The sequence below is a fragment of the Dermacentor andersoni genome, chromosome 7, assembly GCF_023375885.2.
Source record: "Dermacentor andersoni chromosome 7, qqDerAnde1_hic_scaffold, whole genome shotgun sequence".
Lineage (NCBI taxonomy): Eukaryota > Metazoa > Arthropoda > Arachnida > Ixodida > Ixodidae > Dermacentor > Dermacentor andersoni.
In genome coordinates, this window is record NC_092820.1 from 162838088 (window position 1) to 163991520 (window position 1153433).

At 47.1% G+C, this 1153433-nt stretch overlaps 21 protein-coding genes, 4 long non-coding RNA genes and 3 other non-coding genes across 51 annotated transcripts in view; 14 read left to right on the top strand and 14 right to left on the bottom strand.

Moving 5' to 3' along the window:
• The first annotated feature begins 2596 nt into the window (after positions 1-2596).
• On the top strand, positions 2597-46614 carry Sym (symplekin scaffold protein). Of its 6 annotated transcripts, none has more exons than XM_055071859.2 (36): positions 2597-2853; positions 3373-3501; positions 4465-4538; positions 4626-4740; positions 5320-5438; positions 6614-6671; positions 7455-7606; positions 8433-8530; positions 9014-9072; positions 9330-9425; positions 10502-10624; positions 11540-11686; positions 13218-13382; positions 13768-13846; positions 15950-16017; positions 16136-16259; positions 16357-16382; positions 18096-18153; positions 19278-19488; positions 20133-20214; positions 20917-21099; positions 21179-21251; positions 22509-22587; positions 23549-23618; positions 25876-25984; positions 27225-27325; positions 28728-28815; positions 29041-29145; positions 29684-29871; positions 32130-32306; positions 35029-35094; positions 36653-36676; positions 40651-40668; positions 43841-43858; positions 43966-44133; positions 46462-46614. In XM_055071859.2, the coding sequence occupies exons 1-35, from the start codon at positions 2755-2757 to the stop codon at positions 44125-44127; spliced, it is 3543 nt and encodes a 1180-aa protein (XP_054927834.1). In that variant the 5' UTR covers positions 2597-2754; the 3' UTR covers positions 44128-44133; positions 46462-46614. The 6 variants fall into 6 exon arrangements, with proteins under 6 accessions (XP_054927834.1, XP_050036363.1, XP_054927837.1 ...); XM_050180406.2 differs by lacking the exon at positions 46462-46614 and adding an exon at positions 46336-46408; XM_055071861.2 differs by lacking the exons at positions 40651-40668; positions 46462-46614 and adding an exon at positions 46336-46408 and having other exon boundaries at positions 2598-2853.
• Positions 46485-61205, bottom strand: mIF2 (mitochondrial translation initiation factor 2). Its single transcript, XM_050180409.2, has 17 exons — positions 61110-61205; positions 60767-60917; positions 60112-60205; positions 59963-60025; positions 59679-59796; positions 58805-58965; positions 57539-57715; positions 57093-57142; positions 56922-57011; positions 56589-56713; positions 54484-54562; positions 54267-54392; positions 52618-52846; positions 51997-52137; positions 50323-50487; positions 49889-50029; positions 46485-47204 (listed from the first exon to the last, which is right to left on the bottom strand). Exons 1-17 carry the CDS (start codon positions 61157-61159, stop codon positions 47032-47034), a joined length of 2133 nt encoding a protein of 710 aa, XP_050036366.1. The 5' UTR covers positions 61160-61205; the 3' UTR covers positions 46485-47031.
• Positions 61206-61586: 381 nt separating this feature from the next.
• Positions 61587-108589, top strand: LOC126533312 (tRNA (32-2'-O)-methyltransferase regulator THADA). 2 transcript variants are annotated; one of them, XM_055071856.2, is made up of 30 exons: positions 61587-61827; positions 61922-62020; positions 62698-63468; positions 64167-64273; positions 64537-64617; positions 65777-65957; positions 66849-66942; positions 67631-67846; positions 69917-70069; positions 73431-73540; positions 74708-74874; positions 77444-77565; positions 79086-79274; positions 82347-82519; positions 83973-84107; positions 86558-86662; positions 88519-88629; positions 89497-89743; positions 91406-91622; positions 93757-93984; positions 95496-95697; positions 96592-96795; positions 98538-98782; positions 99688-99885; positions 102056-102152; positions 104017-104049; positions 104231-104358; positions 105193-105277; positions 106475-106613; positions 108324-108589. In XM_055071856.2, the coding sequence occupies exons 1-30, from the start codon at positions 61732-61734 to the stop codon at positions 108572-108574; spliced, it is 5184 nt and encodes a 1727-aa protein (XP_054927831.1). In that variant the 5' UTR covers positions 61587-61731; the 3' UTR covers positions 108575-108589. The 2 variants fall into 2 exon arrangements, with proteins under 2 accessions (XP_054927831.1, XP_054927832.1); XM_055071857.2 differs by lacking the exon at positions 62698-63468 and having other exon boundaries at positions 61602-61827.
• Positions 108590-109494: 905 nt separating this feature from the next.
• On the bottom strand, positions 109495-128502 carry LOC126533138 (BRO1 domain-containing protein BROX-like). Its single transcript, XM_050180412.3, has 11 exons — positions 128118-128502; positions 127173-127376; positions 120883-120978; positions 120664-120736; positions 119938-120043; positions 118843-118932; positions 116492-116577; positions 116134-116215; positions 114812-114962; positions 112861-113029; positions 109495-112180 (listed from the first exon to the last, which is right to left on the bottom strand). Exons 1-11 carry the CDS (start codon positions 128216-128218, stop codon positions 112076-112078), a joined length of 1263 nt encoding a protein of 420 aa, XP_050036369.1. The 5' UTR covers positions 128219-128502; the 3' UTR covers positions 109495-112075.
• Positions 128503-129202: 700 nt separating this feature from the next.
• Positions 129203-162123, top strand: LOC126533131 (serine/threonine-protein phosphatase 4 regulatory subunit 3-like). Of its 3 annotated transcripts, XM_050180404.3 has the most exons (18): positions 129203-129248; positions 129649-129879; positions 130573-130628; positions 132810-132908; positions 135714-135980; positions 136860-137030; positions 139478-139666; positions 141386-141535; positions 142896-142940; positions 143430-143546; positions 145444-145498; positions 145586-145662; positions 147406-147499; positions 151562-151700; positions 153789-153978; positions 155416-155833; positions 156186-156352; positions 159946-162123. In XM_050180404.3, the coding sequence occupies exons 2-18, from the start codon at positions 129738-129740 to the stop codon at positions 160060-160062; spliced, it is 2493 nt and encodes an 830-aa protein (XP_050036361.1). In that variant the 5' UTR covers positions 129203-129248; positions 129649-129737; the 3' UTR covers positions 160063-162123. The 3 variants fall into 3 exon arrangements, with proteins under 3 accessions (XP_050036361.1, XP_050036360.1, XP_050036362.1); XM_050180403.2 differs by having other exon boundaries at positions 129204-129879; XM_050180405.2 differs by having other exon boundaries at positions 129204-129879; positions 147409-147499.
• A 3989-nt stretch (positions 162124-166112) lies between these two features.
• On the bottom strand, positions 166113-171775 carry LOC126533130 (cilia- and flagella-associated protein 36-like). 3 transcript variants are annotated; one of them, XM_055071853.2, is made up of 10 exons: positions 171508-171775; positions 171336-171454; positions 171186-171247; positions 170997-171104; positions 170672-170901; positions 168697-168838; positions 167408-167524; positions 167054-167339; positions 166300-166385; positions 166113-166230 (listed from the first exon to the last, which is right to left on the bottom strand). In XM_055071853.2, exons 1-9 carry the CDS (start codon positions 171675-171677, stop codon positions 166378-166380), a joined length of 1242 nt encoding a protein of 413 aa, XP_054927828.1. In that variant the 5' UTR covers positions 171678-171775; the 3' UTR covers positions 166113-166230; positions 166300-166377. The 3 variants fall into 3 exon arrangements, with proteins under 3 accessions (XP_054927828.1, XP_054927829.1, XP_054927830.1); XM_055071854.2 differs by having other exon boundaries at positions 171632-171762; XM_055071855.2 differs by having other exon boundaries at positions 171576-171633.
• A 200-nt stretch (positions 171776-171975) lies between these two features.
• On the top strand, positions 171976-186115 carry PIG-H (Phosphatidylinositol glycan anchor biosynthesis class H). Its single transcript, XM_050180400.3, has 5 exons — positions 171976-172341; positions 172557-172635; positions 172710-172837; positions 174326-174403; positions 179853-186115. The coding sequence occupies exons 1-5, from the start codon at positions 172081-172083 to the stop codon at positions 179928-179930; spliced, it is 624 nt and encodes a 207-aa protein (XP_050036357.1). The 5' UTR covers positions 171976-172080; the 3' UTR covers positions 179931-186115.
• On the bottom strand, positions 181735-187511 carry LOC126533126 (uncharacterized). Its single transcript, XM_050180399.3, has 7 exons — positions 187428-187511; positions 187297-187333; positions 187149-187233; positions 186912-187064; positions 186629-186825; positions 186333-186562; positions 181735-183739 (listed from the first exon to the last, which is right to left on the bottom strand). Exons 1-7 carry the CDS (start codon positions 187487-187489, stop codon positions 183694-183696), a joined length of 810 nt encoding a protein of 269 aa, XP_050036356.1. The 5' UTR covers positions 187490-187511; the 3' UTR covers positions 181735-183693.
• A 59-nt stretch (positions 187512-187570) lies between these two features.
• LOC126533128 (uncharacterized) lies at positions 187571-189342 on the top strand. Its single transcript, XM_050180401.3, has 2 exons — positions 187571-187873; positions 187947-189342. Exons 1-2 carry the CDS (start codon positions 187665-187667, stop codon positions 188281-188283), a joined length of 546 nt encoding a protein of 181 aa, XP_050036358.1. The 5' UTR covers positions 187571-187664; the 3' UTR covers positions 188284-189342.
• Positions 189343-189692: 350 nt separating this feature from the next.
• LOC126533123 (uncharacterized) lies at positions 189693-199433 on the bottom strand. Its single transcript, XM_050180395.2, has 8 exons — positions 199325-199433; positions 198723-198804; positions 197746-197883; positions 195217-195351; positions 193769-193880; positions 192746-192828; positions 191665-191756; positions 189693-191309 (listed from the first exon to the last, which is right to left on the bottom strand). Exons 2-8 carry the CDS (start codon positions 198796-198798, stop codon positions 191232-191234), a joined length of 714 nt encoding a protein of 237 aa, XP_050036352.1. The 5' UTR covers positions 198799-198804; positions 199325-199433; the 3' UTR covers positions 189693-191231.
• Positions 199434-200076: 643 nt separating this feature from the next.
• LOC126533120 (ral GTPase-activating protein subunit alpha-2) lies at positions 200077-280590 on the top strand. Of its 2 annotated transcripts, XM_055071849.2 has the most exons (45): positions 200077-200421; positions 202565-202675; positions 202765-202814; positions 204446-204547; positions 206032-206196; positions 208893-209045; positions 210963-211107; positions 214844-215021; positions 217079-217298; positions 220414-220563; positions 220907-220984; positions 221353-221502; positions 222078-222151; positions 223710-223821; positions 225175-225297; positions 227887-228274; positions 230964-231101; positions 232069-232137; positions 232525-232608; positions 234913-235065; positions 235171-235197; positions 237690-237880; positions 239646-239744; positions 240866-241021; positions 241772-241903; positions 244016-244144; positions 245368-245426; positions 245842-245950; positions 246978-247088; positions 247960-248028; positions 250571-250681; positions 252009-252272; positions 253535-253738; positions 256083-256230; positions 258185-258372; positions 259603-259784; positions 260627-260734; positions 261506-261577; positions 264113-264236; positions 264635-264790; positions 265602-265760; positions 270431-270558; positions 271712-271842; positions 274470-274637; positions 275399-280590. In XM_055071849.2, exons 1-45 carry the CDS (start codon positions 200316-200318, stop codon positions 275452-275454), a joined length of 6030 nt encoding a protein of 2009 aa, XP_054927824.1. In that variant the 5' UTR covers positions 200077-200315; the 3' UTR covers positions 275455-280590. The 2 variants fall into 2 exon arrangements, with proteins under 2 accessions (XP_054927824.1, XP_050036348.1); XM_050180391.3 differs by lacking the exon at positions 235171-235197 and having other exon boundaries at positions 214808-215021.
• Positions 280591-280831: 241 nt separating this feature from the next.
• Positions 280832-289948, bottom strand: LOC126533124 (cytochrome c oxidase assembly factor 6 homolog). 3 transcript variants are annotated; one of them, XM_050180397.3, is made up of 4 exons: positions 289737-289948; positions 289394-289553; positions 288326-288387; positions 280832-281455 (listed from the first exon to the last, which is right to left on the bottom strand). In XM_050180397.3, the coding sequence occupies exons 2-4, from the start codon at positions 289535-289537 to the stop codon at positions 281380-281382; spliced, it is 282 nt and encodes a 93-aa protein (XP_050036354.2). In that variant the 5' UTR covers positions 289538-289553; positions 289737-289948; the 3' UTR covers positions 280832-281379. The 3 variants fall into 3 exon arrangements, with proteins under 3 accessions (XP_050036354.2, XP_054927826.1, XP_054927825.1); XM_055071851.2 differs by lacking the exon at positions 280832-281455 and adding an exon at positions 284826-284888; XM_055071850.2 differs by lacking the exon at positions 280832-281455 and adding an exon at positions 286111-286382.
• A 123-nt stretch (positions 289949-290071) lies between these two features.
• Positions 290072-308299, top strand: LOC126533121 (N-alpha-acetyltransferase 30-like). The gene is made up of 4 exons (XM_050180394.3): positions 290072-291030; positions 301651-301774; positions 304857-304912; positions 306190-308299. Exons 1-4 carry the CDS (start codon positions 290476-290478, stop codon positions 306325-306327), a joined length of 873 nt encoding a protein of 290 aa, XP_050036351.1. The 5' UTR covers positions 290072-290475; the 3' UTR covers positions 306328-308299.
• Positions 308300-322962: 14663 nt separating this feature from the next.
• LOC126533119 (ankyrin repeat and SOCS box protein 3-like) lies at positions 322963-352435 on the bottom strand. Of its 2 annotated transcripts, XM_055071848.2 has the most exons (10): positions 351740-351785; positions 351553-351608; positions 350693-350857; positions 349894-350160; positions 348543-348720; positions 347319-347471; positions 339612-339838; positions 329863-330067; positions 326412-326587; positions 322963-323234 (listed from the first exon to the last, which is right to left on the bottom strand). In XM_055071848.2, exons 2-10 carry the CDS (start codon positions 351566-351568, stop codon positions 323077-323079), a joined length of 1545 nt encoding a protein of 514 aa, XP_054927823.1. In that variant the 5' UTR covers positions 351569-351608; positions 351740-351785; the 3' UTR covers positions 322963-323076. The 2 variants fall into 2 exon arrangements, with proteins under 2 accessions (XP_054927823.1, XP_050036346.1); XM_050180389.3 differs by lacking the exon at positions 351553-351608 and having other exon boundaries at positions 351740-352435.
• A 4144-nt stretch (positions 352436-356579) lies between these two features.
• On the bottom strand, positions 356580-445554 carry LOC126533116 (uncharacterized). 4 transcript variants are annotated; one of them, XM_050180386.3, is made up of 5 exons: positions 445221-445554; positions 363083-363289; positions 362299-362511; positions 361045-361152; positions 356580-360378 (listed from the first exon to the last, which is right to left on the bottom strand). In XM_050180386.3, the coding sequence occupies exons 1-5, from the start codon at positions 445320-445322 to the stop codon at positions 359797-359799; spliced, it is 1212 nt and encodes a 403-aa protein (XP_050036343.1). In that variant the 5' UTR covers positions 445323-445554; the 3' UTR covers positions 356580-359796. The 4 variants fall into 4 exon arrangements, with proteins under 4 accessions (XP_050036343.1, XP_050036342.1, XP_054927822.1 ...); XM_050180385.3 differs by lacking the exon at positions 445221-445554 and adding an exon at positions 371319-371570 and having other exon boundaries at positions 362299-362487; XM_055071847.2 differs by lacking the exon at positions 445221-445554 and adding an exon at positions 371319-371570 and having other exon boundaries at positions 362299-362490.
• Positions 437858-465220, top strand: LOC129385301 (uncharacterized). Of its 2 annotated transcripts, XR_011895858.1 has the most exons (5): positions 437858-438165; positions 438292-438477; positions 451657-451769; positions 464493-464546; positions 465068-465220. It is a non-coding gene; the product is annotated as an uncharacterized lncRNA (long non-coding RNA). The 2 variants fall into 2 exon arrangements; XR_008612878.1 differs by lacking the exons at positions 437858-438165; positions 438292-438477; positions 451657-451769 and adding an exon at positions 451780-453132.
• On the bottom strand, positions 446205-478531 carry LOC126533118 (uncharacterized). The gene is made up of 6 exons (XM_050180388.2): positions 478423-478531; positions 472861-472913; positions 470471-470693; positions 466064-466200; positions 460597-460824; positions 446205-447531 (listed from the first exon to the last, which is right to left on the bottom strand). The coding sequence occupies exons 1-6, from the start codon at positions 478460-478462 to the stop codon at positions 447454-447456; spliced, it is 759 nt and encodes a 252-aa protein (XP_050036345.1). The 5' UTR covers positions 478463-478531; the 3' UTR covers positions 446205-447453.
• On the bottom strand, positions 448774-450186 carry LOC129385300 (uncharacterized). Its single transcript, XR_008612877.2, has 2 exons — positions 449937-450186; positions 448774-448901 (listed from the first exon to the last, which is right to left on the bottom strand). It is a non-coding gene; the product is annotated as an uncharacterized lncRNA (long non-coding RNA).
• Positions 478532-478962: 431 nt separating the features above from the next.
• Positions 478963-507725, top strand: pall (F-box protein pallbearer). Of its 2 annotated transcripts, XM_050180382.3 has the most exons (6): positions 478963-479376; positions 481026-481274; positions 485139-485397; positions 495492-495587; positions 504431-504570; positions 505490-507725. In XM_050180382.3, the coding sequence occupies exons 1-6, from the start codon at positions 479260-479262 to the stop codon at positions 505979-505981; spliced, it is 1353 nt and encodes a 450-aa protein (XP_050036339.1). In that variant the 5' UTR covers positions 478963-479259; the 3' UTR covers positions 505982-507725. The 2 variants fall into 2 exon arrangements, with proteins under 2 accessions (XP_050036339.1, XP_050036340.1); XM_050180383.3 differs by lacking the exon at positions 495492-495587 and having other exon boundaries at positions 478966-479376.
• Positions 507726-517986: 10261 nt separating this feature from the next.
• On the bottom strand, positions 517987-774051 carry LOC126533113 (inositol-trisphosphate 3-kinase B-like). Its single transcript, XM_050180380.3, has 8 exons — positions 771283-774051; positions 526379-526481; positions 525651-525797; positions 524341-524468; positions 523439-523588; positions 522537-522638; positions 521948-522019; positions 517987-521043 (listed from the first exon to the last, which is right to left on the bottom strand). Exons 1-8 carry the CDS (start codon positions 772303-772305, stop codon positions 520798-520800), a joined length of 1971 nt encoding a protein of 656 aa, XP_050036337.1. The 5' UTR covers positions 772306-774051; the 3' UTR covers positions 517987-520797.
• Positions 580006-580080, bottom strand: TRNAS-GGA (transfer RNA serine (anticodon GGA)). The gene has a single exon. It is a non-coding gene; the product is annotated as a tRNA-Ser (tRNA).
• LOC129385297 (uncharacterized) lies at positions 655309-657836 on the top strand. The gene is made up of 2 exons (XR_008612875.1): positions 655309-655412; positions 655662-657836. It is a non-coding gene; the product is annotated as an uncharacterized lncRNA (long non-coding RNA).
• LOC129385298 (uncharacterized) lies at positions 701202-908502 on the top strand. Its single transcript, XR_008612876.1, has 3 exons — positions 701202-702350; positions 887445-887501; positions 908393-908502. It is a non-coding gene; the product is annotated as an uncharacterized lncRNA (long non-coding RNA).
• Positions 778347-884487, bottom strand: LOC126533114 (open rectifier potassium channel protein 1-like). The gene is made up of 7 exons (XM_050180381.2): positions 882000-884487; positions 841284-841434; positions 823112-823288; positions 816601-816933; positions 787856-788085; positions 786264-786719; positions 778347-785652 (listed from the first exon to the last, which is right to left on the bottom strand). Exons 1-7 carry the CDS (start codon positions 882012-882014, stop codon positions 785449-785451), a joined length of 1566 nt encoding a protein of 521 aa, XP_050036338.1. The 5' UTR covers positions 882015-884487; the 3' UTR covers positions 778347-785448.
• On the top strand, positions 907943-908015 carry TRNAR-ACG (transfer RNA arginine (anticodon ACG)). The gene has a single exon. It is a non-coding gene; the product is annotated as a tRNA-Arg (tRNA).
• Positions 908503-918527: 10025 nt separating the features above from the next.
• TRNAR-ACG (transfer RNA arginine (anticodon ACG)) lies at positions 918528-918600 on the top strand. The gene has a single exon. It is a non-coding gene; the product is annotated as a tRNA-Arg (tRNA).
• Positions 918601-944256: 25656 nt separating this feature from the next.
• LOC126533111 (zinc finger FYVE domain-containing protein 1-like) lies at positions 944257-1011818 on the bottom strand. 3 transcript variants are annotated; one of them, XM_050180378.2, is made up of 16 exons: positions 1011461-1011818; positions 1006152-1006345; positions 1002345-1002398; positions 996847-997102; positions 974968-975216; positions 970982-971263; positions 970002-970227; positions 968556-968767; positions 963340-963437; positions 961912-962011; positions 961681-961781; positions 957329-957446; positions 956647-956814; positions 954847-955012; positions 952409-952534; positions 944257-950437 (listed from the first exon to the last, which is right to left on the bottom strand). In XM_050180378.2, the coding sequence occupies exons 2-16, from the start codon at positions 1006274-1006276 to the stop codon at positions 950208-950210; spliced, it is 2511 nt and encodes an 836-aa protein (XP_050036335.1). In that variant the 5' UTR covers positions 1006277-1006345; positions 1011461-1011818; the 3' UTR covers positions 944257-950207. The 3 variants fall into 3 exon arrangements, with proteins under 3 accessions (XP_050036335.1, XP_050036334.1, XP_050036336.1); XM_050180377.2 differs by having other exon boundaries at positions 944257-950449; XM_050180379.2 differs by lacking the exon at positions 1002345-1002398 and having other exon boundaries at positions 944257-950449.
• Positions 1011819-1013593: 1775 nt separating this feature from the next.
• The window catches only part of sm (heterogeneous nuclear ribonucleoprotein L), a 183859-nt gene continuing 44019 nt past the window's right edge, over positions 1013594-1153433 (top strand). For 2 of the 3 annotated variants that reach the window (XM_050180373.2, XM_050180374.2), the window contains exons 1-5: positions 1013594-1013802; positions 1023559-1023629; positions 1027730-1027799; positions 1031791-1031876; positions 1136712-1136808. In XM_050180373.2, coding sequence (XP_050036330.1) covers positions 1013737-1013802; positions 1023559-1023629; positions 1027730-1027799; positions 1031791-1031876; positions 1136712-1136808 — 390 coding nt within the window. In that variant the 5' untranslated portion in view covers positions 1013594-1013736. The remainder of the gene's footprint in view (positions 1013803-1023558; positions 1023630-1027729; positions 1027800-1031790; positions 1031877-1136711; positions 1136809-1153433) is intronic. The other variant, XM_050180376.2, reaches the window with a different exon arrangement.

Consider the following 1153433-nt stretch of genomic DNA (forward strand, 5'->3'; position numbering starts at 1 on the left):
GTGTAACAAAGACTTTGTCATAGGTGTTTTCACTCTGAATGTAAATGGAGATCGAAAGGAAACGACGGTTGACCGCAAAGGCTGTTGTTTTGTCCGAATTGGACACGAATGGTCCAAGCAGCGATGAAGCTGTTTCAGAAAGATCCCAAAGCCGCGCTTGTTACCAGACTGTAGAGCATGCTAGGCTAAATCCGCAGCATTCGACCCCTAAAATCCGGATGCGAAAAATAGCTCGGCATTTTCCGTCCGTGGGGGTCGCGGACGACGCGCGGACGGCACAAATCCGTGACGCGTAGTCACGTGATGCGCAGTCCGTCGCGAAAAATACGGATTTCGTCCGTCGTGTGGATCCACCATTAGTGGCTATGGTGTTGGGCTGCCAAGCGTTTTGATGGGGGCGAAATACGAAAACACCCATGTATTGAGATGTACACTCAGGTACAACCTAGGTGGTCCAAATTTACGGAGTCCCACGGCGTGCCTCATAATCAGATCGTGGTTTTGGCACATAAAACCCCATGATTTTTTTTTACTGAGAAAGCGCATGCCGTTCGTGACCTGGAAGTACCGGTTACTGTAGAAAGAAAAAGCATGCATGAACACTTGTATGTAGTGTTCATAGTGCACAGTTGCTGATATTGTACCGTGTGAGTGCTATTGTGTCATCAATATATGCCCCACAGTGTTCGTATTGTAATTTGCTGGAATAACTTTTTTCTCCTAAACAGATAGATGACGATTATTGTTTGGGGACAACATAAGCTGCAAAGGTTGTAAACTTTTCTTAGAGTGCTATCGTCGTTTTTTTTTTTTTTTTTCGCTCTGCATCTTTTCGCTACTTTCCTGTCGGGAACACTATGTCACGCTCATACGCGCATGCAGCTAGTGATTTGAAAGTACCGGCGCGCAGCGTTAAAGGAAAAACGGTGTTTTTTTGTTTTTTTTGTTTTGCCATTGTGCACCAACATACTTATCAAGCTATTTGTAGATACCGCCTATCGCACGTAGCATATATTTATGTTACTGAGAACTTCGGGAGTGTGACGCAGGCGACGCAAGTTTCCCTAAATGTTGGACAGAGCCCGAGAACGCCCTCAACAATTACTACTTAAAACTAAAACACTCGCACGGATTTCGTCTATTTTAACAATCTATGCAGCAAAGTGAAACGTCAGGCTCATTGCACTCTTTGTCCTTATCTCCTCTGGCAGGAGTGAACTTGACACCGCCACTCTGGCCGCCACTACATTTAGCTAAAAGGATGCAGTTGAAATTTTACATAGACGAGACCTGCTGCTAACCAAGGAGGTTTTATAAAAAATTCTGGAGTGGCAACTCCCGCAGATTCTTACCAGCAGAGGTGAAGCCAGCGTTTTCCCTTACTTCATCGTTAAAAGCGTGCTGAACTAGGCGGAGAATAGGGGCAGTGCAGCTGCTCTTGCTCTGTGACAATAAATTCTGGAGTGATTGAAAAATAAAAGCTTGTTGTATCGGGCTAGAATATTGCCATTGGCTTAGTCGTCATATCGCGATCTCCCATAACAAGCTATCGAGAGGTTCAGTTTTGATCCTAAAACGAGTGACACAGACAGACACATCAAGAATAATCTGCATGGCAAAACTGGCCGTTTCAAAACCGCTGAAAGCGAAAAGAAAACGCTTCCTCTACACCGCCACAATCAAACGTTAATCGATTCCCTTAGTAAGATGGCGGCGGCCGGCTTCAATTTGAGGGCACCATCTCCACTCCAGAATTATATTTTGAAACTTCCTCACTGCTAACACGTGTCGTGGTGTGGAAAAAAATAAAGTTTGTAGTCTCAAGAGAACCTTTCAACTCTGTACTCTTTCTCCCGTAATAGAGTGAGAAACTCTATGAGTTTCATAAAGTTTCTCACTACATAACTCTATGATGAGTTTTATGTTGGGTGGGTGGATAGATGGATAAAGCTAAACCCTTGAAATCGAGCGGCGGCACTTGCCACCTAGCTGTGACTAATAATTTAGTTTGTATACTTAGTGGAGGGTGAAAGTTCACTCTTGCCTTGATTTTATTCACCAATTATAAAACCTCCGTTTGGTTATTTCTACTCGCTTGCGTTATGTCGCTTGCGTTGGCAGCGCCGGCTTCGCTCAGATGTATTTCTACAAATTTATTATTTATTTTTATTTTTATTATATTTATAATAAATATTGAAGTATAAAAAAGCATCAATAAGAATATTGTGCTTAAATACGTAGTGTCTTTAACATGTGTTAGCTTATTTAACACTTGCAAAAGTGGCGCAGCAAGCGCGTGTTTGTTTTTACGGAAGTGACGTTTTTTGTTGCACGCTGGTTGTTTCAAAGGAACGTACTCCTGCACCGTTCTGCACTTAGGGCACACTGGAGTAACTAATGTCCACTCAAAATCTGTCTATAATAAAAAAATTAATTTTGGTTTTTAGAGTCAGTTTCTGACAATAACTTTATTAAAAAACACACACACTTTGGTTGCACTAGTAAGTGATTCCGCAAGAAGTGGTGTAAATAAGTGCGAAATCAAAGTGCGCTCGTGTGCTCTAAGAGCATTCTGGTGCGGGGAGCCGGGCTTGTTCAACCAACTTCCGCTAGCCGTCATGGCGCTCCGCTCTCTTGTTTATAGTGACCAGCGTCTGTTGATTGTTCGTAGAATGTAGACTTGCTTGCGCGTAGTCGGTTCCGTTGCTTTGCATCGTTTTCACCTTGCTTAGCCGACACTTCTCATAGCTCACCATGGCGACCAAGAAAAAGGCGCTTGAAATGCGCCGCAGCACCGCGGCGCAGTTTTTTATGGACGAAGAGCAAGTTGAACAGAAGTCCACCAGCGAACGGGTTATTACATTTCTTGATCACTTACACCCTCATGTGCTATTAAAGATTGAACCTTGGGCTAAGGGAGGCTTGCTTTAGCAGCTGGTGTGCGATCTACGTTACATTTGGCAGATACTTTCACCGGCGCTGTCAAAAAGTTGTCGCATACATGGCCGCGTTTCGCAATATTGCCGCACTCGACATCGATCGCGGTCACACATTGCTGTTGACAGGAAGAGTCATGGCCGGGGTTTCGCTACAAAACACCCTTAACTTGCAAAATTGCCTGCATTTAGTAACAAGCCATACCAGCGTGCGCTTTATGAATGCACTTGCGTTCAGTTTAGAAATGACTGACGTTAGAGCGTGTTTGTTCTAATTTCTATGTTAATATGTTTACTTTGAATTGTCTTATCGGCTAACTGTGACTGAAAACGCCACTAAAAGCTCAAATGTTGCTAAGAAAACAAAGATGTTGAGCCGCTATCACAACTTCCCGCCACTTATGACAACTTGTGGTGTCCTCTCGTCTCCTTTCAGGTTGTCGAACTCATCAACTTTGCTGCATTAAATCAAAGTATTAAGGACCATCATAAAGTAAACAACCTTCGTCAGGTCCAGGAGCTCATCGTCTACAAGGAGCCGGACCTACTTGACAACTTCCTCGATGTGAGTTTCGTCACATTTCTGTCAACGTTAGACGAGATATCGCAAATGTTTTGCTGAATATTCCGAGCTAATCATGCCTCAAATTTGCACCCATCCGTGTGAAATGTGTGTGCAAGTATACTGCAATCACTATTGCACTGAATAGAGCTATTAGGTTTACTTAGAAAGAAATGGCACATGAGAAATGAAGCAGTAATTGACTTTGTATGCAATGTCGTATTGCCATCTCTTACGATACCCAAATGCTATATACACGTTGGCCTATGCACCATCATTTTGAAAGAACAGATGTGTATTTTAATGGAGAGTAATTTGTTGTGATGGAGGGATTCACTGCAGAGCGCAGAAAAAGCGTAACAGCAGAGCAGCTACTAGGTTCAAGGTATCAGGCTGAATACTGTGTTGTTCGCGCATCATTGTGGCTTCCTCTTTTCTCAACCGTTGTATCTCGGACAGTTTGTACAGATTACTTAGCTCATTGCGAACATTCTGGAAAGTAATATGTACCACTGGTACACCAACAGGCCCAAACAACCAACTTAATCTCAAACAAACCAGGAACCAATAGTTGTCGATTTCTTTGCATCACAGTGCACTTAAACAGAATAACGGAGCAATGATTCTCATCTTTGTCAGTCTCGTCATCCAGTGTTCTTTTACTTTACACAATCGCTTTCCAATGTAAACAGAAGTGTAGACAACTGTGCATAACCTTTGATGTTGTCATATCAGTACTAAGGCATTTCAGACCTAGGGATATCATCGTTATAAGCTCATAATGGCATAGTAAACAATACGTCACACGGAATTCCGGTAGATAAGTTTCAGAAGAAAGAAAAGCTAATTCAATACTTAGATTCACACATTTCAGTCTTTCCTAAATTTTGCATGTACTGAAAGTTTGCGTTAGAAGTGAATACAGAAATTGTCTGAAGTCTGGATTTCATTTTCTGACTTCTCCAGGAAATGCTTGCGTTCCAAAATGATAGATCATCAGAGGTCCGAAAGTTTGTCGTGGGATTCATAGAGGAGGCATGGTAAGAGGCACTGGTGGTACCCATGTCAAATATGCACGAAAAAGTGGTAAAACCTGTTGCATGTGCTCATGTCTAACGCTTCTTCAGCAAACAAGATCCAGACATCTTCCCAAAGGTCTTGGCCAATCTGCGCATGATGTTTCGGGATGAAGCAGTTGCTGTGCAGAAGAGGGTAATTCAGGCCACCACACAACTGTACAAAGTAAGTTGCACAGCTGTCATGACATGCAGTATGTTACTGCATTGTGCCATAATGGAACTTTCTGCATTTCAGTTGTACTTAGTGCTGAAATAACTCCAGCGTTGACTAAAAGGGAAATTATTTAATTGACTAGGTGAAACTTCATCACTCACAAGAGCATTTTATTCACTGGAATGATCTTGAAGCAATGTACAATGCATCAATTTTTTTCATGATACAGCAGAAGCTTGATAAGACGAGTCTTTAGAGATCACAAAGAACACTTGTGTAGCCCAAAGACAAATTACGTCAGTTGACCTGTACAAGGGCTTAAAAACATTTGCTTTATCCTGATATTCATGTTAACTACTACCGTTTCATCAGGATTCTGCTTTCTGACGATATTAAATGTATTAAAAACTGTTAATTATATTCTTGCAGTGGGAATTGTGACAGTCAAGCTAAATTCCTGGAATGTCACTTGTGTTCATTAAAATTTTGCTTTTGAGTTTTTCAATGTTAACAAGTTTAAAGAGGATGTGGTGGCTGTGTATTCCTATGATGCCCCCCCAAAAAAGAAATTCTGTTATGTCTTGTTAGGTAGCATTGCGATGGATATGCCAGGCCAAGAAAGTCGATGACCTCATGGAAACATCTTGGGAATACATCAGAAGCCTCAAGAACGACATTGTCTCTCTTCTGGATTGTGATAATGACGGGCAAGTGATTTTTCCGTGTTATTTGATCGCCGTCTGTTTAGTCAATCACTTAACTGCAGTGTGATAAGATCACATCACAGCCTGATTTATTGAAATGCATTTCCTGAAATGTAGAACCTGATTTTAACAATTTCACCGCCTGTGATGGGCAGCACTGTTGACATTCAAATAAAGCCCGAACCCCATTTGACCAATTTTGTTCCCGACGGCGATGAGCGACGAAACAGGCCATCATGCAAACAGATCGCTCATTCTTGTCTCTCGATCGCTCGGTCCTGGAAATCTAGAAATCGTCACTCGTCGCCTGGGAGTGCTATGAGCGACTAGCCAATAGCGCGAAGCCAAAACTGGATGTACATCAGTCAAGTACTATCAATTCTTGCATGGAACAAGCAAACGATTAAATTTTGATACATGCAAGAATAAGAACCTACTGCAAGACCTTCAGAAATATTTTATGCTGCTCTTTACAGTAAAGCACATCACCTTTATTTAATAAAGCATGCATCATGCCAGTTTCAGCACATATTTTCTGCCCTCATACAGGCAACACCGGGCACACGTTGCTCAAAGTTGTCGCTCGCGTGAGGTACGACCTGTAGGTGACAAGCAAATGCGACAGCCATCTTCATTGCGTCGCTTGTGACTGTTGCGCACAAGATTGCTTGCATAGGGTTTATACTTATCTACCTTTGTTGTAGAGGCGTCAATTATGCTAAATTCACTTAGACTATTTACAGCGTATTGCTTGTTGAATTGAAATTAAGAAAGCAAACGGGAAATGCTTTATTATGATGTATAACACAGGAAAGACAATTGGCAACTTTAATGATGATTCATTGAGTTATTATTCGCATCATTTGGTTCAGTTTTCCAGAGCCTAGTTCATAAAATTGATCCCCATTGCGCTTCTTGATTACATTTATAAAACCACCTGCAATTCCTTAACAATGCACAAACATCATAGGAAAACAATTACTCTTGCGTTTCACCTCGCCAAATTAAAGCTTTCATTACTGAGAAATTAATTTATTATACTTTGCTCAGTAGCAGGATGTCATAGTTGCTGTGCTTTTTGGACCGATCCTACAGCACAGGATCTAAAGATCATGACACGCAAATATTTGCATGCGTGCAAAGGAGTCATTTCTTGTCGTTTCTTTTTTCTGTTGTAGTATCCGGACTCATACTATCAAGTTTATGGAAATGCTAGTCATACTACAAACTTACCCGGTGAGTTATTTTTGTTGCAATGTTAATGCTTAAAGGGGCACTATAGAGAAAAGTTATTTGACCTGTGTTTGTAAATTACCTTTCCACAATTCCAAAAAAATTCCACGTTTAGCCTGAAAAGAGGCTTTGTAAACCAGAAAGGGCACTAAAACAAAAGATCGATAGCAGCGACATCTTGACGTTTCCGCACCAGCCCGCCGTGACGTCATGGATTTTGGCTGTGTCTGCTCGGGTCTCTAATTTTTTATTGGCAAACATGGGCTACATTTTATTCTAAGGAATGCCAATGACTGAATTTAACAAGTGTCAAGAACTTTTACTGAACCCACGGTTGGAGGCCAAGCACTAATATATACATTCAAATCCTTGACATCACAGTGATAGACCAGGACTGGTATTTTGCCAAGAAATTTAAAGAAAAAATTTATTTCGTCTTTAAAAATCAACCTATTACCACAGAATTTAGGAAAATAAAGTTATGCAATAATATCTAAACAGAATAAACTTATTTTGTGTTTATCCTTAGTGTGCTCTTAAAGGGAATTATGACATGTTTTTCCCAATTAAACTGTTTTCCTCTAGTTTTTCAGCATGCAAACAAGTATTTTGGCCTTGACAAATCTGTCCATAGCACGATTAGCACAGTGAAGCAATATTGAGGCTGTTAATCCCCCCATAATCTTTCTTTTACTAAATATGTTGGCCCCTCATCACGAAAGGTGGCTTTTTATCTTCCTGATAATTGATAATGCTTCATTTTTGCATGCAACGTCTTTAATGCAGGATGGTGACAGTCCAAAGAAAGCAGCAAATGATTTTGCTCTTGACGATGTTCCGTTGACACTGAAGATCATCAAGCCTCGAAAGCTAGAAGAAGAAGCAAAGCAAGTTTTTGATGCACTTGTTGTGTTTCATGGGACACCACACATCTCAAGGTACTCCCTATACTAAATAAAGCCAGCTTTGGTAACAGTCGTAGAAGATGAGTGTTACATTTGGTTTAAAGATGTATTTAACTGTGGCAGCTGTTAGAAATCTAGCTTGGCCTTTTTCATTGGCAGTACCCACTGCCAAAAAATTATCAGTTTCGCATGTTGTGCACTTTAACATGTGCACACATTAACATGCTTGCGGCCACAACCTTTGGGCTGTGGTATTGCTAAGCTAAGATTCAGTCTCAATTATAGGCTGAGATACGCTTTCTCCAGCTCGACTCGGCAGGAGAGCACAAATTGATTGAATTATTCATATAGGCAGCAAAGGCAAAGAAAGTTTATATCATTTGCTGGTATTCTTTTGCATGACTACATTGATCACATGAGTTGAATTAACTGAAAGCGTGTGAAAAGTGTTACTTCATCAAAAAAATAAAATTTGTATTGGACTTTGTGTCAATATGCGTGGTCATTTTGTACAGTGATCACATCAGGAATGGAACTTCACTATAAAAGCAGTTCACACTTTTAATCATGTACCTTTTTTTTTATATAAGACAAGTTATTTTAGAGCTGTGTGCATTGGGAGGCCCATTTCTTTATTCGGTCTGCTAATGTCACAAAAGTTTATATAGTACATCAGTGATATGTAATCATGCACAATCATTGTTATGCTAAGAGTAATCAATATCATCTGTAAGCTGGTGATTTTGCTGTGTAAGATGTCGTTTTTGCATAGATATAACACCAGAAAGAAAGAGAGGGAGAGATCGGCACATTTATAAGCACCATTTACTATATATTTTTTTTCTCCCTGATACTTCAGCATCAACTTAATGACCTGTATGCAAGCTCTTGTGCTCATTGCAAAGCACAGGTCAGAGTTCATGTCAAGAGTCATCCAGGCGCTAGAATCACTTCACGGTAAGTGTTTCATGCCTGATGTTATTAAAGCCCGTTATTTTAGCCATGGCTTCCGCTGGTGATATGTGGGGCATATAGTACAGGCTAACAAAGTTGGAACTTCGCTAGTGCATGTGGTGATGAGTTTTAAAAAAGTTGCTTGTGAAACATTAGCTTAGTCAACAACACCAAAAATGCTGAATCCAAGGGGACATTCCAGTCCAATGTTTCATGCTAAACTGCAGCTTGAGCAGGTTTGTAATGAAATGGTCCGCCTGTATTTGCAGAAATTAATGTTAGTAGCTAATACATTTGTCAGCTCCAGTAGGATGGGCATGCCAAAATCATGATATCTGTGGTGCTTGCTTTTAGCTTGATCAAACACATCACAGCGAAACCAAGACACAACATGTTGATGTCTAGAATACTCCTCTTTTCGTTTTGTCATCTTGCAGCTTAACCTATGCGCACTCTGTGCTGACATGTTTATTTACTGGCTTTCAGCTAACCTGCCACCGACATTGGCCAAGTCTCAAGTGAGCAGTGTACGAAAGCATCTCAAGGTAATGAAAGAACGCTCACTGTTCCTCTCGCATTGAACTTCCTGTCATTTCTCTCATAATGTTGTTCTAAATTTTCAGTAAGCAAAAATGCTTTTAAGTATGGCAGGTTTTTGTTGGTATACTTTCTTATGTTGTCTTTGGTGACTAGAACCAGGCTGTCGTAGTCATTATAGTGTTGTAGTAATGCTGCATGTTCAGCACTGAGTAAAAGCAAACTATGGCTGAGGCTAACCTTCACGTATGTTATTTCTTTCCAGCTTCAATTACTGATCCTCATGAAGCACCCTGCTGCCGTTGACTATCATGGCCAAGTTAGCACACTGCTAACCGACCTTGGAGCAACACCTCAGGAGGTATGGCATCCATTTCTATGTTAAAGACATATCTTACTGAAATAAGCATGGTCTACACCGTGGTCTACTTCTCCGCGATGAAGTTTTGATACACAAAGAATATTAGCTAGACCATTTGTAAGCACTTGTGTTTCTCAAGTAATTTGTTGTGTGCACAGGGGGATGTTCCAGTCACAGTAGGTCACTTTGAAATGCCTTGTATAATTGTTTTAGTTGCAGAAGCGGTACACATAATATTTTGTTCAAAATTTCAGTCATCCATTTACCAGGACACAAGTTATGCAGTATTTGTCATTAACAACAAATTGTAAAAATTCTTGGAGTAGAGCCATGGTGCTAACACATGAAATGTTCTCGACTAAGCCAAAACATGTTTGAATAGAGCTGGAAAAAATTGGCACAACAGTACGACAGATCTCTGCAATTACATTCAGTACTAATTGGTAGAGAGACCTCAAAGTCTGCTGTCTAAGTCAGTTCCTGATGAAGGGCTGTCCCTTCTCTTTGGGCACATTCGTCTCATTTTTCACCAGTGGAGTGTTCGACAAAAGGTGTAGGTGTACACTGGATAGGATCGCACATTCAGTTGATTTTACCCCAAGTTCTGAATTTGCTGTGAGCTCTTTGGCTTAATATTTGGTCATGATGTCCGCAACATTGCCTTAAATAAGTTAGCCCATTCTGCTCTTACAACTGCTGACTAGTGGCACATCGATTCTGAAGAAGCCCGCAAGGAGGAGGAAAGTTCATGAGAGAGAAAATTGTCATCCTTCCTACTGTAGCAAGAATTCATATGGATGATGATTTTCTCTTTCAAGCCTTGATTAGCGTGTCTTGCTAATGCCTTTACTTGTTCAGTCTTGCTAAGAGCTTTTTTTTTTTTTTTTCCCGTTTATAATGACAAGGGCATCAACTGTTCTAGGTAAACAGGAACAGGTAGTTTCATGACAGGAGCCAATGAAACTGATGACTGCATTCTCAGCAAATATTATTCTGTTTCCAATTTTCCATCTTGAGTGATGGCCACTGCTTTGGAAAGCTGTTCAACCATGCCTGGTGCCTCTGCACTGTTTCAGATCTCAAAGAGCATGCCCAAACCAGAAGAAATCAAGAAGCGAGCACGCCTCATCGAGGAGGGCATAACGGCCGCACCTGGAAGTGCCACGGCACCACCAAGTGTCAAGCGAATAAAACTTGAGGTGAGCATTGTTATTTTAAAGTGGAGCTGTTAGGAGGATTTTCACAGCCCTTTCCTTGCAGTGAAAGCCGGCGTGTGGCAGCTTACTCGGTATCAAGCTGGCAACATAACTAGTGTCAGAGGCCCGAATTGTTGCTTTGAAACGGAATTATGATTAATTATACAGTAAATGTTAGCTTGCGTATACCTCACATGCATGGGCAACAGCTTCTTTGCTGTCTGTGTGTATTTTTGTTTTTTTTTTCAGCCAGTAATCTGCCATTTTTGTTTCTCGCGTCTTGTTTCAATGGCTAGGAGTTTGTACGACCGCCCTGGTGGGACAACGTGGTCAGCAGTGTAACCTGTGTGGGAGGGCTCCGTATGCGTATGACCAGGGCATCGGTCATGAATCGTCACTAAAAACAGTCAGAAAACAGACCCCTAGTACTACATAGCACTCTCTTATACGACTTTGCTGTTTTACCGTATCAGTTGCTCAGGTTGGCATCAACCTGCAAGTTTTTTCTTCTTTTCTTTCTTTGCGGTAATGAGGGCCTGTGGGACAGATTAATTTGTCTAGACTGTGCATTGCTGGGCCCAGTCCTGCAACTGAAGTTTGCGTAAAGCTGTTTTATCAGTGTTCTATTGGGGACAAAAGTTCATAGGCCTGGGGGTGCCAAAAATAGCAACAAAGTATTGTCACAACCTAATGACACAGCTTGAAGTTGAGAGGCCTGTACTTCTCCACAAGTGTCTTAGAGGGCGCACCTCCCTATTTGGGACAGAGCAGCTACACACAGCACCAATATATTTAATTTTTATCACACAATCATTGTCTGTAAACTTTTGTCCTCTGTGGCACATTTGACAAGTATAAGCAGCTTTAAGTCTTCCCCAGCAGTATTTCTGCATTTTAAGTTCTCTTTCCTCATTAAAGGCTGAAGAAGAGGAAGAAGAAAAGGAGGAGGAAGACACCTCAACAATATCGAAGGCAGCCACCAACACAGCCATTGACATCACTGCTGAAGATTTGGTGCCGCGGCTGACAACCGTGAACGTCACCGATATCGTCCTTGTGAGCATGGTGAGTGTTTTCCATCTGGCCCTTTTGCAGGGAGTTTATTTTCTCCTTTTTTGCAACAAGCTTTCATATTGTGTGAAATGAGCAAGAAGGGTGAGGGGATCCAAGGGGCTCAATTTTATTCGAGAAAGTGTAGGTTAAACTGCATTTTATGTCTAGTTTAAATGTAGAAAGCGAAATGAAAGTGGGTGAAAAGGTAACATGCCGCAGGTGAGAGCCAAACCCACATCTTGAACATTGCGTGTGCAGCGCTTCACCAGTTAAGCTACCACAGCGACCATCCTTCTTCGACCATTTTCCCGGATATTTGTGTACACATACAAAATTAGCTGAGGTCCTCAATCACATGTTGCAATTCATCTCCAGCATTGCTAAACAAAGTGTGAGTAGGGCTGAAGATTAATATGCAGGAAACAAAGGTAATGTTTAAATAGCCAGTGCTGCTGCTTGCCGCTAAGGTGATGCAGTTGGAATATTCTTTGTAATGGTCCGATCACATAGTTTGGGTGCTTAGGAATTGGCCTCTCTTATGCTCCCTCATGACATCAAGGGTGCCAAAATCAAGGTCCTTCCTATGCAGCACATTTTACATTCTTTTGTGGTTGATTAGTTCTGCGCTGCTTGTTTAGTTGGTGCAATGATTGCTCTGTTGATGCAGTGTCTTAAGGCAAAAGCCTTTCTAGGCTCATGGTGAAGTTTGTGTCAGCAGACCTGACTGCTGGAGCGTCCGCTGAAGCGTCATCACGCTATATGAAGACAGATTAAAGAATGAAAAGTGATTGATAGTGACAGTTAGTGAATGATAACATTATAATAGATTGGTAGAGGTTAATAATGACTAGTAATGACTGATAATGACTACTAATGGCTCTGAAATGACCAATGTCTAACGACAGCTTGTAATGACGACAATTGATTAGAAATGTCTAGTAATGAGTAGTAATGACTAAAATGACTACTAATGACTTGTAATGACTACAAAATTACCAATATGTCTAACTACAGCTTGTAATGACCACAATTGATTACAAATGACTGAAAATTCTTAATAGGGAGCAGTAATGACTAATAGTGGCTGAAATGACTTGTAATGACTATGAAATGAGCAGTATGTCTAGCGACAACTTGTAACAACTACAATTGATTAGAAATTACTAAAAATGCTTAGTAATGACAAGTAATAACTAATAATGACTGACATGACTTGTAATGACTACTAATAACTACAAGATGACCAATATGTCTAACGACAACTTGTAATGACTACGATTCACTAGAAGTGATTAAAAATGCCTAGTAATGACTACTAATGACTATGATATGACCAACATGTCTAACTATGACTTGTAATGACCACAATTGATTACAAATGACTAAAACTGCTTTGTAGTGAGCAGTAATGACTAAAAGAAAGAAGAGAAAGAGAAGAGGCAAAGAGAAAGAGGCGAATGATAAAAGAAGAGTAGGCTTTCGCTGTTCACCTCCTTAAGAGAGATCTTAAGAGACTGTGTAATTTTTTTCTTGCCTCCATTAGCTTTCACTGCCAGAGACGATGCCTGCACACTTCCAAGCATCCTACACTCCCATTGCTGTAGCGGGCACAGAGACCCAGATCAAGCACTTGGCAAGGCTCATCTCGACCCAGATGACTGCCGCGGGCTTGGGCAAGGGAGTTGAGGAGATGATCGCCAAAGCCAAGGTGAGAATGTTGGCACAAACAGTGCTCACTTAAGTTGGACTCTCTGTACAGGGCAGAGAACGTTATACAATGACAGTTTCTTTAATGAACGAGAGCATGAACATAACACGGAAAGTGCAGAGGAGCTCATCTGAAATGCATTTCTGTGCAGGAATCTTAGATGTGATCTCCAGGTATTTAAGCAGCAGACAATTTTCTGCCATGGCATTAGGGCATACTTTTCTCCCCAATAACAATCTATATCTGTTGATGGGGAAGGCAAGATGCTGCCTCAGGCCATGTATTGCAGTTTGTTACTCAAGTGTGTCACACCTGTTGCATTATGCTCATGCTTTCCTTCTTTTTTTCTTTCCGTCTTTTTTTTGCATCTTCTGTCACATCACAGGAGCAGCAGCTGCAAGAGGAAGAGGCCATGCAAACGGATGAAGCAGCGCAGCCAAAACAGACAATTCAGACACTCCTAGGTAGGCCATGTTTGCTACGCTGGCTAGAGATATTTCCAAGATCCTAAATCTCTACATACTCACCATGAGGAAGATGAACCTAGCACAGAAAGAAAAGGCAGTGGCTTCACTTGACCTCCATAATTTTTTTGCATTTGTGGACGATCTGGCTTTGGTTGTGTTTGATTTGTGATTGTGGTTGTTTTCATGGTTGGTATTTGGAAGATTGTGAGCCGTAGGTATTGTCTCACAGAAATTTGGTAAGCAGGAAAATAATGTTAATTTGAGAAATGGGTAGCAGCGCTACTTTCGACATCTCACAGCAACTTCCTGCTATTCATAAATTGTGACAGTGTTTGAACAAGACCACTCAATTGTTTATTAACTTTTCAGGGTCAGTGACGTAAACATATGGCACTGCGAACAAGTCCAAAATGGTCTATGCCATATATTTGCGGCGCCATCTGTACGTTTAAAAAGCGCGCCACTTTCCTCATTTTTTCTTTCCTGGCGTGTGCTGCCACATTTTTTTTTTTTATTTACAGCTACTGCTGTCTCCATACAAGACATAGCAAGGAGTGGGTCAATATTTCAAACATACAAGAACACGTTTGCAGAATATAACAGGTTAAATGATCACACAAAAGAGGCAAAACAGGTCTCCAGAATGCAGATCAAAGTTTAGAGTGCTAACAAATACTTACAGGATATATATTTATCACTTCTGTAGAAAATTGTTCCATGGGTAGTCGTCTGATGGATCCATCAAGCCTGTTCCACAATTCGATTGTTGACGGAAGGAAAGAAAATTTAAAGCAGTTCAGTTACGACCTGAGCAGGACCATGTTCATCGAATCAGTGCGCCTGGTGCTGCGCACAGAGCTGGTGACGAAAGATATAGGCACAGAGACATGAACAGAAGAACTGACCATTTTGTGAAGCATGATAAGGCACACGACTATGCAAGAATACAGAGAATTTTTTTCTCGCGCCTCCCTCTCTCAGTTTTCATTGCATGGTTTGTTTGCACTCCGGTGCGTCTATATACTACCGCTCACGCATTGGAGCGCGTGCGGGTGCGCGGCGGTTAGTTTGGGTTTTGTTCTGCAGGCGGTTTCGGCTTCTTGCGCTTGCAAAATTGATGGCTATCTCGTTACTAATCGCTCAAAGGGTGACTCCCTGTTACTCGCTTGTTCTTTGCTCACAGGGGTGTGCATACGCAAAGGATGCCACTGTGCATGCGTTTCCTTTCTTTCTTTCTTTCTTTTTTTTTTTTTTTGAGACTCGTGAAAATTAATTGCCTCTGGTTAATGATAAGATGAAGATTAGTGGAAGTTCGTCACAAGTTTTGCTTTTTTGACGGGCACACAACCACACAGTTTTACAGCGTTTTACTGCTTAAAGTTCTGATATTTAAGTTCCAAAACAGTACTGCACCTGTCTAGTCCGCAATATTTCATACAGGCCAAAAAGAAAGCTGGCACTCTGATTGTTCAGTCTCTGAATGGCAGGAAGCACAAGTTTCATATTGGCATTACTTGATTTGTGTGATATGCTCCAAGTTTGGTTCTCTGGCCCTGCAAGTTCCAGTTCCTTTGGTTCAGCCCACTTTCCCTTTCTTTTCCAGAAAAGCTTGCCCTGCAGCTTAGATGCTTAGTTAAATAAAAGCATGGAGACCCTCCTCATGAAGAAATTGCACTAGTGTCTAAGTGAACTTGTCCATGAGCCAACACCTATAAGTGTCTCTCTGATCTGTTCGCATCTTGACAGCTCTTGGTGTCCTATCTCAAGTATCCTTCACTCCTTGGCAGTGCCGCAACGGGGAGTGAATGTCCGCTGTAGAAACTGGAGCAAAACGCTTTGGACAGTTTGCTAGTTCTTTAAGTGTTGGACCCCACGATCAAGTGACGGAAGGTGAAAGGGCCAGCCCGGCCCGTGTTCTCCAAATAGAGACACATAAAGGGATTAAGGTGCATGTGTCCTGATGGTAAAGTGACTTTAAGCCTTATAGGATAAAGAGGGTGTCTGTTCACGTCTCCGTGTTAAACTGTTAAAACGGCGCCAAAATTCTGTTTCTCATCTCGGCATCTTTTTTTTTTTTTTTTTTTCGCTGCATCTTTTTAGGTGGAACCACAGCAGATGCCAAGAAAAAAGAGGCCAAGAATACAGTTCTTGTTCCCACAGGCTTTGAGGTAGCTCACTATATTTCTATTCACTGTTTTATGTCTCAGTATGTAATTTTGTTTTAGAAGTGAAACTATTTTCACCCATCATTTTTTTTTCTCTCTCTCTCTCTTTTCATCTTGCCAGGGAAAAAGCCGAAGACTCCGGCAACTCAACTTGGCAGACATCACACGACCCCTTTCTGAAGAGGAAATGACCCAGATGCTCGTTTCCACAGTTCGGAGGATTCTTGATGCTGGCCGTGAATCAAGTATGGGTTGTGCTTGCTGGTCACTGTGTCTCGGTCATTATTTCGTCATGTTTCTTGCGTATCTTACTTTAAGGACAATTTTTGATTCTTATTACAGAGGCACTCAACACCAGCATATCACCAGTAAGATTTTTCATTATTCTTCCTCTTTCATACTTGCATGATTGTGATTCCTGCTGTGACTCGTAATATTTACAGGGTTTAAAATGTTCCTGCAAATCCGGGATGCAGTTTTGCCAAGTTCATGTAGGGCTGATTAGATATTACACCAGTCTTCATTTCAGACATGTTCATCTTTTTCGTGGCTATATCTTTGTACAGATTATTCTTACTTAGTGCCAGATTAAAAAGCCATTTTTCTAAATAGGTTCGAAAGCACTGGTCCAAAGCTGCATATCGCAAAGCAGTCTGTAGCATAAATGTTTGCATATCTTCAACTTTACCATAAGGAAATTTGTTGGGGGGGTGGGGATCTGAGAAACTTCCTGTGGCTACATCTCACAGCTAGTGAACAGCCGTCACTGTCGCATACCTTCCTTCACTTTGTTGCTAGTTTGAGTGGATCATGCATGTTGGTGGCAGGGTGAAGAGTGAAAGCAGTAATTTATTTATTTATCTATTTCTTTATTTGAGTCCTGTGTATTCCTTGTTTTCCGTAACTTTGTGTGTCACTGTGCCTGCCACGGCTACAGTGAAGCTACACCAACTACGTCCTTTCCAAGCACTGCTTACTTACATTTACAACAAATGGACTGCACCTCTCCTTCACTTTCAATAAGGAAAGCACCTAGTAAGATGTGAGGTTCGGTTAGGGAGAGTTTTTGGGGTACATGCAGAAGGCGTATGGCATCGGCATCAGGTGTGGCAAAGACGTGTTTACTGTTAAAGGTATTGATGAGTGACTGTGTGTGAAAACTCAGTCAATTGAATCAAATGGACCTTCTCAATTCCTAGGCTTCACAAGAACGTGTCCGTATAGTAAGTTGACTTGCTGTTCTTCTAGTGTTAGGTTGTACATCCTGTTAGGCCTGTACGCTGTACTCAAGGTTGGAAGTGCTGCTGTTTTGTAATGGCCATGTAGGGCTTTGAAACACAAAGGAAGCTGAGCACTTCAAGAAAAGGGTCGAGATTCATGTGTCGTTTCTCGACTAGAACTGCTAAACCTGACATTGTTGCCAACAACAAAGTTTATAATACCCGACTCATTGTTAAAAAATGGATGTGTTAAGGGTTGCCAAGATTATTCGTGTAAAGCAGTGTAAGCAAAAATGTGTGAATAGAGAGTAAACAAACAAAAAAAAAGCTGCGTTGTCGAGGAGGTGGTTGCTGGAACACTACAACAGCATAGCTCGTGAGTTTTCATAGCTTCCCAGGCCTACTTTTGAGGAATATTTTCTGTACACAACAATGGCGGTTGTCATTCTAATGGGGCTGAGTGGTGCAGCACAGAGCGGGACAAGGGACACAGAAAAACGAGGACAAGCACTTGTCCTCGTTCTCTTGCGTTTCTTGTCCTGCTTCGCACTGCACCACTCGGCCTCATGGAAAACCAACTAGCCCAAACCATCACCCCTTTAAGTCATTCTAATGTGTGCTTCGCTTAGCCAGCCCTCTGGGCGACTAATCATTGTTGGGCGGTGGAGTGCTGTGCTAAGTTGTAGTAATGATGAGCATTAAGAGTCAAGGGTTGTGGCAGCTTCACTAAAGGAAAGGAACAGCTTACTTTGTCTTTTTCTTTTTTTATGCAGTCAGCAGCTCTTCTCAGCACTCCCCCGCTCTTTTTTTTTAGGTTGTGTTCACAAGCACTGGTTCTAACTTTCTTATTCACTGCTGTAGGTCCAAGTCAAGATTCTTGCTGGATTGGCAACCCAGTTTGGAGGAGAAATCAGTGCAAGTACGTGTTTCTTTTGTGTGTGTGAATGCTTATGTAAACTTATGCTAAGTAAGCATGTGCATGTATTCAAACCACTGAAATGTTCTCCAGAGTGGTATTTGGTTATAAAATGATTATCCAGCAATTTTTCACCAGGAAAAAAAAGAAAGCTTTACACTTGTAGTATGTTCGGTATGTTCCTAGTGTGTTCCAACTTGGATTGCAATGTTGCGGAGTTCTCTTTTGATCAGAGCCAGAGAAAGCGTGCCCAAGCTGGACGTACCACCACTTGCCAATGCAGTTGGGGGCTACAAACGGAAACACATAAGCATCTCTTCTGTTGTAAACAAACACAGTGGACCAGTAGCGTGCACCTGTCACTGCAGATGTCACACCAAGATTGGAAATTGGTGTGGGCCACACACATTAAACTCTGCTGTGGCCTTCCCTGGCACCTCAGGCATTTCTGAGGAAATGTGTATGTTTTGACATGTGGTTAGAAAGGAAACCCATAAGGCTTCTGAAGTATGAGACAGCGCAGCACAAGACAGACAAATCGGAAGAAGACAACACAATTGCTGTGTTGCTTTCTTGCTTTCTGTCTTCATCATGCCGTACTGTTTTTGCACTGCTGCATTTCAAATCTTTAAGGGTTCCTCACAAAGAGAGTTCTGCAGTTGAAGAAAACTTAGATCTGATTCTCTGCCTCCGCTGTCCTTCCACCATACATATTTCGGCACAACTTATTTGCTTACTTGAACTTAGACAAAGCCGCATGAAGCTCATCAACAATAAAGCGAAGGAAAGCATGTGGGAAATTACCTGCGATTTTTAATTGTTACGTAGAAACAATAAGGTAAAGGGAACTGAAAGTGAATAACAACACAGCTCGCTACCAATTGGAGCTGAATCCACACGCTCTGCAATGCTCTTTTAATTGAGCTGCAGTGACAGCTGTCCTCCCATACACTTTCTTGGATAATTGGGTATGTCTGCAAGATCTGACCCTGGGAGTCGTTGGCTTCATGCAGTTGTGTTTAACTAAAAAATAGAGCCCTTTCGGTTCCCCTTGTTCTCGTTCATTGCTAATTTTTAAGTGATTGATGTTTGGTAGAGCAACGGCAGTGCTCCTTTTTACTGTGCAGTGCTGAAGGAGTACATCTTGGAGGACCTTCGCTCGCACGTCGACATCGCCCTAGCTTGGCTGTACGAGGAGTATGCGCAGTTGCAGGGGTTCCTGCAGGGCGGCACTGTTAATCCCATGGAAAAGTGCACCAGCAGTGACTCGTATGTCCACTGCCTCACCAACTTGCTCATGGATATCCTGCAGAAGTGCGAGACACGAGACCGGGATGCGTGAGTTGTGTGAACATTTCTCTTTGCAACTAGCGCCCAACAGAGTAATGTCTTGTGAGAACGAGAAGTCAAAGCAGGTGGAGTCTGAGCTTACTGCTAATGTTGTTACGGCCGGCCCAGTCATTATCAGAGACAATACTGACGAACCCACTTACGAAAAACTGCTAGGGGCATGAAAATTTTATGTGTCCAGTATCTTTAGTGTTCTTTAATTAACATACAACTCTTAAAAACCGGTGACTCTTTAGAAATGGGACACACAGGAAAAATTTTGGCCTGCCATTGTGGCTTAGCGGCTATAGTGTTGCGCTGCTAAGCACAAGGTCACGGGATCAAATCCCGGTCAGTGCGACTGCATTTTGATGGGGGTGAAATGCAGAAACGCCTGTGCCCCCATGCATTGGGGGCACAATAAAGATTGCCTGGTAATCAAAATTATTCCGGAGTCCCTCACTATGGCATGCCTGAGAATCAAATCGTGGTTTTGGCACGTAAAAACCCAGAATACCATACAACCGGAGAAATTTGTTTTATAACACTAATGAAAGTTGTTGCATGTGGTGCTCAAAATAAATGAGTGGGCAGGTGGGCAAAAAAGTGTATTCTCATCTGATTCCAATCGTCGACATTTTTCTCTCAATCAGGTTGTTCAGCCGCTTCTTTCTGGAGATACCATCCATCACATCAGAAGCACTCATAATTCTGAAGCAGTACTGCCAAAATGAGGTAAGCTGGGATGCTTTTAATTCACCTGTTTTAATACCACATGTATTTGTATTTTTTAGACAATACAGAAATGTTTTAACTTGCCTGTGGCAAATAGCACAATTCTACTCCTTGAGCTGGGTTAGTGCTCGAAGATGTGAACAATACTTGCACGAGAAATCAATATGCATAATTGATTATTTTAAGTTTAACTAATTGAGGTTTCAACTGATTACTTTAGGGCAAATTTGCTATGTACAAATTGTAGCCCATGAGTTTGCAAGGTACTAAACTACCACACATGAGTAGTGAAATGTGGAACATTAGTACTATAGTAATGTAGTATAGCATTACATACTGTAATATTGCACTATAGCTTTATTATAGTATTTTTACTATAGTAAAGTAGTGCGGTATTGCATACTGTGATACTACACTCTAGTTTCTTTTTTTAGATCTTTCTGTCTCCTCTTACCCCTTCCCCAGTGCAGGGTAGCAGACTGGATACCTATCCTCTGATTAACTTCCTTGCCTTTCTCATCTCCTCTCTCTCTCTCTTCACTATAGTTTTGCTATAGTTCTTGCAAATAACTACTGCACTGAAATGTAAACATAGCTACTATAGTGAGACATAGACGTACACCTAAGTACCAGAGAGAAGTATATACTAAATATGTAGTGAAACACACCTCTGACATACCATTTCTGCCATTGCATGCCCAGTCTACAGTGGCCAATGGGCTGTCGATCCTGAGATCACTGGTGGACTACCGGCCTCCAGGACAGATTGAGTACCTGCAGAAACTGCTTGAGCTGACCGTCTCTCAGAATCAAGAAGTGCGGCTACAGGCAGCAAAGCATGCCAAGCAGCTGCACGAACGAGGCAATTTCAGGCCAATCATTGAGGTAAACATTCATTTTTCATCTCTCAGACATGACCCGTGTCCAGTACAGCAAGCAAACCTGTTGTTTGAATCTCTGGCAGGACTTTGCATTGATGTACCTGAGGTACCTCCTGGAACCTTCACCTCCACAGCACTTGTTCCACGGCTCTCCGAGTGAGTTGCCAGGCTTACGTACCTACTAGTTGGACAGGGCAGTGCTGGCTCTTCTGACAACTGCATGTTGACAGTTTATTTTGATGCGACTGACATTATTTAAAAGTAATGTAGATTTACCACAAGCAATTGAGGACTGGTATAAATTGCCAGAGCATGTCGTACTTGCCAAAGATTTTCCTAACACGTTGGATTCTGTATACTGATAAGAATTGGGATTGAATCTTCTATTCTTTATACAGTTGTCATACACAAGTGTTTTTACATAATATCCACCTTTTAGCTTTCTCTGTATTTGTAATCATTATATTTGAAGTTCCCTTTTATGTTCTCCTTCCTGCTTGGAATTTTTGAAGTCTGCAATATTTTTATTTTTCAAATTAAAAAAAGTAAGTACGGATATGTTGCCATTAGTCTTACGTCTTGAGGGCCTTGATAAACTATTTTTTGTTAGTATACCTTTGCTTTCCTCAAGAGTGGTGTGTTGAGAAAAGCTTTAATGTTGCAACATTAGGTCGTTAAGATGAGATTGTTGAACAGCCTCGTGCACGCAAAAATTGTTTGCGCTGTTCACGGTTGCAGTTATGGAATAATATGATAGTACTTATTTTTCAATGTTCATTCATCTTGGTATTGTGAAATTCAAGATCATAATATATAAGTCTGCTTTGTCTACTTCGTTTCTCAAGTATCACAGTGAACAAGAAATAAAAAAATAAATATGAAATGAACCTGTTGCAGTGGGGACCATTGAGAGGTTCCTCTTTTTTAAATCTTTTTCTCTTATTGAACACACTATAGCTATGCTTTATGTTCACATTAGCTGACTCGTATTCCCCGCTGGACTTTCCAGCTTTGGCAAGCTAGTTCCTTCATTACTCCCTAATGACATGCTTTAAATGTGATCCTGTTCTGTATTCTGCCATTGTACACCAGTGTGATGTGACTGGGTAGGTAGCTGGTTCACTTGTCATGGGCCAAGATTTTGTAGTGATTCCTTCTGCTCAATTCTTTGCCACTCTTATAATCCACCGTTCATGGCTGTCTGATCCCTTTGATAAGGTGCACGGAGTAATGCTCTGACCACTAGGGATAGCATCAAAAGGAATAGAAAAAAGGCATCACTATACAATTTCGACCGTGTTTGCGTGGTCTGAATGGTCTCGGTTCAACAGGAACACTTGTCTAATACTGTTTCACTTTGGCCATTTGACATTTACACTGTTGGTCTGAGCGTTTTGGTTTGGATTTCTGCAGTTTGGACAGAAGACAACACCAAGATCTGCATGCAGCTGTACATAAACCTTCTGCCTGTCAATCACAAGCTGATCCATGAGTGAGTCTGTCCATATGTGTGGCCATGCATGAATTTGTCTGTTTGAACACATATTGTTCTAGAATGTGTGAAAACCCATAGGCTTTCAGTGGCTGTGCAAAAGGCCAAAGCAGTTGTACCTCTCTTGTCTGTGTTCATTCTGGAGTGAAGTCATGACTTCCTAAAGCACAGTTGGTTGGCTACAGTCTGTGTATCTTATGGATTCGAACCTCGTTTGAACAGTCACATCCAACAGAAACAACTTGGTTATATGTGCAAATATGCAAATATACTCAACATTTGCACAAGCCTAGTTATACCCATATTCGTTATGTTGGGGTTCAACTGCACTTGTAACGAGCTTTGCTGTATGGATAGCCACAGTGACACCCACAAGCCACATTCTAAGTTAACAGTGGTAGCCTTCACTTTTGCTGCTGCTGCTGCCAATGGAATTTTTATTAGAAAACATGCTAGACTATAACTAAAGCTTCTTCATCTTTGAGAGACCGAATTTTCAGACATATTTTCAGTTCATAATCTTCCTTAGGTAGGTCAAAAATAGGCGTTCTTAAAGGAAGCTGACATGTGTATGTATGGGCACCGACCGGGAGCTTTGCTCGGGATCGAATTGACCAAAAAATCTAATTCACCAGAGTCAGATTACTTGCAGTCTGCTGCATAGGCCTTCAGGGTGGGCAATAAAACAAATACAAAAGCACTTCCTCTTGTTATGAAATGCAAGAGCAGTGTTCAGTGTCATTTGGTGGCACACCACACATTGGCTGTCACACTGGTTACTTCGCAGCTCCAAAACTTCATAGTGTGTTGGCACAAGCCATTGTCATTTTCTTGTCAGCTTCATGGGTATGATACTTCAGCATGAAGACGAGGGTTTGCACTTAGGTCTTTGTTGTAGTATTGTACGTTTTGTGCTGTTCTCTTCTAAACTGGTTGACCACATTTTTCATCTGTTATGCAGCCTTGCTGTTGTGTACGTGGGTGCCATTGCTGAAATCAAGAGGACCATTCTCCGTGGCCTTGAAGGACCCGTACGTGCTTTTATGTTTTCCTTCCCTTTAACAAGGTTTACATCGTGCACACGTGAATGAATTTAAGAGTATTCATTCCTTAGGCTGGCTGTTATAGCCTGGAGACAGCCATAGGCCCTGTGTCCTCTTTTCAACCTCAAGAGGACTCTGTCACCAGCCCTTTGTGTTTTTTTTTTTTTTCACTTTTTATTAGTTGTGGGCTGTTTTCTGGTATTCCAGACTTGTGCTCTTTGTGAAACTTTGCATATTTGCATTTCAGAAGTCCAATTTGCCCATCTAGCTCAACCTACTCCTGTTTTAATGTATTATTTTTTATCTTTGTAACCTCTTTGACACTGTTGGTAACGTAGGGAGAAATTCACTATATTTAGCGAGTTTTTAGCCACCTTAACAACAGCTTTCCCTTTTTGGAGCCTCAGCTGCTTTTTAAGTGACGTAAATACCCAACACATTGCCCTAGTAAAATTCCTCAGGAGACTTTGGCTAAGGTAATTTCCTTGCCCCCATTTTATTCCAAGGAGGATACATGAGCCTACATTTGTCACTACTTCTAAAGACGTACTGAATAGCTTATTAGCAAGCCATCTGGGAGCATCAAAGCTGCTTTTTCTAAGCAAAGCACAACCTTGAGTCCGATAGTGTTGTAGAAAAACGTAGTTATTTTCCTTTTCACATTTCAGGTGTTAACTCACCACCGCAAGAGATGATTTAAGATATAGTTTAAAGAATATAATAAGTAAAACATTTAGAGGACAACTAAATGATTAAAAAGACAGAACTCCAAGAAAGTCGTCGTCATCACTAAGCAACGTTTAGCTCAAAGTGGAGTGCCTTGGGCAGAGTGTCGAACCGGAACTTTTTTCGTTCCGGATTTCAATTCAGTTCACTGAAAATGATTCAGTTGCGGTTCAACTCCGAAGCAGAAAAAATAACTGTTAGGACCAGTTCAAACCTGTTCAAGTTCATTTGCATAACTGAAGAATAATTACAGGAAAGTAGCTCAAATTTATGTTCTACAAAAGCTCAACGTTGCTGCTAAGTGTACTGAAGGATTACACCTGTTGTTTGTTCTTCAGGCCACACGTAGTTGCAAAATAATTGTTGTAGATCCAACACCAATGCTGGATTCTATGTGAATTGAAACTTTATTGAGGGAGAGAGGGAGGGGGGGAGAATATATTGAGGAAACACAGAGTCCTCCAGCGTGCCACTCTGCTCAGGGGGAGAGGGAAGAGGATAAAGATAGGGAACTCAGGAGTGATGATGAGGACAGGCAGTGGGACGCGATTAAATACACGGTCGTATTCGAAGGACCCATTCACAGCCTTGAATTTAGGCCTCTGTTAAATAAATATTCTAAGAGAGCCTTGATGGCTTGCTTTGTTGGTACATCCGGTCAACAGCCTAGTAACGCTATTTGCCTGAGCAACCTGTTGTTAAGTGGCACTAACGAAGAGATCAATGCCTGCCGTTCACAGTCATACTTAGGACAAGAACAAGTATATGTGCTCTACTGTCTCGAGTACTTTGCACTCATTTCAGCCTGACGAGTCCATGCATCGGATGGGATGCAAATATTGTTGCGTTAACACAACGCCTAGTCTTCCCCCTGATGTAATGCACTGAAAACCGTACTAACAGTGCTGCTACCTTTAAAATCACAGTAACATGGAGTGTATTTACAAATTGGGTATAGTAGCATAGTTGAGCCAGAAGTGTAAGCAATGCATGTATGAAAAGCTCCAGAGGAGGTGGCCAACTTGAACCGAAAACTGTTATTTTTTTCTGTTCGATAGCCTGGTTTTGGGTGGCAGCCTGGTGACTTCCTCCCCTACTTAAGAAAGAAAAGGTTACCAACAAAAAGGAATGCAATGCAGTCTGTCTTTACCAATGAAAAATTAACTAAGCTCGATCAGACACCCTCAAAACAGTGACGTCATAGCCTAGTCGTTGTGGAACTTCTAGGTGGTGTAGCAAACTGTTTTTCGCTGCTTGCACACGAAATCTTCAGTTGCAAATCAGCACTGTGTTTGCCTCTCTTTTATGTCCCATTAGTTTGAGCTGTTTTCACTCTGTAAACTATGTACCAACTAGTCCAACAGCATGACCACATTAGTATAAAGTTGGTATGTTACTGTGCAGGCCAGAAGTAACATGGTACTCTATGTTTGTTCGTTTCTTTTTTCTCTGCCCATTCTTGTCATTCTGCAGTCATAATGCTTTCATTAGTGTAGTGACTTGGTGTCTGTGAACGCAGGTCAAAGGCATGGGCATGTCCTCCCCAGAGCTGCTGCTACTGGTGGAAAACTGCCCAAAAGGGGCGGAGACGCTCGTCACTCGCATCATCCACATTCTCACCGACAAAAGTGAGTGATCCCTTGGGCAATGCGCCCAAGCAGCATGCAAATATTCTAAACTTTCAAATAACAAATCTAATGGTAATTATTCGTAAAGATGAACATTTTTCAAATACTTCAAATCACAAACTGTGCGATAAGTTCCACCTTAAATTCCATAGTAGTAGTCATAAAGCATGAGAAGTTACATAATGGAGCGTTATGCGTCACTCAGGGAGCCACATTTTTTTAAAGACTAAACCGCTGTCATTCGCACTCACTGATAAGTCCAGAGTATGCAAATAAATTTGCTCTTAGTTCTGCATTTGTGCTGTTAAAAACCAGCTGTAACGTGCACTGTAATGACTAGAACCTGCTAACATTGTGAATGCACTAGTATGTGAAGGTCGATGGTGAGAACAGCTGTTCGGTATTCGCAAACCAGTCGAAAACCATTTGATAACTATTTGTATTCAATTCCGTTTGTTTCTCTCACTATTCGATTGATATTCGATTCGGTCTTGAAGATGACTGCTCTCACACACTTAGTATACATGCATCTTATTCTTATCGAGCAAGTGCTTAGCAATGAAAGACTAATGAGGCAGAGATATTGTTTAAGCTGTATGGCTGAACATCCTGTTTTATGTAAGCGCTTATAAAATGTATGCGAAACAGTGTATCAGCCAAATTTATTTGAACGGACCAGAATTGGGAATTATGTAATTGTGTATGTAAGTGGAAATTTTACCCTCCCCTTATTCAAGCTCACAAAATTTACGTGACAGTAAGGAAGAAACGTTTTATCGCAGTAAATATTTGTACAGGATAATCTGTTTTCAGCATGTTCACTTAGTTCAGAGTCATTAATTTGTTGCTACCCATGATCTGTGCTCGCTCATACCATTTCTTCTTCATCTTTCTTTTCACTTGTGGAAATTCTTTTGCTTGTTTTTAGTAAAGCCTGTTTATTATGCCATCTTTTCTGTTTACACTATATGTAACTTCTAAAAATCCATGAATATGTGAGCTTGAAGCAATGTAATCTGCAAAACTGCCTTACTGTACTTCTTAAAGCTATGCATACCTCAGATAAATTGTGGTGGTGTGATGGTTTGGTCTTAGTAATGCTTTGCTTCAGCTTTCTTATTAGCAGAATTTCATTTCACAGTAACAGGCACAGCAGAAATGCTAAAACATTCCAGTAACAGCTTCTTCTTAAAGGTGTTCTTGCATATGCAAGTTTATGCACTTCTTTTTTTTGTTTCAGCTCCACCATCATCAGAATTAGTGGCCAGGGTCAGAGACCTTTACCACAAGCGTGTGTCTGACGTGCGGTTCTTGATACCAGTGCTGAACGGCCTTTCAAAGGTACACTTGGCTTTGTCTCAGTTTGATTGCAACCATGGTGCACAGAAAGGGCTCTCTAGTGCATCTTTCTCGAACTGGCCAGCACTAGGCAGCCAGCAGATGCGCTTCATTGCCATGCTTCATCATCGTCATCAACAGCAGCAGCAGCAGCCTATGTTTATGTCCACTGCAGAACAAAGGCCTCTCCCAACAATCTTGAATTACCCCTGTCTTGCACTAGCTGATTCCAACTTGCGCCTGCAAATTTCCTATACATGCTGCTTATGTCAAAGCAACTATTCTCAAGAATTCTTGAACAATCTTAATTGAAATTTTTCGTTTCTATGGTTAGCACTTTGACCTGATGTCCTTAAGCTTCTCTGAAAAGTAAAGTAACAGCTATACTGTACGCTTCAAGAATGTCCAGCATGTTATTTTTATTGTTCCTCAGAAAAAACTAAATTATGTATTCCTCTTCCTGTGAATCCTTTTTAGTCATATTCGCTATCAGGCCTTATCAGGAAGCTTTAGCTCAGAGCCAAGTCCGATTTCCCAATTCAAATACATATAAAATGCATAAATGCTTTCATAACACAACTGATGAACCGATTTGAATGAAATTTGTTGCATTTGAGAGAAAAAGTTATATTCTAGTGAATCTAGAAAGCAGAATTCTTATGTATGGCCTGGAATTATTTTTGAAACTTCAAGCTGGAAAATTAATAAAAGAAATTGACGCACTAAGTTTATAAATCTGTAACTCTGTACCAAAAGTAGATGTTGCAGTTCTAATGCGAACAAATGCATCTAAAGCGGACAAATTTGGTATGTATATAAATTTGCAACTTAAGTGAACTTGTTACAATGTCTATCAGGATTTTGCAAAACTCTTACTCAAAAATTAGTGGTATATTTCAGAACGGTATACAATACATCAGTTTTGTTTGCTTTAATATTATTATTAGGTGGAGTTCACAAAATTGTGATGGCCTCTTTCATTACTGCGTTATGGAGTTGTAAACTTGATGTATTAGCTCTATTCTTTAATTTAGGAATTTTCAAAATAAATGTAATTGATGACCTTAATAAAAATCTGCTTCTACCATCACTAGATTTTAACTTTTTGTTTTAAATGCAACAAACCTCATCAAAATCTAAGCAGTGGTTGACGAGAAAAAGGTCCTCCTTTCTTACATATTTAGACAGGCACTCCTGAGCTAAAACTTCCTCTTATTGCTATGCTGTCATTCACTAGCACTGTTAAAGGGGAGACAGTTGTGGCATTTTATGTCCCGAAACAGGTTTTGAAAACACATTTGGGCATGGATTGGCTATTCTATCGCATTTAACATCATGCTTGAGTTGAAATTCACCTTGCATTCGTTTATGGACAGCAACTGATTTAAGCTTCCCATTCTTGCAGAAAGAAGTGATAGCAGCACTCCCCAAGCTGATCAAGCTGAATCCCATTGTTGTAAAAGAAGTTTTTAATCGGCTACTTGGTAGTCATGGTAAGAAGCATTTCTTTCTTTCTTTTCTTGTGCATTTGCAAGATCGGAGGCCGTGTTTATGCGCCGGCCTCATAGAGCTGACATAACTTTTCATATTGGTTCTCTGCAGCCCGACATGCAAAATACCGTAAGGAAACGCTGTCATTTGACAGCTGGTTTGCTGTGCAAATGAAACAGGGATATTGCAAATACTTGACCGTGCCGTTTCGCCTGCTTTCTTTCCAGTTGAATCAACAGCAACCTTCACAAGTCCAGTGTCTCCTGCTGAACTGCTGGTGGCCCTACATAACATCGATCCTTCCAAGTGTGATGTCAAAACAGTCATCAAAGGTTAGCATCGCATATCCTGTGTTTCACCGTTACTGCCAAGTCATTAAATATACTGTTGTGGACTAATGAAACGGGAATGGGACTGTTTAAACTGGAACAATAAATGCTGCCAGAACTCTGTTGACAGATATTGTATAAGGGTGCAATTAATTCTATTCTACTCATACTGCTAAGCATGCTTCTAATTATCAATCATACTAATGGCATCTCATATGGCCGTTTTAAAGCACTCTAAAGCGGTACCAAAAGACCAATCTCGTTTACCGTCAGTATGCATTTTTTGGCATTATTTAGGTCTTCATCTTTCACAATGTTTTCGACATACGGGTAGCAACAGGAGGATGGCAGAAATGCAATCTTGTCAGTGTAGATTATTCCATTATTCTTTACCTGCCTTATCACATATGTACGTTGCAGAATTTCGGGCATTACTTGTTTTCGATGTGGGCATTACTTGTTTACGATGTACTTGCATTACGATGTGGGCATTACATGTGGGAATTTGGGGCATTACTTGTTTGCGATATTTGAATTCCAGCGACATCCCTGTGCTTTGCGGAGAAGCACATCTACACGCAAGAGGTTCTGGCAGTGGTCATGCAGCAGCTGATGGAGCAGAGCCCCCTGCCCACCTTGCTTATGCGCACTGTCATCCAGTCTCTCAGCTTGTACCCAAGGCTGTTGGGCTTCATCATGAACATCTTGCAACGACTGATTATCAAGCAGGTGCGTTCGTGATGGCATCCCATGCACGAAGGGTTCAACTTCAGTGGTTACGCTATTTACTTCTATTGTGACGCACACTTTATTTATGCATTGAAAGCTAATACGCCCATTAGGTTCCAGTGCGAAACCAAAACTACAATAGATGATTTGTACTGACGGCATCATGGCCACCATCTTGTGGTACTGGCACCTCGAGATGCGGCACAAACAAGAAACGTGACAGCACAACAGGCACGTTTTGTGCCAAGTGACAAATTTATAGCAGTGATAATGTGGTGAAAAAGTGGTCACTGTCAAAAAGTAAAACAATGTACGCATGGTAACACGAGGCACCAATGTCATCATGACTGCCATCACGGCTGCCAGTAGCATAGTGACAAAGCTGTGTCTGTGACATCTAATAAAAGCGATTCATAGTGACAAGCTATCATCATGGGCATTAAAGATTTATATATAATTCAATCAAACCTGCATGCTGCTGCAGCTGTGGACCTGCCGTAGCATTGTCTACGTTCCATAAGTTAATTTGGCTGCCATAGTCTGCAAGGTATTTAAGAAATGCGATATCACAAATCTCGTGGACGGCACCAAAGATGGCATGCTCTGAGCTGCTGATATTGATAACGAGGCCTCTGAGAGTGATGCCCTGTGCACTGTAGCTCCGATGCAATAAATTTTATTTTTTCACATGAGGGCGAATTGCCATTACTCTCTCTCTCTCTCCCCGAAATCTGTTGAGTGAACAATCAAGCTACTCATCTTTATCACAGTCACATTTATAATTTCTTGAGGTATAAAAAAATTGAGGTGTTTGCTACAATTGGTGCGATGTTTTGATATCTGGCTGTGAAGATCAAATGCATTTTACAATGAAGACCATGTTAGAATTGAGCAAATGCAATATTTTTTTTTCAAGTTCAGTGTGCTTTTTTGTGTGAAAGAGGGGAGAGTGATAACTATTTTAATCCTGTTTCTAACCATTTTAATCCTGCTTTCAAGTTCCTTCCGTAATGTGTGTTTCTGCTAGTTTAGGCCGGTTTAGTGAATTGAGGCACATCGAAACTGCTGTTCCTTAAAGTACTGACTGTTTTGATTCGCTGTGCTGCATAGGCGAAATGAAGCACAACACAAGAAGTAATAATGTCAGTAGTTCTTTCAGCTAAGCTGCACAGTAAACAAAGCCACTGTCTTGCCAACTAGCCCTCACTGAAGCCCCAAAACAAATGTGAGAGTGTGCGAGATTAACCTTAAAGTTGCGAGCGAATCTGGGGGACGTCCAGTAGACCATTGCAACCAGTGTGGATGTGCCTCGTGCTTTGATAAGACTACCTTTCTAAGACATGCAGAAACAAAAATAGATAGAGAGGTATAGCTGAAGACGCCCACATTAGGAAAGCTGGCAATATCTGCGTGAGTGTCTCTAGCATTAAATACAGCAGATTCTGGTTAATTCAAACCCACTTGATCCAAACTTTCGATTTAATCAAACTGGCGCTGTGTCCTGTCAAAATTGTGTGTATTTAGGCGCAAGAACGGTCAGTAATTCAAACACACTGCGCAACTGACCGTGCTCTCAGCAGCGTGGCAACTCACACGGCAGCACATCTGAGCATCCGACCCGGCAGTGAGGCCACACACCAGCTCCTCCTCTCATCTCTTGTTTCAACAACCGTATCTTTGCACATATAACCTGCACAAAAACTTCAAAGAATTTAGCGTTCAAGTAGGGGTGCAGGTTATATGCAAATTTTGCTTTGAAATGCAGATTTGCAGCAGTGAAAATTTGCCTAGAAGTGCGCCTTCACGGTAGTGCATGCTGTGAAGCCACACTTTTGTGACTCGTCACTCGTGTGTCAGCTTGGTGAACACATGCCACATAACGCAGCACTGCTTAAAGGCCCTCCATTTAATGAGCTTCCTTTAATTCGAACTCCGTTTAATTCGAACAAATTATTGAGCCCCTTCGAGTTCGAATTATTGAGATTTGACTGTATTAGCGATAAAGAAATGCAGTTTCTGACTGACCAACTCTAATTGTTGTGTGATCTCATGTCTGCATGTTAAAAAGTTGTTTTGGTAATTCCAAAGCAAAAAAAAATGAGAAGTCACCAACTGTGCATCATTTGTGTTTCTGTCCTTTTCACGCTGCACCAGTTCAGATCTTAAGAACTTGCAGAAGCCTTGATGAAGAAAGTGCAGTATCCAGAGTGGCATGTTTTCGTTCAGATCAACCCTGAGCATCTGATTTTACCTTGCAGGTGTGGAAGCAGAAGAAAGTATGGGAGGGCTTCATCAAGTGCTGCCAACGGACCAAGCCACAGTCACTGCAGGTGCTTCTGCAGCTGCCCGCTGAGCAGCTGCGAAACGTGTTCCAGGTCAGCCCTGACCTTCAGCAGCCACTGGTTCAGCACGTCAGTGCCTTCACCGACCACCAGGTACCTGAGTGCATACACTGCTCTTGTTGGGTAAACAAGACAGTGCCTTAAAGGCACCGTCTCATTTCGCTTTGGCCAAATTGGTTATAAATGAGTTGTATATACTACTGAAGCAATTTTGGCAAAGCTGCAGAGCTGCTAATTGTCTCATTTTTCTTTATTAGCAGCCTTTAAATAGCACGTAAGCAGATGATGTGTTTACCTTGTGATTAGCAAATATGAAATTAAGTCCCGGCATGTCACTTCCAGGATTTCTCATCATGCCATGGGCAGCACCTGACCTTAGAGATTATGCCAATGACTTGCACATAATCACGTGTCAGTGGTGGCAAGCAGTATCGGCAGCGTCTTTTTTCTTTTTTTTTTCAGTTTCAATATCAAAAACATTTCCTCTTGCAAACTTTTTATTACATATCGACTCATATTCCAGAAAAGACCTAAAGCTGTGCGTGGAGGCTGCTCTATATGTCTGTTCGATTTGCCTACGCCCCAAACCATTTCACGAGGTGCTGTACTCTGTCATTTGTTTCTGCGACACAGCAATGGCACCTATGAGCCACGCCATTCATTTCAAAAGGTGCAGGGCTCGTTCACGATTTTTCTGCACCCTTGCTGCTGAACGTACTGACTTGGTGCAGACATGCAGGTGCGAAGCGGCATAGCAGACGACCACATAGACGTCAACGCTATTGAAACCCTGCTTACGTGTGTCTGCTGTGTCTGCACAATGTAGAGTGTGTTGTTTACACATCGAAAACCAACTGTAACTGTGCTTCGGGACCTCACAATCTTATGTGAACGGCACTCATTACATGGACAGAACATAAGGCCTGCATCGTGTCGGCAACTTGGCACCTCGGCATTTGCTGTGAATGTCAAATTGTGCCTGAACCACTGAAGTCGAGTTGAACAATTTCTGAACATCTCATGCCCCACCATGAACTGGTTCACAGTGGTGCAGGCGAATCAAGCGCACCTTCTATCAACACTGTCTGAAACTAGGCTTTTTACACAGCCCAAAATTTTGTTGCAGTTGACCCTTTAACGACAGACGAGAGCTGCCTTCTGTTCCAATATGATGGTCCTTTGTTTCCACTTTCCACTCGGCTCGTCCATATTGTCATGAAATCAGGAAAATGGCAGCGCAGTTGAGAACAGCTAGCATGCTGCAATGCAAATAAAGTCCATTGTGGTCGTGCAGCATGTGGCACACAACACGGAGCTCCGACTACACATCTGAACAAGGCCGGTCCACCGCTTTTACGTGGCTCCACTGTGTGAATGTTGAGGCCAGCGAACCCTGATCTCCACAACCTTGACTTGGCCACATCTTGGCCTCTTGAGACTCTGCACAGGTGCTAACACACCCTCAGAAGGCTATGCCTAGTTGCAGCAGCTTGCACGGTGTGCCGCAGTAATAGACAAGTGGATGGGTTGGTCTTCCACACCGCTGCATGTAGAAGCACTGGCCACATACAAGCAGCAACCCGCTGTCGCAATCGTACTTACCTCTCCCTCTCACTGTGCCCAACCTGCGCTATGCACCGCAGTGGGGGAGAGAGAAGTGCAGTGGCAGCAGTCGTGGATGAAGGAAATTGATGGCAATAGTGAGACACTGCTTGCATACTACTATGCACGACGGTGAGAACTATTCCCGTTACTCGATGCAAGAACACAGGAGTTCGAACTGCTGCACCGAACCTCGCAGAAAGCGATATGCTTGGCATGCAACGGTCAGGTATTTTTTGGTTTCGGAGAGGAATTCAATTTGTTCTGTCTGTTGGCAAGACAAATTTACTTAGTTAAAATGAGGTCTTAAGTATGTTGATATCTATGGGGATTTCAAAGGGAACTTCATTTACTTTGTTATATTCATTATTTCATTATATCCAGTATCACATATCTCTGTAACGAGGTTCAAGTGTATAGAATTTTTGGCCAGTGTTTTTTGTGATGGCCACCATGTTGTTTTAGTTGTCATGCATTCTTGCTTTGTGGCATTCTCTGAACTCAATCATTTCTGCTTAGAGCTTTGAACTTTTGTACCACCTGGCAAAGTGGCATTGTAGTTTCAGCTGTGATAGTAACTTGGCAAGAAAGATTTCTTAGTCGCCTTAACGACAACTTTGCCTTTATGGAATTTTAGTGACATAAATAGCCCATACATTGATAAAGTTTACCAGCTAAACCCTGGTGTAATTTTTCAAAAGACATTGACTAAATTCATTGCCCCACCCCTATGTTATCCCAAGGAGGATATGTGCCTTCATTTATAGCTTGATCTAAAGACATACCAGAGACGTTATTAGTGAGGCTTCTGTGTTGCATCACAGCTGCTTTTTTAGGCAAATTGCATTCGTGAGAGTTGATGTTGGGGTTGTTTAGCCTTCTCACATTCTGACCGTTGCCTCACCTTCACAGAAGGTAATTTAAAGCTATAGTTAAAAAAATCATAAGGAAGATATCGAGAAACACTATAACATAAAAAAAAAGACAACATTTCATTGAAGTTGCCATCATAACCTAGCGACATTTCTGTAAAAATTTAGTGTCTTGTGCGGCGACCTGACAATTTTGTCCTAAAAAATGTTACCAACGACAATGTAGATTTGCACCTGTGTAAATGGGTGCTTGGTTGCAACGCATGAAAAGATTTACGGAACGCTAACTGATTTCCATCTAATGCCTTCTTTTTTTTCTTAACTTGATTTTCCCCTCACAGAAAGCACACATACCGGAATCCATTTTGGAGGTGCTCAACCTGAGCAGGCCCAAGGCGGAGAGTGATGTAAGTGACCTGCTGATTTGTAGTTTCAGAGCGAAAGGCAAAGTCATTTATTCAGAAAGCAATTAGGGTATAATTGCCTGGACCTTTGTCGGGAAAGATCCTCTCGGAAATAGTAATTATACTTTAATTATAATCTCTCCAACGTAGTAATCAAAAGGTGATTTACCTTGAGGGGCTCCTTAAACCTAACATGGGAAAGCAGAAGTCATTTTGCTGGACTAATTCAGCCAATTTTAATTAGATTTGTAGCATTTTAAAACTTACTCAGTCAAGGAGCATTTAATTATAGTCTTCAACAAATTGAAGTCTTCAGACGAATATTGCCAAAAGTAAAAAAAGTTTTAATGAAGCAACCCTGTACAATCTCTTTTAATTCTATAGTGAGAAAGCATTTCACAGTACTGTGAACTGCTCAATTAAGACGTTAAAAGTGGTTGAAATTGACACTGTGTTTTTCTGGAATGTGCAGCTAACTTGTGGATAGGACTTATGCAAAACACATGAACACAACATAACAGTTTCTCATAAACTGTAAGCTATTTATCAGATTTGTTTGCCTTGGACACTCCTTAAGTCTTCCCACAACTTTCTGCATACACTTGTCGAGTCATTGGAGGCATTGCGCAGAAATGGTATCAAGATTATTGGTCTCTCGAAAACAAGAAGTTTTTGAGGCTTTCATACCATTAAACAGGACAATTCATGTATCAGAGGAGCATCCATAAGCCTCAGTGATAAAGAGCTGCAATACCTGAATGATGCCATTTAGCTCCTTATCATGCATTATATTGTGGAACGTTGTCTGTCATATGTCTCTCACCCTGTTCATTATTATTATTTGTTTTTTTTTCTCATTTTTCTGTTTTTGTTTTCTTGTTAACCTTATGGTGGGTGCGTGGTTTTCACGTTTGTCGAAGTTCTTGATGGAGTTTTTGACGGAGTTTTGACAGAGATTTGTGTGTTATCTCTTTGCACTGAAGATTTTAGTTGAAAGTTCCAGCCCTGTACTGTCCTCTTTTTATAGTTCTTCTTGTGCATTGTATTACACAGGATTCCTCCCAAATAGCTGTGTTGGAAGCTGACCAACCCGCCCAACAGTAACTTTTTTTTTTTTTTTCATATCAGCATTGCACAAACTTTTGCACCGTTATAATTGATTATATTTGTCTTCATTGGGTGAAGTAACTATACCTAGCATATTGGTACTGTAAAGCTGTCCCGTTTTTCTAGAATGTATCAATTTCCTTTAAACTAATGGCCTTGATGTTCAGATAACCACATAGTATACCGACTGCCACCTTCACACTAAAACTCTTGGTGATGTAATTAACCAGCATGCATATCTGAATCGTACGTAAACATGTATCTGTGCCTTGGGTTGTGTCTCAGAATAGCTTGCATGCATCATTTTGCATGTTACATGGACGCATGGTAAGTTCTGTCATTTTTGTTTGTTCTAGAAACACTGTCATTTGCTACTTTCTTCCTTTCATGTGTTTTTGAAGCTGCATGATGAAATATTAGAGCATGCTTTTGTGGTTTTTGTTTTCTTTCTTAGAAGTCAAAGTCAGCAGAAAAAGATGTAAGTATGAACAACGCATTGCTTATTTATACATCAAGTTCATTTTCCGATGCTTTTTTCATAAGCATTTGCTGCAATGAACTTTGTTAAAGTAAAGTAAACTTTAAAGATAGAGGCCTCCTTCTTTAGCTTCTTGCTTCACTATTAACAATATACGGTCTTCTAAAGCAATCTAGAATATAGACTCATTGTTTGCATTTTCATGAAAGAAAAGGTTGGAATCCACGTGAAAGCAGCATAAAGCTGCAAAAGAATAGTTAAACAAAGCTTCGCATTTGAAGAAAACTCATTCTGGTTCAAGGATTGTGCCCAGCATCACCGCTTTTCTGTGACAACTGAACGGTTTTTTTTTTGCCAGCATTCAAAGAGATGCCAACTTACCTGTCATGAATCTCCCTTTACCTTGCAAGTTCCCACAGAAATTATTTTGTTTATTTCATACAGCAATCAACACTCTGTGTATCTGGCTTAAATCGGATGGTTGTAATTAACAAAAAAATAGCTGTAATAAATGCGTTGTTGAGGATTCATGTACAGTGCTCAGCGATTGAAACAGGATACTCGGCATGTATTGCTGCCAGAACTTCCTGCCCCACCTGTGGGTGTAGGGGGACACTGAGCTAGTGCATTTTTGTATACGGTGAAAGTGAACGCGTTATGACTGCATTTAGTCCCCCAGCAATCACACAGTACTCTTCAGTGGCACAGAAAGTACAGGCAACCATGGGCACTGAGTACCGCATTTCAATCGCCGAGCACTGCACCTTGTGTAATTCAGTAAAACCTCATTATACCGAAGTTGAAAAGCGAGCCAGAATTACTTTGTTGTAATCATAGTGCAGTACATGCAACAAAGTTGTATGCACTATGGATCTCAGTGAGGATTTCAAGGGGAATTCCACTTACATTGTTATATCCATTATTTAGTTATATCCCATTTCATTATGGTTTGACTAACAGCATGCCACGAGAGGTAACTTGAATCTGGCATGTCATTGTAGATTCGTCCTCAGTTCCCTTAATGCTATTATACTTTGTGTTGCTTGCCCGTACATTCTAATAACACTATAGTTTAGCGACATCAGCTTTATTATTCTCTTTATTTCATTTTGCTAAAACTTTGTGCTCTTATACATTTGTGCCAGACCATGTGCACCGAGCATGCAGTGTGCATTGTTATTTTTAATCCTAGACACGTGGTGCTGTCATGTGTCGCATGTAGGTGAGAAGTCCACTAGGTGTTTCTTCATACTGCATGTTTTTTGCCCTCTTCATAGCTCGTAAGAAAATCTTTGCTGCATCGATAGTAATACTGTTAGCGTCACGTTACTTGCCTTGCTGTGGTTATTGCCTAGCTGTAATAGATGGCTGCATGCATGTTTCAGTATCATCACATTGGGAACTGTTGCTGCAATCAATACTGCAGCCTGAATGCTTTTGCCACATGAAAGCTTACAGCATAGGTGTAGGAGCTGTCACTCTGTGACATTTCAGTGCAGTCCTAGGCAATTTTTACATAGTACTAATATTGTATTGCAGTTACCATACATAATTTGGGTAATTATAGTGATTTACATAATACATGCTGTCACGTATCATATGCTTCTTAACCCTTTGAGCGTAAACTTCTTTTCTCCAAATGTGACCTCGCAGGTTCGATATATTTTATTGCAGATTTAAAGTCTTCAGTGGCCTAGTTTGAAAAGAATTTACCACAATTTTTTTATAGTGACCATAAAGTGACAAAAAAATTTTGTGAGGTATAGTACATGCATTATTTATTCGTGAATACAGATAGGCTTGCATAAAAACTTGTACTAATAAGAATTAAAAAGTAGATACACTGGAATAAATATGTTTCACAGATGTAGAAAAATGCACGCAACATACTATTACTGTCATCGAAAATGTTCATGCTCCATAGCGTAATCGAACTGTTTATATGAGCACACGCAAGAAAGCTTGTTGGTTCAGTGCCCGCCAGAAAAATCAATGAAACTTGCAGTAATCCTTCATCTCATTGCCAGCAAGGGCCAAGCAGTTTTCACAAGTCCCATGAAAGGAAACATAGGCAAGGCAACATTGTTTGTATATCAGGCAAGTCAACTGTAAACACATCTAATCACACCCCTGCGAGCAACAGATGAGCCAGCATCTAGTGGTGACCCCTTGAGAGATTAGAAGACAGATAAACATAAGTTTTGTGAGTGCAACAAACGGAAACAACTTCCAAAACAAAACCAAAGCTAACCACCATGCACGCTCCTATTGCGTGGTGTTTTAAGAGGGCGACGGGAAAGCGAAACGAAATCGAGCTGGTGGGCGACGCCTGATGCCACTGAAGCGAAACGTGATGCCCACATCATGCCTCCTATGGCAGGGAATGGTGGCGTCTTTGGATTATCGCCTACTAAAAGCATGCAGTACGCTACCAATGGCACTACGAGCCACGCGCTGCTAGGCAGATAGACCAAGATGCTTATCGCAATATGTTTGGCGGCGATAACTGTGAATGCAACGTGCCACGACCGGGGCGTAGATTTGCTGGAAGCAGAATAAGAAAGTGCGCCATCGTTTTCACGAGAGACGGGGGCGGCTATATACTAGCTGTTCTCGATCGCACGTGCCTCGCACCTTTGCTTGTTCACATGGGATCTAGCGGCCGGGAAAAGTAAACAATCGCAGTCTGCAGCAGGGAATGGCGGCAGGTTTCAGTTATATCGCCTATTAAAAGCGTGCGCTGCACTTCCGATGGCACCACGCTCTGTCAAACAGATAGGCGAAGATGCTTATTGCAGTAGGATTGGCGGTGGCTGCTGTGAATGCCTTGTGCAACGACCCTGTGGAAGATTTGCTGGTACTGAAATGAGAAACTGAGTGTGTGCCGGCCTTTCCACGTGAGACGGGTGGGCAAGTATTGCGGCGAAGCTGCTGCAGCGGGCAGCTATATATTGTTCTCGATTGCATGTGTCTCGTGCATTTTCTCGTTTACACGGGATCTAGAAGCTGGAAAACATATCATAGGATCGCAGTTTGGAGACGTACTGAATGTTGGTGCCGAAAAATTGTGTTTTCCGGGACCGTATGAACCAGTAAAAGATGAGCGTAACTCTGTTGGGTCATTTTTTTGTGTTCTCAATTGCGAACATTGGCGCCCAGAAAACATACATAATGGGAACGTATCAACAAGGTTCTACTGTATAGTACATCACCTATATTTGCTGCGCTCACTCGGTCCCCATGAAGTGATTCACACTTTGGCCAAAAAGCAAATCACCATTGCAATTTTCAGCAAGAAATCCCAAGGTACTCATGGCAAAATGCCTTAGTCTGACAGCAACCATCTCCAATACAGGTTAAGTCGCTCGTTGAATTGAAATGCATGAAATTATGCATAGCATTACGATGTAAGCTCGATCGCTACGTATGTGCTACATTCCAATGCTTTTGTACCATCTCCAATGCTTCGAGAAGCAAGGGAATGGTTAAGCCTGATGTGTTGACTTTTCTTTGCTGTGTAAATACTGGCTGCAAAGTGATTCGATGTATGTCACATGTCACATGGCTGATTTATCCACGATCACGTCCGTTGTATGCATTCTCAAGTAGCTCATGAGAAGTTCTGGTATCATGCTATGAGGTTAGGTTTGATGGACATCTTGCTTTTGCTATAAATAAAGAATAATTTTGTTTAGTGCTAATTCGTTACTCATGATTGCATGTGATGGTCCTCAGGAACTGTTTATCTCCCTGCATTCTAACCTTCTAGAGAAAATCAGAGAAGCCATGCCTATCCAAGTACTTTCGCTTACTGATTTACCTTGTCAGTGCTTTCCATATGATATAACAAAAAGAAATAAGTACCATGTTGAAGCAACATAAAGTTATGCTTACTGCACCACATCAAGGTACTACAGTTGCTTGTTCTCACAGATATGGTAACATTCTTCTTTTTCTTTTGTTTCCTAACACAGAAAGAATCTAGCAAGTCTGTAAGTATGCATGCTGACAGAAAGATGAAATTGTTTGGTTAGGTATTCTTTTGCAAGGGGTTTTGGATGACTTTTCAAAGACGGTCTAGCTGTACTTAGTTCTCGTCCACATTTAAGGTTTCACAAGGGAAAAGTTAGCTTCTTTCTTGTACTTATGCGGCTCTTTGTGAATGAACTTCAGTATCTTGGATCAAAAACAAGAACACTTCTAAGAAAAATTTTGCCTGTATCTTCTGATTATAGCTTCCAATTTTTATGTTCTTCTCGTATCGATGCCAGTAATATCACAAATTTTTCATTTGTGTGCAGTTTAGCACAGAATTGATTTCAAAAGAATTACAAATACATTTGCTGGCTAATTCTCGGAGCTTGACTTTTCTAGACTTGCTCGACTATTCAAACCTACCCACAGCAGCACGACTCACTCACAGAATTATGGCAGCTGAAATTTTAACCACTGTTATGTGAATGTTTTGCTTATGAACTTAACCAGCACTTACATTTGTTTGTGGCACTGATCATTCTTGCTGCATCTGTAGAGAAAAGTGCCTGTTGACAGCTTTCATACAGAACGAAGTCTACGACTTTTTTTGTAATAAGCTGTCAACATTTGAGTAAGAAAACACTTTTTAGTATATTGCACTATATTTTCAGGGCTGGTATGTCCGTGTGATATTAGAAACTGAGGTCGCTTGTTTGAGGCGTTTTACTCGGGGGGTGAATTCGTCCTCATTAAAAAGGCTCCACACATGAGGAAGTAAATTGTAAATTACAAAGGTTTCATGCCTTGTTTCATTGTTGCTCGACAACTTACTGCGCTGCAGCTTACTGCCAGTTGTGGACAGGTTTTTAACCATGAGTAAGTTCGCTCACTGCTGATATGCTTCATGCAAGGAGTCCCACCAATGTGTAACCAATCAAAGGCTCAATGTCCATGCAGAATACTAGCAAAATATTAATAATTGAAACTTTCAAGCTTTTACTAGTAGGCATATTGCAAATACTTTCAGTGCTTCTGGTGGGCCATGAATTGGAATGTTGCGTAGAGCTTGAATGCAGACAAATATGGAAGGTGGAAGCAATAACCAGTTCCTTTTGCATGCATTCTACTCCCATTATTTGTTACCAGCACTAATGATTTGCGCAGTGAAACAGTCTTGACAAAATTTCGTACACAAATTGTCCTTGTGAATTCATATCCCTGATTTTGGCTTAACATCACACTGCTAGCACCCACCATATATCTGAATGATATTACTGCTTAAAAGACCGTAATTTGGCCAGCCAGCTTCCTGAGGATGCACTTATGTACATGATTATGTGAAGTTGCTCAGAAAACAATGCGGTCACGTTTCACGCATTTTCAATTTCAAGCATTCAAGTTGGGACACCATATATTTTCCCATATGCTTTTGAGCAGCAAGACATGAGTAGCATGCATATCAGACTAAATGAGTTGAAGCAAGAATTGGTCTTAAATAAGATCAAGCAGGTGGGAATCAAATACAGTGATGGCAAAAACAATCACAAACAATATAAGTTTCTCACTGCCCAAGCACATCAAAAACAAAACAGCACCTGCCTAGAAGAAAGATACATGAAGACATTATTATAACAAGGTATAACAGACATGACACCATATTTGAAGGGTGGACACAGCATGTTCAAATGCGGTGACCATATCTGATAAGACGACTCTTGTCAGGCAAGGCATTCCACTCCTGGATTGTGCGTGAAAGAAATGAAGGCTTAAAAATGTTTGTGTGAGACTAATAGCGCAGTAAGTTGCGAGAATACTAGTTGAAGCAAGAATTTCAGCAGCAAATAACTCGATAGCAGAACCCTCATAAAGCCCAATGTATCATTTTTAATGCAATGAGTTTGATACCTCTAGTTCAAGAATGGGACACAGCACAAAGCCCACAGTAGCGTTTTCTATATACTGCAGCAAAGTTTAAGTAGTGAGTAGCTCAGACAACCAATTACGAAAAAATTACACAATACTTAATTCCTAACTAAAATAATATTTAATGGCTTTTCTTTGTATGAATGTACTCTCTATGGCCAGAAATAAAGGCAAACAAGCTTTTCTAATTTTCCTTGGTAAAGCCACTGTAGCACAAAAACAAATAAAATTAAGGAACAAAAGACCAGATACTACGAGCACTACACTTACAACTGATTTATTACAGTCCACCAGAAGAAAAAGTACAATAAAATATACACGTTCCATGACTGCAAAGAAAAAATTGCTTAAAAACAGTATCCCGCTTTCAAATAGACACACAAGTATCACTAATGCAATCTGCTGCACACAAACTTTTGGAAGCCTTTCACATGGGCTTCCATGGCGGCGACAAGTGGCACTCCACCATCTGTGCACCAGTATGGCAGTCATGCCTGCATTCAGAGCCCAATACCTGGACAAGTCGCTTGACCCAACCTGTGGAACTTGCGACACGGGTAAGCCAGGCACAGCACACCGTCTGCTATGGACATGTCCTGGCATATCCTCACTGCGAAGAATCTGCCTCGCTGAGCTACAGAGCTCAGTCGTCACGCTAAACAACTGGATCCTTCCAAGACCCCTGGACCCCTGAACACCACAGTGCTATATACAACAGCTTGCTGCCCTATCTATTAAGGAGCGAAACAGTTCACCTTATCTAGGCACCTTGCCGGAAAAACCACTGGGGTTGCCTTTTAATATATGTAGATTTTTCCTTTTTTGTTCAATTAATAAGCATCTTTCTCTCATATAAAAAAAAATAGGTGTGGATTCTGTCAGTGATAGTTCTATCTGCCTGTATCGAAGCGAGATGCATATTTTTACTTTTTTTATTTGTCATAATAAACCTGTGTACACGCACATCTTACTGTACATTTTCTTCTAGCCTTTTGAGGGACTGCAATAAATCAGTTGTAAATGTAGATGTGTCTGTTTTATTTGCACTGCAAAGGCTTTGCCTAGTACCAACCAACTAGCCTATGAACAAGTTATTTCGAGTTTCACTAATTTTTCTTCGTGTGGAATGGCATTTAGGCTTTTTGACGTCAAGCAAAGTTTTCCACAGCACACCATCCTTTTCCTGCACTTTGTGACCACTCCATGCATTACTAACACAGATGCATTTTCTCTTCTGCTTCTTTTCCTCTGCCTTTCTCTTTACAGATCGCCCTAAAGATGAAAGTTAGTATGCTTGCTTACTAAACTGTGACCTTAACATTCTATGTCCACTACTTTTCCCTGGACGTCTGAACCGTTTTTGTTTTCTCTGTTTGTCCACCCCTTAATAGAGGGAGTCATCTCGAGAATCCAGAGATTCTAGAGAAGCCAGAGATTCAAGGGATTACGGCAGCAGCCGCTCAGAAAGAGACAGTTGGCGACCTTCAAGCAACACCAAGATCAGGCTGGCAACATCAGAAGATGGAGGGGGATCCCAAGAACTTGACTCGTAAATCTGGGTGAGCTAGTGGCCTGGCATAATTCCGGCTGGCTTTTCATTGCTCTTGCACATGCTTGTATTTAGTCTGCATTGGATTGCCAGCTTCAGTGGCCAACTGTGACGACAATTAGTTTCAGCTATATTTGTTTCATACGGATAGTGTGCTTATATCATCACAGTTATTGTTCAAAAGGCGTAGGGTTGGTAAGAGACAGATTTCACCATGCGCATGCGTAGTGGAACCATTGGCACAGTGATGACAATAGTGAGAGTTAGTAATAGTATAGTATAGTAGAGGTAGTAATAGTATAGGGGGCCGGGCTTAGTCAAGCTGCAGTAATGCAGCTTTTTCCTGCCACCCCCTTTCTCTCTTTGTTGAGAGATGAAATAAAACTTTGATTTGATTTGATTTGAAAAGTTTACAGCATGAAAGCAAAACTAGGAAGTAGGAAGATCAAGGACAGGCGCTGTCACAGTATACCTGATGATAGCGCTTATTACGGTAGTCCTCCACACTTCCCCGCTGTACATGGGTTCAAAATAACAGTCAAGGGAATGTAAGGACAATGCAGTTGTGGATTTTCCCAGTGAACTTTAGGGGGAAGTTAGAGGGTACATCTGCTCAGTCCCACTACTGTTTTAAACTGTGTGTGTTCTTATTTCACCTCTCTGCCTTTTTATCTCAATGGGTAAGCAGGTTTGGCATGATACAAACACAACATGCTTCTTACCACAGTTGTCCTCCAGCCTGCTAAGCACTACTTCTGCTACGTAAGCAGCAGTGGCATTGTGAAGTCGGTCTATTACTTTTTTTTGTATTTGCAGCCTTTTATTAGCAGACAGCTTAAATGCCTGTATGTGTCATGATGCAGATGCAAAGAAATTCCCAGTCTCGCAACATTGCATTTCACAGATCTTCCTGCATGGTCAGAAGAGCAGCTTGCACTGCTGCGAGTGCCATATTTATCTGCTAAAAAGGTAGTCAACACTGATGCTGAAAAACTTGGTTTCTTTATAGTATACAAGTGTCATTCTTGCTACCGAAAATGTGGACAAGTGAGCCCACATTGTTTTCAATGATGCATGTTCGGAAGGTTGATATTTACATGGCCTGTTTATGTTACTGTTATGTTTTATTTCCACTGCAATGTGAACAACATCGCAGACAGGCATCAGTGAGCCATGCTTTGCGTGTAACAATAAGCAAGCACACTTTACAGGGTTTGAGTGGTTCTGGGTTCCGATAGTTCCCTACAGTGCTTATGGGGGTGAAAATCACCCCTGTCACCTTCTCCATTCATAGCATTGGAAACATAATTTTTTTGAGAGAATTTCGTTATGAATTCATTTGCATTCCCGACGTAAAACTTTGCGTTAAGCATTCTCCATAGTTAACCATTAGAAACAAGGCATTTTTACATGGTGCAAAATTGTGTAGCATGTACTTTTATAGCCACAAACAACGCTAATGGCCACTGAAGCCACGGAATGAGAGTGCAAAGTCTGACATCAGTAAGACCTGAATTTACAGGCTTCTCGGCATGTGTTTGGTTTCCACTAGTCGCATGGAGTATATAGTATAATAATATACAATATCTATTGAGCTCTTAATTAATCGCATTAGGGCAGATATTTCAATCGTGATATCATTGCCATGTCTGGCAGAAATCCTAAGACTAGCAATATTTTCTACATATCTGTCTAAAAAATCTGCTAAAGAATGCATTGGCATTCAGTTAAGTTCGTCCCAAACTGCTTGATGCACCTTTTTGGTAAACCATCAACTGGAACGCCTGTCTTCAATTTCGCAATCACATGTGCCCTAAATTGGATAATTAAAATTTAATTGCCAAATATTTTGAATTAGTTGCCTCAACATTGCCATTTCTCATGCAAGTAATGTCCGCTTCTTCAGGTTGACCATTGTATTGCCTGAAGGATACCTACTTCTGAACAGGCCTTATAGCACTGTATTCTCCATGCACTTTTCTAAAAATCAGTTCAAAAGGGAAACTGGTGGTATACAATGCACTGTGGGACACCATCTTGTTTAGGTCTTCTCTGGAATACAGATAATTACAAGAAGCACTAATATTGAGTTGTTATTACTTTCTTTAGTAAATGATTTAGCTGCATTAGGTTGTACTTTGCCATTTGACAGCCTAGAGAGAGTAGCTAATAGATCTTCACACTCATCTTTTTTTCTCTCTCTCTCTTTCAGGGATGACACACGTCGTAGTTGTGACTGTGAAATAGTCAAGAATAAATATGTTGGTGTTACAACATGACAAGTAGCCATAATGTCCAACTGATGATTGTATTGTTTCTTTTTTTTTTTTTTTTGCAGTTGCTGCAATGAAAAGAAAAGGCTGATGACATATATTTTATTCATTTTTCTTCCAACAAGCATATCTTACACAAGCCTCTTCAGCTACTGTACAGAAAAGCCACATTAGCCCCACAGAATTCTACAAGAAAAATACAACTGTACAATCACTCATTTTTTGTTTATACTCTTGCAGTGTCCTTTTAACTTACCATTCTTTCACTAATAGCATAAATATTGAGACATTCCAGATGCCTATAGTGTGCCTTTGGATTAATGTCGATCACCAATTAGCTAAAATCTCATTACGGTAAAGTCGCATACATTTTTTTATATCCCACAATTGTTATAAGAACATGTGCTGATATTGGCAGAAGAAATATGCTAATTTTGGTTAATATTATTATGCTGAGGTGTGAGTGTGTAATTTAACACATCTGCTGCAATCCTCCTGACCTGGCTTGTGAATAGATCGACAGACACCTTGTCAGACTACCTTATTTCTCACTAATTCAAGAGAAAGCTGCTAATACTTTGCATGTTATGTAATTATGTGTTTTTGTAGTCCTAAAGCACATGACGCTCTGTTGATCAGAAACCAGGGTCCCAGTCTGTCTCTTGAGGCACCTGCTTGATGCTGTAACATACGAGAATGTCACCATGCTTAAACCGAACATTGGGATCCTGAAACATGAGTCCACATTCAACATCCTTCTTTATAGATTCCACTTCATTCTTGAGATGCCTCATGGATATTAATGGCCCTGCGGAAAATGTGAAAGCAAAGTGTTAGGCTTCTGCAACGAGCTTATGCAGCAGTCACATCTGACATAGAAAAATCGAATGTTCAGGGTGTCTACCAACCGGGAAAACCGGGAAAACCGGGAATTCTCAGGGATTTTGAGTACTCTGGAAAAAGTCAGGGAAAACTCAGGGAATTTGGGCCTCTATCAGGGAAAATTAGCGGCAATTTTATTGAAAGGGTCGAAAGTCGGGGTAATGCTGGATCGAGTAACAGACAGAAATCGTAATGAATCGTCTTTGATGCCCTGTCGTTGGCAGGGGGAGTTGCCAGTGTACAGTCAACGAGCGACTTTCCGGATTCCCGATAATTTGGACGGCTTCGCGGCCCCGCCACGTACCCCATATAGTCAACGTATAATAACGTGTGAAATTTCCGACGCAAGAACTCTTCACCGTCTGAATTTTCGGACGTTTTGCCGTTACCGCAGGTCAGAAGCGGCAATAATCAAAGGCACCACCACTGCCGTTATGATTACTTCGCAACCTCGAACCGGCACTCTCGCACGCAGATCCGCTGGCAGCCGTTGCCACCACTGCGCCAACGCTAGGCCTAGCTGCTTCGACGTTCGCTATGAAGCTTGTTGCCGTTGAGTGCCGAGTTTTTTATTGAAAGAATTAGCTGCTGTCAGCAATGGCACGGACTCCGCCTTTGTGGTCCTCGCGATTGGCTTAAAAACTTGGAAAACACTGCGCGTTGCATAATGCTGGTTCCTGAAAGTCAGCTCCGCGTCTGTACAGAAATGTTACTTGGTGAAGCTTACGAAAAAGTATTGCAATGAAGCATAACAAGCGTGGGAAGGGGCCACGGAACACAGTATGTATTTCTTAATTATACACCCAGGCACCCGGTATTTCCTGTCAGTGCGAGCACCGATATGCCTAATATGTGTACCGACAGGCCTTCAGAGTGTTTTCGAACGTGCCTGTGGTGGTTTGAGCCCCTAAGGGCAGTAAATGACACGGATTTATTTTTTTCCAACTGGCCGATTTTTCGGACGTTTTCGCGGCCCCTACAGAGAGTTCAAAAAATCAGTCGTGGGCTGTGCAACTGACCAAGATGCTTCAAATGGTCCTTGGGGCGAACGAGTGGCGGAAGGCAGACAAGAACAGAAATTACCTACGCATTGAGGAATAAACGGGAATGGAAGCTTGCTGCCGCCGTTTTGTAGGAGCTTGAGCTCAAAAAATAAAGTTTTGGCTGATGGCGAGATGCAGGTGTCCCTCATCCAAACCAAAATAAATTCTTTAAAGCAGTGAAACACAACACTCGGGCGTCGTGCGCGGGCTGAGAGTATGTCAGGACAGTTGAGGTTTACTTACGTGCTGTTGAGAGAGAATCTCAATTGTGACAGATTTCGGGCCTCATCCCACTAAGGTTGCTATCAGTTGATAGAAATAGCTTATATTTGAAAATATTTGCTTCTATATGCAGCTCCTTTTTATTCGTATTTGATAATGTCCGACCCCACTTGCAGTTTTTTTCGAAGACACTTTATTTGCTGTGCATTTTACTAACCCATGCCTTCTATTCTCTTTTTGAATAACATAAACACTGCTGCTTAGTATTCAAATTGGATTAAGTCACGTTTTTATTTTTTTCATGCGCTTACTAGAGAGTGACAGCATCAGGCGATATGGTTTCAGTCCATCTTGACATAAAACATAGTTCTGCATCACTCCGGGAAATTTGCAATGGCACTCGGGGAAAACCTGGAAAACTCAGGGAATTTGAAAATGTCAACTTGGTAGACACCCTGATGTTCGTGACAAGCATACATACCAGCATCACTGAACACGGAAACACACAAAAGAAAGCATGATTGGGTTTATGCGAAAGAAACCCAAACATGATGCCTCCAATGGGGGGCCACCAAAGAGTGCCCTGCAGATTTCGGTGGCCTGTTGGCAGCTTGAGGTGCCAATACAGGGCACGTAAACAGCTTGAAACTACAAATGCTCTTTGCACCGTCTTTAATTGCAACCGTGCGATCAGTATGATCACACTGAATTGGCACGTTGACTTGTGGACCAGCCAAGCCAAACCAAGCCAAGATGCATGCACATCCAGTATGTGCAGTTTCAAGTTACTCTTGCTGGACTTCGCTACTAGGATACATATCAACAGCTGCCAAGTGAACTACTAATACAGTTGAAACTCAATATAATGAGGCAAGTCTAAATCTGTCTTTTCGATGTCAGCATGTAAAAAATATATGGTTACAGTATATCAGATAAACAAGCATACCCACTTTTTTGACAGTTGAGACTACACTATAAAAAGGTTTGACTGTACTCACTTCACTGTAACCGATGTCCTGGATTGCATTTTCATTTTTGTCATAGCAGTGAAACACTCAGTAAAATAAAGCATGGCCAACAAAATTTTAGGCTTCCTTCATTGTATCTGTCTTTGTCCTATTGAGGTTCAACTGTATCTATTTTAAAATCAAGATGAAAGGCAAAATGTTAGCCTTTTCTACTGACAAACTCAGCTGTTATGCTAACAAAACTGCCACCATGGAGCTATCAAAGCAAAGAGTTCTCATAACTCTGTAGAAGAGCTGTGCAGTTTGCTTTCCGTTGCGTTTTACACCTGGGTATAAAAAGTAAGTACGGCTGAATGAATAATTAGCCAGCTACTTACCACTATGAATTGTTTCAGAATCTCGCACCACTTTGTAGAGTGCATTCTTGCGCAATGTTCCTTTTGTACATTTGCACCCTGCTACGGGGATCTTCTTTCGTCCTTCGTTGATCAGAAATTCTTGCTGCACAAGTGCTTCCCCTGAGGAAGTTTTCAAAACAAGAAAAACAACTGAAGCAAACCAACGTTTACACAACTTCAATCTACACCTACATGAAAAGCTTCTGTTAGCCAATCGGGAACAAGACTGATTTTTCGGAAAACCCATCGCATGCAACTAATCCTTGCACAGAGTGGGATTAGCTGCGGACAATGGACAAATCCTTCTTTGGTTCCCATTCCTGGCTGGCTAATGAGACCCGTAGCTCTTCCCCCTCGTTACATGACGTCAGCTATTGAACTCTAGGCTGAAGGTGGATGGCAAAGCGACTAACCGTGAACCTCGTCCTCATCAAGGAGAGGCAGCCGCTTGCCAAGTTCCTTCTTGATGTCGTCAATGAGATGGTAGATGACATTGTAACTGCGAATGTCAACGTTTCCCTCCTCTGCTGCTGACCCCGCTGCACCCAAGACAGGAACGTGAAAGGCGTAGACAATGCCTGCAAGAGAATTTTCATCTTTTTGCAAATCTCTAAGCTGCACAGTTCATTTGTTTGTATATTGTCAGGTATTCAGTGCCAAAAGTGCCCATGTACCATCAGTTGGGTGCACTTTAAAGAATGCCAGGTGGTCAAAATTGATCCAGAGTACCCCGTTATGGTGTGCCTCACAATCATATCATGGCTTTAGCACGTACAACCCAGAATTTAGTTCTTGAATTCAGTACTTAAATTTGAGCTGCAGTCAATATTAATTTCAGGAAAACCAGCACAGGCAGTCAAAAAATGAGAAATGCTCCTGTTTGTGTGTCTGGCTGTAAAGTTATTACAAAAGCGAAATCTTACTCACTTTATTAAACAATAATAGAACAGCATTGTAGCTAAAAGCATAAGATGTGGTTGTGGCTTACAGAAGGATTGCAAGTTGGTAATATTATGTAAGATGTGCACAACAGAAAGTTTATGTACCATATAGGCATTAAAGGGACACTAAAGGCAAATATTAAGTCAAGCTAAAGTGATAGATTAGTGCTCAAGAATCTTTAAGGCGTCAATATGATCGTGAACAGAGCCTTAATAATAAAGAAATTGTGGTAAATGCAGGACATGATTAGAGACTCCTCCAGGACATTCAAGTGCTTGCCCGATGATGAAAGCACTCCTCAGTTAAATTCAGTGACTAGTACTCAACCATTTGTTGTAAACAACATGCTTCTATTGTATTATAAGATGAAATAAAATGCTACTTGTCCAGTTCTATTTCCTATATAGAAAAAACTCATTGAAATTACCCTTGACAACGACGCGGGCGGTTGAGGTTTCATTTTTGCTCGACTCTGCGGCACCCACGCTATCGCGTTTCAGTGGTTTCATTATCACATAGTGCTGTGCTGGTTTTGCTGGCTCGCGGAACTCGCACAAACTGCAAGTAGCAGAGAATTCAACTTGCATGTCATGTCACGGGATGCACAAACAGTCTATGCCACTTGACAAAAAACCAGCTGCTGCGGTGAATCCACCGCTCTGTCTTGGCTTGGTACCCCCATCTGTCGGGTGCCGTTTTACTTACCAACGGCAGCAAAGGGTGGTGACGGCGTATGGCGTACACAACATCACCGCTCCTGCGGTTGTGTGGCGGGAGATTTGAATTGCGATAAAGGTATTCAGACTCTTCAGATGCAATTTTTTCATAAACTAAGTCTTTCCTTGGCATGAAACAAGTGTTGCAACTTTTCTGGAATGGTATTTAAACAGTCAACGTTGACTTGGCATCAGCCTTGAGTGTCCCTTTAACACAGACAAGGGATGAAGGTGTGACAATATGGAGTGTTAGGTTAACTGTGAGCAACCCACAAACACAACACTTTGTTTTCATGCTATGCTGAAGTAGCAAAGCACATTTAAGTTACAAGGAGATTTTTTTAAATAAAGAAATCATCCGTTTAGTTGTAGTTTTGTAAGCTGTTAAATGATTCATTTGTATTTGACATGGAATTCACGCGCCATTACCATTGAATGGTTGTGCCAACTCCACATCAGATTCCGAGACTGGTCCTACTCCATAGTGAATGATGTCCAGACGACATTTCTGATGTGAGTGATAAGTATCCAAGAGATCCAGTACAGCTTCCACAGAACCATCAACATCAGCTGAAAATGAAGTGAAGTGAAGGAACAAAATGAATCTGTAGCCAGTTGGACACAATAATTGAATTTACCACATCTTCGCACATGAAATCTGCAGCAGGGATTGAAATGGGGGTGCGCAAAGTTTGCCTTCGTGTGTGGCTTTACTGCAGTATTGTCAACATCGCAGTGAAGCTGCATTGCACATCAATAGAAATCATCAGTGAAGCCTGTTATGATTGAGTGTGCAAGAAGTCATTTTAACAATTTCCTTCATGGCAACAACTGTGCCTGGCTCCCTTTATATATATTATGAGTGTTCTAAGCACTTGTTTGAGTAGCTTAGTAATGCGGTCTTTTCTGAGCATTGTAGTTGGAGATACAGGTTGCAAGAGGCAGGCATAATATGTAAAAATAGGGCATACGATTTATAGGCATACACTGGTAGCAGCTGTAGCAAAAAGCTTGCAAATGATGATACGCTGGTTGGTAGTCACTACACACCTTTGACAACAATGGGCAGGCAAGGAGTGTCATCAACAGTGAACTCCTTCTCGCGGTTGGTGAGGCGCTTTCGCTTTTTCCGAAGACCCATGGCACGCCGCTGCTCAAGTTCGGCCTTGTACTGCACCAAGTGCCGCTGCACCTTTTCCTGGATTGCTTTGTACTCTTCAATGTCCTTCTCTGCTTGCATCTGGGACTCTCGCCAATGGACCACCTGCTGCGCACGCTTCTGCAACAAGCATCATTGCTTGAGGTCAATAATGTGTGCTTTGTGGTAGTTTATTCAGAACTGGCCGTGAAATAGTGATGCTGTGTCACTCTGATAGATGGCATTCCTAAATGGACCCAACATTACAGTCAACCAACAAAAACTGCTAGTGTCCAATGGTATTTATTTTGCATTTTACAAATGGCTGATTTAAGCCAGCATGGTTCACTATGTACTGCCGACTACTATGACCACGTGACCAGAATGGCTCACTTCCTGCACAGATAATAAAATCTTGGAGCGCTAAAAACACAAAGGGCGCAGAAAAACAAACACACCACACGAGCTCATGCGGTGTGTGTGTGTATTTTTCTACGTCCTTTGTGTTTTTAGCACTCCAAGTTTTTATTATAAATTTATAATGCATTAGAGCGTGTATGGAGTGCGTTTCTTTTTCTACAGCCATTGTGTTTTTAGCGCTCTAAGTTTTTATTATAATGTGTTACCAACTGGCCCACTTATCCATCCTTACTGCGCAGATTTCTCGTCTCACAGAAACATAGCCTGCATGCCCTCTGAGTTGTCATCTAGCTGTATATAAGCCCAGTTAGTAAATACATTTTAAAGCAATAGCTTCTTCAGGTAGTTCCAAACAAGGAAAAGGAAAACACTGCACCTGCTTTGGCAGTAACGTGGATAAGTATTCGTGGTTCTGATCCAACCACTTGTCGGCGGTGTGTACTCGGCACCGAATGCGGGTGCGCTGTTGCATCTTTCCAGTTTGCGTACGGAAAGAAAATACTTCCTGCTTTTGCACTTTTCTTCTGTTACTTTGTTTGCTTCGTATAAATATTATCTGAGAAGGATGGTCCTCGTGCATTAACCTTTCATTGTTTGTAAACTTAAAAGGATGCAATAACCCTGGTCGCATGCTTTGATTGCCAAATGCACATGACTGCTTGGTCTACATGTTTTGGAGGTGCGCAGGCTTTGAAAATCACTCTTTAAGTATGGATATCTGCAACTCTGATGACTTACACTACAGCAGACTCTTTAAATCGAACCTAAAGGGAGCAGGGAAATTGGTTCCGTTTATCAGGAGTTCCATTTACTGAGAGGCAAAGCTGAATACAATTGCGTGAATACAAAACCAACCAACCATGAGGATGATGTTCCCTTTAAAATGCAGTTCAGTTTAAGCGATTTCCATTTATCGAGATTCCACTGCATAAGCAGTCTACACTGTCATATATTTTTCTTTTTTTCATTTCGGACAGATCCATGTTGAAAAGCTGCACTTTTTAACACTCAGATCACTTCACACAGCCTGATGAAAAGAATCTTAAGTGTTTATTTCTAAGCATCCCTGATACTAGCAACATTGCAACGGCACTAAACCAAAAAGGTACTTTCAGGCCATAGCGAGAAACAAAGTAGCCACCTCCGATTCAACTTCAATGATGACATCTCCAGCCGATGGAAGCGACCTCCAGCCGATAACTTGAACTGGTGTTCCAGGCAGTGCAGTTTGTACCGGCTTCCCCCACTCGTCAAACATGCCACGAACCTTGGAGAAGAGAGAATGGAAATGCTACTGAGGTGCTGTGCACCAACCAGAAAGCCATCTGTTCACTCTGCAATCACATCTGGCAGTTTACCTTTGCCCATGCCAGCCCAGCAACTAGGTACGCTCCTTTCCTCAGTGTGCCACGCTGCACTAAAGCGGTGGACAGCTTCCTGCAAACATAGGTCGAAATACTCACTCATGAGTACACTTGATGCAAACTCGCTACACACTCATTTCACAGGCTTGAGATAGAGCGTTAGTGATGATGAAAGGGGCAAGTGGATCTCATCATGAACGGGAGTGAGTGGCGGTTAATGTGAGGCCGAACGAAAGCCACTGACGGTGACTTTGAATGGGCGCAAGTATGAACATGAGCAACTTGGTGAGTGTGAGTGGATACGAGTACGTGTGTGAGTGTCAGTGAGTGGGAGAAGACAAGAGTGAGCGTTATGTATACGCCTATAAATGTGAATAGAAGTGACTATGAAAGCGAATGAGTCTTGGCGAGTATGAGCAGATGTGAGCAGGAACGCGAGTGAGTGGCAGTAACATTCAACCACTATACCAGCCGTTTTCTTTCTTTTTTCTAATGTCAGCAGAATCTTTAAATAATATCACCTGTGGCATACAGCGCAAGTCTACTTACAGAGCTGGATTACTCAAGGAGGCAGGCATAGGTTGCACAGAAAATTAACGGGACTGTCTACCACTCAGAAGACATCTTAGGATTGTGGTGGGAGTAAGAAGATTGTATGTCATGTTGACAGAAACAAGCATGCTCGTATCCCATAAACAGGGAAATATATTTTTAATTCAGCTCTGAAAGTAGTGTAAGAATGACATGCGGCACCGCTCGATGATGAAGCAGTGCAACCAATCTGTGTACCCTCGCGTAAAACAAAAAAGCTGCGCAGGAAGAGTTACTTTGCTTAATATACAGTATTATACTGCCTGAAATATTTTGCTTAATATACAGTATTATACTGCCTGAAATTGTATTTTATGCTCTTGTGCTAACTTTTATTTGTGCGGTACAGTAATTTCCTTCGTTTTTCAGCTAGGCCGTGTTGAAAAGTAGCACCGCCTTGTGCAAACGAACAGAGTCACGGCGAACGGAGTGGTGCGCTGATGCATGGCCTCCGAGATTGCCGCTGTGTTGAGTAATCGGTGTTGTCAGCATCCGTACACAGTTTTAAGAAAAGACTACAGATCAAAAAAAAAAAAATTTGCTTTAAAAATTTCTCCTCACTTTCCAGAGAAACCACTGCACGTTAAGACATTTCCAATGGTAGACATTCTATTGCACAAAAATGAAGGTCCTTGAAAAATGGTCAACAGTCCCTATAAAGTACTTCACTGGCTAATTAACAAAACTTCACTAATTTTTTTATTAATTAGTACTTAAAGGCACATATTGCAATTTACGAATTGAAAAGCCAGTGAGTACGCGAGGTACATCTGCCTGGAATGAACTGTGAAACTAGCACCAGTTTTGAGATAAGTGCTGCGAAACTTGTGTTGAAGATGCACACTGCTCCAGTTTTTAACGAAATGCCTTTTTATGCACTGAAGCTCAAACATAATTGGAACACCAATGTATTTCATTGCACATTTTAGATACGCATACCTTAAAACTGGTGGCATCCTCAGAATTTGTTCCTAGTGGATACGCCTTGCAAACTAACCGGCTACAATCTGTTGATTTCGGTACATACAATAAAGTATCTAACATTAAAGTTAATTAGTTGATTTGGTAATTAATATATTATGCATTTTCTCTTCTTGTGCAAATGATGTCTGCCCTCTTAGAGTGGTCCACCTAAAGTAGAATTCTGCAACATGCCACAAGCGTTATTTTTTTTTTCCTTCCTTAATCAGCTGACTAAACAATATCATACCTTGTATAACAAATGCCATAGGAATGCTATGTTAAGCCACACGATAGTAGATCGACAGTTAAATAATGAACATAACAGACAGCACACAAACACCAAACATTTTTGATGTAACTTTTACTTCAGTGGTGCTTCTTAATCAGCTGGTGTAGCAGCTCATAAGGATCATCATTAAAATAGTTTAACTTAATGCATAAAATTAACACAAAATCAACTTCATGGAGAAACTAGTATTCACTGACATGGCCACTGTGCACTCAAAACAACATTCCCTTTGTGGAATTTCTCATTCTTGCCTTACCCTCTGTGTTGGTCGCTCATTGACTCGATGATGACACCTTCAACAGGGCCCTTTGGGTCCGCTTTGATTTCCATCAGCTCAGCTTGGGTCAGAACAGTTTCTGTCAACTTGTCCAAATTTGTACCCTGTTAATTGAACATAACATGATCGACAGAAATTGCCACGACTCAGACTTTCAGCATGGCTATGAAGACAAAATGTGACTGTTGCAGAGCAATTTGCATGTATTTAAGTGCTGCGAAAGTGTTCTTTGATGTGCATTTCACCTTCAACTGGATGGAATTTCAACAAGGACAGGCAAACATTTTTTTTAATCCTCAGTGAGCTACGAACCTTCAGTGCTGAGATGCAGACATATTGTGTGTCCCCGCCTTCATCGTCCATCTGTATTCCATGAACAATAAGACCCCTCTTGACATGTTCCTGTGAAAAAAAGAACAGTCATGTTCACTTACATACTTCCTGAACTGCATACCAAGATGTCCATCTCGGTGTGTCACTCACAATATCAGCAGTAGGCTTGTCCATCTTGTTTATTGCAACAATTATTGGCACTGAAATACGAAAACAAAGGATGCTGTAAGTGCAGTGGCATTGGATATTTTTTCAGCAAATTATCATTACTGGCCCTATATTAGTGCATAGAATTGACATGGCTCACATTCAACATAACACACTACTGAAGGTAAAGCACTTTCTTGAGTTGTGTTTACTTTTTGAAGTAGACTTAGTCTTTAGGTACAAAGCAGCAATGTTAGCACAAGAAATAAAATGATGGCATTAAAAGCTAGGCAATAAGTGTTGCCAGAGCTGTGTACTTGTCATGCAGTACCATATCAAAATATGATTACTATCAACAAAGCATCACTGGTTTAGTGCTCCTAAAAAAGCTGTTACTAGCATCTTCATTGAAATGCAGAGTAAATCAACAGGTTTCCCAGGACTACTACCATTGGCTTCACGTGCATATCGAATGGATTCAACAGTTTGTTCCATCACTCCATCGTCTGCAGCCACAACCAAGATGACAATGTCTGTAGCCATGGCTCCCCTCTCACGCATTGCCGAAAAAGCTGCGTGCCCAGGTGTGTCCAAAAATGTGATGCGGTCTTTGCCAGGAAGCTTCACTGAAAGTGCAAAGGACATTTTCCAGTTACTTGGAGGGTCAATCACATTTTGATCAAAATGGTGGAAATGACAGAACACAAATAATGAATCGGGAACTCTGCATATTTTGTTTTGTACGCAGATTTATATTCAATAAGTCATGCTGCCTTGTAGGTCACGGGTCGGTGTTGTCAAGTTTGAACACAGCAGCATGGCAACATGTAAGGGTGCAAAATGGCCCTTCAAGACACAAACAGACCCTAATAACTGTTTCATGAAAATGAAGAAGCCATTTCATATTGATCCTTAGCTGCCTACGGAATGTTGTGTTGATAAAAGAACCCGGTTTAAATCAATCTTCCAACTAAATCACTCGCTCACTTTTACTTGGTCTTCTCAAAAAGTAGTATTTCACAGTGGGTTAGATTCACTACTTGCTTCTTTTATCTGGGGTAAACCGTAAGTAAATGCCATCTGCAGTGATGTCAGACTGCAAAAGGTAGATTCCCTCAGCAGAAGGAACAGCAGTACCGTATCAAACCCCAAAAACAAGGACAATTTTCGTACTGTCATTTCACAGAGGGTGTTTTCGTTTTCTAAGGACAGACAGTACCACCACATTTTTTACTTGGAAAATTAAGCCCAGCATGGCTGCAGATGATATGTAAAGTCTCAAACAAAAATTTACAGACCACAACATGCACGGACATGTTGACTTTCGGACGGGTGGCGGAGCATTTGAAGATTTTTTTAGGCTTGGAAGCTGCGGATGGTGAGAAACAGTGTCCATCCCTCTCTTGAGAACCTTGGAGCTCTTAGAATCAAATGCAAGCTCTGCTACAGAGCACGACGTCGCCACACTCACGCACACCAAGTTCTGTGAGCTTTTGACAGGGGGCTCACTCGACAGATATCTGTCAGGTCAGGAATAGCTGAATTTGCAGGGACTCGGTACTGTACTTCTGATTATCCTCGCCGGAAGAGGCAAATACTACATCTAAGCATGGCATTCAAAAAAACCTCTCACAAAATCCCCCAAACCTTCTGCAGATGAATTAAGCACCTTTCACTAATCTACGCAGCGTGCACTCACACATTGCAAAGCTTACCAGTGAAGGCACCAATGTGTTGCGTAATGCCACCGAACTCCTCGTCGACTACATTGGTATTACGAAGCGAGTCCAAGAGCGTTGTCTTCCCATGGTCAACATGTCCCATGATTGTAATGACTGGTGGCCGTGGGACAAGCACACTAGGGTCAGCAGGTGGCCTGGACAATAACAGTAAAGCATCAAAGATTGTGAAGGGATCCTCACATAACTTTCCTGGTGTCTTTTTTCTTTAGTGGACGCCAGTTTATGCAGTAAATCTCGATGCTTGATGCATGTTGCCCAAGGAGATTTTCCCCTAACATATCCAACATTATTTGCTGTGATCTGTTCTAGTTTCAACTGTTAAGATACTGAAGCTTAAAAACTGATGTCACGTGAGTTCCCCAACAATGCTGTCACACAGATAATTACTAGACTATCAACACATCTATGGCCAGCAGTGTGTAGCCTTTTTTCATCCTACCAGTGTGCATGAAGTGTCACAAAAGCTAGCACACTTTCACATGCTACCGTATCAAATTATAAATTTTTGTGCTAGCCAAAATTGAAGCACAATAAATGGGAAACTCTATAAGATTAAACTTGCTTCAGGAAACAGCTGACTGATATTCTGTAGAATACACATCTGGATTGGAGGAAATTAAACTGTCAGGAAAGAGAGACACTGGAACTGTTAGCCTGGTGTATGTAACCACAATGATTGAGAGAGCTCAGCTTTAAAATATTGCTAAGTGGTTCCTATAACAAATTTTTCTTCTTCTGTTATATTTATAACTGAATGTTAATTTACATGTGTAAATAAAGCAAAATGAATAAGGTACATTCTGAGGTGAAGATAAGAATGTGCTAGACGTGGCAACTATTGTCGAACCTTCTAACTGCATCTTGAAACTCTTTCTTTGGTGATGGCTGTTCTGGAGGAGCCACCAACTGACCACGAAGGCCTAGTCTTTTGAGGATCAGGAAGAGAATGTCAGCATCATCAATTTCTGAAAAAAAGAAATAAAGCATGCCAAAGAATGCACAAGCATTGTTAGCAGGGTGCCTCAATAGTACTGTGGCACTGCTATCCAGGCATCGCAGTAAACAAGAACACAGGGTGCCACGCACAAAAGGCCTGAGCACTGTTATAGCAACTGCCTGTCTGACACTAACCACAATTGTCATGGTCGTACTGGCCAGCGTTCTCAACAAAGACGATTGCCTCGTAAATGTCATCTGGAATGAAGCAGACATGAGGACCAAAAGTTATATGACGTTATTATTATTATCGTACGACTTGTTAGATTGTTCCCTCATCTCACCTATTGGGCGTTCTACTACTTTGGCAAGTTCAGCAAGAGTGATATTTCTCCAGACCTTGACAACAGGGTTCTTGGGCTTTGTCCTCGACGGAACCTGAAACAAACATAGATGTCAAACAGCAGAAGCATCTGATGCGAAGTTTTGGGAGACCTGTTTTAAGGTAATGGTTTGCTAACTTCGAAAAACTGGCAGCACCCGTATCATCGTGTTCCTTTTCACTTGTACCGCCCAAAAAACGTTGCCCTGCGTTTGATGTTTAAGATGAAGTAGTTCGTTCTTATTATTTCTTTTTCTGCATTGTTAAACGAAAATATTGAATGACAAGGCTGGTAGCGGAGAGCGCTACGGCAGCTTGAATCTCTCCTCACACAGCGACGTTTCCGGCAAATATGATCTCAGAATTCCAGCAATGTTCTGCAAAACATTGCGAGTACTTTGTGCGTAGCAAAGCGAGAAAAGCTAAACTTCTGCAGGTCGGCACAACATCGACATGGGAGCGTCTGACTCGCCAACTTCGCTGTGTGCGCACTTGCGTCTGTGCGGGTGAGCTTGAGCACTAACACGCAACTGCGGGTCGTTATATTGTGAGCCCGACCAACCTCTGCGCAATGTTTCATGAATTCTGAAAGCGCCACAAAATTCTAAACAGCATACAAACGGTTTCTCCATCTTCCTCGCCCACCGCCAGTAGGAGGTGCTGAACAAACGCGATCCGCAGAGAGAACACCCATGGCTTGTTCCGCGATGGTCGGGATAACCAAGAGCCAACGTGCGAACTGTGTCGCTAAGGCTTGATGACCGTAATCTGCAAGCGAACCCATTCAAAGTTTAGCGCACTGCGAAGGTTACAACGCCAACTGGAAATCGCGGGGAACGAAACGTCCGTAACAACGGCCATGCACTAAAAGAGTGTATGTATGACTTCGCAGTATTCCAAGTTTGCCTTGCAGCAAAGTAAATGGGACGCAAAACTTTCTCATCGCGCCAAATTACATACCGAAACCTGCGGAGTTGCCGCACGGCAGTAACTCTTACGGACGCCGCCATTTATTTTTGCCATGCGTGTAAATTTAGCGGAGAATCTGGTTTCGTATTAAAAAACCTTGCTTATCACGGTACTTGGATTCTGCGTGTATTATCGAAATAAATGCTATTTAATATTGTAATATTTACTCCTAAATGCTGTCATAAAATAGAGCAATATTGCTAACGAAGCCGTTCTCTCTCTCTTTCTCTCTCTCTTCTTTTTTAAGTGCGTGTTTTATAAAAATTTGTTCGTACTAAATTCTAAGCTTTACAGAGCGTTCAAGTCCTCGCGGAGCATAGGGTTTCTCACTATATTGTCGCGGAGGACGCCCCTACCCATAGAGCTACGGTCTTTTTAATAGGAGATGGCAGCGGCCGCCTAAAGTCATCAAGTCATGCCTAAAGTAGGCGCTGTAGGCGCGTCTCCGTTGCTAAGCGACACTCAGCTCCGCTGAGCATGCGCGGATTGCCATGTGGTTTGTGTTGTCGCAATGTGGAAACTGGAGGTTGTGGTTGTGCCATGTGCCGAGCTCGGCGCATCTTAAGAACTTTTGTAATGTAAATCTTGTGTATAGGTGGAGCCCACGTTTACTATGGAGACAAATGAGGTCAAAGTTTGTTTTGATTTCCTGTACAACATCTTCAGCGGTCCAGCAAGTGGTGTGGAAAGCCTTCAGACAAAAATCCGAGTAACGTGCTTAAAGCAGGCGCTTCTTCTTACGCATGCATTTTATCATAATTTGCTTGTGGTCATTTTGTTATTGTTGCCACGCGTTTTTACAGTCTGTCATCAATGAAACAGTGAAGCAGCCGAAGCTCGGTCTGTCGTCATTACCGTTGTCATCGCTCCTTGTGGACCTTTTAGAGCACATCACTGACCAGGTGTGTTGGCGTGCTCACGCGAAAATATCGTGATGTGTAGCGCGTATGCGGCGGCAGTGTTTGCTTTACGTCTTTAAGAACAGCCTGTTAATAACAAGCCTAAACGACGATTCTGTTTAACGTTTGCATAAGAAGGATATGTTATGTGCAGTGCACGCACAACAGATATTTTCATGTTTCATAGCAGCCGATAGTGGGAGCTGTCGTAGTCCTCGTTGTTACTCACAGTTTATGCCCTACTTGGGCTCTGTAAGCTATATTTAAATAAGATAGAGATAGAGAGAAAGAAGTTTATTAATTAAAAAGGAAAACTCTATATTGAAAGGCAACCCCAGTGGTTTTTAAGTGTGTGTGTGTGTGCGTGTGTGCGCGCGCGTGCGTGTGCGTGTGTGTGGCAGCTATATAAACAGAAGGTGACGCTTCAGATGGCGGAAAATTGTATGCCACGTTAGCTCAGAGGCTGCACAGAAATACGTCTCTCTCTCTCTCTCTTTCTTACTGAATGACCAGAGTACAGTTTGGAATGCACTACTTCACTTTGACATCGACATAAAGAGGGGGGGGGGGGGGAGAAAAAAAGCTCGAGAGGGGACTAGGCCAAAGGGGTCTGGCTTTGCATTGTGTAATTTTCATGTACGGAGAATCAGTGTGCTCACTAATTAGCATTTTTGACGCAGGGTGCGAAACAGGACACTCTGCTACTTGCTGGGACATGCGTCGTGCGCATCCTGTGCCGATTTCTGACACTCGAGGCTGCTTGTGATGCTGTGCGGGAACTTCTCATCGTACCTTCACATGCTTCGGCACTGAAGTCATACAATGACAGATTCCTGCCATCACTGAGGTCACCTCCACATACTGTAGACACCTTGAGTTGTCCTACGTTTTACCACCTTTGCCTCATTCATGGTGTTCTGAGTGCTGGTCCAGATGCACATTCCCTTCTAACATGCCAAAGGGATGGAGCCAAGGTTCCCTTGATTCTAGAGGTCTTACGCCCTCTCATCATTCTTGTGCACAATGACAGGATCTCGCGCTATCACAGCGTGAGCACATTACAACTGTGGTTCAAAACCCTGGAACACCTGCTGAGGAAGTCGGAGGCAGGAGACAAGGATGGAGCAATTGCTGTCAAGTCTTTGATGAAGAGCTTATTCACTCCTGAATCGGATGCTGCAGCACTTGTTCTGTCTGCAGTCGATGCCAACTGGGAGTCGTCCGTGAATGGAGTGTCTGACCTTATTAAAAGAATCTATCAGTCTTTTCTTAATGTGACACACTATGAGGACCTGACTGAAATGGAAAAAACAATGCTTGGGACCAGTTCGCATGACATCATACCTAGGTTTCACAAGTTCTTGCTTGAAAGAACAATGCAGCTGGACTGGAAGGAAAAGCCCAAGTACCTAAGCCTTGCTTGCCTCTTGCAGTTTGTGTCATTTGAATCGGTGAGTGTAGTCTTTCCCCATTGAAGCACTTCTGAGAAGGCGATGTGGCATATTTTGTTTGATCATTGTGTACCATAGGCGGGCTTGGCCAACTTTGTATAACTAATGCCACTTGCTTATCTTTCCATTCGTTGTTCTCTATCATTGTATAGCAGTGCTAAACTAGGTTAATTTTGAATGAGCTCACACATGCACATTGTGATCCGCTAAGAGATGCAGCATGCAAGAACGGGGCTCCTTCTCGAAGCAGAGAGATTGTGCGAGAGAGAGAAAGAAGTGTCGCAGGATGTTTTTGCACAAGCAAAAGCACTGACATTATTGCCTGAAGTGTGTCATCTGGAAGGATGCCTTTCTAAGCATGTTGCTTTATCTGTCTCCAGATGCAACCAGCCTTACTTTTGCGCTTGCAAGACTGCTCCTGGTGCCACCTATTCTTGGCTATCTAAATAAAATATGAGTTTGGTTGTACTGCTTAAAAAAGAGCACCCTATTAATTAAAAAAAGAAAAATAGTATTTATTGAACCACGCGTGTCTTAACAAGTTATTCCAGTTCACACCAGCAAAAGATATGTGGTCGTATACGTTAGCCAGAGCAGTGTGTGCCATTGTAGAACACACAGTGATGGACTTCTCAAAGTGACAGTGTGTTCTGCATATTCATATTAAACTTCCTTCCTTCATCTCAATTTCCTTGCAGTGTCTGAAAATTGATGCTGATTTTCCTATACACTCCATCCGTGGACTGCTGGCTAATCACCTTGTGTCAGCAACAGTGGATGTTTATAGAGCATCTCTGACATTTGGGTACTGTTTGTTTTATCACTTATATTTATTAATGTCTCGTTAAGTTCAACACTCTGAATTTCCTAATGTCACTATGTATAATTCATAATGTATTCGTATTTTTACTTTCATTACAACTCTGCATCTAACTTCCAAGTACAGAAATGTTTTTTGTTTTATTTTTTAGAGGAAGGCTTCACTTTCTGTTGTTTTTCTGAATGTCAAAAAATTTTCGCACCTGATTTTCTTCTCTCGGTCTCTCTCCCGCTGCGGCTCTCGTTTAGTTCGACTCAAATGGCAAGCAAGGAAATGTGGTCTGTCTATTGGAAAGCACCAATTGTTGACATCATCAGGTGTGACGATGGGTGAGTGCGTTTCCAATTTCCAAGTGTGTCAGATATTCCTTTTCTGTCAGCTACACTCCATTTCCAGACAGCATCTTTGTGTCTAGTGAGTTTCTCCCAGTTCACCATATTATGTGCATTTGTGTTTAGTATCGGCTACAACATGGCTCCCGTGGTTGGTGGGGCCCTAAGACAGCACGGAGGTGCCGACGTACAAAAAATTGGAGAACCAAACACCGTTCCAATTACTGGTATTTATAGAACAAATTTTTCATAGGTTGCTGCCACCAAAGCCACACTGTGTTGGAGCCTCATCAATCACGGGCACCATGTTGCGCGGCTCATATTGAACACAACTCTGCCGACTCCTTTTTCAGTTAATTGCTATTGTACTTTCCCTCACTAGTGCTTTGCCTTTTCTTTCGAGGCCAATATCATTTTTGCTTGTCTCCAGAATAAGTTGTAATTGCCTTCTTACTCATGTTGCATTTGTCTCTCTTCATTACATGGCAACCACCATGGTAGATCAATGGGTATGGCATTCTGCTGCTGAGAGTAAGGTCATGGCGGTTTTATTCCCTACCAAGGTGGCCAGATTCTTATGGGGCAAAATGCGATAATGATGAACATGTATTAATCATTGGGTGCACATTAAAGAATGTCTGGCAGCCAAGATTCATCAAGAAATCTCCACTACAGCACCTGTGTTTGTTTGGGACAGTCCCGATTGATCAATCAGTTAGCCATTGCATGGCAAAAACAGCTTTATCTTTCCTCAGTGGTGATAGTGACACAGCAATGACAATCACGTGATGGAAAAGATGGATAGGTGAATGGACAAACAGAACAAACCCAGTTTCACATTTTCAGCTGCTGTTGCAGGTAAAGAATGTGTCTCAATGCATTGCAAACTGTGCATTTACAAATAATTTAGTCATGTTAATGCTAAAAAGAACAGAAGCAAGCAAGATTTTTAGCAGAATATGACAACAATGGCAAAGATCCAAAGTGTCTACGAATGTGAAAGTTGGAATTTACCAGAAATCATATGGATGAAAGTTTTGCCCTCTTATGAGTGACTTCACCTTATGGGATTTCACACCCACTATTCGGTGTGTCTTTATATCCTTGAATGGGGAGCTGTTGTGTGAACCTTGTCTATGAACTGTTCCTTCTGCAGAACGTGTCTTCAGAACATGACCACTCACTTACTTCCTTGGACTCTGAAGAACATACCAGGCAGCCTAGAAGAGCTTGCAGAAAGTTTCGAGACATATGGGAGGGATGATATGTCACTTTCTTTTCTTGCGACTCTAGGTCGTATTGCTGTACAGACGGGGCTTACATCCGTGGTGCTAGAGGCAAGTTCATAATTTGGCACTAGCTTTTACATCTTGTTTGCCACATTCACCATTCTTTTGTGGCTGCTTTGTAACTGCTGTTGACCAACTTTCCATGTAAATTAGAGTGCCTCTGTTGTGATTGTAAATAACATCATTTGTCTTTTTGTCTTGTTTACTTTTACTGCATCTTTGTTTTCATTTTTTCTTTTATTTGCTTGTCTGCTTGTTACTTGCTTTTTATGACTCTTGCTTGTTACTTGTGTGGCGCCTCCTGCATGACCACACAATGTTCCACAGTATAATAAATGTTTAAAATTTGAGACACGTTCGTCGAAAACTTGGCTGTTTTCAGTATTTTTCTTAACAGCCTGCTGGAGTTTTATAAGTAGTAACCTGGTTTGACTGTGAACATAGGCGAAATGCTTACTGATACAGACATAAAGTTGTATTGTATGTGTAGTGGTTGTCCTATGTTACTAATTTCAGTACAGTAACGTGGACTATACAAAACACTAGTGCAACATTTGGGTATGCCTGGTCGAACCACCTCGCACTGTTCAACATGATTGTGAAAAAATTTATGTAAGAACTCATTTTCAACAAAAACTTCATGGATTATTTTCTCCACACTGTAAGCTGTCTCGTCATCTTGCTTTACGCTCTCAAAATTTAATCTCTGTGGAAACTTACGTGCTAAACCCTTAGAAAGTCCAAACTATGAAGATCGTCATTCCACAACCTGTACCATACTATATATTTTCAATGCAATTCCAGTGTATTACTTGCAGAAGCTTAAGAAAGCATTGGTGATTTCTTTATCTCACACAACAATATATCCTTAAAAGCTTACAGTGCATAGTGCCTTTTTTTTTCCTATTATTTATATCAATTTATATCACATTTTTGCAGAAGTCACTGATGGCACAGTGTCTTGTACACCAATCCAATGCAATACGGATAGAAGCGTTCAGCCTCTGTTGCTCGTCGTACATACTTCGTGCAGGTATGACTTTGGTTTCTATGCATAATTGTATTACTTACATTCAAAATGGCACACTTTGCTTGCATAATCTTTGGTCCTTATAGACTTATTTGTTAGAACATCAGTATTGATTGCAGCTGCTTGCTTGCTGCAGAATATTTTCACTTTTTTTGCAGTAGTATGATCCCACAAGGTATGGAACCCGCTTTAAGCTTCTGTAGATATGAAGTGTGAAAGTTCTTGATAGTCCGATGTGTTAATGGAGCCCTGCAACAGTCATGGAGAAAGTTCTGGGATTCTGATTGTATAATAGCTTCTTTTATTTCTGTAAGAAACAATAAAGATTGATTGATTTATTATTTGATACATACATTAATGGTGTTTGCTGCATTGATAAGTTTATTGTTAGTGCTAAAGACTGGTTGGTGCCATAGCTTGTGTAACCATTTTGATGTGTTTAAAAATGTACTAGTTGCTAACAGAATTTCCTTGGATTACTTCGCAAGGTATCAAATTTTTCTGTTGAACCCCTGTGATATAGGAGATGAGCCGTTCTATATTTATTTTGAAAGCAACTTGAGGCCTTGATAATTTAATTTTGTACACATTGTATATTACAGCTGTTCATAAGTAACAATACATATGAGCCCTCAGTAAATATTACAAACATGTAACGAATGCAAAACTTTTTTTTTTTTTGCACTTTCAGGAAGACCAGAGGCCGACCTGTTAGATATACTTCAATTTGTGAAGGCCAACTTAAATGTCGACGACTCTTGGTTCCGGTCAAGGCTTGTTGTGCAGCTTGAAAATGTCTTTGTGGCTCTGCGAGAGAGTGTTGTATCTGAGTTCAACAAAGCATCACGGCAAAAACAGAGACACTCTCAGACTGTCACACTGGAAAAGCATTACACATCAGCCTTCTGTAGGTATCACCTTGCAAGACCATTAGATAGGGGTCACAAACTATGCTGAAAAAATCCTGTGTGATTTTCAAGAAAAGCTGCGCAGGAACAGGAACAACGAAAGACAGAACAACACAGGCACTGACTGTCAACTGTTGATTAGTTGCAGAAAGGACTTGTGTGCGTGCATACTTTTACACACTTACATGCATACTATATACGGTTGACTTTTGTTAATTGGACTCCGACGGAACCGATGAAATTTCTCGAAATATTTAGCAGGTTGAATTAAACAAGATGATGAAAAAAAAAAGTGCGAAAACAGACCGTTGCTTCATTTGGCAGTATTTTCCCAAACCTAACACGCGCCTGATTTCTGGGTGACCAAAGTGAGACAACATAGAAATGACATTAAAACTCCGAAACAAAGTCTAAATCCAATGCACGCCCTATTTTCTCGCAAGAAAAATGGGCAATGATTTAATATGTGCGGCACAATTGCCGCACGGTTTCTTGGAGTCAGTTTCGCTTCGCTGCAATACAGTTGTTTTATGTGGTAAAGCATGCAGATGCAGTTGTGGTTTTGTGTTGGATAGCACCACAGAGGCAATTTTTGGTCCAGTATAATTGGGAAAAAATGCATGCGTAAGAATCTGGTAAATACCGTAAATGGACATTGTGAGCTACCATTATTTTTTGTCTAGGGCAGGCCGAAAATGAGTGTTTTCGATGGGGGATGGCGTGTGTTCAATATATTTGCTGTCCACTAAGCTCTGCCAAGGCATGCTGCCACTAAAGGTGTCGCTATTGGGGTCACTGCAGGGGCATGTGCATGCATGCTGATTTGTCAAGTTCGAATTATCCGGCAAAGGCCAATTTTAGGATCAAAATAATGAAAGTTTGGGCCCATAGAAATGCATGGGCACTGGCTGGGATCTTCAGTCCTGATCAAATTAACTTGAGTCGAATTAATGGACGTCTGCTGTACGCACTTTTGTTGCTGTTGCTTTTTTATTAGATGGCTGTTTATGATTGTTTTCTGTCTTTCTTGATTTCTTTTTATTTTGTTCTCAAACAGTGTCTAATTCATCCGCTTGATAAAGTGCACTTTGCTTCGCCACTCAGCAAGTTGCCCCCATGTTTCCATATCAGGTAACTGATAGCTGGCTGTCTTTTGCCTCTGGAATGGTGGCATACCTCTTGCCTCTGAGCACAAAAACTTCTCGCTTTTGTACGCTCCTGAGCAACCTTGTCGCCTTGCTGCCTCATTTCGCATGTTGTTCTCGTGGTGCAGGTTTCTCACCTCTGCATCATTGTTGCTGCACCCTTATTGTCGTTCGTGGTGCTGCACTAAATTAAAGCTGAACTAGAGACATTGTGCAGTTCTGGGTTGCTGGACCAGGGCACGCCAAGGTAATCGAAGTTCGTGAGCATGGAACATGTAGGCAACCATGGAGTGCAAACTCCCACTACATAGGTGCTTTGGGCTCTTACCAGCGAGGGTTTACATCAGTGGGTGAGAGAAATGGGGACAAATAACTGCTCTTGAGTTGAGGGCAGGCACTCTTCTTGTTTCTTGGCATTTCTTGACTGAATAGCTTTGGACTGCGTATGCCTGTCACGGCGATTCTTGTTGCATTTATCTCTCCAACAGTCAATCCACACAATCTGTAAGCACAAGACGGTGGCTTGAAAAGTGTTCAAAAGGTCCCTTAAGCTAGGCAGGACTAGTTAATGCCAACTACGGAAGCAACTGAATGCAAAATGGTTTGAGTACCCAGGAAACACGTAGTGCCACTGTTTTTTCTGCTAATAAAGATCCACGTTTTCTGCCTAACATCACCACAGATAATGTGTACTTAATTATTCTGAGAAAAGTGGGTAAGTACTGTATCCAAGCATGGTAATAAACACAAAACCCACTGCAAAGTTCAGCTTGTGTGTGAAATTCCAACACAGATGAGTCAACAGTTAAGCAAGAAGAGCCATTTACATTGAGATTCTTTATAAATGCTACATTTTTGTAGAACATTCTGTAGGTGACCAATGTAGGTGACACCTTGCCTTGTACATATTTCATGTACCCTTAGGCTTCGTCAGAAAAATCATCGCAGTGGCTGTGCAGAACCTGTTTCCAGGTGCCAATTACCAAAGAGCCATAACTTCACTGTTGGTCCTTGAGTCTCTTGGAAAGACTTTTCGTGCGGACCCATCTGGGAAACAAAGATCAACGCACAAGGCAGGCAAGTGCATTTGTAATCTGTACTTTTATTTTTCTCACTTCCTATTGTTTCCTCTGTTCTTAGAGCACAAGACTGTGCAATTTGGGCCAGAGCACTGCCCAGTCCCGCTCAAAAGCATCATTGCTTTGGCGAGCTGACAAAATATTTGTATGTTTTATGTTCTAATAAAGAAAGAAAAAATTACCTGAAATGTGTCTCCTTGTACAGCTTGGCACTATAGATGGTGGCTTGCTGTTAGGCTGTGGAAACATTCTGTAGGATTAATCTTGATAATACATTTGGAAGACGGATAGCTTAGTGAGTCCAGTGGTTGTTTATAGTCATGGTAGTGGTTACCGTATATGTGGCTCGCATGCGTCTGTTGATCAATTATTTTGATCTACGGTATTAAGGTAAAGGTTTGGCTTGTAATCTGCCAATTCAGATATATATCCTCTTCAGTCACGGCGTACACATTTGTGGACGCGACTTATTTTTGCCATTACTGTGCCGTGGTTGCAAGGAATAGACAACGAACATTAAGCATTGAGTAAATTGAACATTATGCTTTCCTCAAGTGCACCCCCTTCACTTCTGAGAGAAATTTATCGCTTTAGACGACTGCTTTGGTGAAGGCAATACCGTGTTTCACGGGACGTTTGAAGTGGGGTGTTTCGGTAGTATTTTCGAAAGGTGTTTTTCCCTTGTTGCAATGCTTGTGCCAAATAATTAACCTGTGCATGTAATTTGAGCGGGTGATTCAGTTTTTTTAATAAAGAGAATTAGTATTGCTGACTGTACAATAAATGAATATATAATTACCAAGTAATTATAGTAGCTCTCTATAAAATGCACCATCATTCTCGTCCCGCCTTGACTTGGTTTCTATGGAGCCTCGAGCCCCTTGGCATAAAATTATGTACATTTTACATGTTTATCGACAGTCGAACATAATTCGTGACTTAAGGGGATATATATATGTGAAACAGAAATGCTGTTCTTGTGCAACTGGTGAACTTATTTGGATAATATTTGCTGCATTTAATGGGAAAAGTCAAGCTCTAGTGACTGCTGAGAGCAGATTTTCATTAAAGAAAATCGCATGATTTACAAAAATTTGTGAAAAATGTTAAATTAAATAAAGACTTAGTATAATGAGTATAATGCTTATAGCTTCATAACCCTGTAGCAAAAACAAATCTTAATTCTGTTAGTTGCACCTGATATAGTTAAATCTCGTTATATACCATATTCTTTATAACCACATGCTCTGATATGGGGAAAAAAATGCGATCACATATACACGAAAGAACGCAAGCATAATGCTTCTCATGGGCCAGCAAAGGGTCTCCAAGAGTTCTGATGGCACATTTTTGACTTATTAAAGCCTTAAGTGGATCATTGCGCGATGGCCTTGAAAAAAAATGTGGCATCTGGTCAGGTGGTACAAAAAAAACATTGTGACCTCCGAGCGAGTGGCAGGTCAAGAGGGAAATGAATGGCGAGTACAGGCAGAAAAACAGGTGTTTTGTTGCTGACGTCATGCGGTGACAGTTGTGGCAACATTCGACTGCGAAGCGAGAGAGACGCCGATGGAAGATGCTCACCCGGGGTCCGGCACATTGTGCGATACACCTTGGAAGTGCACTACGGCAGAGGATGCTCTCCAAGCGAGAAACAAGGTGCGACATGCGAAGCAGCGAGTGCAAGGCATTCGGCTGCAAGTGCTGTTTTCCCCTGCCGAAAGGATGCCGCGTCGTTATGTTGGGCTTGTGTTACACATTTGTAACACTTACTGGCGCCAAGCATGCTACAACTTTAGGTAGTGCATAAAGCGCTCGCATGTGTCGTTGAAAGGGCCGACCTAAAGCGCCACATGTGTACTTCACACTGCGGCTCGTTATGTCTTGCAAGAGGTCTGGCCCCTCCGATCGTATAGCTTAATGCATTACCAAGTGTGCAGCAGGCTTGCGCCCTCACGTTTTACAGGGGTGTAACATGCTGCCAAACTTTTCTGATATGGGCATGGGAACAGCAGTAAATTACATGCACGCACTTTGCAGCGTCGCTAATACACAATGCAATCGGTGGGATCACAAGAGATCGCCATGCTAGCTTGTTGGTTGTGGTCCAATCAAGACCAACCAATCAAGTGAAAAACCAAATTCTTTATTTACTTTGTTATATCTGATAATTTGTTATATCCATGTTCGTTATATCAAAGTTCAAATGGTGTAGAGGTTAAAGCAAACACAGCTAGCGTGGTAGTTCTCAATCTATGTAAAGCTGCTAGTTTGACTTCATGGAATTCACAAAAGTCCTCTCCACGAAATACTAGTCGTATTTTCTGAAGTCCAATGTAATTATAGTATTGTGGCATTGCCATAACTTTGTTGACGACAAGGCTGAAGTTCGCCCGAGAAGATAACACTCGGGGCGTGACTGGGTGATTTCCATGGCCAGACTGGCTTCCACAGTAAATGTGACAGCCAAGGGCTCCTCGGTACCCTGCAGTGTGCCAATTTTATCTGCTGTAGACCTTCAGTCAGATGCAGTTTACAGGATTGTGATGGCTATTTTTGTCGCAGATTTGTAAGAGTTGTAAACATTATGTATAAATTCTTTTTGTGTCTTTCTTTTTCACTTTTACGCCAGAAATATGAGCAACAAAATTTGTTCGTCTAGCCGGTAGTTGCATGTCTTTGGCATCGATCCGCTTGACAGGTAACGAGCTGGCATTCATCTCATGTTCATGAGTGAGATGGGGTTCGTGATGTTGATTCTTCATCACATGCTACCACATGCATTCTTTTTATTTTATTTCTTTTCATCTGTTGATTAGATAAGGCAATAAATGTTGATATGTGTCTGTGCATATGTGAAAATAAAATAAGTTGGAAGACACTGCTCTGTCTATATTCTATACCGTTCTTTTTTTCTTTGTTTTTTTACTGTGTGTGTTGTGTATAGTTCATTGAAAGTACCATGGAATTGCAATTATGACTTGCACAGATCGGCGAATCTGCCATAAATAGTCACAGAACTTAGATTATTGTTTTTTAAATGTTTCATTTCATTTAACTTGGTACAGTGTTTCCATAAGAAGGGCATTTCTCCATCTCGCATGTTGTTTGCATAGGGACTATAAGAGCTAAAGCCCCCCTCCTATAATGTGTTCCCGAGTATGCACTTTTGTATTTGACACACCCATGCACACACATACACACACACAAAAAAACAAGAGTTCCATTGTATAATACAAACAGATATGTTATTAGCTATGCAAGCTGATTTTTGCTTTTTCTTTATTTTTTGAACATGGAAGAGAATGTGCCTTGTAATGCTTTTGCAATTGATTTCATGTGCTATTTCTTTCTTTTAGACACCTTGGAAAAGTTCTTTGCTTCTGAGATGGGCCGCTTTGAACTGGAACCGATGCATAAGAGCATAAAGGCAGCCTTTCTCAAAGCTCTTTTTCATAATGTACTAGAGGTAAAAAGAACAACACATTTTTTAGCTAAGCATTTATATACACATTTATCAAAGTGCAAGTTACAGTTGTTTGTGCACTGACTTTGCTCTAGGTAGCCGCTGTATTGTAGTACTACTTTTGTGGCAGCGTTACACTCATTTATTTTAGTTCTAACAGCAAGCACAGTTGAGGTGAGCTAAGTGTTGAGTGGGCTGCGAGTAGACCTTGTCTGCGTGTTGTGGATCAGAGGCAACCAGGTATGCACATGTGTGCAGAAGAACTGCAGCACAATTAGAGACCATTGCAATGGAGATCTTCTATCATTTTATTTTGTCGCTGAAGTATAGATAGCTACTAAGTACATCTTTTGGCTTAGCAGTTCCTGAGTAGGTCGTTTGTCTTCCAACATTGTTTTGTACTTTCCATAAAAAGATTTATGGAAAGATTTATGGATTTATGAAATTGAGCCCAGTGCGAAATGACAGTTTGGCTGCTGCCAGTGCACTGCAGAGCAGTGCCAGATTAAATTAATGTTTATCCAGGAGTGCAGATTTTTGGGCCAGTTGTTTCATTGCATCAACTGAAGTCATAGTGCTGGATTGATGCAGAGAAGAAAGACGACAGGACGTGCGCTACTACTATGTAGCACACGTCCCGTCATCTTTCTTGTCCATGTCAATCCAGCGCTATGACTTCAATTAATGTATATTCTCTTCGTATTGGTGATGAGCCTATTAATGCTACCACATGCACAAAATTTCACCACAAGAGCTCTCGTGATGTGAAAAAAATGGAAGTTCCATTTTTACAATTTAATTTGATTTGTTATGCTGATATTAGAACTGAAATCAGTTTTGAGTTATCTATTATAGTTCTTGAGTTAGAACACTTGACATCCTCTAATGGTCATCCCCCAAATTAATTAATTAATTACACATAAGTTTGTCAAGATTTTCATGCCAGCATGTTCAACAAATCTTAAGTTGTGTTATGTCTGCTGCAGCACAGTGCTCAAAAAAGTAATGGGAAATACCGAAGTTCCCCTTTTCAGAAAGTAAGATATTGCAAATTATGCTGAGTAACAACTGCAAAGAGCTGTCAGACAGCCTGTGTACTTGCAGAGTAGTGAACAGAGCTGAAGCACCACCATTTTCTCTATTGCAAGCTGAGGCTCTCATTTCATTCAGGTTCGTCTCTGTGCATTCCGGCTCCTGACAACCGACGGTTGCCCAATGTTTCAACGCGGCAGCAATCTTCAGGATGCACTGCAGGATGCTGCACACAAATACCTTGCTAGTCCTAGGCCCCAAGACAATGCTATTGGTGCCCTATTCCTCCGGCTTTACCTCACCAAGTAAGCATGCTACCCTGACCTACCATGACAAGTACTGTCATGGGCCTACTTTAAAGACAGTAAGAAAAATGTTGCAGTAGAAAATAAGTATTTCTGAGCTCTAGTGTAGGCTGGTGGCCAGATGAAATCACTTTAGGAGTGGGGAGGGGTGCAAGTGCTTAGCCAGTAATTGGTGCAGAACTCTACTTTCAAGTTCCCTGTTTTGTTGTTATCATTATATAAAAAACAGGTCAGCTATTGTGATGTTCCTTTTCTTTCAGTTATCTTCTTTCTCTTTATCTCTATTGCGCCGAGTGGCCAATACTAGCTTAAATGGTGTGCAAATGGCATCTGTAAAGCTACGATGATTGGCAAAGTGACCGATCTTGGCAAAAGACAGCACACAGTAGCACTCACGTGCCAGTTATTTAAGCCGAAAAGAATTCATGAGGAAAACAGTTAATGCACCTTGCTTCATTCAGACCGCTGGATGTGCAAATGCTTGTTTCGGTGCTTCTTGATAAGAACTGAATTTTTTTAAGTGCATGGTGTCTAATCTAAAACGATAAGTAGCGATGCATTATTGGCCTGTTTGATAATAGTTTTTTAAAATTGAAAGCATGTTTGATGAGGACAACTCAAGTTTGCACAACAAAAGTTGATGAGGAAGTTGTGGATTGATTGCTTTGATATTTGTCTTCCTGGCTGCCACCTGTCGTCGGCATGCAAACACACTCTTGGAGCATTTGTAACATTGCATTGTCACACTAAAAAGTAAAAGTTATCCTTTATATTTCCTGCTACTCGACTGAGGCAGATTAAACTCTACTTTATAATTAAGAAGTCTCGTTTATATGTATAGTACTTCATTCCGATTTTCTTATCTGAGCACAGTCATAATATAGTTTGGAACCTCAAATCTTCCTCCGAAAATTGCCAGAAATCACAAAGTGCAACGTTTTTAAAATAATGAAGGTAACTCTCTACCTCCGTGTTGAGGACAAACAAGGTTTGGAAAAAATACCCCTTTTTAGGTCATTTCATTTAGACAAAACTGACATTGTAAATTAGAACATTTGAGAGCTCATTACATTTGTCGTAGCACCTCAGCAACCTTTTTACAAAGTAGCAGTATGGTATAAATTTTGCAGTGACACTTTCCCGTGCTTTAATTGCCTTGACAGCCTTCCTAGCAGGTCATAAATGTCTGTCTGTCTTCATTCCAACGGTACAGCGTTTAATTCGGCATATAAAAGTTTTCAGGTTTAGTGATCTTGTAATTCTTATTGGAATTTGGTGGTCAGAGCCAAAAACCTGCTTTTAATGGTTTCTGATATTTGCATGTTTCTTTTATGCACAATAAATTTCATGTAATTGATGCAGAGGTTGCCTACAGGAGTCATTTCTGTATTCCTATTTATGTAAAAAAAATGGGCATGTTGTGCTAGAGCTTTCATTTGGCAGTGTAAGCATGTTGGTGTATCAGTTTGAAATTAAAGTTCTAATTTTAGGTCAGTGCTTCCTTCTCTTAATCATTCTACGTGCGTGCGTAAGGGGCCCGCTGGTAAAGTCAGTGATGCAATGCTTGAAGCTGCGAAGAAAGCGAGCGCCGGAGGAGGAAGGCGCCTGGAGGTGGAGAAGGGAATTGCACGCTGGGGAAAGTATGAAGGAGCACGCTGAACGTGTGGCAAAGCAACGCCACCTAGAGGAAAACCTAGGTGGCATTAAGCAAAGCAGGGAAGGAGAAAAGAGGCGAAGTGTTGCAAAGGAGGGTAGGCAGAGGCGCGCTGGGTTGACCGCCTCTCAGAATGCACAGGCAAGCATGAACACATCACACTCTGACTGCAGACACTCGCTGTCAAAACGCCGTGAGTAAGAGCGGCAGCAGCAGCGAGTGAAGTGACTTTCGTGCTGTCTATTGCTTCAATGCAAACTGAGCAGCCAGAATGCAGCACGCACAAAGGTATAAGCCATCTGCAGATTGCTTTCACTGATCCTAACACGCAGTTATTATTTGCTAAATAGGGTAGTCAGAGTGGCCTGATCGGGATGGTTTAGGGGTACTGATAAACCAATCTTGACTGCACACAGCCTCAGCACAAGTGACTATCACTCAATTGACTGGAAAGCCTAACTAACCATGTGAGTGACTTTGTAGTCTGGAAATGCCCCGTCCATACCCACAGAGGACCTGTGCCTCCCCATTATCTAATAAAGGACTTTCAGTCAATCAAGATAGGGTGCGTGCGGTCACACAAAGTATGCTGTTGTTGCCAAAGTGCAAGTTACCTACCCCCCCCCCCTCACCTCCCTCTCCTGCGCTGCCTCCCTGCTTTCCTCCCTTGCATGTGATTCGGCTCACTGTCACATGCTTTCACTTGCACATACAGCATATGGCGCGCGGGGACGATGTGATTGCCCTTGAACTTCATACAGAACATTGCAGCGGAAGATGCATGGCAGAAGATGCATCTGGAGTGTCCATATCATTGCTATCGCAATTATATAGGAATGCCGCCCATACTCTTGTGTGTAACCCGCATTCATGAAATGAAACATCACTATTTATTTTTTATTTATTTTTTACCAGCCTGAAAAAGGAGCCAAAGCAGCTTGCCACAAAGCTAGAAGAAATCTGCAGCTTGGGTGAAAAAGCTTTCTCAGCATTCCAGCATGATCCAGTGTCCGCATCGGCAAGCTTCCCACTTCATGGTAGACAATTTTTTTCTTTATTATTTTTGCATGTATCTGAAGTTATAATTATTATGTATAAATTATGAACTTGTCTTTAATCCCTTCAGATGCCAATTATTTCCCTTCCATTCAAAATTTAGTTTGATCATATTTCTTCACTATCATGAAAAGCATACAACTGCATAATATATTAAGGATTTTCAATTCTTCAGGGAATTTTGTCAAGTTTACAGAATGTGGACTTCATGTGAGAACTCTTTACAGTAACGTCAGATGAGAACATTATCATTTCCATGTCTAAAGCACATATCCAGCCACTTGAGAAATATGCCTGATGTAAAGAAATTGTGACAAAATAAAAATAAAAGAAGGGAAGCCCGCTACATGACGACATACTGACACCGAGAGCAAGCAAGGAGCCATCTGCATTCTAACCCTTACATATTAATCAAACTTGCAGCACATGTCCAGTCAGAAGTGTTTCAAAATTATGCGACACATTTGAAATGTCCTTTTATTTTTGATGCACTGTCTTGGCACGCACAATGGTGCGCATAGCGCTTGAAGAGGTTGGGAGTAGGAATAGCGTGCGAGTAGGGCTTGTCGATTTTTAATCGCTAAGGGCAGTCCGTGAAGGAATAGAACAAAAACAGAAGCTCAAGCACAAGATACACAGCGGCTTTTGTGTGTCTTTTTCATGAACGAGCTTCCATCCTCATTTGATTACTGTGCTGTTTTTCCTAATTGATGTGTTGAAAGTGTTGAAGTGTTGGAAGGCTTTGTCCTTTGTCCAGCCTTCATGTTCTGCTTGTCATGCTGTCTTACTGCAAAAATTACTGGCATTGTTGCGTCATAATGCAGGTTTTGAGAAATGTGTGTGATCATTGCCTCATGTAATGTTACATTGTGATAGTGTACTGATGCCTTTGTTGCTCACCACCTACACGATTGCCAATAAATGTAACACATAGAGCGAATTTACAGATGTTTACAGAAGGTGGCATTAATGATTTTGCTTTTAACCAAATCACTTGGGTAGGAGAATGTACTATGTATCATTAATATTAGTAATTTCCTGCTACAGGCAGGAGAGGTAATGCAGCCAATAAATTGGTTGTTTCGTGTGAAGCTGATTTTGTCCTTTTGCATAAACTCTGATTTTTAAGATGAGAAATACAGTTGGCCCTCAGTATAACTAAATAATTAGATATGACAAAGTAAACCTAAAATATTTCTCACCATTATTATCATGTAGCAAATACATGCTTGCACTGAACATTGGATACGAAAAAGATATTTTGTCATTGTGACTTCATAGGTTTGAGAGCTAAATTGCTTATCACAGTCAGCACAAGTTCATCGGTCGTCTTTCGCAAGCATATCTGAATGTGGGACCATTTCATTTTGTACTGGATTGTGCCCGACTTTGCAAGCTGTCTTTTGTAGACAACACATAGTATTACTGAACAAGACAGAGAATGCAAATCATGCATGTGTGGTACTCATGTCATGCATCATAGCTGCATTCTTCATTACAGGTGTGCTGTTTTCTCTGGTTACCTGCCTGAGTGATGTCAAGTGCATACTGGCCGCTGTGCAGGGTTGCAGTACGGATGGGAACAACAGCCCCATTTGCAGCATTCTCAACAGGGCATTGTGTCTTGCTAAGAGCTCCCTCTTACGCTCACTCCTTGTCATGGTGCCAAAGAGCAAGCAGCACATTCTTGGTTGGTACTTGCAGCTAGCTCTCAGCATGCATTGTAGAGCAGCTCCTTTGTAATGGCTGCAATCTCCCCAAGGGCTGTTCACTTTGCCTGTAGTACTTACATTTTTTTGCCTACACATACCCTATTTTAAGCAGCGCAGGCTCCTAATCAACGGTCGCATGTAATCCTGGCCAATGTCACTACTGGTCATAACTACAAAATAGCGTGCTACCGCTGACAATCTTGAGCAAATTTGTTGCTGCAATTCATATAAACGTAGCCAAAACAAAGCAGGTTTAGAATTGGTAAAATAACTGCAACTGGTTGCCTGCAGTTTTTATGTTTTGTTTCTGGTATCCTGCAAAACTGGTTGAATTTCTGTGGATCACCTTGTATCAGATGCTGTGCTTTTCGTCTGTTACAACATGCTTTGAACAAGAAATGTGACTAGTTTGCATGTGTGTATTTGAGTTTTCGTATGTAACTACATGATGTTAGTTAACACCGTCTTGAATTGCTGTCCGTACATTATACTGTACAGAATTGTCCATACACACCTATCTCTTTCAGTGAATAACTGGTAAATATAGCCAGATCTTTACGTAATCGTCACTGCACGCGTGGTGCATAACATGTGTTGCAGTACTCTCAAAATCTGTGCTTTGTGATTTAATTTGCACTTATGGGAGACCTTGACCTATATTTTTAGGTCACGAGTTGTTTTGTCAACTCTTGTCTTGTCACCTGATTACTGGCAGCCACAAAGGAGACAATTATTTGGTCTTCAATAGTTTGGAAAAAAAACATAGTAAAAGCAATGACACACCAAGCAATAAAAAAAATAAAGAATGCAATTTGCCAGTAATTTTACAGTTCTGGTGCTAGAGTTTCATTAATATGTGTCAGTGATAAAACAGCATTAGTGATTTACCACTGTCATGAAGTGTGTTTCTTGCCTTTCTCCCTCTGTTATCATGTGCTGCAAGTGATCTGGAATCTAATGATAGCCCGTGCAGTGTGTTTTGCCCACAAATTGCACATTTTCTATCATTCCTTTTGTACAATCAAGCTAGTTGTGAACCAACTTAGATTTGTAAGCTTTCTTCTTTGGTTCTTGATGTACTTGAGTTTTCGTATGTAATTACGTGATCTTAGTTAACACAGTCTTGAATTGCTGTCCGTACATTACAGTCAAACCCGGCTATATCGAACTCGCAAAAAAACGCCTATCAGTTCGATATAGAGCATAATTCGATATAAGCCTGCTAAATAATTGGATGTCATAAAAGCACATACCATTTATAAAATCACTTTATTAACGAAACTAGCTTAGTTTGGCATAAATTAGTCCTGCATTTTCTTCTGCTTGGGCAATTTCGCTGCCTGCGACGCACGCACTTCACCACGTTGTCTAAGGAGTCGGAGTAGCTGAGGCCGCAACCTTCCGCATTCGCGCAGAAGCGCCGGACTAATGCGAGTGCACCAATCACTTCGGAGGATATGGGCAAAGGACCGTAGTTGCTTTCCTCAATGTGCCTACTGTCATTTGTGCTCGGTACGATGTCGGCGATGTAGTCTTCGTTTCCGGGCTCTACCGTGGTCGCGACACCATCATCTGCACTCATAAACTCGTCCACCGTTGATTCGAATGTCCCGGAAATTTTGTCAGCTAGCCCCAAACTTCGGCAACACCGGCAACGGCTTCGTCGCATTCATCAGAATTTACAGTCCTCACCGAGCACGCGGAAACCGGCACGTATGAAGAACCCCTCGTACACGGCCGTGCGTATGCGTCGGGCGCCATGGGCACCGGGTTGCGAGCCTGGCCACTTTAGCCCTAATCGTGCCGAGAGTGCTCCTCGGAATCTTGCACGCTGCGGGGACATCCAACTTCTCATCGCGTTCGACGCGATTTACGATTTCGAGCTTCACGACGAAAGGCGAATTCTGCCGCTTCATCACGGCAACACTGCGGGAGAAGGCCCACAAGGCGCAAACACGATAAACCAGAGAAGCAGCCAGACAACTCGCACTTTCGCCATCTTGCTCGAAGAGAGCACAAGAGCTTCTGATTGGCTGTCTGAGCAAGCGCTGTAGGCGGGCCAGGATCATCTTTTGCTGGGGAGTGTCGCTAGATAGTGATCTAGAAGGACGCTTGATTCTGCAACCCGTGTGGGAGCACGGCGAAGCGTCGTCAGGGGAGAGGGGTGGCAAGTGAAAGATGATAGAAAAAGAGGGAGGACGGTGGCCTAATAGACTCCACTATGCGCGATACGGGGAGTGTCGACGGCTCGCCCGAACAGCCCGAGATAGCGCGGTCACGGTAGGGAGAGCGGTTGGATGGAGCCGCGCCGCCGGGTTTCCCCGCTACCACGAGGGAAAGCCAACCTCTGGGGGCACTTTTCCGCCGCCTGACGTTCGATATATCGGGAGTCACTGCAATATTTGTTCGATGTAAGCGTAATTTTTGCTATATATACTCATTGTAACTATACCGTGACCAGAAATTGTTCGATATATAGAATAATTCGATGTAAACGGGTTCGATATAGTCGGGTTCGACTGTATACTGTTCATAATTGTCCGTATGTAGTTGCTGTCCGTACATTATATTTTTCTTTTGGGGGATCCATAACTAGCCTTCATTTATAAATCCTGCTTTCTCTTTTTGTGTGTGTTAAAATGTATCAGTATACGTATGCAACAATAGAATAAAATAAGAACGGCTGCTTTGTAAAGGGCTTTTTTGCAAAGTTATGTTCAACTTATAGTTTGCACATTCTTTGGAAAACCTTTAAGAAACTCTCCAGGTCTCTGCTTCTATTGCAGTACAGTAAAAAAACTTCATGTACTTGTGCCTTTACAGAACTGTGTTTGCAAATATATGTTATAGTACTTGTAAAAGGCAAATATCACCAGGGTATTTTCTGCCATGGTTTACCGATATTGCCTTTATTTGTGCAAACATATTTAACTGTTAATGTCTGACTTCCTTACATTTTAAATTTCTTCATTGTATTAGCCAAACATCGTTTCTAATGGCAAGTCTGCCAATATAGATATATAAAATGTTTGCTGGTTTGTATTTTTCAGGTGCAACAACTACTAGTTCAGCAAACAGAGCAGCACCTTCCTTCGAAGACACAAACCTAGCATTTGCAGAACTCATCAGAGACTACGAAATAGCCACAGGGATCAGATTTACACCAGAAGAGCTGCACCAAATTGAAGAGAGACTGGCATCATTCTGTTGGAACTGTATCAAGGTAAATAAAATGCACGAAAACACCTCAGATATATTGGATATAAGCCCCTATTCTTTTCATGCTGATATCGATGAGAAGGGTATTGTGTTTACTTCATCATATTCTATAATTTATTATATCCATGTTCACTACATTTTCACGTTGTAGAAATGGTGAAGGAGCAGACAGTAGTGAAACGTTTTAGCAATCAAAACTAACTGTTTACTGGGCGAACCTCTGGCCAGAGAGGCAAGTAACACAAATGCACAAGAGCGGCAAGCATACTCGGCAATTGGCAAAAATCTGCTCTGCAAGTTGAGCGCGCCGGCTTTTATACAAGACTCTGCAAACGTTCCAGCATAGTCACTGCTGCCCGCATGCCTTCCAGCAAGCACTGCACAATTTGCGTCATGTGTACGATCAGATTACACGAGGTTTGGTGACAACATACGATCGATAGAACCATCAATAACATTCGAGAGACTTCCGATACATGCAGGCCTATCCTGCGCTGAACGATTGGTATGTTTAACATTTGTTAGCCAGTGCGAAGCGGTCACCGAAGGAAGATGAACAAGTACACATGTCAATATTGAGGTTTTACTGTACATTCGACGCACTTATAACAATATTCAAGTGCCACAAAAATTCCCTTTGATAACTGGATTGCATGAAAAAAATCTAAATGGGGGATGGCTGAGCTGCTGTGAGAAAACTATAATGGCGGGGAGGCCAGTACCCCTTCCCGCCTCCTTCCTCCATCCAACTGATGATTGTATTCACTCATTTAACTGCTTCCTGGGCGCTTGCCAGAAGCAAACCACACACATCTGGTCATTTTAGCACGTGCAGTTGTGCTTGTGTACTCGTGAATGTTAATTGAGGTTTACATTCCTATGGGTTCAATCAGTAACATTTCGAATTTACATGTATATTGAAAATCTCCTTCTGAGTATGGGTTTTTTTAATGTATTATGGGCAAGGTAAAACACATAAACAATAAATATAATTTTCAAACGAATGTCTTGTTTGCAAGGACATAGCATAGTGAAAAAAAAGGGGGGGGGGAATATTATGCATTATTTGCGATAAGAACTGAGGAGTTGAAAGGTAAGCATGCAGTAAGCTTTAGTTTTGTACTAGGCAACATGTTCGATTTACGGTTTTGTCAGCTTTTTCTACAGAAATGTATCTAGAGGAGCAGTACCTCCATTATCCATCAAGTGCTGATACAGTCAAACTTTGATATATTGCCACCTATTCACTGCATTCTTTTTTCATTGTGTTAGCTTCCAAATTTCATTGTGTATGACATTTGGAAGCTTGATCATTTCTCATGTGGAATTCTTGGAATGACTTTAGTGGAGCACTTGACGCTTTTGGCAGCTCATATACTGTGTCCCACCAGTTGTACTCTATCCGTGCTGACTGATCTTTTAGAAGGCATGTTCTTCATTTTTGCTGTCCCATGCAGAACTCATGTTTACTATTGGACCTTGTGGCAAATGTTTCTCTAAGGGACAATGGAATATCTTACCCACTGGATAGCAGGTCCCTGCATGACATTGCGGATGCTCTGGTTGCTGTCATGACTGGATGCCGGCATCGTGTGAGTTAGTCGTTGACACATTGGCATTGCTTTTGATTAATCAGCTCAATGTTTTTTGAGCAGTCCTTTTTTGGGTGCAGAAGTACACATACACAGAAAGGACACAGAACACACTCAACATTGTGCCGCATTTATGTCATGATGTTGAGCTTTCATGTGTTTGTTATTCAGCGTCTCTCGAAGCACGTGTGGTCACTTAAAGTGCTGGGTACTTTTGCACTAATCACATGAAAATTTATTGCTGCATACTTATTTTGCATAAATTATGTCTAGATAGGGTTACTGAAAAATTGGTAAAATTCTTATCACAGTTTTGCATCGGCACCTGCAGACAGATGCAGATATCCACCACAGTGCCATACATGGCAGAAGGTCAAGAAAACAAATGTGGTTTGGATACCCATCTAACCATAAACAAACGCAGGACAAAAAGGACACTTTCTTGTTAGGATATGGAGGTTGCACTCGCTCTAGTACATATTTAATGACATTAACTGGTTGATTTATATATTGTTTCCTACTCATTATACTGATGCTCATTATATCACAGTTCTCTCCAACGAAAATGCATGCTCACTCATGCAGCTAAATGCCATTGCATTAATTAGCCAGCATGTGTGCCACGTGTTCTTGTTTGCTTCCTTTGGTTTTGCTAGAACTACTACCATAGACAGGATGCACTGAGTTGTAATATCTTACTTGCTGATATCTGTTATTTTTAGAAGTTGCAAGATCAGCGTATTTGGCATCCACTCCCTTCCTAAGTTGCCACCTATTGCACTGTTCTTTGTTGTAATAAACATGCACTAACTTTCCCGGCATTCATTCTGAATAAGCCGTCATGATGAAATCGCTTTATTTGATATGTTTTTTTATGGTCCCATGTTATTGCAAATCTCTTATAGCTCCTCCACTTCCAACAAAATGTCACTTTAAAGGAACACTAAAGGCAAATACTAAGTTGGTGTGGACTGCTTAAATACCATTCCAGAAACCTCGCAACACTTGTTTCATGCCAAGAAAAGACTTAGTTTAAGAGAAAATTGCTTATGAAGGGTCCGAATGCTTTTATCGCAATACAAATCTCCCGCCACCTAACCAGGGAATGGTGACATTGCATACGCCATCACTGCCCTTTGCTGTTGTCGGTGCGTAAAACAGTGCCCGACAGACGGCAGTACGTTTTTTTTTTTTTTTTTTTAATTAACAAAACGCAAATGCGCTCGGAGAAACCGAGCCAAGACGAAGCAGTGGATTCACCGCTGCAGCTGCTTTTAGTTAACTGGTGTGGACCATTTGGGCATCCCGCAATGTCACATGAAAGTGAAATTCTCTGCTACTTGCAGTTTGTGCGAGTTTTGCAAGCCAACAAAACAAGCGTAGCACTACACGATAACAGAACTACTGAAATGTGAAAGCGCACGCGGCGTTGAGTCGAGTGCAATCGCAACCTTTTGACTGCCCGCATTGTCAAGTAAAATTCCGCAGTGGGCTAGTTGGTTCGACATAATTAACACTGTTGTGCAAAGCGACGAGGGGACAAGACTTAAGCAAGAAAAGCAACACACAACACTAGGCGTTGTGTGTTGTTTTTCTCGCTTAAGTCTTGTCCCTTCGTTGTTTTGCGCAACACTGTTAATTACATTGTCAAAGGTAAAGCCAATGAGTTCTTCTTTCTAAAAATGAATTAGAACTGGGCAAGTAGCATTTTCTTTCGTCTTATAATGCAATACAATTATGTTTTTATAACAAGTGGTTGAGTACTACTAGTGACAGAATATAAATGAAGAGTGTCTTCGTCGTCGGGCAAGTACTTGAATGTCCTGGGGCAGCCTCTAATCGTGTCCTGCGTTTACTTAATTTCTCGATTACTAAGGCTCTGTTCATGATAATATTGATGCCTTAGAAATTCTCGAGCACCAATCTATCACTTTAGCTTGACTTGCTATTTGCCTTTAGTGTCCCTTTAACAAAGCCGATTTCCAGTCCCAATGACTTGGTAGCAACGGGGGTTTACTGTACTTCTGCAGGCTATGCGCCGTTGTGTTGCATTATTTTGTATGACCACATGTCTTCACATCAATCGCATGCAGTTTGATCAGAGCAGGATGCATTTATTAATTCTACCACAGAGTACATAAATACGAAAATAAAGAAGGGGCTTGGGGGGGGGGGGAAGTGGATCGAAAAAAAAAGAGACAGAGTATGATATGCATACACCACCAACAGTTACGAGGCAACGTGACGTTGGTGACATTGCTAACAAGATGTTGGAGTAGCAGCTTAATGCACTGCTATTACTTGTAGAGCTGTGAACTAAGTGTAACATAGGCTGTGAAGGAAAGAACAGAAGAAATGATTGCCTGTACTTTACTACTGTATTTGAGGACCCTACCATAAAAAAACTGTTTTGCTGTTTGACTTTATCTTTGACTGCTTTGGGTCCTTAGGGAGCCATCGAAAGCTGCTGTGAATCCCTGAAAAGCCTCTGCCAAGTTCTTTCCAGCAGTACAACCACAGAAATATCTGATATTCCATTCGATCTTGTTAGAAAGGTATGTCTTGATCTGTAAGCATGTGGTGCTTGTGCATGTTCCTTTTATCTGACCTCTTGTCCTTTCTTTCTTTGTCATTGAAATCTCAATAAAACACTCCATACTGTTCATTCCCTGATATCCTTATTAGATGAAATGATATTGCAGTGGTATTTCGAGGCTTACTGATCATGGTAACTTGAACAGTGTTTCACGCCTTTGGTGCTTGCTTTGGCTATGGTGTTAGGCTGCTGAGCACTAGGTCGCGGGATCGAATCTCGGCCACGGCGGCCGCATTTCGATGGGGGCGAAATGCGAAAACACCCGTGTACTTAGATTTAGGTGCACGTTAAAGAACCCCAGGTGGTCGAAATTTCCGGAGCCCTCCACTACGGCGTGCCTCATAATCAGAAAGTGGTTTTGGCACGTAAAACCCCATAATTTCATTTTTTTTTTTTTTTTTTTTGGTGCTTGCTTGCCATCCTCATAGTCATCAGCGAGGGTAATAGTATTTAGTTTTCTAGGTTCTATATCCTTGCCTGATTTTATGAGTTATGTTTAAATTCAGCTTTCTAAGCTACCGTAGACGAGCTCATGGCTGAGTTTCAAGACATCACGGCAACAGAGCAAGAAAACAAGATAGACAAAAACAGCGCCATCAATCGTCAACTGCATTTTTTTTATTACTGTTTCCTCCACGTTCCAGTAATGTACTAACCAGCCTAATTCATTACGCTTTTGAAATCAAGGTCTGTTATTGTTAGCTGTAGTCTGTGAAAATTTATTTATTTACTTATTTATTTATTTATTTATTTATTTATTTGTTTGTTTATTTATTTATTTATTTATTTATTTATTCGTTACCTACATCTTGCTTGAGGGCATTACAATAGAGGGATTACAACAACGATAACAACATTCTGTCTGCGCCAAGTGAGACAGTGCTTTGCATCGGAGTGGTACAGATTGAAACACATCGTTTGTGGAACATAATACACAGTCTGGATATTACGGGCCACTGTAAAAAAATATGTTTGACTATGCTAGTTCTTCGCAGTAGTGTGAATGCTAGCTTCCTTACATGCACACACAATCTTACACACCTGCATGTCTCTATTCTCCCTTTATATGAATAGGCTGCCTTTCCTGCTCAGTTACCTGCAACGGTATGTCAGTGGATACGGCGCTGTGTTGCTGAGCTCATTGTTATGCGTTCAATCTCTGCTACATTCTGATGGGGCGGAATCCAAAAATTATCATGTACTGTGCATTGGATGCACGTTAAAGAACACCAGATGGTCAAAATTAATCCGGAGTCCTCTACTGCAGCATGCCTCATAACTAGATTGTGGTTTTGGCAAATAAAACTCCAGCATGGCTTATGTGTGTGTCTTGTTCATGAGCAAGCTTCCATACTCATCGGATTGCTGTGCTGTTCTCCCTCATTAATTCTACCTGTAAATTACAAGTGTTAAAGATTTTTTTATTTGAAAAATACCCCTAAAGACCCTCAGAGAGGGCATTACATATTACATTAATAAATTCAGCCTCCTTTGCTCAGCCTTCACATTCTGCATTTCAACCCCACTATTTAGTTGATTTAATTAATTCTTTCATTCACAGCTTAGTCATGTGCTTGTCTTGCATTGTATTCATGAAACGCGGTGTGTATCCTTTAGCTTTAGCAGTGATCAAAGGTAGGCTTGAAAGAGGTTGGACATTTTGTCAGCAATCTAAATAGCTCTAAACTTTAGTACTCAACTTTCATTGGCCATAACCATTGTTAAGTATATGCTAGATGAATTGTAATTTTTTGTATGCTGTTAATTATGTTAATGTTAAGCTCAGTTACTTATCCCTCATTGGACAAATTTCAGGCTCTGTCGTCGTTAACATCGAGATCAAAATCCTCCTCCGTCACAAGGCGGTCAGCAGGTCTCCCATTGCTCATCAGGGCTCTTCTTGAAGGAGAAGCAAGAAATGTGAAGGTAAATCTGGTTGCAAGCAAATATGCAAACAGCTTTTCTTTTCATAAATTTTCACTGTGTTCAAACGTTGCAAATTTATTCTGCAGAAGCCCGCAAGTGTAGTAAGATTGATGAAAAGAAAAATTCTCATCCACCCGACTGTAGCATATGCTACAGGCGAGTGGATGACAATTCTCCTATTCCTGTTCAAATGTAGAACAAATGATGAGTTTCTTTGTCATTTTTCTGGCATATAAGTTCGAACATAAGCATATACTGACAAGTTATTGCTAATGATGTTTATAAAAAAACATCAGGTTTAGCAAATACTCCGTAATTGGCTACATTATTATTTACTTTATTATTGACTATTTAGCTGCTTTATTATTATTTGTTATTATTATTACTTTATTGTTTGCTTTATTATTGACTATTTAGCTGCTTAACTAGCAGATCGTAATGGCCTATACTAGGAGTAGACAACCACAGTTTGAAATCTTGCAAACACTTTCTTTGAAGCCGAAATGAGGCATCTGCACTTTCAAGACCAGTCACCTTCGCATAAACAGTATTCGCACTTGAATTTTGATAACATCAGTACTGGGACAGATAAGTGCTGCAAAGGGCATTCAGTCCATTGAAGTCACCTTTATGCTTAGACAAGTAAATAGCCTACAGGAAGTAGCCTGCTTTCGATGCTGCCATCTAGTGGCTTCCTCTATTAATAGCTTCCTCTATTAATAGCTTTCTCTATTGCCATCTTGACACCTCCGTCTCAGTATCATCATTATGCAGTTAAGCCTTTGCCAGCACTTTTGAGCACGTCACTTACTGCTGGGCATGGAAGCACATTTTTGTTGCCTCTGTCTTCTCTCTCTCTATCTCCAGCGTAGCATGTCGTGGACCGTGGACTACTTGAGCTGCGTCATCGGAGAGTGCACTGAGCAGTGCGACATTTCTGCGTCCACAGTGGATCTGCCCCAAGCAGAAGCGCTGCATGTCCTCTGTGCCGTTGTTGGCTCCGCATCATTGACAGCTGCAGTGATGATGCACCTTGGACGCATTCTGTGGTTTTGCTTTGAAGGCTTGGCATCGCCTTTCTGGGTAGTGAGAAATGCAGCACAACAGCTCTATGGTATATTTCTTTGCAACTCTTTTTCTAATTTGTGGCTGGATGCCATCAAAACTGAGGTGTTAAAAGGAGATAAAAATTAGGTGAAGATATGTAGGGGCAAGTTGATGGTGTTGGGTAAGAGCTGCCACCATTGATGTGACCTTGGCTTTATTTATATATTAGAAGAATTGCAGAGATTGGCCCAACATGCTGTTTGGCCTAGCCTGTGACTTCAGATGTCATGAAACTCTAGTGATGCCCGATTTGTGCTACATTCTTTGCTTGAACCGCATGCTATAACTTTCTGCAATAAAGCATCAGCAGGAATGTTTCTCCTACAAAACAGCAGTTTACTGAAGCTGAATGTGCTTCTTATCTCTACTTGCTACTTTGCTTAGAACACCAGTGTCATTATGGGCAATGGTTGGTATGTATGATATGAAGAACTTTACTTAGGTCCTGAGGGATCAGTCTGGGACTGATGCGGGCCGCTCCCACGTAGGTACAGAGAGGCCAAGCCCCTCTGCTGCCACACGGGCCGTCTGCCCTGCACTAGAAGAATAAACTCTAGTCTTGTTGTATGAATGTTACTCATGTATATTTTATTAACCTACTCATATGTGTGTGTGTGTGTGTGTGTGTGTGTGTGTGTGTGTGTGTGTGTGTGTGTGTGTGTGTGTGTGTGTGTGTGTGTGTGTGTGTGTGTGTGTGTGTGTGTGTGTTTTAGCAGCTGTCCTGTAATTGTGCCTAATATCTCAAATTTACACTCTGTTCTTTCTTCTCTTACTCAACAACATACTGATGATGCTTGACTAATTGTATTAACCTAAGCAGCGACATGGTAAACATTTGTGCTTGGTCTTATTGCAGTAGCAATTAATACGGATGCTTGAGGCACAATAATGCCACCAACACCGCCACTGCTGTTACCCTGCTGTCCCACTGATGGCGCACCCGTGGCTGGCGTGTGGAGGGTTAGAGGGTTGTAGAGTCACAGAGTGCTTTTGGCTTCAGAAGCAACGGAAGTGAAGTGGATGTACCATCAATGCTACGCTCAGTCACCTCAGTGGTGGAGCAAGGGCAGCGTTCCACCTTCTGCTGCTGGCATGAGCATTGCGCACATGCACACTAACATTCCTGCTGACCTTCTGTGCGTGCTATGTCAAGCTAACGTTATGAGGTACTTCATTAGGCGCTAACGCCAATGGTTTCCTGTAGGCCTCACCTCGTGCATCTCATCTCATCACACACTTCAGTGAAGTGTGATGAGATGAGATGCACAAGATGAATAATGGTGTCTCACCTCATCATTGAAGGCGTCACACCTCATCAAGTGTGACACCTTCAACGCAACTGGCGGCACTCATAATGCCAGCATTGTGAGACGTGTGGTAGCTGCCAGGGTGCTGTTCCTGCTGCCTCGCAGCAGTTGCCTTGCATGCTGCATTGCACCAACATCTCATACCCACATATGTTAGAACATCGTTCGAGAAGTTCAAGCGAAACACTAACCTTGCTATCACTGTCAAAGCTTTGCCCTTCAGGTGAAACTAACAATTCTTTTTTTTCAATATACCTAATTTTCTGTTTAGAAAAGCAGAAGCAGCTTTGTTGATTGATTATATTATGTTCAAAATAATTTCCCCCTCCTACTCTTTCTTTCTTTCTTTTTTCAAATGTCAGGTGTGACAGCACCACGTGTGCTGGGACTAAAAAAGACGCGAGAAGAATTTGTTGGCCACGATGCCCTGAGTGCATTGGACTTGTTTGCAAAGTTTCCAGATCTGCGGGTGTTGTTTCTGAACAAACTTGATGGCTCCAACGTAAATAACCACGACTTGTACTTTGTCCTCGACTTCCTCTCAAGACTTAAGCCACTTGCCATTGGCCAACAAGGACTGTAAGTAGCAGTAGCTTTTTCTGCTGCTGCGTATGTTTTGCACATATCACCATATTTGGCATGAATATAGCAGGGCCACGAATATAATACAGACAAGCCTTGATATAATCAATAAAGACATAACAAATTATTTTATATAACAGAGTAAATTTTCAATGTTTCTTGCTGATGTTAATGTGTAACGCATGTAAATGCTTATGATGAATATTGCATACAACAAAGGTACTAGTTGCCATATTGGGCATGGATATAGTATGACCGCGAACAGTCATACCTCAATATAACAAACACATAAGTAACGAATTATCACACATATCAAAATAAATACAGTCACCGACCGATAATTCAGACTTGCCAGGAACAGCCAAAAGGTCGGAATAGTCTGGAGTTTGAAATATTGGGCTTGCCACAAAATGAGTGACTGTTTCACAAGTGCCGAAAGTACAGTTAGTGCATGCACGAAAACTCTCTCCCCTGGTAATGTAACAGAAATCAGCTGTGCTGCTAGAGCTAAACGAACGTTAGTTCCTTTGCAACAGCCTCTTTGGCACAGACATTGTGGGTGGAATTGTTGCCATTTGAAGCTACTTGATGATACTGACTGACAAAAATTCACAGTAGCAATCAAAGAAGTCGCCCAGGATCGTGTCACTGTTACAAATAAACGTAGATGCGGCCTTTAGAACTTAGCAGCTTGGCCTGACTTGTCACATATTTTGGGCGCAGTTGGTAACTACTGAATCGACTAGGATTCACTATATGACGACATCCATCCATGATGGGGGGAAGTAGGTCGAAGACTCAGTGTGTGTGTGCTGTGGGTGCGAGCGGTCATTGGAGTTTAGGCCTAATAAAACTGACAACTAGTTTTGGTATCAAGAAAGTGCTGTCTACATGGCTGGCATCCAAGCTGGTGACTTATCTAAGCAATAGTATTGCCCTCTCTGCCTGACTCAGTGCCAAAATTAGCATTCAGACGTGCGAGTGGAGTTTGAATTATTGAACAGCATGTTGTAAGGTGTCTGAAGTTTCGGTCATCCTTATGCATTAAATCTACGGGACCAGTGGCACTGCCGCGAAGCTGTCTGAATAATTATGTGTGTCCAAATTATTCGTCGGCAACTGTATAGAATGTTTTTTTGATGATATCAGCGTGTAACAAATATATGCTTATAATAGATCTAGGGTATAATGAACATATTCTTGTGTCCAACTCTATGTGTACCAAGTCTTTGAGGTCTTCCTAGAAGCATGTTTTAGGACTTACTTACATTGTGACCGACATCATGTGCAGCAGCTACTGGCAAGGGCTCAAAGAAATAGATCTAATAGGCACAAATAAATGTAGTATCAATGCTTGTAAGCTGTTTATTAAATGTTGGTCACCTCCCTTTAGCTAATTTAAATTGTCTGAGAACACTGTGACGTAACAAATTTAGTGCTGTCTCCACCAAATTCATCCTCATTGCTGCTTCATGATACAGCACTTTGCATCCTTATGTGTCTATGAGAGACATGTCAGGAATTTGCTGAAAAAGACTTTGAAAATAAGTACCTACTACGTGTTAAGCTAGTGTGGTTGATACCATACATGGAATAACAAACTAGGCCTCATGATTAACAGGGGAAACATGTTGATGGCATTTTTACCAAAGCATTTCGAAAGCTACCATGTTTCCGTGCTCCTTTTTTCTTTCTTTCTTGCAAACGAACACTCTGGGAAGTGTCAATTTGCAAGCAAGCCTTTTGCACTTTTGTTCACCACACTTTGGTACCTCTTCTCAATATACTTTTTCCAATGTCAAAAATGTGTTCTTTGCAAGTTGTACAAATAGCAACAAACTAAACCTAATGTTTACAATTTTAACGATCGAAACCTAAGAACTTTCCAGTGCTTTCAGTGGTAATCTCTGTACTTGCAGCAACACCCTAACGTTGTTGAATACGTAGATCAACTGCTGGTTGCAAATGAAATTTTGATAACTGTGCATGCTTTGCTCAACATAATTTGTCAAAGTAGAGTTTGTTCACCTGCAAGTAGACTCCTTTCTCTTTTTGTATTTTTTAATTGTGGCAAATTGCACTTTGTTTATAATTGCAATGAGCAAAACTTTAATGAATTTTATTATTACAGGAAATCTCTGGAGCCATTTCGACAACGCATACGCAACCACCTGGGCTGTCGTTCATGGAAGCTGCGCCTGCTTGCCGCGAAGTGCATCTCCTCTTTTTGCCAATCGACCCATGAGGAGGTCATGCTCTTACTCGCAAATGTTGTAGCCCTCGAAGGTGTTAATTCCTGCAACAGTGTCCACGCACACCTTTATGCCGTCAATCGTCTCCTGAGAAACAACCCACTTTGGTTGGTACTGAATTTTATTTATTCTCATGATAATACATGGAAAGGGACGTCGGAATGAAAAGCCACAAAAAGTGGTTTGTTGTGAATCGTGGGGCCAAACATACGTAACTTACCTAACACCATTACTCCATCTACAAAAGCGGACTATGCGCATCGTTACTTTCTCCCTGGTGCACTATCCCAATAGCACACTCTTTGAAGGACTATGTGTGCTTTCGTTTACTACTTTATGAAACTATAAGATCTCCTGCCTTAATAAGTAAGATAATAACAACTAACGCACCTCTGCCTCGTAAGATTTTCATTTTCCCATCACTAAACACGCAGCACACAAGCAGCGGCAATCTGAATATCTCTGTATGCTTCACTGTATGCAGTGAAAGGTTAATTAAATTTTCTGGTGCTAAGGAGTGGAATGACTTACCCCTTGAAGTTTCTACATAATATGTAGTGCCACTTCCTTTCTAATTAAGCATTGCCTTGACCTTTTCCTTTTCACTTTTCAATTTGTGTACTGCCCTTAGTTCATCTATTTTTGAGCGAGAGAAGTGGATGCACTGGTCTTTTACACTACCGCGAGCGAGCAGTGGCTCACCATCACACTTATCTCTCTGCTGCTGAGTGTCGCATAGACTGGCGCATGTTGGGCACAGCTAGGCATGGCCTCTGAGGTTGCTCCGATGCAGTATTGGAGACCACGCCCAGGCCGCGCCTAGCTGGAACAGGCACCACAGTGAGAGAAAAAAGTGTGGTGGCAGTGAATACGGAGGAAGGCAGTGAGCCGCCGTTTGAGCGCAGCTACTTGCAGTGGTGGGAAAGACCAGTGTTGCTCGATGGCACGTCAGACACAGAAGCGTGGCAGTTTTGAACTGCTGTACCAAATGAGTGCTGTACCTCGCAGAAAGTGATGTGCTCGGCACGCGACGGTCTAGTATCTTTTGATTTTTTAAGACAAATATAGTTTGCTGTATCCATCGATAGGACACTTTTACTCGGTTAAAAAGAAAGTATTGAATACATGAATCTCTATGGAGAGTTCAAGAGAAATTTCATTTACTTTCTTATATCCATTATTTTGTTATATTCTGTTTTATTATAATGAGTTTCAAGTGCATACAGAAAAAATAAATAAATGCACATCCTTAGTTGTCAGTAATTATTGCTGCATTTAGACATTGAGAAAAATGCACAGTATATTTTGTTTTATTAACGTCAAGCTTTTTAATGTCGAAACAATGCCACCAAGTGGGCGTATGAAAGCATTTACCATCGCTAGAATGTGCTGGGGCTCTTTAGCTTTAGTTGCCCTTATACTACTTAACATAAATGCTAATCAGCAACATCACCACCTGAATGTCAGTTTCTTTGAAAGTTTTTTTTTTTTGCTGTCACCGAATTAGCTAGATGAGCACATTAACTTATTTGGTTCATGCATTGTTGTCAAGTTGAATTTTGGGTTGTATATGACTTGGCACACAATGCATTTAAATGTGCTTTCCCCTTCTATGCAGTGTCCTGGGCATAGCCAAATGGTTTCAGGAAAGTGATGGTTTCAGTAAGTTGTCGTGGACCCTGTCATCAAACTTTTTTGTGAGAATTGAGTTTTTGGACTTGCTTGACCTGCTGTCCAACAATGGTGATTGCACCGAGTGCCAAGAGAAGTTGCAAAAGTCATTTATGTTGGATATAGCAGACACACCGAGCCGTAAGAAGGTAAGATTTCACATTTCGTTTGTACATTTCGTGACTTTTTGTAGTCTGCTGGATGGTGTTCAGTGAAAAGTAGCATTGTGCTAGCAAATTGCTGGAAAATATTAACATCCACGCTGATATTGGGTGGTGTCTTTTTTTTTTTTTTATCTAGTGACCCCGAAAGTAAAATTGCAATACAGTCAGGGCCTTCCCTCTTTACGAAGGAATGTAATTGATCTCTTCACTTATCGAACAGCCAGTCATTAATGTGTTGTCCTAAATTATAGTGTTTCATCACAGTCGGAGCACTGTCTGAAGTGCATAGCAAACTTTCCTTGTAGTGTTATGCATTAAAATGAGCCATATGAAATATCTGGGAAGTGGAAAGTAGGGATTAGAATATAAAAGTAAGTGGCAACATTGCTTAGGTGTAGCAGGTACCAGAGTAATTGTCGCCCTGGAGATGTTGTTTGAGTTCTCATTGTGCTTGGTTGTGTATTATCAGTCTTGTGGTCTTATTATTATGTGCATCAAGAGTAGAGCCTAGAAGCAATTAGTACTTTGTATGCACTGACAGCAGTGTGTGTGCACACACACAGTGCAGCTGCTGGGACTAGGTAATGTAACAACTCCGTTGTGTTCCAGTTGTTTTTGTTTTTGTCATTGAATTGAGCACATTGCCATTACTGCCAACACTAGTCCAGGCTTAGCCACCCGGTGCCACAAGTGACAGGGACTGACTGTAGAACAGAATTAAATGAAAAAAGTGCCTGTATTACAGGTCCCCATTCTCTTTTCACCATTAACGTTTTTGCCTGTGGCAACGCCTTAACGCTGTTTTCTGTATGCTCATGTCGTGGCATTTTCTATGACCGAGGCGTAAACCTCCAGTGTCTCAATCTAATCCAATTTCAGCTGCCTGGGTATGCAATGTGGAAACAAAGACAAACAAAATGGTTCCTGAGAAGAGCAGCACACCTGTGCCCACCTGAAATAGTAACTGTGCTTCGAAGGGGAATGACATGTGATGTTATCATGGAAAGCACTCTTGAATTTCTCTTTCGTCAAGCACAGCAACCAGACTCTAGGATCACATCAAACTTATGGTGTGAAGTGGCAGTAAGTTCTTTTGTGTTTTAAGCTTGTATTCCCGTTAAATTGTACTTCCTCTGATGACTTGTTTATGAGCTGTCTGTAATGCATCACAGTAGTCTGGCAGGCTGTCATGTAAAAGTTGATAGCAAAAGCATTTGAAGCAGTTCCAACAATTTAGAGCTGCTTTGAATGAGGAACTTGGCTGTAAACATGCCTGCCTTGAGACTGTTACAAGACATAGCAAGTTTCAGTTTCAGTTTCTTTCATAAATGGAATACGTGCTTACATAAGTATACAGAAGGAGGTCCCAGAGCATGAGGCTGAAAGGGGACCTCATATCAGAAAATATATGCCTTTGTGCAAATATACAGCATGAAACAGCAATGTAGTAGTCACTAAGCGGAATATCATGCAAAGTAAATGTAGTAAAAACTGTAAATAATATAAATTTAATAACTAGTAGTAGAATTAAAGCAGTAGTTAAGGCATTTGCAACAGTACAAACCTAAAATGTTTATAAAGTCTACATTTTAAAAAACCAGAAAAAAGGAATAACTAAAAAGAAGTGAGCAGTAGTGAAGTGAATAGCTTAGATATGTGGATAATTTTGGTTATGTAGTAGGAAAGTGAATAATGTTTTCTTGAAGAGACCTAAAGAAGAAGAGTGCTTGACATGTAGTGGGAGGCTGTTCCAAGTAGATAATGCAGTAAAATATCCAGATTGCTTTTCATAATTAGTATGTATTAATGGCAGTAAGAAATTTTTGTTAGCTGTGAATCTTGTGCAGCTTAAGTTAACCAAACTAGCCTCAGAAAGTGCATCTACTGGGGGAGAATTATGTCTTGTCTTAAATAACATTACGGCTAATTTATATTTAACAAAATTATTTACTGAAAGTATTCTGTGGTTGTGAAGCATATCAGTAGCACTGCAGTAGAATAAGCTGAACGGTAATGCAAATGTAATTCAATGCAAACAGTAATTCTGCAAATGCTATAGTGGTGCTATATGTGCTTAATATGTGTTACCCTATGCTGTAATACAATAATTGAGATGGCTGTGGATAAAAGAATAAAAACAAGGTTAGCAATGTTGGTTTGCTAAAATAGCACCTAGCCTTAAGTAAAATTTTAATGCCAGGAGCAAGTTTGCACTTCAAATAGACAATATGCCTAGTAAATTTTAATTTTGAGTCTAGAAGTACACCAAGAAATGAGCATTCATTAACTGCACTGATTACAATAGAGTTTAGGTTGACAGTGGGAATGAGTTCTGGTTTCCTATGATTCGAATGAAAAAGCATAAAAGCTGTTTTGGTAGGATTTATTCTTAGCGAGTTAAGGTAGCACCATGTTAAAATATTTTTCAGAGCAGTGTTTAGCTTAGTAGTCAGAGAAGTTAGTGAACGATTGGTTGCAAGTAGTGTGGTGTCGTCAGCATAAAGGAAGGTCTCAGTTTCTGATAAACAACTGGGTAAATCATTTATATAAAGCAGGAATAGTAGTGGGCCAAGTATAGGCCTCTGCAGGACTCCTTTATTGGTTATCCTGAAATGAGAAGATTTTATATTATGTTACTGTCAAAGCATTTATTACACACCTTTACTAGTGTTGACTGACTACGCAGTTATATTGAAACATGCCATGCTATCTCATAGAGAAATTGGGATGGTAGTGTTGTGAAGCTTCTTTTTTATTGTAAAAAGACAGTTTGTACATGTTAGTCACAGTTGCTCGTCTGATACTGCCTTCTGGTTACATTACAGGTAGCCCTTGTGACATACTTGAATGGTGCCCCAGGTCTGCCCACCCACTCTGCAGATGTTTTCGATTTGCTCGAAGTGCTCTTGCATAAGCAAGAAGTGACTAACAGATGTGTTAATCTCACTTGGCTGACAACATTTCAACGCATCGCTGTTGAGACATCATCTGTAGCTGGCACAACAGTGAGAGCACTATCTCTAACGATGTGGTCACACTGCTTAAAACACTGTTTAGAAAACCTTGACCGGTGAGTACTAGATGCTCATATTATAAACAATCATAAAGAATGTCAGAATGGAACTGTGTCCAGTCATGTTCTTGTTGTTACTACTACTACTACTACTACTACTACTACTACTACTACTACTACTACTACTACTACTACTACTACTACTACTACTACTACTTTTAATACAAGATCTATGCTAAATATAAAAACAAAAAAACAAAGCGATGTTTCACTTGCATTCAGAAGTATTCATTCATGACATAACCTTGCCCTAGAATCGATGAGTTAAAGGCAGGAAGTTAAACCAGTGTTGTTGATCTTTCTTTTCTTTTCAATTGGTTGCATTTTTTTAGAAACATTTTATAGTCTGCTGAAAATCTTGACTAAACATATAGCGTAGCATGGATGACATTTCTATCTTGCTAAATTGTACCTAGAGTTGGTTATATGCTTTGGGCTTTTTGCTACAGGCAGAAAAACGAAGAAAAGGTTTATCAAAGTGAACAGGAAGAAATACTAGGTGTAGACACAATGCTGAACCCCTTCCCCCCTTTTTTATGCACGTAATGAATTGTTACTGTCTTCTTCAATGGTGATGGCAATAGTGCCACAGTTTTAGTCTGCACAAATATTGCTTGTTGTTTTGAAGGGATGCATTTATAATGAAAAGGTAGCTAACTGTAAGTGTATACTATATCCCAACCAGTCATTTTTGTCGTTTTTTCATAGTTTTTCTTTTTCTGTTTGAAAAGTATGCTTCTTCAGTTTGCTCTTATTACTACTGGTAAACACTACTGACAAATGATTTTTTCCTTTCCTTTCGTGCCTGTGCTTTTTGGCTAGAAAAGCAAGCAAGATGCGAAGCACTTGTTTTGTGCATACAGTATGTAACTGGAGCTTGAGACTTGTTTTCATGTGTCCAGCTGCTCACTCGATATTGAAAGGAGTGTCGAGTCATGGATTTCAGCCATTGCATCTGCTGTGAGCAACCAAGCAAGGCTGGCAGCTACGGCGGACATCTGTCGGATGCACGCAGCGCACTCTCTTCACATTGCCGGTGATGCAGTGTTCACTTGGGCTGCTTACAAGTGTAGGCCACGCAAGGCAAAGCATCTTCAAAGGTAGTTATGCAGATTATATTCTGTTTGTGCTCCTTCACTCTCTGCAGGCTATCTAGGTCAGCAACCTCACACCCCACTGGGCCCAAATATATCCTTCATTTGTCTCCCCCATTTTTCTCACGGGGACACAACAGGAAAAGATTAAGTCGAGCTATATTGAAAGGTTATTCGTCCATAGAAGTCTAGCATCACTTTTAAGTGTGCCAATATATATCTTTGTTACATAGAAAATCGCCACCGAAGGTCCTACTGCTGCTCCTAAATTTGAACCACCCGCTCCAAAACGGACGAGTAGACGTAATCTCCACGCGACATTGCCCTATGTTGCTCCGACTGAATCGGCCTATATTGACATCACCTGAGAGGCACTGTCGTAGCACAAGCATGCCATAACAGCCATCGTGTTTGTCTACTAAGTTGTAAGTTGCACACGGCCACGGTGCGGTGTCATACCTTGGAATGTATGAGAACATGCCTTTTCTGGTAAAAATAAACAGTCTTTGCATCTTACCGTCAACAACAGCCCGCGCCACTGCAATTTTCCATTTTCTCATTACAAAAGCGCTGTTCTTGGTATGAATGGAGAATTTGTTATTACAGAAGCCCAATGTTTCAATATAGTTCAGCTTAATATTTTATTTTGGCGTCACCTGAAACAGAAGTGTACAATCCCTGCATTATACCATTGCTGTCACATGTGGCCGAAACTTGGAGCTCAAAGGGCCCCTCACGAGGCCACATGGAAAATTTCGGTTATACTCTGGAACTTGTTTTATACCCTCTAGGGATCACTCTACCGCAATAATTTTTCAAATTGGTTCATTAATAGCCGAGATAGAAATATTGTAGTGCCGTGAACCATTGATTTCGGGAGGCAAGCGTCATCGCCAACATAACACTCTTTCCACCTGCCCCGTCTAGTGTTTGCGAGTGAAATTTCTTCCCTGCATTATCCCATACCGGAGCTCGAGGATCACTTGATGCATACGCCACTGGCCCCACCTTCTTTTTTTTTTTCCCTTCCTTTTTTGTTGTAAGGCGCACTTCCGCTGACGGTGCTGCATGCTAGCTGTTACGTTTGTCTCGTTTTGTGCAGTGCACAATTTTGCACACTGTGCATAAGAACACCTGACTTTTAGTATGTCAGTGCTACACGAACAGTGAGGCAGACACAAGCAGATCACAGAGCATGATTGCGCGCTGGAACACGGTAGAAAATGACATAGTTTCAGTGTCTGCATGCGCGACTGCACGACGTGGGAACAAGCAGACAAAACGGAACTACATCTCTCTTCTACAGTACAAAGTAGAACAAAAACACGCGGACATCAGGTTTGTGTGTTTTATTATTTCTCTAAACTTTAATTTGTCTAGTTAAGCAACAGATTGCACAAATAACAGATGTTGCCTTGAATAATTCTCGAAGTCACGTGTCTCTGTAAGCAACGTCACAGCATATACATGCACGTAGGTCACCTGCACTTGCGTATATATGTCACCTCTCCAGCTGGGAGCGTGCGATACCTGCTAGGAGAAGGGCAAACAGCATTTTGTTTGAAATTTCAGCTCTTTCCGTGGTGCGTAGCGTTGTAATACTTAGCAGACACGATGGTTAGCGCGCATGGTATGCACTGCGCTACTCGGCTCAAAATAGCCAGACCTGGTGAGGGGCTCTTTAACACACAAGTTTGGGAAGAAGCTGAAGACTGCATAATAAACGATGCAACGAAAAAATTATATGCCTAACATTAAGAAATGGGACAAAGTTAGCGGTGTTGATTAGAGCACAAGCAAGGGCAACCAACTTTTCTAATTAAGCTTAGGAGAAAGAAACGGAGTTGGGAAGGCAAGGTAATGTGTAGAGCAAGTAATGTGTGGTCTGTAAGAGTTGCATAATGGGCGCCCAGGGAAGGGAAGAGCAGTCGAGGATGGCAGCAAACTAGGTAGCACGATGAAATGAGGAAATACGCAGGCACAGGATAGAATCAGCTGACACGAGACAGGGTGGGCAATTGGAGATCGCTGGAAGAGGAGGCCTTTGTACTGCGTGCACATAGCTTAATCTAGGCCAATGATGATATCAAATAAGAGTGCGTGCATGTGTTGAAGTTAATGTGCAGATTACTGTGTGGAGGACTGTGTGACTATAACATTTGTTATCGATTTTTAGCTTGTTTAGCACAACACTCGAGCTTCTTCAAGATGAAGACCCCCAGGTTCGCTCTGAAGCTGCTGGTGCGCTGCCACTTCCAAGTGTTCAACCACAGGTATGTAACCTCGAGCAGCAGACTCCCGTTAAGGCAGATCTGGTTAAACTGAATATTCGGGTATGAGGAACATTTGGTCGGTTTCCCGTGGACTCATCGGGAAAAAATGTCTGCTAAACACAAACTGCAATGTTGGTTAAGCCCAACTTCCATCACGGTCACCTATGGGTGCTACTCATTCCAGTAAGGGGCTTGGATCGGCAGTCTTCAAGGAGATGATTTAGCTAGCTACAGGAGAAGCAAATGGCCTTTCTAGGCTCATAATGATGGTGAGAACACTGTCCAGGAGCCACAAGAACCTGTAGCACTAAAAATATCCTGAATATCTTGGTGCATTCTTGCGACATGAATGCAGTGAAGAATTATTGGGCAAGCTAGGCAAGATGTCCACCTTTTGTGAAAGGGCAAAGGTTTGCACAGGGCTTGCAGTGAGTATGCAGATCGAACAACTTTCTTTTTTTACACCTGCCTTTTGGTTCTAATACCGTTTAAGTTAATTGTTTTATGTTGCCCTGGTAATACATGGTATATTTTGAGTCTTTGGGATCACTTCTGTTAAAACGAACTTCCCAAATAGACAAATAGATTTTTACAATACCTATAAGTCCATCTTAACAGTAGGCTTTTGTAAAACCATTCGATGCTAATGTAATGAAAGCATAAGGGAAATGAACTTCGTTAAACTTTGTTTTAATTGAAGCATCCATCTATCCGTGCTGTGCTCCTTCAATTTGTCTATGGAGATGTTTGGGAGCACGGAAGCAAAAAAGGTGTGATCTTCTGCAAGCTGACAACAACAGCTATGTCTCTTGGCTTTGTGTAACAATGACATTCATTTTGAACAGTGAAGATATGCCGATACCAAAGATACCTTGCTTCAAAATGATTTCTTGAGAAGGTGTCAATCAGTTTGACTCTTGTATTGACTGTTACAAGAACACGTGAAGTTATGTTATTGCTAAGTTATGGTAGTATTGATTTAATAGTTTTCAGCTTTAAAAACATAATTTAATCAAGTTTTGTTGTACTACCAACCATTGCATGAGTGGTACCTTCATAAAGAATGAAAAAGGAGGGGTAGGGGGAACTGAGGAATACTTCATATTTCAAAGTTCTTAACAGTAATATGCATACTTATTATGTAAGATAAACAACAAATAGGCCAGATTTGGCTGCACGATTTTGGTGTACATACTCACTGGAACAAAGCCAGAAATATACATTCACAGTACTGATCCTAGACCTCATCCCATTGTTTGCATTGTTCGCTTGCTTTTGCATCTAATTAATGTACCTACCGACTCCATGCAGTATGCTTTGGCATAGAGTTTGGCCTTAATATCCTTTTCTGGGGTATTTAGGCACAATCTCATCAAAGCAGTTGACAACAGACAGAGACCAGGGGTGGTATCCTGTAGGAGTCCATTTCGGCCGCTGCTGATTGGCTGGGGCCACTCGTCTCCTCCTCGCTCGTGCAGCTGCATCCAATCAGCAGCGGCCGAAATGGACAGTCCACTAGGTGGACTCTTACAGAATACTCCCCCCCCCCCCCCCCTGGCCAAGAAAGAGCAGCACAGCATGCCCTTAGTAATACCTAGATTTAGATAATGCTCTGGAACCCCAGACAGTGTGTCCAAATAAAGTTGTTCTTCCTCTTTAGGGTTTCCTGAAGCTTTAGTACACACTTCACCTTATTTGAAGTGTTGTAACTTGAAAATGAACTCGTTTTGATGCTTTGTACTGGTCAGCTGCTTCGAATACTTATGCGTTGCAGCACAAGCTGCTGAAACTTTTATTGCTTGGCTGCCCAGTGTGAGCTTTATGGTCTGTACATCTCATTGGTGTCTTTCTTGGTGTTTTGCAGTCACTTCCTGTCCAGCCTAATGTAGCAGCAAATGTGAGTAGGACAGTTCTTGTCACCCATGACTGCACTTCACGAATGCAGACTTCTTTTTTCTTTTTGCCAGTGAGCATGTTCCTTCTATAAAGAAAAGGAAAACCGTTCTATTTATGGCCTTCTATGAGTGGCAGTGATGGTGCTTAACTTGTGTATAAAATGACTTTTTTGTTCACTGCAGAACCTGTTCAGGAAGTTGGTGCTGGCCTTAGAGGGTGACGCACCAGAATTGGTCAAGTTCTTGTGGTGCGAACTTTGCCGAAGCGGCCCATCTGCACTCAGCGAATTCCAGCAACTTGTAAATCCCACGTAAGTCCTCTGACTTGTGCCTTTGGTCTACGCTTTCTCCCCTTGACCCCCCCCTCTCTCCCTCTCTCTCTTTGCAATGCACTTGCTACTATTGTGCACCTGTGTTCCTGTTGATGCAAATCACTTTATGTGAATAATTTTGATCACAACGTTCATTGCGTTTGCTGGCAGTTTATTCCGCAAGGTTGGCCGGTATAGTTCCGTGTTGGAAATAGTTGCTTTTGTGTAAGTCTACTCAAGAATAATTAAAATTTCCAGTTTTCAATATGGGTGTGGGAGCATTTTTTACATTCCATGCCTAGGGGAAGCAGCTGCTGTGGCTTGCCTTGGACCACAGATTTTATACTCTTCCCTTTTGTTTCGTTGAAGGCTCCTCATGTGGTGGTATAGCCGAAGACCGCTGTAACAAAGTCACGTACAACGTGAAGATGTCTTTGTTATATCCAGTATTCACTATAAGCATATATTGATGTCGGCAAGAAATATTTTAGATTTGCTTTGCTTTATCTGATAACTCGTTATATTGAGGTTCGACTTGTATTGCACAAGGAGCTACTCATGAGCAGAATGGCTCTGCTACTGTCTTGGCTTGCCATATGTATTGCATGTACCAATGGTTGTTGTGCTCTGCAGTGTCTTTTGTACGGCAAGTGTGACTTCCTTTTAACACACATTGCCAATAACATTTGTGAAATTCAAGTCGTCATCAGTAGTTTTCAAAATAATGCATGTAAATGTTGCAGTTATAGCAGAGACCACGTAACTGAAATGGACTAAGGTGACCAAGTCCCTAGATAATCCTAAATGCCAAATGATTTTTAATTTTTTTTTCAGTGTTGCAAGTCTCTTCGAGCAGGATGAAAGTGGTGTTTTTATAGAGCCAATGGTTGTTTCTCAGATGTTGCATCAAGGCACTCGGGTGAGAAGGCAGCGTTTTAAGTTACTTCAGGAACGTGGGATGAACCTAGTTTATGTGCTAAGTTTGTAGGTGTGTGAAAATCTAGTTCTCTTTAATTGCTTTTACATGTCTGATGTAATCAGCACGAGAACATGTGATCGTGTACTTAAAAAAAAGCAATCATTGAGAATGGGCTAGTTTGGACTGTAGACTTGAAGCGCAAAATAAGAAATGGGGACAAAAGGACAGCTATGGATTAAAAATAGCCACGCAAAATTGTACCATGCCAATAAAAAAGCTCTAATCCAAGGATGAAATCAGTGCAGATAAATTTCAGTGTTTGGGCTTTTAATACAGTGTCTAGCCACATGCAAGGCATGATTCATGCACTGCGTTATCTGGTGTTAAGAGAGCCTAACAGACTTTTACAACATAGAGTCAGTGGGCAATATTGCTGGCAAATAGCATGCATTTGAAGTCAGTCTACTTTGTGTCACTAAATTAAGCTAGGTGTCACCTTAACCTTTGTCAATCACTGTGGCACTTTAAGTCCATGCAACAATTATGTTTGCAACTGTAAACAAGAAAGGTGGCAGTGGGAGCTGAGCGAGGCAACTGTTCCAGCAAAGGCAGCAAATAGTGCCTCATTCCACGGGTGCCTCTCTTCAACTTCGCTTCCATTGCATTAATTTTTTTTATTTTCGCCTCCCTGTCTTTTTTTATCTTTGGGGCTGTGTTTCTCATGGCACAAACATAACGTTCTTCTTACCATAGTTTCCCTTCAGCCTGCAACTACCAAAGTACTACTACTATACTGACGTGCTTTGCAGCAGCGGTAGCACAGTAAAATGATTGTGCACTAAATTGGTATTTAATTACTTTGTAATTAAGAGTATTGACTAGGAAACGTATAAAGCATCATCCTATTGCCTTTTCTCCAGTGGAACCTGCAGTTCCTTGTTATAAAATTATGTTACTTTGACAGATTTATCGGCACTCCGTCAGAATTCTTGACCGAAGGGACTGTTTCATTCCTGTATAGGGTATAGGGTAGTATAGGCACACACTACTGCTATCTTGATGCAAAAAAATGCTTGTGTTCTAAGCCTTAGGTGCATATTGTAGAACTCCAGGTGGTCAAAATTAACCTAGAACCCTCCACTATGGCATGAATCAGTCAGTCAATCAATCAATCAGCCAATCAATCTCTTGTTGCAGATGGCACTGGAGGCAGCACTTCAATGCGGTGCAGATGTGACAAGCTTTCTTTTAGATGAAACTACGAGACTGGTAGATGAGCTAAAAGCTACGTCCCAAGCCCTTGACGAATTCGCCCTGCACACAGACAAACCCCTTGGTAAGTTATTACCACTCAAACAGTTGTGTTAGGTCAACTTGTAGGCTTCTGGAACCTTCAGCATCTTTTGTAAAACCAAAGTATCACTGCCTGCCCTCCTATCGTGCAGTAACAGATATCAAAATGCACAGAACCTCAGTGAAACTTCTGCACACAGTCAAGTGGCTGTGCAAGGTATAGTGCAGAGTGTAAGGTTTATTGTAAAGTGCACAAAAGTGCAAAAGACATAATCTGCTTTGTGTTCAAAGTTAGGAAGAAATTCAATTTTAGATTCCCTTTCTCGGATAAAGGCTAATAAGACGGGTGGGAACCAAGAGTTGTTTTTCCTTGTATAAAGTAGTCATTGCCTTCAGAAATTCTAGCTGCGCAGTTTCCCGTGTGTACTTTCTAACTTACCTACAATACACCACAGAAAATGTTTTCCTGACAAGGCTGGGTGCTTGTGTGAGTTAGTAATTCGTGACAAAATTGAGTGCAGCGACATAAGGACATAGACAAGGACGTAAAAAGACACCGACTTCCAACGTTTATTGGTCGTGCATGGAACACACATACAGAGGCATGTGCCTAAAGAAAAAAAATAAAAGAACTCAAAGGTGTCAAAGGTGACATGTGGAATGAAATTTCAATGTTCCACAGTGCCCACATTTTGATGGGGGCAAAATGTGAAAACATCTGTGTACTTAGATTTAGGTGCATGTTAAAGAAGGCCTGGTGGTCCAAATTATTCTGGAGTCTCCCATTACAGCGTGCCTCATAAACAAATTGTGATTTTTGCACATAAAACCCTATAACTTATTTTTTTTTTATTTCACTGTTCACAAAGCATGTGTAAACAATTTGCACGGCACATCAAAGAATTTCCGAAGCTTTAGCCCCATCTATCTTGTTATCATCAAGCGAGATTACGTGCCTGAATCTGCCCTGAAGATTTTCTGATGCACCTCACAAATTGTTAGCATATGGTCGTTAAACAATGAAATTTTCTTCTGTTTGTTCAGTACGATCCTTTGATCGCCTCTCTCGCTTCATCTGCTTTTTTATCTGTGCATGCCTTATTGTATGTTCTGTGCATCACCAATAAGCACTGTTGGAAATCAACGACGTGTGTGTCTTTCTGTGTCTCCATCTTCTGCACTATGCTTAGTTTTGCCAACAGTTTTTCATATTTTATGGCTTCTGAAGTGTGAGACAGCCAAGCAAGACGAGGACAGATAAAGAGAAAAGTAGTGCTTAAACTTACACCGCAAACACCTAAGACGAACCACAAAAGGAAGACACGACACATACTGGCACTGTCTTCGTTGTCTTCGTGTCTTCCTTTTGTGGTTCGTCTTAGGTGTTTGCGCTGTAAGTTTAAGTTCAGAATTATGTACCAATTAGCCCAAATGAAGTTTTACAGAAAAGTAATGGTTTCCAAGCGCTGCAGCCAAATCATCTGCACAAGGATGGCCAAGGCAGAGGATGCATTAGCTGCTAATAAATAACACCTTAGCGCTTGTGTCTCACTTCCCATCTGCCCTTGTCTTGGTAAGCTGTATCGCACTTCAGCAGCTACACAGCACCAAACTAACCCAACATTGATGCACCATTGTATTTTGTCATTAGGAAAGGGTTGTCCAAGTGCACACATTTTGCTAGACTAGAAGCGAGTTACTGTGGTAGCACATCAATAGGCTGTGTACGCTTCATTTGAATCTACATCTACAGGCTCAAACCTTGAAATTCTGGGAAGGCCAAAGCTGCACCATGCCATTGCAGTGTTACAAGCACGTGCGGATCTGCTTGAATGGGCTTGCGTGCAATTCAGCACTGAGCAGAGTCCTGGTGCATTCGCTGAAATGGTGCTGCCAGGTAAGGAGGGCAGGGAGCAGTCACTGCTGCCAAGGGCAGCTTTGCAGCTTTCGCACACAAAAGCGCACCTTGTAGATATGTGGACTCGGCTGACCTTTACAAAATAAAGTTGCGTACTGTAACATCTTTCTGCAAACGTTCTTTTTTCTTTTATTAGCAAATACGATTGTGAAAATTAAGTGCAAAAAGCTGCAATATTCTGGCCTACTCTGCAGGGTGCAATGCTTCATGTCCACAAAGTGTATGCACGCACGAGTTACAACAGCGGTTCCAAAGCAGTGACAGTTGTGTTGAGAAATCGTTGTGCACTGCTGAAGCGATTACGCAGTTAAGCTGTAGTGCCCTGGCATGTCTGGAATATACTCCGAATGCTTTATGGAAGGGTCCTTTTCTTTCATTTTTTTTTTTCAGGTTACATGAAATTCAATTTCTAAGTAGTACATTAGCAAACCTTAAATTAAAATTGCATTTGCTGGCAACATGTTGAACATTTTACACATTTTCTTGTTCTTAATATTCTAATGAAAACTTATGGTTGTGCTATATCTTTTAATTAAGGTAAATGGTATCTTATTAAGAAATGTGTACTTTTAGGAAAAAAAGAAATTTGTACCAAAGGAATGTTCCAGCAATTCCTGCTAGATTAACAGCTTCAAACCTGTGCCTTTGAAACTGTAGTTTTTAACAGCATACCTTTACCATTCTACTATACTAAGTAGAAATCTGCTTGCTTGGAGATCTTTGTGGAGGGAAGTCGGTTTATAAAGTGTTATGAAAGTTGCATAAAGCATAAAGACAGGGAAAAGGCACAAGCTGCTGTCAGGCTGTAGAAGACAGCTTTTAACCCAGAACCTTTCATAAATGCTTTGAAAACAAAAGCAAATGAACTGAATGAAACAACAAAATGAAGATGCACCCTGTCTTGTTATTTTATGTGTAATTTACATCTTTGTGCATTCGTGCAGCAACCTGCCTACTTGAAACAGATGCAAATATCAAGAGAGTAAACAAACATTACTTCCAGACATTCTATGGTACAAGCGGTAAAGCACCTTTTATTGCCTGCTAGAATGTACAAAAATAGCGTCTGCATAGCATGCACATTTACACAAAACATATGCTGCAAACGGCTCTTAAGCCCAGTGCGATAGCAGCCCTCAGTGGCTCTTCAGAAGCGCTCAGAATTTCTTTATCCAAACATGAAGGGAACCCTCCTTAGATAAAAAGAAGTCTTGATGTCTCCTACCACTAACTTTTCTAACAGTGGATTAAAACCCAACAAAGTAGTGCGCTTCACTAAGTTAAGATGTGATGGTTCGAACAGGCGTATCTCACAGCCTAAAAGCACACATGAAAAGTTGTCAACTCTGAAAGCCGAGACATGCACAATTTTTCACAACACCACAACTTTTCACAACACGAAAAGGCAAGTTGCAGAACAGGTAGTGCATAAAATACGGCATATAGTCGGATTGGCAGGGCATATTTACAGTATGGATCACTTCCATCTGCTGCAACACAACCAGGCAAAGTAAAATATGTATCATCATTGGTCATGAAAGCACATGTTAGCTTTTATCTGGCAACCTAATCAGCATTACAGGTTAATTTGGCTGAAAATATTTCCAAGCCACTAATAGTGTAATAGGGTTAATCGTGCTTTACAGTACATATTTATTCTATGCAAAAAAGCCAGCATATTTTGCCAAACTGCAAACATTATGCCCGTCTGAACGCACATACATCCTTTGGGCCCATAATTATACAGTGCACACACCGGGACATTAAACAAGGCACAAGGACGAGGAAGAAAAAAAACTCTTGAGTAATCTTGTAGAAATAGTATGAAGATTCTGCATGATCATGTTTAATCACAGCCTAACAGTAAGAGCAAAAGTGTAAAAAAAGAAGTAAAAATCTCAACTGCATACAAGCTTGGGAAAATGTCTCATATACCCTGCTGTCAGCACACCCAGCTTTTCACATGCTCCTGGTAATTGGAGCTCTTTTTATGTTAAATAATGAATTAGTTGGCTCTGCATCAATCCCATATCAAAAGCTGTTGCCCTCCTATGTGAGCTACAAATTCTGAATTGTGGTATTCATTGCACCAACTTAGATATACAGCAAAAATTTACATTAAATGAAGCAATAATTTCCCTTAAAGGGGCCATGACTTGGCCGTCCAACTGTCCCTAGTTTGTCATTGTGACTGAGAGTAAAGGGGGCCAGTATGGTTATACAAAAAAAAAAAAAAACGGGCTCTTCTCAGCACGCATTTTAACCAAAAATTTCAATTTGAAATAGCTGCCTCTAAGCCCCTCTGATTGACAGTGACTGCAATTTGTTAGGAGCATGTACGCCCATTACCTCTTGCGTACTCATATCAACGAAACTGCACATTGCGGACGCATCGAGACCCAGTGGGCCGGCACAGGAAAGGCACAGTACGCCTTCTCCCACTTTCCCTGTCACACTCACTATGCACGCTTCCCCGACTCGTGGGAAGGGTATCCAACATGTGAGGAGGACAATCCCCTCACAAAGCTAATAACGTTAAACGAGTGTCCCCAGTGGAGACGTTCTCTCTCTGCATCCCCAACCTTGGACGTGAACCTTACTGTCACACGTAGTGAGGCAAACCTATTTATTATCCTTTAACAGAGTGGACCTTTCCTCTGCAAGTGCTGCTTATAGCTCGCAGCAATAAATATTGTTAGAGCTGACACCGTTGGTTGCCTTATTCACCCCGACGCAACGTAGCTGCGGTTAGCCTCTCTACAGGTTGGAAAGTGCTAGAGAATGGCTGTAAGTGGCTAGACCCCGAGTGCTCCTTCAGCCCTAGCCACAAGCAGAGAGTACCCTCCCACATTCTTGCATTGCTTGTGCGACGTCAAGAAGTGTGGGGTGACCGCTACGTCTGCTCTGAAGCATTCCGAAACCCTGTGTGCACCATGCCAGACTTGGTCCACATGCTTCGACACCTGCTGGCACAGCAAGCACGTCACTGTCGCATTGTGCTCGCAATTATTTAACTCGCTTGATAAAGATATGTAGTACCAACTGGAGAACGCCTGCAGAAACTATCTTGGGCTTACTGGCATGACATACATTCAAAAACAAAACCATGCATATACCACGCACATTGCCCATGCAAAACATTGTTCGTTTTGTTAGCTGTCAGTGTTGCTAGGCAGCCGTATAGTTCAAATGCTATGTAAAAACTTGCTGTGGGACTTACTTGGATTAACGTGCAATGCATAATTCAAGCGTGGTGATTTGGTGTCATGGCCCCTTTAAGTAAAGTTAGATTGAGGTCCTTATATATTTGCTCTACCTAGCGTTTCATCTTGCATGATTTCTCAGAAATCACTCATATTAAAGGAAGAAGTTTGTGAACAGGTAAGAAAAAAATGCCAAAGTGCTCTAAATGCACCACACCAATTACGCCGATTGAGCTGTCCAGGAGGATAGTGTATATGCTTGCACTTAATAGGACATCTGCTTAAGTGCCCATTTACAGAAATGTGCATATATTAAAGATCTCCATTTTATATGTACAAAGCCAAGCAATGCACTGCTGGGCATTGGGACCCAGGAAGCCGGCTTCACTGCAAGACACACCCGCTTTCTGTTTTTGGGTCCGCAGTGGAGTGGGACGCAGTCTTCTCTTGCACTGCTGGGAGATCACCTTCGGCCTTGACAGCTGCCTTCTGTAGTTAACATCAGTGGAAAAGGAGAGGGCTGTTCATTAACGGCTTTCAAACGGCCATCACACGACTTGCATGCACATAACACTTCTGGGTGTCACGTCTGCAGTTGTAATAACCAATGCAGTACATGCATCTTGAAGCACTTCTTATTGTAGCTGTGACGAAAAATTGGGCGTCATGTGCAAAAGAGCATAAGAACGTAGATGTCTGAATTATTATCGATGGTGTAAGTAGGTGGTTTTCCTTTGTTTTTTTAGCAGTAATTACTAATTACATACACCAGGAGAATCAGCATCCTAGGTGTCATCTATTAAAAACAGATGGTTGTGTTGCTGTTTTTGAAGTACTTTTAAACAATTTGCAAAACTAACCAAACATTTTTTGCCACATTACTGCTGTAAAAAAAAAAATAAAAGCTACAAAGTATGTCTTAACAATGAAAGCTGCTTATATGTAAAGAAAGGTCTGCCGGCAACAGCAGTTAAATGCGACTTGCCCCTGCAGTGTTGCTATATTAAGCATATCTGCCTGCATAATCATACCGGACAGCTACAGCAGCAGCGTCTGTTCTACTGTATGTTTACTAGATAGCTAAGTTCCAAGCAATGCACGTAATTATGGAGGCCAAGGAGTCTTTTCTTGCACATATAGGGTATCATAGAGTGAACTGAGAGACTTGCCGAGTTCGCAGGGTCGGAAGCGCTGCTGGGCTGTACATAAAAAGCAGCGTAGACAACTGGAGTCCAGGCCTTGTCATGAGCGGGCATCTGGAACTCCTCGGGGCTCACGAGGCCATACGTGGCCCGCAACTCCAGTTCTGGTGCATCCTTGGGCACCTTTTGGTGGAATCTACAGAAACATTTGTACAGCAACACATCTTATTCCACTGCCTGGCTAATTCAGAGGCCAGGTGCCGTGCAATAGTTATACGCAGTATTGTAGTATACAATCTTTTTTTCTAACCTGCATGCTAACTGACCAAGATGGGAGCTATGTGCTGAACTCATGTCAAATTTCCAATAATGTTTTGGTGCTGGGTCAGTCATCGTTCATGTGATTGAGGGTTTACCATCACAAAGCAACATTACCCAGGATTTACTTTTTACAATCTGAGATACATTAATGCACACTTGAATCAAAGTGCATGGACATTCTAGAATTCTATCCCTGCTAGAGTGTGGCTCCCTCTAGCACCTCCGTGACTCCAGGGATAGTGAATGCGGGTCGGTGGCCAAACGGGCACTGTGGGTACAATCCCTGTGCCCCTCTCCTCTTTGCAAATGCACCAGCAACCTTGCACTTAGCAGCAGAATGCTACAGCCACTCGGCTAACGATGAGTTTCACTCTTATCTGGATGAAATAAGCTGGAATGCTTGTGGCTGCAGATGCATTTTTCTTGACCGGATGTGAGTGTTTGTATATTGTGCAAGTAGCTGCTTAACATGAACAACTATTGATCACTGCATAGGGATACTTCAGGCAAACAAGAGAAACTGCTTAGTAAGGTGACTGACACATTACTTTGCTCTCCCATATCTTCAAACTGGCAGTAAAATAAATGTCTTGCTACCCTGTCAACAAAGTGGGAACCAAGACGAAGAAATTAATTAAAGCACTGTTCATTTCACTCAAGGCCAATTCTGCCTAAGAAAGAAACAAAACTGAAGGTGGGTCAAAAAGGAAAATGGCAAGACACGTAGTTGACTTCCTTTTGATTCCATATAACATTTTGTTTTTTAACCATGTCACTGTTTACTCTTTTAGCTATTCCAAACAGCCAATAAGAATGTCTTTTTTTTTAAAGATGCAGATGGTGTTAAGAGCAAACAAAACAATTTTGGCATAATTTATTAAAGAACTCTAATGTAGAACTTCTTATACAGGGTGTTTTTTCTAGCTGCACCAAATTGTTAAGAATTGCCTGCGGCAGATAACGCAATTCTAATCGTTGATCTAAATTATTCGAGGAGGCGACCGTTACTTCTGCAACAAGTCAAAATGCCTAACTGATAATGAACATAATTACCCTAATTAACCTTATTATTAATTATTTTACTGCACTTATTTCAATCTATGAATTGTAGCCAGTGAAGTCGCAAGGTGTATCCACTTTCCTAAAAAAATAACTGGAATGTCAATGCATTTTGTTGGACACTTTGAAAATTAATACTTGAAACTGGTGCAGTCGTGAGAATTCGTTCCAAGTGGACACACCTTGCTAACCATTCGTAGATTGAAATATGTGCTGTAATGTATCTAATTACAAAGTGAATTAGTACAATATTAATTAGTACAATGTTAATTATTAAATTAAGTGTTTTGATCTCTCATAGAAGTAATGGCCGCCTCATCGAGTAATTTAAATCAGGGGTTAGAATTGTGCTATCTGCCACAGGCAATTTTTAAAAATTTGGTGCAGCTGAAGAAATAACACACCCTTATATATGGGCAACATTGTCTCAACACAACATCGCTTTGAATGAAGCATGGAAGAGGATAATAAAGACAAGCTTTCTGTAATGATAAGCCTGATTAGTACTCCGCCTGTCATGACACACACAGAGACACGTCCTAGGCTCCTGAGCCACAAGATAACAGTTTGAAAAGAATCTAGATGACTGGATGCTCACATGAAGCCATTTTCTCGCTCGCATTTCTCAAGGGTCCGCTTCACCAGGGGCGCAAGCTTGCGAAAGAAGAGGTGCTGGTCGATCTTTGCTGCAGAGCCAGGCCCCTTCATGGTACTGTACTGTCTGCAGATCTGCAGGGCATCCTGGTAGCCTGTGTAGTGGCATTCAGAGCAGAGCCATGAGTTTTGACAGCTATGGCCCTGCTATCACTCCTGCTCAGTGCATAATTCTTGCTATGGTACTGCGTTAGACGTTAACATTGTGCTACAGAAGTGAAACATCACATCGTGATGTCTTACTTTTGTAGTGTAATGTTAATGTTCGACACAAAATTTGCTATTTTACTTTTGGGGCACAATGTAAATGTCCAACACGGGATGACAGCAAGCTGGGCCAGTTGGATGCTATCCGTGGTGGCTGCGTAACCCAGTACACAGTAGATGTGCACATGTTGTTATTTCCTCTCTAAATCTGCCATGAGTTACACAAACCAGGAAGCCAGGTATAATTGGTTCTTCCAGTTAAACCACCCACTCTGTTATGCTAAAATTTTTCACACATTTGTAACCTTGCAATGCATTCAATTTAATTGCTTTTTAATTTATATACATATATTTCATATTGTTGTCCCTCTTCTTTTGCACTAAATACTCTCAAGTGCATATATTGTACCAAGAAGTCTGAACCGGAGCCCTCGACAAAAATAATCGAGCTGCCCTGTAAAAATTTTCACATCTTTCTAAATTTCTTATGCAACGCTGTTGGTCTGTTACTACTGCAGGATGGCATGTGCATTGTAAGCCTTAGGACTAGGTGTGGTGCAAGATTATAACATAAAGTTATAAAATACTATATTTTGTGTGCATAAAGAAACTTTAAAAAGCCCCAGGGAATTAAAATTAATCTGCAGCACTCTACTATGGTGCCTCTCTCATGGCACCCAGGTGTTGCTTTAGAACATTAAACCCCACCAGTCAATGAGGATGTGCTAGGTACAAACATGGCAGCAACAACTGACAGAGTTAAATTAGGCCTACAGCAACATTAAATAAAAGCAAACTATGCCGCCTGAAGCCTAAAGTCTAATAGAAGACAGACCCAAAAGGCATTTGCATAGACATTAATCACATTACGTATGTGACAATGAATAAATATGAATGGATTGTACCAATATATAGAAAGCAGTAAACTCCAGGAGAAACTGGAGGGAAGAGAAAGGGGTAGCTTTTCTGTCTCACTGGACTGCAGGCACCTGAAGAGGCATAAAGCAGAGAGAGAGAGAGGGAGTGGCACGGTTAGTGCAATAAATCTCAGCTTCTTACACTTGTGGCTTTCCTGCAAGGCTCTGATTGCATCTCCGCACTTCTCCTGTGCCAACAAGTTTTCTCCTGCGTAGCAGTAGGCCTGCGAGACGAAAGCATTCAATGCATGCACCTTTTAGTCTATAACAAGAAACACGTCCCCTGCTGCAGGCTTCACAGAAAGTTGCTCGGTACATTTAACACACAAGACTACTTGTACCAGATAACAAAACAGAGATGGGTGGAAAATCACAGCAGAAGAAATTAGCAAGACAAAATAAAAACATATAAAACATAAACCTGTATCGTATGTTTGAATCATGAATATATTTTTTCTGTGCCCATCCACGAGTGATGAGATTAGACATTTGCAACTTACATAGGAGAGATAAAAGACGGCCTTGAGAATGAGAAATTTCCTCCAACGTCCAAACTTGGATGCTTCAAGACTGGCAAGGGAATCCGCTGCATGAAAAGCAAGACTACCGTGTCATGGTAGAAGAAACAGTGATTGCGTCTTTTTAAACTCTCCAAGCTCCAATGGAGAGTGAATTAATGATGTTGACAGCACAGTTCCTTGACGCTGTACTAACATACAGCTAGTAATTATTTACTGCCCTTTACAATGAACACCACTGGAGCTTGTGTGTCACCAAGAAGCAAGTCACCAGCAAAATCAGCATCACTACCATTAACTGCACAACACTTGTCACACTGAAGTCCTCTGACAGTGCTTGCTTGTCAGTTTACAGGTGCATTAATGCACAGGAACTGCCAGTCACGTGACTTCTAGGAATAGCCATCAGCCTCAGGAATCTTTTATTTAAGTGTAGCAATTACAATGCAGCATAAGCAAAGTACCTTTCCAATCATTTCATAGCAGTACATCAATGCCGATCAGCCAATCACTTGGCACCATACAATGGAGCTATGTGTCAAATTGTGTGAGAACACGCCTGTGTGCACAACGCCGAGGTACAAGCGCCACAACTTTTAACATTACTATCAGTTCACTAACAAAGATGAGCAGCTATCATGAACGGAACAGGGGCCGTATTCTCACCTGATCACTTCTAGAGATATCCCTTTCAACGGACACTGATTGGCTAAGCCAGCGGGACAGATCTCCAGAAAATGATCCATAGAGTTGGGATTTTGCTCATCGCGTTCAACAACAGGTAACATTTAGCCTGGCAAGGAGCAATAGTGGTTTCCTCTGTGCCACAGCATCCAAATCACTTGTGCTGTCATCTGTCTATCATTTCTTCAAATTTGCAACAACTGTGAAAGCACCACTTTTATTTCATATGCATCATGTGTAACTGAAAGACTGACCTTATCGCAACTAGATAGTTTCATTTTCATTCCAGGCACTCGCCTACATCGGAGTGCGGAAGAGCTTTACCGTAAAACTATCAGACTATTGTATTTTGGCACACAATGCTTTGTGCATACTGCATACTGTAGTGTATGCTGCGCGAAGCCCTGCTATACGAGGGTGTGAAGTCATTCAAGAGCGATCAATGGGGCTGGCTATCGAATCCTGCAAGGTTGCATACAGTGAGCCCATGTGAGAAACAAAAGCAGCGTCTGTTTGGGTTGCTTACACACTTTTTGGCTCCTTCCCTCAGAGCATGATATGCGCTTGACATGTGCAGGGACACTTGTGTGACTCCGAGAACCATTGATAAATATGGATTTACACCGAGTTCAACTGCGAGGCTGGAAACAGCAGGGTATTGACGTAAAGGCAGAGCTTGAAACCTTATATTCTGTGGCAGAAAAGTTGGATGGTTCTGCTTAGGAAAAACATGCGAGGACGTGCTACAATGGGTGGCTGAATTTGTCAAACAGTAAATGGTGACTGCCACATAAATGTAAAATGAGCACTGCAGGTTTTTACTTTTTGTCTGTGAATAAGTGGACCTCTAGTCACCGTGCCAACTTTAAGAATACCTTAAAGGAGAAAAGACAATTTGACCGAGCAGCCGCTTGAGATGTTCTTGACAAATTTTTTTTCAATGGTAAAGAATAAAGCAACATGTGTTTTGGTGGGCTAAGCATGATAAACAGTCCAATGCTAATAAAAACAACAAACTGAACTTATTTTGGTGCTGCATACACTGTCCCTGAACGTGTCCAGATTTATTTTTTGTCTTGTCTGTCCAGATTTTAGTAATGTTCCTGCCCAGGTTTTCTGAACACTAGTGATCAACAAGCAATATGGCCCCAGAATGAAAGCAAACCAATCGCAATACATCACCGTTATGGCACAGTCTATGTCATCTCTGTGCATCAGTGCACACGCCTTCCGACTGATGGGCCCAAAGCACTGAGACTTGATGAGCCAGTACTGCAGTGCTGTGTACCTTGCATACTTATCACAGCCTCATTCCGCACCATATGCCACAGTTTTTGATCATCTCAACTGTTTTTAACACAGCAGCCAATTTTGGGCATTGGATGTTACAGCAGTAGTCTAAAATTTCTAATAATCTTAGTGCACTACTGCAGCTTTCGCATGTACGAGCACTACCAATAGTAATACTTATGATAATGCACCTTGTATGCTCGCACATGTTATCACAGAGTTCTGTCAACTTGACCAACTAATCGGTGCTTAACCAGGGCCATTAAACAAAATTGATTGGCCGTACAGCCCGAGCAAAACAAACAAGCCTGCCGGCAGCACTTTCAACAGGATAGTATTTATTACGGCTTCAGCCTCACCTGCTGAAGTGTACATCTTTGATGTCTCATGGGCAAGAGCAGAGATGAGTCCTGGGGCATGCTTCATCTCAATGGCTCGGCCAATGGTCACTGCAATAGTAGAATTATAAAGGTGTCATAACTAGTCCTAATACCAAACTGAAGATCCAGCACTATTCATGCTAGGAACTAAGGTTGATAACAGCAAACACGGTTAGCTCTAAACAAGCACACTGCCCATATCACTGTATGTACACATTATACACTAGGAAGGAAACAAACCTACTGCTTTCCAAGACGAAGTTCCCCACAAAACTAGCTCAGAACATTTTATAGAACTCATATCCAACTATGACATTCAGAGCACCACAAGCAAGAAGTACTAATGATAGTAAACAGTTGCTACTTGCATTGTTAAAAACTACTACAATCACTCCTGCACGTATTCATTTTTAAAATATAAATGATTAAGGAACAGTAAGTGTATAATAATAATTCTAGAACAGTGTCTGTCTGTGGAAAAAGTTGCAGCCTCATCCAAAAGGCCAAGCATTGATAGTGTTAGCAAAGTATTAGACAGTAACACAAAGTAAGGCTCGTAGTTTTATGGGCCATATAAATTGCATTAAACATTCGCTTACTAACTACACAAGCATAGAGTGCAGTAATTGGTCACATTGGCTTTCATAATTATTCTTATACTGCCAATGTTGAAGCATGCTTGTGCAGAAAGAAAAAGAGAAGGAGAAGACTACAGAAATGTTTATATAACACGAGTAGCCCGAGCTCAGGGGTGGTTTTTCTGAAACACCCAAGCCTACTAGCATATTAATTTGTCGTCTGTAGTTATTCAACTGAAAATTGACATTCAACACTCTCTGCGCTCGCTTTGATTATCTATATTGCCTTTCTGTCGCTCTGTAGTTAATAATGAATCGACATGACAGCCTGACCTTTAGTTCTTCTGGGAGTGAAATGTACTGATGTGCATCCTTATTTGTACTCCTTTAATCATTCACAGTATCACGGTGCATTGGAAGCAAAGTAACTGCAAATAAAAGTGAGTCCAAAAACCATTCACAAATAAATACTTGTGGAACATGCACACGACGATACCTTCCTGTGCTTCAGCGGTGCACTGGTTGATGTAGGCAGTTGAAACTCGCGAGTCCAGGTCTGATCCTGACACTGGTTGCTCCCTCAGTTGTCCTACGTACTTGTCCTGGTCCAAATAATAATGGCACGTATTCAAGCAAAGGCCACTACTCAAGCAGACTTTGTATAGCTATCTCCACAGTTTCTTTTTTTCACACTTTGTATTTTGAAATTTTTCACAAAATGTTTGCAAGTGCTATAATATTAAAAAATGCTAAATGCTTCTGCCAGTCAGCAGATTTGTAAGAGACAAGCAGCTTCAAGGACGGGCAGCTTCAGCTATATTTTACATGCTTCTGATATGATTGGCTGAGGTTGCTGTTCAGAAATACTATTGTTTTAACCACAGCTTATGGAGTTGTTCAATGAAAGTTGCTCTGCTCAGTTGGCTGTGTAATATGAAACTTCAAGAACCGAGAAAAAAACAGATCTGTACAGATCTGTACATCAAGACGTCAAGTCATAGGATTTTCTATATGGCTCAATGTTACATAACCTAGAGTCCTTTGTGCAAGCAGCGGAAGAGAAATGCAGCAAATGCTGATGGCATATGACACACTTTTACACCATACTTTACAATGAATAGTAAGTGCACGAAAGCCTGGAACGACGACTTACACCTTGTCTGGAGTTATACTCGAGCAGAAATGAACCTCTGTAATAGCTTAGAAGCAAAGCTGCAGTCACCTTCATTGCACTGAAGTAGCCAGCAGCTTTCCTGAGACACTTGTGGACATCCTTTGCTTCATCCATGTTGATGCTGGAACAAGTGCATCTGATGTCTCAGCTTGTCAACACCAGAAAATTCTATTATGACTCCTGCATCTGAACTAGGTAAATATTTATGCAGCAGCTGAATATTCAGCTTGTGACACTCGGAGATTGGTACTGGAAAGGCAGGCTTACTCCTCCTTGGCGGCAATGGACGACGCATGCTTCATGTGCCAAATCCCCACATTCTGACAGATTGAGACCAGCTCAAAGACTGCATCCGACTGCACACTGCACAGGAAGGAGACAACACGAACATACAGCACACCGAAATTGCATCAAACATATTCACTTATTTACTCATTCATTTCAATTATCCTCTTAGTCCTGAGACCATTACAGAGGGGTGTAGTTGTCACACAAGAAAAGAATGAGAAAAATTAATTACAACTACATGCACAAACCAACAATCAAGACAGAGGAAGCACAGGGGAAACTACTTTTACATTTAATTGAAATTTATAAATACTACGAAAAAGGAAAATGAAAGTATTTGAAAGTCGTTGTAACTAACGAGAAATCGAGCCTCTCAAATCCACTTTATCAGAGGTACTTTTACTCATAAAATACAAAAAGGGCTTCAACTAGTCTGACAAAGATGTTAAATACAAGTGTTGTACACATAAGAAGCAAATACACAACCCAAAGAGAAACGCACACGTATTCACTGGCATGCGTGCACCAAAAGTGTACACTAAGCGTGGCCATAGCTAATGTAACAAGACATTCACTACATTGCACATCCCTAATAAGAGTAACTTGTGTACTCTGTGGTATTAACTATGTGCCTTTTTCTGAGTTCAGTCAGGAATATTGTTCTGCTAACTTGTTGAAGCTTATAAACATAAAAAAAAAAACTTTTTGCCATTCAACCTTTCAAAGTAAAATGTCCATAATAATGCTTTCTGGACAACAGTAACTGTCATGTCTGGCATCCAAGAACTGGGCGGCGTAGACGTAGCGTCGAAAGAACGTTTATTCCTGTTACTTGACAGGCAGCCAACAGGTTACATACTGCGCGCGGTGGGCCCGTGCGAGCGGTCTTTTAAAACCAGCACGGGCTACCCGATAAGAGATAGCCGGGCAGAGAGCATGCGCAGACAGCACGCGATAACACGCGTGCTTGGTTTCGCGCGCACACAACATCTCCTTCCTCCTAATGAGCACAAAGTCCTTTTGCCACATTATACAATGCAACTAATGCTATGGCTGATATCTGTCAGGAGGTCGCCGGTCCCTCTGTGGATAGCGTCGCTCCCCTGGAGGGTCGGTCGTTGTCGCAGGGGCCGCAGCTGGAAATGGCTCGTTGGCGCTCTCAGGATCCCTGAAGTCTGGAATAAAATCTTCCGTAATGCTCTGCTTTGAGCTGTCGATGCTGAGCAGTAGCTGGTCTTGATGACGACGCCAAATGAGCACCCCATGATTCGTTCTAACGCGAACCTTGTATGAAACGGGGCCAGACTGCTGAATGATAGTGCCAGGGACCCATTTCTCAGGACCTCTGTAATTCCTCACGAGGACCTCATCATTGATGTTGAAAAGTCGCTCACGTGCCTTGCGTCGCACCATATCGGAGAGCTGTTGCTGAGCCACTCTTCCCCCGACAGAAGGCTTGACTGCGTCGAGTCTCGTGCGCAGTCGTCTACCTATGAAAAGGTTTGCTGGAGTTTCTCTTGTAGTCGCATGCGGCGTGTTGCGGTACGTCACCAGGAACGTCTGTAAGGTTGCCTGCAAGGAGTCTTGGGGTCGTCCTTTCCGCAACGCAGATTTCATTGTCTGTACAAATCTCTCCGCAAGGCCATTCGTGCTTGGATGGTACGCTGCACTCACGATATGACGACCACCGAAGCCTTTGACGAAGCTCTTGAATTCTTCGGAAACGAACTGTGGTCCGTTGTCGGTCACGATGGTCTCGGGTACGCCAAAACGCGAGAACAGGTCTTGGAGACACTGAATTGTGTGGTACGCCGTAGTCCTCTGCATGACATAAACTTCCGGCCATTTTGAGTGTGCGTCCACAGCAACAAGGAACATTTTGTCTTTCATGGGTCCAGCAAAATCCAAGTGAACTCTTTGCCACGGCGAAGTCGGCCATGACCATGGATGAAGCGGAGCCGGTGCTGGTTCGTTCCGTTGCTGTTGACACTCTGCACATTTCTTCACGTGTTGCTCTAGGTCCGCGTCGATACCAGGCCACCAGACGTAGCTCCTCGCGAGTTCTTTGCATCTTACGATACCGGGATGACCCTGATGAAGTTCCTCAAGCAAGAAGGCTCGGTGTTTTGAAGGCACAACTACTCTCATGCCGTACATTAAACACCCTTGATGAACTGTGAGCTCCAAACGCTTGTCGAAGAAATGTTTCAACTCCTTCTCAGCGACATGCGACGGCCAGCCAGCACTTGTGAAGTTCAGTACCTTGCTTAGTAATGGATCACGCCTCGTTTCACGAGCGATGTCTTGGCCTGTGACAGGCAGCGTTTCCAAACGAAGCGAATAAAAAATTTCGCTTTCTTCTTCTGATTGCTTTTCGCTGCTGTCGAGCGGCAAGCGCGATAAACAGTCTGCTTCCGCATTATCGGAAGATTTCTTGAATTCAAGAGCATAGTTGTAGGCTGACAGCGTCAGCGCCCAACGCTGCATGCGGGCAGCTGCCATCGCGGGAATGCCTGTTTTCGGGCCGAGAATTGTTTGCAGTGGTTTATGGTCAGTCACAAGCGTGAAGAACCTACCGTAGACGTAGAAGTGAAACTTCTTTACGCCGAATACGAGGGCAAGGGCTTCTTTCTCGATCTGACTGTAGTTCTTTTCGGCACTTGACAAGGTGCGGGATGCGTAGGCAACCGGTCGAACTGATCCATTTATCATTTTCTGCGAAAGAACTGCGCCTATACCGTACTGAGATGCGTCGCAGGCAAGTTGAAGCGGTCGCTTCGGATCATAATGGGCAAGAACTGGAGGGGAAGCCATAGCTGCTTTTATCTCCGTGAAAGCAAGCTGGCATGACGCATCCCACGTCCACTCCGTTGTTTGCTTTAGCAGCCTGTACAACGGCTGTGCCAAAGTCGAGAGACGCTGAACAAACTTGCCGTAATAATTGACCATCCCAAGGAATGACTGCAGTTGCTGCTTGTCTTTTGGAGCAGGCGCATTTAGTAGTGCCAGTACCTTTTCGGGCGATGCGCAAACACCCTCGGCGTTGATGACGTGGCCCAGATAACGGAGCTCTCGTTGAAAGAACGAGCACTTATCGCGCCGGATGCGCACACCGCGTTCCTGCAATCTTGACAAGACGGCTTCCAAGTTACGGAAGTGCTCTAGCTTGGTCTTGCCTGTGACCAGGATGTCGTCAAGGTAGCAACTGACTCCTTCCAACCCTTTCAGCATGTTGTCCATAATTCTTTGAAATATGCTTGGGGCGGACGAAATGCCGAAAGCCAGACGGTTCATAGTATACAAGCCCTTATGCGTGTTTATCGTCAGTAGTTTCCGGGAGCCTTCCGCCATAACTACCTGCTGGTAGGCCCTACTCAGGTCAATCTTCGAAAATTCCTCCCCTCCTGCAAGCGCTGCGAGAAGGTCATCTATCCGAGGTAGCGGGTAGCGGTCTACTTCTAGACAGGGATTGACGGTGGTTTTATAATCGCCACACAGTCGGAGGCTTCCATCCCTCTTCATTACCGGTACCAAGGGCGTTGCGTATTCGCTTGTAGCAACAGGCGTTATGATGCCAAGCTTCTCCATTTTCACAAGTTCCGCTTCTACTGCACGTTGCAGAGCAAAGGGAACGCTTCTTGCCTTTACAAACTTCGGCTGTGACCCTTCGCGAAGGACAAGCTCGGCCTGCTCTTCCGTGATGGTACCTAGCTCATCCTTGAAAAGTTCGGAATGGCTTTCTAGCATGGCTTCCAGCTTTTCTTGCCAGTGCTTTGATATTTCTCGAGAGAGACCAAGGTGATTAAAAAAAACTAGGTTCTTCCAATCCAAACGAATATCTTGCAACCATTCTCTGCCGAGGAGTGCCGGTCCTGTAGAGTCCACGACGTACAGGGGAAGCTCCACGCACTGGTCGTTGTGGCGCACGACGACTTTCGCCAGACCCTTCGGTTTTACTATGGCCCCAGTATACGTGCGCAGCTTTAACGATGCTGGCTGAAGTCGCTTACGTGGAAACAACCTCTGGAATTCGCGCCATGATATGACGGATACGGCTGCGCCGGTGTCAAGCTCCATCGTCAGTAGGACACCGTCAACGTTCACGGGTACAGTAAATGGGTCTGCGTTGAATGATTTAAGTGAGACAGACGACTCGTTTCGGACGGACGTGAGCATCTTCACACGTTTCCGGAGCTTTGCCTCCCTAGCTTTCTTTCCTTTCCTGCAGGCGCGTTGAATATGCCCTTTTCGGTTACAATTGTAACATGTATCGCCGATATGAGGGCATGCTTCGCTAGAGTGATTGGGTGACCCGCAACGGAAGCAGCTTGCCGACATCACAGACTGCTTTTCGCCTCGAACCTTATTCACTTCGTACGCCGGGGATGCGCTGTTATGCGTGAACGCCGCGCTAACCGTTGCAGTTTCCATGGCAAGAGCTCTATCTACGGCCTTTTGGAAGGTTAGCTTTTTGTCTTCCGTGAACAACACACGCTGAATGTCCTCGCGGAGCAGGCCGCAAACGAAACAGTCCCGGAGCGCTTCATCCAAGAAACTTCCAAATTCGCAACTCTGCACCAGCCTTCGAAGTTCCGTGACAAATTCGGTAATGGACTCACCGCTTCGCTGTGACCGCTTGTAAAATTTAGCACGCTCTGCGATGACAGACGACTGCGGTGCCAGGTGATCGCTCAGGAGTTTCAGGAGACTGTCAAACTCTCGTGACGACGGTGCGTCCGGTGCCGTCAGCGACTTGAGCAGCGCGTAGGTCTTCGCGCCGATGAGACTCAGGAACGCAGGAACCTTCTTTGCTGCTGGAACATCGTTGACCAAAAGATAGGCTTTCAACCTTTCCTCGTACGAGCGCCAGTCACTCGTGGTCTCGTCGAAAGGTTCAATGTGGCCGATGTGACTCATGACTCACTTGGAAGTTTCGGCTGCCGTGATGCCAGTTTCAGGAATTTCACCGCAGGGAAATCTTCGTGGCGGGAAGCTTTTACACAGAGGCCAGGTTCTTCACACTGCGAATTCCGTACGGCGGTCGTCCCACCCTCGTCGCCAATATGTCATGTCTGGCATCCAAGAACTGGGCGGCGTAGACGTAGCGTCGAAAGAACGTTTATTCCTGTTACTTGACAGGCAGCCAACAGGTTACATACTGCGCGCGGTGGGCCCGTGCGAGCGGTCTTTTAAAACCAGCACGGGCTACCCGATAAGAGATAGCCGGGCAGAGAGCATGCGCAGACAGCACGCGATAACACGCGTGCTTGGTTTCGCGCGCACACAACAGTAACTACTCAACATGACTTGGGTGCAATACAAACAGTACTGAATAGCAATGACATAACATGAACATTAGTGCAAAGCTCATACATAACACCCGATTCATAAAGGACATGTGAACGATATTTGTTACTGTGGTTATCACTTCTTTTAATCCATTTTTTTAAACCCAAATTCAGTCATTAATTCATTTGACCCACCTCTTAATTCAACTATGTTCAAACATTGCAAATCGTACCCATACATGTCAGACATCTTTAAATTTGGACGTTGTAGAACTCAACACAATTTTTAATGCCTCCGTATAGTCCAGTTATGCCAACTGTATAATAGATATATACAGGACAAAATTTCCGCAGAAGCCATCTCAGGATGACTGTCAACATTAATGCAATTAGCATTGAAGCAACGTAGCAACACCGCGTATTGACACAGCATATTGACACCGCCGAAACGCAACATGCATGAGGCATGTACTGCAGCCGGACTCCTTTCTTGCGCTTCCTTCCGGACATGCTGCGCCATCTAGTGGTGCCGTTACGAAACACGTGCGTGGCGCGTGTCGGAATATATGAGATGCCAGTTCGATTCCACCCAGCACCAAAGAAATTCCAAAGGTATTTTTTTTTTTTGTCATTGGAGACTGACCCAGTGGCCCAAGTGGCACCCAGTGACCCAAGTTGGTCTGACAGTTGGTTTTGAGCCCTGTTCCCTCAGCACAGCAGTTCGATGCTCTACCCATTAGACCATGAACTACCCAATGACCAAAGTTGGCGTGAGAGGGGTTAGACACAAATGAGTGGATGGACACACTGCAAACTGAGTAAAGTTCCCAAAGAATACTAACTGCATTAAAATACACGAAGGAACAGCGACAATTTATGTGATGCCCAACATCAGACAGTTTCTTACTCAAAGTAAAAAGCAGATAGCGTAAGTAAAGGAAATTATGCAATATGATACTTGAGTGACATATCAAAACTCACAGTGGTGTTTGTCCCAGCATGGTCTGGGTCCAGCGAAACCTTGTGGTGTTTCTCAGCTTGCTCTCCCCTCCCTTTTCGTCAGGGGCCAGGATCATGCCAGCAAAAAGTGCCAGGTAAGTGTTCAGGGCCGTTTCAATTGTGCCGATGTCATTCATAGGGTCTGTCAGCAAGTCGAGGAGGTGGTTTCTCGCCAGACGCAGGTCACTGTAATCGGTCAGCAATGCACAATTGCCAGTCAAGCATTAAATGGTAAGGTGGGATCATGCTAACAAAGTACTTCTTCAGCTGGCTAGCAGTGCAAACTGAATTTTAAAGACTTCTCACCTCAAAATGCTAAGGTTTTCGGAAAAGCAATATGACTGTTTCTCCAAACACTGCCATGCTGCTCATCATCTTCAAACAGAATGCTGTTTTGCCAGATAACTCGCGAACAAGCGAAAGTAGCGATATGTGCAAAACTACACAGCAAATTATGTAATTGCCAATCGATTACCTAGACAGTCGCGTAAGATCGAAGATATGTTAATCAGACACTGACGGCGATAACAAGCTGGGCATAGAAAACAACATGCGGGTTTTCACGGTTGAGAAGTTGACCGAGCCGTTGTCAATGCAAGCGAGTTCCGCGATCGGGAGTTCATTTTTACTTTACTGCTAATATCGGCTCTTTCTAAGCTGAAAAATGAGCAGTATCTCTCGCTAATTCAGGATCGCGAAATGCTAGTTTACGCAGCATCAAGACTACCGCGCTTGCGTCATTTGTCGATACTGAGGTACCGAAGTGCTTGCTTCGTGCAGCTATGGCATTGCAATTCGTGTTATTTCGCCTCCATGACAATATTTTCCAGAATTAAAGCATGTGTATTTCAAGCTCATTTGCGATATCGGTGTTTCGATTACGGTTGAGCGCTGTAAAGCACCGGATGCACAGCTGGGCGAGCTAACCTGCAGAGTTTCAGTGCTTGGCTGTCCATGGCAAGCATTTTGAGGTCAAAGTTGACAATGCCGGTGGCTTTTAAAGGGTTTCGGTGAAACCAGAAGGCCATGGTGGCTCCAGAAAATGTGCTGGGCGCTAAAGATATGAGATTTACACTATTCACACGCACGGAGTATCACCAGCCCACAACTGCACTGTGCACAGCACAAACCAAAACAACCCGACCGACAAGCGCGTCATGGCTCGTCTGTCGTAAGAAAAAAAAAGTAAATCTTCTAATTTATCATTTTTATAAAAACTACTAATTTTATAATTATCAGCAAATAAATAACCCCTCTGCAGAAGCTTTTTAACCGTACTGCGAAAACGTTAAAAAAATAATAGTACATTGACGCTCCCTAGCGGCGGTGCTTGCGTGCTGCGGAATCTTTCCGTCCTTCCATTTCCATTCAATGCTTTTACCATGCTTTTACGGTCAGCTGTAGTGCTTGACCTAGTGCGACGCTATAGAATTTCACGCTCGCGTGTGATGGGACCTCAAAAATGAATTGAATTTAATCGGCAGTAAAAACTATACACTTATTTTCTTCCTGTTTGAAAAAGAAACACCATCAAACGCGAAACTTCTTTTGGCGCAGTTTGTCTCGCAAACGTTCGCTGTCTACCTGCATAGTACTTTTGAGCTTAGCGTTTACGTTTACTATTGTACGGTAGCAGTTTTCGACACACCGTGCAACAAACAATTCTTGAAATAAATTATTGATTTCACCTTATTTGGCGGACATTTGACGTAGCCTCTCTTCGCTGGATACATTAGGGAGCACCATTTTGCCACTCTCATCTTGTAGTCTTTTATCGTAAGACTCTTCAAACTTTTCCAAAAACCTCACAATCCAAAATTTGTACCTAAGGGTGAGCAAAATTGTCACCGAGTTCAGTTTCAAGGCGTATGCGAAGTATGTAAACAACAAAACGTGCGTGTGAACCTCGGAAGAAATGAATCAGCTGTTGCGGCGCTTGCGTGACGTCAACGACTTTAAATTTCGCGCCGCGCCCTGGCTTCACAACAGAAGACCCCGTAGTGGTTTGGCAATTTCAAAATGGCGTTGTATTCACCCAGTAGGTGAGGTGAGCGATTGGTAAGTTTTTTCCTCGTCACCGGACTCTGTGGACGCATTCATCAGCAATTGTTTGGCTTCGTGAACTTTATCCGGATCGCGTGCGCCGACGTGTGTCTCGGAAAAGCCGTCAGCCGCGCCGTGCAATATTTCGATGCATTTTTCGCCGTGGTTTTGTTACTCTTTCGAAGCCTAAATCCAGGCTAGCACAGTGGCATCTTTCCGAGATACGTGTTAAGCCTAAAAGCTGTGCCTACTTAACCCTAAAACAATTTAAATTTTCGCCTGGCGGCCTGCATCCCCGTCGGCGGAGCGGCCGGACGGACCGGCGGGCATTGTGCTTCCGCGACGTGTCGTGCAAAAGTGGCGAGACCCAGAGGCCTGCGTCGGGCTGTGTGCTGAGCCGTGGTCGGTCCCGCAGGAGCTCAGCGACCGGGATGTGATCGGCGGCGCGACAGTCAAGCGAAGAGCGGAGAAGCAGCGCCCGACGTCGTTCGACCGACGACGAGTATGGCGGATACGAGAAGACGCGTCAAATTGTACGCCTTGAACGCCGATCGCCAGTGGGATGACCGCGGCACGGGCCATGTGTCGTCCTCGTACGTTGAGCGGCTCAAGGCTATGTCCCTTCTCGTGCGGGCCGAGTCGGACGGTGAGTAAACCCCCCCTTCCCTTGCTTTCTCCATGACCCCGCGGTGTGCTTCGGCCAAACGTCACTCGCGCGTCGACCTGTATGTTTGAACCGTGTTTCCGCGATGCTCGTCGCAAACCTTGTCCAGACCTGTCGCATCGAGACGTCAACGGCGGTCGAGTCCGAGACCGCCTAAAAATGAGGCTTCCCTATTGTTTACATTCTTGGAGATGGTGTGCAGCCTCTCTCTCCGCAGCAGCAATGTTTGCGTTCCGGAGAGGATTAAAATAACGTCGTTGAAGGCCTCTTTCTTAAAGTTTTTTTTTATTAATATTGTGCGCGGCTACCTGCCAGCCGTGTCTTGTTTGTGTCCTGTGTCCCCCTGCTCTGTTCTGCACGATGGAACTGGACGACCGCGCTTTCAATTTTTCTTTTTGTGCTCTTGAGTGCCCCATCTTCCCCGTTTTTACTTATCGATTCGTCCAGCCCTTGGAGCATGCCAAATCAGCGCTGGTACGATTTTCGAACTACTTGCGTCTTGGTGCGTCAGGGGTGTTGAAATTCTGACTTTCAGCCAATGCCTATGGTTCAGCAAAAAAAATCTGCCTTCCCCTACCGCGTCGCTTGACAGCCGCAATATGTCGTGTGCGATGCTTCTCTTAGATGCTTAATTCGCTCTCTGTTCTCTTTCTTTCTTTCTTTTTTTCTTTGAAGGCTCGTTACTCTTGGAATCAAAAATACAGCAGGACACCGCCTACCAGAAGCAACAGGTAAGACCTTGCATGACGCAACTTGTTGGGATACGACTCCTACACAAAAGAGAGCTCCATATTTAAACATACACACGTAATTACGCTTTTTATATCTGGGCAAAAACACCACGGTAACCTCTTCATGCATTAACTTTGCTCTTCGCCCATTGTAGTCGAACTCTGTGAGTAACGTCCTAGTCCTTTGCACCTAGCACATTGGTCTGTGTCGCCATTTTTTTTTTTCTTGTGTTGACGTTCTTGTTGACCCTTCATGTGTATCTGCAAACTTATCAGCTAATAGTAATCACATTAAACACCTACATTGATTGAGCTATATGATTTTGTCGTATCATCGCTATCACTTGGAGGCTTTCAATAACAGGCAGATATATTTGGCATCATTTGACCTGCATTAATGACAACTCCGTAGCTGTGGAATACATGTTGGTAAACTGAATTTGATGCCTATTATTGTTATGTTTAGTGCTCTGGTTTGTAATTTCCCAATGTGTTAATCACAAGCGACGTATCTATGGGCTCGAATTTGTGTGTCCGTCAACTCTGCTGTACACTTAGTTCAGCTGTGTTGTTCATTGCATAAGTGACTAAATAGCTTTATGCCCTGAACTAAGCACTTTCGTTGCAATCTAGGAACATGTCTGAACTACTGTGGCAAGTATATGTAATGTCCATAACAGTGTGCAGTGCAGAGTCATTTTGTTTTTTTCTGCTCCTCGCCGTGGTTTGATGCCAGACAGCTTGACGCCGCTGCCTTCCTTTTCGTTGATGAAGGCTTTTGTGATGTAGTCCGCCTCTCATGCTGATAACTACCATGGCCACCGTTGTGCTCGCACTGTGAGCCGCGATAGTTGTGTCTGCTGTCTGAGTAGATAACAGGGGTGGGGCTTTCCAAACCTATGCTGCTCGTTTTTGCAGGTCTGTTATCTCATGGTGAGAAGTCCTTTGCTTATTACCTGCTGCTCTGTTGTCATTGCATTTTTGTGGTCTGGAAATGGCTGCAGACTGTCTTCGTTACTTTACGACAGCTGCAAGTTGCAGAGCTTGCTCAGCTGCGAACATAAACAGGTCACAGCTTATACAGTATGTGCAGTTTGCTATTCCACAGAAGTGCTTACTTCTGTCCATTGTTCCCCCACATCTAATTTGTTTGCTAGGAAACTCATGAAAGGGCACAAGATGTTCTTCGTACTGTCACTCAATTCGTCAGTAAACGGTCCTGAATTATTGGCTTTCAACTTGTTTAGGTGCCCAAAACGAAAAGGTGCTGCCTTTTCAGACTCATTTTTGTAACTTGGGCATAGCTTGAAAGATGCATTGTAATTTTTTTTAATGAAATTCCTCAAGTATGTTTGTTAGTGGTATGAAAGTATGGTCTTGGCCAACCAGTGTGTTTTGGTTGTGTAGGCACTGTGCTTGAGGTGCAAGAAACATCATCCAACTGATTTGCATTTGCTGTGGTAGGATTTCTTCATAAATCTAAAGTTCTGCTGTCAAGATTATTTTACACTAGTTTCTGGCAGCCAAGCGGAAGACTACGGTTTCCTGACAGAGCTGACAGTGAGGCTAACATAAAAGCTTTTGAAGAAAAGGTGTGAAATTCAGATGCTTTCGTTATGACTGAATTCTTAACATGAGTGTATGTAAGCATCAGAAGGCATCTTTTTCTTTTCAGCCTTGTAATTTGCATCCAGTGACTCTATTTAAAATGAACCTTAAGGGTATTGCTTTCCACACATAAAAGGACAGCCTCTTCTATTCGGGCAAGAAATGAGAAAAAGGAAACAAAGAAACTTGTGAGAAATGGTTCTCAGTACGTCGCATCTATAGATCCAGTAGGGTTAGCAATGAAGCAATAAAAGCTGTTAGTTGAAATGGCCATTTATAAGCATTTTCACACCTTCCTCTGTGCAATTGAGCTGAGCGAGTTTGGAGTCCAAACGAACGTTTGCTGGGCTGCTTAAATAAAAGAAGTGGCTTATGGCAGTTTCTACTTGTAGTGTCTACATTTTTAACAAAAAATATTGGTGGGGAGGGGTTTGTGTGTTGTGTGTGTGTTCAGCTCAGAATCCCTGTTTGATGGGACAAGTTTTCATGGACAGTCTGGGTGCATTTTGCTATCAGCTATGTAATCTTGAGTGGATTTTGTGTTGATGGATATTTATGTGTCATGTGTTGCAGGAGACGTTGATCGTGTGGTCAGAAGGTGACAACTATGACCTAGCATTGAGCTTTCAGGAAAAGGCAGGATGTGACGAGATATGGGAAAAAATCTGCCAGGTATGCTTATCAGCTGTCTTTCTGCTCTTTTGGTAATAGTAATAAGATATTTTGTGAAACAGACAATAATCTGTGGGTCTGTTAGTGAGAAAGTGCTAAATATTCATGTTTCAGTTGCTACCCAGTCCATTGAGATGGATCTCTAATGTTTCTGGTGTACTTTGTTAATGCATTTACAAACTTCTGCCCTGGCTGGAGAACCTTGCCACAATGGGAAGCATAGTCAGGAACGACTCACTGTTGTTGTAGGCAGCAGCGCTTCGGGCACGGAAAAGCTTCTAAATCTAAAAACCCTCAATGTTTCAAGGGAAAAAACTCTTTGCCTGTGTGGTACGAAGCAAATAGTAAAGCGTAGATCACCCAAAACCTGTTTGAGGGATACATACGCAAGTATGACTGAAAGTTTGAGTAGAAGAAGCGCGAAGTGCTTCTGTTTGTGGACAGCTGCAGTGTCCATGCCTCGATCAGGAGTTTGAAAGCGATTGAGATGGAATACCTGCCGCCGAACAGAACTAGCGTTCTCCAGCCTATGGATCAAGGCAGTATCAAGAATTTAAAAGTGCTCTATCGTTCCCCCCTGCTGCACCACGTGATACTGCGCTTAGACAGTCAGAAGTAGTAATTCTTGCTGATGCCTGGAAGTCGTGTCAGCAGACACACTCAGCAACTGCTTCTGTCACGCTGGATTTACCTTAGGTAATGAGCCTGACTCCATCAATGAAGAGCTTGGGCTGCCGCCTACCACACCGAGCTTAGCCACACTTAGCCAGCCGTACACAGAAGATGAAGTCTGGTGCTACTTCGCACAACACAAACTGTTGTGCGCGTAGATTGTTTGCTGGCATGGATTTTATGCATGCATGTCTTTTGGATCCGTACTCAGCAAAACTATGATTTTGTTAAGCTACTGCACGGTCCCACCAGTTCTTTTCTTTTTTTTTTTTTTTTTTTTTCCTACTCTGTAGTTGCGTGCGGCAAATGTAAACAAATGCCCGTGCATATGTGTCTGTGGTGCAAGGATTTTATGTGATGTACACTTTGGCTGAATGTTTACTTGAACTTGCTCTGTTGCAACCAATATCAGTAAAATATATATATATATATATATATATATATATATATATATATATATATATATATATATATATATATATATATATATATATATATATATATATAGCAAGGCTGACATTTTGCCCGGGCACTGCCTGCCAAGTGGGTCAGTGCATGAACCCAGTCAGCATCGAGTCTGGCCGCAGCCTCAGCTTTATTACGGGTATCCCAAACTCGGCAAGCAGGCGCAAATCATCATTGTAGCTGTCTGGCGGGAAGTGTTCCGAGAACAAAACAAAAGCGTCAGATGAGCGCCATTCCTTCCTGCTCACATTCATCTCCCAAACCTTCCGCTTGGCGGGCTCCTTGGGGAACCTGAAGAACAATTCGGCGCACTCTTTGCTCCGTTTGCTCGGGTACCCCTCAGCTCTACATAGGCGCCACGGTGGCATGGTTTCAGCTGCTGCAAGTTGAACAATTCCAATTTCAAGCTGAACAAAGCAGAAGCTTCCCACATGAGCGTACAGTTGAGGCACGGATTCTTCACCGGGATACACATGCTCCCTCGGCAAGCATGCCGCTTGTGACGTCACAGCTTGCTAGCGTGCCAGTGTTGCTTGACTGTTATGTCGTTCAAGTGTAATATAAAAAATTCAATTACAGATTGCATGCTGGCTCAAATGTGCAAAAATTTTGCCAACATGTTCTTGAACGCGCAAGGATTACCTCACACAATACAGATTATGATAGAAAATTGATCTCATGCTCCCTTTAAGTGTGGTGCACACACTAAGCTGTACAAAGCATTCCTTTTGTTCACACAAATGAATAGTTCCACATGCCGATAACAGTAAAAGCAGCCTCTTTTGTGTACATACATGATACATGCGTGCAAACATTCAGATACCAATAATCATCACTGTCAAATGTCCTAACAGAGACAATAAATACAAACTAATAAGTGGAGCTAAAGGGATAGATTAGTTCACCAAGGTGTCCAAACACAGTTTAGGCTAAGAACAGATCTTTTATAGGTGAGGAAATGATGTAAACATATGGGGGGAAAAAAGATATTGGCACTGTCACTTTCCTGGTACTGGCTCCCATGACCTAATGTGCTTGTTATGATTAGTACATTGTAGTTGATCACTGATGATTAAAAAGCTGTGTTGCACTTCAGCGTGATATAATATACAGTTTGGCATGTCTTGTTAAATTTACCTGCAGAACTCACTGTTATCGCTATTTGCTTTAGTGTGGGGCCGTCTCTCTGCAGTCCTCCAACCTTGGTTTCCAGCTGTCTGTCGAGTGCACAAAACTCAGGGCAGTTTACTTGTATGTGAAACACAAATAATTACTAACGCAGTAGAACGACATACTGCACGTTGTCTTCAATGGTGAAGACTAATAACTTGATGTGTTCTGAGCTGCTGGTTCAATTCCTTTTACGAAAAAAACAGGACGTTACTGTATAATAAATCAATGTTTAATTACTCTAATTATGAGGGCTCACTGGAAATGTACGTATGCATCATCATCCTACCACCTCCACTTTCGTTCAGTGGAGTGTGCAGTGCCTTGGGATAAGCTTATGTAAATTGGACAAACTTATTGACAGGCCGTCATAATGTGTGACTGAAGGGGATATGTTCTGTTTGCTTCTGCATGCGCAAGTCGGTTCAGTCGAGCATCTTCCCATTAGGTGACGCCCTGTGAGTTGACAGGATGGCGCCTGCTGTGCCCTCTTTTCAGGTGCAGGGCAAGGACCCCTCGGTGGACATCACACAAGACGTGGTCGAGTCTGAGGACGAGCACTTGGAAGAGGCCAGTGATGGCCTGCCGCCCGTGGAGCTTCCCCCTTGCGAGACCCAACGGCTTGGAGAGCTGGCTGCCCTGGTCCAGAGTTGCCTGCCTTCGCCCGTGCGACGAGACAAACTGGCCACCGCCCTCGAGGAGCAGGACTACATACGGCGCCTGCTGCCCGTCTTCCACACCTGCGAGGACCTGGACTATCGGGAGGTGTGTGTCGTTTCTTCTCTCTCTTTCTCTCTCTCTCTCTCTTTCTGCTGGTTTGACGATAGCCTCCTATAGACCTTCCCGACGGGAGGCTGGACTGTTGCACGGGGGTACAGAGGCAGCTCCGGCAGTGGTTCTGAGGGGTGCTCGGGCATGTTTACAGTTCTCCAGAGGGCATAATGCGATGCCCAGGAAGCGTTCATTGGAAAGGTCTATATAGGCTGTTCTGCATTTGCCTAATTACATCATCCTTGAAAGCAACTTAGGTAGAGCAGTCTGCCTGTTGAGTGTGATAACAGCCTCCGTCACCATTGCCATCAAGCGAAAGCAGTGGCAAATGACACCAAGTTGTGGGCACTCCTGCATAAGCTGGTTGGTAATGAAATGTGGTGCTGACTCGTGTCTTTTCCCCAGAAAGTAGCATTATAATCAAAAGTTTTGCTAGTTCTAATAATGTGCCGTGCTTGGTGGTTTCGGCCAGCAGCTGCAAAGTGTAGCTCAAGCAGCCGCATTTTGTTTTCTTAGTAACAGATGTGTACAAAGGAGGGCTGTCTATGGCTTGGCCCGTGCCTGCTACCCAGCTTTCCTCATAGCAGCTGGGGTTCTTTGTCTTGCCACATGCAGGCATGGTGCTGCAATGTTTCCTTATGGTGCCTGTCCTTCTAGTGGAATGGCACTCATTGCCATCTGCTTATTCTGGCTGTCTTCCAGCGAGGTTGTGTGGCTCCAAGATCACCTTTCTCACAATCACATGGGATGAGATTGATGGGGGATATCATTGGTGAAACGAGATCTTGTTATAAATTTTACTGCTCCTGCTGCGTGTGCAGCGAGGTTAATTTATGGATTTGCTTCTTTTTTTTTTTCCGTCTTACCTTGCAGGGTTTGTACCAACTATACGACATCTTCAAGGGCATCTTCTTATTAAACAAGAATGCACTGTTTGATGCCATGTTTGCCGAGGACGCCATCTTGGATGTTGTCGGCATTCTGGAGTATGAACCAGGCTGTCCAGCAGGCCAGCGGCGGCGGCATAGGGACTACCTTCGGCAGGTAGGTCTATCTAGACCACTGGCAGCAGGGTCTCCTCGCGGTTACAGTGGTCGCGTAACTGTGAGGAGACCACAGAGGGAGAGTCAGTCATTCCAATGAGGAAGGAGTGTGAATTTGTTATGAATTTGCCTACCCAGCCGTAGGCAGCACGGCAGTTTAGTGTCACGTAGGGAGAGGTTTGTTGGTAATCACAGCTGCGGTGATGGATCAGGCATCTACATACAGTGGTTGCAGCATTTCACAGGGTCTTCCAAAAGACCAGCAGTGAGCTGTAGTTACTGCTCATTGAAAAGCACATAGTGGGCAAGGGATAGGATCAAGAACAAGGAATAGATGTTAGCTTTCAAATGTCAACACTGCATGTGGGTCAACTATAGGTAATTGACCCTTTCTGTACTTTCTGAACTTGGTTTTTGTAATGGACTATAGACAAGAACGGCACCGCCGAGCGACGCTGCCACGCCGGTGTGGGAGCGCCGCATGCAGGGAAAAATTTAACTAGCGAGTGTACACCTCTGCCATCTCTCGTTCACACTGCCTTGATTGCCTCTTGCACTGTGCGTGTTAGGGCACGCTTCGTACCGCGCTGTGTCTGCCTACGTGCGTGTGCGTGGTCGTTTTATTCGAAGGACGATGTGCATGCTTCTATTCGTCTTTAAGAAGATCTGTACGTTTGACAATTGTTTTCATGGCTGCAATGCGGCGAAAGGGCAGTGTCTGCTTATCCATGTAAGTGACACTGAGCAGGTAATTGGAAACGACATCGTATGTGTCGCCGGAGAGATTGTTGGCACATACGATGCATGTTACCTAAAGTGATTTTTTTCAGTTTCCCACAAAATGCTACAAGTTCATATTGTCTCTGATGGTGACAACGGACTTCCATCTACACTGTGTGGCAATAAACAAAATATATTGCCGCATAGCACAAGTACGACATGCACACCCAACTTTAACTAGTACATCCCCTACAGTATAGAATAGAGGCAGCAATGTATATAGCTTGGCCATTTTTTAACAGTGCTCAAGAGACGGAAGTTGAAAGTATTAGTACTCATTTCTGCTTCAGCAATGCTGGCGCGACCAAGACGCAAGCGTGTATCGTCCAGTAACCCGATCGATCAGTGCAGTGATGATGCAAGAATGAACTCCGGTCATGTTTGATGCACCGTGCACATACTCAATTTCTAGGCACACGTCAACTTCGGCCACTGCTAGCGCATGCAACAGAAGTGGTTTCCATTCTTGGGTTGCGCACACACAAACGAAACACGAGAAAGAAGACGGGACAAGCGCTGGTCGACCAACTGAAAGCTTTTATTTGAATAAAAAGACTATATACCCAGTAATCATGAAATTCATGTGGATCACATGTAAAAACCTTCATGCACTCACGAGTGATCAATGAACGAGTTCGCTTCATTTGCCAGTTGTTTACTTTGTATGACGCATCGCAGTAATCCATATCTGCTGTCTGCTTTTCCGTACCATTTTCTTGTGAATCAGCAGAATTTCACTTGTGGCATCAAGCCTTTCGTGTTTACATTGCTGTTGTGACAGTTAACAACCCAATAATAATATCCAGTCATCCGAAGAGATGCCGTCGCAAACAAGAGGCGTTTCGCACGCAGCGCGAACTGAACGCGGGCGCAACCCTGAAGGGAAGCGGCAGAAACGTACACCCGTTGGAGGTGAAATCGTTCCGCCAGGGAACAAGCGAGTGCTGGCGTCTAGGATGAAACTTGCTGTGCGGACATCTATAGTCAAAGCTAGGCAGCAAAGAGAAGTTTGACTACCTGTAAAAAAAAATGCCTGTAGTTTAATGGACACTCTGCAAAGCGAAAAAGGCACATTCACCTAGAGGTGACTAGGACAACTTATAACTGATAATGGTTATCAGTAATAAATAAGCAAGCTCATTTGTTTAGAAGGTTTTTGCATTGTTTTTGGCTCCTCAGATGTAATGGTGTTGCACTAGAGGCAACATGATGAGTCATGCAGCCCCTTTTCATTATTTCACTTAATGATTACAAACTGTGGTGAATGCAATTTTCAGAAAATCTTGTCTTCTCTAATGGCATACAGAAACAGGCCTGTCAACTCAGCACAATGTAGCAGTGCGCATCCATTTTCTTGCCTCCGGAAATTTATTACCACTGAATTTGTCTGAAAGTTTGGGATGAAAAGACTTACCCGTGTATTCAGAAATGCACCTTAGCCTGTCGTCCATAGCTGACTTGGTCAAAGTAACTGATGGAGTGAACCCTCCCAAGGAAAGGCAATGTCCCCAAGGAAAGGCGTGTTCTTTCCGGGCAGCTTCTAGAGCAAGTCAAGCATGGACTTCATGTTAAAGTGCATTTCTGAATAGGGGGGTTAAACGAATGGGCTGTTCTTTTGTGTTGTGCGCTGACCTAGCAACCCTTGCATTTGGGCTGCATGTGGTGCAGGTGTCGAAATTTCGGGAAGTGATCCCCCTGGGGAATCCCGAGCTGCTTGCCAAGATCCACCAGACGTACCGGGTGCAGTACATCCAGGATGTGGTGCTGCCCACACCCTCAGTCTTTGAGGAGAACATGCTCTCCACCCTCTCATCATTCATCTTCTTCAACAAGGCCGACATTGTCTCTATGCTTCAGGTGGGTGGGGCCCTTTATTTGGTGACGTGACCAAACTTTCTTTTACAGGTTTTTTTTACAGGCATCTTATTGCAGTGATGCATTATCTTTTGTTGAGACCAGGGGGGGGGGGTGGCAGTAAACTGGATTCAAATGTCATTATGCTGAAATGGGATATAATGAAGTAAATGCAAGTTTTAAGTTACCATAAAAATTAATGTATGTCAAATTTCATTTTGTTGAAATAATGCTCACATAATACATGACACCTGCAGTTAGAAGGGCGTTCCACTTAAGCCGCTTTGGCTGTGAGCAGCACTGGCTAACACTTAAAGGGCTAATCGTATGCACAAACACACAAGAAAGTGGCCAGAGGAATGGCGCTACGGCAGCTTAATACAATGAAACCTTGTTAACCGGTAGTTTGCCGGAGCTCGGAAAAAGTATGTACTAAATGGTAGTCGTGCTTAACCGAAATAGCATGAGATCACCCACGCACCTGTCAAAAGCGGAACTCTGAGAGAATGCAATGAAAGGGCAAAAACATGCAGTATTTATTCACTTCGAGTGACAGGTGTCTGTTATTTTTGTTTGATGCCGCGGCAGCCCAGCAGCGACGACAGCGGCCTCATACTTACTGAAGCTGCGAGCCAGCTTTTCAGCCAGCCTCCTCTTCTCGGCAAATACTTGCATGGCAGATTCCTCGTTGGCGTCGCAGAAGTCACAGGGCGCCTTTTTCATTGCAGGGTGCTGTTCTTGTAGCGTTAATTTCATTCATGAGGCTCGCGTAACTCGCAGCTTCTGCCACTGTTGAGCCTGAATCGCCCATGTTGTCCTTTTCCGTGTCGTCCTTATCAGTGTTGTTAGGTGACCCTTTGGCAGCAACAGAGGCAACAATGTCAAAACGTCAAACCTCGTAGCCGGCATCTACTCGCATTCGCAGCAGTGCTACCAAGCAACTTCATATTCCAAATGCTACACTCCATAGTCAAGGGTAGATCCTTGTCGCATGCAAGCGCAGACTTCTTCGTGCCATGTTCAATAGCACGAACAATGTCCAATTTTTCTTCTACACTGAGCATTTGAGTGTTTTTTACCTGAGCTTCAGCATGATGCGAGTCCTAGCTCACATAATGTCGCACCGCTCTGGCACGGCACCAAAAAGATGTTGATGTTGATGTGGCTTCATGTTCGAATGCACAGGGCTCTTGGAGTCCCTTGTGCTGATCTCTGAGGCTTATGCCGGGTCGCCCGATGGGGACGACGCACCGCCATGATTGCGTGACGAAAAGCAGAAGCGCCATGTGTTAACCGATACGTACACAATAAGCCGTTAACGTTTATGCGGATACAAAACGCATGATGTTGAATGGCCACTGAGTCGAGGATTTTACTTTACTACTTTTAAAACAAAACTACTGTTTAACTGGGTACGGTTTTACAAGGTTTTACTGTACTAGGTAAAGCACTGCATGTGTGTGGGATCAGCCCCATCTCCAGCAAGTGATCTCGCCCACTTTCATTTCTGATTACATTATTGTTTATACATGGCAGTTTAACACAACTTTCACTGTGCCTTCTCTGGCTGCATTGTCTGTCACTACGTATGGTTCTGACTAACAAAAGTTGAGCCCGTCGTTTCCCTCTACTGTTCTTGTTCTCAACTGCCACGTGGCTGCTTTGTAGACCTGTTTTGCTACAGCATTGATGTTCGCTTTCATGTTGGTTACATGGTTGCAGGAGGACGAAAAGTTCCTGAGTGAACTTTTTGCCCAGCTGACAGATGAGGCAACAGACGATGACAAGCGACGGGACCTTGTGCTTTTCCTCAAGGAGTTTTGTACATTTTCACAAACGCTACAGCCACAGTGTAGAGAATCATTTTTTAAGGTACGTCTCTCTCCCTCTCAGTTTGTTCTTGCGAAAAATGCAGAGTGGACATTTGTTGCCTGCAGAGAATACTTTTGTGGGAGTCATGCGACTCCTTAAGATAAGTGTGCAGCATGCCTGTGGAGTTATAATGCCGTGTGAGCGTACTTGCACTTCAGTCTGCTTGAGCAAGGAGAAGCAGTAAGATACTAATAACTGCTGTTCTCTCTTTGCCCTCTTTGCAAAAAAGTTGTTGCCTACCGTTCTCATATTTCCCGGTGCTGCTTTCTTGACAACCAGTGAATGGCGTGCATTTGATATGTGGAGGTGTGTCCGTAAGTGCCGCTGTTGCAATGCAGGTTAAAATATGGAGGCCATAGCAGTGGGCTGGAGGACTAGTCATCTCTCCACCCCTAAATTGAAAGCGAAGCTTTCTAGGCAAACCCTTCCAGACTTTCCTGACTGCTGCTGCTGCTGCTGTCTTATTGAGTAGCTCACACACATAGAACATCAGATAGCCCCAAATATCGAACCTGCTTATACGTTGCCCCACCTGTACTAACCTTACAGATGTGCTGATGAATGGCTTTAGCTCACTAAGGAATGATGGATGCTACCTCCAGGGCTAGTTCCCTAAATGTTGTTACTGCAACAAATACAGTAGAACCTTGCTGTTACGATCCCATTTCGTACACTTCCTGTGGCAACGTTCGCGATCGAGAACACAAGAAATGACCTAATACAGCTAGGCCACTATACCACCAAACTACATTCGTATGAAATTTTCCGGCTGCTGAATACCATGTAAACAAGAAAAGATTCAAGGCATGTGCAATCGAAAGCCATAGGCACCTGCTACGCACTCGGGTTTTCTACTTCAGTACCAGCAGATCTCCTCGCGGGTTCTCACACGTCGCCATTCACAGTTATTGCCACCAACCCATCATGATGAGCACTTTCACCTATCGGTTGTTCATAGCACGTGTAATGCAGAAAGCGTACTGTAGTCTTAATTAGCCACCTGCCAAAAGCTTCAAACGCAGTAGATTCCAAAGTATGTTTTGGATCTGCTTTTCTTTTTCTAATTAGCTTTGCTGATCACAATCAGCTTCACTGATCACAACCTTCACAATCAATCTGAACTAGGCACTTAAATTGGCTTGAATTATCTGGCACTTGAGCTTGGAGAAATTGCAGGGACAACTTTTGAAACTTTTAGGCGCTGTTGAATTCGGATTAGAAGGCGGGTCTAATTAATGAAGGTAGGCTTTATTGGCTTTTGTTTTTATATACTTTAGCCTCTGGGAATGTAGTAAAAATGATGCGTCACTTTGAGTGTGATCACTGATTATGCCTTTTTGCTCTTCCCCTCTCACTATAGACACTATCAAGTTTAGGTATTCTACAAGCATTGGAAATTACTTTGGTGAGTAAAGATTTCCAGCCAATTTTTTACTCTTGTAGTACCCGGAGTTCCCTAAGCCTAGGTGGAGGTACGGAATGGCTTTATATTAGAGGTGTGCAAATATTCGAAAATAAAAAATATTATCGAATATTATATTTTTAATATTTGTGTTCGATTCGAAAACTAGGTGTATTTTTGAATATTCAGTTGAATATGAATATTTGAAACAAATCTAATATATTGCTTGCGGTGTGGGAGAAATAGTCATTCTTGCACTTCCAAAAAAATGATGATGCGGGCAAATCTAAATTGGCACTGCTTACAATGATTACTTTTGTAGCTGTAACAACTTTTGGGGTCTACATTATTGCCTGAAAAGGTTAGGAAATTCGAAACCGACAGTGAAAGACGTTACACAACCATGGCCAGACAGACCATGATGTAAATTGGCAGCCTGTTTGGTGCGACATTCTCTCACAAACCTGCACCCTCTTTCTCTCGTGTACACAGGGCATGGAGGACACAGTGATCAAGACGGCCTCCATCGACATCCTCTCCTACTTAGTGGACTACAGTCCGTCCATGGTGCGCGAGTACGCATTCCAGCAGTCCAACGTGCAGGACGACGTGAGTGGCGTTCCCCCATTGTCACGCACGCATGTTTCCAAAGAGTTTGGCACGTCTTCAATTTCCACGACTGTTTGACAACTAAAGTGCTTGTGCAATGTCTTCGGCCGTGTCTCTGCATCTGTAAAATGTACATTGCATTAATGGTAGTCAACATGGGCAACAAATAAAATAAACACAGTACGTCTTGTTGAATGCATAAAGAAGCCTTGGGAAGATTGCAGTGTACCTCTCATTGAGAAAGTGTTGGCTGGGGTTGTTCCGGACGAAGAACATGATATGTACGAAAGCATGAGTGTGATCACATATTTGCTGTATATTCTGTTGATCTTGAAGGTCACTTAATTTTCAAGTGTGGAACATTGCATTCAAGCACCCACTGTGTGTCCTTCCTTGATAAGCCAAATTTGATGGACTTGACAGATTCTCTGTGCTGCCTTCATAGAACGCCATGTAAAAGATGGGAAAATCTAAAGGTGCAATATCTTGCCCGGCCTAGCCAGGCATGACATTTGCAGACTGCGTGTGGGCAGTAGGATCCCTTTCACGTTTTCTCTACACTGCTGGGATCGAAATCTTCTGCCACCTCTTATCCTGCTTGCACCAGCACGCATGGTGTGTGGACATTATCCACATTTACAAAAATACAGTGGAACGTCAATAATAAACTCTCAGTGCTTACAGTTTCTCTCTGTCTATCCCAAACGATGTAGACAAACTCACACTGTCCACTAAACTGCAAAAGTTCACTCACCTCGGAAGTCGTGAGAAACTATCACTTTCTCATAATATTGCTATTCTTGGGTGTACAAAGAAGCCTACACTGCTGCTTTTAATTCTAGTGTAGGTTTGTTACTGGTCACGGTACTCCTATCACAAAAGTATTTGAAACTGTTCTTACTGTACCCACTGCAGTAGGGCAGTGGCATTGCACTGTGCTACTGAGCTCGAAATAACATGTTCGAATCCAGCGGCGGCGGTTGCGTTTCAATGAGGGCGAAATGCTTTGAAAAACACTCATGTGTACAGTCACCTTACGTTAATTCGACCTTGATGAGACTGATGAATTGGTTGAGTTGTCCAGTGGGTCAAGTTACACAAGATGGAGTAAAAATGCCAAAAAACGTAGCTGATTTGTTTGGCGCTGTTTTCCTCGCTGTAACACACCTCTGAATCAAATGCGTGCCCACTTTCTATGTGCCCAAAGTAGGAGTCTAATGTGCACCTGATTTTTTAGCAAGAATTGTCTCAATATATGTTGTACAACGGAAACCAGTTTCCTAAAGTCAGCTTCGCCATGGTTTCGGTATTAGTGTTTGACTGCATCGCGCAGGTATATTTTGGCCCAATTTTCTTGAAGAGGGGGGGGAGGTAAAATTATGTAAATACCTTAATCAGGCATTGTTAGCTACGTTTATTGTTTGAAGATTGTCCTAGGGAGAAGCCGGAAATTGGCGTTTTTGATGAAATATGTGTGCTTAAGGCACGTAATTCAATGCAGGCTCTGCCGAGAAAGACGATGCCACTAAATGGGTTATTATTAGGATCATCATTAAGGGTCCGGTCCGGCAGAGGCCAATTTTAGGATCGTAGCAATAAAATTTTGGGCCCATAGAAATGCATGGGCAGGGGCTGGGGACCTTCATCCGGGATCGAGTTAACCAAAAAATTGAATTAACTGGAGTCGAATTGATGAAAGTCTACTGTTCTTATATTTAGGTGCACATTAGAGAACCCCAGGTTGTCAAAATTTATTCAGAGTCCCTTACTACAGCGTGCCTCATAATCAGATCGCGATTTTTGCACGTAATAACCCCGGAATTGAAGTTTTGAATTAATTCTTACTATAGGTATTTTTAGTTGTGGTGTCCTTATGTTAGTCATGTCTTTCGTGCAGGATCAACTGCTGATCAACATCATCATTGAACAGATGATCTGTGATCCTGACCCAGGTTCGTACAAAAGCTCGTCAACACTTCAATGCTGCACCTAATACAGCGAACTTGACTTACAAGATAATTATCTTTTAATTCTTCCAGACCTTGGTGGGGCGGTACAGCTTTCAGGCATCTTGCGGTTATTGCTTGACCCTGAGAACATGCTTTCCCTCGACACTGTGAGTTCTTCCTTTTCATTAAATTATTTTTTTTTTTCTTCTTTAGTCCACTTGTGCACCTAGCCATACCTTCGCTTATAAAAATATGCTTAACCCTGTAATGCCCAACAGGTCATATATGCTCTGTTGTTTCGATACTCAGAATTCTCATTTAAAGCACGGGTAACCTAATGAAAAGGCTATAGACCAGAATGTGTTACTCTCACACTCCTGTTTAGAGCAAGCACACAGTGTTTGTGCAGCCCATTCTGGGCTGCTAATTTGATGGCGGGTCACTCAATGACAAAACTACGACGAGCGAACACAGGCGGCAAGCATGCGATAAGAACAGGCCGAGCACTATCAAGTTCACAGTCGAACGCCTCTATGACGAACGCCCCTTACAACGGAATTACCTGTATGACGAAGGGTTTTATGTGACCTAGCCAAATTCTTGTCTTTCATGTGTTATGAATGTCTTTAAGCAAAGACAAGTATAATGAATTCGCCTCTACAACGAAGGAATGTCGATATCCCCATAATTTGTTGCTTTACAACGAATGCATCTAGCTGTGCCACCACTGCCCTCGGCAGTTGCCGTTGAGCTGAGGTCAGTGCTAACTAAGGACGAGTTTGACGTCAATTGCTTTGTACTTACGACCAAGGATGTCATCGAAGGAAACAGTGGTAAAGCGCCTGGAGCCAAACAAAAAGTTTTCTTGCACAATGGTGGCAGTAGCAGCGTTCAGTGGTCTGCAGCCCTACCTTATAATGCTCTCTGGTATTGCCGAGGAGCATACGTGAACCTCAATGGCATAAGGTTGGGAGGGGTACTGTGCCTGATCTTTACAACTAAGTGACATGCATAATGAAGTTTCGGAGGTCCTGAGCGCTTCATTAAAAAGGCGTTTGACTGCAGTGATCTGTGCCAATTTTTCAACCAGGCTAATGAGGGCTGCCTCCCCCCTATAGGCACCGAATATTCTTGTCGAAAGTGGTAGTTCTGATACACTGGAGCAAGTGTTTAGTTGTGAATAGTTAAGCAAAGAAATTACTGATCAGGTGCTTTAGTAATTAGCTTAATTATCATAATAATTTCAGTGTGCATTCTTTAACAAAATTACTCTACATGATGAGGAACAAAGTCAAAGAAGTTCTCTCTCTCTCTCTTTGATGTGGAACTATGGGCATTACAGGGTTAGAAGCCACCCTGTAGTTGGATCTGGTTAGCCAATGGGTGTCTGTAGTGTTGGGCCAGCGAGAAGCTTCCAGAAATATTTATGGATGGACAGTTTGTCGACACCTGTGGCTGTCAAAGCAGCATATCTCTTTTTGTGTATGTTTGCTTTTGACTGAGATGTTGAGTGTGTCTGGGATTGTGCTACATGATGTATATTTGAAGTTTTGTTAGGGACAAGTGGGCATTCTTTTTTGTTTTCTGATACAGCATGGAAAGATGTAAGCTACCCTTTCTTGCCTACAGTTAACACCTTCTATTACGCACACACACAGAAAAATAAATATTTTTTTCCTTTGTTTCTTGCTCGTTTTTGTTTTGCTTTTTCCTCTGTTTACTTCAGTGGTGCATCTATGCGGCTCTAAAATTACGGCTGTCTACGTACGGCGACAACTGCATGAACATAGTGAAAGAGCCGTGTGCACTTACATGTACGGAATTTCGATTACATTATTTTCTTTTGGGGGTGTGTTCCTTGTAAAAATGGCAACATCTTTTTCTCTCCGTTCTTACCCCATCCCTTCCAGAAGTCTGAATTTCTCAACTTCTTCTACAAGCACTGTATGCATGTGCTTATAGCTCCAGTACTTGCCAATACCACCGGCGATGCCCCCAGCAAAGGTACCCATCTCTATGACTCTGTGCTTGATTTTCATTCTGAAGGAAGCCAGCTAAATTCATGTTAACCATCCCATTAGCTATTGTCGTTACAGTATAACCCTGTTGATACGTTTCTCAAGGGACCGTGGAAAAAAAAAAGTGTAGCAGTTGGGAAGGCCCCAAATTGCCACAGCAATGTCAGAAACGGGTCTGAATGGCTGTCAGTAGTTATCAGATGTCTCGGCACTTGTACTGTGACTGGAGACTGTTGCACACATAATTAAGGGACACTTACTATGTTAAGTGACAGTAACCCCTTTCTGCTGTTAATACAATTCACCGCAATGTTTTGCATATGCTTCACTGCATAATGTGGCTCTATTGCTGTGAAGCTGACTTTAGGGGACCAGCCATTATTCAATGCACAGTAGACCCTTGCTGGCCCTAAAATAAATGGTGGATTTGGCCCAGAATGTGCGGTTTGCCATATATTTATACAAATAAACACTTAACCAATGAGTGCAATCGGCTGCTTCACCAGCTGCTCTGTGCAAGTTTTTCTTGGTACGCTTGTGCAACTTTGGTTGCTTACGGCAAAATTTAGCCGCTTTTAGAACACCATTTCTTTTTATTATTATTGCAACGTAACGGTGATTTGTTGCAACGTGTGCATTTATCAGCTTCATAGCAGCGTGTGAGAGCAAATTTGCCTCTGCCCTGCTAAATTTACTTGATTGCGACGTTCAGATGCAACGTAATATGCAGGAGCATTAAAAAATAGCAATATACAAAATGGGAACATAATACGTGGGCATCGATGGGATTTAGGTTGCGACCATGAAAGCGTGACATAGCAGCCGGGAAAACGTAACTCTGGGGAACGTATCAACAGGGTCCCACCTCTCTCCCCCGACTTAAAAGCCTGATCCCCTCGCCCCCATGAAAGAATTATGGGTTATTGTTCACTATGCTATTAAGAACTGGTGTCATTAGGTGTTTATTTCTGTGCAGTGAACTTTATCGAAGGAGCACTTCAGCCCAAATAAATACCCCAGGCAGCAATTGCGCACAGCGCATTTTTGGGGCAGTTTGCCCCCGCATGGGCTAGCATTGGTGCTTGTGTGTGCATGCGTGTGTTACACCATACCTGCCTAACAGCTGAAATGTGTTTGCATTGTTTCACATGTAGCTAGAGGTGTTTGAATATTAGGAAATTTCAGATACCTGGCAAATAATTTACTACCAATATTTGTATTCGATTAAATTACAAAGTATTCAAAAGAAATCTTGTATGTTGCTCGCCGTCCAGGAAAATGTGCAGTTCTTTCTGTTAATTTCTATATAACCGGCAAATCTGCGCTCAGCTTTGTGTTACATGCTCCTGTGAAGGTGGATTTTTGGTGCGTAAGATAAGCTCAGCTGCTGGACGATGAAATTTTCTGGGAAAGCAGCAGGGAGCGCAGGTTTGTCGACAGTGGGGGCACAACGAAAGGACATGGGGGCAGTCGGGAAATGTCTGTGCAGTCAACGTTTCGACAAAGAGCCTTGTCTTTGTCAGGGCAGTAACCAGCTACTCTTGTCAAAATGTCTCCAGCGCCATACGTTGTTCTATCGCAGTTACACCCCCTGTCACACGGCCAAAACGAAAGTGCACTTTGAGGAAGGGCACTTCAGCACACTGTCATTTTGGCAGAGTGCTACTACACGAGAAAGAAAACTGTTCTTTCACAATGGTGGGGATGGTGATCGGGAGTCAGAAGGCAAAGCATATATTTGTTAACTTAAAAATGTGCGCACAAATACAGTTTCTTATTAATAGAAACAGCATTTACAAACACACGACGGCAGTGATGGCAAGTTCACCAGTCCCAGTCCAAACGACACGCTCCACCAAACTGCATGGTCATTACCTGACAAAGCCGTAAACAGCCTAATTGCTAGAGTTCTTGCCCCCCCCCCCCCCCTTTTTTTTCTTGAAGTGTTATCTTGTAAAGTAAGCAATTTTTTTTAATGTTATTAAAAATTACTACTGACTCTGCTTTCAGTATTACTTTTACTCATTACTAATGAGGCTGCAGGCTCACCGATGAGTGCACTCTGCAGTAAGTGTTACTAAGCATTCCCCTATAGCAGCCTGTGAATGACACTAGCAGCGAATCATAAGAAGCCAACAAACACTGACACCAAGGACAACATAGGGCGAAGGGCACTTAAGTTTGCCCATGTGACAGGGGCATTAATCCCTTACTGGCTATATACCATATTTTTCTACTTATAACCAACACCCCCAATTACAACAGCTGGGAAATAAAAAAAAAAGAGATGTCCGTGTGTATAGCCTATGAAAATAACTGCATGCAGCAACGCTCAAATCTTTGCAAACACAGTCCATTCACGGATGCACGACTCATCCACTTCGTATCTTCGGCTAGCGTCTCTGTTCTACCCCTCTTCGGCAATGCTGATAAAGCTGGATTCACATGACGGATGTGATCGCAGACGAGTCAGTCAGGTGACATCTGATGTGAATCAGAACAGTTCGCAGGTGCAGCTAACATTCACGCGACAGAGGATGACAATATGGCTGGAGCAGCCCTCGCATGGGCAACGGTGATATCGCTCTCCACCGTATCGCGAAGCACTTTGCGTCGAGCGAGGGAGCACCGTAAGAACAAGTGACGTACAAGGTCACCGGCACCATATGCACTATTCACTATGCACAATATGCCCACCCGTAAGGAGGAGGAGAATGGACAACCATGAAGGAGGGGAGCTTCAACATGCAATGGTGGGGAGAGGGTCTGGTTCTCTAGGAGATTACGAAACTAAATAGCGAAAAAGATGGCCTCGAGGTGTGGCAATACGGCAGCGCGAATTGCGCTGCCGGGAAGCCACACCTTCAGGTGAAATTGAGATACAATCCACACTCCAACTTTACTGTTAACTTTGTTAAATTTTGGTGCCAGTTGTAAGCACAAAAATACAGTACATTTTTTGATACAATGCTTCACGGTGGGGAGTCCCATCTGTGCCGTGGCTTCATTCTGAAGCAGGTGCAATGCAAAAGCACTCGCATATAACGATTTACACTAGGCGCACTGTAAGGAAACCCAAGGGATTCAATTTTAATCTAAAGCCTCGTGCTTCCCGCACTCAATCTTGATGCATATACCAAGCATGCTATTCAAGGTAGCGTTTATATGCTGAAAGCATCCTGTACAGTCACTGACCAATTTTTTGGTTGCCTGATTATCCAGACCTCCTATTGGCACTGCTACAATCGTTATGGAATTAGTGTAAATATCAACAGAAATTTCGAGTGCATTATGGTGTTCAATTTATCAGGCAAGACCTATGTGCCCAATTTCGCAAGTGTGACTGCCATGCACAAACTGCGATTACTCAGTTTGTTGCCTGTACCTTTGCTCTCGCTCGTGATGCAATTACTCGGATTTCCAAGTGCTGCATGGTTGTTACAAAGAGGTTGTTGACCTGGCGACAAACCACAACTTCTTGCCGACTCATGACAAAAGAGAAACGACAGAAATTTAGCGCCTGCCAGCCTTATCTGTGTGCACACTGGCAAAAGTACAAATTAGGCAGAAACCTACAAACGGAATTCGGGCAGCATGGCCAAGACCTCTAACCATGGCATCTGTACTATATCACAGAATTTCAAGGAGCTGTTTTTCCACGGTAGCACAACATTGAACGAAAGCCTTCTAGCCAGATTTTTTTTATACTGCTGGCTTTCTTTCCCCTCAATACATTTTTTTTCAAGCTCCCTATTATCCCTATTATTTTTTCTGTCTCGCCCACCATGGTGTAGCCTACTGGCGCTGCTGAGATTGGGGTTCGATCCCGTTGGCGGCTGCCGCATTTTGATGAGGGCGGTCAGAATCTGGAGACCCCCACCACTGCAGCATTCCGCAGAATCAGATCGTTACTTTGGCACGTAATGTCTGAGAATGAATTTTTGTTTTAATTTTTGCAATCTCCTCCGTTTCTGAAAAATCGGTCGGCCACTGTAAAGTTGTCATTGTGGCATCTGTGATTGAGCACCGTGTGTCGTTGTTGCTGCAGAGACTAGCCAGACGGCGCAACTGCTGAGCCTGATTGTGGAGCTGCTGTCGTTCTGCGTGGAGCACCACTCGTACCACATAAAGAACTACGTGCTGCACAAGGACCTGCTTCGGAGGGTGCTCGTCCTCATGCGCTCCAAGTGAGTTCCCTCGCTGGTGTGTTGGCATGATCAGGCCTGTGCAGACAGCTGTCATACAGTGCTAGGACAACATTCCGGTGGAGTTTTAATTGCTGCGCAATGGCGTTAACCTCTTGTACTCTTATAGCCTGAGCTTCTCTTGCGCGAAGATATAAAAAAAAAATTCTCAGAATGAATACCTGTATCTTTTTCCACTTTTGTTTTTAATTTGAGGGCGCCGTCTGATGACAGCTGCGGACACTAAGCATGGTCAGCCATGGCGTCCAAGATTTGCAGTGCTGTGAGCCACGCCGCTGCATTGTTCTCGGTGTCATATGCACCACGTGCACTGGCGCTTATTATACACTATTATGGCCCGACTTTCTTGCGATTTGTTCAGAAGTGGTTACTGACAGGACACTGTACACCAGGAATGTTTTCTGAAATGTTTTTTACTGCTGAAAATTTAAAACCCCGCATCAACGGAATTTGCGAACTAACAAAGTTTATTTGTTGAAAAAATTCAGTCTCGGCAGGTGTATTCATATGGTAATCTATAATACGGCATATGGTAATCTGTAAAACAGTCAGGATTGTAGACATCGCAAAACTGGTGCTACAGTGAAACCTCGTTCAACCGTAGTTGGCCGAAGCTCAGAAAGAGTATCTAGTAAACGATAGTACCGTATTTACACGATTGTAAGTCGACCCATTTTTCTAATTTTGAAAATCTGAAGTGGGGGGGGTCGACTTGCAATCGAAACCAATGTGAGCTACAACGTAGTTACAATTTTATGCTTGCTCTATGGCCCTACTCGTAGCTTTTCGCTATCCCACATATTTTTTTCGCTTTTCGGTAGGGTTTTTCAACATTTTTGAGAGTTTTAAAGTGCGCACAACACTCATGAGTGGGGGGTGTCGATAGCTGATGGAAGCGTCGCTGTTCCATTCGCAGCAGCACCCTCAGAATGGCGATGCTTGCGGGGAGTATTGGTAGTTCATGGAAGAGCAGACACCGCTCACGGGTTTTTTTTTTATAGTTTGACCAAAGGCATTGGTTTGACACGTTTGACCTGACTGCCGGCTACGTGCTACTTCTATGCTTCCTCAGTCATGAGTGCTCCAGGCCCACTAATCATTCGGCACTCATTCACAGCAGCGTTCAAGAGGGCTGCCATCCTTTACGCCGAAGAAACAAATCACTGCGCAGTGGGCCGCAAGTTCGATGTTTCTGAACGGGTGGTGCAAGAGTGGCGACTGCAGCGAAATCAAATTTTCACCTGTGACGGCAAGGGAGAAATTTCCCACGTGCCGAAGTCTGGACGCTTTCCGGAGCTGTAGGCTAAGCTTGCGATGTACGTCACTGAAATGAGTTATCGGTCCCTGCCAGTGAAGTGCAACATGGTCATGAAACAAGCCCGCACCTTCACCTTTTAAGGACCTGCTCCGCCGTGAGTACGAGTGGCTGGCGGCAGAAGACCGTGAAATTATGCCAACCGGATCTGTCAAAAGAGCCTCCCTGATGGCTGCGTGTGGTTGGGTGCATTCGGCGTAGGCTCCTGTTCCACAAAATGTCGTGATGCGGTCGTTTGCCAAATGTGAAATTTCGCTGGACGACGATGCGATGTGGGACCGTAGCAGCGATGACGATGGCAGCACTAGTGAAGATGAGTATTCCAGTGACCATATCAGTTACTAATAAATTTTCGTTATTGAATGCACCCTCGGGTATGCTCTCTCTCTTTTTTCTGTCACGCGATATGGGGGGGGGGGGGGGGGTCGACTTATATTCAAGTCGACTTACAATCATGTAAATACGGTACTAGTATCATTGAGAGCGAACACTCAGCCACCTGCTTTCCAACTCGTTTTACAAGTGTATCAAGGGGTAACACATTTTAAATAGTATTTTTGTCGGTGCTCTTGCTTTTGAGGCACTCTCTTGGCTCGCACACTTATGCAAACAGCTTCTGAAGTGGATATGATTTCAGAGTCTGTTGCTTTAGGTCCCATGCTGTCTCTGGAGTGGTGCAGCAGAGATGTGCTCTTGGATAAACAATGCAGTGAGTCTCTCGTACTAGCGGTCTTGGTGCTTGTCCTTGCACGCAGGTTCACCTTCCTCGTGCTGTGTGCACTGCGCTTCATGCGGCGCATTGTGGGCCTCAAGGACGAGTTCTACAACCGCTACATCGTCAACGGGAACCTGTTCGGGCCTGTGGTGGATGCCTTTCGGGAAAACAATGGCCGCTACAACCTCCTTGACTCGGCTGTGCTGGAGCTGTTTGAGTTCATCCGAGTGGTGAGTGCGGACCCCTTTGCATTTCTAGGAGTGAATGTGCTCTGGCATATAGCACAGATTGAGTGAGGATACCGGACAATGATGCAAGCTCACGCTGACGACAATATGTTTGTGTGTGTGCGACTGCAGCAGAAACGAACAGCGTGAAACAGATGACGGACAAAAGTTGAGACATGACCGCTTGCATTGTCTGAATCTTTGTCCGCCATCTGTTTGGCGCCGTTTATTTTCAAAGATGTTGACCTACCAAACCGTCCAGCTTGCCGTATTGATTTAGCTAGATTATGTCCTCCCTTTGGCGTTCAGTTTTCACTATGTTAAGATGCTTTCACAGTAAAGTTTGCCTCGTCAATTATTAAAAGAGCAAAATGTGATATCACAAATTTTCATTTAACACTTTAATAATTTGGGGAGGGGGTTTGTGGCTCAGTAAAATTTCCTTAAACTTGCTATGTTCAGCTTTTGGCTATTTTTGCATAACCATGGTGGGAATTTGTGCACAGGCATGTGCAGGCACACATGACTGATTACTTCTGTTAGTGATGGATGTCCTGTATAAATTGTAAACATGTGTGAATAAGTCTTCTGGAACTTCCCATTCATGCACAGGCAGCACTGCAGGTAAGTCCTACGTTCAGTTAGCTTCCGTTAATTGTTTTAATTCAAACAAATTAGTGGGCCCCTTCGAGTTTGAATTATTGAGATTCGGCTGTACAATGCAGTCAATCTTAACGTACAAAAAATTTACTAGGCCTGAGCCGACCCTCTCAAAATCCATGTTGTCATGGCACTTCATAGCAGAATCACCACCCATGTTTAATTTTTGTGTCTTTTCTGGCTTGGCAAGCCTCTTCTGATGGTGAGAGTGGCTTCTCGTTGTTCTTGTAGAAGAGTACCGTAAAAACTGGAATATAGGTTGACCCTTGGTTTTAAGGTGAATAAAATCTGTGGAAATAAAAAAAAGCACAGTTCCACTTTCTGTTCATGGAAACCAAACATGCTGCCATGCTCCCTGTTCACTTGCGCATATTCTATTGTGTCACTTTCTAATGCAGCAGCAAAGACAAGCTCAGGCCTAATTTTGTGTCCCGAGACAGTAGTAACTCACATTTGCACATTGTCTATGAAGTTCTCGCCTCAGCAATAGCAACAGCGAAAATGGTGACTTTCTTCGTTTTTCTTTCCCCATAGTGGCCAGACGACATGTGAAATTGTGCCAAAGACGGCTATATAAGATGAAGGGGCACTTTTATGCTAATTCTTGGATGAAAAAAACTCTACCAGCATTGCAGTTTCTGCTATAATTTACCAATACTACAGCCAAAAATACTTTTATTGTTAACATCCCTTAAAGAAAAAGGTAGCATGCACTTTGGTGTTGTACTCTGCAAGCAAAGGAAAAAGTAGCTGCAATTGCTTTCTTGTTCTCTCGTGCAGGACGACGTGAAGTCCTTGTGCCTACATGTGGTTGAGCGTTACGGCAAGGTCCTCGACAAGGTGGACTACGTGCAGACATTCAAATCTCTCCGGCTCCGCTACGAGCAGCACCAAGAGCGACTCCGCGAGCGGCCTTCCCTGGAAGGCAGCATCCTTCGTGGGGCAGGTGGCGGGGGTGGGGGCATGCCCGGAGCAGCCCTGGGTCCCGCTGTGGTAGGAGGAGGCGCCCTTGGGGCGGCAGCACGGTTCCGGCGTGACCCGCGGCAGCTCGAGGAAGACGAGGAGATGTGGTTCAACGAGGAAGAAGAGGAGGAAGAGGAGCTGGAAGGGCCACCGGGAACCGTGGCACCAGCTGACAGTTTTAGCCGGCGCCTGGACGCCGAGTTCGACCAACTGGGAAAGATCCTGGACAAGAAAGGTAGCATCTCAGTGTTGATCCAACAAAATCAAACCAAGCTTTTTCTTATCTTCAAAATAAATGGGCATGGCATGAACTTGAAACATGCACTCTGCAAAGTGCAGTGAGCCCTTTATGTAACAAAGCGTGTTACTTCTTATAATCTTCATGGAAACCGCTGTACATTTAGCTGCAATATAATGGAGCGTCTGTTGTCACTGCTCCTTTAATATGCTGCATGGCATGCTTACCTCCATGACAGAGCAGTCGGCAAGGGTTTCCTATTAGATGTATCAAGAATTAGTTGGAAGATGTTGCACATGTTTGCAGCATAGACAACAAACACATCGTTCCTCTCTCTTTCTGTCTGCAGCCCAAGAGAGAGAGGGCAAGGAAAATGTGCGCACCTTAAACCGGTCAGGGTCGCCAGTTTTGAACAACAGTGCTGGACGGCGGAGCCCCTCTAATCCAGCAGGACCTCTGAGCCCCACGACAGTGGTGGAGGTCAAATCCCCCACGGGACCCCTTCAACAGCGAAAGGTCTGTCATTGTTCTCTTAGTATTTCGTTTACACCATAGCTTACACAAGGCCTTGTTCGCATTGCCCCACCCTGTCGCCACCACGTAACTGATTGCTGTCAGAAATGAGAATATGCATTCCATTTCCCCAGTATAGACTGGGTGTTTAGACACTAAAAAATGTTGTTTTAGGCACCTGTAGCAACTGAAGCTGCAATTTAAGGTATATCTAGGTGCCAAATACTGTCCTTTAGGCATGTATAGGCTCAATAAGAACTTCCACTAAGAATTTGAGGTTAAATTATGATTTTTTCTATAGGATACAGACTAAACCATGTTTTGTGAAATACTTCTTATTTTCTCAATAAATCAGATTAGGTATGTTGTACAGCCTACAAGATTTATCTGAAGTTTACTATGAGTAGGCACAACGAGAAAAGTTACAAAAGCAGCGGCATACAAGCACCCATAAATATTTCCGGGTTTAATGTTGCGCCTTCTTTTTTTTACTCAGTATTAGTTTTGAATCCAGTAAACAAACGATCAGCATTCACCTAAGTTAGGAGCACATGTTCGATGATCCTATTTGTCCAACATTCAATGATCCAATGCCCTTTCAGTTGCAGAATGTTTGCCTGTCAGAACCTTTGTCAGTTCTTTCAGTATGGAAAACCTGGTATTTTCGTCCAACACAGGTTAAAGTTTTGAACTAACTCAGCAACTTGTTCATTGAGATTGGCTGCGAACCTTTTCTGAACATCCCACTAAAACACTTGTAAGTGCACAGTTTGTACTTATATGATAAATAGGTGTGATAAGGGCGTAAGTAAAGAATAGACACTTTGCCTAATGTTCCGGTCTCTACTTACGATACAAAAAAAAAAAGGGCAGTGGTGCAAGCACTAGATAGTTTAGCTTGTCCGTATATATCATTACCATTAGCAGATTGCTGTGTTAACGAGGGCATAAATGTGAGCAGCCGGATTGGTGGCACCACCATCTAACAAGGACAGAGAGCCAACCAGTAACCAACCATTTTCTGCTTAAAGGGCCCCTCACCAAGCCCGGTAGCAAATTTCGGGTATACGCTGGAAGTTGTTACGTGTCCTCCAGGGAGCATTCTGCTGCAAAAAAAATTTTTTTGAAATCGGCTCATTATTAGCCCAGATAAAAATATTTCAGTGCCACGAACCCATGATTTTAGAAGGTGAGCTCCACTGCATAGTGAGACACTCTTCACTCGCCCCGTCTAGCCTTCGCAAGCGAAATTAATTCCCTGCGTTTTCCCATACTGGACCTTGAGGATCGCGTGACGCTTTCGTCACGGGCCCCGCCCCCTCTTTTTTTTTCTTTTTTTTTCTAACTTTTTTTCATCGTTGCGCACTTCCACTAATCGCGTTGCATGCGAGCTATTGTGATGTCTCATTTCGCGCAGCACACTATTTTGCGCGCTGTGCACAAGGAAACCGGACTAGTGGTGTAATTCAGTGCTACACGAATACTGAGGCAGAACAAGCGGATCGCAGAGCATGATCACGCGCTGGAACACGGTAGAAAATGGCATAGTTTTGGTACTTGCACACGTGACTGCACAATCATGGGAACAAGCAGAAGAAGCGGAAGTACATCTCTCTTGCTTCGGTGTGAAGTAAAACAAAAAAACACGCAGACATTCTGTTTGTGTGCTTTATTATTTCTCTAAACTTTAATTCGTCAATTCAAGCAACAGATCACACAAATAACAGATGTTGCCTAACAAATGAGAGCGTTCGTGTAACACAGGAGCCTTTCACGCAGTGTTGTTCGCAAAGCAGCACATGTCGCTACGAACATTTTGCTATCCATGTTTACCGTAGCTTGGTATTTCTGTGAAAAGTAATTCGTACAGTAAACCCTCGTTAACTCGAACTCTGACAGCTCGAAATATCAAATTTTTTTCCCGGCTCCGTGTCAACTCGATAAAATTTTCACCTCTTATGTCAAAATGCTTTTGCACTGCCCTATGAATACCTAAAAATCTCGACTGCAAAAATGTTGGTAGAAGGTCGCTACCCAAAGGTTTTCATACCTTCTGCAATGCTGCAATGTTGCCAAGAAGTGACAGGACCACATGTTTGTAGCGAATTCCACTTGATTCTAAGCCGCTCTTGTCATCTGCAATGCTTAGCCAGCTGCAATCTCATTGGTAATAGACAGTTTTAGTTCAGTGCCGCTTACGTTCAGCTCCACTGAGATTTTGCCCGCTGAAAGGTTGCAGAGAAGTGCGTAGATTTCGCATTGCATAAGCCAGCCCGTCTTGCCGAGAGGCGAGCTAAACACTATCCGTTCGGCTGCAAAATGACCGAGAAGACGAGTATAGAAGCGAAGAGGAACCCGCTAATGCTCCACGCAATCAGCTTTGTAATGCTGGCATGAGCCTTGTGCACCAATGCCAAAGGTTGTGGGGAAATTTCTAGCGTATGCCACTCTGAATGAAGCGGATTGGTCTGTGCACGGCCAGGGGCCTATATTTTCATGAGTTCGCTCATCTCAAAACTCCACTTACTCAGAATTTTTTCACCATTTTTAACGGGCTTTTACTGTACATGGACAAGCTAGAATTTTCTGCGAACACATGTATAATGAGGAGGATAATGTGTCCTTCCCATTGTGTTTTACTTATCATTCTACTTATGTCCATGTTTGTATGCCTGTCATTCTGTACCATAAATACCTAACTTGCTCAACTTTCAGTTCTGAATATAGCGCACATGTGCTCGTATAACTTGTACCCCCAATTAAAGCATCAGAGGAGTGGTTGGACATATGTGCATAAACAGTTATCAAAGCAACATGGCATCATTGTGGGTTCAAAGCAGAGTTTTAGAAATGATTCTTTTTGTGTGTCCATCCAGCCACGATTGCTTTCATAGCTGCTCTCTGTGGGGTTGTCTAGGCAGTGTAAAGGTCATTCACGGGAGAAGTTTGTTTTTGGGCAGTGCTTGACGGCAATACAGGGCACTTCCATCAAGCCATACATATAAGGCAAACAATTGCAGCACCCAAACTTTGCACTTTGATTTCTTGAGACTTAGGTGCTGGTTACATGTTCACTGGTATAGTACAGCACTACTGGAAAGGTGTATAAATTTCCTTATTTAATCAATGTAAATTTTTTATTGTTTCTTGCACAGTTCTGTTTTGACTGGACCAATGAGGCTGGTTGAACTTTTTGGCAGATTTGACAAAAAAAGGACGGGAGAGAGTACAAACTTTTTTATTAGAACAATCCATTATTGCTGCTAGCAGCTAGAATGCTATTGAAGTACGGTCTATCCTATGTGTGCATAAAAGAAGAGCTGTGAACTATCATTGACTGGGTAGGTGAACACAAGTGCATGTACTCTGGACTGACCAGTGGGGCCACTTAACCTAACCCATTGCCAAGAAATTAAGAAAAGTATAGTTTTGAAAGAATACTTTATCAGTCATAACTGATTTAGCATTTCTCTTTTAGTGTTCTTTTTAAAAGGTGTATTGTATTGGATCAGTTTTTGGTAAATGTGAGAGACACTGTGAAAGAGAACAGGCTTGCCTTTAGGAAAGGGAAAAGAAAACTCTTGGATTGTTTGCAGGGTGGCCTTGTCGACTACCCCGATGAAGACTCTGACGAGGAAGAAGAGGAGGAGGAGGACGGCAGTATGACAACAGGCGGTCTTCCCTCTGCGAAACGGCCGCGACTTTCATCTTAGCGCCCACCGAGAGTGCTCCCCCGCCCCTCCCCAACACTGCTGTGCGTGTGCGTGTGCACCACCGTCGTCTTCTCGTCCATCCATCCCTCACCATGAAGAGCCCCCATCCTGCTGTGTGCCGGCAGCAAGATTCCCTCGACGCAGTGGACAGCATTGCCATCGTCTTCGTCACCTGGGCAGTGATAACGCGCTCTTCACCACAACTAAGGCCATGGGCCTCTCTCTCATCACTGCTTGCTGCCATGGGTGGATACGAGAAACCAGGCAGCAGCGAAACGCTGTCACGACGACGGCTGATGTGCCAGTCATGACAACTAAAAACTTCAACATGGCGATAGCCCCTTCCCCCATCCCGTTTCGTTTTTCATTGTTCAGTATCAGCTGCTGTGACGTCACCTTTTTCTATAGACTTCGCACAACAGGGATGTGCTTCTAGGGGAGAAAAGTATGTGAAGGACAGATAGTAGCGCCACTACCTTATTTTGCCATGTTGTGCTATGCCTCTGCGTTTGAAGATCTCTTCTTCTGTCTTCTTCCAGTTTCCATCCTTTTTTTTTCATTCAAGTTATTTCTCCCCTCCTCACCAGAGAGACGTTCGCATCACCACCGTTGCCCTTTCTCAAGACCATCTCCCGGCACCTGCCATCTTGCATCCTACCTTCTCTGTACATAGTTATACATAAACAATAGATATATATATATATATGTGTACACATACGCACCGTACATGCATATATATATGTGTGTGTATACATACACAAATTTATATATATATTATAAATATATATAAAGGGTATGTATCAAGCATCAACTGAACGTTAAACTTTGGAAACTGTAAAAAAAAATGCAACGACCGCAGTATGCGCTGGCAGCCTGGAACAAAGTGGTGAAAACGAATGTTTGTAGCTGTAAACTTTTCGAGTTCTCAGTATGCTGTGGCGTGAAGCCAGAGCTCTGGGAGTCATTGGCGACCATCATTTCACGCTATGCTATTCTCACAAGTCTCTTGGTTGTAACTCGCGCTTCCGTCCGGGATTCCTCCTGGATAACACATCATCTAGTGTCATCATCTGCTTCGATTTCGCAATATTTGCAACCCCGCGCAGTAGCGGTACATTTACTTTTGTGGCCCTCTCACGAGCCACGTTTAATTAGTTCACACCTTGCATCTCGTTCCTTCCCATACTTCACCATAGTTCATTTTGCGTAGACTCCTTCCTTGTTTCCTGTACATCTATCTATTCATGGGCCTCCACCGTGCCTAGTTCTGTCAAGAATGCATTTTTCTTTCTAAAAAAAAGAAAAATAATCATAATTCAAGCAAGTCTGTCTTTGTTTTGTTCACTTCCATCCCAATGTGGGATGGGGAAGAAATGGATTACGTGGCTTTGGTTGCTTTCGGGGAAGAAGGAAGTGTTGTCATCTTTGCCTAAAGGACCAGTTCTGAGTTTTTTTTTTTTTTTTTCTGTTTTTGGCAAAGAATGTGTTGCGTGAACAAGTGTCTGCAAGAAGAGTGAGCAAGTTGTGCAGGTGCACTTGACAACACAGTCGAACTTTACCTTTGCCCTTCGTCGGGGGATGTGTGCAAACAGCTAGGGCAGAGAGAAAGAGACAGACATTGCATCATTGTGAAGAAAACAAAGAGATAAAAGTGAAACTACAAAGCATCTACCAAGGCAAGGAATGCGTCACCTCACTGTGGTGCATGTGCGAAAGGCCGTTGTTTTCACAATGTCGCTGCAAGACAGGTCTTTTTTTTATTATTATTATTATTATTTGTGACAGATTTGACTGCCAAGTGACTGCCACAGCTGGCAACTCGTCGACCAACTTGACATTGGTGCGTTTTTTTTTTTTTCTTCCTCCTAGTGCCCCTCCTTCCTTTGTAATTTTTTTTTCTTCTTCTTTCGAGCCCATAAATGACGCCACTTCCTGCCATGCAGAGGCGGACAGAGAAGTTGTGTCTCTGTAGAGTATATTCCTCCCCTGGTGTTGATTTTCTTTATTATAATAAAAACCAGTTGTTTCAGCTGTGACTGCATCAAAAGCAGCAGTGTGTGATCCTCTCGAGTTAGCCTGTTCTATGCCTCATGGCAAGCTTGGCCAAGGCGTAACCACTCGTCATCCAACAGCTAACAGGTGCTAATGTTAACAGGTGCACTAGTTGTGTAGTTATTATCAGGTGGGTTTAAGGCTTGGGCCAAACAGCCCAAGGGACATGGCAGCAGTCGAGTGTGGCCACTATTTTGCAATGGCAGAGGTTTGGTTCACCTTGTAGAAACAAGTCAACGGGACGAAACACACAACCACACGAGTTCGAAGGAAACAATTCTCTCACTGATCATTTTCTAATTTTCTGTTGCCAATAGAACCTAGCCTGCATGAGTTCACTGCGACACTGCCAAAGTGTTTTGCACTGTTAGCCAGGCTTCTTTGGTTTACCCTTTAAAACATGCCAGCTTATCTGTTGACCTGCTGTCAGACAGCAGACTCTAGAGTATGCACTTGCAATTTCGTGTTCCAAGTTGGCGTTTCCCAATCTGGCCCATCCACTGAAGGTCATACACTTATGGTGAATGTTTGTTGGATGGCTGTGCACTCCTAAGAGTATTTTTAAAAATTTCGGCATCTTTTAAACCAAGCATGCTTTAAAGTGAAATTTCTTAGCCCCTCCTGTGCAGTAAAATTTAAGTGCGTGGGAAGCCACAGCATCAAGTTTAGGGGGCAAGCAAGCCCTTGCAAGCAACTGATGCTTGCAAGGGCGCGCACGCAAATATTTTTTTTTGGTTTCTTACTGGCCAACACTCTCCTTCCACATTAGTTTAAAAAAAAATTATCCGCACTTGCAACACTCAGCCATTTTCTTATCAGAGTAAGCGTGAAATTGTGTTTTCTTCCTTTGCCCCGATTCTTGGCTTCTCCCAGCACGTAATTTTTCTTGGACTCTAAGGAAAATAACCTAGCTGTGTATAATATAGTCCTTGAATATGAAATGTGTAATTTTTTTCCAGGAATTAGGGACTGTGTACCAAAAAAAAAAAATTACATTGAAGCAAGACTGGTGTTGATGCCGCCTTTAACACACCCCAGAGAATGTATGTCATGGCAACGTTTGGTCAACATTAGCTGATAGTCTGTGAACAGAAGCAAGATGCATTGCATTCATAAGTGAACAAAACTCGATTTGGCCAAGTTCCGTGTTCATTTCTTCCATGAGAGAGTTCTGCAAAAATACTACGAAATCCATGACTTGATGCTGATTGTGCTGATGTGAGTCCTGTAGCCTGATTGCAAAACTGAGGAGAGAGGTTTGACCTTTCTTCCTTTTGCTAATAAGCTATATTTTTTTCTTACTGGAAACTGCAAATTAAACAAATAAAGCATAAAAAATGGGATTCGGAAGTAAAAGATGCTTCCCCTCATAAAATTAGCAAGTGCAGGCAGTTTTGATGGACATAATTTAAGCCTGCCTCAAAGCTTTCCTTTTGTCCCTTAAAATAATCTCGATCTGTTAACTTTAGTTTTCATATGATGACGAGCTTGCAGAATATCTCTAATCTGGTGGCGCAAGTGCAAAAAAAATGTATTTTGTTCAAATAGGCTTGCTTTTCTTGAAAGTGCTTTAGTTAATTTAGGACATCAGTTGACTACCTCTTGACACTCGCACCGATCATGTGCTCTGCTGGTGGACCAAGTATTAGTATACCAATACGTGCAGCGAACACAGCTGACAATTCCAACACGTGCCTACGTGCCATTCTCGGGAAAACTATGCCAATTCCCAGCCCTGCGGCTTTGCCTAGGTTGCTTTAGTGGTACACAGTAGGCTTCCGTTAATTTGACTCCAGGTTATTCGATCCCAGCCGGCACCCATGCATCTCTATTAGCCCAAATTTCCGTTATTTCAATCCTAAAAGTGCCCTTTGCCGGATGATTTGAATTTGATTGGTCAGCACGCACACGCCCAACCCCTATGGTGGCAGCATCTGTCCCGGCGGAGCTTAGAGGACAATGAATGACTTAAAACATATGTTCCAATGCACGCCTTTCTTCTTTCTTTCTTTTCTCTTTTTTTTTTTTCATTCAGAAAATTGGGTCGGAAATTGCCTGCCCAGTGTAGTCAGGCACAAAACCAAACCAGTCTTCACAATAGTGGTATGCTTTACTGCATAACACAGGTAAATAGCGGCGGTGCTGACATTTTAAAAAAAAGCGTGGTGAAGCTGACTTTAGGAAACCAGCCACCTTTATGCAACAATTTTTGCTGAAAAATCGGGTGCGTGTTAGATTTTTACTATGTTTAGGAGCTTTAATATCGTTGCTACCTTAGTTTCCTATTTTGGACACACAGGAAGTGGGCGTGCATTTGGTTTGGGGGCGTTTTAAAATAGAGCAAATACTTCCACATGGATCAGCAGTGTGTGTGTGTCCTGCATTTTCCCTTTGTTCTACCCACCTGATAATTCAATCAATTTCGCCGTTCCAGTCAGTGCTGAATTAACGGAAGCCGACTGCATACTATACTAAGTTATAAAAAATTTAGCCAAAGTGAAATTTGTTGCAGTCGGCTTTTATCTGTCTTGGGATAGCTGACTCTAATGTAACCTACCTTTCCGTTAATCAGCAGTTATTAATAAAAAAGTGGGGGAGTTGGGAATTTTACAGATGTCATGTTGGCCCTTGACTCCCATATGGGAGATGGGAAAAGAAAGTTGCGTGCGAGTGCCAGTCAAGGCAATGCAATAGAGTCTTCCCCCCCCCTACAGGGTGGCTCACCTCGTATCATGGCCTTGAACATTTTGCTTCCATCCTAGTTACTAGACAATATTTAATTATTCTTGCAGTAGAATGATCCCTGAGTGGTGTTTTACAGCTTCTAGTGTATAACCTAAATATTCTATAACACCTGCTGCCATAGGGGGGAGGGGCCTCATGGTTTAAAGGAGTACCAGCATGGCACTTTCAACTTTTCATTTTTTTTTTTTTTTTGCATTAAATGAAGGTCTTCAACCTCAAAATTGTTGACAAATTGCTGGCAATTCTCAGGCTTACCTAAATAATTTACTAAAATAGCTTTTCCATGAACCAGTTTTGGCTCTGTTTCCCAAGAGTTATTGTTTGTCATGACATCCTGATGCAGAAGGTAGTCATGTTGGAGCACAACATTGTGACATTTTAGAATTTGCTCCAACTTGCTTGGTTGTCTGGTAGGCTGCAACACCGAGCTGTACATTGCAGCATGGCAGACGAGCGAGTGATTGTCAAAACATCATAATCTTCTGCGTAATGAAATGTGCATGTACCTGTTGAAATCCTGGGGACAAAACGCCGGAATAGGGCAAGTAGAGAGAAAGGCACTGAGCACACACCTTTTGCGGGATACATGCGCACTTGCACAGAACAATGAGGTACCTTTAGGCACAGCACACAAGTAGGAGCAAACTTGCAACATAGGAAACTGATGAGCAACACAGTTTATAAATCACTGTGGCTTTTGCAGCAACTTTGCTGCTGTTTGCTTTACGTGCTTCAAGAATGTGTCTAAATAAACTTGCTGAAATCATGCATATACCCCTCTAGTGTGCTTTCACAATCGGAATGTTTCCATGGCATGTATGCGTGCAGGAGGTATGCATACATACACGAAACGTATTCATAGAACAGCTATTGTAGTAGGTGATTATTAATAGTAAATTAGACAAACTTTTATACAAGAAACAACTTCTGTGATGTTCTCAATTTCTGGCCCCCCATATTGCTGAAACACTTGCTTCCCACATTTTCTCCATCCACTGCCTCAAAAACAACCATGAGCACAAAAGTAACTTGTTCTAAGTATTCATTTAGCTCTCTTGCAAAGTGTGTCAGTGGAGTTCCATGCAATTATGCTAATTATTGTGCCTAGGCCATCCGCACAATGCATATAGGCATTCTTCTGCATACATTGGTGCCACTGCATATTTGCAGTGATGTGTGTATTGGCACCATTTCTATATCATGCAGCTAAACATTTAATATGGCTTCATCACTAAAATAAAGAATCCACACTGTTTGTTGGAACAATGACAACATACATGTTTATTAGGCTTCTTGCTCAGGATATGAGTTTAACAATAAGCAACACCATTGTTCGCTGCGGTCCTTTAAGCTGGGCTGCTTGCTTGTGCTCTGCAAAAAGGCAATAGTAATGGTGATTAGAAACCCCTCAGCATAAGGAAAATGCTGCAAGCCACTTACAGTAGCGTTGGAAGCTTCATAGTCGGCATGCTTTTTCACAGATTTGTAGTCGCCACGGGCAAAGGCAGGACAAGGACTCTATGAATCTGAAAAGAATGAAATCAAGTCATCTCTGTCATTTTTATGTACTAAGGACAAAGGGAATTAGTAGAACTTGTAGAAAATACCATCTATATTGGCACGCAGTGATTGCTTGAAAGGCCAGGAACAGCTGATGATAATTATGTATAGTCTTTAATGGTGCAAGGGCCAGGTATGGCCAAAAGGAAAGTCAGAGCAAACATATGAGACTGTGAGCAGTGTTTGCCTACAGGTGGAAACACTTTAGCTCCTACACACGGGAATGACATTTGGAAGCCAATGTTCGAAATTTAAGCCAAAGGGTATGTACTTCCAGAGTGACATGCCTTGCAGCACAATGTATAGCAAAGTAGTGCTAACTATTCAGTGCGGTTTTCAGAATTGTGGAAAGAGTTGCAGCAAGGGCTACTCAAAAAAGCAGCACAGCTAACGGCTGTTTGTGAGCCACTACGATGACGAGCACAATGAAGTTTGCAGCATATCCCAAATCCCACTGGTCGTTCCTTGTTGCCTCGCTGAAGAAATGGAAGAATTCAGCGACATTAAAAAGGAAGAAAGGAACAACAGATATACATCCCAGTCCCCCATTGCATTGTTAGTGTAACAAATGGCGCAAGGACTACCCATTTTTCCAAGAGGTGACCGCCTTGAAAGCCTATGAAAAATGCCATACCTATGACTTCGGCTTTAAGCCGAGCTGCCAGTGACTTGCGGAAGGCAAGGTTCCCCTGATCGGCCATGTTGGGCGCCTCGAGCGTCACGGTGCCCCCAAGAGCAGCCCTGGCAGCCCTGGCAGAGCGTGGGCGTTGTGGCTCGTCTCGCTCGAGCGTGCTGTTGAGCTGTTTCTCACGCTCTGCACGTTTCAGTGCCACCAGCTTGTCCCGCTGGTTGCGAAGGTATTCTCTGCGCTGGTTAACTTCCTCAGCACTTGCTCGGTGCCGCCATGCCAGTTCATCATCCTGAGTGAAAGTCGTCACAAAAGTTATATGAAACGACCCACAAATAGTGTCTGCAAGGTTTGTACTACCTCCACGGCAGCATTCTGCTGTTCACTCCCTGCTTCAGTGCTCGGTTTTTCCTTGGGCACAGTTTCCTCACTCTCGGTGGGAGGTTGTGGTGACTCTACAAGGGACAATTTGAGAGCCTGCACAGTTCCAAGTTTGAAGTTAATTTTCTGTACATAGTGACCTTGCTACTGCAGTGTCGTTAATACAAGTGGAGGTCTTGAGGAATCGCAATCACAACAATGATGTTGACAGACATGCATCACAATCACTCTTGATGTGGGCACATAAGCATGTTGGCTTTTTCGCTAAGATCAAAGTGTAGACGATACAATGAATGAGCTACTTCGTTAAAGCATGAGACAAAAAATGGAAATGAGAGTTGTGTATACAGTTGCAAAGGGCATCTACTGAGGTAAAAAATAGACTTGAAGAGGTTTCAAAGCAATTAAATTAAAATGATGTATCATAACCAATCAAACTATTTTAAAAGAAAAAGCTGCTAAGCAGAACTAAACAACAATTACTAGAGATGGCATGTGGGTAACTATGATTAAGTCTATATTTCAAATGGCTGTATATTCCATGCTTTACTGCAAATGGTTCATGATTCAGCAGGCAGGCAAGTATATTTTGCTGAGACTTGTTATATCATGCATGTTTTGTTTCTGCTAATGAAATGAGGAATGGCAGATAAATTTTAGAGCCCTAAAATACAGACTAAGTGTTCCAGAAATTTATTTATTTATTTATTTCAAAATACTGCAGGCCAATGTGGTGGCCCAAGCAGGTGTGGGTTACATCCAACATGAATGTACAAAACAAAAGACAACAAAAAGCAAGCAAGATGGACTCCATGACACCATGTGTACATGAATCTTCCAGTCAATCCACTGGCCTATTGCCATTGAAATTTCACAGAGGCAACATGTTGCAGTGGGTCCAATTAAATATCAGGTTTGTAAGCAAACCTTACCTGTTTCATTTACAATAAAGCCAAAGTGTGTGTCATCTGCAGTGACGCCGCTCAAAAAATTTTTAATTTGCAGCAACAGGATGACTGTGCCATCTATCACAGCCACGATAAAAGCTCCTTTCACTGTAGCGGCAACAGATGTTGGCACCATTCTATTGCATTTGCAAGAAAATAATTTATTGACGTCCCCACAGATGATGCGCACTTCACCTTTGTTGTGAACGAAACAGGCAAGTAAGGCTTGCAATTATGTAGTATTAAACCTGGTCCTTCTATTTATGCGACATTAAGTACTTTTTTTTTTTCATGCTAGACTGCATATTTGTCAGTTTGTACCTTGTCCAAGAGTTCTTTCTCTTTTGTTTTTTCTGCTTCAAGCCGTTGTTTCTCCAAAAGAGTGGCCTGAATAGCATCCTGAATGAGCTTTTCTTCCATGGTCTCTTGTTCTTTCACTGTTGCCTCTTCTTCCAATGACTTCCTGCAAAAAAGTACCACAATATTATGTCCGCTACCTTGAAACATGCTTTTGCTTTAAAATCCCAATCTTTAGTAGCAGCAGTTTATTGTATTAAGGACCAAAATTAGAAAGAAAAGTAAGGGCTGCAGGCATCGTAACTGTCTTGCTTCCCAGTCGACACCTGAACCGTCTTGCAGCCGTGAAAAAGATACAGGCTAAGAGAAAAGTTGGGAGAAAATAAAGTTACAATAGATGTAAAGAAAACAGGAGGACATAAGTGAAAAGAGGGCATAACTGTATATATAAAAAAATAAGTTGAACATTATAGTGCAGTTATACATACTACATTCACAGTAGCACTGGATAGCACTTTGCTACAAGCAAAATCATTTAAGAGTACTTGTAAACCCAACTATAGATGTTTTCGAAGTGGCATAGGAAAGTTACATTTTTATCGCAGCTTAGTAATTTATTTTACCAAAGTGCTGGTTGCATAAAGCAGGACAGACTGCACCTTTTAGTTGTAAGGTGGACGCTCAATCTATATTTGGGCGAAAATGTTTGATTTTTTTCACAAAGATCCCGCCTTGCGAAACCTTTTCTACTAAGGTGTACATTCACCAGTTGTTACACTGTTCAGAGTATTATATTGACTGCATACTAGTGTGAAAAAGAGCAGAAGCAAAATTGAGCGTGTTAGTTAATCAAAGGGTCACATTAATCATAGCTGGCAGTGTTGCAGATTGATATGCAATGCTCGTCATTCATGGGAATAAACACAGGGCCTTAAGTTGTGGCATGTTTTCCTATAATCCACTGTATGTTGCAAGGTCTTTAAGAAATAGTGCTATAGGTGCATAAAATATGTGAATGAGTAATATGAAGTAATTGATAAACAGCAAGATAAGCAGCGCACCTTGTGTGGTGTTCTGGCAAGAGAATTTGTGTCTCTGGCACAGGCTGTTTGCTAGGCATAAGAATGGCTCTAGCAAAGTTTATATGCGGCTATGGATAAGAGAGACCAACTGGTCAAAAAATAACTGTTTACATTATTGAGGCCCAGGTGTCGATTAAAAATTGTAACCCAATTAATTGGTACATTTTAATCAATTAATTATGTAGTTTGTGAATATACATACATAAGCAAAAAATATCAAAGCTGGTAATTTCTCGCAATGCATACACTTTTAAGAAAAAAGAATGCCATTTGAATCGGCAGTTGCCTTTATTATTGCTTGAATGACACTCTATGCAAAGGAACATTCAAGCATGTCCAACTCATTTAAACACAATTACAGGTCCAGCTGTGGAGGCGAGGAAGCTTGCTAGCATTTTCTGGCGGTGGAGTAGCCAGCTGCAGAGAAGACACGTTTGCATGGCATTGATGTTGGCAGGACTAACATCACCAGTTTTATAATCCGCTTTTCCGGTTAATCCAGTATAATCCAGTTTTTGTTTCGCACTCACCACCACTGCAAGGGGTTCAAGTCGCCGTCAGTTACTTCCATCATCAAGCAATATAACAACACATGGCTTGGTGCTGTGCTGTTTCCTCATTGTTTTCTGCTGAAAACGAGTGCTTTCATCTTTTGATCAAGGTAGATGGGATCTCTTTGAACGATGATTTATTGCCTAGCCTTAAAAGCCGTTCCATGGAATCTGTATTTAGTTTCCTTCCTTGCTGTTGCACAGGAGAAGCGGACGTGTCAATGCCAGCGCTTGCCTAATTTGGTCATGTGAGCTTAATCAATTAATTGTGATTCAAAAAAATGTGGCATGCTTAAAGCCTTAATCGAATAACCGCAAGGTTAGTCATTAGTCGCCAAGCCATGTAAAAAAAAAATAAAGTCATACTTCATGACATGAGCCATGAGAACTTCTTCGTCATCTTTGCTGTTCTTCTCATCCGCCTTCTCAGCATCTTCTGTCACACCCTGTGGTTCACCCTGGAATGAGTCTGGCACGAGACCGTAACGTTGAGCCATGATCTCCAGTGCCTGAAGTTGAAGATCAATGTTCTTTTGAGTCATCATACGCTTGAAGATTTCATAATCATCTGCTGCCCAGACTTGCTCGAAGAGACCCTGAAAAATTAACACGCATGTCATGTGTTTTGCTATATACTGTGCTCTATCAATGCAAGGAATAATGACAATAACCTCAGAGACTGGATGCATACCTGATGAAATTTGGCAGCTATGCCCCTGTTCGGTTTACCACAAACTTTTTCGAACTGTTCAGGCGTTATTCCCATGTCTTCCATATGACTTCCCAGCATAAAGTCAACCTGAAACATTTGGCAACGTTTACCTTGAGGTTTTCCTGCAAAGCAGTAGAGTCAGCAGCACGTAGCAAACTTTTCCCTCACCAGGTTCTTGTATTCGTTGTGTATCTTGCGGTACTCCTCGTTGTCGCATCCTGGTTCGAAGACTGCAAAGTCGCGGCGACGGCATTGGCACATATTGAAGGTAACATCGGCGGGAAAAATCGACGTACGGAAAGCAGATATCAGCCTTACCGATCGATTTCTGTTCGATGAAAGTTATAATCGGAATGTTCCACGCGGGACCCCGCAGGTAGCCGACCAGGGACTCAAATACCCAGGACGATTCGTCGTCGTCCGAGGACATCGTATTGCTGCACGAGATAATTTACCACATTGTGTAGAAACGGTACAAACATTGTGTTACCATGACAACTGCAGTTTGCCATGGCCACTCTCTCCGCGGTGATCAATGGTCGGAGGAAGGAACAAAACTTTTTCCTTCATCCATGGATCAATGGAACAGGGTGTTAGAGTACGGCACAGATTACGTTGATTCCAAAGCTTTGGCAACAACTGCATGGGCTCGGAGGTCATGGTCTTATTGTTGGCTTCCGCTTAAATCTGAAAACGTCGTCGACATTTAATCTCAATATAAAAGGTGCCGTGGTCCATCTGAAGGCTACTCAGACTAAAAAACCGAAACCGAAAGCAGGGTCACAGCATAATTTATGTATAAAACTAAAGAAAGCAATTCTCTTGTAAATTAATCATAAACTTTATAAATATTTTATTTGGTGAGAAAATTATGATATTGGACAGGAATTAAAACGATAAAAGCTGATACGACAATGGAACTGGTGTACTAGCCTCACCGCATTCAGCGTAGCAAAGATGGCGGCGTCCTGTAGCAGCCCGGACTGCTTTGCTGTTTAAATGGTTTGATCACCTTATGATGATTTGCTCGCCGCGTTCGCACACCTTAATGTAATCTGCAAGGATGACTCACAGCATAAGAGACACGGCCGGCAGAAAATCTGCGACGGCAAAACCGACCGTCAACGGCAATGCAGTCGGGTCATCGTCGATATTCCCGTGCGAAAATGTCAGGGGCGAGCCGCTGGACTTTTGTGCCATTAATTACGGCAAAAACTTAGTCCAGGAATATATATTTCGACACCAAACCTTCAACACTAAACGATGGCTTGTCTTAACGCCTGTTTTTCTCCTATGTTTTCTCCACTTCGGGCTCCATACGAGAGTAAGTTCAAGTTGCATCTTGACCATAACTGGCATGGCATAATACATACATGGACAGAGGAAGCGCATTACTTCTTGCGTTCTTTACTGATGCACGACTGCTAACAAGCAACAGTTGCGTGTCTCGCAGAACGTTCACTGTTAACGTCAGTTCTCCGCAGCCTTGCGTTTTAGGCCGTTACCTTCACCTAATTTGATGTATCACCTCTTCGCTAGGGAGTCGACATTCTCGGTCTGTCTCTCATCGTGTTGTGTCTACTCCTGGTTGTGAAGCTTCGGCGCCGTGTGAAAGAAGGTAAATTCTGCCAGATTGTACCTCCTATCCGTGGGACATTGAGGAATCCGTTTGCCTGCTTGTCTTCCCCGCAGAATCGCTCCTGGTGATGAGGTCGCTAGGTCTGCAGACCACGACGACATTCGTGACCGGCAGGCAAGAGTCGCGGTTTATCAACAGCGAAAGCATTGAAGACGTCGTGATTTCGGAAGCAATATCCATGGTACTACCACATTCAAGCACACATTTCATGCTATGTGCCCATGTCTTTGTGCCTAATTGGATTGAGCGCGTTGAAATCAGGATGTAGTAATCGTATCCTCAGAGCAAGACGACATTCACCTTCCGGAGAAGGTGCCAACAGACAAAGTATGCATTGTCCGTTGGTGCCTTGTTCTTAACATTAATGCATGCCAACTAGCCCAGATTTTGGTAATTCATTAGTAATTTCATACAGCAACAAACATAATGCCAGCTAAGCAGGCTTCGCTAGAAATTTGCGCATGCGCACTCTTTCCTGTCAGCACTGCACAGTTATTTTTTTACGGAAGCAAAGGAGAACAGATACCAGGCTAGGGTCATAAATATAAATATGCTTTATTTATAGCTGCTGTTCTAGGCGACTAGCTTGCAATGCTCAATTACAGCAATGCATGCAGAAATGTGAGCAACCTTTGCTTCCATTTGTAATCTTCACATTGAACAAAACATTGTCGTCGGTGTTGCATTAGAAAGTTTCACATGTTTCTGTTGACATTAAGCATTTGCTATGCGAGCGTCGGCTGAGAAAGGACCTCTCCCACTACAGTGCACTACATCACCTAAGAAGCAAGCAGTGTATGTGTCCTGATGTCTCTACACGATGCTGAGCTGTCGCACACCTTTGGGAGCAGTTCTTGCATAATTATATGAACTCTTTAGAACCTTTAGGAGTCTAACTCCCATATTAAGAACTGCGTCTTGACTTGGTCAAAATAACGCCTGACGTGAACGTGCTGAAGGAAACGCAATGAGCATCCTGGGCACGTTCATGCCAGGTGTCATCATTCATGAATACAGGGGCAAGAACTAAAACCATACAGCACTCGTCCTGTGTACTTCCCTTTTTGTGTTGCCATCATTTTACGCGCTGGTCCAAAGAATGCATCAATTACAATTCGCCCAGCTTTCCACCTTACTGCAAGAACCATAAAGCAAGAAACACTGTCATACAACATGCAAAAACTCTTGAGAAACACACCAGGCTATTGCTGGCGTATTGTGCCAAAACGCTGAAGAATACATGTAGAGATAAGATGAAAGTAGCTTCAGTTTGCAAAAAGTGCTACACAAGCTTTGTTGAAGCTACTTGCAGTCATTCCAATCAGCATCATACAGCATGTTGAGCAGTTGTTCAGAGCAGTGCATGAAAAAATGTTTTATAATTGCTTGTTCTGCGTCGCAGAGTTGCGCAATCTTGCAACAGACTTTCCCTTAACTAAGCCGAATTACAACCATTTCAGAGGTAGCACTTTGTTTTTTACTCTCCTTTTTTTAACTGGTGAGCTGCCTGTAGTATTGATGCTGCATAATGCAATTTCTGGTCTTCGCAGAAAGTTGTCAGTGATGAAGCTAGATTTACCTTCACTGCTGAGGCAGTGCTAGTAGGTGTTCGCATTTGTACTTTTTTAAGAAAGCAGCTTGCTGAAGCCTTGCTCTTGTATCCACACAGCACAGCGTCATCTTTTACTTGGTTATATTGCTCCACAACGTAGATTCCAAGGTTCCCAGCCTGGTGCCTTTATTTCAAGTAAGTGTTGAAGCATTGTCTTTGGAATGACCTCCACAGCATTGCGTGTCTGCTTGCACAGGCCACATACAGGGTGTTCTTTTTTTTTTATCCTAGACAGAATTTTTTAAAATCACCTACATCATATAGCACAAATATACTCATTGAGCTGGATTACTCAAAAAGGTGTGCGTTACTTACACTTGAAATCAAAATGCATAATAGACTAATTAACAAAATGTCATTACTCAGCTTATTAACCAATTACCTTAGCACACAAATTGCAATATATGAATTTGAGCCAGTGACTTCACAAGACAAGTCCACTTAATATGAATTTTGAAACTAGCACTAATTTTGAGATAAGCGCTGTCAAACTTGCTGTAAGAACTCACCATTGTTTTGCTTACTCTTTAACAAAAAACCTTTTTGTGCATTAAAGCTGTGATATAGCTGTGTTAAAGATAGGTTCGACAAATATGTATGTGAATGATATGTCATGCTGCCTTGAACTGTAGGGGCGCAGAGGCTCTGTCAGGCATTTTGCCTTTACCTCTGCCCCCTACACGGAGAGAATCCGTGAAACAAACAATAAAGAAAGAAAGAAAGATATTACTGAAATGCCAGTGCATTTCGCCACAATTTTTGGTAACGCATATCTCAAAGCTGGTGTCATCCCCATAGTTCTTTCAAAGTGAATATGACTTTCGAAGTCGTCAGCTACAATCCATAAACTGCTATATCTGTATTAATGCAATTAGTCTAAAGGTTGATTATGAAATCTTGTTAATTAGTCAAATATTCATTTTAATTTCTCACACAAATAATGTCCACTTCTGAGAGTGATCCAGCTCAAGAAGTTGGAATTGTGCTACATGCCCAAGGGAATTTCAAAAATGAAGTGTTGAAAGCTACATTCGGATGTGCGCACAAACAATCCAGTTTGTCGCCTTAAAGCTATGGTGGAAGGTAAGATCTACAAGGAAAACGCTCGTCTGAAACCACATTCCACGGAGCTTCAAACTACCTTGGGAATACAGTGGTTAAATTTGTACAGAGCTGCTTTATCACACATGCATACCTTCCTGTAGTCCCATGTGTGAGCTAGGAACCTGAACAAACGAGAGGGAGGAGTACGTGCCGTAATGCATTTTGATGGCTATCAGTGCTTGTGCAGTGAAAGGCTCGCTGTTCTAACAAAAGAGACATTTAAAAGTGGCTGTAGGCATTAAATACATTATAAAATAAGAGGCTATAGTAGAATGCGCATAAATTGCACAAGAGGCGGTGGCATTGCGGTAACATCTCTTCCTGCTATGCTGCAGTCCAGGGTTCGATTCCCATTTGGAACTTTCTTTCTTTGGCTGGTTATCTTCTTTTCTTTCTCTTTCTTTTTTTCCTTCAAGTTTCTGACATAGCGAAAGCATGTTTGCCCCTTAGATCTGATAATGGCAAATGACAGCAAGCAGCGCATCATACATATAATTATGTTTATTGTGCTGTTTCTATAAAACGTTCATCTTGCTGTTTTTGCATGCACTCTGTAGCGCATGTGAATTGAGACCCAGCGAAGCAGTTGGAGATATTACTGCAACACTAACAAATCGACTGACTTGTGATAGTTTCTTTACTTGCAATAATAACCACCGACTGTGAACATACTGCTGCATAATTTTTGTTGATTTCAGCGTTTCTAAAAACCAATTCTTGTGCACTCTACGTACAGTCTATTCTAATATACAGTGTATCGAACACAAACAGCCACTGTATGTTTTGTTAGAAAAGCCAGCCCTCAGCCACATTGGCACTCATTACTATTGAGGTGAGCTACTGTCTGTGTATTCTGGAGCACGTTTGCGCAGAGCTCCATCTATACAGCATTCGCTGCTTTAAGTGGACGAAACAGTGTCAAAGTAGAAATGTGCATATTCTACTGACATGGTTAAAATATGCTTTTAGGCATAGGCGGTATGTCTCATAAAGCACTGGAACTCGCTCTGTCAATTTTTAAGCTTTTGTTAGTGGTCTGCCTGGCTGTATAAATAAAGCACTCCCCTGAAAAAGTGTCAAGAAAAAACTGCTTTCAGTGACACAGCAAATGGTATGACAAGGGTCACTCGCGCAAGTTCGAGGATGAAAACTGAAGGCGACTTGAGAAGTGGTTAGCGGAGCTAACTGTATGGAAAAGAGTTGGGCTTCTCTGCTTTCATTAGTTGAAGTATTCTGTCAATTTGTGGATTGCCGTTTTGACTTCAACATCTTCATAATTGTGAAATGCTGCAACACGAACGGATTTCCACGAATCACTTAGTGGAAGGCGGTGGCGAAGCGTAATTGCAGCATTGCTCTATTGGTGATGAGCGCATGTTGTTGTAGCATCGCGTCAAGGAGCGCCAAATGGAATGCAATCATGAAAGCGCTCACCAACACTATAGAAGCAGATGCGGGAGTTGTTACAGCAATGATGAGCATGCCGATCTGCCTGGGTTGTGCCGAAACAGGCATGCTGCACCACAACTCGCTGGCGTAAGGGCTGGCGCAAGGGTAATATTTATTTAGCTTTTCTGCATGCTTACGCTTGATGTATCCTAACTTGAAACATGGCAAAAACTGCAAGAAACTAAGAATGCACTTCCATCAAAACACAGCGCGATCCATCTAACGTACCTTCAGTTACAGCTTTTTGAAAATTCTGCTAAAAAAAAGAAAGATAAAGAAAAGCACCTCGTATATGTACGTACACATTTGATTGCTGCTAGCATGAACAGGATGAGCTCAAGGAACCCGCTGTGGTAGCATACTGGCTTTGGCATTGCACTGCTAAGCCCGAGGGTGCGGGATTGAGCCCTGGCTGCGGCGGCCGCATTTCAATGGGAGCAAAATGCAAAAACGCCTGCGTACCACACATTGGTTGCACATTAGAGAACCCCAAGTGGTCAAAATTAATCCAGAGTCCTCCGCTCCGGCATGCCTCATAATCATATCGTGATTTTGGCGCGTAAAACCTCAAAAATCAGGTATTAGTATAGGGCCTTTCTTGCAGGAAAGTGACTGAAGTCCGTATAATACTAACAAAATTATTGCTGGCATATAGTCAAAGCTTTGATGAGAGTTTGCAGTGTCAGGCACGGATGGAAAAACAGCTGTGGTCATTCTCCACATTTATGCGCAGATCCAAGTTCATTTTGGACAATTGCTTTCTAAGAATTGTATATAACATGCAAGAATTCTTCTTCACAGCCTGTGTCTAATACGGGTGTCGCACAGAGCTCTATTGATCATGATCAAGCCCGATCCAGATCGAATTTCTCGGTCGCGATTGGCTTTGTTGCTCAATCTGCGGGAGGGAGCCAATTGCAGTTGAGAATCTAGATCCAGATAGGGCTCAATCGCGATCAAAGGTGGCTGTGTGTCACTGGTATAACACAGAAACATGTACACAGTCCTGAAACATTATATGGCTTATCAGGACTTGGTCAAATGACTACACTTGTTTACTTCTTCTATTGATGCCACAGTTTGGTCAAGAGAAAGTTTGTTCAAGTCAAGAAATGAAACTAAAGGCCTTTGCTTGTGATTTTGTTCTTTGATAGGTTGCTTCTTTACACTGAGCAAATCATGTGATTCTTACGGCTAACATTGGTACCAGTCTAGTCTGAATGAGTATTTGCTTAAAGATTTTTAGCTTGTACCTGTAAATGTGTATTACTGGGTCACTGGAGACATGAACAGCAGGAACAACACTGGTAGTGACATCTTGTGGCGCTTTGTTCAGCCACAACACATACGAAACGGTTTTATGTTAAATAGGTGTTCTTGTCAAAAAAAAAAGCCTGCATACTAGTAATTATGTTATTGTCAACACTTTACACCAGCACTTAAGTAGAATATGGTTGTTTGCTGTAATAGTAATGAATGAATGAATAAAACTTTATTTGGCTACGTACAACATGCTCTTGCTTGTTGGCTTCAGCATTCCGTAACAAAAGGTGTTTTCCTTTATGCCAGGTTCATTTGCAAGACAAGTTACTGCTGGGCAGGGGATAGTCGTGCGCAAGACTTTGTGCCAGATATTCTGTATGGCTCTGATGAGTGAATCTTTGAGTATCCAATGAGCAGCTTCTTCCATCTCTTGTTGGAGGTCGGTTAGTGTATGTTGGGTTCTCCTTATAAAAGCAGCTCGGCTTAATTCGTGAATTGGGCATACCCAGAGGATATGCACTGTGGTTGCTGGAGTTTGGCGGTGGATGCATTTGGTGTCACGGTACTTGGTCGGGCACATCTTGTGACATGCTAAAATCATTGTGAAGCTGCATGTTTGTAATCTTCTTAGTATGACTTCATAGAGGCAGGTGGATCTTGGCGGTGGGCCATCGTGTTTTGTGGCTTCTTTCAAATTAGTTTTTAGTTTTCTCCTGCGCTGCAGTTTGGTTCGATAGTTGGCTTCAGAGGTGTCGCCTGGATGGATAAACTTTGCAGTCTGCTTCGAACTGCTGTCTCCAAGTTCTTCCTTGATTTGATGTGTGAGGCTCTCTGTGCCCCCTCTGGTTAAGATCGGCCCCACCAGGTGGCACCACCGAACGGGCTGCTTGTGTTTGCGTCTCAGGTAACTTTGTATTCCGGAAATGCAATACATTTGCAGATAATCTGAAACTCTTTAAAGGGCCTTCACAACAGGGCTGGCCATTCTGAGCTGACAAGTCCGCTAATGATCATGTGTGCTAAGTATTGCATCCCTACGCGATAGGAAAGAGCTTAAATTTCAAACGAAATGCTGTTTGCCCTTCTCCTCGCGGGTGCCATGCTCGCAGTCTAAGAGTCGATATCAATCACACAAGTGTGCCTACGGTCATGACAGTGCTGTGATGTCAGTCACAGTGACATCTGACTTCGATAAATATTTAAGGCAACATTGGTTATTTTTGTTGCTTCAGTGGACCAATGAAAGTTTAGAGAAATAATAAAGCATACAAAAAAGCATGTGTGGTTTTGTATTCGCATCATAGCGAGAGAGACATACTTCCATTTCGTCTACTTGTTCTCACATTGTGCAGTTGCTCATGTAGAGAATGAAACTATGTCATTTTCTACAGTGTTCCAGCACTGTGATCGTGCTCTTTTATCCTCTCAAGTCTGCCTCAGTGCTCATGACTGTAGCACTGGCTTGTACTACTAATCAGCTGTTCTCTTGCAGAGCACGCAAAATCGTTTGCTGTGCGAAAGGAGACAAACGTGTCTATGTTGGCTCTTCAAACCATGGGTTATAGGCACTTCAGATATTTCTGTCTCTGCTATTAATGAATTAATTTGAAAAATGCTTGTGGTAGAACACTCCTTAGAGGGCATGTAACAACTTCCAGCGTATAACCAAAATTTGCTATTTGGCCTGGTGAGGGGCCCTTTAATCTCTAAGGGCTCGTGAGATATTCAGTCCTTGTGGTTTGCCTTCTTTAACTTTTGTTTATCACAGAACACCATGCCAAGGCTCGACGCCCTGAAGATGGTTTACCGTGGCATCCATGACTCATCTTGGAGCCTGCAACAGTGATGCCGCATATGCATGCAGTAATCGGAACTGCCGCCATCACCTTTTGCTGGCAACCTGCTGTTGACCAAGTCTGTCAGCGCCTTGCAACCACTTGCCATATTGACTTATGTGTTGATCGTTTTACCATTTTGGGGGCACTTTTCACCGTAGCCGCTTTAGATGCCGCTCGTGATCAGTGACGTCCCACCCTTCTTATTTACTTATTTATAAAAAGCCCATCCTTTTAAAGTTGTGAAATTGCCAAGTTCTTAATCTAGCTTTTCGTGTAATCAACTGGAAATATTTACATGCTTTTCATGTCTAGTACAAACTTGGAACATATCGCTTGTGTGTGTACTGTCCACCTTGTAGCGGAAGGGGCTGCTTCATTGTGCCACTTAAAAAGTAGGAAGCTTGAATGGTCACTCAGCTATCGAAAGCTTAGCCTTACCTTAAACAGGTACTGACGTCGAAATTTTAGCTTTGCTGCCTGATAACTCATTGCATTAACATATCATGAACCACACTCTAAAATTATCAAGCATCAGTTTCACTTCTTGCTTTCTTTCTCTCTCTTTCTTTTTCTTCATCATCATCATCATCATCTTTTTTTTTTTTTTTTTTTTTAACTGAATGGTTCTATTTCCTGAACACATTATTTTGCAACCCTGTGTAGACATTTGTGATAGTAGATTGTGCAGTCTTTGATAATGGGGACACCTCACTTCTCATTCTGTACAGCTCTTGAGACCACAGCTTGGACATTTGTGTCTTGTACACAGCATGGTAACCACACTGCACTTCATAGCCTGTCATGTGATGCTGCTGTGTGTCTCCTTAGGTTCACCATTTTGAAGAACTGAAAGCACATTGTAAAGGTTCATGTTATAAGCTAACTGTTGTGAATTGGTAAACTGAGCCTCTTAATTCATGGTAATAATTATGAATTATCATAATTATCATAATAATGATAATAAATGGAGGCATGCCATAGCAGGGGGCTCTGGATCCATCATAACCACTTGGAGATCTTTAATGTGCACATAAGTCTAAATACACAAATATTCTTCCATTCTTCCTTCAGCCATTGCAGCCAAGATTTGAACCTGCAGTCTTGCGTTCATGGCTGAACGTCACATCCGCCATAGCGGAACCACAGTGGTGGGTATGACAAATGATTGTAAGCAAGGCAACCCAAAGAATGAAAAAATCGCTACTGTATTAAAGTTTTCAAGTGGTCACTACAGGCAAACACTTAAGTCTGGATAGGGTGGTAGATACCATATTTACTTAATAATAATGTGCGCTCGATCTTTAATGGCCAGAAATGGGAAGTGCAATGCTCTTGATTGTAACTACACACTGATTTTCATATTTACAAAAAATGTGAAATGCAATATGCTTGATTTCACCCTAGTTTCATCCTAAGAGAGAGGAATACCAACTTGTTCTCATTTCAAAAAAAATAAAATTTAGAGCTCAACTCTGAAGTCATACGATGTGCTATTCAGACATCAGCTGCGGATGGTGTCCATTGATGATGCACAAACTTCCAGCACTCGCACCTTCCTTTGAAATTGGAAGGTTGGATCCGAGATTTGAGGGTGTTGCTTTGACCCCACTAAATGCAGTTTTGGTTTCTCAATTCTAACATACATGTCATACTGTAGTGAATTTTTTTATTAAAGAAACATCACGTTCAAATTGAGCCAATGTGGTAATTCTCCTGAAAATCAATTATGCACTTGTTCTATGCCAAGAGATGACTCAAGTCATAGAATTGTTATGGACCCGTTGCAGTAGCTGGTTATGACATGCTGATGAGCTCATCGTTGCGCGTTCAGTTTTGGACGCATTTTGATAAGGGAAAGAAAATAAAAAATAAAGCGCTCTTGTACTTGGATTTAAGTGGATGTTGAAGGGACACAAAAGAGAAAAAAATAACTTCACCTGTATTAATGAAAAACCCTTCTACAATACCAAGAATGTCACTCTTACCATTAGGGGAGGCTTGGTAAACCAGAAAAGACACAAAAACTGAAGATGAATGGCTAGCAGTAAACAGCGCCAAACAACAGGACGAAGAGAGGGACACAGACCACAGCGCTGACTAACAACTAAGTGTCCTTATTTTTTCAGTCGGCATATACAATACCGCTATATCATAGCACAGAAGCAACAGCATTCAGCAAGCGCAGGGGCGAAAATTGCAATCAATGCGAAAGAAAGGCAATCTCCTTCGGAAGGAGAGAAATGGAGGGAAGGCTTACACATGCTTCGCCGCTATTATGAATCTGGAAGGCTTTGGAACTAAGACGTGCGCGGGTGGTCATTGCGGTATTTTGACAGATAGGTCACATCTTTAAAAGACGGCTTGCAGCCACATTCATTGCAATGCAGTGATAATTGACTATCTCTAGCTCGTTTTTGAACTTTGCTTGAGTGTTCGCGTATGCAGTCGTTGATGCACCGACCAGTTTGACTGATATAGAAACACTTGCATGAAAGAGGAGTCTTATAAACCACCCAGTCACAGCAGTCAACAACAAACCTCTGCCTGTGCTGCTTTTTACTTGTTTTGTTGTTCTTGGTCACCCAATTGACTTGGAGGCACAGGCTACCTAACTTATTTCTGGTAGTGAACAGGCAACCTAATGCCTGCCTTGCTGACAACTTTTTTGAGATTATGCACAACCTGGTGCACATATGGGATAACCGCAACCATTTGCCGTGAGCGATTCTCAGATTGAGCAGCTGCCGATTGCTTTCTTTCAAGGCTTGTTGCGAGGCTTTCAGCGATGTTTAGCGCTGTTTACTGCTCGTAATCACGAACCAACCAGCCAAAATGCATACACTTATCAGTGGCGACACTGCCTTGGAGTTCCCGCATCGGTTAGGCGCGGCACTATGGATTTGGATGGCGTCTGCTAAGCCCTAGTTTACCTTTTTCGGTAAACTTGGACAACATTATGTTCTAAAAGAGCCAAAGACTGAACTTAGCAAGGCTCGAAGACTTTTGCTACTCACTATGATAGCTTGAAATCCATAACGTCACACTGACTTACAGGTGTTGGGGTTTCAATGTGCACTTAGAATTTTAAAGAAATAAAAAAAGGGAACTTTGACCTTTATTTTCTTTTGTAATAATCAATCTATTACCGGGAAATTAACCTTAAAAATGGGTGTTTTTGAAGTATACTTTATCAGTTTGAGCTAGTTAACTATTTCATTGGAGTCCCCCACTATGGCATGCCTCTTAAACCTGTTGTTTTCTTTTTTAAGTATTGTGTGTATACTGTTATTGTTGAAGACACACTTTATGTGGAAACCTCGGAATAGTAACTACTTCAGCAATTTTGTGCATGGGTTACACAGAAGTGAAAAATAAGAGACAGGATACCACAAAATGTCTACAGGACAATGCATTGTTCTGTCCATCTTTTCACTGCCCCATCTTAACAGTGTGTTTGCTTTTGTGCTTCTGTAGGCACCCCGCATTAGGAAACGCTATAGCTTAGAAGACACTTGTGTACGTATTTTGCCAGGACATTACTTCTGACCTCATGATCAGTATTTTAACTTATAGTACTGCCTGATAGGCTCACAGTACATTTTGATGTGAAGTGTTAGATCCTGTATAGTTGCCCACCTGTTTAGATGCTGGTTTGTCTTCTGTGATGTAAATGAGGTGAAATTATGAAATATATTCAGTTTAGTTTTTTTATTTTCAAACTCTTGCAGAACTGCGCAACCCTTGTCTGTTTAACAAATGTTTTGTGACTCTTCATGCCATCCACTTTGACATCTTGTCAAGAACTGTTGCAATGCCCCTGAAAAAAGAGGAGTAAAAGACCATGGCACTTACTGTATTATATGCAAATATCTTAGAAAGGCTCGTACTTAACAGTACATTGCAAACATGACTGAATATGTAATCAATAGCATAAGTTTTGTGGACTCAAGAACAATGAAAAAGCAAAACTTTGTTAACAGCTTGTACCTGCAGGCTGTAAATTCGAAGGTGTATCAACAGGCCTGTGCACATTATATTCACCTCTTTTTGCAGCCTGCACGCCTAGTGCATGAGGTAACTTTAAGCTGTTGCACCACAGATTCTCATTTTGTTTTAATGCGATTAGCATTCTTAAGGTATGAACCTTCTGGGGTCGATTGCCTGTCTAGCTATCTATATGTGTCTGACCATTTGCCTGCAAACTTGAGTCACTTGGGTCCATTGTCTAATAATGGGTACTGCATCCAGCTGCTGTGCTGAGAGAACAGGGTTCAAAACCAACTGTTGAACCAACTTTGGTCACTGAGTGCCGCTTTTTACTGAACTTCTTTGACACTGACTTGGGTCAATGAGTACTTGGCACTTTGTACAGGGTCCGTATAGTTCAACGAACATCTTTGATGCCAATCTTGAGCACCGAGCGTGTGGCACTAGGTATGCGCTGCCCTTTAATGAATCTCTGTGTGCCAACTTGGGTGACTGGGTGTGCCACTACATATGTGCCTCTCCAATGAAAAAGATCATTTGAAATTCCTCCTGTGCACAAGAAAGTAGACCTGTGCTAAGCACGGAATTCACAGCGGCACTGCTACATGGGGCAGTGTGTACAGTGTGAAGTGAGAGATAGAAGCCCAGCTGCCTACACGTTTCAGCATTGGCAATACTGTGTGTGGCTACATTGCCTCGATGCTAATCGCATTAATGTTGACATTCATCGTGAGATGGGTTCTGCCATAATTTTTTGTTTTCTGAAAATTTTTTGAACAATGGGCTACATTGTTTGTTCTCATGAGTACCGCAGAATGATGGAGGATTGGATTAGAAATTAAACTCATATGGAATGGCAGTTGCAGCGAAGTAGAATGCAAGTACTAGCATAGGCTCATTTCAGCTAGGACAGCTGATCAATGTGTTTGCTGATATATTTACTGATGAGTCATTCAATTGGTCCACTTGTCATAATGCCCCAAAATCACACTGGAGAACTTCAGATTAATTCAAAATGCTAAATTTTTTTTATCACCAGCCAAATTTTCAGTGTAAGAAAATTTAAATTCTGTTTCATTTGCAATGTGGGCTGCTTTATATATATATATATATATATATATATATATATATATATATATATATACAGCGTTTCCATTTAGAATGCTGCGAACCAATACTGTTGAAATGTACGCAACACCCACATTATAAAGAAATACAAGGCACTGAAAGGCCCGGAAGCTTTCTCTGTAACAATTATTTGTCCTTCATTCGATCACATGAAGCAGCAGCCCTGCTATTGCAGTGATAGCCACTCAGTGACATGGAAAGAATAGAATCAGAAGAAAAGCATTCTCACCAAATACAGCCTCTGTATTAAATCCTCCATATTGTGGAATAATCTATGTACTCAAGAGACTAGCTTTTGTTATTTTGTCATAATGAACTAGGTGGCAAACGTGACTGGGGGTGTCTCAAAGAACGCATGTTTTTCATGTCTGTAAGCAAGTTCATGTCTCATGTCTTCAGCAAGTTTGGCTGCAGCTCTCAAAATTGGTTAACACTGTATGTGGCTCCCCTTTCATCCTGGTAATGCTGTTTCTCACATCTGGATGAATCACTTAGCCAGGATTACTACTTTGTTCTCGACACTTTTTCTTTTTTGTGTTGTACTCATTTGTGCAACTAGGCAGGAATCACAATGGATGGAATATGAGCACTCTTTGTTTTGCCACTCAGGCCCACGTCATGATGTGACATTGTGGGCTTGAGCGACTTTTGAGGCATTCCCGAGATAAATTTTTGCAGCTGTGTCGTGGAACATGCTGTGGCATGATGCATCAGAAAGTGTTTTCAAAAGTATGCACCCTAACATGCATTCTGTGAGCAACTGCAAAATAAGTTGTGTATGTTTTATTTATTTTTATGCAATCACTCTGGATTTGCATCTCTGTGGCCTGTTGCAAAGATTGCCCTTATTACAGACTTTTCTTTTTTATGCATGAATACAAAAGACGTTAATAGACTTTGTCTCAGGTTTTATGTCAACAATGAAAACATGTATGACGAGTATTAATACTAGTGATATTATTTTGTATTTTATTGTTTTGCTTTCAATGATAAAATGCAAATAGTAAATCATCAGTGTCGTGGGTACCTGACCAAATGTTGACTGTAGATTTGTATTAAATGTTGTTCCAATTAGTTACCATGGTGGTTGTGCTTTTATCTCACTGTATGTGCATTCTGAGTTTTGCTGTCACTTAAATGTTTTGTTATTATGTTCTGTGGGGGGGTGGGGGGGGCATAAAACATTCAAATATTTAAGAAGGCAGCTTTGCATTGTTGTCTGTTTTACATAATGTAGCCAGTGATCCACTCGTGAGTTATACACAACAATGCAGCTTTGTACTCTGTGAAATCACCTTCTTAGGCTTTGAAACAATCCAGTGCTTGCTGTTGGATCATTGCTCTGGCCAAACTGAATGGCCTTTGGCCCACTCTCTCTCAGGGACACGCTGTCGTCGAGGAAGATAATAGCATTGTTGCCATTTTGGGTATCCGAGGTATTTGCATATTGCTGAAGTGCTCGATAGATCATGTCAGGTATGTAGTATTGCTTCACAGCAAGTTTGTGCCTGGAATCCTTGGGCGTCTGAAAGGGAAAAAAAATGTGTGTTAATTACACTCTGTCCAGACATGAAAAGTGTCACAGGTTTACCACATAACGCAGGCAGTCCTGCACTGAAAGTGGCAGTGCGCGCTCCAGGTCACGGCTGGATCCTCTGTGTACTACAGCGCGTGACGCCGAGCAATTCCTGTGGCGGTACACTGCAGGAAGCCTGATCTTGCGTTTCTCTTTATGCGATGGCCATTTTTGCTTCACTGGCGGCAAGGAAGTCCCACTAGTTGAGCTACCTGTGAAAGTAAATGAATTCGAGGCGAAGAGCAATTCACCACCAATGAAAAGAAAGAAAAAACATACGAGTAGTGAAATTTACAACCTTCGTCAGTGTTGCGATCACGGATGCCGCCTGCCGAGTGCTGGGCGACACTATTTCTCCGGACACGCAGATGAAATTCATGATGGTACAATTCGTACTTTGCACCGTCTTTTTCAAGGACCATTTGACCACTCATCTTCCATTCACGAGGTTCTGCGCAGAACACGTTAAGGGCTTACGCGCACTAAGCGGCGGCGGAAACACATGCAAAATGTAGTGCTTTATAGAAAAGGATACCAATGTCGGCGATGTACTCTCCATTGGAAAGCTTCCGAGGATAGTCTCCCTTACTTACGGCCTCTACTACTGTCGTAATAATGCCCTGTGGAACGAAAAAAGAACTGTCAGTAAATGAGCAGGTGAGACAGGTGACTGAAAAGACTACCTCTTCGTGGTTTAGCACGTTGACGCTACCGGGAGGCCTGTATCAGCAGTAGAAAATAATTTCTGTTTAGGGTCAGGTATCTTAGCCAGTGCTAGGGTGACAATATCCTTCGCACATTGTCTGTATCTCACCATTCAAGTATGAACTTGTACACGAACTTCCCATGCCAACATAATTTGTACCGAGGGGCCATGTTTCGTTTGATCTGCGTCGTCTGCTTGTTTGACTAGCCAACTGAGTAGTAGCGCCGCAGTATCGTAGTATAGCCATTGAGAAGCCAACCGCAGCCGATAGGAATGCATATGAAGCCAACAAAGCGCTGACTGCAAGTTAGCTTGGTTAGCTGTCTAGCGCAAAACATCGGCCCTATGTCCCGTTTTTTGAAACACAGTAAAGTGTTCGACGACTCTAAGGGCCGTTTCTTTCTCGTTTTGTTAACAGAGGAGAATGACGCAAGGCTGTCTAAGCTTAACTTATCCATAACAGATGGCAACAGCGTTTGGAAAGCATCGACAAGCTTCGAGGAGTCGTGCGGATCGCTTAACTCCCGTCGCGAAGAAAACGTTAAGCATTTAATGTAAGTGTGCAAACAAAAGAAGAAAATGTTTCTAGCGGATAACCGTTAGTATTGTACACGCTAATCTTTGCAGAAGGCGTATCGGCAACTGCAGACTCGAAACTTGTGATGACACCGATGAATTGTCAGTTACACTCCTTCCTCCTGGGAAAACCTACGAGCTCGAGTTCAAGAAGGCTACTAGTGCGAGTGCGGCGCTAGAACGTCTTGACCTGCTAGTGGCCGTCGCCGATGCCGGCGATCTCAAGACTTTTGTGGACTCTGTCGATAATGACACCATGGTTGCGGTCGCGTCAGCTAAGAGGAGCAAGTCTCGCAAGGAATCTGCACCCGTGGAGAAGGAAGGCATGAGCCTACTAAACCCCAGAAGTAGAAAAATCCCGACGAGCAGGGGTATTGATTTCGACTGACTGATGCAGGCATACGAATTGCCTCAACTAAGTAGACTTTTAGGGTGAATCCTTTAAGCTCTCTTGGCCCCGTGTCGGTCGTCGATCGTTTATCTGTCAGATCTATGTGCATGTTACCTCCGGCTTCAGCGCAAGTTCAAGTTAGCCTTGCTTAAGCCGCACGCACCCGAAGAGAATGCCACTCGCTTGCGCGTGTGAGTTATTGAGCCAGTGAGACAAGCTGCATATGTTTTTTTGTCTAGAGCTGGGAGGACATGTTTGGCTGGTTGGTGCTTACTTAAGGACATAGTGCAGTGCAAAGACGCAGCCGTGTAAAAAAATAAAACACACACAGACACATCAAAGGCAGCTACTAACTACTACTACATTCGAGAGGCAGCAAGATCACATTGTATATGTTTCCCAATGCAGACACGTCACAGCCACGTCAGGAAGGGTGCATAGCACATTTGTGAAAAACTCGAAAAATCGGTTTTTGAAAAGCTGCGCTCCACATTATGCAACACACAGTGGAAGTCTGTTTAAAAATGCATTACTTTTTTCTTTAACATGAGATGCTTCCTAAAGTTGCTGTGGCCTATCTTTGCTTGCACCCAGTATCCTCACATGAAATTTGCATTGGCAAGGGCAGGATTTTCAGTGTGCAGAAAGATGTGCAGCCAAGTCCATCAGGTTACTAGCATGCTCCCTCATTCGTGTAATTAATGCAGCAATGAGTTTGCCCTATAAGCCACTTCACTAGTGTACTGCACAGAAGCTACAGCGTGCATCACTTGGCACCTTATCCTTGAAACTCTTTTGTGATGCGAGGACAACGTTTATCTCTTTTGGGAACAGAGAACATGACAGCCACTCTGTAACTGTTTGCATCATTATGATTATTATTATTATTATTATTTTCAAATTTTGGCTCATCATCTGCATATAGAACTTGAATCACTGTCTCTGGCTGCTCTGATCTTACTGTGCACAGTTCCTGATGTGGCAGTGGTATGTGCACATGGGGAAAAATGTATATCAGCATCTCACTGCCTGTCGAATAAAGTTCGTAGTGCCCGAGATTTGTGTCTGCGTGTTTTTCCACATAGTTGTGTATTAGCACTGGCATCAACTATGCCCCAAAGCTGTTGTGAAGCTTGTCATGGCTTCCTCAATCCAGTATGGAGCATTTCTGAGGCCCGTTGTAAGGATTGTACACAGCAAGAGCCAAGTTCTGTCCAAGTACTCCACCTCATGCAAATTGAGAAAGCCGTGGCAAGCTTGACAAAACTTGCCAAGTTGTGTAGCAATGGTGTGTGCAGGGCTTTCCATCGGGTGTGACAAGAGTCTGGAACTCTGCCCTTAAATAAATATTTGTTTGTCTGCACAGCAGCAAGACTACACTTATTAATCAACACACTACAGCAAAGTGCAGATATTTTTCTTTATTTCTTTTACTTTTTCTGTTGAGGTTTACAAACATGAGTGCAAAACATATTTAAGCAAAGTTAAAAGAGTTACTTTACAAAATGCCAGCATGAAAGCACAGAATGAAAAAAGTGATATCATACAAGCTTGATAGGTATGAAAGAGGGCTTTACTCGTTGGAGGTCATTATCAACAATTCTTCTGTTTTAATGTAATTTCTTCAACTATCTGGACTTACTTAGTCCAATTGAATGTTCACTTTTATGAAAACAATTGCCAGTGACTCTAATTTGTGGTACTGTACTATTGTTAGTGCTTTAATCTTGTGGCACTTTTATTTTTTTCTGTAATGAGTGAGTGCAGCTTCTTTTTCCTGGTAGTCTGCACATGCCGATAGCACCTAATAGTGACGATACCTGCCATGATGGCCGCACTTCAATGGGATCAAAATGCAACAATGCCTTTGTACCGTGCATTGTGTGCACATTAAAGAACCCCAGGCGGTCAAAACTAATTCGGAGTCCCCAACTATGACGTGTTTTGTAATCGTATCATCGTTTTGGCATGTAAAACCCCAGAATTTAGATAGTGTCAATAATGCAAAAGTTGAAGCTAGGCGATTGACTGTCACTGCACGAGGTGCTCAGCGCTTTTTGCGACAAAAACTTGCTAGACAAAGGACAAGCTCTGTTCAGCAAGCCTTTCTGCAAGTGGAAGTCTTTCTCATAAAGAAAAGCGTGTTGACAGTGCCTAATCTGTTGCAGTGGCTATGGTATTCTGCAGCCGAGCATGAGGGCTTGGCTCACGATTGTAATTGGTGCATTACAATAAAATCAAAATTCAAAAATGCTTACGTGCTTAAATTTAGGTGCACTTAAACGAAAACCAGGTGGAATTGCCATGGTGGTTCAACGGCAGGCTATGGCATTCTGCTGCTGAGCATGTTATGCAGCAGGTTCAGTACCATACGTGGCTACCATATTCCTCCACTATCGCAACAAGCGTGCAATGCAAAAGCACTAATGCAACATGGTTTCATGTACATTAAAAAAAAATCCCAGGTTAAAATTAATTTTCAGTCCCTCACTATGACAACTCTCATAGCCCTCGAGACATCAAATCCCATGAATGAGCAGAATCAAACTTATGCGGTCAAAATTAATTTGGAGACCTCCGCTGTCCATCACAGTTCGCAGCGCAGCTTCAATATGTGCGACCACAATTATTACTATTCAGCCCTGGCATGACAGTTTGGATCATTTATCAGCAGCAACAATAGCACACTATGCGTGACATTGTTATACACATCAAACATGTGCATTTCTCTCTCTAAACAATCGTTGGTTGCCTTGCGTATAGATGAGAGCACGAAGAAGCACAAATTGGAAGACAGAATGTCTGCATTCTCAGCTGGTAGAATGATTTCAAGTGATACAGCTTTAGTGAAAGAGGTTAGCCAGCAGTTTAGCTGTAGTGGTAGCCTGCCTCAAATCAGTGCTGTGGTACACAAGAACAACTTGGCACAGTGTATGTATGTGGGCTTAAGCTGGAAAAGCAGGCTGAGGTGTAGTAGGTTGTTCTCCAGTATAGTTGAGTGTCTGCTCCTTAGGGAACTGCACCTGCAAGAAGAAGGTTTGTTTGACCCTTTGACTTTCTGTTGCTAATGATGATAATGATCAAGTCAACAAACTGAGAAGCAGGTCACGAAAGCAATTATTTGGTATAAAGTGGCAGCAGCTGATCAAATGAGCTGTCCAACTTGAAGAAATGGGCTAGTTACGATGCCAAGGTGACACAATGCAAGCAGTACAGGCAAATGAGGACAAAAAGACAAGACACACAGCAAGCTCATTGCGTGCCTCATGTCTTTTTCATCCTCATTTTGTTGCATACCCTACATCATGTAATCAAAGAAGAAAGTGACAAATACAGCAGTGACTTGTATTTTAGCTTATGACTGGTAAGGTCTCTTACCGTTTGGTCTATGTAGAGTGGCACCTGGTATTGTGCACCGGTTGCAATTGTGGAGGGGTATGGCATGCTAACTGCCAGCTGTTCCTGTGAACCTGCAAGTAAAACTTTGTCAACCCTGTTTTTGTCATGCACTGTTGCAGGACTATTATGTCATGCATCATCGCTTTTTCAGCCTCTGTTGTAGTGCTGTGTGTGAGCTCTTTCTCTCTCTCTGTCTTCTTTTTTCTGTCTTTTTGCTGTTGCGTTTATGTGCAGAACATAGTGACCGGGAGATACCCACTAGAAATGGTAATTGAGTGCATGTCCAGCTCCCTTCAAAGATGGAGCTGGAGATGACAAAGATGGAGATGACTCCGGAGGCTCCATTGCTAATTGTTGCTGAGGGAAGAAGTGGACAGCTCCACACATGCGTTGATATGCATGCTTTAACAAGCATGCCTAATTGGTCCACATTACAGAAAAGGTTACATGATGTGTGCAAACACTTGTTCAGGATATCTTACACCTTTTCTTCTTAAGTTGTCAATGTACCAATTCATGCCCATTCATGCGACACTAGAGTATAACACTGATGAATGGGCTTCTCCTAAACATGGAAATTGTGAACTTGCAGTGTACCACTAGAACAGTGCATGTTGCCTTAACTTTGACAGTACCAATAATCAGGGTAGTACTGTGACAATGTCATGTCAATATCATCTATATCTATGTCTACATTATTTGGAGGATGGAAAAGTTCCTGCACTTCTGTCTTCGTTTCTGAGCATGCCCTGTAAAATCACATTAGTTCTGGTACAAGATGTACTCCTAAGACCCAAGCAAAGTTCCGGGACATAATCACTCTTAAAGTTGATTCTTATTGTTACCAATAGGTATGTTACAAACACAAATAACACAATTTTGTTTATATGCAATGGTTAGATGTGGAAAGCAGCTTCTCCATGCTACACCCATAATGGAAGATATAGGATGAAAGTTTCTTTTTGCTGTCCCATGTCTACTGTTTTCTACATGAAGGTTCACACACAGTTATAAACAGAAGATAACAGGGAATTCTATTCATGAAGTGTAGATGTCTTACAGGGCTTGGTTGGTGGGCTGTAGATTTCGCCGGCAGTATATTCTTGCTGACTCACCATGTGATTGCAAGAGAAACACATCACTCTGAAATGTACATAAGCATTGCTTGAGGTTATGCTCCTGCCTCGCGGGCAGAAAGAACTATGCCCAGAACATTAAATAAGAATCACCTACACTGATGTTTTCTTGACGTTATTTTACAGTGACTGTTTAGAAACAAAATCGATGTGGCGCATGTCAAAAAACACATGTGGTATAACTTAATGTGTAGTCTTACACTATATCATCTCAGCACATGTGTTGCTTTGGAACATCAGACACAATCCTCCTGTCTGGTTGTCAACCAATCAATCGATCAATCAATCGAGTAAATTGAACATGGGTCATTGTTATTGCTGAGTTTGGGTGTGTTGAGCCTTACTGTGAATATCCAGTTGCTTTGGGTCTTGCATATGTTCGGTGTCACACTGTAAGAATCCATTAAAAGTGTGCTGCCTCTCTCCACCCAATTTGTTTGAGGATTGGCTGTGGGTTGAAATTTAGTTTGTGAATCCGAAGCCCATTATTTCATTCCACTACATGTGTGCTTTCATGAGGCATGACTGGCATTTTTGACCGTTGAATACTTTATTATAATGTCTACTGAACACCGATTCGTGTAAAGAAATGTACACTCATGTAACTATCAAGTAAACAAAGATGATGCAAAAAACAATCAACAGGACAGGCATTCTTAATTCTCAAACAACTTGCCCTTATACCTACTGAAGAGCAAGAGAAGAAATTAGTCTGGACACCCTAGCAGAAACTTCATGAAAATGAGCTTTCTTTCTGTATTTTGATTTTTCTTTAAATAAACATTTTTGGCCCTCTTGTTTGATTCTGGCATGAGTGTTCATGTTGGCATTGTGAAGTATATACCGCTGTTTTATTGAAGAAATAGTGGCATTTAATTTAAACATCCAAGGCATCAGAAAAACAGTGCATGAGACAAAGCCTGCTGCACCTGCCACGAGATACTTACTTTGCCAGCAGGTAGAAGAGGGACACCTTGAGGGCAATGATACCAAGTCCCTTAAGTATGACAACGAGCAGGTTGGGTTGTTCCTGTGGGAACTCCATAAACCGCTCAGTGTCTGCATAAAGATACGCACACATGAATACTTGTTACTATCAGTATCACATGTTTAGATTATGCAGCCTCCTCAGATGCTGTAGCACTCGATGCAGGTACAATCCTACTATGCACAAACAGTTATATAAGAAGCCAACAAACACTGACACCACGGACAACATAGGGGAAATTACTTGCGCTTGATAAATGAAATAAAGAAACAATAAATTAATGGAAATGAAAGTGGATGAAAAAACAACTTGCCGCAGGTGGGGAATGATCCCACAACCTTCGCATTGCGCATGTGATGCTCTACTGTAATGCGAAGGTTGTGAGATCATTCCCCACCTCCGGCAAGTTTATTCATCCAATTTCATTTCCATTAATTTATCGTTTCTTTATTTCATTTATTAAGCACAAGTAATTTCCCCTATGTTGTCCTTGGTGTCTGTGTTTGTTGGCTTATGATATGACTAATAAAAATCTGGCCCCTCGGTTAACCCCCTTTGTTCTTGTGCACAAACAAATGTGACTGCAAGGCCAGAATAATGTAACACTTCTATTCCAATTCTTCTCCTCAGTGGTCTCAATGGTGCTGCGCCTTTGTTACCACTAGGATCAGCCGGTCATGAATGGTGGATGAAAAAGAAATAAAATCAAGCTAATTAAGGAATCATTATGTTATACTAACCCAGCTGTAACCTTACAACACATTCCTTGTAAATTCACCTCCAGTTAATAGTGCAGCGTTGCCACAAGGAGAAGTCACTCAGAATAGATGTTCCCTCTCCTCTTTAGGAATTGACATGGCCATAGAAGGACATCTCACAATGTCCAATCTTCTTTTGTTTCTTGCACCAGTTGCATAGATTATACCACATATTTCCAATAGGCTTCACAGTTGTCAGCAAGAATTTCATGTGCACTGATACATGCTAATATGATACTTGTGAATTGCGTCGCTGCTTGGACCACTGCAGCTCAACCACCCAACCTTGTAGATTTGATCAATAAGGAACTTACTAGTAATAATAGCACAATGAGCAAATGTTACGTTGTCAATTGATATACTGGCTACCTGTATTTCCTGGTACTGTAAACGTTAGGGAAACTAGCTGTTGAAACATACATATGTACATCTGTATGCAAAAGTAAGATGCCTTCTTTCACTTCTTGGAGTGCGTTTGCGTGTTGCACGATGGGACAATCGTTCTTTGTTGCTTATAATGTATTTCACCTTCTGAATACCGCCCTAAGAAATGAGCGATGGAAACTATTATAGCTTGGGTAGCAGGAGTGTAAAATAAAAGGTGACAGCCCATTGTTTTTGAAAGATGGGAGAATATCTGCATGCGTACCATCTTGCATCTGCGTTGGTTCGCACCAATCCTTGACCTGTTTGTATCCTGGCATGCAGGTGCACCGCTGGGCGCTACACATGAGGTGGGAGCTGCACTCGTTGTCGTGTGTGCAGTTCTCACCAAGGAGCATGACTGTTGAAGTGATCCAAAGGTGGAACAGAGGAAACATGCAAATGTGGAGAATGGAAAAATCAATTCCACGTGGACACTATAAAATTGCACGACTTTTAATTTCGACACACGTCTTAGGTGCATGTTGCATGCATTTCTTTCATGTGAGCTACACTCAACATTAAGGTGTGAAAAGCCTTTTCAATTTGGGACCAAACTGTGAAACTGTTTAGGGTGCTCATTAGGATGCGAAATTTTGTTAAATAACTTGATAAACACATTACGATTTTTTTTCGACAATTTTACTAAAGAACGAAAGTATAGCAATAGGGTGGTAGTTGGGTGTTAGACACTTATCTCCCTTCTTGAAAATGGGGATTATTTAGGCCTTTTTCAAAGAGCTTGGATGCATTCCTGTCTGAAAGATAGGGTTCACTATGTGACAGAATATTTCAGATATTAAGTACGTAATCATCTTTATGAGAGATGAGCTTTAGTTACCAAGACCAGGCCCTGTGTTTTTTAGACTGGAAATGACTGTGACTATGTCTTCAGGTGTCGCACGACGAAGGAAAAAGCTAAAAACTGTTTAATACCTTCCATTGTTTTTTTACATCTTTACCGGCACACTTAATTTCATTTTCATAATACCTAGTTTTAGCCTGTTTGAGTAATTTTCTTAATAAGTTAGAATATTTGTTATACCTTTCGTGAAGTGCAGTGTTAAACAGCAGTTTATTTTTTTCTGTAAAAGTTATCTTTCTTTGCGTAAACAATTTAGTGAACTACTGGATAACAATGGGTTACGAGGAGCTGAAAACATTTTTTTACAATTCATTACTACTGCGGAAGCTGCAATAGCATTGAAAATTATTTTTGAAAATGTGTTATAAGCAGTTTCAGGGTTATCACATGCCATTACTGGGGACCAGTCTGAAGTGTTAATTAATTCAATAAATATTGATGAATTAAACTTCTTTCTGGTGAACTTTGTATCGATAGTGCCAGCAGTAGAAGATAAATGCATGAATGTTGGGCAATGATCGGTTATTGAAGCTTCAACAACATCACAGTCAGGGTTATAAGAAGATTAGATAATATGTGGTCAATAAGAGTGCCCTGTTTATTTATGGGACAACAAGTTGGAAAAGTAATTAGGTTTTCATATGCAAACCCATTTAGGCAGCTAACATAATCATTAAGTAGTGAGTTTGATGTATCTAAAAGGTTAATATTATTATCTCCCATGATAATGACATTTTTCTGCTTGAATGTTAATTTATACAGCAAATCACATTGGGCTAGGCAAAACGCACTTCCAGATTATGAAGGTAAACAATAAACAATAGATGCAACCAACTATTAGGTTTTTCTTATCTTGTGAAACAAATGTATCTTGAAATTTGTCCCAATCAGATTCACAGTTTGCCATGTTGAGTGTCAAGTCAGAGTGCCACTGGAAATGCAACTTGGAGGATACAAAAATAGCAGCACCACCATGATTACTGTTATCGCCATGGCAGTATTCAGAAGAGTACGAAGGAAAGCTATACAAGTTATTGTGAGATGTGCAGAGCCAGGTTTCACTGACATAAATAACAGAGAAATTATGATGGGTAGATGATAAAAATTTGTGATGCCATCCGTGTTTTTTTGCAGGCTTTGCACATTGAAATGGATTAATGAATGGCAGGGTGATGAAAAATAAGCCTCAAGTTCTTCCGGTAAAAAGTACGAAGCCATTGGACACAACTTAAAGATTGAAGATTGGAAGGCTTATGCAAGGTTAGGTAATAATAGATAGATCAGAATCAGAAGCGATGCGAAATACCCGACTGTCAGGATATTTCCGCACCTTGATCTGACAATTTTCCGCCCAGATGAACTGCCACCCTTTACCCTTCTTCAAGACAAGCGCCCTGGAGGACAAACGCTTATTGTCTGGTGATAGATACTCATTGACGAATATCACCTAGGTGTTCTCTCTTAAAAACTCTATACTTCCGCTATTCAGTCGGGCTCAATTCGCGCCTTCCTCTTGAATTGTGTAATTATGTAATATATGTTGAACCTCACTATAACAAAGTTCGATGCGACACGAAAATGCATCCATTATATCCGATATTCGTTATAAGCACATGCCTATAAAATGTTGATATCGGCTTGAAATTTGCCATTAACTTCGTTATATCCGATATTCGTTATAAGCGAATTCGTAGCACGTTGATATTACGAATATTTTCACATTTACTCCATTATATCCTACAATTCGTTATGTCCGCGTGCAATGTTTATCGATAACCCGTATTACATTGACATTTTCTAGAGATTGTGCAGCAGGACACTTGAGCAGCAGACGAATATCAATACGCATGCATCTTATTAACCGCATGCGTACAAATCAAGGAAACTTACGTGGGATGCAGCTGTTGTTTTTCCAGCTGTAGTAGTGACCACCTATACAAAAGCAGCTTGAATATATGCATTGGCTTTTTGGTAGCAGTGCCTGGCATTGCGCCGTTGTGTTGCAGGCCGTTCCAATGAGGCGCTTTTCTGAGATACAAGAAAAAAAAGTTAATGACTGATAAAAGAAAAGCTTTAACATGAACTGTGCAAGGACGCCGCCTGCACAGGGCCAGCACTCAGTAATTATTAACAAAAAAATCAACAGATAAAAACGACATGCGCATGCATGTAACCACCACATTTTAACTCGATATAGTGACTCGTAGTTCAAATACAGTCTGTTAAGGACTTATTTTTATTTATTCACAAGCGGCTTAGCAAGTAACAATTAAGCGGTTTACCAAGTGGCACTTCCAAATGCAAAATAAATATGCATGAAGTATTATACATTTATTTTGCAACTGGAAATCTCTAATGTCTGTCACTCGAATTGGTCATCTTCTCAGCTAAAAAGAAAAAAAATCTATCGCTAATCTTACATCATACACAATTGCGTAAGTCTGTCTCAAAATTTTTAGTGGACTTTTTGCGAGTGGCTGAAGCTCTTGAAGAATTTGTGCCTGTAGCACATGAAGCCACTCCGAAAGCATATATAGGCAGAACCTCCATTTACTTGTATTCTACCGGAGTGCCAACTGTCGTACACAAAACCAACGCTGTCCGAAGACAGCATATATTTCGCGAGGGAGTGGCCTTTGAACCTTTGCCTCCGGGGTTATAGCAATGAACGACAAGGCGTACTGCCTACTATGGGTATTCACTGAAAGCTCTATATTCGAATCTCTATATGCCGCTCTTTATCACCAAAGCTCTAGATCGTCAGCGTCAGCTGCAGCTGACGATCTGTTGTGGTGGTTCGGACACCCTCGCTTCCGCGTACATGCATTCCTAAGCTTTGAGAATGAAGGCTTCGAGGAAATACTCACGAATAATAGCGGAGTCTACAGTTGTGCCCAGGCATATCAATTCCAAGACAGCAGTTCCAAGTAGCAACCAAGGCATTTTTATCTATGAAAGAAGAGAAAAATAAAATGAAGCAGCAGCCCGAAGGAGCTTAGCGCGTTCCACTGGTGCTGAATTCCTGAGAAGCTTAACAAGTTCATGTTTGATTTTGGCTATCTCCGATATTTGTGTTTAGTTACAAACGATAGCCTCAGAAATGAGCGCACACAACAGTTGTCTGAAACTCCAGCTTTTTCACATCATCACCCTCTACGTGGTGAAGCCAACTTACCCGTCCAGCTTGTAAGTGGGTTTCACCGCATGAAGTAAATCACTGCAGTGAAGCCACCCAAGCCATCGCCACGAGAATTGTTTGTTAAGGCAAGTTGCTCCACTTTACGCATAACAAGTCGAAAGGATTCGAGTAAACCGTTCCGGCTTTCAAAAACTCTGATATATATGGCCAGCAGTCTACAACATGAAACACACGTACTTCTACACACTCAATTTAAGAAGTGCATGACTGCGTACGTCTTATAAGTATTTTCATATAAATGGCAATCTGCATAACACCCAAAACATTTACCTTGGCGCGTCAATACGGCGTGCGCCCCTGTCGCATTTTATCATGTCATTTCATGCCTGCCAGTACACCCATTCTGCCCAAGTGGTCGGGATGCGCTCTGGAAGAAAAATCAATACAGGTTCTCCACTGAATGTGTGTGTGTGTGCGTGCCCGGAGTCTGCGCCACGTGCGTAAAAAGGTTATGAAGTGATGGGCCAGTTAAATAAAGACGACGTATTCAATCACATATAATGACGCTCCATTACGTGAATTTAATTTGTATTTAAGAACGAAGCAACGCACTGCCACATGTTTTCACCGTTTCCTAGTTGTTTGACTATAGAACATAGCTCATTGGTGTATCATGTGCGGGTCAGTTTAAATTAAGCACGAGCAAAGTAGAAGTGCGTTCGTCGCATATAGATTTTAAGGATGGCGCAATTTTTGGTAAGGAATAGTCAATCCGTACGGTACAAGACCGTTTTTAGCCCTACCAAATTATTAGTTTCTTTTGACAACAGAAGATACGTCTAATTGTTCTGATGTGCTCGAATGCGCAAAATGCCTTAATGTGTAAAACGGTGAACCCTAGAACACGTAAGCCCGCTATGATAGTTACAGTTTATTATAGGTATTCTGTGTTTGAACGAGTGTGGATGAAGCCAAAGCGCGCCACTTTGCGTTGAACGGTGCTGCCGCCTTCAGCTGACTGCGGCGCGGTAATTTGCTCGGGAATGAGGACGCGCCTGGAGGCATACAGAGGCGCAGCAAGCAGCCGTAGCCGGAAGCCAAGCACGAATGCCAAAAAGCAACACCTGACTGGAAGCGCCCTGAGGTCCAGGCTAAGCCTGGTATGCGTGGTGGTGAAGTTTGCTGTGCGGGGTTGTTGCGGGGTGTCCATGCTGGAGTTGTTGTCGGATGCTAGTGCGATCTGCCCCTGCTAGCGGGATGATGTGCGCTTGCCCGGCTCGTTTTAGTGCAGTGTCGGCAGCGTCTGCGAGTGCGGTGAACAATGTTCATTAAGAAACAGCACGTCGACGTCAGGAAGTCGGCGCAAAAGGTGCTCGAACCCAAGCGAGACTCCCTCAGTCGACTCAAACACCTTCGGGTCTACCTAGGTAACTGTGCCCTCTGTGTTTTCTCTTTTTCGGGCTTTACGCAACGGAGGCTTTTCGCAAGAGGCGTGAAAACGTCGCACGTATGGTGCACCTGCTTCTGCTGCTTTTTTTCGCCGCAGTTGATCGGCGAGCGACACGCCGCTGCCTGAGAAGTTTCGCCACCGTCCCGAGCGATGGGCGGTCAGGCTTAAAATCGCCCGTATGGCTGTCAAACGCCGCTCGCGAACTGGACCCTGTTTCTGCCATACCAGCGACCACACCGCGTTGTATCGATGGCGAGGCGAAGAGGGGTCCAACTACCGCAACCCGTTAAAGATGCCACCTTGACCTGTATCGCCCGTGGGCTGTTTATCGCGTGCTGACTAGTGGGCGGATTCGCGGCACCGCTTTGCGCGACGAGCCCCCGACGTCCGCGTGAAACGTGGAATTTTCGCAGATCGGCGATGCTGGGCTGTTTCTAACCCTTCGTCACCGCTTTCTCCCGTGCCACGAGTTGTCACCGAGGCCGAGTAAATTTAGTCTTGCAATTAAGAAAAGAGAAAAAAACAAAAAGTAAGGTATCGCACTAGCGGATCGGAAGAGGAGGTTAGTAACCTGGATTCTGCGGTTTTCCTGGTCCGCTGCCCCACGAGTGGGGCTTCGTTTCGTGTTTTTGCTGGCAGATTACGTGCCATTGCGACCCGAAGCTTTTCGGTCGATAATTTACATACCCGTCCGCATCAAGCATTCTTGAAAAAAAAAAAAAAAAAAAAGCTAAAGAGCACTTTCTGACGCGGTGGGTCTCTTGGTGGCGGGCGAGTCAACAGGTTACACGGGAACGTGCAGCGATCGTGCTTTGCACGTCAAGCGATTAAAAATTCATAGCACGGGTCGAGCGCGTCGCACGATTCCTGTTCAAACGGTAAATTTGCGTCTGGGCGTGCTTTGCGAGAGTACGCGTATGCGCATTCCGCACTGTGGGACCGTGACGGAAGCGGCTTTATGCGCTGGAGGCAGTTTGCCTGTTTGCGTAATGTTTGCGCTTAGCAGACAGCAACCTTTTTTGTTTACGTTGTCATCCCGTCCGATTCTTTAGTCTACGGACGGCTATACACAAATGCATGCCGGCTGCATTGCTGGTTTTGCACGAGCCGCTTGCACTTCCGCTTGTGTAGTAAACACACACTTCTGTCATGTTTTGGTTTCCTACTTTGCGATAACTCACGGAGCTTGTCGAATTATCTGCATAGTGTACCATAATTTCTTGCTTGAAATGGATAGATATGTTACACACTTGAATGTGTATGGTTGCACATAGTATGTTATCTAAAAAAAATTGCAAACACCAATAAACTGTGAACAATGGTATAACTGGTGGAGAACGCGAATGGAAAAATTGTATGGATAATAAGTGTGCACCCCTTCACTTGTGAACAATCTTTCTACATATGTCGAAAGCATGTACTTGCAGTACTTTGACACAATCGACAACACAGTAAGCCCACATTATAAATGTGATGGCCAAAAAAAAAGTTATATGCTATGATGTAGGTGTATGCGAATAGTCATTTTTGAAACTAAATTAAATATTGAGTATTTTTCTGATAGTTTTCGAAAATTTAACAGCTGTTTTCACCATTATAAAGTTTATGTCGTCACCCTCGTACATTCACAACATTAGCAAGTTTCTGTGATTACATTGAACATTGTGAAGGGTTGTTTATTAAGATCACAAATACAGCATTGAGAACAAACAAGGAGTTCACATTCTCGGCACTGTATGGTGAGTGCAAATGATCGGGGTTTAGCCAGAAGTGTCCGGTTCCTGAGCAATGTAGCGAGCTCCACCAGGCAACCTTTTATGTTTTAGGCTTACTATGACAATGCCAGCATGAGATTTATCGCAATTTTGCAACAGTAATACATCTGATTGTGCAATGTTGATGATTTCAAACTTGAAAACTATTTTAAAAATATTTGTAGTTATGAATAGTGACTTTGGTTCGAAAATCTAATCAGATAGGACACTGTTAAAAATATTCTTGCACCCCTACTACAATATGTGCTTACACTTTCTACTAAGTATTGCTCCTTCGTTGTGATTTATGTTACTGTAGTGGCAGTTGTCACTTTTTGACAACTTCGTTAAATCATTCATTTGCAGACAATGTGGAAACTGCAGAGGCGAAGACGTTCTTTGAGATCAACTACAGCCACATTTACTGCATCTTTCACGATGTCTTTACCTCATTGGAGGGGATGCTTAGACAGAGAGGTTTGTGGCACTCCTGTTTATTTTTGCAGCAGATATTTAATCTTGACCAGTTCGAGCTGTGACATTTGATTTTGTTCTTCACTTCACAGTGCACAAGACTCAAAAGGAAGAGCTGGACAATGTGAAATACATATTTGAGGTATGATTGGCAGGAGCGGCTATTTTATAAGTTTACATTTCTGTGAGGGTGGAATGCAAAAATGCTTGGGTGTTGCTTTTTAAACATGTATGGTAGTGATATACAAGGTGGTTGAAAGTATCCCAGAGTGTTCATTTATGGTTCCTGTTATAGCATAATTATAGCACTGGCATATAAAAAATCAACTGAATCAGTCTTGACAAGCTGTAGAATAATTCTTCATAACAATTGAAACACAGCCATCTCTGAGTATTAGGCATTGCTAATCTGTATTCTTTTTTATTGTAGTTGTACATTACTAATAACCTCTTTAACTAATCAATTTTAAGGGACATTTGCAATTTAAGAATTGTAGCTGGTGAGTTCGCAAGGCATATCCACTTCAAACAGAATCTGGGGATGACACAACTTTTTGAGACGTTCATTCCCGAAGTGTGTGATGAAATAAACTGGCATTACAGTTCTTCAGTGGCTTGTGCTTCAAAAGGGCATTTTGATAAAAATATTAGTAGAACAGCAGTGCATTTTTACTCTGTTTGACAGTGCTTTACTCAGAACTGGTGCTGGTGTCTAAATTTGTCCCTGGTGAATGTACCTTGAGAGCACCAAGGCTTAAGTTCATAGATTGCAATATGTGCCCTAAATAATTACTTAATAAGTTAATGAGTTAAATTTTGTTAGCTAGCTTATGCATGTTAACTTCTCAGGAAAATAATGTCGGCCTCTTGGGGTAATTCAGCGGCAGAAGCAGAATTGTACTATCTGCCACAGGCATTTAAAAAAATGTCTATTCAGTTTATAAAAAAGGACATGGTATGTTGACATGCTCCTGTGAATAAGGTGATGCACTCTTATTACCGTTCCTGTGATTACTAGGCTTTTCACAACAATTTTTCAAATACCTTTCAGGTCTTCATGGAGGCACCCAGTTAGTTGATGGGTGTTAAAGGTGCTACCTAAATGCTATCACTTCAGCATCACTTAGCAAACTGAGGCAAGGACAGCAGAAAATTTAAGTAGCAGTGTGGCAAAAATAGAGCACACAAAATATCTTGGCAGTGGCACCACAAATGAAACTGTGAAGAAACCTAAAAATTGTCAGACAGGGCCAAACCAGCAGATAAAAGAAATAAAGAAAGTGTCAGTTACAAACCTTAAAGGCAGATATATGTGTGAATTTCTATGTGTGTAACATTGTGAAATGTTTTAGTGACTTTGGTGCAGAACTGTGCACATTTACGTGTTATATTGTGTTGCTTATCTGTTATAGAAATGTAAGGTTATCCTCTGAGATTATTTACGTGCCACATGTGGCAATTTCTATTGCATTTATTACAACTTTGTAAGCATCTTCATGCCAACTTGTTGAGTGCACTCTGTCACCAGCAGGGAAGGCCTCATCAGGCAATAAGCATTTAGCCTCCCCCTCCCCCTGAAATTGTGACACTTGTATGATTCATATAAAAAGATGAAATTCACACTCAACGGAGACAATAAACTGAAAACCTTTCATATGCACTTACTGTAAAGAAAGGGAGGGCGGGTATATACTAAACGTGTAAGGACAGGGCATACTGTCTTTCTCCCAGAGGCCCAACGTATGAATGCTTCTGACGTGTACATTGTTTCAGAGAATTCTGGTGCTGCTACCTGAACTGCTGGCTCAGCGATGGCAGTGGCACAGTGTCCGCATCATCCTCCGAAAATTCCTGCACCCAGGAAACTCTTTGAGGGTATGCACCTTTCGTCCCACTGCTATGAAAAAAATTAAGGGTACATTCAACTAGCTGCCTTCAAGGGTTCTAGAGCGCTCTTAAGATGCAGTTTACATTTGGCTGGTTGAAATTGAGCACTCTAAACATATTCGACTGGCACACTCGCCTTCAGGCTGGGAGCGCGACCGTAATCGGACAGAAACTCTGTCGCGTGGCTGCACCGGTTGCTCTGAGAGCAGCTGCACGTTCAGCTGGGGCAGGCTTTCACTGGCCTCAATTTGGAGAGGGTTCTGCACCGCTGGAAACCCCCGAGTTAGAGTGTGGTAGGAACCAGTCGAATGTACCATAAATGTGGACGGGGCAGCTAAAAACGCAAGGGCTGTAGAAATTCCGCTGCCATGGCCATGAGTGGCCCTGGCTCGCACTCCCAGGGTCAGATTGTGTACACATACACATATGTCCAAGATTGCGAATGTGAGAACACCCGTTGGCCAACACTTGTTGGCCACCACTGGCGCCAAGTTGTCTTTTTGTTTTTGTCCATTTTAGTCTCCCTGTAACTTATAATTTCTACACTTCAGTTAAAAACCGCAAATAATTTCCCTTATGCTTTTCTTGCCCTCGGTGTCTGTTGGCATCACGTGATTGCGGCTAATGAAAATCAGGCCCCTCTGTTTCCCTTCTTTTCATGCGTTGGTGTGCGCAAAAAATTATGGAACAGTTTACTTTGCTTCTCTTCACAATAGACGGTGCATTTCGTGTCGAATTCCCCTCACTTTAGGCACAATATTTCAATTTTGCTGCTCTGACATTAATCTGGGTTTCAATTGTCTATTATGGCTCTACAAATAGTCAACAGCCTCTTCATGCAATTGCCATATTATTCTTACTGCTTTTTGGGCACTACAAACAAACTAGCCGCATGTGAAATTGAGGTGCCAGTGAGCTCCTACTCTCACATCTTTAATTCTTGCGGAGAAAAGTATTTCACACTTACAGCCTAGGAGGAAGCTTTAGCTAGAGGCCAACTCTGATTTTCCTATCCACATGTATGTAAAACACAGAAATGCTTTTATGAGACAACTGCTGAACTAACTTGAATGAACTTTGTTGTATTTGAGAGAGAAAATTTAATTCTAGCAACTCCATATTTGGCAGTTTTAATCTCCCTTCAGTGCAGCAAACATTGTGAAAATTGGTGCACTGGTTGTGAGGAAAAGCGATTTCTCCAGTCCCACATTTTTAGGTAAGAGATCCTTAGCTATAGCTCCCTCTTATACAGAAGGATTGCATAAATTGAAATGGCATTCTAAAATAATGGGCTTAATTTATGTGTTGCATATTTATGACCTTTGTTCATTGTGCGAGAATACTGCCCCATAATATAGCTTAGTCTCAGAGGTAGATTGCTATATGCCCCAGATGTGAAAGGGTGGGTTCGAAAATAATATGTTCGCAGTAAATGAGTAAATGTATTTAATGCGATTTCCTCCAATCGGCAGCTGCGCAGGGAAGGCGTGCGTTTCTTCCTGCTATGGTACCAGATCCTGGGTGAGGGTGCCCCTGCCGACGTCCACGCCATGTTTCTGCACCTTGTGCCTGGGCTGCTTCCGGGCTCCCCACCACCAGTGCCTGCTGGCTCAAGCAGGTTTCCAGAGCCATATCAGGTGGGAACGGAGGGCTATGTTATGCTTACGCTTGTTTCTCACATAAACGCTCAATGATGTGCTCTGCAAGCTAGACTCAGCCCTTTGGATGACAGTTCGCTTGCAGAGGGAAAGGTCCTGGGACCTTGGCCAAAGCAGTCTTGCATGCACAAGGCCACAAAAGCTCTATTGCACTTCTTGAAAGCGATCAGACTGTACAAATGCTTGTGGCTGCTAGCAAACATTCACCTGCAAGTGTGTTCACACTACCTACCTCTGTTATTTTTCTGATCTATTGTTCCCACTTTTTTTCATTGGTATATGACAGCGCGACAGACAAAACACAGAGAAAAGAAAACCACAGGACAGCGCTTATCCTGTGGTTTTCTTTTCTCTGTGTGTCGTCTGTAGCACTGTCATATACCAATAGAACCATACCAACTAGCTCAGCTTTCCACCTTCTCCCTTTTTCTCTCTCCAAGTGAAGGTCAGCCAACTGCACACATCCCTGGTTAATCTCCATGCCCCTCTCCCTTATTAGTCCGTGACATCATCATGGGCAGCATTTGTTCAAATGAACTAGTGTTTATTCCTGCGTAATGCAGGATGACAAACTTGAGGCTTGTCCTAACAATGAAGAGAAACTCTCTGGAGAGAAAAGGTTCAGTACTAAAGTCAGTGGGAGTGGGAGTGTGCCTATATGGACGAAATGAGAAGCGCACTCAACCCACTAAATGACAAAGGAGTAAAGATAGACCAGCCATTTACACTTGCTGAACAAAGGCCATCAACAAGGAGAGCTAAATACACCCACTCCTATAGGGAGAATTTAACTGCTTCATTCACTGTTAAGAAACTTTGTCTCATGCCAATGTCTTGCTACAAACTGTAGGCATGTTGCGGTTATGTGGGCAGTAAGATATTCATACTTGTGTCATTGATAGAAGTATCCATATGTTATTTATAATAGCAACCATGGCATTTATATTGTTAAATATATAACGGCACCATTTAATTCTTTCCCTACTTTTGCTACTGACATAGAACATTTTTTACCTGTCTGTTGTAGCAAAACATGCAAATTTCATTTGAAGCAACAATGTGGTTGCTTTGTTTTATCTCATATCAAAAAAATAAGTGGGGAGCATATACCTGCTCATTTCACAGTTCTCAAACTTCCATCCTTCCACACGGACCAGCTTAGCACTGGTCCGTGTGTTTCTTGCAACATCCTTGTGTTGAATTTTGTACATTAGATTTATTTCCTCTCAGTATGAACTAACTCGCCCAACAGGTTTTATTGTTCCATCCTGTGCCAACATCTTGCCACAAACTATAGGCATATTAAAGGTTATATAGATGCATGGCCACATTCAATATGAGCTGCAACACGTTAATTGTGGTTGAAGGGGCCCCAAAACTACACGGCGCCACTGCCATATGAAAATTGGTTTAATATACACCAGTATTTGGAACAGTGTTTGGTTCTCCAATTTTTCGCATGTTGGCTCTGCCGTACAGTCTTGTAGACTGTTGTATCACGGGCACTGTTTTGCAGCTCACATTGTACATACTTGTCTTCGATGGAACTATGCATGTGCTCTTTTAGTAACCATGACATTTATATCATTAATATAAACAACACCATTTAATACTTTCGTCTGCTTTTAGTTGCAGAATAGAAAATTTCTTGCTTGGCTGTAAAAACAAAACTTCAAGCAACAATGTTGCTGCTTCCTTTATCGGATATAGTGATAATAAAATATGAAATCCTTCGAAGCATGGCAAACATTACGTGCTGTTTTCTTCTGCTTTCTGCTGTAGATTTTCAGCTTGTATTTTGTTTTCTGCTTTCATAGATGTGCTCTTATTTTTGGCACACTTGCAACAGTGCCTCCCTGTGGGCTTTCTATTATTAAACACTTGCAATGCAGTGTTCAACGTGCGACAAAATGCTTGGCAGCAAGGAGACAAATTTTTCTGCAGTCGCGTGCCACCGAAAGGGTGGCACGGCAACCTGGCACTGTGACAGGTGCACTGGCATCGCATCAACGACGCATTTTAATCTTAGCTCAGTGTTGGCAGTGAACTTTATTGCCATGATGTTGTATAGAAAGGCCGTCAGAGCAGGTCACTGCATATGATTAATGTCACTTATTTCTGGCTTGTCAATACATGTATTTGTGGTGCAAAAGGTATGCAGAAAGTATTCAGGCCCATGGCTAAGTTCTGGTAGGGGTTTTCAAGAAAGAATGCGTGGATAATTTTCTTTCGCTAGTAAATACAGTGGCTAACAATTGACTCTCTTCATCTCTTTGTTGAACATGTGTAGATTCAAGCATTGAAACAAGAGACGTTGCAACCAATGTACATAACTGCACTTGAAAGATGAGAGAATAGGAGGCCATGAAAAAATAATCAAATTAAACCACAGGAGAATGTTACTCCTGGTATGAGGCCAACTTCAGACACAAAGAAATAATGCAAGCGAAATGAATAATGCTCACACAAGCATGATTGTAGGATGCTACTGTAGACCAGTTATTATTGTAAAATATGCGTGCAGCTTTCTGAAATAAATAAAATAAACAGTGGAATACCTGGCTTTATGGAATAGCCCTAAGAAATGCAAACATCTATGGATATGCCTATTGGGATTCAAATTCGGAGGCTCTGTAGTAATACTAATTGAACTGTTCCATTTGTTTTGTGAACAGGACTCCACATTCTACACGTCGGTGGAAGTCGATTCTGGCCCTATTGTTCCCTGCGATTCTGGGCCCCTGATGCCTCCACAGAGCGGTGAAGTCCAGCCAGAGAACCCGACTGTAACATTTCTGGAGTACCTCATGGAATACATGGTCACGCAGGTAAGCATTTCTCGCTAGTTGTGTCATGTGTGTAAGCCATCAACTAAGGCGGAATTAAATGAAAGCCAAAGAGGTTGACCCAGCCAGATACAGATAGTGGGTTTAGAACAGCTAATAGTTGACAAAGTTGGTAGAGATTCATAGTGTGGAAAGGCAGCCATGCAAATACAGACACCAATAGAATGAGAAAGGCACCAGAATAACACAAGCACCAGTATCTGTGTTATCTTTCTCATTCTACTTGTGTCTATGTTTGCACGCGTACCTTTCCGTGTACCTGGTGTGGTGTTATGTAAGTGTCCACCTAGTGGACATGTCCATTTCATCTGCTGCTGAAGTTGCCATTGGCTGGACTGGGGTATGCGTCGGAAGGAGACAGGCGCCCCCAACCAATCAGCACTTCAGCAGCAAACGAAATGGACATGCCCACTAGGTGGACACTTACAGAATACCTCCCCCCTCCATTAATGCACAAAAAGTAGGTGCACAAATAAGTACCTGGTGTGCTACTTCACATGTTTAGGGTGTCTTCATGGGGCATTTTCTATTCAGTGCATTGCAGCCGGCTCAAAAGAACTCGAGTCGTTTCACAAAATATGTAGTGCAAAAGGCATGCAGGTCTATGGCTAAATTCTAGTAGGCGTTTTAAAGAAAGAATGCATAGATCATTTTCTTTTGACACTTTGGCAAATTTTGGTACTTAGAAAATTTTTTTTTTAGTTGCATGGAGCATATAGAGCGACTCTGTCTGTTTATGTTGATCAGCTGAAGAGGCAGACATTGCTTGAATGACAAATTGTAGTATCAAGTTGGATAATTAAAAAGATCCACTAAGTAATTATTTACTTTAGGGCGCATTCCATTTTCGAAATTAAAGCTTAGCAGTAAAGTCCTGTCCGCTTTGCAGAAATCCTAAGACTGGCGCTACTTCGGTATATCTGTCCACAAAATCTGCAAAGAATGTGTTGTCATTCCACTTTAGGTTGTTTCAAACTACTTAATGAAACCTTTTGGGAAACTAAGTTTGAACGCCGATGATGGAACGCCAGACATATCTTGATAGCGGAGCTAGTCTTATGACTTCTGCTTAGCTAACATGATTTCACTACTGCATAGGTTAAATTTTGCATTTGCTAAATGTTCCCTAGAGGAAAAATTAAAAACCTAATTAGGGGAAATTTAGTTAGCCACCTGGACATTGAAATTTCTTATGCGCATAATTTCGGTCTATTCCTGAAATGCATCTGAACATGCAGAACAGCATTTATCCGTGATAGGCACGCATTACTCTCACATGTTTGCTGAATATTAGATGTGTGCTTGCTGAGAAAATGACAGAGATATATACTTTGTAAATAAATCTTATAGGGCACATACTTTTGCTGCTGATAATGAGGTCACGGGTTCAATTCCCAAACACGATACCTGCATTCTGATGGGGGAAGAATGCAAAATGAATCCTGCATTGACTATTGGGTGCATGTTAAAATGCCCTTGGTGGTAACGCTGATCCGGAGCCCTCTGCTGTGGCCTTTCTGTAGCTCCGGTGTTGCTTTGAAATGGTAAAATCAATCAATCAATCACAGCTGACATAGAGATGCAGAAGACAAAGAACTTGTCTTACCAGGAGCAAAATTAAACACTTTTAGAGTACTTAGTCTTTGCCTGAGCTTTAATCTGTGCTTAGTGCTAGTTATCAACTTTAGAACGTTCTGGCGGGCTAGTTGATTCATTGCTTTAAATGTTTCTTTTAACTGCGTGAGAAACGAGGACACACGAAGGAAACACACACCACACTGCTTTCGTGGTGTTATCACTGTTAAAGTTATCAACTGTTATCACTGTTAAAGTTATCAACTGTATTTGTAAATGATGTAAGTGTTCAGATGCAAGGCCCTGTCTCGTCTTCCACATCAGGTGACAAAAATCCAGTGGTCGGAGGCCCAGGATGAGAGCCATCATCGGTGCTTTGAGTTTCTTTTTGAAAAGTTCAAGAAGCACTTCTTGCCACACATCTTCCCCGACTTCTGCTACAGCAACAGCATCTACAAGCCAAACCTGGGTGAGATAATCACAACTGAACCATTCGTACCACTTTGCTTGCAAATGACCTTTAACTGTTGTAGCAATGTCCACAAAAAAGTTGTGCACCTGCATCTGAAAGTGGGAGACTTCCCTTTTACATTTGGGAATCCATTTGTGTGCCACTTAATCTAGCTTTTTGTTTATGATGATGTGGCATTTTTACTCAAACACCAATGGCTTTGCCAGTTAAAGCAAAAATGCAGCTAGATATTTGATCGCTGGTCAGGGGACGTATTTTTGCACACTGACTTATCCGTGTGACAGGAGCGCTACTCCTGATAGGAGTTAACTGTACAGAAGTATCATCGATAGCCATGATCTATATAGTATTGTGACGACAGATGCTGTTCCCAGATTATATTGTTGTCTGAAGAGTGAGAATTGTAGCTGTGCATCTTCATATATCCTAGGTTCCCATGTGTAGGTATTGAGATGTGAACTCGACCCAACAAACCATGTGCATAGTAGCACAAGTAAAAATGCAATGGCATAAAAGCAAAGTTGTAGCACTTTAAACGATCACAGACTGTGCTTGTTTAGTTTGTTTATTGGAGGCCATGTATGTAAAACCATCACTGCTTGGTTAGTTTATCATGTTTCAACTATGTAACGTGCAGTGTTCAGAAAGTGGATATAGGTGCATTTTCTTTCTGAATAAATCAGATAAGATGCAATGTTTTGCAATAGTAAGATCTTGATGAAGGCTAGCTGGTTCATATTTAGAACTGATCTTGAACAGCGCGAATAAAACAAGGACACGCAGAAGCAAATACACCTATCGAATTCTCCGGCGGGCCGAATTAAACAAGATGCAGCAAAAAACGCCAAAACACACCACTGATTCATTTGCCAGTGTTTGCCCAATTCTACAGGCCCCTGAATCAAGTGTGCCCACCTTCTATGTGTCCAAAGTATAAAACTAACCCAGAAATGGCATTAAAGCATCTAGACAAAGTAGAAATTTTACGTGCTCCCAATTTTTTAGCAAGAAAAGGATTTGTTGCGCAATGGCGACCGGTTCCCTAAAGCCAACTTCGCCTCACGGTTTTCGAAGTTAGCTGTGCCGCAATACAGAAACGGTATGCGGTGAAGCATACGAACGTCGCGAAGGCAGTATTGTTTTTTATGCGATTGAGCCGTGCAGGCAATTTACGGCCAAATTTTCTTGAACAAAAGCGCGTGTTAGAATCGAGTATATACTGAAATCAGACATTGTCAGCTACGTTTATCGCTCGAAAATATTCCTCGGGCAGGTCGAAAATAGGCGCTTTTGACGGGAGGTGACGTATGTTCAACACAGTGCTTGTCTGTGGTATTTGTTTCTTTGTGTCCTTGTTTTGTTCGCGCTGCTCAGCCTCAGTTTTATATGCAGTGTTATAGCAAAGCACATACTTTCGAGGTCTGAGTAAGCTGGAGTCTTAGTGCATTAATACATACTTGTAAATGATTTGGAATTATGTGTCATGCCAAAAATTTGGTACATGTTCAGAGCTGTGCTGTTGCTTACCATTATCTACGTTAATCACTTGTCAGTCCCATTGAAAAGCATTTACAATAAACCTTTTCTTACTGGCACCTTTTAGGTTGTTTTTTAAGTCTTTAGCGATACAAGAACGCTTAATTTAACTCTGAACTACCACTTGCAGGAATTTAGGATTTTTGCTTGTGTAGCCCTTCCAACATCTATTGCATTGCCAGTGCCATCATGCCTGCAGAAGTAAAGTACAAAATGTTGATATCCATCTAGGTGTAACTGTTGAAGCCGACATTCTACAATGTTAGAGAGTTTTAGCTTATCCATATGCATGTGCATTGCGCTTCACAGAATACCAGTTTGCCCAGAGCCGTGGCCAGCTGTAACAATGCTGATAGCAGCAACATGTTAGAAACTTTATTTTGTTATGTAGAGATTCTTGCAAAAAGAAAAGACAAAACAATTGCGTGTTGATGGTCAGGTTGCTGTGAACGCTTTGCACCAACAGCTAAGTACAATACAGTAGATAGCTGCAATAACAGCTGTGACATCTCTGGTTAAACTTTGCAATACAAGATGGGCACAACGAATGAAGCCACTCAGGTAAACGGCTCCACTAGCCTGATATTCCGTGAAAGCTATTACGTATATAGTCGACTTCCGTCAATTCGACATTTCCGTTCATTTGATCCCGATCGGAGGTCCCGGCCGACGCCTATGCATTTCTATAGGCCCAAATTTTTATTATTTCGATCCTAAAATTGGCCTTCGCTGGATAATACGAATTTGACCAGCCGGGACGCACGCGCCTGACCGCTATAGTGACCCCAATGGCAACCCCTTTAATGGTGGCGTCTATCTCGGTGGAGCTTAGGGAACAGTGAATGCATTGGACATACGTCATTTCCCAACAAAAACGCCTATTTTCGACCTGCCTTTGGAAGATTTTCAAGGAATAAACGTAGTTGGCAACGTCTGATTACAGTATATATCCGATTTTAACACGCGCCTTTTTCCAAGGAAATTTGACCTAAAATTGCCTGCATGGCTCAATTGCACAAAAAAACCAAAACCGCCTTCGCGGCGTTCGTATGCTTCACCGCATAACGTTTTTATATTGCGGCATAGCTAACTTTGAAAAACCGTGAGGCGAAGCTGGCTTTAGGGAACCAGTCGCCATTGTGCAACACATCCATTCCTTGCTATAAATTTGGGAGCACATAAAATTTCTATGTTGTCTAGGAGCTTTAATGCCATTTCTGCGTTAGTTTTCTACTTTGGACACATAGAAAGTGGGCACACGTTTAATTCAGGGGCATGTAGAATCGGGCAAACACTGGCAAATTAATCAGCAGTGTGTTTTGGCGTTTTTGCTGCAACTTGTTTAATTCGACCCGCCGGAGAATTCGATCAGTTTCCTTGGCCCCGTCATGGTCGAATTAACTGAAGTCGTCTATATAAGGAAAAGATAACGCTCTCTCTCTGATGCCCCTTCAGTCTGGCTTTCCCAGTACAGCTTTGTGGGCTGCACCCTCTACACCTGCACCCTCTCCTCTGTTGCATTTTCACCTTTTGTTTTTTGTTTTTTTCTGTTTTCTTGCCCTGCACACTGCACGTGTGACTTGCTCGTGCAACCACGACCTTGTGCCCACCCTCGCCCCAACGTCGACACTGCCCTTACCTTTGGCCCCTGTGCACTGCCCCACTGAAATGGATGTGCACTGCTGCACTGGAATGGCTGTACCCTGCAACTTCTTTCACTGCACACATTGGTTTCTGCCACTTCACACGAATGCCGGTGCTGTGAACTTGCCACATATCCTGTTTTGTGTTACTGCACACCTGTTTCCATTGTTGCACACGAACATCCATGTATGTTGTGTGTTTCACACCAACCATGTGCATCACTGTACTTGAATGTCCTGCAACTTGTCTTGTGGCAAATCTTGCCTTTACAACAAATTAATGTCCCTGTTGAACTTTGCCGTGTGTTTAATGCCACTGTGTATAAAACGTTATTTTGTGATCTTATGTGCGTGCCTTCTTCCTCCCTGTTGCGTTCTGTTCACATCACTGCACCTGAATGTACACAACTGCACATGAATGTGAATTGTGTGTGCTCTTCCTGCCAACGGATGCACGTGGACTTTGCGCTCCTCCACTTGAACACCTGCATTGCGCGTGTGCGTCAGCGCTTTCTCAGTGTCTGAAGGTTATCACTGGGTGTGCACTTCTCTAGAGCTGCCTTCGCTCCGCAAGGACAAGAAGCTTGCTGCTGCCGATGCCAATGCTGCCGCAGTTGCACCACAGTGCCGCAGCGTTGTGGTGCAGTGGGTGGTCAGCCACACACAACCGGCAAAGCTACGGAAGGAGGAGGTTGCTGCAGCCAGCAGGTCAAGTGACCTGCACCAAGCAAGGTATTGGTGCAACATAATGCAGAATGTGATAGGCTGTGTGTGGTAGTGTCCAATAGAGCTGGTAAACTGCTCACTTTTCATCCTAAATATAGACTCAGCTGAGGAAGTTGAAATAATTCAAGACTCATACTTGGAAGGCAGTGCTGTGGAAGCTATGCGAGTAATGCAGTCATAGAAGTCTTGCTCCTTGCATTTCACAGTGCAGTTATTTGTTTATCTGCAACATCTTCTAAGGAATAACTACTTCGTATATTACAACTGCAGCTTGCCATAAGGTTTGTAGAGATAGGTTCGTGCAAGGCTTACCCTATGAGTGACAGTCGGGAATGGTCTCCGCCACTTCACAGCTCACAAAGGACGCTACAGCTGTGTTCGTCAACTTCCTGGTATGATGCAGAGAAGGCGCCATGTTCAAATCACCAACAGATACTGGTTGATTAACCCACGATACACCGCAGTGTGACTGTCATGGCTGAGGTTAACTGCAAGACCAATTAAGTGTGTGTGCCCATTGTACTGGGCTGACCAGGTCTGCCAAGCCCGAGAACTCGCGGGAGTAAAGGTCCCTCGTAACCAACTCATAGTTGGCCAGTGGAACATCTGCCACAACGAGGAAGCGCTCAGCAGTTTTTAGTTTGGTGGAAGGCGCACCTAGGACAATCATGAGGAGGCCAATCAGGGTACGTCTCAGTGACGTGTTCGTCTGTGACTGGACTCCGGAAGGAGGGAGCAGACAGGTTTGCGCTGGAAAGTAGCTCCGACATGCCAGCCATATCCACCATGTTGCTGCTTGGCCAGTGCTTCCTGGAGATCAAGTTTTACAGATTGCCATTATCACACTTAGAGTTACATTAAAGCAAAGCACTTAATCAGATTAAGTAGATAAACTGTTCTTTGAAAACCCTTGTCGTTAATTTTGAAATAATAGGTTGAATATTGGAAGAGAAAATGAAGGTCAGTCTAAATTTTCGAATTTCGCGCCGAATACCCAACGCTGGTAGGTCACTGTGACGCCATGGACTTCAAATTATTTTTTCATATTTAGGCTGCGTTGGCTTGGCAAAAGTTCCTGAAACTCATCATGTTCAATCTTTGGCTCCCTTACAGCACAGTGTAGTCTATCTTCGCTGCTAAAGAATGAACTAGGCCCTAGAAGACGCTGTCCAAATCCATGACGTTGCAACGAGTTGGTGCGGGAACTTCATGGAGGCGTGGCCACACGTCTTTTGTTATTGTGCTTTTTCTGGTTTATCAAGCGTCTTATTATAGTAAGAGTGGTGTTTTTGATGTTGTAGAATGGTAATTTACGAATACAGAAGTAATTTTTTTGGTGTCCTTTTCAGCAGGAGATGATGAAGCAGGGAAGGCATCTCAATTGCGAGAGGTTACGTCAAATTACGTACTTATACACCTCGGTGCTTCTAGTACGTAGCATATTGTCTTAGTCATGAGTGCAAATGACATGCTGTGGTCACTGCTCACAAAAGCTTTTCACAAAACTTTTTCAACGGTAAACAGGTTCAGGTCTGTGATGCCTTCCATGTAATATTTACATCATATTTTGTGACATAAAGGTATGATACTTAATATTACATTGAATTAGATGGCACATTTATGCACCTTTAATTTATACGTGTGAAACACTTTTGTGTCTTGGTGAATGCGAGCTGTGTAAGAAGTCTCTTTAGGATTTGCAGTACTGCCTGCTATGTATGAAGCAGAATATTTATTGTGAAGGGTGTACAACAGCCATGCTTTAATATGTAGCCGTAAATAGAACTTCAGCTAAGCTGAACTTCTGATAGTATGCTGAGAATATTTTAAAGGTCCCTAAAGTCCACCCTAAGTAAAGTCTGATGTGTATTCATGATTGAGTTATTGGAAAGAAGTGGCACTGAAACTCTGTTATCATGGTGCCTTTGGTTTTAGCACATGATGCATACTTAAAATTCAGCTTGCTGGTCATTCTGAGTATTTCGCAATCACTTCAGACTAGAGACCTACACATTATTTGCAGCCCATGATGCATTGTTTTGCTGACTGCTTACTGTGCCCAGAAAGCAAGACCATAATGAGCCTGGTTTGGAGAAGACATCTGCACCATCTGGTAGTTCCGGCAGCACGCCACAGAGCGCCCACGAAAGCCACTCGGTCTCCTCTGGGTCATCCTCAGCACCATCACTGACGATTGGCAGTCTCACAGAGCGAGACTCTGAAAGTCAACTTCAGCAGACACAGCAGTCACCACCAGAAAGTGGCCACCGAAGTCTGCGGCAGGTGGGAATTTTTCCTTCAGACTTGTGGGGTCTCAAGTGCGCTTGATGACAAAGGACATGGCACACAGTAGTTCAAACGCATAAAAAAGGCATATATTGCCCTGTCTGTGCAAGTTAGTTACTTGATGCTACATGCAAGGACAATAGTCCACAGTGAGGAATTGAGAAAGTTTGGCTCGTCGTACAAGGATACCGAGCCAATATTCGATCGTGCTGGATACCAAAGTTCATGGATGCAGTCCTGCAAACTAAGCGTGTTTGAGTGATGGTGTTCGCCCATGCCAGTGCTGTGTTCTGAAGCCAAATTAGACCCTCGCAGAACGGTTCCCCGAGGAGCCATTCCACAGCCAAAAAGGAAAAAAATGGCGCTAACATCGGAAAACTCGCGCAAGATTTCTTCATAGCTGCAACACAAAATTTCACCCTTGTGTGTGTCATGCAGGGAAGTTGAATGTCTGGGGACGTGAGATTTTTGTGCGCCCCTACAAACAGTACTTGCTGCATAGCTCGGTTGGCACATTCGTTAATCAAGCAAGATGCTTAATGAAACAGCTGACCAGCTGAGAGGTTGAACTGCTTTTGATTACAGAAGCTGTTATTGCAGTGCTGCAAACTCGGGTATACAGAAAATTCTAATGAACTGAATGTTCTTTTGAATTCACTGATATTAAAATGCATTCAAAACACACTACACCAAGCAGAATTTTCAAGTTTGTATACAATATACAGTTAAACCTCAGTATCACGAAATTGGGAAAATTTGCAATTTGCTTCGTTATATAGAAACTTTGTTATATTGAAATTCCACCTTTTATGCAAATAAGGACAGTCACCAGTGGATTTTTCTTGCATGGAAGGGGCTGAAAAATTTTTAAAATATTTGGGCACTCGGGAAAAGCAGATTCGAACAATAAAAAAAATAATTGTATTAAATTTGAGAGTCGGGGACAAAAGATACGGTTTCATGCCATGTCGACGATATCTTCACATCAACAGTACGAAGCAAAGCCAGCCATGTTTGCGTGTCCACTCCACCTCGTGGTTGATAGTGTTGCCCACAGTGAGACGACACTGTAATGAAAAGTGCTGGCAGTGGGGAGTGGATTCTTCATCTGCCTCTCACTTAAATACGTCCGTAAAACTCAAGATTACACAACTTTTAGTACTAATTAATGCGCAGTAAGACAGCACACATAATTCCACGCCATCTTGGCTTGCCCAGCCTTTGCACATGTGGCAGATTGCCTCTAAAACAGGGCGCGCGGATTGCGTACGCACTCAGCTGCATTGACAGCCATGCACAGCCATGGCCGCACTATAGAAGGAGATGTACGCTAATGTTGGACCATCTGTGTATGTGGAAGCTTCCATTTATTGTCTCCATATTCCTCCTCAGTCGCAGTGAAAGTTTGTTGTATTGAAATCATGTATAAACATACTTTCTTTTATTGAGGTTTTAAACATATAGTGTTCTATAGACAAGAAGTTATAAAAAGCTAAGTACAGTCGAGCCCAACCCACTTATAACAATATTCAAGTACCATGAAAATTCCATTGTTATAACCGATAATTGTTATAACAGGGTTGCATGAAAAAAACCCATCAAAATGGGGGATGGTGTAGCTGTTCCAAGAAGTCCATAGTGGTGGGGAAGCCAGTTCTCCTCCCTGCCACCTTCCTCCATCTGGCTTCTGATTGTGTTGACTTGTTTAACTGTTTAACTCTGATTCCTGTACGCTCCAATCACGTGTTGCTAAGCCGCGGCTGTCGGTGTTCAAGAATGGCACTGCTATAACAACTGCAAAGAAGGTTCATGGGCGGCAGATGACATACGATCTCTGCCGAGGCATCGCTTTGGTAGCCCCAAAATGCACTTTTTAAAAAATGCAAAAAGGTTGCCACTGCAGCATCTCAGCTTGAAGAAATTCAGAAGAAACGCTGGAGCGAGATCGCCACAAGCATCTCGCCACGTACTTCCCACTGGCTTGCACGAGACAGCCGCATGTCAGTCAGCCTTGCTTCCTTTACATGAAGCTTGCCAACATCTTTCTCCAAGGCTTCCAGGTGCTCCACATAATGAAGCAAAAGATCCCTCATGAAAACAAGCCCATCAGGGAATGAATCATCTACAGGACCTTCCGTGGGGACAATGTTGAGGCAGCCTGCCCTACTGCGTCAGCGCTGCCATCGTGGCCGTCACTGTCGTTATCCGATGGAAAGAAGCACTTTGTTTGCAAATCTATAGCAGTGCACTTCCTTTTCACCGGCAGCGTTGTGCATTGCCGATGATCAGCGGGCGGATCAGCCATCTCTCGTTCTGGCAGCAAATCAAACGAGGCTGAGAAACGTGGCCAGGAACGACTTCGACGCTACGAACAAAGACAAGCACGAGCGACTTAATCTGTTAGCAGAATTGTGCAGAATGAGGGCCATAGAATAAAGAACCAACTGTGAGGGCCGAGCGAGCAATCTGAGAGCAGCGCTGGCAGCGTTGTCAGCGCAGTTGGTGCGGTCCATTCACATTTCGGAGGGTGGTGCAGCGCAGCGCAGGACATAGCCCATTCGTGTTAGGAGGGGTGGAAGGGCAATGGGAGAGATGTGCGCAAGGCTGGCGTGCATCTCTCATGGAGAGAAGCGCGCGGCAGCAGTTGGGGTAGCAGGCGATTGAGCAGCGGCTCGCATTTCACCTTTTATGTTTTTATTTTCAAGGATCTTGCAATCCATTACCTTTTAGCACGGTCACCCAGCAGCCAGACTTCATCGTTATAACAGATAATGTGGCATGGGGACATTGTATTAAGCGGGTTACTTCCCCATAGAAAACGTACAAAAGTTGACGGTGCAACAACTTTTCATTGTTATAACTGATATATTGTCAAAACCACTATCGTTATAAGTGGGTTCGACAGTACTTTATTATATCAATAATTTCGCTATGCTGAAGTTTGTTTTATCGAAGTTTAACTGCAGTGATAAATTGTATGAGTTTGGGTCAGTGTGAGCAAGCTGCACTTGATGTTGCTTCTTTAACTTTAGGATGAAGAAAAAAAAAAGTTATGAACGTTTTCATCCTCTCTAAGCAGCTCACCCTATCGTATTCTTATTTCCTTCTTTAGATTCAAGTGGTCCGGAATGTTCTTTACTCAAAGCATGAAAACGTGAACCTGGTCCACGAGGTCATGCGGCAAGCTTTCCTGGCTCCTTTTTCACAGGCACACACCACTAAAAGTGTCATCTGCACCTACAGGGACTGGATACAGATGGCGGTATGTTCTTTGTGGTTGCCATGGCTCTGGCCTTACCAAATCTGGCTACATCTGAGGTGGCCAAACCATGGTTTGCAAACAGTGTGAGGATCTTCTTGATGCCACATGGCATCTTCTGGCCATATTAATTGTAGCCATGTCATAGCAGAAGAAAATAGACAACAGGAAGAGGTTTTGTTCAGTTAGCACCTCAGTTCAGTCATCCTGCTTGTCTTCTGTTTTCCTTTACACTCAACCTGAGTTGTGCTAAAGACAGACAAGATCATGCCATACCAACTTGCCCAACCTGCCGCCCATCTCATAGAAGGTTGTTGAGACATCTTATGTTCTGATTGCTTCACAGTCCCCAGACATGCCACCTTTTCTGGTCGACCCTGAAGGGAAAGACAGCAAGGAGGAAAGTCGCAGCGAAGTATCAGAGGTATGGGTATTACTCCATTTTGTTCTCAACAAATGTGGTTCTCATGATGTTAACCAAACTTGACGAGCCATGATGAATTCCTAGGTTCGGCACTTCGCACTATAAACCAAATTCCTAATGATGGAACCGGCAGGTCATTTTCTACATTTATCAGCAAATACCAAAAGCTGCAGTGCCTACATATACCTTAACCAAATATCTTCCACATCGCTTAATCAAGCCTATCTGGACATTGTTGCATCTTTTTCTTAGCTTTACCATGAAACTAACTTTGCTGTGCATCCAATTAATTGTGTTCACATAAGACACTAAAAGTGAAAAGCGAAAAAACATTCAATCTGGTGTTACTCTATGCACCTCTTTCTCAGATGAGCCTGAGTGCAAGTGGAACAACTGCTGCAAAGAAGGAGAGTGTCTTTGCTGGAGTTCAGAACATGTACCAAGTGTTCATCACCAATGCTGCAAATGTTTTCCTTCTCGAAGTTGGGCCTGACGAGAAGACATTTCTCGATGAACAGGTTGGCATTTGTTGTTGGTAGCCACTGCTGCATTGTGTAGCCATTTGTGTTTTCAAGCAGTGCGATGAAGAAGGCCGAATGACTTGTGTAAATCAGTCACACAACATACATTGCAAGAGCCCTCTTTGCACATTGTTTCAATACGTTTTCCTTGCTGCTTATGCACACTTCACTGGTTGTGGTTCTTTGATCAGACCAATAAGCACTTATGTGCCATTGAGTCTCGTATAAGCTGAAACAAATAGTCATTAGCGTTACTGATTTATTTAAATATTTTATTTAAATACTTGACTCTGATTTACTGATGAGATCTTGTAGGCATCAGTTCACTGGCAAGACAAATTTCCCCTACGTGTTTGCATGGGGTTGTACTTTCTGTCTGAAATCAGAAGTTAACCTCCAAATTTCTTCTCATTGGGACCACTGCATTTCGCATTGAAAGGCTTTTCCAAGGTTCTGTCATGTCCACGTACTGACAGAAGTTGCTAGGTAGCTTAGTATAGCTAATTCTGTTTCAAAATGTGGGCAGTAAATGAAAAGTTGTCTGAATGTTCTACTCGATGCTCTTCAATCAGGTTGAACTGTGCAAGCGAGTCATGAACATATATCGATACATGGTTATGAAAAGGCACATGGAGAAGGCAACGTGGTAAGTAGTTGAAAATACTTTTATTTTGCATGTTTTACTCCAGTTGTGAAAAAACAAATTGTGACAAGAAGTTATTCTTTACTGTTCTGAAGGATGAATCAGCATAAAGGAAAGCTTTTAAGAATTTTGATGAATTAAAAAAACAAAGGAGGTTTTACAGGTGGTAACTGAGCTTCCATGCTTTTAATGTGAAGTTTTAACCCTTTGAGGGTCGATTTTTTTTATTGCAGATTCCAATTTCTCTGAGGGACCTATTTCGAAAAAAAATTTACCATAATTTTTCTAGGGTGACGGTAAAGTGAGAAAAAAATATATTGCGCTGGTATATATGTACTGTTTGTTCATGAATAACAATAATAAAAAAAGGAAATAAACTTATAAGAATTAAAAATTTGATGCATTGTTATACACATAAGGCTTAGAAAATGTGCATACAAGAATATTTCGCAAGTGTCAAATGTTCCTGCTCTTACACTAATATTTACGTCTATAGCGTAATTGAACTACGTAGGTGAGCGCACTCAAGAAAACTGTGGTTGTGTGGACGTCAAAACAGCAAAATGTGTGACAAACTTCCGCTAATCTTCATCTTATCGCCAACCAGAGGCAGTTAGTTTTTGCGAGTCTCCAAAAAAAGAAAACAAAAGGAAACGCATGCACGGTGGCATCCTTCCTATGCGCAACCCCTGTGAGCACTAAACGAGCGAGAAACAAGCGGTCGCCCTTTGAGCGATTAGTAACAAGATAGCCATCAGTTTTGGGAGTGCAAGTAGCTAAAACTGCCCGCAGAACAAAACCCAAACCGCCGCCCGCTCGCACGTGCGCCAATGCGCGAGCGGTAGTATATAGACGTGTCGGAGCAAACTAGCTCTAAAACAAACCGTGCAACGAAAACCGAGAAAGGGAAGCGCGAGAAAAAAATTCCCTGTATTCCCACATAGTGGCAGCGCATACCAGAAAAGAAAAAGTTAGGAAATTGGCGCGCATTTTAAATGTACAGACTATATGGCATCGACCATTTTGGACTTTTTCGCGGCGCCGTATATTTACGTCATTGACCCTCAAAGGGTTAACAACTGAACTGCAATGGCACTCGTATGTCTTTGAGAGAGCATGGTGCAACTTCGCTGTTATGTATAGTGCACAATTGTGTTTTCAAAGTTTCTTTCTTACGAATTTTTTTTTTATTGGCTTAGGTGTAGTTTGTAGCGAGGTTTTTCACTTTCAGTACCAATTCTTGGACAGATCCTTATTTCATCCTTATGGCCTGTTGTTTCCTTGTGTCTGCTCTTTCTATTAGAAGTCATTCATTTTTCTTCCCCTGGAAAGCATTGTGCCCTCTCTGGGGACAGATGCCAACCTGTTTTTTCTTCTTTACTTTCTTCTTGTCTGTGTTACATATGGCAGCCTTGAATGTGTTAAAAGCATAACAAAGTAATGGAAATGTGGTGAGACTTCAATATAGCGCAATTCTGCATAGCAATGAACGCAAAAGCTTGCATGTTGGGCTAAAGGTGTTCTTCTCGTCGCTCTGTCTGTCTTTGCCTCGTATTGTCAGGGAGCAGCTGTTGGTGGTCCTTCTGCGCGTCACCTCACTTGTGCTCAAGACGACTCCGCCGGCACGCAAGGAAGATGTCTTGGGAGGCAGGCTGGCCCCTGCGCTCTTCCAGGTGAGCTGCCTGCTTATGTAATTAAACCTTAAAAATTAAATTAAATTATGGGGTTTCACATGCAAAAACCACTTTCTGATTATGAGGCACGCCGTAGTAAAGGACTCTGGAAATTTTGACCACCTGGGGTTCTTTAACGTGCACCTAAATCTAAGTACACGGGTGTTTCCCCATTTCGTCCCCATCGAAATGCGGCTGCCATGGCCGGGATTCGATCCCGCGACCTCGTGGTGAGCAGCCTAACACCATAGCCACTGAGCAACCACGGCGGGTACAATCAAAACTTGATATAACAAACAGGAATGTAACAAATAATTGGACATAACCAGGTAAATTTATGATGTTCCTCGTTGATATCAGCAAGTAATGAATATGTGCTTATAACAAATATCAGACATAAGGAAGGTACTTTCGTATTTGATGTTACTTTGTTATAGCAAGGTTTGACTGTAGGAGTGAACAAGGCTCTCCAAATCAGTGTGAATTGTTTGCACCATAAAGTATTTGTGCCTAGTGCTCTGAATGGTTGCCATTACTTGCACGAATATGACAGGAGCATGTTTTTTTCCTGTAGGTTTCAACCTAAAGGTGAACTTTATGCTTTATTCTGAATTGCACTGAAAAGAGAAGTTATTATAATTCTTGTTTATAAGAAAAAAATTCAAGGCCAGTTTGCAGACTTGTCAAAGCCAGAAGTTGACTTGTTGTCTAACTGCTGTAGCCACAACTCTTTTCTAAGACACACAAGAGACTAGTTAATTGACATAGATGTGCTTATATGTCAGCACTTTTCCAAAACGTATGAAGCCTTACATAGTTCACTTCGCATCCTCAATAAAAACATTGGTCTTGGCATCTCATTAAGTACAGTAGGTATTTGTATAATTTCTAACTATGTATCTTTCTTTATTATCGTTTCTATATGTATTGTTTTGAACTACACACCGCACGTGTCACCATCAACCCAATTCACTAACCCCTTACTTTGCTCACACGACACATTCAAATTTTCCTTTTTCCTGCGTACCATTAGAGAGTGGAATTCGCCGACACACTAACTGACAACGCATTGTGATGCTGCATATGTTTCTATTTAGTTGCTTTTACTTGCTGCCTTTGAACCTATGTTATCAATTTCTGTATTTTATCTGCTTGGATCTGTAACATGATCTGCAGTATGTAGTAAATAAAATAATAATAATAACGCTGTCCTTAATGTTGTCTAATGTATCCTTTACATCATCACCTCGGCCACTTAGTGTATGCATTATGGAAAAAAAAAACAAAAAAAAACACCAAGCTTTGTAAAATACTTCATGTGTAAACTTTATTGCATGCTTGCATCTTTTCCAGACCCTGATTGTCACGTGGATCAAAGCGAACCTCCATGCCACCATCTCTCTGGATCTCTGGGATGGTTTTCTCGGGGTATTGTCTTCACTAACACAGTGGGAGGAGTTGATCCACGAATGGGCGGTAAGCTTATCCAAGGGCTACTTACAAAGCAGTATAACGATCCCACATCTTCGCATTACACGTGCAATGCTGTTATGCGTGCGATGCTCTCACGCATAATGCATCGCACGCGTAAGAGCATTGCACGTGTAATGTGAAGACGTGGGATCGTTCCCCACCTGTGGCAAGTTGTTTTTTCATCCACTTTCATTGCCATTAATTTATCATTACTTTAATTCAATTAGTAAGTACAAGTAATTTCCCCTATTTGTCCTTGGTGTGTTTGTTTGTTGGCTTCTTATAATATGATTAATAAAAATCGGGCCCCTTGGTTAACCTCCCTTTCTTCGTGGGGAAAAGTCACTTATTAATTAGTGAGTCCGAAACTACGGACTTTCGATTATTCGGATGTTTGGGTGGTTCCCATTGAGTTTGAATTATCGGTCAGTGACTGAAAATCTAATGTACACCCATTTCTTTAGTGAGGAAAATGGGCAGTGGTTTCACAATGCCGTGTCACAATGGCAGCTAGTTTCTTAACGTCAACTTCGCCGCAATACAGCTCTGTCATGCAGTAAAGCATACAAACGCCGCCCACGTGCATTCAGTTTCATATCCAAATGCACTGCACAAGAAATATCCAGCTCAATTTTTCTTGGAAAAAAAGAAAGTGTGCGTTAGGATGTCGGGTAAATACTGTAATCAGACCTTGTGAGCTAGCATTATTGCTTGAACTGTTATCGCTTGAAAATCTTCCTCGGACAAGCCTAAAATAGGTGCCTTTAATAGGAAAGGATGTGTGTCAATGTCCCGTAATAAGCTCCAACGGCACTTGCTGCCACTAATGTGGTCACTATATTTGGGTCACCATAGTTGTCGGGCAACATTCACGCTGACTGGTCACGATCAAATTATCTGGCGAAGGCCAATTTTACGGTCAAAATAATAAAAGTTTGGGCCCATAGAAATGCATGAATGAATGCTGGTGCCTTTGATTGGGATAGAATTAAGGAAAAAATTTAATTTGGTGGAGTTGAATTAACAGGAGTCTATTGTACTTGGGAGTTGCGAAGACAGCCTATAATACCAGAGCAGTAATGTCATTCTGATGTTAGTCGTTAGTCGTTCTTTCTTTTCTTATCTGTTGCGGAACAACAAACAGTTTTTTAAAATGTTTCATGGAGAGATGAAATACCTAAGTACTGGATAGTTAGCTAATTCTCTTTTTATGCCTCTAGGAACTTTCAAAAAGCAAATGTGTAATACAGTGAATTGGTCATAGAGTGCAACACCACACCCTTTCCCTAGAGTGACATGATCGCTTCATGTTGTGGTCTGGTTTGCAGATCTGTGTGGTGCACATTTGCAGCAATATGGTTGTTAGCCGGGCTTGTTCGTGTGGCAAACAGCGCAAAGGCAGGACTAAAGATTAAGGAAATGAATGGCTTAGGTACTCATGTTGTCTGTTCCCTTAATCTTTCATCCAGGTTTTGGGCTATTCGCCTCATTATGTGGGCACATGTACAACATGTCAGAAATGGTAGCTGTTGCTATATGCAGTTGTAATCGTAGCAGCGAATAAGTCTTGATCTTAAAGGGACACTACAGCAGAACACTAAATCAGTTTAGACGGATAAAAAACGGATTTTTTATTTGGAAGAAGTTTTGTGGTTAATTTCGAAATATAATAGGTTGATTATTAGAAGAGAAAATGAAGGCCACATTTTCAGTTTTTGAAGTTTGCTCTGAATCCCTCGCGCTGGTACGTTACTGTGGCGTCATGAATTTCAAAATATATTTTTGTATTGAGGCTGTGTTGGCTCAGCAAACGTTTCCAAAACTCACCATGTTTGATTGCTGGGTCCTTTAAAACACAATGAAATTCATCTTTATTGCTAAAGAATTACCTAGGCTCTAGAAGACGCTGTCAAAATCCATGACGTCTCAGCAAGCTGGGGTGGGAACTTCAAGGAGATGTCACCGCCCATCTTTTGTTATTGCACTTTTTCTGGCTTACCAAGCGCCTTATCGTGGTAACAGTGACATTTTTGATGTTGTAAGAGGGTATCTCACTGATACAGAACAAATCATTTTTCTTTTTAGTGTCCCTTTAAAGCAAAAAACGTTATTGTCTCAGGCAATGTGGTAAAAGTGCTTCCTATTGGCAAGACATAGCCACTATTGGTCTAGACAGCGCATGTGTAATAGGCTTGAACTGTAACGCAGCCAAAACTCAATCTATCGCACGTGGATCTGTCAACTAATCAAATACGGCATGTAAATCTAAAATTTCTTTCGAGTGTCGGCGTGTAATGAATATATGCTCATAACAGATATTGCATACAACTAATTTATTTTCTTGTCAGGTGTGACTTCGCTATATACTGATATTTGACTGTATTTCTTCAGAAAATTTCAGGTATTGGGCTTCATGATGTTTTAATGCTACCAGGTTATCAAAGTCCAAAAAAATGAAAATTTTTTTCTCAGTACTGCCCTCTTATGGAGAAGTAAGAGTTCATTTGAATCATTAAAAGCGCTAGCAGATGTAGCGTAATTCATTTTTTACTGCTCTTTTCTCGCCTCTTTGTCCGACACCATCTGGAACAGAAAACGATGGAGACGCTCACCAGGATTCTGGCACAGCACGTGTACCGGCTGAACCTCTCGGACCTGCCGCTGCAGAGGGAGCAGCAGAACAAGAGGCGGCGAGGACTCAAGCACAATGCGGGCAACACGCAGGGAGGCGGCACCACTGCAAGGACGAGAAACGACGTAGGCAAAGGGGACGATGCGACAATGGGCGGTGGGACCACGAATGAAGCGACGTCGGCAATGAGCAGCGCAAATGGCTCTGTAGCTGGAGGCACGGCCATACCATTGCTGCGCACTTCACCGACCCTGGCAGAATCGCGGGATGGGGGCCGCGAAACGGGCGTGCCGCTGTCGCCTCGACTGCGCACTGCGAGCATGGGTAGACAAATCAGCAGAATAGAAGGTGAGAAGGTGTTGTTGAGATTTACATTACCGTAAAGAAAAAATGAAGTGACACCCTTTGAGGCATATCTTTTTCCCAAACAATATTAGTCATCTGTCTTGCTTGCTCTCCTTTCTTGGAAACCTTGCGCTCCTTATTTTTCTATTGAAAATGCTATGTTATGCAGATAATGTGCATGCCGTCCGTGTCCTGGAAGTACGAGGCACGCATCCTTAAAGGAAGGAAAGGCATGCAAGAGAGATGATAATCATTGTTTGTGGGCAAGATAAGCCTCAGTGGGTACAAATGTTTTTTTTAGAGTGATGTGTTAGCATATTTCTTCGTTTATTTGCTTATCAAATTATCAGTACTAGTAGGGGCACTGGATTTCAGCGTGGTAGCAAGTATTCGTTGTTACATAGAAACAAATAATTATGAAATGCCACAAAACAATGACATTTGGCATTTTGGATACAAAGGTTTCAGCACATGGCTCGCCAGTAAGTATGAAATTTTTTGACAGTTTTTATAACTGAAGGCTCCTAATTACATGAGAGTTCATAACTTTCAGCTCTTGTACTAGTCACCTCTTGTACTATCTTGGGTTCTAGCCAAGCCTTTGATCCTCATCTGATGCTTAGGCTGCGATGGCTAACTCTTGAGCACGCACCAAATTTACGAAATGCATTGACTTGCATTTTCTCTGGGCAGGCCATTCTAGTTACGTAGCTATGCAGCTATGCAACTCTAAATTTATATAATTCGTGCAATTGTCATGCAACTTAGTTTGAAAGTAGTTTCTACAGAGAGTTTTTTATGGCAAATTGGTGCTCATGCATAAATTTTCATATCATAACTTTCGTAGAGTGAAATATTATTTTAATCGGTAACAACCACTGCAGTGTTCTTAATTGCAGAAGCTTTTGAACTTGATGTCATGACCAAGTTATTTGTCTTGATTTTGCTGATCTTGACTTGTTCTGTCTCTAATTTTGCTTCATGGTACGAAGGTGGAACATTGCTAAACTTTTATCAGTTAGGGTAGTAGTGCAGTACACTTTCCAGTGTAACCATTTTGTTCTGGTTTTAGAGCTGTGTAAGGCATAGCTATATCACCTGGATTTTTTTTTTTTTTTTTTTTAGCAGATAAAGAAATTAATAACCTGTAACAGATAGCAAAATTGTCTGTTCGGGTGGATTACTGGAAGAGGCAGATCTTTTGTGATAAATCACCATGTCTGGATGGTGACTTAAACATATTCACTGATTAGCTTTTTCATTACAGTATTTTCTGGTGTATAAGTTGCGCTTTCTTTTTCTGAATTTTTCGTCTGTGCGCCTTATAAAATGGCGCAACTTATATACAGTCAAAATCAGATTAGACGCTATGGCCACGCCCTTTGTAACGAGCGGGCATCAAATAATGCGTGTCATCTTCAGCCATGCGCAACGACTACACTTCACTGCACTCATTTCCGTTGTTGCTGCACACTTCGCGTGTGTTATCGCAGCCTCGCTAACCATAACGCCGCTAACCATGTGCCAGCAGAACGCCAACCTGAAGTAGCAGCACTGTTTGTAAGTGACTCATAGGAGGACGACTTCGATGGCTTTGACCGAACGCTGTCATGTAAGCTGTCAATAGCATTGTTCATGCTATCGGAATAAAATAGTTCTGAAAAGTATTGTCTAGACGTTGAAGGCGCTTGCACGAATGTCCCACCGTGGGATTCGTGCAAAAGCGGCAGTCGCTGCAAGCAGGTATTGTTGTTACACTTTTTCACGACGGGATCGTCAACAAGTTCTTAAATTGCTTACCGAATGAACGGGTGCGTCTCATACACCGGTGCAACTTAAATACGTTCCCCTCCCCCCCCCCAGAAGACTGCCGTTTTGAGGGGGATGCGACTTATACAAAGGCACGACTTATAGACCAGAAAGTACGGTGCTCACTTTACAGCGCATGCCACAAGTGAGAAATCTAGGGCAAGCAGCAGTGAAGTTGTGTTTGCGTAGTATCAACTGTAAGAGTACTGGATTGGCACCCCTTTTGACATATCCAGCCTCAAAGTAAACTGCAAGATACATTGGTGTATTAGTAAAGTTTACCAAGAGCGTGCATCTTTAACAAGCAGGTGGGGTGATCTTAATTGTAATGCAAGTGCATTTGTTAGCAGATTTTGGAGATGGATGTCCTGAAAGTGTAGTCTTAGGATATCTGCTAAGACATAAATTCACTATACTGCTGTGCTCCAATTTTGTGATTAGAACATGTGCTCTAATGTGAATAAGTAAACAGTTATTGTAGTGGATCTTTTTAATTATTCACCTGGACATGCAAGTAACTTCACAAATTCTCACACAAGTAACACTGCCTCTTAAGGCAATTCACCTGTGCAAGACAAAAGCTCAATGCTCAATAAAATGTGCTCAGTGAAATTTAAGAAAAAAATTATTTGAAAATAAACCGCACTGTATATATTATTTTGTTCAAGAAAAGGGTTTTACTTTGTTATCTCTCTTGGTGAATATTTTCTCCAGAGACCATTGCATCCTTATTTTCAGTGATGAAACCATGCAGTACCCTTGTAAAAATGCATAAGTTTACAGAGAATTTGAGGATTGCTCTTTGCAACATGTGGATTCACAGCTGTCTCTCTGGCTTACTGCTTGTGTAATGAGAATGTGCGTGCTATCCTGGTATTTGTAGATGATGACAGGAATTCTGACCGAGCTCGATACAACAGTGGTGATAGTTCCTTACCAAGCCACCATGGTGACAGGGCTTCAGAGAAGCCACCACCTGTTGTACGATGTTACTCTGATGGCCACCTTCTTCTGCACAAAGGTCAGTCTCTGCTCTGTTTCACATGGTTCTCCTCAGTGTCGGTAACTGAACGAGAATGTCACTAAGCTTTGCAAGTTTTTAGTTGCCCTAATGACAGCTTTTTGTTCCTATTGGAACTTTAGTGACTCATTTAGTGACATCCATAGCCAGTAAATTGTCCTGATAAAATTCTTTGGGCTTTGGTTAAAGAATAAGAATGGGCTGGGGTGCGTTTGGCAGACATTCTCAGATCATGAACAGCAGGTTGCCATTATCCCTCGAGAAAAGTGTATAATAGCTGTGTCTTACCAGTACTCACTTACGGGGCACAAACCTGGGGGCTTATGAAAAAGGTTCCACTTAAATTGAGGACGACGCAACGAGCTATGGAAAGAAGAATGATGGGTGTAACGTTAAGGGATAAGAAAAGAGCAGATTGGGTGAGGGAACAAATGCGAGTTAATGACATCTTAGTTGAAATCAAGAAAAAGAAATGGGCATGGGCAGGACATGTAATGAGGAGGCAAGATAACCGATGGTCATTAAGGGTTACGGACTGGATTCCAAAGGAAGGGAAGCGTAGCAGGGGGCGACAAAAAATTAGGTGGGTGGATGAGATTAAGAAGTTTGCAGGGACGGCATGGCCACAATTAGTACATGACCGGGGTAGTTGGAGAAGTATGGGAGAGGCCTTTGCCCTGCAGTGGGCGTAACCAGGCTGATGATGATGCTGCTGCTGCTGATGATGATGGTTAAATTAATTTTCATTGGCCCTCACTAGATCACTGCGTGTGAAAATTTTCTGACATAAAACTAATTGATTCAGTTACTCATTGCCATGTGTTGAATGCTGTTAGGATTGGCAATGTGATGCGGGCAGCATAATAGCTATTTGGTCAACGTTCTTTTCTCTAAGTAGGCAGTGTACCAGTGCTCTATCTCACATTCACGCTTTGTAATAATGTTTTGTTTCTTGACTGTGTTTCAGTTGAACGACTGCGGCGCATGAGAAGAGCACATGCTGCTCCTGCTCAGGACAGGTTTGACATTACATCAGGTAGGGACTGTTTAATTTTCACATTTCCACATGTGTTGCTGCGTATTTTGACTTGAACATACGTACTTATAGCACAGTATCATAATCTGTCGTAGTCTAGTATAGCTTTGTGCATTGCACTGGCGGCTGCTCTGCTCACTGTTTTGTCATTTAGGCACAAACGTTCTGCACTCAGTCTCTGCTTGAGGAGTTGTCATCTGTGTGTAACAGATGTGTTGAAGAGTTCTTCGGCGCAATGTCATTTCAGTACCTTTCTTTTCATGTTTGTTTAGTTTGCTCTTTAGTGTTTTGTTCACAGCTGTCCTTCTTTGTTTGCTCTCTCTTTTCTTTTATTCTATCTCTCTCTCCCTGCTCTTTTTCTTTCTTTTTTTCTCCCCCGACCACTAGTGTCTTCCGACACAAACATTCAGTCGGATGGCCGGCTGTGCCCACTCGGCCGGAGCAAGTCTGTGGATTACTTGTCCCTAAGAGGTGAGGTGATGGAAGTTCAACATCGTCGATGTCTTAACGAGCACGACATTGCCTAGTGTGTCACCAGAGGCCATGTTCGTAATGGGACTGTCAATGCCTGCTCAACTGCAGAAGTTTGCATAACGAGAGTGGGGGGTCATCAAAAATTACTTTGGTACCCTTGGCACAAACCTTGAAACAGAAAGGCGTGATTCAAGTGCGTTACAGTGTCAGATTTCGAATAAGTTCTGTTCTCTCATGGCTGCCATGTCCCGTAAACTATTTTTTCTGACTGTGTGAACAGTCAGCATTTGTGCATTCACAGCATTATATGGAACGTTCAATGAAACTTAGATTGTGATGTTGAACAAAGTAGCAAAGGCTGAGTTTGGAACTAAAGTTGAGAATGAAAAACCAGCATGGCTAGAGTAACAGTGATGCGTAGCTTACTGTTCACTGAATCTTGGGGTGCGTACATTTGTGTGCTTTCTCAGACAATGTTGGGTTGAATAAAATCCATCTGGTATGCATAGAGCTTTATGGTGGGGAGTGTTTCGAGGTAACATTTAATGGGGGAATATTTGAGCAACTTGTAATTAACAGCTAAAGTATGTGCAATGAGCAATGAAATGGAAAACAATAGGCATAGCCTTAAGAGGTGGCAAGATGGCACTGTGGATAGATCAAATTCGGGTAGTTGAGATTAACAGCAAGAAGTATAGGGCAGGTCTGGTTGGTGCAGTCACAGCATAGCGTTAGTGTAGTTTAAAAGTATAGTTCATCTCACTTTTTCGCCTGGACGTAATTGGAAAGTGGGCCACGGCTGACACACTAAGCAATGGCTGGGAACGCTGTAGTGTTTCCCAAGTCGTAGAGATCCCCGCTTTTTCTTGACCTATGTAGTTTTCCTGTGTGATGTGCAAACAGAAATGATACTTTGCTTCCAATATAGAGGGGCACTAAAGAGAAATATCATCAGCTTAAGACAGATAGGTAGATTAAACTTTTGAAACCCCAAGTAAGTGAAACTACGTAAGTAAGAGAAACTGTGAGCAGAGGCCCAGTAAGCCAGAAGAAACACACAAGCAAAAGACAGGTGCTTGAAGTCACCTTGAGATTCCAAGGTGATTCATGATTGAAATCATGAGATACTGACTTGGACTGCATTTGCTTGATGTCAGTCAAGTGCTTGTCAAGTTATTCTAGACGGAGAATTACATATATGCAAGCACTCAAACTCGTCACTTTTGTCAACTCTTTGTGACATGCGACTACATTATCGACATTGTTTGGCCCAAAGAAATAGAAACAAGCTTATGAAAGAACTGCTTACGAGTCAAACGTAATTTAGTGTTTCTATTTAGTGTCCCTTCTAATACCCCCCTCCCCCCCTTTTTTTAGAATATGGTTAACTATCATTTGCTTCCCTTTCATTGTGTTCATAGTGTCTGCACTTTTGCTGAACCCAAATATATATATTGCTTAACCAGCATGGCTATTTAACACATTCTCAAACAGTTTATTTCTTTTGCTTCACTTTTTCTAATTTCGCACCTTTGTCCGATTGTCCTTGTGGTGCATGCTTGACTAATCACACATTTATGCTTTGCCACACAGTCATGGTCACTGTTGTAGAGATTGCATGTTCGTCTTTCTATCGTCAATGCAAACTGAAATGTCAACCTTCGATTTTAATTTAGCAGCTTATGTTGAACTTAACTTTGATTTTAGATTAGTGGCTGCAGTAAAGCCCACATTATTTAAATCTCCTTTGGAATTCAAATCTCTTCCTATCACTGTCTGGAATTTCAAACGTGGAACTTCAAGAAATCTAACTTTACTGTTTCTGTTTTTTTCTGTTCATGCTTATTGCTCTGTTTAAGCATATGACAGGAATTTTGATGTTCTAATTGTCTACATTGTGTACTAATTGCATTAAACATACTAATGATTATTACTAACCCTCAGGAATTGCAAACCGCATGAGAGCGGAAGTCATGTACCTCTTTCGCCTTCTCTGTGGCATGTACTAAACTTAATTGTTGGTCCCTCTGTAATGCGCACTCCATGCACAAGTGCAGAAGCTAGCTGTGTGATTCAGTATCATTCCTTAATGTTGACTACATTTGGCATATGAATGTTGTGTGCCTTATGATATACTATGTATTGTATGTTAATTTTCATATCTGATACCTGTCTCTGCAATTTACTGAGACAGTCAGTGCTTTAGCTTACAATCAGAATGCTTAGCAGTTCATTTTTTGTTGAGTGCGGCCAGTTGGGCTTTACTGGGAGTGTTTCGATGCCAATACCATTTCTGTGCAGTTGAATCACCGTGCATGTCCCATACGTCAGAGTACCGAAGTCGTTCACCATCGCCCACGCCATCTAGTGGCTTGGAGAGCACTAGCATCAAGGACTCGCCCATCCAGATTGAGGTCATCGTCACTAGCAGCGAGAACACCTGCAACTCAGCTGGTGCGTGCCAAAGCCTTCGCTTCTCCAACTATGTCTTCTGGTTTCCTCACTAGTCACAAATTTGTGCTTCATGGGTTGAGTTGGAAATTCGTTCTTGTTGCTTAGCAGGTCTGTCAGAAAGGAAAAGGAAAGGTGAGTTGTGTCCTACACAATAATTTGTTTCTTTTTCTGCTTAAACATGTTAGAGAGTTTTATAGCTTGTCTCTATACGGGTTGCCATTTAAGGAGTATTTGAATACTGTAGACGTAGACATAAGCAGAAATGCTGGTGATATTATCTCGTGATGCTGACTTCAACAAGAAAAAGACGAGCTGAAGGTCAGGATTTTGTTCATCACAACCATATGAAGCCAATGGACAATGAAGCCAGGGAATGCGTTGAGAAAATTAACTGTGGCTTTAATTGAAATGAAGAAATAATATGGAAAATGGAAATGAAAATGGATGAAAAGACAACTTGCCGTCGGCGGGAGCCGGAGCCCTATCCTCGGCATTACTCTCATGATGCTCCACCGATTGAGCTACTGTGACGGCTATCCTTCCATTCACTTTCTTGGATAACTTGTGTATGTTTACTAAATCTAGCTGTGGGAGTGTTATACCAACACCACTTGTGGCCATGGCAGCACAGACTGCACAAAAATATTATTGCTATGATGGACGCAACATGGCACTGGTATAAAGCTTTGGCAACAGCATTGAAGTTGACATATAGTTACTGTTTTCTTTCAGAGAGAACAGTCAGGCAACACAAAAGCTTTTTTTAACACATGGTTCAGCAGAACCCCACAGGGTGTTGCTACCAGCGCTGCTGCCATCCAGTGTTCCAGTAATCAGTAAATGGCAATGCAAAAGGGCATTTATCTTTGTATACTGTAATGCTAGCTAGCCAAGATACGAGGGATAGTTCTCGAATGAGACTACACCTATGAATCGAGGAAATTTGGCTTGCCATGTATGGATACTGAGTGAATGTTTGGCGATGCCAGACCCTGAGGCCTATCTTATTTGCAGCTACAATACCACTAAAAGAAGTGCATATGAGTAATCGTATTCTCTCATGCTGGTGCCACACTCTGAATCTGAATTGAAAGCTTTTCTTGACATAGTCCCATGAAGGGCATGGCATGAGCGGGCTGTCTCCGAGCCAATGAGAATGCAGCAACTTCCTTATTGCTCAAGTTACTCAAGCCATTAGGTGGCACCAGCTATGGAGCGCTTGTGCCATCTGTTGTCGTAGCTGCATAGCTGCTACAGTCATGCACAAAAGCCGAATATCAGGAGACGCGAGAGTTGTGCCAGGAAGACAAACTTGAGACATATGACTTTCCCTGCAACGCATGATCGTATACCTAAGGCTGTGGTTGAAATATCTAGTTTAACAATAGCTGTATTTCAACGGCACCTTCTTGTCTAGTCAACTGCTGTATAAATATTTTTATTCATGCACCTTCTTAGCCAGTCCTTCAGTAGACTGGCCAAATTTTGATCACGAATTTACAGTTAAAAAAGAAAAAGAGCCAAATGACTTAAGTCTGCCTTGTCAACAAATCTGCAGCCAACTGCTTTTGTACTCCTTTTTTTTATATGCTCAGCATGTTATGCTGTGTGTAAGCTCTTCTGTCACAAGGCATTCCAGTTATTCATGCGCTCATGTGGCATCTTTTGTACTTGTGCATTTTTCACTAATGCCTTGCTTAGGTGTCCATTATGCAGCCATGTTTCTTGTTTCTCATTTATTTTACCCTCACTCACATAGTGTATCATAAAACAGTATGGCAATAGTACAAGTGTCATGAAGGCATGAAACATATACATAATGCAAGGAAATTATGGTAACAATTGTGCTGTAGATTAGCCTAGAAGAAACAAACTGTATATAAATAGTAGGGGCAGAGTAAATGACTTGCATTATTTATGGTGAATATGTCTCCGTTCAATTGGTGTTGTCGGGGCAAGAAATCTATTGGGTAGCAAATTTCTGGCATAGATGGATGATTGTACGCCACACAAAATGAATCAAGAGCTGATTGAGCCACTCAAGAAGTCACAAAAGGGGAAAGAAGTTATTTTTGTGGATGTATGACTACTCGTATATACGCAAAACAGCTGGGTTTTTTGGTGTGACAGTGTACTACAGCAAACAGCATAATAAAATGCGACTAACTCCTGCATTCAGAAATGCATCTTAACTTGAAGCCCATTCTTGACTTGATCTGAATGATGCCTGTCGTGAACACGGTGAGGAAAACGCAGTGAGCATCTTGAGCACATTCACACTAGGCATGATTTAGATCAAGTCAAGCATGAGCTTCAGGTTAAGACGCATTTCTGAGTTTGTGGGTTGGACTAAGGAAATGAACAACAAAAGCATCGACTTTGAACTAAAGTTTGTCTTTCACCCTTGTGAATAAACCTTAGTTGGAAGCCGGTGCCCACTTTGTCTGTTTCTCTAGTCTTAGTCCCGTTTAGTGCACTGTTTGCCATATAATGTCATGTTTTGTTTGGGAGAAGTAATAAAGCTTGCAGGTTTACTTTGCACCATTTTGCGGGAGGACTGATATGAGTAGAGTTTAATGTAGTGAATATCTGCTAACTGTCAGAAACTGCTTGGTGGCCACCAGATGTAGGTCCGGGCACAGACCGACGCAGTGTTCTGGCCGGCGGCAGTGTGAAGGGCTGGTTACCCGAGGTGGCTGTTGTCTTGTGGCGGCGGATGCTGGGAGCCTTGGGCAATGTGAACGCGATTCGCGACCCGGTCATCCACGCCCAGGTCATGGAGCACCTCATCGACCTCTCAGAAACGCTCATTAAGGTCAGTCAGGCAGCTAATGTACTGAGCATGTCGAACGGACTCTATGCTTTGCAGCCATCCTGTGAGGTTTCATGCAACATTGGGATATTCCCTCATTCATTCATTACCGATAGCTCCCATAGATAATATGGGAGGAGAGAGGGATGGAGGGGTCATTCACAGAAGATACAAAGGATTACAGCTACGATATGCTGGCATATGTTCACACACATACACACAAAAGATATTAAACATGTTACATACATATTATTCATAATAAATGTACATTGCAAAAGCAACATTTAGTGCGTTTTACACAAACCAAAGATGAACGAAGTGAAGTGGCCGGGTCAATACCGAGAAAACTTCTCATAGTATTTAAGGAGGAATGTCTCTGAGCAAATGGTCATCATCCTGCAAGGTCACGCTATATGATCTTTTAACAGTAATGACAAATAAATTATGCAACAATCGCACATTGCCAGAAACATTTTGAGAGTCTAAGATGTTAGCACACGAAGAACTTTGAAGGGTGCTACCCCACCCTGTTCCTCCCTCGTGGCACTCTCAGGGTAGTGTAATAAAAAATTTATGCACCTTTGCCATCAAAATAGAAATTATACTGCTGCTTTTACAAAAGAGGAGGATTTGGTGGTGTGGCTGCTTCTGGATTCACTAGGCCTTTTTGATTCACAAGGCTTGGAGAGTAGATTTGTAGCCTGTGTTTGTCAAACCATGTAATAATGGAAGATGCTTATTAATCATTAAAGTGCCACTAACGAGCCTTACTCGGTTGCAAATTTTTTTTGCAGGAAGTGCCAAGGACGAGTGTCGCTCGTCCATATGTTCGGGCACTCTTTCTAAGTGCCGGTAAATGGGCTGGGTTCATACAATCCATTTTGACGTTCTGGTGAATTCCCTCTTTGGCTGCTAAAGTGCGTATGGACTCCGTTCGTCCAGTAGAGGTTTTGAAAATGGCAGCTGCCGGTAGCATGTTGCTGCCCCCTCGGACATGCACATTCTTTGGAAGAAGGCCTTACACATCTGGCGGCATGGCACTTTGAAATTGTGGACTTCATCCCATCCAACAGGCAAAAGAATGTCCTACAAGGCAATGCATTGTCTGTTGCAAAGGTAGAAGCTACAGTGGCAATAAAGTCTGCAAAGTAACATGCTTCTGGGTGTGAGGAGTGGGGTGTGGCACTTTGCCTCCTATCATGTTTTCAGATATATCATACGAAAGCAACATCCTAATCCTCTACAACCACTCTTCCAAAAATTTGACTTTTCAGATTTTCACGAATGCTTTCTCCAAAATGTACCTGTAGCGTCAAGCTGTTGTGACGGAACTGAAATCAACTCTGACATTTCTAGTCAATTAACAAACATGGTTCTTGTTATTTTGCATATCCAGACACAAGTTGTGAGTTGATTACCCCGAGATTATATAAACTTCAAATCTGCAAAAAATATTCTATCCAGATGAGCAATTTAAGAAAGTCATTTTCTGAACACCTTTTCTGATTTTCTGCCAGCACCTAAAGCAATAAATTATGCTTGCAATAACATGACTGATGTTTCTAATGTAGTGACATTGGTGTAAATATAGCTGTTATAATGACATTAAGACCACACACTGCTCTTTCGCTGCTTATTTGCCTCTTTTTTCTGTGTGACAATGATAGTTTGCTAATTTGGAGAGTGGACTATGTGTTCTTGGTACTGTCAATGTCTTCGCTTGTTTTCATTATTGCTTCGCATGGTTCTTGTTTCATCCTTCCATCAGATGCGTGACAATCTTGGCATCACGGAAGACAACATGACCACTCCTCCTCCTCCAACGCTCATTCCTCCGCTTCTGCTGATTGCACCATGGCTCTTTGAGGTGAGGATGTTTTCGAAACTAGTCACCAGGGCTTTCTCGTAGTGGAAATTTCTGCATCGGCCCAGTAAAATGACAGAAAAGGTCATTCCTCAGCATTACGAATTAATGTTATGGAGTGAACCCAATAGTAACACCATGGCTGCAAATTATATTGTGGTTATCTAGATTGCACATGCACGTACACACACACATGCACACAAACACGCATGCACGCACATGCATGCACGCACACGCACGCATGCACGCGCGGCTACCCTTGGTTGAGGCATGTTCTCTTCAAAAAACTAAAACAAAATTTAAGATCAAACATTTACTGCAAGCCATATTATCAAACTTTACCACACGTGTTAAACCGTTCTGGCTCAATGCACAGGTTTGTGTATCAAGAAACAGTACACAGCACAACAAGAAACAGTATACAGAAATCTTAATCAGAATAGCGCTCACATAATAAGAATGTATAAGATGCAGTTTTGAGAAAAATAAGGGTGAACTTTTGAAACCATTGTTCAGGTATGACAACAACATCCAATATAGTACCTAAGTCTACCCGGCTGATAGCTTGAGCTCTTCTTGGACGCTACGCAATCTCATTTTGCACAAGCTGCAGTTCTTTTTTCTTTTTTGTATTTTTTTACCTCTGTTTTGTGTCCCCAGTATAGCAACACACCTGTTGAATGAACCAGATAGCGGCACAGTGGCTGTAAGTGATTTTGCAATACTGTTGTACACAGACCTTGGCATAACTAGGCTGTGTCTTAGCGCACAGAGGTTATTCACAATCTTTCCTCCTTGTTTTTGATCCTAGTCTTCCCTCACAGTTTCAACTTGTGTTCCGTCTTTGTTGACTTTTTTTTTCTTTCCTTCTTTCTTTTTTTTTCTTTTTTTTTTATCGTGAATATTGAATCGTCATGTTTTGAATGAACCTTTAGTTGAAAGACTGTACTCATGCTGTCCCTTCGTTTCATTGCCTCAGTGTTTTTTGTGCTGTAGATAATGAAGGCAGCGGCAGTGTAGCATCTTGTGCTCCATCAGATTTCGGCCATTGCTTTCACCTACTATGCCATTGCATAGTCACTCGTACTTAGCAAACGTCGCTGTGTGATCTGTGTGCATTTCAGGCGACGGGTCTTCCCGAGGGCTTTGAGAAGGGAAAGCTGCTGGCGTTGCGGCTTCTGTGTTGGCTGACAGTGAGGCGCCACGACATTCCCCTCTCCTTCGACTACCTCGCTCGCTTCTACCGGGTGCTCCACGCAGGATTGCTGGGAGAAGACCAGGCAAGTGGCCACTTTGACTTGGCTTGCTATAGTACTCCTGGACAGGTGGCAAAGGTGGATGTTAACAATCCTGAGCATCATGCCGTAGTCATGTGCTGGCTTACAATGACCGTATAAATCAAAGGCCTTCAAAGGCTGGGACCTAATGTGCTACTTTGTGTAGCCTTTGTGCCAGGAAGGTGCACGGCAATCTTCCTGGCACATGAGATAATATTTCTTTGGTTCTTTCAGTAATGATAAATTGCTCCCAAGCTTGTGAGTTCTTAGGAGCAAGGCACAGGCAACATTTGTGAATAAAACGAGTGATTTGTCCAAATTTTGAGTTTTGCCACTCACCCGTACCACTTTCCTTGCATATCTGAAGCCTTCAGTGTTTGTCCCCATTTCGATGCATTGTATTTGTAAGGCACATTGACAAATACATCCTGAGACAAATTGAAACCAAGGGTGCTTAAAAGGGTAGCTCGAGTCTTTTTTTACCACCCATTATCGGCTGCCTTATAACTTGCTTAAAACCCATTAAGAGGAAAAAATTATGTGACAGGCTGTAAATTTAGGCTTGTTGCCCAAATATTGACACACGAAACAAGAACATCAGCAAGTGTAGTATTAATTTTTTTCGGTTTTTCTTTGGCATTTGCGTGGCTATGCCAACGATGAAATGCAAATAATGAGCTTCTCTTACAAAGTCACCACTATTGAGACATCACAGGTGCTTGTTCCCAATGCTATGCTATGTTCTTATTGCAGAAGGTTATCAACGCTATTGTCAAGTACTGCGGGACCAAGTTTTTCGCAAGCAGGCTTCCTGGTCACACTGTGCTTCTGCTCAACTTTATTCATGGTGCCAGCACCGTCGTCAATTCCAGTGCTATCAAAGGGGTGAGTGAGCTTGCCCATGTCCCTTCCTTCAGCTGCCAGCTTCGCTTTGTTAACCTTGTGAAGGTCGCCATTCCTAACGACTGTGGGCACATTTATTATTTATTAGACACGCTAGAGCAGCTTCCTCTTCATCATCTAGCATGCCGTGGGCAGTGGCTAATAGTAGCTAAGCTGCAACATCGCATCCTCTCTCCCTCTCTTCTTTTTTCTTTCTCTCTTTTTCCTGTTTAGTCTGGTTCTAACTAACTCCACTCACTTGTGTCACTTATAGCTTGCAGTGGCACCCGGACGTCCAAGTTGCTTTTTTATTGCAGTAGCTGATAGCCCCAAACATGGCGTCTGTGAACGTTTAGAGACAATCACGCAGCTTCTGTGCGACAGTTTGTTGGACAAGCATGACAAATGTCCTTTTTCAAAGTAGCATTCGCAGGCACTGCTTAACGCTCATATTAGTGCAAGTTGCTTTAACTGGAAATTCAAGGCTGAAAGGTCAACTTTCGAACCGACATGCCAACTTCAACGAAATTCGGCACGAGGTTTTGTCTTCTTGTCGTTAGAACATGTGGTAAGTTTGATTACCGTAGAACAACTACCAAGAAAGATATGCATGTCCCATTGAGCAAATGAGTTTGTAACCTTAGGAAAATTATCATTTTAAAAATTATAAAGTTCAATAAACATTTTTTAAGAAATACCTTCTCGATGCACTATATTACAGAATAGAAATAGCTGCTTGCACTTTTATGCCTTAGAAGGGCACTGGTTTAGGCTAGTTACAATTCTTGATCAATGTTATTTGCACACCACTTCAAATGAGGACCGGGGGACAACAGACACAAGTGCAAACTTTGAACTGGTTCTAATGGTAGGAAGTCAAGTGGTAAAGTTGTTCCAAGTGGGACACAAATAGCATTGATCTTTTATGTTTTCTTCTGTAGAAACTGTGTCACTTTAAAAGTAAGTTCCTTTTTCTTTGTTACAGTGATCCAGAAATGTATACTTTTTTTTATATAGGCAACTTAAACATTCAAGATATCCATGGTCTTGTTCCTCACAAATTTTCAGCCTAGAAACAATCTTACAGTTTTCACTTCTGCAGTTTCAAAAGAATAGTTTTCTTTAAAGTACGAATTGGCCAAGAAGTGTGAACTGAAAAAAATCGACTCAAAGGTGTCATAACATGCAACTACTGAGTGAAAAAACTTATCTTCTTCTCTTCTACTGCGCAGATAATAAACAAACCTGGCGAAGAGCTCCTTTATGTGCTTAGAAATCCAAAACACACAAAATTAGAAATTGTGAATTTCTGTAAAAAATAGTCATTTTAGCCCTGCATCCAGCCTTAAAGATACTGCTGTGTGTTTTGAAAATTTTGGGGCAGCATGAGTACTGTAATTACTGTGAATATGTCTCACCTTGCAGGCATTGGCAGTTTTGTCTTTCGTATCTTAATTTTATTTTCTCCTTATATTTCCTACCCTCTACCATGTAGAACATAGCCAACTGGACGTCTGCTTTAGCTAGCCTTAATGTTTTTCCTGTCTTGTATTGTCTTTCTCTCACTGTCCTGCCCATGCTAATAAACAGCACAGTGACATTGGGAAAGCGCAAGATACATACAGCGCTTGCTACATTCATAGTACTAAAATTTTACTGGAAAAAAATGGGAAACTGTCCACCTACAAGAACAAGACAATGGACTGAAAGTAGATATTGAAAAAAATAGAGGAACTACAGGATGTTGTACTGAAAGAACAACAGGCAGTTAAAAAAGAAAAAAAGAAGTCACAGGAACAATTTCTTGCTTGCTCAAGGTGTGAAATCTAGGCCTGCCTTCCATGTTGTTGTTTTTGTTCAGCTGCTCAAAAGTCCACTTGTAATACTTGTTTTGTTGTGCGCATGTGTATTTGTTCTGTGTCATACGTTAGCCGATATGCCATCCAGTTGCTTTCAAAGCCTTTGACAAAGGCTGTGTATGTTAGGCACTGAGAGAATTTATTTGATTCAGTGACGATAGCTTATAGAGGCCTGTTCCTCAAGTGAATGTTCCCAGTTTGCAAAAGGAGAATGTACGCACTCTGAATTTTGTTTTCTCTCTTTTTTTCCTCGCAGATGCCACGTGTTGAAGCAGTGACGCTACTGGGCAGCCTGGTGTGCTTCCCGAACGTCTACACCGAGCTGCAGGTTCTGCAGTGTACGCCATCGGAGCCTCCACAACAGGCTGCAGCTGCAAGCATAAAGGTGACAATAGTTTCATTTGTTTACGTATGAAAAGTGAAGATGACAAACAGATGAAGTGAAATTACTCAGGATGAACATCAACACCTTTGTGAGGCTAGTTCGTTTATTGCAGACCTCGTTGAAACATTCCTGTTTATTAAGTGTTGCTGACTCTTACATTATGAAACTCTACTAACGTTTAGTTCTCATAGGGCTGTATTACCTTCCCATTTGTTACGTTTGGCTTTGTGGTCATTTCCAAAAACTGCAATGGCTCACCCTCAGAGCGACATCGTCCGTTGGCAGTGTCTATGTTGACCACCACGTGTTGCCACTGAAAATGTTCACTTCGTGTCTTTTCAATGCTTTGTTTCAATAGTTTCTATTTAGTGGGTTTTCAAAGTCTGTTGCCTTTCCCTTCAACTTCAAATAAAGTTTTATGGGAAAATAGCTTCTTGTCTCATTGTGGTGCTGCAGCAACTGTTCTCATGTTACATTTTCCCAGATCGTGCACTCTTTCCCCGCGGTTAAAAAACATACAAACGAGGTTCTACTGTAATGAAAAATAGGAAACATGACACAAAAAGACTTGTAGGTCATATATGCAGTGCACAGGAGGGTAACATTTTTGTGACCCAACAATAATCATGATCATTTTGAATGCACTTCATTAAATAACACACAGGGCAAGCTGCATTTCTGTCAGTAAAGCTAGCACATAGTCATCAGCAAAGAAAGAAAGTGCATGATAATAATGATGATTATTGGTATTAGAACAGAAGTGCATTTGAACAGGTGAGGAATGGTTATCTGGTGCACACAAAGCATGTACATGAAGCAATTACAGTAAAGTAATTTTTATTCATGTGTTCAATATTTCTTGTTTTGCCCACATCTTAATATTATCAATAATTGGGGTGTACTAAACGCCACTAAGTGCTAGTATTGTGATACAAGCGCATATTGCATGCAAGACCAATTCTCTTAAAATGCAGGCCATTCGAAAATTGTGAAAATTAGGTCCAAATTGTTTGCAGTATCCTTTCTTGTCTGAAGGAAAAAGCTCACACAGCATTCTGCTGTTAAAGTTTCCGTAGATTGTTCCTTTGATGAAACCATGGGCCTGTATCCTTTTGTTTTCATCTGAATCGTGTTGAAAAACATCATCTTCCTGGATCTCATATTATTTGCAATTGCCAAAAACTTTTGGTGCCCACTTATGTGACATGTTTTTGTATTTTCAGGAAGTTATTGTAGACTTGCTGCTGAAAGCAGGAAAGACAGACCCAGACGGAGTGGCAAGGTAAGCAAAAGATGAGCCACCCCCTGGCTATGCCACTGACTATAGGCAATGTACTAGTAGGAGATACAGTCAATAGAATTCTGATACTCCCAGTTTCTAGTGCATAGCTCATGAACTTGTAAACTTGTCCTTCAATTTCTTTTGTTTGTTTGTTGATGTTCGTCAATTTTTGCAGAAGTTTCAGACCCTAACTCAAGATGTCGCTTCCTACAATTAGTAAAATTTAGCTTTCTCTCTTAAATTCAGCAAATTTTATTCAAACGAGTTTGCCAGTTGTCTGATAAAAGCATTTTTGCATTTTGCACATTTGAAGAAGAAAATTCCAATTAGCCCTGAGCTGTTTCCTCCCTTTAAATGGTACATGTTTTGTGTCTCCATGAGTGATGTGCTTTTGTCTCTGGTGGTTGAATCCCAGGTGCACAGCTTTATGTGCCCTGGGGATCTTTGCCTATGAGGAACTTGCCCACCAAACGGGCCATCCCAAAGCTCGGGAAGCCATCGGAGTCCTCCTTTTGTCCATAAGGGTAAGCTCAATTTTCACTGATTTTGCAACATTTCAAACTCTAAGAAGCCACACGCCCGTTATTTTTAAAGAGATTTCAGTGAGCCTGTCATGTTTTCTCCGTGTTTTAAACCTACTTAATTAAAATTAAGCTTTTCTCTTGTTTATCTTTTGCTTTCTTCTTATTTTCCTTCTTGCACTTTTGCTTTCGCTGGGCAGAGCAGCTCAGTAAGCTCTTGTGTTAACAAGAGTTGCGCGACTTCAAAGTTGACATTCAAAATAATGTTTTTCTGGAAGTTTTCTTCCTGCATAAGGTTTCAGCAGTAAGGCTGGTCTTATTGGATTCCTTGAATCGTGCAGCAGCCATTGCTATCCAGTTTAGCAAAATCTGAGGAACTGATTTTTCACAAACTGTTCCAGAAAGTTAAGTAAAGGAAGCTTGCCTAAAATTCAAACCAGGTAAGATAAACAAAAGTATGTCCTCATATTCAAAATAAGCACATCCATTTAATTAAATTTTATGTATATCTACAATCTACAAGTTCCTCAGCACCATAAATAGATGATTGATGATTTTTTAATATTTTTTTCATCTAGGACAAAACTTGCCGCTTAAAGAAGGAAAGAGGCATGAGAATGGGCATTGCATGTGCACTCAACACATGTTTCATAGTTGTTTCTTGCATTATGTTTTGTTTTGCTTTAGGTAACTTTGAGTAATTCAAACAAAATACTGTAGTCCACGCAAACCTGAAACTAGTCATTAGGAACAACTACACATTGAAAACATATTGCTTAATTTTATTGATGCTTGTCACCGTTTTGCACTGGATGCTTTCTTTACAAAAAGTATAGGCAGAGCTGTTTACTGCAAGTAGGTAGGTTAAGCAACTTCTTAAGAATACAAACCAATATTGTAATATGGTTGGGAAAAGAAGCTGTAGTTGTTCTGAGTTATAAGCATCACCAATTGAAGAGCACAATTTGTGATGCACGTGTGCTAGGTTGTGCAGTTCATCACATGCATTACCCACGTGTTTTTTGCGCAGCATCACAACCACATAATTGCGCAAGTTGCGGGCGACATGCTGCGATTGTTGTGTGACCACGCTGCCTACCTCACGGGGCAGATGGACCAGGTTGCTGGTATTGTTGTTGAGGTAAGCGCTGCAGGACAGCTGGATTTTCTTAGCTAAGAAGCATTTCTTGTCACGCTAGTTGGTGAAGCATTTTTGCATGAACAACAGGCATGTCTTTTGTTTGTTTGTTTGCCTGCGTGTGTGTGTTCGCGGTTGTATGTCATCCATATAGCTATGCTTATTTCTTTTTCTTCCTTGTGGGCATTTTTTTCTTTTTTAGGGCGTCCTCCTGTGCTCAGAGGGCAGACATTCTGCAGCTCAGCAAATAAAGTAATCTTGAGGTTATTTAATTTACTTTTGGCCTTCTTTATACGATATCAATGAATAGAGTGCACATGGAAACATGTGTTAGGTTGTCTATGTTAATTAAATGGCCTTGCACCACTTAATGATATTCCTCCACACTGCTGCCCGCTGTACTTGATGGGTATGCACAAAAGCACTATGCAGCGTAGAAGCACTACACAGGATACTGAGGTTACTACAGTATTGCAGTGGTTGAATTTACTTCAAAAGCCTTGTGCTATGACATTGTTCATAACCTTAGTTTAGCTTTGGAGCACAAGTTGTTTGATATAGTTCAGTGCCTCATGCACTTCCTTTTTTTTTTTCGTTCTTGATTTTTTTTTTTTTTTTTTTTGCTTGCTTGCTTGCTAATTTTAACTTGGACAGCACTGAGGAACGTGTGATGACATTGTTTATTGTATTTCAGCTGTTTTCAAGTACCAGTGTTATTTTTTCCACTTTTTACTTCCATTAGCAGTGCTTAAACACAGTATTTCACTGTTCCATGCCTGGAGGTGGAATTTGTGTGTGTTCGCTCGAGCCTTCAAACTTAAGATTCTAAAAAGGATGTCAGGTTTTGCTTACTCTTTTTTTCCTGCACTCTTAGGTTGTAGCATCTACGATCCACAACCTTCTCCCAAGCGATGATTCTGATGTCAAGGAGGAGAACAAAAAGGTGATTATTAGGTTTTCTACTTTTCTTCTAGCTAGTCGTCTAGCAAATTACTGTTATTGGCTTTGGATACTCTTATTTAAAGAGTCTAATCTGATCAGAATTGAATGTTTGTTATAAATTCTTGATTAATGACACCATACATATGAACACAAAGCTTAGAAACAATGGGTGTCCTGTTGTTTCTGTGCCATGTATTTATCAGTGTGGTGTTGAAATTCCAATCGGACACAGCTGTGTAATCTGTGTAATCAAGTATTTAAGTTGCTAGTACTATATTGCATGTTTTTAAATCACTGCTATTACAAACAAACAGTTTCTCAAGTTGTAGGATGACCTCTGATGTTATCTGCCACTGCCTGTGCACCAAACGTCATTCATTAGCATTATGCAGGATCAAGCTGCTTGATGACTTGCCCATGGTTATGTTTCTTTCAGTGGGAAACAATACACACAATACAGCACACTGTAATGAGCCGTGCCGATACACAGTATAGTATAGCTCATTGAGCAGTTATGTATATCATGTATCCCTTGTCTGTTCTTTCATCTTGTAGTAGAAGTAACAGTTGTAGTATCACTTGTTAGTTGGGAGACAACGCAACAATAAAGAAAATGAACACCTGCATAAGGACAAGGCTGGCAATTTATTAAGTGGATCTGCGAACATCTATGTGAAGATTGCAGATGGCTAGTTTAAAAATTATGCAAATCATACGCACTGTGAGAATCGATGTAAGCGAAGCTTTTTGTGCTGGATGCTTTGATTTATGATAATTAGCGAAGATTCTGACAGCTAAAGCTTAATTTCTTCAACGTTAAGGCTAACACGAGAGTGGTGAGTTCATGTTAAACGTTACCTTGCGTGCACCATTGCTGTTTGTCTGCGTAGTACACAGAACACACAGCGAGAGGTGTTTGCTTGCGGTGTTGTTGTGCGCCACATTTTATAACTTCCGAGAGGGTTGAGCGTTGTCATTTCTTCACATGGCACATCACATAGTGGCAGGAGTATTAAACTTGAATTGGTTTATGGGGCTGTACTTTCCAAAACCACAATCGGATTATGAGGCAAGCCGTAGTGGCGGACTCGGAATTAATTTTGACACCGTGATGTTCTTTAACATGTCCCGAAATCTAAGTGCACGTGCATTTTCTATTTCGCCCCCATCAAAATGCGGCTGCCACGATTGAGATCAAATCCATGACCTCTAGCAATGCCAGTAGCCGCAAAGCTAATGTGGCGGCCACAGAAGTGTTGATTTGACGGTCGACCGCTTCCATAGTGTCTCGTGTACCCTGCGGTGTGCTTTAATTAATGCAGTTTTGCTTCTGCATGCCGTGCGTAAGTTGCCTGCTTGACATATTTGCATAGCGTTTATTTTTCAAATATAGCAGCAACGTACTGTACCATATGTTGAACTTAAGCTTATCCTGTTTCCTTGCAACCCTGTCGTATAGTAGTGGGGTATCCCTGCTTTCTCACATCACTTCCCCCCTCTCTTATATTGGAACTGCCTCTTCTCCCTCTCCTTCTCCTCTCTACAATTCTATCTGCGTCCCCTCTGGCCTCGCACATTAGCAGAAAGGGAAGCACTGCAGTTTCTGCAATGCTTCTGAGGGGAGTCACGGATAATTACAGCTGTCAAGCAACTAATGTGGTGAGGGGCAGGGAGCTCCAGAGGGCATTGTGCACATTCGATGTGGTGGGGTGAAAACGAGTTTCTCCCGTCGCCTTTTCTCTCTTACTCGCGCTGTCATCTATATACACGCTCTGAACCACCCCCCGACGTGGTGTGCGCGACAGCAGCTGCAGCAGCAGCAGCAGCAGTGGGAAAGTCAAAGGAAGAGGCACAGAAAGCTTCGCTTTAAAAAGTGCTATGGAAGTAGGCAGTGACGAGGGTGGGATAAGTGACATACGTACACTGACCAAGTAAAACTTATTGAAGGCTTCCCTATGGAAGCCGAAACATGTTTTCTTTTAATAAGTTTTACTTGGTCAGTGTACGTCTTTGTTTGTCATGCCTCATCTCGACCAGACGGGCTTCCGTCGAACTATTGATTACGTGTGATAAGCAGTCATATGCGATACGCGATAAGTTGAGTTACCTGATGTGGCTCTCCATCAATGACCTCACTATTTCTGACCCCACCCCCAAATGCCCCTCTCCTATTACCATGGCGAGCGAAGTGATGGAGGGCCCTCCTGCACCCTCAATGAAAATAGAGATTTACACTCTGCTCATTCAACAGAAAAATTCTGATGCCACCCCTATGTTTGGGCAAAATAGAGCAGATGCAAGGCAGCGGGTATCAGCATTGGTGTACAGCTTATCAGAAGGGCAGCAGGGCTAAAGCTCTCCTGTTTCTGAACAAACAGTAAGGTTGTACAAATATCGACACTTATTTGGAAGATTTACTTGTAACAATGCTTTTGTGATGTGGTGCTAAAGGGTGTAAAGCTGACTTATGACATAGTGTTATTTTTCTTACGAGTAATAGCAGATTGCAAAAACAGCCTGGGCACAATGCTCTTACATTTCAGCTGGTGCTGTCACTTCTCTTCTGTTTGGCTGACTGGTGCATGAACATTCCGCTACCCGCCCTGACGACACCACAGGCTGACGGCTGCTCTCCACTTCTGTCCACTTTAAACGTAAGGCATTTTTTATGTAAGACATTTTTTTGTGCAAACGTTTGCACAATATATCCTTGTAACAATGACTTTATTTAAATCTAGAAAAGTCAGATGGTTCATTAAGATGAGATAGTAATGAACTCCATAGGAGCATGGCTGAAACGTACAGCTGAAACATTTCATAAAGGCTGTTGGTTGGGGTGCGATAAGCAGTGGTGAATGTGTGCTGAATTATGCACTAGTGGAGGTGATCAATGATGCAAGACAGGAAGTGGTGATTACGATCAGCGAGTAGCTGATGAGGAGCTCTGCGATGGAGGATGATGTCGTAGAGCAGGAAATCGGCTGTATCAATCTTGCAGCTGGTTGAGACTGCTCAAGTTATCACATACTGCATAGTGTAATCTGTAGTGAATGCAACACATTTGTTTTCTGTCGTTGATGTCTGTAGGGGACCTAGCAAGTTCAGCCCAATGCAAAAAAAAGAAAGAGGCTCGATAGAAATTTTGGTAGGCTGAAGGCGATCAGATGAAATTTCCGGAAGTTTCTTTTGCTGCTGGCAATGGTCGCAAGCAGTGTACAGTACAGTAAAGGTCACAGGGGTGAAAAAAAAGTTATCGTACACGGTTTGCCAGTTCGAGAGACACTTAAATGTCTGGAGGTTGGGAAATCATGTAGTTATGCAAGAACAGCGGAGCACAGATGATGTTAGATGGTGAGCAGAAGTTCTGTGCCATCAGGGTAATTGTTGCGGTAGTTTAAAATGTCTTCTTTAAGCAAGAATATACTGAGAAAAGGGCAGTATTGGCGGAGTGAAAACGGTCAATGAGGGACTGCTATGATGGATCACAGCACCTTTTGTCAGTCACATGAAATAAATTTGTGATGGCCAAGATGCAGGCATCAGCTTTAAGTTTGGTGGTGCTAGGTGGGTCAATGGGGTGTCATGACAATATGCACTAGTTAATGTATGAATGAAATCATAGTAAAAAGAGATTAGTGTTTTTACAATGATAAATTACAAACTTTAAACAATGCTCTAATGCCATATATGCTGTGTTTTCCTTGTTAAAGAAAAAGACATGCTCATCAAAGTTTACACGCTTATCCAATACTGTGTTCCTGCATCACCCAACTAGCAAATTTTGATATCATTAGTAGAATAGGTCACTGAAAAATGTCAAAAAACAAAACTTAATGCTTCATAATCTGTACAGATCCCTTGTTCACAATTGAGGTGCCAAGCTTGATTAAATTATAACATCAGGTTTCGTGTACCTGTGCTGTGGCCCATATATGATGACGATAAATAATGAAAGAACTTCCCCATCCTTTCGGGGTATAGGTGTTGGACCACATCCTGACTGGCAAGAGCCCCTTGCTGCGGCCGGATGTCTTGTCCCTGCTGCAAGCACTCTGCCCAAGCATTGTCCTTGCAGACATTGAAGCACAGCCAGGTGAAGGCCAAGCCAAGGCCCCTCATTCCAGCTCCTTGGCACACCTGTCCGGGGGTGGAAAGATCGCCCGTTCCATAGCAAGTTTTGTGCCGCCAGCTGTGCTTCAGAATGATCTTCGGAAGAGTGGCAACGTGAAGCTTGCTGCCAGAATGGTTAGTCTTTCTTTTTACAGCCCTGGCTGTTAAGTGTTCATCAAATGAAATTCTGTCCACTGTGCATTCGTAGTGTGTGGTACGTGAACGCTATAGGGAGAGAGCAAGGGAACAAGAGTTCAAGATTGCAAGTCAGCCTCTAGAGTCTGTGATGGAGTATGTTTACCTAGGTCAACCAATCACAGGGAACCCTGACCATGAGAAGGAAATTCACAGAAGAATAAAAATGGGTTGGATCGCATACGGCAGACATTGTGAGCTCCTGACTGGGAGCTTACCATTATCATTGAAAAGGAAAGTATACAATCGGTGCATTTTACTGGTGCTGACATGGGGCAGAGACTTGGAGACTGACAAAGAAGCTTCAGAACAAGTTAAGGACCACGCAAAGAGCGATGGAACGAAGAATGCTAGGCATAACCTTAAGAGACAAAAAGAGAGCAGTTTGGATCAGAGAGCAAATGGGTATAGACGGTATTCTAATAGACATTAAGAGAAAAAAATGGGGCTGGGCAGGTCATGTAATGCACAGATTAGATAACCGTTGGACCATTAGGGTGACAGAATGGGTACCAAGAGAAGGGAAGTGCACTAGAGGATGGCAGAAGACTAGGTGGTGCGACGAAATTAGGATGATGATAGTGATGATGATGATGATGATGTGGAGGAGTTTAGAGGGAAAGTAAAAAGAGCATGTGTGATTGAAACATGCATGTACAGTGTGGCCCACTGCTAGAGGGAACACATGAGTGTAGAGCATGTGCGAAATTTTTACCGCGGCAAGTGTGCAGTTTTCTAGCTTTGCAGTAAATGGCTTGTGGTTGGTGGCGTTGGCACCTTTCTTACACACCTGTGCAGTGCATTGACATGGCTTTGGCTAGTGCTTGCAACTGGAGCACCAGAAAAGTGAGAACTGAACATTGGATTGTTCCCTTTAACAGTGAACCACATTGTGTGGGGTGGTGTCAAAAGAGTAGTGTGCGTGCATGTGCATGCATACGTTGGGGATACTCACAAACACACAAAAACACTTATGTGCATTGCTATACGGAAAGCACTGCCACTGCCCCTCCATCTGCGCCCTCACTCACTTTTATCCCTTTGGCGGATGCCTGCATTTGTGTGTACAAGTGTGCAGGCATGTGCATAGTAAGCCATAACAATTTTGGGGGGAATGTATCTTATTCAACTCAAACTTACAATAATCCATTCAAAAATGTTTTGCCAGAAGTAGCTTGGATTGATGATCGTGCTTGTTTCAGGTTTTGAGTCACCTGCTTCATCAGCTTGGCCATTTCCCAATGGGACTGGGTGCGGCACAGCTTACCAGTCTGGTGGCAGAGCAAGATGATGTGCCTGCGCTCCGCGACAGTGAGCTGTCCAAGGAAGTCTTCTCAGCACCCAACATCCAGCTCTTTGTCCTCAACAACATGGCCATACTGTCGCTTGTTGAGATTCCTGCTGAGGTAAATGGAGCACTTGCATTTGTGGTAAAGTGGGGATAATTTTGCTGAGGTGGGCTAGTTCTTTGGCTATTGTTGCTGTAAAAGCACTGCACTTTAGGCACACACACACACCAACAATAAATGGACAAACACAAGCACTGAGCTGTAACCAAAGGTTTATTGCTGCAAGACAGGTATTTGTGTTCATGCCAGAAATCAGTATCTGCTCAAGTGAAATGCTGGGAAGCGATCAAAGCTGCACATCAAAGGGATCAGATCTTAAAGTTATGGAATAAACCACAATGCCACAGGGGACAGAACTTAACTTTTTCTAATCTATACAAGGTAAAGATGGCTGGGGAACAGACAAGAAAGTCATTGATTCGGCTTGACTAGGTCCATGTTTCGTACTGGTAATTGTACCAAAAATATATATAGATACAACTTGTATATACATGCATACAGATGTACAGCATGTGTGTTGTGCATATGTATGTGTATACATCTAAAAGAAAGAACCAATTGATAGACCACCCTTGCTTTTGTGACAGTCAGAAGCATAAAGAGTCTTCCTCCCTTTTCCAAAAAAAAAAAAGAACAACGAAAAATAGGATATTGAGCACTCTTTGTTTGTGTCTTATATTAGTGTTTGAGTATGTGTCTAAAAGTGCGCTGCTTTTAAAAACAACTATGGGGACAAATATTGGGCGTATTTCAATTCTTCCTTTTAGCGATGGCATCTCTGTTCCCCGATTCAGGTGACCTGGGCATATTTATGGATTGGGGCTACTGTGTTCTTATACTTGTATCATACGGCCACTTTTGATCACAATCGAGCCCGATCTGGATTGAAATTCTCGACCACAATTGGTTCCTTCCCACAGCTTGCGCAAAGAAGCCAGTCGCTACCAATAAATTGGATCTCGACCAGGTTCAATTGCGATTGAAAGTGTGCTTTGTAACTCCTGTGTAAGAGAAAAATGGAGAAGTCTGTTCTGCGAAATTATTCAAAGTGTTGGTTTTGCTGCTGCTTTTGAATGGCCAGCATTTTAATGTCATTGTTGTAGTTGCTGCCTGCTTTATTTGCATGTTAGTTTATTTGACTGTCTGTGAAAAATGTCTGTATTATTGACATTGTTGTTCATTTAGCAGGAAAGCCGTAAGGAATTCTAGTATATTCTTATGACCCACGGAAGCATTAGTTGATCAGAAAGTGCCAAGTCTGGCACTTATTACTGTGGCCTCCATCACTGGACTGGAAATGACTAACACAACCTTTCATTTTGCCATGAACAATAAAGCACTGTGGCATAAAAGTGCTGCCTTTGCACTAGGGGTAGCCCTTCACGAGCAGCGAGATATATCGGCTTCAAAAAGACTTGGAGGACTCTTAAGCCTTGCCTTTAAGAGTGGAGCGCGGGAGCATTATCGGGCCCTGTTTACATCACCTTCTCATTCGCTTGCCATGGTCTTGAGTCACATAACGACATAATTACTACGAGCGCGCGCTCGGCCGCTTTATACCTTAGCTCTGACATCATCGCTTATCCTAGCAGCCTCCGCGAGCAGTGGAAGCATTCTGCTCCTGTCTTAATGTCACACGCACAGGTGTTCCTTCCCTCACAGCATGGTTGAGGTGTCCACAGAGAAGTGAGATGGTTAGTTCGCCTTTCCTTTCCTCCAAAATTGAATTTTTATGCAGTACAAACACATTTGATTGTTCAAGTACAATGAACTATTGCAATCATCATTACTTTCACATAATTGCCTCATTCATAATTCGGATATTCATAATTACTCATGTAGGCATTGGTACATGTCTCTAACACGCTTTATTAAGTTAAAGACAACAATTCGCTCACTAGGTCCTCCTAGTACCCACACCTGGCATCTGCGGCCGCTTAGACAGACTTCAAACAGCAGCTGGAAAAAGGGTTTGTGTTTGAGTCTCCGAGTAACAGATTTATGTTTTCTTGCATATTCGAATTACAATCCAATACTATCATATTTGTAGCTTGTGTGCAAGTCATACTTTGATAATTATTTGATGCATTTTTTCTTTGAGAAATTCAAGTAGTTCAGTAATGTCTATGCGCCACGCAGAGGTGCCTGCGTGGTTTGGGATGCATGATTTGGGATGATTTTCTCTAATGGACAATGCCGCCGGCACCGACACCAAATTTTCTGCAACACGGGGCCCTTAATGCTCTCGCGTTAAAATAGTGCATTGTCCATCTAGCTAAACCATTTCTTGAATTAGGAAACATTTACTCAAACAATTTAACTTGGTCAAGTAAGGAACTGAGTTAAGAAATTGAGAAGCAGATGGAAATCAAACATGCCCGCAACTGCTTTCTTCTACTAGGAAACTTCGGGAGGTGCTGCAAGCGTAGGCCTCACGACGGGCAAGTCCCAAGTGCGAGCTATCGTGCGTGACCTGAGCGGCAAATTTTCTTGGGACTGTCTGACACTGTACGGGCCTCATGGCTGCCGTGCAGGCTCCTATCCACCTGGTGAGATGCTCACTTACTCCACATTTCTTAGAAAAAAAGAAATAATAATGCAGATCCCACGCACTATAGTAATTTATATAAGTGAAGCGTTCTGTGCTGTTTGCGTTGATAGACAATAATTGGCGGTGATGTTGATAGCATACGAGAGTCGTAAGACGATGTTAAATGTTACCTTGAGTGCACCACCTGCATTTTTCTGCTTAGTAAAAGCACACAGGGATGCGTGTTTGCTCGAGGTGTTGTGCACCATTGTTCATAGCCTGCAAGAAGGTGAGCACTGTGTTCTTGCCTCACACGACGCATCACATCGTAGCTGAAGCGTTGATTTGCTGGACGGCTGCTTGCACAGTGTCTGTCATCTTGACGCTTCGGCGCGTTAATGCAGTTTTGTGTCTGCACACCCTGCATCATTTGTCCACGTAGACAAACTTTCATGGTGGTTATTTTTCAAGAAATAGCAGAAACGTGCCATACCGTACCTTGAATTTACATTTTTCCAGTTTGTTCGCAGCTGCTGCTGTTTCTAGTACTAGTAGCGTTTCCTGTATTGAACAGACCCGAAATGAGGCATGCTTTCTGACAGCGCCTTTCCCCTCTTCCACCTTCCTCCCATGCACAGGGATCTGCGTTTTTCTCTTAAAATTGCAACAAAAAATTATTTTGCCTTTACCTTCTTGCCCAAATTTTCCAGAAACATCAAATTTTATGGTCTGGATCATTACGTGCCTGGTTTGCAAACAATATTATTGAATTTGCCTTTGTCTGCACTCTTTGTAGTAACTGATGTTTAAAACATGGTGGCTATGTCACTTCCTCTGTCTGCAATACAGAAAAGCATGTCCTTCGGTATTTGTTTTCATTATACGCTTGGGTATGCATCCAGAGATGCTGATAAAGGCAACTTGGCATTTTTTTCTTAAACACCAGACAAGTAACATTGTGAAGTGCTACACTGAATGGTCCGGATCATCAAATGCAATCTTGCTGCGAGATTTTAGCGAGAACAGGGTATCGATAGCACGAAATTAATTTTTCTGCAATTTTAAGAGAAAAACGCTCGTCCCTCTGTGCAAGTTGCCATGAGCGAAGAGTGGCAAGGTTGTTATTTGCTTGTTTCGACTGCATTGACTCTACCCGTTCTCTGTTTCGTCTCTCTACCTTCTCTCTACTATTCTATCTACCTCATCTCTGGAGTGTTGCGTTTGAGCACAAAAGTAAGCTTGTATGGGCTGCAGCTTCTGCAATGCTTTCGTGGGCATACCTAATTACAGCCGTCCAGAGGACATTGTGGTGAAACCATGCCTGGTTGGGTCTCATAGACCCAACCAGGCATGGTTTCTGCCATTGCCACAGCAGTGGAATAGAAAGGAACAAGCAAAAGGAAGGTTCACTTAAAGAAGAGAGAGAGAGAGAGACTGCATACATGTGTTGGAGGGGGTGATTTGCTGGCATGCTTGTTTTGCTTCAAACAACTTCAGTGTGTGGGTACAGTGGCATTCAGCATTAAGGAAAGAAGTGTAATGTAGTGCTTGACATTCCAGCTCCAGGAGAGTATATGGACTTGCTGTTGCTACAGGTTCATGGCCCATCGTACACAAGGACATACAAGTGTCACAGTAGGTCACTATCGAGTGCGATCGAGTCTGGTTAGCCCAGTCGATTGGCTCCCTTACACAGCTTCAGGAAAGGAGCCAATTGCATTCGAGAAATTAGATCTCAGTCGGACTCGATTGTGGTAGAAAGTGCACCGTGTACACCTGTATCAGACACATGGGCGGCGCAGTGTTAAGATCAACCTGCTGGTCTAAACTTTCTTGTAACAGAACGCACTCGTTTTGTTTCGTTGTTCAGCAAGTCATGTTGGGGCATGACATGTCCCCTCATTAATGGGTTATGGCACCTCGTTTTCCAGAAGTGTTGCTCGGTCTGCAGTTTCTTTTGCTGCATCACCCAGGCCCTGTTCCTGACCCATGCCTTCACTACACCACTCACCGTGGCCGAAACCTTGACGTTCAGGAGCAGCACCGCTGCCATGCCGATGCTGCCACCCGTGATTCGGGGCGTAGGAGTCCCCTTCATCGGCCACCTGATCAGCTACCACTGCTGGAAAATACACAAGACAACTATGACAACCTGGATGATGTGAGCATTGCAAGGTCCTCAAGAAAGTACCTATACAGTCAACTTCCATTAGTTCAGCCTTGACAGAACCAACAGAATTGATCCAATTATCCAACAGCCCAAATTAATAGAGTAAAAAAAAAAAAATCCAATACACTGCTGTTTCATTTACACTTCTTTGCAGTTTCTGCATTCCGAATACATTTGAGCTTTAGCATACATTCATCTTGCTAATTACATAATGTCACCCGAGAACTCTAGCTGCAGCGTGTACGTTCGGTGACTCTTAGTATTGACATAAGGTGCTTTAGCTGAAAGATCAGTCACTGGGCTTATCGTACCTCTTTTAGTGCTGTCAGGAATCCCCCACACATGTGCAGTTCTTTACAGGGAGGCTCAATGTGAAAGAAAACATGACAATGATAATCGAGCAACAATCTCTATACGACGGCAAATCAGAAAGTCTTTGCCTCTATTTTTTTAAGCCAAATTACGACTGTAAATGTGAAGTCAACATATCCATTCCCGGCAGTGGACCTTTCGTGGACCGGGCCGGCCTTATCTGCCTGTAGCTACACGGCACGGCGCTGCCGTCAGTTGTTGAAGATGGCAGCTGTGCTTCACTCATCCACAGCGTACGAGCAACAAAGTGTGATTCATTTTCTATGGATCAAGGGACGAACGCCTGTTGAAATCCACAGGGAAATGCAGCCCACGTATGGGGAAAGTGTCCCACTTTCGGAGTTGTGAGGTGGTGGTGTTGCGAGTTCGTAAACGGCCGTGAGGACTTGCATGACGGCAAGCGTTCAGGGAGGCTGCGTGCGTCGCTGACTGACCACAGGGGTATCTCAAATTTCGTGCTGCGATTGGACACATTTCTGAACCGGTGTGGGGACTATGCAGAAAGATAGTGCAAGGCACTTAGAATAGTATATATAAGTGTAATTACTTGTATGTGCCTTATACTGGCTAATAAGAAATAGGGGTAAAGGCTTTCTGATTCGCCCACGTCGGATTGTAACTTGAGACCTCCCTTGCTAATGCCTGCTAAGTTGCTTTACTGCTGAAGACTCTGCCCAACTGTGCATTTTCGATTTTAAGGCAAAAACAAGGACCATCTTAGGTTCTGAATACATTTCAGTCATTCCCTTTCATATTTCTCGACACTACAAAGCCATGTGATCTTCTTGTCACTTTCCTGAAGACAGAAATAGCAAGCAGTTGCTTGCTTGTGCCATGCTGTCTGTGCAGCTGCTGCAGTACATTGGGCACACGAGCCCCGAGTGTGTGCAGTTGCCATGCCAGCGGCTCAACTCGGCACCCAAGGCCACTGATGAATTGGCAGGCATCCGTGAGGCCGAGACCGTCCACCTACTGCTCAACCAGCATGCCCAGGAAGTCCAGCACACTGCGCAGGCTGCCTACAGCTCAGAGTGAGTGCTTATGCGCTTCGCCATAGGCATTCTAAAAATACAACCTGCCCAGTAGCTCTGAAATGCACTGAAGCCACTGCTCCACTGCAGCCGTGACACGTTCTCGATCATTTCGTACCCGTTGTTGCTAGAGCATGGACAACATTCACGGGGTGCTTCTGCCACTCAGTGCCTACAATGAAAGTTGACATGGCACTAACCATGCCCCTTATACTGTGACCAGCTACTGGGAACGTTGACCCCCTTTTTTTACATCACTGGGTAGAAAGTAGCTGTACACTGGTGACCATGCTAGGCAAACTACTATGCGCACGTGTGCTCTGAAATTCAAGCGCTTTTGCTATAGTGTAAACTACACAGGTTGCCTGTAACACCACTGCCTATTGGAAGGTCATGTGTAGCTTTACAAATTGTGCACCTGTTTGGGTATAATAAATTCATTCTTAGATTGTGTGACTCAAGAATTTCTGTTTTGCGTCTGACTGCACATAATGGCATCATTGGTGACCTTGACCTAGGATCACAGACTTTTCACATGTAAAGGACATTTTATACTCATTGATAGCCACTTACTATAGCTAACTAGAAAGGTCCCACAAGTTTCAGCCACTGGCAGACAGCTTTTAGGAATTAGTTCATTCTTTGGGTACTTCACGCATTGTTTTTTTTTTTTCAGTTTTGGTGCAATGCTAATCCTTAGTCTATGCTGCAGTTTTACTGCAGCGTTGTTCACTTTGGCCATCATACTGCTTAGATACTGCGGGGATGGCAACACTGCTTAAAACATTTACTAGAATGTGCTTACTGTTAGCTATGCTAAAGATAGCGACTTTGCCGTACAGGATGCTGGCAAAGGCTGCTAGCCCACCCAGTCCAACCGAGCCACTGTCGCCGTTCCAGTACTCACGGCTGCTTCTGGAAAACTTCAACTTCTTCGCATGGGAAAAGAGGTTAGTGCTTTGAAGACAATGATTGCTCAGTTGTATTCAGAGGCTTGAGTCTCAATATGCTTACTTTTCCAACTTCTCATTCTGCTACTTTTTTGTGCAGCTCTCACATTCCAAACTGAAATTGGCTTCACTCGAAATAACACTAACATTTTTCATCAATACCTGGGGACAGTCTTATCTTGCCTTTTATTAGTGTGCAGTGGCTTACTCTTGGTTATCATCTCTCTGCATGTCATGTTCTGCATTGAAGGACAGTATCACTTTTTTCTCCTACCTCATTTTCTTTCTTCAAAATTTGTGTTTTACTTACATCATGACAGAAAAGCCCGGAAAGCCTTGACACACTTTTTTTTCCATCTCTCCATGCGTACAAGTATCATACAAGAGCACATACAATTTGTTGAGACTGCTGTGAAATGTATCTTTGAGCTGTGTTCACAGTGTCACATTGGACTTTTGTCCCATCACTTGAAACTGAAACTGATCACCACGTATAGCATTGTTATATTTCTCTGTTGTGGTTTTTTGCTAATGCTAGGGTACCTTGTGCAAAAATTTATTGTGCTCCAGCGTTCCTTCCATTCCACTTTTATGCAATTGATACTATTACTGACGTCTCTGCCCATTCATATCCTTGCTTCCACCTTTCTGCACACATGCAGCAATTCTCTTTGTTGCCTGCGTTCATGGTGTTTTATTGCTCTTTGTTTGTACAATCATTTACCCAGCTTTCCTGCAGTTGTATCTATGCATGCATGTCTCTTACCACAGGCCAAAATTTGACCTTGTCAAGAAGAACGAGAAGCTGCTGCGAGAACTGCGGAACCTCGACAACCAAATCTGGTGCGATTTCTTGCTTTGCCCCTCCTTTTTTCCCCCACTCTTTAAGTCGCTTTTTCAATTTAAAGGAACACTAAAGGCAAATGCTAAGTCAATGTGGACTGTTAAAATAGCATTCCATAAACCTCACAGCGCTTGTTTCGTGTAAAGAAAAGCGCAACTCAAATCACCCGCTCCCAAGCGGTGTGCCACCTGTCAGGCGCTGTGTTAACGCCCGACAGACGGTGCTAGTTTTCTGCGCAAAACACGTATGCACCGCCATGGAGCAACCGAGCCAGGACAGAGCGTTGGATTTGCCGCTGCAGCTGCACTTGGTCAAGTAGCATGGACTCTTAGGGAATCCCGCATCATCACATGAACATGGCATTCTCTGCTACTTGCAGTTTCTTTGAGTTTCACGAGCCAGAAAACCCAGCATAGCATTACGCAATAACAAAACTGCTGAAATGCGAAAGCACGGGCAGCGCATGGCGGAGAAAATGAAACCTTTCGACCACCCGCGTCGTTTTCAAGAGTAATGTCAATAGGTTGTTATTTCTAAAAATCAAATAAAACTGGACAAGTAGCATTTTCTTTTGAATTATAATGTAATGCAGTGATCTTTTTATTACGAGTGGTTGAGTTCTAGTGACAGAATTATAATAAGAGATGCCTTCGTCATCGGGCTAGTCCTGATGACTTGAATGTCCCGGGGGAGTCGCTATTTGTGTCCTGCATTTACCTCAGTTTCTCGATTGCTAAAGCTCTGTTTGCAATAATATTGTTGCGAGGCAGAGACAAGCATGAATGATGTTTATGCAAGGAGAATGCTGAAGCCACCAGCTGACACTAGAACATGGTGGCCAAAGTGCCCCAGCAACAACACTTCTTCATTATCGTCTCTTGTCTGCACGTCCTGTTCTGCATCGCGACACTACGTCACCGGGGTTGGAGCGCCAAGCCGGCGCAAGCGATTATGGCCCGGCAAAGGCACGCACATAGTGCTTTATACGGGAGACATGAACAAGATCGGTTCCTGGCTGTACAGATGACAGGTCGGGCTCTTCGGGAGCAATTTGTATGTCACATCCAAAACCTGTCGCAGGATTCGGTAGGGACCTGAATATCACAACAAAAGTTTTCCGGATAGGTCCGCACGACAAGATGGTGACCACAGGAGCACGAGGGAGCCAGGTGAATACTGCACGTCCCGACGGTGTGTATCTTAACAGCCTGGGAATCAGTGAGGCGAGCGCGGGCAATCTTGCGGGCCTGTGCTGCCATAGAAATCGCATCACGGGTATAAGCAGCGTGCGACTGTGTGATTTGTGGAAGTACAGTGTCCAGGAGCAAAATGGGATCGCGACCAAACAGTAGATAACACGGTGAGCAGCCTGCTGTGTCGTGGTGGGACGAATTGTACACTAAGGTGACATATGGCAGAGCGACATCTCAGTCCTGGTGGTCTGGAGAAATGTACATAGGTAGCACGTCGGTAAGCGTTCTGTTCAGTCGCTGTGTGAGATCGTTAGTTTGTGAATGGTAAGCAGTGGCTATTTGATGCTCTGTAGAGCATAGGCGGAGGATATCATCAATGACCTTTGACAAGAAGTAACGTCCACAATCCGTGAGGAGCCAACATGGAGCACCATGAGCAGGATGACGTTGTGTAGGAGGAAATCCGCAACGTTAGTGGCACAACTTGTAGACAGAGGTCCCGTAATGGCTCCCGTAATTGACTCCTTAAACGTTCTTGAACACTAATCTATTACTTAAGCTTGACTTAATATTTGCCTTTGGTGTTCCTTTAATTAACTTTCTGCACTCTTGTTGTCAATGTTGCAGTCGCTGTAAGCTTTGGGGATATTCTGTTTTTAAACTGTCAGGGCATTTATTTAATACACTTGATTGTTTCTTTGTTTTGGCACTAAAGAGACAAGCTAGGAAGAACTTTGATAGCATTATTTGAAATTTGGCTCTGCTTTCCATAACGAATGTAGTCGTTCACTGGAGAACAGGCTATTAGACAAATGCATGTTTTAAATTAGACTAATAAAGGTGTATTGCATTCACCATTACTACGATGTTGCTAAAGCCAAGAAACGTTCTTAGATGTTACAGCTGCTGAATCTGCACTTCACCGTCTGATGTTGCCATCTGCCGTCTTTTGACTGTCTGGCATACGCATAGCTTGTGGTGATAAACATTGGTCAAACAAGGGATGGTACTGGAGGCAACATTTCAACGATGACTTTTCAGTGCCATCCGTTTCTGTGAACCTTTGTGAGGTTTGTACTCATGTAGCTTGGAGTAGCCAGACGTAGCTGTGACATACTGTCTGTCACAAAAAATTAATAATAATAGAAAAACATTATTTAACGGAAAAGAAGAGAGGGGACGGGACAGAACAGACTAGTGCTCTGTCCTGTCCTCTCTCATTATTACATTTTTCTGTTAAAGAATTTTTGCCCACTAGAAACTATGTCGCACCAAAAGCAAGGGCCCCAACTAGTCCAACGCTCTTCTTTAGTGATGTAGGTGTGTTCTTTGTCATTACAGCCGTGAAACGCACAAAATAGCTGTGATCTATGTGGCAGAGGGCCAGGAGGATAAGAACTCTATATTCATGAACAATACTGGGAGCCGTGCCTTTGAAGAGTTTGTTGCAGGCCTGGGCTGGGAGGTAAGGCACTGCTTTGTTCCTTCAGTTCACTGTGCATTTCGTGGCATCAGCAAACATGCTGTTTAGGTTAATGTTCTTCAGAAAGCTCACGCTAGTTATTATTCCTTGGTTGTTTGGTTGTGTTAGTAGACAACACTCAGCTTTTCACTGAGCACAGTTGGCTACTTTCTGAATGTTTCTGAAATTTAGTTTCTGCACAAGCACTAAATATCTTCGATTTGTCATCCCAGACTGCCAAAGGTGCTACTTTCAGCCAGTGTGCATTCGCATACGCAGCTTACCAGACAGTCATGGGCAGTCTGGAACTACAACTCAAGGAGACCCGCTGTTCCTGTTCATTGATTTAGCTGTGAGAGCTGAGGGCTACTAATTCGCGACATTCTGTCTGCCCTGGCCAGGTCGATCTGGAGGTGCACACAGGCTACAATGGTGGCCTTGAGACCAACAAGAGCACAGGTAGCACTGCACCGTATTATGCCACCTCATTCATGGAAGTTCTCTTCCATGTGTCCACGCGAATTCCTGCCATTGAGAAGGACTCCATTACAAAAAAGGTGCTCCTTTCCATTCCTTTGTTTTCTGTAACATCAATCTGCTGTAATTCATCCTGCTGTAATTTGGACATCTTTTACTGCAAGTTGGACAACACTGTCTGAGCTTGAATACTTGTGTGTTAATGTGTAATGCTTGTTTATGCAATTTTTCCTCATGAAAACTGAGAATCAGTGACAGCGGGCAATTAATCCTCTTATTACTCCTAAATGAATGCATTTCTTGGCAAGCTTTCTCTGAAGCAACTTTTCTGTTGCACTCATAACTAGAGGTTGAAAAATGTGAGAGCTGGGCTTGCCGAGACACCTGAGCAAGCTTTATTTGTTTCATTTCCCATCATTACAAGCAAATGTTTGCCTATGCCTTCAGTGAGAAGTGAGGCCCAATGCTGTTAAGTTGCAGTTCTTAAACTAAGTCTGGAATTGGTGCAAAAGCGTGACATATTTCTGTTGCCTACTGTGTCTTCCAGGCAGCCTTTGTGAAATGTGCCTGCAGACAACAGAAAGTCTGCAGTCTTTCTGTTGTCTGCAGACAACACTGCAGACAACAGAAAGATGTCAGGTGCGACAGAGTCCAAGATTGGCACCCTGTGGCATAACATCATTGCACCCACCATTGCATAGCTGAGAATATACACTAGTCTTGTGTGGCTTCGCATCCAAAATTGAAAGTGCATGCACCATCTCTGAGACGACTTCACATGTGACCATTCTCCTTTGTTCGCCCCATGGTAGCACAGGTGTATAAAAAAAGATGTCTAGAAATTTTAAGTGTGAACACAAGTTTACTACTAACACTAATGTTGCTTCGCAGCTGCGCCACCTGGGCAATGATGAAGTGCACATTGTGTGGTCTGAACACACCCGAGATTATCGGCGTGGCATCATCCCGACCGAGTTTTGCGACGTGCTCATTGTAATCTACCCACTGGGGAACTGGCTCTACCGCGTCCAGATAAACCCCAAGCCGGAGGTTGGTGACTCCTTTGGCCATTGCTTTTTTCTTTTTTTTCAGAATGTGTGCCTCTGGGTCTTAAACATGTGCCATAATTTGAGGTGCTAACTTCTGTGCCCTTAATCTGACGGCAGGTAGACCTTTAGTGCACCTGGCTGTGGCCATAAGATTAAGATTTGTGTGCTCGGTGCTTGCAAAACTCTGCATAGCTCCTTTTAGCATGAAGCATTTGTGGGCTAGTTGAGACCTGTGGTCTTTATTTGCCAGAAAGCCTTGCATTTTCTCTCTTGTGTTGGAACACCGAAAACTTCCTTAAGAGAAAGAGTGAGAAGCACATCTGACATTTTTACGTATTAGCATGTGGAGAGAGAATAAACTTTATACAGAACAGCATGCAAGCTATGCGAGCATAGGTAGCTCATCCGCTCTGCAATGGGTGGTCCCCTCAGTCCATGAGTACAGCAGCCTTAGCTGCCTTTCTCGCTCGGTTGGCCAGTTCAAGCTGGTTTGTCGAGTTGGAGTTGGTGTGGTGGGGCGTGTTGTAGGTGTGAGCTCCGGTGTGCTTGTGCATGCTCGTACCATGTGTTAGAGTGATTGCGCATTCATCTCAGCGTGGGCATTTATAAGAATACAGCGCAATGTGTATAACATGGTACAGACTCAAGTGCGGATATGTGCTTGTTTGTAGTTTCTACCATACTACGGCTTCCTCTCGCATGAGAGCATTATGTGGTGGTAATAGTGTTATTTATGACAGGTGATAGTGTCGTGTGATATGTGTGTAAGTTAATGGTATCTGCTCGGGGTTGAACTCCTTGGTGTGTTCCTCTCACGGCTCCCGGTCTGCATGCACTCGGGCACAGGTGCATGCCTGCTGACTGCTGAGTAAAGACTCATGCCCCGGAGTTCACACAATGTGTATGTATGGTGGCAGTTGGCGTGCTCCATTCGTAATGCGATGTGTGGCCCTTGAAATTAGCATGTGGACGCTTATAATATAAAGATTTTAGGTATGCAATGCCTTTCATTATTGTACAATGTATTATCATATGAGAAATATACGTATTTTGCCTATTTGTCTTAAGTCTGAGAGATTCTTTGTGTTACTCAAGCTTTTGCCACAAATGAAATCGCAATTTGTCATGTTGCTACAGCTACTTTGCTACCCCATACCGTCTAGCCTCATTATAACAAAATGGGTTGTGATGACTCATTGAATATAATGAAGTAATCGTAATACCCTTTGAGTTTCTGTTTGAGTTTCAATGCATTTAAAATCTTGTTTTTTAGTTGAGAATGAAAATTTGCTCATCATGTAATCGAGAGTTCGACAGAAGCCCATCTGGTCAGGATGAGACATGACAAAGAAAGACATACGTCTTGTCTTTTAATAAGTTTTATTTGATCAATCGGTGTATGTCTTTCTTTATCATTTGCTCATCGTGCTGTTCTGATTAGGCAGAAATCTGGCGGCACATCATGCTGCATGTAATGCGACTGAATAAGCAGTTCAAGACTGCCATGACGACGATGCAACAGAAAGCAACTTTTCAAAATCTTCTAGCGTTGAACTGTGGGCTTTTGCGTTGGCTTATGCAGTAGTTACTAACAACAGGTTGCCACCTTTCTGTGTGGTCGACGTTGGCCGTGTCAGCCATGAGGGTGGACAATTGTTATAATCAAGTAATGGATATAACAAATAGGTGCAGTTCCCGTTCAGATTTCGCTATAGCGAGGTCTTACTGTAGCTTCGCTTGTTTACTGCAGTCTGACAAAATTGAGACACACTTGATCCATGAAAATCGAAACTGTCAGCTTTGCACTTTGTGCTAACACACTGTACCAGTAATGGAGCTCCTCAGTCTCACATCATGCAGTGCGAAAGTGGTAAGGTCAAATCATTTTAGTGCACTGTGCATTTTTGCAAGACAATTTATGAAAGGATGCTTCACCAAAACGGACGTACCTTGTTCTGCCACTGTTAATCATTTCAAGCCTTCCTGTGAACCTCTCTCGTTTTGAACACACTGCATGGGTGCTCCTAACATAATGTGACATAATGTGTCACAGTGTGAAATTATCATCCTGTTTCTATTACAAGCCCATGCTGCAAATTATTAGAGCACATTGTCGCAGGCTTTATTCGTCAGTATTTGACAGATCACAATGTCCTATCCCCACTACAGCATGGCAATTTCCAATTAGTGTAAACTTTGGGGCATGGAATTAAATGTACATAAAACAGTCTTGCTGTGAGTAACAAGAAAAAGGAACCTAGTATATTTTCTTATGTACTAAACGATACAAAAATAACTGATGTTGAACAATACAAATACTTAGGCATCACATTCACTAACAGATTCTCCTGGTCAGACCATATTTCCCTTACATGTTCAGCAGCTTTGTGCAAATTATGGTTCTTGAAAAGGAAACTTAAAAAGGCACCGGTAAACACAAGAATTTTAGCATATAACACATTCGTGCAATCGAAACTTGAATACGCAGAGGTTGTATGGGATCCTCATACCAAAAAGGACATCATGAATTTGGAACGTGTACAAAGGAAGGCCGTTAGATTTATCTTTGGAAAATATAAGAGAGGATTCCCCATCCTTACTAATGCTTAGGAATAAAATCACTTCACTAGAACACAGGCGTAAAGTTAGCCGTCTTCAATTTTTACATAACATCATAAATGGAAAAATCGGGCTTCAAATGCCTCAATATGTAATGCCTCTTAATGCACGAAAAACAAGACATAGACACAACTTTTACCTTACGCCATAATTTGCTAAAACAAAATCTCATATGAATAGTTTTTATCCGCGTACTATAAACAAATGGAATTCTCTCCCTGTTGACGTACTTTAATCGGGGATTTTCCCAAATGCGTTGGAAAACTATTTTTCACATAAAATAACACAACCATAAACACTATTTTTCACTATTTTTCTCGTTTTCTTATGTGAAATTTCCTGTATTTAGTTATGTTTAGTGCCCGATTGTTGTTTGGCACAGCGTTTTTATCCACATGCACATTCAAATGTGCAATTCTTTTTGTTGTAGTTACTGTACTAAGGGAAGCATTGTGTGATCTTTGTAATGTGGCTATGGGCTGCATCATTTTCATGCACTGTTTATATATACATGTTTTATTATCTTTGTTGCATTGTTATTACCTTGTCAACTGTATTACCCCTCCTGCATAGGCCAGTATGTTGGCCTACAGTATGAATAAATAAATAAATAAATAAATAAATAAATAAATAAATAAATAAAAAATACATGTAATAGGGCAAAACCACGTTACTGCAACTGAGCTTCACTGCAGCACATAATGTCTTGGAGAGGGGTACATCTTGGAAAGTATTTAGAACTAGAGCATGTTAGAAAGAAACTCTCTAGATGTCACACTACACCTTTCTCGCAGCACAGTGTGAGCTTAAAGAGCAACTATGGCAATTTTTTTACGTCCACTGACCTGAATACGTGTATTTTGAATACATGTTCTCTCTGCACTCCGATTATCTATGCCACACTATATGGCTGCAAGTATTCAGCTTTCCTGAATATGAATTTTAAAGATTGGTTGTGTGTTCCTGCCTTATGCCCACAAATGTATAACTTTTTACTGGCCGCTCCGTGTTTGTGATGTCGGAGACTATACCGCCACTTTGCTCAGAAACAATGAAGCTGGGCTAATTTTCTACAACACGACAGCTGACAATCATCATATTCACAGACGTGATAACCGGTGCTTCGCTTTGTCTTGCCGCAGTTCAGTGCTTTGAGCTTGGGCACGTCAGCTGTCACGTGCGGCAGCGGCTTGTCAAAAGCAAACGGCGATCCTTCAGCGCTCATACTGTCATTGAAATTGTCACTCAAATCGCTGCTGTCTAGTTGAAAAGAGCTGTAAAAGCTCCATGTGTCATCAGGAGACATCATCAGCTTTTTTTTGGCGTTACCACCACGTGTACTGCGTGTTTAGCACACATTCTGCATGTTTACATTACGATAGTGTAGGATCTGACGTCATCGACTCATTGTGACGTCACACGAAGCAGCTACCTGTTTTGGTTTCTGTACCTTGTTTATTGGTTATTTAAATTACTGATGAGTTTCTATGCAAATTGAACGACCCTACTGGTGATAGGACTGTCAATGCCATTTGAAAATGTCAATATCCTAATATGGTTAAAAAAGTGCCAGAGTTGCCCTTTAAAGCTTCAGAGCATTCTCAGATAGTGGGGAAGCACTAACTATGGGGTGCGCACTGCAGAAACGTAGCTGGTGTTTTTAAGGTCTGTAGGCCTTAACGAAACTTTGTGAACAGCTTCACTGGATGTGTAGTTTGTGTGTTTGTACAATCACTGTGTATACCATAGTTATCACGTAGAACTTGGAATAGCAAGTCAGGTGATTAACTAGGCTAACATTTCCAACTTCGCATTAAAGTCAGCATCTTTCCCTCCAGCTGAGTCCCTACTTTACCCACGACAGAGCAGCAATGATTGCTCAAAAAGTTTCAGAAGTGCTGTATTATGCAGCACAGTGAAACTGCTGCACAGGGTGATCACAGACCCATGCACAGTACACATGAGAGAACAGATGATGCCATTGAAATGGACACATCCATTGTCTCCTCAGAAGTGTTTTTGACTTTTGCACTGATGACTTGCACTCTCTAGGTGCCGTTCTTCGGCCCCTTGTTTGATGGTGCCATTGTGGACCACCTGGTTCTGCCAAGGCTGATTCGGGCAACAGCCATCAATGCTGGGAGGGCTGTCAATTCGCTCAAACCCATGTTCCGCACATAGTATCCTTTCTTCCTTAATTATGTTCCTGTTTTTCTTGTGACTTCCCTTTTTCTTTTTATCTGCACTTGTTTTCGTTTAATTGCCTATTAGTCAAGACACCATTTAAAAAGAAATGGGAATTTCTGAATTCATAAGCTCTCTTTCTCCTAAGTTGTCCCCACCCACTGTAGACATATTTAAACTAAAGAACTGCTAGCTCACTGCATGATTCATTTATGACTGCAGGAAATGAAGATATTTTTTTTTTTTTTGAGACCTCATCAGCACTTCATGCGAGTTTGGTCTAGGCTGATGTTTGAACGATTTTCTTCTTTTCTATAATTGGAACAATTTTGCTTCATAAATTTCTGCTATTCAAGGTGTCTTGGCAGCAGGGCTTACCTAGGGCAACATCATTGCAGTGATCATGGTTGAGCTGACTGTAATGGTCCAAAAGCAGTTGTGAGGTAGTGGTAGTGTTGTGGTTGGACAAATTGGTTCTTTTTTTCTTTTCTTTTCTGCCAGTTATCTTTGTTTTTACACTTGTACGGTCAAACTCAGTTATAATGAACTATTAGTTTGTGCCCTAAATATAGTCTGATATATCAAGTAATTCAATACATCCGAACCTGGATATGACAAACCATTATGATGAGTTCATTATACATGGACAGAACAAAGCTATGCAACTGTGCTTAAGCATATTGTGGTGACGTGACTATTGCACAAACACACATAGGTAACGCAGCAATCTGGTAGGATCTTGCTTTATGTTGGCTTATGCATCATATTGCACCCTTCTCAGTTTACTTCTGAAAACGCTGTCGCATGACCGGAATGTGACATGCATGTTCGTAAAGGATATGAGAGAAAAAAGGAAAGATCCACTGCAGGAACTTCTTGACATTAGTCGTAGGCACTCACAGACTCTATGTATCCAATGTCCAGTTAATTTTTAAGCTGCTTATTTTGCGTGGATATCACTGAAAAGGTTTCATGTGCTCGATATAGAACATATTTCGCTGTACCCAGGTTTATTATTATCTGGTTTGACTGTATACCTGTAAAATGAATCTATAAAAACATTTGGATGCATTGAGCTTGTACTTGTAATTGCCTACATATTTTTGTGAACGTGGTGAGATATGCTTACTTTCCTGATGTGCATATCAGCTATGAGCAGCGAGCGCAGGCACTGGAGACAATCGTACAGAACTACAAAGAACTGACAACATTTGAAGATTTTGCCTCCAAGGTTATGGCCCCAGCACCTGCCAAAAGCCCCCTTGTGCTCCGTCGATCGGGTCAGTGTCATATTTTGAAGTGGCATCACGCAAGCATGACTTAAGTCACGCAAGCATGACTTAAGTCTGCACTGTATTTGGTGCAAAACCAAAGAGACCATAAACCATGTCAAGTAAAATTTTGTCCTCAACCAACAGTCGTAAATTACTGTCCAAGGAACAATGTTACAGAAAAGTCTTTTTGAAAATGCATAGTAATCTGTAAGATACAGTTACAGTTTTAAAGCCACTGTGTGTGGCCTGTGTTCTCTTTGGGCAGCACCAAATGGCAGTCACATAAGGAATTTTCACTGTGCAGGGAAGCTGACTTGAAGGTTAGAATGACAGAAAGCTGAGCTAGTTGGTAAGGATTCATTATGCAAAATAGAAGTGAGGCGTGCAGACAGGACACAAGAGTAGAGAAGTGGACAACACAAACGCTGACTATCAACTGAAGGGAGGTCGAAGGGAGGTCGTAAAAGGTCGTTAACCGGTGGATCGCCTTCTAATCTTTCGCTACATTGGCGAGATTGTAACTGCACGCCAGAGTTAGATGAATGCGCAATATTATACAGGCATAAGAATGAAGATACGTGTCTTATGGTAGAGGCATGGCATATCTATAATGGTGGAAGTGTGTGCGTGAGTCAGCCTTCGATTACTTTACATAAGGAAGAGATTAAGTGCCTTAACAGTTATCTCTCACGTAGACCGGCACGTGTACCCGATTGACACGTGGTGTTACCATTCCTGAGCATGCGCAGATGAGTTTTGTGTCTTCTTTCTTTTTTCGCCTCAGTGCTCCCTTCAGTTGATAGTCGGCGTTAGTGTTGTCCACTTCTCTACTCTTGTGTCCTGTCTGCACGCCTCACTTCTATTTTGTATAATGACTGACTTGAAGGTCTTCCTAAGAGTCTATTGAGTGCATAGGCACTACTGGAGAGAATGCAGTGCAGTGCATTGAGCAAAAATATTGCCATGTGTACTTATTTACCATTCCTGGTGACTGCCTTTCACCAGCTAACAAATGCTCAACATGATCGCCCAGCACAAGATGTTCCTTTCTGTATCGGAAGTTTCTCAAATGTTGTTGCTGGTTGATCCAACTGCAATTAGCACACTTGAATGGAATCCCGAAGCTCTCAGACGGAACACTTGAAGGTCAAAACTATGGCCAACCCAGTGTACACAAGACTCAGTCAGGGATGATCTCAGGCGCGATGAAGCTTCGACGGTTCCCTTTGAGTGTGCTAGTTGCAGTGGGATCAATGCTTTTAAAGAAGCTTCAGGCATCACCCAATGCTATGTCATGCCAGAAACCAAATAAATATGTTGTGATGCCATATATCCACATGATTTCACACAACCTAAAAAGGATCGGGCAAGAACATGGTGCTGACCTCATCTTCACAGCCCCCTCTGAAGTTTTCTCGGCTGTGCACTCTTGCATACAGCCAGATGAAAAACAAAGCCCATGAAAGGAAACACACTAAGCCCTTCGTCCCCTGTGCCACCAAAGTGGTCTATAAGATACCACTCAGCTGTGGAATAGTTTATATCGGGCAGACAAGGCACTGTATAAATGGCAAGCTAAGAGAGCATTCGTCATCTTTAAAGGCTGTGAACAATGCAATGAATGCACCTTCCTGTGCACTGCAGGGAATGTGTCTGTACAGCAATTTTCGATAAAACCAAGATCGCAAGCTGATCCAAACACAGATTTGAAAGGGAAATCCTCGGGGCTGGTCAGATTATCGCTGACGCTGACTTTTGTATCAGTGCACTATCAGTGTATCGACGGACAAGAAATTAACCTTCCTAGCTCTTGGCTGAATGTTTCTACCTGCCCCTCCTCCTCCTTCCCCCCAGCGCATCTTTTTGGAACAGTTTCTTTTAAGCGACTTGCATGTGCTAATGTTGCTGTAACTCACACTAGTTTGTCATTTTTATGTAGTATAATGTCTGCTCGTGCTAGGCGATCTTTTTAAAGTATAAGTTTTGTTTAAAAGATTTGATGTCAGCGAAAGCGCAATGACGCTTCTGGTGGTCTGTTTCTTAAAACGAACTCAATTGCAAGTGAGCATCTTTCCTGTCTTGGTCTCCTTTTTCTGCAACACTTTTGCGCTTATCTTTACAAGTTTATCAGCATGTGCAAGGTATTCATAAAGAGCATAAACAGTGATTGCAAATACTTGTAGCCACATGGAACTTGCACTGCATGATGATACCTTGTGCATGGCAGGGTGTGTACTTTCTGAAGAGAACAGCACAGCACACAATGCTCTCTCTGCGGCGTGCTTTGTGTGCTTGCTACGGTTGATCTTACCATTACAAGTTGCTGATCTGCTGTGCGTACGACGCTAGTTCAATACTATCAAAAATCCAGGGGACTGTATAAGGTGAAAGGGGAAAAACTGGAAATGTGAAAAGGTTCTCACAGGCAGAGAAATGTGATTTCAACTCCTTGAAGAAGTACGAGTTGGGTGAGATTGATTCCATTCATAAATAAATCTAGAAGAAGAAATACACGAAAGTGACAAGAGACCAAAACAAAGAGAGTTCTTCATTCATTCTATCTAAGCAAATTACGTGCTGACGTGACCTCGGCAACTCTCTCTCTCTGCTGCATTCTTCCAATGCCAACACAGCTGGCCCGTCTGGATCAGAGGGAGGCTCGCCTCAGCTGGGGTCGACGCTGGCTGCTGCGCTGCTGGACAGCGACAGTGGCTCACCGTCAATGCAGCACCACCACCCTCGTCCGCGGCCAGCCACTGTGTCCAGTTCGGCCGGCGAGCAGGGTTCCTTTTCCTTCAGAGGTGCGTCCTTGAGCAAGTGCACGTACAGAGTTTCATGCCAGAAATTACCAGAGGAAAACCTGGTGGTGGTGTCTGCAAGCACCACCAATACAGCTGTTTAGGTGTGGGTGGTGCTCGACTAGTAAGTTGCTCGACTTTGTTGACCCTTTCCGCACCACAGGAAATTACAAAGATTGAACCAAGCTTTGCAGAAATGCAGCACCAAGGCAGCCATATTGTCAATGCAAGCACTCAAGCATCCCACATATTATATACACTCACATGGCCACACAAACTACACACCGTGCGACTAACATTGACAAGTGGCAGAGGTTCACCGTTAGTCCTATGTGTAAACATGTCTCTGCACTATTATGAAGATAAACTCGCTGTTATCAAATGCTGCTGCATTTGCTACTCTGGCTGCACATCATGGCAGGAGTAGGCAACAAAGGATCTGACATCTGTGTCTAGTGAGGCCCCAGAATAGAAACAATCGGTAATAGAGATTTTTGTCAGCTTTGAACATCGCTGTGGCTTTGCATCTTAAGCTTCTGGCAACTGTGTGTCATCGCAAATTTGTTATGCATCCTTGAATAAGTAAATCCGCCTTGATAAAACAGATGTTGGAATACCTACCTGCACAATATACAAGTGTTATGCTATCTTAATAGGGTGAAGATTATGTGGTAACCGAGCTTATTCTGAATGTTACATGGAACCTAGCACATTGTCTCAATTGTTTTAATCTGCAGTTTGTGTCTTGTTTCTGCATGTTCCAGAGCACCACGCCATTCCAGCTTCACAGAGCCACAGTTCATCACCTGTGCCCAACTGATGCGGGTCCCAGCCATTGTTTTGCTTTGTTTTCTGCCAGCCTTTCAATTATTTTGGCTTCTCTCGACCAGCTCTTTTCTGTTACTGTTATTATTATTGCTATTATATGTTCTATATATATAATATATGCATATATATATACATATGACGCAAGTGACCTGCTGTTCTGATGTGCACCTCTGGATTTGCTATAGAACACAATGTTTGTGCCGTTGGCAGCCATGTGCTTTTGTTACTATCTCACGAGGAATGCGTGCTGCACCTTGACAGTTGTGAAAGGGAGGCAGGTCGTGTTAAAACTCTATTCGCAATTGTGGCAGAGGGCATGAAAGAGCCAATGGTGAATGGGCTTTCCGTAGCTTGTGTAATGATTTCGTTGGCCTTTCGGCACATGGCAATGCTCTTGCTTTGTCAAAAAAATGCATTGCTCATGTATTCAACCTGGCCGTTCGGGCTCTCTGCTACCAGAAGTACCGTATAGCTTTTTTTTTTAATGGCCTTTGTTTATTTTTCATTTCACTGTAGAGATGAGGTTATGGCAACATTGCATCCTTGTTTGGCAGTCTTAAACAAGTGTACTAGTGTACTTGAAGCTGTGCAGCCATTGCTAGTGGTGTGGGTCAGGCACAGGAAGTACTACAAGGTGTTACAGAGCACCAAAACTTTTCAGTAATCGTACCACTTGCTGCGTCAGGAATGTCAAGATGCTAGCGCAGCGCACCTGTACTATGCTCCACTCTACAGTGGCTGGTTGGTACAAGGCAAAGGCAGTGAAAGTTTCAAATGTCTTCCATAGTCAAAGCGCTAACTTAAATTTTTGTGCTTTAAATATGCGTTGTGAAGCAGAAGTCACCTGATTGCACAGTTCTTCAGTTCTTCAAATGTGTGCTTGTGATTTTAAAAATCCTTTCAAGTCTGTGCAAGGTTGTAAAGTGCACCTGCTCAAGGGCATCTGCTTACATGCAAAAATTTGTCTGTCAGTGCTATTGCAAGCAGTCTGAAGCCTCTGTGAGCTAATGAGTACCAGGTACATATAGAAAAAAGAAAAAATAACATTTTCTTTTACTACATAGAGTTATTCTTTCTAGGTAAAGCTTTGTGAAAGTGCTTGTTAGTGAGTTACTTTATAGTACATAGAACCTCGTTCATACATTATGGGGGGGCGGAAACGCTGGAATAAAACATGCTAAGTGGGAAAACTTACGATCCGAAGTCGAGTAAATATTCGGCAAGCTAAACTTTAGATGACATTTACATAAGGCGAAGTGCTGCGCAATATGTTGCAGCACGAGACGCCCGCACGGCCAAATCTGGTGGGGCCTGAGCGACCCATGACGTATGTTGTGGTTTTCGCATATTTGGCAAGCTCACGTTTGTGCTCCTCAAATTCAGTCTGGATCAGCAGCTTCTTCAAGGCGAGCATTTCGGTGGGAAGTTTTGACGTGCCCGCTCCGCAAGAATCAAATCATTGAGGCATAGAACAAGCGGCGATTGCTCTAGCCATCAGGAGTAATAGGTGGGCTTGCATTTACAATGATTCAAAAGCCACTACAAAGGGTTTTGATAAAGGCTACATAGTTGGAGTTGCAGCTAAACTTTTGGAAAGTATTGGGATTATGAGAACTGAAATCCAATGGTTTCCTGCGCATATGGAGAAAGTAGACGAGACTCGGGTAAACCCCAGTGAGGTTGCTCATGACTTGACGCGAGGACTTGCTGACCATGACAGTCACAACTGAGCCGTTCACCATCAAGCCAGGGAATATAGAGATTATTTAACAACTTACAACGACATTACCAAACATTACTATCTAGGATGCAGGCTATTGCCACTGTCACATTCAAAACTGAACAGGGCTGTCAGTCTCACTGCGCTAATTGCAAACAGGTACATATCCCACGCCATACCACATTAATAAAATATATCCAGAGAGGGAGATTAAGATGGACTGCAACGATTGTAATGGCATCATTGGAATCAGACACATGCTGACAGGGTGTACCGCGACCCTCCCCAACCTCGTTAAAGAATGGACTCAGTGGGAAAAAAGGATTCAAAGCCCATTGTTTCAAGACCAACTAAGGGCTGTCCAGAGGGCTCATGATGTCGCTGAAGGGCTTGGCCTGACAGTGCCAACGTGGGAGCGGCCCGCCGCCTTGGCTAGTAAAAGTTTTCGTACATACACATGCGAAACACTGATGCATGTCAAGCTCGCGGGGCACGGCTGACCCAAGATGCATATTGTTGATTTAAAACAGCAATGAAAAACTGAAACAAAATCGAGCTGGTAGGCAACACTGTAATACAATGGCATGATGCCACCAAAGCAAAGCAGGACCCTCACTTCATGTTGCCTGCAGCAGAGAACAAGGCACATGTGGATTAATGCCTATTAAAACTGTGCAGTTCGCTTCCTACACCGCAATCAATGTAAAATGGATAGGTGAAGATGCTTATTGCAACGGATTGCCAGCAGTAGCTGTGAATGGCAACGTGCGATGATCCATGAAGACATTTGCTGGTATCAGAATAGGAAATTGAGTGCATGGCGGCATTTTTATATGACACAGAGGGGCAAGTACTGCAGGAAAGCAGCCATTGAGGGCACCTACCGCTTGATCGCACGTGTGCCTTGCAACTTTTGTTGTTTGCATGGAATCTAGCGGCCGTGAAATGTATCATACGATAGCAGTTTAGCGATATACAGAATGTTGGTGCCGAACGATCATGTTTTCTGAGAACGTATTAACCATTCAAAACAAGGCGCAACTGTATTGGGCCATTTGTTGCGTTCTCGATTGCGAACATTGGTGTCAGGAAATTGTACGAAATGAAGTCGTATCCTCGAGGTTCTATTGTAGTTTATTAGGTGCAGTGATGTACTGAGCATGAAGCAGCTGTACAATGAAGGTGGCCAATGTTGCTAGCTTGTCTGTTCCTCTAATTTTGCAACAAACATGCTCTTTGCATTTTTTTTCTTTTCTCCAGAAGTGCTGTTGAGGGTGTATTTGTGCACTATTACTGCATTGACAAAAGCATTAGTGTGTAAGCGGGGACGCAATGAAGTTTGTATTGAATTCACTTTTATTGTTGTAGACTTTGCCCCCTAAATATCCTGCTTGCACTTGACCATATCCAATCATGTTTGCAGTTCTGAATGAACATAGGAGAGAGAAAAAAACTGGTACCTTTAGTTTTCACATCAGTATTAAACAAGAAGTGTCAGCCAGAAGTTACTTATTCCATTATTGTTCTTCACTTTGGCTTAGCTGCAAAGTGACATAGTTGAGTCATTTGGGTAAAAAGTTACAGTGAACACTTCCCTTATCAAAACAGTGCTGCACTTATTTGTGCATTTGCTCATGGATTTCAGTTTTGTTACGTTACTTTGATTCAGTGTGTCATACTGTGTGGCTAAGATTTGAGGTGGTGGTTCTGCAGATGGTGTCCTAGGAAGCATGGTGTAGCATTCACATTTTGATGGGCAGCATTCTGACACGTTTCGCATTTTAGTAGTGCTGTGTAAATAGGCTTACATATTGATAGGTGTTTGTGCACATGGTTTTACATGGCATGTAAGCACGACTCTTACTCTAGATGAAACAGGGGCCAAGCTTGCACACTGACACAACAAATGTACACACTTTGCTCACACACAACAGCACCTTAGAACACTTGCCAGCAGCGTCTTGCCACCTATTTTTCATCAAGGGTACAGGATGACAAAGTGTATGCTGTTAAAGCTTGTGTCACTGTTTGAATGAAACTATGATTGCATTGCACAGACGGTGGAAATTGTATGCAAGTATTTCCTATCGTGCCCTCAATCACTGTACTTAACTAATGTCATGTGACAACTCACTCAAGACGAATGTGTCATTGATAGTCGGAGGTTGGCACAGTTCCTTGTACATAATGTAAATGCACATTTTACAATCACTGTAATGTTTCCCAGATTCTCTGTCTTGCACACAGAGTGGCTGAGCTGTGACATGATCACATTAAACGTCGTCCTCAATCTTGCGTTCCTATGTCTGGCTGAGTTTCAAGAAGCCCGTTGCTTCAGAACAAGGAATCCTGTGTAGATCGAAGTCGCAAGAGGTGTTTTTTGTTTTGTTTCCGTCTTGCCATTGCAGTCTGTTTGCCATCGTCTCCACTGTTGAGGCATAGCATACAATGTAACAAGGTGCTGTTTCAGTTACAAATGTACATAACTCCCTGTGGTTTTCAACAGTGCGAACGTCAAGATGAAGTGACTTTTACCGAGTGTTATGACTTGTATGGGCCGAGGTATTGTGTTGAGTGGAAGTAACTGTGGGAATCTCTTGCACAATATTTGGGTGTTCATTTTATCTACTGTGGCCTTTTGAGGGTAAGAATGAAAAGCCATCGAATGCAATTTGCAACTGATACAGGCAACTCCTTGAAGCTCTCTACCCTTGCTGTATGCAAAGAAATATGTATGTTGCTTGCACTGTTCAAAGCTAAAGTTTGCAGCCATTTTCATTCCTTTGGTGCCCACGTGTAGAATTTATTCTCATGCCTAGAATACAGGGCTGGTAGTCCTGCATTGTAAATGTGAGAAAATGGTTCCAAATTCAACAGCAAAGATCAAACAGTTTCTATAGCTTCAGGATCAGAATAGCCTAAGCCCTGCTGGCAAGCACAGTGCACAACCCGCACAGTGTTTTATCGGCATTCCACCCATTGATATTGTGATTGCAACAGCTTATTTTGATAGCCTGGGAAGCTGATCACACTATACCATTTTGCTTGTAGCTCAAGATTTGTAGAACTTTATTGTGTGTTACTTTTCGAAGTTCAAACTTTGCACCACCTTAGAGAAGTAGCAACTGTGCCATTGAACGAAGATGAATTTTTTTCTAGCCTTTTCGCTGTGAGAAAGAAATTGGGATTGTATTTCTTAGTGTTTAAGAATGGAGGTAGAAAGATAGATGGACAGCATATGCATAAAATCAAGATTGTATATAAAATACGTGCGTGAATGGCTTGCCCACTTTGTCTCTGCCATTTCACGAGGCTTGTTTTATAACTTATCGGGGTGGCTTGCACTATGGTGTTAATATGTTGTTGATTAAAGTGAAAAATAAAAGGAAATTAACAAGTGCTTTCAAAGCAAGCCACATTTGTCTTGTATGTGTGGTTCGGCGTGCAATAAAAAAAAGCAAATGAATGCATGGGCTCCTTGTTGTGGTGAATATCAAATCAATGTCGGCTTGGTGCATGACACGAAGGTGCTGTCACAAAAATTGGCATATTGTTATGTTTTGATGCAGGCATCTTGGTAATATACCTCTTTATTTTTGCATGCTAACGGCATTTGTAGAAGCGAAAAAAAGGAAGTGTCAGAGTGGTCTCCAAAAGCAGAAGCTTTATATCCTTGCTTTTATGTTGCAAGGTGAGAACTTCTTTACACATATTTATTGAATGTCACAACATTGATATCAATCTTGAACTGCTTACTGCAATGTTCTGCTGTGACTTAGCATAGGAAACATAACCTCCTTTGAACAAACATGTATTTTATGCAGTGTGATAAAAACTGTCTATTATCTTGTAGGTTTGATATGAATGCTGAACATAGTTTTTACTTTGCAACTTCGAGACCTGAACCATTAATTCAGTCATGACACAGCACTAATGTTTGACTTCTGGTACAAGTGGTGTGCTCCACTCACATTAAAAGCAGTTCCTCGATATGAGTCACTGCAGTGTTATTTGCTACCCGTGTCACATGTTCACAACAGACTCACATCAGCCACATTTGAACTAAATCGACTTCTGCACAGGCTTTTTAGAGTGGACGCAGTACAGGCAAATATTTTATTTTTGACAAGTTGTTGCTGTGTGATATTTTAGCCATAGTGTGATCCAGTCGCTAAAATCTACAGAGCCGACACGTAGTTAGGTGACTGCTCTGAACCTGCCACGACGGCCACCAGGGTCTACGAATACGATGGTTGGCTTCCCAGCAGCTCTCCTAGAAACAAAATGGTAGCATGCCTATGTTAATGGCACTCTATGATCGAGAGAACCCCTAAAAATAACTTGCGCCTATAAAGCTCAACCTACGGTACAGTCAAACCCACTTATAAGGCTGCATGATGCAGCAAGATTAATCCTGTGTATGTGGTAGTTGTAACACCGAATCTACGTACACAACACCTTGGTCAGGCTATTAACACGGTTTTGTTTTCACACAAGGACAAAAACAAAAGTTATTCCTAGTCCTTGATCTGCAGCATTTAACATAAATGATATCAACCACAGGGTGAAAAGCAATATTACCGTCCAGCCACTTGGACATGCTGTCTGCCAGCAGAATGTGCTTCTTCAAGCTACGCTAACTGCTTGAAAGTCTCACAAGGCAGCACAGCACAGTCTCGTTCAATGATATCCCCTATGAATCCTCAAATCTTCTCTTGCTAAACTCCACCTCTAACCAGTGAACATTCCCATCAGTTTTAAACCACAGGTATTTTGGGAGCTGAACTTTTCCTGCAGTTCTGACTGGACATGTCCCCTCACATTCACAGTTTTTGATTTTTTTTCTGCACCAGACAAGTCCGATTGCCAAGCATAGAAGGGAAATTTCCATGTTCCCAAGTAGAGTTACTGTATATGCTACCTTTATTCCCAAGTGTCACACAGCAGCCCCTGGTGCATTAAATGAGAAACTTAGGAAGAAAAAAAAAATTCATATGCTTCTTGCCACATCCCATGGCCAAACTTTCCATGTGAACGCAGTGGAGTCAAGGGCACAAATGTTGGGGCCATTAGAGCATCAGTTAAGGCTGGTAGAGTGTCCTTTCAGTACTCTTATGTTCATTCGACAGAAGGTATATAGTGGAAAAAATAAAACCAAGCTTCCCTTTATTGAATTTTGCAACAGAACGTTAGCACCATTGTGTAATTGCGAGTTTCAAAGTGTTTTCTCATCTTACCATGTTAGCATGTTACTGTAACAAGCTTACCATGTTACTGAATAAGCAATTAACTAAGCCTGGATAGACACTGTCAAAATGTGCAAGCTCAGACGAGCTGATGCAGCAGCTCCAGAGCAGCATTGCCACCAGCGTTTTGCTTTTACACCTTTTCTCTTCTGGCCCGCCAAGCCTCCTCCTCGTGGTAATAGTAGCTACGGTCGAGCACCTATAGAACGAATGCCTCTACAATTAAACGATTTGTATAACAAAGCAATAATGCTGTCCGGGTTCTATTGAGAGCTGTGCGGTGCATAACCTTTACAATGAAGTGATCTGTACAATGAATGATTTCAGAAGCCCTAAGCACTTCGTCATAAAGGCAGACTGTATTTTACTACTGCAGGAACATAATGCGTATATATAGTTTAATATTTCCCTTAAGTGCCCTTTTATTACCGCAGCAAACACTGAACACACTGCAGATTGCATAAGACTGGTGTGAGTCTCTTACAAACAGGGTGATCATATTCAAGTTTCATGTAATTTTTAAAAATGGCCTTTTGCAGATAACATAATTAGAGTCCTTGAGCTCAATTAGTCAGAGAGGTGGGCATTACTTACACAAGAAGTAGAAACACTTGTTCAGTTAATTAAAAATTCACTAATTCTGAATTAATACATTTATAGCACATATTGCAATTTACAAATTCTAGCCGGTGTTTGCAAGACTTATCCACTTGGAATGAATGATGCTGGTTCAATGATGTGCATCAGCAAACACACTGTAAAAATGCACCATTGTTCCACTCATTGAAGCACAAAAGTAACTAGAACGTACATGTATTTTGTCCCACACTTGGGGAAATATTGCAAAACTGGTGTCCTGGAAATTAAGTTCAAGTGAATACGTGCTGCAAGCTCAACAGCTATAATTCTTAAATTGTGATATGGTCCAGAAAGTAATTAAGAAGATAATTTGCATTAATTAGAGAATATGTGCTTCAGTTTCTTGTGCTAGTAATATCTGCCTCTTCGAATAATCCAGCTCAAGGACAAGAATTATGGTATCTGCCACAGGCAATTTTCAAAAATTCCATAACAATGAATAATGATCATACCATATACAGGTTTCCTTGGCCTGCAGTGATTAGCATTATACCCATTATATGAAGTCAAACTTCAATGCAACATAACCGCATTCGACATGAAAATACCTTGGTCATATCATGGCTATATTCCATATACCTTGGTCACTTATTCTGGCTAAGTTCATTATATGCCAGTTTCACCAAGAAGCATTTTATATTTACTTCATTAAATCTGGTTACTTATATCCGTGTTTGTTATATCAAGGTTCCATTTATATCCATCAGGTTGCTGCACATATGCATGACCGCATGACAACAAATTTGAGACGAGGAAAAGGTCCAGCATAGCACTATATTCATTGATGCTGGCTATGCTGCTTCTGCTTCAGTGAATCGTAACTCTAAGAATCAGAAAAACTTCAGTTTGGCCTAGTCAGTGTTTACTGCATATCATATTGACCGCAAATAAAGATGGGGACCACAGCAGAGAACACAAAAACGTCTGTCATTTTTGTGTTCTCTTACACTGTCCCCATCTTTATTTGCGGTCAATACGATATGCATAACTCTAAGAAATTAGTAGATGTGAAGGGTACTTTTTGATTGTGGTGGTAGCTGCTAAAGTATGCAAATTCAATGTCTACTTCCTGCTATTTGATATGGGGCATGATTTCAAGCGTCAAAGTTTACTTTCACTGCATAGACCTCTGAAACAGTGCGATGAAAAAAAATACGATGCGATTGTGCATCAACTGTTCTATAGCAAAATAAACAGAAACGGGGCATGCTGATTGTGTACTACTGTAAGCATCAGAATCTCAGTTTTGCATATGGAATCAAAATGTGCATTTTGCCTTTAATCCAACAATGAATCTGAGCAGGCTGTATCAGTTTTGATTTTATCTCTACCTATAAACATTTTATTTTTTACTTTGAGATACAATTAGTTAATGATGTGTCTGAAAGCAATGCTATGCCGAGGCTTATCAAAATAGCAACTTGTGGTGCCATTTGAAGGTCTGATCACTCGACCTAACCAGCAAAAAGAATACTACTACTAGGCCAGCACTCAACCAACAGATTGCTGCTCTATGGAGAGATTCAGTTATTCAGTTTAATTGGCATGAGAGGAAAACTATGTCCAGCATTGACGAGTGAGAATTGAAGATTACTAAGTAGACTAAGCAGTTAAGACAATGCAGATGCGTACCAACAGTGGCAAGGTGCTTGGAACAGTTCTACTTGTATATGGCATGCACTGTACAGGCAAACATCTGGAACACTAATTAGGAGAGCAAACAGATTAAACTGGAACACCAGTGTGGTACTTTACCTTTTCTTCTTGTGCTTTCGCTTGATCTAGCCGACTTGAATGCAGTGGATTTGAAAGGCAGCAAAGCTAGAAGTATCACTTACCATATTTACTAAATTCTGACACACATACGTTTAGAAAAATATGCTAAAATATGACATGCCTGTTAGAAGCTAGTACGAAACCAATAGTGTAATATGTGGTGTACAAATCCAACCCCCCTTCCCCAATCTTGAATCCCTCCTCAAAGTCATTGGACAGCAGCGCCAAGTGATGACCAGTCCACCATGGCTCTGATGCAATGAATTTCGTTTTATTAAGCAAACTGCTATTTCTCTTACCACAAATACCCGGTGAAGAAACAATTAACCCCTTAAGTGTTTCGTTTTGATCAAAGTTGACTTTATTTTGCTTTTTTGTAATGGCTTAATTTTGAACTTTATTTCATCAAAACCCAGCCTTCTAAAGCTTTTTCCACCGATTTTCTTCATGCTTTTATAAACCTAATTTTACCTCTTCACTATGCAATATACAGGTGCTTGTCATTGCCGCACGCGGTACAGTTAGAAACAAGGAAAAATGCTTTACTTTACCCTGTTTCAAAATAAACTATTCTGAAAAAGCAATGCTCTACACCAAAGAAAGCTTTTCATGCGTCCTTGCACGACAGCCCCGCCTTCAGTCTCAGCTGTCGGTGTCCACGCTGCACCACTGTCGAGCCAAATCAATGTCGTAACGTTGTCTTCACTTTCCGAATCATCACTTTCAGTAGAAGAAGCAATGAGAAGATTATCGTCATTCTCTTAGCTCGAAGAACAGAACTCTAGTGCATCACTTTCACTCTCACCTTCACTGTCACAGTCGAGCAGCGGTGTTTTGCACACACGACTCACTGGAAATGCTGTCAGTGACAGATGCCATCATTCCAAATCTGCCAAAAGGCGCAAAAAAGCGCGCAATTCCAAAAACGCAGTCTTTGAGTGCTGACAAAGTGGCTCTCATCTATGTAGTAGACAAGGAACGCACTAAGCACACACCTCCAACGCTGATGAAATGCCTGCCATCTATGTCGTAGGGCACGAAGACTGAATCGGCGCAGCCTTCAAAGCACTGAAAAAGTGCTGACATTTATGTAGTAAAACAAAAAAGACTGAAATAACCACGTGTTTAGAATGCTGGCACTGCAGCCGTCTATGTAGTAGAAGAAAAACCAAGTGGATGTGCCGAGTTCATCCAAATTGCTTTGAAAACGAGACTACTGCCATTGATGAGCTGAGCTCGTCCAAAACACTTAAGGGGTTAAAGGTAGTGCATTCTGCAATTTTTTTTTAATTATGAAAATCAGGTGCATGTTACAATCAAGTAAGTACAGTATGTAGAGTGGAATCTCGATGATACGAATTTCTCAGAACATTTTAAATATTTGAATCATTAGAAGTTCGAATGAATGATTCGAATTCGAATGATAGCCACAGTAGCAAAGTGAGGACAAGAGATGTTTCTTCATTGTGACTACTTGCAGTTGAAGATATTAGTGGATTTCTGGACCACTCTTCCCACAGTGTTGTTGCGGAGACACTTCTGGAATGCACAGAAATTTGCACTCATTCCACCACCCACACTGCCACATTTTACTGCATGCCACAGTGAGCATCATGGCAGGATAATGGAACATCAAGATTTCATACGCCGATATTGGAGCTACGCTCCGTCCCCTATTTACTGCGAAAGATATCACGGTGACTCACATATTTGTATCATAAACAGTTGTGTGTGGTCCAGTTCGTTCTTGAACATAGATGCCAAGTTGTTGCTGCATAGTTGGAGCAAAACACACAAGAAGAAAACACGATCACACACACAAGGTGATGTGCAAACTAACAACTGTTCTATTTACCTCCAAGGTGAAGTGTGTGTGTGTGTGTGTGTGTGTGTGTGTGTGTGTGTGTGTGTGTGTGTGTGTGTGTGTGTGTGTGTGTGTGTGTGTGTGTGTGTGTGTGTGTGTGTGTGTGTGTGTGTGTGTGTGTGTGTGTGTGTGTGTGTGTGTGTGTGTGTGTGTGTGTGTGTGTGTGTGTGTGTGTGTGTGTGTGTGTGTGTGTGTGTGTGTGTGTGTGTGTGTGTGTGTGTGTGTGTGTGTGTGTGTGTGTGTGTGTGTGTGTGTGTGTGTGTGTGTGTGTGTGTGTGTGTGTGTGTGTGTGTGTGTGTGTGTGTGTGTGTGTGTGTGTGTGTGTGTGTGTGTGTGTGTGTGTGTGTGTGTGTGTGTGTGTGTGTGTGTGTGTGTGTGTGTGTGTGTGTGTGTGTGTGTGTGTGTGTGTGTGTGTGTGTGTGTGTGTGTGTGTGTGTGTGTGTGTGTGTGTGTGTGTGTGTGTGTGTGTGTGTGTGTGTGTGTGTGTGTGTGTGTGTGTGTGTGTGTGTGTGTGTGTGTGTGTGTGTGTGTGTGTGTGTGTCCACGAAGAACTAGCAAAATGGAAATGAAAACAATTGTTAGAGTATTGTATTATGTGGGTTTGTATTTTTCTTTAGTGTTTCGTAAGAACTGTGCAGTGCAACTTGACTTCCATATTCGTATCATTCACTGAAGCCAATTGAAATAATCCTGAAGCATATTGTCTTTAATGTATTCCATCCGGGACATTCTTGAAATTCGTATGACCCCAAAATTGAAATCTACCATGATCGTATCATTGAGTTTCCACTGCAGCTCTAATACAGTTTTCAGCCTTTTAGTTCAGTTGGAACATTTCCATGCTGCCACAATAAGCTTTCTTAAAACTTTCTAGCTACTTGCTTCTTTTATGAAAAAAGAAGTGTTTTCCAGCAAGAGTTAAGTTTTTTTTCCTTCACTTGTCAAATTATGTTCAACATAAAAACAAAGGTCAACTTCCCATTTTTACTTGTGGTTCCTCTTGGTTTATTTAACTGTTGACCTCTCTTATCCTCAAAAGATCTGGCCAAATATACAGCCACCATCAGTTATATTCTCGAACTTCAAGTAAGATGACAACAATGTTTCTGAAAGGTTTGGATGCATTACTAGCTATGGCTGCTTCCACATTCGCAAGCATGCAGATGAGCGATTGCAAGCTGCTCTATCCATTCAAGGGTGGCAACAACTAATATGCACTGCAGCATTTGAAAAAGTGTGTCGTACAAAAATGCTTTATTGCAACATGAACAACAATCAGCACTCAAGCCAGACAAGCAGTCACACACATGCGAACATCTATGGGTGCTCATGCTTCTAAATTCGTACTCTACTCCTATATCATTATTTGGTTATGTTAAATCATTTTGTAGGGTGCTAAGGATGACATTTCCTTTTGAATGTAATGCCCCCAATGATGAATACATTATGTGCTCTATGTAACACATGAGCTTATTTATGAATGGATCTGCTGCCTGGCTTTGGTGTACTTGCACAGCTCTCTGACTTAGTAAAAACTGTATCAACAATGTGAATGCTTGCACACAACAGAGTGCCTCAGCTTTTTGCCCTGGTTTTTGGGTCATCAAGTGGCTCGTACCCCTCATTCTCAATCTTGTCCTTGAACTGCAGGTATTCTCTCTTGCGGTTGAAGTGCTTTACCTGGGAGACAAAAAAAGAAGAAAAAAGAGAAACAGGCCAGTCCTTTTGAATGATAATATTCTTGATTGAATGATGGGGGTTAAGCAACCCTGTGCAACTTGAGGATAGGGAAGGGGGTGGGGCCATGGTGGGGCTATCAAAGATGCTGCAGTCAAAGGCTCCGGATTAAGTCTGACCACATGGGGTTCATCAATGTGCATCCAAAGCGCAGTACATGAGCATCTTTGTATTCTGACCCCATCAAAATGTAGCTGCCACAGCCAGGAGCTGACAACGTTCAGCAGCAAACACCACAGCCATTGCAACGAACAGTGATAACATTCTTCAATAATGCAAGTGCATTCCCGACTAGCTGGATACAGTTCCTAATAGATTACACCTAAAGCAGCCTGAAAAGCAGTTTATCTAACATTTTCTTGCAGCAACGGCACTACAATCTTTATGAGGGAAAATTACCTGATAGTTTCTCTTCCAAGCGCTTCGTACAAAAGATCCATGCCGAGACTTCCTTCACCGCAACAGCTTTTAGTCTGTTATATATGTATCACGTTCAGTTACTAAAACACGAAATGCAATCAAAGCCTCTGCAGAGGTGATCAAGTGTGCCTGGGCACTTTCGGCGTGACTGAAATGCTACATGTCGCGTCCATAGTCAACCGTAGCTCAAAGGCTCAAAATACGGCCCTTTTAGTAACAGCAATTGGGAATGAAACCTCAGGAACATTTCTTTTTCTTTTCACATACATCATCACGACCGCTTCAAGCGCTGCTTTTCCACCGAATAGGTTTCGTCCCAGCGCATTTAATGCCGCAATGCATTGTCTGAAGGATGCATGCACTTACATCCTTCGACAACTAGCTAACTAGTGTGTCGGTGCGCAGAGTCGCATGCAAGGATACACATATTTGAGGTACCAAGCGCCATTAAATATTAATAATAATAATAGTAATAATAATAATAATAAACTCCTTGCAAAGAACGACCGCACAATAGTAACATGCTTACCCACTGGCTTGGGCAATGGGTCTCGTACTGAGATTTCATTTCTGTGCAGCGATTTGCATTCTCGGCATTCTTGTCAAGGCATTCCCAGTAGCGATCCCTAGAATCCCAACACTTTTGACGCTGCTCCTTGTTGGGAAAAGACATTGCGATCTCCCGTGCGCTGCAAGGCAAGAACATATAGTTGTGCTGACGAAGTAACGGCCCGCAATAACGGTTGTTTGGCAGACATCATTTAAAGAATTCGCGGCTGTAAGCCCACCTATGAAAGCGAAGCACTTCAATCATCGCGCTATGTTCATTTGTAGAGCCATGCACGTGAATTTTAGCGGTCACGTTTACTTGCCTTGATACGTCGCTGAAGTCAAGGCACAGATACAGGCGTGCGTCGGGCAATGTCACTTGTGAATAACACGGCGATTGCGACCATCTGAGATCGTCACGGGTTGTGATCCTTTGGCTCCGAAGGTCGAAAAAAATGAACGGGGCGCAGCTCGTGGGTCACAGCTAGCGTGTACCTAGACAAGCTGGCTGATTTTGCTGGTTTCGAAAGCCAGCGTTCGCCCTCTGGCGGCTGCAGGAACCGGAAATCGTCTGCAACCCGTTAACGCCAACAATAAAAGAAAACGTCCGCGACAAAAGTGAACGTGGGTGGTTGCGGTTGGTTTTGCGACCTCGCAGCTTCTCGACTGGTGAACTTCAAAGATTGTCGTAGGCGGAGCTACATTGAGGAGGCCGGAGTGTCGGGCATTGTTTGTTTTATTTACTTTCTTAAGCTTCCATTACCATGTGATTTCGTCACAGCTCGTGCGCCTCGCGCGGAGCGTTACATTAACACATCGCCGTAATGAGCATGCGTCACGGGCTTCCTTACAATCGTGCTGAAATGAGCAGACCAGCGGTGCTCGCGCTGTTCGATTAATAAGTGGAGGCATTTCTTCGATTATATTTTCCTCACTGATGCTAACGGCACGTCGTGCGATGTAGTAGGAGTGCGCGTCGATCGTTGGATGGAGTGTGCGGCCGTCGGGTGGAGCAGAGCGTCGAAGTATGAGCCGGAGCTCCCGAGCTCGTGTCCATGAACGATGGAAGATCCCGACCGTGCGGACCATTCGCCAGTAGGCTTAGAAGGTTACAGCGACCACACGGCAGGATGCCACCACCGGGGTTCCGAGGCAGCTGACCGACTCGCTGACGGCCTGGCCGCCGGCGAAGATGCGGACCACGATTTCTGGAAAGTTTCTGACGAACTGCTCGCGGCGCATCTCAAGAAGACACTCAGCCTGAGTCGCTGCGATGCGGCTCCCAACGGGTGCTCCGTCGTGGGTGTCGGGCCGTCGGACAAGCTCAACGGTGTCGTGCACTGGCACAGCGACGATGGCGAGAGCCCGCCGCAATCAGCCCTTCAACGACCTCCTAGCCCGTCCAGTGATTTTCGTTTGGCAGGCGGCAGCGACGGTGTGCGCGCACCGCCGAGCCCGTGTGCCGACGGTGGCGGCGAGGGCATCTCGTACGTCGCGTACGAGTCCGAGCGGCAGATGCCGGACATTATGCGCCTGTTTCAGAAGGACCTCTCCGAACCTTACTCCATATACACGTACCGGTACTTCATACACAATTGGCCACGATTGTGCTTTCTGGTAAGGATGCACCGCGTCGCCACGCTGCTTTCTCGCCTTCATGCTCGCCTTGTATACATGTGCTCGAGTGGTCGGTGCTTGGCGCACACCTTTTATTTCTTCCAGTGTTGCTGTGACGCGAGCTCCCAGCCAGCGAAGTCCGGCACGTTTCGGATGTGTCCCAAGTGTAGCGGAAGCGTTCATGTGGTCTGGCTTGAGAGCGCGAGTTAAAAAGTCGTGCTGTGCGGCCGAGGGCGACGGCAGCTCAGGGTCAAAAGCGCAGACGACACGGAACGGCGCGGCGGGTTTTTGTAGCTGCGCCGAACGTCGGTTGTGTATGTGTGCGTTTATGCGCACGCTGGACTACTTCCAAAGTTTTTCGGGGAGCGACGCTCTGTGGTTTGTTCGCCCTGCAACCTTCGCTTATGGGGCGTCCAAGAGCCGATAGCTGGCGGTACTTTCGAAAGAAGGCCACGTGACCTGCGAGAGAAAGAAAAAAGTATAAAATATCAAGGCCGTCAGCGTTGAGCCCCGTACTATCTGCCGGAAGGCCAACAGCTTTCTGCTGATCAACGCTGAACACTGTTGCGGTGCTTTGCGCGCGGGTTAAGGTCAGCCATAGAAGGCAGCTGCCTTCCGACCCAGAGCGTTGCTACAGATACCACGTAGTGGATGACATAACTTTGACGCGGGCCTGTTTGTGTATCAGTGCCCTGCTGTTAGTGTCATTCTGAAGGGCAAGGTTTTCTTTCCTGCTCTTAAGAGAGGTTAAGGCCAGATACCATGTGATCTGCAGCCACCTTCATTCTCTGTTCTTTCTCCAAATAGCACAACCTTATATCACTGCAAATTTAGCTTAGTGTTACTTTTGCTTGTGCTTGCATAGGTACAACTAGCCTGATGACTTATTGCTGGATGCATATTAAGAATGTGCAAAGCCACACATGGAGTCCATAAGAGGCACTACAGTGCCTTTGCTCTTTCATATTTACAGAAGAATAAAAATGGGTTGGAGTGCATATGGCAGGCATTACAAGATCCTGACTGGGAGCTTACCACTATCATTGAAAAGAAAGGTGTACAATCACTGCATTCTACTGGTGCTAACATATGGGGCAGAAACTTGGAGGTTGACAAAAAAAGCTCGAGAACAAGTTAAGGACTGCGCAAAGAGCAATGGAACGAAAAACGCTAGGCATAACATTCAGAGAGCAGTGTGGATCAGAGAGCAAATGAGGATAGCTGATAGCAGTGTGGATCAGAGAGCAAATGAGGATAGCTGATAGTCTAATTGACATTAAGAGAGCGAAATGGAGCTAGGCAAGCCATGTAATGCGTAGAATAGATAACCAGTGGATCACTAGAGTTACAGAATGGGTGCCAAGAGAAGGGAAGCGCAGTCGAGGACGGCAGAAAACTAGGTGGCGTGATGAAATTAGGAAATTTGCAGGAGCAAGTTGGAATCAGTTGGTGCAGGACAGGGGTAATTGGAGGTGGCAGGGAGAGGCCTTTGTCCCGCACTGGACATAAATAAAGGCTGACGACGATGATTCAGAAGATGGCACTGCATGAATCACTCAATGATTGATTGTCAATGGTCACTCAATCACTCAGTGGTCGATTTAGGCGCCACTGGCCTCCTTGAAGCACTTGGGTTCAGCGAGAGCAGTGGAAAAGTAAACAAGTCCGCAATAGGCATTAGTAAGAGACGATTGGAGGATTGGTGGAAGAGAAGTAGGAAAACGACAAAAAACGGAGACGTACAAAAGCACAGTTCGAAATAGGGGATCAGAAAATTTGGGTGGGGTAGTTTACAGTATTTTTTTTCTCTTTTTTATTGTTTAACCTAGGTAGGACATTAGGCAGTGTAATAGCAAGAGCTTGGTGGCGCAACCCACCGCCCCGTTCCAAAGAGGACGCTCATAACATCCATCCATCCATCCAATGCATGTTATCAGTTAATGTATGGCTATGGTGTTAGTAATAAAAATTTCTGCCCGTTACCATATGCTAGACATAGTTGTGACAAGCTTCTCTGCTAATTGATTGTAGCTATAAATTTTCTACTGCCGTCACAAGATCGAAACAAGTCCCATACGATTGCAATTGACCACACTAAAAAAATATTAACACCCATTGGGTCTCATCTTCTCCCGAAACGATAATCATCATCTTTCTTGCATGCACTTCTTTTCTCTAACGCAACATGTCAATAATTTACCATCATAAATTCAATATTGTACCAAGACATGCGTGCCATTCAGCATTTGAAAGTACCAGGAGTGCCGTGTTAAAGAAACAGAAGTGCACACTATATAAGCAACAGTTATCACTTGAGAACAAGGCAAGCCCTAGGGGTACAAGTTTTTCTTATGAGTGCAGACATATGTACTGTATGTATGTCAGGTAATGATCATAATGCCTGCAACCACATCCCTTTGAAGTGGGAGATGGATGGGCATTGCCGGGATTGGGCCAAAGTAGTAAACAAAAACGACAAAGAAAGAAAATTTAATAGGTTAAAATTCATCTGCTTCTTTAATGGCTCATTTGTTGTTGTCTTTGCACCTGTGGCATGAGACATTGTGCAGCATCTTCATCCTTGAAGTGGCAAAGTGTGAGGCAGGCACAAGCACCAAGACTACTGCATTTTGGAGTTTTCCTCTTGCATCAAGGAGTTTTAAATTGAGGTTTTACATTTTAAGATATGCTATGTCTTACAGGTATGTGCACTCTAAGAATAGCTAGCAGGGCCCCTGTGAAAGAAATATTGTGTTTGCACTTAACCCGCCATTATGGTTTGGCGGTGGCACTCGGTAGCTTAAGGTCATGGGTTTGGTCCATGGCCACAGCTGCTGTATTCTGATAGCACGCAATGCAAGAAGTCCCCTTGTGCTGAGATCACCTTGTTCTAATACTCACTATGGACAGCTAAGTAGACAGTAGCCATCTTAAATGTAGGATGTTCTTCAGAAATTTTGAAGCAATTGCAAGTGACGATTGTTGCGCTGCTCCTGTGGCATGCCTGACACTCTGAATAGTGAGAACCACTGCCTGCTCAATTTCTGTAGTTCATGAGCAAATAAATTCTACAGGATCAGTGCACGAGGCCCACTGACAGTTGTACTAAGCTTTAGAACTTTTAACAAAGATGTAACAGCACTACTTTTGCTGTTGGGCAAGTCTTCAATGCAAGAACAAGAGCACATTCTAAACATTCTCTGAAATGGCTATTGGCGAGTGGCAACTGACACCAATTAATGATAACACCCTATGGTGGGTCCGTGGCAGCGAGAATCTGTGGCTGAACACAAGATTGCATATTCGATTCCTGTTCGCAGTAGCTGCATTTCAGTGTGGACGAAATGCAAAAATGTTCGTGTACTTATATTTATGTGCACATTAACTAAGGAACTCGGAATGGTAAAAATTAATCTTGAGCCCTCCACTATGAAGACCCCTGTAATCAACTGTCCAGTTTCAAGTCGTTACACCACCACAATTTAAATTCTTTTTAAACTGTTGATGATTGAGCAAATATATGACTTTGTGGCACCTCTTAGTGTTTAAAAAGACTTCTGAGGAAACAATGTGTGAAACATGCATTGTAGGCTTTCGATTACATTTTTGCATACCACTGAAACATTAAGATGTTTGATAGCATTACCTTGAACTCGTCGTCGTCAAATCTGATAAGCCTAAGTGAGCTCATAATAAGTCCCTTTGATTCGCCTGCAGTTTATGAACCAGTTCAGGCAGTGCTGCACTTCGACGTTAGTTGAAATGATGCCCCCTCTGCACGGTGTCACTTATTTTAAGAAAGTGCAGGTGAAGTTTGGCCCAGTTCTTAAACTTTCTGCAACACTGGGATTGTCACTGCAGATGTCATGCAGCGACAAAGTAGCAGACAAGAAATTTTACCATGCTGCTGAATGGTGGTATAACAGCATTAATTGATCACGATAGCACCCATGTCCACGAAAGAAGCCAGTGTCCTTACGTGGCCCTTGTGACCCGATACAGGTGTAAAGGGTGCTTGAGCTAGAATTCAAAGTGATTTCTTCCCACCTAAAAATATTTATGTATTCAATTTTTTTTCTATATCACGGCAACTTGTGCACCAGTGTTGCAGCTAGATTGGTATGTGCTCATTTTTGCTTTTAGGGTGCTGGCAAAAAGCTACTGTCCATCATATTCCTTGTGGCATGTCAGCCACAAATCTGACAAAAATGAGCATTTGCAATACAATCGCAGCACACGCCTGACAACGAAAGGAACAAGATACAAACGCAAAAGCAGTAGACCTGCAGCACACCGGCACTTATGCATTAGTTTTCGAGGCCCCTTCTGTCTTGCTGTGGCAGCACTTCTGAACTGTTACTGCATGAGCTTACAACTGACCAAACCGAACTGACCAAATGTTTACTATGCTGTGCACCCATGCTGTCATTATAAATGTTGAACCTGTAAGATTTTGATGGCTACATTTAGTGGGAAAAACAACCATCGTTCTATGATTAGTCTCCTAGGGATGCAAGAAATACAATAGTCGGTAATTTTGTACCCTTCTGCTTTCCACCATTAAACGCTTTGCACTGCAAATGCACAGGGGACCATAGGAGCTTTGTTTCAAGTTTTAAGGTGTTAACATTACGAAGCTGTCTTGCCTGCATACCGGTTACCCCACCTCAAAAACACTGATGTATCAGTGAAATTACACGAGGTGTCACTCTGTTCATATCCATGTCTTAGTAGAACAGTGCTGCAAATTGAAAACCAATATGAGTGCTGGTGGTGATGACAGGCTGTTTGGCATCTGGGACTACTATAATGTTTCATTAGTTCCTCTCTGCACTATGGAAGCTATGGTGTCCTCGGCCAATTAGAAGGGCAAACGCATCTTAAAGTGACCTTCTGCGCCCTGCTGTTTGTTAGCATAAACCACTGCTGTGCAAGTAGAAGCAGCACCTACGAACGCTGTGGAACTGCACGGCAAAACGAGCTGTTGTGACAGCAGTGGTAGAAAATTCACTCCTGCTACTGATAAGGCGTGCATCTTCGAGATTCCAGAGCCCTTTAATGCTTCGAGATACAGAGGAGACAGAGTAAGCGGAAGGCACAGAAGAAACGCTCGGCCTAGCGTGTAACGTCGCACACGCTACACGATTACACGATTCCTCGTCTAATCCAGCTGTACAGGGTGTGCTCGCCGATTCATAAGTGCAGCCGTTCTCTTAGCTAGAGTTTGTGCTTGCACCTTCACCGCACTCCTTCCGCACTGTTGCAAGCACGTTCAACGCCAGCTGCTTTGTTCCTCTAGCGTGAAAGAGCAGCTTGGAATGATACCGCACAGCCAAGTCTGCAGAAGCACGGACTTAAAGGGAGCCATCTATGGTGTTGTGGCTGTGCCAACCGTGCATGTTGATTTAGCTAGTGACAACGCAATTAATTGTTTTTACTTATTGCATTGATTTCTTACATTCTTTGTACATTTTCACTTGAACAAGTGGAGAACTTTGTTTTCAGTGTCATAGAGCCTCTTATCGGAATGCAAAGCACAGTAATGCAAAAAGCCAACTGCAGCATGCAGGGAAGCTTCCAAGTAGACACCTGCCAATGAAGCCAGTTGTCAAGGCCATTTAGTCAAGCAACCGGTTCCGAACTTTGGCACTTTGTTTCGCTGCACAAGAATCTGCACTTGCAGGCCACGTAGCTTTGGCTCTGCTGTGAGGAACTACGGAAACAGGGCATAGAAGTGCATTGACTGCATTTACAATTTGCAGTAAACATTGCATCGGCATTGCATTGTGAGAATCTTTCACTTCCCTGAATAACTCTTTGTGGGATGATGCAAAACTTCTTGCATTTATTGCATTTCACATGATTTTGGATTTAAATAATTGTGCCATCTGTGATGTTTAATTGAATGCAGTGCTTCTTGTGCTGGCTGACTTCTGTTGTAGTAGGAAACCTTACACAGTTTGTATGAATGCATGCGCAGGTTAGTTGCCTCCAACTGATTGCTAGAGCCCTCTGAATGATGCTGCACCATGTTGTGGCTGGTGCTTGGTTGGCATGGAAGTTTCGTGACTAGGAAAATAGTTATCAAAGAATTTTGTAATTACTAAAGTGTACACTTGTGAGCAGTACGACAGACAACACCAAATTCACTCTTAAACAATTATTGCTCATGTGTGGGTCTAAATATAATATTTTTATATGTAGTAAGTTTCAGTTTCTTTTTATTATCATTTTTCTCTCCGTTTCAGTTGTTATTCTTTCAATAGACAGTGAGTGGATTACAAACAATGTATAGATGGGCTGCAATATATAAACTGCAATATATAGGCTGCAATGGGACATCAGTATGTAGAATTAAGCAAGTAGCTTTACTGTTTAAGGTTGTCTCATTGAGCAATTTTATGCCAGCATTTCTGTTGAGCCTTTATGGTCTCTTGAAAGCAGTTTGAATGTTCCCTTTCAAGTTGCTCGAAAGAGTGCATACCCTGCACGGTGACTGGCTCCAATCCTTAATTTTCATCATTGCTCCTAATGTTACTTGTTACATTATTTATTTATTTATTTATTTATTTATTTATTTATTTTGAAAATGACCTGCTGGAAAAGACAAAAGAGTAGGTTAAACATCTCTTGGCAACTGGTGCAGTTCAGCATCCCGGTTGCTCTGTGGGGCAAATGCCAAGCAAACAGCACTAAGCATAACTCTCGAGTCCATCGCATAAAACAGAGATCACGGTCGGTCGCTGGCACCGTTCCATGGTGGCTTTGGCATTGGAGGCAGCGATGCGATGTGGGCGTGTGGGTCGAGACGCAGGCCCCCAAACAGATGCCTGACTTTGAAAATAGACGCGCAGAAAGTTGGGTCAGCACGAATCTATTTCTGGGAGCACGCAGAGGCATGCCCAGCTGCTGTCACTATGTAGGCAGTGCATGACGTCACTGTCTCATCATGTGCTTGTCGCTTGTTAATTGTAAAGTTACGTAGTGCTTGCATGCCTGCTCCTTTTTAGCTGTAATTTCAGCACCTAGTATGCTTTGTTTCTTCAGAAGGCTGCAAGGTCTTCCTAAAATAGCGGGACTTGCTTCATAAAGTTTGTTTTCGTTGCCCTGCTGACGTCTGTGTTCAAAGTGTTTCTATCTTCAAGAAGACGAGCAGTTTAGAAAAGGTTGCTTTTATCGTTCAAGGAAAAGGGTTTTCCGGTTACCAATTTTCACATGTTGCTTGTTTGCAAGTTGCTATAAATAAGGCTGAACAGCTTGTTCAGTGGTCCTTTAAGTATGTGTTATGCCTAAATGTTTGGTTTGAATGTAGGTTACTTCTTACACTGCAGGCTCCTGCTTATAAGGACAGATCCACAACTGCCCAGACTCTTGCTATTGAAACTGTACTCACAGCACATAAATTTCTTTAGTTAATCTCAGTCAAGGTACTCTTCTGCGCCAATGAACTTGTCTCATTGAGGTTTCAAAGCTTAGAAGCACTCATCGACGCCATTTTATGCAGGGTTTTTCACTGTGCCCTGTGTTGGTCTCTGTATCTCTGGAGCCTTCATTATGGTGTGTTAAGACATGAACCAAAGCAAAACACAACAAGCACTGTAAAGAGCGTCACCAGAGCTTGGTAGTCTGGACAGCCACCTGCTTGAAGGCTTTGAACTTCCAGTCAGCGATCCACTCAGTGTCAGTTTGGTAGCAAATCGCTTGGAGACAGTTATACATAAACCGAATTCGCCTCCACAGCTGTGACTTTCATGCATGACAGAACTTGTTTGCGTGTCCGAGTGAGGGCTTGACACTACCAGACAAGGCTCGGACTTCGACTGGCACCAGTTTCTTGTCAAGGGATAATGTCAAGTACCATCTGTGGCTTGTGCCTGAGGCAGTGTATATTGCCTCATACATCGCCTCTTACATCAGACCTTCCACCAGAATTTGATGGAAGGTCCCACAGACAAGTCAAGGACTTCAGTATGTTCTTTGATGGTCAAGTGGCAATCTTCATGAAACTTCGGGCTGGCTTTTGTCTATTTGCATTGTTCATCCCAGTTGAAGGGCATCCAGTTCATCCTCCTCGAACATGCTGCCATTCTTGATTAGGTTGAGGCACTCACAACTTCAACTCTGGCCTGTAGCATTTTCTCCAAATGCTTGTAATATTTGATGAGTCTCCATTGGCAACCTTCCCAGTTACCTTTGCCCTCGACAACAAAAACAACCAGATGCACTCAGTAGTGGTACTAGAGACATCATCTAGTGGCAGAGCAGCATAGCACTCTCTGTCGATGCAGTGTAGCATATTTATGAAGCTTTTGGATCGATTCCTGCAGTTCCTAGAAACCTTTGGTAGTGATGTCTATGCTATAAGGAGAAAATCTTCACAGAATTGGGGAGAGCAATCTTTTTCTCCTAATTTTCTTGCTGTTCATCGGAAGCTGTTCTGTGAATTGCAAAGCTTCATTTCCCTCTGCTGTTTTTTTTTGAGTCCTACCAAGCATCCTCTGATGGTCAGACTAGCCTATTTGAGATGCCAATAATGTAACGACACCATGTGTCATTGGCGTTCATTGTCTCTGGATATACAGATGCATCTACCGCCTGGGTTAACACGACATGAACAAACCATGCTGTACCGTCTGTGGCTAGGCGTTGCATTTACAAAGTCATATGCTTTCCTTATTGGAATGGCCAACAGCCCCACATGCAACACATGCAGCAGCGATGAGACGCTTGCACACATTATCTCTTTCTTCCCTCGGTATACTGCTTAGAGAGAAGTGATGTGCAGACTGCTGGACCAATTCGACAATCGTACACTATCACAACTAAAAGCTTTAGGTCAGTGCTCCCAAAGAACATCCATGCTGAAGGCCTTACTAGCATTGCTAAGATTCCTGCGGTCTACGGGCCTTCACGATAGACTTTAAGAATGCCGCCCCCTCCCGCTCCATAGTGTATGCGGTTTGTTTGTGCTCATCTCTTTTTCTCTCTCTCTATCTCCCCCTTCCACTCTCTTTCTCTTTTTATCCCCCTTAATCCTCCCTCCCGTGCAGGGTAGCCAACCGGAACTACCTCTGGTTAACCTTCCTGCCTTTCTATGCATCATTTCTCTCTCTCTTATCAGTCTAACATGACCATGTTCCTCTTGAATGTTGATGCTGTCAACCACACAGAAAAATCTTCTGTTGCATAAGACAGCTCATATCATTATGAAAGTGTGTGGGTCCAACCAAACGTTAAGCAACATATTATCACATTGGGCCGTGATGACTCCCTGCAGCCCTCACAGTCATGTTGATTTTTGAAAATTTCCAAGATGTCATTCATACATGTAGATGAAAATGTGTACTGCTTGCACAATCTTGTCAGAGGGAAGGCCCCCCTCGCACATGACAGCAGGGGTAAGATCACGCAGGCATCTCACTTTCCGAACATTCACTTCGCCTCCCATGTTACTAAGTTCAGTTTGCAATCCCGCCTCGCCGCACTGACGACCGCTGAAAATGTGTGGTGCCTGCGAATCACGAGATCACAAGCGAGCATTCAAAAAGCAAGGTGCTTGTGTGACGAGAACAGCTAATATTGGTGCTTGCTAGTGTGAGCAATGTTTTTTCAAGTGGCATTTTGGATCACGCTCTTTGCCTTGCTGCCCTGCTCTCAGAAGCAGCATGAATGTTCCCTTTGCAGGATGAGAATCCCTGATCCTTTGTTCTTGCTCACTACATCCACAGAGCTTCCTTCAAAAATTACTGGAAAGAACTCTGGCACTACACACAAAAAAAAGGGTTTATTCTCTTTGAGGCGTATCTTTGTCCCACAACAACAAACATCTGTCTTGCTTGCATCTCCTTTCTTGAAAACTCTGCATTTGCTGCTTTCCTGTTAAAATTTTTCTGTCATGCTGTTAACATGCATGCCGTTTGTGACCTGGAAGTACTGGGTACACTGTGTTAGTAAATGGAAAGGCATTCAAGATAATTATTATTTGGGGACAAGGCCCAAATTGTGCAAACTTTTCCTAGAGTGTAGTGTCTACAGCAGCTACAAGTATAGTGCTTCAGCTAGCATGAAAATTATGGGCAGCACTTTGATTTGCCTATAAGCTTTGTCATTCTAGCTTCAAATGATGTTGGAATTCTGCATGTTGCTCATTTTCAACAATGTATTGTGTTACAAATACAACAATTTGCAGTAATTATGTATGTTCATGAAGGTGCTAATGAAATAGAACTTTTTTTTTTTTTTAATTTAGATCAAGCATAAAAAAACAATGCTGCAATAATGTCTAAAGCCACAGGCATGATGATTAGACAGATTGGATTATGTGTCGTCAATGTGGTTGTTGAATGACTGCTGCATTAGGGTTCTCTTTAGTAATTTTGGTAGGAAATTCTATGGCTGTCCTCCCAGTGGAAGTTGGTATCAGTTACTTGACTTGTGGGGGGGTGTCTCTGATCTGATGAAGCTGCTGCTCACCACATGTCCTGCTCTTGGTTGGGCAGTGCTTTAACTGCGCTATGTGTCCCATCTTGTCGCAGTACACATTGTGAGACGTAGTCATTCCATTTGGAGAGCTCCAATTACAACCTGTTTGCAGCATGACACTGTGCCCTCGCTTCGCAGGCGATGGATGGTGAGACGTGTGTCGGTGCCATTGTTTGCAAGTTGGATGTTCACAAGAAGTTGGTCAAGAGAGGCTACATTGCAATGCTGGCCGTAGACTCCAAGTACCGCAAAAGGAAGATAGGTGAGTGCTTGTTCGTTGTGCTTGCGTCTAAACTTCAACAAATTCTGCATACTTGTTCTCATGTAATCGTCTATTTTTTTTTTTTTTTCCAACCCACCATAGCTAAGTTCAACTTGGAACTCTGGAACATGGTAGTTATTAATTTTCAGTGATCATGCAATGAAAAGTGCTTTATTTTTAATGTAGATTCAACTTGTCATATAATTTGGCCCTGCAATTAAGAAAGAAATGGCTAGTGACTGCAAACTATTGTAAGGAGGCATTAATAAGTGCCTATAAGTTAGTTCGGACTGGTAGGGTATTCTTTTAATCTTGTGTTCACATTCTTTGTATTGTGCAAAAAAAGAAATATTACTGCAATCCCTCCTTAGATTCTGTGCCCCCAGGGTGCTGCTGATTATCTTAGTGCGCTGTAGCAGGCATCACCGTATTTTTGTACGTCTTGTTCGTTTTTGTACTGGAATAAGTTTTCAGATTTGTTGTACTTTGTTTTTTGCACCCTCTGCATGTTCACTCCAGCATGAACTTGTGAAAAAGTTTGCAGTATACAGAAAAGAAATAAAAAATTCTAGATTTGCAAGATTGAGTTATTTCCACTTTTAGTTTCAGTGTAATGCACCCTTGTTGATGAATATCAATGCTTAGCTAGCACTAAGCAGGCAGTTTCAAAGCTCTTGATATGTTGGCGAGCGGGTAGGTGACATGCAAAGAGGCATTGGTACCTGCCTTTCTATATGTGTTTCTTTTGGCTTATCATTTAATTGTAACATTCACTTTTCTTGTCCCAGAACTGTAGTCTAAATCCAACTTAACTTGGCATTTCTTTGTGGGGTTCTTCTGAAATAGTGCCCATTGTAGGTGTTACCAGATGTATTAACGACACATTCGACTGGTCTTTTGAGTGCCCTGATGGTCATGTAATGGGACAGTAATGCTGTATTACACAAAAGACTCCAACGTAATAGTTCTGTGCAAACCCACAAGGTGAAGAGAAGTAATTAATAAAGGGAAAGTGAGACATCCACCCAAATGTAGCTAGTTGCTACAAAGGAAACCCGTAAGGGTTCCCCGAAAGAAATGCCTCGCAGTTGAAGAAAAATTCATGCTGGTCTGGGACTCGAACCCGGGACCACCGCCTTTACGGGGCAGCTGCTCTACCATCTGAGCTAACCAGGCGGCTAACAGATGGCAGGGCAAAGTCAAATTTATCAGCAACTCGAAGCAAAGGAAAGAGTTTGATGTAAGAGTTTTGCAGAAACCCGCAAGGTGGAGAGACGTAATTAAATGGAAAGTGAGACGTCAACTGTGAGGCTTTTCTTCCGAGGAACCCGCATGGGTTTCCTTTGTAGCAATTAGCTACGTTTGGGTGGATGTCTAACTTTTACTTTATTAATTGCTTCTCTCCACCTTGCGGGTTTCCGCAGAACTATTACGTCAAACTCTTGCCTTTGCTTCAAGTTGTTGACAAATTCGATTTTGCCTTGCCATCTGCTAACCACCTGGTTAGCTCAGATGGTAGAGCGGTTGCCCGGGAAAGGCGGTGGTTCTGGGTTTGAGTCCCAGACCAGGACGAATTTTTCTTCAACTGTGAGGCTTTTCTTTTGAGGAACCCGTTTGGGTGGATTGGGTGGATTACGCTATGGATTTTCATCCATAGCATAATCGAACTGCGTAGATGCGCGCACTTAAGAAAACTGTTTGGTTGTGTGCCCATCAAAAAAGCAAAACGTGTGACAAACTTCCGCTAATATTCATCCTATCGCCAACCAGAAGCAATTAGTTTTCGCGAGTGTCAAAAAAAAAAAAAGCAGCGAAACGCATGCATGGCGGCATCCTTCCTGTGCGCGCCCCTGTGAGCACTGAACGAGCGAGAAAGAGGCGGTCGCCCTTTGAGCGATTAGTAACAAGATAGCCATCAGTTTTGCAAGCCCAAAAAGCCGAAACTGCCCGCGAAAACAAAACCCGAACCACCACCCGCCCGCACCCATGCGCGGGTGGTACTATATAGACGCGTGGGAGCAAACTAGTGCTAAAACAAACCATGCAATGAAAACCGAGAGAGGGAGGTGCGCGAAAAAAATTCCCTGTATTCCCACATAGTGGCAGCACATGACAGAAAAGAAAAAGTTAGGAAATGGGTGCACTTTTTAAACGCACAGACGGCGCCGTAAATATACGGCATCGACCATTTTCGGACTTGTTCACGCCTCCATATATTTACGTCATTGACCCTCAAAGGGTTAATGGTGTAGGAGCATGCTTATTGCCGCAGTAAAGTTTACTTTTTTCAACAGTCTTCCAAGCTTCGCAGGAATTATTAGGAATGACCAGTTGCACGTTCAATAATTTTTGTCGCGCAGAATGATTAAGTGCTGTTTGTGCACTCTGTAAGTCATAATTGTAAACTGCACTTAAGAGGCTTGAAAGGTCTTGCTTGCTTTTCACAGTATATGAAAATGCGATTGTGCAAATATGAGCCTTCCGGTTTGTAGCTACAGACATGGTAAGCAGCCACGCACTAGGCACAAGAAAGTTTACAGATGGCAAGCATTACAAAAGAACCTTATTTCTATTTTTTATAATAACTCTCATTTTATAGAGGTCTGTTATGTTTGGTTACGGTGACCTGAAGATGTGTGTGTATGAGTTCATTGGATGCACTTGCCAATGTGTTCTCTGTGCAATGTTCCCGAGGACTTGCAGCATGTTGAGTGACTGGAGTCATTTCCTGTCAGATGGTCTCTGAAGGCAATGCTACACATGCGTCTTAGTGGCGGGACATTGTAGGCCCATGGGGTAGTACCACCTGTATGTTGCACACAACGAAGGCACTTTTGAGTTTTTTTGTCCTTCAGGTCTCAATGAGACTTGGTGAGTAGTGTCAGTGTGCAAATTTGTGTTTGTAGGTGTGTGGGCCAACTGGGTGTCTTCATGGTCACTGTGTACATAATCTAATTTTCTCCCTGGCACCTAGAGTAGCTTCTCATTAAACATCATATCTCAAGCTTCTCATTAAACTCGGTATCTCTCTCTATTTATGCTAGCTTTTCAACTCATATTGACTCTTTTCTTTATTTACTAGGTTCTACACTGGTGCTAAAGGCGATACGGGCCATGATAAGCGACGATGCTGATGAAGTAAGTTTACATTTTTTTAATTACTACTTTAAAGTTGTCATTGAGACATAACTGCACTGTTTTTACATACTAAAGGAACGTCACAAAGAGTGATAATGTATCGTTTCAGAGCTATATCTTCAATAATTTGGCAGGATAGGGTTTATTTTTTGCTGGAAAAATGAAGACCAGCCTTTTCTTCTTTGCTTTTGAACTCTCGTGCTGGTATGTCATTATGATGCCATGGATATAAAAGTATTTGGCCGTTTTTATTGTAGTTCTGGAACAAGTTCCGGAAGTGCTGCACTTTGCAATATGGCATTTTCTGCACGTTGCCATTCATTTCCCCTGGGTTATGCTTCGCGCAGAGTGCATCTACATCATTCCCGGCACTTATGGACAGGTAGCACAAGGCTCACACAGGAGGTGCTGGGCCGGTTCTGCACGACCGTGAAACTGACACTGGGCTGCCATGAACTAGTTCACATGAAATGCAAGGCATATGCAGAGCTTGCTGTCATTTTAGAAGTGGCAGCACCTTTAGAAGTGGCACACTCCCGAACATTTAAAATTGGCAACCGTCCAATAGCTTTCAGATGGTAGGAGAACTGTAGATGATTGCTGAAGTAAAGACGCTTTTTCTAGCTGGGGGGGCGGTTGCTTTTGATCACACTGATATGTCAACTGAACTAGGTGTTACAGATGTGAAGTATTGCTTATGAGATGGTCATTCACAGGGTGATTTTTTTGTTACTAGTTGTGGCCTGAAGAACATAGCTCATGTACTTCCTTTTTTTTTGTCTTTCTGTAGGGCTTAAAAACACCGTTGAGTTTTTGCACCCTGTTTTCTTGTAATTCATAGATTATGCTAACAAACATAAGCTGGTCCAGAACAGTTCAAATCTTTTTTGCTCTGGTGTTGAACTGTAATCAAACTGCTTTTGCTGAACTGGGAATCGAAAAATGTTTTGCTTTGATTTGACGCACTGGTGCTAATGTATATATTGCGACCTTTTTGCACTAGCTTGTGTGTAACATGCAGCCTGCATACTAAGCGGTTCTAAGAGCATAAGTCCTTGTGGGACTGTAGAGGCCATTGATGTCTGCTTTGACTAGGGTCTACAGATGGCAGTAAAAGGAAATATGTTTGTTTATTCTTTTTTTTTTTATTCGTTCATTCAAAGGTTTTATTCCCTGATGCTAGATGCCGCTAATTGTAGTGCCAGTCTACAAGCCAACACTCCCTGTTCTGCCTCTGATTTTATTTTTATTTCTTTCCACCTTCTTTCCTCTGCTAGGTGGTGCTCGAGACAGAGATAACCAACAAGCCAGCACTTAGGTTGTATGAGAACCTGGGCTTCGTGCGTGACAAGAGGCTCTTCCGATACTACCTGAATGGGGTTGATGCCCTGAGGCTCAAGCTCTGGCTGCTATGATGACGTGCAAGTGGTGTGGCAATGGCAGCGACGGCGAGGCAAGAATTGACAAAGGGTGAAGAAGACTGCTTTGAAAGCCGCCTCGTGCAGAACTGACTGCTTCTTCACCATCTCGTTTACTGCAGTTAGGGTGGCCGTTATCTTCCTTCACACTCTTTTATTTGTTTCCTTTTCTGCTGTCTCTTTAGCTTCACGCTCCCGAACGAGCTAGCTGCCAAATGCTTCCATTCAGTGGATTGTTTCCACTGACCAAGAAATCGACAAAGCCTGCCAGTTCCAGAATCATGTGCTCCGAGTCAAGTTTTTTGTTCTAAATGGTAGGGCATTCTCATTCACCTGGGGTTTAGCAAGTGTCCAGCACCAAAAGAAAGAGCTTTCTGCACATGGGAAACCTGTTTATCAAAGCAAAACAAGTATTGAGCAGCGTGGATCCCTAAGAGTGTTTGCTCCTTGAGTTCTGCTTGATGCAGAACTGTGTTTAGCAAAGAAAATTGCTGTGACAGTAGACTCCTTACATTTTCTTAAATTGTGGGGTCGGTCTTTCCTTTCATGACCAAGGATCAGAGAAAAGGTTGGTGTAGCAAGGCTTCAACACTTGCGTGCGCTCGTCGAATGTTTTTCTATTGTCCGTTCTTTCCAGCAGCTCCAGGCAAATCATGTTTTGTTAATCGAACATGCATCTGTTTTTGTTTTATGCACTGAAAGTTGGCTGGAAGATATGAAGGATAAATAAAATAAAGATAGTGTTGTTAGGACAACATAATTGCTTCCGACCATTTGGCATTTTCATTGAGACACTTGCACAGCGATCATTCTGTGCTGGCTTGGTTGGTGTGTGGGATTGTCTATGGTTATATTGATGGTAAGGAATAGTACCGATTCCTTGCTTTGGTGAAGCAGTTCCAATTGTTTCACCAGTGTTAGCTTGGCTGATGCTGTAGAAACATTGGCAGAGAGTCGTTAGGGGGGAGGGGGGGGGAAGCTGATGGTTAAGGCACCCCAAGTTGTACACAATGCAACTTGGCATGTGTACACTCAATTTTGTTTCTTTCAGTGCAGACTCTTAATTAGGCAAGAAATGTTTTTGAAGGAAACCTGCTACATTTTGCAGTGAAACCTTGTCTAAAAGACTGCTGAGGAGTCTCATCATTCTGCACTATGCTTTAGTTTGACTTAGGCATAATGGACTGATATGCTCACAACTTTTGATTCATCTTTTGCTTGACTGGAAGCTCTGTATAGGGATAGAAAAGTGTATTGTGTGGTCGATTAGCATTTCAGTGAAAGGTTGGAAGTAGGTGTTGTTGGAGGCCGTTACAGTAACATATGACTTGAAGATTGTCGGCTGTTGCTAAAAGGAGCTTTTTTTTTTTAAACTTGAAGGAGACCTTACCCTCTACTTCAGTGCGCATGCTATTTGGCATGCTTTCCACGCATGTGATCGCCGAGGTCACTACCGACTACACTGGGCAGTTTTTTTTTTCTTTCCTTCGGTCTTCATTTTATGCCTGCACTGCAGCAGAACATTGTATAAAAGCAAGCCGCCGCACTTGCCAAGAAAGCATTTTTCTGGTCCTAACAATCGCCCCTGAGTGATCTTTTTTGCTGGTGCGGAATAGAAGTTATAAGCCTGTTTCCTGGAAGTTTAATAAAAATTTAAGTATGTAAACAATGTCTCTCTCTTATCGCTAGCTGCTAGAAAATTCAGTCTGACAGAGCACACGTGATCATGTGGACCATGTGACACTAATTTTGCCACAGTCCACTAGGTGACTACTCCGCTTGATCTCGCACCACCATTTGCGCCCTGTCATTTGCTAGTGAGCGAAGTGCTTTGCAGTATTTCACGGGACAAACGTTGATTTGGTCACTGAACCTTTTGATGAAAAGTGGGACATATTAGTGCCACTTTTAAGTGAAATTTTCACGTACTAGTGGTGAAATATAACTATTAAACTTTTTTGTGTCTATATTCCTGGCCCTTGCTTTAACATTCTTTAATCATTTAATTCTATGTTTGTCAACAAGGTGAAATGCTTGCAGCGATTGTTTGTTTCCTCTTTATGGCTGTTTTAGACACAGAGTAAAGACGGAGGAAATGTCCAAGCCCATTTCTCTTCATACTTGTTTATTAAAAAAGCTGTGCTGATATTTAAGAGTTTCGTAAGGCGAGTTATCTTGCTTTGCCATGCCAACACATATCAATATAGATTATCTCTTAACCTCTCACACAGTAACAACACCATAAATGTGAAATGCATAGCTTAGAAGCTTTATGACACCACCTGTTTTTGGAGAACTGTTGTTTCAGGGAGCAGCCCTAAAAGACTATACTGGTACAAATGGCGCTAGTTAAACATAGCAAGAAGGTGCAAAACTTGTACTACTGTACACAGGCTGATACCGATCATTTAGCAGGCTGTGGGGAGAAGTCTAAAATGCGTAACAAGGTCATGTACTGCCCCACTTTGTAAAAGTTGATAATGCAATGTTTCTCAAGCTTTTCCAGTATGTGACTCCTTTTAGTAGTAGTACCCAACCTGCAATGACACCCCTCCAGCTTTATAAACCTCCTGAATGTTTACTTTTTTCAATGACTCAGATACATTTACATTATAATTTATTTAAAGGACAATAACCACATCAGAGCCAGCTACCAAAAATAGTATTTTTTTTTTTGACAAGGATTGATTTAGTCGTGTATTTTAATGAGAAGACTGTACTATTTGCTTTCCTGATACAACCATATACGCTGCACCTTAATTATACAGTTTCGATGAAACAAAACTGGCTGCGGTTGGGAGGCCGTGTTTGGGGAAGTTTTCTTCGAAGTTCGGTGAAGCAGTTTGTCTTGACATTTTACCGTCCATCTTGTGGCCAAAACCAGTATTACACTCTACAAAATAAATATCAATTCAAGGGTTTTATATAAGAACAAAGGAAACAGAGGGGCCCGATTTTATTTTTCTTTAGTCATATAGGAAGGCAACAAACAATGTCACCAAGGACAGCATAGGGGACATTATCTGTAGTTCTTACTCTAATTAAAGAACTGATAATTAAATGGAAATGAAAAGTGAAAAAAATTCGGCAAGTAGACTTCATAAGGCTTATGTGTGGGAATGCGAAAGCATTATAGTCCTTTCGGTGAAATGTTTTTTCCGCTATTTCCTTGTCAGCGCGTTCTAACTGCGCTCGGTAAAGCCAAATCAAAACGTACCAAGTGTCGACACGCTTGCTTGCCCGCATGCAACGTGATATGTGCATTGACGCACGCACTAGACACCTTTAGCCAACCAGAACCGTGGCGGCGGGGAAGCGTGCTCGTCCAATGCCTCCTAGGCCAGTGCACTTCGATTTGTGATGTCATGCTACCTTGCCTGACTGCCTTAGAATCTAATAGGGATGCTCCTGATCATGTCGCAGTTATTCTGACATCGCTGCTTTCGTCATGCCAGGCTTGGCAGTGGAAATTTCGGTCCAAGTAGCATATGTCGTAAAGCAGAGGTGCTGTTACGATTGGCCATTCGGGGCAGCAAGCTTCGAGCTTCTCCTGCTTTCCTGCGACTAATCATATTTGTGAAGCCAACGATACGTCCCATCAGATAGACCAGCAGGTGAGACACGTATGACGAATACGTGGTTGATGGTGCCGCTCGGTGGCCGACTGCAACACTGGGACCAAGAAACTCCAGGAAAAGGGCATTCTATGCCGCTTACTTACAGCCGCTAAAGTCGATCGACAGACAAACCAGCTAATTACCTGGCCACCCCAGGAGCCAAGACGTGTTAATTGAGTAAAGCATGAAGCTTGTCTATGATCGTCCCCTTCTTTCTATAGGGCAATGAACCGTGTGCCCCTGGGGTTACTTCGCAGATTGTGTTCACTGAACGAAGGCGCTGGGAGTGATCGTGCGTACCCTCGCTCTCAAGGCGGAGCCGGCAAATTAGGACGCTCCGGTTGGAGTAAGGTGTGACCGTAGATTTCCCTGGCTTGGGGACCTGCGGAGGACAAGGTGGATTTAAGCGGACTTTCTCGGCTCCACTGGCTTGCTCTCCCAGAAAGATGTCTGCTCTGACATGTAGCTCATGCTATGAGAACGATTGTACCACGCTCCGTGCTTCTGCAAATATGAGTAAGACCTTTTTCTGTAAATAAGTTTGCTTCTTCTATGTAATTAAACCTCTTGTTCCATTCTTCCATCCTCTCGACCTCATACTCGTCACGAAAGAAGCAACCCTCGTCAAGAAGGCTAGGATGAGAGCATGGGCCCGCTTAGCCTACGTGTGACACCCCGGAAGCGTAGGCCAGCTACACGTTACGAGACGCACCGGCTGTGTAGGCTAGAGAGAGCGACCCTCAGTGTGACCCTAGACTCCGAGACTACGACCCCTGAGTGCTACAGTCCACAGGCCTTAAGAGGCGCTGGCTCGTCTGGCACCCCGGAGGTCCGCCTTAGATTCCCCCACTAGACCGAAATTTACGAAATTTTCTTTTCAAAGGCGTATGTTTACTTTGTTCACAGGGACCTCCCCGAGAAATGTGGTCTCAATCCGAGCATTTTGTGATGTGTTTTCCCTCTTTGCGGCGTCGGCCATTTTTGGTACCATCTTTCAGTCACGCCAACGGATTTTCGCGTAAGGGGGCATGTAATGCTTTCGTATTAAAACAACTGGCCGCAGGTGAGATACGAATCCACGTCTTCGCATTACGTGTGCAATGCCCTTGCCAATTCAGGTGCCGCGGCGCCATTTTCCCATCCTCTTTCTGGGTTATGTTTGCCTACTAGAACTAGCCTTGGGAGTGAGTGGTGGCGCTGGCTAACACTCCCTAGTGTGTGTGTGTGCGTGTGTGTATAGTTGAAAAATAAGAGTTCCTGGAAGCTGTATAGTTATTTGAAGAAATCCACGCTAAAGAACAAAGTTGTTTGTATCGTTTTGGCAACTTTATGGGGGGCGTAGTGGCGTGGCATTGCACTGCTAAGCCCGAGGGCACGGAATCAAATCCCGCCTTCGGCGACCGCATTTCGGTGGGGTCGAAATGCAAGGATGCCCATGTACAACATGCATTGGGTGCACATTAAAGAACCCCAGGTAGTCAAAATAGATCCGGAGTACCTTACTACGGCGTGCCTAATAATCATAATGTGGTTTTGGCGCGTAAGATGCTTATATGTAATGCAGTCAGACCTCCACATAACGAATTTGTACTTGCAGCGGGAAACTTCGTTAAAGTGTGAATTTCGTGAATTCGAGGTTTTAAAATTCGAGAAGTGAAAACAACTTCACAAATTCCCCACAGCATTTCTGGTGGATATATTTCTTGTTAGCAAGCACTTATACACAAACTGCAAGAGGGTCGGGCCGTAATAGCGCGATTATCAGCGCCTGCGGTGCAGATCGCGCCGAGAGCAATGCATCGACGCGGCTCACGGAGTCCCGAGATCTGCGTGTGTTGCGTCGCGCGGCGCCGTAAGTCTTGGACGCCGTGGCTGACCGCGCTTGGTGCCCGCAACCGGCACCTACAATTTAAAAATAAAATTGTAAAAATATACGGATATTCATGCCTCGCAAACAGTTTCGCCAGCAAGCGCGGAAACCCAACGCGCATCAAGGCACCAACCGCGTCGCCTCGGCCTTTACACTTCTCGCAGAGAGAGATTCTCGAATACATGGCACGCGGCCGGCGCATGGACGCACGCGACAGCGTGCCCGCCCAACACCCTCTAGAAAAGCTGGTGTTGGCCTGCCCTCTAGCCTAGCACCCCCCCTCCCCTCACCATCCCTAGCAGGTGCTTGATAACGGCGACGCGTCTACCGCGTGCCGGCGCGGGAGCCTTGACGGAGGTTTTGCCGCTCAAACGTTTCATGCGCAAGGACGCTTCGAATAACTTTTATCTCGGCCGACATTCTTTACTCTTTCTTTCTTTTCATTCCAAGTACGTGCTTGAAATGGCTGAAAACTACGTTATACCGAAACCGTGTCACGAAATCACATTGTTAAATCGCTAAAATTAATGCACAGTTTTCAATTGAAGATCGGTAAATGAAAATGGTTTGTTACATCGCTAATTTCGTTGAATCAGCGTTCGCTATATCGAGGTTGGACATTAACAATATTTCGTCCGGGAATTGGCCGAAACGTTGCAAATTTGTTTTTCAAAGATTTCTACATATATATATATATATATATATATATATGCACGATAAGTAAACGTATAGGCAGAGATTAATTTTCACTAAAAAATGCAAAAAGAAACATTAAGCCTATAGCCTATGAAGATGTCTCGGCCAGGTCCAATAAGTTTTTTTGATAGCGCTGGTTCTGCGCAAAAATCACTCCCCACGCTCGCGTTGATGCCCATTTATGCGATGAATAAACAAATAGGCACAGATTAATTTTCTCTAAATAATAAAAAAAAACGTTAAGCCTATAGCCCATGAAAATATCGTCTCAGCCAGGTCCAATCATTTCTCTCGAAAGCGCTGGTTCTACGCATAAATCACTCCCCACGCACGCACTGCACGCACGCGTGTCGATTTACGCGACAAATAAACGAATAGGCACAGTATAATTTTCTCTAAAAAATAAAAAGCGCTAAGCCTATAGCCTATTAGGATTGGCCTGCAGGAGTACTGCTCTGCAAAGCCATTACAGCCCGCTGCACGTGCTTCGATCGACCCGCGGTGGTGGCGCCCTTCAGAAAACCAGCGAGGACGACAGCGCTAACTGACCATGAACTTCCTTCAGAGAAGTGCGGACTACGGCGGCGTTAATCCACCATGCGCCTGGAGAATCGGTGACAGCAGAAGGGCGGGCCATGATTGGCGCCCCGTGTATTGTTGGTTGATTTGCCGGGTCTTCATGGTGCTACTTCAGTGGCAAGAAGAGCTTCCTCATTCCTGAGGCCCACGTACCGCAAAAGGGCGCTGTGCGGTACGTGGGCCCCAGGATTCGTCAGTCTGCTGACACTCGTGGCGACTACAGGAGGAAGGCAGCTCTGGAATATAGAGGCGCCGGCTGGGGTCAGGCGTGACCATCTGGCTACGGGGACGCGCTCAACTCGGGTTCTGGGAACCCAAAGTGCATACTTGTGTGTGTGAGCCCTCCTCCTCCAAGTCGGGTCGGCTACGCCCCAACGACTATGGACAGTCCGATTGGACAACCGTTTCCCTCACCTAAGGATTTAGGGAGAACGGAGTCTTTATAAGCGGCTGTTTCTAGTGCTCGTCTGTGTGCTCTGTGCTGTCTGTTTGGAGCTTCGTGCTCGCATGCTCTATGCCTCGTCTTGCGTGCTCCATTTGGGAGTCACGCTAGACTGTAAATGTATCCCATGTTCAAATGTAAATAATATGTAAATAAATCCTGCGCGCCTAGTCCTGTCCTCCCAAGTTCCTCCCTACGACCTTCAACCCTTACAAGCCCATGCAAATATTGTCTCAGCCAGGTCCAATCATTTCTCTCGAAAGCGCTGGTTCTGCGCATAAATCACTCCCCACGCACGCACTGCACGCAGGCATGTCGATTTACGCGATAAATAAACGAATAGGCGCAGATTAATTTTCTCTAAAAAATAAAAAAAACTTTAAACCTATAGCTCATGAAAATATCGTCTCAGCCAGGTCCAATCATTTCTCTCGAAAGCGCTGGTTCTGCGCATAAGTCACTCCCCACGAACGCACGCACCTCGATTTACGCGATAAATAAACGAATAGGCACAGATTAATTTTATCTAAAAAATTAAAAAAACGTTAAGCCTATAGCCCATGAATATATCGTCTCAGCCAGGTCCAATTATTTCTCTCGAAAGCGCTGGTTCTGCGCATAAGTCACTCCCCGCGCGCGCAGGCACCTCGATTTACGCGATAAATAAAAAAATAGGCACAGATTAATTTTATCTAAATAATAAAAAAAACGTTAAGCTTATAGCCCATGAAAATATCGTCTCAGCCAGGTCCAATTATTTATCTCGAAAGCGCTGGTTCTGCGCATAAGTCACTCCCCACGCGCGCAGGCACCTCGATTTACGCGATAAATAAAAGAATAGGCACAGATTAATTTTATCTAAATAATCAAAAAAAACGTTAAGCTTATAGCCCATGAAAATATCGTCTCAGCCAGGTCCAATTATTTCTCTCGAAAGCGCTGGTTCTACGCATAAGTCACTCCCCACGCGCGCAGGCACCTCGATTTACGCGATAAATAAAAGAATAGGCACAGATTAATTTTATCTAAAAAATAAAAAAAAACGTTAAGCCTATAGCCCATGAAAATATCGTCTCAGCCAGGTCCAATTATTTCTCTCGAAAGCGCTGGTTCTGCGCATAAGTCACTCCCCACGCGCGCAGGCACCTCGATTTACGCGATAAATAAAAGAATAGGCACAGATTAATTTTATCTAAATAATAAAAAAAAGACGTTAAGCTTATAGCCCATGAAAATATCGTCTCAGCCAGGTCCAATTATTTCTCTCGAAAGCGCTGGTTCTGCGCATAAGTCACTCCCCACGCGCGCAGGCACCTCGATTTACGCGATAAATAAACGAATAGGCACAGATTAATTTTATCTAAAAAATAAAAAAAAACGTTAAGCCTATAGCCCATGAAAATATCGTCTCAGCCAGGTCCAATTATTTCTCTCGAAAGCGCTGGTTCTGCGCATAAGTCACTCCCCACGCACGCACGCACCTCGATTTACGCGATAAATAAACGAATAGGCACAGATTAATTTTATCTAAAAAATAAAAAAAACGTTAAGCCTATAGCCCATGAAAATATCGTCTCAGCCAGGTCCAATTATTTCTCTCGAAAGCGCTGGTTCTGCGCATAAGTCACTCCCCACGCACGCACGCACCTCGATTTACGCGATAAATGAACGAATAGGCACAGATTCATTTTATCTAAAAAATAAAAAAACGGTAGGCCTATAGCCCATGAAAATATCGTCACAGCCAGGTCCAATTATTTCTCTCGAAAGCTCTGGTTCTGCGCATAAGTCACTCCCCACGCACGCACGCACCTCGATTTACGCGATAAATGAACGAATAGGCACAGATTAATTTTATCTAAAAAATAAAAAAAAAACGTTAAGCCTATAGCCCATGAAAATATCGTCTCAGCCAGGTCCAATTATTTCTCTCGAAAGCGCTGGTTCTGCGCATAAGTCACTCCCCACGCACGCACGCACCTCGATTTACGCGATAAATGAACGAATAGGCACAGATTCATTTTATCTAAAAAATAAAAAAAACGGTAGGCCTATAGCCCATGAAAATATCGTCTCAGCCAGGTCCAATTATTTCTCTCGAAAGCGCTGGTTCTGCGCATAAGTCACTCCCCACGCACGCACGCACCTCGATTTACGCGATAAATGAACGAATAGGCACAGATTCATTTTATCTAAAAAATAAAAAAAAACGGTAGGCCTATAGCCCATGAAAATATCGTCTCAGCCAGGTCCAATTATTTCTCTCGAAAGCTCTGGTTCTGCGCATAAGTCACTCCCCACGCACGCACGCACCTCGATTTACGTGATAAATGAACGAATAGGCACAGATTAATTTTATCTAAAAAATAAAAAAACGTTAAGCCTATAGCCCATGAAAATATCGTCTCAGCCAGGTCCAATTATTTCTCTCGAAAGCTCTGGTTCTGCGCATAAGTCACTCCCCACGCACGCACGCACCTCGATTTACGCGATAAATAAACGAATAGGCACAGATTAATTTTATCTAAAAAATAAAAAAAAAAACGTTAAGCCTATAGCCCATGAAAATATCGTCTCAGCCAGGTCCAATTATTTCTCTCGAAAGCGCTGGTTCTGCGCATAAGTCACTCCCCACGCACGCACGCACCTCGATTTACGCGATAAATGAACGAATAGGCACAGATTCATTTTATCTAAAAAATAAAAAAAAACTGTAAGCCTATAGCCCATGAAAATATCGTCTCAGCCAGGTCCAATTATTTCTCTCGAAAGCGCTGGTTCTGCGCATAAGTCACTCCCCACGCACGCACGCACCTCGATTTACGCGATAAATGAACGAATAGGCACAGATTCATTTTATCTAAAAAATAAAAAAAAACGGTAAGCCTATAGCCCATGAAAATATCGTCTCAGCCAGGTCCAATTATTTCTCTCGAAAGCGCTGGTACTGCGCATAAGTCACTCCCCACGCACGCAGGCACCTCGATTTACGCGATAAATAAAAGAATAGGCACAGATTAATTTTATCTAAAAAATAAAAAAGAAAACGGTAAGCCTATAGCCCATGAAAATATCGTCTCAGCCAGGTCCAATTATTTCTCTCGAAAGCGCTGGTTCTGCGCATAAGTCACTCCCCACGCACGCAGGCACCTCGATTTACGCGATAAATAAAAGAATAGGCACAGATTACTTTTATCTAAAAAATAAAAAAAAAACTGTAGGCCTATAGCCCATGAAAATATCGTCTCAGCCAGGTCCAATTATTTCTCTCGAAAGCGCTGGTTCTGCGCATAAGTCACTCCCCACGCACGCACGCACCTCGATTTACGCGATAAATGAACGAATAGGCACAGATTAATTTTATCTAAAAAATAAAAAAAACGGTAAGCCTATAGCCCATGAAAATATCGTCTCAGCCAGGTCCAATTATTTCTCTCGAAAGCGCTGGTACTGCGCATAAGTCACTCCCCACGCACGCAGGCACCTCGATTTACGCGATAAATAAAAGAATAGCCACAGAATAATTTTATCTAAAAAATAAAAAAAAACGGTAAGCCTATAGGCCATGAAAATATCGTCTCAGCCAGGTCCAATTATTTCTCTCGAAAGCGCTGGTTCTGCGCATAAGTCACTCCCCACGCACGCAGGCACCTCGATTTACGCGATAAATAAAAGAATAGGCACAGATTACTTTTATCTAAATAATAAAAAAACGTTATGCCTATAGCCCATGAAAATATCGTCTCAGCCAGGTCCAATTATTTCTCTCGAAAGCGCTGGTTCTGCGCATAAGTCACTCCCCACTCACGCAGGCACCTCGATTTACGCGATAAATAAACGAATAGGCACAGATTAGTTTTATCTAAAAAATAAAAAAACGTTAAGCCTATAGCCCATGAAAATATCGTCTCAGCCAGGTCCAATTATTTCTCTCGAAAGCGCTGGTTCTGCGCATAAGTCACTCCCCACGCACGCAGGCACCTCGATTTACGCGATAAATAAACGAATAGGCACAGATTAATTTTATCTAAAAAAAAAAAAACGTTAAGCCTATAGCCCATGAGAATATCGTTTCAGCCAGGTCCAATTATTTCTCTCGAAAGCGCTGGTTCTGCGCATAAGTCACTCCCCACGCACGCAGGCACCTCGATTTACGCGATAAATAAACGAATAGGCACAGATTAATTTTATCTAAAAAATAAAAAAAGAACGTTAAGCCTATAGCCCATGAAAATATCGTTTCAGCCAGGTCCAATTATTTCTCTCGAAGGCGCTGGTTCTGCGCATAAGTCGCTCCCCACGCACGCAGGCACCTCGATTTACGCGATAAATAAACGAATAGGTACAGATTAATTTTATCTAAAAAATAAAAAAACGTTAAGCCTATAGCCCATGAGAATATCGTTTCAGCCAGGTCCAATTATTTCTCTCGAAAGCGCTGGTTCTGCGCATAAGTCGCTCCCCACGCACGCACGCGTGTCGATTTACGCGATAAATAAACGAATAGGCACAGGTTAATTTTATCTAAAAAATTAAAAAAAACGGTAAGCCTATAGCCCATGAGAATATGGTTTCAGCCAGGTCCAATTATTTCTCTCGAAAGCGCTGGTTCTGCGCATAAGTCACTCCCCACGCACGCACGCACCTCGATTTACGCGATAAATGAACGAATAGGCACAGATTAATTTTATCTAAAAAATAAAAAAAACGGTAAGCCTATAGCCCATGAAAATATCGTCTCAGCCAGGTCCAATTATTTCTCTCGAAAGCGCTGGTTCTGCGCATAAGTCACTCCCCACGCACGCAGGCACCTCGATTTACGCGATAAATAAAAGAATAGGCACAGATTAATTTTATCTAAATAATAAAAGAAAACGTTAAGCTTATAGCCCATGAAAATATCGTTTCAGCCAGGTCCAATTATTTCTCTCGAAAGCGCTGGTTCTGCGCATAAGTCACTCCTCACGCACGCACACACCTCGATTTACGCGATAAATGAACGAATAGGCACAGATTAATTTTATCTAAAAATAAAAAAAAATGGAAGCCTATAGCCCATGAAAATATCGTCTCAGCCAGGTCCAATTATTTCTCTCGAAAGCGCTGGTTCTGCGCATAAGTCACTCCCCACGCACGCAGGCACCTCGATTTACGCGATAAATAAAAGAATAGGCACAGATTAATTTTATCTAAATAATAAAAAAAACGTTAAGCTTATAGCCCATGAAAATATCGTTTCAGCCAGGTCCGATTATTTCTCTCGAAAGCGCTGGTTCTGCGCATAAGTCACTCCCCACGCACGCAGGCACCTCGATTTACGCGATAAATAAACGAATAGGCACAGATTAATTTTATCTAAAAAATAAAAAAAACGTTAAGCCTATAGCCCATGAAAATATCGTCTCAGCCAGGTCCAATTATTTCTCTCGAAAGCGCTGGTTCTGCGCATAAGTCACTCCCCACGCACGCAGGCACCTCGATTTACGCGATAAATGAACGAATAGGCACAGATTAATTTTATCTAAAAAATAAAAAAAACGGTAAGCCTATAGCCCATGAAAATATCGTCTCAGCCAGGTCTAATTATTTCTCTCGAAAGCGCTGGTTCCGCGCATAAGTCACTCCCCACGCGCGCAGGCACCTCGATTTACGCGACAAATGAACGAATAGGCACAGATTAATTTTATCTAAAAAATAAAAAAAAACGGTAAGCCTATAGCCCATGAAAATATCGTCTCAGCCAGGTCCAATTATTTCACTCGAAAGCACTGGTTCTGCGCATAAGTCACTCCCCACGCACGCAGGCACCTCGATTTACGCGATAAATGAACGAATAGGCACAGATTAATTTTATCTAAAAAATAAAAAAAAAACGGTAAGCCTTATAGCCCATGAAAATATCGTCTCAGCCAGGTCCAATTATTTCTCTCGAAAGCGCTGGTTCTGCGCATAAGTCACTCCCCACGCGCGCAGGCACCTCGATTTACGCGATAAATGAAAGAATAGCCACAGATTAATTTTATCTAAAAAATAAAAAAAACGGTAAGCCTATAGGCCATGAAAATATCGTCTCAGCCAGGTCCAATTATTTCTCTCGAAAGCGCTGGTTCTGCGCATAAGTCACTCCCCACGCACGCACGCACCTCGATTTACGCGATAAATAAAAGAATAGGCACAGATTACTTTTATCTAAATAATAAAAAAAAACCTTAAGCCTATAGCCCATGAAAATATCGTTTCAGCCAGGTCCAATTATTTCTTTCGAAAGCGCTGCTTCTGCGCATAAGTCACTCCCCACGCGCGCAGGCACCTCGATTTACGCGATAAATAAACGAATAGGCACAGATTAATTTTATCTAAAAAATAAAAAAAACGTTAAGCCTATAGCCCATGAGAATATCGTTTCAGCCAGGTCCAATTATTTCTCTCGAAAGCGCTGGTTCTGCGCATAAGTCGCTCCCCACGCACGCACGCGTGTCGATTTACGCGATAAATAAACGAATAGGCACAGATTAACTTTATCTAAAAAATTAAAAAAAAACGTTAAGCCTATAGCCCATGAGAATATCGTTTCAGCCAGGTCCAATTATTTCTCTCGAAAGCGCTGGTTCTGCGCATATGTCACTCCCCACGCACGCAGGCACCTCGATTTACGCGATAAATAAACGAATATGCAGATTAATTTTATCTAAAAAACAAAAAAAAAACGTTAAGCCTATAGCCCACGAGAATATCGTTTCAGCCAGGTCCAATTATTTCTCTCGAAAGCGCTGGTTCTGCGCATAAGTCGCTCCCCACGTACGCACGCGTGTCGATTTACGCGATAAATAAACGAATAGGCAGATTAATTCTCTAAAAAATTAAAGAAAATGTTCAGCCAATAGCACATGAAAATATCGTCTCTGCCAAATTCAAACTACAGCGCTACTTATTCATCGATTTCGCCAAAACGGCCCAACTTTTTTTCCCGCCATCTGTGCTGTGGCGCAGCCAATTTCTTGGCATATTGGTCTTGCAGTGAAGCCGACGCACAGCTCCGATGAAAGGCATTAGTCCGTGCTCCCGTTGGCGGTTCTCAACCATTCGCTTCCGCTCAAACAAGAAACGAATAGGCACAGATTCATTTCCTTAAAAAAAAAAAGAAGAAAACTCCGTGCTCTTCCATTTTGTGAAGGATGACCAGCGAAGCTATGTATGCATGTGGGCCCCTTAATGGCAAACTGCACCTCCGCCGCGGGTCGGCCTAGCATTGCACTATCTTTGGGATCGGCCCATCTATGGGGAGTTGTGTGTCTACGGATGGACATGATCCTGGGAGCACTAGCTTTTAACAGCTTCGCTGTAAAATAAAAAAAAAGAAAAGGACGGTAAGGATAGCCCAAGTAATATTCTTTCAGACAGGTCTAATAAGTTATCTCAAAATCGCTGGTTCACCGCATACATCACATTCCCATGCATGTGCTAACGCCGATTTACGGGATAAATAAAGAAATAAGTGCAGATTAATTTGAGTGAATTTGAGTGATTGAGAGTCTCTAGCTAAGGCTAGAGACTCTCAATCACTGTGTGGACACAGTAATTTGCTGTGTGGACATTTACTGTGTGGACACAGTAATTTTGCTTACAGAGAAGCAACGATGCGCAGCAGCAGTGATACAGTTTTTGTTATTCATTTGTGTACATCGAAATGCGACAATGGATATTTCAACACCACCTTTTATGAAGTCCTTTAACTTCATGCTATAAATGATTGACTCTAACGAATCAGTCTATCGATATTGTTTTGCTTGCCCTATGAGCAAGCAACGTATTCGTAAACATTTTCAACTGCTCTACGAACTTTCGCTTCATTACGTGGGTCGCTTCACCAACAGGCATTCTTTTAAATGCTGCGAATTCCTGTGTGTGGCAGTTTTGATAAAAAAGAAAACATCTGCAGTTTTAGAGACTCAACTGCATTTTTGCTTCAGCTTATTGCATGGTTAAGCGAAGAACAGGGGCGGGCTCTCTATGAGATGATCCGCACACTACGTTCAGCAAATGAAGGTGTCTTTTCTGGCAGCTGAACATCAAAATAAGACGTGAAATGAAGCCTGAATGCACAAATAAAGCAAGCGACACCGGCTTTACAAACCGGTGAGTGTATCTCAATGCGGAAAGCTGCAGCTTGTACTGCCCAGCCAATTTTGTCGCTCGCCACGTACCAAGCCGCAGCAAGGTGTGTTCGAAACTCCAGCATGTCGGGCGCATGACCCTATGGCCATTCACCATGCAGCAATAATGGTGGTGATGATGCTTGGGGACCACGGGCTTCTCGGTGTATAGTCGTTGGGTTCCTCCGCTTTTGGCAAGATTTGTCGGACAAAGAGCAGTCACTTTCCACCAACGTTACTAGATTATAGCTTACTTTCGTTGCTTTCCATGAACTGTATTATAGGCACTAGCGCATAACATCGTATGTCATTTCAAGCGCCTTTAAAGTGCGAGAACTACACACAGAACTCAACACACAAAACGAGCGACATGTGTGTTGCTATACGGGGCGGCGTTTTTCTCTGTACTGCCAGAAAAGTATTAAGTAACTCTAATACTACCCAGCACACTTTCTTATCTGCCATGAGGCCGGCCACAGTGAGTTCAAAAGTCCAGCCTATAAGCCCCATATATAGGCAGGAACGTCTGTCTTGCTTTCAGAAGCTAAATACAGATATTTTACACTGAGGCTAAAAACTTATTAGTAAGATCTTGATCAGGGCTAGTTGGTTCATATTTAGAACTGAGGTTAAACAGCGGGAGTAAAACAAGGACACGAGGAAACAAATACCACAGACAAGTGCTGACTGCCAACTGGAAGTTTGCTTGAAGTTCTCCAGCCATTTTATACCTTTTTCAGCATAGGCATGCATACACCAGTCGCAAAAAGGTATAAAATGGCTGGAGAATTTCAAACAAACTTCCGGTTGGCAGTCAGCACTTGTCTGTGGTATTTGTTTCCTCCGTGTCTTTGTTTAACTCCCGCTGTTTAACCTCAGTTCTAAATATGAACCAACTAGCCCTCATCAAGATCTTACTAATACAAAGTTTCTTATTCAAGTGATTCTCCTATGCTCATTGTCTGCTTCTTTTGTGAAAAGAGTAAATCATACATTGCTGTCTTTCCACCGCGATGACGCACATAATAATACAGAAGTCTTTCGACATCCGTATCTTTTTTAATTTTCGGGCCCGTGCGTAGCGGCGTCACGATGATTTAACAACTACAAGGCGTTCAATGCATTTTGTGATAGCAGGCCCTCTTTCGCTTCAAGTTTGAACCTGGATGGGCTGGTTTCCGGCATGGCTGCTAGGGTGCAAGCATCTAGTTTAAGTCGCCAATAGGAAGGTCACTGGCATCAGAGAGAGGTCTTAACACTTAGTAAAAAAAAATATTCATCTGCACAATGACATTTATTATACACATATAAGCGCAATCTTACATATATATATATATAATTAACACATACAATATACAATATAGCAGAATCAACAGCTGCTTGTGTCAATCAGGCAATGTTTCCAAGGTCCTTGTACAATATAAACCTCTGAATCGCCGGTGGAATGTTCGTCTTTGGAATAAGTTCCTCGAAGTAGTGGCCATGATTGCTGTGCAGCCACCTGCGCAGGACCACTCGGCAGAGGCATTTCAACTTCAAAGGAGACTCTACAAGAAATAAGCATGATAAGAAATTAGGTATACCATACTGAAGTGCATGTGTACTTAAAAAAAAAAAAAAAAAAGGTGCAGTTTTGCACATAATGTGAAGCAGCGATATTATGCGCCGTAGGTCTTGCACCGTTCCATCTGGAGTAAAAGTTCCGAGATGCGCAGTAACAGGTAAAAAGCGCTTGAAAAAGAAAATGAGGACGAAGGAGGGCACAATGTGAGTGCTGATCTTTAGAAAAATGGCTAACTTGAACCCGAGGCACACATATATGCAGCAGACACCACTTAAACAGAACTCGTAGAGACAGAAAAAAGTGTTCCATTTACCAGCAGTTTTGTTTAAGTTAGGGACACAAAAATGACCAAATATTGCTTGGAAAGCACAGTGTTTTAAGTTTAATGCGGTGAAGAAAGAAACATTATTGTGCTCTGCTTTGAATATCACTTCGCATCTTTTGAGCAAGGTATGTGTTCATACACGAAAAGCTTCCCAATAATTCCACACCAATCTTGAGTTCAAATTAGCACTGCAGACTCTCAATGACATGTCTTCCATCAAGTCCGAAACAGCAATGCGCACTGAAGGAGTAATATTCATGGCTGTCACTAGAATATATAGTCTTCGTCACAAATATTTGCAATATTATCTTCCAACGCACACCTCAGAGCAGGTAACTTCTTATCTGTCTCATATTCTTGCGGTAGTTACGAAACAGTAGCTGCAACTTGACTGTAAAGCTCTTCCATATCAATTCTATTTCCTTCTTCCTCAACAATTGCTTGCGTAGAAAAGCCCTATGGTGATTATTTGGCATCACCGTTTAAGAGGAAGCTTTAGCTCAGGCCCAACTTTGACGTGGCCTTATCAAGTACATGTAAAATGCAAAAACGCTTTTATGAGATAACTGCTGGACCGATTTTAATGAAATTTGTTGCATTTGAAAGAGAAAGTTAACTTCTAGTGACTTTTGGAAGTGGAATTTCAATTTAGGGCCTGATTTTTGTTAAACAAAGTTTGGAAATTAATATGTCTGCTTTAAGAACAGACATTGTGGTTCTGTAAATGGCATCTATTAGATAATTCAAAGTGGACAAGTTTGATATGTCAATTTATATCTTATGTGCATTTGTAATGTTGGTTACAAGGGTTCTGCAAAAGCTGTATTTCCATATTACTAAATTTTTTTCGAATTTATGTGTAACATATCAATTTTGTCCGCTTTAGATGTACTATTAGAAGCAATTCACAGAATTGTGATATCATTTTTCATTGCTGAGTTACAGTTGTAAACTTGATAGTTGCGTTTCCTGAAAATTTTCTATTGTTGCCAATTTTTAGTAAAAAATTAACGACCTAAATTGGAAATACGAAACCAAGAGTCACTAGATTTTCAGTTTTTCTTTTAAATGCAACAAACCTCGTCAAATCTGGTGTCGTGGTTGCCGAGAAAAACGAATTCTCCTTTTACATGTATTTATAGAAGAGCACCCGAGCTAAAGCTTCCTCTTAACATGGTTGTCATAGATTTCCTGTTACATATGTGGTATAACAGTCAATCAAGCAGGTGGTAGTTTCAGTTCCAGTTTCACAGAACCGAAGTTCACGAAAAGAAGCATTCCGTTAAACCGAAGTTTGTAAACGGTTTCTCTATTAAGGCCAACTAAAGATGATACCCTTATTCTGCTCATCCAGCATTTACGTTTAAGTGAGTTTCATTTATCTAGAGCCCACTGTGCCTGCCATGCGTGGAGATAATTACTTTTTTTTTTTTACGTGCACACTTTCCAAAAATGCAGTCACACTATCAAAGAACACACTAGGACACATTAAAAAATTATAATTCCTTGTCTGACGAAGAGAAGGATGAAGTGCTCACACATTCAGTGCCCAAACTTGCAATTTCCACTGCTTCTATAATTAATTTTGTTAGTTCATCTCTGCACGTCAATAAAACCACACAGAACTGTGAACTAAGATTTACAAAAGAAGTGAAAAAATTATGCAGATCACATGCACTGTGGGAATTGATTCTATGCAAAGCATTTTGCAGGTGACCATCCAGCATCATCTGGGGCTCTTCAAAGATTTACCAGAAATATTAACTTCTTTGTCAAGCAATGGTTTGTGTGACGACAGCAGCAAGATGACGACAGCTAAAATAGTACGACAGCTACAGCATGACAATTATAATTTTTTTTCACTACAGCAAAGAAAAGGTCACAACTTGTTCCATTACGACTTGGGTCATATGATGGCCGCACAATGCTGTGCAACATCCTAGCATTATCTACTAAAAGGAAAGCACTGGGGGATGTGGGCCAATCTCGAAGTACTGGCAGGAGAAAAGAGTACGCTCCTGCTTGTGATGCACAGGAAAGATGGTGGTCAGTCTGTGGCCGAATGGAAAGTGGGTACGCCAGACCTCTGAAAGATCTATTTGGTATTGGCATGAAAGAAGTATGCGAGCAATCGCAGTATAATGGTAAGAGCATCGGGCTGCTATGCTGGGAGATCGAGGTACGAGCTCACCATCATACACATACTTTTTTTATTGAAGACGCCTGAAATGAGGTGAGACAGGAACCTATACATTTACCACAAGGTGCCTGGAATGAGCCAAAGAAGCTTCACACTTTAAATAATTTATGCACATCCCAGGTGCTTTGGGAATAGGTTTAAGCAAAGCAACCATTTGCAAATATGAAGCATTTTCACAGAGAAACGCCTCACTCAACGTGAACTTGTAGCACTTGAAAGCATGAAAAGCTGGACGAGTTGGTATGGCTTAATTTCTCTAGTACTGGAGACATGTCCAACATAAACCAGAGGCTATTGCATGCACTACAAACTGGCTAGAGCACTAGCCAGCATGCCCGAACTATAGGATCAGCTAAAGTCAAACCCAGGCTCTGGCCACATTCTGTTTGTGTTGGAGCTCGCATCAGCACTCGGTGAATTATGCCCCTGGAATTCCTGTGCCACATCAGTTTGCACCATCTGCGAGACTGGGCCATTGTGCAGGACAGCAGCCAGCACCTCCCCCCCCTACACACACACACGCACACACAAGGTAAGCAGAAATGAAAAGAAAGTTTGGCTTTAAAAATGAACTTGAATAGAAAAATTTGCACATATGCAACTGCACAAACAAACTGATTCCTTGCAATACTCACCTAAGGATTCTACCATGGCTGACCACTGTTCCTGGTTTAGTGGACACCATCGAGGACCAATCCTGATACAAGTCTTCACAAGGTTCTGTAGTAACGATGGGCTTGTCACAAAGCACCGAATTGTTTTGAGAACATTCAATGCATGTTGTTCATTCTTCTTATGGTAAAAAATGCAGCTGGAAAGAAAAATCAAAGCCATTTCAAATGGCACCAACAGGGATGAAGTGTGTAAGCCATGAGAACTGTCAGCTAAGGTGCCATAAATGCCTTCAGCATTTCTATGCCAGCTGCTTTTGTTTTGTGACGTTCTTGGTATGCTTAGGCACTGGTTCATCTGCACTGCGCCTTGCCATTATGGCAATGGCAAGTCTGGGTACAGACACCGCATATAACCCAACATCACTACTATGGCAAACACAATGACAATGGCAAAAAAATCAAAGCAGAAGTAGCACTAGCACCAACTGAAACAACTTGGTCATGGGTTTTTAACATTACATATTTTACTTTATCTATACAAGCCTTTTAGAATTGTGCTACAAAAAATTAGCTTTCTTTCTTTCTTAATGCATCAGGCTCCAACAGTAAAAGAATTTTAACCATAAACCTCACATGATGAGTGTTTCCCTAAGTGTGTTTTGCAATTTCAAGGCAGGCTGCACCAAAACAAGTTGGGTTTTTAAAGATGGCTTGGAAACATTAGTAATAAAGAGGTGGAAGATGGCTGTGGCATTGATGACAGCAAAATACAGGCTGTAGCTGAACATAAATAAACAAATCAAACCAGTGCACTTTCATTTTGGGAGATTCTGCTTTAACTGCTGCTTGCTTCCTTTCTTGTTGGCTCAATTTGTATGCAAGCTGAATCACTCACTATACATTACCAACAGCAAATCAAGATTTTAGCAAGATATTTTGCATTACCACTTATTCAGTGAAATAGAATAGCTTGTGGCAGGGAAAAAGAAGACTAGGATATTACAGTGCTTTATATTCAAGCACATAAAGCTATTATAATCATGAGGGGTCCTGAGGTAGCAGGGTGTTAAAGGTCGAGTGCAACAAATTTCAGACTGGGTAAAAAGTCTAGTTTCTGACAGTGTCTGGGAGCCACACCAAGCAGCACTGTCATGGGTGCCAAGGGGTCCAGGCACGAAAGCAAGACAAGCACACGTGCATAGTTCTAGGACCTGTGTTATGTCTGCTTACCACTAGGTGCCTGCGGCATCAGTTGATGTGCTATTCAGAGGCCATTCATTACACAATTAGGTGATCACATGCCCTATGCCTTTGTCAATGTCATTTAGATTGTGTATACTGCTAGTTCATAACAACTTTAGCCAAAGTACAATTTCATTGCAGTTGGCTCAATGTATCGCGGACTGCCTTATGCAACATTTCATATGTGGACTTCCCACACGCACTTAGCTTGCAAAGTTGCGTAGCGCACGGCAACAGCAGCAGTATGGCACTGTCGGAGAGTGAGCCCGACTTTGTTAGCTGGTGTCACTCAAAAGTAGTAAGATCTCAAGAGGAAACTTTAGCTTAAGGGCTCCCATGTACATAAACGGGAACGAAGAAATAGTTTTTCTTGGCAACTGCTGCACTGAATTCGACGAAGCTTGTTAATATTAAAAGTAAAGGTTTATATCTAGCGACCATTCAAATCGGTCCAGGGGTTTGCTCATAAAAGCATTTCTGCTTTTACAAGTTATTTGAATAGGTGGTATCGAAGTTGACCCCAAGCTAAAGCTTCCACTTAAGAGGAAGCTTTAGCTCCGGTGCTCCTATCTAAATACATGTAAAAGGAGAATTCATTTTTCTCGGTAACCACTGCACCAAATTTGGAAAGGTTTGTTGCATTTAAAAGAAAAACTTAAAATCTAGTGACTGTCGGTTTTGAATTTTTTATTTAGATTGTCAATTCTTTATTAAAAATTAGCAAAACATACAAAATTATCACAAAACGAAACTATTAAGTTTACAGCTCTGTAACTCAGCAATGAAAAATTATACCACAATTCTGTGAATTGCATCTAAGAGTACATCTAAAGCAGACAAAATTGATATGCTACACATGAATTTTTTTTAAATCTGTAAATATGGAACTACAGCTTTTGCAGAATCCTTGTACACAACGTAACAAATTCACGTAAGTTATGAAACGACATATCGAATTTGTCCGCTTTCAATGATCTAATAGATGCTGTTTATAGAACCGTGTTACCTGTTCTTGATGCAGAGCTATTAATTTGTAAACTTTGTGCTTCTATATTTTTGAAACTTTAGTATTCTTGAAAATTCTTGTAACAAAATTCAAGCCCTAAATCAGAATTCTGCTTCAAACAGTCACTAGAATTTAGCTTTCTCTCTCAAATGCAACAAATTTCTTTAATATCGGTCCAGGGGTTATCCCAGAAAAACGTTTTTGCTTTCTACATGTGTATTTGAATAAGCCGCATCGGAGTTGGGCCCGAGCTGAAGCTTTCTCTTAAGCACAGGCGGTGAACAGAATTAATTAACAAGTTAAATGAAGTCACTTTTTAATTAAACGAGACCAACAATACTCATTGCACTAACTTTACGAGTCTCACGTCTCCAAGACTGCTATGAGGCTTCTGCAAGATCACTGTGCGAAAGCTGCAAGAACTTAACAGAGAAAGCATCCATGCTGCACTCATCCAACAAACATCCAACCGCGCCTTGCCTCACCACACTTGGAGATCTCGGTCTGCTTATGCCTCACAGTATTAATGTGTCTTGGCAAGTGCTGCTCTCTTGCTCCAGAGCAATGTTCCACATTTTTTACAACTTCGAGTGCACATCGCTTCTACTTTTACCAAGTCTGTTGGCTGTAGCAGTCGCATGCAATGCACGTTCACACTGTAATTTATTTATTTATTTTTACATACTGCAGCCGTTTTATGGCTATGGCAGGAGTGGGGAATCATACAGTTGTATATCGTAGAAAAATGTGCAAAGTAAGCAGCACGAGAGAGAGAAAACAACAAAATATAGGTCAATAACATTCAAGTTTAAGCAAGAAATTGTCCAACGGAAGAGAACGAATGGCACCAGGCAACGAGTTCCAATATTCAATCGTTAAAGGGAAAAAACTACATTTTAACGCATCAGTTCGTGATCGATAGGATACAATATTGATGGTGATACCTCCTAGATAAGGAACGTTCAGCAAATTTTATGTATGTACTAAGGGAGAAAGTGAATCATAATATGTATTGCAGTTTTTATATGAGCCAGCCCTGTACTGCAGCCATGATCACATTACATTTGCAAGGATATGGAAACTGCTTCCTTCCACACTGCGTTCCAGACCCCCTACTATATGTTAAGTGCAAGTTTCACTCATATGAAGCCTGGCCCCATATTTAGTTCAGCCACTTATTGCAGCAAGAAATCTTTGCATTAAATGTCACCAAACAGAACTTACCTTGCCAACTTGAGATTGCTGGCTTCATCACAAAAGCCGACAGCTGGATCAAGCCCCATTCGCAAGACTCTAACAAGCGTGTTCTGATCACTGACGGCCACTTGAAGGCATGGGTTCCCACAGCTGACAGTGTGGTTGAGACGATTCAAGTCGCCTCCAGAAGCGACGAGGAGCCTCAGGAGTTGCTCATTTGGAACTAGCAGTGCTGCGAATAGATCACCAACATCATCAACCACTTAAAGACCAAGTGCTAGAAAGTTACACATTGGCTAAATTGGCTTCAAAGGAGTAGTATATGCTCCTGAAGAAATCTTGGCAAAGCTGCTGTGCTGGTAATTGTCTGATTGTCTTATTAACAGCCTTTCAATAGTAGCACCTAAGCAGATGACGTTTGAAACTTGTGGTTAATGGATACGATGAAAATCCCAGACTAAGACCTCCAAGATTTTCAGCATGCTGAGGGCGCCATTTAATCTTGGAGCTTGTGTCAAGGATCTGCTCTGGTTCTCAACTTTCTGGATTCTGCATCACTTTCACCTTTCCCTCACCACACTTGACAAGGTTTATCTCCTGTATCAAACACCAAAAGGCCAGCTGTTGGCACTAGTGATGTTTAAGCACTCAGCTTTTGACACTTCACAGATTACAAAATGAGACATTCCATTCTCTCCTAAAGTTAGAGGCAGACTTGCACCAAAACTAGGAGATTTAGATTGTTCTTGCATGTAGTGCATGAATATGACATGCTCATTGTAGCTGAGCAGCTAGTGCTTGTGCCAGTGGCAATTGTGAGGGAAATATTTTTTTGAAGTACAGAGTGACAAATGGCAAGTGCATTATGCTTCTTTGGTAAGAGACATTCCTGTATTCTTGACTTGTCATTGACTCTAAAATTGTTGACTCTTAGGAAAAGTGTTTCAATCCATACTGAGCTGGGCTTATTGCCATATATTGTGATACACACTCTGTGATACGGAAAACGTACACTGACGAATAAATCTGAAAGCAGTTTTGAGTGTCATGTGAGAACAAATTTACTCTAAGATTTTGCAAATCAGCAAGGCATGCTTAGGTGTATGAATAAAGAGGTTTCACTGCAAGTTCACATTTGTGTCAACAGGATTTTGCACAACAATGAATCAGAAATTAGTAAGCTCCTTCAAGCATTAGTTCATGTACATGTTTTTAAAGACGTTGGACCAAAACGAGAATTTTCACAATATTTCAATATGTTTATCCAGCTGGATGCTGCAGCGTTCCAATTAAAGTAGTATACTTGGCTTCAGTGTTATCATATAAAATCTGTGGGACAAAGTGCACAACACACAGAAGCAGCATGTGGGCTACACTTCGAAACAATTTTTCTCATTTTCAATTCCTTTTCCTCTTGGCCACTGGGTTGCATAAAGCAGTGGCCCTGACTTTGCTGCGAATGGCTGCTCTGAGCAATGGATAATAGGAAGTTACAGTAAAACCTCGTTAAACCGTACCCCCTTAAACAGTAGTCTTATTTCAAAAGTACTGGTAAAGTCAAATCCCTGACTCAGCGGCCACTGAACATAATGCCTTTTATACCCGCATAAACAGTACCAGCTTATTGTGTACATATCGGTTAACACGTAGTGTTTGCACTTTTCATAGTGCAATCATGGTGGTAGGTCTGCCAGGCAGAAGAACGAGTCTTGTAGATCAGAACAGCCTCCAAGCACAAACGCAGAGGGCGCTTGGAAGGGTGAAGCCACATTAACATCAACATCATTTCGATGTTGAGCCAGAGAGCGTTGTTGCTGGCGAGTGGTGGCCTGTGCTGTGGCATCGTGCAAGCTAGGGCTTGCGTCATGCCGAGGAAGCTCGGACAAAGACCGGATGCTCAGCATAAAAGAAAAATTGGACATGATTTGTGCTATCGAACGTGGTACTAAGTCGGCACTGGCTTCGCGAGAAGGATCTACTGTTGACTACGGTGTATGGCATTTGGAATGTGAAGGGAAGATGCTCGGCTGCTGGGACTGCAAAAACATGTCAGCTACAAGGTTCAACTTTTTGAAGTTGCCTCTGTTATTGCCGAAGCGTCGCCTAACGACAGTGGTGAGCACAACACTGAAAGTGACAGCACAGGTGATTCTAGCCCGACAGTGGCAGAAGCTGTGCGTTACGTCAGCTTCATGCGGGTGTTTGCTGAGAAGAGGGGGCTGGTGGAAAAGCTGGCTTTGTTAGAATCGCACCGCTGGCACGAGTTGTTGCAAACTCAGCGCTGACACCCGTTGTTGCAATCGGGTCGCAAGCCCCAAGGGTAGCGTTGGCCTGGCGGCCTGGGGCACTGGAAGCATCCGAAGGTCCCGGCAAAGCATGAGTCGACTGGTAACAGAACAACTGGTTTATTCTAACATCACAAAAGAGCGGGCGGTCAGGTCGACCGAAGTGAGAGACGGGAGAGCACGTAACTCGACAGAAGAAATCGGAGCCTCTCTCCTGGCGTCCGGGGGCAGCTGCTCTTATAGTCTCGGCGTCGCGGGCAAGAAGGAAGGTCACGGGTTGTGACCACGTGACGGCGGGGCACGGACGAGCGGAGATACATGTTGAGACGAGTGTAGTGACTCAACCGCCGGCCGGGCGCCGGACAGACCTCCTCGCTTCACACTTGGGGAGCTCCTCTCCCCGGCTGCCGCGCTTTGACAAGCGTGGGCACACACACACACACGCACACACGAAGACACGTGGCACTGAAACACGCCTGGACGCGCTTGGCGGGGAGACTGCGGGAGCTCCGAACGGGCCAAAATGTCCGCCGCTTTGAAGGAAGCCCCGGCGTCCGTTGCATCCGCGCCGGCTATACCGCGCGTCGTAGGCGAAACGTAACAGACCGCCCCGCCGGGGGAAGGAGATCCCGATGGTCAGGGGACTGCATCCGCTGTCCGGAGGGATGTCGCTCGATGATGCACATAACCGAAGTCGGGCGTCCGTCGGCGTTTCTTGAGCGCAGCGCACGGAGAAGGCCTCGTTCTCTCGTTCAGGTTCACACAGGACACTGCAAAGTGACTTCGGGAGAGTTGACATTTTTGTTCTCATTCCCGGCAAGCGTTAGAACTACGCCGAAAGTCAACCGCTCAGTCAGCAAGCACGGCACAACCCTCACTAAGCCCTGCCAGGCTCTTTCCCCTTTTATACTACTGTCTAGTTCCTTACAGTAGTTTAGCAGCACTCAGAACGCGTCCACAAATCGGAAAATTGCACTAGAAAGCACATCATCACTTTGAAACACTACACAAAAGCAATATGTTAAAAATCCTGCCTCAGGAAGAAAAACATCAGTAACAAACAATTTTGAGGCTGATTCCCACGTTAGGGGCTTCGACTTAGGCCATCGGCGTTACCGTTGAGACTCCCCTTTTTGTAACGCACCTCAAAGGAATATTGTTGCAAAGCGAGGCTCCAGCGCAGGAGGCGGCCATTTTTGGGAGAGATGGTCTGCAGCCATTGGAGAGGGCAGTGATCCGTCTCAATGATAAACCTCGAGCCGGCTAGGTAGCATGACAATTTCTGAACGGCCCACACGATACACGCACACTCTTTCTCGGTGGCGCTGTACGCCTGCTCACGACTGGTCAGCTTACGACTAGCATACAGGACGGGGTGTTCTACTTCTCCATTTTCCCGTTGGCACAGTACAACGCCCATGCCTCGCTCACTAGCATCACACTGAACAACGAACCCTTTTGTGTAGTCGGGCGATCGTAGCACAGGCTGGCTTGTTAGGGCGCTCTTTAGGGCGCTAAAAGCTCTTTCCTTCGTCTCGTCCCAGACGACTGTTTGCGGCTCTGTCTTTCTTAGAGCATCCGTCAGGGGAGCCGCGATATCAGAGTACCTGGGGATGTACCTCTGATAGTAGCCGGCGACACCTAAGAACGACCGAATATCGGTCTTCGTGCGCGGTTGCGGGAAGTCTCGCACAGCGGCCACCTTTATCTCAGAGGGGCGGCGACGACCCCGACCAATCACGTGACCGAGGTAGACAACCTCGGCCTGTGCTAACTGGCACTTGGGAGCCTTGACTGTCAAGCCCGCATCGCGCAGGCGGGTTAGCACTGCCCGCAAGTGGGCCATATGCTCAGGCCAGGATGCGGAGAATATCGCTACGTCGTCTAGATACGGTAAAGCGAATTCTTGCTGTCCCCGCAACACTTTATCCATGAGGCTTGAAAAGCAGTATGGCGCGTTCTTCAAACCAAAGCTCAACACTTTAAGACGGAATGTTCCCATTGGTGAAATGAACGCCGCATACCTACTAGCCTCTTCTGTAAGTGGAACCTGCCAATAACCCCTGACAAGATCTAGGGTGGAAATAAACTGAGCGCTACTCACTCTCTCAAGGCGCTCCTCGATGTTAGGGATCGGATAAATTTGATCCTTAGTGATGGAATTAAGCCTGCGGTAGTCGACGCAAGGACGAGGTTCCTTGCCCGGTACCTCAACTAAAATCAAAGGGGAGGTATAATCACTCTCACCCGCCTCAATAACACCGAGCTGTAGCATTTTCTTTACCTCAGCCTCCATGATATCGCTCTGGAGGGGTGACACCCGGTACGCTTTGGATCGTACTGGCTCTGGGGAGGTAAGTTCTATGTCGTGAGTAAGGACAGAAGTCCTACCAGGCCTCTCAGAGAACAGACCTTGAAACTCTTGTAAGAGCTGGTGTAGTTCGGTTTTCTGCTCAGGCGACAGCGATGCTTTACTGATTAAGTCACTAATGACTTGATCGGTGTCTTTCCTGTTCGTCACTGAGCCTAGTCCCGGAAGCTCGACCGGAAGCTCTTCGGGAGCGTTTACCATCATACACACTACTGCTTCCCGTTGCTTATAGGGTTTGAGCAGATTACAGTGGTAAACTTGCTGTGCTTTCCGTTTTCCTGGCAGACTGACCACGTAGTTCACGTCCGACAGTTTTTGAACAATCCGTGCTGGGCCCTCCCACTGCACGTCGAGTTTGTTTTTTAGCGATGTGCGCAATATCATGACCTCATCGCCCACCTCAAAACGACGGGCCCTGGCTGTCCGATCATAATAAACCTTGGCCCTCTGCTGGGCCTTTGCCATTGCTTCACCTGACAACTCCTGTGCCCTTCTTAAGCGTTCGAGGAGCTTAAGCACGTACTCCACCACGACTGGGTCGTCGCCCCTGCCTTCCCACGATTCTCGAAGCATGCGAAGCGGAGATCGCAGCGAGCGACCGTACACCAGCTCAGCTGGCGAAAACCCCGTAGCCGCATGCGGCGCGGTCCGTAATGCAAACATTACCCCAGGCAGACACAGCTCCCAGTCAGTTTGATGTTCAAAACACAATGCTCTCAACACGCGCTTCATGACGGAGTGGAGCTTCTCAACGGAATTCGACTGGGGGTGGTGCACTGAGCTGTGTAACAGCTTTACCCCGCACCTTTCGAGAAAGGCTGTCGTCAAAGCGCTCGTAAACACCGTGCCCTGATCTGACTGGATTTCCGCAGGAAAACCAACTCGCGCAAATATGGACAGTAGTGCATTGACTATCTCAACTGAGCTTAGTTCTTTAAGCGGCACTGCTTCAGGGAACTTTGTCGCTGGGCAGATCACAGTCAAAATGTGTCTGTACCCCGTGGCTGTTACCGGCAGAGGTCCCACTGTATCAATAACGAGCCGTCTAAAAGGCTCCGTAATGATAGGTACCAACTTCAACGGCGCCCTCGATTTGTCCCCTGGTTTGCCCACCCGCTGACAGGTGTCGCATGTCTTCACAAAGTGGTCTGCGTCCCGAAAACACCCTGGCCAATAGTACTCCTGCAAGAGACGGTCCTTAGTTTTCTTAACTCCTAGGTGTCCGGACCACGAACCCCCATGCGACAAGCGCAACAGATCCTGACGGTAGCACTGAGGCACGATCAGCTGATCGAACTCCACTCCTCTGCGGTCTAGATACTTCCGGTACAGGACCCCACCTCTTTCCACAAAGCGAGCATTTTTCTTGGCGATACCTTCCTTGACAATGCAGCGTATGTTTTCTAGGCTGCCATCCTTCTTTTGCTCGGCTATCAAAGCCGACCGGCTGACTTTTAGCAACCTGTTAAGTCCATCTGACGTAGGCGCGATGAGCAAATCTGCAGATAGCACTTCTAGCTTTCCCGTGTCGGGCATTTCCTCTCCAGTATCTGGTGCCTTCAACGCTACAGGCTCAATTTTATTCAGTTCGGGCGTGCTCTGAATATCAGCTTGCTGCACCTCTGACCCTTTCTCATTGTTTGACAACGTCGGTCCCGCAACTACCGCCTTTGCAGCGAGCTCCCGAACCTTCGATCTGGTTAAGGCCTGAACGCTAGCCTCACCAAACAAAAGCCCCTTCTCGCGCAGGAGGTGATCGGACCTGTTCGAAAATAGGTACGGGTACTGGGGGGGCAGCATAGATGACACTGCCGCCTCCGTCTCAAGCGCTCCGAAAGGTCCTTCAATCAGCACTCTTGCTACGGGCAGACACACGCTGTGAGCTTCCACGGCTTGCTTGATCCATGCGCACTCGCCCGTGAACATATCGGGTTCTACGTAGGAGGGGTGAACTACATCCATCGTAGCTGCGGAATCGCGAAGCACTCGGCACTCTTTCCCGTTCACGAGGAGGTCTCGCATGTAAGGCTCGAGAAGCTTCATGTTCTCGTCAGTGCTGCATAAGGACAAAAACACGACTTTTGTTTTTGTTTCTGGACACTGCGGCGAAAAGTGACCCGGCTTCTGGCACGTATAACAAACGCGCGCTTGCCTCGTCTCGAACCGTTTTCTGCGTTCGGCTTCGGCTGCCGCCGTCTCCTTACGTTCGGTCGGACTGCTTTCACTCGCATCCGAACTACGTGTGTCCCCCTTTGCTCTCATGGGTGTGAACTTCGGCCTCTCAAACTTGGAGCCAAATTCACCCTTTTGACCGTCCTTAGCTCCGCGAGCCCGACGCGTCACAAACTCTTCGGCTAGCTCAGCGGCTCTAGCCACCGTACTAACGTCTGGCCTATCCAAGACCCAGTACCGCACGTTCTCAGGTAACCGACTATAAAACTGTTCCAGCCCGAAACACTGCAGAACTTTCTCGTGGTCACCAAACGCTTTCTCTTCTTTGAGCCACTCCTGCATGTTTGACATTAGCCTGTAGGCAAACTCTGTATACGACTCACTTCTGCCTTTCTCATTTTCCCGGAACTTCCGACGGAACGCCTCCGCTGACAGCCTGTACTTTTTTAGCAGACTCGATTTCACTTTCTCGAAATCCTCTGCCTCCTCTCTCTCCAAGCGAGCGACTACGTCGGCCGCCTCGCCGGGTAACAAAGTGAGCAAGCGCTGTGGCCACGTTTCCCGAGAGAACCCCTGCTTCTCGCACGTTCGCTCAAAGTTAACCAGGAACAAACCAATGTCCTCTCCAAGCTTAAACGGCCGCATCAAATCAGTCATTTTGAACGATACTCGTTCTCCTGCACCGTGTGCCTGACTTCCATTACGAGCGCGTTCCATCTCTACCTCGAGACGCTTCATTTCCAAAGCGTGTTGACGGTCACGCTCTTCTTTTTCTTTCTGCTCTTTTCGTTCGCGCTCATCTTTCTGTTCTTTAAGTTCGCGCTCCTGTTTCTCTTTCTGTTCTTTAAGTTCGCGCTCCTGTTTCTCTTTCTGTTCTTGAAGTTCGCGCTCATGTCTTTCTTTTTGCTCTTTAAGTTCGCGCTCCTGTCTTTTTGCCGTCTCCCTCTCCTCAATGGTCTCAAGGCATTCCGACAGCTCGTCATCCTCAGCTTCTAACTCAAGAATAGCCCTTAGCAGTTCCGGTTTTCTGAGTTTGTCTGAGACATCCAGACCCAACTCTCTTGCAAGCTCCAGCAATTTCGGTTGGCGCAACGACTTCAAATCCATGGCTGCTCCGAATGCTGCTTTCTCTACTGCCTACTATTGTCTTGCCGCAAACTAACCCGGCAGCAACGACAACCACAATTACCAGCTCTGTTTCTGACACTAACAAAAGCCTGGCAAAACTCAGAAGAAGAAAGTCCCGCACTCACCAAACCTCGCAGCCAAGAATTCAGCGCAGTCGTTCCGCTGCAGGCAACCAGTCATCACACAGGGCTCGTTGCACTGCTCCCGGATGGTCGTTGTGCTGCTCAGCATACAGTCAACTGCATCTCTTCGCTGCTGGCCTCCGTTGTCGCGATCTCACCGCTACCAGCCAGTTGTTAGAATCGCACCGCTGGCACGAGTTGTTGCAAACTCAGCGCTGACACCCGTTGTTGCAATCGGGTCGCAAGCCCCAAGGGTAGCGTTGGCCTGGCGGCCTGGGGCACTGGAAGCATCCGAAGGTCCCGGCAAAGCATGAGTCGACTGGTAACAGAACAACTGGTTTATTCTAACATCGCAAAAGAGCGGGCGGTCAGGTCGACCGAAGTGAGAGACGGGAGAGCACGTAACTCGACAGAAGAAATCGGAGCCTCTCTCCTGGCGTCCGGGGGCAGCTGCTCTTATAGTCTCGGCGTCGCGGGCAAGAAGGAAGGTCACGGGTTGTGACCACGTGACGGCGGGGCACGGACGAGCGGAGATACATGTTGAGACGAGTGTAGTGACTCAACCGCCGGCCGGGCGCCGGACAGACCTCCTCGCTTCACACTTGGGGAGCTCCTCTCCCCGGCTGCCGCGCTTTGACAAGCGTGGGCACACACACACACACGCACACACGAAGACACGTGGCACTGAAACACGCCTGGACGCGCTTGGCGGGGAGACTGCGGGAGCTCCGAACGGGCCAAAATGTCCGCCGCTTTGAAGGAAGCCCCGGCGTCCGTTGCATCCGCGCCGGCTATACCGCGCGTCGTAGGCGAAACGTAACAGCTTGGAAGCTTGAGCGACTGTCGTCGCTGCTAGGCCGCCGCGGCATTAAAAAATATAACAAACTTTTGTCGCGCGAAATGAATAAATACTGCATGTTTTTTGCCTTTTCATCGCACTCTCTCTGAGTGCATGGTTTTGACAGGTCAGTGGGTGATATCACGCTATTTCAGTTAAGCAGTACTATCGTTTAGTACATACTTTTTCCGAGCTCTGGCAAACTACGGTTTAACGAGGTTTCACTGTATTACAATATAATCTGACGAAAGAAATCCTAGCGAAATACAGCCCCTGACCTACCTTTTCCTCCAAAACTTAGTTTTGTGCTGCATCGAATGTAATGTAACCTGACGAAAAGCTTATGCTAGTGTTGCCAACTGAATTGGTTCACAAACATACTGGTACATAATGTTTGGCTTTTCTAAATAGAAACAAAGTGGTTAACGAGCGCTAATGTTGGAGCAGAGTAGTTGCATTTAACTGCTTCACAGTCAGTGAACGATGAGGACACCCTTGGCACAAAACACAAGTACATACAGAAACGACGCTCTGATATTTGTGTGTTTAAATACGAAAAGCATCAGTGAATTCTAAGAATCCCCAAGACTCACTAATGCCCTCCACTCTTAAAACTTTCACATTCAGGCTTTTGTGAAAGATGACATCGGTCTTCAGCAATGAGAAGCACTCTGCACCAGCTGGCTTCGAAGTACATGTGGTCGCTGTCTTGAACTGCTTTGGATGCAGCAGCGGGAATCACTTTTCGCATTATTTCAAAACCTTCAAGGCACCATATTACAATACACCACTTCACACTACTACAACCCACTCACAACATAACTGATTCAACATGAGACATAACCCCACTGTCATCGTACCGCATGCAAGGGGGCTGACACACTTGTTGCTGATGTGATTTGGACTAGCCCCTGCTTCGAGGAGGATCTGGACGGAAGGCACATCACTCTTCAGCACCGCAAATGACAGGGCAGAGTGGTACCGCGGGTGTGACTGACGAGGCAGCTGTTCTATCGGCTCCGTCACCCGTAGCAGGTAGGTATTGGGGTCGAAGCCAGCTTTGAGCAACTCCTGCAGGCATTCGTGGCTGCGTGAGAATGAACACTAAGTGCCTTTTGTGAAGCTGTTTGCAAATGACTGTTGAATGAATGAAGCTAGCATGCCTGATATTTCAGCTGGGCTCTCTTAAAAAGCAAAAGCTCTGCAATGAACATGAATGCCATATATTTTTGTGTAAGGGTCACACTTTTTCTAATGATTTCGGCCCAAATTTTTTGGGTGCAGCCAATGCATAAATAAAGAGTGAATAAATTTGTATGTTCTTTGAAAAACTAACATGCTTGCCGCCATGTGGGATGACTTTGACAAGCTGTTATATTAGTTTCATTGGCTACCCAATTCATGTCATGGCTGGCATGTAACCATGAAGCTAGAGCAGCTAAAGCTTGGTTCACCGCAAGCACATTGTTACAAGACGAAGCCATCCTTGAATGAGGGCTCGAATGTCGCACTGCACATAAGGTTGTATGATAAGAGCACAACTGGAGCTTTCACACAAAACGATAGTGCCTGCGTGCATTTCAGCTGACGTGGGACGGACAAAAGCTCACTACACCAATGTGTACAGTATGTACAAAGCAGAAAAACCTGTGGGTGCTGCCCTTAGTGGCCTAAAACATTGTGTGAACATGTATGCATGACACTACAGGACAAGCCACAGGGCACCTGGATACAAATTTCATCAGTGCTTAGTACACTATTCCGGAAACAATCAAATTCCTATTTGGTTGTTTCCGCAGTAGTGTACTAAGCACTGATGAAATTTGTATCCAGGTGCCCCATGGCTTGTCCTGTAGTGTCATGCATACATGTTCACACAATGTACTGTGCCGGCATCGCACTGTTCAAAGGTGAAGACATTCTCGAACAGCGCACTGCACAAGGTTTCATGGTGAAAAACGCCCAAGGTTTGCATGTGAAAGGTGAACAGAACATTGCAGTCGAACACGCATGCTTTTCAGGCAGCACGAGAGTGACAACGTATGCACAAAGCATCGAGGGCCTTATGGCGCAGTGCTTACATGCAGCAGCAGCACGCAGCTGCCTACGAAAGACAGCACAGACGAAAACTGCGGCAACACAAACTGCGGGGAATTGGTCAAATTAATTTTGTGACGACATTAATGGTTAAATTCACGATCTTCCTGGCAAAAGATTTATCAACTTCAATTGCAACCAAAAGGAGACCAATATTTGCACCCATGTACAGCAATGGTACTATGTGGACATACAGTTACATGACCGCGCCTGACAGGTTGCGTGCAGACAAAATGGAGGTGCAGCCCAAACCTAAATAATTTTTTCTGAGATATTTAGGCCCAGATTTAGAGGTGCAGATTTCACATGGCTGTCACCCTTACACGGGAATCTACAATATCTGTCATAGGGATAGCTAGTCTTTCGTGATGACTAATGGCAAATTAGCTAAATTTAATGCGCGGGTGCGATGTAGAAGACAAACACAAGAAATACATTTTGTTGTTTATGCATGACTAGAGAACAGCGCAAATATGCCAGTTCGTACAAATAAGGATTATAGAGGCACCAAAGTATGACGCTAATCTAGTTTTGACCAATGAAATATTCTTTCAGAAGTCAATTCCATTCATTCGGTGGTAAAATATTGATTACCAGAGTAGAAAATAAAGTTCCCTTTACTAAATTATATCGCCCGACTGCAAGGTGATATAATTGCGATGTCACATCAGGCGATGTCACATTAGTGTGACATCGCAGATATCAAATGATTTTCTCGTATCATTCTGGAGTGGAAAATGTTTTCCCAACTTGCTAGGTTGACTCTTTAGTCTCTTTGCAATAAAATGCAAGCCTTCTATATTGCCCAGCATAGGTTTTCTTACTTCCTGCCAGTTACCATTTTTCAGTACATTATTGCTGTTATCGCTGGGCACAGGATGCACCTACTCCATAGAAAATTTCCTGAGTGTTATGACCTATTTTACAGCAAGACAGACTTGTCTAATCAGACTGTGCATGCGATGCAAACAGTGTTGTACATTTTCGAATGTGCGCAAGCACCAGCTATTACTCCAGAATGAACGGAGATATATGTATAAATAGTGGATGGACTTGACCTCTGAAGTTCAGATTCGATTACAGACAACTGTGGTTGCCGCTATCATGATTTCAGTGCTGCTTGTTTCTCTGGGCTCAAGTTCACCCCATAAAGAACTATGCTATTAACTCACACTTTTGGCAGTGTTTGCTTCTTAACCGTCACTATGTGACAATATCATTTAACAGTTGCCTAGTTCTCAAAGACTGTAAAAATCCATGATATCACAGAGATCTTGTGCCAGGTGTGCAGAGTGGTGTCACAACCAATCTTCTATTTTTGCACTATTTCTTTTACAATAGCAAGCCTCCACTCACAATACGAGTGACATATTTAGTATTCCAGAAACAGAGTTTGCCAATTTAGCTTAACCTTATGCTTCTCCTTAATATCCCTTAAAACAAAACTGTGTGGATGCAAGAGCCATTATATAGATGTGCTACACATGGGCATTTGACAAAAAAATTTTGACGAGTGCGCACAGATTGATCAGAGTGCCATGTTTTATCAATACAAATATACCATATTTTCATGTGTGTCATCATCATCATCATCAGCCTGGTTACGCCCACTGCAGGGCAAAGACCTCTCCCGTACTTCTCCAACTACCCCGGTCACGTACTAATTGTGGCCATGTTGTCCCTGCAAACTTTTTACTCTCATCCGCCCACCTAACTTTCTGCCGCCCCCTGCTACGCTTCCCTTCCCTTGGAATCTAGTCCGTAACCCTTACTGGCCATTGGTTATCTTCCCTCCTCATTACATGCCCTGCCCATGCCCATTTCTTTTTCTTGATTTCAACTAAGATGTCATTAACTCGCGTTTGTTCCCTCACCCAATCTGCTCTTTTCTTTACCCTTAACGTTACGCCTATCATTCTTCTTTCCATAGCTCATTGCGCCGTCCTCAATTTAAGTAGAACCCTTTTCGTAAGCCTCCAGGTTTCTGCCCCATACGTGACTACTGGTAAGACACAGCTGTTATACACTTTTTTCTTGAGGGGTAATGGCAACCTGCTGTTCATGATCTGGGAATGCCTACAAAATGCACCCCTGCCTATTCTTATTCTTCTGATTATTTCAGTCTCATGATCTGGATCCGCAGTCACTACCTGTCCTAAGTAGATGTATTCCCTTACCACTTCCTGTGACTCGCTACCTATCGTAAACTGCTGTTCTCTTCCAAGACTGTTAAACATTACTTTACCGTAAAAACCGGACTATAGGTCGGACCGGAATATAGGTCGATCCCCCAACTAACGAATTCTAAAAATGAAAAAAAATCTTTTTCAGTGGCAAAAGTACCGAAAGACATGACACCCTTACCTATAAACAAATGCGACTCAGCGGGTTGCACAACGGTGACAGTATTTATTTAAATGCTGCTCGCATGTGCACCTGGCCATGTTTTTAGCGATATCGCGCGACCATCGACCCGCGTACTTGTCAACACCGTATTAACGGCGATGAGCAGCGAAACAAACGAGATACGCGCATGTGTACACATGCCCTTACTTTCGCTATTTCGCCGCTCCGTGCCGTGATGATAAAAGGTGCTGACAAATACGCGGGCCGACGGTCGCGCGATACTGTTAAAAATTCGTCGGGTGTACAGTACACAGAAGGGCACGAAGTCCGCAAGCGCTACTCCGAATCAGAGCAACACGTTTGAACAGAGTCGGATGACGAGTGCTTCTCGCTGTCCAGTCCATAGGCGCGTGCGATCTCTACCGCTTTCAAACGAATGCATTCGACAACAGGCAGCGATCTTACACGCAGCTCTCGGACGGACTCCGCAACCTTGCCTTCCAGTTCTGCAGTCCGCTGCGATCCGGCCACGAAACGACGTTTTCTTTTGGTTGCTGCAAGTTGTAATACGTTGCTTTTACCTCCGCCACTACTGAATGCTATTTTCGGATACTCCAAGTTCGCGCTGTGCTGCCAGGTTGCCGTGGGCTTCCGCGTACTCAATCGCCTTTTTCTTGAAGGCGACGGTGAATTGACGTCGGCTTCCGCTCATTTTGAAACAAAATGAAAATGCAGCCTTTAATTAATATAACTTTGCGACAGTGGAAACGCAAAATGCCGGTGCCACAATGTCGCCACGCCATAGAATGGACGTCAGACTCTGGAGTTTTGCAAGACACGTAGCGCCACCTGCCGTTGCGAAGAGGCAGTAATTGAGTAGTGCGAAGCCCGACTCCCTTGCTAAGTTGCCTATGCAGATAGCAACTGCGAAACAACGATTTAACTAGATTTTGGTCCATATTGCGAGTGTTTTGCGCATTTAACACCCAGACAGAGAGCTATGAATTTCTACGCTAGTCGGACGCGCCGCCGAAGTAAAGCCCTTTACGCCGAAGTGCCATAAAGCGCTTGCTGGCTCACTCTTCAAACTGATGGCGGAAGCGACGGCAACCACGATAGCTCCGCGCGCTACGAAGAAATGCCGCAATCAACGCTACTGTTGTGTTGTAAATCGCCATGAACGTGAAGGGCAGGATAACAACGTTCAGTTTTACCGATTTCCATTGCGATCGTATGAAGGGGAAAGGCGAGAGCGCTGGATACGGGCCGTTCAACCTGTTGGTTAATCGGATTACTTGCATTCCCCACAACACAGCGGCTCGCATGAGAAAGTGCGACAATTTTGTTATTCTGTAATTGTGTTGCGTGGCCCTGACGGAGGACCGTGGTAACCATGCGAAAACTCAAGCATCTGCAGCCGCCACTTAGTAACAGAAAAAACAACGTTGCGAACCATCCTGCTTATGTACCATCGATATCTCCACCTTTTAACAGACGTCCGCGTCCGCTTGACTCAACAAGTGGAACGGGGAGATTTGACAGGTCAGCGTAACCAAACATTTTGGTTCGTTTATGAATTCAAAATCCTGTTCTAGAGCATCGTCGTATCGCGAGCACATTTCTACTTTCGGTATTTTGCATGTCCTGCGCCGATACAACAAGCACGCTTCGCAATGTACTGAGCCTGCTCGACTGCGTTTTTCAAATGTGAGCAATAAAGTTGCTGTATAGGAGCACTGGATGAGTAATTGCGAGGTAACGCATGTGTGTAAAGAAAAAAAAAAATGTCGCGTTTATTTACATTTATTTGTGCGCGCTTGTTGCTCGAAGCGTCTGCGAAAAGTTCAAATTAAGGTACTGAGCGATGCTGTAGCTCCTGCGAGAAAGAAAGATGCAGCGCGTAGGCACTGTAGGAAGCTTACTTTCGTTATGAGAGCTGTTCGCTGCCTTGGAAACCGTTTTCTGTCTGCTGCCCTGGAAAAGGCTATTAAAAGATTTACTCTGTAAATAATTGCGAGACAAAACATTACAATAAAATACATAAAAATATAGGAGATACTTAAGTCTTGTGTTCAGGACATATTCAACATGAACCAATTTGAAATCCTTAGATTTTTATGCTGATATGCCTATAGACAAACCTGATGCTCTCCGTACTTGCGAGTTGCAGCACGCCGAAATAACACTTGAGACTTTATTTTATATTGTACACGTACTTCGCCCTGCTGAGCTTCCTTTCCGAAGCGTGGATAGGCGGAAGAAGTTTTCCAGGTCCTTGATTTTTAGGAAACCGTGCCTCAACACAAACGAAAGAGAAGGGTCCATTGTGGTCTATGCACCTTCGCTTGCGGACAGCTTTTCTTGCAATACCCAGTTAGCGCCAAGGCTGCGATGGGGGCGCTGGTGACGGGTTTTTCCGCAGCGCCGCCTGGGCAGAGTCTGAGGTCTATAAAGAACTAACGCCGCGCTGCTGATGATGGCGATGGCGAAGGCGGCTGTTTACTTTATCCGCCCATTGTTGCAAGACTTTCGTAGTTTTTCCGCCAATGTCCGGTATATAAGTCGAGGGTCGACTTTTCGCAATGGTTTTTTGAAAAAAAGTTCGACCTATATTCCGGTTTTTACGGTAGTTTTCTGCAGATTAATTTTTAGACCCACCCTTCTGCTTTGCCTCTCCAGGTCAGTGAGCATGCATTGCAGTTGGTCCTCTGAGTTACTAAGCAAAGAATTGGGGATAAGATTTAATGGAGAATACCTTAGTAACTTGCGATTCATGTGTGTCACCCGTACCAAAAATTACATAAATGAAAAGTACTGTGTGTATTACACGCAAGTATTGCCTTCACATAGGGTCTCATGGCAATGCACACCAAACTGCTATGAGGCCAGGCCACATTCAACAGACAGCAGCAGTGAAGCAGTGCTAACTGAATATATAGAATAAGATAGTTTCCGGAGCTTTTCTTTTTGCCTATAACTGTGCCAAGTTGCATTCAGAAATAGTTTACCGCTGCTGTGTGTGGTTATTGTATTTGAGAAATATAATGTCAGGAAAAACTTTTGAACACTCGGAATATCGTTGAACATACAGAATAAAAGTTTCGGAGCTTTCATTATTTTTGCTGATAAATGTGCCAGGTTGCATTCAAAATGAGTTGAAAACTGTTGTGTGGTTATTGCATGTGCAAAAACATAATGTCAGGAAAAAATTTTGACCAGCCAAAATATTACTGAACATGCAGAACAAAATAGTTTCGAGGGCTTTCCTTCTTGTGGATAACTGTGCCAGCTTGCATTCAAAAAGAGTTGACTGCTGTTGTGTGTGGTTATTCTATTTGCAGAAAGAATGTCAGAAAGAATTTCTGAACAGTCAGAATATTACTGAACATACCGGACAGAATAGTTTTGGGAGCTTTCTTTTTTGCTGATAACTGTGCCAGGTTGCATTCAAGAAGAGCTGACCACTGTTGTGTGGTTAATGTATTTGCAGAAACATAATGTCAGGAAGAACATTTGACCACTGAGAATATTACAAACAAGGTAGCATTACAATTATAATGGGAACTAATGATGCAGCCATAGCCACAGGGCTAAACTCGAGCCCATTAACATAGCATAGTGCATGGCAAGAGTACAGTGATGCATGCTGGTGCAACACAATCTGCGCATGTGACAATATTTACATGGCCGTGCACCACAGTGGCAGAAAAGGGTGATGTGCTGTCCTGAAGAGTTAGTTCCATGCATATATATGCCAGCATTGTTGCATTAATGCAGAAGTTTTATTAAAAGGTGCAAATGTAAGCAGCAAGTGAATAACTATGCAACTTCACTGCAAAGGAGGAATAGCAATGTTTACACTACGCAGTGAAAAAAGAAATGCTGAATAGATTGAAAAGAAAGACTTTAGCATATCAAATTTATGGCACCAGTAAATTGGCACCATAAACTTGACATTCACAAGCTGGTTGCAAACCCGAAAATCACTTAGGAATCTACTGTGACTAGGCTGATGTGGATGTACTTCCATTAATTTTCAAGAACACTTCCATGACAGGAAACATAAGTTCCTCAAGGAGCACCGTCAATTTCAAAATCAACAGACTGGGTGTGCCTTAACATACCTGTTCCACTCTATGGCTATGTGGAGAGGCGAAATCATTGGCTCGGATTCATTCGCTTCATTGGCAGAGGCAGCGCTTGCCCTCTGGAAGGGCTGCAGACAGTTCTCAAGGAGCCGCTTCATGTCCATGGCACCAAGCAGAAGCCTGAGACAGCTGCAAGCAAAATATCAAAGCCTGTGAGAGAACCATTACAAGGGGAAGCCAGTGCCACAAACTCGCTATGGACACAAAGCAAGGAAAACATGCCAGGCAGGAGAAGGTACTGTCATGTGAGCAGAGAACATACCATGAAATTTGCAGTAGACAACGGCATGGAATGTAAGCCGGTACAATTGCCATGGCAACTGTGGTAGTAGAATCACTGCACTTTCTTTTCATGTTACGCCAGCACAGTTTGGCTAGTTTCCTGCACTGTTTTAATGTTATGAGGCCAGGCCAGAAAGCAGAATTTCTGCTCCTGTTCATGTTCCACTGAAGCACAAATACTCATTAATGATGGGACAAATAGGGCTGCTAATTTGCACCTTATGTGTTTTGAACAAGCATTTGAGAAAATTATGGGCTTTATTTGTGCAGGCAACGAACAAGGCTTACTTGCAACCTTACATCTATGCCCATTAAGAGTGAAGTGCAGACATCCACTGCCTTAGTCAAATTGTAAACAATACCATAATTTTCTTTTTCTTACAGTGCTTAACAGCAATATTTTTTTTAGTGACTTCGAACAAGACTAATGAGAATGTTCTCCTGAGCCAGTGACATGAGCAAACGGCTGTCACTTCAGTGATTTCAAGTGGTGCAGCATGATGAAGTGGTGGCAACACCACTGTACATTGAATCTCGCATATCTGTACTCACTGAAATAAACAAATGAATACCTCTTTCAAGAAATTACAAGAAAACAAAAACACGATATGCTTTAGCAAGAACATGAAACTTCTTTACACCAAATAGTGATACACGTGAAGATAAGAGAACGCAAACAAGGACTCTACACCGAATGAATTAGTAAGTTACATCCCTACCTCCTACTTTTTTTCACATATCTGCGTGTGTCATTTTCCTGTGCTCCCATCTGTGGTTGTTGCATGCAGCTCCAGGTGAGAACATTATCGATGCCAAAAGCAAGCCCTTGCATTTTACTCATGCAAACACATCTCAGCATGTTTCTGGTTATCAACAGATAAAAGAGCAAGTTGGATCCAAGTGTCTCAAAACACGTACAGGAGGCTATTGGACTGAGCAGCAAGGTGCACTCCTGTGTTGTTGTCATTCGTAGTTCGGTTCGGATCGGCACCATAGCGAAGAAGAAGCTCCACACAGTCATGGTGACCCTTCTGAGCAGCAATCATCAAGGGTGTTGCCTTATCCATAGCACCACGATCAATCAGTGAATCCTCCCCTGAAGCAGGCAGAAAGCAAAGCACTCACACATTGGTAAAAGAAAATAAATAAAATTCAATAAAAAGTGCTTTACAGGTAGATTTGGCCAAGCTAACAAGGAAAATAAAAGAAAGACCAGAAAGTGCAGCTGTGACTAAAGCAGCATTTTGATCTCTGTAGCTGCATTAAATTAAATGCAAGTGGAGCTGAAACCAATGCTTGAACTGCCTTGTTCCTTGTTATCTGTGGAGAGGAAACATGTCAGTTATGTTATGATGTTACCATTACGATGAAACATTTAAACCCTCGTCGTGCACGCATTTGTTATTACATCAGCCAGCGGTAAGAGTGCTGCATAATCTTAAATGCTCAATGGAAAAGTTTGGTGGGTATATCCTACATAGTGCACAACGAAACAGACAGACACAAGACCCGCAGTGGCTGCATTTAGTGAAAATGCACTCCCACAACTTACAGAGCCCCTACACAACCTCTGACATTTTGAACACATTTTAAATAAGCAAAGGCATCATGCTCAGAATACTATGCCAATCATCACTGGCAAACAGTGCAGCACTATGTGCCATGGGGAAATCAAAAATTAAAAAAAAAAAGACGTAAGTTAAGCTTTCTGGGTTGTTTGCTTTGATCGAGAACAAATAACGGTGAGGTTGACAGTGAATGTTTAATTTCTTAAGTGTTTGGTCTAATACGAAAGTGGTGAGTTGATTTTAAACATTACCTTGCGTGTACCACAGCTGTTTGAATAGTACACAGAACACACAGCGAGATGTGTTTGCTTGAGTCATTGCTGCACGCCATTCTTCATAACCTCTGAGAAGGTTAGTATTGTCATAACCACAATAAGACTACGAGGCACGCCACAGTGGTGGACTATGGATTAATTTTGACACCCTTATGTTCTTTTAACGTATGTGCACCTTAATTTAAGTGCACGAGCGTTTTTGTATTTCGCTCCCATCGAAATGCAGCTACCGCAGTCGGGATTGAACCTGTGACCTCGGGCAATGTCATAACCGCAAAGCTACCACAGCGAGCACAAAGGTGTTGATTTGACGTGCGATACGTGGGCCCTTGAAGATCTTGCATTAAAATAATGCAGCCCCGCCACATTGTGCAAGAAAGTAACTAACCAAAATAAAGAAAGGATGCCAGGAGCAGATACACATACCTGCAGCTTTGGCAGTGCCAAGAAGAAACTCGAGGCAGGCAAGGTGGCCATGTTGGGCGGCGACAAAGATGGGTGTCATACGGCACTCATCACGTACGCCAAGCTTAGTGTGGCGCCCATGCTCAACGAGACACTTCAGGGTGGCTAGGTTACCGCGCTCAGCTGCTTCGTGCAGTGGGCACCAGAAGCCACAGTCCCCCCTGTTCACGTCAGCCCCACCAATGCAGAGAAGCTGCCTTACAACGTCAGTCTCTCCAGCACGGGTTGCTGCATGGGTCATCAATGGAGAAGGGGGGTTACTCAGCAATCAATCAACTCATATCAATCAAAATTTCTGTTTATCTTGAGGAGTGAAAATAGGTAATGGCAAAAGGCTATATTGCTGCTCTTATAGGTGCCGTTCATAAGGCATGTTGCCGCTCTTTATAAGTGCAAGTACAAAGTAACTTAGTGCAAGCTTACACAACTCCATAGGGACCATAAAGAGAGATAGAAAAATAATTGCAAAGCAAGTACAGAAGCAAAATGCACATGCCTCACAAAGGGTAGCAACAACAAAAAAAGAACTGCGAGGATCGGAATACAAGAAATACCATGGGCAAAAGATGGAAAAGTGACATGTATAACAAGAGAAATAATAAACATGCATCAAGAACATTAGTTTGTGCTTTATGATGTTATACTGCAAGCATAAAACGAGCAATAAAATGAACATCAAAATCACGAACAGCACGAGTTTACATGAAAAGAAGAAGGAAAACAAGCTACAGTCCACCAGTCCTATACTCGCCAGTCGCACCTGCTAGCAGCGGTGAGTCGCCCTCATGGTCAGTAATGTTGACGTCAGCATTGCTCCTGAGCAGTCTGTTGACGATGTCCAGCAGCGTCTTTCCTTTCAGCCTCTTGCATGCAAGGAGCAGTGCTGTCTCACCTTCAAAGGTGCGCCAGTTGACATCTGTGTCAGCTTGAAATAACAAGGGCCATGTATTGAAGTTTAGAGAATTGCTCGTTGAACACAAGTACAAATATTTGGAAAGGCAACGGTGCCTGACTGACAAGCAAGAAAAGAGCAAGGTCACAACACCCACTGCAGAATTTTACTGCCCTTTCTTAACTCACACACACACACACACGCACACACCAGCGCGTGCGCACACAACCAACCGAAACAAAAACCATTCTAAAGGCGACAATGCAGTCGCATCACTGTCATGTGTACAAATGCCTATAAAAAAAGGTTATTTCCTTTTTATTAAAGCAACTGCGCGATCAGTCACAGAAACCTTAACAAGCGTACGTCCCACGCAAGCATTTCGGGTCTCATGCGCGAAAACGTCCACAGTCACCTACGTCGAAGGTGTAAATTCAATTTTCTAGTTCCCTTTGAGCACTGACAGTTCTTGAACTTCGATAGCTGTTGATGGCAACAAATAATGCGAAAGCGCAGGGATTCGATTGGCCACGCCCTCGACAGCTTACACATTCGCGTTCTCTTTCCTGGTAATCGAGCACAGTTAATGAAGACAATACGAACGATCTACTTGTGCTCATCTGCTCGTTTTCAACGCGCGAGCTTTGCGTGCCCAGTGAAGCTTTACAACCGACACGCTGCAGTTGCGCTATTTAACGATGGCTGGGCTTGTACACGTATATACTCACGTTCGTGAGTTGTCATCTATGCTGGCGCTTAGGCGCCCCATCTCCATGCAATGATGCTGATGGTGTCATGAAAGGAAAAAGCTGTATGTGGGACCGGACAAGACGAACACTGCTGCAGTGTCGCCTTACAATCAGCTTTCAGCTTATGCGACAGGGAACACTTGGTGATATGTGAAGCACACCTCACCGTGGTTTAGGAGGAGGTCAAGCACTTCAACGCTGCATCCCGCTGCGACAGCCTCGTGAAGCGGCCTCCAACCGCGGTTGTCTTGCACGTCTACGGGCTTGCCGCTGTCAATCATTTCTTTCAACGCCACTACGTCCGAAGACACAACGGCGACGCTTACCGTAGACCGGGTGTTACTCCAAACTTCAGTGAAATCCATCGTTCTTTTTTGCTGAAATAAATGCACAGGCGTGGTCGAAAACGACCCCCGTGTTGTTTAACAATTCGCGAACATCTTGATGTTGAACCGGCTGAACTTTATGTTTAGTCAAGGAGACGTCTAATTTACTGCGTGTGCGTATTTTCACGGCAAGTCAAAAGAATGAACTAGCCAAGTCAAGCAAAAGTTTAAATCGAATAATTTTGTTTGCTTTATCCAAAATTCAAAGACCACCGTGGCTTCTAGGACTAGATCATCATTTAGGATGATAGTGATTTAAAGAAAGAAATGGCGCTGGATTCTGCAAACCCTGAAGGAGCACGGTCAAGCGTCGCTAGGGTGGCTAGCGTCGCACTGTCGTGCTTCAGTGATCTAAGCCATAGAGTTTCCTACAAAAGTTTGTAAGAAACTCGATGGTCTGCGCGCCCCTTTCCTTCTCTTTTCGATAGGTCCGTTAGATTCGCATGCACCATAGAGTTTCCTACAAAAATTACTGTAGGAAACTCTATGCCCTGCACCACTGTGAACCAGTTCCTGGTGGTTCACGACGTAGAGTTTCCTACAAAGTAATTTTTGTAGGAAGCTCGATGGTTCACGGTGCTGTAGGGGGTAGGTTCGATTCTCCTACACCACCTGAACCAGTTCACGAGGTGCTGCACCCTGCCATTCGTTGTTTCGCTGCAGCAATGGCGCCCGCTGAACCACGACGTTCGTTTTCGTTTCAAGAAGGTTTTACAAAAAAATATGTTTTTAAACCTCCTTGGTTCGTTTCAAATGGTACAAAGAGAGTCAAGGGGTCTTTGATTCGCCTGCATCACTGTGAACCAGTTCACGGCGATTCACGACAAGTTCAGAAATTGCGCAGCTCGATCCCTGAGGTGCAAGCCAGTGCAGGCCCAGCTGGACACTCGCAACGAATGCAAAGGTGCAGACACGGTGCAGGCGTTATGTTATGTCAGTCTAATGTGCACGGAGAGCTCCTGCACTGCAGGTATTATCGGGCGTAAATTCTGGGGCGAAAATGCACACCACATTTGCGTAGCAGATCAGACAAGTGTTAGCGGGGTTTTAACTGTGCTCGCGCCCGTGTGCTGCGCCGCTGCTGCGCGCACCTGTACGCCTGCACCAAGTCGGCACCGACAGTCAAGTGGGTGCAGCAAAATCATGAACCAGCCCTGCACCTTTCCTGCACCTTTGGAACGAACGTCGTGGTTCAGCGGGCGCCATTGCTGCATCGCTGAAACGGATGGCAGGGTGCAGCACCTCATGAACTGGTTCAGGTGGTGCAGGCGAATCGAACGTACCCAAGGCGTAGACGCGGTGCACACATTTTGTTTTTTCCGACTAATGTACACGGAGTGCGTAAGTTTGAGAAATCCTGAACTGCAGGTATGATCGGCTTCTGGGGCGTAAATACATGCCACACTTGCGTAGACACATCAGACGTAGCTAAGCGGCGTCTTAACGGCGATCGCGCCCTTGTGCTGGGTCGTCTGCTGCGCTCCTGCATCGCAACTGTACGCCTGAACAAAGTCGGCACCGACAGGGAGTAGGTGCAGCAGAATCCTGACAGCCCTGCACCTGACCTGCACTTTTTGAAACGAACGGCGTGGTTCATTGGACGCCATTGCTGCACCGCTGAAACGAACGGCCGGGTGCAGCCATAGAGTTGGTGCAGCAACTCACGAACTGGTTCAGGTGGCGCAGGCGAATCTAACGTACCTGCAGTACTGATGCAAGGAGAAATTGTTTTTCTTGCCACTGCACTAAATTTGAGTAGGTTGGTTGCATTTAAAAGGGAAAGTTAAAACCTATATATAGTGACTGTTGGTAGAGTATTTTCGATTTAGGCAGTCAATGTTCTTATAAATATTGTTAAAAATCGCAAATTTTCAGAAAACGAAACCATAAATTTATAACTCAAACTCGGCAATGAAAAAATGATATAACAATTCTATCTAGTAGTACATCTAAAGTGAACAAAATTGTTGCATTACTCATGGCTCTCCAATTTACCACTAATATGTGAGTGAGAGTTTGCAAAACCCTTGTAGACAGTGTAACAAATTCACATAAGACATAAAGTGACATATCAAACTTGTCCGCTTTGGATGCTCTAATGGATTCAGTTTACAGCAGAACTGCGATATCTGTTCTAGGTGCAGAGCTATGAATTTGTAAACTTCGGGCTTCTATTTTTTTTCAACCTTACCAATTTTTGAAAATTCCTTTGAAAGAATTCAGGCCCTAAACCTAAATTCCACTTCCATCAGCCACTAGAATTTAACTTTCTCTTGCAAATGCAACAACTTTCATTAAAATCGGCCTAGTGCTTACCTCAGAAATGTGTTTCTGTGTTTTACATGTATTTGAATAGGTGGCATCAGAGTTGGGCCCGAGCTAAAGTTTCCTCTTAAAAGACAAAAACAAATCACTTCACAAGAAGTAGCCCCGCATTAGGAGTGAGCTTGTCTGCGTCTATTCTTAGCCCTTGTCTTATTTTGCACCTAAAATCGTTTCCAGCTATGTACAAACTAGCCCAAGAAGCATACTATGTGCAACTTGTACATATTGACGCATGCATATTGCGTGCTTCTTGTGGACGATGCATGCGGGTGCCCCGACGAAGACGACGAACGCTCTCTGGCTCTCGAGTTGTCGGGTGAACTGGCCAGCGCTGCAGTTATCCTTTGTAAATATACCTTGTAAATAGCCTCCAGTTCTTAATCCTTCGTTCGCGTAACAATATTTTTACATGCATTAAATGCTTTTACTAACTTCTAGCTAGCTGGGGTTTATATCAGTTTCATGACTGCATAAATCGGTATTTCTTGGTATTAAGTTTTCACAACCACTATTAAATAAAATACCTTACAGATAACCAAGCTAGTTACTTAAATTTAACAAGATAAATAGAAATTCAAAAATAATATTGATGCTGAGTGAGAGTGGACCTTCTATTCTTTATTCCGAACTATGCATGCAGGCAAGTATGAATGCATAAGTTTTAATAGCAATCACTTATGTTAATAAAGCAGCTTCTCTTGCACAGCTTTAGTGTAGATTAAACGACCACATGCATGCCTCTGCTCCGAGATGCTACTTTTCCTTCTATAGATAGCTGCCAAATGTTGCATCTTAAATGGCACAAAATCATTCCAGTGTATATGTATCACTAATCTAAATTGGATGCTGTAGACTGGCACGCTAATCAGAGTACTATCAAATTTAAATGTGCTGAATTTCTTGGAGTTGATAATAAAGTGAATGGCTGCCCTCATGGAAAGTTGGTGGCAAACATGGCAAGTTAAAGAGGTGAAATGTCCAGACCAGGGCTGCTGCTTAAGTCAATGTTGTCAATACAGTCAGCCTAGCTGAATGCAGAGTTTTCAGAGTCACTGCTAGTTGCAATTAAGTTTGAATAATGTTCCAAAGAGACTTACTGCTTTATTTAGTTGCAGTGAATCTTTCTAAATGACGAGCTTAAGAACCAAATCTCCTAATCTTATTGCAATTGCACTGATAATTGAAATAAATTGCAAGGTGCAATCATTATGCAAGGTTCTCACACGTGCATATATAAAAGACTTCTTTCTTTCAGACTGACGTGCAAACATTGTCATGATAAACATATTGTGTGCTGTATCATTAAATGGCGGCTGCACCCACAGGCCTAGGCTGTTTACGAGAAACCCTAGATAAAGCAAGTAGACTGAGGGGCCATGTAATATAGATGAGGCATGACCAGCAGTCTCTTAGCAACAGTTTGAAGAAAAATATAATCAAGGCAGAAGAGTCAGACTTAAATTGCCCAGAATTCCATAAAATTTTAAACTTGTTGGTGCTTGCAGATGTGCAGGACAAGTATGATTAGCATTAAACTACTTCTTGTTCCACAGTGAAGTTGATTTGGGTGAAGATTACAATAAGAAATTGTAGGTAAATATTACCTGCACTTACCTTGATGCAGCTCATGCATGTATTGTTTCTCTGAGCCTGAGCTACCTTCAAAAAATGAAAGAAAAGCTAGCTAGAGTTCCTTCGTATTTACACTATTGCCACCTGATTACCTTTTGAACATTTTCCATAACATGACGGTGGTTCAACCTACTGACCTGTATGCATTTGTTCGTTTCCTGGTTCTCGCTCGGTAAGTAACCGAAAAGATGTGAAAACACCTGTGCGATAGACAGAGTACATGGGGTGTTTCAGAATATGTTCGAAATCCCTCTATATTGATTTACTTGGGTTTTTCTTTTTTACCAAAGGCATCCACATTAAGATTACTTTATGGTAGCGATTAGACAAGTAATCATGAAAATTAGACTAAAATTTTAACCGAAAGCATCAGACAATTGATCTTAATGTTAGAACTAAAGCCCATGCCCCGAAGAGTTCATGACCGTTTCCAGACATAAAAAAGCTGATGCTTTCTGTAGTGCAATGAATTTCAGTCAATTTCATCCAGAAAACCAATACTGAACTGCCGAAGAGTGCAACTGCCATGCGCTTAGCAGATTCCCATGAGTGGCGACTAAATATATTGGATTTCTGTCAAAATTTGTGTTTATAAGTTCTATCAGCTCTAAAATTTAATTCGTACACTTCGTACATTCGTACACATTTAATTCGTACACCACATTGCAGGTATAAAAATATGAAACATTCTCTTTATTTCGGCTTAAGAAGCGATAAAGCAGGCACGCACACACCATGAATCTCGAGACGTTTAAATGCAACATGAAAGACAAGATGTAACTAAAACAATAAAATGTATGGCAGAACATGATCCTCAAACACTCCATTGCAGTGTGCCATATCGGAACCACAATAATAAAAAAAAAGAAAAAAAAAAGAAACAGAAGCTCAACGAAATAAACAAGGAAGCCAAGAACATCAGTTCCTGGCTAATAAATAACCTATAACAAAAACCAACTAAAAACACAGCACAATGAGTGACTCTGGATTTAACAACTCAAACAAAACAATGAATGCCGGCAAAACAAAAGAAGCAAAGGAGAGTTCCGTTCGGCACAAGCAGTCTTTGGTACAATTCGGAGCTGCAAATAAGCAGGTGAAACATACCGTCATTAACATTCTCACGAAAGTGCATAATGAGAGTCATGAGCATTGTGTTCTGCAACGACGGAGAGTTACAACCACACATTCATTGTTTTTGTGCAGATATAAAAGGGCATTATTGCTGTGTCATCTAAAATAGCATTATGCAGTATATATTATCGTAATAATTATAAGTTTTGTATAGAAAATATATACTATCAGACCACGCATATATCATTCTTGCAGGAAAAAGCATGTGGCACTTTAGAAGAATGTCTGCATTGGCTAAGGAGCATGCAAGCCCAGTATTTGCTGCTATACAGTCTTTTAATGGTGTAACGTACATGCTAGATGCATGCATATGTAATCTTCATTATGCATATAAACTGCGCACAATCTTGCACCTCTCAAAAACACCTCGGCAGACCGTGTCATCAACATGGCAGGATATTCAGCACTGTACGCTTTACGAGATTCACTGGAGTGTTGCGTTGAGATACTACATGTAGCACAGAACCACTTGTAACAGCCATTGCGTAAGCAGAAATGCATGTGATCGCGCGACACAATGAAACAGCTGTACGAAAGTGAGAGCCAATGATATGACAATGCCAGAATAAAAACACTCTCCCCTCCCTCCCTCTCCAACCTCAGTCATCCCAGATCCCTATGATCACATATGCACGCACAAAGAGAAACGCATTTAATGCACAAACACTCACGTGAAATGTTAAGTACAACGAAGCCTGTTTAAAATGGAGATCTGGTTACTGCTGGTCAAATGATTGCAATATTTGGTCTACATTGGCTATACTAGAACTTCACTTGAAAATGTATTATCAAATACACAATTTATTTTTTATCACTTGATTTCAATTTCATCCAACTGAAACAGGCTTACGCTCTTATGTCAAGAATTGCATACACCTACAATCAATGATCCCCAATGTTCACAAATGTGATGGGGTCCTCTCTCTCCATATTGCTTAAGGTTGATTATGAAAGCACTCATTCACTTGCACAATGAATTGCAATAAAAACAGACTAGGTGCATGGCGCCAACGTTACACTGCACAAATGATCTGAAATGCTCAACCTGTGGCTATGATTATCTGAGGATATTTTGGCATTATGCATTGAATGCAAAACTCGTGCGCACCACGCCAGGACTACAGCTGCTGGCTTAACCCACAGTTTTATCGGGAAAACCTTCTTCCATTGCTAACAAGCTTTTCCATTGACTCTACGCACAAAAGCCTTCTGCAACAATTCATTTCAGGTAGTGGCCACGCTATGCACTTCTGCATGCTCCGACAATCAAAGCTGAAATAGCGAAGAACTAAGGTATGGACATATTTAAGTTACTGCATAATGCAGGACATATTGTCATGTGTACAGACACCTAACATCTAAACTGCAAGGTAAAAAAAGAAACCTGGACTTGAATAAAAAGCCTTGCTGGAAGGTGCTGACATCAATGCCCATAAACTTTTGACATCTAACGTCCTTAGTTTTTATGGCTCAAGGACCGTCTGAAAACTGTGCACATTATATACAACCCTAAATCAGCTGAAATTGTCCAAACATGCTACAAGTAAATGACAATTGGAGGCAGCCTTGAAAACACACACACACAAAAAAAAAAAAGAGATTACTTCCCGATACTCAACAGTGACAAATCACTCTGGCATGGCACATTTCAGGCGACAAGAAGACACTTGTTGAGCAAATTCAAAACTTGCAGCCTAGCATACAGTTCCTAAGCAGCCTCCATCAAAATCATCACACATGAGCTCCAAGGGTGTATGAACCCATTCTTCCCAAGACTTCACAACCAGCCGACTAAGGTGACCTGCATCACGAGGTGTCGCAATCTGCGACACCAGAGGAATGGTGTTTGACTGGAGCAACTGTACTGACTTCCTTCTACAGCAACAGCTTGGTCTAACAACGCACTGCCAACAACCTCTTCAAAAATCTTCTGAGAATTATAGTACACCACAGGCTGTTAGCAGGGAACTAACTGCTCTATGAGGAAGCAGTGTTCAAGGGTGTTTGTTACCACCACGTCAAGGCAGCAAAGGACACATATTCATGTAAGGGCATGACGCCCTGTCAAGCAGACACAGCTGCAAATTTAACTTGGATCGAGAATGGTTGGTCATCAAAAATAGCTTGGCTAGTGAGCAGTGGAATACATAGTTAGAGAACTTAAGAAGAACCACACTTTATAAATCAACTTTTTGCACTCTGATGCCAACAGTTCTTGGTAAAAACTAGGAAAGTGCTGAAGCATGGAAAAACACAGACACAGTCAATTTATACGACATATGAGCCCATTTATCAAGCTTATTAAAGAAAGGAATAATCCACTTCAGGCTCATGACAGAAATAAAGTAAGAAAAAAATTACAGAGATACCTCCACGTTAAAAGGCACAGGCAGCATACAACGATGCAGCAGCAAGTTATGTTTGAGGAGCTGACATTTATTTCTAGCTTTAGTACAAACAAAGACACTGCCCCCAGCAAGTGTACCTAGGTACTTCCAAGCGAAACAGAACAGAGCAGCCAGTTCCCGGCAGGCACATCACGTTGGACGCGTCCGACTCGTTGCAAATGGACATAGGGCAACAAGTGCCAGCATGAGAGGATGACAATGTTGAACACGGTACGATGCACCGTCAAAAGTTCCGAGCAATGACACTCAGGGAAAGAACTGGTGGTGCATGCAACCCCATCAGAGGCTCGGTCAGAGGTCGCAGCTCCTGAGATGCACAAACCTCAGTTCTGTGGGGGTCAGAGTGACACCAGCTTGGGGGGATTCATGCCGTCAGGGCTAGACAGGTCACCGTTGGTGTTGCGCTGCTGCTCGGCACATGATGTCACTGGAGAAAACGTGAGAGGTGTAGTTCCCGTGGGCGTCGCTCCGGTGCCCTCGACGATGGACTCAAAGCTGTACATGCCGGCTGACGGAGTCTGGATGGGCACACCGGCGACTTCCGTCAAGAGCGAGGGACAAGACGCAGGAACACTGCAGCTGTTGTTCAGGGCACTGCTGCCATCTGAGTTCGTGAACACCGAGGTAACAGCGAGAGAGTTGGGACGGGAAAACTTGGGGGCTCGGCCAGGGGCATTCGGAAGCTTGTGGTTGTTGCGGACAGGGCCAGAATCTGATGAGGTGACAACAGGGAGATGCTGAGGTCGTTGCTGTGAGAGTGCACTCATTGTAGAAGAGGCAGTAGTTATAGCTTTCATGTGGGACATCTTGCAGCTTGCCCGGTGAGCCTCAAGGATGAACTCCAGGTTTTCCTTTTCGTTGCGCAGTGCAGCAATCTCCTTCTGCAGTGAGCTTCGGGCTTCTTCAAGGCCTTCTGTTTCCTGCAAGAATGGATGCATCAAGTCACGTCATAAGTGAGGGTTTCCATCCTAAAAGCAGCAACAACAGAGAGTGGTTCAGACTATTTCATTCTCCTTTCACAACACTAACTAAGCTTAAAATTTTTATGCCCACGTTTTTTTTCTTGTATTTACAATAGTTAGTTTTACTGACATTGCTTAGGAAACAGAAAAGCAGACTTGGTTTATTAGGAAAAGAATTTAGTTTTTTTTTTGCACTAAACAATGATTACATTCTTGTGAGCTTACCGCTGAAATCTGCATTCAAGAGACGTTATACTACCCACAGTTAGATAGAAAGGAGACAGATTTCCATATGAGGCTTCTTCCACCTATAATAGCTTAGCTAAGGAACATGTGTGGTATTGAGATGAGTAGCCAAAGAGCACAAGCCGAGGCCTAATCTTGCAACCGTGGACATGTGCTGACAGCGTGAGACCACGTTAACGATGAGGGAGCCTGCAGCAAAGCTAGGAACTTTATCACATCCGTGCTAAAGATTATGGGCATTTCTTCAAAACGGCATGGCAAGTAAATAAAGGAAAGCATTGTATTCATTTGCTATATTTAAAAGTTTGCAAAACTGAATTGGGCTTAATAAATGCTGGAGAGTGGTCACTTCTTGGTGGGAACCCAAGCAATGCTCACCTTAATGAGGCTGTTTGTGTGATCCATCCGCCGCTTCCGACAACGTGCTGCAGCCAGTTTGTTGCGCTCCCTCCTAATTCGCCTTCGCTCTTCCTCTTCAGGACTCAGCTGAAAAGCAAGAAAATAATAATAAGCAACTGTCAGGATCTGGTAATCATATTCATATTGATTGCGGCAATCACAATCATATAAGAAGCTTGCTTTAAGAAAGAATATCAGAGGGCCTCTGGTCTACATGGCACGCACATTGCAGCAATAGAGTATCTTAGCTTGTCCACAATATTCTTACCATTTGCAGTTTACCAGAGCTATAAACAGAGGCAGCAAAGCTGGCAGTGACACCCTGTGGCGCTTTGACCAACCACAATGTATTTGAAAACATCTTGTGTCGCGCAAGTGTTTTCCAGCAAATCATAAAAACATGTCATGCTAACAATTATGTCACTACCCATGCTTTACACTTGCATGTCAGCAGAATGTGGTAGGTCAATGCATTATTAGCTTTGTGTGCTCTCATTAAACGTAGTGTCACATGTTGCAACCAGCATTGTTGTTTCCGTGTGCCTATCTGGTAACCCAGAGAACTGCAAACAGTAATTAGTTTGGGGACAAGCTAAAACTCCAATAACAAGCCCAAAAGTCGAGCCCTTTCACAATGCTACTAATATGAACAATGCATAATATGAACAACATTTGCCCCTTTTCTCATCGAGATGCAAGATACAGGAACACAGATGCGCAAAATTTTATGCAGTATATCTGAATTAGCTTGTGCAGCACTGTGGTAATTCACTGGCACAAAGAAGACCAAAACGAAATCTTAAAAGGGGTGCTTTTTTTTCCAACCTGCAATTGATTTGGCTATCACCTCTCATCATTTCAAGCCAGGGATTAATATAGTTTTCACCATTATTTTTTTTGCCATTTCTGATGACACTCCCAACTATATTCTGTTTTAGTGCTCTATGCACAACTCTCTGTCACTCTCTCTTTTTGAACTTTTCTTAACTAAGTGGTCGTTTACAACACACTACCATTCTTTAAAATCTATAATCCCCTCACACAACTCCGAGCAGAGTTCTGGGGTGTTGCCTTTATAAAGCTTGCTTAGAATCAATTGTGAATGAAGGTTTGATTGGTTTATTCATTGACTGATAATATCAGAGACTGAAAATCCAAATGAATTCATGTACCCATTAACTGTGAGATTGGCCTAGCCCCACCCCACTCACGCTGCAGTGTGCGGAGGCTCACCTTTTCACTCCTGTTGGGCCTCCTGCCACCACCAGTGCGAGCTGGCTTAGGGGGCAGCGGTGGCGATGGTGTAGGTGTGTTGCTGATGTGCCGAGTCACTTGCTGCTGCTGCAGCTGCTGCCGAGTGGTGCACGGGGGAAGCCAGTCGTCGTCCACCTCTTGCTTGATCGTCACCATTGGAGGCTGCTGCTGCTGCGACCAGAAAGGAGGAGCCTGATCGGCTTGAGCACAACACACATCATGGAGGACAACAACATCAATGTTACGTACAATGTCGTAAAAGACTAGGTCACTGAGGCGCCTAGGATGGCAGCTAGTTCAAGAGTGCCACCTGCTTGGGTATTGCAGGGCTTGAATCCAGTGTCACAGAACAGGCTGTGGCTTAATATTCACATTGTTGGGGAACCAACTAAGCAACACATGTGGCGTACTAAATCCAAACTTCACCACCAAACTTCACCACCATAATGTAAAATGACAAACATTACTTGGTTCTGGTCTACTGAAGGCTGTATTTTTCTTAAGGATCCACCCAAAACTGCCGATTACAGATTATCTGCACCTGATCTATATAAGCATCTGAATACCATACAAAGGAATGAGTAATCGAGCAAGACCAAAAATGTAACTTTGTCCTTTGCTCAGCTAAAAGCATAATTGTCCTTAAGGTACGTTCATGCGAGTTGAATAACAGTAAAACTAAAAGCACTGCAGAGACATAATTTCATAATGTTAAAGAATGTAATATAGAGGTAAAGCTAGGCAACAATGAGTTGAGACTAACCTGTTGCTGCTGCTGATGCTGCTGCTGCTGGTACTGGGCAATGTTGACCACGGGTGGCACGAAGCCAGCTTGGTGTTGATGCTCCATCGGTGCTGGAGGGACCGACTGCAGCTCCAAGAATGACTCCTCTATGTTCTTCAAGGTTGTGGGAGTTAGTGTGGAAGTGGTGCGTGTGGGGATCCCAGTGATTCCTGAAAAATTGGAATACTGCAAAGACAACAAAACAAAGGTCGCAGTTGAGTTGACAGTTGCTAAATTCCACTACAGGGCTGACAGAGAAAGCTCATCTTCATGCAGAAATGATGTCTGATTAACAGTGCAGTGACAATAACTTATGAAACTAAATGAATAAATAAACGAGGATAACTAGACAGCTGATGTATAGCGTCATGCAACAAAAATGACACATGGTCAATGGCTGTGCTTGTGGGCATGATTAATAGGGCTATTTGAAAAGTCACTTCATGCGGAAAAAAAAAAAAGAGTACTTTCGGTGCATTTATACACTTCTCTAATGAATGCCTTGCATAAGTATTTTTTTTTTCGTGTTATGGTAGTTTGCTGTTCAATTGTTTAGAAAATTATGTCTGTACAAAATAATAATAATAATAAATAAAATATGTCTGTTTTAAATGTGGCACGTGCACATCTTTTTCATTCAGACATGTTGAGAAGGTATCATCAATTAACATCACCACATCATCCCCGGAAGGCTATCCGAATACCTGGGGAAAAAAAGTCCAAATCCTCCCTAGGAGATCGAACGAAAGCGAATGAAAAGAGTCGCGCACGTAAACGGCGGGCGAAGAGGGCTACCTGCACGAGCGTCTCTGCGGCGGCTGCAACTTCTTGCAGTCAGTGCCGTGCACGGCCAAGTGCAATGTGGGAGAAGATTACGGTCAAGAGACGAGGCCGTGCGATCGATCAGAGGCACTCCCACGAAAATACGTCCCCGTTTTTTCCGAGAAGACAAGTTTACCCGGAAAGAACGAGAGGGAGGCCGCCGCTAGCACTCATCAAGCGACGCGACAATCAGTCCCCCCCCGGTGTCGCGCCGCTCGTTAATCGATGGCGCCAAAAGTCGGGTCCACGTAAAGGGTGCAGCACCGGCGATCATTCGCATCTCGAAATGTTCAGTGGGCGGTAGGGAATGATGCGCAAAAACAATAATAACGTGAAACTGAAAACAAGAGCCCCTTCAATAGGCTTGTGATCGCGACGAATAATAATTAAAAAAAAAAAAAGAGCGAACTCGTGAGCGCGCACGGATGAACTAAGTTGCTAAATGTTGCTAGTCTTGGCTCAAAGGCGATGTTCGTCACACAGTTACTTCATGCCTTCCGACTGAACAATCGTGTCGGAAAGTCGTGCCAAAGTTCGGGGAAGACAACTTCCACGGTCGTCACGCAACGAGCTTCGCAACAGCGAGCGCTTCGGAATATCGAGTGAGCACGGCAGGTGGCGTCCGAGAGGGCCGCGTAGTAACCGCATAGTACGGCGCACAGGTGGCACATGCCACCGCTCTGTTTTAAAAGGGAAACGGTCACCATCGTCGTCCAATGCCGCCTTCGGTCCCTCGGCGAAAGCGCCGGCGTGTGTCGTTTCCCTCGTCGGTCCCCAGACGCAACAACAGGGGCAGCGGAAAACGTGCCTTCCTGCAGTAGATTTCCACCCGCAAAAGCTCAGCACGCGGTGCCCGTAAACACTACTGCGAGAGGGCGACCAGCAGGCACCGCCAGCCACGCACACAAAGCGGGTCAAGGGTGCGCCGCAGTCTACGGCGCGGCCGATCGTCCGGCCCTCGGGGGCCCCCCCGAAACAGCGCAAAACCCTCGTTTTTTTTTCCTGCCGACAACGACGAGGGGCCGCTAACAACGCCACCACCACGGACGCTAGCCACATTAGATGCGGAAACGTACCGCCGCCAGACCTCGTTTTCCGATTCGCTTCCCCCGCAGTTCGCCTTGTAGTGGGGCGCTTTTTTACCGTCGAGATGGTCCGCCTCGGCAGAGTAAAGGGTGAGGGGCGAAATTCACGAAATTTTCCTGCCCACATTGTGTCCGCAGCCAGTGCAGTAGTAAAAGATTGTTATAAGCAAGCAAGCCGCCCACCGGCCTAATGGAAGTGCAGTAGTCATTGAAGTTAGAGGCAGGTGAAAGCTGTGCGGAAGTTAGCATTTTTGGCTACCTGGAAGATGAGACTAGCGTTACGAGCGCGACGATTCACGAGTTGAGAAACGAAAGAAAGGCTCTCGATTCGCATCCACAATCCCGTATCGGCCTTGAGCCGATACGCACTTACGCCCAATGACATATTTTTCTGGAGCACTCGAATGGCGTGGCTGCCGCATACATTAACCGCAGCCTGGGCTGAACTCGAATCGACTTCCGGCGCATTGAGAGCCATATAGCGTCCTACTAAAATAAAGCACTACACTGAACTTCAAGGGTCCCAAGGAAATATTTCACTTAACTGAAAGTTCACTAGAACATGGAACAGCACGCGGACATCGAGTCAAAATTGTGAAATGCAATTTATGGAGTAGGTACATCGATATATACGAAGTGCGTAACAGTTACGTTGTTGCCTATCTCATTTTCAAAAAAAGAAAAAATTCTCCGGGACGAATACTGGAAAAAATTTCCAGGTCTGATAGTTCAGCACAGGCAACCAGCTCACTGTCGCACTGCACACAGCCGCCGCTGGAGGGACGAATTGGGGGCGGCGGGCATCGGCTACGCCAGCGCTGCAGGGCGCAAGACTTCGTTGAACTGATTTCAAAACTGAGCCCGGGTCCACAGATCAAGTTCGTTCAACTGAAATATTCGCTATTCAGAAATTCGTTTAACTGAAAGATTTTTTGCATAGAAAACAGAGGAAAACCGCCACGGATTTTGAAAAAAAGTTCGTTATTCTGAAACATTCGTACAACTGAGAGTTTACAGTGTACGCTATAAGAAAGATGCGGCAGCCCACGCGGTTTCGAGCTCACAGTCAGTTACGCCGCCACTGTTGAGCAGGAGGGCAGCGTTCAGGCATATGTGCCACGTATCCGCCGTGGTGGCGCAGTGGCTTGGGCGTTGCGCTGCCAAGCTCGAGGGCGCGGGATCGAATCCCGGCCACGGCGGCCGCATGTGTAGCGAGCATTTAATTTACATATCACGATTTCAAAGCGGCGCACCGCCGACCTATAGTGGTCGCCTAAGGCTGAGAACAAGAGGGAAAAAATTGCCCGCAGTGTCACCGTGGTGGCTAGTGCCCTTCGCAACAAAGACACGCGAAGGACTCAACGAAAGCCACACACGTGATTGCCGCTTCGTCCTTGCAAGGAAGCCTACATGAGCGACAGCTGCGGCGGGATGCACGAGGAAAAGAAGACGAGGCATTGTGTGTGCCCCTCAGCCACACCTCGACTGAACACTACACTTCAGTATAGCGTTCAACGTGCGTGAACGTGACTATGTAGTCTCGAGACTGTCTTGCAGCGAACGGCAAGCTGTGGTTGCCAAAGAAGGCTCCTCGGCTGGGGCAGTGTGACTGGGGAAGCAAGAGGGCTTTCGTCAGAAAGGTCAATCGATGTCGCCAAAGCTGATGCCGTTAACAATGGAGCTGTCAAGAAGGGCGATTGGTCGGTGGTACGAAGGGACGTGGTTGGGGTACTTGGACGAAGGGTGTGATGGTGGCACATAGCACAGACTAGTATGACCGCGTAGCTCGTGATGAGCCACTGCTTTCAGTGCTCCCTACAGTCCATGCTAAGCCTCCACTACCTTTGTCCAAGGACCCCAACCGCGTCCAATTCGTACCTCCGACATTCACCCTTTTTGACAGATCTTTTGCAAACGGCATCAGCTTTGGCGAAATAGATTGACCCAAACGAAACCCATTTTGCTTCCCCAGACACATTGTTCCAGCCGAGGAGCCTTCTTTGGCAACCACAGCTTCCTGTTCGCTGCAAGAAAGTCTCGAGACTATACACACATAATCAAATTGGAGTGCAAAGCGCTACTCCGCACGCAACTACTTTTTTTCCTTGTCAAGTACAAAGCAGCTGCCAGTCAGACATCACGCCGTGCGATGATCTACCCTAACGACTTCTCCTGAGGCAGTTAGTAGTAATTCATTGTTCATATATATGGATAGATAAAGCAAAAGGAAGGCAAGGAAATTACTACTGGTCGCAGTAACTATAACGTCATCATTTCGGTTTTGGTTTCAGTTAGCGCACTTGTAACGACGACGAGCGCTCGTCACGTCTGTTTTTATCGGCGTATGTGTGCCAATTTGCGGGCCTGTTCTTAATACCTCTAAAGCATTTCACCAACTAACCCAACCAAAAATACTCCTAAGCTCATTTTCAAAGTACTTATTGTATCTGTTTTATTGAATACACGCGTTTGTTTTCTTAGCTCTTTAACGTTTTATTTTCCCTTTAGTGCTTTTCCTTGGCCGCGAGACAGTTCCGAGTGCCACCGACGGGTGAGGCGGCAATTGGGATATCGCGGTGAGCTATCATGTCGCGTTATATTAAGCATTCCGGTCGGTCTAGCTGGCACGAACCCATAGTTTCGGGTTGTGAGTGTTCTGTTGCCAGTGTACTCAACCAGCAAGCACTACACAAAGCTATGGATCGAATGTCATGATTTATATTATGTGAGGGTCAGGCAGTTCGTACGTTGTCCAGCTCGTGTAAGAATACAGTCACGAAAACATATATATATACGCGGAGACGGGAAAGACAGATACGTTTTCGCCTGTGTACGTATACGCTGTATATGTATACGACGATTTAAGTGAGATACATCGCTGGGCACGACGGTACACGAGTGTGCGCGCCCCGGCCAGAAACCTGACAACTGGCCACGGACCGAGTGAGTGATGACACCGCGCTTTCCACGCCGAGGGTGGCTATAAAACCTGCTAGTGCGGCCAGCGTTGCCGCGGGAGAGGCCTTGGCAAACGCGCCGGGCGCTGACAGCTTCTTCGGCGCGAATGCAGTTTGGAGGCCACTCTTCGCCAGCCGTTGTTTCGACACACTTTTCTTTCTTTTTTTCCCATTTCCTTCCTTACAGCCTCAAAAGCGGCGCCGCCCAGTGGAGGAAAAGAAACACATGTAACGGCAGTCAGATGTAGCGGCGACAGGGACTTTTGCTCGCTTTTAACGACGGCGCGAAGCGACAGGCGTGCTTCGCATGCGGACGACGACAGCCAGAGCGAGGCGGCGTACGCGTTGCCACGTGTTAAGAGCACACCTTCACACGCACCGGCACAGGAGGCTTCTTCAAGCAACGAACCGCGCCCTGCGAGAGTCAACTCCTGCAAGTTTCCTACAAACATTACTGCAGGTGGCGCTAGTGTCTAAGGGAGCTGCAAGCATGGCGGAACACTGACAAATTCCGCCATAGTGTCGAATCTGCCATCTTGCAAGCCCTGATTGGCTTGAAACCCCGACATGGCGGAATTAATATGGGTTTGCCCTAAGCTCGTCTTTCTGGCTCCGTAAAATTCTTCGGCTCTGCAGAGTGTCCATTTTACAGACAAAAATTGCGTTATTAATGCAACGATTGAATGAATGTGTGGTGCTTATTGGCGCAAGGGCCAGGTATGGCCAAAGAGCGCCAAGCCAGATTAATGCAACAATTGGCACTGATTATTCATGTGCACGGAGACCCATTGCCTCCCCGCGTTTAGAGAATGAGTGCCTGGAAATTTATCAAAAAGATAAAGCGGTATAGACAACGGCCAAACAATGCTTGCAAGCTACAAGCACGAAGACTATAGATAAATCAATGCAATAGCCATTTGTTCACACGGTAGCTAGGCGATCGCAGCGTCAGTTTCTTCCTCCATGGCCCTAGTCGGTAAAAAAAGCTGCTCCTGAATGCATCTCTCGTGCTACAGTCAATATCAGAGCAACGGTTACGCAACGTGCGCTGCGACAAAATGGCTGAATTATCGATAGGCCCAATGGGTCAAATGCGCCTATTACGTTGCTCCGAAGGCGTACATGGACAGTGCTCCCGAATTTCGGGGCGCGGAATGGCTTCCAAGGTTTTGACAAAGGCTGCATACAGTTTTTTTGTTTCCCTGAATGTACGCCCTGCGACACAAAACCCGTGAAGCATGCACTTTACGTGTATTGTTGGCCAACATGAGAGGGGATGCCCGATTTGCGTCCTTCAAAACGGAAGCTATGCTCGACAAGTTTGGTCCGAGCTTTTTTTGTATTCGCCAGCAATTGTTACTGAAATTTCTATCTAATTTTCGATCCCGCGAATTCTTGGTCAGCACACGACTACCGACAAATTTGTTAAGCTTCCACAGGCTGCAGCTTCTACATCGAGGTTCCAGCAAGTTTCTATCGTCCGACGCTACATACGTTCTATGGAGCCCGACTTGTTGGAGTCAAGACTGTCACAAAGATACATTTCAGACTTTCCCAAGGGCGCACTCTTTTCGTTCCGTTACCGTACGACCAAGGGTCCTATCAAATCAGCGCGCACGAAAAGCGAGCAACAAGAACAGAACGAAGCGATGAAAACGAGCTCGAACACCGAGAAGACAAGCAACAAAATGAATGGAAGCGTCCGCGCGGCACGTACACCACAGGTGCGCGCGGAGACAAAAGGCAGCCCGATAGCGCCGACGAAGCTGAGAAAAGGATAATACCAGAAAAAGAAAAGAAAATGAAGATTAAGGGGTGCGGGAAAGGGACGGACAGAGACGTGCGGGCCAAGCACAAGCCACCAACGCAGCCAAAGCTACGCTCAAAAAACGCGTGCGGCCTTGAGCGCGACTTCGCAAAAAAAAGAAAACTCCTCGACACGAACGCACGCACAGAGTTGAACAGCGCGAAAAGACCTCGCACCGGTTGCCGCTCGAGAGAGCAGGGCAGTTCCATTGCTTACATTTCAAGGGCGCCGCCGACCAACCAGTCAAGGGCTGTTTAAAACAGAATCCTGCGGGCGGCAGCGTGGGCGTTTGCAAAAGGGCGAGGGACGACAGTGTACAGGCGCGGGGCCATCGAACGGCGAATCCCGCCATCAAATTCGAGCCTCCCCGACGTGCCGGGAACGCCGCGGTCCTCGCGAACCGAAAAGATCGACGACCCGTCTTCGTTCGTCGGAGACGAGAGCTGCCGATCGCGGGAAACGTGCACAGGCATGTTCGGTGCACCCGCCCTCGAAGACCTCGCTTGCTTCGCCGCCAGTGTAGACGTCTCACGTGTGCGCGCCGCGTGACAGTGACCCGTGCTCAATGAACGATGCATGGATGTACAAATGCACGCGACTGCATAAAAACACAGGGCGCCTGAGCGGAACGCCGCTCGCGACGTTTATCGTCCCCCTGAACAGACTTGCGAGCGCCATGGAGCGTGGCCGGCGGTGCCGAACTGGTAATTAAGAGGTGGCCGGCCGACCACCCCCAACTCCGGGCAGGACTTGTTTACACTCGAGAGACGCATCGCCGCACTTCAATATACAAGCCTTCGACAGCTCCAAGCTCTGAGGATGCGGCACTGATGCGTGAGTGACTAAACGGCTACTTTGGACATGCAATACATCTAGCAGTATCATGGGCGCCGCCGCCAAACAAGCGCGCACACGATTATCGCGATGACGAAATGTGAGCGCGAGAAATAGGTCGCGGTAAAATCCGTGGCACTACCTGTGCTCGTTACAGCTGCTAGAAGACACCGGCAACAGACGAAAGTTGACACGAACTTGTCGAGCGAAGGGACAAGCGGCGGCCCCTTGCGAGCAGCAGACGACGGAATGTCGGCGAACGTTTTCGATGCCGCCGCTGTATCCAGGGGAAGGCCGGGCTCGAAAAAAGAACAATAGGGGGTTGATTCGGGCGCTGCGACTTGGCAGCGGTGCGGTTAGGACCTCCGCGGCGTTCCGGCAAGGCAGGCGAACCCCCCTCACCAACAACGAGCAGGCACACACCGGAAAGGCAAGCCGGTGATGCAATGCGCCGACAAACGTTAAAGAGAACTCCGTTCGCGACGACCAGCAGTGTAGTAACTCAAGAAATAACAAGCAAGCCTTCGCGATAGTTTCAACCCGCAGAGGCAACGTGCGCCGGCGCTTTCCCCCCCACCGTCGTCTGCTCACAGCGCCAGAACCGCTTGTTTACCGCAGTCTCGAAAACACCTACGCCCTCGCTAAGCTGCCGCAGACCTCTTTGCACGGCTGCCCAAGAAAAAAAAAAAAATGCTGGTGGCACGACTCACATCCAAGTCAATGTCAGTCACCGTGTCCATGATAGTCGGTGTCTGGAGGTCACCATCAGCCTTCAAGAGACTGTCCACGTAGAAGTCCTCATGGATCGGGTACTCCATGGCGCAGCTCGACCACACGTCGGTATCCATGAGCCGCCGACTACTGCGCGCGTGCTACGAAACTGAACGAGTGTGCGGTGCGCCAGGCGGCCGCTTTCTTTTCAGGAACGGCAGCGGATCGCCCCTCCTCTATACGCTTCCCTCGCCCTTTCTCCCATGACACGTAGGCACGCATTGGTGACGTTGCCGCGACGTCACGCCTACGTTGCGTTCGAGCGCGTCCTCCTTTGGCTGTCTTCTGCCAAATGGCCCGAGCGCCGTCCTATCTCTTCGTGGAAGGAAAAACAGCAGTGCGTTCTCTCCTCGCACTTCCAGCGTTGTTGCCCTCTCCCTCCGCACAATGTGACGTTTTATCCGTTCGGCTCGACGTTGGCAGACATGTGGTAGCGTCGCCGGCTTTCCAAACTTTTTCTCTCTACGCCGCCTGCGACGTCGCGATTCAACCACTACACGGCTCGCTATGAGAGCACACCAAAACGCCCGCACGGAGCTGACGCCCGAGAAATGTTGTGCGACATACAAATCATAGAAGCTAATAGCAATGAAAGCGGAGTTCGACGTCCACTTATAATGCAAATGTAAACGACCGACGCTATGTATATATCGCCCCTCACATATATAGTCACAAATGCGATGTAAGCAACACTTTTCGCCTCGCGTATTTCTTAATGTTTTGGAGAAGCAGTCAAAATATACACAGAAATATACGCATACAGGGTGTCCCAGCTATCATCACCGAGTTAAAAAGCGAAGCCTATGCGGATGAGACCAATGGCATGTCGTTAGCAGCAACCTGGAAAGACGTCCAGTATCTTTATTATTGCTCCTAATTGATTAACCTGTAATAATCTACGAGCTAACTTTTGTGAACACCATTTTTTAGAACATATTCGTGTGTAAAGAAAGCCCCCAATGTGGAAACTAAATTTTTGAACGATTAATTGGATATATTTATTCGGATTCGCGATCTCAAACGTAAACAAAACTAGCTATTTATGCGCATGTACTTAGCAAAAAGCAAAAGAAACTGCGCTCTTTGTATCGACAAATTACATTTTTTTTCTTTTTTTTTTTAAATGCGAGAGTAAATGCTTCAGGGCATACAGGTGTATGGGATGGGGGTGAATAAGGATGATTAAATGAATGAAAAAAGATTTGCTGATCTAATGAAGTTTAAGAGGGATCGATAATGTGGTCCCTGCGTCAATTACCTTTAACGGCGACACTTAGTGCGAATCGAAGAACCATGGCAAATGATGTCGCCGAAAAGTAATCATGTCAGGAAAATCCGACATTCGCGCTCACATAATAACGGTTTGGATTCCGCCACATTCGCTCTGCGCAAGCAGGCGGTTTCGTGAGAGAAATGCTCACTACTGCACTCAGTAAGTGCAGGAACTGCACGTACCACTGCACGGTTTATTCAAGACGGAACGTACCGATTCTCCGCCGCGTACTTCGTGCAGCGAGACGTGAGACACCGAAAACTATCCGTAGTCGTGCCGATCGAAAGGCACGCTCTTCTTATTGAGAACATACATTTGTACACAGAAGAAAAGCCTTCCATGGCGCCTGCCTGCGACGCCTTGAGTTTCTGGACGGCCCGTCCGCGAGGAAGACTTGGGCCTTTTTTTCTCACATTTCTAAGAGACACCGATCTCTTCGACAGGTGTCCAAATACACCAGTGACAGCGACGAAAACAGACGCTCAGGCGAAGCAACTGCCGGCACCGATCGACAGGCTAAGCCCACTTGTTGATGCAACACCACGACCACGAGCTTGATGATGTTGCATATTACTTAGTGAGGGCGATCGAAGAAGCACAACTTCGCGGTAATCTTCGGTTTATTTGCCTAACAGTTCCGGTCGGTGGACTGACCTTCTTGAATTGGAAAATCCCGTCCCTATTGGTAACGAGAAGAAAGGGAAACGAGGGGCCCGATTTTTACTAACACTATCATAAGAAGCCAACAAAGACTCCAAGAACACCTTAGGGGAAATTACTTCTACTTACTGATTGAGTTAAAGAAATGATAAATGGAAATGACAGTGGATGAAAATTCAACATGGCGCAGGTGGGCCCACATCTTCGCATTTAGCGGGCGATGCTCTTACCAATTGAGCTGCCGCGGCGCCGTTTTCCTATCGACTCTCTGGGGTCTTCATGCTTTACTACTAGAACTAACCCTGGGAGTGTTGGTGTATATATATATATATATATATATATATATATATATATATATATGAACAGGTTAAACAGTGGAGAGGAGAGACTGTTACTTATTGTTCTTCGCACTAACTTTCTTTTGTTTCAATTTCCACGATTCAAGAAACCGGTACTTGAATAAATTGAATAAACAAATAAATGTGCCACGAGTGCCTAGCCCACGGTGTTCATTAGCCTTATACTATTCAGCGTCACCTCCGCACCGAAGTCCAGCCAGCTTCGTCGGTGCTTTCGCAGCCATACTATGCGGCCGCAAGTATCCGGCCCACCGCCGCTCCAGTAGCGCGCAGATCACCGCACTTGGCAGCGGTTCAAAAGAGACGCCTAAAACATTTGCATGCAACGCCCGACACCGCCGCCGGCGGCAGAACCGGTATACCGTGCGCCGTAGTAGCGCCGGGACTCTCTCCTGCCGTCCACTACGTCGGGCGCAAGCCAAGTTCGCCACCAGCACTATAGCGAAATGTATTTCTTTTTTTCCTTTTTTTTTTCTCGACTCGCAAGCCTCCAGCTACTACGGAAAGAAAGGGGGAGGGGGGGGGGTGAAGTGTTCGGTCGCGTAACCGCATGCCGTAGTAAAACAACGTGCTCTTTCTAGGAACGGCGGAAGTCGGTTCTTTTTTTCTTTTCTTTTTTTCTTAGCGAGGCATGCCTCGACCGCCCATTCCATTGATTACCGGCCTTTGCTGACGGCTCGGTCGTTTTCGAAACAAGAAAGACAAGAGAAAGAGACGGCGGTGTACCTCCCGAGGCGGTGTCGCTCAAAAGCATACCGCTGCCGGTGCCGGGAAATCGACTCCGACGATGCACCGACGAGGAGGCGAAACATCTTTGCTTTGTTGACCACCGCGCCGACCGCCACCACCAAAGGCGAGAGCAGTATACACTGCCCACATCGACATGGCAAAGCAACGTGCGTGCTAAGTGCCTTAAAGTAGCGAGCGAGAAGATAGGGGGTTAACCGAGGGGCCCGAGGTTTCTTTTTGTACACAAAAGACCGGCGCTTGTCGCTGCAGCAGCAGATCGCCGGTTGTGAACAAGCCCGCGAAAGAAACACTAAGAAAAGCAGCCACAAAAAAAGAGGGGGGAAAAAAAAAAGCCTCGAAACAGACAAGTCCACTTGTCGAAGCCACGGTGGTCGAAACGTTGGCTCCCGCTTTCGCCTTGTTCTCGCTTTGCTCATCGTCTTGAATTTCCAACTCCTGCCTACCCCCCCCACCTTTTCTTTTTTTGCCTGGGCGAAGTGTGTGGCATCTCACAACTCAACGCGCAGACGTCTCGTTTCCTGTGTGTGTGTATGTGCGTGCATGATTGATGCGCGCCCACATTAACGCAGGGCAGCGAGGCTTTCTGTCGTACATCCGTGTACGCCACCGTGTCGTACAGTACACACGCTTTCGCGTAAACAAAGACCGAACAGGCGAGACCGCCAGAGCCGTTCTCAACCGTCAACAGCGCAATTTTGTTTAACCACGTGGAAACCACGTGTAAGTATGTGGGACTAAAGCCCCGCCATCCACGTTTTCGCCGACCGGACAGGCGGATAGAGGGGCTTTGTGTAGGACGACATCGCGTTTGCTTAAACGCAGTTCCAGGGTATATGTGTGTGAAACAATGTTTCGGAAAGCAGAACCACTGCAGGTATGCGGAACATCGTTCCGGATAACAGTGGGTATAACACCGGAACCCAGTTCCACATATTCACTGTCATTGCATTAAAAAAAAAAAAAAAAAAAAAAAAAAAATGGAGACCAATCTATGGGGAAGCCGTTCCAAATATTTTGCGATTTTACGTATAAGTAGAAAATATTCGCGAAAATATAAATATTAAAGAAAAACAAGGTTAATGGTGACCGACATAAAGGATAGCTTGCTTACTTATACCTCAAGGGTCCCAGTGAAACATCTTCGACTGGGGCGAAATGCAAAAAATGCCCGTGCCTCGAGCACATTGGGGGCACGTTAAAGATCGCCTGGTGGTCAAAATTAATCCAGTGCCCGCGACTCATAATCAGACCGTGACTTTGGCATGTAAAACCCAAGAATTCAATTCAATGGGACACCACATATCGAGCTATGCAAAGCGGGCATTAGCGAGGAATTGGCTTATAGCGCACTTATAAGTTTAAAGAGCTCGAGATTACAACAGAAGCACTCGGAAGTCGTGCATGGCACGACAGGTCCTCGTGAGGGCACAAACACATGACGCTCAAGTGCGATATGTGTTTTCGCAGCTGCTGAATTAAGCAGACGCATAAGCTCTGTTTTCGTTCCTACCAAATTGTGAACTCGTGATACCACGTCGCTTTCCTGCTACGCATTTGCTAGTTGCTCCCTCCTTTATGGCTGCTTTGTTTGTCGGCGTGAAGCGATGTTCTTTTCCCACCACTGACGCAAAATTAACGCTTGTTTCTTTAAAAAAAGATGAAAAGAAGGTCGAAAGCCCTCACAAGCCGGTTCCTTAGAGGTGTTTCTGTCTTAAATGAAAACAATGCAGGGAAATAAAAAAACTAAAATGGAGAGTCTATTGTACAAGGCGTAAGCAGCACGGGGGTAAGTCACTTGGAGAAACAATTTGAAATCTTCCGTGTCTGGGGACTTCAACTTTTTTTTATTTTTTCACGACAAGCACTTAAATTTACGCCGCGGAAGGCATTCGGCAACGGACATATTGAAGAAAACCATACATGGTAGAATAGCTCGGCTGCAACGTTTAACACCAATGAGTGCCATATTGCCTTTGTTCAGTGAAGGACGTATGGCAAAACTTTAGAGGTCAGAGCGAAATCTTCGCGGCTTCCAGAGAAGAAAAAATACTCGCGGCACCGAAGGACGGCCTGAAAACAATGCGTGCATGCATGGCAACCTTTCCTTAGAACGCCCATTTATATCGCAGCGCCAGCGACAAGGGCCACGTGCATATCAGAATCGCCATGCGTGCTGGGCTATCCTGTGATACTATATACAGTGTGCGGTATCAGCGGCAGCCACGAATGCCTTTGTCTGCATTTTGCGCACCAGGACGGAGAATCTAGTTGCCGGAGCAGAACGGCGACAGGGCTCGACTTTATCGGTCACGATAGCCCCCAAAATATAGCGCAGATATCGCGCGAGTTGCCAATCGCTCCCCAGTTGAAGACGATTTCTTGGGAAGCGTATTTCGCAGTTTTTCGCTGCCGACTAAAGGCGCCGGCGATAACGAAACGGCGGGAAGGCTACGAGCAGGTTCATTCACAGAGGTTACGGGGAGTCAGGCAGCTGAGTCATCTATATGACTCAGCTTCCCTGAGCCTCCGGAAACTCTTAATCAGGCATAGCGAGTTCCATGCTAAGATTAATCTCGAATTTTCGCCGAGACAAGGGCGTTCGATGAACGAGTGAACGAGGCATAACTAGTGCGCATACATTCGTTTAATAAAAAAAATGTAAGTTTAAAAATCTAAGCTTTATACAAAATAATTAAATTCTACGTGTTTTATGTGTCAGAACCACGATCTGATTATGAGGCACTCCGTTTAGTGGGGGACTCAGGATTAATTATGAGCACGTAGGATTTTTTCTTTTCTTTCTTTAGCGTGCACCTAAATCTATAAACATACACGGGCGTTTTCTTTTTACATTTCACCTCCATCGAAATGCGGCTGACGCGTCCGGGATCGCGCCCGCGACCTCTAATTGAGCAGCGCAACGCCACGTAGCCACCGGGCTACCGCGGCCGCAGTGACACCAAATTAGTATTCTAGCGCTCAGTGCAATTCAAATTGGTTACACCACGGTCCGCAAATTATTAAGCGTGCGTCTCATTACAGCACCACAGTCCGCGAAGGCACCCAATTGCAGTGGGCCTGCTCGTCATCTCTACAACCCACCGTTTCCATCCAATAGTGTTCTAACTAAAAGCATAGCTAAAAAGCGTGCTGCACGTATGGCGTTACTGAAGGAAATTCTGCGTGGTATATATTCCGAACAATTCATTTGCCTTCCTTTATTCCTGTCCCTGCATCTTGCTGAACTAGCGTACTTTTGGAGAAAAAAAATTATTGTAAGGTAAGAAACTAAGCGTGGGCAACACCACAAAGGCGTTAAGTGGACGTTTGCCACGAGTCGAACCACCACCAATCCATCAGCGCCTATCCAGAGGTCAACGCAGCGTGGACACTGACCCCTGATGGGTCCCACAAAAGGTCAATCACCCCACGATTACCTGGTCGCCTGAGCGAAGGATGAAAAGGGGAGGAACGACGATTTGGGAGTCGCAGTTAATGAGACGTCTAACACAAGTCATATCAGCGCCCATCCATCAGCGCCAACCGGATGCAACAATACCTTGGTTTGGGCGAGTTGGTTCATCTTGACAGTTTTCATAAGAAACGCGTTAAAGACGAAAGGAACACATACGACAGGACTGGCGATACTTCCAACTGGCGTTTATTACAAACGGTCATCTATTTATGCTCTGCGCATCAGGTGCATCATGCGCTCATCATTATACACACAAAATTTTGTCAAAGGATGCTAAAAAAAACACCACATAATATTGGGGCTACTGACGAACCGTCAATAGCTCGTCAATCGTCAAAAAAGAAGCGTCAATCGTCAATAGCCCCAATATTATGCGATATTTTTTTAGCGTCCTCTGACTGTCCTTTTTTAGTGTTTTGACTGTATATCTTAGTGTTTTAGCGTCCTTCTGTAACTGGAGCCGCGTAACTAAGCCAATAAACCCTCTTCCTTCATTTTCTACAACCTGACGTAGCAGTCGATGGGCTTGGTGGATTCCTTGCCCTAATGCCACCAGTGTGAAGAGAAAGATGCGTACAACGCTGCCGAGTAAACCTAAAGCCACTAAACCTTGTGGGGAGCGCAGAGAAAGATTTAGGAAGGCGCGTTTGTCGCTTGGAATGTTTTCGAGTTAAGAGCGTATCCGAATCGTCAGACGAGGTTGAAAAGAAAGCCACATTCCGCGAGGAGGACGAAAGTCAGGGGGCAATTATGTTCCCCCTCGTTTAGTTCTTTTCGACGTGTACTTTGTATGACACGTTAGAACGCGGCGGTCAGGGGACCGAGCAGTTCATTCCGAGCAGTGCATACCGAGCAGTGCATTCCGAGGAAAATGCCAGAAGGGCCCGATCAGGGGACGCGGTCAGGGGACCCTGATCAGGGGACCTTGAGAAGGGCCCGGTCAGGGGAGCGAGCAGTGCATACCGAGCAGTGCATTCCGAGGAAAATGCCAGAAGGGCAGGTGGACAGTGCTCTGCAGTAAAAGGAAATAACTACGTGCCCTTTGTATTTCCGGGTAGACAAGTTTTACAGAAGCTTTCAGACAGCACCCCCCTCCAGTACGGCTTAAGGAGGAGCTTTTCGCGAGCATCAATTTTGGGAACTGTTTTTTCGATATGTTGCTCTTCTTTAGCAGATATGCGGTTTCCTTTTTCTTTTCTTCTGCTTCCTTTCTTGTCTAGGGTATTTCTTAGAAATCTGCAGGGCGCGCTTGTGCAGCAGTTCACTTTTCCCAACTGGTCGCGAGGTCTTTTCTTTTTTAAAGACTCGTATTCAGAGGAGCTGTTGTTAACCGCACAATTTAGAAAATGTCCCTTTAAGGTGTGTCTCGCTCGGACACAGAGAAGCAACGCGCTAGTGCGCGTCTCGCACGGGTATTCATTAGACGACAGCGCTCGAGAATCGCTTAGAGCGTGCGTGGTAGTATTTGGAAATAAGCTCGAACGTAGCAGCCATTCGTTCTCTTCCACGACTTCTGACCTTTTTGCGACAACCATTTATTCACCGTTTTTGGAAAGCTAGTTACACAGCATTCATTTATCCTTGGAAGGTTTGTTTGTCAACCGGGCTCTAAAGATGTTGAGATGCTAGTCATGCAGTCGCTTTATGACAATTGATGATCTTGTATTTGCCACTGATCCTTTGTCCCTGATATTTCGTTTTCTACTTACTATTCGTATCCGATACGTATTCGAAAAAAGTTGATATTCGCCCCCCCCCCCCCCCCCCCCACCTCTAGTAAAAACTTAAGTACATAACCTGTCATTAAGAATTCCCCGCTTTGCACAGGCACCCAAAAATACATACCCATTGCGGAAAAAGCTTTAAAGTTTTTGCAATGTGCGATTTGGTGCCTCCCAAAGATTTTTTCAATATGGTTTAGATATCTTTTTCGCATTCCAGGGGCCGGCTCCATGCTGCCACATACTATCACTTGAAGAGCACTGGTGGTGTTGAGCTATTTTTCAACGGCGTTTAACTCATTTTACGCTTGTCGACCGAAACGATTTATCGTCGCTGCTGTTTCCATACAAGCCAGCTAGTGGTTTGGGCGTACCCCATATTCTCCTCTTTACAACGACACGTGACAAATTTGTGCTATCTTGCACGTCGCATCGCGGGCGGTGGTTCAGAGCGTGCGCGTACTCGAAGCAAAGACAAATATACTTGCCTTTGCTTCGAGTTGTCGATAAATTCGACTTCGCCCTGCCATCTGCTAGCGGCCTGTATAGTAGAGCGGCTGCCCCGGAAAGGCGGTGGTCCCGGGTTCGAGACCCGGACCAGGACGAATTTTTCTTCAACTGCGAGGCTTTTCTTACGAGGAAACCGTACGGGCTTCCTTTGTAGCAATTGCTACGATTAGGTGGATGTCTCATTTTCCCTTTATTAAGTTTAGTAATTGTGACACGTGTGTTGCTTATAGTATTCCCATTACCTGCACCAAGGAGTACATCGGGCAGACAGGTAGGTGGGTCAACGATAGGGTGCGTGAGCATGCCAATTTGCTTACCACAGGCACGGGCGGCAATCTACCGATGCATTGTAAGCTATATGGTTTCGCCCCCTTCTTCAATAACGTTTCAGTAATTGGGAAAGCTAAGACGCAAAAGATCATAGAAGCTTTTCACATCTATAAACTTGGTCCGGACAAGTGTGTGAGCGCGACATCTGTGTTCCTGACAAGCAGAGGGCCCCGGTTTCTCGGTAAAGATTGTCACGCGCATTTAGATAGTTTGCCTTCGAGTGATCTGCAGTGCTGTCACGCGTGATTCGGTTGGTCTTTGGGGACGCCGTTTGTGAGAAATGAAGCAAGTTGTCAGACCAGCACCCTTCCCGTTCCTTTCTCTGTGTATTGCCTCGCGATTTTTTTTTTCTAGTTATTCTTTCCGTTTGCTGGCATGCCCTTACAAAGTACCATACATGAGGGGAAGAGCGGGACAGTGAAAAAGCGACGTGAAAAGGTAAGGAAATGCTACTACCATAGACACAACAACGGCTGCGGACAGGCTGCTGTGACTGGCAGTCCTTCAGAGCGGGGGATGCCGCACCAGCGACGTGCAGCTGTCACGGTTGATTTTCACGCCACACCATTCGCTTCGCTTCAAGACAGCAACGTCGCCCTCCTGACCGTCACTAAGTGGCCAGTTATCGATAAAAGGGTCCTTCCCGGGACAGGTGGTGGCCTCCCATTGTGACAAGTTGGAGACTGGTGCACCACGAGACAGCACGCTGACAACCACTGAGGGGCGATGGAGGTGGTCAACGATTCGGCGGTTGTGTTTGGCCGGTGAATTCCCTCAATGAGGGAAAGAGGGAAGAAAAGAGGGATAAAAGCCGATCCAGACGGCTGTGAGGGGTGGGGGGCTCGGACGTGCACAGAGAGACTAGTACGGCTAAATTTAGGTGCACCAAGGTGTCAAAGGAGCACCACGGTGTCAAAGTTCATCTGAGTCCGCCACTACGGCGTGCCTTATAATCCCCCATTGTGGTTTTGGCACGTACAGCCCCACAATTCAATTAAAGTTTAACACTTCTGCCACGATGCGACGTGCCATTCGAGGCAATGACGATACTAAACCCTCTCAGGATTTATAATGTATGGCGCACAACAACGCCTCAAACAAATTCGTCTCTCGGTGTGTTCTGTGCACTACGCAGACGAACAGCAGCTGTGCCCGCAACGCATAACGTTTAGCATCAACTCACCACTCTCGTATCAGACTAAACGCCGAAGAAATTAAGCATTCGCCGTCGACACCAGCGCTAATTGTCGTAAATCAAAGCAAACAGCCCAGACAGTTTTACTTACATCGATTCCCACGGTGCATGGAATACACACTACTGTTTAATTCTAAGTTTTACGAACAGTAACAAAAATCGTATTATGAGACACGGCGTATAGAGTGGAAACTCCGGATTAATTTGGTAAGCTGAGGCTCCTTAACGTGCACCCTGATCTAGGAACACTCGAGTTTCGCCCCACGGAAATGCGGCCCCCGCGGCCGGGATCTAGCCCGCGACCTCTAGCTAAGCAGTGCAACGCCATATAGCCAATACAAGCTACCGCGGCGGATTGTTGTTACTATTATTTTATTATTATTAACCTTGAAATGACTCGCAATGGCCGCTGCTCGACCAACATAGGTGCAACGGGATTACCCGCACTAACCACCCCCCGAATGGGGCCACATCCCCGATGTGACGTTACCCACGCGGGCGCCAATCCCGCGCAATGCGGGAAAGCGCGCGCAACCGGGGCAAGCTGCGGTGGAAATCGTGAGCGCGTATATACAGGCAACGGGCTAAAGTACTCCGCTTTCCAAAAACGGAGGCCCGCCGCACCGCGAAACACCCCTAGAAAGTGGGCTGCGAGCGGCGGCAAGGGAACCGGACTCGCCAAATCGATACGCGTATGCCGTGGCGGGGAAATCCCCGGAACGCTCCCCCCCCCCCCCCCGCCATCGCCGCCATCGTACAACAACAACAAACGCCGAGCAGAGAGGGCCCCACTCGCGCAACGAGCTCGACGAAGGCTACGCGCGAGAGGAAGAGAGCGTCTCGGGCGCAGTGTGTGCCAAGAGGCAGCGTCCGTAACGGCGCTGCCTTCCTCGGAGGAAGTGGAGAAGCAAAACTGGGCCACCGGCGGCACCGCGCCGGCCGCCTCGGCGACGGAACGATCGGGGTTTTTACGTGGAACCGACAAGAATCTAGCGGACGCCGCCGCAGGGTCCGGGGGAGAGGGTGCGTGGTGTCGTCGCGTCGCGTCGCTTTGAGAAACTGCTGCAGCAGCAGCGAGCAGTCGCTTGTTTGGCTTTGTTTGTTGTTCGCGAGGCGGTGAATTCCCACTACGTCAGCATCTCGTAAACAATTAATGACAAGAGCCAGGGGAGACGGTGTGAATACCCGCAGAAGTTCATCGGACCGCGACCCAGCAGATCATGCGAATACGCACTTCTGAGAGATTTAAGAACGCGCCCGTACGCCTCGATATCGTTGCCGACTGAAGTCTGTACACGCACACGTTTTAAGCGCACGTGATACCACACGTGCATTTATAGATTAGATCCAATTGAAGTGCGCTCGTGTGCAAGTCTGCACTGAGCCGTGTCAATGCGTGACGACCTGCGGGTATAGCAATCACGTATGCAGTACAGTCTCCTTCGTCACAAGTTTTGACGCGGCTCTACACGAGTGACAAGAGCTGTCACCAGACCCCGTTCTGTATTTCTGATATTCGTAACGAACCAAACAGGTTACAGGTTCAGAACTAACCAAACGAAAGTTGTTCGAGGGCACAAGTATACAGGGCCCGACAACGCGTCCGTTCACGCACGCAGTGGCTCCAGAACTTTTGTAAGAGACTGTATATACGCGGTGAAGCACCACCACGGCGTGGATTCCGAGAGAGCAAACGGGGCTAGCCGATATTAATCTTGACATTAAGAGGGCGAAAACGGAGCTGGACAGGTCATGTAATGCGTACAGGGCACATAACCGGTGGTCCATAGGAGTTACAGAATGGGCGCCAAGGGGGAGGGAAGCGCAGTCGAGGACGGCAGAGAATAAGGTGGGATGACGTATGGAGGTAATCTGAAGGCATAACATGGAACCAGCTAGCGCACGACGGGGGCTTCGTCCTGCAGTGGACATAAAAATAGACTGATACACGAAGAACTCCTGCACTTAAAAAAAAAAAAAAAAAAGACAGAAACTGTAGCACGAGCTGCATTTCACAAGTGATGAATGAGATCAATGCTAGCCGCGTATATGTATATAAGCTGAAAAAAGAAAGAAAGAAAGGCTATAGGACGAGGATGATCAAGGGACAAAAAAAAAAAAAAAATCATCAGCCCTTCCCTTCTGTGAAGGACGAGTACGGAAGCTGTGATGTGTTTTACCTCAATTGAGGCGTCTATGTGTATAACGTATTATTATTGTTATTATTATTATTATTAAATATTATTATTATTGCCCTGTACTTATTCATTGCCCTGTATACGTTATGTGCAATAAAAGATTTATTATTATTATTATTATTATTATTATTATTATTATTATTATTATTATTATTATTATTGAAGGACACAGATAACGAATACATCTTTTGACTGCGGAGTGATTTATTCTTATTCTTTTATGAAGTAGTGAGGTGTGCAAGTACCACCGCCGGAGGGTAGCTATATTCGCTGTAAAATGACCACTGCAGAACCGCCGCTACAGTTGCTCATGCCACGGATAATCCTAGTCCCAGGAAACCGGCCCAAGTAGTACAGCACGGCGTCTTGACCCACCGCAGCTAAGCGCACGCATGGCTGTTGCGTCGCGGTGCCAAGTGCGAAGGTTGCGGGTTTGATCACCAGTGTAGTCGACATTACTCCGGAGTGCGTCTCAAGGTAATGTGGTCTTGGCACGTAAAACTCCGGAATTTAATTAATTTAAGCGCGACATATCGACACCCGGCGAGTAGTGCCATTATAAGCGTATCTCTTGTTGTGCGATCATAGAACAAATAGCGCGAGAAGAAAAACAACTCCCCACTCGCCCCAATCCAATGCAAGCCCATATATATATATATATATATATATATATATATATATATATATATACGCGAAACTGTGTACGCACCTGCAGCGAGTAATTAAGCGTCCACTCAAGCTGTATGTTACGAGTTCACCAGCCATTGTGTGTCGCCGCTGCCAGACGCGGGAATTAGGAAGCGAGTATTTCACTAATCTAATTGAGTTGCCGAAACAATATAATGTGACTGGAAACGAAATAAGGAAAACCACGAACGCTTATCAAGCGACGCAGCAATTAACTTTCACGTCCGGCACGAACATGCCCGTTGTTATCTTTCAATAAACGCTTTCCGGTGGCGCACTATAGCGAGAACGCACCAAGCGCCAATGTGCCCTGTCCACGTCCCACTTCACGTCCCACTTACATCACGTCTCACTTACATACCAGCTATAACCGGGACATTTTCTGCTTCGTTCCACACAATACTGCGAAATCTATGAAAAGGCGTTACACATGTCGGATTAAAAAAAAAAAAAAAAAAAAGAACTTTTTGAATACGTCACAGCAGTAAACGCAGGGTGCGTACAAAGCACTTGACTAAAAAAAAAAGTTCACGGACAGTTTCCTGAGGTCTCGGATCTCACAGGAGTATACCGACCACCGCAGGTTCGGAAGATCGCCACAGCCGCAAACCGGTCCGCGGAAAAATATGCAGATCCCACGCCCGTGGGAATAGATGTAAGCGAAGCTTTCTGTGCTATTCGGTTTGACTGAGGATAATTAGCGGTGACGTTGACCGCGCATGTTTAATTTCTTCAACTTTTAGTCCAACGGGAGGGTGGTCAGCCGATGTTAAAGGTTACCTATACGTGCACCACTGCTGCTTGTATGCAGCGCAGTACACAGAACATACAGCGAGACGTGTTTTCTTGAGGTGTTGTTGAGCACCATACGTGTTTGGTTGAGGTGCTGTTGGCACATCGCATCGGGGCAGAAGTGTTAAACTTTAATTGAATTACGGGGCTGTACGTGCCAAAACCAGGACGGGGGATTCTGAGGCACGCCGTATAGTGGCGGACTCCGGATTAATGTTGACACCGTGGTGCTCGCTAACGCGTCCCTAAATCTAGGTGCAGGAGCGTTATTTATTTATGTCGCCCCCGTCGAAATGCTGCTGCCGCGGTCGAGATCAAACCCGCGACCTCGAGCAATGGCACAGCCGCAAACCTAAAGCGGCGGGCACGGAAGCGTTGATGCGATGCGTGACCGCATCCGTAGTGTGGCGTAGACCCTATACGGTGTGCTTCAATGCAGCTCTGCTCCTGCACGCCCTACGTTAAGTTCTCCGCTTGACAAATTTGCATGGCGTTTATATTTCAGAAATAGCAGCAGAAACGTACCGCACCGTACACTTGAACTTAAATGTATACCGTTTACCCGCAACCGCAGTCGCGTCTTCATTCGTTTCCTTGCCTTCTCACGCCACCTTTTACCGATCACCACCCACCCATTTTCCCTCACCCTTGTATGGGAACTACGAGCGAAGAGTGGCAAGGCTGTTACTCGCTCGTTTCGCGACTGCGTCGGTTCTAAGCATTCTGTGGCTCCTCTCCCCCCTCCTTTTTTTCCAGTTTACCTAGCTTCCCTCTGGACTTGCACGTTAGTAGAAAGGTAAGCGCTGCAATTTCTGTAATGCTTTTGCAAAAGTCACGGATAATTACAGCTGTGAAGAGGCTAATGCGGCGACACCCAGAGAGCTCAAGACGGCATTGTGCACATTCGACGCGGTGCAAAGGTCCAAACGAGTTTCTCGCGTCGCCTTTACTCTCTGCCGCGCTCCTGTTATGTATAAACACACCTCAGTAGTGCCCGCAAGTTCACGCTTCTAAACACGTTTCACACAGTTTCGCCCGTCGAAGCCGCCAAAGCGCATATCGCAAGAGGGCTACCTCGCGGCTACATTCGGATATCGCCGGCGCGCAAGGAGGAAGCGCGGAAACATGCACTTTTGCAGTCTGGGCATCGGTCTGGGAGGGACGCGCATGCGTGTAGGCGTCGGTCTCGACACCAGGGGTCACCGCTAGAAGGGGAGGAGGGTCTCTTTGCCACGCGCTCGCGCATCCCGCAAACTTTTGCTGCTGACTGTACGGGTGAGGAAGGAAAAACACTACTTCAGTATTCCTGACGGAACGCAGCGTCTCGAACACACCGCCAAACACCGCAGTGGTCGTACGCAGCAATACGCTGCAGTCTATAACGTGGTCATAAGGCACACTTCAAGAAAAAAGAAAAGTCTACTCTTTTGACGCCATATCTTCTCCCCAAACGATAATCGCCACCATGTCTTGCTTGCGTTTCTTCGAAAACTCTCTGCAGGCTGCATATTCCTGTCAAGGATGCTATACGTGACGCTCGATAATTAACGCGCATGCCCTTTGCGACCTGCAGGCACCGGGCGCGTAGCGAAAACGGGGAAAGGAAAGGCATCTCCAAGATTGATGACGGTTATTGTTGCGGGACAAACATGCGCTGTTTTTTATTTTTTTTTTTAATGGCATATGTAGGGAAAGCGGAGAGTTCGATGAAACTGCCGCTCAACACCCGCGTTCTCTTTCTTACTTTTGCCACTCTGGCAGATCTGACAAAGTCGAATCGAGTATACACAAATGTGTACACGCCGCAAATGCAGGGGATACACATGTTTCGATGTCAACGACCGCAGGTACATAGAGCATCCAGGCACCCACGCCTGTTTTCGACCGCGAGCGGTTCGTCTGTCAACCTTGGCGTAAAACGGAAACACCTGCCCCACTCCTACATTCCGCAGAAACGTTTGTTTTCGCATCGCATGCCGGCGAAGGCCGTTTGCTCAGGCCGCGCGACGATTACAGCCCCCCTCCTCCCTCGAATGAGGGAAGGGGTCTTCGAATGGACTAGCGAGCACCTCCCCGATGTAACACATCCACTTCCGCTCCAGCGTACGTGCAGTTCGCTGACAGAGAGAGGGAGAAAGAGAGAGATTACAACGGAGCAGAGAACAAAACAAGACAAGAATGGACGCTTATCGGCGCCTTTTCGTTGCGCGGATATGTCCCAACTTTGGTCGGACCCGCCTTATCTCGATGTCATGCGATGGACGCGGGAGCGCCGCGGAAGCTTCGTGCCCATATATGGCGAGAAACGAACGGTCGCATCCGCCGGCTAAATAGATTACGCGGTTTGCCGCTTCGAGAGGTGTAACGGCACTGGCACAAAAGAGAGAGAGAGAGAAGTAAAAGAAAATGTGATTGAGAGAGAGGCGGAAAAAAAAAGATTAAGCGTTACGTTATACGAGATGAACCTTTACGATCGAACCTAATTCGCGAGACTCGTTCGGAAAGGACCGCGGTGCGAATAATAATAATAATAATAATAATAATAATAATAATAATAATAATAATAATAATAATAATAATAGGCCTGGCGGAACAAGGAGGGGGGGTGAGGGGTACAAGTCAGCTCAGATACGCTGTATTTTCGGGTCCCACGCTCGCTGCCCTTATGACAACGGCATGAGTATGAGCCGCGTTAAACAGGGATGGTTTACTTTACAGTTGCAAACTAGATATGAACAGATCCTCTAATGAGCCGGTCAAGAGGACATGTTATCAGCAGCCAAAAGCCAGCAAACTGTTGCGTCACATGCGAACAAATTGAAGAACTCTCGTCGTGAAGTATAGTGATCGACGTCTTGGCGAAGGGCAGCAGTGGTCTTTAAGTAAGAAAGCCACCAGTTCACTAAACGTGCGAGTTGGTTGGGGCCAAGCACGTGTCTCGGTCTCTTTGCCATTGGTGTCAAGCCATGGGCGCATATCGCCGACATCATCATCATTACGCGACAGAAGCTCGTTCAATAATCGGTTCACAACTGATACAATTTGTAGATCAGCTGCCTCCGGACAAGATCCTTCATGGACTCTCCACAAGAGGTACAATGTTCTTAGAGGGACGAGAAACAAAATAAGTTAGACACTTACGACGAGCCTCTTGCAGCAGAAACCCCGTGACGTCGTCAAACTGGCACCGCCAACAACACTACACTCCTACACTCATGAAAGGCGATAAAAAACACACGTCACACGCCGTCCATATATCACTCGTTTACGATACGAACCACCAGACTGCGCGGCTAATCGGGATGAGATAGGAACGCACGCACGTATAGGTATATAGCAACAGCAGACGATCGAGCGACGGCAACGCGGACGACACGACCCGAATGCAGACGACACGGAGAGCGAAGCAGACGTAAAAAAGAAAATAATAATAAGTAAACGTAATCGTCTGGCACGGCGTAACACCGCCTGCTACATTACATTACGTGCGCGCTCGAGCCAATCGCTTGGCAGGCCCTCCCGCTCGAGTGCACTTTCAGAGAATCGCGAGGGAAAAAGCGAGGCAAGCCCTTCCGGAGCTGGAAATTCCAGCGCCCCGAGCACTCGGTCGCGGCGGCGTCTTTATCGCGAACGCCGCGAATCGAGCAACAAACAACTGCGCGGCCTCAATGTGCCAAGACCACGGGAGGGTTGGTCTCTTTTCCATACAGCGGCGACGCAAGAGGTCTTTGGACGAGCGGAGCAGTCCAAGAACCCCTGCAAAACATACTGGACGATATTTAAACCGCTATTAACACAAACCCACACGAACATATCAGAAACTCCATAGAGACACTATAGTTAATCTGAAGACTTGTTTACGGGAAAGCGCCGACCGGATCCGCATTGAACGCATTTTCGCTGTGCCTTCGCTGGGTGTAGCCGCGTTTGCTTCCCCGGTGACTACACAACAATGCCTGCCACAGTGCGTTCCACGGAGCACATGCGTGGGTCTCCCAACTTATCAGGTTAAGTAAAGCGCAGTCTTATTTTGGGGCACTAAAGCGAAATGCTGAATCAATTGGGACTGTTCAAGTAACCTTTCAGAAGATCATTTCCATTCGTATGGCGACAAGAGGATCGTGTTTATAGAAAAAAAAAGAAAGAAAGAAATAGGAACGAAAAGAAAACGCCACGTATGCGCAGCGCCCACGGCGCTGCGCTGCTAAGCATGAGGTCGCGGGATCAAGCTGCGGCTGCCGCATATAATTTGACGGGGGCGAAAGTAAAAAAAATGGCCTTGTGCAGTGCACTGGGTGCACGTTAAAGAACCCCAGGTGGGGAAAATTCATCCAACACTACGGCGTGTCGCATAACCGGATGTCGGGTTTTGGCACGCAAACCCCCGAAGTTTAATATAAATTAAACTACTGGATAAAATGATTGCAACTTCCCTGTCTTGAATTTCGCGTCGGAAACTACGTGTGACGCCACGTACTCCAAAGTATACTTTCGTATTCGGGCCGTTGTACGTTGTTCAGCAAAAGTGCTTGAACATTGCTAAGACCAGTTTTTGGCCATTTTAGGATACTCCATCCTTAGCGATAAAATAAAAAAAAAGAGGGGGGGGGGGGTGAGGCGGGGCGGGCAGGCGTTGTCAAAATCCATGACGTCAAGGTACACTGGTGCGAGAACTTCAAGGTGGCGGCGCCACCTGCCTTTTGCGTCTGTTCTGGTTTACCAGACCACCTCTCAAAATAAGAGTTGCTTTTTTTGGCATTGTAGAATTTACTAATATAGCTGTACCTGTTTTCCCTTTAGCGTCGTTCCTTTCAACATTATGTCACGGTAAAAGTGGCCGTTTTATGTGGCCGTAAATATGTGACTTATAATACATTTTAACATGTTTGACAGTCCTCTTCAATGTCCCTTCAAAGATTACCTGCTCAACGATTCATATCAGCCATATTGTTCTCCATGACATCAATCATTGACCTGAACTGTTGAAGTCAGTGGTCTGAATACTGACTAGTCTGGTATAGTTACGGGCATGTTAAACAGTACGTGGTTATCGTGCCGTATTGACACCGAGACGCAGATATTCCAAGCAACGCCGCTGCAGAAATACGTCGGTATCGTGCTTTTAGTTGCCGGGATGTATATGCCGCCCGTATACATAAATCTATCGTGCTCGCCTGATCCAGGTGCATAAGTTATAAGCATAGCTCTCCAAACGGTCTAAGTAAGGTCAAATCGCAGCTGCAATATACGGCATAGGAAAACAGAAAACGATCATCAAAACCACAATTGCGGCTACGTCAATGTTTCTAAAACTACGCATTTTGCGTTTCGTTTTCTTTCTTTATTTTTCTCTCGCATTTAACAACTGAGAAGCGCGGATCAAGATGAATTACGACAAGTGTTCGCCTCGACGACCACGGAAACAGTTTTACATCAAACGCGAAACAGGTGATACTTCAAGTGTCATTTCACTACATAAAGTCAATACATTAAACAGGTCACATTGTCACGGATGAAAAATTAAAAGAAGATGTGTTGCTTAGTAGCGCCTAATATATGCAGAATGCAGTCCATATAATACGTCATATATATATATGACGTATACAGCAGGCACACGTCAGCCACAAACTAATTCCTGTATCGCACACTCAAAATGTAAACAGCCTGCACGCCGCTTTTTCCATGCATTTCACTCATGCCAGTATACTCCTGAACACCACGGAATTTAGCGAGGATATAACCAGACGGAAGTGGAAATTTTTTTTTTTCGTAAGACAGGAAATTGGCGACAAGAAACTAAAAATAACTTACTTAATACGGTTACGTTCTCATCAAATTTAACAAATTTTGAGCCGGTATACAGCGGCATAGTCTTGCGAAGAGTACAAGTTAGGCGCTCCAATTAAGTTAGTGCTCCGAGGGCGAATTATACGGCTACAAGTGCTCAACCTCACGAGAGTCGCTCGTTTTCTAACCCGCCAAATTTCGCTCGTGTCCCCATGTGTCCGTTAAAAAGATGTGTCAGTGTGCTTCCAGTGGAGCGACTATTGCATATACAGGAAGGACATCATAAACGGAAACAGCCGCTCCTAAACCTCGTTATAACTAAGTAGTCATGGCTCCCCCTTCAAATTCGTTATAACGAGGTTTTACTCTATATAAGCACTGCAGTGAAGCATAACGCGCACACAATACGTCATACCGTCCGCTCCCGCTGTCGATCGGCTTCCGGTGACGCAGCTCTACCAATTGTCCAATTGAATGGATCGAGCAAATTACACGTAAATTATCAATAAATCAACAATAACAATACATTAACAAAACGAGGCTGTGTGCGTGCCTGACCCGCGGTGTTGCATGTTACCGTTGCAAAAGCGATCTCCAGCATAACGCATGTACACAACCGCGTGAACCGGTCGTTTTACGAAATGTTTGCACAGCAATTTTGGACTAATATCGCGTCCTCCACGGACACGCCGTTATACAGCGAGCGCCGAAGCGAACTGATTAGTACCGCGGCGCGGGGCGGCACGCAGCCCGCGAGATTGCGAAGATAAGCGCATAGTCGTTATCAAAGCAACGTGTGGCCAAAATGTCGCAGCTGCCCTTTGGTTCAGCACTTCGTAGCAATATCGGGACGAGCGCATGGTGGATGGCTTACGTCACGAAGCCTCGATCGAGGGCTCGTTCTGTCACGGGCGCCGTGTACGGCGGAGGTCTATGGAGATTAACTTTAACCGCCTGGGGTTCTTTTGTATGTGCCTATAAAGTCCAGTGCCTATATATTATAAATCTAAGTGTACGAGAGCTGCTTTGCCTTCCGGCTCCGTCGAAAATCGAACCCGCCACCTCACGCTCAGCAGCACAACGCCATATATATATAGATATTGTTAAGTCACCGCGCAAGGCAGGCATTGCGATGGGGCGAGATGCCAGTTTTACCACGATACCTTTAGGAAAGATTCGAGCGTTCGATCGGCACGTTAAAACGTTAGTGGCCTGTGTTTGTATCACTAGGAGAGCAAAGAATAGTGGTTTAAACTAAATTCTGCATTTTACGTGGCGAAGCCCACGATCTGATTATGAGACACGCCGTAGTTGGGGGGACTCGAGAATAACTTTGACTGCCCGCGGGGCTCTTTAGCGTGCACCTAATGCACGGTGCACGACCGTTTTTTTTTTTTTTTTTTAATTCCGTCCCTTGAGGAGTGCGGCCGCGGCCAAGATTTGATCCCTCGACCTCGTGCCTATAGCGGCGCAACGTCATAGCCACTGAGCTGCCGCAGCAGGTATTGAAGAACAGTAGATTCGATGTTCAATGGAATATACTGACTTTACTGTACACTATGTATTTCGGCTGGGTTCTGCGGTTCCCACGACCTTCCTGACACACTGCAGACCTCTGGTGTGGTATGTACGAAAGTTGTTTTCAGTCTCCCAGGGCGTTCGGAATTTCGGCATACCGCGGGAGATCACTTAAAACAGCCTGTACACGGCCTGACGGGTCGCAAGCAAAGTCTACCTTCGTCAAAGAGTGTTATACATGGCAATGCGGGGCAGAGCATCACACGCAAAAAAAAAAAAAGGAAAGACTGCTCCCGCAATTTCCGGCCGGCAGGCCAGCGAAGTCCAGCGGAGGCGAGGAAGTGGTGTGGCCACGGTTAAGCACAACGCTTGCACCGCCCACTCTCAAACCTCACTGGTTGTTGGCTGTCTCCCGAAAACCATTTAAGCCAGGTCTCCTGCCGCCTGCGACGTGCAACCGAACAGAGAGGCGGGGGGAACACACGAAACGCCGCAACGCCATTGGTAGAAAACAATTCTCGCGGGAAGGCCACCGGTTGGTCTACTCGGATTTGGGAAAGAGCGACAAGAAAATGCGGGGCGGAGCAGCCGAGACGAAGGGGACACCCGATACCGACAAAACAAAAATAAAACGAAAGTCGAAAAGAGGACCCAGAACCACCTGCGCCTACACCTTGCTCCTGCGGGAAAACGCAGCGGTCTTCAAAGGGTTCGTTCGTAACGGTGGCAGCCCGCCACGGATAGAGGCATTTCACACACGCCGGTTCTTTCTGCGAAAGCTGTCTGGAGTGCCCTAAAGTAAACGAGGGGGGTAACTAAATGTTTTTTTTTTTTCTTTTTCTTTGGCGCGTGCATTCTTAACGGCTCTCTTTTCCCTCGGGCTCTTCCCAGAACGGAAGGGGAAATCCGTGAACGACAAATGCCACGGCACTAAACGGTTTGAGCCTTTCGTTATGCGACTCGGTACACAACACGACGGAGACTAGAGAAAAAAAAAGAAAGAAATAGAAATACACACACACACAAAAAAAAAAAGGAGAGAGAAAGAAAAAGCGAGGCAAAATGGAAGGAGGAGTAACCGACGGCGAAAGAGGCGCGGCCGGCCTTGACATTTTCGCCTTTCTACCACGAGAGGTGGAAAGTAGGGGGGGGGGGGGGGGGGGGAGACATCAATAACGAGCGCACGAGACCAGAGGCAGGACTCAAGACGAGCACAAGGCAGGGCAAAACGAAGACGAGGCAGAGAAAGTAGCATCGTAAAGGAGTAAAACGGCGTCGAGCAGAGCCTACATCGAGGCAGAAGCGGCACGGCCTCTTCGCTTTGACAGAGATTGCACGGGAAACGCGCAATACATGCGGCCGCTCGGGTCTCCCCTTTCCGTCTTTTCCTCCCGCCACCTCTCTCCCCCTCTCTCTCTTTCTCTCTTTCTCTCTCAAGGTTTTATATATCGCGCGCTCCAGAGAACTCGCGAGGCCAGTTGCACCGCTGGGAAAAACAAAGTAAAAGCGGATAAAAAGAAAACGAGGCGCTATAAACAGGAATAGCATAACACATAGAGACGCGTGAAACGAGAAAGGAAAATTGGGAAAAAAAAAGAAGAGGACCGACGAGGTTGCTGCAACGGCTTCGCAAAACTTCTTTTGCGAAGCGCTGCAACGGTTGCTTACGCCGAGTCCACCGCGCAGGCACACACTCCGTCGCGAGTATGCAGCGTACTGTATACACAGCGACCCACACGGGCATAACCCCCGCCGAGCTTTTAGGAATGCCGCGGGGGGGGGAGGGGGGACGGGGGGGGGGGGGCAGACGAGATCACTTCGCCGCGTTGTGCAACCACGCCCGTCTCGTACGAAAGACACGAGCACGTGAGAATCGTATCAGTCGAACGGTTACCGTCCGCCAACGGTAACGACACGCTGGAAGCCTCGAGTCCAAAATAGGGAGCTTTAGCGCACCGGCAAACGACACCGTGAAGGCGCCAGTTATGTGAAACCAACAGGAAGCCCAGAAAAAAAAAAAAACATAGGGGAAAACTAACTGTTTATTTAACCGAATCGATAATGAATAAAATGAAGTAATTAAGTTCAATGGAAATGAAAGTAGACGACACGACAACGTGCGGCAGGCGGGACCGTAGTCCACGTCTTTCGCACCGAGGATGCGATATATGCTTTAAACCCATTGAGCTATCCGCGGCGGCAGAGTCATCTAGTCAACTTTCTCGGGTATTTGTACATGTGTGCTACTTATATATAGCTCTGGGGGTGTAAGCCAGCGCCAGCCCTCACAACCATTGATACATATAGCCAATGAACCCTCGAAATGCTATGTATAAATCTCATGGCAAGTTGGCAAAGTCGAGACCTTCGCTATAAGCGATGGGCGAGCAGGATAAATGGAATCGAGGGGGCTCGATTTGCTGTTAAATTTAAACACATTAAGCGAACATTTCAACTAAAACTAATTTCCCTTAGGCTTCGTGAGGTTGTAATCAAATGATTTTGCTCGCTCACAAAATAGCCACGATTACGAGCGCGCAGAGCGTGTCTCCCCACGAGATAACCAAACGGTCTCCGATCCTAATCATTAGACGCGCGAACTCGTTGACTTAGTCTTACAGTTCGTGCCCCCTTTCCATCTCCGCTCTTCTCTGACTGAGGTCCCAAGCGTCCCTCCTCACTCAGAAGCCCCCAAGCGGATGTGAACATCGGCTTCGCGCGCGGCTGAAGTATACACTTCGATCGCGATCGATGGCCGATATTATAAACATGCGTATACGTGAGCGATAGCTGACGTGATCATAGTTTCCTGGCAAAATGCCGTGCTGAGAGAACTATAGCCAGAATCCTCGAAGTGCCACAGGTCGTACATATACCGTGCACGGTACACATCGCTGACGTTTGATTTTGTTATATAATGTATATAGTCAGCGGCGTTTCGTCTGCGAAACTGTCAACTTCTGTGCGTGTTTTCGGACTGGCTCGTGAACTTTCACTCGTTTCCGAAACTTTGCATACGAGTGTCATTCGACTTTCTTCCGTGCCTTCGCTTACACGTGTGGGGAACTTCGAAAATGTTCGTGATATTCGACTGTCGTCAGTCTTCTCTCTTTTTTTTTTTTTTCCAGTGTTTCTCGTGGTTTCAGTTTACGTTTCCACTTCGAACAAGAGCAGCCATCGCCACTAAAGGCGACAGCCTCACCTTTAAATCCATATCAATGAGGGGAATAAAAAAAAAAGATAGTTCCACTGCAAAAGTACTGCGCCGACAGCTGGATTTCGGAGTGCAGCTGTCACGCAGCAATTAAGTTTCCTCGCGGCTTTTCGGCGAGGAAGCGGGCGTGGTGTATTCCCTCGCGGAAGTATGCGCAGACGGAAAACTACGACTGCGCGAATAACGCGTTTCCTGCGAAGAGGAGACCGGACTTATTCTCGACTAAACACGCTTCGCAATCTTGCGGTGCGGGCAATATGGTATATGTGCGACGCAAGGCGTAATATTCCAGGGACAACTTTTCTTTTTTTAATTTTCAGGGCGCAGCTGTAGGCTTCATAATTATTAAAACAAAGAACGTTAGTTTACTCGAGAGCGCCGCAAATCATTACATCGACTTTCAGGCGACCTCTTCAAAACAAGCGCCAAGTTCAGCGCGCGGCCTTCGGACGCACGGAGACTATATTCACGTCACTATGGTCCACCATAACGTCACCGAAACCGGAGGTGGCGGTCACGTGGTAATCACAAACAACTAGAGCTCAAGCGCGCGCCGTATAAAACTTAGCACATAAAACGATGTTCAAGTCGTAGCATTAATTTCATAACGTAAACAAGCTTATGATCATTATACATCGCACGTTATGAAGCGCTGCAAATCAGCAGAACAAATGAAGCACTGAGAACAAATAAGCAGCTTGTTTCGTATGCACAGCTGCGTATATATAGGATCCTTCAGACAGTGCGAATGATTGCTGCGTACAGCGAAGTGTGACTGCGTCAGTGACGCGTATGCAGCCTGCTCGATCCCCTGCGCGAGTTCTCACGTGTTACGCTCACGGGAATGAAATTTATTGCATCATTTTGCCCCAACTCCACGTTTGAATGCGAGCAGTTGATGTGTTTCAATATTCGAAAGACTATTCGGAAAGAAACGAATTTTTTTTAACGCGTATGATGACTATGCGATTCAAAGACCGAATCGAACAGCTAGCTACAGGACACTATATTCGATTCGTTATTCGCGATGTTTCGAACATGCTCATATACAGATAGTCTCGAGTATTCGCAAGGTTTCGAACTTTCACACGCACGCCCACATAGAGAGAGAATGAACTTTAATAGAAAGGATGGCTCCGTGGCCTATGTTCAGGTGCGGGTCGCGCCTACAAATGTTTTGCGTCAGCACTCATTTACAAAGACACCGCGCAGCATGAGGCGCTTTTTTTTTTTTTTTTTGCCTTATGAATGGGCGTCCATCGAAGTGAGCGTAGCAGCATCGCACGAAGCATGTATACATCGCGGGACGACAGCTGTTCCCGAAAGAGAAAACACACTCGCATGTCTCGGGGAACGCAAAGTATGCGAGCAAGCGAATGTGCGACGCATATATCGTGTGAGAAAAAAGAAAAAAAGAAGAAGATAAGGGAGGGCGACAAAGGGAGAAACCGTTGTCACTGGCGGCATTTGCCAAGGCGAAAAGGGAAGAGAGCGCCAACAGCCCCTTGTCACACGCCGAAGAGCGATCAACTGCCGTCTCATATGGCGTGGGCGGCCTCGAGGAATGCTCTCGAGTTATATGGCTTGTCGTGGAAGCCTCAGGAGACGTGTACAGTCGTTTCCCGTAGCTTCTAAGAAAAAAAAAAAAATTCACCCAACGTGTCACGTATGTGCTATATTATACGCTCAGATTGATGCCTCGAGAAAGGCTGGATTTAAACCCCGGCAACTTAACGCAAATGAAAACTCGTATAGTTGGGTTTTCGACATAGCGATGTTTCAGATCTGTAAATAGTTCAGCAAATCATTACTATTTATTTAATGTACTAATTAAACTTCAACTCGAATAACATTCCATTTTTTTTGTACGAATGTATTATCCACGGTAAGAAATAAATGTGAAAAATTTCTCATTTTCCTTGATACATGTGGAACTCTGCCTGGGCATTGCAGGGATAAATATACAATAAAAAGCAAAACAAAATAATAATTAATGGTGTGTTAGTTAATTACCTTTCTACGATACCAAAGACTTCACTCTACGAAGGATGCTGGCGACGACGCCTTCCGGCACCGTACACCTCGCCACGGAGTCAGATTTTGATGACGTCTGCTCGGGCCTAGATTATCGGCAATGACGGACTACATTGTATTCTAATATATACAAAGACTGAACTTAGCAAGTTTCGAGAACCTCTGATGCGCCAGAAGGCCCACCCAAATAGGAGAACTTGTACACATATATATCCGCGACGTCACACAGACGTATATACACCGGCCGGTGCTGGGATTCTGGCTCAAGTTCAATAAATGGCTGCTGGACCAATTTACTCTTCTAATAATCGACCCCACAAGGCGAAATTTATGAAAGCAGAGTGTCGAATGAATACTTTTGCGAGTTTAGACCGATAGTCTATAGGCTCAGTTTAGGTCGAATTCGCAGGTCTCCGCGACGGCGGGCGATGGGCCTACATGCAGTCGAGTCCTTCCGCCATTGCCCGCCCAACATAACGCAAACCAAGGGCCGTTAATCAAAAGTGCCCACGGCGTGCAATGTCTGCGGTGGTATCAAACCGATTCGGAAGCCGCGCGCGCGGAGAGAGAAGGTTGCGCCCAGCCTGCCCAGATGACAGCGGGCAAATACGGCCCCCGAGTTCATATAGAGGCAGGAAATCCGCCGCCGTGAAATATCCTCTTCTCGTCGCTCTTATCATATGGTGCCTCGAAGAGTGTTTAGAAAAAGCCGGCTCGTAAGGAGGCAATGTGCCCTGGGCGGAACGCAATCCCTGGGCATATATAGAGGATATATAACGACTCGGAGAGTTCCAACGAAAATTTCCCGATGCGGATATGTTAATAGTTCACGCGAGTGGGCCTCGAGCCTTTATGGACACCTATCGTTTTGCAACTGATGCGCACGCATGCTGACACGCGTGTATAAGAGCCCACCGACTGCACACACACACACACACACACACACACACACACACACACACACACACACACACACACACACACACACACACACACACACACACACACACACACACACACACACACACACACACACACACACACACACACACACACACACACACACACACACACACACACACACACACACACACACACACACACACACACACACACACACACACACACACACACACACACACACACACACACACACACACACACACACACACACACACACACACACACACACACACACACACACACACACACACACACACACACACACACACACACACACACACACACACACACACACACACACACACACACACACACACACACAGAGAGACAGACAGACAGACAGACAGAGGCGCGTTTTTTATCGAGCGGCCATGGCAGCACACAACCATCGAGCGTGCGGTGTAGAGAGTACGAGTTTATGTACTTTTCCGACGCATATACACGGCTTATATATTCGCTGCTTCCAAACGGTGCTGGTTCTGCGCGACGAACCGCATATCCTGCTCAGCAGACCACAAGGTATACAGCTCAATGGCACAAACGCTTTTCCAGTCGGTTCTTGCTACTGAACGATGTCACGAAAAAAAAAAAAAAAAACATTTAAGGTACCGCGCGGTTAGAGGCATCTATGTGCCCATACGTGGAGCAAGTATACAGCGTTTCTTTGTCGTAAGAACATTTCTTCTTGGCCTAAGCGCAGAAATTAAGGTTCGAAGGCAGTGATCGCTAGAATGGCGTCAGTCGGGTTGGGGAACGGCTGAAGTTAGACAAATTAAGGAAGTACCAAGCGAGTATAGGTTCGTTGAAATTAACCCAACGTTGCGGAGCCACTCCGCCGTCGCTGATGACACAACAGTCTAGATGAAGTTCAATGTAATTCTTCACACGCATGAACTGACGGCGAGAACATGTTTGCTGGAATCACATCCACGCAGTCTCGCGTGCGTTTCGTCAGAGGGCGCTCCGCGCGCTATCACCGGAATCGGCGAGTCGTGCACGATGTATTGAAAAACAAAACAACGAATAGAACCAAGTGAAAAATAACACGATCAAATGATGATCTGGCACTCTTAACCACGTGCACTCCCGAACTTTGAGTCATGTGCTGAACGCCATTGAAGAACCTTGTGCTTAGCCCGCATTCCATTGTGAACAAGGCATCCGTACGGACCCCGAAGCGTCATTTTATTTTGACCTATAGGTCAGTGACCTGCTTTTTTCTAACCACGAAAAGAACGGTGTGACAGATATTGAAGGCGATTGAGGCCACGTTCCCATGCTTCGAACTAAACGGATTACACGTCGCATAGACAGCTGATATTCGCCATCATTTAAAAGGAAAAGAAAAACGAAACAAAAGAGCCCGGCGCTTCACACTGAACATTGGCGGCTGCAGATCGACGGACCGAAGACTCCCGGGCTCGTATATCGCGCTCCTCGACTAGGCGCTGTATCAGCACCGAGCACACGTCGCTTCGCTGCTTCCGAAAGCGCGCGGCAGCCGCTGCGGAGCGCGATAGAAGCCATTCCGGAGCGAAGAAGCGGTGCCCGCCAACGCGGAAGCAGATCGCCGAAGTCGCTGTCTCCGTTGTCCGCGGCGCAGACGCGAACGTTGCGCGCGCTGATTAGCGACTCCTCCGCGGATGCCGCCGGCAGCCACGGCACTCGGACGCGAAGAGCCGACAGCGATTAGACTGGGGGGGGGGGGGGACTCGTGGAGCAGTGACCTTGCGGGGGGGAAGGGAAGGCGCCTCTTCTATCGTGGCGGTCCTCGACAGCTGCTGCTGCTGCACGCTTCCAAAGTTCGCTTCCACAAGCGAGCCGAAAGATATGTGCCCATTATTCTCGAAGACTGAAATCTGCCCCGAAGTGTGCCGAACGGCTGAAGGCGGCGATCAAAGAAAGATTACGCTTTGTTCTGGGAAAAAAAAAAAAGAACAAGAAACTCGCGCCTAGACCAGTTAATATCAATAACACCCTCCGATAGCATTCGTTCCGTCTCGTCGAAATCTTCGAAGGCGATGCCGGCCGTCCCTGCGACTCTGGTTACACCCGAAAAACACACAGATTCAGAGACAGAACGTCCTGCGCTCTTATACCGGCTTCAAATTCACAAAACGATCGTATATGGCACGATAGACAAACGAAGTCCACTGCGAGATTGCCACTGCTTGCCCACACGCGCCGTATATGTATATATATATATATATATATATACATATACCGTTTGATTGTACACGCAGTGCTCAGCGATAGAAACGCGATAACTCGGAGCTGGATTGCGGCTCTCTCTCTCTTTTTTCTTTTGTAGCCGCTGCTGAGCACTGGGCACCAAGCTGATTAATTGCGGTATACCCCGAAGGCGACAGTCTCTGTGACGCATTGTGACTGCATTTACTCCTGCAGCAATCAGCGACTCTATAGCAGCAATGACCCTGCAGCGCCCTCCGGTGCACGGCGCAAAAAAGCGCCGGCCGCCACGATCTTCGAGTGTGGTGCACTGCATACGAAATATTACATAGCGGACACGCGGACACGTTCGCGGGACCGCGCCCGCTGACTATACGAACATTCTCGGTAATTACCCAGCGTGGCGGGGCTAACTTCCGATTCCAGAGAGTGTCGCCTGTACCGGGAAACTATTCCTTGTGCGCGTATTTAGGTTAGCCGGCTCTCTTGCGAGTGCGAGGACAAGAAGGCGTGCGTCTTTTGTGTTTGCACTATGCGCCGCGTTGCCGCGTGCTTTGTTCGTACCTAGAGCACTTGAGACCCAACAAATGCTGCCCGCTTTTGCGTATATATCTGCCTATGTATAGAGCCCGTTCTTCTTTCTGCGCAGAAAAAAAAAAGAAAGATGTCAGTTGAACTTCAGTTATCGTTCTGTATTTCCTGTATACCCTCGTTCCGCTCTGGGCACACTGCGAGACTTCGCAACAACTACACAGCCCGATGTTGAGGTATGTTCACATTTGTAAACTCATGGCGTTACACACACACACACACACACACACACACACACACACACACACACACACACACACACACACACACACACACACACACACACACACACACACACGCACACACGGACGCGCACACACACACACACACACGCACACACACACACACACACACACACAAAAAATGGTTGAGGTAGCACAGAAAGAAACACCGGAAATGCGAAGCTCCGCAGCAAATCGCTGCGCGGACAGTATATGAAAGGCTTCGTTACACAACACTGCTCGGATCTAAAAAAAAAAAAAAATCCCTCGCAACTCGCCAGCTATACATAGAGGGCAAAATGGCGCTGCTGCTTCGGCGGCAGAGAGAAAATATGTGCGGTGAGGGGAAGTTTCTTTCTTTTCTCTACAAAACAAGGTGCCTTACATTATTTGCCGAAACAAGTGGCGCGCGGAGGTATAAAACTATAACGGCCGGTGCGAACTGCTGACGTCGCGGAAGTGTGCGCACGGAAACTTCCAAGCCGAGAGGACATATAGACACATACAGAGACAGAGAGAGAAACGGCGTTCTCCGAATTCAAACCAGGCAACAGCTGCGCGCCTGAACTGTGCGCTATACGTGCATGGAGACAAAGATATATATTTGCACCCGATAACGAAAAAAAAGAAGCGAAGAAAAGAAAAAAAAAACAATAAGCACAGAACGAGAAGACCGGGCAATGCACGCCTCGGAAAAGTGCTTCAAGTCCAGTGCGGACACATACTTTGAGCGAAGAGACAATGAAGGAATAGTGCGCGGACGCCACACGCATCGCACAAATGCGTCGCAGGGTGCATATGTTTCACGTCTCTCGGACACTGTTTGTACTGTACGCCACACGCTTCATGTGTCCGTTGTAAATTGTGAGTATATGCGTGTTGAATTGGGGGTGGTTTTGCGAGCCAGAAGCATGCCGTGACTGCGAGGCACGCCGTATAGTATAGGGGGACTATGGATTAGGTTCGACCACCTAAGCATACTATCGTGTGCGTGCGTGCGCGCGCGTGTGTGTGTGTGTGTGTGCGTGCGTGCGTGCGTGCGCGCGTGCGTGTGCATGCATGCATGCATGCATTTGCAGACTGAATGCAAGATAACGAATGCAGGAGGATCCATATGTGCAAGTAACGTTAGCAGTAGGAGGCCCCCATAATTCCGGTTTTGTTACTGGCTGCTTCTCTGCTGTCAGCATCTGTGCAATGAAAAAAGGCAACAAACACAGACGGAATCGATCGACGTACGGATATCTGAAGGTGATAATGTTTAAGTTCTATGGAATTTTTAAAAATCACCTGTGGCAGATAGCATAATTCTTGTCCTTTAGCAGGATTATTCGAAGAGGCGGACATTACTAGCCCTAGAAATCAAAACATACGTTAAAATAATGATCAAAAATCACTACTTAACTTGCAAGACGTATCCATCGGAAATTCATTTCCAGAATGATACCAGCTTCGAGATATTATTTCCCAAACTGTGGAACGAAATACGTGGCCATTCCAGTTATTTTTGTGCATCAATGTACAAAAGGGCGTTTTGTTAAAAAAGCAAGTGGAACAACAGTGCACTTCAGGTCAGCCGAGCTTGATGGCGCATATCTGGACTCCCAATTGGCGTCACTCTAAAAATTCATTCCAAGTGGACACGCCCTGCGAACTCACCGACTACAATTCGTAAATTGCAATACGTGCCGTAAAGTAATTTGTCCAAATATAATTAACGATCTTTTGTTAATTAACTTAGCATGTGTTCACATTTCTCGCGCAAGGAATGTCTGCCTCGTTGAATAATCGAGATCAAGGACTACAATTGTGTTACCTGCAACAGGCAATTTAAAAAATACACATATATATATATATATATATATATATAGTACGCATGCAGCATGCATAGTCCATACTCCTCCCCACCCCCTCTTGTTTTTCTTTTTCTGTTTCCATTTTTTAAAATCTGCGGCAGCCCGGAAACTGTTTTCCAGGATATTGCGCAGATCCTGGATGCCTCCGCACCAGTTGCTTTCATCCGCGATCCGGATTTGGCATTCGAATGCGATATCTATATATATTTTCCTTTTTTTTTTTCTTCCGAAGAGGAAAATCTGCTGTCCACCTGTTGCTATGAGCCCAAAATGAAAAAAAAAAAAAAAAATCTACGTTGGCACGCAGCATACATGTGCAGCGCTCCCTCGGGAAGGGCATCCGGCAAAGCGAGCGCCGTAAAACAAGCGGACGGGCGAATAATATTCGAGCGCCGAATTCGAGGGCTCTTAATAAACCAACCCATACAAGCAAACAAAGAAATAAGAGAGAGAGAGAGAGAGCAAAAAGGTATCCCGAACCGAGAGTACACGGGGTGTCGCGGCCTCGGCCGATAACTGCGACTGCGGCGCTTCCCGGAACGCAGTTGCTCATCAGTTGCGTCAGTACGAGCCAACAACAGTTCTTTGTTTGGAGCGGCACTGACGCCGCGCAGCTGCACACGCAAGGCGCGACGGCGGCCGCTCGCCGAAAGCGGGCTTGGCCTCCGAGATCCCACGAGCCGTTGCGTTCACTTGCGGCATCCCGGGCCTCCTTTCGTTTGGAAGTCGCGCGATGCACTTAAGTGCAGGCTTCAGATGCGGGATGCTGGGAATGTTGCGAATGCCGGTTTGGGTTTCGTGACGTCACAAAAAGACTCGCGGCGCGACGTCAGCGTCCGTCACGGACGGGTCGTTCGGATTCGAGTGGCGTGCACGCAAGGTGGCCCGGCATGGAGTGGCCCTGCACCCAAGACCGGCGAGATGCGAGCGTTCCCGGTAGAAGTGTGGCGAAGGACAAGGCGAAATACCGTGGCCTCCGAGATTGCGCGTCTCGGAGGCTATGCGAGTGCGTTACGGGCAAGCACAAAGCTCATTTTCCGCCTAAAACAGACACTCAGAGTGGCGGATCGGCAGTAAAGAAGCGGTCGGCCGTCGTATCCAAGCGCCTTCCCCCCTCCTTTTTTTCTGTTATGTAAAGGTTGTCGTGGGGAGTTGAGGTAAAGCATTTCTTCGCTGTGCAGCAAAAGATAAATGAATAAACGATAATATAGAAGACTGAAAGAAAGTCGACAACGAAACTAACAAAGATAACGCCGCAACGGAGAGTTCACTTGACGTTCGTCCATGCCACTAACCGATAATATATGCGCTTAGTAGTCCTCATCCTTTGATATACGAGAGTCCTGCACGTATACAAGTTGGTTCAAACACGTACACACCTCCGCGTTCGAGTTCCGTCCACACTAGACAGATCATAAGCGCCTCACTTCATATATAACTGAACAACAGTACTTATTACAAATTAACGGTTTTTCTAACTATATGTTCACAAGGCAATTGCGCCGTGGCGATTCTAACACGTCAACTTATTTTAGCGGCACTCAGCAACCGGAACAAAAATTAAAAGGAAATATAAAGAAAGAAAGGGAAAGGAAAGAAACACTTCCGCGGCGTGTTTTTTGAAAAGAGTGCGCAGCTCAGAGAAGGCGGCATGCACGTCTGCCATACACGGACAGGTGAACGGACGAAGCACGCGCGAGGGCAGATGCGCAGCGCCAACTTGTCCGCTGCTCCCATGACCGCGGGCGTCGGTCTTCCCGTCTTCGATGCATCTCTCCTCCCTTTGCATGCGCTACAACCTACAGCGCCTCTACGCCGCTAACGCGATGCGTGGTGGCCGACAGCGCGCGCGCGCCACGGGGCAAGAGACGCGGGTCTCGTAAACAAGCCGTCTGCTCGAGCGAGTCCCCGAGGCACGTGACTACGGGCGACGCTGCGCTGCGCGGACGATGCACCGCTGGCCAAGCCGCTCCTCGCAGTGTTGCAAAGAGGGAGGACGTATTGGCGCGAAGAACGCGCTCCTCCACCTACGCGCCGCGAAGCGAGGCCGACAGCCCGAGACTCACGTGTGCGCGCCGGCGCGTGTGCAGAGACAAAGAGAAGGGGGGGGGAAGCAAAATATGACGTCACGAACGAGACGCTGCCGTCAGTTTGGGTGTTGGCAAACAGAGGCGCGCGCATGCGCATCCGCCCGGCGCCGCCCAGAGATAAGGGAAGTCACCTCCGCGCTTCGACTTTTAGGCGACTGTACGCAGTGATGTTCCGTGCAGGGAATTCCCGCCCCCCTCCCCCCACTTTTTTTTTATCGGGGAATTTTCAGCCACAATTTTGTACGAAAGGGAGGAAAGGAATCTTTTGCGATATCGCGGGAAATTTTAACATTGATGAAGTAAATATTAGAACTATACCTTGGAGTTAAGCCATCACTTTGACAAACGACAGCACAACCGTTTCAGTGCAGGGGGGCAAACTTGGAGTCGGTCGGCTTCAAGTTCTAATAGCCTTTACTTTTTTAAAAGCTGTTGTGATGTTTCGGCATAAAACGCGAACTGCAATTTGTTGCATTGGATAAGGTGACCTCAGAATCGCTAAAAAGCTGCGAGCCACCTGTGTTGATGCTTTAGAGCTGTCTATGCGGAATATATGTCAGCAACCGACATTAGAAAGTGCCACATCATAAAGTGAGTTCTTGTATTGGTGTGTGTGTGTGGTTGGGGGGGGGGGGGGGGGAATTTGCGGCGATATTTCTTGGAAAATGCAGGTAACATTGTAGCGAATGGCGAATTTTCGTGCATAGGAATTCTGCTGCAAGGTACGGAACATCACTGACTGTACGCGCACGCAATGCGCTACATAGCTCACGATCTCCAAGACCCTTAATCCTTCACCCGCACCCTTTCATCCACATGACCAATACCAGGACATGATCGCATCGAAAGTGAGAAAAAATTTGGAGGACGCTTAAGCTTCACCTCTAACGCGATATATTTCAAAGATCCCTGACTGCTTGTCACGCCTCCCGGCAATCGCAGCTTTCTTGCGGTTGCGCGGAGGCTAGCGCAATGCTGGTGTTGCAAGGAAGCGACGGGACACGCGGCTCGGAAAAGGGGGTTGCGTTTGAGTTTCTGCGTAACAGAATTGTGTTTTCTGGTATATCCAAATTAAACTCCGACGCTATCATGTCTGTAGGTTGTGTTTAGGTCGTACTTTATGATTTTTCTGACGTATTTTACTTCGAGGAGTTCGATTAGTTCAGTAACGCATCGGCGCCACGCGGAGGGCCTGCGTGGTTGTGGTTCGGAATTATTTTTCGCCAAGCGACGTCCGACGCCGACATCGGGTTTTTTTGTGACACCCCTTAACGCTATCGCGCTAATGAACATCTGGAATTAAGAAAAGCGTAACGGGGGAAAGAAAGAGAAGAGGACGATCGCTCAAGGCGCTGGCTTCCAAAAATTCTCAAGTTTAAATATTAATTTCAATCTTAGGGTCATACATGCCAAAACCACGATCTGACTATGAGGTAGGCCGTGGCGGAGGGACTCCGGATTAATTTTAATCACCCGAAGTTGTTTAACTTGCGCCTAAATCTAGGTAGACGAGCTTCTTCTTGCAACGCCCACGGCCACTGTAATATATACTACCGCAGTTCCACCAATCCTTTATTGCGAAACAGCAATTTTTTAAAACACCCAATAATAAAACAGCAAATATATATATATATATATATATATATATATATATATATATATAAGATGCGTAATCAACTGCGCGAGCCGTGTGAACTATAGATTTCCCAATGTAGCGCTGGGAATGCTACGAACTCGTTATGGACGAATCCTGCACTATGAGGGGAAAAAGAAGAAACGAACGGTGACGTGCAAACGAAGCCACGTTGCACTGGTGAAACGAATGGCGAGGTGTTCCTGCAATATAGTTCGGTTAAAGTGCGCGCGAATCGAGTGGACCGACACCGCGACGGCACACGGTGTCACGTATACAGACCGCGCGCGTGCGTGCACACGTGCCCTGGGATCCGCGGAAAACTCGACCCCCCCCCCCCCCTCGCCCACCTCACCCATACACGCACACACCCGGGGTATGAAAAAGGAGTCGCATATGCTACCGTCGATGTCACGGGAGCCATGAAATAGAGAGAGAGAGAGAGAGAGAGAGAGAGAGAGAGAGAGAGAAACCCATCTCGTCGAAGCACGAAAACACGGCAAGGCGCACGCAACGACTCGAAACAATGGTCTCCGTATACGTACGCATACGCACACACAGACGGCGGCGTCGGCTGTGCACAGCCATAGTACTCGCGGACACCCGAAACGCGATCTCGTCGCACCTATGGCCGCGAAGTAACCCGTGCGCGCGGACACCGGTGTTTATTTCCGGTCTCGGGCTCCCAGAGGAAGCCGCGGGGCTCGCCTTTCGCTGACGCCCCGCCGGAGACGATGATGGCCGCCACGTTATTATGCGCACGCGTTCCGCCGGCTCCTCCTCTGTAGAGCTATCGTCGCCCACGGTCGGATTTCGCAGGACGTTCCGACTTTAAATAGACGCTGGGGACAAAATAGGTTGGGGCCGTATATTCGTGAATCGAACTTTTAAGAGGAAGCTTTAGCTCGGGGCCCAAAACCGACGCGGCCTAATGAAATACATGTAAAAACGCAGAAACACTTTTCTGAGCTAACCCCTGAACCGATGTTAATGAAATTTGTTGCATTTGAGAGAGAAAGCTAAATTCTAGTGACTGTTGCAAGCGGAATTTCGGTTTAGGGCCTGAATTTTGTTAAAGAAGGTTTCAAAAAATTTGATACTTGGAAAGATGGAAGCACGAAGTTTACAACTTACAGCTCTTCTTCAAGAACAGATATCGCGGTTCTGTAAACGGCATCCATTCGACCATTCAAAGCGGACAAAGTTGACATGTCAATTTATATCTTACGTGAATTTGTTACGTTGTGTACAAGGGTTCTGCAAAAGCTGTATTTCAACATTACTAATTGTTTTAGGATTTATGTGTAACATATCAATTTTGTCCGCCTTAGATGTACTATCAGATGCAATTCACAGAATTGTGGTATCATTTTTCATTGCTGAGTTAAGAGTTATAATGTTGATGGTTTCGCTTTCTGAAAATTTTCGATTTTGCCAATTTTTAATAAAGGATTGACGACCGAAATCGAAAATTCAATACCGACAGTCACCGTATTTTACGATTTTCTTTTAAATGCAACAAACCTCGTCAGATTTGGTGTAGTGGTTGCCGAGCAAAACGAATTCTCCTTTTACATGTATATATATAGGAGCATCCGAGCTAAAGCTTCCTCTTAACAGCGAACCAGCGTCGGTCAAGTTTCGTCGCCGTGTTTGTCTCCACACGGTAAAATAACTTACATCCTTAGATGCGAATAAGGGTGTCAATCGGTTTATAACTGACACCCTTACACCCAAAGAAAGGGTGTAAGGGTACGAGTTACAGGTGCATTTACGCCGTTATTCACTTTTTAGCGTTAATTTACAGTGCACTAGTCATTGCCCTGTCTTTGCAGCGATGTTTCTATCAAGTGTAAGAAACAATTGGACGAGAAGAAAAAAGAAGTTTCTTTTACCCAGAGGAGGCTTGATAATGAAGCAAAGACGCAAAAAAGGAGCAAGGCAGGTGGCGCCGCCGCCTTGAAGTTCCCGCACCAACTCGAGGTAACGTCATGGATTTTGACGTCACGGATTTTGCTTGGCACATATTTAATTTTTCGTTATCGGCAAATGTCGAATACATCGTATTCCAAAAGATACACTGAACTTTGCAAGTTTCGAGAACGTTACAGGATCCCACAATCACCCGATAATAATAATAATAATAATAATAATAATAATAATAATAATAATAATAATAATAATAATAATAATAATAATAATTCGAGACATGTCATGCCATACCGCAGTCATGTCATACCGACGTGCCGGCGCTGCGGTATGGGAGCGAAATGAAAATAACAGAAATGAGATTGAACTTTTACCTCCACATTCTCTTCTAGAAGTCAACATATTATCGCAACGTAAACTAAAATAGAGTTTTGAAATAATGATCTGTAAGGTAAAACGGATTCAGCCTATTTCGTTGGTGTCTCTTCAAGGGACACTAAATATATGTACAGTTTATGTTGTCTTTAGCGGCAAAATGTGGTCAAAGCAACGGCTAGAGCACCCCGCCACATATAGTGCCTCCATCAAGCGTAGGTATGTTGGGCACATTTGAGGAGTCGATATCCACCATCCGTCAGAAGAGACACGCAGAGAGAGAGAATCAACGTATCTGCACCAGCGCGGAAGTAATACCAGCAGAGGCAGGCTGGATTAAGAAGTCCGTCTTTCCACAGTGCGGTGAAAACGTAATTAGAAGAGCGTTGAAATCCCCCTCCTTTCGTTTTGTTTGCTTTTCCTGCCTCTGACACGACCGCTGCAGGACAATAGGCGATCATATTAACGTGACACGTAATCCGGCGCAATGTCGTGCGCGGATTGCGCAACCAACGGGAAACGACGAATCCACGAACAGCGCACTTTGCCGAACCGGGCGAGACATCGACGGGCAGGCGCGTCGACCTTTTAGTTCGCCCCCGCGATTCGACATCGTTAAATAAAATAAAAAAAAAAAATAGAAAGGGAAGAGCTGCGTGCTGCCCCCAACCGCACAAAAATACAGACACACCGAGCGCGACAGACGAAACGACGCAGGGAGCTGCGCGATCGTTGCACCGGACACGAATGGTGGTGGGGGGGTCAACAAAACAACAGGTGTCAGAGCTATAGACGGCTCGCGCTGCGAAAGAAGAGGCACGTGAATCCCGCTCAAAACAAAAGGTTCCCGGCAGGCAGGCCGAGACACATGACTCCCGAAGAAGAGACAACAGGCTCTATAGACGCACATTTCCAATGCAATCCCTCCATACCCTTCCCCCTCTCCCAAAGCATCCTCCTTTTCCTCCTTCATGGAAAAACGAGAGAGAGAGAGAGAGAGAGAGAGAAAGAAAGAGAGAGAGCAGAATACGTCGAATCGGAACCGGCCCGCGGTTGCCGCATGAGTCCGTTCTTCGGGTTACGTACCAGGCAGAGAGGTATTAGACAAAGGAGGCAGGAAAAAGATGACAAAGGCCCGAGAAATATAAGAGACAAAAAAAGACGGTGGACGCTGCTGCTGCACCTGTCAGCTGGGCGACAGGCGAGACGGTCGTTCCAGCTCGAAACCACGAGCGCGCGTTCGTCCGATGATCCCTGCTTTGTTTCGATTTCTTGTTTTTCTTTCTGTTTTCCAGGAAGGAAAAAAAAAAAGAAAAGCGCCGCGGCGGTCATTGTCTCAGCAACACCGAGGCCCACCGACCGAGCCAGCGACAACAGGAGAAAACGAGCTCTCGTCGCATCGCTCTTCACTTTTCACGTTCTGGCAAAAAGAAAGAAAGAACGAGAAATTGCCAACACGGAGGGGGGTTCGCCTTCTGCGCAAGAAATGGCCCACCCGTTTCACAAAGCGTAGGTGAGCGAGCAGAGCACTAAATGGTGCAGGCGTGCCCCACGTTCACTGGATTCATTATAGGCGACTGTGAGAGGCGGGCCGTGGGCGACGGTGGCGGATTGATCACGAAGGCCTGGGGTTTCTTAACGTGTACCTAAGGGTGTCGCGAAAGGACCGCGTGCGGATACCAAGATGCACGACGCCAGTGCCTATGATTATTATTATTATTTGCGCATAATCTCCTTCTGGTACACCTCCCCCCTCCCCTCCTCTATATTCCAGCTCTCAGTTCAGTAAAAATGTACATCATACATATGAAGAAAACTGACAATCAAGCCAGAAAAGTCATATTCGTTATGTTTAATAATTCGCCATGTTACGCAATATAAGTTATGCTAGGAGTAATAAGGTAAATGAAAACCAAGAACCCCAAAGAAAAAGTTTGCACCCATTGGGGCGCGTCCTGACCCCAAACAATAACCGTCGTTCCGTCTCGCTTGCGTTTCATTTCTTGAAAACTCGCTGCTTTCCTGTCATGAATGCTGCATCACGTTGATAACGCGCATGTCATTCGTGACCTGGAAGTAGCGGCTGCGAAGCGTTGACGAAGGGAAACGCACGCGATAGAGATGACGCTTGCTGTTTGGGGACAAGATAAGCTCCAAAAGGGGCGCAAACCTTTCTTAGTGTAAGCAGCCGCGGTGGTCACATTGACGTACACTTTGCAGCATTAGCACTGGAAGTATTATTCAGCGCCCCTCCAACAGCCCCTCTAGCCTCATTGTTACCTTCATACCGGGTATTCCAACGAACGCTTTCAACTTTTTTTTTTTAAATTTCCTGTGGCAAAAGCGGACATCACTTGCACACACACACACAAAATTGAAATGCACAATCGACTAACCAACAAAAGTTATCTAATTAAGTGTTTAACTAATTACATTGTGGCCCACATTGCAATTTACAAATTCTAGCCGGGGAGTTCGCAAGGCGGATCCACTTGGAACGAATTCTTAGGATGACACCAGTTTCGAGAGAAATGCATTGGCGTTCCAGTTACTTTTGTGCTACAATGCATAAGACGACGTTCTGTTAAGAAAGTATGTGGAACGACAGTGCATTTTTTTAGCGCAAGTCTGACGGCGCATATATCGTAAATGGTGTTCAAGTGGATATGCCTTGCTGTCTCATACCCGCTAGAATTCGTGAATTGCAATATGTGCTATAAGGTAATTAGTTAAAACTTACTTAGTGCATGCTTGTTAATTAGTCGATTACGCATTTTAATTTGTCAAGCATGTAATGTCCGCCTCTTCGAGTAGACTAGCTCATCGACTAGAATTGTGCCGTCTGCCACAGGCGATATAAAGAAATGTTTGAAGGTGTTCGCTGAAACGCCCGGTTTATAGGATCGTGGGTACCAAAAGATCGATACCATCGGGTCTCATTATCCTCCTTCCCAATCTACAGAGGCGTTCCCTGTCGGAGTTTAAAATTAATTCGCACAGCGTCCCTTATACCACACCGCTAAGAACTTGAGACACGCGAACGTCGCGCCGCCTTCGGCCCATCGCGAGAACTAACACGGAACCGTGCGAACGAACGGACGCAAACAAGGCTCGGAGGGCACGCTATCGGGGTCAATGCCCTCTTCGAATATCAGCGGCCAAGGAGTCCGATGAAAGAGGAGGCAAATACCGCGGGTCGTGGTATACACGGCGGGTAAACACAACGCGAGAAAACGCACGTGCGCGCCCCGGAGAGCGACGTCCGCGGCCCAAAAGTACACACTGGTCACCTATCAGCTACTAAGAAATACGGAAGCGGTATTGCCAAAGGAAAGCCCGCAATCACCAGCCGGAAGTTCGGATAAAGCTCGCCCCTATTTCCGCGGGAGTCGCATTCGAATCCGAACGTTATCTCAAAGTTCAATATGCAATTTAGACGGACATCGTGATTTCAACGAAAAAGACGTATGCAGATACAACGCACATTTTGGGATCTACGTGGAGCGAAGGTTTCGTGAAACGGTTACACAAGCGCTACAAATGCGTCCGTTTGATTCGTGCGTCTTCGACGTTAAAGGAAGCTGGCGCGCGCGCATGCGCCTTCGCGCACCCGTGTTACACAGACGGCGACATAACCTGAAAGCGTTATTTGGCGTTGGCACGATGCAGACTGCAACTATTGCTGTGGGACAAAGATGCATCCCAAAGGGTTTGAACTGTTTCTAGTGTGCAGACGTCGCGCGCGATCGCGGTGTAATAGTTACAGCACCGTGCTGCAGCTCTCACTATCAAGCACGCGTCTCCCCTTTGCTTTTCTTCTTTAGTGCGCGCTATCCAGCAAGACAGCACCCAGCAAGCAGCCTGGGCCAGACGGTGCGCGAGACGAGATCGACGGAAAACCGTCAGCGCTTGATGCAGCGCCCAATGAAAGGGTTAGTTGGACTGGTTTAGCTCGACGCTTAACTATACAATACGCGTTCCGCTGAGATGCACGGTGTATTACACGCACCACGGTGTGCACAACATACGCGCACACTTGCTCAGCAGGAAGGCCCACGCGCGTGCGTACTTACAACGCTCACGTGACAGAACAGCGGAAGCCATACCTATGCACACTGCTCTGGCTCCAGCAGAGCCGACGAGTGGAACGCGACCGTGGAACGTGACAGGTGGCTTTGTCGTTTTTTGCAACCAGACGTCTTCGGAGGCACCCCAAACTCCCACACGCGGGTCGCGCATGCGCCGTCGATACAGCGACAGCACGGCGGCGCGAACGCGCCTCCAGCGTGCGCGCGATTGATATCACCATAAAACACGGGCAATTACTTCCACGAACGAGCGTGTACTCGCGCGTACTGTATGTACTGTCTATACATGTATCATCATCATCATCATCACCCCTCCCCCTCCTTCTTTTGCTCCCCTTAACGAATTCGCTCCTAGCGCGAGTATATAGGTTGCTCTTCTGTCAGACCTCTCTGCGTTGTCTCATAATAATTCCTCTCCGCAGGCAATTCCTCGCTTGATCAAACGAGATAAAAGCACTCGAGCGCTGTCTGAATATGTAAGGTGAGTGCATACTGTCGATCCGGTTACTAAGGTCTGTAGGGCAGCGCATTTACGTAGTGACGTCATCGTGCAATGCTGTACAGACCGCGCACACAATTAGGTGCAACGAAACAGCATTTCTCGTGTGATCGCGATAAGCTAAAGCACTAATTGCGGTACGTTAACATTGAGTGCGTGCATATATATATACGCGACAGTGAGCGACAGAGCAGTGTCCACGAAACTGAGCCTCATTAACGCACGGCGATATAGTATAGGATGACAGCACGTCAAGCAAAACTTCCTCAATGACATCCTACGTAGCGATAAGGAACGTGACGAAGTCGACAGAATGACGGAAGCCTGTCCGCTCTGCATCAAATGTGGTGTGTAGACGTTACAAATGAGAGAACCAACACAAACAAAAATCCTGGGGGAACACATCCCACGGTGCCCGTCGACGTTAATGCGATCAGAATTCAATGCAGCGACACTCCGCAATTGTCACGCCCGAAACGTGCCGTGTATGGTGGCATATGAGCCGCGTATTATCGCGAAAGCCCCTTACACTTCGTAAGGTAGTGTCACGCTTTGAAGAATGCCGCCTCCTCCTCGCGCGCTCTGGCCGAGGCCAACGCCGCGTCGCCATTGGCCTAATAGCATCACGTGGGTCCTCGCGCCGTGCATCAGCGCCACTTTTGCTCGAGAAGCATCCACGCAGTGGCGAGGAGCGCATGTTGGCGCCGTTGCTACGCTCGAGCAGTGTAGGCGGCGCCACGGTCGAGGAGGGAGCGTGAAAGAGAGGACAAACGAGGAGTAGTGAAGGCGGAGGAGGAGAGTCTCCCTACTTTACGAAGTTTAAGGGGCTTTAATTACTGCCGCGCGCGCGCTCCTCTCTCGCGCCTTCCTGCAGACAAGCTGCGCCATCTAGCGGCGGGCGCGCAAAGTTCCCATCATTCCATTTTGTTTGCACCGGTGCGTGGTAGCCTCGCTGCCCGCGGGCATTCGTGGAGCAGCGCTAGAGCGACGTAGGGCTGCAATCCGCCTAGCATCGAAGAATTTTAAAACAGTCTTTTATTGAAAGGAAGACGGCCATAGATAGATAGATAGGTACATAGATAGATAGATAGATAGATAGATAGATAGATAGATAGATAGATAGATAGATAGATAGATAGATAGATAGATAGATAGATACGGACAGCATGAACTCGACCACGCGTCACATGGACACATGCGCACATGCGGCGGCACATTGCATACGCTCGCTCCATGCAACGGCGGCATTATACGCAAGGAGGAGCAACGGTCTGTCGATGGCAGCCGACTGTGTGTCGAGGGGCTCTGAGAAGCCGCAAGCAGCAACAGCAGCAGCAGCAGTAGCACCTGCTGCTCACATTGTTATTAGCACGAGAAAAGGTCGAGCACAGGGGAGGGGACGACGCGCCACGCTGCGCAGACAACGTGACACATTCGGAGTTGCATTCGCGCGCATAAAGCTTGCCTCGCGCGTCTCGGCTGTTTCCAGGCCCCATGCGCCTTGCGCAACAAAAGGCGGAGACAATACACAATGTAACGACGTGCGCCTACGTCGGCACCGGTCACGGGTCGTGTGCCGCCGTCCACTTGCTCTCGTTTTTCTATGTCAAAGGAAACCGCCTCGTGCACATAAACAACGAGACAGCGTACTATTATTCATGCGAAAGCATTATATGTCCCCTGAGGCAGGAAAGCCGGCTTTGCAGGCAACGAGGGGGGCCAAAGATTATCATCATCAGTTACATCATCAGCGTCTTCTATGACACGTCAGTAGTAATACAGAATTGAAGTTACAATAAGTGACTTAAGGTGGAGTAAAGTGAATTACAGCGAAGTGAACGAAGGTGAATTAAGGTTGGCGCAAATTAGGGCAAATAGGATTAAGCTAGAGTTGTGATGGACATGCGACGATGTGTAGCGTCACGTATCATGGACGTGACCAACTAATTAGCGAAGTCATAATGCTTTCGCACACAAATCACCTAAGCATACTTAAGTGACTCAATTATTGCACTTCGTTTTCATTTTTTTAATATCCAGGATACGAAATATTTGAATTGCACAATATATAGCTCCCCTATTCGCTGCTTAATAACCAAGCATACATTGTCCCTCCAGACCACGGCGATCACAACCAACACCGCCTAGGCGTTCAGTCTGTAGGAGTTGTCACAACGCAGCACTGTCATTCCCTTCAGCTTGTATACATCTACGCTTGCAGGCAAATACATTTCCGGCCTCTCTCTCCCTCTCTCTCTCTGCCAACAGTGTAACGCGCCCTTCGAGCACCATCAAGTCGCTGCCACACGCCGCGGTAGACCGGTGGCTATGGCGTTGCGCTGCTGAGCTCGAGGTCACGGGTTCGACCCTAGCCACGGTTGTCGCATTTCGGTGGGAGGGAGCATGCAAAAACGCTCGTGTAGTTAGACTTCGGTGCATGCTAAAGAACCCCGAGTGCTAAAAATTAATCTGGAGTCCCCCATTACAGCGTGCCTCATGACCACATCGTCGCTTTGGCACGTAAAACCCAAGAATTAAATTATTGCATTTTAGAAGTCTTTGACGTCACCTGCCCATCACATTTTGTTCAAGATGTCAGAACATTCTTTTTCTCGATTAGAAAGCTGTAGTAACACATTTCCCGTATATGTTAATTGTATACACACCCATTTATACCCTTATGCAGAGTTGACGCGAAAAAATATACCTCAGGCACCCCAGCCCCATTTGCAGGCAAGTTGTTCTATTTACGCTCTTACTTTTTTTTGAAAACTATTATTTTTTTTCTAAACTGTGTTTCGTGAAGGCGTTGGTGCTCTTGGTTAAGCATTGCGCGTGGGGAGCAGAGTGCGGACGCATGACGCCTCGATCTCGGTCACCTACAGAAACTTAAAGGGACACTAAAGTGAAAAATGATTTCTTCTGCATCAGTAAATTACCGTTCTACAACACCGAAAACAGCATTCTTACAACGATAAGACGATTGGTAAGCCAGAAAAAGCGCAAGAACGAAATACGGGTGGCGACGCCTACTTAAGTTCCCGCACCTGGGGGCTGTGACGTCTTGGATTTTGATGGCATCTTCTAGGGCCTACTAATTATATACAGCGGTACAGATTGTCTACATTGTGTTCTAAATGAACCAAATATTAAACATGACAAGTTTCGAGAACCTTTATTCAGCCAACGCGGCCCAAATGCGAAAACATACTTTGGAATCCATGACGTCACGCTGACGTACCGGCGCTGGGGTTTCGGCGCGAAATTCAAATTCTGATACTTGAACCTTCATTTTCTCATCTAATAATCAAACTATTTTTTTGAAATGGCTGACTGCAGGGTTCTCAAACAATGCTTCATTAGTCTAAACTGATTTACTGTTTCGCTTTAGTGTCCCTTTAAACACTGGCTCCTGCGGTGCATGCAAAACCAGTTGACGTTTAAGGCCCGTCCTATCAATTTCATGTTGCGCGTTCGCGCTTTTCCAGCGCTGTGCGAATATGTCAAAAACTCAGACAGAACACATCTTTGGGGATGCTTACTTTCGTTAATGCGATTAGAATTCGAGTGGTGGTGCTCATGTCATTTGGTTGAGGGAGATTCCTCAGTGAGAGGATGGGTAAACATTCGTTTAACGTTACCTAATTATGAAACTCGTGTATGCAGCAAGGAAGGAGAGAGGTTTGAGATTCATATATCTGTACAAGTGATGAGGACACTGAGAAAGCCACAGAAGAAACGCGTGACGTACGAGCAGTACACTGCAGCCAGGCTCCTCTCTCGCGCTTGCCCTGGACACGCTGCGCCGCCTAGCGGCGCGCGCGCGAAGTCCCCCGCCTTTCGCGTGGTCGCCGAGGTTGCAGCGGGGACAATGCCGATGCGTGCTAAAGCCTAGGGCTAATCTTTCGTTGCCCAACTCGTGATCGTGGCCGAGCAGATACAGCCTCACGCTGGTGCGCTCGGGAAGCCAGGTTAGTTTTCTCAAGTCTTTCTTTCTTTATGAGAGACCGCAAGAGTAAAGACGGTAGAAACACGATACAAACCGCAAAGTGGGGGGAAAGTAGATAGTAGAGAATGTTAATCGCGTCAAAATACTCACACCAGCTAGCCCAGTTTTCACAAGACTCTTCTTTCTTTGGCAGGGTCGACGAACAAAGCTTTTCGACAAACGAACGTTGCTGTGCCAAAGACACGAAATATGGCGAACAATCTGACCTAGACACGAACCTTGTGGCATGTGGTATGTAAATAAATATTTTCTCATCTCCGCGACGCTTCCTGCTATCTTTCCTCCCTGGTCATCTTATATCCCACACGCCTTCCCCCTCTGCTGGTATAATTTCTGAATGCATATCCCCAGATACTTTTTTACGCGACCACGTGAAAGCCTCTAGCGTTATGCACACGCATTGCGCAGTGTAGCAGGAACGCGATCAAATAAATGCTCCTCCCAAACGGTGAAACAAACAAACAAACAACAACAAAACGAGCATAAATGTATTTCTCGCGTATACAGTTTCTTTTTTTTTTTTCTTCGGCAACGTTGCTTTCTTGAGAATCTACACTTACATATCTAATCGCACTCTACTAACCTCCGCAGCAAACTTCAAAAAAAGAAAATAATTATGGGGCTTTACGTGCTACAACCACGACCTGATTGTGAGGCACGTCGTAGTGGGGGGACTCCGGAATAATTTAGACCACCTGGGGTTCTTCAACGTGCACCTATAAATCTAAGTACACAGGTGTCTTCACATTTCGCCCCCGTCGAAATGCAGCCGCCGTGGCCAAGATTCGATCCCGCGACCTCGTGCTTAGCAGCGCAACCACAGCGAACTTTGCGAGCGCCGGAATACATCGCCACCAGCCAGCAGCTAACCTAACGGCGCTTTTAAATTGATTACTTTTTATCCAGAGACAATGGCTTCACGCCTATTATATTTTTGTGCATTACGCCAACTTTTAGCGGGGAAAAATATCACTCCACCACAGTGAAATGCAAAAAAAGAAATCGCTTGGCAAGGAGGAAAGCGGTAACAATAGCCCCCTATTGCTGCACGCGAAGACAAATAGGGAAGGTCGGTGACAGTGTACGGCATATGCAAGAATTTCGAGCAGCAGGTATTGTTTTTCAACAGATTTTTTTAACAATACAGCATTGCAATGTCCCCGCGTTCGCTGTTACACGCAAGTTTTAGAACGAAAAGGAATGCATCCACCGGGAACGTACTACGGAGTCAGCTATCAACAAACAAGGACAGCGCAATAGGAGACGCCAATTATCCGCTGACACGCTGCTAACAATTGGCACACCGACATTGAAAGCAGTAAGCAGGGGGACACATGCTCAACAACACAAGCAAAAAAAAAAAAAAAAAACTCCGAAAGAATGCGTTCAAACAGATATAGGCGCGCGTATTTTTCACACTGATAAGCACATACCGCTCTGACAGGAACGGGCGATTACGCCTACACGGCTTCTCCTGCAAAAGTCGGCGTCCATATACGTGGCGTTCAACACGTTTTCAGCTCGCTGCGATCTTCAGAAAAGAAACGCAAGGACGGTGCCGATAAGCAAAGGTTGCGACACAGGTACAGACGTTTATCTTGCGCGGTCTTAAGAGTCTTTCAGAACGCGCAGCCACGAACGACGTCTACTTCACGCGGTGCGACATTCATCCTCCAGACAGCGAAGGGAGTTCAAGTGTACTACGGCGAGGCCTTACTCAAAGCGATAACGCTTTCTTCGGAATACCGATTTGTATCGAACATACCTTGCGGTCTACCCCTTATCTCATCGATGATCGGGCGCTTATACTTCAGGAGCTAGCGCCTTCCGTCCGCCGTCTTCACCGCGCTGCGTGCTCTATCGCAGCTTTCAGAATTACGCAAAGCGAACTGGCCCAACATCGACCCCAATCGCAATTCGCAATGACGCGCTCAAGTTTGAACAACTTCGAGCGTTTTCAGTTTCTCAGCGCCATCACCAGTGATAGAATGACGGTCGGACCTGCCGGCATACATGAGGGATCACAACCTCCGAGATCCGGCTACGCGTGCTCGCGTCGCCCGATCTCGAAGGCCATGTTTGGATATACGCTGTGCCTGTCGAATCAGCCGGATAGCAACAGAAAGCGGCCGTCGGTAGAGCTATACGGCTGGCGGCGCAACTTACGTATTTTCTGAGGCGCTTTCTGCACTTTCGGTATAAGGTGCGTAGCGAATAAAAGAGAAACGTAGGGACAGCAATAAAGGAGTGGATTAAGAGCGCTTGAAACAGTAATTGTCATGCTTCCTGTTGCTTTTTATAGTGAAATCGTGTGCTGCGCCCCCAACCGCAGCCAGTCGGAATCACCGCTGCTGCATGGCTGCTGCCTTGAGTAAAGAATTTTTTTTTGTCATCTGTCGTTGCATGGTAACCTAAAGGCAGCGAGGTTTGTCGTTTTCTTACCCTATTTATAAATACGTGTTGACTGTCATCGTGTGGTAGTAGCGCCCTCAGAGATGACTGCAGCTTTCGGACTTGGCATTGTATTTCCTACAGTGCAGGCAGACATTTGAAGAAAAGATGGAAAATCATGCATGGAATACAAAATTATACGACCAGACGAAAAGCCCCGCTCCGACACGCCGCTCCACCTGGCAGCCAGAAAGCGAATGAATAACGAGTGATATTTACGGTATACAAACGTACACATACAAGTGACCCCTGAAGGAGAGCGGATAATTATGCTCCATTTCGCTGTTACTCATACTTTCTTCCCTGCGTCTCCTTGCATTCGAGTAAACTTTTCTTTGTCTTTTCTTTTTAATCCACAGTGTTTTTTTTTTTTTTTTTCGTTGACCAGTGCATGGAGCAAAACTTTTCTTCGTGACATCCCATTGCGAAAGCCGTTTGTCATTCTCTACACGCTTTCACGCCTTCCGTAAACTCATCTGAGCGACAAGGCGAATAATGATCAACACCACTTTCGAGCGCGCAGCCTTGACACTTAAGCGCACCCCTAGACCATCCAACTGGTTAATCGGACCCCACAGCTGCTGGGACATGAAAGCCAGCACGACAGAGATGACTCACTCGACCATCCCGGCGAACTTCTTCCGAGAGGCGGTGCACGTTAAACTACTCTGACTACGTATATATATGCATACATTAGTAGCTGTCACGTATTTAGCCGGCGTAAACAAGTAGAGTGCTCTAGTGAAACAGATAATTGGACGGTATACGCTACACTGTTGCGGAGATGACCGAGAAGGGATGACTGAGAAGAGAAGACGATGTGTTCCGCAACGAAGGCGCCGAAGACGACAAATCGCGAAGCAAAACGAAATGCACGAGTTGGTTGATATGCCTGCGAATTACGTAGCGCTCAGCCGCACCTGTCTCTTACACTCTGCTACGATTCCTCGCTTAAAATTATTGTTTACGTAGTCTCCTACCACACACCATGCAATTCCTGGCTCACAACTGCGTTGTATGCATCTTTCCACGAAGACAAAGCCAAATAAATAAATAAATAAATAAATAAATAAATAAATAAATAAATATCGAACGAAGCGGCGTGCGTAAACAACGGGACGAACCCGCCATGCCATTGTCAGAAAATATCTTTACATAATTTCGGTTTGTGTACCAGATTTACTAGCACGTACACTCGTCGCGTCAGGGATGCATCGAGACGTGTCCGGGAGAGAAGAAAATTGATTTTTGAAGTTTGATTTTGAAGATTTTGAAGTGCGATAAGGTGTACACCCTCCCCCCCTGCCTCCCAATTAAATTTTAAAAAAGGCCGCGTAGGCCTCATGACAGCAGATTTTACGGCTGGTGGACCGAGGAAGTGCGAATGTGACTGCAAATTTCAATCCGGAACAAACAATATTACAGCTCACAAAATCATATTTTTTTTTTAAATACGGCCATGCACATGATGTGATAAGCTTGTGCTAACAGTTAAAAAAAGACGAAAAACGAACAGCACACACAGTAGGATCGAGCGTTGGTTGGCTCGTTTGTTCAAGTGTCAATTAGAAGGAAGTGTCAGTTAAATACAAGAAACGTTACGTTGCATACTGAAGCAAGAATGGCCGACATTCTGCGTCGACAATTAAAAGGTTATCCTCGTAATATTCAGCAGTAAAGGTATACGCTTATAAATAATTATACATACGGGTCATCCCTGCATTAGCGATTTAACCATGGCGACCCCGCACGTTATACAGCAACAACAACAACAATTCATTTAACGTGCTCAGTAAACACACACGGGGTGATAATTTTAAGTTTTGCGAAATTTTTATAAATCGCCTGTTGGAAATAAAATAATTCCAGTCCTTGAGCAGGATTATTCATAGCGGCGGACATTACTGGCACGAGAAATGAGACACATTCAGCCTATTTAAATAATCACTAATTAACGTAATTACTTTAGGCATGTATTGCAATTAACAAACTGTAGCAAGGCGTTTACACTTTGGATTAACTTCCAGAATGACACCAGTTTGGAGATATGCGCCTAAAAATTTGCCCTCAAAATGCGCTGTCCCACTTTCTTAAAGAACGTTTTTTGATCATTGAAACACAAAAGTAACTGGAACGCCCATATATTTCGTCACGCACTTTGGGAAATAATCAGTGGCGTAGCTAGGTCGTCTGGCACCCGGGGCCCATAGGTCTTCTGTCACCCCCCCACCCCCGGGTGTAGCCCGCGGAAAGGGTGTCTTCAGACGTATATGCCACCCCCCCCCACCCCACTGGCCCCATGCACCCGGGGCCCACGGCCCCCCGGCCCCCCCCTGTTGCTACGCCACTGGAAATAATACATCGAAGCTAGTGCCGTTCTGGAAATTAATTCAAAGTAGATATCCCTGCAAACTCACCAGCTACAATTCGCAAATTGCATTATGTGCCGTAAAGTAATTATATATGAAGTTGATTAGTGAATTTCTGTTAATTAGTTGAACATGTAGTTAGATTTCTCGTGCTAATTATGCCCGCCTCTTCGAATAATCCAGCTCGGGGACAAATATTACGGTATCTGCCACAGGCTATATTTAAGAATCCCGGAAAAGTGAAAAAATAATCGCCCCGTATAGTATAATTTCTGAAAGTAAGGCGCTATGGGGGCTACTAAATAATAATTGCTAAAAAAAAAAATAAGAGGAGTGCGTAAGATTGTAACAGTGCAGTTCTACCCTTGGGCCCAAGGTCGAATCACGCACCGCATCCGAAAGGGGCGGGATGACGAGCATTAGTTCGTCGCCGGATGAAAAACAACCAGATTACGGGTTGCACGCCGCACATAAAAAGAAAGAAAGAAAGAAAGAAAGAAGGAAAGAAAGAACGTGAGCAAGAGCAAGGACCAGGCGGGCCTGGCGCAGTCACGAGACACTGTCTTCGCGGAGGTCGACTCAACCCCGGAAGGCGCCTCAGAGCCGCGGCGACGACACGGGACGCAAACGCCGGGGGGAGAGACAGGCCGGAAGCCGGCGGCAACGAGCGCGCGCGCAACGCGATTGTGCGGCGCCTCGGAGACTGGAGGCCACCGGCGAGCGAGAGATTTCGGCGTTTCTCGACGATTTCCAAGAAGCCCGCAGGACGCCTCGACAACGACGAGCACATATAAGTGACTCAGGAATGGTGACTATGCCGCGCGCAACACATACGGGAAGCGGCTCAAGGAGGAGGCGTCGAAGACGGAGAGGAGGAGGAGGCTACACGGGCATGTGGTAGCCACTTGAGGGGGACACGCCGACTTAGTCACCAGTGAGAATAACAACCGCGTCCGTTGCGCCTTCGTCCATCTGCGCGCCGAGTCGGGTGACTTAGTCACACGCACACACACACACCTAAGTGTACACGCCTCTCTGCTGCTCCCTCTTCCGCGATACGCGTTCGGACGGCGTACATACACACGAGCGTGGGTGTCGAGTATGCGCGACGGTTTGTACAACCCGATACTACGCGGCCCGCGTTACGGTCGTGACAACATAAAATAAGAACGCCACGGCACGAAAGTGAAACCTACACGGCGACGGCATGGCGGGGGGTGGGGGGGCGTGTTGGAGGGGGACGAAACGGGCGCGCCTGCGGCTTCGCCGATTTTAGAGTAGGTTGTAAGCGAGAGCTACGGAGTGTAGGGGAGCGGTTTCCTAATGATGCTCGCGCTGCATGAATGAAGTTACTCGAGCCGCCCGAGCGTGCCTGGTCACGAAAACGGGAACACTGCCAAGAGAGCTCCTGTCGCATGAGCTGGCAAATCGCGTGCACACGCTGTACTATACATGCCGCGGAAATAGCAGGCGTACCGCTTTCTCCCGGACGGTATTGGGGATCGGTGAATGTATGCCGCCTGTCAAACTCGATCCGCCATCTATTTGACTGGCGCAAAGTACCTCAGAGAGTGACGGAGCTCGCAGCAGCGAATTTAGCTGTTGTCCGGAATAGCGCGTGTGCCCCCGCCCCCACCCCCCCCCTATCGCGAGAATAGTATTACTGCCGAGAAAGCTGACGTCACGCATATGTCTCCGCGCAAGCAAGCCGTCGATGAAATGCCGGGCAATGGTCGCGGCCGAGATGGCCTGCTGACGCGGCCTTGTGTATTTTTAAGTTTACCGTCTCGAAGTTGACTTACCATTGCACACATATATAACAGCTATTATTTTAACCTCTGTGCGCTACGACTCTGTTTTCAAGGCTTCCTACCGATTGTATCGTCAAAATATCAAATTCTATGGCCAACATGAAGTAGTATCCTTGTAACGTCCATAAAACCCGGGATGTTTGAGCTGCTACTTACACTCTCACACCTTGCAGATGGTACCGTAAGGAAACTGCCTTATGAACTCTCCTTATTATCACGAACAGCGAATCGTTAATTAAACGCGAGAAGTTGAACCCCTTGTACGGACGTGCTTTCTCTGATGCCAAAGCGTACTTTGTCTATAGCCACGACCCGCTAAACGCGCGGCATTGTAAAGTGGCGCGAAAAACATGGACGGAAGAAAAAACTAAAACACGCAACAAGCTTCCTGCGGCCATATCTTTCGCGGACCACTTAGGCAAAACTTCCATCCCGCTATGACTGACTATTATCATCCTCCTCTCCTTATCTGTTCTTCCCCATTCCCCTCCCCAAGTGTAGGGTAGCCAACCTGGCACGTCTTTGGTTAACCTCCCTACCTTTCCCTCTTCGTTTTTTCTCTCTCCATCCCGCTAAACACCATGTTCTATATGACTCCCCGATGGGGATTCCTGCGCGTAGATTTAGTACTTCCAGTAGACTTTCTATATCCCGCTGCGTAGACTTTCTATATCCCGCTGCGGATTCGGTCTGCTTACACCGAGCGCCTGCATGCTACAGATTTACTTAAACAGTATGACATCCGTGTGTTAAGTGTGCACTATCTTTAGTACACGGTGTTATAGACGTCCTTGGTTAGCTCTGTTTCAGAAGACTGACTGTTCGGATAGTTGGCCTTGCATTCTCACTGTGGTCGCAGAACGCAAAGCGGCGGACAGACACAAACGAAAAAGCGCTCATTTTTGTACTATGTGTGTGTGTGTACCACCCCACGCTATTTTGCGCTATACCGAAGTTGCTGTAGATGTCATGGTTAACCCTATCTATTTTATTTATCCCCCTCCCTCCCCCTTTCTTTATGCGTATGCTTGAGCACCTCTGCGTGTTATAGCGCATGGTTAAAGGTTAAAGGTGTTATAGTGCATGGTTAACTAATAGCGTTAATTTCAGCCCCGTCTTGGCACATATGGGGCTCAAAGCTATAGCCCACCTTCTCATTTGTCCGCAGTTTGTTGAAGAGCAAAGTTCCCTATACGTATAGGTGTTCCGGTTACTCGAGGTGGTCTATAGCGTGCATTCAGTATATACGCCGGACGGGAACGTTGCCAAGAGGGCGGCGAAAGCTGCTGAGCTCATAAATCGAGACTCTTTTCTCAGCCGCGTACATAGCCGCTTATACAGCCGCCCGAGGCGTAATCGTAGAGAGTGCGCACACATCGCCGTCCAGCAGGACTCGTACGAGACATGAATGAAGGAACTACTATAATGCTGGAGTGCACGGACGCCGACCGATGAAGAAAAGGGGGGGCAAGACAGGAACGGGAACGCTGCCAGCGAGACCTCCGTGCGGCGCTCCCGGCAAAGATGCCGCATACGTCGAAAAAAACAGGCCGTCGGTGACGTCGATCTGGCCGCAATTTCGTACAAGAAATATTACACGGGAAATGCGTGGCGCTGCGATAATGCAGCTATACAGCATGTGTATGACGGACTATTTGAATACAATTTCCGCGCTTGTGGTTTCACGCCTTCCCACGTCAATATGAAACGCCGAAGAGAAAGCCTGGACTTGCTTATCTAATCCAGACTATTATTTTTGTGCCGTCACACAATTATAATTATCTTTTATATATTGTAACAAATATTTGCAATTACTAGTTAAATTTTTTTTTATGCGACCACCACCTTTCCGCCTAAACAACTGCGCAATAACCGCTGCGTTCTTGCTCACTTATCCCTAGCGGGTGAACGCAATCATTTGAGGCAGAAAACTGGCAAGCAATTGTAAGGTGCACGGTGCTCCTTTTATTTTTCTAAACGCACGAACACATAAGCAAGAAGCATTGAGAATTAGGGCACTTTTAACGCAACTATTTTTTTGTTTGACCATTTGGCCATTTGGCAGTGTCACAAAGCGGTTCAAAAGCCGGATGGACGAAATTCAGACAAATCGTAGATAGCTGTACAAAGTAAGGATAGTAGTCTTAACAGCCGTATAAACGTGTAAACATTCGCTTACTAACTAAATTAACAATGATAGAATGTGTAAGCATTACTCAATGAGGACATAGAAAGAAACAGACATACAGAGACAGCGCTGTCTTTGCGTGTCTGCTCCGTTCTACGTCCTTGTTCAGTCGCGCACAGGTAAACATGAACACATCTCGCTCGATGACAGCAGAAACTGTCTGTGGAAACGCTGGAGTTAGGAATCGCGGCAGTAGCCGCGAGCCAATTGACCTCCGTGAATCTGTCGCTTCAACGCGAACGAAACGTCGAAACCACAGCCCATACGAAGCTACCGGCACTACGCGCACTCTGCTGTAGCGAAGTGACGCAGCTGCTAGTGTTATGAGGCATCAGCTCACCACGGAGACGACAGTGAGGATGGATGAGCTCTGGCGGGGGCAAGTCCAGATCCGCAGGTACTAAGACGACGAGAAGTACCATTCTAACGACGAGGTTTATTAACTTGGCGTTCAGATTTATGCTCTACGCATACCAAATACAAAACGATGTCATACCGATCGTCGACGGCCTGCCTGACCGGCCCGATATCCCGTGGTGAAGTGACGCCGTGCGCTGCTGTCTCCTTCCTCTCCTCGAAACTACCCAGAAACATTCCTTACTACAGCATTCAAGGAACCCGTGGACTGGCGGGAGGCGCAGGCTTCTTCACCAATGGCCTACTACGAACGATCAGGAGAGCCGACAGGATCCAATAAGGGCCGGCCAGAGATGCTCGCGAAAACAGTCCGCACACACAATGAAGTTGCCCATAACTAATCAATTTCTGCCCCCCCCCCCCCCGATACAGCCGAGCATGAGAAGAGCGCGCGACACGTGCACGATGTGACGGTCAGGTACGGCGGCGTCGGCCGGGCAGGAGCACATGCCCGAGGAGCCGTCGCGGTCATTCCCGCACAAAGGCTTCCCCCGCATCGACGAACCCCCAACATTCACAGAAAGAAAGAAGAGGGGCGACGCGGTATACTCTCTTCGCGACACTGCAAACATCGCAGATCGCTTTGAAGATGAAGCCCGCGCGGGCGCGCACTTCGGCCACGTGGCAGATATTGCTTTCAAGAGACACGAGCGCCGGCAACGCGTCCCTACGGCGTCCTCCAAAAAAAAAAAAAGGCGTCTACTACGGCGTCCGCGATTCGCGTGCCCAACGCCGTAGCACACGCCGCGGTTGCCTCCACTCTGTACGGAGCGGTGGGCGAGGAGGACTTCGAGACACCCTGGCAGCCGCCGGAGAAGAACGCCCCTCCTCCTTCGCCTGACCCCCTTTCCCTTGCGCGCCACAGGAGAGAGCACGCATCCGGGCCGCGTTCCTCGCTCGCGCACGCGAGAATGAACCGCGTTCGCCGGCTCACCCTCACAAGCTTTCACTCATACGGAACCTCACGGCGACGGCGACCCCGATGGCAGAAATGTGCCTGGAGTGTCCATACAATTTCTATCGCAATAAAGTTTGGAGGTCGCTTACGCTTCGCTTTTAAGAGTGGAACGCGATAGCATTCAAATAGCCCTGACTGCTTTTCATGCTTCCCGGCAACTGCAGCTTATGAAACCGTAACGTTTACCTGGAAACGCTGGCGGCGAACGCTATGCACGAATGCAAGTTTTCTGGTAGGAACGCGGCCTCTTGTGTGTGTCGATCTCCAGTTATTGTTTCGCACTTTTAATATTTCAGTCTGAGAAGAGATAAAAGATATGCGCTGTCAGTGCTTTTTTTTTTCATTACATTTGTTTGTGGACTGCCGTTCTCAATATTCCGAGGAATAATTTCGTAAAGAATGAAATACAAGGTACAGGAGCAACTTTGGTGGTAGAGGAGTGATTGGGTATGCGTGGTTGGGAACGGCACACGTGCACGGCACACGTGCACATAACCAGGACGAGCGTTGGACACCAACTCTTTTCAACGTTTCGCGCCACAGTATAGTCGCACGGATATCACAGTGCGCGAACGGGCGGCAAGATGCGACGGGACAACCCATGTAAACCAGTATCTGGCATTGTTTCTGGCAATTGTTATGCGAGATATATGCATATTACTATGTTGTCTAATTGCGAATGCGACTGCATCATACGCGAGACAAAGCATTTGGATATAAACATAGCCGGAAAACGGGCTTAACTAGTTCCGTAGGCGGGTTTGTCTTACGAGATTGTTGTTCGGAAGCGGGAAACCTAGCAATTCGTCTCCGTACCTTATTTAATCATACGAAAAAAAAAAAAAAAAGGACGTAATAGCAAGTTATAAACCATTTACCATTGCTTTAACCAAGAAACGAGTATGCTCGAGATACAGAAATAGGTGCACGGTGGAGGTCAGAGGAAGGGGGACTACATTTAGACTAGTCTTTACGCCCATCTATACGTTTATAAACACGTCTCAGTTCAGTATGAGTCAGTCTTCCTCAGCTAGATGAGTCGGAATACACAGTGGTACTACATGTGAAGAACATTCTTCTGTTTTTGTCCTGGCCTTCTTTTAAAGATCTCGGACGGAAGAACCGACCCAAGGTCATCTACCTCTGCCTTTTCGGAGCTCATTTCGGAAGAGGAGACTATAGAGGGACGCTATGCGAGGGAAAGTCTATAAGCGAAGGAAACGAGCAGGCGTGCCTATATGCGCAGGCGCATCTGGTTCGTTCAGACGAACTATAGGTTCTCCGTGCGAGTCGCCCTGCGAAATGTTCGCTTAGCCAGGGCGAGGCACCACTGTGTGTATATACGTGTGCCGCGTTCTTTATCGCAACTTGTTCAGCCGAGGAAGGTCATCGAGTTGACCCAACCACATGCTTTACCTTAAAGACCACTATATATATACTGCTCCGCACGTGAACTCACTCGCCTTGTATCCTTTTCTTCAACAAAATGGTGACGAAGCGTTGTCCTGTGATTTTTGTAAGCAGGTGAATGCGATAGCGGAAGAGTATGCAAAGAGAGCACGTGCAGTTGGACAAACCGGAGCTTTCGGTAAGTCGGACAGAAGAGGTACGATCGAGACTCGATCGGCCTGGAGGCAAACGCTATCAAGCGCGCTCGAACCGACTTCGTACCGGGTTGTATGAACCATCCGGGACAGGGCGATGCGGACTGAGTCACCGCACTCGGCCGAACGTATCCGGCGAAACAAGCGAGGAACCTAAGGTATAACTTTCCTCGGGATGGGTGATATCAAACCCGAGGTGGCTCCGGTATCGCGCAAGGCGAGAGACTTGAGCGCTGAAAGAAAGAAAGAAAGAAAGAAAGAAAGAAAGGAAGAAAGAAAGGAAGTCCGACAGACGGCGTCGCTCACAATTCTGGCTAAATATCGCCAATGATGTATAAAGCATGTGAAGCAGCCCGCTTGCCACAACGTGACCTCTGAACAAGCCCAGTCCAGAGTTCGGACAGAAGAAAAATTTTGGTGACGACGAATGTTTTCCACTTTACCTCAAGTGGGAATAACACGCTGACATGACGAGTCATCGAAAATACTGAAGAAAAAAAACTAACTAAAAGTAAATTTGACAGGAAAAAGAAGAATGAAGGCGGTGGAGACCGGTTCAAGACGCACTCAGCAAAAATGATATTCGAAAACTAACATGGCGCAGGCACTGGTGAGAACAGAATATAGTTAGAATAGCACAGAGTGACTCTACAGTAGCGCACAGCCACTAGAACTTGTTTTTCCAGGGACACCACAGTAGCAGCGCTGTTGGCAACACCTTGTGACACTTTGTATAACCAAACCACTTTGAACCTTGGTTGCAACTGCCAACTAACTTCCGCTTTCAGTTCTGATGAGGTAAGCATGCAGACCATAACGTAATCATGGCCACAAGACAGTATATTTTCATACATATGCTTTTCTACGAAAAGCCGTTGCGAGCTATAGGAAACGAGCCTTCATCTTGTTCACTCGACGTACCTTTCGTCAGGCGCGGCACGCGACAAAAACACACTTTTAACAATTTTAAAGAAGCAATTCGCAGTCATTCAGTTGCCGGCATCAAATGATCACAAGAGCACGGAGATTGCTTTCATCATTTTATTCTCTCTCTCTATCGAATAGAAGCGTCCTGCAAATCTAGAACGTCTCCATCGTGTCATATATATAGTTGACTGCAGCGCCGAAAGGTAATGCCACCAGTGCGGATTTCCTGTCCTAGGTCCTTTCTCCGACTGTGAACTATTCTTCTTCCAACTTTCTACGTTCTAGGGTGTTCATACGGCCGCTCGTTACAAAGCAGCAATAAGTGAGCATCTTCATCGGACACCGCACCTCCGGTATTCGGCCGTAAATATCTATAATGGAATGCATCATGTAACCGCACTGAAAAACAAGGGACATGGAAGGAACACAGAAGACAGGCGCGGAACTTCAACTTGAGTTGAAGTTCCGCGCCTGTCTTCTGTGTTCCTTCCATGTCCCTTGTTTTTCAGTGCGGTTACATGATGCATTCCATTAACGACCACCAACTAGCCCGCTTATCCCTGTTAAATATGTAAATATCTATACCATATGTATGTATATATGGTGGCGAAGTTGCCTTCTCTCGCTACATGCCAAAACTCTCGATCCTCTACGTCGTGCCACACGCAAACGAAAACGTGCCACAGGATCTCCAACGTGCATAGACTCATTTAGCGACACGATTTTACCGCACTATTTGCTATACAGTATACACGATGTCATAACAATGAGCGCAAACTTACAAGCAGGGCCAACACATGGAAGCACGCATGGCACTGTTACAAACAGCGGTGAAATGAAAAGGGTCGCACAGCGCCAACGCTAATTCGACAATGAGGACTTTTTTCATCGGGGAAACGACACGCACGTGGCGCCGCGTTTGTTCACTTTCTTCGTCACTGCCTGTTCGATGTCATGTATAAAAGCAGCCTGGATTCTTCATTCTTACAACCAGCAATAGAAACAGCGGCGGTAGCTTCAAGTCCACCGCGAGAAAGTGCCTTCCTATGAAGTCCACAGAAAGGCTCTCTTAATTCTCTCCTGCTGCACCTAATTAAAGCCCCTCGATCGACACGCCTCCTATTGGTCGGCGGAAGACATGTCATGGAGCTGCGCCTGCACCGAGCACATCGTATGCCTGCAAATTTCCTGTCACTGGATTCCCTCTGCCATCATCACCGAAAGCATTTTATTTTTTTCCCTCGGAACGTTGTGGACAAAAATTCTGTGCGCATGGACGGCAGAGAAAATCCTGGACGGTTTCCTACACACATTCTCTTGTATCGACAGTGCGTTCCGATGGCACTGAGGTTCGGAGCAGCGGTCAAACACCCAGCATCGGCACAGGACATTCGCACGACGCAACGTTGAAAACATTTAACGCGAACTCGTCACGAGAGCAACGCTCCCAGACACGAACGTGCGACGATTCGTTGGCTCAGAATAAGAGCAACGCATAAAAGAATACGCGCTCGCGCGTCGCCAACCACGAGACGGGCGATCAATCGTGCGGTTGACAGCGTCCGCCGCCCCGGGCTCCTTTGTCCCTCCTGGCTGGCGCAAATCAAACTCAGCCGCCTGGTAATTAAAACACGTGCCGAACAGGACACGCGCTTGGCACCCGAGAACGCCGACCCCGTCGTGTACGCCGCGAAGAGGTGCCTGGGCACATTCACATCGATCGCAGGTGACGCGTATACAGTGCGCGTCACCCTTGTGTAGAGCGCGCGAATGGAGGCTGCCGGGGTGCTCCAGAGGCAGCCAGCAGCGACCTCGGCCATGGGCTCGAGATTAGAGAGCTTTAGATTAAGGGGACGCAAGAACTAGGCACCACGGTACTGCGCATGCGCAGACCCCTACGTCTGTGTCTGCGCAGTACCGTAGTCCCTAGTTGTTGTGTACGCAAGCCGCATGGGTCTGCGCATGCGCAGTACAATGGCCCTTAGTTCTTGCGTACGCAAGCCGCTTGCGTCCCCTAATCTAAAGCTCGGCCGGGCGTGCCCAGATTTCTGGGCACGCCCGACCAACGCATCTAGTGCACAGAGCGCCACGGCGGCCGCCGTTAGCGCGCTCTACACAACAGTGACGCGCAGTGTACATGATGAAGTTGGCTGGGCACTTGAGCCGGTGGCTGTTATAAGAACGCTTTAGAATACTGCAACTGTGTCCTGCCTGCGGAACGAGCCTCAGCAAAGAAAAAAAAAAAAGTCAACTGCAGTTACAACCAGCGCTGCACCTGCGCGGATTAACTTCGTGGAAGCGGGCTCCACGTGTCACGGCGCGCTGTATAACGACCCTGGGCCAGGCTGGGGTATACGCGGCAGAAGGTGACAGGCACCCGCGGCCAATCATGCAGCACTTCAGCAAGGGACAAAATGGACACGTCCGCAAGGTCGGCCCTTGCAGAATGGCCACCCAGCTCTCTCTCTTCGCTGTGGCATCTGCTAGTCGCATCCTCGCACCCGCAGCAGATCACGTGACCGGCAATCCACGGCGCGCGGACAGCGCATGCGCCTCGTAGCCCTCTAATACGGCGCATGCATGCTATAAACCGCCGACAGCGTATAATCAACGCACGCGTCACGTTTTGAAGGAGGTATTTTTATACGTTAAGGGCCCCCGAGTCGCAGAAAATCCGGCGCCGGCGCCCGCATGAGCGAAAATTTCCGTATATGCATACGCCATGCCTTGCTATATAACATGCGGCATATGCGGGTTATATTGCCACACCATTCTACCACTAAAGTTTTCGGAATTTCTGACCAAAAATTTGCGTCTAGCTTTATTACTTTAACAAGTGCCTGCATCACTCGCAGTCACGTTATGAAGCCACAACTTCTCGATGGCAGTGAAAGATATATATATATATCTTTCACTGAGGGCACGCCAAGCGCAGGCCAAGCGTAGCGCGGCTTCGCGCTTGCCCTTGTTACCTCCTTGTTACGTCGCGGAAACGGGATGTGGTGATCCACGTGGTGTATCACAAACCGCCGACGCCCGAAAGTCACAAGCAGCGCTGCACATTTGGCGCGCGCTTTGCATCGGTCGCGCTGACGCAGTTATATGTTGCGCTCGCGGGCAAAGGAGGCTGCGGCGGCCAATAAATAAATAAATAAATAAATAAATAAATAAATAAATAAAAGAACATATCAAAAATACACAAAATAAATAGTTCAGCCATAGTTGGAACGATTCAATATGAGTTTGCTTAAACTTCGTCCATTGCTTCAAAGGACTTTATTGTAACTGCGGTTAGAACATTTTCAAAATATTGCGTCATTACATGCAACGCTCAATGATTATGGATGCGCACAGACGCTTATAGCGTTGCTGTGTTTAAGAAACTGCGTCTGCTTGGAAATTTGCAAGTATAAAACTAAACAACGTCACGAGAACGTTCGAATTAAGCCACATGCAACCAAGATTACACAGATCCATGATGATACACCCGTAATCACATTCAAAATACAGCTGCTCCGTGTTTAGGAGACAGATAACGAAATTAGCGCCTAACAACGATTTATGTTATAATGGTTAAACGTAGGCTGACACCGGCCATGAGGAATCATATCGATTTATCACAATACACAGCTAGTAGTTTGGCAAGACGAATGACTGTTTTGCTTGGAGGCTTGGTCCCATGTCTTTCATTATTTACTGTCTGTTACAGCGTCGCCTTTGCGATCTTCACTGTCCTTCTTGGTGATAGTTTCATATCATATATCACGCTGGTCGTCACGTTGATTTTTTATATGCAGAATATTTTATACTGATACTCGATGCGTAATTACGTGCGATATACATTTTGTGAGCGCTCGCTGCTGCGCGCGCGTGCGAGGGCAGAGACGTCTGTGACTGTGAGGCAACTCGTGGCTGCAGTCTAGCTTCCACTTCACACTTCAAAATAAAAATAAAAATAACAAAAAAGTCAAGGAAAACAACGATTCCCGTGATAACCGAACGACCGCAGCGCCAGAGTTCCCCCTGGTGATTTTTGCAGGAAGCTCTATACACTTTGCGATGCAAGAAACGCAGTCGGCGTACCGCCGCGCACGCTATGCGCAGCGCGCCCACGTATACACTGACTTGCACATGTGGCGCAGACGTGGCGGTTGTTGTGCAAAGAACGCACGAGGTCATCGACACGCGACAGATATATAATCCATTGTAAACCCCCCGCGCGCGCCCACAGCGCGGCGGCATTTCTAAACAGCAGCTACGAATTTCCCGCGAGCATTCCTCCGGTTACGCGTTTCGTCGCGTTTGCACAGCGAACATCAACCAACTCATCGCCCATAGCTAAGCCCGTGGTTTGAGAAAAGCGCTAACAATAACGAGCGAAGCTTAAACGAAGACTGCTAAGGGGGGTGGCACTCCAAGCAGCTTGGGTTGGCAACGCGTTCTTGCAAACCTTCGCTCAAAATTCTTTGGCGCCGAAGGGGAGGGACATGTCGCTTATCGGCATAGAAGACTGGGAGGAGGCCGAACCTCCAGCACGAACCTCGGCCGAGAAGAATTGCACATTCGACCTGTTGGGAAGGAAGGTAAAGTGGTATCGCTATAATATAAACACACGCGTCGTGGTCGACTGCAGCTCGGGACAGTCACGTAAGCGCATCCCGCACAGAATTTCCAAATGCGTATGGTTCGTTATATATTACGGAACTGTCTTTTTTTTTTTCGCGCCGCCATCTTGGACTGTTAACGTCGCCGTTTTGTGTGTATAGCTCCGGCCAAATGCACGGTGTACTACTATACAGCCGATTCGTGTGCATGAAAGTAGTTGTTTCGGGTGCGTTCGGCGTTTCCCCGTCACGTCACTGCGCACAAGAACTGAGAAATGCTTTAGTGTTGACAGCCCAAGATGGCGGCGACCACGCATCGAATGTACCCACCCTAACCCAGTACTCCATGCAAACGCAAAAAAAAAAAAAAGAAGGTAACGAAGCGAAGCTCGAGCATGCATTGCAGCATCTGCGACTCCAATACCGTTCTACACAGCCTATCGAGCCACGACGACGGGCTCAAGATCATCATAGAACAAGCCCTGCCGCGGCCAACGGCGTCCGGTACGCAACCGACGCCGGCAACTGCAACCTTGTGCTTCAAAAGGCAGCGCAGAGAAGGACAGTAACTAGGGGCCCGGGAAGTAAGCAGCAATTTTTACGCAGGAAATGGCGTCCTTAACGAACGAAACCGCCATGCTAATTAACGTCGCACGGGGGAAGGCGGCTCCCTCCCTCTCCAGCGATCGCCGAAGGACGCCAGCAGCAAGCACCCTTTCTCGATTGCGCGGCAAGTGGCAGACAACACCGTCGTCCTCGGCGTCCTGCCCAGCCCAGCCGAGAGAGCGGGACACGCGGCCAGGGGAACAACCTCCCTTCGCGACACGGACCAGCGGCCGCTCCCGCCGAAACGAGCGTGCGCACGGCCCGCCCCGCCAACCACCCCACTCCTCTAATGGGAAAAAAAAAAAAATACGTATCGTCCCCCCCCCCCCCTTTTTTTTTTTCGCTCGCATCGTATTCAGCCCGCGCCGCCGGCAAGCTCCACATTCCGAACGGGTCTTCGCCCACCGCGCATCGAGAGAACGGCTAATCCATGATGCATGCGCGCGCGCCTAGCGGAACCCCCGCCGAACATCCAAACACTGCCGACGTAGAAGTAAAAAAGAAGGGAAAGAGGGGGCAAGTCGTCGCGAGGTGAAGCGAGAAGGAGGAATAAAAACGGCATCGAAAGTGCAAGAAATAACGTTAAGCAGCGGCGGCGGCAGCCGGCACGGGACCCACCTCCCCCTCTTCCCTCAGCGTCTCTTTAGTGGGCGCGCCCCCCAACAGCGTCCTTTTCCGCAAGGATCCCCGAGCCGAGTTCAAGCCGGGACGACTGCGCTGTCGCCGGCTCGGCCGGTGGTGGTAATGTGTGCACGCGCTCGGGCTCGAGCCGGGAGAGGGAGAGACGACGGCCCCCCAAAATAGCAACGCGAGAGAGGCAAATTTCGGCGGGGTGTCCGCCCAAGCCCTTTCCCTTCGAACTCGGGGGTGGGAGTGAGGGTTGAGGGGGGGAGGGGGGCTGCCGACCGACCGAACGACCCCGGACAGAAGCACACGGCCCGCCTTGTTTCGAGGCCAACCCCCCCCCCCCTCTCTTTCTCTCCACTCTTATAACGGCGCCCCAACCCCAACCGAGCAGCCACCGCCTGACGCTGGGCTGTAGCGAGACCCCGCGTCGGCGCTTCCTTCTCGCCCAGTGCCCCCCTACCCAATGCGACCGCTATGCGTGGCGGCCCAGTGCGCCCCAAACCCCGAAAAGAACGGGCTCGCCATCGACGCTGTGCCCCTGAACAGCGGCATTGCGAGGCGAGAGCTGGAACACCGAAACGTTGCACGTTGTAGAGTGGCCATCTTGAAAATGTGTTTATTGTAAAGTGAATTCTGATTCTGCATTAATTTTTTCGTGGTGTCTTCCATGGTGGTGGTTTAAATGCACTCCTATGGCTGGGCACCCATTTTAGCTTTATTAATTTGAAAGCATTACATGCCCCATTTCGCGAAAATCCGTCAGCATAACTGGCGTGACCGAAAGATGGTACCAAAAATGGCTGACAGCGCAAAGAGCAAGAGCACGTCAGGAAATGCTCGGATTAAAATTAGCTTTCTCAGCGAGGCTCCTGTAAACAAAGTAAATTAAAGGCTTTGAAAAAGAAATTTGGTAAATTTCACTCTGGGAGGGAATCAAAGCTGGTCCTCCGGGGTGCAAGACGAGCACACTTCCCTGACGGCACGGTGGCTCCACGGTTCCACTACTAGTGATATATAGAAAGAAATGACACTTAATTCTGCAACACTCGAGGGAGCACGGTGAAGTGTCGTCAGGGCAGAGGGAGTGGGATGTGAAAGTGGATAGAGGGAAGATGAGGGGTAGTAGACTCCACCATGTGCAGAAGAGGACAGGTGGCGGTGCTCAGTAAAGGGGCCAGCGTTGTTGCAGGCACTCACAAGGTGGTGATCCCAGTTGAATCTACAAACTCCAGCAGACTTTGCAGCGCAGGGAGCTGGGGACACACTGGGAATAGCAGGTCAGTATGGCTGCTGAAACGTCGTGGCATCTGTAGGTGGTGATGACTATGGAATGTGCTTGCGCTAAGGATGGGCAGGCACAGAGAAGGTGCTCCAGAGACTTCAGGTCCCTGCACCCCTTGCAGGCAGGTGACGTGGCCCTTGGCATACAGCTGGGCCACAGTCCAGGCCCAACCAGTCCATAAGCGCAGGAGCGTGGCACGGTCTATTCTGGAAAGGCTGCCCTCTGGAAGCGGCTTAGGAGCCTTGCCACTCGTCACTCGGGGGTTGAATTTCACCGAAGGAACTATAATGCTTTTGCATTCCCACATGTAAGCAGTCTTAAGGATCTCTGCTGAATTTTTACTTGTTCATGACTGCTAGACTAAGTTAAACAGCCAGCTGAATTGACACTCTGCACAAGTCAAGGAAGCGTCATCAGATGGAAAAAGTGTAGAAAGCTTTAACTAGAGCATCCCAGTTTAAATGCTCATGCAAACACAGCTAATAAGTAAAATTGCAATAATTTAGGTGTAGTTTTGACCTGGACGTGTTCAGAAGGCAGTTCTATCTTACGCAATTTTCTGGTTTCTGACACTACATAATTTAAAACAGTTTTACATGTCTCCCAATGTCAAATGAACTGAAGCCTACTGTACAACAGATGACAGGCACAATAAGGTTTTTGCATTTCAAGGAACACTTAAAAAAGAGTCATTTGTATGAATGACAGTAACATCTCTAGCAATGGACATGAAAGTGTACATGTTAACAGGACCTATGAAGCTGTGCAACCAATATACTCATAAATAAAATGCCTTGTGGCACTGCTGTAGTTTAGGCACCTACACCTCTTCATTTTGTCCAGATTGCAATAACACCAGGGTTGCTGTAAATAGTGCTAGACAACTTATGCCAGGGTAAATTTCTGAAAGCCCAAATGGATTTAGCCATACAAGGGGCCTGTTTGGCTTTCCTGTATTGGTTTATGCTACATTTAGATCAATCTAATACTCTAATATATAATACACAATCACAGTGACTTTGCTATTAAGAAAATCAAAGCCATGGTTAAACAATGCTTGGCATGCATTGGTGAACACTGTAGCCAAACTTATGAACATGTACGTACTATTGAATGTGTTCCCTGCTCTATATTATCGTTTTCATACTGCCTTTTTTTCTTCATATGAGTTGATGTCATTGTGTACTACCAAATTGGGACAAATAAAGTATCGCAGCCTACCACAATAATATATCTAAACTGCACAGCAGCTAGGACAACTAATGTGAAATTGCTTTAATGAATATTTTAACATTTGCATTTCCTTAAAATAACAACTACCAAATAACTGTAACAACTTAGAAACTATAGAAAGAAGTGTGAAAATCTGGCGGAAAACAACTGATGGAAAGACAAACCCTTCCACAGCAATGAACCAGTTTGGCTATAATACAATTTAAAAATTTAGCTTCCCTGCTTTAGATTTTGTGTAGCATTCAGCCCACAAAGCCACTGGCAACAGTGCATCTGCCATTTATTTAAGACTCCATCCAGAGATATAAGAAGATAAGTTCAATGAGCACCGATTGCAAACAGAGCAGATAGCATGTGGTAAGAAGAAAGAGGAAATAAGGTCAAGGCAGGCGGCAGCAGAAAGCCCGTGTTAGTCTCAAGCGTGCGTCTTCCCATGCAAGTTAAAAACTGACACTAATTATGAGCCAATGCATCATCAGAAATGAAAAGCTACCATGAAGTGCCTTTTTTAATAGTGAGAAGTAGCATTAAGGCCCAGGATGCAGCATCAACGTGGAAACTCGCCACATACTATTGCACCTCCATACATGTGTTTATGCAATGAAAAGCAGTGTGCACCATATCAAACATAAGGAGAAGGTTACTTGGTAATGGTTATGCCATTTTGTTGCTAAGCTTCAAGGCCACAGGTTGAATCCTAGCTGTGGCAGCCGCATTTCGATGGGGGCGAAATGCAGCAAACACTTGTGTGGTTGGTTTGAGGTGTACGCTAAGTAATCGTAGGTGGTCAAAATTAATCCGCAGTCTCTCAATACAGTGTGCTTCATAATCAGATCGTGGTTTTGGCATGTAAAACCCCAGAACAGTCTCAGCTGCAAGACTGCACCATCCTTCTGATGCTAGCACTCATTTGTGTTCTTGTGACGTGTGTATTTGTGTATAGATATTGTTGGCATTTTTTTAGCTTTTCCTTCCTTATTCTTGCATGAGTAGGGAATTTGCAATTGCTGGCTTAAAGTGGCCTATTTTCATATTTTTGTTCATTCAAAATAAAAATACAAAATAATGGGCTATGTTTCCCTTCTTGAATTTCATGTTCGAACTGCTGCGCTGATATGTTGTCATGGACATGACAACATACGTCCCAAACGTGCATCAATGCACGTTTGGGAGGTTTTTGTTTAGAAAGAGTTCTCAAAATTCCCCGGGTCAAGTCATCGGTTTCTTTATAATGCAACCTTCCTTTATTGATAAAATATACATAGCGGTTTTATGGTTTCATGCAGATGCTGTCTATCCATCATAACATTAAGCCCATCATTTTTTTCTCTTGTGTTTATGTTTTTTCAAGCTTACCAGAACTACACTGCATAATGGCAGAATTTGCATTTCTAGTGGAAGAGTGAGTTTGGTGTCTGGGAGGGTCCACAAGCACACAAGTGGTCAGAGGCAGAATAAAATATAATTTGTGTAAGCAGTGGATGTGTGTCATCAGAAACAAGGAATGCACACCGACAGACTTCCTTCTCATGGCTTTCATGTTTCTTGTTGGGCTTACTAGGGCATGCAAGTGATAACAGTGAAATATGTTATACAAGAAGAGACCCGGACATACGGAGGACAGCAGGTGGGCACTTGTATTTGTACAGACATGTGGATTCTCAGTGGCAGAAAAGAACCGGAAAACTAATTGCTAAGTATACAGGGCAAGAAGGAAATGTTCTACAAAAGTTATACAGATCCCATGCACTGTGGGAATTGATGTAAGCGAAGCTTTCTGAGCTGTTTGCTTTGATTGACAATAATTAGCGGTGGTGTTGATGACGAACATTTCATTTCTTCAACAATTTGTCCAACACAAGAGTGGCTAGTTGATGTTAAATGTAGCGTGTGCCACTGCTGTTTGTCCGAGTAGTACACAAAACACAAAGGGAGAGGTGTTTGCTTGAGGCGTTGTTGTGAGCCATATCTCATAACCTCTGAGCATTGTCATTGCCTCACATGGCACATTGAATCGTGGCAGAAGCGTTAAACTTGAATTATGGAGCTGTACGTGCCTAAACCACAATCGGATTATGAGGCAGGCCGTAGTGGCGCACTCCGGATTCATTTTGGCACCATGGTGCTCTTTAATGTGTCCCTAAGTCAAAGTGTGCGAGCGTTTTTTATTTCGCCCCCATCGAAATGCAACTGCCTCGGTCAAATCCGTGACCTCCAGCAATGCCGTAGCCTCAAAGCTATCGCGGCGGGCACAGAAGTGTCGATTTGCCGTGCGAGCGCTTCCACTGTGCGCTCGCACGTCAAGCCCTGCGTCAGACCCTGCGGTGTGCTTCAATTAATGCGGCTCTACTTCTGCACGCCTTGCGTAAGTTGTCCGCTAGATATATTTGCATGGTTTTATTTTTCAGAAATAGCAGAAATTTACGGTACCGTACCTTGAACTTCACTTTATCCAGCGTTTCCTTGCCTTCTAACGTCACCTTTTCTCTACCCCCCACCCCCTTATTTGTATGGGTACTGTGAGCGAAGAGTGGCAAGGCTGTTTTGAGACTACCCATTCTACCCATTCCCTGCCCCATCTCCCCCTCCTCCCTTTCACTCTATCTAGCTTCCCTCTGGACTTGCACATTGGTAGAAAGGTAAGCGCTTGTGGGGGGTCTCGGATAATTACAGCTGTCAAGAGGCTAATGTGGCGACGACCCGGGAGCTCCAGAGGGTATTGTGCATATTCGACGCAGTGAGGTCGAAACGATGTCCTCGCGTCTCTTTCCTTCTCTGACACGCTCCTTCCACGTATATACACGCTCTGACCCCCCCCCCCCCCCGCCCGACGCGGTGTGCCGGACAGCAGCAGCAGCAAAAGGCAAAGAAAGCTTCGCTTTAAATCTCAATGGGCATGTGCACTTACATGTGAGGCTAAGGGCATCTGGGCTAAGAACGTCAGAGTTTTACAATAGGGGCCCCAAAGAAATAGCGTCGAAGCCACTGCGCACGCGCGAGCCGCAAACTGCGTTTGAGTTTTGCGTTGGGCCAATGCCTCCTTCACTAGATGCCCGCCGCGTTGCTCGCTTTCCCATTGTAGCGGCGGTTCCCTTAGTTCAGCATAAATTCCGTGAGGCGGCGCTCGTTGCCTTTTCAACTTCCGGCGGTGGCGGCAGCAGCAGCTGAATGCTTCCGCCGGCGCGTTATATGCATTATGCGCGGGCGTCTGTTAGCGAGCGTTATCACGGGCCTCCGAGACGATGACAGATACCATGGCAATCTCAGAGGCTGCAGCACGTGATCTAAGTAGCAGGCGTTCGCCATGAGAGGCGCTCGTTGCCTTTTCGCGGAGACGAGAAAAGGGAGAGGGCACGGAACCGAGTTTACCGGACAACGCGGCAGGCATCTAGTAAAGGAGGCATTGGTTGGGCACGCTATTTCACTGATTTGGCGGGAGCCCGAAAAGTTGCCCTAAGAGATTTGCGTAAACAAACATGATGGCACCCATCGAAGCGACGGCTCTAGCCTAGCACCAAACTGAGTTCGATTCGTGGTAACGCGTGAAGTTCGCAAGCTAGGAGAAGTGACTGCGGTTATCGCTTTCTCTCAACTAGCGTTTGTTATGAAGACTGATTCATTAGACGCCGCTGATACCGAATCCGATTGTGGATTTTGTGGCTTGTAGGCCTAACACGGCTTAGCTTGGCTGGTGAAGGCACGTAAAGTTGGTTACTTAAAACTGAACGCAACTAATTGTGTGCTGCTTTCAGAATAACCTCTAAATTGTAATTAAACACGAATACACGAAAGTCAAAATTACTGTTCTTATCATAAAAGGGTATATTTTATTTAATTATTTCTAATAGCTTTCCTATGACGCCGTAGTGGCGCTGTCAGCGCAAGACGCTATCCGCAAACGCAAAGCCCTATTCTAAAACTTTAGGAGCTTTACCCAAACCAAGAAGATGACCTGTGTATCATGTAAGAAGCACTATGGAGACTACACATATCTGAATTGTTAAAATGTCAGAGTATGTGCATCCAAACGTAGATAAAAACGTGGTCGGTCTCCATGAAAGCTGCAAGTTTAAGGACAGTAACGTGAGGGTAAACATTAGCACAGTGAAAATAAGCGAGAGACTTGAGACTTTGTTAATAAGCGCTAAAACGAAGGGGGACAAGAACGAGGAGCACACAGGACACAACGCTAGTTGACACTAGCACTGCCTGTGCGCTTCTCATCCAGCGTCATTTTACTGCTAGTTAACAATGTCTCAAATCTAGTATACGCACCAACTAGCCATTCTTTTCTAATAAGCAAGAGGCATTTGGAAGCTGGGCAGCCCATAAGTAGAGAACCAGAATGACTGAATAAAGATTGGTACATGGCAGCAAGATGGTGTAACCATTCGCTTATTATAGATATCAAGGAGTGGAAAATAAAACATATGACATTATAATGTTGCATATGAACTTTAATAGTATGTTGGAGTGTGGTAGAATGGGCCCCTTTCCAATGGGGAATTCTCATGATCGTCATCACATAAATGAGCTTTATGGCGCACGCTGATGTCTCGGTGGTCACTTTTGCAAGTGACGGTCAGTGCACAGCCATGCCACAACTACATTACAAAATTATAATTGTGCTGAAATATACTGCTTTAAATAAGATCCTTGTGGTAATAATGTAACGAAAGCTTGTATTCCCCATTCTCAACTCCTCCAATATGAAGATTAACTGATGAGAAACAAACTTTCTGAAAATACCAGGCTCTTTTATAATGTCTGCAACTTCGACTAGCGGCGTTTCTTGTTTCGAAAAGTCATATCCTTTTATGAACCGCGCCATCTGATTGCGAGGGATTTTATGAAAGCGGGAGTTGTTTACATTCTACACTACTGCAGCTCCCATAAAACCAGGTTAAAACTGCGCCATGAACGTCAAAAACGGAAGCCCAAAATGACAATGTAGAGACACAAAATGTAAATAAGTGAGCAAACGTAAACATAGCGAATATTCACGTACGACACAAATGTCAAGCGTAATACATGCCTACCACGGCCGGGCGAATTGAATGCACCTTGCGGCAACACGTACGAAAAAGAAGTCGAAAGGCTGAGCTATGAAAATTTCAATAAGCATTGAATCAGTTTCCATGCACGCATTTGGTAGCGCACACACAGCGATCGTGTAATGAAAAGCTAAAGACAACCAGACGCAAAGTGGCCGCACGCCAAGTACCACGCAGGCGCGAGAAATCTGGGTGACAAAATCGGAACAGTCGCCAAAACAGATCCCACTAATCAGGTGGGGCCGCGCGAGGACACTTGACAGCGAAACCAACAGAGGGCAACGTTTACGACTTTCCCAGCGATCACGGAGACGTTATTTAACGGCACGGACGCACGCGCGCCGCGGTACAGCTTGGGCACGCTGAGAGGAGCCGCAGCAAACAGGTACGGACAAGACCTGCCCACTCACGATCTGCCGCCGACCAACACCCAAAAGCGCAGAGCCTGCAGAGTGCCTCGAAGACTTCCGTGTCATAAGGTCACAAGCGCGCGTCTTTTCTGGCCCGCGCAACGAACGCGTTTATTTCCTGGCGAGAAAAGAAGCCGATGCGGCACAGCCCGATCGGGAGCTTTTATCTAGGGCGTGAGAGATACCGCGCGAGCGTTACGGCACGCGCACGTAACAAACAAGTCCCGTCGACGCGCTGCGGGCCCCACTAGCCCTAGCGCAGTAGCAGACGGTGAAAGTATCGACGGCCGGGGCGCGCCGCCACGCGCGTGTACAGGGGAGAAACGGCGGGACATGCCGTTGTTTTCACTTACCGTAGTTGTCGCCGGGGCGTCGGGTACTCCATTGGCCATCGACGACAGGATATCAGCGACGGACAGCCGCAGATCGGCCGACTCGCTCGTAGCGCAATACATGGCGACTCACAACTGCTCACTAGCAGGCCACCAACAAGAACGGCAAGGGACGCTAGCGCCGGCGTTCGTGGGCGTCCGCAGCAGACGACTACGCGGAGCCCGGAGCCAAGTCGCTCGTGGTGTTCGCGCTGTGGCACCAAACGAAAGGATGAGTCACCCGCGGTGCCCGAAGGTTGAGGGAAGCCCTGCCGAAATTCTGACCAAGCGGTGACATCATCTTCTCAGCTAAATATAAACCAAAAACGACGTCTAGAGGCGGATCACGTGCCCAACTCTGGGGCGCAACGTCACCGCAAATTGCACTGACGCCACGCGCATCACGAGGTTTTGCTCCTCGCATCGCGGTGAAGTTTCGTACTCGTTTCAAACATTTTAACGCCCGATAAAGGTCGTTAGTTATCCTTATAATTAACAAAGTTTAGTACAATTTCGTAAACTTTACGAAAACAAGACTTTCGTTCGCACCGTGAGCGATTCTCACATCCATGCCCATAAAAGGCAAGCTATGAATCACGCTCCGACGTCATCGAAATGTGCGGTCTACGCTGCGTTTCGCGAGAATGGCCAGGCGTTACCGCGAAGCGGGGAGGGCTCAGACTGGCTCGGAGGGTGTGGTTTAGAAATTGGTTCGGCCCCTCGCGAGGAGCGGGCCAAGGCTGGCGAAGGCCACAGGAAGGGGTTGCGCGTACGGCACGCGTTCGCCTCCAACTTTTCTCGGAACTGCACTGCCGTTCTTCGGAGAGACAAGAATCAATTTGCTGTTTGTTCGCTGTCCTTCGCCGCTGAAACGGTACTTGCCTCGCACCGTTCCGAAGGATTGCGCGCATTCTGGAAAGTTGCGCGATCGCTGTGAATGAATGAGTCACCCTTACGCACGACGAGTTTGTAGTAGCAGATCAAAACTTTTATTCCGCAGTCGCAGAACGTACACACTTAAAGACACGTGCGACCTACCATTCTCCCCTTCAGTATATGTACAATGGTAAAAGTAATAGTACTCACTAAAAAATCGAGTAGACACATAGTAGCACACTGTGTGTTCGACTCAAGCAATAAGAAAATTAAATACACACACGAAAAAATATAAATACAGGGATTGTGGCCACACTGAAACTAAAATGACACTAAAATATGAGACAAAAACGAGATTAAAATCTCATTTTACCAGGTGACAAGAAAATCCATTATGTATATTTGTAACGGTGCTCACAGCAAGTAAAAAAAATTGACCACAAATCTACTTTAGCAACCTCTGTTGGGCTTTGGAAACAAACACTTGCAGGTATTTGTGGTATATCCTTGTGAGTCAGCTGCAGCATAACTGCAAGTAATATGGCAAGTTGGTGCTTCTTCATACTGTGGATTGCAAGACACACGCAAGGACAATAAAAGAAGGCAAGGACAGCATGAGCGTAGATTCTCAACTGGTATATTTGCTGAAAGGCACAGTGATCTATAAGAATGGCTATGCTAACATGCTAGCAAAATATGCCCTATTGATCTCTTTTGAGTAACACCTGATAGTAAATGAAAATCAATTACACAAAACCATAAAACTTGACTGAAAATATACCGAACAAATATCATTTTGTGCTGGTGAATCCTACATGTACCGGGCAGTTACGCACGTTGCTTTTCTGCCAACAAAGTAAATGGCTGACAAACACAGGTGTTTCTCATTAGCCTGTGGCAAATTGCATGTTGGCCAAAGTGGCATGGCCACATTAATAAGATAGGGCCAACCATTTTTTTTTTTTTTTTTTTACAGAGAAACAATGTGCGTATCTCTCCAGCGCATAGCTGCGGATTAACTTACAGGAAAAGCTAATCCTAAAATAGGATATTCTCATTAAATTTTTTGGTTATTTCTTTCAATCCACTGCCACCAGGTGGTGTTGAAGGAGATGCATGGCACACTTGAATAACTCAAGCAGGCTAGGTGACTCGCATCACCTTTTCAAGGGGATGGCAATAAATCATCATCACCATCACCTTACAAATCGCTGTGTCTTTCAATAACATGCTAGTTCAGAGTTAGTGCTCGTGTCGTCCATGCCTTCCTTCCTTGTCTGTGTGCGTCTTGTGTAACCCACAGAACGAATCGGGTGCAGCTGTGGCCATGGGACACACACTAACCATAACACAACTCAAATTTTTCAATTTCGTCAAACTCCGCTGCCATCTTGTTCACCCATTCGTCGAAGTCCCTCTGAAAAAGAAAAAGGAAAAACATCAAGCCTGCTGAGAGGGGCACCATGAGAAAGTCAAAGACAAGTCTGAGCCAAACACTGAATTCCACTGTGTGGTGGCAAAAAGGGTCACGACAAGTCTACCAGGAATAAGCAGGAATTCATGTGACAATTTTCTAAAAAGTGAAGAGGAGAGGGAGGAAATGAGAGAAAAAAGGCAGAGAGGTTGACCGGAGTAACTGTCCATTCGGCTACTTCACACTAAAGGAAGAGGAGAGGGTAGCAAATATGAGGAGGAAAGTAGACATATGAGGATCTGTTCGCACAAGTATGAGGAAGGCAAGTGATAAGAGGTAAGAGGGTTTGATATATCTGGGTGAAGCAGCCACGTTTGAATGGAAGTACAATGTAAAAATTACCCTGTACCAAGCTTTGGGTGCATGCCAAGGAACCCCAACTGCTCAATATTAACCTACAGTGCCTGTGTTCCAATATTTGTCATAGGCGGCTAAAGCCGCCATCTAAAGTTCTGTTTCGATTCTGATGAAGCCAACAAAGAAAACAGCATCAAAGTCACTAACAATGCATGCTACTTTGCTGCCCGTGTAGAAGCTCGGCAGACAGCTCATCCACACTCAAGAAACGGTGGCGAGGCTTTCTGCTGTTTTTTCCTGTGTTTGCATGTGCAGACTGTCAAAACATAGCATTAAAAGCCAGCCCATCACCAGGCCCCATTGCACATTTGGATTATATCTATGCAGGAAGCTGTAAAGTGCTGCCTAAGGAGCATCTTACCAAAATAATTTGTGATATCGGTTCATACTTGGAAGAGCCAGAAGTGATTATCTGTCCTGTTATCATGCCACAAGGAGGCAAGCATCACTGCCAATGGAGACCATCACTCCCTCTGCCTCCAATAGACCTTTCCACAAATTGCAGCGCCGCGCCATCCCCTAGCGGATCCGCGCAAAGCATGATGGGAGAACGGAGCGATCGTCTCCCCCTTTTTCTATGCTCGCCTGCCGGCTGCTGTCAGGTGTTGCGTTGTTCTGCCGCAGTTTTCTGGCCTTGTGCGTCTTCTCGTGCGTGTTGTTGGAGTTGCTTAGTAATATCTAGCAGTGGACTGTAGTGGTGGTTAGCTGTTAATCTTTCTGCAGTTTTGTGGTGCTTTTTAGACGTTCGACATGTCCGCAAAGAAGAATCGCGGTGGCGGTCAAACATGTTGCGTGCCCGGCCGTAGCAACAACACAAGAAAGGACAAAAACATATCATTCCATTTAATGGAGTTCTCCGCAAAACTGCTGTACAGGCCTTTCAGCTGTTTAGTCCACGGTCCTTTCAGGAGACTCAGTGATAGTGGCTGAACATTTTCCACGGCTTGCAGTGGTGCCTGGAAGATAGACAAATCAATGATACCTTCTAGGAGTAACCATTTGATTACTTATGTAAACTTAGATATGAAGGTTTTTTGCAACTAAAATAAGTGACTGATAAGCAGCGAAAATTTCTTTCAAAGCTCTACGATGGGAGACACTAATATGTATACTCTAGGCAATCAGTGAAGTGAACAAATTCTGCGTGCCATTGAAAACCTGCGAGGTTAACACAAAACTTCATCAGTAGTTTACTTTCTTTCAATGCTTCAGCACTTGTAAAGAAACATTTTACTTCACTACTCTGCAGACACCAAGAGCAAAGAAAACTATCTGTACATATATAGAACGAAAATTTTAACAATTTAATATTGTTCTTGGTATAGAAAGTTACTTTTATTAGCTATTGCAGAACTGGCGTCTGAATATTTTCACTGAAAATTAATTTCTGCGCTCGCTCTCGGTTTGAAAGTTCACATCGTACTTGGCTCACGATAGCATTTCAAGAGCCACTGTCTCGACAGTGACACTTTTGATGCAAGCATCGTACTTGTATAATCGCAGCGCGGTGTCGCGAACATGGACAAAACCGCACAGAGTTTTTCTGTGTTCTGAAAATATCCAGCCAACCTGCCTAACCTACTTTCATCGCACGTAACATGCATATGAGCGCGATCTTATGCGACATCATATCACACGCCCAACTGGTGGCTGAAGCGCTAGCGGCGAAACCTTCGCCCTCCTCTTGCACGGACACTTATTCGCGTCGGAATAGGTAGTTATAGCATTCCGAATATATGGCAGCAACGTTGCACGCTCATTCAGTTGCTGCTGAAGTGGAAACAACACGACCGCGAACGATCAGTACCAGACGAAGCTGTCCGATGACTTGTCAACAGCAGCAGCAACGAAACACAGACCTGCAAGCTCGGCATAATCATTTCGAAGTATGCATTTATGCCCCGTGTACAGCAGCGGAGCAATGCGCAAATGTGCGGCGAGGGCTCGACGTAACATGCAGTGGGCAAACGCCGGTCTTTGCGTCTACTTACCGTGCTCGGCTGGTGATCCATGGCGGCAGAACGCAACATCCAACTGTGTCATGCCATCCAAAGGAACAGCAGACACAACAGGAAGACCAAGAAACAGCGATGACGACGACATGGCTGAAAAAGCCTTTTCGTTGGCCGGGCGCAGTCGGAGAGGCGGACGGAAAGACGCGAGCGCGGCGTGGCGGCGCTCCGTTTTCCCAGAGTGCTTTGCGCGGCCGCTTGGTGGCGCGGCGGAATTTGTGAAAAGGTCCATAGTGCTCCCAAATGGTGTTCCTTCTCTGCTTTCTCTCATACTAGAGCCGAGAAATATACTGCGGTATTGAGACGTGCCTCCTTTTTTTCCTTCTCTTCATTTTTTTGCAGCAATCTTCCTCATTTTATGATTGGCAATGGCGAGTGATGAAACATGCACTATGAAGAGGTACTTGTGTGTGTGACTGCGACTCTCTGGCTGGGAGCGAGTTTCCTTGAGAAAGAAAGCGCACAAGTGTTTGGCTTGAAACTTAAGCTCTTTTTACAGCATGCAGCGCTGTAATAATTTACAGACAAGATTGTCAACACATCATGTATATGTTACGCTTATTTATTTAATGTCGCCGAACCTGGCGTGGGGCCTTTCATGAGCTTTTTTTGTGTGTGAAGTAAGGTGGCATCGAGGTGGCATCAAGTTGCAGAGACGCATTGCAAAAGCACTCATATACTTGGCAGTGAAGCTGCTTTCTTAGCTGTCATTGCAGGCAGGCTTCAATGCTGCTCAGAAGTGTAGCTTACTCAGTGTCTCCCACAACCACTGTGTTGTTTTGAGATGTTATACCACATCAAACGATTGTTTAATCAGAGAGAAGCTGTGTTAGTTAAAAAGAGATGGCAACAAATAAGTGGTTGATTTCGACAGTGGCAGTCCATCAGCCAACCAAAGCTTTTTGTGTGAGTAAGCACCCGCGTAAACGGACTACCCACAATTGGCATCATGGTGGTGCGACAGGCAGTAACATCATTGAGATAAATTTGTCGGCTGACTAAGTTGGCAGACAAAGTCTGCCTTGTGTGACAGCTACACATTATGTTATGCAAGACAATAACACCATAAAGACACACTCCGCAAACATGCATATGCTGAATCATACATAAGGCTTCAATTCTATAATTTTCTAATACCCCTGTCACATGCATGCTTTCAAAGAGTGTCCAAACAGAAGACAAATGAAATACGAGTGCCTCATCGGCTCCCTTCCACGAGCTTGCTCAAAAGAGCCAATCCCAATAGAAAAATATGATCCCAATTTGGCTTTACTGCAATCAAAAGTACCTGAGTAATGCAGGTATATACTTAAACTAGATTTTCATTTGCTGCTAGAACTGCACAAGCATTCTTTCTGTTGCCCACTGTTCACATTGAAGCACACTCTTCATCTTACACATAAAGGGACCCTGAAATAATTTCGGCAGTTTTACACAAACACATTAATTTCACAAGGGAGGTCTGTGTGGACATTAAAATCTAACTTTAAATGCCCAGTGCGAACCCTGCAATTAATAAATGAAGTTTAAAGATATCAAATTCCTGCCAATGAAAGGGACTCCTCCCCATGCGTTCCCTTTTGCGCCTTTCTATTACAACGAGTGTAGAATGGCTCAGTGATGTTAATTTGAGTGAATTATTGGGAATATTTTATGCATGTCATTGCACAAACACTCTTCTTAACAGTACGTGTTGTAGGGACCCCTTGGAGCCCCGTGTCCGGTTTGTGTGCGACGGTTTCTGGCCACTTTCCCATGTGATTACCGTGGATACGCTCATACTTCTCTAGCCAATCAGCGGTGGACAAAATGGTGAGTTCATTAATAAGTGGACACTTACAGAAAACATCTCTACGATTTGCCGGCGAGTCAGCGAACCAGCCGCGGTGCCCCTTTGAGTGCAGTGGGGAGTGCGGATCAGCTACGTCTTTTAAATCTTAGCCAGCCGGGAGTGGACATGTTAGCCCGTACCCCAACAATGTGTACATAGGAATTTTTTACCTGCATAAAATAAATGTACCAATGCAAGAACACAGGTGATTCTACAAAGTAATGGCTGACTTCTACCAGAGAATGCAGATCTTCTGCTAGCCTCTCGACCATTTGCTGCAGCGGCTGCTCTCTCTATGCATGCATTTGTGTGTCTGTTCGTGGAAAGGAGTAGTACACAGAGTTTCTTCCTGGGAGCCAACCCCTATCTAACACTACTACATTAGGCCTGGGCTTCAATATAAGAAAAAGAAAAGAGGAATGAAAACAAGATAAGCAAGGAAAAAAATAAGCCCTGGCTTATTTTGGTTCATTATCCATTATTCATATTGTTTAATCCATTTCATTCATGTAAAGGCTGTATCATGCTTCCATTTGATCACTTTCAATATGTATCTTTAAAATGATCACCTCACATAAATATCTGCTCCTAAAGGTAACTAGAAACTTTATCTTTTCTTTTAACAGAACAAATTTTATACAAATTACCAGAGGGGATAGGGTCAAGCCTGAACCCCCCCCTCTTTTCATTACTCTGCAGAGTAAAGCCTATGTAAGCAAGAAAATGACAAAGGTAAAACAGTACTGAGAAAATTGCCCCAACTTCCATGATATAAAATGTTCCATTTGCAATTTGTAAATTGTTGCCAATCAATAATAACAATGGCTAATTATGGTATACTTCAACATATAAGAAAGTTAAGTTGGGCTGACTTAGCTGAGTATTCTTGCAGAACTCACTGGTGCTACCAACACTAGTTTACAGGAGCGTGGCGCCCTCTCTATGTAGGCATCTGACTCAAAGCAGGCTGTAGCACGTAAGAAAACATTACCTCAGAGATTACTGATTTATACCTAAGATTCATACCTAAGATGGGTGATTTGAAATGCAAAAAAAAATGAGCTGCTCTTTCTGTCACGATTCCCTCTGCAACTACCTAAGTCACCTCTAGGCATTAAAAAAAAGAAGAAAAAAAGTGGCTGAGTATTTAAAAGAGCAATCTAGCTGTCTGAATTGACTCGGTGTTAGTCTTTAGTGGCCCTTTAAATAGAACATCTTGTCACCGTTGCGTATGACAGTGCTAAGTGGATACAACTGTGCAATGCCGACTGCTGCTGTTCTCAAAATGGCCACAATGCTGTACTATTACTGAGCATCAGGCACAACGGGTACATTAAGAATAAGGTAAGCCTAGATACAACTGGCCAGGATGGTGGCACCTGAGGTGTTTATAGTTGTTGCTAACAAGGCTGTAGGTGAGGTGAATTAGTTACATATTAAGTAAAAACACAGTGCCTACTGTGTGCGTCCTCTTCATGCCTGTTTCTGTCTTTTTTCCACACTTTTCCCCAACGGTTACACGCTGTCTGTCTTAAACGCATTCTGCTATAGCACAAAACAGTGTGTTATTTAATATTACACTCATCCACACTGTTCTCGAAAGCACGACTTGTGAATGAACTAACGCCACCTTAGAATGAACCACAGAACTGCACAGAGCATTACGCTTGTAGCATTACCTCTGCATGCTTACCAGGAATGTTTTCACATATATGACTGACGGCAGATTGCTAAAAAAAGTTTAAATTCTATAAATTACTCCCTTCTCTGGACTCCTCGCGACGGCCATCATAAAAATGTAATCGTTGAGAGCAAAATAGTGCGACATTAAAGATGCTGGTGGAGACGCATCTTCAGAGCAGCTACAGGTGCATTTGCCGAAACACGGTCAAGAGATGCAAGTGCGTGTCCCCCACCTAGCTCCGGCGTCGACGAACGTGGGCAAACATGGGCGAATGTGTGAAATTTTGCAGACGACGGGTGACTTCGTTGTCGTCAACGCTTTGGTGGTTCATGTTAACTCCATGAAGCTGGGTACTCATGATTTATATCACTCAAAGGTTGTTCACCCCTACTGGCGGGAATATTGAAATCCGGAATTGTGCGGTGGAAATCACTAAGGTAGCAAGCCAAACTCAAGAGTCAAATTTTTTTCGCAAAGGTGATTTTCCATTTTTTACATTTTATGTATGCTTGAACATTCAACCACATGTTGCAAAAAAATAATCTTCCTATCGTCATTAGTTTGGGGTTTAGAGTGAGTTTTCTGACCCATACGCTTGTATTGCAAAACCAAAAATCAGTGCCATTTCTTTTATGTAAATATTATTCAAAATACCTTTTCTTTATTTTATGCTGTCACCGAGCAGCCACACGAACAAAAGGAGGCTCTATTGCATCTCGTAGAGGCTGCAGCTGTGAAGCTGGTACATTTTAGGCCTCTGTGTAGTTTTGACAGCTTTCACATGGTTTGAAGATTTGTTTATATTTATCTCAAAACAAGATTTTGCTCCACCTCATATTATACAAATTTTGATAACTTTTTTTAATGAAGATTTTGATACGAAATCTTGCACACTCATTTTTCACATGGACATGAGTGCAACGAACTAGAACAAAAGCAATTGATGCAATATGTTTGCATTTACAGCTCATTTTGCAAACAAATTTGGTCAAAATTGGCAACTTTTTTCACTTTGCTTAGTTTTTTTAACATTCCTTTCTTAATATTTATCACATTACATTTACCCTAGTTCATTGCACAGGTCTACCACTCAGCTACATAAACGCCAAAGCTTTACTCAACTCAGCAATTCATTAGTTACTTATCACTGCTGGCACGACTAGCACTTTTACGACATTTTATGAGAAAGATTACCAGCCAAAAAGTAAAATGAATTTTCTGCACTTTACATAGTTGAATAAGCTGAATAAGACATGCTTATTCAGGTGAAAAAAGTTATTTGAATCCTCACTCCTGATCTAAAAAAAAATATATGTATAACTTGTGTGTGTGTGTGTGGCCTACCACTTTAATATTATACTACTGGGTACACGATTGTGCATATGCTGGCTGTTATAATGGCTCCCTAGATGCTGTGTATTGACCAAGAGTAAAAGAATCATCACTGAAAAGTGGTGCTGCGCTCCTTTAGAGTACGTAGTTTATTGCAATGTTGCTATCTTTGTCAGTTGAAGGCGCAATACGAGCCTTACCAATATTAACACACTAGAGGGGATATTTCGGCAATGCATTATTGAGCACTCTAGCTTATGTCCTGTGCCACGTCACTGCAGAAAACATCAATCATCGATCTCGCTTTGCTGCACCAAAGGAGTGCTTCATATATAAATAAAATAATACTCAGCAGACAATCGATGCCAATTCTGAAACTGGCATTTTTGCAGTTTAGAATGTTTTAAGCATCCCTGCTTATAAAAACAGCCATTCTTCTTCTCCCAACAAAATCAGTGTCACTTTCTGTGCACCGACGTTTCGCCACTGTCCGGACTTCCTGAAGTGCAACACATCACTGGATGGATGGATGGATGGATGGATGGCGGCTATACCCTTTGTAACGGGCGGCGGCTGGCGCCACCTAGCCTTTTGCTCCCCCTCCTATTTTAATATTATTCTTTTTTTTCCCTTTCTTTATCCTCTTTTCCTTAACCTAGTTTTCACTCCCCTCCTCCCTCCCAAATAACTATCTAAAACAGTAGAGGAAACATTATCTATCCCTTGACTTCCTCCACCAATCCTCTAGCCTCCCCTTCGTTACTGCCACTCTTTTCTCGTCTATTTGCCCTCGTTCCCCGGGAAAACCTAATGCCCCTTCCATATCTGCCACAGTTCCCTCTGCCAGGGTTGGGTGAAGGTCTGTGCATCTCAGCTCTATATGCTCAGTGGTCTCCATTTCGGCTCCGCATGCTGTGCACCGAAGGTCCACGTCTTCAAATTTAGCCCTGTATGTTTTCGTTCTCAAAACCCCCGTCCTAGCTTCGAATAATAGTGAGCTGCCCCGCGAGTTATCAAATAAGAGCTCTCTCTTAATCTCCTGTTTTTGTGACCTATACATTGATAGCGCTGGCTTTCCGAGCATTCTTTCTTCCCACATCTTTCTTTCTGTCTCCTTCACCTCCTTTCCCACACTAGAACCACGTTGGACCCCCTCCCTCGGCTGTAGGTATCTATTCCTCAGCTTCCTCGTTCTGAGTGTCCACTTTGTGTTCAAACTTTTCATGTACAGATATTTGTACACTTTTCCTGCCCACCTTTTTTCCTCCAGTGCTGGGAGTCTCTGTTCAAATTTTAGTTTACTTATTGCCTCTCTACCTTTGAATGACATCCATCCCATGTCCCCCTGCACTCCCTCATTAGGGGTGTTCCCGTGTGCTCCTAAGGCCAACCTGCCTACACTTCTCTGTCTCGTTTTTATGCATGCCTGAACTTCCGATTTCATGCACAGTACTGAATTTCCGAATGTGAGGCCAGGTACCATAACCCCTTTCCATACGCCCCTAACCACCTCGTACCTATTATAGTTCCAAAGTGCCTCATGTTTCATTACAGCTGAGTTCCTTTTCGCTTTTTCAATCATAATTTTTTCCTGTTCTTCCAAGTACTTTTTGCCCTCGTTTAGCCATATGCCCAAATACTTGTATTTTTCAACATGATCAATCTTAGTGCTTTGTATTTCCAATGGTTCCCCCCTTTCTTCATTGTATACTATTATCCCAGACTTCTCTCTACTGAATTGCAGTCCCAATTTTTCTCCCTCCTCTCCACATATGTTCATTAGTTCCTGTAGCCCTACTCGGGTGTCAGCAAGCAGTACAATATCATCTGCATACATCAGTCCGGCTAGTACTTGAGCTACCTTCTGCCCTTCCAGCATATAGCTTATGTCAGTTCCTATTGTGCTCTGTTCTAGTCTCTTTTCCATTTGGCTCATGTAAATCATAAAAAGCAGAGGCGACAATGGACAGCCCTGCCTGAGACCTCTTTTTATTTTAGCTGGCTTTGTAGTTTCCCCCTCCCATGTTATCTCTACCTCATTATCTGTATAAACTTGTTGTAGGAACTCAATCATCTTTCTATCTAGACCATATTCCCTCAACTGGCTCCATAACTTTTCTGGGTTTACATTATCATAGGCTCCTCTAATGTCTAAAAAAGCTATCCATAGCGGTTTCTGCCTGGCTGTCGCTATCTCTATGCACTGTGTTATAACAAATAAATTATCATCTAGCCGTCTGTTCCTTCTAAATCCATTCTGCAGTTCTCCCAAGATCTCTTCGCGTTCTGCCCATTCCTCCATTCTCTTTTTCACCATCTGCATTGCTACTCTGTATATGACTGATGTGATAGTTATTGGCCTGTAGGATTTAATGTTGTCCTTGCTTCCCTTACCTTTGTAAACTAATATCATTCTGCTTGATTTCCAGTCCTGTGGAACATCTCCCCCTACTACTATTTGTTCAATAAGTTGTCGTAATTTTAATTTACTTTTCTGGCCTAATATGCTTATCAATTTCATAGGTATGCCATCAGGTCCTGTCGCTGTTCCCACGGGGACCTTGTGTTCAATTCTGTCCCATTCCTTACTTGTCATCCTTCTGTACTCCTCCTCTAATTCTGTCCTGCTGTTGTCATTGTTCTCCATTTCGCTACCCACTGGCTCTGCAAATGCTGCCTCTATTGTTAACCTAATATATTCCTGAGCTTCCTCTCCCTCTACCTTTGTTCCTTCAGGTGTGGTCAGTGAGTGCTGAACCACCTCTGTCTTCTTACTCTGTTGCCTTATGTGTTCCCAAAATTTCTTAGAGGCATTTCTGTCTTTTTTTCGTATCTCTAACATCCACTGTACCCCAACTTTTGCTATCTTGGCTTGAATTAATGCCAATGCTTCTCTTTTCAATGCAAGGTAATCCTCCCATTTTGTCTCCACCTCTTCTGGTGTGGCTCCCCTTTTCTTCGCTGCTCTGTGTTTTCTGCACGCATCTTTGCGTTGCTCTATGGCCTCCTTAACTTCTCGGTCCCACCAGCTTTTCGGTTTATATTTTCCCTGCTTACTTCCTAGTTTCCTAATCTGTCCCTTCTCTAGCTCTCGTTTAAAAATACCTATTAACTCGTCGTATGTCCATGCTCTTTGCGGTTGCTTGGATACCATGCTTTCAATGTTTTTTGCCACTTCTTGTAGCTGCCTGTCATTCCATTTGCTCATACCTTTCCTTTCTTTAGTTTCTACCAGTGGTACTGTCCTTCCAAAACTGATTTTGATTCATTTGTGATCACTCCCCAGGCTTTTTGTACCTTCCTCATCAATTTCCATCCATCCCAACCGTTCATACAGCTTGTGGGACATTAGGCAGTAGTCGATTGTCGAGTGGGTGTTATTTCTTTCCCATGTTATTTTCCCGTCGCATTTAATTTCAGTATTAACTATCACAAAATCATGAGCCTCACAAAAATCTACTAACATCTGCCCTGTGGCATCTGTCGCCCCGTCAAAGTATTCCAAATGTGCATTCATGTCCCCTAGGATGATTATCTCCCGTTTCATAGCTAACTCCCTGATGTCCTTGGCCATACATTTGAAATGTTTTGCATTCTCCTCTTTCGAATCATTCCCCGTTTTCAGATACACAACTCCCAGGATTGTCTCAACATTCCCTACAGTGCCCTTGAGCCACATGTGCTCACTGCAGCTCTCCCTTACCCTTTCCCAGTCCTGTCCCTTCACTAGCGCCCCAAGGCCTCCTCCTCTGCGTTCTTTCCTTTTTCTGTTGCACCCAACCCAGGTGTATCCCTCAATGAATGGTGGCTCTTTCTCATCTCTTAAATGGGTTTCGGCAACTCCATATACCTGAAAATTTTCCGTTTGTAACTGTTCTTCTATTTCGTCCCACTTAATGAGATTTCTTCCCCCCTGCATGTTGATGAACCCCACATTTACTGCCTTCTTCTTCCTCTTCCTCCTCCGTGCTCCTGTCCTGCCCCCCCTCCCCTGTCCTTCATCTTTTACGTTTTGGCTTGCAGGGTCGCCCTGTGTGCCTGCAAAAAAGCCTGAGCCCTACGACCCACCCTCGTTCCTACCTGCCATCCCGCTGGTGTAGTGTAGTGAATGCCATCCGGGCCGAAAGGGGGGAAGTTTTTCCCCCCAATCATTCTGTTCACCTCCACCACATCACACCTGAGGGCTCGCCCCAACTCCCTAATCACTACATTTGCCGCCACTACCTGTTCTTCAATGAAAGGGCCCTGTCCCTTGACCTCTGGGACAGTACACAGGGCAATGTGCACTGCCTCAGAGGTCGCCCTTAATTTCGCCACTCCCTCTTGAATCTGTCTGCCCAGCATTCGCCCCCTATTCTGCAGGACGTCATTCACCCCGGCGTGCAAAATTACCAGGTTTCTTCCCTCTCTGTTTTCACTCAGTTTGCTTTTGGCTCTCTCCGCCACAGCTTCGCCACAACTTGAAGTGTTGGATGCAATGTTGTCTGCTCCCAGATCATGACATTTCATCGCATTAATGGTATTTTTTATTAACTAAGATAACAAGTACAATTAAACGTCTATGAAACAAAGTCTGTAAAATCAGCACTTTGGTTTGTTATATTCAAATCAGACTTTTTATGCAACTAACTACACCGATGGACTTTTCTTACATGGAAGCGGCAGCAAAATTTGCTAATTGGAAAAAACTAATCTGAACGAGGAAAAAAATTATTTTGTTAAATTTGAGAGTCGACAATGAAAGATAAGGTTTCATGTTGTGCAGATGATATCTACGCATCGGCAGTATGAAGGGAGGCCAGTCATGCTTTTGTGTCTCCTCTGCCCCCACGGCTGATAGTGTTGACAGTGGAACAACGCTATAACGAGAAGCAACACCAGGAGGAAACAAATGCTTCGTCTGCCTCTCACTTCAATGTATCTCAAGCTAGAGATTACGCAACCTCCAGTACTAATAATGCGCGAGAAGATCGCACATAATGCCATGCCATCTCAGCAAACCTACTCTTTGCACACGTGGCAGATTACATCTAAAACACGGCGCAGGCTGCGTGTGCACTCAGTTGAGCTGATAGCCATTCACAGCCACAGTCGCGCTAGAAAAGAAGACGCACACCAACCTCCCCCCCCCCCCCTCCCCCCCCCCCCCCCCACTTTCTACCCTTACACTCGCGCATGTGCTTGATCACATTACCGTGAGCTCGCTTCCCTCCTATCCTTTCCCTCTGCTCGCGCGGGAAAACACCGCTCACCAAGCCACCACCTTCTTGACTCATCCTCGCATGATTTCACTCTAACCAAATCATACAGCAAGCAGGGTGCAATAGGATAAATAGGACTTTATACGGAACATGACGCTGCTCTGCTTCGGAGGTCTATTTGAAAGATGTGTTCACAAGCAGCCACTTGTAATTCAACCATTAGACTATCTGCATAAACAGAAGTTGCCACTTATTGCTTTGGTACTCGCGGCGGCCGCGAAATTTCTTTACAATGAAATAATGTATAAACACAATTCCTTATTTGAGGTTTTAAATACATGGTGTACTATGGACAAGTTATAAAACGTTACCTACTTGGAGAATTTCATGATATTGAAGTTTTCTATATGGAAGTTAAACTGTATGTTATGTGTTGCCTGAGGTACCACTGACGTCAATTCCAAATGACCACTTTCTTTTCACATCTTGCAGCACACCACCAAAGTGCCACTTGCTGCAGCAAAGTGCACCCACTCAAAGCATCACTAAATTTTCACGTCCGACTCCAGCATAAGTCCACTACCAACTTACATCATTCTGCCTGTTCAGCTTCTGTGCCTTGGGTTTGTGCACCTTGTTCTTCTTCACCTGCTGCTCTTCCTCTGGCTCAAAGAAGTTTTCTTCATCCTCCTGCACGTGGTCAGGGAGCTCGAGGTCTTCGAACAGGTTGACACGAACGGACGCAGATCTTTTCCCACGAGAGTATGTCCGCCTGACCTCCTGAAGGGACAGCTCTGGACTGTCACCATAATGCCTCTTCTGAAGGAATCAAAATGTCAAAATGTAAACACAGTTAGAAGGACTGCTTGCAACAGATAAGAAAGACAAATTCTGTTTCAAGAGAGAAAAAGAAGTTGTAGAAAGTTTTGACTCTTAGAACAAGTGCAGCAGGTGCTTTCCATGAAAGAAGACCCAAAGAGTGACCTAACATTTATGTGGAGAACAATGAGAACATGTGCACTGTCAGGACGCACGTTATACATGCATAGACTATCGTAAAAAACATAATATAGGTTGGACCGAAATATAGGTGGACCCAACAAACATTAATTTAAAAAATTGGGCAAAGAACAACAATAGTATAAACTGGTAAAAAATGACCGGTATATAAGACGGGAGTTGACTTTTTTGCTGTGGACCTTTAAAAGAAAGTTTGACCGATATTCCAGTTTTTATGGTACTTAATGAAGCGCACTGCCACTACAAGTTTAACATCATGCAAGACATCTTGCTGAAATTGCTGAAAACTGGCAGTTCCATGGGGCTGTGCAAAAAGTATTCTCCTGCAAAAAGTCTTTTTGAATTGCAACAATACATAGCAGAATAGTCAATTCAAATTCGAAGGGGACTGAAGAATTATTAGAATAAAATGGAGTTCGAACTAATAAGCGCCCCTTTAAATATAGCACCCGATCAACTGTGTGGTATAGCGTGCAAAATCGTCACAGAGCTCGCATTGAAAAATGTATTATCTTTCCTCCATCAGTGTACAATAACATGTGGCAGGGGAAGATACTAGATAATATATAAAGTCCAAATGTGATAAGATCACGCCTCGCATGCTGTTTGCTGTGGGTGCAAGCAAAAATGCGCGAGGGTGAGCCAAGAAGGATGGTGGTTTCATGCGTGCTGTACTCTCATGTGCCCAACGTTGGGGATGATATGCTCGACCACGCACTAAGTGCATAGATGAGTGCACGGTAATGTAATAAACGTGCACTTCTCAGCTCCCCACACATCTTTTCTAGTCTTTCTTATGGCATGTGTAACGAAGAAGAGTAGCCGCCTGCGCCACAGCACCATCGCCACCGGCATGAGCTCGTGGTTGCTGTCTTTCGCCGAACGCTTGTGACAGCTACCCGTTCGCGCCCGTTGCTAATAAATCTCTTAGCAAGTGGTGGAGGTGCTGGGTTTCGACCACCCTGGAACTTCGGAGTCGCACTCTACCCCCCATCATGCCCGACGACGCACGCACTCCTCCAGCTCCTCCAACGGTGCCGGCCACCTTGGTTTGTGCCGGTGCCTTGCGTCAGCGAGATCCCCCTATCTTCTCCGGCACAGATGACAAAGACGTTGAAGATTGGATCTCGTCTTATGAGTGAGTGAGTGCCCATAACCAGTGGGACGACGTTACCAAGTTGAGAAACGTCGCATTTTATCTCACGGACGTTGCGAAACTATGGTTTCTAAACCATGAAGCCGACCTCACTTCGTGGTTGGTCTTCAAGACCAACTTTACCCAAGTTTTCGGTCGGCCTGCAGTAAGAAAGCTTCGTGCAGAACAACGTTTGCGCACACGATCCCAAGAGGCCGGAGAAAACTTCACAAGCTACACTGAGGACATTGTCGACCTTTGCAAACGGGTGAATGCGTCGATGTCAGAGGAGGAGAAGATAAAACATATAATGAAGGGTATTCAGGACGACGCATTTCAAATGTTATTATCGAAGAGTCCTCACACTGTCGCTGAAGTGATAGAATTGTCTTTATTGTCGTAATTACCTCTCTGACGGTCGTAAGTGGCTTCTCGTGATACCCCGCCATCTCCGTGACCTTATCTGCGACGCTTTCCACGCAGACCCTCAGTGCGCACATGCCGGCCTCTTCAAGACCTATGCTCGGCTACGCATCCGATTTTATTGGCGCGGCATGTATAACTACGTCAGAAAGTTCATTCGCTCCTGTGCTCAGGGCCAACGCCGAAAATTACCTCCCGGACAAGTCTACCCGTCACAACCCCTTCCCTGCCCGCGTCGGCCCTTTGATTGTGTTGGTATAGACATCTACGGACCGCTACCCTCCACTCCAGCAGGCAACCGCTGGATTATTGTTGCAGTGGATCACTTGACCCGCTATGCTGAAACAGCTGCTCTGCCGACTGCCACCGCCCATGACGTTGCATCGTTTCTGTTACGACATTTCGTTCTTCGCCACGGTGCCCCTCGCGAGCTTCTGAGCGATAGAGGCCGCGCCTTTCTTTCCGATGCTTTGAAGGCACTACTCGACGAATGCCGAATCGTTCACGGCACCAGTACAGCGTACCATCCGCAAACTAACGGCATGACCGAGCGCTTCAACCGTACTCTTGGCGATATGCTCTCCATGTACGTCGCCTCTGATCATTCAAACTGGGACCAAGTTCTCCCTTTCGTGACGTATGCGTACAATACTGCGACCCAAGCAACTACTGGTTTTTCCCCTTACTTTCTCCTATATGGACGAGAACCTTCTACTACTCTCGACACCATTCTGTCATATACACCTGACGCCTCCGAAAGTACTCCGCTATCTGAAGCTGCTCGTCATGCCGAGGAATGCTGCCAGCTTGCCCGCTCTTTTTCCACCGAGGACCAGTGCCAGCAGCAATCCCGTCAACCTGCCGGCCGTTCTGCACCAACTTTTTTGCCTGGCTCTCTCGTATGGCTTCGGGTACCCGCTACTACACCCGGCCTCTCCTCAAAACTTGTCGCAAAGTACCTAGGACCCTACCGCGTTCTCGAGCAAACGTCCTCCGTCAATGACATCGTAGAGCCCCTCACGCCATCGACGGACCTACGCCATCGCGGCCGCGAACTTGTCCACGTCTCTCGCATTAAGCCGTACTACGACCCAATAGTAGTCTCTTCGCCTTAAGCCGCCAGGATGGCGCCTTTTTCTGCGGAGGGCGATTGTAACGAAGAAGAGTAGCCGCCTGCGCCACAGCACCATCGCCACCGGCATGAGCTCGTGGTTGCTGTCTTTCGCCGAACGCTTGTGACAGCTACCCGTTCGCGCCCGTTGCTAATAAATCTCTTAGCACATGTGACATTACGATAGCTAGCGAAGCACTGAACCTTTGTCTTTGGCTCAGGTATGTCTGAAAAGCGGTGCATCGCCATGAGCAACATATTCTGTTCTAAATAACCAATGCACGATTTTTATAGCTAGAATTTGCAGTTTTTCTCTATTCGAATACTAGGTCGAATTTTGCTGAGTCCAACAGAGCAGTTTGAATTATCCGTGAAATAGAATTAAGAGATTTAGAATTATCGAGATTTCACTGCAGCAGACTTGCAGCCTCAAAGTACAATCTGACATCAGCATGCTGGTTTTGATGGTTTGGAAATTCAGCATACTTTCTTTGGTCCTTAGCCATAAACGAAAATGTTTTTTTTCTTGGTCCTCGCTGGTTCTACATTATCGATCTGCTACTGTATTGCATGCTGTGTCATGCGCGTTACCGAGCACGAACTCCATTTCATTAAAATAATTTGCCAGTGCTTCTGTGTAACCCCCTTTCCATTCTCCCCCCAAAATGCATCCACTCCTTGCACATCTGCGGCACGGTGAAGGTTTGGAAGGGCAGCAGGGGATGCCTCACTGGGGAGTGCGAAGCATTGCTTGTCACACGAGTAGTGTGTGAAGTATAAGCTTTAGCTTTCACACAGGTGACAGAGATTGGACGTGGCCAGATTCTACAGCACTGGGGTCATGATAAACAAGTGAGTGAGTTCGATGCAAACTGCAGAGTTTGACCAGTTCAGTCACCGTTACTGCTCAGAACTTGTTCAATCTTTCCCTTCTCTTCTTTCTCTTTGAAGTGCATGCTGCCTGGACTGAGCGCCGGCACTACTATTACTTTTGTGCAAATGCGGTGCGGGCGTTCAGCACGGCTGACAGCAAATATCGATCCAGTCGGGAACGTATGAACCAGTAAAAAAAGGCATAACTGTATTGGGTCATTTTTTTCGTTCTTGACCGTGAACGCTGTCACCGGAAAATCGCACATAACAATAAAGTGCAAACTATGTTCTGCTGTATTAGACTTAATAATGCCTTATTTTTTCAAATATATTCACGACTAAGGTTTCGTTTAATGCAAGCAATGTTATTTAGCTGACTTTCAATGTGCCATTCCCAAAGAAAACTTTATAACAATTCGGTTGTAAGCATGACATTTTACATTTACAAATACTGAAATTCATGCTTTATATTTCTAAGAATATTTTCAACTGTTCTGCAGGTGCTCCTTATTGGTGACGATAAAAGCAAACAAGGGAAAGAGGGAGCTCAAGGATGGACATGCCAGGGCACCGCATCGTGTGCTGCACACTGCGGCGACACCAATGCCAAAGATGGCCGTCTTTAGAGAAACATTAAACTGCATTAATTAATATCCATGTGAAAACATCAACTGCTGTTTCCCATGTGCCAATGGGTCCATTTTGGCTTCATTGTGACAAAACTTGTGCATGTGCCATGTGCACAATTGGTAACACCACGCAGCCAGTCGCCATGGGGGAAGATAAAGTTGGCTCCCCGCAACCAGTTCAGTATTCCGATCCCGGTTTGCAAACCATTATAATCTTTTTATTTATTCAACCTGGAACTCAACTGTAACAAAATTGGAGTGCATTGAACTAGAACCCAAACAAGTTTTCTTTTTCTTTGTCGTTTTGACACCATGGTTGTGTCAACTTCTCCAGCCACCTTTCCATACTACACAAGTATTACCTTTTACCCAAATGCCACACTAACTCACCCAGTAATTCAATACTCTCATACACTGTTGCATGTCTATAGAAGCCCCACAATTGAAAAAAAAAAACATTATGGGGTTTTACGTCCTGAAACCACAATTTGATTATGAGGCACGCTGTAATAGGGGACTCCGGAATAATCTGGACCACCAGGGGATCTAACGTGCACCTAAATCTAAGCACACAGGTGTTTTCGCATTTGACCCCCATCAAAATGCAGTCGTTGTGGCCAGGATTCGATCCTACAACCTTGTGTTTAGCAGCCCAACACCATTGCCACTAAGCAACTGCAGTGGGTAGAAGACCCCATAATGTAGATTATTTACATTTGAACAAACTGATGACAATCACAAACTCTAATTCTGTGCCTGTTAATCCCATATTTTAGATGTGTCCCATATTTTAGATGTGTCCCATATAAAAATCAGGATTCCAGAAAACAAATCTTGCTATATGTGCGTGTGAAGGAATGTACATACCCTCCGCGTCCGTGATGGAGAGCCTGTGCGAGACGTCTGCTTTGGTGTCATTGCCGAGTCAAAGAGGCATGGCGTTGCGACAGCACGACGGTCTAGATCAAATGACATGTGTGACGTTTCTTCTACATGCTGTGCATCTACAACAAGAAAAGGGAAACAATGATCATGTGCGAAAACAGAAAGTGCAAGATGCAAAAACAACCAAGTGGCAACTTCTCATCACCATAATCAGAGGTGCCCTCTTCAAGGCCAACTGCAACGAAATTTCACTTGGACTAAATTGGTTATACATGCATAGCATATACTATCTGAGTAATCTTGGCAAAAGTGTAGGGCTGGCAACTGTCTAATGTCCTTATTAGCAGCCTTTAAAAACCACCTAAGTAGATGACCCCTGCATCTGGTCGAGAATGGTAGTGATGCTTATATGGCAAAAGTCCCAGAACCACACATGGCTGCCGATCTCTCAGCTCCACCTATACACCAGTATGCACCCCTCACTCAACATTTGCTGGTTGATGGGTGTGTCTTTCGGCATGCTTTCTCGTTGCTGCACCTGTGCTTTCAGCTGTTGCAAGCATGCCAACATGTTGCATGGCCGTCAAGTGCTTGGACAAGTGCTTGAACACAGGTGATGACTGTCCAGCACACAACATTGCGCAGAGGAAGGCATAAAATATCTTTCTTTCCAGGACACAAGTGTGCACCGCAACACGCAACAGGCAAGTGCGAAGCAGACCAGCCAACGGGCACAGAGCATGTAAACTGCATTTGATGAAGCTGCATAGGCTGCATTTCGCGAGCACAGTCACTTACCTGTGCAAGGTCTGCTTCCCTAACAATGCCAGGATATGACGCTGCCAAAATGAAACTGGAAAAACTATATGTGCACTTTGCACCGGACCTCAGCTACTTCCCAACCTTTACTACAGATGGCAGTAGTTGCCCACTCATAGGGGAAGAAATGCTCAAAATCATTTTGCAGCAATTTTCGGAACGGATGAAATTTAATTCTGGAGTAGATGGGAACAGGCAAATTCTGGTTTTGGAGCAGTACGTAGCACATACATTATATTGGAGCAGCCTGGAGCAAGTAAATTTTACGGTAGATCATTATTATAATCAAGTGGGGTAACAGACACAAAACCTTGCATTCTGCATCACAAAAGAAATGTTGAGGAGCAGCCTAAAGGCATTTTCATCCTATTTTTGTATTAAGTGCTGGTGCAGTGATTGGAGGTGTTTTCCAACAGAAGTTTAGAAGAAGCTAGGGTTAGTTGACACTACATTTCAGGTTACACTGCAGGTAATGTAACAGCACCGACTAGCTCAAACCAAGATTCTGCACATGACTGACTTCACTTCACCACTTGCTAACTAGACTCACTAGAAGCACCAAGACATCTGGAGTTCACATTGAGTGATTGGGTGTAAGCCTCCTGAATAAGCTAAAGGGAGCGACATTTCTCCTTTTTTCGGCGTCTCCTTTTCCAAGTCCTCTTGCCGCATTCGCCTTCCCTCACTGCTCGCCCGCTCAGTTCGCAGTCTTTGATCGTGATGAGCGTGCTGCGCAGCAATGTGATCGACGTGATAACAGGATTCTCTATCACCGCGATTGTGGGGCTCAGTACTGTGATCAAGAGCAGCTGTCTGGGAGTCGGTGCAAATAAAAAAGAAAAGGGCGCAGCCAGCAGTAAACACACACGTTTCCGTAAAAGCATCACCAGCAGAACCACGTCACTTCACTCCACCAACAAAGAGGCACTGATAAGCCCCAGATCTAGCCAGCTCGGGCAGCAAAGTAAAAGAACATCGCTACCTTTAGCTGTATTCAAGAGGCTTAATTGGGTACGGCTGTTTGCGGCCACTGGCGGCCAGGATACGAAAGTTACTTTTACACATGCTCCGAGACCAATGACACAACATCCTGCGCTGCGCCGGCTATCTTTCCTTAACACCCGCCAAAACCAAAGCTGCCAAAGTTGTTCTGGTGCAGCATGGTGCAATTTGGTAAAGCAATTCGTTTGAGTATCAAAATGGCGCAAGTGAAGCAGGGTTCCCATTCATGCACTCGGCAAGGTCCCTCAGCTTGATCACCTCATTGTGGTCATCTCCGCTCGGAGACGGAACGCTTTGATGCTCCGCTTGTTGAACATGGACAGCAAGATAGAGAAAACTAGTTTGGCTCAGAGAAGAATACTTCGCATTAACAGGACATCGCAGCCGTGCTACGGCAAGGGCACAGTGCACAAAGCAGCTAACAGTATACTAATTCTATGGCTAGCAGACATGCAGGACCTGTTCACCGATACACAGGAATAGTACGAGCAAGGGAAGCAGACGACATGGGCGCTGCTGGTTCTCTTCAGTCTAAATCGTACGTCACTTCCGCCGAGTGGTAATTGCAGCCTTGTCTGTAAGTTTCGGCATAAAAATCATCAATTTTTGTCAGCGTTTTGTGACACACTCACTCTTTCTTTAAACAAAATTTTGCCTATGCTACTGTACGTCTAAATTAACTGAAACTGAGCTTTCTAGGCAGTCGAAAATTTCATTGCAGTAGGGCTTTCAAAAGTCTCTTTGGCAGGCAAACAATGCAATAATCAATAGTGCACAGTGATTAACATGTAGCAAGAAAAGCATACATTCTAGGTCTAACTTCTGTAAAAGACAGTCTTAGTTTAAACAACTCATCAATGGCAATGCTGTGAACAAATCTTCCCATTATAAATTTTCCAATTAGATCAGATTCTCCCAGCCTATGCTGACCAATGCAGTTGGTGGTGCATATGTACTTGCCATGTTTTTTTTTTTTTTACTATAGATTGTTCAGTCATGTACTAAACAACCATGGTGCACTAAACATACATCTGTGAAAACATGTATGGGTGCATTACTGATCCATTAAACTCACATGAACATGCCCTTTCTGGTTGCAATTCTAGCACCACGAAAAGTGAAACACTGCATTACACTCATCACAGAAACAGGTACGAGACCTGCAGATATGGCAGCAAACGGCACAGCGGCACAATTTGCTGCCATAATGAAATAACTATGAGACTCTCACACCAAGTTATGGGCAACCCAATGTTTTTGTCAACAGCATTTTTTCTACCCCAAACAACCAAATAAATTTATGCATCCCAAATTTCCATACTCTCATCACAGAGCACCGTGCTTGGTATTTCCATTTACAACAACATGTGCCTGCAAGCAGGCATTCTCAGTCCATGACCTCAAAAAAACACCAACCATCAGAACTATCTGGGAATAGCAGGCGACGCGACATTGGCACAAATTCAGCCTACCAAAGGGGCTCTGCAAACACTGCGCTGGTGAGAACAATGTCACAGATTTCAGTTTCTATCGAAATGGTCACTTGTAAGTGGAAATGCGCAAAATGAACGGAATGCAAGGAAATGCATTGAAATCGGTGATGTCACACCGGTATACTGCTGCCAAAATGTCCACATGCACAGAAATTCCAAAAACAATAAAGCTTTTCCTACTAAATGAATTAAAATGTAGTTTTAAAAGAATGCTTTAGCTGCCTAAACTGATTTAGTATGGCTCTTTAGCATGTTCACAATGAGACGTCGGTTACGGCAGTAATTCCCTCTTGCGCCGCAGTGGAGGGCTTTTCTGCAACAGGAAAGCAATGTATTCTGCTAAAATCTAAGGGGAAAAATTCTTGCTTCTGATTTGATGCGTGATCATGTCATCTATCTGAAGCACGAGAGAAATTGAAAGGCACACAGCCCCCTTGAGATTCACCGGTGGGTCACAATGCATTAGAGGAATAGGACAAGTGACCTACTGATGGGTCATCAGGCACAAGAATTGGGACAACAAAAGATGCTGCCAGAGTGAAAGTGTTTAAATGGTCATCCATCTGCTGCCCTGAGTTAATCCAGCCACACTGGTTAATTGCTGTCAGCGATACATAACTGCCAACAAGCTCACATTTACAAAAACCTTTGTGGAAGCCCATGCAACAGATACAATCACAGGTCAGCAGATTTAGCGTTGATCTATTATTTCTAGCAATTTCGCTGCCCCTAACCACCAACTAGCTAAGCCAGTAGTACAATGACCTTAAAAAAAGAAAAGAGTCGTCAACAAACACACCTTTGACCAGCATCATTTTCCACTTAGAAAATTGGCAATTGAAACATCTTCTGATATAATGAACCATAACATCTGTCACACAAAACTGGGAAAGTTGACGAAGATAATAAATTTACAAATTAGTGTCAGGCCAAGTCTTAGACATCTGTGAAAAATTCTTTTTTATTTATTTTTTTGCAAGTTCACGAGTAATGCACATTTCCGTCGAGCCCTTATGTAATGCCTTTAGGCCTTTGTAGCAGAAATAATTAATCGTCAAGGTCAGGCCTAGCGTACCTGGCAGTGTTGGCTGCGACTTTGTACGGTCAGGCGTAGATGTGGCAACGTGCACAGACTCTTCACTCGCAGGATTCCTTCGAGGTCTACGCAAGGGACCGCCACGCCTTTCTATCGGACTCACGCCCAGCTCCAGCATATTTTCAGGTGGCTTGGATGAGGCTGCTGCCGATGTTGGCTTCACTCTCGTGTGAGCTCTTTTGCCGATCTTTTTCTTTGGAAGCTGCACAAAGAACACCATTATTAGTTGAGAAGTTAAGCTGTGTCACATGTGCAAGAGGAAAAGAAATTCTGCAGAGGAAATAATAAAATACTGCTGGGATCAACACAACTGAAGAACGTGCAGGTGATGGCAGGTGGCTCTGCAGAAACCCCAGTGCAATAAAGGGTAAGCTCATTCAACAACTGCTCTAACTAATGAGTGTAAAAGCTGGCTTGTTTGGCCACAAATCAAATCGTGCCCTCCACACCTATAATCAGCAGCTATTAACACCTAGAATCAACAGTAACAGAAGAAAGCTGTTTGAATACTACATCCATTATTGTGCCTACAATAGCACAATTTATCATGAGAGTAAGCATTTAACCCAGGACTTGTTCCATTAAGTCACATTAGAAGCATCAAGGCTAGCTAGCTATTTATTTATTTCACTCACTCACTCATTTACATTTATTTATTTATTTATTTATTTATTTATACATACATACTGCAATCACCTCTCGGTGATTTTAGCAGGGTGGTACATAAATAAAGAAGAAAGAAAAAATGTGGTGCATGCATGAACATATAGTAGTTACAGGTTACACAAGAGATATGATACATACAAGTTATCAAGGGCACAAGAAATATGAAAGCATTAGAGACATTATTAGAGACTTCTGGCTCATTTCTAACATTTAAATATTTGCCTTCTCAGAAAAGGCATAAATATGGACCAAAGAGAGCTAGTGAATGACTTTCTTGAAGAATTTCAGGGGAAGCCCAATGGGTTACCTAATGAGGGGAAGAAGGTAAGCCCCACACTCTCTACCATAGCCTACAGCTACACTGCCAAAGCACTTCAACAAACATTACCTACTTCAACCTTGGGCACCTGTACTCAAATGCATCAAGCACGAAATGAGGTAGAGACACAATTTCTTTACACGCATCGCTACAGTAGTTCCTCAAATGCATACACATACTCAGGGCGAAGGGGATAGAGGAAAAGCCACACTTGTGTCTCCTCTGCTTTAGGTGGCTGACCAGTGATAACAAGTAGACGAATTGCAACATTGGCTTGTTAGTATGGCATCATAAGGCATTCTAGAAGCCCTACAATTCTTCAATATTTTTTCTTGTATGTTTTCATAGGCTTGTGCATGAGCTTGCCATGTGTTTTGAGAATGTTACAAGTGTGGCTTGTTTTCAAAAATAAATTTTTGTTGAAAGATAGCGCCATGCATCTGGATTTGTGTTGTCTTGAGTCTGCGTTGCTGCATGCACTACTAGAATAACTTATGACAACAAGCAGCCTTGTTCGCAGCCACTTAATGAACTCAGTACAAAACAGTGAGCGAGTCTACAATAGCACTGTGTATCAATTTGAATATTAGAATGCCTCTGTTGGCATTCATGTGGAGGAATACAAAGCTTTATAGAAAATACTACATTCACAATTTTATGGACAACATCTGCTGGTAACATGTTCACATCAATAAGAGACCCCAAGAAGAACAAATAAGGTTATCTTTCTTGGAGGCATAAGGCTAAACTTTAATCGTGTAGTCGAAATGGGGAGACGCACGAGCTGGCTCAGGATAAATTGAGAAGCAGCCAAGTGCCTGAGCCAAAACCATTTCAAAGAATGTAGGCAGTTTTTCTTTTTTTTAATGGCAAAAAGCTGCACAAGCAATAAAGTATGTGCAAAAGTACAGTATTTTATGCAGAGATAGAGAGAAAGAAATGTGTTGTGCTGTGAGATCTTAAAAGGGAACATACACTTCACATACGGCAGTCAATGCCAGCCAAATGAGTGAATTTGGTCGGTCCATTTGGTCTGCCTGCACTTACTGAACTAGTTCACAAGGTACTGCACTTCGCTGTTTGTTTTGCCAGTTCAACTGCACCTGTTGCCATTCGTTTCACTCAGTGTAGGCTTCATGCAGGACGAGTGCACGGCCTTCCCTGCGCTCTTCAGAAACATAGTAAATGCTTGTGCAGAAGGTGCCGTGCCAGCTCCACAGAGCAAGAACCAGAACTGAACTGGCGTAAACTAGCTCACAAAGTGCAGGGCGGATCGAATGGACCTAGCGTCCCTCTGCAGTGCACGAATGAAAGTTTTTTCAATGAAAGTCAACAAGTTTCTAAGAGTAAGAGCAAGCACATAAGAACGAAACATGACGCTCACTGGCTCGGGTACAATGTTCTCGATCCCACCAAGAACATTTCTTGCAGGCCTTCCTAGAAAAAAAGAATGCAAGAAAACACATTTAAAACATGGGAAACAGCACTTAGCTTCAGCACAATAGATTAGCTTCAAGCTGCTGACAGGTCAACAAGGCTCCCGAAGGTACTGAAAATGCATGATCGGCAAGTAAACACGTTAGATCGGCGCTTGTTCAAATGGCCCGCTTTTCAATTCTTCAAACAAATTCTGCATGTAGAGCATAGCACTGTGAACAACTCAGTGAAGTTTTGCAATTATACAAGGTGTGTGGCACTAACAAATGAAGAATCAGAAGGTGGGTAGGAGAATAGCACTCGTTAAAAAAAAAGAACATTTAATCACACACCTTTTGCAGGATATAGGCACTTTATTAACCCTTTATGGACAAGTGTTGCCTACGGGCAACACCAGAAAAAGAAAATTGTTTTTTTCTTGCAAAGTTTTGATATCAAGTACACAGTTTCTAGCTAAACATCCTTGGCCAAAACTGAAAGACAGCCAGCAAGCACCACCTGTATGTTTAGAGCAAGAAGAAAGGATAAGGAAGAAAATGTGTTGCATGCAACTCGCTTTTTCATAAAGCGCAATTCGAGCAGACAGACTGATGCAAGATCTCTGGCTGCATTGATATCGCACACATAATGTAAAGCATATGCAACATGCAACTGTTTCACATACGACAAGAACTACAGACCTCACAACGTCGGATAGGTAGCGCTACTGCATCTCTCGAGAAGTGCCCTCAATGATAAAAAGTGTCTTTTGTGGTCGCATCACTATTGGAATCTGCGGAAACTTGGGGTTCTCTAGTCTATGGTTTACATATGATGAGAACTGTTTGTACAAGTTCCAAATGAAGCCTAAGTATAGCGTGAAGCGCACTTCCACTGATCTGCCTGGTGTTGCCCCCTTTACCAAATAAGTTTCTGCAAAATATATTTTTATTTTCATTATGTTTATTTTCAACGTATCTTGCACAATTAGAGAGGAAATCAAAATTTCCTTCAGGTATTCATGTGTCTTGTCTTTAAAGGATTAGCAAGAATTTACCTGTACTAGCACTAAAGCAGCAATGAACGTGGAATGGCAAACACTGACAAGCATCACACCATGTCTGTATCCCAGTGACTTTTTCAGCAACATTGCTGCTGCTGATTTTGACTGCTTCAGGAACTGTTTGCTTGAAGCAAGAGCCCCTCTGGCATCCTTTCACAATTATGAAGCAGATTTTCAAGGGTACAGGCAGCGGCTGATGAAAATTCAAGGAAAACTCATAAGGCAGGCATGCATACAGATAGCTTCCACTCTTGCTGAAGAGAGGGAGCACCACAAAAAGAAGAAAAAGAAAGGAGCATTAGGCAGGGCACTGCTATTCTGTAACCATTACCTGTCATCCAAATTATTTCTGGACTGGACTGCTTAATTAGTCTTCCCTTTAATTCTAATTATCAATTAATTTCGCCAGATTATTGAATAATACATTATGCTTTTGTTTGCAAGTCTGCCTTTTCTACCTTCTTGTTTTATCATATTTGTGATTATTGTTACTGTGTTCTTGGCCAAACACAAACTGTGGGTATAAGCCACGTTTGAGCCTCATCAGCACTGTTACCAACGCCACTCCAGCTGAGGAGAAAGAACCAATTTGAGAGGAATGGGAAAGTAAACATTGCAGTTTTCTTAATTCAGTTCACATTAGGTTGTTTTTCAAAATTCCTCGAGTAGTGTATTCCTTGAAAGGCACCGCATTAATTCGACATGTTCCTCACGTTTGAAGGAAAGTGTTCTGTGGTTTCCAATAAACTATTACTGTCAATTTCCTGTAGTGAAATGTATTTTTAACGATCCATTTAACCTCGTATTCTTCTCTTCGCTTTTCGCCATTAAATCGGCCACTCGGAGCACAGCGTACGGTTTGATCCACATCCAAGCCCATGACAGAAGTCGCAAAGTGCTGGAAGTGAATCAAAGTGAACGCTTTTCGAATGTAGTTCTCGAACAAAGAACAGCCGTTTTCACCATTAATATAAAACTATAGTCACACCCTAGTACACACATTATCAAGTCTTTGCCATTACATATTATGTCGTGAAGTGTTGTTAAAAGCACAAATGATGCATCAGACGAAAATAAACAGTTTGTATGGACACCCAGAACTATTAGGAGAGTGCCAATTACCACAGTTTGAGGGAAATGTCTGCCTCCCTGAGAGAAATAGATGCAACGTATCGCCTTTTTGTTTCTACTACGGCCAGCGGGATAACAACGTCCAGCGGGATAACATTTGTCACACTATTGCCCGTAATTAATAATATAATTTCCTTCACTTATCGCAGTCCGGATGCACAGGCCTGTCACATTGGCCATGGCTGCCCTTACAACCTTCAGCCCCGCCCATTCTTTTCTGCGTGTTGATTTAGTGGACATTTCATGCTACAAAGAAACTAGTTCTCCATCGTCGGTTTCTTCCAATTCATAATTCATCAACAGTTCCTAATTTCTTCACCTGTCATATTGCGAAGTGACCTGACAACTTATTTCTTCACTGACGTGAAAGAGCGACAGGGCACCGAGACATTTGCTCCACCTGGTGTGAGAAATTTAGCTTACGAGTGCCTTATGTGTTTAGCTGACCTCCCCACAGACAGCTGAACATGTATGCAGTTTTCTTTCTTTTTTTTTTTTTTGCAAGGGTTGCTTCCAGACAGGCAGGGGGATCACTGAAATCACAAAACGAGTATACTAGGAGTGGCAGGAGCTGTGTGCGAGTGGGTGCTAGAGTTATTTCGAGAAAAAAGGGTTAAACAGAAATCGGAGGGACAGGAAAGTGTGTTCTGTTCATCTGAAGTTTCTTTCATGCAAAGGACACAAAAATAATCAAGAATCGTTTTCTTTTTTTCTTTCCGAAAGCATCCGAGTGTCTGGATATTACTGTGGTGAAATAAGGAGACCTTACTGTGCTCTGCTTCTAATATTTTAGCTTGTTTTTTCATTTGGTTGCATTCACGCACCAATAACTGAGAATAAATCTGTGCAGTCTGTGTGCTCAAAATAATGATGCAGACCTTGTCGGCCAATCCGAAACACTAACACGCAATGAAACAGTAATTTTTATTGCGATAGCAATTATATGGACACTTCAAGCAAATTTTTGCCATCGGCGTCGCCATGAGGTTCCGTATAAAGTCCAAGGGCGATAATACCGTTAACACACACCCTACGCTGTATGTTCGGGTGAAAGCGTGCAAGGGGAGATAACGATCGCCGCTCAATCTTGCCCACCCGAAAGGGACGGAAGCGGAGTGGATAGGAAACACGTCACCTTCCGTGGCGTGCAAGGTGCCCAACATTGTGAGGCACCGGGGGGAAGGGAGGGAGGTACGTTCTACTCCGGCTGCAACTGGCCATGTGGCGGCTGCGCGCGGTCGCATCTTGAGAGCCATGGAGGAAGTTTTTTTTTTTTTCCCTCCATGTTGAGAGCGATCTGCGTTGGGGGCAGAGTCTAGGTGTGCCGGCGGCTCATAGCTTTGTGCTGAAACGATAGACAGCACGAAGACTACTTCGCTCGCTGCTGCTGCCACGTTTCCTCAGGCCAGCGTTTCCGTTTTTGTTGAGACCGCTGACACTATGCTTGTTAATCTAGTTAGCAGGCGAACGTTTACAAGTTGATACGGGCAATAAAAGTGCTATCCTTACTTAATTTAGCGGTCTGCTAATTTCTTATCACAATAGATGCTTCGCCTTGCGGGCGAAAGTGCAACTTTTTGTGTAGATTTGTGCTAAGTAGCCATAGTTCTTATTTGTCCATAACACTGTCCAATAATTTGCCATAGCAATCAATGATTCGCCTTTTGGACTAAACTGCGACTTTTCTTTGTTTGCCTAGCGAATTGGCCTAATTTCTGCCATGAATTTCGTAAACCTTTGATTAAACCTCAGGGCAGCTAACAAGGGCATCATCTGACGTCTCTTATTCCTGACAGTGTGAACGAAGCAGTAGTGGTAGCTTGACTGCAAGATCCTTTTACTCTGTAGTGCTCTCTTCCTCCTCGGGAATCATTATCCGCCTCGCGAAGTCGTCATGGTTGAAACACCATTACGATTTTCACGTCCTTAATTTGCATTGACTTTCCCACAACTGCCTTATGGATTGGAGCTCCTTCTTTAGCATAGCTATTTGACACGTCTGTCGAACTTTTTCCCGTTTCATACACTGATGAGATAGCTGATGGTTGCCGTTGAAGTTCCGCTTAAGAGGAAGCTTTAGCTTGAGCCCAACTCCGCCACAGCCTATTCAAATACATGTAAAATGCAAAAACGTTTTTATGAGATAACCCCTGAACCTGTTTTGATGAAATTTTGATGAAATTTGTTGCATTTGAGAAACAAAGTTAAATTGTAGTGACTGTTGGAAGCGGTATTTTGATTTAGGGTCTGAATTTTTTAAAAGAGACCTTCAAGAATTCGAAAGTAAAAAAGATAGAAGCACAAAGTTTACAAATTAATATCTCTGCATCAAGAACAGATATCGCGGTTCTGTAAACGGCATCCATTAGATAATTCAAAGCGTACAAATTCTATGTCAATAGTTTACGTGAATTGGTTACGTTGTGTACAAGGGCACTGCAAAAGCAGTATTTTCACATTACTAAATTTTTCGAGATTCATGTGTAACATATCAGTTTTGTCCGCTTTAGATGTACATTTTCGATATTCGCCAATTTTTAATAAAAAATTGAAGACCTAAATGGAAAATTCGAAGCCAACAGTCACTAGATATTAAGTTTTTCTTTTGAATGCAACAAACCTCGCCAAATTTGGTGTACTGGTTGCCAAGAAAAACGAATTCTCCTTTTACATGTATTTAGATAGGAGCACCCGAGCTAAAGCTTCCTCTTAACCAGAGTTCACAAAATGACGCGTTCCATCTAACCTATGGGCGGCTAACCAAATCCCTGTTCCGCTTATCCGACATTTAGGCGAGTTTCGTTTATCCGGAGTCCACTGTATTCGACTGCTTGTTTCGCGCTGCTGTAACATCTATGAGCCTAGACCAAGAAAAAGGGCGGCGTGATTACGAAAGGCCAGCTCAAAGCGCAGCTGGTTTCAGCAGGCAGTTTCACAACTAACGGCTCATCAACAGGTTGAGAATCACAACTCGACGCCGTTCAACGTCAATCGGCAACACCAACTTACGGAACGAGTTTTCAGCCGAAGTGAGTTATTCGGCCTTTGTCATTCGATTAAATAAAACGCGCTAGATAAAGAAACATGATTAACCGTTGCTGATACTATTCACGACTTGCCTGTGCCGAAAACGAGCAAGAAAATTTCCAAATTGCGCGCGACGACTTGCGCATGTTGTCGCCATTTTGCAGTTGACCGCGGATCAAATACAAACTCCCGAAACGTAGGAACCAGTAGGAACAACGGATCTATCCACGGACCTACCCATGCATGCAGAATTTTTCGTTTTACTAAAAAGTCTTAAACAAGTACGTTTAGACAGAAAGATACGCTCACCTGCGTCACTTTTCCGACAGCGTCTGGCTCGCCGAACCATTGCAAAATTTTAACAAACTTCGCGCCGCGCGCAGTGCGCGTTCGATCACGTTTCGCTACTCTCCACAACAGGCACCGACTCAAACATGAGACTCAAATAAAACATCGTAGAAGTAGATATCAAGCTCAAATTAGGCTTCAGCACGTAATTTCACAATGTTCATCATACTAAAATTATATTTTTCATTTTTATATGTAAAACAAAGTTCATTACGCTCTATTTTTAACATTTGTTTTCACGTTTCTACAACAGATACATTCGTTACCTAGGTAAGAAATTATAAAACCATTATTGTAATTTGCAATAAATACATCGTTAATATTAGTGTAGATTATAGTACATAGATGTCGCGGCAATCTACAAGTTGCAAGCTTAGGTCATTTTTTTTTGTGTAAAAATTGTGGGTAGAGAAGCAGAGCGCGTGAGCGGCTTCGACACTAGTTTCGTGTTTAGCCAGTTTTCTCTCTCTGTTTACCGATTTCCTCTTTCCTCTCTGAGCCCTCTCCTCCGCTTGTAGCTGTCGCGTCCGTCGCGTATCCGTAGCCGCTACGCTTGGCTGTTCGGGGCGTGCAGCAGTCAGAACCAAGCCAACGCAGCGTAGGTCGGCGTTCCCGTGCAAGTTAAAGTTCGGGCGCTCGTCGCTCTCGCTGCTCGCATCGCCTGCACCCGTGGCTGTCTGCACCATCAACGGCCGCTCCGTCTGCTAGGGACGGAGCATGAACTGAACGGGCACGATAGCTGCGAGAAAAAATTCGACGGTCGTCGTCCGGCGAAAGAAGCAGCGCCGCGGGAGCAAGATGGAGCTAGAACCTTACCGCCGCGACCGAATTTTCACCGTCGAGAGCCTGCCGATCGAGATCATCGATCACATTCTCAGTTACTTGTCCTACGACGAAATCAGTGTCTATCGAAGGGTGAGCGCATTCTCCACTGCTTTCGCATCCTTTTGTGTTAAACGCGTAAGGATGTAGTTTGTTTTTGTTTCTCCTGAGGAGAGCTTAGTTGCGACTGAACCGCGTAGTCTACGTGGAATGTTCTCGCCGGCAGTCTTCGTGTTCGGCTGTAGCTGCCGTACCACACTGTGTTCGTGTGGGCAAAGTTTTTGTAGTGGGTATGGCCGATCGCGATTGTTGCGACCCCGTGGGACTTGGCTTCTGCTGATGCGATCCCTTCTGCAGCGCTTTTGTCACATATGCTGTGAATGCGCTATAAAACTTGGTTGCTATGACGCACAGCCTTAAGTCGCAGCTCAAATCGAGTTGCTGCTTTTTGTTTCTTTGTTCTGTGGGTATGCCTGATATCGTCATATCGTGAGATCGCGATAACCTCCCTGTTTGTCATGGATATGCGTGCTGAAATACGAGACGGCAGTGTGAATGTCCACGAGAGCAGAAGTGCAAAATTCATTGACAAAAGCTTTCGCAGGTGTATGCCAATCGGAGCAACTCATCCATCAAGGACAGCGAAGCACACCCTTCGAAAGTCCTAGGGGTCTGTTTTGCCACTGTTCGAAATCAAGAGTTTGCAGACATTTCATTATATCCGGTGCAATTCCTTCGCTCTACCCAACCATTTTCATATGCTTCGGTATATCCGAGCTTTATACAGGGATTTGCGTTTCCCCTTTAATATTGTCAAATATAGAACCATGTCTACGCCAATCGTTTCTCCAGTGCTGTCTACGATTGTGATTTCGTCAATGGACGTGGCGTCTCCGGGCACGTTCAGTGTTCCTTGGGTGGCAGAGGTCTCGACGCCATCCACACAGGTGCCCCCCTCGCGGGAGGAGGGAGGAACGGTGGTGACGGGCTGAGCCACCCCAGATTGGAAGGCAGGCGGGATACCCGGTAGGCCTGTGGACGCTGACGGTTGATCTTAGCCGAAAGCCCCAGATGCGATACCCGCAAGATGTACTTGTATATATTACAGGGGAAAAAGAAAGTGACCAATGACAATTACTTCATTTAAAAAATGTGATTGCTTTTACCTTACTTTCCTCCCAACCTTTATTAACATTCCACAAGTACAGTACATAGCATGGCCTGGCTCCTTCAGTGTGTCCTCAGCAGCCCTTCACACATTATCTTCACTACCAATCGCTTTTAAAATTTTTGATTGGTCATCTTCTCTCATTTTCTTGTGTTAGGCACCAGCAGCAAGACGGAAAAGTAGCTTGACGTGTGTGCTGGAGGGAAGAGCAGTGTTGTAACATTTAAATATCTTGGGCACAAGATTCTGGTTATCAATGCCACAATTCTGGGGTCTGGGTCCTCCATGAAGTGCAGCGCTTTGTCGTTGCTGGGGCGAATGCTCTCCAGGGAGAATGTGCTCCTATAAGGCCAGTGATGAGCTGAAGAAATCATTTGTAAGCGATTTGCTGGCACCAACGTACATTGGCATCATTTGCACAACTGTTTATTTTTCTTTTCTTATGTAATGTGCAAGCCCCAGGGATAAAATTATTATGTTCCTTATTCTATGTGCGGTTTCTTGGCCATTGAAGTTCATTTCAAGTGCTGACTGTTGATTGACCACTGGTCATTGTTGTCCCATGTGTGCACAGGTGAGCCGTCACTTCAATGCATGCTGCCAGAGGCTGTTGAACCAGGGTTTCTTCCGGGCCGAGCGATTCCATGCACAGTGTCTCAAGGCTGTCAAGAAGCAGCTTCCACGGCGAGAGTCTGAACGCCGGACTCATCCACTTGCGCGCCACTGTGAGATACTCACCAGCATAGAGACCCGCCTGTCTCTGCTTAGCATGACCTTCATGAAGTATATGGACATGAACCTGTGCTGCTTCATTCCTGGCAAGGTGAAGTTCCCTGCCACGTGCCCTACTACTTTCTGTTTCTGAAAGGAAGAAATTTCTGTGCAACAAAATCTGCAGCCTCCCTGCACGTCCTACGGTAGCAGCTAAGTCTTGTTTAGGTTTATTTTTTAGACTTTCGGTTTTAGGAGTGCGCAAGAAACAAATAGTAAATTTCAAATCGAACAATGATTCGTATATAAAAGAATTTAGCATGAAGTTTAGTTGTTGCAAATTTTGTGCAAAAGAAAAAAGAAGACCAGCTGCCACACCATCTTAGGAGTCGGCTCTTATTGCATAGCAAAAATCTTGCTATCGATAACACAATGCGATACTTAGACATTGAGATGTACAGTATCATCTACTCTTGTTCAAGGGAACACCAAATTAGTATGCCAGCATAGATTATAGCTCAGTTCTTATAAAAAGGTCTGGAAAATGTTTTATCAATATAATTTGTAATGAGTCAAATCAATAGAGTGTCTTTTTTCCTCTAAAGAGATAGTCAAGTTATGTTGTCCTGAATACCAAAGACGTATCCATATTGACACTGGAGCATACTGTGCTTTGTGGCAATCTTCTATTGCTTACAAAGTTTTCCTTTCCAGTTTTCTTACAGGAAATAGAAGGGTTTTCCCATTTTTTGTGGTAGCTGAATTCTATGGGTTATCGCCAGCTCATTAAGGCAAATCTATGTGAAAGATGAAAGTGCGAACTCTGTATTGTGTTACTCTACATCACCACTTTGCGTGTAGCCATTCATGCTTGGAGGGTATCACCGAAGCCTACACAGCATGAAAGAGAGCGACGAGACAACACTCTGTCCTGTTATTCTGTCTCTTTCATCTTGCTTAAATTCTCACGCTACACTTCGAACATCAACCAGTACTGACTTGCCCAGTTTGCTAGTCTCATTACGGTAGCCATTGTTGGCACAATGCAAGTTGACGGGGGATTAGCACAGCATTGCTGCACATATATTGGTGCAGACAGTAAAAAGCAGCATTCATATTCGCAGTGCTAAATTCAAGAAAACACGGGACAAGTGCTGTACATCAGCTGAGTAAATTATACGATTACAAGTACAGTCGAACCCACTTGTAACAGCATTCAAGCGACAAAAAAATTACATTGTTATAACCAATGATTGTTATAACCGAGTTGCGTGAAAAAGAATCAAAATAGAGGGAGGGCATAGTTGTTATGAGAAAACTATAATGGCGGGGAGGCCAGTGCCCCTCCCCACCACCTTTCTCCATCTGGCTGCTAATTGTGTTCACTCATTTAACTGTTTAACTTTGCTTCCTGCACGTTCCGATTGCTGCTAACAAACTGCTGTTGTCAGCATTCAGGAATGGCACTGCTATAACAACTGCAAAGAGGGGTTAGGGCGTCAAGAGATGTGCAAGCTCTGCCGAGGCAACGCATCGATGGCCCGAAAAGGGATATTTTTAAAAATGTGACAAGGTTGCCGCAGTAGCCTCTCAGCTTGAGAAATCCTGAAGAAATGCTGAGGTGAGATCACTACAAGCATCTCACCACCCACGTACTCACTGGCTTGCACAAGAAAACTCCGTGTATGTTGGCCTTGCTCGCTTTACACGAAGCTAGCCGACATCCTTCTGCGAGGTATCCAGGTGCTCCACGTAGTGCAGTGGAAGGTTCCTCACGAAAATGAAGCCCCGGGGAAACTTAATCATCTGCCAAGCTTCCTACAAGGACAACATTGAGGCAGCCTGCGCTACCGTGTCATTGCTGCCGTCGTCGTCATCGCTATCCGATGCAAGCGCGTTCATGACAGTCGCCTCATCGGTTAGAAGCACTAATTTCTAAATCTATAGCAGTGCACTTTCTTTTCACTGGCAACATCATGCATTGCTGATGATCAGCAGGCAGACCAGCCATCTTCTGTTTTTGGGGCTAGTAAAACGAGGCAAGGAACGCCTTCGACACAACCTACAATAACGAGTGCGAGCGACCTAATCCGTACTGCGCAAAATGAGGAGCCAGTCATAGCTTTCTCTATGGGCCAGTGAGCAATCTGGGAGCAACACAGTGGGCGCAGTCCATTCATGTCTCGGAGGGTGGCGTGGCATAGAGCTATGGGCACAGCCTATTGCACTTGGAGGGGTAGAAGGGCGAGGGGAGAGAGGCGCATGGAGTAGGCTGGAAAATAAGCGCCCGGCAGCTGTTGGAGTGGCAGGCCATCGTGCAGCAGCTTGAATTTCTCTTTCTTTTTTTTTTTTCAAAGATTTCGCATTTCATTACCTTTCGGCACAGCACCCTGTAGCCAGACTTTACCGTGATAACCAATAATGCGGCATGGGGGCATTGTAGTAAACGGGTTGTTCCACCGTTGAAAACATACAAAAGTTGACAGTGCAGAAGCTTCTCATTGTTATGACCGATATATTATTAAAGCTGGTATTCTTGCTAGTGGGTTTGACTGTATGTGCACAGGTGCAAACAATGTGCACAAGCCAGGATGAAAGTATTTATATTGACGTTCTGAAACAAATCTACAAAGAAAGAAAGGGGCAAAAACCCAACTACCGCTACATGTGCACTAAGCTTACATTCAAGTACTGAAACTCTTTTTGTGACAGTGCTACTGATGCAATGCTCACACATTCTTTACGATTGTTGCTGATAGCTATGGTGTCCAAAATGTCTATGTTTGCCTGGTCTTTGCTCTTGTGCGGGTACATGTGTGGTGGTGAAGGCTGGAGTACATACTGCTGCATAGGCACCGGTGACAATGGTCTGCCAAATCTAATTCAGATTTACGGGAAGCGTAGGTAGAGATTGAAATCTAAAGTAAAGATATGTGGCAACAAAAGTTGACAATTACCAAATTATTCATAGCATGCTGAAGCCACATACCAAACAATGCCCCCGAGGGGTTGTGAGTTACCTTACTTATTTGAACATAAAGTGAGGTTTTCTCCCTGAAGCCTCAGATTTGAAGTCGCTCCCTGCCTTATAGGCAACGCTGTTTTTTTTTTGTTTTTTTTATGGGGTTTCACGTGCCAAAACCACAATCTTATTACGAGGCATGCCGTAGTGGGAGACTTCGGAAATTTGGACCACCTGGGGTTCTTTAACGTGCACCTAAATCTAAATACACGGGTGTTTTCACATTACGCCCCCATCGAAATGCAGCCGCCGTGGATGCAAGGCTGATAGAGTCAGTTACTGTTTTAATATGGCAGCAGTAGTGCAAGGTTGACTAATTTGGCAGGTGAGGCAGTATCACATTTTTTCATAAAGAGAATTCAAAACTTTTTACAGTAAAGGGGGAGTGGCAGATTATGTACGAATTTTGCCTTGAGGTTGGCTTCATGGCAGCACAATTTGAGCATTGTATAGCAGCATGCACTGCTGTTAAGCCACACCTAAAAAAAAAATGAAGAAGAAGAAAAGAGAAAGGGTTCTCACGAATTCAGTTTCGTTATCTCCTAGGAAACCCTACTCTCTCCCCGCCTCAGCGTGTTAAAGCTCTGTTCCTCCCTATTTCATGGTTGCCATTTTGCGTTCTGGGCATGTTATTTTTTGAGTGTTTCAGGCAGTCCTCACCAAGTCTGAATAATCCACCAGCTGCCCTACATTGCCTGATATTAATGTGCATACTTAAGTTATTCTGGGGGGGAATCCCTTAACTGCACCCTCACCTTATAATCAAATAAAAAGGGCAGTCAGACAAAAAAATTAACAACCCAATATGTTTGTCACTACGTTCCTTTAAATCAGTGCATATAAGTTCTTGAGTGGCATTTCTCATGATAGAGAAATAACTGATGCATCAATCACAGAATCGCTACTGGATGGATGGATATCCAATGTTGACTTGCCTTGTTTCCCATGCTGCAGGTTATCGATGAGATCTTCAGGGTTTTACGCTTGGTTCAAGGGGCTGGTAATGGCTGCACGACAACGCCTCCACGTGCGCACGAGATTCTGCAAGAGCTGCGTGACATCTCGTCGATGGCCATGGAGCATTTTGACGAGCGCATTGCACCGGGCCTCAAGCTCCACGTGGGACCTATGAAGCCTACTCTAGGATTCATTGGCGCAGGACACCATGGACCGTGTGCTGCCAGTGCAACAGTGCCACGCAGCTCTGAGCTAGGTGGGCTTCCAACAGTTTTTGCTGCCACCTCACTGTCTCTGTTCGACCAATATTTGGCACAGAAGATTGCAGAGAAGTGCAACACACGTAATAGCATTTTAGATTGGCCACTTCAGCACTCTAGGGCAGTGCTGGTAAAATAATGCAGGGTCGTTTTAAAGTCATACTATGAGAATAAGAAAGTCTAACAACTTTTATCGGATTTAGTAATTGCCATTTGTGCCCGCTTACACTCGCAGCAAGATTTAGTTGCTGTCTTACGTGACCTTCGAAGCAGTGCCAGAACATTGGCGGAGCACTATGCCTTGAACATGCCATAAGAGAAATGATGTAGACAGCGAACAGATGTGACTTGGGGTTTCAAATGAAACAGAGGCTGGGTCTAATGCTGGAAAGGAAAATGATAGCAATGACTTTACAAGACTTAAAGCAAAATACAGGGTTTGTCCGTAAGGTAATGAGACTGGGTCTGGCAAAAAGAATTTATTGATCCGATCGGTATGTATTATTAAAATTCTTAAAATATACTCTTCTTGGGCGTTGGTACACTGCTGCCAATGTGATTCCCACGCTGCAAAGGCTCCCTGTAAGACAGCTGCCATAGCCTCTTTCGGAGACTCTGTGACAGCTCATTGGATTGCAAGAACACTGTCGAAATGGTGACCTTTCAGGCTTTTCTTGAGCGTTCGTAACACGAAAAAGTCTGCCTTGCTCACATTGGGGCTGTACGGTGGTTGCAGCAAGGTTGCAACCCCTATCCGGGCCAGTTAGGCAGTGCGCGTTGGAGTGTTGTCATGGTGGAGCTTCCACCAATCAGCAATCTCTGGTCGTTTCCGTTTGACGGCTCTGTGAATGTGCTCAAGGACTTCATTGTACTGAAACATGGCGTTGACGGTTCGTCCTGGAGGTACAAATTCTTTGTGGACCACCCCACGCTTGTCAAAAAAGACAATGAACATTGCTTTTACCTTGGACCTCGACATTCTCACTTTCCTGAGGTGCGAGGAGTTCACGGTATGCCACTCTGAACTTTGGCACTTGGTTTCGGGGTCGTACTGGAACACCCATGATTAGTCCATGTTATTACGCCGTCTAAAAAGTTTTGTTAACTTTCTAACTGCACCAACATCTCACGGGAAATGTCAACTCGTCATCGTTTTTGTTCAATACTCAACACTTTTGGCACCAATTTCAGACAAACCTTCCGCATGTTCACATGTTCAGGAATATTGCGAACCATTGTTTTGCACATGTTGAGGTCTTTGGCGATTAATCTGATACTCAAACGACAGTTGAAGTTCAGGAGATTTCTTACTTTAGCCACATTTTCATCCAAACCGCTCCAGGGTGTCTACCAAGTTGGCATTTCCAAATTCCCTGAATTTTCCAGGTTTTCCTCGAGTGCCATTGCCATATTCTCTGAGTGACACAGAACTTTGTTTTATGTCAAGACAGGATGACACCATGTCGCCCAATGCTGTCACTCTCTAGTATGCATGTTAAAAAATAAAAATGGACTTAATCCAGTTTGAATAGTAGGGAGTAGTGTTTATTTTATTTAAAAAGAAAGCAGAAGGGAGAGATTAGCAACATGCACAGCGAATAAAATATCTATGGCGAATAAAATATCTATAAAAAATGGTAAAGCCCATTGCAAATATAAATAAAAATAGATGCATATAGAAGCAAATATTTTCGAACATGAGCTACTTCTATCAGCTGATAGCAAGCTCATTGGTATGAGGCCCGAACTTTGTCACAACTGAGATTCTCTCTCAGCAGCTGGAAGGTCAATCTCAACTGTCCTGACATACTCTCAGCCCATGCACAACGCCTCAGTGTTGATTGAAAGACACCTGCATCTCAGCGTCAGCCAACACCTTGTTTTTTGAGCTCAAGCTTCAAAGTGGCAGCACACTTCCTTTCCCGTTCATTTGTTGTGTATCAGACCTTTCTGTTCTCGTCCTCCTTCCGCCGCGCATTCGCCCCACGGATCATCTTAAGCATCCTCTTGGTCAGTTGTACTGTCAACATCCGATTTTTCGGACTCCCTTGGGGCCGCGAAAACATTAAAAAAAATGAATGCACGACTTTTACTGCCCTTAAGAGCTCAAGTCGCCACGGACACGCCCGAAAAAACCCTGAGGGCCTGCCAGTACACTTATTAGGCATATCGGTCCTCGTACTGTGACAGGAAACAGCGAGTGCACACGTGTATAATACATACTGTGTCCGGTGACAATTCCCCTTTCCACGCTTGTTGCGCTTCACCGCATGCTTCACGTATGCTTCACCGCGTAACATTTCTGTATTGAGGCGAAGCTGACTTTCGGAAACCGGCATTGTGCAACGCATCAAGGTTTTCAAGCTTCGAAGCCAATCGCGAGAATTACAAAGACAGAGTCGGTGCCATTGCTAACAGTGGTGAAATATTTTAATTTAAAAATTTGGCTGCCCTTCCACTACGTTGAAGAGGGGTGCAAGCAAAGCTCGGTATCCACAGCTCTTTGCTGCTCTAACGCCTCGGCTTTGCGCTCCCTCACGGCGAGGTTGGCACGTTGATGACGAGCCTTTTTCCGAGCGAGTTCCGGGCGGCATTCGTGAAACGCCTCCTGTTCTTCAGCCGAACGCAGAATGCGTGGCCCGCTGGCATTCCTTAAATGCAGCCTGCTCTTCAGCAGAATGAACCAAACGCGGCCTCCCCATCTGACTACAGAGTCTGAACTGGCGGGAAATGGTGGGCTTGAGGCGAGCAAACACGCGATCACACCTTTTCCCTCCTCCGGAGGGTGGGGATGCCTGTGATTGGCTCGTGCCTTGCACTGCGTCTACTTCTTCATGCATATAAAACCCCGCTCTAAAGGGTGTGTGATGAACTGACAGTCACTGAATCAGTTGGCGTGGTGGTCTTGCAATACGGAGATCAGTGGTTTGAGTCCGCAGACCGACAAGCAATTTTTATTTTCGCACGGCTTGAGTCTTTTTTTGTATGGCAACACTGACGCCGACACAAGTGAGGCAATACAAGCTTCGCTTGAAAATGCGGAACTGAATGGCAAGGAGCTTAATCGCAAACGTCGAAGCAGCTAGACCTAGTGTTGATGCGGTAGTGGCTACGGCTGCCAGCGGATCTGCGTGCAAGAGCGCCGGTTCGAGGTGGGGAGAAAATCAAAATGACGGCAGTAGTGGCTTTGATTAATGCCATTTTGGACCTGTGGTCATGTCAAGGAGTCTGGAAGATCAGACGGCAAAGGGTTCTTGCGTCCAAAATTTCAGTCGTTCTTATACATTGACCCTATGGGGGGTACGTGGTGGTCCAAAAAATTGATCATTGACTGTACACTGGCAACTCCTCCAGCCGACGTCATGGCATCATAGGTGATTAATTACAACTTTTCTGTTACTTGAGCCCGCATTAGCGCGACTTTCGTTCCCTTTCGATAAAATGACAGCTAATTTTCCCCGATAGAAGCACAATTTCACCAAGTTTGCCCTGAATATTTCTAGACTGTTAGGAATCCCTGAGGATTCCCAGTTTTCCCGGTTGGTAGACACTCTGCACTCGTTGGAAGGCGTCCAGATTGCTCCATGTCTTCAATGGTCTCCCGTCCATTCTTGAACTCACTGAACCACCGGAAAACCTGGGCCCTTGACAGGGTGTCGTCTTTGTTAAGTCTCCTTAACCAAGGCAAGCGTCCTGGAAGTGGTTTTGCCCATGTAAAAGCAAAATTTAATCGCATACCCCTTCTCGAGCGAATACTTCATTTCTGGCATTTTCTGCCGTGACAAAAACTCAAAAACAGATCTTGCGCCACTTCAGATCCTCACTGCATCAGAGCCCGGACGCAATTGCTGCTCGAAGCATTACTTAGCTTAAAACTACCACCACAAATTCCGCCTCTGGGGACCACACAACTGGCAACTGCAGCGCCGCACGGTAGCCAATCTCATTACATTACGGACAAACCCTGTAAGTTAGATAAGAAATACAAAATGGTGATCTTACAGCCGAAACTAGAGGGAATGAGTGGGCTCGGCCGGACATATCGCTGCTGTTATGGCTGCATTCTGATGCGGGTGCAGTGAAAAACAAAAGAAATTGATAGACTTGAGGGATTTCTTTGTCATTGTACTCATATACAGCTACAGCAGCAGGTTGTCACCGTGGACACCACTGTCTTCTGCAGTACAACTTCTCTGAAATACACGCAATATTGTCCTCATCCACTACAGTATTGCCTGCAGTGGCCTCCGAAGTACTGTTGACATCCAATTTTTCGGGCTTCCTTGGGACTGCGAAAATATATGAAAAATCAGGCAGTCCAAAAAAGTGAATGCATGCTGTAAATGCACTATATTATTGATATTGCTTCGGTGGAGGGTGTCTAGGACGGAATAGCAGAACTCTGCAACTCTGCCAGTGCATCATTGAGGTGGCTCTGTAAAAAGCCATTGATAAAAGAAGTCACAGTTTCTCCAGAAAGGCGAAGCATCAATTGCGATAGCAAATTATTCTACAGCTATATGAAGTAAGGATAGTAGTTTGATCGGCCGTATAAACTTGTACACATCCTCTTATTAACTAAACTAACAAGCATGGTGTCACGCACGCATAAGCAAACATGAACACATCTCACTCGATGACAGCGGAAACTCACTGTCAAGAACATTGGTGTGAGGAAGCATGGCAGCAGCAGCAGTGAGCGAATTGACCTTCGTGCTGACTCTTGCTTCAACACAAACTAAGCGGCGATAACACAGCGCACACGAAGCTATCGGCACTCGGCCCACTCTGTCCCCATCACAGACCGCTTTCAAGATAGGGCCCGCCTGGCCGCACCATATGCAGCCGCCGCCAGAGTAGTATCCCTCCCCTGGTACCTTGCACGCATTGTAAGACTGCACACTTCCTTCTTGCACGCACGAGATTGGGCCACCATCATCAGCTCACCCTCGCACGCTTTCACTCGCACATACCGCATACGGTGTGCGGCCATGATGTTTTCACCCTTGAACTTTACACGAAACATCACAGCGATGACAATGTTGGAAATGGGCCTGGAGTGTCCATATAATTTCTATTGCAGTGAAAATAAGTACACAGGGTCTGAATGCTGCCTCTTATTGCTCTTTTGGTTTGTAAAATTCATTCATTCGCTTTTGCATGACGTTCCGCTTGCACAAAATAACGTATGCTTGAATTTCGCCTAGGATCGTTACATCACTCTTACTGATGACAGGGTTCTCAATGCTCGCATCAACTCGGAGCTTCTCAGCAACACAAGTGCTGGCTCTTCATTTTTCAGCTGTTAATTCCGCACAGAGGTTGTCGTCGTTGTCAGCAGCGAGAAAGCATTCAAATGTTATCTCGAACGATCAGCATTTGCATAGGTCATCAGTAGCAAGGTCTATGGAAGAGGACTGATCGGGCATGCTTTCGTTATCTTCAGTCAAGATCGCTGGCCCAATACAGAGTGCGAGGCTCACGTGGTGAAAACACTGGAGAAGCTTGTCTTATGTTGCTGCCTCCCATGCATCCGTAAGCACGCCAACAGCAGACCTTAATCAACTTTCTAACTTTTGCCACTGTTCGAGTGTGTGAGCACGTGTGACCTGTACAAAAGCTTAATATTGCGAATCACGCCAGGGTCCATCAGCTGGAGGATTGCTGTCATGTTCAGAGGTAGGAATTCCATCTGTACAGCCTTTGGCTTCTTGGTGTGTCCATGCAAAGCACATTTGTCCACAAACAGCCAAACTTTCTGCTATTGAAACCTTCTGTCCAACTTGTGGATGTACGCTTCGAATAACTGTTGCATTATCCAAGCCTTCTTGTTCGCTTTGTATAAAGCATGTACGGTTGTCCCATTAAAACATATTGGATTCTTTGATTTCCTTATGACAAGCATTGGAAGCTTCTCGCTACCTACCCAACATGCTGCTGCCTACGAGGACAGTCGGCCGTTCTTTACTGTGTTTGCCTCCATGGCAGGGGTAACCAGCAAAAGCAAGCCTTTTTCCTGGGCAAATTTTGTAGAACAACCCAGTTTCATCGCAGTTGAAAATGTTCTCAAGCACAAATTTCTGCAACAAGAGCTTTCCATTGTGATATTGTTCAAATGGCTGAATCGTTGACAGCACTGCTTTCACTGCACATCATCTCCAATCTGAAGTCATTCTCAATCATGTCTCATTCACCCATCACTGATCCTGTAAATACTCCACATTCATTTGAAGCACGAGAGCTCTCACCTTTTATTTCAAGGTGCAATGTGAGATTGGAACCCGCTTGGCAATTATAGCATGTAACCATATGAAGAAAGCTTCCTCAAGCTTTAGGTAGACACCCTAATTCGCGTTCTAACTTCATTTGAGTCTTGCTTGATTTTCCAGCAGCTTCTAGGATCTTCACCTTATTTTTGAACAAATCCAAAATCACCTGCTTGGAAATGCCAAACTCCTTGCTCACATCAGCTTGTGAGTAGCTAACTTCATTTGAGCCTTGCTTGATTTTCCAGCAGCTTCTAGGATCTTCACCTTATTTTTGAATGAATCCGAAATCACCTGCTTGGAAATGCCAAACTCCTTGCTCGTGTCAGCTTGTGAGTAGCTGCTCTCAACTGGCCAGAGGTCAGAGGTGATTTAGCAGTAAATGCGAGAGTAATGCATTAAGGGCATTATGTCGCTCCTCTTTGAGGTCCCGGATCCATGATTTAAACCGCATTCATCACATTGCAAATTATTGTTTAGCAGCTCACTCGACACACATCCTGCCTCTTCTAGGATCGAAGTGCATCTGATGGTAGTTCGAAACAGACTACCGTCAGTTGCACTATATGTCTATATTTAGCACCCGACTGGTTTCCCACACTTCACATACAGTTTTTCCCACTTTGACACTCCTAAAGCGGGAACCACATGTGTAGGCCGCAGCATTGGCGTCAACTGACGTCTGGTTGTGTGAAAAGCGACTACAGTCGCCGACCGTTTATTCGAACCTCACGGGGACTGTGGAAATCTCCGAATAAACAGGTGTCCGAAAAAGGAGATTAAGAAAGAAAAGAAAGAAAGCCTTTATTTCCACGCACTTATTTGGGCTCGGCAGTAGGCTTGAAGAAATTGTGAATGCGCCATTGCACGCTGTTCTGTTTAAGTGCAATCAGATAAGCCTGAATCTCAGAGAGTGTCGTACGGCTGAAAGCACGGTCACTGCTTGTACACGCTCCGCATGTGACGGTAGTGTAGCAATGGTGCGTCATCTTCTGACTCGGAGTCATCGTCCGGCGGTGCAGCAGAAACCTGACGAATGATCTTGCCGTCGTCGAGTGCTGCGCATGTCAGTACAGCAGTGTCAGCACCTGTGAAACTGTCAAATGAGACGGTGTCCAGAATTGCAATGCAACCGCTGTGCAGGTCTCCGCAGAACATTTTCGGCGTCAGTAGGGAGCACATCGGAAGGCGACAAATACTAGGCCTCCCGGCACCCGCTTGCCGGCATGCCCCAGCGCAGTCTGCGCAGGCACTGTCGGTGCCATTAGACACTTGACGCGATGTTTCTGTATGCCGCGTTGGATCACCGCAACCTCGACACAGCACACAAAGCAAACACCACCACGCCGTCACACCGACACCAGTCGCACAAACGAAAAATGTGGCCTACTCGCAGCGTCGTGCACGAAGAAACAAACAAATCGGCCGCTGGATTGTCTTGACATGGCTTACTAAGCTGAGACCGGAACTGCTGTAGCAACTCTATCGAACCAGGCAGAAATGATGATGATGAGCGGGGATTTCCAGCAGCGCCACTTTGTGGGACAGCAAGGAGGCTCCATTCAAAACAAAAGTGGTATTCAGCAAGTCGAACCATGCACCAGTCAGAGTCGGTGCATGGTGCGCTCAATCGAGTTGGCTTAAGGAGTGTCCAAAAAATTCAGACGAGAGGTTGCAAGGTGTCTGAACTTTCGGCAGTTTTTATACATTATGGTCTATGGGGAAAATGGCGGTGCAGCGAAGCAGACTGAATAATCGAGCATGTCCGAATTTTTGGAGTCCGAAAAATCAGTCGGAGACTGTATTCTTGTTACCGTTGGATGAAATGAAGGAAGGGTGGAATTTTGCTGGCTGCACCCATGACGACTGACACCTGAACAATGGCCAGAAGTAAGTTTCCAGAAGTTTACGGGCTCCACACTTCTGTTAACCAGCCAGTGTGGAGGCACTTTTGAAGATGACACCACTGGCCTTCGCCATTGTTGTGCGCCATACTTCATAACCTCTGAGAGGGTTGAGCACAGTCACTGACTTACATGGCACATCGCATCGTGGCAGAGGCATTAAACTTGGATTATGGGACTGTACGTGCCAAAACCACATTCGGATGATGAGGCAGGCTGTAGTGGCACATTTCGGATTAATTTTGGCCCCGTGGTGTTCTTTAACACGACTGTATTGCGGCAAAGCTGACTTTAAAATAGGAGTCAAAGCGGACCCTGCTAAATGAGTCGCTATTGTACAACACACACAAGACCTGTGCCTATTTTTCTTGCTAAAAAATTTGCCAACATTTACGATACTCCCTAATGCGAAATTTGAGTGCAGCTCTATGCTTGTTTTCATTTCACGATGTATTGGCTGGCGCGGACAATCTGTCTCGTGTGGCGTGTTGCAAATGGAGTAAAGTATGGCACGACTTCCTCGCTCATCTGGGGATCGCGAGAGCCATTGTGTGGGTGACGTGTGGGTGCAATTCACAGCAGCCACTGCTGACAGACCTCCTAGATGACATGCGCCATCTCGTAGCCATCATCACTGCACTGCATTTTTCTGCTCACCCTTTAGCCATACCCTCCTCCTCCACTTTCTGCCTCATGGTTCCGGTGCACCCTCCTCCTCTGCTTTCCTCCTCATTTCGTTAATTCCCCACAGTGCTCCGCATTTGCATTTCACCGTTAGCTCAGTTTGCCCGATGCTCGCCGCAGCGATGGGCACCCAAGAGATGCGCTCTAAAATTGGGTGCGCATAATATCCGAAGGCCTGTTGGCGTGTTAAAATCAGGCAAATACTGCTAAGCGAATCAGCAATGTGTTTTCAAATTTTTTCTGTATCTTGCCTAATTCAACCTGCCGGATAATTCAATCAATTTTGCCAGTCCCATCAGCTTTGAATTAACCAAGGTGAACTGTATAAGTGATGATGGTAGATTGTCTGCCACCATCTATGTTGCAAAAAAAGATGACAATTTGATGTCCTCTGCGCACAAGTCAATCGGAAAGCGTCAAGACCCATGTCATGTAAGGTGGACTCGTCATAAGCCAAAGAGTGATGATCACGCATGGTGAGCTGAGGTTGTCAAGGTTCCTAAAGGGTAGAAGCGAAACGCAAGTTATTGGGCAATACCTGTGCAAAACATTGCCTGTCAAAGTGTGTGCACAAGCACCAGTATTTTGTATTCGTGTGTTGCAAGAAACATAGAAGAAATAATGACCAACAGTTTTGGAAAGAGCAGATAAAATTATATTTATGCCTAAGCTTTATAACCACTTTACCACCACTCCCCTCTGTAATGCCTTTGGCCCTGAGGGTGTCATAAATAAATAATTGTATGAAGCATATGTAAACATTTGGGTTCATGAATAAGAATTGGATACTTTGGGCCTGCACTGAAGTCTTGATTGAGAATTTTAACATTTGATAATCTGGTCTCATCAGCTACCAGTGAGTTTCTCCCACTTTACCACGTCAGTCACCAACACCATCCTCTCCTCGGAAAACCACTATCCTTGATACAATATTGTGCACTTAGCTGGCCTCACCTCCTCTTCTCCCCAGAGGCAGTTGCCATTGCCTTCTTGCCAATACAGCTTTCATATTGTGACCAAACCATCTGAGGTTTTCCTCCTGAACACCTGCTTCCGTGTTCCCCACTTTTACCTTCTCTCTGATGTCGTCTTCCCATGATAGTGTGAAAACCTGTCTTGGTATCCTCATTTTTGGCCTCTTGCAAGTTATGAGTAGTATACTTCATTAGAGTCAGCATTGTTGGCCATTCTCCCTGTCTACCCTCTCGACTTGGTCCTTATCTTCTTGTTGCACAGAACTCCTGAAACATCTTTCCAACTCTTCCATCCTGCCGGGATTCTGCTGGTCATCTCACTTTCCTCGCTGCCTTCTTCGTCTGCCATTCAACCAAGGTACTTGAACTGATTTGTCCTCTTGATCATCATGTCATCGAACATAGGTCTTCGCTTAAGTTATTTCTCATTTTACAGGCACTCGTTTTGCACTTCTGTTCCTCCTCAAGCCTTTGTTTGTATTTTCCCCGAAAGACTTCTCACAGCGCTCCAACTTCACCTTGATATTTTCCTTCAACCTTGCACAGAAGAGGACTGTTTAATTGGAGTGTTCCAAGGTGTTTCTTCTGTGTGGTGTTTCACTGGAAACCAACTGGCTCGAAATTTCTCGCATCCGTCTGTCCAAGATCAGTTGCAACTATATTGATCCTTTTGCAGTTCCTGCTTTTCTGACTGTCAACCTTGTGCCTGTAGACTAGAACAATTATGCTTTTGCCTCGCTCGTTTAGGAACCATTCTTACTTATAAATTGTTGTCAGGAGGTCAGTTAATACATAAATTCCTTCTCTCACTGCTATCCATGCTTCAGCTTGGAATTCTGTTTGGTCTGAAGGAATCTACATTTTTAATCCTCTTCAGTGCTTTATAAACTTCTAACTTGCGTAATTTTTACATTCTGCAATCTGTCCTTATGTTCATATCGATTCTCTAAATTGTGCAGTCATGGTAGAAAATCCCTCCCCTATTTTCATACTTCCTTCGAGTTTTTCAATGCATCAACTCCCTTGATGTCGATGATCTTCTTTGTCATCTTCCTCTGGCTTATAGCAATCCTGGAACTGTTCTTCCACCCTATGTTTGCTTTCAGGTTCTCGTACATTTCTTTATGTACCCTCAGGTATTGCCTGCACTGTTTTCTTTGTTTGCTTCATCTTCATCTAAAATTTGAAGTCCTCAAGTCCCTTCCCTTGTAGTCCTTTTTCTTTGTAGGTCCTGCTGGCTTTTCTCACACCATCAGCTTTGTTTTCCTAAGGTTTGTGAAAAAAAAATTTCTCCTAACACTTCAGTCTTCCCATTCCTGATTAGTTCTACATTCCTACCATTCTTGCAGACAGGTGTGAAAATCTTGGAAGCTTGTGTCTTGTGCGAGGCAGCTCCTTGAATCTCTACCTTACTTTGACACCGTGAAGCCCGAACACTTTAAAGCAAGACTTTTTTTGAGAACCCTCCCAGACATTCCTGAACATGGCTGCTGGCTGGATGCTGCTGCTGTCTTGTCAAATGGTTCATATGCAGGGCAGCAATACCGTCTTTACTACCCTTATAGGTGTCCAGGCTGGTGAACCTGTTTCCTACGGAATTACTCAGTGATAAAATAAGTTATACTTAAATATCCTCAATGCAACAAATATATGTATAACAAAAATATATAACCTTTCTAACCTTTCTATGCCTACTTTCCTAACTATTAGGCTGCAATCACACGTAGAGGATGATGAATTCCATACTATGGCTCATACCCACAACAGAGGATTGGCCAAGAAGTGGGCAGTACATTTAAAATAAATAAGAAGTGAAGAAATACAATACAATGTAAGAGTTGGCACAATGTGTAGCACAGGAGCGTGTGAGCACATGCACGGTTGCTAGTTTCTTTTATGCTAAAGACTCAGGAATGAAATTGGCAAACTTATAGCACTTCATTAACTGCTTCACAAAAGCTTCACTTCACATAAATTCAAAAAAGTGCATGGGATCTGCATAACTTTATCCTGTCTTACTCCTTTGGTTTTTTCCTTTTTAATTTTTTATTCAGTGGTCTACAAAAACTGCCTGGTGATTGCTGTGCCACATTTTAATGTACAGTGATCTTACATTTGTTGATTACCTTGAGATCCTTCTGTGTTGTGCCCTCCACTTGCATAGCTAATAGGGTACTATACCCTCTAAGTGAAGGATGGGTTGACCACTGCGAATTCCTGTGCCAGAGAGATGTCTTTGCCAACCCTTCATGCTTTAAAGCACAGCCGTGTGCCCCAAGGGCTTCATTTCTGGCTCCAGTGAGTCCATTCAGGTCGCCTCCGACAACAACACTGTCACAGACATCCAGCTTCCCAGCTGCTTCAGTCACGTTATTCCAAAAGGCTTTGGTCTCTTCCCTGCTTGTTGCAAGTTGAGGCATATGCACTAATGATGCGACCTCGCCTGGGTGCAGCTCCACTACAAATAATTCTGTCATTCTTTCAGTTCTGTTATGTGTCTGTACGGGACGATTCCAACCAGATTCCTTCCGTCCTTGCAAACACTGCTGGAGATTTTTCCCAGTTTTTTGCCGCCTTTCAAATCTTGTTTGTAAAAAATGTCAATCATCCTCCTGTTGTCATCTTTTATCTGTCCTGTCAAGATGCCAATATGGATTGAATTAACCGTAAGCACTAAAGAAAGGTGAGATTGCTTGTTTGGCCACTCCTTTTCATGATGTGGTAATTCTAGCATGCTTCCAGCATTCCATGACTAATAATGGGACTCTGCGTCACCCATGTGAGAGGCCATAGCATCGTCTGATGACTGAAAAGAAGCCATCGTAACAAGTTTCGCAAGGTGTTTTGCAATCAGCTGCTGCACTTGATGTCAACTATTCGCTGTTTATGCAGACCTTTGACTAACCAGATCAAAATTTTTGATTTACAGCCTCAAGCTCTTCCACAAAAATTGCTATAAATCGGTAACGTTTAAAAAATAAATGAAGCAAGAAATTTACAAATCGCAAATAGGTCATGAAAAAAGAGATACTGCATATCACGATTGTGTAAACTACACCTGTTAATGTGTCTGAGGCTGACAACCATGATATACAGTCAAATCTCATTATAATGAAGTCACATTCGATACGAAAATACTTTGTTATAATATTTTATTTTTAGTACAAGCATATATTTGTTGCACGCAGATATTTGCGAGAAATATTTTATATTTACTTCGTTGTATCCATGTTCATTTTTTCGAGGTTCGACTATTATTTCTCAATTTACCTGAGATGGTTACCTACTTCATTTGCAGCAGCATTTCAGTGGGGGCAAAATACAGAAAAGCCCATGTACCATGCTTTGTGTGCACATTGGAGAACCCCAGGTGGTCAAAAGGAACCTGGATCCCCCCCACTATGGCGTGCATCATAATCATATCTTGGGTTTGGCACATAAAACCCCCAATTTTATTGCTTTAGTGGCATTATTATTGAGTGACACTCTTCATCTTGCTTGCGCAGCACTTCCGGGTCACCTCCAGAGACGACCAGGGACGAAATTCAAAATAAATCAGAAAAAAAAAATAGTAAAGTACAAAATTCATGGGTTTCATTATAGATATGATATCAGAGCATAAGTTTAGTTACAATTTGAGTTACAGAAGTGTCTGGAATAATTAGAATTAATTAGAAATCACTAATTACCGCACACCAAAGCACAGAATCGTAGACTTTAGAGACCCGCCATGTGAGCACGACTTTGGTGAAGTTCCTGGAAACCCGGAAGTAGAAAGCGAAAGTAATGATGTTACTAATGACGTCACTGACAAGAAGGTGGCATGATATTTAACTGGCTAATTAATGGAAAACAGTTGCCGGGCATAGACTGAGCATCTGCCTAGCAGAGCGGATGTGACGTCACTCCCTCCTCTCTCGCTTTTCCTATTCTGGCACGCACCTGCTCACTTGCTCGCAACAGCTGCGCACGTGTGCTTATTACATGCTTTGACGTCGGAACCGGAGAGGGCAAATAAGGTGCGCTTTGTGAATCGCTCATTAGGGGGCTACGCCCTGCCAGGTGCCCCGCATTGCGCTTCCTCCTCGTCCGCATATTGTGCCAGGGGAAAGACGTTCGCTTGCTTAACCTAATGAAAACGAACACCGAGGTGTAAGTGCCATAAGAGACACCTGAATCAAAGATTGGGGTCGCCCACCTTTCTTTCTTTTTAATTTTTTTTTTTATCTACTTCATGTTGGTTTTACAAAAGTTGTATTCACAAATTATTCATGTGTTTCAGACCATGTATAAATATCAATTTGTCCCGTTTAAATGGCTCAGTAGTTGCAGCTGATAGCATTGCGACTGTTTTTTACTGAGTTACAGAGTTGTACACTTTACACGCACTTTACAAGCTATCGCAGGAGACGAAAGATCTGATCAAGAAACGCCAATGTATGAAAGCCTCTAACCCTACAGCTAGAATAGAACTGGCACAACTTTCGAAGTTAATCAACAAGCGTAAGACAGCTGACATAAGGAAGTATAATATGGATAGAATTGAACAAGCTCTCGGGAACGGAGGAAGCCTAAAAGCAGAGAAGAAGAAACTAGGAATTGGCAAGAATCAGATGTATGCGTTAAGAGACAAAGCCGGCAATATCATTACTAATATGGATGAGATAGTTCAAGTGGCTGAGGAGTTCTATAGAGATTTATACAGTACGAGTGGAACCCACGATGATAATGGAAGAGAGAATAGTCTAGAGGAATTCGAAATCCCACAAGTAACGCCGGAAGAAGTAAGGAAAGCCTTGGGAGCTATGCAAAGGGGGAAGGCAGCTGGGGAGGATCAGGTAACTGCAGATTTGTTGAAGGACGGTGGGCAGATTGTTCTAGAAAAACTGGCCACCCTGTATACACAATGCCTCATGACCTCGAGCGTACCGGAATCTTGGAAGAACGCTAACATAATCCTAATCCATAAGAAAGGGGACGCCAAAGACTTGAAAAATTATAGACCGATCAGCTTACTGTCCGTTGCCTACAAAGTATTTACTAAGGTAATTGCAAATAGAATCAGGAACACCTTAGACTTCCGTCAACCAAAGGACCAGGCAGGATTCCGTAAAGGCTACTCAACAATAGATCATATTCACACTGTCAATCACGTGATAGAGAAATGTGCGGAATATAACCAACCATTATATATAGCTTTCATTGATTATGAGAAAGCGTTTGATTCAGTCGAAACCTCAGCAGTCATGGAGGCATTGCGGAATCAGGGTGTAGACGAGCCATACGTAAAAATACTGAAAGATATCTATAGCGGCTCCACAGCCACTGTAGTCCTCCATAAAGAAAGCAACAAAATCCCTATAAAGAAAGGCGTCGGGCAGGGAGATACGATCTCTCCAATGCTATTCACAGCATGTTTACAGGAGGTATTCAGAGGCCTGGATTGGGAAGAATTGGGGATAAGAGTAAATGGAGAATACCTTAGTAACTTGCGCTTCGCTGATGATATTGCCTTGCTTAGTAACTCAGGGGACCAACTGCAATGCATGCTCACTTACCTGGAGAGGCAGAGCAGAAGGGTGGGACTAAAAATTAATCTGCAGAACACTAAAGTAATGTTTAACAGTCTCGGAAGGGAACAGCAGTTTACAATAGGTAGCGAGGCACTGGAAGTGGTAAGGGAATACATCTACTTAGGACAGGTAGTGACTGCTGATCCGGATCATGAGAGTGAAATAATCAGAAGAATAAGAATGGGCTGGGGTGCGTTTGGCAGGCATTCTGAGATCATGAACAGCAGGTTGCCCTTATCCCTCAAGAGAAAATTTTATAACAGCTGTGTCTTACCAGTACTCACGTACGGGGCAGAAACCTGGAGGCTTACGAAAAGGGTTCTACTTAAATTGAGGACGACGCAACGAGCTATGGAAAGAAGAATGATAGGTGTAACATTAAGGGATAAGAAAAGAGCAGATTGGGTGAGGGAACAAACGCGCGTTAATGACATCTTAGTTGAAATCAAGAAAAAGAAATGGGCATGGGCAGGACATTTAATGAGGAGGGAAGATAACCGATGGTCATTAAGGGTTACGGACTGGATTCCGAAGGAAGGGAAGCGTAGCAGGGGGCGACAGAAAGTTAGGTGGGCAAATGAGATTAGGAAGTTTGGAGGGTCAACATGGCCACAATTAGTACATGACCGGGGCAGTTGGAGAAGTATGGGAGAGGCCTTTGCCCTGCAGTGGGCGTAACCAGGCTGATGATGATGATGATGATGACACTTTACACTTCGATTATTAAAAATGTGCCTGTTGTTGTCATAGCCTTAATCAAATTGTCACGAACTTACGACTTACAGCTGCTTCACAGTATCCCTCCTTGACCACTCTTGCACTTTCTTTTCTCACCCTCTCCTTTCTGTAAACGTGAAAGGAGTATTTGATGCCAAAATTTGCGTAGTATTCATGCTCGAATTTGATTTGAATACATTACTATATTTGTGCACTGCTAGCCGTATTTGTATCATAGACAGTGAATAGTATTTGCAGACACATGATCATGAACCTTGAAGCTGCAAATGGGCAATGGTGTACGAGGGTCATAACAAAAGTCCTGCATACTGACAATGTTAAGAGTGCTAAATAAATATTGAATAAGAGTTACCTTATTGCCATTCAATGCAGTCACCTGCATTTAGGGACAACTGTACGAATGTGCGACTCCATTTTGGGGAGCTGTCGGATGACTTGGGTCAGGTCCATTGATAGCTCATCCAGGCGTTTGTAACAGATGTCTTTTAACTGATTTTATAACTTTTGAAAGAGATCAAAACCCGGTGAACTTGGATCTGGGATGTACGGCGGGTGGGACGAAGTTCCACGGCTATATTTATTCAAATGTTCCTGGACCGTTGCCACACCGTGCAGTGTGTACTCGTTTTCTGGTCGGGGGACAGAACATGGGGCACCCATCTTTTAGTGATATTCCTTTTCTGCAGGGGGGTCATTGAAATCTGGTTAACCAGCATGATGACAAGCCTGCTTCATGAACTATCTCTTTTATGGTCATCCGACAATTTTCTTCAGTCATCACCGTGACAATGTATGATGTGTCATCCATAGCTGTTTGAACACGGTCTGACCAGGGATCATGTTCGATGCTGCTTTGGTCCTTTAGAAAGCACGCTGACCAGTGGGAAATTGTGCTGTGATCAAAAGTCTATTCTTCACATACTTCCTGCAGGGCAGCATGAATCTGTGTCAGTGTTTTCCAACACAAAATCTCAACCCTCCGATATACACGCTGCTCCAAATTAGTAGCACGACCTAAAGAGTGTGGCGATTCTATTTCTGACATGTCTTTGCTTGCGATGCCCAGTACTAACTGGCCACTTTTTGAATGCCAGCCTAACAGAGAGATTGCCATTGTGTTATACAATCGCCTAGACAAATTGTGTCAGCCAATGCAGCACTAAGTGGTCATGTGCAGAACTTTTGCTATGACCGTCAAAGTTATAATTTTGTCATGGAATATCTTTTTCTGTGCATGCTTTCACACTGAAGAGAAAGAAAGATTTCCCAAAATGCCTAAATTACCCAAAATGCAAAGCAGTCAATAGCCTACATTTGTGTGTTAGTCTGCTGTCCGCCATCAGGCAGCTGGGGTGTCCCATAAAGCACAACTGGTAAAAGCTCTGTTGCCAGAGCTTGTTAAAGACAATTAAGAAAGGCATCCCATTTATGGCATCATTTTTTTTCTATTCATCATTGTCACTTTTTTGCTTCTTATTGGGTTCCAAGACAGAAGCGCCAGGTAATGAAAAGTTTGTGGTCTCCGCCTATAGTGGTGCTCCGCCGGGAGTCACCTAGACCACCGCACGGGTCCGAGGATCCGAGCCCCTCAGGGGGACGATCAGCTCAGCTGCGTCTGTAGCGTGTGCCCGAAGCGGATGCTCGTTCGGTCTCCTCTGGGAGCGAAACAGAGCGCCACAAGGAGAAGGCCCAGAGTACAAGGAAGGCGTTTATTAGATGACCACCTTGGCGTTTACGATAACTGTTACACCCGTATCGGCACGGGGCCCGTGAGCCGAAGCTCCCGTAAGTCAAGGGTGACATTTAGTATCATAAAACGCGGTAACACGCCGCTACACGGGAGGATGGCTCCCAACGACCATGCTACCAGGGCAATGTTCCTTCAGCTCGGAGTAGCCTCGGAGAGCGACTCGGCGCAGTACGACTGCGCACGTCAAGTGAGCCACGTCTCTTTGGCGTGGCCTCCAGAAAAGGAGCAGCGAATAGGTACGCAACGGCCTCGGGTCTAGGACCTCCGGCAAGAACGGCTAACCCAAGGGGTGACCGGAAGAGTTGGAAGTCAGTACGCACTCGCTTCGCTGTCTGAGAGCTTCTCCCCGCATTGCCGCTCATTGGTCGGCTTGAGCCACCAGGAGAGAGGGAACGCGGATTCCCACCCTAACAGACTGATTGGGTGAGCCCCTGGACCGTTCGGGCGTGGACAGCAGCGAGTGTTTTACGGTCCCGCTGCTGTTCGGCGCCCTCGGAGGAACGAGAGAAAGGGAAAGGGGTGGACCGCGTGCGCAAAGTTCCAAAGCGATCTCGCCGTGATGCGGCTCCTACGCCCAAAACATGCTGTGCTATGGCGCTGCAACGAAATGGACTACACAGTCCCCACAAGTTGCATCAGCCATCACAAAGCTTGCTAAAGCATAAATCTAAACGTTGCGGAAGAGCAGCTGGGTCCCAATGGCGACGGCTAAGTGAAACACATTCATGTGCAGTGCTCTGCGTACTTAATGCAGTGTGTTTGTGACAGCTGTCGTGGCTTTCCTGTAGTGCACACCACTGTCCTTGCACACCACAGATCGACAATGAAAGCCTTCAGGTGCAGGGGCCTTTGCAATATGGATTTTCTTTTCAACTTTTATGTATGCACCTGATTTCAGTTGCCTCAACCGCTGGCATCATTTCAAGCCCGGGAGAGGGGCCCATAGCAGCAGTCACTGTAAAATGTACTTTAGGGGAGCCTGACTGACCTGCAAAAGGGTCAGGGGTTCTGTGATGCATGAAAGTTGGAGAGCCATTGCACCAGAGAATTATTGATAGCCCTTGCAGCATATTTGGAAAGCGAACGTGTTGCTTTGGAAGCATCAACGGCGGGTCTCATATTCGGTTCTCCTTTGTGCAGCAACTGCTACCTCCATCTTAGGACGGGTACAGAAACCATGTGTGCATGCAGCCGCACATTCGAGCTTGACAGAGGAGCTGAAGCAAGTGCGTGCAACCAACTTGAGCCTCCGCAAGTCACTGACGGAGTGCAAGTCCAAGGTGAGAAATCCACTTTTGGATAGCAGCTGTTACCTGAGACAGGAACTCTATAAACTTTTCTGCAGCTACACATCACAGCGAATAAACAGTTGTCAGTATGGCTCAGTTCTTTTTATTTCATTGCTGGCTTATGACTACTTGAGCAGCAGTTTAGCAACAGTGTGGTGCTTCCTCAGGTTTCTGAAGCTGTATCATGTAAAAACTTAGGCATACTACTGCGCCTGGGCAATCATTTGGTTGTCATCCTCCTTATCACACACACAAGAAAATAGTACACTTTCGTTATTTTTTTCTGTGAGAAAATAGGTTCTAAATTTTTATCTTTATTTTAAGTACAGCAATTAATCATTGATAGATGCATTAGAAGCAAGTCCCATTGTAGAAATTGCCAGGGTAACATTCTCTGGGTAATTTTGTTGTCACTTGAAATGAGATGAGACAGTACAAAATATATAGGACGAAACGCTTCACTGATTCTGTAATTTTTTTATTTTGTTTATTGTTTTTGCCATTCATTGTTTCCTTGCATGCCACCACAACAGTATTGTTACTATTGGCACATTCAGTGTGAGAGATGATAGAGCAAATTTGAAAGAAACAAAATTGAGAAACCATGGCCCCAAACTTGTGGAAAGTGTATGTGTATACGTACACAAGCTAATACATGTCCAGACATCAACAAGCTAAACAGTGTACAAACATTTTTACTGCGCCAAAACTATGGATTGGGATACCAATAGTACCAGCATGCAGACAAAAATTGGCCAACAAATACTTTGTAGTATTCTTTGAAAAGTAGCACACGTATTTTGGTTGCTCTGCTGAACAGTCTGTAAAGTCCCTTCCTGTTCATTGTAGAACAGTCTGCCTCACATGTCAAGGTGGACTCATTTGACCTCTGTTGTGTTCCCACCTGCAGCTGACTGCGCACGCCAAGAAGCAGTGCGAGCAGGATAAACGGATGCATGACCAGGCACAGTTGGTTGCGGAACAAGGCAGCCGTCTCGCTGAACAAGAAGGCAAGCTCAACGAGTTGAACCGCAAGCTGCTCGAGCAGCACCGTGAATTTGCGGACGTGCTGGAAGAAGTGAGTCGTCTTCGAGAACAAGTGGTGAACAATTCCAACACCGGAGTAGCAGTCGGCAGCAACAATGGCAACGAACCTGACCAGTCTGATGGCACCGACACACTTCAAAGGACAACGCGACCTCGGTGTGGCACAAAGGCTAACACCACTAGGGAAACCACTGCAGCCAGCAGCAAGCGTCGGCACAACAGTGTTGCCTTACCTGATACGGAGACTAGTCGGAAGCGCATATGCACCAACAAAGACAAGGCTGCTGCTGAGGTGGAGAGTCAGAGGCCACGGCGGACAGGAAGGGCAAAGAACGCTAGGGCAGCGAAATGTTGATGAGTGGCCCATGTTCCTATCAACATGGTTTGCCAAACAGAACACTGTGCTTTCAGCAGAGAAGGAGGCTAGACATGCTGCCTATCGTGCAAGTGGTGAATGCTATGGGTGGCACTCTCTTGATGCATATACAGTGCTGCAAAGTGTCACATGCATATTGCGAGATGTCAGGCTCGTGAAATTGAGTTGCATTCTTGTTTGTGAAAGCAATCCAAGCAAGATCGTGTCTTCTGTAAGGTTCACTGCGTTGCAGTTCAAAGCACTGGGCGGATGACAGAAAAACACCCTGGCACCAAACACTTTTGTAATACAATATTTGTAAATTCTGTGCACACTGTTACCTTGATGGGGTTTACATTATTATAGCATAGTCACATATATACTTGTTGGCTCGTTCTTGTTGCAAACATTTGAGCCAATAGGAGTACTCATACTGTATGAGCGAGCAGTCAGTTATTGTGCACTATTAAAGTGAGGAAGCAGATTAGGGACTGTAATACTTTGCCCATGTAATCTATAGCGGCAGTATTCGTAAAGCAACCATCCAAGTAAATGAGTTTCAAGCCCAGTAATTTCACTACATTTGCAAATAACTGCCTTGCCTAGTGAGCGTGTTACTGAGTATCGGGAATGTTGGCTACCTCTGAAGGCTCACATTACATACTTGCTTACATTGATACATGTGGTTAACAAAACTGTTGTGCAACTGTCATAACTAGCTGCCTTCAATTGCTTACTGTGAAAGGGTTGCTAATTACATGTTTTGTGAAAAGCACAGCAAAGCAAAAAGCACAGCAAAAGACTTGTAATGCAGAGCTGAAGTAATGTCTGGCCTTTTGTTTGCTGTGTCTACAGGCTCTGTATACTATTTTTTAAGTACTGCAATTTACATTGGCCCATTTGTCCATTTGTGTTCAGCTTGCCATGTACATCTTCTCTACCGAAAGTATACTGTTTCTGTGTAGCCTCCTTCCTATACCGTCCTTTCTTTCTCTTTCCTGTTGTTCCTTTTAAAGGGCAGCAAAAGGGATGGAGACTAACCACGCTTTTCATGTAGAGTCCATGCGATGATTTGAGTCAGCACTGTGTTTAAAGTTTACGGATTGTCTGATACTGAAATTGCTGAGCTTTTAGAGTGTTGCAAATTTCCCCTAAAAGAGTTCCTCCTACACTTCATTCGCGATAAAGCAGCAGCACTGTGGTGGAATTGGTTTGACTTGTTCTTGTGATTTAGCGTGTTCATTTTCTGCTACACGGTAACTGCTGTTATGTCCGAAATTCAAGCTATCAGATATCTGCTGTAATCGGTAACTAACAGTTCAATTATGTGCTGCTAAAGGGTACAGCTATATCATGAATTGTTGCAAAGGGAGGTCCTGACATGATGTTGTGAATGGGAATGTACTCGTGCTGGCGTTGACTAGTGTTTCTGTACAAAAATGTTTGTTATTTTTAAGGTGAACCGTCACTGTAGACGAGGCATATATGTAAATGCTATTCATCTTTTCCTTTTGACTCCCATGTGAATACATAATTCGCTCTACACTGTGAAGCTGCGTGTTACCAAATGCTCTTTCTTTTCTCTTTCTTTTCTTCATTAATTTTCTCTGTTGTTTTTCTTTTGTTGCCATCTGTTCGCAGTTTCTTGCACAAAATGTCCCAGTCACAGCGATTGTTTTTCATTTGCTCTTTATTTTTCTGTGCTACTCCTGAATAAAGTGGTAAAGTGACCAGATGTATCGATTATGGCATCACATGTCTCACTTTCTGTACTAATGTGCGAGCATACGGTGCCCATGCTCCCAGCTAGAACAGAGCCTCCTTACTGGGAAGACGGCACTGTGAAACGCACAAACACATCAAATGCTGCAAGCAAACAGACAACGCCATCTTGCTGAATTGTTAGCAAGAGGTGTGCGCAAAAATTTCAGCGGTCATGTTGTAGACACCGAGAAATCATCAGCCACAGCCATTTTTTACAACTGCTCAAAAGAGTTAAGCCTTTTCACGGTTATTTCAAAGCATGCAAGCATTAAGTATTATTGCCGATTGGAATTAAAATTCTTCACCTTTCTTTACCTAGCGCATGAGTCCTGTAATGCGGTAGATACCCCTGGCAACTGCTATTGCCATTGATTGACGCACGCTTAACAGCCCACTCCGTCAGCTGCTCATGTATCGAAAGGGTCTTGGGGCAGAGCCGTTAACAGAACACGCTCGTGTCATTATAGAAATAAATATAAATTCCATGCATGCAAAAATAAACAGTGTCAATGTATTCAATTAATTTTGACGGTGTTCGCAGTGCACACGGACACGGGTGAAACATTGCTGTTCTTTAACTCTGCTTGAGCCTTATTTCCAGTGGTATGTGTGCGCTGTGAACACCAACGAAATAAACTATTGCCAACTCGCTCAAGCTTCCACACTTCACAGTATATTCCCCGAGCCATGAGCATTTCCTGCATTAAATGAAGGCACTGGACTTCTAAACCCTAGAAGAAATACTGGCAAGCCTCACAGTGCCTTAAATATTTAATATGATCACTTTTCTACAGCCAGTGTCAGTTTCATTTGTACTTGGTCGTGACGTCATGATAGGTGGTCACGTAGAAGCGGAACATTATGACGTTTTGACACTCATTTGCGCTCGCTCGATTGTCTGCTATGCTGCTATATCGGCGCTTGCAACGTATAGCAGCACAGGAGGTGACTGAGCGAGTGTCACAATGTCGCTATGTCCTGTTCCCACACGACCACTTTTTATGTCACGATGTGACAGCATAGTAAGCAGGTTCCTGAGAAACGAAAGTGAAACGACTTTGTAGAAAAATTATTATATTACATTATTTAGGGGACTCTAAAGCTTGCCACTATATTTTTCTAGGGTTCTGCAAAAAAAAAGAAAAAGAGAGAGAGAGAGAGAGAGAGAGAGAGATGAGTTGAAAATATGCAAGTTAAGCTCTGGTGTCTAAATTAGCGTGGATAGAACTGATCTAAATACATGGGAACGCAGAAATCAAATTTCTCAGCAACCACTGCACTGAATTTGATGTTTTGTTGCATTTAATAGCAAAAGTTCAAACCTAGTGACTTGGATGCGGATTTCCGATTTTGGCAGCAGGATTTTTTTAGAGAGATTGTTAAAAATTACAAAATTGAAAGAATGAAGTTCTGTTTTTCGAAACTGTAACTGAGCAAGAAAACACAATATCACAATTATGTAAACAGCACCTAATAATTAATACATCTAAGCTGCACAATATAGATGCATATTGTACACCACTCTGAAACTCGCCACTAATTTGTGAGTAGGACTTGTGCAACACCTTTGTGATCATTGTAACAATGTCACACAAGGTGTAAATTTATATGTCAAATTTCTCTGCTTGAGATGCTCTAATTGATGAAGTTCACAGGTTTTGGTGCAATGTTAAGGATTTGTAAACTTCGTGCTTATATTGGTTCTTAAGCTTGCCGATTTTCGGCAATTTCTTTTTGAAAAAAAATTTAGAAGCTGTGTATGTGGGCCCCTTAATGGCGAACTGCACCTCCGCCGCGGATCGGTCCGGCATTGCACTATCTCCGGGGTCGGCCCACGTATGAGGTGTGCTTAACGCCTGCTCCCTATGGCGAATTCCAATGGCAGATTTGGAGCACTTTCGGCAGTAGGTTTCCTGCCCCTTGCGGAGCAATTCTTTCTCTTTAGAGATTGAGAGTGCCTCCCGTATCTTTCATTGGCGGATTGGGAGCAAGGAGGCTATATACGAAAACTTCTGGAGTGACAGCCGCTGCGGCCGCCTACGGGAGCGAGTGAGGCCACCGGTGGCCATCTTGCCGGGGTTAAAAAATATTTATTTATATTACATAACTATTTTATTTGAACATGAGGCAATTTAGTTGCAGTAATATCATCATCATCATCATCATCATCAGCCTGATTACGCCCACTGCAGGGCAAAGGCCTCTCCCATACTTCTCCAACTACCCCGGTCATGTACTAATTGTGGCCATGTGGACCCTCCAAACTTCCTAATCTCATCTGCCCACCTAACTTTCTGTCGCCCCCTGCTACGCTTCCCTTCCCTCGGAATCCAGTCCGTAACCCTTAATGACCATCGGTTATCTTCCCTCCTCATTACATGTCCTGCCCATGCCCATTTCTTTTTCTTGATTTCAACTAAGATGTCATTAACGCGCGTTTGTTCCCTCACCCAATCTGCTCTTTTCTTATCCCTTAACGTTACACCTATCATTTTTCTTTCCATAGCTCGTTGCGTCGTCCTCAATTTAAGTAGAACCCTTTTCGTAAGCCTCCAGGTTTCTGCCCCGTACGTGAGTACTGGTAAGACACAGCTGTTATACACTTCACTTTTCTCTTGAGGGATAATGGCAACCTGCTGTTCATGATCTGCGAATGCCTGCCAAACGCACCCCAGCCCATTCTTATTCTTCTGATTATTTCACTCTCATGATCTGGATCAGCAGTCACTACCTGTCCTAAGTAGATGTATTCTCTTACCACTTCCAGTGCCTCGCTACCTATCGTAAACTGCTGTTCTCTTCCGAGACTGTTAAACATTACTTTAGTTTTCTGCAGATTCATTTTTAGTCCCACCCTTCTGCTCTGCCTCTCCAGATCAGTGAGCATGCATTGCAGTTGGTCCCCTGAGTTACTAAGCAAGGCAATATCATCAGCGAAGCGCAAGTTACTAAGGTATTCTCCATTTACTCTTATCCCCAATTCTTCCCAATCCAGGTCTCTGAATACCTCCTGTAAACACGCTGTGAATAGCATTGGAGAGATCGTATCTCCCTGCCTGACGCCTTTCTTTATTGGGATTTTGTTGCTTTCTTTATGGAGGAGTACAGTGGCTGTGGAGCCGCTATAGATATCTTTCAGTATTTTTACATACGGCTCGTCTACACCCTGATTCCGCAATGCCTCCATGACTGCTGAGGTTTCGACTGAATCAAACGCTTTCTCGTAATCAATGAAAGCTATATATAATGGTTGGTTATATTCCGCACATTTCTCTATCACCTGATTGATAGTGTGAATATGATCTTGCAGTAATATATGAAACTACATTTATTTTTTGTGTGCATGGAATAGTTAATGATTAGCTTGGAATATGCGTAAGCATCCTTTGGTGAGTACCCCAGCTCCATCACGCAAAGAGTGTAATTTAAATGCCGTAATTGTACCTGCACAAGGGTGCGTAATTTTCAAATCGTTATAATAGTGCAAATGTAGATGATTGGTACCTTTAAAAGCGATTTTGAACCAATAAATAAAGACTCCGTGCCCTTCCGCTCTCTGAAGAAGGATAGCCCCTTAATGGCGAACTGCACCTCCGCCGCGAGTCGGGCCGGCATCGTACTATACTCGGGATCGGCCCACGTATGGGGAGTGCTTAACGCCTGCTTCACCTCTGCCCCGAGTCTGCCCGGCATTGTACTATCATCGGGATCGGCCCACGAATGGGGAGTGCTTAATGCCTGCTTCACGTCTGCCGCGCGTCGGCCCCGCATTGTACTATCTTCGGGATCGGCCCACGTACGGGGAGTGCTTAACGCCTGCTTCACATCCACCGCGGGTCGGGCCGGCATCGTACTATCTTCGGGATCGGCCTACGCTTGGGGAGTGCTTAACGCCTTCTTCACCTCTGCCGCGGGTCGGGCCGGCATCGTACTATCTTCGGGATCGGCCCACGAATGGGGAGTGCTTAACGCCTGCTTCACCTCTGCCGCGGGTCGGGCCGGCATCGTACTATCTTCGGGATCGGCCTACGCTTGGGGAGTGCTTAACGCCTTCTTCACCTCTGCCGCGGGTCGGGCCGGCATCGTACTATCTTCGGGATCGGCCCACGAATGGGGAGTGCTTAACGCCTGCTTCACCTCTGCCGCGGGTCGGGCCGGCATCGTACTATCTTCGGGATCGGCCTACGCTTGGGGAGTGCTTAACGCCTTCTTCACCTCTGCCGCGGGTCGGGCCGGCATCGTACTATCTTCGGGATCGGCCCACGAATGGGGAGTGCTTAACGCCTGCTTCACCTCTGCCGCGGGTCGGGCCGGCATCGTACTATCTTCGGGATCGGCCTACGCTTGGGGAGTGCTTAACGCCTTCTTCACCTCTGCCGCGGGTCGGGCCGGCATCGTACTATCTTCGGGATCGGCCCACGAATGGGGAGTGCTTAACGCCTTCTTCACCTCTGCCGCGGGTCGGGCCGGCATCGTACTATCTTCGGGATCGGCCCACGAATGGGGAGTGCTTAACGCCTTCTTCACCTCTGCCGCGGGTCGGGCCGGCATCGTACTATCTTCGGGATCGGCCCACGAATGGGGAGTGCTTAACGCCTTCTTCACCTCTGCCGCGGGTCGGGCCGGCATCGTACTATCTTCGGCATCGGCCCACGAATGGGGAGTGCTTAACGCCTGCTTCACCTCTGCCGCGGGTCGGCCCGGCATTGCACTATCTTCGGGATCGGCCCACGTATGGGGAGTGCTTAACGCCTGCTTCAACTCTACCGCGGGTCGGCCCGGCATTGTACTAACTTCGGGATCGGCCCACGTACGGGGAGTGTTTAACGCCTGCTTCACAGCCGCCGCGGGTCGGGCCGGCATCATACTATCTAGGGATCGGCCCACGTATGGGGAGTATTTTTTTTACCACGCCAACGACACGAAAATTTCATTGGACGGCAGAAGTATACAGCTTCGCTGTAAAAAATTATCCGAGAGAATGCCCATAGGGATGCGCAGGGCTGCATAGAAAATACATAGGGAAGCTTATAGTAGGGCGCGGGCTAGCTGAAATTTGGGGGTGGGGCACGAACTGAAATTTGGAGGTCGCCCAACTTGAAACTTGAATTTCGGGGGTGGGAGGGGTTAAAAAAGATTACGGGGTTTTACGTGCCAAAGCCACTTTCTGATTATGAGGCACGCCGTAGTGGAGGACTCCGGAAATTTCGACCACCTGGAGTTCTCTAACGCGCACCTAAATCTAAATACACGGGTGTTTTCGCATTTCGCCCCCATTGGAATGCGGCCGCCGTGGCCGGGATTCGATCCCGCGACCTCGTGCTCAGCAGCACAGCACCATACCACTGAGCAACCACTGAGTTGCCACTGAGCAGCCACGGTGGGTAGGGCGGGAGGGGTGAACCAACTGAAATTTCGGGTCGGGCCAACTTGAAATTTCGACGTGGGCCAAGTTAATGTTGGGGTTAGGCCAACGTGAAATTTGTGGGTGGGCCAACTTGATATTTGTGGGTGGCCCAAACCCATATTTCAAGTTGGCCAACCCCGAATTTAAGTTCCCATGCATTTTCTATGGAGCATATATCTGTCTCTATGGATAATCTCTCTAATCAATCTTTTTATTGGTTTAAGCTGTTTCTAATCGTTTATAAAGCTACCAATCAACATTTACACTATTATAAAGATTAAATGTCTTAACTTCGCAAATTATGCAATTTTGGGCAGATAAAAGGCATAAAACTTTTCGCGTACCCAATAGTACCTAATGCTCGGCACATAAGCGCCCTTATGCTTAAGTTCTATTACATGTAGAGTGTAGACACAAAGCGGTACGTACAATCCGACCACACGCGTACTTGAGCAGAACTCGAGCGCGCTGAAGCTAGTGGTGATATCCCAGCCCAACCACACGCAGAGACGCGCCATTGAGTATTCAAGGCGTAAATGTAACATCTATACACGCGTAATGTAGTACATCGTGTACTATCGGCGTCAAATGAAAGTTGAACAGCGGAGCGCGTGGCCCAATCATAAGTGAAGCTTTAGTGCGCGCCGTCCAGTCATCACCATTGACAAGCGCGCACATCCGATTTGGCCGCACTGCGCGATCCCCCTCTAGTGACATAATTTCGCTTCTGTCCTGGTTCTTACATTTGAAAGGGAGGAAATAAAAAATAAAAACGAAGCTAAAATATTGCAGTTTACGGCGAGTCTTGTCGCACAGATCGCCGAATCCACAAGTGCTGTCAGCGCGAATAGCGGTGCGCGTGGTGCAGTTTGCACCGTCATCGCCCGCACCGTGCACCGTCATCGCAAGGTAGATTCGCCCGCGCGGTGCGGGCGATGACGGTGCAAACTGCACCACGCGCACCGCTATTCGCGCTGACAGCACTTGTGGATTCGGCGATCTGTGCGACAAGACTCGCCGTAAACTGCAATATTTTAGCTTCGTTTTTATTTTTTATTTCCTCCCTTTTAAATGTAAGAACCAGGACAGAAGCGAAATTATCTCACTAGAGGGGGATCGCGCAGTGCGGCCAAATCGGATGTGCACGCTTGTCAATGGTGATGACTGGACGGCGCGCACTATATCTTCACTTATGATTGGGCCACGCGCTCCGCTGTTCAACTTTCATTTGACGCCGATAGTACGTGCATCTTCCCAATGATTCCCAACTGAAGAAAACGCACACCGCGGCCGTAAGCAAACAAACAGTAACATGTACTTACGGGTGAAATGTTATTCCCGGGCCCCGGCATCTTAAGTCGATTTGTTCAGCCGGAAGCAATGCACGATTTCACCACGACCTACAGAGGTGCTGCAATGCTCTAGAGACGCATGCCACTATCACTGAATACCACCAGAGCAGCGCGGCAGCACACTCCGTGCTCTGCTACGACGACTAACCACGGCGGCGCGGGCTTTTTGCCCCGAGCAAGATGGCGGCGACTAGCTTCGCGTTCGGTGAGCCACCTCCACTCCTCCAAGAATGCTTAAAATAAAAATCTGTTAAACCTCCTTGATAACCTCCTTGATTGTGAACAGCTCCGCCGCTAGATCCACTCCACGGATCTGCTACACTCTAAACACAGTTGCACCCTTTGGGGTGTATATTTGCCACACAACGATAATCGTCATCTGTCTTGCTTGCGTCTCCTTTCTTGGAAACGCTGCGCTCGTTACTTTCCTGTCGAGAATGCTTTGCCATGCTGATAACGCGCATGCCGTCCGTGAATTGGAAGAATCGGTTTCTCCGCGTTAAAGAAAGGAAATGCGGGCAAGACAGATGACGATTATCGAAATGGCGCAACTGTTTAAAATTTAGTCTTCTTGCCTATGGTAAGATGGCGGCAGTTCGACTTCACATTTAAAACGTCGCACCGCCATCCCTGAAGAAGGAGCCGAACTGGCCCCGAAACGTTGGGCTAATAAAATTAACTTATTTGGTCGGAGTCAGTCTAAAAATTAAGTCCCAAAAAATTTCCGAACCACACAAGTAATTCTGTCGAAATGTTTAGCTTCATCGCAACTCCAGCAATCTTTTTAAACCTCCTTGATTCAAGCAAGCTTTTGACATCATTTTTCGACCACCGGCCAAGAGGCCGAAAGTTGTGCGTTTCGTCAACGATGTCGTTCGCCAGTATTCGGATGAAGGGGTGACAACGGCTCCTTTTAGGAAGTTCGCATTTTAACAGCTAGCATTTACTTTTGCTGATGAAACGCAGTCCCGAAGGCACTTCAGGATGCGTCGATGTGTTGCCACCGAACTGATCGCTGGCTTCGCTGCGTCTCCGATGTTTGCGACACACAATCACGGCGGACAAGAAAAGCAGGCTTGGATGCGGTGTGACTTTCCACTAGAGCTCAGGAGGCCAACAAGAAACACGAAACTTCCAAACACAAAGCGCGCGTGAGTTCAAGCCGAAAACGACGAAGCCTTCGGAAGCGGATGTGCGCTAGCGCTCCCTGCCAATTGCCCTGCAGGGCCAATAGTGTATCTTTATTCTAGATATCAAATCTGCATTCATTTCACCAAACTTGGTTTCTCTAAATTCTTTATTAACATTAAATTATCCTTGATTGTAGCCTTTCTTTAACATTGACCTTTCAGTTAGTCTGGCTGCTCTCTCGCATACCAGTCTAGTTATTGCATCATCATCTCTTTTTTAACAGCGGAGCTGTTTAAGCATTAAGCTCCGCCGTGGAGCGTTACCAGACAACTCAGCCCAGCTCCGGCCTCGCGTTGCCTAGCAACCATCTGCGAGAGCACCGAGCCACGTAACCTCCTCGCAGCCCACGCGCGTAGGGCGGATTCGTGACGTCACAAGAGAGTAAAAGCTCGGAACAGCCGGCGCGACGAGACACCTCGCGCCTCCTCTACTCCGTGCGTACGTGCTGTTACCATGGGAGACTGGAGAAAGTCCGGACGCCTGAAGAAGCGGCTTACCAGGAAGAGCGCCTTACTGCCAAGCGAGAAGCGATGCGTTGCTGCTGCGCCGATCCGGAACACCGCGCCGAAGCTGCGGCTGAGAAGAGACGACGCCGAGTCGAGGACCCCCCGAGTTTCAGTCCAGGGAACGCGAGAGTCGGCGTCTGAAGGCTCGACATCGCCGAGAAAGCGAACCCAGCCTGCGACTACACTCTTACACTCTAAAAACAGTTGCATCCTTTAGCGTCTATATTTGCCGCACAATAATAATCGTCATCTGTCTTTCCCGCATTTCCTTTCTTTAACGCTGCGAGCCCGGTACTTCCAAGTCACGAGCGGCATGCGCGTTATCAGCATGACAGAGCATTCTCCACAGGAAATTAAGGGGCGCAGCGTTTCCAAGAAAGGAGACGCAAGCAAGACAGATGACGAATTTCGTTGTGTGGCAAATATGCACCCCAAAGGGTACAACTGTTTTTTAAAGTGTACACTCTTAGACAAAGGTGCACCCTTTACAACAAAAATTGGAGGACGCTTAAGCTTCGCCTTCAAGAGTGGAACGCGATAGCGTTATCGCAGCCCGTTCGCACCGCCCACTCATTCGCTCGGCATGCTCTAGAGTCACACAAAGACGAAACGTGCGCCTGAGCAAGCGGAACGAACCAAAGAACTAGGTGTCTCGGAGGGAGAAACGATTTACGCGAGCCAAACGTCGTGATCGGCACGCACAGCCGGGCCGCGACGCGCCATGAAGGCGGACGCGATCATGGGGCTGACGCCTCGATGGGATCGTCCTCTATCTCGCTTGGGAGCACCACGCAGGCGCATGACTCCTCGCCAGCAGCACGGCACACATCCCAGGGGGCGCTTTCCCACCAGACGCGCTACGGCCACGTCAGAGGCGTCCCGCATCGGACGCTGCACCTAGGAATCGCCCTCACGACGACGATTTTCCGTTCTCCCCACGTCGAGCTGATCACTCTGCTTCCCCTTCACCATGCATATACTTCTCTCTCTAGGGTGCTGAAGCCTCACGTGCCAACTACCCTGCAGAGTAGTCAGATCGCTTGCGATTGAATGATGAATGCTCGAGCATGCATGCTGCGAAATTTTCTTCTCTCCTCCTCCTCCTTTTGTCCCCTTTCCCCAGAGTAGGGTAGCCAGGTGGGTTCAGCCTGGTTTATTGCCTTGTCCTTCCAATGCATAATTTTACAGTGTGCAACAGGAGATATTGCTGCTGTGCTAGCAGGGCACCAAATAGAAGAAGAAAAGAGAGAGAACTTCTTAGACTGCTATCTTTTAAAAAGCATATTTTTGTTAATTTCATTGTAATAGGTTACTACAAAAGGAAATGATGGTCCAAGTTCAATTCTTAAAATTTAGACTCCATTGCCGGTGCATACGTGGAATTTCATGGACTGCATTTTTTTTTTTCTTTCATTTGAGTCATTGTGGATCAATAAATCTTGAAACTAGCCAAGTGAAGTCTTTCGCTTCTTTAGAATGCAATCTAGTCCATCTTTACCAATAAACGATCAACTAGCTCCAAGCAGCTGGTGAAGAAATCCGTGAAGCCATGTAAAGATGGTGCACAAACTTCAAGGCAGAGTCACCACCCATCATACGTTCTTGCATCTTTTTCTGGCTTATTAGGCCTCCTCTCATAGTGAGAGTGGCTTTTTTTGTTACTGTAGAAAGCTAATTTGCTAATACAGCTAAGTTACTTTTTTCTTTAGTGTCGCTTTAGGATGATGCCTGCCAGTCTCTCACAAGGCAGGCACAGCCAAAAGCAATTGAAAAAAAGTCCACCAGTTTCATTCAGTACACGTTTTACTTCATTGCAAGATGAAAACACAGTCAAGTCTTATTGCTCTATGTACACTTCTAGCCAGTCTTTCGTTAAATAATAGACACATAAACACTGCTCTTATTTACACACAATAATAAAAAAGAAAGGTGCATGACGGCAATGGTGCAGTCGAGAGTGCGTAAAGATAAGTTTGATGGTGTAGTCATCAGACTTTTCCCCCCCTTTTGTTTGACAAAAACAAATCTGCCTCGTCCATGCATTTCACTCGCATTAGTTATGGCACAAAAGCAGCGAATTAAAAGTACAGCATAAATCTGCAAGGCTTCCACATGAAGTGCTTGCTTGGAAGAGCCTACAGTCGACGATACAGGTGTGGTGAAAGCTCGGTGACAAACTTTTGGATGCTTTTCCCGTTGGGGAAGATGTGTGCTTTTCACCAGTAAGTGGAAGTTATGTACACATTTCACGACACTTGCCACTGCTTGCAGAAGCAGTACTTCCATATAAAGAAAAACATTAATAATACAAGGAACATGTCATAAATCAATGCAGTCATGTAAAGATGGCAATGTGCAAGTCTGTTGCTGATGAATACTGTAAAAATGCCTTTGAAAATGCCAAGAAAGAAAATATGCCAAGAATGTTAAAGAATGTGATTGCTTACCCAAAAATCTGCATGAACAGTTGACTGTTTGTGTGCTGCGAGTGCCATGCAGATCCAAACATTGAATTAACAGCACGGCGCTCATTCAGTGCAAGGTGTAAGACAGTTGACAAAAAAATGCGTCAGCAGGACGCAGACAAGTGTGATGCGCTGCTGTTTTTCTTTTCTAAAAGCATTACTTTCATTAACAATATAGGAAAGTGCCTTACCTTCTTTAAGTTAAAGCACATGAAATAATTTGCCTCCAATTTATCTTGCAAAAGTTGCAACACTGACATAGCAGCCAATCCGCAACAGCACAGCCTGGCTCTTCCAACAATGAAAGGCCCTTTTGTTGACTGGCTGGCTTTTACAATTTGTACGCAAGATGCGAGCAAGCCTGAGCAAGTCAACGGCCAGCATTCTAACCTGCCACATCATACTTACAGACTGTCACACCATACATTATCAGGTCACACCTTAGATTTACTCCTACCTACGTAATTCAATAGTTCTAAGAAGCTTGCTGCAAGCACTATGTTTGTGAAAGCACTTTTTCAGAAAAAGCCGAGGGCTAATATGAACCTTCAGCCTGGTAACTTCAATTTTGACACCTTTCTCAGCACAAACGAGTTTGGGCAAGCTCTTCATTGCCCAAAAATTTGGTCCAACTGAAGATGCACCTTACAAGGTTTAAACTCCCTGCCAGATGAGCAACTAAAGCTTCCTTCAGTACATCCATTTGCACACCACTGGTGCGAGAGCAAACAACACCAACAAAACACTGCAGGAACAAGAGAGGGTGGAGCGAGATGCTAGAGAGTAAATTTGCATGTAGTGTTTTGACGTGCAACTGAACGCACAGATCCACGTGAACACTAACCACCCACTCGTGTTGCACAAATCTGCTTACAACTTACAAAACTCAATAAAAAAAGACAACAATAACAATGGCAGCACATCAGTACTGCAACTTCATTTTTTTTTTTTTTTAAAGAAGGTGGATACACAGTCACCGAACACTCTCGAACCGCTCTAATGCACAGAGTGCATTTTCTGACACTCCATGGCCCAACCTAGTTCTCATGAGAAAGGATCACCGTTTACGTCGACTTCATCCTCAGGGGCCTTTTCTTTTGTTAGGAGGCCCTGCCCCATGTGTCTGACAAGAGTGCTAGCATATTGCAATGCCCCACCCTTAGGCCTAAAACTGCCAGGCTTTGGGGTGTGTGGCAGCCATGGTAAAAAGAGGGATCACGTCGTAGTCTTGAACGGTGACCACAATTCATTGATTGAATGTGTTGCTTAAACACACAGCTGGCAGGGCACATAAGGCAAACCAAATAGGAGGTACAGCCATGGCCAAAGTATGAGGGATGTTCTGCTGCATTGGTGTGTTGATTCTTGCCAACTTGCACAGACCACAAATTTTCCAGGTGCGTCAAACCCTGCAAGAATACAGCACACATTTCCTTGGTGGCTCTCACCCACAAGGTTCTGTACAACTCTCTCTTTATCAAAGAGAGGGCCATTCTTGACATCAGGGTTAAGGTGCCCTTGCTAGCCGTCGTTTGCTGTCATTTCAATACACTGACAGAGCCTTAGGTAGTACAGAAAGCCAGTCAGCGTTGCAGTGCAGTGCAGTCTTGGTGCTGTTTGGGCAGGTTTCTCGCCAGTGGTCAAACATAACCAAAAGCAGCAAAAATCGCTGGGTGATCCCACCTTATAGGCTCCTTTCCAGCTCCACCTAAGCAAGTCAGCTTAGGCTTCACGAGCACTTGTTAGCAGTAACCCAAGGGGATTCACCACAGCCAAGTATGGCGCCCTCCTCCATGGACATCTAAGTAGCTGTACTTGGGCCTCTCCCACATTTCGTTTCACTTCATTCTCTGGAGAGTTCACTAAGTTGCAACAGGACTAACCTTGGCAGGCCACCTAGAGGAAACCGAGTTTGCACTTCGTGAGCACTCTTGGCTGCAGTTTATCATCGCACTGTCAAGCACCATTGAAAACGGTCGACAGCCCCCCGTGGAGCAGAGGCGTTGACACGTTCATCCACATAGTAGTAGCCCAGTTCACAGTCAAGTTCACAAGGCTCTCCACAGTTGGGCACAGGCCACCACAAAACATGGTCCAGGGCTGTGCTGTGACTCGAGGGCACGTTGTTGGCCTAGGCGGGTATCTCCGGTGGCAGGCTCTTGGAGTAGCCTCCGCAGCGATTGTCTAGTAACTCCTCGAAGATGCCAATGAGGTTCGAGAGGCCAATGAGGTAGCCATCCTCATGGTTGCCAACTTCCCAGGGTTGCCGATGCGTGATGGCCACACCAGGTGGCACTGCCACAGTTTTGGCAAAGTCAATCAGCCACACACTGGCTCCCACTCTATCGTGTACGAACAACAGAGAACTGCCGATGAACTGCAAGAAAAAAAGCAGGAAGGCGCTTTAAGTACCCCTGCCATACCTTTCTGTTCCATTCTTCTAATACACTTTGAATGACTGACTGTATATACAAGATTTAAAATGATAACTTGATCAGAACCAAACCAGGAGAAAAACAGTGACAGAAAATCCTGAGATTAATCCTTTGTGTATGTGTGACAACAGGACAAGGCTTCTTCTATCACTAATGCAAAGCACGGGAATGCCGGCATGCTCCAATATTCACAGATCTTAGTATTGAGCCTTACAACGCACGAGTTGAACTGTAACAACGAAGTAACAAACTGCACATTACCATATTGCCCACAGCTGTTTCTCTCACAGTTAGAGTTGAACAATCACAAGCCGTGGAACCAAACATAATTTTAGCTTGTCCGTAAACATCTTACCGTTTACAGATTACCAGAGCAGTAAAGTGCACTAGCAAATCTGTTAGCGACATCTAGTGATGATTTGTGCAACTACACTGCACTCTAAAAAATAAATTTTTGTTGTGTCAGTACTATTGTTGAAAATAAATCATGAAAGTACTGTACGTTAACGATTATATTGTTAACAATGCTCTACTGCAGCAGTGAAGTAAAATATGCAAGTCACTGAAGTATTGGCTTTGCGTGCACTCTGGTTAGACCGCATCACCAGATGTCATCATTATTGCTGCCATACAACTCTCGGGTAACCCGATATTCCAAAAACGCAAGTACGTTTATGGATGGGCTAAACCTCTATTGTAATTTTCATCATGCGACATGCATCTACCTGGCTCCTCACTAGTGATTAGGTATAGTAAAGCTACTGCACCTTAAAAATGTTTTTGCTACCCCTACTGTTTTTTGCTTGAGCATTTGACGAGCTGCAGCAATCCAGTTCTGGCACGTACCTCATGAGTGGAGAAGAATTCTGACTGCTCAAGTGCGTTGTACAGAGACCGTAACCGCTGAAGGTACTTTCCCTGTAACAGAAGACAGACGCCAATGAGTGCTGTGCAGAACTGAATGATACACTAGTAACGACGTGAACTAGATAGATGCAAATGGGAGCTTTGCAAGCACTGAATTACAAGCATTTGTGCCAAAGGTACATTTGTTCAGAATTGAACTAAACCTACAAAGCCCAAAATACATATTTTATATATCAAGTTCAATACCCCAAAATGCTTATTTAAGCTCAGGAAACGTAATGTAAAAGCCATAGCGTTTTTTACATGTTGTAGCGAAGTTTCAGCTGTAGATAGCCGATCCCAATTCATTTAGAACTGAAACAACATTTCACTGTTCTTTTATTAAGAATATACTTTCCATGGCCAGAAATAAAGGTTATCAAGTTGTTCTAATCTTCCTTAATGTGGAATGGTGTTCGGGCTTTCTGGGATTAACACATGAAATTGGCTAGTTGCAAATGTGAGCATGCAACTTACAGAGAGCAAAAATAATGGAATGAGAAATGCACACTGCTGCTATAAAACTCACTAGTGCATCGTCGAAGCCTTTTGTGAATGTGTCAATGGCATTCAAGACCTGCTCCCGTGACTTTGTCGTCTTAAAGTCCTTTGTGGAGGTTCCATCGGGATTCTGGGGGTTGAATAAAGAAGGAAAGGAAGAACAAATAAAGTGAGCATGCAAGTCCACAACTAACGCAAGCATGATTGTGCCTTAGGTAGATATCATAATTAAAGTGCGAGTGCGGTAGTGAAAAAGCTCCATTACTCAGGGAAGTTTTTTAGCAATACTCTAAACCATAAGATGCCATACAGCATGCATAGCCAGCGCAGAATACTATAGAGGAGCACTAGCATTGCCTGATGAAACAGGCCACTCTTTAATGCAGGTAAATCACCAAGAGGCGTAAAGAACTTGGCCCAGGGCTGTAACAATTCTAGTACAATGCTATTCTTTCAGCTTCTCATCAGTGGCGCGTGTGACCCACAATAGCACTGGGATCGGCTGGTCATGAATGGTGCAGGACAAAAAATGAATTAGAATAGAGCAAAAGAAAATCTTGCATTATACTCGCCCAGGATAATGTGACAGTTTTATTTTAATTGCATTCTTCTTTACACTTTTTCATTTGCTTGAGCAGTGCCCTGCATAAGATTTCGCAGGACCAGAATAGACACCCCTGAGGTGTCAATTCTATTCGTTATTGACGGATGGAATTGCAGGTGTCATTACATTATATTTGTCCTGGCGTGGTTTGGATTCTGTTTCAACCACCAACACTGTAAGCACAAACTTCCCAGAACACATCTGGTATGCTCAGACACGCTGTCCTTATAAAACCGAACACTTAAAGCACCAGATACTGCTTCCCCTTATCCCTGCAGCACAAATCATGCTCAACTTCACAGCCTCAACATACAAACTTGGCACACCTTAATGCCCTCAATGCGGAATCCCAGGCTGGCCGTGGAGCTGATGGTTTCCCTCCAGATCATGTAACGAGGCTTGGTCACTGCCTTCAGCTCATGCTCCTCAGGTGTTGGTTCATCCGGATCGACAGCCACCATCTTCTCGTACATGTCCTACGACAAGACCCCAAAATCATGAGTGATTCACGTATTGGCAATCGCAACAGAATGTAAAATCACAGTGCAACAACACAAGTGGGACTAAGCTAAATGTTTACTGCATTGGAAGGTTTACTATGAGCAGACTAAGCCTACCCTGACCAGGCACAACTTCGACATTGATTTATTGGTGTGTCAGTCTATTATTTACACAACTAGTTGCTACTACATTTATTACTACCTAAACCGGTTATCAACAGAAGGTTCAAAAGTTAAACATTACGTAGCAATGGCAAGCAGATTTTTTATGCAGGCCGAAAAATAAAAATAAAAGAAAGAAAGAAAGCTTCTGCCACAGGTGTTTCTTCTATGCAACAGTACTGCAAGCGCTGTAGGTCTATCATAATTGGCTATTTACTTTTCTGCCGTAGCAAGTGAAAATGCTAATTTGTAATCGGCACACCTCTTTACTGCAAGCAACAAGGTTTTATAGTTATGAAGGTACTATAAAAGGGTCCTAATGTAGATTTGCGACACCTCAGAATAAATACAGGAAGTAACCACTCCCAGCTATGCAGGCCTCTTGGTGTTGTACCTCAAAGTGCCCCATGAATTCAAAAGGGCCGCAGGCGTTTTGGCAACAAGATTTAGTGTATGCGCAGTGGCATAGAGAAGCATCAACTTTGTCAGTTTCCTAGCTAGGCTCCTAGCTATGTAAATTCATACGGAACCAAGGTCCCAGTGAACACAGTTTTCGCTGTACTGACCTTGCGGAGCTTGGGCTTTTCCCGAGCCTTAGCCAGCTCTTCTTCAAGGTATGTGCGCAGGCCCACTTTGACATCCATAACACAGGGGCACTGAAATCCAGCAAGTAGGTCTTGCAGCTCCAAGTAACCTGCACAGAAAGCACACAGAAAAGCAACAATGTTATGCATGGAAAACACGGGGAATGCAGGAGATGGAAATTCAAGACGATGAGCAAAACGAGAACAAGGTGAAAGCAGGAGCCAATGTTTCGACAAGTGGACTTGTCTTCTTCAAGACGACGTATGCCTCCCTCGCCACAGTATATATTATAGGTGGGGTTCTTCTAAAGGGGAGAGGGTGTAAGGCGGGTGGGTGCGGCAACGAGGGAAGGTGTGTTAGCGTGTCGAATTGACTTTATTCCCAATTTGACACGGTAACACACCTTCCCTCGTTGCCGCACCCACCCGCCTTACACCCTCTCCCCTTTAGAAGAACCCCACCTATATATACTGTGGCGAGAAAGGCATACGTCGTCTTGAAGAAGACAAGTCTACTTGTCGAAACGTTGGCTCTTGCTCTCACTTTGTTCTCGTTTTGCTCAATGTTATGCATGGCTATATGAAGTGCCAAGTTGTTGCCAGACAAACATGAATGCGACGTGAAAACCAGAAGGCTAGTCTCCTGGAAGAACTGCCAATTTTTAAAGCAGATAGAGGCAACTTATTGACACAGGCTACTGAAATTGAAGACCAAATTACTTTCGTGTTCGAATTCAATTCAAATATAAAACACAAGCCAAATCATTCAGATGGACACTAATGAAAACTTTGGTCAACAGAAGTTAAGCAGTACCACTTCCATTTGTTTTTGCTAACAAAGAGTGGCACATCGCATGAAGGTAAAATCACTTGTGCGGTGTATCACACAATGAGTAATTTTCCTGGCTGCTAAGGGTTCCTGAGTAAATATCTTTGCAGGAGGAAGATGCTGTCCTACTGTGGAAAACAAATCGAAAGCAATGTCAAGTTTGCAGAAAGCAAACCCGCAAGGTTGAATAGGTGTAACGCCAAGTCTCGACACTAGACTGTGAAAAGTGTTAGTATTCTGTCAAAGATGATCATACCTTATGGAACACAAACGAATGCAAATGATGAACATCTGTTCACACACTACGATTGTAATAAATGCATGCAGCACTATTCTTCACAACAGCAGTGGTGGCCATAAGCTCTCCCCATTGTACCATTGAAATGTGCTGTACCATTCACATTTCATCAGTACACAAGAGCAAATTACTTAATATAACCCCGGAAGCAAATTAGTAACTCACTGCTGCAGTCCTCCATCTCCACACGGCCTTTGAACTCGGGCACGTAGTCCCGTAGCCAGGGGTCCCTCATGAGCTGTTTCAGACAGGATTCCTCCTTGCCACACAACTTCTTCAGAATCGTGCCCTGGGTGCCTGACCTGAAGTTGCCTGCAGGTACAACCACATCAAGTCATCACTTTCACTGCGATTTTGAGATAAGGTTATGAGCAACATTCCTTCTAAGCTGCATGATTGTGCACTGCCTTCAAGAATATCACACAGCTGCTAATGTACAGAATAGTAAAAGAAAGAAAGCCTCCGCAATGCCTCTATCACATGTGTTGCTGTGCAGAATGTGACAAATGCACAAGTACTATGCGACACTTACACACTAATGTAGACCAGAGCCTACGTGGGCAAAATTTCCGTCACATGTAAGAGTTGGTAAAATTAGAGCAAACATCTAAAATTAGAGCAACCTGACAGATGACCATAATGTTTCACAGCATACAACCACTTGACTTTCAGATTATCAACCATGCCAGCAAAACAAGGTAAAAAGAAAAACTAGCTTAAAATACTTGGAATCTAAGTGGACACCAAAAAATAAAGGTGCTAATGAAGTAGCGTTAAGCTGCAGAAAGCAGTGAGAGAAGACCTATAACAGCGGTCGAAGTATTGCATTTGAGGATAAGCTTTTATTTACTGACAGAAGTAATAGCGAATGTCACCATTTGCTAGTTTCGTACCTTGATGCCCAGCAAGCTGTATCCATGGGTACTTGTACTTTCTGTAGGTCTGGACAAATGGAGACCAGTGAACGACATTCCGCACTTTCCGCCATCCTGAAGGCTGCACAGACAAAACAAAAAAATGCATGGAAACTTTAGACACTGAGACAAAGCCACGGAAGAACTTTCACTGATGCAATTATTGAACACATAGTTGCAAGTGATGGCAATGACAAGTCAGTGGGATTTTTCAAGCTCTTGCAAAGCAGTGCTTGCATGGAATATGAATAAAATGGCTAGCTGGTGTTAGGTTGATCAAATACGAAGTATTGCTGGCAGAAACCACAGACCTCTTGTGCAATGTTACAATGCTATGCACGGACAAACTACCATGGCAGTTTCACCAATGTCATCAAAATATGGAGAAATACATAAACACAAAACCGATTCCCGACAGATGAGCTGTGGTAAAAAGTTGTGCAAGTCAATCAAGAAGAAACAACAGGAAAAGCACTAGACGTGTCGGCTTGCACGACCAAATAAGGCTTTCAGAAGCATGGAGGGTCCGTTTGGCGCGGCTAGAGGCGGTGTCATGCAACAAGCGCTTTGTTGATCACAACTTCATCGTTAAATGATATGACGATTGCAGGCGTGTCAATGCAAATGGGGGACGGGCGGGTCAGGATGACGCCGTAAAGCCGCGTCGGCGAAGTCGCACCAAGTTTGGCATTCGCTCTCGCGCGAGAACAGCGCGGCCCGACGCGATTCGTAGATTCCGATCGATACGGATGCGTCCGACGAGATCGGAGCGCGTTACGAATCGCATGCTCCGCGCGAGACGTCGGGGGCAAAACGAACCGCGTCGAACGTGGCCGAGGCGTCGATCGACCGACAGCTCACTTTTTGGGAGCGCAGGGGCCACTGAATCGCAGTGAACTGAACACTAAGCGACCCGCGGGTTGGCATACGAACGAGTTTCACGTCAACGGAGGCGCAAGCAACAGGCGCTGCCGCCTCGAGGCGAGAGCCCTACGCCCAAATACGCCGCCGGCATGCTGGCGAGCCGCTATCCACTTACGCTGCTCGTTTGGCGGCGAACCTGGCACGCAGCCTTGGCGTTGCAAACCGCGTGAGGCGAAATGCAGCCGGTCATGGTTTCCTCTAGGGCTTCCAGAGACTCCAGCTTGTGCGAGGGCGGCGCGCACCGTGGAAGGGCTCCACGTTTGTCTCTCAACCCGACGACTCGCGGGGCCTCAGCCTCCGCTCACGGCACGACCCGCGCGCCATTGTTTAAAAGCACGGCGTCAAATGAACGATAATTCACGCCGGCTCGCCGTTCGTGCCCGGCAGAAGTCTCACGTAGTGTAGAGGAGTCGAAGATGCTGAGTGACGACGTTCTCGCCCGCCCTGCTCATGCTTTTTTTTTCCTTCTCGGTACCCCTTGGGAGAGCACAATAGTCCACCCGACGGCGACGCACACGCAAAGCAGCTCATTACACGAGTGGGGAGGGCGGGGAGGGGGCTTCCGGGTGGCGGAGCCGACAAAAGCCGGCTTATCTCCCCTGCTCCGTGCGTGCGTAGACAACCCGCAGCTGTCGCGTGTGGCCGTTGAGGCCGGTATAGCCGCTACTGTGGCGCTGGCCACCCCCTCCTCCTGGTTGCACTTCAACACCCCGATGCCGCATACATTGCTCCATCGGTGTCGACACCACCCTGTGCCATGGAGTTCGCGGCGCGTTCGCTACCCTTGAATAGATATGCTACGCGGCGCCGTCTGATGGTTCGCCGCGGCAAGTGGCGCAAAATTTGACTGCAGGATAAGGGGGGCTCGCACCAGTGTTCCGGTTTCGAACAGCGCAGCTTGTATTCAAAGGGAAAGAGTTCGTAAATGATATATATATATATATATATATATATATATATATATATATATACCTGCGTGTGTGTGTGTACTTGCACATTGCACCCAAAAGCAAGCACAATCATTATTATATCACGGGTCCCATAACGGGTATCCGCGCTGCAAACGTTGCTGAAATGCGCTGGACACAAAAGCGCACTTCTCGTGTTCCTGCCAGTTCCACATTCGCCTATTCCGTGATCACAATAACGTTTGCAGCGCAAATACTCGTCGTTAAGACATGAAGACTGTTCACCACATTAACTTTGCTGCGCCATAACGAGCTCGTCTTGAGGATATTGCCGAGTTAAAAAAAAGAATAAGAAGAACAGCACCGTAACACACCCAGGCATTACGACGGCATACCGCAATAGTTTGGTCATTTTCCAACAATTAAGAGCCAAAAGTCATCTTAGGTTGCTAAACATAACAGAAGAACGTTGACAGCAGAGACGATTGAGAGGAGACGTTGTTGTTTGAACGACAGCTGCAGACGTGTACCCGTATAGGTTAAAGGAATTCAAAGTGCGTAGCGGCATCAACGGTTAGCATCTCGTAGCTGGGCCAAACGTGCGCATAGATGTGGCGTCGCGAAGTGCAGCAAGCGCACGGCGCGAATCGCGGGCGACTCGGAGCATCGATCGACGCAAGTGGAATGCGCGATCCGCTCCCGACTACTGAGTTTCAAAGCAAACGCTGCGGACGCCGTGCGACATGAGGACGACGTTTACCTCTGACGCGTCCTCCCCGTGGGTGAGGCGGCGCTCCAGGAAGGCGAGCTTGAAGAACGTCCAGAGGTTGGCGACCGACGCGTACAACAGGTCCCTAGCCAGCCTCAGGAACGCTGTGATCATCGCTTTGAGAAGCCGCGGGCCGCTGCTCGAGTCGTCCGATGAGGAAGGGAACGACCGCTCTTGCACGCATGTCTCAGGACGAGGCGACACCTCCCGAACGGCCCCCAGTCGATGTCCTTCTCCCCCGCCTGCCAGCCTATGGATCGCCGCGGGCTCGGCATGACACCCATTGTTCCTGTTTCCACTTCCCCGCCGTTCTCCGCGCGGGTCTGAAATATCACGCGTGTCTCACGCTGCCTTTTCCTCCTCCTTCGGTGGCGTCGCGTGCAATGCAGCGAACCCTCGACGTCGTGACGTAGAGGCGACGATGCGCTGCGAAGAGCTCTGCGCCAGCTGATCCAACGGGGATCATCTGACGCGTGAAACGGAGCGTATCGTATAGCGATGAAAGTTCCAAGCAGTCGACGACATTGCCGAGCCCTTGTTGTAGTCTAGCACGTCCTACTCGCGTAAGATGCTACTGCGCTCGCTGAATAGAACTTTAGAGCTCTGAGAATAGAGCTTTAGAAACTATACGTACGTGACTCACGTGCGAAGCATCCACTGTCAGGATCAAAACTCCCCAGGAGCTGATACGCAATTTTTCACAAGCGCGCGACTCGGTTCCTTCCCGAGCACCCACCGCGACACGCAGGCTACAACGAACGCAACTCAACAACGTCTTGCAAGGACACGTTTCCCGAAGTGCTCCTAGACCACAGCGCAAATACACTTAAGGTCCGCGCATTCAAGAAAGTATATATTTCACCGGAAATCGCCGGACTCAATCGCGCCACCTGCAACCTCCGTCGTTTCGGTGGTCGTGACGGCCAGCAACGCATTTGCCTAATGCCTACGGAAGAGACTTGAGTGGTTTAGACATCTTTCGCTTGCATGTCGCGGTACACCGACCTGTTCCTACCCGGACGCTTTGGCGACGGACTCGGGATCAGCGCGCGCTAATGGCGCTTTAGTTATATGACGGAGCCAACGTTCGTAAACAACCACGTCGACGACACAAACGCTGTTAATCAGCTTGAGGCGCTGAGCCGCCGAGTTGCTAAAGGCGCAGTGTATGCGGTTTTAATAAGGATCGAACAGGCACTCCGCGCTCTTATCTCAAGTAGCGGAAAGATGGCAAGGTCACGGCCAGATATGACGTCAAAGAGCCGCGGGTAACTCTCAGCGAGGGGTCAATTTTGCAAGCGCCAGAGGCCAGGCGGCGAGACCTTTGGCTTCGGTGTCACGGTCTCTGCACAATCTCAGCTTGCGGCGCGTGTACGTGCAGTCACGGTGTGCGACGAGCTATACCCACGTGTGTATATATATACACACCAGACGCGTTAGACTTGCAGAGCGTGGCGCTTCGAGTGTATGTATGTATGTAAAGAAAGGTCTATCTCTGACGTCACATAAGGTCGCCGGAGGTGTCGACGGAGCCGCAAAAGACCCCGTGCTGGGTTTGGAACGAAGCCCTGCAAAGGGCGGCGGTCACAAGGGGGCGTGCGCCCGCAAGGAGAGATATGCTAGCGCAATTACCGCCCAGTCGCGAACGTCGCGTGGTGCTGCGAGATATGCGCGAAACCTCGGTTTCGCTTGGTGCTGACACTCTTAACAGCCGACTTAATTTAGCAGCAGGTCCTCCGTTTGTTTACCTTCGTCACTGCGATAACGACCCGTATACTTCCGGAATCGATAGCTCAGTTAGCATACGCTAGCGCAGCGCAACAATATTTATATTTTTATATCGACGCTCAGTGGCGCATCACCCTTTTGTCGGCGACCTTATCAGCTCGAGCAGGTGACGTGTTATTTGAACATCGCAGCGTCTTGCACAGTCATGAGGATAAATGAACACAAGTATCTTTCTACAAGTTAATGTAAACGCTGTACATTCTGTTCCTGACAACACAAGACGCGCGTATAATAAACACGGCCCTTCCGAGACTTGCACGGCCGAACCATAGCACGCAGCGACACGCGGAGGGAGCGCAACACGACGCTGGATTCCAAGAGATCCGCAGTGCGTCAGTCCCATAATCCGGTTAGTGTGTATACGTTTTGCTGAGGATACCGCATTCAGATCGGAACAAGCAGTCATCATTAGCCGAAAGGCCACACGGATCCGTCCAGCCAAACCACGGCGGTGAAAAGGACTCCCCCGCTAAAGAGCAGCAGCTGTTCGAAAGCTCGACATGCATATAGCGACAAGGGCTCATTCTCCCAAGTTCTGTGCAACGCTAGGACGACCACGAAAGCGCCGAAGCGCATCCGCAAATCTACAGGCGCCAGAGACCAATCCTGCTTTGAACAGGCTTTCTTCGGAAAAGGAAGGGCCCACTTGTCCCTCCCGGCCGATCTGCTCCGTTGCTGCCATGGCGACACCTCTGCCTTTCTCCCTCCTGTCTCCTTTACTCCCATCTCCCCCGCCCAACTGGCGCTGACCCTTGCTCCCGTAGGGGTTGCAGAAGATGGTGCCAGCCTTTCCTCCTTTCCCCCCGCAAGAACCACTTCTCTACTCCCAATACCACCAGCAAGGGCGCGAGGGGCGTCGTAGTACTGTGTGCGCCTCAGTTCTCGTATTATTGCGCTGTTCTTCCACGATACAGGTAGGTACCTACAGGGCACAACCTGCGCAGCCGACTGCACCGAACTGTCGCAACAGTGTGCAGAAAAAGAGCCGAGGCAGTCTACTACGCAGGTCGTGCGTGCTCGGCTCACGAGGTTGGGGCAATCGCGAGGTGCGCAAACAACGAAAGGTCTGCGGCCAAGGCCGTCCTGGGGTCCGCGAGCGCGCGTTCGCGTTCCTCTGCTGGCCGTTCGCTTGGCACGCGTCCCCGCTGCTCCGTGCGCGCATACGTTTAGCGCAAGTCACGTGATCGGGCGACGCGTGTACCGCCTCTTGCCCGGACCTGAAGCCGGACAGCCACAACACATGACAGAAGCACCACGGCATAGAATTTCTTACTCTTTTTTTGTTGTTGTTCCTTTCTGTTCGGAACATGCCTTGCGGCAAATCCTACAAAAAGATCACTTTGGCGTCAATGCGTATGGGAGCTGCAAGCAAGGCGATTCAACCATCGTGGGAATGACGGGTGGATGTGCCTAAGCTTCGTCCTTCTGGCTTCAAACTGCCTTGGTCTTGAATGACACAATCACAGAAAGGGATGGGAACTGCACTAACCATGCCCGAGCGTGTCGTGTTAAGAGGTTGGAGTGCAAGCAAGAGGAGGTCACAGGAAAATTGATGTTTCGAGCGACGATAACAGTGGTCAAACAAGGTATGTCGCGGAGCGAGCGTTTGGGCAACCCGTCAACGGATGGGCAGCAGTTGATTTCCTTTGGAGGAAAGCAGCCAGCGCTGGCTCCGGCGACATTCTCTGCTCGACCACTGTTCGTACACAAGGACTGGAGTGTGCGACATGGCTGGCTTAAACGAGGGTGGAAACGAAGGTGGGTCATTGATAACATAGCCGCTATATGGATGATGATGATGATGGGGGCTTCAAATGCATTTTCGTTCTTAGCGTGCTCGTTTTTTCCCCCTTCCCTTTTACAACCCGCATTTAGTTGCTTTACATGTGGTAAGAAAGGTAACACAACGTATGTTGTGTGATGTTACAAACAATGTCGTACATATTACACTGTGAACGCAGCATGGAGGCGCATATTCATCGACAGCAATAAATAAATAAACACAGACACGCCAGTGCTTCCGCATAAAAGAAGAACCGCGACGACCCTCGGCACACGCAAAGGCTGAAATCTCACCCTCAATTTCCATGTACGAGACTCATCACACGAGAACGCTAAATCGGTAAATATTTCCGAGAGCGTTGAGCGCTCAACATTAACTTTCCTTTTATGTCTGAGCAGCGAGTGGACACAACACTTGGCAGCGTCAGTTCCCACGCGCTATGTCTCCGCGCGGGAGTCGCCAGCTCCCGAATTAGAGAGTTTTAGATAAGGGGGACGCAAGCGTTGTGGCCTGCTAACGCTCGTGGCGACGGTGCTGCGCATGCGCAGACAGGTTTGCGCAGTGCCACGGCCCCGAGCGTTAGCGGGCCCCAACGCTTGCGCACGTCCCGCTTATCTAAAGCTCTCTATTATTTCTGCAACCAATAGCAGAGCGCTTTTGCTACTGACGCAACGGCGTTATATACTGACGTCACCGCGGACGCCACAGCAACGCTGCCTAAAAGCCGGAGCTTGTTTTAGCTCGCATCTGTTGTTTACCTGTGCGTCAAGCGGAAATAGTTGACCCACCTTTATTACGAATCGGTGTTTTTTCGTGTTGCACTCCTTTACTGAAAATGTGCATTTATTTATTCAAGCATACCACTTAAAGCCCGGTCAGTGGCACTGAAAGAGAACAAGTTCACACAATGTCTCCACAAATGAGAGGGGAGAGTTCGGTCACGTGAAGCAAAGCTCGGTTCCCTGCCACAACAGCCAGATAGCATTGCCCCTCCTCGCATCACGGGCGGCTAAAACCCCTTAAGCTTCGTAAAGTAGCGACACTCTCCTCCTCCGCCTTCACTACTCCTCGTTTCTCCTCTCTTTCACGCTCCCTCCTCGACCGTGGCGCCGCCTACACTGCTCGAGCGTAGCAACGGCGCCAACATGCGCTCCTCGCCACTCCGTAGACGCTTCTCGAGCAAGAATGGCGCTGATGCACAGCGCGAGGGCCCACGTGATGCTATTAGGCCAATAGCGACGCGGCGTCGGCCTCGGCCAGAGCGCGCGAGGAGGAAGCGGCATTCTTCAAAGCGTGGCACTAGTTTACGAAGTTTAAGGGGCTTTACGGGCGGCGGATCACGGCTGTGCGCCAATGTGCACTAACTAGTTGGTGATGCAATCGCATCAACTCGGCCAGGTTACTCTGCTTCTGAGATCGTTTACACCGAAATGTCGTGGAGGAAGCAGGACCTGCAGAAGGAACCCCAAGAGATTCGGCGAGATCGGGAGCGAAAACGCCTATAGCGAGCACCATAGCTAACGCTTCAGCCATTCGCATTACACACCCGTAACCGTCCTCTTTATTTTTTTAGTTGTGCGGGGAGGCATTCTTTCCATATGTTTTTCCACTGCAGCGCAGAAGGTTGCGCGGCGCGCTCTTCAAGGCAGCCCGGTTTCGCAACACTGCGACGACCGTGCGCTTTGAAGGAGAGCACTCCTTTCCGTTTCTACTTGCAGTGGACTTCGCACAAACGGTACAGCGGAGAAGAAATGAGGCAGAGGGGACAGAAATGTGTGAGGAGGAGAACGAGTGAACGAATTAATGAATCAAGACGGAGAGGGAGGGAAGGAAAAAGTTGGGCGGCGAGGTCGGGATGCAGTATAGACAAACGCTCCGCGAAGTGCCTACTACAAACGCTCGGCGTCGAGGTCAAGGAAGGACGTGGCGGTTGCGTGTGCCGTGGCTCCAGCTGCCTCATTAACACGCGGGGGCAGCAGCAGTGTGGAGGTTACGGATGACGTCGGCCAATCACGCGCTGAATACACAACGCTGTAGTATGGCGTGCGAACGAGAGTTGAAGCCCTAATTCACACTGTAGCTCAAGGAAAAAGAAAAAAAAAAAACATAAATTTCCCCCTATGCTTTCTCTGGCTTCGTCATTTGTTACTAAAGACCAAGCCCTTCGTGAAATGCTGTAATACATGATGGCAAAGTGGTTAATGAGAGGACTATTAGGAAAGCGCTGTTGTATGCTACATACCGAGACAACACAGAGTATTATTCATGACGGCGGAACAGAACGTATGCACATTTGATCAAAGCGCGCCTTACTCTCTCGCCTGCACGTGGACTCGCGCATCCGAGGCTGTGCGCGTCCTAAACGGGGGGCCATATACCAAACAACAAGGATGCCTGTGCGTCCTCGTAGCACATCTATATCCGAGAAGGATCTCTCTTAATGGCGGAAAAGACAGGGATAGAGCGAGAAAATAAAAACGCAAGAACGAACGGCAACTCCGGTTCTTGCGAACGCGTGAAAATAATCGGAGATTTACGATCCATCGCAAAGGCAGCGCGTGACGTATTTCTTTCTTTCTGCATCGCTAATGTTCGTGCTATTTAACATACAGAGGTTCACTCCTCGATGTCGTCATTTTCTAACTGGATGCGCACAAGCTTAGAGAGAGAGAGAGAGAGAGAGAGAGAGAAAGTTGAAATTTTACGAACCGCGGCGGTATATACGTATAACCTGATCCGCTTGCAGCAATCTGTTAGTGACGCTTTTTCGGTGAAGAAACCAATCTCGCCAGTTCGGGAGCACGCGCAAAAACATTATAGGCCCAAGGGCGCGCGAAAAGGGGAGCGTCCTTCGCATTTCAATTAGGTTTCGATCCGAAGGAGAGGTGGTGGCGATGTCCGATATACCGCGCCAGAGCGAAGGTTTCTTTCTCACAGTGAACAGGAAGCCTATAGATATACCACCCGAACCCATTTCCATAGAATCAGTTGACGGGAAACAACTACAGGAAAAAGATTGTTGCAGATCCAAAGCGCTTCTTTGGATCGACGTTATACGCAAAGTTGTCGCGAAACGTTTCAACTGAACGCTATATGCAAGGAGACACAGGACGCGTGCAATTTTATTCACAACTTCGCTCAAGGAACTCTTCCGCGTTTCTTCTCCCATGACAGAAGCAACTGTGTCATCTACAGCTTCCCTGTAACGGCGCGCGCAACTTTTTGTGTACTGCACGGCGTTCTGCAGCATATAGTGATTACATGCATGTCTGCCCGGCAAGACGTGGAGACACCCACCAAGCGACCGCGGATTACACTGTATCCGGAATCAGCCCAGCTTATGCTATGTATATTGTACTATATCTCCAGGATCGGTACAATTTACACATGGCGAGAAACCCGACCGAGCAGATCGACGCACTAAACCCCGAAAAATAAGGCGCAGGAAACTCCCCTTTAATGCGCTTGAAGGCGCTATGTATGGCGAAAGCCTTTCTAGGCTCATGGTGAAGTTTGTGTCAGCAGACCCGACCGCCGGAGTGTCCGCCGAAGCGTCACCACGCCATATGAAGACAGATTAAAGAATGAAAAAATGATTGATAGTGAACAAAACCCTCTAATTTTATTGTGGTGAGAATATTTATGGTTCAGCGTTTCTCTTTAGCTCGTAAACAACAGTACACCTGCAAATCGTGCATATATGTCGATAGCATAGAGGTGGACGCATATATAAGCCGATTCGTCACACGAGCGCACGAGCTATTCGGCACGGTCAGGAAATAACATTTTAAAGAAGAAGCAAAGCTCCACAGGCCCTTTTCGAAAGTTGTCACGGTAAGCCTGCGCATGGCCAGGAATTTGTTTGATCCTTCTGCATCATGGTTGCGCTCCTCCGGAGATGCGGAAAATGAGGACGACGTATGTGTGTACACGTTCCCGCTCACCCATGCGCACTTAAATGTTATCGGTGACGTTTTTACAATCCGCGCACACGGCTAGCTTTTGCCCGAGCCGCATTGTCGAGGCGGTGCGCGCGAGCTGCATTCATACGTGCCCAAGTGGTCGGAGCACGCAAATTTAGTCGACGCGCCACACCGCCTGCATTGCTGATGCGCGGCAGGCACGGTGAAAGGGGACTGACTGAGCGTCCGGAACGCTGCCGACGGTACGCGCTGTTTCAATGAGCGGAAGTGCTTCTATATATGTACAGTGAAACGCCTTCATAACGGAGTGCTTGGGGTCCCCGAAAGCATTCGTTATACAGGTCACTTCGTTGTACAGGAGTTTATTGTAGATGCGCTAGACTGTACCCGTAACGAAGACTCGTTCGATACACTGGGAGTTTCAACTCGCGCATAAACGTAGTAACGACCACAAACTGTCGGGTTACCAGAGACGAGAAAGGGGAGAAAGAAGAAAGACCGCTGGCAGCGACATCTTGTGACGCCTTGTCCAACCACAGAACATCAGGCACGGTTTCATGTTACATGGGCGTCCTTGTCGAAGAAAATACACAAAAATGAGGTACGTTAACGATGACGTTATTGCCGATGCTTTGCACCAGCAGCTAATATAGAATGTGCTTGGTTTCTGCAATAATAGATTTGCGTCCTCTCTAGGTAAACCGTGTGCCACAAGGCGGAGCCACCGATCCGGTCACTCGCGTTTGCGTCTCCCGTAACCCGGTATTGCGCAAAAAGCAATACGTTTACGCAGGTGCTAAAGTTCCCTATCAACCATACCATTACATTCGTACCAAAAAGCGCAATGACTCTGGCGACCTTTCCTGCTTCCCTGCAGGAAAACGCAGCAAGTTCCTCGACTCCAGCATCGCAATCTCCTTACTCCCTGCGTCACCGCCATTTTATCCTCTTTCTCCGAGCAAGCGGAGAATTAGCTGTGAAACGTCACAGAATTGCGAAGCTCGGGTCAGCTAGCCTCCCGTAGTCTCGACTCCGGTAAAGAGTTGGGCGGCCAGGGAGCAATCGACTTCATAAGCTATAATCCTAGCTGCGGCCCCGTGCGTGCTCGTTTCCCCGGCTCCATTATGACACGAATGTAGCTCTCTCGGTGGACCGGATCAAAAACCAAACCGTCTCCAGTGATCTCAAACAGGTCATCCAAAGTCCAACACAAAGACAACCTTTACACGGTATATCCCATTCAGGCCGTATCCCAAGTGCCAACCACCATGCTGGCTGAACAACCGCAGCTCCCGAAGGCACCGAGTACCACATAGCAATTCTTGTACTAAACTCCAGGTGGCCCCCTCCCGAACCCGAGCTCGTCCCTCCGACTTTTCTATATCACGGATAGCCGCCGGAGGACACTCGCCGCGTTCGGCGCTTCTGGGGTCGAATACGCAAAGCCTTTCGCTCGTAAGCGCTCTTTCCCATTGGCTATCCGCTTTCGCTAATAACATGTCCAGCATCGGGATTGGCTCGCATTTGCTCTGACGAACAATTCTAGCGTCAGAGTGTTCTTTTTTTTTTCTTTCTTTGTTTTCTCAACGAATACTGCCAGCGCGAATATGCACGACACGCTGCAGGCCTCCGGGTGCAGCCGGGGGCAAGGCTGCGAACACACATCTACGACGCACACAGCAGCGCGCGCGCATGCTCCCCCTGTCGTCCTTGGCAGGACCGCGTGCCGCAACAGGCCGTCTCTTTATCGGGAACGCCGAGCGAAGCGGATGGGGCGCGGGCGGCGACGCCAAACCATTAGGGTTCTGCTGCCGTGCTCGTTAAATGGAACGGGGCTGTCTCTCTCTTCCCTTCGCTGCGGCAGAGAGGGATAGAAAGGGGCCGCGAGAATCGGCAGCCATGCCGTTATGTGTAGTGCGTAAGCGCGCACAATTAAGTAACAAGACGGAGTTGCAGAAGACGCCACATAGCAACGGCGACACGTGCACCACCACCACGCGGATGTCGCCAGCAGCGTATACGCGCGAGCGTTCCAGAAGGAACGAGGCAGGCTAAAGCATGGCCGGCACATTCCGGCGTAATAGACTATCTGCGCGAACCTTCATTCAATCGGATGTGTATGCGGATCGTCGGCGGCAGCGACGCAATACAGCGTGCTAGCTCACCTGTCGACGGACTCCAGTGAAGCAGCTATACAGGTGCCGAATTCACGAAGCTCTTCATTCGTAACAGCTGCTTCCCACTGGCAGGCCGCCTTCGCTGAATAATGTATCCGACACCACGGTCGGCTGGCATCTCTTCTTACGAACAGCCCTGTCGTAAAACTATCGCGAATACGGGCCCAAACCAGATGGCAGCAGCATACGGGGCCTGCCAGGCTGGCTCTCGGCGAGGGCCACAACTATAGTTTTCCAGCCTCCCGGACAAAGTGTAAACTATATAAAGCATTTGCAAAAGGGGGAGCGGGGCGAATCCCTCGAACTCACCAGCGTGCGAAGCGGATTCGCCAGCACAGTGCCGAGGGGGGGACAGGGAATCTTGCGCCCGATGTGCAGGAGCAAGGAGGAACCGCCGCAAGAGTCGCCGATGGCGGCGAACGACACCACACTGGGCGCCGGAGGAGCACTCTTGTTCGGCGACGCCTCGTCGGCGCCCTTCCCGGAGTCCGGCGGTGCGCCGCAACCTTCTTCGCGCGCGTTAGTCCGACCGTCCTCGGGGCGGAACTCGGGGGCGAACTTGAGCACACACAGGGCGTCGGCGGCCGGCCCCGAAGCCGGGGGGACGGCGGCGACGCCAAACTCGCGGCACATCGTCGTCGACGAGTCGGACGGGACGACGAACTGTTCTTCTTCTTGCCGCGCACCGCGGAAACCACTGCGATGCGCACTCCGCCCGAAGCGCGGAAGAAAAGATCCGCTCGGGGCTTCGCAGTGTCACGAGGGGAGTTCCCGGGCCACTCTTGCAGCAGCGGCAGCAGCAGCGGCGGTGAGCATCGCGGAAAGACAAGATCACCACTCGCCAGCGACGGGGAGCACGCTGCTCTTTTCTTTCTCCGCCCTCCTGAGGTCGAGGTGGTGGGCTTCCCTCCCCCTCTTTGTTTCCCCCTCCCCCTCTTTCTGCCGTGATAGCGAATGGTGTGGGTCGACCTCCGCAAGAGCACCGCGGGGTGGTTCTCACGGACCTGGCGCGCGGACAGTGCGCGTGCAGTGAGTCACGTCGTCCAAGAACCGAGTCACGCTACGGTGGGAGAGGAGGAGGACTGCTGGCTGCCAAAGCACGGATGTTAAGCGGACCTATTGACGTCACAAGCCCCGCCTCCAGAAAGAAGAAGACGAGGACTTAACGAGGAAGAGAGAGGATCCCAGGGAGGGCAGCTATATATCAAGAGACCAAAAAGAAAGGCCACGTGCCCGAAACTTGTTGCCCTGTCACCGGTGTTTCTCACCTGAGCGCTGTTCTTTCTTGTTTTTATGTCTGAACAAACTTGCGCGGAGGCCATCCGGACAACATGAAAGAGGGGGGTGGGGGGGGGTGGAAGTCCCAAACGATGGAGGGCGTATAATTGCACAGTTTTTGTACACTTTCCCTGTCACCGCACACTTCAACGAAGCGTGGTGGAAGCATTCAAGTCCGAAAATAGGCGTACCTAAAGTACTAACCGCTTTTTGCACTAAATGTTCGCAATAACCAAAAACTGTCCTTTTCTAACTACCTACCTTTGAATGTCCGGCATATGCGAACCTCAAACGTCGAAACCTCTCTTCGCGTCTCGTTGACCTGACTAGGACAAGGGTCAGGCGCAGTGGCGTGCTTCGGCATCCTTGTTCGCAGAGCGTCCGGTGGCTCCCACACACTGACCCATATTACGTGCAGGACTCCGAAAGCGCCGTTTGAAAAGCGCTCTCCGACACGCGAGATAGGCGTCTCAAACATCGAAACAGCCAGTGATAAGAGATCGACGGTAAGGTCGAAACAGATTCGGTTGCTGATCGGTGCCTGCCACAGCCGTAGCAGCCCTCGCATCGCTCTAGTATACACATGAAAACTACTCCTGCGGCCGCACAGGCTTCGATTACATAGTTTCCAATCCAAGCCATCGTCCCCCCCCGTCCCCCCCACCCACCCTCATTTTTTTTTTTTCCCTGCAGCAGCAGGTTTGCTTTCTTTTACACCGCCGCTGTGGACGGGGAGGTCGGCTCCCATTTACGTGCGTCATAGGCTCGCGCTAGTTTCCTGCTACGACGGGCGTCACTGCCTACATGGAAATAATAAGAAGGGCCTGGTGTACAGAGCGCGCTTCGACAAAAACAGCTCGTCCTATGTCAAGGATGGCGGCAAGGGAGGAGGGGGGGGGGTAGCTCAATTCGCAGATGGCTGCATCAAATACCTTTCCGTTCGTTCAGCACACCTGGAGGTTCGGCCGTAAACGAGAACAGAAATAAAACAAGGAGCAAGAACGAGAAAGAGAGAGAGACACTTTCCAGAAAAAGTTCGGTGCTGCGCTGCACCGAACACGCGGCGGCAAGGAAGCGCGCTCGCACGCACGCCTCCCGATGACACTACTACGTGCGTCAAACGCTCGCACGCGGTTTTTCTTTTTGTCCTCACGCTAAATATAGTCGCAGATGACCCAGCGTCGGGCTGTGTAACGAGCGTCGCGACCCACGCCTTGGCAAGGCTGCACGCTTTCGACGGGAACACGCGGGAGGGCGGCGGGTGGCTTGCGGAGTTGACAACCTCACTACGACATGTACAGAGGGCAGCACGTGCCACGTCTCAGCAATTCCGTGCAGCGATATGAAAGTTAGAGATGGGCGACAGAAAACCGGCAGCCGGGAGTTGGCTCGTGACAGCGGCTCGCGATTGGTCTGAGAGTCGACCTTAATAAATTTAGGCACCCAACAGAACGCCAACTCGTACATCACCAGCCGATCGTGATGTGGGTCATAGTATTGGCGAAAGCGGTCGGCCAGTGGCAAATAGCGCTCGCGAAAAAAAAAAAAGAAAAAGAGGTTTTGTGAATCCAGCCTCAGTACTGCTTTCTTTTGCACACGTATAAAAAGGTAACGAGTGGCTGGTAACGCTAGCCCGGTAACGCATGAGTAACGGGTGGCTGACCTTTAGACTTTTCGCGATAGTGTGTAGATCTGTACCCGTACTGACAAAGTTCGTGTTTCGTAACTGTAGTCTGCGATTGGCCATTGCCGCAGCCACCGTTTCGTTATCGTATTTATCGCTCTTTCTTATCGTACTTATCGCTCGGTAGGCCGGCGCTTGACCATCGGTTAATGAGGGCTACCTCTACATACATACATCTTCCACATCTTCTGGTATGTGGAAGGGACTTCCACATACCAGAAGATTCCTCAATATGATACAGACGACAATTTCTTAAACCGAGCGCAAAGCCAGAAGCCCACAGATACACCGTGAAGAGTCTACATATAGTGACTACAACAGTTTAAACTGTGTGTAGATACATAGACCCGCCTTTTTTATGCGCCGACAAAATAATATTGTTTGTGTCAATCGCTGGCCAGCGGGCGGTCGCCTGATCAGAAAGAGCACTGACGGCCTAGAGGGAATATTCGTCGGCTACTGATGTAATGCATGGTTGACGGCCAGCTGTAACGTCTTGAACGCTGCATGGAATTTAGCGAGATGGTGTTACACCTCATATACGCATGCGCGCTGCGCCGTACATACTATATTGCAGCAGACGACGAACGTATGCACGGCGGTACGTCTGCCAGCTATAGTTTCCAGACGGATTACGATGCGACTGTCGTCTCGCAGATTAACCTCGCCCAGCGCATGACGCACACAGCGTACCTGTTCATCGAAGCGCGCGCGCGGTGTATTTGCATACTCGCCGAGATATCCAAGAAACCTGCCAGAAATGCGTCGGGCGTGCGCGGCTGACGCGTTCGATAACGTGTTGTCGCGGTCTCCAAAAATCGGCGTTTCGAAAGGTGAACTCGAGTACATAAAGGCAAAGGAACGGCCAAAAATAAATGCGGTGACCAAGATACAGACGATTAGGGGCGATCAGCGGTGACTCAAATCTTCGACGCAAGCGTTAACGTGCTCTATCTGCCGCTTCTGAACGCGGTATTCATCGAAGCTTTTAATGCGTTAGCATTCTTGGGGTAGTTCACGCACTTTCCGAGGGCTATGTATGTATGTATGTATGTATGTATGTATGTATGTATGTATGTATGTATGTATGTATGGTATGTATGTATGTATGTATGTATGTATGTATGTATGTATGTATGTATGTAACCGTTTTCACACCTACTTGGATCACTGGTCGGATGGATAGAGCATCGGGCTGCCGCGCCGACTCACAAAAGGGTTATAAATCAACCATGGGACAAACGTGGGTCACCGAGTACGTAAACAAAACGCAGACGTGGGGAGGCCCAGCGGTGCCCGACGTCGACGCCGTGCACGAAACGTGTGCATGCAAGGGCAAACGCGCAGCGGAAAAACAACCCCGGAATGGACCCGCGCAAATCGTCGCGGCAAAGAAGACGCACGGTCAACGAGCGCCAGAAGCTCCCGCAGGCATTGCGAGACGACGCATGGCGGACGGACGCATGTCCGTACGTCCGCGTACAAAGGCGGCGAGCGAAGGAGACAGCGTGATCACGCGATGTTTCACGCGCTAATACTTTGACTTCGAGCACTCGTTTCCTTACATTAACTTTCTTCAGTTTATTTAAAAACGAGCAACCAATTGCAGCCATACTATACGCCACGCGCCTTGCTGCTCTATACGTGGAGGTCAACTGCGAAGAGCGGGCGCGAGTGATCCACGACCCGAGCTGTACACCACATGCGCAACAACGGCCGCTGCGACATTCCCCTGACGGGGACTCGGTGGGCGGCCGTGTGTACGTACTGTAAGCGCGTCCGCCGATTGTTTTCACTCGATGGAATAACCGACAGTCGCACGAGCAACATCCACGCTCGGGCACGTGTCTCTGTACACAAGCGCTCGCGCAGAAATCAAGGACTCGGCGCGAAAACACACAACACACGCGGGCATGCATGCATGCTGCGGCGCAATGCCGGCCAAGGCAATCCGCGGCGCGTGCAGAGAAGTGCGCGAGGAGCACGTGCGATGCGCGTGATTATGCGTGCGGCTCGGCGCCCGGCGGGGGAGAAAACTCGCGATGCACTGCCTTCCCCCGCATGGTTTTCTTGAAAAAGAATGCCCCGCAACAACTGACGAAATATCCTTTTTTCGCCGGGGATCGAATCGCGAACCGGAGGACACCGCCAGACGGGAGCGGTCGCTCGCAGGACCGTATAAAGCTTAGGCACTGGAACAAACCGAAAGCTCAATGGAAAGTTGGAGCTGCTTTCGTGAAAGAAAAGTGTGCGCTCTGTTACGGTTGGCATGTAACACCCCGGGAAAGAAGGACGCTCGAAGGACCCTGCTCAACCGGAACGAAGGATGTATTCCTAATTTGCTGTGGTTGTCTCCAGTGGTTACCGTACCGGTCTAGCAGGGGCACCGCAGTACTTACAGGCCCCTTCGTGTGCGTGCATGGCTTCGTGAAACGAAGAATTTGCTATGGTTGTCTCGAGTGGATGCCGGTCGGGCGGACGCCCCGCAGTGTTCACAGGCCCCTTTGTGTGTGTGCGAGAGAACCCTTTTCACAAACTGTGCGACTCAATGAGGAACCCCTTCCACAAACTGTCAATACTTTCCGAGAACCAACGTCGCCTAGAAGAAAGGCCCACCGAAAGTGGAACCTGCTGCAAATCCACGACGAGGACTTACAACGACACCTGCTGAGTGCCACCTGCGGAGGCGAGCAAGTGAAACATAGCCCAGCAGATTGGGAGCAGCCAAAAAGCAACGATGCGGACGCAGTGCGGGTCACGTGACGTTGACGTGAGCAAGATCCCGTCTACGATTTTAGTGAGCCTATTTAAAGGGGCTCCGCAATGTACTTTTACACTTCATTCTCTTCCTCTTATCGTTCACCAACCATTGAATAAACCGCGCAAGTTTCGCACTAGAAATCGTCTCGTCCTTGCCCGGTCACCATGGTCTACCGGATGCCTGCAGCCCGCCGACAACGCCACGCTACCCAATAGTAACGTCGGCCGAGCTTCGATAGACAGGCGTCGCGACAATTGATCGGCAGCGGTAGGATGCGCTACCCTGGAGAACGCAGCAGCTCCCGGCTGACTGCAGCTAATTTTATACGGTCGCAGGACGTCATAGGTGAGGCGAGTTGAAAAATGCCGGTGAAAATTTGGCAGTCGGGCCTGGCGGATTATATATATATATACTGCTATATTTTCACCGACGTTTTCAACCGTTTATAACTATATAGCTCTGTTCTGCAACAATCGGCCCGCGCGTTATTACAACTTCGCTGTTCGAAAGACGGGTCCTTGGCGAGGACTAACCTCTAGCTGCCACAATGCATAATGCAAGTTACCCACTGTTACGGCGACACGTGTATCGGTCGGGCGCACACCCCGCATCTATCTACGTACGCGGCTGCAGCCAGGTCATTGCGCCACGGACGCTTCCCACTCCGGCGCCGGCATACCGCTTCGTACCGGTTCTCGCAAGCCGGTTAATGAATGGCGGACTGGTCCTGCAAAGTGCTCAGCATGCTCGAGGGGCGCAAGAAGAAAGGAAAAAGAAAGACGCCGGGCGCGAACCTAATGGGTGGCGATTGCGAATTATCCAGAAACAAAACAAAAACAGAAGAAAACCAACAGAAGAATTCGACATACATGGCCCTTTAAGGAAGACAACGCTGCAAGCGTGGGGGTTATGCGAGTGCTAAATGAAATACACAAAGTAAAGAACGCGTCGGAGGTCCATCCGTGTCTCAAAGTAAATAAAGGTGAAGAACAAGGAAAACAAGGAGAGAGGGAGCAACAAAAAAGAAAGAAAGAAAATAAAAAGAACACGAACAGAGGCATCGAACTAGAATTTCAAGCAATAAGAAATCGCGCACACAGGAGAAACGCGCATCGATGGCACTGCCGTCGCTACGTCAAAGGCGACCCTGAAGATGTAACATTGCGGGATTCGCGCGCATAGAAAGAAAGAAATAAACAAAAAGTGCGCCGCTGCTGCAATCGCGATAGGCCATCATTGGCGACCTCGACGGCATCCGGCGATTGCCCCGCGGCGTTCAGCAACGGCATTTTCCCAACTGTAGTACATCGATAACTCCAGAGTCGCACGCGCGGGCCGGGCCGCGGCCAATTGGCACTGCTGCATGGCGCCATAAATCACGCTTCATCCCGCCGCCTCTTCTTTCGGTGCTTTTTTCGATTCGCTCGGTAAACCGAGTATTCGCCCGGTAAGCCGGTAAACCGTGTTTCCATAGCGTGACACGTTCCGCCTACATCTGCTCCCTCGAGGAATTAATGGTCAGTTGAAGCCCGCAAAGAAGGCTTCGCGTCTTATTCCTGTATTCCAGTGAGGTTTGATGGACACGTGCTGGCGTATGCCGCAGTATAACATTGTCGAGAGACGCTCTGGAGGAGCAATTGTCCGTCTCGATAGCCGGGCTGAATTCGCCTGCTGCTACAGCCTATATACATCACCACCATCCCCCACGATATACGGACCGGACAAGGAGGCTGCGCATGCGCAAATAAAAGCCTCGCGCGAGCGTAAGAGCGCTAAACATTGCCTGGATTTGGTCTACCGAAGCTACGCCTACGATACGCGAGGGCCCGTAGTGGAGAGGTGATGTGATTAACTTTGACCGCCGGGCAATTTCTTTATCACCACCACCAGTCGTCTAGTTCCCGTTTTTGTTTTTTTCGGACGGTGGCGTCCAATCGGTTATGAAGGGCGGCGGAATTGTGTTGGCTTCTTACGATGTGATTAATACAAATCGGGCCCCTCGGTTAACCGCCTTCCTTCTCGTTCAATACATAATCAGGGTCTCGAATCCGGCAGATTTGATGCCTTCAGGTAGCATGTGTGGGTTGATTGGCCAGTTGTCCTAACCCCAAAAAATCACGTATTCATGACGCTTGCGGCAGACAGGATGTTCCACATCCACTGCCAAGGCTTGCGAGTGGTGGCGCTGGTTAACACTCCCAGAGTTAGTTCTACAGTGGTAATACATAAATACCCCAGAATGTGGTTGCGAAAACGGCGCCGCGGTAGTTCAATTGGTAGAGCATAGCCAGCGTGATGCGAAGACGTGGGATCGTTTCCCACTTGCGGCAAGTTGCTTTTTCATCGACTTTCATTTGCATTAATTTGTCATTTTTTAAAATTCAATAGTAAGTACGAGTAATTTCCCTTATGTTGTCCTTGGTTTCTCATTCTTCTAAATACGTTTGACGCATTGAAAAATCCCGTCACACTATATATATTTAAATATAGCGGAACCGACAGCGGTCTGTTTTGTACCGCCTTAAGTGGCACTTCGCTCCTCGAAGAGCCAGGACTTGTGCTATAGTGAGCTCCTGAACAACACTTTGCAATGTGGTGAACGCGATTTAAACGGCGGGTCCGGGACTGAGGTGCGACGTAATGCGCAGTCGCCACTGATTTCTTTCCTTCCCGGAATCTCGCGCGCCTCTGCACTATATCACGGACCATACTCCCTCCTCGTGTATGTGTTTCCATCAAACGAGGTCTTTGTTTGCTTTCTTTTGAACTTGACGTGCGCGTCTACTTGCGCAATAACATGCCTTTCTCCACTTTCGCGTCTAATTTCTTCGCAGGTTACTTCTTCTCCTTCCTTAGGCTGCTGCGGGACATTTCAGGTGTCCACCGCAAGCTCGGACAATGCTCGCGGCCTTTTCCATTTCTAATTTCTGCCTCTCTCTTTCTTTTTTTTAACCCGTCGTATGTGTCACCGCGGTGGGTGCTCTCCCGCCTTATCACATCGAGCCTACGCGTGAGATTTGTCGCCGTTCGAGCGCCGCAGGCAGCCACGCGAGAGATCACAAACAGAACGGTCGGCATAGAGTCCGGCAAGCAAAGCGGCGACCTCCTCTCCAGTCTTGGGGAAACTGAAACTTTTCCGCGACAATATATATAAGCACATTAGCTCTCGCAACCGATAGACGTGCGTCGAACCACAAAGCGTTGCGCATTTGTGAGAGTGAGACGCAGAGAAGCAAACAGAGGCCGACTGTACATATACATAGAGGCCGAGAATCGATTTCTCTCGGCGGGCCTTGACGCGTCCTCAGAGTTCGCGACGACAGGTCTTGAACAAAGCTGTCGGTTTCGTAACGACCCGATTCGCCTCGTGACATGCGAGGACGCGATTCTTCTTTAAAAGGCTCTCACGCTCCAAAGGGCCTCACATTTTAAGGGATGCGAATCACGAAGGCGCGATCTTTAAAAAAAAAATAAAGAAAAACACGCGCGCACACACACACACAAAAACTACACAGAAGGCGACAGTCGCGCGTATAAGGCAGAGTGACGCGGTTGGCGTGGGAGCGGCATTCCCATACGACAGAATACGCGCAGGAAAAGTACACCTGGAGCGTCGTCGAGATGAAAAGGGGAAAAAAGAAAGAGTAGGAAAGAACCGTGGGTATATAGTGAGCCTTAATCAGAAGGCCGAAAAACAACGGCGGCGTGAAATAACAGATAAGAGCAGGATTTTCAAAACCGCAAGCAGCGCGTATATACATTATACACGTGGTATAGAATTCGAATATATGAAGGTGCCGAGGCCCAATTGGTCGCGGACGCTGTCTTTTCGTGATACAATGGAGTCGACGATCGGTACAAACTCGTGACCCTGAAATTCCCAACGTGTCATTCATTGCTACACGCGTAGTTTTGACACCCCGAAATCTTTATTTAAGAGAGCGAAATTCAACGCGCATAGTGTATACGGTATATATAGCGTTTCTGCTACGCTGGAGCGAGTTTCCAGCTGTGGATAGCAAAGCAAACGAATTATACAAATCATTTAATTAATATGCTTATTAGGTTCTTCCTCAAACAATATATCTTTTTTAATTACAAATGTCTCTCACGGAAAGGCATGAGCGTGAACGAGTTGTTTGGAATGCTTGCTGTGGGACTGTGTTTGAGCATTACAGGATTAAATCCCTTGCAAAAATCAGTATAGATGCACGGTAATGTTTCTGTTGACTTTATAATGCCTTCAATAGAATGTACGTTGAGATGACTACTGAATATCATGCTTTAATTTTGTAAGGGAATTATTGCTATAGAGCCCGATTTCGCAGATTATGCGAATGTTTCTGGCCGTACGAACAGCTTTGCGCACTGTTAGCACGGTGACAGAAACGGGTTTGGAGAGACAAATGTGTGTTTTCAATAACCTGCCGAAGTAACCTGGTCTTAGGAAGAGAATGCGAGATCGTGCGATAAGTGCTAACGTGTGCCGGAGACGAATGTGCGATCCTTCCAATCTTCATCTGCAAGAAATCATTTGCGGCGGTCTGCCGCTAACGACTCCGAGTTATATGGCATCAAATCTACAATGCGCCCACAGCGTGATACGCTCGAACAAGCACAAAAGCCGTCTTGCGCACTTCGATCGCCATGACGATCGATCGCAAGCCGATATCGGGATGCACCAGCCACAAAGCGACATATATTTCCACGTGGCCTGTCCGTGGAGCCCGGCCCGCAAGAGATGCGGTTATTTCACGCTGCCTCGCTTTATCTCCGGTATATCAGGAAATAACACGTCCGCAAAATACGTCACGTGTTTGCCAAGCTCCTCCGAACGGGACCCCGTACAATGTTATCAGATGGCCTGCGCACGGTAAACAGCGCGAAAAGGTTTGTCGGGCGAGGGCGCGAGGACCTTTACGAGACAGGAACGACGTCACCAGGGTGGTGCCATCGCGGGCATTGTAAAGGCGGCAAGCGCTGTTGACGGTCTTGCGAGTCGCGCACAGCTGGAAATCCGTATCTTGGACACCGAGTCGCGACGTTGTTTACCTTTCGGCAGTAGTCCCATTCACCTTTTTTTCTTGCAAGAAACGGAATGAAGCGAGCGCACTACGTTCATGACAACGCTTACATCCTACCAGACGTCCGTTTCCAAGACGACATGATGAGCATTTGTTCGTTCCAACGATGCGGTGCTAGAAGTGCAAAGCTAAAAGTGACGCCAGGAGAGCCTATCAAGAACAGCACAATGAATCCATACGATTGTTACATGCTGGCAAGCTAGTAGGTTCATTTCATGAATACCTTGAGCCTTTGTATGGTTCCAGCGGGACGGAGAAAAACATGTGATGCCTTGCCTGTACGGATGTGGTTAGCCTTAAAGGCTACGTGCAGTATACCCAAAGATGAAACCCCGCAAGCAGGCAATGAACGTGTTCTCACACTCCACATCTGCAAGCAGCGAAACGGCACTCTATATAGAACTCTACGATACATCAGGCTGCAGAACGCGAGACCGCAAATTGCACGTCCGTACACTCACTACGCAGCCGGCAAATACTTCAGAGTCGACACCGCTTCCGACCAAACACAAAACACTATTCCCCCGCTGCAGAACGTCAAGCCGGATCAAAAGAACGTATACACGACGCTTGCTCCGTGGTCAACTTGCACCCTGCTCCGGTGTCGCATAACCTCCCCCCTTTCCTTTCTTCGCCCCGTACCGCCAGAACAGCTTCAAATGGGACACAGTCATCATCCTCACCACCATCCTCAAACAGTATAGGGAGGCCATAACAGGAAATGACTAACAAGTTTTAACTCACGGAGGAAGGAACTTATATAGGGAGCCTTACGTTACGCCTTGGTAGAGTTACTGTATATGCTACCATACAGTAACTCTACGCCTTGGCAAGCGAGCTGCCGGTGAAGCCATGCTCTTCGCTTTCTTCCCTAGCAGTATCAGCCCAACACGTGACCTCCCCTGAGACTATAGGCGTACTGGCCGAGAACGCTTGCTTTCCGGTAATTTCTTTAATCGATGCGAACTCGTGATCCTCGGGGTGCGTGGCTGCATGCCCTGCCCGAGCGGAAGCACTACAATCTATACATACCGCCTGCTCTGACGTGTAGATCACGTGTCGGGCCGACTCGTTTGGCTTCAAGCGTATGGCGCAACGCTCGAGCCCTGCTATATAGTTCTAACAAGCTTCCGCCATGATCGAAGTGGACCGACGTCCTTCCTGTTGGCTGCTGTGCACGCTCAAGAGGCGGGTGGCAGTTGCGAGCAAGTTCCGAGACCTTCGCATGCAGCCGCTCTCGGTAAGCGTGAGCACAACGCACACGCGAGAATCTGCAATTGGCTACGGAGCCAAAGCGCCGACGCCGAGACAAAGCTGAGCGCGCGCACGATCGCATCCATCGGTCACCGAGATCGACACGCGTCTTGTTGACATATGTCAGAATGTACGTTTAAAACTACGGTTAAAACTCTATCTAACGAAACCCGATTTCACGAAGTTCCCCATCTAACCAAGAAATTTACATTCCCCGGCAGCTACCCATAGGGTTCAAAGTTATCAACCCGAATTTATCTTTCTAACCCCTATCTCCCAACCCCGTGGGTAGGGTAGCAAACCGGAGACTAATATCTGCTTAACCTCCCTGCCTTAATTTCCTCTTCTTCATCTCTCTCTTTCTCTCAAGCCGAATTGACGAAACAAGCTTGGCCGAACTCGATTTAACGAAGTTTTCCTGAAATATATGAGTAAAAAAAAGCGGTGATTCCTTTCTAATTTTGACACAGACGGGTTGTTCGAGCGTGCGCTCTAAAGCTATCGCGTTAAAACATCTAGGAACCATGGTCACATTCCTATAGCTTTACTTTGACGAGACTGCACGCCGCACCCATGCACGGAACAGCCGACTCAACACCGCCTCGGTGGGGGCGGCGGTGGTTGCTTTCGTTATTTCATAATTTGCGCGACAGATGGCTGTGTTAGCGGCAAATGTAATGCCGCGATAGCCTAAGCGTGTCGTTACGTTGCAATTTTAGATTTCGAAGGGCCGAAAAATTCCTTTTTCGATTTTACCAACTTCCCGATCTAACGAAATAATTCCAACGTCCTCATCAGTTCGTTAAATCCGGTTTCAACTGTAGGTCTCCACGAAGTATACCTAAGTACTGAGTATTGCTTAATGGGCGAGTTGGTGCAAGATGTTCTTGTCTCGCTTTATCGCAACTCAGTTTGAACGTGAACGAACCGGGACAGGTGACAGGATGAGCGCTCATCCTGTCACCTGTCCCTGTTCTTCCACGCTCAAACTGAGTTGCGATAAAGCAGGCTAAGTATTGAGGCTTAAATACCGGAATCGGTAAACATTTGCACGGTAAACGTAAGCGAGAGACCTTTGGAATATTGGCGTCGCACAATTGGAAAACAACCAGAGTGATGTGGAATAAAAGATTGCTATATATACTCGCAGGAGTATATGCAATCACAGATTTTATTATAGACATCAAGGAGATGGAATCGAAACATATCGAGCGATTGTAAAGTTGCACACGAACTCAAATAGCACACATGATGCTAGTGAGTGGTGGCACATGCCACCGCCCTCGTTTCAAAAGGGAATTCACTCATCATCATTATCATCATCATCGTCGTCGTCGTCGTCGCCGTGCGTGTGCACGCAGCACCTCCTCTATTTGGCGCATGTAACGGAGCCCGGGGCCCGGGCGCGAGCGCAGACACGCTAGAGCTTACTCGACCGGAACATTCGAGAACGCGCGTCCGCGAAACAAGAAGAAAAAAACAAATTACGAGGAACAATGGGGCAGGCGGAGAACCGTTCGGATGGGGGGATCCGCCCGTCAGAATCGAGTGCACGGTTGGCTGACCGCGGAAGACACGATACGCGGCGTGGTGTCGGTAATATATACACACGGACAGACACTGATGCGGCACCGCGCTCCAATGGGAATTAAAAAAAAAAAAGAAAAGGCTCCGCGACGTAGGGGATGACGTCGTGTGTATAAAAGAAGTGCGACACCGCCGGCCGGCCCCCTTTGTTTTTCGGCGGAATCAACGGCCGCTTCGGGTGTCGGCGCGCGAGTTTCGAAAACAAAGGGAAAAACCGACACGCCGTCATAGTTTTGTCACGCTGTGTCCGGAGTTAGCGAGAGGCCCGAGCAAAATTGCCCCGGCTGCCTGTCACCTCGGCAATGTAGCTCTACAAGCTCGGATGACAAGTTGACCAATGTGTACAGCTACAGGCAATTGGTCGGGACATGACAGTCTTGAACATACCTATATGTCAGAGGCAAGGCATATTTTTCGAGGCAAGGCAGTTAATCCGCTGCGGTGTCAGGAGATGCGTAGTCACGTGGGGCATTTCTGACAGAGGCGCAATGCTCGTGCTGCAAGAGGTTGGGTCTCTTAATTACGTAAAAAAGTAAGCAAAAGCCGCGCGCTGCAATACCGTGGCTGAAACGCAACCGCGGGTATCAGATTCATATGGACGCGGCTTCCAACTTCCTGCGCCAAGGTCAACAATCATCGTTCTTTCTTCCCGGACAGAAGCGTCACAGTTAGGGTGTCACAAACTTACCACATCGACTGCCATACGGAAACTAAGAGTGTACGGAAGGAAGCGGCAAATTTCCCAGAACAAGGTAGCACGCGTACACGTGCGGAAGCGAATCAATGAAAGGCAGGTGACACGTGTTGTGTCACGTGCAGTTCTGGGAATAAATCTTACGCCACGAAGACGGAGAGGTTGATAGACGCCAGTGATAAAAACAGCAGGAAGATATCACGAGCAGTGACGCGTCGAGAGCAGCCTGCCTTGATAGCCTTTTTCCGGACGTCTTTCAGTGCGCCCAAATAGCAGGCGACCGAGGATAAACAACGGACTCTGTAATCCAACGCGACCGGACGTCAAAGCCAAACAACGAGAAGCGCTCAGTATCAAGTTCTGCTGACGTCAGGTCGGAAACGGCGGTCTACGTCAGACCGCGTTTGTTTCAACAGTGTATAACGAGAATAAGGACCGCGCCTTATTCGGCCCCGTTCGAATCGTTTTGCCGTACAAGGGTCGTCACGGAGAGGAATGCATAAACAAGAAGCGATGTTCAGTGGCTCTTTAGCACAGGTTCTTTTTTTTCCTTTTTTTTCTTTTGGCGCGAGCAAGGGGCGCATACGTGCTCGAATTACGGGTATACATAAACAACCGCAGACGGTGGACAATGGAGAGAGGTCCGACATATACGTGTACAGATTGCACGCACGGTCGGCACGACGCTGGATCTGGGCATGCACGCAAGAGACGCTTATACACAGCGCGACACTGTGCAGCGTGCGCAAGCTTTAGGAAGGTGTTCCTTTTGTTCTGTTTTTAGGAATACTGGAATATTGCAGGAATATAGCAACGCTGCTTAACACGTTATACGTTGCATATGTCATACTTCCAAGTACATCATCATCATCATCATCAGCCTGGTTACGCCCACTGCAGGGCACAGGCCTCTCCCATACTCCTCCAACAACCCCGGTCATGTACAACAGGATGATAAACACATACTAGCTAGGCATCTTCACGTTAAATATGTCTGGAAGCTAGGATACACACTAACCGTGTGGTCACAATTTGACACACGTTTGGCCTTAGAGAGTGGAAGCCTTAGGGTTCCGACACGATATTCCTTTCGTTTTAATCTTTGACGTCAGGCTCAGAGACGCTTCCCGCCGGAGACAGGAACTGCACTTCTTTAACAGCTCACTGATGAGGAAGACTTGTTCACGCCGATTGCAACGGCATTAACGAAAGTGACAAACGGGCATCGTATCTTCTTTTTTTTTTAACAAGCCAAAACCGACCTCAACAGCAGAAAGTCGAACATACGACCATCAGCGTTTTGGTGCACGCTGAGCACTAGCCTCGAGGTCGTGTGTTCGGTTCCCAGACGCAAGTGCGTCGCCCTTGGTCGTAATTGCGAGAAACGTTCCTTCCCATATCTGGGCGCACGGAAACGCCGCCTCTCGGCACCCAAGTGCTGTTTTGTGAGGTAAAAAACGAACACACACACACACACACACGTATATATATATATATATATATATATATATATATATATCGAAAGGTGTCATTTGTTGGAATCCTTGCTGATCCAAACGACGGTGGACACAACAGGACAGATAGGAGCCTATACTCTCGCTGATTGCATCATATCATGGCATTAAAAAAATAGTAAGCGGTTCTTGTCCACCTTCATCATCAGCCTATTTTTATATCCACTGTGAGATGAAGGCCTCTCCCAGTTACGTCCCTTGTCTTGCGTTAGCTGATTCTAACTTGCGCCTCCAAATTTCCTAATTTCAACACTCCACCTAGTTTTCTGCCGTCCTCGACGGCGCTTCCCTTCCCTTGGTGCTCATTCTGTAACTCATATGGTCCACCATTTATCTGCCCTACGCATTGACATGGCCTGCCAAGCTCCATTATTTTTCTCTTAATGCCATCTAGAATATCGGCTATCTCCGTTTGCTCTCTGATACACACAGCTCTCTTCCCGTCTCCTAACATTACGGCTAAAATCCTTCGTTCCATTGCTTTTTGCGCGGTCCTTAACTTGTTCTCGAGCTTGTTTGTTAACGCCCAAGTTTCTGCCACGTATGTTAGCACCAGTATAGAATGCAGTGATTGTATACTTTTCTTTTCTACGATAGTGCTAAGCTCCCAGTAAGGATTTGGTAGTGCCTGCCGTGTGCACTCCAACCCATTTTTGTTCTTCTGTCTGTAAATTTCCTTCTTGTGATCAGAGACCCCGTCCCCAGTGAGAATTGACCTTGATAAATGTACAGACTCTAGGGGCTGACCGGCGATCTTAAATTCTGGTTCCCCTTGCCAGGCTATTGCCCATTACATTTGTCTTCTGTATAATAATCTTCAGCCCCACTCTTACACTTTCTCGGTTAAGGTCTTCAATCCTTGTCCGCCTGTGCACAAAAAAAAAAAAAAAAATAAATAAGAGAGAAAAAGAAAACCCACACGGCTTCTGGAACGTCTCTGCTTCTTTCACCTTGATTCGGCCAGTGAGCGCAACTTTTTTCCTACAAGAAGTGATTGCGCTAACTCCGACGGATTATGCACGAGAAACGCTGTTTAGCAGTCATCGACTAGCGAGACTGGAGTTCATAAAACGAGTTAACAGCAGTCATTCATTTAGAAACGTCTAAACGTTCACGGGGCGTCACACCGCGCACAAGACTCGTTGCGAAACGTGCATACCACGGGAGGGTTAAAATTAAATTATGGGGTTTTACGTGCCGATCGAAACCACTGCCTGATTATGTGGCACGGCGCATATAGTGGGGGACTCCGGAAATGTGGAGTCCCCTGGGGTTCTTTAACGTGCGCCTAAATCTAAGTATACACACGGGTGTTTTCGCGTTTTGGACCCCATCAAAATGCGGCCTCCTTGGCCGGGATTCAATGCACAGCCACTATATGCACACATGTACAGCCAATATAGAAGCAACCACGGCGGCTACCACGGGAGGGTGCAAGCGCCATTTGTTCGCGAACAGTCGTTAAAACCAAGCTTCCGGCTCTGATTTGCGATAGTTCGACAAGCCTTATTGCAACCCTGAGCTCCAATGAAGAAAAAATATGTATCGAGTTGTCAAGCAGAAAGCTGAAAGTACACGCTACATACGCGTTTAGCAGGTATAACGCGCGCGTCGAATATTGCGCAGCGACTGGCACGGCCAGAGTTTCGTACACAAAGTAATTTTCTCGAGTGGCACACGGCGGAGAGAAATTTCTTCGGCGACTCGCTCGAGCGCGAAGCCTCCGCGCGGTGGGGCTCGGCAAACCGTGAAGTGACGAAGGCGCCTCCAACGAGTGGCCCGTTCGCGCGAGCGCGCGCGCCGGCATCTTGGGCAACTCGGCCGCAACAACAGGGCGTCGAGGAAGTCCGCGTGCATCCATCTATAATGCAGTCAGGCGGTGGCGCTCTGTTGTGGCGCGCAGGCGCGCGGCGTTGCGCAACCGCTCCCTTCGGATGCACCCTGCGGTACGGCCGCGGACAGCGCGCAATTAAGGATCGACAAAGTGATTACGCACGAGTGGATTCAAATTGGACGACGAAATTACGTGCGGACGGCGTTGGCAGGGAAGAGACGCGCGCCCATTGTGTGGGCATCTATCTATTCACGCGCGCTCGAACGTCCACGCCGTTCTGCCGCACGACGTCCACGACAGAACGCCAAGTGCCATGCGCGTCATACGTCGCGCGTTCTGAACAGTACGATTGCCGGCGACGAATGCGAGGCAGGAATAACGTAACGCTTCTATTCCAATTCCTTATCTCAAGCCATGGGACCCTGGACTAGGGGCTCCACCCACTCGATTTCTGACTTTCTTTTTTAAATAAACGTCTTGATATATATATATATATATATTCGAATGGTAAAGCCTTAATCGCGAGTCTTAATTCGATCCTTTGCCTTTCCGCGCTTCGTCGGTGGTTGGTGCGACGCTATATATACGCCTGCGTTACCGCCCCGATCGCCTGTCCTGAGCGGTGTACGATGGGCAAGGAATCGAGCGTAGGGAATCCATCCAGCAGCGGCCCAACTCGCGATGAGCATGTGCAATCGCGGCTTCCGCATCTCGCTCCTCCAGAAGGCAAACGAGTGGGATAAGCGCGTATTTAGGAAGAACGTGCACCTTTTTGACCTTGCGGCCGTCGTCGGGCTCCTCCCAGTCGCTGCTGAGGTCGTCGCTGGACGCGTCCGCGTACTCGGCCCCGGCCAGCTGCTTGAGCAGGCTGAGCCGGTACATCTCGTAGCCGGACATGGGCGACAAGCGGTCGCCGCCCGAGGAACTCTTGCGCGACGCCGCTAGCGCCTTCTTGTACTCCCTGAGCGACATCTTCAGGAGGTTCAGGTTCGGCCCCGGGTCCGACGCGAAGGGCGCGAAGGGCGCGAAGGGTGGAGCCCAAGGTCCGAGGAGCGGGCACGTCGGCGGCTGCCTAGCCACTTTTCCGGGCGCCGGAGGCAGGAGACGGTCGAGAAACGGAGGGGGGCCTTCCGGAAGCGGCGCGTCGGGAAGTCGCGGTGCCGGCGGCACACGCTCGCCACTGTCGGGGGAAGCGATTTTGGCAGGAGCTCGGGGGAGGAACGGGTTGTCCTCCCTTGCAAGCACCACAGGACAAGGGGTAGCTGTACCGGAAAGGATGAAGGATCCTCGGGGGAGGACGCTAACACCTGGCGAAGCACTGTCCGAAGATAGCAAAGTATGTCACGGTACGTCGTCGCGGCGGTCTTGAAAGATGTTCGGCGAGTACCGAAAGCCAAAGCTGATGCCGACAGAGATCAAGTCGCGCACCGTCCAACGTCTCGAAGATCCCGAGTCGAGGTGCGCAGTAGGATCCACAGGTGATCTCGAAGGGCGGTTGGGAACTCAGCGTCCCATAGGTTTCGGACGCTTCACTTCGGCAAGTCCCATGGAGACAGGCGTAATCCTGGAAGTTGTGCGCAAGCTGGTTGGGTAAGTCCAATTCAAACACGGTGGTGTGCGTAGTCCGAGGTAGTCCAGTCAATCTAAGGTAACTTCTTGTTTTCAACGGCAGCTCCAAGGAGTAGCCCGGAAGGCCGATTCCAAAGACCTCCGTCTCCGCAGTCGCAGTAGATACGTGAGTCTGCCTGACGGCGCGAGAGCTGCGTTGTGATCGGGACGAGCGACGTCGGTATGCGCTACAGCTGGGCGCCGTTCCAGCTGACACGATCGACGCGCACCGGATGACTAAGTACGGATCGTCCCGTGGCGCAACGAGTTTTGTGACGCACGTCGAGTTCTGCGACGCGCGAGAACTATACCGGGACGCGTTGCGCGCGAGCGGGAAGCGCGTCGAACTCACGGAGAGGAAGAGTCCCAGCTTTGTCGAGCGGCTGTGTCGACATTCGGTGGATTCTGCCTATTAGGTCTTCTAGTGTCAGATGCGTTGCTAGCGCGACGTCTGCATGCACTAAGTTGAGCGAATAAAAGAAAAAAAGAAAGAAAAGAAATATTTTCGTAGACGTAGATGACGTTGTCAGGGGAGACTGCGGACTCTACAGACGCCAAATGCGCTTTAGACGATGACTATTGCAGAGGCGAGTGTCGCCCGTTGACAGAATAAGTGCTCTTGCTAAACACGAGAGCGGACAAGGTGAATGGCGGCTTTTTCCCTGAATCTTGAAATGGGCCGGCGAGGCCGCAGCTGACGACCTGTCCCGCCGACGTCGAGATCCCAGATTGTTGCGACGGGGTCCGCGACGGAAAGCCGAGGTGAAAAAGGAGTGCCTTCACCACGGAAAAGGGCTGCGCGGAACCACTGGCGACGAGTCACGACAACCACTTCCTCGCTGGCACATCACTCGGGCAAATTTCGTTCATCGAGGCGGCAACTTTCAAAAGCGGACGACTGCTGCGGCGACGGGCAGACGATAGGGCTCGCGGAGCCTGCGTCTCCTACCGGCGCTTTCGAGATTGGCGACTGCTAACGGGCGGCTTCGATGAAGCTCATTGGCTGGAGCAAAAACAAGTGCGGCAGCCGCCCAGAAGCGACGCGGGCGTGCGTGCGTGCTCGCGCACAACCGAGGTCAGGGACGGGTCCAGGGACAGTACGCGGCGCGTAGGAAAGCGCCGCAGGGCGGTAACGCTTCTCCGTCCCGGCAGGTTTCGTCACGAAGGCGGGCGGGCCCCGACGTTAGCAAAACAAGCCGTACACCACCGGCCGGCAGAAAAACAGCAGTCAGCAGCAGCTGCCTGGGTTTGTTGCGCGCACGTAGTACGGTTTAGTATCCACGACCGATCGGCGCCACGTCGAAAGCGCGTCTCGCGTTCCGTCCGCCGATACCGCGCTCTTTTTTTCCCCCTTGCGTCCCAAGGTCCCTCGTGTGCCGCGATGCTCGACACGCGAGGCGACCGAGGCGCCCTCTGCGATTGTACTCACGCGACGGCCGTGCGTGCGCGCGATCTAACGCCGAACGCTTCGCCGTCTGCAGGCCGCGGCGCATACGGCACGAACCCGGCGGATGCGGAGGAGGAAGCCAACGCTCTTGCGTCGCGGCAGGATTCACGCTAGACAGTAGAATCTGGGCGAGCGCGCATTCCTGTCGGTTCGCACGAGTGCAGCACGTCTACCTCCATACTGCCGTTATAGTTGACCTTCACTCTCCCGTCGGGCATGCGAATGCACGACGTGAAGATACTCACTATACAGGTTCCAATGAAAACACTGAACGGAAGCCACGCACAAATTGTTGGCAGACGTCGCCGTAGCAGACAACGCGCTGGAGCTCGCAGACGGACAGGCCGCCATCACATTGCGCTGACCAGTCGGGTTGCCCCCGGGGGACCAGCGATCTCGTCGGCCCCGACTGTGAACGGGTTTCACGTTCGCGACATTCGCGCGACGTTCGCCTACACAAGGCGGCACCGTAGCGGACGAGAGAGGCGGCGCCGGAGTAGCGGACGAGAGGCGGCGCCGTACGCGCCTTACCTATATGGTACTGCCGAGCGGGCTATACACGGAGGAACAACGCCGAACCGGCCCCGGACGCGTCTCCAGGTCGCTGAACGGAAACTCTGTGACTGGGCGCACGTCTGACCCGCAATCGCATGTTTCAGCGCTCGGCCGGGCAACGACATGGCAGCAAGAGGCATCGAATGCAAGGGACTATGAACATAGTATTCAAGTACGCCGATAAAGCGTGCGGATTGGTGTAAAGGTCAGCAGCGCAGTATACTGAGCGAACACAAACAAACAAACAAAATCCAAAAAAGAAGGAAGAAAAAAAGAAGAAAGAACGCACTATTTTGGTATCAATGTCGGTAATAAACACCGGTGTTCGAGGGCTGACGTAGGGTCAGCATTTCCTCTGACGCACAGCGGAGGAGGCACGGGTTGTCAGATAAGCAGACTAAACATACAGTGGAAATCGCCGCATTTCCGGTGCTGCTCATGTATGAGGCCGAACGCGTGCACTCGCAAAACTTGACAAACAAATCTCTCTCTCTCTCTCTCTCTCTCTCTATATATATATATATATATATATATATATATATATATAGACGTACAGCGCAATAAATACGCCTAATCTGAAATACCAGCGACACGCACAATCGTAGCCACGTTGCAGTAGCGTAAAAAACAAAACAAAGAAAATGATGAAATGATGAAAATGATTAATGAAAACACGATTACGGCTATTCTAAGTTAGTTTCAGAGAATAATTAGAAAAAAAGACAATAACTACCAGAAATATGCCATAGAAGGCTCTAAGAAAATCGGTAAACTATTTAAACACAGAAGAAAGAAAGAAAGAAAGAAAGAAAGAAAGAAAGAAAGAAAGAAAGAAAGAAAGAAAGCGCGTGCTGCAGCACACGTATATGCATGTGAGCATTGCCACAGATGATTCCATGTTTCAGCATCTCGTTTATTTGCACTCAATGCACGTAACACGCAACAGTGCACAGGCGAGAACAAGAACACGAATAAACAATTCTGCGCGCGTCTTTATGGCTAGAGGAAAGACCAAGCCCGAACCCTTCCTAGGTTTAGCGATCGCATCGAGCGAGCAAACGTTACAGGACGCTTCCGTATATGAGCAAGCCTCTGTTCAGTATGCTTAGGATATGTGCTTGGCCGAGACTGATGAGTGCAGCAAGTGTGTGTGTGTGTGTGTGTGTGTGTGTGTGTGTGTGTGTGTGTGTGTGTGTGTGAGAGAGAGAGAGAGAGAGAGAGAGAGAGAGAGAGAGAGAGAGAGAGAGAGAGAGAACGCGGTGAAGTTAACCAAGCGAGAGTCGACCCGTTTGCTACCCTACGCTGGAGGCAGGAGAAAGGGGAAGAGGACAGCCAACGCTGGCAAGAGTGCCACTAACACTGGAGGTGGAAGCAAGTGAACCTAACGGAACGTGGAGAATGTGTCAGGACGGCATCGTGGATTATCCCAAGAACAAGAAAGAAACTGAAGATGTAATCTGGCACATGCTTATATAAGATTAAGGGAGAGAGAAAGAGAAGGTTGTTAAAACGGCGACCTCGAATGCAAACAGGGAAAACAGTCTATAAAAGGAAGACGTACCGAAAACCGAGGGTGACAGATCAGTTCTGCGGAAGCCCGCAAGGTGATGGAAGTTCCATGAAAGAGAAAACTAATCCACACATGGAGTGTCTATATGCTTCAAGTTGAAGATCAATTCGCTCTGCGCTTCAGTTAGCCTCTTGGTTAGCTGAGATGCTAGATCGAATGCCCCAGAAAGGCGTTGTTCCTGGGTTTACTCCCGGCGACCATGTAGGACGAACTCTTATTTTTAAAATTATTTTTCCCCCAACTACGATGCCTTATTTTTCAGAAACCTTTATTGGTTTCCTTCGTAGCTTCGCGTTGCGGTCGGGTGGGTGACAGTTTTGCATTTCGAGAACAGTGGATGTGACATGTCTATATAATTGTGTTACTGCTCTTCATCGCCAATGCACAGCAAGAGCCGATAAGACGACGACTATGCTCAGCGCGCCCGCACCATGTCACCGTAGTCGGGAAGGGTCCGCACTCACGGACGGCTGGAAAAGACACGCCGAACGAAGCGCGGGGGGGGGGGGGGGGGGGGGGGGGTCGCAGGGCACTAGATTGATTGGCCGCGCACGACGCGACCAGGAAAGTGACCAGCCGACGTACTACGCAGTACAGCAGGCACGCCCGGGAATGTGAGCTTGCAGCCGCAACTCACCAAAGGCTGCATGCGGCGATCAGCGCGGGAGTGCGCCTCTGCATACGCACCTGTTTGTTTTGGGACTGTATCATTTTCTTTTCGCATATCATTTCTCCCGCCGAGTGGCACGATCTCTGTGACAGCGCCGCGACGCGGCTTCGAGAGAGCCGACGTGACGAAGGCCAGAAACACTGGAAGACGAGAGTCGACGTGACGAAATACGGCCACTCCGAACGCGAATAGCTTAGCCTATCGGGCGTCGAATTCACACGGCTGTCATTGGTGGACGTCTGAGAAGGGCTAACTAACCGCCTGGTACTCAGAGCAGTGGGATCCGGTCCGCACGAGTTGTTCTAAAAAAGCGACGGCCGCGGGCAGGCTGAAAGAGTGCTCTTCCACTCTATGCGTATCTATGCATACATTTTCTCAAAAGCATTCGCGCGTTGTGAATGGCGCAGCAGTGAACCGTTACCAACTCCCCCGAGCTGCTCATTGGGTCAGCGGCAACAGTGCGCAAGTTGCTGCTAATGTATGCACGCGTGCGTTGAGATAACGTCGTGTGAGGTTCCGGAAAGTGCGTGCCGGCCGACTCAGATCGCGCCCCTCTTGCGCCTCGTGGCCTGTAAGCTCGCCAGTGCCAGTGTGCACTAATGCTAGGACATTGTGCGGGCCAGTCGTAGACCGATGCTCCCAACGCGGACTCCTGATTGGTTGAATGCCTCGGCTGCAGGCTTACGCCACTTTCCTAAAGCGGAAGCGAATTAAACTGTAACGTATCTTCTGGATTGGGGAAAATAAAAGTAGAACTGCTTGACATTAATTAAGGTCAGTTAGGTTATCGCAGAAACAACAGATGTATCCGAATTTAGAAAGATTTTCGTTCGTTTATAGAAGCATTCGTCAGAGGTTAGGCGATACCGTAACTAATATGTTTGGATTTATGCACAACTGGCAAGACAGTGCTGTCATAGACCAAATTTTAAATCGCGAACCGCTCTATGAGTACAATATATATCTTGACAATGACCTTGATAATAAACAACCTGATAATAAAACCTTGAATAGAGCTGGATATAACTTGATAAAAAGACCTCGATAATAAACAAAAACCTTTCGTTCGGAAGTACGCTTTTCCACTGGCTCGTCTCCTTTGCTAACACAATATGTCCAACTTCACGATTGGATATAACACCTGATTTTACGAACATTTGAGGTGCAGGAACTTCTCTCCGGCCCCTGACGAGCACGCACGCTTAGAAGAATTTGAGGTGATTCGGCTGCACCAATCTGGACGCGCTGCAAGGCGGTCGAATTGCGTACCGACCACGCAATATCTATACAACGAGCTACCGCGACGCGCTCCTCCGGTATACCAGTTTCTTAGCTCTTCGCGCAATTGTTCTGGGATACCGTTTTAAAACGCCACCAGGAATCCACCGTTTGCTAGAGCTAGGCGCAGAGTAAGCGTATAACGACCGGGCAGGAAAAAAAAAAGGAAGATGGAGAGAGAGAGAGAGAGAGAGTAAAAAAATTTTTAAGTAAAATACGCCAGGGACGCCGAATGAGGTCAGCGCGCGCCTCTCGACCGGAACACAGAGCGGCTGAAGCTTTGGCGGCAACCCCGCACGTAAGTACGTAAGAACACGTAAGTGGTATAATGCACGGAACAGGCTCCGCGGTGGCATAACACAGGGAGCCTCCTTGAGAGCGACTGCGTCACAGGGGGCGCAATCGGCGGGAGGGCGCGTCCGATCGTCCCGGCTCCTGTCGCGCGCGATGAAGGCGGTGACGCAATCGTATCGTTTCATCGCGGGCTCGGCCGGTCTCGCTGGCGCCATGAACTCGATCTTGCGCCCATTTCCGGCCTTGCCTTCCTTCCTTTCTTTATTGCTCTATTCTCGGCGAATGCACTCTATCACTCTTAGACAAAATTACACCCTTTGGGTCGTATCTTGCCACACAACGACAATCGTCATCTGTCTTGTCCGCATTTCCTTTGTCTAACGCTGCGAACCCGGTACTTCCAAGTCACGAACGGCATGCGCGTTATCAGCATGGCAGAGCATTCTCGACAAGAAATTAGCGAGCGCAGCGTTTTCAAGAAAGAAAACGCAAGCAAGGCGGATGACGAGTATCGTTGTGCGGCAAATACACACGTCAAAGGGTGCAACTGTTTTTACAGTGTGGAGAAATACAAACGCTACAGATGGTTTGCATTGAGTCAACGTCGCCGCCATATTTTGGCGTATATACTATAGCACGCCGAGAGGCTGCGCAAACAAGAAACGTAATGCGTCGAGCGACAATCAATAACCGCGATAATCCGGCGAAAATACGGTGGCGGCGCGTCGAACGGCAAATCGATGTACGCGTGATAATGTGCTGCATGACGTCACCGTACAGCCGCCACGTCAGGGTATTATATCGCGGGGAGAAGCTACGTTCGTGACGTCACGTGAAAAGTATCTCATGCACGTGCGGCGCCTGACGGGTGTAAAACTATGAGAACGATTGCTGCTGGCGCTACAAAAAAATAAACAAGAACGGAAAGAAGACAGACACTCTCCCCCGTATGCCTGTTGTCGCAATGAACTGCACAGGAAAAACAACATTTTTTTAACTTATCAGCTTTCGTCGTCTTGACTAATCCCCACGTATATAGATACGCCATTTGCAATTTGCGTCACACCTAAATTAACATCCACGATGCGCTTTTCAGAAGGCCACGGGAGAAGAAAGCACTAGAGGCAAGCTGCCGCGCCGTGATGTTCACAGATTGCTCTCGGCAATTTATCACACGGTCAGCGAATGCCGCGATCGGCCTAAACTCGGCCTACGTGCGACGAAGAGAAATTTCGAAGGGGACACACTTGGCGATGTCATGGCGATACGTGTTATACTTTTGACGCAACGAGGCCTCCATCACTGTAACATCTGCTAAACGAAGCGAGATATAACTAGCAGTGGAAAACGAAATTCCTTCGAAATCATATTATAACCATTCCCTGCCCTGTGTAGAATTATGCTACATACACGCTCCAACTTTTCCTCTGCTACTGAATTCCGAATCGGCATAAGTTAAAACGCACACAGAAACAAAAAGGAAAAAAAAAAAGGAAAAGAAATAGAGAACCATAACGAGAAAAAAAAAAAAAGCCTCTTACACGTGATTACATCGGAGTCGGACGCTCAAGCACTCCGCATATATAGACGGTTTATACAATAGGCATGCATGGTGCATTTCCGTTTTGGAGCCGAAATGAGGTCCCTGTTACGAAAGCAAGTGAGGCCCTGGAAATTCAAGGACGTATTCGTGTCGCTCGACTCGGAGCCTCGAGTTCGGAGACCAACGGTCCTGCGAAAATCCCTCTTCGTGTGCCGGCTGAAATCAAGCCCACGTGTACACACGCGCGCGCGCCGGAAACAACGCACGCAGTGCGTGGGCGCAGTTCCGGGACTGCGCTAGAAGATTCTGCCGATGCGTGCCACGCGGTCTCAAAATTGTCACTCGCGACCGCACATCCATTCTTTTCCAGCTTCGTTTCCCTGCACTATAGCCGCGCAGGCATTTCCCGCACGGCGTCCTTGCCGACTAATGAAGGAAGAGACCGCCCGGCAGGCACAAGCCAGCGATGACAAAAACCGAGAAGCGAGAGAGAGAGACATGATTCGGCACCACCGACGTGCACCGCACGCCTTCGCAACGACGAGGCAGGCAGGCGGGCCCTTGCGACGGCTGCGGCGACGAAACAGGCGCGGCATGTCGCGGTGGGGTGAGACCGGAGGGCGCGGCGTCCGACGGCATCACCCGAGACGCCCGAGATGACGCCGAAGGAAGCGCCACTAAAGTATAAACCCCATGCAAGCGATCTTGCACGCGACAGCGACAAGCGACGCGATGGAGATGGCTGTCGCGTTCGCTCGTCGCCTACAAGTTGCACCCCATGCGAGCGATGACTTCGAGCGACGTCTCCCCAGTGTTGCCGGTATGAGAGCAGCAATATAGGCGCCGAAACTAGCATGACGCGTGCTTTATTAACTTAAGTTGATGTATTTTACTGTAAAAAGCAGCATAAAATATTTCTGAAAGTCTTGCAGTAGGTTCTTATCCTTGCACCTATAAAAATTCAATCGTTTGCTCGTTCCGTGCGACAATCGGAAGTACTGGAGTTATGTACATCCAGTTCCGGCTTTGCGCTATTGGCTAGTCGCTCATAGCACTTCCGGGCGACGAGCGACGAATTCTAGATTTGCAAAACCGAGCGATCGCGCGACAAGACCGAGCGATCTGTTCAAGCGACGGCCCGATCCGTCGCGCGAACCGGTCGCTCGTGGCTGTCGCGCACGAAATCGCGCTAATGGGGTTTAGCCTTAAAACGGCACCACGTGCCGCTGACGTCACGCCGCAGCGCGCGCGCTGCAGCCGCCTTTTCCCTCGGCCTCGTGTATCGTCCCATGCACACGACGCTTCGGCGCGAACGGCGTCTTTCCTTTCTTTAGATCACTATTATCATCACCGTCAGACTTGGAACTCCGAACGTGCAAGACGCGTTTTAACGCGATAGCGTTAAGGATCCCGCGTCGCAGATAATCCGGCGTCGGCGCCGTCTTCAGATGGGAAGAGGACTTGGCACCCGGAGGTGCCGCGTCCCAGAGCTTACATGTATACTCGTCAACCCGGCATGATTCGGTACATTGACCACCGACGCTCCCCCTCTAGCCGGGCTGATTGGGCGGGAGGCTTTGGTCGTTTCGGCGAAGAGCCCATTTCGAACAAAACTCCTAACCAGGCACACACAACCACTCCTCTAACACCAAGGTTGCTCATACGTTGTCGCTTATTCTTTACAAAGTTATTCGTCGGAATTTAGAGAACGGCAACCCACAAACAAATGTAATGGAAGAAAACGCCGACAGCGCATGTCGTTTATGTTAGCTCTTCTCAGACTGAAGCAATAAAAGTGCGAAACAATAACAGGAGCTCGACCCACTCAAGGGGCCGCGTTTCTACCAGAAAGCTTCCCTTCGTGCATAGCGCTCGCAGCCAGCGTTTCCCGGTAAGCGTTGCGGTTACACGAGCTGCAGTTGACGGGAAGCATAAAAACAGCAAGGGATCTTTGAACGCTGTCGCGCTCCACTTTTAAATTTAGGCGAAGCTTAAGCGTCCTCCAAATTTTTCAGCGGCGTGAGGATGCGCGATGGAATAGGCGAAAAAAAAAAATTAACTCCGGGAAGAAGACCGAGCTCCGACGAATTTGCCATATCAGTGAACTTAACTGGACTGAATGCCTCGGTTTGTGCTACGTGCCGCTATAACCGGAAGCCGCGCGCGCACCCACCCCCTGCAGTTGTGCTCCTGCGCCGCGCAGCGAAGAGTCCTACCGCGCTATCTCGGGGCCTGATATATTTGTCGAACGATTCCCGAAAGCATATAGTTAACCAAATACACCAGTAACAAGTCTGTATACGGACCTTTATCTATAGGGAGAGATACTTAATCATGCTCCTGTATGCCTTCCTGCACTTAATGTCTACCGCACATATACGCCATGCACCCCCCCCCCCCCCCCCACACACACACACACATTTTGGTGTGGTTGCTTGCAGAGAGAAAAAACAAATAATTAAGTCCTTCAGCTCACATAATACATACTGACGTCTGCAGGTGGCCCAAACAAACAATCTGGCACCGCGCCTCTCCTCACCCCCAGCTTTAATTGGCGCGCGGGAGGAGCACGCGGAAGCGCTCTCGGTTACGTACGCCGCGTCCTGTTTTGCATGACGTAATTAAGGAACCCCCGAGCGCTGAGAGGCCGCAGGCGTCTTGCGGAGGCGTCACGCGAACAATAGGAAACGGAGAGACGGCGGGGGCGCGATCGAGGCAGGGAGGGAGCACTGATTGGGAGCGTTTGGGCGCGCGCCGTCATGCGCCGTGATTAATGCGGCGCCCGCGCGATGCCGACGTGCGGTGCGACCACTCCGTGGGTGCGACCGACTGCAGAGCCGTTCTTCGATGCCCCGTTGCGAGAGCGCTAACGAAGAACGACGGCGCGGGTGGGCTCGAGGCGTGATTTGTGGATCGAGAAGGCCTTGGCCGCCGCAGGAGTGCGCGGCCATTTTGTTGGGCTAACAGGCGGTATAATATATCGCCGCTTTAACCCGGCACCTAAACCAGATTGATAGTTTATACGCTGTTTATCGCGCGGTAATCGGTGAATCCGAGCGAAGAGGTGTATACAACCAGTGCCGGAACGCCGATTGGTTGGGGATGATCGACGGGAAGCGCCTGCCTGTATAGGCACAATGTGTCGCTCTCTTGAGCGTGCGTTCGACGAGCTAGCGTATTCGTGGTGTTTCTGTTTCGCACGAACTGCGGACGACGGTGAAGCTTGTTGTACGAAATTTGCACTGCTGCTTTATTTAACCAGTTTTAATGCGACGCAATACCGATAGGAGGTGCAGCGAACAACTTTTCCTGCGCTTCCTCCTAAACTCGGCGACGGCATCAACAGCGTTCGTTCTCTGGTAATATGCTGCTTTCTTCATGAACTCTCATGTTCTAACTTATAGAGCGACGCACCATTCTCCTTTAGGTCGCTCGATGTGGTGTTCTCGATCTTATGCGTTTATACAGCCTGCAAGTACACCCATTCCAGTGGTAAGTTCTGGCAGGAAACTGAATACGAGTCTCCAATGATGTTGGTAAGTTTATATTCACTACCTGACAGTACTTTACGGCTAATTTGCTTAAATCTGGCTAATCGGACGTTAAGCTCACGGTAAACGAGTTTAGTACGTAGTCATTGAATGCGGGCCCCATGCGCTGCAGAAACACTACGAAACCATGCATGGCTTTTCAGCGTTTATCGTGCTATACAGGCGTTGCGAAGTACAGAGCGAGATTTACGCGACCTAACTGATTTCTTACGTGATCGTTTGCTCCGTCTATTAAGTTGAGTTTATTGAATATCACCGCCTTCAATTACCCTTCGCAAACGGCTTCGCGGGAGGATTCGATGGATAGCTTTACATTATAATGGTAAGCGTAAAAGGACTACATATAGCAAAGCAGCGGCGAATTGGCCTCATTTGTAGAGCATGCAGGAAATAATCGTCCCGAGGCAGCGAGTCACTTCTGCGACACGCGTGATTCATACGCTCGCTTCTTTGCCACAGAAAAGACGTCACACACGTATAATTCCGAGCAATCCCCTTCCCCCCCCCCCCCCCCCCAATCTCCGTGCATGGAAAATCCCGGTTAACTCCCCATTGGCACGGACACTTAGCCGATGCACGTGACCAATAACGACCGAGGCCGCTGATGGTGCCCCAACCACGTGAGAAGAGCGGCAATAAGCGCAGCTCAGCACGCATTGCAACCTGATTGCTTAATGATAACATCAGAGCTGACTAGAAAGGGTACACATGGACTACGGAAGCAGATGTCGAGTTCGAAAGATAAGATTGTGCTATATCATATTTGCCCATTTTTGCCGCATTATCGCGGAGGAACAATTTGCAGAAACTACTGATTAGCTCAATTGGGCGCGCCTTCTCAAAGCAAACGAAAACCTGAAAGTAAAAAAAAAAGTAAAATTACAAAAAATAAAAACAAACAAAGTGCTTACGTCCAGAACGCTCGTGCTTTCTATCGCGACTCCAAAACACTGTCTAATGTTTGTGTCAGGCAGGCGGTCAAGGTCTTGTACCTTTATCTTTCCGTTTATAAGGCTGCTGCGATTTCTCGAAGGCAACCGGACTGAGAGACCGTCAGTGACACAGAGCTGCGAGTTTTTATAACGTCGGCAGCATCCGGTGCCACGCCAACTATGGCGACCTTCTCTCAACATTTTCGTCACTTTTCCCCTTCCCCCATTGCTGGGTTGCAAACCGGACGCAGTCCGTGGTTGACCTCCCTGCCTTTCATTTATCATTTTTCTATCTCCTTTCCAAGCGCCCCATGCGATGTATACCACTGCCGTTCTGATCGAGTAAGTCGCTGTCTGGTCGCAGTTATGAAAGCAATGCGTACCGGAAAGAATGCTCGCATGCGCCGACGCGCAAACTGACGTCCGTGGTTGGCATTCGGCATTCGTGAGCGACTGATTAGGGCCGTTACGACGTTTGATCACGCAGCGTCTAATCAACTTTCCCCTACAATGTTCTCGTATAAGGCCAAGTTCTATAATGCGAACAACGAGGCCTTCGGAACCGGTTAAGGAACGGCGCTGGGCATCTTTAGAAATTCTTACCGTTGCGCCACTCGCCAAAGTCCTTGGGTTGTTGTAACATCGCATTTACGTATATCCAATCACCATATATACAATCAAGCGCCCGATAGCTTCGGTCCTGGTGTCCTCCCCGAGGGAAGGTGCCGCGAACGGACGTTCCCCGCTGACGTATACGTCAAGTCGAGAGCAGACACGACTACCAAGTGGCCGCCCGCGCAACCTCACATAAGTGCGTACGAGGAAGTTGCGAGAGCGCAGGGCATCCCTATATATACTGCGCGATGACAATCGTGCCCCACCAGCCTCCCGGAACCAATCGCGCCGTCCATCTCCAATCTCTTGCCAAGACGACGACCATCACGCGCAGACATTTCGTCGCCGATTAGGGAGACGTGAGCTGCATCCCAAAAACGACCGCGGGCGTATATGTACGCATACCCGGCGACTCGTTATATACATATACAGTACATTGCCATGCTGCGCCAGTGGAGCCACCGAATTCATTTGCGCCGCATACGAGCGGCGTTGTTTCTTAGCGTGCTGGAATCGGACCAAGTCGAATCGGGTTGAAGAGCGTTGAACGCCCCAAAGCTATATACAACACGGGGCTTGAATTGAGAGACGCCGGTATAGAGGACACCAGAATGGCTCGCGACCTTCATTCTGACCACCCGGGGTTCTTTGAAATGCATCTAAACCACGGTGCGCAAGTTTTTTCTTTTTTTTTTTCTCTTGTAAAAATGCAGTCTCCGCGGCCAGAAACCGAACCCGCGACCTCGCGCGTGCTTTGCAGTGCGCAGTTCGAAGCCAAAAGGACGAAGTTTAGTCAAAATCCAAGACATTGCCCATCATTCCCACGCTGGCTGCATGGAGGACCGGCATGTTTGCAGCTCCCGTAGACGCTATAGCTCTTACCTCTTTCCCCAGTGTAGGGTAGCAAACTGGATGTTTGTCCTCCGGTTAACCTCCCCGCTTTTCGAATCTCGCGTACAATACGGCTACAACCACGAGCATGGGTGCGTTTCTTTTCTTATTTTTTTCCTGCGTTTGCAGCTTCAATCTGCAGCATACCCGCGCTGTACAAGTGGATCGGGTATACCGCGCTATAAGCTGTAAGCAAACTTCCCCACAAGTAATCGCGCGTTCATAGGAGGAGTGGGGGAGCTACTCGTGTCGCGTCGTCGGATGATATTGATCGATACCTACCGCGGTATATAGCTAAGTGGTTATGACGTTGCGCTGCTGAGCTTAAGGTAGCGGGTGCAGTCGCGGCCACGGTGACCGCGCTTCAATGGGCGGCGAAGTGCAACAACGCTCGTCTACTTCCGTTTATGTGAACATTTAAAAAACCCAATGTGGTCAAAATTGATCCGGAGTGCCCCACTACGGCGTCTCTCATGTGTTTTGGTACGCGAAGTTTCATTTTTTTTTCTTGTAAACATTCATCGAAGTGCGCGCGCCAGATAGGCACTCGGCGTCGTAGACCGCATACAAGGCGTCTCGTAGAGCATATACTGTTGCGGCAGGTAACCTCCTGCCGGCGACGAGAAAGCTGCCCCTCTCTCTCTCTCTCTCTCTCTCTCTCTCTCTCTCTCTCTCTCTCTCTCTCTCCTTGCATACCTGCTCCTCCGAGGCTGTGACCTAGGAAATGACGTAGATGAAAAGTGGCGTCGCCCCGGTCGCACTCCGTCGAAGGCGTAGCGCAGAAATAGGTCCATGACGCAAGTAGGCTATACAGCGCGGGTGTCACTGTCCTCGAGCCGGTCGAGGTTTCTTAAACGCGCATTAATTCTTCCTCTTCCTTCCCCCCCCCCCCCCCACCCTCATTTATTTGCGCCACGCGGAAGTATACACACCAACACCGTATCGTATACATACTACATAGGCGCTTTGGAATGGAAAGTGGCACGTACAGCATGCTGTAAATTCTCTTTGAAAGCGCTTCGCAACTACGGCTGCCGGCTCGGTGGCCACGCTATGCAGCTAATCACGACGCCGTTGGTTCGGTTGCCCCGTCAACGGAGGCCGCACTTGCGCAGTGAAAAAAAAAAAAGCGAGAACGTGAAGGCAGCTGCACAGTGCACTCGAGAAGTCAGTGTATATGTGTATGCACTAACTGACTATACCGTCGACAAGTCAGTCGCGCCTCCATCGCTTCAATAGTTCAAGCACGCAATAACACGAAAGGGGGTGCCTCCCGCCACTCTGCACCGTGCACGAAACCGTCGAATGAGTAAGCACGGGTAAGCGGCGAGCAAATGTGCAGGACGAGAGGTAACCATGGGCAATGAATTTCAACTTGCGGGGAATCTCGCCAACTTGGAATATGCCGGGCGACTTGGAATATGCGTTCGCAGCTAAGCCATAGTTATCGTGGGCAGTCGGTGTTTACGAGGGAAGAGTTCGAAGTCTACTACGCGAGTGAATGTGACCTCTGGAGAGAGCGCAGCGAGCCAGGCGGCGCAAAAGAGAGAGAGAGTGAACTTTAATGAGCACCAGCAGTTCAGTCGGCTGGGCCTAGGCCTCCCACGATGGGACGTGGAGGTCTTGCCTCTTCGCCGCTTCGTAGGCCTGCTGGGTCGCCCAGAGTTGGTCGTCGAGATGGGAGCTGCGCAGGGCGGCGTGCAGGGCGGCGTGCGCAGGCGGCATGAGCAATTTTTCTTTTCAGGGATGCAGCCGCGGTCGTATCAGGAAGCCGAACCGCAGACCTCCGGGAGCCCGCAAAGGGAGTGCCCTGAACACCATCTTGCTTTCTTAAATTGCTGAGCGCCGAATACAAGGCTCTCACCTTGTATTCGCACTGTTCTTTCATTAATGCACATTAATTTCGACTTGTTGGTGCATTGTACTCTCTGTACAGAACAGCCAGCTATACCTAGCTATAAGAGTTATCGGTTTATGTAATTCGTGCTGCCTTCTTTAGCGTCGACACAGACAAGTTTGGGTCGATCTGAGTGCTCAACTAACACGCCGCAGACCCTTTGCGGGTCGAGTGTTGGCTGCTTTCCCGAGGAAGGCGGATTCAACTGCACTCCCAGGGCAGGCTTGTCGTACGGTGACGCCTTCATTTTAGTACCGTGTCAATCCAACTGGCTGCCAGAGTAATCCAAAGCATATAAGGACAGTAAAACGATAACGAATAACGATAAGGAAGCGAGAGCCCGCACACGTGCGGTCATTAGAGGGTGCATTTGCAGAGTCCTTCTCCAGCTGAGGCATATATATAAGACAGCTCGTTGATAGGCGCCGTGCAAGGCTGTCTGATTGCAGGGGGGGGGGGGGGGGGGGCTCCAATCTCGCCTCTCGCAGCCACCATACAACACGAAGCGCCCAGCGACAGCGCGCGTTAGCCGGACCAATTGTTGCATCACCAGCGCCGCGCTGACAGCACAATGAGAGATTGCGCGCGTGTCGCACGGGGAGTTAAATTGCGTGCGGAAAAAACCGGCTAACCTGGCAAACGCAGAGATATGCGCAGGCAGTCAACCGTACACGTGTTCCTGACCGATTACGGACCTCATAACTGCCTTGACTCGATCTAAATCACCCCCTCCTGCGCCCCCCCCCCCCCCCCCCCCCCACCGCCTGAAAACGTTTTTTGCCTTCTCTCTACCGTTGAACGAGTTGAAAATGGAGCCCTTAGATTTTGGCGCGGCTATATCGTTCGAAAAAGGAAAAGAAGAGAAATTAGGGTAAGGCTGCTCGCGATCGAAGGATATCGATCTGCAGCGAAAAGATTGCGGGTTAAGGTCGCGACTCTGATACTGAACATCTCGCTTCGAAGGCACATCCTGTCGCTTGAAGGTATGCGAACGTTCTGAGAAGTCAGGAACAGTCTTAATATACACGAAAGGACGCGGCGGGATTAACATGCTCTTGAGTCTCGGGTCAAGTCAATGCACAGACATACTATATATATATAGCCAACGTGAGAAAGCTCCTTTCTCATGTTGGCTGTGGTTTTCGCCCCGCGACATTCGTGCATTTACAGTTCTCCCTAAACACTGAGATAGATCGTGCTCCCTTTTCCTACAACTGTAAGTGACTTCCGTGGTGACTGCACAACTTGCCCCACCCTCTTCTACACCCCACTCCCCCGCCGAATTCATCTCTCTCTCTCTCTCTCTCTCTCTCACACACACACACACACACACACGCACACACACACACACACACACGCACGCACACACACACACACACGCACGCACGCACAAATGATGATGAAGAAAAGCTCGGCATTCCGCAACGCTTTATCGTGCACCCCCGTCCTGTCACCGCTGTGCCAAAGCAAGGTGTCACGCAAGCGTTTGTCGCTTATCGAGAGGCCACTCGAAACGTCCCCGGTCCAACGTTTCTGACCACCTCCTCAGCGCGTCGTCTGTGCGCGCACGCACAGTCAGAGGTACTCGAGATCGCAAAATGGCCGTCATTCGGTGTGCACCCCTCTCAAGTGCGTGTCCACCATATCGCGCTTTTCCTCTCCCGTAACTCTTAAAACCATGGATGATAACGACAATAATAATGATAAAAAAAAAGAAAGCCATTTCGTCGCGCTACGTGATACTATAATCCTAATTCGATTTACGCGCGTGCTTCAACTTTGGCGAATCGTGAGCCGAGAAATTACGACACGGGGAGGAATAATTGGGAAATCAACTTTCCGAAGCACGCGCGCGCTATATCGCATCGGCGCAGATGGCTAAACGACGCCGGGCCTGGAGGCGGCCGGTTGAATGTATATAGTTTCTGATGGATGATAATTTCTAGCGCGGCAGTTAAATGCGCCTTGAGCTCATCTACGTGAATTACGACATCGTCGCCCCATTACCGACGATCCATCTATAAACTCACCGGGCGCTGCCAACGTTGTACATACGCCGAGCTGCTGGCGCGGAATTTCTATCGCTGCCTCACTTCTCATGCATGTGCAATGCTCATAGATGACGACGGAAGAGATGCATTAGGAACGAAATTGCCGCGATTTCTCGCTACCTCTGCGTGAGTAAGAACATTGAGCCATGTTGAAATATGTATGTACAGGCATATTGCACAGTATGTATGTATGTATGCATGTATGTATGCATGTATGTATGCATGTATGTATGCATGTATGTATGCATGTATGTATGTATGTATGTATGCATGTATGCATGCATGTATGTATGTATGTATGTATGTGTGCATGTATGTATGTATGTATGTATGTATGTATGTATGTATGTATGTATGTATGTATGCATGTATGTGTGCATGTATGTATGTATGTATGTATGTATGTATGTATGTATGTATGTATGTATGTATGTACCATAGTGCTAACACGTCAACACTCAAGAGGCCACGGACTCGGTCACCGGTGGGAGTCAAGCTCGCGCGATATGAACAAGCTAGTCATACTTCGCGGAGCTATCTCGTCACTATAGGGATCCACTTCTCAATGGAAGTGCTCCGCGAAACAAAAACGAACCAGAAGCAGCCGACGTACGACACTGTTTGGGCATCCAGATTTACATGTGCCCGGACGCATCGGGACGCCGCTCCGAGTAGATCGACTCCGAGGCGCCGCGATTCAATGACGCTGCCTGGCGCCTCGTCCCGGTCCGCGCATACAACCGAAATCGGCGATTTGGCTCCTATACAGAGGGCGAACTCCTCTCGTGGCGTCATGGAAAGCGCGGCTTCCGACGTACGCCGAATTCGCATGCGTAATAGGCGAACGACACCGAAGCTCATCGCGCGTATATATCCTGGATCCTTGGACTTGGCCAGCATATATACGCATTGCACGCACGATGTATACATAGTGGAGTGTTCTAGACTAGGGGACGCAAGCGTCTCGCGTACGCAAGAACTAGGGGCGCCGGTACTGCGCATGCGCAGACTGTGACGTAGGGATCTGCGCATGCGCAGTGCCGTGGCCACTAGTTCTTGCGTACGCAAGCCGCTTGCGTCCCCTAGTTTAGACCACTCTAGTGATACGTAGTCAAAAGGGTCGGTAGAAATGCTGTAGAATGTATTTTTTCTTCTTTTTTTCTTGTCTCGTTAGCGCGGCGTCACCTGCAGATGACGCACGGCCACGCTAACAGCCAACGGGTGCAAGAGTTGCCTCGATTTGGACAACAGATTGCGGCCCAGGACGAGCGGCACATTTGAATGCCGAGTGCAGCGGTATATTATGCAGGGTGTCCCAGCTAACTTGAGCGAGAGTTTAAAAATACGCGAATGCCACGTATAGCTGGACTGAACCAAGGTAATGTCGTTCGCCGTCGTTTAGAGATACTATAACTTTTTTTGCATTCCGCCTAATTGCATAGCTAGTCTTAATTAATTAGTGAACTCTTCGAATATTATCATTTGATGAAAAGAGTCAATGAGGAAATTGTGGAACAGCAAAAAATTCCCGATACAGCTTTCTGTTGCTCAATACGTGCTACATAAAAGTATTTTTCCGAACGTGAAGGAAGCCAGCAAATGCACGCAAAATTGCCGCGCGACTGGCCGCTCGAGGCACTTATAATATCTGAGAAGTTTACTAATTAATTAAGACTAATGATCTAATTAGGCGGAATAAAAAAAATAATGGCATCTCCAAGCGACAGCAAACAGCATTACCTTGGTTCTGCCCAGCTACGTGGCATTCGCATGTTTTTTTTTTTTAAGTTTGGCTAAAGTTAGCTGGGATATAGTTCAGCTGAAGGGAGAACGCCTGCTATAACGCCCGCTGTAACGATATCACAACGTGGATCTTAAGTGAGACAAAAGTGGAATTGAAGCATACGAACGCTATCTCGTTGATCGTTCTCCAGACGGCGATACATCCACGCAGCCGTGTCCGTATACGCCCCTTTGTTTCGGTAAGAGCACAACGAAGGAGTCATGTGTGGCGCAGTCGGGGTGAATTACAAAGAGCTCCAGATCTCGCGTGGACGCAGATATGAAGACGATCAGGACTGGCGAAACGGGTATTGTCAAGGCACGTGCTCCTTTAAGTCGGGCGGGCTACCTATATAGCGACCACTCAGAACACACCACCCATGGACCCGTATATATATATATATATATATATATATATATATATATATATATATATATATGGAAGCTCGCGCTACACGTACGCTGGCTAGATGTATACTCGCAGATTAACGCAGAGCATTGCCATTGTCCCGTGGTGGAATTTAAATGCTTGTTTGCCTAGACAAGTCGAGTAAAGACATTCGAAATAAACTGACGACGGCTATTAAAAACATCAGCTTATAGAGCGGTATGCAAGCGAGCACACCTTATTTCCGCTTCACTATATTTCGCAGATACAAGCTAAGAAAACTGCGTGAAATTAAGCCACGTAGCTGCTCGTCGCGTATGATGCCGGCACGATATTGCGCAGACACAAATAATAATAATAATAATAATAATAATAATAATAATAATAATAATAATAATAATAATAATAATAATAATAATAATAATAATAATAATCACGCCATTCAACAAAAATATTTGTCCACCCGATAAGACTGTTCCCGTCTCTGCGCGAGATAGCACGACGGACGAACCAGCAAAACTATTGTGAGTAGAGATTGAGAGGGGGAAGGGGCAGGATAATGGGGGGGGGGGGGGAAGGCGCACGATGCCGAGACAATCGGTAGAAGCCCACCTGAAGGACGCAGGCGGTCGGCGAGGCCTTCTTGGCGGCGCGGCAGGCGGACTCGTAGCACCTCGTCATCCAATCCATGACCCGGCCGAGGCAGGCCCGCGCGCGGAGTTCGGCGAGGTACTCTCGGCAGCACAGCGCGCAACAACTCATGGGGCCCGCACAGTGGGTATATGCGCTCTCGGGGCGGGAAAGCGCGCGACACACACGCACGCGCTTCGGCGTGGCGCAGTCGGAAGCCGCCGCACGACGAACAAACGGCGCCGAGAAGGACGACGACGACGCCTCTCCGAAAGGGGTCACAGTCACTGGACGGGAGGTCAACCTCTGCTTTGACACGTTCCGCTCGTGCGCTGCTCTCCGCGGGAGCTTCTCGGGCCGTAATGAATATCCGGCTCGCACTGCGGCGTCCGAGGAAGGGGGAGTAATTGGGGAAAGGAGGAGGCGCCGGAGAGGAAGAGGCGATGGCCGCTGTTAATACACGCGGCACTCCCCGTAATCGGCGACGGGACAACAGCGGAGGTGCTCCCGAGCAGTGCGCCGACGTCCTTATCGAGATCGCGGCCACCACCGGAACGCAGCCGGGCCAGCAGTGACGCACGGCGGGACCCTCGATAAATCGGGCGGCCGAGAGGGGTATACAGGCGCGCATCCGCGGAGGCAACGTTGGTAGAGGTCGGTCGGTCGACTTCCTCCTTGCCCAGGCGTTCCCGTTGCAACACGAGCTGCCTGCCTGACGGCGACGAGAGGACGCGACGGGCACGCAAGGAGGAGGGGAGGGAGGGGAGCAAGCGGGTCCGGGTCGAAGAGCATCCGCAACGAACAACGAGCACGCGGTCAAGAAAACGGAGCTACGGGGCGACGGACGGGGACGTCGCGGAAGCGCCTCTCCCAGACTTTCCAGCCACCGCTGCAACGCAAGAAGGGGACCATAAAGCGTTGTTTTCAATCGAGAGGTCCGGCGGAATAGCGACCCGACACATCGTCACGAGCTGGTGCCTATACGACCGGATGTACCCCGACGCAACTACATTTCGCACGGCGCATCAATTCGATGGGACATACGAACGCGTCCGAACGTGTCGATGAGAACCCGACTGCGCCGGCTATTTCCGGCCGATTTCCGGCATATAGTAGTAGCGCGGGCGGGAGCACGCAAGTCCAGAATGAGCTCCACGCGTGAAAGAACGCTGGGACGTATACGCAACTATACACGCGATCGACGCACTCGCAACGACGGGGCAATCTATCGAGCACGAGAGCCGTTGGAGCGGCGCCAAAGGCACGTGAGAGAGATCATCGCTTCGGCGAATTCGGCCGTGCGTCCCCCGCAGTGGATGAAACAGTTGCGTGCAACGGTGTGACTTAACGAGTGGCGGTCGCTCGTTTGCTGCAGGGCGCACGCTCCACCATTTACGTAATGACCGAAATTAATTTAAGGCCGGCGAGTACACGCAGACTCCGTATATAAAGCTCACTGCCGCTTTATAGCGCGCGCACGGCATGTTCGTGCAGCCAGCGCGCGCGTACGTCCTGCCGCTTCGAAGACCGCACACGCATATAGCGGTGTCAATGCCGCTGACTCACCTTTACAATGGTCTCCACGTATACCATAGCACTCACCGACGCGGACTTCCGGAATGACCGCGCAGTGCACGTCGACATTCGAGCACTGGTTAATTTCATGTTTCATCATCGTCGCTCCTATAAGTGATATGTATACTATATATAGTGAGTGTAAAGACCGAGAATTCATATTGTCACCTATTGCTGTAGGGGCAAAATTATGCGTTTTTGTAATAGCGTTGTAATCTGGTGGTAATCGAGCGTGGGGGAAGCGGAAAAGAGAGCGTAGATCTTCTAGTAAAGGGAAAATCAGACATCCACCTGTTTCGTAGCAATTGCTACGAAGGAAACCCATACGGGTCCCTCGAAAGAAAAGCCTCGCAGCTGAAGAAAAATTCGTCCTGGTCCGGGACTCGAACCCGGGACCACCGCCTTTCCGGGGCAGCCGCTCTACCAACTGAGCTAACCAGTCGGCTATAGCAGAAACTCTTGCCTTTGCTTCGAGTTGTCTACAAATCCGACTTCGCCCTGCCATCCGCTAGCCGCCTGGTTAGCTCAGATGGTAGAGTGACTGCCCCGGAAAGGCGGTGGTCCCGGGTTCGAGTCCTGGACCAGGACGAACTTTTCTTCAACTGCGAGACTTTTCTTACGAGGAACCCGTATGAGTTTCCTTTGTAGCAATTGCTACGAACGGGTGGATGTCTGATTTTCCCTTTACTAATTACTGCTCTCCACCTTGCAGGTTTCAGCAGAAGTATAATACCTCATCATCTACTTCTATCGCCTACTGTATGCGCTGCCTCATGACTCCAGATGGCACTAGCTCCCCTACTCCGCATGCACCAAGACGATGCATGAAAACCCCCTCAGCACAAGTTAGAGAGAACGGGCACAAACAGACACCACCCATACATACGTGAACCCATACAATGAGAAGGAAAAGGACAAAAAAAAAAAAAACCACACCTCGACTAAACCAAAAGAACGCTCGATACCTGGAGGAGCAGCGTCGCCTGCTATACAGGCGCACTTAGCCTCGCAAGACTTGTCGGCAACTGCTCCTCCGCCCGAGCGCCACTCATCGGATGTGGTTGGGTCTGGAGAACGACACATTCCATCCGGTGACACAACAGCGCCCGACAACGCGAGGAATTTGGACCGGGGCGCAACAACAGGACGAGCACCTGGTAACCCAGCCACGGGAACATTACATATACACGACGTGGGCGACGGCGTATACGCTCCGGACTCCTGCGATGAATATACACGCGGGGAAATCTGATCAGGAAGGCTCACTTTTCCAGAGATTACGATACGGGAGTAAACCTTATCCCCGCTGCGCTTCTCGACGGATGCAACGAGCACGCCGAGGCGCGCGACTCGATCCGCACAGCCAGCAGCGAATGACGCACAAGCGCTGCCGTGTTTGACGAGCGCGATAGACGCCCGCGAGAGAAACGCAAGGCAGGCCCGCGGCCTCCAAAATCTCGCGAGTGCTGCGGAGGTCGCCGACTTCCAGCTGTGGACAGCTGCTTCGCACGATGCAGTGCTTCGCGCGTCATTCGCGGAGAACGAACGAAAAAGAAAAGGAACACGCGCGAGAGTATATGTTTGCGAGCTGACAGCGAGAGCCGACGCTCGGGCCAGTTCCGAGGACGAGCCACTCGAGCATACACGTTCGTCAAGTGGCGTTTTAAAGAAAACCCAAAGGGGCTCCAACATACACAGAAGAAGGTCTCCTGTCTCTTTTGTTCCGGACCACCATGTACTGCATTCCGCCGTCAGCGCGCGCATCGTCGACACGACGGAACCCAGTAACTCGCCCTTACTAGAAACGGCCTCCGAGATCGGGGTCATTTGATCTCGGAGGCCACATGCTAGAAGTGTTGGGTCTATTTGATTCGCCTGCACATTGCGTACTCCCAGTGTGCATTAGCAAACCGAACACGTGTCGACTCTAGCTGACCTCGCTACCTTTCCTCTCCTTGTTTTATCTCTTTTGTGAGCTGCAGTGAAGAGTTACGGTTACACTAACTCGAAACGAGTCAGAAATCGAGCTGACCCCAACCCGATCCGATAGCGTTTGTCAGCATCTTGCGAAAGCGCGTAGCGCGAGTCCACCCACCCTTTGCACTAGGGTTGACCGAGCTCGCCTCGACGCTCGCTTGGCCCGACCCACTAGCGTTTACATAAACCAGGTAACAGGTTTTGAGCCCCACAAATCGACTCGACGCCACTTAATCGCATTCATGTAAACGCAGCTAAGCATGTAGTGTGCACCTCGCCATTAGTGTCATATGTAAAGCGTGACGGAATGTGCACGTCGCCATATCCCCCCCAAACACACATATATTGCAGCATTCGTGCAATAAAACTTCACAGAAGTCCCAGCACCTGCTCTAAAGGTATAGTCGAGGCTTTGCTGCAGGATGTACCGCACCGGTTCTGGTTTGACAAGACCCAGCACTGAACTGAAGGGCATAATTTGCAGCGCAACAACACAAACACAAAGAAACACGTGTAGGACGCACGACACAGGCGCTGTGAGGTGTGCACATGTCTCTTTGTGGTTGTATCGCTGCGCTGCAACTATGGACCAACAAACGTGTCCTCCGACGTACGGCACTGCACTGGGGTGAACTATATAGCATCGGCCAACCCGGTGGACTTACAACTCTTGACGGGCACAGCGTCAGTCTAGAACATACCTCGGCTCCCCGTCCTCACGTGATCAACCCGATCCTATCCCTTTTGCAGTTGTACAAGTGAGCATAAAAGGCAAGGCCATGGCCTTGCATGCATGCGACTTACAAAAGTCGCACGCATTCGACTTTTATACGAGCCCCTACCCGTCATCCATGCCGCACACAAGTGATCGCGGCGCGTCGGCCTTTTTTCGAGCGCAGCGGCTGTATGCGTATACAAAGAAGAAGCGGTGCCAGGCATTGCAGAGCACTTCCTACATAGAAGTCCCGCTTTGTTAACACCGTGTCGACGGTAATTGAGCTATTAGCAAAAATAGTTATCCACGTATAGTGCAGGCCGCAACATTTTCGAGACGATTGTCGAACATTCACGTTTTGAAATATTTCAGATGCTACCGTCCTTGTCGTGAAATATATACGGCTCTTGCGCCTCGAAAACACATAGAGATATTATTGGAGAGTGATATGTATACGTAAACGTACATAAAACGAATCCCTTTCTCTCTCTCTTTCTTCTCTTTTACGATGCCATCGCCTTCGATCGTATATATACGTAAGCAGTTACGCGGCCGCGTCACTGCGGGATCCGACGCATGGCGAGCGTTCAAAGAGTTCTTCACGAAGCAGCCACCTGTCCTGGGGGCAGGACTCTCCGAAATGTCTTGACACGCTGCGACGGCTGCAGCCGCTCGACAAGATAGAGTTCAGAAACACGCAAATAGACCGCACATACAAACGTTCGTAAGCAGCGCTCCTCGAATGTGCTATATACGACGGCGAGCTAAGCTTGCATTTTCACGGTATACTACGTAGGACAAAACAAACCAGCCTCCCCGGAAAGGAACAGGAGAGAAATAAAGAAAGAAGTAAATGGATTCATCCAGAGTTCAGACTGCAATTGGCGGATAAGCTCTCAATGCACGTATGAGACTTATACCATTCCTTCCCAAATTTTCTTTTTTCCTGACCGAGGCAGTTTCGGGATTTTCGTTTGGCTGCGTCCGTTGTGTGTCTGTCACAAACGACAGCGCTTGCAATGTGCCTCTTCTGAGTACGTACTCAGCATGGAGGTTTCCTTACACGGAGTCCCTGACTCATGGTTCACTGAGCATAAAGCCCTACACACGCCATGACTTTGTTCTAGGTAATATTGAGAGCAGTTCTGAGTTTTCCAACCTGCGCAACAAAAGAAGGCGGTGTCATCGCACACGGGCAACGTCCGCGACAAAGAAATGTGTTTACAAACACAGGCGCCAGTCACCACCGCTTCTCGCAATCTCCGTCGCAAAGAATAAAGATATCTGTTTCCTCATCATGAGAAAATTAAGCGAAATACGTCGCAACGCGGCGTCTCGGTAGTTGAGAACGTTGCTCCAAACACAGCAGTTCACAAGTTCTCCCCCCCTCCCGCTTCCCGGACAAGTCCCAACGTAGTCAGAAATAATCCGGAGTCCCCCACTATACAGCCTAAGGCGCGTGCCTCATAATCAGATCGTGGTTTTGAGGCGGATGACCACCAGGCTGGACAGATGACCGATCTCAGACAACCAATGTTTATCTCACTTTACCGCCCCGCCCCCACACACGCACGCACGCACACGCGTACACGCTCTACCTCTCTGCGCACTCATACATGCACGCACTGACGACATGTGGCGATTATCGCCACCGCTTTCTTCCTGCGTTCCCACACGGGGAGAAATAGAAAACAATGACGGAAGCTGGAGAATATGAAACGAAAAAAAAAAAAAAAGAAGGCGAAACGAGAAGTAGTGTCTTAAGTGTGGAGAAAGAACAGCGCGTCGCTTATCTTTCCTACATGTCGCGGCGGAGGCTAGACAGGTCCTCGCGAGCGGTCAGAGGAGGGCAAGACAGCGGGTGGCCAGAAAGGTGCTACTACGCACGCGAGGCGGCCAAGGGGAAAAAAGAAAAAAAGAAGCAAGAGAGAAAAAGAAAGTCTACAGGACAGACGAGAACAAAGCCGCAAGGAAAAACAAACAAACAAACGAGAAAAGCGAGGAAGGTCGTCCTCCAAGTGCGTCTGCGCTGTGGACGTTCCGGCAGGCACGTACGACCACCACGGAGGGGAACAATGGAAGAGGAGCGCGCGCGCGGATTCTTTTCCCAACGTCACTGAGAGAACCGAGGCGCACACATCCGACTGGTCCCCCCATCCCGGGCTGCACAGCGCAGTAGCTAAGTCACTTGGCGCCCTTGGGTGGCGATCTTTTCTCGTGGAGATCGCTACTCGTCTTGCGGGCTCGCCTTGAAGACTTGTAATTGGCCGCGGCTCGAAATGGATCCGGGCCCCCCCACCTGACCGCGAAAAGACGAACGAAGCATGGCATAGCTCGAGACTGTTGCGAGGCGATCGGGTTGACGCACCCGAGGTCAGTGCCGGGAGCGCACAGTTGTCTATTGAAATGCATCGATCATAACTATACGGACAAAGGGTAAGAAAGAAAGAATAATGCGAAAGTATAAAGACGGGTGTTCCAAAAGTAACGGGCTGCGCCTCCTTTTCGAATGATCTGTCCTCTTCGAAAAGGCAGACAAGTAGTCGCAATGTGTTCTGCAAGGACTCCATGGATACCGGTAACTTGAGTTAGTATACTATTACTCTACACTCCGCGACCGCCGGTTTGTGCCTGACTGAGCTGGCATGGAAGCAACACTGGGACCTATGGACCTATGGACGCGGTATTAGCAGCACGAAAGTCACGACCGTACGAAGCAGACGGGCAATGAAGTGAACAAAAGCACAGGGGAAATTATCATTGTTATCTCATGATGTTGAAATAATGAGGACTATAGAAAACAAGGTGGACGAGAACAACTTTCCGTGGGCGAAAGTCGCACATCTTCCGCGTCGCGCGTGCGATTGGCGGCGCATGACCCTCCGGTCACTTTCTTCGCTATTTGTGCACACGTTTACATCAGTCCCGGCTTAGCGCTACTCATGGTCACGGCATGCAGAGCATGTGAAAAAATTATGTTGACTGCAGGGAGGCACGTAAGCCCTCGTTATGCAATGAGCAAAAATAAGGGGACCACGGGAACTCCACTTTCGTTTCCTTTTTCTTATCAATTGCACAACTTTCTCCTGCGCTCTCTCTCACTTTTTGTTTATTTCGCGGGCGCGCGCGCGCGTGCGTGCGTGTGTGTGCGTGTGTGTGTGCGTGCGTGCGTGCGTGCGTGCGTGCGCGTGTCGCTATAGATGTGCCTTAATTCAGGTGTGCGTCCACGAGAACAGGAGCGAATTGATTCCTTGAACGGGCATTCAAATTCCTTAGCCTAACAGCAGTCCTCAGCCATACCAGTTGCGAAGTTCCATGCACTTTTAAGAACCTGCAGGCGCTTCTCCTGAGGACCGCTATTATGTAACGATTCTGTTCCCAATGCCATTCCTTCTCACGCACCAATCGTCAGCGGTCCGAGCGGAGCTCCGGCCACATTATATCACAACGATCGGCCGGCCTCGAGCAGTGGACGATATAAAATCCAGTTAATCGACCGAAAGGAATCGCTACGCTACATCGGCCCAGTTTTCACAGCGAAGCTGTATAACTCTACCCCCCAATGCATTTGCCGTGTCCGCGGGCAAAAAAATCACCTCTTTCGTGGGCCGATCCCGGAGGTAGTGAAATCGTAAGCTAGAATCGAAGCGAAAGGCGTGCATACCCTTTCGAGTCACAGATACACTGCATACCACAGAAGTCGTTTCGATAAAGAAAGGCATAAAACACGTCTCGTGTCGGACGATAAGGCGGTCGTTAACGATGGGAAGTACAGAATGATTGATAACGACATCCGCTCGTGACAGAGGGCGTGCCGTCAGTACCCCTGTACCCAACTAAAGTGCAGGCTTGTGGCAGCGCAGTTTGTAGCGCATGACGTGACGTCACTACATTATACACGTACACAAACAGGGCCCACCTAGTAAGGCATTGCATTTGTGTTGTAACAGTGCTATGGGAAGGCCATGTACAGTGAGGACTCCTGAAGAGCAGCGTACATACGAGGCGCGGCGAAGAGAACAGAGACCACAATGTGAACGGCGTCGTGATCGTGCCACGGATGAACACCGTGTCCGGGACGCTCAGCGCCAAGTGTGGCGGGATGATGACGAATGTCGCGAAGCCGAAAACGCGGCCAAGCGACGAAGGTACGACACTATGCAATGCCATCAATCGTTTCAAGGGTGCAACTTCGAAAGATAAGAAGAAATTCCTCGACGCGGAATTTGGACTACGTTGCTCCGCGTATGAACGACTGTGATTCCAGGTTAAGTGCATTTCTCTGCTCTCTGGTACAGTCTTTGTAGGTTCACGAAGTAGCGGCGCAAGCAAGGTCGCACGCCGCTTTTCAACGTCGTCGGCTAAAAAGTACGTGTGAATGTCGCCGTGTGAATAATTTCGAGCCACGTCGCAATGGGTATAATCGTCCTGGGTGTCGTTTACAGCTTCGCTGTCCAACCTTCTTCGCAGCAAGGATTGGATGGAGCCCAAGCTTTTTTGAAACTTTCGGTGAGATGCCGCATTCTACGTCGATGATCTTCCGGCATAACTTTTCACTTTTGCATGACGTATACATTCCGGCGCAACGCCTAGCTGGAGTGACGGGCGTTCTGAACGCTCGCTGGCTTGGCCAATCAACGTCCGCTGAAAGTGACGTCCCGCGAAGTAGTCGACAGAAAATACCGCTCCAGGATCCAATGTAAAACAGCACTTACGAACGAAAAAACCGCCTCGTGAATTCGGCCTCATGGAGGGTCCGAATTCACAAAGCTTCTTTTAGTTCGTAAATGCTCTCCGCGGTTGGGCGGCGCGCCGTCATCCAGCATCAGCATTGGCTGGAATTTGCTCTCGCGAACAATTCTAGCGTAAGAACTCCTTGTGAAAGCGGGCCCAGACGGTGCGCGTACGTCTCCTATCAGTAAACGGGGGAAAAAAAGAGTACGTGTGTGTTTGGGGGGGGGGGGGGGGGGGGGGGAAGGGATAAAAATATCTTTTGTCGAAACACAAAACCACTCCTCAGAATATTTTTCCGCAAAGAGGGAACGCGACAACCGTGTGTGTATTTGCCAAGCCGCTGGACAACAAAATTATAGCCCGCGGGCTTTGAAAACAGGGGCTTCGCGAGAATGCTTCTTAAGCGAGCTTCGCGAAACGAAACTCGGGATGATTGCTCCGTTGTCACTTACGCGCGAACGTCCTGCGAGCCTCTCTATGACGCGAGCAAAGGAACTGGGTGACTTGAAGGAAGAAAAAAAAAATATATAAGAAAACAAAGCGCGTGAGAGGAAAATAGTGCGACAGTTTTCATTTACGGAATGACACGTTGACCCAAGACGACCGATGTGAACGAGCGTGAATAGCGTCCGCTATATATATATATATATATATATATATATATATATATATATATATATATATATATATATATATGTAAAGAGAGTTTACACTTTAGAAGAAGGAAAGGGACACTAAAGAGAAAAATGATTTGTTCTGCACCAGTAAATTATCTTTCTACAACAAAAACACCACTCTTACAGCTATAAGGCGCTTGGTAAGCCAGAAAAAGCGCAAGAACGAAAGACGGCTGGCGACGCCTCCTTGAAGTTCCCGCACCTGGTCGCTCTGACGTCATGGATTTTGATGCCATCTTCTAAGGCCTACTTAATTATATAGCGGTACAGATAGACAACATTGTGTTCTAAAGGAACCAAACATTACACATGGCAAGTTTAGGGAACCTTTACTCAGCCAACGCGGCCCAAATGCGAAAATATACTTTGAAATCCCTGACGTCACACTGACCTACCGGCGTTGGGGTTTCGGCGCAAAATTCAAATACTGATATTTCGGCCTTCGTTTTCTCATCTAATAATCAAAATATTACTTTGAATTGGCTGCCTGCAGGGTTCTCGAACAATGCTTTATTAGTCTAAACTGATTTAGTGTTTCGCTTTAGCGTCCCTTTAAGCAGAAAAGTGCCTGGTTGTCTACCCTACCAGGAGGGAAAGGGAAGAGAGAGGTATAAAGGGCGAGAGGGAAGGACAGGAAACAAAGCCGCGCGAATACATGCACGCGCACGGACAGTGCCCGCAGACTTTCACACAGGCCAGTCGAGCCGTAAAACTACCTTCGCGGTCCCTATAGTCGTGTTGTGCTCCGTCAGCGTGTGTTTTTGCAAAGGGCGGAGGGGGGGGGGGGGGGGAAGAGGATTTATGTGGGAAATGATCACAATAGCATTAGCATATATAACCGAGTGTACGAGCGCAAACTCGCTATACTTGGTATCAGTATATCTATGCAAATTAAGCGCCAGCGTATACGTGCCTGTAGGTATATACACAAGGTGACCATAAATATTACCCCCTGTCACAAACCTGTATACAGAGTTTTGTGACGAGGAAAGCCGGGCCGCGACTTGAAATTGGGAATGTTTGTGACTGCGGGATAAACGCGTGCTGCAGTTCTGCGTGCCCTTCACGCGCCACGCAGTTGATAAGGCGTGGCCACGGCTGAGTGACCCTTCAATATGTTCTCTCTCGCTCTCTCGGAGTAGATAAGAAAGAAAGAAAGAAAGAAAGAAAGAAAGAAAGAAAGAAAGAAAGAAAAATCCTGATTCCCTGAGGACCGACTTCAGTATTAAAAAGAAAATCAGGGATTTTACGTGCGATAAGTACGATACAGTTATGAGGCACGCCGTAATGGAGGAAATGAAGCCCGCAAATTCACGCAAAGTGCCTCGAACGGCCAGTCGCGCGGCAATGGTGCGTGTATTCATGCGCTTCTTTCATAATCAGAAAAACACTTTTATGTAGCGCGTATTGAGCAACAGAAAGCTGTATTGGGAGTTTTTCATGTTGCTCTACAATTTTCTCATTGACACTTTTCATCGAATTATAATATTTAAGAAGTCCATTCATTAATTAACACTGATTACCTAATTAGGCGAAATGCAAAAAAAATAATTCGATCAACTCCAAGCGAAGGCAAACATTACCTTGGCTCTGTCCATGCAGCTACCTGGCATTTGCGTATGTTCAAATTTTGGTGCGTGTGACAGTTGGCACACCCTGCGTATGTACACGGTTGCCTTATTAACGCAGACCACAGCAACTTCCGAGATCACCGCCTTTTTAATTTGAATGTAACGAAATACGTTGATTCCAGGCTGAGACAGGAGTTCGTGGCCAGTACTCACCTGCTCGACCACCTTGCTCGAGACGCCAAATTGCCGCCATCACCTACCTGTCCTACGCTTCATGGACAGTGACACTATATTCACTTTTCACAATGCAACCCTGACTTATGTTTAGCGTACTGCTCAGTTCCAATTTGTACTATTATAGGACCAGTTTGTGTTTTATATATTTAACACTTACCTCATTTATTTTCTTGTTCATGCGCTAAACTCTGTACTATGCAAATTATGGGCTGACGTATTCCCACCCCCTATGTAACACCCCCATTGACGAGTCTTCCAAGTTATTAAAGTGAAGTGAAAACAGTATCAATCCGTGGCACCGAAAAGCACTCCACTATACTCAAAGGGTACTAACACTAAGTGCTCAGAAAAGTATCCTCCCGTGGCAGGACGTATACACTCGCACCCTCGAGCATCTAAGCCTGCTTCCCTTTTCATTGTGTATGTAGAGCGCCGATGTTGTAGCGCGAGAAGGTCCACACGCCATACAACTTCGGTCACCTCAGCGACGAGTTAGGTGAATTGCACGCTATCGGTAACAACCGACCTATATGGACTGAATGCTGGTGGCAACTTCTCGTCGCGTTGCAATAAAGGTGCGTATACGCGCGACTTCACACGTATCTGCAAGACCGCCATCTGCGTACAACCGTGCCGGCGTGGTTTCTTTTCCTCCTGCCCATAACCCTTTTAAGAGGAAGCTTTAGCTTGGGCCCAACTCCGACGCGGCCTATTGAAATACGTGTAAAACGCAAAAACATTCTTTCCGAGATAACTACTGGACCGATTTTAATGAAATTTGTTGCATTTGAGAGAGAAAGTTAAATTCTAGTGACTGTTGGAAGCGGAATTTCTATTGAAGGCCTGAATGTCCCGAAAACGACTTTCAATAATCCCAAAATTCGAAAAAAAATATAGACGCACGAAGTTTATAAATTGATGGTTCTGCATCAAGAACACATATCGCGGTCCTGTAAACGGCATCCATGATAGCGTCCAAAGCGGACAAATTCGATATGTTAATTTATATCTTACGTGAATTTATTACGTTGTGTACAAGGGTTCTGTAAAGCTGTATCCTGATGCTGGCCATATTATTAGCGAAGGCGGCCAGCCAATGGCTAAGGAGCACTTACGAACGAAGTGCTTTGCGAATTCCGGCGCGTGCGCGAACTCACCGCGTCTTTCCTCCCCCCCCCCCCCCCCCCTCCCCACCGCTTTTCTCTCTACCTCGTCTTTCTATTCCCTCTTTCCCGTCCCCAAGTGTAGGCTACCCAAGCAGACGCATTTAAGGCTAACATATCTGCCTTCTCTCTTTCTTTCCTCCTGTACCTGCTAAGTACTCTTGAATAACACGGCACGTCAAGACAGCGCGTCGTGACAGCGTCTGGACGTATGCACGATGGAATGCGCAGTTTCCCACGGTAAGTGTAAGAGGGAACGCTGATCCTAGTGTCTTAGACAGAAATTGATAGGACCGGATTGGTTACAGGCACAGATAACTACAATATACGGTAGATATGTAGGCTCGAAGAGAAGAAAGAAATATTAAGGGAGACACAGGACAATACGTTAGACTAATAAATACTCAGAGATTACTTGATTACTTCAAGCAAGTTACGTTATTCGTCGCCGCCCGGTTTCGAATGGGGAAGCCAATAGATCATCATTATCGTTATTATCAGATATGAGAGTTTCAGGGATGCCGGCTCAGCCAGAATGGGAATAATAGTTAGTACACGGATTTGCCTAAAACTTCCTCCTTCTGGCTTCAAACGGCCTTGAGAGTTTGCAAATTGATCATTCTCAAGGAAATATCGCGTTGTAAATGCAAAGATCCCCAATGACTACTCAGAAATATACAGGACTGCTTCGAAATTTAGAGCGATAAAAAGACCGACAAAGCGTGCTCAATAATGCCACAAGAAAGTATCACATTCACAAGCACGAACATGCAAGAAACCAATGTACAAACTACCGTTAACAATACGGCAGCTGGACGATAGCAGCGCCAGTGTGTTTCTTTTCTAGTAGGAACCAACGTTTTTAGACGTTTGTAGGAACCTCCATGGCCAAAAGAGTTTAGAATTTCGCAAGGAGGGAAAACGCAGTAGGTACTATCGAGACACCCTACGAGCGGAGCTACCAATGCGCCATCTGTTCGCCATAAATGCAACCACGCGAGACGAGCACGGATGCAATGGGAGTGCGAATCGCGGCGTAGTGGTTCTCACAGTCGCAGGGCGGCGGCACCATCGCGAGGGTGCGCGCTTGCGCGATCACGGAGAGCAGCGCGCGAAACAGGCTTCGCCGCAAGCATCGTGGAGCGGCGGTCAAGTGAGGGAGTCGCCGGCCAGGCCGCCACCTGTTGCGCGCGCAAATACTACCGTTACCTAAAATAGTTCGCATAAGCGCAGCCGCAGAGTAGCCTGCAAACATTACTAGAGGGAACTCTGGCGCCGCCATTGTTCCACTGGCACGGAAATTATGGTCAGTGCAGTGATGGTTGATAGTGAGTGATGGTTAGTACGGCGGGGTGCGCTCGGCCGGAAGTTGCCGGGGGCGTGGGCTGTCTGTCCAGCCGTGGCAGTTGATGCTTAGAAGACAAGACTAAGGCACTGCTGCACGCTTGTTGGCCTGGTGTCCGTTTCTGAATGCCTCGAGAGCTGGCCACCTGGCCCGGAGCCCACATTTCGGCGTCCAACGTGGGGCTCGAACCTAAGGCCCGGAGATTTATAGTCTCGTGCTCTACCGACTGAGCCAGCCCATACCCGCAGCTGCACATATCTGTAGGACCTACGTGCTTGTGGCTGCAAACGTTCTATACTGAAGTTGTTTGTTATAAGCTTAATCTGTAGAAATCTCCCAGCAATTGCAGCTTTCTAAACGCAGCAAGTCAGTTAGCCCCTGCCCACACGCGTAATCATCGCGAATAGCTGCAGCTATAACGCAATATGCTGTTGAAACCAGCCCATTTAAACAGTCATAAAGCCATTTAATGTCCGAAGGAAGCTCAGGCGAATCCGTGTATTATACTATGTAGAAACAGCAAGTGTTTCTCATTGGAAAAAAAAAAAAAAAAACGCGATACAAAGCATGAAAGGAGCGGGACCTGGTCGCGAGCAACTTCTGCTTCTTCGGAATAGAATGACAGCACACGCCAGGAAGGCGTGTGCTGGCTTTCTTTTATGAGGGCTTTGCCACTGTTTATTGGTTCTTGCAAAGTATATCCAAAAACTGTATAGATCGTGAGACTTATCGTCGTAGGTTAGTTCCTTTTGGAGTACCTTCCATACCTGGTCTGCATGAATCAAGAGGATAATGACCTTGCTCCTGTGCAACTTGGGGAAATGCAAATGCATAAGCAATTGGTTTACTGCGGTTATTAAAGGCATTATTAAACTCAATCTCTGACGGAGCATCGATGATGTCTGTGCAGATTACGTAGGACTTTTACACCGCTTCAATCTAGAGAAGAGTCTCGTCGAACTGACTTCGACAAGCACATCGCATTCCACTTCAGTGGCCAATATTTACCCATATCGACTTCGCCGATTCCTTCAAGGTTTGGTTTCGTCGAAACATTATCTTTGCTAAACGTACGCTGGCTGCCATTATACAATATTCCTCTGACGTAGACGGAGTGGCGCATTCTCTTCATAGACGCCCTGAAAGTTTGAAAAAGCTCAGTGTCGTTGTTTGCGATCCAATTAGTTTGACTTGCGACAAAATGCATAGAGGTACTGATCACCGCATTCTCTGCAGTCTCATTGCTTGGAAAAAGTGGAGGACAATGGAGTGAATATGCCTAATGGCGGAGGCATGTCTTGCTTGGCAATACGAGTGGCTCACTTCCAGCCACATTTAAAAGGCGCTTCTTCTCTTCGATGCGTCACAGTCAACTGTTTCGTGACTCTTCCGACAGAAGAGGCACGCCAGTTCCTTGATCGACGTCCCGCTACAAGGGCTGCTGCCGCTGCTTGTAGGTCGAGTCACACACCACTTCCAGCAGTCTGGTAACTACCACTTTCGTAAACACGTAACTAAAAATTCGTTCGCTCTCTGCACTCTACTTCGCCGCGAAGGTTCTTCAGTGATTGTCAGTCAGGGGGCCTCGTCCGTCCTCTACGACGGAGCCTGCAAGGCCTTCGCCTTTACTCTATAACCACCATTCCGATCGCGCTGGCCGCGGCAAGGCGCTGCTGTTAGTTGTTGAAGATGGTGACTGTGCTTCACACGTCCACGGCGTACGAGCAACGAAGTGTGATTCGTTTTCTATGGAACAAGGGACGAACGCCCATCGAAACCCAAAGGGACATGCGGCCCACGTATGGGGAAAGGTGTCTCGCTTTGAGTATTGTGAGGTGGTGGTGATGCGAGTTCGTAAAAGGCCGTGAAGACTGGCATGACAATGAGGGTTCGAGGAGGCCGCGTGCGTCGCTGACTGACGATAACATTTCCCGCGTGGACATAGCAATGGTGAAAGCGGATCGGCGTGTGCACCTCAAGGACATGTTCCGGGAGCCTGACATTTCGTATGGGAGTGTTTACGACATCGTTCACGGGTCCTTAGGGTACCGGAAGGTTTATGTCGGTGGGTGCCTAAGCATTGGATGACATGATGCAAGGCAAGCGAATGAAATGACTGCTTCACTGAATCATCTGCGACGGTATGCTGAGAAGGGTGAAAGTTTCCTGTACCGCATTGTTACTGGCTATGAAACGCGGATGCTGCATTTCACGCCGGAATCGAAGCAGCGGAGCATGGTGTGGAAATGCGTTCGCCTGCGTCAATAAATAAATAAATAAATAAATAAATAAATAAATAAAATGTTCAGTGACATCTGTTGGAAAAGTGATGTTAACGGTCTCCTGGGATCACCGAGGGGCGCTCCTGCTGAATATCATGCCGCAAGGTGCAACCATCGATGCCGACAGTTATTGTTCCACACTGTCACGTGCTGCCATCGGGCGAAAACGCGAAGGATTCTCGATGTGCACAACGAGTTTATCCTCCACGACAATGCGAGTCCATATGTGGTGATCAGAACCGCCGACAAGCTCCGGTCATTTCATTGGAAGAGTCTGGACCACCCACCATACAGTCCGGACCTCGCACCTAGTGATTTCCACGTTTTCGGTCCGCTGAAAAAGTTCCTGGCAGGACAGATTTACTTGCAACGATGAAGCCAAGACAGCAGTCCGACGGTAGTTCCACAGTCTGCCGGACGAATTCTACAACAGGGTCATATCAAATTTGTGCTACGATGGGACGAATGTCTGTAACACTGTGGGGATTATGTAGAAAAGTAGTGTAAGGTACGTTGAATATCGCGTATAATTGAATTTACCTGTATGTACGTTATTCTGGCTAATAAATACTAGGGGCAAATACTTTCTGATTCGCCCTCGTATTAACGTTTTCTTCGGGTTTGTCTGGAGCGGTTGCCCCGAATTAAAAACGTTGTGGCAGCCAAGCCAATGTATCACAATACACGCGTTTTCTACCGGTACAACACTAATTGCATATGACGGTACGCATAAAATATATACGCAAAGTTACTTCAATATAGGAGGAGCGACGCTGGAGATGGTTCACAGATTTCAAGCTCACACAGGACTCTATGCGCGGTGCCGACCTTCGTCACTATCGGGTGGGAAGGCTTATCACACAAGGGTCACGTGGGATGCCATGTGGGCAATTCGTTACCACGCAGAATGTTACCACATTGGCTGCAATTCTGGATGTTGTGTTTGTTTCCGCGTTAAAATATAAAAGTTTGCATCCTTTATTTCGTTACTTTCTGCCCTGTTACTATAATACTGCTCACGTAGTCACCAACAAGCCGTTCCTTATCGTACTTTTGTTTTTTTCTCGCTTCCTTTTTCTCCCCGGTGCAGTTGCGTAGTGAATGTACGCGTATATTGTTGTGCTAGAGGCCTGGTCAGGTAACTGCGGCCTATAGTAGTCTACATACATCACGGCAATCAGGTACTGTTAACCAAACAAATAAATAAATAAAATGAAAAGAAGTGCTGGGGTACAATCGTTGTAGACCAGTGAGAAGGTCCGTGGTGCTGTCGATAGGTTGGAGCTGCACAGACAACCGCCGACTGTTCTCCCCCGGCCCGCCGAGTCGAGGAGATAAAAAGAAAAGTACCGGCGTGGTCAAAGTGCGCGCTCTAGAAACGCCGCCGTATCGCGCGCGCGCGAGTTATAAGACGAGGTGCCGCATGTGCGCTCATTCACAAGCACCGAACGTCGCGTACACGGGCCACGATAAGCGGGCATAAAAGAGTGCTCACGTAGCACCGGTGGCCGCCGTCGTAAATCCGTCTCCGAGACGTACAATACAGTGCTTGAAAGGCACGAGTACATGTGACTGGCGCGGCAAGTGCACTACCGATTTATGCACCCTCGCCAAAAAGGGGGCGAGCGAAGGTGTCTCGCGTGCACATGTACCTGAAACGCTCTGAAAAAGAAGCCGTAACTGCCTAAACCTTAGAAGAACTACTGGTAAAGAAAGGAGAGGGATTCGCGAGGAGTCGCGAAGTGAATATCTGCACACGATGTCATGACCTTACAGTTCCCTCCGTTGACTATACGAGACGGCGGTTGCAACGCCAATGTAGTTCGTGATTTAAATTTATAATATCCCATTTCCTTCACCTATACTGATGGCTCTCGAGGTCACCTTATTAGTTCAAAAGGACCTACAGCCGGACAAGATTGTGCCATTGATATATTATACATTGTTTTTGCGACCGCTGTGTCCTTCTGTCTGTCGTCACGACGTTAAAAGTGATCACAGTCATTGTAGAAGAGGGGGGGGGGGGGGGGGCAGAGGAGGAGCTTTCTAAAAGCATTATTTCGGTCTAGGAACACGACACCGAAGGAAACGTGTGCCCGTATCCAGATAGCAGCTGTGTGTGTGTACGCCTGAGCGGTTCTGAAGATCAGGCACCGGCATGGCGCGATGGAGAACGTAACACCAGCGAATCCGGCCGGTCCTGGGCAGACAGCCTTGCGAAGTCGAAAACCTTCGTGAATTCGGGCATGCCTTTCACCGTTAGGTAAGACTCGTTCGTCTATGGTCCTAATGAAGATTTTATTTTCGATTCATGGGCGCCGCCATTTTGTATCGCTCCGCGAACAATTTCTTAGCTGTGTGCACAGCATATTACATCAAAATTAACATGGTCGATAAAACACCGAACGCGCACCCGTACAAACATTTTTCGTGCATATCGAATCGGCTACACAGTGACGTGAATGTGGTGGTTACGGATACGACACGGAATTATCATCAGCGCGAGATCGATGCACTGAAACACTTCCGAAAGACAGTCTGCGCTGTATATAAATATACATATACATATAGCATATATATCCGGTTAACGCCGCGGTTGAATGGCGGCGCGCTCACCTTCGTGGCCGGCACAGTGCGCAGCGCACTGCTCACCATGTCCGAGATGCCGAGGAAGCAGTCGTCGCAGTCGCAGCCGTCGCTCACTTCGCCGGCGGACAGCGAGGCCACCGACGAGAAGTCGTCGTCGCCGCTCGAGGTGCTCATCCTGGCGGGCGAAGGGGGACGTTAATCCAACCACCGCGGGACACTATGGATTGCGCGCGAGTCCGCTCGCCGGTGTAGCACGTGCCGATGCAGCGTCTACCACAGTCGTTCGATCTGCCGACTTCCGAAGGTATCTCGACGCTTCCCAGACACTTCCCTAGGCGTGTAGAGCTGTGCCGCGCCTCTTTCACACGAGGAACGCGTCTACTCAACACGAGCCCCTCGGTTGCTCACGCACACGACACCAAGACCACCTGGGCACGAGCGGTGCAGTATATATAGCGCTGTAGCAGTGCTGTCCGGAGGGAACTCGTGTAACTCCTTAGCCAAACAAGCGTCGCCGAATTGTCGCGAAAGAATGACGGTTACTCTTGCCTCGATGTACCAGGGCTGCGGGACGACTTCTGCGGTCACGTTCTACGTCACTCTCCTGGTAATGAACCATTCTTTCACGCGGATGAGCAGAGGTGGTGCAGACGCTACGAACGAGTCGGAGTGTACTCTCGATGTAAACAGCTACGTCCGAGCAATACTAGATGCGCTCGCCGTACGTTCTTCAATGACGAGGATGCTGCTTCGCGATGATTCGTGCGTGATAGAGGTTCGACTGCCGCGAGGCGCACTTCACTAGAACGATAGTCGACGCTGACAACCTGCGCTGGCGTTCTTGAGGACCGGATACTTGGGCTTAATTTAACCTCGATCCTCCCGAAGGTGTCAGCAACGGACACGGGAGCAGAACGAGGTTCTTTACAGATCGAGCCGACGAACCGAAGGTGGCACCTCCGGTAAGTGACGTAGCATAAGCTAAAACACACGTCCCTGGACTAGGTGAATGTTTTCCTCCGGCATCCACGCATTGGCTTTTCTGACACACCTGACAATAGCACACGTCTCCTCCAACAACGTACACTATAAATAACCGCAACGTTGAACTCGTCCAGATGTCCCTAGAACACTGTGCACACAGGGGACAGAACGAGAGTGGAAAGGAGTCGACGAAACGCTGCCGCCGTTCTGGGAACACTACTAGGCCAACGACTGTCTCTGAGCTTACTCCGCAGTGGCCGCGCCTTCCGTTGAAACTGTTCCGACTCCGAGGGCCCGGAAAGCGAGGAAGAGAAGGAATAAAACAGAGAAAGAAAATGTGCCGCAGGACGCGCCGCAACGCTGTGTATAGGAAACGGCAGAGAATGGAAACGCACAAAAACACGCCGCTAAGAACCACGAGGTATTCGTCACACCTGGCAGGAAAAGGTGCGCCGCTACTGCCGGTGTATAGAATAGGCGTCGCCGTTCCTGAACTTTGTTTTGTCTTCCTTTTCTTTCTGGGCCAGTGGCAACGGCTTCCCTACATGCAACAGAGACGCACGTGCTGCACTCAATGCAACGCACTAAGATGGGAAGGGACTCTGGAGTCGACGCAAGGGGGGAGCTCCGTTCGCTGTATATGCCTTATAAGGTATATACAGGTAACCTTACCCTAAGGTTATATACATTGATTGTGTTCCCGCGTTCCTGCTACGGAGTGGCTTTGTAAAACACGTACCTGAATTGGCAACTTTCCTTTGCAGCGGGTAGCTAGGTCAGATTACGCGTCGACTCCAGACCGTGGAGAACAACTTCCGCGATAGCTCCCGAGGGACAGATATAATCAGTTATCGAGACCTCCAAGAGTCGACGATAGACTCGTGCAAGAGAAGAGAGAATGCACTTCACGGACCAGAAAACACACTTCTGCAGAAACGCTCAATAAAGTGTAAAAATATCGCTTGGCAACTGTCGACTCTAGCATATACAACGAAGCCAACTAGAAGTTCCACCAAGTGAACACGGACAACAAGACAGGCAGACCCGCCGTCCAAAGATGCGGCTGCGATCACATCTTCGTACGATTCTGCGACATGCGGAGCCTGCTTGGGAGTGGCGACAGAACGAGAGAGAGAGAGAGAGAAAATAAAAGCGACTCAACGGCGGATCAGACTTCGCTAAGACAAAGGCGCGAAAAGAAGTGACCGCGAACCACGGCGACGCAGAAGTTACCTCGGCGGCTGACGGGGGCCTCTAAACGCAGATCCTCCGCGGCACGACTTGTACACCGAGCCCATCGGAGGCGTACTGGAACAAATCGCCAATTCCGCCGCGGGGTCTTCTCGCCCGGGCGAGCTCCGGCAAGAGAAACGACGCAGGGGGCTGCGGGCGCTTCACTGTCCGCTTGACTGGACCCAGCTCGCTCGTCGTCGCTCGTGTTTTGCTTGGTTGGGTCCGCACGACGACGGGCAGCGCGTCGGCACTGGTATCTGCGCATCTCGAGCGTGAAGCGGAACAACGGGCTCCGACGCTGCCGCTGCCGCACCACCGCGAGCTAATTTCGACAAGGTCATCGCGGCCAACCGATGTTTATGCCTTTCCTTGTCTCGGCGGGCCACGCTGATGGAAGCCGCGAGGTAAACACAGGCTCAATCAATGACCGGCCCAAGGGGGAAGCCGAAAGCCGTTCGGCGTCCTGCGCCGCGCGCGAGTGGGTTGCCGTAACCGCCTCCTGCGACGCGATAAACAATCGAGGAAAAATCGGTACAGGCCGCGGTCGACGCCGGGAAGGAACTTTGCCCCCTCCGGCCAAGAGGAGCCTCTACCCGACTCGACAAAACAAACTTTTTCACCAACGTTGGCACGAAACAGGAGCGAGGGGGCGAGCAGCCAGCTGTTTATCGCGCCCCTCGCCGCGACACGTGTCCATAAACACCAAGCGTTCGAACGATTTCGCTGCGAGGTCGGTCGAAAAAGCCCTCCCTTTATCGAGCGTAGTCAGGAAAGAGTGATCGTATTCAGCTTTGTCGAACGCGTACAGTGTATACCCGAGTGGAAAAGAGCTTACAGACGAGGTCGAAACGAGGCGAAACACGGACGGTCTCCAAGCGACAGATCGACTAGTTCACCAAGCAGATAAGGCGAACCTATAGCTCTGAAATTGCCTCCTGACAAACGGGGCACATTAGGGGTCGGAACCTGCGAGATAAAAGAGTCGCCGAAACTACGCTGGAGCAACAGAGCAAATGGCGGGGTAATGAGTCCATACGAGCTTGACTATAGCTTCGAGAATAAAAGTGGAAGCGCGGAACACATAAGCACACTGGAGCGTGAGCAGTGGAGTTTCTCGTGCACACTGCGGAGAAGGAAACGTATACCGGCGGCTTCAAGCTTGATCTCCGAACGACGAAAGACGAGGGCGATCTAACGATGTCCACACTCGTTTAACACGACACGGTGTCGGACGTCCGTATTCAGATATACAGCGGCGCAGCGCTGGCGTGACGCTGCAGACCGCGTCACGTGGGCGCACGAGATGGCACACTGCACACGCTCGGTATCACCACGACCGTGCATAAGATACGCGAAGTCACGCTTTGACGGAAGTCCACTGGTAACAGCCGCGAACACCACGCACACTCTTTCGAGACGGTGGAGACTCGGCGTTCTTCGTATACCGTTGAGCAAAAGGACCCGAAGGTATATCGCTGGTATATCACGGATAAAAGGTGGCTGGTATCCTCCGTGCCGGCGGATTAGCACCGATGGCATCGACGACTCTCGAGGTCTGCGCTAACGCGGTGTCGGGGAGGTCGCGTCGCTGCAGAGGCGCCTCGCGTACAAGCGGCGTTGTGATGGCAACGGGGAAAAAAAGAAGCGCGCGAACCTGCGACTCAAGGTCTCCCCGCTGCAGAACGAGGCGGAAACATGGCCAATGAGCGGGACAGCGATATTTTTTCCTCCTCGCCCGATCATTTGCGACAAAATGCGTGCGCCTGTGTTCGGGAGTGTTATAATGTGTATACGTGCAAGCGCGCACGCTGGCCCTTAGTCTGTACCTAATGACTTCGGCCGCGCGGAAGGTATGCGAAGCTCCGGGAGTCTGTCGAGCCGATAACGAGAGTAGGAAGAACTGAACGGAATTATTTGCGGGAAAAAAAAAATGTGTCGAGAGAGTCGGGCACGCAGTCAACCGCGCGCAGGAAGCCTATAAGTGGCCAAGATGCGCTGGGACCCGAGTGAGCTTAATGTAGCGGCGACGACCACGTACGGCAACGGGTTGACGTCATCCGCACGTCACTGCAGCTTTATAAGGAAAGCACGGGTGCGTACTCAAAAACGGTGTTCGAACACAAACACGCGCAGGCACCATCAACGCGCCAGCAACATCCAGGTGCTCGGAACAACATCGTTACACCGACGCCCGCTGCAGGCGATGTCTCGAACTGGGCTTGAGACGACGTCCGGAGAAGGCAATGTCGAAGGTTCACGACTGGTAGAAGCAGGCGTAACGCTCGAGGTCTGCGGCCGTGTCTTTGCATCCGGTATCACGGCTTCTAACGAACGACGCTTCACGAAACTGCTCTCGCTGACCAAACAGGAGGTTCGCGATGTGCATCCCGAACACGACGTGACAAATGTGCACCCGAAATGGTCACGACTCGCGCGTAGCCTCTGAACACACTTCGTACCTCAGGGTTGGGGACGCCGCCTCTTGCGGGCCAGCCATTCCGGACGGAAACATTTCTAAGGCACCTTCGCGCACGAATCAAATCAGTCACGATGGTCACGTATCTCGCCGTCTTGTTCCGGGAACCGGTAGATGGTCGCAAATCCCGTCACTCGAATGCCTCGTCCACATAGCACGCCGGCGCGGCGCCCCTCACGAGGTGCCGATCCAAAGACGAGCTGGGCGCCCAGGCGGCACGAAAGAAACTGCGCGTCAGGCGTCTAAAAAGGCGAGAGTCGAGCGTCGCATGCACGTGCATGGGAGGGGGTGGGGTGCGACCGTGAGACTCAATCGAGGTGCTCCAAGCAGCTGCGCAAAGTCTCCACGGCGGACCCACGCATCAAACGCGCAACGTAGGGGCGCCGAGCGAGCGACAGGCGGAGTCGGCGCGCGCAGTGCATGCAGTCACACCGCGAGTCGTCGCTGCACGCCCGTCACTCAAGCGCGATTGAAGAAGGCGCGCCCGAAGCGGGCTCACGGACGCGGCGTCAGCTGTGTAAACTCGGGACAAGCACGTCTTCGTCGGGCGCGCCGGGCTTTGGCAAGCACGACGAATGAAGTCCCGCTAAAGGGATCACCCATCTCCGCTCTCTCTCTCTCTCGGCGTCACAACGAGCGGTCTATGAGCACGTCAGGAAGGAGCCGCCAGTCCTTTGGATGACTCGCTATTTTTGGCCAGATCGCGTTCACCCTCGCTCAAGGCCGCCCCGAGCGAAGACGAGCGGCGGCGTTTTCCTTTTGACCTCGTTTGGCGAACTAAACTAGACGGGATATATAAGTCGCGCGAGCAGCGCGGGTAGATGCGGCCGTTAGGCGAGCAGCGTCGGTCGACGCCCCATGCACACGCGGCGCAACAATTCTTGCACGCTTCATGCCCGTCACCCTGTCGTCTTTGGCGCGCTGACGCCTACTTGCGGAAGGCGGTGCACGTTCCGGGTAAAAGTCGATCCTCCGTTGCACATCGCAAGAAATTACCGCCGATACTTCACGATGTCCCTCTGAAAGGTATCCGCACGCTTTTTGTCGTTGAACGTAAGCAAAAACTCAATCAAACGATTCGCAAACCCTTCTTGTATTCGAATTTCACGAAGAAGCAAAAAAAAAAAGCAATGCGAACGACAATTGAATGAGGTGCGTGGGAATTCCCGCAGCGATCACAGGAGTGGTGTGGGGACTCGCCCCCCGCAGGTCTCGCCGCGCGGCGTCCGGGCAAGCGAGCGCCGACGCGACGGTACACCAAACAGGGGTGCAACGGCCCCGGTTGGGTCCGACCGGTGAATGCGCGCTTGAAACACCCGTCGGACGGTTTCCGGCTCGAGTGGCTGGCATTCGAGCGAGCAGCCATCGGGCCGTCACGGGCCCGATCCACCGACCCCGGTCCATCATCCACATGAAACCGCTTCAGACAGCGCGGGTACTCACACCGACTCCATCGGCGGCGGGTTTCCATTACCTTCGGGCGGTACGACGCGCCCGCCGTCTGGATTAGAACCCGTCAAGCCTTCCATATCAACGACGATGAGGGTCGATGCTATATGTCATGCACTTCTGACCCCATCGTCACTGCTCTGGTGATTATGCGGGGGATAAACGTGGCCTATATACGTGCGATACAGCGAGCAATATATGTTGACTGTGTAAGGTCAGGGTAAAAGTATTACAAGGGGCACTTAGTGCTCCCTACGTGGATGAATGCGAAAGCATTGCCACCACGTGGCTCGAGCGGCCACGTCAGCAGAAGCGCCGCGACGCCACGTGACCAACGGTGTACTTCACAAGGTGCGCCAAAACTCTACCTTAATTAGCCTCGCCTTAACACCGAAGGTAGTGGGTTCGACCGCCACCAATAGTCGTGGGTTCGACTCGTACCAAAAATGGAGGTTTCGATGACTGTGGTCACGCCTACGCCAACGCCGGATTGTCCTCCTCATGAGCCACGTAATGCATTCGCAGTAATAGACAAGGATACCTCTGCAGGGCACGAGCAATACAGCTAAAGACATTCTTCGGCGGTGTTGGAATCGCACCGCTGGCACGAGTTGTTGCAAACTCAGCGCTGACACCCGTTGTTGCAATCGGGTCGCAAGCCCCAAGGGTAGCGTTGGCCTGGCGGCCTGGGGCACTGGAAGCATCCGAAGGTCTCGGCAAAGCATGAGTCGACTGGTAACAGAACAACTGGTTTATTCTAACATCGCAAAAGAGCGGGCGGTCAGGTCGACCGAAGTGAGAGACGGGAGAGCACGTAACTCGACAGAAGAAATCGGAGCCTCTCTCTCGGCGTCCGGGGGCAGCTGCTCTTATAGTCTCGGAGTTGAGGGCGAGAAGGAACGCCTCGTCACTGGCGCACGTGACGGCGCCACGGACACGCTGAGAGACAGGTTGAGACGAGTGTAGTGACGCATCGCCAGGCCGGCGCCGTGGTCAGACCTCCTCGCTTCACTCTTGGGGAGCTCCTCTCCCCGGCTGCCGCGCTTTGACAAGCGTGGGCACACACACACACACACACACGCACACACGAAGACACGTGGCACTGAAACACGCCTGGACGCGCTTGGCGGGGAGGCGTATCGGCGGCGCTGAACGGGCCAAAATGTCCGCCGCTTTGAACGAAGCCCCGGCGTCCGTTGCATCCGCGCCGGCTATACCGCGCGTCGTAGGCGAAACGTAACAGACCGCCCCGCCGGGGGAAGGAGATCCCGATGGTCAGGGGACTGCATCCGCTGTCCGGAGGGATGTCGCTCGATGATGCACATAACCGAAGTCGGGCGTCCGTCGGCGTTTCTTGAGCGCAGCGCACGGAGAAGGCCTCGTTCTCTCGTTCAGGTTCACACAGGACACTGCAATGTGACTTCGGGAGAGTTGACATTTTTGTTCTCGTTCCCGGCAAGCGTTAGAACTACGCCGAAAGTCAACCGCTCAGTCAGCAAGCACGGCACAACCCTCACTAAGCCCTGCCAGGCTCTTTCCCCTTTTATACTACTGCCTAGTTCCTTACAGTAGTTTGGCAGCACTCAGAACGCGTCCATAAATCGGAAAATTGCACTAGAAAGCACATCATCACTTTGAAACACTACACAAAAGCAATATGTTAAAAATCCTGCCTCAGGAAGAAAAACATCAGTAACAAACAATTTTGAGGCTGATTCCCACGTTAGGGGCTTCGACTTAAGCCATCGGCGTTACCGTTGAGACTCCCCTTTTTGTAACGCACCTCAAAGGAATATTGTTCCAAAGCGAGGCTCCAGCGCAGGAGGCGGCCATTTTTGGGAGAGATGGTCTGCAGCCATTGGAGAGGGCAGTGATCCGTCTCAATGATAAACCTCGAGCCGGCTAGGTAGCATGACAATTTCTGAACGGCCCACACGATACACGCACACTCCTTCTCGGTGGCGCTGTACGCCTGCTCACGACTGGTCAGCTTACGACTAGCATACAGGACGGGGTGTTCTACTTCTCCATTTTCCCATTGGCACAGTACAACGCCCATGCCTCGCTCACTAGCATCACACTGAACAACGAACCCTTTTGTGTAGTCGGGCGATCGTAGCACAGGCTGGCTTGTTAGGGCGCTCTTTAGGGCGCTAAAAGCTCTTTCCTTCGTCTCATCCCAGACGACTGTTTGCGGCTCTGTCTTTCTTAGAGCATCCGTCAAGGGAGCCGCGATATCAGAGTACCTGGGGATGTACCTCTGATAGTAGCCGGCGACACCTAAGAACGACCGAATATCGGTCTTCGTGCGCGGTTGCGGGAAGTCTCGCACAGCGGCCACCTTTATTTCAGAGGGGCGGCGACGACCCCGACCAATCACGTGACCGAGGTAGACAACCTCGGCCTGTGCTAACTGGCACTTGGGAGCCTTGACTGTCAAGCCCGCATCGCGCAGGCGGGTTAGCACTGCCCGCAAGTGGGCCATATGCTCAGGCCAGGATGCGGAGAATATCGCTACGTCGTCTAGATACGGTAAAGCGAATTCTTGCTGTCCCCGTAACACTTTATCCATGAGGCTTGAAAAGCAGTATGGCGCGTTCTTCAAACCAAAACTCAACACTTTAGGACGGAATGTTCCCATTGGTGAAATGAACGCCGCATACCTACTAGCCTCTTCTGTAAGTGGAACCTGCCAATAACCCCTGACAAGATCTAGGGTGGAAATAAACTGAGCGCTACTCACTCTCTCAAGGCGCTCCTCGATGTTAGGGATCGGATAAATTTGATCCTTAGTGATGGAATTAAGCCTGCGGTAGTCGACGCAAGGACGAGGTTCCTTGCCCGGTACCTCAACTAAAATCAAAGGGGAGGTATAATCACTCTCACCCGCCTCAATAACACCGAGCTGTAGCATTTTCTTTACCTCAGCCTCCATAATATCACTCTGGCGGGGTGACACCCGGTACGCCTTGGATCGTACTGGCTCTGGGGAGGTAAGTTCTATGTCATGAGTAAGGACAGAAGTCCTACCAGGCCTCTCAGAGAAAAGACCTTGAAACTCTTGTAAGAGCTGGTGTAGTTCGGTTTTCTGCTCAGGCGACAGCGATGCTTTACTGATTAAGTCACTAATGACTTGATCGGTGTCTTTCCTGTTCGTCACTGAGCCTAGTCCCGGAAGCTCGACCGGAAGCTCTTCGGGAACGTTTACCATCATGCACACCACTGCTTCCCGTTGTTTATAGGGTTTGAGCAGATTACAGTGGTAAACTTGCTGTGCTTTCCTCTTTCCTGGCAGACTCACCACGTAGTTAACGTCCGACAGTTTTTGAACAATCCGTGCTGGGCCCTCCCACTGCACGTCGAGTTTGTTCTTTAGCGACGTGCGCAATATCATGACCTCATCGCCCACCTCAAAACGACGGGCCCTGGCTGTCCGATCATAATAAACCTTGGCCCTCTGCTGGGCCTTTGCCATTGCTTCACCTGACAACTCCTGTGCCCTTCTTAAGCGTTCGAGGAGCTTAAGCACGTACTCCACCACGACTGGGTCGTCGCCCCTGCCTTCCCACGATTCTCGAAGCATGCGAAGCGGAGACCGCAGCGAGCGACCGTACACCAGCTCAGCTGGCGAAAACCCCGTAGCCGCATGCGGCGCGGTACGTAATGCAAACATCACCCCAGGCAGACACAGCTCCCAGTCAGTTTGATGTTCAAAACACAATGCTCTCAAGACGCGCTTCATGACGGAGTGGAGCTTCTCAACGGAATTCGACTGGGGGTGGTGCACTGAGCTGTGTAACAGCCTTACCCCGCACCTTTCGAGAAAGGCTGTCGTCAAAGCGCTCGTAAACACCGTGCCCTGATCTGATTGGATTTCCGCAGGAAAACCAACTCGCGCAAATATGGACAGTAGTGCATTGACTATCTCAACTGAGCTGAGTTCTTTAAGCGGCACTGCTTCAGGGAACTTTGTCGCTGGGCAGATCACAGTCAAAATGTGTCTGTACCCCGTGGCTGTTACCGGCAGAGGTCCCACTGTATCAATAACGAGCCGTCTAAAAGGCTCCGTAATGATAGGTACCAACTTCAACGGCGCCCTCGATTTGTCCCCTGGTTTGCCCACCCGCTGACAGGTGTCGCATGTCTTCACAAAGTGGTCTGCGTCCCGAAAACACCCTGGCCAATAGTACTCTTGCAAGAGACGGTCCTTAGTTTTCTTAACTCCTAGGTGTCCGGACCACGAACCCCCATGCGACAAGCGCAACAGATCCTGACGGTAGCACTGAGGCACGATCAGCTGATCGAACTCCACTCCCCTGCGGTCTAGATACTTCCGGTACAGGACCCCACCTCTTTCCACAAAGCGAGCATTTTTCTTGGCGATACCTTCCTTGACAATGCAGCGGATGTTTTCTAGGCTGCCATCCTTCTTTTGCTCGGCTATCAAAGCCGACCGGCTGACTTTTAGCAACCTATTAAGTCCATCTGACGTAGGCGCGATGAGCAAATCTGCAGATAGCTCTTCTAACTTTCCCGCATCGGGAATTTCCTCTCCAGTATCTGGTGCCTTTAACGCTACAGGCTCAATCTTATTCAGTTCGGGCGTGCTCTGAATATCAGCTTGCTGCGCCTCTGACCCTTTCTCATCGTTCGACAACGTCGGTCCCGCAACTACCGCCTTTGCAGCGAGCTCCCGAACCTTCGATCTGGTTAAGGCCTGAACGCTAGCCTCACCAAACAAAAGCCCCTTCTCGCGCAGGAGGTGATCGGACCTGTTCGAAAATAGGTACGGGTACTGGGGGGGCAGCATAGATGACACTGCGGCCTCCGTCTCAAGTGCTCCGAAAGGTCCTTCAATAAGCACTTTTGCTACGGGCAGACACACGCTATGAGCTTCCACGGCTTGCTTGATCCATGCGCACTCGCCCGTGAACATATAGGGTTCCACGTAGGAGGGGTGAACTACATCCATTGTAGCTGCGGAATCGCGAAGCACTCGGCACTCTTTCCCGTTCACGAGGAGGTCTCGCATGTAAGGCTCGAGAAGCTTCATGTTCTCGTCAGTGCTGCATAAGGACAAAAACACGACTTTTGTTTTTGTTTCTGGACACTGCGCCGAAAAGTGACCCGGCTTCTGACACGTATAACACACGCGCACTTGCCTCGTCTCGAACCGCTTTCTGCGTTCGGCTTCGGCTGCCGCCGTCTCCTTACGTTCGGTCGGACTGCTTTGACTCGCATCCGCACTACGTGTGTCCCCCTTTGCTCTCATGGGTGTGAACTTCGGCCTCTCAAACTTGGAGCCAAATTCACCCTTTTGACCGTCCTTAGCTCCGCGAGCCCGACGCGTCACAAACTCCTCGGCTAGCTCAGCGGCTCTAGCCACCGTACTAACGTCTGGCCTATCCAAGACCCAGTACCGCACGTTCTCAGGTAACCGACTATAAAACTGTTCCAGCCCGAAACACTGCAGAACTTTCTCGTGGTCACCAAACGCTTTCTCTTCTTTGAGCCACTCCTGCATGTTTGACATTAGCCTGTAGGCAAACTCTGTATATGACTCACTTTTGCCTTTCTCATTTTCCCGAAACTTCCGACGGAACGCCTCCGCGGACAGCCTGTACTTTTTTAGCAGACTCGATTTCACTTGGTCGAAATCCTCTGCCTCCTCTCTCTTCAAGCGAGCGACTACGTCGGCCGCCTCGCCGGGTAACAAAGTGAGCAAGCGCTGTGGCCACGTTTCCCGAGAGAACCCCTGCTTCTCACACGTTCGCTCAAAGTTAACCAGGAACAAACCAATGTCCTCTCCAAGCTTAAACGGCCGCATCAGGTCAGTCATTTTGAACAATACTCGTTCTCCTGCACCGTGTGCCTGACTTCCATTACGAGCGCGTTCCATCTCTACCTCGAGACGCTTCATTTCCAAAGCGTGTTGACGGTCGCGCTCTTCTTTTTCTTTCTCTTTTTGTTCTTTTCGTTCGCGCTCATCTTTTTCTTTCTGTTCTTTAAGTTCGCGCTCCTGTCTCTCTTTTTGTTCTTTTCGTTCGCGCTCATCTTTCTCTTTCTGTTCTGTACGTTCGCGCTCCTGTCTTTTTGCCGTCTCCCTCTCCTCAATGGTCTCAAGGCATTCCGACAGCTCGTCATCCTCAGCCTCTAACTCAAGAATAGCCCTTAGCAGTTCTGGTTTTCTGAGTTTGTCTGAGACTTCGAGACCCAACTCTCTTGCAAGCTCCAGCAATTTCGGTTTGCGCAACGACTTCAAATCCATGGCTGCTATGAATGCTGCTTTCTCTACTGCCTTCTATTGTCTTGCCGCAAACTAACCCGGCAGCAACGACAACCACAATTACCAGCTCTGTTTCTGACACTAACAAAAGCCTGGCAAAACTCAGAAGAAGAAAGTCCCGCACTCACCAAACCTCGCAGCCAAGACCTCAGCGCAGTCGTTCCGCTGCAGGCAACCAGTCATCACACAGGGCTCGTTGCACTGCTCCCGGATGGTCGTTGTGCTGCTCAGCATACAGTCAACCGCATATCTTCGCTGCTGGCCTCCGTTGTCGCGATCTCACCGCTACCAGCCAGTTGTTGGAATCGCACCGCTGGCACGAGTTGTTGCAAACTCAGCGCTGACACCCGTTGTTGCAATCGGGTCGCAAGCCCCAAGGGTAGCGTTGGCCTGGCGGCCTGGGGCACTGGAAGCATCCGAAGGTCTCGGCAAAGCATGAGTCGACTGGTAACAGAACAACTGGTTTATTCTAACATCGCAAAAGAGCGGGCGGTCAGGTCGACCGAAGTGAGAGACGGGAGAGCACGTAACTCGACAGAAGAAATCGGAGCCTCTCTCTCGGCGTCCGGGGGCAGCTGCTCTTATAGTCTCGGAGTTGAGGGCGAGAAGGAACGCCTCGTCACTGGCGCACGTGACGGCGCCACGGACACGCTGAGAGACAGGTTGAGACGAGTGTAGTGACGCATCGCCAGGCCGGCGCCGTGGTCAGACCTCCTCGCTTCACTCTTGGGGAGCTCCTCTCCCCGGCTGCCGCGCTTTGACAAGCGTGGGCACACACACACACACACACACGCACACACGAAGACACGTGGCACTGAAACACGCCTGGACGCGCTTGGCGGGGAGGCGTATCGGCGGCGCTGAACGGGCCAAAATGTCCGCCGCTTTGAACGAAGCCCCGGCGTCCGTTGCATCCGCGCCGGCTATACCGCGCGTCGTAGGCGAAACGTAACAGCGGTCACTATGCGGTGTGTCCCAGCCGACTCAGCCAAGCTGCTTAACGAAAAAACAAAACGATTTACAAACGACGGTGCAAGATACAAAATTTAAGGTGTTAATTCCGCTGTCACAGGTCTGACGACCAAACACCGTAGGTATTATGATTGTATCTTGTACCGTGTTTTGTTTTAATGCGTTAGCATTATTAGGTTACTTTAGGTGACACGGGCCTGGACTCACGCCTGTGATACCAGTTGTGTAATATCTCCTTCACCTCGTTCCTCCCATTATCATCCCCCATTGTGACCCTTTTTCTTCCCCTCTTCCCCTTCCCTTGCGACCTCCAAGTATCCAAGCTGATTCCAAGTTGCGCCTACAAATTTCCCTATTTCATCAGCCCGCCTAATTTTCTGCCTTCCTCGAGGATACGACACATAACGCCGGCCGAATTACCTGCACTTCAACAAAGAGTTTTCTCTCTCTCCCTTTCTAATAGAACGGAGATCTATCCTTATAGGAATCGATTCATTTAGTTCCATAGTTTTTAGACTGCCTCCGAACGTATTGATTCTGTATGATCTATCATGAAACTCACCGTGGTTGCTTAGTGGCTATGGTGTTAGGCTGGTAAGGACGAGGTCGCGGGATCGAATCACGGCCACGGCGGCCTCTTTTCGATGGAGGCGAAAACACCCGTGCACTTAGACTTAGGTGAACGTTAAAAAACCCCAGGTGGTCACGATTTCCGAAGTACCCCACTACGGCGTGCTTCATTATCAGATCATGATTTCGGCACGTAAAGCCCCATAATTCAATTTTTTGAAAAATCTATGATGACGACGATACGTGGTTTTAACTGGCGAAAAGGCCAGAATCGGCCATACAGCGCCGTGCGTAATCTACTATAGACGTACTATGCGTAGACAAATGCGGATGTACACGATACGATAATTCTAACCAGCTTTGGTGTATATGTAAGCGGTACAGTTTATACGCACGCATTTTCCCAGGCTTATTGGTGAATCATGACATTCAAGGAATTCAATTAACGAACAAGGACACAAGAGGGCTGCGCACGACAAAGGCACAGTCTCGCGCCGCCTTGACCTGGCGTCCTTGACCCTCACGCTGGTCTCTATAGCCGCATTATGCGGAAGCACACGCAACAACGAAGCACGCGAGCATTCGACACGCGAAGATGTCGAGCGAAAATTGCGAGTCGTGGTAGTTTCGCAACAATCCGCAGGCTTCATAGACAAATGCGTGTACCTGGTGCATTTTCTTATTGTTGCGTTTTTAGATTACGTACAGAACATTAAAAAAAAACATCGCCCGTGGAATTAGCAGACAGCGAAGCTCTATTCCTCGTGCTGGATTACGTAAAGAGGCGGGCATTACTTGCGCGAGAAATCGAAGGGCACGATGGACTAATTACCGAAATTTCGGTAATTGAGTACTTAACTAATTACTTTACGGCCCATATTGCAATTTTCGAACTGTAGCCGTGAAATCGAAAGGCGTATACGCATCCACTTGGAGCGAGAGTGGCACCAGTTCCGAGATACTCATTCCCAAAGTGTGCGACGAAATGCATCGGCGTACAATCACTTTTGTGCTTCAATGCACGAAAGGGCGTTCTGTCAAAAAAAAAAAAAAAAAAAGGAACAAAGAAAAAAGAAAGAGAAAGAGAAAGTAAGTGGGTAACGGAATATTTTACCACAAGATTTTTTCGAAAGTGCTCTGGCCGGTTTTGCATATCGTTTCTGCCAGTCGTGTATAATGTTATTGTTATGGATTGCGCCGGTGTGCGCAGACAACATCGAGCAGTGTTCGCACTGTGGCGGCGATGCGGGCTTTGCCCGTTCGCAACGAGCGACAAAATTGCTTAAGACAAGCGGAGCGTGCAGAAAAAAAGAAAACAAAAAAGGAAACAACCTTCGCTACGGAAATGGATGTCTTATTAATACCACGCCTCTCCGCATCGAGGCACCCTATACTCCGTTTCATACATCAGGTGCAACGCTGCGGAAGCTACGCGAGAAGTCCGGTCACCAAATTTATAACTCCGCGCCCCCGTTTCCGTCTATGCTTCGCAGCGTGCCAGCGGCGTTTTCTCGCGCGAGCATGCACGTGAAGCTGCCGCGACGGGCTGCAATTAAAAAATTACCAAAAGCAAACTGATAAAAAAAAAACGTGTTAGCAGACGTATAAGTACATGGATTGTTTCTATGGGTAAATACTTTTTTTTTTTCATTCAGGACTGAGCATATATAAAGAAAATTTTCACAAAAATCGGGTCAGGAAACACCGAACTCTTTCTAAGTGCGAACGCAGCAACTGCAAAAAAGTATCTCTAGCATCCACAGCGTTGAACCTGATGTATGAAACGGAGTATATATGATGGAGTAATGGAGTATATCAGTATATATGCTTTGAGTAAGCCCATTCAGGGGGATTAGCTTAAGGCACTGTACTCCGGCTCGGGGAGCCTACAGGCAAGTGCTGTTTTATGGTGGTGACAGCCTTCGTAAGGGTACTTGCCGCCGCCAGTTAAATTGATGGGTTAAACTTTCCGGCAAATTATAAGATGTGGATATAAGATCAGCCGAAAGGCCACGTTTCCCGCAACCATTGGTTGCGGGAAATTTGTTAAAAATTTTGTTAAATAAACTTAGGCTTCAGCAGCCAGAGACATAGAGCGTGTATGATTACAGTACACGGCACATCTACGTTTTAGTTAAACAGGCTAGTAAAGCAGTCTTTTTTTATAGCACACTTCGAAACACACCCTTTATGCATTACTTACAAGTGGAAGGCAACGACAATGATGTTTAATGCAGTTCACATTTTTGGCGTGAGATAATACTGCCACGAGCACTCCACCGTGCCTTACAGCTCGTTGCTATATACGTGTAGCAACACATGCAATAGAAAAAGAAAGTTTGATGCTACAGAAAATAAAAAGAAAGGGCGTTTAGTATATTAAAGATGTATGCAGGTTTCGTGTACGCATTGGTAATAAACTAAGTGAAAGAAATTTAATAGACCGCGCGACAACATGGGCACATCAGTGCGTGACAATAAGAAACAAGCAGGAATTCGCCGCGACTTATAGCCAGATTGGGGACCAAAATGGCTCCTCACCATATCTGGACGTAAATAGCGGTCAAAATTTTGGTGTCGTCACCGCTCCAAAACAGGGCTTGCACGCAGACTCCCTACTTCGGCTCTCCGGCTGCCTAGGGAGCGCCATCTGTTGCAACGATTGCGAAGCGCTAGAGCGTGGCCTCCGATGTCGAGGAGCGCGCGACGCCAGATCTTGGAGGCCAAGGATAGCGACGAGTGTCGGCAAGGTTTGCTCGGTACGCAAGCGGCGGCGGTACTTTACGGTTGCGTCCGTTGTCGCGCGCATGATAGTGATGTTCGAGATTTTCTTCTTCTTCTCTCTCTCTCTCTCTCTCTGACAATACGCAGCAGTGCAGGCATTGAGGTGGCAGGTGCAAAGCAAGTCAGAAGTAGCGCTGAAAAGACTGAAGTGAGGTTGCGCTCTATACGCGTGATAAAAATTAGGGAGATGGCAAAGGACCTAGTAAATCTGTGCTAAATGCGAATGTTAGGTTACCCAATCTGCGCAGCCCAAACAGAACCAGTAGAACGCTCTTTCGCTCACTTCCTCGTCCTGCTCAAAAGGAGTGCTGCAAGTTTTAATTAAACGAGGACTGCGTGCCTCCGTCCTGCCTCTCCTGATGAAGACGGTTCATCCTTGGGATGTTTCAGATCACGTCCCAATATCCGTGTCTCAGTTGGGAGACAGAAAAGACATCAACCGGACCCAATCTCTGCGTGTGTTTGTTTTAGTCGCGCTGTTCGATCTTACTCCTACAGATTCTTAGTTCTAAAGTTATAATCAACACTATCACGTCTCGCACTTGCGATTGAAGCACCACAAAGTTAAAGTATTCTACGCGTATTAGCGTGCCAACATTACTTTAGCGTGGGGACAGTGCCACGACGGGCGAAAAATAAATAAATAAATAAATAAATAAATAAATAAATAAATAAATAAATAACAAAAGGAAAAAGAAGGGGGCGAGGGAGGGGGGTCGTCGGTCGGGCGGGCCACTGCACATTACGCGCTGAGAGAGAGAATAATATATTTTAAATGATGACTCGAGGCCTATTTGCGAAAGTGGATAAGCGCAAGGGAGACCACGCTAAGTTATACGGCTCATTATGAAGGCTACGCATGCAAATGAAAAAAAATTAGCGTCTCATAAAGCATGACCAGATCCAGTTCATTGTGTACGCTCGGGTAGGCAAACAGATCATTTAGGCCAATATTAAGCGGCGTCATCTGCTGCAGCTCAGGCGGCCACTTGGGCTGCGAAGGAGAGACAGAATTTATCAATTGCGTCTGCCGCGACCATTTTGTCCTCGGCTGGTGTTCCAAGTGACAAATGCATTTTTTTTTTTTTATGCGTCGGTCTTTCACATAACCTTGTTCGGTGACGCAGAACATAAGAAATGGCCGGCAGATGTTACGGATAGTGTACGTAAATTAATAGCAATGAATATAGATACACATATGGCCATGGATATCACGAAAAGCGAGCAGACTCTTCGCAGCCTTCAACCGCTTATTGGGGAGCGCATTTAAGTTTGCGTTCGCTCTCTTTCTCTCAATGCTTCTCAGCGGGCTAGCACAGTCTTTCTTATCTTTCTATTCCCTCCTTTCCCGTCCCCCAGAGTAGGGTAGCCAACCAGACTCATTTCTGGTTACCATCCCTGCCTTCTCTCTTTACTAAATCAGGTTACTATACATATATTATGCCATCACCAAGAGATCTTGTTTTCATTCAAAGGTTCGCGCCAGACGCTAAATTGTCATCTTTTTTATTTCTTTGCTTAGTGAGCTGATCGAAGGTCGTCCTCAAGCGGCGTTAAACGTAGGGTCCTTCAAAAAAGCCAAATACACGGCGTGCGCACACAAATCCATGAGTTATGACGCTAGCGCTTGCATTTCCTCTCGGTATTGCGGCACCAAAAGACGTCAGCGCGGCTTTTTACTAGCGTCATTAGATCAAATAGAGAGAGAGAGAGAGAGACATGAGGAAGAAAGCGCGTGAGAAAGATAGCGAGGGAATGCACGCTTTCGACCACTTAAGCTACAGCGCTGGAAGGCTACGCCTCGAGTACCACCCATAGATAGTCGGCTGCCATCGGTCACGGATCGTGACGAGAAGTGCAAATGTATCAGATGCAACGCCGTTGCTCCATAAGCATATACGGCCGCTCGGTCAAGCTTCGCCGCCGGTTCTCGCGAAGCAGACGACGTCCGCGGCTCAAGCAGACGATCCGCAAGTTAAACAAGCGACCGCTCGTTGCAGAAGTTGAGAAACATTAAGAGCCAGGGTTTGGCGCTCTTTGGTCAGAACTGGTTCTTGCGTCATTAAAACCCATTTATCAAACTCAGAACCAGGGAAAGAGAGAGAGAGAGGTAGAGACGAATATGACGACAGCTGCCATGAAAGGTCTAGCGGGTGACTCCTGAGACACTCGCGGTGCATTACAAACGTGCGCGCGAAGCATCCGTTAGTCTCCACTTACACTTGTGACACTTGTTACACTTGTTACACTTGTGACATCACATGGAGGCGCGGCCTTCTTTTCTTGCCCGTTTCTCGCAGAACTACGGACACTCAAGCTATGAATAATAAAGCGGTTAAATAGGCCACTTTCGATCTCGAAAGTGCCCCGTGCTCCTTATAGCGCGAGCTTCAGATGGGAGCCAATCGCGGTCGAGGAAATTAGGGGTCGTTTGCGATGCAAAGTTTCCCGTGTCGTCGGGATGTATAACAGAAGGACGCTCCACTCTGCCTTCAATTTTGCCGTTAGGAGTAGGGTTGACAGATGCTGTCGGCACGCACAACGGTAAACGTTTTCCCCCTCCTTGCCCCCTGCCATGCGCAGCTCTCAGCGAATGACAAAGTATAGGCATTTTACAGCGTAAGCTGTTATGCGTTCAGTCCAATAGCCGTTTCGGTTAGCGATGTTGTCCGCCGCCGCGGTGTCCGTCGCAGCTATCTCCAGGAATGGGGAAAAAATCCAGTTCCCGTCGGGATCGAACCCGCGCCCTCTGCGCGGAAGTCAGCTACTCTACCAGCGCTTGCTGTTGCGAAAACATGCCCTATACAGGCGTCCTAGAGCGCGACGACTCATGCGATATGAGATGCGGGCCGCGTAGCGACCATACGTACGCACCTTACATTGCAATTGCGTATCATTGCACTAGGTGGCACGCCATATAGCAGTTGCATCGTATCGTGCCAATTGTCACGGGATGCGAGATGCGCGCCGCGTAGCGTACATACGTGCAAACTTTGGATTGCAGTTGTATTCCACCAGGTGTCACGTGTAGCAGTTTCAGCATAACGTGCCCTGCGTCAAGAAATGTGACATGTGCGCCGCACAGTCTCGATACCTGTGTTTGCTTTTTCGGTACACGTTATGGCACCTCCTCGCAAGTTACGAACCGCTGCTGAATTAGCGAATCGTAGAGCTACGCGAGCGGCTGCAAACAGGCAACTCGGGATCAACAGACCACTGTGCACAGCTAGAGCAGCACAAGCTGCTGCTCACCGTCGACGTCGGACGGACAGTTGCGTTCGTTCTCGTGAAAACGACGCACACTTCGCCGCGAAGACCCTCTAGTGCGGGCTGCCGAAAATTCTGCCCGGCCGCTTCACGGCGAAAACCATCAAGTGCGTGCCGCCGAAAATCAGGCACGACAGCTTCGTCGCGAAGACCTTCATGCGCGTGCAGTGGAAAATGAGGCACGGGAACTTCGCCGCTTCGGGAGCAGTTTACGACGGTCTAGAGTCTACATGGAGCCGCTCCTCCAGCTTACGCCGTGACGGTGCTGATTGTGCCGCACGCAGGTCTGTGACTTTTGTGACGATCAAGTAACCTCAACCAGCAATCGGGGTGGGAAAAAAAAAAAAAAAAACGAAGATTGGGAGCGAGCGGAAGTCTGAGGTCGGCGAGCAAAACTCATTCGCGTCATCGTTTCGTTCCAACATCCAGTTCACCTTTTGAGCGTGAGAGCGTAGTTTTATGTCGTAGTGCTGCGGAGGCGACAACGGCAGCGCAGCGACCCCGAGTGGAAGTGAGGTCATCACCTCGTGAGGGAATGCGCAAGGGGGATCAATGGGGACAAGGGCAGGCCGAACACGGTGACCTCATTCGAGAACTGGCACTAAAGCCACAAATTAACGTTATACCCGTGTCACACGGGCGTTTGGAAGGCCTTCCAACCGATAGTCAGTTGACTCAAAGGTCAAGTTCGAGCTGCTACACGGGCGGTTTCGAAGGCTGCCGAGTCAATAGTCTATCGAGTCAACGGAGCACCTTACAACTCTATCGAAATCTCGATGGCCTTTGAGCAACGGAAGCGGAAACAGTGCGAACATGCCCTCTCGTTCACAGTGTGCTCGTACTATCGGTTAGAAAGAACAAATCAAACCAAAATGCTCTAAAAATACTATATATGAGTTTTATTATTTATTCAATAAAGTATTTTTGTCACTTGATATTGCGAACTGCATATACCCTCGACAACAGCGACATGCAGCGGCGCAAACGTTGCCGCAGTTTCGCTACTCAACAACTTAAAAACTAAACATATATGTATGGCAATGTATAAACATTAATTTAAATGTATAAACAAACATAAAAGAAATTATAGTACTTTTAAAAGGTTTTAATGTTGCTTAACTTTTCGTGACATGAAAACGAAAGTAAGGATCCGCAGCGCCACGCAATTTTACGAGAAACGCCTGAACTCCTCAACGGCCTTTCGAAAGTGCCGTGTAGCAGCGCGACAATTCCTTTTGGGCGATGATTGCATTCAAACTTCGCTCACGCAAGCAGCACCCCCCCCCCCCCCCCCCCAAACACACCATATACCGTGTTTGAACGAATCGCACGCTCTTCGTTAATAGTATAGGTCAACTGGTAAGTAATGAAAACCTAAACAGTGCAGCCAAAACTGGTCAACGTTCTTAAAACGTAAAGCTACAGACTGTTTCGTACTGACAGGACAATGCAAGCGCACTCCCGACTGTTGAACATTGCGTCACCTAAGCTACATGTGGTTCTAAGGCAACACCGTGTCAAGGTGTCGCCGCCCACTTTCAATTTCACGACCACTCTACAACATCCTTGCTTGAGTGAACAAATTGAGCGGACGTCGGCGACAGCACAGCTTCACAGGCGGCGTAAGTGCTCGCAGCATTGACCAGCATTGCGGTTACGGGAGTGTCTGACGTCAGAGACGACCTTCGCCGCCGACGTCGAATACGCCGGAGCCCGATCTCCACGGGAGATCACGTTGCATTGTAGGCTCTAATGGCTCCCATTCCCGCATAATCACTGACAAAAGCCGCGTGCTGCGTAAACAGTGCAAGATATAGCCGAATGGGACTAGATACAGAGAGGCTTGCTATACGCACGCCGTGTGTAAATATACGCTAGGAGCGAGCTTTAAAAACGAGGCCGAAGCAGGCGCGGGTGTAGGAAACGCCAACTGGAATGACGAAGGCACGCGGTTACACTCTTGCCCCCGTAAAGACCGTCACGGTATAGTAAGTGCCATGTTAAAACCATTTGGCCATGCCGTACCATAAAACAGGAGATACACAAAAGAATGGGAAAAAAAGGAAGAAAGAAAGCGAGAAGGTGGCCTTGTCTGCGGATGTGCTTTCAAGTGTCTCTGTCTGTTCTCGGACTTTGTTCCGTGCTTTCGTTTTCTGTTTGCTCTGAGGACAAAGAGTATATAGCGGAGCGCCGAACCATAAAGGCCGCAAGCATCTTCTTTCAGTCATACAACAACAACGACAACAACAACAACAACAACAATAATAATAATAATAATAATAATAAAACCATTGCAGCAGAAACCATCGCAGCATAAGTGTCGACATTAATGCGATTAGCATTGAAGCAATGTAGCGACACAGCTCATTGCATGCCACCGCCGAACAGTCTCGTTATGAGGCGCGTACTGCAGCCAAGCTCCTGTCTTGCCCGTCCATTCATTGGGCAGCGGTACATACCCAGAGACACGTATACCCTTCGACTCAAGCTGGCGTGAAAGGCAAACGATAGGTCGCGGTTTCTTCTCCTGTGATGCAATGATGTGACCGTTACCTTGCGCGCCAAACAGTAAAAATATGGGCGGGTGGCCTATGAATAAACAGTGGTTAGTAACGGCTGTCCTTTTTTTTTGTGTGTGTGTGTGTGTGTGTGTCGGTTAATCATTTGCTGTAAGCTACCATAGTTACAATCAAGAGGGCGGTGTATATGTTAGTTGAAGCTGGCGACCCGAAGTAGAACACGGGATACGCAACAGGAAGAAGCGAGGGAGGTGGTTCTTTACGGGTATATACAGAAAACAGGACCCGCGGCATAACTTCATTAAGAATTGACTTTATTCAACTCGATTCCTGTGTTATCATCCACCTGACTAACGTAGGTGGAGCGCGGCTCGGACTAACGACGAAGCGCGCAGATGAAAATAACTTATACAGAATAAATAAATCAAATTCTGGAGATTTGCTGAGACCGCCACGGTCTGATTGAGGCATGCGCACGTCGTAGCGGTAGCTCCGGATTAATTGTGGCCACTTCGGGTTCCATAATATGGACCCAAATCTACATAATTACACGATTACTTTTGCATTTCGTCAACACTGAAATTCGGCCACCGCCACCGGGATCGAAACCGCAACTTCGAGCTTAGCAACACAACGCCATATATCCACTGCATGGACTGTATGTAGCCGCCGGCGCATTTATGAACGGTTGCCCCCTCCATATGCGGCAGCTATAACATAAGCCACATTTGTCCCATGCATAATCACCAGAGCAGTGACGATGGGGTCAGAAGTGCGTGACGTATAGCGTCGACCCTCTTCGTCGCTGATATGGAAGGCTTGACGGGTTCCAATCCGGACGGCGGGCGCGTCGTACCGCCCGAAGGTAATGGAAACCCGCCGCCGACGGAGTCGGTGTGAGTACCCGCGCTGTCTGAAGCGGTTTCATGTGGATGATGGACCGGGGTCGGTGGATCGGTCCCGTGACGGCCCGATGGCTGCTCGCTCGAATGCCAGCCACTCGAGCCGGAAACCGTCCGACGGGTGTTTCAAGCGCGCATTCACCGGTCGGACCCAACCGGGGCCGTTGCACCCCTGCCAGGTTGACCGTCGCGTCGGCGCTCGCTTGCCCGGGCGCTGCGCGGCGAGACCTGCGGGGGGCGAGTCGCCACACCACTCCTGCGCTCGCTGCGGGAATTCCCTTGTTCACGCGCACAGACTCGATGCCGCAAGGGGTCGAAGTGTTACATCGTATATACTGGCTACACACGAAGGTGTGCCACACGTGCGCGAAGAAAAGCGTGAAGGGAATTTTTTTTTTTTTTTTGGTTCGCTTGAAATGTCCTACGATCATTGTCAACGGCAATGCGTTTAGCATTGAATCAATTTAGCGACGTAACGTAATGCCCCCATCGAAACGAGTTCTGTATGATGCGCGTACTCCAGCGGGACTACCCTTTCGCGCTTCCTTAAGAATACTCGGAGCCATCTAGCGGTGTCGCCGCGAAGCCTGAGCATGGCCTCCGAAACGCATGGCGCACCGGTGAGTACGAACGCACGCCGAGAAACGCGTCATGCGACAGCCAGGCTCCTCTTTTGCGCTTCTTTCTGGACACGCTGCGCCACCTAGTGGCGCTGCCGAGAAGTACGCGCGTGGCCTCTGAGACGCGAAGCGTGGCGCGCCAGCGACTGCGAACGCTGAGAATTGTTCCCCTCGATCGCTTGCCGCACACTCAGTGATGCAAGTTGGCCAGATGAGTGCACTGGTTATGTGCCGCTCACACCGATTGCATTCATGGCGAAATCGCTAAAGCGTTGGCTTGAAAGACGTTCACTGAAAAGCGGCACGTACACAATGCATTTGTGGCGCAGCCTGCTAAAGCTTAGTTAGTTAGTTAATTCGGGTTTAATGGCGCAAAAGCAACTGAGGCCATGCTGCGCCAGCCACAAGATATTAAGGATTCAAATGTTAAACAGTGGAAGCAGCGTTATTTTAGAGTCTGTGTAAAAAACCGGTTTCTTCTAGAAAGCTGAACAAGTCAGCGAAAGGTACTAGCGGTTCATCTCCGACTATTGACATCTCCGTCTGGTCGCCCTCCTTGAGGATCGAACCCCTAGCTGTGACGTGGGCTCGATTCCGCTCAGCATCGAAGAAACTTGAGGGATCTTTTTCGTCATTGTTTACTGAAAAGCAGCACCGACCGACTGGCACCAAGTGGCCAGTGTTCCCAAGTCTGCGTCAAAGAGTTTCTGCGAACAGCGGCACTTACGCATTCTGGTATCTGGAGTGACCTATGTCGGCGTGGAACACGCTCGCTGAAGAGCAGCACGTATGTACAGTCAACCGCAAAAGTTTACGGGACGCAGGATCTGCAGCCAAGCTGAATTCTCGCGAAGCGTGGTCACACAGACTCGAATTAAATGTTCCAGCATGTAGTAGCCTTCGCCACCTAGCCAGTGATTCATCAAATACGAAGTGCCTTAACACTATGAATTCCTGCCTTAACAGTGCAGGAATTCACATTTGAAGGGCAAACCGCATCCCGTAAACATTTGCTGTTGACTGTACACCTAGCGACCTAGTGACTCAATGTGGTCCGACGGTTGGTTTCGAAGCATGTTGTCTCAGCACAGCAGCCCGATGCTCAAAGAGGTTTACTGAAGATCGGTGCACATCCAGTTGCACGCACACCTAGTTAAGCATACCCAGTGGCCCAAACTGACATCAAAGAGGTTCACTGATGTTTGGTACATACAAAGTTTCGCATACGTAATAGCACAAGCTGGTATGAAACTGGTTAGGTGATAAGCGGCCAATACGCAATGTCACGCCTGGAATCCAACTTGGCGCGACGATTGGCTTCGAACCCGCTTTCACTCGCGCGATACTGGTGTCACTGGCGTGACAAACGAGACAGTCACAGCGTCCCCTGCCCGATGCATGCTGACGTGCCTCACAGCCGCCGCGCCCGCTGTTTGCTCAGCGTGGAAAAGCGCGGGCAAGTGTGTCATCCGATTTGCACACGCAACGCGGGCGTGTAAGGCACGTATAAGGATTCGAGCTATTGCAGCACGCTCGAAGAGGCACCCCGCCGTCGGCCGAATGGCACAGCGCGCGAGACACGCACGTGACGTGGGAGCACGAGCAGAAGCGTTCGCGTTCAGGCGTCGAATGCCGCTCGATGCACGACGCCATTTTTCGAACGGAACACGAAATGAATACTGCATGTCATGCGGCAACCCCCAGAGACTGCTTCTCTGTTTCGTGTTCTTTGCGTTGCGCCAAGCAGAATAATGCATAACAACGAGAGACTCGTTGCAAAACACAACGCTCTCATGAACAGCGGCGGTTTCTTTTGCAGCGGAGCTTTCTTTGTCTATACGTCCCCTAGCTAGGGCGTAGGTTGGCATGGGCACTTTCTGCAGCCGTCTTTGAACAGCGGAGAATCGGTGAGCCTATGTATGGCACCTAGCGTGTAAGCTGTCGCTCAGTAAAATAATTCACGTGTCCGACGGGGGGATTTGAACTCAGGTCTCCTACAGCAGAACTCATCTCCAAGCTCTACCCATTTGTCCGCAGGGTCATCTTTTTTTAAAATTTCATTCAGAGGATTCTTTATCGCGTCCGCATTTGCCTTGACCCGTCATTAAGACCGGGTCATTTTATAACTTCGATTTTCGTATATAGCGAAGCTGCGCTGTCGAGTAACGTGTAAGAGCAGCATTTGGAGAACACATACTGCCGCCGTCTTATTTAACACGAACAGTGAATACACCAATAGCGCCTAAGTGAAAAAAACAATTTAACTAAAAGAAATGTAGGCTGCAAGGAGCAAACATCAAATGTTTCGAAAGAAAGGCGCATTAAGCTAGATGGGTAGCGCCCATCTAAAAGGCATCCCAGCAACAAACAACTATAGCATCCCCCACACAAAAAAGCAACAAAGGGGCGCTCGGTTGACTATGACGGAGGCTGTACGTCAAGGCTTACACGATTCTTCAGCTCTCCTCGCGGCTTTCTTTCTTTCGTTACAGGCTGCGCGCACACAGCGTTCTGAAGTGCTGCACACGCTCCGTGCGAAGACGCGTCCCGGCCGTCTCTTCGTGCGTCAAGCCCAGAAAAAGACTCGCGTCAACACTCTTGTCTAGCTGCGGGCCTTTCGGTCTCCCGCGTGTGAGAGCGGCGCGCACTCGAGTCGACCCCTTTGTTGGCGCAAGCAGCAAGGAGAATTATGCACGGCGCGTATCTGAAGCGTTCGCGATGACGGCGGCTTTGCGCGAGCGCGCATCCGCGTTCCCACAGTCCGCCGGCGCTGAACGTCGAAATGCGAGCTCGAGGCCACCGCGCGTTCCCGGTGACGCAATCGATCGCACCACCGGGAGGCGTAACTGAGTATATAGCCGCACGCAGTTCACCGTGCAGGGTGGGCGTCGCGCGTCCACGGTCCGTGCATAATATATATGCGTGCAGCTTTACCGCACACCGCGTGAATAGAGTGCTTTAGAATAGGGGCGCCAAAGAGCTTTGCGGGTGTGAGCGTTGGGGCACGCAGGAGTGAAGAGGTTTAGCATATGGCTTTGCGTTTGCGGATAGCGTCTTGCGCTGACAGTGCCACTATGGTGTCAAAGGAAAACTATTAGAAATAAATAAAATGTACCATCTTATGATAGGAATAGTAATGTTGACGCGTGTATTCGCGTTTAATTGCAATTTAGAGGTTATTCTGTAAGCAGCAAACATTTAGTTGCGCTTAGTTTTGAGCAAACCAACTTTACGTGCCTTCACCAGCCAAGCTTAGCCGTAGGCCTATACGAGCCATAAAATCCACAATCGAATTCGGAATTAGCGGCGTCTAATGAATCAATCTTCATAACACACGCTAGTTGATAGAAAGCGATAACCGCAGTCACTTCTCCTAGCTTGCGAACTTCACGCGTTACCACGAATCGAACCCAGTTTGGTGCTACGTTAGAGCCGTCGCTTCGATGGGTGCCGCCATATTTGCTAACACAAAGCTTTTGGGGCCGCTATTTGGGCTCCCGCTAAATCGGTGAAATAGCGTTCCCAACGCAAAACCCAAACTCAGTTCGCGTCTCGCGCATGCGCAGTGGCTTCGACGCTATTTCATTGGGGCCCATATTCTAAAACTCTCTAATAGGTGCGTGGCGTCCAAGTCTATACGCCACCGAGACTGGTCTCTCTGGATAACAGAAGTGGATCTCGAATACCGTGCTCTTGCTGACTGCAGGCGCCGGAAGCAATTTGGGGAGCAGAAAGGACGTCATAGACGCCATGATTTAAACATCGCCTATAAGGCCGTGCCGCAACCCGGAAGCTACATGCATTGAAACGCCTTGAGACTTTCAAAATACTTCGATATACCAGTCCCTTCATTGTAAAGATCGCACACAATACCGCTCGTCTGGCTTGGCGCTCTTTGGCCATACCTGGCCCTTGCGCCACTAAGCACCCCACATTCATTCAATACCGCTCACAATGGAGCAGCTGGCTAAGCCCATCAGAAAGAGATAATTGTTATGCTACATGATCCAAGAAAGACGGTGAAAGAAATCACAGGGTCTCTGATGTTATCCCTTGAAGGCGAAAGCTCAAGTGCCGATGCATTAAAGACGGACACATGACGTACAAATCCTTTTTAATTCGCTTAGTCTATACTACGCTTATTCATCCCTCTTAATTCGCTTGTACTTCTCTTAGTCATCCGGCCCTCTTTAATTCCAAAGGTCAAGGGTTCGACTCCCACCCAATGTCGTGGGTTCGAGTGCTTTAATTAACTCTTAATTAACGCCTTAATCAACTTCGCCTTAATCAACATCAAAGTTCGTGGGTTCGACTTCCAGCAAAGGTTGAAGGTTCGTAGCCTTTTTGTGCCTTTCGTGTCGTAGACGCGTTTTCGCCCAAGTTCCACTGACTAATGAGACATATAAGGCTTTCACCTTAATAAGTCGCTCAATTTTTGCGCATATCTCGTCTGACGGAATCTGTGGCTGCAGCCGACCTCACTGCAGCGACGTTCGTGGCACGCTCCGCGGCTAAACGAGGGGGCGAGGAAAGATAAAAGCTGCGTGTCGTGAAATCCGGGTATTGTCTTTCTTGCAGTGCAAGTCATTCGTCCGTTTTGACAGGCTCTTCTTCATCGATGTTGACTTGGTTGAGGTACGCGTCCTTTCCGGCCCTAGATGGCTTCGAAGACGTCATCGGTGGCCAGTTACGAGTACATCACGAATTCGCCATCGTCTGCGACACATGCACCGGTCGGCGGCCGTCGCGGGGGCTGCTGCGTACGCAGCGTATGCGCATTTTGTGCATGTTCGGCTGTGAGCAGAACGCGCATCGAGCGATTTCTGGAGCAGTACCGTATAGGACTGCAACGATCGCTGACATAGGCACGCTCGTGAAGAGCTGCGCGAGTGCTGCCGTTGCTCGGTGGCGTCCGCGAAGAAGAGTGGCGGCGCCGACACGTGGCGTTCGTGATACGGCGCCAAACCAGCTGTCTGGGGTTCCTAAATTATTTCGCTGTACAGGCAAATTCGTTGTATATGACTTCGATGTACAGGCGTTCACAATGCATACGAAAGACAGGAATTCCGCCGAGACATAATCTATGCATCGTTATATGCAGGTGATTTCATTGTATAGAGGCGTTAGATTGTAACATGTGTTGCGCTGCAGCGGTGCCGGAAGTGGTCCCTTGCTTGGTCAGCGCTTGCAAACTATACATTCTGTAATTTAGGCTTGGGTAGAGCTGGCACAGCGCATTCTGTAAACTTCGTTCCTCCATCTCTCAGAGTATTCGTGCGCTAATCTGAAGCGTCAACGGACTACTCATGTTCCACAAAGCAGTTCGACACGGCCAGGTATGCAGAGAACGCTCTAATCTGAATCTATTCATCGGCGGAAGCGATGAGGCGTGCAACAGACATGGACAAAGTGTGCGGAGTCTGAGCATTTCACTCTTCAAAAACCCACGGTACAGTTCATTTCACTGCTGACCCCGTTTTACTCATGAAACTTGACTGCCAAATGTAGTGAAACTTGACAACATATAGTATGCGTTTTATTTCACCTCAAATAATTAGGCTTTCACCATTCCACTGTAATTGACGAGTGAAAACGCATAAAATTACGCGCTAATAATTTTATTTTTTGTGGTTACCGCCTTATTTAGGTAACAGGGAAAGGCTGAAGTACGAACTATTTGCGGCCTCGCGGAGGAACAGGTGGCTGGCGGTTACGAGGGCGCGGGCGGGGATTCACTGCAGACTTGAGCTGCACCCTACTATAGCATATCGTAGTCTCGCCCTCCTAGTTAAGTGAAGCCGCTACTAGCTTCCAGTGCACTGCACGCTTTTAGTGTAGTGGAGCACAGGGGCACCTTCTCGACCTCCTCGCCAGATGCGTGAAAACAATGGGTGACGCTTATTTCGGGGGACCAAAATGGGGTGGGAGGGAAAGTCGGTGGCATCGCGTGCACTCACAGGGCCTTCGGCTTACGCAGTCAGACGTCTTTCTGTATCGCGGCGTTCGCATGGCTTTCTAAATATAGTCACAGTTAGCGCTCGCGTCAGCACGCGCCAAGAGGAACGAGCCATCGAAAAGCAACGACGTCATGAGTGACGCACAGGCCGTGTATACGGCTGACACCCGTCGCGAAGTGCTGAACGCGCGGTACACCGGTCGCCTTGGATTTCCACGCAGCTGGAAATGCGAAAAACCGGCGTCTTTGGCTCAGCGCAGACTAGAAATAGACAAGCGAGTGACATGTTACAGAGGCAGGCAGTCGGATCAATCGCTACGCGTTTCTTTGTGCCACGCTCACTGCTCCTGGTTTTTTTTTTTTATTTCGTAATATATGTTTCGTAATTAATGTAGAACGCCTGCGGTACCACCAGATTTGCGTTCGCCACTGCTGTACATTCTTTGACAAAAGCTTCCAAGATGTTCCGCTAGTGAAAATATTGAATATCTCTCTCTCTCTCTCTCTCTATATATATATATATATATATATATATATATATATATATATATATATCTGTTTGCTTATTTATTTTTAATGGATAATAAATACCGGCGACATGTACAGCATAAACGAAAAGCAGCGCACGAAAGAAAGAGACAACGAAAAAGACACATGACAGGACTGTCCTTACTTTTCTTTCTGGTCCCGTTTTCTTCGCGGTGTTTTGCCGTAACGCAGTCATACCACCAAGTTCAAGTTCAGACCCCTTCATAGAACAGCATGTTGCTGACTTATCCTCAACGTGAGATTGCTAAATCAGTGAAGGATGGCGATACGTGAACCGAAGCACACAAGCTATTTAGCAGTTCGCAGCCAAATGCGGGACTGTCGCTCTCAACGAAGACACACATGCGCGCGCGCGTGCGACAAGGATAGTGAGAGAGGATAGCAGATATGTAAGAGTAAATAGAAGAGTAAATGTTTACATATGTTATACGATTGAGCGACTAGGTAAATGTTTACACGCAGTTAACTTGTGGAGTCACTTACTCGATAGAGTGTGTCACGCAGAGCAGCCGGGCGGTGATGCCCGAATGCTCCAGGAATCCAAACGCGTCAGAAATTAGCGATTAATACCGGTGTCACACGCGCGTTTCTGATCACGATCGCGGCCGCTCCCATTGGTTATTTTCCTAATCGCGATCAACAATGGTCACTGCTAATTGGTCCAACGATCCGGACCGAGTTATTATCGTCTGCTAATCGTCTGCAGCTCTCAGAAGTGCATGATGCCTTGGCCACAAATGCAGATTTGCAAAATATGCTTAAATTTGGACAATATATTTCAATTCTACAGCTTACTATATATTGTTGATAAAAAGACTCTTAAACGATTTTAGCTGGATAAGGGCTTTGTCTTTTCAGTTCCCGCGTAGATTTATGTTTTCTCGTATATTGTAATAACAATTCGAAGCTATCATGTCTGCAGCTTTTGTGTAAGTCGCAATTTATTTTCAGACATTAACTTAGTTCACTAAGGCACTTGCGCTTGGCGGACGTACGGCCCAAAAAAGTATTGAGGGTGTGCGCTGTACTTCCGCACCACCACGTCGCCTGTGGAGGCGGTGCTTGCGTAAGGTCGTCTATACAGGCTAGTCAGGGTGGTGGTACTTGTCTGACGTCCACGCCAGCTTCGATGTACATCCGCTTTGACAGGGCAGAACGGAGGCGATCTTTTTTAATGTCTTCGGAATGCTGCGCTAAAAGGCGCAGAGGTGAGGCTGCAATCTCGATCGAGAAACATGATGGCGATCCGACAGTGACCGTGTAGCAGCACACCAATCCGGATTGCGCTTAATCCGGATCGGTACCGATCGCAATCAGAAGTGTGTACGTGTGACACCGGTGTGGTCGAACAACGAATGTCGCTGGAGCTAGCGTTTCGACCAGGGGACCGATGTTTTGCGAGCTACCCTATACATACGTAACGACCCCACATAAAAGTGCAAACCCCCAGTACGAATCAATGCAAGGCCCTGCCGGACACTTCTGCTCGACGGAACAGACGACACCGCAAGAGGAAGCGAGTGACAACGCGTCTCCCGTTGTGAGCTTGCGAGAAATAGTGCCAACGCTTGGGAACATCTCTCCTTTTTTTTGCCACCTTGCAAACATCCGTGGGCCTGAAGGAAACGTAGAGGCAGTCACAGGGCAGCAAAGTGTGACGTGGGAATGCCCGCAAGCCGGAAGCGAACGAAACCCGACGACGCGGCGCTCTTCCGAGCAAAGATTACCCGTGGTAAGTGCGTCTGGAGAGAGGGCGAGAACAAGGAAGGTAACGAAATAAAGAAACAAACTTTTGCGTCTACTACGCCGGGACTGCCGAAACCAAAAGCGCGTTTCTGAGTTGTTTCGAGGTAGGGAAAGTATCGTTTTATGTTTTCAGATAAAAGAAATGCGCAGAATGCCCCAAGAGTAATACTCCTTTTTTTTTTTTCGATATAACCGACGGCAAACCTAACTTGTAAAATGGTGATTACGTGCGCGAAAAAAGTGTTCAAAATCCTCGGGCTTCTTTTCTAACGCATTCCTGCTTTCCATCTGTGTCTTCTCTGTGTCTATGTTTGTGGGCAAAACCGGAAGCCGACCATGCGGCCTATGTTATTACACATCGCCCTGGTTTTATCGCCAGCAAAAGAGACGTTCGACTGTCAACGATACTCGTTGGTGAGGGTACATCATTCTTGCGCTCACGCAGAAGCGACGCCGAACGGGTGAGTCTGCATCTCTGTCCTGCTGGTGTTTTACCAAACACGCAAGAATACCCTTAGTATACAATGTTTAAGCATACGATTTATAACAGATGCGAGCGCAGAAAGTTTTTCTATGCGCTTTTCGTTGCTGTGCAAAGAAACCGAATGCCCGAGTTTCAGTTGTCGGTCGATCACCAGGTGCGAGAGAACGAGCAGGACAGCTGATTGTAGAATGGTGACGTCACCTCTCAGCGGGCTGCGTGACTAATGCGTGATGCTAAGTCACTCTTACATAAAGAAATAAAAAAAAGAGGGAGAGGCGGAGGTCTCTACGATGCCTACATGAACGTTCCACACTCGAGTCGTCATCACGCGTAGCTGTCAGCCATTAGTCATCAGTGACGCGCAGTAGTGCATTTCACAAGGGCAGCTTCGCGTTCGGTTACCTAACCAACAGAGTCGGCGGAAATGACCCTTTCGTCACACGAAACCGCACTTTTCAGTTCTGTATACGAAAACGTATAGTTTGTCACGGATAGTTGCCGCCTGCCAGCTTACTCAAGTAGCTAAAGCGTATACTTATTTTTTACTTTATTTTTTCCAAGCTGGAATGGTAACGTCATTCAGCATGGACGCCGGTAATAGCAAGGTTACGCAGCCAGTAGCCACAATGCCCGCCCATTAGACGTTTCTTATAACTGTGAAGTTCAATAAACCTAATTAATTCAGTAAAATATGTTATCCATTGGAACATTATGATGTGGGAACTTTACTCGCGTGCAGACGACCACACACAATCGACACTTACAAGAACCCGACAAAAGTGGGTCGAGTCGGCTCGTCGAACTGAATAGCAATCATCGCTGATCGGGCCGAGCGATCAAGCGTTGAGGCAAGTTCAATCAACCCGCCTGCAACAGGTGCGCGCACACACGCACACGCACACGCACACACAGAGAGAGAGAGAGAGAGAGAGAGAGAGAGAGAGAGAGAGACGGACATACAGGCAGCGCGCTGGTTTGCCAGTCTTTTGCGCTGTTCCCTTCAAAGATGTAGGCTGCCGATTCAGACCTTAGTTGATGTAAACGAAGATGCAGTGGCACTATCAGCCACCTGAAACCGTACTCGCTCTGTCGCCATCCGCCGAGAAATACCGCACCGAGACGAGTCTGAGCACTCCTCTCTCCTTCCATTTCTGCACAAGGCGATCAGCGCGAAATCGACGAGAAGGCGCCCAGATTCGAAGACAACAAAATAATGTACAACCACACTGAAGCAAGCAAATCAAAGATGGCGTAAAACCAGGACGATTTCGATATTACGCATTCAAAATTCGTTTTAAATGCAGAGGAAAATACGATCGGCTAAATTAGGTTACCGCTCCCCATCCACAGCATCATTTTACAGTAGTTCACTCATCATGACCCTTCGCATGCGTGCGAAGGGTCATCATTAGTGAGCTGCCTTTGTAAGGATTCCTTTCGCTCGCGATTCTATTCCACTTTTATCATCTAACGGTCCCAGCCGCTCGATGCTGCAGTAATAACGTCGGCGGAGCGCCGGTCGAACCATGCAATGAAAGAGCAAAAAGGAATAGCACTGCGATCCGGCGACCTCATGTTTAGCTGCGCAACACCACAGCCGCTAAACCGCCACGGCGTTTCGCGCTGTCGCTATCCCGTATACGCGAACAGACTCGATTCCGATTACTCCATCAAGCGAACACGGCCTATAAGGAGAATGACCTCCTCGTTACGTATCTGTCCCGTATAGCGTCGCTGCTGCATTACTCGCATGCGGACTGCGAGCGGCAACGGTTCTTCGGCGATATATCCCGCACTCCATGTTACAGCGGCTGCCAAAAATAGCTTTGTTTTATCGCGCTCGGATGCCCGCGCGCGCGCAAGGAGGCAGCTGGCATTGTTTCTGCAGACGGCATGCACGCGGCTGGCAAGCGTCGACCCTGACGACAATCAGCTGACACTCTGGTCGGCCGGCTCATTTCCTTCGGCGTATCGTTTGCTCGCGCTGCAAGTGTGTATGAGCCGTAGTGGAGGGGGAACCGCGGCCGCACCCTTTGGCGATTGCTCTATGTGTATGCGCGCGGTGACGACTGAACCGATAGGAACGCGGCGGTTTTTGAGTCAATTTAACAAAATAAGATTTATTAATGCGGTTGACAGCGGTTTGAGGAAGACGCCCGTGCACGTGGACGGAGAAGCGACGAAATTGAAGCTGTGGCGGACAGCTTCCCCTAAATTTATGGTGTTTTTTATTAACAACTAAGCTCCTTTCCTAGTACGATTCCACTATTGTCCAATCTAGTAAAGGAAAACTATAACAAACCAGTTTGCGCGTACTATCTTGTGCGTTTGCCAGTGCGCCTCTATATATGCATACCGTATACCTATATACGTTTCTGGCAGCTTTTTGCTTCGCCTAACAATATTACGTTGTGTTTTATCGCAGCGATTTTTGTGGAACGGACCTAACGCAACCGAAATTTGCAAGATGGAAAGAGCTGGTATATCCGCGGACGACATCACTCGTAACCGATGGCCTTCGGGAGTATACGTCAGTGGTGCGCCCGCTTAGAATTCTCACGCATAACCGAGATTTGCAAGTCAGCAATAGGCGGCATCCACGCCCAGTGTCACTCGTCACCAATGGCTTCTCGGGTGCGTATACGTTATGGATGCCTGCCGACGCATGTTGTTGCCTTGAAGCGTGAATGCCAACGCGTGTGTTTTGAGCTTCGCTCACGCCAGGCCGCAATTTTGATGCCAAACGAAAATGTATGCAGTGGTGCGAACTCTGCTTCTTGCGAAGTAAACGTGTTTTTGTCGGCTCGCGAGTCTCTCGCGCCAAGCGGTGAAGAACGCAGCATGCGTCGGCCGGAGCCTCCGAGATCCGTCTCACGTCAAGCGTTGCGCGAGCAATAGCGCTCCATGACATCGGAGGCTATACGCGAAACTGTTTTGCAGCGTTTTTGCCGCGGTCGCGCGAACTGGGGGAAGTGCGTCGTCAAAACGGAACGCTTGCACGTAGTTCCCCGCTTCCTGGCGTGGACTACCAGAAGCACGTTCCCCACCTCGTCGTAGCTCACAGTCGCTGCTATATATACTACAATTGTCTCCCGGCATTTCAGGTCTAAAGACCACCGGCCTGAGGGATCCGAAAGCTTCTTGGTGCAATATGGAAGGGGATTCATAAGGATGTTACGCGACAAGCACAGGTCGAGGACCGTGACGTCGCCCCCTTGTCTTTTGTGAGGAGTCCATAGAGCGCCAGACTTCGAACTTGTCCTCGAATCGTGCCTCAAATTTCGTCTGATCTAATAGGCAATGAAACTGACGTAACTGGTGGCCCACGTTTGGCCCAGGAGCGAACTATAAGGGGAAAAAAAGATGGCTGCCAAAAAAATCTCGCTTATTCAAAAAGGGGTCGCGACATCAGAAGTTGAAAAGGGTAAGGAATACGAATGGGTGAAAATGTATGCAAGACTCAACAGCGGAAGAAAACAAAAGGGAGGGGGATTCAAAAGGCCAATTAAGGTGGAAAAACTTCCGAGAAACCTTTACCGGGGCCCTCGATCGGCGCGCTTATTATACATCCTGTGTCCCAGCTAACGCTAGCCAAGCTGTTCAACGCAAAAAGATAATTTAAAAACACCGTGAAAGATGCAGTTATAAAACCTACAGCATTCGGTCGTGAGACGTCTGGCGCCCAATCACCGTAGGTCTTAAAATCGTACCTTGCACCGTGTCATATTCTTTCTTTCCTTTTTTTTTTTTTTTTCGTTGAGCAGCTTGGCTAAAAGTACGTTAGCTGGGACACCCTACATATTCTTTTGCAATCCATCGTCCTCACCGATTAAAGTTATCAGATATTTCAATCTTACTCACGCCATTTACGCACAAGTGAGGTGACACCCAAAACTGCTTACGCGTACAGTCGGAAGTTTTAATGGCTGCGAGTTAGGATTGGGCAGAAATTTTGACTTTTTTTTCCTGACACCCGCACCGTGCAAAATCATAACGCCGACTACAGTATGTACTACGAGCGGTACGGACGGGTAGCTGCGAAGAGGATGTCGTGTCGTTGAGCTAGCGACTATTAAACCATTCGTTATGCTTATTTCAATCTAATAACAGTTAATAACAGTATCGCTCTCGCTGCAGTAGGACATCTCGCTACATACGCCTTAGCGCGCTCATAAGAACGCAAGGTCGAGCGTGTAAGTTTGTGATTATCCCCCGAATTATTCATGGCCGGATTGCGTGCGCGCGGATGCAAATGGGATCGCATGAGATACCTGCACGCTCGATATTCAGCTCACCTGCATAAAGACGCCCACCAGATACGTCCCTCATGCCTTCATTTTCTATTTACCTTTTAAACGAGCGAAAGGCTGTACATGAGGCGATGAATATTCAGCTGAGAATTGATTCTGATGGATAAACAGAAACTGTACAAACATCGATTGCAAAGAGTGAGTGAGGGAACAGAGAGAATAACGTGGGCGAGTGAGTGAGTGAGTGAGTGAGTGAGTGAGTGAGTGAGTGAGTGAGTGAGTGAGTGAGTGAGTGAGTGAGTGAGTGAGTGAGTGACGTTCATAAGGTTGTACGCAACATATATGTGAATCTGAACATGAACGTTGATACTGTGACTTGCGGAGTGATTTGTGAAAACTCACGCAAGTGGCTGATCGAGACGGTACAGAGCAAGGGCGAAGCTAATTCTACAGCGAATGCACCTGCAATGACGGACCACATACGGTGTCAGTATCACGTACTCATATGCTACAGCTTCAGGAATTGTCGTTCAAGCAGCCACGGAAAAAAATCATTTCCACAAGGTTCCATCACGACAGCCCAACGTCCTTGCGGCAACGGAATGTGGACGAGAAACGACATGGGCTGCAAAGTTGCGTATTTTATCTTATGTATAATCTATCTCCGCAATGTATAGCTATGAAACCTTTTATGTCCAATCTCAATATTCACGCGCTATTAATTTATTTTTCACGCCGAATCGTTATCAATTACTATTTTATCAGCCACATCTCAACTTGCACGTGCAGCTGGTTTATCTTTAACGGGCGAACCTAGCCGCGCCAAGCCCCTTCCTGAAGTTAGCGATCACATTTCGCGTCTTGTCCACCTTGCCGCTCGTTCCGGTGGCGAGGTCGTGGAAACACACGTCATAGATCTAAACATATCGCGTCCGTAAGCCGTTTCAAGGATGATGGCCCCACTCCGAACGCGATGTTACAAAATCGCTAGATGCGGTACGTCGCAGATTTTACCGCTTAGTATAAGTTTTTCTTTCTTCTCTCTTCCTCCGCCGGGTTCTTCTTTCTTGGAGTTTTCGTTCGTTCTCGACTTTTCCTAAGCCGCTGCACTGTTCTCTGCTTCGGTATTCCGGGGCTAAAGATGCTCGATGTCAATAATTTGAACTGAATTTATTTACAGACAGACATTAGCGGTTACACTGAGTAAATATTTATTTATTTATTTGTTTTGAATAACCTAAAGGCCCCGGGAAGGCGTTACATAGGGGGGGGGGATACAATTCATACATGATATGTCAACGCAATAAAAACGACTGAAGACAACAATCAAGCACACATTTCGGTAAAAGGTGCAGTTTGTAAAAAAAAATCGAACAGAAATTAGGGTGAGAGTACAGGGTACAATTCCCATTAGCTGTACATGGCACTCTTCAACAAGGCACACGCGGCAGGTGGGTGTGGGAAAATGCACATTTAAACAATGTGTACGTATATATAACACAGGCCAGGCAAGAAGTGGCAGCTGAACATTTTATACATTTAGAAATGTGCGCAGAGCAGATTGGAAGGCAGACGGGTCAGTGATTGTTACAATATCTTGGGCTATAGGGCGTTCCATTCATTCACTGATAACACCAAAGGGGAATTTTGGAATTTTTCGGTCCTAGCAAATATGAGAGACACCTTGCATACATGGTCATTGCGGGTGGGCAGATAATGGGCGGAAGAACAAGGAAAGCGAGTCCACATTAATGGAGGCGGCTGAGCAAAGGCCTCGGAGCAGTCCGTCGCCCCGATCGGGCACCTGACGAGATCGGTCAGTGGTCTCTCAAGTCTCAGACCACACTGCCCGCTCAGCCGCGCACATTCTCACCCCTGCAGCCGCGGTACCATGCGTCCGGGCTGCGAGACTAGCACCGGCGGTGGCCGCCGCTCGAGCCACCCGAGCCGCCCGCACCACCTCGGCCCGACCCAAACACTCCCCAAAGACTCCCTTTCCCCAGGTGCTTTAGGCCTGCCCTAAGAGAGCGTATACGTTCTCCCCTCGTGTTAGCGGTCGCCCTGTAGGAAGAACATCCAACGACGATGGGCAAGCCCTTGAGAGAGACGCAACCTGTTCTCGACCCGCCGTGGTTGCTCATTGCCTATGGCGACGCGCTGGTATGCGCCCGAGGTAGCGGGATCGAATCCCGGCCGCGGTGGCCGCATTTCATTCGGGCGAAATGCAGACGTGCTTTGCGTGCCCGTTAATGAACCTCAGGTGGTCAAAATTAATCGGGAGTCCCCCACTACGACGTGCCTCATAATCATATCTTGGTTCCGGTTCGTAAAACCCCAGAATTTATTTTATACCTCTTCACTTTCCTACATAATGAATTACGTGAACCGTACAGCTTTCCTTGAGGTAATAGGGAGTTTGCGATGAATCTTACATGTATATACATACATAGTAATCAACGCAGTTCAGTTGTACGACATCGCCAGGTCGCGTTTTCTGCTCTTGTCGAAGCTCACGAAGGTTAATAGCCAACTGCATTCCTAATCAGCTGATTTAGTACGTCATGCAACTGCCGGGAAGATGCACCCGTATCCGTAAGGTAAGTATCACCTGGGCGCTTTATCTAGCTGTTGTTTTTCTTTTTTTTTGGGGGGGGGGGGGCTTTAACTCTATGCGGATGACATGTGTTTTAGCTCAACAAAATACATTACATTTTCGCGCTGACATATTGAAACCGGGCGTTCGCTCTCTAGTTGATTTCTGCCTGAACGCTTTAGTTGAAATTACGCTGCACTATCTCGTGTTATAAATGTCCCGATTCTTATATTTCTTTTATGTTCCGCATTTTTTTCAAGTGCAGAGCAATCAAGTCCTCGCCTGTTCGCGGGCACTTTTAGATATGAACGAATGGTCTGTCCCCAAGCAGCTATAATCCTCTGCCACATGCAGCAGGGCGGACAGAGTAAAAACATTAAGAACAGTTCCGATAACAGTACCAATATGTTTCTCGATTCTAGCGCGAGCGAGCAGCACAGAGAACAGTGACGTCGGGTCACGTGACGCGCGGTTCGCGGACGAAAAACATATGTAGCTGTATATGGCTTCTCCTGTGTCGGGCGAGCCATAACTGCGCGGCAATCTATTCGCTCGGCGCAGCACGCTATAGCCCCGAATGGCGAGCGCGCCATTTAGGTTACGCTCGCGACGTTGCAGCATAGGAGGAAGCCGCAGTATATAAGCAGGCTATGTATACATATATACTTATGCGGCGACTTTATACCCGCGCGACACCCTCCTCCTTGTATTCCGCGGAGACGCTATAAACGTCGCCAGGACGAACGAGCGGCTTTCCTCGACATTAAATCTGAGCTGTCAAGGAGCTGCAACGCAGTGACCGTGTCGCTCGAACGCGAGGGAAATTGCCGAGGAGGAAAAAAGAAGAAAAAGAACGCGTCCGAAGGCACTGATCGCTAAAGGGAAGCAGACATGCAAGCAATAATGACGGCGTCCGATATGCGCTGTGTATACCGTGTGTCCCACGTGACTTGTGCCAAAATAAAAAAAAAAAGTACGCAAGTGCCACGTAACTGGACGGAACCAGCTATAGGGTAAGGCCGTTTGCCGGCGGTTGGAGCATATATGTCGGACCACTTTCTTGTATATCGCCTAATTACACAATTAGGTGTTATTAATTAATCAACTGCTCAACTATTATAGTCACAGCAAAAAAGTGTGTCAATGTGAAAATTGTAGACCATTCGGAAAGAAATTCTGGATTTATATTTCCGTTGCTCAACACGTACTACGCATAAAAGCCTTTTCCAAGCTTGAAAGAACGCCGACGAAATACACGTGAATATAGCTGCATCATTTTTTTTAAAGATTGCTGTGGCCGATAGCACAATTCTAACCCTTGATATAAGTTACTCGATGAGGCGGCCATTACTTCTACGAGAAATCAAAATTTTCAAATGAATAATTAGTGCAGTTAGGCTAATTAACTTTTTAATTATTTACTTTACGCCACATAGTTCAATCTACGAATTATATAGCCGCTGAGTCAGCTCGGCGTATCCACTTGGCACGAATTCTCTGGACTGCACCAGTTGCGAGATATTAATTTTCAAAGTGTCAGTCGAAATGCATTGGTGTTCCAGTTACTTTTGTGCTTCAATGCATGAAACAGCGGTTTCTAAAAGAAGGTAACTGGGACGCCAATGCGTTTCGTCCTGGCGTTACGAAACGTCAGTTCGAGTCCAGCATGCGGTAAATGCTGCCACAACCGATGCGACTGATTCCACACGTTCGCCCTATAGCGAGATAATGGATGACGCACGTGAATGTGCAGGGTACGCCTTCCGCAAAAACCCAGCTTCAATACGAGCAGATATTACTGCTTGCATTGGCAAAGGTACGAAATAGATTCGCGCGCACGCAGTCTGAGACTACGTTCGTAGCGCATGCCCTGGACGCGATATACCTAGCAATATCACTGGGCGGACCTTGCACAGCAACTGCTGACACCAGATATGAATGTTGGTTGGCGCGCGATGAGGACTGCTGTTATTGGCCCGTTTCGAGCCTTTGCGGTTCGCAAAATATCTTCCGAGCACGGCCGCATACTTGAAACGCAGGTAACCAAGAGCAGCATAAGCGAATCACGGCAACTGGTAAACGTTTAAGAAGTCGAAAAAAAAATAGCAATGAAAGAAACAAGCAGAACCGGAGGCACGAGAGACGTGCGCACTGGTTTACCTGACGGGTTGGCGGTGGCATTTGCACGCACGACGTCGGAGCAGACGTCCGCTGGTTCAGACGGGAACCCATCCTAAGTCTCAGGCTGGAAAAACCTCGCAGTATCCAACGCGAACCGGGCAGAGAGAAGGCCATCACCTTCCTCCTAAACGTCGTCGACTCACTCATGGTGCACAAAACGACCGAGTCTCACACGCGCACTGCAGGCACATAATCCAATCGAGAAACTTTGGCAGCGGCGACGACACGACTATACAGAGTACCGAACAGACGACACGTCGTCCAAGCAGACGGCGACTGGAGGCGAGTTATCCGTGCCGAAACTGGCGTCGAGCACACGAGCATTCGGAGAAGCGGACGATACCTGCGACTAGACGGAGTCAGTGAGATGCCTGGCGGCGAAGGTGCGCGAAGCGACAAAGTGGCTGTTAAGAACACTGTCGTCATTTCTGCTAACTGCGAGGCAGAAACGTCGTTAGAGTTTTCGTCTCGGCGCGCGGCAGGTGCACGCGCCGACAACCGGCGACGTCGATGAAACAGTCAGGCGGACAATAGAGGGGCAGACGACCGCCGGGCGTGCAGACGATATTGGCCGGGAAAGGGGCAAGAGCAGACGACGGCGCGGTCAAGGCTTAGCGCACGGAGCACACGGCAGAGTCGTCGAGGGCACGGCACGCGCCGTGGGTAGCAGACGACTGAAGCGGAAACGAGACGACACGGCCAACCCCTGCGGCAGCAAGTGAAGCCGGCTTAGGAAACGAAAGAGAGGAAAGCTAACAAGGCAGGGCGAGTGAGAGAGAGATAACAAAATAAAGAGAGCCCGCGTGAGTCGGTTGGCGTGCCGACACATGTTTTGCGGTAACGAAAAATTCCGGGTCAGCGTTGTTTACGGCCTATCCCCGGAACAGACGGATGGCAAGAGCAGACGGCAGGAGAGAGGATTAAAGGGCTTAGTAAGCATTGCGAGGCGAACGAGAGCGTTTGGAACAATGCGGAGGAGAGGGTACGTAAGAGAGAGAGAGAGAGACGAAGGGAGCGAGGGAGGGGAGAAAACAATAACAAAAAAGAAAACATGCAAACCATGCGCTGTGCAAGAATTCCATACCGTATACCACGCGCATCTTTTAATACGTATATTTTTTTTTCGTCGATCAAGTTATTCGCATTGTACAATCGAACATTCCCAGCTTGACGTATGTGCCGTATACATAACGCGATAGCGGAGAGGAACGCTGCATATTCAAGGGCAAAACAAACAAATTACGAGCGCCAGGTAAGGAAAAAATTGCCTCCAGAGCAGCGTTTCATGGGAACACTGTAACCCCCGGAGCTTTCCACCTTCTCTTTTGTCTTTTGCGAGCACAGAAACAGGACAAAAAAAAAAGGCAAATGAGACAGCGGAACCCCATTAAAGCCGCAGCACACGCGCAAGCCGTCCTCATTGTGTTTTGCTTGTGTGTCTTTTCCCGCACTGTGTTAGTAAAGGAAGACCGAGTGCAATAATAAACGCTCGACTGCCTCGAAGCAGCAAGAAGCCTGCGTGGACCAAGACAACGGCAGGAAACAATTAAAACAGCGAGCGCTAGTAGAGAGCGCAGAAGCCATCCGAAAAACACACACAGCTTTCTTCTGTCTCGCAGAAGTCGTGCGTGAGTGCCGAGATATGGCAGCAGTGGAGGAGTCACCAAATACCTAGCAAAATGTAGTTCCAAGCTTCGACAGCGGTTACCTTGCATGACTGTGATTAACTACAGCGGTTATTAAATGTAACAACCCCGGGAGCGCCAATCCTCGGAATAGTGTGTTTTGAGATTTACTATATACTTCAGTGCAGAAGACGCGCTCCCGGTGTTGCGGAGGAACACAATGGAGAAGTACTTCCCGAGTTCCAGAGGAGGTCAATCAAGGCGCTTATCAGGGCATCTTAATGTCAGGAACTGGGCACTTCTTCCAAGTGTCGCCTGTTAACAGGAGCAGACAACCCGGTCACGAATTCGGACCCCGCGCGCGAGGTGATGGAATACCAGCACAGTCCTTCACTTAGTGGATGAAACAAGCTCTAGCTAACGCAGCGCTAGTTGCGCGGGTATTTTAGTGAAGCAACTAACAACCAACTCGACAGCGAGGTCACTGCGACTTTCTAACGGGCGCCGAAGGTCGCTACTACTTCACTTTGTTTTAATTGTTTTTCCTCATTGCGGCTTCCTTTTCTTGCGTCTTTCGCTGCTTTTCCGTTATCCTCCAGGAAACGATCTATGCACGCGCATTTCCATGCGCAGCGGAAGCATTCCAAAGCGAGCGCAACCTTAGCTGGTCGCAGAATGAATGAATCAGTTTTTCGCTTTACATTTTGCTTTCTTTTGCGTCATACTCCTGAACGCGAGAGGAGGAACGGTGATTAATGTCTTTTTCCCTATCTGCAATCCGCGCCTTGCACCACCGCCTTAAGACCGGCTCGGAGCAACTTCGAAAGTCGAGTGCAGGCATATATAGAGAGAGACGCAAAGGAAGCGATGGAATACGGAAAAAAAAAAAGAACTAATGCTGCAGTGGACAGAAGAAAGCTTGCGCGATTCCAGAAAAGCTAAGGTATATAGGACGCGAAAAACATGCGGAGACGGCTGTGCTCCTTCAGCCGTGAAAAAATGTGGGAACGGCGGCAACTAAGCTACACAGCTGCGTGACTCCAAGCACGGGGTACACGGAACCTCTGATTCCTTCTCTTTAACTCTGGGCGTTTTTCTCTCACATAATGTTTTCCTTTCATAGTTTTTTTGTTTTTTGTTTTTCTTCACCCAGTTCCACGACGTAACTACGAAATCGCTGACGCATACGAAAACTTCTTGACAGCGCGCGCAAGCCAAGTCTGCTGAGCGGGCACACGGCCGCCGGTGTATATACGTGAAACGTGCGAAGCGCGTTGTGCCTCTCTCTGCGGATATCTCGTTTCAATCACGAGGAACCGGGTGACGTAGGAGAAAACATTTCCTGGAACCTGGCGGGAGCAAGGCTATGCGACGACGTTGCCGCGATGGCGTCGCGCCTGCCAAACGCTTGAAGCACAACATACGTTTAACGCAACTGTAGCGACGGGTGCGAGAATCATAAGCGTCATACGAGGGGATGCTGAAAGGTTCCTGGCATTGCCACCTTGCATTTAGGATTGAAACATAAACATGGTACCATATAAAAGCCTGATATCTTAATTATCAAGCGATGGCGAAAATGAGAGCTGTCTGGTTTCCATAGCTATATTAACTTCAGATAGAACCAGAGATGGTCGAGGCACAAGCAAGTTTCACGTCTGTGGATTCACGGGGCGTCATGAAATTTTTTTCCTCTCCAGGGAAAGTCTGCAAAGGAAATTCACACTGAGATGTCACAAACATGAGGGTAGAAGTGTCCTTCCTAAAGCACAGTCAAAACGTGCGTTTCTCTCTTCAAGACAGGGGGCATTTTAGCATTGAAGATGAACCCCGCAGTGGGCGCCTCAAAAGCTCAACAGATCCGGCAACAAGCGGTGCTGTCCGTAATCTGATTCTACAGATTAGGCCAATATCCGCCACAAAGATAGAACAGACACTGGACATCTGCTGGGAGCGCGGTGGTTTCATTGCTACCAATATTCTACAGATGCGCAAGTTTTCAGCGAAGTGGGTGCCAAAATCTTTGATCAGTAAACAGAAAGAGACACGAGCTTGAGACGTGCAGAGCTGTTTTGGCCCATTTTGCATATACGAAGAAATTCTTGGATAGGTCAGTGACCGAGGATGAAACCTGGGCTCCACATTTATGACCTAGAAACCAAGGAACAAAGGAATGGCGTCACAGTGAGTCCCCACGACCGAAGAAGTTCCGCACCCATAAATCGGCCACAAAAGTCACGGTGTTCATTTTCTGGGACAACGACGGTGTTGCTTTGGCGGACTACCTGGCTCAGGGCTGTAGTATAACCGGCGATTACTACGCCAGCCTCCCGGAGCAGTTGAAGGAGGCAGTAAAGACGAAACGCCGGAAAAAGTTGACCAAAGGGATCCTTTTGTAGCAGGACAATGTATACGTTCGCACACCTCCAATGTTGTGGCTGTCAAACTCAAGACCCTGGGTTTTCAATTTGTCTACCCTATTCAGCTGACCTGGCGCCTTCCGACTACCATCTGTTTCCTAAATTCAAACACCTGAAGGGTCACCATTTCGACAACATTGTTGATGTCAAAGATGCTGCTGAGAGCTGGTTTGATGAACTATCACAAGATTTTTTTTCTTAAATGGACTAGAAAAGCTGAAGCAACGATGTCACAATTCCATCAGTCTCAGGGCAGAGTATGTTGAATAAATGTGCACTTCCAAAACTGCGACTCTATTCTTTCTGCGCAAAGCCAGGAAGATTTCAGCACTCCCTCGTATTACCTTAGAGAGACGGAAAACAGAAATATGTGCTTGAGATTGAATGCAGACGGTATTTTATAGTAACGATTGTGAGGAGGAGATCGAGCCGAGAAGTTATTACTGTGTGCGTGGAACGGATAACCAGAGGTCGATAAGAGTCATAGCACAGGCGCCTAGAGAAAGGAAAAGGCATTCGATAGCCGCACGAAATTATACAATGTGATGGGATAAGGAAATCTGCGGGGAGTAAAAGTTGGTTCGGCTGACGCAAGGTCAGATGATTGGAGGTATTCCCGGGACCCAGTCACAAGCATGGCCTCACACATGGCAAGCACAAGCCAGCAAGGAAAACGAAAGTGAACAAAACACGCCGGCCCAATAGACTTTGCGTAAGACACGGCAACGGCGCGTACATAGTCGCAAGTTCCGTTAATGCATATCCGGAAAGGCGTATAGGCGACGAAAAAACGTTTACTGAATTCTTCCCGTATACGTTTTCGCCACATTGCAGCTGCTAAAGCAAATGCCTCGCGGTTTCAGTTAAGACCGTCCGGAACTGTTAGAGGCACGGTTTCGGGAAATTGTTAGCTGGAACGCCAGCGTATTTCGTAGCACATTTTAAGGTATACACATCTCGAAAGTGATCCTAACCTTACAGGGTTAATGCTAAGCAGACGTGACTTCGCTATTCCTCGGCTTCAATTTCGCAAATAAAACATGTGACCTAAAGTGAGTAACTAAGAAGTTTATTAGTAAATTTGCAGTAATCATCGGAATTACAATCGAAGCTTTTCTCTTCTTTTTTTTTTTTTTGCTGCTGATGTGCGTCTAGCCATCGTATATAGCCCATCTGCAAAGGCGGCAGAAACCTAGACATAACCGCTTTATTTTTTTGGCGTTAGCAGTATAGCAGCGTAAAAGCGAAAAAATAAAATAAAAATGTGTGTGTATGAAGTGTCGAAAGCCGGTCCCGTGGTAGATGTATAGAGCGGGATGGGAGGGCCTAGAAAAGCGTGTGTATTCGTATATAGTGCAATTGACGGTAGTGTTGCTTCGTACCAGCGTGAGTTGCACATATCGCTCCTCGAAGAGGCAGGACGCGTGCCGAGTGAATTCCTGAGTAGCACTTTGCAATGTGTTGAACGCGGCGTAAGCCATGGATCCAAGACTTCATAAAGAGGTGCGACGTAATGCTAACATGTTTCTCTCGCATTTAGCGCTAAATCACCGCTGAATTTGTTAAAGAAAGTATTTCGCATTAAAAAGAAAATGAAACACCCGGCATGGGCATCTTGTGCTGGAGTTTGAGGTATAGTAGCGGCGCCTGGTGGCGGCGCGCGAAACGTTATCTGGGTAGTACCGGCTTGGGTAGTGTTGAGCCCTGGCTGTGGCGAAGCACGTTTCTAGCCCGAGTTCTGCGTCGATTCGCACTTTTTTCTGCCCTGTTGCGAGTGCGAAAAGGCTCGTCACTTCTCACAGACCACGCCTACCACGCTGCGAGCTAACCGCAGCCTATAGTTAAATGAAAACGAACTCTCCGTGAGACGTAATGCTGGAAGCAGAAGGAATCGGCGACGCCGATCCGGAGAGACCTAGCTCAGCCTCGAAAAAGCGTCACCGTCCTTACTTCTGCGTCGTGGGCTGCCATGAACAAGAAGGCCTGAATCCCAACATACGATTCCACCGTTTTTTTTTCAAGGCCTCACGAAGCGGAGCGTCGGGCGCGCTGGATAGCCGCAGTTCGTCGCGCTGGGTAAGCGAAACTTCGCGCCATATGCTGACTGATTCGCCTGTCTTGAAGCTTGCTTGATTATCTGCATTCTAAAATTCGGTCTTTTGCACCTACAGTGCCGACGGTATAGACCGACATAGCAGAGGCATGGCTGGTGATACACGATTCGAGACCCGGCCACAGCGACAATTAGCAATTCGACTGGTGCGAAGTGGTGAAGTGAGAGGTGTGTACAAATGACCACAAATGGTCGGGCTGATTCGGTGACAATTCACTACCCCACTACGAGTAGCACAGGTTAGGGAGTTAAATGTGCTCATCCTTGACCTCAAGCCAACACGTTGAGGCAGCGCAGCAAGGTAGTATTGATTGCAGCACATCGATGTTCGAGCGCTGTCATTAAAAGCTACATCAAGCGAGCAGCGCACGGGCTAGCGCTGCAGCGCGATTCGTACGTACGTTACTGCGAGCTCATATATGCATTGCATCAGTTATTTATCAGTTGCTAAAGGAACAGATGACCGCTCCTACAGTGCAGGCATAACTACTTGTCTAGCCGCATGCAGTCAACAAAGATTGCAGGAGGCCCGCCGTTTCACGGCATATCGAAAGACCGCTGCCGTCGCGGCGCGTACGATCGTGCGCTCGAGCAGTTCCGTACACATGCCTGCTTATCGCTGCAGTGAATTCATTTATAGCAAGCATTTCCTCGCGTTTGTGCGCCTGAATCAGCGTGCAAGCCTTACCTGAAGTTCAACTTCGTACGCGAGTCGCTTCACTTGCGGCTGACACCACGCTAAAACTTCGCCGCTTATTTCTTGAACGGCGTACACGTATTCGGCGTAGCATAATTTATTGCCTTTACGCAGCGTGTCACCCCTGAAAAAATCTTCGGCGCCCGATATTCGCTGCAAGCCGTGGCACAACAAAACCGAAAGTGGCGGGTCCATATTGTAAACGTGCTTTCCGAAGCAGACGACCGAGCTTGGTACTACCCAGTTCAGGACAGAGGGCGCTTTTTAGCACCATTTTCGCAGCGTCCCCTGGGCAATGCAAGAACCCCATTTATAGAAAGAAGGCCTCCCTTCAATCAATGTGCATTCGCTCGCTGAAGACCCGCTAAACGTCACCCAGAAACGGTTGCGACCAAGATTTCGGTATGCGATGAGCACACATGCTGAGTCACGCCGTCCGGACGGACGGACGGACGGACGGACGGACGGACGGACGGATGGATGGATGTATGGATGGATGCTATGCGCGTCCCCTTTGAAACGGGGTGGTGGGTCGCGCCACCAAGCTCTAGTTCTTATTTTGCCTAATGTCCTACCTAACTTCTTGAAACACACCCACACACACGCACACAAGGAACTCCCAGCATCAAACTTTCTGATCCACCACTCAGAACTTTTTTTTTGTTCGCCTCCGTTGTTTGTGGCGTCCCTATACTTTTCTGCCACCAAACAGTCAGTCGCCTCTTACTGACCTCTTATTGCGGACATGTTTACTTTTCCCCTGCTCTCGCCGAACGCATTAAGAGCTTCAAGGAGTAAAACCACCAGAGGACACTGCCACCAGTGTTCACTCGTGCACAGGCGTTATCGTAGTTGAAGAGTCGAAGGAACCCACGACAGCCGCGCACGACTTTCTGCGGCAATGAAGGGACTGCTACAGAGGCAAAGCACGCACAATTAAGAGCGCTCCTGAATGAAGTCCCACAATTTCATCGGGCGTTAGTTTGGGCTGCGGCAAGAGATAATGCCTGCACCTTATATACAGCAGCAAATGAAGACCAAGTACGCCACTCAGCCTTAAATTTGACTTACTTTTCTGACGTTCCACTTCCGCATCTGCGAAAATACGAAGCCATCGCATATGTACCCACGTGGAAGCTACGCTGATTAAGTATGTGTCCGGCGAAACCAAAATGCTCTGTCGCGAACTCTGACGGGGTGCTATACTGGACTTTGTCAAAAATCCGCAACGCTGCCGAATTGTCCAATTGTAGAACTTGGCAACGGCGCCATTTTGGGCCAATCGGAGACGCCGAGAGGGCTGCCACGACCTCTCATTGGCTCAAAATGTCGTTGCCGAATTTGAACGCCGACTCGCGATATATGTCAAAGCGTTTATTCAAAAAAAATAAAAAAATAAAAGAAAGTGCAGCAAGCGAGTGGGTGAAGCCCCTAGTCCAGGGCCCCACGAGGTCCAACGACCAAACGCGAATTCCAGAGGGCTTTTCTGAGAAACAGGCGCGATCCCTGTTAAAGAGACGAAGTGTCACCCTTCCGCGCACCCGTCCACGTCGGGGCGGCCGGGAATGCGAGAAGCGTGCCGCGCGCAAACTCACCTCGGAAAGGGTCGAGATATCCTGCAGGCTCGCGCGCAGGTCAGCGTTGCGGAGTTCGTCGAGGTCTCTCTCCCGGACGAGCCAGGGGTCATCTCTGTGCGAGCGGCACATGGCGTCGGCGAGGAAGTTGACCCGCAGCAGCGCGTACGTCCACGTCGACAGTTCAAGGATCGCCCTTCGGCCCAGGCCAGCATGGGGGGAGCGCGTTTCTTAGCGGCCACTCGGCGAGCTATTTGCGGACGCGGAATCGCGATACGTGCTAACGCGCGTTCCCAGCTCTATTGCAAGGTCCAGGGACGCGTCGTTGCATCATAAGAAACATAATCGTGCGTTGTGGTGACGCGCGCTGGATGGACGCAACGATCGACAATTTATGTGCCCCGGAAGCTCGACAGTTGCCGGCGAAACGGCGACTGTATAAGACTCGAAAGCCGTGCCAGCCGGTGTGTGGCTGCAGCGTGGTTGCACCTGTCTATTTTTATTTATTTTTTTTTTTTCTGGAAGCTTCAAGCTGTCTTTCCTTTAATGCCACCCCGCCGGTTTTTCGAACGCGCGCTCACGATTTCGAGATGCGGCGCAGTCACGCTTCGCGCGGCGGATATACACAAATATATATATATATGTATTTCTTTTTTCGGAAGGACACGACAACTTGCATGCTACACGGTGTAGCGAGCTTGTCAACGCGACAATATACGCTAAAGCAAAAAAAAAGGAAAAGAAAAAGAAGCCAGCGCTGAGCACGGAATTATCCAAAGAAAAAGAAACTACGTCAACGACACGCTCGAAAGGACCGAGGCGTCCTTCAGCGCAAAACTCCCACACCCCAGACGGCAAGTTATGTCGGGCAAACAATAATAAAACTTGCCCGACAGTGTAGACGAAGCACGACGGTGATTTTTTTTTTCTTTTCTTCTGATTCGAAGCAGTTTCAAGGCGTGAGCGTCACAGCACCGACAACCGTGTATAGTACACGGCTTACGACATACTCCCCGATGCGTCTCTTTCTCCAACTGAAAACCGACGGGGGGCGTCTGAAGGCTAGCCGAATTCAAACCGACACGCGTCCGGGCGTGCTTTCGGAACGCAGCGAAGCTCTCGAGCACCAACGCGAAGAGAGAGAGAGAGAGAGAAAGAAATACGCGAGCGCCAAAGATGGTCAGCGTGTTTATACCTAAAGGTCCGCAACGCACCTTCCTACAACGCCGAGTTGTCGGGACCTCGCACAAGCACGGCTTCGGAACGCACGAGCGAGCGAAGCACGGAGTACGGCAGACGAGTTCCTTCCGTTCACACGATAGGAATCCGCGGCGATGCACAAACACTTGTGTCACAATCTCAAAGACCGGTATGGGACGCGGCGACGTAATAAGCGCAACGTTGTTCACCGAGCGAAGAATGATCGACGTGCTTAACGAGAACGCCGAGATGGTGCGCCCCGTTCGCTGCAGCCGAGGGAAGCCGACGACGATCACGGTCGGGCACCGCGGCGTAATGGCGCGACGCGCGTGCAAGCGTCGAACAACCGCAGGATCGAGCCAGAGATGCGATCGTGGCTTGTCTCTCTAGCCGCCAGCGGGCGACCCGTCGTCGGTGCCAAATGATATTCCCGTAATAGACGCGGAATCGCGCCGAGCCATAACAACGACGAACGCGAGGCACGCGACCTGTGACGTGCGTAAGCGGGGGGGGGGGGGGGGGGGGGATTGCAGAAGAAAACAGCTCGAGCGGGGAAGAATTGATGATTTGGTGCAGCGCCAAAGGTGGCGAGCAAGTTTAGCATATACGGTGTGTGTGTGTGTTTCATGAGGATGGTGGGGGGGGGGGGGGGAGGAGTGCTGATGGAACCGCAGTGAGAGAGGAGAAGGGAGCCAGGTTAAGAGAACAAAAAAAAAAAATGACGAGACTGAGAGAACATACGGGGAGTAGCATGGAGACAGGATGAAAAGTTAGTCGATGGCGGAAAACAACGATAAACAACGAGGGTTTCGCCGAAGGCCTTGACAGAATCCAGGTATAGCATGCATTATGGACGCCTATCCATGTGCCAAGGAATACCAGGTGGTCATTTTTTTTTTTTTCAGCTGCACCAATATTTTTTTTAGAAAGAAGGTTCCTATGGCCGATGGGAGAATTCTGACCACTGAACTAAAATTACTCGATGAATCAAAATGCTTAATTGAATAATTAACACAATTACGCTGACGAACTCCGTGCAGCTAAATAAAAAGCACCCTTTATACAGCTGACAGATCAAGCCTTCAAAAATAAAAAGGGAAGTAGTAAGAAAGAAAACAAGAAAAACGAAAAGAAAAGAAGAGAGCGAAGTTTTCTGCGCGGACGAAACCAACTGTGTGCCGTTTGCAATCCATTAAAGAAGCCTCCAGTGAATCTTTTTTTTTCTTCCTATTATTAGGTATTTAGCAGCGACTAATTATATAACATTTAATTATGAACTTGATGGTATTCAACGTTTGTATAGCGCATTTGAAGATCACTTTCAGCTGTCTTTAGCGTAGCTCCTTTTTTACCTGCGTTTTTAAAACAAATCCGCTGTGACGGGGAAGGGGGCTAGCCCAACGCCAGCTAGATGGCTAGCCGAGGCTGCTTTTTAAAGATATGCATTTTTTTAAACACGGAATATTCACAAGAGAGAGAGAGAGAGCTAGGCAAACGGCAACGCGTCGCGAACAATTAGAAGTGACGTTTTCAACATTGTATTTGTGGCCACGAGGTTAATACTGAACAAATGTTAGTTCATTAATCGCCTCAAGTTTTACCTCTGTCACACGGCACGTGTACTGTCATTCACAGTAAACGACATCGTACCGAATGTCGTTGCCGTCTTGCGTTCCCCGTCTACACGGTTATACAAAACGGCATTCGCAATCGATGGCGGTGTTTATCGGCGCCTTGCGCACGCAAGAACTCGGCAATCGACGAGTTTAATTTCAGGTTGCGCTTCGCCCTGCGTGCGCAAATTGGTGAAGTGGACTTCCCACACTTTCAGCCGCCGTGGTTGCCCAATGGCTATGGTGTTAGGCTGCTTGAGCACGAGGTCGCGGGATCGAATCCCGGCCACGGCGGCCGCATGTCGATGGGGGCGAAATGCGAAAACACTCGTGTACTTAGATTTAGGTGCACGTTAAAGAACCCCAGGTGGTCAAAATTTCCGGAGTCCTCCACTACGGCATGCCTCATAATCAGAAAGTGGTTTTGGCACGTAAAAGCCCATCATTTAATTTTTTTCCCACACTTTCAGCCGCGCGCGCGCGTCTCGTCATCGGTCCAGTGCGCTTTTCGCTTCCCATTCTCCTCTGACGAAACCGCAGATTTGGCTTCCGTGGTTCGCGGATAGGCTTTAGCGCGGCATCGCTTTGAAAACAATATGCAGAGATGAAAGAAAAAACAGACGAGCGTTTGTAAACACGGCCGAGAAGAGGTGCGAGCGTCAAGTCGGAGACTAGGATCAAGAATATAGCTGCACAAACTACTTCAGCCATCTTGCTGTACGTCACAAAATTATTAAACAGTTCGTAACAGCAATTACGACAACCTTTACTCTCATTACATCTAGCTTTAAGAGGAAGCTTTAGCTCGGGCCCAACTCCGACGCGGCCTATTCAAATACATGTAAAACGCAAAAACGTTTTTATGAGATAGCCCCTGGATCGATTTTGATGAAATTTGTTGCATTTGAAAGAGAAAGTTAAATTCTAGTGACTGTTGGAAGCGGAATTTCGATTTAGGGCTTGAATTTTCTTAAATCGATTTTCAAATATTTGACCGTCTGAAAAAAATGGAAGCACGAAGTTCACAATTTCATAGCTCTGCATCAAAAACTGATATCGCGGTTCTGTAAACGGCATCCATTAGATCATTCAAAGCGGACAAATTCAATATGTCATTTTACATCTTACGTGAATTTGTTACGTTGGTTACAACGGTTTTGCAAAAGTTGTATTTCCCTATGATTAAATTTTTTTATATTCATGTGTAACATATCAATTTTGTTCGCTTTAGATGTACTATTAGATGCAATTCACAAAATTGTATTATCATTTTTAGTGGTTGAGTTACAGAGTTGTAAACTTGATAGTTTCGTTTTTTGAAAATTTTCGATTTTTCGCAATTTTTAATAAAAAATTCACAGCCTAACTCAAAAATTCGAAACCAACAGTCACTAGATTTTAAGTTTTTCTTTTAAATGCAACAAACCTCGCCAAATTTGGTGCATTGGTTGCCGAGAAAAACGAATTCTCCTTTTACATGTATTTAGATAGGAGCACTCGAGCTAAAGCTTCCTCTTAACTTATCGATCTCGTAATTTTTTTTTGCCAAGCCCCTGTCGTCGAGATTACATGAGTCGTGCTTTCATTAGTTCTGGAAACTCATTCAGTGGGCGAATGCCATTAGCTGTGAATGTCATTCACCATGCCCATGTAGAAGAAACAAAAGCGGCATTCACACAATCGCATTCGCTGCGAATAACATTACACGCGCCGTGTGACAGTGGTATTACCCTAAAATTAAGGTCAGAAAATTGGAGGATTCTCCAAGAGCTTGCCGACAACATACAACTGGTTTCATCGGCACAGAAGACTTCGTGTGTGGGAGGAGACGGACAGTGAGGGGAGGGGGGGGGGGGGGGGGTTAGCCAGAAATACCTGGGATACAAAGCTCTACGAACGGCTTAATAAATCTACGTCGACTTGGCATGGATCACGTATACAGGCTCTGTTAATCGGTGCAAGCAACTCCAAAGTTTATCAAAACCAACAACGTGCAGGCAGAAAGAAGGCGGATGTTTTTGTTCTGTCGGACATAATCGTAGGTCGCCTTATCTCGAGGAGAAAGTGCGCATTAGGATTCAAAATAATTCCTCCTTCCTTGACTGGTATGACCGGCTGTATACGCGATACAACGGTCGTCGTAGAAAAACAAGCGCCGCGGGCATGCCTTCCATCGGCCGAGAAAGGCTGACAGGCGGACGCCCTGCTTGTCCCTGCTTGTCACCCATGTGAGATGCCTGAGATCGGTGGACTGCTTTACATGCTATAGGGCGACTCGGCGGACGCTTTGACTTTGCGTTCCGCGCGAATCTCGTGCCCGTAAAACGGGCTCCCCGGCGAGCGCCGGTATAACAAATCGCTGTAAAAAAAAAAAAAAAAAATGTAATGCATAACATAGAATAAATTCGAAAGGAAAAACACGTTGGCGGTGGTCAATGTGCAGTCAATGCGTTCATAAGGACGACAAGGAGTGACGAGGGGTTTGGTTTGGTGCAGTACGTGGTTGCCGAGAAAAACAAATTCTCCTTTTACGTGTATTTAGATGAGCATCTGGGCTAAAGCTTCCTGTTAATTTGAGAATCATACTTAACGAAAGAACTGATTGAAGATTATCGCGCCATTACAGGTGCGCACAGCCACGAGTGAAATGCATCAGCGAAGGTGTAACCGGGTAGCCAATTTATTTTTTCAACGTTGTTAAAGATCACTTGATGTGTTCGCTAAAACACATAGAATATCAACTGTCTCTTAGAAAGAACTAACGCCCTCATCATAAGATAAGCTCTTATGCTTTAGAACTATTCGCAAGAGCAAATGCCAATTAAGTCGGACACATTATTAGCGAAAGATGCCCGACAATGGCATACAGCACTTTACGAACGAAAAGCTTTGTCAATGCGGTTCCAGAGGCAAACGCGACATCGGATGAGGGATTGAAAACCCTTTAATGCGGTAGCATTAAGAGTGTCAAAGTTGAAGAAAACGTGCATGTATGCAAAGTGTAGGAAGCCGTTCACACGTGAGCGGATGAGAGAGCTTAGATGATCGTGTATGCCTAATGTGTACATGTATAGTACAAATGACGGTGGTCTCCTCCGGACCACCGTCAGAGAGAGAAACGGGAGGTTTCTCTCTCTCTCTCTCTCTCTTCCGAACGAGAAGTTTCAGGGAGGTTAATCAAGGACGTTCCCGGTTGGCTACCCTACATATGGGGAGGGGGAAAAGTGAGCTCCCGAACAACACTCTGCAATGTGGTGAACGCGGTCTAAATTATGTATCCGGGAACTCAAAGAGGTGCGACGCAACGCGCCAACGAATTTATCTCGCATTTACCGCTAAATCGCCACTCAATTTTATGTCCTGAATAAAATTCGCTTCGGTCGCTCCAGATGTGCGCGTCGAGGCCGTCGTTCGTGCTCTTCCGAAAGGACCTCGAGTGCCCTCCAGATGAAAACTCGCACGGGAAGAGACGGCGCGCAAAATTGCCCCGCTACTGGCCGCTCGAGGCACCTTGCGTGTACTCGCAAGCTGCTTTCACGCTCGAAAAAAAAAAAAAAGAATAACATATTTTATGTAGCACGTACGTATTGAGCAACAGAAAGCTGCATCGGGAGTTTCCTTGACGCTCTCCAATTTTCTCATTGACACTTTTCATCTAATTCTGATATTTTAGAAGTTGATTAATTAATTAAGGCTAATTATCTAAGTAGGCGGAGTGAAAAATATAGTTTGAGTATCTCCAAGCGAACGCAAACAACGTTACCTTTGTTGTTTCCAGCTACGTGGCATTTCCATATTTTTAAACTCTGGCCAAATTTAGCTGGGACACCCTGTATATGACGTAGACGTACAACTATAACACAGCTGCGCATATTCATAACATGCACTCTTCTGGATAACACTATAATTAACACCCAACATTACAAAGAAACTATCAATACAACAGCGTGAACAAAACAGCCCTACCACTTCTATGTTTTATATCGCGGTGGATGATGACCTCTTATGGCAAGCTCTCTAAAACCTGACGGCGACAAAAAGTCACCCACTTTGCTCGAGCTAATCAAGTTTTACTGCATCTATTGCAGTCTAGCATTCTGCACACCTCTCTGTATACCAAGTGTGATTAACAGTACACGGGGCAATCTAACAGATATCCACGGTCATTGCGCCATCTCTACGGTATATAAGTGAGGACTGCACATCTTCGCTATTACTGTGAACAAAAAGCCAGCAGAGGCCTCTAAGCGTCAACGTTTGTTTTATCTTTCTTTACCTTTTCCTTATTTTGGCGAGTGTTTGGTTTCTTATTCGTTCAGTAATCTGTTTCTCCATTGAGAGAGAGGGAGAAAAAAAAGGAAAGCAAAAACCTCTATCACTATACTGTATACCTACCTATCAGGGGCGTATACTCAGGGGGAGGGGGGGCGCTTATGGGGCTTCAGTACCCCCGCCCTCCAAAATTTTTTTCGTGCTATCATATGCACCGCCGACCAAAACAACCCACGGCGCCGGAAATCGTTCTGGATTTTGTCTAGAATGTCTTTTTCACGCTCGAAATTACTTTTCAGCGCCAACATTGTGAAATCGGGCTGGTTTCCTGGCAACGCCCATGCACCGGGACTCACATAACGCAAGGAGCCCCATCCGAGCACAAAGTTTTAAGGGCATTTTGATGGTGAGCGGGCTCCTCGCGGCACCTCGAGGAGGCCGCGTAATCTACGGACCGCGTGGATATCAATTCTGTAACTTTATGGGTATGAAGTTCTCATAAACTTTTGATGGGAAAGACGCATTGACATTTCCAAAGTCGTGCATTACATTTTCGATTCCGGAACTTTCTGCACGGGTGTAATGCTGTTATAAACATTTGACGCCAAATGTGCATCAACTTTTCTAAAGTCGTACATCGGACCATACAACGAGACAAGCCAAATCAACACACTATCAGACATGTTGACAAAGCATGCAGCGAGGTCCGATGAGACGAAGCGTTGTGGTGGTTCATTTGTGCCGTCATGTCACAGAAAAGAATACCAACATTTTTTTTTACCTGCGCCAAAGCATCCATGTCAAGACACTAAAGCCAGCAAAGGTAACTACGTTCTTATTTATTTTTCTACTTTGACTTTTATTCGCGAGGACCACATTAAGCCTCTTCAATTTTCTTGTTCTGGCTACCCGCGGGATGCCAGAGCCAGCCAGAGCCCATGCGTTTTTTTTTTTTTTCGCGATCACCGCGCGGCGCACTTCGGTGCGCGTTCGTTTTTGTCTGGCCGCGCGGATTTTGCCTGGCAGAGTTTGCCTGACAGAGTCAAAGAAACAACGGTCGTTTGCCGCCGTCATTGTGGGGACTCGACGTATTGCAACGCTTTCGCTCGAGCGCAACCTCCCCGGAGAGTCTTGTCTCGACGGTGCAAGGTACCGAGCAATTAATAATTATGGGGTTTTACGTGCCAAAACCACTTTCTGATTATGAGGCACGCCGTAGTGGAGGACTCCGGAAATTTCGACCACCTGGGGTTCTTTAACGTGCACCTAAATCTAAGTACACGGGTGTTTTCGCATTTCGCCCCCATCGAAATGCGGCCGCCGTGGCCGGGATTCGATCCCGCGACCTCGTGCTCAGCAGCCTAACACCATAGCCACTGAGCAACCACGGCGGGTAAGGTACCGAGCAGTATGCGTATGGTTCTCTGTGGGCCAAGCGTCTCACGTTTTCTTCGGTATTCCTTAGGGAGCCACATTAGGTGCCCAAAGTAGGCATTAGATTGTGGCCAACATAGTTTCCTTCGCGTTCTCTTTTTTTTTTTTTTTTTTTTCACGTCGGTACGTGCCCCAACCCCACAAGAGAAAAAAAAAAAGAAGACGTTGCGGCGCAGCGAATTGCCGCATGACCTTAGAATTCTGCGATCTGTGAATATGTGATTGCCCAACATATTTATTTGCCTCGTTTGACGCATTATATATAGTGACTCTATCTTAGATATGTAGATTTATTGGAGACTTATACGTATATTTAAATATCTTGTTGCGACGTTTTCTGTATACGTGCAGTGAATTAACTTTGTTTCCGGTGGCACTTTCTTGCCTTTTATCAAGCTTTATCTTCGCATTTGTATATTCCATTGTATCTTCGCATTTCTAATGTACGAGGGCGAGTCAAATGAAAGTGAGCCAAGCCACCCCGCGCAATAATGGTTCGGTTCATTGTCTGCGAGGCATGCGCGCAGCACACTAGGCATCTCTCATTTACAGAAGTGACACGCAGGTGTGACTATAAAGGTTCTTTAATGCTCTCATAGACTGGGTTGAACATGGTTGGGTGACATAATGGACGCTCCAAAATTTGAACAGCGTGTCGTCGTGAGGTTTCTGACAGCTGAAGGTATTTCCCAAAAGGAAAGTAGTCGCCGTATGGCTGCCGTGTGCGTTGAACATTGTATTTCATTGGCCACTGAGAAGCGTTGGAGCGAACGGTTCAAAGAAGAATGTGAAAGTTGCAGAGACGACCCAAGACCGGGCCAAAGCCACAGTGAAATCCCCCTCAACGAAATTGCAAAGGTTGATGAGCTGATTAGACAAGAACGGAGGATAAGCATCGATGAGCTGGCAGAGCGCGTGAACATCAGTCACGGTTCGGTTCACACCATAATTCATGAACATCTCGGTTATCGGCTCTTGTCTGCGCAATGTATGCCCAAGATTTTGAACCACCACCAGAAGACGGAGAGGTTCGGCGCTGCCTTGACTCATCTGATCCGGTATCCCAATGTGGTGACGACCTCTTGTTTGCAATCGTCACCGCGGACGAATCATGGTGCCACTACTACGAGTCTGAAACGCGACGGCAAAGCTTACAGTGGAAACATTCGAATTCACATCGCCTAAAGAAAGCAAAAGGCCGCCTTTTCCGCCGGGAAGGTGTTGTCGACTTTTTTTTTTTTTTTCGATCGTCAGGGGCCATTACTGACCGAATTTGCTGAACCTGGAGAGACTACCAATCATTTCTGATATTGTGAAACGCCGGATCGGCTGCGTGTCGCAATCAAGAACAAACGACGTCGAAAATTGACGAATGGGGTCATCTTGCTCCATGACAATGCCCGTCCCCAAGTCGTTGATGTGGTTAACACAAAACTGGCAAATTTCAAGTGGGAAACGCTGCAACGTCCGCAATACTGCCCAGACCTGTCGCTTTGCGACTTCTACAATTTGGCGCAATCGAAAAAAACAGCTCAAGTGAACCAGCAGATTCGTGTCGGACGATGACGTGAAAGGGTCGGCTACAGACTTTTTGAAGCAGCAACCCAAGGAGCTTTATGAGACGGGAATCACGCGACTCGTTAGTCAGTGGGACAAATGTCTCAATGCATATGGAGGCTACTTTTAAATAGAGTGCCCCATTTGTCATATACTCGCATTGGCTCACTTTCATTGAACTCGCCCTGTTATATTTTGGAAAACTGGTGCTTTTTACATGTCCTCTCTGTAGCGACTACAATTTCCTTGCAATTACACACAATACACGACCGGTGACAGCTGCTCCTGCGCAATACATTAGAACAAGGGACAGCGTCATCGACATTTTCTCCCTGGCCGTTGCATATGTACAAAAAAATGTAAACAATATTTGTACTCAACTTCTTCATTTCAACGCCTTTACATTTTTCATTTCAGCGGCATGCACTGCTTTGCTGGTTTCGAACGGATATAGTTCTGAGGTTTGTGTGATTATTTTCTTTACTTATTAAGTACACAAAAAACATGGAAGCATTGATATCGGTTACTTCGGGCACAACTTTTGGGACATACGAGTATATTCTTTTATGAAAAAAAAAATAATATTTTACTTGTCTTGACAGAGCGTAGCGTTCAATAATTCGTTTGCAGTTCATCTTTGGCAATTGCAATGCAGTTATTATTCATGTATTTTATCCCTCAACAGATTCTATAAGGAGGAGGCCGAGCTGCGACGTGAGACCCCCCCGAACAAGATTTCTGGCTACGCCACTGCTACCTATGGCTATGCCTGTAATGACTCGGACTCTGTCGATCTCTTCCCTGCTTCATTTTCTTTTTCACCAGTTAACCCTCTCGTCAGGTGTTAAGCCAACGCTTCCGAAAAGTGGGCGTTTCACACGGTGCCGGCGCCAGTCCTGCGGCTGGCTGAATATCTCGGAATATTCCGCCACAATGAGCCGAGTCGTCTCTGGACTCTCGCTTCAGCAACAACGTGTGCTTCGTGCCGTCTATCGGCGCGGAATTCCCCAGTGCACGCAACAAAGGAACGCAGAGAAAGCACAAAACGGCGTGCGCCGACAGGCAACCGTATAGTATAGCTGCCTCCGGAAGCGACGCATGCAGTCCATCAAGCCTGAAGCCGCGGGATCGCGAAAGGGCGCTATATAACGTGATGTGGAAAAAAAGTACGCGCATGTGGTGATCGCATATGCGGCCGAGGGAAAGTGATGTTCCAGGCACGGTTGCACACGAATCCGCAGTTTTCTGCGAGAAATGACTTCGCGTCTGCATTTCTGTTCTGCGAGCTGGCGCGTGGCTACTTACGCGAGGAAGCTGCAAAAGTAAAGAAGAAAAGGAAAAGAAGAAATTCGCGCAGCTAGCTCATCCGCCGCTATACGGGGTGTGGGTCACGGGAGATGAAGGTGAAATGGTGAGACGCAAGATTGTCGCCGCGGCGCAGAACGTTCGCGCACACGAACAAAATCCCCCCCCCCCCCCCCCCCCCCCCACAAACACCGCCTCCCTCGCCACCTCCTCTCGATGAAGGAGGAGACGGCGGCAAACGGATGCCAGTGCGGCGGCGTGACGTCAATGGTGACGTCAACGGAGACCGTACTTCCCGTTGAACTCAAGGACGTGCAAGCGATCGGGCGCGCCGCTGCCACCACCTCCGCCCGACGCGCTGCTGGCCGACGGTGATGCAAAACAGTGGGCCGCGCTAGCTGGAGCGCCGGGACACACGCTGTGTGCGAGGTTTAGTCCATTATACTGTCGCGTTGTGCGCGACCCAGACACACGTACCACCAGCGCTGCTAGTCTATAAAGGGGTCGCCTAGCTTACGACGACGATGACACGCCCACGTCGCGCGATTTCCGCTTTCTCATTGGTCCGTCTGGGAACGCACCCGCGCAACAAGTCCCATCTCTCTCTCTCTCTCTCTCTCGATAGCGCAGGACGATGGGATAGCTGTCTACCGAGCTAGAGTTAAGCAATATCCTAAAGGCATCCGCCGCCAGCGTTCGACGAACTTTTCCATCGCCAGCAAGGATAACCTTCATTTCACCCTTACGTAAGGCATGGGGTCACATCAACATATAATTTGCATAATACATAATCGAGTATATGAATGAAGAAATACGTTAGAATCATGGGAACCTTGAAGCGCTATCTTAGCATATAGAAAGAATACCAACGCTGAAGCACTAAAGTGGGGGGGGGGGGGGGGGTTCACGTGCCAAAACCACAATCTGATTATGAGGCACGCCGTAGTAGTGGACTTCGGATTAATTTTGACCGCCGGGTTCTTTAAGGTATACGGCCATATAAAAGCACACGAGCATTTTCGCATTTCGCCCTCATCGAAATGCGGCCGCCGCGACCGGTAATCGCACCCGCAACCTCGTGCTTAGAAGCACGCGACGCCATAACCATGCACAAAGCCACCGCGGCGGGTGCTGAGGCCCTTTCTCCGCACTGCTCGATGCAAAGTGTTTGCAACATGTGTCCACATAACAGCCGCAATGTTACCTGTTCGGCGTAACGGCGCTGCACGCCGTATAGAGCCGCTTCACCGCGTCGCTTTCAGCACACCGCTCCACCAAACACCGCACGCGGTGCGGCCGGCGTATGCGCTCGAACCGCACACCGCTCCGCTCGCCTGCAGCACGCGTGCGGTCGTACGAAGAACTGTACATGTCGCGCACAGGAGCACAAATTTCGCTTTACACTGGGTCCGCACGCAAGCACGGTATAACGAAAGTTGTGCACCTGCGAGCGACATGGGCAGTTTTTCGCACAACCGCACGCGTGCGGCAGGTGAGCGGAGCGGTGCGCGGTTCGAGCGTACGTTGGCTGGGGTTTTATGTGCCAAAACCACGATTTGATTATGAAACGGTCCCCTCGCTTAGCGAAGTGTGTCCATTTCGGGAACTACAGCAATGCACGTGTCACTTTTCCAACATGCGACGCTTGTGGCTACGGTCCAGAGACCTTCGTCGCCGAGAACATATCGAGTGCAGTTGCACGATCTGTAACGCAGTACGAAGAGGGCGCTAGTCGTCGTAGCGGCGACAAACGCACAAGAAGGTGGCCAGAAAAAGCAGCCGAAAGAAGCATCCGAATGAACCTTTATGCACGCATACGGCACGCAGAAATTGCCCGGTGTCTAATTTTCAATTTCGTGAACGACATCGTCCGTTGAAATTTCGAAATACTGTAACAAGTACCGTCCCGGGAAAATTGGAAGTGCAGCGTGCGGGCGAAAGCGTAATAGTGTCACAAAGCTATATATATGCGGCTCGTGTATGAAATTGCTCTTAAAGAAAACACTAAAATACTAATACAAATGTCAAGGCAGTTTGTGCGAACGCACAGCAAACGGAAAGGATATTCACACAAAGACAACTAATTATAAGAAGCAAAATGAACTAGGCGTTCATGACAAGCTCCAAAGATCACTGTAACTGGCAATAATAATTGTCACCGTGTCATCGTTACATAGAGACATCATGGGAATTGCAGAAATGTCGGCAGCGAGGTTCGACGCTGGAGCTCTGAGCAGGCAGCGACCGTCAACAGCGGTGGTGGTGGTAATAACTTTATTGCACACAGGGGAGTTGCGTACACGCAGGTCCTTGGGCCCCCGCACGGCCCCACTGCACTCAAACGTTCATGTCCCGGAGGCTCATGACGCTGGCAGCCCGGCCTGTGGCGATGGCTTGCTTGGCCGCGTCCTCGGAGCGCAGTAGGGTCTCCCTAGCCTCCCAAGTATAGTAAGGTGCTCCAGGCCCCGCGGGGGAGGATCCGCCGGGCAGAGGAAAAGAATGTGATCGAGAGTGGCTTTGGGGTGGTGGCAGAGGGTACAGGAGGGGTCGGTGTGGACGTGGTGATAGCGCGAGCGTATACAAGGGGAGGGTAAGGTGCGTGTTTGGAGCCGCCTCCAAAGTGTCTGGTGATAATTGTCGAGGGAGGGATGGGGTGGGGGGTAGAGCCGACGCTCGGCTTTGCAGGCTTGCGTCAGTTCACTGAATGAATGCATGCGCTCCCGTGAGAACCCTGGATCGGAGGCCGCCGGTGCCCGGTTGAGAGAACAACGGGCTAAAACGTTGGCAGCCTCGTTTCCAGGATTCCCATGCAGAGTGGGCAGGCACCCATATGAGCTCCATGTGGCGGGGCAGGTGTGCAGCGAGGGAGTTCAGTATGCGAAATGCAGGGACGTGAACTCTCCCGCGAGCAAAATTTAGTATCGCAGTTGTAGAGTCCGATAATATATACCGGGCCTCCGTGCGCGTAATAGCTAGGGCAATGGCGGCCTCTTCAACCTCCGTTGTACGACAGCAGAGCCAATTTTAAAGCGAAGCTTTCTTTGCTTCTTCTTCCGATTTTCCGGGCGCTGCTGCTGTGATAGTCTTGCCGAGCGGGCCGCTGAGTTTCTTGCAACACCACTAGATGGCGCTCGCCTCCGCGCGTCGCGGCCGGCACCGCTGCGGCAGCGTTGCACCGTTTGTACGTGTGACACGCGCTGTGTTTGCTTTCCTGTGCGACAAAAGTGCAGGTGCTGGGCTGTGGAGGTCGCGTGGTGGGCTGTGATAGCGTAAACATCAATTGCAATGGTCCATAGCCTGAAGCGAGCGCTCGGAGTAGCGTCTCAACGCGTGCTAGCCACGTGTACAGAAGGAGCACGTAAACAGGCGCCAGCAAAATCGCTCTAAAGCGTGCACTCAGCGTCGAGGACAAAACAGGCCCGAAAGAAGCGTCACGCGGAACAGGCGCGTATTCACTACGCAGCGAAATGTTGTGCAGACTGCGAATCTATGTACATAATGTACACATACAATTACACTAATTCAATTACGTATAACCCCACAATCCAATTAAAGTTTGACACTTCTACCACGATGCGGTGTGCCATATCAGGCAATGATAATGCTCAACCTTCTCAGACAATATGAACAATGACGCACAACAACGCCTCAAGCAAACACGTCTACATGTGTGTTCTGTGGACTATACACGCAGACAAACAGCAGTGGTGCAGGCAAGGTAACGTGTAATATCAACTCACCACTCTCGTATTGCACTAAACGCCAAAGAAACTACACATTCGCCGCCAACATCGCCGCTAATTAACGTCAATCAAAGGAGACAGCATACAAAGCATCGCTTACACCGATTCCCACAGTGCGTGGGATCGCCGATTACGTTTCCTTGGCAAATTCGCATGGATGGAGCTGTACTCAAGGCACACACCGAGAATCGAAATAACAGCCGACGGGTCGCCGCCACAGAAACACGGTGCTTCAGCTGCATCCACACGCAACAATGGGAAGACATTTGCGCTACAAATGTTTTAGCCGAGCTTTAGCGAGAGAGAGATAAAACTTTAGTATGTCCTTGATGGGGGTTCAGGGGTGGCGGGGGTCGGGAGACTAACCCCCAATACTCCCCCTTCCTCAGACGGCGGCCAGTCCTTGCTTTCTGGCGGCGTCTTCGGCCATCCGGACGGCCCGGAGCTGCTCCTCTGGGTCCAAGCTGAGCAGCAATGTCTCCCACTGCTCGGCCGTAGTTATGATGCGTGTGTTAGTGCGGGAGGTGTTGGTGGGTGAGGCTTTGGGGCATTGCCACATAATATGATCGAGATATTCGATGCAAACAGGGCAACCCTCGCTGTATGTTGACGTGCACTCGATTTCTTGCCTGCCCGCACGACGACGTCACACTTAACCTTGGCGTTAATGGCTTCTCAAGCCAACCACTGTTTCCATTAGAACGCACAGAATTTCCCCAATGCCTGTCACATATAATCACCCCGCGAGCCAAGCGGGCTCCAGTTCCATCGACACACGCACCTCTGGCATACTTAAATCCCGAATGCGCGCGCCTGGCACGCTACTGCACAGCTGTGGTCGTTAATCACATGCTCCACACGTCACTATAGAGAGCCACAAATGGGCCTTCGTCCTTGTTGCTTCCCGAGGAGGCTCTGCTCCCGGCGAGGTCTGCCGATGCGTGCGTCTCCTCATTGACGTCCGCATTTATAGCCAGATTCGTGTTCAACATACAACCTTCACCAATCGCGAGAAGCCACGATCAACTGGTTCCTATACTAGATTATTCTTTTTTTCTGGGAAACGTGTTGTGAACGGTATCGTTCGTAATAGCTAGCATATAAGCCGGAACTTTCTTTTATTCTTGCTTAATTCTACCACTCCCCTCTGTAATGCCTTCGGGCATTGGTTATACTAATGGATTAAATGAACTGATGACTACCTTATTAGAGCTTTCCTCGTTCAACCGCCTCATGGTATATGATGCGTGGTCACTCTAGAACTTCTTGATTTTTTTTTTTCTCACACATATACTGTAGCCCAATATATATAGCTATAGTAGGAAATTCTTAATCGAGATGTCGTAGCTGGAAGCCTTAGTCTGCCATCGCTATCTCTCTTTGCTCGCGTTATATAGTTATTTAATACGCGTGTGTGTTCGCTATGACTTTGGGATGGTGGGATATGACAGAGGGCTCATCAGTATTACCAAATTTCCCATGCAGTGACAATTAATAAACAACAGCAATATGCTGGCCAAGTGGGTGTACTTGCTGTGACATACACCTGGCTGCCGTGGTATCGTAGTGGTGTTGCGCTGCTACGTCTGAAAACGCGGGATAAAATCCCGGCCGCATTTTGATGGGACCGAAATGCAAAAACGCCCGGGCACCGTTCATTCGGTGCAGGTTAATGAACCTAAGGTGGTCAAAATTAATGCGGAGTCCCCCCACTACGGCGTGCCGCCTCATCCCATCGTGGTTCTGGCACGTAAAACCACATGATTATATATTTTCTTTCGTTGACACATATTTGATGCTCAAAGAACGCATACAAGCCACAAACACGAAAGAAGAAAACAATACGCGGTGTGTGTGTGTGTGTGTGTGTGTGTGTGTGTGTGTGTGTGTGTGTGTGTGTGTGTGTGTGTGTGTGTGTGTGTGTGTGTGTGTGTGTGTGTGTGTGTGTGTGTGTGTGTGTGTGTGTGTGTGTGTGTGTGTGTGTGTGTGTGTGTGTGTGTGTGTGTGTGTGTGTGTGTGTGTGTGTGTGTGTGTGTGTGTGTGTGTGTGTGTGTGTGTGTGTGTGTGTGTGTGTGTGTGTGTGTGTGTGTGTGTGTGTGTGTGTGTGTGTGTGTGTGTGTGTGTGTGTGTGTGTGTGTGTGTGTGTGTGTGTGTGTGTGTGTGTGTGTGTGTGTGTGTGTGTGTGTGTGTGTGTGTGTGTGTGTGTGTGTGTGTGTGTGTGTGTGTGTGTGTGTGTGTGTGTGTGTGTGTGTGTGTGTGTGTGTGTGTGTGTGTGTGTGTGTGTGTGTGTGTGTGTGTGTGTGTGTGTGTGTGTGTGTGTGTGTGTGTGTGTGTGTGTGTGTGTGTGTGTGTGTGTGTGTGTGTGTGTGTGTGTGTGTGTGTGTGTGTGTGTGTGTGTGTGTGTGTGTGTGTGTGTGTGTGTGTGTGTGTGTGTGTGTGTGTGTGTGTGTGTGTGTGTGTGTGTGTGTGTGTGTGTGTGTGTGTGTGTGTGTGTGTGTGTGTGTGTGTGTGTGTGTGTGTGTGTGTGTGTGTGTGTGTGTGTGTGTGTGTGTGTGTGTGTGTGTGTGTGTGTGTGTGTGTGTGTGTGTGTGTGTGTGTGTGTGTGTGTGTGTGTGTGTGTGTGTGTGTGTGTGTGTGTGTGTGTGTGTGTGTGTGTGTGTGTGTGTGTGTGTGTGTGACGTACGTTTTGCGTTCGTCGAAATCGTGCTGAGTTGCCAAAGTTCTACTACAGGCAGACCCACCTCGCGAAGTTTTCCGCCCGTGTAAAAGTTCCGGAGGTAACAAATTGTTGGCTCTCCCGTAATCGATAGCAGAAACTTCAGCGTAGTGGAAGTTACAGCTTGAGTGATATCGTGAACAAAGAATTGCAAGAACTCAGAAACAGAAAATTTTTGTAAAAGCTTTTTTGGGAAGTAACTGGCGTAATGCGGTCTTGACTGGTTGCCCGGATAATCTCGTTTGAATGCCCGGATAAGGGCTCTGGCTTTTGGCTCAAGGTCACTTGAAGGTCGCCGACAACGGGAGCTAAAAGTATTTCATGCTTAACAAACCGATGACCAGGCCTCAATTATGTTTCGACCCGCATGTATAAGGTCCTGCTAGCACACCTGTTATGTCCAAGTAAAACTCTTGCTTGGGCTAGTTGGTTCATGCTTGAAGTAGTAAAGGCAAGGCGCAGAAGACCAGCAGGACTCAGGAAGAAGAACACAAACGACAGGACCGGCGCCTGTCGTCGGCGCCATTATGCGTGCCCAGTTGCGCCGAGCTGGTGCTTCAAGCTGTGCCGGTACCGTATTGTCGGTAAGATATACAGACCATTAGCAGACTGTACGGCCCATTAGCAGGCGCGCTGACACTTAGCAACAACGGTTCGCTAAAACCACATATTCTTCGTGCTTTCCAGATACCAGCGATGCCAGTACATCGCGCGATAGACGCGTTGAGCCACAACAGCAGTGCTCAAATCTCTCTAGATTACGTGGCAGCTCCTTCGCGCTGTAACGTATCCTTGAATGAGCCTTGAAACAGCTTCGTTGCCATAGCAACGAAAGCACTGCTAGTCTTCTTTCGGGACACTGGCTTGAACAGACTTACAAGATGCTCGTTAACGGTTGTGCTTGTTACTTGTGCATGTGCGCCATTTGGCGCACCACCCTGGAGTAGCATGCTATATATTAGGCTCGTGGCGAGTCAAACATCAGCCATTAAAGAATGCCAGTCTCTCTAAGCCGCAACTCCAAATCCCGCCTGTCATGACCGTGACGTCATTAAAGGAAGGCACACATCTCCCATTGAAAAACACGAGCCTTCTCGTGTGACGTCTTCGCCGAAAGACCACAGGCGACCTGCCGTATTCACTAAGTGCTGCTCGGAAGCGAGCGTGCGCAGATGTTGGCATAAGGTCGTGCCGCTATCCGTACAGTGGCGCACCAGGTCGCACAATATGTATAAGCGCAGGAGCAAACAGAACGAGAGGCATGGTTCAAAGCGACGACGAGTGCGCGCACGCGCGTGCTTCTGCCGAGTGAAGAACCTTGATTTCGCTCGTACATATCGTGTTACGGCATTACAAACTCAGCTACGAACGGGCAAAATAAAAAAGAGAATGTCGGGATCATCGCGAGAGAGAGAGAGAGGTCGTCGCTCCCTCCCCACGTGCTGTAGCCCGCAGGCACGCTCTCATACGAGGTAGTGACGTCGGCAGATACCGTGAAGTGGATACATTTGAAATTGAGAAAGGACGCAGCTGGCAGAAACGCGATCCCGATTGGGGTCACGCTGCGAGCAGGAAAAGACTTCGGGGATGGTAGTGTCCTCTCCGCTGCCTTTCTCCTTTCGTCCACTGACGCACATTGTCGCGTCACGCGCAGATGACATTTTGTTCCGAGTATAAGTGCATTTCGCTCCCGGCGCCAAGGCCCTGAGAAAGGCTCGAGAAACCGACCGCGTCTTTTCATATATACCTCTGCTGTTATACCGGAGAACTACGGCATTAATTAATAGCGCCATACGATGTCACCTCGTTCCTCTGACCGGGGATCAGGGCCACCGGCAACGAAGGCATCGAGCGTTAAAAAGCCACCGAGGAGAAGCGATAGGTTGACAAAAATCGGTTCGCCGCACCTTTGTAGTGCCAAGCTGGTCAGACTGACTGACAGCGGAAGTCTCGTTTTCCAGAAAGGACGCAACAGCGGAAGGGCAGGTCGCGACGAAGCCGTGGTATATCTATAGGGTGCCTCGAAGCGGCACTGGCATCGAGGCACCCTATATAGGTATATCCGTACTATAACTTTCCGTATGCCTGATCTCCGAGATCGGAGAGCGCGCGCCACCCGATGTCGGAGGTCACGCGTATGTTACGCATTCTGGCAGCGTCTTCGTCCGGTTGTTAACGGGTATCAAAAAAGAAACATCGCGTCGCGCCCGATAGTCCTGCGAGCACCGGCTGGATGAAAGCGTATACTGACACAAGGTGGAGCACCTATAGAAAAAGGTGGGCTTCCCGCGGTGGTGGGGAGCCTCGTCTGCCAGGTTGGAGGCACACCGATTGATTCCATGTTTTCGACTGGCTGTAAGGTTGGTGCTGCATCCCCAGTACAGCTATTCTTCTTCTGCCACAGTGGAAGCGGAAAACGCATTAGAGCTCCATCGCTTTCTCATCGCTTCCTTCACTTTCTCAAAAGGAGAACAAAAAGAATAAGTCGACTGTAAAGGCAGTGCGATGAGGAGTAAGCGTTGCCTGAGCAGTAAGCAGTTGATGTTCAGCCAGAGGTATCGGTTAAGATGGTCTTAGGCGCTTTAGAGACGAGTGCGCAAGCGAGTGGACACGCACCACAGCTATAACTTCGACAAACGCTTAATTAGAAACAGGTGCACAAATTTTGAGGCATGCAAATGACACTCGTGCGCAGGCACTTCACGTCCATGCGCATACATGCGCAGGGATGTCTCACCGACAGGGCCCTCAACGCTTGTCTTCTTCACGTGCGTCTCCTCCTTTTCGGTGGCGTAAATTTACATCCAAAATAGTGAACGACTGAACGTTTGCTTCTGGTATAGCCGATGCGCGCGACCACCTCTTTCCGCCCGCAACAACATATATATGCCAGGAACGTCAGTGCCGATAACTATAGAAGCTAGAAGAAATAGTTGCAAACTCATAATTAGGACAGAGGAGAGGGAAATCATACGGGCACCTAATTTTAGAACAGCAGCAGCTAAACAAAGAAGGTGCTCCTGGGGGGCAGTTTTGAACGAAAAGGTATATATCTATATATATATATATATATATACTAATATCATCTGCTTATCGCGTTCTAGAAAACTTTACCATTCGAGAAAGGCTAAATGTTCGCTGACAATAAATCCGTGAAATGTCCAGCGTGTTAAACTATAGCTTTACACTATACCCGATGCCTGAAGCGTACATTTTCGCGCGACATCCAAAACACCGCCCTTTTCGCCGAGGTATATATAAGGACCGGAGGGGACCGCGCCTTCTACGCAACATTACCGTCGTCTTGTCCAAGTCACCTGGTGTTCCTTTAATTATGCACCCTAGCCCGCTCATTCGAGCAGCAGTTAACTTTCACCAAGACGTCACGTGCCACCGCCGAACGCCTCAAACGCACGCTGCGTGGAACACGCGCCACTTAAGACCGACTGCCACTTAAGACCGACCATATATAAAACACTGTCATCACCACCGACGGCGGAGATCGCGAACGATGAGCATGACGCACGCGTCTTCGCTCTTATATACGCGCGACCGTTTACAGCTCTGGTAATGGCAGTCATTTGCCGACGCGGGCGATGTCGCGCTACGAAGTCCGCGAAGGACAGAACTGGAAAAAAGGAACGAGAATACGTGACTACGGGCCATAAGCCAGCCTATATAATGCCAGCCTCAAACTGTATTCCGGCGAGGATGTAATTACGACAAAGGAGAAAGAGAGGGAGAGATGAGAGAGGTGAAACGTTAACAGCAAACGTCACCCTCCCTTCCGTGTGCTGCCGGTGTTAATAACAAGCCTATAAGGCCCTAATTCTAAATGAGCATGCTGAGAGGATATTTTCGGCTCTTCAATTTTTGCGTAAAGTGAACGCCCGGAGCCTCTAAACTCTGTGTACATGTAGTTTGGAAGTCCCGAATGTTTGTCTTTCATATCACCTCGTGTTACCATCCTTTGCTCATTGGACAATCGGCTGTTTGTGGAGAAGCCGGCGACACCACAGTTTCCAACATTTTCAATGACATCGGAATAAATCATTCCCTCACTTAAACTCTAGAAAAAAAAATTTTTGCGAACCTCGAAACGCCCTAAATATTTTGGCATACAATTTAGCTTTTTCTACAGCCAATTGCGGTTTTGTTCCGGATGTGTCGTGACGTCATGACGCAGAAGGTGATCACGTGGGAGGAGGATATTGTGACGTTTTGACATATCGCTCTAGCTCACCCTGTCGTCTGCTACATGCTGCTACAGTAGCATTCACAACGCGTAGCAGCACATAGGAGGCGACCTAGCGAGCGAGCCGCAGCGAGTGCTAGAACGTCGCAATATCGTGCTACCACGTGACCACTTTCCGCGTCATGACCTCACGACACAGTAGCCTCCTGGATAACGAAAGCAAAACAGTCGAACGTATCGTGTCAGCGCTCCTTTAAAAGGGCCGTGACATGGTGGTAGAACAATATTCTCAGCTTAATCATTGCAAACGAAACCACAGGAGCCAATGCAGTTCAACGGACAAATAAATAGACTGCGGCTCTGGGAGCATGCTCTAACCCGAACTTTCCATTTGAAATCGTTCCCTCCGGGCCCGTCCCACCAAAGCCGACAGCCATTTTGGCGCGGCTTGTGCAACTACTGTCAAAAAAGTGCGGTGCTGTGTCGTCTGGTCCAAAACATCCCGAAACCATGGGCGAACCATGCCGACATGGCCGGAGGACCACAGGCTGACAGGTGCAATCAACTGTACCACTACATGTGTGGCAGACAGTCATATCCAACAGAACAATTCAGTGGCGTAATCAAGACGAAAAAAGAAAAAGAAAAGACTGAAAGAGAGAGAAAGGATGGTTTTAAATGCGTCACGCGAAAATGGTGCAGCAATCGCCCTGTCAACCTCGACGACCCATTTAATTTGACACGTCTCAGCGGATCGCACTAGCGAATTTAATTTAATTCTGGGGTTTTAAGTGCCAGAACCACGGTTGCATTGTGAAGCACGCCGTTGCGGGGGACACCGGATTAATTTTGACCACCGGGGGATTTTTAACGGTTTGGCGTTTCTGCATCTCGCCCCCCGTCGAAATGCGGCCGCCGCGGCCGGGGATTCGATCCTGCGACCTCGTGCTTTAGCAGCCCAACACCGCAGCCGCTAAGCCACCGCGGCGAGTATCGCACTTGCGAGAGACGCTCACACGTACACGAACACGCACGCGCGCACATTCCGGACGACCTGACCATGTCAAAGATAGTTGACGTCTCTGACGTCAAACGAGGTTGCCCATGTAATCGAACAGCTGGGCGATTCATCGCGGCTAATATACAGGTGCCTGTTGTCCCAAGAGTTCAAGAACCCGTAGATAATAAAGTTCCCGACAAAAAAAAAAAAGAAGTACTGCACGTGGACCCGGCTCTAAAGAACGGGCTTATACGTCAAATATCATTGGATATATATCAGGTAATTCCATGCACCCAAAACGTCGCCTATAACGAATTTGAACTTTGGAGTGCATTCCTTATATAGAGATATATGACATATCTAAAGGAGAAAAGAAGCAAACGAAGCAATCAATTTTTATAAGAGACAGCTACACATGCAATTGGCAGTAATTGTTGCATGCACCTGGAACAGCTAGTCAGTGCCACTAAAAATGCCGACTCGACAGGATATCGTTTCCGATACGCTCCTGGCCCGCTTTCCAGCATGGGCGCGCACCCGAAAAAAAAAGAAAAAAGAAAAGAAAGCCCAAGCATGACAAGAAGCAATAAACCGATCCAACAGGCAGTGGTTATGCATGAACGCAGATATACACATTGCCTTGACGTGTCTTGTAAGCTATTATCGCCAAGAAATTTAGAAGAACGAAGCGTAACAATAATGCCAAGGGGGGAACGTCTGAAGCCACACGCACGAAGCTGGACGAAACCGGGTACTAACCACCGTTGCCATGGTAACTGAAAAATCATCCGCCGTGGTGGCGCAGTGACTTTTGTCGTCGCGCTGCTGAGCCCGAGGTTGCGGGATCGAATCCCGGGGCCTCGGCGGCCGCATATCGGTGGGAGCGAAATACAGAATCGGCAGTGTTCCGTTCATTGGGTGCAAAGTTAAAGAGAACCCCCCGGTGGTTGAAATTAACCCGGAGTCCCCACTCTACGGCGTGCCTGATAATCATATCAAGGTTCTATCCCAAAAAACACCAGAAAATTATTATTATTATTATTATTATTATTACTATTACTATTATTATTATTATTTTAGCTGAACGATCCAAACGTCAGTGTTTCCTAGTTCTCTGGTGCACTGTTCCAGTTTAGCCTTTCTACATTATAGTATGGGCAAACTCGGGCGAGTTGGTGGAAGTTCAAATTTGATAAGCAGCAGCGCTAACAGGAAAGGAACATCACTATTGTGTTGTGATCGTCTTTCTTGTTTTGCTTTGTCTTGTTCTTGTTGTTGTTTCGACCTCGTATTTTTAGCGGTGCTTCTTGTAAAAATAGGCTTTCTACACAATAGGTTTCCCACAGGAAACTCCGCGCTGTATAAAGGCTAGTTTGGAGCAGTGCGCTTTGTCACCGCTCCAAGAATCGCTCGGCAGAAGCCAAACCTATAATAACGCAGGGTTCAGCTACACACAATGAAGCGTGTACATATCGGTCGGGTATACAGCGGCAATGGCTCCGACGTCGCAACTGTCCGTTGCGACGTCATTATCTCTATTTGTTTCACTGTTATTTTCTACTAATATATCTTTAGCGTTATCACTTATTCGATTATTTTTGCCGCATATAACATAGAGAAATGGCGTAGCCGAGGTATACAATCTCTTCGCATGCAGTAGCCCCGTGCATAACAAAAACAGAACAGAATAAACACCAGGCGGTCTTCTTGCCACGCGTTTATTATTATCTTTAACTACTTCGAACACTATGCGGAAAGATTTACCTTTTTTTTTTCAGCGAAGAGAGCTAGTAAAGATGGCTCGCTTGGTTAACAAACAGGTTAGAGAGATCAAACGACCTACTGCTTGCGAGGCATTCTGCGGGCAGCCAATAACGTACGCATTAGAGGTACAGAGGGCGGTGGGCTCCCTTGTATACCACAGACGTAGACAGGGATTATAGTCGCTGTTATCGTACAGTCGGTCTGAAGAGCGCCTTAGAACTCGGGCAACACAGCGCTGTTTTCAGTATGCACCTACAGTGATCGCCACGCCACAGTATAATCAATCACTGTGCAGTAAACGCGAGCGCATTCGAAGCAGGTGCGTCAGTTTACGGAACGAGAACACCTGCTGCAACTTTAAATAGACGCGATGTGAAAACTAACGGCAGCTCGGTTGGAATGACTACGTCACAAGAGCCTATGTATCACCGAGACAAGAGAAATGGAGCACATCCGGCGTCGTTAACAGATGCGAGCAAGTTATACGTTCGGTTAACCAGAGCCTACGTATGATGTCACTTACTAACGTAATGCGTGCTTCGAATCAAACCTGCAGAATAGTAGACGTTAGTTTTGGTGTAGCCTGTACAAAAAAAAATGTTCGGTTGAAATTCCATCTCCTCCGCGTATATAGTGGCCGCGTCGAGTGGCGCACGAGGTCCACCCTCCGATTTCGGCCGTTACTCGCCGGACACAACTTTTGATAAACGCTATACTTCTCCTCCCCGTATACACCTACCGTGGCGCCACGATCAGTGAGATAGTGCGACCAAAGAACCGGCCTATCGCACTAAGGTATTTTGTTGATGAAGGGGCGCGGATGACGTTTATAAACGGAACACCGAACAAAACGTGCGCCGACGGTCGGACGATGCGCGTTACGTGAAAGGCGCCAGCGTCTCTTCGCAAACAACGGCGAAGGACGCCCAAAGTGACAGCGAGCAATTGCAGGCCAGTCGGGACAGCTGCATGCGGCGCGCAGGGAATTTCGGAAAAGCGCCTCGTCAATAAAGTGAACCGCGCGGTCTCATTAGCGGCGCGTATCGCTGGAATGCCACTTCGCGTCGATCGTTATCTCGACCCCGACCGCGTGCGGCCGCATATAGCTAATTGCGGCACCGGGTGACGTCAACTGGCATCGTAACAACGCGTGACAGCGCTTTATCTCGGCCGCTCCATCGTCGGAAAACGAAAGCAGCACAACCAGCCTCGGCCACACGCCAGCGGTGCACGGCAGTGAAACGCGCCCACGCAGGCTCAAACGCGCGTGTATAGATGAATAGGAAAGTTGACACATGTTGGTGGTGGTAATTGCAGTGCGCAACACAACGTATATAGATACTTGCGAGAGCCTCTCCATCCATCCATCTATATGTACGATTCGTGCACCGTGCCGACCATTTCGACGCCATGCCGCGAGACCATCAGCAACGCAGCTTTCTGCCCTCTGCTCCCATAACGAAGAAAGCCTCCGTTATCTCACGCACGCGCTATATACTATACAGCTGCAGTCAGCGCCTCCCTCTTGTGTGTGCATTCGCTCTGTGGCCGTCTGAAAACTTAACGCGGCCGGTGGTCGACGGGCGGAATAACGTGGCTTATTGACCCGATCTCCTTTGCAGGGCGTCACCGCGCCTTATAGATGAAGATGCGACCACAACCACGACGATGAGACTGCATATGCTATATTCTACACGCAACGCTCTATATATCAGTTGATAACGACGAGCCTGTCGTTGTAGAAACAGCCGACGCTGGGGAGATAAATTATCATGACGGTTCCTATTGGCATCCCCTTCGAAGCGGGGCGGTGGAAAATAGCCATCTAGCCTGCTTGAGCTATTCAAGTATATTATACTACATGCATATTAGCTTAGAATTATTGCTACGTCTTGATCTTTTCTCGTTCTTCGTGAAAACCTCTCATCTCTACATTGTACAGTTAGCTACGTGTGCATCGACTCCGGCTCTACCAATCTCTTCTATCGGGAGTTAAATCAAAAGCCGCTCTAGCTGGACCGCGCAAGGTGCCTTATAACGCGTCCCCAAAGAGTGCCGCAAATGTCATTTTAGTCTTCGTGTAGAGCCGTTCATAAGTATCCAGCACTGGGCTGTTACACTGATGACTGCGCACCCCGGCTGCTGCGCAAAATAAGAAAAAGGAGAAAAAAGAAAAAAAGAGAAACACGGGGGCGGAAATATACGAGTGATGACGTAACACGCGTGCAGGTGTGCAAACTCGTTCTCCCGCCGCAAGATGCGGCGCCGCGGTGTATTTTGCTTCGCGGGCGCTATATGTATACGCGGGCGGGAGGCCGGCGAATAGCGCGAAAGTGGCACACACACGCAGGAAACGCATGCGCGCCTCTGACGCAAAACACACCTCCGCCAAGAATGTGTTGCCGTTTCGCCCACCCGCGGCGAAAGCGCGCTCTATGAGCCCGCAGCGGCCCCTCCCAGCGCGAAGCCGACCACCAACGCTTCAATACGTTGGAAACCAGTCACTTGGTAAAGGCATCTGTGGTTATCGCACTGAAAAGTTGATGCACTTCTTTGAAAACAAGCGTTTATTGCGTCAACCTTTCTGTTGCTCTCCGGCCGAGACGTCGACACAATAAACAGTTCTTTTTTTTTTTTTTTTTTAAGGGGGACTTTTTACACGGACTGAAAGGGACAGTAGATACACACAAGCGCTGAACTCAGAACTAACACTTTATTGCAGACGTATATATAGCAACAAATATTTGGTTTTATCACAGTCGGCAGATAACTCGCAAACGTAGCGCGAATACTAACAACACCCCTCACACTTGCCCAACCACTTCCACGTGCACGCACATACAGTCAACACGGTTACCACTTGTCGAGAAACGTCTTTTTTTTTTTTTTTTTTTCTTGCACGTACAAAATTAACATTGTTTACAGTCGGTGCGTCGGCTTAGCTAAAAGACGCCGCATTCAAACAGCGCAGGCTTTGAGTTATCAGTTAGCCAAGACGGCTTCTCGAACGACTAAACATTGTCTGGGTCATCTTCTTGTGCAAGTGCATGGAATACTGTCGCGAAACGGCGTGCTGGTGGCCCGCGTCACTGAAGTGAATAGCGTGGCGCCGGAGAGGAGCGTCACGCTACCGCACGTACTGTGCTACTGTAAGCAACGACCGCCGTCACCACCAGGCCCCCTTTTTCTCAGAAAGCGAGATGACTGGAAGACACGGCAGAGACAGTCCCGCAAGGGGCGGTCTGCATGCCTGCAGCCTCGCCGCCACCCCCGGTTCGACCCCTTCGCTGACCGCAGACACCTTCCTCCGCCTCGAGCCCGGCGTTTTTACGACCCTATAGCTGTGTACGGAAGCCTGTGTCGTCGAGAGAGTAAAATTGCGTTTCGAGCAGAATGGCTGCGTGTCTGTTTGGCTCCCCCGAAGTTCGCGAGGCGCCCTTGTTGCGTGAGAGCCCCTTGGGGCGAGTGTACGCCTGTGTCTAACTTTGCGTCGCGTGTCTCTGGTCCACAGTGGCTCATTCGCGGGCCGCTGTCGACCAGAGCTAGTGTTATAACCAAGTTCGCGGTTAGGTATAACTGAGTCCGCGGTCGAGAAGTTTTACACTCGGAAGTGGGACAATGCCAATAAGCCCATCAAGATGAGCCAGGGCGGCGAACATCCGTACAAAACACGTCTTGTCGTACATTAACGCGCTGCTGAAGAGGTGACGAGCTCCAGCGGGACAGCAGGCAACGCAATGACCGCGGCGCACCTGACCAGCTCCAAGAGAAAGTCACCCAGCTCTCACGACTGCAGGAGGAGATCCGGGAACTCGGCGGCTTTAGTTCTGCTCCCTCAACCCAGTCATTCCAGCCAGATGGATTCAGGCACGAACAGCGCCATTTTAGGACAGCTCACCGAGGCCTTCTCTGCACTGGCCCGCATGAGGAGAGGATGAATCCGCCATCAAGTGCGACAACTGTTCACGTGAGTCCGGACCTCTCTATACCGCAATCCCAAACTTCCCTCGAGACAGCGCCCAAATCAGTGCCGAAGATTGGCTGGAAACATTCTCACGCGTTGCCGACTTGGCCAACTGGTTTGAACATCAGCGACTATATGCTGTTCACCTAGAGCTGCAGGGCCCAGCTAAGAACTGGCTGATTTCCTCGGCAACAAGGTGTTATTCGTGGCAACAGTTTGTGGCAGCATTTAAAGTAGGCTTCGTGACTGAGGAAAAGCCTTCCGGACTTATGGAGGAGAATGGCCGATCGAGTTCAGAGTCGTGACGAGGAGGTGACGAAGTGCGTCAGAGAAAAGGAACGAATGTGCGCCAGGGCCAAGATAAGTCTGTGGGATACAACTGCCGAGATTATCAGATGTCTATGGTCGAATGAGAAAAGTTTCGTATTACGGCGCAGAAGCCAGAAGAGCGTGGACAAGTTACTTCAAGCTATCGGAGCCTACGGAAACTTCACAGAAAGCCGCAAAAGACCATTTCCATCGGCACAACGAGCACAACATTACAGATGCGGAAACCTCGGCAAGTGCACAGTATACACATACAGCACCTATGCATTACGTACGCGCCTCGAACCGGTGCCGCACGCTCATGGCGACGATTTTTCGCCTGGCAGCGGTTCAAGCGGGGCGGTATACTCAATGTTACCCTGCAGCCATTAATGTGCTACATTAATAATAACGTCCCTCAACGAGGCACGGCAGGCAACCGTGTGTGGCGCCTCTTGCAACATAATACGGCCATTTAAATGCCGAAACACCACGACTCCGACGAGGGAGACGACCAGCTAGATTTATGCCCGACATCCAGCGCGAGTGTCACTTCCCCATGCAGCCTCCAAGCAAATTTTCCGCTGGAGGTATCGTGAATGTGACAGTGCGCCTCCGTGCCGCACTATACGAACTGGACAACGCGCACGTGTACAGTCAACAGCAAAAGTTTACAGGGATGCGGTTTCCCCTTCAAATGCGAATTCCTGCACTGTTAAGGCATGACACTTGATATTTAATGAATCACTGCGTAGGTGGCGAAGGCTATGCTGGAACATTTATTTCGAGGCTGAGTGACCACGCTTCGCGAGAATTCAGGCTCTTGTCAAATCCTGCGTCCCGTAAACTTCTGCGGTTGACTGTACGATACGCTGCTTGCATACAAGGGTAATTATAGCCTGTGCTACGTTTATAGATACTTTTTTATAAACGTTGAGCCTGTGTACATGCGTTGTATTGTTGTTCAACTGCGACAGCATGGAGTGTTTGGCAACTGAAGAGCCCGATATCCTCAAATCGAAAGCTCAAAATAAACAAAGAAGCAAATGAAAGTACTAAAAGAGGGAACGCATAATAAACGTGCGTTGGTGCACCGCTGCGGGCAATGTCTTGAAAGTATGTATTGCGCGTTGGTAAATTATACACGTTAACCGGCGATATTTCATAATACGAGAATGAAGCAGTATTCCCGTCGCTACGGCCACAAAAGTTCACAAGTTCGGTATTTATTTCTTGCATAAGCGTCCTTTTTTTTCTCCTTTTTTTAATACGGGCATAATTTCCAACATTGTTTCTGAAGCCGACTTCTGTTGCTTGCAGCTTTTTCGTCAATGCTCGTGTAGTGCCTTCTTGCGTGTCAACAATCGGGAACCTCGACCATATCAGCTGTATAGCTACACTCGCCCTAATAACAACAACAGCAAGACTAAGTCGAGTTTAATACATATTGGCTCGTGATAACGCAAGTTCAACCGGAAACAGCATTCTTGTGTACATTATTTCTACACTCTTAGACAAAGGTACACCCCTTCGGAGTGTATATCTGCCACGCAACAACAATCGTCACTGCCTTGCTTGCGTTTCCTTTCTTGAAAACGCCGCGCCCGCTACATTCCTGTCGGGAATGCTATGTCATGCTGATAACGCGCATGCCGTTCGTTACTGGGAAGTACCGGGCTCGTAGCGTTAAAGAAAGTAAATGCGGACAAGGCAGATGACATTTATTGTTGTGTGGGAAGATACAACCCAAAGGGTGTAGTATTGTTTTAGAGTGTACCACGTGGCATCAGTGCTTGCCTGGTTCGTCTGATAACGTATGTTCCCATGCTGGTGTCGCCATCTGCCGGCTGGGGCCGCATGCTGCGCCTGCTGTCCCTGTTGTGCCTTTCGTTTGTCATTCGCCCGCAAGGAGAAGTATATTTTGCAGAATATGCTTCTAATCTGGGCGAGGTTTATCGCCTCTGGACAGGGGAGGTCACCTAAACACGCACGTCGCAAATGGAACAGACAGTCCTGTTTACACGCCCGAACCACGGATGTCGTATAGGAGAAGCAACCAAGCAGGAGGCAGGAAGCCGAAGAGAAAACGGAGCGTTCTGTAACGGCGGCTGACCCCAGATAAGAACCGCGGATACCGGGACAGAGCAGAAATAGAAACAACCTCGCTTCGACCGCGTTATCTGGGCTCCGCGATCTTATCGCTTCCGTCGGCCACATGCACGCACGAACGCTTCAAGGCGTCAACATGTTTCCCTTCCCACAAGCAAACAAACGAACACCTCACGCGCACTTTCGCTGACGCGCCCAGAGATGCCGAGGAAAAAAAAAAAGACGAACAAAACGCGAACGGGTGGGAATTGAACCAGTTAAATCTAGCGAGGCCGGGCACGTAAACAGAAAACAAATAAAGACGAGATAGCGGTAACGGTGCGACCGAGCAGCGGGGTCGAGGTGATGATCTCGCTGGTACACAGCCGGCGCCCGGGCGATGCCTATCGCCTGCCGGAGATAAGACAACAAAACGTTGCGGCCCCGCGGCTTTCCAGACACTGTTTCGCTCGCGCAGTTCGTTTTACGTCAGAGGGACAGCGGCCCGCGGAGATGGAACCGCTGAACGCGAACCGCGCGAGATCTCGCGACAGATAAGGCAGAGAGTCAAGCCAAGCCGGAGACCTGGGTGCATATACACTGCGCTGAAGACTACAGGCTTGTTTGCATTTACAGAAGCAGGTATATATGCTAACTACTCGCCCCCCCCCCCGCCCCCCCAGCCATGACGTAATAACGAAGTGGCCGCGATACCATCAAGCCAGCGGACGTTCGGATGACCGAGTGGTTCACGGGGAGCTTGTTTATCCCCGCTTCGCTTTGATGGGAACGATAAGGTCTTGCAACGATACGCGCCGCAATAGCGGCGAATGCAAGACGAAGGCCCGCCCTCACGTGCATTACGTACGTGCATACGCACGTACATGCGCATGTTTATGAGACACGTAGCTCGGCGCTGGGAATTATCTAATTGGAAAAGATGCGCTGATGCCAATCAGGTAGCATCAAGGCCATCCCTGAGCTACGGCACTGGTAAGCGTGACTTGTTTACCGAGCGAGCTCGATCAGCGTCATGGCTTCGATATATCGCCTGGAAAGCAAATGTCCCACGCACCTGCGTAACGGTTTGCGTAACAAAGTCTTTACAAAAAGAATACGAATGAAGGGAGAAAGTATAAGCCGTCTCTAAGTGAGTCGGTCTGCACTGGGTCACGTACGAAACTGTCATGCTGCATGGCGATCGCCAGTGACTCCCTCGGCGGGACGCTTGATGCCAACTCGAATTGTCCGTGAGGGAGACGATCGTACATTGTCGATGATGATGTGTAATTAGATTTAAAGGTGGACAGATGAATATACCGAGTTCTTTCTTGACATCTCATCATATCCAACTGCCGGTAGACACGTGCGTATACCTCGGAAGGGGCTATAATGCAAAATAAGCGATATTTTTTTTTTTTTTACGGCCGATATTCTTTTGCATGACCCCATTTTTGAAATCTTCCAAAGTACATTTCCGTCGTTAAAGTGATGGCATAGCACAGAGAGGTCAAGCGTCGGCTAAATATACTGTCACGCTCTATAGTAGGAGACGGGAAAGCCGGTGCAGAGGACGTATAAAAGCACTTTATAAGAGCAGTCAACGCGAAGTACGTTGTCGTCTCTGCTTTTCTACCCGCGCGCTACTTCAGCGTCGTTTTCATGGCCTGGAACATACCCGCGGCGACCACATGGAATGTGGCATTTGCCCCTCCGTTAGAAAAAGAAAGGCATCGATGCCCCAACTCCTGAAGGCAGTGTACAGATGGTACAAAGTTGAGGTCATGAGGAACTGTATGGCTTCATACGAAGCACGTGCACAACCTCGGGCATATGCCGCCGGCGTTTGGAGCAGTTATGACTGTCGGGAACAACGTCATAATTCACATCGCTGATGCGGCGCAGAACTGTGTACGGCCCAAAGTATATTCGCAGGAGTTTCTCATATAGCCCCCGCCAACGATATAGGAGTCCAGACCCACACCTGGTCACCGACGTTGTACGTGACGGGTATGTGCGGACCTGCGTATACTTAATAAGTAGACATAGGGGGCAGATTCATTCTTATCGCGCGACATGGCCAGCTGCAGCACTCAAAGCACGTTGAACAGCTGCAGGGACGGCAACGCCGGTTTATCCAAACGTGACACGAAACACACCGGTGTCCTGTGCAGCTTCGTCGAGCACCAAGTTTATGGTAAATGTCAAGCCGGAACCTTGATGCATTTCTGGGCTTACTTTGGGGATGGCTATTTCGAAACAGTGCAACTTGCGTGAAGTCAACCTCCTCCCGTTTGTACATACCCGCATCGCACGCTCGTGGAAGACCCGCATCTGGCAAAAAATTGCGAAAAGGAAGTGCGGCCCTTGCACGATCGAGTAACCACGGTAGACACCACTCGGACGCGGACAATTTCCCTTGCCTAATTGTCAGCTGATGCTTCCCTTGTTTTTACCAGCCGCGGTAGCTAAGTATATATGACGTTGCGCTGCTAAGCTCGAGGTCGCAGGTTCGATACGGGACGCGGCGGCATTTCCATGGTAGCGGAATCTAAAAACAGTCGTGTACACCTAGATTTAGGCGCAGGTTAAATAACGCCCGGTGGTCTAAATTAATCTGGAGTCAACCACTACGGCATGCCTCATAATCATATACCGTGATTTTGGCACGTAAGACCTACGAATTAATGAATTATTTACGCTTCCTCTGTTCACCTCTGTTAACAGATTCGTTCCCATATCTTTCGGTGACACTGTTTTGTCTTGTCTGTTCGATAATGCGCTTCTCCGTGCGTTTGTGCGCGTTTCGGTGCGCGTCTACCACAGGCGATTGCCACTGCAGGCCACCGAGGGACGCCATAAAGACTGTTTCACGGAAGCGCTTCAGTGGTGCTGTATCCTGGGCTGGTAACGTCGCCATTTGCTATCTGCGCCAACCAAGTGCGCGGTATTGCAGTAAATTCGTAATTGCGATCGGCGTTTCATGGCCGCGTTAATTTGACGTCACTGCGCCTAAAAAGCTGGCAACTTGTTCGTGCAGCAGCAGCTCAAGATGGTGGTGCCCATGAATCGAAAAATAATAAAGTCGTCTACAGTGAGATCGAGTACAGAAGCGAAACGCCCGGCAAGAGCTGGTCAGAGAAGCGTGCACGACGTCACTAAAAGGGACGACGGTGCGGTTTAGAAAAAAACGCAAGTGCGCGCATGGGTGGCGGTGTTGCGCAAGTCTACATATCGGCCCCATCGCGGCGCTGCTCCTGCGTAGCCGATGACGCACGTAACGGTAACCCGAGCCGAAGCAGAGCGTGGCGCGCGACGCGACACCCTCGCTTAATCGTTGCCCCCCGACACTCGGCCAACGCCGAACACGAGACGCGGTCACCCGGAGCTGCGAGGGCCGTCCCTTTGTTGGGCGCTGGGTGAGCGATAGCCGGCTCACACGCAGATAGGATAGGATAGGAATAAACTTTATTTGTCCAACGGTTGTTGATGTTGGTGCCCGGGGCTAGGCTGCCAGGGGTCCATCGCCCGAGGAAAATCTTTCGAGATCCTCGGCAACGGCCCTGGCCCGCTGGACGGCCCACTCCTGGTCTTCGGGTGCCTCGCTGAGGAGGGCGGCTTGCCATCTCTCAGCGAGGCGCCCCGCTTCAGAGGGTTCTGCTGTTGTATTCCCCCTTCCTCTTCGTCCTTGTTCCACGTGGCGTCGGCATTCCCAAAGCACATGGGCCATATCGGCCCGTTCGTGCTCGCACCACGGGCAGCCGGGCGACGGATACTGACGGGAATTCTTTCCGAGCCCTATCCTTTTTCTCTCCTTATCTTTTTGTTCTTTCTATGGGGGGGGGGGTGGGGGGGGTGTACACTAAAGCGAAAAGAATAAGCTTAGCTGCGCGAGTATAATCCTTGAAGTGTCAAACTCGGGACCGCGGTATTCTGTGTGTATTCAATTCTGAACTGTCCATTTCCGCCGCCGCTCACTGGCTGGAGCGAGAAGGACGCCGGGCTGGGGGTACCTGCTTGCTGCACCCCAGCACAGCCAATCAGCACTTCAGCAGCTGCCGAAATGGACAATCCACTAGTTGGGACACTTACAGAGTTTGTTTCTGCACAACAGGGATCAACCTACACTACACCAGCGGGGAAGGGGGGGGGGGAGGGTTACGAGGACTCGCTGAGAATGGAGTGACATTTATTACCCCATTCCAATGGGAGTTCCTGGCACTCCCTTGGGTTTATAGTCTTAACGGGCGTTGACGGAAACGGCGATCATTGCCCGTTTCCGCAGGCGCTAGACCCGTAAAATACCGACATCACGTTCCTGTCCGCACCTCCTTTATCTTCCACCCGGCCGCGTACTTGTCCGCGCGGTCGCAAAGCACCTACGCGTCTGGCCGCCTGCATGGGGTGCCTCGATGCCAGCGCCTTCGAGACACCCTACGACCGCCTGGGCGACGGCGACGCCCGACGTACGTACGCGCGTCAAACCAAACCACACTGGCCAACGAGGCGCGGCGCGTTCGTCTTGGACGCAGGCGGGTGAAGACAGCACGTGCAGTGCTCGCTCGTACTCGCCTCACGTCCCACGCGGCGCGCGAACGAAAAGAAACCATCGAGAGGGGCGCGACCATAGCGCCACCATGCTGCCCCCTGCCGGTGAACGCTGCGGGACTCGCTTTCTTCCGGGCGGCACAACGCCCCGACACGAGGGGCGATAACTAGCGATAACGCGGTTTGCGCGTCCCCGAGCGACCACCAAGGGCGCTGGTGAAGCGAGACACGCAGCAGCTCTCTGTAGAGATACATACTGACACCTGCTGAAAAATAAGCGAAGCACCTTCCGTACAATAGTACTGGTGGGATGGCGGACAGAGAGTAATAACGGTTATATAACAGGTGCAAGGACGCGAAAAGAGACGAGGAACGACGAGGACGCACAACATGTGCACCACAAGCGCCTAGTCCGAAGAAGTTTATTCCGGAAACGGCATGAACGTATGTTCAACATCCACCCAACAGCATGAAGCGTTCGACTTGCTTAAATTGCCGAAAATAATTTACACGTGGCCTGTACGGCAAACAGCAAAAGGTGTCACTGAGTGTTGATTTCAGGTGTATCCCGTTAGGAAATCAAGTTCGCTTGGAGTGCTAAAAGGATGGGTCTGAAATCGATATTCAGCGGCGCCTGTCGCATATGCTGAGCATGCCACGCTTCAAGGATTATCGGCTAGGTTGCCAGATACTAAATTCAGGTGACGTCTGCGGTTAAAACGACGTCCCGTGTCGGCCGCCTTCGCCGTGAGCGGCGCTCGCTAACACCCCGAGGGCAACGTTGCTAAGCCTAATGATCCTCTCTCTCTTCTTCTAGCTGGAATAAACGGCGGCGTAAAGACGCGCTGCCCTCGGCTCTTCGGGCGTGTTGTCCTTCACCGCACTCGAAGCCTGGTCGACCGGACAACGAGGTCCTCGAACGTTGCAAGAGGTTCGTGCGGCGTGGTGAAGCGAACAGGAAATAAATCACCAGTACGACTAGCTATTGACTTTATATATTTTGCAGTTTGTACAACATTTACTTTGTATAATTTTCCACTTAGTGACTACTGTATTGCTGTGTATTTGCTCTAATGTATATATTTTCTGACAAGAGGTTTCCTTTCAGCCACATGCTCTGGGACCTCCTTCTGTATACTTGTGTAAGCATGTATATCTATTTATTAAAGAAATAAACTGAAACAGAAACACACTTCTTACAAGAACAACAAAATGTGCTTGTTATTGTCTTTATTTTGTCTCATTCGTTACCACAGTGACCGTAGCTTCGTGGTCGCCGTGGTACATCGCGATCGGTTGTGCTGCTATGCTAGACACTTTGTTGAAGGTTAAACTATACACGACCGTCGACGCGTGGTCGGCACACTGACGTCCGCGCAGCACTCAATTCCGAACCGTTCGAACAGGAAGGATGCAATCCACTTGCCGTCGGGGCGCGCTTGTCGACGTTGAAGTCGACGATTGGTAGGCAGACTATTGCGTTTTAATGTACCTTTCGGCCCTCCAATGGGAGCGAAGGAGCGCCGCCATCGCACGTGTTATGTATGGCCATGAAGGTCATGCGCCATAACTTTCATAACATGATCGATAAAATTATAATATTCAGAGGTACCGCCGCAGTTGATAACATCACGCGAAAAGAGTTGGACGAATACATATTTCTTTCCATTTACGCGGCTCTTGCCCATGGAGACATTTTTCATCAGAACCTATAGTCTTTTTTATTTTTATTTTTTTACAGCTTCGCTGTAAAAAAATAAAAATTAACAATAATAATAAAAAATAAGAAAGGGGGGATTATTCACAGATGTCTAAGAAAGTGGGCTCTATCCCCGCCTGCGGCAAGTTTTCTTTTCGTCCACTTCACTTTCCTTTCCTACCTCTGCATTTCAATTAAGACATAACTTTCCTTGCACTTTCTCTGGATTCATCACGTCTTTTCTTCTTTCATTTTCTTTCCCTTTCCTTTATTTTTCTTTTTTTTTTTTGAGACGGTTCTAACCAAAAAGAAAGAAATCGACGTCCTCGGATCACCTTATTTAGGCGATAGCCTTAGGTGTTGGCGCTGCCCTCGGCGAAACTGCGACGTGACGAAAAATGCACGGCGCCGCAAAGAGTAAAAAAAAAACACGTCAAGAAGTGCTCGGATTGACGTCACATTCTTGGGGGAAGTTCCCGCGAACAAAGTAAATTAGCGGCTTCGAAGAGAAAACTTTGCACATCTCGGTCTGGGTGGGAATCGAGCCCGGTTTTGCGGGGTGGCAGACGAGCACGCTTCCCTGAAGCAACGGATGCACCACGGCTCTGGCTTACTAAACGTGCAGCCTAATGCGTGCCTGATTGCACAAGGCACGTCGCAGCCATCTCGGTGACTAGCGCATGCGTCACTGGGCGGCACACGTGACGATGCGGTGGCGCCACGTCATAGAGTGCATGTGTAAAACGAGCGCGTTGATGGCGTTCCCAGGTCTACAAACGGCATGATGCTTTCGCGTTACCACAGGAAAGCAGTGTTAAGTGACTGCCAAATTTTAAGTTCAGTAATTGCTGTCGCGCCAGGTGGTGTTGCGCAGAAATGCAGCCGCGCGCGCTCTGTGCACTGACGTCACAGTCGCATCAGCGGCGGCGGCGGCACCTGTCGGCAGCTCCCGAGGACGGATGCGCAAGTACGCCACTGCACCTTAGTGAGGTGGTGCGACACGTGTAGTTCCCACGGCGGCTCGTTGCATCTTGCAAGCATTCTAGTCCCGATTGCATATAACTTAATGCATTGCCGACACGTCTTACGAAGATGTCTAAAAAAATTATGGGTTTTACGTGCCAAAACCACTTTATGATTATGAGGCACGCCGTAGTGGGGGACTCCGGAAATTTCGACCACCTGGAGCTCTTTAACGTGCACCTCAATCGAAGTACACGGGTGTTTTCGCATTTCGCCCCCATCGAAATGCGGCCGCCGAGGCCGACAAGGAAATCTAACCCCGACTGTATAAGTTCATGCATTACCAAACGTGCAGCAGGCTTTCGCCTTCTTGTGTAGGAGTGTATACAAGAGTGTAACACCTCTTGCAAGAGTGTAACACTAGCGGACCATTCTTTTTTCGCCGCATGTGATCTGAATGTTCTGGCGCATAAAGTACAGGACTGGAACCACTCCTAAAGGAAACACTTCATTAGTATTGAAACAAATATAAGTTCATCACATAAACTACGTACAAAAAGAAATATTGATGTGACGCGTCAGGTGAGCCTCTACTGGTAAATTACCGGGTCCTTCCAGCCAAAAGAGTACTGCAATTTTCTCGTTTGACGGTGGACCGCACCTTCCGTGCCCATATGTCAAACATTAATCGTTTCGCTAATTGACTGAACCTGAGAACGTCCTCCTGGGCTACTTCGTGACTCTTGGAACGGCATATAGAGCTAACGCTACGAGCCCGCCACACACACGCAGCTGTTCGGCATGAGCCTTGTGCTCGCTCGGTCTCGTATATTCTGATCCGTGACTACGATACGCGGCGTGGTCTCTGTGTGATAAATGCCGAGCTTGAATAGCGGAGACGATCGTTCTTCCTTTTTCTCTGAGCCAGCCAGACGGCCGACTGCCCCATGCGAGGGTGACATCGTCGATCCTCGGCTGAGAGCGTTGAAAGCGGGGACGTGTTTTTTTCAGAGAAACTGTCTTATCTATAGCCGCGTACGTCAACGTGCAAACGCCCTTGACTCGTTAAGAGGGGAGAAGGAAGGTTTACATATATTTACAGGTATTTTTACAACGCATTCACTGACACAAGATGGAAGGCAGTCCGCGCGACATGCATCAGAGAGCGTCGTCGTTCTTCTGTACTGTCTTCAGCTTCGTCTCTGGCTGCGCTTGGTACCGAGCGATATTTTCTCTCTCTCTCTCTCTCTCTCTGTCCTCCTGCGGTGCAATGGCAGCAATACGAAAGATTCTCTCACAAACTCCACAGGTGCGTGCAGCTTTTCTCTCTTTGAAGGCTACTAAAAAACCACGGCCGCCTGAATCCAGCAATCCCGTATGGACATAGAAATCGTATTGGTTATAAGATACCGTATTATTCGTGAGATTATTCGATATAAAGAATATTGAGCCTTAATATTTTTGAAAGTGTACCCAATTAATTGTGTTCCCCACAAAACAATAAACGTCATGCTAAAAAAAATGAAAAATGCCAGACTTTCAATTGTAGTTGACTTCTATACATAATGCGAAGAATTCGCAATTTGCAGAGAACGGTTCTGTGAATAACGTAACGGTTGTGTAGTGAACGGTTATGTAGAGATTACAGACGTTAGTGTTTATATTTGTAATAAGACAGAATGTTCGTAAAGGCAAGGTATATATAAGATTGAAAGCAAACTAAATAAAACCCAGTGGACGTAACCTATATGGCCCCATATAACCGTATAACCACATAACCCTATATGGCCCCATATAACCCTATAACCCTATATGGCCCCAGAGGCACGTACACCCCAGTGGCACATGGCCAGCCGCACATACCCGGTCAGCCCTGCGGCGCATAACTTTGGACAGCGCCATCACCGGGATCGGCCTATCTGAATGGCGAGATACAAAGCCCGCCCGACCGTTTGCAAGAAAAGTGGCTGTACCGGGAGCATATAGAATGCTCAGCAGTATATACATGACTGTGGGAATGTTCCGCTAAGAGCGCGGCTTCTGCTTGAGTACCGAGGAACGACGACGACACGAAGTCCAAGTAAGGAGCTGCACAAGCGCTGACTCGATAAGAAGAAGAAGAAAAGCAAAGGCGAGGCGCGTCACGAATAGAAGGGATAAAGCAGCGCGTATGCAAGCGACGCCTAAACGAGGCGATTAGCATGGAAGAACCGATCTCCCTGCATCGCATTCTCGTCGGTCGACTTTTCTTTCCCACACTGGACAGCGGATTACGCGTTGCTTTTCGCATCACGCCGATACCCGCTACGATCGAGCTGCTCAAGCAATGCAATCGCTAGGCGAATAAAAAGCGGGGTCACAAGCTTGTCAAAAATCGACGCCGTCCCGACGTGCCTCTTGCGGAACGACGCCTCATTTGGCACCGGTTGGCTCATATATATGCATGCTATGCGCGTTGCGCCCGACCCTGTAGTGAACAACGTATCCTGTATAATACACGCTACGCCGACTTTGGTGCTTCCAAATTCTGATCTAAGCACAGGCAACTCGAAGTACTGCACTTGGAATCTATGCGGCTTGGGACAAATAACCCGCACTGGTCCGGAGCCTTGCACGCGCACGCACGCACGCACGCACGCACACACACACACACACACACACGGCGAAGGAAGGACTTGATTGTGATGACTCGAGCACAGCGCTTCGTTTAAAACTACATACTCCAAGATGACCAGTGTTGGGAATACTGTCGGTTCTGAGCGAGGGCCCCCAACAAGGCCTTCTACGCAGTGCGAGCTGTAGTCCATCTAAAATCTGCACTGTGGCGATGTAGGTGCAATATGGCAGTGTTGTTAGACACAAAAATGACAACGTGCGTAGTGACACGAAGGCAGCTAAGATCACAGAAGGCCGTTGCATATATATATATATATATATATATATATATATATATAGATAGATAGATAGATAGATAGATAGATAGATAGATAGATAGATAGATAGATAGATAGATAGATAGATAGATAGATAGATAGATACGACGCGCGTCCACGCTGCCCTATTTCAGTAAGTGAGTGAAAGGAGGCTGCTTTCGTGCGCACAGCGTTCCCTGGATGGATGGATGCCATGGGAGTACACTCGAAACAGGGCGGTCAGTTGCGCCAACAAGCTCGTCTTCCTATTTTGCCTGTCTTGTCTATTTTTTAACAGGCAATATTTCCCAGCTTCAAACTTTACGGACCATTATTCGCAACTTTGTTTCTGTACGCCTCTGGTGTCAGCCCCCTTTTCTCCCACCAAATCCCCAATTAACAGCCTTTTACTACTGTCTATTACAGACATATTTCCTCTTCTAGCCCTGAACCCAAGGGCTTCAAGGAGGCCAGTCTTGCCTAAATCGACCGTTGGGCAGACGTCTTCACATTCTAATAAAAAATGTTCCATTGTTTCCCAAGCTTTACCGCAGCAAGCACATGCTTCTTCTTCCTTATATCTCGCTTTACAGGTGCGTGTTCAAAGGCATCCCGATCTCGCTTCGAAAAGTAATGAGCTTCCCTTTGAGTTATCATAAATAGTTTCTTTCCTGATTTAGTTTTTTCCTCTTAAGTAATTACTCACGGCAGCTTTTTTTTTTTTTTTTTTTTTTTTTTTTTTTTTTTTACATTGCCACCACCCATGAGATTATTTCAGCCTCTCCGACTTTCCGCTTGACGTTCTTTGTTGCTGTGTTGCTCACCCTACAGGCCGCATACTTGCTGGTAAGCTTCCTAGTTCTTTTCCTCCACTGTGAATCAATGTTTCTCCTCCACAGATACTTCAACACTCTCCCAGCCCATTTACTTTCTTCCATATTCCTCAGTCGTTCATAATCAATTTTACTGCGAGCTTCCCTCACTTCAAAACTAGTCCGGCCCATATCACCCTGCACAGCCTCATTTGTAGTCTTCCCATCGAGTCCTGCTTGTACCCCTGATTCGCACAGATGCACTGCGCCACCTACGGAACGCCAAGGAAAACGCCATACGCGCTACGGGCCATAACTTGCTCGGGTGTCTATCGCTCCATTCCACGCGGAGTGATTAAATAGGGGGAACAAAAAAACCTTGGTCTCTTGAGAGGAAGCTCCCTCTGTTCGATATCTCGGACGACGCGCGTTCGATGGCTCTAGCTGCTTGATGCATATTTAATTTTCTCCAGCGATACCGGCCACGTTACGCTGCAGGTGGTTCTGGTTGGACTCCGTTTCGTTGAACCTCTGCTGAAAGCGCTCCACAAGACGGCGAGTTTCGATCAAGCGCCGCTACTTACAAGCGTGTAGTACCACAATACACGTGGCCATTACCATGCTAGCTTTTATTGCGAGAGGAATTATATGGACACTCTGCAGGCGCATTTCGTCCGTCGCCGTGATGTTACGGTAACGTCCAAGCGCGATAACGTAGCCGCCGCGCGCCGTATGCTTTATGTGCGAGTGAAAGCGTGCGAGAGTGAGCCGACGATGGCGGTTCTATCTCGCGCACGCAAGGGAGGAAATCGAGGAGGAAGCGCGCTGTCTTCCGTCGCGTACCAAGCACGGGGGAGGGGTTAATTCGCGCCGTCGGCTGCTGCGTATGGCGCGGCCGCGAGACTACGTATGCCAAGTGCTGATAGCTTCGTGTGATCTGTGTTCTCACCGCTTAGTTCGCGTGTAAACGAGAGGCAGCACGAAGGTCAATTCGCCCACTGCTGCTGCCGCGTTTCCTCACGCCAGCGTTTCGACAGCGAGTGTCCGCGCTCATCGAGTGAGATGCGTTTATCTTTGCCTGTGTGGGCGGGACACCATGCTTAATTTAGTTAGTAGGTGAATGTTTACGAGTCTACACGGCCGATAAAGCTACTCTCCATATTTTTATATAGTTGTCTACTAATTTGCTATCGCAATAGATTCTTCGCCTTTCGGGCGACGCTGCAACTTATTTTTCTCTGAGGACCCAACTTGGCTCTTCGCGACGTCAGTGGAAACAGACTGCCTAATGAGCTAGCCGCAGGAGGGGAGGAATGCCCCACAGGGCACTGAACGACGAAGATGATAAAGACGATGCCGCAGACAGACTTCGCCAAAACAGTTTGCGACATGTCCGAACAAACCATTCTTGGCAGACGCTTAATTCATACCTACATCCTCGGCGAAGACATGCATTTTCTTTTCCTTCCCGTGTTAATAAGAGCCCTCTATAGAGGCCGGCCTGCAGTTGATGATCCTGGCGGTGCACTCGACCGCGAACTTGACGAAAACGACACATGCGACGTCAGGATGTGCCCGAATGAATACAGCGCGCGGTGCTGTTCTGACTGCCAGGACTGGCGTAATCAGAAGGCGGCGTCCAGCGGGAAAGAAGGCGTTGAGGAGTTCACAATCGTTATCTTCAGCAGACTGTCCATACAGAGCCTGCTAGAGGGGCACGTGCCAAAGTAAGCGCTGAAAATGCATGACGAAGGCCTGTAGGTCTCACACGTTACAGTTCGTACGTAAGCGACAACAGCGTGCAAATAAAGAAAAACATATCTTCGGTTTCTCCGCACAAATAAAAAACACAAAGCGAAACGTCATACCATGTGGTACTAATGTATTATCAAATATGAGATAAGCCTACGTGCACATTTATGCCGCCTTAACAGCGTGCACGCATTGACCGTGACGACCTCTTATACCATGCAGCTTCAAAAGCGGGGATATATAAATAGAAGATTCAGTGTAGCGCGTTTCAGTGTGCGGCAGAAGAAGGAACTTCACGAATTAAAATTAGGCAAACAAGATGACGTGTCGGCCGTCAGTCGAATCTTAATAGCTCGTTACGAGCCAACACAATAGGTTTACCGGATTGCAGACGAAAATCAGGATGCAACATTGCGCAGCATCCAAACGGCACAACGATCGATACGCCGTGGTAGTGTTGGAATTCTGGCCTATACCCGCCGTGGTTGCTAAGTGGCTATGGTGTTGGGCTGCTGAGCACGAGGTCGCGGGATCGAATCCGGGCCACGGCGGCCGCATTTCGATGGGGGCGAAATGCGAAAACACTCGTGTGCCTAGATTTAGGTGCACGTTATAGAACTCCAGGTGGTCGAAATTTCCGGAGTCCTCCACTATATGGCATGCCTCATAATCAGAAAGTGGTTTTGGCACGCAAAACCCTATAATATAATTTATCTAATTCTGGCCATTGACACGCAGACCCAACGATTGCTATCGAGCCCTTATATACCTCCAGCGACGTTATATGTGCAACGTATATATACACGTGCTTACCACAGGCTTCTTTCATTTCTTCCTTCATCTACAAAAAAAAAAGAAGTTTCTTTCTTGCACCCTGATGGCATTTGCGCAGTGATGACGTCAAATAGGTCGCAGCCGAGACGCTTATTGAGCGCGTCTTCGTCACGGCTTGACGTACGGCACCGCCGGCGCGGCGCCGGAAATGGATGGCCTTCGAAGCGCGTTCCAGCAAAGACGAGTTCGCGCTAGAGGAACGAATGAGAGCGAAGAAGAAAAAAAAGCTACTAAGTGAACGCGCAGCTGGCGGCATACATCCATGCGGACTCCATCGTAGGCGAATCCGACCCGCGTCCAACAGCCACAGCGACTCCCCGCGGGGAGAAAACGCTCGTTCCCTCTCTACATAGCGTGGTGGATAGTGTATACTCGCTCGTCTATGTGACAGCGTCGTGCGGCTTTACTCGACGAGATAGTCTGGCGAGAAGAAAGGGAAGGGGCGAGAGAGAGAGCCGACGACGCTGGCCTACTTTAGCGAGATCGCTTCGCTTGTCAGCTGCCGCCGCAACTTCTATATATATGTGTGTGTGTGTGTGTGTGTGTGTGTGTGTGTGTGTGTGTGTGTGTGTGTGTGTGTGTGTGTGTGTGTGTGTGTGTGTGTGTGTGTGTGTGTGTGGCACACACACACACACATGCGCAGTCCTACAGACGCGATAAGCGACAGCTTGCCAGCCCGATCTTCCCCTCTGGTTAACCTCCCTGCCTTTCCCCTTTCCTGTCTCTCTCTTGCCAGCCCGTCCCACTATTTCGGTGTAGCGGCGCGACCAAAATTGAGCACCGTGGTTTGCTCCGCCACCAAAGGCACAAGTTCATCCACGACGTGTAACTGGGCCGTGCGTAGCCCGACTCTCGGAAACTAAATGCTAAGTGAGAGAGGGAGAGAGGGAGGAGTAAATGCGTGGCGTGGAGGTTAACCAGATGCCGATCGCTCTACATGCGGCAACTGTGGCCGCGAAGAGACGATTACGCATCTATTTCGCGAATGTCCTCGCTAGATTATAGCATGCCAGGCGACCAGCCAAGCGGACATCGCCAGCATACCATTAAAGAGTATATATCTCTCTCGCGCTCTCTCTCTCTCGCTACAGAGCGGCTAGAAAAGAACTCTCAGCCGCATTAATTCGACCGCACAGTCGCCCTTTGTCGGAAGACCGAATCATCGTACACGAGGATCCTGCTTGCTGCTGTGGCCCAGATCGTCCTCAGCGCAGAGGGCGTCAAACGCGGGCGTTGTTGCCTTTCTTGAGGACACGTGAACTGATTGATGGACAGTAAGAATTGCCGTACATCGATCACACTCGTGCGCGATATCTTTTTCGGGTAATTTTCCGATTCCTTGTTTGTTTTTCTCGTGTCTGTTACTATCGTCTTTATTATTATTATTATTATTATTATTATTATTATTATTATTATTATTAGTAGTAGTAGTAGTAGTAGTAGTAGTAGTAGTAGTAGTAGTAGTAGTAGTAGTAGTAGTAGTAGTAGTAGTAGTAGTAGTAGTAGTACATGGTACTTAGGAGACGTTGTCGCCTTTAACTGACGCCGGCTACTCCATCTCACATTTTCACTTTCCTTTACTCCAGCACGGGGGCAGCCAGCCGGTCTGCGCACTGGTTAACCTTCCCTCCCTTCCTCTCCTCCTTCTTTAACTTGACCCACGCACGCTGCAAACTAATTTATACCCTCAATGGTGTACAACGGTTGTAAATCGGTCTGTAACTCACACCGTCATAACCGTGAAGGTGTAAGGTTGTGAGTCAAAGACAAATTTACGCACTTACGCCACAGTGTACGGTTTGGTATACTCAGCACACGGAGGACTCCGCAAGTAACCGATATGGCGGTTGCGGCACGTGTTTGCGAAAACGGGATGTGGGCACAGAGGACAGTCAGAGAGTGCAATGAAGCAAAGCATGCAATAGGAGAGCCAGCAGTGACCCTATATGTGGCGTGCCTAGCGTTTCCGGGCGGTCGTCGAACCGAACACAGCGTTTGTGAAAGCGTTTCAGCAACGTTGCACATACACGACTTCCTCGGCGCAGAGTCCGCTCCCGTACCGGCCTCTCGCCTAAGCAGCAAACAATGTTGCTGACAGTCCAGACTAGGACGGCACAGAAGGTGGCACAGGAGGTGAAGTTTCCTCGCGTCCGCAAGATTTACATTGTAACGTAATTTACACTCACAGAAGTGAGTAAGGCTGTAAATCGGTCTGTAACTCGCACCCTTTCACTCAAAAGAAGGGTGTAAGGGTGTGAGTTATACGTACATTTACGCCCTTATTCACTTCTCTGGGTGTAAATCATTCTACAGTGCACTATAGCAGCACGAAGTACCCTGACTGCTTCTCACGCTTCCCGGCAACTGCAGCTTATGTAACCGAAATGTTTACCGGGAAATGCTGGCGGCGAACGCTATGCACGAAGGCGAACTTTCTGGTAGAAACGCGGCCTCTTGCGTGAGCCGAGATATTGCACAGCCGCGCCAAACAAATTAGTTATTTTCACGTTTAAGTTATTGTTTCGCACTTTTAATATTTCCGTCTGAGAAAAGAGAGAGAGAGCAAGGACAGGAAAGGCAGGGAAGTCAACCAAGCGAGCCCACTGTTTGCTACCCTACATTGCGGGTGAGGGAAAGGGGAATATAAATAGGAAAAGAGGGAGAGAGTGAGCACTGAGTGCGTGCGGGAGGATGCATAGGGACACCATAAACGGTCTCTTAAGCAGGTGCACTTCAAGTACTGCACTAGTGCACGAATCGCTTTTCGTGCGAGTGACGGGTGTACAATACCACATGTCATATAGCAAGGCGTGGCGTACACGTATACCTAAATATATACGGCAATTTTCGCTCACGGGGTCGCCGGCGCCGGACGCCGACGCCGACACCGGATTTTCTGCGACACTGGGCGCTTAACGCTTTCGCGTTAAAATCCGGCGCCGGCGGAATTGACCGTGAGCGAAAATTGCCGTATATATTTAGGTATATGTATATGCCACTCCTTGCTATATGACATGCGGTATATGCGCGTTATATCGCCACATCATTCTATCACTAAAGTTGCTCATACCTTGTTTTACATTCTTGAATTTTCTCGGAGTTATGAGAATGGCAGCCCACAAACAAATGTCCTGAAACAAAACACCGACAGCGCATGCCTTTTATGTTAAATCTTCTGAGACAAACATTAAAAGTGCGGAACAACAGAAACCTGAAAAGGATGTAATTTGTTTGGCGCGGCTGTGCACAACCTCCGGGATAAAAAGTTAAAATACGTAGAAAAATCGTAAAGTGCGACTTACACACAACCTACAGACATGATATCATCGGATTGTAATTTGGCTATACCAGAAAACACAATTCTCTTACGCGAAAACTAAAATAAACCCCTTTCCTAGCGTTTCTGCAATCCATAGACCGGCCACGGCGTCCGCTATTTGCGCGCGCCGGCGCGTTTTTATCTCGGGGGCCACGAAGCGGTGCGCCCGCTTCCTTGCAATACCTCCAGATGACGCTCGCCTCCGCCGCATCGCGGCCTACGCAAAAGGCTGCGTTTCTACCAGAAAGCTCGGCTTCGGCATTCGTCGCCAGCGTTTTCTGGTAAACATTACGGTTACATAAGCTGCAGTTGCCGGGAAACCTGAGAAGTAGTCAGGGATCTTTGAATTCTATCGCGTTCCACTCTTAAAGGCAAAGCCTTAAGCGTCCTTCATGTTTTTGAAGTATAACTGGGACTTCGTTTCATTTAGCTAAAGAGCCGTGCGCGTTCTCAAACTTTCTACATTGGACTTTAATTCATCAAATCACCTGCCCGTTAGTGCTTAGCGAAATCACCTATTGGTGCAGGCTTCAATGGTTGTTTGTATTTTGAATAGTGTATGCCTGTAGCTCCACTAGAATGTATTCGAAGTTGTGTGTGTGCTACGGATGCGCATCTGTCTGGCCTAACTCACTCTACCTACATAAGGTGACAGTGTGTGTGGGAGGGCGGAGTAAAATGACAGGGAGAGAGCGGATAGACAAGCACGAAGGAAACCATTTACAAGTCTTTACAATAAAATGAAATAAACCGCCATCGCGAAAACAAAACAAAACGAAAACACAGTTCGCTTGTACTATAGCACTTCTATACGAAGTGTTTGTAACCCATCGCCACAGAACGCCGATATGTTTCGTTCGTCTTCCTGTATTTGTCTATGCTAGTACATGTCCACGCTGATACTAGAGCCATTTATCTTCTAGTCTGTGTAGCTATTTTATTGGGAGCAGCAGAGGCAGTCGCGTTTCCTTCGTCGTATACCAGCGACTGGGATGGGGAAATCGGAAAAGCGAGTTCGCGAAAACAACATTCCCACGAGGAGACGGGCATGCTTTCTTTACGTCCGACTGTGACGCACACGTACAATAGTAGGGTTCTTTCTCTCTTTCTTTCTTTCTTTCTTTCTTCTTTTTTCGACTTTGACACCAGTGAGCCCAGTTCTTTATTGATCGCCAAATGACCTATCGCACAATTAATGCTGCGGCCAATTAGCCGTAAGCATTGCGCGCAATGCTTAGGGCCGACACAGATGAAAAACAGATATAAAGCATTACGGCACATGCAGATAATCTAGTTGGGGCCTGATATCTCAATACGTTGCCCTAATCATTCACCGCGGTTAGGAGTAGTAGTAGTAGTCAGGCACCCTTACCGCACCCCTAATTTGAGTCTTGATTATATGCATCATAAGAGCAACAGCCATTCCTCTGTTTAGAGCTATCTATCTATCTATCTATCTATCTATCTATCTATCTATCTATCTATCTATCTATCTATCTATCTATCTATCTATCTATCTATCTATCTATCTATCTATGTTGTCTTTGTCTCGCCTGTCTCGTCTGTCTTGTAGTGGTTCACCGTTGTCGAACAAGGAATGTCTGGTTCAAGCGACATTCATTGTTGAGCACTGTCATTCAGCGCAAGCCTCTTCCAGCGAACCTTTTTTGTCCGGCCGTACAAGCATTCAAGAGAACGGTCGCTGGCCAACTCCACTCGCTTCACGGTACATACAGCTGTGGCAGGAACATGCATCGATCAGCTGAATCGCGCGAGGAGACTCGACGCTCACGTGACCAAAGACGGCGCGCAGCAAACGCTTATACACGGGAAGGCGGAAGCGAAACTCGGGCGCCGCCGACAAATAGCCCAGTTTCGACACGGCGAAGGCCAGCAGCGCTACCTCGCGACGAACAACGCAAGCCGCTAATGGTCGTGCCGTCCGACGAACCACCATCCGCGGTCGCAATAAATCTTCCGAGCTGCACAGCTGACATTCCGTCGTTGGCCTTTCGCGTAACTCGCTCGTGACTTTCCTGCTGCACGCCGCTTAAAAGTCACGCACACAAGCCCCCCCCCCCCCACCCTCTCTCTCTCTCTCCCTCTCTCTCTCTCCCTCTCACACACACACACACACACACACACACACACACACACACACACACACACACACACACACACACACACACACACACACACACACACACTAAACGACCGAAAACGGCCTTATACATGCTATATAACGTATCCGCAATGAGGAAAGCTCGCTGTGGAGGCTTAACAATATACGCCGAACGAGGAAGAAAATAAAAGCGCGGCTGCCGGAGCTACGCGCAATGGATCACTCGTCGTTGTTTGTCCGTGGAATCGCGCGCGCGGAGTATATAGGCTCGTAATCTGCGGCGCACGCTCATGCGGACGCCCATTTGTAAACGGACAGTATATTACAACGACGAAGGCATCGCGGCCGGACAGGAGAAGGACGCGCACTTACCGCACCCCTAATGGCTCGCTCTGCGCGAGAAACATGCCGAGATCGCGACGCCGCGCTATATACGCAGCGCGCGCCTCGTTTAGAGCGCGCCTTCCTCAATACGCGCACGCACTAGGTATTGTGTCCACAACTGTCGTTTCTTTGCGACGTTCAACTGGCGCCCACAGCGAATGTTTTTTTTTTTTTCGTTCGCGGAGAAAGGAAACAAGCAGACGTCGAGGCAATCAATTCGCGGGGCTCTATAGTAGTGCCGCATCTTACGCACTATAATATGTCCAAAATACAGGCTGAATACGTTCTCTCTCTCTCTCTCTCTCTGTTATTGGCAAAGAGGTTTTGTAGTTATAACGTGCAGGTACGTTTGCCCAACCGTCTTTGTACGTGCAGGGGTTGTACTCGTGCAGGGCCTGTAAAGCTCTTTGTAAAACTGTAAGCGCCAGAACGAATGAAGGAATCAATGAATGAATGCGGAGGCATCCGTGAAACTCTCGCATACGTACGCATTCGGCGACATCATATAACAAGTTGGCGCAATGAAAACTCGCTCTGAAAATCAGGCCGCTGCATGCGTTGGTGCACCGATACAGGGCTCCCCGGTTATATATCGCTCCAACAAGGCATACCGACAGAGTTTGTCTGCTTATAACTCTGTCAGCGCAACGCGGACGGCAGGGAAAACCAACTCGGTCCCGGAACAGCGTCGCGCAGAGAAAAGAAAAACTACGCAGTCATGTTTAAAGGCTCGTGCGTCAGCAGCTTCCGGAATTATAGCCAGCGCGTTCGCCTAATTTCGAGGGCTTCATGGAGCTAGTGTGTAATGCGCTTAGCACATACAGCCGGAAATTCCCCGTGCACCGGCGTCGAAATCCCCGTCCCACGTTAGTGTCCCACGTTGTATTATAATGCTGTGCATTCGCGGTAACCATAGCAACAGGTACGCGCTCTATAAGCAAGATGGCAAGATGGGGCTATACGCAAGACGGTTATTCATAGAGCTCAAAACTCCGGTACAGGTCGTCCATTACACGTCGCGCTTCGTGACCACCTCGCGTAAACTGAAAGCGCAACACCAGACGAAACGGAGCATTATAATCAAGAAATTCGGCTAGAAGAGACGTTTATATGCATGTGTCAACAAGCTGGATTATACAAGATACTTTGGACCGAGCGAAAAGAAGGGAGACGATCTGACAGCACAAAGGTTGATCTTCAATCAATCAATCAATCAATCAATCAATCAATCAATCAATCAATCAATCAATCAATCAATCAATCAATCAATCAATCAATCAATGCGAGTTTAAAGGTTATAACTTCTATAGCAGGCCATTCTGTGGCATCCAGTTTGTTTAACTCACTGGCCACGGCCTGGAAAGCAAAGTTCTTTACAAACAATAGCACAGCCTGCGGTTGCGTGCAACTAAGGCGTTTCCAATTTTTCCGAGGTCTGCAGAGTATTCATGTCTTCCTGAACAGTTTTAGCGCGTATCTGCGCATGCGTGAGCGTTATGTTTGCGTGATGACGTGATGACAGCGCATCTAACCTATCAACACCCACGGCGCAGCATGCCAGAAGGCGGCACCTTTGTCTTAAAGGAGAGAGAGGGATAGAAACAAAACAAACTGTAGTCAACATTGGCATCACAAGAAGCATCTACACTCTTAGGCAAAGTTACACCCTTTGGCTTGCCCCTTCTGCCACACAACAATGATCGTTATCTGCCTTGATGCGTTTCCTTTCTTTAACGCTGCGAGCCCGGAACTTTCCAGTAACGAACGGCACGCGCGTTATCAGAAGGGGCACTCCAAAGGGTGTAAACTGTTCTATGCTGATAACACGCGTGCCGTTCGTTACTGGAAAGTACCGGGCTCGCAGCGTTAAAGAAAGGAAACGCATCAAGGCAGATAACGATTATTGTTGTGTGGCAGAAGGGGCAAGCCAAAGGGTGTAACTTTGCCTAAGAGTGTATAACTGGTAAACAGAAATGACTATATAATCCTACATTGCTGATTGTAACTTTTCCTCTTGCTTTTTTAACTGTTTTATAACGTTCACGGACCACACAGAGGTGAAGTCGCATTTCTAATAGATGCAAGCGAATAAGCGATGCACACGGCCAATACTGCAGTCTCATAAAGTGGTGAACTCGAACGGGGGCCTTCGACACCGACTGCATACAATATACGCAGCACAGTATACAGTACAGTACTGCACGGGTGAAGCGGAGTTTCGATCCTTATACGAGGCGTTCGGCCAAAACCACGACACCACGAGGCGACAAAGCGTTCCTCAATGACGAAACCGTTGCGGAATATCTGCGTTCCGCAGCAACAGTCGCTGGGAATACCCCGAGCAATGCGATGGGCGGGAAACGAGAGCGGATGCCAGAGCAAGGCCTGTTGTCACCGCCGAACACTCTGTTGTATAGCTATACTCCAACGCGTATTCTTCGGGTCTTGCTTCCTGCCCGCGTCCGCATATCCCGAAAAGAGAGCGTGCCAGCCATCATCACCATCATCATCATTATCATCAGCCTGGCTACGCACACTGCAGGGCAAAGGCCTCTCCCATACTTCTCCAACTACCCCGGTCATGTGCTATTTGTGGCCATGTTGTCCCTGCAAACTTCTTAATCTCATCCGCTCACCTAACTTTCTGCCGCCCCCTGCTACGCTTCCCTTGGAGTCCAGTCCGTCCCTCTTAATGACCATCGGGTTATCTTCCCTCCTCATTACATGTCCTGCCAATGCACATTTCTTTTTCTTGATTTCAACTAAGATGTCATTAACTCGCGTTTGTTCCCTCACCCAATCGGCTCTCTTCTTATCCCTTAACGTTACACCCATCATTCTTCTTTCTATAGCTCGTTGCGTCGTCCTCAATTTAAGCAGAACCCTTTTCATAAGCCTCCAGGTTTCTGCCCCGTACGTGAGTACTGGTAAGACACAGCTGATATACACTTTACTTTTGAGGGATAATGGCAACCTGCTGTTCATAATCTGAGAATGCCTGCCAAACGTTTATGGCAGGCGTGCCAGCCATAAACGTCTTATACTAGCTTGTATAGAACATTCATACAGTGGCAACAAATGACCACGAAAAAACATCATTCACAGATGTACGCTAAACTGACAACTGATCTAATATTCGCTTGTTTATCAACTTGCTTCAGATGCTTATTTCCTTTTTCTGGCGAGAGTGAGTATACAAGTACTCGTTTGTGCCTATTACCTTTATTCTTGCTACCTCGAACCCCGTCCGATATTGTTTTACTATATGCCAAGCTTTATTCATTAGGTGCATTTTCAATTCATTTACACATTCGACTCTTTCATTTTTGCTGATCATTGCATATGTTGTACCAATTTTTTATCGTTTTTTATATGTACATTCATTTAGTTTGCCGCTTCGGCTTGGGCAATGATGTTGGTCGGCGGTTTGCCATAAATAAAAATAAATAAATAAATAACAGCGATGCTGCACAAGCTAGTTCGCACACCTTTCGGAAGTTCTAGGGGTGCATATAGTTGCTGCAGCTTTCGACGCCGCAGATGTCCTCGGCGGCACGACCTCCGAGATCAGGGAGCGCCCACGGCGCGCTCAGAAATCTCGGAGGCGGCGTGCCGGCACATACGCCATAGCGACAACCACCAGGTGCATTCGTCGTCTGCTTGAGCTGTAGTTTAGAGGCTGATAACAAGAAAACTGTGCAATCACCAGCCCTGCCACTTTGCCAACATAGCTTTATTGGCACACACTACTCACACATAACAAATTTAGCCAAAGTGATATTTCGTGGCAGTTGGTCTTTCACGTCCCAAAGCAACACCGATTTATTTTCTTATCTGATTTTTTTTGTTTCTCAGCTTGGTATATATGTATGTTCCTTTGTATGTATGCACAGTCAACCACAAGAGGTTACGGACCACGGGATATCAGAAAACATTCCAACTGCTGAGCAGCCTGTAATAGTAGTCAGTAAAACCGAACATCAATGCTGTTCACATATAATGGTAGAGGCTGTAAATGCGCATACTAGGCTGCGCAGATATTCAGCTTCTTCTCAGATCTCGTGTACCGTCAAATATTGTGGCTGACTGTACGTGCAACCAAAGCAAAGAACACGAGCGTTTTCGCATTTACGAATAGCGGCGGCCGCGAAAATCGAACCTCGCGCTCAGCCTCAGAACACCACAGCGGGCCAGCACGGTGGATAAAATAAGGAAAAAAAAAAAAAGAGATTGGAGTATCAATTATTAAACGCGAAGGAATAACTAAAAAAAAATATGAAAACGAATCAAACTAAATCTGGTAGAAAGGAACGAAAACATTTAAGGTCAGCTGACGCGCAGCTGCGCGAGTTCTTCCTTTTAAATGTTTTCGTTTTACTCTCCGACAGCCGCTAGAAATAGCGCGCTCGTAAAGATTTTACTGCGCAGCCAGACGACCCCCCTTATGCAAAGGAAGGGAAAAAGAAAAAAAATTTTTACTTTTGTAGGGTTAGTTAGCCCGAGGCGTGCCGATTGTTCACGCATGGCGGGCACGCTACCTTTAACGACTCCCATGCTAAGGTCAGTGCGCATCCATCGTAAATCATGTGAATCGACTAAACCGAACACGTAGCGAGCGTGGCCATCAACGGCTGTAATCACTGCCAGGTTATCGCCATGAAGGCGTCAAGGTGCGTACAAATTGTGTTGCTTATCAACTGTGGCGGTTCTCACGGTGTCACTATATATACTATAGTCTGTCGGTCGATATCGTGCATGTAGCCGCGGTTCCCACGTTCGAAAGAAAGAAATAACGAAAGGAAGAAAGAATGGAAAGAAAGAAAAACGGGAAGAATCGCTTAAGCAACCGCTTGCCGTAAAACGACATTCGAACGTAGTGTGAATATACTCAAGACATCGTCGTATAATGCTATGCACGCCGGCTTTTGGCGATACGGTATCGTTTACGGCTCCATATAGTTGTCCCCAGCAGTTTGACTCCTTTAACTCTTATAATGCGCCATGAACCCAATGAACTGGCCTCAGAAATTCGACGGATATATAATCGCAGCCATGACAAAGGACACAGCATAATCTTTCCATGGCTTCCAGGACATTGCAGCATCAGCGGGAACGACCACGCCGACGAAGCCACCCGATCTGCACATTAAAGTTGTCAACGTGCCATGATTGCTCTTTCACGAACAGACGCTGCGGCTGGGCTGAGATTGATGTCCCGTGAATGTACTTTGCCCCTGCGGGACTCGAACGTTTTCACCATGTGTCGTTCGCGTTCGTTGTCTTCGGATATACGGACGCATCTACCGCCTGAGTTACCACGACGTGAACAGACCATGATGTATACCGTCTGTGGCTAGGCGTTACATTTACGACCACATAGGCCTTCCTTATAGCCAACAGCCCCACGTGTGACACATGCAGAAGCGATGAGACGTTCGCACACATTATCTGGGTCTGCCCGCGATATAGCGCCCAGAGACAAGTGATGTGCAGGGTACTGGACGAATTGGACAATCGCCCATTATCAGAACCAAATTTATATCAGTGCTCCCAAAGAACACCCGCGCTGAAGGCCTTATACTCGCGTTACCAAGGTTCCTGCAGTCTACGGGCCTTCACGATAGGCATTAAGAACGCCGCCCCCTACTGCTCTGTATTGTACGCGGTTTGTTCGTGCCAGTCTCTCTTTCTCTTTATCTCCCGCTTCCATTCTTTTTCTGTTTTATACCCCTACTCATTCCCCCCGTGCAGGGTAGTTAACCGGAACTACCTTTGGTTAACCTCCCTGCCTTTCTATGCATCCTCTTTTTCTATCTATCTCTTCCATCTACACGAAAACAGGAGAACGGTACATTTCATCACTCTAGCATGACTGAAAACGAAGCACCCCGAGCAGCCGAAAACGACAGCTTAAAAACCCTCTGTCCTCCCTAGATCCCTAGGTGAGGGAAAACTGCCTTCAACCTTGGTCCAATCGGAGCGTCCAAAGTCGTCGTAATCGGCCCACCTTTGAAGGGGGAGGGTTCACAGACTCATGTCCGCACTTTTGTTTGACAGAACACACCGAGTGGAGAGGGTCCTCGTAGACAGCGGTTGTCACACTTGACTCAAACTGGCGCCTCTTGATTCCAGAGCTGACTCCGCAGCTAGCCGCCGCGTCTGTCAAAAGACTGACGATTACTGGGGCCCGTGAGAATGCGACGTAAAACACCATTTTCCAGGAGTTATCTTGCTCCAATTAGACTGTGAAGGCAACAGCGAACCAACTAACAATACTCGGTCCGCCAAACGTGGCTAGCCTTGCTGGCGCCGTTGGGCTGTCCGAAGGAAGCGCATTGTTGGCTTTACAAAGCGACACGTCGCAGGTGCGGGTGGCATAGATGGAAAACATTTTATTCAGCATCAATCAGTTGGTTTTCTTTAAGTATCCCTTGGGACCTGGCGGCTGTCTGAGCTTGATCGATGATCGCCCGTTAAGCTTCTATATGTCTGAGCTGCGCATCAGAGCCTCCCGGCCAGGTGTGTCTTGTGTGTGTGCGTATGGACCATGCTTGCCAGGTTTTCACAATATTTGCATCTAGCTTCAAATTGGCCTGGGTAGAGTTTACTAAGTAGTAGCGGATGTGGGTATATTCCAATCTGTAATTTGCGCCAGATCGACTTTTCCTCTTTACTGAGTTTGCGATCCGCATCTGGGTATTCCTTGCTAATTAACCTATAGTATTGTGTGATTTCTCGGTAGGTGATCGTCCTCTCCTATTCTGACGACATGCGTTCTGTGGAATGAAGTGATAAAGCCACCCTTTGGACACCATCACAGGCCCGTACAGAGGCGTGGAAACAACCGGCAAACCAGTCCGTGAGCAGAAAACAATGGACGCCAAGAGTCGAAGTATTAAATGACAAGAATGCACAGCGACACGTCGCGAACTCAAGAGAGATATTTAAAAGTCTCACTGAGTGGTGACAATAGAAGTAAAATAGCAGCCATGGTCAGCTCTCGATAAAAATTCTTTTTTTTTTTTTTCAGAACTCTAAAAATCGCTTGCCAAGTGTACAAGGATTTGTTACCACTTGACTCGAAAGGTGAAAATTATATTTAGCATATACGAAGTCCGGGAGGGCCGCGGTCAACCAGTGTTTTTAACCGTTCATGTTTGTACACGAAAAATAAACTGGTAGCCGTGAGTATTGATTACAAATCGACAACTGCTGCAGTAGTCCTTGGACGTGAATGAACGCCGCTTTTCTGCGCGGCAATTCTCTCAACTACGGACATACACCTATTCCGTAACTTATCCGACACCTAAGTTGCAACACGGACGTCCGTCAACGTTGAAGGCTGCTCGACAAGCGGCAGTGAACGTACGTTTCAAAGAAATTCCAGGAGTCGTTCGTACGTCACACGGAAAGACGCACTACCCGCACAGGGCACGTAGGACGGGGCGCCCGCTTCGCCCTCTCAAAGGTATCGAGGGTTCTTCACGTATTCGGTGTTTCGGAAAGGCATGCCCTTCGCCCGACACTTACGAACAACTATTCAGACATTACGGCTCCGGCGGCCACTACCCCGTAAGATCCGGATTGCAAATGAATGCCAGTAAAGGCAACGATCCGGCGTAAGGACCTGTAAGCTGCGATTTCACTTCGACGTTCGAAGCAAGCTCTTCGATGCCGAACTGCGACGGCTCCTCACTGTCTGGCCCGAAGAGGTATAAAACAAACAGGGACGCCCTCTATAGCAGGCCAACCAGACAAATCGTCTGGCCTCTTTCCTGCTTATCACTCACGAGAAACAGAGAAAAAGACGCAGCGGCCGTCCGCGTCCGCAAATCTCAGCGGCCAGAGATGCCAAACGTTGATATGCGGAAAAATGACCGCGGCTTTTGGGAAAGGAGGGGGCGCTGTCAGTCTGCGCCTCCTCTTGGAAGACGACTGTGACGTCTCGTGCGCTCTGCTATGACGTCACCAGTGGCGGTGGGCGCGGCCCCCGGCTTCCCTTTGACCCGGAGGCAGAGGACGCGCACGTGTCTCCTTCTTACAACAGAGAGAGAGGGGGGGAGGGATCGACGTCCAGCATCCTCCTCCCCTCGAGGTCGGTCGCCCGGCGGTCAAAAGCGTGTCAGGTGTCACGTTGTCCCAGTCACGGGGCCTCTCTCGGTGGACGACGTGCTCGACGCAACGCTCGCTGCCGTCCCTCCCTGTCCGCTGTCCGGCTCCACGTGCGGCGTATACGTTGTGTACGTGTGGTCATACGTCCGCTCCATGACCTTGACCCCGAGGTCCAGACAGACGGCAGGCATCCTTCCGTTTCGGAAGGGACGTGCCCGATCAGCGACCGCGGGCGAAGCGGGAGCCCTTGCCCGCTTTAGACCCGCGCACTTGGCTGGAACGTCCTTGCGCAGAGAGGATGTGGGTCGTATCGCTCAGGTCGGCCGTCTTTGAAGGGTCTCCTACGTCACGATGATTGGAGGGGTCGAGTGCGGCGCGACCTGGTGGATGCCAACGTTATCTTGTTACCCGCCCTGCGCAGCTTGTTCCTTTCGTTGGTCTGCGTCGATTTTAGGTGGAAGTCGCGAGGGAGCGTCGGACACGTTCGCCATGCACTTATGTGGCTGACATTTCCAGCGAGAGAGGGCATATGTGGCGTGCTCGCAAGGTGTACACAGCGACACTCGAAGAGCCGACAGAAATTCAAGAACGGCACTATACGGGTGGAGAGAATTTGGTATACGTTCGTGGCTGCTGCAGCAGCGCGCGACTAAAAACGAGGACTAGGAAAGTCGCGCTGTCGATGCCATGGACTTCGCTACGCCCGTGCGAGTAAGTGAAGTCGCAGAGTTTTTAGAAAAGAACGTCGATGTTTCCGTTGCCAATCGCGGTTCCAAGAAAAAGGTTGACAGTCGTTTAGGTATCCTTGCATGACTTGAAGCCAAAAGCATGAGGACTTGTCAAAGTTATCCCCTTAAATTAAAACTCCACCTTAATCCACTTTTCTATAATTTGTACCGACCTTAATCCACCTCAATGCACTTTAATCCACCCTAATCTACTGTAATCTACCTTAATTCTCTTTAGTTCACTTTAATCCACCTTTATTCAATGTCGGGAGCCGGCCAGGTTCACTGCGGGATATCGCAGTGCGACCCGCAGCAGGTCCAGCGCCGGGAACGTGACGTCATCTCTTGGTCACGTGGGCTTTGGTACCGTCGGATGATAACGCCGGACGTCGGATTTTTTTGCTTCATGGGGGACAGGAGGCTTTCGCTTTAATAGACAGTTTTAGCTGGGCGTCCGCAAACACCCACGTACGCAGAGCGCAAGTTCGTGCGTATACGTAGCGAAGCGCGCGCGCACGAAACGGCAGCAGCTGGCCGGACGCAAAAGTTGCGGAGGGGATCGCTGACTTGCACGCGCAGGAGCCGGTAGTGTGCCACTCAGCGCCGCCATATATAGCCATATGCCAGCTTCTGAAACTGCGTAGCCAATATATCAGCCGCCTCGAAGTCAAACCACAAGCCGAAGTCATTTCTTCGGCCGGAGCAATATCTAAAGATGCGCGCTCGCAGACATGCGAGAACATGTGACAAAGTCCCGCAAAGGCCGCAGAGCCCGCAGCGGAAGCTACGCAGCTTTTGAAAAGCCTGCGGGCGCACGCAAGAGACCGTGCGTGCTCCTGCGTAGTGCGCATGCGCACTGACGCCTCCGCGGGTTTGCTGCGTACTGTTACGTTTCGCCTACAACGCGCGGTAATGCCGGCGCGGATGCAACGGACGCCGGGGCTTTGTTCAAAGCGGCGGACATTTTGGCCCGTTCGACGCCGCCGCAACGCCTACCCGCCAAGCGTGTCCAGGCGTGTTTCAGTGCCACGTGTCTTCGTGTGTGCGTGTGTGTGTGTGTGCCCACGCTTGTCAAAGCGCGGCCGCCGGGGAGCGGAGCTCCCCAAGTGAAGGTTGGCGATGCGTCACTACACTCGGTTCAGCAGGTCTCTCGGCTCGGACGTGCGCGCCGTCGTGGGCTCATGCTCCGCCGTCCCGTGACCTTCATCCCGTGACCTTCATCCCGTGACCTTCCCTTTTTGGACCGCGACGCCGAGAGTATAAGAGCAGCTGCCCCCGGACGCCAGGGGAGAGGCTCCGATTTGTACTGTTGAGTTACGTGCTCTCCCGTCTCTCCACTTCGGTCGACCTGACCGGCCGCTCTTTTGCTATGTTAGAATAAACCAGTTGTTCTGTTACCAGTCTTCTCATGCTTTGCCGGGACCTTCGGATGCTTCCAGTGCCCCAGGCCGCCAGGCCAACGCTACCCTTGGGGCTTGCGACCCATTGGCAATAACGGGCGTCAGCACCGAGACCCCAACAACTCGGGCCAGCGGTGCGATTCCAACAGTACGCAGAGCTGCCGCGGACGCCCAACTAAAACTGTCTATTCATTCCACCGCTGTGCGCGGAATGCGAGGTGGCTCTTTCGCGAGTCCCGTAGTAAAGACAACGACATAGTGCCGCGATAAAGTCCGGAAATAATGTCACGATAAACACTCAATGTCAATGGCTATGTTTAGCAGAGAGAACGCGATCAGCGTGAACCGTTCGTAAGAGTGTAGTAGCAGCTCGGAATGGGCATCTTTTTCAATGTCCAAAAATACAAACAATTAATGCACCCTCAGACGTTACGAGAATAGGTATTGAGAGAATACAGACCGTGGAATACAGGATCGAGACGTAGAGGGGAGATACGAGGCGAGATAACTGCCGCTCGATATAGATAGACATCGAAGTGTTTGTAACGAGAATCAGGTGCACGCTGCAGGCGTCCCGGTTGTAAAATAATTGAGTGAATCGCGTTTTCACTTCCCTTGTCACTCCTCCGCGGCGCTCATCAATAATTTCGCTTTACAATCCGCCGAGTTCATTCGTGGGAACATCTAAAATCTTCGCTATTTCTCTCTCTCTCTCTCTGGGTGTTTGACGCCAAGAGAAATGAGGGAACAGAGAGTTCGAGGATAAGAAATGGCAAAGAGGTTGGCCTGAACTATACAGAGTCGTCGCTCTTTTGTGCTGTCGATGTTAAATGTTGCACATGGTATTTGCATCCGGGCCTACGAAAGTAGATCAACATCAGCCTATTTGTGTTTAGTGCAAGACGAGGGCACTGACCCTCCCAGAGATTGCCCCTCCCTTGCGCCAGCTGACACCAGCTTATGCCTGCAAATTTCCCATAACACCATCTGTAGTTCTCTCCCGCCCTCGACTGCGCTTTCCTTCCATAGGCAGCCATTCTCCAACTCTAAGAGGACGCCGGTTACTTACCCTAAGCCGTGAATTAAAAGGGCCCGTCCAACTCTGTTCCTTAATCTTAATCTCAACTATAATATCGGCTACCGCCCTTAGCTCTCTAATCCCCACCGCTGCTTTACAATAATTAGACAATCATTAAGTAAGGTGCCTGCGTTATGCGCTATAGAGGTAACAGTTGTTCTCTGAATGCAAGTAACACATATGGAGGTTACACTACCCTGAACACGGATGAGGTATTTCTCGTACTGTGGTCGACACACTATAATTTTCTCTTCTAGCTTGCTTCTCCCTTTCTTTTACGCTTTTGCCTGGTCATCTACTCCGTGATGGAGGCAAAGCAGAGCCGCAGTGCCGTCGATATATATATATATATATATAGCGTGCCCCAGCTTACGTTAGCCAAGCTGTTCAACGAAAAAAAAAATAATTATTAAAGAAACACGGCGCAAGATACGATTTTAAGACCTACGGTGTTTGGTCGTCAGACCTCTGACAACCGAACCCCGGAGTTGACATAACCGTATCGTGCACCTTGTTGTTTTTTTTTGCTTTTTTTTTTTTTTTTTTTTGTTCGTTGAGCAGCTTGGCTAACGTTAGCTGGGACACACGGCAGAAACGGGCAATGTCGACGTTTAAGAACACACGAGCTTCAATATCAAGTCAACACAGCTCTGAGCCCTAACCTCCGTAATGTATATGCCTGGAGGACGAAATATGGCTGACAGGGTAATTACAAAGATTGCTGAGGCAGAGAGAACGAGTCGGCGGCCCCTTTGATATTCGAACCTCGTATTGTCGCCGTGGCAGCTAGATGGCACCACCGTTCCGCTGACGTGGAATAGCCGCAGACCACTTCTGATATATCGTGGGGGAAAAACTGGCAAGCAACGTCCGAAAACGTAACACTAAACTTTACCTAAAAAGGTAATCTCTGTGCGAAACTTGAGCGGAGATCAGCCAGCGTTTCAGCAGGTACAGTTATGCACGCTTGGCGCAGTTATTGATGTAACACTCCGCGCGCGTGCAGTGCTTCGTATTGAACAACCCGCGCCGCACTGTCTCGACATCCGGGCAGATTTCTTTCACGAACTAGCCAGCGGCTTATCCGAACAAGACGCTTACTTACACATATCTAGCTTCTCGACGAAACATTCAACATATGACACTCGCAAGAGTGCCTTGTTCCGCAGCGCTATGCTAAGCAGATGTGCAACCACCTCACCGAGATTATCGCTGAACGATAATGACAAGGTGGGCATCAATGGACAGTCAGAAGCGAAGCTGTAGCGTGCGCGCACTCCTTACACATCGTCCTTTTCTTTTTTTTTTTTTTTTTTTTTTTCCTGTGCCCTCGCAAACGCAGACAGATTTCCCCGAACACAGAATTATGACGTCGCGCCGTCGTACTCATTCCGTGTTCCTTTTCTTTCTTACGGGTACCGAGTACCATACTGCAGAGGTCAAACGTGTGGCGCCAAACAACGGGGCGAAGCACTCCGCGAGAAAGCTATACTTTGTATCACCATGTAGTTGCGCGCAGCAGGGCCAAGGCTGCAAGGCCGGCAAACGCAGATGCTTGCGCAGGCAACAGAGCGCGGACGGACACCTTTCAATGCGTATGCCCTCCTGATTGGTGGAGGCTCCTGTAGGGAGGAGGAGGAGTAGATTTTATAATGAAGAGAAAGGGGGAGAGGTCAGCCTGGAGAGCGTGCCTCTAGCCTGCTATACGCCTCACTGGAGAAAGGGGAAGTGGGAAATACAGGGAAGGGTAGGCGGCAGGTGATTATGGTATGGCACAATGAGCTACTATATGCACGTTGTCCAATGTGCGGATGCACGCAATATAGACACAATACACGCAAGTACACACTTGTACACACAAAAAGTTATCGCGCAAACACATTTCGCTCTGTCTGCACGCCTCACAGGTTCTCGAGGCGCCTGTAGCTTCCACAGTGCTGCACTAAACTACCGACACAGAGCATAGCACACATTGTACTGGGTGAAGCCCCAAAAGCTCGGCGTGAAAGCGCACCTTCCTTTTCCTCCTGAAGACGGTTTTCGTGGAACACCCGAGCAGACGTCGTGAGCGCTGCTTTTAGCGATTTGCGTCTGCGCAGCTGGGGGAAGCCCTGTGGGGTGACTCATCGCATACGGTGACCCGAACGGCGCCGTCAAAGTGGCCGTAGCTGATTTGAGAGGCGCCATGCCACGCCACCTAGCTAATTGTGAAGCATTGGGAAGAGTGGCGGCTGCTAGGTGTTGTGGACCAACACATCCTTTGTCCGGGGCCGCGCTTTAAATATGACGCCATCTAATAAGGCAGACGTTCGTAATGAAACCCACGCTGAAAGGCGTTCGCGCTCAGTCTTACCCACGCGTTGTGCAAACTTGTAGCCGTGTTCTCAAGGCTTTTATTTTTTGTTGTTGTTGCTGTTGTTCCTACAGGAGCAATTTGCCATTTCACGGCCGGCTTCGCTAGGAGTAGGAGTATGCCCAATTTAGAACAGACACAGCGCAAGTTCATTTCCTGTATCGGCTGAGGGCCTTTCCGTGTGACGTCGCGGCTCAAAGAGCATGCGATTTTGTATTACTTATACCTAGTCTCACACAACTCAATATAGAGCAGCGGAAATATGTATACGGGGTGATCATTTTTACGTTTTAAATAATTTTCAACATCGACCCTGGCAGATAGCACAATTCTTGTCTTTGAGCTGGATTACTGAGGCGGACATTATTTGCACGAGAAATCGGAACGCATTTTCAACTAATTGAGAAATCACTAGTATCTTCTTAATTTGTTACTTTAAGGCGCATATAGCAATTTACAAATTGTAGCCAGTGAGTTTGCAAGCCATATACACTTACAATAAATTTTCAGGACCACACCAGTTTCGAGGTATTCACTATCAAAGTGCGCGATGAAATACATGGTCATTCCAGTTACTTTTGTGCTTCAACGCACAAAAGAGCCTTTTGTTAAAAAACTCAGAGCCCTTCCACTATGTGAAGAAGGATGACCGGCGAGGCTATGTACGTGGGCCTCTTAATGGCGAACTGCACCCCCGCCGCGGGTCGGCCCGGTATTGCACTATCTTCGGAATTTTTTCCTACACGCGGACACGATAGTGGGTACAGTGGCCCTTAACAGCTTCCCTGTAAAAGTAAGTGGCAGAACAGTGCCTTTTTACCGCGAGCTTGATAGCGCATATACCGAAACCGGAACCACCCTCAAAATTTGTTCCAAGTGGATATTCCTTGGAAACTCACTGGATAAAATTAACAAATTGCAATTTTTACTGTTAAGTACTTAATTCAGAAGTTAATTAGTGAATTTCTGTTAATTAGCTTATTATGTGTTTCGACTGGGTCGTGCAAATAATGCCCGCCTTCTTGAATAATCCAGCTGAAGGTCTATAATTATGCTATCTGTCGCAGGCGTCTTTTCCCCCTTCTTTTTTATAATTTTGTAAAGCTTAAGTACGATCCCACTGTGCACTGGGCGTGTCAGCCAATTAGAAGAGATCCTCCATTGTCCACCCCAGGGACTAAACTGACAAGCATTTTCATTCGCAAGTGCTCTTTGGCAGTGGCATTTATTCGTACGAAGTGCCTTAGCATAGGAGCTTTTCTTGTGAACCCTGACCGTGCGATGCCGACTTACGAGGAAGCTTTAGCTCGGGGGGCTAGCTCCCAATTAAATACATGGGAAAAGAGAAATCGTTTTGCTCGGCGACCGCTGCACCAAGTTTTATGAGGTTTGTTGCATCTAAAATAAAACTGTTAACATCTAGTGACTGTTGGGTGCCAATTCTTTAAAATAATAATTGGCAGAAATCCCATATTTTTAGAAGACGAAACTATCAACTAAACTTAACCTAACTCGACAATAACTGATATCACAATTCAGTAAATTGCACTTAATAGTACATCTAATGCGGATAAACTAGACATATTATACTTGGCTCTCAAATAAATCACTAATATGTCAGTAGAACTCTTCCAAAACCCTTGTAACCAATGGAAGAAATTCAAGTAAAAACATAAACTGACACATCAAATTTTTTCCGCTTTGGATGCTCTAACAGATGCATTATACAGAGCTGCAATGTCTGTTCTTTGTGTAGAGGTACAAATTTGTGAACTTCGAGCTTCTATTTTCTTTCAAACTTAACAATTTTTGAAAGCTCCTTTTAAAAAAATTCAAGCCTAAAATATAAATTCCGCGTCCGACAGTCACTAGAACTTAACTTTGTCTCTCAAATGCAACGTACTTAAATAAAACCGGCCCAGGGGTTATCTCAGAAAGGCATTTCTGCCTTTTAAACTTATCTGAATAAGCGGCATCGTAGTTGGGCCCGAGATAACGGAAGCTTGACGCAGGGATTATGTCGCGCACAATGGGCGAGCCCTCCTCGTCCTCGCTTCCCTGGAACACGCAGACGGGCCTCGTTACCATTGGTTGATACGAGCCCTGGCCTTCACTGCATTGTACGGGGCGCGTGAGAGGGAGCATGGGAGGCGTCCCATTTTCTACGCGTCCTACTGGTGGCTCTGAAAGCACGGCCTCCGAGATCCTGCAGCGCGCGCCCTCCGATCTTGGAGACCACGCTTTGCCAGGTGCCAAACCGCTCGACGCACGTGGAGACGTGGAACCACTGCCTCCAACGCGCACTGCAGCATTGACCACCTCAGCGCTCCCTCGCGGGTTGCAGAATGAAGCGTCTTTCTTTAGATCACTGTAATCACTATCATCAGCTCGGCGCACCCAGCGCCACCTGAGCTAGAGTCGTGCTCGAGTCGAGCTCTGGCGGCTGGCCGCAGACGTCGCCGCGGCCGGGACTCTCGCATTCGATAGCTCGACGACACAACACGTTTTGGCAGCCGAACGGGAGCCGATTGCCGCACAAGCCGGCAAACGTAAACGGCGATCCGCGAACCGTCGATGTGGGAAACGCTGCCGCCGCTGACGTCAGCGGGGGACCTGCCGAGCCGACGCGAGGCGGGCACGAGAGAATTCGTCTCCCCCCTTCGAACGGGGTCAGGCGGACGTGCCAGGGTTCGTGGAAACGAACCTTGCCCTGCGCATACGCAGCGCTATAGTCTCCTGTGCATAAGAATAGCGGCCGATGCTAAAAATAGCTCCCCAACGGCGGCTCTATATACTCGGGCGCGTATCGCCGTACCGAAGCTAAACATTAACAGAGATGCAGAGGCGGTGCATAGATAGAGATCTTCGGTTATGTGCCTTAGATCCCGTTCTGCTCGTATAATGGCACAATGAAGGTCTCGCCGAAAGTGTGAGTCAGACGGTGTTCGCCGAATCGCGATTTGCATGTCCGGTTTTCACTACATGGTCTGATTTCTTTTTCTTTCCTTTCTTTTAGTTCATTGGCATCATGGGTGATGTACGCCACCCCTTCCTCGCTTATAGAAACAGTACATAACAAAGATAAGCCGGCTCAAACCAGCAAGCAAACAAGCGAACGAGACAGGATACCAAAATAAAGTGCAGATAAAGGTTTTAACCTCAGGATCAACAGGCATTACAGAGGGGAGCGATTAATAATTATAAATAACCGGATAATAGATTTCAAAAAGCAAGAGAGGGTCTTCCCAATTATTCAATGATAGGTAGAACCAAACAAGGGTGCGTCAGAAAATGTTACAAAATATCGACGAACAGTGCAGTATTAGCTACGAAAGAACCGAAACCGCGACAAAAAAGAAAATATTACAAAATAGTGATTAACGCGTTCACAAATTTGTCATGATTTGGGATTGTTACCTATCACGTCACCACGGCTATCGCTTAATTGTCCGGAAATATTGACAGAAATATCAACCTGCTCGTATGCGTGCTCCCCTGCCTGGCCGTCGACACAGGCGGGGCTCTTGGCAATCCGAGACGCCATATCCATCCCCTGTCCGCTCCTTTTGCCGTCTAGTAGGCGCATTGACATCACCGATTCCTCCGCTGCCATCCGTTGTCTGCGGCGTGTTCCGAATTCCGACGTTTTGGCACAGGAGATTCGGGACACAGTTGAGCAATTACCCATTACAGTACGTGTACAATGGATACGTCGCAATGCCCAACCCACACAAGCCTCAGTGGATCTAGCAAGTCATAACAAAACTTCTCGTCCACTTCAATCGGCCCCCACCTCTCCGAAGACAAGGCTCCTAGCAGAGAAAGAACACCTTCGGCACGCCACGCGAGCACTTCTCCCACCATGTGGCACCGACCTCCCCTGGCGCGCTGGGAAGAGGTCTTGCTACGAAGGTTACGCCTCCGTGTCGCCCTTACCCCTGCGGTAACTTGCTCGTGGTCGGCAAAATACCGTGCCTCCATCAGCGATTCCTGCCCCTTCTGTCCCGCTCCTGTCTGCGCGGTGGACACTGGGTACCTCCTCTGGACTTGCCCCTCTCTACACGCCCTCCGCCAGAAACACCTGCTTCGATGTGGACCACCCCCAGGTCGGCCGCCAGATGTAGACAGTTGGATCTTGGGGCCCCATCCACCGGACACTGCTGGACTTCCTCCGAGAATCCGGCGTGTATCTACACGTGTAAATAATTCTTTATGCCAGAAGACACGCTGTCTCAATTAAAAAAAAAAAAACGATGGTGCGGGTAGACAGTTCCAATCGTTAGAAGTCCGCGGTGTGTGCAACAACGAAGCAGTTGTGCATACGGGAGTGCTAACCTTACATGAGCACGGTCTGCACGACGCGGAATATAACGGGGAGGAAGGACAAGCAGATTTCAGAGGCAAGGACGATAACACAGCTTGTGAGAGAGGCCTAGGCGGAGCATCCTACGGCGTGAAGGCACGGCAATTGAAGATTAGCTTTCAGTATTGTGATGGTTGCGATTAGGTTGTAGTTATAGACAGTATAAAACGAACCACTTTATTCTGTACCCTTTCTAAAGACTGTATCAAGGTGGTTTGATACGGATCCCAAATCATGTTTAGCACGGATGAGTGATTTGTACAGCATTAATTTGACAAATTCAAGTGATTCGGAGAAGTTACGGCGAATGCATCCTAGCATGCGATTCGAGTCGTCGATAACGTAAGATGTATGTGTACCGCATGTTAGCTTGTAACCAACCTGAGCGCCTATGTACTTACAGGAGGACAAATTGTCCAATTGTGCATTGCTGATGTGGAAAGCAGCTAGACCAGTAACTTTTCAAAACACGCGTAAACTTACACTGGTTACTATTAGTTCCATACGACAGTGTCTCACCACGAAAGCACAGCATTTAGGTCAGACTGAAGTGAAACGTCGTTATAGGATTCTATATTTCGCTAAATATTACGCAATCATCAGGAAACAAATGCACACGGGATGAAACACAGAATGGTATAAATCATTAATGCTGTAACGAAGAGGAACTGCCAGTTAACCAGGCGCATCTCCAGCATATTTTATACAATGAAGTAGTGCCGGTCAGTCAGGCGCATAACCAGCGCCTTACACATAGGGTCGGTTCCGGCTGCTCGCAGGGTTCTGACTGCCGCACCGAGTTCGACCTCTCGCTCCTTGCGTATACTCTGTCAATAAACACCTTGACAACTGGTGGACTTCATCACGACTTCATCAGCGCTGAAACTTAGAACCCTTCAACCCTCTCGGCCCATGCCGGACGAGCTATAGCCCAGCCTTCTCGAACCATATATATCTGACGATCCAGTCCAACAAGCTGCAGCCACGACGACACCTGTCGTCTGTCCTGGCGTACAGCATCAGCGTGGTCCCGCGGTCTTCGCCGGTACCGGAGATCACGACGTCGAGGACTGGCTCGCCTCGTACGCAAGAGTCGGCGCGCACGACCACTCGCACGATACGGCAAAGCTCAACGGCGTAATATTCTACTTGAGCAACGTTCCACATTTGTGGTACCGTAACCACGGATCCGACATCCGGACGTGGTCGGGGTTTAAAACCGACTTCACGGAAGTCTGTCCGTAAGCTTCAGTCCGAACAACGCCTGCGCGGACGTAACTCAGCAACCAGGTGAGCATTTCGCCGGATACATCGAAGACGTCGTTAATCTGTGCAACAGAGTCGACGCAACGATGCCAGAAGCCGACAAGATCAGAAATGTCCTTAAGAGAATTGAGGACGACGCTTTCCATATGTTTGGTGCGCCGCCATCGTCGGCTCACCTTCGCATGCTTTCACTCGAACATAGAGCATACGGCGCGCGGTGACGATGTTATCGCCCTTGGACTTTATACGGAACCTCACGGCGACGCCGACTGCAAAAATGCGCCTGGAGTGTCGATGTAATTGCTATAAATAAAAAGAGACACGCTTGACTCATTTGCCTCACGTGACATTAACCGATGAAAAAAATCGGTCGCAATTAAACATAAATCGACCAGTCCTTAACATAAAACAACATCACTTAATTAGGCGTTTTGTTTTAGTCGAGACAGTTTCCCCTGAAAAGCAAAAATGCTGAAGATACCGTGACCGCCGGTCAACGATTGTCAAGGTGGAACGTGAAATTTCGCTATGTGCACTGTTACAGACTCGGGTGTCAACGACGGCGGTTATGTTGCAACGCATGATAATCTGACGTTTCAACAAACATATAACGTTTTAAAGAAGCCAATTACGTTAGTAGCCGAGGTACATATTCATCGTAGCATCACGATATAACCCATTAAAAACAAAACTAAAGACTCAAAAGGAATAGGCGCTCGTTTTCCGCCTTTGTGCGTGCATAAACACACGTTCACGCTCTGCGATCCTTCTCCAATATATTATCACCCCCTCCCCCCAACAGGCCAGCGAAACTCTTGACGTAATAGAACCGAGAAGCTATATAACAGATCACGACGAGACATCTTTCGACAAGAACGAAAGCTCGTACACGATTAAGAGACCACAAGGTATATACCTGTACACTCCCCCGATGCAAATACACTACGTCAGCAACATGCTACGATGCCTGCAGACGGAGAATCAACCATTCTGAACTCGCACTCGACCACGTACGGGTCACCAGATCACTTCGCTCCCAATCTGTGTGGCTCTGTCTCCTCCTCCTCCTCCCATCGCCTCAACCGCAAAAATCGCGCGCTCTGGAGTTGAAAGCTCCGGAAGGACGTCGCATCGGAAAAGCTCGTGCGCACATCCTGCCCTCTCTTGCCGCCTTCCCCGTCCCACAGGGAGCAGATGAACCAACGCAAGCTGCTTCCAGCGGCCGGATAACGTGGTTATAAATACTAACACTGACCCGACCGCCGTCACGAAATACAGGGGGGGGGGGGGGGGATATTCACCGCAGGTCCGGCCGAAAGGGCTAGCTGGGGAAGGGCGCGCAGGCGGGAAAGGGGTTCACACATTCCGTGGCCGGTTGGTACAGTCGATGCTGGCAGCATCTCCCCAACGCCACTGTGACGACAGCGGCCAGGTCACGTGAAGTAACAAGCCGGTGAAGGAGAGGCACGCTTAACCGAAAAGACAGCAGACGTAAATAAAAAGAAAAACGGTCGAGCAGGGGGAAAGGGGGGGTGGACAGGTGGCGCTATAAACGCATCACCCCATGCATATGCAGACGAGTTCGTATGCGGATGGCACGATCAGGCCCGTTTATCACGCAGAATCCAACGTGCATACTTTCTTCTTTCCTGGCTCGCACCTTGGCAGCTGCGCAAGGAGGTGACAACATCGGGCGAGATCGAAGGCAGGCGCGGCAAGGGTTATTCGCAAAAGCTGAATTTACGAAACGCAACCGAGGGAGAGGCGAGACTCGGGTCGACGAGGCGGATGCTGAGGGAAGGGAAAGAGGGGGGGGGTTCCTTGATGGAGGAGGCGGCTGGCGGAGCCTTGAACCCGAGGCCGCCACGTATTCTTCGTAAACACGCGCTCTCTCTGTTTGCGATGTCGGGCTCGGGGCTAACGCCCTCTTTGGGACTCAATCCAGCCTCGCGTCTCATATTAGCGCTTCCATATTCTGAAGCTATAAGCAGTCGACTGCAGCAGACTACAAATGCGTATGCAGCTTAACTGTCGAGTATCGAGCATTACAAGAACGCTCCTATATACGAACGTCTCAACCTATCGCGGGAAGGCTCTGTGCACAACTCCCGGCAATATTGCAATAACTTTGTCGGATTGAGTATGGCTTGCGATGGAAGCACGCATTAAACGTGACGCCCGCGAAATGTTGCATAATAGATTCGCATTCAGCGGGAGCACTATAAGGGCAATGCCAATTATTCACGTCGTTGTGAAAGTATCGCCTCCCGTATGAAACCGCATCGGGTTTCAAAAAACGGTGCCCGGTCCATGGCACGTTTGAAGTAAGAATTATTTATGCTGGAAGAACATTCTCATCCAGCAGGATTCGCTTCTCAACACGAACGTTCCGACACCAGGGATGTCATTGATTCACTGTCAGATTTCGTCGCATCGTCCAATTCACCATCTTGTCAGCTCTGATTGGCCCACGGGGCGGCTACGGTCACTCTCATTCCTCAAAACGCCAAGATGGCGAAATGTTGCTCTCCAAAATACCGTACAGACCCGTGTAAGGGCCGCACTTATTTTTGCGATTTTGACGAGGTGCGGCCCTTACACGGGACCGAACCTTTTGGTCAAAATGGTGTCGTCGCAGCCGGCGACTACTGCACGCCCAAGATCTCTGAATGTACACCTTTGAGCAAAAGCATACGGACCACAGGTTCGCCGAAAAAGAAACAGAATTTCTTCGTAATTAGCAGGCATAAACGGAAACTGACGAGTGCACTAGAAAATCCGCAACGCCAAGTTCTGACTGTAGTATTTATATTTAAGTTACACTCACAGGCAAAGGAGAAAATCAGTTTTATCGCACAATCCCTGGTCCGCATACTTTTGCTCACGGGTGTACCACTGCATCAGCGGTCAACGCGCCGCTCCCGCCATCTAGTAGGGGCAAGCGGAAGTGCGCAGCGCGCAAAAATTCGCCGACGGGCGTGCGCGGCATCGGGGCACCGAACGCGATTGCTCTTCGGGTGGAATTTTCTTTCTTTACAAATTTTGTGTTGCCGAATTGGGGGTGCGGCCCATACAGGAGTCTATACGTAGTCCAGCAGGTCGGCTCTACTGAAGCAACAGGCTCGTCACACGTGACGAGTTTTTCCTAGAAACTTCTGCGCAAGGCAGGCTTTTACGAAATCGTTCTTGTATACGTAAGCAGGACACCTGCGTGCGACTGCATGCATACATTCCAATGCATCGTAAGAATGGTTCGCCTCACACGCAAAATGATAGTACGGTGTGCGCCCATGTTGCCGTGTCAGATTTACAAGGAGTGCCGGCGCGCTTGGCCTTTTCATCATTGGCGGCGGTGAGGAAATAAGTGTGTGATGCGGCGAACGTAAAGTTTGCTCGATACTTGCAAGGTGTGCGATTCCAATTGGAATATTACAACCGGAACACTACACGATTCCATTCCTTTTCGCGAATCGTCAGGGGGAGCTCCAGCTACCTTATCAAGAGAACCAGCTATTTGTAAACAGTGAGTGATAAAGGAACAGGGGACGAATTCACGAAGCTTCTCGTTCGTAAGTGCTCTTTGTATAGCCGCATCGTCGTCAGGATTACCTGAAAGTTGTTCTCACAAATTACTGTATCATAAGAGTTTTTTTTTCCTTTTTTTAATGAATATGAACCCACAATCGAATGAAAGATATATGGTCAGGTTATACCAGCTCAAGAGGTCACAGGCTTCGCGCCAGGAACTTGCAAGAACGCGACGTAGCATATGAACGTATACTTGGAAAAGCGCCCTTAAACGCAGTTGCCCAGAGAAAGAAAGGAAAGAAAAGAAAAAGCAGGCTCGCAATCACAACAGTGCTCTTACGCTGTAATTCTTCGTATACGGGCCCAGATGCCAGCCAATCGTGATGCCGGACATATCATCTATATCGAAGGCGACCCGCCCATGGCAGAGAGCACTTACGAGTCGAAAAACTTCGCGAATTCAGCCAAAGGTGGGTAAGACAAGCACTTAACCAGGGGCAACCAATGTTTTGGAGGGCTCCTCAAACCCGAGCATTTGCCAATGTCTAAGCAGAGAGCAAGTCTCTTTCCGATTTTGCGTTCGGTGTTCTCTGGTACCGATGCGAGAAATGACGTGCTTTTAGTGTTTGCATGACTCTCAATCAGCTGGCTTTGTTATTGACACCGTTATCGTACATAGCAGCCTCCTCATAAGCCGCGACGTTTCAATATTCTGGGCACCGCACGACGCGCGCGCTTGCAAAGCAAAACTGGTCCCTCCTTTCCCAACTCGGACAATTCACGGGCGCCCCGAATGCGCCGGCGCAAACGCTTGTTTTGTTACACTTTGACCAGAATTAACCTCCTCCAATAACGCTGGACACGCGTTACTAAACGCCAAGTACATTCGTCCCGTCTTACGCTTTTTCTCCTGATGTTTATTCCATGGCAAAAGTTACGAGCGCTAAAGATCACGAGAAGAAGAGCGAAAGGCCAGTCCTGTGCGCGCGGATTCAGTGACGTACGTTGCATCTATCAAGATACGACGATCACGCGTTTCTTCTTTTCCTTGTGTGTGTTCGTTTTCGTGCCATTTGCATGTGAGACAGGTCGCCCGCTTCTCTATGGTTGCACCTTGCTTACCTTTCGCGTGGCCCGTATTTTCTCTCTTTCTTTCTTCTTTTTTTTTTTTTTTAAGTCCTTCTCTCCCATACCGCACTGCGGGTGGTTCGACAACAATGACGACAAAGCTGCGGGGGGAGGACGGAGATGATTATTCGGCTCCCGTTTCAGGGACGGTAAACAGTAGGTGCGCTCGCTGCTGTTGCGAAAGCTCGCAGTCGGACCACAACGACGTCGCGCGTGGAAAGACGCGCGGCGAACTGTTTTCGTTCCGACCTCCCCCATCTCTCTCTCTCTCTCTCTCTCTCTCTCTAGGATTTATTCTTGTTCTTTTTTTCGTCGTTTTCTTTCTTTCACGTGCATGCAAAGCAGGCAGCTACCACGCCGCAGCGCCAAAAGCCACTGCCTTCAGCATTTTCTTTCCGTTTTCTTTTTCCTGTCTCTTCTCGCAATGTTATTGTACCGATATCCGTTTCGCTTGTGTCCTTCCCGTCTCCACTGCAGCAAACTCTCTTCGCGAAGTCGCCTTAACGTCAGAGAGACATTTCTAAGCTAGTGCAGGGTGATCTAGGTGCTCGCGTGAACAATTAAAAAACGCGGACCTTCTACAGATTCATTACGCTTCGAAATGTGCTAAGACGCTTACAAAAGCTACCGATAAGAGTTACTGAAAACGAAATCGCGCCCTTTGTCATTATCCTGTTGCCTCGGCAAAAGAATCCTGCTCAGAAATATGGTGGCACGATTCTATCCATACCGGAGACAGTGAAGTTGACGGCACGAAGGAATGCGACTGAAAAGAGCGTAGTTTGCTATAGGACTCAATCCACGTCAGCTTTAAGGCTTCTGTGCTTATTGTTTAAATGCACTTGGCGCGACAGTCGGGTGTTTTCCGTGCTCTTGACCAACCAGGGCATCGACACTGCGAAGCGCGAGGCCTTGTAGGCACACGGCTATACACATTTTATAACACCATGGTTAATTACCGCAGACATCGTAAACATATATGCATGGACAGCTTTCCCCGTGACGTCTCGGACGCATCTTCTCACCGCGCCATGGAACCAAACACGGCGGCCACGATGACATCAGATAGACTCGTTATCACGTGTTCACTGTCTTGGCTTTTTGACGGTGATTGTTTTCCGCCAGGTCATCGCTGTTATCGATATGTCGCTGGGCGCTCCTGTCGTGCTGTCACGTTTACGGCTTACGCAGCTTCTAGACGCGCTAGTTCCCCAAGCACGTGGCCAGAATGACATCATGGCAAACCATCTAGGACGGAAGGATGAAATATGAGCGTCCCCTTTGAAACGGCGCGGTAGGGGTTGCGCCACCACTGTTACACCGAACTAGAGTTATACTGCATACGAGCCTATACAGTTCCTGAATGCTATACAGTTACTCTACATGATGATGATGATTTAACAGCATCCCGTTTGAAATAGGGCGGTGACAGATAGTCACCTAGCCTGCTTGATTTAATCAGGTATATATATGCCATACATGTTTTTGTCTAGCATTTTTGCATACATCTCCTTAATCTTTGTTGCTGTTTTTTTTTTCCTTCAATATCTACCTTGTACCGCTAGCAATGACTGCAAGAGAACCGGTCGCATCTATCTCTCCGCACGATGTGTCCGCGCCATCTATCGGAATCCGGCGCCCGTTGAGGTCGGTGAGCAGACGGGCGAGAGTGCACCCCATCGGAGCGGTTATATACGCGCAGGACGGCAGCGGCGGCGCGTGCTCCTTCCTTCCGGGAAGTGACGGCCGCATTCCGCGTCCATTTGCCCCGCATCGCGCATCTGTTCGCACCGCAGCGGGCGCCTACACGCGTGACTGCGCGTGGCATACGAGCTTGCCACATCTGACAGCGGCGCGACAGCACGCACGGCCCGCGTAACGAGCGGTGGAAGCGAAAGAGCAGCATGCACCCCCCCACGGGATCGCTTAATTGCGAGGCAAGTGCGTCCGAGACCTGAACAACTAGCCATCCTCGGCTATCAGTGCAGGCATTTCTGTAATAGTTTTCTCCGTACTTGAAAAATGAAGCTCTTTTTATTGATTGATTGATTGATTGATTGATTGATTGATTGATTGATTGATTGATTGATTGATTGATTGATTGATTGATTGATTGATTGATTGATTGATTGAAAACGTCGAGGTGCTCAGGTTCAGCATGACTTGGGCAGGTTTGCGGTCGAGATGAGAAGCTTGAACATCGCTCGACTGTGAGCTTGACCGGTGCCGGCGATGCTGGAGTAATAAATGACAGCATCGTAGCGTCCTCTGGCCGGTGCAAGGTGCCTCCTTAAATATGTCACGAACTAGCTGGCCCCTCGAAGCAGGAAAGCCTGGAAAACTGCAGCGTTCAGCTTTACCGCGATGTACGACGTCGACGGCACGACGTCGAAGACACGTATGACCTCGACGGCACGGCGCCGAAAACAACGATGACGACTGCTCGGTGGGGGCAAGTAATCAATCTTGGGTCTTCATTTTAAGAAGGCTGCTACCAAAGAAACACTGACGATAATAAATTTGACGCTTATAACGACAGAAAGCTGAGCTAGCTGGTAAGGATTCATTATGCAAAAAGGAAGTGAGGCGTGCAGACAGGACACAAGAGTAGAGAAGTGGACAACACGAACGCCGACTATCAACTGAAGAGTTTCGGCGTTCGTGTTGTCCACTTCTCTACTCTTGTGTCCTGTCTGCACGCCTCACTTCTTTTTTGCATAATAAATTTGACGACGATCTACGTCCGACAAACCCCACGAATGTTAGCTGGACTGGTACCAAACTGGCAATCGGCGCAAAACAAACAAGTAAAAATAAATAAAAAGCGAGTCAACAGCGGCTGACATCGAATGAAGAAAAGGTCTTCAGGGGCGCATTAGTGTACCACGTGGTTCGGTGTTGTTTCATTTTTGTTATTCAATCATTGATTCATTTATTAATACTGTTCGCCCATTCGGACCTTTACAGGATGGTAAATATTTGTTGCAGATACAGAAATACAGCGTCGATCAGAGCAAGAAGAAAAAGAAAAAGAAAATACGTAGGGAAAGAAGCCCTAGGCACACACACAAAAGAAAATATGTATAGTATATGCACAACCCGCGGCACATAACATCAAACGAACGAGGCAGTAGGAGGACATACAGCAACACCATTATTACTGAATACTGGAACGTCGTTACAAGAGAACTGTCGTAGTTAATTTGTAACTTCAAGGTAACGATGCATATAATTTTCAAATAAACTGAGAGTCTGTTTTCCAGGAAAGGGAGACTCCCGCCCAGGATTTTCTCTTTTGTTCTTCGATCTCAACTGCCATCGAGTCGCCTTAAATTGCTTATGCTTTAGTCCCATTTTGCTCTTACAAACAGCCCTTCATTTCAGCTTTACTTTCCTTCGCTTCACTTTATTTCTTACTAGACTGCACTACCTTAAGGATTGGCAAACATTTTTCGACTGCACTATCTCCGGGATAGACCCTCATTTTCCCTTCGGTAAAGCCACACTTCCGGTTTCGGTTTTAGGCGCGCGCTGTTTGAACCAGCGCATCTGGGTTTGATTTCGACAATTTTTTTTTCGCCAACTACGCATTATTCTGTCAAGTACGTAGCGCTATACGTTGACTCGGAGCGTCTTTTTTACTGGAAGCTTCATTTTGACGCCTTTTTCGTTGTCCTGCGCGAGCTAGTAGGCCTCAAATCGTGTATTTTACCAGACGGAAGTCGCGAGATCCCCGGTACCAAGAACCCCAAATCGATCTGAGCTCAGCAAAGAAGACGTTCTCAAAAAAAAAAAAAAAAGAGAGAGAGAGAGAAGAAAGAAAGGGGGAAAACCGAGAGGCAAAGCACGGAAGCTGCACTGCCGAGTATGACGCGAAGTTGAAGCATAGGTAGTGATGGCAGCGTTCGGAGAGCCATACGTACCAAATGAGACAAGGTGGGTGAAAACTAATCGATGCGGGGGGGCGGGGGGGGGGGGGGAAGAAAAAGAAAGGAAAAGGAATAGAGACGAAAACAAACAAAAAAGAAAGCGGGGGGGGGAGGGTACAAATGACTGGGCGAAGACACAGGAGGCGGCAAAGGCGAAAGAATGCGCGAAAGCCGCCGACGCAAAGCGAAGCACAGACGAAGGTGGGGGGGTCGTTCCAGAGGCGCCCATTGCGTAATCGTTGGCCACGTGCGGTCGCTGGGAGGCTAGTGAACCAGATAATTGCCTTTCCAGGCAAAGGGGGGAGGAGGGGGAGAATGTGGACGGGGCCGGGAAGGGGGGCGAAAGTGCTGCGGGACGATGCGCATCGCCGATGTCGTAAACGAAGCACGCCGAACGCCGCGAAGTCGCCGCAGTCGCGCATGTGTGTAGGCCGTTGAATGATCACCTGGAAACAATGAAGGAAAACTATCGCTCTCCCTCGTTGAATGGAGCGAGTGCTTGCCCGGGGGGGTTTAACCTGGCGAGCTTTGCTGCGTATAAACAATGAACGGCTCTCTACTGCCGAACACGAGACTGAGCGATCGACCCCCGCTCGCGCTGCGATGTGGGGCACGTTCAATAGTAAAAGCTTGTGTGTTCGGAAGCTCCGGTAAGACAGTTCTAATCATGTAAACATCTTTTTTTTTTTTTACTGATTTTGTGCCGACGACCCAATTCTTCGCCGATCGTCCCGCGGTGAATGCGTGCCATTTGTGCAGAGGAAACAACGCCAATAACAATGCAGGCGAGCCGCAAGAACCCCGAGAAATGAGAGCAAGCGTTCGCTTAACGCGTTGAAAGAAAATTTAAATTATGGGCTTTTACGTGCCAAAACCGCTTTCTGATTATGAGGCACGCCGTAGTGGAGGACTCCGGAAATTTTGACCACCTGGGGTTCTTTAACGTGCACCTAAAGCTGAGTACACATGTGTTTTCGCATTTCGCCCCCATCGAAATGCGGCCGCCGCGGCCGGGATTCGATCCCGCGACCTCGTGCTCACAGCCCAAAGCCATAGCCGCTGAGCAACCACGGCGGGTCGCTTAAGGCCGATTTACGCTCGAGCCGCCCATCGCCGCAAGCCGCACCGCTCGCGTGCGGTCGCGTGAAAGATTGCGCGTATCAAGCACTTGTGCACAAATTTCTGTTCACAATGTGTAAGGTATACACTGTGCACACAGTGTAAATGGTAATTTGTGCACAAGTGCTGGATACGTGCAATTTTTCGCGCGACCGCAAGCGTGCGGTGCGGCTTGCGGCGATGGGCGGCTCGAGCGTAAATCGGCCCTTAAGGTGTGCTGCTTACGAGAGCGCGCGGCACGCTGCTATATTTAACGTGAAAGCATCGGGCTAGTTGGCTGTTGCTGTGTAAACTGGTCCCACGCTACTGACGTGTAAGGTCTTCTGGGATACGTTCAAGCGACAGACAAGCAATTAAACAGGCTAGAACGCATCGTCAAAAAATGGTCTCCAATCCAAGCTGTGAAGGTGGTCGGACAGCGAAGCTGTAAACGACAACTTGAACGATTACCCATTGCGACGTAGCCTGTAATTAGCCACATGGCGATATTCACATGTACTTTATCTGATTATTAGCCTAAGAAGCTTCCACGGACTGCGACTTGGCTCGGGCCGCTCTACTTCAGCAGCCACAAAGAGTGGACCAGAGAGAAGAGAAATGCACTTAACCGCACTTTCGCCGCTCCGACAGTATGCGCACGCTGCTATATGCAGTAAGCCCTCACTATTAGTTGCCAATTCCCATAGCACTGTCACAACACAAATCGATTGCAGGTCGCATTCTTCCTTTGCATACGAAAGTGTAGTTACGCCACTCCCTGCTTCGCATACGACGGTTGCCGCTTCCCGTCAAGTGCAGCTTTTGCAAGCGTAATCTTTGCCAAGAAACGCTTGCGAGGAAAGTCATGCGCGAAGGCGAGCACTTTAAACTGGCGCACTTAAAGTGGCGCCAGTTATTCCATGCCACAGAAGAAGAAAATAAAGCCGGAAAACTATAAAAGATACCGAAAGTATCAAGTAAGATCGCAAACGTACATGCAGTTTTCCGTACACATGTACGGAACATATGACAGAGCAGGAAAGATGGCTACTTAGCTTCGACAGACAGCTGGCGTTGGACAGCGTCGTTCCGGTTCTACAGCCGGTGATATCAAATTATTAGTTCATTCCGTCATAACCTCCACGCGTTGCAGCTTTATTACTCTATAACGATGGTCCACAGAAGCATTTTTATACACGTTTGGTGCGTGTACGTATCTCCTACACAACGTTGTTCTTACACAGCACCCACTTTTCCTTTGTTTTTCGATCGTCAGTGACTGCGTTGTCCTACGGCGCTTGCGGGGTGCAAAAATAGGACTGTCTCACGTGTCTGAGTGGCGGGTGCACCTATAGATATGCGAGCGGAAATCCGGAAGTGTAAGGGACCCGCTAAGGATTCGTTTCCTTCTCGGGGCCCTCTATCTCCTCTTCCACTTGCTTCCGCCTTAACGGCATCGACCGAATAAACATGGCGGCGTAAAGTGTAACCAGTAGCAACGAAAGCCCGAAAACAAACGAGGTGAAAATTGTGCATACCGCATACAGTCTTCGACAACATGCCACTTTTTCTCCTCAGGGCGAAAACCTCACCTCAAACAACACCTCCTCAAGTTATGCGCGAATGTAAGCGCCATGTTTGTATATATAGGCACACGTAGTCTTATGGAACTTGCAGGGTCACCGGGCGTTTGAGCCGATATCGTAGCGACATGATTCCAGATGTGAGGGCACGATATCGCCACACGTCCACCGCGTTGCCTACCGGGGAGGTACCGGGAAAACAATGCCGTTACAGACAGTTGTCACTCAAGTGACACAAAAAAAAATTTACCGACGATTACGATACTCCCTAACGCGAACTTTGACCGCGGCTCTATACGTGTTTTCATTTCGCAATATATTGAGGCAAAGAATTTGAGAGAGACACGTAGCAGAGTCGGCGATCGTCTTAATTCTGATCTGCGGGTCAAGCGCGTCGGCTTTTATACATGACTCGTCGAAGGCTCCAGTGTAATCGCTGGTGCCGCTTGGCTTCCAGAGAGTACTACACAATTCGCGTCACGCATATAATCTCATGACAAAACAATCGCAAACCATGACAATCGAAACAAGCGCGAACGAGACCAAACCAAGCAAACCAAACAAGTGCGAGCGAGAGCTGACGCGAGCAGACGATAGTGCGAAGCTAGCGGTCCGGCTGATACTAGACACGAGCACGCATCGAGCGGTCGGGCAGGTCCGCATGAAGCCAGTTCCCCGCGCGCACGTCACTCAAGGGGCCGCTCTCATTGGTGGCCGCCGTTCGCGGCTCGCTTCTTTTTTCATCTGCGGCTCCGCGTTCGCTCTTTAACACTTCGCATGTTGCGCTCGTTGGCTCGGTTACGCCGATACTCACAGCAGAAACGGGCGCCTAAGAGCTGCGCTCTAAAATGCCATTTCTGTCCACAAACTGAGTCGTCGCTCTGAAACACAAGTTGATGCCAAAGTAAGGGGGTTAATCTTCTGGAAGTAATCGCCGAGGCTCTTCTGACATCTAATAGGCAGTCCACAAAAGCACAAATGTACTTGAGAAGCTACGCCATGACTGCCAAGCGCACAGAATTTTAAATTATTCTTGATAACTGTATTGATGGATGTTAATTGTGGTAAACTTATACAACAAAATTGCGCTATGTTTATGATTCCTTACGTGACGGCGAAAATGCATGCTGCTGGCCGAGCACTGCCAATGATAGAAAGAACGCCCCGCCGCTTCCTCGTCGCCAGTAACGATGCTGCCGACCTTGTTCACCGAACGCACGCTTGAGAGCAGCACAATACCACTGCGCAAAGGCTCCCCAGTGGCTTTTTTGATATTTCGCGGGCCTTCTTTGCAACTCGGACAGAAGGACTACGTGTGACGTATCGTACAGGAAACAACTATCGATCGGTGTTTTCTGAAGGTGCTCGACAAATCTGCGTATCATACTTGGGGGTTTTCAGCCAATAATTAAAAAGTTGGGTAATTAAACTCAATTAAGTAGCGAGTTATGGGGAAAAGAACAAATTGTCTCAGTTACCATAGGCCAGTGCGAATAGTATGCGTTCGGTTCAATTCGCTTCCGACCCGCACTTTCATATTTAAATTGTTGGCTCAAATTACGTGGGACACCCTGTATACCTACAGCCATACTTGGCAGTACAATATTTGAAATTGCTGCATACAAGTTGGCTTCATTAATAGTTCAATACTTTCAGAACCAGAAGGTACCACAGAAAGGTGGTTCTAAAATAAACAACATAGAACAAAATATGTACAAATGTACATAAAGTGCGAAGGACAAAAAAGAAAGAGAAAGCAAGAAGTCCTGCGCTACAGGGTCCATTTACATAGACATCACATGAAATGAAATGGCTCGCCAAACAAGGAAAACTTTTACGCTGAATGGACACGAGTATAATAAGTCCCTGAATATTGCTCAACGAGGGCTGCGCCTGCTGCCGCTTTCAGAAATTGTTTCGAAATATTGCGGTTGAAGCGAGGAAACTCTCATATACTGCTGATGACGATGGCAACTTTTTCTTATGACGCGCATAATGAAGGCATAATACATACCCTAAATGCAGCATAATGCAAACTGTAATGCATAATGCATTACAGTTTGCATAATGCATAAGCAGCATAATGCAACCTGTACGTGCAGTCCTGAAACACGACACCGCAACAAAAGATACGAGGAGGCTTCCGTGAAATCGAACGAATCAATAACGAACGAGTGTGTGAGGGCAATGCGAAGCCCATTAATGCAGAAACGCAAGACAGCGCACCCTTGCCGTGTAGCTTGTCACTCATCTCCAATAACGGGCGCTTTCACGAACATAACACGGTCGGTGAAACGCCAAAGCCCTACCCGAAAGACGCAGCGCAATTCGTGGAACACTTACGGCATGCTACGCCAGGCAATAAGAGCGTGCAGGAAATGCAAACGGGGCTAGTGCAAGGGGTGGGGCAGAAAGCAAACATGGCGCCATGCCTCCCCAAGAAAGGCGGGAATATGGTCAGATGGAGTCGAGGCAGACGAACTCGAAAATGTCTCTCACTTCTGCCGCCTCGCTCGTAAGCGCGGGCGTTAACGGCCCGGCGTCAGGCGCAGTTTACGTTTAACGAGATCGTCCGTAATTGTAAAAGCTTCGCTACAATATTCTGTGGTACATTACACGCTCAAACAACGGCTCAAGAGTTCACACAAATTACGAGACGGAGCAGAATGTCTTCACAAGTGTACTCACAGTTGTGCGGTCTTCGTGCAGTACGTGCTTGTGACCTGAAGAGGCGGAACGCATCCCTTTGATCACAGCGCAGTACTTTTCAAGCAGCCATATACTTTGTCGGCACAAGCAGGCAGACATGAAAACGACTAGCGAAAGTTTCGCCGCTGACACTCGAGAAAGAACACGGAGACTTGCGACGCACCCATGATGAAATCCACCCAGTACACTAACCTCTACATTAAAACGATCCTCGACTTAAGGCTGTTTCACATGCTGCGACTGCAACGACGAAAATCGGTGCTGTCGCACGCGTCGCAATGCGATTTTTTGAGGGCTCATTTCACATGATTGCGATTTCAACAATGCGACTGGTGCGACGCCCAGGGTTGCTTACTGCCAGGCTTCGTGGCACACGCTGCATAATTCTTTTATTGTAGTGAATAAAACGTTTACACTATAATATTATTGACTTCTCTTGATTAGAAGCAAATAATGTGTACGTTTACTAATTTAAAAACGTTAGTTAAGATTTGTCTTGGGGTGCGCGACGGCGGTTTCTGTAGTTCAGTGCGACATCGCGCACGTAAACAGCTGTTCGCAGTTGGTTCAGCGCTGTGTGTTGTCTTATCTACATTCTATGACCGTTTCGTTCTGCCTGCGCTACAACAATCTACAAGATGACCTATCCACAAGTTCATATAGCTACCCTCACCGTATATGCAGTATTCGGAATTCGGCTGCCACGAAGTTGTCGTGTCAGCCCAACAAGATCCTCGCGCTACCCGTGCTCGGCGTCAGCTTCTGGAGAAATTATGCGTGTATATTGCCCGTCATTGCGCATATGTGGTGCCTGCTCCTAGCCATATTCTTACGCCAAACGCAACAAGAAGCACCAACCCGAACGCCCGCGTGTGCCCCTGAACGAAGCCTCAAACGATCTGTGTGATTACGACGTGGAATGAAAATCGTGTTGTGAAATTCAACCTTAGCGCTAGCCTGGTTCGTCCATCGCCGTGCTTGCGCTGCGAATATATATATGGGAGCCCTCTCTAAATATTTCTAAAGGCGCAAAAGCCGACGCATCAAATGTTTCGAGCAGTTACCGTCACTTGTGTAGAAACCTGTACGTTGTAGCATAGCATTCTAAAAGACACGCTTCTCGTCCACTTTGTTGTCCCGTGTCTCGCGCTGGTAGTATACTTGGAACTTCTAACAAGAAGACCATATCAATACGCGCTATTCGTAATGCAGGATCGTAGGCCCACGGCAGGCGCACTTGCCGTAGAATTTTTCAGCTTTCTGCTCAGCCTCGCACGCCTCTCACGGTTAGCCTTTGTGGAAATAAATATTATTATTATATTACTACTGTTATTAGATATTATAGTTTCTTCACTGTAATATATAGCAATCATCCAGATTTCTTAAGCTAGTCATGCATTTAACCTGTATTAGATCAACATTGTTACGACATGCTTATGGGAGTCATTTCAAACTAGATTGCTCAGCCAGAGAAAGTACAAATGCAAGCCTCAATGTTTATTCCAATTTGGTATTCCTAAACAGATTATATTGGCAGAATTTTATGCCTGCTTGCATTTCCTGCAATTCAATGTTCAGAGCTGGAAAAACTGATTCCTTTTCTAGCTGTCGAAAGGCTGCTTCAATGTCGATAGCAAGCTATAATTATTCATTTCGAAAGTGTGAAGCAATGACTATATGTCTAAGCTTATCAATGTGTTTTTGTTCCACGCACAAAATGAATGCATGACGTGCTTATGTACTTATTTATTTATATACCTCGCAGGCTGCAAGGTTGGAGTATTATGCAAGGGGGAATAAAAAAGTTGTTACAAAAGGAAGAAGGGCACAACATTAAGAAAAAAACCAGCAAAAAAAGCAGTACCAATAAATTGCACCAACTAGCCCAACGTGTTTTACTGGCGCAACATTATACAATACTTAACAAACAATAACAGAAAAAGTTACTGCCCATGCACCCTGTAGAGACGGTGAACCAGCAAAGCTGAAATGTGCAGCCCCGGTGTTTATCACTGGGTTAATTCCAATGGTTTATTCAAGTCTTTCTATATTATTGGTTATGTCTGCGTTTCTTAATGAGGTTATGCACATGTTTGGCTTGGGTTTATCACATTCTTTATTTGGAATGCCACACATTGCACTTTGCAAGATCACCATCATAGAAAGTGCAATGGAGTGGTTCATTGTGTTAATCCAGCGGGTCCATCAAAGTCTTTCTGAATTATGTTACGCACTTGTGTTTTGTAATGCGTTAATCATAATGTTTACGACTCAGTTATGCACTGTAGTTACCAAGTGACACACCGGGGCTGCACATTTCATTTAATTAAATACAGGGACACATTTTCGAACCTATTGGGAAGTCGGAGAGACTGCTGCACGCGCGCTCTGCTGCTAGAGAGAAACGACGTCACTATCTGTCTAGCCAATGGCCCACCACACCTTTGCTGTGATAATAATGACATCATGATCTTGTCTTAACCCCATCCCCCTCTGTGTCCCTTCCCTGCAATAATACGCTGATATAATGTATGTTTGAAATGCATAAGCATTTCTATGTCTACCCAACAAGAAATGTCCCCGTCCATCATGCAAGACGAATGCAATGGCTCATACCCCTACACTAGGGTTTTTGGGATCGGACCATGAGTGTTTCGCCTAGGCATATACAGCTTCACTGTAAAAAGAATGAACGCCTTTCTGCTAGAGACCAAGACAATCATTAGGTGTATTAACAAATGAAAGTTTATTGAACATGCCGAGTAAATGCTGTTCGACAAGCAATAAATCGAATTTACACAAAAAGCAGAAGCAAGATCTGATGTGTGTCCATACAGATCCCAACAGGAAACGCACCCATCTCTGAAAGTGTAACAGCGGCCATGCTGACACAAGATTCTCCCTGTGTATTTGCATCTACAGCATCCATAATTTCTCTAGGCAGCCGATCTCCACGGAATGCTAGCTTCTTCCTCTACAATGCACTCTCCACATCTGAGCATGCATTGTAGAGGAAGAAGCTAGCATTCTGTGCAGATCGGCTGCCTAGAGAAATTACGGAAGCTGTAACTCTAAAAATGCTGGGTTAATCTTGTCAGCACGGCCTCCGTTAGAAATGGATGCATTTCCTGTCAGGAAACGCACATTAATTTTTGCTTCTCCTTTTTGTGTATGTTCAGTCTATTGCTTGTCAGCGAGCATTTACTCGGTGTGTACATTAAACTTTTGGTTGTTAGATCATCTCGGTTTTCTTGTTTGTCCTATGTGTTCTCTGGTGCCATTTGCAGCCAGGCTATTCATTTTTTTTTAGACTGCAACAAGTCACTTTAATGGCCCTCATGATACCTTATAAAATCTTTTATTTGGCCAATGTAGCAAGAATGTACAGTGTGAAGCAGTAAGAACGGGGTATGCTAACTTCTAATTAAAAGGTTTAGTGTGAAAATGCAGTGATCTATAAAGGTTACCACAAAGTAGTACAGCAATAAAACCTGATAAAGACTAGTGCTTGATGAAACCAAACATAAAAGCAGGAAAAGGAGAAAATACATATAGATATACAAGTCCAGGGAAAAAACATTGTGATCACCAAGTGTGCATGAGGCTACCTTCCAGGAAACTCATCTTTTTCCCAATGGCATGGAACTGGAAGAATGTGCTTGCATAAGCAAGCTATCAGTCTGTCTATTGGAATAACAACAGTGTTTCTTGAAAGGTGCCAGCATGCAGGATTGGCAATTGTAGTGATTTTTTCCTGCACTTGGAATTTTTCTCTATTTTCTTTCTGTAGCATATTTATTTATGTTTGGCTGCATCAAGCACCAATTTTTATCTATCCTTCAAAGATGTCTTTCTTTTTCTGGGGAAAACTCGGGGAAGGCAGGAGATGGAAATTCAAGACGATGAGCAACATGAGAACAAGGTGAAAGTAGGAGCCAACGTTTCTACACGTGGACCTTGAAGAAGACAAGTCCACTTGTCGAAACGTTGGCTCCTGCTTTCACCTTGTTCTCGTTTTGCTCATCGTCCTTTTTTTTTCTGGTAATTTATATAACTCGCCACATTTTTACAAATGAACCTCAGTTGAAAGTTAGTCCTCATCCATATCTAGTGTCATCCTGTTGATACTGCTTCATGCTATGCACTCTTGCAACATTTGTGTGTGTGTGTGTGTGTGTGTGTGTGCACACGCGTGGATTTGGATGTGAGATCGGGCTCTTGGGCAGAGGTATCATTCTTCTCCTGTGCAGCCTTATGAATTCATTAACTATAGTGCAACAGAAATGCAATGGACAGGAACAAAGTGAACACACAGAGCGCTTCGTTCTTGTCTGTTGTGTATCTGTTGCACTTTAGTTATTAATGAATACACACAAACTCGTCCAGTTTTCAGTTAATATGTCGGGCTTATAAGCCCGCTTGTGTCCTGGAATATCTGCATGGCTATGTATCCTGTAATTTAATTTCTGGCCATGTGCTTGCAAGTCGCGGGTCAATCTCCTGATTTTCCTAACAATCTTGTGTGATGTGCAGGCCCAGACAGTTTATGGTGAATCCATACAGGGTGTTGTGCAGGGTGTAATCTGCACTACAAGTGCTGCTTTGATTGTTTTCAGTTCAGCTTTTGTAGGTGTAGGATGACCTGGAATGGTACTCACTTATATGGGGTTTAAGTTTATGTAGTGTCATACTACTGTTACACTGCTATTGCCAGATCAGTGTACTATATGTGCCTTATGTTTGCTTGCATCTTCATGATTAGCAACCTCCTCTGTGTGTTTGGCAGTTGCGAACAGTCTCCTGGCCTAATTGTTTGCCCCCATATTCCACAGTATGGGCCTGTTGTGTTTCAAGTTCAGGTACTCCCGAGGTTGTGTTTCTGAAGGGAGGGGTAGTCGTCTTTGCATCTCATATGCTAGCTGGCATAGTATCTTGGGACGAGGTTTTGAGCTCTTGAGACAAAGAATTTGTGCTGCAGGCTGCAACTCTACTCTGTCTAGGTGCTTGTTCGTTAGCTCTTTCTCATAGAGGTCTTCAAGCATGGTACAGTTGGAAAGACCTGTTATTACTACCTGATGCCTGTATTCGATGAGTTGTCTTTTTTGTGTGCTGCTGGTAATGCATACCGTACCACACCTTGGACACAAGCACAGCATCTGCGATTTTCTATAGTATCCACTCGTCCACCCCCATTATTTCGAGATTATTCTTTTCACCAGGTGTGGAAGTTGCGCCCAGGCATTGCATAATTGTTTCACCCACATGCTGGCTTTGCCGTCATGGGCTTACACTAGCTGAGGATTTGTGGATGTTGACTTGCGGGCATATTTGTCCAGCTATGTGGATCACAATGTGCAATCTGGGGTAGTTATTGATTCTAGTCTTTCTTTTTTTTCCAACGTCGATATGAGCTGACTTATCAGAAAGCGAGAGGCCAGACTGGCCAAGAAAGTCTGCAGTGTTGTCGAGGGCTTGTTGCATCATTCTTGATTTCTGTATAAGATAGCTTTCCCATAGACTGTAATACACCATAGGCTGTAGTGTTTCTTGTAGTATGCCTGTGTTGTTGGTGTGTGTGGGCCTAATGTACCTCCAACTCTCACCTGGAATTTTCTGTCTTTCAGAAAGTTACTGTTTAAGTGCTCTACCAGAAATGTTTTTGTTCATCGTTCCTCTTATTAGAGCAGCATGAGCTACTGCTGTTAAAAGCCTCTTCACTTTCTTCATTCTTTCATAAGCGGTATTACACAATGTCCTGCAATAAAGTTTCTGCTGCTTATGGCCCACTCATATCTGCCAGAAGGGACAACTCTTGAAAAAGGTTTTTTTTGTGATATGTGTGCAACGTAGTATGAGAATTCATGCCTTGACATTTATACATCTGTAGAACCAGCTTCCTGACAGAGTACTTGCTATACCTGATCATGCTTATTTGTGCAGTGCTGTTGAACAATATATATTGATGCAATGAATATTTACACACTCGAATTATCACGAAAGATGGTTGTTTTACAATTCTGCCCTTTGCTTTCTATTGGTGTTAGATTTTGCATAAGCATGCCCCTTTATGCAATAGCATTTTGAAGTGTAAGGGTTCAATAAAAGGTGAACTAAACCTAAGTACAAGAGCTTTTTTTCTCACCTACGACTCTCATCGAAATGCGACTTCCATGGCTGGCAAATCAACCCCTCGCCTTGTGTTAGCAGCAGATTGCTATAGCCACAGTGGCAGGTGAACAAATTGAAGAACAATATTTCTGTCTATAATTTTTTTTCTTCCCTATATGTAAGTAAAGTTTGGAATAAGTTTGTCATTGCAAAAAAAGCCCAGTTTGTGGTCTTTTATTGAATAAACAACATATTGTGTATAGTTGAAATGCAGAAATTTGTTCTAAAATCCTCGGGTGATGTATGTTCTTGCAAGTAGCATGGTATTTCATTACTTATAAAGATAGTAATCGCAGCGGATATCGTTATATGGGTTTACACACTAATATATGTGATCACAAACTTATTAGAAACTTGCTAGAAACATGTAAGGCATGAATGTTTCTGCACACTTGATCAGCTGTGAAAATGCAAGAACTGCTTGTACTGGCTGACTTCACTGCACAGTTTTGATTTACTTTTCTTCAGCGTGTCGTTTTATACTGGTTTATCCCCACAAGAACAGGCCGTTTGCCTGCTTTTCGCATTGTTGTACGAGCTCTACATAATTGTGCAGGAGGGTACGTCGTCACTTTGCCACTATAGCAAGCAATTTAATTAATCTACTAGCTGTACAGTTAATTACCTTGCAGAGCAAGTGTTCATACAGATGCAGTAAGGATACAAAGTCCGCAACATAGTCTATGTTTATTGGTTTCTGTGCAGGAAAAAAAAAATCTCCAGAGAAGAGGTGCAACTTAACGTGCATGTAATATTTTATTCAAGCCACGGATTTAATGCTATTGTAGCAAATTCATTACGATAGCCTACACTTTTGCTCTGTCAAATTTAATAAGAGGCAAGATAAGCTTTCAAGATGCATCGGGAAATTCATGCTTGAAAACCGACAACAATATGCAACTGAACGGTACCGCGTTCAGCGCAACGTTGAAACTTCGGGTACTTTGCTGTCTGGTCAGTTGCCCTTGCCGAGGTTGAAATAATTCAAGCTGCTCCGTAAGCGCGATTTTACAAAAGAAAATTGTGACGACCTCGTCGTCTGCTGGGGATCGAACACCTCCTAGCACTGACAACTCGCAAAGGCGTGCGAAGCAAACGTGAAAATGCACTTAATTTGCTGTGTAGCGTGTCAACAAACGCATAGCAATCGGAGAATGCAATCTGCGGTACAAGTTTTTTTATTCTCCCTTCGCGTACGTACCGAATTCGACGATCCACGTCTCCGCGTATTGCACTTGTCGCACGAGACGCCATTTTCCAAAACAAACCGGCGAAATAGCTCCGTTGACAGCTCTCCGCGCAATTTCGACGGAAAATCGCAGCGATCGGTGCGACGGTGCGACTGTGCGACCAACCGGTTGGTCGCAGCCGAAAATCGGGGGGTCGGCACTGCGACTGCGATTTTCATCGCAAACGACGGAAATCGCACTTCCGGTGCGACGAAAATCGCATCATGTGAAACAGGCTTTAGAGGCTCTTCCTCCACTGCACCGATACGGCAAAGAGAATAGATGTTGTCTCGAGAGGAGTAGGTGCAAGCACCGCACCGTCTGGAGCATAGTTCACCATTTGTCCGCATTATGCAAAAGTGGCGCTGCGCTCAGTACAGCGGTGCTCAGCGGCACATGTTGTCTGGTACTAGTGACGGACGGCGTGCAATAAAATAAAAACACGTAGAATGAAAAGCTGAAATCTATAGCCGTGAGTTTGTGCAATGAGGAAATACGGGTCTCTGTTATTCCGTGCTTGCAAGCTGATAAAAGATGTAGAAGCTTCTACGACGAAAAGGTGAGTGGCAAGTTAGCGGAAGCTCATCTCCGACGCCGAATGAGTGAGGTCCGCACCAAATAGTGGCGATATTTCTGCCTCAAAGAAGGTCAACATGAGCACTTATTTCTTTGCTCTGAAATGTAAGTCAGGGAAGCCTAAAGAAGCGTTGTTCTCAGCGCCGGCACGAGCAGCAGCGGATATCGCTTGTGAGCGAAGGACGCTCTTACGGACGGTTCCTAAAGCACGATGTCACCAATATGGTTAAGGGAGGTTTACCAAAGATCCAATAATATGGTACTTCCGCTCTATAATATGATGCCCGAGAAAAAGAATTGCACGTGATAATGACCGCAAACAATCGGAGAGATTTCAGCAACACGCCGAGAATGACGTCTGCGTAAATTGCGACGTCAAGACTTCTGAGCCGGCGTTTGGGGGTTCTCGCCATCGTTTACGCTGTTACCTCATGCTTGGCCACTGTATTTAGCAGTGAAAGGTTCCACGTCTGCCGCGCGCGCGTTTCCTCTTTGCGCGAAATTAGTTTGTAACGTCACGCTGAATAAAGTTCGATTGGAAGCATGTGAACTATGTAACGCTCTTAAAAATGTTTACACCCTTTGGGCTTATCTTGCCCTACAACGTGGGTACACCGCCGGCTCCTCTTGGGACAAAGGAACGACAACACAGTAGTGCAAACACTTACAAGGGCATTTATTGCACCTTTCATAGAACAATGCCAGCTAGCCGAGTTGCTATCCACAAAACATGCCGGTGGGCGCGCGACAAATCTAGAAGTCCGACTCACCGCGACCGGATAGCGAGTGAATATGTTCGCCCCATGCTGGATCCCAACGCCTGGTCGTTCGCGTGTACGGTCACGCCAACGGTGGCGCGTTCCAAGGCGGCCACGCGAGACGGTCTCGCAGAAGCTTGGATCGGCGCACGCACGGCACGTCCGGGCTGCTTGCCGTTCCGCCGCCCAAGAGGAAGCGCCTTGTCTTTCGGCGCCCCAGTAACCCCGCCTGTCGGCGGCGTTAGCAGCGCAACACTCGCGCCATCTCTCGTACTGCGCCTCAACCACTCCGACCACCGCGGGCGCCACGCGAGCCGTGCGAAAAAACCAACATATCAGGGGACGCGCGAGAGTCGCGCATCCCCACAACAACGATTATCATCATCTGCCTTGCTCGCGTTTCCTTTTATGAAAACTCAGCGCTGGGCACTTTCCTGTCGAGAATGCTGTGTCACGCTGATAACGCGTAAGTCGTTCGCCACATTGAAGTACTGGGCTCGCAGCCCGGTACTTCAGTCCGGTAAGAAGGGAAATGCGGCAAGACCGACGACGATTATCGTTGTGGGACAAGACACGACCCAAATGGTGTAAACTTTATTAAGGGGGAAGGAACCGCCGAGACTACACTCCGTAGCTCTGCAGGAAGGGTAAGTTCGTTTGTTGCTGAAATAGACAAAATGTTGCGAGCTAAGGTGTCAACGGTTGTAAAGATTTTTAATTATGCTCTAGGGAAAGGCGAACGACAAAACGTATTTACACGGGCGCAGTCAATTTAACACCAAGTGCAACAACCTTGCTTCAAACGCCGTGATGGCTCGGTGGTTATCGTTGAGTTGCTGATGATGAGACCGTGAGTTCCTTTACCTGCCCTGCCATGGTGGCACCATTCTGATTGGGTCGGAATGCACAGCGCTCCCGTACATAGCTTTCGTACCATATTAAAGATCCTCAAGTGGTCAAAAAGTAATCCGGAGTGCCCCACTGCGGCGTCTCTCATAGCCCGTGCGTTAACTGTTTCTGCACGTTGAACCTCGTAATTGAATTGATTCGAACGATACTTGGCTGCATCAAAACTACGGACTAGTTTACGGCCTAAAACGCCAAAATACCTCCGCACTTCTTCAAAACCGCCTAAACTGCAGTGCGAGGCTCTTGCATAGAAGCCAGTGAAAAAAGAAATTCCATCACTTCGTATTTTCTTACAATAGCGAAATTTCCCACTCAGCTCTGCTTCCACTTCTCAGAACGGTACTTCAAGCGTTCGTCACAAATGAAATCAGCGGCAGCGATATCCTCAAACACGCCTCTTGTTTACACCACGCTCTTCCCTGCGTACGGAAGACGACGCGCACAGGAGCTCCGTTCTGCTGACAGCAGCGCCATTTTTGCCTCATGATGCGGAGAAGTGGTGAACTACGTTTGGTCGGCATATTGACTTACTCCTCTAGCCACTATAGCACTGAGTCGACCACAGCGCAGACCTTCGATTGAACGAAGATTCTACACTTGTCAAGAATTGCTGTGGACAATCATCGTTCTAGAGTGGTTCTCTAGGGGGGTAAGCAACCTTGCCGTCGAGATACTCTTCAATACACGACCACAGAATGTCGTTAGTGAGGTTGCGAATCCTCTATACTACGCGTCAAAAGTAAGTCAAGCGACAGTGCTTGAAGGAGTCGGTCGCTCAGCCATGCTGCACTGTCGACCTCTGGCGTCGTCCAGTGTCTGGTCACAGTTGTCGCTGCTTCGTGGTCCTCCGTGTATGGTGACCTACGATTCTTTAGTAGACTATATGTTCCGAATACGCGCCTTCCGCCGCGAGTTGCTGTTGTTTACCCGTCTTTATGCGAGGTCGTTGGCCTGGCTGCTCTAGAGTGTCGTGTGCATGTGCAGTCTGATTGGTCTAGCTGAGCTGGGCCGTTGAACTGTCCGATTTTGGCGGGAAGAGAAGCTGTGATGAGGTTGGACGGAAGTGTAGGCTGCATCGGTGCTCTGTGTACTCCCGCGGGCTTGACTGATTGTTTAAGTATTTATTGTGCACTGAAAATACTGTCAGTATGCACAGTACGTTGCCGTCTTCTCCATAACGGTGAACTGTTAGATGAGTGAATGACGATGATGGGTTGAGTGAAACATTTCAACTATTTAGCGGGGTTGAAAATGATGCGCGTCAGGTCGGTGTGTCCCTTTTGGAAGGTGCCATTCCACTGGATGTTCTTGGGTGCCGGAGAAAGCGCAGCGCATAATAGTGAGTATTCTTCGAAGACGACCGTTCAATTGATCTTTCTCTCATTTGTGCGAAGAGTAGCGTAGTTGTGTGCGCGTGATGTCTGTTGCAAATGAAAAAAAGAAAAGTGTGGCACAGTTTCTTTTTCTTTTTTTTTACTTCCTTATCACGATAACTTTAATACAGCAGCATCTTGTTAGTTTGACGAAGTGCTCGTAATGTGGACCACTGGCCGCGTGCGCTCAAGCGGAGAGGCGGCAGAAGTAACGGACGACGGCTTCTCGGGTCGGTAGCCATCTTTAATGGATATCTCGAGGAGGGAGCCTTTGTGGGATGAGCGGGCGCCATGTCGCGTTGCACAGGCAACGAACGCAAAAGTCAAAGCACTTCGCCCTGTCGAAGGAATCATTGACATGGAGTTTATTTCTCTATCACTTCCCTTTAAGCTCTTTACCTCTATTTTACGGCATGGCTATCATAGCGAGATGTGTGCGCAGTGTGCGACCGCTGACCGTAACGGTCGTGCCGTCTGCTATTCTTGGATTGATGCGCGAGCCAAACGTGCAAGTATAGCTGCCGGATGCTTGCGTGTTTTTTACCTTCGCGCTTCGCGTTGCCTTTGTAAGCTTACCAGTGACAACGCTGATCCTGCATCCGAATAAATGATTAATTTGCAGTGAAACACGCTGGGATATTTTTTTACAGACATCCGATTTCGCAAATGATGTCCGCATCAGGTAACGTTTACCTTCACGGCGAACCGTTAACTTTCAGTGTACATTAAGAGCATGCGCCTTCTTTAGCACGCCAGCATAGAGGAAGGCTGCCGCTTGGTGCGCAGCAGCTTAAGACCTGTGGTACACGTCGGTTTGCGGCGCTCGAAGGCTACTGACAGACTGTCCGCATGTTCGCCTTCCTAGCGTAAAAGCTACTTACGTCGTCTCCCTTTTCAAGCTTTTATTATTAACTTCCGTTTAACATCGTCTTTTCTTACTGGGCGAGCATGGACAAGAATTTTCATTCCAGAAACTTATACATAGAGTGCAGAAGAGTATGCAGTTGGGCTGGTTGGTTCATGATTACGAGTAGTAAACAGCGCTAAACAACAGGACGACCAGAGACGTTGGGGTTAGGACGCATGTGTGGTAGCAGCGGGGGAAAGGGGGGGGGGGAAGGTTAGGAGTGGTCGTGCTCAGTGTACGTGCCCCCGGCGTGCAACCTAGCGCCCTCCCCCTTTTGCTGCGCCACTTCATAGCGGTACTCGGTACACGTATTTATTGCATATGGCATTTACTTCCTACGATGCCCAGATGCAGCACGTCCTTTGCGCTGCTCACAAGGTACCCTTCCTGTCTGTACTTTGTGCTCGTTTTTAGTCATACTTCTTTTCAGGACGTCACAGTTAACGCGCGCTATTCACGTTTCTGTGATAACAAATGTAATGCGGTAAAGCCACTTTCTATGCGAGAACCCGCCCGTGATGAATGTGCCTGCGCACACAGGAGAAAAAACATATGCGGAATCACATCACACATACGCGGTTGGTAGTAACGGTTCGTCAAATCCCAGCGAAGGAACTGCGTATTACCCGATTCCATAGTTCGTAAACTATGATTCGACACGACGTGACGAGTGGTTCCCGGGCTTTCTTTCTTTCTTTTTTTTTCTGCGCGCGCACGCACACACAGACACACGCACACACACACACGCGCACGCACACATGCCCCATCTATGTGGCACATATTCGCTCCGGTACGTTGTGATTCTGCCTGGAACAAAGACGCCACCAGCTGTCGATCGGCCGGCAGAAGAGCTGCGCGATCAAAAACAAGACCGTCCGCCGTGCCGCAACTGTGGCACGCGCTCGCAAGCGAGGATGGAATTTCAATATTTAAGTTTCATTTTCCCGTCTATATTGTGCTTCAGGAGCACAGGCAGCAGCCTCGCCGTAGAACGCGGGCTTTCAACCCGATGAAGACAGACTCCAAACAGGTGCTCGTCCGGTCGTGCAAGCCTGCAGGCCATTTCAACAGAGATATCAGCTTTCCTCCCACTTGCCACTTTGGATGTCGAAAATGCGCGGCACGTGGGTAATAAATACCCAGTGAATCCACACTGTTACTTCTGTGTTTACAAGCAGGCATAAGCGATTCCCCGATAACAACATCGTATACGAGAAGGACATTACGTCACTCTTCAGTGACTGCTAGGCCGCTGTGGCGCCATGCGCAGCGTATTTGGCGATATAAGGGGTGATGTGATCGATCATCTTTAATGGAATATTTACGAATCGCCTGTGGCAGATAGGATAATTCTTGTCTTTGAGCTGGATTATTCGAAGAGGCGGACTACTAGCACGAGAAATCGAAAGACATATATGTAACTAATTAACAAAAATCACTAATCAACTTCTTAATTGATTACTTTACGACACATATTGCAATTTACGAATTGTAGCCGATAAGCTTCCAAGACCTATCTATCCATTTGCAATGAATTTCCAGGATGATACGAGTTTTGAAATATTTCCCAAAGTGTGGGACGCAATATATGCATGGGCGTTCCGGTTATACTTTTGTGCTTCAATGCGTAAAACAGCGTTTTGTTATAAAAGTAAGCGCATCAAAGTGCATTTTCAGGGCGAGTTTGATGGCGCGTACTTAAAAAATATATATCCGTCAAACTTAAAAATGACCCCCTGTGTAACAGCTCGGTCAGGTGAAGGGGACTGTGCAGAAAGCACTAATTCCGCTATAAAGCACGCATACAGCAGGAAAATTCCGCGTGCTCGCAAGTGATTTTGCATACACTGTCCGCGTGAAATATACGATGAGCTCTCAACAAACGTCTCTGCATCACCCGGATGCGCCTTTCCGTCTTCACAATCTACACTATCTCGAAGCGAGAGAACCCTTCTTTAGTTCTTTTTGCCAAAAGCTTACTCCGTCGAGACGACCACGAGAGGGCTCTCTATGCATAGTATGCACGTGACGTCGCATCCGCTGCTGTCGTCTGCTTCCGCTACCTTCCGCCATCTTGGGGAACCTTATCAAAAGGCGGCGCGCGCATAGGCCTATATAGGTTCCCCAACATGGCGCCGCCGTAAACCGGAAGTCGCGGAGTATCCTTGAATGACGTACGTGCATACAATGTATAGCTGTGAGGCGTATGGCGTCTCGATGTAGCGTGCCGCCTACATCGCCTGCCTCGCCTGCCTGCCGCCTACATCGAGGCACCCTAGCGAGACGAGAAAACCGTCGAGCACGCGTTCTTCTCCAGTGTCCTCGCAACAACGCAAAGATGCGGTCGCGCTTACTCGATTGTATCCAGACGACCGCCCGCTTTGCACGGTGGCCTCTACTGCGCGCTGTCATAACGGAAGGCGGTCAAGGCACTACCCAGCTTTGTGACGTAATCCACCTTGTGCATGTGGCTGTGAAACACTCTGTAGCGTGCACTCCTTCGTGCGCGTGTGTTGGCACAACAACGACGGTCTCCGTCAGAAACGTTCTGATTGCGTTAGCGTTCAATTATTTGCTCACCGCGTCTGCGAATTAATTAGGCGTCATATTGTTCCCCGTCATTTTGTTTCTTTCCGAACGACAAAAACATACGGAATTTTTACGCGCCGCCCCTGCTGGTGAGCTATTTCTCGCGACAGAGAAATGTCGCCGTACAGCGCAAGTACAGCTTGCGAGGACGTATAACCGCGGGATGCGAGAAAGCGCAGATATTCGACTCGTCGCTCTCTCGAAAACCTCTCCGCAAGCTTCCTTTTCGCTGTCTCCACGTTACTGGTCCTTCTCACTGGACTGGTCGCTTTCGAGCCCCTTTCAGAGCGCACTCGCGGTGCGGTTGTGTTCCGAAGTGTGTTCCGGGCGCATGGAACACACTTGCCAGGTTCATTCAGAGCACCGTGCTCCAGTCAGAGCATTCGGAGGCGCTTTCGTACCTTCGAGCCGGCGGCGCTACCTGACGTTCCGACAGAAACTCGGTCACTTGGCTACTCCGGTCTCTCCGGTAAAGAAGCTCTATAACCAGGTTCGCGGCTGGGGCAGCTTTTCTCGTGGCTCCAATGGCGGGAAGCTATAGGACTCCGGATCGCCACAAACGAGAGTTGGCCTACACCGACCTGTAAAGATGCACGCATGCAGCTGTGACTTCCAACTGCTCGAGACACAAACGCGATTATACATTCGAACGACAGAAAGCTGAGCTAGTTGGTAAGGATTCATTATGCAAAAAAGGTGAGGCGTGCAGACAGGACACAAGAGAAGGGAAGTTCGTGTTGTCCACTTCTCTTCTCTTGTGTCCTGTACCGCACGCCTCACCTTTTCGCATAATTATATATTCAGCGTGTTGTCACGGCACGCGAGTCCATTTGTGCCGTGAATTTATGTGCCACGAGAGGACATATACTAAGCACGCAGCGGCGACGTTCAGCTAGCCTTGCCTCCGGAAATCCTCGGGTGTCCTTCAATGACGTCACGGCACGAAGCGTGCGTGGGTGGCGCAGCATTCAGCCCCCCTTCCCCCCCCCCGGGGGGTAACGCGATCGGACGCCCGATGTGTGACGCACGAGCGATTCGCAGCAGAGTTCCCGCGTGGATCAGCGGCATGGCGCCGAGAATCCACAATATCCGGACGGCCCTCTTATTGAACCTCGTCACGCAACTGGTGTGCCCCTGTAGCTGCTCCTCTACTCCTTTCTTCTGTACACCGCAACCGCACTTCCGATATGATGTCGCCGGACGCACGCTAATTGCCCCGAGCGACAATAGCGGGAAACGCTAATGAAGGATCCACGCATGGTTGCGCTGGAACAGCTATTAAATCAGTCTTCCAGCGAGCGCTCGCATTTCGCAAATGTGAACGTTCCAGTGCAAAACTAACGCTTCGAACGAACGCGTAAACGGCGCGGAACAAAGGACAAGAGTATAAATGCACGTGCAAAACACGATAGCCCAACGTAGTAAACGTTTCTTGCGCTCTTTTGGTATGCTGGTTTGTTCCGTAGCTAACGCCCCTACCTTTAGGCTGTAAAACTTTTTTTACTGCATAAGACAGTGCGAGCTCTAACTATACAGCTGCGGTGCCAGAAGCCGGCAGTTGAAAACTTTGTTAATAATGCTACATAACCACTTGGCGCGCGCCGAAATGTCCAACGCGAGACTTCGACGCTGATAGATATGGTATAGTTTATGTCGTGTAGTTTTCGTGTCCTCTGTTTACTGCTCCATGCAGTTCTTGCAGAAAGAAACTCCATGCAGAAAAGCTTTCTCGCTCGCTTAAAACAACATTTTCTAGTTGATAACTTTCTCTATATAAATAAATCGCCAACAACTCGTTCCGTACAATGCTGAATAGGCTACAATGCAATACAATACAATGCGGAATAGGGTTTGTAAAGAAGACAGAGAGCGAGAGGGAAAAAAGGGGAAATATAAAACAAATTATCTGTGATAGTCAGTGCCCTCGTCTTTCTTTTGCGCCGTTTACGTATCTAATAGAGCAACGAACCAAATATCCTAGAGTGAAGTTTTGTTTGAAAAGCAAGTTTGGCATTCTCTACGCTGCGCAGCGGATGCTGCACCGCGCAGCCGGCGGGCGATTACATATAAGTGTACGTTTCTATGGTTACCAGGTCGCCAAGGTCGTTAGGATAACGTTGTACTACACCGACGGCAATCGGCCTGCTTGAGCTGTTGAACTACTCACAGGCTCGCCGTTAAAAAAATCGAGCTCGACTGCGGCATACACGGCTTGAGAGGTGCGCAGCTCGAAAAGAAAGAAAGCATGCCGTCGCGTCGCGTATTCTCTTTTATACAGCGCCGAGATGGGACGAGCTCGGCCTATCGCAGGAAGGAAGTGACGTTCGGCACGCCGTGGAAGTTCCGGCTGAGCCCGTCTCCCTAGCGAGAGAGAGGGCAATCTGCCGCAAGGCGAGTTGGTCCCGTGTCGACCACTGAAAACCGATTTCCTATCCGGCGGCTGGGAAGGTTTTGTTCGAGTCATGTTGGATTGCTGGATTACGGGTTTCGGGCACTCGTTCTGCGTATTTTCACTGAAACAACGGCTGATTAAAGAACGTGCATGCATACAGAAGTACTAGCATGTACGGTGTCGAGTTCACACCGCGTGGACGTATATGCGGACTGTACCAGAAAACGTAGAAGGGAACAGATGCGCTGGTGGCGCCAGCTCACGACACCCCGTTCAACCAGGGTGTGGAAATATCATGCCTAACGCGGCTTTTGTCTTCGAAGAAAACAAGGCTATATAGTCTGGTCATGTATGTTGTGCCCAAAGTGCGGCTACAGCGATCGACATGACAGCGATCATACATGGCCACTATGCATGGGCGCCCACCTAGTCGCACCTGTTGCTGCCAGAGGGGGAGGAAATTTCCTTCTGCACTGTCGTTCGGCAGGTGCGTAATTTGCACCCGAATTCCCTTTTATATTATTATTATTATTATTATTATTATTATTATTATTATTATTATTATTATTATCGCTTTTCGCCGTATTCTAAGAGGCTCACTATCACACTGCAGTCTCCTTCTTTGGAACCGGACCCGCCGTGGTTGCTCAGTGGCTATGGTGTTGGGCTGCTGAGCACGAGGTCGCGGGATCGAATCCCGGCCACGGCGGCCGCATTTCGATAGGGGCGAAATGCGAAAACACCCGTGTGCTTAGATTTAGGTGCGCGTTAAAAACCCCAGGTGGTCAAAATTTCCGGAGTCCTCCACTACGGCGTGCCTCGTAATCACAAAGTGGTTGTGGCACGTAAAACCCCATAATTTTTTTTTTTTTGGAACCGCTCACAACCGGGCGAGAAAGCGTTTTTGCATGAACTGCGTGTGATGTACGTCTGCATCCTAAAGTATACAACAGATCCTCCAGTAATTGCTGAACTGCGATCTATAGCATTAACTGACGGCGCAGCTGACATTTGTTCTTTGTTCATAACGGTGCACTCGGGTGCCTGAATACATCATCGAAATCGAACGAGGGCGATGCTTTGATAGTTGCGTCAAAGAGCGAGTTTCAGAGTAGAGGCGCTATAGTACGTTACGAGAGAGAGAGCGGTGCAAAAAGAAACGCGGAGATCGCAATCAACCGCTCTGACCTTACCCGACTTCCCTACATTGCTCGCGTATTGCAGCCATGTCGTCTGCTCATTCTGTCAATCAGCAGACGACCCGGCTGCGGACGTTCGAGTTCCAGACGGAAGGAGTGCATCTGTATACGAACGCTATTCTGATGAGCAGACGCCTGCGAATACAGCTTCCATAGTGCCGCACAGTTTTCGTAAGACAGCCCTCGGCGCACAGACGGCACGCAGAAGACGTGTTCCGGTGTCGTCACCAATGCGCGCATCCGTTGCGCCCTTGCTCGCCGAGATTGACGTAAGTATACGTATGCATATACCGCCACTGCTTAACGGCGCTCGGTATGGGAAGTCGGCGCACGTTGGTTGGGTAACGTTGCGTCACCGTTCAGTCGGCTTCGTTTGGTTTAGTCGTGCAAGCTACGGAATTCTTCAAGGCCAGGTTACAGCATTTATAGGCAGAACGGCGAGGCACAAGGAGCTATAGACGACCGAGGAACCCGGGGTGTGAGTAGCGCGGACACCCCGGTAGCCAGTTCAATTTATTTCAATTTAATTTATTAAAATACACAGTCAATATATGTTTACATACAGTTTACAGTATCTATACAGCCGCCATTGAAATGGTCTTTGTTTTCTTTATATTACGTTTCCTTGAACGCGGGAACTGAAACGACCACGTATAATTCCAGCAAGGAGCAACCAAGAACGTTTATTACTGGTAGCGGTGCGTGCATAAGTGCTTGGCCAGAAAAGGAAAGGGAAGGGAAAGGCCGAGGGAGAAAGAAAATTATAAATAAGGACATGTGTACTGATATAAGTACACGACACACATCGGCAGTGGTTCAGGCTGATTCTATAGGAATAAAGTCTAAAGTGACTTAAGTCTAATTTGGATTCGCACTTGAAGTAGGTGAACGCAGAAGCGCCATGTGACATTGTGTTATGTCGCTTTAAATGAATGCTTAATCGAAATCGTTAGCAGTTCTGGCCGTTGCAGTGTTCTCTGCATGTGTTGCGACGGGGCTTCAGACACTGCCGCTCTTGATGAGAAGTAGCTCTCGAGCAGCTCTTGCAAGCTAGCAACATCCTTCCTCCCTCCTTCTCCTCATCACTAACAAGTGGTGGTTTCTAACAGTATTAACGCAGCTCCCTCACTGATTAAGGGCCCGTTAGATTCAGAAGTTCACGACAGTTTAATGTGATCTCTCAGCTTGAGTGAAGTTGGAGCGCCATAATCCCATGCTGCCCTCGGCACTCATCGGAAAACTAGCAGTATGTCACGGCTCTTCTAGTTAAACCAATACATTGTAAAACAATATACACCCTTAAAAGTGAAAAAGGATCTAAATGTGTCTATAACTCACACCCTTAGGGTGTCACCTATACAAATCACACCCTAAGGATGCGAGTTATAGTCACACTCTTAAAACGGTTGCACCCTTTGGGGTGTATATTTGTCCCACAACAATAATCGTCATCTGCCTTGCTTGGGTCCTGTCGAGAATGCTGCGTCACACTGATAAGGCGCATGCCGTTCGTGACTAGAAAGTACCGTGCTCGCAGCGTTAAAGAAAGGAAACGCGGGCAGCACGGATGACGATTATTGTTGTGGGACAAGATACGCCCCAAAGGGTGTAAATTTTTCTAAGAGTGCATAGTTACATCCTTTACCAAGTTTAAGGGTGTAAATGATTTTACAATGTAGTTGACTTGCGCTCAAATTTTGCATATAGACGTAGTATTTTGTTGTGGGTTTAGTTTATTAGCACCACATTTTCGAGCAGTGCTCACCCAGTTTCGCCCACAACAAATCCGAAGCGGATGTCGTCTGTGACCGTATCAAGCCACACGTCGAATACACTCAACGGAACAGTGGCTCCATCTTCCGTTGCTGCTATGACGAAAGCACCGTGTTCACTGTAGCCGTCACAGATGCCGCCACCGTTCCGTTGCAGTGGAATCGCCATGTTTTGAGTGGGGTCGCTATACTGACTTCGTATTTGTCTGCGTCTATGTAGATGTCATATGTCTACGCGAAATCCGAGCGGCAGTCAGTCAGCGGCTTAGCGAGAAAAGTCATACACACGAGGAGCTCATATTTACAGAGCACAGAGTGCATACAGACTATTTAAGAACGCTTCTCAAGTTGAATCACCATAACGAAGCGTCGGTGCCCATCCGAAGAACCGGCAGCTCATTTGTTTCCACTTGTACGAAAAATAATAATAATAATAATGCGACGAATATATATCCGGAAGGCGGACAGAAATGAGTTGGCATGAACAAAAAAACACTTCGCGCGAAGAGTTCAACGACATTCGAAACGCTTGATGCGGCATTTATCACGTTTTTCACGAAGCCTATAAGATACACATCACTGTGGTGTTGCGCAAAGCTGAAGCAGAGCGTTGCAGGAGGTTAATTTGCAGCTGGCGGTATTTTTATACCGGCTGTGACAGGTGACGCCGAGTCGGTATTTTGCTACGCAGTGCACGCGACAATCGCACGCATGGTTACCGCCAAAGGGAAACGACGGAGGCAAACGAAAACGGCGGCACTGTATGTAATCGCAGCAACCCGCTGATATCGTACAGCCGATTTTTCGTTGCGTTAGTCACGGGCAAGAGGTAGGCTTAAGTAAGGTCTCCAAGTGAAGAGGTTGAAAGCATTACGGCCCTCCGGCTAATTCATCTAACTCACGTAGAAAAAGATGAGTAAATGAATGAATTAATAAATAAATTCAATTTTTATTAATTGAATTCAAGGAGGTTTTTGCGCCCGTTAGGCGGCGCCGGCTATATGCCTTTTGTTTCACTAGATGTGCTCGAAACGAGGTTCAAACAAAAAGCGTAGAATTAATAACTAAATGAAATAAATATAAGAAAGGAGGCTTTTAGCACGTGTACATACTAACATTGTACAACAGGAAAAAAAAAGTGACATCATTTTCATCGCAGTTATCAAGAACATACATCCTTCAGCAGTAGCCGTCAATCGTCCTCACAACATGCTTGGTCCCCACCCAGGGACTCGATGCTGGATGCGCGACGCGTATACGCTGCATTCGTAGTTTCTGTATTTGCTTTAAAGATACCCCACACAGGGGGTATTACACAAGCGGTGGGATTATACAGCAGTGGTTAAAACAATATTGGTTAAGGTGAGAAGATAATCGCCGCTGACACTTCTTCCGCGAATGCAGATGAACTGGTAATGGCAGCGATGTCGCAAGGCCCGTTCCAGTCCACAACTACACGAGGGAAAAATAAAATAAGACGAAAAATGTGTGTCGTCGTTAGTATAGTGTCGTCGCAAGCCGGCCTCCACTTTCGTGGTTATACATTTACCGCCATTATAGTCGGCGTCGTGCAATTTCCGTTCACGGCCATCGTTGTGGTCCGGCCGGGTATACGTACCGCTGTTTTTAGGTGGCTTTTCTCTTCAAGTGGCCCTCTGCTTTTTTTTTTTTTTTTTTTTCGTGGCCGCTGCGAGGGTGCAAGCGATTTCGCGCAATTTTAAGCCTCTTAACTAGTGTTATTAAACAGCCCTGCGAAGCGCGCAAATGTATACGTACGTGTCGGTGCGTCATATACAGTACGATTATATACGCCAGGCACGTACCCAGAATTTTTTTTTTCGTGTGGGGGGGGGGGGGGTTACCTTTACTAGTATACCTATATGGGGTTTCCTTTACAACCCAAGTGAATTTTAAATGCAAATGAAGGTGGGGGGTACATTTACTAGTATACCTATATAGGGTTACCTTTACAATCCAAGGTAACTTTTCCATGCAAATGAGGATGCGGTGGTTACCTTTACTAGTATAAATGTGAACAATGCCCACCTTTCGCCATAAAGACGCGTAAACCCGTAAAAGAGAAATGAAATAAGGTGTACCTCACAGGTATACGCCCTGTGAGATACACCTCGCCTTTACTTGACAAACAAGGAACCGCATCAAATGGACACGCGCAGGAAAGAACAGCAAGAAGAACACTGCCAAGAACAAGCTTGTGATCGAGCGAAAGTGTAAAATAAAGATTTTTAGTAGCGTTTCTTTTAATTAGGTCCGGAAAAATTATAGAGGAATATATATTTGCGGAACGATCACAGTTCTTTTGGATCTCTCGTTTACTGCTCTACCAAGTGAAGTGCCAAAACCGACTCCTATTGTTATTTGTGAAGTTGCGTAACGATGCGTGGCCGCCAGTTCCGTACAACCGTATAGAGCTCAGGACGCTGCGGTTCTAGACGTACTGCACCCACCGCGGAAGGTCATAGAAACTCCCACGTAAGCATAGCTGGCAGAGAAGTGGCTACTTCAGACTGCTCGACTGATAACTATAAAAGCGTCATTCAAAACACGGAATCGTTCTCCACTTCCGGCGGCGTTTTCACTGCTTCCTTCTTAAATAAAAAGATGTTGATTCATAAATATGTTCACAAACGACGGCTGAATTTGTTAATTTTCGCTTTTCCTTCCTGCTTCGGAGTTACCTCGGCTCTCTCCCTTGTAGATCGCTTAATTTCTCAACTCGTTGCTACTCTTGTTTCCAGCTGCCAATTCTGCACGAAAAGTGCTGTACAATTAGGGAAGAACGACACGAGGTAACGGCTGACGTACATATTGTTTATGGGCTTAAACGGTTATATATGCAGGGTTCGATGATGGACGTTGTTTCGGATTATATTATTTTCCACCTTATCCAACTCATGTCACGGGTATGTGGTTCCGAGGATCTGCCAGCGTCGCGGCGAGTCGTCACTCGAGGAGATAATGAAGCAAAAAGAGAAGTTAAACACAGCTGGCGTTTTCTCCGGCCGCCTACAGACCAGGTCACCACGACCTGAATCCCTTTCCTGGTCCCTGGATCCCTCTAGACAAAGAAGGTTGAACTAACGAAGCAACAGTGATGCGTGTGACCGTTGCAACAGATGGTGACAACTGAACGCATCTCTAGTGATTTGCGCAGGCACCGAATCGGTGAGAAAACGGGCCTTCGCACCACGAGAGATGCCGATAACTACCGCCATCCAAAAGGAGATAAAAGGCAGCGAAATGTTAACCGCCGAATAGCTGTCGAGTCTGAAGATTGATTTGGCGGTGCTTTAGGAATGCGTGTGAGGAGTGGTCGGGCGTGCGCGGGCGGAGGGGTGGGGTTATGCCGCTTAGTTCCGCCCCCCCCCCCCCCCCCCCACCTCACTGGGTATGCGCCTGATATACACCATTCAACCATTCAACTTGCATGCCCAGCGTATGCATATAACTTGCCTGTTCTACAGCTGCATAAGGCTGCTGCAAGGTCTAGAAACCCATCCATCGCTCCTAACCCCCTTACGTATGCCCCCGCCTTCCGCGTGACGCCAGGTCGGGCGGAAAAGAAAAGAGAGAGAAAAACCCCGCGTCAAGAAATTAAGCCCGAGAATTTTCCCGCCTTATTATTACGCACGCCGGACTATACGGATGATGCAAAGAAGGCTCTCTCAGTCGCAAGTCGTTTTTTTCTTCCCCGCTCGCTACTCTTCTCCCCCACCCCCCCTTCGCTGCTCGGTCATATTTTCAGTGTTTTCTTTTTACGTTTCTTTTTTTTTCTTCCCGCGTCGCTTATCCTGGCCCCTCGCATATTTCATTATTTACTGCACAAACGCGCTACCTTTCAAGACAACGGACAGCATTAGGAGAAGCTGCGCGGCTGCTATGAGAGGCTATAGCGACCATCTCGCGTTTTTAATTGCCGCCTTCTTCGTTTCCCAAGACGGATTATAACGCTATCGGCAAAACTCGATCGCTGCAGGTAAAGAATATAGGTACATATTGACAAATGGCCGCACATCCTCGCGGGTGATCGCGGCAGCGCGTGTCTCGTGCGCGCACACGCACGTTCGCACACCGAGAAAGCGTGCACAAGAAAAGGAACGGGTAGCCGCACGTCGCGTTTGGAGTGTGGGTAATTGCTTCGCGCTTCGGCGATAAAAGTTCATCGTGCGTATACGCGTGCTAAACTTTTATCGCCGAAGCGCGCACAAAACGAGGGAATGATACGGGGCGCTGTCTATACACAGACAGCGCCCTCTATATCATTCCATCGTCCTTTTTTTGTGTGTGTTTATTCTTCCCAGCGCGCTGGTCCAAAGTGAGCTGTCTCCAACTGAACCGTATCCAGGCGTCAACTCGAATAAAGAAGTTACACGTGATCGTCGTTCGCACCCACAGAGCGGCTGACACGCCCTCAATTGTGAACAACCGAGGAATGCGGGACGACTCAGAAACACGAAACATCTTTGACAGCGAAGAAGCACTTCCACACAGCGCGCGGCGCAAGGAAGGAACCGAAAACAACTCGAGCGAGTGCTTGTGTGCACTCCGCGGCGAACGACCCGGAAAAGCGATAACGGCGGCACCTGCAGCGTAGTATACGTTCGTCGAACTTTTCCACACTCCATGCGCTCGACTTCGCACCTGATTGCAGCCAACAGCCTTGCCTTATTGACATTTCGTTGCTTCCGAACTACGCCATCTCGCCTGCGGGTCGCGAGCTGATTGGTTCGTTGGCTCAAATGAGAAAGTATCGCTGAATGATGATGATAATAAAAAAAAAAAAAAAGTAAAGGACACGCCCTCGAACCCATAAACGTGTACCGATGTACGCTGCAAGCAAGCCTGCAAGACGCACAGAAGAATCAACGAGCGTCTCGCCTCGTACACTTGTTCTTTGAGAGCGTGCGGAAAAAAAAAGAATTGTAATAAAAGAAAGAAAGAAAGAAAGAAAGAAAGGAAGGAAGGAAGGAAGGAAGGAAGGAAGGAAGCAGGGATGGAAGGAAAAGAGGAATGGGAGGCTCTTCCATTCCTACATGCTTGGTACCACCATCGGGGAAGATGCATCCCGTGACGTAGTTCATTTGGCCAACGATATGCGCACACACTTCCATGCTCCGCACTTATTGATGCTCAGTTCTCTCGTGTCCTCAACTCTGCGCAGTCTGTTGCCTTGACTGGCGGCAACAACAACAACAACAACAACAACAACAACAACAATAATAATAATAATAATAATAATAATAATAATAATAATAATAATAAGACGCTACTAGTTCGAGCAACATACCTGACTTGATAATAGCTAAGTCTTCTTAAAAGGAAGAGCTTGCTATGGCTAAGGCATTCCAGGAGGTGAAGGAGGAGAAAAGAAGGAAGGAAAGGTACGGAGGTCAACCAGAGGCGCGTGCGGTTTGCTATCCTACGCGCAACTAAAGAAGACATAACCAGTATACAGGGCGAAGGAGACTATATTGGGGCCACTGAGGTAGCGATATACGTCCCAGAGGCTCCAGAATCTAATGCACGGCGTAGACTTCGGGTATTGGCTGCCTGTTAACGTGTCATACCTAATACAGGCTCTTAAGCCGTGTTTACTCGATTAAAGGCACCTGCTTTGTTTTCGCCATTAGTATCGTCAAAGAGAAAGAGAGAGAGCGATGAAACTTATCCGCGCTTTACAGGAGGAGCGCGCTTATGTGTGTTTGGAGGCAAAATTGGTGATTTCTCGAGCTTTATGTTTTCTACGCCCACGAGAATGTGAGGAAAGTTGCTTAGAATTGAGGGGAGGGGGCAAACACGGTACTCGGAAAGGGGATGCAAGATAAGGGTCGCACCGCAGCCAGGAATAAGAGAGCGAGGAGAATGTATATATAGTGGTGGTGCCAATAAACAACTGGCTGGACCGCGGCCAGCGCTACGCGTCCGCCTTCGAGAGCGCAGCTTTGATAAAGACGAAGGCTATCGCTCGCGAAAGGGGACACGCGGATCGTGGTGAATGGCGGCGACGGGCTTTCTTTACGACGAGGACGACGGCGCGTCCTGTTTGCTGTGCCGTGCGGACGACGTCGCGGCAATTCTATGGGGGGGGGGGGGGGGGGGGGGGCACTTGGACGGCTTGGAGGGGCCCGCTGTTGACGCACGTATACTTTCCGAGACGAGTTATACGCGCGGATTGTTCAGCGTCGACGCCTATTCCGGGCGACTGTTCCTGGAGAAAGGAGCGGTCACGGGATTTCTCGACTGCGCGTCCATTCGAGAAAAAAAAAAAAGAGGTTATTATTATTGCGAGCATTATGTTACTCCCTCATCTTCTTCACCTGTATATATTCATCATCATGGCCAGCGTCATCGTCTTCAGCGCGCGACCTGCAAAATAAACCGTCGAGGTTTAACAGCTGTCTCGCATTATTATTATTATTATTATAATTATTATTATTAGTAGTAGTAGTAGTAGTAGTAGTAGCAGTAGTAGTAGTAGTAGTAGTAGTAGTAGTAGTAGTAGTAGTAGTAGTAGTAGTAGTAGTTTTGAAAATATATATACATTTGACAGGAAAGGGAAAGCGAGGAGCAGGCTGGCAACTGCCACTGGAAGGGGCACGACGCCTGCCTATACTCTCCAGAAAGGAGGAGGCAGAGACATATAGAAAGACCAAGATGACGTAGAAAGAGCAAGATGACGAGTCTCAAAGAATTCGGCAGGACACGCACAGTGCAGGTCGCACACGCTATAGGGCCGGTCCCGGCAGGTCGCGCCACTATAGAATGTCGAAATAGAAGAAATAGTGTCTTATGGTCCCGTCCATCGAAAACAGAAAAGTTAGGGCGACAAACGCGTACCTAAGTCAGTTACATTTAGAAAAGCGAGAAAAGCGCGATGTAGCTCGATCGCGTCGAGACGCACGACCACTGGGGTATACAAATATTAGTCAAGTGTCGTACACCGCAAGCCAAGCAGGTGATAGTCCATCATTAGCGACGTGCGTTAAAACAGATTGGAACGTACGCAGTATGAAAGCACAGCGGTGGGAAAACTAAAAGAGGGTGATTGTCCACAGAGTTGTCATCTGTGAGGGAAATTAGGCCCCTGTATGCAGTGTTATTTAGAGAGGTGCGAATGCGCAGCAATCATTGAATTTTTCTTGATCTTAAGCACGCCCGAGAGAGAAGGGAAGAAACAGAAACATTAATTTATAAACAAAAACAAATAAGGTACGGTTAGCTTGCCAGCTGTGGATCGAGTATCTTTCGTGCGCCTAAAGGAAATATAATGGGCGAAAGGAAATTGCACTACGTCTGTACGAAAATAAATGAATCAACACGGCATCTTCTGCTTACACGTGAGACGCAGTACATGCTGCAGAGCTTACGCGACGAGCTGTAGCACAAATATCGTTTAAATGCGTCGAAAGGTCTGGGAGCGCACGGCAAGGAAACTGCAAGAGGAAATGAATGATTTCAAGAAATGGAGCACAATACGCTCGCCTGTCGCAAAGTAGCGGCTCAATAGCCGAACCGTCGCGTGAATTTTCGTAAAGCAGCCACCGCCTTCATCAGTGGATAAGTGTATGTGTTCAGGAGCAACCGTAAAATACTCGCTATCCTGTTACTCGCGTTCCTTTTGCACTTGGTGCATGCAACGGCATTTTGACGGACTGTCCAGAAGTCGCTCGTGGCCAGCTTCAATGGATAAACTATACTTGAAGGGAGCGTGGTTGTTATTGTGGCCACTATCGAGTTCCGGATAATCTTAAAAATGCGTCATATTGTAATCTCTCATTGGTTAGCAGGACGGCTACGCCGTTTCTGGTTGGCTGAAAACGTCGTTAACGTGGCGGAATCGGACAAGGTGACGGAGAAGTGCAATTCCCGTACGAAAGATGGGCGACGGCGCAGTGTTTTGACGTCTTTATCCCCCCACATCTCGGTTGGTTTATTTGTAATGCAGCCGGGCACAACGAAAGCGCGATCGAACAGGCTTCACATCGGCACGCTGTCAAAGAGCCTGCCTTGAGGCTGCAAAATAATCCAGCAGTATGCGAGAAAAAGAACAAAAAAGAGAGAAAAGCCGTGAACAAGGAAGACATCGTACAGAAACTGCGACATCAAAAGTGACGTTCCTCGCCACTCAGCAACTTCGTCTATCTCCTCGAAGCCTGTCAATGCAACGGACAGCAACGCCCGTCGACGACTCGCACTGCACGCAACTAGTTTCGACACGTGCACATATACGGGGGCAGCCTATAGGCGCGCACGACGGTTACGTTGACGGGCTTCATCTCGTCACCGTGCAGTTTTGCAGTCACCGCAGCTTCCACGGGCTGTTGACTTAATCAGCGATTCCCACGAGAGCTTGCGAACTTGCCGGTGTGTTTGGACGCCAATGTCGCGCGATTTCATCACAAGGGCACTGCACGGACAGACATCCTTCTCTTGCGCTCGCGGCTTCCATAGCTGTACGCTCAGCCCTGCCAGGTAAGACATTATAAACGGCGGTGCAAGCGAATGCCAGGATATATGTAAAGGGATGCAGCGCGGGCCATGTCAATTCAATCACGTGTGTTTTGGTTTCCAACCAGTTCGAGCACCACCTTCTGCCAGATTCGTCTTCCAAGTGGAACCAACACGTGTCTCAGCAACGGTTTTATTAATAAAAAAAAAAAATGAAAAGAACTGTTTGATTTCTGAACCGAACAAGGTCACCGCAGAAGTTGAGGCTAGTGTAAATACTTGTTATCTCTGGAAATCTACTGGAAATCTCTGGTTAACCTCTCTCTCTCTCTCTCTCTCTCTCTCTCTCTCTCTCTCTCTCTCTCTCTCTCTCTCTCTCTCTCTCTCCATGGCGCGAGCTACGTCCCGAACGAAAGAGAGAGCCTGTGCTGCTGTATTCAAAGGATGTTCACCGACAATCCGGCTTCCCAAAAGTAAGTATAACACACAAAGCTTCTCAGAAGACGTTCCTCTCTCGCAATTTCTTCGGCCGCGAGCGACGCGTTTGTTTTCCTCGCGGCAACGGCCAGCTGCCATATAGCTGCGCGGGGGCGTCGTTTCGGTGCACTTTAGGGGAGGCAGGCACGCGTACAGCAGGCGCGGCACGGATTAGCGAAAGTTCGAGCGTCGTCAATCGCGCGATCGTTGACGCGTCGCTTCTCGCACGTACCGTACGTACGTACGTAAACGAAGGTCTCGCGGTGCGACGACTTCGTCGGCTCCTCCTCCTCCTCCTCTCCGCAGCTGCCCCTGACGGTCGGCGCGCCGCGTTTCCTCGTCGTGACCCAAATCGAGAAAAGCGGCCCGTTTCGCTCGCCGAATAAATGGGCGATTCGAGACATCCTGCTGTAAGCGAACACCACCACCGTGTGCCGAACACACACCGTCTGTATAAGGCTCCGAAGTGAGCGCGCGTTTCGAGAAAGACACAAAGAATAAAAGCGCCGGAGAGAATGAAGGCGAAGCGTTTATACCGAGAACCCTATATACTTCCCCCTTCGAACACACGCGCCGAATGCTATCATAGAAGCGCTCCCTCGCTGGGGAAATTGCCGCGCCCGTTTTGCGCACATATATCTGCGGGAGGAAAACGCACGCGCATAATCACGCACGCACGCACGCACACGCACGTACAAGAAAGGTTTGGAGATTGACGAGAACAGCATATTTAATTTCCGGTCCTATATTGCTGTGAACAGTTTATTCTGTCAGCAGTTAAAAAGAAAAGCTGCCGGAATACTTGAAGTTCATAAAATGAAGACCAACGGCTATAGGAAATGTGCAGAAAGTAACGAAATCAACCGTGCCTTATCTAGGTAAAACATACCGGAGGAATAAAGCATTACGTGCGCAAATCAAGCACAGCCAGATAGCGCGATATATATCCGCAACACGTCAACGTCTAATCGCAATGCACATTAGCAGCATTTCTTAAATGCAAAGTTCTGTTACGACAGGACCACGTTTTACGAAAACGAATTTGCCGGTTTCGATTCTCGCGTATACTATTTCTCGATGGCCAAATATATTACGGTGCTCCGCGACCCTGTACATTTGCCTATCCATCCCCTGAATTTGAAATATTCAAGAGGGCCTCGTTTTTTTTGATATTTGATTACTGTAAAGAAAGGTCTTCAGCACAATCAGACCCTATCGTGTTTGTTTCGATGGATCCTGTATAGTGATTGCCGCGTTCTCTTGTGTCTTGTCGAACACTCATGTCGTGTTTGGTCCTGCTGCGTTGAAGTCTCTCTCTCTCTCTCTCTCTCAAGGCGTCACTGATTATTGCTTGAAAAACACCGTATGCTGGACGTGTTGGCAATCGCGAGAACTGCACCGGACGAAAAATGGTCACGACGCGTTCAGCGCTTGACTTAGCGAAAAGAAGGTGCGTTCAGCGTTCTACGCCCGCCTTGTCTTCTTTTCGTCCGGTGTAGTTTTTTCGCGGTGTAGTTCCGAGCATCAGTGCTGGCCATCACGGCATTCATTGCCCCTATCTGGGTCACACTTTATCGAGCCTTATGCGGCACGCATTTTTGCCGACTACAGCTGGGCAGCTCCCTTTTGGCGATAAGAGAGAGAAAGAAAGAGAGAGAGAATTGATACTTTCTGTATATTATAACGCGCAAGATAGAGTTCCCTCTCAAGAACAAGTATCCTCGATCAAACATGGTTACCACGTCCAGATTCCGTTTAGCGAAAGAAGAACGAGAAAATAAAAAAAGAATAAAAAAGGAAAGAAAGCCATAAAAGCGAGCTGGAACGATCAAACGACTCCGAGCGTTATCTCCAACTGCTGAACCGTTGACGTCCGTAGTGGGATTTCAGGCGCGCACTATGTAGGGGCGACGACTTCGAGAGTTCCTCGCCTGCAGCCGCTGCTTGCGCAGCCGTGGAAGGAATGGCGCAACACGCACTGCAGCGCGACGCGTACAATATATATATATTCCCGGTGCAGCGGCACGAGCGATGAGGGGAGGGAGAGGGTTTCCCTTCATTGTTATTCGGCCGTCGCGAGAGTGACGACGTCCTTCGGGGGCGAGCTTCCCAAACACGTGCCCCTCTCCCCCTTGGCACAGCCTCGGCTGCGGTGTTCTTCATCCGGGGCAGCGCAGTGCGGTTGAGATGTACTCTATTGAGAGATAGTTACCGCGCTGCACTTAGCCCCACCTTTCAGCCCCCCAATCAAGAATCTCTCTCTCTCTCTCTCCGTCCGTCCGTCCGTCCGTCCGTCCGTCCGTCCGTCCGTCCGTCCGTCCGTCCATCCATCCATCCATCCATCCATCCATCCATCCATCCATCCATCCATCCATCCATGTGCATCGCCGCTTTGTGGTGGTTATACGGAAGAAGTAGCGGCGCCGCTACGTGCGTTTGCTGTAAAGCCTGTTTCACATGGTGCGATTTTACACTGCGACTTTCGCAACTACGATTTCCGCAACTGCGAACTACGCGTAGCCGTTTCACGGGCACCGAGCGCGGCAGCTGAGGTTTTTGCATTTGCGCGCGCACCTATCGGAGGACTGAATGGCGTCAGTTCCTGGCGTCAGTTCGTATCGGTAAGAACAAAGTAAAGCAACTTACAAACTGTTTTCGCGAAAGTTCTTTGTGTTTGAGTGCGTTACTTAATCAAAACAAAAATTAAGTAGGAAGGCCACAGTGACGCACGTGTCTACGATCCACGTTGTGACTGGGTCCCCGTCCTTGCCGCATGTGCGTTTTCGCAGAGAAGGTCAGCGCTCCGAACGTCGAAAAATCGCACGCACGAAGGGTCCGAAGGCCCATGTGCCGCGACTGCAAATTTGCAGGTGCGGAACCGCAGTCTAATTCGCACCATGAGAAAAGGGCTTAAAGCAACAAATCAGCGCCCGCGGGGACGACTATAGTTCTTTGTTGTACAGAAAAATTCGCTGCATAGGCATTCACAGTACACACGACAGATATGATTTCGGCCGGGACGTCCTTCGGTTCAGAGGTCATTTCGTTGTAGATGCTTTCGGCTTTATTCTGTGCATTGCCAAATTTCGCCACGCTGGCGTTTCGAGCCGATCAGAAAGGCTGCGGCAGATTTGCGAACCAGTCAGAAGTGACAAGATCGCGAAATGGACGATACGGCGGCACTTCACAGTGTCTGCAGAACAGCACCCAGCGTGTGTTCTGCGGTTGTACAAGAACGGATCAAGTTGCCGACAAGACAGTCTCGATGACGCACGGAGGGATGACGCGAAGCAGTGTCAGCCTTCGTGTACTACACACACCTACACTGAAGCGACGTCTGGGAGAGCAGCATTGCGCAGTGACGTCGCGCAATAACGGAGGACGGCGATGATTCGAGAAGTGTACACTCGAATAGCTTTCCTTTTCTTCTTTTTTTGCTTCAACTTGGCGATTTCGCCCTGTGCATTGTCTAGAAGCATGGGGCAGCACCGTCTGGACTATATAGCGAAGAAAGAGCAGGCGACTCGCACAAACCTTGAATGTCCGCTTCAGCTTTTGCGATCTCGCTCCGTTCCCTGTCGGAAACCTGGAAGGTGGCTTCTCATTTACGATTTCATTAGGGAACATCGCGAATCTGCCAGAAAAACAAGATAATTGCTTATTCGTTTACTACTGATCGTTAAGACTCTTATACGCCTTCGATGTTACTGCGATGTGCAAACGCTGCTGCCACAGAGACACACTAAGTGCAGTGCTTCCATTTATCGAGTAAAGGAGTGTTCCACCAGCTTCCATCATTTCGTGGAAATGAGGTAGCCATCCCAAGAGCTACTAAACGCAGAAGATGGCGCGCTTTAAACTGCTGGCCTGTACGAACTACAGCAACACTTCAGTGTTATTTTTTTTTCTATTTCGTACTCGCGTTGCGCGCCCCGATCATGTGCTTCCCCCCCACCCCCACCCCCACTTTCTTTCTGCTTGTTATCGTTACTTATCGTTAATTTGTTATCGTCCCCCTTCCCTCAGTGCAAGGCAGGCGCGTAGCCAGGATTTTTAATTTTTTTTCAGGGAGGGGGGGGGGGGGGGCTAGGGGTTAAGGTCTCATTATTCTCTGTTAAGTTTCGCACGCTGGGTCCTTAATAATACAACTATTACCTTGGCAGGAACTTGGTGTGCCTGAAGGCCTGTGCCATCGTGTATATGTCTGAGGCGGGCGTTCGAAGGATATGCGCCTTCGTTCATTGGCGACATGCCAGGCACAAAAGGGAGCGAAGCGTCGGCCGGAAAAATTTTGCGAGGGGGGGGGGGCTGAAGCTTGGTTATCTCCTCCCCCCCCCACCCTCTGGTTAGGCCACTGGTGCAGGGTAGCAAACCAGATATTCCCGTCTGGGCGATTCGTCTCTTTCCTTTTAATCGTTTCTCTGTCATTACTTTCACAGAATACTGCTCAGAAACGTATGCATATACACTCATGCTGTGAATCACGGTACAATTAAGGGAGATACATACGAGTGAATATGAGGCCGACATTGGATGGTGCAATCCTGACGCCTATGCACCGTCAGTTCCAGCGACAGAAGTTCTTCAACTCTACCATGAACTGCAGCCATTGGAGATTTGCATGTTGCCTTCACTGCGTGGCCTCCTGTATATACTCGGCACGCCTGACCCTGAGCCGTGCGCGAGTCTCAGAGGCTGCAGTCCCTGGCAAGCAACACAAGGCGTTCCGTGCCGTGCCATCAGCTGTGCTTCGGAGCACGCACAGCGTTCGTGCACAGCGCGTGCGCACATACGCATCACCGAAACGTGGTTCTACGCGAAAAACCGTCTTCGGCGACCTTGCCAGCTGTGGCGTCGCGGTGAGTGCAGCGACCGCGCGATTGTGCAATAAAGCCGCCTACACACGCGAGCATGGCAATCGCTATTGAGCGTTAGACGCGCTGTTTTGAAATGCGAAACGCGAAGAGGGAAAGCAGGTTTTCGTTTTTTCCTCGTGCTGTTAGGAGTTCCAAAACAGCGCGGCCTACGAGTTGAACATACGTAACAACCAAATGGCACCGACTGCCGTCCAGTATGCAGGGAAAATCGCCTCTGCTTGGCGGTATACGCCTAAGCCGCCCACGTGACTACCACATGCGGTTATATATGGTCCGCACCGTAGATCGCTGTTGGACTTCCTCCAATACACCCAATGCACATATACGTACATATACATACGCCAATCTCGCCCTCGATTTTCGCTCGTGAAAAGCCAGCTCATTCTATATGCGTCTCAATCTCCAGAGTAAAACAGCGACTTTTGAGGCAACCGAATTGGACTCAGATCAAGATGCGCCGTTTAAAAATAACAGAGCGACCCAAAGCAGGGGAATGAGGGGGGGGGGGCATCTAAAGCGAGAGAACAACACTGACACGCCGGCGGTCATCCACAACGCACGCCCCCTCTGAACAAGATGGTAATATCAAAAGTTCTGACTAAAACGACCGCATCCGATCTTAGTTCGCCAGGAGATCGGACGATATTTAAATTTCAAGCGCTCCTTCCTAGCCTTAAGTCCGCGCTGTCGTCGGCCGAGTTGGAACGAAAGGCCACCCTCGGCTCGGGCCAATCAATGGAGTTGTAACAGTGTTCGACAAAGCTCTCGGGCCAGTTCGCGCAATAAGGATAACGAATAACGATCATCCACGCACTCTCCACGAGTGCAGAACTTCTGCCAAGTGCGCACAAGAAAAGGAAAACAAAAAACAAAACAAACACGCGAAAAGAGGAAAACGAAGCAGCAACAAACTAACTGCAGCCGAGTCGCGCAAATAAGGCGAGCCTCACCACGGGGTGCCGCGGATGCACGCGTTACGCAAGTGCCCCCCGAGTTTAGCGGCGTGCAGTGTATTACGGCGACGAACGACATTGAGCGGGTGATTGAAGCCTCTCGTGTGCGGGCGACAAGCGCCGGTGGGCGGCTGTTCTTCTTCCGCGTATGCGCGCGCACGACCGCACGCACGGCGGGAGACAATGCGTGTCCCCTCCCCCTCCCCTCCCCCCTCCGCACCCCTGCTGTGCGACGCACGCGACGACCCGTACTGGCATTCTGACGCGCGCCATTGAACGTCGTGACGCGCGGCGCGTGAAGCCACGAGCACGCGCTTCATTGCCCGACACGAGCACATGCAGATCTATCTGCACGGGCCCCGTCACGCCAGGTCACGCGCGCGGGGCGCGGTCTGGGCACCCTGCGCACTCTTGTTATATGTCCACGTCCGGGGGCGCAAACCGGGAGCGGAGGGGATGGGGGGAGGAGGTAAGGAAGAAGCGGAGAAGGGAAGGCAGGGAGGTTAAACAGTTTAGCTCAACCGGTTTGCTACCCTACACATGGGAGCGGGATGGGGGGACGAAAGATGGGGAGGAGAGAGAGAGAGGTGTTTGTTGCACCGGGCACCTGCCCCTAGCTGTCCCCCCGTCCCCGAAATTTCAGTGTATAGCAGGATGATACCTGGCGTAAAAAGACGCGAGGCGAACGTTCGCCTGCACCCCGTCCCTCTTTGGTCAAGTACATCGGATCTGAATAGTGATGCGTCATGGCTTTCTTTGGCTCTTCTCCGCCCGTTATCGTGGTCGGTATAGAGTTCGGCGGTGGCCGGCGGTTTGGTGGTCGGTGGGCGGAACAAATGCGCCAACGCAAATGGGCACGTTCGTTGTCGAACGTGAACTGTCGTAGATATATTCGCACGAGCCGTCCACCTGCGCTACCGCTACAGGTGTGCTGGTTAGCTACTCCGTTCTCTGCGGAATTAAGCAAATAAACAACGAACGCCGCCTAACTAAACGTTCTCACTGCAAACGAATATATTTTCGTCAAGCGCCCCATTCTTTGAATAAAGCGAATGTTGTCTAGAAGTGTTCGGCTATTCGCTTACGTTGACAATCATCGTCGATTATTTGTGCACATTCTTTTCTACATTACATACGATTTGTCGGGAGCTTTCCTCGACGTCGGTCGTAAACAGATTCAGTAAATTATGGATATACGCGCTAGTACCTAGTCGAGCTGGGTTGGCCATGTATTATGTATCAGGTAAGCGGCTGTCCATAGGTAAGAACGGGGTACCAAGAGAAAGGAAACAACTTAGTCAGGAGCAACAAAGGATTATAGGTGCTGTGCAGCGACAGAATTGTCAGCGATGCACAGCGTCTCACAGTCGTTACTCCGACTTGAGCGAACAATTTAAAATAAATTTCGTTGGAACATTGTTAATGAGCTAACTGAACGTTGCAATTCGTCGCGAAAATATTATGTCCCCATCTGCATTGACGGCACGCGTGATTCAAGAAATCCACACGAAAATGTCGAATTGAGTTGTCTGCCACACGTGCTTGTTAAAGAGAGAAATGCGGACCCCACGCACTGCGGGAATCGGTTTGACCGAGGCTATCACCGTTGTCTGCGCGGGGGAAACGCTGTTCTTGTTCAGCGACCACTTACAAGTATGGACCTCCAGCACGAAGTCGCAGACACGTTTTCTTCACCGCGGGAGACACTCGGCTCGACGTAAACGTGCGGCGCTCCAACGGCGCTAACCACGAGCTCGAAACATCGCCGGAATCATCTTAGGGACCCTGGACTGAGGGTTCCTCCCACACTGCCGTTCAAATATCAATAAAGATGTTTTACTCTCTCTCTCTCTCGCACACACTTGAACGACGAACCGAACTGCTTACTGCGCCAAGTGTTTCCCAAAGTATGCACTTGCTTGCAGCCGCAAACGACGCGCTTCCTCTACGCGGCTGTCGCGTCACACGCGTATCGACAGGCGGGCTGCGCGTGTAGCGAGCATGCATGCGTAGTCGGGATCCAAGCAATTCTTCGCTGCCTGTCACCCGCCGCGCTCGTCCAGGAGGTGCTATGGCGTTGCGATGCTGCGAGATCGAGGTCGCGGGTTCGGTCCCGGACGCGGCGATCGCGTTTCGACGGAGACGACATGCGAAAAGCGCTCCAGCATATACCTAGATTTATATAGGTTCGTGTTAAAGACTCCCGGGTGGTCGAAATTAATCTGGAGTCCCCCCTGCAACGGCGTGCTTCGGAGTCGTGTCGGGGTTTATGGCACACGTGAAACCTCGTGCTTCATATTTCAATTCACTGCGTATCGACGCTGCTCCGGTTCACCTTTCTTGCCGAAATGTGGACCGCGTTGCTCGCGGTGCTGGTCGTCGCCACGTTGCTCCACTTGGGAGTTTACGGGCCAGCGCGCGCTCGCGTTCTAAACCGTGCGTTCAGAACCACTACCCCGTTGAACTCCCATAGGGTTTCCCGCAAAAATTAACCAGCGCAAGCTCTGTCGACATTGTCTGCGGACACGGCGACTATACGGTAGTCCAGCCAGCGCGGGAATGATGTGCGAGTGCATGGGTTTGTCCGCAAATTTCGGCTGTTTGACTTCAAACGCGGCTTTGTGACTGAGAGTGCATCATTTCTTTTTTAACGAAGTGTTGTATTATAATGCAACAGTTGGCAGTGATTATGCACGCGCGCTGTTTATTGCCTCGCTGCGCTAACTCTAAGTGCTGGGAAATTTAGAAAGGTAAAGCATAATAAATAGCGACGCGGGTACTTTCGAAGCCACAAGAACGAAAATTGGGCCATATAGAGAGATAAGATAATGCAGAGAAAGGCAGGGAGGTTAACCAGAGGTAGTTCCGGTTGGCTACCCTGCGCAGGGGGAAGGGTTAAGGGGGATAAAAAGAGAAACAGAGCGGAAAGGGGGAGATAGAAAGAAAGAGAGACAAGCACGAACAAAGCGCGTACACTAAAGAGCGGTAGGGGGCGGCATCCTTAGAGTCTGTCGTGAAGCCCCGTAGAGCGCAGGAACCTTAATAACGCGAGTAAGGCCTTCAACGCGGATGTTCTTTCGGAGCATTGACCTAAAGCTTTTAGTTCTGATAGTGGACGATTGTCCAACTGGTCCAGTACTCTGCACATCACTTGTCTCTGAGCACTATAACGCGGGCAGACACAGATAATATGTGCGAGCGTCTCGTCGATGTTACATGTGTCGCACGTGGGGCTGTTGGCCGTTCCAATGAGGAAAGCATATGAGTTAGTAAAGGCAACGCCTAGCCACAGACGGTAGAGCATAGTCTGTTCACGTCGTGGTAACCCAGGCGGGAGGTGCATCCGTATGTCCGGAGACAACGAACGCAACCGACACATGGTGAAAACATTTGGGTCCCACAGGGGCAAAGTACAGTCACGGGACATCAATCGCAGCCCAGCCGCTGCGTCTGTTCGCGAAAGCGGAATGAAGACTCGTTGACCGCTTTCATGCGCAGATCGGGCGGCTTCGTCGGAATTGGACCATCATTCCCGCGGTATATATGGGAACACGCCCAGCGCCAGAGTCCCATCGAAGTGATGTACGAAACTCTGTGCTTGAACCCAGCCCGCCGTGCAGTCAACCACCGCTATCACGTGGCCATTGAGGACAGTTCGATCCCTGACCGTTCGCGACCCATCGTGCAAGACAGCAACCGCAGTGTGGAGGTAAAAGGCGGAGAAAGCTACGCTGCAAAATGATTATATGCGGAGCTTGCATATGTGCGCTACTACGGAGAGCGCACTCTAAATATTTTACACATTTATGGGTGTATATAGAGAGGGTTCGGTTGTCAAATGGCCAACCCTCGAGTTTAAGGGGTAAGATAGAACCGTTGGTGGGAATCAATCTTGATATCTCGCTTGCCTAATTAATTTTTGGCAAGTAAAATTCAAGACAGCTGGCACAGATGACACGAGAAGTGCATTTAATAGCCATTCAAAGCTCTCGCTGTCAAATTCTCCTGTCGGATATTTCTGTGCGCCCAAGGCTGTCAGAGTTATTACACATAGTTTTCAACTACGCTTCTTTTCATCGCACGCCTTGTTAGAGCTCGTTGTGATGTTCTATATATACACATATTTTCAAAGCCATACCGGTAGGAATGTTACCCATGGGACAAGCAAACAACCCAGAAAGGCGTAAACATTTTTAAGAGTGTATGTGGGCTCTCTATGATTCAATAGGGCCCTTAGATTAAAGAAAAAAAAAACATGTTCTTTCTTTTTTCTGGGGACTTTATGACTGGAATGCAGGAGGCGTCATCTTACGCTACAGGCCGCGCTCGAAAATGTGCAGACGACGCTGTGACGCGAAGGGACACGTGACGCAGGAGCACACGTCCTTTAGTACGATCGCGTGCTCGCGACTCCAGCTCGCGACTCCAGTGGCACATTATCACGAAGCCAGATAACAGCGGCCCTGGACGTCAAAACGTCGCAGCTGCTGGCGAAAAAGGCTCAAGGAAGCGACGGCTTGGCTTCAGCTGCCTTGTATAGTGCGAACTGCGAGTCATCCTCAAATACCACAACCGAATCAAAAGCGCCATCCTTACACCGACACATGCAAGCGGAGCTTGAACCGGAGCGAGACACAGTAAACGAGTTTTGAGTTCGCCTCGTTTCTCTTTGTCTACGTTTCTCACCGTCATGCTCGCTGCCGTGCAAAAGTGCATCGGTATAACGACGAAAACAAACTGATGAACGTGCCCATCCAGAAACCTAAATAATTTCCCAGGCGCGACTCTTGTATAGTGAAGCTATAGGTTATAACACGAAGAAACCAGGCTGCGAATATAATGCGAGTATTCGGATCTATGACGTTCGCGACTATGCAACCTGAGCACGTAGAACAGCCAGCGCAACCCCTGTCATTTTGTTAGCACGAAACTAGACAAAGGACGCAGATTAATGGGGGATGCACTCAATCCACTGCTTACGCCCCCCCCCCCCCCCTTTCTTTTGTGTCCTTTGGTTTCACGCTGTTTAACAATATGTAAGGCCAACTTGCCCCGCCGGACACAGACCCCTGTCAGGCCGGCTTTCAAGAAGTGCGCGCTCGCCAAAATTATGTCCGCTGGCGTAGATCACGGCCAAGTGTCGCCAAGTGCGGCCACAGAAGGGACCAAAGTTCGCCAAGTTTTGAGAGACAACAAGGCGCCTAAGCACGAGATAGAGGAAAGGTCGACAGCCCGACGCGTCACGTCTTGGCGCCGTGATGTTTATTGCGTTTTTATTCCACCTAACCACACGAGAAATGAGAGGAATTCCGCACAAAGCTAGAAATAAGGGCACCCCCTTCTAAAAACCACCACGCACTTGCGGACAGAGCGAATCAGCTGTCGTCCGGTGTGTATCGTAGACTATCGATGTATAGAACGCGGCCGAACGACGCAGTTTCCCGGTCAGGTGACTAGCACGGAAAGTTCCGGCGTACAATACGCTCACGACTGCCCGCTTGGCGAGTTCGTGCTTCTCGCCGTCCACCCATATAGGTCCACCGCTGAAGACAGGCCTCTGCAGACGTCGCACCGTCCGCGCCGTTCTTCCGCACGGCCGCGAGCACGTGACTGACGCGACGCGAAACAAAGGCGCAGAGCACTGCGAAGACGACACGGAGACGTGGAAGTGTCACTCACCTTGGACGAGCACGCCGAGCCGGCCTCACTGACATCGCTCTGCGACGCGTCGTCGTCCCACGAGGCGCTGGACACGGTCGACGAGAGGGAGCACGAGCTGCACGAGCGTCCGCCCAGGGAGAGGTAGTCGCGGGCTTCGCCCCCCGACGAGTGGTCCGCGTCCACCTCCTCGATGATCTCGGGCGACACGTCGCAGCTGCTGAAGTCGCTCACCACGACGCTGGGCGTGTTTAGCACGGGGCACGACAGCGATAGGCACTGGGACAGCGGCCGCTTGGCCCGGTCTCCCGGGAGGCTGGTGCGGTGCAGGTGGTGCTGAGGGTGCGGGGGCTGATGCAGCGAGTTGCCGTCGACCACGACGCCGCCGCCGTCGACCAGGACAGTGCAGTGCCGGTGGACGGTCGCGCTGTCCAAGAGAACGATGCTTCCGTTGGCATCACCACCACCACCACCATCACCGTCACCACCACTGAGCGGCGACATTAGAAGCGCCTCGTCACTCGTGTCGAAATCCACAGCCGAGTCGGCGCTGCACGAGCGCCGCGACTTGGGCGGCGGGCACTGACCCCCGCCGGGAGGCGAAGGCGGCGTCTCGATCACCACCGACACCAGGGACACGGGCGACTCGGCGTGACCGCTGTCTTCGGACGACAGCGTCGCGCTCTCCGACGCCGGAGTCATCGGGGACGTGGTCGTCGTCGCCTTGTGCGGCTGGTGACGCCGCGCGCCGAACAGCAGCGGCGTCTTGGCGAACACCTCGCGCAGCAACTGGCAGGGTCGCCAGCGCTTGCAACGCTGGATGGACTCGAGCGAGTACGCCTTCTTGGTGGTCGCGCCGCCGCAGGCGACGCGAGCGCGCGATCCGCTGCCGCAGTCCTCTTTCCGGGATGGGCTGGCCGAAGTGCCGCCGCTGTTGTTGAAGCTGCGCGAGCGGGTACGGCTGCCGCCGCGCCGGAGCGACGACGTCGGCGAGGCCTCGCCGCCGCTATCGCCGCCTCCGTTGCTTCGCCGGTCCGGCTCCATGGCGCGCGCGGGGCACACTTGGTCCACCTCGGGGCTTACGGTGCACTGCCCCCGAAACACACGCACGCACCCACACACGCGCACACACGAGCCACGCCCGACACCGAGGCCGCTGTCACATCTCTCGGTCGAAGCTGGCACCCCAGAACCCTCGTAGCATGCAACGAAGAAGCGCTAGTCCAACGGGCGTCCGCGAGCTATGCAGACGACGACCTCCCCGAACGCTCTTCTGCAGAAAGTGAACCGCACAAACGCCGGCACTCGCACGCGGACGTCGTCGAGAGTGACACACCGTGTCGCGCTGTCGAAGGGGTTCGCGTCGGAAACACAAACAACGGTACTTGGCTGGCGTCTTCCAGCGCTCGCTCGCTCGCTCGCTCGGTGACGTTTGAGAAAGAAAATAAAAAGAGGTTCGCGACGGGCGGCTTACTATCGGGCGCAATCCGGCGCTGGCGTCGTCGTTGTGGCGGTGGATCTTCGTCGCCGTTCGTGCTTCAAAAGTTGCTCAAGAGACCGCGGATCGTGTAGCGGCAGCGGCGGCGGACCATGCTTGTCTCGTAACGCCAGCTTCTCTCTCTCTCTTTCTTTTTTCGCCCGTTTGTGTTTTCTTTCCTCACGTATCCGGCTTTTTTTTCGACGCGCGATGCGCGCCGGCGACGAGTCGACGACGTCCGTCACGCTTTGCAACACACACACACACACACACGCTGTACGGGCTCCACCAACCTGCAGCAGGTTGCAGGCCGATTTCCGTCGACGACACGTTCGGTGCGCTACGCCGCACGCTACTCGACGTTGCTGCCAGCCATGCGACCCAATTATCGAGTTTCGCGGCGCCGCGACCGGGGGATAGTGTGTTTATACTTGTTGCGAACTTCTTGCTATTTTCTTTCCTCGACCCGATGTTGTTAAGATGACAACGTCGTCGTCGCCGCCGTGGTCGCCTGTCTCTTATTTCCTCGACGAACCTTTCTTTATTTCATATATATATTTTTTTCACACTTGTTTGCTTTCCCCGGCGGCTCGATCCGAAATAATTCGTCTGCTCGACGGGCGCTCGAAGGAAACGACCCCAGAGGGAGTTGCGTAGCGCGCGACTTCCTGTTCGCTCGGTCGACCGATTCGCGAGTCAAATACGCGCGAGCGAAAAGAGGAATAGAAAAAGAATGCCACTGGCGCTCCTCTCTGGCGCAGATATTAAGTAGGCAATTGCGGTTACGTAGTCATGCGGCCGTGCATACGTACGATGCCGGAGATATTCCTTCAGTGTCCGCTTTTGGGTCCCCGCTAGGGGCTGTCCACTGGGCGCGTCCCGCGGTACACGAAAACGAGGCACTCACGAAACGATTCCACGCAACACGTGGTTCGCCACGACCCGCTGTTTTCGTTATCGCTTTCGTGGTGTCTTTTTTTTTTTTTTTTTTTTTTTCACGTTTAGCTTCGCGCTCTACGCATACATTGACGCTAAGGCTGCCGCCGGCGGTCACTCTTGCAGACGACGTTGCGCAACGGAGAGGGCGAGGAATTGCCGGTACTGTGTCGCCATCTCCCGCGCGTTGGAGTAACGAAAACTAACGGGCAATTTTCGTTCGACACGGATTTGAAGCAATAACCAGAGTTCTGGATAATGTCGTTTTGACTATCGTTCGCCTTTTAAAACGTGCGAGTTTCTTCACCTTGAATGATCACGCCCTGCACTCCACGTTTGGCACCGTCCCTGCTTTGAATTTTGTTGCTTTTACGCGCTATAAAAAAACGTTTGTCCTTTGCATTGCGCACATGGTGTAGCACAAAAGTGTCTTATTTAACGTCGCTAACACGGAAAGATAAGCATTGCACATAAGATTTCGTAGCGTAAAAGGTTCTGTAATCTTTAGTGCTCGTTACGAGGTGGCGCTAAGCTTCCACGCATCTGCGTGTTAACGCACAGTGACCTCAGAGATTACCCCGCGCATTACAAAAGCTCGGAGGACACGTTCGCGTCGCGGTTTGCGCAAGATTCCTTAGCGTGTTCGGCGCTGTTCGGCGCTGCAAAGGGGCTCGGTTTTTGGCTTCGCGGCAAGTTTTTGTAGCGGGATTTCGTTTGCGCATGTTTGCACGTCGCTGGGTGCGGAGCAATGCGCGCACGCGCATGCTGGCAGGTCGCTAAGTTTGAATCTTGTTTTATAACATGCAACCGCAGAAAGACAAGAAATGTGTAAAAGTCGCGGATGTTGTAGTGACAAAGAAAATGCTTTAAAGTGACACGCACTTCGGTTCCATGTTCTTCTAGAACGAAAGCCCTTACGTTTACGCCTTGGTCTGCATAATTTAGCGCAGCTGGCTTCTCTTTCCGTTCGGTTCGGTATCCTTTAAAGTCAAGTTTTATTTAAGATATACGCATCCTTACATTGAAGGTCGCGATAATATAAATTTTTTTTCATGAGTCGACTGCATATTGTATCGATCAATGGCCTCGTTTACAGTGCCCTTAATTCGTTATTGTGCGAACGCTCGTAAACCGCTTGCAGTTACACCACCGTGAGCTGCGCTCCAATTGCTAAAGTTCAATTTGAAGACTTTTTTTTTTTTCATATAATGCTAAACATTTGCCCTATCAGCACCTAAATGCTCTTTCGAAAGAGCACTTTGCACATCTTGCAATAAAAGGCTGTGACTGCGACTGATGCTTCCGTCTGTGAAGAGAAGGCTGGAGCGGACGTTTTATCAACGTGTTTAAATTAGCTTTTTCTTTTCACCTTTCTTTTTTTCGTTCGCCAACGTGATTTCGAGCCTATCATTCAGGCTGGATTATTGGCGGTCGTTCCAGCAGTGCGCAAATCACCTTAATTTTTGTTCTCATCGGTAATTTAAACAGATTGTTCGTCTCGTTCTTCGCTATCCAGGCCTAAGGCATCAAACGTCTTAAGATAATTTTATTCTTTCATCCCAAGTAATTCACATTTCGTTCATTTCCCTAACCGAATCTGCAGATGGCACTTGCGGTGGCATTTCATGAGGATCCGTTATCCATGTTTCACGAACATCGGTGTGCGTAACAGGCAGCTGGAAATTTAGGAAATTTGCTTCGTGTTAAACTTTCCGAATCCTTTATTGTCCTCTTCTGAATTTCTGCATGTTAAATTTAATTGGAATGGTACACTCTCCCTCACAAGGAAGTTCGAAGTCTCGTTTGCGAGACTGCGTTGCCAATTTCCTTCACTCAATTTCTGCCTGACACGGTGCAGCTGGCTTCGTCTCCTTTATGTTATTTTTCTAATGAGAGTGGGTCTCTTTTGCATTTCTTAGCATGTCGCTATTTAACTGTTCAAATCAATATATTTTAAAGCGATGCTTATCTTGCGAAGGCCTTGCTGACAGTGGCTGCTGCTGCGGGTGCGCCTGATGCTGTTTTGGCCATATGGGGTGATCTGTTTTAAGCTTTCCTAAATTTTTTAAACTTGCCTGCAGGAGATAGCATAAATCTTGTCCTTGGGCTGGATTAGTCGAACACGTGGACATCACTACCATGATAAATCGAGACACATTCAAGTAATTAACGAAAATGTACTAATTACCTTCTTAATCATTTGCTTTCCGGTACATACATTGCAATTTACAAAGTGTATCCGGTGAGTTTGCAAGACGTATGCACTTGAATATCCAGAATGACACCAGTTTCTAGCCATTGCTTCCCAAAGTGTGGGATGAAATACATGGGCATTCCAGTTAAGTTTCTGCCTAAATACATAAAAGAGCGTTTTGTTAAACATAAGGATAGTAGTTTTATCGGCCGTATCAATTTGTGAACATTTGCTTACTAAGTTAGCATGCATGATGTCACGCGCGCACAAGCAAACTTGAACACATTTCGCTGTATAACCGCGCACACTCGCTGTCAAAACGCTGGAGTGAGGAAGCACGGCAGCAGCAGCGAGCGAATCGACCGTCGCGCTACCTCTCTCTTCAACGTGAACCAAGCGGCGAAAACACAGCGCACACGAAGCTATCAGCACTCGGCGCACTTTGTACCCATCGCAGATCGCTTTCAAGATAGTACACGCGCGGTCGCGCCATAGGGAGCGACTACCGGAGTCCACCTGTGTCCCAACTCCTTTCTGTTTCGGGCTTTTTTCTGGCGTGTCGTTCAAGGTTTAACTCCTAAGAAGCGTACCTCTTATTTCACTGATGCGCTCATCCTGATAATGAAACGGGCGATAGGGAGGAAGGGACGTCCTACCTCATTTCTCTTTTTAAATTTCGCGTCGGAACTCCAGCGATCGTACGTCAGCGTGACGCCACTGTTATCAGAATGTCTTTTCGTACCTGTGCCGTTGTACGTAGCTCTGTAAATGTTATTGAAACTTGCTTTCTATGTTCAGTTTTCACCAATTTGGAATACAATGTAGTTCATCTTAACCAGTAAAGATTTACCTAGAGTCGAGCAGACGCCGTCAAAATTCACGACGTCACGGCGAGGTGGTTCGGAAACTTCAAGGCGGCGTCGCCACTCGTCCTTGGTCGTTGCATTTTGCGACGAAATCGATCGAATCATCCGGTAGGTCGAATGAAACAAGATGCAGAAAAAAATGCCAGGGCACATCCCCCACTCATTTGGCAGTATTATGCCGTATTCTGACACGCCCCCGAATCATGCGGGCGCTCACCTTCCGTGTATCCGAAGTAGAAAACTAACGTAAAAATAACAGTAAAGCTCCTAGACAACGCAGAAACGTAACACCCAATTTTTTTAGCAAGAGAAATTGGCAACTTTCTATGTGTCGCACATTAACTGCCGGTCGCAATTTTCTTAAAGTGGCTTTGCCCCGATACAGTTGTGTTTTGCGGTAAGGCATACGAACATCGCGAAGGCGGTTTTGGTTTCCTGTTCCACTGCACCGCGCAGGATATATTGGGCCCAATTCTCCCGCAAAAAAAAGAAGGCGTGCATTAGAATGGGGTAAATAGCGTAATCAGACTGTGAGCTTCGATTATCACTTGATAATCCTCCTAGGGCGGCCCGAAAATTGGCGTTTTTGACAATCACTTTCCTCTAAGCTCCGCCGAGACGGACGTTGCCGCTAAAGGGGTTGCTATCGGTGTCAGCATAGGGGCAGACTCGTGCGTGCTTAATGGTCAAGCTTGAATTATCTGGCGAAGGCCAATTTAAGGATAGAAAGAACGACATTTTGCGTTTAGCGCTGACCGGGACTTTCGGTCTGGATCGAATTAACCGAATAATCAAATTAACCGGAGTCAAATCATTGGAAGTCTACTCTACGCACCTGAAGTTATTTTTCTCTTTGGTGTAATCATGTGTTGTAGTGGACAAGTTGGTTCTGTGACGTGATGGAACACTGCTCTGCGAAGCAATACCGTCGACATGGTCGTAACTATGACATCGGACACACATGAAGCGCTGTGCTCTGTCTTATAGTTCTTTACGTCTGTGTCGAAAGTATTGCTCTGCAGCGCAGTGTTCCATCGTGTCTTTAGTGTCCTTTTTAAAACCGAACATTGTCTGGGCCATAGGTCAACCCCTCCCCCCTCGTTGTCCCGTGGGGCGCGTAATCTCCCGTCCTTTTCCGACCAAACTCAAAACTGGGATGATGATGATGATGATGATGATGATGATGATGATGATGAGCTATAGTGTTTAATGGCGCAAGGGTCAGATTTGGCCGAACAGCTCCATGAAATAGTATTGAGCGATCGATAGATTGTCCAATTGCGGTAAGTAGATGTAACATGGCTGGGGGGTATAGAGGCCTAAAACTGATAGCTGTATAGATGCGTGAAACATATACTTACAGTACAACCACGACAATGAGTACAGTGGGGTGTGCTATGTCTAATATGTGTGATGACTAATATACGTAAAACATTTTATTGATAATTTTCAAGTAGCACTACTGCCTCACTACGACTCTTATATGCATAAAAACTAGGAGACGTGTAATTACCTTTTTTCTCTCCACGTTTTCTTGCTTCTGTACATCCCGGGTGAAGCTTGAATGTCACTCGGCCGGTGACCGAAAGAACATGCAGCGTGAGTCCGGTGGTAACAGGGTTAAAATGATATTTTATTTACAGCGGAGCGGGTAAAGTGCACAACAAGTGTAAGCACAACGCTATACATATACCGGCTTTTATGTATGTAATTGCATACGACGCACACACACACAGGCACACACAGATCACACCGTCGTAACAATAAGGCGCCGTTTCTCTGAGATCGTTTGTACCGTCAAGTTTCCTGACTTGGTGGGTGGTACTACATCATCTATGTCTAGATTATTCGTTGCGTTTGTATGTTATTTTTCTACATAGCGCCATGAAATCGCGCCGTTACAACCCGGAACATCAGCAACAACGCGCCGTGTAGTGGAAGCGTTGCATTCCGCGACGTGTATCGCGACAAGTTCGAAGCTTAGAGACTTCCGCACATACGTGGTGCAGGGAATAAGATAACGCATCTGGCGAGGCTCAAGCTAAGAGGTGTGCAAACGAAGACTTGCGCAGGATTCCCATCACAGTTCACTTGAGTCACCGCCGCGAATTCGAATACATTTCTCCAAACATTATCTGCTCCCCATTGTATATATCCGCCGATTGACTGCCACGTTTGAATCACCCGCTCAGCTTTGCACTTAATCACTGACAAACTTGTAGTCTGTTGGCATTTGAGACATACGCGCGTCGAGAGAAAGGTAAAAAAACAACAAGAACAGCAAAGTCCGCACTTTGCGAAGCTGCGAAAAGCTGTGGCACAAGAAAGAAACACGCATCCTCTTGAATGACGTGCTTATTATAGTGATGTGCGTCGAGCTTAGAGCCATATAGCGATCAGCCGTCAGTGCGACTGTCTAGAATGAAAGAAGTGTACTTTGTTTTCATCTCGAATCGAGTCCTTTCTGGATGCCTCTGTAAACTGTACCGTCTTTCCGTTGTGATGCGATAACCTGCAACGAGGAACTTCGCTTCTTAAGGCCATCTGTAAATGCCCAGTTTCGAGATGCTCATTTGTTGACCATACAACCCCTCGTGGCACATGAGAAGCTGTATGTTTTGCATGGCACCCTTTTGCCGCGATAGCGTCGCCCTTTGCCCCTACGTATGTGGAGCGGAAGCCCACGAAACTGACACAGGTCACCGCGGCCGACTCGAGTTCACGACGGGAGTTTCCGTCCACATTTATGTTCGCATTAGCGTTAGTGCATTATTGTCACCGCGAGAAGCATCAGGGAGCGTCAGTAGCGACACCTGGTGCAGCTGTTCTTAATCACAACGTACACAGCTGTTATGAATACATGCGACTATACGTTACGGCGATGAGGTAACGTTAATGCAGTTGCACTTGCTTTTTTAGTTCCATATCACAATAATATGACTGCCACATTTATTTTTAACGAAGCGTTACAAGATCGCTCCACCAGCTCTGAAGCTTATACAGTTACTTCGCGGCAATACTCTTTGCCTCCTCTTTTTTTTTCTTTTTTTTTCTGTAGCCGCGATATTTCATTCTTGCCCCTTTGGGCGAAGCAGGATTGAATCATTGAATTGAATCAGATTGAAAGCATTGAATCACAAAAGGAAAATACGTGTATTTGCCAGAGCATCGGTTGCTGTTATGGCCACTTTCTTGCGAATTTCGTGGTCTGAAGAAAAAGAAAGAAAGAAAAAGAGGAAAGAAAGCACGTTGTCGCATAGTTAGCAAGGCTCTCCAGCGCAGTCGCTATACGAGATGCCGTTGAATGTGGCCGCGTGGCTGATATTGAAATTCTTGGAAAGAACAGCGCAAACTGACAACAAGAGCTGTGTCTGTTCTGCTGCCTTCGTTCGCTGTGGCACAATCCTTTTGCGCTGTTCTCTCCGTGATGATGAGAGGCCAACTCTCCCAATTCGTACCCTTGTTGAATATTAAACTTTTCGCTGCGATTTCGGCGGCTACGACCCGACTACCCGGTCTATTTGTAGGTCTGGAGCGCGCGCTACATGCTGGAGAGGTCTCAGGACGGCAGTGAAACTGTTTAGTAACAGAGATATCGTCATCGTCATAGTCGCGTAAAAATACAAAGTACATGGAACTTTCAGCACGGCTATATCACTACGAGCGGACAGAAGTAATTGAAACACGGTAACTGCGACCGAACTGTGTCCCCAAGCCCTGCAGCAGCCTTAAGGGGAAGCAAGAAATTTGATTACGCATGCGCACAGGCCGGTGATAACAGAAGTTCAATCCCAACTTCCTCTATAGCATCTTCGATCGAAGCTGCTATAGAGGCATTTTCGCCGCAACTCCCGCGTTTCAATTACTTTTGTCCGCACCTGTACAGCACTTCAGCGTGGCTGTCATTTCTAAATTCATACTGTGCGGTCGCACTTAAGGCGTTCCGCGTAGCGCAACTGGTATACTTGGACGCAGAGGAATAACAATACAAGCGCACACGAGGTTACTGTCGCGATGTTACGCGATCTTGGTGCCTTTTCAATATGTTGACTACAGTGACGTTCCTCGTTCGGCCACTGCTTGTAACACAGCGCTGTCTTTTGTGCCCTGTCATTCCTATGCGTCAATGTTACTATCCCTAATACCTCTCGCTTGGCTTTAATTTTTAGGCTGGGCCATGCGCTAGTTGCGCTGACACTGAACACCTCTGTTATGTACAATGGTGCGAAGTTGGCCTAGTTGGATAAGCAACAATCCCAAACAATGGCGGCAGCTGCAGGACCATATAGAAAGACGAAACAACGCAGATACCGACTGCCAATAGGCGGAAATGGCGAGAAAGTATTAGAGATATATAGCCAACGTCGGATATGCGCGTCATCGGGAAAATACTGTGATCAAGCACGGGAGATTTTGGAGGCGTGTGTCAATAAATACGGAGCTTCCACGTGTACCAGCAGGCCTTTGACGATCCGCCTTTGATGACATACGGATCTGACCTTAGCTATATTTTAATATCTTCCGCTATTTAACGGATATGTCCTCCCTATGAAAAAGAAAGTTGGAGAACGCTTAAGCTTCGCCTTTAAGAAGTGAACGCGATAGCATTCAAATATCCCTGACTGCTTCTCACGCTTCCCGGCAACTGCTGCTTATGTAACCGTAATGCTTATCGGGAAACACTGGGGGCGAACGCTTTGCACGAAGGCGAACTTTCTGGTAGAAACGCGGCCTCTTGCGTGAGCCGATCCAGGAGATATTGCACAGCCGTGCCAGACAAATTACATAATTTTGAGGTTTCTGTTATTGTTTCGCACTTTTGATGTTTAAGTCAGAGAAAAATTTAACGTAACAGGCATACGCTGTCGGTGTTTTGTTTTATGACATTGGTTTGTAGGTTGTCATTAGCAGAATTCCGAGGGTTAACTTTGTCAAGAATGTAAGACAAGGTATGCATGAGCAACTTTAGTGATAGAATGGTGTGGCAGTATAACTCGCATATACCGCATGTCATATAGCAAAGGCGTGGCATATACGTATACCTAGGTACATACGGAAATTTTCGCTCACGGACAACTCCGCCGATGCCGACGCCTACACCGTATTTGCTGCGACACGGAGCCTTAAGAGGAAGCTGTAATTCGGGTGTTCCTATCTACATACATGTAAAAGGAGAATTCGTTTTTCTCTGCAGCCACTGCACTAAATTTGACAAGATTTGTTGCATTAGAAAGAAAAACTTAATATCTAGTGCTGTTGGTTTCGAATTTTTGATTTAGATAGCCAATTTTTTTTTATTAAAGATTGGCAAAAATCGCAAATTTTCTAAGGAAACTATCAAATTTACAATTCCGTAACTTAGCCATGAAAAATGATACCACAATTCTGTGAATTGCATGTCATAGTAAATCTAAGGCGGACGAAATCGATGTGTTACACGTGATTCTAAAAAATTTAGTAATATGGAAATACAACTTTTGCAGAACCCTTGTAGACAACGTAACGAATTCAGTTAAGATAGAGATTGGCGTATCGAATTTGGCCGCTTTGAATGATCTAGTAGATGCCGTTTACAGAATCGCGATATCTGCTCGTGATACAAAATTGTTCATTTGTAAATTAGTTGCTTCCATTTTTTTTAACTTCCGAATTTCTGAAAATCTGTGTAACAATGAAAGCCCTAAATCGAAATTCCGCTACCAACACTCGCTAGAATTTAACTTTCTCTCTCAAATACAACAAATTTCATTAAAATCTGCCCAGTAGTTATCTCAGAAAAGCGTTTTTGCGTTTTCCATATATTTGAATAGGCCGCGTTGGAGTTGGGCCCGAGCTAAAGCTTCCTCTTAACGCTCTTCTTATAAAAAAATCGCCATTTGACAGTCAGCGCCTCTGTTGTTTCGTCTTTCCGTGGTCGTATACAGTTTGCGCTCTCTCTCCGGAATGTGCCTACGTAATGGCATATACTATAAAGCCCAAACCACAATAGTGGTCAGATTTCTATTGCGGTAGAAATTAGGCAGCGCTATCATGAGCGCCCCGGACCGAGTGCATTATTCGGCGGCACTCCTTTCTAGTTTAGTCGGCGTCTTTCTCTTTCAAATACTATAGACGGCATCACACGCACAAAAAAAAGCACACACTGTACACGGACGAACACGGTCGTTGCCTTCCGCATCAGTATCAACAACGGGACCGGTACAAAGCAACAACTCAATGTACACAAAGCGCCTCCTTCATGTTTTGTCCTGCGTCTTTGTGTTCCACTAAGGAGCTATAGGAAAGCGAAATATTTACAACAGTTGTTATCAAAAAACAATCTTGTATAGTACACATTCCTACACAAAAAGAAAGGCATCCTAAAACCGTAGCCGTTACAAAACTGCGTTGCCATAGGAATACAAAAATGATGTTTATGTACACGTGTAATGTGTGTTCTTCGCCTACCTCGTGGCGGCTCAGTGGCACGGTAACGCTTAAATCGCGAGGAAAAATAAACGGAAGAATAAACGGCAGGGAAAATGTGATTCGGCGAGCCCTTTTCAAGCACCGAATAAACGCGGTTAAGGCAAGACCAGTGTTGTGTTATCCTCCTATAGTTCGTCCTGTGCGCCTAGTTAAAAAGGATTGCCTATTTCACAACCTAACGTAACGGGCGGACATTTCGCGAAGTGGGCACCTGGCACACGAGGCACTATTTTTGAGGAGTAAATGAGTCAATCTCATCGGGAATATACGAAACACTCCATATATATCTTCGTGACCGGTTACGTTACGTGCTTGACGATGACGGCCGGCCGTCCTAGTTCAACTGGCAGCAAAACGTCGTAACCGTACGCCTTGGGGTAACGGTAGTTGGGACAAGCGGTCGCACACAAGTTCCTATAGTCCCCGAATATCGTGTATGCGAGTTCATCGAGTCACCAGTTAACAAATAAGAGCAAAAATACTTTGCGCATTTGTTGGAGCCAGCCCCCACCGCTGTGATAAATGTACGTGCATCTCTAAAACTTTGCGTAAGATGACAACGTGCTTTACTACGCGAAGAACCCTGAATCTTCGATTTGTGATCGTAACCCGTCATCATGTGTTCGGTACAAGCTAAGCGCTTTCCTACACGTGTATGTAATAATTAACTGGCTTATATTTAAACCAAAACCTATACTCATGCGTCGCGAACATGTGTTAGGTATGTAGCTACGCGAAACGCGTGCTAGAAGCACTGGGGAAGCTCTGAAGCTCTTTGTTGTTCATAGGCAGCATCGCGGCCTCAAAACCAAGACATACCCTTCTGTGTCCCAGCCGAACTTTGCAGTTCCGCTCTGGAGTACTACAATTTCACACATCACAGCATGCACGTGCGCATGCGCACGAAATGCACGTATAAGTTCACTTCGCACACTAGGCCACATACAGGATATGTCCCCGCCGAAGCTGTCCTCACTTTCACAAGAAAGGTGTGCGCTGAGGGCCATCCAAGGCCCACTGCCTTCACGGCTGACACATTATTTCTGTCCTCGCGTAGTGTCAGCGCACCAGAAGGCCCCGGGAGAAACGTCGGAGGTCCACTGTAGACATGTCCTGGTGATCAACGCGGAGATCTGTTCACTGCACGCTACGTTTGTTCAAATCACAGCACAACTTGAGGGCTTCGATGCAGACACGACCCGCTTCCGGAGACCGCTTCTTGCCCTTCCGTTAGTACGGCGAAATAGCGGGGAATAGATGCACATCCTGCTTGTTGGCTTAAGTTGGCTTAAGCGCGAACGTTTTGAAGACGCGCGCGTTCGTACAGCTTTGAGAGCGAAAGTACGAGTTCCCGATTCACAGCTCGAACGCTGATTTTCAAGTTCGTCCGCGTGCAAATTTATCACACCGTCGCTGTACAGCATTCACTGGGGCAGTCTAAGCTGTTCCCTTGATACACACTGACGTAGGCGTAATACCTAAGTTTGTAGCACACACAAGCGCAAATCTGTAGCACCAGCTTCCCACGATTCCCTTCGGTGGAGCGTTTCATTCCAGCGACGTTGTGGCCGAGCTGGAAAGACGAGATCGGAAGATCCGCACGTATAGTTTCAGTTACAGATGCGTACGCGAGCACTCGTATATCCCCCACTTTCTTCGTGATCGGATGTTTCCACATTCAAACTGACTTGTCAACTGAGGGGTTTGACACGCGGCATCGTTGCACAACTGTCTCAACTGACACAAGGCCGTGTGCTTGGGCGATGCTACCTCCGTCGCCCCACTTCTATAGAATCGACACAGCTTCAAAGCTGACCTCTTCGCAATACGAAGGTTTCAAAATGCTTACCCTGCGCTTCAATTGCACAGCCCGCCACACACCGTGCCAACAAGTATTGTGAGCACAGACACGTACCGAAAATGTGTTCGGACACTGCAGCTGCCAAATATTGCCTTCAACAGCAACGCGCGCAAGGGGCACTAACAGGTAACCATTGTTTTCTCTTAGCGCGCGGCAATTACTGCTAATATTGGCTTCACTGGCATGGGGTCGCCAAAGGGTGACACGTCAGAGGTCGCCGGTCCAGCACTGTCATCTTCCCGCTTCAAGACACCACAAACCGCTTCGGTTGAAACTTCCTCCCGAGGTGATGCGCCGTCGTCTGCTGCACCGTCGTCTGCCACGCGTTCCTCCTTCCGTCCTCGCACTCCTCAAAGGTGACGACGCAGCTTGTGTGGGCGGCCGGTCATATGGTGGTGCTGTCCAAGCTGTCCAGGTCGAAGGTCACCATTGGCTTTGTCACAGCTATTTCGACGTCGTACACGTCGCCGTCGTACGAGTCTCTGTGCGAGAGGCGGCCGTTGCACAGCGGAATCGACGCACGGGGCGCGAAGAAGTTCGTGGGAAACTCCAGGTGACTGCGGTTCTTGTGGCCACCCGAGCTCTTCACCTGCACAGTTAGTGAGGAAATGAAGCGAAGGCCGAATAAGAAAAACCCTTCGTGTAGTGAAGTCGAGTTGGGGGGAAAAGAAAGACGGTTTTAAAATCAATACCGTATTTCTCTCGGCAATGGCCGCGGGAAAGTCGCGTTAAGCACTGCGTTCGACTTGGGTTGAATACTATTGCAATCAAATCACTAGCACTTGCAATATAGCGCGAGATATTCGGGTACCCAGACTGAAGGCTGATAAGATCTGTGCGAACAGCGACAAGGAAGGCAGACGATAAGGAGGCGCACAGGTACGCGGGCACACGTAACGTTAGGTGCAAAAGAACGAGCCATGCGGAAATGAAGGCTTCATGCAAAATGTTAAGAATACTTCCAAGGCCTGTCTAGTTCAATTTCAAATATGACATGACCTACGGTAGGGCTATACAAAGAAGAGCACTTGTAGCTTTAACAATCATGTTTTGGGAAATATAGTTATTAAATATTTATGCCTGACCCCATTAGCGCAATTCTTTAAGTACCACAGGTCAAAACATGCGTTGTGGATGTTTGAATTTGTAGCAAGCATGTCCGCGGCTATTCTGCCGGCCACCACAAAGACATAGACTCACGTGAAGGTAGTCCTTGGGGACGGCGAGAAAGCCCCCACCTCCCCCGGTGCCTCCGGGACCGTGGAGGAGGCCCCCCTCGGTGTTGAGAACGGGCAGGCTGTGCCTCCTGGAGGGTGCCGCCTCGCCCCGGGGCAGGCCCCCCTCGGCCCGGTGGTGGTGGGCGGCGGGCGGCAGCAGCTCCTCGCGCAGGTGGTACGGCGCCTCCATCTGCAGCCGCAGGTTGTGCGTCTCGATGAGCTGCCGGGTGCGGCACAGGTTCTGCGTGCTCTCCTCCTTGAGCGTCTCGACCAGCGTGAGCAGCCGCTGGATCTGGTCGTCGCGCGTGTTGTGGTTCTTGTCCGAGCCGCCGCACAGGCTGTCCGCGCTCATGTCGTCGTCAACGCCGCCCCCGCCACTGTCGGTCAGCTGCTTGTCGCCGGACTTGCCCCGCCAGATGGACTTGCGGTGGGACTTCTGCTGCACGGGCCCCGAGGCTCAACGTTAGTTTAGCGCTAGTCGCTCAATTGTTTTGCTATGAAAAGAAAGTATGGGGAAATTACTGCTAACCGCACTGTGTATATATACCTACATCTGTTGACACCTGAACGGTGGTCGGCAGTGGTGCGAAGGGAAGGGATGAGGAATTGAACAGGGAGAGAGGACAGTGCACGTATACGAGGCCGGAATCTACACACTGAGCGTTAGTCCCTTGCACCAGGTGTATAGGCAGCAAACCGGACGCTCTCGTCTGGTTGACTTCCTTACCCTTTCCTCCTCTTGTCTTTTTTTCACTCTCTGTCTCTCTTGAACGCTAGCGTCACTTGCCAACTTCAGAACGTGTGTCACTCTCGAGAGCTTATTAGAATACTCGTCGTTATTTCATGATGCAAATTTGCCTAGGCGGTCACTGTGCCACCAAGTCGTGTCGCGCTTTGTTCAGGGCAAAAAAAAATGATGGGTGGCGATATCAAATTTGAAAACTACGTTTTGCAGCTAAAGTTATACTGAGTGCCTTTACCGAAACCTTACACAAAACGAAAACTTGCACCAGCGATTCTTTAGAAAAAAGTCGCAGTTTCGCCCATAAGGCGAAGGATCGAATGTGATAGCAAATTAGTAGATAACTATATATACAAAGTAAGGATACAGTGGTTTTATCGGCCGTATCAACTCCTAAACATTTGCTTACTAACTAAGTTAACAAGCATGGTGTCACGCGCGCACAAGCAAACATGAACGCATGTCACTCGATGAACGCGGAAACTCGATGTCAGAACGCTGGAGTGAGGAAGCACGGCAGCAACAGCGAGCGAATTTACCTTCGCGCTACGTCTCGCTTCAACGCGAACTAAGCGGCGAAAACAGCGCACACGAAGCTATCAGCACTCGGCGCGCTTCGTCCCCATCGCAGATCGCTTTCAAGATAGGACTCGCGCGGTAGCGCCATACGCAGCGACTATACGGGAGTCCACCTGTGTCCCAACTCCTTTCTGTTTCGCGCTTTCTTCCGGCGCGTGGTTCAAGGTGTACACTCCTAAGCAGCGTACCTCTTATCTCACTGATGCGCGCATCCCGATAATAAAATGGGCGATAGTGATGAAGGGACGTCCTACCTTGGAAGCGAACTCCTGCAGGAGCCTGTGTATCTCGTCCAGGCGCTGGCCGAACTTGTGCTGCGTGCTGCTGAAGCTGGCCGACAGGCGGTCCTCCACTCGCCTGATCTGCTTGCAGCGCATGGCGCGCGATATGTAGTTGAGGATCATGGCCAGGTAGCCCAAGCCGAAGATGATCCACAACACCACGCCCGTCTTGTAGATCCAGATGTAGTCCCCGTCGAAGTTGCCTGCGTATGAACGAAGAAACAGAGACTTGCTATATATGATGATCAATGCTGACAACAGCACTAAGCTCGAAGTGCTAAGGAATTTGCGAGCGTCCACGTGAGCATGCTATATTTAACAGCTGTGGGCTCTTGACCATGAATAGAATAGAGCAGCGTACGGTGCAAACAGCTGATCACGACTCATTGCCCTCTTCTTGTTAACAGTTCGAAATATTCTGCACCCACGAAAGCTATGTACTATCGCTTGCCGCGGTATAGCGCGCGATTGACGACGGAAGAATTTTGGTGCAGGACATTTCACCAGTGACGCGGGATTAGAAGCACGAACCACACGAGGTCAACAAGGAATAGCAGAGAAACAAGAGCAGCGCTTACCTTCGACTCAGTTTCATCGGACGGAAACCGTTTAACTTGTACGTATTACAAAGACGCTTCTGGAAGTTGAAATCGGTCGTGGCACGCCTGTCGTCGTTATTGTCGTTTCGGCGTTTCATATTCACGCATTCTCTACACGTCTGGGCCAGCCCCTTTGTGCAATCTGGATGCTGTTCTGCCATATAACAGCACCGTTGCTTCCTGAAGCACGTGGATCCGCACGCAAGAGTAAGGCAGATTCTGCTGCTATTGAGAATACCCCCAGCGACACATGTGTGGGGTTTCGCGGCATCGACACTTGCCGCGAGATGCTAGCCCGTGAAGCCTTCATAGGGACACTAAGGAAAGAAAATTAAAGGGCCCCTGAAACGGTTAGGACAAATGTTGTAGATGCGTGGGGTACAGCTTAAGTAGAACATTCGAACCACAATTTAAGTGAAGCGTTACGTATTAATGGAGCTACAAGCGATTACAAGTTACCCTTCTCCCTAGCCATGCTTTTCCTCCTCAACTCGTTCGCCGAGCGATCGGGGCAAAGCTCCGCCTTCACTGGTTCTGCGTCAAGATGCGACGTCACATCGTCCACTTCCGGTTGTTTTGGAGCCCGCCCCCGCCCGCGCGAAACCTCTCCGCTAGCCGCTTGGCCGTCGACCCCAAGCGAGAGCTATCGAAACAGCGTGCGTTACGAGCATTCTGTCGTACCGCTGAACGTGTCTGGTATTCCGGTAATCACACATTAGCCGAACGTTTCGACGGAATGGTGGAGGCATAAACTCAAGCTGATGAAGGAACTTTAGTGTAGATGTACGTGAGCTGCCTGATCGGTCTCCACGGTCCAGCCACCCGTTGGTGCAGAGCTTAACCAGCCAAAGAAAGAGTTAATATTGCTCTAACCAAGTGTAAAACATTTTAAACATTTACAAAACAACGTGTTAACAATTGCACTCCTGCGAAATAAACGACTCAGTACGTTTGTAGAAAATCGTCAAAATCGTTTCAGGGTCCCTTTAAGTCTGGCCAGATTGAAATATTAGTCTTGTATAACACCGAAATCGCCATTCGTTGTGAGAGCACTGCTTTTGCGAGAGCGAAGTTGACGAAAACGGAAAATCGGTGTGGTGCCAATTATATTGGACTATGCGTACCCCTCAGGTGACGTCAGTACTGGTTGATTCACAGAAAGCGGCACATATATAGAGGAAGTTCACGCGATGATTACGTGAACTCGTCCGTTTGGTGCGGGAGCTTCAAATTTAGGTGCAGGGCATTTGGTGGCAACTTCCTGCTCAAGCACACCGCACACTGGCAAGCAGAAAACCATGACAGAGTGCTAGACGAATATTCTGTCGATCTAGCTCGACTGAACGTTAACCCTTACTGTTCCTTTTTATTCATGGCACATTGGTCTCGCGGAATGAACCGACGATAATGAATCGTTCTGTGAGCATACCATCCTTATGTGCACGCAGCGTGCCATCGACGTTCCTTCTCCGAGCAGATGTAGCTTAATCTGGCCAAGTTGGTTCCGACACATAATCTTATGCGCGGGGCGCAGAAGACAGAGACAGACGAACACATGCACGCGGACAGCGCTCTTGTTTGCGTGCGTTCACCCTCTCCCGTCCTGGTGTACTACACCCTGCATAAGATTCCGTGTCGATCTCCGAGGTTTCAGCATGGGAATCGCGCTAATCACAACATGTATCCTATGAAGTGTTCATTACATATCGAAGGCCGTGCGTCGCGCGTGGACTTCGGAGGCCGACGCAATATGCGGGCCAGCTCGTGCATGCATGCACCAGACGGTGGTGTGTGTGTGTGCCGCTGTCGCGCCCTTCTGCGCGTCAGTCGGCCGGAGATAAAAACGGAGAAAGACAAGATGGGGAACCAAGGGGAGGCGAGAAGAGAGACGGCGGGGCGCGGCTCTCTTCGCCGTCTCTGGAAATAGCCGCGCTATTTTCTGAAGCCCCGCTTGGTCGTGCACACCACGCGGCGACGCCTTTGTGTCTGTAGGGTGCGCGCGCGCGCGCTCACTAAACAGTGAACGGGGCTGCGACACGGTCACACGACTCCTCCCTCCGTGCCTCGGCTGCGCGCATCCGTCTCCTCGACGCTCTCTCTCTGGTTCCCCCGAGGCCTTGGCTCGGCCTCACTAATGCCTGCGTATATACCCCGCTGGCTGCGCAACAGCGTCCCGTCACCGCGTCTCGAGAGTCCGAAACTCTTCTCACCGAACCACAATGCGCCAAATCGGTTATCTCGAAGGCTGAAGACCCTGTTACCCTGCGCCACTCCCGAAAACAAAGTTCGCAGCACGCAGAAATTCACACGCTCCATACCGGTCTTACACGAGACTCAAACGACACAAGGGTTCATGCTGGGTCAGCACTGGCTCGTCTAACGATTGTCCACCAGAACGTGCCACGCTGTACCGCTCGTAAGGATGTTAGGATGGATAGTTGGGCGTGTTGGTTAAGCATGATCTGAAGTGAAGGCGCCCTGTGTGTGTGTGTGTGCGCGTGCGTGTGCGCGTGTGTTTGCGTGTGTGCGTGCGTGCGTGCGTGTGCGCGTGTGTGCGTGCGTGCGCGCGCATGTGTGTGTGTGTGTGTGTGTGTTTGTGTTTGTGTGTGTGTGTGTGTGTGTGTGTGTGTGTGTGTGTGTGTGTGTGTGTGTGTGTGTGTGTGTGTGTGTGTGTGTGTGTGTGTGTGTGTGTGTGTGTGTGTGTGTGTGTGTGTGTGTGTGTGTGTGTGTGTGTGTGTGTGTGTGTGTGTGTGTGTGTGTGTTTCCTTCTTCGTCCACCGTCGTTTTAGCCTTCACTTCAGATCATGCTCGCAAGGAGTGCCACGTGGTCAATCTCGTCCGGTTTAAATCGAGCGTCGACCTCCCTCGTGCTGCCGAGCCATCGCGACCGCTGCGCGAAGCGGCCGCGCGCTTTGTTCGTTGCTCTCCGTGTTTCAAAATTGGGCTCCTGTCAGGAACCTCGGCTAAAGTGCCCTTGCGAACATTTCGAAACTCTAGCCGCTCTTCTCTCGCAGTCAAGACGCAGGGTCTCCGCAGCGGTTATATACGGCAGAGTGCTAGCTACAAGGCTCGCCCGCGACTGACAGGTCCTGTCATGGAGGCTGCCCGTAATACCGGCCGTAACGATGCCGCCGCTTTTCTTCTTCGTCGCAGATGCGACGGAATAACACGGCTTCAAAGGAGCGACGTTTGGACGCGCTGGGGGCTCCCGCTCCGATATTCGTCTCTCTCGTTCCGTGCAGCATTGCCGAAGCTGAGAGCAGCGCGGAGGCGATTCTGCCTGTATACCGTACGGCGCAACGCAACGAAATATATACGGGTGGCGAGGTTACCGTGGTATACGACAAAAGACACTAATAGGACGGCGTACGAGGAGGAATTCGTAATGAAGGTTAGTAAAGACATTTTTGAACTGTAAGATGAGATTGACGCGATGCATACTTGAACAAGGTCAAGCGGTCATCAAAATTAAGAATGGTTGGGGCCGAAATAGCCAAAATGAGTGAGAGAACGCGAACAGTCGGAGTTGTAGGTCGGGCTTGGATGATTTAGCAGCGTCTTATAGTCCATCGTAATGCACCAAACACACAGCACCGATGGCCGTTATAACATTCTGCGCCTACGATTTCGTCTTCTAAACGAGTGGCATTTTATGGTGTTGGCTGTTAGAGGCACTTATCAGATTTCCGGCATCGCCTTCGATTGGCCGCGCGGTAATGTCCTGGAAAACTCGGTGACGTTATTTCCTCGTTAAGTACGAGACGCATATAGTGTAGAGCTTTCGGTCTTCCGTGTTTCAGAAAAAAAAAAATATTTTTTTCTTTGTTATAGCCCCGCAAATATATCGCGTTTCTCGCATTTCTCGAAACCCGCTGCAGTATATATAGTCCAGTGGCTATACGGCGTTGCGCTGCTAAGCCCCAGGTCGCGGGTTCGATCCCGACCGTGGCGGCCGCATCTCGATGCTGGTGAAATGCGCAAAGGTTCGTGTACTCAGGCAGGTACAGCTGGTCAAAAATTAATCTCTCGGGCGGCCAAAATCGATCCGGAGTTTCTCACTACGGCGTCCCTCATGAGAGTCATAATTCCATATTGGTTTTGACGCGTAAAGCCCCAGAATGCACTTTCTTTTTATTTCTCGCAGACATGTTCGTACTTTAATGTAACTCCTCGTGCACCCCGTTTCCCCATACCTCCATACAACGAACTGTTGTGCTACGTAGATCGATATAGCGCATACTAAAGCCCCTGCAGGTGGCAGTTTGCCTCGCACGACAGCTCTGTAGGAAAGGCTCGGCGCGCGCACCGAGTGAGACTTTGTGCAGAGCAGCTGCAGTACATCGTGAATAGCTGCACAGGCAAGGCCTGACTCGAAAGCACGTGCAGGTTGCCCTGAGGTCGGGAAGGGCGCGTGACCACAGTACCGCGTTGTCGCATGGATAAACCCTCAGGTAGAAAAAAAAAAATCGAATTTGGTCGGACAACAACACGCGCTTTGTTGGTACGCAGCTGGTGAATGTTTTTGCCATAGGTGGAACAATGCGGCACAATGCGGGTCTCATGCTGAGCGTGATTACACTCCCTGTTACCGTCACTGCTTCACGCTTAGCCCTTGGTGTCTAACGCCCCTTCGCACGTGCCACGGGAAACGTTCGCGATTTCGCGCGTAATCGCGAACGTTTCCCGTGGCACGTGCGAAGGGGCGTTAGACACCTAGGGCGCAACTAAGATGGCGAAATGAGGTCCTGTGTAATGTACGAGTTCTATGAAGAATTTAGCGTTTCCGAATGCGATCAGGACAAGGTTGAACATCAGTGAATTAAGCCGAATGGTAGGATTTAAGGTCCCGAATTGGCACCGCGGATTATGACAGACGCGGTACGGGAGTGCTCCGGATAAAATTTTGACCACCTGGGGGTACTGATTGATTGATTGATTCATTTATTTATTGATTGATTTATTAATATAGTTTATTGGCGCAAGGTCCAGGTACGGCCGAAGAGCGCCATGCCTGGCGTTCTTCACCTAAATCTAAGAACGCGAGCGTATTTTGCGTTTCGACCCCTTCGAAATGCGCGGCCTTAACAATATTAAGAAAAAAACGGCATTTGGCATTCGCGCTCTAATAAAAGCACGCGCCTTCTTTTCTCGCAAGGCTCTTTTATCACTTTACTTTGCTTTTATCCATAGTCATATTAACTATGGAATCGCTGCCTGGGGCAACACGTACAATTGCCACCTATCATCAGTTCAGCATTTACAAAATCAAGCCATTCGTATCATTACTAGCAGTCCTCGTCAGTCAAATGCATCCATTTTACTCCGTCAAAACCTTATTTTAACGACCGCGAACTTGTTTCAATATAATTTAACAATCTTATTTTTCAAGTTACTTAACAACCAATTGCTTTACGAATTCGTTAACCTAAATGATTTACATAACTACAATAGAACTAGGTTTGCCTTTAACAGAAATTTTTTACTGCCTCGTGTCCGTACCAACTATGGTAAACTAACATCATCTTTCGCTGGCATATCTTTATGGAATCACTTACCATCAAACATAAAATCACTCACATCATTCTATGCCTTCAAAAATTCCCTTAAAGAGTTCCTTTTGACGCAGTGACGCAATTATGGTTCCAAATGTTTTATTTATTATCACTATTTCTGTTATGTTTTGCTTTTCACATGCTTGCTGTTGCCTTTAGTCGTTTTGTTCATAATGCTTCTTTTTATGTATTCTCATGTTTTTTTTTTGTGTCTGTTGAAATTTTGTATATGTATATTTATAGCACACTTATATTTTTACTTCATGTTCATCTCGGCCTGCCGATCATATTTCTCTCTATTTCGTTCTGTTCCTTCTTTAGATAATTTACAAGTTCTGTTGTACGCCGATATTATTTTTATCTTTGTCAGTAGTACTGTACATTGTAATCATAATCACTTTTCTGTTGTTGCACTAGAGCTCTTCGTTTCTGTTAGTGTACATTCTATAAATTTTATTTCTGTCCTGCCACCTATGTAATTTTTTTTCTTATAATTACCCACCGAGGGTCCCGGTTACAGTCATCGACTTTGGGACCCTCGTCTGTAAAACGAAAATGTAACCGTTTCTTTGTTTGTAATGAATAAACTTGATTTGATTTGATTTGATTTGATTTGAAACCGAACCCACGACCTCGCTGCCTATAGGCGGGCATCGGTGAGGTATAGCAGCAGTTCTACCGAGTGCCCGTGCATGGCTCTCTCTCCCGAGGGCCGTTCAGCGTGGTGCACTCAATTCCGGAGCGCGCCATCGTCTGGGTTCCCGCGAATGCAGCCGAGTGCCAAGTCCCGCGCACGGCGAAGACGCTGCCTTCGCCCATTATCGACGGACCCTTCTTCGAAGCGCGCATGTCGAAACAAGAGTGGCGGCCGGAGGAGGATGAGGCGGTTCCTCTGCAGGCGCGGCAGGTATACACTGCGATGTTTTGACGTTCCCATCGGGCAGGCGCGCGCAAAGGTGACTTGGCGCGGCCCTTCAGTCTTCCGCTGCGGGCTTCGACGCCTGGGCCTCTCTCTGTTTTTCTGCGTCTCTGTGTGCGGTTTGTGTGTGTGCGAACGCATGCGTGCACACGCCGAGGCGAGGCCGTAAGTGGTGGAAGAGGGGGAGGGCTCGTGCTTTTGCCGCCACACAACACGCTGACTCACGGCGACGCTTTGGAACCACTCACTGCGGCCACAGCGTTGACTGCATGGTCGTCGAACTGACAGTAAGGAGGTCGCGCCACTTTTGGTTCCTCATCACAGGGTGGAGTCGTGAAGCGTGCGTTCCTTTTTCTTTTTTTTTTCAGACTTCATATGGCCGCATCGAGTGGGCGCTGCCACAATATAGAGTGATTGTGAGGTGCTATTCCGGAGGTTGTCGAATTCCGCCACATTGTCGAAGTTTGCCGTATTGTCCGGTCTGATTGGCCGAAAGCTCTGCTATACGGCTCTTTGACTGGCTTAAATTACCGCCATCGCGGAATTTGGCCCATATGGCCGAATATTTTAATCTCCAAAATCGCACGCCAGAGCAGCAGCCCGGCTCAGTTTCGGCCTCTGATTGGTACGCATGTGTAGACGTCAAGTATTTGCAGAACTGGTGTCTCGCCCCAAACGCTGCCGCTGCGAGAAGCCACACATATACCGCTATACCGCGAACGCGTCGACGTGCATGTCGAGATAAAGTTATTGACTCGTGCTACGCCGATGCAACAGGCCCGGGCCATTGAATCCGAAAATATTAGAGCGCAGCTACTAGGCGCCCGTTCCTGCGGCGAGCGTCTGCATCGGCGGCGTTGGCGGCGTAACCAAGCAAACGCGCACAGCGAAAGATGAAAGAGCGAACGCGGAGCGGGAGATGAAAGACGCGAGCCGCGAAATTGGTGGAAACCAATGAGAGCGGCCCCTTTAATGACGTGCGCGCGGCAAACTGGTGTCATGAGGACCCGCCCGACCGCTCGATGCGTATTCGTATGTGGTCCCAGCCGGACTGCTTGTTTCGTACTATCGTCTGCTCGCATCAGCTCTCGCTCGAGCTTGTTTGGTTAGCTTGATTTGGTCTTGGTCGCGCTTGTTTCGATTGTCATGGTTTGCGATTGTGTTGTATAATCTGATTGTATGCACGATGCAAATCGTGTAGTACTTTCTGGAAGTCGCGGGGACGCCAGCTATTATGCTGGAACTTTCGACGAGTCATGTATAAAAGCCGACGCGCTTGACCTGCAGATCAGATTTTCGGCGATCTCCGACCTCAATATATTGCGAAATGATAACACGTATAGAGCTGCGCTCAAATTTCGCATTATGGAATATCGTAATAGTCGGTGCATTTTCTTGCGTCCTTTTAACCTTGCCAGAACGTGCACCGTCACTGTTACAACTAGGGCACGCTCGGCCTGATCTCGATGTGTGGAGAGACAGGTGGCACATTCGTTTGGTCTTTTCCGAAGACTTCTGCGAAGCTTGAAAGGTTGTTTTCCTAAAAAGAAAAAAAAGAAAAAAAAATTCGCGAAGATACGCACAATCTTACGCGACCGTCAGAGCGATTCGACTGCGCTCTCCAAAGAACAGTCAAATGTCGAATGTGCCACGAGTTTCTCAGCAAAACGAAGCCTTCCACAAAACCTGATGAGACTACGAATGACGGCGAGGTCTAACGTAATTAGTTTCTTTTCATTTTTTTTTTTTTAAGAAGCCTTGTCATTCCCCGTTATCGCAACCGGCGTGGCAATGATGGACCGTCTGCTCCCATCGGGCGGTGCCCGGCGAGCCGTCTGCTGCCGCCGTGACGCAGCGTCTGGTCGTCTGGCCGAGACAATCGGTAACAGACGGCAGCGACAGCGCACGCGCTCTATGCGCATTTATCTCAAAGAACGAACAAAGGAAGTGAGAAAAGAGCCTAAGGAAGGATCCAATTCGCCATTGTGAGTAAATCGGTGCTTTCGGTAGTGGTAACTCGGAAGAGTTCAAGCGTGAACAGAGGCCGACACCACTTCGTCTGCTATGCCAGGTGAGACAAAAAGCCGGGTGCTTTTTTTTCCCGACTTTTGTAGAGCGAAAGGTGCGGCATCCTTTCTTGTGCTGTTTTAGCAAATTGAGTAAATGTTTGCGCCAAAAATATTCGAAGGTCGCAAAACTGGAGGCGTATATCAATGTGGCCGCTGATTCCCTACTTTCCCGCAATCCCGAACAAGAGGACAGTGAGCTTGTGAGTTCCACATGAGTCCGCCTTTTAGTTCCCCTTCCAAACATCATAGGGGCGGTAAGTGGGGCTGCGAAATCTGAAGTTCAAGGTTGTGCGAAGTACGAGGTACAGAGACCTCTATTATTGCTTGAAGGGCCGTGCGGAAGGAGAAGTTCGTTGCGTGTTTGAGGAGCTCAAAGGAACGAAAGGCGACGCTACCAATGATAAAAATTCGAGGCGTTTTCGTAGCCCCTGTGTTTTTCTATAGCATATACCAAGCCCCATGAATCTTGGTTGCATGACTGCACAAAATGCAGTGCAGGATAGCTTGTTGTTGGGCTAGTTCACCTGACTACAGTCGTCGACAAACTAAAGTTGCAGCAGAAAATACACCGCTGTCCAACTCGATAAGAATTAGTATATGTAGGCACAACCAATAAGCTTCGCTCTTCTCCTTGACTTCACGGCGAATACGCATTTCTTTCAATATTGGCGTCTCTCTCGGAAGCTATATCGTATCTATTTTGCGAACGGACATTTTGCTGAATTCATAGGCTGTCACTGGTCATAAGTACTGCTCTTGCGAATTCACCTGCAAGGGTGCTGGTGCGGCACGTGGGGAAGTGCGCGCACCAAGCGGGTTGTCCTCGTTTGCCCCCTCGCGTTTATCAATTCGACTCGTACCCGCATGGCCAGCACACCGGTCGCAACCAACCGATGAGACGAGCACAACACCTGGAGACCGCGACGACCAAGCAGACGGCGGCGGTTAGAGCATCTGCAGCGGGCTTTCGCCGCTGGCTGCGCAAAGCATCTGACGGGCTCTTAGCTCTTCGACTTGATATTGGAATCTGGCGCATTTCTGCTGAAGCAGCAGTTTGTGACCTAGGAAAAACGAGCCGAATGGGTACGTTCGCAAGGAGTCGGTGTATATAGGGCGTCACAGCTAACGTTAACCAGCCAGTTCAATGAAAACAAGAATTAAAAAAAAAAAAAAAAAACGCGCCGCAAGATACGGTTTTAGGACCTACAGTCAGCGTTCGGTCGTCAGACTTCGGCCGACCAAACACCAAAGGTCTTATACTTGTGCCTTTCACCAACTTTTTAACTTCTTTTTGTTGAACAGCTTGGCTAACGTTAGCTGGGACACACGGTATAACCTCCGTAGGCTTTTAAAAACTGTGCTCTATCTCTCTCCTCTATTTCTCGTTTCATCCCTATATCCCTTTGCCTCAGTGCAGGGTTGCAAACCGGTTTTGCGTCTGGTTAACCTCGCTGCCTACTCTCTACGTTGTTTCTCTGTGTCTCGAACATTAGGTGCCCGTATGCCGCTGCGTCGAGGCCCCTGGCGCTTGGGAACGTTCGTACAGCTCTAGCCATCGCTAAACTTCTCAACGTTGCTCTGTAGTGTGTCTTCTTTGCAATAAGACACGCTATGCAGTGAAGACGCATTGAGTGGGTTTAGAAGACGTCACTGCTAGAGCGCGCGCTCGGACCAGGCTTTTTCATCTCGAGCGTACCAGCGAAAGCATCAGACTCCATGATGTAGATAATTCAGTCCCCGTCATCACTGTTTCCTTTACCTTCTCACTCCCGCCACTTCCCAAGCCAATTCACCGCAGCCCTTTAAGGGCAAGAATGTGAATAAAGACGTGTAAACAAACAAACAAACAAACAAACAAACAAACAAACAAACAAACAAACAAACAAACAAACAAACGTGTTTGAGAGATGTGCGCCTCACCACTTCAAAGTTCTGGAAAACGAGGAGGAAAGTTGAACCCGCCTTGCGCAGATTCGCAATCCTGCAAGGATACCCACTGCAGGACCCAGAGTCAACAGTGGTCATAGCGCCGAAGTCCCTCAACATCCCACAAAGACATTACGAGTGGATATTTTCTCCTCGGCCCAGTCGCTTATTCATCATCGGGAAAACATTTGTTGCCCGAGTGGGTGTACGTACATTTCTTTACACGTCTTACGATATTCAAGGCATTATCGCTTTTGGATTGCTGAGCACTGTATAATTTTATGCTTGTGAGATGCTCGTAGCTTTGTGCGCTGCATTACATGCGTGGCCGGTTATATGGCTACTTGCATTCCGTTTTCTCAAAGGGCCTTACATGCCCATCAGAAATATCAGTTATGGACTTGAAGTCGTAGATCGCCGTCCGGAGAGCGGCCTGCCGCAAAAATTTGCTAGAAACTGAGAGGTTTAGTCGAAGCCAAGATATAAGTAAACAAAATGTTGCGATGCCAGGAGGCCAGCTACCTTCCCCGCAACACAAGCCCTCTCCCATTGCCTCGATCCGCGCCCGCAGGCGACATGCCTATCCTGCCTTCCGCGGTCCACGTGACGTTTACGTCAGGACTCTCACGCTTTTTTTTTTTAATTGCTGCACAACGCATTTCGATAGACGGCGGCTTTGCGCGCTGTACGTTTCGCGGGGACCCTGCAGTTGTTCATGATGCTGCTGCTGCCGGCCATTAATACACTGCAGGCCCCACGCCTGTGGCGCCGAAGTGCCACAAGCATATATAGGGGACTCTGAAAAGAAGGGCGCGTAGGCTTTCGTTTACCAACCGTTTTCGCAGCGTGCGTTGGTGTAATACTTGGCAGACACAATTGTCGCTGCGTTTTCTGCGCATCTCACTTGTTTCCCTGCCATGTCCAAGCCTCGTGAAGCGCCTTCGAACTCGGTAACCTCAAACTTGCCATCGGCAGCTTACCAAATTTTTGTTGCTTGGTCACATTGTTGCCGCTCCGGGCTGTCGGGTAACGCGAGAACGGTATCAGCATGGGCACAAAGGCAGCACTGAAGCATTGCGCGAAAAAAAAAATATAATAAAGCCAGCTCAAGATCAGCGCCACGTGTCTTCACATTCTTAAGCACGCGCCGTGAAGGGTGCTGCATTCTGCGCGAACCAAATGCCCACGTTTCATGCACACCGCGTCGAATCCAGGCATCAATGGCGTGTCTTACATTTCGTGTAGTGCAATGCTAAGGCGACCGTTAAGGTGTCGACCCTTTCGGCGTCTCGTAGGCCTTCCGTTCGCATATCATTCACGGCTTACCGCAGCACAAGCTCCTTGAATGTATCTCGTACTTCGTTTGTGACGTCTCGTTTGTTTTCTTTCAAGCTTGAGCAGTCGGTAAACTTTCTCTCTCTCTCTCTCTCTCTACATTGCTCACCCGCGTTCGAGAGAAAGCCACCGCCACAGAAACGACAACAGTTCAGGCATACCGTGTCTGCGATCTGGAAGGCGTTGAGAAACAGACCGCACGTGCGTTCATGGCCGCCAATTGGCAAACACAAGGTGCGGGGGAGGGGGGGGGGAGGGGTCGGGATGACCCAGCGCCCTTTGCGATAAGACCTCCGCGCATAACCGGATAATTCCGGCACCGCGCAGCGCTGGCTGTGTACCGCATTTAAGAGCCCTGTCGCAAACAAGACGTCGTCGTCGGCGCCGCCGACTGCCACACGGGATGAGACGCACTTTCCTCTGGCACTCTCGAAGACAATGCCGTCCCAGAGACGGAGACAAAAGGCGAGGAGGACGCGCACCGACAAAGACTGGAGGGGCCGAAATAAGCTGGATGACTGCCACGGCCCGTCCGGCTCCCGGCGGAACCCGCATGCCATTCCGGCATGCGATGGCGGCGCACAGCAGCAGCGAGCAATCAAGGCTCGGAAACCCGGTGAATCGCGCGAGCACAGACATGGGCGGCTGCGATTCATTTGAGCGCGGTGATGACGCCCCCCCCTCCCCCGAACCACTTGGGGTGGGTGGGACGTCATAAATCCCTATTGGAGGACGTCCCAATAAAAAAAAAAAAAAAAAGAAAGAAAGAAAACACGACGGGTGACTGCTCAGTGGTGTTGGCCATGACGCCAACAGCATCAACAGCATCATGGCCAACACCATTCTAAGAAGAACCGTGTCGTTAAAGTATACCGAGTTGCCTAACGAGACAATAATGCGCGCTAAGAGCATACCTTAAACGATTCTGCTTTATTTCAATCTCTTCCGATGGATGCTTCGATAACGGACGAACCGTGGCTTTGAGAGTGAAGCGCACTGTCGTGCTATCTTCAGCAATTTAAGAGGCGTGTTGCGTCAACAGTCCAGGACCTTCGCGCTCGTTATAAGTGCCAACCCACGCAAATGCTGAACCGATGCTCGGGGTTGCGCTGCAGGAGTTTTCGGCGTACAGGCGACAGGCGGGCGGACGGACAAATCGGCTAGACGTGTACAGCTTCGCTGCAATATGAATGCACTAGCGCATTATAAATTTCGCCACCTATCGGAAGGCGAACGTCGCAGCCGGTAGCCGAGCCAGCGACCTCGTGCTCAGCAAGACGTATACAGACTAAGCAACCGTGTTGGATAAAGAGACGTTTCGGGAAGACGCACTTGCTTACAAGTAGAATACAGCGGATATCCAAGAACTACTGCAGAGGGTCGTATACGTCACAGTCATGAAACGGCGCTTGCAGTGCCACTTTTAACAGCGAACGCAGTCTTGATGCCCCGATGTACAGCCTGCGTAGATATATTGGCCAGTTGCCTACTCCTTGATGTCGCGTACCACGCGACGGCTACACGGAGTTAAAACGATGTTCCACACCCATCGGCTGGGCCGGTAGAAGCGCTGCCTAACACTATACCAGCGCGAATCTTGTACGCGTACACAAACATCCAAGGGAGTGGAGGGAAGTATGGCCGGCTCAAATGGCGTACGCAGCATCGCACGCGTATAATTCGGAAGACGTGGGTTCGAATCCCGAACCCGCGGCACGAGTTACCTGTTATGTCCACTTTCATTTCTCTTTACACCTCGTTATTTTAAACGCATTTCCAATAAAGGTAACAAATAAGTTCCCTTTTGTTTTTGTTTCTTTTCTCTGGCTTCGTCGTCGGTTTCTTTGTTTCTGGGTTAGTTAGGCCCAACAGAACATGTAGCCGCCGTGCTCGCCCCGCTGTGGCGCTGGGGGCATAAGCAGCGTAAATGCGCGGTATATATGCATATGCCGCGTGTCGTTTCAGATGTGCACGTGCTCGGCCTATTCAGGGTCGCCGGAACTTGATGTGCTGCGCGCAGAGCGAGCACGAGTCCGCGTCGTGTACCCGCCCAGAGACTGCTCGTCCGTTGCAGAGCCAGCTATAGAGCCGCCGGGTTTTGCAACACGCCGCATTTACCGGGCTGCTGCGACGGAGCAACACGACGGAATGCGGCGCGCGACTTTTAAGTGGCCCGACCTTGAGAAGTGTTGTGTAAGAAAAAAATCTCGGGTGAATCCCTGGGCGTCGTGCCAGCGCGCGAAGTGAGCCCATAGTTTCGTATGCATAAGCGCCCGATTTACTGTTTCGTTAGCATGCACGGCGTATATGTGCACACGAAGCCAGCGGCGGAATGTCGTCAGACACCACCGCCGAGGAAGCCCTTCCCCCGAGCGGCACGGAGGTCGCCGAAGGATTAGCGCCGAGATTACGCGAGACCGCGCCGTGCATGCAGCAGCTCTCGACATTGCGGAAGAGAGAGCTTGTTGCTCGCGGTCCGCGGAATGCGAAGCGCGGGCTTTTGCTGCTATGCGCTCGCGAGCTGCAGCGAGCGTTGCACGCCGCGTGGTCGCGCTGCGGTAGCAAACACCATCGCTGTGCAGCTTAAAACGAGAAAGAAAGAATGCCGTTTAAAGCACACGCGCTGCATCTCGTTTGATATTTTGCAAAATAAATTAGTACACGTTTCATTCTATGGGGAAAGCCGTGCCGTCTGCAGTAAAAAAAAAAAAAAAGAATTACGAGAAACGTCCTTCACGAGCGCGCATCGTGTGAAGGTGAAAAGCGACAGACCTGTGCGCGCTGCGAACTTGAGCAGCATAGGTGTTTAGCGCAACTGCTATGGACGCTGTTCGTAATGTGTCATGTGGAATTCCTCCATATATTCTAAACGTCTCGCTCGCATAGGGACGAGAGAAAGCGAGGTGATTTAGTAACCTTGAATCCTATATGTCCTTCGAGTTATGCAAAACCTGTGTGTGTGTGCCGAATGCGGCATTATTAAATCCGGTTTCAGCATACACCTATGTGCGGATGAAATCTGCGTGATTGCGAATGCTTCATCTCTTGACATATGAGAATTTCAGACTTTGTGATCTTTAACGAATATAGAAGCAACGCTCGGAGGGATCAGAAGGTCGAAAACTGTTAAAATGCATTGCCTCATCGCTTAAGAAGGTTATCAGCAGTAATTTATTCATTCGGTAACCTTCCATTTTCGGAGCTTTCACGTAGGCTTTATTTAGTACATGGATATTTCTGCGAATTTGAGCACATTAGCTGAAATACACATTGTAGCTCGGTTTATATTGCCCTTCCAATGGTTCACTTGCGAGTGTTGCACAGTCACAACGTATCTTTAGAACGGTTGTTTGGCCTTCGCGGTAAATTCACTGCATTGCGTAATCTTCAGCGTACCAATAAATCGTCGCACTTGCCAGTGCGCGCCCTAAGTCTAGCTATTTGGTAAAAGCAATCGGCACGCATATTTAGAGTATATATATATATTCTAAAAGTTATTTTTGTTCGTCTAATATACCGAACACCGCCAAATGCTAGAAATCAGAGCTACCGGGGTCGCTATTTCAACTGCGCACCTATATAAAGCTCACCTCGGAGGCCAGTGGTATACACCTTGGTCAGCGTTCACTGCGCGAGTTACGTTGTATGGGTTGACGTGAACTATTCGCGGGGCGCCTTGCCCTGGGTAGCCGACGAGCGTCGGTAACGAGCCGGTGCGTTTATCACGGGCCGGGTACCGTGCGTTCGGGCAAACATGTGTGAGGTTTATTGCGAGAATCAGCGGGAACGGTATAGCGAGGTATACGTTACGGTCTTGAGAAATCGTGTCTCATCTATATAACCAAACGACTCTCACTCGACATTGTTCGAACATTTTTGTGCGTCGGTATGCTGCGCAATCGCCCACTAAACGCGCTGCATACATATCACCGCTCAGCGTGCGACATCAATCACGCCTCTGTTTACAAAGGCATTGACCCTTAACACGCGTCTAAATACCTCCCGTTCGTGTCGTTCGATTCCGGTTTTCCATCACCGGTTTTTGCGTGTCACGCGGTGCTGAAGCACTACGCGTCCCCTACACGAGATGTCAAAGAACGCCGCCGGAGGCGAGCCAAGCGACTAGAAGCAACGAACAGCGCGCGGAAACGAAGAGGCTTGTCACCTCTGTGTCGGATAATGCAGCGGCAGCAACCTCACATTTCTTGCGATGAGTGATTGCGGCCTGTGCCTCTGCTCCGAAGAGGGGGTGGGGTGTCGAGGACCGGAGCCCCTGGGTTCACTCACGGTGCCCTCGCATACATCCCAGCCTGCTCGTTTGGTGTCACGTGAAGCTGCGTTTTCCTGGCACCGCCCGCTGTATAGTGGGTGATCATGCGGTGTGCGCGGAAGTGAAACACGTGTTTTGAGTGTCGCTCGCTAAAAGCGCCGGCGTTGAGTGGAAAAACAGTGCGCTTTTCTGCTTCTTGATGGAGAGGTCTCAAAAAAAGACCCAAGGTCTGGCCACTGAGTCTCTCTGTGACTCTCTCTCAGATGCACCTCGGCGCTGAACTCTGGGCTGCTCCGTGCAGTATGGGGCGTATAGCTAGCTGCTTGAGCGAGCACGGTAGGCTGTAAGTGATTAAGATCTGCGTATTCGCAAAAATAGCTCGTAGGATAATATATTTTTCGTAAAAGTGTATGTCAGCTGATCGTGACATTGCACATTCCGATATCGAACACGGCCGGAAAACGGCGAGCAGCAGTTACGAGCCTTGCGCATTCGGTCCCAAATACTCCCGTAAGGGGCCGCGCGATAATTATCTCGAGTTCACGATAGGCCAGTACGAGAGTAACTGTGAAAGCGAAACTTGTCACGTTGCTTCGTTGTATTCAATTTTTGCAGCGTCCTTTTGAGCTCTCAGGTATATACGTTCCAAGTTGCGGTTCGGTGCACGCAACTCGGGCTCGATTGATTATAACAACCCCCGGTCAACACTTATGTAACGTTCCGAGCATTCGAAGGCGACAAAGAACGAGGTCGAATAATGGAGACGATGTAGGAGGTATAGAAAAATAAAACGTGTTGTCCTACAGAAACATGTACCTTTCTTAGTAAATACATTATCTTTGGCGCAGTCGGCGGGATACCTCGACGTCTTGACGCAAGGGCAACACGTCGGGTAGTGATCCTTTTTACATTTACACAGGCATGCAGTGGTTACAAGACAGGTTGTCGGCACGTCTCGGCCTTGGAATTTCGTGCACTGGCTTTATTTTTTTTTTCGTTTTCCCGTTCGCCTCCCGTGTTTAGCGTGGAAGCTCTTAGCGCAGGGTCCCCGACGTCGCTTTACATTATCATCCGTCTCGTCGTTACCTGGCACGACTCCAAGGCAACTTGTCTAGCTCCGGGTCGACCTTAGGCCTGTCGTAAGAACGATTTAAGCATACGGGTTCTTCCAGGCGCGTATGGAGAGAGGCGCGCATGCCTGGCAAAACGTGCAGCTTTAAGTGCGGAGGCTTAATGACTATAGGCGCTAGCTTTGAACAACATACGTTTCGACGATCGGTTGAAGCAATAGCTTTAAATGGTGCAGCCCGCTCGCTATATGTTTTGCGCTTCGATCCGCGGCTGACGGGAAAGAAGTGTAAGCGTCCTTAATGGGACCGACGCTCAACGAGTTTGATTTGTAGGATGATTTATGTTCGTCGCGTAATGCTGGTCCGATCCTTGCTTGTCTTACGGCGTCCTTCGGAGCCTTTTCTATATTCAGTGCCGAGTTGTAACAAGAGGAAGTGAATGACAACGTCTCTGATTACTTTCCTTGTGGGCGTATAATTTAGAAAAAAAGACAGACATCATTCGGAACGTAAAAAAAAAAAAAATGCCCCACTTGCGCGTAGCGAAGTACCAGCTTATTACCGTTTAATATCGGAGGTGTGGTGACACAAATGGAAAGTTCCGCTTTGCATATTGGGACTCGCCAGGGTCTCTGGGTCGCGTGAAACATCGCACATCAGTATACCGGGCCGCGATTTTGTAGCAATGCCTTTCACAGTACTAATGCTTTTCTACCTTTGAGGCTCCGCCTCGAGCGGAGCGTCGAACGCGACCACTCACGAAAGCGAAAAAGGGCCGTAATGCGTTCGCATAAAACAAAAAGGCGTCGCTACAAAAGCACGACCCTGGTGCGGGCTGACCTCATCTTTGTTTAGCGTTGTCACTGACTTTAAATTCACTGATTCAACCCATCCATGGCCAAACACGTGCAATATTTGCCAATCTTATCGTTCGTTTCTTTTTAAACTGTCAGCAAGCTGTAATACGCGCAGGCCGGCCTTCGCATGCTGCCTTGCCTAGCGTTTCCTTTGTGCTTTTACCGCGAAAGCTTTACTAACCGCGTCGAGCCGAGTTTCGCCGCCGCCAGCAATTTGACCTTCATTTGACCGCAGCTGCGCCTTAGCCTTGGCAACGCATCACGTGACTCGCCGCGCCGAGCTCCGCCGCGGCTCGGCGCATGCGCTCTCCGCAGCTGGGTCGCCGCATGACCACGTGATTCGCCGCCCGCTTGGCTAAGAGGAGCGAAGCCGTCTTCCCTGGGCGTTGCGCGAGAGCGGGAGGCGTTGAGCCGTGGTCGCCAAACGGCGTCTGACCACCCCGCGGATATCGTCCGGCGGATTGCTTCACTGGAGAGGGTGCGCAATGCAACAGGCGACGCACCGTCGAGATCAATGTAGCGACGGCCTTCGCGGCCTGTCCGTTTGTGCTTCGACGCTGCGCATGTTCGCGGCGTCTCTTTGCGTCTCTGTAGCACTTTCGCTTTCCCTGTGGCACAACAGGCGTCGCACCGTCGAACGATGCGTGTCTACCCAAGCCTAATCACAGTCATGTCTAGCCACCGACCTAGGCACAGCCGTCATACCTGGCTTAGTGATGATGGCGTGCCTAAGTATAATAATTACAGCTAAGCCAAAGGTTAACCAAGTGGAACCAAGACATCTTATCGCGATCTGACGGAAAACTGACACGGGCCTTCCTCACTTCTTTTCCTTACTCAAAATCTATTTAAAGGATAGCGCTATCGTACGCCCTTGTCTCGTCGCTATAACCCGCGAGTTGTAAAGAAATATGAGCGGTATTAGCAAATTACTCTTTTGCAGTGTAGAAAAGTAATCGCTCTTTCCTCGAGATGAGGAAACGCAAGTCACAAAAGACGCAACAACGAGAGACGGGTGGCGACGCCACCGCGAAGCTTGCGCACCAGCTCCGCATGACGTCAGCGATAATGATGGGCCTGCGCTCAGCCGATTAAAAAAAAGCTTTTAGCGGTAAAGATATGGGCTGCATGTATACATTGTATTCTACGAAAACCAAATACTGAAACTTGGCAAGTTTCGAGGAATCTTAATAAGCCACAATAGCTCAAATACGAAAAAACGATGTTAGTTTGAAATCTTTGGCGTCAGACTTGTGTACTGGCTCTGGGGTTTCGGCGCCAAATTCAATATAGAGAAAACTGTGACCTTCATGTTCTATTCTAATAATAAAAATATTAACGCTTGGAAGAAAGCTTTGTCAGTCTAAACTGATATAGTGTTTCTCCTTAGTGCCCTTATATATATATATATATATATATATAATGTATATATATATATATATATATATATATATATATATATATATATATATATATATATATATATATATATATATATATATATATATACACACACACACACACACACGACGGCACTTCCTGTTGGCGCGCGCTCCACCGTGCGGCTTCAAGAGGACACAACGAAATCGAAGCAGAGCGAAACTGAAGCGACCGCTGTTTTGGCTCCGTCTACGGTTTCGGCTCCGTCTACGGCGTTTATATAGCCGGTTGCCGATTGGTACCCCTCCCACCTCGCGCTATTTTGACTGACGGCCCATCGTCCTCAATGAGTCGACCCTGGGTCCGAACCGTGGCGTTCGCATCGAAGCGGCGGCGCGTACCGCTTGTTAGCCGGGGCGTATGCCGAGACCTCGAGTCGCAAAATATCCCGGAAGAGAGGCGGAAGTGGGCCCCACTCGCTCGGTCCGAAGAAGCCGCACTGCTCCGCATGCTATACGGCGGCGAGCGGAGTGATGACGCACATCCGGTGGTGTAATTTTAGTCACGCCTAATCAGAAGCGGCGCTCTTATAAAAGCGACGGAGGGGGGGGGGGGGTCGGAACTGCGGTGGGCGAAACACACAACGACATGACAAGTCTGAAGCCGTCTCGCTTTTTTTCGGGTGACTCAGCGACGGCCTCGACACAGACTGAGACAGAAACGAGGCTTCTCTGTTTCGGTGCTATAGCTGTGCTTGCGGCTGTCTCGCTTACGGCTCCTTTGCCGCTGTCGCAGTGCCACGTTTGACCGAGGCCGCAGTCACCGAAGGACCTTGTTTGCGTACGCACGTTCACCGGCAAATGTCTTCTTGGCAAAGGTGCGCGTCTCCTCCGGTGTCGCGCCGCTGGCAGGCGACGAGTGTCGCCAGAAGGGACACGTTCGACGGGCACGGTCGCCTTCACGCTGCCTACCGTAACGCTCTTATATAAATATTTCGCAATATTTGGAGAGCGTTCCTGCCACGCAATAACGATCGCCGTCATTAATTCTTCTGCGCTTCCTTGTCTTCAATGTCGCGGGGCAGGTAAACGTGCAGTCGCCTATATCAGCTGCAGCACTGGTGCCCTCCCTTTTGTTCAAGCTCCGAGGCTGCACGGCGGCGTCATTGCGGAACTGAACATATATCCATGTACTGGTCTTTAGTAAGCCTACTTTTCGTGTGTCGGAACCACCGTGCAGTGTTGAAGCCCGTTCGAGCACGGGCGCCGGTGTTTCAGCTCATATTGGACGCGACTTAACAACAAGTTAAGCACTGCGCAAAGAGCGATGGAACGAAGATTGCTAGACATACCGTTAAGAAACAGAAAGAGAGCGGTTTTGATCAGAGAGCAAACGGGTATAGACGATATTCTAACTGACATCAAGAGAAAGAAATGGCGCTGGGCAGGTCATATAATGCGCCGGTTAGATAACCGTTGGACCATTAGGGTTACAGAATGGATACCAAGAGAAGGGAAACGCAGTCGAGGACGGCAGAAGACTAGGTGGAGCGATGAACTTAGGAAATTCGCGGGCGCTAGTTGGAGTCTGTTGGCGCAGGACAGGGGTAATTGGAGATCGCAGGGACAGGCCTTCGTCCTGCAGTGGTAATAAAAGAGGACGATGATGATGATGATGATGATGATGATGATGATCGCGACTGGGCATTCATAGAAGGAAAGTTCCTGGGAGCGAAGTGCCTGCCAAACAAAGGTTTTTCTTCACAGAAACGCAACAAAGCAACAGGGCACACTGTCGTTAAACAAAATTATAGATACTCGTACGAATGGCGACGATTGTTGCAATGTGACGTAATTATATATATATATTAAATATGCAATAGCATGAGGCGTCACTGTTGCTAGATGCATCACTTCTTCACCCGTCCCCTGGCACTACCAGCGTCCACACGACTCATTGTGAGGTCCAGGACAATTTTTCTCATCACTATCATCATCGTCCACTTAAGTTTATTGCAAGACACTCTCCTCAATGCCCAATAGTTTCTCCCGTCTTACATGTCAAATTACCGACGTCGACACTCAATCAGACAGTGGGTCGATCATTGACTACATTTCCCTTCCCTTGTAATGTACTGTCCCGACCACAGGTCATCTTCGTCTGACGTGTCGCGTATCCCAGCCAAGGCCGCTCCTTTCTCGTAATTTAAATGACGCAACATGGTGATCACCTGAGGAGAGGCTTGTTCTATGCAGCATGAAACAACTCGAAGTGGGGAAACCTGCGTGTATTGCCGTGAATCGCCGCACTTTCGTTAGTTTCTCTGTAATAGGTTTATCATTAGAAGATAAAGTAAAGGTCAAAGATCAATTTTTTTTTATATTGCGCGCCGAAACCCCTGCACGTTGACGTGACGTCACTGATTTCTGATCATTTTGTGCGCATTTGCGCCGTTGTGGCTAAGTAAAACCTCGAAATTTGCGAAGTTCACTCTTTGGCTGTTTGAGAACGCAGTGCAGTATATTTTCAATGAAAGAAAGTCAATAGGCCTCGGCAGGCGCGGTCGAAATTCATGACGTCACGGTGATCTAGTGCGGGAACTTCAAGGTGGCGTCGCCACCTGTCCATAGCTTTTGCGCGTAATCTGGCTTACCAAGGTCACCTTTTCCTCACGGTCATCCTTTCAATAACCATTTGCTCCAGTGTTCCTTCAAAACGCGCACGTTCAGCAGCCAGTTGTAAATGGTCTCGATAACGCATTGGTCGCTTTCAAAATAGTGCCTCCTGGCTTCCGTCTCACTCGAAGAGCTCGCTCCAAGCGCATCGCAAAAAGGCATCAGCCGGAGGCTCGTCACGTGCACGATGCCACAAACACGCTGTCGCTCATATGACGAGGCTGGAAGGGTGCTTGGAAGCCGGAGGCAATTTGCGGGCGTCCATACCGGTGATGTATGCCGCGTTAATGGGCCCCGACAGGGCCGCGGCGAACAGAGCGGTCGCGTTCGGGAAAGGTATATCTAGCGCGCCCATAAATTTGCCTCCCTGCCGACGACAGTCACGGACGCCGGCGGTGACGTCTAGTTGAAGGAAGCCAAGTGTAAGAGAAAAAAAATAAGGAATAAATATTGAGCGCGTTAGTGTTTGCGGCATACACTGTCAAAAGGGGTGCTGAGTAACCCTACTGCATTGCTCTGCGCCAGCCAGAAAAGACGCGCCTCTCCGGCGGGCCTTTTAGAGCGTGTTCCGGTTGACTCTGAGCACAGTGCGACGACCCTGTTGCAGTGTGACGCAGTGCGGCCAGTTGGAGGAGGAACCGACAAAGAGCCGAATGAGCACGTTTAACTGAGGTGCGGACATAATCGAGAACGCGCGGTGCGTTCAAGAATCGGTACGCGCCATCTGTTTCCGATTCTTTTCGTCGTCTCCCATGGTTTCTGTGCTTTAGTTGGAACCTTCGCACGATGAGGACGGAGGGGACAGGTAATATAGAAGCACATGAACGCCGGGCATTTTCGCATGCCTGGGTGCAACCGTGCGCTTTAGAAGAAACAAAGTAAGACGTATATGAACCGAAAGCTATGATTAACGGTCCCACCGGAAACTCAGAACGAGTTGCCACGGCAACTGCTGGCTGTCAAGATGGGCAAGTGAAGCAGAGCAGCCAGTGTCTGTACATCGGGGAGAGAGAGAGAGAGCAAATGATAAAGGAAAGGTAGGGAGGTTAACCAGGACTGAGCCCGGCTGGCTACCCTACACTCGGGAATATATAAGAAAGAACAGGGGTTTAATCCTAAGGTGTTCACTTGCCAAAACCGCCATCTGATTATGAGGCGCGCCGCAGCGGGCTACTCCGGAATAATTTTTAAGGCGAAAGCCTTAGGTGGTTCGTTGAAGTGGCTCATACCTAAAAAACGCGGCGCTTAGTCGAGTAGTACAAAAATATCATTATCAGCAATAGTTCATACCCCCCCCCCCCCCCCCCGTAAGCAAGCAAATATGCAATGGCTCATGCCCCCGTTAGCAGTAGCTCGTAGCCCTGTAAGCAAGCAGAAAAAAAAAAAAAAAAATCCGATGGCTCATACCCTCTTAAGGCAGAGGCTACAAGCACCCAGCAAGGTGAAGCGAACAGTGCATACATTCATTGAAATCATCTATACAACACACAGAACAGCATACGTTTCAATAAAGAACTAGCTCAAAACAAGCATCCGAACCATCAACAAAGCATTGCATACCCTCGGTGGGAAGTACGCTACAGCCGAGGATGCTCGCTAAGCGAGAAACGAGGGTGCGACGTGCGAAGCGGCATGATCAAGGCATTGGACGGCCAGTGCTGCTTTGCCCTGTTGAGAGGAAGACAAACGCCGAGTTTTGTTCATTCAGTCATTCGCTGGCGCGAGTCTGACCCGTCTAGAGGAGCGCGCGAAGCCACTGCCCAGCGTCGAAAACGAGCCGAATTAAGAAGCCGAACTGCGAAAGCAAGGATGCGACGATGCGAGGCGGCAACCGTAGAAGGGAGGGTCGAAGCTCGCAGACAACGGCTTGCCACAGGTGTATATACTTCACACGTGCGGCTCGTTGTGTCTTCCAAGAGTTCTGACCCCTCCGATCGTATAACTTAATGCGTTACCAAGTGTGCAGCAAGCATTCGCCTTCAAGTGGTACTAGGAGGGTAACATGCTGCCGAACTTCTTTACTATCTGGGGTTATTTCACGCGCACTTTCTTTTCTTTTTTTGCGTTTCGCCCCCATAGAAACGCAGCCGCCACGGATGGCGTCGAATCGGCGACCACGACCTGAGCAGCGCAAACCCATTTGCCACTAATAAGCTACCGTGGCGGGTGAAATACACGGGTTACGTGACTTGGAATTGTGACGCGGTAGAAGCCGTCTAGAGACTCGACATGTCGTACATTGTTCACGTACACTGACGTATAAAGGCAACGCGCCCAGCATTAGGCCGGGGACAAGCCTCTTCCATTCCCCCAGCAGATCTAGAGCGTCTGGCTTCATATTTAGTTGCGTACCTCGGGCCGAGACATCCGTTCATTCTTAATTGGGCGCTCTGATAATTACGCTATCTTGCTGTCTCTCATATTACTGACAACTGTGACCGCATGAATGGCGACACATCCATGAAAAGTGCCCTTTGAACATCCACTCACTTGTCTATCCCACCGCAAACGTTTGAGGCTTTCTGCGTTCCGCAAAATTTATGATATCCCACAGCTCCGTGTCAATCTAATTTTCCCGCCCACTTATAGGTGTCTTCACGCATCGATCATGGCCGCAGGCCTCTGTGTTAGCCACATGTCCCACAACGGACGTATGCACTCACTTGTTTCCACGAACTTCGGGGAACTGGCATTCGCCTTGCCGGATCACTCGATCACTTCCGTGCAATCCACTGCTGGCTTTGAGAATCATGAGCTAAGATTGTATAACCAGGGATTTTCTCTTACCACAGCGTACTTCTGAGTTTTGCCACTCCTCTTTGTAACGCCTTCTGGCATCGAGGGTACTAATAAATGAAATAAAATGAAGTATTATGACTACTACTTCTGGCAAAAAAAAAAGGACGACAGGTTGCCGGCCTGCACTAAAGGGGAGAGGAGGGGCAGGACACAGAAAGGGAAGACGGAGGAATCCCACAATGAACAGCAAGAGGACAGAAGACGGGGAAAAAAAACGAGTAAGATATCGCCATATTGAGGTCGACGACTTTGCTGAGTGCTCGCATTCTGCTCTTTCATAAACGCAGTTGCTTGTATACGTGAAGTACATATATAGCACTTCAACCTGCTTTCGCAGCGCATTACATGCTATATACCAACGTCGCCACACCATGCTACGCGACACGCTGTACCTTGCCTGGCGAAGGCAAAGCTAAACGAAGTACAACACGCTCGCAAGAAGGGCGCACGCAATGAAACCGCGTCGCGTTCTCATGTAGACACCTTATAGGGAGACAATGACGGGCAAATCTTGCGCAAGCGCTCGTTGGCAAAACTTGCTCCGTGTTTGTACAGTCGCGAAGTGGTTGTTCTTGGCACGGGCTCGGCACACGCCTGCTGGTGTAGCAAGGGGTCAGCAGATGTGGCGATCTCCAGTACCGATGGACAGCGGTTGTCTATTCTTGAACAGACTCCCGTCTTGCTCTGTCGGACGCAGTCCGAAGGCGGGAGCGACCATCTATCTTGCCGCTCATGCACCAGATATAAGAAAATCTTACACATATGTTGACTTGGCGGTGACGAGACTGATGTTGGCAGACGTCGATGATGGCAAGGCAGCGACAAATATATGGGGAGCGCGTGTCGGAGGATAAGGCTTTTCAAATTTTGTGAAGTCTTGTGCAGTGAAACGGTCTCGCACACCGCTGGCTGAGCTTGAGCTTCTTATGAAGTGCTCTTATCCACACGTGTTTTCGGCGTTGACAATTAGTGGCCTATACAAGAGACCGTGACAAAAGTGCCCATCACAAATGCCACAGCGCACAGGTCCGCGCCGTCCGTGATTACTGGGGAGAGACACACTGTGTAAGTACGTGAGACCATCAACCGGAAAGCCAGGCCATCACAAATACAGTCGCACGCAGCCTATAGATACAGATGGTGAAGAGAGTCTGAATTAAGACAAAAGGCGAGCTGGGCTTATCGGCTGCAATAAATACACCCAAAAAAACAATGTTTGTCAGTCACAATTTCCTATGGAGAGACCCTTCCCACACCATTATGTAAATTCAGATTAAAGAAGAGTCGGCTCGTACGCAATACAGGGCTCTTAACTCCATGCACTCGGACAAGCCAGAAGCAACTTCTTCATGAAGAAAGGTCTGCGCGCATTTATTTAACCACAATATTCAATATGCCAAACCAAGCGTTCAAAAAAGAAAAAAAGAAGTCTAAAGCACTTCATTCTACTCTCTTCGCCTGGTCCCACGCATGCACCTGTACTCTTCGATACACGCCGTTTATGAATGTAAGAGAGGCGTTAGTCTAAAAGCGACAAGACAGCAAGGACTAGGCATATAGCAGCGAAGATCTCTCGTGACGCCAAGGTCTCGCCAGAAGTGAGCGGCGCGCGAGTCTACTTTGTTCGAATACTGTCTCACAGACGCGCTCACAGAAATGGACGCGCGCACGGACACGGCCCGGGCCTCAAAGGGACCGCCCCGTTCGTGTTGCCAATAGGGGCCTTCTCCTCCTCCTCCTTGCGAGCACTACAGGGACACGTAATCGAGAGCGGCGGCCTATTCTGGACCCTCTGGAATTGAGCCAGGGACGCACTTCGCCAGCGACCGGGACCCCGTCTCCGCCGAGCATGTGTGCATGCACTCATCCCACGCGCCACCCCCCCTTCGTCCCACAGCCTGAAACCGGACACAACCGGCATGCACTGCCATGAGTGCTTCGCTCGTGTAAAACGTGCGTGTTGTTTTGTTGGACAGCCGTCCAGAGGACATCAATCGGTGACTGCCGCCGACGGTCGCGGTTGAAGTCGCCCCCACTGCCGGACTCTCGACTTCGTCGGTGCTCGTCACGGTCGTGTTTACGGGAAAGCGACAGTGGGCTTTGGGGGGTTGCCCCGAGGAACTCGTCTCTTCCACTTCTATTAGCGGTAGCCGAGACAGAACCGCCGGTGATCACTTCAGTCGAGTCAACACTGAAGCCATGCGCGACGTCTGCGCGGGCCTGAGGAGGATAAATGGTGCTTCGGTTCCGAGAAAAAGAAAACCGTTTCGAAATGAGCAATCCAGTATCGAGTGCGCCGCCTCGCGAACTCTGTGCGCTTGCAGATTCTTTCATAATCTGTTCTGTAGCGTAGCTTAGCGCAAAACAAAGAAGAAAAAAGTGTTTGGTGGCGGCAGCTGCATGTGACTCACTCTTTTTGGCGGTAAACGTCTGTCTCTATGTACGAGCGACGAATACAACCACAGCAGATGGCATGCAAGATTAATACAAACAAACAAACAAACAAACAAACAAACAAACAAACAAACAAACAAACAAACAAACAAACAAACAAACTGTCTGGACTCTGGCGCCACAGTTCGAATCCCGGTCACTGCGATGGAAGCACAACTGAACTTCGGCGCCCTTGACGTGATCGACTGCGGAATGTGTCTGTGTGCCTACCATTGCTGACATCCTATATTCGGTCGTGGGCAAATGTGACATGTTAGTGCCGTCCCTTTACAGCGTGCAAGTCATATCTTTACTGAAGAAACTCACATGCACGTAATATCATATCTAGCAATCCCATATGATGCACGGGAATATGCGGGTTTTTGTATGGCATACCCATGTGGTGTACACACTGGAAGTGGGACGTACGGGCATTTTTCTATAAAAGCTGGATTAAGATCCCTACTTGCACCAGACGTCTGAAACAGTGGTGGCGGGACAAGTCGACACCGTCAGATTTCACAGTGCGATAGGCACTCTTTGAGAGCACTGCGACGTTTCCTTTCTTTCTTTTCATTTCTATTTTGACCCGATCCCCTTGTGTAATCGCCCGCATCAAAGGGCATCGGCCACATCATCACCACCGTCGTGCATGTGCACCCGCAGCTTCAAGTGCCTGTTGTAAGCGCACCAGGAAATCAGCGGTGACCTTTTTAACTTCTTGCTCGCTCGCGAATTGCCCATTCGAACTTCCATATAGCACGGCACAAACATATAGCGTCCTGTGTGTGTGCGTGCACTATACGCGGGGGGAGGAACAGGAGGAGTACGCACCGGCCACGTAGTCCCCGAACCCGATGGTGGCGAGCGTGATGAAGCAGTAGTAGAGCCCCTCGAGGTAGGACCAGTCCTCGGTGAACATGAACACGGCGGCCGGCAGCAGCAGGAACACCAGCAGCCAGGGCAGCAGGAATGTGCAGAGGTTGGCCGCGAGCGCCAGCCGGGGCGCCCGGTGGCCCCGGGCGCGCTTCAGGCCGCGCACCATGCCGCGCGCGAAGTGGTCCCCGATGCCGGCCAGCAGGATGCCCGTCATGGGCACGCCCACCACGGCGTACAGCACGCAGAACACGCGGCCCCACGCCGTCGACGGGGCCAGGTGGCCGTAGCCTGAGCGAGACAGAGCATATCCCCGTGGGGCACATCCCGAGGCTCACCGGGATTCGTTCGAGTATACGAGAAAGGGAAACAAACGCCCGTGTCGGGGGCACCAAAGGGATAAAATCCATGAGTGCAGATTTTTGGGCTAGTTGGTTGGCTGCATCAATTGATGTCGCAGCTCTGGATCTTGACACGGACATGAAAGACGACAGGACGTGGTGCACGTGCCTTTCACATCCGTGTCAAGATCCAGCGCTATGACTTCACTTGAACCAAAGGGATAACTCTACGGCAGGAAAATTAAACGAAGATGTGTACAGAGATAACGCAAGGTTTTTTCGGCTTTGGGGAAACGCTGCTGAATTGACACGAACAGATACGTACAAAATAAAAAAAAAGGGGGTAAGGGGGTGAATTAAGAGAGAGAACTATAGGGATGCAACGCACGTGTTGTGAAGCGAATCTTTAATGGAGTGGTTAATTAAACGCTACCGAGCCTAATGACGATGCGTACCATTGTGTTTGCTTTCACCTCATGCGACGTGTAATCTCATGCATCCTTCTGCATGTGGGTCTGTTTGCGCCTCACGTCCATTTGAACGCTGAATCAACGTGTTGTTGCCAGCTGTATGCTGCGCTAGGGCTTTAGGATGAAGCCTACCAGAAAACTGTGGTTCTGCGCTGTGAAAGGATGTGATTGTGTGCCTGTGTTCTGCCTCTGTATCCCTGTATTCTTTTCGAACTTTTCTGCCCCGTTGCACAGTGTGTAGGGTAACAGACGAAATTTCTTGTTCTCGTTAAACCACCCATACCTTTCTTTTGTCAAAAACTTCGGCTGGTCCTAATTACCTTATGCATCGGTAAAACAGAGGTGAAACGCTCTAGAAAGCGACAATAGGGACGAATGGAAAGGCATCGTAACACCGGTTGTGAAAGATGGTTTCATTATAGAGGTAAAGGTTTAGCGGCATACGAGAAGTGGGTCGTACAAGCCTGTCTCTGGACTGCTACTCCACAACTATAAGGGAAAAGGTTAGGTAGAGCCAGTGTGAAAGGAAGAGGGCGAAAATGAGGCGACGGTACAATACTAGAGTGTATGTTAGGGATTCGTCCAACGTACGGTACATACACACGATGCGTAGTTCTCAAAGAGCGCCGGCGTCGTTATATGGCGCCCGTATATTTCCATACGCCAATGCGCCCGACATAGGAATAAACACCCTGATAAGGTGCACGAGTTGAACGCCAGCAAAACACTACAGGAGTCCGAAGTGCCACTTCGCAAGAGCTAAATGAACTAATAAGGTTTCGAGTACCGATGAAGTAGAGGGGCTACAAAAGGCGCCGTGGGCCACCGATTAACTTTGCCGGCCTGGAAGTTTCATCAACGCGCACCCAATGCTCGATACACGAGCGTGCTTAAATTCAGGCTTCGCACGATAGCATGGGCTACGAATTGAACCCGCAACCTCGCTACAGCCACTTAGCCACCATAGCACTGATCAGCAAAACAGAGGGCAAACACTATAAACCAACGACAAACGCTCGCTGTGCACTTAGTAAAAGGGCAAATTACGAAGACCCATTTCATCGGTCCACACGAACACAATGGATGCCCGTGGAAAGGGCGACAAGTAAAAGGGCAAATTACGAAGACCTATTTCATCGGTCCACACGAACACAATAGACGCCCGTGGAAAGGGCGACAATGGCTCACATTCAAAAGCCCTATAGTAGACGCAATTAGTGCCTCGAGCGGCCAGTCGCGCGACAATTTTGCGTGCATTCGCAAGCTTCTTTCACAGTCGGAAAAACACTTTTCCGTAGCACGTATTGAACAACAGAAGGCTGTATCGGCAGTTGTTCATGTTGCTCTGCAATTTTCTCGTTGACACTTTTCATCTAATTGTAATATTTGAGAAGTTGATTAATTAATGAAGGCTAATTATGCAGTTATGCGGAATTTAAATAAAGAGATAATCTGAGTGTCTGCAAGCGACGGCAAACAACATTACCTTGGTTCTGTCCAGCTACGTGGCATTCGCATATTTTAAAGCTCTGGCTAAAGTTAGCTGGCACACCCCATATAAGACGAGAGGCTTGCCATTCATACAGCTTTAGAGCAGTTAGATGACACGCCTTCCACGGAAGGTGAAATGCTGTGGGACCGTGGCCTCGTGTGCTGAAAGCTCGAAAGAGCTGCTGCCTTTGTTGAGGTGCACCAGTCTGTGCGACCGCAGGTGATGGCCTGGGCAAGTACCGGAAATGTTGCAACCTAGAAGCACGACATCACAACGTGATACCTGAGACGACGGCACGGCGAAAGAGCTGCTCGTGAAAATCAAGCCGAATCTCTCTCTCTCTCTCGGCACCACAATCACGTCCCATATAAGCGCCGTGAGAGCGTGACTAAATACGTATACAGCGAATGCCACTTGCATGCATGGTGCGCCTCGTCTGTCACCGGTCATATATACGAGAACTTCATGTTCCGTGAACTCCGCGAGATTGTTGGAACGGACCGGAGCTTTGCAGACAACGGAGCGCGCTGATTCCGCACCCTTCAAAAGTGGAGCGGGAGCCTTTGTGTCATACTCGGCGTGTACGCTGCATTACGCAAGCGGCCCCAAGAGCACTTTCGACACACCTGTCGTTGGGAGGCGCTGTTGCGAAAGGGCGGAGACGAAGTTGACGCGGTTCCAGCTGGGGTACGTGCGGGCTCATCGACGTCGTTGTGTCTGCTGTTAGGCAGAGGTAAAGAGCGAGCAGTCGCGACCGACGTTTTGCACGATGCGAAGCGAGCGAGTTTTTTCCGAGAAACGTGCCGCAAAGGAACGTGCTCGCTCGCTAACAAAGGTGCGACTATACTAACATTTGTGCGCATGAAATTCAAGCGGCTGCTCGAAGATTCGACAATAAAGTTCGATTTTTAAACAGTGATGTGGCTGCCAAGTTGTCTTTCAATTCCTGTCCACATCTAAATATCCTTTTCTTTTATTTGTTTGTTTTATATTTCAGAATAGTTTATTTTGGCATGGCTGCCTTTTTAGGAAACATTCGTGGTCCGAAAATTCATTGTCGTTTTAAAGTTCAATTCAGAAATGTCTGCACGCCTGGCCAGTTGCTCCGCAACCCGAGCTAACCAAGTCTGCTGGCGGTTGACAGAGCGTGGGCATATTCGTCCTCGCATGCCTGCCTTGGATCCTGGGTTCGATTCCTAGTCGACGACGACGAATCGTTTTTCATTTAGAACGTTTCTTAACGCGAAATCCAGATGGCTTTACAATAGAGCACTGCGATGTACCTATGTTCAGATGGGTGACGACTTTCAGCTCCATACCGCTGCCATAGACGCACTGCCGCCGTGGCCCGTGCACACGAAGTGCCAAATGCTAAACCTCGATCCGTGTGTTCCTAAGCTTGCGTTTCGGACAAGGGTGTGAGTAAACGGAATTGTTTAGAGCTGTCATTCGGCGCGGCGTGCGACGGATGCGGTAGTCGGTGAACTTTCCCCGTTGACCAAAACAGCGTTTGGCAAACGGATCGTCTGTACCAGCCATTCCGAAAGGACTCGCCACGCGATTACTTCTTGCTCTGTTCGCGTGTTTCCTTACCGCAAGCCTCACGGCGCTGCAACATGCATGGTTGACGTGCGAACCGCACACGTGTCGCGAAGCGGGGTCGACGTCGCGCATTATTAGCATATGCCGTGTCAGCCTACATAGTGAGTCTGACTGTGACGACGAGGACGACGCAGTTATTGGTGCTGCAACCACAGCCGACTGTTGATTCGGACAAGTGCGTTGACTTCGTGGTAAAACTTGTTGTTTGTACTAGGGTGGTTGCTTGGGCTAGTTGGCAAATCATGATAAAAGCGACCTACAGCGCGAAGGACAAGGACCGCGAGAGACGACATACACTGCGCTGTTGTTTCCTTTGAGTGGATACGATGTGTCCGTATTCGTTCATAAAGCGAAACTTTCTTTGCCTACTTTCCCGGGTCTGGCGTGGCCAGCTGCCTGGCTGCTGGGTGCTGTCGGTTAGGAAAGAGAAGTTTAATAGGCTTGACAGAACATATAACATCAACGAGACGTCAGCAATTCGCGATAGTGACGTGAGGAGAGACACAAAAGCTAGGAGTTCTCAAAAGCGTCTAACAGAAATGAGCATACTACAATGTGCCCATTTTGCCCGTGCACAAACAGCAGTTTGAAGGGCATGTCCACGAATAAAAAACGTTCACGGGGACAAACAAAAGTTTGAAGGACGGTCAACAAAGAAAGCGGTCGCGAACACGAAACATGTTGAACACGTTGTGGGGCTATAGTTGGTTCAAAGCTTTCAAAAGATGAAGCGCCAACAGAGACAGCCCACTCTTTTTGTTCTTTTTTAATGTGCTGTCGCTGTTGGTGCTTCATCTTTTGAAAACGAAACATGTTATGCAATACACAGGTCTGAGTAATACTGTAGCTTGGCCAACGACACACGATTGTTCCTAATTATCAGAAAGCGTGTTGACCATGGTCGAGCTGTTCTTTCCTAGTCGTTATCTCGGCGTATGTGTGCGTGTGTGTGTGTGCGTGTATATATATATATATATATATATATATATATATATATATATATATATATATATATATATATATATATATATATATATATATATATATATATATCAAGCGCATCGATATGTTAATGAAATGGCCACTCTCTTCCAGAATGGGCATGTCCCACTACGTACGAATCCTACATCAGACATGAAAATATGATTTCGCCTCACAGATATCTATAAGGCGTAGCGAACTCGTAACAGATTGGTTAATTACATTTCACAGGTTCTTTAAATTATTCTTGATTTAGCCATTCGGCATGTGCCACTGTGGGCGTGCCCGATTATTTGCTGCATAGGACGAAATCAAATAAAATACTACGCGTTGCCGCTAGTTGAAAGGTATTCAATGAACCGCTTTATTGAACCTTCGCTTCACATACATTCCAACATGTTCGTTGTACCTGCATACATTCTTTTTCTTGCGTCTTTTTTGCTGTGTTTGAGAACTGCGGTCTCACGTTTGCTTCCTCAACACTCTGCTGCATTTATTTCATTTACATTTGAGAGCCCATAAAACGTATCTTATTGATCATCTGCGACGTTTTCGCTCATGTAAACTTATGAATAAATATAAATGCATAAGCATGAGACTGTAGAGAAGCGAAATTGAGGAAAACTTTGCCGGAACGGGGGGCCGGCCCAGTTTCAGCACAGAGTCCCTATAACTCCAGGTATAATGCTGGAGAGTTCAGCGTCGAGGCACGGAATACGATCACACGCACTTGAAGGCGAGTCCTCGCTAAGACTGCCGAAAAACAACTTGCGTCACCAACGCCTCGTTGACGCGAACGCAACCGAAGATGCATCGCTATACCATACTGCGCCAACTCCTCCCCAAAGACATCATCGCTCACGTACCCGTCGCAGGTAGCGGCTGTAAACAGGGTTTTCTGGGCTCCGAAGTTCTCGACCGTGTGCTGCACCCGGCTCCTAGACTCACGCTGGAAGCGCGCCCGCCGGTGACAGCAGTGTGTTCAATGGGGCTGGTTGGTTCATCTTAGAATTAAAAACAGGAACAGCGCAACACAGGACGAGCGAGTAAAGAGCACAGGACAGAGTGCTGTCCTGTGTTGCGCTGTTCCTGTTTTTATTCACAGGTGTTGTTAGCCTTCACCGACAGAATGGTGCAACATATCTTTGCGGAACCCTCCGCCGATTGCTCGAACTCCGGAAAGGGACAAAACGAGCTCCGTGCCCTCAACATCTCGGCCTGCATGGCGTCAACACTTCCGCGTCTCAGGATGCGCAAAGGTTCTCACTCCTATACCGGACTCGTGCACCTATACACTACATGTATATGCATGCTGCCTACATCGCGCAACCTGACTGTTTTGGAATCCCCGCATTATCAGTCCTTTCAGCAGAGGACGGCGAAGTCGCTGTTACACTTGTACAACAAACAGACTCGTATAGTGTCGGTCATCTTTATGAGAGCGATCACGTGAGCCCGCGACGACTCGTCGGCTACGTGTTGCTCAGGTTGCAGTGTTACACGTTACATGCTACAGTGTCGCCATTACAGTCTATATATATTTTGAAGAGAAAAGAAGAAAAAAAGATCGCCGCTCTCCTTACCGATGGTCGTGACGACGGTGATGGCGAAGAAGAAGGAGTTGTAGAAGTTCCAGTTGGTGTGCGTGTCCTGCCCGTGCTCGTCCATGAGATTCTTGCTGCGCGCGTCCGCCAGCTGCGCCACGATCTTCTTGATGTACGAGCTGTTCAGTCCGCTCAGGTTCTGCGACGCCAGCTGCTCTGCACGTGCAAAACACGCGCGAACGCCATGCTCGAGTGGGCTTCTTGGTATACATGCGCGTCTCGGTAAAAGACAGTTTTTTTTTTCTTTTTTCTTTTTTTTAGCGGCCCAACGCAGAATTAACACTTGGAGACACGCGTGTCAGTTCCCTGTCCACGTCACTGTTGCCGAAAGAAATAGATTATCTGTCACGTTGTCCCTTTCTTTGCTCCGTTGTTTCGCGCGTCTTTATCTAGCGTTTGGGTGTCAGCCGGCGCGTCGTCCTCGTGGTTATTTCTCTCTCCCGTGCTGCGCTTTTAAACCTGCTCTTTTGCAAAGAGCGGACGATCGAGCGTTTCGTCGCAATGCGTGGTATGTTTGTTGTTGCTTATCGCTGAAAAAAAAGAAAAAGAGCGTGCGGCTTTCAGTGGCACTTCCCACTAGTTTTGTTTCACCGTCAGTGTTGTAGAATTTCTGCGTAGCTCTTTTCCACTTCCGTCCGCACGTCGGCGCAGAAATCGCGTCGGAAGTCGATTGACAGCTCAGAGGGACCAGTACGCGTGCATTCTGGCTTTGTAGTCACTGGATTACAAGAGAGACTGCCGCAAGAAAAAGAAAGATAATCAAATGAAGGAATAACTGGAAAGAGGTGAGCTTGGACAGGAATCGGCATTCAGGAACTGGCCCTTTCAGTGACGTTTGCACAAGCGAACACCTCTACTATTCCACTGCCGTGCTCATCTCCTGGCTGCTTATGCGAAAATAGCTTGTCTCCGCACGCGTTACAAACTGCCCTTTCGTACCGCTGAATAATATATTGAAAGGAGGTCGACAAATAAATATGCCTTCATATTTCGTTTATATTTCAATTTTACTGCGGAGCCACGTGTCTGGCAGTTCCGAGCTGTTATCTCGGATGTTCTCATAATTTGCATAACACCAAACGGACATTATAGAACGATCTGGCGGTCGCGGATTTCGCGTTGAAACACTCCGCCGAGACATTCAATTACGCTCGCGAAGCAGCAAGAAACAGCGAGCACACCCAGCAAATGACGGATATAAGCAGTGCAGGTATAATACAGATAACAATCAACACTGATAACACAGAGAACATTTTTATTGTGAGAAAAAGCAGTGACGTCGGCCCTAGGAGCTTAATTGCTTCTGGCCTGACTCTATTTAAGGGAAATGGTGAAGGGGAATGAGAGAGAGGAGGGAGTGAGGAATGGAGGAAGGGAGTGTGGATGACGATTATATTGAACGGTGACATCGCTTAAACCGAACTGGAAGGGACAGAAACTTGTGTTTCGTTTATCCGAATGTGTTTCATTTAAGCGGAGAATACAAAAATCGCCAACAATCGCTTTATTAGAAAAGCGGCGTCCTGTTATTTTGATATTACTTCCTTGAAAAAAAAAAAAAAACCTTTACTGCGCTCTGCTTTTAACTTTGTAGATTCCTTTGCGTAAGATTGGTGTTCATGCGCGAAAGGATTCCCAAAACACTGATTAGGGCTGCTTGGTGTGGCATATATATACTGGGAAACCCGATAGTGCTAAAAAGACAGGGACAGACATAGAAAAGACACAGTTTCATTAGTTCCGCGTGGTGTCGTTTCTGGCCGTCCCTGTCTTTTAGCGACATTGACTAAACTGCATGCACTATTCTTCTAACACTTTGTTGTTTCTCTGGCGTAAGGTTGCTATTCATGCGCGGAAGATTACCAAAGGTTCAGCAGTCTCCTTGCGTTAGAAACAGCGCTGCAGACTCTCAGCTGCTGCTCTTGCCGTGCCGTCCCAAAACGCAACGCGCACTGTAACACCGATATCTGTGTCTTCGTCAACAGAATCATGGTCTTCGCCATGAATTTCACCGATAATATTTTTCAGCTCTCTCCTCAGAGCAGCTATCAAAGGCATCATCTTAGTCTTTTATTCATGACGGTGGGAACGAAGCAGTGTAGTGTCAGCGGGACTGCACGATTCAACGTGTACTCCCTAGTTCTCTCTTCTTAATTTCTCAGGAATTTTCACTTGCACAGCTAAGTTCTCATGATGCAGACACAGTTGCAGTTTCTACATGTTTGGTTTGCCTTAACTTTCTCACAATCGCCCGATGTATTAAATTTTCTTCGCTATTTATAGCGTCCCCGTTTGACAAAGTTTCGAACTCTTCCTGTTCCGCGCACGCCGATGACGTAGGTGGCAGTTCTGGTCAGAGTACCTTTTAACTGAAGTTCAGGAAAATATGGGTTGCGTTCTACCCAAGTTTATTATTATTATGGGCGGCCAACCAAATTTGATACTATTTCCCCCTTTATCCGGCATTCCCGTTTAAGCGAGTTTTGTTTATCCTGAGTCCATTGCATAGTTATATTTCACTGTAATAGTGAACTATAGTAGCACACTATAACTATAGTTCACTGTACTGTAAGTTCACTATAACTACACTGGAAAATAATTTACACCTCAAAAGGTGAATGCGGGTGTAAGTCGTTTTACAATGTACAGCTCAATATAGGTCACTGATAGCGAATCACTACGCTGTAGTATGCACGTGCGACGCGCAGACGTGTTCTAATCACAGCACGCCACAATGCGCAGGCGCATGCCGTGTATTTCCAAATTCCGGAGGTGAGGCCGCTCTTCCCTGTGTAGGCCAGCAGTGATATTGTTTCTCGCAAAGCACTTTCAGCGCTGTTCCACGCCACCAGAGCCACTGGCTTCAAGAAAGGTCTATCGTCCAAAGGTATCTACGTATAGCTTAACGAAAAGCACGGCGCTGGTGAACATCGCATCCGGTTAACGTATGGGAAAATAATCTCGCACACACCGAGACGCCCAGCCGACCCGTACACAACACAATGACCTTCGCGTTGTATATATATACTATAGCAGCACGCATCTTCGTTGCCGGAAAAAAAGGCAACCTTGTAACCTATCGTGCGATAACTTTATCGCGTATGTCCAAGTTCAGCGGGTGCCCCCCGTCTTGTGTTTCAATAAGAATCATCATAATAATAAATATAAACAAGTGCAGCCCCGAAGCTTCGAGGTCGTTCGAATAGCGCGGTTCCTTGTTCTCCGTTCGCGTTTTTTTTACGAGAAACCGAGCGGCAAGAAAGAACCCGACTGGCCTCGTTCCGATGACGTCAGCGGATTCTCCGCGCCCTCGTGGGTGCAATCTCTTATTTAATTTTTTTTTAGTTGTTTTGTCTCGCAGGCCGCCGCTAAAACGGCGCCCGCGCCTTCAAGCTGCAGCTGTTGGCCCGGCTGCTCGTGCCGGTGTGCGTGCGCGTGTTTGGTTGCGAGGGATAGCAAAGCACCGTCAGACATTCATTGCCGTCCGAAGAAGAAATACAGCTTTTGGGTTATACCCTCCTTTTTGCACTTCCAGTCGCCTATCAAAACACACAGTTGCCCAGCAGCGACGCCTTCGGGTATAACAATCCGGACCCGCGGCCCTGGCCGCGTGCAACCTAAACTCGACAAATCCGTGCAGCCTTGTTGAACGTACGTTTTCTCCAGTCCTTCTATAGAGTAGGTAGTTTTAGACTAGGGGACGCAAGCGGCTTTCGTGCGCAAGAAGTAAGGGCCATGGTACTGCGCATGCGCAGACCCCTACACCTGTATCTGCGCATGCGCAGTACCGTGGCTCTTCTTGCGTACGCAAGCCGCTTGAACTCTCCAGTAACTCTATCGAGGGGGCCGTCGCGCCTGTGGTTCCACTTGTGCCGAGACGCAACTAGGCTGCGTTTTATTCCGTGAGTGCATGCGATGCTCGAGTCTGTTGTGTCCCGTCACGTTATAAGTACATTGTCATCGGTCAGTTCAAGTGTTTAAAGAAACGCGGAACCGGCCACGCTGGAATTGTTCGGTGGGGTTGTAGCTTTGTTGACGAAGACGCGTATCGCCTTCTTCTATGGAATGGCCGCACCGTGACACATCAAGACGCTGACCTACGTCATTGTTAATGACATTCGACCGCAGACCCGTCAGCGTGAAGGAATTGTTAGGGCCGTGGGCAACAAGAAGAAGACTATTGACTGAAAAAAGCACGAGGGCTGTGTCCAACAGGAGCAGAGTAACTAGTGTGCTTAACAGCATTAGGAAATCTTCTAGAAGAGAGCAGCATTATTGGCGGTTATTAAGGCCCGACAAAAATAAAAAAATGTTTCTTAAGTAATTCTTTATTTTTGTTGTTAAGGTGCATATGTGATATTATCGTGGTTATAAAGCATAGTTGCTCGAGTGTTTATTATGTGACACCGTTGTTTGCATTGTCGCTTTAAATGCCTCTCTGTATGTTCTCGTCTCTTTATTTTTTCATGTATGCGACAACGCAGTTAACTTTGTTGTAACTATGCCGCATATTGTTATATAATTCATGTTTCAACTGCGTGATGTTTGTGCGACATATTCAACTATATTTTTAAATAAATGAATTCTTAATTAATTACTTGATGACGAATACTGCAATTTACGAATTGTAGCCGGTGAGTTTGAAAGGTGTATTCCCTTGAAATGAACCTTCAAGATGACACTAGTTGCAAACTACTGTGACGTGGATAAGACTAGGCAAAACAAAAGGGAAACTGTATTTAGGTAATACATACAGAGAAAGTAGCCGAGATGGCGAGAGAACAACCACACGATACTCATCGATCCTTCGATCCTCGTCTTCATCCCCTATCTCGAGCCTTGTCCAATGTACGGGAATGGCTTGTAACAACATTATTTCCCAAAGTGGGGGACGGAATAGATGGGCGTTCCTGTTACTTTCGTGCTTCAGTGCATAAAAGAGCGTTTTCTTAAGAAAGTAAGCGGACTAACGGTGAATTTTTACGGCAGGTATGATGCCGCATATCTCCGCAAACCAAAGCCATTCTGGAAATTCATTACAAGTGGATACGCGTTGCAAGTTCACCGGCTACAATTCGCAAATTGCAGTATCTGCCGTAAAGTAATTAATGAAGAAGCTAACTAGTTCATTTTTGTTAATTAATTAAGAATGTGTTTCGATTTCTCGTACGAGTAATGTCCACCTCTCTGAACAATCCAGCTCAAATAATAGAATCATGTTATCTGCAAGAGGCAATTTTTTTTTAAACGCCGCAAAACTTAAGAGCGATCGCCCCGTATATAGCTGGGATTCTGTAACGTTGGAGATCAGTGATCACAGTTCTCTGAGAGAGGTCTTCATCATTAGTTTGCAGCGTCAGCTGCTGCTGCTGACGATTATAATGACAACAACGCTAGTGACCACGGTTGTGCAAAGACGAAGCTGTTTAGGTAAACCCGTTTCCATATCACACTTTTACCAGTTTTTGTACTGCCAACATCTTCCCGATACCATCCAAATCTTGGCCAATCCCCCGCAGTGGGTACGCGCAATCGAAGAAGGAAATCCAATCCAATCCAATTGCTGAATGGCGCTCGAGTGGCGGTTAGTAAGCCCCGTTCCCTCCCTGCTGCACAGTTATTTCCCATGAGCTCCGGGGCACAAGTTGCTCGCCGCCGGATCTTCGCCGGGAGAACAGCGCTCGGCCATTGTGTTTGGCTCCGGCACCTCGCGGATACGACTTCGCGATGGTGCAGCGCCTGCGCACCGCAGCTGCTGCCGCGGCAACGAAAATATATTGGACGGGGCCACTCCTCCCGCATAGACGGCAGTGTCAACAGCGAGCGCAAACGTTTTTTCGTGAGCTTGCGGTGGAGATGCTCTATTCCCGTACCGGCGTCGGCTAATAAATTCTTTCTTTTACGGCTCGGACGACCCGAAATAGCCGCGTGGCTGAGAAGCTCGCAGCGCGCGCGAGAAGGCAATGTTAAACACATAAATGGGCGGAGGGGGCCGCCCGATGCACGCGCGGCTGGACACGGCGACTCGCGCCCGCCGCGCTGTGTTAAGGCTCGCACTGAATGCGTGCGTGTTTCTGCGCGGGTTGCAAGTATTCTTTCTTTCGTGTTTTTTTTTTCCCTTGTGTGCTTGTGTGTGTGAGTGTGTGAGTGGCAGGTGTGCTTTCCTTTCGCATATCGAAGGACTTCTCGAGAACCGTCAAGGCCGCGATCCCGATCGGTGAGTCACTCGCCATTTTGCCACGAAAGAAGCCAGGCTGGCCGCGGATAGCGCCATACGTGCATTGCAGGCAATGCTGCGGACGCTAGAAAGCCCTCTTTGATACAGTGCTCGCCCTCGCCTCTGCAAAAGAAAAAAAAAAGGGGGGGACCTTGAATATGAAAGAAAGACATGAGTATGCGTCACCTTATTCGACGTAGCAGTGTCGTATGCCTTTACGTCGCGGAACATGACTTATTTATTACGTGCGCCGCAGACCTGAACATTTTGCCACCGAAGGAACGGAATGACACATATACCTGCGCGATCAGTGTGCACAGCCAACGCCTGTAGTTCCCATATACAGCAGGCCTGCACTCACCTTTTCGACGCGATGCTACTTGGGCCGAGATTGTTTCCATTGCCAAGCCTGGCGTGACGAAAACGGTGACGCCAAAATCATCGCGAATTACTCCGGCGCGTCCCCATTAGTTCTTGTGGCAGTCGGGCAAGGTAGCGTGACGTCACGTGCCAAAGTGCACAGGCCTCATGCTATCTAGGAGGCATTGGCACAGCGCGCCGCTTGCGCTCGCCATCAAAACGCAGTACGCGGCATACTGGAAGCGCGAAGGCCCAATAATAAGACGTGATCTCACGTGACCTCACGTCCACACGTTGTAGCTGTAACATGAACTTATTCTGCAAATAGCGTCGCAGATAAAACGCAACTGCCCTTCGAAGCCCGTGGAGTAATTTGACCGGACTGCTTTCGTAGCTTCCGCAGCGTTGCCGGCTATGTTCCCAAGCGACAGCGCTTCGGTTCCCGGTTACTCCGAGCGTTCTCTCCTCCTGCTGCCGTCCTCCATTCGGGCCACCATCCTTCGCGGAAGACAGCGTATCGCTGATGCCATTCGCTGGACTTGAGTCGCCTGCATTCGAGTTTCTCCCTGTGTCCCCAGCCTCTATCATAGTGATAATGAGACAGGGACGTATAGTATACCCCTTTGGACGCTCGCTGAAGCGTGAGGCGAATGACAATATCGTTGAACCTTGGGCCACTTGGTGCATCGTGTGTCGTTGAGCGGGATAAGGGCTGAATGAAGCGATGTGTACAGGACAGACGCTCTTCTTGAATAGTTTCCATAGAAGCGGAGGGCGCGTGCATGCGCATACAAAAGGCAGATACAAGGCTCACACAGATACACATGCAAAATATTGAAAGATAAAGCAACAGGAAAGCCCAATACCTACAAGATAACTTAGTTATATGACTACATATCTTAGTCAGATTGCTTAGATAACGAAGATAACTTAAGGTAAATAAGATACCAAGATAACAGACAGAGAGAGCTGGCTGGTGGTCGCCGGCGTGTAGTACGCGTCTCGGCGCGTGCGCACAGGGTGCTGCGCAAGCACGATGCGCGTGGCATCGCGCGCGACTGGTTAGCTGCCCAGCAGCGCTGCACGCTTTATATTCGTGCGACCAGAATCACGATTCTCATGCCTCCTCAGACCTGCACGTGGCCCGCAACATGGTTGGACTGTGCCTTGGGCAGTTCGTTCAACTTCCACGAAGGGAAGGGGGTTCGATTATTTATTGAACGGGAGCACTAGTGTTATATTTTGTTGGTCTGTTGTCACGATGCTGCCTGTTTCGTTCACTTCCCTTTTCCTTCTTTAGCGCTGCCATTGTTCTTTCGCTTTGCTTTCGTAATCCTACGTGCGCCGAATCCTATACGGCACCTACATTGCAGAACGATCAACAGTCTCATGTATTGAAAATGAACAGAAATGCGTGTTCATCACTGCGCATGTCTTGCTTAGCCATCAAAGTTACCGGCGGAAAGAAAAATGCAGCTATAGCCGCGCCCCACACACGTAGTCCTTGAAGCTTGCCCTTGCCCAAGGGCACACCTTGTATGAGCCTTGCATGCGTAAACCCTTCGCGGGAAGAAAGAAAAGAAGGGAAAAAAAGAACAAAGAGAAAAACCGATGCCACGTACGGAGCCCATGATCACTCCGAGACACTCCAAAGCTCTAGAGGGAGAACAATAACTTCCTTTCCGTTGCAGAACTCTGCATTGCCTGCAGTTTCGCAGGTACGACATAATACAGCCAGAAACACGCGTGCTGTTCACGTCTTGGCGGAGATGTGCCTTTTTAACGAGCCGATCGAATGCACGGCAAACCGAGTCGACGTGCCACTAAGATTACAGAACTCAGTTCAGAGTGCCACGTCATGTGCCACGCTGCACATGACGTGGCAGTCCTGTGCTGGGAAGACGCGCATGCGCGTGCGTGGTCCAGATGGAGTGATTACCGGTTACGACTTCAAGAGGACACAACCAAAACAAGCTGTGACACAAACGAGTCGGCCCGTAGCGAGCGCTTTCGTCTCGGCGACTGTTTTCATAAAGCGAAGCATGTCGGAGAGTCCGCGCCCACTGCCTGCACGCTCCCAGTGTGCTTCTTCCCTGTCTCGGGAGTAAACGGTGCGAGCCGTGCCAAAAGAGAAGGCGAAGCAGCAGGCGCGCATCGCTAACCCCGAGACGCGCGTCAGTCGGTCGCCCGGGCGTTCAACCCGAGGCTCGCGTAGCTCTCCGGCGCTGTCGAGTCGCCAGAGGAGACGCTGCATGCTCCGAAAGAGCAGCCCCGCACTACAGGCGCCCAAAAACCGCGCTGCTCGCCGTCGGCCGGTCTCGCCGCGCTTTTACACGTGGTTCAGTAGTGGCGTCAACACAAAGAACTATAGGTTCAAACACGGAGTCGCGAACCGTGCTGGACTAATGCGGCACTCTGCTTGTGGGATCCGTGAAAGGCTTTTTTCTTTGGCAGCGCGGGAGGATATGGTCGCTGGGACCGTTGCGGGGCGCCTGAGAGACTGAGCTTCACCAGTGGTGATTGCCTTGCAGCGCGCAAAGACGAAGGATTAGCTAGACAAGAAGGCGGCAACTACAGACGTTCAGAACCATGTTCTAAAGCCAACTAGCCCTCCAACAAGCTATAACGAGCTTTCCAACCGCATGGTATGAAAAACCATGCCTCCACAGTGCCCAAAGTATACACATCCGCGATTTTCCGATTCCTCAACCGCCTTTTCCGTCCCTGTTAGACACTGATTACCAAGCTACTCCTCAACGAACTGCTCTGTGCATTGTTTCCTGTAGCACTGTGAAGAGGAACATGGAAAGTGCGTCGAGGGAGGGGGGTTGGGAGGAAGCGGTCGCGTAAGTATTTTCGTGCATTCGGAGGGGCTGGTTAGGCTCGGTGAATTGCGCGTGGAGCGCACGACGCGCTAACCCGCTCAGGGGAGAAACGGGATACCGCTCGTCACACCGAGACTGCGGCTGCAGTGACTCGACGACGGAGGAACTGGGAGCCAGCGTCGCAAAGCTCGAGAATGCGGAACGGGAGGGCCACTCTCAACTGGAGAGAGAGAGAGAGAGAACATGAGAACAGAAGAAAGAAAATAACACCCCGGTTCAGTCCACAGGCGCTGCGGTATAGGAATAGTTCGACTGCCACGAAGACTGACGCAAGCGTCGGAGATATCGGCTTGCACCCAAGGCACGCTTCCCTTGCGACGGCTTGCGCCTAGTCTTTTCAGCAGGCAGAGGCTCAGAGGAGACTAGGCTTAAGGATGACTTTCCGTGACAACGAAGGAAAAGCTGGAGATCTTGGGAAGCGCTCTATTGAAAAGGTACGACATTTGCGTTAGCTGAAGTTAGGAAAGACAGAACATAAACGTCTCATTTAGAAGCACAAAATGAGGCAGTGTACTGCACTGAGTGTCAAAATACGACTTAGATTTCCCGATTTTGTCGTCAGCGTTTAGGCAAATGCGAATTCGCTGCCGCACGTGGAAGCCACGTTGATTCAGTTTCGGCAAACAGAAAGCGCGGTCAAACTCTGCCGGACTACTTCGCGTAGTAACACATGTGCAGAAGCTCCGGCACCCCTGTAGCTTTCATTTCATGGCCGCAGAAAGTTGTCCGCCAGTGTAGCAGAGCCTCATTTGAAGCCACCTGGTATGGTACTTCTTTTCACTCTCACCATTGCAAACTGAAGTAAATGTATAGTAAGTGACTGCAGTGTAAAAGGAAGGTACGCACACGCTTTCGCGAACAGCGCAAGCCCAACTGGAGCACTGCGGTGCACGACAAACGAGTGTATAACAAATTAAATTATGTTACTGCGATGTATAGGCATTGGGCGTTACCTCTCGCATACTTTTAGTGCGTGAACCTGACGAACCAACATACTGTGCTTGACACAAGTGCAGGTACTGAAGTGTCAGTTTTTCACAATTGCGTAGTAAGAACTTGCCGTATAGACTCGTGTAAGGGCCGCACTCCCCAATTTGACAGCACAAAATTAGTGGGGGGGGGGGGGGGGGGATATATATATCGGAGAAGCAATCGCGTTTGGTGTCCGATGGCGCGCGCGCGCATCGCCGAATTTCCGCGCGCTGCGCACTTCCCCGTTCCCCTACTAGATGGCGAGAGCTGCGCGTCGACCTCTGATGCAATGGTACATTCGGCGACCCGGGCTGTGCAGTAGTCGCCGGACAAAAGAAAGGTTCGGCCCGTGTAAGGGCCGCACCTCGTGAAAATTGTGAAAAATAAGTGCGGCCCTTACACGAGTCTATGCGGTAGTCGGGTGTAACCTCTCGGAACAAATGCGAGCCTCGTATATTTGTTTCGTTAACAAAATTCCGCCAGGATAGCAATCCGTCAGAAAGGGTGAGTACTTTTCAAAGCAGTTCCGGGATAGGAAGCCACACAACGTCAAGGAGCGAAGGTCACGTGAATGAGAAGCGCGGCACTTCGTCAGGGTAATGTGGCTGTTATACGTCATGTGGAAAATGTCGCCACTCGATCGCTCTCCGGTCACGACTGGGAGACATTTTCATTTGACACTGCTTGCGTCAAAAGAGGCGAGTGTTTCCGTCGCGCTATCGTCTTAATTGGATTGACGCACGCACTTTGGCGACCGCTAGGCTATACACCCAAATATTCCAGAGAGGCGTTACCGTTACCGCATATGTACCAACCGGCAGCCGTATACGCGCTCCTCTCCTGTAAAGAGCAGAAATAAAGTTTATCACCACCACCGCCGACTAACCTGTGTTGCGCGTATGCAGATTGCATTTGTCCGGGCGAGGCGTGAACCGAATCGGTGAACCGAAATATCACGCTTCTGTACCTTCCACTGCAGCTTGTCGGCTTTGCTTCCCATATTCTGGTGACGGAGGCGTGCTTTGATGACGTGCGATCCGCTCCCAGCATGCGGTTCGCCGTGTGTCGCGAACAGGGCAGTTGTATGTATGCTGACCCGCTGAATATTGTAATCGTGCCACTTGCGATGTGGTGACATAATGAGCTCCGCTGGTATATCTCGTTGGCGCTTGACAGTGGCCAGCGACTGCTGCCACTTGTCGCGTTTACGCACACAGACGAATATGTTCATTGTTGCAATAAACGATAAACATGCCTTCAACCAAGCGTTCGCTAAGGTTATATGAATAGTCGCCTGTATTACATTGTCACTGTTTTGTAATTTGCTTTAGATTTGTTCTCTCGTCAGTCATTAGCTAATATTGTATCAGCAGCTACTTCCTTTTGTGTGTACTTTGACATATTTCGCATTTCCTTGTTTCTTGTTAATTGCTATTTCATAACCAATCCTATCTGTAATCCCTTTGGCCCTGAGGGCATACGGAATAAATGAAATAAATAAATTTGAGCCTGATGTACACAAAGCACATATTGTACTCCAGGGTGCTTCGTTAGGATAGGCGCAGCCTAAATATAGGGATAATCAGCGTATGCGACTGCTCAGCGAAGAACAGTCCTACAAAAGAAGACTTACAAAAGTTAAAAACCTGATTCCGGTGCCTGGATTCACACCGGTGTTTGTGAGCAGACTCCGGGCCGAATTCCCAAAGCATCTCTTTCGTAAGCGCCCCTTGCCATTGGCTGGCCGCTTTGACTAATAATGTCTGCGGCATTATAGTATTGGTTGGAATTTGCTCTTACAAACAATTCTAGCGTAAGATCGTTTTGTGCAATACAGGCCACAGTTTCTTGGAACAGACCCGTAACCGTTTTCAGGAGAGCGCGCGAGTTCACTACGGTGGGGGAGTAAACATTGCCACGTGATATCGTCAAAACGTGTTCAAGTGGGGTACGATCGTCCTTTGCCGTGTCGTATAATAACAACGCACATTTCCACACTGCAGCATACTGCCGTAATGGCAACGCATACCTCAGAGTAATTCGAGTGTATACGCCTGAGGGTATATGTTTGCCCACATTGCACACGTCTGTTTGAACGATGTCTGCCTGTCCCAACAGAAAGCACGTGATTTAAGGGACAGACACTGAATGGGCTCTAGGCATTGAAAAAGGCAGGTGGCAGCTGCAGCTTGAACTCGCGTACCTTGATGGGCCGTTCCTTGCGCTGAGCCGATATTGAAGGCAGTGTGGAATGTTTTCGACTGAACCTGACGCCACAACGAGACCAAGCAAGCCCACTATAGCTGACTAACGACACGATGAAGCTCTTGAGGAAGCAGTGGTCGGAGTACTGTTGCAGTACGAAGTGAGAGGAAAAAAACAAAGGAAAAAGAAAACTTGAAGAGGTGGGTCTAGCTCCGTATAGATGCGCAAGCTCTCGACGACGCTACTTCGAGCTTTGAACGCAACTGAGTGTCTTTCTTCTTCATTTCTCTCTCTCTCTCTCTCTTCTCCTTCTTCTTTTTTTTATGAGTCCCCACCAAGGAGCTTAACCTCCTTGGTCTGCACCGTATAGCTCCAGATGACCAGTGTACAGTCAACCGCAAAGTTATACGGACCGCGCGATCTCGCTGAGGGCTTCGCATGCATCTCGGCGGCCTCGTATAAAGCAACTTGGCGTTCGAAATTCGAGCCTGTACTGGTACGTGCGAACAACATGGTGGTGTGCGGTTTCCTTGACTGTATACGATGAGGAACTGTCGGAAGCAGAACGTTTTCTTATAAATCCCGCCTTCCTCGAACTTGTGCTGTTGACTGTGTACGCTGCTGCTCCGCTTTATGTGATGGGTGCGCCGAGTCGAACAGCGGCGTCTTCGTCGTCGTGGTGATCGGTTGTTTTGCTGCAGAAATGATGGAAAGGAGGAAGCGAAGGAAAAATTCCGGCTGACCCCGCTCTAACTGCCTGGCCTTGGCCGCTGACATCTGAGCGGTGGTCAGCGGTGAGGGTATTGTGGCAGGGGACATAGGGGATAGAAAAAAAAAAAAAAGGACAGATAGCGGATTGTGAGTATAGGCTATCTACACACTTATTGCACAGTTCGCGACTGAGTGAATAGTTCCACCTTAGCTCGCTTCTCACGTACATCACAGCGGGCGGTATGACGCGGTTGCGGAACTGAAACCCGCGCTCGGCCCCAACACTTCACACGTAGGAACAACTGTGTAAGAGGCGCTCTTCTATCGCGGGACGCAAAAGGCAGAAGCGGAACGCCTGCAACGTGCAAAGCCGGGAGGCGGAGAAGATGGGTTTTTCCTGACTTTTACGGCCGCATGTAGCGGAGGCGCGTGGGTGCGGGTAAAACAGCCGAGTTCGGAAATAGCAGTCCACCGATTCGTAAATAACGGCTCCCCACACGCACGTTATATATATATAATCGTACACCACATGTCTCTTCCAGCTTGTGTGTACGTGCGTGTGTGGCATTCGTGTGTGTTTGTTCAATGAAAAAAGCAAGCACGTCGCGCGGGGCCCGTTCCACTTCTTTCGTTCTTGTTTTTTTTTTTTTTTTTCACAAACACCATTGTCTTTGTCCCTCGTTCTTCGCAGTGTGACAGCCAAGTCTATTCCTGTCATCTAGGTTCGCGTTGCATCTGCAGCGTCTCCTTCAAGAGCAGCGCTCCCCACCTTTCCTTCTCTCCCTCTCTCGTTTCTCCTTTGCATTCTTCCCAGTCAGTCCTTTTCATTCACACTCTTTCGTCGCGCGTGTAAAGTGAGGTCCTCCCGTTAGCCTAAACATAATCGTCGCCTGTCTTTCGCGCGAAGTTTCCCAGCCAGAGACGCGCTTGAAAGTGATCGGTCGCAGGCCGTTCGTTTGTTATCACCCAGTCGCTTATTGTGCGGCTTGTTCCCCCTTCTCATCTTCTTTTCTTAAGGATCGCTCTCACTGCGTGATCTTTATGTTTTCATAATCCAAAGAAGAGAGATGAAGAGGTAATGAAGAGGTGATGAAGATGATGATGAAGAGGTGATGAGAGAGAGATGAAGAGGTAAGGCGGGGAGGTCAACCAGATATCAGTCTCCGGTTTGTTACCCTACACTGGGGATGAGAGACGGGGATTAGAAAGAGGATAGAGAGGAAAGCATTAAAAGAAAACACGCTCGCACAGAGACACACACACAAAAGGCACTCCAGTTAGAGACGTTCACAAAGGCCGGTATATGTCGCAAAAAGCGCAACAGCGCTTGCACGGCCTTCTTCTCTGAAGTTAGGTCCTTTCGATGGTGTGAAATTATTTTTTCCGATAGCGGTTGGTCGTCCAGCTGGTCAAGTTCGTGGCGAAGGCATTCCCTCTGTGGACTGTACTGCGGGCAGGCGCACAAAATATGGTCAATCGATCCTTCATGGCCGCAGTTGTCTCAGGTTGCTGTGTCGGACATCCCTATGCGGAACACATGACCTTGGTAAAGGCAACGCTCAACCACAGTCGATACAAAAGCGTGGCGTCTCCACAGCAAAGCTTTGATGGTCATAATCCAATTTCCGCATTTTCTTTACTATGCTAAGCAGTTTTGAGCTAGATACTGCGGCGTCCCTGTAACATTCGGAAACCAAAATAAAGCTTAGCTTGAATTCGCCCGCTCGTTGCCGGTACACGAAGTGACAACACGCTGGCGTTCAAGTTGAGATCAGTCTTGATCATTGCTTGCATAAAGATCGATCGCCTGGTTGTAAAGCTGGGGTCGCTTGCTCACGTGAAGGGGGCGCAGATTGTAATGGAGCCGCTTGGCGCGGTCGCTATCCGCTGCGGTAGCTCAGCGGGTATGGGGTCCCGCTGACTCAGCTCGAGGTCGTGGGCTTGACCCGGCCGCGGCAATTGCATTCCGATCGGAGCGGAATATAAAAAAGCAAAAAAAAAGAAAGAAAGCTGGTGTACCAGAGATTACGGTAGGCGCACGTGAAAGAACCTCAAGTTGCCAAATTTCGTTCGTTCGTTCGTTCGTTCTTGTTCGTTCGTTATTGTTCGTTCGTTCGTTCGTTATTGTTCGTTCGTTTGTTCGTTATTGTTCGTTCGTTCGTTCGTTCTTGTTCGTTCGTTCGTATTGTTCGTTCGTTCGTATTGTTCGTTCGTTCGTTCGTTCTTGTTCGTTCGTTATTGTTCGTTCGTTCTTTATTGTTCGTTCGTTCGTTATTGTTCGTTCGTTATTGTTCGTTCGTTCGTTCGTTATTGTTCGTTCGTTTGTTCGTTATTGTTCGTTCGTTCGTTCGTTCTTGTTCGTTCGTTCGTATTGTTCGTTCGTTCGTTCGTTCTTGTTCGTTCGTTCGTTCTTGTTCGTTCGTTATTGTTCGTTCGTTCGTTATTGTTCGTTCGTTCGTTATTGTTCGTTCGTTCGTTCTTGTTCGTTCGTTATTGTTCGTTCGCTCGTTCGTTCTTGTTCGTTCGTTATTGTTCGTTCGTTCGTTCGTTCTTGTTCGTTCGTTCGTTCGTTCTTGTTCGTTCGTTCTTGTTCGTTCTTGTTCGTTCGTTCGTTCGTTATTGTTCGTTCGTTCGTTCGTTATTGTTCGTTCGTTCTTGTTCGTTCGTTCGCTCGTTCGTTCGTTCGCTCGTTCGCTCGTTCGTTCGTTCGCTCGTTCGCTCGCTCGCTCGTTCGTTCGTTCGTTCGTTCGTTCGCTCGCTCGCTCGTTCGCTCGTTCGTTCGTTCGTTCGTTCGCTCGTTCGTTCGCTCGCTCGTTCGTTCGTTCGTTCGTTCGTTCGTTCGTTCGTTCGTTCGTTCGCTCGCTCGTTCGCTCGTTCGCTCGTTCGCTCGTTCGTTCGTTCGTTCGTTCGTTCGTTCGTTCGTTCGTTCGTTCGTTCGTTCGTTCGTTCGAAGACATTCCTTACAGAAATGCCGTGGGAAACGGGACAAAAGGCAGTGAACGTGCCTGACTGGGCCGCCCCGCCCCACCCTTGGCAGCTGCGGTCACACAACCACATAATTGCAATGACACAAAATATAGAGTAGAATGCGACAATTTGAAACATGGTAAAATTTAGCTATCAAAAATTTTTTTACACCAATGACACATGAATACAGGTACATACAGGTACATGGTACAGGTATGTCGACGCAGCGGTCGTCCAGGTACAGAGCAAATATAGGACTTTCACAATGAAAGCAAGGATTTGCAGATAAATGGAAACCAACCAAAATCAGTCAGGCACTATCTTTAGATTGTGTCGATAAAAAATTTCCAGAGCTTATTTCTGAGTTTCTGCACCGAAGTAGCTGCAAGGAGTGCTTCAGCTATTTCCGGATATTCGTTTTTAATCCGGATGCCCATAACTTTTCATTCCGGGAGAGTCAACCAACTTAGCTATGGAGGAGCTTTCGTACGAGATCGATGGTGCCTTGGTCAGCAGGCGCGCAGCGTCGGCGTTGACCAGGTTCGTTGTCTGCGAAGGTGGAGTAGTTGCGCGCGGCCAACTTGGCCCTCAGCTATTCTCCTCTCCCTCCCCCCTTCTCCATTTCCGCCAAGTTGCGCAGACAGTTTACGTATATACTCCCTCTCTCGCGACCGAGCACGCCATAGTCTTTTCCGCGAGTATGCTTGTACGATGTATGCGGCCAGAGGCGTGGCGCGGGTTCCAGAGGCCCGGTTTAGGGTTCGCCGCGTCGCGGATGTCACTGGTGTCCGTCACCAACCGCGGTCCAACACCCTCGGAGAAGCGGGCGTTGACGGACGAGGACGGTGCACCCCGCTCCTACTTCCTCCTTTTCACCCTTACGTGCTCGAGGTCTCCGCCTGCCATTTCCTTCCGGTGAAACGAGGCGGCAGGAGACTGCGTGGGCAATTGACGTCATAACGTGGAAGGACGCGCCAAGCTAAGCTAGCTGTTCGCTCTTAGGAAGCGGACTCGGGGCGGGGGGTAGGGGGGAGGTGGGGGGGAGGCGTAGCGTGGGACCCATAGCCCAGTTGACTGTTTCACCGTTTCAACTCTCCGGCGGCAAGCAGAAATCGGTTTGACGTTTCCTGCTCCGCTGCAAGTGAACGCTGCCGCTCTCACCGTTCAGAGGGGAGACATTTCTTTCTCTGCCGTTTTCCTTTCCTCTTCCTTTTGAATGAAAGAAACTTTATTGCTTCAGGCAATAAGAGCCTCCGAAAACTATATCTAGCCCGCGAAACTTTTTTGACGACCAGTGAAGCAGGCCTTTATCACTCCAGAAAGGTAACGTTATCCGATAGCAGTCTCTCTCTCTCTCTCTCTCTCTCTCTCTCTCTCTCTCTCTCTCTCTCTCTCTCTCTCTCTCTCTCTCTCACATCGGTTCTTTATACTCACCGTCCTACGTTCTTCCATGTAGGGAAGCAAACCGAATGCTACCCTCTGATTAACCTCCCTGCCTTTCCCATTCTTTTCTTTTTCTCTCATTCTCTCTCTTTATCGATTCTCGATCCTTAACGCTCCCCCGTTGCAAACACAATTCGAATGCTCAACGGCTCCGCAGTGACAGAAATACTGTGGAATAGAAACGCAGAACAGACGGGACACTCTCTTTGTGTCAGTTTTCTACGAACTTCGTCTCCATACAGCGCACCAGTACGTTCTTTAATCTCGAGCCAAGCGTGCTTGCGACCAAGTTATGCATGTATAAGGGAAGGCGGTCGCGCCTATTCATGTAGCACGTGAGCGCGGTGGTTCCGCAGCCGTTCACGAGTGCACAGTGGCGACGACGACATACCGTGAAAATCGTGCCGCAGCTGCGCGATCTCGTTTCGCTGCTCTTCCTCTCGGGGTCCCTCGAGGGCCATGAAGACGGCGCCGCCGATCACCACGTACACGATGAACACCACCAGCAGGGCGAGCACCTCGCGCTTGCTCATCGTCACCGCCTGCGTGTCACAAAAGCACAGCACCGTCAACAGACTATGTGGTGGTAGTTGATCGCGCTAGTATACGCACGTCAGGCTGGCGCGCACCGATCGAGTTATTAATGCGAAAGCGTTACGCATCCCATGAGGCAGAGAAGCCCGCGTTTTCCGCGACGAGCGGTAACAGAAATCATCATCATTAGTGACGTCATCGGCATCTTGTATGACGTCAGTAGTAATACAGAATTAAAGGTAGAATAAGTTAGAGCAAGGTGACTTAAGGTGGGGTAAAGTGAATTACGGTGAAGTGAACGAATGTGAATTAAAGTCGATTAAGCTGGATTAAGGTTGGTACAAATTAGAGCAAGGTGGCTTAAAGTGGTTTATTGTCAATTAACGTGGACTAACGTGGTTAATATGTTATTCCCCACTTTCTAGACGACGACGACGACAACAACAACAATAACAACAACAACAACTTCTCGCGCACTTACCCAGTGAAATCTAAATTGACTTTTCGGAACCTGTTCATTCTTCACAAAGGTCGAGGTATTTGACTCGGTCAGTGACCAGAAGCCACGTTAGTGTTTTTTTTTTTTTTGTTTCCTGAGACGTATACCCTACCAGATGAGCTCCCGTTGAAATCTTACGTATAGTTCTCCTGTATTTAATAGCAAGAATGCTTTTCGTCGATAGGTATGGTGAACAGAAACAGCGCGGGCGCTTTGGCTGTATGACATATTGGAGAAGTACACGGTGCCCTCCTGACCCGGACTGCTTGGGAAAGTGTCAACCGCAAAAGCACCAGTAATAGTGTCGCAAGCAATGCATCCTCTATCTAGCCAAAACGTTCAGTGGACCCTTCCCCGCATGAACCACACGTGGGAACCAAAATTCCAGCCGAAATCGCGAGGACGTTGAACTTTTCTGCCAATTCAGCGCCCCGAAAACGTTTAAGGTCGAGTGTAACTTTGTGTTCAGGGCTTCCTTCATTATTATTTCAAGTTCTTTCATTATTATTTCAGGTTCAACATTGTTTCTCGTTTGTACTACAGCTCTTCCGAGCAGTTCAACATTTAATCACGAGCCTACAGAGTTGGACTACATTTGGCCGCGGTTCAAATATATCGGGATCAGAATAGAATACACCGGGTTTAACGAAACCTGTACCGAGTCTGGAGAAGTGAAAGATGTTCAACGCGCTTACGATTTCGTTTTTTTGAAAAAATAAACGATTGTCCCTTCGTGCAGCGGTCTTGGCAGATCGCCTTGTGCCACGTGCCATTCTCTTTTGGCTGTGTTCTGTGTAAGGTGTGGGCAACGTGTGAACGCGTTCGCCGACGGCCTGGCTCGGGATGTGTGTCACCCGTCTCTGTTGGGGCAGTGCGGGCCCCTCGCGAACGTGGGCTTCGCACTTGACGGGCTGGAGCATAGCGCTGGGGAGGCTGGGTGCCGAACGCGTTCTTCGAGCATATCGCCCTCCGGTGCGCTCAAGTGAAGGAAGCTGAAACGTTATGAGTAAACTGCACAAGTAAGCAAAGTGACCTCCTCCATATTTCCGGGTTCCCGCTAAGCTCATGTCGTTTTAAGAAAGCAGAAATTCTCTAAGAATTCTAAAGTAATTAACAAATAGCTAATATAGAACAGAGAGAGAGAGAGAGAGTTGACAACGGACGCTTCGGTTCATGCAGCCGACTTGATGCTTGCACGGGGCAAGCATGGAGAGAGGCCATGCTTTCAATTTCGGCTCGCCTGTGACATTATAATTCACACATAAAGTGCGCCTGTCGATATAAGCCTTTTTGCCGACGTTGTTATTTTTCTTCAAACTAGCCCCTTTGCCGGCCTCGCCCTTCCGTCCCTTATTTTTCCCGCAGAAACCAACCGCAGTGTCTCGCAGCATACAGCGCAGCACGTGGACTCGGCCCTTCCGTTCTGTTGCGCCTACCGCAGCTCCTGCGATAGTCAACACTCCACAGGCCCGCTCCGCGAAACCGGGTCCCGTGTAGACACATGCTCGGCGTCTCATCACACTTCTCGTCGCAAATGCACGGGCGGAGGAGGCCGGAGTTACGGTTTGCGACACCTTGGCTCGGGGTTGAGATGCGCGCCCGATGCGAGTCGGCAGGCAGGCCGCCGCCGCCGCCGCCGCCGCCGCCCCAGTTCATAAATATAACCGCATTGCTAGCTGCGTGCCGGCGTCTGTGCGGTGGCAGTTCCCGCAACCGTGCACGCCTTCCCTGGTTCCCACACCCACTCTCCGTCTGGGAATTAAGACGCCGGAGAGTAACATCGTCTCGCATCGTATGTCTACTGAAGACATCGCGCGATATTTAGCAGGGGTCCCGAACAAAGGACTAATCCCAGCGAGGACTGTAGCCAAATCCCTATATAATAACAGTTATCTCCCCCCCCCCTTCTTGTCTCTCTGCATCGGTGAGCGAGAGACAAAGGAGAGAAGGTTGCAAACGAACGCACGAGTTCGGGTGGATTACAGCTTTTGTCGTTCACGAATATTCCTCCTCATCCCGGGATTCCGCAGGACTCGTGCGCATGTTGTAACGGGCGAGATAGCGCGTTATTTAGAGGCACGCTGCCTTAGAGTAGGCCAATAAATGAAAAACCCGTGGCTCGTAGGAAAAGGAAGGCGAAGAGAACTAAACTGAAAAAAAATGGCCGCTAGATGAGGAAGTACTTTGTTCTTGCGTGTAGTGCCCGCTTCAATAATAACCCCTGTGTCTGCTCTTCGATTAATTCTTCTTTGCTTTGCGATCTGCTAGTCTCTAGGTCAGCTCAAATGTTAGAGCGACCGCCCCTGAAGGGTTCCAGGTTCGATCCCCGGACCAGGAAGAACTTTTCTTAAACAGCGAAGCTTCCTTTCTAACGAATCCGTAGGGGTTTCCTTCGTGGCTTCGTGCTGCACTTAGATGGATAACAATGCTTCCGTTCCAGGATCGAGGGCAGGTTACACCGTGTGACACACACACACACACACACACACACGCACACGCACACGCACACGCACACACGCACGCACACACGCACGCACGCACGCACGCACGCACGCACGCACGCGGTATATGGACACGCTTTGGTGTGGTTTTGTCTTGTGCGAAATCGTGATTAACATATAGGCTCATAGTAGTACGCTGATTCTAATTGGATCTCACGACCAACGCGTAGGACCACGGGGCGACAATAGAAAGTGCTCCTTCCTCGTCAATTGTTCTTTCGTGCACCTCCCGATATGCCTTTCACAGTGCCTCCGCGCGACATTACGGAGCTCCACTCCGAAATGACGGCCCGTACATCCGTGTCCACCACACAACATCGGCTGGCCGTGCACTTGTCTACCTACGTTCGCTGCAGCAGCCGGGGTCGTTGACACCGGCTTTAACGAAGGGCGCACGGCGACAACGCGGCGCCGACCGACGAACGCGAGGACCGTCCTTTCTCTGTACCGCGCATGCGCGCAAGGCACACTCGCCCTCTGCCGCCATCGAGGCCGCGGGCGCGCACACAGGAGTCCGCGCCCGCCGAGTAAACAAACAAATCACCTTGATGCACGCCTTTGTGTAATTCGAGTCACTCCTTGTTTTCCCACTTCCATCAGCCAAGAGCGCGAACAGGCGACGAGGAGGAAACACCTTCTCTCGCTCACACCGGCTCTTAAGCCAACAGGACGCGAAACGGGGGGGTGGGAGGGGGGTGAAAGCGCGTGTGCATTGTGGGGCCCCTGTAGAACGAAACAAAAACATAGCCCCCTACCTCCCTCCATGCTTCACCCTTTAATCTTCGCGAAGCGAAAATATAGAGGCGCCCGAATACGCCGTCTGAGAGAAACAGAAAAAAAGAAAATGTGGTAAGAGAAGCGGAGGATGGAGAGGAGGAGATGATAGTGCACGTCGTCGCTGACGTCACTACTCAGCAGGGGGCCTCCCCGAGAGTTGCCTTCTAGATTTCTTTCTTTCCTTTTGCCTTCATTTTCATCGTCGCCGGAACGCTGGTTCCCTTCAGAAAACCGCTTTCGCGGGCCAGACAGAGCCGCAGGACCTGTATATAACAACCGCTGTCCCTTCTCTACGCAGTCTTTGCTTTTTCTCTCTCTAGCGATGTTTAGTGCCGCGCTGGACGCGTTGAAGATTCTTATGCAACAGTTTCTCCGCTTCTTTCGATCCCTTTCGGTTCCGGGTGAGCGGGCGCGCCGCCGAGGCCATGCGTCTGGTTCGAGAAGCGGCGTGCGGGAAGCACGGCGATTGCCGGTTTCTGCAGACGGCGCTGGAGTGTCGTCTGTTCGCTCGAGCATAGGCCATGATTAGTACGATATAGAGTCACTCTTTCTCTCTCGAGTGCGCATAATGAGCAGCCAAACGGGAAACGACTTAATCGCCGGTAATTCACAATCGTTCGGAATTGAAACGCGACTGCGGCGGTGGCGTGGAACTTCTCGCAGTCGAAGAGATTAATGAGCTGAAAATGAAGACGAAGACATGTTTATAAACTCGCAAACGAGACAAATACTTGTCTTATGTCCTGTCTGGACGTTTGTCTTCTATGCGTGTTTCTGCTTTCGTTTCGCGCTCATTCACCTTTTCGACGGGTATGAATCAGCAAGGAGCAACGTTAAGGTCACAGTTATTGCGCTATGTATAAGCCCGTGATGAGGCAGCTGAGCAACGCAACCATATCAGATTGTTACACATGATGAGATTTGCTAACCCTGCAGGGTCTTTATTTTCGATTTATCACATTCGAGGATCAGTTACGCATGACGCATCAGTCATACTCGTCTGCAAGTTATATACCCCGAAAGTGGTCGACCCACGAATCGGCCAGAGCCGAACGACGAGCTTGAAATCGCGTAGTCGTGCCGCTGGTAGCCCAGATTTTTTCACCACGCCACATTTTTTTTTTTTTTTGTCAGGCTGTGGACTTGCAGTTTCATTTGGGTTTAACACAGAGAGGTGCGGCCCGCTGTATCTTACTAATGCTGCAACATGGGCAGGTTGATCGAACATTATGGCTCGACGTGTTGCTGCTTAGGCGTAAAAAAAGGACAGGCTCACTTGGTGCTGCGAGCTGCCAATTCAGAGTTGGTTTGCGCGCAGATGTATGTTTCATTTTTATTTTACTAAGTTATTGTTCTTAGTCAGTCTGATAGGTTTCGTCTTTCAGTTCCCGTTTCTTCCTTCCTTTCATTCCTTTTCTTTCTCTATGTCTTCTCTGAGCACAATTTTCGGATCGGCGACGCAACCCGCGGCGGTGGTGGCTTTGGCGTCGCTCTGCTAAGCCCGAGGTCGCGGGATCAAATCCCAGCCGCGGCGGTCGAATTTCTATATGGGGGTGAAATGCAAGAAGGCCCGTGTACTCGTGCTTTCGGTGCACGTTATGAGGAAACCCAGGTGGTCGAAATTAATCCGCAGTCCCCCACTACGGTTAGCCCCATAATCATACCGCGGTTTTGGCGCGTAAAATCCCAGAATCTAACGAAATTTAATCGCCGACCCTTCAAAACTTCTTACACGCCGCAGTTACAGGATGAAAACAAACACAGTGTACGGGCCCCTTCATGCGCTGAACCCGATCGTGATGAAGGCCGAGCTGCGAAGTGATGAAGTTTCTTCGGCGACTTCGCCAGCGCTCTCCTTGAACGCGCGCGTAAAGATGTAGAACAGCGGGCCAGAACGCCGGGCACTGTGCCCGCTGCCGTATAGGCGCGTTCGCGCCACGCCTCTTCGTTTCGAACGCCCGCGCGAGGCTTTGTGGATCTGCTCGGCGCTTCCGGCTTATAACGCTCTGGGACCCCGTGCGTGGGCGCCTCTCCCGAGTTGCATGCGTCGGCGCCGTTACGCTTCTTGGCTCGAGGCTGATACATCCGTGCCGCCCCCTCTGCGTAGCCGCGGCTATTGTGGTGTTGCGTGCGCCTTCGCCCAGTTTCCGGTCACTGCGCGGTTTTCGCGAGACCCGGCTGGTTCTTCTTTTTCTTTTCTCTTTCCTCCATGTTTTTGTTACCGCTTCTGTCATGTGTGAGTGATTTCAAAGGCAAAAATGAAGAGAAAAGTACAGCACCCTTACTGCCTCTCTTGCGAGGGCACCTCCACAGCGCTGTACGGGTGGGACAAAGGGATAAACAGAGCAGGGGAGTCGCTTCTGTCATTCCACACTTTTCCGCTAGCTGACCGCTTGCATTGATGTCCGGGCAGCTTCCGTCCGCACTTGCCTCTTGGTGTGAACAGATAGCTAGACTGTGTTTATCGGCGGGCCGCAAACTTGCTTAATGAGGAATAAATGAAAAGAGCGCGAAATCGCAGAGACGGACCATTAAGACATGGAAGGGCACAGACTCTTTTCCGTGTCCTTCTATTTTAGAACATTTTATGAGTAAAACAAGTACAAAACTACATAGAACGATTTCAGCTGACCACGGGTGAGACCGTATGATCCAGAAAAATGTAACATATCCGATAACGCTTGAGCCATCCCCACTATTAAGATCCTCTCAGTAAAACCCTCTCAGTAAAGGTCGTTATCGCCGCCTGGTGACTAGACTGAAACTGAACGAAAATAGAGCTTGCCGCCGGTGGGAACCGAGAGCAAGTGGTAGAGAATCACGTGATCACAGTGGAAGGTGATAGTGCCGTTTCACTGTGGCACAACAACACAGTGCCGCCGCACAAAACCGGCAATTGCCACCACAAATCTTCCATATAGGCGCGCTTCTCAGCACAACGTAGCTCACCGTCCAGCGGACTTTGCACATCGCGGTAGTTCTTCATCTGGCATTTGACGAGCAGGGAACGTTTCGGACGCCGCTTGTTGTAAGTACGTTCCCATGAATGATGGCGCCCATGCGCTCAAGGGAATTAAGTTCGAGAGCCCTGCATCACTCATAGGCCACTATAGATTATCTCTGTGTGATGCCGCCCACCAGCCACACTTGGGCAACAAAGCGAACGTGGCCACTGGCTGTTCACAAAAGAAAAAAAAAAAAAGAGTCGCATTGATTATGAATTGTTACACAGGGCGGAGTAACAATGCAGTAACCCTCGACAATTGCAGTAATTGAGCACGTTCTTGCGCAGTCTATAGGTCGCGAGACTGCTTGCAGGCCCTCTGACATTGCCGTTGGCAGCGCAGGAGTAGTGTGGAGACCTGCCCCCTACAGGTCTCGCCGCACAGCGCCCGGGCAAGCGAGCGCCGACGCGACGGTCAACCAGGCAGGGGTGCAACGGCCCCGGTTGGGTCCGACCGGTGAATGCGCGCTTGAAACACCCGTCGGACGGTTTCCGGCTCGAGTGGCTGGCATTCGAGCGAGCAGCCATCGGGCCGTCACGGGACCGATCCTCAGACCCCGGTCCATCATCCACATGAAACCGCTTCAGACAGCGCGGGTACTCACACCGACTCCGTCGGCGGCGGGTTTCCATTACCTTCGGGCGGTACGACGCGCCCGCCGTCCGGATTGGAACCCGTCAAGCCTTCCATATTAGCGGCGAAGAGGGTCGACGCTATACGTCACGCACTTCTGACCCCATCGTCACTGCTCTGGTGATCGTACAGGCGATAAACGCAGCATACATACCTGCGCATACAGCGGGCACCTATGTAGGCAGTGTAAGGTCAGGGTAACAGACGAGGATACTTCTGCGGGGTACGAAGAATTCGGCTATAGACATTATTCCGCGGTCACTATGCCGTGTGTTCCAGCTAACGTTACAGCCAAGCTGCTCAATGAAAAAAAAAAAGATTTAGAAAACACGGTGCAAGATACAGTTATAAAACTTACGGAGGTTAATTCGGTTGTCGCAGATCTGACGACCAAACACCGTATGTCTTATGATTGTATACTTCACCGTGTTCTAATGCGTTAGCATTATTAGGTTACTTCGCGTACTTTCCGGGTCCTATGTATCAACATACGTATCTTTGTATCAATGTACGCATGTTTGTATCTAACCGTTTTCCCGCCTACCACTGGGAAGTTCGTGGTCCAATGGATGGCGCGTCAGGCTGCCGTGCCGAGGTAACAGGGTTCGAACCCAACCATCGGACCAACTTGGGCCGCTGAGCACGTGGCGGTGTGGCAATACGTGCCGCTCTTCAACGAACGTCTTTCACGCGCCGACATTAATCGCCGTATAGACGCGGGACTGTGCATGCACCGCAGTTCGAAGAAACTGTTTGACGTCGACTTGGAGCACTGCGTATGGGCCACTCGCTCTCTCCAGGCCTTTAATGAACATCGTTAATACTTACTTGCGTCATTGGGTATGTGGTAGGTGTGTGGCGCTCTTTAATGAACGTCTTTGACGCCAACTTTGGTAACTAGGTATGTGCGACTGGGAATGTGCCGCTCCACAATGGCGAAGATCCCCTCTCCCCCCTCCTTCTTGTTTATTGAATTGAAAATAAAAGAAAGAGATGCAGCATGTAGTCGCCCTCTAATGTGACGGCTACTTCTTTTCGCATAGCAGAAACATCAATGAAAACTAAAAGAAACCACGCCGTAGGGCCCAGAAATCCACACCACGCCGTCCTATATGCACTCACGAACATATAAATATAAGAGGCAAAGGCAAGCCGCACCACCTTGTGAGCTTGTAAACAAAGTCACAAACACACACAAGCGGCCGCGATGTAGACTGCGATGAGCATGTAAACGAGTGAGGCATTGCAGAGAATACAAACGAGTATAATACGTAGTATACAAGCGCTAATACTTACAAATAACAGAAACAAGTTATAGTTACATTGTGTGACGGTTCTACTACCTGTTAAGGATGCCCGTGTCTTCGTAAAAATGTTCGAGTGCGTTCAATGATAATGTTCCTTCTAATGTTCCATTTGTGCTTCATAACATGCATTGTCATGACAGAAACTTGCTAACTTTGTAAGTAAACTAACATGTGGAGATCGATGGTGAGAACGTTGTTTTGCATTTCGCTCGCATTGACACACGCGGCTGCTGCGGCAGGCAACCGAACCCGCGACCTCGTGCTCAGCGGCAGCACGCCATAAACCACTGAACAATCGCGGCGGGCGCCGCGTTGTAGTAAATTATCCTTACGCGGCGAGTAACGTTTGGCCGTAATCCAGCGCGTTCACACTTCGCGGGAACAGCGTGTGTCGGGGGGGCTAAGATCGCGATGACGTCCGCGATATCGATCGCTGAACCGTTTAATGAACCATGCGGTCTTTGGTCAAGGAAAAAGCCTTATTTTTGCGCACAATTCACGAGGAAGGAAATCAGAATGCTACTATATAACAGCCATCCAGTTTTATTGTTCGTGCAGCAGTATGCGGTAACTGGCGAAATGTAACAGGCACGTTGGGCGCGCACCAAGGAAAAGGACTCACGGTACGGATAGCCTGACACTTGTTTTACAAGGATAAGTAGATGAGCTCACTATATAGCCATAAGAACCACACGGCGTTGTGTGCAGTTTACAGTGCGCTGTCTGCCGCAGCTTAAGCATGACCTTCGAATGTCTCTGCGACGCAGCTTGTCGTCAGTGGCAGCTTTTGTCACGCGCTGCTTGCCATATCAGACGGTATGACGTCAGCTTTACGTCTCCGCCAAGACGTGCCAGATAAAACACGCCGCAAAGCGAAGGCGGGCGCACGGGTGAGGGTCGTGGCGTCATCAATCACCAATAGCTCTGCGTCATCGATCACCAATAGCTAGCCCCGAGTTCTGCAGCCTTCGGGACGTGAATAGCAGGCCGCGGGCCAACTCTGAATTTTATTGTCACGTTTCGCTTCTCCCACGAATACGGCGTGCACCGGGATCTACATCTCGGGCGTGCGCGTCAACCCGGCCTGTTGCCTCACACGTACGTACATCGCCGACTGTGAACGCTATCGGCAGGGAACGAATGTGACGTCGCAGACTATCTTTGTAGTGAACAACGGCGATGCGAAAATGCTTAAGCCATACACTTCGCAGACATACATACAGAGATGCCCCAAATCAGCAATCCCGTCACAGAGCATTTCTGGAAACACGCGCTGCAATTATTGCTATTATAATTTTAAGGCCACGACGTGCCATACACCGCATGCCTATGGGGGTCACCGTCGACTTTACAGTTCGACACCGGCCTTAACCACGCCTCGCGAGTTGTGTGCATACCGCCGGAAGATTTCGGCAGGGTATACGACGGCCTCCCCAAAGTGGTATCCCCGGCCCATGCCCTACTGGAGTTCCCAGCTAACGGTGTCGAAAGACAGACTGAGCTTAACGTTGGAAAGGTGAAGAAGTCAGCCTGTCAGACATGCTTCTCACTTGAATCTCCACACGGAAGAAAGAAAGAATGGCAGAAAGAAAGAAAGAAAGAAAGAAAGAAAGAAAGAAAGAAAGAAGGAAAGATAGATAGATAGATAGATAGATAGATAGATAGATAGATAGATAGATAGATAGATAGATAGATAGATAGATAGATAGATAGATAGTTCCTAATGAAGTGTGAAGTGAAAGGCAACGAAAATAGAATAAACTCCATCTACACCTCCGGTGCCAGCCTGGCAACGCACAGCCTCGGCCTACATCCCGCTCGAAACTTGTCGGTGTTTGTTGAACATCCATTAAGTCGCAAGCACAGAGGTGGCATTTCCTGCTTTCCCTCGCCACATTTTCTTTTTTTCATCATTCCTCATCATTATTCATCCGGAACACCTGTACAGCGTGCCAAGCGTAGTGCATCTGGGCTGACTTCCCCCTGTTCGCAACTACATCTAGTCCTTTTAGCCGTTCCCTACACTTTCCCCTCCGTCTTCGTTTACAGACGGAAACGGGTCGCACGGATTCCAGGAATTCGCAGCACGTGCCGCTGTACGCCTTGTGACGTCACGCATACCCCTCAACACGTCACGCATACCCCTCAACACCGCTTCGCACGTTGGTGGTCCGCTCCTGTCCCAACGGCCCAGTTGCCCGAGCCGTGAACACGGGCCACAGCTTCGGCCCCTGGCTCATTTATTTACGTCGCTTCCAACGCGCCCGGCGAATCTGGATCGCGCGCTCCCTGCCCACGTCACGGTGCCGACGGCGCGTAGATTCGTGTGTGCACGCGCGCGAACCTTGGCCGCAACCTCCCGCGCGTACTCGTGTCTCCGTTTCCTCGACACTGATCTCATCAGCGGAGATCTGGGTCGTGGCTCCCCGTCTCCCCCTTGGCATACCTCGGGGAGTCGTAGCACCCTCCCCCGCGACCTCGCAACGGTTTCGGCAACACGTGTCTATAGAGATTGTGCCAATGCACGCCGACTCGATAACGCCCGAGGCGCCGCCGACTTTTGCAACTCCGTAGGATGAACGAAAGAATGAGGAAATCTGGCACTCTATACTCGGTGCGCAATGCAAATGCGCGATTACAGCGCGGAGCCGGGGAATCTTTCTGCGCATGCGCGCTTCGGCATAGCGAAGAGTACTCGTTCTGTGCCGAGGGCTGTTCTATATATATTCACGAAATTGCCGCCGTAGCAGCTAGTAGCAGCCAGCCTCTGTGCTTGCCGTTTTGCGTGATTCGAGCCTGCAGTGTATATACGCCCTCTACATACGCCTCGCATCACAGCGCTCCCGTCGTTTACGCAAGCACGCACTTTGTTGTCGCGTCTGCCACTGCATGCGCGCAAATGGCGGTTCTAAACTCGTGCACGGGTATACACGGACGGTTCATCAGGACGCATACACCAACTGTGCTCGGAGCAACTGTGCTTCCGTTGGCTCGAGCACCTTATGACGTGAACGCGTTACAGGGGTTACGACGATTACAAGGAGCAGATCCTCTTCCAGCATGCCGTTGTGCGCAACTCTTGCTTATGAAAAAATGAACGACGGCTGTCAAGCGTCTACCGCGCGCCTCCGTCGAGTCACCCGCTGGAATTCCTTGCTCCTCGCATTCGCTGTGCTTTCGCCCTTTTCACCATACACCGCGGTTGAGCTGTCCGTGAGACAGTTACCGCGGTTTTGCTCCTTTCTTTATAGCCACTCCCTCCTCCTCCATGCCGGAGCTTTTGTGTCGGGTGAGAGGAAGTGCCCTCCGTTTCTCCAGCAGGAATGTGCGGTTGGCTGCTTCTGCAGCTCTGAGCATGGAACTGCTGTTGCTGGCTTCGGTCCTAGCCTGAAGAAGGCGGGTGGGGAAGCAGACGGTCACGGGGTAGGCGAACGAGGGCGAGAGGGCCGCCAGGGAGGGAGGGCGGAGGCCCGGAATAGGGCTCCCGAAACGACGTCGTGAGTCGGCGCTAAGCTTGCTCCGTCACCGTCGCGCTAGGAAACCCCACGCTGTGGGGCAACCCGCTTGTCGAACGATGGAAGAGCAGCGCCGTACCGGAGGAAGCACTCGCGCTTTCCGCGGGAAGCTGTTTTTCATGTATTTTATGCAACGATGGAATGCGCAATCTATCTATCTATCTATCTATCTATCTATCTATCTATCTATCTATCTATCTATCTATCTATCTATCTATCTATCTATCTATCTATCTATCTATCTATCTATCTATCTATCTATCTATCTATCTATCTATCTGTCTATCTGTCTGTCTGTCTGTCTGTCTGTCTATGAAAAATCAAAATACTTAATTTACTAATTAACATTATCACAACCACGACTTTTGAATTACTTACCAGCACATATTTAAATTTTCTAGTTGTAGAGGGTGGGTTCGCATGGCGTATACACCTGGAACGAATTCGCAGAACTACACCAGTTTCGACATGTTAACTTTCAGAGGGTCCGACGAAATGCATTTGGTGTTCCAGTGACTTCCGCACTTCATTGCGTAATACGCCTTTTTTAATTTAAAAGTAAGCGGAACAACATTGCATTTCTACAACTATAGTTCGAAGGCGCATATCTCGAAACCGGTGTCGTCCTCAGAGTTCGTTCCAAGTCGGTATGCCTTGCAAACTCACTAGCTACATTTCGTAGATTGAAATATATACCGCAAAGTAAATACTTACAAAGTAATACAGTGTAGTTATGTTAATTATTCAATTAAGCATTTTGATTTCTCATAGAAGTAATGACCGCCTCATCGAGTAATTTATTGCTCAATGGTCAGAATTGTTCGGTCTGCTACAGGTAAATAAAAAAAAAATTGGCGCAGCTAAAAAAGAAAAAGAAAGGAAGAAAAAGAAAATACCCTATATACATATATGTGCCGGACAGCTTATCATAAACGCTTATCTAAATCCGTGTCCTCAAGAAAGGCCTTTAAGAATATGTACGCGTTTTGCTCGAGATGGCTCGCTGACCACGGTCCAAGCAATCTTTTTGTATTTTAAAGGGACGCTCGTCAAAACTTCCTAGCTTTCCTTTTTTTTTTTTTCCGTCCACGTTCTTCTGCTCACCGAGCTCAGTTGGTCGTCGGTCGAACGACGGGCGGCGGTGCAGCTCGATTTTCCTCGGTCCAGTCGGCGTTGTCGCGACTTTGGGGCAAAAAAGCCGCGACGTCTCTTCCGGCGTGACAAATAGGTCCTCCACCTTGGACGACCGAGACAAGCCGTCTCCGCCGGGAGGCTCGGCTCGGAGCCCGACGAACGCACCGGGAGACGGCGGGCGCAACTCCTCCTCGCCCTTTCCCGTTAGGCAGGCCCCTGGTGCGCTAATTGCGTGCAGCATTGCGAAAGGCTCGGAGCGCCCTGCCATCCCGAAAGAATAAGAGCGAGGCCGCAACTTTTGAAAGCCCCAACGCAGAAAATTGGGACAAATTGTTTACCTTCATTTCTAGCCAAGGAGAGCGCTTCTGTACAAAGAATAGCATTGAAATGTTATTTGAAATAAAATTCAATGATTGCAACGATGAGTAATTGCCCTGCTACACAACCCGCAACTAACAGCTCCGGCGTAGCGAAAGCGCTACGCATCAAACTTGGCGCGGTTAAATCGGAATTTGGTGCTGTCAAACTCTAGCAGGAGCTAGGCGTCAAGCATTAAAGGGTTAAATTATCCTGCGTGCTGCATCTGATTTCGAATAACTCGCATTTGCAGCTCTCTTTCGAGAGAATGCGCCCTTTCCCTCGCCTTCGCGCGACGAACGAGCGGGCGAGCTAACGCGAGACAGTGCGCCTGCCTCCTCTCCCTTCTCGTTCCTCCTCGCGAGTCGGTTGCACGAGAGATCACGCGCGACGATGATGCTGGAGAAGGATCGAAGATGGCGACATCATAATAATCATCGAAGGCTCCCAGCATCAACTCCTAACTAATTCGTTTCTCTGCCTCAAGATGTTGCACCTCGCACTTTCGGGGACTTGCACAACTGTAAGTCAGGAATCCAACCCCATTGGATGAACATTATAGCGTTATTTTAGCGTAATCGCTGATGCTCGCGTACGTTCGAGAAATGTGCAACACTATTCGCGCGCGCACACACTGATTAAGACGTGATTATTTTTGTTGTCGAATCGCTGACAACATTCACGAAAGCGCCGGTATGCACGTATATGTGCGTATTGCGGCTAGTGATAACCTCGCAACAGTGGTTAGCCGGTGAAAGTCGTCAACTAAAGGTGATTACCGGAAAAATATAAACAGCGGGTATATTATTATAATATTATATTATATTATTAATTATATTATTATTGTATTATTATTAAGCAGGCTAGAGGATATATTACATCAGGCTTACTGCTCTGCATTCTCTCTCTCTCTCTCTCTCTCTCACACACACACACACACACACACACACACACACGCGCGCGCAGAGAGAGAGAGAGAGAGAGAGAGAGAGAGAGGAAATCGAGGCAGAGTACGCAGGGTGCTCTTTAGTTTTCATTTTCTTTTCTTTCTTTTTTTTACCGCAAGCCTAACGTCTCCGGTGTTGTGTCTTACCCGGCGCTGTAGCCCAGTGGCCATGCCGTATAGCACTGCTGATCTGGAGGTCGCGGGTTCGGTCCTGGCGGCGACGGGGCCGCATTTCGATGACGGCGAAATGCAAGAACGCTCCGTTCTCATCGTAGATTTGGGTGCACTGTCAAAAAACCCCGTTGTTTGAAATTTATCCCGAGTCCACCTATATATACCACGGCGTGTCTCTTAATCATGTCGTGATTCTGGCCATTAAAACACCAGAATTATATTTAAACGTTTCACTCTGTTTCTCTTGCCACTCTACTAGAGAGAGAGAGAGAGAGAGAGAAAAGAAAACAAGTAGCGTAAGCGAATGTGTACACCGTCGCTGAACGAGTTATATTTCCGGCTTTAGTGTCGCCTTTATGGGCTTCGTCTGCTTCCTGCTGCAGACGATTCATGGCGTGCAGCTCCACGAACCCGTGATCAGTCGACGCCTCTTAGCTGCAATGACGCTGCACTGTTCCTGGAGGGAACAGAGCGCATCGGGAAGAGGAGCGCAGAAGTACAGGCGAGAGGAGACGGCCAGAGAAACAAACAGCGCGCGCGTCCACCAACAGCTGCGAAATGATGCGCCCCGAGGAGGAGGGATGTTTGGCTCGGTCGTGGTGTTATAGGGTAACGAAGCGGTTACTATCCACGCGAAGGCCGACGCTCCTCGGGAGCGCGCCATCACGAGTGACGCCCGGAAAAAAAGAAGACAAAGAAAAAAGAGAGAAGCGAAAGCGACGGAAGAGTCGGCAAATCGAGGAATGGTTTCGGGCGCTCCATAAACCCCGCCGCGGCGCCACTGTTTTTGCTGGCCGCCTGTCCGCTCCTATATACACACCCCTTCGCTTTCTGCGAGAGTCCGCTTACGCTCGGCCTCGCTTTCTTCGCGAAGCGCGCCGAGGCTCCGTTATTAAACACACCCCGCTTAATGCTCATCCCCTCCTTCTTTATGCCTGTTTAGCCTGGCCCGACAGTCGAGCGGGGTTCAACGATCCAGTTCACGGTCAGGAGCCCGCGGTGTGGGCGCCGGTGAGTTGCGTGTTGACCTTCTCTTTTGCGCGCTTCATTTCCGCCTCTTATATAGCGGAGCCGGAGCGTAAACTTGAGAGGCCGTGCGTGACTATATTTTCCCGGTGGCTTCCTAGAAGACACGATAGACGACTTCCCTGCGGCGAACGGCTGCCACTGCTGCTTCGGCTGCTGCTGCTGCTAGTGCCGACGCCGCCTTCTCGAATTGTGTATAAACTGAACGGCGCCGGGGACGGAGGACGAGGGGGGCCTCGTCGGCATTTCCTTCCCTTCAGGAAGCCTCTTTTTAGTCTGCGAGGAAAGGCTGACCAGGTGGCGCCTCTTTCGTGACGTTACCGTATCGAGATTTGCGGCTACTTTCGCAACGACCGGCATCGTGGGCCGACGTACGGACCGCGTTTCGGGGCCTTCGCTTTCGACCGAAGGCTAAGCGCGAGGAAAAGGTACTGGCGCGTATGATTAAATCTACAAATCAATAGCTGCTTGACACTGGCCGTCGCAAGAGTGCGAAATGTGCGTTCGCAGCAATGACATTGGTTTGACCGTTGAGTAGTAGCGAGCCGCCCAGTAATTACGAAATTACGACGCAAGTGCCTTCCGCGGGCGTGGTGCAAAACCACGCTGAGGGAGAAGGAGGGGCAATGATGCAGGGGCAGGAGGGAAAATGACGCCAAAGTAGCGCCTCGGCATCAGTCCACGCCACGAAGCACACGATCTGCCCCCCCCCCCCCCCGCTCTCTCTGTCCATCTGTCTGTCTGTCTGTTTTTTTTTCGATCTTTATTTATTTCTTTGTAAATGTGACTTCCGCGTAATCTATTAGTACACGCGCCCGTCAGTTCACGCACGTGAACTACAAGTATTGAGGGTTGTGTAACGACTTCGAGGAAGCCCGCGACAGCCTGCGGTGAACACCGATTGTGGCTGCGTGGCAATTAACGGCGCTTTCGAGAAGCGAAACGGGCAGCAACAGCAGGAGCAAAGAAACGAAATCCACACAGCTGCGACGAAAAAGCCAACAAGAACCACCGAACGCAGTGATTCCAAGAAAGCGCGCGCGATTTAGGATGTGAGGGCAACTTGAGGCCGCGGCTACCGTGACCCGATTCCAGACAATTGCCTCGCCCTGTCACGACCGCCGCGCCCGAGCATCTGCAGCAGGATCGCGGCACGCGTCGATCACTTGTTGCTCGAACTGCATGCAAGTAATCAGCAAAACAGACCAACATGGCGTTGCAGCAGAGTTAGACCGATCCGGAAATAGGTACATGAAGTGCACCGAAACCAACACGCGATGGCTCTACGATGGTGCAATTGTTCTGGCGCGGATCTCGGAATCAAGTCATTGCGGTATTTCTTCGAGTGTGTACAGGCGCACCCGAATACTCCAGCACACAATCTTTTCTTTGTTTTATACAAATCTCTTCTCAAGACGATAACGCACAAGTGTGTGTGAATCGAGGGACCCTAAGTGAGGGCGGATGTATGTTAATGGCGTTGTCGTGAAATCGAATAGAAATATCTAACTATTTGTAGGAACGTCTGGATTACTTCAAACGTTCCCCGCACTTGTTGCTTCTTCTCGCTTCACCCCTATTGCCCTTTCGACGTTTTTCCGCCGCTCTCGCCCTGTTAAGAATGGCCGTACGGGGTGGCAACGTGCCAGCTTTCAGCCCGCTGCACGTGTTCCAAGCCCACCAGTCGGGGCGCCTTCCGAGAACTGCGGATGGCCGGCAGCCACGTGGCGCGCGATCAACTCCGGAAATTGGTACTTGGCCGAGCCACCCGGGACAAAGCAGTTCTACGAAGCCCTCTGACGTCGGCACTGAAAGCTGGGCGGTACCGAGAACTGCGGATGACCGGCGGCCACGTGGCGCGCGGTCAGCTCAGGCATGTGGTACTTGGCCGCACCACCCGAGACGGAGCACAGTTCTACGAAGCCCTCGGTCGTTGACTCCGGAGCCTTTGTGTGTATGGGTTCGCACCTGTGTGTTTGCGTGTGTGTGGGCGTAAACGATAGTGCGGGGCGGCGGCAAGTTTACAACCTTCCCGACCATTCCTGCTCCGTCCCCGCCGAACGATGACGTCGAACTATGACGTCAAGCGGAGAGCTTATAAGCAGCGTTTGCCGGCTGCTAGGGAGTGCTCGTGTCGTGCTCGTTGTCGGGAGCTGAGTGCTCCTCTGTCATACTAGAAATGTACTAGTGAGCTGTGTGCTCGTAAGCTGTTTGCTGTATGTTAGTTTTGCGGGCTCCATATGGGAGTCGCGCTAGTCTGCCAATGTATCCTGCTTAAACTGTTAATATGTAAATAAATCCTGTTCACCGAGTTCCTGTCTACGACCTTCATCTCCTTCAAATGGTGGCAGCGGCGAGATAGTCCGACGACTCCTACATCTGGTCGACAGCGGTAGGACCGTCCGACGAATCTAATAGCCCCGAAGGTGGTACAATAGAACTCGCGGCGGCCGATTCGGCAGGGCAGGATGCCCTTGCCTCCGTCGTCAAATGTCTGTACTCCAGGGGGTAGTGATCGATGCGGCACGAAGGGCACCTCACACAACAAAGTCAGCTCGACGTGCGTTTTTAATCCTGGAGTGTTGCGTGTAAAGAGAACTACAACAATGCTCTCGAAAGGTTCCACAGAAACGGCAAACACCGCCGGCCTTCTCACTATAGGAACGGTTTGTGTTCATGCGGTTGACCTTTAAAGGACAAATTGAACCGAAGAAAAGATATGATCACAATGAAACTACGAGATGCATGCATGCAAGAAGGAAGAGAGAACTTATGTGTAGAAAGTCAGGGAGTTCAACCAGAGGTATAGTTCCAGTTGGCCACCGTGCAGTTGGGGTAAGGAAGTACGATGACAAAAAAGAAAATAAACACAGGTTCGCCAAAAGGGTGACGCATTGACAGCCATAGGAAGGGGTTTAGCGTTGTGCGTGGACTCCTCGGACGACACACAGCCCGCAAGTCAAACGTGTGCAGCAGGAACAGCGCCCTGGCAGCATACCAGGCGTCTCACAACGCTGGCGGGAGGAGGAGCGTCGCCATACGGCGCTGCAGGTGTCGCAACTCGTTTGCGCACGAGATGAGACCGACGGGATATCGTCGGCATTACGATTTGCACCCAGTGAAAAATTAGATAACGTTCGCTTTACTCCCTGTTCCGCTCAGAGCGGTGCACACACAAAGCAGCTCAACGCAGCAGGAATGCTATACTGCGACTATAGTGGCGCACGCGCAATGCTCATGCCAGCTGCGGTCGACAGAAGGCTGCCCTAGGTCCGCCACCGAGGATCCACCACCAAATTATGTTACACATAAGGCCCGTTGACCTCAGGAAGTTCAGTAACGTAGACACCCGTCAGAGTTTCTTTGAGAGTATAGTACATTTTGTTCCGGTAGTTGGACGACGTCTGCAGTCTATCCGGCGCTGCACACATAACAACGCCTCTCGGTGGTGTAGCGCGGACAGGCACGAATAACGTGTGTGACCGTCTCTTCACAGCTCACATGTGTCGCACCAAGCTATAAAGGTGCCTTGAACGTGGTACGGGTATTACGAAGCGCGGCTGCGCGTGAGCTCTCGCGCTCGATCGCCCGAAGACTCGCTTTGCGCTTGCGAGTCGCGTTGCGCGGGGCGAGTACATACATGCAAGGCCGTTAAGAAGGCGGCGCTCCGAATAAAGGGGGGCAGAGACCGCGCGCGCGAAGGCGAGGTTACTTATACGAGTCCTTGCGCGTTGCGTGATCGGGGAACACCTGGGCTCCGCTCGACGAAAGTGGTCGTAAAATTTGCTGTCGTACAACGCTTGTGCCGCTTTCGTTTCACTTCTGCCGCGTCTTTTCGATTTTACGTTGTTCGCTCTCTGCGCGTTTAAACTTAATCCGCAGGCGCTGCGGCTGTGAGTCAGTTTTATGGTCACCGCATATCCTCATTCCCACTACGCATACCGTGGTCGATTGTATTATACAACTGTGCAGGGGATGGCGTGCGCTTCCACGGATTGCCTTGCTGTCGAGTTAAGCGGTGCCCCTAGTGTCGAGGTGACAGTCGGCGCGAGCGCCGCTTGTGTTGAATTACCGATGTGGTCTGTCGCCCTTTTTAGACTAGCGTAAAGCTTTTCGGGTAAACGTCCCTAAATAAATCTTGATTTGTCCAGCAAGTGAAGTCGTGCCGGTAGCGCAATGACGCTTTTTTGTCACAGCCAGTGAGAAAGTATAAACTCTACAAAAATGAAGCTCGTCAGGAACTTTCAAAATGTTCGTTCGAGTCAAGTAAGAGCGCTCGCGTACTCGACTACTGGAGCATGTTGCAAAAAAAAAAAAAGAAAGAAAACCCCGCCGGTGTCGTCTCAATTGCTTATGAGCTATCCACTGTATACGGTGCCCCTTGTAGCCCCTGTGTTGGTTTACGCCGTTAAAGAAACTGTCAATCAGACTTCTTTGAGACATGGGCGTGCGAAAAGGAAAATTCCTGTTGCACGAGCCGCGACGTTTGTTAACGAAATAAACGTCAACAGCTGGGCACATACGTCACGCCTTGTTTCCAAACGCGCTTTGCCCTACGCTCGGAGACAATGAGGCCGCGAACACAGCGCGGGCAGCAGCAACTGGCGCGCTGTCCGAGTTTGTGCCGCGGCCACTTGCGCGCGTTGCTCCGGTCGCCGTGCACTGGCGTGGAGGAGAGAGGAGGAGGAGGATCATCCGCTCGCGCGCCCTTGTTCTGTCGCTGTTGCGCGCAAAGAATTTTCTTCGGAAATTATGGGAGGGAACTGTGGCGCTGCTGTCGTCCCACTACACGCTCTACCACGGGAGCCATTCGGAGGGAGAGATAGACGCGGGGATAGCGTTCAGCGCGTTGGTTCTTTATTCTATGGCGTATCCTCATAACAATTGGGAAACAGGAGGGACCCGTCGAGTGAAAGCGGTCGGGGAATTGTGTGCAGACGCTAGTGCTTCCGGTATATGACACTGCAGCAAACAGAGCGAGACGGAAATCATGCAAGCCGAAGCTCGAACACTTGGCGCGATCACGGCTAGCTGCTCCTGCTGCACGGAGTCAGCGTCTTGGGAGACGCTTTATACTCGTATAGTCACCGTTGATGAGCGTGTCGATCGTCGATGGCTGGTGTTGCCGCGTAGTTCTGTTTTGAAGAATAAGCAGAGAGAGGGAGATAGATAAGAGAATGATCCAATAAAGCGGTTCCGTTTGCGCGCGGAAGTGGAAAAACAGGAGCGTTCCGAAATTGATACATTATGTGATTTTGTGATTCCCAAACCACGATCTCACTTTGAGAGAATCCGTACCGGAAGCTCGTGACTAGCTTGACCGCGAGGTTTTTTTTTTCTGACGTAAGTCCAAGGCTAGTGACGTTGACACAGAGCTTTTGCATGATGATGTATGCGTTTTCGGAATTTGAGCACGATTAGCGAATGGCTCGGTGCGACAAGTGGGCACAGCGTCTCTTCTCACTCTGGCAATGAAACTTGCATGATTTCAATGCCAATCAGAAGGATGCACTTAGCTTTTACATTGTGTGTGCGGTTGTTGCCACACACACACACACACACACACACACACACACTGCGCTGCTTGTGTGTGAGGTTCGTTCCTTATGTCCCGTCTTGAGGCGCTATTCTTTCTGTGATAATGAACCGACTAGCCCGTCAGTCATTTCGTGCAAACTGTTTACCTAAGGTTGAAGTTGGATTGCCACAGCTGGGGCTTAACTTCTTAGATAACGCCGAAATTTATGGCCAGAAACGAAAGCAAATGACAGAAAGGTGCTCATGAAACTACAAATGCCGGCAACACTTTTGCAAGGTTACAGCCGTCCGTATTTTTTCAGCAGCAGCAACCGCGTTTCTTCCAAGCTCGTTTCACGGAACGTCGATAATCCTCACTGCGTTGAAGGAGGCGCGAAGGGTGTCGGGAAACGGTATGCGTTCGAATACGAACATTTGTGCTAGTCTTTAATGCGTCATGATCAGTTGAAGGGCTCTTGAAGATCAACTGTACATCGCCTTGCGCGGTGTTTTTCCAGAGCAGCCAAAGAAAGCCCTTGTCCACCGAGCTGCTGCTATCACCTGCTTATCGAGTTCCAGGCACGCCTGAATGCATGTGGCAACGTTATTGTGGGTCTTCAAAAAAGATTCGCTGCGTATAAGTAATGCCCCATTCACGTGTCTTTAATACCACACAATGCAAAGAGAATTTGATATCGCGAAGCGTGTATTTCGCCGGAATATTCAACACGAAGAATTTTGTAGCATGCTCCAACAACAACTGTATGTGGTGAAAGGAGAAGTTAACTACATTACGGCACAGCCCAGTCCATCGACGTGTATTCTTTAGTACTAGCAGAATACCAGAAGCCGCTTCGTATAGGCCTCGGTTATTGTGCTGTCACAGTTAACGCTAAATTTGATGGCGCCCAACTCACCATGGATCCTTGGACCCTCAGAAGTAAGAACGGCGCACGCTGGCTCCATGGTTAATTGCTAAACTTACAACGCGAAATCAATAATTAAAATGAAATTCTGGAATTTCAGGTGCCAAATCTACGGTCTGATTATGAGGCACGACGCAGTAGGGGACCCCGTATTCATTTTCACCCCTTGGGTTCTTTAACGCGCACCCACATACACCGTACACGAGCGTTCTTGTATTTCGCTCCCATCGAAATGAGGCCGCCGCAGCCGGGATTTGATACCGCGACCTCGTGCTTAGCAGCGCAGTGGCAAAGCCACCGGACAACCACGGCGGGTGTAACGTGAAAACGAAGTACTTCGATAAACTTATTGCAGACCAATTTCTCAAGAGCAGGACACACCGACATTTCCCGAAGCAAGATTTGTACTTGAAGGAGGATTTTTCCTGTTGCAAGAATCCAGCTCAGAGACAACTGCATAACCTGGACGTCTAAGCTAACTATAGGAGGATAGCAGTGGGCTAAGACAAGACGAATTTGCCAGACTGAAGAGCTAGGGGTCATGAACAAAGACGAAGTCGTTCCAGTTCCTTTTTTTATAACGTGAGTGAAATGTCCCGAGCTGCGCACACCGTGCTGTCATCGAAGCGCTTGTCAATGTCGACCGTCGTATGCGCTGAGCCGTTACGAAACGATCACCTTGAAGTACGCGTTTGAGCGAGCGCACCGTTCGTCACGAATGCGAGATGGAGGAGGAGGAGGAGGAGGAAGAAGTTTAAGGCCAACACTAAGGCCCAGTAAAGCAGACCGCTTGCCCCGCTAAGGCCCGTTGTTCATCCGCCGTGTCCGAGTGAAGCCAAGCACTCCATAAAGGAGGGGAAGGGGAAGGAAAATAAGGAGAGGTAATGGCAGTGTTACATGAGTACAGAATGCGAGATGGAAGGTCGGGACGGGCGTATGTTCCGTTCAGCGGCGAGTACGAACCACGTGCTGGAACGTTTTAAACAGCTGGCTGCTGACAGGCTTGATTTTGAGGTTGAATCTACATTGGGGAAAAAGAAATATCCGGGAGAGCTCCAGGAATAAACACGAGCGAACGTGTCCCACACACATAATGTATTCCCATGGCCGTAAGTCGGCGAACTCACTCGTGAGTCGACTGTCTCTCAGATTCACTCAGACCCACACCGACCGGGGAGCCGAGTGAGTCAGGCTGAGTGATCGAGTGAGATCCGTTCGTGTTTGCCTGTGTGGCAGCGCGTGTCACTATACGATTGCCAAATTATTTAGTCTGCGAATGTTTACTTCAACTATGAACCTGACTTCATGCTTTTGTCTGATACTTTGCTATCACTATCATTGCTTCGCCTTTCGGCTTCGCATCGCGACTTTCTTGCTTGACATAATAGGGTGCCCTGGCGTGCTGATATGGCGTATATTTTTTGTGTCATGTACGGGAGCAATAGACAGCTCCCACTGGCCATCTAGGCGGCCCCATGCCCGGACCTCCCAATCGCCGGATTCCAAACGAAGTTATCTCACTCACTCATGAACAGGCGCTATAATATATGCAGACATATTTTGTTTTGCTTTGCTCTGAGTGGAGTGGCGTTACGTTGGATTGCTTTATGTGCGTCATTCTCCACTTCGTTGCCTCACGCTGCATTCCACATACATTGCGCGTTGCCTGGCGTTGCTTTGCCTCGCGTTTCGATGCCTATGAAGCCCTCTCTCCCGCCGCGCTGCGTCTGTCGCCGGTGACTGCAATGAATTCTTCATCACGCGCGCGACTTAGCTGCGCCGTCACTGCAGCGAGTCGTTGTACCTGCATAACGAGAGCAGAAGGTTACAGCACGTGGCTCTTCAGTGAGTCTCTTCAGTCGCTGTCTCTCCGCCCTCGGCGGAGCGCGCCGTCCTATCAAAAGACTCGGGAACAATGTGTGCACGCCCGGGGCTGTATATAACGCGCTTCTCTTCGTCAAAGCACGAAGAAGACCGTCCGCCGCCCCGTCCACTGCGCAGACAATCGCGGGCCTGGCACTCGATGCGTCACTGTCGGATTGGGCACGCGTTCGGCAATGTGTGGACGCCGTCGTCTAATGTCACGCAGAGCTCGCCGCTGCAGCTCCGTTTACGCGAACTCCACGTGAGCGGTTCGGGTCGAGAGCCGCAGGGTGACTCCGATCAACGCGACAGCGTTTACAAGGGTATTGCCAAGCTCGTTTTTTTTTTGTTTTTGTCTGTTTCTGTGGGTGTAGGTTTGTGGCAGGCCACAAGGAAAGTATGCCCTAAGTTTAAGCTTGGACTCATTCTACGGGGTGTACAGTGTACAACGCAGTTGAGGCGTTTGTGAGTAAAAGTACCAAATTGACGTAGTCAACCGGAGCGGCGATGTTGTGCTTGTCGGTCAGTCGTATTGAATGGCAAAGAAGTGTTGTACAACAGGGCGAAACTGGCACAAGACAGGAACGACACAGGCACAGCGTCTGCGTCCGTGTCCTGCTGTTCCGTTACACTCGATCCCGTTTCAGTGCCAAATCGATGCTCCACCACAATCAGTGCGCACGCGCAGGTTAAAGTACAGATGAGCTCGTGCGGTGACGCGGCAGTCATAGGAGAGCGCGCCCCCGCGGAGGAACCGCCCGCGCAGGACGCGAGGCACACATGGTCCGGTCACCGAGGCTTTGGGCGCGCCCTAAGCCTAAAAAAAAAAATTATGGCGTTTTACCTGCCAAAACCACTTTCTGATTATGAGGCACGCCGTAATGGAGGACTCCGGAAATTTCGACCACCTGGGGTTCTTTGTGCACCTAAATCTAAGCACACGGGTGTTTTCGCATTTCGCCCCCATCGAAATGCGGCCGCCGTGGCCGGGATTCGATCCCGCGACCACCCTAAGCATAGGCCAAGCGTCAAATCTGTGTGCAAGTGCAGCCGTATGTGTGCTAAAGGCGGTGAGGCTGGTCAGAGTTGGACGACTGGGAAATTAGGAGAATGGCGGGGAAGCCTGCGAGTACTCGCTGAGCGTGTCGAGGGAGCCAACCTGCTGCCACTTTCAATTAAAGGTCCGGCCATGGCCCAAGCTGCCCCGACGCGCTCTCTGGATCAGCTCTGCTACGAATGTGAACACGAATCTAACGACAGGAGATCGGCCCGACAAGCCGGCTTGTTCCACCTTTATTGGGTTCGTGCATGCGAATGTGGCTTCTGAAGTAAGTCTTATACAGGACCAGAGCTCTCGCGTTAGCGAGTTGGTAAACGTGCTGATTGAAGAAATGTAGCGATGTATGTTTTCGTCGTCCTTTCTTTCTTTTTCTTTTTGCGCGCTACAACAAAACAAAGAATTAAAAGTCGAACAATCACACAATCAGTCAAAATTGCCGCACTGTGATAACGAGTCTCGGGAGTACGTACACCGTGCCCCCGCAGTCTGCGTGGTCAGTTAAGCGAAGTAGTTAACTAAATTAACTGCAGGCAATATCTGTAGCTCGTGTTTCGGCTAGCACAGTGCGACAACAAAAGCACTGTAGTCAGTCTCAACCTCGTTGGCATTTCAGTAAAAGGCCTGACGTCTGGTAGCTGCAACACCTGAGCGCTGCAGCTGCCAGACGGAGCTTAGTTATGAGAGAAATATAATGGAAGTAAGAAAGGGAAGCGAGAAAGGGGGGGGGGGGAGGCACTTGCTGCTGCAGCCTGCAGCAGCTAATGCGTGTTTTGCATTCTTGAGTCGGGCGCTGTTCGACAGATGCGTAAGTTGCGCAGACGCACAGCAACACTGCGATGTGGAGAGTGGAAAATTGGTCAATCAGAGCTTGTTTTGCCCATTCTTTAGTTCTTCTTTTTCCTGCACTTTCACGAGCATCTTTTCATTGTGTGGATAGTGGTACTTGAATTCGCGGAACTTCGTGCAGATGTTTCTGAAGATTTTTTTCTTTTTGTAATACGCAATTATTAGAAAATCTCGGCGTCCGCTTGTGACGTCATCTGCTTCTCTCCTCACATAAGATAAACACACAGCAATCAGGCAACCGTGCGCGGCTATGTGATTCTGTAGGTTTTTAAAGGTTAATATTTTTTTCCGATTTTCTTTTGCGTCCTGATGCGGAATTTTGCTTCCTTTTTCATTCGTGAGTGAGGTCGTCATGTTTTTGTAAGTGCTATTACGTGTTCTTTACTAGTCCGTGTATCGTATTTCACTTATTGTCATGGTATTTTGAATTTTACCGAATTGCTCACTTTACCAAATATTTTCCGTGAGGCCCGTAAGGTATTCCTAATTAAATAAATGCGAATGAAATAAAATTAAAATGTACATTACAATGCGCAGGACAGGACTGCGCAGAACACGTTGTTCGTCTTCTCTTACCCGCGCCTAATTTCGATACTGAGTCGCTGATTTTGACAGGTTCCTTTCACTTCGCTGTATATCAGTCAAGTCCCTTTTCATCATCTCGGTGCTCAGGTCTCCGCCGATATTGTTTTCGACTTTGTATGGCGAAGCTGATCAGCGCCATCGGAGCTAACCGTGATTGCCTCCGCGCCAATAACGATCCCCATTAGTTTCACTCACGCTAAGGTCATCTCAGCGTTCCCTTTCGCACCTCTCCTGGAATGTCCGTGACATTTAAGTAACATTCTTCTGACGTAGTCGTTCCGAGCTGTATCGTCTCTTAAGTCCACGAGCTTGTATCGGCGTCATTGTTCCAGACACTGCATCTCCTTAAATGTTGGAGTTCTTCATTGGAGGCGCTTAAGTTTCATAAAACTATGCCTGGTTCCACCGCGTCTTGTGCAGTCGTTCTGGAAACCTGGTCCCGTGTTCACAAAGATTTACCGTTCGTAGGGGCATCCAGGCCTTATTTGACTTTAACACGCACGCACGCACGCACGCACGCACGCACGCACGCACGCACGCACGCACGCACGCACGCACGCACGCACGCACGCACGCGCGCACGCGCACGCACACACGCACACGCACACGCGCGCACACACACACACGCACACGCGCGCACACACACACACACGCGCATACACACACACACACACACACACACACACACACACACACACACACACACACACACACACACACACACACACACACACACACAAGTACGTCTTCATCGTCATTTACCATAATGCCCTTTCCTCCCCTCTTCCCCTTTCCCCAGCGAGGAGTAACTGGCTAGAGGGATGTACCTCGGGCTGGCCTCTCTGCACTTCATATCAATAAACTTTTCTCCGTCTCTGCATGTGCAAGAACGTGCTAATTGGAAGCTTTGCAAGAGCGCAGTTCCACGACTCACAAGCAGGCATAGTCAGCGTATGACGTCGGTACGCTTTAACAGATGTCCGCGCGAGAAAGGTCGTTATGAATTACGCCCAGAGAGACACATGGTACGACGCGGCGCCTCATTCGACGCGAACTCGTCGAAGAGATTGCTGTTGGCACCTTTGTTGGATGCGGTCGGTGGCACATACGAATAGCAGTACGTCGCATCGTACGCATATTACTTGAGTGAGGATGTAACTGGCTGTTGTCGTACGCCTTTGGAAGTGAGTACTCTTGGCAACAAACGTTCTCGAGGTTTCACGCACCTCCGAAGAGACACTGCCGTTGTTCTTACGGCGCAGGCACAAACATTTAACAACAGCGAAGTGGGGATGGTGCACGGCGTGCTCCGAATACTGCCCCCACTAACCGAGTTTAAGCAGCAACGTGACTGCTCGCTTTAGACGAGCTGAATCGTCCATTTCAAAAGAGCTTTACCAGAAGTCAAGTACGCGGTAGCGCTGTAAACCACGCACTTCAACCAGTTAGTTATCCGCGGCAAAACAAAAAAATTGCACAGCCGGAGGCGCGCCCCTGGAGATTGTTCTTCGCGCCGGCCCCGCTGCGCAGGCGGTTCCAAGGTTGGGCGGCCACACGCCAGTGTGGATCGGCGTTACTTAAACGTGCGGGGTGGCCGTGGCGCGGTTACCGCATCGCCGGGCTTTATATTCTCCTGCCGCTAAAGATAGCATCGCGCGCGGCCGCTGCCTAATTGTTCTCGTACTCCAGCGCCGGCCGGTCTGCACCCCCTCTCCCCCTCCCTCACCCGTCGTCCCTAATAAAACGCGTCACGCGGAGGCTGGGGAAACTCACCGGCGCAGCCCGCCGGCTAAATGCAGCCAAATGTGTGTGTGTGCGCGGGACCCCTGATGTGAAGGGCGACAGGTGGGCCACGGTGCACAAAAAAGGTGCATGGCATGCGCACTCCCCGCCACGTCCGTGCACGGCTTTCGCGATGTCCATCGCAACGCAGTCGCGTATTCTGTACGGTGAAAAAGGCACGTGCTAAGTCACTCAAGGATCGGAAACGAAGGAAACAAAAAGATTACAAAAAGCGTTGAGAGTCAAGAGCGAGAAATAATTTGCAAATACCTCGTTTTCGTAAGTCACGCGTGAATCACTCATAAACAGTGTGCGTGGCGCTGGCTAGCGCTCCCCGGGCTACCAGTGTTGTACACGCACGCAAATGACCAAGGAAGCGGACGGGAGAGTGGCAGCCGCGGCTGCTTGATTGGTAAATTAGCAATTAATGCGCAATTATTGGTAAAATTGGGTTTTCAGGGGGCTTTCTCAAGCTGCCTATGTAGAGCGCCTTTTACCCCGGAAAATCTTCCAGAGCTTTTGCTGGAGACATAAAGCTGACTTGACTATCACGATGAATGCATACCGAGACGGAATGACGAGAGTGTTGGTGGATCACTATGGCCGGCGAAAGGTGTTCAGATTGCTTAAGTTTTGCTTTATTTCTTATGCACGGCTAAGACTTTGCTCTGGCAGCTTTGAGCAGGATCGACGTAGATCCTTGGAGCTATATTTAGTGCTCAAAGAAGACAGAGAAACGAGGGAAGGAAAGGCAGGGAAGGCAACTAGACGCACGTTCGGTTTGCAACCCTACGCAAGGGGAAGTATGTTAAGGGAAAAACAAAAAATCTGAACGTGCCGATCCGGGCGGTGCGACATAAAGAAAGGCGGCGACGCAATTTCTGTGAACTCTCTCTTTCTTACGTGTTCCAGAAGCCATAGTCTGATGATCTGCGTTCATAGCCCACGTCGACAAACAAGTTCTCGAAGGCTGACTGTATTTGTTTTTTTTTTCGTGAATCTTGCCTTTCTAGCATAGAGAAATTGCTGTAGTGACTTAGTGAACTTATCGTCCATCAGACAGCACCTGTATAACTCTTCGTTTACGACGAGGATGTCGGCACGAACACAGATTATTTATTGTCTTTTGTCTCCTTGAAATGTAACGAGGGAGGCGCAATGGAATGTTCCTAAATGTGTCGAGGGGATGTTTACATCGCCGCTAAAATCTTCCACGAAGCCTATGGCCTTGTGACACCTGCGGCTGCGAGGAGACGATTGAGCACCTCCTTTGTGACTGTCCCCGTTAGAGTGTGCCAAGAAAAGTGCTCGTGACCGCGCTCGAAAAACTGGACAATCGCCCCTTTACAGAGGAAAAAGCTCTAGGACATTGGTCCAGACGGGCTTCGGCACTCAAGACCTTAAGGGTTTTGCTGAAGTTTTTAAGGACATGGGAATTGTGCGACCGTCTTTGAGTGTTGTAGCGCGTAGTATCTGTTACTGTGTGAATTTTCCGGTTTCCCCTTTCCCCTCTTCTTCTTCTTTCTCCTTTTATTCCCTTTACCCCTTTCCCCAGCACAGGGTAGCCAGCCGGTACTTACACTGGCTAACCTCCCTGTCTTTCCTCCCCGTTGTCCCCCCCTTCCTAGCCCCGGACGTATAGTGGGTGCAACTGTTGCCGCCGGTAAGCATGGGGATAACTGTCCCTCTGATCCGTTCGTATATCTTGGGAGCTCCTGGCGTATATTTTGTCAAGTAGCCCTCGTGCGCGGGTAGCGGCACTACAGAGGTGGTGTGCGTCCGACGTAGAAGCTGAAGCGGCGCACCGACTGCAGTTGTGCGGCATCAAAAAACCGCCTCCGCGTTCGGTTGACGCACGCGTCGCGCGCTTTCTCGCAAGCAGCGCTCGGAGTCGCGCTTTCTTCTTCGGAATCCACGAAGGTCATCGCTCTTCAATTTGAGAGTAAACAGCATCTGCGCGAACTCGTTACGGGCAGCAGTGTAACTTGCAGCGCACTTTGCCATTTCGGATGCAGCGGGGCCGAGACCCAAGTGGAAAACACGCCGTGACGCCCTGCGCAAACAACTAGTGCACCCCCCCCCCCCCCCCCCCCCCCTCGAACGAACGTCGTTCATTTCTCTTCCTCCCGCTGTGACCGCGACCTTTCGGGACTTCGGAATTCCAGACGCGAGTCCATTTTTCTTCGACAGTTGGCCTCGGGTCCGGGCCTTGCGTTAGGAAACCTCGGTGTCTGCGCTCGCCGCACAGCGCTTGGCTCGCTCTCTATACTGCCCTTACGAATTCACGGTAGCACGTCGAGCTTCTCGAGCGCATGGCGTTTAGACGTCGTGACGCGTCAGTCGATACTTTTGTGCAGCTCTTTGCTTGCTATAGCGAGTTATATAGGGTGTCGCAGTTAAAATTGGCCAGACTGCTCAAAAAAAGAAAGAGGTTTAGAAAACACGGTGCAATATACAATTATAATGCATACGGTGTTCGACCGCGAGAGGTCTGACGACCGAACAGACCGTAGGTCTTAAAATCGTATCTTGCACCATGTATTCTACATCTTTTTTTTTTTCTTCCTTTGAACAGCTTCGCTAACGTTACCAGCGACAAACGGTGTACTTTTGTGTTTGCAATGGCTCGTTAAGCTTTTTTTTTTGTGTGTGTAATCTATTCCTCCGGGATGCGCAATCATGCAATATGTCATACGCTATAGGAACATACACTGAGTGTTTGCAGTGATTCGTATCATCCTGTCTGAAGCCTATCGTGTGTCATATGTTTCATCACACGAGAAACAAGGCAAAATTAACGCGGAAAACAGAGCGTAGGTGTGCACTTCGTTGATGAATTCCAACGGACCGGGTTGGAATTCATACAGAACTTATTGCTATGCTGACTCAGCGTTTGTTGAATTCAATTCTGGGGTATTACGTGCCCAAATCACTGTGTGATTACGAGGCACGCCGTACTGGGTTCCTCCGGATTAATTTTTGACCACCAGGGGATCTCTAACGTGCCCCCAATGCACGGGACACCGTCGTTTTTTTTCTTCTTCTTTTTTTAAATTTCGCCCCCATTGAAATGCGGCCGCCGCGGCCGTGATTTGATCCAACGAAGTCGTGCTTGCTTAGCAGCGCAACATTATAGCAGCTAATATATATATATATATATATATATATATATATATATATATATATATATATATATATATTCTAAGCGAGTTTCAAGTCGCGGCGTAAAAAATTTGGCGGCCCGCATAATATTTCTTTTACAGCAGGGTATTGATTGTTGTTCGTGTGTCTTTCAGTTTGCGACGACCGTGTAAGTTATAGCGGAACAGCTTGAGCAAGCTGTAAATAATGATGCGTTTTTTTTTCTCTCTCTTTTTTATGTTTCTGTTTCCCTGTTTCTCTGCATTATTGGGAGTGACTCGTTTCGCAGCTGGTGGTGTTTTCCACTCCGTCATTGTAAACCGCAGCGCATCGCCAATCGTTGTTCCCTCAGAAAATGTGTATATGAGCAGGAAGAGCCGCTTACGCGGAAAGAAAAAAAAAAAGGGCACGTTGTTAGCATTGGTGATGGATTGGCGAGTTTGTTACTTGCGTGTCGAAAGATATAGCTACAGCGCTGAGAAAGACGAAAACACAACTTCAAGCGAGAGAGAGATAAATGAGATGCGAAAATCAGGAAGGTTAACCGGAGGATAGCCATTCAGTTTGCTACCCTGCACTGGGGAAGGGCTAAGAGGAGACTGAGCGACATGGCAAGGCGGGCGCCCGCATGGTCGCGCGAAATGCACGGAGCCAGTGTAAACATGCGTTTTTTTTTTTTTTCCCTTAGCGCTGTAACCATGTTTCATAGCCGCGCACGTCGTACATGTTTCGAGGATAAATTAATAGTTGGCCATTATCTGTCAGCGCAACAAAACACAAAGACGAAACAGAAAAGACGATTACAGACGGTGGTGTTCGTGGGTAGTGTTCGGTCATCATATTCATCACATTACATCATAGGTGGTGTCGAAATCCGTGCCTCAGCGACAGTTGTCTCTGAGGGACAGAAGCATGTCGAAGGCTACAATTTGGGGGGGGGCTGCGGTCAATGAAGTGATCGTACAATATGTGCATATAACTTTGCGAGAGTCTTCTTGAACACTGATAAACTGCAGAACTAACGGACTATGGTGGCTCGGTGACTATGGGGTACTGCAGTTGAGCAGTGAGGTCACTGGTTCGATCCTCTGCGGCGGCAATTCAATGGGGACGAGAATAGAAAAAAAAAAGAAACGACCGGGTACTTTGATTTGAATGTATTATCATCAGAAATGAAAACTGCGAACAGAAAAGAATGAAAAACTGATCAAAATACCAGTTACGCGTAATTACATGAGTACGACTCGGCAACGCGCAGTAGGCAATTGCTAAGCATTGTGTGTTCCATATACCAGGTGTTTCTGCGAAGACTAAGTTACTTTTAAGAATCACCTGCGGCAGATAGCGCATTTCTAGTCCTTGAGCTGGTCTACTCGAAGAGGCGTGGTCATTACTTGCATGAGTAATCTAAATGCATAATCGACTGATTAACAAAAATCGGCCAGTTAAGTTTTCAAATCAATTACCTTACGGCGCATATTGCAATTTAGAAATTGTAGCCGGTGAGACTGCAACGCATATTCACTGGAGAAGATTTCTCTTAATGAAATCATTTTCGAAATATGTGCCATCAAACTTCCGGTAAAAAATCTACTGTCATTCCTCTTACTTTTTGCAGCGAAGCTGTATATATGGCTAGCCGATTCGTCCGTCCCTCCGTCTGTCGCCTGTACGCCGAAAACTCCTCCCGCGCAACCCTATGCGCATGCGCAAGAAAAAAAAAAGAGAAATAGAGGCGTGCAATTAATTGCCTGCGCCAGTAGTTACGTCCTTGCTCTCTATCGCAGCCGAGCGCGCGCGCAGAAGTTTCTCTCGGGCTCCGAAATGGGTAGGCCACGCGTAATACGTACTCCCGAGGAGCAGGCAGCTTTCGATCAGCAAGGCCGCGAGCAGAACCAGGAACGAGCACGTCTACGCCGCGTCAATGCTGCCGCCTGGGCGCAAGAACAGGCTCGTGCAGCCGAGCGCAAGCAGCAACTGCGTATACCGAGGATCCGGCAACCTACCAAGTCGTTGTTTAATGAACCGTCGGGGTAAACACCGGGGCAGCACGTTTCATGTTCGATGGTTCACCACGTGTACGGAGTGCCTGGGCGGTGATTTTTTAACAGAACGCCGTTTTAGGAATTGAATCACAAAAGCAACTGAACCGCCGATGTATTTATTCGCAAACCTGTGGAATTAATATCTCGAAACTGGTATCATCCTGAGAATTCCTTCTATTTGTATCCACCTTGCGAACTTCACGGCTACAATTTCTAAATTGAAATATACGTGCTGTAAAGTAATTGCTTATAAACTTAATTGTTGAATGCTGGCACTGTTGTCTCTGCATTTTCGCTTTGTTTCTTAGCAAAGTCTGGGAGTTGCCGCTCCCTCGATGCGGCAATGGACGAAGAACCTTCCGAGGACTTTCCTGGCGCGCAGCCGTCCGGTCGGTCTACGTCCAGGAAACGTGGGAGAGAGTCAAGCGACACAGACAGCGAAACCACCGAGTTGTACTCGCACAGCTGCGTCTCCTCGGACGACGACTTCAAGGTTGTCGTGAGCCGAAAGGCAAAAAGAAGACTGCATGCTGCGGGCGTCATCGTTGGCAAGTGTTTCGACCGTGAAGGATGTGCCACAGCGGTGGCCGCACACTGTTCTCTTCTTGCCCATGGACCCTACGACCAATTTGCGGCTCCTGTACAGGCACGTTCTTTCTTTATTACTCGAGGGCATCGCACCGAATGAGAACAAACTAACGGAAGAATGTCCTGGCTGTAGACGTTTTACATGGTAGCGCGCACTGCAATGTCTTCGAAATGTCACGGAATTCGACAAAGTAAAAGTGCGATCAATGATCCCTACAGGCGTTAACTGCACTGTTGGCGTCACTTATGACGTCGACGTTTCCATTCCGGCCGACGACTTGCGAATATTAATAAAGCCAACAACAGAAGGCACTGTCGTCACGCATCTCACCAGACTCGGAAACACACGCTGCGTCAGGCTTAATTGTGTTTGAGGGAGACTGCCTTCCCTCTCAGGTCAGAGGTTGACATGTCCGCTATGCAGTTCCACCTTAAATACCGAAGCCCCTGGAATTTCACAAGTGCTTCAAGGCTGGTCATGTAAAAAGTGCCTGTGTGAACAATACCGTGTGCCCGCGGTGCGGTGAATCCCATTCAGAAGACGCCTGCAGCGCGACTGTCCTGAAGTGCCTTAATTGCCGTGGTTCCCACGAAGCCTCATCGAAGGACTGCCCGAAGGTCCGGAAGGAATTCGCGTTTCTAAAGCGCATGGTTCGGGATCATACCACACATAGAGAGGCTTTCGCGCTACACTTAGGCGGCGACGGTATCGCCACCGAAGAGTGCGACGAAACGCCGCAACAAGCAACGCGCCGTCTTCCGCCAAAGCGGCTGCTACAACAACGCGCAGCGCCATCCATGAGAGGTAGCGCGATAACGAAGAAAGTGGCAAGGCTCGATCATCCCGCAGAGTGGCCCGCACTGCCAAGCGCACAACCTGCCACGGAGACGCATCGGATACCAGCGCCATCGACGCCCTAACAAACCGCTGATGCAATGACATCTGATTAACGCCAGGTTATAATAGTGTTGCGGTCACCGATGAATGCTATGCGTGTTCTACTCAGCAACATGAAAACCCCGTCGGCACAGAGTGCGCTGCAGGTGTTGGACGCCCTGGGTCCAGTGCTTGCGGCTCTCGGGTAAAGGAATGGCCTGCCAGATACCACCGTTTCGAGAGGAGGTCCAGAATGCATCCGTATTTCAATGGAACGCCAGACGACTTAAGTGGCGTGTATATTTTCGACTTTTGACAGTTTGTATTCGTGAATCATTTTCCCATTATTGTCATTTGTGAGCCAAACGTGTCATCGCCCATCAGACTGCCCGGGTATGAGTGGATTATGTCCTCCACCCACGTGCAATAATGCAGCAAGATTATTGTTTTTATACGCCGTGACTTGGCGTATGTTCATCCCCCCGTGTCACCTGACAATGGATACCAGTACGTGTGTTTGACTGTGAGAAAGAGCAAAGTCACTTTCACAATTGTGGGAGCCTACTTATCACCATCAAGTCGTCTAAACTGCGAGGCGCTTACGGGAAATTTCGACAACGACTACACCGTCGTGGGTGATCACTGGAGATTTCAGTGTCCACCACTATCTCTGGGTATGCGACAAGATTAACTTAAGGGGCAGAATATTGGTGTCCATTGCCTCTGAACAAGAACTTTGGAACTTGGAGGAGGAGGAGGAGGAGGAAATAAAGAGACAAGGCAGGGGTGTTAACCAGAAATGTGTATGGTTGGCTGCCCTACTCTGGGGGACGGGAAAGAGGGAATAGAAAGATAGAGAGAGGGAGGGCAGGGAGAGGAAAGCCGCGGTGAGCTCGCGCACGCACGCGGAGGGCCTGAGCGAGTCAAAGACGTTCACATAGGCCAGTGAACAACCTGGTTCGTACAACCTGGTGTGCCTTATATCCACTACCGGTGTCCCCTATATTCCGATGGGTCGATTTTGGGCGCAAAATGCCGGCAATTAATGCGGTTTACCACGACGTTAGTTAGAAACAGACGTCACTTATTAGTCCTAAAGGAACGAAGGCCACGGTCGGGGCCTTTTTGGTAGTCTCATGCCTCCTGTCCCAGTGCATTGATGTGCTGCACCAAAAGCGGTCACCACACCTTTTCTTTTCTAAATTTCGTGGTAGAGTAGCACAGTCGTCCCGACTGCCGGGACGCCTGTCGAGTGGCAATATTGAAAGTGTCCCATTTCTGAATGTGGAGGTGGCGTGGCACTCCCACAAGGTGCGCTTGTTAGATGTATGTGGGCTCCGCCGTGTTTACAAGCCTGCCTCCCTGTTCATATACAGTGCGTACAGTGTGGTGTCAGTAGTGTGTGTGTGTGTGTGTGTGTGTGTGTGTGTGTGTGTGTGTGTGCGTGTGCGTGTGCGTGTGTGTGCGTGCGTGCGTGCGTGCGTGCGTGTAGCTGTTCTTCCTATGCTTGAAGCGTCCTCTCTCTGCACGCACAGGATAGCGTGTTGAGAAGCGTTGACGCTGCCCTGCGAGTCTTTCAAACGTAGAGCTCTGCTTCATCGCATGGTCCGCGGTCAGCCGATTCGCCTGCGTACAAAGCCTGCGCAGCAAAATCGCACGGCAGCGAAATTGCCGGCGCGGTCGTTTTAACAAACATTCCATACTCCCTGCAGTCTTTCTCTACATGTGCGCGCAGTACAATGAATGCGCGTGGGAGGACGGCACAGGCACGCTGAGCAGAATCCCGGCCAACTCGCTCGCTGTCAGAGCGAGGTTCCCCTGCGCGCACCTGTGCTTAAACGTTACCGTAACCATGGTGACGGCAAATCGAGGGCGCCGCGGCACAGGTGATCTTTAGGGGCACGGAACGCTCGTGCTGCGCTCTTCGTTTGAACATCGCCTGACGCCCCCCCCCCCCCCCCCTTCTCTCTCTCTCTTTGTGTTTCGGAGCTAAGTAGCAGGTCCGAGATTGAGCGTGATTTTGTTGAAACCAAGACGGCCGAAGTATGTTAACCTTCGTCATGTAGCCTTGCATATCTATGGCACACCACGGGTAATGTGTTATCGTGCGCCTTAATGAATACAGCAACGCGTTTAAAATAATGCAGTGTAGTATTATGCAGTCATAGCGATCAAAACACGAGGGAAATCGTTGAGGTGTATCATATTGACAAAGAAGCAAAGTCCCGTGTAAGCCAGCCAAGTAGCGCCCCGCCAAAGAAGTAATTCTTTCTTGGTGTATGGTAGTATACCCTCGGAGCGGTGGTGGTTTGCCTATTTTCTTTGATGGCCTACGCGTTTGCTTATCGCCCTATGCGTGCAGTCTCCTTCGTCTCTGTAATAAAGAACTTCGTTGATAGAAAGCGCTGTGATGTCGTTGCCTTCTTCGCGTTCCGTCTTCTCGCGCCACTCCGAGAATTGGCGATAATTGATTCGCTCGCCGATCGATCGAACGATAAATCAGTTATTCAACAGATTTACTGAGTGACGTATTTTAATATGCCTGTTGCACAGCGGGTGAGGATGAGTGATGCGGTTGTGGAGAGTTGAGCATTATTTTTCGATCCCGTGGGTTTCTTTAACGTGCGCCAAATACGCGGCAGACGAGCGCGTTTTTTTTTTTTTTTTTTTTTTTTTTTTGCATTCCGCCGTCAGCGGAGAGGGGCCGCCGCGGGCCTCGGGAGTCGAACTCGCGACCTCTTGCGCAGTAGCGCCGCGCGTCATAGCCATCGACTGAGCCAACGCGGCATTTTGTTGACGCAACCGTCCTTATAGAGGCAGAGAGGGAGATAGAGATAGGGATGGAGTAAAGGCAGGGAGGTTAACTATGTCCGGTTTGCTAACCTGGTAACAAAAAAATTGACGGTCACTTAAGTATCCTTGTGATTCAAATGTGAAAGCATTATGACTTCTCTAATTAAGTGGTTATGTCTATGATACGTGGCGTCACACATTGTCACGTGTCTTTCATGACATCACACGCTGATGCCGATGATACCACTCTTTGGGGACGACGTTGGTTTTGCTGTCCCATGCGTCATGTAATGCTTTCGCACTAATAAATCCGTCTCCAGTCATGGTACACCATTAAAGTGCATGTGCAAGACGGCAGGAATGTCTATCTTACTCATAATGATGCCCGCGTCGATACTGAGCCACGTAATACTGTCGCGATGCTAGACGCCTAACTGGCGTACGATCGTGCCATGCTCTCTCGGAGTAGTGCGATGCGGCTTGCCGGAGCACGCTGCTCCGACGCCGTCATTTGCATAAACGTCATTTGCACGCGTGTAACGAGGCTCCTCGCATCGCAGGCTTACGCACGCCTTATCGACGGGCGCAGCGAGGCGATGCTATGGGTGACTAGCATCCACACTGTCCCTCGCAACCGTTTCTAGTTGCCGTCAAGACGAAAGAAAAAAAAAAAAAAAAAGGAACACAAATCCGGAGGGTGGACGTCCTTCCAAAACCCACGCCATTCTTGGCGGCCTCACCATAGGCATGTTCGGTAGATTCCACGAATGGCACTGACAAGATCGTCTCTCTGTACAGAGTTGTAGGATTAGCACTGGCATGTGTGTGTCCCCGTGTCGTCGTCGTATGTCGTGCCACAGTTCGGACTGTATCTCGCTGTCGCGCAGGTGCACGAACGTAGCGAAGGTTGCCTGTGACAGACATGCGAACGTAAACACACGCGGGACGAACGATGAACTCCCGTGTCCTTTTGTAATAGTTCATCGTAGACGCGTTGAATGCGTGTGTTGTCGAACGCTATGGAAGTAAGCGGATGACGATAAATGTTCAGTTTAGGTGCAACAACAAAAAAGTAAGTCATTGGAGAGCTTTAAATTAAGGGACGTGCAAGGAGGCCTTGCACGCCCTACAATCTAAATGTCTCTATTCTCTCGCCCTCCGAGAGAGAGAGAGGGAGAGAGAGAGAGGGAGGGAGGGAGGGAAAGGTAGGGAGGTTAACCAGACGCACGTCCGGTTTGCTACCGAGTGTCATGACCTAACGTAGGAATTTAAAGGTGTGCTTACTTTTTCTTACGGTTTTTCCGTGCCATCTGTTTTCACATTACTCCGCATTTATCGCAGTGGGACAGCGTCACATCTGCAGAAAGCACGATCCTTAGAGTCGAGTGAATGGATCGTGCCGAAGACGTATCACGCTGCCCCGTCTGTGGCATGCTCGCCTGGCAGTGATTTTCTGCCATGGTTATTTGCGCATGTCAGAATCGAAGCGAAAACGTGAATATACTAATGCGGCAGTCTATCTACGCCTACATCAAGGTTCGCTGGCACACAGTGATCACCTGAGTACAAAAATAGATCATGCAGTGACAGATACTAGATAAGAGCTCTCCTATCGGGACGTACGCACGACGATTGCAAAGTTCTATTTTCTTGTTCAGTAACAATGCATTTGGAGGTTGCCTATATATATAGTGCACTTACACATGTTCTCTTCAGCTACAGGTTACAAGTGACCCTTTGTCGCACTAATGAAACGTAGTAGACGCTTACCGAAAACCACAGTTCTAGAATGACGAAAGAAGATCAACATCAGAATATTTAGTATAAGGTCTTCCTTCTTTCACAAGGTTCCCGTCCCAACACGAGAGGATGCCATCGTATTCTCGACTTAATTCGCATTTAAGGATAACGGATACTTTTTAATTCTCCAGCGAAGCACTGACAGCTGGACCGGCTGATAACGTAAAACACTGAACGAGAGTGGTAGATCCGAGAGACATTCATGCAATCTGCCGTAGGTTGACAGCGTTCCGAGAAGCGTTTCCAGCTGAACCGAAAAATGCATCCAGATGATGTAGCAGCAGCGCAAATTTACACGCGAACAAAAATTAACTCACCAGAACGACTGAATTCCGCGCAATCACGTGAGATGGCGACGTGGGAAAGCTTAATGGCATTTTTTTTTTTCTCGCACGGAATTGTGGCGAATGTACGTTCTGGAACAGGAATCAAGTCAATGCTACAAACGCAGACTAACCCGGATGCGGAAGAAGACATTCGAGTTGCGTTTCGACTTGCTCGCGTTTGAATTTGTGCTGGTTATTGCGATTCGCCGACGACGGCAGCGCGCAGGCGTCTTGCCCGACGTCAGCCGGGCGATTTATCTCGCGTTCGCGCCATCCCGGCCACCGTCACAGGTGCCGTCAGCATACCGAGGAATGATTTGATTTACGATAGACAAGCAGGCGCCAGGGAGCAGCCATTCGCGCAGACTAGATCGCGCCAGCCTAAACCAGCCGCGAGTTCTCTCGGAGCATCGTATGCGGTTACAGATTCTCAGCCGTCTCATCTTGAGACGCTATCGGTTTCAGGGGTTTCGCTTCTAAACCGCTTCCTGCGCAGGCTTCCTGCGCAAACCGAACCGTCCAAACGGGGCGAGAAAAATAAGTGGCTTACCGTTCTCGGAATCATGATTGCTTCCGGTCGAGGACGGATTCGACGAATCTCCCAGGTAGTACGTGCGACGGCCGCACTAAATCCGCAGGGTCGGAAGCGCCGCAGCTGAAACTACGGCCACATTGCGTAATCCTCCCCCCCCCGCCTGCTGGAACTTGGGACAGAGAAAATGCACTTGGTCGACGCACGAACTTTCTTCCGTACACACATGCACACGCACTGGCTTTGGGTCAGACCTGCCCGCGTCTCAGTCTCGCCTCTGTTCTTTTTTTCTTGCCTTCTTACCGGATTCTTCTTCTCTCGTCCCGCGAATATTTCACTCTTCAAGTCACTCACGTCATCAGGAGTCGCCGTCAGCGCACACGTCACTCAACCCCGAGCGCAGAGACTATACACGCCGCCCGAAAGGGCACTCGCGCACACAGACACACACACACAATCACACACGCCCTCCCAGACGTCACGCGTTTCCTCGCACGTTGAAGACAAAAGTTCCCCGCCTCGCGTTGTTCTACGAGGAGCCAAATGCACGGTCAGGTAGTTTTTTTTTTTTTTTGTTTCCCCTATTCGTACGCACACTTCTGTTGCTTTCTGTCGGGCACACCGACGAACTCTCGCCCACAGAGCAGCTAGCTGTGCGCAGCTATAGCTCGATCCGCTCACTGCATACGCTGCAGCTGCGCCTCACATTTGCCCCAAGCAACAGCTGCTCTGCTTGCAGGCTGCTCGCCGGAGCTTGTCGCCGGACTGCCGAGGCATTACCGACGCCGATGCGGCGAGACTCGGGTTGGTCACTGGTCCGTGCCGAGGGCTCATTGTGCGATGCTAGTCGACTGACGTGGCTCGTCGGTTCGCGTCGGCGCTGCCCGTCTTCTCCGACGAAGGGTCGTCGACCTACTTGGTCTCGACGAACTGAGTTTCGGGGTGCAACTTCCCTTTAGTATTGCTCTGCTGCAGGCCACATGGACGGGAATGGGACAAACGCCCTTCTTGAAGGCGCCGGATGAAAGCTGCTCCCGAATTACCTACTACGATTGTCGGATTTCAAGAAGGAACTTGGCGCCTAGCCGTCCTTGGTTGGGGTGCTGAAAGCCCCTTAGCTTTGGACGCCTCGATACGAGTATCCCGGAACCAGCACCGAAGTCACTGAAACACTGAAATCACGAAGTGTGTATGTGCGTGCTTAATTTTCTTTAGAGGCGGCTTAATCGATCACATCAACTGGGGCTGAAGATCAACTTGTGCTGGTGCGATGTTACCGAAGCTGAAGGCGAACCGCTGGCGATACTTGCGAAGACGTCAGCTGTATTTTCGGAAGGCACTGCTGTTTTGTTTTCCTTATGCTGAATATTCGTACCTTTTTTTTACTTCTTTATTTGACGAGTATATCCAGCGCCCTCTCGTTCTTCGGTTTGAACAGGCGACATTGTTTTTCGATGCACCATGCAATGGGTGAAAGCTATCAAAAGCAGTAGGTTCTCCGAGAAATCATTCCTCTGTCATTTGCATCAACACTGGAAACATTTCTTGTTGTCGATTATCTATGCAGTAATAGCGCTCACTGATACGAAACTTGATGCTTGACGATGACAGACGTCGGTCGAAGCTTCTGTCCCGTACACCAGCTGCAAACAACTCCTTTACAGACGCCTCACTAGAGGTGACAGCTCTCCAGTGAATCGAAACACGATAGTGGCAAGCACCGCAAAAAGCAAGGATCTGCGTGGTAAACGAGAACACGTATTCAAAACTCGGGAATTCACAGTTCGCACTTTTTAGCCGTGACACCCGCACAAGGCTTTCATCGAAATGGGCACCAGAGAAGACCAGAAGGAACGAAAAAAAAAAAAAAAAAGAAAGAAGAAACGCGTCCGGAATACACAAGTTGAGAAGCAGCACAACGCGCAAGCGTTAGAAGAGCGGCGTTACTAGCGAGTATTCCAATTCGGCGTCCAACTGTCCGGGGTCCCGCACCGGTGCCGACCACTTTCGTTCACTGCACCGCGTGCACCGCGGACAGCGCACACAACGAACCCCTCGTCGGGAAAAGGTGCCTTCGAGCTGCTGCGGTCGCCTCATGTGCCAGAGCCGGGGACCTCCGGCGACGCGTTCCGGAAGGTCCAGGACAGCGGTGCTTCAGGGCCGTACGCCAGCGTCATCGGTCGGCGCATGGGTGCTGCCGCCCGTGCGGCACTGTGGTCGCGGCTGGTGATCCCGTCTCCGTAGTCGGTTCGGGCCTCTCTGGTCTTCGGGTGCCGCGAGGAGGGTGCGAACCGGGGTCCGGACCCGGTCCCACGCGGTCATTATTTTTAGCTTCTCTCTCTCTCTCGGCGGCGGCGGCGGCGGCGAGGGATGCCTGCTCCGTTGTAGTACTTCTTTCGCGCTGGCTGCTCTCGGCGTGCGCTGCAGCCGCGTTGAGTCGCTGCCGGCCCAGCTGTGCGCGCCCAGGAGAAAAGGTGCGCTGCCGCGACGCGATGCCGCCGACGACGACGAGGAGGAGAAAGTGCCGGGCGAGGGGAGGGGGGGGGTTCTTGTTCTTTTGCCAGGAGAAGCGAGGCTTGGGGAGCCTGTCTGCTCCGCACTTCGGTAGCAGCTTCAGCTGCCAAGTGAGTGCTTCGCCACTTGCGCTGACGCCGTCGCTGCCTCTTCGGCGGCGCGAGCGGAACGGGCTTGCGACGTGATTTAGGCCTGACGATCGCCGCTTCTTTCTTTGATGTGCGACGGACGCGCCGCGATCTTGGCTGCTGTGCACCGCTTTGCTCGGACGGTGTTCGCCGTGCGCGGAGTTCTTTTAGCTGGCGTGAACAGGTTCGCCGGAGCTTTGGGCTCGCACTGTGGAAAGCCGAATGAGGTGACTGCTTGCGCAGTTGACCTTGCGGACTGAGTGGCCCTTTCGGTGTCTGCATAATTCACAACACCTGGAACGTCGGCATTGCAGAGTTGCGTCGCGATAATTTTTTGTCTGATTGTAATTGTATTTCTGCATCTGTATATTATAATTTTTTGAAGTTGCCACGCTCCTTTACAAGGTGAGCGGTAAAACATCGCCCTCGAAGGGTGTCGGATCTGGAAACATTGTATTACATTAGCGCACTTCTATAACGTGAAAAGGCGTAGCCATCACTGTAGATGGTTTGCGCGCGCATGACGTCACGGACGCAGCTTCTCAGCAGGCTAGTACCCAAACACGGAGGCCCCGATGACGTCAGTGCAACGTATCATCGCGTGTACGTCGTCTTAATTTTTGACGGTAACCGTTTCTCACCGGATTATCACTGTTATCGATTTGTCTTCCGGTGCAAGACGCGCCTGTAGCACCTGTAGTGCTGCCACGTTTCTTGCTGACGCATCTTTTCGAGGTGCTCGTACTAGACGATGGCGGTTACGATGACGTCAATGATAATAATTTATTATAGCGGCATTAAATTTCTTTTGTATTCATTTCAAATAGATAAATTGTGCTGAAGGAAAATGACATTTGGCTTGCGAACGAGAAAGATGACGATGGTCGTACGGGGGTGGGGGAGAGGGGGACGCGTTCGCGCTCTCATTTTGCTTGACTGCCCTTTACGAAACGAGCTACGTTTTACCCTCACGCTCGATCATCTACACCCTCGTTATAATATAAACAACGCACATCCACACGATCTCAGAGGTTGCGTGAAGCAGCAATAGACGGAAATGAGGCATTGGTAGAAATCAAATGTATGCAATCAAGCGTAAACTTGACAGTGTATATACCGAGTAATTTTAATGCCATTTTAAATTTCAGAAAATAATTTTATAATTCAAATAGCCTTACTTATACAATACTCGGGGCACCACGTGACATCTTCCCGCGCGAATTTGTAGCGAGTATTGTATGTAACATCGCGAAGAGCCGGCAACAGAAGCACTCCTTATGTAGCAGTGGCCCGTGAACTTGAACACACAGATTCGTTTCATTACTCAATATGCCAGTCACAATTCTTGCAGCCAACTACTGCACACGTCGTCACCGCGCCATATTTTGCAGCACGAATGGGGCACAGTGCATTTCCGTCAACTGATCGCACAGAAGCAGCGCAGAAGAGGTGATGGTTTCGTACTTCGCTGTGGCAACGCGCTGCGCGCCATCGAAACCTCCTTCTCATTTCTCTAAAGCAAACTTATTCCCGAAAAGGGTCAATAATACTGAATCCGAGTGTCACGAAAGATGGTAGTGTATAATCGTTCCCGAATAAAAACGTTTGCAAGCTTTAAACGCAATGCTTCGAAAGGCGATGGGGTAAAAAGAAAGACACCGCCGCCCAAGCACTTCGTATAAATGGTTAACCAGCAAAGCTGAAACATGCGGCCCTGGTGTTTATCACTGGGTTAATCCCGACGGTTCGTTAAACGACGGCTTCGTAGACTGCCGGATCCTCGGTACGCAGTTACCACTTGCGCAGTGCTCCACGAGCCTGTTCTTGTGCCCGGGCTGTAGCATCGGCACGGCGTAGACAAACTCGTTCCCGGTTCTGCTCGAGGCGTTGCTGATCGAAAGCTGCCTGTTCCTGGGGAGTACGCATGACGCGGGGCCTTCCCACTTCGTAGCCGGAGAGAAACTGCTGCGCGCGCGCTCGGCTACGACGCAGAGCAACGACGTCACTACTGACGCAGCAATTCGCGCGCCTCTCTTTCTTTCTTTCGCGCATGCGCGTAGGGTTTCGCCGGAGGAGCTATCGACGTACAGGCGACAGGCAGGGGGACGAACGAATCGCCTAGCCATATACAGCTTCGCTGAAAAAAAATGGGTGTGACGGCTTTACCTTCCGTTCAACGGAATATGTATGGATGAAGGCATCCGGTATCATTGTCCTCTAGCGTTCCTAATTAGGCTGATGATTCTGAAGGACTATCTCGAGTGCGCAAGAATCCGTTGCAGGAATGGGCCCACATGCACGGCAACAAGCGCTGATACTTCGCGTGCCCAACAGCAGCGCCGTAACACGCAGTCTATATAGCGAGGGTTGACACTACTTGTATCATCTTACGATATGGTATCAGCGAGTCCGCCGGTTATATTGAGGCACACGCGTCCAGCTTGTGACTTGTATGTGCTCCGACGTGCTAGAATCCACATATAAACGAGCACATGTGCTCCTCCCGACGCCGATGGCCGTGGACCAGAGCTTGGTTGGAAGCTTCGGGCTAAATACAGCGTTGAAGCAGGCCCGCAGCTGCTATCGGCAAGTGCCGTATCTACTGGGAAATAGGTCGACCATGAATATAGGTCGACCCCCACATACTCAACTTCCCGAGAAACTTAAAAAAAAAAAGAAAAGTAGCCAATTTGGAGGAGTGTAGTAAAACGCTGTTTGGTGCCTGCGTGCTTTGATCCGGAGAGACAGGATAACTAACGGGACGACAGCAGAGAGAGTGACGGAAAACGTTCTAATTAAAATAGTTGTTTCGTAAATGCAGGTTTCAACAAGGGCACGCATTAAGACGGGACGAAAGAAGGCTGACACAGGAGAAGTGGTAAGTGGCAACTAAAATTTATTTTGGAGCAGATAACATACGCGAATTAATTTGCAAAAGTGGAAGGTACGCCCACCGCACTGGGCTTCAGTGGCTGGGAACATCGCAGTCATCTTGCAATTCATCACTTTTCAGAACACTTGTCACAGCAGATTCAGCAACAAATCACAGCATTTCTTCCACAGACGATTGTTCACGGCTGCTCAGCATTACAATACTGATACGAGCCTTCTCATGGTTTTGATATAAAATGCGTCAATTCATTCCCGATGCGTAAGCGCGTCTCCTCTCTTACTCAGTCTTCGAGTTGGCGAGTTATCGCTTGCCTTGTGTTATTCTTCTGGGGTGGGGGGGGGGGGGGGGGGGCAGTCATTTGTAAGTCTTATGGAATTTTTAGAAATCGGCTGTTGCAGATAACATAATTATAGTCCTTGAAATGGATCATCGGTAGAGGCGGACATTACCTGCTCGAGCAATCAAAACACATATTCAGCTACTTAACGAAACTTCACTAATTAACTTCTTAATTACTTACTTTACAGTACATGTTGTAATTTACGAATCATAGCCGGTAAGTTCGCGATGCGTATGCACTTGAAATGAAATTATTGAATGACACCAGTTTGGAGATATGTGCCATCAAACCTGGCGTAAATATTCACTCTTGTTCCACCTACTTTTTTAACGAAACTCACTTTTATGCAAAAGGTAGAAAGTTGGGCGAGTTGGTACGGTAACATGATCTTGTACACAGGGCTCTTTTCAATGTGAACGCTTTAACCTTTCTATAGCGCTCGTCCTGTCTGCTCCTTTCTGTGTCCGTGTTCACTTCGCGCTACAATCCAAGATCACATTTATTCATTGAAGCACAAAAGTAATTGGAACGTCGATGTATTTCGGCCCCCACTTTGGTAAATAATATCTCGAAACTGGCGCCGTTCTGGAAATTAATTTCAACTGGAAACGTCTTGCAAACTCACCGGCTACAATTCCTAAATTGCAATAAGAGCTGTAAAGTAAATAATTAAGAAGCCAATTGGTCAATTCAATTTGTTTAATTATTTGAATATGTGCTTCGATTTCTCATGATAGTAGTGTCCGTCTCTTCGAATAAAGCAGCTGAACGATAAGAATTATGCTAAATATCTGCCAAACTTGATTTTTTTTTAAATTCCGTAAAGGTATACTCTGTGCAGAGTAGCCAAATGAACATATAATCTGAAATTTCTCTCTCCCTCTCTCTCTCTCTCTCTCTTCTTAAAACTAATTATGATCCCCCCGTATTGTGAAAACTTGAAACAGTGAGGGACTTCTCACAGAACTATGTCCGTACTTCCGTAAAGGTGTTGCCACTTCTTCGATAAGGACCTTACGACAAAGAACGTGCTTCATTCAAGCGGCCGCGTACATGTGGAATCGTATATGCACATCACAGGGACTGAGAGGACACTCGTGAAAGCGCCAATGCGTTCACGAGGCATTGCGGTTCCATCGGTCCCAGGTACAGCTTCAACGGTGGCTTTGGGCAGCATGTATTGAACTCGTTCTTGGTCTAGTTGCTGCTAGCCGGGAGACATGATGGCCCCTAAAATGACGCAGACACGAAGCAAAGCAATGACGATGAGTCGTCGTGTTTGCCGCCGTGACGCGACCCGCGTGTCGTGATTGTGTTTCGTCGTATATCTGATACCACGTGCGTGCGTGCTTTATGGCGGTAATTAAGCCTCACGTACAAAATTGTTCGTTATGTCTACGAAAACGGCAAGCATAGCATAGCATGCTGCGCCGCGACTCATGTCATCGAGATTCCCATCGAGTGTCCTGGGCGGCTTTGTCTTTTTCGGGTTATTATTGTTTTTTTTTTGTCGTTCTCGTTGTTCCTCGTAACGAAAATACCCACGAGAGGGCAGCGATATTTTGTTGCGAACACTGTCACGTGGTCATCTTGTCTGCTACGCCTTGCTTCGTTTGCACCACCCTTCCAAACTTCAGCGCTGGCTGGCCCGCCTCCCGTTTACAACAATCGCGACCCGCAACAGCAGTGGTGCCACGCAGTCCCACGTCGTGTATACGATACAACAGACATGCGTGATGCTTGCTCTTGTGCCGCGCACTCAGAGTAAGGCAGCGCCGGAGTGTACGTATACGCAGGGGCTTATAAATCGTTGACGTGCACCGTTAGCTAGAGACCGAAAGGTTTACGAGGGCTCAGCCGGTTCGTTGACTCCACTTCGATGGAGCTGGTATGTGCTCAGTCGTAAAAAATGAGTTTCGACGCCACAGATGCCGCGAAAAAATTAAAAAAAAAAACTTTTTTTCCCCGTGTAGCCTAGGCACTCACGCTGAAATTAAGTGGTAAGGCCTCCGTGCCTGCGCGCTTTCAATCATGCAACGCTTTAAGGCAATTACACGTTGAACGGCTGTCTTAGAGGTCATATAACTGTTTAGTTGATGGCGGTGGTCTCTAGACAGCACTTCTCGAAAGAAGCTCGCCTTTCGAGTTCCATACTGCTTTTATCGACGTTCGCTCTAGAAGGTGATGAAGGAACCTAAAATAAGGACACACGGAGTCAAAACAAAAAGAGCGTGTCGGCTGTGATGTCACTTATTGGATGTTGTTAACTTCGATTTCTACCAACAGTAATCGGGAAAAAGAAGGAACTTAGATAGTGAACAGCTTTCTTCGATTTGTTCTGGGGTTATCGCATGGCGATCATCAAAGTGAATCAGTACCAACTCTTTAGTACTGAAATGCTGTTGGATTCGTACCGCATCCAACAATCCCGAATATTTGTGCTTTCGAACACCAAGTTAAAATTTGCATCAATCACGTGTATATGCGTCTACGTCTTACCTTTCCCGAGGCTCGGGAAGACGTAAGTTTCCTTTATTTTTTATTTTTTTCATTGCAGCACGTTCGCGATGCTGCTATAATGGTAATGAATTTCAGCTTTCGGCCTCTGCAGTTCCTGGATTTTCATGTTTCCGTCCACGATGATCGAAATAATGAAACACCATCATCATGTCGTCATTGAAACGACGTTAGGGCCCAGTAAAATAACATAAATATAATAATTCGCCGTCTTTAGGTCGTTGAATATACAAGACTGCCCAGTCATACGCACAAGCTATATGAGGCTTCTGCGGACTGTAATCGAGTGGTGTCTATTTGTGTACGCATTGACGTTCTGTTCATTCTCTACTCACAGTAAGCCTGTCCACATCGTTCATTGTTGTCAGTTCGATCTTAAAGCTGTTTATGAAAGCCCACTTACACACACCCTTGAGTACGTGTCAGCATCTTTTCTTGAATGTTTACCAACTCATATGGCACAGGGATCAACATACCCGTAATATGCTTTGTCACTGCGCCATACGTTGAACATTCAAGCCGTCGGCTAGATCCGCTCATTGCGAACAAACCCTCTCCGACGCGTCATGCAGTCCGTCCCATCTTGTCTGTGACTCTGACTCACTCGCACGGACGCAAACAAGTAATGCCTATCAAACGCAAGCAAACGAAGCCCCGCATCAAGCATGAATTCGCCCGGCGCACGCCTCTATCTACGTTCGGAGGTTTATTTTATTTATCTATCTAGTTTTTTTTTGTGTGTGTTTGTGTGTGTGTGCGGGGGGGGGGGGTTGTTGAATAGCATCAGAGGTTGTTTTTCGGACACCACCTTTGGAGAAATTTTCGACCCCCGGAAAGCAACAGGTGCATTGCTGCAGTTATTGAAATGGACAGACCTCAGCGAGTGACTGTTGGTTTCGGTGCGCACCTCTGGACGAAGCAACATCCCTCAGTGCTTTATCATCGTCTTTTCTTTTAATCCCTTAAGCCCCTTTCCTCTGCGCAAAAAAGCAGACGTGCGTCTGGCGGACGTCCCTACCTTTCATTCACTTTTCGCTGTCGGTCTCTCTCGAGCCTTCTTGCATTTTCTTTTGCGAGTATACCCAGCAAAAGTTTACCGTCACGCGAAAAGTGTAATGCCTTGTAGCTGCACAAAAATGCCTAACTTGCGAAGTTAGGACATTTAATTGCTACAATACTGTAAATGTAGGTGAGTGGAAAGTTGATAACGAACCACTGAAACAAAACCATATACAATTTGATCAGAGAGAATTCCCATATGATCAGATTTGTGCATAACCATAAGGTTAGATAGAGCTCCATAGAAAATCAATGGGAAGCCTACAGTAAGGGTGTGCAAACTTAAATTTGGAGGTGGGCCAGCCTAAATTTGAGGGTGGGTCAACTTGAAATTCGGGGTGCGTCAACCGAAATTTGGGGGTGAGCCAACTCGAAATTTGGGGTTGGGTCAAATTAAAGTTTGGGGGTGGACCAACCGAAATTTTCTTCAAATTTAGAGCTTCGTCCAACTAAAATTAGGGAGAGGGCCGACTTAAATTTGGGGGTGGGCCAACTTAAATTTGGAAGCGGGCCAACCTAAATTTGAGCGTGGATCAACTTGAAGTTCGGGGGTGGACAAACCGAAATTTGGAGGCGGGCCAACTTAAATTTGGGTTTGGGCCAACCTAAATTTGAGGGTGGGTCAAATTGAAATTTAGGGTCTGGTCCAATTTAGATTTGGGGATGGGACAACTTAAATTTGTGCGTGGGCCAACCGGTGGGTCCCTTGAAATTTGGGAGTGGGCCTGTTAATGTGGGCCAACTTGAAATATTAGGTTGGGCCAAATTGAAACTTAGGGGTTTGCCAACATAAATTTGAGGGTATGCTTACGCATACTTAGGCAACTACAGTGGAATTTCTGCATACTTTCTCTCTTTTTGAGACGCTACGCAAAAATTCTAAATTCTGTGACTCTTCATCGCCTTCAATTTTACAAGCTTCGAAAGCAAATCTTCGATACGTATGCGAGGTGATAATACCCGCACAGTGTTACGGTCGGCAGGGACTATGGCTTTACGAAACCCAGCACTGTGGCATGCAGTAATCTGAGTACAGCCAACTAATGTGAACCAAAAAGATAAAATGCTTTACGAACTGGACACTGAGAGATGTACGTATCTAGCGTCAACGCAAACGTTACGGGCCGCAGGATCTGCCGAGAAGGTGAATTCTGGCGAAGTGCATGGTCACACAGCCTCGAAATAAATGTTGCAGCATGTAGTAGGCTTCGGCACCTACATAAAGCCTTTGAAATGTCGCGGAGTTCGCGCGTATTTTGCTTCTTCTTCTTCTTCGTTAATAGATGTGAAACACAAGGAGTTAATTATGTCACATAAAATGCCACACAATTTTTATATTAGGAAGAGAACGCTGCGAGTACCGTAGCTGGCGCGGGCAATCTGTCTCGTTCGGCACATTGGAAACGAAGTGAAGTGTGGCGCAACTGCCTCGCTAATCAGGAGATCGCAAGAGGCGCGTGGATGACGCATGGACGCGATTCACATCAGCGGCCGCAGGCAGACCTCCGCTCATGCAGCGCTTTGTTTCCGTGTAGACGACGCGGGCGCGCTACTCTGGCGCCATATCGTAGCCATCGTCGGCGCACAGCCCGTCTTGCGCGGCACTACGCTTTGCTTTTCACGCTTTCGTTCCACCAACGACGAGAGCGGCCCTTCGTCCCGGGGAAATCGTGCCACCAATAGAGACGTTTAGCGTATCCGCTATTCCGCTAAACGGGAGCGGTTTGGGCGGATTGGCGGATTTGCGGGGGCGTAAACGTGAGCGCCCAGAGCGGTGCAGCCGCCTGGTAGCGTAGAGTTCAACCAGACAAACAAAGAGCTAAAACTGCAGTAACCGACTATGTCCTGCTTCGCTAGCGGTGCAAATTTTTGGCAGCGGCGTAATTGTGAACACGATTACGTCACTGTCGAAAATTTACACCAACAGCTAAGCAGAATATAGTAATTAGTTTTGTGTGTGTGGTTGAGCTTTGCGCCACCAGCCGGCGCCACCAATCTGGCCGCTCACGTTTACGCCCCCGCTAAACCGGCAAACCGCCCGCGCTTGCCGGAATACCGGACAGGCACCCTCATTCCGGTGCGAATGACGATCATTCACACCGGCGACTGACAGTGGTCGCGCGACCAAGTTCGTCGCAAAGTGACCAGCCGCAAACGTTCGCTTTTCTCGAAAAGCCACTGTGCTGGGCCAGTCGCTCGCTGCTCGATTTTTCAGTCGCGCGACCGTGGTCGCAAAACTGCTAAACCAAGCAGCGACGCGCCGAAATTTACGTTAGCGTGTGTTTTCTAGCGGCGTCCTTCTGCGTCGCACCAAATACAAAGTCCACGCCACCATGGCTGACTGCACGAATGTAACTGGTGTCTTGACTCGTGATGCTGGGGCGCAGCAGTTCCAGCAACGTGTCGAATGCACGCGGTAGCATTCGCAGGAAACTAAACAGCATAAAAAGAAAGCACAACAATTATGCACCGATTCCCACGCAACGCGAACTAGAAATTACAATTTACTGTCGATATTACTCATCGTCACGCGCGTGTAGTTCGAGCAGGAGGCAGCTTACGTGGCCGGTGCCACTTATCGTGAGCGACGGCACGGGCCCACAAACTAGCGTCGCTTTTTCTTTGGAGGCCTCCACGCTGCCACATACAGCTGACATCACGCATAGCACAGCACATCAGTGACGACGTATTCCTCTTCGCTGGAATCAAAATTCATGGCTGTTGCCTGAACGCGAAATCAGAGAAGTACGCTGGAACTGCGTAGATCCTTAGAGTTCTCGCTGAGAATGATAATCTCCGGGATTGCGACTTGCAGGTCGCGCTGGCCTGGGCTTACCGATGTGAGCCTCGGTCGCGCTCAGTCGCTTTTTAGTCGCCAGTCGCAAATGGTCGCGCGACCTCCTCAAATCGCCGGTGTGATTGATCGAGCCTTCACTCGCAGCCGCTTGCCATCGCCATTTGCAGGAGCAGTGATACCCGTAACAAATGATGGTACCGCGGACTGACCTCAGCAACTGACGCCACGGACGAGCGTAGCCGTCCCCACCTTAAGCCCCCCCCCCCCCTTCCCCCGGTCGTCACTCGAAAGCGCAAATGAGATCGCCCACGCGACTGCGGATGCCTTGGCCGCCGGCAACTCAGCGCATGCGCAAGCCGTCTCCCTTCCGCTGTACCTCCGCTTTCCGCCTCATGCTTTCATTTAAGCCTCCTCCTGTACTTCTTCCCTCGCGCTCTCTTCTTTCATTTCCCGCTGCGCTCCGTGTTCGCTTTCATGTTTCGCTGTGTGCGTTCGCTCGGTTACGAGGTATAACAACGCCGAGGCATGCCGACGCTGAATGCAGGAAGGGGCGCCTAAAAGCTGCGCTCTCAAAGAAAGAGAAGGTGAGGAAATAAGCCCATAAAGAAATTGCAAAGCACTAACAAAGATCCGCGGATCGTGGAGAAAATAGAGGGGAGAAGAAAGTGTTATAAAAGCGCGAAAACAACCTATCAGCACGAATGAGTCATGCGACGTTCACGTTGCCTCGCACGTTTTATACCGATGGCGAAATAAGCACACATTTCCGAACAGCGTCGCTGCGCATCAATACCAAGCGGAATGCGTAAGCTTTAATTATTCCAGAATGGTCTGCCGTTATATCACAGTTCACTCTCGGAATAGCGCGAATAATCGCTTGCTATCACCGAAAGTTGTTTTATACCGTTTCACGTGTCACCATCAATAATTTGCCAAATGTCATTCTTGGAGAAAGAGAGAGATAGAGCAAACGATAAATGAAAAGCAGGAAGGTTAACCAAGACTGAGCCCGGTTGGCTACCCTACGCTGAGGAAAGGGAAAATGGGAGGGAAAGTTTAAAAGAAGAAGAGAAAGTCCACTGGGGATGAGTGATCCGACGCAATATGGTGGCGAGGCGTCGCGATCCCGAACGAAGGAGAACAAAAGTGCGATGAAATGGGCTAGTTGGTGGCTGTTCGTAGTTTCCCTTTGCGCCTGTGCGTGAAGACGGGGACAGGAGAACACCATTGCGCGTAACTGTCTTTTTGTCCGCGTTTGCCTGTGCCCGTGTTTTCCTACAAGGAAGTGTGACCGATATAAGTGCCGCTGCTTGCACGCATTTCTGCAGTCACGCGCAAGAATGTGTGTGCGGCTCCGAAGCACAGCGCTTCGAGTTACGAAACGCGAGAGCGGCTCCATATATGCGCCTCGTGACGTCACCAGAAAGGAGCGTCTCTAGGCTTCCGCAACAACTTACTAAGAAAGCGTCGTTTCCCACAATACGAGAGTAAGCATTCGCTTTTTTGTATTTTTGGTTTTCATGCGCTTCGAAACTTTTTGGAAGTTCATAGATTGCAATGGTCACGGCAAGGACATGTACCGAAGAATAAAAATGAGAGCCCGTACGGTAGGCATTACTAAATCGTGACCGGGGGTTTAACGCTGTTGTTGATAAGAAAAGCGTACAATCGTTACATTCTACCTGTGGTAACATATGGGGCAGAAACTTGGAGGCTAACAAGGAAGCTTGAGACCAAGTTAAGGACCGCACCACAAGGAGCGATGGAACGAAAAAAAAAATTTGGTGTAACGTTAAGATGCAGGGAGATATGTGTGGATCAAAGAGACAAACGAGCATAGCCAATATTCTATTCAACATGAAGAGAATAAATTGTAGGTGGGCAGGCCATCTAATTCCTATAAGGCGGATAACGGATAGACCATTGAGTTAGAAGGTAAGCGCAGTTGAGGACCGGTAGAATGCAATTATTGTACACTTTTCTTTTCAGCGACAGTGGTAAGCTTTCAGTCAGGATTTGGTAACGCCTGCCGTATGCACTCCAAATCAATTTTATTATTCTGCAAATTTCCTTGTCATGATCAGGGTCCCCTGTGAGTAAGTGACGTGGATAAACGTACTCCTGCGCAAACTCAATAATCTGACTGGCGATCATGAATTCTTGTTCCCTTGCTAGGCTTTCGAACATTATCTCGGTCTGCTGCGTATTAATCTTCAACCCTACTCTTACAGTTTCTCGGTTAAGGTCCTCAATAATTTGTTGCAATTCATCCTCGGTGTTGCTGAATAGGACAATGTCATCTGCAAACCGAAGGAAGCTGACATATTTGCCGTTGATCCTGCTAAGCCTTCCCACTCAATAGCTTGACTACTATTTCTAAACATGCAGCGAATATCACTGGAAGTACTGGAGAGGTAAACCTCATTAGACAACGCCATCGCAATTTCAAATTTTCACGTATTACTTCTTTTTCTTTCTTTCCTCCATTACTATACTTAGTGTCACGATGAAAACATGCAAGTGGCGTGTGTATACAGTCGCGAGCGAAAGTCTGGAGAGCAGTGGCGCATCGAAAAAAAAATTTTTTTTTTTCAACTTCCCATCTTGTGGGCATGCCGGATCAAGTGGCACAGGCGAAGTGCGTGTCTTCGACCAATGCAATGTATTGAACCGATTGCATGTTGCGGAGCTGTGTTAGAAAAACATATAATATTGTCAAGGCGAACAGATGCAGTTGGACGCGGGCGCTCGATCGCACGGCAAGCGCGTGAAAGAAGTGGCAGATGTAAACAGGCGTTCTGATGGACGGCCGATTGTCTGGTTCTCTCTCCTTGCAATGGCGCACTCTACAACGAACCTGCCTTAAGGCGTTCCATCTTTAACTGTCTCCTCGCTGTTCTTCGGCGTGGTGGGTCCCTCCTGCCCATGAACGCTGTGCACGCTTCCTCGGTTATGGAGCCTAACACCCTACCGCCGTCGCAAATGCCTAGCTCGCACTGCCCGGGCACGGTGTCCAAGGCTCCTCGGCGGCTATGAGGTAGGACTCTGCCCGTGATCTCGTCCAAGTCATCGCCCAGCTGACGCAACTGCTCGCGGTTATGACTACCGCCTTCGCACCCGTCAGCAGTTGCGCCGTTGCATTTCACAACTGAGACTGCGCTTCGGCCACTCCGTCTTGCATAAAAAAAAAAAAAATGTTTTGCCGAGGTCATGGTCTTCAAACTTTGTCGCGAGTATACGTTCACAAATTGCGTCGCAAGTGATGTTGAAGTGAAAGTCTTCCGCACGCTATCGCTTCTCGTTGAATGTGCCGAGCGTGACCGAATCGCATGTCATTATAGTTGTCGACTGCGTTTGCAGAATGCAATGCCCATTGCGATACTTCCCACTCACTACTTCTAAAAAACTCACTACTAAGTTACCGCGCAAGGGTACTTTCGAGACGATTCTCGCCACCTTGAAGCTTTTCGCGCAGGTCGGCGAAGCGAGAAGTTTAATTGCACCCGCGGTGTCACAACACACCCATCGATTTCTCTTGTCAGCCGTCTCTATACGCGGCACGACCCATTCTTTGCTGAGACCACGTGATCAAGCCGGTAATCCAAAAAAAGTAGCGGCTCCGAGCAACTCGTCAGCACTGCGTAAAACTTATATACATCGAGCAGAATCTGGAATATTATTCAACGCAGCGAAACGGCCTTGGTCTTAGCGAAGTCACCGCGTTTCGTCGTGCTGTTGTCGCGTTTCCCGCTGGCACTGCATCGTTGCTCGTAAACTTGTCTCCGTTCTCCTCTGTTTTCGTTTATACTTTTCAAGCTCGCCGCGTACTCTTCCTAGCTCCTGCCAGGAGAGGCTGGGCAATTGTGTGCTTTCGATAGCGTCAAGGCCAACGTTTGTATTTTCCCTCATTCAGGGGCGTACCAACTATCTTCCCAGTGGGGGGAGAGGGGACAAGCCACATCTCCCTCTCCCTCACACACACACACACACACACACACACACACACACACACACACACATATATATATATATATATATATATATATATATATATATATATATATATATATATATAGGGGGCATGTCTCTGCCCCTCCATCCCTTCCCCCACACACACTGGTAGTACGCCTAGAACAAACACCGTGTCACGCACGCACAGGCAAATATAAACACAACTCGCTCGATGACCACGAGCACTCGCTGTCGGCGCTGGCAGCTAGAAGCGAACTCTTCATGCTGCCTCCAGTTTTACCACGAGAACACCTTTCACGGCCAGATAAATGAAAGCACTCTTGAAAGTACTGGGAACCTCAGTTGCACTATTCAGGTTCCTAGTATGACAGACCAAGTAGCCCGAATCAATGCCTTCATCGATCTAGTCTTGAAAGACAACTGCAGACTTGTAGAGGTGGGGACATTTACCAGCTGGAACCAGTAGGCCTTGTCTGCTATATACATACCGGTGATGAGTACCCTGAATGAGTACCCCGCAGAGAGTCCGTGTGCAACTGGTGGAGAGGCCAGACCCTCATTATTAGTGCTTCAAGGGGCTTTCCGTAGACTCGAGTAATCATGGTCGGGACTCCAGGCGCAATTGCAGCTTTCAAAAGTGGAGGGGGGGGCAAGTGCCTGCCCCCCCGTTTGATACGCCTAGGCCCTCCTTGATAAATGTTTGTGTCATGTTTACGAGCTAAATTTTGAAAATGCACGTGGCGCAGATGTGCAATGACTTTCAATGACCCTTAGGAGCTTAGGAGCCGCTACTATATCAGTAGCGGCCATGGCAGTGGCGTAGCCAGGCATATTTCTCAGGGGGCGGGTGGAGGGAGGGGTGCACGCAATTGACCACGGGCAGGAGGAGGGGGGAGGAGGGAGGATGCGGGGAAGGTGGCATCATGATACACAAAAATTGGACGGGGACTTGCCCTCCCATCCTTTTACCTGGCCTTTACCTCACCCAGCCTTTACCTTACGCCCCTGGCTATATGCTCATGGGAAGAGCGATACTGTGCTTAGCTGTGCGTGATGGATATAGCTTCCTGTACGCTTTTCGCGAATTGTGTGACATTACAGCGACGTTGAGCAAAACGAGACCAAGGTAAATTCGGGAGCGAACGTTTCGACAAATCCACTTGTCGAAACGTGGGTTCCCGCTTTTACCTTGTTATCGTTTTGCTCGTCGTCTTGAATTTCCATCTCCCGCCGTGCCCGTGTTTTCCCTGGGTTACAGCGACGTGGACGTTGTGTACCCATCGTCCTCTTCTCTGGTTCTTTGGAGGTCTCCTTCCAAGTTCGGGCCCCGCAAACATACGAACGCGGTGCGCGCGCAGTGACGACATCTGCAAATTATTACACCCATGCGTGCGTTGACAACATTGATAAATTCGAACGAAAACTAGTGCGCGGTTCACGCATGGTCGGTTCGGAGTAGCTTCTCTCTCCGACGAGGTGACGTCGCAGCTGTCGCCTCATCGTCACAAGCGTGCCACCTGCTGCGCACTAACGGCCGGCAGAAACGCGAACGACCCTGGAATTCCCGCGAAAGGCAGCGCTCAAAGACGCCTACGGAAATGTACCGCGCAGAAAGAAAGTAAAAGAGAGAGAGAGAGAAAGAAACATCGAGGCAGCTGCCATGACGTAATCGTCACATGAGCCTTCGGCTTCGATAGGAGAAGAGAGAAGAGGAAAGTGTCTCTTGCGAGCGCGTTGATCTAGACAATGGGAAATAATAGCCTCTGATGCGGGGAGGATAGTTTGCCTCCTTGCACTATCAACTCGCAACACGTTGTTTGCTTCTACATTCGCTATTACTGCAACCCATATCAAAGATTTTTATGGCAGAAGGCGCTGAACCGAAATTTCTGACGGTGCTTCTGCTCCTTCCCTCCTCCCTTCATTATCTTTATCTCTCCTCGTTTTTCCCTTCCCCACATGTAGGGTAGCTAACTGGGCGTGACTTGGTTAACATCCTGGTCTTTCCTTCTCTTCTCTCTCGTTTCCTGACAATGCCTGGTGAGGGGCCCCTCCACAAGGTGACCCGAGGCTTTCTTCATAAGTACTCGAACCCTGTGAGAATTAAGCAAGCGAATACCGATGCGGGTGCCTGTGCGGTGCGTGCCAACATCAGGCATGCGATGCTTACCGCGATCAATGTGATGTCGGGCGTATCTCGCGGGGTCAAATGAAAGGCCTACAAGACCATTCAATTCGGAACACAAAAGACGCGGAATATGCGTTGGTATGTGACATATATCCCGAGGCCGTTTGTTTTTCCGTGCAAAGAATAGCCCACAAGCGCATTGGTATACGGTGATATTTGGAACGGTGGTAGTTAACAGAATTAAAACGCGGAAAGACGTACTTTTGTCACGCCCAGTCCCAGCTGTATTGTGTACGCCTTTCCGTGTTTTCATCCTGGTTGCGCTCTTTTCAAATATGAACTTAGCCAACGCGCCCAACTGTCCACTTTGATACAATATGTCTTCGATGGAAACTAAAGTTCATGGTTTTATTATTCCAATTTGAACGTTGCCTTTCCAGATTTATTCGTCTACGATTGTATACAGATAGTTCATATCCCATCGGGTGGTTGACAAAAACATTTCTGCAATGCATTTGCGATGCAGCTGTACACGCTTCTGAAATCTCTTGGATTTTTCGTCGCTTAAATGCCTTACGGCAAGGTCTTTTGACTCGAGCAAAAAAAAAAAAAAAAAATGAAGTTAAATACAGAGTGTTTGCTTTTTATGGAGCGTCATTAAGACATGTGCACAGTTCGTAAAGAAATGAAGAAAAGCAAAGCCTTACAAAAGAACCGCGATTCTTTCGTAACACTTTTCTGTTTCTTCATTCCTTTACGAACTCTGGCGCTATTGCTACCTTTCACCCTCTCTCTTTTTCTTCTCCTTTCTTTTTTCCACTCTCGGTTTCGATACGTTTCGTCGTGCAAATGTGGTCTGAGCGAAGCAGCTGCTTTCTTTTACACTGTTCCGTTGTTCGTCGCAGGTGATCGCAATGCAAGAAAAGAGAGCGCGATGTCGCAGCATATTTGAGGGCGAGAGATACTGCGACGTTGTGACATCGCTGCACGGTGTGCCAGCGGGTGATAGAAGCGCGGAGAATCGCAATTTCAAATTACAATGTAGAGTAGCAAGACAGAATTCAGCTGAGCGCACGAGGGAGACGACGAACACGTGAGCTAAAGGAGGATGTCACGCGCAAACGGTGTGACAACGGTGATAAAACAAATAACAATAACTCACATCATCGATTTAGATTTCAAATCTCTTGCTTTCTCGCTGAGACGCGAAGTGAGGTGAGAATTACTCTAATACGAAGAATTGGTTACGAAGCAATATATATCTCTATCTACAGCATCGAAAACAAACGCTTCCGAACAAAGGCGTAAGCTAGGTTAGGCTAGGTTCAGTTAGGTTCGGTTATGTGAGGTGGGGTTGGGAGTGAGTTAAGTTGCAGATGAAGTAGAAGGATTTAAATTCGGGCAAGCATGTAGCAGCTGTTTTCGTCACCACAGATATACGACGTGTGTCTGTTTAATCAAAGTAATCGTGTTGTTTCCAGACTGCCGGTATTTGCTCCCCGGCAAGCCGCTCAGCAACGAAGACGCTGTTCAAAGCTATAGCTTACAGTATCAGGCGTGTGTATTTGCACGCATACAGCGTGGCGCTGCGAAAGTGTGCTGCAGATTTCCTCAGAATCTTCGTGTAGGTATAATTTTACACACATCCGCAAAAGTACACAGTATACCCATCCCATTCTGCCAGTTTCTTGAATTGTAGTGATATTATTAACTTGGGTATGTGCAGAAGTCGTGAAAAACCCCTTTGAATTTGGGTCTTTCAAAGTAAACAACAACAACAACAATAAAGAAAGAAAAAAAAATCAACAAATGAAATAAAAAAGGAAATTAACATTTTTGTAGCCGTGGTTATTCGGAGAAGTGCAGGGGCAACAGTGGCGTTCTGTGGTCTCAATTCCCTTCTTAGCGCACTCGCACGTCCTGAAACTAAGACATATCTTCATATTTCCAAACCTTTCTTTTTCTTTATTTTGAGCGCGCTGTTGGCATCATTTTCCCCAGATAAGTCTATATGCTGTGATGTCCGTGCACTCTTAGGTGACGTGTATCCTCAATTACATATTATAACTAAATGGGTTAGTCGGCATGTACTTCAAAGAGTGAGAATGTGAAGCGATGATTGCGGCGAACGCTCTGTAGAGTATCAATCACACAGGCTCCGAGTCAAAGCAGTTCCACCGCCACGTACCCGTTAACATGACCTAGTCACCCGAGTCACGCACGTAACCTAACGAATGTTTAGCTAAGCAATCTTAGAGATTGTTCTTCTCTTCTCACTTTACATTAGCTGCGAAATGTTGCGTTGAAATTTTACTTTTTTATAGATCACAAAGTGGTTTTAACACGTCGCATTTAGGGTATAGCATCAGAAAATATGAAATCTATTTTTGTATTGAATTTTTTTTATTCACATACCCTAAGGGCCCTTTACGGGCATTACATAGGGGGTTAAAAAAAAACCCCAATGAAGTGATCATAATGCATAACGCAGTGAAAAATCAGAAAGGCATAAACAAACATGCGCTCAGGAAAACAGGGAGCATATCTGGATAAAAGAAGTGTTTGAGAACACGTACACCTGAACCTGAACAATACCGCGAATTCAGCAAACGTTGTGCGCCAGCAAGCGTATAGTGCAGATGAGTATTAGGCAACTCCAAGACTTCCGAGATGTACAACGCGGCGCTGCAGATTGCCGCGGTGCTTCCCGGCGTAACACATGCCGTATGTAGGGTGACCCAGCTAACGTTAGCCAAGCTGTTCAGCGAAGAAAAGGATGAAAAATACACGGTACAAGATACAATCATAATACCTACGGTGTTCGGTCGTCAGACCATTGACAAGCAAGCGCCGTTGGTTTTATAATTGTATCTTGTGCCCTGCTTTTTGGCTCATAAGTATCGGTGGCGTTATCGTGGTCAGTCAAAAAAAGAAAGAAAACCAGTTGCTCCCTGAGCAGAGCAGATGCGGGAAAGGGCGGTTTGATGAGTTGACAGCTGTGCCGTCGCCGGAGCGTGAGTCATTAGCAAGTATTCCAGCTGCATAGGCGCGCGCTCACGCCACGCGCGCTACCAGAGCCGCTTCGCTTCCGCCTGGGAGGGAAAGGGCTGGAAAGGGCAGGAAAGGGTATCCAGCGCTGCCACCGGCTTCGTTTCCGTTCAGTTGAGTCTCGGAAAACAGATGGGACGTCCACGCGTTGTGCGTTCTCCCGAGGAAGAGGCAGCCTTCGACGAGCGACGGCGATGGGACGGCCACGCGTTGTGCGTTCTCCCGAGGAAGAGGCAGCCTTTCGGCGACAACTCGTCCGTGAATGGGCTAGCCGATCCAGCTCTTAGACCCGCCGGAGCCCAGGCGATCCAACAGCAACGAAAAGAAGATTCCCGAGCTGAGGGAGCGGGAGGCCGAAGCAATCCAGCACTTTTACCTGTGGGTTACTCAACCCTGACGAAGGTCAGGTGCACGCAGGACAAGCCTCGTTTACCCTAATTTTCCGGTAGGGGAAGGGTTGCCATATTTCAAAATCTTCTTTTTTTGAGCAGTTTAGCTAACGTTAGCTGGGACGCAGGGTATATAGTATGCCTCCGTTCAAAGCGAAAGCCCCGTGCAAACATCAACAGCTGTCACAATCCCTCCTGTGAGCTCGGTTTTTCAGGTGTGCGCATCTTTTAATTAACTCTTCCCGACTCATGCAACGTGACAGGCCGGAGAGCTAACAATTTCACCATGCATGTCACCATTAACTCAAACCACCATTAGGATTAATTTGCCCGCTTGCACAAAGTGACAACTGTTACTCAGAAGTGCACAGCCGAATTCATGTGAAGACCAATCCCGAGCTTGCTTATGTAAACATTCACTCGTTTGTATGACTGTGGGTTAATTACTAGGTCATGTGCACGGAGGGGTGCATCACACGTGGAGCTGCTTAGCGCAGTAATTGACTAGGCGGAGCTGAGTATGTGTTTTCCTTCATTTTTTTTTTTGCATGCCGTAGCTTCGTAACACTTTGCGCTCCTTTGTTTTATTCGTGTGCGCATACCTACTCGCAGTAACCAGCGTTTTTATCATCATCAGCCAATCTTTGTGTCCACGGCTAGGAGAAGGCCTCTCCCAGCGATCTCCAGTCGCCCCTGTCTTGCGAAAGCTGAATCCAACTTTCACCCTCGCATTTCCTAATTTCTTCACCACACCTAGTTTTCTGCCGTCCTCAACTGCGCTTACCTTCCCTTGGCACCCATTCTGTAACTCTAATGGTCTGTCGGTTATCTACCCTACGCATTAAATGACCTGCCCAGCTCCATGTTTTTCTCTTAATGTTAACTAGAATATATCGGCTATCTCCGTTTGCTCTCTGATCCACACTGCTTTCTTCCTTTCTCTTAACGTTGCATCTAATATTTTTCAGTGAATCGCTGTTTGCGCGGTCCGTAACTTCGTATTGAGCTTCTTCGTTAACCTCCAAGTTTCTGTCCCATATGTTAGCACCGGTAGAATTCAATGATTGCACGCTTTTATTTTCAACGACAGTGACTTAAGCTCCCAGTCAGGATTTGGTAATGCCTGCTGGGAGCTGCATGCAAACCAACCGATTTTTGTTATTCTGTAAATTTCCTTGTCATGATCAAGGTTCCAAGGGAGTAATTGAACTAGATAAACGTTCGCCTGTACGGACTCTAGAAGCTGACTGGCGATGATGAATTCTTGTTTCCCTGCCAGGCTATTGACCGTCTGCTGCATACTGCTGCATAATACCTGACCGTATTGCCAGGTATTGATCGTCTGCTGCATATTAATCTTCAACCCGACTCTTGCACTTTCTCGGTTGAGGCCCTCAGTCATTTCTTGCAGTTCACTGCCGTGTTGCTGAACAGGAGAATGTCATTTGCCAACCGAAAGTTGCTGAGATATTTGCCGCTGATACCCACTGCTAAGCCTTGCCAGTTTAATAGCTTGAATACTTCGTGCAAGCATGCAATGAATAACATTGGAGAGATTGTATCTTCTTGCCTGACCCAATTCTTGATAGCTAATTTTCTACTTTTCTTGTTGAGAATCAAGGTAGCCGTGAAATCTTTGTAGCTATTTCTAAAGATATTCACGTATGCTTCCTTTAATTCTTGATTACGCAATGCTTCCATTGCTGGTGGTACCTCTACTGAATCAAATATCTTTTCATAATCTATAGGAAAACAATATATTATAGAGGTTGATTCTACTCCGCGGTTTTCTCAATTATTTGATCGATAAAATGCACGTGATCCATTGTAGAATATCCTTCCTGAAGCCCGCCTGGTCTCTTGGTTGATTGAAGTCAAGCGTTGGCTTGATTCTATTGGAAATTATCTTTATTTTATTTACTTTTATAATTAAATTTATATTATTTTATATAATACTATACATGAAGAAATTGCGCTATTCTTTTTTCCGAGGAAATTTCGCAACAGGATTGTTCAAGTCATTTTTCCCCCCCTCTCTCTCTTTTCATCTGCAGTATTCAGTAAAACACTCGGCATTGGTTTTTGCTGGGTTGATGCGGACTCTTAGCAGACTACAATCCCGTTCAGGCGATAGTTCGCGGTTCTGCGACAACTCGCCTCGTCGATGGCGAAGTGTACGTGCAGCGGTGGTCTGTCTTCTGTATTTTTTTTTTTTCTAACGAACCATGCAAGCAGAGGCGTCAAGCGTTTATTCTCTTCTCGAATGATGCGGACTCCCACGCCTCCCCTCCACACTCACATATGCAGAAAAATGTTTTGAGCAATGCATTTGGTGAGCACGAACGAAATTTCTTGTCATGACGTAGGATGGCCGTTTAATCAAACCGATATATGCAGCACTGATCGTTCCCTTAGAAACCATCATTCGTTTCCTTCGAAACGAATGCCTTCTCGGCCGCGCACTCCAGGACGATGCGTGCAAGTTCTTTTTTTCCTCACCCGCGACGTTAGTCGCTGCGCTTTGAGCGCGTATTTGATTCAGTAATGTCACATTCCATAGCATACCACGCCGCTGTCTTCGTCGTCGCGTTCCAAATCGCTCTTTGACATATGCGGCCTCGAAAGTTTTTGCTGTGTGCATTCAACGTCTTTCACTTCGTGCGTTATTTTCAAGCCTAATGACGCTCGTACCAACTCTTTCCCATCACCCCGCCTGAGAAAACACGCAGCGGGTATGCTGACGTCAGCACTCACACATTCAGCTCCGCGTACAGTGCAGAGGTATACACTGGAATGTGAAATGTCAGCTGCATACGGAGTTTCGTGGAGGAAGAAACGCCGATTCTGGAGAAGAAAATGCAACAACGCTATTTTAATCTACGCAAATGAGCAGCTCGTGCCAGCATTTGCATAGTGCGGCGGTCTGATGACTAATACATATGGCTTTATATGCTTTACGTGCTGCGTTCGTGGGAGGTCATGGCTGGTTGCTCTTCGGTACGGTTCCACGGAATCAGCTTTCACCGCCGCAGTCGTACAAGCTACTGACTGACCTCCAACGCAGAGCCGATATAAGGTGACGTGAGAAAGAAAGAAAAATACGGATTACTTGTTAAAAAAAAAAAAAAAAAAGGCACCGCGCTTATATGTGGTTGTCGATTCGAGTGAGGTATACGGAAGGTAACTTTTGTTATATAATCACTTATCATTACGTTTCAAAGCAAATTCGGGGCTCCGGCACACGTTGTATTGCGCTTACATTACATATCGACGTCGCCTTCGAGAGAGAGAGAGAGATTTTGTAGAGAAAGAGGCGCGCCGGCATGCAATGCGGCAATAGTGAAGAGAGCGCGAGGGGGAAGCGTGAGAAGAAAAAATGGCAGTGTCTTAGCTCGGCTATGCCAAGATATACGTAGCGAAAGCTAATGCATAGCATGGTGAATCTTGGTTAATCTTGATAGCAAGTTCAGGTTAAAGTGGCCGTTCCGCCAGTTCATGAGTCGCCTGATCTGGACAAACGGGATACGCGGGGAGATCAAACGCTCGGCCATGCCGGACAGCATGGGTGGGGATACCTATACCCGTTGCTTACACTGTATAGCCGCATCTTCTGTTTCTGTAAACTGGCTCTACATGTTGAGCAAACACTCGCCACGGATCCCCCATCCTCACCCCACTCGGGCGCGGCTAAAGCTATAGTTGGACGCATGGTACTAATAACCGGCGTCAAGTCTCGTTTATGCCACAGCCGCTCACAAACGTCGCAAACGAAGCCGAGCGGATTGTTCGTGAAGTCGCTTTCGAAGCTCCTGGTCGCACCGGCACTCTCCACTGCCCAAATCGCATTGTACGTTTTACGTCGAGCAACTTTTTCCTCGTCCAATACACTGACGGCCTGACATGCCGCCTTTCGCGGCATGTCAGGCGCATGTGCAGTAGGGACTAGGGAGCGAGAAATAGAGAGAGAGAGAGAGAGAGAGAAAATGAATATTCGCGGCGAGGCGCGCGTTGTGACGTCATGTGCCTTCTCGAAGCACCGCCACGGCGGCGAAATCGCAAGTTCGCGGCCAGTAAAGCTTTCGCTTTAAAAAACTTGTCCCCGGTGGAAGCCAAAACTGCTACTGCGATAAGAATGCGCCGCTTCTAGGACGCCTGGCGAATCGCCCGGAACCCACCGGGCCTGTGGCGCAACGGATAACGCGTCTGACTACGGATCAGAAGATTCCAGGTTCGAATCCTGGCAGGCTCGCTTAAACTTTTTTTTTCCTTTTTATTTATTTTGCGCAATAGAACGTGCAGGTGCCCTAAGAACCAATAACAACTGTTTTGGGCAAAATGAGGCGGTTGTAATATATTTAACAGTTAGCAACTATGAGCATTCATACGCATCCGTGATGCAGTAGTGCCCGAAATCATCGCTTTTTCTTGGCCATACCTTAAAGGGACACTTAAGAGAAAAATTATTTATCCTGTATCAGTAAATTACCCTTATACGGTATCAAAAACGCCACTCTTACCCGGACAAGACGCTTGGTAAGCTAGAGAAAGTGCAATAACAAGAGACGGGTGGCGACGCTTTCCTGAAGTTCCCGCACCAACTCGCTGTGTCGTCTTGGATTTTGACAGCGTCTTCTGGGGCTCCCGGCGAATTCTTGTGTTCCTTCTAACTTCGACATGACACCACTGCACTATCGGACTACGGCAAGGTGAGAAACCTTGTTCGACAGTCTGCGATGCATTTCAAGCAATTAGGCTTACTGCCCGGCACCTATAGTTGGGTAGACTTGTGACGCAGTTAACGAAAAACAGCGTGGCCGTCGTGGCGCAGTTAATTTTAATTAATTAATCGTACTTGGAGATGTTTCCGACGCTTTCTGTGAGCGCCAATATTATTTTAACTAATTACGGTAGTTTTTGGGCACGCTAGTCGCACAGGGTGCTGTGACGCAGTTTCGAGTGTATTGAATTTTACTGCGACAAGTTTTGGCGCTTTCTCTGACTGCCAACATTATTGAAACTAATTTCATTACTATTTGGGCTACCTTTCGAGCGCAGTGGGCGCGCCTGGCGCTGTGACTCGGTTATCGAAAATCAGCTCGGCCGTGGTGCGTGGTTTCGCGCTTTAACGCACTGACAAGTTCATGGCGCTTTTCTTTCTCTGACGCCCAACATTGTTGAAAATTATTTTCGGTACTCTTATGAGGCCCGCTCGCCGCGCCTGTTGTGACGCAGCGAAAAGCAGCTCGGCCGTGGTGACAAAGTTAGTTTGGCGCGTACTGAATCTTACTGCGACAAGTTTGTGGCAATTTTTATGTCCGCGCAACGATTTAATTAAGCCTTCTTTCGGTACTCACGCTTGTCGAAAACGCGACGAGCAAACACGTCGGCAGAACGCGCAAGAGATAACGCCGAGGAGCTCAAACGCCAGGAACTAGTATCTAATAATAATTTAATAATTGAACCAAATGAAAACCGAGTATTTTCTTTCATTTTTTCTTGCCTAATGTACATGTTCTTTTTAGCGAACCTCCGCCCCTCTGCGATCACACCCTGGCGCTGAATTACTGTCATAAATATAAGCATAGTGCAAATTAAGCTGCAATACGCTGCGCCTTGATGATGGCAAGTTATACAATTAAATTGAGCATAAAGTGTTAATACTGCTCTCAGAGCTAGCTAGCTATCTAGCTCACTCACTCATTCATCCACTCACTCACTCACTCACTCACTCACTCACTCACTCACTCACTCACTCACTCACTCACTCACTCACTCACTCACTCACTCACTCACTCACTCACTCACTCACTCACTCACTCACTCACATCTGCTTCGTCAGCGCTGCATTGTCACTCCTTGATGATCCTCTTTTGACTGGCTGGGCCAGTGAACCGACGCAGACCCGGCGGATCTCGGCGGGAAGATTCTATATATAACATGTAGAAGGTAAAGAGATATGTCAGAAACGGGCCGGGGAATCGGTGAAAAACGGTTCCGCGCGGTCGTCGAGAAAACGTTGATGATATAAATCTCCATTTATGGCAAAATGGCACCTGCGCACACATCGATACGAAAGGGTAGGCCTCTAAATGTCTTATGAGCATGGTATATTGCCACGTGTGGAAACGGTCAGCGTATACCAAGGGCTGGTTATGCATTTACGACAGGCAGTTTTACAAGCCATCCAACTGATTTTTCCAATACCTAAAGCTATTTGATCGTAACGCGTGGCCTACACAAAATCATCGCCCTCTTTTGACTTGGCTATATATAGCCCTGCTGACAGTGTTAGTTTTCGTCTGTATATGGACAGTTGCCCGCCAAATACAGTCGTAATATATGGCACGTTTATCTCCCGCATAATCACCAGAGCAGTGACGATGGGGTCAGAAGTGCGTGACATATAGCATCGATCCTCTTCGTCGCTGATATGGAAGGCTTGACGGGTTCGAATCCGGACGGCGGGCGCGTCGTACCGCCCGAAAGTAATCGAAACCCGCCGCCGATGGAGTCGGTGTGAGTACCCGCGCTGTCTGAAGCGGTTTCATGTGGATGATGGACCGGGGTCTGAGGATCGGTCCCGTGACGGCCCGATGGCTGCTCGCTCGAATGCCAGCCACTGGAGCCGGAAACCGTCCGACGGGTGTTTCAAGCGCGCATTCACCGGTCGGACCCAACCGGGGCCGTTGCACCCCTGCCTGGTTGACCGTCGCGTCGGCGCTCGCTTGCCCGGGCGCTGCGCGGCGAGACCTGCGGGGGGCGAGTCGCCACACCACTCCTGCGCTGCCAACGGCAATGTCAGAGCGTCACGACATATGTAGACTGCGCAAGACGAAGAATTGATTCTTCGTTCAAGTGACTACGTTGTCAATGCGATGTGATCTTGTGATTCTCTACAACCCAAGACAAACCCAAGTTTGTCTCCCGCTAACCACCAGCTGCATTTTTTTCCAGTTTCAATGTAACCACAAGGCCCGATAACGAGCTTCAGTTTTACTGAGATGACTGCAAGGTAACGAGCTTTAATTACTGATTGCGATTTCAATTGTTTATTTGCTTCCTGTTCAACTCGAGATAGGAATATTTGTCTGAGAGTAACTTTTTGTCTTGTCAGGGGTGATTCCACGAGCGTTATCGGCTGTTACGTTGCCCTGATCATACGTTATTTTTCTTTTGTGGTTCCGTGCAAACAGTCTAGTGTAGTTTTGTACTTGTTGTTCTCGTAAAAAAAGTTTGTCTTTTTTCTTTTTTTAGTCTCTCAAATTCAAGGCTTGTCTCACGTATGGTCGACATACGTAGACGGTGGCGAGAAAGGGTACTGGCCGTCCCCTTGATCCGCACGGGGCACGTGAGTTCGAGCAGGCAGAACCGGCGGGTGAACGCACTCTGCCCGAACGCGGCTGGTGTACACAAACAAGCGACTCCCACTGCCTCCCGCCCTCCGGAACAACGTCACAGTGCGGAGATGCCGCTTGACCCAACTGACGTGTGCGCACTGATCAGGGAAGCTTCCTCGGCTTTGGCCTGACGGATAGGCACCCTCTGTGGCGGCAACTCATCACTACAGCTGCCTTTAACTTACACTCGAGAAGTATTTGTGGTTGTAGTGTGCGTCACGTCGCGCTCTCGCAAGCGGCCTCCTCGAAATAAAAACGGGGTCGCGTGCCATTCGCTCGTATAACTCTTCGACGCCGCGTTCCTCGTGTGCGTCTCTCATCGGCTGCCCTTTAGCGGCGTCCCGGAATCGGCACAGCTGAGCTCCTTTGCTGCCGTTTCCTTACCCCTCCCCTTTTCCTCCCTCTTTCCTTCCCTCACTATCTCTCCCCCCTCTCTTGGTTGTTGTCTTTTCTAGCCAGTTCCCACAGGCCTGCCAAACGTGCTCGGGTCCACGGTGGCACCAAAGGATTCACACACTCAAGTTCGGCTCGATGACGTAAGAGCGCGCGCGCGCGCGCGCACAGAAGCGCGTGGTAGGCGAAACGCGAACGCTGAAGAAAACGGCGAACGGGAGCGCCGGTCAGGGGTCGGCTGTTTATTTACGATCGAGGAAGAAAGCGGCGGGACAAAAAAGACAGAAGGTAATGCGGGTGGAGGGGGGAGGGAAGGCCAAAACAAACCCGACGCGCGAAAAAACCTCTCGTCCTGCGCTCCCTCCGCGCTTATTCGAACCGCGACCGAAGCACAGCACCACCCCCCCCCCCCCACACACACACACACACCGCCCCCCTCGGCCGTCTCCTTGTCATTTCTATTTATTTGCCGCGTCGTGCCCTTGCGAGAGGGCTGCTGCCGGCGCAGTGCGAGCTCTCTGAAGGCGTGATTTACGGCCCGTTGCACCGTGCAGTTCAAGTTCGCGTGGATCTCTGCCGAGCGCTGCGCGTCGATTCCAACTTTGCTCGCTGTTATGGACTCTTTCGCGTCCCGTACACGTCCGTAAGTGTAGTGTGATGGTTGGGGTCGGGCATGAAATAGATGGTAGCTGGCCCATGCCGTCGTCCAACTTATCCACGCTGGGGACGTTGTTGAAAGGAGAGACTTGTTCTCATCGAGAACGAGGAATATGGGATTTATTTACAGTATGTACATGAGAACGTTACAGTTCATCACTCTAACATGACTGAACGAGGAACGCACTCCCAGCAGTCGCGCCACAGCTGCTTATAAACACTCTGTCCTCCCCAGATACCTAGGTGTGGGAAAACGGCCCGTTGACCAAACGGAGCGTTCAAAGCCATCGTAGCCGACCCGCCTTTGAGGGGCACGGTTTATGCACTCGCTTCCGCACAGGTTGCACTGACCACGCTGAGGCGAGTGGGTTCTCGCAGACAGGGTGCTGCCTCGAGCAGGCGCCTCTTTATCCCAGAGTCGACTCCGCGGACAATGGCCGCCGCGTCTGTCGATTGACTGACGACATTTAAGCTGCGTGAGATGTGTGGGGTTTCGGGCTCTCGCGGTGGTTGTGTGGAGCCATTGCGCTGTGTTTCCGGGCGCTCCGTGTCCCTCTCTTCCCTGCCTGGACGGGGTGGCATCGGGTCATAAAACACTGTCGCTCATCTGTCATCCCGCCCACGGGAAGGTCAACAGGTTTCCCCCATCGGCCGACATTTTGGCGGGATGGGGGCCCTGCTTGCGTGCGCTCCGGGTACGCGCGCGCAAGACGGGGCCCAGGGAGACCACATCGAGACGTCTGAAGGCGCGTACGTGTTCCTCTCTGCCGGCGGCGGCCTCCTTTGTCCGCCGCCTGCCGATGGTTACTTCGGCTCGTCGGGGTCCCGGCCTCGGCGGGCACGCGCACTCTTCCGTCGTCTCGATGTCCTGAGGCAGCGTCTTCCGATCGTGCCCCCGTCTGTTCGTCTGTCGTTTCTTTCTATTTCCATTTTCTCTGCTGTGGGGCGCGCGATGGCAGGCGCCGACCGAAGGATAGGCAGCCTCTTACTGCTGGGTTCTTTGTTTGTTCTCTATATATGTCGCGGTGCGCCGTTAGCGGCCACCGGCGACCATTTGGCCATGTATTGTGTCGCAGCTAGATTTGGATTGGGACGTGTTGATAAAACTGGTGTTTGTATCGAATCCCAGCTTAATAAATGTTATTCCTTCTTTCCCGAGTGCTTCGCCTAGGATCTCCCTTGCTCCTCCGCGCGCGGTCTCGCTTTCCCCCAGCTAGGGCCGGCGGGCCGCGTACGCGCGCAGCGGCGCGTCGGCACATGGAACGGGCCGGAGCAGGCGCGGACGCTGCGCCCTCTATACGTGGCGGCTCGGAGTGCTCGAACCCGCGGTGGTCGTCCGGCGCGCGCGATATCAGAGCGTGCGCGCCGTGAGCGTAGCGAGGAGACGACAGATGGCATCGCAAAATATCTTCCAGGAGCTCCCCTGCTCCAAACAGACCGTGCCGGGGACGGTGTACACACTAACAATACTTGCTCCGCCGCCCGCCCCTAGACGTGGTGGCGCCGTCGGGCTGGGGACTGACTGACGTATTGTTGTCCTTTGAAAACGAGTCGCCGCTGCAGCCATGGTGGCGCCGATGGGCTAGGGTCTAACGTCTGGTCGTCCTTTCAAAGCGAGTCGTCGCAGCAGACCTGGTGGCGCCTTTCCGTCGGTCGCGTCCCCGAAGATCGCCAGCCCCCGCCGGTCGAACGTAACAGTAGGCGTGCGCCGTGTCCCCTGGCTGGGGTACGCGTCAGAAGGAGACAGGCGCCCCCAGCCAATCAGCACTTCTTCTTCACTTCGGTATTGCCGACTTCTTCAATTTTCTGTTACCGACTCCTTCTTCACTTCTCTGTATCGCGACCCTCCTCGCTCAATGCCTGCTCTTGTCCCATTCTGTTCGCTTCTTGTGCCACACTCGACTGCATTCCATAATAATAATAATAATAATAATAATAATAATAATAATAAATAAAAATAACAGTTTTCCCCCAAGGTCGATGCACGATAGCGTGGTTTAGCTTCGCACTTGAATTTCTCGGTCCGTGTTCGAACTATACGCGGGTCCAATTAACGCCAGGGTAAGTCATGACTTACCCTGGCGCGTGCTGCAGCTCGCGCCCTGGCGAGCTGCAGCACGCAGCATGTAGCCCTGGCGCGAGCTGCAGCTCGCGCCAGGTCTACAGCGAGAACCACGGTGTTACCCATTGCAAAAAGGGACGCGCAGGACGCCAACTACTGCTCGTCTCCGAAAGGAAAAGGCGCAAAGGAGCGCGGTGCCTCCACAAGGACAACGGAATCGGCGAGGAATCACGCGGTGAGGTTTAATGAAGCGAGAACCGCGACAACGCGTGAGAGAAATGGGCGACTATATGCGGCATTTCCTCGTTGGCTGACACCCACGTAGCCTCCCCGCTCCCCGGGCGACCATCAAACGGGCCGCTATATACGAGTCTGAACGGCGCGGACACATCTTCGTTCCGACGAAGTTCTTGTATGAACTGGAGAAAGCACAAGAAAGAGAGGGGAGGGGTAGGGAGGAGGGCCAGACAAAACCAGATGGATCCGGTTCGAACCGGGCCCGAGACCTCGGGTCTGCACCGAGGGAGCAGTTTCGATGGGGTGACGACGACCTTGCCTGCCGCGAAGCGCCGAGGCGTGGAGAGACATCGCGTGCGGGGAATCGGCGGGCAAGGGGACTACGGCGCGTGGCTGTGTAACTGCGGGCCCGGCGGGCGTCGAAACTCGCGTCCTTCCTTCGTTCTCGATCCCTCTGCTCGGGGCCCGTCATTTTAGTGCTTCCCTCGGCGCACCAACGTGTCCGCGAGACGTATATACGATATGTGCAGGAGTAATATACCACGAGCAACGCCTCCGCAGTTGACCGTTCGGTTCTAGATGTATCTCGAGCCGCACGGTCGAGATAGCGAGCGGGAAACTATTAAAAGGACACTAAAGAGAAACACCCAATCAGTTTAAAATGATAAAGTATTCTTGAAGAACTCTACTTTCACTGATTTCGCGGTGATAGGTTGGTTATTAGAACAGAAAATGACGATTAAAGTGTCGTTCTTGAATTTCGTGCTGACACACCAGCGCCAGTATATGTATGTATATACGCCATCGCGACTTCACGAGTTGCAAAGCATATTTTCGCATTTCGGCCATCGTGGTTCAGTAAAAGTCCTTGAAACTTCCTACTTTCAGTGTTTGGCTTTTCCAGAATACAGCGTAGTCCATTTATACACACGAAAACTTAACAATGCATAGATAGGCCCGAGCAGATGGCGTCAAAATCCGTGGCGTCGCACGATGAGCTGGTGCAAGGATTTCAAGGCGGCTTCACCACGACGCAGTGTATCGCTTTTGCGTCTTCTGTGCCTTTCTTACCCGTCTAGCAGTACGCAGGAGTGGTTTAATTTACTCGCACATCTCAAATCATTTTCCTCTGTAGTGTCCCTTTATAAGGCAAGCGTCGTGGACTGGTATTTGCAGCCAGTATATATATGCACGGTTTGCATCCAAATCGCCGCTCTATCCGCTCAACCTCTTCCCCAAACAGACACAAAAGAAAATACACCGTCGAATTGACTCCTGGAAGTTGCAGAAAGCGTGACGCTAAGCGCGTAGCGCACGTAGGCCTGTCGGCGTGCGCAAGCTCGCGTCTGTACGAGGTGTCCCACATAACTTGAGCCAATAACTTAAAAATGAAAGGCGCGCCGGAAGCGAATTGAACCGAACGCGTACTATTCGCAATAGCCTATAGTAACTCAGACAATATTTTTGTTTTCCCCATAACTCACCAATAAATTAAGTTTAATTACCCAACTTTTCAATTATTGGCTGAGGATCCCAAGTATGATACGCAGATTTCTAGAGAACCTTCAGAGACCACCAATCGAGTTGTTTCCTTTACGATACGTCTCACGTAGTCCTCTTTTTTCCCGGTTGCAAAGAAAGCCCGCGAAACATGAAAAAAGCCACGTGACGGAGCGTTTGCGCAGTGGTATTGTGCTGCTGTAAAGCGTGCGTTCGGTGAACAATGTTGGCTGCATCGCGAATGGAGACGATTACCCGCCGTGGTTGTTCAGTGGCTATGGTGTTGGGCTGCTGAGCACGAGGTCGCGGGATCGAATCCCGGCCACGGCGGCCGCATTTCGATGGGGGCGAAATGCGAAAACACCCGTGTGCTTAGATTTAGGTGCACGTTAAAGAACCCCAGGTGGTCGAAATTTCCGGAGTCCTCCACTACGGCGTGCCTCATAATCAGAAAGTGGTTTTGGCACGTAAAACGCCATAATTAATTAATTAATGGAGACGAGGAAGCGACAGGGCGTTCTTTATCTCGTCGGCAGCGCTCGGTCAGCAGCATGCATTTTCGCCGTCGTCCGACGGGAGCCGACCTTGTTCACCGAACGCACGCTACCACTTGCGCAAGCGCTCCGTCACGGGGCTTCTTTTCATGTTTCGCGGGCTTTCTTTGCAACCCAGAAAAAAAAGGACTACGTGAGACGTATCGTAAAGGAAACAATTCGATCAGTTGTTTGTGAAGGTGCTCTACAAATCTGCGTATCATAATTCGGGTCCTCCGCCAATAATTAAAATGTCGCGTAATTAAACTTCATTTATTAGTGAGTTATGGGGAAAAATTGTCTGAGTTACTATAGGCCATTGCGAATAGTATGCGTTCGGTTCAATTCACTTCCGACGCGCCTTTCATTTTTACATTCTTGGCTTAAGTTACGTGGGACACACTGCAAGTGCGACCTGCGCCTGCCGCGCCTTGCGATCAGTGGAGGTTTGCATCCGCAAGAGACGCGCGCCAGCGCCCGCTCTCTCCTCGTGTGTGGTGGCTTGGCGCCTTGGCAGACGATCGCTCCCTATTGAGCTATCGATAGCGCTTCAATATGCGCAATCTGCCTTCGTCCACCATCCGTTATTCGAGGTGGTGGAGGCCAAAACCGCTCCCCGCAAGCGCGGCCAGACGAGCACGTGTGTGCATACGAGAGCATGCTGCCGCCAGCAAGTCCTGCACATAGCAAACGTTGCGCTACACGTGCTACGTGGCTCCAGGCGCGTGCCGACGCGAGCCAGCACGAGGGCCCATGTCTCTCTGGAACAGATCTGCGCGCCGCGCTTCGATACGCACGAGCTGTACCGCACCGTCCGTCTGCGCATGCGTGGACGCGCTGTGCACATCATGTCACAACGACGATGGGTTGGCGAGGCGATGTCTATTCTTAAATGCTGACGATGATATAACGATGATAGCGTGAGTACGACATAAGGAGGAATAAAAAATCATAGACTTTGACGTGCAAAAGCCACTTTATGAGGCACGCCGTAGTGGAGGACTCAGGAAATTTCGACCATCTGGGGTTCTTTGACGCGCACCTAAATCTAAGTACACGGGTGTTTTCGCCCCCATTGAAATGCGGCCACTGTAGCCGGGATTCGATCCCGCGACCTCGTGCTCAGCTGCCAAACACCACAGCCGCTGTGCAACCACGGCGGGTCATAAGGAGGATGAGATGACGACGAGCGCATGACAACGATGGAGTTACGATGACGGTGTGAAAACAGATATACGATAGCCACCGTCTGACGACAACGCAGTGACGGCGATGGCATGGCATGACAACGGCGGCATAATCACGATCGAATGACGACAGCGCGACTACGATAGAATGAAGAACAAGGAATAAGGTCGATGGATCAACGAAGGCGGTGTGACGACAACGGGACAAAGAGAACGGGATGACATCACTGAAGTGATGACGATAGCATGACGATACTCTGATGTCGACGACGATAGAACTGCCGCGATGGCATTACGGCGCTGGTGTGGCAACAAAAGCACGACGACGACTATATGGCGACGATGGCATCACAAAGGAGGACAATAGTATAACAACGGGGGTTTGATGGCAATGCCATGACAACAGTATATCATGATAGCCCGTATGACGACGACGGCTTGACGAGAGTTGGGTGACGAAGCTGGAAAGGCCATGATGACACGACCACGACGGCATGACGATGACGGTCTGACAACGGATACATGATAGCTACTGTCTGACAACGATCGATGGCTTGACAACGTCAGCGTAATCGCGATTGAATGACGACATAAAGCCAACAGACAATGGAGCCAAGGAAAGCATCGTGGAAAATAACTGTGATTGAAATTGGAATGCAGGAAATAATGAAGAAGAGGGAAAGTAGAGTGGACGAAAAAAAAACAAAAAAACTTGTCGCCGGTAGGAGCCAAACCCGTTAGTAGGATAAGAAAGCGCCGGTTCAAGGACGGCTGGCGAGTCGCCCGGAGCCAACCGGGCCTGTGGCGCAACGGATAACGCGTCTGACTACGGATCAGAAGATTCCAGGTTCGAATCCTGGCAGGCTCGCTTTAGTTTTTCTTTTTTGCCTTCGTTTTATTTATTTTGCACAATGGAACATACAGGTGCCTTAAGAACCAATAACAACTGTTTTGGGCAAAATGAGGCGGTTGTAACATTTTTAATAGTTAGCAACTATGAGCACCCATACGCATCCGTGGTACAGTAGCGGCCCAAATCATCGCTTTCTCATGGCCATACCTTAAAGAGACACTTAAGAGAAAAATGATTTATCTTGTATCAGTAAATTACGCTCATACAGTATAAAACACCACTATTACCACGACAAGATGCTTGGTAAGCTAGAAAAAGAGCAATAACAAACGACATGTGGCGACGCCTCTTTGAAGTTCCCGCACCAAGTCGCTGTGATTTTAACAGCGTCTTCTAAGGCCTAGTTCATTCTTTAGCGGCAAAGATATACTACACTGTGCTCTAAGGGAGCCAAATATTAGACATGGCGAGTTTCAGGAACTTTTGCTGAGCCAACGGGGCCTAAATACGAAAATACTACTTTGAAATCCGTGACGTCACAATGATGTATACCAGCGCTAGGGATTCGTAGCGAAATTGAAAAAAAAAAAAAATGAAACTTCGACCATCATTTTCTCGTCTGAGGATCATCACATATAACTTCAAAATTAGGGCAACAAAGTTTTCAAATGAAGCTTTATCCGTCTAAACCGGTTTATTGTTTTGCGTTAGTGTCCCTCTAACATTGCCGTATTTGATGTGTCCGGTATCAGAAAATGTGTGCTGACTAAATGTGGCGAGTGCGCGCGTGTGTGGGGGCGGAGGGGGAGGGGGTGAGGGCGTCGAGGGAAGTGAGCACACACGGTGGCAGTGCGACACATTAGTGCAAGTTAGTGCCACGGTGAGCGTACGCAGGTGGCAGTTGAACATATTTCGCTGAGATGTCACTGAAGTGCCTCCACGTAATCGACAATTATTTCTATCATTAAAGCAATCGGTATTTCAGTAAATTAAATGATTAATTAGACCGTCATTCAACCAGTCCGTTAAGGGTGCTCAGCATACAGAACTTCGGGATTCTGCAAACAGGGGAGCGCGGTCAGGGCTGTTGGGGTCTCGGTGCTGACGCCCGTTATTGCCAATGGGTCGCAAGCCCTAAGGGTAGCGTTGGCCTGGCGGCCTGGGGCACTGGAAGCATCCGAAGGTCCCGGCAAAGCAAGAGTAGACTGGTAACAGAACAACTTGTTTATTCTAACATAGCAAAAGAGCGGCCGGTCAGGTCGACCGAAGTGGAGAGACGGGAGAGCACGTAACTCAACAGTACAAATCGGAGCCTCTCTCCTGGCGTCCGGGGGCAGCTGCTCTTATACTCTCGGCGTCGCGGGCCAAAAGGAAGGTCACGGGATGAGCCCACGACACGGCGGAGCATGAGCCCACGACACGGCGGAGCATGAGCCCACGACGGCGCGCACGGTCGAGCCGAGAGACCTGCTGAACCGAGTGTAGTGACGCATCGCCAACCCGCCGACGGACAGACCGCCTGGCTCCTCACTTGGGGAGCCCCGCTCCCCGGCTGCCGCGCTTTGACAAGCGTGGGCACACACACACACACGCACACACGAAGACACGTGGCACTGAAACACGCCTGGACACGCTTGGCGGGGAGGCGTTGCGGCGGCGTCGAACGGGCCAAAATGTCTGCCGCTTTGAGCGAAGCCCCGGCGTCCGTTGCATCCGCGCCGGCATTACCGCGCGTTGTAGGCGAAACGTAACAGGGCCCTATTTCAGATAAGCAGTTTGCATCCCGAGGACGCGTCCAGATTGTCGGTTACCGCGTCGTTATCAGTCCCTATTGGACGGCGCCCAAACCGAGGCCGACTGCGAGCGCTTCGTCATCGCGAAACATTCCTGCTCGCGAACAGCTTGGCACGATCGGCTCCTTGATCGGTCGAGGCCGTTTCTGCGCCTCGCACGCACAACGCTTCGCCCCATAAGCGACACTCTGTACCGCACGGCGCGTCGCTTGATATATGGCAGCGGGCACGAATTGGGTGTAGAGCGCGGAGCTTTGACCCCTGGGCGAAAGTTCGTCGGCCTTCGCGCCCGGTGCCTGTGGCTCGTGGTTCAAATTAGAGGGGCGCGCGCTGTTGGTCACTGTGTTTGGCTTTTGCGCGCATGCAGCCTCTCGAGCGCCGATATATAAGCCTCGGAGAGCCGCATAAAACTGTAATCGCCCCTCGCAGCCTCTCGTCGCAACTCGCGCGACACTGGGCTTATCGGCGCTTCACACGGGCGGTTTACAGTGCCACTCGCGCAGAAAAGCATCTGTATCAAATTACGCATGTACACTGCGCAGTTGCGATCGGCGCCATCGGCGCCAATATGGCGGAAGGGAAATGACCGAGGTAGAATAACACCTGTAATCTATATCAACAGCGGCTGAAGGATAAACACATGAGGGTCTTGGCCCCGAGCCAAACGCTTCGACAGAGGGTACCTTTGCCGTAGTTGCTCAGTGGCTATGGTGTTCGGCTGCTGAGCACGAGGTCGCGGGATCGAATCCCGGCCACGGCGGCCGCATTTCGATGGGGGCGAAATGCGAGAACGCCCGTGTACTTAGATTTAGGTGCACGTTAAAGAACCCCAGGTGGTCGAAATTTCCGGAGTCCTCCATTACGGCGTGCCTCATAATCAGAAAGTGGTTTTGGCACGTAAAACCCCATAAAAAGGAGGGTACCTTTCTTGACAGAGCTTCGACCCTCTCCCCGAAGGTGCGAGGAGGCTACACGACGGTCCTCTACAAGGGAGCCATGACTCCCGTGGTCGTTCAACTATTCTCTCTTTATTACTGAGAGTGTAGAAGCCAATATGGTTGTAGCAACAAAAAATACTGATCTGTCAGCGCAGACTTTAACCGAAAATTTGACCCGCCGCGGTAGCTTTATAGTGGATAATATGAAAAATGCAAGATAATATCTAATATGTAAAATACGTAACGCAGCTGTGCTCGAGGTAACTAGTCCGACCCCGACCGCGGCGGCCACATTCCGATGGCGGTGAAGAGATAGATAGATAGATAGATAGATAGATAGAGAGAGAGAGAACCGCTTGTGTGATTTAAGCGCGCGTTAGAAAACCCCTGGTGGTCGACTGCCCCTTGGGCCCGTCCAGCGACATCGATCGCCATTTTTGGCACGGTCTGTGTAACATCGAGAATTAAGTGCGCGAGGCCCATCGCTGACTTCCAATTATTCCGAAAGCAGCTTCGCGCCGCGTTTCAAATAAAGTTTTATTCATTCATGCATTCCCCACGATGTCTCACCCTGCGTCGCCGTTGCATTGTGCCCGCAATTATTTCATTTCCGCGATGAAAACTCTGCACAAACCAGTAAACGCCTACAAAAACTATCTAGGGCCTAGCTGCCGGAGAGTTTTACAACGGAGAGTTTTAGCGTGCCCAGTATTCATGTAACCGAAAGCGCAAGTGGACTGGGTGTTTTATGGAATGAGCTGATAGGCGCAAACGGGAAAGACCTGCACGGTGCAGCTGCCTGGTGGCACAGAACTCAACCAGACAAACCCAGAGCTAATATAGCGGTAACCAAGCGTATTCTATCTTGCTGCTGGTGTAAACTTTCGGCAGGAGCATAAACGTGAACACGTTGTCTTCATTAAATGTCTTAACTGTGTTGCACTTCGTTACAGGAATGTTAGCTCTGTGTTTGGCTGGGTAAGCTCGGCGCCACCAGGTGGCTGGACCGTGCAGGCCGATCAGGCCGCCCCCATGTACGTAAGTCTACGCTAAAGCTCTAGATCACCGCGGTAGTAGCAACGCACGCTGCTTGGATAGCTCTCGCTGGGCATCGATGGCCAGGTGGCTAGCGGGTAGGTTGGAGAGGCTTTACGCGCTGGCTCCAAGACCCCGGAAGTAGACGACCCGACGTCACATCATGACGCAGAGCCAGGGAAGGCGGAGCTTAGCTCCGATCACTAGGCGAAGGAGTTGAGGAGAAACATCATGGCTAGGGACGAGGGTAACTCGTAATTTGCTGTTGGTTCACTGAAATCGTGACGAGAATGTCTTATCGTAACTGCGCACGGTGCGTCTACAAAATTTGTCCCAATCGTCTCGGGGGACATTTAACGTGCACCCAACGCGCGGCACACACGCTAAAAGTCTCTAATAGAGATTTTTAGCGTGTCCGGTATTCCGGTAAGTGCGGGCGGTTTGCCGGTTTAGCGGGGGCGTAAACGTGAGGGGCCAGATTGGTGGCGCCAGCTGGTGGTGCAAAGCTCAACCACACAAACAGAGCTAATTACTATATTCTACTTTGCTGCTGGTGTAAATATTCGACAGTGGCGTAATCGTGTTCACAATTACGACGCTGCCAAAAATTTGCGCCACTAGCGAAGCAGGATATAGTGGGTTACTGCAGTTTTAGCTCTGTGTTTGTCTGGTTGAACTCTACGCTACCAGGCGGCTGCAGCGATCTAGCTACGCCCCCGCAAATCGGGCAATCCGCCTAAACCGCTCCCGTTTACCGGAATAGCGGACAGCGCAAACGCCAAAGCTACTGTGCCACCACAGCGGGTTATAAATCCATCGGTCAAGACTGTACACTCCCACATGCGGTTCTGCACGCGAGCGCTCTCTCGTGTCGGAGAATCGCGGGCTTAAGAACGAGTTTGCAGCGAGGGGTCGAGTGAGTAAAGTGCACTGCGTGCTTGGCTCGAGGTATTCCGTTGAGCTAACGAATGTTTGCGCGCGAGAACGTGAAAATGCTTCCCAAAGTTTGTCCTTCAATGATTCCCGGTCGTGCAGGGGCTTTCTCAATGCAAGGAGCAGAGCAGCAAGCACGCTGTAGTGTTCATGTCCGCGAGAGCCGGCATGCGTGCATCACTTGCAGTGTTGCTGTCATCGCTTCTTCCTACCGCACAAACCATCAGTTGTGGGGGAAATTGAGAAACTGAGAGAATGGCTCAGTAACGGCATGATGCTCGATAGCGGCGGACAATTATAAACTGGAACGTACACGCGGATATTAACCTGCACTACCCTACAAGTTCAACACTTTCTGCAGCGCACGCGAGCTCCGCGAGTTTCCTCGTTTCCCGCCGTTAATTCACCGCGATAAAAGTGTAGCAAGTATCACAGGATGCAGAATAATATTTTAAAGCGAAAGCTTTACTACGCCAGCCAGCGAGCCATCTCAAAGTCCCGCCGTATGCCATATGCCGTGGCCGACGAACGACATGAGCCGCCGTTGCCTAGCAACACCGCAGCTGCGCTCCAACAGATGGCGCCGCCGTCGACGCCGTTCGCTCCACAGTGCTCCGCTGGGGTAGAGGGAGAGGAGGTGTCGCATTGCGGTGCGCTTCGCCTCAGTGTATTTAGTCGTTTTGGAGAGCGCGAAAGAGACGCAACGACGGAACGAAGCGAGAGAGACAACGCGCTCAAGAGACGCCAGAAGAACGCGCCGCACGACTCGAGAAGCGTCGTAACGAAGATGCGGCTAGAAGAAGTCGTGCCACGTCCCGGAGTGACTCTTCAACTGCGGAAGAGACCGCTTTGAGTTCTCGAGAGCGTCGGAATGAGACGCTGCATAGACGGCATGCCGATGAAACGGAGGAAGAACGTGCAAGAAGACTCGAGACCGCAAGCGTAGCCATGCAGCTCTTGCTTTCGCAATTCAAATAGGGTTAACCAGAGCTAAACCACAGGCAATTTTTTTGATAACCAAACCATATGAGCTTCAAGAAATACAAAAAAAAAGAAAAAGAAAAGAGGAAGTGGGACAATAACCAGGGTACTGAATAAGTCGTACATTCTTGCACGCATTTTATGTGTATGGACATCGAGGACGTAAATAAAAAGAGGAAATCTGTAGGATGCATGAGTGCAAATTAAAAGGCTACCCGTTCGTTATTTGCGAGAAGTTCGACAAGTTATGTGATAAGCGGGAAAAAGCCAAGGCTAAACGATAATGTCCAGTAATCAACGTCGTTGTCAAAATAATAAGATCTTCCAGCAAATAACTCGTCCATAAAACGCTGCTGACACTTCTGTTTGGAATAATACAGGGTGTTTCAGTGAACACTTTCAAAATTTTAAGAAGTTGCCTGTGGCAGAAAGCACAATTGTAGTACATACACACACACGCACGCACGCGCGCAAACACACACATACACACACACACACACGCACGCCCGCACACACACACACACAGAGAGAGAGAGAGAGATATTAACTGCACATTCGACTAGTTAAAAATTCCCTAATTCTAGCGTGCGAGACTGCAAGGCGTATCCACTAGAAAAGAATTGTGTGAATGACACCGTTTACTAGGTATGAGCCGTGAAACTTGGGGTAAAATGCACTGTCGTTCCACTTACTTTCTTAACAAAACGTCGTTTTATGCATTGAAGCACAAAAGTAACTGGAACGCGAACGCATTTCTCCGCAAAGTTCGGTAATATTACCGAACCTTGCGAGAAACTGGTGTCATCCTCAGAATTCGTTCCAAGTGGATCCGATCCGCCTTGCGAACTGCCCGGCTAGAATTTGTAAATTGCAACATGTGACATAAGGTAATTAGCTAAAACTTAATTGACTAATTTTAATAATTAATTGATAATGCATTTCAATTTTTTTTACAAATAATGTCCGCCTCTTAGAGTCGACCAGCTCATAGTCTAGAATATGATATCTGCCACAGGCCCTTTTAAAAAATTTTCGAAAGTGTTCGCGAAACACCCGGTGTATACGCAACTCATATGATAAGCTGCAAAGACTTCTGGAGTCGCAGTTCGCGTTATCTACGAAGATATGCTTGTTCGTGGACGTAGGCAAAAGCCCCCCCCCCCCCCCCCCCCAAAAAAAAAAAAAAAAAAAAAATGTCGAAATTGTATTGTGGCCACGCACTAAACTAATCGATACTCATTTTTACGTTCTACAGTAGACACAACAGTGTGTTCAGATATACCAGGTGTGATAACTGATCACGAAAGCACGATCGAGTCAATGAGCTGCGTCGCGTCCCACCCAAGTGTCACGGCAATTACGCCTTATCTACACCTTCTGCAGCCGTTCGATTATGTAGTGCGATGCTTCGTTCCCGAACGAGTATTGCCCAAGTCCTGTCTACTCTGTCTGTCATTACGCGCGGCTATTGTGGGCACAGTGAGGCCCCGAGTAGACACGGCAACGCACAGAAGGCGCCTGCGTGTGGATGCCCCGCTCCGCCTCGTCCGTGGCTGCAGCGAAGGAGGGTCCGGCCACGCGAGAGCGCGCCATTGCTCTGGGTTCACTGCGCTGCCCTCACTGTATGTACTAACAGAGCAAGTACCTACCTCGCGAAATTGATTACTAACATACGACGTCCTAAACAAGGAGAATAAACGGAGAGAAAAAACAAACAAACATTTAGCGGTGATCTAGCAGTAATTGCGAGAGAAATGCGTTAGCATTACGCCGCACCTCTTCCCTTTTCTCCCTCCCCAAGTGTAGGGTAGCCACCCGCGCACGCCCTTTGATTAACTTCCCTACCTTTCCCTCTTCGCTTCTCTCTTTCTCTCTCCTTGAGATACCGGATCCATGATTGAAAACTCGTTCACCACATTGCAAGGTGTTCTTCAGGAGCTCACTCGACAAACGTCGTGCCTCTTCCAGGAGCGAAGTGGAAGTGCAACTGACTGTGGCCCGGAATAGATCACCGTCAGTTGCACCGTCAGTTCCATCAGCCGAAAACGTTAAGTAAATAAGTCTTCCAAAAAGTTCGTCGTCTCTTTCCTGCGTATGTTACGTCGGGTCCTGCGTGCTGAACTGTGAAGAAACCCCCTATATATATATATATATATATGTCATATCATGAGAAGCCAACAAACACTGACACCAAGGACAACATAGGGGAAATTACTTGTGCTTAATAAATGAAATGAAGTAACAATAAATTAATGGAAATTAAAGTCGATGAAAAAACAACTTGCCGCAGGTGGGAATTTATCGTTACTTCATTTCATTTATTAAGCACAGGTAATTTCTCCTATGTTGTCCTCGGTGTCAGTGTTTGTTGGCTTCTTATGATATGACTTATAAAAATCAGGCCCCTCCGTTGACCCCCTTTCTTCTCGTATATATATATATATATATATATATATATATATATATATATATATATATATATATATATATATATATACGAGAAGAAAGGGGGTCAACGGAGGGGCTATATATATATATATATATATATACTGCTAACGGTAACGCATTAAAGATGGTGCGGGAAAGCGATCTGGAGCGGAGCGATGCTTCCGGCCATACGGCGACGCGAACGTCTGTCGACAAGATGAGCAAATATTGGTCATTTGAACTAATGCTCCAAAGCGGAGGTTTGGGAAAACGCTCGACGCATTGAAGAAACGCTTTCCCGAAATGCCCGACTTTTGTGCAACGACAGGCTCCGAGTAAGTGCGGGCAGCACCGCACACAAACCGTGAGCAGCTGCACGTCCACTCACCAAGACCCGGCACGTGACGCGGTTGACGAACACCGATCCGACGTCGGCAGCTGCATGCGGAAGCACAATCATGGCTCCAACCAACGGACGCCCCCACTTCTCGTGTCTCTCCGAAACAAATACTCTCCCGAGCACTTTTAACAAGTAGTCACAGTCACACGGCCTGCGAGCCGACGCACGGCAGCCCTGCGGAGCGCCCGATCCCGAACGGCGGGCTCACCCGCGCGCACGCAGACTGTGCGGGGAAGCCCGCTTGCCGACGGCCTTCCCGTCACGTTTTCTTTTTCGTCTGTTCGCTTATCCCTAACCGGCCGCCGTCCTTCCTTTCTCCTCCCCTTTCAACTTCCATTTACCTCTGACGCTCGTTCTGTCCTTCGCTTTGCTTCTGCTCTCTTCGGGGAAGACCGCTTTCAGGGTTGCCTCCTCCCCTTTTACCTTCGTGTCCCTCACTTCTTTCTTTCTTTTTTTTTTCTCTTTTGCCAGGGCACTTGTCACAACGCCGGTGTGGCTCTTTCACCGCTGTCCAAACGGCTATCGCGAGGCTCCGTCCTCCTCTCCCTTCGCTCGCTTTCGTTACCTCTCGACCCTTCACTGCATCACGGCCCCTCCGCTGTTCCCTCTGTCTCCGTCTTCACCTTTCCTCTTTTTTTATCTCCCTCACTTCCCGTTTCCCCGCCGTGGCGTGCGCCGCCTGGCGCACCTCCTCTCGCGCGAGTCAACAGGTTGACGGGCCGTGCTCCCGCCGTCGAGCGGGAAGGAGGGGGGGGGGGGGCGACTGATCTCCGTCCCGCTCGCCCTCCCGACTCCCTACTGCTTGTCTAGCGCGGACCGGTGTTTTCTCGTGTTTCCGTTCGCACCGGGGCCCGCTCGTTCGCTCGAGGCCCTTCGATAACGCTCGTTGTTGCGTTGCTGGTGTGCGTGTACATTTATTAGCGAGGCAAGTGACCGCCGTGGAGCGTTGCACCGCGCCCGTGCGCACCCTCCCCTCCTCCTGCGCTCTCGCGCGGCCGCGAGTGAAACGGCGCAGTGCCGTGGAAGCCGGAGCTGCGGCTCGAAGGTTACAGCGTGAGGCGGGACTCGGGCGGAAGGCCGAGGAATAGGGCTGGGCGAATAGTTTATTCGCGAGATCTAACCGAATACTGATCGAATAGTGCCAGTAGCGAGTCGAACCGAATATCGACACTTTTCGAATAGTTTTCCAATGATGAGCAGACGTGTTCGCAATTATTGCAAACACTGTTCGCGTCCTAGAATTCGTAACGTTAGTAAGCTTGCGTCATTAGATTGCACGTTATGAAACGTTGCTTCTTAAAAGCACGAATGGAGCATTATACATTTTAAAAAAAGTAATAAGCAGTTTGTTCGAATACGCAAGGCTACTGAAAAAAAGGGCGAAAGTATAGCGGTTTAGCCGGTACAGACTTTCTCCGACAGTGACGTAGCTGCTCCGCTACGCAAGTTCTCATGTTTTATGCCTGTCCCATGCTCGCGAGGGTGGCAATTATCGTGCGTTTGCTGCAATTTTACGCTTATTTGCGCACACCTTGCGTACTGAGATATTCGAAAACCATTCGGAAAATATTCGCATTTACGAATTATTCGATTCGAAGACGGAATAAAATCGAACATTATACGATTCGTTATCTGAAAGTTTCGAATATTCGCACGTCCCTAAGCAAAGAACGATAGGCAGCAGGTCTTTCGTCCGTGTCCAGATTCCAGTTGCGACATTCAAGGTCGCAACCGACGGCGCGGTCCGATTAAGGTGCAGTGCAGTTGGTGATAGCACGGCATTAAAAAAAAAAAAAAATCAAGGCATCGCTTATTTTACATACACTGCACTCTAAAACAAAATTACACCCTTTGGGTCGTATCTTGCCACACAACAATAAACGTCATCTGTCTTGTCCGTACTTCCTTTCTTTAACGCTGCGAGTCCGGTACTTCCCAGTAACGAACGGCATGCGCGTTATCAACATGACATATCATTCTTGACAGGGAAGTAACGAGCGCAGCGTTTTCAAGAAAGGAAACGCAAGCAAAGCAGATGACGATTATTGTTGTGTGGCAGATTTACACCCCAAAGGGTGTACGTTTGTCTAAGAGTGGTAACTAAGACGAGGAAAATGATTAGATTCGAAACAAATGATGCAGTATTAACAAAGCTATAGAGAGAAATAAAGCCAATGTTGAATAGTCCAAGGTAATTTCAAACGCAAGAAAAAAAAAAAAATTACATTCGACTAGGAAAAGATTGCCCAGCGTGACGAAACTCATTTGCAGCCACTTGACCTTAGACGAAGTTCTCGCTCCTGCTTCCTATGGCTGTGTCGCACGTGTTTTCGATACGGCACAACAGGTCGTTCGTCCGTTCGGCGAGATTGTCTACGATGACGCCCTTTTCGTAAGATTTCGCAGATTCACGCCCCGAGTCTTTCTGACAGACGTTCGAAACACACGTTGGATCTGAAAAAAAAAAAGTGCTTGGCGTATACGCGGCAAATCTTTCTTTCCTGGGGGTGTCTTTCCGTTTCGATAAGACCCTCCGTGTAGACACAGCGTGTGTGCGAAAAGTATGGGCGGATGGGTGGTGCGGTTTCAATGTATTTAGGGCTGGCATTCGGGAAAGAAAAAAGAAATACGGTGGTCCACGGGCCGTAGCGATACACTGCGACACGTCATGAAGCAACTAGCGCTTGCCGAGCGACCGGGCCTTTCTGCTTCGCATGCATGCCAGCACCGCGAGTTTCCTATAGGCCGCGTGCACCGCCTATAGAGGCGCCACTGATAGCCACCTAGCGGGCGCTTCCAACAATACGCGTGGGAGCAGTAGCAGACGACAACGCTTTGCAGCAAGGGTGACTGAAGTTCGCGGCTGCGATTTGTCCTTGGTTCGGGCGCCAGACTGCTTCTTCTGCGGTGACAGCTGTAGGGAAGACGCAGACCTCTGTGGGAGCGGGTATGAACAAGATGTTACCGGTGTTTGGGGCAACATGGTCCACATACGCGCCAGGTGCGTCCCGCAGACAAACGCCATGAAGACCATTTACATGAAGTGGAGCTCATGTAAACTAGCCGACAAATTTTGTTGACTAATGCGATGTCTCGACCGTTTTTTTTTCTTTAATTCTACCCTTGCCGTAATGCTGCTTCTGTACCTCAATAATAAGCACCCGTCGTTAGTGCAGACTTAGATAACAAATCCGCACGGTGCGATGTCTGCATATACCGTTGTGATTTTTCTGCCGATGAATACATGTGACGCCGCCGAATAAGTGTAGTGAAAGTCGCCTGAAGTAGAATAATTGCGAATTTATTGATAGAAACGCGTACATTATAGTCAACGAAGCCACCAAACGCACGGGTTAATAAAAGCGCTGTACCGCCGATGAACTGCCGTTCGCGCTGCAGTTTTTGCAATTTTAAATTCCCTAAGGGAACTGCTTGGAAACGTACAAAGCTATAGTGTGACTAACATTGCAGTACTTTTTTTAAATGTTACTAGAGAGAAGGGCCACATGATATATTTAAAGGCAGAGCAGCGCCAGTCAAATTATATACAGCGCTGGCGGCAAGGCCGGGTTTAGTCCTATGCGGCGTAAGCATAATAAGAAATAATTCAGCTGAGTGCAAAATTCACTTGCAAGAAGCGACTACGTTGTGAAACAAACAAATCACTCGGCGTGTTAAGTCTGCTCAGACAGCATCAAGGTATGATGACGTGACGCGAACTACTCAGCGAAAAATGGATCAGCGAAAAATGGAACAAAAATACCATATGCAGTAACTATTAGCAATTCTCGCCCTGAGCTACCTATTTTCTAAACACATTTCCCAAAAATCCACAATATCTAAGGTGCCCTCGGGCGAAATGAATAAAGCTGTCAAAGAACCACTTGCTTGGTGTCATTCCGATAAGACACAGCGTGATTTATACCCTTTACAAACGAGGCAGGGTGAAAACCTCGCAGCTCAAAAGAATCAAGAGTTATGCATGAAGCAACTAGCAACAGTTAAACATGGGCGAAGCCACGCATAAAATAAATGTAAAAACATGAAGTGCGCGACAGCTGGTGCGAGGATTTACCGGGCCACATAAAACTAACAATTTCAGTTCTTGCAAACTTCTGTAGCTTAACATGCAAAACAATGCGCTCATGCAGTCGTGCTGCCTATCTAGCCCAACGCGGTAAAGAAGCGGAAAACAATATAAGCGGCAAACGGCATTCCGAACTTTAGCGAAATGCCTTTCAACCGCATGTTGCACTGCAGACGAACTTCGTCGCTTACCCGTCTAACTACAATTGAGTAAAAAAATAATAATAAAAAAGAAAAAACACCGAAGCGACAAAGGAAAGGATGAGAACAAGAAATTTCGCGCCGAAGCTACGATCCATTGCCACCGTTGCTCCTGCTGATGAGGCTTTGCGGGGAATAATTAGAACCGTATCACCGGCACGTTTTCGCCGGTATTTGAGCCCCCCCACCCTGCAACAATTCTTCTTCGACATTCTTCGGAAGCTTTGGCCATCCCACACATGCGAAGGGTGTTGCTTATTTTGCTCTGAAAACACAAATAAGACGGAGAAGCACTATCAGCGACGCAACAAACTACGGCGTGCTACGGCGCGCGGCTCGCTCCTCTCCCATGCGTTCTGCGCAAGGCCGCCACCAGTGGCGCGGCCATCGGCGTGCACGCCGCGTATAGTCTGCGCAGCGCTGCGCCGTTTTAGCGAAGGGCGTGCAAGCGATGGACTGGCGTTCCCATCTCTCTCTCTCTCTTCTTCTTCTTCTTTTTTTTTTCTCGCGTATCCTTGTTTGTTGTGTACTGCTGACGTCGTTTGGAAAAGAACGGCGATGACGTCGGTGCACCCGTTACGTGTCCGATTCAAGGATGCGCAGCGTCAGGACGTGTGTTTCTTTCTTCCTTTGTTGTTTATTTATTTATTTATTTCTTCCCTCGCGATGAGCCACATTTGCGGGGAACTAATACGATTGGGCTTGGATCTCCGTTCTTGGTGTGCACCCGCACTCTCCTCCGACCGGCCCACCGCACAGCAGAACCTTGGCTCGCCGTCGATGAGAACAGACTCGCCGTCGACTCAATGAGAACAGAAGTGGCGAACTGGGCACTTCACTTTCATCGCAATTTCGTTTCCAGCGTGCGCTAAAAAAAAAAAAAAAAAAAAAAAAAAAATGCGCATCGCTCCTAGCGATTAATAATTCAAATGTTTTTCTTCCGCCACAAAAAGATCAAGCAATAAGAGGCTAAGGACGAATTAACTTTTAATTAACACACAGAAAATTAGCAACGAGCTAAGAAAAGCTAACGCTTTAATAGTGTGACTGAGTCTGGCCAGTTCTGCTGAGCGACGATGCTGGCTGCTGTGTGGACTGCCGGACGCAAACATGCTCATGCGGCAAACGCAAATTTCCCGGCTCAGGCCATCGCGTTTGTTTCTCCCTGGCTTTTGCGTTCGAGCTCAGAAATTTTGCTCAAAAATACAGAACGATGCGGCCGCAATCGTTTCGGTTGTGTCATTTACTTGTTTGCCAGCGACGTATAATGCGACAACAGATTCTTTTAAACACCACGTTTTACCTACATTTCTCGTGGATTTAGTATCGCTTCACCATAAGTGCTGTAAACTCCTGTGCGTAGCATTTCTTAAATAAGTATACGAAGAAGAACCACCCGTCACTTTAGAGACTCGACTGCATTTTAATGTCGATCCAGGTTTTTTTTTGCATGGTTAAGCGAAGAACGAGCCATGTCGGCGAACCAAGTGGCTTTTCCTTTTTCGGTAGCCAACACTCAAATATATTAAGACGTTTTCCCTGAACATAAAAAAACCGGCTCATGATTTATTGGCGTCCCCTTTGGAAGGGGACGGTGACAAACTGTCACCCAGCCTGCTTCAGTTAATCAGGTATGCTATACGTGCGTTTCATTATAGCATTTTGCTTCCTTGCTAGAAACTTCTCTATCTACCTTGTATCGCTACCTATGCGCGTCGCGGATCCGGTCGTATCCATTTTTTCCCGCCTCTAAATGTATCTAGTTTTATTGGGACTGCTGAGATGTTGATGCTTCCGTCCACTTTAAATCCAAGCGCTTCTGGAAGGTTTACGTTACCTACGGGTCTCACTGCGTGAATTCCTTCGCTCTCCGTTATTTTTGCTGGAGTATACACATGCCTCATCTTGTCGAGAATGTTTGCTGCGGTGTGTATTTGTCCTTAGGCGACCAGCTCGAGCCTCGAGTAGCAAGGCTTTGAATCGAACGAGTGGCGCCACCGACGGCGTGGAGCGGTACTAGTCAGTCCTCTCGAAGCAAGCTCGCGCACAGCAATGCACGATACTTGGCAGGGCCTGCGCCGAATAACGGGCGGGAATGTGTGGCGCCGCGTTGTTTTGGCTTTTATGCTTTGAAAAGTTACAGAAACATTCAGCAGGTGCGATCCTATTGAATGCCTGCCTGGAAGTCCCAGGAAAAAAAACTGCAGTGGCACGACGTGCGTAGCAAAGAAAAACGATTGTCGCCCTGTTGCCTATGAATGCTTTGACTGGGATTTAAATTGCCGAGCCCGTGTTTGCCCGTTTAATTAGAAGAGAGGTTTCACGATGCGGTATAGTACTAACTCGAAAAGCGTCTAACCGTAGGAGTAACACTTTTCATTGAAAAAATGGCACGTGCGATTCCGCGGACTAACATGTTATCGTAGATGGCTTCTATCGAGGCTGCACCGCTCAGATGCATATCTCGCTGCTTCGAAGCGGATATAAAGCTTAGTTGACAACGGTATAAAAATACCGGGCATTCTTTTTTAGATTATACAGGATTTTTCAATATCGCCTATGGCAGATAGGATAGTTCTATACATATAGTCATCTCATTGTCGTCACGGTGTCGTCGTTATACCATCGTCATTATTTAAGAATTGAGCTGAATTAGTCAGAGGTGGACATTACTTGCACGAGAAATCGAAATGCATAATGTACTAACTAGGAATGAATTTACTAATTAACTTAATTAATATACGCCACGTAGTGCAATTTACAAATTGTTGCCGGTGAGTCGCAAAGTGATATCCAATTGGAACGAACTTTCATGATGGTGCCACTTTCGAGATATTCATTCCTGAAGTTGGCGACAAAGTACATTGGCTTCATAGTTACATTAAAAAGGTAAGTTGAACAACAGTGCACTTTTACCGCAACATTGACGGCGAATACCATCATTGAAAAGGAAGGTGTACAATCAGTGCATTTTACCAATGCTGACATATGGGGCAGAGACTTGGAGACTGACAAAGAAGCTTACACCAAGTTAAGGACCGCGCAAAGAGCGACGGAACGAAGATTGCTAGGAATAACGTGAAGAGACAGAAAGAGAGCGGTTTGGATCAGAGAGCAAACGGGTATAGACGATATTTGACATCAAGAGAAAAAAATGAAGCTGGGCCGTAATGCGCAGGTTAGATCACCTTTGGACCATGAGGTTTACAGAATGGGTGCCAAGAGAAGGGCAACGCAATCGAGGACGACAGAAGACTATAGGGAGCGATGAAATTAGGAAATTCGCGGGCGCTAGTTGGAATCGGTTGGTGCAGGACACGGGTAATTGGAGATCGCAGGGAGAGGCCTTCGTCCTGCAGTGGACATAAAACAGGCTGATGATGATGACCTCTAAATCGGTGCCATCCCCAGTAATCGCTTTAAGTGGACATGCCTTGCAATCCCGCCAGCTACAACTAGTAAATTGCAATATGTGCTGCCGTAAAGTGATTCATTTACAAGTTAATTGGTGAATGTTTACTAATTGGTCGATTATACTTTTCGATTTCTTGTGCGACTAATGTCCGCCGCTTCGAGTAATCCAGTTCAATGACTACAATTACACTCTCTGCCACAGGTGATTATAAAGAATTCTAGATCCCTCCCATTTCTGATGGCCGAACAATACGTCTGCTTTGTCCTCTCTGCCGAGCGCAAGGTGCTCTTCCGTACGATAATAGGTATTTTCTGCTCATCTAAACTAAATTACGTATTCCACCGCTTGCAAACGATGTCGCTACTTGCGAAAACATTGCTGCAGAGAAACAAATCATTGTGAATTAGAATAAGTCGTGGACAAAGAAAATGTCCTTTATGAGCTCAGCAACAACGGTTGTCTAAAACTGTGCTCGAAGAACTTCATTGCTCAACGTTCGCAGAAACGCGCGGTCCCTTCCCACCAGCGAGATCATCGCCTGCATCACGAAAAGCTCAGCATCCCACAAAAGCTCGTCGAACAGTGTCATTGACGTGCTTGCTTGCAATTTATTTGGCGGATATTTTTATTCAATTATACGGACACTACAGGCGAATTTCCGGCGTCGCCGTGATGTTATGTTTGGAGTCCAAGTGCGATAAGAACGCTGCCGAGCATCGTATGCTGTAATTGCGAGGGTGAGCCGAGAGGGATGGTGGCTTGCGGCGGCGCAAAGGCAGAAGGCGAGGAGGGTGCGCGCCGGCTTTCCGCGCACGCGAAGACGCAACGATGGGGCTCTTGCATTGCCCAGGGGGCGCTGCGAAAAAGGTGCTAAAAAGCGCCCTCTGTCCTAAAATGGGTCGTACCAAGCTCGGTCGTCTGCTTCGGAAAGCACGTTTACAATATGGACCCGCCACTTTCGGTTGTGTTGTATCACGGCCTACAGCGAATATCGGGCGCCGAAGATTTTTTCAGGAGTGGCACGCTGCGTAAAAGCAAGAAATTATGCAGTGCCGAATACGTGTATGCCGTTCAAGAATTAAGCGGCGAAACTTTAGCGCGGTGTCAATCGCACGTGAAGCGAGTCGCGTACGAAGTGGAACTTCAGGTAAGGTTTGCACGCTGCTAGATTCAGGCGCACAAACGCGAGGAAATGCTTGTTATAAATGAATCCACAGCAGCGATAAGCAGACATCATGTGTATGGAACTGCTCGAGCACACGACGGTACGCGCCGCGACGGCAGCGGTCTTTCAGCATGCCGCGATGTATGAACTGCTCGGGCGCACGATCGTACGCGCCGCGACGGCAGCGGTCTTTCGACATGCCGCGAAACGGCGGGTCTCCTGCAATCTTTGTTGACTGCATGCCGCTAAACAAGTAGTTATGCCTGCGTTGTAGTAGCGGCCATCTGTCCCTTTTAGTAACTGGTAATAACTGATGCAATGCATATGAGCTCGCACGTACGTGCGAATCGCGCTGCAGCGCGAGCTCGTGAGCTGCTCGCTTGATGTAGCTTTTAATGACAACACTCGAAAATCGATCTGCTGTAATCAATACTATCTTGCTGCGCTGCCTCAACATGCTGGCTTGAGGACAAGTATGAGCACATTTATCTCTCTAACCTGTGCTGCTCGTAGTGGGGTAGTGAATTGTCACCGAATCAGCCCAGCCATTTGTGGTCATTTGCACACATGCACCTGGGCACTTCACCACTTCGCACCGGTCGAATTGTTAATTGTCGCTGTGGCCGGGTTTCGAATCATGAATCACCAGCCATGTCTGCTGCTATGTCGGTTTGCCGTCGGGACTGTAGGTGCAAAAGACCGAATTTTAGAACGCAGATCTATAATTAAGCAAGCTTGAAGACAGGTGAAGCAGTCAGCATGGCGCGAAGTTTCGCTTACCCAGCGCGACGAACTGCAGTTATACAGCGCGCCCGACGCTCCGCTTCGTGAGGCCTTGAAGGGAAACGATAAAATCGGATGTTGGGATTCAGGCCTTCTTGTTCATGGCAGCCCACGACGCAGCAGTATCGACGGTGACGCTTTTTCGATGCTGAGCTAGGTCCCTCCGGATCGGCGTCGCCGATTCCTTCTGCTTCCAGCATTACGTCGCACGGCACACGCAGAGTCCGTTTTCGTTAAACTATAGGCTGCGACCAGCCCGCAGCGTGGTCGACGTGGTCTGTGAGAAGTGACGAGCCTTTTCGCACTCGCAACAGGGCAGAAGAAAGTGCGAATCAACGCAAAACTCGGCCTAGAAACGTGCTTCGCCACAGCCAGGGCTCAATACGACCCAAGCTGGTACGACCCAGATGTCGTTTCCCGCGCCGCCACCAGGCGCCGCTACTATACCTCAAATTCCAGCGCAAGACGCCCATAGGGAGGGTGGGTGGTGCGGAGAGTGCATGAAGCGCGCTATTTCGCTTCTACTCCGGCCGCGGATGCTCAGTAGAGCGTGACGGGTGCGTCTTGGGTATGGTGGCTAGATCTTGGGGGTATCCTGCGGTGGGTTCGAAGGCTAGCCAACCAAGGCTAGCCAAGGCTAGGGTGTCTACCAACCGGGAAAACTGGGAATTCTCAGGGATATTGAATAGTCTGGAAATATTCAGGATAAACTCAGGGAGTTTATGCTTCTGTCAGGGACAACTAATTTAATTAAAGGGAACGAAAGTCGCGGTAATGCTTGCTCGAGTAACAGAGAGGGATTGTGACGCATCGTCTTTGACGCCGTGTCGTCTGATGGAGGAGTTGCCAGTGTATATACAGTCAACGACCGACTTTCCAGACGCCCGATCATTCGCACGGCTTCGCGGCACCACCAGGCATCCCATACAGTCGGCGTATAAGAACGTCTGAGCTTTCAGAGGCAAGAACCCTTCACCGTCCGATTTGCCGTACTTTTTGCCGTGACCGCAGGTCCGGAACGACATTAAGCAAAGCCACCACTGCCGCAGTTTTGATTACCTCGCCGCCTCGAACGGCGCTCTCGCAGGCAGATTCGCTGGCAGCCCACCACGGCAAGCGCTAGGCCTAGCTGCTTCGACGTTCGCTATTAAGCTCTTTGCCGTTCGGCGCCGTGTTTTTCATTGAAGGAATTCGCCGCTGTCAGCAATGGCACCGATTCCGCCTTTGTGGTCCTCGCAATTGGCTTCGAACCTCGGAAAGCACGGTGCCTTGCACAATACCGGTTCCCGAAAGTCAGCTTCGCCTCAATATAGTGATGTTACGCTGTGAAGCATAACAAGCGTGGGAAGGGGCAATTGCCACGGGACCTAGTATGTATTAATTATACACGCGCGTACCCGCCATCTCCTGTCACAGTACGAGCACCGATATGCCTAATAAGTGCACTGGCAGGCCTCTTCAGATGTGCCTGTAGCGATTTGAGCCCTTAAGGGTAGTAAAATACATGCATTCATTTTTTCGAACTGCCCGATTTTTCGGACATTTTCGCGGCCCCTAGAGAGTACGAAAAATCGGACGTTGACTGTACAACTGACCAAGAGGATGATTCAAATGGTCTGTAGGGCGAACGCGCGGCGGAACGAGGACGAGAACAAAGTACCGTCGCATTGAGGAATGATAGGGAAAGGAACTGTGAAGGAGCTTGAGCTCAAAAAGCAAAAGTATTGGCTGACGCCAAGATGCAGGTGACCCTTATCCAAACCGAATTTCTTAAACCAGTGAAATGCAACAATGAGGCGTTGTGCGAGCTGAATGTCAGGACAGTTGAAGTTGACTTACCAGCTGTTGAGAGAGCATCTCACTTGTGAGAAAGTTCAGGCCTCATACCAATGAGCTTGCTATCAGTTGACAGAAATAGCTCATATCCCCTTCAGTCACAGAATCCACATTTGTGGACGGGACCTATTTCGTGTGTGTTAGAGACATGCACCGATGCGTACACAAGTAATTATGAATATTTTAATTATTAATGAGGTAATTATGCGAAATTAATGGCGAACGGGGCCCGATAAAGCTATCACATTCCACTTTTAAAGACGAAGTTTAAGCGTTCCAAGTTCTGATTTTGTATGTTTTATGTCCGTTTTTGATTTTTATTAAACGTAACGTGCCATTAAAATTGTAAGGCACTGTAAGGAAGAGGAGATACTTTATTACAAGCAATTTAGAATGTACTCTTCACATTAATAACGGGAAAATGAGACATCCACCCGTTCGTAGCAATTGCTACACCTTACGGGTTTCTGCATAACTATTTCGTGTACTCTTCACGCTATTCACTTTCCCTTTTCCTTCTTCCTCTTTTGGAGTCTCCTGCATGCCAAGGTTGCGTCTTTTGCCGGACTTGTTCAGCTCGTGCCCGGTGCTCCGCGACGACTTCGGGGTCGCTCGACTCGCGCTCGGCCTCTCGATCACGAGAGGAACCCGGTACGTCCATAGCGCACACAGAACCTGCAGCAACTGCCAGAGGGGGTCAACCCAGTGCGCCTCTGCCTACCCTCCTTTGCGACGCTTCGCCTCCCGTCTACTTCCCCGCTTCGCTCAATGCCATCTAAGCTTTCCTCTAGGTGGAGTTGCTTTGCCGTACGCTTAAAGGATAGACGAATACCATACAGTTGGCAACAAAGTAGAATGAATTGAATTTATAAAGGTAAGGGTGAAAAAGATAAGAGTTCACTCATATAGACCGTTGACGATTACATCTGTAATATACAGCTTAGCAATGCATGTGATTAAATCAAAGCTGCAAGCATGGGCAGAGAATAATGGCATATTGAGAGACTTCAGAATGGCTTTAGAATAGGCAGGCGTCCGGATGACTTACTTTTCTGTACCCAGTGCACTAAAATATCCAAAGAAAGGAAACCGCTATATGTTGCTTTCTTTTTTTTAGACATTACCGGATAGTATGACAACGAAAACCGCAACATTTAGTGGGATATTCTGGAAGAGGAAGGCAGAGGCAACGACTGTATAGAGCTTTTGGGGACCTTTACCTAGAAAATACATTCTGTCTTGAATGGAAAGGGATGAAGAGAGAGGAGAAAGTTGATAACAAGATACTGAGACAGGGGTGCCCTCTATTCCCACTGTTATGATGTACATGATAAGGGCGCTAGAGGTATGCAATATTGGGTTTAATATCTCATACAAAAGAGGCGGGTGCAATAGTAGAGCAGCAGCTTCCAGGTTTGCTTTATGCGGACATTGTGCTGCTAGCTAATAAGCACAGTGATGTACAATGTCTGGCTAATATTTACGGACAGGAAGGCGAGAATTTAGATCCGAAATTTAGTATTAAAAATCAGGTGTTAAGGTATTAAATGAAAACAGTGGACAGACAGTGCCAATACAGGGCCAGGAAATACCTCGGGTGAAAGAATTTATATACCTTGGTATATAGATAAATGAAGGCAATAGATACATGGAAACACAGGAAAAAGAAATAACAGCAAAGGGGAAGAGAAATGCAGCTATAATGAAACAGAGCGCTATGGGAATACAATAGGTAAGAGTAGCTCCGGGGTATGTGGAACGGTGTAATGGTTCCAGGACTTACTTTTAAAAATGCGGTTGTTTGCTTGAAGTCAGGGGTACAATCAGGACTCTATGGCAACCAAAGGTCATTGGGACACCTCGCGTTGGGCGCTCACGGGAAGACGACAAATGAAGCTGCGCAGGGAGAAATGGGCTGGACAAGTTTCGAAATGAGGGAACCTTCGAGTAAAATTGATTATGAAGAACGACTGAGGAATATGGAAGAAAGCAAATGGGCTGGGAGAATGTTCAGATATTCGTACAGGAAAGACATTGATTCAGAGTGGAGGAAAAGAACTAGAAAGCTTACCAGCAAGTATGAGACCAGTATGGTGAGCAACATGGCAAAAAAGAATGTCCAGCGCAGTCAGAGAAGCTGAGAAAATCGTATAGGTGGTGGCAGTGGAACGTAAACTTGCTATGAGTAACTACGCAAGAGGAAAAAACGAAATCTGGAAAGAAACAATTTACAACTCAAAGGGAAGTTCTTTTTGGGGCAAAATCAGGATGCCTTAGAATAAGCACTTATAAAGCGATATACAACAGGAAAGAAGAACCATGTGCTTGCTGCGGTAAAGCTAGGGAAACAATGGAACATGTTTTATTAAAATGTGAAGACATCTGCCCAGCAGTCGACTTAGGCTCCTCTGGGCTCCTTGAAGCCCTTGGGTTCAGCGAGAACAGGTGGGAAAGTAAACAAGTCCACAGTAGAGATTAGTACGAGACAATTAGAAGTATGGTGGAAGTAGTGAGGCAAACAGAAACAATGTTCCCAATAGGGGTTCAGAAAGTTTGGGGATGACAATTTTTGGTTTCTTTTTTTCTAGAATAGGTAGGACATTACGCAGAATAGCAAAAGCTTGGTGGTGCAACCCACTGCCCCGTTTCAAAGGGAATGCCCACAGCACGCACGCACGCACCGACCCGACCCGACCCGACCCGACCCGACCCGACCCGACCCGACCCGACCCGACCAACCAACCAACCAACCAACCAACCAACCAACCAACCAACGCGCGCTAACTCTAATTCCCTGGCGAACGATGCTCTTCTCCGCCTCCAGGCACCTTCCTCTTTCGGCGCTCGCTTCCTCTTCGCAGAAACGCTCATAACCTCGCCGATTGCTCAGACGAGGCATGTATGCTTGCACGAAATGAACTTGGCAAGGCAGCTTGCAGCACTTGAGTTTTGACACTGCCAGTGTCGGATACATTGCACACGCCATATTTGCCACAGCCGCCCTCACCAATGTGCTCCACAGCAGAAAAATACAAGTTCACGATGGCATTGCTAGATCCCGGCGCGGGTGCCGACGAGAGCGGCAAGAATAGACAAATGGCCTCGTCTAATGTATGCAACATTGCCGCTTGAAGAAATATAAATATGGCATGCATGCTCCTGTCTCATTGGCTTGGCTTTTTCATTCATAACTTGGACCATATGCAAAAATGAAGCACCTTGCCCATGTCTGCAGTTTGGAGTCCCAGTCGTGCTACGATAATCACAGAAAAACCTTTTTCCCGATTTTACAGCCTTCCTGCACTTACTGGGCAAAGTAGACAACCACAAACACAACCACCCGACACCGAACAGTGCTAATGTACTCACATGCTTAGAACTGCGAGACTTGACACACCAGGGGGAGAATGGGGGGTAGTCTCTAAGAGTCCACCTAGTGGACATGTCCATTTTGTCCGCTGCTGAAGTGCTGATTGGCTGGGCTGGTGTACGGGTCGGAAGGAGGCAGGCACTCCAGCCAATCAGCACCGCAGCAGCAGACAAAATGGGCATGTCCACTGGGTGGACTAGGAAGGCGCCGCCTATGAAGAATCTTGAAAAGTAAGTCAACCCGCCATAGGATGACATACGGACGTTGAGAGCAAACTCCCAGCTGTCTACTCTCCAACTCGTTTTATATGTAAACTTGCCAGACAGGTCTGATCAGAAGTGTTTCAGGAGGTATGCGACACCTTTTAAAGGGCAACTCCGGTGATTTTTCGATGTCAACGGACGTTGATGAAATTCGCTGGGTACGTTCCTCTGAACACTTCCATCATGTCCTTAAAAAAGCAGGTTTGATAGCTGCAGATTCTTTAAAAATTGTCTCGTATACCCTACCTTGCTTCCTCCTCAGTTACAGGCCACATTGTGCATGCCGGGATCATGCAGATGACAGCGACGAGAGCATTGAGGATTCGATGATCGTGGGCTGGTGCATGGCGTGAGAAGTTGCCATCACGAGAAGTTGCGTTCGCTGCACACAAGTAAGAGATGGGAGGAAAGTGGTATTGCGTTGTTGACTGCACGAACTTCAGCCCTCGCAGTCTCCACACAGTTTGAGCTGATGCCGACTGCGTTCAGCCAAGGTTAACCCTATATGTCATAGTCGCATAGTTCATGCGTCTGCTACTGGTGGACTAATTAAGCTACAATTAAGCCATCAGGATGAAGCAAACTCCTCCTGTAGTTCAGTTTTGACTATACGGATGTGAAATAAACCATTCCTCATTTCGTACAGTGCATACACGAAAAGCGACGACACTGAGCAGTATTGACATTGGTACGTTGCCGTTTTCGACGGCAAGCTGCCCGCTGCACTCACCAGCACTTCTCTAAATTAAAGGCGACTATGAACAAGGGTGTACTTTTACATACTGTCATGCAGATTCATTGTTTAGCTTCCGAGGCGCACTGCTTGTCTCGTATCTCAAGTTGGCAGCAAGCGTAGGCCCTTCTACACAGCAGTGCAAACAACCGCCTTGTTGCAGCAGCCCACAGTGTCTGTACTGGCATCGGCGTTTCCGCGAGAAAACTATGCGTTCTGTAAATGAACGATCATACGCGTAAAGTCATCATATATGTTCACTTCACAGAACATATTGTGTGCATGAGGAGACGAAGAATGATGCGTAGGCTATGCAACAACGCTCCCGTACTACGGTCTCCGGCTCGCTGTTTGCAAAGGTGTGTGGTCGCTCATATCAGCGCCATTCAGTAATGCAATGGTGCTTACATGCACAAAATCTGCCTGTTTTGATATGCTTTGACATTAATTGATGTCAGCGATGAGCAGCTAGCATTATATCTCAAGCGAACAATGAGTGGTCATTGTACCTGCCAATGTAAACAAATTTACCGTTCGGTGCTTTCGACTGTCAGCGGCGTTCTTGTGAAATACAAATGCGGAAGGTCGTGCTCCACATCTCACAGTGAGCATGTGAATCGCTTCCCTGAGAAGGGGTAAAACACCTAAAGTAGCAAGCAGCACATAAAAAAATCAGTGGTTAAGGCTACCCGGCCTTGGTCTTAATGTTGCAGCATGATATGTAGCGCATGGGCGCTGGCACTCGTGGTGGCGGGTCGAATGCAAACGGCAATTCGTGGCTATTGAATTCATCAGAATCATAACTGGCAATATTTGACAGAGCCGAAGAGCTGGTGCAGCTGACCCGAAGGTCCAGCGCTGTCACGGTTCAGCCTAGCGTCTGCTCTTCGCTGCCAGCGGGCGAGACCAGCATGCCTTGCGCGCCTTTTTCGGTGGGGACACTCGTGGCGTCACATGAAGAGGTTCGGTCGGCTGCTTGGTCAGGCTCCGGCTTAGTTTTGTGGTTTTTGGCTCATTTAAAAGTATTTTCGAATTTGCATAGCAATGCTAGTATCAGACGCGCGACAGCTGGCATGTCTCGGGAACCTAAATATTCCATTAGCTTGACATTGTCAAAAAATCGCTGGAGTCGCACTTTAAGCACCATTAGGTTCCTCGGGATTTCTGCTATTGAAGCACTATCTTGGCATGCACACTGCGTCTGAAGGGAATGAGTAAGCATGCTGTTCTTCCAGGTCTCAACAAGCACCCAGAAGTCCATGCTGAAGACGTTTGTATGCCTAGGCATACAGAAATTGATAGAAACAAAACATTTTGTGGTGGCACTCTGCCTTGGCGTTTTAATAGGATGACAATAAGATGTGGTTCATCTTTCTGGAGAGTCGACAATCAGCACAACGTTAAAGCACAAATTAAAATCTTCTCAGCCCTTAGATGAGGTGCAGCAGGCATCACTATAACATTTATGAAAAATGTGTACTAAAAAGTATGTGTGCATGATACTATTCAATGAGGATGCCCATGGCCTTTAAAAAAAAAAGGGGGGGGAAGCATACATGCTTGTAACATATGATGTACACATATACAACATAACACTATTTCCACTTACAATCAAAACACCAATATTGGGCAGCACTTAACTGCATAATGTCTTTAAAAAATATAGCATAGCTTCATTTATCAAAGCACCCAATGCTCATTATATTACAACTTAGATAAAATCTTGCTGGCAATCTAGCAACTACAGGAGAATGTCAGTAAGCAGCAACACAACCTAGTAGCAGGGAAAAAGTAATATGAACATTGTTTTCACGCAAACAAGGCTGCTGCTGCGACAAAATTGAGAAGACATAAAACATATTAATGAGGTTCTGCAGTTTCTGACAATGCCTGTTCTAGTAATACCTATACTTCATTTTACAGTTAATATGCAACACTGTGGAAGCTAGAGCAACCTTGTGCATGGCTCACATTTGTGAAAAAGCAGTGTCAGATGCTACAGAAAAAAAAAAGGCTAAGCATTAATAATAATATGCCATCTGCTAAAGAAATACCTAAACAACCAAGTTTTACGGCGCCTATTTTCTATCTGTCTCTCTCTCTTTTTTTCTAGTGCAGTGGAATGCATGCGAGTCAGTGTCCAATGCTACAAGGGCAAAGTGGAACATTTATCAGAATTTTCTGTAGTTGCGATCATCTTTATGCAGTCCAATGCTGGAAACGGTGACAGGCGAGTGTGATTACGATTGTACGCCAGCATTGGTGGGAAGCAGACAAGTGCAGCCCTACAGAAAGAAATTAATCTTATCAAATAAATGTTGATGCATAAATAGCCAGATGGTTTTGTGGTTTCCTGTCGAATTGCTTCAGTCATGCACAAGTCACGTTCTATTGAGCCAAACCTTATTTTCAGAAACAACACATCAGTTTTACATAGGATGCGCAGTAGTCTGCGATAACGTGGTAGATCTGCAAATGCTAGTATCGGTTTCACCGTAGAGCATTGCCACATACCATTTTTCGCGACTTTCAGTGCCGATTTTAAACAGTAATATTTTCTATAAGTCATGACCAACACATTTGGTTCAATTACTGTAAATAGTGCGTTTTATTCCACCAAGATCTCATGACATGTTCTGAGAAAATTAGTATTTTATTATTATTTACTCTGAGCAGTTAGTCCTTTAACATAATACCATAGATTAGATTAGGAATATGATAAGGAGTTCTTGTGTAGATGGAGCCTAAGTGTGTTAAAATGTATTCCATGATCTTTTCACAGAAGCATTTCATAACTGCTGTCCTGCACAGCAGGGAGGGCTCAACAGGTGTTCCTGTTGCTCTTGAGGAAGATGACATCTACGCTATCAGGTTAGAAAAGAAATAATAGTTCTGCTTGATGTGTTGTACACATTAACATGCAATTGACATAGAAAAGCCAGCTCGAAATGAGGCAAGAGCATGAGCACAGTTGATTGCAATCAGAAGACAAAAAGTTGCAATGGCCAACATAACAACAGGAAACGAGATGACATTGACAGACTTCGTGTGACGAGGAATGCCAGGAGCGCGTGCGACTGCGAGGAAGTGAGAATTCAATGCTGTTGGCATGCAGGAAAGGCTGTTCACAGACTGCCTGTCAGCTGCCTGTGCTTCTCAATGGGCCATCTCACTAATCTCCATTACAATGTTCAAAGGACATGGCAGAAAGTTCGCTTGGAAGAAATTTTTAAGTTGCTGTCCAATAAAAGAGCTAAATTGACAAACTTCATGCCCTTTTGATTCAGTGTTGGGTTTCTAAACTACTTGACCATGAAATTCGTGGAATAATATATTTAGATGACCGAAATTCTTGTGCTGCTTTCACAGCACGGCACATTAAGCACAAAGTGAAGTAAAATAATTGAAAATGCATGACCACCTGATGATTGGGTAATTGAGAATGTCTGTAAAGAGAAAGAGAAAAAAAAAAAGTGGTTGGGTTGTGCCATTACCAAGCATGAAACTGTAGTGCATACCATACATGGCACTATGTTTGTACACTTAAACATGTGCCAGGAAGCCCTGCCAATTGACACACACGAACAGAGAAAAAAATGTGAAGCCTAAGTTTACGTTGTTCACGACAAATTTGCGACCAAAATACACAAGCACGATTTGCTATTTTATAGGCCAGCGATGAGAAATTAGTTTTCGTTTGTTGGACAGCGAGGGTGTTTTAGCCTAGTGTTGCTGTTATACCATTACCATTTGCTATGACTGCACATGTAGGGAGGTTACAGAGCCGTCTGTATTTGTCGCTACTCTCCAGCAAGCTTACCAGGACAGAGTGTAGGTAACTCAGCAACAAAAGGGAAAAAATCTGGCACAACTCCAGCCAAGATATGCTGTGGCGCGATCTAGCGGAAATCGGAACACTTTCGTGGCTCAATTACATTTTTCTTAGGACTACTAGCATCATAGCAAACAGCTGATCTTAATAATGACAAAACTATGCTAACACTGTCATCACAGCACGAGATGAGACTAAGCTAGGGTTGTTTGCACCAATTACTTCTTTTTTTGTCATGAAGAAGAGCAAGTAGCGAGGGTGAATTAGGATTGAAGCAAGTAGCCTGATTGATGCCACACATGTCATGGTAACCGGCAGCAACTGCCATGGTAAACTCCCTACATGTATGCAGTCGCGGCAGACAACATTATTAAGATGATAACGCTATGTTATAACATTCTATTGTCATTAATTCATCCTCCTGTAATGTGACCATACATGCATCTATGATTGGCTGGGTTTAAAGTCTCAAAGCAAACTAGGGGCCACGAGGGACCTGTACTTTGGTGATGAGATTTGGATTCATTTTGACTACCTGGGCTTCTTTAACATGCACTCAATGCTCACTACAAGTTTCCATTGAAATGTGGCTGAGGTGTCAAGGAAATCAACCTGCAAACTTGCGCCATGTATCAAAAGGCTGTAAGCCACTGTAGCGGGCTTATAGAAGCGTATTTGCGTTGGTCTAGTTGCAGACAAGCCAAGCATATTTGGTCGTCTGCAATTTCCGAACATCAGCACGCGTTCCTGTGCCCTCATCAAATGATTTCAGGTTGTTGCACTTTTCCTGTCCTCAAACGTGTCTGCAGCATACTGCTTAGAACAGACTGCATTCATTTTGAGACCCATTTCCTGCCAGTGTTGGCACTGCCTAGACACTACTAAACACCTATGCTGTCTCAATGACATGCCTATGCCGGCTGTCAAACTATGGAAGTACTGGCAACAATGTAATCGCCCTCCAATTTTGAGAGATTGATAGGCTATTTGAGCTCCAGTGAATATAAGTAAATGATGATGACTGACTGCCACTTGACAGTGTAGCCGGCAAGCTCGATTCTGCATTAGTTATAGGCCAAGTTAACAAACATTTGGTACAGAAGCTTTTTCAGGTATGAAGAAAAGACCTACAAAAGGTTCTCTGAAACAGTAACCCACATAAACATGTTGGTGCATGAAACTGCCCTACACAGCTATTTCCTTTTGCATGTAAAAGCCACAAACAAATTTGCCAATGGCAGATCTTAAGCTCAGAAAGCAAGCACGAAAATTTGTTCTTCAGTATATGAGCAATTACTGTGTATACACAAGCTTGTGAATACATACAATAAACCAATTTGGTTGGTACGCAAGTGTGTAAAAGCCTTCTGTTGCTACACATGACTGCACTAGATGAGCAAAAACATGCACATCACATCAGGTGCTATCAAAACATCACAAAGTACTATCAAAACACATGGTACATATAGCAAAGAACATTGGAATGCACAACAAATTCAGTAACACATGTATCAAATATATAATGAAAGCCAGTATGGCATTTAGAAGCAAATGTAATACCTGCGCTGTAATATATTGTTAACGACTGTTCCGATTTCAAGAAGCTACTACTAAAACTACAAAAGAATGCAGAAAAATGTGTAAGAGCAAACAATGGGCACGAATTTTTGGCTCCTCAAGAAAGACTGAAGAGGTGAAGTAGATGTGTGCCTGACGCATCTCAATACTGATATGCCTACAGGGAAACCTCAAGTGAGCATTTGTGAGCTTAGTAATCTTCATTAGTTTGATTACTTTCTGATAAATTTTTGAAAAGTGACAAGAAATTTACACAATGAAGTACTCAAGAAGAAAAAAACTTTCAAACTTGATGGTCTCACATTAAAGTGCCCTTGACCAGGTTTGGCCATCGTATACAGACAAGCACAGCACACACTTCACCCGCTGACTATCACCTCTGCAATGTTTCACAGTACTGCATGCCCACAGAAACAGCTGACATTTTCAAGCCATACACCGTACATCCTCCCTCTCAAGGAAGTACCACAGCCAGCCAGAGTCGAGGTAACTCGCAGAAATGCCGCGACGTAAATCGCAGTCCTAGCAACATCACTCACTATGACACGTCACTTGGGTAAATCATCCAATGCGGAATGCACAACTCCGCCACCGGAAATGCACCGTTCAGGGGGAAAAAAGGGGGAGGGTTCATTTGCTTCACTGCAGGTTCACATGCCATGTGAACCTGATGCGGTCCCTTGGCTCTAGTACGAGAGAAGGCGGGGAAGAAACGTTGCTTGCAGTCGCTACTCAAGGCAGAAGGAGAGAGTATCTGTTGACAGTCGCGCTTGACTCCTGGTGGTATGGTAACTGGGCATTTTATTTCTTATCTCCTTCAATAATAAATGGTTCTGAAAAATTGTTTCAGCAATTTCATATGACGTTTTACAACTTCTAGTGTATAACTAAAATTTTCAATAGGGTCTGATGTACAATCGATCATCGTTTGGAGATGAATCTATAGTAGCAAGCGTCCCTGAACTCATGGTTGCATGAGAAAACTGCATTGTGCTAAATATGTTCTCAGTAGTGTTACATTTCTAAAAGATCTGTGTGTGCATCATATTCTCTTAATAAATCATGTGACGAAAAGATGCTGCTATGAGCACACCAAGAAAAGAAGTAACACTGTAACTGAATTCAGGACATAAACGTCGTTCAACCCACCTCCATAAAATAGTGCCTCCATTTCTCGTGAACACTGCTAATCACAGTCACTTCCGACTACAAATCGAGTCATTATATTAAAATCCTGCTAAATATGCACCACGACCACACTTCGGACAACTTCCAATAGCTGTATGCATATACGAATAACTCTCCAGAATGAAATAAAATGGACAGCAGCAGCTTAGAAATAAAAATCGGAATGCAGCTCTGCCTATCCATGTCACGGTTGCATACCATGGCACAAAAGACTCAGCATTTCATGCGCAGGGCAGGACACTGTCATCATGTTTATAAAAGCTCATATTTGAGTAAGACTTCTGTACAATATCCAAAGATCACTTGAATATAATGCATTCTTCTATTGCACCCAAGCCTAACCATGATCACTTAGTCTCTCCACTGTACACTAGAACAAAGTTTATGCTTTTGCTATGATGCCAGTTTGGGGCTAACACCCATCTATCCACAATCGCAACCAGCCTGCATGAGAACAAATTTATACAGTATCACACCTTGCGAGCAATTCATGACCATGTAAACCACTGAAGCCCACAAGTCTGTGATGGTCACTTCTTCAGGACACAACTAGAACTAAGCTCAAACATTACACTGCACTACACTTGCACAGCACCATGGTGTCCCTTAGAATACAGTGTCATCACCTTTTTATGGTCCTGTGCACTACACTGGTGCGGTACTTATCACAGCTCCAGTCGTTCATCGCACTCCTTACACACACGGACTGCACTTTCCCAGCCACGGGAGATGACAGGCCGGCGAGCCATTGAGCAGTCGTTGCAGACGCCCCGTCCGCAACTACGGCAATGATGGATCGTATTGCGTGGACCAAATTTTTCACTGCAGATGGCGCACTCGGTCAGCTCATGGTCTGGCTCCCAGTAGGTAGGTCGGGCCGTGTCCTTTATCAAACCTAGAACAGATCCTTGATCGAGCAAAGTTTTGTTTGGTTTCTTTCATCTAGCTGCCTCCTTTGTCAACACAGCTTAATGCAAACACACACAACTGTAACCAGTGTAGCCAGATTTTGCTTGAAAAATAGTCCATCGAAACATTCCTTTCTTAGTATATTAACCTTAATGACAGTGATGCTTCCAATACCAAAGAAAATCACTTAAGATGCATAATGATTATGGTTTCACTTTAAACTTGACGTAAAGTGATTATTGAAGGCCCTTCTAAAAATGCTCCATGTTTTACAAGAAACTGTCTTCATTAAGAATTTCGTTATATCTAAAAGGCAATAGCATTGCTCTTTTTTCTGCTTTGAAACCTGACTACTGTCTGCTAATTTTGAAGAAACGTCTAAAAACAGCAACACTGCACAAGCACAGAAAACACTGTTCTTGGCGTGCATGCAGTGTTTGTCTATGCTTTATTGACCGCGTGTGCAATACACAAACGAATAGGCTTAAGTTTTACAAAATCATCTGCCATTATCAAGGTGTCAACCGAACCAACTTTATGCCTGAATGTTTCATGATCTCATTGTCCAATCTAACCCTCTGTTGTCCCCGACTACATTTCCTTCACACCTTCACAACATGTCCTTCACAACACTGCTTTTTCCCATGTCTAATGTAATGGTACAAAGACTACTGCATTCTGTCAGATGCTTTTTTTTTGTTTCCAATAATATAATTAATCGATTGAGTCTATTTGAAGATCCATGTATTATGCAGATTTCAATTTGTTTGCAAACTTACCCATTCCTTGTAGGCACATGCTGTACTTATAGCTCTCCCTACTAGCCATATGTTATGAGGTTAAACATGTGTACTTTTTTTCCTTGAATGAATGAATGCTACTGAGCAAGAAGTAAAATTTAAGCACAATTTAAGCATGCACAAGGAAGGCATACGAGGTAGCAAAAGGTAAAGATAAAAAAGATCAGCACACATTGCCTGCTCTGGATGCAAGCTCATTTACTGCAATGGCAGTTATTGCCCCCAACTTTGCACAAGGTCAGTGTCTTTTTTCTTCTTTTTTGCACTAAGTCCCCAAATGATTTTCGATGACACGACAACGATGGTGGCAGCATGAAAGACCACATTTTGCTGTCCGACATGCAAGACGGTGAAAAACTCCACGTACAAAACAAAGACTCAAGAACTTGATCTTGAACTGTAGTGCGAACTGACACAGACAGAGACTAGAAGCAGACAGGATGAGCACTATTTCTCAACTGCCCATTCTACTTCTGTCTGTTTTTAGTCTCTGTCCATGTCACTTCATGCTACAATCCAAGATCATGTTACCGTACCAACTCGGCCAACTTTCTATCCTTTTGCACGACTCAAGGACTACCATGCTGATAGCCACACTGCAAGTAAATGCAATATCATGCACCAGTTACGGTGTGCCCATGCACTGCATGCTGTTTCAACTAAAACTGCACTGCACTGCCTGCTAAAGCTTTGAAGTGCAAAAACTTGCCCGATAGCTCAATGGTTAATGCGTCGGGCATGCAGCTGCAGATTGCTGCAAAAGCACAGCTTCAATTTCCGGTACAGGTACTCATGGACAAAGCTTCATTTTGAAACAGGAAGTTTTATTTTTGTATTTTTATAAAGCTTTATAGAAATTGAGGTCGGATAGGAGCTGGCCTGACAACCACGCAATGACACAATTGCAAAAACGTAACGGAAAGACAGATGGACAAAAAATAGACAGGATATGGACACAGCAAACTCTCTTGCAAGCGGTGGGCTGCTGTCATAGTAAACGAGTTGTCAGGGTCACCAAAAGACAAAGGCTGCACACAGTTTTGAGCAGAACATGCAGTGCTTGAGCAGAACGTAAGGCCAAGCAGTGCGAATGGATAAGCAATACTGCAAGGGGGCAAGTGTGCTAGCACTATTCCAAAGAACAAGGAGACACTCACCGAGGGGGTACTCCATGGCAGATGCAACAGCGCCAAGCGTGCTACGAATTGCCTCCCCCACTTTACGGGCTGTGAGTTCAGACTCACTTCCTTCTTCTGGAGATGCCGTGGCTGCTTGGTCACTTTCTGCAGAAAGTAGTACAGTTAAACCTCGACATGACAAACTTCAATATAACGAAATTCTCAATATGACGAAATTTGTTTATACATCATTCTAACATAACAAAATTTCACTGCCGTCACAAAGGAATACCGAGACAATAAATGGAAACTTCCGCAGGTGGTAAAATGGTTTAATTGCAAGCGCGTGCTTGTGAACGGACATCTTAAATTGCATGCAGCACGACCAAGAGTGACCTCTGAAGAGCAACAATCATGTTCTGTATAAAGTCTAAGTGCGATAGTGTGGGAGGGTGAGCAGAGAACACCGTTTAAGAAATCTTTGGCTGAGAAGACAGTGGCATGATGAGTGCTATTTTCTCTCGTGAGCAAGGAGAAAGGGAGGGAGTGAGCATGTGGTATTGAGATCAAGTGTGAGCATGATGGGGAGGTTGACATGGCATCGTGTGTGCTGTTTTCCAGGGCATTTAGTACTGGAGCTTGCATAATTTTGCGTTTCGGATATGCCTTGAAGCGAGAGGCAGATTAGGCAGTCGCTCCCCGCTGCTGGCACTTTTTGGTGATAGTGTCGCCCCACTGTGGCCAACTCTCTGTCGCGGGGGTTGGAGTGGACACGAAAGCATGGCTGGCTTCACCACTGATGTAATGAGATCATCGACATGGCAGGAAACCGCATCTTTTGTCCGTGATTCTCAAATTCAAAAAATGAAGTTTTTTTCTCATTCAGATTTGCCTTTTCCAATTGCCCTATAATTTGGAAAATCTTGCGGCCCCATTCATGCAAATAAATCTATTGGCAACTGTACTTATCTGCATGAAAGGTGAATTTTCAATACAGTCGATGACCAATAATTCGGCCTTCACAAGGAACGTAAATGAGTTCGAGCTATCGAATGTCCGAAAAAATGAATGCATAAAAAAAATCACTTCATTTACGTTTTAAGGTCCCTTAAGGTCCCTTTTTAAGTGGTGGATGCATTGCTGCATGCACTTGCGCTTACACACAACCAAGTCCACCTGTATTTCTGCCAGTTTTTAGTTTTGCTGTATGCCGATGCAAGGACTGCAAGGGCTCAAGTCAGATCCGTATGTGGAAGGCTCCGGAGCACATGGCACATCATCGTCTGAGTCGCTGTGATGGGAGAACTTGCCCAATTATTTCGTCATCATTCAGCTTGGCACACGACGAAATCGTGTTGTAGACATCTGCAAATACTTTAAATCTAGTGGCGGCCGGAATCGGCACACTGCAGCCCAGCAGGTCATCAATGATGTCCGCATTTAAGCTCGTTGTGGTAGGCGGCAGGTTCAGCCTCTTCAGTTGCGGAGTCTGGCTTATTCGGGCTACAACTCGAGACTTGTATGGAGTCAGACTGCAAGGGCACCGTTGGTGCCATTTGATGCGACTTATCTATAACTTCACGAAAAAGACTTGGAGCCAGTGGAGCGCTCTCTGGAACGCAATCTAAATAAACAAGTGCAGCATGGTAGAACGCTGTGTGCAAAGCAAGCCAACAAACAGAAAATCGCGACAGCGCGCCATGTGCGAGGGTGCCAAAAAAGGATATAATGATCGCGATGTTGATGTGACCTCACAATTCAGGCAAAGCCTCCAAGATTGGCAGTTGCAGTTAAATCTGAGAAGTGTAGGGCGGCGATCAAGGCAAGGCCCCAGAAATACAGTCTAGCGTGTAATCTCTGAGGCCATACTTGATGTCTAGTCGAGGTTGCCAGAGAAAATAATGGCAGCAGAGTTAGAGAGTGCTGCAGCCGCGGACGGAGTCTGGATAATCGAATGTAGAGCTGGCGGCTGTTCGAAATATTGGTCGTCTTTACACATTAAGTCTATAGGGCCATTGGCAGTGCTGTGAAGGTGTCCAAATTACCGAGCATGTCCGGATTATCGGTGTCTGATTTATCGGTCGGCAACTGTATAACGAAGCAGACTGTAGATATCACCAACTTCATTATATCCAGGTGCAACTGTACTTGAATGTCACTAAATCAAATTGAATACTGAACGGTCAAATAATTCTATTTGCGAATCCTATATCTACTATGCGATTTTCAGAATACATTCACACACCCGTATCATTTGTGCAACTTGTTGGCCAAATTAACACACGGCGCGTTGTAATGTGTCTGAAATTTCATTCATCCTAACATATTAAGTATATGGGGCCAGTGGTGGTGTGCCGCAGGGCATCCCGAATAATCAAGCTTTCACTGTATTAGTCTACGTGCTGCGCTCCGTTCCTTTCACAGACATTAATCCTAATGTTCAAGTAATCGCAGTTTTCTTTTTTATCCAAGCTCACCTTTATCAAAGCAGCTGTCGCAGACTCTCACAGGGTCTGTGCCCCAACCACGTTCTGGCACAGGTCGCTTCTTGGACGAGCAGCCTTCACAGAAGCCATTACCACAGGCACGACAGTGGTGTTTCTTCTCTTCAGGAGGAAATTTGCTTTTGCACTTGTGGCAAGCCTGCAGTTGATTTAGTGGGCACACAATGGTCAGTCATTCTCGCAAACGAAAGGACTGCAACAATGACATCTCTTTTTAGAGTTTTCTTTTTATATATCTGTGACCAAAAAATGTCTTTGAAGGTCATCAAAAATAACTTTTAAAATAGAAGCATTCTACCTCTAAAAACATGACCAACTTCTTATGCTTCTTGCCAAGATCACACATGTCTGACTTTACCAGATATTGTTTTTTTCCCCTGAGAAGGGCTGCCCTATGACATCAAGACAACTTGTAAATACGAATGCAATTTTGCATCATGTCTCAGATTTCTTTATGCCTCCCAGCTGTCAATAACCGAATCCATCCAGTCCATCGTGTTGCATGCCATAGCCAACCCAACACCATTTATCCTTCAAGAGCTCATATAACCATATTTCAGTACTGCTCCTTAATTTGCTGGCTTTTCTGACATATTTTCCGATTAAGACTCTTCACATGGTTAGTCTTTTTTTGTGGTATTGTAATAGGGTAATTTAGTAATACAATTTAATTTTCTTTGTAGCCCTTGACCAAATGAAGGCTCCAGGATCAATAGTGCATGATCAGAAACTTTTCACTACTTTTCTGGATGCCCAGGCCACTATGAGAATTGTAACTGCAGAAAAAGGAAAAGAAAAAAGGCGTTTACAGTCAACGACTGGTTTTCTAGATGCCAGATTGTTCGGACACGCCTGATAATTCATACCTACCCACCCATGTTGCCCCGGCGGTTGGTTTAGCACCTCGCTTCAGATGGCTTCGCGGCATCACCATAGAGAAAGATTGCATCACCACCTACCCCGTTGAGTCTATGTATAAGAACGTCTGAAATTTCAAAAGCAAGAACCCTTTCGATTTTCCGGACTTATTGCTGTGACCGCAGGTCCGAAACGGCATTAGTCAAGCCATCGCTGCCGCCATTTTGATTATCTCGCCGCCTAGAACCAGCGCTTTTGCACGCAGTTCTGCTGGCCGCTGTAGGTGGCAACGCTAGGCCTAGCTGCTTCGACATTCGCTATTAAGCTTATCGCCGTTCGGTGCTGCTTTTCATTTAAAGAATTCGCCGCTGGCAACAATGGCATCGACTCCGCCTTTGTGGTCCTCCCAATTGGCTTCAAAGCTCGGAATGCACGATGCGTTGTGTAATGCCCATTTTGGAAGGTCGGCTTCGCCTCAATACACGCGGTGAAACATAAGGGCAGTATTGCGGTGAAGCTTAAGCGTGAGAAGGGCAATTGTCACGGGACACACTATGTATTCCTTAATGATACACGCGTGCATGCGTCATCTCCTGTCAAGGTACGAGCACCGATATGCCAAATAAGATTACTGGCAAGCCTTCAGAGCTTTTTCAGATGTGCCTGTGGCTTTTTAAGTCCTTGAGGGCAGCAAAAGACAGGTATCAATTTTTTTGGACTGCTCGATTTTCCGGACATTTCCGCAACCCCTAGGGAGTCGGAAAAATCGCACGTTGACTGTATACACTATTCATCACCCCTCATCAACTAGCTTCAGCTGAAGCAAAGAATTTTTGAAGCTCGACTTTAGTCCTCCAAATGTGGAATTCCCATGTTAATTGCCAGTACAACTTGCATTCAGGTTAGAGGTTTTACCTGAATCTTGTAGTTGGGGACCCAGTACGAAGGTGCAATCTGGTCATTTATCCAGTCAGACATGGTGCGTGTTGGTCGTGCACTGTACGTCGCGACTGTCTCCGTGATGGTCTGCAGCCCATCGAGAACCCTCTGCGCAGTGATGCTGGGCTCCTGTGTTGACTTGTCCTGCAAGAAACATGCTTTCCTTTTTTCTAATACTATGAGGCTACACTTGATGAACTAGTCGTCCAGAACCTATTTCGGACCTGGCAAAATAGGAATTCTAACATTTGCAAAAATCCTGTGGGCACACAGAGGCCAAAGTTGTGAACATTACAGAAAGCTCTGGAGCAATGGCAGGTATGCACATTGTTCGACTGAAAGGAAAGGGTTTTCAATGCCACCAAAAATTGCAGATGAGGCTGAACAATTGCTCTTATCATACTCCATTAGACAAGTGCATGCCATGCTGTGTCTTATTTTTTAACCAATGCACTCATAAACGCGCTCCCCCATTCTTCTACAGAAAAAAAAATAAATAAAAAGATGCTGGTAATGATAGCTTTTACGGTCAATTATGTGCTTGCATAGACCCCAATGCAAAATAATATTACTGAAGATTGATGAAAAGCAGGAAAGGGCAAACAAACACAGGTATTGCAGGAACTATTCAATGCAGCATAGTGAACAATATGCTTACACCAGGCCAGACGTGCACTATTTCGACCCTGGTCACTGTCTCGTCGGGGTTCCTGTTGCCATACCAGTACTGGCGGCTCTGGTAGATGACACCGCAGCTGGGACACTCAAGCACATATCTGGACATGTAAGGGCACACGGTAATCAGCGAGATAAGCCAACAGTGCCATCCTATCACACTACATGTCACAGTAATCTCGGAGGCTTTGTTGCCACAATAAAGGGCCTCTTCACCAGGCCACACAGCAAACTTTGGTTATGCACTGTAAGTTGTTACGTGCCCTTTATAGAGTGTTCTATAGCAGTAGTTTTTCCAATTAGTTGATTAATATCAGACAGAAATATTTGAAGTTCTTCGAACCAAGACTTCGGGAGGCGAGCCTCACCGCCAGTATAGATTCTCTCCACTTCCCCCGTATAGTTTCCGCAAGCAAAATTCCTTTCCTGCGTTCTTCCATACGGGAGCTTGAGGATCGCGTGAAGAATACGTCACGGGTCCCGCCCTTTTTTTTCTTTTCTTTCTCTCTCTCTCTCTCTCTCTCTCTAATGTTTTTGCTGAGTAGCGGACTTTCGGTTACGGTCTCGCGCGCGAGCTGTTGTGCTAGTCTTGTTTGATGCAGATGATTTTGCGCGCTCTGCACGAGAACACCTGTTTAGCGGTATAGGTCAGTCTCACAATCACGAGCGCTGAGGCAGGCGCGTGAGGATTAAAGAGTATGATCGCAATGCTGGAACACTGTAGAAGATGTCAGTTTTATACTCTGCACATTCAACAGCATGACGTGGGAACAAGCAGATGAAATGGAAGTACATCTTTCTTGCTACGCTATGTAGTAGAATGAAAACGCGTAGACATTCGATATGTTTTATTATTTTTCTAAACTTTAATTCATTTATTGAAAGAACAGATTAAACAAATAACTAATGTTGCCTTGAATAATTCTCGAAGTCATGTGTCACTATGAGCGACGTTACAGCACCGCTATGTATGTAGGCGCGCTTGCATGATAAATGTCGACACACCAGCTGGGAGTGCGGCATCCGTGAGGAGAAGGGCAAAGGGCGTCTGATTTGCATTTTAAGCTTTTTCTGCGGTGCATAGAGATTTAATAATTAGCTGACACGGTTGTTAGTGCATATTGTATACACTGCATTTGCCGGCTCAACGTGGCCAGACCTGGTGGGGGGTCCTTTAACATGTGCTTGCCACTGAAAAGCAGCAAAGCAGTGGATGTCGTTCCATTAAATGTTACCAAACATGGCTTGCTTATCGAGTAGGTGTAGAGTTATTGACTCATATTTAGAACGTAAGGATTGTGCAAATTGATAGAAGACCTGAGACAGCAGAGCAATGTATTCTGTTTTACTCAGATAGCAGCCAAGAACTTAATGTACACATGCTAAGCCTTGCGTATCAGATTATTAGCATCTAGCGTAGTCCTTGAAGCTTTGTGGTCATGCATAAGCTGTGCAAAATCCAAGTAACCCAAGATGGAAGCTGTATGAGCACATACTAAGTGCAAGAGGCAAGAAATGAATGGAAGATGAAAGATGAAAGCATTTGATTGTGTATCTAATACTGAAGTAATTGTAAAAATTATGGCTGTTATTAAAGATGGACTTATGGATAACAAATTTTCTATCACACCGGTCACAATTTGTCGTCATTCAATATGTTTCAATGGATCCTGTGCCTCTTACAATAGGGATGCCACAGGGCTCAGTAATTGGACTGCTGTTATTTTAATTTTATATATGGCATTAAAATAATGTTGGCTGTGAAATTAAACTTTTTGCAGATGACTGCATAATATACCAGAAAATTAGTAATTCTGATGACCACAATGGCAAAAATAGCTGAATGGTGCCATAAGTGGCAGATGACCGTTAGCACAAACAAGACGGTTTGCTTGACAGTAACAACAAAAGTAGCACCTTTCATATTTTTCCTGCACCCTTTATGGCAGCCCCATAACTGAAGTTCAACAGCACAAATATCTTGGCTTAAAAATATGTCTCACCTTAAGTGAGCACCAGATATTAGCAATGTCACTTCCTGTACATCATGAAAGCTGTTGTTTCTTAAAAGGTATCTCTGGTTGGCACCCACTAACATCAAACCTTTACCTTACACCACATATGTGAGACCCGTTCTTGAGTATGCTAATGTTGTATGGTTCCCTTACACTAAAACTAACCTAACTGGAAAATATCCAGAGAAAGGCAATTCAGTTAATTAACAGAAAATATAGGCACAGTGATTCACCTAGTCATCTAACATAGTCGGGACTTGCAATACTGGCACTTTGAGCAAAATGTGCTCACTGAAAATACTACACAAGAGACTAAAAATAGATGCCTCAGACTACAGCAAGATGCAACGGCAGGTACACAAGCGTTCCCACAAATATGTATTAAAGGGGACATGCCACCAAACTTTCAAGCCTGAATTATGCATTGCGTGTTAAACCATATGCATCTGACAGAATGTGAGCAAAATTTGAGCAGGTTTGGTGCGGCAGAAAATGTGCATTGAAACTTTTAAAATATAGTCGAGCCATACAGCAGTCTGGCGACACTTAAAGGTGATGAAATGAAGTGTGTGTTCTATGTGGTCAGTGCAAGTGCTACGTGATGCAGGTGTTCTCTGGTTTCTGCTGTTTTTATCGTGCAAGCGAAGAAATTGTGGGCACGATGCAATGGTGATGCCCTTTCGACACAGTAGGGTGCCAGAGGGTGGGGAGCAAGTGTAGTCCAGCACGGCACACGCATGGTTTTCTAATGCTTTCGAGCAGGCCACACACCAGTGGACCCACATTTCTTGTTGTCACACAAGCTTTGCCAACATGGCAGCCGACGGTGGTGGGACGTGTTTAGAACTCAGCTTTCTTTTTTTCTTGTATAAGTACATGTATTTCCTCCGTTATTCTCAGCTGCAATGATAAACTGAAGACATTTAGCTGGGTGACCATGTCATGACCCCTTTAACAGACTGTTTAAAAGACTAACACCAATAAATTACGAGAAGCAGGAGGAGAAGGAAGCAGCTATAGAAAAGAAAAGCCATGTTGACTGTTTCATACAAAGGTGGACACTACACAATGGGGGAAAGGATGATAAAGAAAAGTATAAAGTCTAGGGCAGAGGATGGCCAGCTTGACGGCCATGCACAAAAGTGAACGTGAAGTTCGGACAAGTCCAGTGCCGTTCTAGCAGAACAAACAGATTTTGATGGTACAGCATAGACTGCTTATAGTGCAAGTGTCTGGAGTTGCAAGAACATTTTTCAATGGCTGCACATGTGTAAAACATGTAGACCAAGCAGCCGTGTGCACCCTGTGGCACCGCTACCAGCTCTACAGAAGTAATATGCAACGGCAACTAAGATTTCGGACTCTGTACAGCATCCTGCTCGATTTCTCAGGGTGATCTGCGGTGTCGAAAACATGGCCACCGTGAACCAAGATGCCACCTTCTGAGTGTTGCCCGTGCCATCTGTACTCTAACTTTCGTTGTCCAAATGGTTCCTTCGCTTTTCCAAGTGCCCGGTTGCATGCTGTCGCGAGAAGCTTGCCCTTGATACGTCCGTACCTGTGGAAGATTGGACATACTATGACGTGCATGAGCTGAAGTGACAGCTGCAAGTGTGAAGAGGAGTTTGGTTCCTCGGGCGATAAGCCAAGGCAGCTACTGTCAATGCTTACAAAGTTTGTATGTGTGCGTACTGGTAGGACCGGTGGAAGCTTGCATGGAAACAAAGCCTACAAGCTCAGAACGAAATTTGCAGGACACTGCTTAAACTGACAGCCGTCAAGGTCATACATGTGCTGTGTGCACTTCACAAGGATGCGCATCGCGACAGATGCACACAAATTAAGAGCCAAAGCCTCCAAAGAGGGACAATTCGCACACATTCAGTGTGGACGGTGTACTGCTGGTCAAGCAAAGGCTTCCCAGTCTCCACAACGCGCTGCCGCTACTTTTTTTTTTCCTGTTCCTGGTTCATTCTCTCTGCATCTCCTCTGCATCGCCCTTGTCGCTCTCCCCTCCCATCGGCCGGTGCACCTCGTTGAGAAGCACACTCGCCGCCGTGCTTGTGTGCAGAATTTTCCTGTAGAAGCCGCATTAGTAAAACTGGCATTTCGTACCGTGTGACTGCACCATATGCGGTTTGCATATATATGGAGTTCTATGGGAAGGTAAACGGGAGCCAGAAATATTCGCATTATAGCCGGTTGTGTTATAAGTGGTCGACGCTGTACCTACATGTCACTGACAAAATATGTCTAAAGTGTGCGTGTGTCACATTACTACAGTGCCAAAAACCTTCAAAGGCAGCTGCATACTTCTTACCCTGACCACGCAAACTTCACCCATGCAGCCACGGCAGAATCATTCTTGGCAGCAGTCTGAGGAGTGAGAATGACCTTGCGGCCCGACTTTTCATAGCAGTCCTGCATTCGAACAAAGAAAGGTGGCAGAGGTTGAGGTCAACTAGTCTTCCAATGCAAGTTCACCAATCAATGGACTGCTCAATGAAACGATGGGGCTTTAGCCTCCTAGAGCTACCCCTTGGGCACTTGCCTTGCACTGGTGGACCCGGTTGTCGAGCTGGTATTGATACTGGCAATTGGCATCGCAACTGTGAGTGTCTTGGTGGTTCATGGTCTTGTTGCACCGAGCTCTGTAACCAGGGTATACAAAATTGAAGGAAATGAAGTGGGTATTCCTGCAGCACAAGCCAGCGACTGCCAGATCAGTTGAGCTTCATTGATTGGTCGGATGATTGACAGCTCACAGCAATGCTCCAACTGTGAAAGACTTCACAGCAGAACACTCCGAATCATTTTTGCCGCTCAGGGTTCAATCTGCACCTAAATCGAAATACACTAACAATTTTTCATTCCATTCCCAATGGAATGCGGCCATACAAGCTTGCATGAATATTCAAGTGGTAAAGGCATCAATATTTCAACTGTGTTCTCTTTAGAGCACTGTGTATATGCAACCAAATATCGGTGCAGCATCCAGCATTGTGTAAAAATTATTAATTTATAAGATAACACTTTACAACGTGGTATTGGTGCCTGAAGTTGTAAAAGCTTAGTGTAACCATCAGTAGTGGGACATAACACAAATGTGGAAATCCCACCACGCACACGAAATTGTTGCTACAGTGTGCACGTCTGAAGTTTGTGCACGGAAAATGCACAAACTTCAGCTTATAGAGCAGTGAAATACAGTACAATGTCACTGTCCTGTTATACAGCAATGGATTTCACTGTAACAAAAGCAAAATCAAGATGTTTTAAAAGCTTGTGACGTTGAGCTGAACAAACGTCAGTTTTCAGGAGACCAAAACTGAAGCAGCTTCGTAGGATATATACAACATGAATAAATAGCCGGTTCTAAACCTAGACATTTGGTCTATTAGAACACTTTTATTTCCAGGAAAAGAAAGAAAGGAACAATCTAAGCCCTTAATTTCATGTAAACAGCACAAAAGTAATGGAGAATACAAGAACCTATCTTGTTGTTAGCCCAGTTTGTTCCACTTTAATCTTAACTATTATTTACATTTCATTATGTTAATGAAATGTATACTAGCACAGTTAAAACACATTCCCAACACAGACGGAACCAGCTGCAACAATGATTAGGTCAATGTATAACCATTAGGCATTGCTACCAGAAACACAGTTGAAATTGCAAAATTGCATGATATGGAAAGCTTACTCAGCCAAATTATAATTACTAACCACTTATTAGTGCCAAATGGCTGCCGTACCAAACATGACGAACTTGTTTTATAAGGAGAATGCAACTGCAAGAGAAGGACAGCATTTATTCAACGTGGATAAGTGCAGCACTTAAACCTGCAAACTGCCCGATTTTACATAACCTAATGTGTACACGATACTTTGCGTGGTAAGAAAGGAATCGGCAATAAAAGTGAAAGCCAAAATTGAAGTGATAGCTTTCCTAGGGTAAAAAAAACAAAAACAAACTTACGCGCAAGCGATGCACACAATGGGGCAGGTGAAATACTGGTCAGGAAATGGGCTTGCAACAGTTTTTTCAATGTCACCGCTGAACTTGTCGTTTAGAAGCTGAAGTGTGAAAAATAAATGCACCATACAGTCAGTGGAAGGCACATGTAGAATTGTCTATGTGCAACCCTACGTTTGACGTTATCACACACAACAAGCACCAAGGTATATATAGGCACCTTGCTCCGGTGAAGTGGCACTGCATGCATTTATCACCCCAAAATTGCCACTCAGGAAGCTGAAACGTATGTTTGCTTCATTGCTTGTCCAAGTGTAGAGAGCCAAGAACTTGCCCCGCCCAGCTTGTGGCAGCACTGAAGCTCTGAAATGCTCGCATTTCCACGTCCGAGTGCAACAGCGGCCAGTAATTCACGACACGCGCATCTGTACTTGTAGATCATCAGATGTATACTCTTGGCCCACAATACGCCACAGCAGATGGTGCTGTGGGAGAGTGGCACGGGGGAAGCTATTTCACTTTCTTTCGCCTGCTAGGCCTAATACTTCAAAAAAAGAAAAGCAAACAGCCCGAGGCAACCGAGGGCACTGAATGTCGGCACATATAATAGTGGCAACTGTACTTTGGTGTTACTGTCCGCAGTTACGGCTTTTTGAACACGTCTTGCAGTGAACTGAAAGGCCAGAGAGAGAGAGAGAGAGAGAGAGAGAAATAGAGAGAGAGGAACATCTGCTTTTACAACCAAAATGTAGTCCTATGTGCTGTCACTCCCATATCCGGTCTTTTAAAGGGCTCTTCACCTGGCCCCAATGCGAATTTCGGCTATACAGTGAATGTTGTTGGGCACTGTCTTATCAGCACGTTATCGCAAGAATTTTCCAAATTGGTTCAATACTATACGAGATAGAAGAAATTGAAAAATCGTGTTGCCATGGTTCTAAGAGGCGAACTTCACTTACAACGTAGGTACTGTACTGCCTCAACTACCGTCTGTAATTGCCATTTGTTTGCTACCTTGCTCCAAGCGGAGCTGAGGGACTGCATCACGTTTACGGCTCGAGCCACTGCTTCATTTTCTTCTTTTCTTTCTGTCTTTTTGCTGTGAAGAAAGCTCCGAGTGGCGGTAGATCACGTGCCATCAACAAAAACGTTGCAGGCAATGCGTCTTACCCAGAGGCACTTGTGTGTGTGGCCTCGACTTTGGAAGTGAGGCTCCTTTGAGAGGAAGGGCATTCGAGCTTCAGTTTGAAATTTCAGCTGTTTTTGTGCTGTGAATCATTTGACATTTTACAGGCACAACTGCCACCGCGCGATCCATATGTACCACTTGCTTACAAAGCCCAAGTGTGGTGGGGACCCTTGAAACACGGCGTGAACCCAAACGCACATTGTGGATCTCAGAAGTTGCAAATTCAGGCAAAGTTGGAAATGCAATAATGCAGCATAGCTCTTTCAGGTGCTGTGTACACAATCGTGTACACCAAGATAGTGCATCAACAGCAAAAGCATTGGTGGAAGTAAATGTATTTAAGATGTGTCGCATACATCTTGAAACTTTTCCAATTGGAATTGCACTGTAAGGGTGCGAAATGTTTTAGTAAATGTAGAGTGGTGTGTATTTGCCCTGTGCAAGTATATATTGTTGTATAACAGTGGGTCAACTTGCTATATTGTTTTTCACAGTGTATTCTACCAAGCATAAGTTCAGGTGCCTGGATAGGCGCTTTTCAAGCCTACTAGACATGCAATAGTTTATGTTATAACATAACATCTAATGTTCCTAGTGAGTTTTCGTGTGGAGCCCACATCCTGTAAATTTGACAAAGCCACTGAAAAATTGGTGCCTGAAAGGGCTAGTCACTTTCGAAAGTGTAAGCTTCCATGCAAGGTGCATATATACACCAATCTATGCGATGAACTTGCAAGTCCAGTGCCTCTGTCACTTACTGCAGTACAGCTTGCATCATCGTGATGCATTCGAGATGGAAACAGCAACGAAACCGACGTCACCTGGGCCAGATTCGAAATCCAAAAACAAAAAATAATAAAGTCGATGCCATTTTTGCAGTTATGAATTTAGTGCGCACGGCTTGGCATAAGCGTTCTTACTGTGAGCAGAGAAGTCGCTGCACAACTAGCACACACGTACACAGAAAAAAAAAAGAGGACTCATCATTGTACCACACATGTACATAATTTCTACCACTAAGAATACTTCATAGTGTTTGGGATTTGCAAGTGAAGAAAACTAGCTGCTGCAAGCCTGCCCGGCACGCTTACAGTACAGTATATTATTAGTGCGCATAACCTGCATTAATAACTAGATGTTCAGTACAGTAGATGAGGAAAAAGGCATTGCAATTTCAAGGACTTATCAAAAATTCACCCGCTGTTAGCAAATGAAATTGAGTAACCCTGTAAAGAAAATTGCTGTAAGTGTAGCATATGTTAGCTACAGATAGCTGCGTAGTTTGCACTAAGCAATGCCTCACACATGGGAGGCCACTCATGTTGACAACAGAGTCCCAACTCGCAACTGCCAGATGATTTGAAATCCACTGTAGAATCTCTTGCAAGTGTCTCCAAAATCCCCTTTCAGAGGTCAAATGAATCCAAGTTAGGCCTGAAAATTTGCAATATTAATGGAAGTAATGATATTTAAAATGTGTTGCATAGATCTTGAATCTTTTCCAGTTGGAATTGCACTGCAAAATGTTTAAATAAACAAACATAGCTCTGTGCAAGTATAGTTGCTGTGAACGCTTCAACCGCGATCGGTTACATCGCGTCGCTTAAGGAACTCGTGTGCAGCAGAGGCCTTGGCGATGAACATATTACCGCGCTGGAAAAATTAGAAACGGCAGTGATGCGATCAGCTTTGAAGAAGCAGACATGCATCATGGACTTTTTTCAAAACTAAAGTGAACTTTCGTCTCTCTTGCTCTTTTTTCCCGTATTATAGGTGGTCCACTTAGTACGAACTTTGGATACAACGAACAAATGCCACGTGACGATCAAGTTCGTTATATGTGGGCTGGACTGTATGCATAACAGTGGGTCTACTTCCTATATTGTTTTTCTCAGTGTCTTCTACCAAGGATAAGTTTCAAGTGCCTGGATAGGTGCTTTTCAGGCCTGCTAGACATGAAATAGTTGATGTTATAACATCTAATGTTTTTAGTGAGTTTTCGCATGGAGCCCACGTCCTGTAATTTAGACAAAGCTCTCGGAAAAATTGAAAAATGGAAAGGTATGTCTCTTTAGGGCTGTAAATTTCAATGTGACATGCCATCTTATCTTCTGCTGCCGGCAGCTTTCTTTCCCTTCCATAGGGACCACGATTCTGACAGCGAAATCAATGAAGCAGAAGCAATCAACGCTGCTTAGGTTACAAAAAATTGCAATCAGTTTGCAATGTCAACAAGTTGATCAATATTATTGTACTGTAGAATCATGCATTGTTAAGGGAAACCAAAAAGCCAAATAATCAGAGCAACAATTAAGAATTGACTTTCTGCTGTTTAATGCAGATCAGCCCTTCATGCATCTTGCTGGTACTAGAGTCAAACCTTGATATATTGAATTATTGTGTATGTAGAATTATTGCAGCCTAGGTCAACTGCGTGCGGCACAAACGAATGCGTGCTCCGAACAACGATACCTGATCACGCCCTTGGTTCATTGATTTCCACAAGTTTTTGACACATTTCTTATGTGATTTTATATATCGAATTATAGCTATATAATTATTTCGCGATCACCGCGCTGTTCGATATATCAAGGTTCGACTGTATATGCAGTACAAAGATAGTACCCACACTTAAATGACATGGTTCTGCACAAGTTTTACTACTTGCTGTAACATGATACTCAATCACGTTTCACATTTTGCCAAATGGCACAAAAAGAACTCGGGGAATGCGATCCCAGCTGCAAGCAGTGCCAATGAAGCACTGGAAAAGGAGAGGGAATCTGACTCAAATGCTGCATATCTGTTACAGCAATTGTACAGAATATTAAACCAGCATGTGCAATGGCAGAGTCAACGATTAGTGAACAGATGTGCTGGATAGCAGTTCACCATACATTTTGGTTTACAATCCACTGAGATGGAAATAAATAATTTTTTTTAAAATTTCAAATAAATGGCGAGCATGTGTAACAAGTTTCGGATGTATTTCAAGAGGCATCACTTGGTGTCTGTGTTCACTTCACAGAGCCTGCCTACCACGTGTAACCTGTACCCCGAATTACGACACCCTGGAAATAAATAAATAAATAATCACATGTATAACCTGTGGAAATAACTGCATACAATAATCCTCAAATCTGTAAAATAGGCACATATGTAGATGGGCGACTTGTACATGTCGTAACTTGGGCCAGTGGTTCTGGCTCCAACCTCTCCGACAGTAATCCAAATGACTGTTGTTGAAAGCAGCGCATGTTGATCCGAGTTCTGGTTTGTTGTTGTTGAGCCTAACACATTGACTACTAAAGCAGAGGAGGGGAACAGGTGACAATGAAAGAAAGGAGCTCCAAAAAGCAAGAGTGGGAAGAGAGCATTGGGTTTCTTGGGAGATAACAAAACCTTGTATGGCAAAAAACTCTGCTGTGCTGCAAGGCTGTGAAGCCACACCTCAAAGCGATTTACGCTGCCATGAAACCAACCTCAACGCGACATTCACTTGCAACCTACACCCCGACTTTCCCATTAAATTCATTCAATTTTTTGGGTGGCTTATATGCGCAAGAATACGATGCACACAATGCACATTAAATTCTACTGCTGTTGGTTTTCACTCATTTTCTTAACGACATCAAAAACCGGTTCCACTTATACAATGTGTCATTTGAAAGTAATAGAAACATCTGAAGAAATACAGGCACTTTCCTCTTCAGTTTCAGGCATGGACTACATAAAAGGCAAATCGTACTATCAAATTAATGCAAGTCAGCTGTATCACTTTACATACTTACTGCATTAAATCCTAAACTGTCATAGGTTGAAAAATAATGACTGTTAATGATAAATAATGACCACACTTAATTTTCTGATGTCCTTATAGTATATATAATCAAACCTAAAACACAAGAATTTCATTATTAGGCAATTACATACAGAAATGTTTCTGATGGGGCATATCCGGAGATGCAGTTTTTCACATCTACACCAGCGCAGGCATTCTCAAAAGTGCATTCCACAGCCACCGACTCACTTTGAGCGCCTGGAATATGACCTCCACTGGTCTTGCAGAGCGCACTGAGGAGTTGTCCATGACCTTCTTCACTGCGGCCCTCAAACCATCAAAGCATGTTGGCAACCGTACTGTCTGGATGCCTACGTACTGCAAGTCGCTGAAGGCATCGAAGCTCTGGTTGCTCAGCCCGAAGCGCTTCTTCAGTTCCTCAACAGGAGAGTGGGAATCCTCTGGAATGTAAAATGAAATTGCGGAGCTTATTGTCGAGTGGGTTACACACAGTGGGTTACAAGAGACACTGTAGTGGAAAACTGGATTAATTTCGACCACCTGGGATCAAAGTACAACAAGCATTTTCTTTAATTCCACCATCATCGAAACGTGGCCGCCACAATCAGGAATCAAACATTGCTTCCTCATTCTTCGCAAGAAATTGTCATGGCTACCATAGCCAACTTATCGAAGTGACAAAACTGCACATTGCAGTTCACTAGTCTGGCAGATGCATATTGTTACGGAGCAGTGGGGCATAGTCATAGTATGACTATGAACAAAGATGATGACTTGTTGACGAGACCGTGCGGCTGGTTCGGGCAGCCATCTTGTGCATGTAGTGTTGCCGCAACTTGTACAGACTCGTAAATGCACCTACGCTTCACTAATTCTACCCCACACCTCCACCAAAATGTCACGGGTAGAATTAGTGAAGTGTAGGTGCATTTACGAGTCTGTACAAGTTGTGGCAACACTACATGCACAAGAGGTTGCCCGAACTAGCCGCGCGCTCTCCTCGACAAATCATTGTCTTTGTTCATAGTCATACTATGGCTATGCCCCACTGCTCCGTAACAATATTATTTTTAAAACAATTTTCTTTTTAGATGCATAAGCATTTCTATACTTACCCAAGGAGAAAAACCGTCTGTCTGTCCTGCAAGATGATTGATTTCGAGAGAGCACACGAAGCTATCTGCACTCACCGAACTGAGCTACAATTGCATATCACTTTCAAGATTGGGGCCCGTGCGTCTCTCTTCAATGAGAACTCAACAGCGAGAACACAGAGCACACGAGGCTCTCTGCAGTCGGCACTCTCTGTCGCCACAACAGGTTGCTTTCAAGGTATGGCCTTGCGGCCATGCCAGACGCAGCCCACTGGCTGAGTACGTTTGGTCACGGTTCATAACAGTTTGACACGGATGGATAAGGCGCTAAAGAGCAATAACGATTATAATGATTGTAATGTCATTAGTTAATTAATCTAATTATACGAACGTTCACTATGATTCAATTTGGTGATCTTCGATATTCACACACCCCTATTTTTTGCAGTTCAATTTTAGTTTCAGTCATGCTGTTTCAGCTTATGCTATCAAGCCGTTTTAGTAGCTTTTGGCCCAGAAAACATTCCGGCAAAATGTCGCTTGGTCAACCAACAATTCTGAAATTCTGGATTGCACGCACCACTGCCAACCAAAGGCCTGGTATGCATTGTCTCGTGGAAGACAATGACAGCAGGCCCCAGTGCCGAGATGGGTCCAGAGAGGTTGCAGCGATCCTTGAGTGTCTTGAGCTCGCGCGTGAAGTGGCCAACGTAGGCTTGAGAAGCATCCCCAAGAAAAGTGAACAGGTCCGTGGTGAGGCGCTCTGCCCGGGTGCGGTAGATCACTATGTCCGACACAGCTAGCACCTGGACAGAGAAATCGCTGCCTAAGTACCCCAAATTTGGTCGACCACAAAGCAGGCACTACACGAAAGACCCCAATGTACAAAAATTTACTGATAAACATGAAAATAAAGAATTGTTGGAAAGGAACTTTGTGAATTTGATGCCAATGCATGGAACATTGGCAATGACAATGCATCTCTGTAGTTGGTGCCAAACACTGATGATAAAGTATATATTAAAGTTTTAGCCAAAACTGGACAAGCCACAAGATGGACAAAACAGTGTGGCTTCATGGCAAAACAAATCTTTTTTTTTTTCTTGCTTGAAGTTGTCTAACGTCTTCTCATTTCTTGCTCTTTAAAGGAGACTCAACCAGCCTGAAATGAAAAGTGCCAACATGTTTAAAAGCTGCCTCTGTGTGACATGATGTGAAACAAGTGGCAATGGATGGCTTTACGAGTGAGAGGAGTGTCGGCCACTAAATGACAAAAATAAATTTTAATAAGACAGCTTCATGCCCAGGGAAGCAGCAGTGCCATCTGCAAGATCTCTTGCATTTTCAAGCTTTTAGTAACTGCTGCGCACATGAGGAAGTGCCAGTGGGGGATCAAATGAACTAAGCGGCAGGCTTTTTTGTTATCAGACTGAAGGAGCCTTCTTTCAACAGCAATGCATGGTTTCTTGTCGGGACTTTGCAACGCAATCAAATTAAGCAATAAGTTGAATTAACGGGAGCCGACTATTCTACATCATCACCATTTTATAGCAACTTCACCTTGAGGAGAAGTCTGGTGCGTTGGTTCTGGTTCTCAGCCACCCCCAGCAACCCCTCAGTGTCGATGGTAAGAAGGCCATGCTCTGGACAGTGTGCTGCCCAGACACCAATGGTGCACGACTCCTGTTGCGGTGACGTTTGAAACACCCGCTGCCCATTGTAGAAAGAGTGGTTCAGGGTGTGCGATTTGCCTTCGCCCGTGTTGCCGAAGATGGAGACCACCTTCACGAGTGTCTCAGGGCCGCAGCCCAGCTGGGCAGCAAGATCTGCCGCTGATGACACCTGTGGAAAAAAAAATTTTAAATTAACTGGAACCGCTCTGCGACTTTGCCGTGTTTCATGCAGGTGTTCGCAGGAAGCGATTCTCGACAACTTTGTCGCAACATCGAGCTTGACAGCAACCGCGCAGATTCATCACAGGGACCGTTCCGGCATAATGTATTTGATGATCAAGCTAGAAGTGAAAAATGTGAGGCCACCGAATTCGGAAGGTGTGGTTTCAAGGACAATGAACCTTGGGTGACCTACGTACATCACCTCGAGCTACAAAACTCATGGAACATCAGGCGCGCACTGCGGCATGGAACCGGCTCTGCGGTGGCGGTGCCATTCACGACTGCTGTGTTTCATGCAGGTTAGTCTTCTCAAACCCTATGGCTTTTATACATTGTTGCATTGCCGGTTCCACCCCCATTGCTTTCGCATCTGTACGTTTTCACATAAATATTAGAATGTACGTTTATCATAGGTGTTGTCACTTCATGCTTTTTCATTGTTTTGCTTTTTATTTTTTGCTATTGCTTGTGTGCGGTGATGTTGAGCTGAATCCCGGCCCTGATACTGCCCTTCTAAAGGTACACTTAAGTGGCCAAACAGAAATCAAAGAAAAGTTGTCATCCATAGAAAACTTCCAGGCTGAACAACAGGTTGCTATGGCTGATTTAAGAAGCCGCTTTAGTAACCTTGAAGCAAATATAAATAGAATTGACAAGCTACAGACAGGAGTTTCAGACAACTGGATAACAGTGGAGCAGAATCGGGCCGGAATTGACACTCTGATGGCTAAAGTTGTCAACATCAAAAACAGGAGCAGACGTAATAATCTGGTCTTCTATGGTGTTGAATATAATGATGAGCATGGAAGGGCAGTTAAATCTGAAAGCACAGTGTCAGAACTGTGCTGGTCTCATTTAGGAATAGAGCAAGTTAGCATTGAAAGGGCAGTTCTATTTCTATTTATGGCAAAGAAGTTTAACGGTACATGTATTAGCATCTCGGAGGATTTTTCGGAGACTGTGCGAAAGAAAAGAAAGTTGTTATGGGATTATGCCAGAATGCACCGCGAAGGGGGTGATAAAGTAAACCTTCGTTATGATTCTTTGTTTCTCAACAACATGAAGTACACTAACGATGAGACACTTGGATTCAGTAATACGATCAGGGTGACAGCGAAGCAACGACACCAAGCTCAAAGTATTGCTTGTCAATTGCAGAAGCATTGCAAATAAGGTTGATGATTTTGCTAACCTCCTTCATATGACTAATCCCATTGTCGTTCTTGGAACCGAGTTGTGGCTGAACAGTGAAATTAGTGGCAATGAAATCTTTCCCGTAAGTTATGCGGCTTATCAGAGAGACAGAGATCAACACGGGGGCGGTCTGTTTACATTAGTTAAATGGGAGGTTTATTCTAATAAATTAGAAATGCAGCCACAAACAACTGAATCTATTTGGATTGGAAAATGGTAAGACTGTGTCGGTCTGCTCCTTTCATAGGCCACTGCGAAGCCAGATTAATGTAATCTATGATCTGAAAGAGTAAATTGAGGCAGTAAATGATGATCATATTATACTTGGCAGAGATTTCAACCTGCCTGAAATTGATTGGTCTCAAGGAAATATTAATTCTCGCATTAATAGTGGCTCTGCAAAAGAATTGCTAAGGATGTGTAGCTGTTTTTCATTCCAGCAACTTGTTTTGCAACCCACAATAGGAAATAAATGTGCTGGATTTACTGTTTACTCATTTGCCTTCTGAAAACCAGACAACAGTAGTTATACTTGGTGTAAGTGACCATAGCGCTGTCCTTAGCGAGCTGAACTTACGCCATGTTAGTGTTGTCGAAAGCGGGACAAGGCGAATATATAGCTATAAGGCAGCGAATACTGGGATGATAACAGAAGTACTTGACCGTTACTACGGTGTCTTTGAGACGCTATCAGAAATGTTCGATATAAAAGATATGTGGGTAAGATTCAAATGTAAATTGTTTGATTCACGTGAGCAAGATGTTCCCTTATGGCTGATGTCACCTAGATGCAGCAAAAGTAAGCCTTGGTTCTCAGGCGATGTGCAAAGATTAGTCCGCATGAGGCAGAATGCATACAATAAATTTAAAGAAAGACAGGAGCGAAGGAAGGGCAAGAGAAACATTGCAGGTACTTACAACTAAAATGAATGACACCATAAAAAGAGCAAAGGCCAGTTACTTGGAAACCTTAGAATTGAGAATAAAAGATCGCCCGAAAGAACTGTGGCAGATCTTAAAAACCAATGGCAAGGATGATCTAATAATACCAACTATTGATGACGACGGCACGTAAGTGTATAACAATTGCCAGAGAGCTGAATGCTTTATCTTGTTTTTTACATCAGTATGTTTACTCATGCACACACGCTCGCGAATTTTCGTAGAAGAGGTTGTGATGTAACTATTGAAAAGGTTGTGTTTAATCTGCATGAAATCGAAACTATTTTAAAGAATATAACCCTACAAAATCCAATAATCCAGACGAAATACCATATGCTTTGTTATTATTATGTGTGCGCTCAGTTTTTAAGTATATATATATATATATATATATATATATATGCTCTTTACAAAATCGATTGAGCAGGGCTGCCTGCCCTCCGATTGGAAAAGGGCAATTATAGAACCGGTGCACAAATCTGGACCACAAAATTTCTTGTTCAATTACCATCCTGTGTCGTTAATTACTACAGTGTACAAAGTGCTGGAACATGTTCTTGTCTTTAACATAATTAAATATTTAAATGAGAATCTCCTGCTAAACAATTGCCAGTATGGATTCCGCAGTGGATTTTCCTGAGTCATGCACTCACACAATTAAGTCATGACCTGGCAAGTTCATTGGATAAAGGCAGAACAATAGATTGTATATTCCTTGATTTCAAAAAGGCTTTTGATGTTGTGCAGCATGATTTTTTTATTAGAAAAGTTGTCATGGTATGGTAGTGACACTACAGTAATGAATTGGATAACAAATTTCATTCCATTTGATGTCGCGGGATGCCCGAACGGTCCACGCCAATTGACCAAAAAGCAGCTGCAGTGGTGAATCCACCACTCTGTCTTGACTCGGTATAGCGGTCTGTCGGGCGCCGTTTTACTCACTGACGGCAGGCAGCAAAGGGTGGTGATCACGTATGCAACGTCACCACTCCTCGTGAGGCTTATAGCATGTGAAAAGACAAGGACGAAAGGAAGATGTGACACACGTAACGTCTGTGTGTCACGCCTTCCTTTCGTCCTTGTCTTTTCACGAGCTATAATCCTCACGATGTCATGCCAACAAGCCCAAATCACTGCATGCCACCCCCCCCCCCCCCCAGTTCGATGGTGAAGATTTGAATTTCAAAAAGGCATTCGGACCCTTCAGATGCAAATTTCTCGTAAACTAAGTCTTTTCTTGGTACAAAACAAGCGTTGTGAGGCTTCTGGGATGGCGTTTAAACAGTCCACGTAGACTTAGTATTTGCCTTTAGTGTCCCTTTAACACTGCTGTGTTAAAATGTCTTGAAATATTTAAACGTGACGCATTAAGATGTGTTCAAAATGCTGGTGTTATTGGTGGTGAATACAAATGTGACAAAAGTTGTGAGACCTTGAACTTGCAACTCAGTACAGCTGGTTGCCCTGGCCGTCAAGAGTAAGAGGAAAGGAGAGACCACGGTAGGCCCTTACCTGCAGCACCTCCTTGTCATCCACGAGCAGAATGCTGGCGGGCATCGGTTGCGCCTTGCACCCACTATAGGTACCGCTGACAATGTCCGGTTCAATGAGAGACTGCAGCGCCATCATGTTGGTGCTGCTGTCCTCATAGGACGAGCTGCAGTCAGGCTCGGCTGACAGGTACTGCTCTTCCTCGTCGTCGACCTCCACCTCGGCTGCCGCCAACTTTGCTTGTCGCTCCAAGTAGTAGCGGAAGCGAACCTGCATGTGTGATAAAAGAATTGGCATATATATCCTACAACTGCTACTCCAGTAAATTCTGTTACGATTGGCCAGAGGGGGTAGCGACCTTCTAGCCTCTCCTGCACCAGTGCGAGAAATAGTTTCGTGAAGCTAACAATGCATCCCCCTTGGACAGACCTGCGGCAACAGCAAGGCGAGACACGCTTGGTCCGTCGACTGTTTGTTGGTTCACTGTCGTTGTTTTGGACAATGGGAGGACGAAACTCCTGGAAAAGGGTGTTCTACAGGGAGATGATCGAGAGCACTGCGACATCGCACTGCCTTGAATTCCAAAGGGAGCCTTGGCAGATGAATGTGCCCACGTGCACTATTCGAGGAGGGCTCTGGCCCCCTCATTTCCAAACATTGCTCCAATGAGAGCTGGTACGTGGCACCTCATGGTGTCGTCCCCACAAAGGGCTGCAACAGGTGAGGGTCCATGAGTTCGCTGCTCAAGCGAAGTACTGGCCCTGTTCTCGAGCAATGTGGCGTCTGCTCGTGCTAACAAGGGGCAAAAGTCGCCTAACAACGGACAAAGGTCACTAGGCCTGGCAGACACAATGCGGTGAATCCAATTTGCAAAGGCGTACTAACTTAGCTAATAGGCAAAGGCTCAATGAGCCTTTGTATCTGCGTTGGGTGCCTGTGTGGCGTCTTTGGCTCCGACAGGAGTACCGACCACCTCGGATTTGAGCTTAGCGAGCTACAGGACTGCATCAGCGGTGAGCCTCTAGCACACGAGCTCAGGCCATAAGGGGCTTACTGAGCAACGCACACAAGAACACAGTAGAGAGATTTAGATTAGGGGACGCAAGCAGCTTGGGCACGCAATAACTAGGGGCCACGATACTAGGCATGCGCAGACCCCTACGTCTGGGTCTGTGCAGTACCGTCACCCCTAGTTCTTGCGTATGCAAGCCGCTTGCGTCCCCTAACCTAAAACTCTCCAGTATCACCCTGAGTTGACGGAAACCGTTTACTGTCTCCGGCGGTACCCAATACAGCACAAATGCCCGGTCCCGGGGTGGCGGGCAACCAAAGGGGTCCTGCACTAAGGCAAAAAAAAAAAAAAAAAGACGTGGGCGCCTATAGCATGTTGTTGCGAGAGCACAGGCTGAGGATGGGACATGCCACTAAGGAAAGTACCGGCGGCTATGCTACTTGCTCTTGCGATAACCAATGGGCCAACTCACAAGAGCTTGGGCAATCTCCTTCGGCTTGGGCCTCCGATAAATGCGGCTCGGTGTAATACGACCTCGCGCAAGCACTAGGTACCCATTCTCTGGCTTTGCGTCCAGAAAGGATCAACACAAGGTACGCTCTCTCCGCACAGGCAAAGGCACTTTGCGTGAGCTCAAGTCCCAGTTCCCAAAGGTGTCGGTGGAAGAGAGGCAGCCTGTACGTACCCGGTGCAGTTCAAAGGCAGAAGAGAGACACTCGCGTCATGAGAGTAGCCGTCAACGGCCACTGTGATGTCATAGCCCCGCCCTCACTGCGAACCATCGTGAGTGGAGCACCACTGCTGACAACTGGTTCGTAGCAAGAATGGGGTGACGTGTAGGGATGGCAGAACAGGTGATTGCAGCTACACAATGGCACGGCGAATTCCCAAATCCCCACATCCTCCTTTCCTTAACTTCCCCCCCTACCAGTGTGGCGAAGAAGCTAGTAGAGGCTGATGCACCAAAGACAAATGACCCTTTCGTGCATTAGTGCAATGCTATCTAACCCCAGCAATTACTATTAACACGGCGTTCTGACAACTAAGACATTTTTATGCACCATACATAAAAAGAAAAAAAATAACAAAGAAAAGTAAGGATAATGAAAAAAGAACTACGCTCTATAATACAAGATAATGGCGCCATGAAAGGGGGGAAAAAATATTAACAAAATAGTCTGCTTTTCGTGCAGGACAGTGTCCAACGTGAGAGTGGCCGGTTTGCAAAAATACTGTTGCGTATGCGCAAACACGGTTGTCACGAGTGCCCTCTACGTGGTTAGCTACGAGAAGCAGACGAACAACCAACGCAGCCCTAGCGCGCCTTGAGACGACAGTTTGTGGTGGTTTTGATCGGGGTATTTTCGTGAAAAGGCCAGCTACTTGTGTTGTGCATTGTGCACAAATTGCTTTACTAGCAAATGAAGCACGAGTTTATTTCGGTTTCCGTCTGAGAACAGCTATCCGGTAAAGAAAGCAGCATGGATAAGCGACGGCCGGAGATGCCATCGCAGCACACAACTTGCTTCTCGCAGAGCCGGTTGGTTCTCATCGTTCTACTTGCGGCTACTGAATTGTCATATGCCAGCGCCGGGAGGTTATTTCTGCCTGCGAGCTTTGAGGCACCCTTAAATGCAGCCGCATTTTGCCAGAATGTGGAAAGCTCAAGATGGACGAGGACAGACAGCACTTGCGAAAGCGCAGTGGTGTCACTCAATTGTCGCTGACATGTAATTATAATGAATATTATAAAGTAATGTCGAAAGTGCACCTCATATGACAATCAGCGTCCAGTACTATGCCACTGAAATGATCGAAACACACCATGCGAGGGCAGTTGGTGTTGCCGATGGGCAGCGCAGAGCGACCACCGTGAGACGGAGTTCGCCTGGTTTGCTCTTTTCTGCCGACAGTGTACAGATATCCAAATGCATTTTTCATTTAGCCTTTTAATGTTGCTGCATGCATTAAAGAGTTCGCAAGAAAACTGCGTTCAATTGCTACCAGAAGCTTCTTCGTAATCGGCGACAACCACGGCCAGCGAGCAAGGCCTGCCGTCTTCATCGATGGCAGTTGATGCATACAGCCGAGAGAATGGCATGCATTTGATACTCTCCCGTATTTACCGTATGAGAAAAAGGACCGTCATAATAAAACAAACAACTCCATGAAACTATGCTTAGTCACAGATGGGCCATGTTAGTACGGTAAACTCTCCAAAGTGGAACATCACCCTCTGCGCACTGACTTTGCCGGCAACCACCAATCGCTCGTGCCGGTAGGCCTGCCTCCCGGTTGTCGAAGCAGCAGCCGACGGCGCTGGGAATGAAAACGGCGCTAGTCAAAGCGTTTATTTTCGTGAGCATTTTGGCGTCTGGACAATTATGTCGCGGTTAAATGAACACGGAGTTGGTTCTCTCTATACTCTGTCGGCAGCAAAGAGCAAATAAGACGAGAGACCCTGCACGGCGGTCACTGTGCAGGGCCAGTCTACGAAACCAAGTGTGGACACTCTGCGAGATATCGGCAGTGTGTTTCAATGACGTGCACTTCGCTCTTTGTTGAAAGAGTGCATATTGCTCGCATAAGTCCCGTGCTGGCATCAGCAGCCTCCGAATATACGATATTTTTAACATAATCTTACTTCAGTGCCGAGCCTTGAGGAGCCTGGCGAATAGTGGCAGTTATAGCAAGCAGATATTGCCACACACAATCAGTTTGAATGGTACGCTTTGAGAAGCCGGAGGCCCATGACATGTACGAAAACTGGAACGGAGTGATGGCGTCTTCAATTATTTTTTTTTCCATAGTGAACGCACGTGGTTGCTGCGGCAGAAGCCAGGCAGAAGCCGAGGAACGAAACTCGCTTTCTAACCACATACTCTCACATGCAGAGCACTGCAGCTTTGCCTATTGTGCGCCAGATGGCGCTCACTATTTTGCAAACCAGTAAGAGGCAATTGGAAGACTGGTGGAAGAAAAGTAGGGAAACGACAAAAAAACTGACACATACAAAAGCAAAGTTCGCAATAGGGGATCAGAAAATTTGGTTGCGGGAGTTCATAGCTTTTTTTCCTTTTTTAACCTAGGTAAAAATTAAAAATTAAATTATGGGGTTTTACGTGCCAAAACCACTTTCTGATTATGAGGCACGCCGTAGTGGAGGACTCCGGAAATTTCGACCGCCTGGGGTTCTTTAACGTGCACCTAAATCTAAGTACACGGGTGTTTTCGCATTTCGCCCCCATCGTTTTAACCTAGGTAGGACAGTAGGCAGTATAATACCAAGAGCTTGGTGGCACAACCCACTGTGCCGTTCCAGAGGGGACGCTCATAACATCCATCCCTCCATACATCAATCCATTCATCCACCACTAATTTGTCCTTACTCAGTGCATTGAAATATCAAGAGTAGAAAGCAGACCGTTATATGTGGCCTTTTTAAACCCAACAGCAGCATATGAAAACGTAGACCACAACATTTTGTGAGATATTCTGGAAAGGGGAAGCTTAGGTAATGATTGTCCACAGCTTTTGAGAGAGGTTTACCTAGAAAATACCGTTTGTGTTGAATGGGAATGGATGAGGAGCGAGGGGAAAGCTGATATCAACAAGGGTCTGAGGCAGGGGTGCCCTTTATCCCCACTGCTACTTATGATGTACATGGTGAGGACGGAGAGGGCGCTAGAAGGAAGTAATATCGGGTTTAATCTCTCATACAAACAGGCCGGTACAGTATTTGAGCAGCAGCTTCCAGGTTCATTTTATGCGGACGACATTGTGTTGCTAGCTTACAAGCAAAGTGATTTGCAACGTTTGGCTAATATCTATGGACAGGAAGGTGAGAATTTAGGTTTGAAATTTAGAGTTAAAAAAAATTGGGTGTTATGGTATTCAATGAAAACAGTGAACAGGCAGTGGCAATACAGGGCCAGGAAATACCTCAGGTAAAAGAATATAAATATCTTGGTATATGGATAAACGAAGGCAATAGATATATGGAAACGCAGGAAAAACCAATAACAGTAAAGGGGAAGAGAAATGCAGTAATAATGAAGCACGGAGCGCTATGGGGATACAATAGGTACGAGGTGCTCCGGGATATGTGGAAAGGTGTAATGGTACCAGGACTTACTTTTGGAAATGCGGTTGTTTGCAATCAAGGGTACAATCAGGACTCGATGGCAACCAAAGGTCAGTGGGACGCCTCGCATTGGGCGCTCACGGGAAGACTACAAATGAAGCTGTGCAGGGTGATGTGGGCTGGACAAGTTTTGAAGTGAGGGAAACTCACAATAAAATTGATTATGAAGAACGAATGAGGAATATGGAAGAAAGTAAATGGGCTGGGAGAGTATTGAGGCATTTGTAGTGGAAAAACATTGATTCACACTGGAGGAAAAGAACTAGGAAGCTTAACAGCAAGTATGCGGCCTGTAGGGTGAGCAACACAGCAACAAAGAATGTCAAGCGGAAAGTCAGAGAGGCTGACATAATCTCCTGGGTAGTGGCAATGGAAAAGAAACCTGCCATGAGTGACTACTTGAAAGGAAAAAACGAAATCAGGAAAGAAACCATTTATGATAACTCAAGGGGAAGCTCATTACTTTTCGAAGCGAGATCAGGATGCCTTAGAACATGCACTTATAAAGCGAGATATTAGAAGGAAGAAGAAGCATGTGCTTGCTGCGGTAAAGCTAGAAACGATGGAGCGCCTTCTATTAGAATGTGAAGACATCTGCCCAGCGGTCGACTTAGGCACCACTGGCCTCCCTTGAAGCCCTTGGGTTCAGCGAGAGCAGGGAAAAGTAAACAAGTCCGCAATAGCGATTAGTAAGAGGCGATTGGAAGAATCGTGGAAGAAAAGTAGCGAAATGACAAGAAACGGAGACATAAAACAAAGTTCACAATAGGGGATAAAAAAATTGGTTATGAAAATTCATTGTGCGTTTTTTCTTTTTTTTTTCTTCTCTTTAACCTAGGTAGGACATTAGGCAGTATAATAGCAAGAGCTTGGTGGCACAACCCATCACCCCACTCCAAAGGGGACGCTCACAACATCCACCCATCCTTCCAACTTCCTTTCTTCTCTCTTTCCCTATGGATCTTTCTCTCTTCGAACTTTGGCCACTACGGTCATCATCATCATCACCATATCGTCATCATCGTCTATTGAAGGCGGCGCGTAAAGTTCTGTGGCTAGCGCGGTGGCCGAAGTCGCGAGAGTTGCGAGCGTAGGCTTGATTGCAGGCCACCTAACACAAGAACGGGCTCACCGCGAGACCGACGAGTGCAGCAATCATGGTGGTGGTGGCGGCGGCCCCGAACTCTATATCCGGATGGGGCAGGACACTGCCAGGTCAGCTGGCCACGCCGCCCTAGTCAGCATGAATGGGCAGCCCCGACCGTGGCTGCAAGGCGGCGGCGACAGCAGAGCTCTCAGTCAGACGTCAGAGGGTCAGTGACACCGGGGTGTCCACCATCAGTGTGCACAAAGATCTGATGGAGTTGGCGCGGCTTTTTTCTGGTTGCTTCAATGAGCAACAAGTCCCCCGCACGCACGCACGCACGCACGCACCCGTCGTGGTATTCTTCATGGCCGCGCAACATCCCTCACCGTCCGCCATGCCGCCCACAACGCGCCGTGCCATAGCAGGTGCGAAGCCTCCTTCCCCCCGCGCGCCGAGTCAAAGGGACCACTGTCCCCCACCCCCGCCCCCCACTTCACGCGCGCTTCACCACCGCGCGCGCGAGAAAAAAAAAAAAAAAAAAAAAAAAGAGAAAAAGAAAAGAAAAGAAAAAAAAAGCTGGAGAAAAAAGAGAACGGAGGAAAAAAATGTTCAGTGTACACACAAATAAAAAGAAAGTTTAGCTATAAAAACCGTACACGGCAAAATTAAGCGCATTTCAAATATGAAAACAATTACACTCGGCGTGCGTACTGCAAAAATAAAAGTGCACACTGCTAAAACACACTGTCAACATCACTGGCGGCAAGCTGGGCTGGGGCCAGCTTGTTTTTATGCACTGGCCGTAAAGAAGATAGTCCCCTGAGGCTAAGCAATAATACTGAGATCGTTTAGTGGCGGAAAGAGTCCTCCCTGGTGCAGGAAATCACACGAGTGACCGCTTCCTCAGTTTGTACCGGAGCGTGGTTCGAATGCGGTCCGACGCCCCGGGTGTGCCATGTTGCTTGCGGGTGGTGGCACTGGGCACCGGAACGAGCTCGTCGGACCGTGACGCGAAGGTCTTCAGGCCGGCGATATGAACACTGCCGAGTTTCCCCGAAGGGAGATCCTTCAGCAAGTACGCGAGCGGAGACCGAACTTTCTCTACTCGGTACGGACCAAGCCACTTAGGAGCGAGCGACGCTGAGAACCCCTTGCTCGCGTCGCTACGAGCACGGTTGCGCTTCAGGGCTAGATCACCTACCTTAAATGCAAGATGGCGATGCTCCCGGTCGTACTCAGCTTTCAGCTGGGCCCCCGCCGAAGTCGAACAGTTCCTTGCTCTACAGAGAGCCCGACAAAGCCTGTCTCGAAGTGCTGAAGCGTACGCAGAACAGTCTGCCGGCGCCTCCTCGTCCCCGAGCTGGCGTTGAATGACACTGGTTAAGCGGATTTGCCAGCTCCCTTTCAAAATTGAGGAAGGCGGGAGAGAAACCAGTCGAGCGATTCTCGGCGGTTCGGACTGCGAACGCGTGCTCACTCGAGTGGTCTGCCCACTCCTTTTTTTTTTCGGCAAAGGCCGCCAACATTGGTTTGAGAGTTCGATTGAGTCTCTCCGTCAGATTGGTCTGGGGATGGTAGGGCGAAGCGGTGCAGTGATTAATTCCCTGGGAACGGCACGTAGCACAAAACATCCGAGCGGTGATATAGGACGCGTTATCCGTAATCAGTCTTTTCGGACAGCCGAACGGACAAAAACACTTCCCGCAACCTCTCCAGCACCGCTCGCGCTGTCACTTTCCGAAGCGGAAACAGTTAACAGTTCCACCTATCTTGAAAAATGAACAACGACTACCATTAAATGTGTGAACCCCTGCTTACTCCCGGGGAAGCGCCGCATAACATCGCAGGTGGCCACTTCCCACGGACGCTCACTGTCAATTGGTGTCATCAGCCCGGGCGGCTTGCCACCCCTTGATTTCACCGTTTCAGACGTGGCACACACAAAGAGGTCGCGTTTTATGCCAGGCCAGGTCACAGTTTGGCTTAGTTTCGCAAGAACTTTGGAACCACTCAAATGACCGGCGAAGGGTTCGTCATGAGAGGATCGCAACAGTGAGCTTCTGAGACTGTAGGGGATAACCACCTTAAAAACTTGTCCACAGCCTCGTCATCGGTGGCTATGTATTTCAGCAGGGGCCCATCGTGATCCAGCAAATATGAGTCCTTGGGAGGGGGGGGGGGGGGGGGGCATCAACACACGCTTGTTCAGGCCCCCGTGCGGCCGCACTACCAGCCGTCGCTCACTCCGCGACAAAAGGGATCAATTTGCTGCGCCTTCAGGTAGCTCTTGCCTGCTGAATGCGATTCAAATTCTCCCAAAGGGGAGTCTGGTCTCGTCCCCACTCAGGAGTGCAGCCATCGGCGTCATGTGTTCGCTTTCGAGAAGCTCGCCCGCTTTGCGGCGCGCTGCCTGGTTTGCTCACTTTCAGACTCGCCTTTCTCTCCGCTCGTTTCGCCCCCCACACTTGCTGGCGCACCTGGAGGAAAGCATTGGGTGGACAATGGGGCACGAGATAGCGCGTCAGCCACCACGCTGGCGCTTCCCTCTGGATACTGCACTGAAAAGTCAATGCTGTATTAGGAGAGCCCAGCGACCCAGCTGGCCCGGCCCGCAGGCTCACGGGGCCGCATCAGCCAACTGAGCGCATTGTGCCCGTCTGCGCTACGAATTTCATCCCATCAAGGTAGAGATTGAATTTCGATTAAGGTTCGGTCACTCCTGCCTTCACGAGCGACCCGCGCTCCCCTTTCCCGGTCTCACAGGATGCCAGGGCGCGGTGCAGCCCCTTGCTAGGTGACCTCGTTGTTGGCAGCGAAAACAGCGCATTCCGCCGCGGTATCTTTCCCGCGACGGATCGGCCTCAGCTCGCAGCCGAGGTCGGCTCGCTGCTTGAACAAAGGGCCTGTTTCGAGTGTACTAGACAATTTAGCTTTAGAATAGGGGCGTCGAAATAGCGTCGAAAACACTGTGCATGCGCAAGCCGCAAACTGCGTTTTTTCCGCCATTTCCTTCGATGCGTGACGTAGATGCGACGCGAATAAAATGGCGCTGATGGCCTCATTTTGCTTTCGTAACGTGACGCCAACTTGACGTTTTGCTTAAGGAACTGAAATGAAGGCACTGAACGTAAGGTTCTCGGTAAAGCAAAACAGTTTTCCTCCGCAGTAACAATAAAACAGCTAGCTCAAAGAGCATGATTATTTCGCCAAAAACGCGTCTCGCTTCCGTCGTCTGCTGCGTACAAGCAGTCATCTGCTTCATTAGCTGGGAAGCGTGTCCCCGGGAAATGGAATGAGTCATGGTATGTTGGCGCCAACGCGCTTGTTTTCTTCCTTGAGACAACATACGCGACCAACCAGTGGTGATGCATGCACGTTCCAGGCCACGTTATCGCTATCGTGAAACGTAAGTGACTCAGCGCGACTCGGCTGGCTGAGAAAGGCCGAATATCACGGATAGCGTGGAGCGCGCCGGCGCTGCCATCTCTTGTTCACTTCGCTGGTTACTCGCACCGCGGGAGGAAACTCGAAGGCGCTGCCTTACCCACATTCCTTTTTATAAATTAAAAATACGCAGTTGTTATAACTTTTGATTGTGCGTAAAGGAATTAATCTTGATTACAATAAAAACGCAGCTGTGAAAAGTGCAAAACGTTGCAGAAAGTTTGCTATGTTCAACCAATATTATTTCGTATAAACGTGTTCTTCTGAAAAAATGATGGCCCAAAACTCAAATGGCAACACCACACGAGAGCGATGCAAACATATAAGCAGGCGTTATGAACAAAAGATTTTTCATGGCGCCAAACGACGGGGGAAATATGGCGATACGCATTCCTCTCGACCGCCACTGCATATGACTGCTCATTAGCATAATTCGCGCGGATCGTCGCACCACAAATTATGGCGGAAAATATCTGCAATGGCGGTCCAGCGCAACGTCAAATTGACGTTTACGAAACAGCCCTTCCTGTGACGCTCCCCACAGCATATTCCTTCAGCCAATCAGCAAGCTAGCATGGCGGCTATCTTGGATCGCCACCACGTATTCGCGAAATTGCATATGCATTGCACTGGCTTCTGTACGCTGCCGTCCCTTTCTTTTTGAAGCGCTAACGTCGCAATATACCTGCCAAGGACCAAAAATATGTATTAGTCGATAAAATTTGCAGCTCCACGTCACGCTTCGTCATCTTGATGAAAACGCAAATTACGTTTTGCATCACTTCCGTTTTCCGGCACAAATTTCACGGCACGTGAGCTCTCCACAGCCAATCAGAGAGTCAACATGGAGGATAATGGCGACCGTACAGCCGCCATGCGTGTCGAGACTAGCGCCCTGGGTTTTGCGTCGGGCACGCTTTTTCATTGATTTAGCAGCAGGATCCCCCAAAAGTTACGTCCAAAAGTTGCCCCAAAAGATTCGCGTAAACAAACATGGCGGCACCCATCAAAGCGACGGCTCTAACTAAGCACCAAACTCGGTTCGATTCGTGGTAACGCGTGAAGTTCGCAAGCTGGAAGTGACTACGGTTATCGCTTTCTCTCAACTAGCGTGTGTTATGAAGATTGATTCATTAGACGTCGCTGATACCGAATTCGATTGTGATATTATGGCTCGTAAGCCTAACACGCCTAAGGTTGGCTGGTGAAGGCACGTAAAGTTGGTTTACTCAAAACTAAGCGCAACTAATTGTTTGCTGCTTACAGAATAACCTCTAAATTGTAATTAAACACGAATACACGAAAGTCAAAATTACTATCATAAAATTGTATATTTTATTTAATTATTTCTAATAGCTTTTTCTTTGACGCCGGAGTGGCTCCGTCAGCGCAAGACGCTACCTGCAAGCGCAAAGCCTTTTCCCGCGTGCCCCAACACCCGCAAAGCTCCTTGGGGCCCCTATTCTAAAAACTAAATAGTCGAGTGGGCCGAACGGCGCTTTCCGGCCGAGGCGCCGCGTGTGGAAAAATTGTGCGAGGGCGCTGCGAGCGAACTGGATTAAAGAGGAGACGCGTTTCGCGGCACATTCAGCGTAATTTCGCTGCGGGCGCCGAGACCGATTGCGCAGGTACGCTCTTACAATGGTGCTTTTTTTCAACTGCAAATTTATACTGACACCTCTTTGCTGCGTATACACATTTCAGGCATGCGTTATACAACATCACGTCTTCAATTTTGCTGTCGTTGTCAAGTGCGTCGTCTGCTAGCGTGCGCACGTTCGTACCGCGGACGCTGGCGGGCGCCCAGTTTTTCTTGCAGAAAGTCTGTGCAGTAAATTCTTTTATGGTTTTACTTGCTTTGGTGCGCCCGCGACTCTTCGCGGCCGGTTTAGCCAGGTGAACAGCTATAGTTAGCATTATTTTCTAACTAACTTTTATTACTAATGATCTTAAGCTGGAAGCATGATAACGATTAAATAATTAACAGTTATCGCATGCTTGGTTACCTGCGCCGAAATTTTTCTAAATCGCCTGTTCCTGCTAAATTGACTATGTAGAAGACATTAGTGCGTTCGAAATTCGAATATGCCGCTGCAATTTGGGACTCTGGTTTCACAAACTTAACATCCTCACTCGAGATGGTCCAGAATAATTTGGTGCGTTTCATTCTTTCCAAGTACAACCGTACTAGCAGCATTACTTCAATGAAACTAACGTTATCATTGCCGTCTCTTGAGCTTCGTGGGAAAGTATTTCACCTTAGCCTTTTTCACATAATTTATCATCACGATGAATTGAAGCATGCTTTTATTTTGCGACCATTATATTGTTTGTCCCGCATCGACCATCGTTGCAAAGTCAATGTAATCAGTTCTAAAACTAATGTTCTTTTTCATTCTTTTCTACCTCGTACATCAAGCGAGTGGAATCGCCTTCCGCCCGACGTAGCATCAATACCAGATCACGACTCATTTCATTTATTTCTCATGTGAAATCTTGATGATCTCCGACATTTTATTATTCTTTTTTAAAATGTTTGCAGACAGTTATCAGGTTTTCATTGCGTTGTGTTTTGTATATATGTTGCTCCACTTGTGATGGTTGTTTGAGCTACCGTGTAGCATTGTTGCTTATCGTTTATTCTCTCTGGCATTTGCTTCTACTTAGACATGTATTTGGCCCTTTATTTTTCTTTTGTAGTTGGCTTTCTGTATTGCCTTTTGTTTCATTAGTCTTATTTGTGTTTGTTAATTTTTCTCTATATGTTATGTACCACTCCCCTCTGTAATGCGTGTGCCCTTGAGGGCAATAAAATGAAATGAAAAAAGTAACATGTAATTTTTGCCACAGAAGCCCGCCTATCTGCAACGTGGAGCTACATAAGAAAATTTTATTGATATCGTGTCATTTTACACCCGCTTGTTGTTGGTGGAATATTTATCAGGGACAATGATAAAAAAAAAAACAATGTTATAGTGAAATCAACCAGGTTTATTAAGTGCATGCCACGAATAGATGCAATGACCAATGCATTTCTAGGTAAATCTAAAGGTACAAAGACATATATATCCACAACATATATGCAAGAGAAAAATGATCAAATATTCTAAACGCGCTGATTGAAAAAAAAAATTAGATTATGGGGTTTTACGTGCCAAAACCACTTTCTGATTATGAGGCACGCCGTAGTGGGGGACTCCGGAAATTTCGACCACCTGGGGTTTTTTAACGTGCACCTAAATCTAAGTACACGGGTGGCGCTGATTGAAAAAGTGAAAACTCCCAACCATAATAAGCGTGTTTTTTTTTAAAAGCTGTACCAGCCCCAGGTGAACCAATCGGCTTTCCGAGAAAAGGAATCAAGGCAGTTACTGGACGTTAATATGAACAACAGTGTTAGGGAAAAGGTGTTGCCTATATACTCAGACTGAATCGGAGAGACCGGGAAGTCTTTACCAATGTAATCTCCGCGACTTGTCCAGCGTCAACTGCTAATTTTATCCGGCGACATTGAGCTTAACCCCGGACCTACCACCTGCGGCAATGAAGAACCTAGTGATATATTGGAAGCACTTATCGAAATCCGTACTGGCCAAACTTCATTATTAAACGATATGAAGTCGATCAAGCAAAAGTTGTCCCAGAGCGACAAATCTTTTGATGAGATAAAAAAAACGACTAACTAAGATCGAAGAAGACTGCTCAGCACTTATCGCGGTAAAAAAAGATGTCGACGAGCTCAGGACGCTGGCCGAACAGAGCGCAAATAAGATTGCGTCTATTCAGGCTAAACTTAATGACTCGGAAGATAGAGCGCGAAGGTAAAATCTAGTATTTTTTGGTTTAAAAGACACTGAAAGTGAAACATGGGCTGCGTCCGAAGCCCTAGTGATTCAACACTGCAGTACACAACTAAACACCACCGTCGAACATTTGGACATAGAAAGAGCACACAGATTAGGTCGCTTTAACAGTAACAGAAATAGGCCTATAATTGTCAAATTCGCGCATTTTAAAGTAAAAGAATGTGTGTTGTCATGCGCTAAAAAACTAAAAGGAACTGAATATCGGATCTCGGAAGACTACTCTTCTAACACGCTAACTGCTAGAAGACACCTAGTTCAGTTTGCCAAAGCACAAAAGAGACCCTTCAAACTACGCCACGACAAATTACTAATGTGAAATACAACTTACACATACGACCATAGTTCCGATAAGGTAGTCGCTCGATCACCGGATTCCTAGCATCCGACTGTCGCAACAACCGTCCCAATAACCATCCCTATAACTCCCTTTCATTTCTTTACACCAATATTCGCAGTATTCTTCCCAAACTTGATGCCCTCCAAAGCCTGCTCAGTACAACGACATCGAACATAGTCCTTCTTACTGAAACTTGGCTTAATCCGTCCATTAATAATTCAGAAATTCTTTCACATTTTCCAAATTTTTCTATATTTCGACGCGACAGATCTCACAAAAGGGGCGGAGGCGTACTGATATGCGCACACGAAAGTCTTCAGTGTGCTGAAATAACAGTAACAACGCCCTTAGAAACTGTCTTTGTGATAAGCAACGCTTCCCGCCCAGCCGTTATTATCGGTACGTGCTATCGTCCACCCGACACAAACAGCTCTTTCGTAGCTGACTTCCATAAGGTGCTTCACTCCGTAACTGTGCTTTATCCCCAATCACCCATCATGCTGTTCGGCGATTTCAACTTCCCTGCCATCAATTGGTCCAATATAGCTGAAACAACGTCAAAAAACAATGTCGAAAGTGATTTTCTTAATACGTGTCTTACGTTTGGCTTAACACAAATCGTCAGTAACCCCACGCGGCACAATGATAAGTCTTCTAACATATTAGACCTTATCTTCACTTCTCACTCTGATAATGTTTCACCACTGACGCACTTACCTGGCCTTAGCGATCATTCAGTGCTACATACTTCGTTCCAAAGTGACATCCCTGCCTTCACTAAAACTAGAAAAACTATTACGCTTTACGACAAATGTAACTATACTGATATGAATATTAAACTAGCGGAATTTGCCAGCTCGTTCTTTACCGGTTTCTTAGAACGTTCTGTTGAAATTAACTGGCTTCTTTTCAAAAATAAAATGCATGAGCTGATAAAAACTTACATACCTACTGTCACTGTAACTGAAAAGCACTCATCACCCTGGTTCAATACGACACTAAAGCGTCTCAACAATAAAAAGAAAAGGCTTTACCGCGCTGCCAGACATTCCAACTCTGAGTGCGCATGGCAGAAATACTACACCGCTGAAAAAACGTACCTATCCCTTGCTAGTCAAGCAAAACGCTCCTTTTCTTCGACTACCCTACCAAACATCCTGCGAAATAACTCCAAAAAATTCTGGAATATTATAAATCCAAAGCGTTCGCAACCACTTGCTCTGTGCGACGAGAAAAATAGGCCTATTCCTGATCACGAAATCGCCGAAGCGCTTAATCATGCATTCACTTCCGTGTTTACGAATGAGCCTAAAGGTGAACTTCCTGAATTCCCATTTTTCAGTTACCATACAATGCCCGCAATCACATTCAGTTCTGATGGAATCAGGAAATGCATTGATTCCTTAAAGCTGTCGTCTTCACCTGGCATCGATGGTATTAATTCTAAAGTCTTAAAAAATACTAAATATGTTACAAGCGAGATGTTATGTCACATTTTTCAGCAATCTTTATCATCAGGAGTGGTGCCGGATGACTGGAAAGTGGGTAAGGTTATCCCAGTCCCAAAGAAAGGTCCTTCATCATCATGTAGTAGCTACCGCCCAATTTCTCTAACTAGCGTTTGTTCTAAATTAATGGAACATGTGCTTTACTCCCACATTGCTACATTCCTAACATCTGTCAGTTTCTTCCACCCTAACCAGTATGGTTTCCGTAAAGGTTTATCTTGTGATAGCCAATTAGCACTCTTTATAAATAACATAAGCTCTAACCTTGATCAAAATATCCCAGTTGATGGCCTCTTTTTAGATTTTGAAAAGGCCTTTGACAAAGTTCCGCATCAACGACTTCTCCTAAAACTTTCTCGCTTGCACCTTAATCCCCTTGTCTTGAACTGGATCCGAAATTTCTTAACTAACAGACAACAGTTTGTGTATGCTAACAACCACTCCTCCTCTAAGAGCCCTGTTCTCTCCGGTGTACCCCAAGGCACAGTTCTCGGGCCCCTCCTATTCCTTATATATATTAATGATTTACCGGCTAATCTTTCATCTAACATTCGCCTTTTTGCTGACGATTGTGTCATTTATCGCCCAATCCTAGCTGATACCGACAACCAGGCATTGCAAGATGATCTAGACAAAGTTACCTTTTGGTGCAGCATGTGGCTAATGTCACTGAACACTACAAAGACTTTACTACTATCTTTTCATCGACGGAAGCTTCACCATACTCCTAAGTACGTTCTTTGCAACTCGGAAATATCATCAGTGGAGTCATGCAAGTACCTTGGCCTTACTCTCTCAAATAACCTTTCTTGGTCCTCTCATATTACGAACATCACCAACGAAGCCAATCGCACACTTGGTTACTTCCGCCGCAACTTGCGCTTCGTACCACCATCCTTAAAGATACTAACTTATCTAACTTTTGTCAGACCTAAGCTAGAATACGCATGCTGTTTGGGACCCACACCAAACCACCCTTTCTAACACTCTAGAAGCAGTTCAGAATCGTGCAGCTCGCTTTATTTATTCTGATTATTCTTACCACACTAGTGTCTCTCAGCTAAAATTAAAAGCAGGAATTTCCAATCTAGATATAAGGCGTCATGTCTTCAGACTGTGTCTTTATCACAAATTTTATCATTCTGCTCCTAGTGCTTCAGCCATCATTCCAGCACATCGTCAGTCTTGCCGATTATGTCATGAAAAATCTGTGTATCCTCCGCCTGCCCGGACCACTGCGCACCTACATTCTTTCTTTGTGAAGACTGCCCGGGACTGGAATGACCTTCCCGCCGACGCCGTGCACCATTCCAATCCACATCATTTCAAGGCTGCCATTGAGTCCATATTCCACTGAAGTGGCCACCCATCCCTCATGTAATACCCCACGTTGGGGCCTTTGAGGTAATAATAAATAATAAAAAAATAATCTCCTTCTAACAGCCTGCAGGCGAAACGAAGTAGAAACACAGACTAATTGAATGGTATTTGCTATTCAGATCGTATTCGACTTCGAGGTTCACTATTAAAAATTATCAAACAGTTTCTGTTCAAACATAACGGATAACAGCAGTTTTGAAGTCTCGAAGGTGAGGGGTCGATGCAAGTGAGGACTCTTATTCCGCATGATTGTGGTGCTGGAGAGTCGTGGCTGTTGCGCAGAGGCAGACCAGTTCCCGAGAGAATTAACACACGAGTGCTTATCGATTCTGCTGAACAAGTTCCTAGCTGTCGTTCAATATAAACGCCCCATTTTGGGGCAGCCTGTAAGTTTGCTAACTTGATTCAGGCAAGGAAAACATTTTTTTAACAGTCGCAGCATGTCTCCAACCCATTAAAACTGGGTGCCTGATGTGGCACCACACTTATCTTCTTCAACGAACACAGCAGATCTACAAATATCCCTATGTGTATGCGAGCCATGCCACTCTTTAATTGCGTCATTATTGTCCTTATGATAGTGCACCGGATAACTGAAAGCAGCTGTTTATAATAGACAAGCGGCTTAGTTTAGGGGATGTACAGTTGGGAACAGCATTACATTTAGGCATGAAATATGAGATAAGCGTAACATATTTTACTCAGACATCAGACGCGAGAACAGTTTCTTTCGTTTACACCCCTAGAAAAAAGCTGAAGAATGCAGCTAGCTTTCCTTAATGTTTTTTTAATCAAACAAATTCTGGTGTTTTATGTTTGGCGATATGATTATGAAGCACCCTGTTCAATTCTCACCACCTGGGGTTCTTTTAACGTGAACCTAAACAGAAGCACACAAGTTTTTTTTTATTGTTATTTCATTCCCACATATTTAACAAACCTTTATGCTTCCAAATTTTGTGCAAAAAACACGGTGCTGCACATGCTCATGAAGCTAATCACTTTACTGAAGAAGAATCTAGCTAGCTATCGTTACCCTCGGTTCCTGTGAATCGAGATGTATAGTATGTTCTGTTATTAAAGGGAACATCAAAAATTAGTACCGTATTTACACGATTGTAAGTCGACTCGAATGTAAGTCGACCCCCCCATATCGCGTGACCAAAAAAAAAAAAAAAAAAAATAAGAGAGCATACCCGAGGGCGCATTCGATAACGAAAATTTATTAGTAGCTGACATGGTCACTGGGCTACTCGTCTTCACTAGTGCTGCCATCGCCATCGTTGCTGCGGTCCCACAGCGCGTCGTGGTCCAGCGAAATTTGAAATTTGGCAAACGACCGCACCAGGAGATCTTGCAGAACAGCAGCCCACGCCAAATGCACCCAACCACACGCAGCCGTCAGGGAGGCTCTTTTGACAGGTCCGGTTGGCGTAATTTCGCAGTCTTCTGCCGCCAGCCACTCGTTGTACTCACGGCGGAGCAGAACCTTAAAATTAAGGCGAAGGTCCGGGCTTGTTTCATGACCACGTCGCACTTCACTGGCACGGACCGATCACGCATTTCAGCGACGTACGCCGCAAGCTTAACCTACAGCTGCGGAAAGCGTCCAGACTTTGGCACGTGGGAAATTTCTCACTTGTCGTCACAGGTGAAAATTTCGCTTTGCTGCAGTCGCCACTCTCGCACCACCCGTTTAGAAACATCGAAATTGCGGCCCGCTGTGCAGTGATTTGTTTCTTCGGCGTAAAGGATGGCAGCCCTCTTTAACGCTGCTGTGAACGAGTGCCGAACGATTAGTGGGCCTGGAGCACTCATGACGACTGGGGAAGCATAGAAGTAGCACGTAGCCGGCAGTCAAGTGGAACGCGTCAAACCAATACCATGCCAATACTAATGCCTTAAAGAGAAACCAGCGAGCGGTGTCTGCTCTTCCATGAACTACCGATACTCCCCGCAAGCGCCGCCGTTCTGAGGTTGCAGCCGCAAATGGGAACAGCGGCGCTTCCATCAACTATCGACACCCCCCCATGAGTGTTGCATGCACCGTAAAACTCTCAAAAATGTTGAAAAACCCTTCCGAAAAGCGAACAAACACGCGGGATAGCGAAAAGATACGGGTAGGGCCATAGAGCAAACATAAAATTATAACTACGTTGTAGCTCCCGTTGGTATCGCTTTTTTTTGGCGGGGCCATGTTTCAGTTTCGATTGTAAGTCGACCCCCCCAACTTCAGAGTTTCAAATTTAAAAAAAGGGGTCGACTTACAATCGTGTAAATACGGTATGTCAGCACTGATAACACCTCAGTTTGTATACGAACGCCTGTAAAATAATTTTTATTGATAGCACGTCTGTCAAATAGAATAACGTGCTTTTGCCTCTCTGAAGCTGAAGAAACAGCGAAGCTGTCCTAAATACCAATGGAGTTTGCAGTTTAATAGTGGGCCATGCTGTTCCTAATGGCAATCTTCTATTGCTTAGAAAGAATTGGTTGAAAACGGGAGGATGTTTCCATTTTTATGGCAGGTGGTTTCTGTGGGTTATCATCAGCTCGTTATAAGGCCAACCTGTGCGAGAGATAAAAGCCGGAGAATGTGCTTCACATCACTCGGCACCGCTCCGCATGGTCATCGGCGCCGCAGGGGTCTACGAATGTCGGCACCAACGGTAAGGAGTTTTCAAATCAGGAGGCCCAAGCTCGTTAGAAAACTCCCATAGATGGTGGTGCCAGATTTCCTTCCAGGTAAGACAGCGAAAAACTATGCCGTACTGTATTTCACAAAGATGGTGGCCGTGAACAATGGTGATCCTGCGCACTCGCTTTTGTTGGCGAAACGGTTTGTCAGCTTTCTGAGGGTCGTGCGACCGCTGTGAATAGATCTGTGTTGTTCGGTATGAAACCGTAAACAGCCGACTACGTGTGGCCAATGGTAGGGCCGTGACAAAAATTTGCTGCTAGCCGATGGAATAACGGGCCACAAACAGTTGTGGAAAGCTGGTCACTAATGTGCGTATGGCTGGCTCATCGGTGATCAGTCACGAGATCATGACTATGGGTTAGATTGACGGCCGTTAAAGCAGCGTTTCCATCTGCAGTCGACCAGCAGGCAACAACCGCAAGCATGCGTGCCAAGTTCGTCTGTGTGCTTGCATGTGGGTAGAAAGCTGCGAACTGTGTGAACATACATGCGTGAACACTGAACTCGCGTGTGTGATACGATCGGTGTGCCTTCCGTTGGCTAATTGGTCCGATTTACGCACGTCCTTCTGTGTTTTCCACACGCAATGCGTTTGTTGTTCCCTTTGTTCGTGTACCATTAACGATTTCGATCAGTCTGGTGGTACTGGCAGAAACTAGTACCGATAGATATTGTGCACCGTGGGAACGCTGCGCATGTGAAGGCACCGACCACAGCCGAGTCATTCACTGAGAGTACCGATTATTTGAAAAATTGAATATTTCAGAAATCAAATACTAGGTACAGTAAAACCTCCTTAAACCGTACCCGCTTAAACAGTAGTTTCCGTTTAAAAGTAGTAAAGTCAATTCCCCGACTCAGCGGCCATTGAACATAATGTATTTTGTATCCGCATAAACCGTACCAGCTTATTGCGTACGCATCGGTTAAAACGTAGCGTTTCCACTTTTCGTCGTGCAAACACGGCGGTGCGTCGTCTCCATTGGGCGGCCCGGCAGAACAACAAGCCTCAGAGATCGGTACAACGGCCTCCAAGTGCCCTGTGCATTTGCACGTGAAGCCGCATCGACATCAACATCATTTCGATGCCGTGCCAGAGAGCGTTGTGGCGTCGTGCAAGGGAGGACTCGCGTCATGCCGAAGCTCGGATAAAAAAGACGCCGGGTACTCGGCATAGAAGAAAAATTAGACATCGTCCGTGCTATCGAACGTGACACATGAAGTCGGCGCTGGCCCGCATCATGGATCTGCTGTTGACTACAGTGTGTGGCATTTGGAATGTGAAGTTGCTCGGCAGCGCTGCTGCGACCGCGAAGAGATGTCGGCTACGAGGTTAGGCTTTTCACCATCGTTGCCTCTGTTGTTGCTGAAGTGTCGACTAGCGACAGTGATGAGGACGACATGGAAAGCGACAGCCCGGGCTATTCAGGCCCGACAGTGGCAGAAGTTGCACGTTACGTCAGCCTCATGAATGCAATCGTCGCAATGAGAACAGGGGCGCGATAACGTAACTATTCGATAACGTAACTAACGTAACGCAACGAAAAGCTTTCCGAACTCTGGCACCCGGCAATGAAAAAGTCGCCCCGGGACTTATGCAGCACTACTGCGCGCGTGCACGGAGAATAGTTAACGCCAACGAGAAATCTGCCGTGCGAGTGTTTGCCGAGAGGAGGGGGGCTGGCTGAGAAGCTGGCACGAAGCTTCAGTAAGTTTGAGGCCGCTGTCGTCGTGCTAGGCCGCCGCGGCATCAAACGAAAATAGCACTTACGTCGCGCGAAGTGAATAAATACTGCATGTTTTTTCCCCTTTCATCGCACTCACTCCGAGTTCCGTTTTCGACAGGTAAGTGGGCGATCTCATGCTATTTCGCTTAAACAGTACTACCGTTTAGTACGTACTTTTTCCGAGCTCCGGCCGACTACGGTTTAACGAGGTTTCACTGTCTTCAATTAACGAATTGGATTATTTGGACATTCAATATCCGATTCAAAATCTAATATTGGAGTATTCGCACACCCTTACAAATTCCCGATTATTTGTGCACGTTAGTGCTTCCAGTGCGTGACATACTGTGTATACTTTGATTGCAAGTTCAACCTGCATGCTGTTGTCTCTGGTCGCAGAAACCTGCCATTTTGCTCATTTGGAGGCCAATAGGTTAAAATTTGCGATGCTTTCCATGAAATATACACATCATACTTTAAATATACTAATACCAGACGTGTTGCATTAAATTACGTGACACACAGCTCCTACCATACCTTCCATTATGCACGACTGTGAGAGGGGTATCACTGCCTGCTATGTGTGAAACGGAATACAGGTGTATATGTAATCTTGAAGCCAGGAAGGCCATGACACTACTGGTGGGAATCTACATCAGCTGCAGTCCTTTGACCAACAATGCAAGCAATGCACCTTGACGTGGGCAAACTTGCGGCGCAACAGGTGGATCTGGTAGTCGCAGGCGTAGCAGAGGCTGCGCTGGCACGTGTGGCAGTGGATGTCGGCAAGATTTTCGCCCTGGCAACTGAAGCCCACGCACAGCAGCTGAGGGTCCGGCTCGACCACTGGGACTCGGGGCCGATGGTCTCGGAAACGCGACTCCTGGTGGAGCACTAGCTCACAGCCCTCACATTGGTTTGTGTCACAGTCAAGGCAGAAGTACAATGCACTGCAAAGAAACACATAGGAAAAAAAAGAAAAACACTGATGTTGCTCAGAGGCCACCAGGCATGCCTCATTAACGGGACACAAAATAAACAGACACACACACACGCACACACATCAGTTTAGACATTGAGATTACATTTTACATTTTGTTCCAAATCCATTTTGATTTTACCATTTTTTTCATCTTTTGCTGCCATCTTTTCTTTTTTACACAAAAGAAATAAATAGAATGGAAAGAGAACAACACAAAATGAAGTGACGTCTGCTTTGTATAAATCCAAATATATTAGCACCAGTTTTAAGATATCCATCTGTACAACATGCTAAAAATTGCATTGGGTGTCTCGGCTAAAATTGTCCCTAATTGCTCAATACATACCTGCTAATCTATGCACAATAAAATTAGTAAAATCCCACTGACGTGACACCAAATAGGAGCAGGGGAGGGGTGAAAAAGGGCATTTTTTAGAAAGCTTGCCTTGAGAACATGTTTTTTCAAGGATACATATGCACTTTAATAAAGTGCAACTTTCAGTGCAGCAAATTTGGCAGAACAAATGGTGACAAGCAACACATCGCTTTAAGATAACTGACTTTGTCTAAACTGTAAACTTGCTCGAAGTAAGTAGCCTTCCAATGTCCTTTTACCATCAGAAGACCGTGGAATGAAACCTTTTTGCTGTAAATACAGAAAAATGATTTGTAAACTTAACGAAAACTGCCGTACAGCTCACAGGTCGGTAGATGGATGCTTTTGGAAAATTGAACTGAAATGCCAGTGTATTTTATAGCACATTTAACTTGAGATGTAAATGTCGAAAGTGGTGAGAGTCCTGGTATTTGTACCAAGGAGAGATCACTTTACTTATTGCTTGGCTCCCATTTAGCTATGTGACATACCCTAAAGTGAAATTGAGGAAAGTTAATTCAGGGATCTTCTTAATTGGCTACTTAGAAATCACAATTTCTCGTACAGCGAACTTCCCCCTCTAAAGGTAATCGATCTGAACAGGCCAAATGTAGCTATATAACACATGCGACTTTTAAAAAATCTGTCCAGGTGACAATGATGCCAGAGGGAGCAGGGTGAGCACAGATGCCAAATGTGTATGCATGAGCGTACAACAAGCAACACAGGCAGCGGACATTAAACCGTGCTGCGACACAGATGACTACTGAACTGGAGAAGTGAAATGTGCAATGCTAATGAGAAGCACAGACTAACAGCTGTCTGCTTACAGTGGATGACATAAATATGAAGGAAGTGTGTGTTTACTTCTGCTACACTTTGGACTTTGGTCTGCACTGCCAGTGTTTCCCTTAAATGCAAGCAGTCAAAACAGGAGATATTTGAAACAGAACAGCACAGTTTTCATGGGGACAAGCAGGGAGAAACGACACGGACCAGCGTGTCGTTTCTCCCTGCTTGTCCCCATGAGAAATGCGCTGTTCTGTTTCAAATATGTCTTACCAACTCGCCCAAACGTCTGTTTTAACAAAACAGGAGATCCAGAAGCAATAGACACACAAAATCCTATGTCCGACTAGTCCACCATTAGATGTGGCTGTCTACTGCTTGCACAGACTACCAAGACTAAAGATGTCGAAGGAAGACTAACACAAATTTTGACAAATAAAGTATTTTTTCAAAACTATTTTCATTCATTCTCCTGCAAGATGATTACTAGAAGATAAAATATTTTGAATTTTGTAATGAAACAGTTGCATTACAATATGGCTTTAGCATCTTGTGCTGACGTCAATTCCCGTCACAATATACAGTCAACTCCCGACTTTTCAGACACTCTAGATGCTGCGAGAATATAGGAAAAATCTGGAAGTCTGAAAAAATGAATGCATGCCTATTAATGCCCCCAGGGGCTCAAATCACCACAGACACATCCAAAATAGCTCTGAAGGCCTGCCAGTACACTTATTAAGCATATTAGTGTTTGTTATGCAACAGGAGATGGCAAGTGCGTGCATCTATAATTAAGGACTACTTGCTGTGTCCCATGACAATGGCCCCTTTTCACTCTCGGTATGCTTCAGCGCATAATACTTGTTTCACATGTAAGCGGTGGCGCAGAGGTGGTCGCGACGGCTGAACGGCACTGCAGCGCACCGATGCAACTTCATTTCATATGCTCTGTTTTGGCGTGACGCGTGCCACTATGATGCACGCATTTTATTTCCAATGCACAGTGTTGCTTGCGGAAAGCGTCCGTAAGACGCGGGTTTCGGCTCAAGAGCTTCAAGGTCTTCAAGAGCTACGCCTCCACTTTTCAAGCTAGTAAACCTCGCAGAAAATAGAAATACTGTGTGTCGAACTGCTAATACAACTTTCTTTATTTATATTTATGTCTCTTTTAGCTCTTCATAGGCGACAGCGTAAATGTCTTGCTAAGTACATGCAAACAGAATTAGCCATATGGAAGCAAAGAAATGGGTTGGTTCTCATTTCCGTAATTTGGGCACTTTCACATCTGCCAACGACTCTTGTTTTCAAATGCCACAATTTGTTTGGGCGCTGCCTTGGCCACCCGGATACAAAAGGCCTATAGACCTCAGACTCTGCCCAGGCGGCGCTGCGAAAAAAACGGTCACCAGCGCCCCCATCGGAACCTTGGCGCGAACTGAGTAGTGCAAGGAGAGCTGTCCGCAAGCGAAGGTGCATAGGCCACAATGGATCCTTCTCTTTCGTTTGTGTTGAGGCGCGGTTTCCTAACAATCAAGGACCTGGAAAGCTTCTTCCGCCCATCCACGCTTCGGAAAGGAAGCTCAACAGGGCGAAGTACGTGTACAATATAAAATAAAGTCTCAAGTGTTATTTCGGCGTGCTGCAACTCGCAAGTACAGAGAGCATCAGGTTTGTCTATAGGCATATCAGCATAAAAATATAAGCATTTCAAATTGGTTCATATTGAATATGTCCTGAATACAAGACTTATTAAGTATCTCCTATATTTTTATGCATTTAATCGTAATGTTCTGTCTCGCAATTATTTACAGAGAGTAAATCCTTTCATAGCCTTTTCCAGGGCAGCAAACAGAAAACGTTTTCCAAGGCAGCAAATAGCGCGCGATCATAACGAAAGTAAGCTTCCTTCATACGCGCTGCAGCTTTCTTTCTCGCAGGAGCTACGTCATCGCTCAGTACCTTAATTTGAACTTTTTGCAGATGCTTCGAGCAGCGAGCGCGGACACATAAATGTAAATAAACGCTACATTTTTTTTTACACATGTGCGTTATTTCGCAATTACTCATCCGGTGCTCCTACAGCAACTTTATTGCTCACATTTGAAAAACGCAGTCGAGCAGGCTCAGCACATTGCGAAGCGTGCTTGTTGTATCGGCGCAGGACATACAAAATACCGGAAGTAGGAATGAGCTCGCGATACAACGATGCTCCAGAACAAGATTTTGAATTCATAAACGAACTAAAATGTTTGGTTAAGCTGACCTGCCAAATCTCTCCGTTCTACTTGTTGAGTAAAGCGGAGGCGGACGTCTGTTAAAAGGCGGAAATATCGATGGCACATATGCGGGATGGTTCGCAACGTTGTTTTTTATGTTACCAACGAAGTGGCGGCTGCAGATTCTTGAGTTTTCGCTTGGTTACCACGGTCCTCCGTCAGGGCTACGCAACACAATTACAGAAGAACAAAACTGTCGCACTTTCTCATGCGAGCCGCTGTGTTGTAGGGAATGCAAGTAATCCGATAACCCAACAGGTTGAACGGCACGTATCCAGCGCTCTCCCCTTTCCCCTTCATACGATCGCGATGGAAATCGGTAAAACTGAACGTTGTTATTCCGTCCTTCACGTTCATGACAAGTTACAACACAACAGTAGCGTCGATTGCGGCGTTTCTTCGTAGCGCGCGGAGCTATCGCGGTTGCCGTTGTTTCCGTCATCAGTCCGATGAGTGAGCCAGCAAGCGCTTTATGGCAGCTCGGCGGCGCGTCCGACTAGAGTAGAAATTCATAGCTCTCTGTCTGGGTGTTAAATGCGCAAAGCACTCGCCATATGTACCAAAATCTAGTTAGATCGTTGTTTCGCAGTCGCTAGCTGCATAGGCAACTTAGCAAGGGAGTCGGGCTTCGCACTACTCAATTACTGCCTCTTCGCACCGGCAGGTGGCGCTACGCGTCTTGCAAAACTCCAGAGACTGACGTCCATAGAAGGCTTTCAAAGAAGCTCGCGTCCCTTTTCGCCTCTAGGCATTTGAGTAGAAAGGCAGCAACCCTTGTAGAGTTCGGGATATGTGACCTTTTAAGTGAAGAAACAAAACTGAACAAAATTACGAATGCGCTAACTCAGAGTTGTAAAGAAGAAGAAGATGATGAAAAAGAAGCTACATGCGCTGCGAATGAAAAGTATAGAGTGCAATTTTGTACCGTCTGTTCAGACCCATATGGGGTCACCATAAGATGAAAAAAAAAAAGGCAAAAAAAAGGGGGAGGGGGGGGGGCAAACAGATGAAAACAGCATGTGTGGATAATTTGGCTTCATAGCATGTAACTCTAAAACGACAAGAAACAAGCAGGCCTTCTGAGGCACCAACGAACATGCACGATTTGAGGGATGCAGACTTTTACTTTATGTAAGTATGCGTCACTAGCCACTGTAGCATCACTTGCGACCAATGACAAGTACCTTCAGCTTGAGTCTAATTTCTTCGCAAAGGATGCTCCTATCTTTATTGCGAAAATCCTTCATTTTAGCATCCCAAACAAGTGGACAATGCGCAACTTGAGTGATGAACCGCTTGTTGAAGACAGCACGAGACATTGCAAGCTGGCAGCTGACGTCGTCTACTACAAATGTCTGCTAGAACCCTCTGCTCATGTGGGCAAGCTCCCTGCGCTGCTTTGGCCATGCCCCTGCCACGTGATGTTAACGCCACTGCTCATGGCACTGTGCCATTGGTTCCTGCTCTAGCCATGCGTGAATTTTCCCAAATGTTCCATCATTGCAGCGGCACAAGGCGCTAGGTTTAAGAAAGGAGGCCTGTTCATGCGATCGCTGCTGCGCAGTTTCTTACCCTAGATCTCTGGCATATGAAACAGCCTTAACACCACTGTATTGTGGCAAAATTGACCTTTGGAAACTGGCATTATCCAACGCTTGACCGTTGCTCACTACAATGGACGATTGCGTAACAGTGACAGCAAGACAGGACGATAGTGCCAAGCTCAAATGCCATGGGAAGGCACGCTGAACATACCAGGAACGTACCCTTCACTCTGAGGAAAGGGTGTGGAACAATAGGCGTGCTGACCAAGCTCTGGCCTGAAACACACCATCATGCAATCAGGAGAACAGCAGTAGCCAGGCAAGCAGCAAGTAGAGAGCACAGAAAAGAAAAGTATCATGCATTCTCGTAGTGTAAGTATTGCAGCAATGTTAGCTACAAGTGACTGTTCAGGGAGCACTAATCCAACTTCTAACATGACAGGCTTTAAATTCAAGTGCTATTGGCAATAAGTTGCTAAACAAGTTAAAAAGTTTTTAATCTGAAAATTCAAACAATAATTGATACTTGTGTTAATTATTGATTTTCAAAAGAAGGATTATCGTGTTCTTCAGCAACATAGTAATTCGGCACGCTATCAAGTGTTGTAGCCATTACTTGCTATGGCAAACACCTGCTGAAGAAATGAAGGCCACCCCCTTTGATCACAAATTACGATGGACTGTCAATAACGGCATGAAAGTTCAATAATTTCATTCCAAGCTGCTGTTGACCGCAGTGCACGAAAGTCAAGCTGGCAAGGCGAGGCACTGCACATTTTCTAGTGAGCCCTCTTAATTACATAATCATTAAATACCAATTTATTGTTGAGTCAGCCATGCTTGCATTTTTTTTTACTGATAGAACTGTATCGTCAGAAATAAAAAGATTATTCTTTTGCCATTAGTGACAGAGAACAGTTTGTTGAACATCCCATAAAATATGGTAATGCCTTGAGCAATGCGATCTGATCATCTTTAGCAATAATTAGTATTTAACCCTTTCAGGGTCAATGACGTAAATATACGGTGCCGCGAACAAGTCCAAAATTTATGGCGCCATCCGTACGCTTAAAAAGCACACCAATTTCCTAACTTTTTCTTTCCTGGCTTGTGCCGCCATCATGTGGGAATACAGGGAATTTTTTTCTCGCGTCTCCCTCTCTCGGTTTTCATTGCATGGTTTGTTTTAGAGCTAGTTTGCTCCAGTGTGTCTATATACTACTGCTCGCGCATTAGCATGCGTGTGGGTGGGTGGCGGTTTAGGTTTTGTTCCGCAGGCGGTTTCGGCTTCTTGCGCTTGCAAAACTGATGGCTATCTCGTTACTAATCGCTCAAAGGGTGACCGCCTGTTTCTCGCTCGTTTAGTGCTCACAGGGGTGCGCATAGGAAGGATACCGCTGTGCATGCGTTTCCCTTTCTTTCTTTTTTTGAGACTCGCCAAAGCTAATTGTCTCTGGTTTGCAATAAGATGAAGATTAGCAGAAGTTTGTCACATGTTTTGCTTTTTTGACAGGCACAGAACCACACAGTTTTCTTGAGTGCGCTCACCTACACAGTTCGATTACGCTACGGACGTAAACATTAGTGTAAGAGCAGGAACATTTGAGACTTGCGAAATATTCTCGTGTGCGCATTTTCTAAGTCCTGAACTATGTGTATAACAATGCATCAAATTTTTAATTCTTAGAAGTTTATTTCCTTTTTTTATTGTTGTCATTCATGAATAAACAGTACATATATACCAACTCAAAATATTTTTCTCTCACTTTAGGGTCACCCTAGAAAAATTACGATAAATTTTTTTTTTTCGATATAGGTCCTTCAGAAGAATTGGAATCTGCAATAAAAAAATCGACCCTGGGCAGTCGCATACAGCGAAAAAATCGGCCCTGAAAGGGTTAAAAGTTAAATAAAACTATATTCAGTATTCATGGGGCGGCAGAAAGTTAGGTGGGCGGATGAGATTAAGAAGTTTGCAGGGAAGACATGGCTACAATTAGCACATGACCTGGGTAGTTGGAGAAGTATGGGAGAGGCCTTTGCCCTGCAGTGGGCGTAACCAGGCTGATGATGATATTCAGTATGCAGAAGTGTTCATTTAACTTGAAGCAACATTTTTCTATGGTATTGTGTTTTTCCCTTCCCTACTGTTAATATGTGCACACCATAACTGCAAACCATAACTTAAGGTGCTACTATATAATAAAACGTCCAAACAATAATAAACGAAGAACACTGCAAACTGTTGCATCTCACTTGCCTGGAAAGGGGCAGTTAGGTATATATCAATCTAATTAGAAAGCATTCAACTATATCAACCAGTAATTCTCCAAACTATATATATATATATATATAACAGGATAACAGAATAATGTAAGGTTTTATTTGAAACATGCACAGTGGAGATTGAAGCCACCTGAGCATGTTTAAATTTAACATTCTTGATTATTCAATTTGCAATGTAATTCATGAATAGTTGCATAAACAAAGAACTTAAAAAATCTTATATTAACCCCAACATCTCAAGCCATTCATGAAGGGATGTTTTATTGTTACGTGACCCAATGAGCAGACGTGCATTTCAGAGAGGCATGAATGTCACCGAGCCCGGAAAAAGAAAAGCCCACATGCAGGGGGTGCAAGAATTCCAGGAGCTAATGAGATTCAGCTGCAACATTTTAGTCATAGCAGCGGTGACAGCAGAGCATGTCACTGCCATACCAAATGTAGGGCCACCTAAATGAGGGACAAAGAAAATGTGCCACCCATGCATGTCTCACCCCCACATTTTAGAATGTTCCTCCACTCAACACTTAGGAGTACTAGTCCCTGCACTTCGAGATCATACAACACCACTATGGAGAAGTGTAGCGCCTTCACCAGTCGAGGGGGCAGCGTCAAGGAGGCAACTCAGTGGAGTGAAGGGACAGCTTTGAGTGGCAGATTTTGTAAGAATATGGGGGTCCGTCTATGAAGTGTTCCTTGTGTTTTTGCACTGTCATCAACGGGAAGTAGACGTCACAGCGCCAAATCATAACGCACAGCCAGTGAAGGTGGAGCTTAGTCCCAATGACTTTATATATAAGTTGAGGAGAAAAAGCATGGCTATGGAGGAGGGTAACTAGCAATCATCCGCAGGTCTCTTAATATGAGGCACTTCACTTCTATTGTGGCACTAATGTTTTACTGTAGCTGTACCACATGAGTCTACAAAATTTGTCCATTTCAGGGACCCTTTAATGCAATAAACGGGCAAGATTTGTTGAAGAGGCCAGGAGCAGTGCTAAATTCAAACTACCATTTTATTCAACTAACAGCCTTTCAGTTGTCTAGCCCTTTTACTGTGCTAACATACATCAAGTTAGTTAACCACACTGGAATCTCATTAATTCCAACTTCCAGTATATTCAAACTGACACTGTGGTCCTGTTAAAATAATGTGCATTTCAATGTACAGAAACACATTAAAATTTTGGGGTTTTACGTGCCAAAACCATTTTCTGATTATGAGGCACGCCGTAGTGGAGGACTCCGGAAATTTCGACCACCTGGGGTTCTTTAACGTGCACCTAAATCTAAGTACACGGGTGTTTTCGCATTTCGCCCCCATCGAAATGCGGCCGCCGAGGCCGGGATTCGATCCCGCGACCTCGTGCTCAGCAGCCTAACACCGTAGCCACTGAGCAACCACGGCGGGTACAGAAACACATTGTTGCTTCATGTTGTTGGGCTAGATGGTAAGGATTCATTATGCAAAAAGGTGAGGCATGCAGACAGGACACAAGAGAAGTGAACAACACGAACGCCGGCGTTCGTGTTTACTTCTCTTGTGTCCTGTCTGCACGCCTCACCTTTTTACATAACATATTTATTATGCTGTAATAGGATGCGAAACAAATTGAAGGACAGCCAGGACAGGGCCTCTTTGCTGTCCTGGTTGTACTACAATTTCTTTAGTGTCTTATTACACTGTAACCAGCTTTAGAATGTTTATCAACTGCGATGAAACACATGCAAAGCAGCAATCACCTTGGGTGGGGTCCCTTGCACGTGAGGCGCTCTGCACAGGTGGGCTTGGCACACCGGGTGGCTGGGTGCGGCACGCTGCAGCCCTGACTAGACTGTGAGTGAGAGGCCGCCGCCAGCTGGATCATTGAAGGAACCACCGCCGGAATGCTGACTCGCGCTCACTTCCAAAGCTCCTGGCTTCCATGGGGTTTGTCCTGCACACAATGTTCTTCTTCATACAGAGTCATCCCCGAGGATGCACATAGAAACAATATGCACATTGGGTCCCAAAGCTTGCAGGACAATAAAAGCCTATATTGCTTTAAGACCATGGGTGTGAAGGACTTCCAAGTGGTTTGGGCAATGTGTAAATATGTTCACCAAATCAAATTTGTTAACAGAGGCCACTTTGGCCCTCTGATGGTACCCTTGCTCACTATGAAAGCAAATTGTGAAGAATATGCATTTGCATGCATACGTATGCACACTTATATGCATACGAATACGCATACGCATGCTTTTGCACATGCATGGGCAACGTTGCCAGTACTTGTGTTGTTTACCATATGCATAGTGGAAAATATAATTTTATGTGTATATATAGAATAGGTTCTTCCTCCAGCAGTGACAGCTGTTTCCACTGTCCCTTCATAACACATTTTACCTCGATCAGCGCTGCATTCCTTATAAGTTTACCTTCGTCAATGCCCTGAACTTAAAACACCGAGGGTAAGCATAAATTTGTTTGAAGTTGCCTCACAAAGCGTACACATATGGTAAAGGACTCTAGCATACCAAGGCAGATGTTCTGCTTGCAAGACAAAGCGTTACATCTCCCAAGCAGATCTACATGGGGATGTGTGGGAAAGAACTCGCTCTTGTAGGCCAAATGCAAGTGCTACTAGTGTCACCGACCTCACCCGGCATCATTTGATTCCAACCAAGCTGTGCACATTAATAACTCTGCTACCACTCGCTGTTGCATTTCCAGCATGTGAGTAACCGTGCAGTATTTGCTGCTACAGACAGCATGGCTATCTGTATCCCAGCTGCCAAGCCAATTTTTTTCAATCTAGTGCAGTCTCTGAGGAATCCGAGAGAACTGCTGCACACCTAACTTGCCTGTCAAAACTTCAAGCTATTAGTTGCGAATGTAATAAAAGCTTGAAGTGGAGCACAGCTGTTCAGCAGGGGAGTTGCATCTGTGGTGAGTAAAGTCAAGACAAGCAGACAAGCTTTACGATTTTGACTGCCAATGTATAGCTTTTAATACACTGCAGTGCATGCATAACTTTGGCGGGTGGTGGCGTGGAGCAAAGGTGCGAGATTCTTATTTGCGTGTTCCGAGCAGTGAAATGCACCCTGGTACCACCAGGTGCCTCTACTTATCTGTATAATGTGTAATGACACTTTACTACCTTTGAAATCCAGCTTTTTCATGGTGCAACATGCCATTGCAGGTAGCAATTTAAATCTATAGTTAAACGAATTCAAAACGAATGATGTCTAGGAACAATTAATACAGGAAAAAGAGACAATGCCAAGAAATTGTCATGGCATCCCTGTTTGCTAATATGGCAGGGCAAAAATGTGAATATGCTGCCTCATTTAAAGGGAACAAGTCATGAACGCCAAACGCATTATTTGTTATGGTGTGAAGGCCTGCAGTGCATTGTCTGTCGCTGTGCAATTGCTTTACTTACAGACGTTGCATGTCTGGCAGAAAGCGCACGGGCTGGAATTTATATGACCAGGAAGGTTCTATCAATGTACGTTAGCTTGCCTTATATCTTTTTCTTTGTGCTCACTGCGACGGCCTGCAAAGCCTACCTTTCATGCACTGCCGTTTCGCGACAAGGAGCAGTTTTACTGCTCTGCGATGTTCTCGAGCTCCTTTCATGTATTGAGCTGTTATGAGCAGATATTCATATTCGACAATTAAAGGAGGAGTATCACTAAGGTTATCACAACTGCTCTTTATCAGATGTCTTTTCTGTATGTTGCCATACTAGCGCATGCAGATGTAAAGAAAGCCATGCATGCCAGTTTTATTTGTCGCTGGTGCAATTATATTATCGTCCGAGTGACGAGGAGTCACGACAGAAGCTTTTTGTGCTCAAGTCACAATTTCAGTGTCTGTTCTCTATGTTGCACGAATCTCGTTTTCAGGGCCACTGTAGCTGCAAAGCTTGGTCACGCGTTGACGTACGGGGTGCAGCCCAAAACGTAAACACATGCGTTTCTGACGGGATGAGACAACGGCGACCCTACTGCGGACTACCCCCCCACCCCCTCTCTGCTGGTGAAACACGGTCAAATACTTACTACGCCTGCCCACGTAGATCTACTGTAGCATTTCTCTAGAGCGGCGACAAAGTGCTACAGTTGAAACTCGATTTAACAAGTGATGACCACGCTCGAATTATTTTGTTAAATCAGGAAGTTCGGAAAACTGAGTAAGGGATTTTTCAGTCCTTCGAAATTAAAATTTTAACGTAACGACACCCAAAAGGTATCGTGGCATTGTATTTGCTGCTAACCCACACCTGCATGTTAAACAGTCCGTGAGGGTGGCCCAACTACCACTGCCTGTAGCGCCATCTGGCGCGCAAGAACACCAGTGACTGCCAAGTCTGTTGTTCCGTGCATGGGCGCGGCGTGCAGCCATGTCAAAATAAAGCTCAGGCTGTGACTAGGGTGCCTAGATGGTTTAACGCAATAACGGTGGAATGCACACTCAAAGAAAACCGCGTCTGCATCAAAACGAAAAAAAAATGACAGCTTTTTCTTGCACATTTAGTTCTGGAAAAGCTTCATTAAATCGGGTTTGATGCAAGCTAGTTTCTTTATTTCGGGTTGACACCGCTGAACCTTATGCGTAATTGCTGGGGAATGGAAATTTCTTCATTAAATCGAGAACTTCATAAAACCGGGTGACGTTAGATCGAGTTTTAACTTTACAAACATGTCAGTTTTTATCCTAAAAGATTGTGTGTTCTCGTTGCACTGGCCACAAGTGCGCAGTTCGAGCTTGGCCGCACAGGAGAGCACGAGAACGAAAAGATGCGTTTCTAGCAAAACAAGACACCCCAGCAACCACAGACTACGAGTTGATGCAGGCGAAACCTGAGCAAATAATTCTGCTGCTTGCTCATGTACTGCGTATACTCGCAATGAAAGCGACGCTGTTGTTCGCGCTGCTGCAATACATTATCGCAAGCTCCATTTTTCTGACTAATCCATCAGTTATTCGTAAAAAAACAAATAATAGAATGCACATAAGCAAAGAACTTTCATTTTCTTAATTACGTGGCTCCAGATGAAGTCACAGCTGATGAAATGCACAGTGCACACGTTCATCAGTGGTATGACCGGCTTGCCAATTTGCAACTTGACAACCCATTCTTTCTTTGATGCCGCATCTTTGGGGAACGAGTGGAAGCTCACTTCACTTGCCACAGATCTGTTGGTGCATTGTGGCACACAGCACATGCAATTGGTTTTGAATTTCATCTTGCACAAATGATGCGTAAAAACAGACAATCAAGCCTACTGACCACTATAAAGAAAGCGAGTAAATGCGCTACTGATGTGCCCGCCTACGGTTACTCCGATACTCATTGGAAAAAATTTGCCGATGGCCGCAGGGTGGCTTGACAGTCAACAGAACCTGCGAATAGGCTATTACAAGCCCCTAGCAAGCAGCAATGGCCATACAACTACGAGGTTGCAATTTGAAGTGTTTGTTTTGCTGCTGTTGTTTCTTTTCCCAAGAGCTGCTATTTTCGTGCTGTTAATAAGTGCAATATTAAGTTGACCTGTGCCTGCTTAAAGTTAACTTGCGAGTAAGCGCTGATGTATGCCTCCTTCTGTGTCCATAATTTCAATGCGCTGTTTATACTAAGACGGTGCATAGTCTAACTACTTGCTGGCAGCCTGAAGTACTTGATGCCAGATGCATTGCTTTTGTTCACATTTCTACGGAATAAATAGAGCCTATAGTGCATCGAACCTCACAATATTCACATTCTTCAGTAGACGCCCTGATCATGACAAGTGACCAGAACTCCAATGACCAGAAATACGATGTCACAGCCGAACTACACTGGCGTTTTCCAACCTTGTATAGTAATACTGAAGTGTAGGCTATGTGCCTGCAAGAAAAGTCCATAAATACATGCTCAACAGCTGTAGGTTCTTAGCCATTGAGCTAGAAATGCAAATGTGTTAACACAACTACTGATATTCGAGTGACTTAATTGAGCTTCATCTTGTGAAACAGCACAACACATACATGGACAAGAGCTAAGGAAGTGAAGGCAGCACCTGTCCCACCTCTTCCTTAGCTCTTGTCCATGTTGCCAAAGAGGATGCTTGTGCTGTTGACTAAAGAGAAATGCTAAATATAGTATGAAAATAACTGCTTCGGATGAAGAACTCGGGCGACTATGGCACCATGACCATGACATTCCCGATTTTACGAGTTTGCCAGGATAGGCTGGAAAAATAGTCAACAAGGAATGCCCTTTTTTGGCGCACACGACACCTAAAACATTCGCATTTCAAGAGCTAACGTTTTATGTATTGTGCGACTACAAACTTGACGCCACTTTTGCGTGTTGCGATGCCTACATACGTAGATAATGAATTTCATGAAGCACTGTTCGCGGTTCGATCCCGGACAGCGCTGCACTCTACAAAATAGAGCGCAGCATGTGCGAGGCACGTACTGCAATGACGCAAAACAGTGCAATGTCTTGCGAGACGGACTAGTAGGGTGCAACGGGCACAATTGGCGGGCTCCCAAAACGCGAATGCTCCGAAATGACATTTGCGCCAAACTACGCTAACTATCACCGGATGATGTACTGTTTAAATGAGTAAAAAGCATTGCGCGGTCACCACTGCCTTGAAGGTTCAACTGAAAGGTCGTGATTCAGCAGACATGTCAACAAAGACGGCCTTGTTATGAGTCATCACATGCTCTGAATTTGGGAAATATAACATCGCTCCTGCTGACACCTGACGAAAAGCACATTGCTTTGTTTGACTTTCTGCACGCTGACGATTGGATAAGCAAGTGACGTGATGCAGTTTTGTCTACGGGCTGCAAGCATACCAAACATTTATTCAAGAAGGAAACAAAGGTGTCTCCAATGGCCTAGCGCGACATTCCACACTATCGCACGGTGTAGGCTTAGATAATGGTGAAAGAAGGAAGCGCTCTCTCTCGCAATGCCATAAACTGAACGCATACAACACAGATTCCTGTCTAACTGCTGACACTTTGATAGTTACGGAAACCGACACAGCGCTCAAGAAGCACCAACCTCACGGAAGTGCTGCCGTTGCTCTGCCAAGAGCGTCAAGAAGCGCTGAATCCCCTCGGGCAGTCAAGGCAAGCAATGGGTTGGGCGAACTAGACTTATGCCCTTATGCAACGCAATCAACCTTTAGAACTTGTGATGTCTGATATTGAGCGCGGGAGAGCGATACACAGCTGTTTTTCACGATGATCGCAAGCCAGTCATGAGCCAGTCGGGCTGGATTAGCGACCGCTGCGCCACTCGAAGACATTGGAAGAATTTTTCTCAAGGTCGTTACGCACCACTTTTGTTTTCACAAAGTAAGTGCAAAACGTTTCGTGTGAAGGTACAAAAGTGTAGATTTAGATATTGCAACAAATATTACAACCACGACCTACTGGAACTCCAGACCTGCACAGATATTCGGTTTCTATGGGAGCAGCTTGCGCCCACTTTCGTTCAACCGACGGCCGTAGGTGGCGCTTTTATAACCTGTTTATCTGCTACGCGGTGGGCGGCTGTGCGGCGTTGTAACTAGTACGGCAGCTGTTGTGTTGTGACGAACTGCTTGTCTAGTTGATGATTTTTGCTAACACAGTGACAGTGATGTCACAAGGCATTGATCGGTTACTTGACTCCAAAAGTTGACTGCCCGAACGTAAAACATGTCGGAGCGTGTAGCCCGCTGCTTTCTAAAATAGCGTTAAATAGCCGCTCCTATTGCCTTTTTCAAGCAGATTATTATAAATCACATTGTGTATAGAGTTCGCAACGTACACAACAGTTTCATTGTACACGTTGTAAAATTCGCTTCTGCGCTCTTTAGAAACTTGAAACCACCGTAATGTCCGACGACAGAGCGCGCGATTACCACTCATTTTAACTCTTAAAAGTTGTCCGTGAATGGGTCGTGTGTTCAAAAAGTGAATTACACACACAGCTTCACTGCGTACGTATCTTAAGCACCACCGTTATGCTGCCGCCGTACCACGCAGAAAAGCTAGCTTTACAGTTTGAAAAGAGTTCCGTGACACGATTTAAGGCCTGCAGTGCAGCACGTTTTAAAGCACTGGGATCGCTTAATTTTTTGCAAGCTTTCTACTGAGCTAGACATCCAACGACATTAAAAACAATATATGCTCACCTTCCCTTGAAACAGAATCGATCAGCCTATTGCACATATCGGGCGGAGGACTTTGTCGTGAATACTTTTACTATACTTTTATCAGGTCATCTGCCTTTCACTACGGCACACAGCGGTAAATCCTAACGTCATCTACGACATTAGGCAATCTGTAATCAACTAAAGAAAGCTAGATTATCCTATGAATCTTTTTAAACAATTTTTCCATTCTCTTACGGAGGCTAGAAAAGGGAAATTTATGCCGTCGATCTAGCATTGCAGCTGCCACCTATCCTCGTTGTTTACATTTCTTGCACCGCTCCTCCTCTTCTAGTTTCACTATTCAAACGCAAAGCATTCGCACATATGTTTTCTTTTGTTTATTTGTGAATTTATTCATTTACCGCCAATACAAGCGCTTTGTGCCTGCCGAAATCGCAAGACAAGCGCTGAACAGATCACAGAAGCAGACGACAGCGAACAGGTTATAACTAGCGCCACTCTGCTCGTACGTTCTTTCCCTAGCGGCGAAAGGGGGGAACTAGACCAGGCGTGCTGGAGGAGGGAGATCTGTGCAGGTCTGGAGTTCAGTAGGTCGTGATTACAACTAGGTTACTTAAAAAAAGAAAACGCTGCGACTAGCGCCATGGAGGGAGTAAAGCAGAGTACTCCACGTGTTACGATATGACACGACGCAACGCGTAGCCTTTCCGCTAGAAAATGTTTGGCGCTTACATAGCAACATGCAAAAATACTGCATGCGCAAAAATACATTTGAGTTTTTTTAAAGAACAGTTAAGTATTATAGAATGTTTAGACAAAATTTGTTTTTATATTTAGGTGATTGATTTATAAAATTTGTTAGGCGTTCATAGAATGCATCGTTTGCGATGCTAGCGCTAATAGTAGTCGGAGCTGTTGTTTTTTTCCGGTTAGTGGGATCGTTGCACTGGCTCTCGCCTTGAAAAGTAAAACCGAAACAAGCAACAAAAAAGCCGGTAGCGTCTGCCGCGCCACCTACGCCGCATCTCTGGTTCTGCGCGCTTGTGCCGTCCCTGGGTGGCCATTACTTGGCGAACAACTCCCTTGTGTCGGCTGCGAACCCGCCGTGTTTCGTTGAGTTCGTGTGCTTCTTTGCGTGTGTTGTGCGTGGTGCGACTCGTGTCGAAATTTTGGAATGATGGCCGATATTGCCAGCTACGACGGGCACGCCGCGAAACGGCAGCGCACCGACGAAGGCCGGGTAAGTGTCGCCCACGTTGTCTCTTCTCGCCGGCGATCGCGTCCCGCGATGACAAAACCGCTTTCATGCTCGCCGGCTCGGAAACGCATACGAAGCGTGCTTTGATAGGCTTAATGCCGGCCGTCACACAATGTGCCTTGTTTCGGGCGTCCCTGTTTCGCCGATTTATTTTTCTATCGGCGGCGTTGCTATCTCTTCGAAGGACGAGCACGGCCAGTCGTGGACGGACCGGACCGATGGAACGTTTGCCGACGAGTGTCGACTTTTGTTCGTCACGTTGCCGACGGGGGAACAAACAGTGGCCGCGAGTTCACAAACTTGGCGCTTCCCGATAGGGCGGCTTTGTCGAGGGCGCCGGAATCCTCGTGGTAATCGCGGGCCTATCACGTTGCTCTCGTATTTGTTGTTTTTCGTTTTTCTCGCTTTTCCTCGTGACCGGCCGTTTGCATGGAACTACATTCGCTTGATAATGGCTGTTTCGAGTTAAACGCACGGGGAAATCTCCAAATGCAACTTGCCGCCCCCGCCCGGTCAGTTCGCTTAATGCATTTTATTATTTTTTTTCTGTTCAGCTCTTGCGGTCGCCTTTTCTTTTTTTCTTCTTTTCTCAACGCGTCCGGTCAACGTCCTGCTGAGGCCGTGTCGGTCGCTCACGATTTCTCACGGCGGCGCGCGTTCTTTCGCAGCTACGCTCGGAGCGCAAGCAAATAAAATGAAGGCAGTTTGCGTTAGGAGCTTTGCCGTTAAGGGCCGACGGAAGTGTGGCATAGTTGGCGGACGGCTGTTTACGGCCACCAGCCAACCAGAGGCAGCTGAAAAGGCGCCACTTGATAAGATGTTCGGCCTTACGCGTTCACCCACGATACGGACAGGGTTATTTTAACCTCGGTGGGCTCTTCTTTAAGGGGCGTCATATCGGCGCGATCTCGCTTTTGTTTCTTTTTCCTTTTAGTTTTTCGCGTCTCTGCCGGCCCCGCAACACCTCGTTCGGCACAAGCCACTTCGCTTGTGTTTCGAAAATAACCGCAGTCACCCAGCCGTATTGCGTACAGTGACTTGGCTCCTTTTGTGTTTTGTGACGGAACGCCCGTTGACGGGGTGACGCCTGTGTGTTTTCAGGCGCAGCGGTTCTCTTGGTGTTTTTTTGTCGTTCGTAGTGACCCGACGTTCTCCCTGCCGTAATTAAGCGTGCATTCAAGGGACGGCATGAAAGACGAGGAAGCTGGCGGCACTAGCTCGCGCGCTCTGACTGCCCGGCGCTTTTAAACGTCCCGGGTAGGCTTTTACGGCATGAAGAATTCGAAGTTGATCGCAATTTTAGCGAGGGCCAGGGTGAGTAAAGTATCGACCTGCAAAAAACTTCTTCACGGCACGGCACGAAGCGGGACAAGTAGACCCACTCCCTGCCTCGCCCCTTTTTTTCTTTCGCCTACGTCTGCTAGCGTTAGTGCCACGTTATAACCGGCTAAAGCTGTTAGCGTCGTTGTTGGTTACGACCGGTGAAGAGCTACGTGTTATTTTCCTGAAATGTTGACGCCACTTATCAGAAAGTGAGGCTTTCGAATATTTTCTTTCGACTGTGGTGAAAAGCTGTACCGGTATCGGCAGCGGTTGATGAGGCAGCACTGTTGACTCTTCTGCCTGTTTCCTCCACATGCTACAGATCTGTAAATATGCTTTCTCAGGGCTCGGAGCTGCGGTTACGTAATATAATCACACTGGCTGATGACCCGTCCATTCGAATCATGATCCAGGACGAACCGCGTACATTTTGGCGCCCCCACGGGCGTGCGGCAACGCATGCGTTGTTTAAATGAAAATTTCTCTGCTCCCGAAAACTCGCATTCACGGCAAGAAAGGTCGCGAACACCCCCGAAGCCACTTTGGCGTGACCAGTCTATCTTCGTTCGTGACTCTTCGACCACAGCAGTGTTTTCTTTCTATTTTTTCGCGTCATCGTTACGCTTATCGGTGGCTGCTGTCAGGTTGTGAAACAACTTGGCATCGCTTTCGAATATCTAGTCTCCTCCGCGTATCTTGAGCAATCTCGCTGCTTCTGGGTGGACTTGTGTCGCCGGGACGATCGTGGATCTGGTGGGTCGGCAACTGAGGGGCATGCAAAGGAGAGCAATTGTCGTGAGCTCGCCCCCCCCCCCCCCCCGCCTTCGCCTTGCGCGCTGTTTGATGGAACCTTGTCCTCGGGATGCGGATTGCGCTTGGCCACAAAACTGCCTTTGTTTTCTGCACTTGGCAGACGCGCACGGCCGCCTCCCGAACAGCTGGCTTCCCTTCCATCACAAAAGACAAAGCGTTTTTCATTGTGTTCCGTTGTTTTGGCCCTCCTTTATGAGGTTAACTGAACGTGCACGATTCTTTTCTGTGCAGTTTTTTTTTTTAATGTTATAAAGAGAAAACAAGCTAGCGTTGGCGCCTGTCTTCTGGAAATGTAGGAAGGGCACATAAGCTTAGGAAACGTGACGTGTACGCCTTCAAGGGATCAAAATTCTCTTAGGACGAACTGAGCGTGATGCCAGTTCGAGACCGCGGTTTGACGGGTTCTTTGCAAATCCGCGCCTTGCGTTGCTGACTGCACGTTGTGCATTTTCGTTTACTAAGCTGTGTAATGCGCACCAGACACGCTTAATGATTTCACTGTCAGTTGGCTTCATAAGCCGATTGATAGACTTCAAACGTTTTACTCTCTCGGGATGCTGCCTGCTGGGCCCATTGTCGTATAACACGGGTATGTGAACGTGTGGAGCCAAGGATGCATTACTGGGCCAGGTGTGTCTTGTAATTAAGTCAATGTTGGCGAGGGATCTCAAGGTTACAATACGCGGTGCCGCCGTACCAGCTGCAAACGGTTCCTTCGACTCATGCGACGACAGCATCGTTGCATTGTAAGATTATAGCTCCAGTTGCTTTCATCCGATACCCATATAGGCTCACTTAACCTGCGGTACTGCGTGGGCTGCTGGCAATCTGCTGCAGATGACGTCGGAAAGCGAAGGCACATGTAGAGTAATTGCGACGTGTTTCTGTCGTGGCGTGACTGAGCAAAATTGCGCTTCCATTAGGAGACGTCGCGGGAAGTAGGCCGGGCTGTAGTCGAGACGGAAGTAGTGTCCTATGTGATTGCCAATAAAATGCGGATGGCCACTAAATAGTACCGTGTTTTCGTCGTGATAACAGTGCGTGCCAACCTCGCGGAGTGAAGAGAACGGACGCGCGGCTCCAGAAGCAGTACGTCTGGAAATGTAGCTCCCGCCCGACAGGCTCGCGGCCGCTTCCTCAGGCGGACCCGATCACAACGACGCAGCATCGGTGTTGGCAGACGAGTTAAGCGAAAGCGCGCAACATGGGAAGACGGTTGAAAGGGAAAAATTGACCACCTGCTTGTAGTAAGAAGCCACAAAGAAAAACAATATGGTATATGCACTGAAGGTTGGCCTCGGCACCTGTCGCCATATTTCTGGCTGCTCCGCGGCAGACGACAACGTGCTCTGCCCGTTGTTGCAGTGCAATGACTTTGTTTTATCGAGTGTGGTTGCGATTATACAAGAAAACCGGTATTATATGTTTCGCTGACTGTGCTGTGTAAACTTGACATATAGTGGGCTTCGCCAGAATACGTCCATCGATCTCCGAGGATGCGCTTCCATGTCAGGACGCATTAGAAGTGCATGGTGTGGTTCGTGCGCTTGTACCAGCAGATGAAGAAACGAGCACAAACGATGACATCATCGAGGGCGGATTTCTAAGACTCGCCTACGCGTAGCCGAATGTGTGAACAAGCACCTTCGATTACGAGCTGTGCAGGTATTGTGTATTGAACGTCGTGCGACTTCGGCAGCAGCCCGTGTGCCTGCTGCGATTTCTTCCTAAGTGCATGTGGGTAGCGTTTACAGCAGAGGAAAGAGCTGTACGTTTTAGCTACCTATTCAATCAGCCCGACTCTCAAACCTGTACACCCTACTATGTAAGTAGCCGCAAGTACGCAACGCTTATGCCGTCAGTGGGAAGCAGCCCACGCCGAGCCGAATCAACGGATGGGGTGCATTCGCATGTTTTTGCGGTCTTTTTGTAATCGATCCGACTGCACGCCGTTTGCGTCTGGGACATGCTCTTTTAACAGTGCGAAATCACCTGGGCGTTAAACGTCAACGGGCGCGACGCTGAGCTGCAGCATATTCGAAACATTGCTATCAAACCCATTCAAGTGCGTGACCTCGCGAGTTTGATCACTCCTAATCGTATGAGGTGAAACTTCGTGGTGGCCACATAATCGTCGTTTGAAAATCGAAGATAGTCGTATCAGCTAGCTCACCATTTTACCACCGATCGTTTCTAGTCTAGAATCGAGCAGCCGACGGGGCAACAAATAGCAATAAGCGAGATGCCCAGCTTGATCGTCACAGTTTCAGGCCTGCGCGTCGCCGCAGTCTCCGGCAAAATAGCTAACACGCGGTTATGCTTTTACACCAGCCTGTCAAATACCGTGGATATAATCTGTTCATCTTCGCTGCAAAGGCTACCTTCGTTCATTTAGGAAGAAGTCCCTGCAGGCATACGGGTCTGTTGCTGAAGTCCAACACACACAATGCCTGAACAGCCCGTAATTGCAGATACTTGTTCACACATTCGGCTACGCGCAGGCAAAACTCCTCCTCGAATGCTCACATTGGTGTGCCGTGCCGTGCATGTTCGCACGGTACGTTCAGCGAAACTGTAACACCAGTTTTCTTGCAGAAGCGGAACCACACGCGATAAAGCAAGATGCCTTTGCACAGCAACAGCGGGCACAACACGTTGTCTTCTGCTACGGAGCAACTACAGATATGGCGATGGGGCATCGCAGCCGAGCTAGCGCATATACACCCTAGACAGATTTCTCAATGTGAAAGCCCGAGGGGTTTTCATTGCAGCTTCGTGCTGCAGTCGGGCGGGGTAACAATTTTTTCCCTCTTGTGAAGCTACGGGGATCGGACGAGGATCGCAGGGTGTATTGGTAGCATGACATGGCCGCTGGCCACCCAGGGTACCCTAGGGTGCTGCTGGATTAGGAGTTGTATTTGTAACGACTTGTTGTCGCTTGATCACGCCAAGCGGCAATTATTGCTGGCATCAGACACTGAACGCTACGGACGACAGGAGATAAACATAATCGAAGGAAAATAGTTCTTACGATATAAGAACTGCGGTCCTATATACCGTTTCATTCATAGCGTGCAACACTACGAAGGCCAGATAGACATGTGTGTCCGCGACCAAAAAATAGTGCACCACATAATATAGGTATTTGTAGGCACAGCCTTGTGAAGGTATGCGCCATGTAATAGTGCAACATTGTGTTACCATCGAACAACCGGATTGACACGTTTCTGCGACCAGCGGTCGTTGCCAAAACACACTGCGTCACATACTGGAAGCACAAAGGCCCACAAACAATGCGTACCTCTAAGGTAACCTTTCGTTTTAATTGTAATGTGTGAAGTAGTAACGTCGTAGAAACCGTCGTAGATAAAAATACAAAATCAGAGCAACTGTACTGCGAAACACGCGGAGTGTCACTTCTATGTTCGGACTATTTGCATAGCCCTGCTAAGTATAAAGTCTGAGCCAATCGGAGCGGCCAAGTTAGCGAATTCAACAACGTCCGTAATTGGGGCTTTGCATGCTGTGGGACATGAGCTTTCGTGCCCGTTCTTAGCTGTTTTGCGCAGCGTTAGTTTTTCGAACCGCTAGGTGCGTTGTCCGAAATTGCCGCTGGTTGTGGCGCTACTGTTCTTCAGGGTTGAGAGCAGCGAGTTGCGGATGTAAGGCCGCGAAGACTTGTGACGACGACATTCGACTCGTGTGCGGCGCCCAGATAACTTAGACCGACAGGCATCTGAGCAAGTGTCTAGGGGGAGCTCACGGTGATATGGTAAGGCAGAGGCGACAAAATCGTGTGCATCCCGAGCGCCGACTAGGCGCTTATGTCGGCCTACTTGTTGCGTCTGTGTTTAAAAGCCTTCCTTCCTGGATTGCACGAATGCGCCGGTTTTTTTTTTTTTTTTTAGGGGGGGGGGGGGGGGGGCCGTGCGCGCCCGCCGGCGCCGCCTATGTCTTTTCCGCGTTGCTCGTCGTGCTCGCTGCGGCGTGACGTCCTGCGCCGCGGCGGGCGCTGTCGTTCGCCAATTTATTTGTGGCTTTCGAGGCGCGCGCGCGCGCGAAAGGAAGAGCGTCGTAGTCGGGGAGCGTGGCGCCGTTGCGACAGCTGGCATTTGACCTTGCCGACTCTGTGCGCCTGCAGTTTCTGCGTGGGGACGTGTACGCTCTTTGTTCGCCCGAGTCCTATTGAACGGGAAGCCAGTAGTAGTCTCGTCAATACAGCTGTTTTAATTTTTCGCCGTCGCAACTCGTCCGTTCTCTTTGCTCCGGCGTCTCGTCGCTTCCAAATGGAGAGGCGTAAATCACGTGGGGCCACCGTGCCGTTTCGCTTGTCACGGCGTTGCGTCGGCCGAACTCGCTCCTGAGGGTTGATTTTCGTTCAAAGGGGAACTCCGGCCGATGGGCTCTTTCATTTCTGTTTAGGCCCGAAGCTCTGCGGTGTTTCTACATTTGATTGCTAAACGAAAATTGGAAGTGTCAGCTGGTGAGGCTTGGGATGGTCTAAGTCCGTTTAACGAACGTATTGGGTTCCCTTCCGTCGTGTAGATTCGCCGCAGTGACCGAGTTGCTATGTTCTACTGCTGAGCCCAATGTCGCGGGTTTGATTTCTAGACTCGGCGACCCCATTGTTCTGTGGGAGGTGGCATGCAAAAAAACCACTCGAGTAGCGAAGACGGAGCTTTTGGAAGCTAGAAAATGACGAAAATGGAATATTTAAGTAGCGACATCTGTTGTGCACTGTGGTACCTCTCGGGTTACGTCAGCACTGGCTTGTCCGCAGATAGCGGCATAAACATGGAGAAGGAAAAAAGGATAGGAGGGAGCATACCGCTCTGCGATTGAAGCCAACTACTAGATGTCCCAACATGTGATTGCACGTGAAAGTGCGCGGTTAGTTTAAGTGTTCCCACTCTGCAGGCAGAGCCACAGCGGGGCAGCTAAGCAGAGCCACAGCGGGGCAGCTAACAAGCGCGCACCGACTTAAAAAATACTGGCATAGCTACTGAGAGCCAAATGTCTCGGCAAATCTCTATTCTTGCTCCATGATCACTCATGCAAGAGGCCACGGGTTGGGCCACCACTGCGTCATCACCGAGCGTTCGCTTATACCCCAGTCACATGAGCATGCGAAAGGTCCTTTAAGTTAAGGAGCATTGAGCTTTCAAAGGCACATTAGTTCAAGGGATATATGTCGATGCTACACGGTCTCCAGGTAGTCTCCTTAGACGTTTTTAACAGAAACCGCAACATATCCTTAGCGCTGCCATCGCCTCGAAAGCAATAAAAAAAATATGGCCCAAATGCATCTTATAAGTTTGTCACATATTTTTCAGCAACATTTATTTTTCCTAATAAATAGAAACATCAAAACAACATGCACACGTAGTAAAGGCATTAGTTTACCACATACAGATGTATTTATTGTAATAATGGCGACCATGTGTACCGCTTTGTACATCGCACGTTGGCGTCGATTATTTGTTGTTGCATTTGCTTCAGATCCTTTGTTTTATTCGTTGTGGCTAGGCAGCAGTAGGTACGCGTAAATGCGGTAAAATGAACTACAAAACAAAAGTGATGAGGGAAGAAGACTCGTAGAAAAAAGCCGAGGAGTCTGGGATGCCTAGCAGCCGCTAACCAAAGAACCAAATCGCACATGGCACCCGTGTTGTGTCGATGTTGCTGCTGACAACAGGCTGTGCTGGCGTTGCTGTACCGGCGCTTTCATGATGGAGGTTGCGGGTGTCCTGAAAGTGTTTAGTACTTTAGTAATAGTATTCAGTACTTATGAGCTCGTTCTGAAGAGGTAAAAATTGAACTTCCATATTTAGAGATTATTCTGCTGTCGGACGCCCTCTAGACTCGAGAGTATTCCCTTAAGGTTTCAAAAGACGAATGCGCACTCCTTTGGCTCAAAGCTCCCTTCCAGTGGGGCTCCTTTGCTGTGCCCGGGTGACAGCGTGCATTCTCCCTTGAAGTAAAGGATCCTTCGTTCAAGACTCTGAAAGTGCCTGTGTGACTGGGGTATTACTCAAGGCTGGCTGCGTGAATTTTCTCTATTTTTCCCTCCTCCATAGGCATAAAAGGAGGTTACATCAACTCGTCTGTTTTAGCGCGGGTAGTTCAAATTCAGGAGTATAGCAGCGGGACTTTTGGGGGCAATTTTCTATGCGATGCAGTGAAATAATAGTACACAGTAAACAATGATACACTTATAGGTGGATAATTTATCTAGCTTGACCTAATATCACTACAAAATATTTTCCTCTAGTGTCGTTTTAAAAAACATGGGGTGCACCTAAACGCTACAGCCTCCATCATAGCCCGGTGTGTAGTTTGGTTATTGGGGTTGTTGCTGCATTATGTTCTGTAAAGTTGGCAAATGCTTTAGGCACAATGGTGGAGTTTGCTTATTTGTTGAGTTAACACAGCTCCTCTTGGGCATTTCCTTAAAGGTAGTCTTAACTTATCACACTGTGGCTGAGGGGTTTGAACAGGCAGCTCTTCAGGCTGCTTTTACACTTTGAGGCCTTGTGCCGTCATTAAGTGTGGATCATGAAAAAAATGTGAGTACATTTCTTTTCTACCATAATGTTAGACTGTTTTCATACTTTGTTTGGACACTGTCAAGTGGCGCCTACAATTGCTTGACTAGCTTCTATTTGAGCACATTCTCCAGACTCCTGTATCTTGCTGAATACACTTTCATGGGGAGTGTTTTATTTGCACCTTAAAAGACCTTGAGTTGTGGCATGGCTGAACCTGTAATTCTGTCTAGTGATAGTGACCCATGCATGTCATTTTTTGTAAAGCTCTATTTTTTTGGTGAGCATCTCTGTTATCAGTGTCAAACTTGAGGCATTTCTTTTTTTATAAGTTTGCTTCTGCACTTCTCTTGCTCATCTGTACCTAATATAGGCACACGTAAATGCATCCCTTCTTTAAGTAAAATTCATTCAATGTGTTGGCACTTAATTTTTTTTTTCCATGAATGTGCTCATACATTTGTCTATTGACCACTGCTTGTGGTGCTTAATAGCACTCATGAACTGCTAAATGCAACTCTGCCAGTACCACACTTACAAATGCTTTGGGAGTAAGGACAGCACCAACGATGGAGAGGCGTGTGTGTGTGTGTGTGTGTGTGTGTGGGTAGGTAGGTAGGTAGGTAAAGAATGGTACGAATGTCATAGATGTGCATCTTCTTGCATCTTGTTCTGTTTGTAAACGCACGGAGCATGTGCAGTAACCTCTTTTTATAATTGTAAAGCTAGCTTTTCTGCAAGACAGTTTAGCCCAACTGATTCCAACATATAGTAATTTCTTCAAAGAGCACGTGCAAGAACAGTTTGCTTGTATTATGACATGACAAATGTAGACATGGCTCGTGATAAAACCACGTTTTTGTAAGCTAGCGCCCGGTCTTCATTTGAACGACGCAGCCATTAATTGAATGAATGTTCAGTGCAGAATTACAAAAAGGATTATTCACAGGAAAGTAGGATTGGGCCACACTTTTTTGATGGAGAGCAGCATATATAGGCAGATCTTTGTTAACTTTTGTGTTTTTGCTGACCTTTTTTGAATTTTTTTCCCCTCCAGGATCGTGGTTATGGAAACAACCAGCAGCAAGGCTACAATTACTACAACAATCAACGAGGGGGAGGTCGAGGGTAAGTGACGATTTTGTATTTTATTATTATTATTATTATCAGGCATTTCAAGTCTATGCATTGTTTTTGTGGCAGAGAGCAGGGACCGCATTCTCCATTTATCACATGGACCAATGTTGTCCAAATTGTGTCTCACAGCTACACGGGCTGCTGCAGTAGATCCAGTAGGGGTCGTAAGGTGCTGAGTTCTGAGTAAAAAGGGAGCTAGAACCTTGCATATGTACGAAAAAGCATAGAAGCATATATGTGCAGAAGTTTCTGGATACCTTTTAGTAGCATTTGTCTGCTTATGCTCGATAAAGCAACCGTTAAATGATTTTTTGAGACTATTGGTTCAGTGCGAGGAAGACATAGTATGCACACGAGTTAGGCACACACTGTGCTGAATTTGAACAGATTTCGTTAAGAAAAAGGGACCGGCATAAAGTCCCAGTTGGCTACCAATAGTTGTGAACCACCAAGCTCAAGTTGCCACCCTACTGGCTTTTTTTTTTGTTTTTCAGTTGAGCTGTTGGGTAAACTGCAATCTATTCACATGTTGTGCTTTTTAGTTTGAATCCACAGCTTACTAATAATAGTTACAGGTGCACAACACTGCCCCCCCCCCCCATTTTCTTTGGAACAGTGTTGCAATGTGAAGACTTGAACTGGTACTGCTAGATAAGGTGTGAGAAAATTGGACATGAAGAAAGTTCGTTCCCGGCCACAATATGTGTAAGCTTTCACCTAGTCAAGTTGACTGAGTTCATATTTAAGGAGAGTGGCAGATTATGGCGGCCTCAACAGTAAACTTTTCTTTGTCTGGCCCTTCTGAGAAATATTCCAGTGGCTTTGGCAGAATGTCTGGCCTGGTAAGGTAATTTTTTCAAAAGCATATATTCATTGTTACTAAAAAAAATGTTGGTTGCTGCAGAAAACAAGGTTGGACTTTCTTAATTTTTCGTAGGTCACTAACATTTGAAATTTCGATGTATTATCTCATATTTGGGCCATATTGCACAGGAAAGTTCTAAACACTTCTTTAGTATGCAGTGTAGCTCTTTTTCCTGAGCATGATTTAACTAAGGCTATCATGCAATAGTAATGCCCACCTTAATATTGCACAAGTGCAATTTGCTGATACAAGTTAACTTGATATTGCTTTTTAAGTTTACTTTAAGACCAGGCTTTCATGTGAAACCTGACATATGCACAGCATGGCATCATGAAAATGTGATGACAGGCAGTGAAATTGCACTTATTGCTACAGTTTATCAAGCTTTCGTGCATGGCAATTACTAGTTCAGAAGTATGCAAATGACTCTATTGCCCATTAACAGGGATTTGGGCTTAACTGAAGATGACCTTGAAATCACCTTGCTACTGCAAAGCACCTTTGCACTTTTGGAGCACATTAACTGCCTGCACAACCACGCTTGGATTAAGACAGAAGGGGCTAAACCAGTAGGACATCCTTTTGTTCATTTTTTATTTATTTTATCATTGATGAATTGATAAGCATAAATTGAGTCTGTAGGTTGTAGAGGATTTTGCTTCTGTTATTCTTACTGGACTCATTTTGGAAGATGAGCTTAAGCATTTTATATTTTTGCTTTGCATTAGGCGTGGTATTTTGTTGGATCATATTTTTCGGTAAGTATTTGTTGTTGTACTTTTCTTACGATCAGTTAACCTCCTAGCAATATGGCCCTTAGCCTTGTCCACTTATTTTCTGTCGCGTACATAAAGTTCTTTTGATGTAAGCAGGCAGAAAAAAGAAATCTTAACATGTAGCATAATAGCACATTTTATGAGGTCAGAGATTGGTATTTGAGTTTCGCAATTTGTAAACATGTTGCATTGATTGTAGAAGCAACAATATCCAATGGCCAGCATTCACTGTTCCTTGCCATCACGAACATAGTAATAATAATAAGCATATGCATTTTGAGCTTTCATAGCTGGCCATGATTGGTCGGCATTTCTTGAGCTTGCAAGAGCTATTACAGGCATCTCCGTTATGGTGGTAGAAGAACTGAAAAACACTTTTGCCGACTGATTTAGGTTCATGTTAAACAGTTCCCGTGTTACCTAAATAATTCAGTTCCTTGTGGTGGTGTGCTGTAAAGACTAAACTGAAACTTGTTTTGACGCTGCCGATTATTATTATTACTATTATTGGAATTTTGTTGCAGCAAAGGTACTGCTGTTGCCAGCTTAATATTTGCCGAAAGTCCTAGGCTAACATAATAATGCAGGACAATCACTTTGATAACACAGATGTTGAGGTTGACTAGTGGATATTGGAATTGATGGCAACTCAAGGGGGAGACAGAGTGATTAGATAAAGATGGCTGTTTAGGCTGGCGATGGGTGTACAGCAATGCACATTGTTTAGTGCTTCCAAACCATTGGCACTTTCGGTGTTACTCTGTTCTAAATAAAGGCAAAGCTTCCACGATGTTAACTTTTAATGGTAAAGCAGGAAGATGATTTCATTCGCAAAACAGATCCTCTCAGTTTGGGTGTCTCTTGTTGAAAAGAAAGCGTGCCACAGAAACTGACTAGTCACATTATTTTTTTCCAACCATGTAAAAGCAGTTGCTTGTCGTCATCATCATGGTTGCTTAACCCTTTTAGGACAAAACACAAGAACATATTAAGGAAATGTTTATCTTCAACATGGGCAAAATACATTGAGAATAACAATATTCAGCGAAAAGAAATAACATTCTGCACAAACTATTGTGCAATAGGTGGGCAACACCAGGTAGAACATTGGAAGGGAGCTTAACCTCAAGCTACATATGCCTTTGTGTGGAACTTGTACAGAGAATTCTTGTCAGTTCTAAAAAATGAGGTGTACATTGCATTTGCTTTACATTACCATTGTGATTCTACTGCAGCTGGGGATTTTGCACTGATTTTTCACCACTGGCTCTGCTTTCACAAGAAAGCAGGTCGCTCGCCAGACTTGCTCTTACTCTTCAAATGATGTTTGCTGCCTGTCATTCAGTGTTGGCCGAAGACATTTAGCCAGGAACTGCTTACTGAAAACGAAAACTCCTGTAGAAAAAAAAAATTTCTGGTGTGTTCTCTGTAGGCAATCCTCGTCTATAAAGGGTTAATTTTTGTGATCTTACTGCCATCGGGGTGTATCATGGTAAGAACACACTTGCATCTTTAATCTTAAACTTTTCATGCGAACAATAGTGTAAGTAAATCTACTCTGTGGCACATTTGAGGAAGTATTATTTGCTGTGAACATTGATCACGTGGAGTCGTGGCATTGTTCGCTTCCCATTTGAAGTGCTTATGATCGCCTGAGTATACAAGGGCCAAGTCTGGCTGAGTATACAAGGGCCCTTGGGGACAGTTAATAGTAATAACAATAGTGATATGAGCCTTGAAGATCATTAATAATAGTAAAGCCATAATCTAAAGTCTTAAGTTCGTTTCCTGTTCCGACATTGGCACCACTTTCTTTCTCCTACACCATTCTGTTTTAGTTGATTGAATATTAGTAATTTTTTTGCATGATGTATTTTTTTCCCGTCACACTTTAAGTAAGTCTGCTGACGTTGATAATCCCATACACATTTAAAACACTTGCATTGTAGAGCCCTGAAAAAAGAAAGGGGGCAGCAGTGGAGACTTTACATCTTTCCAGCTGCACCCCACAGCAACTACCTTTCTGTAGCGCCTTCATTTGTGCAAGGAGAGCTGTGGCCATCAATTAGAATCTCTGGAACATAGCTGCTCAATGTGGCAGTTCACAATCAGTTCAGGGAATACAGACCAGTGCATACCTGCCAACTATCCCGAATCTTTTTCACAGCTTATGAATTTGGGCTCATACTACAATTCAAGAATTGGTTTTCTTGGAAGTCTTCTGATGGGGAAAGAATACAAGACCAGGGATTTTACGAATTTTAAAGTTTGCAGGTTGGCACATATGCCAGGTTGTTGCATTTTAAACACCCTTGCCGGAACATCTTGACTGGTTTTTTTCGATCAGTCATGCCAATTCTATCTGTGAATGCTTTAGTGGTTTGCGTTTTGTGAATTTTTATCATGAAAATTTCCCTGAATTTCCTTTTTTTCCTCTCTCTTTGTGGCAGGCAAGAGGAAGAGAAGCCCAACCATGTGCTTCTGATGACCATCCTTAACCCTGCCTACCCTATCACAGTGGTAAGACTTGCTTCTTTAATTGGGGGAATGCAAGCATTGGCTCCCATTAAAGGTGGCATATGATAAAGGATTGTGTAGTAACGGGTCCTCCTTGGGAGCTGTGTATGGATGTCTACACGAGTTGTTTAGGCAAGCAGACCAACTTTTCGGGCATTGTCTCATTGTTTGAGGAGGTTTGGCAAATTTTCTGTATTTTAGCACTGTAAAGAACATGATTTCTGCAAGGTTGTAACGAACGGTAAAATTGTAATTTGCCCGAATGGAGCACAAAGCTACAAAGGAAACCTATGTGTTCGTCTGAAAAAAATGTTCACAGTTGAGGAAAATTTGTCGTGGCTCTACATGAGCCAACCAGGAGGATAGCAGATTGCAGTGCGAAGGTGAATTACACCTTCCATCTTGCAGGATTCCACAGGATTGATTGGGCAAGAGTGTAATGTTCAAGATTTTTGCAAGTGCTGCACAAGCCACAAATTATAAGTGCCACTTGTACTCTCAGTCACATTATTATCTATGATTTATCCTGGATGAGGCACATTCGTGTGAAATCGCTCAGTTCTCTATACCGGTGTGAGGGAATTGGCCAGGTTTTTAAGAAAACAGTTTAGGTTTCTGCTAGGAATGGTATAGTAAATGTGCTGCATAATTTATTGCCGTTCGAAGGAGAGCATACTGCAGATTTTAGTGCCTCTGGTCTGCTTGTGCTCCGCAGGCACAGCTACCGTACAAGTGCGCATTGACTAAAAGCTACCCGGAGTTGAGCATTGTCGAGCAATATGCTTAGACTTGGAGGTCACGTCTGGCCATTCTTTCGAGGGAATGTTTTCATGGAGTGTGTTCTTGCCAAGGCTGGCTGTGTGGCCTGATGCTTCTTCGGATTGCTTTTCATCTGTCAATGCATGGACCTGGACCTTCTTTCACAGCTTAAAAAGACTCTTAAAGAAGAACCTTGATTATATCACGACCAGCATTTCAAGAGGACGACATCCTAGTCTTGACATTTTGTAGCTGATTGAGCACTGAACATGTCATTTAGGTCCCACGCACATCCTATTAACTAGTTATTGAAAAGAAAATATAACATTAATATTGTATTTACTCGAATCTAGGCTGGCCCCAATTGTAAGCCGACCCCCGAATGTCTAAAGCCAGGAAAAAAGAAAAAGAAAAATTTGCCTCGAGTGTAGGCCGAACAAAAGAAGTGAGGACAGTGTTCACAAAATGATAACAGCATTTATTTAATGTGAACATGCTGAGCTCACTCTACGTCGTCACCGCCGCTAGCCTCGTCCCTATAGACCGGATCATACGTAAGCTTGCAGACGCACGCAAGCTCGCGTCCACTCGCTCATGCATGCACAGACAGGCGGTGCGATCTCGGTGAACAGCACTCTGTTATTGCGCACTTATCTTCGTTATCGCTGCCATCTTTCGTTGCGGCACGCACACAAGCATCTCCCGTTGCTCATTCCAGTGACGGACGTTTTTCTCATCGATGCTGAAGTCCCGCCTGGCTTACTATGCCTCTGCGGCTAGTACAACTATTCGTTTGAAAGCAACACTTAAGTGGCATCGCCTGTTTGGTGCCATTAGGATAACGCCACGGAGCACGCTGATAACATAGAAAAAAGAACCCATTCCGATACAACACAGGTCAAAGCGACGACATCGGTTGTGTACTTCAGTTGACTACTAGCCCGGCTAGTAGCGACTGCGATACTGACTTTTCTAGATAGCGCTAGCTATGCACCATATTTATCGTTTTCAGTTACAAACTGACGCATTTATTAAAATACTCAAATCTAAGTCGACCCGAGAGTGTTTTGTGCGATTATTCTAAAGAAAACTATCGGCCTAGATTCGGATAAATACGGTACACTTGATCTAATTAACAGCACTTAATGATTTTTTTCCCCTTTCAAAGAGCTTTAATGCAAAGGGTTTTATTTAGAGTTTCATTCATGCTAATGTGTGATTATAAAAGCGTTAAAGCAAAGGGTTTTATTTAGTCTCATTCATGGTAATGTGTGATTATAACTTGTGCTTATTTTTTCTCTATGCAGTATATATTTATCACTTTTGAAACTGCCTGCTTTCAAGACTTAAAGTTCTACCCGGCATATTATAGCATTAGTCCCAGTACATGTTGGAAAAGAAGTGTGAATACAGTTCATTTGTCTCGTCTTTCATTAACACTATTCTCAAGCATGTATATATCGGACTCCCTTCATCGACACACATCTGTTTGGGCAGGAATTGCCACGAAGTTCTCGGAGCACTATTCAAGAGTGTTGTCTGTGCGACAAGTTATTCGTACCAGCTGTGATCGTGCGTAGCATAGGAGCTCCTTTAAGCAAGTGTCACCGAAGGACAAGCAGAAAAACAAGGCGACAGGCAGTCTTGTTTTATGACTGTTGTTGGACACGTAGGATTTCCACGAATGCCTGCGAACTAGCTTGAAACAGCTGTTGGATCCTGTTTCTATGCTATGCGTGCACTGAATGTGCAAAAAAAGTGGAAGGGGGCATGCAGTGGTGTAGCTAGGTCGTCTGGCACCCGGGGCCCTGCCCCCCCCCCCCCCCCCCCCCCCCCCGCCCGGGTGTAGTCAAGGAAGTCGAGGATATGAACAATTTCCGGGTGTCTTCAGACGTATATGACAACCCCCCCCCCCAACTGGCCCTTTGCACCCGGGCCCCCACCGTTGCTACGCGACTAGGGGCATGCGAGAAAGGTTACTTGCTGTCAAGTTACTTGCTTTGCGTTTTCACAATGCGAACGAACCAGCATACTAGCAAGATAAGTTGAATTACTTCAAGTGTTGTGCCAGCAAATTCATAGATGTACGCTTGCCTGTTTCCTGGTTTTGATGTTCTTTTTCATTTCTTTAATGTCTGCTTTGGTTTCTCTCCTAATGAGCTCTTGAAAAAATCTACTCGGAGCAAGTAGCTCTGGGAAAAAAGACAGTGCCATCCACTATATTGCAGCAGTGTGCCACCAGTGGGGTTCCTTTAAAATAAAATTTTATTGTCGAAGAATGAAGTTTGCACAAGTCTGAGAATTAAACTCATTGAACCACCGCGAGACTGCGTTAGTTTCTCCCACAACTGCGATGCTTGCGAAAGGGTGCTTTCTCAGCCTTTTCATGTGTGTCTGCAACTGATCTATTGTTTTCAAAGAAAGTCAAGAAGATAAAATAAAATGTAAATGTCTTTCATTTATCGTTGTAAGCTGAGCTATTCTACATTGACCTCAACCATGATACGGAGAGGGCACAATAAATGAGGCATGCATGGACTATCAGCTCACTATTGTTCTTCTTTGCTGTTCTGCATTATTGAGCGTGCCGATAGCCAGTGTCTGGGTTGTTTCCTTTTGCACTCTCTGTGTCGTTTGTTTCATGCTTTGGTCAAAACATTGGATTTCGGCTTCCTATTGTCGCACCAGTGATAGTCAAGGGGTACTTCAGAAAATCGCACAGCTATGAGAATCGCGTACGTGCTGTGGGAAGAACATAACGCAAAAACCTCGGGTGTCTTTCTGCGTTCTTGCACATGTAGCAGCCAGTACAGTGGCAACACCTTGCACTGGTTGTGGCAAGGGAGCATGGTGCTGTATAACTTCACATCTTTAGTTCAAAAATTGTTAGCGCTGCTTGTTGATGTCACATGAGTGCTTTTGTATTGCTGGTGGCATGCATTGCTTACCACTATTATTCGAAGATACACATGATATCTTGTAGCATATTAATCTATATTCTAATTCATCTGCAGTTTGACAGCTTTTTGTTTGGATGTTCTTGTCTGCTCCACGATTGATTTTTTATTACAGTGATGTGTTGTTTCACTGCAAGTTCCATGCATTGTGTATGAACAGACCCTTTACTTTTATAATTTATTTTTGATGTCAAACAAGCTGGCATAGCAGGTCTGTAAAATCTGTCTTGTAGTTCTTGACATGTTCTTTTATTTGTTTTTTGTTTTCCTCCTTTCAGGACGTCATCCACACCATCTGCACTCCAAGTGGCAAGGTGATGAGAATAGTGATCTTCAAGAAGAATGGCGTTCAAGCAATGGTCGAGTATCCTTTTTTGTTAGACTGAGTATTTTTCTTTTGAGTGTTGTTCCCACCCATCACTAGCGTCTTCATCGAGATCAGGTCAACTTCCTGGTGAGTGCTTTAAATTTTGCTTTTGTGCACGAAGTCTCTTGCAGGGTGTCTGAAATACTCCGGAAGATTTTCAGCTCCGGTCATCGGACTATCTAATGCTCGGCGCTGGCTGAATCTTTGACGTCATTCACGCCGTCTTCTGTGATGCACGTCAAGTCGCCACCTGGTGAACTGCGCATGGTGCGAGTCTTGCGAACCGCACCGTAACACGTGCGTTTTGCTGGCATGATTGTCGACTGTTAGTGTTTGCGAGCGTAAGTTGAGGGATCTTTAAGTTCTCCCACCTTGTCGAATTCGCCATCTTGCCCGCTTTGATGGGCCCAAGAGGCTCTGCCACAGCCTCTCTGATTGGCCCAAAATGCAGACGCGGCGGAATTTTACGGCGTCTAGTAGAATAGCGACCCTGCACGGTACCTGTAGCAAAAAGAGGCCGCGGGTTCCTTCTCGCCGTGTGCACGATGTGTCGTGATGAGGAATTGGCTGCGTGGAAGCTCGTCACGTACTGCGTGGCGAACCGGCAGTCGAGAAGAGATTGACGTACAGGGAAAAGAAAGGGAAGAGCGATGTCACGGCGCCTGCGAGCGCTTATCTCGGTCTCCCTGTTGTCTCTCTTGTGGCGTCGTCGCAGACGCGTGCTTACCGCCCTCCTCTTCGCGCACCGCCGAACCCGCGCGGCGGTCGGTGTCCGCGCGAAGCTGTTCCTGCGGCCGCTGAGCTAAGCGGCGCGGTGCGCGGGTTATTCCCGGCGTTCCCGCTGCCTCTTCCGCCGTTGCCGGCAGTGACAGCCAGGCCTGTTTGGCTCTTACCAACTGCGACCCCGACTCGAAGCGCCAGTGGCACGTGGCGGCGAGTGGGCCACTTTTGACGAGCGCGGGAGAAAGAACGAAAAGACACAACTCCGTTCTAAACGAAAAAAGGCCGCCCTAGCCGTTGGATCACGTGGCGCGACCGCTGGTCGCTTGTCAACGTGTGTTAGCGCAGAAAAGGCACGGGGGGAGTAGCTCCGTTGAAGAGGTCGGCTCAACGGCTGCGGGACTGGGGAAAAACAAAAAAGAAGGCAAAAGCTGTCGTCGACCGGGCGGTCTGGGCCAGCATTCTCGTTGGACCAGTGCCCACCGGGAAACGGCGGAGGACGCGCGAGTGTCGAGGTCGCAAGCTTTGCTGCACGAGCGGTACGTGCGCCTGCCGGATCTCGTTTGGCGAAGTGCGATGCTGGGGCTGGTCGGTGCGAGGCCGTCAGCGTTCGTTGCGTCAAAGAAAGGCGAGTGAAGGCATGGAACGAGATGGACCGGACAACGACCGACTCGCAACAGTGTCGGGGGTTCCTTGTGTCCAGGCATACTAGAGCGAGTTTCAGCTTCTAGGTAATCACAGTACTATCCTGTGTCGGGTACTATAAAATTGGTAGCGAGCTTGGCGCTCTATGTGCTCGTTTGTTCTTCTGTTTACCTTCGACGCCACGAACGTTGGCAGATTGTTTATTTTTCACCAGCCAAGACACTCGTTGCAACACTGGTGAAATGAGGCTACAAAAAAAAAAAAAAACAGCTTCGTGGACCGAGTGCAACGTGCCTCTGCAGTAGCGAATCGCGCCACGAGCAATTCTACTCCTGGCGGAATCGGTCGGTGCTGTGCCGCGTGTCACATTCGTGTCCGCGGTGTGGACCGACGATTGCGTCAGTCGTGTGACGGTCACTTCGCGCGCGTGGAACACACGCGTTTACCTGTCACACGCGCGAACCAGGTTCGTTAAAGTGGACGTTCTGGCTTCCTTGCGTGGGAAAGTCGGCTTATGGTAGGAACGGTGAAACGTGATAGCAGCGCGGTACGCGTTGATGGGTGGATGCGTTCGCTTACCGAACAGCCACTGCGCGATCAAGGTCATCTGGCAGAATATAAAACGATAAACCTTTATCCGGAGTTTCGTAAAATCGCGATAATGTCGGCAGTTGACGCGCCGTGCTTGCGTCTGTTGCGGTGAAGCGCGCGCCTAGTGATAATGGAAGGCCCTGGGAGCAGCGGAGTCCGGCATTTAACGAGCGCACGTTCTTGCTTATTCATGGCGAAACGCGATGACGAACTCCAATAAAAGCTGTCGGCAAACAGCCACTTTGTGCAGCGCCGCAAAGGTAGAGGCCCACTTCGAGGAAGCTCACGATTCCGGAAGCTCGCTCGTTAAACTTCAAAAGCGAGTTCGCAAACTTGAAACCTCGTGGCTTCGATCGGCGCTAATCTTATGACGTGGAACGCGTTGTCGGTCTCATTCGACTCCTGCTGCTTTTGCGATTGGGAAAGAGGTGCGCAGAAAGGCTGTTAAATCGTGCGTCGTAATAAAACTGCCCCCCTCCCCCGATACCGGTCGTTAAAGTATCGTCGTCGTATTTCGTGCGTGCCTCGCTTACGCGTGTTCTGTGCGCTGGGATCCGTAAGGTGTGTTCGCGTGCGGTAACGACTTGTTGCCCCATGTGCATCGGCTGGGCCTGGAAAAGAGGTGGGAAAGCAAAAACGCGCAGCAGACGACAGGCATCGGGGGAGTGCTAGCAGACGATGGGACACTGTGCGCTTGGGGTGGCGATTTTTTGGCACCGTCAACGTTTTCTTGGCCGGCGCATCGCACGTTGCCTGAGCCAGGGCTGTGAATCGTTGATGACGTTTGTGCAAACGCCATCGTACTTACAGGCCGGCTCCCCGTTTAAATGTCTCCCTTCGTCGAACGATCCATCTTATTTTGTGCGTGTGTGTGTGTTACCGTTGTAGCGCATTCTATTGTCGCGGCATCCTCAAAGTCGCGCGCTTTCGTCAGTTAACCTTTGCGACGCGGTCGTACGGGTTGGGCAAATGGCTTGAGAAGGCTACGCCTGACTTGACGTCACCGGGTCTATTTTATTTCGCGTTAATTCGATGGGTGGCGTCACCTATAAAAAAAATTTCGGACTTTTCATTTAGTACGTGAGACACGTGAAGGTGCTGTGGGCTGCCGCCTTCGTACAAACACGTTGTCTGTTTACGGATATCCCGTAGTACCCTAGGTTGAGCATTAAGTAAGGAAGCTTCTGTACGACCTACTAAATCAAGATTTCACGAGTGCAGTTGTCTTTCGCCAAAGCTCAGCTGCCTCTTTCAGGTTCCAGATTATTTTAATTCGCGTTATATCTGGGCAGCCTCCCCAAGTGTCATCATAGGGAGGAAACAAGGCGCTCTTTCATTGGAGCAAGCGCACCGTCCAGAAATATTCGTTACAGTGTACAACACGTTGGCGAGGTTCCTGCGAATGCGCATAAGCGATGTGCCGTGGCGCTACTTTTTCCCTAATGAAAAGCGATGGGAAGGGTGTGCTCACATACGGGCCAGGCGGGTGTGCGGCGTCGACGCATCTGAATAATATATTAGCGCAGCGTCGGAGCGTGTTTATGTTGCGACGAGCTTTTTGTTTTTAGTGTCGATCTTTTCGTCGGGTTTTCAGCTTGCGGGAAACTTTGGACGAGGGCTTGCGCGGGGTGATTACGGTGGTCGGTGACCGTCGACAGCTTGCTGCAGCCCGCTCTTGCTTTCAGCCCCCGTCAATTATTAGCAGCGACACCGTGTCGTAGCCGCGGTCCTCTTTTGCGCCGCAGGTCCCGGCGTTCCCCGCTGTGACCATGCATTATTTGCGTGCTTTAAGATTGCAGTGCGTCGCGCATTCGCTCTAAGGCATCGGCGTGGGAGGGACCGCGGAGGTATCTTTAGCCTAGTCTGTATATATATATATATATATATATATATATATATATATATATATATATATATATATATATATATATATATTATATCTGTATTACTTCGCTGTGTTCGTTTCTTTCCACCTCTGAGCAATGTGCTGCTCAGGAGCCAGCCAGCGACGTCTAACGCTAGCTGCTGGGCAAGCTAAATGTAGTTGCTGGGCCCAAACGTTCCCAGCAGCTAGCGTTAGACGTCTCTGGCTGGCTTCTGAGCAGCCGCCGTTCCCGCGCTCCACACAAGGGTGGCGAGGTCTGTACTGGTAGGGGGGGGGGGGGGGGGTCTTCGTCAGGCAGTTGCGGCAGCCTTTAGTACCTTCATCCCATACAATTTATAACGTTAAAAAAAGGTTATATAAAGCCCTGCAGGGACACACCCGGTTTTTATTTCGCTGGCTCCGCCGCAGTTTGGCGGCTGGCTAAAGCACTGGCACGGGCAGCAAATAGTTAACGGAGTTAACAGACCCGATGTGAGTGCCCGTTGTCGGCCCTGCTTAGAAAATGAAACAGAACGAGTTTGGGTTTTATCCACACGCAGCGCCATCGACGCGTACTCTTTTGTTGTTGTTGGGCATGTTTAGGATTTTGTTCCGCACGCCAGTCACATTTATACGTTGTAAAATATATATATATATATATATATATATATATATATATATATATATATATATAAAGAGCAGCGATATTTGTAAGGTTACGCGATATGTGACACCGAAGTAAGTAGATGTTAATTCTCTGGGCGTTGAATAATACACTTTAACAGACAAGTAATGGCTAGCCTCTGACAACCTACTGTTTCGATAGATTCGTCGCCGAATTGTTTAACCGTCAGTTCATCAGCAGTGAACAAGATTTTCTCGCGTGCCGAAGCCTGACGAGGCCGGTTCCTCCACTCGGGAGTAGCCACCCATCTTTCGAACCCAAGCAAAGAGAGAGAGTTCATGGACAACAGGAAAGTAAGGAAGTCAGTACAAGCCCAGCGTCGGGGGTAGGATGGCGTGTGCAACTCAATTTGTGTTCCCATATATATATATTCGCTCTTCATAGCCTTCACTGGAAGGCTATGAATCGGCTCCCCGCCCGCCGATTCCTCGGTCGCCGTTTGCTCGCAACGGAGTTCCAGTCTTCGATTGCGCCACTCTTTTCCGATACTTCGTTCGCGCGTACTTGGTCTGGAGCGCTCCCCTCCCTGGTTCGAGCCGCGGAGTATCGGCTTCGGCCGTCGTCAGAGATGGCGTGCGTGCTTGCATTGTGGCGGAATCGAAACATCGCGGCGGAATGATTTGCCAAAGTTCGCACGACAGCCTTGCCGTGAACTGCACTTTGAATGGGCATTTGCTGCGGTGACGTGTTCTCTAGTCTTGTCACTCACCTACCGCGAGCGCGTTGGCACGAATTTCCATTGCTGTTTTGCGCGTACAATATGGGCTAGTCACGGGTCGTGTGTATAGCCCTTTCTGATCTTCCCCATCCCTAACGCTGTCCTCTCGAGAGCCTGTCTCATCGTCTAGCAGCGCAAGCAACGGACACGGAATTCACTCGCCAGTCCCTTGTGGTGTCATATTTTAGAAGCATCTTTCTGGGGGACAGCGAGGTGTTAATCAGTTGCAAAATTATTGCTTCGCATTCGCGAGAAATCGCCGAGAGTATTTGGTGGGCCTTTCGTGTACTATCAAAAGCGCACGAATTCGCAAGAATGGTGACGTCATCATGTGACGTCACGGCACACAAAAAAGGGAGCGTTATTCTTTTTTTTTTTTTTTTTCTCCTAAGCAGCATTTTGCCATCATCAAGACGTTGGATAGCTCTTCAGAGTAATATGCTTGTTCAGACTAATTTGTTCCCTGGATTTCAGAGGGACCCGACCATTTTGTGCTCGTAATTGTGGTCGCGTATCCGTCGAGTCCGTAATTATGGAGGCCACGCAGCGATGTAACGTCGAGGAGCTAAAATTTGGTTGCCCCCCTTCCCCGTCCCCAGGCTCTTCCTTTCGCGGGTAGGCGGCGGCAGTTCGCGATTTTGTACGGTCGGGTCGGTCTGGACGATTTTCGCTTAGCACCGACCCTAGCTTCCGCATCGCCGCGTCCATCTTGCAGAGGGCAGATTATGGATCCCCCGACCAAGTGCGACGAAGGAATCTGATTACCGGCGTCGCCGAAAGCTCGCGCGAAGAGCGCGTTCGCTGCGGCCCGTTACGTCTTCGCCTGCTTCGTCCGACAGCTCGTGCCTTCCCTCCCCATTTCTCGCTGTCATCGCCAGTCGCTTTTTTTTTCGTTTTTCTCTGGCTTTATTTTTCATCCTCTTTGCCGCTAACGTCGCACTGTCTCTTACTTCATCTAGGTGCCGTGCGCGCTTTCGGTGTGGGTGGTTTTATTTTTCGTTGCGAAGGCGCGTTTATTTCACTCGTGCCGTCTCCGCCTAAATCCTTCACGTCGTGACTGAAAATGGGGCTCCCCCCGGAGAGCAAGAAGTTTTACTCGCGGGCGCGCAGTTCGAGTGGAACGAATGAATGTGAGGCCGGTGAAAATCCCCGCTCGCTCCGACCGGGAACTTCAGAGAAGTGCGATTTTTTTTTTAGCTTGGTTTGTTGCCATCCTTTCGCATTTACTTGTTTTCCCGCGCAGCTTCGGTGTTTTTCTCCTGTCTTTGCTTGAACGTTGGTAAGCATGCCTTCCCAAGTTTCCCGCGTTCTGTCAAAAATCTCCATTTAAAGACAGCGCCACGACCATTTTCCTAGTTGAGAGGGGGGGTTGGCGCTTTCAAAGCCTTCGAACAATCATGGTGCGTAGGCGAGCGTGCCTTCGATGCGTGGGTTGAGTCGGAACTACGCTTCAGCTCCGTGGGTGACTTAAAAACGGATATAAACTGTACCTGTTAGTAAATGTGCAGTCGCCACTGGAGTAGTCGCGGGTTAGGATGGTATTATGGCATTCTCGTTTCCTTTTAATGCGGCAGCATGAGGAGTGTGGAGGCGGAAAGAAAGTATGTGGGAAGCCGGTCACGGGTAGACGTGGTAACGTGGTTGACCCTCGTTTGTGATCTCTTCCTTGTCCTATTTACGCCACTCTCCTGTAATAGGCGTTCAAGTGAGTCATTTCCTGGTAAAAATGTATCACTCACTCGATCGCTGTATATACATAGTGCAACAGACTGGGGTCTGCTCCGGCCTATCGTCAGTTGCACTTCGTTCCTCGAAGAGGCAGGACGCTTGCCGAGTGAACACCCGAACAACACTTTGCAATGCGGGGAAAGCGGTTCAAATCGTGGATCCCGGACCTCAAAGAGGTGCGACGTAATGCTAGCGCATTTATCTGATGTTTTCGGCTATATCGCCACTGAAAATGATTTTTTTTAATGAATTCTCGGGTCAGCGTTGTTATGGGGACCTTTATGTTGAATTGAAAGGGCCTTGGCTGTGAATGTAAGTTAAGGTATAAAATGTTCGAAAGTTCTGGGGGGGGGGGGGGGGGGGGGGGCGTTAGGGGCCATAGCGTGCGGGCCACTATGATGCACAGTTGTTTTGTTGAGTGTATAACACGATGGGGTAGAACGCTTTCATCTTTTGCCACGTAGTTTTGAATGCACGATTCGCTGCAGAAATTACGAACTTGCGCGAACTGCGACTGAGCGTATGCCCCCCCCCCCCACACACACACAGAACGCCCGGCGCCTTCGCAGCGAGCAGCGTCGTGGCTGACCCCCCTCTCCTCCCCCTCACACACACACACACACACACACACACTTTTTTTTTCTCGTTAAGAAACTTCCGGCGTCTGTTCCTCGGCTTGTGCACACGGCCCGTATAAAGAGTTCTCTCGCTCGCTTGTTGCCACGGTGGCTGTCGTGTAAGGATGGCAATTTCGGGGAGAAGCGTCATTGGTTCTTGCTTTACTGCGATCTTTTTACAGCCTCTCGTATTCCCCCCCTCCCCCTTTTTTCGCATACGAGGGGTAATTACTCGAGCGTGCGAGCAGTCAGAACGTGGCTGAGACCCTTTCTACCCCCCCCCCCCCCGCCATTTTTTTCCCCTCGTATTCTCTTTTGAGTGCGAAGCTCAGCGTGCCTCGGTGCAGTTTTACGGCCCGACTTCTTGCGCCCTCTTGTCGTGCGTGCGGCCTTTTTTTTCTTCACGGCCCGACAACCTGCCAGTGCGTCAACTGCTTGTTAGTTTAGGTGCTGAGAGCTATATGCAGCCGACGCCGGTTAATTCAAATTCTCGTTTAATTCGAACACACTGGAGAGTCCCGGTGGGAGACTGTTCTGGGTTATAGACGAAAAACTGATAAAACTCTGGGTTATAGACGAAAAACTGATAAAACGGTCGGTCTGATAAATTGCCTGTGGCTTAGCTAGCTAACCCTGGATATGCCAAGCAAAAGCTTGGTTTAGCCTGGCTAAGTCTTGGTTTCACTTCGTTAACCTTTGATTTAGCTGTAAATATTACACTTAGGCATACAATCATCATTAAGCCGGGTACAACGGCTGTGTCAAGGTCGGTGGCTAGACGTGACTGTGATTACGCTTGGGTAGACGCGTGTGACGAGTGTGCATACGCGTTTTCTTTTGCTAGTAGAATACAGTGCTTGATGCCTTTTTTTTTTAAGCACCGCATGCATTCATTGCGACCGCGCGCGGCTGGATCTCTCGCGACGCGGTTTGCAAAAAAAGAAAACTGGGGAGCATTTGGGGTAAGAAGGTCCTCTTTTTTTTAATTGCTTTCTTTTTCGTCTTTAACCGGCCGAGAGACTGAACGTGAGCTCGCTCGTCTCCATCCATCGTCGTCGTCGCAAAAATGGTGCGGCGTAGCGGGAAGAGCACGCTGCGCACCGTGCCGGGACTGCGAGGCGATCCCACCGTGCCGCCATTTCCTAGCTGTGGTCACGTGCTGCGAACTGCGTAGCGTCGCCCGCCGCGAGCGGCGCGTCACTGCGTTTGGATCGAGCGCCGGGTCGCGTTGTTATTCCGTTCTCTGAGGTAACGCGCTGTTTGAGTTCCGTAAGAGGGTCGAGGGCTGTGCTCGTGGTGTCTGCCCTTTCTTCTTGCTCATATTAAAGAACAACAAAAATATTATTGAATTCCGTCCCTGTCTACCGTCTCCCCTCCCTTCGTTTAAATCCTGCGTGCGGGTTGTGCTCTGTGTGGCAGCTCGGTGCGACAGCGGACGGAAAGCTTTGTTTTGCGGTCGCGTGTTTCTTTTACGCTGTGAACTTTTTTGTTGAGGAAGGGAGCAGCAATGCGACGCGCAGTTCCTTCGCACGCGCCTGTGACGCATACGCCAGTCTCTGAGGCGTCTAGTAGGCATTCTAAATCCCAGCATAATCTTTGCTTATATTAAAGTAAGTTCTGCATAATTACTACGAAGCTAGCTGACAATAGACGTCCGGTAGGAATCGGTCGGGGGCAGGCTGCATGTGCGCTTTCTTTAACGGAGGCTAAACTTGTCAAACGTTTCTGAAACCTGCCTCGTGGAGCCCTAGAAAAAAAAATGCTTTGAAATTTGTTATTTCATAATGACGTACAGACGCTGTTGAGGCTTTTTATTGTAAGCTGGTCTAGTATTCATCTCGGTATCTCTTAAAGAAGTTCTCACTGTCGCGACGTCTCTACGAAGTCAGAAGCTGTGTTTGACACGAGCGAGCGGGTGACGTCGAACCTGAAAAAAATAAGCGCAGTGCGAGTGAGCTGAGTTATGCGACATTTGCGGCTTCCGAAACTACACGCAGTTCACAGCCAGCGTCGTCTGGCGTGCTTTATACTAGGGAGGGGGGGGTAAGACGGTCACGAAATCGAGCGAGAAGGCCCGCATGCAGGCGGTTGATTGGCTTCATTTCTGACGGTTGCGTGCACCGCTTTGGGAGCTTCGAGAGTATAGTGTGGCGTGGCTTAACTTACCCCGTTATCGCTCTCCTTGGGAAAGGAGTTTTTTTGGGTAAGGTACGAACTCGGGACTGAAGAACTGCACTCTTCTACGTTACACCCTTTCTAGGCATATACTGTCATGAAACAGTAATCATCTGCGTTGCTTAAATTTCGATTTGTTTGAAACTATGGCGCTCGCCGCTTTCCTGTCGAGAATGCCAAGTCGCGTTGATAAGTGCGCGCAGCTTTATAGAAGGGAAATGCAGGCAGGATTGTTTATTATTGTATGGCGACTAGGTAAGCGCTAAAGGGTGAATACTTTTCTTTCACTTTGTTCGCTTTGCGTTGCATGGTTCGCTCTTACAATCGTGCTGCCATTCGGAGCCGACGCTTCGGATCTCGTGAACAGCGGGGCGGCAGTTCACTGCGCGTTGATTTTTACGGCACTAGCATCTCTCGAGTACCAAACAAAAGATTGGGAATCGGCCCAAGTTTGAGGTTGCGTCGTGCCTTCGCTAAGGCAATTCAATGTAGTCAACGCCTTTATCGGCCAAATATATAGGTAACTCTATATTTGGCGTATGCAAACCCGGGCGCGCCATTTAAGTATCGGTACGTTCGACCGGTTCCTACCGCGTTCGAGATCGATTTCCAGCGATGCGTAGTCCTCTCGAGATTCGAGCCAAACGTAGCCTTCCCCACCCGAACTTGGCAGCTGCCCTCCCGGAACAGTCCGGAGACGCTGCGTGATCGAGCTTCCGTCGAGTCTCGGTCGCGCTCCCGCGTTGAGCGTGGCGCTCTCTAAACGAACGAACCGGGCGGATCCGTAAAGAGCGCTCACAAGCCTTGGTCACTCGTATTGTACCGTTACAGTTACGACCGCGTTGAACGCGATTTCATTTCACACCTCGAAAACCAAAGTAACGCTCTGTGCTAAATGTTGGTCGAATTGCTGGTGATCGTATTTGTGAAGCTCGGATTTCCTCTAGAGTGAAAAAAAAAAAAAAAAAAAAAGCAAATAGACATCACCATTTCCTCCCAGATTTTTTTATTTTGCCGTCTGCTCACTGCCTTCTGGAACATACGAAATTGTCGTTGGTGTTCGATTTGCTGATGTGTGCTGTGGCTTCTAGTACACTGCACGGTTCTACGGAGACTTCTGCACGCCGTCTGCTTCGGAGCACGCTCGCGACCCGTTCGCCTCCGCCGCCTGTCCGTCGCCGACTGCCGGTCGTAAATTAGGCCCGCGCTCTGTTAAGGTCGTGGATGTACGCCTGATGAGGCAGTCGTTCCTTGGTTTAACGGGCTTGCTCGCGAGTGCGCAGGCCTCCGTCCTTCCTTACTGCTTACTACCCGGTCTGAAAAAAATAAAAAAAAAATAAAGAAGGTTACTGCTCGTCTTCGAGTGCGCTTCTGCAAGGAAAATGCTGTTGGCGGCATGTTCGCACTGGCTATGCGTTTCCGCCGTTCGCCCAATAGAATATCGCCGCTTCATCCGATCGACGTGCGGTTAACGGACGTCCGCTATTTCGAAAAAGGGGACTCGGAGATTTACGATCGAAGTTTGCGGGGTGACGTGTAAGCAATTCGGGCAGGCGTGAAACTAAATGCACTTGAAGGCCTTCCTGCCGAACAGCTGTTGCGAGCGTACCCATCGTCGGTGCTTCATTTTCTTGTAAATTTATTCGAGGCTTGGTTTATCGCTTTCTTCGTTGTGATCAGCATTCGCGCGGAACAAGTGGGCCGTTGTCTTCTTTCGATTTTTCCTTCTTTTTTTCTAGTTCGTGAACGCTCCCCTCTTTACCAGTGCCTACGTGTACATGCACGCGGCTTAAGACCTTGGTATGACAACGCAATAAACGAATCTCGTTTATTTGTTTCCCGTGAAACTGCAATTTAAACTCATTTTATTTGCAGTCATGTATTATTTTGTGCCTATTTCAATTGTTTAACATCGTTTGAAGGGAGCGTACCACTATCGGGCGGCAACTGGCGGTTTATGGACGCGATCAAGAAGTACCTTTTGCCTAATAGAATAGTGCAGTTCGTATTTCCATTTCGTCTCTCGTTACTGTTGAGGCTGCCGAACTCTACACTGATCTGAGACGTAGTTGAGCCAGCTGTAACCTTATTAGTAAACTTTTTGAGCATATCAAATATTGTATTTCATCCTTCGCACTTCTTATTTAGTTCGCGCTCTTAACGCAATCCGGCCAAGGGAAGAAGAACAGAGCAGGATCTTGATGCCTGCTTCTCTCTCTCTCTCTCAACATATGCAAAGGCGCTGCAGCCGGTCGAGTGTGCGGCTGTGCCCTTAGTAGGAGCCCGTGCTTGACTGCCGAACGCGAGATCGTCCTTTCTCCCTGGCTTCCCCGCTTTGCCCCAGCAGCGTAAACAGAGGCAGCCCGGCATGACGCCTGGCTCGGCCATGCCCGGGTCGGTCTCCATTTGTTTTTCTGGCGCAGCCGTTGGAGCCCCGGCTTCTTTCCGTGAACCACCACGATCTAGAATAATATCGACTGGGGAAGGGGTGAGAGGGGGGGGGGGGGGTGCGCGAGGACGTGTTTGCCTGCCTCCAAGCACTTTCGTTGAGAAAACTAAAACAATTGCAACGAAAAGCGCCGGTGCTTTAACAACCCTACCACCGCCTTGTGCACTGGACTCTCTTTGAATGATCTTTATTATATTTCTTTTTTAGCTCACCGCCTCTCTCTACTTGATGGGGGAAGGTCTTTGCAAGGGAAGGCGGTAATGCAAATGGCCGTTCGCCACGAAGTGCGATGGGAGAGCTCGGAGGAAACGCGAGATTCTCTGCAGTGTGGAAGACGGCCGAGAGGGAATGCAAGGAAGGAAGGAAGGAAAAACACCAATAATAATCAAATGGAAGGGCAAAGCGGGCGCATTTGTCCGCTCGTTTGCTTACCTTTCTGGTTCTCTTCGCCTGATGGGGGAATCTTTTAGCCTCTCAACTTTCTCCTCTCGGCTTCTGGCCTTCAGATGTTTTGGTTGCCGTTATGGCCCCACCTCGCTCTTCGCGATCCCCTTTTCGCTGGCTTTCTGTCTCGGCTCCCGGGTTTACGCGTGCTGCCATCAGCGCTTCCACGCACAGCTGCTGTTTGCCATCACGGCAATGTGGTAGCGGTTATGCGTCTGCATGAGCTTAAAATCTCTCGTCCTCGGGGAGTTTGCACCAAATCAACAATCTTAGCAGATAAATATAATTTATCTACGATCATACTTTGTTACCATACTGTTACCACTACTTATTGAGCGAATGTTCCCATAGATGGCGCAATGGTCTGCAGCTCCGCCGACTGTTGCGTTACTTGGAGTATGCAAATGAACGAGTTCGAGAGAGTGGCGATTCTCGGCGCAACAAGCCTGCGCTTCTCAAATAGCTCGTAAGACTCGCTCGTGTCCGTGGGCTCCTCAAGTCGGTCGCAAGGAACGGTCTGGTTTCGTTATGAGTAAGGAACGGGATTTATGTAGACGTTGCGCCTCCGAAGAGCTTCTCAGCCTAGTTCGGGCTCGTTCACTTGTCGCCGAGAGCTTATGCCTAGGGGAAGATTTGAAAGGGCCTCTGCGGCATTCTGGCGTCGTTTGTCTCGAATCAAAAGTTTCGGGGCAGCGAGGTAGGCGCGCCTAACCCTTGCGCAAGTTCAGTCGCGCGTGCCACGTTGACGACGTCGCAGTGATCTTGTAAAAGAACATCAATTTCGGCGGTCGTGTTCGCGAGACGCAGCGTGTGTAGATGGGCAGCTGTTGATCGCTCGGTGCGTTGCCCTGCGTGTTTACTGCGCAGCTTCCGGGGACGCGCACGCGTTTCTACGAAAAGAAATTACGATCTTGGCGCCGCTGTAGCTCTGGAAAGAAACGGGTAAACGTCGCCCGCGCTGAGTGATTGCGCTCCTGCTTCTGGGTCGAGTTTGTGTGTGCACCGTGAGGAACCCCCGGTCGGCCAAGCGGGTTCTAATTCCGAGGGAGATCCGTCAAGTGGGGCGAGTTTTTAGAAGTCGAGAGCTGGGGCGAGGCATCGAGGGGCGGAGTTGGGTATGGCGGCCCCTATGTAGCGGTTGCGCGCCGCGTATGGCCCGCAGCTCGCGAACTACGATTTGACCCCGGGGCTTTACCATTGGTGCCTGTCTTAATGTGTACAGCGCCGAGTTGACGGCGTTTGTCGCGTTACCTTGATCGAAAAAATATGCGGCGTCGCAAGGTCGGCGAACCGGCATCGTCCCGGCAAAGTGGGAAGGACGCGCTTGGGTCGTGCAGCGGTCGCTTTTAGATGTTTCAGATGTTTCATCGCAGATTTTGGGCGCGATAAACTCGCGGTACCGAATGTCGCCTCGAAGCCGGTATGGTGGCTCGTCACTGTTGAAACGGGTCGATCGCCAAAGTGTGGTCTGAGACTACAATAACTCTGGCCCTGTGATAAGCGACGCCGGGGCGGCGTCGCGGAGTGCGCGCGTCGCCTCTCTCCAATTTCGCTTCCGCCGCTCGCTACATGCCGTGTTCTGGCGCTGCCGTCAAACTGCGGGATGCATCGGTGCAGAATGCCCCTTTAAGTAACACGCGACACAGGACCAGCTAGCCCCAAATGTTCATTACTTGCGCAATGTCCCGAGGCCGGGAATGTTTCTCTCGCCGAGTGCTTCCCGTAGCCTCGGTAGAGCTTAGCGGCGAGATTCGAGCTCCCTTCGGTAGACGCGGGGTGGCCCGCACCCGCGCGGTATTATTCCGTTCGCCCGGCGGCATTCACGAAATTGTAATGCGGCCCCTTCAGACGCTCTCCCATTGCGCGCGTTCGCGGCCCTTGCACCCGCCTCCGAATGCATTTCGCGTCCCCCCCTCCTCCTACCTCTGCTTTTTTTTTTTCTTTTCTACGAAGGTCGCCGGGGGAGGCCTAGCGCGCGCTAGGTATGCATGCATCGCTAATCCTTGCGCCGAGCGTGGGAACGAGCGTGCCAATCGCCGGGTGCGCGGAACCAGTCCGAATCCCTTCGCGCGTCGCCTGTCCAGAACTTCTTCCGGCCAGGTCGTATTTGTGTGGAAGCGGAAAGGAAGGGGTCCTCCTCCCGCGTGTGTGCTGTGGGCGCAGGTGTTCGGGAACTCGCGTCCAAGGGATGAAAAATTCGGCACTGCGTGACGCTGGCCTAGTTGCTGTTCTTCCTGTTTTTCCGTCTGGCTTCGTGATGTGGCGCCGTCTCGCGCTTAAGTTAATGCCAAGTAGGACTGCATTGGTAAATTATCTTTCTACAGTACAAGAAAATTAATAAAAAGATGAGAGAAGTCGCTTTGGCCCTGAGTAAAGAGCTCCGATAAGCCAGAAAAGTGGAAAAAAACTACACTGGTGGCAGCGGCGTCTTGGAAGTTGTGGAACTGGCTCGCCGTGGCGTCGTTGGTTTTGAACGCGTCTGGCTTCGTTAATTTTGTAGCCGCACACAAAGAAAAGTGGGTGGGAAGTGGGAGGGCTTCACTGTAGTCTAGAGAAGGCACATGCAGCACATAACAAGTTTCGGGGAACCTTGATTGAGCGAGAACTGCCCTTATATGAGAAAACGTCACTGACGTGCCGGTGCTGGGGTTTTCTGGCGCGAAACAAAAAAAAAGGGAATGTGACTAATTTTCTCTACCAATAACGAACATCATACAGCGAAATCAACGAGAATAGTATTTTGAAAGTACAAAAGTAAAGTGGTTGTTTTGACGTGGTATAGCGGTAGTTTGCGAAGTTTACACGTGTCAGCGTAACCGCAGCTGTTTCGCGTGGCATACTCCACCGTGGCATTGAGGGAGAGAAAAACCGCCTGTGGCCGCGCTGCTAATGTTGCAGAAGGCTGACGGCATTGCCACCGTTCGCGGGGTGTCGTTTACATCCCGCGACTCGGGAGCACCTTCGGTCCAACACTAGACCACTTACTGAGGGAGAGACACCGGTTTATCCTTGTACGTCGTGGCGCAGAGCCACGATGCATTACAACGTTTGAGCCAGTATGAGCAGCACTACGTCGGTATTCTAAGCTGGGCACGGACATCCGCTCACGGACACCCGCTCGCTATCCCGTCCATCTCTATGTGACCATCGATTCAAGGCCAGCTGGCGGCCCTTGGCTGGCTCGAAGGCCTGGCTTACCTGCGGGCTGACGGATACCTTCCCATGCGTTCGTACCGGTGTCCTAACCCCGTTCAAGTGCCCGGGGCATAACAGCTAGTGTTACACAAGACGGCATAGCGCCGTGACGGTTTCTGCCGCAGGCTGCGGAGTGTGTAGGGCCAGAAACCGTTTTTCTTGGATTACTTGAAAGCGTACACGCGTTCGAGTCTGCCCTTGCGCTGCCTCTCCAGTGGGGAGCGATCTCGTATAGTGCGGATACTTACGCCAGATATCGGTAACAAGGCACGGGATGAGCTTAGGGCCTGTTTACGCTCGAGCCGCCCATCGCCGCAAGCCGCACGCGTGCGGTCGCGCGAAAAATTGCACATACCGAACACTTGTGCACAAATTTCCGTTTACACTGTGTGCACAGTGTAAACCGTATACATGGTAAACCGAAATTTGTGCAGAAGTGTTCGACACGTGCAATTTTTCGCGCGACCGCACGCGTACGGTGCGGCTTGCGGCGATGGGTGGCTCGAGCGTAAGCAGGGATAGCGAGCGCGGTGCGTGCGTTACTTCGTGCTGCGTGGTTATCTAATCCGTGGACCTTGCGAGCCCTCCGGCGCGTGTGTTGGGTTCGTCCCGGTAGTCGACGCGTGCACAGGCTGCTGGCGCGAGCTTTCTCACGAGAGCATTATTATACCGTGTCGTGCACGTAGGCCGATGCCGGTAGTGCGCGCACGCGCGCGCTCAGCAGGCAGGCTATTAGCGCGGTTTGCCCGTTCGCGGGCCCGCTCCGGTTTAGTGCCGTCATTACGGATTCTTCCTGCGTCGAGCGGGAGCATGGTCGGTCGGCTGGCCGCTTCGTTTTTTTCTGTCGGCCACCCGGTTACCCGCGCGAGCCGTCCTTGAGACGGCTCGCGCCGGCCTTTTGTGTGTGCCCGTCCTCGTCAGTAGGCGTTCGTCGATTCTGCCGGCGTACGGCGTGCTCATTTCCGCATTGGCGTATTGCGTAATCTCGGCGTGAAGATATACCGCGTGCACGTTTGGCTGGGCTTCGGTGCCGCCTTAGTGGTTGCGACGGCGCTACTTGTCCAAGTCGGCTTCTGTGGAGAGAGAGACTTGGACGTAACGCGGTGTCTCGTATCCGAGACGCGACCCGGCGTGTCGATGAACGTCGGGACTTATTTAGCACGCTTATCGTGGCACTCGATGCGAAGCATTCTCCTGGTTACCAGCCGTGGTTGCTCAGTGGCTATGGTGTTAGGCTGCTGAGCACGAGGTCGCGGGATCGAATCCCGGCCACGGCGGCCGCATTTCGATGGGGGCGAAATGCGAAAACACTCGTGTACTTAGATTTAGGTGCACGTTAAAGAACCCCAGGTGGTCGAAATTTCCGGAGTCCTCCACTACGGCGTGCCTCATACTCAGAAAGTGGTTTTGGCACGTAAAACCCCATAATTTAAGTTCTCCTGGTTTGGTGCTGTTTCGTTAGCTCTACTCGCTCGCATTTTATTTTTTCCTTCGTAACGTTTTCCGTCGTAAGCAACTAGACGAATACTTCGACCTGGTTTTGTTAGTGGTTACCATTTCTGCAGAAACGGAATCGTACGTTACTCGAGACTGTAAAATAAAGGAACAAAAGGAAAATTTCCTGTCAGCGGGGCAGTACAGCGTGCCAAATTGGTGAACGGGACCGCCGAGAACGCTGAATATTCCGATAGCGTCCGTGAGTTAACGGCGCGGGCAGTTGGGCTGGTTAGTAGGTGCTGGTTCAGCACTCTGCCCTGGATGTCTCGTGTAGAGCTGTCTAAATGATCTGCTCTCTAGCCTCTGCCAGCGGTTGTAGCTGCCACAGGAGAAACATCGCGGAAACTGGCGCGCTCGCCGCGTGCGACTGTCGTCCCTGCATGGCAATTTGGAAACCGTACGAACGAGCGAAGCCTTACGCCTAGTTCGCCCGGAACTACAATGCATGCGCGCACAGTTGCCCCCTCGGGCGGTGCCCGAAGGCGTTCGTTTTCGATTCCGGTCTACGAAGTTGCCGTGCGCAGATCGGTGACCTTTTGCGAACCGCTCTCCGCAGAGGTGTTTCGTTGCGCTTTTTTATCTGTGCTGCTCCGGACGATTCGTTTCACAATCGGCGCCGTCGAACACAACTGGCGTTTGCCACCGACAGCCAGCCCTCTATGTATGTATATGTATGTATATATCGGTGCCTCATCGCGGGCATGGACATCACCCAGAAATATGCGGCGAGCGAGTCGCCGCCATCCCCGCTCTGCCGCAAAACAATCGCTCCCCATTGTGCCGGCGCCTTTTCCACGGTTCGTCGTCGTCATCATCCTTGGGCGGTTTTCGCCGAGAACAATGCGGCCCTCTCCGCGCTTCCACTCGTGGCGCCCTCGGGCCGGTATTGTAATACGCGCGCGTCTACGTAGCACAAAAACATTCAGTGCGGAGGCGCGCGCGCGGGCCCACGCATAATGGGCCCAACTTGGGATCTGGGCTGAAGGCCTCCCTGCGCATCCTCTCTGTAATGCCGTGCAGCCCGCTGGAAGGCTTTTTACGAACTGTACCCTCGCGAGGCGATGGTGGTAAGCTCGTGCGTCGAGAATTGTGCGTGTGTAGTCGCGCGTAGCGGCGAGCACGGGAGACGCGCAAGAGTCGTGGGTGCGCTGGGGACGACGGTTCGCTGCTTTCTTGCGTGTGGTTTTATTAAACGGCCCTTGACGTGTAGAGTGCGCGCGCTTACTGCCGTCTTGTTGAACGGGAGGAAATCTGGCAAACGGCAGAAGAAAAGGGAAGGTAGACAAGCGCAGCACCAACTTTCGGTTAAAGGAAAACTAGAACCTGTTTGCGTTCATTTCTCGCTGTGCATTTGCTACAAAAATGAAACAGATTTTTTGTAAGTACAGTAGAACTTAATTAGTGCAGTAAATAATTAGCGGTTTGATTGCTGATATCCAGAACTGAAAACTCGCCCCAGCGTACAGGAGCGTTATTATAGGATCTGGGTTGTTTACTGCGATTGAATCGGAATTTCAATTGAAATAACCCGTGCCTGCGTAAAATACATGTACGTTGAGCATTACAGGGTTAAGAAAAAACTACGCTTAGAGGTCGCGCACCGTTCTGTCTGTTGGTGTCCCATCGCGTGTACCCTATTCGTCATTTTATTTGCGGTGAAAACACACGAGTCGCTGCACGCAACAAATGAGCCAAACCGAGAATCTCTTGCCGCGGATTGGGTGCGAAGGCTTATTCCGAGACGACGCGCCATTATTATATGCTCGCCGCGTTACGTATTCATCGAGTCATTCGTGCTAACGGCGCAGCGTAACGTATAATTCATTCCGAGGCCAAAGTTCCCGAGAGGAAGGCCGCAGTGTGTGATTATTAGGCGGCCCTGCAGTGCCGCGTTGTCCGAAAGCGCACCCATGCACCGCGGGGAAGCCGTCAGCGAGGTTTAGCTAAGTAACGTTTGCGTTGTCAACGCCACAGTTTAATAGCGCATGCGCAGTCGCTCGCTTCCCAATAATACGGCCGGAAATTACGCTCCGATTTCTAATTTTCCCGGCCTGGCGCTTCCCGCAAACAATCATGTATCCTATTTCGGTGGCCTGCAGCAGATTCTATCCAGGGCAATCAATACACTGTTCAGTGTAAATTATGCAAGGGTAGGGCGGATCTCCCGCATATTCTATGTGCGTGCTCGAAGGCAGCTCCTTGCGAGTGCCGCGAAATTCAAAACCGGCAGCAGTGGGAGGGAGACCCTCCTGCTCAGCTTAGACCAGCGAGACACCAGGTCTGGGCCGTACAGCTAGCCGAGGCGGCCGCTGATACACGGGGTATCTCGGCCGTCTGCTAGGCGCAGGGAGGCTGCCCCTGCCCTCGTGATTGCTGGCATCAACACAAGTTCACTCTCTCCCCAGTTGGCGTGCGTATCGAGGGGAAGATGGCGCGCCGCCCGACATTAAGCGGCGCAGGATTCTGGCCTCAGAACCTGCAGCGATATCCTTCAAAAACGTTGCGAACGACACGGGCAGCTGTCGTTGCCGAAATGTCGTAAGTTTCTAAGCAAGCGTCCTGGAGGAACCTAGATAAAGTGGCTGGAACACCCACTTGCGCTCGCGCTTTTGTGGGAACGACTCTTCAAGCGTGCAGTGCGTCCTAATCCCCTCGCGTCTGATTAAATTTGAAGCGTAAGGTGGCGCACTCCCGCGCAACTGGGTTTCCTCTGTGATCATTTACTCCCCATCGGGTTGCATATGCCGAGCGCGTTAATGTCACACTGAGGATTTGTCGGTCATTTAGTCAGTCGCGCAGCAATTAACGCTAAGCTTAGTTATCCAGCCTATAGCTTCCACAAAGACGCGCAGCTTGACTCGCACGTCTGGTCTCTTTCGCCGCTCCACGGCGAAAAAGCCGACACTAGCTTATTGTGGGCATTGATCGCCTCGAAGCAGTAATTAATTAAGCTCGCGTGCCGCCCTTTCCGCGAATTAGACCTTGTAGCCTCGTCGACGCTGTAGATTCGCACGCACCGGGCATCACGTGGCTTTGGTCCCCAGGGTTGGCGCGCTACCTAAGCGGTCGCCTCTCTCCTCCTCTTCACTTCAGTACTGCGATTCTCACCTGGCTCGTTTTTTTTCCTACTTTAATTAGTGCACTTCTTGGCGGTCCTTTTGTCTCTGCATTGTTCTCCTTTGAGAATAGTTTATCTATCCCTTTATTTTTTTTCGCTAGTGTTTATTATTTGTCTGCGCGAGTCGTTTTGGCTCGTTAGTCCCCACTCTTAGCCAAGGTACTGAGGCTTAGCTTTTAACGAGTGTTCCTACGTTAGTCGACCTTCTTCCCCTCTGGAGCTTACCGTGGAAACGGAAGTGCAGAGACTGACACCGAAGCTCTTGTGTTCCTCCCCATGTGTTTATATCGCATTCCGTTTTCGAATGGGAGTAATGTTTCGAGCGCAACCAAGTCTATTCGGAGAGTCCTTGGCGCACGTTTTTGTGTCGCCGGTGCGGTGAAAAAAAAATAAAAAATGGAATAAACATTCGGATTGGCTAGTAGGGACAGTCCGTTTCGTCTTAACTTCCTTCTGGCCCCGTATTTCCCGTTTCATCCTTTCCATACGTTCTTGGCGAAAACCTTTGAAAAGTTTATCTTATTTTAGTTATTTTAGAAAGGCGCCGATGCGATCGGTGTCTTTCGTCGACACATTTCGCAGCTCGAGGCGCGCTTACGTAATCGAAGGTGAAATCGATATTTTTATTTCGCATGTTTTTCCCAGGCGCATCGCGCGTCATTTCCCTGCCGATCCATGCGAGCGTGTGTTAAAAAATTTACAACCCGTCTTGCTAGTGGCATTTGTGAAGGGATGGAAAAGGGAGTGTGCCTGCTTTAAATGCGGCGACATCTGCCGATATCGACGGCGTACTACACGGCCTCTTCTCGACACGTTCTGAACCACTCGCACACGTGTGATATACACCCGATGAGCCGATCCGCGTTGTTGCCATATCTGCGACGATGTCACTTTCTTTGTCATTCTGCGATGTACGAAGCGCCACGTACCCGCTTTCTGGCGTCAGCCTTTCCCCGAAACACGGCACACGGTCTTGTGCAAGGTGCCGCAACAAGGCACGCATCAGTGGCACCAGACGCAGAGTCAGGTAGGGGCAAACAAGGCTGTACGCGCGTATTCAGTTCTTGTTTTTTCTATTTTATGTGTACACGTTGTAGGCCCAGCACTCCGTTTAAATAGATCTCGTAGTTGCCGGCAAGGCGTAGGGCAGGGTGGTGTGTTCGTCTGGTGTTCTGCTGCATGCCACTTTCGCGGGCGTACCGTGAATGCTCGGAACTATCGCACGCATTGGAGAGAGAGAGACAGAGAGAGAGAGAGAGAGATAGAGAGGCACGATTCGTGACAGCCGCGCTCGTTTCAAGGCTGGTGGAAGCTGTCTGCAGCTGCGATAGGCGTATATCGGCCACATTTATTATCGATCCGGGTGCGTGCAGCGATAATAGGCCTCGAATGTTCTATTGTGAAGCACGGAAGGCTTCTTTCATATTCGTGCATTTTTTTTTTTTTTTCAATTCGAGAGCTCGTTCGTTCACGTGTCTGCAACCGCTGCGCCCGTTCGCCTGTGTAGGAACGCTGATCTCCTTCTGACGGCTGTGCCCGTGTTTCGATGCATCTGACAGACGTTGCTCTCTCGATCAACCCTCGAGCCGTTTCTGGATTTGTCACTCCTCGACCTGAAACTCGGCGAGCGAACTTGTTGCTTCGTGTTTACGCATTCGTCGCTTTTGCGCAGAGAGGCCTCGAAATGTCTCCTGCGCGGCATTCCGAAGAATCCCTGCGCGCCCGTTTTGACGAGGTTGCTGCGCAGCTCTTTCAACTTTTGTTATTCCTCGGCCAGCCTTGACAGAAAGACAAGCTCGCGTCGTCAAAGCGGTGAGCAGCACCCTGCGCCTTCGGCGTCCGTGTAGCTGGGAATGGACGGCATTGCAGCCGCGTGCCGTAATAAGTTTTTCTTTTTTCTTCTTTATTCGTGGGCATTTGACGATGAAAGAAAAATGGGAACGCCCCGAATGCTCCAAATACTTGATTCAAATTTTGCTTTGTCCGACGGTTTCTCCGGTTTCCTCGTTTCTCAAACGCTTGTTCATCGAACAGGAGAGAAATTGTTTGTTCAGGTTCGCTGCGTGTCTGCCTTGTTGGGGAATGCGGAGCTCACCAGACCTGTCATCTGTAAGAAGTGGTAGTCGAGTCGGTATCGCGCTTTTGCTTCTTGTTGGTTCTCGCGTTTCGTTGCCTCTTGTCCCTGCATTGCCTTTTTATCCCCCCTCCTGCTTTTAGGCATTCCAATCTTGTGTTCCGAGTTCTTTCTTCCTGCGACGAGAGACGGAATTTGTTGCCTCCGCTAGCATAGTGAGGCTCAAAGGACTGACGCGACCTGCCAAATGTAGTCATCGAAGATGCAAGCGAGTTCTGGAGTTGTGTGTGACAGTATTTGGAGAAGTCGCTATGCGTTTCTTCTTGATACTTTCTGAGTTCATCCTTATTCCTTATTTAGAATTTTCTCATAGGCCTCGTATGAGGCATTGGGTAAGGGGAGCGTCGAAAGCTGTGACCTGCGCAAAGGTCTCTAGTGTTGGCTTAGCGGATGAAGCGGGAGTAGCTTATATTAGGTGCAGGCGAGTGCGTAGGCAACACCGTTGTTTACGCACTCGCCCGCACCTATTATAAACTGCTCGCAACGGTTCCCGGCCTTCTAGCGCAATGCCAGAAACCCGTTTTCTTTCCATTGTGACTTTTCGAGATGCACTAGCACCTTCAATCCAAAGCAGCGCCGTAACGAGTTTCGAGCTCTTCTTTGAAGCTGCCTGCGGTGTCGCTAGGCGTCCGCCGCTTACATTTTACTTCTAGCGAGTGTCTTAGCCGTTCTATCTCAACCGTGCTTAGTGTTCTGCGTCGTTGTTCCGTGTCTGGATTGACAGTGCTAACTTAGCGGGCCTGTCGGTGCGACGGCTGCGGCAACCGTTTTGGTTTGCGTCGCCGTGTGCTGTTTCACCGCTTGAGAAAAAACTCCACTAAAAAAAATAAAAAAATTCACGAGCTGTCGCTCGCCTCTGACGTCAACGTGATTTTGTTTGTGCGTCCTTTGTTTGTTTTTTCTTCGCTTCCTGAAGGCGCATCCTTTTCGGGTCAATGGTTGCGGAAGGCGGACAGCTTGCTTGGCTTTTCTTTTTTTTTTCCCTTGACTGACTCGCTGTCGAATGTCTTTATTCCTAGCCGCTAACTGGGGCAGCAAGAGTGCCGGAGTGAAACAAGAAAAAAAATGTAATACACAAGTCTGTCGCTCGTTTACGAGCACGCCTCGCAGCAGTTCTCGTTGACACTTTCACGTTTCCTTGCCATTTCGTGACGGTCTGGCTTGCTTGCTTGCGCGTCGGAACGCTATCGCGCGTGCCCCTCCGCCTGTCGTTTTCGATCGCGTAGGAGTCGGGCGCGTGCGCGGGGACGTGCAATTGGCACAACGCTGTTGGCGAGCGTTGCTGAATGCGCCCGACACACACTCGCGCGGTTGTACGCGGGCGCTTCTTCGAACTATTACCATCCACGCGTCCTGCGCTCGCTTGTGTCTGTGCGCGCGTTTCCTTTTTGCCTTGTTTGCGCGTCTGCTCGTTTATGTGTGCTTGTTTGACTAGCTCGGGGAGGAAGATGTGGCGCGCCTGTAGTCGACCCGCATTTTTTTTTTCACGTGGTCTGATGTTTTTTTTTTTCCCATGCACTTTAACTATCATAATGGAGAAGAGGAACAGAGAATGCCGTCCTCATCGAGGTTATCACTAGCGTAACACCGTGCACTTCATAAACTCTTTGGTACCCTTTGGAGCCTGTCCCACCACAATAATCTCCATTCTACCTCGTTTGCCTTTCTTTAACGCGGCGAGCCCGGTACATTGTGGTCGCGAACAGCGTGCGCGTTGTCAGCGTGACATAGCATTCTCGACCGGAAAGTAGCGAGCGCATCGTTTTCAAGAAAGGAAACGCAAGCAAGGCCGATGACGATTATCTTTGTGGGACAAACCCCAAAGTGTGCATTAAGAGTGTGGAGTTGTATGAAAAGGTGACAGGAATTAGCGAGGCAAAATCGGGTGGAAGTCTTATTTCCAATACCGAGGCGTTTGCTTCTTTCATAGTTTTTACCAATTTGTTTGCCTTTGGCTCCTAACTGCATTGGCTCACGGCTTGTTCGAATACATCGCTCGTGTTCACATGGGGGCAAAGTGCAAAAACACCCGTGTACTTAAGGCGAGGCTCCTGCTTTCACATTGTTGTCGTTTTTGCTCATCGTTCTGAATTTTCATCTCCCCTCTTCCCATGTTTTGCCTTAGATTCAGGTACTCGTTAGAGAACCCCACGTGATCAAAATTAATCGGGAGTCCTCCACTACGGCGTGCCTCGTAATTAGATCGGGGTTTTGGCGCTTAAAAAAAAACCTCATAAAAACATTGCTAACACTGGCAGCGTACGCGCAGCTGCATAAGTTTCGTGCGTGCCGTCACTCGAACGAATAGTGTTCGCTGTCTCTCTCTGGTATCTCTCGACCGTCGTCTTCGGGATAACGACGAGCTTTTTTTGTGTGTGTGTCTTAGTCGGGCTTAGTGTTTCCCCACGCCGCGTTGCGCCTCTGAAGGACGGACCACTTCAGCAGAGTCGGCTCGTCGGCAGCGGCGACTCTTATCTTCCCTGTTCAAACCAGAGAAAGTGGCCGGTGTAAGCGGGACGGGCCCGAGGCGGCACGCCTGAAAACGTGATAAGAGCGCATGATAAGAGCGCAAACGTGGCAGGTTTCCGGGCTGTTAGGCTATCTCCGCCGCGGACGCGATGCTTTCGAATGATCACCGGAGCACGTGTCCTTGCAGTCGTTTTTCTGAAGGGCCTTTCGCATAGCACGTTCTTCTCCTCTTTAAGTTGCCGCTCACCCTTTCGCGTGGGCGACGTCTTGGCATCTTTAAAGAGACGCGACGCAGCGCGCATCCCTTTAAAGCGTACGCTCGCGGCTTTGTCCAATGACATCCCGCGTGCAGCGTTAGGTTTTACAAAGAAGGACGGCGTCTGCGTCGTTTGCAGCCAAAGCGAGTGCAATTGTACGCTGTGTATGCACGCGTTCCTTGCGTTCCATTTGGACCTCGACGAGCACACTTCTACATCTTACTCCCACGCGCCTGAGCTCTTTATCTAATAATGGCGGGAGAGATTTCCTTTCGCCTGTGACTTTCACGAGTCGGCGTGTGTGCGAACCGTTCGAGTCAGTCAAATAGTTGCACCGCTATCGCAAGACAGCGGTAATTGGAGATCACTGGGACGAGAGGCCTTCGTCCTGGCAGTGGACATAAAGATACGCTCATGATGATGATGTTACACCGCAAGCAGTTCCGGAAAAATGTAAATTCAAGAAGTTCGGCTGCGGTTTTGTGCCTGGTGAGGGAAATTTGAACTTCACAGTCTATATATTTGCGATAAAAAATGCTTCGCACAGAATTTCCGTCCAATAAGTTTGCGCAACGGATACTGCAGTATTAGCCGAGATAACGTCATACAACAAAGTTTGTGAAAGAAAAATAAACATCGGGCGTGACACTTGTTCCGACAAATAGATTATAATGCACTCGTTGCAGTTCTAAATTAATGCGAACTCTCGCATGTACCAGTCACTTGCTTTATCTGTGTTGTTATTGCGTTCGTTATACTTGAAATTGGACAGCGTTTAAATGAATAAATGCGTCCTCTCATTCATCGTCCGTATGCCTTCTCCTCATTGTGTCAATATGAAAACTCGGGTAGCGGAATTATTGAAAAGGCTTGCGCATTAAGAACATTCATACGGGCCTGCATGTCCAATCAAGTGATTAAGCTTGTTCTCGCTGTGTTATTCGTCGCCGATATGAGGCGTTCTCTTTCATGTCGGGCCGAAATTTGTCTCCCGCATTCCTGCAGGCACAGGAACTCGGCCGTCTCCCTTGCGCGGGCGCCGCAACGGATGTGTGTGTGTGTCAAAGGTTTCCATGTTACGGATGGAGGGTGTTCAGATCGAAGTTTCCTCTCGGCTCTTTTTCGATGTCTGAATGAGATGATGTAATTTTGCAAAAAGCGCCGGCATTCACCTCGCGGCTCCCCGTTTCATGTACGCGCGTCACTCCGGACCTCCGAATTCATTTGCTCCGTCCGGTTACATCTCTCTCTCTCTCTCTCTCTCTCTCTCTCTCTCTCTCTCTCTCTCTGGGGGGGGGGGGGGGAGCGCGTGTTTGACTCGCACTTCTGAAAACACCGCGTTCCCGGTCTTGGATCTCGCGCGAACCCGTCATCTATCACTACTTCTTACAGGGATAGTAACTCCTCACGGGGAGAAAAATATTCGAAACGTTGTAGGCAAACGATCGGACAGGAAATAGCGTCACTCTCAGCAAACTCGGAATACGGAGAAGACAGGCACAGTTTCTTCTACAGCAGGCGCCAGCGCGCGAAAGTACGCTTGCGCATCGAAAACAGACCAGGTCGCAATGGAAATGTAAAAACAAAAAACAAAAAAAAAACACGCTTATTCTGACATAAATAAGAATTGGCGTTCATTGCTGCGGAAGGCTGCAGGCAATATCGGCGATTCAAGTGTCTCGTCTCCTTCCGGTGTAATGAGCCCTCCATTAATTACGTCACGTGCCGGGGCATCTTTGGTTCCGTCGGGTGCGCGGATATTCGAAATACTTGGCTTATATGTGCAGTAACAACAGTGCATGTAGGCAGTGCGGAAATTACTCCTTCAACCTCCTTTCCTTCCCACACACACACACAAATAAAGGGGGGTGGGGGAGTGCGTGTGCCTGTCTTCTCTGGGTAAAGTTCGCTCTGAGTGAAGCTATTTCCTGACCGGTAGTTTGTTCGAATGCTTTCGCGTCTTTGTCACCGCGAGAACAACGCGTCTTCTGCCAGCGCTGTTGTATTGATTCTGCGTCTTCCGTGGTCGATGAGAAATTTCACCCTCCACATACAGAGAGAGAATTGCAGAAGGTGAAAGGGAGGGAGGGTGGAGACATCGCGCTGCCCGATCGCGCCTTTCGCTTTCGTAACTGAATTATAAAGGAGCGAGCAGTTGGCAGCACGCTGTGGCGCCTTGCGTTGTGCAACGTGTGCGAAGTTTTTCCGCGTGGGAATTTATGGCGCTTACGCGAATAGCGTTAGTTTCGGAACCCAATTCGAGTTCCGTGCTTTTTTTTTTTAAATTTTTAACCGTGGCGGCTCGTATTGATTGGGGTTGCGAGTGCTTCGGCGCTTAAGCAATCAGTGTTGCCAATTGCCTTTCGTAACCGCATCGCGTTATCCCGCAGAGTTCCGCTTTTAATGCGGAAGCTCGCGCCGTGAGAGACTATATGGACAGGGAAAGTATTCTCGGCTCTCTGCGGTTGGTTGATCAGTTGATCTTTTTTGTGCCTTTTCTTTCTTTTTTTTTTACCGATCCCTGGGTTGCGTTAACAGGATGTCTACAAACCGGGAAGGCCGGGAATTCTCAGGGATTTCGATTGGTTTTGAAATACTCAAGGAAACCGCAGGGAATTTGTGCTTCAATCACGAAAAATTAGCTGTTATTTTAATGAAAGGGAACGAAAGTCGCGCAAATGCGGACTCGAGTAACAAGAGAGGAATCGTAACGAATAGTCTTTTACGCCGTGTCGTCGTCTGGAGGAGTTGCCAGTGTGCCGTCGAGAACCGATTTTCTGGGCGCCCGATCTTTCGGCTCATGCACGATAATTCGGACGGCTTCGCAGCATCGCCACGTACCCCAATGGGTAAGAACGTACGAAATTTCGGACGCAAGAAGCCTTCGTCGTCCAATTTTCCGGCCTTTTCGCCGTGACCGCAAGTCCGAAACGGCATTAATCAGTCACCACCGGCGCCATTTTCATTATCTCGCCGCCTCGAACCGGCCCTCGCATGTGCAGATCCGCTGGCAGCCGTAGCAACGCTAGGCCTAGCTGCTTCGACGTTCGCTATTAAGCATATTGCCGTTCGGAGCCGTGTTTTTCTCATTGAAAGAACTCGCCGCTGTCACCAATAGCACCGACTCCGCCTTCGTAATCCTCGCGATTGACTTCGAAACTCGGAAAGCACGGCGCGCTGCATAATGCCGGTTCCCGAAAGTCAGCGTCCCCTCAATACAGCAAAGTTGCGCGGTGAAGCATGCGCGAAGTATTGCGGCGAAGATTAAAAAGCGTAAGAAGGGGCAATTGGCACGGGACACAGTATGTGTTCCTTAACTATACACGCGTGCACCCGCTGTCTCATGTCGCAGTACGAGCTTGGATATGCATAAGTGTACTGACAGGCCTTTCAAGGTTTTTCGGGCGTGTCTGTGGCGATTTCAGTCCTTAAAGGGCACCTCACCAGTTCTGGTCATTTTGAGCTGACAAGCGCAGAGCATACAATGCGCGATAACGACCGTGTCTGCAAAGTATTGCATCGCTATGCGCCGTAGAAAGATCTGAAATTTCAAACCGAACGCCGTTTTCCCTTCTCGCTGCCGGCGCCCTTCAAGCCGGAGGATGACGTGCGCGTGCTAGTGCGCCTACGTGCACGTGTTCGCGCTGTGACATCTCTCGTGGTGAGACGTGACTTCGAGAATTATTCAAGCCAACATATGGTATTTGTGTAATATGTTGCTAGAATATACGAACTAAAGTTTAGAGAAATAATAAAACACAAACCGAATCTATGTATATTTTCGTTTTACTTCGCATCGCAGTAAGAGAGATGTACTTCCGTTTCGCGCGAAATCATGCGCTGCGCGAAACGAGACAATCACAACAGCTCACTCGCGACGCCGTCAGAGGAAGTGCACCACGCCGCAAAAAGAGAAACAAATAAAGGTGGGGCCCGTGACGTACGTATACGTCACGCTATCCTCGGGTCTGGTATGGGAGAACGCATGGAATGAATTTCGCTTACGGAGGCTAGACGGGATGAGTGGAGAGTGTCTCGTTTGGCAGTGGAGTTCGCCTCCTGAAATCATGGGTTCGCGGCACTGAAATATTTCGATCTCTACTCTTAATGAGCCAGCTTTGAAAATTTTTTGCGGCAGACTGCTCCTTAGACGACACGTAACAACTTCCAGCGTATAAAGTTTGTCGTGTGGCCTGGTGAGGGGCCCTTAAAGCGGAGTAAAAGACATGCATCCATTTTTTTCAGACTCCCTGATTTTTCAGGCGTCTTATTAGACGTCAGTACAACTGACCAAGGTTATGCTTCAACTGGTCCTTGGGACGAACGCGCGGCGGAAGGAGGATGAGAACAGAAGGGACCGACGCGTTGACGAATGAACGGGGTAAGGAATGTGCCACCCCCCCCCCCCCCCCCCCCGTCTTTCAAAAAGCTTGAGCTCAAAAAACAAGTGTTGGCTGAGGCAGATGCAGGTGTCCCCCATCCGAAGCAAAATAAAGTCTTCAAAACAGTGAAACGCAACACTGAGGCTTTGTGCGCGGGCTTGAGCGTACGTCAAGATAGTTGAGGTTGACTTTTCAGCTGCTGAAAGGGAATCTAACTTTTGACAAATTTCGGGCCTCACACAAATTAGCTTGGTACGAGTTGACAGAAATAAATCATATTCGAAAATATTTGTTCCTGTATGCATCTCTTTTTATTCGTATTTAATGTTCAGCACGATTTGCAGTGGCTTAACCATTTTTGTCGCATTTGCTGTGCATTTTAATTTTTGTAACCCTTCTCTTCTGTTCTCATTTGAGTAAAATGGACGCTACTCCTTATTATTCAAACTAGATTAAGTCGGGTGCTTACCGGAGAGTGATAGTATCGGGCGACATGGTGTCAGCCCGTCTTGACATACAACAAAGTTCGGTGTCACTTAGGGAATTCTGCAAAGGCGCTCGGGGAATACCTTGAACACTCACGGAAAGTGGAAGTGTTGGTAGACGACGCCTTGTTTATATGTTACTCCAGAATCAATTGTGGTTAGCTTCCTGTGGGCGTTGTACCTATTGTCTCTCTTCTCAATCTTGTCTTCTTTTCTCGACCGCGGTTACGATTACAGTGAAATTAATTTTTTTTATTTTTGTAGTGCTAGTCGGGGGCGTTTTTATTTTTTTCCCCGAAAGTCTTCGCGCGAAGCGAGCACTGGCTGCTGCATTCGCCTCTTGATGACCGTCGTTTAGATTTCGCGGTGGGATCTTGGAGGAGAGAGCGTTGACTGCGTAGTTGTGCGCGGGGTTAGGGGAGATCGTTTTTCCCTAGCGGGAAAGCTACGGAAAACTCGCTGTCCCTTGTATAAGGAAGCGTGACCTGCCCCTTTTTGCTCTCCCTTATTTTTATTTATTTTTTATGTCCACGAGGTTGGGAACTTGGGAAGAAAGGTACTGGAATGGAAGGCCCTTTGTTTTGCCTGATGGCCCCCCCTTCCCGAAGAAAGACTTCCCGCGGCGAGCGCGCGCACGCGCGCTTTTGTCCCGTCTCTATATTTGCGCGCTTCTGTTGTGGGCTACCCCGTTCCACGTCTTTTGTCCCGAGTATAAATAGTGCGTCTGCGGGTCGCCGGTCGTAAACGTGGCGAATGTATACGGCAGAGTTACGGCCGCAATATATAGATCAAGCGCCGACATCTCGCCGCGGTTACAAAAAGCCTGCTGTCTTTTGTGTGGGGCGACCGAGACGGAAGGCCGGTTGTGTCTCCCACCTTTGGAAAGCGGCGACGAGTACTCGCGGAGGTCTGGCTTTGTCGTCTTTTACGGTCGTCCGGATTTTGTAGACGACTTCGTCGTTGCGCCTCATTTTCCTTTTTTCTTTCTTTTTTTTGTACTGTGCATTTGAGAAGGCTTTAATGGAAATCGACATATCCTACCGCTCTAGCTCGGCTTGACAATGTCTTCGTTTTTCTTTTTTTCTTTTTTCTCGCCGTGTCGTGGGCAGTGAATAGTCGGGAGTTATCAACTGACATACTCGGCATGTTGACAGCGTAGAAATGTGTTACCGTTTTTTCTTTCTTTTTGTGTGCGTGTCGCCGCCAAAACACTTGGCCTGCGGGCTTTGTGAGTACTTTGCAACGGCTTTTACTAGAATTGTCTAGAATGGATATGAATATGTGTCTAGGATATTTGCTTCCTAGCTAGGGACTTGGTTCGTACATAAAGGAACACGGAAAGGGTAACGAAATTTATTACATCTACATGACACGAAAATTGGCAGCCGCGAAAGTGAATTCGTACGCGTAGCCATTGACGTCAAAGATTGTTGTACGTAATTCGTTCCAGAGAGAGAGGATGTTATTAGTGTTCAAAAAAAAAAGGGGGGGGGGTGAGTGAGAGCTGGAGGGGCCCCTAGTCCGGCTCCAATGAGAGATAGCTTTAGGTGAGAAACTGTACGTAAACGCCTTTCTTACCGAGGCTGTTTCCGGAATGTATTGAGTATTTAGTAGATTCATTATTAGACAGTGGTACTGAAGCCACTAACGGGTGTCTAAATTGTAGATGCTTTTCGATACATCAGGCTATATTTAAAAATAAAAAAGACAAAGCGAATCCCTTTACCGCTGGTCCCGCAACGCCCTTATCTCTATCGTGGCAGACCTTACCGCCCCCCCCCCCCCCTCCTCTAAGTTGCTGAAGATGAATTGCGCTCCTGTCGGCACATTTGCATCGAACCGCCTGGGGGGGGGGGGGGTAGAGAGGGAAAGAAAAATGCCCTCGGCCATTGTGTCGGCGGCTCTGTATCCGCCCAGAATGTATATAGACCGATGGGTGAATTAATGGGCAGCGGAAGTGCGTATGGGTCGCGCTCCTGCGTTCGCCCGCTTTAACCGCCGTCGTCCGCCTTCTCCCGCAGTGACTGATGGGGTGCGGCCTCGCGTGCATTGTCCCACGTTCGGTGCTTCGCGCTGGAGGCGACGCTGATCCCACCGCAGAGCTGCGAACACTCGCCTGATTCGATTGCTTTGTGTACGTGTTTTTGAGGTTGTTCCGAGGACGACGTCGTGCTGTGTGCACCGGAATCAACCATTATATTTCTTGGTATCCCCCTTTGAAACAGCTCTCGCAGTTTATCCCTTTGTCTCTCTCTCTCTCTCTCTCTCTCTCTCTCTCTCTCTCTCTCTCTCTCTCTCGTAATTTTCTTTCTTCATCGATATTTCTATCGCTATTATTGCACAGTTACCTCTGCCTGTACTGACTAGCAGTTCTATACCGTGTTTATCTGTTTTCCGTATCGATATTCTAAAGGCCTTTTATAACGTTCCGCATCCGAGAAGCCCACGGAACGCATTCTGTTCCCTTCTGAGGCATTAGCGCGCCGACATCGTGTGACACATTCGATTTCGCGCGTGTCGAGCTCTCCGCGGTACACGTGAGCTGTGTGGCACCGGGAGAGGCTGTGTTGCGTCGAGCTGCAGTAGCTCTCCGCCCGTGCAGTCTTCTACCCACGCTCGGCCAAGCTTGCATCGGCGGTGCCTGCGATACCTGAACGTCTTCTCGGCTTGCTGCGTCGATGCATTGGATGCTGTATCGGGCGCGTGGGGCGGTTGTTTCTTGTAATGCGTGCAGAGTGTTTTTTTTTCTTTTTTTACACACACGCAAGATCAGTCTGTTTCACGTGGAACGTCACTCGGCGAACTTCTGATAATGCTCTCGGCGCTTGCCCAGTGGACTCTTGTGGTGAATGTGGCGAGTCGGTCCACCCCGTGGTTCGTCACACTGACGAGGTTAAACCGCGCGAACAAACGGGGTTCTGCAACGCAGGGAGCCGCTTATTCTCGGTGTCGTCCTGTTGTTTGTCGCTGCGATCACGACCCGCAATTGCGATAACCCAGCTTTCGGAGCAGTTAACTCCGCTGTCTTGTGTGTGTGCGTGCGCGCGTGCGTCTGTGTGCTGTTATCGAGCCACCGCTACAAACAAACCTTTCCTCCTCTTCCTCGTTCGGAGATAACACGGTACACGATCTTAGAGCCGCATGCAGTGCAGGCCAGCTCTGAAGGGAATTCCCCACATAGTATGTCTAAATAAGAAATATAAATAAATACATAGTGACGTGCGCGCTGTTTTGTGGTTGTCCTTCAATCGGTGGGGATTGTACGGGTGAACGGGGAAAGCAAACAGTTGTGGCAAGCTTTTCTGCCTTTTTCTGCCTATAGGGGCGCTGGGAACGAATGTCCGACAGGAATTTAACATGGAGCGAGCAACCGCGAGCAAACAAACCCACTTTATACTGTGCTTCGTCGTGGCTGCCGCGTTAGAATATTGCGAGTTCTGCCAACCGGTCCGCTTCGTTCCGACCTAATACATAGTCCGCTCTGTGGTAGCGGCGTGCGGTGCGAGTGGTATCGGTTTTTTTTCCTGTATAATAAGCCTGTTTTATAAAACTCGCGAAAAAGATTGTTAGGAGCCAGCTATTTTATGTCTATCTTGCGAATAAGGGGGTCGATAACTTGGTATTGTTCCTCTTGTGGCGCGGTCTGGTGGCATTTTTTTATTTTTACTGGGCCACTAGTCTGCCCTCGGCGACAGACGAGACGCTGTCAGTAACTCTTTCCTCTCGATACATTTCTACTGCTTGCTGTAGTGTACTTTGTACGTAGATATTCTTTAATTAATCGAAAGCGAGCTCTTGGAACTTGCGGCAGGGCTTATTTTTTTGTCGAATACGATTACTCATTTAATAATCTCGTTGCTAACATCTTTGGAGTATAGCTAGTAAATGGGGAAATACATTACAAGTCAACATTCAAAAGAACACGAGATCTAGAGCCGTGTTCCCACTTAAAGGCCTGTCACTCGAAAGCACCTATTTCTTCACGTCATTCGATCCGCACGATACGGCACGCGGCACGGCTTTTTTCGGCAACTCTAGATTGAACGGGGTGTCATCTGTTTGTGTATTCTTGAGCATATAGTGCTTCGGCGTCCGTGTGATTAACGTTTGTGTTTGCGTAATATGAAAATATATTTGAGCGACGAGCCGCTTTTTTTTTTTTTCTTCTCTCATTGTAGACGGGCTGTGTCGACATTTCGCGTGTGCTTGGGTGTTCCATCGCGCATCTTCTTGCTGTGCCGCGCTGGTATGCAGCGAGTGTACGCGTGCACGCATGCCGTATCGGCAGATGATACAAATGGTGGTCCAGATAAGAGCGGCATCGGCTGTAGCCACTCTTATCTCGGCCACCATTTGTATCCCGTTGAAGTGGCAGCGTCTGCAGCGCGCCGGCGAGGCCCTCGCAGACAAGAGATCCAGCTTGCGATAGCGGATAATGATCCGAGTAATAGCAGCTGCACTTGGCAGTGTGCGGGAGACCTTGAGCTGATAAAGCCGGCCCGTTGGAATATTTAATGCCGTCGTGTCGTGGCAAACGCTCGCGGTCTGCCGGCGATCTTTCTTTAGCAGAGACGGTGCGGGAAGCTTCGATCGGGACGTGACCTTTTTGACAACGCGCGGTATCTAACGCGGTGTTAATTTGCGCAAGTGCTCGGACGATGAAGTAGTGCGTCTTAGCCGTGGCGCATTACCTCGAGGTGTCACGCACGGAGTAACAAGAATGCAAGTGGTGCGTCCACGCACAGCGGATTCCCGTGATACCGCACAGCCTTACGCGTCTCCGTGTGGTGATACGAAATGTCCTGGAATCTTGGTGTTGCTGTCAGCGTTGGAACTTGTGTTGCGTTTCCGACGCTGAGCATCGTCGGCGGCGATCGTGAATCCCATTTCCATAGCGACCGCTTTGGTACAGTGCCGGCTAACAGCCAACAACAAGGAACAAGTTTCCGACAAAGGTTCCACGTCGGCCGGCTTTCGACATGCGCCCGTACCCCCCGCGTCGCAGTGCTCTTGACGACGCCGAAACTGTGTTGGTAACTTGGTCGCTTGTGGTCGGGACTTAACGCGATTTGAATGCCAAGTTCACGTCGATCTGCCGTGGTGGGCGGGCGTCAGCACGGACGTGGCGTTCTGTCGCCGAGTGCGAGGTCGCGGGGTCGATTCCCGCTGGGCCGCAGCGTTCCGCCGCTTGTGTACCGTGTTTTGGATGCACGTCCCCCGTTACCAATCTCCGTAACGAGAACGTAAACTCTGCAACGTTGCCTTTCTTTCTCTTTCTATCGCATGTCCGTGCTTATCGGCGCGAGCGCATTTCATCTAGCCCGGTGCGACAGAGCAGAGAACTGCTCTCGCGTGCGCGGTCGTTTGTTGCGCCATGTTGCTTTGATGTTTGCTTTCTTTTTTAACGTGTGCTGTGAGAAGAAACGCTAGGCGGATTGTACCAACCGTCCCTGTGTCGCAATTGGGGCAACACGCTTTGTGTATACATGGGGCACGGGCGTTTTGGTGAAGCATGTCGCGCCCTTTTCATTAGCCGAGCACTGTGCGTAGTCACTCTCCTCCTCCTTCTCCGCCTCCTTTTTTCTGTGTGCGACGTGTAGCAGTTAATAGTCGGAGGCGAAGGGGTCGCCCTCATCGATTGACCTCGGTTTCGCTGATTGAGGCCCGCCGCGCGACGACAGCGAGGTTGACCGACGAATGATCTGGGCGGGGACAGTGCGTCCCGGCCTCGTACTTTCGCGGTTGCCATGGTTGTTGGCGTTCGGGCGCCACTGAGCACGCACGAAAGACAAAAAAAAAAAAAAGTTCGGCAGACACACTTAAGATGTGGGAATGCGAAAGCATAGTACCGTTTCTAGACCTGGGAACGTTATGAGCACGCTCGTGAGCGCTCGTACTAGGCACACTTTTACTCAGCCGGAACCGTGCAGCCAGAGTGGCCTCGGTGAAGCGTGCTGAAGCCACCAATTTACTTCATGCATTTTTTTTTTCACTTGTTTTTTAAGTCTTTGCGCCGTTGGCAATTTTTGGCACCATCTTTCGGTTACGCCGGCGGAATTTGGCGTAACGGGACATACAATGGTTTGTCATTAAAGAAAAAAAAGGGGGGGGGGGGGGCGGGGCATGTGGAGTGCTTCCACGCGTGTCGAGTGTGTCTCGGCACAAAAGGCCCACCTTAGCGTCGCCAGCCACAGTTCTTTGCGGTGGCCGCGGCCAATGTTTACTGCTGGGCTGCTTGGCGCGAGTTCTGCGGTATTGCCCCTGGTTTGGCTGCTGCTGCTGCTGCTGCTTTGCGCTGCAATGTCGCCTGTTTGAAGGGCATGCTGTGTTAGGCCTTGCTTTCACGTCGCTAGACTGAAATAGCGTACAGTGTAACAACTTCGGTCGCGTCCTAGTCGCTATTTTTCCTTCTTATTTTACTTTTTTTTTATCGACTCGCGACGTGTCGTCGGCGAACCGACGGGCAAGGAGAATGCGAAGCTAAATTTAACCTAAAAGTACTGCCCCGAGTTAGTTTATGAAATTTCGTTATTAACATTTGTCCGAGGGCACAAATTAAGCCTTTTGAAGCTGCAATGTCGAGGCTACCACCTTCCGAACACTTTCCCTCCTCCGTTTACGCCTTGTTCGTGACTTAAGCATTTTATCACCTCGCTTCGGGCTTGACCGCTCCGCTCACAACCATCTGCCTCTCCAAAGAAAAGAAGAATCTAAAGATTAATGGAGCTCGTTATGGCCCTGCTCTGGAGCTAATCCTTGCCACTGTGGTCGCGCAAGGGAGCGAGGGCCAACGAGAGACGGCCGGGTCGTCGCACTATACTTTCTTGCGGCCTCTTGCGCTGAAGGCGGCCTGCGCTTGCACCGCAAAAGAAGCGGCTTTGCGGCATCTTTAAGGCCGCTCTGCTCGGTCCGGCCTTCTTTCTTTCTTTTCGTTCTTTCTTTCTTCCTAATTTCGCAGTGAAGATCTTAGACGATCTAATGTCTTGGCGGCTGGAGCTGTGGGAGGTTTCTTCTACCGTTGGGTAGAAGAAAAAAAAACACGAAAAGTTCGTGGTAAACGAGGACGCTCCTTCAGTCTGCGTGGATCGGTCGACGTGCGCGCTTAATTAGCCCGCCCCCCTCCACGTCCCCAACGGGCGCCTTTGTTTCGCCCCCTCTCGGCCGCGTCTCTTCTGTTCATGTTTCACAAAGCCTGCGACTAGCTGTTTGCGGGTTCTCGAGAGACTCTCTCTCGCCCTCCGTTTGCTTCGCCCGACTCGGCAGCGTCGTAGCGTGTTCGCGTCATTAGCGCGATAAAAACGGCGCCCTCGGAGTTTGGGCCATGTCTCCCATCACCACCGTACCGTAACTGGGTTCTGCTACATTTGCTTCCTCCCTTTCGTGTTTTTTTTTTTAAGCATTTACGTAGAGGGGTGCATCGGGCAGCATTGGAGTCGGCGCTGACCATCGGTATTTGGTCGCTCTTTGCGCGCGGGGCCATCAGTCGGATGGACTGCGTCGATGCTCGGCCGTTTCCCGGGAGGAAAGCGAAATGATTGCTTCAAACGTGGAGGAACGAAAGAACTAGGGTGGAATTTTGCACAGTAAGATGGGAATCCCAACGAGTCGGCTTAACACGTGATCGACACGTCAGATCGCGTCTGCGCGGCTGCTACGGGCTTCCTTTGATTGGCCTAAAGCGCCAGCACGGCGTAATTTATCGCTGTCTAGATTGGTCAGCGTCCAAGTCAGACCTACAGCGCAGGCTCTGCGAGCGTCGGAAACGCGTAATGACCGCCATTGTCATACACGGTAACGCCGGCGCTTAAACGAAACTGCGTCTTGGTCGCTGACATCGGGACAGCTCCAGTTTTACGCGTCGCATGCACGCGTGATGCGACGAGAGCGCCCCCTGCGTGGTGGAGCACGGTTGCTGTTCAGCGAAGCGAGATCCTCCCCCCTGTTCTTGGCGTCGAGCAGCGGGCTTACGGACTCGTTTGAGATTGGAAGTCCCGCGATCGACCAAAACGAAAAAAACAAAAAGTGAGGGAACCGAGCGAAGTGCTGGCTCCTGTCATCGGAAAAGGGAGGTCGTGACTGGTTGACAGGTGGAAGTAGGGTGGACAGGGATGAGGAGGGGGGCGGGGGGGGGGGGGGGAGTGTGCGGTAATTTACCGCCTCAAAACAACGCCACCGCGTCACCTTCGCCTGTGGGTGTGTAAATATAGATAGCGTCGGCGGGGCTGCCACTGGCGCGTGGCGGCGAACGTAGCGCGTCAAAGAAATGGCGCCGCATTGAGGGGAAGTCCGCCCGGTGCCTAGCTCGCCTTCCCCGTGTTTGCGCCGAGGTTAATTGCGCTCGAAAAGCAGAAGGAACGCGAATGAGAGACCGCTGGTGTGCTACCGCGCATTGACGGAGTAGCGCGTGCGCGAGCTGCTCCGTCATCTTCAATTAATGCCCTTCCAGTGCGCTAGCTTTTGTTTGGTTGCGATGCGCGGGCTGGCATGTGGAGAGGGGAGAGAGAGAAATTAACCGAGACGGGGGCAAACGCGGCGAGTTCTTAGGTGCTTGCGGCGGGCGAGGACGGCCTCCGTTCTCAATGGACCGCTTTGTGGTGCGCGCGCGCGTGTGTGCAGCAGAGACGGATGGGCCGACGTGCCGAGCTACGCGCGTGTGTGTATGCTCCGGTTGCTTGCTATTTTCGACGCCGAAGAAGCCGCGCCGCCGCCGTAGGAGTGGGAAGAGCGCGCGATATCCGGTGTCTTCCTTTCCTGTTGTATGCGAAAACACCCGTGTACTTAGATTTAGGTGCACGTTAAAGAACCCCAGGTTGTCGAAATTTCCGGAGCCCCCTCCACTACGGCGTGCCTCATAATCAGAAAGTGGTTTTGGCACGTAAAACCTCATAATTTAATTTTTTTTTTTTCCTTTCCTGTTGCGTTCGACCACGAGGCTTGATCGCGGCTTCGGTTACTCTGGACTCCTCGCAATCGCCTATTATTTTGGCGGTTCCGATCGAACAGCAAATGCTGGTGGTTGCCAGTCTATATGCTGCTAGTGGCCAGTCTATGCGCGGCTTGTTGTGCCGGGGAAGCTGTTTGAGTAAATAACAAGTTAACTTTTAATGCGAGCGAATAATGAATATCTCAACACCTGTTTAAGCCTAGTGTTTACAGCGTAAGCACAGCTCGTTACGCATTTTTTTTCTGCAATAGCGTCTCTAAGGTGGCGTTTGCGTTTTGATACGCCTGACTGTTAGCGTCCCCTATCGTTAGGTCCCCTGTTCCTAAAGCGGGCCGTTCACTCCGCGATCTTCCCACGGCCTTCGCAAACAGCGACCTGCAGGTTGACGCAAAGTGTGCATGTATCGATGTTATTCGTCGCTGATCGATTGATAAATCGTGCCTCTGTTTCGGCCCAAGTCGTGCGGTCGTCGGCCCACAACGGAGCGATCGCCTAATGTTCGCGCAGTACGCCCTTTGCGCGCTGTATGAGGCATCGTTTGGTAAATGGAACCAACTTCCTGTTGTTCCCGATCACTTCGAGCAAGCAGTCACGCGCACCACCCATAAGTCCATCTGCATCGGAGCCGTCGGTCGTTAACCTACCGCTCGTTATTCAGAAAGCGGGGTGCGTTCAAGTGGTTCCGACGATGTGCGCCTAACGAGGGCTTTCCGCCCCCGTGCGATCTCTGTCACCCTTATCGTCTGCAGTCGCCGGCGTCGTCGTCGCTTGTTTCTTACTACGTACGTGCTGTCGGCACGGTCGTCGGGCGCTTCCTCTAAATGTAGCGCCGGGACGAGCGCGGAAGCCGTTGCTAGCGGGCCCCTGCGTATCTCCCCTCTCGCCCGTTCCGTGCACAGGAGCGTGATGTAACCGGACGCTGCCCTGGTGTTACTCCAAGTACACATGCTCAAAAAAAAAAAAAAAGGGAGGGGGGCATAACGCATCCTTTGCAGATTATTATCCAGGTTAATGCGATTAGCATCCAAGCGGTGGTGCGTATGTAAATCGGCGATGGAAAATTCATTATTGGTAGACATTTTAATGATTATGTTTGTTATGTAGTGGTGGGAGTGTAAGTCGTCTTTTCTGGCACATCTCTCAAGTCTCGACGCATCATCATCACAAGTCACAAGTATCTCAAGTCTCACAAGTCTCTCAACGAGTTCCATTGTGCCTGGCAATAGCCTGAGCAGGAAGTTGTAGATTCGGGCACATACACAATGGCAAATGTTGCTGAAGTAAGCTTAGAGTGCTATTTGCGTTAAAAATTCGAACAATAAGATCATCATGGCCCCTACGCAGGGATGACAGAATCTCCCCTTATGCAATATCTACGGTCACTTAACGTTACAATAAACGAAACAAAGTCAAGGTAGTTCGCCGCCCCCATGACGGTAGTTTCTAGACTGACTAGAGTTGCGTAGATTTCTCAAGTACATTCCTCTCAGCTATGTAATATCTATAGTCTTTCCTTGGGAAAACGACATTTGTTTAGCACCCTTAGTCTTCTTTTTCGGCTCATTTGTGGTACGCGCCCAAATGGGTTTGTTGATCAAATCGGTGGAGATTAATCGAAAAAAAAAATGGTGCGAATGTTCACGGTGTATTCATTCCGCACATTTCTTAGATAAACATCGGTTCTCTATTTCTGTAGATCCTCTGTAACGAGCTTGCTAAACGCACTCCGCGTGCGCGCTTTTGGCCGGGCCCGTCTCCCTCGCTGGCCGCGGCTCATCGCCCCGGAATCCTAGTCTCGTTGCCGCCGCGCACAAGTTCCTGTTTTTTGTTTGGCGCGCGCTCTTCGTTTGCGCGGGTGCTTTCGCCGTTTCAAATACGCACTTTCTCGCAGCCGAAACGACATCTCGAGGTCTGTCGTTCGGCGGTACGGCCTGCGGCAGAGGGGGAGGCCCGTGGTGTTCAGTACATGCGCGCGCGCTGCTCGCCCCATTCCAGCTATTTTTCCGTTTCAAAAATAGCCCTCGCGATCCCTCCTCTCTCTCTATTGCCGGATCCGCTCCTGCCTCCGCTTTTTTCTCTGTCGCGCTCCACTACCAGTGCTTCCGCGCTTCTCTCTCTCTCTCTCTGACGCATGCTTCGACACGCTTTGTCGCGTCGTGTTCGCACCGTTTAGGTTGGCTTGCGTCCACTTAACTATAATCTAGCCCGCTTGTTCTTTCGGCACTGCATCGTTTCTTCGCCGTGAGCACGGCAGCCCAAACACTTCCTGATGCATTTGTTAGCGCGTCTGGTGTCATGTTGTCACCGTGTATCGCCTGCGTGCACGCAAGAGGAATCGCTCGCGACTCGGAAAGCTATGACTCGGTCGCCATTATTTCTTACTTCCGCTTTACTGTCGTTCTTCGTGCATGTCTTTCATTGCCGAGGGCTGGACGTACCGGATGTTCAAATCTGACAGATCGAACCAGCGTCGGAGGCGGTGACAAGGTATCCGTGTCGTCCGTAGCTGCCGGCTTCTCCAGATTGCATGGATGCTTGTCGTATGGGAGATCAAAACACCCAATCCCATTTTCGAAGAATACCGACCGTTGCCGTCGTACAAACGTTAACAGTAGCAGAGATTAACGCTACAATGTATTGGTTGTCTGGGCTGCAACTGATAGTTCGCTGTTCGTTCCCGACTGCGCAAACTACCTCTTAATGAAGCTCAGAGGCCTCATTTTTTGGGCGGTGACATTCGGGGATACCTTCACCTTCGCGAGGTGCGTCCAGCGCGACGTCAGCGCCGGACGCACCGGCGTTCTCGGGGGACAGCATTCTCGGTACGATGCCAAAGGCGCTGTCTTACTACAGTACTCTAGGAACGCTGTCGCCCGTGGGCTTCGCGACGCGTCCGATTCTCGTCTTGCAAAATCCCCCAAAAGTGTGAATCCCCGAAAGGGATCGTCCGAGAATGCCACGACCTCCTCAGACCTCTTGCAATGGGCGTTGCCGAAGTTTCTCGCGAGTCTGAGGATTGAAAACATCTCCGTGTCGCACGTCATCGTTTGCGCCGCTAAGACTTACTCAACACGGGAAAAAATAAACCTCGCGCTCTTCCGCTACCCACACCTTACGCACCAAATGTGTTACCCTGTATCCACTCCGGGAACCCGACACCCATCTTCGTGTGCCCTTGTCTGTTTGTGTGCGCGACTTTCTCATCCGTCTTGGTACTGCAGCTCCAGCCCGGCACAGGTGGGCCTCTGTGCGACTGCCCCCACCGTGCCGGTTTCGCCACTGGGCGCGCGCGCTCCCCGGTCCTTTCCCGACCGCTGGTTGTCTCATCCTCGGCGGTTTTTATAAGTCGTGCGCCCGAGCTGAGAGGCCGTCCCCGTTGCCACTTGGCAACAGTTTTTCTTTTGTTGTTCGCGCCTCTCGCTCTTGGCGCATTCCTCGCCACTGGGCCCTTCTTCCCTCGTTCCCTTCTATTCTCGCCGCGCGCCTCCTCCTCTTCTCGTCGAGACGCCCGCCCTGTGCTCGGGTCCGCCAAGTGCGCGCCAAGCAACGCTGACGTTGACACTTCGCGGCGGCACCTCTGTTGCCCCCCTCCCCCGCCTCCTTTCCCTACACATCGGCCTCTTCTTCAGCTTCTTTATGTCGTTCTGTTCATTGCGTGTATGTGTGTACGTCTCTGTTCCCGACGGTCACTCGTCGTTGTGGCATGTGCCCGAGGCGGTGCCATGCTGCGTATGACGGCGAAAGACTGAGTACGCCCACGGTGACGGGAGCACTGTCAGAGACGTGACGGTAGTCGGGACTATTTTCTTCGCATCCCTGAGCGCGTCACTTCGTTTCGTTCTTTGGTTACGTTTCCGGATTCTAGAATGAAAGCGTCAGTGGCGTTGGAGCGCATTGGGCGCCTCGGAATGAAACGTCTTCAGAGGTGGTCGCAACCAAAAGCAGACTCCGCAACGCAGCGGTTTCTTTTTCAATGCGCAAATGTTTCCACGCATACCCTACGGGGAAGCCCGTCCGTCCGTCACGTAGAGCAATCGCTTTCTAGATAGGGCCAGTAGCATCGAGCGGATTGACCTTCGTGCTGCCCCTCGCTTCAACGCGAACTGAGCGGCGAGAACACAGTGCACACGAAGCTATCAGCACTCGGCGCACTCTGTCCCCATCGCAGATCGCTTTCAACATAGGGACCGCGCGTCTCGCTTCAACGCGAGCTAAGCGGCGAGAACACAGGCCTGTGCGGCCGCGCCATACGACGCCGCCGCCGCCGCCGGAGGACGGTTGGCGATGGTTCAACGCGGATGGATAAGGCGCTAAAGCACCATAACGGCTTATAATGGTCGGAGCGTCATCAGTGCGCGTGGCGCCTCCACCTGCAGTAGTTTGCTTGCGTCATCAAATCACTTTGCGCCGCCGTCCGCAGCAGTTCGCGTCGCCGAAGCGCTGGCGCGTATACTAGTCGGATCAAGTTTCATTGATAATGACACCAGGCTGCGTGGCGATGAGCAAGGGTCGGAATGTTTACGCATAGTTACGCAACTCCCAGAGGAATTTCTGCGTGATTTTTGTTTAAATTATTGTGTTGTTTACGCCCGACGCAGTGCTTGTAAATGCTGAACTATACGCGAAGGGGTGCGGCGTGGAAACTATGCTGAACACGACTCAGTGGTGTAACCTACGCATTTTACCCTTAGTACAGCTTGTGGGCATGTCGTACGTGCCGTGTATCGCTATCCATGCGCGTATTCACTGTCGTGGAGGGCTCGTCCAAGTACGCTGTGGCCTTTTTTTTTTTTTTTTTAAAACAAACCTATTCCGAATAAACGCGGCTTGCTCAGTTAGAACCAACACTGCGACCTGATGTGAGGGGATGCCGTTTATGTGTACTTCCGTGCTTAATTACACGACTGGTTGATTCTCCAGAACAAACGTGTAACTGAGCATTCCGTACTCCAGGCATACGGACGCAGCGTGTGCAGGCCTTGTGCACGGTGCGGGTTATAAAGCTGCCGCGCAGTATAACGGTACGTCATCGTGGCGGTCGCAACTTTCCGAACTAACACTCGCTCGGCGCATTTCCATCGCCCCAGCTCCACCGGGCAGCGGCGGGCCGGCTTTCGGAACATCGAGTTAATTGCGTGGTGGCTCGCATCACCCGAGTGATCGCGACCGGCGCTCTTGTGTTTCTCTTCGATAGCGCACTCTAGCGGCGGTGACGAAGCCGCGCGCTGTTGTGATGAGTCTCTCGCTCGGCCGTTGATGGTCGCTTTGCCCTCGTCATTAGCGCGCGATGGTCTGGCACGGCTCCCTCCTAATTGCGCACGCATTCTTCCGCGGTCCGGCCCGTTTCGCAAATGTCGCTCGTCTTTTCACGCGAGACTCTCTCTCTCTCTCTCTCTCTCTCTCTCTCTCTCTCTCTGGTGCAGAGCACCCGCTTCCCGCTGTAACTCGCCTCTGTCGTCGAGCTCTTTGAACTGACGGCGCGGAGGGACGGTTATTGAATCTTGCTCGGCAGTGGGATCGCTAATGTAATGTGGGTCGACTGGAGTGCGCGTTGTCGATTTCATTTTAGAGGAGTACTGGTTCGGGCTAGTTGATTACAATTCGTGATCAATGTTACTTGTGCACCGTTCGAAACGAGGACTGCCGGACGACCAGACACAAGCGCGAACTTTCGACTGGTTTTAATGGTAGGAAGTCGAGTGACTACCATTAAAAGCAGTTGACAGTTTGAGATTGTCCCCTTGTCCTTTTTCCAAGTGGTGCGCAAATGACATTCATCACGATTTTATCGATTCACCCACCTCTGGGAAGCTGGTATCGAATTAACCATTTTTTTTAGCAACATACCGAACGCAATTTGCATGGAAATCTTGCTCCACCTTGGTAGGTTACACAGGTTACACCAGCGGAATACGAAATAAAGCAGCCTTGTCGTCTTCAGAAGCAGTGCTAGGGAAGAGATGTCGGGAGCGAAAAACAGTTCGTCACGCCACGCGACAAGTTTATGCACCAGTTCCTCTTGACGACCTGTTTTGACAACGTCTACGTGATCCTGAGAGCTGCTTTTACAAGAGTCGGAACGTGCTGGGTCAATATTCAGGGACCCTTCCAGCGTTAAGACGTGCCAAATCCGAGCGTAATCGCTGACCTCACGCTGACGTCAAGCGTTTTGGTTCTATTGGCCTCCTCTAACCGAGTAATCAAACTCCTCTTCTCGAAGAATTGTAAGTAGTTCTACCAGTCGAAACAATTGTATACTTTATTGTACGGCTGTAGCTTGCGAATCGCTTTGCGGTGATACAAGACCAGGTTGGTCGTTGTAGAGAACGCGTGTGTTTTCGGTGAAGCGTCACTAGGCGATCGCTTTGCGTGTGCAGCTTGGCTAATAAACGTTCGCGTATGTTTGGCGCCAGTGCGCGTTATTGCTGGCGCCCGGGTTTGGGTGCCTCGTTGTTGTACGTCTACGATTCCTTGAGGTGGAATTCTACCTTTACCAAATCGCATCCTGTCAGAGAAAAGAGCGGAAGACGAGGGAAATCTGTTTTATTGCGCGGTTTCTGGCTTCGTCAGTACTGCTGCGGCGTTTCTTCCAAGCCGTGACACACCCGACGCCCGTACGGTTCGGTTCGTTCATGTTCTCTAGCTTTCATTAGGCGACTTCGGCGAACGCGTAGAAGTCGCTTACACGAAACTCCAAGGGGGATCGATAACAAAACTTTGTTTAGGAAAATGTCTCTGTATCAGTGGATTCGTACTTACTCGCCATTCTGTCAAGCTTGTGAAAGTAGTATTGTTGACAGGACCCCTAGGTCCCCTTGTATCGTTGGGTCAGAATTCAGCTATCAGCATTTCAGACCTCGCAGTCGTGTACAATATAATTTCCATTGCCTTGAATTAGCCTGATTGATGCCCTGACGCAGGAGAGGCGAGACCTGTACGTGGGCCTCGTGGCCTCTTTTTGCACTCTGAGTTGAGATAATAGAGCTTTAATTCAGCGGACGCAAGCGGCTTGCGTACGCAAGAACTGGGGGCGACATTACCGGGAATGCGCAGACTCCTACGTAGGGGTCTGCGCATTCGCAGTACCGTGGCCCCTAGTTCTTGCCTACGCAAGCCGCCTGCGTCCCCTAATCTAAAGCTACCTATTTATGCCATCGCCGTAGCCGTAAACGTAAGGGTGTCAGCCACGGGACACGACAGCACCCTCCAGGTTATAAATTTTCTAGCGAAGAACATTCGACGAAGTTTCGGTCGCAGCTGTGCAGCCAAGTTGGATCTTGCGTGCTCTTTCCTCTGCGTGCTGCACGAAACTACTGCACCGCCGCCACGCTCGACGTAAGCCCCGCTGCCGCGTCTCAGTCACTCTCGGATTGCGCGCTGGTCACACTTATGCGCGCCTGGCCACAACAGTCTCCTCGTGGCCCTTCGTTGCGCACGCGAGTGCACCGTAGCTGTGGCACCCGCCCGCCGCGCCTCTTCGGTTCCGCTGCCTCGCTTCCCCCGACTCGCTCGGCTGCATCGAAAATGCCTCCCTCTGGAGTTTTCGGGAAAAGATTGCGAGACAGGTGCCGCGTGGAAGTGCGTCATCGTCTCTCCGCGGTTGACTTTCTCCGCACGGCACGCCGGCGACGTGGCGAAGCGCGCTCCGAAATTGGTCGGGTACGTGCGCAGTTCGCCGGGTCGGGTGCGGGAGTTTGGGAATGGCAGCGGCCTCCGTTGCGTTCTTTTCCATCGTCACTTTTTTTTTTTCTTTCCCGGTGCCTGCTTTTGTCGGCTACGACGGCGTCTGCGTAATGTCGTGGAACACTACGGCGCTGACGCCGCGACAATTCCGTGTGGCGCCGGGCATTTCCTGGGAGACGCCCGGCGATGTGTCGCCGTTTTGTACCTTCCGTTTGTCCGTGTTTTGTGTTGTGCTGTAACGAACCCTACAATGATCTCCTGGGAGAGATCGCGTAGTAGGCTCCCCCCCCCCCTTTCTGTGAGGTTAGTTCCGCGTTGTTGCTACATCCCGTTGTCTCTTGAAGGTGTCCAGAAAAATAAAGGGAACGTGGGCTAGTGCATATGCGTGTTGCAAGTTTAAACTAAAAGAGAAGAAGAAAGAGAGGAAGGGGGGGGGGAGTCGGCGTTGCCACAAAACTCTCGTCTTTCGCCGCCGAGTTTTTCGTGCCATTCTCCGGGGGAGGGGGGACTTTTATCTCGAGCCACACTGCGCTTTCAAACTGCGCCGCCGCCCTGTCGGCGTTTTTCGAAAACGCCTCTCGGGCATTTGGGACTGGTAACGTTGTGCGGTACTGTAGTCCCGATACGCGGGGAGTCTCCTTGCCCGGTTGTGCGCTCGCCTTACTGGCGCGTCACGGACGCTGCCTCGACGGCGCACTGCACGTAACTACCGCGCCGAAAGCGACACTTCTGCGAAAAAACGCTTTCGTGCCCTCCCCCTTCCCCTCCTTCGCCGTGCATTCCGTGTGATGTCTGGCTCGACCACGCGCTGCACGTAACTACCGCGTGGAAAACCGCAGTTCTGTGGAAGATGCCCTGCTCGTGCATTTTATCTAATAAGGCTCGCCATGTCGCCACAGACGCCTGCATTGGCGTGAAGTGCTTCCCTGTTTACTTCGCTATTTTCTCTTTCTTTCTACGAGTATAGCAGCGGTGGTGTTGCCCGCATTCCTGAAAGTGCACTTACGGTGGCTTTTCTTTTGCACTGCGGCTTGGGCTACGCGAGGGCGTCTTTCGTGCCCTTGGACGGCACGCCACTGATGCGGTTATGACAGCTAAATTGCGACGGCGACCGGGAAGTTTTCAGACCCTAGCGTTGCTCCTCGCAACGAGGACTGGCGGTTTATGCCGCGACATTCTCGTCTAAGTGGAATTCCAGTTCCGAAAACGCAAAGCTGTGGAACGTAGTCGGCAGTGAGAAATGCTTTGTCGCCAGCCCTCAATTCTGTTGAGTGGCACTTCAACACCAGCCTATCGCTGCATTTTTACTGGGACCGCGGTGGCGTGCACACGGACCCAAGATAATGTTATCAAGTGTACTTAATACACTTAATGCAGAGTAGTAGGGTTTGCTAAATAAAGTTCTTGATACCCAAATTAAAGAAGTGCCTTGATTAGACTACAAAATTACTATTCATCGTACTTTTGGTAACAGCGCAAGAGCAACGCGAACAAAAACGAAGGAAAACCAAAGAGTACCACGAATACTAGCCAACCCGCCCTACTGCTGCAAAATGCTGGGGTGTGTATCGTTATCTTCAAAGTGCTTCAGACGTGCAAGACATTAAACAAAACTTAGTTGGGCATCATGGAAACGATTTTCCTAGTTTCGTCTTTTCTTTTTTCTTTTCGAGGCCGTTGCGGCAAACTGGCCACGTTCGTTGTACTTCAAGCGACAACCTTTCTGTAACGTTGCACGCTGCAGCTATGCTAAGACTTTGGGATGTGCCTGATTGTACAGTTTTAAGAATAAATGTGGTTTTACGTCACAAAGCCACACTTTGGCTGCGCAAGGGGGTGGCCGGGGTCACAGCGGAGGCGTAGTGGGGGACAGTCTATATTTCTTTTCCTTTGAAAATCTGTGCTTTTTCTTCTTAGCGTGCGTCCTTATATCGGCACAGGCGTTTTATTGCACGCCGCCGGCGCAGGATCGTGGCAGACACGCGACTTAGCGATCATCGGCAAAGCAACGTAGCTACCGATACGCATTTTGTTTTGCCCGTTGCGTGGGAGTACGGACGTCCGTTAGCCTCGCAACATAGAACCTTCGGCGCCGGTGATACCAGGGCGGAAATTGCGGCGGAAGCTTTGTGCACGAAGGCACTCGGGGTGTTTCCCGGACCTGGCGGCGTTCGACTGCGGGGGCGCCGATGTCGAGACGGGAACGATTGCCGCTCGCAGCTGAGGCTCGCCTCTTCATTTGTGGCCTATGGTAGCGCACCTCAACAAACGAGCACACGGCATGCGTAGCAACCCGCCGGGGTGCCGTAGTGGCTGTAGCGTTGCGCTACTGAGCCCCAGGGGGGCGCAGGATCGAATCCCGGCCGCGGCGGCCGCATATCGGTGGTAATGAAAAAAAAAAAAAAAAAAAAACCAAGGACACCGTGTGCATTGGGTGCACGTTTAGGAACCCCAGGTGGTCGAAATTAACCCGGAGTCCTCCCAATACGGCGTGCCTCATAATCGGATTGCAGGTTTTGGCACGTAGAACCCCAGACTTTAATATATGTATTTGATTTCGCCGTGCTCGGGCTTCTTGGGAGGTCCGCGGGTTTAAGGCCGATTTACGCTCAAACCGCCCATCGCCGCACGCCGCACCGCAAGCCAGCGGTCCGCCAGTAATGGCCGACGTGACGTCACGAGGGGCGGTCGTGAACTTTCGCCTCCGTGCGGCGCCCGCATAAACATGGCGCTGGCTCGTAGCGAAGCGGAGTGCGAGGCCTAGGCACCTAGGCTGCAGCAACAGTTTGTTTTTTGTGTGGTTTATTGTGATCATTGCAAGAGCTATTCAGCACCTGCAAAGCTATTTGTCTAATGCAACAAGCAGCTGTACTCTTCCTGACCTCTTCAGTACGTGCGATCGCCAAAGGAAACATACGGATGTGTGTTGTGTTTACGCGAGGGTCGGAAGTTATGGAGCCGCCGATTTCGTGTGTTTTGTCGTTTTTTGCATGTGCATTACAAATGCGAAGGCCATCGCATACACCTGAATTCTAAGCATGACACCAATTCGGTACGCGCCAAAATGAAAAGATTGCAATCGCCCTTCTCAGCATATGGTGTTCGTAGGTGTTGTGCGTGCGCGCTTCATCGATACGAAGATTGCAAGTTTGTGCAGTACTGGTTTGTGTTTCAGAAGTGATGGCACGATGTGTAGCGATGAGCTTCATTATCGCCTCATCGCAGTCATTCGTAATGTGCTGTTTGTGTTTACCTTCGTGTGAGCTGTTTTGCGGGCTGCGATGCGCATTGGTGACCGCGAACACGTACAGAACGTTCGAGCGCTAGGGTTCTTACTTTTATGAAGCGTAAGTGTACTGTGATATGTACGTGCAATGCGTCGCAGTAGTGCTAGGTGTATAAGTGTTCGTTTTGTGCAATATGCACATGTTCTGAAGTGAACAGTGCATAAGCGTTGCGGGCGAGTTTTGGTTCCGGCCCTTTCTGCCTCGTTCACGTATCTTGTGTGTTTTTCAGGAGTTATTTCTGTGCTATAAAGATGTTTATAATCTGTGAGGGCAATATAAGGAACAGCTTAAAAGTTACATGAGTACATGCACGCTGTCGTGAAATGTGGACGCGCGTGTGCACTGTTCTCATGAACGCAAATTTCGGGCACTCTTCATTTTTGTCATGTAGACATTGGTGTAAACAGCAGAAATCCTGAGGCGTATTTCTAGATTAAGCAAAGTATACATTCTTATACTGAGAGATGTGAGCGCCTTGCATGTGCAAGAAATTCAGCTGCTTGTTTCTTGTTAGTGTCTAAGTACACACTGTTAGTGCCAACACCAGTGGCACAGCATGATAGGCATATAATGTGTGAAAACTAGATACTTCATTTTGATTCTTGACAATTTGCATTTTTCGATGAAAAGCCATATGCATGTAACAAAGCATGAAGATGACAACACAACTGGTATGGTCAATATATGATTCGAGGATTGTAGCAGAAGAAACAGAGGACACAGAAGGAACGACTATAGTCGGATACAACTTTAGAAAAAAGGGAGGCCCCGCCCAGATGACCAAAGCGCCTCCGTGACTAAAATAATTCCACTCAAAAAATCGTGCTTCTGAAACGTGCAATTCCAGGTATAAATAAAGACTTTTGTATTTTGATAACTGGTTTAGTAGAGCTCTCATGTGCTACAGCACATGCCGGATCGCGACCGAAAAATAACCCCTTGCCTTCCACAACGCTGCCCATCGTCTGCTCTTTAGCTTCATTGCAAGTGACAAAACTAGAAAGAGCAGCTCTGGCTCTTGCGCTTGTTTACATGTACACGGTACATTTACTACTCCTGTTCCGAGCTTCAAATGAATCAGTTTCTATTGAACAAGTACTTATATAAAACAATGCATTTATCGCAACCATTACAAACTCAAGATGCTCGGTGTCAGCGAAAGCACAGTGTTCAAGGTGAGGAGGGAGATCAAAGCTTCGCATATTTCGGGTGGCAAACTGTTGATGCCCTCACAAAAGCGCCCACAAAAAGCGCCCACGGAGGCTGCCCAGACCCTCTCTCTCTCGACCTTGTTTCGTACTTAGGGACTGTCTGGGGAATCTGTGAACTGAGGGGTGTTATTTAAGCAGCTTGCAGCTGCTCTGTTGGTCTCTCTCCTGATAACGACGACAACATGTAAATATTGTATAAAGAATTCTTCACCGAGAAAGCTCTCCTCGTCTCTGACTCTGCGTGAAGTGGGGTCCACACCTCCTGCCAGCCACACATACCTCGACACACGCAACAATGGATCTCCCATCACTGAAGTGGTGTACTGTGCGTCACCTGCTTGTCGAGATCTGATTCAAGCACAAGAAGAGGAGCCGCGATTCGCTGCTGATCGACCGGTATGACATCGCTGAATGGTGGAATCGCTACCTTCATAACGTGGAGCGCTACAGGCAGAAGGCCGAAAGATCTTTTTCCTGGACGAGACATGGGTGACGGCGGTACACACTGGGTCGATGGTGTGGACAGACATCGTGGTGCAGAAGCGCGGACACCTATGCGCTCAAGCAAATGGCCTGTCGACGGGTCTGAAACAACTTTCTGGAAAAGGCCAGCACCTGATTGTGGCGCACATTGGCAGCAAGGATGGCTTCGTCGACGGCTGCTTAGATATATTCTGAGGCCAAAAAACAAGCGAAGAAACAACGAAGAAATGGACGGCAATCACTTCGAGGGATGGTTTAATGACATTCTGCAGAAGTTGCCTGCTGGTAGCGTCATTGTTTTGGGCAATGCACCTTACCATTCCCGGCGAGAAGAGAAATTGCCGACAACAGCTTGGAAGAAGGAAAAAATACAAAAGTGACTCAAAAGCAAGAACATCACCTACAGCGAAAGCGTGGTTAAAAAGCAGCTGCTTGAGTTGGTAGCATCTGTAAAGCCATGCTTTCTGAGCTACATCGGAGACAATGCAGCTGAAAGGGCCGGTTGCATTGTACTCAGGCTCCTACCGTACCACTGCGAATTTAATCCTATCGAGCTCATGTGGGCAAAGGTAAAAAATGGCATAGCTGAGGACAACAGAGGCATCAAACTGTCCACGGTCAAAGACGTCTTGAGGGAAAAAATCAAGCACGTAATGGCGGAAGACTGGAGGAAGAAAGTTCACCATGTGATGGACCTGGAGGCAAAGTTCAGGCTTGATACGTCTGGAAGTGACCGCATCCAACCCATCATCATCCAATTGGGTGAAGATGACGGTGAAGAAAGCAACTCCGACTGTGAGCTGTCCGGCATTGAGCCACTCGATGAAGCATAACAGCTTCTTATTAATGAAAGAACAGCCCTTATTAGGGCTACCAAAATATTGCCGGTGGGTTCGCAGCAGCCAAGCATTCTGCCGTGACCTCTCAAATAAATAAGCAGTTCATTTGGTGACATATTCCTTTTAATGGAAGCCCAATTCTGAAAAAGCAACGTCCTGCACAGATCGTGCTCAATATAAGTATTGGCATGGAAACGTGCTGAAATGCTGGAAAATCTGAATGCAAATACAGTTGTTAACCCTGAATAACTATGTGGGGCCCAAAATGCTCATTCGGGCAGCCACTGTCCAGCTTCACACGAAAAAGCAGTAGTCAACGGGAAAGTGACAGCCACATCAATGTGCACGCCAAAGCACATTGTGCTTTGCGTGCAGTTGTGCTGCCCCTACTGTTATTTCCAGCCCATTGAGATGAATAATGCCAATGTCAGAAGGCCCAAAATACTCTATTGGGCAGCCACCTACGAGCATGACGGGCCCTGTGATGAGATAACAGTCGTCAGGGCATGCTTGAAAGGCACCTTTAGCATCTGCACTTCAAAGCGCAGCCACGTCGTAGACATTGTTGGTAAAACAGCAGCAGTCAACGCGAAATTGACCGCCACTTTTGGCAGTTCGCATGCAAAAGCACATTCATGTGGTCGCATTCTTTATTTCGGTTATATGGCTCAGGCAAGTAACATGGACAAGAGAACAATTATCAAACATCATTAGCTTAGTGAGGACCAAAATACTCATTCGGGTAACTATTAATAGCAGTAGTCGAGGGCACGCTTGAAAGGCATCATTAGCAGTCTGCACGTCAAAGCACAGTCAAGCGGTCGCCACTGTTGGTGAAACGGCAGCAATCAACGCGAAAATGACGGCCACTGTTGGCAGCTTACATGCAAACACACATTAATGTGGTGGCATTGTTTATTTTAGTTATCTGGCCCAGGCAAGTAATGCAAATAAGAGAACAATTATCAAACATCATTAGCTTAGTTAGGCCCAAAATACTCAGTCGGGTAGCTATTAATAGCAGTAGTCGAGGGCACGCTTGAAAGGCACCATTTGCAGTCTGCACTTCAAATCACAGTCATGCCGCAGCCATTGTTGTATTTGTTTATCTGACCGGGCAAGTAACACCAATGTTAGCACAATTATTCACCTTAAATAGCTCTGCTAGCATTGTTTGTACTAAAAAATGCTGAGTGAAGTTGAATGTGTTTTATTGAGGCAATTATTTAATTCACAAGCCATCGGCATAGCAATCGACGGCCAGGTTCAGACAATGACATTTGTGAAGTAATAAATGGTGAAAGTTGCAAAAGCTCTCAGTGCACTGCTTTGCCGGGCTCCATTCACTGAAAAATGTCTTTGCAACGACGAAAGCATCAGACAGAAAATCATACCCCACTGCACAATGTTATTCATGTTGAATATTTTTACCATCATATGTGGTGGGCAGTGAAACCGTCTGTTTACTAAGACTGAATGCAAGAAAAATGCAACAGCATAGCAAGGTGTTATTTTGCAATATGCAGCCTTTCATGTGCACTTCTGGCGAGATGCCACATACACTGATGCATAAACATGAACGGAGGTAAGAGGCAAAGTTACTGTGCAACCCACATGACGCTTTTAAGAAAATGTATCTCTAAACCTTTCAAGTTGGTTAATCACATGCAGTAACAACACAAGAAGCAAGGACAGAAAACACAGCGAGTAGGGAGATTGAGAAGACGAGGTAGACCAGTGAGACAGGTTTTAATGAGATGGAAGAGGCCAGCCCTGCAGTGTACAGGAGTTAGTGCTTTGAATGAGATTGGTTTATGAAAATGTGTAATGACTTTGCTAAAAAAAAAACTAGCAAAAACAAATGCTAATATAAAATAAAAGGACAGAAATAAGAGTAAGCACAAACACGTATGGTAGCAGGCACGTATTCACACACAAACGTGAAAACTAAGAAAAACTCAAATATAAAGAAATGTGGGAAATTTAAAAAAATTGACAAACGCAAGAAAACACACATTTATGAACAAACGCAGGTAGAGATATTATAGGAGTGGGTTCACAAGCTGCTGTGCCTACCTTCTCCTTTCTTTTTTTTTTTTTTTACCGCTCTCTTATCACTGTCTTGGGAATTTTTAATTGCAACATATCACGAGAATCGAAAAGCAGCGCGAAGCTATGTTGTGGGAAACCATATCGAGCGCTGGCAACACAACTTATGCGTGACTGTGCCACAGCGCGCATTCTACAGCTTGCGCGCGTGGTGAGCACTGGTAGAAAGCAATCAATCGACGGTGCTACACAATGCTCGAACACCACCTTTAGACGCTCGGCTATCTCACTGCTGACAATGATCGTTCACGCTAAGTTGATGGCGAGAAATCTTTGCGTTGGAGGCTTCTTTTGCATATATTTTCTGTTGAGACGCTCGTAAGTTTGTTTCTTGCACGCACACTTTTCTCATTTCTCCTGAGAATGGTTTTGCTCCATCGCTTCACCCCGTCCGACGAGAAATGCAGAGACACTACACGAACACACACGCCGCTGACAGTAGGCACCAGACTTTGGCAAACTTTTCTCGTCATAACTATGAAGTACAAGTCCTGAAAAGGAACGATGATAGGTTAACTCAGGAGATCCTTGAGGCATTCGAGATAAGTAAAACAGGAGCGTAATGTTTAAGCACACCGTCAGTGGCCTTGACAAGAAAGGAAGTCACCTTCTTGAGACAGCCTCAGATGTATAAGAGAAGAGATATGGCGATGAAATCAATTATAGTGGGAATTTCAATCAAGAAATCAGTTGACACTGCAGCTGCGTACTCGTCTAGTCGTTCCTTCTGTGTCCATTTTCCTTAACTTCTGCTGCTACAATCCTCGAAGAATAACCAAGTAGCCCAGTTAAACACCCTTTTGTCAGTATATGATATTCTGTTGGCTGCTGGAGCATGTAGTGTGTATGTAAGTGTTGAAACCATTATTTTAAGCTGTTGATATTGCATAAGGATGTGTGAATATTTGCAACATTGTAATTATGCATCGAATAGTGCCCTATTCGATTCGGTGGTCACTTTTTGTAAATGTGAATATTTTTCTCATACGTTTCAGGTATTTCAAAATGCCAACTGCACCCACATAAACACTAAATTGCAGAAAAGTATGGTAAATTTTCACCATGACAGGCATGCTATAGCCATAAAACATGAGAACTTGCGTAGAGGAGCAGGCTACGTCACTCAGGCAGCCACACTTTACAGGTTCTACAGTGATCATTTGCATCCTCTGAAGAGCCCTGTGCATGCGAATAAAGTACTTGTATGCTCGTATACTCAGTTTGTGTTTTTCAAATACAATACTTAGTAAGGTACTATACTATTACAGAAACTTGCTAACTTCAAAAATACACGGATATAATTAAACATCAGTTTATGTTAATAGTGATAATGGCTATTCATTTTTAGAAAAGTATTCGATTCAATTTGCTTCTGGCACTATACTATTCGGCCCTGAAAATCCTTATTTGCTCACCTCTAATATTGCATCGTTTTTGTGCTGTCTTTCACATGTGCATTGCAAACAAGACTCGCATAAATGTGCACTCAGAGCATATTACATATAATTAACGAAAATTTCCCAGTGGGCTAGTTGGTTCGACATAACACTGTTGCGCAAAGTGACGAAGGGACAGGACTTAAGAGAGAAAAACAATGCATGACACCCGAGTCCAAACTAACAACTGTCTTATTTTTCGGAAAATGAGACCTTCATATAGCCTACTCGCATGTTCAGGGATGTTCTTCCCAGTCTAACCACGCCATCTATTGTCATTCATTAAGCTAATCTCTTTGTTGAGTGATATAGATGGCACATGGGGTCATCTTGATGTTGTAGGCTTCCATGACTTCTTTTTCTTTGGTTACTACATTTCAGCAAGATCCCCATCCTGCGGAAGATACGGCATGAAGCACAATGTATGGCAAGGTCTCTGGGTGCTTGTATCAGACTGCAGTTGTATAAATGGTCGCACAGTCAATCATTTACGCACCTGCCTGTTTGGCGCATGTAATCAGCCCCACGTGTCAAAGGTATCTTGTAGACCATGTCTATCGTGCATTCAGTCAATCCTTTAACGTGGTTTATAGTGCATGCATTCAGGGTATTCCGTTTGCTGGTCATTCCATTTACTTTTGAGCACATTTCCTTTAGCTTTTGTCATGCTGTGAGGACCACCCGTTCGCTCGGTTAAACTGAGCGAACGAGTTCAGCAAAAGATGAGAGCCAAGGCAGCATGCAGTGGGAGATTAAAAAATTGGCAAGTGAGAAGAGGCATGAGGAGGAAAGTGGATAGGAAGGTGCAGCAGAACCATCAGGCAGTAAGCAGAGGAGTGTGTGTCGAAAGCGTGCGAATAAAAGCGAAGTTCAGTGACGGTAGCTACGAGATGGTGCCAGAGTAGCACGCAATGTCTGGGAGGTTTGTTGGCGATGGCTTCTGTGAACCACGCCCACGCGTCACCCATGCGCTGGCTCACGTGATCTCCAGATTGGCAAGGCAGTGGTGCCACATTTCGCTCCATTTGCAACATGCCACACGAGACCGATTGTCCTTGCTAGCGAAATGACAACACATGTAGAGCTGAACTAAAATTTCGTATTGGGGAGTATCGTAATTGTCTGTGATTTTTTTCTGTCAATTGCATGTGCTCTGCAGTAATAAACATTGCAGAAGCATCGCTGGTCGCTTATGCTCTTATGCCTCTCAGTATAGGTATTGTATCAAAGCAGATTCCTTGCTTTTGTACTCTTTTGTTTCCAGAGCTGTCTCTGCACATTTAACACTTTATGAAGAGGGGAGGCTAGGGAACAGCTTAGAAGTTATATCACTGCTCCACCTATTGCAATTATTCATTTTGTGCTAGGTGTCATGTGCTGTAATGTAAGCTATGGAAATGCTCCTTGTGCAATGTTTTGCACATGTGGCGACTCAGCAAAACACCTTCTCTGCCACTGCCCAACTGTCACATAACTGTACACGTGTACATGTGTGATAGCGTTTCCCTTTCTGTCATGCGGGCCATATTGCAATCACATCACCCTTGCTCACTATGTGTATATAATCGTTGGCCGCCAAGCTGTGGTGTACTTTTTGTCCTTATATTCCTTGGCTGTAATTCTGCCACGTTAAGTTGCTGCCATACAGTAAAACATGTTTCAAGTTCAGTCTGCCTCTTCGTTCACGGAAGCCCTGGAACACACCAACCTTCCACGCTAACAATTTGTTCTGTGAGCTGTACTCCATCTCAGTAGTTCCTTGCCGCACTGGGGAAGCTGCAGGGCTCCTTAGTTAATAGGAAGGCTGAATGACCCTCAAGGTGTCTTCATCGCACCGCACCATCTGCTCGGTGTCTGCTTTCCATCCTGTCAGTACATGCTCCATTGTTGGAGGATTGATGAAAAAAATGTTTTGACGCCATAACCAGAAGCTTTGTTTACGTGCATGCGACAGCGGAGCTTCGCTTCACCTGCACACTTTCCCTCCATTTACCTTGCAGCCACCTTAATAAACAGCAACTATGAACGCCCTCATAAATGTTCACTTGCGGCGCAGCGTCTGCTCGGCGTTTACTTGCTGGAATGAAAGCAGTTTAGGAAATAATCTAAAGCTCTATTTTACTGACTGCAGCATTTATCATGGGTGCGAAGAGGGTGTTGCGACAGAAAACCTGTGGTGCAAATTCAAGGAAATGTACTAGGATGCTGATCAAAAGTTTTTATAGGTGTATAGTGCAAAACCACATTTACACACAGGAATGACATGACACTGGTCATAACTTAAAGCAACGGTTCATGGGGCCCACATATATATGGGCACATAAACATGATTCTCAATGCAAGTTTGACTTGATATGATAGTCACTTTTCAGATAGAAGTGACATGATGACATACTGGTAATCAATGCCTGTTATTTCTTTATTGCCACAATGATCAGTTGTATAATACTTGTGCTTAGATACAATAACGCATCTCCGAATCACAGATATCGCATCCCATCTGCCCTATGCAACTTTGCCTCATGAAATGGGAAACTCATTGATATAATCAGTTACGGATTATGCCAAAGTGTTATGCTGTTTCTTGCAGTTTTGTCTTTCATGAGTATTTGCGTAATGTGAAAAATAGTAGCCTGATGTTCTAAATGTTATGTATACTATATGACAATACTATTCTTTTTCTGTGATCAGAGGAGGCTTTTGTGTCAATATATAAATTGGAAGTTTTTTTAACAACGAATATGTGACAAGTACTTGCATGTGAACAAGCGTATGCAGCCTTCCAAAGGCAAGCACGGTAACGAATGTATCATTTAGCTGTATTGGCACAAAACTATCCCATAGGCTTTTTTTTTGCCTAAAGTCAACCACCCATCTCGATCTAGCAGATTTATCTTTTTATGTGACAAGTCTGTGCTGTTTTTCCTTGCAACAAATCCTTTTACATGTGTCCGCAAAACATTGGCCCATCATTATGTTTGTTTTTTTCTACAACTTTCATGTTTTTTTGGAAACAATTTATTTTGCATTTTTTGGAAGCTCTTCATACAGCAGCCATTATTTCTTGGAAAGCTTCTTTGCAACGAGGCTCTAAAGTTGTTGATACACTATTCAAGTATTTTTTTATATATAACATTAGTAGCCTTGCATTTTAAAACTTATCCTTTGTCCCCAATAGTTAGCTCTATTTCGCACTAGTTGGTTAAGATGTAGTACCTAAATATACGGAAATAAATATTGCTACTACAAGTACTCACGTCGTCGTGTCACTATTCAATATTTGACACTTACTATTTTTGTTCAATTTCTGTTTGAAAAAAATTGACATTCATCCACCTCACAATGCACGAAGATGCGCCCAAGCCATACTTGTGATGTAAAAAAGAGGTGAGGCGTGCAGACGGGACACAAGAGTAGAGAAGTGGACTTCTCCCCTCTTGCTTCCTGTCTGCACACCTCGCCTCTTTTTTTGCACAATGAATCCTTACCAACTAGCTCAGCTTTCTGTCGTTCTAAGCCATATTTGTGCTTTCTTAAGTCTTACTTTGCTGCATATAATAGTGGCAAAAAGCAGCTTTTCAGAGAGAACTTGATTTTGTTGTTCTGTGTATTCTGTTCTTCTGCCATAAGTATAGTAAACTGATAACTATATCGCATACACACAGCCTTTCAATGGAACAGACATTTATTTGATACACATGAATTTGCACCCTGTTCATCTAGATTTCAAAATTATGCTGATTGTGGCTAGCCTCTAGTATGTACAGAAGCATGTCTACGATGTGGTCTGAGGGTACATGTGCAGTGCTACTGTGAAGCTAGTTATAGTTCTCACAGCAATGCACCAAGTAAGGTTGTTGCTTCATTGTTATAAAGAAAGACAGCATCAGCTAGGCTGTAAGGGCGACAAAAATGATTTGTGCAATTCACCAAACATACAAACAGAATATAATATGACTATAATGCCATGTGCTAGTTAGTATATCAAGTGATTAAGAGAATGATGTAAGGGCTGTTTGCTTAATCTGGTTTATTTGTCGTGTTAAAACACAGGCTGGTGAAGGTAACTTCAACATGTCGAGGTTGTCAACATGTCTAATTATTTACAAAATTGGGGAGGTGGCAGTGAGACTCCCTGGGAAAGCAATACCTCAGTTGTACTAATGGTATGGCTTAATTATATAATTTCATCATTGCTTCTTTAGAAATATGATGGTGGGTTAGAACCTATGAAATGCCACAACAGCAAGGCTGAACATCCATCCTTACTCCTCAGAGCCTTAAAGAATGATAAACAGTTATGCTTTAGAGCATATTTTGGTAACAAATATATGCCATCTTCATTTCAGTGGAATGGAAAGAGGTGATTGAGCACAGCCATGCTATTGTAGCATGCATGAAGGAATGCAGGAGAGCCTGGGGGCTAATATATGTTAATAGAGTGAACAAGTAGCTGTGACTGGCAAGATTATTTTACTCCACAGAGGATGCTGCAGTAAGGTTTGTGCAACTGTAAGAAATACGAGAACGAGTGAAAGATTACTTGTAATATATGGATTTGTATGGCAGATGAGAATGTGCACCCAATTTGCCACTACGCATTTTTTCTATTTTATGTTCAGCACAGAGTGTGAGTCACTATGGCTTCTTAACTGGAAATTTCTGCATACCGTTTTACAGTGTTTATGGGGCTACCTGCATTCATTTGACTACTTATGAAGTGATTGGATAATAGAACATGCCCACATTACAGATTTACACAGAACGTAATTGAATTCATCATAGAGCTCCACCCAAGAAACTGTCTGTTGGTTATGAAAACCAAAAATGGCAACAAACATTCCCTTACTTTCTTGTGCTGCCCCGCACATGCTGCTAATTAACTAATGTCTACGGTGCAGACATTCTGTTCTTTCATTAGGGGTAGGTGCAAGTTGCCCTTACATAATAAACCTGCATTCATTGCCTACAAGCTACTGCATGTTGGAATTGGTGTTACAGCAGGCATGGCAAATGTTCTCCCCTACTTGTGTCTTGTGCACCACATGAGCCAGCATTTCATTTCATTGTCGTGTACCTGTTTAAGCTGTTACTGATTCAGAAAGGCAAAAATAAAACAACTGACTACGTCAACCATTTCGCATGCAAGATCACTGCACTCATTGCAAAGCTTGTTAGAGAGTTTTAGATCAGGGGGATGCAATCGTTGAGGCTCGAAGTACTAGGGGGCCTCAATGCTTGCATCCCCTTAATCTAGATCTCTATAGTCGCTTGATAATCTTGCTTTGCTTTGAGATGAAGTACACGTACTGTGCACCTGTTTGTTAGCCTATGCACTTCTCTTTCTTTTTAATGTGGCTGTGCATTAGCTAGCTAGGTTGTCACTACATGAATGAGATTAGGGCCATGCCCAACGCTATCAAATAACATTACTTTGCTATAGCTCAGTGACTATGCACGCTTTTTTATCTAGGGAAAAGAATAAAAAGAGAATGCATGCATAAATGATGTTGACAGCAGCAAACGGTCTCAAGGCAATCATCCTTGATTGTCGCCATTGCTGAGAGAGCAAGCATGCCTGTATTCACTTTGACCACAGGCTGTACATTGTTTAAATGCTGATAGAGGTATGGATAAATAGTGAAGGGGCAGCAGATTGGTGACCCAGGCCTTTATGCATGGGTATTGCTGCCCTGTTTGCCCTGTAAACCTCTGTCATCTCTTAAGGCATGAATGACATAACACTACTTCTATTGGCAGGGACATTTTTAGCACCAACAAGAAATGTAAACATTAGGTGAATTCACGCCTATATGGGGTGTCTTTTCAGCAATATGAATTAATATTTGTTTTCATGCAAACATTCTTCTCTTGAAAACATATCTGACAAGCATCTCTGCCTGAAGAAGTAACTGTGATATGTACATATCACTTTTATGTATGTCATAATTGTAATCAATTGCTCAAGACGTACTGATGGCTAGTTGTTTAGTAACGACTTAACATGGCAGTGCACTTTGAAATAATGACGTAACATAGAATGAACAAATGCTAGCTCTGTGCGCTCCTGTACGTTCATTCGGTGTTACATCATTGTTCAGAAGTGCGATGCCATATTACATCATGTAAGCAATTGTAGGCTCACTATTAACTTGACAGCTACTAAAGAGACCTCAGCAGCAAAGTGCAACTAAATCAACAAGCCACTGTTGATGATTCACATGCGTGCTCGGTGACGAAGTGACTTGTCAATCAACACAGCTGTATTCCGTGATAATAGAACCATCTGTATAGGAGTATGTTAATAGATAATGCTGCGGCGCTTCAGCAGGCCATGCTGTTGCCGTGACAGATCCCTTGCTCATTGGCTTAGATACACCTGTGTGTACGTGTATGCGCGTTCTTCCAAGCTGTTACGTACAGGGTCTGGCCCTATCCGTGAAAGGAATGCGCATTGATTGGTGGCAGAAAACAGACCGAGTTTATTTTCTACAAGAGATGCAGATGAGAGCCGCATGTGTTCGAGGGGGCAAACTCTCGGTCCCTGTCTAGTGGCCGAGACGCTGGGGGTGATGGAGAATTCTTGGAACTCGACTTGGGGCAGGGTCACTTCTTGTTTCGTCTGCACTGGTGCCTTGTCCAGCTGAGGAGTGGTGGTGCATCGCTTGTACACAACATTTTCCTCCCTTCTCAGATGGAGTCGCCATAGTGATCCGGAGGGTGTCGTTCCCGCAGCGGGCATGACTCTGCAGTTGTGTTTGGCACGATCTCAGGGGCAGTGCCAATCTCTGGTTTGGTCACCGATGATTGCGAAGGCTTCAGCATTCCTGAGAGAGTGGCCTCTGATGACGTGGAGTTATCTGCTTTTATCCCAAGCATAAATGGGAGCGGGACACTGCTCACGGTTAGCGTACAGCCCTTATCCTGTGTCGCCGAATCTTCTGTGGGGTGTCTCAAAACACCGGGCTTGATGTGGTCACATTGTCATCGCACTAACCTGTTGGGGCCTTTAATGAGCCACGATCTGTGGCCTAGCTTTTCCAAAACCGTTCCCTCTGTCCAGATCGGATTCCCTCCGAAGTTTCGAAAGAAAACTGCTTGTCCGACAGCGAGTACTCTCGACTTTGTTGGTATGGATTTTGTTCGCTTTTGCTTGGGGCTGAATGCACGTGAGAGCTGTATCCAGCTCACGCCCGAACCCAAGTGCAGCTGGCATTTCACCCGTTGATGTGCAGGTGGTGTGTTGCTCTAGAAAAACTGGGCCAGCTTACACGCGAATGTTCCGTCCTTGTTTTTGGCTAATGCTCGTTTTGTTTCAAAAGCCATCCTTTCTGCTTGGCTATTTGTTGTAGGATGGTACGGTGTGCTTGTTACATGGGTCACCCCATTCTTCTTTAGGAAGCTCTCAACTTCTACTGAAACGAAGGATGGCCCGTTATCAGTCACAAGCTTTTTGGGGAGCCCAAAAGCTGCGAAAAGGTTCCGGAGTTCCTCAATCAATGTGGCAGACTGTGTATTATGCATGGAGCACACTTCCAACAATTTGCTGTATGTGTCCACAACAATAAGCCAGCATTCTGCCTTCTATGGGACCAACGAAGTCTGGGTGAACTGTGTCCGAAGGCGTTCTGGTGTGTTCCCATTTGGGCACTGGTGCCTTGGCTGGTGCCCTTTGGTGTTGACAACAAGTTGCACAGTTTCTAGTGAGCCGTTCGATATCTGCGTCAATGCCTGCCCAACAAAATTACTTTCGTGCACATGCCTTCATGACCACAATTATATGGTGGTTTGCAGGTGCGAGTTTAAGAAGGTAGTTTCTCACCTTTGTTTTAGAGTTACCATCCGGGAGCGTCTAACAAGGCACCCTTCCTGCGCTGAAAGCTCAGTCTCCAGTTTCCGGCACGATGAAAACTGTTCTTTTGGCAGTTTATGAACTTCACCGTTTGAAACAGCCTCCAGCACTTGGGACAGAACTGAGTCCTCTCGAGTCATTCGTGCTAGTTGACACGTTGAAAGCTCGAAGCTGAGCATGGTAGCCAACATGAGCACGTCTCTAGGGGTATAAGGTTCAACTTGTGCCGGTAGTGGAAGTCAGCTTAGAGTGTCTGCATTTTGGTGCAGTAGGCCAGGCCTGTACAGCAACTTGTAATCGTACGTTGCTAGTTTAAGGCACCATCGCGTAATTCTTGATGAAAAGACCCAGGGTACTTGCTTTGTTTCACTCACGATTCCAATCAATGCCTGGCGATCTGTTATGGTCACATGCCGGCCAGCTATGTACTTATGAAAATGACTGATGCTGTAGATTACTGCTGCACTTTCTTTGTTGAGCTGGAAGTAGCTCTTTTCGGCACTTCCCAGTGTTCATGAACTGAATGCAATGGGCGCCTCTCGGCAAATAGCATCTTCCCGAGCGAGGACGGCATCAACGCTGTACGGCGATGCGTTCACAGACAAAAGAAGGGGCTTCGTCCCGTCGTAGTGAGCGAGCACTGTAGATGCACGAATCATCTCCTTAAGTGCCTCGATCGAAATTGGCTTGATGCTTGCTCTTCCACTTCCAGGGCGTGTTTTTCTCTAGGAGCCTATACAATTCCACCACGACCATTGCTCTGTTCTCCAAAATGCAGTCGTCAAATGAAATAAGGCCCAGAAAAGCCCTTAGGGATGTCTTGTCAGATGGTTTGGGTGCTTGAAGTATAGCCTCAACCTTTTTCTCGGTGTTGCAAACACCACTGCCATCAATTCGATGTCCCAGAAACTAAACTGACGTAATTCCGAACCTGCAATTTTCTTTCTTGAGGCGTAAGCCTTTCTCAGTTAGTCTCGACAGAACCTGATTCAGACGCTGTCCGTGCTCATTTGCACTATTCCCGTTGACAATGATGTCGTCAAGGTGAACACTCACCCCTGGAATTCCAGGTATCTTTGTCTCCCTCAGGCACTGGAAGATAGCTGGTGCAGCGGAAATTCAGAATGGGAGGCATTCCACCCTGAATAGTCGTTTTGTGGTGTTCACTGTGAGCAGTGCTGCTGTTTCTTCATCAACTTTCAGTTGTTGATATGCTTGATAAAAATCCAACATTGAGAAGAGGGTTCCACCATGTAGGTTTGCAAACACTTCATCTGTAGTTGGTAGTGGGTAAGATGCCTTCTTCGCTGCTGCATTAACAGTAACAGTATTAACAGTACTCCTGTAGTCACCACAGACATTGAGTGTACCGTCGGTCTTCTGAACAAGTACCAATGGGGTTGCCCATTTGGTATGCTGCGTTGGTTTTAGGATGCCTTGGCGCTGTAGATGGTCAAGCTTATGTTCCATAAGCGCCTGCAGCGCCACTGAAATCGGACGAGCCTTGCAAAACATTGCTGTCGCACAGTCTTCGAGTTCCAGGTGAACTAAAGGACCTGTATAGCTTCCAATGTCTTCCTTGAAGACATCTGGGTGTCATCCCACGACCTCTGTAATTTCTAGTGCTGGCTCTCCAATGTGGTTGATCCCCTTCATCTGAATTTGAAGTGCCAAAAACCAATCTCTTCCTAGGAGGTTGCACCCGGTGCCCTTCATAACCAACAATGGCAGCAGAGAGTCCTTTGATCTCAACATCACATGAACTTGTGCGGAGCCCAGGACGTGTAATTGTTTACCTGACTATGTGCACAAATCGAGCGGTTCACATGAAAGCCACAAAGTGTTTTTCTTCCACCTTCTGTAGTCTGTGTCCTCGCTTATTAGGGAGTATGCCGTACCTGTGTCCACCTCAAACTGGACTGGCTTTCCCTCCACTATCAAGTCCACGAGGAACTTGGGACAGTGTGTACGTACACTATCTGTGTGCAGCTTGCAGAAGGATTTGCTGACAGGTGGTGGTTTGACACTGTGTGCCCGTAGCTGCTAGTTGTCGGAGCGTGGTTCCGTGTTTTTCTTTTTCTTTGAGATGCAGGCATGCTCGACGTGACCTTCCTTGGAGCAGAAACGGCACTCGGCTGTCTTGAATTTGCATGTTTCAGGGTCATGCAAGCCGTCGCATCGATAGCAATGTCGCGCTGACGTATGCTTGCCTCCTGGCTTGATTTGCGACGTCCTGTTAATTTCCCCCGAGTTTACCACTCCTTTGATATCTCGCTGATGCCTTGACGCACTTTCCGCTGACAAGACGAAGTCCACAGCGCATTGAAGTGTCAGGCTTTTTCTGCGAACAGTCTCTGCGGAAGATGTTCGTCCCAGACGCCGCGGACGAACCTGTCCCGCAGCATCACATCTTGGGACGGCATAGTTGGGTTCGCCGCTGCAGCGGTCGTTTGGGTGTCAGGTGACGTCGTCGATATTGTAGCCGAAGGCAGCGCTCCGAAGTTGCAGTCGGCTGTCAAGGTTCCGAGGGCGGCAGCGTAGCTGCTGATCGACTCGTCTGGCCGTTGGTCGGGTCTTTGAAACACGTACCGGCTCTAAAGCTCGGATGTCCTGTTGTCGAAGTGCTGCCTAAGAAGTGTCACTAAATCATTTAAGTTGACTTCTGCCGGGATCTTCGGCGCTATCAGCGCGCGCACACGGTGTTCGAAAGTGTCGGCTCAACACGGCTTCGTCGCTGACGTCGCTCGCCTCGAAGTAAAATCGAGGCGCTGGATCCACGATTCCCATGATTTGCCCGAGAAAGGCTCGACAGCGCCAAGAATTCGTCCTGTAGCCACGGTCGAAAAATTATCCGCTTCGCAACTCCTGCCTCATCGCCTGTGTTACGTACGGGGTCTGGCGCCATCCGTGAATGGAGTGCGCATCGGTTGGTGGCAGAAAACAGACTACGTTTATTTTCTACAAAAGACGCAGGTGAGAGCTGCATGTGTTCGAGGGGGCAAGCTCTCGGTCCCTGTCCGGTAGCCGAGACGCTGAGGGCGACGACGAAGGATTCTCAGAACTCGACTCGGGATGGGGTCGCATGCCGTTACTTCCGCGCTGGTGCTTCGTCCAGCCGAGGAGCGATGGTGCGTCGCTTGTCCACAACACAAGCTTTCGCTAGCACAGCTACAAAAAGTTCGCCAGCGCGCCGTAAACAACCGAGCGCATAGTGACGTATGTTGTCGCAACATTATGCGGTAGCAATAAACAAATAACAAAAAAGCGGCGCAGGTAATACGACTGCACAGTGTTCCAAAGGTGGATCACCACGTCAATGCCACACATGCAGCACAGAATGTGACAGTGCAGGAGTCGCGTTTTCACCATGATGCGGAAGCTTCAACCTACATCGACAAAAATATGCTAGTGTCGTCTGCTGTTGGCGACAGTTGCCGACTTCGAACAGTGTTGCTCTGCGCACTGCCGAATGTTTGCCAGCTTTCAACAGACGTCGCGTCCCCAAACCGAAGTGCGGATGCAGGCGCATTCGAAGCGCTCGAGCTAACTAATAAAAAAATAACTAATAATACAGCAAACGTGATTACAAAATCCTGGCACGGTGCGAAATATTGCTGGTCGCCAGCACTCGAGGATGCCAACTCGCTGATGCATGTTGCCAGTTGCTGGTAACCTATTTGGACAACCAGAGGGCGCATGCGAACCGCGCCGCATCATGCGGTTTCAGCGTAAATGCAATTTTGTGACCGATCGCGACGACCGCCCGTTTTTCACGAACCGCATGCATGCGGTGCGGCGTGCGGCGATGGGCGGTTTGAGCGTAAATCGGCCCTTAACCAGTATGTGCGGGCGAAGGTCTACGCGTTCGTCTCGCGAGTTTTTTTCTCGAGTACATATAAATAGCGCCGAAGCCCTCCGAGCAAACGTGACGAGCCACAGTACACACAAGCCACGACCGCGACAGCGCCAGGCGAAGCTTTCCAGGGCTGCGGCCGTCGTTCGTAATGGTCGAGGCGCGTAGCTCCGGTGGTGCGGTGACGTTCGGGGGCCCGAAAGCGTGTTTGCCGGCTGCCACGTCAACTCTAGGCCCCCCGCGTTCGAAGAGACGAGGGGCAGTGGAGTGCACACTTGCAGCCGTTGGGCCGCGGGTGGTAGCCCCGCGTATGACCGGGGCCTGCCTGCCTGCGTGCGTGACCTGCCTGAGCGAGGCAATTAGCGGGAGTGGACGCGCATTCGTCGTTGGCCTCGCTGCTGCCTCGCTGATGAACGAACGCTGTGCCCGCCGTGCGGCGGACAGGCACGCGGCCGCGTCGGTATCCACACTCCTTCTCGTCGACTCCGTGCAGTGCGGTGAAAGCAACGACACCTAGGGTGCTCGCTTACATAGGTGGCCTCCAAATTCGTGCCCCCAGCGACGGGTTATAACGGAAACGGATCTCGGAAGTCTGTGCTTTTGCCGGCGGCACCTGCCGGAAGCGGTCGCTGGGGCCGGAGTCTTGTCGCTGGCCGCCAGGTTTTGGACTTCAGCTATTTTTGGACGCCGTCGTATTCCGCCATGTTGACGTTTTGAGCCAATCCTATAGAGGTCGTAGCAGCCGCGCAGGACCAATCGGAGCCGACGAGTTGGTGAATTCGAAAATGTGGCGCGATTCGACGGTGGCGAGAATGACTTGCGCACGTGTGGATCACAACGGCGCAATGTCTCGCGTACGATATCTGAACATACGGGCTTTTCGTAAGATATCCCCTTTTCTTTTTCGTCGCAACTGTTTGTGCGAGTTTACCTTGCCGTCGTGTTGTCATCCGCAAATGGGTTGTACGCTGACACACGCGGAAGCAATTACGCTGCCCCTCACGCTAATGGCTGCGCGCAGCAAATGTGTCAACCGCCTGGTCTCTGTTCCCGGTCCGCCGCCTGGGCTCTGCCATAGCCCTGACAGCACTGCACGCCTTTGGCTCCGGGGCAGGCCGCCGCGGCCACATTGAGCTGCCAGCGCGCGCCGATGCGGGGGCGGCGGCGGCGGCGGCCAGAACAGGCCGGGCGAGCGCGCCCGACGGGCCGTCGAACTATTACGGTTATTAGGTTTGCACGCGGCGTGTGTTCTCCTTCCACCCACGCGGTTGTTGCCTTGGCCGCTTTCGTCTGCTCGCGTTGCTTGTGTAGCACCGGCAGGAGCCGCAGCTTCGTGTCCGCATTGCGGCGATGCGCAGGGAGAGAGAGAGAGAGACTGCGGGGAAGCGGTCTTCCCTCCTATTTTTTCTTCTTTGTGTCTGTCGTCCCGTAAAACTGTTCCACTGGCATGGCAATAAAAAATCGGGCAAGCGAGCACGCGTTCGTAGCCGTCGTGTTTGGGATGCCAGTCTCGCCGGTCACGTGCGACACATCGACCGATATTGTGCGCGTAAAGTGGGCGCGGGAGATGTTTGGCTGGCCTCGCGGGGGCCAACCCGTTCGTCGCGTGGACCGAACAGGCGGCAGCTTCTGGCGCCAGAGAGAGCAGCGTTCTCGGCGGGAAGCGGCACACGCACCTATTAAAGCTCGTAAATTTTGGTACCGTATCATAAGCTTATTCAGTGTGTGCTTCGTCCCGTTTTTTTTTTTTTTTTTTTAATGAGGATAAACGGCGAACAATTAGTTGCCAGGGCGAGGGATCCTTGCCCGCTCTCGCTGCTCGTCTTTCGCCTTCTCGACGGCGTAATTTCACCGGACGTTTGTTTGCTCGAGACGAGGGAGCGCGCTCGAGAGCTGCGAGTGCATCGTATACAATGCACTCGCAGGTGCAACGACCTTGCTGCGGTTTCGGCTCACGATCCGTGTCTCTATATTTAGCTCCGAAACGTGTCTGGCGATTCTGTTTCTCATAACGCGTGCGCTAGGTTTACTCCTCTACGTGTCACACCGCGGGTGGCCCCGGCGTCTTGTGCGGGAGTGTCGTCACGAGTCTCGAGATACTTCTGCGCCCCTTCTAGTGGTGCAGTCGCGAGCTTTATGACATTAGGTCAGTGAGGCTTAAAGGTTTGCCTCCCTGCTTCGCCAAAGTACCTATCGCGGGAGCACTTAATGACAGCAGGTAAATACGCCTGCGGGTGCCACACGATACAGACTGATCACTCCATGCGCGTCGCCTGCTACCGACGCCGATATCTTGGCACGAAAGGACGCGTGGTCTTATGCGCACGCGCATTGACTTGCGGTCTTTTGCAGTACACTGTAGCTGGCGCCGCGAGTGCGGCGATGAGAACACCCGCGTACTTAGTTTTAGGTGCACGTTTAAGAAACCCAGGTGGTCCAAATTTCCGTAGTCCCCCATCTACGGCGTGCCTCATAGTCAGGAAGTGGTTTTGACTCGTAAAACCCAAAAATTAACTTTTTTAAAAAATTTGCTGCGCTATCTGCCCCGTGATGGTAACGTTATGATGTTCGAAAGGTTGCCTTTGGGCCATGCCGTATTCGAGGCCGTCATAATTGGGATCGCAGTATTGAATTGGGTTAAAGCTTGCGACTCGTGCAGTGGACAAGTAGGTTGCTACAGCAGCGAACGGTTTTTTTTTCTTTTTTGTTTAAACAATTACCGCCGGCAATCTCGGTTTTGCGATTGTTCCGCCTTAATGTACCGTACCGCTCGGGGTTCAGTTTTTTTTTTTTTTTTTTTTGTCACGCCCGTTTTTTTTTTCTTTTTTTTTTCTTTTCTTTTTTTTTTTTTTTTGAGATGCGCGGTCGCGCCAGTCTTTACGCCGCTCACGTTCGTGGGTGCTTGCGAGGGTTTCGCATGACGGCGTACCTCTTATCTACGAGACGAGACCGGAGTCTCCTTCTTTCGCTTTCACTCTAATTGGAGGGCAGCGCTAATTTTTTTTTCTTTATTCCTTCTTCTCTGTAATCGCGCAGCTCTCCCGCGCTAATGGCGATCGTGATCACTGGGCCCTCATTTGCCTGTCTTTTCCTGTGCACCTCTCCAACTCTTTTGGGCACTCGCTGGAGCTCCGCAACGGTAATCGCGCCTGCGCGGTTCTCAAACTCTCCGAGCGCGCGTTTCATGCAGAGCGTGGGAAGCTCGTCGTAAACGCAAGCGCGGGCGCGTGACTCTCCTCCCGAAGAAGGGGGCCGTGAGAGAGGCGATACCGGCGCGTGCGCAATTGGCTTATTTTGCATTGTAGGTGTTGCTCTGACCCAACTCTCGCTTTTCTTCTTTATTTCGCTCTCTTTCCCTCAACCCCTCGGTTTATTTTTTTTCTTCAAGGTACGTAGTTGTCCTCGAAACAATTGAATAGGAGCAGCCATTTTAAAGGCCTTGATAACGCTTAACTTTCGCGGAGTGCTTAAATATACTTGCTTAAATATACTTGTCTACTTCCGGCCTGAGCTTAGTTATTTTATTTGCGTATGTGACGGCGGAGGTTTATCTCAGTCAAAAGTCGAAACCAGTCCGATCCGTTCAACATATTTGTGGTAGGGAAGCAATTTTGTATCCAGTGGCATACTAAAATAAGGTGGTGTAAGGAAAACAAATAAGGTGCTCGTTATCTCATCAGCGCCACGTTGATGTGATAGCGAACATATTAATGTATTTCGTTTTCTGTGTGACATGAAAGGGAAAAAGACAATTCAAGTTGCAGACATTGTGCTTTCAAGAACTGTTCGGCATCATGGTGCTTTCAATTGTGGAAATTGTTTCTCGGGGCCTTAAAAACCCTAAAATATCTCGGTCCTCATCCCTCCAACAGAAGCTGCTACGAAGCTTCTTCCTTTCATTCTTTTTTTTATTTCTTTTTTAACGGGTGTTGGCGGATCGCAATAGACTTTGACACAAGCGCAGGCGTGGACTGACTGTGCTGTGCGGAAATCCGCTTGGTGAATGAAGCATTGACACAGTGGAAGCCCTTATGTATGTGCACTCTTGTATGTCGTACCGACCTACGTTTCCGTGGATGCAAACGTTCCCTTTCGGGAAGCGTGTGTGCAGACGGGCGTGGAGGCAAGCAAGAACGCTAGGGGGCGACACCTTGCTGAGCTTTCATTCGTTTTCATGGCCCGCTGTAGCCTTACTTCACGGTGTGAACAAGCCGGCAGCGACGCCATCTGCGCCGAGATACGTTAGTGTTTTATTTACTTTATCAAACGCAACAGTTGCTCTTCTAACCAGCCGTGGTCCACACAACGTCAGAAGAGGCCACCAACCAAGCTTCAACGGTACTCTAATGAAGGGAGCACTATGCAGCGAACGCGGAGTCAACTATTGCAGATGGTTCAGAGGAGTTGTGCGGAGATTTTCTAATCTTTACAATGACGCCGACGTCGGCATGTACTCTTCTTTTCGTTTAAGCTTTAGTGGACGGACGTCGCCCGGGGCTGTCTGAAGCAAAACTATCAATCTTCATCTACTGCGACGAGCATTACCACTTCGCGTAAATTGAGAGCAGCAAATCAAATCATGCGCTTCTGCGTCGCCAGCTGTGCCTCTTGTCGGTCGCCGCTTCGCAGTCTTTTATTTTTCTCTTTCCTATTTTTTTGATTATTCCAGCTTTCCAAGTGTCGTTTTTGTAACGAGTGACAGCTCGGCGCGCTCGGTATTTCAGACGCAGACGTATCTTCTGGTGAAGTTGAAATGCGAAAACGGTAGTCGACGTTCCTGTAGTTAGGAAACGTTTCCGAGGCCCTCCCTAGCTGCGCCGCAGATGTCATTTAGTTGCGACGTTGAAATACTTAATCGCGAGCGTGACGTTATCTGTCCCGGTTTTTCCGCTTGTTGATCTCCCTTTATTTTATTTTTTTGTTTCGTTACGGCAACGCATACTCCCTGCAGGAACATTTCGAGAGAGCGAGCGCTGCCGTGTCTCTACCTAATTGGATTTTGTTGGAAAACCGTTTCTTGCGTTACGCACTCCGTTCGTTTAAGGCTTTCTTCCTTGACGGCTTTATGTGAAAATGCCGAGTCCCTCTGTGTCGGTGTGTGCACACGCCACCCGCTCTCCTTGTTCGAGGCAAGACGAGAGACTTCGCAACTGTTTCCGTTCGATTTGCAAAGCTGGCCTCCGCGGCGTCTGGTCTTATTTTCCTCTCGCGATATTAGTTTAACCTCCTCTTGCTTCTCTCTCTCTCTCCTCGCGTTTGTTTCTTTCGAGCGGCGCGTCGTAACATACGTCCGGTGCAAACAAAGCCCGTCGTCCGTATCGAGGGAAGCAATTTCTCTGGGATCCATTGGGTGCACTCCCTCCTTTTCTGATTTCCTTGCTTCTTTGTTTCTTTCGTCTTTTTTCCTCCTCCTCTTTGTTCTCATTTCTGCTTGCGTGTTTTCTTTCTCCCTTAACGCTTGTATCGTCGTAACACTTCACTAAACCGTTCTCTCGCTCCCGGAGCTTGTCGGTTCGCGCGACTTCTTTTTATCCTTCGGCGGCGATTCTGTGCGCTTTTTTTCGTTGCAGCGTTGGCGGTGCGTTTTATGTCCGTACGCACTGCCGAACGGCCTGCGCCACTTGTGAACGCCGAACGAATGGAGACGTCGAGATTGCGTTGCAGTGGGAGGAAGCCTCGCCCGAAGTCGCCGACGCGAGGAAATAAGCCGGTGTGTCGACAAAGGCTGCCAGGGAATGAGCGTGGACTTACACTGGGTCTTACCTTGGGTGTAAAAAGACGGCACGAAAGAAAAAAAAAGGATCAAGTGAATGAGGCGAAAAGCTTTATTGGCTGGCAGAGTACGTTTGGTGTTACGTTGCGATGCCTCCGGGTATTTTTTTTTTTTTTTCTTCGTCTGCAGAACGGGGCTTCCAGAAGAACGCGAGGGGGGTAGTTACGGGCGATAAGGAATGGTTTGCCTGCCCCCTTAATTCCGTGCATTTTCTGTTAAAGCCGTGCATTTGTATACCGGCTTTGAATGGAAAGAAAGATAATGCGCGCATCCAAACGTCGCATCATCTATTTCCTTAGCATGGACGGCAATCACCTTTGCTACTCGTCGGCTTTGTCTCTTCAGAGTGACGCATTGTGGCGACGTAATTTTTAGCCCGTGGGGTGCCTCATTTGGCTTGCAAACGGAGAGAGAGAGGACGGTCAAGGATGCTCTTGCATGTCCATTCTCTGGCGGCGAGTCTTTTCTTGCGTCCAGTTCCACCGTATGCTCAGACGACGCGTTCACGTTAGGAGCATGTGCGACGTGTGCATGGGCTGATGTTATGTGCCGTATCACTTACATGTGATCTGCGAAAATGTTATCAAATGCTAGTGGTCCTAATATCGGGACTACTCGGCGTATGTCTCGGCTGCGACACTGATTTGGTAGTATTTGGCACGAGCTACTGCACCGAGACACCCCAGTTCTTTCACTTCGTTGAGGCGTACTTTGAAGGTGATAATTGGTGCGCTTGGATTGTGAGTTTGTTTATTTTGTATGCGCCCTGTACGCGGCCACTGTACAATAAATGGCAGAAAATCGCGAGTCGCAGGAACGATGCAGCACCTGTAATTCTGCGTTAACTTTACACTTACGGAAGAAAGACTGCGATTATCCGTGTTTTCATCGTAGCCGCTCTGCCGATGTGGTAGACAGCTCTCGAACTGCATAGAAATTCAAGAATTTCGTAACGTCTTGTTGCAAAGTGGCTGGGTGGGCCGTCTGCTGCACGTTCCGCGCTTAATGTCTCAAGAGATGGAACGAGAGAAGACAAGTACTGACGGTCCTTGTATGCGCCAGCGATGCAGCACCACTGTGCCTTTTTCGTTTTGTCGCATGCTGCGCGCAGCCTGTGAAAGCCGTGTCGTCAGAGCGCATCGCAGGGCATTAGTTTAACGGTCCGGAAAATTGAACGGTACTGCGAGGCGAGATAATCGGAAAGAGCAAAACAATTCTCGGTCTTATGCGTAAAAAAGCACGTATTGCCTTCCTTGCTGCTTTCAAAATCGATGCCTTGTCTATTCGACTTTCTTTCTTCGTTTTAGCGCTTAAGAAAGCCCCAAAAATAAAGTGTGAGGCACTCCGGCTATAAACCGGTGTCTACTGTAACTCGACCTGCGGAAATCGCCTGGAGGGCCACAGAATGAGCTTCCGCAGGGCGCAGCGGTTTGAAAATTGATGTTGCGGCAAATAGGAAAAATATCACTCCATCATTTCCACTAGACGCACTTCGTTCTTTTTAATGTTTTTTCTGTTTCCTGGTGTATCCTTCTTTGTTTGTTACCCTCTTACAGCAGTCTAACGCGTGTTATCTTGGTTGCTTACTCTTGGTTTTGTTTTTCCTTTTTTCTTTCTGGAAGAATGTTTGCGCGTGCGTGCGAGGCGGTAATAAGTCTAGTCATGTCTGTCTACTACTTGCTCGAGTTGCGAATTTCGCCGTCGCTCGCGAAACAGCCGCATACGCGCGCTTGTCAGCCCTGGAAGCTCGCGTATCTTGCTGCTATATGCAGTGTCTCGTGTTCGGAGTTCTTTGTGGACTTTGTCGTTTTCCGCGAGGCGTTTTGTGCTCGCGTGAAATTGCCTCGAGCCTTGCTTTATGGGCCGACGCGTCGCCGTAGAGTTTTCGCTTCATTCGTTGCCCCAGCTGCGATTACTTGTTCGCGACTCGGAGGAGGAACGGTTCGGGTACACCGGGCGCGAAGTCCATATAGCGCGTACGGCACATTGTGCTGAAGTATTGGAGCCTGTAAATTGAAAAAAAAAAAAATTTTTTTTTTTCGGTTCTTCTTCACAGCCCTGCTCGTTCTTCTGTCCGGAAGAGCACTGACGAAGCTCTTGTGATTTGGGATTCGTGTGAAAGGCAGCGAATGCTGTACCTGTCGCTCGTATATATATTTTTTCCATGCTGTCTTCGTAGACACTCCTGTCGATTAAAAAAATTTATTCACTCCGTTCCTATCAAACGTGTGTTCGTTAAATGCCCTAACCGCAGGACGTTCCGAGAGAATTCGCGGTGGTAACATAGTAGCGGTAACCGCTACTTAACGAGTAGAACGTAACGAGTAGAATGGCGAAGGCTGTATGTGAGGGGTGATTTTACTTTTTGCTAGCCTCTTGGCGTAGCTTTTTATTTGAGCTTAAGCGATCAGCCTAGTTGCGTTAGGAAAATCGAAAATGGGGGAGACCGGCTGAAAAAAAAATATATAAAGCATTACTGTCGCGTGCACCGTGAAAACGACAAACCACGATGCGGACGCGAACACGCTTCCGCACGTACGTCGACTGGTGACTTCAGTGTGTTGCTTACACCGTTTCGTTAGCGTCTGTGTGGGGCACGCTTAAAAAGAACAATGCGTTAAGAAAAGAAAAGGGGGGGGGGGATACGATGGTGTACATAGCTTTAAATGCACATTGCCGAACCTCGACCCAAGGGGGCGCAATTATAACTCAGACTACCCCTTCCCCTGCGCCCAATCACGCACGCGCGCATTTCGGTGGGCCGTCATCATCCACGTGGTTGAGCCTCCCGGGCGTCATGGTTGCCGTGAAGGAGGAAGCGCAGGATGAATGCGAGGCGCGGCGGCTCGCGCCATCAGCGGCGACACGGGCCGGGCTGCCTTTCACCCCCCCTCCCCCCCCCCTTTTTTTTTTGTCTCACGTCAAGTGACGCGGTTCTCGCGCCTGGCGCGCACAGGGCGACCGCGTTGTTAGGCGATGCCGGACCCGTATAAATAGATGGGCCCGCACACTGCTTTTCGACGTTCCCCCCCTCTGTCTCTCTCTCTCTACCTTCGTCGCGCCCCCTGGTGTACGGGGGCTGTAACGGCAAATGAATGATGTGCGCGTGACACCCACCGAAATGTGAACTCGGTCGGTCCCATTATTCTCCTCCGCAGAAATGCTTTGAAACTCGCTCTTGCCCTGATTTATTTCTGCCCGGCTTCGCGGCGAGTCGGTGGTTAAATCATTCCTCGCCGTTCTGTTGTGGCGGTGTTAATTGTACTGGCTATACATAGCGAACAAAGGTTGGCCCCTGTTAACATTTATTTTATGAGCTGCCAGGATGTACTTCGCGTAACTATGCAGAGCTCATGTTAGAGAGAGGTGGCGGCTACGCGTCATGGCTGCTTGATCAGTGCAGCTGCAGCGAGCGTTTGTTGCCACCCGGTGTAAAATATTGCCGTTTATTTAATGTGTCACTTTTCGGGGTACCTCGACTTGAGAGTCGTTCATTTGCTTCGCCCTGGCTTCTCCCAAGCTCTTGTCGTACGCGTTCCGCTATTCAAACGTGCTAGCACCCCGGCGTAAACGGAATGCAACGTCTTGTGCGCCGGCGTTTTGCCTTGGTACGCCGTACGGGACCGTCTTATTGAGCGCATTTAAGTGGATGCCGCCGTTTCTGCGGCTTCATCTGCACGGTCTTTTGTGTCTCCCCGTATGGGTACCGTTGTGTTTAATCGTACCATTTGTCAGGCTCTTAAAGGTATCGATTTCAGCCGCGCTAATGTTACGCGCCGAACAAAACGAGCCACAACATCATTGTCAAGTTGGGGCGTTCGCTAACGCGCAGTCTAGCATTTTGCTGTTACCGATCCCGGCAGTTTAAACCGCGTTATGTTCGATCGCTGCGTTTCACCTAACAACCGTATTAGCCTTCTAATACGGTCGTATTCGGAAACGGGGCTCTTTTGTCGTGAACGGTCAAGCGTGCTTCGATAATGCGATGACGCTATCTCTGCTTTTCGGGAATTTGTAAACGCGGCGTTAACTAACGTGCGGTTTTGCGGATATTCTCTGGGTATATCACACCCGACCTGCGTCGAATATGCGAAGCGCACTTTTGATCGTGTTAAATGCGCTGCAACCGAACTGCTTTAACGGAGACGCGCAATTCCACTGGGTGGCGTGGTGTTCTCGAGCGGTTTTGAAACGTATGCGTACGCATATTCGCCGAACGGTATGCTGCGCTTCCGACGCTCCTCCGAATTTGTAGTGTGTGGGATGGACGTATCGGTGTGTGCTGGCTTTACTGCTCACAGATTTCCTCGTCTCTTTTCGCTCCCACATCGCGTTCTCGCTTCTGCGCCGGGACAGGATTAGTGCTAAAGCAGCGCTGCTGTCCGTGCGTTCTTGGGTGAATTTGAGGCAGAATCTTTGCACTTTGTTGGTTGCCCACACAGAAAGGCGGTTGTCCTACTATGAAGGGACGCTTCCAGGCCATGCATCGCCGTTGTTTAGCTGCGGGTAAACGCAATAGCCGTCTGAGTGGAGCGACCATTTGAAGCGGCCCGGATTCACGCGGAACCTTTCTTCTCTCTGAGCGGTGTTAAAAGGGCGCTCTCTTCTGTACTCGCAATCTAACGCTGGTAAACTGGCCCGCCATTCCTCTAGTTCAACGAGGACTTTAACGTTTTTACGCATGCCGACCCCTTTATTCTCTATGCAAGCCCCCGCTAGCAGTGGTAAGCGCATAGCGATGGCTTCGGTGAAAAGGCCTTCCGCCCATTTCCCGCTTGATGCAGACCTTCGGAGAATGCGGACCGCGCGTCGCCGCGGCCGCATTCGTCCACCCCTCCACCTTCTAGCTCCTTTCTGCGGCGGCACTCATACTGCCGGCGAGATCGCCGACCGTTGAATGGCCGTCGTGGTGTCGCGTGAGCGTCTCTCGTCCCCCCCCCCCCCCTTCAAACACACACACACACGCACACGCACACACACACACACACACACACGCACGCCGCAAACTCTCTAGCCATGCTCACGCGGCATTCTCATTCCTCTCGCGCACCGACTGGACGCTCTGCGCGCCCTCCTCCTCAGCTGGTAGCTGAAGGTTTTGAGTATACAAGCTAGGAGGTTGGTCACGTGGAGGGGGAGGGAGACGCGAACGATCTTTTCATGTGCCGTCGGATGTGGATCACGCTTGCGTGCCTGCCGCCTTTTGAGTGTCGTGAGGCTATTACGGGGGAACCTTTCGTTTTAGTCCCGCTTCCTTTTAGCATTCTTTCTTTTCGCCTTCGCTCTTCTCTTTTTGAGCTCGTGTTAGAGGCCAGAGAATTTTGGTTCGCGCTTGTCTAAAGAAAGGGGGAGAGAGAGAGACTTGAGGGTGAGGGTATATATAGTGAAAGGCGAAGTTTGTGTGAACGCTGAATACGGCCTGTCAAGCCGCGCGCAACCTTGACGCGTTGTTCTGCCTGCTGCCGGAGTTCGCGGAAATGAGATAAAGTTCTGGAGACGTGCCCACCTCTCTCGCGTCCGCTCTGCTTGAATAGAACAGCAGCAGCCTTGCCTGATGTCTACTTGGGAAAATATGCCTATTCATTCACTTCCACATTTACATGACTTCGTCGGGTGTCTCTGGACTTCGTTATGTACTACGTTTATTTTTTCTTCCTTTAGCTTTACGGATTTCCCTTTCGTATATGCTATCTCGACGTGAGAGCGATCCTTGCGTAAATTAGTAGGTCAACCGTGTTCATACCGTGTTCGCGTTTCGGGGCTATCGCATGAAATTGAATACCTAGTTTGATCCCGGTCGCAGCCGGTCGCGGTGGATAATCCACAAGACACGCCAGAACAGCATCTCTACAGCAGCGTAATGTGGCGCTAGTTGGCCGCGGGACGACGTCTTGCCTGGTGAAGGAGTAAACCCATATTAAGGGAAGGAAACACAACCTCGACTGAGGTGATGTGGTCTAAGGAAGAGTTTGACGTTTCTGCCTCCACCCGGAAGTCTCGTTGTTGGATGAACAGGCGAAGCGTCTGTCTGCGCTGACCCACACCACTTGAGTCGGCGTTTTTTTTTTTTTTTTTTTTTCTTAAGGCGCGCTTCGTGAATCAACAAAGTCAGCTATAGAAGAAATATCGGTAGCCTGCACAGCCTGCCAAGATCCAGTTAAGAAAGTCGTACCAACTCGCACAACCCTTCTACCTTCCGACGTTTTTTGCCCGGCGTACCGGCGTATTAGGCTTCGCGGCATGCCGTCGTTTTCCGGTGCCTTCACGACCGACGAATTAAGGGTGGGAGAGGGAGGCAGGGAGGGAGGAGAGTTGTTTCTGCAGCTTTTAATACCCAGAATTTGCATGTTTGTCTCGGGGCAAGTTCCGGCTCCGCCCGTACCTGGCGGTAGTCGTGATCCTCTCTATTGGAATGTTTCCACTTCTAGCGCTAACCAGTGATTAGTTAAAATTGAGTGCCACGGGGCAGCTCGGGGGCATTAAGTGCGCGTCCGCACATCTCCTGTAACCCTACAGACACGTGGGGAATTGCGAGTGAGATATGATCGAATTTTTTTTTAAGCTACTTCAGTGGTAGCTATGAAAAAAAAAAAAAAAATGAACGAGTGACCTATATAGAATTGGCCTTCGCCTGAAAAGAAAACCCCCGCATTACGTTTCTCTCTTTGCTTGTCGGCTTGACCTTTTATACTTTGCAGTTAGTGTCGCATCCTCGCCAATTTCCAATTCGCTCACGTCACAGAGCGAGACCGGTTCAACCGTGTGAGCTGGCTCTGAAAACCGGAAGCGGTGGTTCGCTCGAGGTTCTCTACGCTGCGCGTAGCTCGAGGCGCCGAGCGCTCTTTTCCTTATTTTTCTGGGGATTGGTCGATTTCCGGACGTTAGTATGCTCGCCGCGTTTCTCCGTAGACGGCGGCGTATTGCCGCAGTTGCCGTTTCGTACGACTTGCCGGCTTTCGAGTGGATCGAAGAGCAGGGGGTGCGAACAGCGGTTCTGAAGTTATCGCCTGGTCTCCGTCTCGTTGTTTATCTGCTTTTGTGCCTACGAACCGACGTGTGTGGACAATGCGGGCGTGGCGTTGCAGACCTTCGCCGAAGGTTACGAGAGGTCGGCTTCCTTTAGCCGACCTACTCGCACGCTCATTTGGAGACTGAAATAGTGAGAGCGACAGTTCTTGGTGAAGTGTTTAAAAAGCTGCAAGCGCAGAAAAATGAGGCGACGGAAGTTCTGCTCGCATTTGAGACTACATTGGTGTTCTGGTACATTTCGCTTGAAGTCGCAGGTGTTCTTTGCGATCGGTTGTGTCATTTGCAAAGAGGCGTCCTTTGCTCCATTGTGCTCCTTCACGCCCTTCGTTAAAAAAACAAAAAGTGGTTCCTATTTTTCGATGGATTACAGCACATCTAATGAGTGCGTTAAGGAGCTATTGATGCATCGTTGTACACAGCCGTGTAATAGAAATTGCTTACTGATACTCATTGTCGCGCTAATGTATGCCTGTGGCGTGTGTTCCCTGTGTTCATTTCTATTCTCGTTGTTTCTTTGTTTGAGCGTCTACACGTGTAAAAAAAAAAAATTGTCGGGCGATTTCCGTGCTTGGCGCTCGTGCGTCTTCGGTCGCTCGCATTCAGTGCCGCACGGACGAGTTCTCTCGGATTGCCGCTGCTTTCGTTGCCAGAAACGCGTTTGTGATTGTGATCGATGCGGTTCGGAGAAGCCGGCCTGGCCTAGTGAAAAAAGGCGTCAATGTATTCTCCTGCTTTAGATACATGCGCGCGCGGATCGGGACGGTGTTCAAAAGGACGCGGCGTGTTTTCAGGGCCGCGTATCCGTCACCCTTCTGTTGCCGTGCTTCTCGGGCGCCGACGACCGGACCGGGCGAGTTGCGTGTCGCGAGCCAAAGCTGACCTCGAGGCCTCTCGGTGCCTTTGAAACGAGAGTGCCAAGTTTCGGTGACGTTTCGAATGAGCGCTGCGGTGTGCCCCCGAGCGGCTACTCGTAAAGTAGGGTAGCCGTTCCGCGATTACATTTGTCGAACCCCGTCGGCTGTGTGCACTGTTGGCTTCTGAAGCTATTTTGCTGAGTAATACAAAAATTAGCAGGAGTACAAACAGTCCGTAAGTTGTAGTTAATGCGTCGTTTCACTGGTGGTGAAAAAGGGCTAAGTGTAAGCGGGGGGAATTACAGTGGATCAGATATGTTCTGGATTGTAACCCGTTTCTGGGGTATTAATTATTATTATTATTATTTCCGAATCTGGCTTTACCAAGTCTGCGTGCGCGATGTTTGGTACGAAATTTTCGCGTTCTTCGACCCCAAAAAATCGGCTCGGAAGATCGCTGGATTTCATAGGCGGACGCTCTCAAATTGGGTGGTGAAAGCTTAAGCAAAGGGAAATTTATCAATTACAACCACAGGTCCCCTGACATCCGCTTAAGCAAATAAGACCACCGTGGAAAGTGCTAGCATCCGTAAAATGTGTACTGCGTGTCAAGCTTAGTCGTTGAAGCCATATGGCTCCATGCTTGAAAGATGAATGTAATTAGGGCACTTCGTTTGCATAAATTGACATTTGCATTGCGAACGTGTGTGAGAGGGTGCAAACTTCAGTCGGCCAGTCGCGAACGAGACCGATGCGCCGCTCTTTCTCGACCCCTGAATCTTTTCGTCCTTGTAAACCGGAATGACCGGCGTGTGCTCGGCGCATCGAAGGGTCCAGGAAGCCGGTCGAGTTTGCGAAAGAGAAAACAACCGAAGAGGAAATTGCGAACAGATGACTTCAGCCTGCGAGCAGGCTTTTCTCTCTTTTTTTTTATACCCCGAACAGCGGTGTATAAAAGAGTATGCGCGCATTTTCGTTGTGCCGACGACCCTGGAACATGAAAACTCGTGCAAGAGTTCGCGTTGACAGAGAAGTCGGAATCGTCCAGCCGTCGCACTACGATGCACACTTAACAAAAACTGGAGTTTAACGTTTGCCAAATGCATTGTCGGTTATGTGGAACGCCGTAGTCTAGGGCCCCCCCCGGCTTAATTTTGACGGCCTGCCAGTTCTTGCCCAGCACGTAAGTGCACGAGAACGTTCTTGCATTTCGCTCTCGTCGGAATGCGGCCAGGAGTCGAACCTGCGACCTTATCCTCTGCAGCACCGAGCTCACCCTCCCCTCAGGCCGCTCTGCTTTGGTCGTTTACTCGCTTTGGATCCGTCTACGGGACTTCCGCTTCCGCGTCAATCCTTCTTTTCGATTTCGTTGCGTGCCAACTTCGTGCATGTTTCCTCCTCGATGTCAGTGATACCCGTGCGCGCGCGTGATTTGCGTTCCCTCTTTCGATGTCACGCGACACAGTTCTGTCACGCTTACGTCTCGACTGTACCCGGCTTGTCAGGTCCCGCGTCTTCCTGCGGTCGTCAGAATCCACTTGGCCCGGATAGGCGCGCCTGGCTTACCTTCAACGGAGATGTGGCTCGTAGGAGGCATCTCGTGTTCCTCTGATCGTTGGTTGAGAAGGCGCGTGTGACGCATTCCATCGCGTTGCGGATGTCTGGAAGAGGATGCATTAGTGATTCTTAGAAGCAGGGGATTCGCAGAAGGCGATGTGGGCCATTTCTACAAAATAACGCACGATGCGTTGATGGTAGCTTTGGTTTTTAGATAGTCTCTTTGGCACGCGATTTCTAAAACCACGTAATTAAATATCTTAGCGTAGCGTTATAGTTCTACAGCGGAAGTTCAGGCTCGTTGGGGGCCGGATCGTCGGTGAATGTTGTCGTGCGCACCAGGCCAGATGCGCACGCGTAGTTTGGAGCACTAGCGCCCCACCGCGATACAACAGACCGTGCGCCGTTTTGTGTTTGAGAGAGAGAGAGAGAGAGAGAGAGAGAGAGTGTGTGTGTGTGTGTGTGTGTGTGTGTGTGTGTGTGTGTGTGTGTGTGTGTGTGTGTGTGTGTGTGTGTGTGTGTGTGTGTGTTGTCGCTCAGTGGATTACTGAGCAGGTGGCCTCAGTCCAGGCCGCCTCTGTCATCGACCGAGGGCCTCTGTCATCGACGAGGACCTGGGTTTGTTGGTAGGGATAAAGATGGAAGGTCTAAGAGGGGAAAGGTGGCGTATCCAGAGGATGCGATTGCTGTCCCGGTGGTCACCGCTGTGTATGCATGGAGGGGGATCTTCTGTGAGACCTTGTAGAAGGTGGAGGCGAGCCGGGGTTCGTAGGGCTTGTTTGAAGCTATGGCTGGAGTTTTTGACTTCCCATCGCGCTCTTCCCCGAGGACAATCGCCCGCACTCTAGTTTGTTTACTGCTGCACTGGAGCATTGAATGCTTGTACCAGGACTACGCATTCCCGTCGCGTTCACGCAGTTATTTCCTTCTCTCCGCTGCTGTTCTGCTTTATTTTCGAGTAATTTTCATTTTTTCTTCGGAGTAGGGTAGCAAATAACGCCCTTCTATACGTTTGCTTTAGTAAACTTATACAGGTGAGATCAGAACCACATCAGCGTTGAGTTCAAAGAGAGAGCAAGGAAACAGGGTTAGTTTGTGGAATGCGTTGGCAACCACTCGAGCTCACTCACATCGATGAAGCACTTTCTGCAAGTGAGTTGGTATGGCTTTCAGTGTATACACTACTTTCGTAACGCGCGTCCTTGCCCCCTCCCCTCCCCCTCTACCTTCGTGTCGCGTCGGGTCCTTCCAGTTATGATCTTCCTCGTCTTTTCTGAGCGCAAACTAAGTTAGCGCACAGGCTCTTGCAACAAATGACCCCCCCCCCCCTCTTTTTTTTCTTCTTTGGCGTTCATCACCAGCTCATTCATCACCCACCTCTGGAATATTTATGTGCAGTGTTGGGCCAACTGTACGAACGCTGACAGGCACCGCGGGTGCCACAAAATAGTGCCGAAACATGATAGCGGTTTTTCGTATCCAAGCACGTAAAGCCGTCTGGAGAAGCTCATGTTGTTTGGCGAACGGAGACGACTGCACTTGAAACTTGACAGCGTACTTTCACCTTATTCCAGCCGTCGTCTGCTGCTTCGTTTGTTACGCCGTCTGCTTGCCGTTCTTGAGAGCAGGCGACGCGTAATCCGGCTTCCGCAGCGCTGCACTGGCCTTGGTGTTTTGAAGCACGACGCCTCTTTTTACGCTCATTGCATCCGCTCATCTGCCGTCTCGTCGGGACGACAGGGCTTCGAGCCAGTCCAGGCTCGTTAGGGAGGCAACGGGGAGCTGGCAGGACGACGTTTCGCTGTTTGCTCTGTCGTGACCAGGTGCTTTCTCTCGTTGTCGCTGCGGTCTTTGCTTGTTGCTGTCGCGGTAACGAGGGCCCTCTCGAACTTCGCGTTGCGTGCTCTGGCTTCCGGACGATATTTGAAGCAGCGGCCGTTGCTGCTAGCCGTTGGTCGTTCACGTTCGGCGCAATTTATCTGACGATACTGTCCGTTTTTTCTTTTTTTTTTGTTACTTAATATTCATGTTCGCGATAACAGCGAATTTCATTCTGTCTCTAATTATTGCCTAGACTCCCTTCTTTCCGTGACCGACATGCGTCACTAGTTTGGCCCCGCTAGCCGTATATTTTTTCTTTTCTGTCGGACAGCCCGAAGCACCAATGGCAGGTAGTTTTGCTTGCGAATTGTTTCTAACGCAGGCGGCTGCCGCCTCGGCTGGCTCCGCCATGTTTCACGACTACGCTGCAGCACGCAGACGCGCTACTCACCGTCCTCGGCAGGCGCATTTGAGGCGCGAGAGCGTGCCAACGCGCGCCAACGCGCGGCCCCATCTTCCCGCCGCCGTTAAGCCAAAGGAGGGGTTGATTCGAGGAGCGTGTCGTGTTTCCTCTAGATACTCCGCGCTCTCGAAGTCTCGTCAAAGGCAGTCGTACTTTCTCGGCCCTCTCGCTCCCTCTTTCCGCACTGCAGCACTAGAGAAATAGCAGCAAACTGGGTGTGGCCTTTGTTGAGATAAAGGACGGGTTAATTCGAGGAGCGTGTCGTGTTTCCTCTAGCTACTCTACGCTCTCGAAGTGTCGTTAGAGGTGCTCTCTCTCTCTCTCTCTCTCTCTCTCTCTCTCTCTCTCTAAAATGCAATAATAAAGAAGTCACGGCGATGGTGTCACCACTCCGCTGGAGTGGAGCCCAGCGCAGCATCAAAGCACCTTGCGGCTGCTTGATTAATAGCGGAGGCTCTTCCAGCGAGTGTCTCGAGTTTCTCGCCTCAGGTGTTCGCCATCACCGAGCGATGGCGGCGGCGACGGCTGCTCAAGAAATTTATAAAAGAACAAGGAGCTGTGCTTTGCGAGATGCTCTGCAGGTGTGGGTGTATGAGCCAGGGCGAAGCCATTTGCGCCAGCGACCCTGCGGCACACACACAACGGTTCGTTCTCTGGCTCCCTCGCTATATTATTTTTTTCTTTCCGTGCAGGACGCGCGGCCCATCGCGGGCGCGCCTGGTCCCGAGGGTATATAAGGGGTCCGCCGCCCACGACGGGAAGCATCCGATTTCGGACGGACGAACGCGCCCGCGGGGCTGCCGCCGCCTGTACTCTCTCGCTCGCACATAGCAACGCCGGCGGGCCCTCTCGTCCACGCGAAAGGGAATTCTCGCCTTTCTGTCTCTGCTCTCGCTTTCTCGGTGGCTTTCCTCTGGCCTGGCTTTTTCTTCCGGGCAACAACAGGCAGCGGGAGTAAGGAGTTGGGGAATCGATACAGTGCAGCAGCCCGAGCCGAGTGCTGGCAGACTCGCGCGCGTGTGTGCGTGTGTGTGGGCTGCGCGGTGGAAACCCGCGTGCCTGTGTTGTTTTCTTCGTCTTCGCCTTGCGGCCTTCTGTACTGTGGACTGCGGTGTCTGATACGGGCATTATCCGGGAAAGTGTGGTTGCCGACCGCTCTCATATATTGGGCTCCGTGATGATAGAGACCCGTTGTTAGAAGCCGCTGTCTTCTGCTGATGTTGCTCGCTGCTGCTCTTTCTTTTTTTTTCTTTTTGTTGACAGTACTTGCGCGCCAGTGGCTCCCTGATTATACGGAAGGCCGTTGTGAATCGCTATAGACATTAGATTAGCCGTTAGCCTTTGATTCACTCCTTACTTGCTGTACCGTTATTTACTGTTCTACATAGCAGTCTTCCAGTTGCATAGGGAAAGACGGCTGAGGTGGCTTTGGTGTGTTCTCCGTGTACATCCTAGAAAATAAATGGAAAAGTTTTCTTTATTCGTTCGTCGTACTCTGCCGTTCCGTCGGCTTTTTGGTAGCTCTCAAATGACGTTCATCTAGACTCCGGTATTTTGTTGAATAGTGAGTCTAGTGCTTCTCAACAAGGACGTTCTTGCCGTCATTGAGGTTATACAAAAAACTGGTAAGTGCAGTGACAGGTGCAGTCATATCCTTACCTGCTCCTGGTGGTAAATTCACTTTACAGGGCGCACCGCGATTGGCCGCGGAATTAGTCAGCCGTACCTACGAAGCGTCGGTCGTCGAATAATGCGACCCCCCTATAATCGGCTGTTTCTTTATCACCTGTTTTTCTGTTCCGTATGCGGAACATTGCCTTTTCTGCAGATAGCGTCCGTGGCCAAGCGGACATTAGCAACAAGAAGGACGTTAACGATAAGTTCGCTAACTACCTCGAAAGTGCTATTGCACTTCCTAATTACTAACTTTATGGCGCACGTTGCAATTGTTAAATTGAAGTGGAGCTGTTGTGTAGTTACGACCGCTTAAGAGGAAGCTTTAGCTCGGGCCCAACTCCGACGCGGCCTATTCAAATACATGTAAAAACGCAAAAACGTTCTTCTGAGATAACCCCTGGACCGATTTTAATGAAATTTATTGCTTTTGAGAGATAAAGTTAAATTCTAGTGACTGTTGGAAGCGGAATTTTGATTTAGGGCTTGCATTTTGTTAAAGATTTACAAAATTTCAGAAGTTTGAAAAAAATAGAAGCACGAAGTTTACAAACTAATAGCTCTGCATCAAGAACAGATATCGCGGTTCTGCAAACGGAATCCATTAGATCATTCAAAGCGGACAAATTTCATATGTCATATTACATCTTACGTGAGTTTGTTACGTTGTTTACGAGGGTTCTGCAAACGTTGTAATTACATATTAATAAATTTTTGAAATTCATGTATAAGATGTCAAATTTGTTCGCTTTAGATGTGCTATTAGGTACAATTCACAGAATTGCGATATCACCTATTCTTGCTGAGTTACAGAGTTGTAAACTTGATAGTTTCGTTTTCTGAAAATTTGCGATTTTTGCAAATCTTTAATAAAAAATTGACAATCTATATCGAAAATTCGAAACCAACAGTCACTAGATTTTAAGTTTTTCTTTTAAATGCAACAAACCTCGTCAAATTTGGTGCAGTGGTTGCCGAGAAAAACGAATTCTCCTTTTACATGTATTTAGATAGGAGCACCCGAGCTAAAGCTTCCTCTTAACAGAAATCCTAAGGCTAGCGGCACTTTTCGAGATGTGAGGCCTGAAGACGCGCCTCGAAACACACTGGCGTTCGTTCCAGTCAAGTTTCCCGAAACAAGCTTCGAGAGCTGGGCCACATGGTGCATGATTTCAGGTGACAGCTAGCGAGGAATACAATACGCAAGCAAGACGACAGCGGCGCAAGTCTACATCCCAAAAGCGTGCCTTTATCTGGCACTATTAAAAAAAAAAAAAGCTCTTTGTTGCCTTCACCCGACTAGCGATTTTCTGAAGGCAGTGCGCCGAGTTCGGCAGTGAAAACGGCAGGAAGATAGACAAAAGTTTATCCGTTTGAGAAAAAGACACGCGGCGTATAGCTCAGTGCCCTAATGCCGGGAGTCTCGAAACTCCTTACTCGCCGGGTCGTGAGGACCGATCGAGAAAACTCCGGCGACGGTCGTGGGCCAGACCCGGCTCCTCCGCTCTTCCGTATGGCATAGTGCACCCGGCCGGCGATGCATCACACTTTGGGCGCAATCGAGACGGGCCCGCCCCGCCGGTGGGCCGCTCTGCTCTGCTCGAACTGCGTCGGCAGCGGCTGGCTTCGACAGCGGCCGCTCGCTTTTCGGGGGGCGTGTGTGTGTGTGTGTGCGGAGAGTTGCCTCGCGGCGGCGATTGATGGTGCCTGCTCGCATTACGGCTTCGCGATCGGCCGCCTTCTTCGCCGGCCCGGCTCGCTTTCGCTCTCTCTCCAGCCGGAAGCCCCCACCGCGATCACCATTTGGCTTGGCTTGGCCATTTAGCTCGGCTCGGCCGTTTGGCCTGGCTTGCCTTGGCTCGAGCGTATTGTTCATATTTTGCCCCTATTTCGGCTCTTTCGCCGGAGTTCTTTTGCTATTTGTCCAGGGATGCATAGGTCGTGATTTGCTTCGGCGAAGCTTCGCGTGCTTTTCTTCTTCGCTATGATGCGGCACCTCTCCTGGCGGCACGCGCGCTGCTCGCGCGGTCTCCCCTTGGGCCATTTGCGTTTCTGCAGTGCCTCTGATGGCTGCAGAGAACCCCGCCCCCCCCCCCCCCCCCCCTTTCCGCTACTCTCTTCGTTGAAACCTTGGTTTCTTTTTTCTGTCTCGTCATCACGCGCGCGTGGATGCTCTCAAATTCTCTAACACGCGCCTTGGCAGCTTCCTCTTTTTACTTATTACGGAAATTTTGCCGGCTCGAGTCGCATCTACGCATTCGGGGCCGCAGAGTTCGGATCTCGCGGAGCCGCGAGTACGCAACCATCTGCGTGCGTCATTTGGTTTTAGCCGTGGGTCGGCACCTTTTTCTGGGGTATAGCTTTTCTCGCGTAATGTTTGTCTCGGCACCGGCTTATCTCCGCCCATCTCTCGAAAAACTCTGCAGTGTTCTTCACTTCCGCTATCGGGCTAAGCTTTCTGAATTTCTTTTTGGGCTCTTGACCATGAGGTTTACGCAAGTGAAGGCCATCCAATCGCATTAGCATACTTGGGCTACTAAGCCACCTCTGTGACAAATGGATGCGGTTAATGCGAAAAGGGCTTAAAAAGTCCGCTCTTTTTTAGTGTTTCGTATTCAAGTTCTGGCATCATAATTATACGATCCTCGAAAATGTTTTATCGGTATTGTGAATCTCACTGTGCGCTACCGCAAGATTGGCCGTGGCGCGAACATAATTCTTCCTTGCTCTCCGATTTTACGGCTAGTTTACGTCGCAGTGTTGTATCCTGTTCCCTAAGGCCGCTGTACCGATGTAACGTTGAGCTACGCTTGCACCAGAAACTTGTGACCCATTCGACTGGTCCTTTCCGGGCACTCCAGCGTAGTTTCAGAGCTCGTTTAACAGTGTAACTAAACTTTATCGTGACAAGCGTGATCCCGTAGCGTTAACAAAGCCGGAATAACGCAACTGATTTTTTTTCCCGTAAGACAGGCTTACTGTCGCTTTACACGACGATCAAAGCACTCCGCCATCGCTTTGAAACGACCGCTCTGGTGTGCCGGAAAAAAGTGCAGTTAGTCATTTGTAAGTTTTTGCCTGCAACTTTCTTTTTCTATCCTACGTTTGTGAAACGTGTTTTTGTGTGTGCGTGTCTGCGTATGTGTTGCGTTCGAACACGGAAATAAGGCAACGCGGGGCGTAACCGTCCCGGGGTTACAGTCGGGCAGAGCTCGGACGCTCGCCGTATCGAACGGCGATTAGATGACCCCGATGGGCTCCGTACAGCGTGACACGGCGGGTCATCCCTCCTCCCAAATAGGATTTGCCGGCTTCCTATTTTCTGGACCGTTGAACAGTTTCGCGATGTCGCCCTTGACAGACGGAAGGTCGGTCGTCGGTGCCACTACCGGTATGTCGCCTCTTTCTCCGTATTTTTTTTTTTTTTCTTAGTCCGACGTTGCAAACAAGCTAGACGTAGTCTAGCTTGTTTGCAGGGTTCCCAGTGCGGCTGCGGCGAAGCCATTGCACGGCATTCTGCATGTTAGGTTTAGGTAGTCGATATCCGGCGAGCACTGACGCGTGTCGCCACGCTATGTAGGTAGTGCTGGAAATAGCGGACGTCTGCGGCGCGTTGCCGTCCGATCACGCGGTCTCGTCCGATCACGCGACCGCGTGATCGCCTCGGGCGCATGGATTGCGCCCTCGTCTAAACGCGTGCTGTCGGCACTCCCCAGAGGTGCAGTAGACCGCAAAAGTTTACGGGCCGCGAGACCTGAGCGAAGGTCGGACGCGTCACCAGCCTCGCAACGCAGCTTGGTGCCGAGTGCTTTAAAATTTAAAGCGCGAGCAACCACTCACTCCAACGCGTTGTTTCGTCTCCAGATTCCCTTGCATTTGCAGCAGCGGCCTACGTACACTCGTGAGTACTCCATGCTTCGAAGTTGAATTTCAATTTCGTAGTACCGTGCGTGGGTTTATGGGCTCGGCTTTGATTAGCGGATCCATTAAATGTGTGTAATGACGGGGTAAGCCAGTGGAACAGCCACTGGCACGGTTAGCTTAGTGAGCGAGCTTTGGACACTTGGTTCCGCTGTCTCCATTCAATCCCGCTAGTTTACGTTTTCTATTAGCGATTTTACGTATCGCTAGGAGGAAAATCTATCCAAACTCCACAGTTGTATGAAAGGTCTCTCGCGTTATTCTACAGCCGCAACAGATTTGAGCCGCATCTGCGTACTAAAAAGCAAGCCTCGCACCGTTGCTCATAAGCTGGGCTTTCGAAAGAGGCCGCGCGCGGTTCACCCTGCTCTAATGGGAAGAAGAGCATAGCCACGACGTCCGTAAGAGAACTATCTGCAAGTTTGGGCGTTGGAACCCGGCAGCTAATGGCCGGCGTTATGAAATCTCTCGCCTTTGAAACTGCAGTGGGAGGAGCATTTCGGAGATTCCTAAAAGTGGCTCGCCGCGCTTTCCTGTGTGTTATCCTTTTTTCGCGCGACAGCACCCCCTAACCGCGCGAGCGCGGGCAGCAGTGCCATTTTCCTTCCTTATTTCTTTTTTCTGTGATTATTTCGCGATCGCCCACGTGGAGTCGAAGCCGAGCGAGCGAGACCCGCTGTCCTCTCGGCCAGGCTCCCTCCGGGTCGAACCCCTTCCCGATAACGAGCGAAGTGCTCAAGCGTGGTGGCCCGCCTTCCGCCGACCCATGTTTCGCCCTGGGTATTGATCTCTCTCCCCCTCTCCCATTTTCCACTCGTGGCTGCGGCAGAAGTTTACTCGAGTAATTCTTGAACGCCCCCGCGGTGACGAACGGTGCGCGTCCTGTGTTCCTATGGAGACACGACACACAATCGCAAGAAAGGAAAAGAACAAAGGGGGGGGTGTGGGTAAGACAGCTGTTGTCTACGTTGTGCTGGGGGCTATTGTGTAATCCGGCTGATGTGCTTTTTTTGTGTGTCGCACGTTAAGCTTCTCTGCTCTGGGGTTCCTTTCTAAGCCTTTCAGCTTAAGCGCGCGAGGGTGATCTTTTTCGTGTCATTCTCAAGCACCCCGTCTGCAGCAGTTCACGTACCGCCGTCGTGACATGAAGCGAATTTGAACGCTTCCCTTTGACGTCGGTTCAGCTTCCGTCCGCCCGACCGCGTCTTCGGCCCCTCTCGCGTTCAGAATCGTTTCGGAAAGATGCGCTACTCGGAACGCACTGGTGTTCACGCCGGCGTGTAAGCGACGCTCTTTTGAAACGCGTTACCTCTCTGTTGTATCACGCGCGGCCTTGCCAGTTCGGGGTGCTTTCATTTTGCTTCGTCGCGAATAAATTTAAGTGATGTGGTCCTGGTCACTATATGTAGCCTTAGCACGAGGATACCCGTGTTAGCCGTAACGCCTCTAGCGTGAAACCTTTACCGTAAATTTAGCGCGATCTGCAAGACACGAGAATGAAAATGGTTTGCCTTTGTATCAGCACCTTTCAGCATTCGGTCTCGTTGGAAGGAATCGCGGCCAAGAGTTAATTAGCGTCATTTATTTTACTGGTTTCATTTATCACTGTCACTGTTATTTATTTCATATGCGCACTTTGTTTCACCATCTAAAGACAAACCTTTCGTTTCATGCAATCGCCGACTAGTCCTTACAATTTTGCTTGGATCCGTGCGCCATTTTTTTTTTTTTTTTCGACACTTGAGCCCCACGTTCTTTAAATGACGAAGAGTTCGTGCTTCTCAAATTCGCCCCAGTCGGGTGATGACTACGGCGTCTTAAATGAAAACTGGGGCCATGCTCGCATTCTGGTCCTTTTCGCGTTTATGCAAAAAAGAGGTCGCGAAAGCATTGTCGCAGCATTTGTCGTCGTTACGGTTGTTGCCTCTAGAACGTGTTTCTTCTCTTAGGTTAGAGTGCTCTTCAAATTCACTAAGGGAAGCGCGCTCCCAACTCCTTACCTCTTCCTTCCTAGCTTTCTTTTTCTTTCTTTTTCCACGCTTGCTTGCCTTATTTTGTTTCTCCCGCAATTTCGCCGCGAAATGCAAGTGTCACTGAATTTCTCTCGGGTGAGGTTGCTTTGTTTTTTTCTGTCGGCGGTGAGTCTTCAGTGGCTTTTCTTTTTTCTTCTTTTTTTTTCTTTTCGTTCGTAGTCATTCGAGCTCACGGCGGTCGTCTTGCGAGAGAACTTCGTGCCTGGCGCGAGTAACTTGCGCTCCTAATCGCGAGAGCTTTCCACTGGTTACGTACGGCCGGGTTGTTTCTCCCTATTCTCCCAAAAGCATCCCCCTCTGCCGTTCTCTTCTTCCACGCTAGAGTTAATGGGGCCGCGATAGTCCAGACCCACCCGCCGGCCGACCGACCGACGCCCGTAAAGAACCAAAGCACTGCTGGCTCCGGTAGGGCACCGTAAAGTTGCCATACGCTTTCTCGTTCCACCGGCTGGCTTGCCGGAATGTACTATTTCGGGAGCGCTGCGGGGCAGTAAACTAAAAGAAGAAAGACGCGTTTTTTTTTCACCCAAGTATGCTGTGTAGACACAAGCAAAACTCGCAAGTCCGCAGCGTTACCTGCACTCTACCTGTGCGCGCAAGCCGGTCGACTTCGGGGGCCTAGCGCTCGAGCGACCTAGGCCCCCCCCTCCCCTGGGTAACATCAGAAAGGGTAGTGTACCGTACGCTATTTTGCGAGCTGGGGTTCTCGCGCCTTTCCGCTCGCTAAAAGTGTGCGTCGTGTCGGAATCTACAGGAGCCGTCAACTGTCCAGCCGACCTTGTTAACGATGATGGTGCTCAATCGCGAAAAGCTAAATATTGTATTGTAGGCGCCTCCGCTAACCTTTGTGATTGGCTGCCGCGGGTCCGCCGACCAGTGTCGGGACCTACCGGTGCTGTCACATTTTTGCGACTCGTGTTCCTAACCAGGTGACGCCTACCTTAAGCCCCTTTCAACGCTGCACCGTTCTCGCGCCAGTGCGTATTACCGTGGCAGCCTGGCGCAGTTGCTACTCCTGCTATGTTTGCTTTTCCGCATGCCTGGTGTGCTTGCGGAGGTGCACGCTTTACAGGGGCTGCGCCTCCATGGGGTAGTGGGATGGGGGGTAGCAGTTGTGTATGCACCTGTGTTCTCCCGTGCGCAGTAAGTGTTTTTGTGGCGCCGGCAACGGTTGGCTTGAGCACAGCCCGTCCGCTTGTTTGCCTTCGCGTCGTTACTTTGCATTCTCCGCTGGTTTCGATGCATAATGCAGCGTTCCTTACGGTCGCTCGCGTTACTGAGCTCCGCTGTGCCGTTATCTATCGCCGTGCCGTTAAACGGAAGAACACATTGTGTTTTTCCTCCTTATTTCTGCGTGCCATCTAAATAATTTTAGTTCGCGGTATCGTGCATAGAATTTTCTTTTTTATTTTCGCGGTGAGCTGTTACCCCTCACCCTCCCCCCTTCTCCCGCTTTTTTTATTTAATGGGCTTTCGTTTTCGTTCGCATGGGTTATCAACTTAGGGTGGCTGTAAACTGCGCGTCGCGAAAGGCCTCCGCTTGGCTCGGGGGCCGTAAATGAGGCCCTTGGGAACTGGTATGAATAACAGATAACGTGTCAGCGTAATTTGCCGCCTTCGTCCTTCCAATTTGGCTTCGTCTACCTTTATTTTATTGCTAAAAATGACATTTCTCTTTCTTCCTAACCAAAGCGCTATCGAACGCCCATTGTTGCTTACTTGGTCTCGAGGTTTGGCGGAGTGGTAGCCATTCATTTTCCTAAGTTATTCAATATCTCCTCTCCCGACTATTTAAATTGGCTTCCATCGCTAGTTGCCTAAGTCGCGTTACCGCAAAGCGGCGTTCATGGATGCTGGTTTTTCTTCCGTCGTGTTTACCGCTTTGTCTTGTCCACGTTCTTTGCGTGCGTTTTGTGGCGACGAAGACCATGACGTCACCGCGTCCTCTTTCTCCAGCCCGTGGCCAGCCACGCTGTGGCCAGCCACGCAGCCACTGCTGTCTTCCGTCTGTTACTCGCCTTTCCTCTGTGCACGCGAGTTTGTGACACCACGATAAAGAGTCGCATTGTCAAAAAACTTGGCATGTGCCTAATACGTCCTGTTAGTAGAGTGACGCCAACTAAACAGGATACGTGCTAAGAAAACAGTGTGGATGGGCATGGTAAGCCAAGAGTGCCGCGAAACACTGGCGTGCCACTGAGTGTGAACGAGACGCCGCCAGTTCCAGCAGCGAGGCACGTTATGATTCAGGATTAAGTTTTGTAATGGGATTATGGGCGTTGTTTACGTAGTGTCGCGCTACCAAACTCCCATCGCTTACAACTTTCGCTAGCGGTGCGATTGGAGCGCTTGCCAGCCTTGCCGCGCCCTCTCGGTCGAACTTTGCTTTTGTGCGTTCGCGCTCCGAGTGCGCTCCTCGTGTTTAACGTCCTGTCCCGACCCGGACACGTTGTAAACAGTGCAGGTGCCTTCCGGATGGGCGCCTTTATCGGCGTGATAAATTTGACAGCCGGCGGGGAGACGCCGTGGCGCGCCATCGTGCCCGTCTCGGCGGCAGCCGAGCCCGCGGTGCGAGTACGCAGCGGGTCGCGCCCACTGACCCCTTCCTCGGCTACGGCGCAGCAGCTGTGATAAATGGGGCCCCGCCGGGGCTTGCTACGGTCGAGAAGCCTGCTCCTGCAGCGATTTTTTTTTTGTCTTTCCCTTAGTTCGTCCCCGAGTTTTCCCGCGCCTCGTGCATGTTGGCTGCCTTTTCGCGGGCTTGGAACCGTGCGACATGTCGGAAGCCGTAGGCGCATATTTTTCTACGGTTCTCGGAGGCTATTTGTTACGTGCAGTCGTCGAGCATCTCGTGTACGTAATACTCTATCGCTGAGCTGTCCGGCGAGCTCTGTGTCGGCGCCGTGCATGGTGGTCGAGCTTCGTCGAGCGTGGTCGCATAGAAATAAACGTTGTCTGGAAAGGAGGTTCGCTCTTCGAAAGCCGGTTGTTTGTGGAACGCTGCCAAAACGGCATGGGTCTTCTGACAACAGTGCTCGGTTGGTACACTCGCTCTTTTTCATCGCCTTTGCTAGCTAGTAATGTAATTCGCGGCTTTCCAAATGCCTAACTAAACATTTATTCGAGGCAACATCTTACGTACGTAAAAGAACGAAAAGTTAGCGAACTTAATCTGCACCGAAAGCCTACTTTTCAGAGTTTACCCTATGGGGAGCTTGTGTCTTTCGCACTTTATGTAACCCTTCATGGCCTTCCCCGCCACCATTGCCGTTTTTACGTCCCTCTTGGGGGATCTTTGAGCAAGTCAACCGGAAGCTCATTTCCTGAGGGATTACTTTGGGCGAAAAGAGCAGCATTGTCTCGGTACTGCCGAATCCTGCTCTGTAAGTTAGGTTAGTTCGAGCTGACACAGTCGTCGTGTATTCACCCCACCCTTCTTTCGCGAGTTCGTTGGCTCCAGCACAGCTTTCAGATCGGTGAACCCGAACGCCCAGCGGCGTCTACGAATGGCTCCGCCTGACGCCTCCCCCAACCGTCTTCCCCTTCCGGACCACCAGTCTGATCTCGAAGAGCGAGTAGCGTAACCCCTACGCCCCCGCCACTTACGGGCTTTTCCCCTGTTTTTGTTTTACATAACTCTTTCGAAGTCTCGTACCGTGAGGCGATCCTGCTTCTTGCCACTGCGTGGAAAATCTCCGGGATACTTGCACTGTGCCAGCCTGCGCTCGGCTGAATGATTTGTGTTGGTAGAAAGATCCTTTCTTTCTTTCTTTCTTTCTTTCTTCAGTGAAGCCCTTTTACTGTTTTTTTATGAAGCGTTCCGTTCTTCTCCAAGCCGTCTTCCGCCCCAGCTGCTGCTACTGGGGCAAATTGATGGCGACGTCCATTCGTCTCTGCTTTCGTGCTGCTCACGGCATACAGGGTTTTCCGTTGTTTCGTCCCGCGACCTTTTCCCCCGATCGCACGACGCTGTCGTTGTCGCGGCTGATCGGTTTTCTTTTTTGCTCGCTTATTTGTTCTTTCAGGGCCCGCCTTCGAGCCCCCTTCTTCTTCGTCGTCGCCATTAAACCGGGAGCGTGGGTCGCATTCTTTCGTTAATTCTATTTTTCCTCGCCGTTCTTCTTCGACGTTTCATTAGTTGCGAACTGTCGCATCTTCGGATGACAAACGGGGCCTCGTCCGCGTTTCAACAAAGGCGACGTCTATGGTCGAACGCTGCTTCCTCCCGAACCCGCAGTGGGAGACGACGCGTTGCGTGTCTGGGTCGTGGCAGGCATTCGAGAGAGTTCGTTGGTCTGTAAGCATGCTACCGTTTACGTTTACGCTGTCACCGGAGTCGCGGACGGCAGTAGCAGAGCTGGTGGCGACATCTTGTGGCGCTTTGTCCTCCCACAACGCGTGAGAAACTGCGTTGTCACGCGCTCGTTCTCATCAAAGAAAACGTAAACGGGGACTGCGTGTTACCTGTTAATTCGCGGGCGTGTCTTCACGTCTCTAGAATGTTTTTGTTCACTACAAGCTCGCGTCCTCGATGGTGAGTCAAACCCAGCGCCGCAGGAGAGCGCCACAAACACGGCCGCACAGCGCTAAAACATCATCGGCAACCCGGTTATACGTTCACGGACAGACAAATTCTCAGTTAAATTCGGCGGTAATTTGCGCGCATTTGTGCTCTCGTGTTGTGCCGTCGTTGTAACAGTGGCTAAGCCGCGCCTTGATTAGCTCCCGTCACAGTTGGCATTGTCACAGGAAAAGCTTAGCCACGGTCATTCCGTTCAACATGTTGGCGGTTTGCATGAAAGTATCTCTGTACTTTGACTAGGATGGTTTCACTATCGCGACAACTGAAAGGCGTACGGGCAGCCGTATGAATAGGGCAGTGGCTGAGCTTATTCGGCATCGCGTGCGCTTTGTAGGACGCCTTGTTGTTACTTCCGTTCGGAGAGAGACCCTGAACGCTGAGCTGCATTGGTGTTGGAATGGACGCCAGAGTAGACAGCTGGTGTTTTGAAGTGCCCGCTCTATTTCCTCGTGAGCGTCTGCGGAGATGTTAATAGATCGACGATAAAGAAGTTATTCATTGAATTTTGAGGATTGAACGAAAGACTAGACCGAGTCAGCTTTGGGGACTTTTTCTGAACATAAATGGCTGGCATTCAAGCTGCCGTCATACGAACGTTACGGAGTTATACTAAGGCACCGGAACTGCGATTTGAAAAGCGAAATTCGAGATTCCTCTCTGCGGCAAATCACCGCAAATCGATTGAGATGGTTCGTCAAATTCGCGTCTTTATTGATCTAACGCAGACTTATCTTTGTCTTGATGCGCAGGATTGACAGTACCTGTATGTAGTCTTTTACGTAGAGCACATTCACGAAAGTGGTACAGCGGGAATAAAACTGGCCATTGTGCTCGTCGCCCGATATACATCTTCCAGGGAAATTGGAGCACCTTCGCGCTCAAGTCATCGCCGACGGCGCGTAACCGTCGAGCGCGCATACTGTGCTCACTGTCGTGAGATGTCAGCCCGTTTCCGTCCCCGAGGCGTTTTATTTTGTTGCCGTCGTGTCGATGCTTCGCGTCGCGTGTACTGTTACTCTGTGCCGCGAGCCAATCTGCCTGCTCAGGCGGGCGGAAGAGGCTGCTCGGAATCGATTAGCTGCCTCTCCTTTTTTTTTTTTTCTTCTGGGGGGTGGGGGGGGGGGTAGTGGGGGCGGATAGGAGCCGTCATTAACTCGGGCCTCTTCACGATGAGGAGCGCAGGAATGGCAGCGGTACGGGCGACCGACGGGGTGTGCTCGTATTACCGGGAAGCGGATCGCTCGCGTTGCGTCGCGTCCTCCGCTTTCGTCACGCCACGCGTTCTTTTACCCTTTGTAGTTATTACTGCAACGGGTGCATTCGCACCGTTGCTGTCGGTTTGTTTCGCGTCCAAGCGTCCCTGCTGAATCGTTCCGGAACGCGTTCCCAAATAGTCGCTTCCCGACATAAAAGGAGGAAAAAAACTAGGAAGACACGTAACGTAAAAGTTTTGAAGCCCAGTCATAAAAATTGCGAAGCAAAGGCTCGCGGGAAATAAGCCCTCGCCAGGTGCCAGGTGATCGGTAATTTCTAGTCGTCTAGCGCGCGGAGAGTACTGAGGGAAGTAGAGCTGTAGTGCCCAGTCTAGTAGAGCGGACCTTAACGTGGGCGCCGCTAAAAGCGACCACGAACCAAGCAGTGCGCTGAGACGCTGAGGGGCTGCCGCGCGTTATTCGTTCGTTCGGGCATAGTGTACTGGAATAGTTTGGGCTTTCGCCTACATCGACAATTATCGTTGATGTTTTCTGCGCATTTTCTTTTTTCTCTTTCCTAACGGGTTTCCTTTTTTTTAGATCTGGAGCACGAGGGAGGGGTTAGGCCATAGAGAAGGCAGTGGCCTGCTGTACCAAAGTCTCAGTTAAAAAAACGGCAGCTCTTGTCGGAAATGCGTCCGACATATCAGTTTCGAGAGGACGATGCCGATGGGAAGACTGCCCCGCAGACGGAAGTTTCTTACGTCGCGTCCGCATTCTTGTGCTACGCCAGAGAGCGGTCCCTCTCCGCCAAGCCTCGGTGCGCATTGAAATGCCCTGGTGGAATCGCTGTACCGAGCGTATTCAATCTGTGCCCTCATTCTGCAAGACCGGTCGATCCCTCTGTTGCTCGTCAAGTGCACTGTGTGTTGCGGCATTCCCAGTAGGGACACTCGCACGGCATTGCGCGTGTCGTCTTGGAATCTCGTTTTACAGCATCCGCTGCGCTTCCGGTGTTAAAGTGGCGATAAGCGGATTGCGAAAGCGTTATGTTCGTTTTTTTTTTTTTTTTTTTTTTTTCTGCTACTCGCACGGTGGGTGCTAATGCACGCCCGAAGTTTATGGCAGGCAATAGCGCGGGTGCAGAGTTGCAGCGCCAATAAAACGACGGCACACATGACTGCGCATTTGTTTGCCAGCGCACATCGCTCCTTCGTCCTATCCCGTCTTCTAAAGCTGTTTTTCTGCGTTGTTGGATACGAGTTGATCTTGTAGTTCAACGGCGGGCCGAGAGGCCGGAACCAGGGCTTCGCTTCAACATAGCTACGTTCACGTAAAGCCGATGACGTCGGGTCTTGTCGAGTCTGCTTCCCGGGTCGAAATCCGGCGTTCTGCTTTGTGCGAGCGCTAGCGGGTCGGGCCAAGCGGGTGTCGAGTCGAGTTTATTCAAACCCTCGGAGGTGGGGGCGGGGGAGGGGGGGCTGGAAGGGGGAGGAGGTGGTTATTGACTTGTGTAACCTTCTACGTTAGACGTCCGGGAACGCGGTCGGGTAGGCCTGGGGTCAGCTCGACTTCTGACTCGACCCGAGCACAACCAGTGGGACACCATGCTGTCCACTTCACAAGAAGAGGTCTAAAGGACCATAATCGGACAAGCCAGATGGCGTGCGGAGGCCAGTGCAGGCGCCCCTTGTCTAGTGGCTCCTCCACCCAGTGAGCGTTTTATTCATCAATAAAGTTACCCTTCTTCTCTCGCCGAGTTATGTAAACGAACCTACCAAGTGCGCGCTCGAAGCTAACACATACAACTTTAAATGTATTCGGGTAGCGTCACGTCCACTGCAATCACGGTGTGTACCCATCTGTATGCACGGATTGGTTTGTCCAGCGGTGCCAATGAAAAAAAAAGTGCGGACATCAAGCCGTGGGTCAAACTGAAACCACTCCCTTACGTAAGGTCGGAATGTTATCCGCACGACCACCTTACGAAAGCAGTGTCATGTTTGATAGGTCGTATGGCGGGCCACGTGCTCTGTCAGGAATGGCAAGATTTCTTTTTCCTTCCGGTAATACGTGCGGCCAATAATAGAGGAGTGTTTTTTCTGCCAGCTATTCGGTTCTCTAATAAAAAAAAAGTAAATAAATTGCATGTGGCTGACTTAACTACCGATATAATTGCGCTGTAACTACAAGGACTCGCTAGAAAGTGCATGAAATATCGTCCTACAGCACTGTTCTCAACACAGTCGGCAGCACGTTAGAGTGGAATTATTTAACTCTTACACGTTTCTTCGCTGTCCATCATAATCCGCGGCTTCAAGGGAGTTATAACGCACCGTCTAAAAGCAAGTCGGTAACCCTTTTTATCCCCCTTTTCGCGCTAACCGGATTTGCCTAACGCGCGAAGGACGAAGTAGACGCTCAGCGCGATGGTAATGTTGTTTATATAGGAAATGATAGGACCATTATTCAACGAAGGCAAAAATAGAAAAGGTCGAAAGATTGTCTGAAAGGGGTTTTAATAAACGCGCAAAATCGTGCTCCCTCGTAGCCTATGTCGTTGTGCGCTGCAGTTCAGCAGACTGTTCCACGTTTTAGTCCAGGCCTGCAATTTTAATCACTTAGCCAGTCGGAGGAACGGGCACTGTTACGAGCACACTCCTCGAGACTGGCGAACGGAGTGCGTCGGGTCGGCATAAATCAGCTCCGGGGGGAGGGGGGGGGGGGGTTCTCGGCGTGTCTCGAAAGCCCGGGAATATGCTTAAGCACACTCGAGAATCCTCGCCCCGCTGGGTTGCGAGTATATGAGCGCGCAATTCCTTTCCGTGTGAAACACGCCTTGGAAGGAAAAGAATCGCTCCTTTGATTAAGTTTTCGCCCCCCCCCCCCTCCCCCCTAATACCCGCCTCTGCTTTTCGCGGGCTTTTGATTGAGTCCGTTCCGCGCGCGGCCTATTATCGCCGCACCGGATTTGCATATTTGCGAAACTGTCCAATTTTCCCCGCTTCCGTTCCTCCTTCTTTGTTTCGCTTACAAAGAGTTCTAAAAAAGGAGAAACGCGGCAGCCTCGCCCTCCACCCTATCGCAAGGGCTAATTCGATTACCTCGGCACGGGAGCTCCGTCTTTGTTTCGAATTCCGCGCAAACCATGGAGTCTCGTTCGGTACAGGTGTTTCTTCGTCGGAAGCCCGTTCTCTTTCTCGCTGTAACCTTCGTTTTCTTTCTCGCAATGTCGTACACGTCTCTCGTATGTTGTTAGTGGCTGCGTTTGTGTGTGTCCTTCTTGGTGTTTTCTTATTTATTTCGGTCTCCCCTTCTAGTCGCACGTGCGCAGCGTGGAAATTAAATTCGATCGTTGCCGACGAGCTCCCATCGCTGGCGGCTAGGCTACCGCTGTTCCGACTGTGATGAGGTGTGCCACAGCGGTGAAGCCCCATTGCCTCCGCGCGCACGTTGCAGCGTTTCTCGTAAAGCAATCACGCGTTACCGCCGGGCGGCGGTGTGTATCTCGTTGCAGCAGCGAGGCCTCGGCGGCGTCGCCGTTGCCGCGTCTCCCGCTCCATTGTGGCTCGCCGCACGTCGTGCGTGCTGGCTGAACGCGTGCTGTCTCCGTTGCCCCGAGATCAGCGGCGCGGCGTGGCTCTGTGACCTTACACCGCGCGGTTTCACGGGTACGCGACGCTGTTATGAGAGTTTTCGATACGGGTGTATCCGTACGCTCGGCCACTGCCGGGTGTTTCGGTGCTCCGAACGAAATTGGGAGACCGGGAAAAAAAGGGCCCAAGCCAGGGCTACCGAATACGAGGAGCAACGAATTTCGTAACGTCTCAAAAATCTTGTAATCGAAGAAAAGCAGACAAGTTTCTGCGAGGGTTTTAAGTGTGGATTCGTTCAATTCCTTTTTTTTTTTCATATTTCCCTACGCAATTACGTTTCACGGAACCGTTGCGTTGACCACGGTCCCTGAAGACGTGCACCTCGTGTCTTGTTTTCGAAGCCAGGAAAGAAATAACCCTACCTTCTCCGCGTCGTACATACGTGGTGGCCAAGCGTACATTTCGAGCGCAAACGCGCCCCCATCGCCTAATTATTTAACAATTTGTGTCGTTCGATCGTTTTCAAACCGTGGGGCATCTGTCTATCCTGGCTGCGCGAATGACGCGACGGGTCCTCCGCGGTGCGTGGGGTCCTACTCTCTTGGCGAGCGTGCGTTTCCTATCTGCTACCCACAGCGGGCGGGTCCTGTGGATGCAGAGGCTCTAAAACGCAGCTGTCCTTGCGCGCGTTGCAAGAACCGCCGCATATGCGTCGCACTGTGCTGCCACTGCGGAGAAGCGCTTCGTATCGCCTCCTGCGATCGATTCGCCGCCCCTCCCGCGCGATCGCCTAAACGTGTTTCGCAGCGCGCTTCGTGCTTTGTTCGTGTTTTTGTGGGAGGAGGGGGTGGGTGGTAGTGTCGAGGTGTAGTGTGCATCCGAGAAGTGGATGATCGGGGCCTCTCCTTTTGTTACTCTAGAAACGAGAAAACGCGCAAAAGCAAGGAGGATATTTCCATTTTCGAATTGCGAGAGGAAGGGATGGAGAACGGCGTTATGTATGTGGCCGTGCTATTCGTTCTCCGGCTGCAACTCGTCGTTATATTTTACGCGTGTCATTCCAACGGGTACTTTTTTACATCCCTATTTATCGATACGACTGCCAGTAGCCGACTACGCACACGTAGTGCGTATATTTTTACCGGTTTCTTCGTGGGCGAGTTTGTAGTTCTCTACCCGGGAGTTTGGGGCGTCCCCAGTTGGTCATAATTCATTTCCTTGCGTGCTAGTTCCTCTTGGCGCTCTCGTATCGATAGATGGCGTGGATGGAGGCGCGTTTGCGGTTCTGCGCGCTGTTTGCCATTCGTCTTGCGCCTCTCTTCAAAAACTCAATAGCTCCAGCGTGCGAGAACGATTCAACTCGGCGTTACATCCGCTAGTCGGCGAAGATCCTTCTGGGCGGTGCATCGTAATACATCTGCGGCGAATTGCACAAACGCGTTTCTTGTTTTGTGCCCAGTGTTGGAGGAAGGACTGTAGTTCAAGAAAATCATCCGTAGGTTCTTCAAATATTTAAGGAGAAAAAAAAAGGTACAGAAGACTACACAATGTTTGTATCGATCCGGGTGCCGTTTAATTGTTACGAATCATTGAATACAAACACGGTCTTCATGCTGTAGTGTTCTTTTTCCCGCGTGTCACTATTATTATGCAGATAGTTTGATGTATTGATTTGAAGCGGCTTGCATCTCTCACATTTTCATCAGCCGTGCGCATCGTCAGCGTAGGTTGCAAATTTGCTACGGATTTGGAAGGCCCTCGCACGCCCGCTTCTGGTTTCAGTCAATCTCGAGCTTTGCCTGTAGCTTTGTACACGTCGATTGAATATTCCGTGTTCTGCGCATAAAAGTCTGGCGTACAAATTTATGCACATCTGAGCGTGCCGTAAAATTGTTACTGTATTTCCCCTCGTCAACCCACGGATCATTCGTAGAACTCTACACAGCGTTCCAGGGTGCTGCATTGATGCGAGCTTCTATGTAACGATGCGTGTGCGATGCTCTCCGACACTTACGTCCGCGTGGAGGAGGGTCAAGAAGTTGATCGCAAATCTCCACGCGCATGTCGGTGTTGAAATCGGAGTAGCGGAAGGAGCCGATATTCCTGGGAGCGCGGGACAAACTAAAAAGAGAAAAAAAAAAGGGAAAGAATCTGATAGTCTGATTCAGCGACGCCAAAAGCAACTTGCCGCGCCAGTCGCCGGCTTCGAATGAGCTCACTTTCCCTTAGTAGCATTTATCACTGTCGCGTGTGACGGCACGTCTACCAAGACTTCGCCACCATTGTGCGCGCGCGATGTGTGCCTCCAAGGTGACCTTCTCATTTCGTGCGTATTGGCCTTTTGTGTGTGTGTGTGTGTGTGTGTGTGTGTGTGTGTGTGTGTGTTTCCTCGAGTTTGTTGTTTTGTGTGCCCGGTGAAGCGCGTCCTGTCAGTTTGCGCCTTGACTCTGAGCGTTTCAAAAAAAGGTTCGACGGCGTCGAGGCGGCGGTGCGTGCCAAGAAGTCTCTGAACGGGGCCGACATCTATTCCGGATGCTGCACCCTCAAGATCGAGTACGCCAAGGTGAGTCGCCTTTCCCGTGCCGCGATGGTGGCGGCCACGTCCAGGCCCCGTGCAGTTGCGTGCACCGCGCTCCTCAGCTGCGGCGGGCCTGTCCGGCGAAGGCGAGGTGCGCCTGCTGCGCCGGCACGCAAACTCGACGCGTTGTCCTGTAACTGACTCTCCAGGCTATCGATTCGGGCTCCTTTCTTTTATTTATTTTTTTAGCGTCGTTATTCCTACTTCAGCACAGTTTCGATTACGCTACAGCGTGAACTAGTATATCCACATATACCTGTCTACTTATTTACGTACCCTCCATGGCAGCCAAATGTAGTATGTAGGGGAGCGGTTACGCATTTGCCTAGTAGGAGTTAACGATATTATAGTCCACAGAAAAGAAATAGTAAGCAAACAGTAATAACCTGTGAGACGGTACACACAACCAGTCAAATGAGAAATAAAAGAAAAGTTGCCTTAGTCAGTAATGTTTGCTAAAACATTGTGAAACTGATGACGACTGGCAATGGCTGCTCCAGGTAAGTGGTTCCATTCACGCGATGTTCTAGGAATTGGAAGAGTCCAAATATTATTTAGTTTCGCCATATGTAATCCCAACTTCGTGACAGTGGTCAGTCCCAGCGAAGACGCGTGAGGGCGGCACTGTTATAAAGTTGGCGTGGAGGATGGGGATTGTGGGATAAATTTTGTCTCGTCTCGGGAAGATGTAGTGAGAGGTTGTCACGTCCGAGTTGAGCGGGAACCGACAGTAATTGGAACAGAGAATGGTCCAATGGAAAATTTTATTTGCAGGAAAGCCGGCTTACCGGCGTCGCAAAATATATTGTGACATTTAGGCCAGATATACATTAATCTCCTATGGTCATAAAATTTTAGGGGGATTTCTGAACATTTTGCTACGTGAATTATTATTATTATTATTATTATTGTTGTTGTTGTTGTTAAACTCGACATGGCCAGATTAAAATATGGTGGCTGACACATTGTCATTGTCATGATTACTGTGTATTTCTGTGCCTTTTCCTTGTTCGTTGTCCCGTGAATACGATGGGAACGAATGCGCCGAAGCAAGAGCAGCGCACCAGCTGGAGAGCTAACTGTGCTGTTAACAATGGGTTGATCGCCGCATTGCGTGCCTCTGTGCACTGCGCAAAAGGAAGCGTGACGGTTCTCGCGACTCTCCGTCGTCTTATCTGCACGGAAATAAAACACAAAGGGGCCTATTGTTTGCAAGTATAGCTTCCCCGCAAGTATTTTTAGCCAGCTTGGTTCACGGCCTGTGCTCTTTTAGCAGTGGTTGCCTTAATTCGGATTAGCTGTTCTCTTTCGTATTGGTGGAGACCGTGTAGTGTTTCGTTCGCCATTTGCTCACTCACGCACATCGGAGCCTTTTTTTTTTTCGCTTTCAATGAAGTTCTCATGGCGTATTGCCTTTCACACAGCACTCTCTCTCGATGCTTTGGTGTCTGCCGGTGGCGTCGGTACGCGCCATCGTTGCGTGAACGAAAAGCTCGCGATCGTGTTTATGCGTTGTAGCATGTCTATAGAAAACTTACGTTCGAGTTGAACTCGCATGTCGTGTGGAGAGGCCTCTCCACATAGTGTGTGCCGCTTGTAGTGCAAGTTCTTTCTGTGCCGAAGGTGCACTGTATAACGTCTTTGCGCGTGATGGTAAAGACGTACACCATTGCGGGAAGCCACGCACTCTGACGTCGCATTTTTCTCTAGACTTGTTCTGGAAACACTGCCGGAGAACGCTTGTCCAGCTCCGTGGTTCAACTTCGCTACAAGCTGTCCAGTATAACAGTGCACAGACAGGAGAGCGGAATTCAAGCAGTGCTTCAACATTCATTTCGTATCTCCTTCCCCACTTACGCTAATGAGCCATCCTTTCAAATGAATGGTATGTTCCTTCGAGCATTGTTGTAAAATGCGCACCGTTTTCTTTCTGGTTTCGCATTGAAGGGCTCGAGGCCCCTCGATATTTGTCCGCCCTGCACCTCTCGCTGCAGTGTGCGTCGTACCGTGATTTGATGTGTGCATTGTTGTGATAATTTGGACTGAGATGTTCGTGGAACATATTGCGGGAATTTTATTTACTATACGTGGAACTTCGACAGTAAGTAACCACCGTGAGTCATCCGCCCTTGAGCTTCATGAGTCACTCGGCGTGGAGACGTCAAATCAGGATGCTCCTCCCTGTTCGGCTGTCTATAAATAAATGCGGTTGGCCTGCCATGGCGCCCCGTCTGATTGGCTCGAAATGTGGTCGTTACAGAATTTCACAGTGCGGCGGAATTCGCCGATGTACTGAATGACATTCCCGGCTGTCAAAATTTGCACGGGATTTAAGATTGATCGCTGCCCGCTTAGCAGTCTATCTAGCCGTCTATCTAACTACTATTGCCTCCCGCCCTCCATTTCCCCGATACTGCATCATGCGAGACAGCTGTACCGCATCTTTGCACCAGAGTCCGGAAGTGCGGGTAAAAATAGCTGCGCGGTTAAAAGTACGGCTGCTCGTAAACGTTGCGGCCTCGTCTTCACTTTCGCTTGATTGTTCTGCGCTGCGGCTTCGGCCGTCTTGTGTTCCCCGCAAGCTCATCTAGGCTCGTTGAAGGAGGAAGAAAAGGTGCTGACACGGCGTCTCGGTTTCTTATCTTTCTTTAAAATTTCTTTAGCGAGTCCTAGGCTTTGCGGTGTCCGCGTTTGTCGCTATAGCAGCAATAGCAGTCTTCCGCCATGTTGTGTAGGGTGTGCGCGGGTGTTCTTTCTCGGGATTCTGCTCCTCTCTCTCTCTCTCTCTCTCTCTCTCTCTCTCTCTCTCGTAGCGTCGGCGATGAGAAGGGCCGTTGAGAGCGAAGAGCGCTTTTATTACAGGGACGCGTCAGCATAGTGCGGCCTCCGGTCGAAGGTCGTTTATCCTGATCGAACAGCACGCGCTGCCTGCTGCTTTCGTAGCAGAAAGCGCGGGCGGCTATGAGGGTTATTACGGAGCTCTACGGAAAGTAAACGTATATTGGATTTCGCCCGAGAGCAGCAACTACATACGGGGACGATCGTTGAATGAACATTAAGAACTACACGAAATCATCCATGACTGATGAAGTACTCTTTTAGTTGGGCACTAAAGAGAAACGCTGCTACAGCTTGAACTGACGAGCTAATCCTTCAAAACATCGAGTTAATTTAGTAGTAGTAGATTGGTTGTTAGAAAAAAGAAAATGGTTGCTTTCGTTTCTCCAACTTCCCGCCGAGACCCCAGCGCTTGCGCGTGACTCAGTGTGACGTGGCACATTCCAAGGCATCGTATTTCTTATTTTGTCTGTTGCATACCTCAGCAAAGGTTCTTGAAACTTGCTTGAGTTGTGCCTTTGGCTCTTTTATAATACCACGCAACCGACCTTTACCCATAACGATGACCTAAGCTTGAGCAGACGTCAACATCAATGACGACGTCGCGGCGAGCTAGTGCCGGAACGTCACGGTGGCGTCGCCACTCGTCTCTTTTGCTGTTGCGCCTTCTCTGGCTTACCAAGCCTGCGCTTGGGGTGGAAGTGAATTTTCGGTATTTGAGTAGCGTAATTTCCCAGCGCAGCTAAGCTTGACTATTCGTATTTTAGTATCCTTGTAGCCGCGCCTTTATTTCCCATTTGGTCTCCCAAGTGGCAGCCGTTGCGTCCGTGTACACAGCCTCCTTTGGGGACATTACAGGCTGGTTCCGTGTCGTCATTGGGAATGTTGAGAAAGAAAAAAAAATTGCTGGAGCTGCGAGGTTCATAACGCATTTAATTTTAACACGCCGTGTATACGAACGAAGCGCGACGCGTTCCCCGTGCGCGGGGAAACGCAGATGCCGTCGCGTGTCGTATTGTATCGGTGAACATGCGCTCGCTGTGGCAAGATTTCTTTGCGAGCAGCGCCTCCGTGGGTTCGTATCGGTCACTGGCCTAACCTGATGACGCACGTCGGACTCTTGTCTGCGCCTTTCTGCAGAGGGAAATCCGGAGGAGGAATGGCGCGTTCTGCTAGACGAAATTTAGACTAGAACGAAGTTGCAGTTTCAACCGCGGTTCGCCCGATATTGCGCGCAGAAAGCGTTGCTCCGTTTATTGTGGTATCAGTTGAAGCAAGCAATGGCACATAGCCACGACGATCTCATTTCGAGAGCAGTAAAACTTTAGTCGGCGGTGCCTCTAATCCGAGTTGTGGGCTCATGGACTGCTTGATGGGAGCCGTAGCAACTTACGGCATTTACGTGTCTTTTTTGTTGTTGTCTCTCTCTCCCTCCCTCTCTCTCTCTCGGTTTTTTTTTTTTAGAGCGCTCCGGGTCGCGAATCGGACGCAAAAACGGCCTTAAAGCTATGTCAGAACAATAACCGAGTATAGAATTGGTGCTCTCATTTGATTGGGTTCCGTGAAACGTACTTACGCTAGCTATAATGTTTAGTTGTGTTTTTTTTTAACATTTTTGTGGCGCTGTTAACACACTCTGAAACGAACACCTGAATATCACATTATGTTCTCATTAGAAGCATGTTGGTGCCGGAGAGGATGTTGCTGGTAAGTTTCGGCCGAGAGCAGTCTCACTCTTGATTCCCCGATCATCCCTGCCGTCCTACCGGCAAGGAACATTTCTTCGCACCATAAACTTGGCTCTCAGACTATAATTAAGAAATAATAATAATAAAACATAGCAGAGGTTAATACTGTCTTAACCTTCGTTAACTGTAGTTACCGGAGTTTACTGCACGTGCGTCTGCCAGATCGAATCCGCCTTGATAAGACGCACGAATCGATCCCCAGCTCACTCTCTTTTTTCTTTTAATAGTCACGCGCTGCTGCTTTCCAAGGGTCCGACGCCGAGCTGCGTAAGGATTATTCCGGGGCCACTTTACCGCGGCTCCTCCGGCGCCTTGTTTCACGACGAGTAATGACTTCCCTCGGCGTGGCGCGGCCAAAGCTTTTCTTTTGGGCAGTCTCACTCCAATTAACGCCACGGAAGGCTTCATTATGGACGGCGAAGGAGCCGTCGAGCGAGAGAAAGGAAGCTATGCGCAGCAGATGCTGCTCGCGTTGCTAGTCGCCCGAGATTCTTCTGTTCTCGCTTTTTCCCCTTTCTTTTCTTTCTGTCTTGGTTCGCCGGGAAGAAAGCAAAGGTGTGAATCTTAGATGAGAACAAAACAGAGACGCTTCATTTGCGTTATTCGCTTCTATTCATTGCTGCGCGACCCCGCGTCTTTCTTCTCTTATCTCCCTTTCTCTGTTCATTCAATTTAGCTTCTTCTTCGTTCGTTTCCTCTGTCGAGGCGAGATGTCTGGGTTGGCGCTTGTGGTCTGGGTCCCACTGAGACTGCAGGAGCATTCGCTACCGCACTTTCTCTCTCTATATATATTTATCTCTCTCTCTCTCCTGCTCATATCTCTCCTACAGTAGCATGCCGAGCGCCCTGCGCAGCTGTGGTCACCCGAACCCCCCTCCCCGGGGGTTCCTCGCAACGTGATTACGCTATGGCTCCTCATCCGGGCGCTTTGTTTCGACCCTGCCGTCGTACTGTTCCCTTCTGCGCCGGTTCGGCTGGAGTGGACTGCGCACCGCCTCGCCAGCCTTCGCCCAGGAGACGGCTGGCACTAGACTGCGACTTCTCTCGCTCTCTCATTGCCCGCGGCGCCCTCGCTATCGGTTGACCGGCTTCGTTAGCGCGCAGATTCTTCGATTCGTGCCGTAAAGCGTGGTGGAAGCCATGACGGTGCCCCGACGCAGTGCGTGCTGCTTCAGCGGCCGCTCTTCTGAGTCCTCGCTCTTGAAGTAATAACGCGAGATTTTCGGCCTTGCCGCGGCTGGCTAGTCGACGTTCCGTCTTGCATCATGGGCTTTATCTGCGTTCCAGTTGCGCTAGGCGCTGGGCCTTCTCGTCTACTTCTCGTCTGCGCTCGTCTACTTTGACTTGAGTGCGTGTTAAAGAACTCCAGGTCGACCGGTCAGAAGAAATCCGGAGCCCTCCGCTGCGTTGTATAGCTGCGGGTTGGTTGCCTGGGGACTTAACCCGCATCATTCAATCGATCGCTGTTGTAATCCTGTATTTGTTTTCCCTTTCTTGTCGGGTTTTTTTTTTGTTGTTATTGAATGTCAGAGTCGCATGGCTGTCAATTTAAGTGCGGCATTGGCTGTGCACCAGAATTAGACGCTGTCGATCAGGCATGTCTCGAGTAAGTAGGACGAGCAAAAAAGAAAGAAAAAAAAAACCGGTGAAAGTGGTGCTTTATTGTTTTGGAGAAAGCAGCTGTTTTGTAGAAAGCAAAAAAAAAAAAACTCCTTCAATAGTGAGGAAGGGGACGCCCGCCGCGCAGAACGCGTGCAGATGGCGTGCGCCTCGCCGAGAAATATTTCCATCCTGTCGTGGACAAGCCACTGGAATATAGTTGTTTTGCAATCGTAGTGAGAAAACTTATGCAGATCCCACGCACTGTGGGAATCGATGTAAGCGAAGGTTCCTGTGCCGGTTGCTTTGACGATAATTAGCGGTGATGTGACGACGAAAGCTTAATTTCTTCAACGTTTAGTCTAACACGAGAGTAGGGAGTCGATGTTAAACATTACCTCGCGTGCACCGCTGCTGTTTGTCTGCGTAGTACGCAGAACACAAAGGGAGAGGTGTTTGCTTGAGACTTCGTTGTGCGCCACATTTAATACCTCTGTAAGGGTTGAGCGCATTCATTGCTTCACATGGCACACCGCGTCGTGGCAGAGGTATTCAACTTCAATTGGTTTGCGCGTGGCTGGTCGTGCCAAAACCGCAATCGGATTCTTTAACGTGTCCCAAAATCTAAGTCGACGTGCGTTTTCCATGTCGCCCTCGTGGAAATGCGGCTACCGCGGTCGGAATCGAATGCGCGACCTCGAGCAATGCGAAAGCCGCAGAGCTACCGCAGCGGGCACAAAAACGCACAGAAGTGTCGCCTGGACCCTGAGGTGCGCTTTAGTTTTGCGGCTCTGCTTCTGCGCACCCTGCTTAAGTTGTCCGCTTGACATATTTGCGTGGTGTTTACTTTTCAGAAATAGCGGAAACGTACTGTACCGTACCTTGAAATTAAGTTTATCCAGTTTTCCCGTGTCTATAGTAGTAGCGTTTCCTTGCGCCTCCCCCCCCCCCTCCTCTCTGCAGTTATATCTGCGTCCCCTCTGGACTCGCGCGTTAGTAGGAAGGTAAGCGCTGCAGTTTCTACAATGTGTGAATACGGATGATAGCACCCGAGCTAAACGCCTTTCTCCTTTGTTTTGCTTTTCTTTCCCGCATCCGATAGGTCCCGTTGACGCGCGAGCACACACGCGCGTGAGCGGTTCTTGGCTCGCCCTATAGCGGTTGTGTGCCTAGTTGCGACGCGGCGTGTGTCAACGGGACCGGGAAGATTGAGTACGTTGCTCCGGATAAGCACCCCCCCCCCCCACCCCCCCAACCCGCCACTTTTCTTTTTTCGTCCCTGTTCTTCTGTCGACGCATTGTCCGCTGCGGGTTGTTCGCGTCTTAGCACATCTCGGGAAATAGGTGCGTTCGGAACTGCGTCGAGGGGAAGAGAAAAGCGCTGTCCCGTTGTTTGCTCAGTTGGACCGTTTCCTCTGCCGGAGCCGGTGGGAGGCGGCATCTTAGCGGCGGTGTGTTCCGCTGTACCCTCGTCTATACCGGAGTACAAAGGGACGTGTCAGTGTGTATCCGCCTTTCTTCTGTATTTTATGCGCGGAGAATCGCCTAATGGCGTTTTACCTGCGAGCCAGAACAAACATATTAAGTCTAAGTCGTCTTGGTGGCCAGCAAAGAAAGCTCCCTGAAAGGGACCCCAGACAGGAACCTCATTTGAGCTGCAATTGTGAGTTACCTTTCGACCAAAAAAAAAAAAAAAAAAAAAAGGCTACTCTTACCGTGAGCAGAGGCTTGATAAGACAGTATATACCCAGTAACCAGGTTGCAGGGACGTCATGCGTTTTACGCAGAGTGCCTCGAGCGTCTAGTCGCGCGGCAATTTTGCGTCTCTACTCGCGGGCTTCTTTGACGCTCGGAAAAACTTTTGTGTAGCACCTATGGAGCAACAAAAACCTCTGTCAGCCCTCGTTCTGTCTCTTGTAGACAACCTCTTCACCGAAATAACGAAAATTTAGTTGGGTCAACACTTTGTCAGTGTAAACTGAGTAAAATTGCTTTGAACGCAAATTAAATATGAACATTATCTCTCGCGCCCGCACTTTGGCCTAAGCGCCCCCCTCCCCCCCCTTCCCCCCGGTCATGTCGGCGCCCCTTTCTACATATGCGCGCGCATGCCATGGCGCGGCGTGATTTATTCACTGTTGGCTCCCGGTGACGCGCCTTCGTCGCCGTTGTTGCCTCGCCGTCGGACCGTGTCGGTGCGGAGGAGGGATTCTCTGGCCGTGTCTCAAGCGTGCGCCATCTTTTCTTAACGCGACCGGGCGAACTGCGCCGCATTCTTTGCCTCGTCGCCGAGCCGGCCTCCGCTTCGTCTATTTTTCATGGCGCACGCTCTTTCGCGGGGCTCGCTGTATCCAGCTTCCTGGGGATTTCGTGATGGCGCGGGCCGGTTGTTAGGCGAAAGCCGCTGAGGGCTTCGCGCCTTGGAAACGCTTATGCGGTTTTCTTTTTTTTGTTTTGTTTTTGCGCTTTGCCACAGCAGCGCCCGTCTTGGAATCTGCTAGTCCTGTCTTTTTGTTCCTGTGCGCCAGGCAGCACGGCCGTCCGCTCGCCCGTCGCCGACCTTTTAGAACCGTGCACCTCCGTGCAAGCTTGGATGCAGTGGAGAATGTATCGTCGTCTTGTACAACCACCAAGTACTGCAGACGCGTCGGTAGGGTGAGACGATTTTCGCCTTGCCAGCGGGCGGTAGGCACATTTTGAGCCCGGTCAATCATATCCGTTGAAGGTGAGGTCAGCCGCCTAGTCATAGTTTATTTTTTGTTCCGTTAGTGGTGTTGGGACCCAGGGTAGCGTGTCCCACAGCTGCCACCAAGGGGACGGGATTTTGTGAATCTTCAACAGCGTTTGTCTGGAGTTCGAACCTGGTTGACCATCGGAGAAGGTCGTGAAGCGAGTTGATCCGAAAGGACCAGCGGAAAGCGCGAACCCGCTCCAGGTCGACCAGTGAAATTCGGATTCGTTGCCACGGAGCAAGAAATCCTGCTCCGAATCGACCAGTGAAAAGCGCCATTATACCTTCCAAAATCTGGGCGTTCTCCTTCTCCGCTGCCCCCAGTGCAGCAAGCTTTTGTCAGGACGCGTCGCAGGAGTCCGCCCCTTGGCGGAGAGGGGTTGAGTGTCCGAAAGAGGTGAGTCGGATTTACACATTCCGCGCATACTCCCCTCGCACGACGGACAAATCTGTTCATGTTGACGAGCGTAACGGTTCGACCCGCCGTGTGCCATGCGTTTGGCATTCGATCCATTCATTGCCGCGCAAAGTGAACCGTAACAGGGGTTCAGCCCTATATTAAAGGGCCGTGCAAGAGTTAGCGATGTTCATATTTAACGGCATTCTTCTTTGAAAGGGAGAGGGATTGCGACAGGTAGTCACCTAGCCTGCTTGAGGTAATCAGGTTTCACTATACCTATCGCAGTCTATATACCATTTTGCCTCTCATTGTAAAACTACTGCTGCCTTTGACTCCGGCTCTGGAGCCACGCGTGCTCTGATGAGTTGATGGATCGTTGGCGCGCCTGCAGCAGCTTTAGCTGGAACAAACACATTTCCAGTTGCGCACTCCTCTAATTTCGCGGCTCTCGTCAGCTCGGGGTTTCAGGGTGCTGCATAGTTTTGGCTAGAGGCAGAGCACCGGGTAGCTTTCCACGCTGAGGCGGCGTCGGGCGCGCGTGCGGCGGGTTCAAGTTTCGGGCGTCTCATTTGGTATGCGGGCACGTTCGGGGCACACGAAAAACGGCCGCCGCGTTTTCTAGTCTTCGGGGGAAACAGGCCCCGCATGCGAACACGCGCGCAGGAAACAGAGTTGGCTCGCCGCTGTTGCCTTCGTTTGCATATCCTCGTGCGTGGCTTGAGCCTTCGGTGTTTGCCACAACAGGCTCTGTTCTACGGGCGACAGTTTTGGGGGTGTGATGCATTTCTTCGAGGCGCTGGCGTAAAACATTGATTGCTTTTCTGAGGCGCGCTCAAAAAACAAGGCAAAGGCGCTCGGAAGTGCGCGCTTTCAATCGTGATTTGTTGCGGTTGGATCGGTCGGTAGAGTGGCGAAAACCCGGCGAGTCGCGCCAGGTAGGCGCAGCTCCCGTGCTTGGAGAGCGCGGTGCGTAAAGGTACGGACACACTGGCGGCAAGACGCGCGCGGCACGCCGCCGGTGGCACGAACGCCGCGCGGCAGAGAGGCCACATCGGTCGTGCGCGCGGCGGCCGCCGCGGAGTCACGTGACAGCGCTGATCTCGCCTTGTCTCGAACTGCGCGAGCATAGGCGCGATATCGCGGTTGTCGCGCGCTTTTTCCTTGCTCGGTTAGCAGATACCGCGCTGATCGCGTTGATTCCTGCAATGGCAGATGCAGACGACGATGTTCTGACGACGATGAGCGTTTTGGTCATTTCTCTGCTGTTGCGACGGCGGCGCGCGCAAAAGGCACGCAGGCGAAGCACTAGCGCTGTTTGTCGCGGCTGGCTCGGAGCGCTCGGTCGTCGATCGTGGTTCCGCCGCCGCCGCTGGAAGTTAACTTCGGCAGTAGCCAAGAGGTGGCGCTTAGGGGAAAGCCCGGACGTCTCTCATTGGTTCGCGGCACGCGGCAAGCCGCCGAAAATGGCTCCTCGACCCATTCTCTGCGCGGCAGACCAAACCGGTTCCAGGGCAGGTTTTGCGGCACGCGGCGCGCCGCCGGCGGCGTGCCGCGCGCGTTTTGACGCCAGTGCGTCCGTACCTTATCGCCGCTCGGTGTTATGCGCAAGCGGCACGGGCAGCTGTCACTACTAGTGACTACTACGCGCTACTAGTCAACTCTGTCGTCGAGTGGTGCCGGTCCTTAGCGCGCTGAATGAAACGCATGCGGATCGGCTCGACGAACAATTGACGTTGCCACCCCCCCCCTCTCTCTCTATCTCTCTTTCTCTCTCTAATGGTAAGTTGCAATGTCAGCACAACGCCTCCGAGTAGCTTCAGAACTCATCGCATTCGAATTTATGCTGCTGCACAAATTGGGGCACCAAGTTGGCTGGAAGGGCCAGGTCGACGGAAGGCACCCGACCCTTCAACGAAGTCGCGGGTCGTCGTGTGGGCCGTATCGAGAGATGCCGAGTCGAGCTCTCGGTGGAGGCCCGTGCACGTCCGCTCCGGTGTTCGGAGGTCGTGTCCACAGCTGGATCGCGCAGCACGATAACGGGAGGCGGTTGGAAGGCGGGGCGGCCCCTCGCGCGGCCTGGGTAGCAAATATGATAGCAGAGTTCGCGGGATCCCTACGTATGCGGAAGCCTCTCCTTCTCGCTGGCTGTAGCGCCTTTGCGCGTGCCCCACTCGCGCTGTATCAGCGCCCTTAGTCCCGCTCTGTTGTGTTATGATAGTGCATAGTATGAGAGGGCGCTGCGCAACTACGTGTGCTCGCAGCCGGACCCGACTTCAGTCTGTGTACCGACTTAAGCCGGCTTCTCCGTTTGCAATAAAGTTCTGCCATTTCACACATGTTAATTAGTTGCCCCCCAGAGGACTCTGAAGCCGACGCTCGTGGCAGTGATGCCGAAGGTGCATTTTGCCGCAGCACTAGCGCGAATTAGCCGCGTGTATGTACAGTACGTCCGGCAGCTCTGCGGAAAGAGCCGCGTATAACAACGCGGCCCGTCACGTGTTGTTCCTCTCACCACGTGACCGCCCGAGAGCGGCGCTGTCACGCTCGTCCTCTGTGACACCTAGGAAGTTACTCTGACCGGGGTGGTTGGTCTCTCCCAGTATGTAAAAAGTCATTCGCCTTACGGCCGGGTCGCTAGGCTTTCTTTATAGCAAAGAGAAGCCTCGGAAGGGCAGAAAGGATGAAAAGGACGGGGGGGGGGGGGGGGGGGGGTTAGGGGGAGTTAACGCCGTGCTGGCTTTTTCAGGGCTAAAGGCGACTCTTCCGCCGCCGCTTTGTGTTTTGTCCCTGCCGCTGTGCCGTCTGCCTCGCTATTCGCTGCCGCACCGGTCTCATGAAAGATTCAAGGGATGCCTCCCTTGCGGCCATTTTTTTTTTTTTCGTTCATCCCGGTCGCGCTGTGGAGGAGGAAGGAAGCTCGTGCTTCCTCCCTTAGCGCCCGCACATCCGAAAGGATGCCCAGAATGACTTGGACTCGGCGCCGGTTGTCGCCCCCCTTTCTTTCCTTCATATATATACGTCACACGGGCGTGGGGATGAGCGGCGGTCGTCCTTTTCCTCCTAGACATTCCCGACGATCCTGTCCTGACGGCCTTTTTTTATAAAAGCCGTGTCACCGTTCCTCCCATACGATGTCCCAAGGCCTTCTCGCTCTTGAAGAACAGTGTGCGTGTGGGTCCCCGTTATACTGCTATTACTCGGCGGCGGCGGCCGCCGAACGTGCCCTTCTCTTCCGTGGTTGTCGTCGGGGTAACATCGGCCGGTGATTTTAATAACGGCACTACGCGAAGATTCTACCGGCTCAGATTAATTCCCTCTGCCCCCCCGGCGCCGCTGTTCGACGCGCTCGTGTCGAAATCTCGTCGGGCCCGAAGCTTTCCCTAAATTACTTCGCAACTCTCATTCCTTACTTGGTTATAACTGATGTTTCGCTTACGTGTGCTGCCTCAAGTTGCGCTTCGGTGCGCCGCAGTTTCCCTTTTTAAATCGCCAAGCTCCGAACCTTTCTTTCTTAAGCTGTCTTGATTACTTAGATCGCGGTTTCCTGGCGACCGCTGCCTCCCGTTTTTCTGGTTACTTATCCCTCGTCGGAGCAAATTGAGTCCCGTTCTGTCATTCGTGCTTCCATTTCTTTCTACACTCGGCGAAGGCTTAACAGCTGCCCGTTCCCTTGGAGTATGCGCGCTGGCACCAAACACCATACTCTACGTAGGCGCTCTCATATTTAGACTTTTGTGGGTCTGAACATTTCAAATATCTGGAAGTCGCGAAAGGACCGACGCATTGAGGAGAAGGAAGTGTGCCGCCGCTTCTTTGAAGGAGCTTGAGCTGAAAACAGTGTTGGCTGACACTGAGATGCAAGTGTCCCTCATCCAAACCAAAATAAACTCTGTAAAGCAATGAAACACTACACTGGGGCGCTGTGCGCGGGCTGAGAGTGTGCCATGTCAGTTGAGGTTGACTTTCCAGCTGCTGAGAGGGAGTGAGTCAGTGAGTGAAACTTTATTTGGTCCACTATAGACGTAAGCAAACTCCACGTCACGCGGCTAGGCCCACTCGGGGACCATCAGGTGAAACCAACGACCCTCTCGCGAGCCCTCTGGACTGCCAGGATTTGAGAGGTCTGATCCTGGGCCCTAATTAGCTTCATCATTTCCTCTTGGGTGAAAGGGGGACCGGCAGAGGCGCAGCCCCACAGGACATGTTCGAAGTCCGCATAATCCCCACACACAGGGCAGTCCGGGCTTGGGAACCGTTCGGGCTACATCTCACTTGTAACTCACTAAATCTCACTTGTAACAAAGTTCGAGCCTCATACCAATGAGCTTGGTATCAGCTGATAGAAAAAGCTATTTAAATATGTTTGACTCAATTTGCAAGGAGCTTTACTTTTTTTAAGTATATTTTATTCGCGGTGCATTTTATTAACCACTCCTTTCTACTTCCTTTTTCAATAAAATAAGCACTACGCCTTACTTTTCAAACCGGATTAGTCATTTTTCTATTTTTTAACATGCTTGCTAAAGAGTGACAACATCGGTCGTCATGATGTCAGCCCGTCTTGATAAAAATAAAGTTCTGTGTCACTCAGGGAATTTCGCAAAGGCACTCTGCGAAAACCTGGAAAACTGATTGAATTTGGAAATGTCAACTTGGTAGACACCCTGGAGGTGCCACACTGGATGTCAAATTCCGCCATCTTGTCGGCTCTTATTGCCTCAGAGGTAGGGAGGCCAACTTGGCAAAATTCGTCGAATATAACGCAATGTTGTTGGTATCCAAAACTACAACTGTCCCGGTCGTTTGCTGCCGCCGACTGCGCACACATCTGGTAGAAGTTGCGCCGAATGTCACGATAACACCTCTGCTACAAACTACGGGAGCCATCTGGCTGTAATATGTAGTGTCCCGATAGCCGGCCGGCCCCAAATGCAGGACTTAGCGAACGGGGCGAAGAGATTGTGCGCGGTCGTCTCGAAAACGATCGTTTCATCCCGTCTCCAAGCTGACGTCAATCGCCTCGTCGCTCGCTGTTTCCCGACCACTGTACGGAAAGCATCTTCCGCATCTGGAGAGCCCGCGGCAGCTGTCGCCTCTCTCTCTCTCTCTCTCTCTCTCTCTCTCTCTCTCTCTCTTATTTCCATTTATGTCTGGAGGGCATCACTGTCGGCTCCAGCGATTCATTGTCGATTCATCAGATCGCGGGAGCGTCGCCAAAATGACCTGCCCATCTTCGCTTCTGGTGGAGTTTTTCTCGTTTCTTTCTCCCACAATGTTCTATTTCCTTTTGATATTACATTATCCTTCTCTCTCTCTCTCTCTCTCTATCTCTCCATTTTCCCCCCATCTCATCTGTATTGCTGTTATGACGCTTTACTGTATGGTTGTCTTCTCTGCGGAGATTGGATGTCATGTTGGGAAGCGGGTATGTCAGGGGCCTGTTCTGCGAGTGGGCCTTTATTATTTTTCCATTTACGACGGGCTCCCTCGACCTCTTGTAGTGAATGAAAATCCACTGATCTCCTCTAGGTTTTTTCTTTTCTATTTTTTTTATTGAAACTGTGCGAGCTCTTGAGAAACATCTTTTTAGCCGCGAGAGGGGATTTGCTAGCGCTTCTGGTGATCTATGAAGCGGCTCGGCTTGAAGGTTGTACTTGTGAGCGGTTTTGTTTATTTTCCCTCTACATTAGTTCGTTTTGTCAGGTCGAGCGGAATTTATGTTTCGCGTATGTCCCAGTACGTGTACAGCGCAGATTAAATATTAAAAAAAAAAGGTGGGGGAGCAGTTCGTTCTCTGCCTCGCTGTAAGCCAGGATTTAGAACGGGGTTGTGTATTTTTCTAACTGTTGCGGGGAAAGGGCGCCAGAGATTATCTTTACCGGCTGGTACAGTAGGCGCTAGATTTACTTTTTTGTTTTGGGTGCCACTTTCGTGTTTCTGCTTTCCAAAACAGAGATAAGGGAACACGGGTGGAAGGGAGGAGGGGGTATTTCTGCAGCAACCTCGTTATTTGCGGGCTCAGTTCTTAGCCCTGCTGCTTCCTATAAATGGAGCATCTGTGTCTGTCTATAAAGATCAATTCTAAAATTATGGGGACAACGTTTGTCATGCTGTCTTTTCCATGGGCCGCATAAGCGCGCTTTCCTTTTTAGTTTCGCGTTTGTCCTTTCGGCAATTGAACTGCGTAATATGGTTATTTTTATCTGCAAGTGTGCTCTTGAGGGAGAACTGAGATTCCATTGTTTCGAAACGGATGTGCACGATTCCAGCTCTTCGCCAGCAAAGAGCTACGGATTTGTCATTTAACCTTTGCCATCCTGGGGAATCGGCGAGTCGCCTCAGCTCAACGCCGTGACGCGATCGGATAAACACCGGATCGCGCGTGTCCGGCGAGGAGGAGATAGCGCTAAGACGTGAGATAGAAAAGAAAACAAAAACACGTGAATCGGGCAGAACTTAACCAAAACACGGCCTCTGCTGCCCCCAAGTGGTAATCGGAAGTGAGGAGTGGGTTGATCCGAAGACGAGCGGATTTTCTTGCCGCCTGTGTGTGTTGGTCACTGGAAGCTAGCTCCCCGGGAAATCGGCGCAGTCCGCTTGCCTTCACAAGATCCGGTTGCCCGGCGACTGATTAGAAATTCCTTGCGCGTGTGTCATTCCGTACTGGCTCCCCGTCACGTCTTCGCATCGAGTTCGCCGTTGTATCCGCACTTCCGTCGCCGATACACGCTGGCCCGTGAACCGTTGTCCTTGCCTTTGTTTCTTGGAACCTCGTAATTCTGCTATCGTCTACGTGACACACCAGTTCGACCTTCCTTATACGTGGCATGCACGCTACGCTTTCGACACTTTCAGATTAGCTCGCTTGGCTCTGCCGTAGCGTTGCCCTCTCATTCACTTAGTTTGTTACAAGCGCTGTTCCGCATACCGTGGCACGCGAATGACAAGTCCTGCACAGGGTGCGCGCCACATTCCCGAAGGTTTCGCCGGGCTTCAGCGCACCCACTCTGTGCCCACATTTCCTTCGCGCGCGCGATTACTGTACATTTTTTGGGACACCCGAATGGCCACTACGTTTCGTCGAGCTTTTTACCCGGGCCTGTGCTCGGAGTGCCCTCCGGCCATTTGCCTCACGAGCTTCTCGAGCACTCCGCAGAGTCGAAGCTCGGAACACCCCCCCCCTCCCCTTCTCATCCCCCGTTGGATGGCGGCGACGTTGTGTGAAGTGAGCCAGCATCTCCTCCCGGATGGCGTAATGGGAACGCCCTCCTTCTCTGCTGGTGTCTCATTCGGG

Excerpts from the sequence above, each read along its gene's own strand:
- LOC126533120 (XM_050180391.3), top strand. The coding sequence starts at position 200,316 with ATGTTCATTAAGAAACAGCACGTCGACGTCAGGAAGTCGGCGCAAAAG. Across the intron at positions 265,761-270,430 it reads AGATAAACCCCAAGCCGGAG|GTGCCGTTCTTCGGCCCCTT; the intron begins GTTGGTGACTCC and ends TGCACTCTCTAG. Across the intron at positions 274,638-275,398 it reads GGGTTCCTTTTCCTTCAGAG|AGCACCACGCCATTCCAGCT; the intron begins GTGCGTCCTTGA and ends TGCATGTTCCAG.
- LOC126533118 (XM_050180388.2), bottom strand. The coding sequence starts at position 478,462 with ATGGTTCGGCGAGCCAGACGCTGTCGGAAAAGTGACGCAG. Across the intron at positions 460,825-466,063 it reads CTCCATCACGGACGCGGAGG|AAGAGGCATTATGGTGACAG; the intron begins GTATGTACATTC and ends TGATTCCTTCAG. Across the intron at positions 447,532-460,596 it reads AGCTGAACAGGCAGAATGAT|AGGGACTTCGACGAATGGGT; the intron begins GTAAGTTGGTAG and ends TTTCTTTTTCAG.
- LOC126533121 (XM_050180394.3), top strand. The coding sequence starts at position 290,476 with ATGGAAGATCCCGACCGTGCGGACCATTCGCCAGTAGGCTTAGAAGGT. Across the intron at positions 301,775-304,856 it reads GTACCGCAAAAGGAAGATAG|GTTCTACACTGGTGCTAAAG; the intron begins GTGAGTGCTTGT and ends TTTATTTACTAG. Across the intron at positions 304,913-306,189 it reads TAAGCGACGATGCTGATGAA|GTGGTGCTCGAGACAGAGAT; the intron begins GTAAGTTTACAT and ends TTCCTCTGCTAG.
- mIF2 (XM_050180409.2), bottom strand. The coding sequence starts at position 61,159 with ATGGCGGCGTCCGTAAGAGTTACTGCCGTGCGGCAACTCCGCAGGTTT. Across the intron at positions 59,797-59,962 it reads GTACGACCATGACAATTGTG|AAATTGATGATGCTGACATT; the intron begins GTTAGTGTCAGA and ends TCTTTTTTTCAG. Across the intron at positions 50,488-51,996 it reads GTTGGCACAACCATTCAATG|GCATTGTCTACGCCTTTCAC; the intron begins GTAATGGCGCGT and ends ATTCTCTTGCAG.
- pall (XM_050180382.3), top strand. The coding sequence starts at position 479,260 with ATGGAGCTAGAACCTTACCGCCGCGACCGAATTTTCACCGTCGAGAGC. Across the intron at positions 481,275-485,138 it reads GCTGCTTCATTCCTGGCAAG|GTTATCGATGAGATCTTCAG; the intron begins GTGAAGTTCCCT and ends CCCATGCTGCAG. Across the intron at positions 504,571-505,489 it reads TGACGGAGTGCAAGTCCAAG|CTGACTGCGCACGCCAAGAA; the intron begins GTGAGAAATCCA and ends TCCCACCTGCAG.
- LOC126533131 (XM_050180404.3), top strand. The coding sequence starts at position 129,738 with ATGGCGGATACGAGAAGACGCGTCAAATTGTACGCCTTGAACGCCGAT. Across the intron at positions 135,981-136,859 it reads AGGACCTGGACTATCGGGAG|GGTTTGTACCAACTATACGA; the intron begins GTGTGTGTCGTT and ends CTTACCTTGCAG. Across the intron at positions 145,663-147,405 it reads ACATGCTTTCCCTCGACACT|AAGTCTGAATTTCTCAACTT; the intron begins GTGAGTTCTTCC and ends CATCCCTTCCAG.
- LOC126533123 (XM_050180395.2), bottom strand. The coding sequence starts at position 198,798 with ATGCCTTGGTTGCTACTTGGAACTGCTGTCTTGGAATTGATATGCCTG. Across the intron at positions 195,352-197,745 it reads AAACAACAGCTGCATCCCAC|TCATGCTCCTTGGTGAGAAC; the intron begins GTAAGTTTCCTT and ends TCACTTCAACAG. Across the intron at positions 192,829-193,768 it reads CTCTTCTACCTGCTGGCAAA|AGTGATGTGTTTCTCTTGCA; the intron begins GTAAGTATCTCG and ends TGTACATTTCAG.
- LOC126533124 (XM_055071850.2), bottom strand. The coding sequence starts at position 289,537 with ATGTCTTTTCCCAACAAGGAGCAGCGTCAAAAGTGTTGGGATTCTAGG. Across the intron at positions 288,388-289,393 it reads CCCATTGCCCAAGCCAGTGG|GTAAAGCACTTCAACCGCAA; the intron begins GTAAGCATGTTA and ends TTTGTCTCCCAG. Across the intron at positions 286,383-288,325 it reads GACAAGATTGAGAATGAGGG|AAGTGTCTCCGCAACAACAC; the intron begins GTACGAGCCACT and ends TGTGCATTCCAG.
- PIG-H (XM_050180400.3), top strand. The coding sequence starts at position 172,081 with ATGACTCACAGCATAAGAGACACGGCCGGCAGAAAATCTGCGACGGCA. Across the intron at positions 172,342-172,556 it reads ACTTCGGGCTCCATACGAGA|GGAGTCGACATTCTCGGTCT; the intron begins GTAAGTTCAAGT and ends CCTCTTCGCTAG. Across the intron at positions 172,838-174,325 it reads TTTCGGAAGCAATATCCATG|CACAGCGTCATCTTTTACTT; the intron begins GTACTACCACAT and ends GTATCCACACAG.
- LOC126533128 (XM_050180401.3), top strand. The coding sequence starts at position 187,665 with ATGTCCCGTTTTTTGAAACACAGTAAAGTGTTCGACGACTCTAAGGGC. Across the intron at positions 187,874-187,946 it reads GAAAACGTTAAGCATTTAAT|AAGGCGTATCGGCAACTGCA; the intron begins GTAAGTGTGCAA and ends TAATCTTTGCAG.
- LOC126533113 (XM_050180380.3), bottom strand. The coding sequence starts at position 772,305 with ATGGAGCCGGACCGGCGAAGCAACGGAGGCGGCGATAGCGGCGGCGAG. Across the intron at positions 524,469-525,650 it reads GGAGATGGAGGACTGCAGCA|GTTACTTGGAGCTGCAAGAC; the intron begins GTGAGTTACTAA and ends CTTTCTGTGCAG. Across the intron at positions 522,639-523,438 it reads TCCGCATTGAGGGCATTAAG|AATCCCGATGGAACCTCCAC; the intron begins GTGTGCCAAGTT and ends TTCAACCCCCAG.
- Sym (XM_055071859.2), top strand. The coding sequence starts at position 2,755 with ATGGCGACCAAGAAAAAGGCGCTTGAAATGCGCCGCAGCACCGCGGCG. Across the intron at positions 2,854-3,372 it reads AGAAGTCCACCAGCGAACGG|GTTGTCGAACTCATCAACTT; the intron begins GTTATTACATTT and ends GTCTCCTTTCAG. Across the intron at positions 16,018-16,135 it reads TTGTTCCCACAGGCTTTGAG|GGAAAAAGCCGAAGACTCCG; the intron begins GTAGCTCACTAT and ends TCATCTTGCCAG.
- LOC126533312 (XM_055071856.2), top strand. The coding sequence starts at position 61,732 with ATGGAGACAAATGAGGTCAAAGTTTGTTTTGATTTCCTGTACAACATC. Across the intron at positions 64,274-64,536 it reads AGAGCATCTCTGACATTTGG|TTCGACTCAAATGGCAAGCA; the intron begins GTACTGTTTGTT and ends GCTCTCGTTTAG. Across the intron at positions 106,614-108,323 it reads GCACACAGACAAACCCCTTG|GCTCAAACCTTGAAATTCTG; the intron begins GTAAGTTATTAC and ends CTACATCTACAG.
- LOC126533138 (XM_050180412.3), bottom strand. The coding sequence starts at position 128,218 with ATGGCCTTCTGGTTTCACCGAAACCCTTTAAAAGCCACCGGCATTGTC. Across the intron at positions 120,737-120,882 it reads TCCATTGCCGCCAAGGAGGA|CATCAACATGGATGAAGCAA; the intron begins GTAAGCCTGCCT and ends CACTTGTTCCAG. Across the intron at positions 112,181-112,860 it reads CTTCCGACCCTGCGAACTCG|AAGGCAGCTGTCAAGGCCGA; the intron begins GCAAGTCTCTCA and ends TGTTAACTACAG.
- LOC126533114 (XM_050180381.2), bottom strand. Across the intron at positions 823,289-841,283 it reads GCTGCGGCACGATTTTCACG|AGCAGCTGGCGTCGCAGAAC; the intron begins GTATGTCGTCGT and ends TTGCACGTGCAG. Across the intron at positions 816,934-823,111 it reads CACCGTCGTCACGACCATCG|GCTACGGCCACCTGGCCCCG; the intron begins GTAAGGAGAGCG and ends TGTCTCGCTCAG.
- LOC126533116 (XM_050180384.3), bottom strand. The coding sequence starts at position 371,456 with ATGGATACCGACGTGTGGTCGAGCTGCGCCATGGAGTACCCGATCCAT. Across the intron at positions 363,290-371,318 it reads TGACTGACATTGACTTGGAT|TATTCCAATTTTTCAGGAAT; the intron begins GTGAGTCGTGCC and ends TTGTCTTTGCAG. Across the intron at positions 361,153-362,298 it reads GGCCCAACAGGAGTGAAAAG|CTGAGTCCTGAAGAGGAAGA; the intron begins GTGAGCCTCCGC and ends CTTGCTTTTCAG.
- LOC126533130 (XM_055071853.2), bottom strand. The coding sequence starts at position 171,677 with ATGACCTCCGAGCCCATGCAGTTGTTGCCAAAGCTTTGGAATCAACGT. Across the intron at positions 171,105-171,185 it reads ACAACGAATACAAGAACCTG|GTTGACTTTATGCTGGGAAG; the intron begins GTGAGGGAAAAG and ends CAAATGTTTCAG. Across the intron at positions 167,525-168,696 it reads AGAAAGAACTCTTGGACAAG|GCTCTCAAATTGTCCCTTGT; the intron begins GTACAAACTGAC and ends GGAACTGTGCAG.
- LOC126533111 (XM_050180377.2), bottom strand. The coding sequence starts at position 1,006,276 with ATGATCCAGCTGGCGGCGGCCTCTCACTCACAGTCTAGTCAGGGCTGC. Across the intron at positions 962,012-963,339 it reads ATTGTGTGCATCGCTTGCGC|AGCTCGGTGCAACAAGACCA; the intron begins GTAAGTTTGTTT and ends CCCTGGTTACAG. Across the intron at positions 952,535-954,846 it reads CGACAGCTGCTTTGATAAAG|AAAGTGACCAAGCAGCCACG; the intron begins GTGAGCTTGGAT and ends TACTTTCTGCAG.
- LOC126533126 (XM_050180399.3), bottom strand. The coding sequence starts at position 187,489 with ATGGCCCCTCGGTACAAATTATGTTGGCATGGGAAGTTCGTGTACAAG. Across the intron at positions 187,334-187,427 it reads TACAAGTTCATACTTGAATG|GCCTCCCGGTAGCGTCAACG; the intron begins GTGAGATACAGA and ends CTGCTGATACAG. Across the intron at positions 186,563-186,628 it reads AGGACTGCCTGCGTTATGTG|ACGCCCAAGGATTCCAGGCA; the intron begins GTAAACCTGTGA and ends TTTCCCTTTCAG.
- LOC126533119 (XM_050180389.3), bottom strand. The coding sequence starts at position 351,938 with ATGGATTTCACTGAAGTTTGGAGTAACACCCGGTCTACGGTAAGCGTC. Across the intron at positions 350,858-351,739 it reads TGACCTCCTCCTAAACCACG|CTGACACAGATGTCAACTGG; the intron begins GTGAGGTGTGCT and ends TGTTATTTCAAG. Across the intron at positions 326,588-329,862 it reads AGCAATCTCAAGTTGGCAAG|CTGCATTTTTTACCATAAGA; the intron begins GTAAGTTCTGTT and ends TTTTCTTTCCAG.